Below are 1,007,584 nucleotides of genomic sequence, written 5' to 3'. Positions count from 1 at the left end.
CTCTCTGGCTAATAAATGGAGATGAAACAAGGTCTAAAGTCAAAATATGGATTTCAGAAGCTAAATTTTGGGTCAGGACAAGATCCAGACATTTTCAAGTGATGGAACCATTTAGAAGCAATGAAGACGACAAAGGATTGTGAGAGTGTGCAGTACTTTTTCCTTACAGGCAAAAGTAAAAATGAACAAAGTAAGGTTTTAAAAAGGCCATTAATTTTAGTTGTTAAAGCATTCAAAGGGGAAAAAAAAAACCAAGAAAAAAAAAAAGCTCAAGAAACCATCTCATTCTAATACCATTACAGGTATTAAAAAATAATTTTCAAGACAACACACAAAGATACACAGGTACAGCCAGCCAGCCTTGTTTCAGCAACTTGTATGCACATATATTTGACAATATTACCACTAAAAATGGGCTAGCCAGTAGTCTCATCAGAAAGTAATAGTCACCAAAAAAAAACAACTGCAGACTTAAGCATGGATTCTATTCCGCAAATGCTATTGAAAATTCAGTCTTCAATGTCCTCTACTGAATCTAGACACATTTCCATGATCAAGTGGAAAACATTCTGGTGTGGCAGCATAAGCAAGTTTGTTCTGTCTGTAATGCTGCCTGAACTCTGCATGGTACTTAAACAAGCACACCTAACTTTAAGCTGATGAGTCACTCCCGCGCCTAAAAATAGAATTTAAAGCACTTAGAGGATTTGCTGAAGTACAATTTTAATAGATAATTCTACATGCCAACCTGCTGAGCCATTGTTTTTTACAGGACTACTAAATGAATGCTAATGTAGAGGTGACATTGATAAAGTCACAACATAAAGTTTCAGTCTTCTTCAGTTTCATAGAAGACATCTCAAAACAATTCTCAGATTACAATTCTCAGACAACAGATTAAGCAGTCTCTGAATAAAAATAAATTCATAAAATGAAGCATGAACATTTGAAATTATTTGCCTACTCTATTCAGGTAGAATACTGGGATATTTTTACTTTACAGGCTGACACTTGCTCTGTTTAAAAACAAAACCATTGCACTACAGGACCAAGTTCACAAAAATATACTAGTATATGCTAGCACTGACGTCTGAAGACATTTAGACAAAGAATGACATGTCACAGCGATAGTGCATAGAAAAATGAGTCAGATCCATGTAAGGTAACAGCACCCTGCTGCTGCAACTGTCATCGAAACTTTGCAGAAAATGTCTGGGCAGCCAAGAAGGTGAAGATAGATACAGAAATAGCCAAAGCAACATTTAGCTCAAGAGAATATGGAGGAAAGCATGTGACATTCTTAAATCCTGACCCTCCCACCCCCCCTTTGAACTGAGAATTACCTTTAGTATCCTTAATCAACACCCTTGGAGCCATGTATTTACCCATTTCTTTAAACATAATGCATTTGATTTGCTTGTTTTTTTTAAACAGAGCCATAAAATACAGTTGTGCTCTTACCTTTATCTCTCTCTCCCATATGAGTACTAGTTAAGAATGGTCAGGATATGGCTACAAACGTACCTACAGTGTCCTACCCTGAAGAAAAAGAAGGTACCAGACAGCAATGCAGGGAAATGGTGTGACTACTTTCTTATAGCACTCACTTGCCAAACAATATTCTGAATTGCTCATGCAGGCTTAACAAATACTAAAATGCCAACTGAAGCAATTAAATTCCTAAATGGCACCTTCAAATCAGTATTGTACACAGTGGGAACAAAAATTGTAATACATTTCTTTTAGCATGTTATAAAGTGGAGCCCAGTACACTCACCTTCTAGTAAACTTGGTCATGCTTGTGTATTAGACATCCTCTACAAAATAACGAAGAATGGGTCGCTCTGCTCTATGGGTAGAGGAATGCTTAGTTTCTGAATCTCTTATCATTTCATTGCTTAAACTAGCTGCTAAGCTGCTGAGTCCTTCTGAGACAGTGACAATTCTAAGGGTGTTACAATCATCTGATGAGCTTTACAAGTGAAATAATAATCTGTATGATCCTTTGGTCTTCAATGTTAAGCAGCAGATATTTTCAGGATAGCAGCTGTGGCTTTGGTCACTCAATTTCTACACGACACCTCCTCCCTTTTAATCAGTAACATTCCCTTCTAGAGGTTGATCTGAAATGCTTAGGTTCAGCCCTGGAAGTAGTCAGCAAAGAATGACAGGTATGTTTTACATTAACACTTTAAAAGCTGAATAACGAGGATCACCTGAAAAAAACAGGTTTCAGACAAAGAAGTTTCCTCCATTCCTGTATTATACCTCTGTAAAAAGTTGCTAAGAGTAACATCAGCAGTAACAACAGCTACAATACCTATACTGATTGTGGTGTAATGAGCAAAATTTAAGTTCACAGTTTGTGAAATTAACTGTAACACAAATACTTATGTCATTTTCAAAATAAATTAAATGCAAAAATTTTATGCATTGCAATGTATGTATGTATGTTTTGGGATATAGCAATGCCTGTATTCCAAAAACTGACCTCCACTTGGGGCGGGGGAGGAGGGAAATCAAACTGACACTATAAGCTAATTTACTCACTATACTTCCATACAACGAGTGAAAAGAAATACAAACATTAATTTTCTGAGTTTTAGACTCTGAACATTGTAATGTAAGTATTCATGAATTTCCACATTATTCTGAGTGCTTGATCATTAATTCTTTATAGAGTACAAGCTGGTATGTCATTTAAGTGCATTCCATTTCTAATCATCTAATGTTAGAAACTTCATAGATAAAAGTCAGTAACTAGAAATTAGCACTTTTAGCCTAAGTATATGTAGTATGCTTATATCCTTTAAGTGATAAATGCTTTAAAAAATGAATTTGGTTTCACTGGGAGCTCTTCGGAAGCAAGCGAGATCAAAACTAGAAGCATCAATTACATATCCTATGTTGACATTCAGCTCCCATTCTCCACCAGAAAGAGTAACAATATAATTATCAGTTGCTGATTAGCTCTCCCCTAACCCTGGAAATGAAAAGAGCATATAGAGTTTTCTAATCTTACCATACATGGACCACTGTGGTTCTTCCACAGTATCATTTTCCAAAATTACTTCTTAGATCCTGATGCCAAAAGTATGATGGCATATCTTCACTGATTTCCTTTAAATACATTTTAGGATTTTAGCCATAGAGTTTAGCAGAGGTAGATAAAAAGGATGATCTAACTTTAGCAAGAACATGTTGCCTATATATTAAGACGTAATACCAGCTTCAGTCACATAAAGAAACCCAACACAGTGCTGAAGTAATTATATAACTGTTGTGCTGGAATCTAAGCCTTACAACCTGCGTCTAACCAATCCTATTACAAATATTTTATCAGCAGTATTTAAAATGCTGATTTACAACTACATGCACAAATCAGTCTCAACGATCTTTTTTCGCACAATGTGGAGTCCGAACTATTTTTTCTGTAGTAGCTGGAAGCCAGAAATAGATACCTGTTGATGTGACATGAACTTAACTCTGTACAATCTGGAAGAAACCTCAGTGAAATTTCAATAAGTAGCTATAAAGCAATGTATATGATTCAATGAAACACTCAGCAATATGTTGTTTACTTCTCTGAACATGTCTTTAATACTTATTTTTACAATTGTCTTAAGTGTCATAAAGAATACATTAAAGCAAAATTTCAGGAAAAATGTACAAGCATGTGTGTGGCTGATATGCAAATGCTAGTTGCATGAAAACTGAGCACAAATAACAGCTCTGAGCTAGTATCCATAAATAACTTTACTCACACAAGACCTTCAATTCCATTTGATCCCCAACATAACGGTTCAAAACCTGTTAGGCTAGACAGGCAACAGGTTCTGTTTTTCCTCAACATTTGGACCTATTTTGATTTAGATGAATCAACGTAACAGAAGTTTATAATGAAAATTTCCGTTCCAAGCCCATCTGTCTTTTCCACACTGCTTCAAAAACACCGAATTATTCATATACACCAAAGGAAGACAAGATAGACCAAATTAAAGACTGGTTTATAAGAACAGATTTTGGTATGTGCTTGAGTGCAAAAAACCCTGTGCATTTATTTAGGAATTGTGTAAATCAAAAACAGTAAATGGCTTGCTTAAAGTGCTCTACAGCTAAGACTTTATAGACCAAGTTTATCCCTAAATGAATACCCCCAAAAAATCCCCCAAAGTTTACAGTGCTAACTCTAGCAACCTTATGGACCAAGGTGCTAATAGGCACTGTTATACTATATAACTCATGAATTATTCAGAGTCAGAATCCGATCTCACTTACAGTTAATGCAAATTTACACTGATGTAACTGAGAGCAGAATCCATCTCACGGTTTATACCACCTTGAAATGATATAAAGGAGTCACCAAATCACAAGCTTTCTCTTGTATAAATATGTCATAAATAAAATATGTATAGATACAAATATCCATTTCAACAGCAGCTTCATGGTCTAATAGGTTCAGCTCTTACTTCTATAATACTTTGCTAAAAACACATCTCAAGTGAGCAGAGTAAATCTTAGTCTTGTTGCATTAGCTAATTGTGATGCTACACACCCCAGAAACAATTTATGGACATTTTGAAGCCTTTAGTAGATCCTCGGATCTTTAGTAGTGAAATTAGGTAAAAAAATTCTGATGCAAAAAAGAATAAATAAATAAAAATTATTAAATATCCAATGCTTGGTACAAATGCTTCATATTAAGTTATTTTCATATTTTTGTTTAGAAAAATACACTAAATATTTCTACTTTCATTGGCTAAAAATAAGGACCGGATTATGTATATCCTTGTGTATTTAAAGAAGGCAATGTCAATTACCATTAAGCTGCTAGAGTAGACTTATTAGTGCCCAGTCCCACAGCCCTTATGCAGGCAAAAAAGCCACTGCAGGGCTATCAAAGCTCCAGGCAGATTGCTTGTACAAATGACCAGCAGGCCCATGGCACAAATTACATTTTCTCCAAAAAAAATAAACCTTTTTGCTAAAGTTTTTAACCTGTAGATTTACTAATGTATCAGTCAGACCTTCACACTTTAAAAAGAGCAACATTTACAAATGTAGATGCTTATCTGTTAAACCATCATTTGTTCCAAAAAATGCACATTCAAACTGTGAAATATTAGGAAAATACTCTTGCAAATAAACTATATAAAGATAAAATACACTTCGAAGATAGTTTTTATGTTATTCTATAAAGTGCAGAGAAATCCTTCTAAAAAGGGAAATGACTACTTTCTATAACAACAGTATAATTACAGCAGCCTTTGCATAGCATTATTTATAGAAAATTGAATACTTTCAATTTCTTCATGAAGAAAAGGATGAGAAAGTCTCTTCCAGTTCAGATCTTTCGTTTGATACTGATCTATTTTCTTCAGGAATGGTTGATGATACCACCAGATCTCCATTGACAGCACTTCTAGAACAGTGAGCAGATCCTATGAAGATATCAATAAGTATTTAAATTTCAATGAAAAAACCCTCATCCAATCTGTCAGTTATTCTATTTGCTATTTCCTATCGGACTTCTCCAAAAATACTTCAATTAATACCACGGCCAAGGGTGACAGATGCAAAGAATTTTCAGTTAGTATAAATGTGGTAACATTTTTCTTTTAAACAATGATTTTTATATTATGAACAGCAGTAATCTGTGAGGTGCAGACAAATTCTGTATGATGAAGAAAATTTTTTTGAAGAAAAACTGATGAATCAATAATATTTAATTAAAATATTTTCTATTATCAAAATGAGATGGATGACTTCGACTTCCTGCAAGTTCAGTATTGCTAGGCTACCTGGCACAAAAGAGAATGAACTAAGATAACTAAAAAGTAATAGAGGGAACTTCTAACAAAGGAAAAAAAAAAAAAAGGAAAAAGAAAGTGAGCTAGAAGCTAGAGCTAGTAAGGAACCAAAAAAGTCTGGTATTAGCAGAAACACACAAGACTTCTCATCAGTTCTGAAAAGAACCAGACTGGGTGACCAACCCCAGGAGAAGGTCCAGATGTTAACAACAACAGACTTAGGTTACAGAAAGCAAGACTGATCTGCAACTACCTAGGCAGTGAGATGCAGGCTGGGGTCTAAACTAAGTTTATTAGCTTGGGATAGGTGCTAGCAGACCCTAAACAGGTGGCAGGTAAGTGAGATGAAAGTGGTGGTTGTCCTGCAATATGTGAGCATCAGAGAACCAAGAAGATGCTGTGGCGGTGCAAATACTTGTGCCGTGATAGTGTAAAGCATTAGTACCTCTTTGGACTTGCATGGACTTTCAGCACTGCACAGGCCCCAGTTTTTTTTCAATCCAAATGAGGCACTAGGAACTCCAGAAGGAAGCAAGACTAAACCAGAACTAGCCAAGAAGAACTAGTCATGTTAAAGTCTCCCTGAGAGGAGTTAGGATGGAGTCAAAAGGAAAGCAAGATTCAAGACTTAAAAAGACAGAACTGGATACTAACTCACTCAGTAGGCCCCTCTAACCAGTAGGGTCTAATATTCTGAATATGACATCACTTTATTATTTTTTGGTTGTTTTTATTTATTATTAGCAAGGCTGCACTATTTCAGAACAGTGCTGCTCTCCACAACAGGCAAGCAGCAGACACTGAAATGAATGATCTTTCAGCAATGCACTGTGGAGAAATTAACCACCACCACCCCCGCCCCCCATTCAGCGGGACCAAAGAAAGGAGATTTTTTTTAGTAATAACAAGCAGATAGCAAGTAACAGTATACCACATCACATACCAAAATAATGTTCATGCAAGGTCCTTTTAGTACAAACACTCTTGTTCTGGTTGGATCTCCATTTTAGATAACAAGCAGTCCTACTGATTTCAGTACAACTGCTCCAGCTGTAAGATCCTTTTCAACACCAATGAAAGCTAGCAAAAGTCAGCTACATAAAAACCTACACAAGTGCTTCGATTTATAATGTTGCAACCTTACAACCAACTCTTTTTTCTCATACTGATATCAGCACTAAAACAGTTGCTGTAAACAGGGTAATAAATTCTACATAAAGATAAAAAAGAAAACCATCCCTTTTCCAAACTTACTCTGAGAATCTTCCACGGGATTATCACTGTAAGATTCTGTATCTGAGTATGTTCTTCTGCGTCGCTGTGATAATCGGTGAAGGGATGAAATTGGTTCTTTTACAGAGTGATTATTCCTACAAATGAAACAAGATATATTAGTAAGTAAATTCTGTAACAACCCACACAAGCTTAACATACTCTAAAATAATTCTGGTTTTTAGTTTGTAAATATCAATGTTTTTCACTAAGACAAAAATAACAGAGTCAACAGAACATTTTGATTTTCACAATTTCAATGCCTGAAAATTGAAATAAAAATGTAATACAGTGTTTGCAAGCAGAAGAAGTCATTTGCATAACGTTTCTAGCATGAAGAAATATTTACAGGGCAAGTATGAGAGACATTATGACACAATGAGCTCCATTATTTGCCACTGACACCAATAATCTGCTCCTTAGTTTTCAAAATTAGATCAATTTATGCCATTTAATTATTTTCCCAAGTGAAAAATTTCTCTCATACTTTTATTTTAATGCCAGCATGTTCAGGGAGGTGTTTTAAGAAATTAAGAAAAAAAAATGAAATAGAAAATTACCTTTCTGAATAACAAGGACCAGGGTGGCTAATGGAACGCTTCATCTAGGAAGAAAAAAAAATGCCACAAGCTACTTTCAAGAATAGTATACATACCTACACTAATTTATACTCTATTTACAGCCTCTATAAAGAGGGTGGGTAATCTCTTTTTTTTTATATATAAATGAAAAATAACTGTTCTTAACGGGAAGTCTGCTTTAACTATATGGAAATGGATGGATTGTTACCAATATTAAAAGTTTTAAAGCATTCACACAGGAAATGCAATTTACTACACAGAATACAATCTAGTTAGAGAGCAACTCGTAAATTGACATGATATAGAAATATTGAAGTATTTTCCCCCACCAAAAGCCAGTTTAAATTCTCCATTACACAATAAAGCCAAAAGTCTGCCTCTTGATTCTTTGCGGTTCTTCTGATTTCACTGCCGAATCTCTATGTGTGAAAGTTATTAAGTTATACAAATGACATACAGAATCGTACGTCGTTTGATGGGATGGAAGATAAAAGGCCAATATCCAAGTACAAAGAAAGGGACTCCCACAAGAGAATCCTACAACACAGCCTATCTTAGAAACTACATACGTGATCAGTAAGACATTTAAGATGATTTCACATACACTGTCCTCCTAAAAGAAATAATTAGTAATGAAGAGTTATGCGAGTATCTTTACCATTATTTACCTTTTTGGTAAATAAGGGCATGTTATATTAATATGAACATTTTTGAATTATATACATTGAAAAATAACCTTTGTTGCTGAAGTTCTTCAAGTCACAAGGCAGTTGTCTGTTTAACTGAGGAAAAATTAAATCTCATTTATTTATGAGATATCTCAGTACAGGGTCTTGACACATATGACAAATTACCCTGATTATGTGAATGGTAGCAGACGAAGACTGGAAACAGAGAAGTATTGATTTATAAAATATTTAGGACCCGCACTGATCACAGTAGTGTCAAGATTTCATTTGCTGATGTCATAGCACACAGCAATACTATAGTCTTCTGCCATTCTTCCCCATATCTAACCAACTACATGACACTTAGAAAAAATAGTATTTTAAAATGTCTAAACCATTTGGACAGGTGATGGTGACACAGGAGAAACCAAGGGATCAGGGTGAGGCAGCTGGAACATTTCTGGCTTAAACTTGGCATTAGCAATCTTCACACATTCTTCAAGTGTTGTGATAAATGTATTACAGGTGGCACTAAGCAAGGAAGAGGCTTCATTCATGTTCTGAAAATAAATGAAAGCACAAGCATAAGCAAGAAAAAAAAATGCAAATACAATCCCCCCCCCCATACCCACTTATTTCCCTCCTTACCACTAAGAACTAGTGATAACTTCCATTTCCCATTTACTTAATCAAACGTACACTTACATTGAGGTCAATTAAGCAACTAAATGTGATAGCACTCTTTCTGACATCTGAATTTTTTAGGGTATCAGCCAATGATGCTATAATGTTTTTACTGTAAATACAAGTAGCTTGTCTCAGAATAGCTATCTGGTATCAGAAGGTCAGTGAAATAAAAGAATGGCATGTGAACAGCTTTATCGCTCCAGTGCAACGATTCTGCAGGCCAATTTCACTTTGCTGTTGCAAACTGACAGCCATTTTCTCTGTTGCAACAAAGTATCGACACCTTGCTTTAATTTGCCATAAGTCACAGAATCATAGAACAGTTTGGATTGGAAAGGACCTTAAAGATCACCTAATTCCAACCCCCTGCCATGGGCAGGGATGCCTCCCCCTCGACCAGTTTGCTCAAAGCCCCATCCAACCTGGCTTTGGGAACTTCTAGGCATGGGGCATCCACAGCTTCTCTGGGTAACCTGTTCCTGTGCCTCACCACCCTCGTATTAAAGAGTTTCTTCCAAATATCTAATCTAAATCTAGTCTAGTTTAAAACCATTACTCCTTGTCCTATCACTACACTCCCTGATAAGGAATCCCTCTCCTGCTTTCTCGTAGGCCCCCTTTAGGTACTGGAAGGCCACCATAAGGTAACCCCAGGGAAGAACAGCCCTGTCCCTGGGTGGGCTTCAACCACCAACCTTTCAGTGAAGTGGACTACAGTATTTTCCACACACTATTCAAGAGTATAAAGAATGAGGCCCAGCATTAACTTTCATTCAAAAACAGAAATACTAGAATACTTTTATTTGAGTATATTCGGAGAGACTTTGCAGGTTTCCGATCATAGTGGGTTTACGTGGCAAGGTTTTGGTAGCAGGTGGCCATAAGGGTGGCTTCTGTGAGAAGGATCTAGAAGTTGCCCCATGTTTGGTAAGGGCCCCACTGCTGACCAGAGCTGAGCCAATAAGTGATGTTGTTTGCGCCTCTGTGAGAACATATTTAAGACAGGGAAAAAAAAACACTGCAACACACAGCAGCTGGGAGAGTGAGAGGAGTGAGGAACAGCCTTGCAGGCACCAAGGTCAGTGAAGAAGGAGGGGGAGAGGTGCTCCAGGTGCCAGAAGAGAAATCCGCTGCGGTCTGTGGTGAGGACCATGGTGAAGCAGGCTGTCCCCCTGCAGCCCATGGAGAACCACGGTGGAGCAGGGTTCTACTCTGCAGCCCCTGGAGGAGACCACAATGGAGCAGGTGGACCTGCACCGACGGAGACTGTGGCCCGTGGAAGAACCCTGCCAGAGCAGATTCCGGGCCAGACCTGCAGCCCGTGGAGAGGAGACCACGCAGGAGCAGGTGACCTGGCAGGAGCTGCTGCCCGTGGGGGATCCCGGTTAGAGCAGTTCGCTCCTGAGGGATGGACCCTGTGGTACGGACCCATATCTGGAGCAGTTCTTGAAGAGCTGCTGCCTGTGGGCAGCCCAAACCGGATCAGTTCAGCAAGGACTGCATCCCGTGGGAGGGACCCCACAGCACAGGGGACGAGAGTGATCGAGAATGAGCGGCGGCGAAGAAGCGCTATAGACTGACCATAACCCCCATTCCCCCGTTCCCCTGCACCACTCGTGGGGAGGAGGTGGAAGAGGGTGGATGGGGGGGAAGGTGCTTTTGGTTTCTTTCCTTTGTTTCTTACTTCTCTAGCTTGTTAGTAGTAAGTAATAAATCTTACTATCTCCCTATGCTGAGTCTGTTTTGCCCATCACAATAATTACTGCACGATCTCCTCGTCCTTATCTCAACCCTTGAGCCCTTTTCATCGTATTTTCTCCCCGTTCCTCTTTCAGGACGGGGAGTGAGAAAGCGGTTGTGGTGGAGCTTGGCCGCCCACCCGAGTAAAACCACCACACCGATACCTGTAACACTAGCTCTCACTGACAACAAAATGGAATACTCTCCTAAAGGAAGTAAAGAATGGACAAACAAGATAGATAGTTTCAACCACTCTGCACATAACAGAGATCTGAAACAAGACAAATTACTATATAGCTGATGTGACAGCTCTTCTGGCCTTTTAACCAAATGACTCAATAACACAATTGATTCCTAATACATTTTATGGTTAAAATTAAATCATACAGGTTCTTTGTGCACTTATAATCAATGTCAGCATTATGTACACACAACCACTCAAAATCTGACTTAAATCTGAGTTAAAACTCCCAACATTCAGAAGAAGGGAAAAAAGCAGAAGATGTCAGCAGAAACTTTAGTTGAACTATGTAATCAGGTTCTCCAATGCCATTCTAGAAATTCAATACCTCAATGCTGGGAGGAGAACGAGTCTCATCACGGTGAACAAATTCTTGTATTGTATGAACTTGCTGCATTAAAAGATCACAGTAGAGACGAAGTTCGGACATTTTGGTTTTAAGAGATTCATTGGTCTCACTTATTTCTATAAAAAATAAAGGAAATGTCAATTTATGCAATATAATTTATTACATATTCTAATTTTTAAGTGCACTTCTCATTTAAATCTAAATATTGATTTAAAAATTTGCTTAAGCTATCACTTGAATTTGAGAAAAATTGGATTCTGCAATGAATCAAGAACTATACTTGAAGCAGACACCAGAGTTTGTACTTTTTGATAACTGATGCTACTTTAATGACCACAATGACAGAGGCATATAACAAGAAAAGATAAAGTTGAAACCTTTCTTAGTTACAGCGTAATGTAGGAAAAAAATCAGTAGATGAAATTTATCCCCGTTACAGTGGGTAAACGGTTACATCAAGACATTCAAAAAAATATATATTCTCATGGGTTATATTGACTTCCTTCGGTGGAGGTAATTTCATCCAGTGTGTTTTAGTGTTTTTGTTTTTTTTTTTCCTCCAGTAAAAGGAAACTTGTACAATGCCCACATACTGAAATTCTACATGCCTTACTGTCAAGGACAGAGCTGAATACATTCAGGAATTTTAACAAAGAAGCATGTGATTGGTTTTACATACAAGTGATTTTTCAAAACTTGGACAGAATAAAGACACAGAATATCACCGCTGGAATGTCTGTAAAAATATACTAGGCATATAACTAAGATGCATGTATTTTCTCAAAAAGGGCCCAGGGAATTAGACACCGAAACCCCATGGACTTTGAGTTTAAACTCCCTGTCCTTCTAACTGTTAGACTCCTAGTCAGACATGCGTATTTGTAGAAGAGAAAGGAGTCTGAACTGATAGCAACTGATACAGGTTTCTTTGAAGTAAACAGAACTCATATTCATGGCAGCTGTGAATTTGATACTTCATATGGTCACAGCAACATTCCTAGAATGCCACACAGATATGAGGTGCAGGACAAATCTGAAGACAGCACAGAAATCCAAAATGGAAAGGCAATATAGAAAACACAGAAGTGAGAACGCCTATGATCAGCAAAATAAAGTCAAAAACAGACTATGTAACACAGTGATTTGCATCATTTACTAGCACAGTTCAAACACCATGGGGAAAATTACATTACAGATGGCTAGGAATAATTACAGTTCATATTTTAAAGACAATAGTACTCAATTTCTAACACAATATTTGTGCTATCATTACCTGAAAACAAACATTTGAAAAAGTGGTTAGCTTGTGAGTGCTCAAGGTAACACACATACCTTTTTCTTTTTTTGTTCTAGTATCTGCTAAACAGGCTTTTGCACTCCCCAGTGCTACCAGCCACCTCTGCCTTTCAGCTGCATTAACTGCTTTCATATAGAAATGCTGTTCCCCTGGGATGATTAGCTCCATTCTGGTGTTGTCTGTTGCATGAACTTACGATAGAGAAGAATAAAAGAACAACTTTGAAAAAAAAAAAAAACAAAACACAATCTGGTAACAATTATTTATTAAAAATAAATCAAAGTATTTAGTAATACAGTACACCACAGTAATACAGTAAATCACAATGTGCTGCTGCCAAATAACAGAAAGCCCATGCCTTCAAGTGAAAAGGCAGGAATAACAGACACTAAACAAACAGTGACTAAACTCAAGTAAAATGGGGTTCCCTTACTGCATTGAGAATTCACTGCATGAATCTGTAGTAACTTTTACACTCCAACCCTGATCTAAATATGAGAAACTGAAGAGTTTTGTTGCAAGGACAATATTTACGGAGGACTAAAAACTGAATTGCCTTTCTAGATTAAACCTGTCTTCAGGTCCCAGAGTCCTAGAGACAAGAATTGAGGTGGACTCCATTTACAGTCCATTATATTCATATAATATGATGAGTTCTAATTCTCAAAAAAGAGCTCCAAGTGTGAAAAACATTTTTCTTTGTCCCCATTTCATAATTCACATTCGTTATTATTTGTAAACTAATGACATTGGACTATAAATATACAAAAACAGAGGAGAAAAGTTTGTCATGCAAAATTGGTGATCTCTTCTTGTCTCCCTGACAGCTAAAATTTCTTCTAGCAGAAACTTAATTCTTACCTTTTATTTCACACACAGCCATCTTTATACTTCCTTTGCTGCCTTTGCAAACATCATCTTGTGAATCATAGTATGACAATATCCCATTGTCTAAAACAAACCACCGAGGCTGCCAACCTAGCAAGATCGAAAACAGGAAAAAGAACGTTTAGTCTAATTACTAAATTGCAAATTTAATTCAGCTCTTTGGCTGCTAAAACTTTTACAAAAGATGCAAACATTACACTACTCCCATGACACACCAGGAAGTAAAGAATCTGTGGTCCGAAGACCGGAGCTGCTCTACAATCAAACCAGTATTATACAGCTATTTCATTCCCATTCATTTTGAATGACAGATTGGCAGTATTTCAGTGTTCACTATACTCCATTCTACCGCAGAATGAAATTTTAATTTAGCCACTATGGAATCCCATTTTGAAGACTGATAAATCACATACCTCTGAAGAAAAATCCTTTTTTAAATATATTTTTCAGGTAGACTTCCTTTAGACTGTAGTCCCAGAAATAAATGACTGTCATCACAAACTATGTTCATTCTCCTCTCTCTGCCTACTATATTTCAGTGAAAATGTCTATATTTCACACTTAACTACTGACATACTGTTTTCTCTGAAAGTAGCCCAGCTCCACTGTCAACAACAATTTAATGGCAGGCATTGTGCTGGGAATTGAGACATGGCTTACATTACTAAGAGTCCACTTGTGAGGACAGCATACGCCAGCTCCCCTACTACTGTTTTCACCAGCTTTACATCAGCAAAACTATTTAATGATCTCTGACTTCATTATGTCTACAAAAGAGAGCAGTGTACACATGCACATGCAACTCTCTCTGAGAACTCTATGCAGCATTACACCAAGTAGAAATGCTGATTTATTTTAATCAGAGAGGGCCTTGACAATAATTTATCTCTTAATTTATTTTACAGCTATTTTATAAAGCTCAACACTCAGTGGATGGGTACTCTATTTTTTAATACTACCAGATATGAATATTTTTGCCTAGCAAAGCACCTTGGTTTCTAAAAACAACCTAGAACTAAAACATTCCAGTAGAAGATAGCAAGCACTCAGGCCTATTACAGCCTGGGTCGGATAGACAATAGGAGCAGACTCTCCCTCTATTTTACAACCTGAGACCAAGCGTATACCTTCCTGCTTGGCTTATGGCTTGGAACAGCAGTAGCTGTGCAGCCAAGAACTTGACACATCTGGCGATATGACAGTGTGGTCCGCGGTGTTCACCATCCTGTCATCCTGAGAGAACAAGCTGCAGCCACCCAGCAGCACCGCACTCTAACACCAGAGGCTTCCTCAGGCATCCACTAGAGGCTTCATACTGCTCACGTGCAGTCATTACCAATTTTAACACCAATTCAGAAAGTGCAGGACCAGACCACATTACATCATGTCACAGTTCCAGGATAAGGAAATTATAATGCGTAACTTTATTTTTTTAAGTTATTTATTAGCTATAATGGTAAACATCTTTATCATTCAAAATGCAGATGAGTAATTAATAAGCAGATCCACATTCTCACAGAAAAAAAGAATGAAAAAAAAAAAGTAAAAACACTGAGGGACCCCAGTTCCCACAGGAAAGATTTCAAGTTATATGTGCACACCACAACTTACACTACAGTAATATGCAAACAGCCATGAAATGACTGTATGGAAGACCCCGTCGTGTAAAAGGCAGCTCAGAAACGCACTCGTGTTTGTTTTAAGCTATGTCGTGTTGCAAAACATCGACTATGTACTGTCCTTATCTCCTAAGTGCATGTCCATGTCAGTGCCTTTCTGAACAGTGTTATTCTGATAAAAAGGGACCCTATATGGATGATTAATTCAGCCTCATATTATGCTGGCTTTGAAAAAAACATCTGCAAGGGATTTAAAGGACCCCGGTGCCTCACAGAAGTAAGTAAAAGAACAAAGCCACTTCCTACTTGAATTTGGGCAAATAAAGTGTCCTGTATTCAACAAAATATTTAATACATTCCTTCACATGTCCTTAGATGAACATGTATTATTTAAGTAAGAAGGAGGAAACTAAATAATGTTTTCCACAAGCAACAATAACAAGCTTCTTTGCTGCTTGGCTTCTACTGTAAATAGTACCACAAATACCGCAGCCTATTTTTGGCTACAAAAACATATACCAGAGTAACAAGAAAGTTGATAACAACTTTGAAAAAATTCACTGATATGCTTTCTTTTTTTTTTTTAAAAATTTGTTTCCCTCATATTCAGGAAATTCTGGGGAATTTCTGACACTATAATTTTCAAATGCAACTGGAGCAGATGCTGTCAGCTGGGCTACACACACGGAAGGAATGGTTCTGCAGTTCAGTATGTTAGAGGACTGCTGACTTTTAGTGGAAGTTAGCTGCATGTAAGTTTTCATCAAACACCACAAGGGTTCATTACCCATGACCTTTTACCTTTCACCGAATCACTTCTGGTCACAAAAATGGAAGTGAGAAATACCATTCTATTTTGAAAAGAAATTTGCACTCATTTTCATACATAGCCACATTTTTTTCCACTATGCTATCTCCCCGCATTCACTGTGAAGCAACCAAAATATCTTATCTAATAGCTATTTAATTCCAGCGCAAATATGGAATCCTTTCACTGGAAGGCCAGTATACGTGGACATGGATTTGCTCTGAAAAATACAAAACTACGTACATTTCAATTCCAAGCAAGCACACAATCCTTGCAGTGTAGGGCCTGCACTTTATAAACGCTCAGAACTGAGTTTTACACCACTCCACATTCAACACCTGAATTCACCGAATTTAAAAAACAGCACAGGCAAAGACCGAGAGGGCAAAGAAGGCACGGACACACTGCCAAAGCCGCCCAAGAGGCCTGGTGAGGCACAGTATGTGATCCGGCTCTGATCTGCTCTACAGGCACAATTACAGGATCAGAAGAGGAATCTTCTTCCCCTTGGAAGTACAGCCTGTCCACTGCTATCTCCAGGGGGAGGCGACGACTCTGTTACGACAGAGGGTGAACCAAACACCTCTGACAGCAAACGCAGGCCTTTGGTGCGCTTCTGCCCACAGCACTTCACAAAATACATTTACCCAGAATGTGTCCTCCAGAACCAAAGTTTGCTTGCATATTTCACAGGTTAGGATACAGACGCAGAGAGTCCAAAAAATTACCATCCCAAATCGGATCAAGAGAATCCAGGCTCGGTAAGCATTTAGCACCCAACATTTAAAGACCGAGCCCTGCGTGACTCCTCAGCCGCACGTGGGGACATCGGCAAGGCTAAGCGCCGCAAACATAAGATGGAGGGGAAAGATGCGACAGCCGCAACGAGCCGCACGGGGCAGCGGCCGCCCGCGGGCCGCCTGGCAGAGCCCCCGGCCCGGCTGTCAGCCCGCAGCCCCCGCCAGCCCCGGGTGCCCGGCGCCCGGCGCCCCTCACGCAGGCTCCGCCGCGCCGCAGGCCCGGCCGCCCCGAGCCGCCCCCGGCCCCGGCGCCGGCGCCTACCCGCCAGGTAGTTGGTCCACTTGTACAGGGCCCCCTCCATCGCTCACAGCCCCGCACCGCCCCGCATCCTCCTGCGCCGCCGCGGGGAAAGCGCGGCCGCCGCCGCCGCGGGGATGGGCGCTCCCCTCCCGACCTCGCTGCTCCCTGCGCGGAGGCGGAGCCGCTCGGCCCGGCCCGGCCCGGCTCGGCCCGGCTCGGTTCAGCCCAGCCCCGGCACGGCGGCGGCCCCGGCGGCGCCACCCGGCCGGCGGGGCGCTCCGCGCCTCCCATGCGCGCCCCCCCCGGCCGCTCCCCGCCGTCCCCCTCGCTTCCTGGGGCCGGCCCCGGGAGCCGGCCCGGCCCGCCCCGCCCACAGCGAGCCGGCCCCGCCGCGACAGTGCCACGCCGGCGGCCTGCGCGGAGCGAGATGGGCCGCGACATGATCCTGGTCCCTATCCTGCTCCTGCGCCTCCTCGCCATGGCCCCGTCGCGGGCCGAGGGCGTCGCGGCGGTGGCGGAGGAGGTTAAAATAGAGGTGCTGCACCTCCCCGAGAGCTGCGGCCCCAAGAGCAAGAAGGGGGACCTGCTGAACGCGCACTACGACGGCTTCCTGGCCAGCGACGGCTCCAAGTTCTACTGCAGGTGGGCGGCGGGGCCCGGTGTGCGGCGGGGCAGCTGGGGCAGCGTCTGATCCAAACCATGCTGACATCGATGCTCCAACCTCCCCCCACCCCCCCCCCCCCCGCCCAGCCTTCTTTATTCTATTTTTTTTTTCCCTAAGCTGAGCGTTGAAGGATTTCTGAAGCCAGCGCCTGGCGGTTTACTGGAAATAAGTCGTTTTGGACAAAAATGTCAGTACAGGCTTCTGCGTGGTTGGCATGGCGGCTGCCCCGCACCAGGCCGCTGTGGAGGCAGCGCGGTTGCCGGGGCTCTCCTCCTTGCACCCATCTTGCCGTTTAAGCGTACGCTTCTTCGCCTCGTCCCATCCATCTGTCAGCAGGCTGTCTCTGCTCGTTTTGCTGAAGCCATTGTGCAAAAGCTTCGTTTTATTTTTAGTCTTAATTTTAACAGTGCCTTGCTTTTCTTGTTGGCACATCCTCCTGAGAGTGGCAGGACTCGCTGCGCAGAGCTGCAGAGGGGAAGTCTGCCTTCTTATGACTCGTTGCTTGCCCATATATCACAGATCTGACAGGCATTGATGGGCCTAGTTTATTACCCAACCTTGATTCATCCCCTTACTTGTATTATTTAAGAAAAAATCAGTAGAGGATAATGGTACATTTAACTGCCATTTTACTTGCATTTTTTTCCTGTTGGAGTGGCTAATTTTGACACATTTAGTGCTGCCCTTTGACTTTTGAGCTGCTCATTCACAGCTCAGTGTAGCTCCCATAGTGGGGACACCTCCTATGAGCAGAAGCTGGCTCAGACACTGTTTTAAGTGAACAGAGCAGTGGGTGAGCACACAGCACTGTGGCCAAGCTTTCCTCATTCCCCCAACACTCAGTTGTGTGCTCCATCCCATCCCATCCCATCCCATCCCACCCCACAGTGAGCTGCTGAAGTCACTTCACAGCAGTGAATTCCTCCCAGGTCTCCTCTCACAGACTTCCTGAAGTAACACCTTGTTTCTGGCATGCAGTATATCTCATGAGCAGGACTGAACGTTTTTAGTAAGGAGTTAGTTTTTTTACATGTTCTTTGATTTTAAAAGGAGGTTGCCATTTATACATATCGAGCTTTGATCGTAAATTGTGAGTGTGGCAGAAAAATAGTGTTAATACTTAGGATATTCTTGCACTCTAAACATTCTTGTGTTTAAATAATTTAATGCATACTTTTATCAACTGCTAATTTAAAGTCATTTAAAAAATACAAATGCTAAATTAATTGTTACCCACTCACAATTGTTTTTAATAGTCGGACGCAAAATGAAGGTCATCCAAAATGGTTCGTTCTGGGTGTTGGACAAGTCATAAAAGGGTTAGATATTGCTATGATGAATATGTGTCCTGGAGAAAAACGGAAAGTGATCATTCCTCCATCATTAGCATATGGACAGCAAGGATACGGTAAAAAAAAAGATTTTAAATACTGAACTTTGTCTTTGCTCTGTTTCACTGCTCTGAAATCAGGTTTGAATTTATGATGCTTAAGTGTGCAGTCCATTTAAAAAAAAAAAAGTTCCAGTAAGAGTATTATGCAGTGTCAGTACTCAGTTGTAGATAACTTAAATTCAGGCTTGGGTGTAGTAGTTTCTCTGAAAAAGCAGCTCCTGATGTGTAGTAATTATTTGGCAATGGTATTGGGTTAGAATCGCATGCACTGGTTCTCTATTTGATAAAATTCCATTCTAGCCAATGAAGTTTAGTAGGAATAATTTGTTGTCCCTTGAGCGTAATGTTTAATAAAAAAGTCTTGTAACAACAAGGAAAAACACTGACACAAAAATACATTCTTTAAATCTAATACTAGCGTTAACTGTTTGTTCTAGGTAGCACTTCAAGAAAATACTGCTTTCCTACAGCATACTTGTCCTCTATCTCAGCGTATTCCTGCATGTTGGGGAAGATGCCTGCCTAATCTTGAATTAGAAAAGATGCATGTGGCTTTCTAAATCTTTACATGTCTTTCTTTCGTTGGTATGTATATTTGTAAACTACGGGCACCGAATTCTAGTAGTGTATCTTAATTTAGTAGGTAGTATATAAACCATGACATATGTTCAGATATATTTAAAACTTCTACACATTCAAGCTTGTAAGATTAAAATCTTTTGAACTCTGAAGCCTGTCATTTTTTATACAGATATTTTAGATGAGAAGTGCAAGTAATAGTTCTGTTTGCCTTGTGCTTATAAACAAGTTTATGAAAGATGGTCACAAGCTCAAAATTCTGTCAAAATTCTGACGTTACAATGTCATACTCACTAGCTTTGGCTACGAACAGAAACAGCTTGCATGTTTACATTTTAATTTTACACTGCACGATTTCTAGATGCTTTTCTGGCTTTACTTTCAGACCTCATTAATTTATTCTTGTCTCTTCCACTTCCTGTTTTGGCCAGATGCATGATGCAGTGATCTATGCTTATAGGCAAAGATCAGGACACAGGAATAATAGTGTCTAACATGTTTTGGTGTCTTTTTACTAGAGACCAGACGAAATATTCAAGTAGTTCTCTTTTGTTTTTTTTTGTTTGTTTTTGTTTTGTTTTGTTTTCTGGTGAATCAGTTGAATTACACATTACTGCTTCTTTCTAGTGAGATGCATATTTAAATCACCATTTTGCATAATATCCTTTAACCACAGGTATAATTCATAGTAAGTTTGTAAAACCTGTTATTACCTGCTTGTTTCTTCAGACAGAAAATACATATGAGTGTTGGCCTAGTACTGTAATCATTTAAATCACATTACAAATATTAAATAAAGTTATACATCTCTCTCAATAAGCCCCAGCATATGACAGTATGTGAAATAGTGAGAAACTCAGAAATAGCTATTTTTCAAAATGCCCAAACTCTTCTCAGAATCATATACATCTTCATTTTTAAAAGTACCTGAATTGATATGATCAATATAATTTTGTTTTGGGGAAGTATATTGTTTGTAAATCTCTCTTAAAGTCATTTGTGTAACACAGTTACCTGCTCAATGCATGCCGTTTCTGTCTTGCCAAAACATGAACAATCGTCCTGTCTAGCTGTGTAATATTTAAATCCAGAGTTTAATCTGAATATTAACAGTCTTTTGTAGTAGGAAAAATAAGACAATTTACATGTGCATTTACCATATGTGTGATCACTGAACATTTTGTTTGATTTCTTAAATGTGTTCTTTCTTTTATTCATAGCACAGGGCAAGATTCCACCAAATGCAACATTGATCTTTGAGATTGAACTTTATGCAGTAAATAAGGGACCGCGCAGTGTTGAAGCATTTAATCAAATAGACAAGGACAGGGACAGGAAACTCTCTGAACTCGAGGTAATAACTAATTTGGAATAGATTATAAAATTATGGATATACTTCATCAGCGTTATCTTTACATGAGTTACCTCTGTTGCAGTTCATCATGTAAAGCTTCTGTATACTTCCACAAACTGTACAGTGCTATGTACATATTTGCTTTCATACATTAATAATCCCAAAGTTGGAAGGAGACAAACTTCAGACATCTGCACAGCAACTCACACATACATGACAATGTCACAGTAACTCACACATATACGACAATGCTCTTGAAGACAGATAGCTGCTGAGTACTGCTATAAAAGCCACAATAGTTGATTTTTTATTTCTTCTGTTCTAGATAAGCCAGTATTTGAAAGAAGAATTTGCGAGAGATGGCAAAAAACGTCACCCCTCAGTTCATGATGAAATCTTAGCTGATATATTTAAGAAGAATGACCATGATGGCGATGGTTTCATATCAGCAAAGGAGTACAATGTCTACCAGCATGATGAACTCTAAACATTCATAAAATCTTTGGCTGTTTTCTGGACACTGAATTTAAAAAAAAAAATCCAAAATAATATTTCATCACAAAATCTTTTGTATTTTTTATAGTGGCATCTTTTTATGTCTAAGGTAACTGTAAAAATCTTATTTTTAACACTCAACTAATAAAATGTGTTAGGTGTTGGAAAAGAAATAAATACAATTGGAACATAACAAGAACTATTGTTACTGATTTGTCATTTCCTAATCTACACTAGTGTTCAGTTGTTTTCCTTAATGTGTAAATTACTGATCAAAATAATTGTTTCTGTCCTGTCAGTCACCAAAAAAAAATGGTTCCAGTAGTTGTTGACAAAATGAGAAAATAACTGGATGAATACTTCTAAGTTCCCTGTAAAATAAAAGGAGAAAACAATTCCAGGAAGGTGACTCCATTAAAACGCTGCATAGGCCATTGGCCATTGCAGCAAATTTATCTGTAAAAAGCCTTAAAATAAATGAATCTTGTCTGTGGAATTTCAACATAAAAACACAAATGTTTTTAAAGCAACTTAAAATACCCTCTTTGTAATATTAAGTTGAAGTTTGGTGTTCATGAAAATACAGTATTTTCAAGGAAGTTTTTAAACTTTGAGTGTAATAAAATTACTAATGCAGTTAGTCAGATTGTTCAGCAGCACAACGTTGAAAATCTACAATATCATATTTTATTTGAATGAGGTGGAAGATGATAGGAGATATTCTATATAAGGTAATTATCCGGGCATGAAGCTGTTTTCCCTCACTTTGGAAAAATGCAAACTAACACTGATAGTTAATACATGGTACTTCCGCTTAATGAGCTGTTCTGTGTATGTAGATGTCATCACAACACTTCCGTAATGTACCTTTCTAGTGAGAAAAATGATCATTTATTTCAACATGAAATAAGGAGATGTACACAGTGAAAATGGCAGCCTAGGCAAAAAGATTTCTATATATGACTTATCTTAAAACCATTATAAAACATACAAAGAAAATTTAATTGTCTTTCTGCTTTAACATAGCGTGGGGAAGGTTTGAACAGTACACTCAACAGCACTCCCAATCTCTGTATTGGGTGCTATTCTCTAGTGCCCCCTGGAGTATATATTCTTAACATCACAAACTTAATTTGTCATAGTTGAGATCTATACATGAAGACCATCAGCCGGAAGTCTAGTTGGAAGGATTTAGTTCTGTTATCTTTGTAACTTTCATAAACATTTCCTGCTAAACACTTTTTTTCTGAACACATAAATGGTATGAAAGTCATGAGTAGCTATGACCTAAAAAAAAAACTCAAAAAAGGTAGACTGGCTGGTACTTAGTAGTAAAGACACTCTAATATGAAACTCCCATCCCCAGTTTTAGTTCCCTTTTGTGAATGAAACATTAGATGGAGCTAAGCTTTAGCATGTTTTTTAATCTGATACTTAATGAAACATTCATGAGAACACTAAATTATTAACAAATATTCTCATTTTACCATTCTATGCCAGTGTAGATAAAGGCAACATTTTGGGGTTTAACAACAAATTTATGTAAACAACTTATTTATAGGTAGGTTCTAGCATATATTTTGACATTATGAAAATACAGTTTAAAAGCACATTTTTAATTATGATAATACAATGAGAAGGTACTAGAAAAAAGAAAAGCAAAATGTCAGGGAATGCATTAGGACATTTTCAAGTAATTAAGGTCATTGTGAAGCAAATAATGTTGAAAATAATAGTGTTATAAAAAGTTTTGCACCTTCACTATTTTGCACTTAAATAAAATGAGTCACATTTACTAATTCTGAAAAGTTTGTGGCACAGTTCTTTATGCCCATGTCTGCAATAGGCACTTACCTACATCAGTTACTTCACCCTCTTATGCCAGAGGTCGAAACAGGGCACAGCATGCAGTCGTACATACTTTTGTCCATTAAAAGAACACTCTAGGCATCCATAGACTGTCTCCCTTTTAGAACTTCCCATTCCACAGAGGACGCAGGGACCTTTCGGGATGTTATTATGAAGTAAATTAATCCGGATATGAGCCCCTTCTCTGAGATAGCTTGTAGAGAGATCGGTCAGGCTTGCAGCTTTTTCATAATAGTCTGTAAAAAGGTCCTCCAAGTAAACATCAGAGTTAACGATGGTATCCACTACTCTTTTATCTGAAAAAGAAGGCACACAAAAAAGAGCAATCGTTTATCATTACATTATGAACTGCTCACAAAACAATCTGTAAATCTACTGATGGAAATGACAACTGATTCATGAAACCATTCTAAACGTGTCACACCATAGATGGCTTCTCATCAAAAGCCCTGCATGATGAAAATTTTCCTTTATTTTCACAAAAGACATTGGCAGAAGCTGGAATTATTTTTATATATGACCTGTATAACAGTAATTTTTTTTTTTTAGAAATGCACCTAATAAATCACAAATCGCCAAATCACAGCTGTGTACTTTCCTGTTTAAACATTTTTATTTTACTTTTTCTAATTTTGTTTTATAAAAATTGTTAATTCTGTTTATTTAAAGAAAAAAAAAACACCATTGCTTAAAAGATTTAGAAAATTTGGAGGACTCTATGCTGCCCTCCTAGAAGACTTCTGAGCATCCAAACACCCCAGGGAGAAGTCACTCTCAGACCGACCTGCTTTTCTCCTCTTTCTTCATGGACTAATTAGTTTAGATTGGATGACCAACTTTTAAACAGCCAAAACTAGCAATACATAGCATACCCACAGAAGATTTGTTCCCTTAGCGTAATATTGGAGCAGAACTGAAGGCCTGGTCCATAAATGTCCTTTGATCAAGAATGGGATACAGTGGAGCAAGGACACATGGACAGAGCAGCCTTTAGAAGGATGTCTTTGAGTCTTAAGGTTTATCTTCACTTTCAGCTTTGCAGCTTTCCACAACACTTAGACAAAGAAATCTTAAAAAAAAAAAAATAGAATATTGTTCTACATTCACTAGAACAAATCCCCAGATTTGAGTACTACAGAGGCAGAGATATCCCAAAGAAGACATAGCTACATAAAGTGACACTTAGCATTGTTGGATGTTGTATTTGTATCAGAATGAGAAAGAGAACTATGATGCTATCATGCCCATATCCCTGCTACGTGAAGATACAGCCTAAAGAGTACATTCTAATATTTAAATTAATATTGTTTGATACTTAAACTTAGTCATAAAAAGTATGCCCTGAAATACTATTTATAGATTATAACTTATATTGCATAATGCGCTATGTAAATTGCAAACATATGAAATAAGCTTAATATTAACTGATTATTTGTATAATTACTCAATACCACTTTATCATCAGCCATGGACTAATATATTTTAAGATTTTTAGTTTTAATGAACAGTAACACCATAAATTTGTTATTGTGAAAAAGATTGCCATAACTTGACAATCAGTACATAAGAAATTGAAGCACATTTTACACTGAAATTTTCTCATTTAAATGTTCATCTTGCACACAAACTAAAGAAACAAATATCTACTCTTCATGCATTAACTAAAACATTTGTGTATAAATATCAAAAGCCATACTTCGATGGAAGAGATTACTCTTTAACATCCTTAATTTGTTCATTGAAGATGATCTGGATTTCTCTTTTTCAAATCCTCCTTTTGAAATTGGAGTCACACACAGTTCTGTAAAAATGAAACATAAGCTTTTAGAAGAATGCAACATAAAAGCAAGAGCTGCTCAACAGAATTTAGTTTGCTTTTCTAATCTATAATAAGTTGATGAAGCTAGCAGTGATTAAATTCAGCTTTGCTAAAAATTGTGAAGGCTAGTACCACTGTCTAATCCAAGTCTGCACGCAGCAATAACACATAGAATCAAATGACACGTTCAGTAGGATTTTTTAAACGTTCATGGCTTCGAACATACATAATCAGTTTGTTTATAGTTTTTTTTTTATGCAATTCCTGCCCACGTTAAGGGTTAATTCCTTAAAACATATTGACAGAGCTCCCACTTCTAAGGAGAAGTATCTCCATAATCTCTGTAGACTCATTTGAAACTAAAAATAAGAACTTATAAGCAACGGTGCGAGATCTATAGTCCTCTCTTCCAATGGAGATTCAACTGCCAAAAGTTATATTTTTGAAATAAAAATAAGTATCATCTTAGTTTCTATCCATAACTTGAAAGAAAAACTTGAAAGCAAAATATATGGATAATCAATTACAAGGAACTGAAGAAGCAGGATTTCAATTGATAATTATTTTTAATTTAGTTAGACAGATATCAGCTTCATTGATGATTTCAATGACTTAGCTAAAACATTATTCTTGTGCATGTACCTACCACTACATACACGTAAAATAAAATCCGAGCACTTCAGAATTTGAAGTTAATGTTGAGCTTTATGGAACTGAATATAAAGAACTACTGTACTGTATTCTCTCTTCTACTTTTAATCCAGTAATTAAGCCTGATTGGGAGTGTATTTAAAGTTTTTACAGTAAAGTTCTTTCACTGCTCAGTAAAAAGGTGCTTTAAAACACAGAGTTTCTGTCATAGAATTTGAATACTGCATATGCCAAAGAATACAGAGCTATTTGCAACTTCTAAAACTGGTACTGCTGTAGAGATCTGCAGAGGTACAGAACACTTCCCTAATCTTTTGTCTTGCTATTTTAAAAAGGCCACAATGATAATCAGAGTCGAGCAGTTCCTGAAACAATTTAGTGACTCTCACAGAGGTCCCTGTATTTAAGTACGTGTAAATTTGGTGGTTGAAACACAATATAACATTATTTGGTTTTACCAAGTTCTATATCAAATCCTAAAATTGAATTTCTGCTTTATTGCAAACAACACCAATAACATTACAGGCTACACATGTAAATGTAGTTAGTGTAAATAATGTAAACACATAAACTCTATCCTTTCTCCAAAAGGAGACAAACTTACAGGAGCTGCATAATGCTTTCCATGTTTGTTTTCAGTAATTCTGATTATTTCTTTGTAAATATCTTCAGATAGCCATACATGTAATGATATATCAAACTGAAATTACAGCCACAACAACAAAAATTCTTAGCTTTGCTTAAAAGTTCTGCACACTTTCTTCTTTACTTAGGTCTTTTTACTTTCCCATGTTATGCAAGTGTTCAGATGGTCGTAAAAGTCTCGAAAGATAAATAAATGATTTTTTGTTCCTTGCAAATGGAACATGTGGGATGTAAAAAAAAAAAAAAAAAGGCAGTTAATACTTAAGTTTTAAAAATATTTCCATGGCAAAGTATTTTCCACTATCTGCTTTGTTTATCTTTTCAGTAATAATCATTTTCCTCAGAAATTCAGACTACTTATGTTCCTAAAATTAAGGCATACCCATTTTATAGGATTGAGGCTTATGTAAATGAAGAGCAAGAAAACTGTTGAAAAAACTCAAACCACTTCAAAAAATGACAGTAATGACAATAATGCACATGACTTACCAAAATTACCATCCAAATGAATATAAAGCTCAAATACACTAAAAGCAATTGTTGTATGTGCAGGAAAAACAATGGCTTTGTCCCGTCCTTTATAATTTTGGTCTTCAATAATGTGAAACTATAATTTAGAAAATCATCAAGAGAAAAAAATAAAAATAAAAAAATAAACAAAACAGCATCTTAATTGTATATATTGAGAACTATAATACCAGGAGGAAGCTCTGAAACTGAAGAGCAAATTTCATCAATAAAGAATTTTATACTATCAGTGTTGCATTTATACAGAGACAGTAATTTAACTTGCATCAGTCACCAAAAATTATGTGAATGTTATAAAAGCTAGCAATGGGCAAAACTCAGAAGATTCGACGTTTCAATTATTCAAACATATTGATGACAGAGAGAGAGAGAGAGAGAGAGAGAGAGAAATGGGACAGGGAGTAAGATGCCAATCCTTGAAACAATAACAACCTGAAGTTGTAATGAGTTATAGAAGATGTATATAGTAATAAAAGATATGTTATATGATTATCAGAGTTTCAAACTGAAAAGAAGAAATTTCCGCAAAAGAAAAACCCAAAGAAACGGCTCATTGTCTAGCCATTCTTTTATGCATTTTCCCTAGCTCACTCACATAAACAATACGAATAAAGAAGTTCTCATTCAGTTTTACATCAGTGCAATAAATTCACTTTATTCATCAGTGCATCGATTCACTTTAGAATTTTTCTGAGCTTACTTCTGTAAAAATGCAATTAAATCCAGCCATAAAATCTATAAAAATGAGCTTATTGTTTGCCTGTTCATTTGAGTTACAGAACTTTATTTATCCTCAAACATATTTACCCTCATTGTTTCTCCACGCATTCCAGTATGGACAGTTAATGAGCACTGCCTTGTAGTCCTAATACTTTCCATGACCACGCACAAAATCTCCATCCTACTTTTTCTTGATTGATGTACTAGACAGTGATCAAAGTTTATTTTTCTAAAATCAAGAGGGAGACAAGGAGGACATTCAGAGATTATTAGCAATTTGCATAATTGCATAAATCTTGTATAATCAATAACTTGTATATTATATATATCTTGTATATTAGTAATACAGTTATGAATTTTATAAGTAATAGCTTTAATGCTCTACCTTTGGGCTTCCATAAAGCTTATAATTGTGGAAAGTTTTGGTTAGAAATCTAAAATGATAACTATAGAAGCTGGCATACACTGAATGGATTAAAAACTAGCTGATATGTGTGAACTATAACTGCAAAATACTATATGAAGTACGAACATGAAATGATCATCAAGTGTGTTTCTAGGAGAATCTCTACAGGCACTGGCTCTTAGTCATATAACATTGAATTATTTTTTTTATTTGTTTGTTTTTATCAGCAGATTAAGATCTCTTCTTCCTAATGTTATTTGAAGTAAATTTCAAATTTGCAATAGTAGGAAATTTAATACATAGGATCTTTGATGGACTCGTCCTCTCTAGATTTTTTTCTTTTTTTCTTGGAAGATGCACTGTAATTCAAAACAGAATTAATTCAGATAAATTCTATAGCCTCTGTTATACTGGAGGTCATGTGTCTAATTGCAGTGATTTAATCTGAGACTTGTTAGTCATATGAGAAACCTGGAAAATATCTGATGGTGACTGCTATTTATTGCCTAAAAATAACCAAAACCTAACCCTTTTTTGTATTAATAGATTTTGTTCAGAGATTCAACCTAACTGTATGAAATATAACTATGGAACTAGAAAAAAAATATATATATATAATATAACCTTGTAGTGAGTTCTTTAAGTAATGTCGGTACTTCAACCTCATGTTTGGTCACTATGCCAAATGAAGCTTTAAAGGCAACAGAATCTGATCCAGCAACATCAAAACCAACATCGTTCATTATCTGATTTCCTCTTCTACCATTGAGCGTAACATCCGATTTGTCTTCATAATTGAGCAACTGGTAAGATGAGACACCTGAGTAAAAGAAGATAACCATTGTGTGATGAAGATCTGAACACAGTACTTTTACATAACGTCATATGCTTGTAACAGGACACTTTAATTATTTTAAATTTGTACAGAATAAATGTAAAGAAGAGAATAAAGTGCACTGTTCCTACTGTACTTAACCATTTTGATATAAAATTCACAGCTCCATTATGTGCTTATTTATCAGTGCTACTACTGATGATTAATGGAAAGAGAGTGTGTGGGGTCTGAGGGATCTCTGCGCCTCTCACTGGCAGAGTTTTGCCCGTAGTCCCGCATGGGATATACCTTAAGAATGAAATGGTGATTAGGAATATTTCTTCATTTCTGTGCTTAGTGCTATTCTCCTATATCAGGAGATATAGAACAAACAGATACGCAGTGTGTTCTGGGTTTAATGAAACACATTACTCTGAAACACAAACAAAATGATTTAGTGAAGACTGCACAGAATATGAAAACGAGGAATAAAGAGAAAGCCAACATGGCTGATAAGCATCATGTCCATTTACTAATAACTTCAGTGCAGCTCTGGTACATAGCAATTCATTGTGAAGACTTACTGTACAGTAATATATATATACATTACCTGTGTATAGAATATACAGGTAATTTTTCCTTTTTTCTTATTTTTTGAAGAATTAAATGTTTTTTAAAGTTGCATTTACATATTTCCCTTGTAAAATAATGTTAGGAAATTCTGAAATTTCCTGGATGTAGTACAAATGAACCTTACATTGTTTTTCATTTTTGCAATACATGTATAAAGTGCAGGTCTGCCAGTAACATTAACTTTGCCTTTTTCCCTGATAGGTCACAATCAGAATGTCTTGCCACACTTTCAGTGTGTCCCTAGTCATTCTAGAGAGTGTCAATTTAATCTGAAGGAAAACAGATTAATTCTGACTTACTCAAAAAAGATCTTGCTCTATTGTACAATAGAAGGGTGAGTTCCAAAGCATTTTTTTTTATAATATAACATTTTCTTATATAATACATTATAATACAACATTTTCTTTATAACTTTAAATACCATTACACTAACAGAAAAAGATTAGAACACATTGGTTGCAAAATTAATATGAACAGAGCAAGTAGATCAGGGAATTAGGCATCCAACTACATTGAAGAATCCAGGTTTTATTAATTTTTGTCTTATTCTTTGAAGCTTTTAGGATAAAGTGACACTAGAAAGTCATCCAGTATTAATCCTATTTGTCTTTATTTTTAACAACAACAAAAAAAGTTCATGTTTTTTCATAACATTAAAAAGATCGCAAATGTTTATATTTGTCACAAAAAAAAAAAAAAGGAAATTCAATTAGAAATGTCGTTTGCTTACACTAAAGGACAAAACCTTCTGCACATGACATCTAACCTTTACAGAAAAGACTAAAGGTTTTGTGAGATTTTTTAATGAGATTTTGACTCAGACTTTTCCTCTGACTTCTTATATGAGATTTTTCAACTTTTTCAGCTGACTTGTCCTGAATGCAAGACTAGTAGGATTGGTAGGATTCCAATTTTGTTTCATATTGCTTTCATCCTGAAATCACCTCTCTGTGGAGTCAGGTTGCATTTCTGTCTTCCTGTGCACATACTGGTTTGTCTTAGAGTTTGTAGTTAATGCATTTGTTGTGTAATTAATACCTTTTTTTAAATGTATTTAAAAAAAATAAAGCGATGAAACTGTTTTGAGAAAACATCTGCTGTTATAAATTGCACAGACTTTTCAAAGGAAGGTACAAGAAAATATAGTTCAATTTTGCACCTGTTAATTGTCATAGGATCTTCTCAAAACTTTCTGACATTGCATAGCAAAAGCAATTTAAATAGTGTTAGCTCTTTAGATATGTGAAAAAGATTACAAACATGGAAAAAACTTACAGAAATCCTATTACTTCAGTCAGATATCTGCTGTCAAATGTTTCTGCCTATGCAGAGCTTAGTTCAAAACATGAGATCACAAGCATGAAACAGATACCAAACTGAGTTCATTGCTACATATTTAAAAGTGAGAATATAGAGAAAGGTGCAAAATAAAAACAAATATTAAGTAGCAATTAATCATACATGCATAAATAAATATGCATCAATACATCTTTCAGGAACTTATGATTTGGAAACAAACACAAAGCTTAACTAAATCTGCTGTGTATTAGTTCCTATCAAGGTTTTAAAATATAACTGACTTTTTTATACTTCTTCCAGAAGTTTTTGTTTGTTTGTTTGTTTGTTTTACCAGTCTAACTTATACTTTTTTCCTAAATATTTATTCTATGACGAAGCAAGATACATTATATTACAAATATACTAAAGAATCATCATACTACCAGTACAGACTAAGCCATAACTACTGGTCTGTATTTATGGGAAAGCATGCATTATTCTGCTTTCAAGAAAGATAGAAAACTTACCTGCAGAAATTTCTTTCTCCCCTTGAAGAATGTCTTTTAATGTGAAAGGTGTTGATGCAAATTTAGATTTTTTTGAAAGCAAACACTTTCTTTTCTTAATCACAAGGCTCAGAGGCTGGTATTTATCAGCTTCACTGAGACTGGGCACTGGAACTAGTCTTCCTCCATCACCAACCTGTTTAACAAAGTTTTTGGTTGCAGCAGCAAACATATTACAACATTAGTGATGATAATAATAAAACCCTCTGCATCAAGTGTAACTTCCAGACCTCAAACCCATGTTCAATTTCTCTTTACAATGTTCTTTGAAACAAAGTAATATTAAAAAAAAAAAAAAGCCAAACTTTTTTTCTTTTTTTCCTTTTTTTTAAAGCAAGTTATATTTTACTTGGAAAGACTTGAAAGCATCTTAACTATCCAGCTTCTAGATGTGTAGATGTGTTGCTGAAGACCTCTCCCAAAGACCTTCAGCTAAGCTCTCTAGTTCTGCATCATGAATAATGAATTACCAATGTAAACTGATAGGGAAATGCTTGTCCTTTCCTCTGCAGTTTAACACCACTGTTTGGAAACCAAAATTAAAATCTTAGAATGAGAAGACAGCAACTTCCACAATCCTTAGCTTCCTGACAGGAGTTATTGATGCATTGCTGTTTATTGCATCCTTGCTACAGCCAAATCCTAGCATGTTTTGCCACCAGCATCAGGGACAGCGCCTCAATTACACATTTCTGGAAGCAAACAGACCTGCTGAGGTGGTGTTTCCTTTCAGCAGCAGCGGCACAACAGAACCTGCTCAAGCTCAGCGAGGGAGTCAGTGGCACGGGGCTCTGTGGAAGCACAGAGGCCAAGCGAAGGCTGGAAATTGCTGGAAGGCGGCGGTGGGCTCTCACTCAGCGCATGGTATGCTCCTCCCATGGAACACAGGACTGGTTTTGAGACAGACCAGCTGCATATATTTGGCTCTGAATTTGAAATTTCCAAATTTTCAGTAAGAGCTCTCAGAAAGTGTATAGAGTGTACTTGTGGAAAATAATAAATGTAAAATTACAGACAGAAGTGAGATTATTGATATTAAGGAGCAGCTCAAGGATCCTAGAGGAAAAACACTAGTACAAAAAGATAAATTGTAAAGGGAAGAAAGAGGGTCAGTAGGCATCACTGTGGTGGATGCTGCAGGAACTGACATATCCCCATGTAATGATGATGGTCCAGCTGGCAGGGACTTGAACTTCTTACTTCTTGCAAGAGTGGTGAGCACACAGCTGCTTGGTGTTGGAGCACTTCTTTTTGGTACTTCTGCAGTTACAGAAGATAAAATCTCAGCCACAGCCCTGTGAAGTTACACTTTGATATGAACATTATCACTTGGTGCTGGGTGAAAAGTTTTGTTTGGTTGGCTTTTTTTCCCGAAGTACAATTTCCACATGAAAACATTTTTAAACTGTTTTAATAATAATATCATTTATTTAATAATATAAAACATTTCAATTTTGTTCTTTCCAATACTTTCATAATTATTTTTTAAATGGTTAGACTATCGGGAAGTCCAACACAAAGGGAAAAAGAAAAACAGAGTTCCTCAGCTGCCTGAGATGGAGGCAAAGGCTGTCAAAGCTTCCTGCTTACTCTAGAGGGTGCTGAAAAATCGAAGCTGGCTATATAAACTTTGAAATGAACTCGTGAAATGCTGCAGCTGAGTCTGACTGTCATTCACATTACACAACACTAACAACAACAAAAAAACTGTACATATTTACTCAAAACAAATCAACAAAACTTCAAAAAGCTATAAAGAGAAGGAAATGCTAACAAAATATTTAAATTAAAATTGATTATGATTTAGATTCATCTCACGTATGTCTTATAATAACTGTTTGACAGAAGACTATTTTTTCTACAGCCTACCAAGCTCTGCTGCCTCTGTTTATTCAACATCTTTTTGGTAAAAGACCATACTCATTCTGATCCTAGCACTAGTTCTGTAAATAGTGGTTTCATTGGATATGTTTATGTGGTACTCATGTTACTCCAACACCCAGAATGTCCACCAGAAATGCCACAGCAGCTGCTTGTTATTCTCATGCTACAGGTTAGAGAACTGGAGTGCAACTATGTTAACTTTGCCATTTCAGAAAACATTTACCAATTTTGCACATCCAAGTGAAAACTAAGTTAAACTGAGATGGTGTATGCCTTGAAAGAGTTAAGCTCACATAAACAGTACCAAATTATGCCAGTAAATTGTTTCATACCTTCTTAGCATACAAAAAGGTGCGATCAGTTGCCAGACCTCCTGACGTAAGTGCCTTTGAGCTATACTACATTTACCCAAAGATCTTTACCAAAAAAAAGTGCAAGAATTTAACACAAAAAAAAAAAGGAAAAAATGCTAGTGAAAAATTACTTGCAGAATTCCATAACTTCCCAGCAGATGGCATGAGTATTTCCCTAAAAAGCAAGGTTCTCAGCAATGTAGATCCTGTTATAATTCAGAAGCTAACAAAAATACCATCTTATGGGACTTATTCCATATATGCATCATTTTATATTATACCCATATTTGTAAGCCGATTTAAAAGTTACATTCATTTAAATAACTAGGTATAATCTAGTTATTAGAATAGAGCTGGAGGTGACGTTCAGCAGCCTGGACATGCCTGAAGCTGCCACAGACCCTTGGCAGAGAGGAGATAAGCCTTGTATGAGAAGAAGGGGACACTAAAGCAACAGAGGCTGGGAGACAGGGAGTTTGTCACCAAACCTCCACAGAGCTCAACAGGTGAGGAAAAAGTGTCTTAGTGTCCACCACCGGCACTAGGAGAAACCCAGAGGAAGGGGTGGGCTTCCCCTGGGACCATGAGAGGGTACTCTGTCAGCAATACTGCTTTCTGTGCTTTGTAGGTATGTTGTGACATAACGTATTCCAACGTAGCTATCAAATATTTTGGAGAGATCATGTTTATATCGTGCTATTATTAGTCACTGGTACACTTCTCTTTTGTGATCTGGGTGGCATTTCAATCTATCTAGATGCAAAAGAAAGTAGTCTGTATGTCGTGGTAACTGTGATGCTGTGAGCAGAGTTAGGACCGAACTGCTGTACACCAGAGCTGGCCAACCTTAGATTTTTGTTCTGTTTATGCCTGTCCCAGAGATGGCTGAAGACTGACAGTTCTACTCACCGTGGTCTGACCAAGCCTGCTAGACTGTTAACATTTTTCCCCTTTCATTTTGCTGTCTCTCAGTTTTCTCTTACGTACACCGTTCTTCTCTCCCTTCTTAAAGTGCCTTTATTTGAGCTGCAGCATGACATTCTACAGGTAAGAAAGAGATATTCTCCTTGTTAGATGGGACTACCAGTACCAAAGTGAGCAAAGATTTTTGGCTTCAAGCTGAGATGCTGTTAGCACTATAAAATACTGTCCTCCAAATATAGATGTCACAACAAATGCTTTTACACCCTCATATACATATATTCTGACAATGCTTGCCAAAAAACTATTAGTTCAGTTATTAGGAGATAATTAAAAACATCTAAAGCCTGGTATACAGGCATTTTATTCATGTGCTGGACAAGAAAGTAACACACTGTAATTTTGTTTTCCACGTTGCTGACAATTGCTCTAGCCACAGTTCATGCAGAACGTGTGCAAAACACACGAGGGGCAGGGAATAAGATAGACACTGCAGGCCCATAGGACTGCAGTGCATGTCCTGCTGTTCCTCTTGGATTTCCCATCCGCATGGGAATGCTGTCAAGGAGTATAGTACACAATTCAGACTCTTTCGCTGTTCTAAGCAGTTTTCAAATCAGTTGATTACTTTTTTTTTTTTCCCCAAAGTGGTGCTTGTCTAGCAATTCTCTTGTATAAGCAAAAACAGTTTAATATGGTGACTTACATCCCTCTGGAGCTCAGCACCAATGTCATGATAAACTCCTGGTCCAACAGTTTGCCAGGACACTGGGGTCTCTTGGCATGATGCTCACACTGACTGATGCTCCCAAAACTGCATGGTATTTAGAGACTGTTATGGGAAGAACAGCAAATTAAAGCCAGATGAAAGCTTTCAGCAGACTTGGCTTCAGCATGCATATACCTGCATGTTGGATTTCTTTATTATCTAATTCAAATGCAGTGAAACTTTAAATCAGTTCACAAATGCTATTTCAATTATGCAGTATAGTGGAACAATTAAATTAGCTATGGCAGTATTTTAATTTTGTGTAGACTTACTTTATTAAACTCTCAGTTTGGTAAAGTTACTGCCTGTGTATCTGAAACTTAATTAGTTCATTATGGAAACTTCTCTAGGCGGCATGATAAATATGCCGTATCATTAGAGAGCTCAGAAATTAAAGGATGCAACTCATAGGAAGCCCAGTTTTAAGTCCCCACATTTAAAGTATGTTCTACTTGTAGAGTCAGATCCTTTTGAATATTCCACTACTATCTATGTTCCCAGGAAAAAAAAAAATAGTAATAATGAAAAGCTTCAATAGATAGATACTTTAATAGACTTTCATGTTTTATGTATATGGGAACTTTGTGATCATTTTCTTCACCAATTAGAAAGGATCTGAAAAGAAAAAAATTAAAAGGTGTGGGAAACACTGTTGTCCAGTTCTATAGTGTTCTATCACTCTTCCAACAGATACCAAAATGTATCATTAGGGCTGTTCTATAGTGGAATATATGTCATCTTTAAATGTATTTATCTGATATAACCATGAAGGGAAATCTCTCTTACAGCTTTTACAGTAATTGTCCCTTGTTCTGCTCCTTACTTCATTCTAGTTACTCAAGTGAGTAAGTACACATTTCTCCAGATAAGCACACCTTCAAAGATAACTACTCCGATGTCACAGGAATGTTAACTGAGTAGTACTGCTTAAGTCAGCGATCAGGATAATCTAAGTTGCATTTAACATTCCGTTTGGAAGACAGGCGCACACGTACTCACTGTAACTGTTTCTTCTATAATACTCCTCAGGTTGACAGCTCAAGTAAACTGCTGGAGCCTCCTTGTATGCTGTGTCACAGAACAGACTGTGATAACGCATATTCATCGCCCATCCTACAGTACATACAAAAGGCAAATTTTGTGTCAGGAGGTACTGTATTACAGTGCAGCACTTGCCCAGCAATCAATGTATTAAAAGCTGACCTTTACAGTAAGTGTTACACCAATGAAAGGCTGCAAGATGTGGCGTTACCTCGCTCCTTTATGGCTTCTGGTTGGCATCATCCCCTGCTCACCTTTACACAAGCAGCTTCTGTTGAGTTGATGAAAAGGGAATGTGTTGCACAGCCGGGTCCTTTGTACTACCTCGCTGCCTTTCTGTAAGAGTCATGTTAAATGATGAGGAAGGAACACAAAAGAGATCAGGAAGCATACATTCTGGTGGTAGCTTCATAATCTCTTCCACAGACTCACCTTTCAGGTCACAGAGCTTTGTTCGTAGCTGTGGATGTGAAGATTACTTGATCCGTGCTTCAAGCATACATATTGCAATAACACAATATTAAATGACCACTGCTGGTTGATGTGTACAAAATATACCAGCTTTTGCTTCTAATTGCCCTAATTTTATTGGCAATGTTTAGAATGGGCAGATGGATGTGTAAGCTGTAAAGCATTTACTAGTAAGAAATGCAAAAGTAGTACTTTAGGGAGAGATTTGCTGAGACAGCATGCTTGCATTTAAACTTATTAACTACGAGGAGAGGGCACGTATTTCAGCCAAAATAAATGGTCTGTCATTTGTTACATAAACAATACTGCACATAACGAGGCTACTTTCATCATCTAGTATTATTAGGTTAGTGAAGACAGATCTCCTGGAAACAAACATCCCAGTGTGATTTACTGTGGGTTTATCACTGCCTTTCCTTTAGAGGATGCTGCCCTACAGGCTCAGTCCTTCTGCCAGCATCTGTGATCAGGCATCTCTGCGTTGGAGGACAGCATTGTGGGCTTGAGCAACCACCTGCAGAACTGTAGCTGCTGTGTCACAATGTCTGAAGAAAAACTACAAAACAAAGGACTTGTTTACTGTGATATAATTCAAACTGTCCATGCTGGTCTGTCTGATGGGCACTTGTAAAGGTAGCTCTATACAGTATGTCCTTCAGCATAGACATTGTGCTCCTTGCTTCTTGTTACATTTTCATCCGAGCAGCAGACTTAACTGTATTTATTTTTGGCATTGCCACTGGCCACTCTCTGATACTGGGCAATTAACCTCAGCCTTTGAAACCCACTGTATGCGGCTGTGGTAAGACATCACTTCCCCGAGTAGGATCCTGCAAGAACTGACTAGTATTGTAAAGTACTCTCAGATCTTTGGATGGAGACTATTTATAAACAGATTAAATGACGTAGGTGTTTGTAGGGCGTGCAAGAATTCAGCATCCTCTTTCATAACCATCCCTAGTCTTATTTAGGTTGTTTCTTTTCATGCTACAAGAACACTTCCTCATCTAGTTTCCTTCCCTCCCCCGCCTCCCCCCCCCCATATAGGCATAAAATAATATACTTAAGCAGTTTCCAGATACTAAACATAATAACAGACAGATCACATAAAAAATTCTTGCCACCAAACATAAGAAGCAGGCTGACTAATACTGTTGTACTGGGCTGGCTGTTCAACATTTAAGTGAAATCAGCTCCTAAACTAGAACTGTAGAATGCATGTGCCCTTGTGCTGTATCACTTCAGTTTCTTTGACTGCTAAGTGGCATGCTTGGCACTCAAAAATAATGTACTTAAAAGACAATCCATACCTTAAATTTTAACATTTAAAAAATAAAAAAGCTGGAATCTCCTTACCAGAATTTGCTATACACTTACAGTAGAAAAAGGGTAACCTCTTGGAAATGTTATTTTTTCCTCCACATACTCACCAGAAAACCTGGTCAAGAAAACTGGGGTAGCTGTGAAATTTGAGCTACTAATTACTGTAATTTCTTTGCTGAAGAAAGACATATACCCAGACAGACAGCAACAAGAAAAGCAACTAAGTGTCTGATTTTACTTTGGAAGATTTCCACGTGAATAGACGTTGATTACAAATGTAATCTAATCACAGGTAAAACTGTTTTCATATCAGATTCATGCCTGTAACACTCTTTCATCTGTCCTGTATTAACTTTCCCTGAACACTTGTTAAATTTACCCTTAACAAAAAGCACTTGAGATATAGATATGGATACAGAACCTAGCCTCCCTCTTCACTACTTAGCTTAACAGTTACAACATGCACATAACTTTCAGAAATAAAAAGCACAGTCTAAATGTATGACATTTTATTTACTGGCCTTGAGTAAAATTAGACTCACCACTCAGTCTAAATAAATTATAGGGTAATTTGTTAGTTAACCCATTGTACCTTATTAGTTTTGAATAACGTTTCAAGTTAGTGTCTTTTAATCTTATTTAGTAATGATCACTTAATGGGAAAAAATAAATTTGCATATTCAGGTGCAGGAACAGTCAACATTGCCTACTTGTGGTTTTTAACATTTAGACTATTTTAAATATTTAATAAGCTAATAGGGACTTGGAGAGCCATGCATCTTGATATGTCGGCTAGGCAAAAAATGCTGTGCATCATCCCATCAGAACAGATTTTTGTACCGGCAGTGCCACTGGGAGCGGCTTTCTGTAGGCAACTCCTTTAGCTGAGTCAGGATGAAATCCTGTCAATAGCTTCCTACACGGTCTCACTTCACCACACCACTGCGCCTACATGTTTGTGGTGAAGAAGAAGTATCATCTGTCTCTTGGTTAGATTAAATTTAAATATAAAATTGATTCCCATGCTCAAGGAATAGTTTTTCTGCTACTTTAGATGTCAAGAGAGAGGCAGAACAGCAGTGCTGCCTCACGGGCCTCTTGCACTCTCATCTCTTCCCAAAGGTTTGGTGGTTGGTTTTTCAATTAAGTACTGACATTTAACTTTTCCCACTTTATTTATGCACACCGATTTTGCTGAGCAACCGTCACTGAAGAGAGTTAGACTGTTTTTGCCAAACATTGAGGGAAAGTACAGGTCCAAACTACAGAAATGTGAAACCCAAGCTGAATTCCACTAAAAGAACTGTTTAACAGAAAATTAGCTCAGGGCCTACAACCATGCTCAGAGCATCTGTTTGGATGACATCAGACATATACTCTGCCACCACACACAATAATAATAATAATAATTTTTTTTTAATTGCCATTCATGAAAAAAGGTGGTTTTACTCCATTGCTGTTGCTTCCAGGCAGGCAGCCTTCCAGACTGCTTGAACACTTGTTCTTTTATAATGCCAAGAAACAACACAAACTTTAATTTCTGCCCCAAAACATTTTTTTTACTGTGTTTTCATTTTAAATAAAATGTAATTGATTTAAGGGCTGAACAACAGACAAGAACACATAATGGAAAAATCCCACATACTGTTGTTTTTTCCAAGATATCAGAATGGGTGGGTGTCTAGTAACTTTTTTTCCCCTTTATTTCCACACCTCTTTTTTTCAGTTCTATTAGAGAACATCAGGAACCCATTTCCCCCACTCTCTCACACACAACTTGAGAAACATACCACAAGCTCCTTTTAATCACAAAACGCAAGCTGACGTAAAAAAAAAAAAAAAAAAGGCAAAAGGCTCTTACCAGCTGTAGCACGAAGATAAAACTAGGAACTGCCAAAAAGAAAATTGTCTTCTTTGAGGCCGCAATTGGTAGCTCCTGCCAGATTTAAAGGAACTGCACAGAGAATCACGTGGCACAAGTATTATAAAATAATCCTGCAGTGGAAACAGGTTAGAAAGGAACAGGATGATGCTTCTGAGAAGCAGCTGTTTCAGTGCTATTGCTGCCACTATCACCCACCTCTACAAAATCAATCTGCACAACGTATATTCAGAATTATACGATTAATAGCCAGTCCACTTATCTAGTTACAAACAAGTCATTCAAGACTCTTATTCTGAGGCATTTCTCATGTTAATAAATCAGAACGCAGATGACAGCAGTTTAAACAGTGTACATTGAGTTTTATTAGAACAAGCACTAATAGCAGCAGTGTACAGAGTGATGGAGACAATGTACTGTATGCACTGAACAATAATAATTATACAATTGCACTTCTTCAGAGATCTATTAGAAAATGCTTTTCAGTAAACAGTTTCCCAAATCTAGCATTGTTTGGATTTGCCTCTGAGGAAAAAAATACAAAAAATATGCTTTTTTTTTTTTTGGTAAGGCATTAGCAACATTCATTGGCAGGCTAAACAAGTCATTTGTACATGCATTATCCAATTACATTGCAACAGGTAAAAGAGCATCATGTTTCCTCAAAAAATAAAATTGTGTGTGTGTTTTTTGGACACAATATCCTGATAAATCCGGCTCAGCTTGAAGGAAACAGATGACATCTTTTGTTACATTTTAGAGCACAACAGAAACTATAGCATAGCCAAGTTCACCTTTATCTCCTACTAGAAGCTGTAGGACCTTCCTCAGTTGGAGTTGGTATTGTGGGTATTGTCTATACCACACGCATCACTGGATTGAACTCCTAATTAAAGTAATTTCTCTTGTTTACTACTGCCTCCACTACCACCTCCCTGAATCACGTGTCCAACAGATGCTCCTGTTGCCAAAGGATCATCACCAACACCCACTGCTGCATGAGCTTGTTATTTATTGCACGAGAGGTAGTCGGCGTGAGGCCTCATCTGCATTCAGGGTTACTACAACAGCATGGTCAAAAACAACTCATGGGTGCAAAGACACAGAGTAAGTGCATTGCAGCTGCGCTACGTGAGAACTTGAAATTATTTTTTTCACTGCTGTTTCCCAGCTAGCGAGTGGGTTTGATCTCTGAAGTAGCCAGAGAACTCAATATCCCAAAAACAGTAATTCTACTGATGTGCTAAAGCCTAACAGGGGAGAGGGGAGGCACTTTCTCACATTCATGCTTTTTGTAGGCTGAGATTTGGAGCATGCTCTTAGTTAGCCATCCCTTCTTCACAAGTCAGCAAAAGTAGTCTCCTGCTCCCCTCGGCATATGGCACTAGCAGCCTTTGCTCTGGCTCACACCAGCCTGAGGAGAGCACAGGGAAACAGGGACAGGAATTGCAAATATTCACACAATTAAGCTTGCTAGAGTGAGACATAGTATGATTAATTGTCAATGATCTGATCTCCTGCTTTTTCTTCCAAATGTCATACATAATTGATCTTTGCAGAGATGTGAAGTTAACTGATTCTTAAACACTGCAAGCCCCAGAATAAGGTCCCAAAATGTAAAAGAGCCAAAGTCGAATAAATTGCTCTGACTGGCAAGCAGTGGAAACAGCTGCATTTCACACATTGATCTTCCATGAGATTGTGCACATGGTCAAAAATAAGCTCAAGTATAAGTAGCTGAATATCTATGCTGGACTGTACGATAAGCCTGAAACTGAAATATGATTTGGGCAGCCAGACCATCCACTCCCCTGGAAGCTCACTGAGTTCAATGGAGTATCAACAGGAGCTGCTCAGCCTCATCTGCATTGGTGTTCATTTGTTTAAGCACATAGGGATTAGAAATCGAGTGCTACAAAGCCTGGTGCAACCAGGTACATTGTTTTGATTTCTTAAAAATGTCAACATTGAGCCTTTTCATTTAAACATGAATACCTACATCTTTTTAACTGAATTCAATGAGACAACTTGCAATAGGCATCCTAAGGATGTACTGGCGCCTGTGCAAGATCAGAGTCCAAGCACAAAAAAACCTGGGGTGTACATTGCTGATTAGCTATTTCATTTGAATTAAAGGTCTAATACAAATTATATCCTACCTATGTTTTTCATCAACTGTTGATGCTTAGTAACTGTAAGCAGTAGAAGTGCTTTTTACAGGCACAATTATAGTCAGTATTTGGAGCATAGGATCAAGAAGATGTAAAGAATCATCATCCTGAAAGATCCAAAATGGCAAACAGTCAAGCAAAAATGAGTGAACATTTGCAGGAAAGCAATCAAGATGAAGATTTTTTTATTATTATTTTAAATTACTGAATGTACTATGAATCACTAAATTTAAACCTTTAAGAACTGCAATACTTTAAGTAGTTTATACAGCTTTTAACACAAAGATTTGCACATCAATTTTCAATTGAGTCATTTAGAAATTATGGTATTGACTTTTTTTTTTCCCAGTATCCTTTTCACCTTCATCTTCTTATGGAAGTCCACAGTGAACTTCTGAGCAAAAAATGAAGGGTGCTGCGGGTGCAGTTTAATATTGCAGTGTTCAAAAATAATGTTTTCGGCAATGTTTCTGTATCTGGATACATAAATGCTTCTTCTTTTCTTTTTTTCCTTTAGTGACAGTTTTCTATTCCTTTTAAACAACATAAAATTTTTTGTCTGGTGCATCAAGGTACATAGACCCTTTGCAGTTACAGTGTTACTGACTTCCAGAACAATCACTGTCTATCTGTTACTCAAAAAGCAGCACTGACTCTTTATGTTGGGCTTCTGAGAAAGCAACTATTTGCTTTTAAAATTCATCTTAAAAAAAAAAAAAAAAGATGAAGCAAGTTTCTATATACCTTTCTAGCTACCACAATAGTATAATCACAGTGGAAAGACTCTGAGGACCTCCTTTTACAAGGATGCTATACAAAGGTGCACAAGAAATCAACAGAGTTATTGGTGTGGGGGGTTTTGTTCTTTTTTTTTTTTTTTTGGTCAAATAAGCACAGAGATATGGAAAATCAGCAAATAATGCCCATTTAGCTATTTATGTTTTGACATTTTTACGTAGCAAAGAAATGGTGCAAGGTTGTTTCCCATCTGAAAGTAAATGCTGATAAAAGTAATGAAGCTCAGTAAGCAAAGTAAAACTGACAGCTAATCTAAACCTTACTCTTACAATGGCATTTTCAGCACGTGAGCAATCTATAAATACTGGAATTTACTACGTCACATATGTGCGTATGGGAACTAATCTCACTATAAAGTGTGACATTGCTCCCACTTTGTGCAAAAGGAGAGAAAATACAGAATTCTCTGCTGTTGAAATGCTCAGAAATTGCAATTCACCAAAAAGATAATTATACAAAGTAGATATAGACTGAAAGAAGAAAGCTTGCTACTGGTTTCAACAAAGCAAATATACCTAATCTCCTAATACAAAACTATCTTAATGATCTCTCTGAATGCCACAGTAGTTCAATTTTATGATGGGTTCTTATACACTAAGTAAAGCATCTGCTTCAGAAAACCTGCTGTAACAGTTAAAGAACAAGCAGTTTGGTGAAGGAAAAGATTTCAGACATAAGATGCCAACAGCTTGATTTCTCACTTATTATATAGTAAATAACAGACACAAATCAATATACAAAAAGGAATCCCATCCAGAAAAAAAGCCGAAAAGTATTTATTTTGGGTCCACACAAAATTTTAGTGAATGATTATTCTAGGTCTACCTTGATCTGGGAACTGGAGGTTTAGCAAGATCTGAACATCAATTGCATGACAGGAGAACCATCCTCCATGTCTGTCAAGTTCCAAACACTGTTTAATTTTTAAAACTCAAACTTGACAAGTAATTAATTCTTAGTGGGGAATGAATGCTTGAAAATAATTAAGTCTATAAATAATTTTAAAGAAACAAGAACACCGCTTTTACTAATTATAGCAAAAGCTTAACTAAGCTATTAGTTGCTATCTTTGCATATATGCCTGCATACCAAAATACATTCATTAACATCTGTTCTCAGCTCATAGTCACATCATGTTTGAAACTCAGCTGAATATTAAATTTTGTTGTGATCTGAATTTGTTATGCTACCTTTAAACCACCAAAGAATATCAGTCACACTTATTTTAAGAACTAAATAGACCTCAATTCTATCCTCATATTAGAATAATTTTCAACACTGACTTCAAGACAGGTGACAAATGCAGGTTTAAAATTTTTATGTATTATTTCATTATTGCTGGTCTGATCTCAAAATATTTTTTGTAAAATATTATGCAAATACAATGATAGTTGTACATCACATCTCTATTTATTCAACACAGTTAAAGAAGCTATCCTGAATTCTCCTCTGCCCAGAAAATACTGAAGGTTAAACTAAAATTAACTTTTTAAATGCTACTGTAATATTCCTGATTGAGGTGAATTTACCAAAGGAAGAGGACTATGAGACAAAGGAACACAGGATTACAAGAAAAGAAATCTGAACTTGCAATCTTGTCTACTGCTGACTGTCCTTGGTGGGCATGAGAAATCAGCCCAATAGGCTCCAATTGTCACAAATGCAATCATAAACAGCAATACAGTTCCAGGAAAAAAAAAAAAAAAAAAAGGAAAAATATTTATTTGTGGCTGAACTGACTGGCACAAGGAAGAATTGTTCTGGTTGAATATTTATCACTCTAAGTGCTGCTTGTGTATGACACTTTCATCATAAGGATGCCCAGAGTATAAACAATTAAGTTACCCAATTCTGCATTTTTGCAGGAATCTGCTCACCTCTTCACATTTTGCATCCCTAATAGTTTGTGGCAGGAAGATTATAACTTAGCATAAGATATCCCTCATTCACTAATGCACACTATTACAAGTAGCAGTAAATATGGAAATACGTTTTAGTGTTTCATGGGAGACAACATCTGGATCACTGCTCTAAGGGTATATATAGGTAGCTTTGCCACTGAACTGTTCAAAGGTCATGACAGAATATATTACATGCTGCTGATTGGAATATATGTTCCAACTTTATGGTTTCCCTGTTTATAAAATCTATAACTCTCTTTGTTCACATTACCAATATACTTTTACCAAAATGTTGTCTACAGTACTTTTTATTTATAAATGGAATAAAACTTTCCCTCACCTTCAGAATTGTTTCTGAACAAATGTCACCAATCCTCCCTTTTCTCATGCTGTCATGAATCAGTGGAAAGAGAAATGGTATTAACATAACCTGCCTGGAACAGATTTAACAGCTGCTCTGACATTTTAATTCATGCAAGTTTGAAATTTTCCTATTTTTTTCTATTTTGTTACAATGGTGTCACCGACAGAATTGCTGTCATTAGTTTCACTGTTCTCTGTTGCAGTCTTTCTCTCCCTTCTCTGAGGTATGTCAGAGAACACAAGGGAAAAAGAATTAAAGACATGATGGGTTTAGTAATACCACAAAACTTCACAAAGGAGGAGATGGGTATATAAAGCAGCTACAAGTACATTGCTGCCACTTTTTAACTTTCAAGATACTGTATAAAAATCTTCCAAAGGAGGTTTTAGAAAGAGGCTTTCAAATTTAGTGGAAGAAAGATGGAATGTGTACCAAAGCTCATCAATGAAGAGGGTTTATACACTCAAGTTTAAAGAGCGAAGAATGTGTTTGCTTTTGTAAGTAGACTCCTTTACGGTATATAACACAAAAATAAAATAAACTGCTGTAAATATGCCATTTCTTTCAGCTTACTGAGATTCTTAACATTCTTATGGATGCCATTCACTTTTACAAGGTAGCTCAGGGAGATATCCTCCCCAGGAATAATTAAACCTTTATTCACACACTTAGTCTAGATTCTTCTGTTAAAAACAACTATGACAAAAAAAAAAAAAAACTTTCTCCATGAAACTTATGAGTGATGTGAAATTATAATAAAAGTAACCAGGCATTCCCTTGCAATTTTAGCAGATGAACACAAAAATTTAGTAGCAATTGTATCCTTGACCACCTCTACTTTTAACAATATATGCTCAAAAGAACAAACTAAAGTTTTATACTATTTTGATGACTGTTACTTAATGCCAGCCAAGAAGAAAATGCTAGATAGCAGCTCCAGTAGTCACTAAGATAAGCAGAAAGTTGTTAGCTTTCTCCAAGGTCTGTTTATAACACAGGCTGACTGGTGAGGACATTCCAGTGTTTCTTACACAATTTTGTTAACGCTGATCGCTTTTCCCCTAGCCACCTGAAACTCTCTTTAACATAATCCTTCCATTTTAGTGTATGAATACAAATAACTACCTTTCAGGTAGATTTAATCTAAAAACTCTTCTTGCTTTCATTATGCAGCTCCAGTATTAATCCTGACAACTGAAATAGAGGTAATTCCTCAGCTTACAACTGCAGCCAATGACATTTTAAACAGCTAGTGTTGATCTCTGTCTCTGATCTCACCAGTGCTGGCAATGTGCACGTCCTGCAATACTTGACATCAGCCTGGTATCTGTTGTTCAAACAGACCTCACAAATAACATAAAAGTTCATTCAGAGTCAGAAGATCAAAATGAGGAGAAAAAAGGGTAATGGTATTTGTAAAATGACCAGAGTATTACAGTGGGATTACATTTTTGAAGGCAAATACAAAAATAGTTTATTTCATGCAACCTATATCAGTCTAGAAGTAGAATGGGTGTTGAGATGACTTTTTAATCACAGTAAAACTATGAAAATCAACTCATATTCAAATTTTATCTCCTAGTGAGGTAACGATTTCTAATACACAGAAAAATCTGCCATCCTGTTAATATGGATCCAAAATAGGAATGAAGTTAAGTAAGATGACATGACTTTTGATGAGAATAGCTGTTGTTAACCAATCATATCTGCAGTACCGGAACAAGGAACAAACTGAAGTACACTTTAAAATATTAATTGAAAGTACATTTCACTATTGTTGAACTAAAGTATAAGGGCTGTGTATTTTATACACAAATATGTACTTTGAGAAAACAGGAAAAAGCGAAAATGTCTTTGTAATAAAAGTCAGAACTTCTTAAATTGTTTAAGAGTTTTTAAATACACTAATTTTCACCGTATACTAAACCTGTAGCAATTAAATCTACTGAGTAAGTAAGCAGCTTTTATGCCTTTCCAAAGGAAATACTGCCTGGCTGAATGGAGGAGTTTTCAGTGGGCTGAAAACTGCCTGAATCCCAAGGCTTGAAGGGCACTGACCAATGGCTTACACCCCACTGGCAACCAGCAAGGAGGGGTTAATTCTGGGGCCTTTATTGATGGATATCTCACCAGTGACCTGGGCAAGGACACAGATTACACCCTAACAAGTTGGCATTTAATGAGGATTCGATGGCACACCAAACGGCAGAGCTTCTGTCAGGAGGACCTTGCTCAGCCTGAGCCCTGGGCCATAAGACACTTTGTGAAGTTCAACAGAAATGGAAAGGTCTCCACTTGGCGCACAAAAATCCCACAAGCTGGCATGGACGGTCAGGCAGCAGCAACCCTGCCAAAAAGCAGCAAGTGTTTACAGCAGGTGCCAGGCTGCAAAGGAGACTTTCCACCACACCGCAGGAAATCCGAGTGCACTGCACTGGCAGAAGGGTGGGCAGCCTGCCATCCCCCTCACCTCAGAGATGGTGAAATCTCACAGGATGTCTGCAAATCATAGTTTGGGCACGAGCCCCAAGACCTGCCTTTTAGTAATCCATTCTCTAGAAACAGCACAAAATATGTCCCAGTGTCTCCCCAAGGTTGCAGGAAAAAAGTAATCGATTTTACACAGAAAACAGAGAATTCTGTACTATAGGAAACTGCCCTATGGCACACCTGCTGGCACTGTTAGAATTCTGGTAAAGACAACAATATCTTGCAACACTTTGCTTTGCAATTCCTCTAGCCAATAATTAACTAATTTAACAATCAGTTAATTTAACATCCAGTAGGTTTAAACAGTTCCTTCAATAGAAAGATTAAGCACATCGTGTTTTTTTAATTCTAAAAATTTGAAAGCTTTTTTTCTTTCAATGAGTATCAGATAAATAATTGTAGAAGAATAATTCAAGCAGTGATAACAACCTCAGTGTTCACCAAGTTTCAGTTTGCATTGCAAAGAATGGCATTCAGAAAACACTAGAACACTAAAACTAAATACCTTATTTCTATATTGAAATTAAAAGACAACTTTAAAAAAAAAAAGAGAGAACATGCAGTTTCTGTCCCTCAAATGTACTTGCAATCATGCACTCGTAATACTTTCTAATATCACAGAGAACTGCACACAGACTGAAGTGTAATGTGGGCAAATTATAAGGTTGCATTTAAGGGAAGTGACGTAAAATAATTGCTATTTTAGACACTGTGCCAATTTGATTCATAGTGTAACGCCATTAAAGCAAGTATGACGAAGTCAACTAAATATGATTAAAACAAACAAACCTTTATATATTTTCATTTTCTTATAATAACTGCAGAAAAAAATGCATTCAAGTAGGAAAGAAAACTATATCATTATTCAAATAATTCACAATTTTCTTTGGAAGAAATCCTGGTAATCTGCACACAACTTTTTATACCACGTATTCATAAGCAATGTTTAGTATTCAAAATTCTTTAAAATTCTACCTTATATTTTCTTTAGGTTTTCATATTTGTTCCCGATAACATAACTGTGTGAAGAAGCTGGAATACATCAGTAGCTAGTTGCTCTGCCTTACAAACAAGGTCGAGAACTAAATGGGTATTAAATAATCACAGTAATCTCAGCTCTGTGGGGACCTGACTGTGCAAAAGGAAGAGGCAGGTAGAGGGATGGGTACGTGTGGTATTCCACTGAGAGCTGTTCACGCAACTCTACTGGCAGGATCACATAGCTACCCAATCATTCTTTTAGGTCTCATTACTGGAATCAATCTTAAATACAAAAAAAAAAAAAAGAGTGCATTATGTATGCTGTGTATATGTAGAATGGAAGACTATGTCATACCATATGAAATGTAATTTTTACCTAATAAAGTCATTTTTTTCTTTTATTAAAATCTGTCTTTCTACTCTTCAGTGTTTCCAAGATTTTCATACAGAAAATGCCAAGACTTCTCCCACATATATTAACTGAGGCTTAGCAACACATATGAGGCTTGGTTCCTAACCAAAAAATATAGGATCACTTTATGAAAAACTGTAAAATATAATTTTGCACAAAAGTTATTTTGGCAACACAAGTAGTAGTAGCTATCTACAATGCATGGGAGCCTCTTCCCTACTCTCAACTATAAACTTAGATAAGAGTGGGTGGGGAAAGAATGGAGCCAGTGAACAGCATGTGTGGCAGAAAACATCAGTTGCATTTAAAGTACTATCCAACCTCTGGAGCGAAGCCAGAGACCTTCCCATGAAATCTTTCTGTGCTTTAACACTGTTGCAAAGCTTCACGGAATCCTAATTGTATAAGCAGTTACAGAGAAACGAGATTCGCTGTAAGACCATGTCCACTCTGTGGTAAGAGATGATCACATCTCAGAATCAGTCATTCAGAATATGAATTTTCTGACTAGCTATTCATATGCATTTACTAAAATTGCCTCAAATTTAACCAGTTAGCAGCTTCTTTTCAGTCTGATTATACAGTCAGCTTCCCAAAGCATACAGTAGATCTCGTTTCTCTGAAATACAGTTAAGATGTTTGGTTGTCTTTTGATTTTAAATAATACAGGTTCTCTAATATTTATAGCATGATAAAATCCTAGTGCTTTAAAAATCTGCCCTTCACACAAGCCTAAGCATACATATTTTAAAATGACTTACTGTACATCTTCATATTTTGTTTAAGGCATGAACAATGGCATATGAATGGGAACAGCTTCCAGAAAAGCATATCTTTTTGACAAGGTCAGTCCAAGCACATCACACCAAAGGACTAACCTGAAGCCAGAAATGACAGTGTGGTGATGCAAGAGTTTTTAACAAAAATAGTTGAAACAAAATGGATTTTTTCTGTTTTTCTTCCTCATTTTTTTTTTTAATTTAAATTACATTACTCGTAATGTCTGTTTAAAGCACCGGTTGCAGTTTTGTGTTTACCACCTCTTCCAAGTGACTTTGGATAACTCATCTGCTTCTCTTGTTCTGACTTTTCAGTGTATGAAACTTTAAAAGGTTTCTGTTTTTTCCTTTTTCTTTCTTTCCTTTTTTTTTTTATTTTTTATTTTTTTAATGGCTGCTGCAAAATTAAAAAGATCCAGAAGTGGTCAGGGGCCTGGTCTAATGCACTTTCAAAAGTCCGTTATAAAGATGAATATAAATGCAAATGATAGGTTTTTCCGTAGACCCACAAACCACGCTTAGCTATAAGAATCACATTGTGCATAGTTATTTTTTCTTCCGAGAGTGATATGTTTACTAGATCTACATTCTCAGTTTACCAGAGCACAGGAATTTCTACTTTATTAAATCCAGGATCCTTTCGCAGTTCCCAGTAGGTTTCATTGGTAACCCAGGCTTCTCTTTGATTAGCATCGATAACTTTTCTGTAGAAGAAAAAAGAAAGATAAAGGTCTGACCATAGATCTCTGCTCCTATACAATATGCAATCAAATCCCATACCTCTCTGATCTAACCCTGACATTAAATCTGATTTAATATTTCAAAAGGAGGCAAGAACAGTCAGGGATTTAAAAACAAAAATCAATCTCTGTCTGTGCCAGAAGTAGAAAGTTTAGAAAACAATCAAACCCACAAATCCATTTTTTGATCTTGGTAAGCAGTTTTTAGAGCTACAAAAAGCCTCTTTGGTCATAACAGATTCAGGTTCTGTGCAGGGGATCAAAAAAGAGAACTAGCTTGCAGAATACTTGATTGTTTGCTCTGGATTATGTTCATTTTCCACTAAAAATAACACACCAATCACTTTCAATCTGTTCACTTCTGATTCCCCAAGCTATCACACTCTTTGACATTTGATATTCTTGATTCAGAAGAATGATTAATTAAAAAAAAACCTCCACTCTCAAAAATAAATCAACTGCAATTTAAATGCATATATATACATTTATATATACATTATATGTATGTGTGTGTATGTATGCTTTTTTTGTTCAGGTCCCTATTTATTACTTTGTTTATGCAATGGCTTAAAACAATAGCCTCCTAAGAGCTAGCAATAATCTAAGCTAACGGCTCCTAGAATGTTATACTTCTATTCCATTTCTAAGTTCAAAAACCATTGGCCATGTGGTGCAGCAGAATTGTTAGCTGTTGCCCATTGTGAGAAAATGATCAGATACTCTCCATTACAAAGCCTTAAACTACATAAAAATTGCTTCAGACTGAGATTAGGTATTTGATCATTACAATTGCCATTTTCCAGGCTTTCATGATTAAACAGATTATGCTGGTGGTAATTCATGTAGTTCTTCATCCAGTTACACCACTGAAAACAGAGAGAATTCTACTGAAATGAAAAGACTCACTTAAAAAATTTGGGTACATATTCAATGCTGTTTTCTTCCATGTACCGCCTCCGACTTCTCTGGAGTTCTTCTATTCTTTGTTTCTCTGATGCTGCTGCTTCTACATTTCCTTCTTCCAGAAGCCTGTATGGATAACAGCAGGCCCTATAGCAATCATACAGTATCCAGAACAGGGGATTTTCCAGCAACAGTCATCACAAAAGACGAGCAGAAACCAAGCCTGTTGTCTGTGTTTTACTCACTTTAAGATCTAGTCAGAACCCCATAAAATGAGAATAACTGATATTTGACTCCCCAGTTGCATGTACCTGACCTTCACCCTTAGGCATACAACTTCTTTAGCTACTTGAGTGTTATCACAGATGCTGAAGTAGTGTGAACTGAGAATTAGGAGGGAATTAATATTGCCTCCTTTCACAGCTGGAGGGCATGACGTTACAGAGCACGTCCTTCCAGCTCATCATGAAGAATCCTACCTCTGCTAAAAGACTTGTATTATAGCTCTACAAACAGGATACTTTCTACTCTCCCTCAACTGGGTAAAGCAGAAATTTGATTGCAGTACTGAGTACCTTCTCTGCTAGCAGAATCCTCCAAGTTCAGACTGTAGTGAAGACAGACAAAATTCAATACTCAGCCAAACCCAGCCTTAAAATGACCAAATATTAAGTGTTTAAACAAGCATTCTTGCCTTTGATCTGGCCTGAATCGTGCATCTGTTGTAGGAAGAAGATCTTTCAGCACAGGATCTAACTCATTGAGCTCAATAGCAAACCTCGTGAAGCCATAATAACGTTCATAATTGGTTGGCATGGAGCCTGTATGCATATGCATGAGAAACAAAGAAGTTTTTACTATTACTATTACTCTGAATATGCAAGAGACTCATGTATTTATTAAATTATAAAAGCAAAAAATACTAATATATTTTACCCTTATATACAGTTATTAAGCATCAAGAGCTATTCTCTAGATAGAAAAACGTTCACTCAGTATTAATTTCAACTGCTTATTTTTCATAGGTTGTAATTATATGCTAATAGATTCAAAATGTTTACGATCTTTCATTTTTAAATAAAAATTACTGTTTTTAAGATTTTTAAGCTAAACAGTTTCCCGTTCCTAGGAAAGCACGCTTATCAGACATCTATATAAAAGCTAACCCTAGCTAATCTTCAGTGTTGATTTTGGAACATACACTTGCTTGAAGACTGATTGGGCACTGTTCTGAACCTTTAGCACTAAGAGCAATCAGAGCAGAGTGGGTGCAAAGCATTAGCAATAATGACAATTCCTGGATAATCACTCTGCACATATGAAAAATACTGTATGTGCAAAGGAAGAATAATTTAACACCAAAGTCTCTAAGCAAGCAATAAGGAAGCTGAATTCAACTACTGAAATTACAGGAGCTCACCACCTCTGAAGACCAATCCTTCAGTTTAATAAAGGACTAAGACAGCAAACTTGGTAAAATGGTATTTCCTATTCTGTTGAATCCAAACAAGTTACCCTCTCTCTGTGAGAAAGCAGTCAGGCAGACCCAGACACCTGATTATTTTCTTAATTTTATTCTTAGGTTGCCCCCCAAAATATATGACCAGAAGTCAGACCAAGATGTGAAAGTCTAGGCCCTGTAGGAGCATTTCCATTTACCATTATTATAAACTCCTGTAAATTCTTATTTATTTATCTAGTCAAAAAATTATTTCCCCCATAGTATTTTGTGTATTTAAAATGATGGCTCAAACTGCTTTACAAAGTTTAGAGTTATACCATGGTGCTCGCCAGAGTTTATCACAAGCTTCTTACCTGGCCTCCATACACATTTGGCTGAAGGTGCAACCCCACAGTAAAGACCTTCATGCCACTTTCCAAACAAGCGATGCACCACCTTCCCTTCTTGATCTATCACAACACCTTGGACTTCATTTACATTTGAATTCCAGTAGTTTACCTGCAAGTTTAATGAAGAATTACTAGTCAGCTATCATGTTACTCTGTACCAAAACAGTTACTGCATGAATCTTAAATGCCCAAATTTTGTATTAGAAATGCTCAGCTGAAACCAAAAATAACAGTATTCAAAATTCAGATGATTTGATTATTAATTGCTTTAGTTTGAGAAACCTTGAATGACTTGATATGTGGTTTCGGTATAAGGTATTCAAGTACAGTTAATTACCAGAACATAGGGGAAATATATTGTTGTTCATTAACCCAAATCCCAAAAAATAGAGCAGTAAAAATGACACTTTGAAAGCTGCAAGATCAGAAGCACCTAATTCTCTTCTTTCCAGATGGGGAGATACTGAATATATATATAAAGGAAACCTTTGATGGGTCCAGCACACTACTGTTTGTAGCAGGGAAGACTCTCAGCCAGTATTACTTGGTATTTGCTTTCTGTTTCTCTCTTCTGTTTTGCTTTTCTTAGACACATTTAACACCTTCATCTAGTGTTGGTCACCCATCAGAACATCCAACAAGACACGAATTTCAGATTTGCAGTGATACACCATTGGTCACACTGCAATGGTATCAATATATTTTGTCACAATACAAAGACAAACTTGCTTTAGGGAAAATAATTGATACTAACATATCTATACATTCATCTGTTTTTATATATGGTTCCTGCCTGGATATTAAAATAGTGTGAGCTATTGAAGCCAAAGAGATAAAATACCAATGGCCAAATTCTAGCAAAAGCAGAAGTACTATGGCACAGAAGTCTGTATCGTGACTTTGCATTTTCATAGTATTAACAGATAAGAAATTTTGTCATTTTATTTTTAACCTAAAAACAACAACAGTATAGCACACAGGTGTATAGCAATGTAAGACATTGATATCAAACATACCAGTTCAATGGAAAAGTCACACTACTTGACATTGCACTCTTATTTGACGATTTAGGTATTCTCAAATGTTGGTAAGACAAAATGTGGAATGTGGATTTCCGGAATATTGAAGAAATACCTCTATGCATACTTTAACTGTATACTTTTATAAATAGATGATATGCATTAGAATACATACACTACCTTGACAAATGTGAGTTTACAAATACAAACACTGCTTTTTGTGTTTCTGATAGTTATCTCTCCATAGTGCTCTATCCACCTCCTTCCACTAAGGATGTTATGTATGCACGTAGTGACTTTGTTCCAGACATAGTAATCTCCATACCTAAGAACAGATTAACAAGTAGTTGGTAATATAAATTAATCAAGATCATAAACGAGAAAAAAAGTAAGAAAAAAGTAAGCCATTATACAATTTCATATTCCTCAAAAATGTTTGAAACAATAGCTTACTTGATTAAAATCATAGGTTCTGGGCACATTACTGATCCTCCATGGAGGAAGTCACCTATGGTCTAGTGTGGAGAACTGAGGAATGATGCTATGAACCACAAATCAAGATAGCATGAGCCACTGAAGTCCTGCACGGCAAATTCACTTTCCCCAGAGCATTAAGGTGCTTTGACCTTAATTCCAGGAGTGCTGGACCCAAAGATCAACATAAGGCTGGATTTAGGCCACAGGCAGACAATGCAATTGAATTACAAATAGAACAAAATAAATGTGGAAGGAAAGAACAGAAAGGAAGTAGGCAGGAGCTAATTGGCACACCATCCCTTTTCCTTTGTAACAACTACTCGCACTCAGAGCACCTCTGTTGTCAAACAAGGGACTAAAATGAGGGAATTCTATTGTGCAAAGCACATTCTCCTTCAACGACTGAGGGACAAATACGGAGACAGAAGACAAAGCTGCTCACAAGTGCATTTACTTGAATTTCAAGAGATGAATAAAAAGGTGAAATGGAGTCCCAAAGAATGCCGTACTGGTATAGTCAGAAAGAAAAGTGGCTGCAACGTATAGGAGCAGGAATAGTACTGCAAAACCTGCAGATGTATTTAAAATATCCTCTCCTTGCATATCTCAACTTACAACCAGCTTTATTTGTATTGAAACTTCTTCCTCTCACTATTCAGTCAACATCTGAAGAACATTTTTGGGCTTTGACATTTTGAAAAATGACGTTGCATTATCAGTTCTTCTGAGGAAACAGCACTACTGAGAGCTTTAGTAAGGACAGTGCTAGCTGCTGACAGCCCTATATTGCAGCCTTGTTTTGAACAGTTGATCACTACTGTATATGTAGAACTTGTGTTTTCTCTCCTAAAACATTTCTGTTCTCCTGTCTGTCAGTTTCTAGAGAGTTCATACATTTTCCCTCCAAAAACCCAAATGAATCTTCAGGCTTAGCAATGCTTCTGTATCCCCACCTGTAGACTCAGGAGAAATTTGAGCTAGGTGCTGTCACCCATACAATTCATGCGATCTCTGCATACACGTTACCCAATCCAGTCACAAAGCAGCTTAGATTAGACTACACCAAAGACCAAACCAAAAGGAAATAAAAAGGAGCTTACTTTGGAAGAGTCACATTCAAGGTTCCAACTGGCAGAATTTCCATCGATTTTCCCCAAAACTTGTTTTTCCACCTGATATCTGAATATAATAGTGAAAGATTGTGAAAGATGTACAAAACCAAGAAGACCAAAGTCTTCCATTCATAGTGATCTGTGGTAGATGATGTGATCTATACTACACCATCCAGTTTAAGACAGGACCATATGAGGTTGTCATGAAAATACAAATAAATAAATAAATAAATAAATAAATATAAAACAACCTAGAAAATGACATGAGGTCAGAAAAAATAAAGAGAATTTTGATTTTCTTCTAGGAGTTATGCCTGTGTTACATCACTGTCAAATCTCTCATGAGAATATTTCATATAAATTAAATGCAAATGCCAGTAGAGACAAGAAAAGAAACAGCTGCTTGTTCAACTGTGTAAAAAGAACTGCTTGTGTTTATAAGAAATAACAATTTTCTTGGTAAAAATCTTTTAAGCAGAAAAGTATAAACAGACTGCAAGTGACAAGGAAAGTTGTAACACATCTACTCACTCTTCAAAATGAGAATTTGGAGTGAATTAATTCAGAGCATGAGTTTGTAATATGTTACTACAAAAATTGTAAGTATAAAAATTTGGGGTAAGTTCCAAACACAAAGCTCAGCTTGTACAAAGTTTTTACTTGCTAATAAAACAGGTTTTATGCTTTTGAATTAAAAAGGTATACCTTGCCAAAACACAAAGTTCTTCGATTCACAGTGACAGGCCGAAATGGGAGGATGGTGGCTAACCTGAAAAACAGTTTGGCTGAGTTAAAAGCAATTAATTTTCATTTCTAAGACAATACAACTGTTACTGCAATATAACAATATTAAATAGCCCACACTATCTATTAGCTTATGTTGCTATGAAAACAGATGAAACTTATGCTTCAGTTTTACACTATGTACTTAAAACAACACTACTACAGTGATTAATATGAAAACATACCTTCTTGTATTTAATGAATTTCATACATACTTACCACCTCTTTTTACTATCAAGAAAACAAACCTTTTTTAACCAGAAAATAAAAACAAGGTCAATCTATTAATCAAAGAAACCAACCTCTAAACATAACCATCAGTGTCCATCTAGAAATAAGCCTTACCTGCTCTGAGAAAAATCGAAATCCTTTGTCTTCTCTAATACATTCATAAGTTTCACCAAGCACTGGGTTAAATGGCTTGCTTCCCGCTCTAAAGTATGTACAGGCATAACCTGACGCTGCAAAAGCAGCTATTAGAACCTGTTGAAATGCAGACAAGAATATAAGAAAAAATACATAAAGATTCCTGTGCATGTACCATCACTGTAGGGTATCACATATGTTTTTTGTGAACAGGAAGAGTGAGAGGGGACTCTGCACAGACCTCCACACAACAGCTCCCTTTTTAATATAGACATAAGAAGCGCTACGCTAAATTTATTACCATGCGTTCATAAGGATCATCTGTTTCTGCAGCCTTGTCCAGGAGTTCACTGTATTCCAGCTCTTCACAGAGGTGTTGCAAGGTATTCAGAGGTTCATTTAGCTCAACTGGCATAGATACTTTGGAAAGATCTTTGCCAATGTTATTTCTCAAAATATTCCACAGATTGATGTTACTGGTATCAGGACTGGGAGCTGGGAGACAAGTTCGCCGTCCGTTCCTGAATGCACCTCCTGTTAGCTCACCATTGAGAACTGAGAAGAGAAAAAAATATTATCACAATAAAGCACCACATTAAGAAAAACAGATTTATTCCTTGAACCAAATTCACCACCAGAACAAGCAAGCAGCAGAGTTGGTCTTGTATAGAGAAGCAGTAAGTCTGGTACATGAACAAAACCAACATTATTTCCCAAAGTTCAAAACATAGCAATATACTTTGCCGAGAAATGTTGTCTGCAACACTGGTGTTGTCCTCTGATATATTATCACTCACATCGCTGATATAAGATTCATCATCAGAAGCCTAAAAAATAAAATATCAATTAAGTCAAATATATATAAAGAATACTGACAAATTAGACAAAAATAATTACTTGAAACAGTAATACTCAAAGAAATCATCTGTACCCAATTAGATACATTTTAACTAAATTAACTAGATGTTTCGATCAGTCCATACTGCCAATTTGCTAACAGTGTCAAAACAAATGCTACGCTCTCCTTATGTTCTTGAACTGCTATTACGAAGCCAAATGTAGGCATTAAATTTGCAAAAGGGTGACTTCAAATGAGATCATGGATCAACAAAAAATTGACAATACAACACACGGGGGTTGGTGGTGAGAAGAGACAGTCAGGCTCCTGGTCTTTATACAGAATCCAACATTAAAATGTAGCTTGTATGTCAGCAAAAAAATACATAGACATTGACCTATCATTTTGCAAAACAAGAACTACATTAGCATTAAGACTACTTTTAAGATTATTTTTTTAAACATACGAGCAGCCCGAGCTCTCAAACTCTATAAATGACTTATTCTTTTACATTTATTAGACAAATTTAATTACAAAAGAAAGGATTTTCAGTTTAAGAAAAAAAAGTTTTATTGAAGTCTGATGGAGTGTCTGCCATTCAGATCAGCTGAAGTGAGCCAAAAACAGATTCTAGTTTTGGGGATTCAAAGGCTTCTACTGCAATCCAGAGAAACTGATATTGAGAAAAAATTAATAGTTTATCATGAGCCCAAAATGGGATGAAATCGCTCATTTTAAAATTTGCTTTAGAAGGGCAGTGCAATTTTACAGCTGAGGAAAATAAACCACTTTTTTCTGCCAAATTTCCTGAAGAGTTTAGCACCTTTAGCACCTAATCATCCCCTTGACACAAGCAACAAAAAAAGTATAGAAGACTTTTGCACACTTTACATTCTAGATATTTAAACTCTTTGTCAAAAGGGAAAACTCTGGATTTTCCATAATCTGGAAGGACTGAGAATGTCCCCATTTTGTTTATTTTTGAAATGATACTTTTACTCTCAACTGCTTTCAGCCTTGAATGTGTCTTTTCCCTATCCTGTTTCTCTCAACATTGCTTCACATTGCTTACTTCTAATGCCACAGGGTCCTCTCTGTGCTATGAGAGCAAGCTATGGCTGAGGCTGAAATTGAAACTAAAGCTGTCAGCTTCAGGTAGACACCCTGAGGTCTTTGCCTGACATATGCCTGACAACAGGCAACAGCACTCTCCATATAACATAAAAGAATTTAACACTGCAATTGTTTCCCATTATAAGTCAGCAGTTCTGGACAAACCCACCCCTTTGGCAAGCTCATCTTCTGCATGAAGCTGCTATGGTCACAAGCCAGTTGAACTGGCAATTTGTAACATGAAACCGGATTTTCAGGACAAAAAAAAATGCCATTTGTTCCTAAAAAAAATTATACTGGACAGTGACAATTTAGAAACAGGATGTTCTCCACTGTCTGAAACTATGGTTTGCTTTTAATTTGCATGGTTTGGAAAATAAAGCTTGAGAAACTCTAAACCTGTGAAATTTTGACAGAGCTCATCTGCTAGCAAGTTAAAGAGATCGATAATGAAGGTGGAAGAAAACTATAACAGTCTGCTCTGCAGACAATCATTTCATTTAGAATCATGGTGGTTTGTGATTGAGTTTAGCAGTTTTGTAAACAGCTCTCTTAGAATTAATTATAATTAATCACAGACGATTTTCCAAAACTCACATGGAGAAAACAGGTAAGTATAAACAACAAAAAAGACAAATTGGTAATCTCCGCTTGTCTGATGCACAACTTGAATAGGATGCTGAAGTGCCAACCCACAACATACCAGGTCACTTAACAAGATAAATTGCATGGGAAAGGTGGGGACAGCCACATGACACAGAGCCACAAAAGTATCCAACTGTTTCACCTTTGAGCTTCAATGAGGCAATTTTTTATGCTTGTCTACTTCTCTGATTACAGAGAATAACCTTATACGTATGATAGAAGACCTTTTCTTTGTTTTTAATGAATATTTTAAAATCAAAATCTGCATAGACAGACCTATTTGGTCCTGTCTGTCATCCATCTCTGAAACTGCCATAGTCTATCAAGGACATGTACTGAACACACATTAATTATACAACTTTCAGCTCAGTTTTATACTTCAGGAAACCTCTGCAGCCCATCGTGAGTGAGTCTCATGTGAATTTATCTATATCTTATGCATTTTGACACCTTTTTACTCTAAGCAGCATTAAAAATAATCATCCACTAGAGGCAGCAATACCTGAATCCATCTGACAGCAAAGCTGCAGCATGCCATCATAGCCTACCTCATTTTCTGATGAGCTGGCAGACAGAAGCACCTCCTGTGCATCAAAGAACTCTGACACTGATTCAGACATAGAGAGCCTGCTCTCATTAGAAACTTGCTGGGACAATGGCAAACTGACATGAATTTGTTCACCTGTCTGCAAATAAAGCACAGAAAAATAAAAGTGTTATTTACAATAATAATAAAGAAATATGTATAAAAGGGGTAAATCATCTGAATATTTTTCTATGTCAAATACAGTAAAGACAGCATTTTAGCAGGACTTTCTGTGTACCAAACATGTGAAACTCAGACAAGTACGAAATGAAGTGCAATCTGAGCAGTGACATACATGTCTTCATTTGAGGCCTGCTTAGCATCAACTGATAAGCTTTAGCAGCATGAATAATCACAGAGCTAGTTCTGTATCCAGAGGAACAATTTTGTGGACAATAACCGGATTGTGTCAGACAAGTTCAACCACAAAATTCAGATGAAAAAGACATCTGATCGTAACAACTAATATTATTGGGACCTAGCCTTGATACAACCAAAACTCAGGAAGACCAGGAAGTTATAAATTACTTTCAAAATAAATAGCCTTGTTAACCAGTTTAGTAATGTTTGAAAAGTTTGAATATTCAAGAGGATGGCTATAATAAACATTTACTTGCCTTTATTCCATATTTGTATTCCAAATCTCATCTGAATTAAACAATTAATTCTGACTTGCTACTACTAGCGGGAATGTACTCTTTATGGCTTATCATAAAGAGAATTTAACAGCAAAGGTAAGAATTCCCAAACTGTGCCATGTGTATATGAATATGGGGAGAAGCTAATTTAAATAGCTTGACATATCTTCCTGTTCTTGCTATTTATGGGAAGAACACCACCTTTCAAAAAGTTACCCAACAAGCTTTAAGAAGGGAGAAAAAAAATTAAGATTCTCTCCCTGTACCATTCCACCAAAGTAGCTACTGCTGTGGAAGCAAACAGGCTTCTGACTTAATCCCCCAATTTATACAGCATAATGCTTCAGGGATAATACAGACGAAACTACTGAAGCCCTTTTAAACACCATTACTCTTCAGATGGGAATGCCACTCCCATTCATCTTACTACAGAAGTCCCGCAAGTGATTTTGTTGCCATCTCAATCTTGCCTCTATATAGTTGCCTTAAAATGCACTAACAATAAAAAAATCACAAACAAGCCAAGAGGTCAAAAACCTTTCATTTTTCCCTGGGGTTTTCACTTGGGCTTGTGGCTGGGTTTCGATTTTTGATGAATTATAATGAAAACAGAAGCTCATTCCGGTATTATCTTTACAGAAGTGATTAAAATTTTAATTTTTTGTACAAGCTGGAGGGACTTGGAAAAATACACATGCCCCTACCTGAAAAGGATGCTTACTCATGCATATATCTTCAAACTGTAACATTATATTTATAAAGCAATCAAGAGAGTTGAGAGGGAGACCTGGGATCCTCTTTGACATACTCCCTCAGTCAGATAAACTTGTACCAAGGTAACTATGAATATAATGAAAGGAAACAGCTATCCAACAAAAAATACAAAATAGAAGAGATGGTCATTGCTCAGATCCTCACTGCCAGATGATCTGAATGCACGTTGCTGTGCTGTGGCACTGCATCACCTCTATGTTCTGTTACCAGTGTACAACATCTGGGCTTTTAGAAAAATTGTATGGACATTTTCAAAAATCAAATAAACAAAAGTAACCAGAAACAGATTTTCACCTGCCTTTCTTGTTGGAAAAAATAATTAGGAGACAACATTATGTTAATTGAAACAGTGTATGCATAGAAAATAATAAGTGGAAATGACAAATGGAAAGTATTTTGGTAAAATGCAAGCAGAATGTTGTCAAAATGACAATATTAATTGCAACATATAACTCACAAATTCAGATCTGTCCTTCTTTTGAGGAAGACTGATTTGAAATTAATATAAACGTTTGGTAATCTGTTGACTCAAGAAAGCAAAACAAGATAGACTATATGTTGCAAACGTGCTATTAATCTAGTGCTTGGTTCATAGACTGAACTGTCTGAATGCCACTCAAGAAATTAAACATCAAGCAAGCCCTTAAGCACTTGCAAGATCAGGCTATTAAATAATACACTGTTCTGTTGATTTGGCAAGAAACTAAGATACAGAAGTGGTTACCTACTGTGTCTTATTGTGTGCTACATTCAAATACAGTAAAACCTCACTAATTCCCACACTCAACAATTAATATTTCAAAGTTGCAGTCCTTCCCTATTTCTCTGCAGAGGCCAGAGTTATTTTGTTAGCTCTGACATACACAAAATACAGAAGTTTAATTTTATATACAAAAAATATAATCTGAAAATTTCTATAAAAATCTACTTTCCAATCTTTAAGATTTGATAATTTGCCAGGTGTGTTTCAGCACTTTCACTTTCACTTCTCACCTTCAGTGAGAATTAGCAAGGTTTGATTGTACTCTAAATCCATTAAAGGCTGAAATCTTACCTCATCAGGACTAGGGATAATATTTACACTGACAACCTGATCACAAATAACAGATTCTGAATGTATTCTGTTCAAGCGACTCCTTAGTTCGGCATTCTGGTTGAGAGCCTTAAAATAAAAATTGCACATTTCATTTAAAATTAAAAAGAAAGTGTTAAACAGGAAAAAAGAAAAAAGAAAAAAAGCTTATTCTCAGAAATTTCCTAAGAAATCACAGAACTTCCTTTCTTCCGTTTATAGTTAAATACCCATTTTGAGATCCTCTCTAACATGACTTAACCTTTTCGTTGGCTTGCTTTCAGTAATCTTCCAGGGTCAGGGGGAATGGATATTCTCCCACAATATTACAGTTACATTCTACCTTGATTCTTCAGATAGCTCCTTGGCAGCTATACCAGTGGGTTATGTACATTACCAAAATGGAGAGTGAATGCAGCAAGAAAGAATGAAACTGCAAAACAGCTAACAGGAACCACCTGCGAAATTCTTGATTTACAACTCTACAGCACTTTCTGAATGAAGGTTATCAATGCTAAGAGCCCACAAAAGGAAATGGCTTGCTTTCCAGCAGGGAAAAATAAAAATAATGATAAAAAAAAAACATAACCACTAGCATCACTAGGTGACTGTCTATTGAGATCAAGCTGATAAATTTGCATGTATGTGCTCAGTTCAAACTACTGATCCATTTGGTATCTGCTGTTTTTTCTCCTTTGTTAAAGCCCAAGCTAGATTATAAATTTGGGTGCACATACACATCACCTGATGTCTAGAAGCACCTGTTTGTTGAAATCCAGAAAAATACAATGTGTTACCCAGAACATGAACTGACTTAAACCTAATACACCCTCAGTGCTAGGGATCATAGAAGCAAACAGCAGACAGACATACTGATTTAGTGGACAGTGTCTTTTATAATACAGTAATAACCTGCTTCTCTCTCCCCCAAGAGCAAACTCTGAAATAGATCCCGTGATTGCACTGAAACAAAGTAGGACCAATAGGTTAGCTTAAACTGTCTCTGAAAACAGTTTAAATTATCCCATTTTGCTTTATTCTGAAATGGTCTGGGTACGTTCATAGTTGTCATCTACCAGGTGAGCAGATACAAGGTTAGACCACTAACAACAGCTGGGCTGTAGCTTCTTAAACTCCTCAAATCTGGTCATGAGACTGGTTAAACCCATCTGTCTGACTGTGCCAAATTTCCACTTACTCACCATTGAGACAATGAAATATGTTTGAAAATTATTTTTAAACTAACACTGGAGGCCAGCAACTATAAGAACGTGACCACCTATTTCATACACGTTACTAGTGAGTCTCGACAGGTCCTGGTTAAATTTTTATCAATAACCAGAAATGGTTGCCCTCATCTTTAGCCTTAACCTTTATTACAATATACAGCACTCAATCTGCATAATGTGTTATGCATCTATGTCTACAGAAACATTATGCATCGATTTTAATCTCACAGCAATAAGAAAAAACAACCACAGTAACAATAATAGTGTTGGAAATTTTCTTCACGTTTAGGTGAAGTTCTGTTTGCCTTTAAATCTCTGCTTTCATTTCTTGCAGATGCAAAGTTCCAAAGATATCCACTTTTTATAGTAAAATCTTTCACTTTTCCTTGTCTATGAAATCAAATGTTTGAGTTATTTTGCAACCGAAAGATACATCTCATGGAATGGTGTAGGGTAGGAGTTCACCAGAGCACTTACTGTTGCTTCATCTTTCTTTCCAACTAAAGCCAATGACAATTTTCCTTTTGGCTTAAGTGGGAGAGACACCAGCCAGTAACAAGTTAGTATCTGAAAATCCAATTTATTAATGATTATTCTGTAATCATGTAATAACGCATGATTCCTTTTGCAGTTGGAGACATGGACATACAAAACAAATCAGAAAATATACAGTCAAAATGTAAAACTTAATTAAGAAAATGAGACTATCTCCTTGACTGTGGTGGAAATAGCTCCAATAAAAATATATATCAGTTGCATAAAAATCTTTGATGCCCTTACTTTACCTTGGAAAACCATAATAAATGCATGCTTACACAAGCAAATTATATTCTCCACATGCACTGAGGTTAGGCCTATGTTCTCATGTCCATAACAGAACATATGCCATAGTTCTGGTTAAGAACCTGGCTATTTTCTTGGCTCCCTCTACCTCAGGGAATGGCCAAAATACAAAAGAAATAGTGCATTTGGCAAACTAGATGTGCCTGGAATCAAATCAAGAACATACCTGAGAGAGGGACTGTCTGAGGTGTGCTATTTGAGCATTGTGACCTGTAAGATCCTGTTCTGAAACAATCTGCTTAAGCTTCTCCTTCTCTATAGCTATGCTGTTAAAGGCAGACTTCAAAAGAGAATGCACTAAGGAAAAATGAAACAAAAAAGAAAACAAGTGTTGTCTCAGCTATGGATCTGCACATTTACATTTACTAAAATATTTCAGCAATAAAGACAGAGAGAGAGATTTCCATCCCACAGTTACATAAATTCGTAACAAAGATCTGAACTTCAAGTAATCTGTGCCCAAATTAAGTACAAACACTTACAGCTTACAGGTTGTAATGTGCATACAATATGTTCACATATGTCATCTGAGCATATTCTTGATGCTGAGCGTATGGAAAATTGTATATTTAGAAAACCTGTGTCCAATGTTGTCTTTTTTTCCTGTTTTTTTTTTTTTTTCAGGGTAATAAAATCTAAAGTTCTCATAAAACTTAATATTGCACTGATAACAAAGATTACTTGGTCTTTAAACAGATTTTTGATAATTTTAAAGAAAGTAGTGTCACATTTTTCCTGTGTTTGTTATGTAACAGATAGCAAACTGACAACAAATACTTTTTAAAATAGCATTTTTCAGTATGCAGGATCATTCTTTTATTAGCAATACAATGACATCTCTAAAGTACATTCTACTAGTAAGCACTACTTCTGTTGTTTCCATTGATGCAGAGAACATCTCACAAAAACTTGTGCACAAAAACACCCTGCAAGAGATATATGTAGTAGTGGCATTTTGATTCATCTTTTGGAAGAGGTAAAAAAAAAATGTTTGCAAATCCAATCATGTATTTACAAGGTGCAAAAAGAAATTTGGAAGTTTTCTAAAAAAAAAAAAATCCCTTGTCAGACAGACTACCTATCTCCATATTCACAACATCCATGGAAAATATATTAAGGACAACATATGTCATCTTTATGTATGCCACGTGTCCAGCTAAAAATTCTCGTACAGTATCATCTAATACAGATGAATGTCTTGGTCATAACTAAGTGAAGGAAATAATGAAACACAACAGAGAAGCATAGTGAAGGAAAGGCTTGACATTTCCAGTTACCTTTTTGAGCCATCAGGCAGAATTCTTCTTGAAGTTTCATGTACTCAGTAGAGCACTCCAGAGGGTCTGTTACATGGCTTGGGGGAGTCTGAAACTCGATGTCTGCACAAAGGTTGGGATTGGATGAATGCAGCCGAACAGGGGACATCGTAGCACTGAAAGGGACCTACAGAGAGAAACAGTAAATAAATATTGTTTAAGGTGCAAACAACCATTTGATTCTGTTGCAGCAAAATATAAATTCCTTCTGAAAAAAAAATACATGATTCACAATGTGATGAACATAGCAAGAAAAAACATTTAACTTTTTACTGTCCAAAATCTCAGTACAGTCGATGTAGAATTCCTTGTACTTCTTGAAAATTTTCACTGAAACAGACAAAAGAAAGCCTAAATACAGAGCTAACTGCTAACAGTAGAGTATTTAAATTCTAACATTTACAAAAATGGACCAGCTCCTAGTGCTTAAAAAAGGATTGGAAAGTTGAACCACCAAACATGCTGCTTTATATTTTGGCATTTTAGAGTCCATATCGTATGAATCTGTCTTTACAATACCAACATCTGTATGCAAGTATGCAAGTTCCTCCACAGATCTAGAAATAGGATACAATATTCTCAAATATATCATTAAATTTTTTCAAAACTACTGGTACACCTTGAGTTGAAACCCACTGTACTAGCAACTATGAATAGGGAAAAAGCATGTAGTCTTTCTATATTCTTTCTAATGAAACAAACAAACAATAAATCAAAACTCCATCTGACTCTCACTTAAAGCGTATAAGCCATAAATTAATGCAAAGAGATGCAGTTTAGTAAAATGCAGCAAACATTTTAGATTATAATTTCCACTTCTCTTTTTCCTTTTACACTTTTTAAGTACAGCAATATATATATATGCGTGCATACCTTATTTATAAGTAATATATATAAATGTATCATATGTACTGAACAGTTACCTATATGCTCCATATGCAGCGTATGGATACTGCTGTTACATATGTGATGTGTGTGTGTGAGTATATGTTTTATTTTAATTTCACCATTTACATACATTTGTATAAAAAATAGGCCAAGAGCCTAATTTTCAAGTCTAAATGCAAAGGGAAGGCATGCAGAACTACATTTTGTTACTTCAGTATTAAACACTTTTAACCACATTCAACACATTCAATCTAATTTATTTTATGATATTCATCAAATGTATAAATAAAGAATTTCCACACTGCAGCCCAATGTAATTATTCAAATATGAAAAATGGGGACAAAAAATAAAATGTGTCTTCTGAGGCATGATAAAAGTGGCATATAATATAAAAAGTCATATTACTAAGGTTTTTTTTTTTTTTAATCAACAGATAAGTTATATACTGCCATCAGTATTTGAAATCGGTACCTTGTTATTTGATTAGAGAATGGTTCTATAAATCCCATAACATTTGCCATGAACACATGTTTTAGGTCTCTTATTCTCTGATGAAACTCTCAAAATCCTGTTGGACCTAGTCATCATATCCCACTTCAACCTGGAGCACTTTCTGCAAAATATCACTTTCCACCCTGCTCTTCAACTTCCAGGTATGTACAGCACAACCTAATGGCCCTATGACACCTATCCAGTGTCAACTTTGTCCTCTTCTCTCATGTGTTTTGATTTCTAACTATACCAACAAAGTAGGTATTTTTCATTGGACATTATTTTTGACTCATATCAAGAAGGCTTTATTAACAAGGGATGTAGAATAAATTCCTTCCATGCATGCTGGACATTTGTCCCGTTATATTCTTTGCCAGTACCAGACTGCCTCTCTCAGCAGCCAAACTCCCTTATATTTTTTACACAGCTTAATTTTAAGTTTCCTTTACAAAACCTTCTCTCTTCTTACACGAGAGAATACATTTCCAAAACTTTCTGGCTGGGCGCACTGCAAAGGTCTAGTTGCTCCAGGCGGCTCTAGGACAGCAGAGTAGGTGGCTACAGCATAGCGCTGTGTGTGGGGAACATGTCCCCAGTCCTCAAACCCATCCTGAAGGCAGGAAAGAAAGCTGCCCTGTTATAATGCAGGAGCTGGAGGGAGCCCCGCAGCTCCACGTGCCCACAGTGACAGGGCAGGCTGCCCCAGCCCCATGCAGACTGGAGGAGCTGTGGCCCTGCTGCCTGCACGTGAGGGTTTCCTGAGACACTTCTTGATGAACCTGGCTGAAGAGACCTGCTCTAGAGTCATCACTTCTGCCTTGTACCTCAGCTGGCCAGGCTGAAAAGCAATGTTCCTGCAGTGAGGTCTGTGGAAAAAAGAACATGTTCTACAAATATTGTCACACTGTTCACAAGAAATGTACATTTACATGACAGAGACAAGTAGCTGCTTTGCTGATCGCTTTAGATACAAGAAACAAAAATTCTTAACTGTTGACTGATATGAACTCTCATCTGCATCTTTCAGGACAGTTTCCAAGTTACTTTTCGCAACTGATGAAAAACATCAACACTGAACAAACTCATTCCCTTGAAGTCTAAGAAACACTGCCACATACTTCTCTTCCCTTTTTTCCTTTCACTGCCGTGCTTTCTCTTATGGTGACTTCATACTGCCTTGAGTACTTGTTTAATTTTTTTCTGTTTTTAAAATATTTAACTCCTTGACGCATCCCTCTATTTTTTTTCCTCCTCACTCTTCTAGACATAACCGCAGGTGTACCTTGTCCTGACTTTCTGCTTTACTCCAGAGGCTGAAATACCCACTCATCCATCAGCCTCTTCAGAATTAGATATCCATGTAGGAACAGATTGTTCCTGGTAGTGTGGTACAGGAACCAGTGGTACAGGAGTCATTTTGGTGCCTCCAGCTTTCCTCCCTCCTGCATTTTTTCCAGCTCTTCCAAGACCTCCCTCCTCAGCTCCTCACGTCAGCTGCAGGTGACAACTCAGCAATCCCCTGGACATCTACCACCCCTTTTTGATGCTGGCTGCCTTGCAGTCCAGGACCAGCTGTATTTGGTCCACTTGAGCACTCCTTGGCACAGCCCTTGTCCAGGCTGTTTAACTCCTACTGAACTTTCTGGTCGAGCCTCCCATTGACACTGCTCAGCCATGAACACTGAGATGGGGGTAGATTCCGCTGCTAGGTGGGCAGACTGATGAGGTTGGACTACCAATCAATTATTGACTGATATGCTGCACCAACACTCGGCATCAACTGATTACAGGAGATTAAATTTAGATGAGTTAATTTTGGAACTGGAGTAGCACTGACTTCGCTCATATTTTTTATGAGGACCTAAGAGTAAATGAGGTTTGTGGTTCAGGCAGCCGGGCTTAAGAAGAAGTTGTGTCTGATCTAGCGGATTTTAGCTGTGGGCTAGAGCTGCAGACCCTTGAAAACTTTAGCTTGATGTTCACTGCTTGATCTCAGCAAGGGTTTGTGTTTAAAGCTCACTTTATTCTTTAGTTACACAGAGTTCTTTTTTCTGATTTGTTTTTGTCTTCCCTATCTAGCTGTTGCACTAATCAGCTAAGGGACTAGCCTAATGTCTGTATTGTGCATTCCCAATAATTGCTTTCCTGACAAGGCAGCAGCTGAAGATATACTTATGATGCTAATTTGATTTCACAAATAGCTCCTCCCCTCACAATTAGCAGCCCCCACATTGATTTCAGAGCTCCAAATTTTGTTTCAAAGACTTGGAGAATTAGCAAAATGAAATACAAACATTAGTGGTAGTAATATGACTTTTGGGGATAATGGAATGTAAACAGAAAGCGTCTTAAATGGAAAGGCTAACCTTGTATTACTAAAAAAAAAAATCAAGAAATTTCATGATTTTGTGTTTGTAGCAAACCTCCTTGGTTCTGCTGTCTTGCTATGGACTGTCACAAGAATCTTTTACAGAATTTGATCATTTCTTTCCATTTTGAATAATAAAGATAGAGTATATCAAAGCCATGTTCAAAGAGTGCAGGGCCTGAGTCTAATCACCACCTGCACTTGCCTAAAGGAGGAGGGACATGTACCACGAAAACAAGCTCAGACCCTCATCTGTGAAATTCAGTTGTGTCAGGCCTGACCACTTCTAAGTGACTCAGCTGAGAGTGGGTAGAATGGACACCTCCATAAAGCATACGAAACATCTTCATAAGCTTATTACACATTCAAGTTACACAGCTTCCCATCTTTAGAGCTATCCCTTGATTTTTAAATCCACTCACTGTTGTAGCCACTGCAGCTGCTAGTCTCTGCCGGCGTCGTGTTGTGCTGAACTGGCCCTTCGGTGCCGGCCCTTCCTGACAGTGAATGCGAGAAGAGAAGGAAGTAGAGAAAGAGAAGGGAAGGGGTGATGGGACACAGGAAGATGAAAGGTGATCAGAAAAGGGAGAGGGAAAGTCTTTAAGTGGATTTCAATTTTGTTAACTTGTATGGCCTACACATTCTGAGAACATACAGCATGTTCACACCTGTGTATGCCAGAGACTTATATAGCTAGGTACTTTGCTAAAATTATCTCCATAAGAGGTGGACTGCAGTGCACTCACTAAGACTACAATAAATAAATAAATAAAATAAAAGTTAGCTCTGCATTTCAGAGCTGTAAGACAATTATGGAATAAGAAAACAAAAAGGATGCTATGGCATGGCAGAAAACAAAACCAAAACTCCTTCTTGGGGTCACTTGACCATCTAGAAAATGAATTCTGGAAGAGATCACTTTGCATTAGTGGAAGTGCATGAACTGCGTTTACTGGAGATGCATGCATCTCAATGGTAAAACTTGTTGGGGTGTGTGTTATAGGCAGCTTGCTTATGTAAACATTCCTCTGCAAAGCTCTAGAATTTCTGTGTCCATCCCTGGGCTTATTTGTTCATTTTTCCCACACACCATTCTTTGAGTTCCACAGGATCAGATTTCTCCTTCTGTACATTACTAAAGGCAAGGCTTCCAAAGCAATGCAAAATCTCAGATAAAGCAATGCAAACGAAAACTAAGTATTCTAACAACTTCTTCCTTTTCCGCATGCCTAACTTGTGTCCTCTTCCTGCCTAATTTCACTTGTATTTTACCTTTAAGAAAATTCATCTTGGTACATCAAAGTCAAGTACATGGTACATGAAGTCTGCCTAATGAAGAAGAGCTCCACACCTATCATAAAGCCCTTCTATTTTATGTCTGATCAAAATGATACTATTCTGAAGTCATTTAAAGAATTTGGAAGACTAGAAAAGCCACCTTTCTGCTTATAGAAAACAATTTTTAATTCCTTTACATTCTTCTTCACCTATATCTTCATCTACAGCCACTTCAGTATTTTTAAATCTATATACATTTTTACATGTTTTTTCTGAAAGCTACATGGGCACCATGGAAATAACAATGGTATCGACTGGACACGTGGACATCATACTGAAGAACAGAATACTGTAGTCCAATTATTAGCTGAAGTCTCCATACCCTCCACCCTCTGGTTGATGCTTCTGGCAATGCTACGGACTGTGGAAGGTTTTTCTGATGATGGCAGTAAGAGAAGCCTTGCTTTGCACCTTTTTTGTAAAACTGTTATATTAAAAACATGTATAAAACCTCTAAAACAGAGAGTACCAACTTCATTAAAGCAGATACTGCATCATATGCAGAATACAAAGCTCTCTGCCCTACAGAAGTATGTCTATCCTCTGAATAGGAATTTAGAAGAACATTACAGTTTAATAGGGACATATATGAATTTATACATACACGTATAGAGAGATAATCATGCACAAATACATATATTAAGCACTCAAAATCTGCAAGATGTGGAATGCAAGTATACTTTATTAAACGTGGAACAATGAGCTCTGCAGAACCACTACCCCCAAACACAATATAACGTGAGGTAAAAATCTGAGTTACGATTAGTAACATTTATGTAAGTACTTATTTAAGGGAAAAGGTAGCAACCCGGTCTTTGGGTCTGGTTGTTTATGAGCTGAAAGCCTCAGTAGAGCAAGCTGACTTTTCAGGTCACTCTGTGCTAAATAGTTTTGTTAAACAAATTCTCCCTCCACCCCCCTTTAAATCAGTCTTGGAACTTTACATCTTGGAGCACTGAAGGAAATCAAATCAATGATAGTTCATTTTGATCAGTAGTACTGTTCAGTAGTATTTTATTTTTTACTTCCTTTGAAGATCTTTAGAATGCCATGAGAATGACAAATTGGTCTTTTACCCAAAGAAAAAAGAATGTCAGTTTTTGTACAAAAGTATCATTTGTAAAATGAATGAATACAGATCAACTAACCTGCTGTTGCAGACTATTTTCTTAAGACATTTTTAAAAAAGACTCTTTAAAAACAAAATAAACCTCCTTTACGTAAGCAACCCTTCTTCAGAGAAGCAGTCCAAGTATTTTTTCTTTTGAATTTAAGCCTGTTATTTAAGCTGTTTATTCAGAAATACTAAACCCCAAATCTTACAAAAGTATACACATATTCTATGGTCAATTTTACCTGGGGAAGCAACCCCACTTTTGTCAGGGGGATTAACTGTGTGAGCAAAGTTAAACGTATACAGAACTGGTATACCTAAATGGTAAATATGTACTTGTAAAAAAAAAAAAAAAAGTCAAACTTGTGTAAGTTGTGTAAGTACAAAGTGTTTAAAATATACTTTTTTTATACACCTACCACTCATATTCTAGGAACGTGTTAGCAGGAATACAAAAGCTATCTTACTAACTCATAATGAGTACAATACAGAACCTCGATGGGAGAATTCTCTTCTTGCATCTTATTCAGTGGACACGGAGCTAGAAAAAAAATTACAGCTTTGTTCCCCATTATTTGTGAACAGGTCAGCTATTTACAGAGCTCCCTAATTTTCAGGCTCTCTGGAAGGACGTCTCTCAACGTCATACTGCCAAAGGCTCTTTTGATGGTAGTTAACAATCACTCTAAAATACATTGGTGCGAGTATTTCAGATAGAAATAATAGTACAACTAGCTGAAAGTTACAATGTTAGTATTAGCATTCTCCCATAAACCTAGTGAAATGTATGGAGGAATAGGGAAAGGAAAAGGATAACAAGCATTTCTGGTATCAAATCTGTCCACACCACTTATTAGCAAATTATGTGTAGCTTCCATGAAGAAACAATTACAAATTAGACAAAGTGATTCTAAGTAGTGGATGTCCTTATAAATAGTTTATAAAGAGTTGGCACAGTCTTGAAAAAAATTACCTATAAGGAAGGCCATGGAAACTAGAAGGCATGGCTAAAAGAAGAACAAAATGGGACTGCAAGCTTAAAAAAGCCTAGGCATGTGAAGGCAGTAGAATAGCAACATGAGCAAATTATGAATAACACAAGCAGTCAGAGTGAGGCCATCTTGCACAGATCACAGCTTTAGACCTTTCCTGGGACAGGATAGCCCTTGGAAGAAATGTATTTGAGCTCATAAAACTAGTTACGATACCAGAGCAGCCAAAAGGGAGTAAACATCCTTCAACTTGCATGCAATTTAGAATCATTTTTTCTGTTTCCCTGCAGATTAATTTGTAAATCATTCATCAATAATGTAATGCTTTGCTCTAATAAAATAAGCTTTATATTTCCACCATTAAACTTGTCAGAAGTTAATGCCTGCCAGGAGCTAACTTTGCTGTTAAGCAGATTTCTTTCTCTCCCCAGCAGTGACAAACCCAAGCAGAGCAGTCCATGCACACAAACTCTCCCAGGGGAATCTGCAAAGTGACCATACTTGAGATATTCAGGAGCAGGAGCACAAGACCTGTCAAGCCACCAACAGCAGTTTGAGAGTCGGGTGCCAAAAGGACAGTCTCCCACAGAAAGCCCAAGATGGTGTCACTTTGGCAAGGTGCAGGCGACACAAGAATGACTTGCAATTCCTCATGGACCACACTAGATGATCATACATTGACTGCTTTCATCATTTTTTCATCTTTTTTTAATTATTATTATTATTTTATTTATTTACTTGTTTGTTTGTGGGGAGGAATTTCTCCACGACCACTGTGGTATGAATGAAGAACATGCAGTATTGACTTTCTTTTCACAGGCACCAAGTACTTGCATCCATTTTTCTGGTATTTATTAGTAGCCTATATTATTCAGCAGCAGGAAAACATAGTGATCCTTCAAATGCTGGGGATAGGGTATGACATCAATCACCAAAATTCCTTCTTTACAAAATGAAGCTTTACAAACCTAACAAATAAAGCCTTTTAAGCCTAACAGATGCTTTATTGTACAACCTGTTATCATTTATCTAGTATAACTGTTAGAAGAAAAGTCACCTAAAACAGCTGCAATCAGAAAGCTGGCACAACTACAATTTCTTCTTTCCTTAAGATTGTCAGTCTTAAATGAGCCACAGAGTACTCTATATTGTGCCGCTGAGTCACAGAAAAGTCCTTATTGTGTCCCTAGGGAACATATTAAAGGCTTTCAAAGTTTGCATGAATTTCAAGGAATTTAAATGGATTAGAAGTTGCTGGCATTTATTTATTCTTCTGCAGACAGCACTGTGGTGATTGTTTGCTCCTGAAGGCAGTTGACTATAGTCTTCATTAGAACTTGCTGATTTATGAAAAAAATATTTTTTTTTTTGGATTAGGCTTCAAAACACACACTGACTTCTGACAAAACACAGTAAGACATCCTGGATCGAGCAGTGATCTAAGCTTCGTATGCTTATTTTTGTGCTTTTACTTTTAATCTCTAAGGCAGTAAGGATGGGGTAAATTCTTTTTTCTTCATGAAATTTATTCTTTAGTTTATTTAATTTGTTCCCATAGTAGCCTTTTCCGTAAGAGAGGGCTTTTGAGAATACTTCTAATTGGTAACATTCCTAGTATAGGTCTTAACAAAGACAACTGGTATGTTTAGTATTTCAGTCATGTTTTCTACTTTTAGCTTGATGTCACCTGTCCAACTGCCCTTCTTGGCAAGTTTAAGATGGAACATCAGTATCCCCGTGTGCTGCATGCATATTGCCTTTTTTACACCTTAATTGACTACTGTTCAGCTTCTCCTCCTCTCCCTAGATGGCAATGTTTTCATATGAATGAAAGTAAAATCAATACATTTTTCACTATCTTATCTAGGTTTTAAACAACCAACTGAGATTTAATTTACATCATCAGAACCATAAGAGACAGTACATTGACTTCTTACTTTCAGTTAATATAACATTTCATGCTTAAAAATTAATCTAAAAGTACAGTGAAAAAGAAAGCATTGTGCATTCAGTACCTGAAGTTGAATTTTTGCATCTTTGCTGACACTTTTTGTTCTCCACCGTCTTGTGACCCGCTTGTCTTTCTTTGAAATATCTACACAGTTAGCCTACATTACACAAATAGTTAAAAGCGACAAAGTACTATTACGTTGACACAAGCAACACAGACAAGTACACCAAGTTAGTAAAGAACTGTAGAGTTAGACATTGACAAATTAGAAAGTAAGGAAAAGAATGCTGCTGCAAGGCCCCAAAACTACAGCAGTGACCAGGTGTAGCTACCCATACACTTCTATAAACTAATGATTTATTTAACTTATTTAGCAAAACTATTGGTATACCTTCTTCATAGTGCACAATATTTAGGACCAGATTTTGAAACTCTTATGTACTTCTGTTCTGTTACTACTCCAAGCAATGCAGGGTTCACCTGTTCCTGAAACCAATGGTAAGCCTCGTTATCTCATTGGATATGAGATATGGATGACTTTCCAATGCAGCAACACCACTGGGAGATTTGTGTACTCAAGGGGGCTGAGTGAAAAAAGGAAGAAAGTATTTAGGACTTAGGATCTGCCGTTGCTTTCTTGTGGTCAGAAGGAAAACTCACCCTGAACTGGGAAATGGTTCAACCCCCTTAGGACCTTTGTGACTATGCCCTTTTTTCTAGAACATGCAGTGTGCTTTGTCTTTGAGGGTTTGGGTTTCCACTCCTTAAAAACTTAAAACAGTTTCTTACTCAGCACAGTAACGATTCCTTAAATATAATTTCAATGTATACATGTATTTCTGTTGCATTAGTTCTTAGTTCTGCTTTTGCAACTGACTTAATCATTTGATTCATCCTATTTAAATCAAATAACATTAAATTAATACACCTTATCTGTTTACACATTAAACACTATTACATACAATTAAGATAAACACAAAATTCAGATAAACTTTTCATCCAAGAGTTCCTATGATTTCAGAAAATCATTCTAAGTCAACAAACAATGTCTTTATACTTCCCTTAACACAAAGAACAAATTTTTCAACATGATTACTTATTCTCAAACATATTTACCTGCATGTCTGTGAAATTTGGTGCTGACTGAGTTCTCTGCAGTATTTCTAAATTTTGAAGAAGTTTACTGAGTTCCACAAGGTTTGACTGACAATGAGCAAGATCTAACATATATGAAACAAAAATACATTAGGTGCTTCAGTTCAGACATATTTTTTTTGCCATGATGTCCATCATTGGCATTGTATTGTATAAGAGTTAAATGCCCCAAACCCTACTAAGTAAGGCATCTAATAACCTTATTTTCAGAGATGTTGAGCGCTTTTTATTTTTATTTGAGTCAGCAACAAGACTGAACCTCAAAAGTTGACTGCATTTTAACAATGATATCCATTAAGATAATATAGATTATTAAAATAAATTTTAAAAGCATCATCCCACCACATGCAAGGAGGGAATTTCCCACCGTAAGCATCTAAGTACCTCAAGAGCTCCCTCATGTGCAAGTAAAGATGAAACTTAACCACTTTCATTGACCGTACATTATTTTATACCAACAAGATGTTTTGCTGAAAGAGTAAGGAACAAAAAAAGTAAAGACTAACCTTCTGCACATCTGTCCATCTCTTCCGAATCCTGCAACCAGGCTGCTACTTTACTCTGACCAGTAGTGCAAGTTGCAGGAAGACTGTTACTGCAAGGTATAGGAGACTGCCATGGGAAGTTATTTTGTTGTACCTAAGACAAAATAAAATGCTTACACTTGCTGTTGCATGTCTTGCTCAGTCAGTGTAATGATCATACTACTTTCGAATAAAGAAATAAAATAGGCATTGTGATTTCAGTGGTATCTGTGATTTGACTATATACTTCCCCAAGATGCAGGGGTTTCTGTAGAGCATATTGAAGAAACAAACTAAGCACAAACTCAGAAGCACACTGCATTTGCTAACCACTATGAAATGGTGTTAGACAGATTTAGACAGAAAAATAGATTTATTTCCAATGCCAAGGGCTAGAGCAAATTTTTCTGGAGACATTGAATTCTTTGCAGGATCTCTATAGCAGCCTGTTTATGAAGTCTATGGTACAGATAAATTAGACAGTCTTTCAGCTGTGTGCTCTCAGCTTTTTGCTGGCCATTGGTTCCCCCAGCAGAAGGTCTCCTCTGTTGGCATTACCAGCAGAGCCCACTGAAACTGCCCTTAAGCAAGCCCAGAAGGCATGAGTTTCCAACAAAAGGACACTACATACCTTTCCATCCGATACATTAGCAGCTGGTGAAGACTCTGTAGTAGAGGCTGAAGGGAATATATGGAAGCTAGCATCTCTTGGAGATCTCACAATCTCGTTCTGACGGTACAACCGGTGGTGGCGTAATTTTGAAACCCATGCATCAAATGAATCCTGGGACTTCACCTAGAAAGAAACTCACTGTCAAGAAGGTATTCAAAATATTACTCTTTCCCCCTAACTTTTACTGTGTTTTTTTTTCTAATTATTGTTATTTATTTCCACTGCGGATGAGAAGAGAATAAACATTTGCACCATTTTTTACCTTCAGATGATAGATATGTTCTTCTGTGTCAAGATCTATTCTGCGAGCCTTCTTTTTGATGGACATAACTGATAAACCTACATCAATGCTCCCGTGTACTTTGCCTTTCTGTATCTGAAATCAAAAAGCAGGGTAAGAAATTAGCAGTATCATGCGCTTCACTACAGTTAAGAGAAAAATATCTTGTGCTGATGTGTTTTCCCATTTTAGGAATATTTTAATATAAAGCCACATAAAAATTAAAACCTCAATCAGACTAAGCACTTAGCGTTTTTATAGATGAGAAAAACATCACACAAGTGCTTAGTGCAGTCCCAACTCCAAATGAAAAATGTGTTAGTTCACACCACCACACAACTACAGGTGAGAAGCTGAGAAAATTAGACAGCTCTTAGCTCCCTGCTGTTACAGCTTGATGGTTATTGGTATTTAATGTAACTAATTTAATGCTACCCCCTGTATCTCAAGTACATTGTATTACTTCTCTGTCCTATCCACATATCTCAGAATAATCAGCTCTCACTAACATTAAAATTGAAAAAGTAAAATACATGGTCGGGCTAATCTCTCAAGCACCTTCACTGAATAAATTACTTTAAGAAATGTAGCTTGTATTTTCATAGAAGTGAGAAAAGCCAGAAACTGGGGGGATATAACTCAACCAAAACCTTACACACTTTATATAGCTCTCTCTCTGAATCCATCAACAACTTTCATGGGTGTGATGTCATAAGTATGCCTAGTATGAGAATGAGGTTTAATCGCTCTAGCAGGTTGAATTTGAATACAAATTTTAAAATAGTCTGCAACTTTACTTACATCAATTGGTGACTTTGAATATTTTAACAGTCCATTATCCAGGACAAAAAATCTCTGAAAGTGAAAAAAAAAAGAAAAAACACCTTACTTTATTCATGAGCAGATGCAATTTAAACTATGTACAATTATTTATCTGCTAGAGAAAATGATTACCCTGTAACAATTTAGAGTGTTTATGGGTTGGAAAGAATATAAATATGGTAGTGAAAAATTTTAATTCTTGTTCTATCATGACAATGATCATCTAAGCAAAAAAAACTAGATTCTCTGTTTCCAACAGTATGTTCTAGGTTTAACTTAAGAAACCTCAAAAATGAAGGTTGTTTGGGTTTTTTTGTTTGTTTTCCAGTCAATTCAATAAAGTCTACAAGAAAGACACCATAGACTGAAAGAGTTAAGTGTTTTTCTTCATTTTCTTCCTGTTTTTCTTCCCAAATTATTATCCAAGACTCTGTAAGCCATCTGACATGGAACGGAATGACAATGTTTTCCTGATGGGAGCCTATTAAATTGACAATATGAGGAGGGTCAGTGCTTGTATGGCAGAAAATATCTCCTGAAGATGTTTCTGGAAGTGATGTCAGTTGCACAACAGATGGTACCAATATCTCACACACGTTGAGAAAACAGTGCTTTGCTGGAGACATAACTTCTTGAATAAAATGTCAAAATAACAGGGTTGTGTTTTTTGTTTTTTTTACTAGGTATGGTCATTAACGGGCTTCAGAAAAATATGGTATTAATTTCTTATTCCTCTGCCTCTCTAGGTTCCACACACCAATGACCTTTCCTCATATTCCATTTCAAAGCATACTGAACTTCAGAAAATGGTGAGCTAATCTGTAAGTTGTACACATTATATCTGATATACTACTAAAGCACATTGTGAACCATCAGAATATGACATAAAGCATTCAGTAGACAGCTGATGGTACAGCTTTGCTAGCAGGTTACTAGCACAGCACACGCTAAAAGTACTGTCTCTCGAATTCACTATGCTCTCAGCACAAAGTATTGTAACAGAAACTGCAGGATATCAAAGCACTAGTTGAAAAAGAAAAACCTTATTAACAAGTCCACAGCTTCTAACCAGAAGTTCAGTATAAATCCCTAAATGAAATGTAAGGCAGAATGAAGGGGGATGCTGAACTGTGAAGCTCTTACTACACTAAAAATTATTTACTGGTAACCGGTATTTTCACTGATAACTGCTCTAAAGTCAGCACAAAAACCAGATCACCAGTAGTAAACTCCTTTACAGAACTGTGAAAGTTAGACTCCCCTTGTTCTCTTGTTAAGTTCCTAAAACAGACATTTGTCTAAGAAACAACATATTAACATAATGTATTTTAAAAGAGTGGAAGCAGTGAGTTATCCCATAAGTTTTTATGTATTCAATTAATTGCTTTTTGCTTGTTTGCTTTTAGTGTTTTGTTTTTAAATAAACTCTCCTTTTATGTTCTGTCAGTGTTTAAATATAACATTAGGCAGCATGGTCTGCAATGTTGAAGCCACAAAGCTGTGTGTGCAAACTAATTCTTTACACAATCTGAAGAAAAAGTCATACACTGAAATCCTGGGCATTTATTTGACAGCCGTTCTATTTCCTCTAGACAAAACATCCCAACTCACAAAATGAAGTAATAATCCTTTGACTGTTTTATGAGACCTTTACCTTGTGCCAACCTTTTAAGGGCCATTTTCTCTTTTTCAGCATGAAGCCTTCATGTTTGTCTGGCTTCTGGACATTGGTTTGGCCAATTTTCAGACCCTCTATGATTTCCCAACTGTCAGGTTCCTGGTGAAAAAGTATGAAGACACATTGATTAATAACTGTGTGTACACATAATATAAAACTGCATTTATATGTAGCACAAATTCTCCAGTGCAAAACAAAGAGTATCTCTGCACTGTAAGAACTAAAAGGATTGGACAGATGTTACAAGTGGAGCACAGGCAAAATCTGTGTGTTAAAAATCTACCTTTACTCAGAGTATTCCTTCTCAAAAAAATAATGGGATCATGAAATAAGATGAGATGAGGAAGAAATCTTACTGCTAACTATATGTAGTGTGCACTTTGTGGTATTCCCTGATCATAAAAATGTGTAACTTTTCTGATCTTTAAAGTACAATCTACATTGATTCTGGATACTCTGATTTTTCCTTAAAATCTGACAAACAAGCAGAAGAGGTTGGTTTGTCGTTGCTTTGAACATAGCCTAGCTCTTGTCTTCAGTTACATTTCATGACACAGAGTTTCACAAGCTAATTGCACTTTTTGGAATCGCTAAAAGGAAATTAATCTTTTTAAAATTTTCCTGTCATTCCTTTTCACTGCATTAAGAGAAATGCATAGGGAAGCTAGCTAATTTTCCCCCTAGAGAAAAGAATATGAACTGTATCGTTTCAGACACAACCAGCTGTACGCCTTTCTGAGAGCCAATTAAAGCACATCCCTTGCACACACCACTTGTTATGCATGACGACTTGTATGACTTGAGCCTGACTTGTGATATACCATAATGAACAGATAAAGAACAATGTTTTTAAAGAGAAAAAAGAGCCATGCCTCTATTCACATTCTCTTGCTACTTTTGCAATCAACAAAATTATAAGTATACTAGACAGTTTTAAATTGGCATTTTCTCAACTGCCACAACTCCCAGTGATAATTATGAAAAGTTACTGGGAGAGGAACGAAGTCATCCTGCATCAAACTTTTAAAGAAAAAAAGTTTTCCTCTATTTTCCACAAACCTGTCCAAAGACGAGCACTGTCAGCCTTTCCTAACTTTCCAAGTTACACAGCTCTCATAACATGAACATTACTGTTGTGGAAATACGATTTTAAAAGTAACAACAAGCTATACATTTGCAAACCTCATTAAGGAGTTGCTAATCTGACAAGGATGAAAAGCTCTATTCCAAACAATACATATGAAAATTTTAATAAAAATTTTTACTCAGTTTAACTTTCCTTGCATAACTGCAAACTGGAACTATGATGGTGCTTGTAAACACTGTGCTCAAGAACCATCTTTTTGATTTCACTGTGTTTTGCTTGGACATTCTGTTTCCATTACTGTAGGGGGAAGCACATATGCATTATTTTTTCCCTATGAAGAAGCACTTGGCTCTTGAGGGAGGAAATTAAACTATGAGTCCCCTGGGGCAAGCAGAGGATTTCTCTCCACTACTCTGCCAACTGACTCCTCACCATATTGATTTCTCCTTTAGAAGATCAGCTGCAGGCATAAGTCTTTTATCTACTAGATAACATCAGTATTGATTACTTCTCAACCAGAAATCACACAATCTCATAGAGCTATTCATTTAAACAAAAGGCCAGATACTGGGGGACAAAATGAGCCATTATTCAGTGCAATACAAATACCTGCCTTCTGCTGCACCAGTGCCACAAGCTGCTATAAAGCCACCCTGACAACCCTAACTGTGGCTCACCCCAGTCCAGGTTTGGTCTGAATGTGCCCAGTAAGAGGGATATTATGCCATGGACCCTTCTGCTGCAAGAACAGCAAGAAGCAAGGGAAAAACAAGGTGATGGTGATGTGCTTGAAGGGCCTCCATCTGATGTTGGCTCATCCAAAGCACACCTCTACTACTTCAGGACTTCTGCAATTTAATACATATGCAAAACAGCTCTGCACAGAGCAGCAGGGCCAGGAAACACACACGTAACTTACAGACTCAGGTTCTGCTTATGCCCCAGGTTCTGGCAATGAGGAAACCACTACCAAACATTTTTTTCTGAACCTTGTCTTCTTTTTGTATACAAAGCTTCTTTTCTTTTTTTCAAACAAAACAGAACAAAACATTTCATTTTACCCAGTGGAACAGAATGTTTCATGTGGGATTTGTTTTCCCAATACTGTTTCAGAACTTATACTTTTTTTTTTCTTTCCTGCCAAGTATTCCATAACAGTATCCTCACATTTTCAGTAACAATCTTACTTTCTTATTTGAAGTATCTTAAAATGAAGTCTTCTTTATGAAGCATTAGACTTATCTGGAATCAGCTATTCCAAAATTCAGGAATTCAGCCAGGAGGACATTGACTGCAAAGCACTGCACACGAGGCTGCATCTTTCAGAAACCAGTGGTATTACCTCTACAGTTCTATCAGCAACAGATTTCTTTTTTTTAAGAAACTACCCACAAGGAATACCATTAAGAGGACTGGCCTATTTTTTTTTTACATTAATATCATTATTGATTAACAGTGCTTTTGGACTTAGATATGATATGCTCTGCCTTTAGAGGACTGTACTGAACATTTTTCAAAGACCCTGCTAGCTCCACATTTTGATACTATAAAACTTGGTCCTGGGAGCCATTCATGGGGGGAAAAAACAACCACTACCATCCAAATCCTTAATTTTGCTAATGCAACATCTACTAAGGATTACTGACTTCTCTGAGACCTCAGCTGGCAAACAGGAAGCTCCAGGACACGCACATAATGTATTAAATAACAGAATCATAAAAACCAATATCCCAAAGCTGTTAGTCAAACTAGATTGTAACCACAGAAGGAAACACCACCTAGACCACAGCCTGTGCTTTTGCTTACCTTGGATAGAGAGATAGGGTCAGTTTCAAGGAACTGCTTGCTTAAAGAAGGGTCTGTGCTCCCCGAAGAAGCCTTCCGCTCCAAAATATGTACGCTCTAAAAAAAAAAAAAAATGTTATTAAAGATGACTACTTATCATTCAATGGTATTTTTTTTAAATACATACTCAGTAATGAGTGACTGATCATTATAGCCTTTATAGAATATAATTCAAGGTATTATAATAAAGTATAAAACTTTCTATCAGCATCATGGCTCAAAACATACATAAAGTACTACCCATGCATAACGAAACTACACAGTTTGTCTTCCAGGGCAACAGACGTCCCTTTCCTTCCCCTCTTTCATTTCTTATCATTGGTTCTAAAATTAACTGATCTGTTCAATCTAGAAATGACTGGGAACTAATAAAATAAAATAAAATAATAAAAAATAATAAAAATAAAATAAAATAAAATAAAATAAAATAAAATAAAATAAAATAATAAAATAAAAAAATAAAAATAAAAAAATAAAAATAAAAATAAAAAATAAAATAAAAGCCAGGAAAGGCAGGTAGTGCAGTTCTTGCCTACGGAGATTCAAAGTGCTCCCAACCAGATCAAGCATATTTTCTGTTGAGCTATGAGACGCTGACCATACATATCATGCAGTGGGCACCACCACACATTCACTTCCAAAACAAACCATTACGCATAAGTTATTACTGCCCCAAACATATTCATTATCACATCTTGGCTTTTTGCTGAAGTGAGGTGAAATAACTCATTACTTGAGTGCTTGCAACAGATTATAGGTGTTCACAAGATCAGTTACTGGGTCTGTGCTGACAGGCTTGCTGGTGAACATTTACAAGGCAAAACAACCTCCAACCATTACAGCTGTTTTTCTAAATAAGACTACTTCAAAATTTTGTATCTTTAAAGACTGGTATAAATGTGAAGTACATAATTTCAAAACCAGCCTTGAAAAAACATTCATTTAAAAACAAACAAAAAATAAAAGACGTCTTCCCATTTTCCAGAGGAGTTTTATTCATATTTTGTAAAAGAAAAAGAAAAAGCATTCTTGCTACAGGTTGGAAAAAAATAACCTCATCCTGCCTGCTTGGGTTTGCACTTTGTTCTCTGGTGAAATTTTGCTACATCTCATGCTAATATTTGGTATTCTACCACAGCACATCAGTAGCACCTCTGTGGAATGATAAACAACTGTTTTGTTTCCAGTACTTGTAGCACAACGACAAACTATTGCAATTACAGTTCTCTTAAAAGGGCAAGTTTTTTTCAACTCAAACAACAATTACATTTTTGTTCACAATTAAGCTTCTTTACGTTCACTGAAGAAGGGATTACACAGGTACAAGTGAGAGCAGAAATAAGCAGGGAATATAAAAATACATATAAACGGAAGACTAAATGCTATTGTTTATACAGACAACTAAGTACATAAGGACCATAATCAAAGCAAATTATAATAAACATAGCTATTCACATAAATGCACATATAACACAGGCTGCATCTTGCTGCAGAGAGACTCACAGACCTTTCTTTTCTCTTTCAGTTTGCAACTATGAATGAATAGGAAAACATGGGGACTGACTCTGCTGTCAATGAAGATTAATAAGCATCCCTGCCACTGTGCAACAATAATTGCTATTTTTTTCAGTTACTTTTAATTTAATTTTACAGTGAAGAATTAGGAAAAGCAGCAGTGTTATTGTATCTGCCACATTCCCCAGGGCCAACAAGCAAGAGCTTTGTCATCTGTGCTTTGAAGTCTTTCTGCTTTATCAAAGAAAGGCCAACTTCATTATTTAGCCCGATGTCCACTACCAGCCAGATAAGAAAAGGGTTATGTTTATTTAGCACAAGTTCCTACATTACATGTTGAAGAATTTAATATACTCATTTGAGCTGAGCACCACATGGTTACTAAGGAAAAACTATGGTAATTTTTTCTCACTGAACAGATGAAATACTACATTTCCACACACAGCATCAGATTTGAACAATATACAGCAAAACCTTAATCCATTCTTCCAAGGAAGATTAACATGCCTCTTGATTATCACAGTCAGGACGATTCCCAACTTTCTTGCCAGTTCTGTTTGGCAGGCAGGAGCCCCTCCATCTCGAGATGGAGCAATGCCCAACACAGATGTTCTGAAGGTCTCGCGTGTAGCAGCCAATGCAGTTTGTTGTTACATAACTGCAATTTCATTTTGTAAAATATTTAGAGTGGAGCAACCCAGCAGCCCCTGAATTGCCAGATTTCCAGTGACATTTTCAACCACGTGATTCTAAGGCAAGGTTTTTGTGTGTGTGTTGTGTTATTTTTTTTTAATCAGCCCTCTGTTATTACAGTTCCACTTCAGTTGAGAAATACATTATTAGCTAACAGCACTTTAATGAATGCTGACTTTTTCAACTATTTGTCTGGAAATCAGAAAATGAACACTTTTAAAATAAAATTGCCTTCTTTACATGCCTTACTTCAAGAAGTGTTATCTCATTTTCTGTAAATATCTCCTTTCCAATTCTTTTCTGTCATAACCACCATTACATTGACACAAAATAATTCCTTTAAATTTATGACATGTCTCTAGCATAATATTAAGACATATTATTTGGTGCAAAATGTTTTCCATTAATGTATGTTATATTTCTGCAAAATTACTGCTAGAAATTACACAATTATTTGACATTTTGAAAAGCAGCTATTTTTATAATGCAGGAGTTTCTTTACCTATTTAGTACCACAGAAATAAGAATTATTTCAATCTAAAAGTTATTATCAACTTTTTTGGTTTTAACAAGAAAAAGTCACTAAAAGAAGCACTTAAAAAAAAACTTATGGGAAGAAAGAGGCAGATCAATACAGCTTCTGGGTGTTTTTTATACGAACAGAAAACTGACTAATCCATGAATCCAGGCATATTGGCCAGCCTGGAACACTCACTCATCCCATCCCAAGAGCACAGGCAGACTATTTCATGTCTGCATTGCTCATTTCCAGGCTTCCCTCATGCTTCAGGATTATTCAGGATTACCTGTGTGCTATTTTTTTCCCGGTAGAAAATGCCAGCAGTTCTTGGAAATTAATTCAACAAAACTATGAGTTTGACTGAAACCATTTCATAATCCCATTCCTAAATCTTAGTCCTAACTGTGACCCTTCCTTCAACTTTGAGATTATTCACAACGTATGTAACAGACAAGACCGCAAATCTGCTCCAAAGTGTCCCTAGGAACCCTACACATGGTGAACACAAATGCTGATTCTTTCCTGTGTTTATTTCATGTTGCTTCCCAAAGACAGGTGAAGGAGAAGAAAGTTGATGGACAGAATAATGATGTGATGATGTTTCATACTCTCACCTTTTCTAGAGGTATTTTACTGTAAAATGTATTTTACAGTATAAAGATATCTTTCTAGATAACTTGGCTCTACATAACTGGCTTTACATGCCAATTTTGTTTCTCAGTGAAGAGTTCAGTGACCCATCCACCTCATCCACTAGAACAAATGCTGGCATAGAGCATCTGGTCTCTATCAGGCCATAGAGGCTGAAGACTCTAATGCTTTTTAACTGAATGTGACTTCCCCTGTAGAGAAAAGACATTCAAGTGTGTTTTCAAAGGGAAGGCAAGGAAAGAAGAGCGACGTTGGGTAAGTAAAGACATGAAATCAAGTGAAGGACAAGTCCAGCACTCATGCCTCCCTTTCTGCTTTGCTTCTTAATTACTTAATGGAATTAATTATACTTAATGCAATGAATTCTCTCTTATTTGATTTATAATTTATTGATTTTCCAAAAAATAGACAATCTGGTGAGGAATTTATTGCTCTCATCAGATTCAGATTCCCTTTAGTTAAAAATATGCAAAACGTGGCTATCAATTAATGAAAATGGATTGGTGGGTCACTCTCTTTGCTCACAGCACTCAGCAATCTTCAACACCCATAACCAGAGGATGCATACAGACACTAAGAAAGCAATGTAAAACATAGTTTTTCACTGTTTGTTGTTGTTGCGTTGTTTTTTTGTTTGTTTGTTCATTTGTTTTAGTTTTATTTTTAATCCAAAGTACTGACTAGTGCATCTTCATCTGCTATTCACTGGAATTCTTTTTACAACCTAGCTACCCCTGCACAGACGTGTGTTCTGTATTTGAATCCTGCCTCATATGAAGTGCAATGCTTAATAACTTTGTCATCTAAAAACACAGCATTCTTCACTTATCTGAAAAACAGCAGTAGTAATAGGGTATATACAGATTTAAATGCAGTTTTTGTCATCTTTTAAATAACACTGCAATACATGCTTTCATCTGCAATATTATTTCCAAATGGAATAACCTTGAATTTGGTTTTATCTTAGGCTACATCTCAGTTTTCTCCGGCTTTCCTTCTGCTGATGTTGGAATAAAGACAGAGTCCTGAATATCAGTTTGAGAGAAGGGTTAGTACAAAACAAAGTAACCATGTCTCCATCACTGTATGTCTCCTTTCCTTCTTCTAGCATGCTTTTTTTCTTTGTATAAGACAACCACAGTCCTGTTTTTATCCTCAATCTCTCCTATCGAACCTGCACCATACCTGTCTTCCAACAATCTGAGCTATCAACCAACAAACAAAGGAACTTAATACTTCATGAATAGCACATGTAGTTCATCTTTTTTTCACCTTGTAACACATGCTCACCTGGTATAGAAATGTGCTTAAGAGCAGTTCAATCCTTAAACATTGTCTCTTTGTAACCTTTTTACTGAAAGACAGATATATCTAAGCAGTCGTTCTGTACCATATTAATAATATACAGGTATGTAGGTATCCACCAGGTAGAAAATAAACACTTCTTGTATTACAGAAATGTCAAGGATGCTCAGGAGCTCTCTATCAGCCCTTTCTGGAACTCCAGTTTTGCATTGCAGGCAGTATGTTACAGGCAGTACGCTTTTAGCTGCTGGAAAAAAAGACTCCTTTGCTTTTAAAAGATTTTTTTGACAAACTGAAGAGAAGCAAACTCCGGCTCCTCTGAAGAGTGTCTTAGAGGGAAGCACTAACAGAACTGGACAAAGCAGAGAAGAGCTGTCATTGTAACTGCAATCATAGCTGGAGTGACAGTGAGCTTGGGATGACTACCAAGTTGCAGCCTAAGTCTTTAATGACAACTTTCTTCTTTCACATTTTAGATTTTGACAAGCTTATCTCAAAACACAGCAAACAGATAAACTGACAATATCTGACTGAGAGAATTTAAATGTTTGCTAATGATACAAAGCTATATTATGGCTGTTGAAGAATCACAATTCAAAAGATTGAGATTTTTCTAAATAGTTCCAGGCTAGCAATTCTTTTTATTAATGCTAATATAGTAAAAGAAAAGGAGGGAAAATAAAATCACATGCACACGATAAAACTTCCTTGCTATGTTAATTTGTTAACTAATACAAGCATTCTAGACATGGTGAATGGCCTTCTTTAGAAAATATAAGCAGTTTTCATTCTAATAAATGGTTGCAATCAAATTTAAGTTAACACAAATCAAAGGACGAAGTTGGATGCTCACCTAAAAATGTGTGTAGGTTCACAAAAGAAAGCCCTTTCTTTCTGGGGCTCTTTCACATCCTACTGTAAGCTACCCACTTAGACTCTTTCAATATCATCTAAACTTTCATATACGCAGCAGAATAATATGAGGTGTTAAAAAAAGAAAACAGGATTTTTGAAATTTTTTTGATCATCTTTTTTTTATTTATTTTACCTAAAGTCTTTTTCTACTGAGAGAAAAAAAAAGTTTCAATTTAACAGCTTTATTTTCAATGCCAGTATTTAGTAAAAAAGTATTTAGTAAAAACAGTAAAGTTACTTCCTGTTCTGACACCTCTGTAAGGCACACATTTATTCTGCTCAATACATTTGTATGTCTTGAACATGGATCTTCCCAGTCTTGCACAAATGTCTTAAAAACGGAAGCCTTCATATCATACCTGCCATTGCTCCCATCTTCTTTCCACTTTTGTGTCTTTGCTGTCCACTGAGGAAATGAACAAAATCATGCTTCCTTTTCTTTCCAAGAAACCATAAGTCACTTCAAAAGTGTTGCACTTCCCTCCTCAGAATTCCTGTGTGTGTGTACATGCACACATCAATCCTCAAAAGCCCATTTGGGACTGAGTTAGAAAATGAGTGCATACTACAGTAATCTCAATCAGTGTTTTAAGACACTGGAATTGTATGACTTCTAAAAAAATTATTATTTATTTATTGACGTCCAAGCCAACCTTTTAATTTATGTTGTCAAGAAGAAGAAGGAAGACATTCCCATGTAGGTGGATGCATGGCCGAGGGGAAAAAATGGAACAGGAGGAAAGCAGGAGTGACCGTGTTCTAAAAATACCACTTGAAATTATCTATCTTATCTTAATTTGCATGGGTAATTGAGCTTTTATGTGAGTAATTTCCTGGGTTTTGTAACAGAAGATAGCTACATAGACCATTTCTAATTGAACTGACAGTTTAAAAAAGGGAAATCTCTCTTCATAGCAGACCTGTGAATCTCAGCGTCCCCCTTGTAGTGTCTGAAGCATTCCTAGAGCCAAGATAACTCCAACTGCCACATTCACGAGGCTCAGACAATGTGCACACAGCCCCGCAGGACAGCACTGCATCCACACTATCGCTGTCACGGATCAGACCCATTCTGATTCTCAGCCTGCTTCCCACACTGTGCCAGTGTGCCTTCTAGACCAGCCTAGGCTGTCTCTCCTTCACTGCTCCAGCCCCTTTTATTTCTTCAGCGGCTTTAGCACAAAATCCTTCTTAGAAACAGGCATCATCTCCCTGCTGTTAATCGCCAGGATTATACTCTGGGAGATCTTGTCCACAAATCACTATAGATATTACTTAGTGCAGGAGCACTCATGATCCAAATATCTGCTGACTGGAGAGGACCCACCCAGCGCACGTGGACATGGACACACATCTTCTGGCTGCCATAAATCTGTTCTGCAAATTCTAGGCAGAGATAAAGGCACAAAGTGAGGATTTCTGGGTATGTGGTGCTGCCAATCTGTGCCAGCAGTCCTTGCCCTTGGGACGCCCAGTGCTGGAGCCGAATTTCCTCATGCTTTCACTGCACCCACCAGCATGTGTTCCGGGGGATGCTTGCCTAACCTCCAGGGTCCATTTGCACCAGTTCACGCTGAGTCTTATTTACACAAGTTCCTACTCCTGTCTCACACTCACAGTCCAAAGAGCTTCACTCTGGAAGTTCGTACTTTCTTCTGAAGATCTGATTGTAACACTCATAGACACTTACTTGTGGATTAAGTTCACTTTTAACCACTGAAATGATAAACAAGGAATCTAGCAGGCCTGAGAGTTATGACTTCCTTTAAGACAAGTGCTATGGCATTGAACATTCAGAGATGTCCTATAGCTTCCTGAAATTACTCTATTCATCATTTCAGGCATTTTTTCAAACACTGAAATAAAAGCCACTACCTTCTGAACATAATGAACATTTTCAGACTGTATTAAATGCAGAGGATTATCAAAAAGACTTGTAGAGTAGCAGTAGTTAGATGACTTGAAGAATAATTGCATGTTTTTGTTACCAATTTTGCCACTTCATTCTTTGGCTCCCTCAGAAGATTTGCTTGCTCCAGTGAGTTGCTGCCATTTAAAGTATTTATTTAACACTTCCTGCTCTAATGCTGCTTCATCTGTATTATCTGAAGAGAGCTAATTAGGAAAGAGAGGGCAAAAGAGAATTACATCACTGCAACAACAGTACTTGGCATTTAGCAGCATCTTCAGTTTGAAGCTCTCAAAGAGATTAGCAATTATTATTGAAATAATTCTCACAAACTATTGAGAAGTAAAAAGGCTCATAGAAGTCTACACTTTGTTACAGTGCAAGGCTGGGAATAAAGCTCCCTGTTCTCATGTCCGTGTATTAACTACTGGACAACCATCCATCCTTGCCTTTCTTTCATGACTTTTAAAGTCACAAGAGCGAATGAAATTTCCAGGTAAACATCAAGAATTTTTTCACAGATGTCATACCAGGTTGTCAGCAGTGAGCAAGAGTATAGGTTTCTATAGGTTTCTACTCAATTAAAGAATAAAGAAGGAATATAAATGTCCTCAGACTTCCACATGGAATATATTATGTTATACTGTGTTGCAGCCTTATATGAGCAACATTTTCTGAGGCACACTGAACAGATAGGCAGGCACAGTAAAAAGGCCCATCAACTATATTCTCATTGTTTATGAGGCAGAAATCTATAACAGAGCCTCAGAAATGTCCTTGATAATGTGCCTGTGATCATAACTGGTCATAAAGAGAAAGCTGAGTTTGAAGTAACTCATCAACATACTAAAGACAAAAAAATAAATTACACAAGCATGAACACTCCTTTCACCAACTTTCCTGTCCTTCCACCAACTCTAGTGTCCAATTACTTCAAGTGTCCCAGAAAAAGTACCAAAAATGCTAAATGAAACAGGACAACGAAAAGAGAGAGACTTTTTCAAATGACAAGTTTCCAGCAACCAAGATGGACCTGTGTACATGATATGCCTCACCCTGTCACTCTAGCCTACCAAGAAAAATTGCTAGTAGCTGAAATCTCCATTAAAAATAAATATACTTAAAAGAAACTTTTATATATATTTTTATATATATATATATATATATATATAAAAATCACATACCAGTAACTCACAGAATCTGTTTCGGATAGGTGATTCATAAGTATCGTCTTGATTACAGTGGCCTTCAGCTAAATTAAATGATACATGAACCATTGCAACCTTCTGTCACAACAGCTCTTTATCCAATTGTACATCTACAACTGGCAAGTTTTCTCTTCTTCCACATCTACATCAAGGGGCTACAAAAAGAACTGCTTCAGCATTTTAACTTTCATTTCCATATTCCGGCTCCCTCCTCCTTTCTCCTTAGTGGAACATTCAGGAGCCGGTTAAGTACATGAGAGCATCAGCTACACTGCAGCTCAGTGAAACTAGTTCTGGGTTTCTACTAAGCTTCCCTTCCATGAAAACTAGATCTAGATATAATAGAAACCTTCCCTCCAAAACCTTGATGGCATTTTTCTTTCCCAAGAGACTTCCCTTCATAACTTTCCTTTTACTCTTCTCAACATTAGCGAAACAGAGGAAGCTGGAATTGACATAGAGTCTATGGTACTCTGCTTTTATGCACATCTCTTCTCATTATGTTTTGTCATTAGTTGATGAAATAGACAACAAGTCACCTCTGTATTTCTTTTTCTCCTTCTAATCTATGTTTGTCCCATCTAATCAGCATTTTATGCTAGCAACTGACTTTTATTACATGCTTAACATAGTGCCTAGCAGTGAGGTGCCTGGATTTATACTGTATTCCTATATCCAAGTAACAATTATTAGTCCCTTTTTTTCCCACATACTATACAGTTCACCTTCAGATTCGCCTATTGCAATAACTTTTTTATGGTCTTCCAGTTACTCTGTAAACTAAGGTTTGGTTAAGGGTGCTGCAGAAAAATGACTCTATCCTTCCATCATCATTAAAGCCCTTATTCCTATAAAATGGGGATATTTGCCTTAGGAGAAACTGCTTTCAGGAGACTACTTTGTCAACTAAAATACAGTGGCTACAAAAAGCTAACATTTCCCAGCACAGACCTCCAGGCAAGATCAGAGTCTTGACTTTGGAATTGCGCTCTCTTCCTTCATTTCAAAGCCAGGTTAACATCTTCAGTCCAAACTCAGCCCTTTCTCCATCCCTTGAGTACACCCTCTTCTCCTATTAGTCATTATTACTCTTACAGAAAGATTAAAAAAAATACATTAAAATCTAAAAAGCAGACGATTGTTGCTCTAGGAAATCTATTCTCTTTCTCCTTCAAAGACCGTTCTATCTTTCAGTCTTCACATATGGCTGAAAGACAATATTCATTTGTTATATGAAAGCACTGCCAGCAGAAAGGTGACCATACAAGACTAAATGCAATGGGACTAAAAGCTATTCTAATTTTGTGTTTGCTGTGTGGAAAAAGAAACAAGGTTTTGTTGAAACAGCAATCTGACAGAGAGAAACAGAAAGATAAAGAGATAATAGATAATCGTATCTCCTCCCTAAAGGACCAAAAAGAAAACTGAGACATTAGAAGAGAAATCCTCACATGTAAAATAGCAGACACTGCAAAATCTACTTTACATCATGTATTAGCTAACCTTTACAAGTGGTCAGAAAAGTCAAACTCTTGTCTTTGTTCACAATTTCATTATTATTACTCTCCTCCTGTATTACTCCCTCTTTGTTCTGTGACTGCAGGCTTAATAGCCTGGGGTCAGGCCCCAATTTAAAAACTGCACAACATTAACCCTATAACCTACATGCTTCCTTCTGCCTTCTCAGCACATTGTTACTTCCTATACACTGCAGTGAATACATAACATATTACAGTCCACAGTATTACTTGCATGTTCAGTCAATTACTATAATATAGAATGTTCATAAAGAGCTTACAATCATCAGATTGAATGCACAGCATACAATTTATGATATTCAACTGTACTTTCTAAAAACAGCACTAGCTTTCCTCCAAATAGTTCAGTGGTATGACTAGCCTTTTCAGAGTCTCACATGGAATGGAGAACAAGAACCTCCCCTTCCAGCATGGCCCATAAAAAAGGTTGTTAGAATTGCAGTTTTTACATTCAGTTTTGTAAGGGGACTCAGTTTTGCTCAGGAGCTTCAGTAGTCCTGACACTTGAAATGACAGGGGCTTTATGCTCTGCAACAGCTTCACAGAAGAAAAACCTGTTGCTGCTCGTCTCTGCAGTGTTCCCATCAGCACAGCACAACTGTCCTGCAGAGCTGCTCAGCTCAGGGGTTAACAACATGGGTTAAGCCTGGGCCTGTCCAATCAGCCTAATTAACCAAGATTTCAGTGAGAACAAATGATGCTAAAGTTCCTATGATGATAAAAATCTGAAACCATTTTTTTTGTCTATTACTGGCTCCAGTACACTCTGTTCATTTATCAATTACTTAGTCATGGGGGCTGCAAATTGGCAATGTCAAAGCTTCTGCTGACTGCTAATTCTCTTAGGTGATGTATATTGCACAAATAAGAAAGCTACATTAAAATGCCAGCATTATATACAGCACAACATTTTCCACTCTCTCTGAGATGATTTATCATAGTCATGCTCACACTCATTCTGCCTCCTGCACCATAATTTATTGGGAAACTGTTCCATAATTGCTGGTATGACTTTGACAAGAATTATATGATGAGAAGATTTCAGTCATTAACCATCTAGAAATATCAAGTGTTATCCTCACATATGACAATGAAAGCTACATGGACACTTTACCCAGTCATATCTCTTCCCATATCCATAAAGATTACCCCTTCAGGGAGGGTGCTTTTCTCCCAGCTCCTATGAAGAGTTCAAGGAGGCAGTAAGACAGAATTTTCAAGCCTTCTCAAAGCAAAAACCAAGAGCCCCTGAAACAAAATCCCCCACAACCCCAACTAGCACTATGTTTTGGGGAAATCCTATAAAAAGCAAAGTATATACAAACAGTGCCATAAGTGAGGAAAGAAATCAGACATATAAACATTACAGCAGATGGCCCAAAGAAGCCAAATGATTCGCTGCATCTAAGAATATGCACAAAGAAAACATTCATATGTTTACTTCCTTGGGTATAGTACCATTGCATCTCATGCTGTATTGCTTACTGCAGTTCATCCTCCTGGGTATTTGTCTGCCTGCAACGCCAAGGTGAAAAAATGAATGCCTGGCTGTAAGCCTTTCCAGTCCACATCTACGTGCCTAAATAAACTTGCTAAGCATCATCAGACATTACTGGGTCCAAGGTAGCTCCAGATGCACCATCACATCATCAACCACTTCAGGATTATTTTAAAATTATGCTTCATGTTTCAGTGACCAAATACAGACTTAAAGCTAAGCATCCATTTTATTACGATGACAGCTATACCTTACACTACCCCATTGCCATGGTAACAAATACGGTAGACACTAGATTTATGGTAAAATGTATTCCCAAAAGGTAATTTTTTTTCATTCTCTCTTGCATGATCCTACCAAACTACATAATTACAAAGAATATTCAGAGGATATGCTCTTAGCTGAGCTCAGCAGCTCAGTCACAAGTCCTGCATTCATTTTCTTTGGGTTTAATAAAATACACTGACACTTCACACAAAAGATGTCAGAACTCTGGATTTCAAACAGAACTACTGAAAAATTAAGAGGAGACTATGTGCTGAGATTTAACTGAGTACAGCTATCCCAAGTTCTGTACAACAGGAAAGGGAAAGTATTTATCATCTGTGAGGAAAACATTTCTGCCTTCATTGAAAGGCAATGGAAATTATTTTTAAAAATCCAGGCACATTTCCTGCCTGTTATTGAACACACATCAGAATTCTTTTGATTGTTTAATGTTTTTTACATACCTTATGGTGAGACTATTTACATTCAAAGCCATAAATGTTATAATTTTCATCAAAATTTTTACAAGTCAAGTCAGGTAAGAAAAAAACTATCAGCAGCTGAGTAAAAAGCATCCCAGCTGGAAAACGTTCCTAAGCTATTGCCATTCAAGTAAACGTATACCACATAAACACTAGTTTAAGTTCTTTTCCTGCCTCTTTTTCTTGTCAAGCTGAAAAGAAGTCAGTATTGCATGAATAATAATATTTTCACATTATTTAAAATTATGAAGTTGTAAGATTCTTACATATAAAAATTCTTTTTAAACAAAATTCTTATTTTTTTAATTGTTAAATTAGAAGCTGATTTAGTGTTGAAGGTTTCCATAGATCCAATCTTCAAAGTACGTTTTTGGTCTAATCAGATTTTCAGTATAAATTATTGCATTTGTAACAACTTATCTGAAATCTGATAATAGATCTGATGCTTCCAAATGGCCCCCACTGATGCTGGAGCCAGACTATACAGCCAGCTCTCAAAAAACAAACAAACAAACAAACAAAAACACATTAATATGTAGGTTGTTTTGAGAGGAAATAACACAGCCCTTGTCTGAGGGGGATCCTGGAGAAAAGGTGTGATACATCCACATGAACAAGAGCTTCTTGATAATGGAAGTCTAACAATTAGACTGGCACTGCATGACGTGGGGGCAACTGGTGTAAACTTGTAGTAAACCAAGTATTTAAAATGTTATGTGCTTCCATAAAGGATTAACAATGAAACATTTAAGTGGAATTGAAATATGCTGTGGAAATAATACATCTCTGTAGTTAGATTAACAAAAAGAGATATTCATTTAGGAGGAAAAACAGTTTGAAGCAACTGTAGGCTCATGCTGCCAAAGAACCCACTTCCCAAAAGATGTTAGAGCTCATTTCCTACTTGTCCACATGATTATATCCTTCCTGCTACAGTACTACACTTAGTGCTCATGTTGCTTCTGAATCTTTTTTCCAACCCCTGCGGGAAGTGGGGAAAAAAAACACAAAAGCAATGGTTCTTGGCTGTAGTGATAATATCCAGTGCTGTGAGGAAGAGAATTTGGAGCCAGCAACAACAAACTGCCATACTATTGGAATAAATGAATCCTTTCACCAGATGTTACAAACATTTAGATCTTTTCCTTACCTGCCTCCTATCTCTCTGAGATGATGACGAAGAGGAGGCACTTCTGTGTGATGGAGTGGATGTTTTGTGAGCAGGAGATATACTCTTCTCCTCCGAACTCATCTTTGCAGCAAACTTGTAGTAATGGTCTTGTGCTCTTACCATTCATGTACAAAAAAGCAAGGGATACTCTTCTGCATCCTTCTGTTTCACAGTTTACGGAGAGACGAAAAAGAGTTCAAACTCAGCTGAACTGCACCTTAATAATAAAAAATAATAAAAAATAAATAAAAAAACAGATGTGAAAGAGTGAATGAAGACACCTTTGCTCCAAAATAGTTCTGCAGGAAAGAAATCTGTTGACAGTCACTATTTATTCCAGCAGATCTCCCGATTTTTTTTACTTCCTTTCCTAACATTACCCAACACAAACACAAATGCATTGCTCTGCATTCTCACAAAAGATAAAAGTGATGTTGTGTTATTTAAAAAAAAAAAAAATGGAAAGGCTTAGGCAATTCACAGCAATTCTCATGCAAAGTTTACAATCCATGACTGGGGATCGATAACCCAGTCTTGCATGATACCATAACACTATCAACAAACTCCTTAGTAGCCGCACCAGAGGAGATGGGTATTCATGAAGGAACTGCAGCTTGGGGGGAACCCATGCCAGGGTGGGGAAAAGCATGAGGAGGAAGGAGTGGCAGGGAAAACTGTTCTGTATTGACTGTAACCCACCACCCACTGCCACATCCCGTAAACGTATTGGTTTAAATTGGTTTAATTTGGTCTTTGATTTCTCTCTACCCAGATCTATTTTATTTAGCGATAAATTAAATTCATTTTCTCCAAGTTGAGACTGCTTTGTCTGCAACAGTAATTGGTATGCAATCTCCCTGCCTTTATCTCACCCCACATACTTTCCCATCCTATTTTCTCCTCCCATCCCACTGAGAGGCTGGATGGGCACCTGGCTGCTAGCAAGGGCTAAGCCACCACAGCCACAAGGACATTCTCTCTCCTGCTTACTCAGCCACTGCAATGTGCATTACCTCTTTACGAGTTTTCTCTCACTGACTCCTCCTCTTCACCCAAATCTTTAGTTTCAATCCAAGAACGGAAACTTAGATACATATAGCAGCACAGAGGATATTTACGTTGATTATAAACACTACTAAACATTGTGAGTATGTCACCAGTACGCTGCAACGGTTCAGGAACAGAGTTACAGTTCTCGGACCTTAACAGATAACTTCAGACTTGCTTCAGCTGATAGATCCTGTGTCTGTTCTTCTACTAACCTTGGATAAGAACGTTCTTTGAATGATGTCCTTTGCATGAAACTATTATCTGTCTCCTCCACCTCTCTTTCCCTAGTTTTAAACTGGCCTTCCCTTTGCTGTGCATTCCTCCCCCCCAATCTGAGCTATCTTCTGCACTATGCTCAGCTACTCTGAAGCCTCAAAAGCCAAAACAAAACAAAAAACATCCCACCACAAGCAAAAAAACCACCTCCAGAGCTACTGTAATTCTTCTTGTTTTGCCACTCCTGTTTGAAGACTTCCATTTGCATTTGGTTAAAGACAAGGTATACATGATGGCACCGCTGCGAATCTTGCATTTTTATAACAAGTTGTATACGGCAAGAAAAACACTTAGCATTTTTAAAACATCCAGCATCAGGTCAAATCAACTTTTCCTGAGAAAATACATTTCACTAAGAAGTACTGAACTTTATCTTTCATCATAGGAATGAGCAGGAGAAAGTTGACATTTGTCTCTAAGGAATAAATGAACAGCATTAACCAGCAGTGCTGTTTTTTTTAAAAAAAAAAAAAAGGCCGCACAACATATTTGTTTCAGAACTTCGGAGGGAAAATATAATGAAGTTGCATTCTGAGAGGCTTTTCCTTCCAGCCTAGCATACCAGGGACTGCTGATCCAGCTTCACAGCATTTTCATATCCTACAAGTGCATCAGGCAAATTTCAGCCAAGGCTGTGTACTGACGATGTCTCAAGACCTATGCAAATTTTCCTACAAATAATGACTCAAATTACAAAAATTAGAAATAGCAGAACACTGAAATAATAATCCCAGTTCACAAAGCTGTGCAGAACAGTTGAGTTATGAAATAGCTATAAGGACAAATTTTCAGTCACTTCCAGTCATGAGGTCACTGAAAAATTTTTAGCAGAGCTGCCTTTGGGCAAATGAAAATCAAGTGCTTTTTAAAACATCTGATCTTCACTCAGTTGACTCATGTGGAAAAATTTATATTTAGCATTGGCACAGGAGGACAGCGATCTGGCACTTCAAGTTTTTTAAGGCTTTCCGGAAGCATAGGTGCTGTTGTAAGAAGCAAACACAAAGCTAGCAAGAGGTACTCAGGAGAAACAGTTCACTGAGTCTGTTCTCACCGGGTTGGCAATTCTGTGAAGTATCTGCTTTTTCTTTTGAATGGTATTGAAGCCAAATAAAACAGTCACACCTGAACCAAATTTCCCAGTGGTTCTGTGGTGTTTCCCAAGCATGAGCCTGAAGCTTACCAAAAACTCACTTAAAGCACACTGGTTTGTCAATAGCAGGCTCTCAAAAAGGACATATAAAACAAAATCTTACCCTTCACGCTACAAGAAGCAAACTGCTTCTTGCCCTATTTAACAGCAGCAAGAACTTCAGTACAAAATTGCAATTACTTATATGTAGAAATTTCTGATAGAAGAACAGTTCAGGGTTAAAACTTAAAAAACACAAGATAGTTGAGAAAATGAGCACTGTAAACACAACAAAAATATTTACATAAACTAGCAAGAGCTAGTATTGAGCTTTTTGTTATTGTCCTTGCACATTAAGTTTGGATTCTGTTTCTCTACATTGCTAAGAGCTTATCTTCCAATTCTGGCTTGAAATTTGGGTAATACATCTTTTTTAGAGCATGTTAGAAGGAATAAATGTAGTGAAACTGATGTAAAGAGGCGCCACTCTCTCCGTAACAAAGATTGAAGCAAACAATTATAAATCTAATTTTTTGCCCAACCAATTCAATTTACCAAAATGAAACCAATGCTTTTGAGGCATTTTTCATGCACTTTTTTCCAAGCGTCACTGGCAATTTTGCTATTGGCTTCAGTGGGAACAGAAGCAAGCCACACACTGTGTTACAAGTATTTCTACAGTACTTCTAGAAAATACGAGAAAATCTAAGACAAACATTCAAAAACTGTGATGTTAGGATCTTGAGCGGGGAAATATTATTATTCTAATAATTGAGCGTTTGTTCTGATACTGTTCCCTGACAAAGACCAAAATGTCTGATTCATTGTAGGAGGTCAATTTTACCATCTCTACACCACAGGAAATCATCTTAAACCTGAAATTATTTTCAGTGATTTCAGTTGGGCAATTCAAACAGAATGGCATTACCCTTCAGAAATCAGGGTAACAAAATTGGCCATTGGATACTAATTGCTTCTTATCCAATTATCATTGACCTGTAGGCTGCAGTTTGCAACCACGACAGCTAAATCCCTCACGAACTGCTAAAATCCACCATCAGTTTAGGACCATCACTTGATTCAGCCCATCAAATGTGACTGGCTCACTTCAAAGCTACTTTGCCATGAGGTCCTAGGGTGGGAAATACATTAATCACTTACAAAGAGAAACAGACCTCCTAGAACGCGAAAAACAGACACTGCACAGAGATTTTGGTCATCGCAAGTGACAATCACCTAGCTGGGAGTTCTGTCTTCAGCTTTTTTATTTGGCATCTCAACTATTTTGAATGTAAATCATCATTGGTTATTTAGCAATTATTTAAAAAAATACTCATTCTTCAGTACAATCTTTTCTCAATCATTTACTTATTTTCTAGGTAAAGCAACGGATATAGAAAGGTAAAATGCCCTACCCAAAGTCCAACAGAGCAAGCAAGTCTTGTAACCAGAACATGCAGTGAAGTGTTATAATTCCAATGCATAAATAAAAATACCATGTGCCATGACTGTAACATCCTCCATATAAGGCAAAACATCTATATCTGCTGCTATTCATAAAGGAGTACACAATGACTGTATGGAAACAACAATAAGAAATTATTCAAGAAATACACTTACGATTATAGATTATTTACTGAGTTATCAAGAAATTGTTTATTCTTTCTTTTTATTCTGTTTAACCACCAAACACTTAATACACTTAATTCTTACTGTTCACTCCTACTGTGCTTGTTTTCAAGCTAGCCTTTGAATTCAGCTTTTTTTTTTTCCAGTAATGTTTTTGTGTTTGATCTCAATTGTTACAGCTCTTCCAAGTCCAGAAAAAAAAGGAGGTGGAAACATAGAGATTCCCTTATTCTACCTCTACTTCTAAAATATTTTAATACACAGTAACTTTTTTCCATTTCTTTTTGGTTTATGGGGTTTTTGCCCTTTTTTCTGGTGTCTTAAGTCAAGTACTAAACACATCTTAAAAACAAAGTGATTATTCATTTTCTTTCCATCCACAAAGGGTTGTGGTTTCTTTTGGTCTCTTTCTGGCTAAATAAATAAATAAAACTGTGATGTTTTCTTTTCTTTATTTCTCATATTTTTTTGACAATAGAGGTATTATATCAACCCAGAAGTTCTGCTTTCTACCATCAGAAACAATTGTTTCAGATGCATCAAAATAACCTATCCAATACCAAGAGGTAGTATGATTATTTTTTTATTACACAATGTTACACTAAATAGTTTGAAAGGCAAGAAAGCACTGAGAGCTACATACTGATTTCTCTTCAACTTCTATCCCATGATACAATAATATGTATTATTTATCATCTCTTAAAAAGAAATTCTTGAGAATTTTGTAGACTGGACCTTTCAGATTTACAGAAATATTGAGAAGGCACTTGTTCTCAATATAAAAATTCATTACTCTGTAGCTTGTTCAGCAAAGAAAATAAATTATATCTAGAGTTGCATGTGATGCGAATTTTCATTTTAAAATTAAGTATTTTATGTTGCTAGCTAAAATTAAAAAAAAAAAGAGAGATTAGAATGGGCAAAGGCTATTTCTATTGGGAAAAGTTTGTGTAAAAAAATATTAGTGGAAATAATGAAAACATACAAATACATGACTTGCATAAATCCAGAGTTATAAATAAACCTGCATCTCATATAAATAGAAGTTTTCAATGGGTAACTCCAAATGAAGTCTAGCTTCAAACAGCAGACTTCTGTAATAAATGCTGTGTTGTTTCTCACTGGCTGTTTGTTTCCCTTGATTGATTCTTCTCTGCAAGAATGCCCAGAACACTTTACAGTCTGTTCAATATCTTATGCAGTACTGGAATAATTTGAGAAGACAATATAGGGTGCAGAATGGAGTCTCTGGACATAAATGAAATAAAAATATGCGACCGTCACTGGCATTATTCCAACCAAAGCTTCTTCACGCTGATCTGTCAACATGGGGCTGTTTTTCACTGGGAGGGAAGAGGTTTTATGTGGTGCTCTGCAGCTGTATGGCACACACATTCTGTATTCGGGCATCTAGTGGAGCCCATCCTCTGTTGTCATTTTACAAGGAATACACAACTGCATGTTCTCCCCCTCTAACTGCTGACCTTTCATACAGGGAAATCACAACCACGCTTCTGCTGCAGATCCCGAATGTTGCAAACACAAGAATATAATAGAAATAACACATTTCAATGCTGTGGTAATGCTGTGGTGGTTTCATAGTTTATTTATGGGAAACAAACAATTTGCCTTTTTTTTCTTCTCTCTCTCTCTCAATAAAGCAGTGAATCAATCACTTTACAGCCGCTATTTGAGAATCAGCCACATCAGCATTTACAATTCAGCTGAGCGAGACAAACTCTGTAACATGCTCTAGGTGTACAGAGACAAGAGAATTAAAAAACAGTGTGAAATCTGATCGACAACTAAGCCCAAAGAAGCTGAAAGATGAGAAGAGACCGCACAAGCAATCTAGCAAACAATTCTGGATTCAACGATTTAACAGCTGCATTTGGTAACTAACAGCCTCATTTGGTTACATGAGGATACTGGCTATGACGAACTTCTTCAGTTGTACTTTCAACTGATTTTTAGCATAATGCTAAGCAAAAATTCGTGTCAGATCCTGCATCTCAAAACCACCTGTCCAGGAAATAACTGTTACCAGATTGCCATCACTCTAGACAAGTTTCTGCTTCTGGTAAAATCAGAAATAGCTATTCTGGATACAAGGTTTTATGGAGGACTTAATATTTGCTGCATTTCTATGTCTTGTTAAACATAATTCATTAAAAAGACTACATCAAAAACAAACAAACAAAAACAAACCAAAAACAAAACTCTTTTCCAAATAGGTTTATCACTTTAGCAAACTATCAACTTTTTAGGAAACAGCTTTAATCAATTAATTTGAAGATATATTTTATTTACAGGTCCTGTTAGAAATCATACAGATCCAGTTCTGGATTCAGGAGAATTATTGGCAACATAAGGCATATTTGCAATATGGAAGAAAAAAAAAAAAAAGAGCATCTTTTTCTTTTTAAAATTCACCAATTCAGTAATTCCCATCAGGAAAATCAGTTTCCCACATTTTTAGCACATTTTTAATAGCATAATTGTTCTAGTAATAACTTTCATGGCTAATATTCAACATAGTCATCAAAACTCAGGTCCTAGAGCTCTGACCAGTTCATTTTAAATCCTAGACAGATACCAAAACAACACTCTTGCTCTAACAGAACACTGATGATTTTCAGGTCCAATATTTATGAGTAGGAAAAAATGACTAAGAAAAATGGTAAGTATTACTAGCACTGAATGTTTTTTTAAGGTAGAAGATACCATAATTCATATGGCTATGTTACCATTGGCTCTTTCAAGTATTTTAAAAGCTGCATATTCAAGGTTTGAATAACAAATGCATATCTAGTTGTCTGATGACAGACAAAAGTAGTCCTTACCTATTTTCCACATGCAATTTTCTGTAAAATTTTCTAGATCAGATTATTAATTGGCTAAAACACAATGTTTAAGACCAAAGTCTAAACCTGTATCACTATTCCCAATTACACTATCACTTCTTCTAGACTGATACTCAATATTGCAGCCAAAGTAATGAAGGAAAAAAATCGAATTTCATAGCAGCCATGTTTTAAAACCCTACATTTGACACTCTCCACAACAAGCATTTGTTGAAAGAATTATCAAAGAAATTAAAACTAATTAACATGGCATTCCCCCAAATGGTGACTAATTTAACTGATCTTATTAAATGCAGTGTTTATTTTTAACAGTCCTTAGGTTTTGCTTTGGTTCTTTTACTGGGGATCCTTGTGCATTTTGTTTTTGTTTTTAAGGGGGTCTGTTTGTTTATATAGTCTCTATCACTTAAAGTGCCTACTCCACAGAAGACTGCAGCATCAACAATCATCACTGAAATGCTCTAACTTTAATGCCATCCTCTAATGGGACTTGGTGCTCCCCAACACATCACATGTGGTATGATTTCTTTAACACTGATGGGTTTTTTTTGTTTTTGTTTTCCAGAGTTGTTAGTCTAGGTATGGCTCAATAGTAATAATAAAAATAATATTTTTAAAAATTGCTTGTGTGCATTTATGTCTGTAAAATGCACAGTTACAACATACTTCATCAAGTAGATGGATGAGGTCAAACAGCAGATAATCAGATTCAAACGAGAAGAGGTCAGTACAGCGTCTGCCTTTCCCATTTTCTGCTTGCCTACATGATTAAGCAGAGTTTTCCGCCCTTCCAGAATCCCTGAAGCACACATGGCAATTAGTGGCATTCCAGCATGTCCAAAACCTCCAGCTTAGATGATAATTTCAAATTAAGCCCTCAGCTCATTTCCAGCCTCTGAGGATTGCTTCAATAGCTGAAGCGACTGTAGGATTTTCATTAGGATTCCTTTGTTGTTCCTCATTCCTCAGGCTGTCACAATAATAGAGTACTATTGATTTGCATGGCATGGAAATTTTTACATACTCCAGAGGCAGCGTTTTGACCTGTGGTGCATGCATTTGTAACAGACTGCTGTGAGTAGAGGATTATGCAGCGTACATACTTACAAATACACAAATACAAATATGCACTATAACCCAATTAGATATAAAACAGGAAATATTAACTGCTAGACATTATCATCCTTTCTGGGATGACATAAGACCATAAGACTCAAACAGCCTTAGACAGGAAAACAAACAAACAAACAAAAACAACAACAAAAAACACTGTCATCACACACTGTCACATTCCTCCAACCCTTTTTCAAACCCAAAATATTTTAGGGGAAGGAGGTTCTGTGAAAAATTTTTGAAGAATTACATTTTTCAGATTTTTAATATAAGCCATAAAGAGACAGTAAATTGTAATCAAAACTCAGAATATCATTTAAAGGAAAAAGAGAGCAAGTTTCATGCATCTTGATTTTTTTTATGGATAAAATAACACAATTTTCAGCAAGCTCTTAAAAAAATACTCTTAAAAAAAAATAGCCTCTTCTCTTTTGCTTAATTTAGTAATTTTTTTTTTTTTTTTAATCACCGGGCAACTTGGACAAAGAAAATAGTTTAGAAGCCTAAAGACTCAGGTTTCTTTCAAATAAGAGTTTCAACTGGCTAGTGATCTAAAGCACAGAACTTAATTTACCTTATAAAGGGGCTGCCTTTTACTGCCTTTTTTATTATCCTGTGTCATTTCCCTGCATCCTGTATTTCCACTACCTCATCACCTTTACATTTTTGCTGCGTTTCAAACCTACCAAGTAAAATTTTTGATTCCTATGTCTCAGAGCAAATTAAGAATTGCCTATTTTATTGATCTTGAATTTTGAACAGTGCATCATCAAATGCTTGTAGGGAGGATGCCACAAAAGTCACTGCTGTCCCAACATAAATGCTGCATTTAATGGGAGCAAATCCAAACTTGATGTTGATGGAATTTGCTCAGGTCACAGAGAATGGAGTGGGGATGCACAAAATTGGAGGATCAGTCAGAGCTTCCAAGAACCTAGTTTTTTGGGGTGCTAAATTGATGGTCACATCCAGGAACAAAAAACAGGGTGCAATTACACAATGGGAACTTCATTCTTGGAAGCAATTAGTTTCACAAACATTAAGTGTCACGGCAGATCACAGCTGCACAGGATAATATAGTTAATAGCTTATATATAATCTGGGAAACATCAAGAAGGAATAGGGAGGTTGTATTACCTCTGTGACTGCTACTAAATCACTGTGTTCAGCTCTGCCACCAACATTTCAAAGACATCCACAAATGGGTTCAAGAGAGAACCATGAGCGTGACGACAGGACTGAAAAACATCACTACTAATAAATAGTTTATAGAGGTACATATATTTAGTTTGTCAAAGAGAAGATTAAACGGTCACTGCATAACAATCTATAGCCCACTACATGGGGGAGAAGGAATTTATTATTAGCATTCTTCTCAAAAGATATAACAAAAACTAATGGGACAAAAAAAAAGGTGAAGGGTAAGCTAAATACGCAGATTAGAAATAAGGCACACAAATATAATGGCAGCAATAATTGAACACTAATAAAATACACTAAGGCTTATACTGGGTGTATGTAGGGGATGGGTAGGCATTTTTTGATCAAGACTGGAATTCTTTTTTTGTTTTGTTTTGTTTTAAATATGTTCCAAAGCTCAACCACTGCTACTAATTTGGAATCAGGTATTCATACAGGGAAGTCTGATCGCCTATTCCATCATATAAGGTCAGGTTACACCGTACTGCAAACGAACCAAACAATGAAATGAAAAACAGAAAAAGAAGGATAAACTGAAAGGAATAAAACTTTTTCTCCTTAATTCTGATCTTTGGTGCACCCCATTAATCTCTCCACTTGAAGGACTACAATTTTATCCTCCTATGTCTCTAGGCATTTATGAAGCCTGATACTTTGTACAGAACAACGTTAGATGTTCATAAAGTCTAGAGAAATTGTCCTGGTTTTAGCTAGGATAGAGTTAATTTTCCTCCTAGTAGCTGGTAGGGTGCTATGTTTTGGATTAGGATGAGAAGAGCGCTGATAACATGCTGATGTTTTAATTGTTGCAGAGCAGTGTTTACACCAGGCCAAGGACTTTTCGGCTTCTCGCTCTGTACTGCCAGCGAGCAGGCTGGGGGTGCAGCAGGAGCTGGGAGGGGACAGACCCAGGACAGCTGACCCAAACTGGCCAAAGGGGTATTCCATACCATCTGACATCATGCTGAACAATATATAGGGGTGGCTGGCCGGGGTGAGGGGCCGGCTGCTCGGGAATAGGCTGGGCATCGGTCAGCGGGTGGTGAGCAATTGCATTGTGCATCACTTGTTTCTTACACATTCTTATTATTATTATTATTATTATTATTATTTTATTTCCTGTCCTAATAAACTGTCTCTATCTCAACCCACAGGCTTTAGTTTCTCGTTTCTCTCCCCCATCCCAGAAAGGGAGGGGGGAGGGTGAGCGAACGGCTGTGTGGTGTTTAGCTGCCAGCCGGGTTAAGCCACAACAGAAATATATATTGCCATCACTGCTAATATTTTTCTTACTACTTTAATGAAAACTGTCTTACTGACATATATTTAAAGCATGTGTCCATGAAAGAGCAGGTGCACATCATAAAGTCATTTTCTTATCTCATTACTACGTGAATTTCTTTGTAACTCGTTCAGTGAATGGTTTCATGAGAAAGACAGAAAAATAAACTATTACAGTTCGTGCCAAAGCAGCACCAAAAATGTCTCGAGTGCTTTACAATAGCATTAGGAATCACAGGAGTGGCTGAAAAGACCATGAGATGGAATAATTGCTTCTGAAGCTCCTGCAAGGTCTCAGATAAATTAACTGGAATTAAACTGAGCACAAGAACAGGTGGATTGCTCAAAAGTAGCTTCCTGACAGAGCAAATCAGTGACAAAACAAACAAACAAAACAAAACAACTTTCCTTGTAATACACAGCTGGTTATCACAGCTCTCCTCCATGAGGGCAATGCATAATATTTCCTATCATCACACTATTACTTAATACAAAGACCAGCACACATCAACAGTTAAATACGCTTAGTTCTTCCTACTTTTGAAATACTAATAAATCAGCATTCAGCTGCACTGACAGAAAACATAGTGTAAAAACACTCAAAAGTAACATTCATTTGTCATAGCAGGAATTCTCTACCTCCAACATTATTAGTAATTTCAGCTGAAATTACACAACATTAAATTTATTCCACCTATGTACAGAGCATAACTAATATGAGAATGGAAATGTCCTCAGGCACTTTGCCCATAAAAAATACTTCTGCAATCCTATAGTATTCTCATCATGGGAAAGCTGTACACTGTCCATCAGTTATTGATTTCCAAAATGTATTATAGACAGAAAACTATTCCTAATATGTATTGATTTTTGTACATAAACAGGTTATAAAACCAGAAGAGACTACTGTGGCCATCTAACATAAAAAGGGTCAAGGGAATTTTCAAGATTCGTTACTCTTAGAGATATACAATATAATTTAGCAAAACATCCAATATCAAGGAAAAAGCATCCAGTGGCAGGCAGTGACCATAAATCCTAATCGGTTCTTGCACAAAATAATTTTTCTGCATTATTAAGTATGCATATGCCATTTCTGCTTTAAATATGTCTAACTTCAAAACTTGGGCAAGGGACCTTCTTAAACTTGCCAACTACATGGAACATCCCTCCTCAAACGCAAAAGTTGCTTGTGCACAAATACACCATATTTAGTATTTACACAGGAATACAGGCATCTAATGTCAGTTTTCAGTTTTCTTTTTAAGATTTTTAACAAGGTTGACAAATTTTAGACAAAAATTGACATAATTAAGGAATTGACAAACTTTTTATAGTCAGAAAGGTCCGTGTTCTGTCCAAGAGAAGCCAGGATGAAAGGTTACTTGGCTGCAGTGGTAACTTCCCTGGTTCCCATAGCAATACATTTGTTTGTGCATTTCTGGAGTTCAGCATCCTGCTCAACCACATTGCACAGGCAGCTTACAGTCAAGTAATTGCCCTTCATCAGCTGTAAATCCCTTCAGTGAATAAACAGCTCTTGTGGGCAGTGCTCCTCACCCCTGTCTGGATGAAGGGGCTCACATGGTATTTCCCTATGCCTGTGTCCCTCTGGACCACCAAACCACCCCTGACTTCCCACTTTAAGCCTTGGCTACCTATTTAAGTACTGTCAGACACCTGCTGTCTGTAAGATGCCATACCTGTCCTCCCTGCGGCCACCGGGTGAGGAGGTACCACTGCCACAATGCTGCAGGCGAGGAGATGCTCCCACCAGGCAGAGGGCAGCATGGGGACATGCATGAAGCACAAGCAGCAGGCATGAGGTGCTTCGACGGTATCACAGAGGCATGCTTGAGCTATTATTCTGACCACAGGCACATTTCACAATAGCCAGTTGCTCAGATATTCATATTCACCGGCTCTACGTCTCTCATCACACATGCATGTAAAACCAGTGCAGGCTGTGCAGGACACACTCCCAAAGACACACTCCTTGAGAGGCTGTGCAGGCTTCACAAATTATAATAAGAAGTCTGAGCGATATAGGAAGAAAATGTAAATTAGAAAATGTAAAAAAGCGCTTCGACCACAATTAACAATTGCACAGCAATAACTTGGCAATATAGTAAAGGTGCCAGCTGGCAAGCAGTACTCTCCATGACTTTTTTTCTGGGCTGGGAAACGATCATGCTTCCCTACTAACACCTAACATTGCTATTCTCTTTGAACACCATATACAAAAATTCTACTTACACTTTCCCTTAATTAAGGACAGGACTCTCACATTCAGTACCTTTTGGTGTCTTACAGAAAGCACCCAGGGTAGGAATGCCCACCTAAGAAGCCCCTTTCATCTCTCTCTAAAAACATGTCTTTTAACACTTCAGTGAGGGATGACCATTGTTGCATGACCTGCTGCATTAGCATCACTTGCAACACATGAAAATAGCTTTTGACTACGGCACATGATAAACCAGAACGCGTGCAATGGCAGCAAGCAATAAGATTGAGACTTAGATGGAGCTACACAATTGGGAAATGGGGTACATGGAGCTCAGTCAATCAACTGAAAAATGCATTAATTTTACACAGGCCATTGAGAAGGAGTATTTTGTGTTAGTGATCAACAATCATATCTACCAACCTTGCAAGATGCTTGCGAGCTCTTTAATGCTTAGTAATGCCTCCATCCTCCAAATGCTATGTGAATACCCTGTGTTAGCCAGCAGAGACTTGTAGGGATAGCAGAGAAGCAGAAACACAAATCCCTAACACATTAGTACGTATCACCCATGTCTCAACTTTTCAGTAGATTCACTTTTTCCCTCTTCTGCCAACCTCATGAACACCCCAGATTCCCACAATACACCATACCTTGCAGACCCATCCCTCTGCCCTCACTCCTGTATTTTTCATTCTTCCTCTGCCTCACCCTTAGACCATGAAGCACACACTGTGAACCCTTTTGCCCTTTCATATTTCAGGACCATGCCAGGTCCCTTTTTCTCTTTCTTTCTTTATGCTACTCTTATAAACTTACTGAAATCATGACCTCTGCGCTTTATCTTTCCATTTCTCGCCCAAGCTCTATACTTGCCCCACTTCTTCATGTTACACAGCACATCCCAGATTATCAGTTCAGAGCAACAAATTCTTTTAAAACAATTTTAAACATATTCTGTATTTGCAAAATCCTGCTCTTCACAGGAGAGGCCATGGCTGCAGAGTCAAGTCACAGGAAAAATATGAATAAAGGAAGAGAACCTACAATTAGAATTAAAAAAAAAAAAAAAAACTTCTGTCCTACCACTCTGCAATACAGATGTCTATGCCCCAGACTCTCTCCCTCCAGGGACAAGATATGAGAAGGCTTTTCTTCAGCATGATCCAAACAAAATTTGAGTGGCTTTGAGTGGCTAACAACACGCAAAATATGTCTCATTTCAATATTACTAAACCTGAAGTGCACTATCACTTTATCACAAACTATTTGTAATTTTCTTTGCAAAATAGTTTGCAATGAGGGACTTAGAGTTACACCAGCAACACCAGCACCTACACAATGCTTTTCATCTGTAGCTCTCAAAAGCATTTTAAGAAGTTTAATTTTAGCATAAAGTCAGCCACAGCAGATGCAGTTTGCAAGTTGCCATCAATTCTCACAAAGTCCTCATTAATGATCTGAAATAGCAGTTCCATTCAAGCTCTAAATGGAAAGTGGCTGCCAATTATGCACAACACTGTTTGTCATTGTGCTTTAGCTGAATATTTACTGAGAACTAATACATTTTCTTTTGTGCCCAAATACAAGATTCCCAAATTGATATCAGGAGAAAAATCTAAAATGCCTAATTTCAATACCACTTTAAAGAGACACGGAGGAATTATTTTGTTTCACCAGTAAGAAACAAGTTCCTTTTTTCACAACTAAATCATTTTTCAGGTTTGCATCTAATTTGCAAATGTTGTCAACAAATAACTATTACCTAATGTTATCAACTAATATAAGGAATTTAGCTTATTTATCAAAATTTAGTACACATTCTTAACTAAAAACGCCACACAAATACAGTATTTCACATTCAGTTACTAATTTTTGAAACTTTGATTCATCAGTCTACTAACTGAGAAAAAGAAATATAATCCTTTCTTTTCTTTAAGGAAACATATTTTAAAAAACTCCATGTATAATATAGGAAACTAAATTTGTCAATTTTAATTTTCTGAACTTTCTGAATCATTATATTATTATCTATAAGGTATAGTTTGCATTCTAACTACATTGATAAGAACATTTGATAAAAAAACCTTTTTAAAAGCCCTGTGATTATTTAAGGTGAATTTAAACTTTTTAAAAACAGGTCACACATAAAATGATATATTGTTCTTCCTCTCTAATGCCACAATTTCACACTTTACATTTGCAGAAGTAGACGTCATTAGGGACCTTTTGGAGAGCTACTTTGAGTAATAGTGAGGCAGACCAACCATAAAACCCTCAGCAAGGTTAGACACACATCACAGAACTTGGAAGGAGAAAATTTGCTTCTTTTAAGGTACGATGAGAGAGAAGGCGATTGGATTATTATAGAGAAAAAAATATTTCCATCTTTTCCTGAGCACAGACAAGTGCCCTGAGTTGGTCAGCTGCTCACCAAACATGAGCAATCAAATGTGGACTTAAATTGCAAGGCTGCGCTTTGAGCACTTTGCCCTACGGTAGGCATTAACGTCCCAGCAAACTAAAGCCAAAATGAACAGCCAAGAACCAGCACGTCGCCCGCGATGGCCAAACGCAGGGACTCGACCACAACGACAGCACACTGGAAGGGACAGAAGCAAAATCTTGCAGTCAACAGAAAACTAATGAAGTTAACATACAGTGCTGAAAGAGCTCTTCTGCAGTCCTGACCATTTCTACCTGGGTCAGCTCGCCAGAATGAATCATCAGTCATGAGCCAAGTCACATCTTTTCATCAACCATGATCTTGCCTAATGCCTAAAGGAAATGAAAGATTTTTTTTCCAATACTTTCAAGGTTGAAGTAACATCAGTTAAGGATGAATTTAGATGAAATCTCTTCTGTCTATAACCCTATAAATGAAAACTTCATGTCATCTAAAATAACATCTTGCCCTCTGATGATCATGAACATCAGTCAAGTAACAGAGAGACTTGACTGTTGAACCTCTTCTCTATTTCCAATTTTATAAGACAGTTACTTTTATATCACATGCATGTGAGATGTGTAAAAAGCCATGTAAGATGAACTACAAGGTTTTCTACTAACCCAGAAAATACAATCTTTCATGCATGTGAGGGTAACAAAGGATTGACCAAGATTCACTTAACTGCAGCGGAAGCCTAAACCCGTTGCCATTCTGGCTAAAGGAATGATCAACAGGGCAGGATCAAGCTTGAAAAAGGAAACAGAAAAACAGTTGGCATTGCTTCTGTCTTGTGCTACTGGAACTATTCAAAAAGGCTGATTTTTATTTTATTTATTTATTTTGGGGGGGACTGTTGTGATGGAAGTACTATTATCTCTTTATCAAAAAAATAGCTGTGGGAAGTTAGAGGACATCAAAATAACAGAAATTATCACTGGCAGAACAAGGATTATGACTAATTTCCCATAATAAAGTTTTTATGCACACAACTTACAGCAAGAACAGTATTGAAGTATTCCAAGTGTTTGGCGGTGTTTTTGTTTTACTATTTTTATTAAAGTTGAGTTATAATGAAATATTTATTTGACTGACCAATTATTAACTTAAAGTCTCGTCATCTGCAAGGTAACTATCCAGAAGACCACCCAAAAAAAGGAGCATTTCAGTGAAAGCATTGTCCTTGAATGACCACACCATCCTGAATAGAAGTATAGGAATGCTTCCACCTGCACTTCTTGGCTGACAGCATCGCTCCCAGACACAATGCCATTATTTTCCTCTCAGTGTAAATTCCCATATGTCCTTTTGCTATAAATGGCCCGTAAAACATATTTTCTACTTATCTTTCCATTACTAACACATTTTATCAAATAGAAAACATAATGGCAAAGCAATTCTTACGTACTTTTAATTAAACAAAATAAACTTAAATAGAATCTGTTTCCCAAGCAGGACGAACAACCAAACAGGGAGCTGCTCCAGGTCTCCTGCAGTCCACGAATCCCAGACAGACTGCAGGATTAGGCACGGGTATCATATGTCTGTTGCTTCCTAGCTTCTTTAGGTTACCCCTGCCTCTGTTTGCAACGTCACATGTGATTTCTGCATGGCATCAGGCACATCAGCATGAGGGCTCACGGAAAGCATTCACCTGGAAATTTTTACTCTCATAGGTTATATTATGTTCACACTAAACAGACAGGCTGGAAACACAGCCTTTCTAATATTGAGAGTAGCCTTCTGGAGCGAGCCTGTAAACCCGTCATGAGAAGGAAGCAAAGTTCACTTCCAAAATGTAATTCAGAGGATTCTATTTTTAAAATGCAACTTAATGAGTAATTTAGAAAAAAAATGTGTTTCAAACACAAAGCAAATTGTATGATGCCTCACCTTTGTTTCACAATACAGGCAAGCAAAGCAGCCCAATCTAAATTTAGCAAGTAACAAATAACCATAAATTAGACCTCTGCATTAGGACCAGTAAGTGACTGCAAACCAAGCTGCATCTGCAGATACAACGAAGGCAATATGACTTTGCAGTATTTTAACCTTGTTCAGCAGTTCCCAAGATTCAGGGCAGTCTGCTCAAGGGGAGAACGGCTGGTTCTTTTGTGATGCAATTGTAATGAAAAGATATACTGAGATTCAGGGTGTACAATTTTTAAGTGCTGGAGAAAGTACCAGAGAAAATCACAAAATTAACATGTATCTGCTCTCTCAAATAGTTTGAGAGGTTGCTATACTGTATACACAGGATAGTTTGTGCGCTGGTACCCAAAAACGTGGCTGTAAAAGCGCCAAGTACTCTCAGTGTAGCACCAAGCAGCTTCCAGCATTTTGTCCTAAACAAAATGTAATAGAATATGGCCCTAATTCATTTTCTCAGTTTTGCAGCAACCCATCAGAAGCTTTTACAATCAGGAAGTGTTTGAGGGACAATATAAGGTAGCAGCTTTGCACTCAAGTACACAAATTCCTAGCAACAATGTGAAGCATTTCCAATTTGCGTTAAATAGAGACAGAAATGAAAAAAGCAATTTTCTACAGCCCTACAGCAACTGCTGAGAATGTGTTATTAAAAAATACCCTTCTGTGTTTTTATCCAGTGCTGATACGCATCTGATTTCAAAATGACCAAGTACATCACTAGCATTTGTGCTTCCATTACCTGAACAAAATCCCACTACCTATTTCCTCAAGCACACAGGGACTCTGTATCGCATACGTCTATCATTTGACAGCCCAGTCTTCAAAAGTAGTCTCATTACTGACAAAACCCAACACATTTTTTACTTTCTCAAATTTCCTCTGCCTTCAATTCCTCTAGTACCTTTGCCTCAATCCTCCCATGAAGTTTCACAGCTGACAGCACAAGAGCATCACATTTCACATCCATCCTTTGCTTTCCAGAGTACATCCTCACCTGTGGTTGTTGCATTTACTCTCCACTAAAAGGATACACATATGACAACTGTACCAACATATATGTGTTGTGCTGCAGGAGTCATTGCTAATATTGCAATGGTTGTATTACTATATATCTTAAACCTCAACAACAACAAAAAATGTCTCAAAGTACGACCAGCTAAAGTTTAAGAGTTTGTGCAACTAATACACTCCAAAGACAAAACTGAATGGTAACTCCAAACATCCCAGAGATTACCCCAGAATCAACATTTACAGGTTTTTGTAAGCACAGTTCCAAAGTGTTTTACTATACTGGGGTGAGGGAAAGTGGAGACTTCTGGAGTATGGACTATAGACAAACAGATACGCACACACATGAATTTCTGAGAGAGTTAAATCTCATTAAATCTAAATCTCATTAAATCTCTCTTTTTTCATAATTATGTCACATTTCATATGGGTATTTTCCTAATACACTATATGACCTACATTAGAGATCCTGCTGCTGACTGACCGCTCCTAAATATAATCTGGCTTCTGCAGCACAGTAATGTAAAATCAGAGTGTACATCAGAGCTACATCCAGAGGGCAACACTGAAGTGAAGATTTCTTTGGTGTCAGGGAAATCACAGCTGGATATGAGGCTTTGTCATAGCCTGAAAAGGTATTTCTATTACTATTCTTGCCTGCCTTTTAAGTGTTGAGGTTGTGTTTTGTCAACATGATCCATAAAACATGTTTCCCACCCCACGATGCTCCACAATAAAACACTGTCCTGCCTGAAATGCTGTTCCTGGCACAGAACATTAAGCTGAGCTCTACCACCAACCTCCAGAGAACGTTTCAGCGGGAGTTAGATACCCAAAGCATTTTTATGAGCGGACAAGCTTGTTTTCCCAGACCATATTTTCACATAGAGGCTCAAACAAAAATCCTGTTTCATTATTTATAATGATTATGCCCTATCGTTTTCTAACTCATTATAATGAATATGAAAAGGAAGCTATAGAAAACTAAAGAGCTTTTATATTAATTAACAAAGTAATTATATGTTGTGTTTTTTTGCTTAAACAAGCCATTTCAGCCTACAGCGGTTACCCTTAGAAACCCAATCTTCCTGTGGCAGCCGAATGCTGATACCACAGTTATTTGCCATAAACCGTATTAATCTACACGCCAAAAAATCAAAGACTAAGAATGTCACAGAGACCACATCATTCGTTTTACCTACTAATGTTGATTGTCAACTTCTATAGTCATGTCCATTAAAGTACAAATAAATGGCACAGAAAAAAAGTTTGAGAGCTGCAGCAAGTATACAAGAGCATGTGCATGGTAATGAACTGCTGTAATAAAATGAGTCTGAGGGAAGTTTTCAGTGGTCATAAACATTTTGGTAAGAGAGCTTTACAAAATACACAGAAATTTTAATTCAGCACCGTCAGGGATAGTAAATGCTCAAGGAAAGTCAATTTATGATCGAAGCCTGCAATACCCATAGGTTCAAATTTGTTTTGAGGCCTCCTTTACAGTCTCAGCATAGAAAAACCGAATGATGAAGTGCAAATAATAGAAGGATTACCAAGCAACCGTAACGTAAGATTAAGACTGCAATACTCACAATTGCAGGATGATTCAGCAGATAGTAAGAGGATGCATTACAAACTACCTTTACATTGTCTTTGAAATTTGATTCAGCCAAGTACAATTATTAATACAGCCTATCCTCTAAATGGGGACATTGCAAAGGAAAGCACCAGTGAGAAACATCAAGTAAAATATTCTGAGTTTACATTTTTCCATGTATATCTAGCGAATACTCAGTTATTCCCTTGACTTCAAAATACAAAGCTAAAGCAAATAGCTAGCAAACAATATAAAGTCTAATATTAATGTTTCATTTTCTTAAAATGTTTGCAAGTTTTCTCAAGACCTTCATGAAACTACTTTATAGTTTGTCCACCACAAACATGTATCTTATTTTCCTCTCCTCTTCCTGTTTCTCCTATTGCACTGAGGACTTCATCAAGGTAGAGCTGGCAGTTAAGAGGTTTTCTCTTTTCAAAGAGAAAAAGCACTGATTTGTGAATGGCTTGTGACTACATGCAAGACTAAGTCAACAGTGAATGCAGAACATGCCCCTATCTAGCACACAAAAACTGGCACGAGCATTGGGGTTTTTCTGTAAAGGCTCACTCAAAACAGGATAGGGAGGGACAAGGACAGGAGAATGGCCCTGTTCTACCACTTCTACATCAAAAAGACCACAAGGACTGCACTTTTGTATGTTCCATACATCAGAGCAAAAGGGTTGTAATTTACATGTCTGTCGCCTTTCTCTTCCCCTACCACCACCTTTATACATTCACATGGCAATCAACTACCCCCTTGCTATCCTGAGGAACATTAACTGAAAGCTAGCAGTTCACAGATTTTTAGCTCAGAAGAGTAACCTATCATATGTAGCACTTCATTAAGTCAACTACAATTGGTTGGTTATACAACACGAATTATTTCAAGAATATTCAACTAACTCGTTTGTTTTATTATCAGATTAACAGTAGTTTCTGTTAACTGGAAATAGTTTTTTGAGCAAGATTTTCTTCATGACTTCATCCACTAGAGAAATAAAAGCATTCAGAATGGAAACGCTAAGAGAATTTGATATTCAGATTTCCAACATTCCATATTTTTATTCTGTCCTGGATGTCATTATCATTTCAAAGCCAGGCTTCTTCACAGATATTTTTTTTCTTTGCCTGAGTCGGAAATGACTCATCACAGAAGTTATGATGAAATGTTCAAAAAGATGGTACATTCAAGCAAATGGAATAGAGCCAAAGGCTGTATGTACCCTTTCTTTCAAACATCTTCTAGCTACAAACACATTATCTGTTCCACATGGACATAAACTAAAGTTAGTATTCTTTCTCTTAAAAAACCTCCGATCATGACCCTACCAGATAAAATGTAGGAAGGGGGGAAAACCAACCTGCCTACACTGAATGTTCTAGTTCTACCTCATCAGCTAAAACACTCTTACTTTTTGCTACATTACATCAGTATGTAATTATGATTTAGAAATCAAAAAGAGAATGCTACCTTGACTAAAGCCATATAAAAGTCTGCTACAAATAGAAACTCCAATATATGATCAATTACCTGGATATTTCTGCCTACAATTTTGAAGCACATACTAACATAAGACAAAGAGGGCTGCAATAAATAAATAAATAAATAAATACAATTCCTTATGTTGTCCTGAGCACAATACACCCCAACAAACAGTATTCACAAACTTTAAACAAAACTGATTGCACTTCACTATGAAGAAGCTAGGTTATAAACAGAATTATCCAGGTAGTCCACACCTATTTGCATGTCAGTTCAACTCTTTTTGATCTAACTATTGTGCATGTCATATAGCATATACTTCATAACCCTCAACTATTCAGCCACCACAAAGACCTGTCTAAACAAGATAGCACGAGAAGTGGTATTCAAAATGTCTGTCACTGACCATCAAAGAATCTCTCCTTTTTCCATGTGGTTGCGAACTGGAGAGTGCAATTGCTACTTCCATTCCGAATGGGTTTCAGGAAATCAGGGAGCTCCAAGCAGCATGGAGAAATTAAAAGAACAGAGAGCACAGGATAGCACTCATCAAACTAACACCTTCATACAGTTCTCTGCAATTGAGAAATTAACTGAACAGTTCTCCCTTAAAGAAAACCACACTCCAAGATATTAACTGCTACTCCAAGGGAAATAAAAATTGCATGCAACTACATTCTCTCTGTTGACAGAGTTATTGAACATGGAAGGTTATTAAAACATCAAATGTAAATACCACAATGACATTCTACAGCTTAAGGAAATGGACAGAAATAAACGATACCTACATTTTGCTGTATTTGCCCTACAGACCTGTACCTATTTCATTGTATTTTAATAGCAGGTGAATGTCAAACTACCTCTCTTCCAACTGTTGTTTAGCCATATAGAGGCAGATGTTTGTAAATCTCCAAATACTCAAACAGCACTTCTCTGTGACGTGGAGAAAATGGTACAATACTACGCATCTGCATATATATTTTCTACAAAAAAAAAAAAGCACTTTTCTTTTTCTTCATATGTATAGAAAGAAAAATGAAATGAAAGGCAGAAATTAGAGGAATGAGGGATGTTTTATAAAAGTTCCTAAATTTGTACATTTTACTGTGCTTCCATATTAGAACAAACCCAAGATTCATCATTTTATTTATAAAAGGAATCCTAGTTATTTTCTATACAGCTAAGCTGGCACATCCATGTCAAATCAGAGCTGTAATTCAAAGCTCAGGAAGAGTCAGAGACCACTAAGTCACAGTTTTAAAACAGACTAGTAGCAACAAAATCTCACTCTTCACTAACACCAGTTAGTGTTCTCCTATATCCAAAAAAGTCACAGGACTTACCAATGCAATAAAGAAAAGCTTTGCCATCACAAAAGCCACTAGAGCAACTGGCACAATCTTGCCTGAAAGCCCCTGGAGAGCAGCCAGAGCTGAGGAATGCAGGGTTTGCATTATTCTCCCTCCTACGAAGTCAGCTAGGACAGTAGCATGTCTGTGACTCACTGCCCATGCTCCACGCTGCCGATACCAGCAGTGCTCTGCAGTGCCCTAAGCACACATACAAATTAGACATTTTACTCACAATGGTACTATTCAATTTTGAAGTGTCTTATTTATCCTGAAAAATTAATGTTTTAGATTTTGACCGTTCACACATCTAGTGAGCTGAAAGAATTTAGCAAGAACCAATAATTAGAGAAATACTTTAGTTCAAATATACTACAGCACCAGACTGGAGACTTGGTATTATTAAAAGCAGCATCCTGGCTGAGATGATTTAATAAATACTTGAAAATGGAAATGTTGACAGACAAAAATAAAATGTCTATGCATTTGTACAGCAAGTTCAAAGATATGACACACATATTTGTCACCAGAACAACATGAATGAAATTGACACTGTCATTTAACAGGCCTCATTTCCTACTCCAAGAGGTACATGGAAAGAACACAAATACTTTTGTCACTGTGATCTGTCCCACAAAATAAACAGATCCATTCCTAAGGAACATATCACTTGCAAAGGAAACCCACCAAGAAGAAAACAGTGTCATTAAACACTTGTTCTTTGGAAGAGCTAACATGCTTGTGAAGACTGACAGCACTACAAAGCTACTGCAAAGCAGCAGGTGCTGCTCGTGTTTTCTTTCTTGAGCCAGAAGAGCCTCGTCAGATGCAGCATACAATGGCCAAATATATCACCCTTAAAAACAATGGGACAAAACCAACCCCCAATAACTTAAGACGAGTACAGTGTCCCATGTGGTGGTGTATATCCATCATTATCATGAGCAGCACAGCTGGGCCACCAGATGTTTACCTGCAGCTCCTTTACACCTGGCAACGCCACCCACTCCTTGAAGCCACACAGGGTAAGTGTGCACCAGTTCCAGACTAAGGAAAAGTACAAATCACTTATAAAAGAGCATCCTCAAACTTGTCATGCAAATAAAAATATCAAAAGAAAGAGAAGTCAAAACTATGAGCCCAGCACTATATTGAAAGCATTCCAATTAAAAGTATGCATGTACCAGAATGAAAAACAGAGTATATACATCTAAGAAATGGCCTTCCCTAAGTATAGATAATTAGTGTTCTTCAATAGCTCATATTGTGCTCATATCTGTTGATAGACTTTGTTGCATTATTTACTGTCATTTGTCATTCAGAAAGAAACAAAGATTGTAAATTTTCAATTAAAAAAAATCAGTCCTTTAACAACTAAATTCGCCTGCAGTATACTAACTGAAATGCAAAGATTTGAATAATACACACATATCTTATTAGGCTATCAATAAAACTAATACTCTAAAAATAAATTCTCTCAGAAATTAGATCAGCTGCAGTATTGTGAGAATCCACAGCTGAATCTTTAAAACAATTATTTTGACTAGATTTTGTAACGCATAAAATCCTCCCTTCGTTTTCTTCCTATTTGAACATAACTTTGCTTATTAATTACTGTTATCCTGGAAAATACAATGAGCTAAAATTATGACAAAATCTACTATTATCCATTGTATCATAAACAAGTGCTACAAAAAATTACAGCACAGGAAAGACAACAGACACTGATGAAAGGTATGTTGAACAACAATGGGTTTGCTGTTTCTTTTTCCTTAATTGAATGGGATCACGTTCCACCCTTGGTGCCAGCAGTCTGTGCACACAAGAAAGTGGCCTTTTTCTCCCCCACCACATTGCTGCAGTTGTGAACCATCAGAGATGTATAGAAGATACAGGTCAGTTGTATCAAGAACTCGCACACTTCCAGGGCTGATCTGATCACCAGATCAAGACTGGTACAGTTTTCTAGGATTAAGCACAAGTTTTTCCTCTTGCTCAAATTGCCAGGACTTACGGAGAGATTGCAAGAAAGAAAGCAGCATGGCATGTGACAGGTGAGTATGAACACTGCTGGAGACGTATCAACACTTCCAAGTCACTGCAGTACCTCAAGACAACGAAGACGGTCTTGCTCTCTTGGTAGTGCATTGCACTTCCATTTCTGGGATTTTGATGCAATAAGACGATGATGGGCATACTTCTGACTTCTGGTAGAGCAAGGGCTTGTATAGACTTTCTGGACTTAATGTCCGCTACAAAACTGCATATGACACTGCAGGCTGAAAGCAGTACCTCAGGTGGTTTCTTCTACTTCCATAGTGTTATGTTTCTAAATAAAGTTGGTAAAAATGAAGAGCAGAATTATTGCTAAAAATAAACATAGTGCAGCTCAATTGGATATCACAGGATTGTTGCAGGAAGTGAAGGTTTCTATCTTGTGTTATGTAGCAGGTCATCATCAGAAGACAGCTATCATCTCTTTCTATACTCTTAATTCCCTGATGTATATAAAAGTGCAGTCCTATTCTGAAAGTTGCCTGTTAACTTTTTATACTACTTGATCAGTTTCTGACATCAAAACTCACTATGTAGTTATTAAAAAACTAATTCTGGAATTATCAATGCTAGAGGCAGATCTTGAACTGCATGCAAGAACTCTGTTACTGGCATTTAGTTTGCACCCTTTGCCTACGACCTGCATGCCAGTAAATACTCCTCCTTATTCTGTTCTGTACATGTACTACATATGCCACAGTAACATTTTAAGAAATAGTAAAAATATCAGTGAAGTCAAGAGATGATTCATTACCAATGACCATATACCTTTGAAGAGTTAAGTAAAATGAGGTGTTTTTTTGACTAACACCACAGTGACTCACCAATCCACTTGACTTGCATAACAATATATGACAATGCACTCCAGCGTATGGATACAAGCAAATAAATAAATAAATTAAGCAGCCCAGGGAGTCCCTTCCCAATTACATTAATAGCAGACATACAGAAATGGTTTCAGGAATTCTATTTTAATCTAATAAAAATAATAATACATAGAAATCTCCTGGGAAATATGGGATCGGAAGAATAGAAACTAAGAAGATTAATCATGCTGCAAGTGAGGGAGATAAATGGAAGATGAAAGAAAAAAGTTATACAATTATAGAATGGTCTTTTTTTTAAAGGAGATTAAAACTACTTTGAATATTATAATGAATGTAGTGTTTAAAATAGGAGATAATCTAGGTACACCAGACAGAATTTACTGAACAAGCTATGAAATACACAGCTTTGCAAAAGATAAAGTAACCTGCTGTTGTATGAAAAAGTAAATAATTTTTTTTCTACCTTATTTTTTTTCCTTCTAGTCAATGGACGAAAATAATGATTTTTTATATACACATAACAGAGAAGGTAGAAGGAAGAAACACTTCAGTAGAATGTATTCTAAGCACTGGGAAAATTAAGCTGGGCTTCTCTGTTTCTTATTTATAACACATAGGAAATGATAGGAAGAATGTTATCTACAGCCACACTGTAAAAATATATAATTCTTTATTCTCTAAAATAAATTTAAAAAAATCTCCTCTATATAGAGATGCTTTATACTGTGGACAGTGCATCCAAATGTATCATCTTTTCATTTTCATTAGTTAGGTTTTAGAGATTAAAGTCAATATTGGGAAAAAATATATATATCCTAAAAATAACCTCCTAAATCTGTATTTAGACCTGAAATCTGAACAAAACAATAATTCCCAGCAGTAGACAGCCTGGCTAGAAAGCTGGCTGCACAAAGCTCTTGAGAGAAATCTGCTCTAATTCATAGAGCAGGATGACTAGTTTATATGCCTAGCTACTTCAATTGCTTCAGGTTTATAAACGTTAGCAAAAATGGAAACAAAATCAAGCCCAGACTCTCCAAAAGATGAAAACAGATCCTTTGAAATGGGGCACTCTGAAGACTGAGTCTAGAAGGACAGGGCAAACTTCACCAGCACTTTTATGTAGCAGATTTGTTACGTTCTGCTACCGTGGCAATTGATGTTCCTGTAAGTAGCTGAATAGACAATCAAAAGTTCACACTGATATCAAAACATCATGCAATAACATGGACACTAGTGAAATCATAACATACACAGGACATGAACAGGAGTGCCCTATAAAAATATCAAATAAATTCATACCACCTATTTAGCAGTCTGGAGAATGGGGGTGATTTTTGCTGTAGCTTGTGATAGAGCCCTGTAACTTGTAAGCCAGTGCACCCCAATTCCTAACCCCATTCCTAACCCCATTTCCACATGCATGGCTCCCCCATGTGATTGTCTGCAATAGCAGCCACATTAAAAGTAGCTGACAGAGCAGAATACTACAGAAGACCAGTGAAAATTAGATTTTAATAAATTAGGATGCACATCAGTGTAACAGGTTTTGTCGATCACATCACACTACACTACTGGAGCAAAAAGCCTTAAGATGACATCATCGGTAATGAAATTACACAGCAGAAAAGCAGTTAAAGGAGAACACAACCAGTTCTGGACTAACAAGGACTGTCTTTCTGCAAGAACTGAACTGGCATCTAAATTGTAGAATAAAGCCACTCTTAGTGACAGCTCAGGTGACACACTAAAAAAGATACACACACCTTTCTCAGGAAAACTAGTGAAAGAAGTTATTTCTTATTTAATTGTTTTTCTGTTGTTCTCTTCTCATGGGTTAGCTTTTATTCTGAAGGACTTTCACATGGTGTAATTCTTTGCTGGCTGAAGAAAACAGTCAATTCTGAATTGCTCAAAATGTATTAAAAAGCTCAAATGCTCTCAACAGATATATTCAACAAATACCCTGAACAACACACGAGCTATCCAAACGGTCACAGACAGTGCATGTATAAAACCAGGAAAATAAGCTGGGTTAGCAGCAGCAAAGCAGCTACAGCATCCTGCTCCGGATGCAGAGACGTGAGCCTTTGCGTGGCCTGATGCCAAGGCCTGCCCGCGGTTATCCTAGCTGTAAGTAGGTAGCTCTTCATTCAAGCTGGGAAGAAAAAAGGCAGACAGATGTGGTACTAGCCATATTGCTCCCTTGTGTGCTGTTGGCTACAAAATACAAGAGTGCCTTAACCACACAGAACTGATAAGCCACCTGCACCCAGAAGGAATCTTTGGCAGGTTTTGTATCAGGGAAACAAAAGCAAATATCAAAGCACCGATAAGGCTGTTGATTTCTTTTTAATAACAAACAAAAGAAAACAAAACTGAAATAGAGATTTTTCAGCAATGACAAAAAACTCCAATGAAGAAATGCAGTTTTAGCACAACAGTTCCAAGATGCTTGGAAAAAGATGCCTTTTTTTTTTTTTTTTTTACCCATCTATATCACTCTTTAATATTTCCCATGTTTTCCTTATTCTCCTTTTCTAAATGGTTTTCTATGCTTTCCTCTGTTTGATTTTTTCCACTGTTTTGCTCCTTCGTCCACAACGAGGAGCATCTCCCCACTCCTTCCCAGGGGACTCCTTTCCTTCTTCATGTCGCTTTTTACATTTTTTTCTACTCATCTGTTTACTCCATGCCTCTGATTATTTTCCACCGCTTCATCAGAGAAGAGTCCAAGCAAAGACAAAAAGCAAATGGGAAGCAACAACATTCCTTCGATGCTCCACTGTTTTGAGCATGGAAGCGTGCCACTTCTGATGAAAGGTTCCAACTGGCATCACAGCGATCCCTGTGGTATTCGACAAGGATGTTATGTTGCTCAGGCAACCACTCTTAATTGTCTTTTGGGATGCTGAGCAAACAAGACATTTTTTCCTGGGCTGTGTGAAGGTCACCCTAGCATGGTGGAACCGAACACAGGTCAGTGCTACAGCAAGTGAGACACTGGAAAAAATAGATGAGGCAGCTCTGAATGCAGTAACATGTCGATCATGTATAAAACTCAATCTATTCTGCCACTACAGCCATCTAAGATAATGTGTGCAACACAGTTGTCATACAGGACTAAAACAACTACCATGCCAGAAACATTAATGCTATTCTAGACTCAAGCTGAACACAAATCTGAATGTTTCTCAGGGCTTGAAAAAAAATAAATTAAAAACCTGTTTATATACAACAGCATCCTACAAGAAATAGATTGTCAACAACAGTTTGGCAGGGCACTATTAACATCTTTTAGAGATTAGGAAGAATTTTTTTCAGAAAGTCAGTCTCTGTTGAAACAAATAAAGGCAGAAGCTTTGAGAGCAGTAGCTATTGCTTCAAAGTTCCTCCAGAAGGTTCATCTCAGTATATGAATATTTTGCATCTTAGAAGAAATGCACCATATGCTAGGATGGCTTTTCTTAACTAGAAAAGTCTGCCTTACATTTTTGGAACAGGCAAGTTTTTCCTCAGGCATGTTTATTGACATATTTCATAAACCTCAAACACTTAACTGAAAAAAGAACCTACTTTGGCTGTATAAACAGTGGATTTTTTTTAGTTCAGGGACCAACAGAAGGAAGAAAGACGAAGTTTCAAGTAACATGGAAGAAAAGTCCATTTCAACATTAAGACATACCAATGTGAGCATTTCATTGCAAACTTACTCAAATGAAACTTCTATTTTTTTCTCCATTTTTGCTTTAATGGAAATTTTTTGCTAAATTTAATCTGAATTTACTAACAAAGGTACAAAACTTCAACTTTTTAAGGGGTTCAGCATACTGAACCCATAAACTGTGCTTTTTAATCTAACAGAATTAAAAATCATCTGTGGATGCAAGTCTTGCCTCTGCATTTTCTGCCTGATCCACGGCAAGTTCAGATCTGCCTCTATGTCTCTGGTTCTCACTTAACACTGGAGAACCATGTGACAGATGCTAGGCAGAAACTTCCAATAGATAATTTAAGATGTTACCACAAATATAGAATTATATATATATATTTTAATCTGCGTTTACTCTGTTTTCACTTTAATCTCTGCTCTGTAACACACAGAGAATTCTCCAGCCCTCATTCCTTTGTGTAATGTCTATCTTCCCTGACTTTCTTCAAACATACACACACTGTAGCACTGTATAAATAAGCACATATACATATGAAATATAAGGTCTAGGAAGTAATGGGACCGCCTAGTGAGGGCAAGATGTACCTCGACCTGAGAGGCCTCACAGTCCCACCCCGCCAGCAGCTGAAAGCCCCTGGGGAAGCACCACAAGAAGTGTGCTGTGCAGGGATGCCAGTGACACAGGGCTCAGCAGAATTGAGGTGCCACCGCCATCGTGTGCTCAACTTCCACATGGAGGAGAAAAATATTCTCAGAACCATTCGCAGTACTTTTCTGAGGAAGTTGCCTTAACTATAACTCAAGCTTTTTTCCCATGGATCATTCCAGTTCCCAAAGCCTAAGAATAGCTCTCACTCAATATAGTAAAAGATACAAATTCAGTAATTTCTGATGGACTTATTTAGACAATACTGGTTGTGAAGCTCCTGTAAGATCTTTGCTTGGCTGGATTTGCAAGCACTTGCAACCATTTTTGGCCAAAATTTTCTTGACCTCTCTTACTCCAGAATGGTGGTTGTTTCTTACATTAGTTTTACCTTTTCAGATAATTTTCACTGTCCAAGGAAAGCACTACGGTTCTTTAACATGAGAAAGCAGATTCTACCATTGAGAACACTTGAGCAAGACCCTCTAAAGAAACCCATGTTGTAGAAAACTGACTATTGAGGTGTTGTGCATCCTGAAACACTGACTCCAGCACTTACTACACCAACAAGGTCAGCGATATCCTGGCTTATCATTCAGTGGCTTTCAACTTTCACAAAACATATGCAGAGGCATTTTCAATTTTATAATGAAACTTTAACATACAGAATATAAACAGATAGGAAAAGACATTTTCTCATTTAAGTCTGGAGGAAGAGAAAACAGGAGTCGTAATTCTCTATTACATATTATTGTGCATTCTGGAACATTAATAAAAGAAGTGACAGTAGTGAACCGCATTCAGGAGATAAATAAAAAGAAAATTAAAGTAAGAATTTTCCTTAAAATTACTACTACTGACAGTATATTAATTTTCTGAGGACCTATATATGTAACTGAGGAGTTAAAACACTCCTTGCATTATTTGGCACTCTGAAAGGGAGGAGTGAAAAACAAACAAACAAACAAAAACATTAACAACATGTTTTCATGCATTTTTATTTTGTTTTCAATTCTGAGCTAATTTGGGGAAGATGTTTTTGCTGGTACAGATATGTACATGTAGAGCATGGAGTTTCCAGCATACACGGCCCTTCATCTGCTCCAGTGGGACTCCAATGGGATAGTGTTCGAGTGCTTCCAATTGCAGGACAGAGACACTACAGAATCACAGACTTGTGCTGTTCTTGGGCATCCACACTCATCTTCACTTGAACCAAATCATTTTTAGGGACTTTGTACAATATTTAGAGGCAGGAAGATGGGACACCCCTCCCCAATTAAAAATAAAATAAATCAAAACACAACATAAACTATCAAACAATTTAAATGCCATATTGCTTTCCTATCAAAGACTATATGTTGGAATTTAATAAAATACACTAGCAGCAAAATGAACAACATTTTGTTGACATTCTGTACTGACATACTGGCAAGAAAAGTAATATGTATGGTTTCTATCACTTAGATTAAAGAGTGATCTAAATTACACTGCATTTCAGCTAAGAAAAAGACCTCCAGCAGTAAACAGCTGAACAAAAACCTGGTTGTTTCAGTTACTATTTTAATAAAGTATTAAACATACCTGCAATTCTAGCAGGACTGAATCTCAACCTGAAGAGGAAGCCAGGAAACTAAGCATTTTCTTCCATGATAGCAGACTTCTACACTCTTGTATCACTGACTTCCCCAGTTGCCAGGATCCTACCCACACCTCCACCTCTGCTGGTAACAACCACTGCACGACTTCATCTGAGGTCTCGGCCAGAGCCAAGACACCATGCTGGCTATCACCTCCTCTGATCAAAGCAGGTCCAGCAAGTATTGCTCCTCTTCTTGTTCACTGACCTTGACAAATCAGGGAGCTCCCTCGCTCTGAGAGCTTCCTACTCTCACTTGAGATGCTGAGAAATTTAAATATTCCACCACAAGGTTCAACAAAATATTGACAGGCTGTAAGGATAAATTTGCATGCATAAAACTGGTGGCCAAAACACTAGCAACCTCTTCCCTGTTTCAGAGGAAGGGCACAGATTTATAAAATACCACAGGACAGAGTGTTTTACTTCATGTTTTGCTGGCCCTGAAGACCTAAACATTTTGAGTCTGAAATTGTATCTCAAACCATCAGTTTTTCCTGTACTTCTAGTGCCACACAACTCCCGGTTTGAAGTTCAGCATCTCGTTTTTAAGCCTCTCTTACTGTTGCCTACTGATTTCATAGCTACAGAGAAATTTTGTAACATTACCTGACAGAAACATCTAGGCATAAGAATACTTCTGAAAAATATATTACATGCAAGAGTAACACCTAAAGTATTAAATACACTACTATATTAAAAATGATAATATATTAAAAACCATAAAGGCACAACAAAAATGTAAATACAGCTAAAATTTTCTCCCTCAGCTCCTTGTTTCCATTCACAAGTTACGACCTCTGGTTATAGGCAAGGCAACTCAGCATTTGTCAATTCACAAGAATAAAACTGTTTGGCTGCATTGACTGTGAGCCATCTACCATCTAAACAGTGAAAATACACAATGATATATCTGTTTATACATAGATGTTATCTCAAAAAATTATTGCACATTATTACATATTATGCAGTCATAATTCTGGCATGTTTACAAATAAATATACATTCAGAAATTTGCATCAGAGGACTGAGTTGCAGAGACGTATCCGTGTTCTTCTCAAACTTAGGTCCTATTCCATGTTTTTCAGTTGAAACTCTTCATGAATGTGCATATTTCCACTCAAGAGACAGACAAAAATATTTCATTTATCCACTTTTTTTCTAAAGAGCACTTCAGGACAATTTCATACCCGAACATCATAAAACATTTTGTTAACACTTATTTTATCTCAATATCAACTATCAAGTTCTGTTACAGAATTCTTTCTTCCTTTGAAGGAGAAATCACTCCAACTGCAAGTCACTCTTTTTAAGTACCTCATTTTATTTTTGTCACACTCCCTAGTCCTAAGTCACCATGTATCCAGATATGTGTCAGAAACCTCAGCCAAGATGCCCATAGCCATTTATACAGGAGAGAAACTCCCATGCTGTATGAAATACCTGTTCCAAAATTAGTCAACATCAGAAAATAGCAGTAAAATAATTCTTGAAACACCACCAAATAAATAGGCCAGAAAAAAGGGCTTGTAAGATTGTGTTAAAGCTACATAGCGACACCTGACAAGTAAGTGTTTTGGGACAGCTTCCCAAATACCAGCATTCCAAAAGGAGGATTAATAAGAAGAGAGGAAAAAGAAGAAAAAATAAAAATAATAAAAAAAAAGCAGTTCAGATACTCAGTTGGAAATGGCAGTGTTCTGGAAAGAAAAATCTCATATTCATCCGGATGCATGAACTTTTTTAAAACTCTCTCTACAGCTAGGAAATGCGCTGGTCTTCAGTTCCATGCAACTCCAGCTAGAGCCTCAGCAAGTCAATGGGCAACTGTGCCAAATGGCTGGTATGAGTTTGAAGTCTGTTATTCATTCCTTTTAAATTTTTACGTTTTAGTCTTTGAACTACTTGCAAAATGTCATGTTCTCTCTTCAATATAGTAATAGCACTGGGAATGATTTGCTTGATTTTGACTTTGTCATTTACTTTTTCCTCTAAGCTCTTTTCTTTGCGAATGACTTTGTCCTTACAGATAGACTGTTTAATAACAAAGATGGAAAAATGTTTTTGTGTGCAGAAAGAACTGGAACATGGTACTAAATGTACTGAAGCATGTACAATGTTTATTATAATGAAAAATACTGAAATATGCTGCTCAACTTGCTGCAGCATTACTAACCAAAGTATACAACTATGGAGACTTGCAGATACAAGCACATTTCTTGGGGCCATGATCTGAGCTACTGCTGGGTGACGCTTCACTGCCCAGCACAGTCCTGCACTGCGGATGAACAAGGAAGGCAGCTTCATAAACTCAGGCATGCCCCAAAGTGGAAAATATGCTCTCTCTGCTTAAATTTTCTGGCACTGCATTCCCAACAACAGAGCAACTTTGCTGAATACATCGAGTTCGGTTGTTCCCCACATAGCCTTTTTTCAGAGATCCCACATTCCCCATCTACATTTATGTAGGTCTTTGTAGCTCATTGGGTGAAACTTCATACCACACAGTCCCTGTAAGCCACTGCTACAATGTAAGATTACTTTTACGTTCAGGCAAACATTGCAGCAAATATCATAGGAGAAACTTTAGCAATATTCTAGTATCATTGCAAGATCCATCTCCTCCTAGAATGGAGCACTGTTGACCTGAAGTATTTTCTCTACATGCATCTAGCAGAGCAAGATGCAAGCTGGTACCTCCTGCGTTCTGCTTATATGCATATATGCTCTTATTAGCAAAACAAAAATAACGAGCAAAATCCAAACGTTGACATACGCTATCTTTCACTTTTGACCTGCCGTGCTACCTTTGATCATGCTGTTCCCTGCTACTCTTGATAAACCTATAGAAACAGAAATGCAAAGTGCATATTTGCTTCAGATAGAGAAAATACCTTTTTTCTTAATTCAGACCTAAGTTATTTTCAAAATATGTTTATAGGGAGATCTAGAAGATCATTAAAGCAACAAACAGTGTAATAAAAATGAAATACATCTGGCTTGGTCATGGCTCAAATAAAAACATTCACCCTCCTAACCTGAAGTACTTGAACAAAGGCTTTAAAAACTTGCCACAATTCCAACATGCCTTGAGTATTTAACGCTTAAACACAAGCTATGGTTGGCAAAGAGAATAAAATGACAAGCACTAAGTATGCATTATACAAAATATAAAGATAAATAAAGATTAGCTGTCTGGGAAATGCACAGAAGCCAGAGAAGACTGGAAGCCTCACACTTCCTCATTCATCCTTTAATGGAAAAAATTGACATTAGCTGAAAAAGTATTGATTTTCTGTGCTGCAATCTGTGGGAACCTGAAAAACTGAAAGTCATTTTTTGCAGCATACTGAGATTGTTTAAAAAGAAAAACTTCAGAGAGGTCTGCTTGAACTATTTTCTGGATCTCACAATACAAATACATTTACTTCTGTTCAGACTTGTCCTTCTAAACAAGAAACATTTGGAAGTTGTACCATTGCTTTCAATTCTGCTTCTGAATTGTTTAAATGTACAGCCCACCTCGACAGAGTGACCAACAAACTGCAAAAATATTTCACTCACTGTCATTAAGAAACAACACCTGACATTACTAGTAGGTAAAAAGTCCATGAGGAAAACAACTGATTTTCCTTGATATGCTCACTCTGCAAATTTCAAAGCATTTTGTTTACCCTTCATTTCACTTTTTCCCTAGAGAGTGAGCTGTGTTTCCATATTATCATAAATCAGCAGGTAAGAAAGGAAAAAAAAATTGAACTGGTCAACTGGATTGTGGTTAAGATCCAACACGTCATAAATCAAAGGACAAAAGCTGGAGAAGCACGTCTCAGTGCTGGAAACCCGGATTACTAATGAAAGACAGGACAAGAACACACTCCTGCTGCATCAAAAAAAAAAAAGTTTCAAAAATTAATTTGCATGTTTCTGAGAAACTAAACAGATTTATCTAACGTTTGTGTTTTCTCCAGTGTTATATCACACAGCTATGACACATTTTTCACTCCAAACTATCCAAGAAGCAGCCAAGAAGGCAGGAGAACTGCACGTTCCTCAAGATATCTGTGGCCTAAGAGCAGTTCGTTTCGATCAGCTTTCAACATGGGAATATTGCCAGAAATGCTAAAGTATGAAATGAATAAAGCTGCCATGCCCTCCACAAGCATTTCTGCATTTCTCAGCACAGTACATTGTGTCCACAGCCAGATGAAACAGAAGAACAGAAGAAAGAAAAATAAACCCATGCAGCTTGTCAATGAACACGTGGTGGCATTGAGAAACGAAACTTCTTTGTCATGAGATGCTGCTCCTTTTCTCGAGAGTGCTGGGAGCCTAGCTTGCATCAGCCGCAGCTTAAACAGTTCTAGCTTACCAAGCTTTAAACCCCTTCAACTGTTGTAATATTATAGATTAATTCTGAAATTACTTCTATTCCTTAAACTCCCAGGCATTGCAAAAGCATGTTGAATTACTGAAGAGTCATGTAAAGGCTTGAGGGTTAGTCAGCTTGACTAATTCTAATCCTCAAATTCTGATCTGAGGCCTACCCTATTAATCCTGAACACACATTTCGCAAAATACACAAGCAGGGTTGTGTCAATTAGAGGCAGAAACCACACATTTCATTTTGTTTTTAAGTTCTGTCACACAGCAGTATTTATGGTGACTGGGCAGGGACATATTTCTTCCTGAAACTGCAATGTGCAGCTACTTTAAAAAAAAAAAAAAAAAAGCATTGGATGTCACTCTGAAATGTATACTGCAAATTGACCACTGGCTTTATGTGTAGGGTGCACTGCCAGTCATAAAAGGGACCAAGAAGCCCGCTCAGTGGACTGGCATATGCTTTATGTTTAGCTTCCCATAGTATATGTGCAAAAATACAGGTCACAGGGAAAGTCAGAGAACATTATTTTTTTCTCCCAGATAACTGAATATTTTTGCTTGTGATTTTGTCATCCAAGAACATTAAGCCAGGTGCAACTATGACCTGGACACAGTTAAGAGTTACACATACAAAAAGAAGAAAAAAAGCACGGTTGTCAAGTGTACGTGAACTAAGAAAGATAAAATTCAATTAGCTGACAGGAAGAGGGGAAAAAAAAAAAAAAGAAAGGTTTTATGCATCAACAATTATTACAAGGAAAGTCATAGAATTTGTCTGGCTACAGAACTAACCTTCCAGTATCAGAGGCATGCTGACACTTTATATCCAGACTCATTCTCTAAATAACATATGCTCCATTTTATATCAATCCCATCCTGTTTTCTGCAACTATCTTCTGCACAAAGTTTGTTTTCCAGAAACATATTAAAACCAGGAAACACAAACTTTAAACACGGAAGAGGTAGAACCTGAAGTCAAATTACCAGCTTAAAATCATTCCTGTGATACGTTCACAGAAACTTCTCTTGACCCGAATCCTCTTTATCATCACCTTACCCATGCTGGGATTGTCACAGGTGACTGGGGTGGGGTGGCTGCAAGAACAGAAACTCTGCTCAGAGTCATGTAATCTAGTATTGCTTTATTAAACAGGACATGTGGCCATAGATTTCTGTTCAGGATTGCCTACCCTGTGAAACATGCACACAAATCAAGGTCCAGGTGAGACTGGCACCAGAGAACCAGGGGAAAATGACACTCACCCCCAGTGACTTGATGTGTCGAAGTCCTGGCTGGTGGCCTGGGCCTTGTACCAGGCTGCTCTCCCTCCAGCTCAGTCTTCTAAGTGTCAGAGGTATGCTCATGTCCTGTGTCATGCCCCCTCCACCTCCCACCCTCAGTGTTCATGTTTTAATTATTTATTGCTTTCTCGTTTAAACTGCCAGCATGAACCACCAAAGCAAGCTCCAACTCCATAGTCTATCTGTAAGTCAAATTAGCAGTCACCACCACAGTTTCTACAACTGTTTGTTCTCCCACCCCAGTTATGTTACAGAAAGTGTGAAGTAAAGTCCTTCTATTGATTTTTCCATTGGAGTGGACTTCAATTTCATAAATGTGAAATATTTAACTGAGGAACATATAATCTTCAAGAGATGCTCAGGGACAGCACTGCTGGAAACACAAATACCATCCCCCAAGCAAGGATACAGCAAGAAAACTGTTTCCCAGAAGGAAAGTGATTTTTTGCCAGGAAACTTACTCTTGGAATCTAATACACCACGACACCTGTTACTTGAAGTCCCTGCAGCTCTATACAAAGCTCATAATCTACTAGAGATTCCTTTACACCCCAAGTTAATGAATCCATTATGTTCTTCAAGAGAAGCATTCTCAACTAGTATTAAACTATATTCACCTTTAAGGAACACACACAAAAAAATATTTAATTTTGTCCCAGAATGCAACTGTTCTCTCTGCTGCAGTGAGGCATTTCAAAGGATCGCTATAGAAGCCCTTCCGATCGTTCGGCCGTTACAACTGTAATACATTCCCAGGGAAGCGGTTACAGCTCCAAGCCTGCCAGAGTTCAAGAAGCATTTGGAAAATGCACTCAGACATGTGGATTAATTTTGGGGTGGTACTGTATGAAGCCAGGTGTAGAACTCAATGATCCTTGACAGTCACTTCCACTCGGGATATTCTAGGATTCTGTGATTTTCCAGACCCCCTCCTCTCACTCTTTTTTAATCTCCAGCTTCCTCCTCCTCCTTCAAAGATTCACTTCCTAAAGCCGTGAATCCATACAAGAAATAAGATACAACATTCACCAGTTTCCAACCTGGTGATGGAGGCGCTCACATTGAAATCATTTGAACAACCAGTCTGCAGCTTTCTCAGAAAGGCAGGCTTGGAAATTCAGCAGCTCACTCCCTGCTGCCACACTCTATAACCACATACACCTCTCAAGCACATACTGACACACTTCACTTGGAGCCAGCACCCAAACTAGTTGCAGGTTCTCTGGGGTTAACACACAGAGAAAGTAATTCAGAGTTACTAAGCTCCACCTATTTTTCATTGTAAGGAGCAAGCATAAGTGTCTGGGTTATGCCAAAGCAGTCAGAATAAGTCAGGCTGGAAGGAAGCTCTGGATGCCACTTCATCCAAATCCCCTTTTAAAACAAACAGGCACACACACACATGCTTCAACTCTGTTTTTTCTTCTTTCAGCAGTTGTCTCCAGTATATTAGTATTGTTCACTTTTTTTTCCCTACCTCAATAGCTAAACTGGTCTATTCAGCCTAAAAGTTTCCTTAAAAGACGCTGGTTTGACTGCCTGTACATCATGACCCTCGTGTTCTTCTCCTATCTTCTGTATTTCACGCTTTAGTTAACCTCACTTTGACCAGCTTATCAGCTGCCAGCACTGAAAAGCTCTTCCACTATTTTTCAGCTCTTCTGAAGGGGGACGTGCTAGAAACACCGTTCAACAGGACAAACACAGCAGCATTTAAAGAAAGCTCTTAACTGCCCTTATGTCTACATTCCGCCTTTGTGTGTATATATGTCTACATACTGAGAGGAAACAGCTGAAAGCTGTGGGTTTGTATTCACAGCTTGGAAAACCTAGGTATGCAGAGAGTTAAATTAATTACAAACATACATAGATAACATTAATTATAGCACAAACACTACTATAATTTAATATTCTTAATGTTTCACAACATTTCAGCCAAATTCAGCTAGCCTCAGCCACCCTGTCATTACACAACTTCCTCCCCATTACACCTCTTACAGTTGGAGTTTCCATCTATCACCACAGCTGTTTTGAATCTGCCAAAAATCCAACACCCTTCACATGGCCTGAGTAAAATTACTCACATTTGTATATATTACCTGTTGCCACTTTCTTCAACGTTTAGAACCTTGATGTTGCATATTCAACCAATTAAAAAAAAAAAAGGTAAGCATTTACTTTAGTATTCCACTGGGAATGACTTTTTTTTTTAAAATCCCATTAAAACCCATCTTAAGAAAAAAACACAAGCCTGAAGGAAATTCTCAGAGAAATTCCTTTTAGAAGTGCAACTGCCCAGAGTAACATTCCCCATGAAAATTATCTACAGAAACTGCTGCTTTTTCCCATGCCAGCATAGTCAAAAACTTCAAAAACATTTAGTTACCAGTAAAATAAATAAATAAATTAAAATTAAGCCTCACAGGTTTTAATCATCATATACACCAGAAACCTCTAGGAACTGTTTGAATTGTTCAATGTTTAAAAAAAAATATGTTAGAAAAGACAGGAAAATCAGACAATTATTTTCTAGCCCATATATATAAGGCTTAAGGGTTAATTAAACCATCAGCACAGACTTACTGTGTACCTGCACACACACTACAAATGCAGACATACACCTTCAGTAGCCTTTCCTACCTCCTACTGCAATGCCAGGAGCAGTGACAGCACGTCCTCCAGTGGGGCATGGCAGGGCTGACCTGGAAGGCTAATGCTGCTTAGGAAATACAGCTCTCCTGAGACAAAAACACACAATACCAGAAGCCTAAGCTCTCAGAAATCCAAAGAAATATGAAAAAAAAAATAAAAAAAAAACACCACAGAGATAACTCATGGTAGTATCTCATGTATTAGGCAGCACAACAGCTAAGCCATTCACATCTGTCACACTAAGAAATCCGGTGGCAGATCATACTTCAGAAGAAACATGAGGCACCACGGGATAGATACACATGCACATCCTATTCATACACGTGCCGAAGAACTGAAGGAAAACGAAGCAGTAATATGAATATCCCCTGCCTCCATCTCCAGCCTGGGCTGAAGGAAGAAGTCACATCTCCAGCAGCACACACAAGAGAGCAAGAGGCGGGGATGGCCCTGCCGAAGAAGCTGTGATGCTTTACCTTTCCACGGCCACGGTGCCTTTTCAGCAAGGCCCAAATGGGCTGCTCAGTTGCAGAGTAACACCTGCGAAAAATATCACATTTTTGATGGTTGTACAAACAACACATCCAAACATATAAACGTATATATAGTACAGCCTTTCAACACCAGCACTTGGAAAAAACAAACAAACAAAAAAAAAAAACACTCATTCGTACAGGTACACAAATCAATGTTTGCTTATCCCTGGGTGGAACTGAAGCAAACTAAAGATTAGAAAAATGGCAACAGAAACTTGGAGCATCACAGAGATGTATAAGTAAGCTATGAATGGGCTAAGAACTAAGAAGGGCGAGTGACAAGAAAGGCTGCTGACAATAGCCCTAATGCTACAGGGCTCACAAGCCCTGTGAAGCATCTGGGAGTATACAGTAAAACACTAAAAGGCAATGGAAGAAGCAAGCTTGAGGAACTCCAGTAAAACCAAAGGTACTTTTTGTAGTCCTTAGTAGCAAGGAAATCATTTTAGAGGGTCTTCAGTCACAAATCCTGTGGTATTTTGTTTTTCCAGGTATACATCATACCACTTACTTGTACAGAAAAAGTAATTCAAATATAAAACTCATTAGGATATTTTAAGTAATAAATGTTTAGGTTCTTCACATCTCTTAATTTATCTGGAATGGAGAGAAAAGAGATGGTAGCCTTCCTCTTGTGCAAACTTCTTAAACCAAATTAAAAGAAAACCCCATGCATTATATATACATAAAAGTAAATGTCCTATTAAACTTTTAAGATCTTGTCATCCATACAACCACATCTGCTTAACCTCTAGAGGTCAAGGTCACGTCATTCATACCAAGATAAAAAAGTCTAATTACAGTATCTCCAGCTACATGGACAAAGACCAGTTATTAGAAAAGAACTCTTATAAACCAAACACAATTATATTGTACAGAAACCATTAGATATTTGATGAGATTTTAATCTTTGAGCTGGTGTCATTCCACAAGTTAATCATCTGGAGAACAGAAAATCTGTTAGGAATGCAATTAAACGTACCAGTTCCATTAAAATTGAGCTGATACAGTTGATTGTACTCCCAAAATAGCTATTTCCTCACACCTTCACCAAAGAGTTTTCTTCATCTACTCTGTGAGTGTCTGCTGCCGACGCTGCCTGTCCCTACAGCCCTCCGCTAGGACCCGCGGACACTTTTGCTCCGTTGGGCTCCCCACGCAAGTTGCACTGCAGCTCGCGGTTCGACCTTGGACTCCCAGCTCGCCCCGAGAAGTGCAGCAAGGTCTTTTGTTTCATGTACTATTAGTCCATCGCATCTGCATTGCCGAAGCTTTGGGGAAGAGCATCAGCGATGTAGTCATGCAGCACGCTAAAGCGGTTACAAAATAAAATTAAACGATGGGCCAAAACGGTGGGCAAAGCCCACGTCAGATGCTCGCTTTAAGCATCAGCACTTCTGGGAAGAGGATGCTTTCCAAGCCAATGCTTTAATGAATTCATACGTAGTCCGAGTGCTCACACGGGTTTTGCAGCAGTGCCAGGACAGTGGGAACGCAGGCCATCCCCGCCGTTATTTTTGACAGAGAGGGAGAACGGACACACAAAGGTACCCTGCGCGAGCACCGGCTCCGCGCAGCACCCAGGCGGCGCACGGACTGTGCGGGGCCATGTCACACCGCTCGCCTTGGGGGGCCGGAGCTGGGGGGGTCTCCAAAGCGCGGCCCGGCTCGGGGGGAGCCGCGGGGCCGGGGGCTCCCGGCCGCCGGTTACGTAACGCCGGCTTCGCCCCGGCCCCGCCGCGGCGCTCGCTGCCGGATCAGGCCCCGGCTCCCGCACCGGGCCCCGCCGCCGCCGCCTCGCCCCGGCCATGCTCCCACCCTGACAGCGGCACCGCACCCCGCTCCCCTCCGCACCCCTCTCCGCTCCGCTCCGCACCCCGCCGGGCCCGGCGCCGCGCCCCCCGCCCGGCGCCCCCACCTCGTCGCCGGGATCCGCGGCGCATCCCCGCTGCGGCCCGGGCCGCCGCCGCCGCTCCCGCTCCCGCCCGCCGCAGCTCCCCGCCCGTCTGACGGAGGGAGGGAGGGAGGGAGGGAGGGGGCGGGCAGCCTCTCCGCCACGCCGCCGCCGCCGCAGCCCCGCCGCGCCGCCCCCCGCCCCGCCCGCACAAGGTGCCCTCGGCGCCGCATGGCACCCGGCGGCGACAGGCGGCGGTGACACGACAGGACAGGGCAGGACAGGACAGGACAGGACAGGACAGGTAGCCGCGGGGCTCGGCGGAGGGCAGGGGACCGGAGGGGACCGGAGGGGACGGGAGGGAAGGGCAGGCGGCGGGACCGGAGCCCGGAGCCGTGAGCGGGGCAGCGGCGTGGCTGCGCCCCGGTGAGGCCAGCGCCGTGCCCGGCCCCGCGCTCTTTGTCCCCTGATAACGGCAGGTGCTAGGTGCTGTCGCTAACCGCAGGAGAAGTTGCTTCCTTAGTTTAATTAGCTTGATTTTTCATTATTTTTATTTTTTTAGCCCCTGTAGATGCTCCGTTACAGCTCCCGTGACTGCCCAGACCCACCTCTGGAGGCAGGAGGCTGCGCTCCTCCCGCGGGGCCGCCCCCGGCCGTCACGGGTGGCCGGGAGCAGGCTGCAGGCTCCGGCGCTGCCCCGAGGCCTCCTACGGCTCCCGGGGCACCCCCGGGTCTGTGCTCCGCTTCCTGGGAGCGCGAGGGGACCTCTGTGCTGCTGCCTGAGGAAAGGGACCGAAAGGCCGGGAGGACAGGATGCCACTGAGGACAAACTTCAGGGCCACAAGGGGGGAAGAGTAGGGATGACAGTTCCATTAAGGTAGTGAGAGACTTACAGGATTGCAGCAATCTAATGACAGGGCCTAGACAACTCAGTAAGCTGAGATGAACAGGGTGTATGCCGCTGGGGTGTTTTCCCCCCTTTCTCAAACTGGAGGTTCCAGCTTTGGTACCATTGTTGTACAGCAGAAGATCATCTGGGGGACTGTGGTGGATGAAGAGCTCGGGCTGTTTTCATGTTGAAGCAGAGACCATCAGAGGAGGTTCTCTTGACACAGCCCCCTTAGACTACAACAAGCTTCTCAGAAAAGAAAATAAATTAAAAAAAAAATCCTTTATTCTCTCAGCTGATGCTGCAAGTCTCATTTTAAATGCAGTGGAAGTAAGTACGGGAATTCATTAAGTAACATGCTTTTTTGTGTGTGTTTTGTTGTTTTTTTTTTTTCCTAGATTCAGTTTCCAAGAGTGGAAAAACATTAAGCAGGATTTTGGGAGGCATAAAAGTAAGCTAAGTCAGGTGGGCACTCAACATTACTAGCCTGAAAAAGAGGACATGGACAGAAAGAAGCTTCAGAAAACTGTACTTGGTAATTAGCTGTCTTGTTTAAGAACAACACGTTCTTGAATATTCTCTGACCATCTCAATACCAAATTCTAAAGTTGCTGTCATACAGAAATATTTTTCTAACTTGCCAATACTTAAACTAAAGAGAAACTAACATGTAGAAAGGCAGATTAAAAATGTTGTTTAAATGATACATAATTCTGAATCTTACGTAATTATTTTAGGCACGTCTCCCAAAGGAAAGCTTTAAAACACAGTTTAATTTTCCATAAAAGATAAAACTTTCCCAGGTTAAATCAGAGAATTATTTCTATAATTCTTAGCAGGACACAAATGCCTTTCAACTACCCCATTCTTTAATGAGAGAAGTTTACTAAATATATTAAATGTTTTTCTACCATCCATATGATGAGGGTAAGTAGATCTATGGGCATTAAAAATATTTACTTGCAGAAACCCTAAAGAAATATTTATCTTCTCCTGTAGTAGAAGTATTGTTTTTCTTTGTTGCTGTTTATTGTTAGGATTTGTGCATGTGTTTGGAAAACCACTACCTGCAGGCAAGGCATAGATCCCAGACATGTTTTTATTAAAGATTTTTGCAAGCTACACCTTGCCTTTTTTGCAGATTAATTCGAATTATGCAAAACTGCAAAAGTACAGCAGCAGTAGCTAGTGAAGTGGAAATGCTTTGAAGAATGAGCACAAAGCAGAGCACCAAAGAGCACTGAGGAGTGGCAGGCAATAAATTAGGCAGAGCGAGAATTCAGGATGTGGTGGGACAATCACAGCAGTGCAGCAAACGATGCAAAAGGCAAGCACCAGAGTGATGGAAAGGATGTGTCCTAGAGTTATAGGAGTGCACAAAGCTGAAAAGTCATCTCCAAGGATCAGAAAGCACAGCTGACATCACGACTGACATCACATACCTCCATCCCGAGTAGAAAACCAGATCAACCTCCAGTTTCTTTCCCAGATACTGACTACCCAACACTACGTTACTGACTTTCTTCTTTGAGTTCTCCTTAGGACTGAATGGATTAGAGTACTTCTGGATTAAAAGCATTGTACTTGAATAGCCTAAAATTCCTTCTGCAAGGACCAAGAGTCTCTAAAGTTTCCTAATGACACAAAATTATTCATGGTAAACAGAACTGAAGCTGACTGTGAGCAGTTGTAGAAGGATCTCACAATAGCAAGTGATCAAGCAGTAAGATGGCAGATGAAATTCTACGACAGTAACTAATGTAAATAGCAATGAAAATAACCCTAACTAAACATACACAATAATGGACTCTAAATTAGCTTTTATCAGTGGTAGTCATTGTGAATAGTTTTCTGCAAACATTAGCCTGCTACTCAGCAGCAGTCAAGAAGGCAAACAATGTTAGAAATGACTCCAAAAGCATCTGAGAACAAAGCAGAAGAGCTTGTTACACTGCCATGTAAATCTCTTGTGTACTTGAGTATTGTTTACAGTTCTTGCTCCTTCATGGGAAAGGGGGGATCTAGAAAACATACAAGGCTAAATACTCAGTGTATGGAAATTTACAGAAATACATTTGTGTGATGAGATAATTTCTAACTGGGAAACGAAGGGAATAAGGATTGTCTTCAGATTCATGAAATCATGAGCGAGATGTAGGAGCCCAACAGGAAATAATCATTTGCTATTTTTCATTACACAATACCTAAGGGAGACACAGTAAATGATCAGGCAGCAGGTTTAAAACAATGACTGGGAAGAACCTTTCCATACAAAGCATTATTAAATTGGATGGCTTGCTGTGACATGACGGTATGGAGCTGAAGACACAGATGCTTTTAAGCAGGGATTTTATGACAGAATGAAGGATAGCTGTAGCTATTAAGCACAGTGGTTTCCTTTTCAGATCCTGCTTAAAAGTGGCTGCCTGTTGCCTGTTGAAAGTTGCCCAAGGAAGGACACTCTACCTGCCTTGTGTCAACACTCTCAGGCATCAGATGGTTTATTCTTTTCTTCCTGCTCGGTTAAGTGTGAGAAAGGAAGGACAAACAGAATCTCTAGGTATGAAAACGTACTTCTACTTTCCCCCATCCTCCCTGGGAGTAAAATCAGAATCTTAGTCCTTTATCTTCTTGTTTGTGTGTTTTTCTATTCCCCTGAAAAGAAGTTGGAAAAAAATGCTTTCCCCAGTTCTTATCAATTTGCTCTTTGGTGGTTAGAGCCATTCAGTAGTGACAATCCACATGCACTGGTCTATCCATATCAGCACTATTTTTCTCTCTCCTTTACACAAAATGGGGGTACTACAGAGCAAGAGAAATCATAAAGTGGAATAACATAAGACATGTAAAGAATGTATTAGAAATACTTTCCGCAGTTGTCGATCATCATAGGAGTAAGACCTAAAGCATTCTTCAGCATTCTGGAAAAGAAAGGGATAGTCATTTCTTCTCATTGAAGAAGCTGGAAAGTGAAGTAGAAACACCCAGAGATGCTTTAAAACTCAAATAGGTAAACATCCTACAAAGATAATCAGTTTCTAAGAATTGTATTAAGGATACCCCTATTAAATACAAGAAACTAGAAATCTGAAAAGCAAATCTAAAATGACATTTGGCAGAATTCCAAGAATCTTTGAAGACAAACATACGATAAATCATCTGGAGTGGTTAAATCTCATATAAACAAAATCTGTACGGTAGATAATCTGTATAGCTAGTTATCTGCACCCAGAGATAAGGAAGAGAGTTTGTTTCATACTTGATTTCAGCAATGGATAGTACTGCTTAATCTTCATAGGCTTAATCTTCAGCAGAACACATGATTTCTTTTACTGTTCAGACTACAAAACCAAAACAGTATAAAATCTTTAAGGAAAAAAACTAAGTAAAGACTTAGGTGAAAATTTCTTATGCTTCTTATATACACATAAGTAAATCAAGTCTTACATGGTAAAACTGAAAAGGTATTGACTGCAGAAGAAATCTGAGGAATATTTTTAAATTGATACAACTTATTAAAAGTGTTCTTACCATTTTGTAAAGCATGTGTATGCTTTTAGAAGTCTGTGGACTCTATTAAAAGCTTTAAAAAGTCATTTGTTCAAGATATACAGTGCATAGGGTTTGTTTGTTGATTTTATTTTTTTTTTTTTTATATACCATTGCCTTTGATTTTGTTTCACTGGTTAAATATAACCACTCCGCACCCGCTGTCCTTATATGTAACAGACACATTAGGAGGGGGATTTAGTGTGCCCAGGATAAGGACAATCAAAATTCTGATACTTAAAGTAACTTTCAGTTTTCCTACAATTTTGTTTGTGAAGTTGCTTACCATTTCACTTTCAGAAGATATTTCCAGTATATATTTGCATTTCCAAATCGAGTTTTTATGTCCCCATGACTAAATACGCTCTGTTAACATTGTCCTGGATTTCTTAAAATGACAGCTGAAAAGGTTATTCATTAGCACTTCCAGAAAAGAGAACTCCGTCAGAACAGTTGGAAGATTTCCCAGGATATCTGTATCTTCTTTGCTCTCATGTCAAGATTTGTAAACGCTTTCTCTAAATATAGAGTAGGGTCTGGTTGGCAATTAACTCTTTCAGTCTTAGCAAGGTCCTGCAGACGTTCTGTATTAACAAAAGGCTGCTCCTCTGCTATTGCATCTCTGGTCAAAGATCACTGGAGGTAATTTTAATAGAGCCCTCTTTCTCATTGTTCCAGATCTCCTCTTCAACAGTTAATTTTTATTTTTTCAAACTACAGTCCTTTCATCTGTTACCTATAGTTTCCAGTTAGGTGACCAGTTAGCCTATTCAGACTCAGTTCATTTTCTTATTTTTACATTCTTCAGGTCTCACCTTGTATTTGAATACTTTACACTGTGGGTGGTACTAACTCCCATATGTCAGCAGGTAAACCACGTTTATTTTTAGCCTTATGCTCCTTAGATCGGTTTTAAAGACTCACCAAAGAACTTGCTACAAGAAAAGAGCACAGTGAGTCGACAAAACAACGAGAGAGTTTGTCCCAGAGTTATCTCCTAGGAAGGCTATCATTTGCAGTGGTTTAGTGGCGTGGCATCACAGCTAAAAGAGCTGCTTCAAAGTTTTACCCTATCTGCTTTCAGTCTTCTGCAAAATATTTATGGGTTGTTGGATCATCCCCTCTTAGAACCTCAGGAGAGCTGAGAACCTAATCTAAGGCATCTTGAAATTGCCGCAAATAGCCTGTGCAAAAATAAATAAATCGGTGTTTCCTATCTTGTCTGGTGTGCCAAGGAAACAGACCCCAAGAAACGCTGAGGTCGTTATGCAAGATAGGAGCCAACAAATCATCTAAGAAGTGAAACTCGTAGATTTCTTCCTAAACCCAAGTCTGCAGACTTTAAAGAAAAAAAAAAAGTCATAGTAAGAGAATTGAGTAGCCAGATGCATGGTGCTAAAGTAGATGACAATAGCCTCACATCAATATCTATTACTTTATATCTACTACCTTATTGCAGACTAATTTACCCTAGAGTACAAAGCAAGCAACTTATAAAAAAAATATCATTAGCTCATTCACCATTTCAAATATATTCCCCTGTTAATGTTACTCTTAATTCCTTGCCTATGTTTAATAAGTTTTCATGAGAAATTTCTGCTGGCTGAATTTGACTTCGAGATCACGCTATGTTGATTTACTACTCCGTTAAGGTAATATGTCAATATGCTGCACCAGGTTTGCATGCCAAGATTGTCTTTCATCCTCTATTCAGCATTTAAGAGGTGTTAAAAGGAAATGCTGGGGCTATTATGTCAAAAATTGCCAAGAACCACACACATCAACAACAATCAGATAACAGACATCCTATTGACTTGGTAATCACTTGCAATCAAATCAGTGTGAGTACCTGCTGCATCATTCCTGACTAACTACTACATAGAAAGAGGTACCTCAGCTACCATGTGACCCACGATAGATTTTAGCTCAGGAACTTGCAACCTACATGGATCCATGAGAGAGGATTGCTTTAGGGTATATGTATTCTACCCAATTTTGACAGACAAATCTCAGGAAGATTCCAGCTATAAACATGCTTTGAATGAAACCATTGTTTAGTTTTGTTCCCTGACCTAAAAGCCTTGTTGTACAGCAAGAATAAAGCAGGACCCCTTCTGCAACCAGTGATAGGGCCCAATATGAGCTAATACTCAGATTGCCATGTAAAGCATTATTGTAATAAGTAAATTGCATTTCTTATAAGCTATATCTTCATTATGTGTCACATATTTCATTGATTTTCTGTTTAGAATTTATTAAATAAACTCTTCACAATTAGGATTTTTAAGCACAAATTTAATATCAAAATGTAATTATGTTTCTTGAAAATCAATTTGAATTGCCAAAGAGAAGGGCTAAATAGTACAACTTTAAAAGAGACAATATTTTAATTTTGTAACCATATTACTAGCTAGCATGAGATGGTCTAAACTCTCCCATTCCTTTAAAACTGTTTTTTCCCCTTGTCCACAAATTGTATTGTTCCCTTTTTTTTTTCTGACTTTTCTATTTTCATAGCAATCATTAGAAGTTTCCACATCTAGAAGCAGTATTTATCAGAATTTTACAGTACTACTGGTATCAGACTACGATCTGTGCTATGCCATTTTGTCTCTTAACACCCTCCATTATTAATTTATGGCATTTCAGGCTTGTTTGTTTGTTTTTAAGTCTTCACCATCAATGTAAAGCTCCCACTTTCATGTTAATGGAGACACAAATACAGGAAAGTTATCTGGTTTACAGTCATATGTATAAACTGTATAACTTTTTTTACCCTTCAGTTTAGCTGCTTCTATTCAAGAGTCAATCTGACAGTGCCATGCATGGGTGGTAAGGCTGTGGATTTGAGCTGTGAGATACAGGGATTGTACAGTACTGAAAAGTTATTTTAAAGCTGTGATTTATGGTGTTTATAAGGCCCCAAGGCCATGAAGGCCATCATCCCTACAAGCAGCTGCTTCTTACAGCTTCCTGCAAAGCATTTGTAACCAAGCAGAGCGCACAGCTGAGCACTGCTCTTACAGTCACCCAGCACAGAGCTGTTCATTTTCATCTTCCACAAATTCAGGTGGCAGAGCTGTCTGGAAACACCTTTAGTGTTTCATGTGCAGTACAGCATCAGTCTGGCCCCAGGAGGCCTGATCCTGCCTAACTCAAGCTGCGGTTGTTGTATTTGTTCCTGCCAAAAGCACAAGCTGTGGATGAGCTGCCTGATGCAAATTTGTGCTGCAAGCGTTTCAATGAACTTAAGGCAGCTACAGCCACAGGGCGGGCTGTGAATGCAAGAAGGAACAGAAGCACTACACAGGCAAAGAATGAGGTTACCCAACAAGATAAAAAAGCTCAAGAGAAAGCACACATTTTGGAATAACAGATAAGGCTTTAAAAGTAATCTTTGTGCGGTGGTATGTGCATATGAAAAATACATGGTGCATAACATGGTGAGTACAGCTCTCATGCTGTGTATTTTAAAGGATAAGACAGCAAAAATAAAGCTACTACAAATCAACTTATGAGCTTATGTGGTTCATTCACAAGAGACAGTCATCCAAAAGACTCCCAGTCCTTAAACCCAACACCTGGAAGCAAATGGCGTCCAGATCACCACAGTTCTATCTTGTCTGTCTCATGACAGAAATAGCTTATATTATCCTGCTTTTCCCAGTATCAGATTTGACTTTCCCCTGGAAACCCTCCATGCCTTACCTCTTCAACTATTTTCTATTTTGTTGCCTCAAAATCAAAAATCCATTTTTTAATTATCTTTTTTTTTCCTCCATATTTTGTCTCTTTCTTCTGGTTCTCTTCCTAGTTCCTGCTCATTCTCTCACTCAATCTTTTACTGAAAAATGACAAAAATGTTAAGTAATGGTAGAAAGAAGTGTTCTGTATGTGTTGTTTTCAGGTGTCTACTAGAAAGTTTTCATAATTGGCATTATTTTAAAACTATTTGACTAATTCTGCTCTTGCGAAACTATAAAAAGCCTCTAGAACAGCAAGTAGAAAAGTTACACAAGTGGGACTATGCAAGCAAAACTAGATTATTTCAAAAATAAGAGGCTGTGTAGAAACAAACGGTTTAAAAACAATTCAGGGAAAAGATAAAAGTTAAACTAGGATTCTGTCTTCTCTTAAGTACTTTAAAATACCAAAACAGGATTTTGAATTATGTTTGAAGATGAGAATCATCATCTATCAATCTGAAAATAAAACCTAACATTTTCTAATTCTATATTCAGATTGATTATCTTAGAAGCAAGTTAGGTATTTTAAAAAGTAGTATCAATTTTGAGTTACATCCTACACACATACATCCAGGAGACCAGTGACCTCTGCTGGTGTAGGGGGGATTACCTAGCAATGCTGTAGGCTCCATGATCACCCTTTGTGCCTTTGCTACAATGACATTCAATGAATTTTGACCCTCCTTCATTTATTTATAACGTCTCCAGTTTGTTCTGGAGAAAGTTTAGCAGTGCACCTGCAGTTCAAATATGGCATTCTATGAAGAACTCCAGCAGAATCTTTGTCAAATATGTTTAATAAATATAGAAAGTTTAGAAAAATGGTATGCTGAGAACATGAAATGCATTTCTGAACTGGACCTCTGCACATAATCACATGCTGTTTTCACCTTCAACTGCTTCCACTTCCATATGGTTATTCCTCCTGTCTCTTATGTATTGATATAAGAATCAGAAGAGTAGAGGTGCCTGGCATTGCAGACATTAGATATCTCTGTAGACTGAGCAGACATAAGATGAAATACCTTGGGTCAGAAAATGGACTATTAACAGGAAGAGAGAGGAAGCATGCAAGGGAAACTGAATTCCACTGTGCATTACAAGCCTGGGCTCTGCCCCCACTTCAGATACTCCAGTAGCAGCTTGTACCACCAAAGGAAAAGGTCTCAACTAGGAGCCACAAGACCCAGTGCGGGAAGCTAACTGCAATCAGACTTGCAGATCACATTCTGGATACACAGCCCTCTTGAGAATGGCCTCCTTTCACTTAACGATCAGAAATACTTTAATGTAGACATTCAGGCAACATAAGCAAATTAGTATCTTTCTACAGTTACACTAACAAAAGGCTGTTCTGCTGACCATGCGGATACGATTCACTAAATGGATAAAATAATTTCTATGGGACCTCATTTAGCATAATTTATGAAGTCTGTATTATCTCATTTTCAGAAGGTTCAAAAGCCCTGTTCAATGCCAACAGAAACTACAGCTGATGAACACAGCTGAAATCCAAATCACTTACAGATAAGCATACGAAATTCTACTTACAACCATTAAAGTGCTATTACTACAAAAGAGCACACACACACAGAGTAATCTGTGCAGTTCTTGCCAGTTCACTAGCCACCAACAAGAGCAATACGAATGAAGATTTTTTTTCTCCCCCAGTACAGGAACCTAATGCTCCCCCCCCCCCGGAGCAGACAGAGTTAGCACTTACTGATGAAAAGACAAGGAAAAGCAGTGTGACAGCTACTTACCTGTAGTGCTATAGTACAATTTAAGTGGTGTTATGAACACCACATCCAACCAGAATTGCTGTGTGAGTTTAAAGCAACAAAACATATTTACACAAACTAGCATTTAGCTGGGGAAGACCAGTACATCTAACTAACGCTCTGCTGAGTAACTGTTCAAGTCATTCAGTTGATTCTTCTTTCACATCTTGGATGGGCAAACTCAGACACCCGTCACTTCAGGTTTTTCAGAGCACTGACACTCCCAGGGAATGTTAACATCACCTAAACAAACGGGCAACTTCAGGGTCACATTAGAACTCCGGATCCTGACATAGGACAGAAAGGGCAATTAGAGGACACAAATTAAGTGGTTTTTTTTTTGTTTGTTTTGTTTTTCCCTCCCCAACTGACTGTGCAGAGACTCTCAGTATTTCACCTGGCACCTACATCACACACCCACCATTATCCTATACGTTAGAGCACCATCTCGAGCAAAGACAATTCTGCTCCAAACTGTCTGCTTTGAGCAAACACTTCTGCATTTTATATCCAGGCCTTCTATTCAGGTAACAGAAAATAAGTACAAACACAAGTCCCGTGAACCTAAAGGAAAAGTTTAGTTTAAGTGCCTGTGTAACATGATGCATATAGTTGCCTCAGATTTGTCAAAAAAGAAAAACCATCAGATCTCCTACACATACACTGCAAAGATGTTTGCACTGGCACAGCACACCACCACTTGTAGGCTGTGTTTTAGCTTACTCCTGACACACAGATACACTGCATCACACACACTCTGCATAATGCCAGACCTGCTATACAAGCAGGGTGACTGTCACGTTTGCACAGCAGAACCAAAGCTTTCTAAAAACACTGGACTCACTGCACACATGCATGCATACACACACAATATAGTTAAGTGTGCAAAGATGCTGCTTGATGATTCTGGAATTTTGGATCTATGGCACACTCGTCAGAATTATTTCCCCTGATCAAACACAAGAAAGCCCCAGGTTTACCTAAAATTTACAGGGAAAAAGAGAGACAGCGATGGACAGACAGGATTTTTCCAGAGGAGCTTCAGAGAAACGACAACACTCCTCACAAACAACCTCAGGGTTACAGTCAAAGGTAAGATCCAATTCTCCAGGCTTAACCATAAAGCACTTTGGTTCACTATATAATTTCTAAAATCTGCAACAAGTTAAGCAGGAATTTTACAGTCTCCTTTAACCATGCAACCTCAATTCATTTTCAGTCTTTGTGCTGAACGAAACAATTGCTCTTGGGGAAAAAAGCTGTTGGTGAGTCATCAAAGACTGCATCATAACACACATTAGGGGAATGGAGAGGAGCAAGAGAGGTTTCTTAGGCAACCTTCATTCCGAAAGTTCCTAATGCTTGCGCATTTGAATTTAATACTCTTTTAGCTTAAGAAATAGCGCTGTTCTGCATTAAGTACAGCTTCTGTCACTTCAAATCTAAACTTCTGAACCATTGCAACAGCAGCTCATTCTCAGCTACCTTCTCTAATGCAAAAATACTCTTACCAAAACCTCTTTATTAAAAAGCTTAATGTGCCTGGATCTTGCACCAGAGAACAATTCACTAAATACTTTAAAATAATCACAGCACTAGAAGAGTTTTGCACTCTGCCTGTAAATATTATTCTAATTGTATTAATTCAATAGTAGATGCGCTCACATTACATTGCTAAAAGGCTAGCCTAGTTTTTTTTTTTATCATAGCACTATTTTGAGATAGCTGACTGTAAAGCACTGAATGGTAAAGGTGTAAGTTTTGAGTAAGCACGTTTTCCAGTTAAAAAGATTGTATCAAGCTCTGCTCTTCTGCTTGCTCCTCTTCCCTTCCTTTCCCTCCCTGCCCCCCCCAGCCAAGTTACTTTGATAGGTACATGCCTTTTGATGCTGTAAAACACTACAGAAAAAAATTTTAAGGGTTTTACCCTCAGCTCTTAGCTACTTACAATTGGAAAATACCAAAACCTTCTTATTTCCTCCTTCTCCTTGAAGAGCAAACAAAACAAGAAAAGGAGGTCATCTTTTGTACTTAAACACATAGCTTAAATTAAGAGATGAGAAAAATCACTAATTAAAAGGCATCGTGCTCCTGCATGTCAGTTGACCATCAGGACTTGGAAAGTCAGGAGCTTGGAACACTAGAAATAGGGCTGCAAAGATTCCCCCAATAAGAAATAGTTGTCTTGAAAAGAATAAGGGGGCCTAAGAAGATGAAGAAGGCAAAGAGTGTAAAGGAGGAGTATGATCCTGTAGCACGGAGAGCTGCATAGAAACAAATGCCAAAGCCTTCCCAGGAATATTAGATAGTAGGACTGTATTCTCACCCATTTTCCTATGGACTGGGGAATTTTTGGAAGGAAATATTTCCAAAGGTGCTCGAAAAGAGAGCAAGTTGTGGCTGCTCACTTGTCTCCCCCCATTTGATGATTAAGGGAACACAAATGGAAAAACTGGAAACCAGGTACATGTTTCCAGGAGAGCATGCTTGTACACCAGTGTGCATACAACTAGAATTTATCAATTTTATCTGTAAGAGTTACTTTAATAATGAGCATATATTCAATTCAACAAATAGTACTCAGGGTACACAGAAGAGTATTTGGTGTTTGAAAGTTATCTGTGCAAATACTTATCCAAATTAAGTTTGTTTACTCTTCGTCAATGCTCAAATCCTCTTTGTCCTGTCAAAACACCAAATTGTTTGATTATCTGATTCTTAAACAATGTATTCATTGAAAGATTCTTAAAAAAAAAAATAGCACTCAAGCACTCAAAAATGAAAGATGGAAAAAAAAGTCCCCAGACTCCATGATTTTGCCATAGCTGTAATGAAAGGGACTCAAGATAGTAAAGGATAACATAAGCAGCTCTGATAGCCTGTCCCACAGTCAAATGTCCTTTGCACTGAACAGCACATAAAGCTTAATGAATACTTTTGGCCCAAATGAGTGAAATATTTAAGAGCATACTTGAATCATTTTTATGAGTACAGCCATTCTCTTGAATTTGACTTAATACCGACAGACTTGCTAGTAGTTTTTGAAAGTTATTTAATTTTAATTTATTGATGTACTTCAATGAAATTCTGGCCATTGGAAGTGCCTTCTATTTTAGCAGTCATAATCTGAATCATTATCAATTAACAAGTCAAGCCCCAAAATGCTGACTCCTTTATCCCCCCTCCCATCATCGTACTTTCCCTGTTAGAGGAGGAATTTAGTTAAACACAAGAGATATATTTCTGTAATACAAGATGACAGGCTACTACAAGAACAACCATCAGCATACAATTTTAGATGGCTTAATAGGGGTTTTTTGTTTGTTTTTTAAATAGGTGCATGGCCATATTTTGGAAAACAAAGTACCATGTGTATATATACACACACACACACACATATATATAAAGATCAATTTTCTTAACAATTAAAGAGTCACTGTCCACAGGAACCATGTCTAGTCACGTTTTCAGTCAGTCAGTCAGTCAGCTGAGGGTCATGTCATTATTTAGTTTCTGTAGAAAAAACACAAGTATAAAAATAGTATCAAAAAGCAACATAATTATGTTTTAAAACAAAAATAGGTGTTACAACAACATAAGTGAAAAAACTTAACATATTTAGAGAATTATCATATATGTGCTTCTCTGTCTTTTGGAGATGTACCTCTTTTTCTGAGCAGTGTGTGAAAGCCAGAATTTTTCCTGCAGTGTACTGTTGATAAGAAACAGTTATTTTTAAAATATATATATATATTATTTATATATATATATTTCAACGATGATACAACTACTATTTAAGAGTATTTTTGCACAGTAATGAATCATTATAAATACACATTAAATTTGGTGCTTTTAATAAAGCCCCAACACAAAAAAAAATGCAAACCAAATCAGTGATGTAGGATTTTCAAACTTCTCAAAAGTCACTCTGGAAAAACGTGTGTACGGGTGCACAAAGGTTAACTTCTAAAGTTCTTGCTATAATGGAAAAACATTTCAAAAATATTAGCAAATATTCCTTTTAGTTACCTCAGTAACCTCTACTAGTACCCAAATCCTTACTGTGAATTTGGAAGTCCAACACAATCAATTTTTCCCTTCTTTTGATGTTAGTGGTGTTATGAAAATCAGAAGGTAAAAAGACAATTTTAATAACAAAAAAAAAAATCTAAACAGACACATAGGGCTAATCCTCTCCTGATTTTTTCACATTAGTGTAGTAGAAAAAGTAGCTTCTGCAGTCAATGGAAGTCCTCTGTTTTGGTGTGATAACCAATACCTTCCATTCTATACCTGCTCTTCTGCTTATCCCATCTGCATATATCCTCTATGGCATCTATGACATTCCCAGTTGTTCATTTTATTACAGTACAGCTTAAAGCACCATAATACACTTTATTGAAATGTTAAAGCAGAAAGCACTATCACACATTCAGTTTGATTTCTTAAATATCTCAAGCCATAGGGAAAAAAAGTCTTAGTCTAGAATCAAGATACAATCATAACTTGTCTGTGCCTTGCAAAACACATTATTTTTCCAATGTAAAGTCATCAAATTCGTAATTACCATCTTAAAAAGCTTATTCTTTATTTCTACCTTGTGAATATGCCTCGCATCAGCTTCCTACCACAGGATCCTACAGTTTTAGGATCCTAAACTAGCCTTTGTTTAGTGGGGAGAAAAAAAAAAGCCACCCACCCACCTCTTTGCTTACTTAAGCATATTTATAGATGAAGTTTAAGCCATCTCTTCAGTTTCTGTTCTTCTGAACTTCTTCTGAACTCAGTTTTTTGTCTCTGAATAATTTTTCTGTCGTCTTAACATCCTTCAGACTGTTAGACGACCTTTACAGTGTGGACAGTAATACTTTCTCTCCAGTGCTAATATTCCCTCCTATTACATTCAGGAATTCCTCAATAAACCCAAGAATTCTCAACTATTCCCTTTGTAACGAAGTAGGTAGAAGAGTTAATTATCTGTAAGCTCTAATACCCTTCAGAGTCATTCCTTTCTAGAAAGAAAATCTTGCAATTCACACGCAATATCATCTTCACTCAGGACATGACTGCAGCCTGTTACCAGTTTTGGAGAAATTAGTATTTTCCTGAGGTGTATTACGAAAGAGCAGAAGAATAAAAGCTTTATTTCTAAAAGATGGCTAGATAAGCAATTTAGTGGGAAAAAATACTTTTAGCTTGACAATCAAAAAATGAAAGAAAAAGATGAGTGAGAAGATATAAGTATAGATTATCTTACTAACTTTGGATGTGTATTATACCTACACTTTTCTAGTAAAAAGTAGTCTTTTCCTACTATGAAAAGAGACCTGGTATTACATTATACTTTACATCATCGTTTTTCCGCTAGTGACAAAGAGGTTGGTCTTCTATTATTGGAAGTTTAAAAAAAGTACCTTTAAAAACAAAAACTTGGTAGATAAAGATAAAAGCATGGGTAAAAATCACTTGAAGTTACATTCACCAGAGCTACTGATTTAAAAAAAAAAAAAAACACTTTCTAAAGAGTGTTAGCACCAATTGCATGCAGAAAGAAAGCAAAAAATATGTTTGTTTTCAAGTAAGTTGTATATAAAGACTAGGAACGCTTTTAGTAACTTCTGCTTAACAAAAGAAGAACATAAAAATCCTTCGGAAAAAAAGGGAGAAGAACACTGCAGGTAAAGTCTCTCTTGGTCTTTATTAACTCCTTGGTCATAGAACGTATCTACATAAAGATAGGTACAAGGAATGAAACTTCAAGTAAAATATTGATGTGAAGAGAGTTAAGATTGTAAGTAATGTTTTTTGACTGGGTCAAAGGGGGTGGAAACTTGTATTACACTACACTAATAATATGGCTACTGAAATTATCTGGGACTATAGTTCTCTTTTGGTAGAGGCCTGAGTATAAAAATACATATATAAATCATATATAAATTTTATATAATTTGATTCAAGCCAGTATTTTAAAAGAACAAGTGAATTTTGGTTCCTGAAGTCTATAAAACTTTTCTATATGAGCTCTGCCAGTTTTTATTGGCCATAAACATAAAATATTCAAACTAATTAACTTAAACATACACCTCAACCCCATCACAACAGGCTCCACAGTATCTTCTTCACCATAACACATTCCAGCTACACCCAATTTCTGAGAGTCTAGATTAACCAAGTCAAGGCCTTTGGTTTCACCTGGCAACATTCCCTGTTCTTTACACGTCCACTTTATTCTTTACAGATCCACTTTATTTATCCCTTTCTTCATCTCTCTTTCAAGGTTAAACTCTGTATCCCTATCCAACACCATTCTCAGGGCATGTGTTTGTAATGAAAGAAAGACACGTACAAGCTGATCTCATTTATACTGTTTATTTTTCAGTGCTCTTTCCAGTAAGATCTGATACTCACTTTATGCATATAAGATTATTTCTATTAATCAACTGGTTTATATTTGTTCAAATGTTACAAAAATAAAGATTTCTTCACTAAAATAGGTGTGTATACATAAGCATACACACAGCCATATATATTATATATGCACACACACAAATTATGTCTATTTCTAGCTAACAACTAATTTTTAAGTTTCAAATTAACATGACATTCACAACTAACTTGAAAATGCTTTGCCTCTAACTATTTCAAGTAGTCTAACTTGAACTTAAGTAACAGCTCAGAGTGGGTACTCACCTACTTAGTAAGTTCTTTGACGTTTGTTAGATTCCTCCGTAGGCGAGTCTGCCAACCTTACTTTAAGCCTGACACCATTCACAATCTTGCCGTGTAACGCAGTTATGGCATCACTGGCACTTGCTCTGTCTGCAAATTTTGCATAGCCTACATTTTTTCCAGCCACAAGGTAAACTTTTATCAAGTGTCCAAAACGACTGAAAAAGTAATAATAAAGGTAGTTAGGTCAGAGGTTTTGCTGCAGTACTGATACTTATTATCCAACCTCAACTATATGCGATTTCATAGTTGTGAATTCAACATAGCATACATACGAGAATATAGTCTTGTGCTACCATGCTTTAAAACCCCCCAATTTTCATATTCTCTTCTCTAAAATTCCATGCAGGAATGGAAATAAAACCAAGAGCTTATAGGCAATATCTTCCATTGAATGTTACGATAATTCACTGGTACTTGTAATTCTTATTTAAAAGAATACATAAAGCTGTTCTATTTCATAGTCAAACAGTAAATAGTACTTAAAAAAAAAAAAACAACACAATGACAGAAAACCCTTACCCACCCACCCCCAAATAAAAAACACCAGACAATTCAGGGGCTACACTTCCATCTCATTTAAATGAACTTCTTCAGCTTTGATTCACCTTTCTGAGTCATTTCAGCAAGACATTTCCAAAGCAAGAACTAAAATCTTGCAGAAAATCCCAAATTCCCAAGGTCTCAGGAGATTCTTAGCAAACTTCAAAAGAAAAAGTCAGCTTCCTTCATGATGAAGTTATACAAGTGTCAAGACCAGGAAACACAGCCTTTTTGTTCTCCAGTATACTGCTAAGAACACTGAGTACATCGTGTACGTATAGCTTTAAAATCCACACAGGTACATGTTTCTTTTCCCCTCCTGGTGCCTTGAATATATTTTGGCTTTCCAGAGAACTACTGCAAATGCCAGCTATTAAAAAAGGGAAATGTATTTTTACTATGCTGTTGAAGAGAAGTAGACAAGCTACTGGTGAACAGCTGAACAGCTACAAATTTGTTTTAAAGATGGCAGGAACTGTTCAGCTAAGTCTTTGCTCCTCGTGTAAAGGTCGCATGAAATGACTGTTGAAATATTGCCCGTAAGGCGCAAACTACCAAAATGTCTCAGGACATCTCAGAAAAAACTTCAAAACGTTACTGTGGAAATCTATCAAAATACTAAAATTCCTTATGGAAACATTTTACAAAAAAAAAAAATTGATTAGAATACAAAAACAGGAAGTACTATGGTTTTTGTTTAAAAAATTGTTATGAGACTAGACATTCTCTTTCTGATAACATAAATCATTAATTAACCAGTTGCACTGGTAATGTTACAATCTGTTTCCAGGCAAATTCCATTACACACCTGTTTCAAAAACTATTACTTATCACTTACTTTTGCCATGCATGTTCTTTTCTTGAAAGAGTTTCCCTGACTGCAACCTTTTTTATTTTCAGGATTTATTTTAAATATCCCATGGTTAGAAAACACTTATTTATGGGCCTTACCAGAAAACATCCTCCAATACATTCACAGGTAAAGGATGGGGATGAAAAAGTATGAAAAGCCTTTCTTTTACAGAAGTGTCAGGTGGAACTTTTTTTTTGTGTGGTGGAAGTATGGCATCAGTTTGGGGTTGAAGTAATTGTGATCCAGAGGTTCCTCCAAAAGCCTGCTGAGACAGGAAGAAAAGAAAAAAGGCAAATATAAAATAATTGATAAAAACTGACACTTTTGTTTTTGTTATTCAGTTTACAATTTTTGTCCTTACCACGGGACATAGATAGACTCTAACAGTTAATTCTAATCTTAGTTCATTTATTTTGGTTATTTCGTTAAATTGGAAAACGAATAAAAATAAGGTCAGACATTTACAGAAAACAGAAATACACAAACCAACCAGAGGTATCTCTTTTAAAGATGTAGCATCTAAAGCAGTGAGCAACGTTCTGTACTGACATATTCTTATTGTCAGTAAAAACTCCAGATATTAACAGTATCCACTATATTAACTTACAGGAGGTGTCCTATACTGCTGAACAATTGGATTGTTATTCCGCAACACTGAGGACACGTGTGCTGTTACCAGTTGTGTTGCCATTTTTCTGATGAGGCTGCAAGAAGTGATAATAAACTACTTTAGATAAACAGCTAAGTAACAGTTACCTTAAAAAAATCTTTATTTTCTCTTGCTGAAGTTAAGATGTGCATTAAAATTTGAAAAAAAAAATAATCTGTAAACTCAAGTAGCTAATGAGAAAGTCAGGCTTTCATACTAAATGTGGTCTGAAAGTACATACACTACCTGGAACTCACTGACAACACTTGTATTTCTACATACAGAGATACAAAACTTTCCTCTATAGTACTCCAGTACTATAGTAAAAAAGAAAACTAACTACAGAGCCCACAACTTTTTGTGAAGGATGCCTAGAAGAACAAAGGGACAAATTTCACCTGTTTCTTTCAATAGAGAGCACAGAAATTCTATTCAGAAGTCAGAACATTAATCGCAGGAAGTTCATTTCCAGCTCTCATTCTCCAGTATTTTTTCCTTTGTTCTATTGGGGAATAAGAAAAGCAATTGCATATTTGCATGGATTCATAGCCTATCATAGAATATCCCGAGTTGGAAGGGACCCATAACTATCATCGAGTCTAACTCCTGGCACCACACAGATCTACCCAACAATTCAGACCATTTGAGTAAGAGCACAGTCCAAACGCTTCTTGAACTCCGACAGGCTTGGTGCCTTGACCACGTCCCTGGGGAGCCTGTTCCAGTGTGCAACCGCCCTCTGGGTGAAGAGCCTCTTCCTGATGTCCAGCCTGAACCTCCCCTGTCACAGCCTGACACCATTCCCTCGGGTCACAGAATCACAGAATCGTCTAGGTTGGAAGAGACCTCAAGATCACCCAGTCCAACCTCTTACCTAACACTAACAAGTCCTCCACTAAACCATACCACCAAGCTCGACATCTAAACGTCTCTTAAAGACCTCCAGGGATGGCGACTCAACCACTTCCCTGGGCAGCCCATTCCAATGCCTAACAACCCTTTCAGTACAGAAGTTCTTCCTAACATCCAACCTAAACCTCCCCGGCGCAACTTCAGCCCATTCCCCCTCGTCCTGTCACCAGGCACGTGGGAGAATAGACCAACCCCCACCTCTCTACAGCCTCCTTTAAGGTACCTGTAGAGAGCGATAAGGTCGCCCCTGAGCCTCCTCTTCTCCAGGCTGAAAAATCCCAGCTCCCTCAGCCGCTCCTCGTAAGGCTTGTTCTCCAGACCCCTCACCAGCTTGGTCGCCCTTCTCTGCGCTCGCTCGAGCACCTCCATGTCTGTCTTGTAGCGAGGGGCCCAAAACTGAACACAGTGCTCGAGGTGCGGCCTCACCAGAGCCGAGTACAGGGGGACAATCACTTCCCTAGACCTGCTGGCCACACTGCTGCTTATACAGGCCAGGATGCTGTTGGCCTTCTTGGCCACCTGGGCACACTGCTGGCTCATATTCAGCTGCCTATCAACCAGTACTCCCAGGTCCTTCTCTGCCAGGCAGCTTTCCAACCACTCATCTCCCAGCCTGTGGCGCTGCTTGGGGTTGTTACGCCCCAGGTGCAGGACCCGGCACTTGGCCTTGTTGAACTTCATGCAGTTGGCCTCAGCCCATCGGTCCAGCCTATCCAGATCCTCCTGCAGAGCCTTCCTTCCCTCGAGCAGATCGACACACGCACCTAACTTGGTGTCATCTGCAAACTTACTGAGGGTGCACTCAATCCCCTCATCCAGATCATTGATAAAGATATTGAAGAGGACCGGCCCCAGCACTGAGCCCTGGGGGACGCCACTAGTGACCGGCCTCCAACTGGATTTGGCTCCATTCACCACAACTCTTCGGGCCCGGCTATCCAGCCAGTTTTTAACCCAACGAAGCGTACGCCAGTCCAAGCCACGAGCAGCCAGTTTCATGAGGAGAATGTTGTGGGGAACGGTGTCAAAAGCCTTACTGAAGTCAAGGTAGATCACATCCACAGCCTTTCCCTCATCCACTAAGCATGTCACTTGGTCATAGAAGGAGATCAGGTTCGTCAAGCAGGACCTGCCCTTCATAAACCCATGCTGACTGGGCCTGATCGCCTGCTTGCCCTGCAAGTGCTGCGTGATGACACTCAAGATAATCTGCTCTATGAGCTTCCCTGGCACTGAGGTCAAACTAACAGGCCTATAGTTCCCCGGGTCTACCCTCCGACCCTTCTTGTAGATGGTCGTCACATTTGCTAGCCGCCAGTCGACTAGGACATCCCGATAGCCAGGACTGCCGATAAATGATAGAAAGCGGCTTGGCCAGCTCCTCCGCCAGTTCGCTCAGTACCCTCGGGTGGATCCCATCCGGCCCCATCGACTTGCGTACATCCAAGTGCGGTAGCAGGTCGCCAACCATTTCCTCGTGGATAGTGAGGGCCACATCCTGCTCCCCATCCCCTTCCACCAGCTCAGGGTACTGGGTATCCAGAGAACAACCGGTTTTGCCGCTAAAGACTGAGGCAAAGAAGGCATTAAGCACCTCAGCTTTTGAGCTCCAGATGAGCTTTGGCCCTTCTAATTTTGTCCCTGCACAGCCTCGCAACAACCTTATAGTCCTCGTGAGTGGCCCGCCCTCTTTTCCAAAGATTATAAACCCTCTTTTTTCTCCTAAGCTCGAGCCACAACTCTCTGTTCAGCCAGGCCGGTCTTCTTCCGCGCCAGCTCGTCTTTAGGCACGTGGGTACAGACCACTCCTGAGCCATTAAGATTTCCTTCTTGAAGAGTGCCCAGCCTTCCTGGACTCCTCTGCCCTTCAGAACCACCTCCCAAGGGACTCTGCCAACCAGTGTCCTGAACAGCTCAAAGTCAGCCCTCCGGAAGTCCAAGACAGCGGTTTTACTGGTCCCCTTCCTGGCTTCGCCGAGAATAGAGAATTCTACCATTTCGTGGTCACTCTTCCCAAGACAGCTCCCGACCACCACATCTCCCACCAGTCCGTCACTGTTTGTGAACAGAAGGTCTAGCGGGGCACCTCCCCTGGTAGGCTCTCTAACCAGCTGCGTCAGGAAGCTATCTTCCACGCTCTCCAGAAACCTCCTAGACTGCTTTCTCTGGGCTGTGTTGTGCTTCCAGGGTATGTCTGGGAAGTTGAAGTCCCCCACGAGAACAAGCACTGACGATTTTGCAACTTCTGCCAGCTGCCTGTAGAACTCCTCATCAGTCTCCTCATCCTGGTTCAGCGGTCTATAACAGACCCCCACCAGGATGCTTGCCTTGTTGGCCTTCCCACTGATCCTAACCCACAGAGACTCAACCTTATCAGTCCCAGCCTCAAGTTCCACAACATCAAAACACTCTCTAATATAGAATGCCACACCACCACCCCCTCTGTGCTGCCTGTCCTATCACTGGTCACTAAAGAGAACAGACCGGCGCCTGCCCCTCCACTCCCCCTCATGAGGAAGCTGTAGGCCGCGATGAGGTCTCCCCTCAGCCTCCTCTTTTCCAGGCTGAACAGGCCAAGTGACCTCAGCCACTCCTCATACGTCTTCCCCTATAGGCCCTTCAACATCTTTGTAGCCCGGTGTTATAAGGCCATGAAGTAATAGGAAGTACCGAAGAGTAAAGAAAAACATTTGCAAGAAGGATGGTTGCAATGAATTATCGTTTTAGTTTAAAGCAGGCATGTACTTCTGAAGTGAATCTCCCAATTGTCCCTCCGTACAGTCTTTTCATTCATATCCTGGAATAGCTTTGATGACAAACTAGACTAATTTAGGATGAAACTAAGCTGAAGTTTTCAATACTGGAAGGCACCTAAGCCATGCCAATTTCTAATGAGCATTCAAATCACAGGAACAAACAAGAGATGGTTTACAGTAAAACCTGACAATCCTCATACAATGCAGGTATCAAAGCCTCAGCAGTAACAGTTTTATTCTACCTACATGATCTCTTGGCAGTGTTTGCAATACTACAAACACTGCCAATAGATCAAGTAGGTGATACCTGTTTTTAAATAGAAAAAGACTAGAATACATATTTCTAGGATATATTAGAAAAACTTGAATTTATTGAGAATCTTTGTAAAGGTCCCCGTATTGTGTAACAAGGCAATAATGTGTTTTAGATGAGGTTTTCTTTCTCTACCAGGCTAAGAAGTGTCAAGAGATTCATTCTAAACTATTAAAAAAACACACCTGGATTTCAGAAAATATTATCTCCAAATATGAAACTATATTAGTGACATGGCTGTTCCTTTTCATATTGAAATAAAAGATTAATAATAGTTTTGCTCTCTAGAAAACAGGTTACAAGTTTTTCTATGTATTAGTACTTACTCTGAACTATCGTTCCCATCTTCTAGAAAAATGACAGTTAATCTGTTTCCAGGAGGATACTCAAAACCATGTAGTTTATACTTGGCATATATAGCTGATGCAGCAGTACTGTACTGAATCACAGCATACCCTACAAATACAGTGCACATGGTTTCAGCACAATACAAGTACATCCTAACAAACTACACTCACATAAAGCAAGTAGTAGGATCAAGCTACATATTAGTCAGTCATTGATGCTACAAAATTCCTAGGTCTCTTTACCACACAGTGCATTCCTTACTAGCAACATTAATATTTGTTAATAAAACTTCTGTGAAATTAACTAGTGATAAATCAGCTTTATTTTTATTAATTTGAAAATATAGTAATAAAGCAACATAACAAAACATGTCTTCTTCCCCAAGACAAAACTAGAAAAAAAATGTTACATATTTCAGCTTAAAATGCAATTATTCCATCAACAAATGAATCTCAAGTACTGTAAAGTTACAACATAACACTCTGAATTGTTTCCATTTCAAGCTTGTTTCAGTAGAGCACTCTTTCATGCTTTTCTCAGCTACAGCAAAACAACAAGACTGAAATAAAAACACTTCTTCCAATACAAAACAAGTTTTGTTTGGAATTATTTCATCCTGTTTACTCATGTCTGCTCTTGGACAAATACACACACAGCTATTTCAAGATGAAAACTAAATTATCTGTTTACAGAACATTCAAGCTAGACATTTAATTTTCAAAAATTTTTCTTCTTCTATTATACCCCAAACTATTAACTTCACTTGACCAAAACGTTAATTCTCATATTTTTGATTCTTCCCTTCTTGAGATTCTATTAACCTTATTTATATTTATTGTTAGTTATCTGTAAACAGGTGTTCAAACAAAACTGAATTTTTGGGCTCATGCATCGGTAATAGCAGCCAGCATTGGTACATAAGAACATTAATTCTTTCCCACAACTACTTTATTTTGCAATCTGAATGTACTGGAGTACAATTAAAAGGTGGTGTTCCCTTCATAGGTGTCCTGGTTCCAGTTAGGACAGAGTTAATTTTCCTCCTAGTAGCTGGTAGGGTGCTATGTTTTGGATTAGGATGAGAAGAGCGCTGATAACATGCTGATGTTTTAATTGTTGCAGAGCAGTGCTTACACCAGGCCAAGGACTTTTCAGCTTCTCGCTCTGTCCTGCCAGCGAGCAGGCTGGGGCTGCAGCAGGAGCCGGGAGGGGACAGACCCAGGGCAGCTGACCCAAACTGGCCAAAGGGGTATTCCATACCATCTGACATCATGCTGAACAATATATAGGGGTGGCTGGCCGGGGTGAGGGGCCGGCTGCTCGGGGATAGGCTGGGCATCGGTCAGCGGGTGGTGAGCAATTGCATTGTGCATCACTTGTTTTTTTAAACATTATTATTATTAATACTATTATCATTATCACTATTATTATTATTATTATTATATTCCTGTCTTAATAAACTGTCTTTATCTCAACTCACAGGCTTCACTTTCCCGTTTCTCTCCCCCATCCCAGAAAGGGAGGGGGGAGGGTGAGCAAACGGCTGTGTGGTGTTTAGCTGCCAGCCGGGTTAAACCACAACAATAGGAAAAAAAAAAAGTGAAGTTTTTTTTGTACTTTACTTACCATTATTAGTATGAGGATCTCGCTGAACATCACAATACTCTAGTCCTGGGACTAGATCAAAGAGGGCAAACAGCTGCTCTTGGACGAAAGGAAGCCGTGATACCACTGACAGACGTTTGGAGACTGACTCCTGAATTCGGCTCTCATTTTTTTCAAAACTACAAAACTCTGGCTGCCCACCTCAAGAATCAACATAAAAATAAATAAATCAAAGTCATCACACTAGCAAGCCTTCATTTCAAATGTATTTTTCATTCAACTTTTAAAATTATTCTAAGTGAATTAAACACTAAAGGTAACATGTTTATTTCATCAATGCAGGTCTTGAAATAATCAGGCAACTAGAGCAAAGCAAACCATGAAAATACTGAAATGAAATGCCTGACTCATTTTCTAACTCAATCTATTAGTTGTCAAACTAAACCTCCATTAGCCTCCCTTCTACCAAACCGCACTCTTACATTGTGATTGCGACTACAAATCATTTTTACTATAAAAAGCTGTGACTTACAAAATGGAAATGCATTTCCTCTTGGTTCTTGTCTTGTGTTATTACTATAGTATTCATGTTCAAAAGACTCTGATGACTTATTTTTAGGTTCAGCCAAAATGGCCCGGTAGCCTAAAAGAAACAATCACATAAAAGAACACCTCAATGTACCCAAAATATCTACAACCAGATCTGCATTCTCCAAGTACTGTATTTAGCAATATATTATTCAGAAAACCCATTTAAGCGCTATCTTTTAATGTATAACTCTTGAATGTTGACATAATCAATGACATGAAAGTTAACACACTCCACGTAAAACATATTCACGTGTTAAGTGCAACAAAGCCTACTTATTCTGGGGGTGACCAAGCATTGGAACAAGTTACCCCCGAAAGCTGTGCCATCTCCATCCTTGGAGATATTCAAAGCTGCCTAGACATGGTTCCAGACAGCCTGCCCTAGGCTGCCCTGCTTAAGCAGCAGGGAAGACAAGACCTCCAGAGGTCCCTTCCTGTTTCAATCATCCTGAGATACTTTGCAGGACCCAGAGATGTTGTAGAGGCAGTCAGCTGAATTTCCACAGAACTGTAACTGCTCATTCATGTTTTGTACTGATCTAGGTTCTGCTTATCAGTAATTTAGGTATTACTAACTAAGAAAGAAAATTTAACAGTTAAGCAATCTCAGGCTCATATTTGTGACAATTCTTGTAAAGGGATAAAACATTCGTGTAGAACTACTTATGATATACCAGGTATATTACTTAAACCAAAAACAAGCAAACAAAAAAAACACACCCACATGCCAAGGTGTTTAAAATCTGTGATTAAGTGAACACTGAACAGGAGGTTGGACTGGAAGGCTGCTGCTAAGATTTGGTGCTAGGGTGTAAATGATGGTTGATCATGAAGTGGGGCCAAGTCTTACTTTCTGTAAGAGATTAATCTTTGAATTAAGTTTAAAAAATAAAAACTTCAATTAGCCTGATTTTGTTCTTAAGTAAATGTGATCACAACAGAATCCCTAAGGATTATCAAATAAAGTTTTATGTCAAATACAGTGATATGTTTTTGTTGGAAAACAAGTTCTCAAGGATACATAAAAATCACGTTCTCCTGTGTGTGGAGGCTACATTACAGACTGATGATGATTCATGTAAGAAAAGCACTGCACTCGTTTACCAAACTCTGTAAGTAATATCAGTGAAAAGAGTTTGGAATGCAAGGATGTAATCAGGTGAACATTAGTAATACTATTTTTACTTGCAATATATTTTTTTGTCTCAAAATGTGCTTACAGAATAAATAATTTGCCTGCAAACAAAACTGAAAATTTAAAGGTATACAAATGATGGTACACACTCATCGTGAGAAACTTTAAAGAATTCAGTAAGATTCTTACTTCGATCACACTCTTCAATTGCTCGGGCAGCTTGTGATGGTTTTAAATACCTCACATAGCCCAAACCTTTACTTTCTCCAGTAGTCTTGTTTTTAATAATGCTGCAATATTCAATGTCTCCATACATCTAGAACAAATAAAAAGTGCATTAATTAAAAATATTTGAAAAAGCCCTTCTGATAAATTAAGAAAAAAAAGCTAGTTTAAAATAATAATTAGCAAATTAGTACCTTAAACTTCTCTCTCAGATCTTCCTCTGTATAGGACTTTGGTATCATAACAAAGATACGTGTAAGCTCCTCATCTTCAACATCTCGGTGGCTTCCAGAAGCTCTTGACTGTGCAATAAATACCTAACAAGAAAATTACATAGACATTAATTAATGGAAAAAAAGGGCTTAGTCACATATCAAGTTTGTTTTTAAAACAAATCTTTGTATTTATCTTTCACATAACACAGCCCTCCTAATGTGAACATGAACATCTCTCATCATAGACGCACCTGCAAAAGGAGACCTATAAGTATGGTACACCCCCACTGGTTTCTCAAGCAGAACACTGGCCGGAAATTCTCACTTGAGATAATGAAAAACAGTCAGGAATATCAAAACTCAATCCAGCACGACCAATGTTACAAGGGGCATCTGAGGTAGCAACAAATGCATCACTGCAACAGGCCAGCCCTAGTATGCAATCAACAACAAAAAAAATAATTAATTAAACTTTATTCCTACAGTTCACCTGGAGGCGTTCAAGATCAGGATGGATGAGGCCCTGGGCAAAGTGATCTAGTAGGTAACATCCCTGCCCATGGCAGGGGGTCTTTAAGGTCCCTTCCAACCCAGGCCATTCTGATTCTATGTTTATTTGGGGACTATGAAAACAGTTCGAGAGATTGAAACCTACCAGCAAGTGATCTAAAAAAAAAAAAAGTTTCAATAAAACACGTGCCTAAGATTAAAAGCTCCCTGGTTTAAGCTCCCAGCGGCGCTTCGCTCTCGCAGCCAAGCTGAGGCAGGCAGCTCGCTGCCCGCTTCCCCACGAGGGGGGCAGAGGGCGCTGGGGGCGCTGCTCCCGGCCGGCCCCCGCCCCAGGCGGCCCCAGGGGGCGGCTTCACCTCTGTACGTGGAGGCCACCGCTCCTCGAAGCCGGCAAGCCCGGGCCCGGCGGCCGAGGCCTGCCGCCCTCCTGCCGCCATGCTGAGAAGGGAGGGAAGCTGGGGGCCGCCGGGCAAGGGAAGCGGTGGCTGCTGCAGCCCCGTTCCCGGCAGGGAGGAGGAAGAGGAGGAGGAGGCGCGGTACCTTGATGGGCTTGGTGTCAGGGATCAGGCTGCGGCCGTGCATCTCCTCCATGGCCCGGCAGGCCTGCGAGCTGCGGGCGAACTTAATGAAGGCGATGCCGCGGGACTCGTTGGTGCGCTTGTCCCGCAAGAGCCAGATGTTCTGGATGTCTCCGAACGGGGAGAAGCGCTCCCGGATCAGCGCCTCCCCGGTGTCCTTGCCCAGCACCACGAAGACGCGGCTGTTGGGCGGCTCGTCCAGGCACTCGGCCGACAGCCGAAAACCGCTGCTCTCCTCCATGGCGTGGCCGCCGCTGGACTCCCGGGCCGCCAGGGCTCGCTGGCTCTTCTCGGGGGCTGGCGGGGAGCGGCCGCAGCGCCCTTTCCGCCGCGGAGACAACATGTCCTCCGCCCGCCTCCCCGCGCCCACTCGGGGCCAAGGCCCCGCCGCCGGCGGGCGGAGCTCGCCCCTCCGCACCGCCCCGTACCGCCCCGGGCGGCGGGGCTGGCCTGTGGGGCGCTGCCTGCGCTGCCGCAGGGGCGGCGTCACAGCACCGCGGCGTGGTGGAGCTGGGCAGGGACCTGTGGGGGCACCGTGTCGGCCCCCTAGTCAAGCCGGGCCACCTAGGGCAGGCTGGCCACGATCGCCTCAGCTTTGGAGCATCTCCAAGGAAGGAGGAGGCTCCACAGCCTCTCCGGGCAGCCTGTGCCAGCTCTCGGCCTCTGGTGTTTGTCCCTTGTCCTGTCACGGGGCACCATAGAAAAGGGCCTGGCTCCTTCTTGGCACCTTCCTTTAAGACATATATATATGTAAGTCCCGGGGCAGCCTTCTCCAGGCTGATCAGCCCCAGCTGCTCTCAGGAGAGGTGCCCCCGTCCCATAACCATCTCTGTAGCCCTTCGCGGACCCCCTGCAGCAGCTCCATGTCTCCCGTTCCGCGGGGAGCCCTGACCTGGTGCAGCACTGCAGGTGCTCAGAGGCAGGACCACCTCCCTCGTCCTGCAGTCACACTTCTCCCAACACAGCCCAGGATCCCGTCCTTCTTCTTCACAGCCAGGGCACTGGCTCACCGTCAGTTTAAGCGTCCACCAGGTCGTTTCCTACAAAGCTGCTTGGAGAGTTCACCACATCTCTAACAGCTGGGTCCGAACGCAAGCAGCTCTCCAGCAGACCACCAGGGCAGCCAGCGTGTCGCGGCCGTGACCCGAGGACGCCATTTGCTGGGGGCTCCCAAGCCTGTGCCTTGCTGCACGCGGGGCCTCCGGCTGCCGGCCGCCCCCAGCCTGCTCCTGTCTGCGGCGGAGCTCGGGGGCACCTCCAGCTCGGCACCGGCCATTGAACACGCCCCGCGGTGCCCTGCCGCTGGGACCGTTGCGACAGTTGCGACATGGCACGACGCCCGCTGCCGCCCGCTCCCGCCGGAACAATCGGGAGAGGCGGCGGCCAGGGGCGGCCTGCGGCGGGACCGTTGGGCGCTGGGCGCTCCCCGGCGGCGGCACCGAGCCGGCGGCACCAGCCCCGCCGTCAGGGCGCCGAGCCCTGGGGGAGGCCTCGGGGCGGAGGCCCGGTTAGCACTGGCCAGCTGAAAGGCGACAGAGTAAGAGGGGGTCTCTGAAGGGACGCGGCCTGAGCAGAACTCTTCGGTTTACCTATTGTTTTCTGAAGTTTCAAGCTGAAAGATATTACCACTTAAAAATCTGTTTGGAGACAAATCAACGAAAACATTTTCTTCTTCATTCTTGATAAGGCACTAGAAGAAGTATGGTCCATGGGCTGTAATCGCACACTGGGCACTTCACTTTCTAATTATACATTGAATTTATTATTTTAAAAAAGGATGGTACCTACATAGTAATTTAAGTAGGGAAGCATGATCCTGTGGCTGGCTGTGGCTGCTCCTGTGCTGTGCTGTTGTCCCGTTGAGGCTTCTGCCCTGCCCGGCGCGGCCTCGCTTCACGTGATGTGGAGTTTGGACGTGGAGTTTGGATCCAGTGTAACTGCTGACCCTGGCTTATGTGGCTGATGCAATTTGCCTTTTTGTGAAGAAAAACACAGCATTTGTTCCTTTCATATCGTGATTTCTTAAGTATCTTAAGTAGTATGTTCTATCTTCAAATTAGGGTCTTAGATTAAGAACTCAGACAAGAGTCTTCCAAGATACACGTATGTTAGGGCAGAGCGGCTGTGGCTGTCGTAGCTGGCACCTTGGCATTTTCAAAATCGTGCTGCTTTCCTGTTAGCACAAAACAGGATTTCCTTTTTTTTTTTTTCCTGGTTATGTGAAAAACTTCTGCAAACAGGCTGTGGGATTCTGTGTTGTTTTCTCAGCTATGCCAGTTCCTGGCTGGTTCTCACTGTGTGCTGAAGCACTGCTTTATCTGCTAGTCAACCGTGCAGACTGCATGCGGGAGAAAAAAAAAAAAAAAAAAACTTCATTTTTTCTAGATAATTGGTGCCTGTTCACCACCAGCGGTTCTGTCAAGTAAATTTTAGCTGTTGTTTTATGAATGGATAAGGAAAACAGCATTTGTCTGCACTTTTGCAATTCTAGTGCACAGTGTGGTTATCAGTAACCATTCTAGAAGAATGAGGAAGGGAAGGGTCTCCTGTGATAGAGACTGTGCTGGTTCTTAAATAGTTCTGTGCTTTATCTAGATCTCAAATAGCTTGTTTAGATCTCAAATAGATTTCTAAAGAAGGTACAGATTGCTTTGGCAGAGATGGAAATGAGTAGTAAATACGAGTAGTAGTTTCTCTGCCACCAGACCAATGCTGCGTATAAAGCTCAGGTTCTCTGAGCTTCTGTCCAGTACTTTTTTCAGAAAGAAACATTCACCTCAGAAGAGATTTTTTTTAAAGACTAACTTTTACTAGAATAAATATCAAAACCCTGTAGTGGTTGATGAAGACTCTTTTTGAATATATTCTCTAGACTATTAAATTTTTAAAAAGTTAGAACTGAATGGTAAAAAGTAAACCTAACATTGTTCTGTAAGTCAAACACAGTGTGAAGCACGAATATCTTCTTGGGCAAATACAAAGAATCCACAGCTCCCTTTTATATAAAATTAATCACTTTATATTAGTGATTTATTACGCATTGTTGGTTTAGTTAACATTGTCTAACATGCATCTGTTGAGTGATTTTTAATTGGCTGATCACTGTATCTATACTGCAGTGAATTTCTGTCATTACTGTTGTTTGATCAGGTTGATTATATGTCTTTGAATACTGTGTTTGAACATTTCCCAATTGGCATGTCATCATCAATACAATACGAAGTTGTCTTGGATACAGCAAACATTGTTCCATTCTTGCTTTATTAGACTACAGATAGCTTGCCTCTGATTGCATTGTTTAGCAGTTTTATTGATTGCATTCTCAAGTGCCCCATTACTGAAGTTGTATATCTACAATGACCAGACTTCATTTTTCAGGCCTTTATACATTGAAGCCATCCTTTTAATTCCTTCTATCTGGATTTGTTTGGAAAAGGTGTTACAACACATTTTATACTTATGCACAAAAGCGTCCCTTCTGGTAAAGACCTAGTTCTTGTAAAATAACACGTTAAAACTGTTGTTTGTCATTGTTTGTTATTGTTTATATTCGGTTTTGCTTTTTTTTTTTTTGTTGTTGTTCTTTTAATTTATCAGCTTTCCTGTCCAGCCCTCTGATTTTGAATTCATACTGTCTACAGATGTTATTTATAGGACCTGTAAGGGAGCATATTTAAAACAAAATATTTGTGAAAACAGTCTTCAACAAGTTCTGCATTTTTCATTACAATGATTTCCTGTCTAAATAACAATTTCAGCATATTGCTGTGTTTGGTTCTCAAGAGTATTCTTTTTATTGTTTAACTGAAGACATGCTTATATTCACGTTGTTATAAAATAATTGCATGGTTTTAATAAATCCTAACAAAATGTATTCCTAAGTAAAGGGGAAGTAATTACAACTTTTCATTTTCCCATACTAGAAAAGCAAATGCTTGTACTTGGTTATTTTGATGTCAGATTACAGGACATTTTTGAAAAGTCCTTCTACATTAATTACCGTAGAAAATAACATCTAATCAATAAATATTAAGGTTATTCATCAAATATTTTAATGGTTACATTAATATGTTGTACTAGAAAACATTAAGCTTTGCATCTCCCTGTGGCTTCTTCCTGTGAGGTCAGGATGAGGTGCACCTAGAAGCACCTGGAAGGGCTCCTAGAAGTTTGGTTTTCTGGCTGGGAATAATCCTTGTGAATCTTCACATCTCTACTGTGGTGGCAGCTTCCTTCCTGCTTTCAAGAGATTTCCCGGGTATGGGAGGATAGACCGGAGTGAGGGATGTTTTGGATAGGTGATGGGAGTTGAATTCTACAGTTCTGGAGACATTCTCAGTAGCACTGTGACCCACTGGGAAATCCTGAGGTGCTGCTATGTTTTAAATAGGTCTTCTAGACAAAAGTACATTGACCTTTACTCTTACCATGGAAGTAACTCAAAGCTACCTTAACTTCCAAAGATGTGAGTGGAATATTCAGTATCCCTCAGAGATGCAGCAAAAAACTCATGATGCTTTTCCCTAATTGTAAGTTAGGTCACTTAAAAAAAAAAAAAATTAATGACCATCAACAACCAGATCGTGTTAAGAAACTTTGCACCTTAACGAAGCCTTATTGAAACTTAAATTCATAATTAAGTCCAGGTCAAATTTTCATTAGTTTGAGGCATATTATCTTTTATTACTGTGCAAGATGGATGGAGATATTTTCTAAAACTGCAGAAGGAGATGACAAATATAAGAGCGAACATTTCTATAACATTGTGCAATTTTATTTTAAATTTTTTGACAGAGCTCAAAATGGGTGATGTTGAAAAAGGCAAGAAGATCTTTATTCAGAAATGTTCTCAGTGCCACACAGTTGAAAAAGGTGGAAAGCACAAGACAGGACCAAATCTTTGGGGTTTATTTGGCCGCAGAACAGGACAAGCTGCAGGATTTTCTTACTCAGATGCAAACAAGAACAAAGGTAAAGCTAACAGATGACATGGATGAGGTGCAGTGCTGGAGAGAACACAGATGGGGAAAAAAAAAAAAAAAACAAACATTTAGAGGTACAATACCAAGGCTTAATCACATTGAGTTACTCTCACAGCCATCTACTTTGCGTTACTATACATGAGTCTGAACTATAGTTTCAGAAACAAAATTATTCATCCCCTAAATTAAAAAGAAATTCTTGCAGCATTTAGCATGGCAAGTCAGAATGTATATAGCTTCCCAGAACTCTGTAATATCAATGGGCAGATTTTCATTTATGTTCCTTAAGAATGCTTCTAGATTTTGTTTGCTGGTCACTACCCTCTGCTGGCATTGTGGCGTGCTGCAGTTGTTTTACTCAGCAACGTTTTACTAAATATCATCACCTACTAGTAACTAATGACTTGCCTTGTGTATTTTAGTACAGTCAGTCTTGAAAGGTGATGGAGCACCTAAAAATGGAAAATAATTCTGTGTATTAATTTTGGGGGGTTGTTTTATAGATATTGTTTGAATATAAATTATATTTAAATCAAGCTATTAATTACAAATACAGTCTTGTTTTTTTTCTGGTTACTGCAGTGTTGTAGAATTTACTGACTTTTTATTTTCTTTTGATTTCTGGGAGCTGTTTTTTGACATTCACTTTATAATGGTAATTCCTTGGTGTGAAACATCATGTACTTCAACATCTGTTAATTATGGTTTTTCATTGAAAAATTAGTGAACAAATAATACAGATGTTAGTAGTAATTTTTGAAAGAAAGCTAACAAAGTGATATCTAAATCCACTTGAGGTAATGGGAAAAGTCAACTTTGGAGGACAGAAGATAAAATTGAACATGTCATTATGATGAGGTATTTCGATAGTCTTCAGCACAACAGTAGGCTTCTGTTGACAGAGACAGAATTTAGCTGTGTTGGAAGAAAACACTAATGCTTTTTCAGCTTCTGTGGAGATATTCCAGGAAGTGGCCATTGATTACTCTTTTTCTAAGGCCCTTCAGTGGAGCACAACTTTGATGAATTTAATGTTGATCTGCAGACACTCATTTTGAACAGTTGAATAAAATGATAGTTGTATCTTCTGGTTACTGGAATTGCAAAGATACATAGTTTAAAAGCAGTAAGTAGTTTTATGTTAATTGGCTCAATGACTTGCAACTCTTGATGCTAAAAAGGATTTGTGTTTGATTTACTAAAATGACTCGAACACGATCTACACCTTGTGCATTTTATATTATGCTACACTCACGTTCACATTTCTCTTGAACTGTGGGCACGTTATGTTCAGGAGCACCACCACACCTTAGACTTTAGACCCTTGGTAATTGTTGTAAATATATGATGTTGGGCTAGCCTTGCAGTTTACTGTGGGGGTTTTTTGTTTGTTTTTCAGGAGTTTCCTGGAGTGAGAGTACACTGATGGAGTATTTGGAAAACCCTAAGAAATACATTCCTGGTACAAAAATGATTTTTGCTGGAATTAAAAAGCAGAATGAAAGAGCTGATCTTATTGCATACTTGAAAAAAGCAACTTCTTCATGAAACATGGCTGCAGCAGCTGTAGTAACAGTGCAAATGCTTTTAATTTTGAGCAGCTGCTATGTCAGGTTTTAGCATTTTGATGTTTATTGTTCATTAGGGACTGGCCTTAGCAAAACCAAAGAAATGTGTGTTTTAAGATGCTGCATCCTAATAAATAACACTGAGAGGTGAGCATTATTTATATTGTGTCATGTAGTAGTTCATAGACCTTTGTGGAGTGCACTACAGGAAAATATTGTTCCTTTCTCTAAGGAGATCTGGGAGCCCAATTCTGCAACTAGTTATTGAAACACTGAAACTATTATTATCTGGTTGTGGCTACATACGTAGGAAAGCTCCTATAAGTATTAGAACTGATGACTAAATTAAGTTTTTCTTTTGGAGAAAAGCCCTCAGTATTACCATCTGGGAAGAAAGGTACTATATGCAGTAGACAGGAGAATATGACGTTACATTAAAAGAACACTGTATGAGGATGATGGAAGTGGAATATCAGATACGTTTAGGGGACAAGGAACCTTTCAGTCGTTATGTTCACCTAAAAGAATCTTGAGATTCTTTTTGTTTTTTACGAATCTTCTTGTTTTAAAAATATAACCCTTCTCACTGCGTTGTTAGTGTTCCTTCATGTATTAAAACAGCATAATCATCTACCAGTCTTCTTTCAGAGATGTGGATTTTTTTCTCCGCTTGATGCTAATATATGAAGGTATGCTCAAACACGTAGGATGAATGAGGGCTGACTAGCTCAAGCAATTGAGATTAGTAATACATATTTTCATGGACAGTGGAGGATTGATGAAGGTGATTACAGCCCTCCTAAAACCTTCTCATGAATCTCTACCACTTGAATTGGGATTTACAATGTAATTATCTGTTTACACGAATGATTTTAAAATGATTAAAACAAAACTCTACTGAAGCAAGGTTTCCTTATGTCATCACAGAAGGGAGCATTAGTACAAAACTAATCGTATCTGTTCCCAGGTACTTATTTTATCAGTATTGTTCCAATGCTTGACAACTGTGGGCTTTAACTAGTTGTCTTACAGTGCTCCATAGAGGTGAATTCTGTTTTTAACTAAGGGAGTAAGAGTGGGGTGAAAAGTTCTGTGACACACGTGAATGAGTACCTGCTTTTCTTTTCTTTTGTACTCTAGCTGTAAGATACTTTCCACTTTCAATTTAATAGTTAGGACTTGTTCTATTGACTGTTTAGACAATTAAAGTACCTGCCTGAATGACAAAAGTTTTCTCAAGTGCTTTCCTCAATTGCGTTTTGAAGAGTGCTATGCCCCTGCCTTTCTCAATCGAGAAATAGACTCTGCCTGAGAAATGCACTGACACCTCTGCTTGTGCTTCGTTTAGAGCATCTGTATGCTTTGTGCCTTAAGAGACCAGGTGAGGCTGGCTAAAGCCTGACTTGCTGTCAGGCTTGGCGTTACGCATCCACACCGATAATAGGTGCATCATGCGTAAGGCGCATCGGATACACGCTGCCTGGACCTCACTGCAGCATACCTGCAGAACTACGGCAGCAGCACAGCGAAATTGTGGAGCCAACAAAATCCATTTGTTTTTTGTCCCTCCCACAAAAAAGCTGTAGCTCATCTATCCCAGGCCCACACATGAATCTGCAGCCCAGAATACAGTGAGCTTGGTGTACTCATCCTGCAAAGGGAGGCATCCTTTGATGTGTGCCAGGATGCAGAGACAAGGGGTCTCTCCTAAAAGTCACTGAAGCACACCAGGCCAGGTGTGCTTCAGTGGCAGGTTTTACAGTGACAGCATGAAGCCTGCTCAGTTTACGGAACAGACAAACCACTGTGATAATCTTTGTCACATTTTGTCTTTAAAAGAGATGAGTGTAATTTGTACACAGATCTGGGGCTGCAGAGTTCTATACAATTAAGATATTACAGTAAATTGTTGTCTGTATACTTCATTCATTACTTCCTGCAGTCTTGACTCTTTTTGAGAAATTGCCAACATGCAGATTTTTGCTTTAATCAAAGCACGAAAACAAATACAGAAGTTAACTAAAGACACCACAAGACTGTGCGAAGAATTAAGGAAAAGGCTTGTTTATCCCTAACCTTACAGAAACACTGAATTGTTTTAAGTGTCCACGTACAGCACTGCTGCACGGTAACCATTTTGTACTAAAACCCTGGTGTGAGCGCTCAGGCCAAACCTCACTACACTGAGATGGTAAAAATCATTTACGCACAATTAATTGAACTGTACGTAGATGCCAGAGGGCCTTGCTTGAGAGATGGAAGTGTGTACCTGCCAGGCAGCTCGAGCTATTTCTTTGTGCAAGCGGCGTGTCTGTGCCAGCGCTGCGAGAAAGCAAATGCCACAGGAAAGGCCAGGCAGGGGCCGGCGGTGCCCTGCGCGGGCGACGGTTCCACAAGCGGCGTCCCCGGGCTCTCTCCCCCAAAAAACAGCGGCGGGGGGTGCTCGAAGGGGGGCGCCCCCCAGCCCGGCGCGCCTGCGCGCCCCCGCCTCGCCGCGGGCCGGTAGCGGGGCGGCGACCGCCTGCTGCAGCCGCCCCTACGCGGGGGGAGCCGGGCGCGGAGCGGGGCCGGGGGTCGGCTGAAGCCGGCGAGCTGCAGCGGGAGGCGGGCGCCTTTGTCCGCCGCTCCCCGAGCAGCCTCCGGGCCGCGGTGCCTGTCCTCCCCCCCCCCAGCCCCGCCGCTGCTGCCCCGGAGGGGCTGCAGCAGGGGCAGGGAGCCCGGCAGCTCGGGATCCCCGCTGATCGCGGGTTTGCCCGTGTGTTTCCCCGGCCGCCCGAGCTCCCATTCATGAATTTCTGTGAAGCCGCCTTCATTCAGTCTGTGGTTAGCGCATGAAAGACATTTTTCACGTGTTAGGATCCATGACTCCGCGGTGTGTTGGTTGTGTGTGTTTTTTTTTTTTTTCAATCGCCTGTGCGTAGGCATCGATTTAGCACTGAAACGTGCTCCACGTGCGCATAAAAATAACCCCGCTCCGGCTGCCTCGGTGCATGCGGCCGCTCTCCGTCTGGCAGCCGGTGCCGCAGGACCCCGCACCCCCGCCCGCAGCCGCGGAGCCCCCGGCCCCGACGGGGGGCGGCTTCGCCGGGGGCCCCGCACCCGGCGGCCCCGCACCCGGCCCCGCACGGAGCGGGATCCGAGCAGGGGAATTCAGCCGGTCTCTCCCCCAAGGGCTCCGCTTGTTCCGCCCGTCCTTTGAAGTGCTCAAGTGGCGCAAACGCTGCCATAAATTAACCCGCTGTAACGGGAGCGCTCGCGCTGCCTCTCCCGCAGCCCCGCGGGAGGCTGCCCCTTCCCCGCACTCGCGTGGGCAGACAAAAGCCCCCACCCACCCCGTTCCCCGCTCCCAAATTCCCGAACGAGCCGCGGAGCACCCTCCCTCGCTCCGGGTCCCGCCGGTGCAGCCCCGCCTCGCCCCGCGGTGCCTCCCCCGGCAGCCGGGCTCGGCGGCGCCCCCGCCGCCCCCCCGCGTCCTCCCCCCGCCCTCCTCAGCCTCCCTCCCCGGCGCTCCGCCGGCTGGGTTACGCAGCAGCCGCCGCCAGCGCTGGCAGCACTTGGCAGGAGGGCTTCGCCCCGCCGCTCCCGGAGCATCCCCAGAGGCAGCGCCCAACGGGGAGCCGGTCCCGGAGGGAGGGGGCAGAAGCGGAGGAGGGCCGGGAGCCGGGCAGCAGAAGAAGCACCCAGGCTAATACGCACCATACTACCACTAGTAAAGAGGGGCGCGAGGAGGAGGCGCGGCCCCGAGGAGGAGCCCTCGCCCCCGGGCAAGAGCCAGGGGCGGCGCTCGCCGGCAGCCTCCCTCCCTCCTTCCATCCCTCCTTCCCTTCCCCGCGCCCCGGGCGCCCGTCGGGGCATGGCCTGAGCCGCCCCCGCCGCCGGCACCATGGCGGCGGACGCCGGCCTCGACGTGGCGGCGGTGGAAAGTTTCCTCGACAGGCACCCGGAGCTGGTGGAGAAGTGGCTGAAGAGGAGAAACTCGGTGCCCAAGGCGCCCGCGGGCGGCCCGTCGGAGGAGCGACGGGGAGGCGGCGGCGGCGGCGGCTGGGGCAGCGCGGGCGGCCCCGGCGGCGGGGGGCTGCAGCGGCGGGCGTCCCACAAGGAGCTGCGGAAGAGCTTCGCCCGCTCCAAGGCCATCCACGTCAACCTCACCTACGACGAGCATGTGCACGCCCGGGCACAGGAGCCGCTGAGCAGCGTGCGGCGGCGGGCCCTGCTGCGGAAGGCCAGCTCCTTGCCCCCCACCACGGCGCACATCCTCAGCGCCCTGCTGGAGTCCCGCGTCAGCCTGCCCCAGTACCCCCCGCCCGCCCTGGACTACAAGCGCTACCTCAAGGAGCACAACGAGCGGCAGTTCTTCCTGGAGCTGGTCAAGGACATCTCCAACGACCTGGACCTCACCAGCCTCAGCTACAAGATCCTCATCTTCGTCTGCCTCATGGTGGACGCCGACCGGGGGTCCCTCTTCCTCGTGGAGGGGGCGGCCGCCGGCAAGAAGAGCCTAGTCTCCAAGTTCTTCGACGTGCACGCCGGCACCCCGCTGCTGCCCTGCGGCTCCACCGAGAACAGCAACGAGGTGCAGGTGCCCTGGGGCAAGGGCATCATCGGCTACGTGGCGGAGCACGGAGAGACGGTCAACATCCCCGACGCCTACCAGGTAGGAGCCGGGCGGGCCCCCGGCTCCCCGCGGCCCCTCCTGCCCCGTCGGGGCCCCTCGGGGTCCCTCCTGCCGCCCCACGGTCTCCTTCCCTCCCTCCTTCCCTGCCTCCCTCCCTGTCGGGGCGGCGGGGCTCGCGTTTAGCCGCCCGCTGGGTTCCCCGGGAGCGCTCGGTGGCTTCACGCCTTTTCAGAAAGCCCTCTGGGATCCGCTGGAGAAAAGTTCAAAAAGATGCTCGCGACAGTGCCGGTGATTGTAGCCTTAAATCTCGGTCTCGCCTAACGTTCCCTGCCTGCTCGCTGCCGAAGTAATCTCCACCGCTTTCTAAAGAGCGTCTGTTTTCACCGGTGCATGTGCTCACTCAGACCGCATGGCGTGTATTTTCAAACCGCTTCCTAGGAGTGATAAAACCATCCCCGTTATCCTCTTGCGAGGAGTTCCCCCACCTTGTATTTTTACAGAGGCTTCGGCTTGAGTTGTGAAAATACAGTCCTGGCTTCAGGGCAAAAATTCTGACTTCAGCAGAGACAGAAGTGCCCTGTCCCGAGAGTGTTAATGCAAAACAGTGCATTCAGTTTACTAGCGTGAGATTTACCACCCTCTGTCTCAGTCCTAGGGGTTGTTTCTACTAGGTACTAGTGTGAGACACTACCAGCAATGTAAGATTCTGTAGAAAATTAAGAATCACAGGACTACACATTTTATAAATTACCATCTTGGAAAATTTTAGAAAGGTGGGAGATGCATGTCCTTAATAATTCAGGTAAAAAACATTGTTCAATGTGTAACTTCACTCTAGAATAGTTCCAAAAGCAATGAACATTTAAAAAAAAAAAAAAAAAAGGATGATGCTTAATAACAAACCATACAAGGAAGAAGCTTGAAAATAAGACTGGATAATTTTTGTTTGAAATACAGAAGAGCTGGGCTAAATGTGTTTTGGGCTGAATATTTATGTATTTGTCAACCAGTGAAAATTACTAAGCTCTTCACAGATACGGACCGAGAGGTTTCCAGCCCACAGAAAAAGGAAAGACTAGAGCTTGGCAAAAAGGCTGTAATAGTCAGCCTAAAATGACTGACTGTTGGATCACCTTTGAAAAAATCTAAGCTTGCTTTCTTAGTTTCTTTTTTCCTTTTCACCCATTATCCACTTTCTCTTACCATCTGATTTTTTATAACTTTCTAAAACTGTACTCTTCCCAAAATATCAGCTCTTGGGGCCAAGCAGAAGATATTCTCAATAGTCTCAAGTGAATAAACAGATTAAGGATATTTGAGTTTGGTCGGGAAAGAGCTCTGTCTCTCTTAACTCTGGATAGATCCAGACACTTTTTCTTTTGGAGGTGAGAAAGCCACTGGGAAGGCAGGGTGTTTTTCTAGTCCTAAGGGACTGTTATTTTCCTTAAGTGTGTGTTCACTTTGCATTCCCTTGCCTGTGAAAAAGCCCAGCTACTTTAAACAGTTTGTTTGGCTGGTTCACAGGGAACAGTGAAAAACAATCCACGCAGTTGCCATTCCCAGTACTATTTATATTGTACTTTTGCCTGGCTTGTATTCTTTATAATCAGTTATAATAAATAATACACTTTGTTGTATGTCTAAGCCTTAAGTACATTAGTTACTGTAGAAGGGAAAGTTCTGAGCCAAGTTTCTTCTGTAATTATATCTGTTGCAACTTTACCGCTTTCCATGGAGTTACTTCTGAACAATTCTAGTGCAACAGAAACTTCAGACCTTGTAACATTAATGAAAGTTTTTCTTGCTAATAAAATGAGGGATATGCTTTCTGTTATGTTCCCTAGTTAGTACAGTTTATCTTCTCTTACCTGGCATGTATATAACCATTGTGCATCATTAAAAGGAGACCTTTCTAATTTAATAGTATAAAGAGCCCTAAGGAAGGCCAGTTATGTGTACGCAAAGAAGCTGTTCCACACCTGATCATTGTAGTGCTCACAATACAGCTCTTTAAAAATTAACAAATGTGATTATATGATTTTTGTCAGCATTGCCACTGATGATGGAAGTGTTTAATCAACCATCAGGTAAAAAAAAAAAAAAAAAAGAGCACCACCAGGAAAATTTGTCAGGCTGACAGATGAAGTTGAAGAAAAAGAGGCAAGAGAGCAGCACCATTTTGTCCATTGAAGAGAATGTTTACATTGACAATACTTATTTGGTAAGAAAAGGGCTTTTTGTAATAGGTCAGACTAGCACCTCTAGATTAAAGGCTCTTTGTTTTTTAAATTAAAAAAAAATATATAGGTAAAAATACTTCAATATCATTAATTACCTCATTTACAATATTGGGAAATTTGTTTTATTATTGTGCAGCCATCTTTATTTTCTCAGAGCCTGATCAGATACTAGTTGAAGTGACTGGAAGTCCTATCAACCAGTATGGATTGGGTGGCCAGTTTGTGCACAGATTATTGCCAGCTACTACTGGCATTAATGAGACTTCATGGGAGTAACATACACATTTAAATCCTGTCATGTCCTACAGTGTGCTTCATGCAGGCAGTTCCCTGTACCCCCATACAGAGTTCGATAGGCTTAGGAAGTTTGTAAATGATTTGCAGTGTCATTTTCAAAGATAGTGTAAGATTTTCAATTACACATTTATTTTTCAAACGAGAAAACATTTGAAATAATAGGTTGGGGCTTTTCCGTGATTATTACTGTCAGTGGGTCTGACTTTCCAACCCTGCTCACGTAAACTGAGTTAATTCAATGTGCATAGCTAGATACAAGATTTGGAATCAATATTATGTATTGAGGACTGTATCACAGTCAGGATTTTTTTTAATAATATACAACAACTTTGGATGCCTCATGGTAGTTTGATCTGTGAAGTAATTGACCAAACAAATGTTTTGGAGGTTCACAGCATCAGAGAATTTGACAAATATTTAATTTATGGAGAGGTTTAGGTGAATGTTATACGACTGATTCAGAAATTGCTGGATTCATTCATGACTCAAAGTTTTATTGATTACATTGCAAAGTCATGTGATGAAAGTGAGGTTTTATAACTGTATAACAACTTGTAATATATTTGATTTAATCTGTAAGAGTTAGTACTACAGAATTTGTCGGAACAGGAATGGAGATACGTACTCTCTTTGCATTTTGGAGTCGGTCTAAAACTCTTTATCCTGGAAGTAATCTAGTTGTAGATTGGACTCCTAGTAAATTTAAGTTTTAAAATATGGCCTTGGATTCTTCCCTTGTATTAATTTTGGGAAGCATTACTGACTCCTTATTCTTATGCAAACAATGTGGTATGTCTTGAGCATGTGTGTTTGAAGAATCAAACACCATTATACGGGCAAGGAAATTAGGACCCAAGTGTCCTTTTGAGACTCCTTTTAACAGAGCATAGATGTAGACTTTGCACTTGGGTATGAAATGTATTAAATATATTGTGAGTATGTAGGCAGAGGCAATGTTAAACCTTTATCTGCAGGTCTTATGAGTTGTTTAAAAAATTCACTTTTTTTTTTTCTTTGCTATTTAAATCTGTGTATTTTTCATGTCATCCCTTCTTCTTACAGATCTTCTATGACGTTCAGCTGAGGCTCCTGATCACTTCTATTTTATTCCATCTTTTAGAGTATCACTTAAATAAATTAAAAAAATAATCACAAGGAATGTTTGGTTATTGTTATAATTTAATCTGTGCAAAAGTTTGGAGATAATAGCGTCCCACATCCTTCTAACTAGTGAAAAAATCTTACTCTTTAGAATAGTAAGCATACATCAGGAAGCATTGAAAAATGTTTGGCCGTTTGCCAGTGTCAGCTAAAAAAAGTTTTCTGTATACCTTATGTTAAATTTGGAATTTAAAAAATAGCTTTAAATAAAGATAAAATGGCTTACCAGATGGATGTTTTAATAAAGTGGGGAAGAAAAGAGAGAAGAAGTATTAAAAGGATTTACACTAAGACATGGGTTCTTGGGGGCTGGAGAAGGGTCAATAAAAATGATCAGAAATGATTTTTCAGAACAGCTCAAGACTTTAACAAGAATAATAGCTAAATATTCTAAAATATTTAACTATAAAAACTAAAATAAAGCAAAACAGAAGACATTGATCTCTTCTCACTGTTTTCTCTGTCAAGTTTAGGCCAACTGGCATACAACTACTGCAAACACAAACTGTTAGAGGAAATCTTAAAAATCCCTGAGCACCTGGGTATAGGTGTTGAGATTGTGTCATTTTTACAGGAACTCTGGGTGACCTAGGAGCATTCATTTTCTCCTGCTTGTGTTGGATGGTATTACAATTACAGAGTTAGTGCTTACAGGTGCAAACTCCTTAGCCTGGCTTTTCCCAAGTAAGAGCTGTTGGCATAGGTGGTGATGAACAGATGGGAACCATGTTATCGCACAGGTTAACTGCTTCTTACTATCAGTATTAACAGTGCATCTCTTTCCATTTTAAAGAGCAGCTACAGCATTCCTGTGAGGGTTAGGTCCTGTGGGTTGGAAGCACTTAGGAGCTGCCTTGATCAGCAGTGCTGGAGCAGCCGGCACTAGCCCTTGCTGCATGTATTTCCACACTGGCTCTCAGCAAGAACAGAGGTTGCTCCTCAGAGACCACAAAACATGGTAAGCAGACAATCTCCATGTAATACACAAAAAAAAATGAGTTAGAACAACTTTTACTGTGCATTAAACATGACTAGGAAGCACCACAGGGAACACAACAGATAATTACAACAGTAAAGAACTAAATTGCTCTAACATGCTCTCCAGGAAAGGGCACCCCAGTCCACCATGCAAAATTTAGGAAACATTAAAGTTATGAGTCTCTAGGAAGTGGCCTTTTGCCATCCACAGCTGAGAGCCACAGCAGCGGCCGCGGAGGTAGGGAGGCATGGCTGCTGTCTATGTGAGGCGCTCAGAGGCCCCTGCACCTTATTTCACCTCCCTTGGCCTGTGAGCCTTCTCAGGGAGCAGTTTCTGACTGAAATGTAAAACTTCCTGGGCCGTACAACATGCTGGTGACAGGTGCAGGTACCGTGTGATGGAGCAAACCCACCTCTCACATGTCTGTGTGGAGCAGGCCAAGTTACCTCATGGGCCAGGATGGTGGTCACCTGTCCACCATGGCAGGGCCAGCTGCTCCCACCCAGGTCATCGCTTCATGGCTGCTCAGCACCTGGGCATGCCTTCCTTGTTGTCTAGAGACAAAAATCAGGTGGTTGGCAGCAACTGCATGCAGGGTGCCCAGGTGGACCCTGTTTAATGCAAGTCCACACAGTCCTGAGGCAAAAAGCTAGGCCTGGAACCTGCCCCCTGCTCATGTGTAATGAGTTTTGCGATAATTTGGTGTTGCTGGGAGGTTATAAGCGGTGGTGCGGGTCTTATGCACTTAAAGTGAGTGTGGAAGCATGTTGTGCTGCCTGATTTTGGTGCTGGTATGAGGAGGTGCTTGGGAGGGGTACAGCTTCCCGGGCAAGTCTAAGTGTGGAGGACTTCAGGGTATAAACAGGTTGGTATTTTTTGTTTTTTTTTTTTTTTTAATCATTTTTGTTATTAAATGTGTGGCCTGTTTTCTTATTGACCTCACAGAGCAAGTACTTGGTGCCCTGACACCTTTGGCTACCAAAAAAAGTGTGGTGGTCATGACAGCCTTCTAGCTCTCTTTTCCACAGAATGCCCATGGGCTAGTTCTGTCAGGCTTTTTTTTTTTTTTCCTGTCAAACTGACATACTTCACCAGCATATCAGTTAGCTAGCCTGTTTATCTAAAGACACAAACATTTTTAGCTTACTTTTCCTCAGCTCCTGGTAAAATTTCCTCACAACATGAGCAGGAAACTGGTCCCTCCCTGGCCTGTGATTCCATAGGAGTGCAGGCATGCCGTGAGGTAAAGAGGCTTTGAGTTGTATGATGGTGTACTTTGAGGCCAGGAAGGGGTGTGGTTTTGAATACAGGTCTGCAGCCTTTTGATCTGCTTGTATTACCTCACTATAAAAACCTCACAGATTTTAATAGTGAAAAAATAAAATTAGGGAGGCTCCAGGAAAAACCTCTGAATACTCATCTGGCTTCACCTCGTGCTGGAGTCTATGGTGACTTAAAGGAGCAGAGACAGTTGCCTCTTGCTTTCCTTCTGTCCCAAGTAGCTTGCATTGGAAACTTGGTACAGGCCTCATTACTTTTTGAGGAATATATCCTGGAAGCCAGCAGCTACAAAAAAAATTTGCCTTGGGCTGTGGTTTCTGGATTACTGAGTACAAGTCTTCTTGAGTGGTCTAGTAGAGATACTGGTATGATGTAGAGGGAATAGCAATCCAGATTATTCCTATCTGTGGCTTTTTGTGCCCTCTCCTGTGATGTTGCCCTCTCTTGTCAGTGAAGTTCACTGTTTCAGCTAGAGGTGGGTTCTGAATCTCTTCAGTGAGTGGTTCTTTTTCCTTGTGTATTAGATTTGTTTTAATAGGGAGGAGGTAACACTTGTGTGTGGGGAGTGCTGTTGGAATCCCTGCTTCTGGAAGGGCTGACCTGGATTTTGTCTCGTTGCCATTCTGTATTCTGCTCTGCAAATTAACTGCAGGGTCTGCTTCTACCTGGCTGCAGCTGATACATCTTCTGGTGGTCCTCTCCTGGTTCTGCTTAAACTGTGGAAAAGGCAGGGCCTGTGAAAGTGGGAAGGAGTATTTATCCCTCTGTTTCTGTCCTCCCTGGTGAAACTGATGGCACAGGTGAGGCTGTGCTTCTCATCACTTAATTTGGAGTTGCTGTCCTTTAATCAGTGTGGTGGTTTGGGATGCTTTTTTATAGATAGGCTGTAGGAAATTTAACTAAGTTTAAAACACTGAAACAGAGTATATAGAAATGCAGTCAAAGCAGTTAATAGCCTCAACTTTATGCTATGGTGTAATATATGATACAGTATAAATATGATACTTAAAGACATTATAGATTTTTAATGTTTTTCCACTTTTCTGGGGTTGCTCTATCTTAGTAACTTCATTACAGGTCTTCATATCTCATTTTAGAAGTAATGAGCAAGAACTCCAGCCAAATGAAAAAGTAGACTTAATTTCTTTCTCATTAATACAGCTCTCTTATGAATGTCAAATGCTTCATTTTCTCCACACACACACACTGCCCTGTAATTCTTACATTCTGTGGAGTTGCTTACATGTGGGGAAAAAAAAACAAACGTGACTACATGCAAAAGGAGAAGATAACATGTCAGTAAAAGAGTTGGAGTAGAAAAAGAACTAAAAAGAATGAGGATATACATGAACTAAATGTTAAATGACAATCACTTATTTAAAATAAGTGAGAATAACTTCATGAAACGAGAGTTTAGAGGATAAGTTAGCACTGCTACACCACTAGTTGAGTACAGAAACGATTTAAGATTGTTGCTTAGAGCCTTGTGAGAATTCAGACACAACTTCCTATTGCTGTCACTGATAAAACTAGCTGAAAGACAAATTTATGTCACTACTTTTATAGTCATTTAGCTGGCTTCACTACCCCTCCTCCATTAGACAGATCTGACTTTAGTTGCACTCATGCTTTATTGCTCGTTATCACTCATTTGTTTAGGTAAATTCTGTACTTATCTTAATTAGAAAAATGAATATCTAATGTATATTTAGTGCATGGCTGTCTTTTGCATACACAGTTATTGTTTGTTGTTTTGTTAATTTTATTCATGTACCTAACTAGAAAGATGTTCTAAATGATGTGTGTGTCTCTAAGAACATTATTTGAAGAAAAAAAATCATAATCTCTCAGGACAGAAGAGAAATATTTTCCACCTGTATGGCATGCTGCATTGTGGCAGTGCACCATAATACAGTTCAATTATCTATTTGATTACAGTATGTCAGCGATGGTAAAAATGAAGGGTCTGATTCTGCAGTTCTAATTTTAGCAGAAATCCCATTACAAGAACAAGACTGAATTAAGCCTTTAGTTTTGCTTGGTAAAGGATTTTGCTGTTCTGTTCGATTGGTTTTCAATTTTCCAAAACAAATGGATGTTACTTTGAGTTATTTACATTTGTATGTTATTGTGCTCTTTTTCTATGGAATAGCAGAATTAAAACAAGCAAACATACATGCATTGTTACATAAGTTAACTTGTTTTACTTTTCTGCAACAGCCCTATTGACAAACTGAAATATAAACAGCTTGAGCTCATGGATCAGCAGAGTTGAGTTAGGAGGGTAACAGCAACTGTGTATGATCTGTGATTAATGTCTAATGTCCCTACAGTACACCTTTGAAAATGAGTGTGGCTAAAGTTAATAACACTGCCGGTTTGTCACAATAACACTTTAAATTTATTATTCAAAGATCTTATTATACTACTTTAATTTTTAAAATATATATATATAAATATAAAAATATAAAATATATAAAATTAAAAAAATCATCCTGTATGTTTGGGAGAATGGCACTAAATGGCTGACAGTGAGGCTGGCATGATGTGGGAACACGTGGTGGTGCAGCTGATTCCCAGCAGTGCTTCAGCATGCCCACTACATACAAGGGCACAGAGAGCCACTGTGATAGAGCAAGCGGTAGTGGGTGTGATCTCTAAATATTTAAAACTACAGGAAAAAATTATTCTCTCTTCAAGTTTCTTCTTTGATAAAAATGCAGACAGAGCAGGAATGCACAGCTGTTGTACAGGATCAGACTACAACTTAACTTACTGCAGTGCGATCAGCAATCTAATGTTGGTTTGTCTTGAAGGAAGAACAGCAAAACCATTTTGTATTGGACCTGGGTAATGTTGTCCTGCAGAGGAATCTTTCCTTATTCCTGCTGTTGATCAGCTCAGACTATGAAGCATAAAATGTGATTATGTTTATTAACTTGATATTCATGTCTACAAACTTGATAATGCTTATGAAGACATTTTTTTCCTTTCTCAGAAAAAAATTACATATACTATTTTCTCTGTTAATTTTGTGCCAGTGCTTGTGCAAGTAGTCAATGTGTGCTGTTATTTGTCTGTTGTCTAACTAGTAGATGAAACTGTGGTCAGAACCGGATATAGATGATATAATGCATCCCCACCAATCAAAATAAAAAAGAAGGCCCAAACAGACACATTTAACAATAAAACACGAACTTTATCATTGCAAGTGAACTTTTTTTTCCCCCAAGAAAGTCAATAAGTCTTATGTATTTTTCAGCTTAAATTATATATGGACTTAGTTTTAAATCTGGAAGTTAAGAACTTTAAGGGCCAATGTTCCCTACTCTTTTGGGGAATTGTTTTGGGAGTGAAGAAATAGTTTGCTGAGCTGTTACGTGCTTTCTTATCTGTTTTATTCATTTTATCTTATAAGAAATATTGCTGTCGTATAAATAGTAAATAACTGGACTATGTGCTTATTTACTTGGGAGAATTAGGTTTTAGATGCTGGAGAATGACGCTTTTGTTCTCCTGCTGCCTTTGTCTCTGGGGCCTTAGGGATCTGGGGGGAGATGGCAGGAATGGTTACAGCAATCCTTACAAGGAAGTCTCTTCAGAGATTGGTTTACTTAGGTTCTGCCCCCCAAAAACAAGTAACTATTTTCAACAAGGTTTTGCCCATATCTACTGCAGTGTTTTATTGCTTGGTTTCTGTTCCTTATGTACTACAGACCTTGCACTGTGTGTGACTTTTTTTTTTTTTTTACCTTAAAGAGATTATCTAGAGCAGATGCCTTCATTTATTTACTTTTAATTTGTATTTTGGCTTTGTTATGCTTTGAGTCTGGATAATATGCTGTCTTTTGGGTTGTTCTTTTCCTATAAAAGCTTGAATATTGTTGTATGCTCATAGGAAACGTGATCAAGAAATTGAATAAATCTTTCTACTTCTACAAGTGTCAATGCTGCTGCAGCCTGGCTTCCTGTAAAGTCAAGGAATAAGGATATAAAGATTCATTTTCTTTTCCAAGTTCCAAGGGCTATGTTTAGAACTGTACTTCTGCTAACAATTTGTGAACCTCCTACTTAAAATCAAACTGAAATCCAGTTCTTTAACTTTTACTCAGAAATTAAAACATTCTTTATTACCATCATAACTTATTCCATGACTTTAAATCCCCCCCAACACTGAAGTTAGATTAAGAACAAGAACGCAACAGTTGGTTTGTCTCAGGGGAGTTATGGAGGCTCCCTGTGGCCTTCAGTGGAAGGGTGCTTCTTGCTAGCTTTTTTGAAGAGTTTATTCTAAGTTGGGAATCATTAGAAAATGTCTAGATGCTGTTAGTGAGTGACAGAAATAATGACTTGTTAATGAGATTTTCACCTCTTTGTGGTCAGCATTAATTTTTTTTTTAGAGTTCCTCTAAGTGTAGAGGTTCAGTTCTCACAATGATCAGACTGTTATTTTGTGACTACAGATCCATGGCCAATTTGCCATTGCTCTCCAAGTAAAGAGGACTGGGCCTTAATAGGTTTCTTTGCACTTCTAATCCTATCAATAATACAGCTGATCAACTTTTTTCAGTCCTTGCCCAATATTTTTATAGCTCTGTCAGATTTACAAATTAATCTTATGAGTACAGAGGTCACACCAGAGGACTCGAGACAGTTCACGGTGATGGGCAGTATTTTGAGTTTTCAGCTGGTATGATGAAGGGTAAGGGATCTAGAAAGGTGAATTTGAATGTCCTACATCACTAAGATGACCTTATGCTCACAGCTGCTGTTCCAGGCCCTTGCATTTCTGATGCTTATGTTCTTGATCACTTTCAGGCCACCCTTTTAATGTTATTCACACAGTTACAGAAACTAGAAACTTAATGTTTCTTAATGAAGGTTGATAACATTTATGATTCCAGAATGTAACTGTCTGTACCCTAGTTTAGCCTTTTATAGAATAAAAGCATGAAACTTTTCAGCAAGTGCGAAAGAAACATCTTTAATGTCCAGAAGAACTGAGACTGCAGTGTTACAGCTCCTACAGCTGGAAAAACAAGTGCTTGAACTGATGAGTCAATCTGACTCTCATCTTTCCTTGACTGACCATTGAATTTTACAGGGCAATATTTCCCCACAGAAGAATGACAATCAATAAACAGCTTTAGACAAGGTGAGATTTATCCTCCAGAATAAACATTCCTTGTTGGCATTTCCAAAATTCTAGTTCAAAGTGCCTCAGTCACTATACTTTGAATGTCTCTAGCATCTAGAAATCTCATTAGATAGAACAGTTTAAAAAAAAAAAAAAAAGCTTGTGAGTTTTAGCAGTGTTTTTTAATAGTGGAAAACTTGACTTTATAATTCCTGGGTGTTCTTGCATGAAAATACTGCCTGTACAATTACAGTTATAGTGAAGGCTTTTGAAAATATGTATATTTTGTATCTGGTCTGTCCCTGATTTCTGAATAAGACTTGATTATAAAAAACTTAAAAGCAAATGCTGCATTCGTATCATCAACATTAATATTCCTTAGCAGCCAGGAGCCCAGTGCAGATGAAGACCTTGTTGTGCCATGGGCTGTTCTAACAAATGGGATAATAGTTTGTATCACAAAATGTTTGCAGCCTAATTGAGGGCTTCTCTCTGATTTAGCAGCTTTGTTATCAGCTGCTAAACAGGCCTCCTTGCTCAAGGTTACTACCCTGTAAGTAGGGGTGGATGTAAATTTTGTGCAAGCTCCTCAGCCTTCACAGGTCACACTTGAGTATTGAGTTTTTATTGATGCTGTTAAATCCAGCTAAACCTCTCAGCTAGATCCTACCATGTACATCCTATTACAATATAATAAGCGATGGAAGAAAGCTGAGGGGGGAGCATGGGGTGTAAAAGGAAGGTTTGGGACATAATGCAGGTCATCTAGTCATTCAGCTTTCTTATGTGTGTATTGCTTACCTCAACAATATTAACGCTGGCAGAAGTAGTATTTTTGTTCACGTCTCCTTCCTCATTACTCTTCCCAAACATCACTAAAATGAAATTCCTGGCTGCTCTTCCACAAAAGTTTAGGGACAAAGTTTCACCTGACATCTTGATTACTTCCATCTTTGTACCAAGTTCTTGATGAGGCTTGTCTCGATCTCTTCCTTTTTCTACCTAAATGCATTAGCTTCTCTATAGTATGCTTATTGTACCTTTACTCTCTGTTCCAGAGATGTAATGTCCTTCTGCAAAAGGTAGTCCAGTTCTCTAGCATAAGTGAGCAATTTGATATCAATGAGAATATCACCAGAGCAGGTCACTGCATATCTGGGACTGAGGCTGTCTGCTCCAGGATCCCTGTGCCTTAATTCTTCTGTTGTAGACGTCCCAGCAAAAGATAGAAACAGGAAGCTTCAAAAATCCACTTGAAAGAAAATACAGTATAGCAGGAACAAAAAAGACCTTGCCTTGATTTGAGTCATTAAAAATAAACTTGCTATCCCAGGGGGCTTACCACAGCTGACAGACTTGTTCTGATTGTGATGGTGAGAGGACCAATGGGGATTTTTTACAGAGAAATTAGGATGTCAGTGTCTCTTGTCATGGGCAGTGAAAAGATGACTGCTGTATTTAATGTGGCCGTTGTTGGGGAGAAGCCCATTATGTAGTGAGATGCTTTCAATGTGTGGGTTTGCCCCTTTTATGAAAGCGCATCAAGTGCCTTACGCTCACTGTATGTGCCTGGACCCAAACTGAAAGGTGATTGTTAGTCTCATAAATGTAGAACTGAACCTGAACACTTCCTCATTTTACAGAATAAGGACCACAGGTGTGACAAACTTTGTGGACAAATGCAGCGTCCAGAATAAGGATGGAATGTGACTTTCTATGTACCTATGAAAAAGCATAACTTATTACTCTAGTTTGGGGGGGTAAACATAAATTATTCTTGTTATAGGAATTGTAAGCAAGGGAGAAGCTTTTTACAGTGCCCTTTCCCGAGTAAATAACAGATTGTAAGTTACAATTGGATTAAAATGCTCATTGTAGTGAACCTTGTTACTTAAACAAAAACTTTTAGTTAAACATAAATTTGCTCAATTTTTAATCTGACCTCTTTTGTCTTACAGTAATGTATCTATTTTTAAGTGCGCTCAGATAAAACAAATCCCAACTCACTCTTCAGTTTAACTCCTCCTTTAAGATTTCTTTTTTATAAGGCTTACAATTAACAATGTTATTACTAGCCAAGGCTGCTTTTCAGTTCAGTTGTTCTCTATGTACTCTACTGAATTTGTAGAAAGCAAAACAGAGCAGGGTCTGTGTCTCTTCAGTTACACTAAGCATATCAATATTTCAGTCACAATAACTAATTCTAAATATTAGTTCAGACATTACCAAGAAGCAGTTGGGAAAAAAAAGCTTAATTTATTCATTGGTGAAGCCTACTGTGTGATAATTGCACTGCAGTTCACTTCTGGTGTATAAGTAGCATGCCTTTCTAGGCAGGTTTCTGTACAGTGCAGAACAGTTCAGCCTCTATTGAAGTTGATATCAAAGTGCGCAAGAAGCATGCGGAAAGATCACAAGATCAGGCAGGTCTGGGCCCCTGATGTTGTTATTAAAAACCATTCATCATGGGGGTTCTGTTTCTCCTAAGGAAACTGTTAGGCACAAATAATTCAAGGGAATCTCATTGCCTTATCAAAGACTGCATATTAGTAATCTGCTTTTCTTGGAAGCAAAGGCTGTTAATACGCTCTAGAGGCAGAAATAGGTCTGAGGAAGAACAACAGACCCTAATGAAGTTATAGAATTAAAACAGGGAAAAAAGAATGGTATAATAAAACAGAATCAAGAGCTTGGTGTTCTGTGGCAAAAATGTTATATATGAATATCACGGTTGGTATTAATTCCTTATGGTTAAAGGGTCTGAAAATTTGTACAAAGGTATAAACTAAACAAATGTGTATATTATGTTAAGTGAGTGCAGATCAAAGGTTACTTCTAAATCATGTCACTTCTAAGGTGACTAAATGTTTCTGTAGCATCTGCAAAGAACAGATAGAAACAATGATAGAAGCAGATAGAAACAGATGTTTCTATAGCATCTGCAATCAGGGAAATAGAAGTAGGAATAAGATTGCCAGGAAAAAGTCTGTCAACTTTTAGTGTCAGTAAAGATATAACGAATTCTCTCCCTGATCTCAATCAAGTTTTATCTTAGATCAAGGACTATATGGATTGTTCTTCCACCAGTGGATGCAAATGTACATGAATATTTCATAGCCGATATTGCCTAAACCTTTGGAAACAAAGCTCTTGCTTCCTGTAGAAGAGCTCAGTTTTCTCATGTTAGGGGAGCCAGAACTGTCTGCAACATGAATGCTAACTTCACCCTGGAGGAACAGAGCTGATGCCTGGAAATGGCAGAAATTCCCTCCCTGGCTGATGGTTATTGAAGATGACCCTCTCCCATGTGGACTGGAGATGCTGTTAGCGCTACCTCTTCTGAACTTCACAGGCTTCTTTGAGACACCGATTTGCAGTTTGAGTGGTACGGTTTCAGAGCAGAATGGATTTCTGTATAGCACCATATTTTTAAAGGAAGTTTAGTTCAGTTTCCTTTAGCTTTTGTCAACCTATAATGAAAGTTATTTTCTCTTAAGGTTTGAGTCTTGCTCTGAGCCTTTTTTTCTTACTTTAAATGTTATTGTGCTTAAGAAAAACAGACTGTTTAATGGTCAAAAGTACTGTAATTTCCCCTTACTCTTCTGGTAAGCATAGAAAGTTGTATGAAGAGATATTTAATACATCTTTTAAACACTTATTTTGTTTGTTTATATGGTAATCTTTCTCCAGTGGCAACTAGCTGTGTGGATCCTGCAGAGGAAGCTTAAACTGTAAATCCAAGCAATATGCATAGCCATGTCTTCAGCTACGCTATACACTGAGAAATATACTGGCATGAGGGGGCTTTTTAAAATTGGATTTTCCTATACTTAGATTTCCAGAAAGAACTGAGGTTTTTATTGCATTTCTGTGAAAAAGCATTTTTACCCAATTGTAATATTAGCCATCATAGCAAGCCTTGTCTGTTTTACTAAATTTAAAGTGCAGCAGGCAGAGAAGTAGGGCCACCAAGTGTCTCCATCTGCTTGATGGAGAAATCACAGGCATCTACAAAATACAGATGTGAAATGGCAGCATGGCCTAACATGTATGTGTGTATATGATCGCATTACTAATTCTAGATATCAGTCTTTGCTGGATGTCATTCAATAAGTGTTCCAAAAAGTAGTGGTACTTCATTAAAGTGATAAAATGTATTCGTTCTAAAGATGTCATGTTGTTACCCTACATGTATTTTTGCTGTTTCTAACTGGTTATAAAGATGGTAGTTTGTCATCCTTGTTTACAATTTACTACATTCTGGAATTCCTACAAGTATTAAAGCATCTGTTTTGTCACTAAGGCATGAGGCACTACTTCTAGTGTTTTAGGGTAAAATGACTTTTGTTGGTTGCTCCAAATCAGTGTGTTAAACCTGAAGTGAGGACTATCTATATACAACTTATTTTTTTAAATATATATTTTTTATGTATTAGACTTAGTAGTACTTGCTATTAAGACTCTACATCTAACCCCAAAGCCATTCAGATACTGTACTATACGTGCAATGCTCTGACCCCACATGAGAGAGGAGAGGCAACAAAAAGCATGAACCAGTGCTAGTTTTAATAGATTAGATTGTGCTGAAATTTAATGTCTCATTTTAATGAGAAGCAAGCATTTATTCTCCTTATTAAGGTAGAAATGTGAGACTTTACATAATTGCACTCACAATGCGTTGTACTGATCCTCTTAGAGAGAAATGCTGATTTTCATTATATATATATATATATTTTAGTATCTTAACTGAAGAAAAACAGCTAATAGAGGATAAGGTAAAAACACAGATGCAACAGCATAACTTTACTGTATAAGACATTGAGGGAAATAAAGTACTTTGCTACCTGAAGAAAACTCAGATGTATGACATGCACAGTAATACTTCCTTATTTTCTTTTGAAGGATCGACGCTTTAATGATGAGATTGACAAACTCACTGGATACAAGACCAAGTCACTCTTATGCATGCCCATAAGAAACAGTGATGGAGAAATTATTGGTGTTGCCCAAGCAATAAATAAGACTCCTGGAGGTGCCCCCTTTTCTGATGATGATGAAAAAGTAAGACTGCCTTTTTCTGTTTTCTATCTTTAATATTAATAGCTTGGCAGGGAGACTCTTCTAGAGGTACTTATTGCAGGTGTTATGAGTATAATGAGTACGTCTTCTAGACTTTGTAATTGGGTTGTAATTAGTTAATTTCTCAGATATGATACCAGCACAGCATTTTATTGATGTATGACTTGTTTCTTCCTTTTTGTCCCTATTAAAGGGGAGGGAAGGGCTGATGTTAGTACTTATTCTCTATGTCCAGCTTGTGTCTTGATTTTTTTTTTTTTATCATTCCAGGTTACCTGTCTTTACTTAAACCTGCTACTGATCTGTTTTTAATGCTTTCTCAACTCTGGGGGGGAAAAAAAAAGTCAGTAGACCTAATGTCTTAAGATGTTATTGCAGCTGTAAAGCAGAAAAGCTGACTCTTGTTTCAGGAGACCTGAACTTGGTGTTGTACTGTTATCACTTTTTTTCCTGATCTCTTGTTTAAAAATAATGTTGGCTTCCATGTTAGCTGAATCACTTAGTATGCACTGCTAACCTCAGATTAAGCTAGATCTGACATTGAAGAATCACTTTGAATCCCTCTTAAATTAAATCTTAATCATTCCGATTTTTAGCTTCCTTATGCGTCTTGGAGTTTGTTACTTATTTGTGCTTGAAAACACCTATTTGCATGGGTGCCTTTCTTTATCAGCCAGCCCTTCACTATGTAGCCTGTTTAGTGTAGGTTAAGTTTTTGTAGATGGTATCTTGCTGTGTAGAAGCTAGAGTTTCGAAGACCTATCCTCTAGTATACTTAGAAGTTATGAATTAAGTTTAAGGGCTCAGGGAAAATATGTGGTCATTCTGGGATAGTTCAGAAAACTAAGATCTTAAGTTATATTTAGAAGGAAAGACTAAGAACTTTAGTACCGAGGCATTCTATATAGATGTTAATGCATATACATCCCCTATTATAAGAATAATACCTTGTGTGCTTTCTGTCTTAAGTAGTTTCACTTCATAAAGAAATGAAACATGAAGAGGGCAGCTGACATAAGGAAGAACTTGTACCTCCAATAAATGAGATATTAGGTGCTGATTCATAATTAAATTGGTAGAAGTTCTTGCTTTAGGTTCAGATTACTTTTTTGTCATCCTATAACTATTTTATGAAGATCGGGTACACTGAGGAGTTGTAACAGATATGGGGTAGTAGTCCTTGTGTTAATGTTTAACTGCTTAACATAAAAAGTACAGGTCTTAACATAAAACATGCATCTGTTCAATAAATGCAGGGGATTGTGCATCTGAAACTTCAGTTTACCACTTCATAAATTTCATGTGGACTTTCCATGAAGTAAACTTTAATAGAAAAACTTCAGAGTTGACTCTTGAATAAAGTTTGTTAAGAAATTTAATTTTTGTTTAAGCAATAGTTTCTCTTTTTATATAGGTACTCTTTCAATAGAATATTTGGTGAAAAATTTTAGTAGAACAAATACAATTTTCTGTTTGTAAAGAAAACCACAGCATGTTTATCATCACTGAATATTCACTTTTCTTTTTTGAAAAACTACATGTAAGAATAAGTTTATAGGGAAAACTATAATAAAGAAAATTCTAAGGTTGCTGACTTAAAATCATCACCTTCTCTTCATGTTCTCCATGGGATAAATGCCTGTAGCATTTACTAAAACTTTAATGGAGATCATACGTTTACCCTGTTGTTATCACAGAACATAGAAGGCTTCCAAGTGCCTATGAAAGGATAAAGAGGACAGAAAAGGGAAAATAGGTGTTTATAAAGTTAGAACTGGCGAGTAAGGGGAGCTCAAGTATCAGAATAGAGGGAACAGCAAGGATGGAATTTAAAGGTAGGGAAAACAGGAAATGGTGCTGGTGAATGCAGAGAGCAGGGAGGGGAAAATTAAGTTTTTGTTTGTTTGTTTGTTTTTAAAAAAAAAAAAAAAGAGAGAAGACTAGGGAAAAGTAAGGTAGGTCAGCAAGCTGTGGAGAAACAGAATAGCAATTCCATCTGACCAGGAAAGAGAAATAGAGTATCTTTCAAGCTTGTAATGGGAAACTACACACTTCTGTTTATATTAGCATTGTATTGAATCTCGTTTTTGTAGAAGTGTAGGTAGAGGCAGACTTGGCCCCTGAAAGCTTCTTATGTCAATTCAAAAACAGTTAATACACTAACAAGGTCTCTCTGTCAAGTATTTTGTATGTGTTGACATTTCTGTGCTATGACGAAAAGAGGTGTTAAGTAATGCCTGTTGGAAAGGAAAATCCTACCTTACTGGTTCATCTAAGTAGATGATCCTTAGAATCAAGATTGTATGATGTTAATGAAAAGCATTATAAAGCTAAACTAACAGTTTATGAAATTTTAAACAGCTTGTGAAATATTACACAAATCAAACTTGTTTTCCATCGAACATATGTTAATTATATTTTAAGTACTTCTTGAAGTTGCTATTACATCTCTATTTTTTACCTGTTATATCTACAGCAATAAATTTAGGGCACAGTCCAGAACCATTTAATAGTTGTTGGAAACAAAGGTTTGGTGAGAATAGTCATACAAAGATTCATATTCTTAGTGTCTGTTAATAGCATCTGGTTTGTGTAGTGGGAATAATTCAAAATTGATTGTCTTTTTTTGAAATTTCATTACATGAAGGAACTTTTTTGCAGTCCTGGTGGGAAAATCCTTGCCAAGTGAAATATTAAGTGTGTACACTAAAGTTGAGAGAGTAGAGGACTAATGATTATTTTATACCTCCTATTAGTTATCAGATTTCTTCCAATAGAAACAGTTATGAGCAAATTTCTTTATATTACTTAGATTATTTAACATAGCACATGCTTGCTATCAAGTGGAGATCTTCAAGCAGTTATTCTTAGCAATACCTACTTACATGTGAAGAGCCAGCTTGCTTGCTGTGTACCCTCATATGCTTTTGGTGTTTTTTCCTAAATCTTTCATTGTTATATTGTGATCTGTTGTGCTCATGAGCTGTCTGTTAACTTCTTGTTAAGCTTCAGATTCTCATTGACCTAGCATTTGAATTGGAGGTGAAAGATTAGACTTGTAGCTGATTTATCATATTCTTATTTAAAGCACATTCAACAAATAAAAGGAGTGAAGTATAAGTTAGGCAAAGGGCAAGAATGCATGTGGTATGACAGACTAATAATTCAGACAACTCACTCACCAATTATTCTGAGGTATTATGTATGAGCTTTAAAAAATATTTTGTTAAAGCCAAGTAACTGGGGTTACCATTGACATAAATATTAATATTTTAAAACTGAAAAATTATAAGGGCAATATTAATTGCAGTATGTGTATTTGACATCCTCCTTTGGTTAATACTTTATTCTAACTATGTATTGAGTAAACGAGGAAGAAATTCAGTTCTGTCTCTGGCAGTATCAACTATTGTGGTACTGTGTTAAAGGTAACTTCTCTTACATGAGAATTTTTTCTATGAAGATAACTCTTCCTGTTTCTGCAAAGTGTCTGTGTAATTGATGGTGCATAGTACAAATAACTTCACAAAATAACTGTCAATTTTCAGTTGCTACTTCAGACATCTGAAAGGACGCTGTACTTTTAAAATATTTGCTTTCGAGTTGCTTTTGATTCTTGAAAATATTGATGTGGAATATTGATGTATTAACATACAAATCTGGCAGTGCGTGCTGAAATAGGTAGTCAAATGCAAATTAAAGAAATGAGACCCTCTCTAAATATACCCTTTATATAGGCACAGGGTATAATAAAGTGCAGAAAAAAGTATCTTGTTCAAAGTGTTGCTTTTATCTTCTATACACATCTTTGATAATACATTTGATTATCATGTTCAACAAGCAAAACTGTAAATGTGAGTTGTGTATTACATAAACATGTTTATGTAAATATTTGATTATAGTTCAGAGGTGGTGGTGTCTGCTTCCATTCACTGGCTACTAAGAGTATGCAAAATCAGCAAGTTTTCCATACCTTGATTGCATCTTTATTCTTGACTAGTCACTTATACCATTGTTATAATTAGAAAACAGTGCATTAAAACTCTTCAAGAATATATTAAATGAGCTCTCAGATGTAGGGTTTATGGAAAAATAAATGAGAATGTAAACGCTATTGTGCCCCATAACAGATTTCAGATTTAATGAGGCTCAGCAGTCTGTGCTGTTCTTTTTAAACCTGTGCTTTTAAGCTTCTTCCCTCCCTGTTAAGATGGAAGAACACATGCTAGAAATGCATGTTTTATCTCTAGGAAGCCAAAGGAGGCACTTCCAGGAGAATGTCTTGCAGGATGAGCACTTTAATTTAATGATGATATCAGCAAAGGTGGTTGTAAGGAAAGGGGGCAAGTGAAAACTAGGAGGAAAAAAATGGGAAATCCCTTCCAAAACAATGAAAGGAAAGATCTGCCTGGGTGCTAAGGTGATTCATGCAAAAAAGTCTAACTTAGCTAGCAAATGAAAGAAGCCCAGCTTTATATTGATATTATAATTTCTGACAAGTAGCATTCATCAGTTAGAAAATGAAAAAATAATAAACTACCCCTACTCTCCCTACCCCTGAGCCATCTCAAACAAATCTCAGTATCAAATAAGTATGTCTTCTGTTTGAAGTGTATTTCTATACTCAGTATTATGTGAAGCAATTAAAATAATTTGTTGTTGTTTGTTTTTTACAAAGCTACAAGACTATTGTATAATGAAATGTCACTTGGGGGCACTAGTGTCTTGAGTCAATAGGAAACAAAGAATTATGTTTTCAATTAGAATTAAGTAGATACAAGCATCACTTTATTCTTTTTAGTTATTTTCTGGAAGTTAAGAGCAAATAAAATATTTAAGATTTGAGGAGTTTTTAATGCTCCCAAGCTGTAACCAAGTTTGTATTTTGCAATATGTAGAATGGTAGAGTATTAGATTTCAAAGCTTTTGTAGTTTTGTTTTTCATGGCAAACTTTCAGGGTTTTTTATATCTCTGACCACAGCGTTAATAACATAGCACTACTAAGTTAATTTCCTGCATGTAATGATTGGTTTCCAATTGCCAAATAAACTCTTCTCCCTTTTGGTATAAGGGATACTCCAGCCATTTCCTTGTTTAAGAACAAAACTAGACTTGACAGGCATTGGCATGAGAGAAATTGCTGTCTCTCCATGAGTTTTGCCTCCCTAGTGTCAGTGGCTTGATTAACCAGACTGATGTAGAGATTTCTACTTTGAGATAGACAGTAATAGAATAGAAGCTATTGCCTTATTACGTTATGTTATGTAACTGGTAAGTCTTCAAAAAAAAAAAAAAAGATATATTTTTATGTATATTTTACAAATGGGGACACCTGTTCATCTGCATATAGGAAGATTAAAAAAAAAACAAAACACCACCTTGAAAAGAACTGTGCAGCCTGTGTGTGTTCCCAGTGCTGTCCTGAAGAGTCATTTAAGTATTTGTGCTGTTTACTGGTGAGTCATACTTGTTCCAGGACTGGTGAGAAACTCGACCTAGCAAGATCTTGACAGTCTGTGGTTTAGATTATTGTATGCCCTTTAGAGCCCTCTGAGATGTGGTGCCAAAACAAATCTAATCCACCATCAGAGGTTTAACAAGCAACAGCTCCACCATCCCTTAAACTGGTGTCCTTGTTCTCTTTGGCATCCTCCTAGCCTGAAAGAAATGAATCAACTGCAGGGAGATTACACAGGGGCAGCCAGTCTGAATTAAATCCTGCTTGACTTAATGAAAGGCAGTAGTTTGAATGCAGCAAGATCCTTCCTAGGAGGGAGAAGACCAACTAGATTGGTTGTCTGTGCTCTGTGGGTAGTTTTCTTAAGAACTATGTAACCAAACTCCAGGATTCATTTAGTGAACTTTGTGGTTTGGGGGGCCTTGAAGATACCATTCTTGCATGCTCCGTCATTTCTAGTTCTTACATTCCTAATAACAGCCCAGTGAGTCTAAATTGCCCAATTTAGTGTGCTGTTCTTGGTTAGTATTAGCTAAGGCCAAAATATATTCTATGCTGGGGTTACTATAATGATGAGTGACTTGCAGAAATTTTGCTCTACCTGCTAATTTGCCTTCTGTGAATTTTTACATGATGGGCTTAAAGTCATGCTGGGAGGTAGTTATCTCTAAGTCAGTTAGGACTGCTTCTTTACCTCATGGAAGTAATCAACTGTAAATAAAAATGTCAGGAGAGGGAATGATTCAGAGCAGGCTGACATCTGACTTGTGAAAATGGTGCATCCAGCTCTGAATATGAAGAATATAACCTAAAAATTATTTTGAATGCACTAGAAAGGAATGTAAGAAACAAATTGGCTAAAGAATCTTTTTGCATGTTTTGTACATTCAGTATGTGATGATTTTGGCCTTGAATGCTCCTGCTAACCTCTGTCTTGGTTCTCTGATAAATCTACATGGCAGTGAGACTCCAGAGTCTATTATTTAAAATTGGCATAATTCTCAAAGGCATCACGTGGACTGTATCTCATTGCATGATATGAATTTGCTGAAAGAACGCAGAAAATAACAAAGACATTTGAAGGATGAAGGTGCTGGAGCGCTACAACTATCTGGGAAAACTCTAATGGTCTATTAGGCACAGTTCTTGAAAGTACTTTCTACACAAATCTAAATTAAAATAAATCACAGTAACTGAATTTTCTTGCTGGGGGAGTTTAAAACAATTTGTCACTAAAATATTGATTTTTATCAGGGCAGCTTCACATCACTGGTTTGCAACCAACAGCACCAAGTGACTGCAGTGACTTATTTGAACGGACTTCTTTGTTTTGTACACACTGCCATACCTTCAGGTTAATGGAGAATGCTTAGTTTTCTTCTTAATTAATAATAAAAAAAACAAACCTCTAAACATGCTTTAACTTACGTCTCAATATCTTTGTTTTGAGACTGGCAGTTAATATTTGAATTGGACATCTTCATCTCTGAGGAAGGAAACATTTAAGACGTGTTACTGATATTTTAGTAAAATATTTAATTTCCAGTTATAGATGTGTATCCATATGCTTGGGCTACTTTGCTGTATGTGTTTATGGTATGTAGTACACTAAATCCATAATACCTGTTAGAGACCTTTAGGTGCTATCATCAAGCAAACGTGCTGTCAAATTTGGCTTCAGGAAGGATTTTTCTACAGAATAGCTCGGTGAAGCTTGTTTTGCTCCATAGTGAGAGTTGGGAAGGTTTCTAGATTCTCCCTGCAATTGCCACCAGGAATCTGAACCTGTTGGCTTTTCCTATATTTCCTGTGCTTGTATCTTAATACAGAGACTTGGACAAATAAGTACTTTATCCCCTGTAAACCTAGACTGTGATTCGGCTAATGTGTTTGTAGCATTTGATTTGGAGGCTGACTCAAAGCTCAAACTATATAGAAGAATTTCTGCTGACTTCATGGGCTTTTTAAACAGACTTTGAACATCTGCTTTAGGAGTATGTCACTAAATGCATACCCTCAAGTTTGTTCTATGAAGCTTAAATTCATTTATGTCAGAGCACTAATGAACCAAGCTGAAGATCAGTTTTGGCTTCTGTGTCTTTCCATGATCCAAACAGACTCCAAAAGGCTAAACACAATTTGTGGTAGACTGCTGTTTATTAAACAAATCAAACATCTTTATTCGCTAGGTATAAAGATGACTGCTTAATTGATCTCATGAACATTCATTTGAAAGGCAGAAAAATGGAGAGATTATGCTTAAAGGTCAGCATCTCCTGCAAGTTAGGCTCCCCCTCCCAAATTGTTTTGTCAGCTGTCCAGAGTCTGAAGATGCCTCTGAATTTAAAAATATATATATATATCAGATTTAGAAATGGTTGTCACTCCTGGAAACTGAGCTGTAAGACAGAATGTTTTGACATTGACATGTGTTTCCTTCCACATCGGACCTCAGCTCTACAAGAACTGTGCCAAACATAAAGATAGTACAGGAACTGCTGATTTTCTTTGTTGGAAGTTATATGCAGGCTGTGTTAAATCCATCCAGTGGACATGTTGGTTCATCTTTAGATCTCTTTTAGAACAATTGTTTCAAGCTGATTAGAGAACTACCAAGGCAGTGTTGTACTGCTTATGTTAACAGCATTCACAACTTTGTAAGGACTGAAGATCAAGTATTTCTTAAAAATGCAGAGCTGTGGAGAGCCCCGAGCCACCTACAGGCTGGTGGTGGTAGTAGGCAGTGTCGTATGGCCTGGTCTAAGGTTCTTTTCCTTATTCTGTTTGGCAGGTTGTGGAAGCATCCTAGCTGATTTCCTAGAAAATCAGCACTTTTCTTCAGATGACATTAAATATTTGAGTCTACTGCCACACTTAATAATATAAACAGATTATTGCTTTTATTCATTATTAGGTCAGCATAGGTCACTTGATCAAAAATAACACTTGCAAAGATTTTGATTCACCATGTCCCTGTTTGGCAAAACTTCAGAGGATTTATGAGGATAAAAGATCTATTAGAGACATTACATTTCTTTAGTTATGAAATATTCAGTTGTACCTTGGTTCTAAATCACACTAAGATATTTGGGTCTTCCTGTAGATTCTGAAGCATAAAATTGCCCTGGAGCTTGTGCCGTTTCCCCTTTCTTTGATACTTGCAGGGGATTGCAGCAGGCATGGAGAAAGGGGCCCAGATTTCCTATGAAGTCTGTTTACAAGTGGAAGACTGGTAATGTAACTAAATGCAGTGACTATAACTCTTTTTCCTTACCTTTGTACATCCGTACTGCACTCTTCAAGTGAGTGGCAGAATGGCTTAACGTTTTTAACAGCAAGCCCCAAAGCCAAGAGTTGTGTGGTTCTGATGGTAACCTTCAGACACTTCAGTAACCAGGAAGTGTAATGTTTTAGTTATTGTATTTACAGACTATTACTTTCGCCTTTCTTAATAAATAGTATACTAATAGAATTTTAACTGATAAAATGTCTTCAATGCCAAAGCAACAACAATACAAGGAGTCGGGTTAGAATTTAACCTGATTCATCCATCAGCCTGCCACCAAACAGTGTGAGAGCTATGGTGTGTGTTACAGTATAACTCCTAGATACTTCCTACTTAATTGACTAGAAGCAGTTTTTTGTTTGTGTGGCTTTTTTATACTAAAGACATAGTTATGGAAGCGTGTAAAAGGGAACCTTTCTGGTCTGCAGCTGGTACATCCTTCACTTCTTACAATTACTTGAGGTGTGCCCTGTGGGCCAAATGGGAGGACCTTGTCCCTGGTGAAGTGCTTTTTCTGAACTTCTGTCAGTCTATTCAGTTCTCCATAATAGCTGTTCTTCATGATAAGTTTAAGGGTTGATATACTTCTAGAAAATAGCATTTCACATCTCCTGTGAATTGCTTATCTTTCCTGAAGCAGAATGAAATGTTCGTACAGCACTTCCTGCCATCAAAAGTATTTCCCCCTGGAATAGTGATGCTGAGCCTGTCTGTAGCTATAGATTACGTGATGAGATATTGAAAACTGCTTAGCAAGTCCTTTTGCTAAAAATTAGATCAACCTCTGACCTTCAGCATGTTCTTACAAGCTTCATAAGAAACTGTAATTAAAACAGTATTCTGTCATTCTGGCACTGACTCACGGTATGCCCTTGGGCAAATCACTTAGGCTCTCTTCTGAGACCTAATGCTAAAAATGGCATTAGGTGGTTCCATACTTAACGTCTATCTTTTTTTTCCTTTTTATGAAGTAAGAATACTTAAAATTAAATTATTTTCCCCTCTCATTAAACTTTGCCTCAGCTTTTGAAGTCTTGCTGAATGCTTTTCTTATGCAGTGACAGTAATCTGGACGGATCTGGTTAGAAAACAAAAAAGCAAAAAGCAAACACTTCAGCTGTTTAATACTCTCAGATTTACATATTCCCATCTCTGTGCAAATTGTGCAGCCCTATTGTCCATGACTTGTTTGTGAAAGTGTAACTAGCCTAAAGTTGGTGAACTCCTGATTGTATGTGAGAAGGAACTCTGTGCTCCTCCACACTCTTTGTTATTGCCAGCCAGAAAAACTACTGCTTGCAGACCCAGCAGTTGGAGTATTTAAGCAACAACATGGAGTGTACAGGAATGTGTTGTATCTATTTGGAAAATTGCTTTATTTCTGTCACCACAAGTGAATAAAACTTGTGTCCCCTTCCTTCATAGGAACATAAGAACAGATTTGCCTCCTCAAGCGAAAGGACACTCTAACCCAGTGACCTTTTCTGTCAGCTGTTCAAAGGAGATGCCTTGGATGAGGCAAACATGGGGTGGTATTTTTCTGTTACTCCACTGGTTTCCCATGATTTGCAGTTCATGGGCAGATGTGGTATCTTTTGTGTTTATTACTACCAAAGGGATTTTCCACTCAGGAGTATAGTTGGGTATTTCTTGAAGCAAGCTAAACTTTTAGCTTTCAAAACACCTTGCATATCATGTGAGGAACCCCTACCTGACGCTCATTAATTTCACATTATTCCTCCTTGCTTTGCTTTTAGTTAACACAGTGAAGAGTTGCTCCCTATTCATTTTCATGCCAATTGTTTTGCCCTAAAAATCTTCAGCCTTGAAAAGAAAAGCTGTGAAGTTCCCACCTGGAGCAGCAGTTGTCCCTGCAGTGGGTTGTTTGGTTTGGCAGGAGCAGTGTCTGCTGCTCCAAGGCCTGGGCAGTGCCTTCAGTTTGCTGTGACAGCACTTCCTCTGGCTGGAGAAGCAGGAAAGATTTAAACCACTTTTGTGCATGCTCTAGCCTGAAAAAAATAAGTGCCATATTTTTCCATGATGTTCTGGGCATTCTTATCAGTCTTTGCTGCATATTGGCATTTTGATGCCACTGCATCACAGAAACATAAAATAAGGTTTTGTTCATCATCCAGCCTGGTTGGTCTGCTTTGCTCTGACTGTAAATTTTGGCAAAAATTGTTGTTGTTCTTATGAAAGATTCCAGAGCTCTCTGAATCATGGTGGATGTTGGGAAGTGTGTTATTAATAAAAGACCTTAGAACAAAGCATAATAAACATGTCAGGTCACCAGTGAAAGTTAGTCAACAAGGATAATGATAATTATGCAGCAAGAGTATGTGTTGCAGAGTGGAGCTGACTAGAAATATGAAAGCTGAAGTAGTTTAACCAATTAAGATAATGATTTCACTGCTCTTGCCTAGCTGCCAAATGCTACACTGGAGTTAATATTATGATAATTTTTTCAGTCAGACCATTGTTGCAGGTGTCACAGATAACTAAGCCGCATTGTTTGGAATCATGAGCAGTGGTCAGATTTTAGCAAGGCAATTATGCAGTACAGTTGGGTAACCCCTAACAGAGTAAGCAAACTGCGTTTAGAACAATATTTCCTGTGAACAGCACAGTGATGCTGGCAGGGGTACCAGGAAGAACACTCAATTTAACACTGCTTTGTGGAAGCTATGAGTAAGCACCTTGTCAACTCAGCCTGTGGGGAAGCCTTTTACTTAAAGTATTTATCCCTATACATTTTTAGCAAAGCAAAAAGTGTTGATACTGGCAGCTCTCAAGCCTTACATTCTTTGGGCTGAATTTGACATGAATTTAACCTCTGTTAATTTGCTGGCAATTTGCTGTCTGTGTGGTAGCACTGAATGAATAAAAACAAATCTTGTTTTTTCTTTCTTGTTGGGAGAAGAAAAGTCTTTTGCTGTGTAAAAACGGACTAGCAGAATTTTGCAATGCTGGTGTCATGGTTACAAGACAAATTCAATGATAATAGCTCTCTGGCATGATAATAGCTCTCCAGTGTTGTGGCATGCATTCTCACCAAGAGATGAGTTGAAATACCCTGGAACTGTGGCAGATAGGGCCCTTGTGTAGGGCAGCGAGGTGGGGACTGAATAGGAGGCAAGTGCAGAGCAGTGACAGGCTTGCAGAGGTCTGAGACCTGAGGGTGTCTTAGTTGCCATTTTCTCAGTGTAATGGTTTTGATGAGTTTGTGGGTGGTGTAACGTGGTAAAGGGACAAGGGGCAGAGCATAAGTTATCTATCTTTATCAGTGTTGTGATGATATGTTACATTTTTTATTCTTTTTGCTGATGTAAGTTAAGACTGACAAATGCATTTTCATCGGTGTATGAATGTATGATGAATGTATATTCCTTGGCATCAGTGGGATGTCCTGCAGGACAGCAGGTCTGGGTGTTGCAGTCGGGGCTGGAGTATCCCTACAGCTTATCCAACAGAGCAGGAGTGTTGTGAATATGATGCTTCCTTCTACTAAGGGAAAGAGGCTTCCAAAGATGGAAGACTGCCAAGATATCACCATAAACACAATCTGAATTTTCATTTTCTATCACACAGTAGAAAACATGTTTAGTGGTTAGTGGGGGACTATGTGTTTGCTTTCATGCCTGAATCACAAGGGTTTATAATCTGCAATAGGCAGGGTTTGCAGGGCTTCAACTCAAGAAGTAAAGTTGTGAGCATTTGGTTCTGTATGTCCAGAAGTTCCCATTCTCAGTAACGGCTGAGACTGTTGCTACTCGACTGGATGGACGCAGCAGCTGAAATGTAGCTGCAGTCTTGCTGCAGTCACAAGCAGGGTGAACTCTGATCTCTATGCTCTTAAGCAGCATTGAATAATGCTGTGAATCAGGGAGTTCTCAAAACTTGACAAAGCAGCAGGCGATGTAGATGGCTTGTAACAGCTGAAGCCTGCCTGCAGAAGTGTTAAACCAGCAGGCTGGCAAGAAGTTTCTCACTAACAAACAGAGGAACTGAATATTCTATCTAATTGAAGTTTTGGAACAATATGCAATGTAGAGACTGTAATTTTCCTTAAAAGCAGAAAGATGTTCTCGGTTTCTGTGTGATCTCATGAAAATCTGACAAAACCCAACTGCTGAGTGGTAAACTCTATGAACTGCTTGGGCTGGCAGCAACTGTTTACAGTTGAAAGCATTTTATTTTTCTGAAGTGGGCTTTGGAAAAGCACTGTAAGCAGGGAGCAAAGGCCATTCCAGTGAGATGTGAAAAGGTGTCCAGCATCATCACAGCTTGTAGAAGTGGAGGCTGGAGCTCATTCCACATGCTCAGCTGTTAGTGTTACGAGATTTTTGGAACAATAAAGAAAGAAAGGTTGTTTTTTTTTCTCAAGCTATTACAGCTTCTCACATTCTATAAAAATTAAGGTTCATTTCTAGAGAAGATATAGAGGAGAAGAATAGTAGGAAACTTATAAGCCTGTATACTGTTTGTTTAGGTAGGATTTGCTGTGTGCTAAAAGAAATTTTTCCACTCACAAATTACTTAGTAATTGTCTTTGCTGATGTAATACTGAATTAGTACATCCTGAACATTAAGAGAAAATATTTCAATTATTGTTTCATCAGGTACTTAGACGTTTTCTTTTAATGATAACTGAACTAGAGATGAATAACTTGGATTGTTGATTCTAATTCAATTAGTTAATTTGCATGGCCTTCTGTTTTGCTTCTGCTGTCAGTTTTGTGGATTTTATGAGAATAGATATGTCAAGTCATACTAAGGTCTATTTTTGCTTATATAAAAAGATTAATTTAGATGTGAGATGCTTTAGTAGCATGTGATGTTGAAGCTGGAAATATCTAACTGCTTAAAAATATCTATGAGATGCTGTTTTAAGCACAACCTGCTTTTCTGGGGTGGTTGCTGTAATTCTGCAGTGAAGTTAATCAGCATGATTTTATGTGAGTGACTATTAAAGGCATGAAAGTCAGTACCAGGAGCAATAAACAGGATCGGGTATCCAGATGCATCTTCCACAGCAGCAGAGTTATAGCAGGAGGACTGTAGGTTGTGTTGTGTTTTGCTTTTAATGGAATTACTTTGCATAAACTTTTCTCTTGACACTTTAATTTTTTGAGTTGATCCGGTGTTCTGCTTCTTCTGGAGGACCGAGCCCTGTGCCTGCTGGGCAGCTGCCGCTGGGAGCGGCTGTTGCTGTGCCCAATAGATGGTAAAGCTCTCGCATCCCCACTAAGCTGGCCCTGGGACTGCAGAGTTAGCACTCGCTTAGATTTACTCTTCTGATTAGTATTGTTGCATTAGAGCTACAATTGCTGCCCAATCACTTTCACTTGCAGTTATTTCTATCATCAAGAGCACAAACAGCCCGATTGCAGAAGTGCAGATATGAAGAACTCATGCCTCTCCTTCCTGTGCCACCGTGATTTGATACTGAGTAAAAGGAACGTGTAACTACACAGCAGTGCCTTCCAAAGGTGTGCTGTGCTCTTTCCTTAGCTTGGTGTTTCTGGCATATTCAGCACTTCCCTAGCCCGCATGGCTGCCAGCCGCTGGGTGCTCCAGTGGTTTCTCCTTGCCGTTGGGTTGCACCGATGCCCTGGTAAACTTTGCAGTGCTGACATGCATGTCTAGTTCAGATGACAACTGCAGAGGCCTCCCGTTTCCTCACACAATACTGAAGAAGCAGAATTAGTTCTCTAAAACCGTGCACTTCTCTGACACAAAGGCAAATGAGATTTTTTTTGCTCTGTAGTTTGTCAGCAACTGACTTACTATATGAGGCTGATTTTTATACCCTTATCATGTGTGAATTACTGAGATGTCAGCTAATGTAGACCAAGATGCTCAAAACATAAGGAACTGCCAGAACTGGGCACCTTTACCAGCTGCATTCAGAGCTTTCCACAGGCAGTGCTTGCTTAGAGCAATATTTTGCTGTTTGATCTCCTGTGATTTTGTTGCATTGCCTCAGACCTTATTTGCTTCCCACTTTTCAATCTTCTGAAGATGATGAGATGAGGATGTGATCAGATCCAAAAATGGACTCAGAGACCCCAAGCAGCAAGACTTCTGTGTATTTCAGGCACCTTCATTGAAAATAGCCTTATGGCTGCCTGATTCAAGAAATGCCTTAAATTCAATTGCTACCTCGCTGTTCATCTAGTTATCCAGTGTGTCTGCATGAGTGAGGCTCCAGTCTGGCAATGTTATCAATTTTAAAAATTGAACAATTTTTCCTTTATTAGACACTAAAAATAACTAAACATTTTCCAACAAGATAATTGTTCAATTACTTACGCATCTAAAATATGATAAATCTGTAACATGAAATTTTCCATGCTAGATTTTCTCCTTGGGCAGAAACTTTTGTATTTTGCCTTTTTTTTCTTTTAACCTAGACAAAATATGTTTTTCTCTTAAACTATTTTTAAAAGCCTATCCCTCATCCAGCTCTTGCACACCAAAGTTCTGGAACTTGACATTTGGCTGGGAGCTGGGGTGCGAATGGCTGTATGTGTGTATGTCATAGCTACTGCAAGGAGCCCAGCGCTGTCTGTGTGGGATTTGGGGGGAGGGAGGAACTTTGCTATTCTGCTTTCTAGCTTGTGGATCACTCTACAGCTCTTTAAAAGTTCTCCCCCTTCAACAGCTGTATCATCCTTACTAAATAGGCATTATACCCTGGTGCTGTATATGAAGCTGGTTTTCCCTCAGTGAATTCCCTTTTATCCCATTGCTTTTATCCTTTTGCTTATGTCTGTTTTTACTCTACACTTCATACAGATGTGTGTAGTTGTGAAAGGGGGGGATTCATGATGGGCTTGCTGTTTAGCAAAGACCAGCGTGTATCGCTTCTCACTCAGACTGAAACGTGGTGGTGGCAGACAAGGTCCTTCCATAAAATCTCTTGGTGTTACAAGAGCTTGTGTGTGTTCATTAGATTTCAGACCAGTGAAAACTGCTACTGAGGGTTATTGTAAGCTGTCACTGTTTGTCATATGGCACTGTATGTGACATGGTGTGTGTCTCTAATTTCTGGGATTACTGGAAATGCATATAAGGGTTTATATAGAATATACTATGTTCCCAATGCATTATTTGCAGATAGGAACAACTGCATTAATTTGATCTGTATTTGATTTATCGTATATAATGTACGAGTTAGTATATCCTTTCTTTTGAGCCTTTTTAAAGCATTTTAATCATTTTATTTTAGTATTGTTTATAATCTTCCTTTGTTGCTGTCGTATCTCTGCTTGAATTTGATTCTTATTCATGTAGTACTACTTCATTTTTAATTTAGCTCTGCAGTACAAAGGGATCTTCCTACTCATTGTTTTTCTTGTTTCACTGATTGTAGTCATACTAAAACCCAAAAGAAGCAATACAAATGGAAGGTATGGTACATTTAAAAAAAAAAAAATCTTTAGGCACAATATCTAATGAAATAAAGGAAAAACATAAAAAGAAAAATCAAGAGTATGTAGGAAGCATGGAAGTAGTGACTTTGTAAGACAGATCAGCAGAAGGACAGCTCACTTATTAAAAGCAGAAACCAGACAAGAGGGAGGATCCACCAGACACCAAGAACAGAAATGGTCTTGATTATAGTAGCAGTTGTGAAAAGTGTTTATGACAGCATCTGGGGTACAGGTTGACCGCACAGGATAACAGTCTTCTGCTTGCTGGTCTAAATAATAGCATAGCTGAAGGGCTGGTCCTATTTTCTATAATGTGCAGGGGGAAGGAATGTAATAGGTGGAGTCCGGTGAGCAACCATGATATGAGCTGACTCATATATAGGGAAATTTCAGTTAGAAAAACTGTCTTGAAATCACAGGCAAAGACTTAGGAGTTTTAGTAAGATATAATGTTTTGCTTTCACACCCATTTTAAGAGGTTCAATTGGTAATAACATTAATTCACTTAAATCTTCTTGGAAACATTTAGAAGAAATATTTAGAAATGTGGTTAGGATCAAATGTAACTTAATCACTTTTTTCTTGTTGTGTTGTGGTCAGGACTAATGCTTTCAGAAGGTATTTGTCATGATGCTGAGTGAGAAAATCCTTCAGGATAGTTGATTCTTTGAACTCGAGTATTAACAAACTTATTTCTAACACATTCTGGTGTCTGACCTTTCATCACTCAGCACAAGTTATCTGTAACAGTTAATGTTCAGACAAGTGGCAAAAACATCTCATGCAAGTTTATGAAATTCTGCAGGAAGTCACCTTTTCATTCTGTCACTTTGTATGTGGTTGACAGCTTTGGTTACTAGAATGCTAATGCCTTCTCCAGGGCCCAAGCTTCTTTGCTTTGTAGAGATGAGAACACCTTCTGTCCTAGGTTAAATTAGACTCAAAAAAAAAAAAAAAACTTATGCGCATATGGGAGGGAGGGAGATAAAATAGTAGTCAAAAAGAGCCAATTTATAAGTCAAAGAGATGCTTAACTAGGTTGTCAGTGTGATCTTGTATGTTATATCATGTTTAAAGGAGCAAAATAAATGGCTATAGTTTTGATATGGAAGCTAACATATTTTTAAGACCCTTGAAGGTGTTGTTTTTTTTTGTTGTTTAAACAGGTAAAACTGTTTAGGAAATACTACTGATGATGTACTTGTTTTTCAGGCAAAAATGGGAAGACTGCTGTTTATTTCTTAAAGCCCCCAGCTTGTCTTGTGTTGTTTCTTAGCTTTGACCTATTGCTTTTTAGCCCCACCATATTTCCTCCTGCCAAAGATTGCTGCAAGGAGATCCTGAAGGTAATGCTGTGCTTAGATATAATCACTGTGTCCATATAGGATTCTTAACCTACACCTGAATGCCAGGAAGTGCTCCATGTTACTCCAGATAAATTCACTAGTCAACCACAAATATGGAATCTAGGCTTTGAACCTTGGCATTAGTTTAACCGTGGTGGCACTTGAACTGGTCTGGCATGGGGTGGTGAGGATTCATTTCAGGGCATTGTAGCTCCTCCTTGGGTGCTCACTGTGTGCAAGTTCCAAGCCAAACCCATAAATAAAGATATGGTGTGCTTCGAGTTATTAATGTGCGCTACTCTTGAACAGTCCTAAATGAAATTCTGGGAATGAAATTGAATGTTATGACTTCTCTTTAGGAAATCATATGCAATACATTGACTGACTTAAGTAAATATTTATCTTCACTTAAGCTAACAGAAATAGTAATCCTAATGAGAAAAAACTTCAAGTGTTATGGGGATGAGAGCCTCAATGTTTTTAGGCATATTTGTTTATCTTTTCTTTGAAGAGTATATCCTTTATTTCACGTCTGTATACTTTCACCTAGAAGCCCCACTGATGAGCACTGTAGGTGTTGTACAAGCGGTGAGCAGAAGGCAGTTGCTTCTGCAAAGAGAGGGTAGGAAGTATTACAAAAGTGATAGATGGGATGTCATAAATACGTGTCTGCTGACCTTTTAGTAGGCTTCAGAAGACCTTTTGGACACTTTGTGGGAATTTAATTTTTGTGCTGTATAAATTTTTCAGCTGAAAGCAGGCCACGTAAATGTCAAGGGAAGAAGGAAAAAATCATGTAATAGCAGTCATAACTGAGAAATTGTAGAGGTGGTAAACTCTTCACCTCCAAGAACGAGACCAGGGTTTCGGATTGGGCTGGCTCAGGTAATCGCAGGATAGTACCATTAGGCCACGTGGTGGATCTAGTCTCACCAGGGACAGAAGGACAAATAGGTGGCTGAATTTGCATTAATGCAGTTGTATATTAGTGGGTAAAATACAATAGAAGGGTTTGATACAGTGTTTGAGATTCTTTCTCAGATCTATCCAAAGCATGCCATATGTTTTCCTTATGTTTTAATGTGGCAAAAAAATGTTTTGATGGATTTCCTGTATTAGACAGTTAATGTTATCAAGACGGTCTCTTTAAAACTGGTTGTTTGGAATACTTTTTTTCTCTTTCTGGAGCAGGTTCTGTAAACTTGTTCTCAGTTCATATTGTTGGATCAGCATACCGTAATATATTACTGCAATCTTGTTGCCATACCATATAGTTGCTTGTGATCAGCATTTACGTATGCTGGAGTGTGGATGTAGGAAGAAGTTTATCCTTTCTTTTGTGGAGGTATGGGGATTCTTTTGGCAGGACTTTTTCTGAGACTACAGACAAAAATAACTGGTCTTTTGTAAAAGGAAAAAATGGCATTCTTGATGATTTTAACCTTGTTATCAGTATTATTAAAGTGTAATAATATATGCCTGTGCAGTACTGAGTAATAGAAATACAAACCTTACTGATGCTAATGAGAACTCAGGATTAAATCTATTTACACTGTGAATTAGACTTTACTATAATATTTCACTATCATTTGTTATCCTTTCTTATAGTATGTGTTTTGAGTGAAAGATTTTAATGTTTTCAAATTAGTGAGGGGAATGAATAGGTCTTCCTCTATAAGGTTGTTAATAAAGCCATAATAAGAAATTAAAATTCTATTCAGGGCATCATGCAATCAAGAGTTATAAAATAACCAGATTTATGGCGGGGGGGAGTACAAGTGGTTTTGGGTGCTTGTAAACCTTATTAACAAATGGCCTATTTACTTGTAATTTCCACCAACTTCAGAGCATACCAACTGTAGCGTTTGGTTCAAATCTGCAGTCCTTAGCTGAGAATCGATTGTACCAGGCAGAATCTTTATACCTGAAGGCCATTTTAAACTTCCAAGATTATTTGATAATCTGGAGGTCATCACAATCTTTAGTAGACATTAGAACAGTCAAACTCAAAGTCTAAATTATCACCGCTTCTCTGGGCTGTCTCTGCAGTCTGGAACAGCTCCAAATGCCACCTTGCACTCTGTCCTACCTGCTTATATGCATACAGTTCTCACCCATGCACGTCTGCTTTCCACCTGCATGCATCTTCTATGACTTATGGGGAAGGGGAGATGTGGTTCCCTGAGTTGGGACAGGAGTAGAAAAGGACAGGATTTTTCCTCTTTAACTAAAAATCCATCACTTTAATTTGCAGGGAGCACTCCATTACTGAGAAATACAATTTATTTTCCATATGAGACTTTAAGTCTGTGTCTTTAATGCTGTTGAATTAGGACCCCAATTGTATTCTGTATTATACAATATAACAACAATAATTGGGTTCAATACCATTAGCCAGTTGTATTAGCAGCTGTCAGAATGGGCAGCAGCCCACATCCAAAGAGCTCTCAGACACTCAGATTATAGACTTCCACGCAGCTGGAAGTAAATGAATGTGTTGTTCTGCAGCGTAGCTGAAATCAAGGGACTTTTTATGCAAGATGACTCACACCATAAAACAATCACAACACTGTTCTTATATCTAAAACAAGGAGAGTGCTTTTCCTTTCATTGGCTAATGGAATAGTAAGTGCATTATAAATGTGCATATCAGTATTGTCAAGTGTTGGGCTGAGCCTTCTTAAAGTTAATAGCTTTGATCACAAGACTTTTCATTTTTGATAGCCATTTGAAGCAATTAAGCTCCTTTATGGAATGGAAGAGACAATCAGCAGATGTACTCAAGCTGATGTGCACTTGTCGCAGTGCAAAACGTGAGTGTTCACATGGAATGTGCTTTGAGAAGCTCTCTGACTTACAGATATAAGGTTTGTGGGCACATACTAGTGAGAAGAAACGTGGCCCTGAGTAAGACAAGAAGAAAGTTGTTGTGTTTTTTTTGTCTGAAGGCTAACTCAGGGTTTGTACTTGGAGCAAAAAGTACTTATTTATGGCTTCATTTAAGGTGATGAGACTTAATACATTGTTTATATCAAATAATGTTGCTTTGAAGCAACTAGTTCTATTTTTAACGGAAACCACTTGCAGTCACAGTTCTGCTAAATGGGTGAAAAACGTAATCACTGTTCAAAAATTCAAAATTCAGTGCTTCTGTCAAAAGAAATTTGTACCTGGTATCTCAGTGTTTAATTTCCTCCTGATGAGGAATACCTCCTCAATGAAACAAGTCCTCTCCAAGGTCCTGTGTTTGAAGAGAACTCCCCAAACACATGTTCCTAGAAGCTGCAGAAGTGTCTGTAGTAGCTGTTCATGTCTTTTACTTTCAGAAAGCCAAAACATGAGATGACTGGCTGCTGCCCCTTCACATTTCTTCTGCACTTAGGGAACACACCAAGTAAGCACAAAGTATCAGCTTGCTACTTGTATTATTAGCGTAATGCTGTTCCTATTTTCTGTCTTCATACAGTGTATGGGAAGGGAAAGATGTTTTTTTTCCTGTAACTAAGAATTACTTACAAATGTAAGCATAGCCTTTTTTTTTCCCAAGAATGTCAGTGCAGGCTGAACACATCAGTAGGAAATTGATTTTATATTTGAAATGAAGCTTCATGGGTATTTATGTTTATTGCAGTTAGTCTCCTAGCTCTAGTGTAGCTGCTGGTAACATGCTAAGAGGATGTTTAGTTAAGGAAGGAAGTGTAAGACTTGTCATCTCAAACACATAAGTGCAGGATGACTGTGAAATTCTGCTTTTGGTACACATGTCCACATATTGGGCAAAGTTCTGGCACAGAAACTCATGGTTTCAGTTTCCTTTGAGTTTCTGGCACTTCATTTAGCAGCTGTTATCATCTGAGCATGGCATGTTCCTCCTGAGGAGACCTTAGAGACATGCCACAGCTACTCAGAGTCCCAGAGAAGGGAAATGTTACTGCTCCTTTTCACCTGCAAGTGGATAGGTCTAGCACTTCTAAGGCTGGAGGCTATAATCCACAGTGGTAACTAACAGTGAAAACAGACAATAATTGTCCAGTGACTTGGCAGTTCCTCTATATAGAACAACTGGGGGAGAAAAAAAATAGCTTACTGGGGCAATGGAGAAAAAAATTTGTCATTCTTACTGATGGCTTTATCAATGTGGAAGTTTTCAAGTTTGTCAGAGATACGGGAACAGACAAAATCTATTCTTCAATGAAGATCGTTTGGGAAATGAAAATGTTTTGTTCCCTGTCCTCTTGTGGTGCTCTAACACTACTTCAAAAATCTTGTAGTGACTTTCATTTAGATGCAGTGGCTCCCAGTAACCTTCCAGGTCAGCGGTAGAGCCGAGAAAGAAACCACAACTCTGTTTACTTCTTTGTATCCTGACTACTGGAACTAATCCTCTCTCCTATTAATAAGAGAAAGTAACCGTATGATATTCACGATGTGAACTGGTAACTTGGGCTAATAAGTACAGTTCACATGAGTAAAAGTGGATTGTAGAATTCATTTAAAAGAAATGCACCAAACTGATTTTAATTCACTGAGGATCTGGGACAGGAGCTTTACTGAGGTATAAATTTGTTTTTATCTTTCTCAAAAAAAAAAAAGTTAATTTAGCACAACAATGGTCTAGGTCAGCTTGTGATACTTGCATTTCATCTTCTGTGTTTGTGTGTATTTGAACAGCCAGACACTGAAATAAAAATGTTCATTGAACCAGAAGGTAGCACCTTTAAAGGCAGGAAAGCAATGGTTCTAGGAAAACAAATGAGTACAGCAGCACTTGGAAAAATTAGTTACTACCTGGTGTGTGTGTCCATATTGCTCATGGAAGAAATAACCCTGAGTTTCTGCTGTTTGCTGCTGCCAAATTATTTGGGCCACCTAACACCCAAGTTAACATCTTTTAACGTGTTTTCTTGTGATACCATACAGCCAAGATGACAATTTTTTTTTTTACTGCAGCCTACATAATGCTTTCTGCTGTTCAAGTGTGAATGCTGAAGGATTTAGAAGATGCAACAGAACTGTTTCAACACTTTCCTCGCTTATCTTTGTATGCAGTGTAAAGTTTTACTTTAAAGAATGACAATTTTTTCTTCATTCATATAATCATTATAAAATACAAATGACAAAAATTTACCCATACCTGAAATAACACGTTTAAATGCAGCAGCCAGATATTCTTTCCAATGCTGTTGATGGTCCTGTGATAAACATGGAGGTGGCCATTAAATGATGCGCTTTATTGCTCTTGCACTCTCCTGCTTGAGAGGCAACAAAATCTCCTTGTTCTTGGTTCAACCTGCCCGGTTTTCTGAAACACAGTATTCCCATGAGGTGAGGACGCAGAATCTCTCTGCTATTCGGGTATTTAATATAAAAAAAAATCTAGTACAAGCCACTGGAAACCTGTAACATCAGGCAGACCACAAGAATAATATACAAGGAAGATTTCTCAACACTGTGGGGTAGGAAGTGAAATTGTGTTGAATGACATAGAATAGCAAATGTTACATCCATTCTTCTCATCTGTGAACTCTGTGAAATGCATAGATATACTGAAATTGACCACTGTAAAAGTTAAAATTACTGGTTACTCCTGTTTTTCTTCTTTATTTTGGTGTAATACTATTGAAATCATTGCTAATATATTTGTGCTGTGAGGTAGCTGTAAGCAACATAGTTACAATATGAAAATGTGTTATTTATTCACTTCATAATTATTTTGTTTAATTATGGCACCTGGTGTGTGCTGGTTGTCTCTGACATAACCACAGCTTTTGCAGAGTGAGTTGGGAATTAGACTGTTTAATCACAGTAACTGTAAATTTCAGTGCTATCCTTTTTATTACCTATGAGCTGAAATAGCATCTTAGGGCTCAAAATTCATCCTGAGGTGCAACTTGTTACATCAAAATACCTTTTATTTGAACTTTGCATAAAATTTTAACTAGAGGTCAGTGTAGAACTTGATGTATTTGAACTTGTTTATTGGGGAAACAACATGCTTTTGATTATTTTGAAGATCAATACATATGCGCACTGAGGAGGGAGCACTGTGCATCAATATGTAATATTTTGTTTGCATATTAATCTCTGAAATCTAGTTTTCTTTTGTTCTATTCCTAAAGTGCAGTGGTCTGGCTTATGAGGAGGCAGCTATGTTTGCTAGTATTAGCTTAGCATACAGCTTGAAGTGAGATCCTATTTTGAATTATTTCAAAACAAAATGTATCATATGTCTTGCAAAATGAGCTCTTAGCTAATGTGCTCATTTATAGCATTTTTTGCTAGCAAGGTGAGAATAGGAGGGTTTAAAAGATTTACTTGTGTTATTAAATAAAAGTACTTTTATATATTCCCCTGACTCTCTTTAATGTAAAATGTACTTAGTAAAAATAAAAGTGTGAATATGGACTAGTGAAAGGGACAAATTTAAGTGCTTCATCTATTGCGTGCCAACCACGTGGATGACAGTAGGGAAAGCTGGAACCAGCCCTGTGCCCTGGAGCCTCCTTTCTTCTATCGGTGTGGGTGCAGTCCTTAACTTTCAGCAAGTCTGTGCGGGGGTAAAGATGGATAGATGGAAGGAAGGAGTAGTTATGCCAGTAGTAAAATGGATAATGGTTTCCATGGTAGGCCAGCACTTCTTAGAAATGAGATTGATAAAGTAGTTTTGTTTTTCTTTTTTACTTCACAGTAGCTGAAGTCTGATTTGTAGTTGCTAATTAAAAATGAGCTGTTTTCAGATGCAAGAATCTCTCTGCACACATAAAAAAAGAAAGGAGAGAGGGAGAGGTGGAAGTAAGCTCCTTATTCAAATGCCTCATGCAATTTGTGTAAGCATATAGAGCTCTTTAGTCCTTTGGATTTGGTTGTACTGGCACCATCTATTGGTCTTTTTCAGTGAAATCAATTTATGCTTGAGTTTAGTTTCTCAAATATGAAGTCCACAGTCGTGCAGGTATTGGTAAAAATAAATAAACAAACTTGTCGCTTCCAGTGGAAAAAAGTAACAAGAAAATCCTATTTACCTGTCTATATAGTATTTCAGGACAGATGACAGATGAGGCTAGTGTGAAGAATTCATTGCCCTTTCTTGGGCTTTTCCAGTTCCACAGATGAAGTCTTTTTTTTTTTTTTTTTTTTGCAGTAGCAAATCTTACCTTATAAAAAAAAAAAAAAAAACATGAAACCAGAAGAATTAAAACAAAAAGCAATATAAACTTTTTTCCTGAGAAGCAGTAGCTAAATGAAAACTGGTTGTTCCATAAGCAGAAACGGAGTTGGAAATGAGACTTTTGAGGAAAAGAGAAATAAACTGGTATTAGAGTACAGAAAACATAGGAAATGGGTGTAAGGGCTGCAGCAAGGTTGAATGCATGTTGAAAGCTAAGCTGAGGCTGATATTTTCCTAGTTTAGATAAACTTCCTAGACACTGGGAAAATCATTAAAATGATATGGAAAAGGAATAAAAACAGAAGGAGAGCAATCTTGTGCACATGGGCAGTGAGCTGTATTTAGATTTCTCTTTGTATGTCTGCAGTTCTATGCAGCCATACGAAGCAAAGGTGTACGATGCAGGGCACATCCCTGATCATTCAGGCTCTCCTTGGTTTGCATTTCTTGTTTAACAGCAGCCTTTACAGCCCAAAACCATGGTGGGGAGAGAGGGAATGAACAGTCTACTCAAATTCTAATCAAATTAAGGAATGATACTCTTCTGCATTTTCTCTCCTCTTGGATATTTCATTTAAATAGCCTGTACAATGGCAGGACAGGCTCTGTTTCTGTTATTTCTGTAGCTCAAAGACCAGGTAATACTGGTTTGTATGCTGTTTCCTCCTTGGTACTGTGGAGTACCAGCCTTAGGTCGACTACTTAAAGGTTGTAGCTGGAAGTGAAGTCTTGTTTTGCTGGGTGCTGTGCAAATGTTTAACGTAATTTGGCTCTAGATTGAACAGTAATGTAGGCACAAAGAAACCCTTAACATCAGTAATTCCACACCAAAAATGTCACTGGCATAATGACTTCTGAACACAATTCACCTGCCTGAATCAAATGCCCTCTGGTCTGCAGTTCAACAGCCATGTTAATATTAATGCCTTACTGTTTTTCTTGAGGCGTGCAATGAGGTATACGTAAATATGTTTGGAAGAACCTTGTGTTGCTGGAAGCAAAATGCATGCCTGTATAAATAACTGTTACAGGCTTGCTTATACACCCAATTTTCTATATAAAGGCTTCCCACCTTCCCCCCCCTATTTATCCAGAGCTTTTTTTAGATACACAATCACCTTAATCTGAGATTCAAAACACCATATGATTTTTCAGCATTAAGGTGCAGGATGCTGTGTACTTACTAGGTGTAAGAATAACATCTTTCAGAGCTTATGCTGTAACAAATCACTGCTTTATTTCTCTGAGGATGTAACTCACTGTATGGTTCATAATGCTGCTCTCACAGAGAGGTCGTTCAGTCAATTGGTTTGAACTGTTTCTTCTGTGCCCTTCACCAAATTACACCAAAGAAAGAAAGGAAGACAAATGGCATCTGCATTTTACTACATCATCTGAAGATGTAGTAAAAACACTTTGTGGCCAGTTGCAGAGGAAGGAGAAAAAGATATGTAATTGCTACTGGAGGCTGATGCTTCTGCAGTCTTAACTAGGAGCAGCCTCTGAGCACTGGGGAAGAATTTCTGAAAGAGACTCTAGTGACCGTGTTTGAATACTTCACTGGACCAGCAAGTGAGATGCTTTAGGCAAGATTGTAATCACAAACTTGGGGCAACAGTATTTTTGCTTGAATAAAATCTCTTTTTGAAAATCTGTCTGAAATCTTTGTCTGCAGTGGCCTGCAACAGATAAGTCTCTGGGTATAAACAGCTTATATGACAAACAATTCCTGTACCTGCTGTGAGAGAAGATAGTGTGATATTTTCTGTGTCCAGTGGACCTCACAGATCTGTGATCATGTTTCTCATGCAGCCAGGTAGTGCTTTACCACATCAGATTGGTAGCAGTCTGCAATATTACACTGTGGATTTTATCATAAGAGAAAATGCACCTGGTTTTCCTGGCACCTGAAAAGAGTGCATTCAATGTCACCAGATTCCTCTACACTTTACAGACAGGTGCTTTAGGTAAATCATGATCTGTATAATTATACCACCAGGATTTGGCCCCATAGTCCCAATTTATAAATATCTTTGCCTAGAAATCGGATAGTGTTTGCAGGTGTGAGTCATTAGTACAGGAGACACAATGATGTGTGGAAAAAGCTTGGCTCACATTCAAACCAGCCCACGTGCTTTCATCAGCACCTTAAACTCTGCAGCACAGACAAGAATTGATTTTTTTTTTTTTTTCAAGTAAGTCTGCTATAGTCCACCCAGTCCCAAAACTCAAAGGTGCAGTACCATGCAGTGCTTCTCCTGGTGCTCTGTCAATCAGTGGTGCTCAAAAGGCAGTTTTGGAAGGTGCTAATCTACTGTCTGAGTTAATTACCACAATTTCAGCTGAATGGGATAACATTCCCCCTCCCCCAAAATGTGTATTCTCACTTAGATTTTATTTATTTTTATTTTTTAAGCTATATTATACTTTTTCAATAACAAAGACATTTGAAACTTCTTAAGGTTATCAGTGCCAGGTAATACCTTTTGAATTAGTAACAAGAAGAGGTTTACAGTGCAAACTTATATCATTTGGTGTTATAGAGGTTAACTCTCCTTACAAATCTTACTCATACCATTCATTAGACCATTCATGTTGTAACATCTGTATTCTTGCTACAGTGTCTTTGAATTTGCAATATGTAGGTACTTATAACCAAAGGAATGTATTTTAACTATAAAAAAGCACCTCAGTCTGATCAATGAGATGCATAACTTATTTTTCAGGATGTTTATTAAAAAAGCTGTTCTTAGTTTCTGAGAAATCTTTCACAAATTCTGACCTCAGCTGATTTTCAGGCATGTTTCTGCTGGTCATGTTGCAGCAGTGATCAGAAACCTTGGAACAGCTCACTTAGAGACAAGCTCTTCCATTGTGATAATGATCCAATGAAGGATCCAGAAAAGAATCTGAGATAGACTTGAATGAGCGGTAATGTGTTTAGAGCATTTTTCAAGACAAAAATCTGTCAGATGTCAAAGCTGTGTTCTGTAAATCAGTATTTTAGAACATGCATTTGAAAGTTGTAAAGAATTAGGGAAATACCCAAACTATTACTTTGTTTTATTTTTAAAATTGCATGAGCTGAAACTGAAAGCAGTTAATGATATTGACCTTCCTGACTGCAGAGTTAATTGAGGCTGTAAGAAAGTAATCAGCAAGTACCAGTAACAGCACCTTATGATAAGTGCTGTTCTAAAGAGAATTCCCGATGTCCTCGGGTAGAAAAAAGGAGATTTTAGTTCAGGAATAGAGCTGGCTTACCTCTTACTGCTCTGGCAGACTTTATTCTTCTAAGGCCTAACATCAGCTGAAAGGGGATACCTGAGTCCAGAAGGTCACGGCTGTCATCCATCCAAACTCTGATTCTTACTTACTGATGTCTTGTGAAGATTCTGGGCAAAACAGTAGAATTCAAAGTTATTTTTTTTAAGCAAAGATTAAAGACAGAAGTGTATTTTTTATATACAAACAAATTTGCTTTCTCTAGCTGGTACGTTTTCAGCATTGCAGACTGAATTATTGTTTTTCTTTATAAATTGCACATTTTACTACGTGCTGCATAATCTTTTTTTCCTGTATATGTTCTTTTCCTATCTGTGCAGTGAAGATAGAAAATCAAAGCACAGCTTTTACACTTCCTTTTACAATTCTCTTTTACAACTGCATCTCTAAATCTTACCAATATATAGCATATATTTTTCTTACTTGCTGTTACTGAAATCATGGTTAGGATTCCAAGTTCTGTGCAGAAATGCTCGCTTCCTTTCCTGTTTTTATTCAGATGTTCTTGTGCACGGGCAAACCAGTAAGATGTGAGATTTAGGCACTCTGGTAGTCATAGAGCAGAGAGAGGTATGGAGAAAGCAGGGAATGTCAAACCAGTCAGGCTGTCTTGCAGATTACATGGCTTCACAGAAATTTTGTAAATGTTTATGCTCAGCTTCTTCTGACTGGTATCTGTCTGGAAAGGGTAAAATACATTTTAATGTCAATCTGTCTCCTGTGAAATTGGTACAACCAGAGCTGATGAAAATGTCCTTGAGGCATCAACCACCTTTCCCCACCTTTAAAGAAGACAAAGTTCTATAAATTACAACCATGTAAATCTGAATTGAAGTGTCAGAGGTATTACTGAAAGCTCACACTGATGTAGATGAGGGCAGTATTTGGTTCATATCCTTTTCTTCTGTTGTTCCTTTAATTAAACTGTGCTCATAGTGAGGAAAATGAGAGAGGATAGAATATAATTGCTCAACGCTTTCTTCAAGTAGCTGCATTAAGAAAACAGTTAAAGAATATTTCTGTACTTTGTGATAGTCTTTCAGAAGTTCCCTTCATCTGAAACTGCGTTTTTGTGTGCTTTTTTAAGTCTTGTTGTTTAAGAAATTGCTCCATTGTATTGGTACTGCATCAGTTTTCACCTGTCCCTAATTGGATAGTTATTAACCTTAGACCACTAAGAATGACAGTGTCTAGATTTTATAGATATGTTTCCCTCCAGCAAGTTCTCTGTCACTTCAGATAGAAACTGTTCTGAAAATGCTATTATTGATATATACTTCTCTTTTCATATACAAGCTCAACATGGGGGGTTTGTGCTTTTAAAATTAAAGGTTTGTAGGGTTTATTTCCCTCGCTTCACGTGGCGAGTGAACACTCATAATATGAAAGGTAGAAATTAGAATACATGTTATAAGCATTACAGAAATTCTTAATTGGGTCTGAAAAAGCTGTAATAGAAACTAATTCAGATTATCTAATTGGTATAGTTGGATTGAAATAGTCAATTCTGCTAGTATAAAAAAATATACTTTATGACAAAATGCAGAAACATTACATTTAAAAAAAAAATCTATATACTGGAAATGCATTGTATTCCTTACAGAAATGAAAGAAGAACAGAAACAGCTTTCTCTGGATAAATATATGAAGAGCTGACAGGAGAAACTCAACAAAATAACATAAGAATTTGTGTCAAAAAATATGCTGTAATTAGGTGGTAGTAGTGATGCTTCTGTGTATTATGAAAGAAATAGTCAATAAGGTAAATGGGCACAGGAGCATCAAAGTGGGAAAAGAGGCATAAAATAGTGTGATATAAGAAATAGCCCATTACGCCATACGTTGTCCTTTGTGGACTATTTCTAGTCCATCAAAGGCTTTATCCATTTGGGCATAAAGTTTCTGTAGCCTATGAAATGCTAAAAATGCTTTGACATGGAGTAACATAAGGGAATATAGACTGAGATGTAGTTGTTGTCATGAGTCTCTGGCTGTCTTTTAAGCTATCACCCAGACTCTGTCTCACTTGCATAAGAAAACTTGCTTCAGATTTTCTTCTGGGAGAACAGAGAAGCTAAACTTGTTCCTACCTGCTAAAATTTAACCTAAGAAATCTGGTTGGTTTGCACATTAGACTCAGGCTTTTGTATTCCCATTGGGGTTTAAGCCAGGAGAATGGGCTCTTAGCAAGAACACCTGCCTTGCTGGAGGACCTCAGCATGGCAAAGGATCAGGCCTCTGCAGTAAGCTCCTCCAGAAATAAGCTCCTCCAGAAACAGTCTCTCTACCTTTAAACAAATCTAATATGAAAAAGTATATGAAAGAAGAACCTGAATAGAAACAGTAATATCACTGTGATCTGGATGAGGACTGTTATATACAGATGAGCTAAATTCTTTTTTTGGTTAAACTGCACACAGTATGCAACAGCAGGATTGTTTCACTCACAGTAACACATGCCTGCACTCTGGCTTAAAAGACAACTTAATTTGTAAGAAAAGTGAAAGACGACATCTTTATTCAGTAAGATGCAACAATTAGTAGAAGCGTTTTTTTGCTTTGCCTGTATACTCTAATACTTTATGATTGCAGCAAGAAGTATACAAATATATCTTGTTCTCATTTTTGACAAGAGTTGGGAGTTGGTAACTGAATTGTAAGTAGAATTGTGTGGCTTAAAGATTGCTTTCTCAAAGGGTGCATGTGGAATTTATTCTTGTTTTCAGGACAATTTAGTTATCATGATAAGCTATTACAGGTAGTACCCATAACAGTAACACCACAGATGTATGATGCAATCTGGCAAGGTAAAACAGAAATTTGCAATTGTGTTAACGGAAAAATCAACTTTAAAATGGTGTTTGTTAATCCTTCTATATAGGTCTAAAGTTCTGATCTACAGCTCTATTTTATCAGTAATAGTATCATTTTTTCTGCTCTTATGCTGCAGAACTAATACCAATACCTTAGTCTCATGCAACAGCAGTTATGAAACTTTTATAAGTGTCTTTGGGCAGGCTGGGTACAGCAATTCAGGTGTGGTGGGAACCAGGAGCTTTTCCCTAATTTTGACAGTCTTTCTTTGTGACCTTCTTCCTTCCCTCAGATAAATCATTTCATCTTTCTTTGGCTCAGTTTTCCTGTCTCCATAAGAAAATTACGACGTGATATTGCTGCTGTAAAACTTCACCCCCGGTCTGCCAAAGTGCTTTGATATACTGAGATTTAAGGCACTGCAGGATTGCCTGCCAGTGCTCTTGCACAATGGCTGCGGACTCCTGTGCCTGGGGACTAGCCTCTAGTGGCTCATCTTCCAACAGGAGATAGCAGACAGGCAGTAACAGCCCCTCTTGTCTCTTTGGAAAACATTATGCAGGTAAAATGTCCTCTGTGAACCCTGTCAACTTGACTTTTATTAAGGTGATGATATAATTTGACTGCGTCAAAGACTGAACAACGGTCATCTTTGAAGGACAGAAAGTTAATTGGTAAGTAGGAGCTGTGGTTCTGAGGACACTTGTCTGTCTCACGATGCTGCTCATTCATGTTATTTCAGATGAACTAATAAAAGCTGCCTAGCATTTTGCTGTCAGGTCTTGCCACAAAGGACAGTGCCCTGCCAGCTTTCAAAACCAATAGATGGAAACACTAGACCTGACAAAGAAACAATGGTTGTGTTGATGGCAACTGAACTGTGTGTCATCACACAGACATGGTGCATACCTCCACCATCCAGACTTGGTGGAGACTCTGAAGCCCTCGCAATGAGGCATCTCCGTGGCTTTCAACTTGCCCATAATACAGAAGCATACCAGCTTACTGGTTTGATCGTATTAGGTTAGCTTCACAGTTCTCATTTGGGCTGCTTACAGGGTGACTTTTTTCCTTGCTTTCAAGCTTGAAGTGCTTTGCTGAACCCCCAGGACTAAGTGCTGCATGCCAGGCATGAGGCTTACAGGTGCTTATGCTGTGACTGATGCTCCTTGTGGCAATGCTTTTTTCTTTGCCACCCCTACTCTTCCTCACTTCCTTCACGTTTCATTTTAATCCTTCATATCTCATTTTAAAGGAACCAATATTCTTCCTTGTCCAACTCTTCTCCTTCCCTTGTCCCTGCTTTTCCTGCTGCAAATCCAGATTGATTTCACATGTTAAATAACTGAGTGATAACCTGAAGTGTTTGCTGGGACAGGACTTATCGGGCATCACTTATAGAGTATGAGTCAAACAGGGAAAAGCTTCCAATGCAGATAGAAGGATCTCTGCACGTATGAGACCAAGAGATTTGATCCTAGATTAGTAGCCGTTTTACATATTTTTAAATTTGGAGGGGAGGGTGGGGGGAAGTTCTAGTCTAGAAGAAATGTTGTCATGTTTCAGATTTGTCTGGATTAAAACAGTATTTGAAATAAGGTACTTGGTGGAAATTTGCTCTACAACTTATTGTCCTTTCCACTTTATACCAAATGCTAAACTCAATGCAATGTTAAATTTCAGTGTCTTATATATTACCAAAAATAGATTTAATTAGACCCCATCAATGTTTTTGTGTGTATGACAGAATAACTCAGTGTGGCTTGTTTAGATTTTTTGAGCTTCATCTGTTGCTGGTGGTGGCAGGTATGAATAATGTTTAGCTGCAAAATGACTGGGGCAAGAAACCTGCAAATATCTGCCAGAAAAATGAAATAGGATTAGTAGATGTGTGTAGTTCTGACTGTATAAACAGTCTTACAAGGGTCTTACTGTAAATAAAATTAGATGTGTTCGCTTATTTCCTCACTTTAAACATCTGAGGTGCATAGGGGGAGAGAGAGGAGATGGGGTTTGTGCTGTAGGGCCTTCAGAAGGGCTGGAAAGGGGCAGGGGCTGAGGCTGAACCTGTCCACGCTGTGCTTATGCCCCCTCCTGCCCCTCGGTCCTGTGCACAACACTTTCCCAGCACCATGGCTTGTGAGGACAATGACCTACATAGGATTCAGGTTTTTAAAGCTGCAATAAGTCTGTTCCTGCAGGCGACGTGTATTGTAATCTGTCTGGTGACGCAGTTATCTCATTTGAATGTGTGCCAGTAATTATATGAGGCAGCCAAGCCCAGAGTCAGGGCTGAAGAAATGCTCCTGTGCTCCTTTTCAGGCTGTTTACAGCAATCAAAAGCTTCCACAGTTAGCCAGCTTTATAGGACAGAGACACTGTCATCTGTTTGTGAGTATTAGGGCATTTTTATGGTACCATGTAAATAACCACAGGCAATTTTAATAAATAAATAAATAAGCCCAGGGCAATAGAAAATTGGTCCAGGAGCCTCTGTAGGTTCACTGATGTGAGCACGAGCTTATGAGCTGGGTTGCGTTTGTATGCCCCATAATTCATGGGATGTCTCTACCAAGCAATGGTTCTGTCCATGCTTGGAATGGAAAAATAATTTTGGAAAACATTTCTGGGAACTGCAAATCTAGGTGATGATCAGATTTTATCAGAGGTGTGGACAGTTGGCAGAAGGTGATGGAGTTTGGATGAGTGCTTGTGCTTAATGTTTTTGCAATTTATTTTGGTTTCTTATTTTCTGAATTATTTAAAATATTTCACTTGCTGAACCTATTTTTAACACTTCAGGAAGTGTTTAAAGGGGCAGCTGGTTTCCCTGACTTGTTTTTAAGTATGTTCATTAAACATAACTTTAAGCTATTGTAAAAATATTTGCCTTACGAAGATATTTTTTTCTCTTTCTAGGAAGCCTGTACTACCTTGCTTCCCTGACAGACTTACCAAGCAAACTGTATAAAAAGAAGTGACTGGTGCAGCCCCTAAAGACAACACTTGAACCAGACAAGTGTTTGCTGAGAGTAGTATATCCTGAAGTTTGTGCCAGATTGGGCACCCCAGCCTTCCTGAGAGGCATCTTACCTCCATCGGTCATCCAAACTGTTGTCTTTTGTGACCACAGGCAAGGGGATGCTTGGAGCATGTTGGAAGCCGTGAGTTAGCCTATATCCATCAAATAGTTGTGGCACTGAGTGCTCTTGGAGAATGCTCAGTGTGGGCAAAACTGCATGTGGGGGAGGCAGGGTAAATGTCACTGCACTTAGCTGAAGCTGAATTCAGGGCTTCTTTCCAGCCAGCAGCATGAAGCTAGCATTTTACCTCTGCAGTGTGCTGCCATTGCAGCACTGGCTCTTTTTCACGATTAGCGAATAACTTTCTGCATTGCAGGTCTGCATGCGTGCAGCTAGCTTTGTTGTCTATACCATTAGTTATCGTTTAAAAAAAAAAAAAAGAAGGCAAAACACATGGAGATCTGCAGATATGAAAAAGTGCATCCCTATATAGGGTAAGAAAAATAATTTCATACTGTTTTGTGGTTGATGTGGAGCTTGTATTATTTGAGAGGGGGAAACAATACTGAGGTTAGGAAATTAAAGTCCTTATATACCTTTTGTGAGGTGAAAATTGCAAAACGTAAGCTATTTTCCATGAGACACCAAATTCTAGAAAATAGGCTTTTTTTGAACTTTGAAAGTAGGAGCCAGCAGTGGGGTTTTCATGGGCAGCAGAAAGAAAAGGGTTTGCAAGTTCAGTGAAGCACCATTGTCCCCAGGCTGTGTGATGAGGGGGAAGTTGGTGTCACCTGTGGCCAGGCATTGTCAGAAAGAGCTTGATCAGAGGTCTGGTACTGCCTGTTTCTCATGATAAAAAGGTTTATAGCATGTATAAATTACTATGAGACTCAAGCCCAGATCACCAGAGAAACTCTTGTTTTTTAGCAGTTAGAAGGAACATTCTTAGGCATCTCTTATAACCCATGTTCTGACTATGTCCCAGTGTCTACGAAAAGGCAAGTGAGTGTTATATCCCAAGACACTGGGTTGCTCTAGTATAGGTGTCCCAACACTGCAGCCAGCTATAGAACTGTTGGTCTATAAAACTGTGCTTATGAGCAGAGGAACCATATGGAAGGCTGCCCTCTGAAATTTTGAAGGCGGACTGCTGTGCTTCATCTGGACTTCAGAACTGATGCCATATAAAACAATGAAACAAGAGCAGGTTTATTTGCAGCTTTCGTGTCCTAGCAGTTAATACAGTGGAATTTGGGAATGCTTAGTACTTCCAAATATAAAGCTACAGCTTCAGTGCTTATCTGCAGATTCAAAGGTCTAACTTTGCTCATAACAGTTGGAAAATTTTGGAGATGTGTGGAGATGATAAAGCAATGGGAATCTATCCTTCTGCAGGAAGGAAAAAGTAACAGTGGTCAGGACAGCCATTTGATCTCACTGCTTTAGTTTTGCAGAGAAGATGCATCATCTTCAGACCTCAGCTGAAAATTAAGTGATTGCATATTGCAGCTTCTAGTACTTATCCTGTTCATTCCTTTGGTGTATGTATTTTAGTACTCCTAATATAAAATAATCCCATAACAAAATAAAATTCAGAAACAAAGAGGATGAAGTATTGAATTGGTCCCTATCACTTCACCTTTTTTCCATTGAGGGTTTCCTCCCCTGATAAAATATTGAGTACTTTGTAGGTGAATACAGCTTTTTAGCTTTTGTACGCCATTCTGAATTTGAGGTGCCTGTAGTTGCTACCTGAGGATGCTGCACTTGTTGGACTGTTAGGTATGAGAAATGTGTCAGGTTACCTGGACCCTGTATGCTCAAGTAATTCACAATATAATCTTGTTAACCTGCAATTATCTGAATGCCTTATAGCTGGCACCAGAACAAATGGTTGTCCCTTCCAGCATCTTAGTAGGTTCATTAGATTAGCTTGTTATTCAGACTGAACATTATTTTAATAAAATATACTATTACAAATTTACTGATTTGTTTGTTAATATGCCGCAAGGTACTGTGATGAATCATTGCAACTAATCTTATTTGCCAAAATAAATGAACAAAGTGTATCTAGTAAAGCTATATTTTTGATGTTTTCATATTCTGCCTATTCTCTTTCTTAGCAATTTGCTTTGTTTAATAAATCTGCAGGCTTTTTTTCCTGTCATTAGTTCAAATTAGATATGGAAGGAAACTTCCTTTCAGGAACACTCTCTTTTCCTTCAAAAATATTTTTTAAAATCTCCTTTAGGCAAGGGAAGATAATTTTATGCCTTTTGGAAGGGTATGTCAGCTGTTTTTCTATGAATTTCACACACATATTGTGCATTGGTGTAATGAAAACATGCAGTGTACTCCAGCTTTGAACTGGGTGCCAGTGATCCCTTAAGTTCCAGCATCACGCAGGCTTCACCGTGTAATATAACAATTTGGTAGAACCTGTACAGACCGTGGCTGGTAGAGGCAAGCCGGCCTGACCTGTCCAGTGCTGCGGGAAGAACAGCAGATGGGGAAGAAAACAGCTCTTTCCTGAAAAGATCATCTCACTGAAACAAATTAAAATAAGCATGTGTTATCTGGGTCTGCTCCTGTGACGTACTGAGTAACAGTGTATCTATGACCAGCCATAATCTGTCCTTTTTCTAAAATCTAGGCTTCTGCCTAATTTATTTGCTATTACCAAAAGTCAATAGTATATTACCAAACCATATCTGTGCTGGAGATTTAAGACATTAAAACATGGACTGTGCTTTTATGCTTATTATAAGTAAAATGCTTTTATTTAAGAAGCGATAGTAATGATCAGCAGGAATGGAAATAGAATTGCGGTGCATTACGATTCTGTATTGCAATGTACTGGAGCACCAAAGGATCTGTAATTATATACCTGTAACTTAAAGAGTTGTCTCCAGTTTATAGTGTTATATGCTATTTCCTCAACTCTTTCTTTGTGTTCCCCTCAGAGGAAAAATCCTCGAAGGGAATCTGCACAACAATACCAGCTCATTATAGTGTGTGGCTTGGTCAGAAACGAGCTGAGTATTGTTACTTCTTATTTGTTGGAGTGTCAACAGCTGTAATATCAGTAGGTTGGAGGTGCTTGTAAAGACTTCCTTTCTCTTAAAACATGACAAAATAAAGCAGAAAGCAGTCTCAGGCACTGCAGACTTAATTTTGTAATTTGAAGTCAAAATGTGATAACTGCCTTCTACTCCATTCTGTAATTTTTGATGAAAAAAATCTTATTTAAAATTCAGATACCATTAGAAATGTCTATTCTTTATTTGGTACTATATTACAACTTGCCAAAGACTGTTTTATGCAGCAGTTGTCCTTACGGCTCAGAAAGTACGGAAGAGGAAAGACAGTAGGCTTTTGCTCTTACGCTTGCTCTTCTGTAAACAGTGATAATTAATTTATGTCTTATTACAGCTTACTACAGGATGGTTCCTCTCTAACTGATGGTTGATTTTATATATTTTTTTCTTAATACTTGTTGACATTTATTAATTTTTTTCTACTGATTATATTAAACAGCTTGGTACTTGATATCTGTTTTAGTTGTGCTAAACCTTACACAATTAGTTTGAGTAGTGGGAAAAAATGACGTAAGTCAGCTTTTTCTAGACTCTTGACATTTCATGAACCAGTGTTTTATGGATGTTGTTTTCTGTTTAGAAATTGGAATTTGTATTCTGGAGAGTGGTGTTTTTCAGTATTGCAAAACTGTATTTTCTTCTTGCTAAATAGATGTTCTTGCTAGCTGCTTCTGTGATGGCTGAAGGTTCATAAACCGCTTTCCATTGCTATGGTGTCACATCATATTTGGGAAAATAGGTTGCAGTGTGGGACCAATGAATACTAGTATTTACTTATTTTTATTAAGTAAAAATTGTATATAGTCTCACTATGATATATATAATTACTCCAATATCAGATTTTTCTCAAATTTTTCTGCTCTACATACATCTTACTTGGCTGTGGCATTTAGTATTATTACAAGGAAATACAGATAAGTTTTTGCTTCATTTTAGAAGTAAAATCTACGCGCAAATATGCAAAATTCTCTCAGAAGTTCTTACCAGAAAGAATGATGAACCCCTCAGGGATTGTATTTCAGTCCTTGCTTTTCATTTCTTGTGCTCTTTCCTGCAGGTCTGTTGTGATAGTTGACCGGCTTAAATACTACTGTTGCACAACGATAAGGGTTTGTCAAGTCTGAAGTGCCTCACTTTCCTTTAGAGGGAACCATGGTGGAAGCGGACTAAAGTAAAGTGTTTGCAAACTCGCAGTATAGGTGTGTTTGTGTGGATTCATAACACCTGTGGTTACTCTGACAGAATGGCAGCTGCAAAGGTGCAAAATTCAGAGGATCTGAAGATCCTCTTAGAGGACTCATCTTTACCCCAACACAAATAAACTATTTCTGTAGCCTATGGAGTGTTTAAGGAAGATGAAGTAGAACAGCAATTGCCGCGGAGTGTTCTGGTTCTTCTGAGAGATTGCAACTCTTAATTTTTTCCTCAAATAGTCTTAATAGCCCACTTCCCTGGGTTAGCAGTAATTTTCTAATGAAATGGAGTTTCAAAGACAAATGCCAGTTTCTCTATGCCAGAATTTCTCACAGGAGAGGATTGCCTGCAGTGGATCTCCCAGTTGACAAAGACTGGGGAGAAGAATGGTTAGTTGCTGTAGCATTACTTTATTTTTTTTTAATTGGAAATGCTCTTTCACTTAGAAATCACACTTTATTACCAAAAAGGAGAATGTCATACACCTACAATGTGAAATTAATGATGGTGCTACAGAAATGATTACATATAGTTAGTTTAAAGATCACAGTGATATGCTTCAGTGCACCTCACTGGAACTATTTTCAGGCTATTTTCAATTTTCACTCAGTTCAGGATGGGAAGTCCACTTGACTTTTAAGTCACTCCCTGCAGTGATGCTTCCTGCCAGCCTGACTTGTGCCCTGGTCCCTCCTCAGCCGTGCCTAGGTGTTTTGCAAGTAGAATTATCTTTCAGAATAGGTCCAATGGAGCAAAGCCGAGTAACCCTTCTGAATAAGGGTCCCTTCCCTTGTTAGTGAAGTTTATTTCAGTGCTCATACTATCATCTATTTTGTCTAAAGACATCAAGGTGGACTGAAGCTCTCTCTATCAAAGCTTTTCATATATTCTGCTAACCATCTGGTGAACTTCTGTATCGCTTCAGGTACACAGAGGGGCTGACTCTGTAAAACACAGAATACTCCAATTCCCGCTGGCTTCACAAATATTGAGACCATTCAGCACCTATAAAATCTACTTAATATCTCAGACCCAAGTTTGGAACTGCTTTGCAATGACAGTGTGTTACAGACTTGTTATCAGTATGTGGCTTAAAAATGTTATTATTGGACTTTGTTCCACTGTCATCCTTGTGAAAGTGCAGGTCTTACAGCTATTCAAATATTTGACCAGAATGGTTTACTCATGTCAAACAGAAGCAGCCTAAAGTATGGTCAGCTTGTGCCTCAAAATATTCTCCCAGTCCTTCTTGTCTAGCCTCTCTTTCTTAATGGATGGTGATGTATTAAGGCCCAGCTTGCTCCCCTTAAAGGTTTAAATACAAAGGTTCTTGCAGGTCTAAGTCTTGTAATTCTTTTCATTCATTTTAATTTAACTTCCCTATCCTTTCTCTTCCCTTGTATTTTCTCAAGCATATCTGTAACCCTTTCCCCACCCCTTTGTCCCCCTCACTGAGAAGACAATCAGCTTTCTGACTAAGAGTTTTCGATGGATGTGTTATGTTCCACAGTGCTGGTATTCTGCAAAATCTGTGTCCTCTAGAAATCAGCAGGAATGTGACTCAAGCTTGCTGTTTTCAGTTTTTACTTACTTTAGATCTTAGAACAAAAGCAGTCCAGAAAAAATAAAGAATACTTTTGCTGGGGAAGCTGCAGTGCCTACAGTATTTTAATATAGTCTTCAGCAGACAATTGCTAGACTTGAGAATCTGCAATTTTCCAGACAAGTCATAGAGGAAACTCACTGTTGGGACCTATGAAACCAAATACGTTCATTCTTTACTTCCAATTGGTCTTTGTTCCATCCGTTTTCTGTTCCTTGTCTATGATGATTTTGCTTTTTGTTTAGTGTTCTGCTGAAGAGTGAGCGGGCCAAGACCTTCCTGGGAAATGCAACCTAAGTTTAGATCTCTTTGCTAATAACGTGTCTAATTGCAGTTGTTTTTAATGACTGGGAATTTCTTCTGATTCTAGGTGATGCAGATGTATCTCCCATTCTGCGGGATTGCCATATCCAATGCCCAGCTTTTTGCAGCTTCAAGGAAGGAGTACGACAGAAGCCGGGTGAGTAACAAAAACATGTATTGGACCAGTATTGGACCTTCTTTTGTTCCTTCAGATTCCAGTTACGTATATGTGTTTGCTAAACAGTTTTGACTATATTTTACTTAAAAAAAAAAAAAAAAAAAATGCATTTCTAACAGATAGTGAACTTTACGGAGGCAGCAAGCAGAGAACGTGGGAGGGAAACACTCTTGTTGGTGGCTATTGTTTCCTGGTGTCAGTTTCTTGTTTTGTAGCAGTGAGACAATTGTGCTGGTGACACAGACAGTGCGGTAGAAAGTTACAAGAGTTTGAATTGCTGCCAGTGTAAAACTCCAGAAATATCAAACCTTTTGGTATGCTGGATTTGTAATATTCAATTCATGTGCAAATAATGTGGATGTATCCTTATAAAAGTAAGCAAGCAAAAAGACCTCTATGTGAAGGATTTTGACAGCATGTGTCTGCATAGATATGTTACATTACTCATTGCTGATGCCATGCATGAGTTGGGGCAGGAGGCTTCAAAGAAGTGAAAATAATACTGAGCTCACATGCCAGTTGTTTCTTGGAGAGGTCTTTATTTTTTAAGAAATGAAATGGTCATTTGGAGGTTTTTTCCTAATTGTTGAATTTCTTTCAAATCACCTTTCCTTCAATGACAGATAATACTTTTGTGATCGTGGATCATACCTCATCAAAGCTTCAGTAGAAATACCATCTGTGGTGTTGTACTGTACTCTTGCTTCACAAATCTGGGGAAACTATAGTCGGGTGGGTCCTTATATCAAGTGCTAACGTTTTCATATCCACGATTTTAGTACTTCCCACTACTCTGAAAACCAAAATTAGCCCTTTCTAAGAGTGTATAGATTTAAGGGTCATTAAATATTTGAGCTTGTCTTCTGTCTGTGTCTGACTACAGATTACTATATTTTGGGGTGGAGACATGGAACAAACAGGAAAAAAAGCCTGTCTGCCAAAGTGTTTTTTTTTCTTTTTTTCTTTGTTTGATGTTCAAACAAAATATTTTTTTTTTGATTACTTAAAGACTTAAAATTAGCTACAGATTCCCAGCCTGCAGGGAACAATGACAGACTTTTGAGGAATTGGCGTTTATTCTTCTAAGGGAGGCATTCAGCCGAAAAATATTACGTACGTTCTCATTCTTCATAAGAAAGTGGTAAATTCTGGTGGGTGGACACATTAGGAAATTGGATTAGAGATGTGAATTTTTGTTTCTTGTTGCTTTAGCTGTGGGAGGCATAACAAGTATTTGCTGCCATAACAAGTATTTGCTGCCATTTGACAAGTACACGGTAGCCTGTACTTGTGTTTTTGACTTGTTGTTGGTCTTCAGCTTTGGCTAGTCCATGGCTGAAAGTAGTTGAGTAAAACATGATAGACAGGTCTATACTTTGCCCGCCCCCCCCATCAACCTGCACACTGGTGGTGGCAATTTCCAGTGACTGTGATCAGCATTTTGATGACCACTGCACTTGCGAGAGCTAAGCCCACTAACATTGTTATGCTTACCTATATGGGTGTCCATTAGTTTCAATGCCCTAAATCAGAATAAAAGAAAAAGTTTTGGACTTCAGTTGTGATTTAGCTCTGGCAGGCAGCTAAGTACCACATAGCTGCTTGCTCTCTCTCCCCAGGAGGGATGAAGGAGAGAACTGGAAAGGTAAAAGTGCAAGAACTCATGGGGTTGAGATGAAGACAATTTGCTAGGTAAAGCAAAAGATACACACGTATCTAAGCAAAGCAAAACAAGGAATTCATTCACCACTTCCCATCGGCAGCCACATCCAGGGAAGCAGGACTCATCACATGTAACATTTGCTTGGGAAGATGAACACCATCACTCTGAACATGTCTCCCCCCCCCATCCACGCCCCCTTCCTTCTTTGCCCCAGCTTTTATTGTTGAGCATGTCACCATGTGGTATGGAATCTCTGGCCAGCCTGGATCAGCTGTCCTGGCCATATCCCCTCCCAAATTCTTATGTACCCCCAGCCTCCTCTGTGGCAGGGCAGCAAGAGAAGCAGGAAAGTCCTTGGCTCTGTGTAAACACTGCTCTATAACAAGTAAAAACATTGGTGTTTTGTCACCAATATTTTCATCAAAAGTCCAAAACACAGCATTGTGTGAGCCTCTACAAAGAAAATTAACTCTATCCCAGACAAAACTATGAAAACTTACTTTGGTCTCATAATAAGAAAGAACATAGTCTATTATTTTTATAGGTAATGAAATGAGAAGCTCTTCATTTTAAATCACTGTATTTTACAGACAAAGTTGTTAGTGGTAAATTTGGGTTCAGAGTGTTACTGGAATATAGAAGTCTTGATGTCATCTTTTCTCTCCTAATTTGAACATGCAGAATGGGAAATAAATGAATAAAACAAGTATAAATGCACCAGCAAATTCAATATAGCAAATCAAGTAACTCAATCCATACTGCATACTTGGAGAGTTGCATTACAGCCATTGTTTCATTTTTGGATCAAAATGGAATGGTTTGAAAGATTCCCATTGTTTGCTATGAGTGGTACTGTGCCCGGCGTTGAGCTTAGAAATGAATACTTGTTTCTCTCTTCAGATACACCCACCACCACCACCCCCCACACATTGATTCTGTTGAAATGATCATTAATAACTTTATGTGAAGATTTCATTTTATCACTCATTAAAATCAAGCCCAGAGATTGACTCCTTGTGATGCTCCATGTATTTATTTATTCTGCAACCAAAACAAAATGTTTCTATGCTTATATATAGGCTTTGCTGGAAGTAGTGAATGACCTCTTCGAAGAACAGACTGACTTAGAGAAAATTGTCAAGAAAATTATGCATCGGGCCCAAACCCTACTGAAGTGTGAAAGGTGCTCCGTATTACTTCTAGAAGATATTGAATCACCAGTAAGTATGTCTGCATATCCTGCAGAAGGGCTAATATATGAGTAGTGTAGCAGCTTTTTTTTATTGTGGAGAAGTTGTTTCACACCGTATGTAAGTGCTGGTCAGCAAGAATTATTCCAGCATATAATTCTTAAATGTAAATTAGATACAGGTTGAATCTTTATCTAATACCACTTTTTGAAGGGAAACTGAAAAGTACATTTATATTTCTTTCAAGTTAACTAAAGGAATTTAATGGAATGCCTGTAAGTTGTTGGTGGATCCAACTGTGGTGTGATCCAGCAGATGACCTATGATTTGCAGTTTTCTGTGTCATGGAATTTGTCTGTACTGCAGAGCAGCTAGGACAGCTTAACTGAGAAGCAAGGCACTTCTTTGGTCTGCTTAAAAAAACAAAAAAGTGACCTGATTTGTTCTCTTTTATTTTTATTTTATCTTATTTTTTGTAGTAAAAGGAAAGAAAAGCCTTGTCTGTAGATTCATTTACATTTACCTGGAATTTATCACCTTGATGTTTTAAGGCTAAAGCCTCATTAAATAGGTGGTGCTTCCAAACAGTTTTAGAACCATACTTGTTCTTGTGATAGAAGGAAGCTTTTTACATTGAGCAGGTGAAGTGAAAACACGACTTTCAGCATTTTTGAAGTATTCTTGTTTTCTATTTTTTGTTTTTTTTTTTTTTTTTTCAATTGCTCTTTCCACTTGATCAGGGAATAATTATTTTGTTGTACAGCTCTTAAGTTGAACAGATGGAGGTAAACTATATGAAAGTATATATCAGGAATTGGATTTCATGCATCATTTTTACAAGGACTTTTGCTGGGACACTGTAAACACTGGTATTCGCAGGGTATGAGATCCTCTTTTAAGAATGTCTAACATTGTTATGATTATTGTAATCAGTAGTAAAATAAGTGGCTACCTTTACATTGGTAGCTCCATTCCATGTTTTGTGGCTATTCAGCACAATCTATCCTCCTCTCCTCCTTTCTGTTGATTTGAGAAATAGTTGACAGATTAAAATGTTTGTAATAACATTTTTTCTATTCAAGTATCTTTGGATTCACTGACTCTGTAATTGATTTGCTGCAAGGCTATGACAAGTGTAAATGATTACCAGAGAATCACAAGACTGTATGTATAGCAGACAACATTTGATTTCCTGGAGGAAAGATATGATTCTCATTTCATTTAAACTAATAGAAATTAAATACTTTCAATGGAGTATCCCTAAGTTACACTAGCATTCATAAAAGCAAGATCGAGCTTTGTATTTCATGTATATATTCTGTTACATAATTTTAATGTTTCTAGTTTTTCTCATTCTAGACCCCCCCCCCAGATTTTATAATTACAAAATATAGTTGTACTACATTCCTATTTTTGCAAGTATAATATGAATTTTATTTTTCATAGAGCAGTACACTGTGTTTGTAGCAAGCAGGCTGTGGGTGGCATTTCAATTTTTTTCTGCTCTTAGTACTATTTCTACCTCTGAACATAGAGGTTTTTTTCCAAACCACACACAATGAGTTCTTATTCCTCTGGAGCAAATCCTGAAATGTGGAAAGACAAGGTATTCAGATAAGCCTAAAAAAGGTCAATCGCTTTCTTTTTCTAAATAATCATAAATCTTAGGTTAAGTTGGAATAGAATAGCATCTTGCTGCACAATTGAGCATTTTTACAAGTGGCAAAACAATTATCTTCCTGATTCTGCCTGTTTTGGAGCAGTTATATATATATATATTTATATATTATCAAAGTGGGTCTTTATGGAGTAACTGAATGCAAAGCCATGTCTAAAATACCATCTTTCACATATCACATGAAAGACTTTTACAATACAGAACTGAAGTAGAAGGTGGATATTCATTAGCATCCAAAAATATTATCTGTGTCAAATCAGCTACTCTTAAAATGTTTCATTTGTGTGCTGTTGGCACATATGTTCAAGAAAAATAGGTTACAATTAGTACTGGAAAAAAAATCTGTTTATTTTCCTATATATAAAAACCAATGAAGTTTGGGTAAAGCTCTGTAATTCATGTTCCAAAGTTCTTTGAGGGGGAGCATACTGTTGCAGAAAATAACTTAATGAAGGAATATCAGACTATTTCATTTAGTTTTGTTTGTTTATGAACAATGCATAGTGTGTTTGAACATGAATTCTCCACTGTGGGGGAATATAGAGTTAATTTTTGTCTTACGATCACCGGATAAAAATATTATTTAAATATAGGAACTTTCCATTAATGTTTACTTGATATATCTATAATTTTAATAACAATTTTAAGTTCCTTTTTTATGTGACAGGTGGTGAAATTTACAAAATCCTTTGAGTTGTTATCTCCAAAATGCAGTGCTGATACTGAAAACAGGTTAGTGCTCATTTCTTATATGGTAATGGATTGCTTCATTTTTCACATAGTTTTAAATTTGCTTCGTCTTAGTTTTATTTTACTATGGAACTTTGGGTAGATTTGATTGAAGAATGTGAGCTTACTGTTTTTACCAGGACAAGACTCCTGTACACTTCAAATGGAAAACTGCTTGTGTCAATATTGCTATATACATACTAAAATTATATCAGTATCTCAGAGGAGAAACCAGGAAATAACTAATGCCTTTTTATTGTTGAACTTGTGGAGAACACACAAATGTCATTTTGAATGGTTAATACTGAAGTAAAAATTACAAAATTGTTTTAAAATTGTTTGTTGATCTCTTACAAAATGCCTCCTTAGAGTTGCATTGAAAGACTTCCAGTAAGATTTGATTTCTGTTCTTGTCAAGTCGGAAAACCTAAAAACCACAGAGAACATGAATTTGCTAGAAATTGTGTTCCTGTTACCCCAGACAAAATAAATGTGTATGTTTTGCTTAGCAGGATCTGTATTTAAACATTGACAAAAAGCTAACTGTAGGAAGTAATCGAGATTTCTGTGGGGTTATTGTATTAATTCCTACAAGATAATGAAAACCAGTAACAAAAGTTCACTTAAAAGCTCCTACGTACTAAAGGAGTGGATGAAGATTCAGCGTTATTGTGAGAAAGTTTCTCCTCTCTTTTGGGGCTCAAACTCAGGGATTATCTCATGAAAAAAAAAATATGTATGTAGAAAAATATGTATGCAGAAAAATCATACTGATTCTGAATACTTATTTCCCATGCAGAATGATTGCCATAAAGGTGTAATCCTAACTTCTGTCCATCCTGCTTTCCATAATTTAGCAGACTTGAAGATTACTTTGTGCTTTGCCATATGTAAGCCCTTCAAACAACATTCAAAATGTATTTATGGATTTATTCTGCTTTTAGTGCTTTACTTCTTTACCTCCAGTGTGGTAAGAAGTTACCACTTACAACATGCACATTCACCTTAGCCAAGGGCTCCAAATTGTGACAGTTCCTAATTATTAATGCTTTTCTTGGATTGATCTTAGCGTTACAAAAATAGTAGCTTTATTTTATTGTTTTTATTTTAGTATATTGTTAGTACAAGCTGATGGCGGAGTATGGGTCCACAAAGACAGACAGTGGTAGAAACTAGATCTCTTCCATGCCCTATCCACCACTGAAGGGCGATGGATTGGTGAGATAAAATGGGAAAGAAAAGCAAGTGATTAAAAACATCACGTTAAGGTTTAAATATGAATAAATAATCTGAGAATCATAAATTACTCCTTTTGACAAAAAGCTTCAGAGTAGCAATTGTTCTTTCCTTGGTCAATTAAAAGGGTGAAAATAAATTCCTTTTGTTAAGGGACAGGGGTGTGAATCAAGGGATGTGGTTGTTCTTGTTTTTCTCAAACTTGATCAGTAGCCAGATTAGTCAACACAACGTAGAGTGGTGTCAAGATAACCAAGCTGGCTCATTTCTTGTTACCATAGTTATGCTAGCATGTTACCAAAAAGCAATTTGTAGTAGCCTGCTCTGCATGTAGTCAAGTAAAGATTATTTTAACTTTGGTCTGAGGCACATGAATAAACAACCCAGTAGTCAGTGTAATAAGACTTATAAAGGTATATTTCTATGCATCTTAATGTAAAGGCTTACTTGTTTTCTTTCATTTTCCATCTAGTAGAGAGTGAAGTTGGTTTTACAAAGATCAAGTTTAGACTGACAGATATGATGTCACACTTGGATCTAGCACAGGCACAGCTTGAGTTGTTGGCACTATAGTGGTAAAATAAAGGTTATTTAGGATACAGAACAATGCCAGGAGCCCTTGACATTTGAGCATTTCTTCTAGTGAGTTTTGCCCTTTCCATTCCACATTCTACATCCCTAACTGATGGTAACATCATGAGATATTTTATGTAGGGAAGAATGGCAAGGTGACTTTCTTCATCACTACTCTAGTGAAGATAAATACAATTTCTTTGAAATTTTAGTGGAAATCCAAAGATTACAGGCTGAGAATCATTCTAGTTATAAACTTTATCTGAAGGAGAGAGAAGGTCCAAGGACAATGTATCTTTTTATGTGCTAACACGTTTTCTTGTTTGGTTTTAGAAGAAATTTAGCTTTTCCTTTGCCTTTCTTGTCTGTGCCTAATAACAGCTCACCTGTTTAGTCCTTGAATATTATAATGAATACTCGCATCTTATTTGCTGTTGGTTGTAAAGAAATACCTTGCAAGGACACACTTGCATTATTCTGTTCAGTTCAGCAGATGCCAACACACACCAGGATTGAGTTCAATTCTTATTAGTAAGATGCTCTCCTTTTTGTCAATCACATTGTTCTTGAAGAACAGTTTTGCCATATCTCTTAGTTTTTTCTCTTTGGAAAAAAAAGCCACATGACTTGTAGAAGCCTTGAGGGTTCAGTTTGGATGTACCAGTGAGAAGATGCTGTGAGCTGTATCTTTCCTGCACAGAAGTCATTTTAGCAGCTGATGTAGCTGAGATTACTATTCTGCAACCTAAGTATCAGAGTTAGAGGGAAGGTGAGCTGCCTGAGCCAGTGGGTGGGCTGCTTGCTGAGGAAAATATTTGTGCTCCCTCCCAGTTGGACAGGTACAAAGAAAGTTCTGAAATCCCTGCTACTGCTGTTTCACTGTCACCATCCCTGGGGATGACACTCACTTGTGTATTGCCTGATTCTTTGCAGTGTTTTTATGCTGTTTAAGACATCTTTTTGCTGTCTTAGTCCTAGGAGTTGAAAGGGTTCGTGTCACATTAGAGAGGATTGAAGATACTCATGACTCTGGCAGTACAACCTCCCTGCTGTCCCATGTATGTTCTGTCATCCCTATCAGGGAATATCGCTTTGGGGAAAGTCCACGAGGATGCACCTGCTTGAAGGGAGCCTGCAGCACCGCTTGGTGCTCTAGCTGGGTTTTCTTTCCTGTCTGGCATATGGTGCTGCTGCTTGTGTGTGGGCAAGACATGGGGGCAGTGGTGCACAGCTGCCTGCCTCAGTCCAGCAGCACTCGCTCGTGGCTTTCCACAGCATAGAGAAAATTGTTACTTGTAATTTTTAGAGGAGCTTTTGATTGTTCTGAGTTGCTGAGGATGGAGAGGGAGCCAGCTGTCTGTGATTTACATCAGAATTAAGCACTGATATTTCCTCCTGGTGAAAGTTGAGTGCCTCTCTCCAGAGAGCAGTTGTAAAGTACTTGCTAGGACTGGGGGAAACATAGTAGAACATGCTTCTAAAACTTCTTCCTGAAATATATCTTGGTTCTTTTACTTGAATTTATTTGCCACTTAAAATGCGTGACACTCATAATCCAGTCCTCATTTAAACTGTCTTACATTATAATGATAATATCATCCAGATTTTCAAGGTATGAATTGGGAGCTACACGTTTGAAATTAGATTTTTATCTTCAAAGATTTTTCCTTCCTCTCAAGTATATTGATGCCCTGAAATAAATCTTAAATTATACAAATAAATTTTATTACTTAACTCAAAAACATTTTACTTCAGTAAAGGTTCCTGTCAAAGTGTAACATTTATTACAGTCACTCAAAATCCTTATCCCAACTGAAAGCTGATACACTTAGATTTCTTTGTGTAAATCATTATTATTATCTTTATTTATAGCCTTTTAGGACTATTGAGTTTTCTTTCAAATAAATGACTTAGTTGAATTAGTCTCCAGAAAATTAATGCAGCCAACAAAAATCAATCCTTTCACTTTGATTGAGTCTTCCACGCATTTTACTGTGCATCCTTTATCCCTATCCATTATTTTAAGGTTTCAAACCATTGCAGTCTTTTCCATAGCTGCTCAGTGTCACTTTTTTTTCTAAGTAATGTTTCTCAGGTGCTGAAAATTCATCATTTTTCTTCTCAAAGCTAAGGTAATATGCATTTATTTATTTACACACAAATAGGTATCCTTTGCCAATGTCAAAAACCTGTTTACAGTAAGTCAATGAGAATTTTCCTGTGGATTGGATGAGGACTTGAAAACTGTGTCTACAGAGACCTTAAGCATAAGCTGTGGTGAAGTCTGGTGTGTCAAGCCCATAATTCTGGTGTCTTATGCTTGTTTACTGACATTCACAGCTCGTATATCTACCAGAATCCACCTACTGTAACACACTTGCTTTATTGATTTCAAGACTTATTTAATGATCTCTTCCTCAGCCACTCTGATCCAGCACTCTGGACCAAATAAAAAATAAACAAGACATTTCAGATGACCAAAAAAAAAATCATTGGAAGTATGGATTTTAAATAACCCAAGTTATCAGCCTAATTTGAAAAATTAAAATCTGAAATTTTGTTTTCAACTAGCTCTACAGAAAACTTGAGAACTGTTTTCTTTTGATGAGCAGAAACGTGGAATGTAATCCTGCTCTTGATTCATATGTCAATGCATTTTATTATTAAATGTATTTATTTTACATAAGAGGTCAATGCTATTTTCAGTAGAAAGAACTGTGTAAAGGAGAGAATTTTTTGGTGTACTGTTCAAATAGATACCAAGTTATTGTTTCATAGATAATGCTCAGTAACCATTAATAGCTGTGAACAATTCTGCTGTTCCTATGAATATGCCTGTAAGACATTCTCAACTTTCAAGCAATGTTGTCTATTATTTTCTTCTCTTCCTATGCCTTTTGATAGTTTCAAAGACAGTGTGGAGAAATCATCATCTTACTCTGACTGGCTAATAAATAATAGCATTGCTGAACTTGTAGCTTCCACGGGTCTCCCAGTGAATATCAGCGACGCTTATCAGGATCCCCGCTTTGATGCTGAAGTAAGAGAGTTTTGGAAATGTAAATATACTTTGTATTTTTGGCATTGCTGTTATTATAGTAAAGTTTTATAGTTAGAGCCAAGTGGCTGTAAAGTGTGCATATTGTTTTTGAATTATTTTTCCTTGCTGTATGTCCTCCTGCTGGTCTGCTGGTGTTGACATGGCTTTATACAGTAAAAACAGGTCATAGAATTAGTGTATGAATATAGGCAGTTACTAGTCTGCTTGTGATTTTTTTTTTAATTTAAGCAACGCTTTCCACTGCCAAAGTGCTTTGAGATTGAGGCAAACTGATTTTTTATTGCTGAAAATTCTTCTGTTGTTGTTTGGTGTCAGCAATATCGTCATTGTTAGCTGTTGGGGTGACTGAAACTGTACACAGTGTGAACAGAACCAGTATCTAAAGAGATAAATGTTGTGATCTAACTTAGACAACTGCCCTTTTAATTTCATAATTTGCACAAAACAAATACACACAATGAACTTGTTCTTTTCACACGATGCTTATCACTCCTAATAAATGCTCCACGTGTATCCTAACGTGTTCATTCCAGTCACAGTTTGGAAGATACAGATGCAGATAAAAATGTGTGTATGCATGCCCCTAAGTAAATGTTAGAGGCATAGGGAAGGACAGTCATCACTGCATTCTGTCCAGTGAAGCAGTATTACTGTGGGAGACTTTGCCAGCAGTTGGGCAGCTCATTAATCAGTGGGCAGTCTTGGTCAGCAAGCTTGCCACTACTACAATAAGCGTGCTTGGAAGTGTTTCATGCAAGAGTTTCCTTGGTTCCAGTTTTATTGTGTATGTCATTATAGGTAATAGCTCTCACACCAGCAGAATTTGTCAAAACAAGAAAAATAAAAGGGGCTAGCTGTAAAAATACATGGGAAAAAATGTGTTGATGCTAATTTATTCAGAATTTCAAAAAGTACATTTAACGCCTGGGGTCAATCTCTTGCCAGAGAGATATGCTGAAATAAAGCACATCAATTCTTGATATGTTCGCAGTTGTACTTTTAATATGTTATGTCCTGAATAATTCACCCATCTCATATCTGTTTCACAGTTAGTCCGTTCAAAGTTAGAAGTGCTACCCAATTTGTAAACAGAATATAATAACTTAATAAAAAGGGCAGCAATTTTTTTCTGTTAGTGGATTCATGTGAAAATTTTATTCTTAAACTCAGTTATTGCAATGAATTATTTCTACAGAAAGTCAAGTGTAGTAAAGGAGGAGCATAATGGAAGCTCTCATTTCTATGTTTTAGGCTGACCAGATTTCTGGCTTTCACATAAGGTCTGTTCTGTGTGTTCCTATATGGAATAGCAACCACCAAATAATCGGTAAGGCCTTCTGAAGAGCTTCCCCAATTTTTGTGCTAATGTGAATTTAATTCTGTCTTTTTAATTCTGTGTTCCTTTTTCTTCTTTTTCCCAGCTGAATATTGTTAAGAAGTTACGGTACCTAGGATGCATGCTAAGTATCCAAGAAGGGATGTTTTGACTTGGATACTGTATGGACTTTTTCAGCTTTCCCACTGTGTTATTGTTAAGTTATATATTGTATTGAAACTTGAATACAAAATTAGATTAAAATTAAAATGCTAACACTATTAGTGAAAAAATGTTCCATAAGTTTTGATACTTTTTGACAGTCTGCCTTTTTTTGTGTACAACTCAGGCAACTGTTTCTTCAGTCCAGCAAGGTGGTCATTTCCCTCTTTAATGATAAAATACATGGTCAGGGCCAACTTACTGGAGAGACTGTGGCAGCTGTCAGGGTTGCCTGTGGCGGTGGTGTGGGCTGGATCAGGACATTGCAAGGTTTTATTGCCTGTTTGATAGGATGCTTCTCAGCGATGATGCACCTGCATTGACCCTGTATTATTACTGGCTTTTGCCCCAAAAAGGAGCACCATTTATAAATAAGTGCCAGGTTTCCTCTGTAACTTTCCACAGAAGAATTCAAGTCAAAACTATAGCAATTTAAATCTGCAAGAGCAAGACCTGTGTGTTGTGGCTGTTGGCTAGAGCTGAAATTGGTAGTGCTTTGCTGAAGGTGCTCAGTGCCATGCAGGATCAGGATCTTTGAACTTAATCAGCAGAGGTGACCTGGGAAAAAATCCTTTTAAAAATATGGCTCGTTGTGAAGTTTACCTTAAAGAAGTAGAAGAAAAACTCAACCCTCTATTGCTGACAGCTTTTAGTGGTTTTCTAAGGGCATACTGTAGCTAAATGAAACAGAAATGGTTTGTTGCAGTATAACTCAGTATTAGTTCAGTTAGAGCCAAGAACTTTGAACACTTTTTCAAGTGGTTTAAGGAATGTCATTTTTTTAATTATTCAATAAATTCATGGACCAGTCATGAAAAAATAATTTTTTAAAAAAATGACTTATATACCCAGGTGATGCCAAATTAGCTAATATTTAGGAATGAAGATACTACTCTGGCAAATTATGTAAGTAACTTCAAATTGCTAGGACAAGTTACCTGATTCTGTTTGCCAAGTCCTTAAGTGCTTTCTCAAAGAGATCTTTAACCTTTTGTGAAAGGCATCGTCAGTCACTTTGTTTAGATCTCCAATATTATACTTACAGGGCAAAGAGTAAGAGTTGAAAATAATAAACTGAGCCCTGGTAACAAAAGTCAGACTTTCACATATCAATGTGAAATGTTTTGTATCAATGCTTAATGTTTTTCGTAATAAATATTTTCAATTTTGCTTTTCAGTTTGAAAAAAATGTTAGAAAAAATGTTAGTAATGAATAGAATATTCTGCCTTATGAATTAATGAATAAAGATTGTAATTCATATTTACACTTTCTAAAGGGGTAGCTCAAGTGCTGAACAGGCTTGATGGGAAACCCTTTGATGACGCTGACCAGCGACTGTTTGAGGTAAGAGGCATTCTGTTTTGTAGCAGTAACAATTCTTCAGCAGAATTTGGTATTTCTGGGTAGTGCTACTTCAGCCTACTTTAGGGAGGTGGGAATAAGTTGTCTGTATTTGCGGTTTACCATTAGTTCTCAGAAGCTCTCAATAAGGTTGCATCCTAATCAAAACATTTCTCGCATCTGATCTTTCTCATCTTTTTGAGGCCAGTGACTTGCATGCATTCTCAAGGTAACCTGTCTAAACATAATTATTGCTAATATTTCCATGTACTTCCTTTTCAGTTGTTAAGTATTCATCTTTGTGTTTGTATTATAACAGAATGTAAATTGATTTCTTTTTCTCCCCTCTCCCCTTCTCTCATTTTAGGCTTTTGTTATTTTTTGCGGCCTCGGCATCAACAATACAATTATGTATGACCAAGTGAAGAAATCCTGGGCGAAACAGTCTGTGGCTCTTGATGTACGTGTACATCTTAGTGAAACTTATCGCTCACAAGTGTCACATGTAAAGAAAGCTACTGCTTCTGAATTTCTTGTAGTTAGCATAATTTTCTATATATCTACCTCTGCACCTGAGAGCAGTTTCTTATGGTAATGCTGAAGCAGAATTTCCTCAGAGTACACTTAGCTGGGGAACTCATGCAAAACTCTAAGTAATTTTGAACCCATCTTTCACATTTGATTTCAAACCCATGCTTTTTGTTTTTTTTTTGTTTGTTTGTTAATGTTAGGAGGGGATAGTGATAACAAACCAATTTCTTACAGATGTAGATGTAGGAATGAGTCTAGATGTTACATTTATTTTCCTGTTCATCAGTAACTGAAAATTTCTTAAATTTGATATTTTACATAGCCTGCTGTCATTTTTTTTTCTAGTGCCATAAAGTGTAAATGAATAGTACTGTGAACAGGGAAAAAAAATTGATCATCGTAGGTTTTTCAAAAGCAACACCTGCTGAACCCTTATCAGATATGGCTCACTAGAATAAAGTCAGAGCGGGATCTCTAGCAGCTCAGTAAGCTCTGATGTGGGTCAAAGCAAATACATAATGCAAGGTACCTGGCGTTCCAGCACACTGCCTGTCTATATAAAATGCATATAGAGTAGCAAAATGGATAAAAAGGTTTCTCTTTTTTTTTTTTTTTACCCCCCATCTTTGTAGGAGCTACTTTCCTTGTGTTTTTTCCCTATTCATAAAGAATAAAACCTACCAACTCCAGTAAAACAAACTCTAAAAATTCAAAAAATGATGGCTATTTAAAGTCTTATAAGCTAATTCAACAATAAAGTACTATTCTCTATTATATTCTGAAGTTTTTATGCATAAGTATATTGAAAATAATCTTGGTGAGAACAAAGCTTTGAACTTTGAGGATAGATTTGTAGATTTACATTATCCCTGCTAAATCAATAATGGAGGATGGTTTGAATTAAATTCAAAATCTTTTTAAAGGCATTATGCAAGACTGATATTTTTTTTAAAACATTGTTTTAATGAAATGGTAACATTGCTAAGATCTTAGTATTGTTATAAATTCCACATCTGATAACAGAAGAAAATGATCTAGATATCCCTGATGTGTGCACACTAACTGTAGAACTCCGCTGAATTTACACAGTACCCACCATTGTGATAAGAACCACTAAAAACAGTGTTAGTCTGGATGACATCCGAATTTCTCTCTATATTAAATCAAAAATTAAACCAAACTGGATTTCTATGAAGACAGCATAATATTTTTCCTTTCCTTTAGGGTTGAAGACATTTGTCTATGTATTGGGAATCAATCCTGTAAAGCATGTAGATGTGAATTCTTTTTAAATCAATAGGACTACTCATGTTAGAAAACATTCTAATCATGAGAAGCACTTTGATTATTCCTATTTATTTATTCACTTTGGAGGAAAAATGAAAAACTTTCCTATTTGGGCCTTCAGCAAGATTCCTTATTCTTTACATATCATAGTCTTGAATTACTGTAAGCCTTCATATGCTGCAGTTATTTGTGCAATATTACAGCTTAGACTGAATGTTCTCCCTCGTAAGAAAAACAAGCAGTGCCAGCTTTCACACTTAGATACATAGATATGAAAGTTAACACAGAAATTTATTTACTACTGAAACCAAGGATATTTAAATTTCTTGCTTTAGAATACAGCTTCTTTCTTAGATCTAAAAAAGACTAATAGTCATACAGCTTGAATGTAGATTATACATTTGATAAATGGCCCCTATGCTTCAGTGAAGAGTAATTCTATCTATAAATGAGCAACAACTCACAATAATATTTGTGTAAAGTGATTGAAGGCATAGCAGAGAAATACTGAACAAAAGAATGGTATATGCTGAAGGGCTGTGAATCCATTTTTCAGTAATAGATTATTTTATTACTATTTATGTACTTAGCTAGGATGACAGAGTGGCATTTCGAGATGACATTGATATCAGACATAAAATAAATCAATTTGATTTGTACTATGAAAATATTCTTATCCAAATATACAGATTAGAATTCTTGTAAGACTGACTAATAAATAGAAAACCTATATGTAAATAAATGATGGGGATAGGTTGACAGTAGGGTGCCACATGGTTCTAAACAGGTTGCTGTCTCACACATTAAGGATTCAAAATTGCATATAATTAAAGTTAGAATAATGAAAATTAGGAAGGACTATACAAATCTATAGGAATATGAGTTCAGATAAAGGAGAAGCTTGACAAGAATGTCAGTATTAAGTGCAATCTGTCATAGCAGAAAACAATTTTTACTTATCTTAGATTTCTGACAAACTACAATAGGGTTGGATAGCAAACTAGATGCTCTTTGAGAAAAGATGTTATATACATATTGAAAGTAAAACATGGGACAGAAGTAAATTGGCATTTATTTATTCTTCCATAGTGTGGGGATGATTTCCAGTTAGTAAAAGAGAACGCCTTTATAACTGATATGAGTAAATACATCTTGGACTTACTGCCACAAGGTATTGCAAGCCAAGGGCATTTGAAATAGAGTAGATTTTAAGACGAAAAATTGATGAAAAATATTTCTAATTTTGAAATTAATAACAAAGCTTTAGTACACAAGCAGCCCATGTGTTGCTGTGGAGTGAGGAGGGCCTGTCCTTGCTAGGAATGCTCTGTGTGTGCAAGCTTGCTTGTGGACTAGCACCTTGTCCCATGCACAGTCAGACCTCAGTCGATCCAGCATACAGGATTAGCTTTTGCACCTTCTGGAGTGCTTGTTCAATGCTAGTATCTTCATATAAGGATATAATGTATTCCATGTAAATGTATGCATACTTTTAGGTAATAACTCTAGGTGTGTGTTACTTTGTGTGTTATGTTTGATGCTTTCGTCTCCAGAATGGTAATGGAGAGAATGTCAGGCATAGCATAGAGGTGCTAATTTGCATGTGCTGACATGCTATTAGCAGAGGCATTAAAGCTCTACAGTATAGCAAAAGGCATTATTTAAAGGCTATATACCTACAATTTTTTTAATTAAGTTATTTCTCTTTTAATTGTAGAATTCCAGAAGAACTATGTAAGAGCAGTTATAATATTCAATTACTTACTGGCCATGGTTACCTGTAAAACTACTTGCAACATAAGTGCCAAATGTATACACGATAATGTGTAACTAGTTATTATAAAGTGACATTCAGAACTGAATTATCATGCATAAATATTAATTAAATTTGTTTTAAAAATCATTGATAAGACTGCTGTACGGAGCCCTATTATTTCTACTTGTCAGGTCTGAAAAAAAAAATTTAATCTTTTTTTTTTCCTGGGACAGGTGTTATCTTATCATGCAACTTGTTCAAAGGCAGAAGTGGATAAATTTAAGGTAAGAATTTATGGTCTTGGTTATTTCTGAGAATATAACAGTAAATTAAAGTGCGTGCAGATTAAAGTTTTACTTTACAGTAAGCAGAAAATAATTAGCAATGTTTTATGGAGAATGTATTACATGTTAGGCTGTTATGCAAGAAAGGTAGAAAAAAATCTTTGAAAAAGATGAAAGAGCTGCAGTGATGGGTGCGGAGCAGCTTTTCATTTTAGAAACCACAAATGACTAAAATGACGACTATAACCTAGAACTGCTTAAACTAAGCTGAGATATTTTTTCAGAAGAGTATTTCTCTCCTATATCTAGGTGTCTTGCTTTCAATTCCTGACAAAAAAGAGTGCCAGGTAGTCTTTGTTCATGCTTCACACCAATGACTGCTTTTTTTCTTTATATAAAAAAAAAAAAAAAAAAAGAAAGAAAGAACCAGCTTGTCTTATGGGCGATCAACAGAGGGCTCATCCCTAGAGAAGGCAGTCTATCCATGGGATGAAATTGCTCCCATCTTCCCCGTTGCAGGGCTCTGGCAGCTGATCTGCCTGCCAAGGTCTCCTGGGGCATCCTGCCTTGAAATCTCTGTTCTTTTCACTGTTTATTATATTGTTATATTTTGTGTAAGCCCTATGTTATATTAGGGTCATCTTGTAGACTTGACTGGCTAGTAAACAATTTCTCCCTTTGGAGGTGTTTGGGGCTAAAGTGTCCCCTTTCCTTTTGGTGATTTATTGTCACATGCCGGTGGAAATGTCTGTTATGATTTACCTACGTTCTGGTTCAGTCAGAACAGGAATAAACACCCTTTATAGAAACATCTGAATGAGAGTAATGCCAGTAGTTCACTACTGGCTTAACTGACATGGGACCTAACAGCAATTAGTGACTTTGGAGTGACAATACATTTCAGATGACAGCTTTTCAACATTTTATCTCTAAGCATGCAGGAACTGCACACCAAGAGCTTAGAAATAATTACATATTCTTCCTGCTAGTTCAAGCTGTTTATTTCTGTCTTTGCCATCTTATTTCTTTATAGCCTTAATAAAGTGGCTTTCCAAAATTTTTATTTGCCCAAAGTCTCAGGAATATTCTGATACGAAGCAAAAAATTGCAAGTATATTTGTACTTGCTCTATCTTTTAGCAATGAATTAATAGTATTGCATTACAGAAAGCCTGCCAAGATTAAAGTTCACTTTTACTTGAAATTTTGTCAATAACTTCCTACTGTTATTGGATGAATTCACAAACTCTTATTATATACCTGGTATGTTTTTAAGAATTAAAGTTCATTACCATGAGCAAGTTCCATGAAGTAAATAACACTTATTTCAGTTGCTACTAATCCTGTTTGAGAATTAATAGAACAACAACAACAAGTAAGAAAACAGTAAGAAAATTTGCAGTAAAGCTTTTGGTATTCATTAGCGCTTACACTAGCAGGCACACATTTTTCTGGAGGCCAGCGTGGGCAGGTGTGGTGCTGCTGGCCCGGAGCGGCCACCCGCTGGGTCTGCTGCCAGCGCCCAGGCAAGTGGGAATGGAAGGTGCATGCTCGTCACCCAGAGAGCTCATTTTAGCGGTGAGGGAGGGGGCTCAGCCCTCCAGGCAGACACAAGCAGTATGGCAGAGATCTGGATTCAGAGCCTGAGCAAATCCCTTAGTCTTTGCAGGTAACAGTCTGGGCCTAGGGAAGGTAATGGGAGGTTTGCCATTGATTTTAGTAAGCCAGGGATGTCTGTCTGTGGTTTCATTTGGCATCTGTAAAATTGCAAAGCGGTGATCTCCATCACACCCTCCATCCATTTACTCATGGTAGTCAGTCTTTTGCACTGTGTTTTGATAGAACAAGATCTCTTGAAAAAAAATATATTAAAATTTAAGCTCCTGTCCTCTTTTTATGCCAGTTTAAAATGTATTTTAAGTTTGTACCAACTTTTGAGTTGGTGTGCAGTATAAAACAGGCCCTTTTTTTCCTGAAAAGTTCAGTTTTTAAGATGAGGAAAGACATGTGGAAGCTTAATTGATGGAGTTTCAACAACAGCCAATTGAATCAGGATTATTAATCAGAACTAATTGTGGCATGCCTACCATTATTCCTCTACTGGGGATACGCACTGTACTTCCCGGTTATAAGAAAGAGGATGTTTTCTGAGATGTATGGAATTAAAATAAGAGTAATGAATACACACAATTTATAGTATTCTACATAGACTTTCCATTGCTAGATTATTTTGCTACCAAATATTTTTCAACCTTGATTTTAAATTTAAATTATGATGGCTTCCTTAAAAAATAAAAATAAATAAAAAAATCATCAGATATGCTGCTAAATTCTTCTAAACTACATAATATTTTAATTTTTCTGGCATTTTGCTGCATTACTATGATAGGTAGATTTGTGATACCATTGCTGTAGATCTAGGAAGAAAAATTAATTTTTTTTTTGTGAGCATTTGCAAGTAAAACAACAAAAATCTACCTTGAAGGAAAACATTTATTACGTATCTGAGAATGACTGTCTGATATCTGAGCCTGATTTATCACTACACTTCTTCTCGCTTGCATCTACACAACTGCATTAAACTGGCACTGAATTTTGGCAGGATAAACTAAGGTAATGCACCAATGAATCATACCCATATCAATATCATTTTTTTTGAAAAGTTAGAAATATGTATGATTTTTAAAAACTGGCAACTCAGTCCTCTCTTGTATTTTAAACTTGGAAATGACAGAATTTTTTATTTTATTACGTACTAGTGCTACTGGTTAGCTATAAGCATTTGTAGTATTGGAATAGAAAGATCTAGGACTAGTGAAGTCTGATTGATGCTATCCTATAGCATTGTCCTGCAGTGCCAGGTTTCTTCTCATTGAAATGCAGACTCTCCAAGCCTAAAAATAGCTATCCTTTAGGCAAATATAGAAAGCCAAGCTACATGAGTAAAGAATGCAGAATTGTGTAGGACAGGATATTTATAGCAAGAGTTACTGGCTTCTGAGACAGTAATGAACAAGTCCTGTGACTTAAACAGCAAGCAGTCCCACAAACACACATCACCTTTAAATTTAACGTAGTTTCCAAAGAGAATATGTAAACACTGTCCTATTATGGGTAACATACAAGAAGCTATTTTAAAAAAGCTAACCTAATTGTGCAGCTGTGAATGGTATAAGCCAGATCAATATTTAATGACTATGATGCATTATTTATAGCCCTGTGAGAGATTCCCTTTTTTAGGTCAAACAGCACACAGGAGAGCTACACAACAGAAAATAATGTATTACCTGCTTTACAGAGGCTTCGATTCCAAATGTATCATTAATAACAATCCCTGTATTTCTCAATTGCATAGCCTGAGGTGTGGCTAGTTAAGACTTACCTTCGCATGGGTAGGCTTTTGTATGTCTCTCAAAAATACAGAGATTAACTGAGTAAAGATGAAGAGATGAACCAAAAAGAGAAACCACCTTTAAGACTGCTACTGTATATGACAACGTAAACAGTTGAATACATGAAAAATGACAGATTTAAGTGAATTTGATACCAGGAGTGCACTACATGTATAAGATGAAGTGAATCTGCATTTGTCATACATTGTGTCATTACAATTTTTACACCCACCATTAAAAGTAGAACAGTGGCAACACAATGAGAAATATAATTTTATGTATCAATTTTATCTCCAGTCTCTGTAAGGAGGGGGAAAGCATTCCTAGACTATATTATTCTCTGTTGTGTCATCATCTTTCAATTTAGAACTATTTTAGTTACTTTTATGTTGTGGTAATTAAATCATTTGTAGTGGTTTATAATAATTGCATTATAGTCTTACTTGGTAATTAAACTTAAGAAAGACAAGTTGCCCTTTGTTTTGGACCACTTATGAACTATTAACAGTGTTTATATACGTATAGCTGGAAGATGAGATTTTTCACACTTGGCTGTGTAGGTGACACTGTTTCAAACTGCCGGGCAGCACGGATTTAACAAGGACCGCAGGCATGTAGGCGCGCTGCAAAGTCAGTATGGCAAACTGTGGTCCCAGCCACGCATACGGTGAAGCACATACGGTTCTTTGAGCTCCAAACCTCTCTGTAAGTGCATGAAGTTATTCACACATTTAAGTAGCTTTAAGGTTGTCCCTAAGACCAGTCACACAGACTCTTTGACTCCTCTTTGCTGTCACAGGAGGGACTGTGCTGACACCAAGCTGTTCCCCAGTGTTATTCCAGCAGTTCAGGTTTCCCTGAGCATAGTGGCAATGGGGAAAAAAAGGGGAAATCTAGAGGGCAAACAAGGCTGAAGTGTTAATATCAAGCTGTGTCCCCCTTCCCTTTTGAGAAACACTCCTGCACAAGATGTAAAGAACAGCTTATTTTTCTCTGCTTTTCCGCATGCACTGCCTACGTAAGACAAGACCTACAGCATCATGTTGAGAGCTTCATAATTCATGAAACTGAGATCATTATTGTATTACATGATTTCTTACCCTTCTACATGTGCCTATGTCTTCAGTTGTCACGGAAACAAGAAGTCAGAAATGCATTGCATATACTGAAAATGATTACAAATAAAAAATAATGATTAAAAATAAAATACTGCTATTTTATACTAGTTTCTGAAATGTGAGGCTCTCATCTGGTGACAACAGGCTAATGCTCTCTAGTTCAAAGATACGTAAAACTGGAAAATTGTTTTAAATTTCACTGAAGAGAAGGAATGGCAAGGCATGGTGAAGAGGAGGAGTAAAAGACTGCTCATGATCTTTTTTCATACAGCGTATTTAGGTTTGAGAGCATCTAATGAAATTATTTGGGGTACGGATTTTAATCTGACCAAAGACCTCCCTTCTGTAAATGTTTACTTAACTATGTGACCTATCACTGTAGATCTTAATAAGTGTAAAAAAAAAAAAAAAAAAAAAGGAGTTAACAGAAGCAAAAGGCAAATGAGGACTGTTGCACAGAGACAGTTGCCTCTGGCTTAGGCAATCTCTGATGTGCAGCTCACCAAAGCTGGGAGGAGTGTACCATGTCCATCACTCTCAGAATTAAGGTACAGGGCTTAGAAAGGACCTCTGGTCTGACAGAATACAGCCAGCCTTACGTTATTAACCAGTGCCTTCCAACAGCGTTGTTTGGAGAGGGAAAAAAAAACCCTACATTCTTTGCATCACTTTGTCACCCAGAAAAGAGACTATGCCCTTTATGCTTAAGTTGCAGAAGAATGCTCTTTGACTTCTTTGTTACTGTCATAAATCTCAGAAATTGCAGATACAGAGTCTGATGAAAACCCCTGAGTTTGCTGAATTGTTTGTTTTAGTAAGAGCTCTTTCCCTTCCTTTCTCAATCACCTGCTTCTGGAAGTATTTCCCAATCGCCCTACAAAGCTGTTCTTCAGCTCTTTTCTGCAGTCCTGGGACCTGGGACTATCAGGTGCATTTCTTCCAATGCAACAGTCCCTCTCCCAGCATGAAACCTGATCCAGTGTGATAGGACTTACTGAGAATAAGGCATATGAAAAAACACTATGACAGTTTATTGAGGGAACCTAATCTATTTTTGTTTCAATTTGTTCCATGAGGGATTATATCAGAAATAAGGGAAGTGGGACAACTTCACTGTGTCAGAGGCTTGAGAGGCACCTGCTTATGAACTACTGTTAGAGCAGTACTATCATACATCAGTGCCTACCCTAATGTTAGGGATGCTTGATAGAAAACAGTGGAATTTCTGAATTTGCTTTCTGAATTTTAAACATTTGGCTTTACTGAATTTAATTTTATAGTAGCATTGTAGTTGATCAAGATGAGATCAAATTGTTGCAAAAGGTCACTGGACAGATTTTTTTCTTTTTTTCTTTTTTCATGACCACCTTTTTATTTTTTGGTAAAAACATGGAGCTTTAGAGTAGAAGGTTCCCTTCCCTCCAGAGCAAGTGAAGTATGTGTTTTCCAGGACATTGTGGAGGGAGGGTTTGCAAGGAATAATTTAACCTGGTGAAGCTTGAGTACTGAGCTGCTCTCCAGAGGGGCTTAGACCTCTTTATTAGCTACAAAGCAGGTTAAGTGAGGTTATAGCAGTCATGAAGAGCACATCTGGCACCCCCTGCCCACCTCTGAAAACTTGCAGCCTAATTGGATAGGCTCCTTGCTCTCACACTGTTGTATCAGTGGTTCGCAGCAAGGTGCTTCTTCATGTAGTGCTTTCCCAAATACAAAGAGGGGGATAGATACAAAAACACTCCTGTTAGATATTTCAGCATTTCTGCTTTATGATTACAAAGGACGGTTATGTTTCTGTTAAAAGCCTGCATAAAACCAGTTTATTTTGAAGAGTAGGAGATAAGTAAATCCTGGTTTTGAAAATTTTTCTCTTGAGGAAAAATCATATTATGAGAGTTCAGGAAAAAGTGAGAAACCTGTGGCCTGGAAGCTAGATAAAGCCCACAATTTGATCATATACCTATGCCCAGACTTTTTTTTTTCCTGTTAGTTTGAGTTAGCACGGGTCATTAAATAAACTTGGGAAGGAATGGTCTTCCTTCAACAAGGAAGAAGTTTCAGTCTACAGATTAAGTCAGGGTAAGGGAGTCATGCAGATGTTAATAAGAAACTTTCTGTGGTAATACGTTTTACATGTGCAAAGGAAAAATGTATTTATTCGTAAGTGTCTGCTATACAGAATAATCTCTGCACATATTTGCACCGTATGTTAAAAAAAGGGGGGTTATGGGGTTAGGATTGAAAATGTGAAAAATCAATATTGATATTCTGACTGCAGAGTAAGGACATGGTAACTAGAAATATTAAGTAATGAGTACATCTAAGATCAATTTCTTCATAGTTATACTACATCTTAATTACTCCTTTTAAACACCTTGACAAGTAATAAACTTCTATTACTGAAAATAACAGAAAATTAAAAGTACCGTCATGGTCAGAATGGGTCCTTATACTACTTCGTTGTTTTTTTTTTTTTAAAAAAAGCCTTCTGAAAAGCTGAAATACATTTCAGTTGGTTTAGATTATAATAGAATTCTAGGAATTTCTGCCGTATTTCATTATTATTTTACAGTACTAAAGTATTTGAAGCAGTTTAAAATATTGCTGACTGCCTTAGATAGTGGCTGCTTTTCAGTTTCTTAGTAATTACACATACTAGTACAGTGATACTTCAACAACAGAAATTTTCTTCAGAGGAGTGAGCAATAAACTTGGTTATTAATTTGCCTGTACTAAAAAAAAGTGTGCTGCTACTGTGCTGCTCTCAACTAGTATATTTGTTATTGAAATGGGAACTTTCTTATCTTTTGCGTATATTTTCCTATCCAAAACCACGGTTGGTCCAGGACTTGATAATGCTTAGATAGGCAAATTAGAAATAGCAGTTGTTGGGGACATAGCATTGTTCCAACTGAAGGTGAAATGATTCATTCTCCAACAGACTTGTTGTCTGTCCTTCAATCTGATCGGCCATCATACCCGACAAGATTCTCTTGTCAAGTGGAAAGCACTGAGGAATAAATACAGTTCAACATTGCTACAGTGTTTAGCCAACAACCATGCAAAAAGTGATAAGGCTAGAATACGTTTAAAGTGTCATGCAAGGCTGAGGAATATCTGAAGAATTGTTTTTAAAAAATCAACACTTGTGAAATGATAAAGCAGCATGCTTTGGTCCATGACAGATTTGGGAATTTATATTTGGAAAGATTTCCAGTCAGGAAGAAAAATCTATCTAGCAAAGACTCGTGCACTTAAATTGCAACAGAATAATTAAAAACTGAGATACTTCATTGAAAGATGCTACTTTAGCAGGTCTTCACTGTGGGTTTGTAATGGTTCTTTCACTGTCTACAAGGGGTGAGTTATTCCCACACAGTTAATATACATCCCTGTGGAGGAAAGAATTCTTCAAAGAAATGCAGAAAAAAAAAGTATAAAATTTCAATAATATTTTTGAATAATAATTTCATTTAACTGAGCTTAGATTCTTTTTGTAGCTTAGATTCCTTTTTGAAGTTATAGCTGGGAATTTTCTGATTGAAAAATCAAGTTGTTTTTCACCAAGCTTTATTTGGATAGAAATTTAATGTTTTGCATTAATATTATCAAAATTGATTTTAAAATGGAACAAGTTCCCTAATAGCAATACTGATTTTTGAAACCAGGATGGAATCATTCATTTTCCCCCCAGCATGTACCCTACAAAAAGACAGAACGCTTTTCTTTATTTCTGCCTGGATACTGTGTTCTGGCTGCAAACAGCTGTTTGTCATAAATGTTTGCTGGTATTGATTTTAAATTATTAATGGTAACATTTCTGTAGGCATTTAAAAAATATTTTACAAAAGGAAAAATAAATGTCCTTCAAAGAAAGAAGGCAGTGCCCTTAAAAGGCCTTTTACATTGCCAACTGGTTCACATTTAGAACTAGAATCTTTTTATAATTAAAGCCCTAGAAAGTGAGGGATGAGAGAGAGCTGAGAAACGTTTTTCTGAGATGAGTCTGTTTGGCCACTGGGTGCCATCCTTGCTCCACTTTAAGTCTGAGCATTTAGTGTTTTTGTTAGGCTGTAAAATCCTGGAAAAGGTAATACCAGTGCAATTTCACAGCATCGTAACGTTTGTGTGTGTGCATGTAGTGGAATATGTTAGCAGCACGGACAGCGTGTCCTTCTTGAATGAGTCACAGAAAGAACTGGGAGAAATATCCTGACAGGTTCAGCCATGTTATGTCCACAGCAATATCCAGCATATTTTTTTTTTTTGCCATCCTCCATCAGCTCATATAGAGCACGACAGTGCTGGAAGACCAGATCCTGCACACAAGCATGTGAGAGGCTGTGTTCTGTGCAGTATTAATTTAGGCTCTGGGACTATTTGAAAAGAAAAAATGCATGGATGCACAGTTGTTTCCTAAATAGGTTCATATTTGGTGTGTGTGGATCTGTGTCATCCAAGCAAAACTATATCTAGCATATATTATGTTTAAAAAAAACCACTTTTGTTCATTATTTATTCTATTGCTTCATTATCTCTGGGGGATTTCTGAATTGTTTTAGTCTCAAAAATCTCGTTTTAGTCTGGGTAAAATCACAGACAGTGTACATGTATTTTCTACCAGAGAAGTTATGACAGTAGTTCTGCATTTTTATTTTTTTTAATTAAAAATGTAAACACTTAAAATGTGTGAGAAATAAGATCTAGCACTTCTTTTTTGCTCCAACTGTATGGAAAATGCACAGATTGTACCCTGGGCAAAAACAGAAAGCTGAATATTTTATGAGGCCATTTCTGTGAAGTGTTCCGTCATCTTTTGCGTTGCAACAAGCTATGCCCAGGGCTGAATGTGCACAAAAGAGCTGAGAACATCAGATATCAGTGTTTCCAGCACCTTTGTGATCCCCCTGCACGTACTGCGTTCTGTCTGGAGTACTTAAACTTAGTATAACAAACCCTGCTTTCTGTGCTGCTGTGCAGTAGTGTGTTTTACCCCAGGCATACAACAAGCTCAAGGGCATACACAGGGGGGGGAAAAAAAAAAAGGCTATTTCTATTTTAGAAATTATGCATGTATATTATTCCATATACACTACCATTAGACTGATTGCAAGTATCTGCTCATGTGTCTGCACTTCATCTGTGGTGGTGCTGGTAAGAAAAGGCTGTAAGTGGCATAACCAATGCAGTACTGTGGCAGGACCTCGTCTGTGGGTAGCGCCTGTCCCAGGGATGCGTGGCACTTACCTGGAGGAGACCCTGGTGACTGTCTCCTGGTGTGGCCCAGCAAAGCAGCCTTGGTAGGGATCCATATCCAGCTCCTTGCCCGGCCCATTTCTTGCTTGTCTGCTCATTAACTGCATCTCTGAGTCGGTGGTGGCTCAGGTGTTGGTGCAGCTTTGTACCAGGCATGGACAATCCTCAGTGTTCTTGAAAGAGTCATACAGACAGACCTTGTCACTGAGATTCACACCTCCACATCTCCGCACCTGATACAGCCTTTCCACAGCACCCTCTAAGCATACGATGAGAGGATATATTCAAAACGTTAGACAGACCAAAGGTATCTAGGAGAAAAGGAGCAATAATATCAGTCAGATATCATAGTATTGTGATAGGGGCCAGTTAATGTGTATTTGTAAGATCTTCACTGAGAATTCTATCAACAACATAAAAGAAGTATTTAAAGCTGTGTTGCAACTTTCTACCTCAAAATAGCAATAGATGAATGGCAACTTTTGTTTAAAGCTAGTTTATAAAGCTAGTAAGATCTAGGTAGTAAGTAAAGACCTGAAAAAATACAAGATTTAAGTGTCTATTTATTTTTGTTGAAAGAGCAGGATGCGTACATTTTGTATTTTCTCAGCAACAGTGTTGTGATGAGGCTGTGGGCTGTGTGTGAAGCAGAGCTTCCTGCTGCTCTGCTGGTTGGGGGCCTGGACTTGCTCTGCTGGTGGGCTCCATGGGGCCGAAGGGTGCTGTGGAGAAATGTACCTTGGTTCCAGTGAGGGAAATTGGGCTAATCCTCCTGGCTTGTTAAAGCTGTAGCAAGATGAAACTGGTTTGGGGTTGGGTGTTTGTTTTTTTTTTGGAGGATGCTGTGTTGAGCACTCCTGAGGGTGCCTGGGGAGTGATTTACAGATCCAGAATAGGAAAGGTGGATTTAGTTTTTTTTTTAAACCTGATGAGAACTAAGGAGAAAAAGATAAAGATGAAACATTTAAAGACAATCACTGTAAGGTTCTCTATAGCTTTTCTGTAAATGTATGTTGAAAGTTTGAAGGCATTTTCAGCATTACTTACTGTCTGCCTAGCACTAGTCTGCTATGGCTGTCACTCTAGCAGATTTGAAATAGGAATTTCTCCCCAGCTGAGTAGTAGCCCACTCACACTTGCTTACCACCATTCACCAGTTCTGCCAGTCTGATTTGTCACAGGTGCTTAACAAGAAAACCTCAGTGGCCATCAGGAATGCCATCCAGTGCCACTGCTGAGTGCTCTGGCAGCACTGCCGTGGCCCATGAGCAGTGCTCCTGTGGATCGTGACAAAGTGCTGGGGTGTTTTGTGCTGCCTGAGTAGGCTGGGACAGAAGAACTAGTGTAATACCAGTTCACACGCTATTGTGGCACTGGTGGTTTTGTTTGTTTTATTGTTTTGTTTTCTTGTGGCTTTTTTTTTTTTTTACTCTCTTCTTGGCAACGCCTTCACTTCTCCCTTGTGTCTTCACACTGTGCGTGTTCTGCTGGGAATTGCAGGGCACGAATTGGGCTGTTTGCCACCAAAAAAACTGGTTCCTCCCTGCTTCTTCACATCTTCTGTGAAGAGAACCCTGACCCTGTTCCTTCCACCCTTAATCAGGCTTTTTCCTCTCCTGAGTCTTCAAGGAAACAAACAGAGCCTTCCTTTCACATTCCTAGGTCGTCTTGTGGAGGAGAAGGCTGCCTTGTATCCCTCTGCACTCACCCTCCCAAATTTATAGGCACGAGGGGATCAGTGCTCATTACCCATTCTGCTCTTCATGGAGCAACAAAGCTGACTCTGCCTACCAAAACCAAGTAGGGCTGCTGTGGGAAATGGCAGCCTTGCATGCCTGACACTTATTTTGTATCACAGAGAAATATTTGCCCTAGGTTTGGTGCTAGTGTTTGTTTAAAATTCTGGGACGGAGACTGAATAGACCCTTTTGTATGAGCTTCTCATCTGCACCAATGGTCATAAAAAGTCGACAGTTGCTAGCCTGTAGTATGTGACACACTGGCTATTTTCTAATCACCATACGCCAAAAGGACGTGAACACTCCCCTGCGCGCCTCGGGAGATCATTGTGTACAATGTGTATGCCCTGTAAAACTCCAGTCCTGGGCTGCTGTGGTTATGTACTTTGGCCTTAAGAATAATAGATACTCAGACCATTAATTGCTTTTATTTTATGTGTCTGTTCTTTTAAAACAGAATTTTCTTGTTGCTTTTATAGGCTGTCATATATTTTGTTTCTATGTGCTAAGAAATAACTGTAATGCTGTGGATCAATTTTTAGCAACATAAATAATGTATTTTGTATCTTTTCCATTATAGTTTATAAGAAAATTTTAAGTGTAATATTTTTATCTTCATCAAATTCATTATTCCTTTTGATGGGTCCCAACTTGAGAAAGTAGCATGTTCAGGATTGATTGATCAGAAATACACTTCCAGCTTTTCAGCTATAGTTCTGGGCTTACGTTTGAAAATTGCTTGTGAAATGCTGTGATGACATATCTTCCCTTGTCCTTTTAAAAATAAAAGTATAAAAATACATTCTTTTCTCAGGTACATGTAGCTTTATACCAAAAAGTAAATACCATATTTTTGTCCTGAGCCCACAGTGAAGTAGATATATTTGATTTGACCATTTGCCAAACATAACTTTTTGAAACAAGACCAAATGCAGCTTGCTTTCTTCTACAATTTGTCTAAATTGCATCCTGCACTGCTAGTTTGCTAGTTGAGGACGCAGCAGTACACAGCAGTATACACTGCATGCACATGCTTGATCTGCAGGTTTCAAAGCTGAATGCAAGAGCAGCATTATTCTCAGTTTACAGATGTGGAATTCTTGACATTAAACAATGACCTTTTCCAGTAAAGGGCTCCGACACTCACTGTGGGACTTGGGGCAGAACTTGGTCATTTGCTTTTGCGATTGCAATCCGCTGCTTATCTGCTGGATTACTCTGGAAGAGCTCAACATTCAGAAGCCCTGTTCTAGGGACTGATGATATCTTTCACATCTGAACAGTTGTTAGATAAAACATTCATAGTTTCCAACAGAAACTGGGAGTTTGGTAGATCTGGTGGTGCAAAGCGAGTGTGCCAGGTCTCCACATCTCATGCTTTCATCCAACTGCCTTCAGAGCGGGCCAAAGCCCTGCTCCTGTTTCACTCTGGTCTCCAGTTCCAGTTATTTGAGTATCCCTCTGTTCAGGGAATCAAAATTTGGCAAAAGTTGTTGAAGGGCAAATAAATTATGATTTTTTTGACCCTGTTTGAGCAGAGGTCTGGACTGGCTGGTGTCGAGAGGTCCTCTCCAACCTAATGGCTCTGTGACTCCATGTGATCTCTCTCCAGAAGGCAGCAGTGATAGTCATGTTAAAAGCCCATTAGAATTAAAGTCCACAGAGGAACACACACACACACTTTGAATCTGTTCCACAGCCACTTCCCTTTACTGTAAATATTACAAGCTTTCATTTAAATGCTGCTGTCCTGCTCCTGCCGGGGTTGGTCATTGGAACAGAGGCGCTGACTCAGCGCTCTGAAGGCAGAGAGGCGCCAGCCGCAGCCTGCAGTAACAGATGGAGGCCTTTAAAACCTGGGTTGCTCTGGGCATTAAAACATCCCTGAGCTGAAACATTTGATTCTTGCCCTTTGGAGAGAATAAGAAATGTGTCAGACTGGAACATAACAGACTTTGGTCTTCCATGGCTGGGAATATGTGCGGAATTTGTCCACTACTGCTATCAACTGACTATAAAAGATACGTTGTAAAAAATGTCTGCAGATATAAATATAAGCAAGTATTTTTAGAGGCCTTTATACATGAAAAGAACCCTTTACAAATCAAAATCTATGCCATCAGAAGTTACTGTCTCCAGTATGGTTTGGTAGATGATAAAGATGAAGGCATCACATTTAAACATCTGCTTTGATGATTTCTTTGCAGTTTTTGATGATCAGTCTTTAAGATTTTTTCAGGTCCTGATCTTCTGAGAGCTACAGAAGTACTCAAAGAAGTACTTCTGAGAAGCTACAGAAGTACTTAAAAGGGCCTCAAGTCTGACTTCATCTCAGTATCAAATATGGAATACATAAGATTGCTAGGAATATACTGTTACAAGTATTAGTTCAAAATCATTTAGCCTTCCCTGCAAATTATATTTTGTCTTGTGTTCTCAGTATCAAATGGGATCAAAAGCTGCGTTTCCATATTTTATATATAATGCTGAATGGAATTATTACAACCAGATCCTTCAGCTGTAGGTATCTTCTGTGTAAGAAACTTCTTAAGCTGCCTATCAGTGTGTGATGACCGGTGGGAAGTATGGATGGAATAAAAGAAATTTGGCAAGATGGGAGAAAATGTAATCACCACCAAATTGCCCTCTTTCCACTACTCAGCCAGAATGGTCTCATAATCAAATTCTGCTACCAGAGATTGCTAATTGTCCAAATTACTATTTCATATTTGTTCCTGGGATGATACAATTGTCCCCCTACATGAGGAGTTATCTCCCTCTGAGCATTTTTTGCACTGGTAACGTGGACTGGCCTGCTGGTCTCTGCTGAAGGTAAATCTGAGTAGCTAGAATGAGAAGAGTTTAGCTCGGTATAGCTTTCACATGCTGAAAACTAGACTTCAATCTCACACAGGGTACGTTTTGGTTTGTAAAACTTTGTGGATTGTTAGGGAAACCCATGAAGTTCCTTTCCTATTTGGAAAGACTGATAATGTTTCCAGATCCTAAAATGGAAAGACACCTATCAAAAGCTTATGGCAGCTATCAGGCTATTCAGGAACTTTGCCCCCTTTCCATTTACCCATTTCAAGGGATTGTTCTTGTACTATTTATAACTATAAATTGATTTAAAGTCAATTTGTTTTTCTCAGTGGCATTAATGAGTGTAAGAGGTCATTTAATGATATGTTTTGCATACACTTTCTCAATGACTGTATTGGCCATTATGAAGGTGTTAGGGTAGTATATGGCAGAAATTGAAAGTAGGATTAAAAGGAAAGCAATTTGTAGTAACGTTAACCAAGCTGAATGTAAAACCTATATCTCATGCAGGAAACGTGCTCAAAACAGCAGCAGAAGTCTCTCCTTTTGCTTGTGTTGATTGATTCGTGTTCCTCATGAGCGCCTCATTCAGCCCTTACAGCGAGAACCTTGTAAAATGCTCTGCGTGCATGTATTACAGTGCACTTTTCTGACGTGTATATACATGTACACATACTGCCCACAAGAATGAAAGAGTATGAATGAACACTTTATTCTTGTCTAGTTCTATGCTACCGATATAAAGAAAACATTTTATACCACATACATTTTATATGTGCTTCTAAAACTGTGAAACGCTTGTTCTCAGCAGCACTAAGGTGTAAGCATCAAATAGTAGGTTTTATATGAAGTATTTCACTTTTTAGTGTTTCCATAAAATTTTTGACTCTTTGGTTTTCTAAAGTTCTCCTTTTTAAGTTCTACTCATCCACAGCAGCCCAGAGGCTTACTAATACAGAACCAGAACCACAAGTTTTCTATTCCATAGGCTCTCTTTGATAGCGGCCAGAATTGGGATTCTATAGTTGATAGAGTTGCTCTATGCATTTGGAAGTATGATGGTCATTAATGACATTCAGCTCTTTGGTGACTGCTGACGTAGGTTTGGTTAAGGTTCAACCAGTCACTTGTCTCCCAGCTGTTCACATGTGCCAAGCAGGCTGTGAAGCAATTTACATGATAGTGAAGAGCAATGAGGAAAGGAAAATCTGCCTCCTCTCTGAACTGACTACAAAGGCACTATTCCCCCCTCCTGTACCCGTCCCACCCCCAGCCCGTGCACATGTGAGTATGGGGCAGACACAGACCTTGTCCCCGTGCACTCTTCCAGGGGCATGGCGCCCTTTCTCAAGTTGACTACAAGTGGTGAGAGTTTCCCAGCCTGGGAACAGCCAAGTTTGTACTTACTAGGCAAGACCAGATGCCTTCCATGAGTTAACCCCAACTTGTGTTCATGGCTCCTTTCAACATGTATTTTTTCTTTGATTCCATGGAGTACTGGGATGTGACCAGAGGAGTCACATCCAGCTTTAATTTACTATAAGCTGATAGGAGAGTCATGTGAATCTTTCTCAAGGATGAAGAGCCTTGAAATTACTTGGTCCGCAGGGTAAAAAGACTTCAGTGTATAATGTTCTTAATTGTTTTTAGAAAGAGGAAATTGAACTTCAAAACATTCCAAAGGAAGCAAGCCTTTTAAGTGATCCTAAATCACTGGGGTGCTTTAGAAAATAATTTCACTGTAAGTTGAATTTTAATTGCCTGCCCCTTCCTCTTATTGTCGTGGTACTTTCATCCCCTCTGTTTTCCTGGAAGAGAATGTTATTATTGCTGTTTATTTTAAGAAATCCACTGGAATTTCTCCTGCAGTGCAGCAAAATGTTAGGGCTGGATATGTTTTAATATTCAGTATTATGAATATTTTTTATATCTTTGTAATTAAAAAAATGAAGTTTTAATGACTGCTCTCCTATAAACCCTGGACTGCTGCATTTCCAACATAAGAAGCACAGGACAGACAATGCCAGGTGCAGCCAGAATATTGCTTCATCCCCACAACATATCAATTTTTTTAACATTATTCAAATTAGTCTCAACACTCATAATTCTGTTGTTTCCTTTATTGCTGTTGTAAAGCAAATGGTTCTTTTATACAAATGTTATCTCCTGGCTATTAATTCAGCAGTTATTTTGGATTATGGCACTCCTGTTAAATTTAGGAATGTAAAATCTCATAAATATTTAAAAGTTTCAGACTGACATGGGAAGAAATTGTTTTTGACTTGCTTTGTTAAACTCTTGTTCAGTTTGTAATAGATTTGGAATATATTGTTAATTCTCCACCGTCTGAAAAAGGGAAAAACAGTTGTAGCTGAGCAACTGCTTCAGTTGTACTCCCTTGAATTGTAACAGGTTGGTAAACGTATTTGTTTTCATTGAAAAATAGCAAAGGAAATATCCATCCCCTTTTAAGGGGATAGAAAACATGAAAATGTTAATCAGAGCCCACTTCAGAGTTAATGGAAATGCAGCAATAGGTTTGTAAAGATGGTTTCAGTGAAGCAATTTCAAGCAGGGCTGCTTACAGTCAGGCAGTTCTGTTTCAGCATCTTTGTTCTTTAAACTTCTTTCTAAGAAACAAGTAAAATTGACAAATGCTTTTCTTTCATCAAAGACTTTCTGTATACGGTATGTTTAAAATGCAGTGAGTATATCTACAGAATAAATATTTTAAGTGACTGATAAAAAGTCACAATTTTTGTAAGACTGCTGAAGGTCTAGGTATCAGCGTTTGGGCCAGCGTTCCTGTTTCACATCTAACAGCATCTTCTTTTTCATTACCTCAGAAGTAAATGTGTAGCTTTGCAGCCAGATCTTAAGGAGTATTAAGGCATAAATTGTGTTGGTGTCATTTAGAACTATTTCAAATATTTCAACAATTATTCAAATAAAATTTAGAAAAAAGTATTGAATTGATTCAACCTGAATCATTAGGCTAGTGGACAAAGTATGTATATGATTAACCAAGATTGCTTCTCTCCTGCATGCTCCTGAGGTTCTTCAGCTGTGTCCTGGAATGACATGTGATGGGTTGTTTTATTTCCCATGTCAATTAACCTCACTGGCATAACACCGTGACTTTTTGTGGTATTGGCATGCAGCACTGGGCACTGAAGTGAAAAGGCAATTTTCTTCTAGTTAGCAGATGGGTCGGTACCACAATGTTAATACTGTTCTATGACAGGTTTGCACTATCTGCTTGTACATGGTACGGCTGAACCAGCTTAATCTTTGTGTAAAGTAACTATTGAGGTGGTCCTTTTCCTTTGCCTAGAAAAAAGCTCTTTACTTGTCAGTAACTTGTCATAGTTATGGTGCAGTGTTTCAAAATACAAGTTCTTAAAAAGGAAGCCATAAGGTCATCATGTAGAAACCCATAACTGTGAAGGTGAACTTAAAACTGCATGAACAGGTATTTTTATATGCCAGTGAGTACCTGGATGTGCCATGCCAGCTGAGTCCGTGCAAGTTTAACAAATTCAGCATGGTACAGCCCGTGGCCCATGGGCCAGACCCAGCTCCTTTGTGAGATTTCTACCTGACCCGTCACCTTCTCGCTGGAGGAGAGCAAGAAGAGATGCTTCTTCAGCAAAGGCAGGCTCCTCCACCTGTCCTCTCTGGGGAGATGAGTGGCAAGTCTGAAGGGGCATAAGGAAGGGCAAACAAGCCCTTGAGGGTTGACGGCACCTCCGCCTGGCTCCTGCAGATGCTGCCGCTGGGCCACCCAGAACATGTCTATGTGCACAGCTGTATTCATCAGCCAGTCCTGCACAACCACCTTGTATGATTTTGTGTGCATGAAAAGCCCATTCCTCTATTACAAATGGAACACGAATCTGCTGTCTTATGGAAGGAGAAATATATAAGGCTTTTGCTATAGCTTATTAACTTACTGCATGATCAGAATGTTGAAAATTATTTTTATGTTCCTTTGGAAAGTATTTCTTTCCAAACATTTCTTGTATTACTGTTTTGGTTCTGTGAATGTGTAGTGAACAGTATAAAGTGAAGGGCACTTGTACGCTTATGAACAAAGAGGCATTTGGACGAAGAAATCCTGCAGAGCAGTATATTTACTTTGCATTTCTGAATGGTAGCGATTAAAATTCACAGCTGCTGGCTGTCCAGATGTTTCTTGCATTACACCATTGTAATTTGCATTGGAATATATCGTGTTACTGCAATAGCTGTAAAGTGGACAGCTCTTCCAGTCTAAATGCTGTACGCAGGTTCCAGTTGGGATGGTGAGCATATTTCCTGATTGTATCTGGTTCTTCTCCTTCCCATTGTTCCCCTTCTCTGTTACCTTGCCCTGTTGGTATTTCTCACATGAAGACTTGTATTGGTTGGCATTCAAATCAAGCAGGGTTGATTTGAATTGGCAGGTCAGAACAGCTGTATGGGTGGTTTCTTGTAAGAGCGACATGGAAAAAAAGGCCCAGGATTTGAATCAGAAGTTTCCCTTTCCCCTTGGCATTTTCAGGCAGCAAACATCCCTCTGGTGTCAGAGCTTGGCATTGATGACATCCATTTTGATGACTTCTCACTTGATGTGGATGCCATGATTACTGCAGCCCTGCGGATGTTCATGGAACTTGGAATGGTTCAGAAATTTAAAATTGACTACGAGGTAACCATCTGCTCTGCGGAGATATCTGCTGCTTCTGTCTTGGCACTGCTCTGTCCATTTGCACACATTTAGTAGCCCTGGTAAAATTTGTACTTTTCATTTCAGACACTGTGTAGGTGGCTTTTGACGGTTAGGAAGAATTATCGAATGGTTTTATACCACAACTGGAGGCATGCTTTCAACGTGTGCCAGCTAATGTTTGCCATGTTAACTGTAAGTATCCAGCTACAGACACAATCCCGTAGGAGCTTTTATTGCCACGTTGCCTTACCTGTCTAAACATTTTCTAACATTTCTTTTCTAGTTATTATGATATTCATTCATTTGCAATGGATATGCACGCAGAATTAGGTTATTTAACTTAAGGCGGCACATATTTGGCAAAACCTTATAGTGTTTTAGTGACAGTGATACCATAGGCACATTAAGTGACTGAAAACAGATGGCAGTCTCGGAGTGAGCTTGTTATTATGGATCTTGATCTTACAATAATGTTTTCCTTTTGGAACACTTTGATTTGACATTTATTTTAGACTCTTAAATTGGGATGTACTAAAACATGGAAGATTAGTATCCTAAAAGAAGTATTTATTATGTTGACATTAAATATTTTCTTCTCCAGCTTCATCTAGATAGTCGTGGAAGGTACTGCCTTAAAATATTCTAAGATCATCTTCTAACTTAGTGAATGAACTGAACCTTGTACGTTGGATGCTGTAACACTGCTGCATTTTATTAACCTTTATCTCCAACGGTAGCCGTAACTTCTCTCAACATATAAGTTAATTCTTTGAAAGTACCAATGTTTCTACTCTCCTTCCTCCTACCCCACAGCAACCTCACCACATGAAATAATGCATATTTGACCTGTTAATTCTTGCAAACGTATCAGTAAAAAGATGGTGGTTCTGGATTTTTAAGGTTCTGGTTAATGTAGCAAAAGAGAAGCAGCCTGACGCTGTGTGATGCAGGACTTTCACTGTGCTTTCAAATTTTTTTTGTCATATCTCCAGATAAAAATAAGAATTCAAATTAAATGAAATGTTAATGCTATAGTAAATCTCTAATATTCATAAGATGTATTGTCAACCATCTTTTCTTATTGAAGATGGTTGACACATAAGCTTATGTTATATAATTAGAAGAATATTTCTCATTTAAATCTTAGAATATTTTAATGAGGAACCAACAAACAGACTCCCCAAAGCAAAGGCTGCACTTGCAAATACAGGAATATTTTCTTTCCCAGGGACAGAGGAACATTTGACAGAACTAGAAATAAAATTCAAATCTTCTGACTTGTTAACGTAGTCTCTGGTGAACAGTGCTAAACTGCTCACATCTTAACAAAGGAGAAACAAGTTTTTCTGTAAACCTGGGAGATGACATTTTGTAGACAATAAAAATACCTCTGGGCTACTACTATCACCTGGCTGGGGAGCTGCGTTTTGAAGACATCCTAATCAGTAGGTGTTACAGAAGTGCCCTTGCTGAGGCCAGGGATATGACGTGCTTGTTCCCTAATTTTTAATCACTGAATTTTTACACTCTTGTTGCTGAACAGCCTCTGCATCGAGGCTAGTGTTCATGTGCCATCAGTCTGAGCATTATTGGTGGAGACTGCACAGCCTGTGCTGTTCATACAGCAGCGCAGATCACCAGATCAGTCTGTTCCCTGCTGAAATGTTTCCGCTGTGTTAAATGGACATTGGATGGGCCATGGCATGTTACCTGCGTGTGGGGCACAGCTGTCTCTGGTGTGGATTCCAAGTTATCCTCCTCGGTTTGGCACGGTCTCTGTGACACAGCTGCATACCCTGGTCAAGAGTAAAAACAGAGCATGAAGTCCCCTAGCAGGTAAATGTGTTAGGTCTGTTTTGCTAGCTAAAGCTACAGGGGCTAATTTCTATGAGCGTTTACAAATGTGTAACAAGTTGTTATACACCATGAGACAAAGCAAACAGAGATCTTAAATAAAAGAGAAAGTTCACCCCTTTTGGGGGGAGTGAGGTTGTTCAGCAGAGAAAAATTAAAGTTGCTTCTGTTTTCCAGCAGACACTTTCTGTTGACTTTAAGCAAAATCTCATGGTGACATGTGGGCATCGGTAGTTTTTGAAGCGCTATAAACTTGACATGCGCTTTTTTTTTTTTTTTTTTGTAATTTCTCTAAAGATGAAAAGCTTTTCATTCTGAGCAATAAGTGGGAAGTCAGCAACGCCATTTGAATGGGAATTGCATTAATTTCTGTTGAATACTCCCGGAGATTCGAGGAAGCCACATCTCCCATCTTCACAAACCTCCTCTGTGAGGAGAAGCGTCCTCTAGATGGAGCTCCGAGGCCAGGTTTGCGGCCGGTTGTTGTTTTGGGTGGGAAAAGCTCTTTCCTACCAGGCACTTCCATCTCAGCTGGAAGTGACTAAATCGGCAGCCAGCAGGGAGGAGGAAGATCTCGGTTTCTTGAACAGCCAGCAGCAGGCCTGCGAGGCTGAAATCTGAATCTACTTTGTAGTTCTCAAAGCAGAATTGCAGGATGCTTTTAGCAATCAGCATGGGGATACAAATATCTGTGGGAGGTAATCTAGGATTTTCAGGCCAAACTCATTTCATTATCCACACTTCTGGTGAATTGAACAAGCGATTGCAAGTGAGTAGCTGGGCACATACACTAGGCATTTGGCTTTCCAAGTCCCACCCCGCTTTGCTGCTGCTCTGATAGATATCAGAAGTCTGTCCAGTGTGGGACCCACCTCGGCTACTCTTGCTTCCAGAGATAGGAAGACTGATCTTGTGAAAAAAGACATGAAAGCGATAGCCGAAAGACATAATAGCACAGGGCTTGCTCATACTGCATTTGCCTTGTTAGGCAACATCCTAGTTAACATGCCTTGGTGTTTTATCTGTAAAAAGGGAAAATTCTCTGCCTTGCAGAGGGGCTCTGGTGATCAGAAAGGTGCTGATTTGTGTAGGATACTTAGTTTTGCAATGTGTATATGAATGTATGTCTATGTGCAAGACTCTTTCCTCCAGTTATTGCAGCCTATTCCTGACTTCTCTGTGAAAGTCAGCAATATTAGCTGCACCACAAATATAAATAAACAGGTCTATTTTAGGGAGTTTTCAAGAAGGTCTTACCGTAGCATAGTAATTTCTAAACCGTAACGTGGTAGCCTGACCACACTCCCACTGAAAGCAGGAGCAAAATTCAGCTGGGCAGAACAAGCCAACCAACAGAAATCCAGCAAAGCTTAAACCAGTTGTTTCACTCCCTTGTCAGCCTTTGGTGTGTCTTCCTGTATGTCTAAATATACATGTTTTCTCTCTCCAGTTAGACACTGGAGAAATATAAGCCCAGTACTATGAGTCATACTCTTGTACTACATACTCTTGTACAAGTATTCTGAAGACAAGCACTGAAGCAAGGCTGCTCCTGCAAGGTAGGAACATCACACGAGAGCAAACCAAAGGATCAAGCCCAGCCTTCATTATCAATGCCTTTGCCTAACCCAGTTCATATTGATACTTTTTCATTTTTACTTTTTGAAGTAAGTAATACAAAATTAAAATCCCATCTGGTGTGCTAATAACAAAACATATAAATGTGGAGCAAGGTATAATGAATGCAATTCATTTCCTCACATGAAAGAATGACCTCCATAACTCACTGGAGACTCTGCCACTCATGAGTTATGGGTCATTCCTTTTCTGGTGAAAATAAATTTTACTGCACCATCGTCTATAGCTATGTATTTTTTCTCTCTGCGTAAATTCAAAAAATGGGAAAATGTAATCCTTTGGTCTGAATATAATGCAAGAAAACAGATATCCTCTTATCATAACATTGTTTTATTTTAAATGATCTTATTAAGTGAAATATGCTATGTTTCTCTCATACATTCAATGACAAGATTTTTGATTAAATGTTGAATTTATTTTTGAGATATTGCTACTGTTAATAAATTCCTTAATCAGTTTTCCTGCATTTATAATGCAGGTTGAATCCTGAAGTTTAATCAAAGCTTCTGTTATGCTAAAGGCTATTTATTGCACCATCAATTTTCTATTATGAAACATCTATTTTAAGTTGCTTTAACTCAGCTTTTGAACATTTTTTCTAGATTGAAACTTGACACATGGTATGTTGTCAGTTACAAGCTTATTTTTATTTTTCTAAATAGACCTTGCTTATTCTTTGTTATATAAGAGCAATATTTAAAAGTAAAAAGAGAAAACACTATTTTTTAAATTATTTTCTCTGCCTGGGTAGCTGCTACAGAAATTTTAAAAAGCAATGCTACTAGGAAGCAGGAGAAGCCCTTTCATAAATATTCAAGTTAATCTGAACACCAGTGGACACTTCCTGAATGGAATCTTTTTTCCTCATATTTGATCTTTTTGATATATAAACTTTGATGCTCAGTTATAAAGCTTTTGTAGCAAGTCCTGCACTTCTTCAGTTCACATTAAAATGTTTTCCTGAGCACTCAGGGAAAGTTGGTTCTCTGTACTGCCTAAGAATTAACTGCAACTGCCTTTCAGACTATGAAAACAGAGAATATTGGGGTTTGAATAAGCATTTATTCAAGTAGAATTTATAGTCTTCAGGGTGAATAGCAGAGTTTTCACATGGTATTGTAGCAATGACTGGCATCTAGGCAGTACGTTCCTACAGAAGTGTAAGGACACCAAATGCCACAGTTATTCATTGTCTTTGTATCGCTTAACACTCTTCTTGCCAGTGGGTGAAAATATTCCCCACTCAGAATCAGTGGAATTAAGGATTTCTTATGCAGTGTTAGTGTTCAGTCTAGCTTTGATCTTCCAATGTAAATGTATTTTATATTTCTTTATTTAATCTCCTCTCATGCTAACTAGAGTATGTGGCTAGTCAGAGAGTGTGGTTGGAGCCTGGCACTATGGAAAGACGAGTGTTAATGATTTTCCAGCTCAGTCAGTCCTTTTAACAGGCAATGTGCCCTTGTGCTTCTGAAGAGCTGAAGTACCAGGTTGTTTCTGCTGAGGGTAAGGTGCAAGGCACCAGACAAGGGGTGTCCCACGCAGCCTCTAGTACCTCCTCAAACAGGACCTGCTCAGGACGCCTGAGGTTAGCAACAGCAGCAGTGTTTCTTCTCTGGCATGAGGCAGTTCAGGGAGAAAAACTGCTATAGCAGGTCTCCTCTACGAGGAGAGGTATAGCGGCAAAAAATGTTGGTAGGTCAGCTCTCCATTCACACAGGTGTACCTGAGGTGGTCATGGGGAATTTTGGTACATACATTTTCAAAATTCTTTCTCAAATTCAAGAGGGTATCTGCAGCAGAATTATGCAATTTGAGGTATTTCCCCTTTAAATCATGTCATTTCATTTCATATGTCCCAGATAACAAATCACTTAATAGTTCATAATAGTTCCATAGACTATATTTTAGCTGGCTTCTTTTATACCTCTTTTGATTTAACATCTTAGATATCTCTGACTGTAGGGATTAACTAAAATGATCACCTCAGGATTGAAGAAATCTGTGTTAAAGTACTTCTCTGAACAATAATTTCAAAACAAAATCAATTTTGTTTTGTATTTCTATGGTATGAAATTTCAGTTGCTATCTTAGTGTGTAGTTATTGGTGGTTTTTTCCATCTCTTTTTGCCTTTAGTGCCTTCTGGGTCGTGGGGAAATGGCATGCTGCAAATGCAACAGAGAGATAATAACAGATCACTCCAAGAACGTTATCTATTCTGCTAACCATCTAACATACAGCAGGGAACATAATATGACAATAAAGCATTTATCTTCTCCTTACTGAAATGTTCATGATATCAAAACAAAGTTGACTGTTGCTCAATGGACTATCATTACTTATCCTTTTTGTTACAGATAGTTACAGATGCTATTTTTTTCTGCTTTCAGACAGCAGGATTTCAGGAGATTTTGACTGAAATTGAAATTTTAGCTTTGATTGTGGGATGCTTATGTCATGACCTTGACCACAGGGGAACCAACAATGCCTTCCAAGCCAAGTAAGTTTTCTAATTCTTATTACTTTAATTTGTTTTTCTTCCACAGAAGAGCAAAAGGTGACCGAGGATAAAGAATGAAGCATTAATTTCAGGCCTCCCAGGCCAAGGCTAAGTATTCCTATTCCTGTATGTAGTAAGGGACTATCCATCTTTATAATTCTCTGTTCTTTGTGGTAACTGTTGGCTTGTCCTTTGTATCAGGCTGTTGATTGGGTTACTCCTTGTGAACAGACACCAAATATTGAAACAAGGTACCAAAGCCTGATGTTCCCCTCAAGCTCAGGTATCTCACAGGCAGATTCTTACATTACCTATACAACATCTTGCTCTCTGGATCATTTGCAATTCTCAGAATGATTTTTATTCTATTCAAAGTGCTCAGGACCTGATCCGGCAACCCTGACTCACGCTTATTTTTACTGTCTAGGCTGCTGCCCTCAGACATGTTACTGAAGTAGCCACAGGTTAATGGAAAGTTTGCGGGTACTTCGGACTGTGGTGGTAAGGGAACTCTGTCGACCAAGGTCAAATTGTTTCCAAAATCTGTGTTTGAAAGGCAGTAGGAAATGTCCCCTGACAACATCCTGGACAAACTGTGAAATGAAGCTGTCAGACACGGAGATTCCTTCTCCAAATCCTGTGTGGTTTTCTTCGCTCCCTGGGCCCTCTACAGTCAGAAAATGAGACCCTGAGGCTCTCTTGTTCTGCAGAACTCAGAATGTGTTTGCAGATTTGTCTGTTTTGCATTACTGCTAATCCTACACTGTGACAGGAAGTGGTCAAATGGTTGTCCAAAGTATTTGAAAGACAGGGTGAAGGTGTGTTGGCCTATTGTCATACCCTTTTATATGCAAAGATAGCCTGTTTGTTGCAATGTGTATGTGCACTGGCTGCGGCATTTCTGGGGGTGAGTAGCCTCAGTGAACATCACTCAAATTGATGTTTCTGATATTCGCTAAGCCACCATTTCCTGAGCTATTGCTGCTGCTGTACAGTCTCAATGAAACAATGACACTGTCTGGATCTTCAATCACCACAGCAAGAAAAATCAATTGCAGTGCTCAAGACAGAGCTTGTGGTGCAAAGGTTACCAAGCACCGCTAGATGCATGTTTGCAGCTGAATCTTGAAGAGAATCAAAAAAGACGAGACAAATGGGAAGTTCAGCTGATTGATGTTTATGTTCCTAATTTACCAACATGAGACCTGAGATTTACATCCAGACCATTTTAGGCTCTGATTAAGTTAACCACTTCTCTACTGTAATGTTACCCAACCGTATCTCCTGTGCAGAGGGATGGCTGAGTTAAAGGTAAAGGTTTTAGTGTTAGACTGCTATCACTTATACTTCTTTGACAACTGAGTACAAAGAGGAGACTACCATTTTACGACTCCATAAAGAAATTGCTGAAGACATTTAACAAAAGACAAACATTACTACACATATAAAATATCCCTGAAAATAGAAGCTGCAGTTTTCATACAGCAGCTATGATTTATTCCTCTAACTTGACTTACAAATTTAAGCATCACATTTTCCTATTTTATCTTCAGTGTTCAATGCTACTGTTCTATGTGATGAAAGTTCAAGAGGTATACGATGAAGGCAATATCACAGCTGTCTGAAATGGCTCTGTTATATATCTCAACACTGTGTTCTCTAGGGATGATGTTTCCTGGACATCCTTCTCTCTAATATAGCTGCTTCTGATAATTAAATATCAGTATGGTGCAGTTTTATAGTATACGCTCCTAGGAGACTCTTTCTGTTTGTCTGTAGCATAATCTCTTATTCTCATTTCTTTGGAAAGAAAACCCATCTTGTCACTCAAGGCTGGGTCCCAGAAGTGAAGTAATGGTGAACAGTAACTGTTCTGACAGTCCAGTCCAATTCTCTGCACCTTCCAACAATTTTCAATGCTACAATTGGTCATACAGTTTTTAATTGCATTGTCTAAGTTTTTGCTATTTAAACTTGAAAAATCCACCTGCTCTGTGCATTTTGAAGCTTAATTTTGTTTTAGACAATAAACATGATCAGAAAATACATTCTAGACAGAGGCTAAACTTTTATATTTACTGCTCTCACTTCTGGTTTTATGTCTACCTTAATTTTTTAAGTGTATGGTTTCACATATAGACAAGACTTCACAGCATTTGCAGTTCTTTTGTTTGTTTGTTTTTTTAAAGCATTTGTAGCCACCCTTTGTAATCCATTGTTTTTACATATATTAAAAACTGAAAATGAAAGGTAATAATAGAAGAGCTAGTCCCTTGGCACCTGCTCAAGGACGTTACTGCCTGCTTTTACTGCATAGTGGTGCGTGCCTGTGCTGCTGCATTGCTGAGGTGCTTTGGAAGTTGCATTCCAAAACTTCATGGAGTTCCAGGAATATCTTTAGTCAGATGATGGTATTTAGCAAGGTCTGGAACATAAATGCCGTGTATTTGGCTTTAAGTGACTGTTTTGCTCTGGCCAACTCTCTCAAGTATGTTTGCTGACATGGAGAAGGCAAGTGTGGCTACATGCTTTCATTACTAAATTGTCTCTGAAACCTGCTTTGTAAGCAGACGAGCAGTATTTGTTGACTCCCTGTGTTCTGTTTCAGGAGCGGATCAGCCTTAGCTCAGCTCTACGGCACCTCTGCTACCTTGGAGCACCACCATTTCAATCATGCTGTCATGATTCTCCAAAGTGAGGTACAAAAGCATTACTATTAATCTCACTGTAAGCTGTTGGGCAGTTTCAGCCAGGGAAAGGAAATACCACACACAGTACCTTTTTAATGCCCTCTCCTTGAGGAATTATTTATTGGTTACCTCAAAGGTCACAACTAGCACAAAATTAAACAACTACAAATGCTGATCATAGATCCCAGAGATTATATCTGTCTCAATCAGCTAGGGGCAAGGAGAACATATCCTAATCATATTGTGAGTTTTTCTCAGTCTTCTAACATCCTGCTCAGTGCTGTATAGGGAGACAAAATGAGCTCTTACCTTTCCCCACAGGTGTTGTATTCAGTGTATCTCAGTCCTTTACTGGACCAATTTAATTTCTTTGACAGACTTTATGTAATCACTATTTTTGTGGTGGATTTGCATTATTTTCCTAAATGACTTCTTTTAAATTAATGTCAGCAATATTGTGCTGTCCAAAGTACGCTAGCTGTTTTGCAGATTCATATCAGGACACAGTTCCTGCCTAGAACACCTTATGTGCAACAGTATGCAGCATGTAGTACCCTAGAGATGTCATAAGTGGGAGAAGTAGAAAGATGCACAATCCTTATGAAACAGTGGATGCATTTTTTTAATATACACAGATAGCTTGTTACAAAATCCATTCAATATATACAAAAATGAAAGTGTTGTTCATACAGCACAATCAGAGACTGTATGCTGATCTGCAGTAACTTTTGAAGAGCATCTGGGGATGTCCCATGGCAAATGAGAACAGGGTGATGGCTTTACTCTGTGTGCAGTGTCACAGTGATCAGTCATGAGATGCTGACTGTGGTTTTAGTGTTCAGTTGCTCAACATTATATTTAAAATGTAGAAATGGGAAAAGAGAGCCCCAGCATGAGATTTAAACAACTCAATCTGCTCAGTTTAGCCTAGCTTGTCTAAATGGTGATACCCAACTAAATGGCTCCTTATACTAGCAGAGAAAGGTATAACAAAAAGCAGCATTTGAAGGCTAAACAGACTAGTTCAGAAAGGGAAAAAGGAAGATTTGTTTTAAAACAATGAGGCTGTTCGACTGCTGGAATAAGCTTTCCCACTTCTTGAAGTTATCATGACTGAATGTCCTTCCAAAGATAGGCTTAATACATGGATGACTTTATGCAAGTTTATAGCTCATGTCAGACTACATGCTTTAAAAGAAAATCCAGCTTAGAAATAATAATGAAAAAAAAATTACAAAATAATGTTTTGTCTTGGAATCTACTTCTTTTCTGGATTCTTCCTGGAATCTAGCTGCTTTTGTAGATGTAAAATATTACTTGAACCAAAAGTCTGCTTTGGTCATTCAGGCAGCTTCTTCTCCTCATCTGTGGACCAGAGAATTAATCACAGAGGATTTTTATCCAATAGATACTGTCTATTAATGGGAACACAACACCACTCGGTTTGGAATAAATACACATTTACATCTTCCAATGCTCTTACATAGATGCACCAGTTTACACCATCTGTGTAAAATAAGTTGAAACTAGATTATATCCTGTGCACTGATATTCTAGTCTCTCTTTACTATCTAGGATGAAACATAGAATATTGCATTATTTCTGTAGATTCTTATCATGGCGGACAAAAGAGCTATTTATCCTTTACTCTTGACATACTAGCTTCAGTATAAGTGATATTGAGCTTTGTAGTGGTATGGTTTATACATGATGAAACAGGCCAACAAGGCAAACAATGTTATAGATTAACAGACACTTTGGTAAATTACTCCTGTTGTAATAGCTGCTGTTTTCCTGATACTTTTTTTTTTTTTTTGATTACTCTTGTTATAAGTTTGGTTTTCATAGATAAGCTTTAGATTTTCAAATCTTTCTCATCACTTACCTAAAAATAATTTTTAAAAAAATCAGTCACAGAGAGATCATCTTTTATGTATGACAAATTATTTTTTAGACCAACAATTAGCTGATTTATTTAAATAAAGAAATTGTTATCATCTCTACCTCCAGACCTTATCTTGTCTATGTCCTCACACCATCATGGTTATAAAAATTCTGTTGCTGGAAAATTCCCATTTTTAAGTTCATTTTAATATTCCTAAGCAGTAGATGGCAGTGCATACTGAATGCATGCATTACAGTGCAAAATGTCACCAAAATAAGATTCTGTTTAGCAAGAACATTGTTGTTTCTACAGGTTATTTAAAAAAAAAAAAAAAAGTATAGTACTTTTATTTATGTGAATTTAATCCTATGTGAGTACTGCCACAGAAACCACTTCTGTAAGATTACTGTTAGAATTTTTCATTAATTTTGTTTCTTTCAGCTTATTTTCTCCTGGATTTCATAGAGAAATTGTAGGATCTCTGTCCCTATTATTTTTTCAGAATTTGTAACAAAAGCACCTCTCTGTTCTTGAATAACAGTATTAAATGGTTTTCTTCTCTTCATTCTGGCTATGGAGCACCTTTCAAATTCTTAGCCCGTGACCCATAGGAAGTAGCCTATTGGGCCTTTAAACCACATAAAGTTGCAGTTCCTCAACCTGTGTAGGAAAAGCTTGTATATGCTGTAAGAATACAGTAATGGTCAGAGTGAGCAAACAGGCTGTTTTGAATGAAAAAACTGATTTAGTGTCTTTGGCTGCCCTAACAGCAGTTTGTGCGCCTGCAAGCTGCAGCTCAGATAAATCTATTAGGAGCACAACTCAAAAGCTGCAAAGCACAGCTCCCAAAAACATTTAATAAGAGGGAAGATTGAGATGTATCCATAGTTTTCCTCCATAAACTGAGACTGTGCAGGGTCAGAGCAAAGAGTAAATCTTTTCTCAAGAGGCTATAATTTCAGTAGAGTTTAGAAAAACATCCCAGATGCTTGATTACAATCGTCAACTCTTCCTCCCCAAAGTAATCTCCACAGTATTAACATTATTATTTTGTCATAGTTTTGCCATGAATCAGAAAAAGCTTCTGTTAGAGAGAAACAGTAGGCTAAAGAGTTAGAAAACCTTTTAAAAACCTGTATTGATTGCTAGTCCTTTACCTCCTTTATCTCTTTCATTATAGGGTCACAACATCTTTGCTAACTTGTCCTCTAAGGACTACAGTGACCTTATGCAGCTTCTAAAGCAATCGATATTGGCAACAGACCTCACTCTGTATTTTGAGTAAGTATTGGCATTTCTTGTATTTGACAAATGAAAATTCGAAGAACATACTCTAATGACCTATTAAATACCAATGAGGATATATAATATGAGAAATTAGTCTTTAGCTGTGGTTGAAGAGATTTAGTCTAATACTTAGTATATTTTAGGCTAATAGAAATATCTCAAGTGTCCAAGTAAGTTTTGCTTTAATGTGTAACATCTATATCAACAAAAATCAAATGAAGTCCCAGGCTCATACTTCAAAGCGATCCCAGGAATCAGCTACAGTTTGGTCCCATAATTCTCTCGTCCCTTCTGTGATCGTTTTTTCAGGCATGTAGAAAATCAATGACATTTTAGAATTATTTTCCGCCATTTCAGACTTTCTAACCACCTATGCTAAAATTACTGTATTTAATAAAAGAGCCGGATGCTGAGGTAATGAAAGCTTACATGTTACTTCTTTGAAGAAAATTATGCCAATTTGCATCAGATGAGAAATAAGATTAACTGTAGAGAAGTGTAATAGGATCTCTTTCATCCAGTTATCTTTTTTTTTCTCATCTGCATATCAAATCTCTAAGCAGACTTCAAGTTGGTTCTATTTTGTTTTTCAAACACTGCTAATTATTACCAAGTTATATTTGCAGTGAGACTGTGTGGGAGTGTGCGTGTAGCCGGAGGAGTCATGGTGTCACCAGCACTTTATGCTTCTGGATCAACCCCCTCTGGCACGTCTGTGGCTGGCTTACAGGGAGAGTGTTGGCAGGTGTGCAGCTTTACATGCTGCCTTCTCAGCCTTGACAATGCTCCATCCTTAGGGATTCTTGTTTAGGATCCTATCTCATACGACTCTGGGTAGCGTTTGGTAATGTTTTTCTCAACTTTTAGAGGAGGGGTATACATGTATTCCCCCCTTTATGTGTGCTGATGGTTGATACCAAACCAGTTTTCTAGGTAACTTCAGGCATAGTTTATCTATTCAACTCTCTATATCAACATTGTATCTTTAACTGTTAATTGTAAAAATACTAAAATACTAATTGAGATGCTGTAATGTTTGTCCTGTCTTTTTTTTTTTTTTTTTCTTCTCCCAGTATTGTGTTACTTTGTTAAGGGCTACTTCTGAACAATACTGGCAGTAAAGACACTTTTCTTTGTTTCCTGCAAGTCTGTTCTCAGAGAAGCTGTATTAAGAAAGGGTTTTTATGAATAGTTTTACTGTAAATAACTTGTAAAATTAGCCCATGAAGAGGTTTCTACTAAGAGTCAGTCTGCGAAGAAATTTCTGCTTGTTGACATGAAGGTCCACAGGAAGACAAATAAACCCTTTAAAACACATTATTTTTGAAGCTGTCTGTCAGGCTAGCTAGTGATCTGGAGGGCTGGTATGGCAGTGGAATTTGCTGACAGCTTTAAGTGAGATACAAGGACCACAGGGATGTGACAGTAGAGGTTCTACTGCCTACCTGCAAATAACGGGGACTGCAGAATTGGTTTGTGCTGTAAGGAGAGGATGAGGGTTAGGGGGCTGAGAGGGCAGCTGTCCCAGCATGGCCCCATGCGCTCCCGCTGGCCCTGCAGCCCCTGAACGAGCTGGAGGCTGTGCCTTGGAGAGGGCCTATCCTGGAGAGCGCCTTAGGAGGCAACCCAGGCATGATGAAGCTCTTTTCCCTGCCTGCCTTATGCTAAAAAACTATGTGGTCAAGTTGTCTTTCTAGTTTTAATACAAAGAAATAAAGTCCAAAGAGGGACATCAGTTGAATTTCAAGATTATTCTTCCCTGCTTGCATAATTGATTTTTAGTTGCTATATGAATCAGAAAAGTTTTAGTAAATGAGACCTCTTTACTCAGAAGTCTGCAAATAAGTTATCTTTTCCTCTGATGTTGTTATGATTCATTAATCAGGTGGTGGTTATGCTACTCTACTTCTATGAGTGCCTGAAAATGATTCCCTGAAATCACTGTTGGTTTACACTTCTAAAAGCCACCCAATGCGAACAGGTGTTTCCACACAAGAACCTTGCTATTCTAACTTGTTTTTTCAGTTTGCCATGTCTTCAATATTTTTGTAGGGAAGGAAATTATCATATCAGTATTCTTACAATGCTTAAACCTAATGAACAGAAAATCCAATTAGCAAAAGAGCAACAAAATTTCAGGCAGATCAAGGCTTTATGACCCTCTCAAGGCACTGCTTTTCTACAAACAAACAAAAAGATGACTTTCAGCAAAAGATTAGATGGAAAATGTACTTGATTTTAGCAGATAACATTAAATGATGTTCATAGATAATACAGCAAGCAAAAGAATGGAACCAAAGCGAAGGTTATGGAAATTAGCTGAAATGATGTCTTGAGCTACTGAACTGTAAAGCAACTGCATTTGCTATATGTAGCAAGTCAACTTTCCCTTTCAGGCTAAATACAAGAGTCAGTGCTACTCAAAAACATTCCCAAATCGTTGTCATTCTCTTTATTTCTTAAATCCTGTCATGTTATATTTGCTTAATAGCAACAAACCTCTTCCTGTTGGATACCATGCCTGAGTAACCAGTAGGAAACACTAAACTGTTTCCTTATACATGACTGCTTTCCTCAGGTTGACTCTTTCCTATACTAGAAATTCCCTATGGAGTTAGACTAATACATCTACATCTATTCCAATGGATGTCAAAGCAAACTCCTAATTTAAAATTTTCATCTTAATGTATGGCCCTGAGACTCGCAACATTTTCAGTTACTGTTTATGAATCTCTGTACTTTAAATGTGAATGTTTGAGGTTTCTGAGATGTCATCTTCCTGACATCTTTAAATCCTTTCAGCTTTAAAAACTGTTGCCCATTTTGTGTCCAGTAACATATGAATTATGCAGAATAACCAATACTACAAAATGAAAGAATTACCACATTTTACACTTAGATTGGGCACTGAAATACGGGATGCAAAAATCTACCACTCTCCCTCTTAATGAAGTACATAGTTATTGATGATCAGCTCAGGATTTGGTTGATTTCAGGTTTAAGTGCCAAGTAGTCTTGGCCATTAAAATGTTCATCACTGCAATGTTTATTCCCAGTGGGGCCACGATGCTATGAATTTGTACATGAACTGAATTTTGTTTTCTGCATGTATGACTTTGCATTGTACTCCCAAATAGTCTAATGTAAAATTCTTTTACATCTCATTTCAAGAAGCATAAGGGATTAGATATCACCGTGTATAAAACTTGCACTCACTGCCATCAGACTGTGCTTTCAATAACTACTGTTCAAAATTGCAGTCCAGCTGACATAAATGTGGAAAATAAAAAGCCATAAGCTTTCTCCAGTGAGGAATCTAGTAATGATGTGCCCACATGGCAAGGAGATAGCAGTCTCCCATGAGCTGGGGCACTGGACTGGCACCCAAAACATAGGGATTTTGTTTCCAGCTTTGGTGCTAATATGTTGTCACTCTAAGCAAGTTGTTCCATATTTTTGTACTTCAACTTCTGCATCTGTGGCAGAATCTGCTTCACGCTGCATGTGTAGTCACACTGTGTGTAGTAAGAGCCCATTGAAGTTCGAGTGTGAGTTGTGATAAAAATTACAGACTATGAGTCCGAATTTTGGTACTTAAAGGCACCAAGCGAGCATTAACATGTCCTGATTCATGTTTTGTCCATCACTGAGGAGATTGGCAAGATCTTCCAGAAGACAAAGCATGGGGTCAAGCAGGGAGACCTAATTTAAAGTCAGTGAGGACTACTGACTCAGGACATCCACAGCATCTTGGTGTTTTGTGTGTTGGAAATAACTGTAATTACAAGGCTCTGAAAAATCCTTCAGGATCCAGAAGTAAAAAAAACATTCTGCAAGGACAAGTAAAGTGAAGTGTGTGTATAATTCAGGGGTATTTCTATCGTCTGTCTGTCCACTGCTGTAGTCAAACATTTCATGCTTCCATGGAAGACTGAACATTTTGGTATCATTTATTTCCTTATCTTCAGAGGCCATAAATACAGTATCGCTTTTACTAGGCAGCTCTGACATTGATAACAGACATTTATAGAACATTTTCAGAAATTAGTATGTTTCGCTTAAATGGACTGTCAGTGTAACGTCTTTAACAATAATACATGAGGTTCAATGGTTTCATATCACTTAGAGAACCATGTTTCTACTGCAGTGCTGCCCTGGAAGTATCCGTTTGCCTCTCTGATAATCTGTTTTGTTGCAGGAGAAGGACTGAGTTTTTTGAACTTGTCAGTAAAGGTGGTTATGATTGGAATATGAAGAAACATCGAGAAATATTTCGGTGAGCACTAACATTTCTTGCTTTCTAGTTATTTCAAAGTGTAGACTTTGTTTAAGGAATTTCTTATGTTGTGGAAAGAAGACTGCAGTAACAAGAAAAGGCAGCTTGGTTTAAAAATAAAAGATGATGATATATATGATATGATTTCCAAACATTACCAAACTTAGCAGGGATGTAATTAGTATAACCTCACCTTCTCCATTCCCATTTCTGCTTCTGCCGCATATTTTTCCCCTTCTCCCAGCCTCACCAGTTACTGCTCAGCCCTTCTGATCTTTCTCCAGAAAGCATCAATATTCTGCCTCTGAACCCAAAGGCCTTTCTTTCCCATTTCCTGTTTCCTCCTCCTCCCAGCTATTCTCTTCTGTGGGCTTTTGTGCTCCTGTAGTTTGTAACTGGGAATTTGCAGATACAGTACTCTTCTAGCCCTCAGGAATGATTGGAGCATGCACCCTATAGACATTGTGGCTGGTATGGGTACACGCCACTGTTGAGCCAACACGTGCGTATTTGCATATGCATATCTGATTATGTCTCAATTTATATGAAATTTCATTAAAATTCTATTTCCTTTTGGGTGTCTTTTTTTTTTTTTAAACTGAAAAAATGGCCATTTTCTATTTTCCATATCATTTCACTCATTCCTGATTTTAGATTCAAGCAATATATTTGATGCTTCATTTTCAGTGCCCTTGTTCTTCATTTAAACTTTCTTAGACTTTTATCTGCATCATGTACTGTACATAAACGCTTTCTCCAGCTGAATGGTTTCTTTCTTCTAATGCATATAAAACATGGTTGTAGCTAGGTATTAAACTACAGTGGAACAGTACAGCTCATTGTAAATCTTAAATTTTTATTGTAGATGAGCAGTAGAAACTGCTTAAGCAGTGTCTGTGTTGCCTCCTGTGATTATAGGTTCTCTTGCTACAGCAGTCACTTACAAATAGGCATATAAATTAATTCAGTTTGCAGGTATTATTGTATAATAATGCCCTTACTTATATCATGTGACGTACATGCTTTCGGGTATATTATATGTATTTATATAAGTAGTGGCAGGAGTACTGCAAAATTAGCAGTTACTCCCGTGCAATACCATTTCTTTTCTAGTGTGCAGTGCACAACGCCAAAAATTCATTGTCTGATGACCTGCAATACATTAGCCTTCACAGGCACAATTGTGATGTAAAAGCCATGCTGATGGCTGAGATTTCAAACATGTCATTCTTTTCTGGAGGAAAAGAAGGTGCCATGGCTGACATTTTATATATGTATTATTTATTTATGCACCCAGAGCAGAGTTGTTTAGAAATCCAACAAAGGTTGATTCAGCTTGTATTGTTCATTTCTGTTTTTCAGATCAATGCTAATGACAGCCTGTGACCTTGGAGCTGTGACCAAACCGTGGGAGATTTCAAGACAGGCAAGTCATGATTAATAGCAGGGCTGGGAGAAGGCGGGACTGGTGGGACAATATTCCCAGGGCCCTGACTTACAAGGGACCAAAACTGGAATCAATTTACAGCAGTATTAATGCTATAAAAAATAGCAGGGGGGTTCTGCAAGAAATAGTTTATTGCTTAATCTTTCTATGTGCGCATGCTGGTGAACAGTATGTAGGTACCTGAAGAGATCCAGCTTTACAACCTCTCCTCTTACTAACCTTTTAGATCTATATTTAAAAAAAAAAAATAAACAAAAAAAGCATGAGCCACATGCATTTGCACTTCCTTGGTTTGTCCCAAAGTTCTTTTTGGCAGTGACAGAATCTTTCCTGAATCAGCAGATGATCTGCAAACTTGGATTAACATCAGATTGTTCTGTTAGAAGTATGTTCATTGATGGAAAAAAAATTGCAAGTGTTTTGTAGAGTTTTGTTTAGCATCCTGTACTTAGAAACAAAGAAAAACTCAGTCTTCTGCTGCTAAGAAGGCCTTTTAGAAGCTTATACATAAAACTCGGGTCCAAGCATTGACTACAGGAAATAATTACAATGTGGGAAAGTAAGCATCTGGCTTACTGGATCAAGACTTGTCCCAAGAGTCTTGTCCTTTACCACATGATTTTCCCACTTCTAGGCATCTTTCCTTACTCAGCACCCATCATTAATACTTCCTGTTTCCCATGCTAGCAATTCTGTGTCCTTCACTGAGGTCCAGAACCACCTAGTAGAAGGCAGGCTGCATAGGGAAATAGGGGTTTGGAGGAATATGCACCATGAAGAAGCAAATAGGAAATACACCAGTACAGCTGAGTGTAGGTGAGCAGCTGGAGTGAGTTTGATTGGCTTAATGACAAAGTGACAGTTAAGATGGGTTGAAGACGATAAGCTAGACAAGAGAGCTAGTGAGGTACAAGCAGCCAGAGTTCTTGGAGAAGGACAAGGAATGTGGCAGCTAAGAGACTTGCACTCCTTTGCAGCAAAACTATGTGCACGTTAACTCAGTAAAAACACATTCATGTGCTGAGGGCGTCAGCTGCACTTGCAGTTTTGTCAGATGAACCTTTTTTGCTTTTATAAGCAGACTAGAACAATAGTCCATCCAAGGCTATTACTCAGCCTGAATGCAGTCACCTCACAGAAATCAGGGAAGTTGCTCTTATCCTGCAGTGGGAAAATGAGTTTCAAGACTTTTCAGTACCATCTAGCCACGGCTGAGGTCCAGGCAATCCCTCCTCATTTCTCCTCTTTAACCCAGTTAGCTTCTACATTTTCTTTGACAGCTAAATTGTCAGGTAGAGTCTGTTTTCCATGTTGTGGCTCTGTGTTACGTTGCTGAATTAGTGATGAAGTCTCTGGCAAACTGTTATTTATTCTTCCCATTTTTGAGGTCTGCAGGTGAAAATTCCCCTGCAGCCTAGCGTACAGGTTTACTTTATATTGAAAAATCCCATCTGGGATTGATTGAAACATTACCTGGTTGAGCAGAGAAACTAAATGGTCCACAGAGGGAAAGTAGGGGCAATAGTTGGACCTCAACTGTGCCTAAAGAAAAGGAACATGAAAAGCAAGCTAAAAAAAAAAGATTAAAATATGTGAATCAAAAGGAATAAAGATTAAAAGTGAGAAGAAAAAATTCAGGACAAGAAGATAGATGAAAGAGAGAAAGGGACACAAGGAGAACAGGATCAGAATAGCAGTAAGATGGGGTGAGACTATATATTGATTATTCTCATACAATACACTTGGCAAACACTTAATTGCTGCTAAGTTGTTAAATTATTCCTCTATATGGAGTATTGATCCAGAATGTTATTAGTGCACTGGGATTACGTTATAAAGTTCCAAACCGTGTGATAGCCAGGCTCAAGATTTAAGAATACTTTATAACATCACTTCACCTATTTCTAATGTATTTTGATATTCCCTGTGTCAATTTTAGCAAGCTTAGGATTTGTGAATGTTAGCTACTGTGCAGTTGCTACACCAAGACATTTTGAGATTTTATGAAGTTTTTTATGAAGTGTAGGTTCTCTCAGTTCACCCTCTTATGTCTTGGCGTTACAAAATCATTTCCTATCTTGAAAACTCTTGAAAACAATAAGCAGACATGACAGGAGCTTTACGAACTGAATGCCATCTTCAGTAGGTAAGTTTCCTTTTTTTATATCTGAAGTGTCATGTGTGCCTACCATCTAAGCCCTGCACTTGAGGAAAGCACAGTTCATAAGGCTACCATATCAGGATTGCTTAGTTTGGTTTCTTAAATTTCCTGCTGTTTCCATAACTAATTTTGTTATTAAATCTCATATTCTTCTGAGGAGCACAACCATCTGCTGAGTAGAATAACATCTTCATTCACAAAAATCAGAAAGACATCTTCCAACCTACCAGTTCTTGCTTTTGATTAAATATGATAATAACAGTCTGAGTTCATATTTGATATTCAGGTCCTATAGTGATGACAGTCATGGGGAAAAAATTAAAGTCTAGTGGGGAAAAAACCTTTATGATTTCACATTAAATTAAGACAACAGAGGTTACTGGTTAATTAAGTTTCTTTGACAAGTGAAGTTGTTTATACAAGGCAACAGCCTGTAAATACCCAGAGAGCTCTTGCACATTTTACAAAGCATTTTTATAGATGTAATTATGCATGCCAACAAGAAGTTACCATTTTCTATTCTGTTCTCAATACTTGAATAAATTGCATATAAATGCAGTGAGTGCTACCTGTATATTGCAATGTAATTCCCCAGTCAGTTCCCTACCAAAAGGTGATAAATGTGCCTATTGGTGGTCATGGCTATTTATACCCACTTGTATGCCGAGCTCTGAAAAGTATGCAAACATGCCTTGACATCAGTCACGTAACTGGGGCTACTGACTTCTTTACATTTAAGCACAGGCTGAGGTCATGGTCTGAGCAAGACCTTAGTACCCGAAAAATTATGTTACAAGAACTCTAATCTTTATCACAATTTATGTTTTAGGCGGCTGAGCTGGTAACCAGTGAGTTCTTTGAACAAGGAGACAGAGAAAGATCTGAACTGAAACTCACCCCGTCAGTAAGTCTTTGTCGCTTCTGAAATAGTTACCCACTTGAACAGGATAAGAAAATATCATTGGGTTCATTCAGAAAAAATAACTGTTTGGTATAAAAAGAAGCATCTTGAAATAAATAAGAGCTTTGTTGAATAAGGAGATTCATTGAGAGCCATATATTAAAAGCTCTCCAGTCAACTTGGTCACTTTAGCTTTGAGCCCATCCGCGTTTTCTGTACCTAACCCCAAGGTTATTCTGTCATTTAATTTTCTAAGCAATGGGTACTATTTTTCATACATAGAATTCAAATCAAAAATCACCAGATACTTAGGGACATTTAAACTTTATGCTGCAGTTGTCTGTTATCTGTGTTATTTGATATATCAAATGCTGAAAAGCGTTTCTGTAGATATGCAACTAAATACAACACTTTGAAAGAATAAATTGATATTAACTGGAATATAGGCAGATGGGTATAAAGTTTCAAACACGAACTAAGAAAAAAAATCATAAAGATTTTCGGTGAATGATTTGAAGAGAAAGCCTCATCCAGGTTAAGTACTTCAAAATGTTTACGAACTTGTCTGGAGGAAATGCGAAAAGAGAAACTAGAAAGTCTTCTAAAGACTTTAACTTACAAGCTATTTGCAAATATGCTTATGCTTCCAAAAATAAAAAAGACTATTCTAGTTGCTCAGATTTGTTCTAATTTGGTAACTGGCACATGAGCTTACTACCTGTGGGGATGTTATGAAGCCAAAAAAATTAAAAAGCTTGTAGAAAATGTTCAGATAGAGAGTTGCTAGTCAGCACGATAATTTGATGATATCTTAACTTAGAACTCATGGAATTTTTTTCTTGCATCATCCTTATGAAGATCTGAAAAGGACAGTATTTTTCAAAATGATTTTAATAGGAAATACAGAAATATCCTAACTGACAGGCAAGATTCTCATTTAGGATTGAATCCTCGAATCTTAGCTCCATGTCTTATTTAGATAAACTGTGTGATAACTGTGTATGTCAGAAAGAGCAGGCCACAACTAGAAGACTTCAACCATGCATGTACTACAATGTAGTATGCATAGTTTGGAGTTTCTAGAAGGTTGAGAAGGAAAGTAAGTTTCCTCAGGAGACATCAGTTTAGAGGAAATGGGCCCATAGTAAAACCAGATTTTCCACATAAGACGACAGGAACGTTTAAAACTTGGCATATTCAGAGAATAAAAGAAGAAATTTAGTGATGGACCACTAGAAGGAGGATTAAGATCCCATAGAAAGAAAACTGATGGACCAAGTAATCTTAGGGAGGATATGGAGGAAACTTATGTTTGAACCCTTCAGAACTAAGTTTCTTCTATCTTCTATAAGGCAGTACAGCCAGTAATTGAGCATCTTAAACATTGACTTAGTCTCTCTAATTTCCTCTTTAGAGAGTGCAGCAGGCAGTGAAGTAGGCTGTATCCAGAAGAACAAATTGCTAACTACTCCCCAGACTGCTCTGTTGACTCCCCGTGCTTTGGATTCACAGACATAGCTGGTTCTGCAAAAAGGGTCTTTAATTGGGAGGGAGGGAGGAAGGGAGCCAGGCCAGATCCATCACTGTTCATTTTGCTGAGCTGGAAGACCCTGTATGAGGAAAGGAAAATTTCTCCTCAAAGGTATCTACATTTCAACAGAGTTTTTTTCTTTGTTTGTTTGTTTACCAACTCAACTCCAACTGCAGAGCATTTATTTTATATTTCAGAATTATAAAATTTAAATACATTCAGCCTACAAATTTCAAAACAGAAATGAAAATAAACAGTTTATTTTTCATGCCAGACAAAGCAGTAGGAAGACTGCTGCAAAGATTGATTATGGTTTACAAAGTGTTCTGGTTTTGAGAATTTGATCATAGTTCCGAAGTGCTGGATGATGTATCTGTAAAATACTCCAGTGTAATAAAGCATGACAGTTTTGTTCCCTTCTCAATTCAGGCCATTTTTGATCGGAACAGGAAAGATGAACTACCCAGGTTGCAGCTCGAGTGGATTGATAGCATCTGCATGCCATTGTATGAGGTAATTTTTACTTACTGCTCCTTGTAGAGTCCAGAGAAGTTTGTTCCTGCCTCTCTAGGGAAAAAGCGCTTACTGTGCAGCCTTGAAGGCCTTTGGAATGAATGCTTTATCTCTCTTTGACTTTACCAAAAGTCTGAATTCTATGCAGAAATCTTCAGTTTCCCTGAAGGCCAGTAATATCTGCAAATATAATTTCTCTCCAAGTTATAAAAGTTGTTTAGGCAACTATTTATTTTATTATGTTTGACACAAACTGATTCTCATCATGGCGAGGTGTGGGGTGCTCTGCCGAGTGGTGCCGGTGGGCTGGACTCATTATGTGCTGCTGTCCGACTTGTGCCTGGGCACATGTCCAAATACCTGTGAATCAAAAGGAGACACGGGGCCTTTGTGCTCCCTTCTGCTTCCTTTCCAAACTGTTAAGGGGCACTCTAGGCTATGCCTTTAGGGTCAGTGGCAAATGATTTGTGATATATGCTGCGTGCTGCTTAACTTGGAGTTTACTCTTATAACAATGCTTCTGCACAGACTGCTTGGGTGTTTGGTATAAGGTGTAAATCCTCAAGTACTACTTAACTAGGGCTTTGATTGACCAGAATAATGCTTCCCTCTTTTTGGATTAGACCAGCTTCAGAATTTGATTGCTGCGTAATGTGAACTTCACCATTTTAACTTTTATCTATATAGAAAGCAGAGCTACACAGGCAGAATGATAAATGGAAAATAAGGCTAAAGCAACTTAACCATTGATAACTGTGTCTGCCAGTTTTCCTCCTACACATTGAAACCACACAGACCACCTTATGTCACTGAAGACTGCCCGTTTGGTCATTGCTATTTGTAAAAACACGGGGATGGCCATTTTGGGGGAACTGCAAAAATACTCTCCCTGCACCCCAAACTGCCTCACATCTCTGCAATGATGAACAAAACCAAGAGCTGGAAAGTAGGTACCAGCTCCCATGTTAATGCTGCACTCTTGAAATTGTGCATGAATGTAGCCTCCCTGTCCACACAGGAAAATGGATTAGCAGTTCCTTTTCATTTTTATAGACTAGATATGTCACCAACAGCAAAAAAGGTAAGAAGGATGATCTGCTTACCCTGCCCTCCGTACCTCGTGGCATCTGAGGCTGCCACTAGTGAAGGGGCTGCCCAGTAGCAAAGACAACTCATTGTGCGACAAAAAGAATATGCGCTGGTGTAAATAGTGAGGTGGACTAATGCTTTGCTTTGCCAATAGATCTGGTCCCTTCCTCAGGTCAGAATTTGTCATGATAAAATAAACTGTAAATCCATGGACTTCAAACAATTAAGACAAAGCAAGCACAGAAGACCCATAGAAACATACTTTTTTTCTTTTTAAATAATAAGCTCATCTTGGACACCAACAGGGGAGAGGGAGGGAATGACACTGGAGGAAAACTCTTAAAAACAATGTTCCATTCAATATAATAGTTCATACTACATTATAATGCATATTATACCAGAATTCATGATTTGTAATCCAAAAAAGTACAATAAAGCAGGAAGAGCTGATCATCAGACCATCCTCTGCAGGAGAAGACTAGATCAGAGCACTAATGCTCTGGTTAGTTAGCTCCATCTTAGCAGGAGATCTCTGGGGAATATATTCACATCTGATTTCCCTGCTTTCTGCTGTCTTTGCATCATGCTGTGCAGCTATTAGCCTGCTGCTCAACAACTTAAAAAAGAGACACCATCAAACCTGGAAGTCATTGCAGCACCAGCCTTAGGGGTAAACAGAAAACTTGATGTCATAGTACCACACTGCGGGAGATTCTCTCTTGAATGTGAAGCCAAGTTTTAATTTTCATATCCAGCTTAATCAAACCTCAATACACATATCACATCAGCAGTGTATTCAGACATTGTAAATCCTCTGGTTAGGGCTGGCTGAACACACTACAACTATGGGCAAGTCTCAAATTTTTATTATTTTTTTTTCATTCTAAATATATTCCTTAAAATTCTAGCCTTTATAATGTGTTGTGGGGACAGAATGGGTTACATCATTACAAATGCAACATAAAGAGGCAGAGTGGCAGCTGACAAATTAGTAAAACCTTAGCAGTGCTTATATAGCTCACCAGCATAGTGCTTATAAAAACCTTATGTTTGACAAACATTTGACGCTCATTTTGATACCAAAATTACAACATTAAACCATAGAGAAGAAACTCAAGGCTTTTGAATAAAGTTATTTCCATGCAAGCGATTAGAAGTCCTGAATCCGTATGGGCAGATCCTGGTGTCCAGAGGCCTGAAGGGAACTCTGCAGGGGAACACATGCTTCCGTACCAACCCAGCTGCTGTGGCAGGACCTAACGCTGTGCTTCATTTTACTTGACACCCAGACTGTAGAGATGGTCCCAGCAATCAGTGAATGCTGGCAACTACCATTACAGATAGAGAGGAGTTTTACTTTAAAAAGACCAGCAGAGCCCCCTGAAGTTTTCTTTACCTAAAGAAGTCCTGAGGGCAGGCTATCCTTGGCAGCTGCACACTTCTGAAGTACACAGTATGGAAGGAACTTCACAGCACAAACTTGCAGGAGTGATCTGACACCACCCTGGTGCCACTGACTACGCTGTAACAAACCATACCTTCTCCAGAGTCCAGAGCTAAGTCATATGTCAGAGTGCCCACAAGGAATATCTGATAATTCACAGAGCTTTCTAGAGAGTTCTGGCCTTCCTTGCCTTAAGCTTTTTTTTTTTTGCCCCCCCCCCCCCCCACACACACTTTTTTCCTCCATTCTGAAACATTCTTTGGGATTTAATCATTCTTCTGGGGAGATTTGTTTCTACTTCCTCCATATGCATCTGCTCTCCTCTTCCTGCTTTCCTCAGGGTAGCTTATGACAACCCACCCTGAGGTATAGTTTTTGTCCCAAGTAAAGGATGACCTAAGTCTCCTTTATTAGGCAGATGTGTATCACGGCAATGTGATAAAGCAAACACATAGCAGGAAATGTGTACCTCTGCACATTTGGCTGGAACCATTTTCTGAGTTTGGCCCATTTTGTTTTTTGTAAGAAGGTTTACAAGAGACTAGTAAATTCTCAAGATCCATGCACCTTCTGCTAGCCATCCTGTTTGACTGCTGTTTGGAATGCCAATCCAACCCTGAAGAAGGTTACAGCTGTATAAAATGTGCTATATAAGCTAATATGAAGCTTGAAGCTGAATATAAATGCATAATGATAACTGGGATATAAAACAATAATAATAATTATACACAGATTTCCCATATCCAAGTGACTAAATCAAAACCTTTTTGTTTTTACTCTGTAAGCCTGACTGTTGGCACAAGGTAAGCTGTGGCTCTGCTCCCTCGATCTGTCCCACATTTGCTGCTCGATGTGGGAATTAAGCCACCTCCGATTTCAAAATACTGTAGTAATCAAATCTGTTTCCTTCATACTGTATATCAAAGGATAGTGAAGATAAAAGCTTCCCTATTTTTTGTTCATTTCTTTTTATTACACTTGGGACATTATAATTTTATTGAATTTACTTTTTTGTTACCGTAGTGATCACTGATCAGAGTATTTTTATGTGACAGTGAAGTTTTTGCCTTGAGTAGCATAACAGCCACCCATTTACTCTGAAGCTCTGATTTTAGGGGCTTTAGTTACGCTTTACTGTATCACATTTGCTCTTCATTCAAAAATGCCAGCAAGGAAAGCATTCATCAGTAGACAGATGAGAAACAAGCTTATTAGAATAATCATTTATAAGGAAAAAACGCCTTTTTTTTTTTTTTTATCTGTAGAGCATTTAAAATCTACTAATGTAGCTTCAGTATGGAGTAATCATCCCCTTTTTTTTTGGTAGAACACTACATAAAGGGGAATCACATGCAACTAAAGCAGAAAATCTGACATCCTGCTGAAAATAAAGCACTATGGCTACACTGGCAGCTGCATTCACCATGCAGGGAAAGTATTATGTACTTATTTTAACATAAATGTTCGTGTTGTATAACAGGAGCACCATTTCAATCATTAAGACAAATTACTGCTCTGAACCTCCTGTAAAGAGATGCTAAGAGTTTCAACACCAATAGATTCCTCTCCTGGACTCTGTGGTGTGTGCGTACCTAAAACAGGATCAGCCACAGATTTTTCCTAACTCAGATCAGATTTCTCTGTAGGGAGCAGACAGAGCAGGAGAGTGAAGATCTTATTCTTTTTAATCATTATTTTTCTCACAAACAACATCAAAGCGTTAGTGATTCACTTCAAACAAAAGATGCTAACAGAAGCCCAGCTCTGTTCACAGCATTGTTAGGCAGAGACAGTAACACTATGAATAGCAGGGCCAAAGGCCATGCACTCTGCTTCTGGGCAGATAAATACATAGTCAGGTAGTCAGTGACAATGACAGCAGCTATTTAAATTTAAGGGAGACATCTTTGTGGAAGATAAAGAAGCTCACGGCACATACAACTTATGTGTGCCTGAGATTGCCCTGCTCACCTCTACCTTGGTGCTCCATTGAATTGCTCTGTTTTAGTGCTATTCAAGATTTTCTTGGGAAGTAGGAGCTTTAAACACATAATGGTATATACAGAAGTGAAGTTGCATTATTCCTTCCAAGATTCTAGGGAGAATCTGGGAAGAGCAGACACATTTATTTCTAATTCTAGCAAGTACTTTAAATGTTTTAGACTTGAATGAAATTTTGAAGGACAGAGCCCTTCTTTATCACAGTTTGACAGACTTAGAAAGAAATCTAATCACTCTGTCTACAACTCCAAGTGCTCCGATATGCCTGTCTTCCTACAGACGATAATGTCCTGCCTTGTAATTAAATCCATCTTTAGAGAAATTCCCCTATGGTGATGTAGCTGCAAAAACATCTATCCTACTTGTTAGCAGATATTAAAGGAACAGGGTATAATAAGTGGCAGAGCTTCTACAAAGTGTAGAAAAAAAAGGACAGAAGTCTCCAGCTATCATGGCTACATCTTTGCTTTAATTTCTCCGGTTCAAGAATTGACTTTGACCCCTGAATTAGAACTTCATATTCACACACAGTGATTTTTTCCAAAAGTTTATACTCTAGCTACAATTATAAGGCAGGAGATTAACCTTTTAATATTCCTTTGCAGAAAAGAAGGAAAGGTATGCTTTAACAATCATGCTTACACTGCCATGTCCTGATACAGCCCTTCTTCAAATACCAAATCTATCCTTTTCCCTCAGTCCCTCAATGACAATTTTGTATGAGGAAATATAAGAAAGTCAGGGTTCGGATCACTCCTCTAGAAGTCCAAGATGGGCTGTATGGTATGGCTTAGTACTTATCCAAGCAAGAGTCACTGGATGTAACCAAAACAATTTATTGGTTCGAAAGTCTCTGTCTTCGATATAGTAATAACTAAAAAAGTAAATAAAAAAAATAAATTGTTTTAAAGGAGGAAGATCTTATCTGTATGAACATTTTGGCAATGGCTTGCTGTACCCGGCATTCACCCAAAACTGGGGTTGCTGACACAAAATTCAGAGCACTGCTGTTCTATTTTGTTTGCACCTAATTAGGGGGCAGGGCTAGCACTATGTAGCGAGCTGTTCACTATGAACAATACACAGACATTCACTGAAACGTGTACACGAGTTCTTGAGAAGTGTTTCAACAGAAAAAAAAAAAAGGGGGTGGCTAGGTTTGGGGAATCAGGACTAAACTGGAAAAATGTGTTCACAGGGAGGAATTTCATCAGCTCTGTGTGATTCTCATTGAAATCAGCTTTTCCCTTATAGAATGCTGAGGGAAGAGCAGGATAACTTTTGATAGATCCTAATGAACACCAAAAAGACGTTAGTAAGGCTTACTTCTGATATATGGCTTGGACACAAAGAGTGAGAGAGAATGCATCTATGCTTCCTGGGACTGCCCAGCTGACAAGGATTAGTAAGGCAGATAGGCTTAGGATGCAGTCTGTGATACACCACGGACTGAGGCTGCACACACATTGGCAGATTAAATTAGTCTCACTTTCTGTTGAAATCCAGGGGGTAATATTATCTGAGGAAGAGCAGGTGCAGCATATTCTGCTGTGTTTGTAAGAAATCTGCTTCAGAGGAAATTTAATCAGGCAAATTATGCCAACTGCTAGTGCTGGGGGGGAGTTGGTAGCTAAGGATTATGTTAGGGATAAGGGTTTGTCACAGAGCAAAGAGACTTTGCACTGCAGAAGGATCTCTCTGTAGCCTTGAAATGGCAACGTGGCTGGGCTCAGCACATTTGTTGCCCTGCTGCTTGTCTACCAACGATGAACGTAATCAAGGCTACCTGGAATGAATGCTCTTGAACTTTCAGAAAACTCAGGTACTCTGACTATAATACAGCTTCCAGTAATGGGATAAACATCAGCAGACTGTTTTTGTTACCTTGTTATTCTTAACTTAAGAGTCTATTTTTTCTGCTACTCATATACTAATGGAGAGAAGAGGTGAAGAAGAGCTATACAATAGAAGAAAACCAGAAAAAGAAGAAGGAATGCTTTTACTTGTAATTCTCAAAGTCAGTCACTAAGTGATATGGAAAGGCATAATTTTGCTGGTTTCGAAACAAGGATTTTTGTGCCAATACGTATCACAAACACCTTTTTACAAGAGACACAAAGATCTTCATCCTCTTTTCTCATTTCCTGAGAGCAGGCAGGGCTTCTTTTTGGTTTTGGAAATTATTTTTGTTAGGATTTTTGTAATTTGGTGAGATTACTGATGAAACATTGTATTAGTATTGACAACTTCAGGAATGTACCAGTTTTCCCAAATTGGTTGGTAGAAGAGACAGCAGAAACATTTTTCCCTTCAGACAAGAGTATTTTTCAAATTACTTCTCAGTTATCTGATGCCAGAAAGATCTCAACTGAAAGGGCAGGTCAACAACTGAGATATTTGAGAGAATACAGAAGAATGAACATTTGCCATCAACTTTATTGTAGCTTGGCTTCACTAAGGCTTTCACCATGATCTGTGAGAAGAAGTGAATAATTCATAATACTACAGTTTCTGTTGCTGTTTTATTTAGGATTATCTGCTCAATGTGTTGCGAAGGACATGCAGTTATGTATGGAAATGCATACAAAGATCTGAGGAAGTAGATTGAAAAGTTGGCAGATAAGGTAGAAGAGACAGCCAATAGAGGGAACTCAAATTGTACAGCAAATCTGAAAGAAGATAAATGGATAATTTAACAGCCATTCAGTTTTCAAGAAAGACAAAGCACAAACTACATTGCATCAGAAAAGGACTAGAAATGATGATGGATGAAACACTTCAAGTAAGTGTTTAACACAACAGAATCACAGTTCCCTGCAGAATTCCCAGCTGAGGGCAAATTCAAAGAACTAAATAAGGATATGAGGCTGATACGGTTTGAAGAGTTTTTCAAAATCCATTTAATAGTATGGCAGAAGACATTGATCGGCTGCTCGGTGAAAATGTTGAAAGGAGAAGGGGTAGAAGCATTTTATATTTTGCACACTTCAGATGTAGAATCAAAACCATAAACAGTAGAGACAAATAAGAAGTTGTTTATGAAACACTAACTCTTCTGAGCAAACCCTCAGTTTCATGAAATTATTATGAACGGATGAATCATTTACAACTCTAGCAACACATCAGTTGAGCTACTTCAGTAGGTACCACTCCTGTATTACTCTTTCCCTTTGACAGCGAAGCAACATTGATATTGGTCAGAACACACTTTGCTACCAGGAACTCTGTACGTATTCCCTCCCCCCAGAGTACCTGGCATATCTTACTACCAGAGAACCTTATAATCAGCCTTCCATAGTATGTACATTTAGTTACAAAGTAGTGCAGCATTATTCTTGCTACTGTACCATCACCAGAAATGTACCATTGATTCACAGCAGAAGAGCTGAATGCTCATATGTGTATTAGATCCCTTCCTGTTCACAAATAGCTCTCTTCCCCACCACTAACAATTTCTATATGGAACATAAAAGAAACTCGCATTTTCTATCAGGAAAGTTAGCGTATTCATTTCACCTAATTACAGTTTTAGGCATCAAAAGAAAAATCACTGGCAGAAATGCAAAAACAATGCACACCTGCACTGTGTATTTGACTCTGTGGAACTGCCCTCAGCTAGCCCTAGAAGGAATAAACAAAGTCTCCATCAACAATGAGATCCCAGTCTTTTTTTTTTTTTCCCCCATGAACTCAGCCGCCTCCCAAATACAGTAATTTCTTCTGGAACCTAATGATTACATATGACCCTGAATCAGTAGGGCAAATAATTAAGTCACATGCACACAGTCAAAGGTTCATATAAATTAATCCCTGCATCTTCTCTATATCACTGTATTTTATGTATTCTGCCTACAGAAGGTAGAATTTTATCTGTTTCTTTGGTTTTAGTACACAGGCATATGTGCAGAAATGCTTTTGTTTTTTCTTAACATCTTCCATCAAATATTTGTATTATGAGGCTCGAATCTGTGGATGACTGCAGTACAGATCCCTTTTATCTGAACTAATCTGAAGTTCAAGGATTTTCAGATAGATGGCTCACCTTTGGCCTATGTATTCTTACATGAAAGCCACTTCAGCAAAACTCAGGAGTCCAATTCAGCTTTGCTGTAACTGGTCACGACTCTCTTGACTTCAGCAATGCTTCATATGCTTACACCAGGTCTGAATTTATCCCTATGGCTTCTCGGTCACTAGTCCTCCCTTCCAACTCAGAAACTGCCTACATAATAAAAGTGATTCATTAGAAACCACTGGGTTCCAAAGCAGAGTGAACACTGCGACCTATAACTTTTTGATATGTGTTCAGTCATAAAACTGAATTTATATGGTCTTATTCCATAAACTCGCTTTACAAATATTAGACCCGCAACCATACTTCCGTGAGCCATAATCTTGTCAAGGCGCATAAGTTAAACAAGGTCAGAACTGGGCAATATTTGGATGAGAACCTCAAAAAAAAAAAAAAAAGAAAAAAGAAAAAAGAAAAAAAGACACCCTCTGGAGGTCCTGCAGTGTTTGTAAGCTAGGGCATGCAATGCGCCCCTTAAAATGATTTGGTGTTAGTCTCAGAATACAACAAAACGTTGTCTTTGTTTTAGCAGTAGTTTAGATTCTGGCCACATCTGTGCTGCACCTTGGCTGGTTCAGATAACATCCCTTCCCCGAGATGATGCTGATGTAGCAGCCGCAGTCCTCTGCCCCCCACCACTGCCCTTCCACCCAGAAGGCAGAAGATCTACCAACAAATGCCTCTGCTGCTATCCGTCACTCCCACCCTGAAGGTTTTGTTTGGTGGTTGGTTGTTTGGTTTTGGTACTTCTACACTTTCTGCATTCTCTATGCTTTAGTTACAGTGCCGGGTGGGTGCTGAAGTGCCAGTAACCTCCTGTTGTAGTGGAGGAGCCCGTCCATAAGAGGAGGTTGCCTTGTGAAAGGATGTTATGGGCAGAGCAGTACACAGTCACAAAAGAGACCTACATCACTGAAGGTGACAGGAAAAATTCAGAGCTGTACAATAACTTTCTGAGAAACAGCTTAGCCACATACCTGAGGTAACACACAGATGCAGAAGAGAATTGCAAACCTATCTGGCTTTTTCTAACGCTGGAGCACAAGCCACCAGCATGACCGCTCTCCCAGCATGCTTTATCACTCTGTGATGATGAGCAGCTATTACAGGAAAGGGGGTAAACCTGTGTCAGCTGTTGAAGACCAAGTCTCTTCCTATTGAAGCAAAGAATAAATTGGCCCTTAAGAAGCTGGGTAGCAAATTAGACAGCAAAGCAGTTTGTACAAGGCATGTATCAAAAACAGTGGCATGGAGGAGCAGTACATCAAAGGGGGGAGTTCATGCAGTAAAACGGAAAGTAAAAGTGCAGCCAGGAGGCAGAAAACCCTGACTAGGCTACAGCCAAATAAACCTAAATAGCTTTAGGAATAAATTGGTGGTTTAATCCGGATCAGGAACAGGTGCTATGCATGTAATTCAGTAAATAGTCAAGAACCTGCCAGAAGGGAGAGAAATGTGTTGCTTTTGAGATAATTTCCCAGAAGCTTCATAAAAGAAAATTGATTACTGGAGTTAAATAATTTAAACAGAGCCAGAAATATAGTAATCAAATGAGTTTTTAATTACATCTCAAGCAGAAGTAAAATCCAATTTGTGTACTTTGTATCAGAAAAGTCCTACTTAAATGCTTTGCTAGCTGGAAAAAAAAAATAAAATAAAAGCTAATTTCCATAGGAATTATAGTAGTTGGTTTAATTAAAAGGCTAGATCAGAATGAAAGAGTCCCAAAGTGAAAGGATACTAAATACAGAAGCAGTGGTTTAAACATCAGATCAATGTCTGAATAAAGACGTTTTATAGATTAAGTGCAAAATCTGCACTGTCGAGATCCCTATTCTAAATTAATGTATAACAAAATAAAGTTTCTTAAAATTACACTATATATTTTGTCAGCATTCCATAGAATTAATTGCTTGTGCTATGGTAAAACTGAATATCAAAGACATGGTTTATTCTTTCTTAAATATTCCTTTTAATTTATTTTCATCACAGTTAATGTTATTAGTTACCCATTCTGGTTATTTACCTAGTGACCTCTGTTGTGTCTGGGCTATCAGACTCCATAATATGCAGTCAGGAATACATTTCTGGGAAAGCTATGTATTGCCTTTTGGATTTAATAACATGTTTACAGTTCCTAAGATGTGGTGATTACAGGGTGTGGGTGCTTCTTGAATCCATTACTGATCAACTTCTGCTGTAGCCAACACAAAGGTAGTTGACCTCAGCAGCTCAAGCACCCACTGTCCTCCCGGCACCTTTGGTCCCAAGTGAGATGCAGGTTGCCTGTCAGAAGCTGGTCTCCTACCGTAAGAGCATGGCACATGCCTAGGCCTGGAGGGACAGGCAGTTGGTCATGCCCTGATCCCTGTTTGCTCCCTGGCTCTAGGACTGAAAACGTGGTTTTGTGCTAAGTCTTGGCAACAAAATGGTACAGAAAAGATGCAGCCATAGCCTCAAGCGGAGCAGACACGCTGAGGCAGAGCCTGCTGTCCAGTGAACTCCTCCTCTATGCTGCCTGTAGGCAGATACAGGTTGTTGATACATTTGTGATGGAAATACACTGCACGGCATTTTGTGCTTCTAGATCCCGGGGCTGATGGGGTGTGAGTACAGAATGCCGTATTTGTGCAGAGAGATGTTTGAAATGCGCTGATTTTCAAACACAGGATAAAAATCTTAAGCAGATACTGAAAAAATGCTTCACAAGAACTTTTTGAAGATTTAAGAAATGCCAGCAAGCTTAACTCTGGATGGATACTGGCTTCGTACAGAATGGATCTGCTAAGTTGCTGTCAAGATTTGAATGTTTGAAGTGCTACCTCCAGACACTTGATTTGGCAGAGGCCATGCAGGTGCTAAGGACATCAGCAGTGAGCTCGTCAGACAGGTGTTTTTATTGCATTGCTGCTCCTCTTTTTTAGATTCCACCAAACTGGGTTTGGAGAATACATAATGGTATGAAATAAGGAGTTAAAACAGGGAGGTGTGAGGTATGGTGCCAGGAGTGTTACATCCCACAGCCACTCTTAAAACAGCACAAACGCCACCGGGGAGCAATAGTGTCCATGGCAGAGACCGCAGTAAGCACTACCCCTTACTTCAGTCCCAAAGCTGCAAAATTATCTGCCCAGTCTGTGCCATATTCTCAGGAAATAATTTCAAGCAGATTTGCTTCAACTTCCACACAAATCAGCTACTTACTCATGGCATGATTTTTCAGAAGTGCTGAGCATTCATATTTGCTACCGAAGTCAACTGAAATTGCAAGTTTTCAGCACATCTTAAAATCAGGCCATTAACCTTTAATTATCATATAATAGCTCAATTAAAAATTTACCAAGACTTACTTCAGTAGCTAGCCAAGCTCCGTGGCTTACAGGCTAGCTATAAAAAGTCCGGTTCTTTAGTGGTGTCTGAACTCTGGGGACCATTTAACATGGTTGCTGTTAGGCCTGCTATTTAAAGCACACACACAATAAAAAAGAAAAAAAAATAAAAAGAAAATAATCAACTGCAAAGGTACCTTCTTCCCTTCTCCTTTTCCGTTCTCCCTTCTTTTCATTATAATTTTCTACACTTTTAGAAGATAAACCTTTGCTGCCTTCTCCATCTTTTTTTTTCCTCGCACCAATCCTTTATTTCAAATGGCAAGTATGTAGTTTCCATGCTATCAGAGAAAGTACCCAACTTTCATCAAAACCCACTTCTTCCCAACGAAAAAAGCTGCAAAAGAAAAATAATTCTTCTGTCCTAACCAGCACAGCACATGGCCACTCTGGGGGCAGCTGTTAACCCTCTCTTTGCATCGTGTGCTGCCGTTGATGAGGTTCTGTCTCTCTTCAATGTAGGGACAAAGCCATGTGAAACACTTACTGTCTTTCCACAGAAACATTTGATATGAAAGAGGAAGTTGAAATAAACTTCTAGCAAAAGAGCACAGGGATTATATCATTGGGAGCTAATTCAAATCCAGCTGAAAACAGATAAAAGACTCTTACTGGCTTCTGTGGGCTTTGGACTGGGTATGTAGAAAAGAGGTGATTTCAGTGGAATTTAAAAAGAAACCTTTCTTTTTTTTCTTTGAGGACACAGAAAGGGATTTTTTTGCCACCTTTGGAAAGCCTGGTACTGTTGTGGTTTACTCATCTATAGCAGGAAATAAGAAGCTAGCACATGGGAGAATCTGAAGCTTATTTCAGCTTTGTCCAGCTTGCCATCCAACTGGTTCATAGCTACCAGTAACCAAGAAGCCCCAGGCACTTGGGGCATGCCTCAGAAGGACTATCTGTAAGGATTACAAGAAAGCTCTAGTAGTTGTGCAGCAATTCTGCCACCTTATGTGCTTTTTTTGACATTTTTGGTGGCTTACTTAAAGCCTCAAGTCAAATGAGTATGAGATAAAGAAATCTCAAAGGGAATGAAAAATTTTACCTACGTGGGAATTTACAGCCAGGTGTGAGGAGGGTGAGGGGCATGGTGCAGATCAGGCTCCTTTTACCATGTTACTCCCTAGTCTGTCCATCAGCAGACTAGAAATACCATCAATATTTTTTTTTCTCTCCCCCTCCCCTTTTTTTTTTTTTTTATTTTCTTCCAGTCTCTAGTGAAGCTGAATGCGAAACTGAAGCCTATGCTGGACTCTGTGGCAGTAAACAGAGGTAAATGGGAGGAGCTGCACCAAAAAAGACTTCCTTCTCAGGCAGCATCCTCGACCTCCTTTTCCTCTAGCTTTACCGTGTCTCTCAAAGACATAAATTAAGCCTGCAAATGTCAATGTCTATTTATGATAAAAGCTGTCTGAAAGGCTTCCGTAAGCTTTGGCACACCACTTTTTTTAAGAAATGCTTTCAGAGACATGCTTAATTGGTCGGATATTATCTTGATGGCACCCTAGTTTGCTTTTACTCGGAGGTTTAGTCAGTCTGAAGGGAAGGCCTGCGGTGAGATTGCGCTGGTTTCCGAAATGACATGGAAGACAGCACAAGAAGCATTCATTCAGCTCCGCTCCATTTCAACTGCTGCTGTAAAAATCTGTAAAGCTGACAACAGACTGAAATATAAGAACTTGCAGCTTAATAAAATTAATAATACAGAGCAGAACTGGGATGCAAGCTGGTCAATTCACATGCAAGGAGCTGCAGGAAAACAGAATAGTATGTAATTACATTGTTGTTTTGCATCTCTTCAGTACATGTTATGAATCAATTATGCTTGCTTTTGTGATGTTCCTCTCTCACTCTTCCCTCCTCTTTTATGCCTGGATGTTCTGAAAAGCCTGCTTTGTATTCTAAAGAAGTATTTTTTTACAACAAAGCTTCTTAGTGATTGATCAGGGCCTTTAGAATTGCCTACCTTTGCTACATTTAACAACAAACTTTATTATCTTTAAAAATACCAATCTGTCCCTGCTTCCCTGAGAAATTCATATTAACAATGCAGTAAATTTCTCAGCAACGGGAAGCTTGCATAAAAGCAAAATATTGCATGGTAATTTTAGAGGGTTGCTGTTTGTTTGTTTGTTTTTAAATACTCCTTTAACACATTTTTTTAAATTACAGTGTCCCCTAAGGAAAAAAATAATGGGCTTCAGTGAAAATAGAATAAAAATAAAAAAGAAAATCTGCTGCCTTATGCTTCAGGTTTATATTATATTGAAAACTGGACCATGGATAAGCCTTTCTAGTGTAATCTGCATGTGAAATGAGTATTTTGAAATGATGGAGAGAAAGAGTATCATTGGACTGACTACCTCTTCTCTTGCAGTTCTTTCAGTACAATTTAAGATGGTTATTATTACAGCTAGTGCAGTCCTAGAGTCACATGTAGACATGTGCGGTAGAGGGGTTCATTAAAGTTTAATCAAACACGATAGGTCACAAAACCAAACATGTCCAGTTCTATGTGATGATGCTGGTATTATGTGAAAGTTGGTCTCCTTCCATTAGTACAGGGATCACTAGGGTAGCAAAACTGTGATCTATGAACTGAGGGTGCTTTCTCTGCTGCGTGACGGGGCACAAGAGGAGTCGTGTTGCAGTGCTTACAAGTTCCCATTCAAGGGAGAAGAAAAGCCTTTGTACTCCATGAAAAATGCGATGCTAAATATAGCATTGTCTGGCAGCAGAAATTAAAGCTGAATTCAGCTTAATTTTACACCTGTAACAAAGTCCACTTACTTCATGGAGGTACCTTGAACTGACACCAGCCTCATGGAAATCAGAACCTGGCCCAGTGGACCAGATGCTATAAGGAGCTTTCCTGCTTTCCAAGGAAAGTGAGTCGTTAGCACCTTTGAAAAGCTGACTACATCTGTCTGACAATCAAACAGAAACAACAAATCTGCTGATCACTTCCTTAAAAAAAAAAAAAAGAAAGAAAAGAAAAAAAAAGAAAAAGAAAAAGAAAACACAGACCAACAACAAAACAAAACCCTCTGTGCTATTAATCATATGTATAGGGAAATAGCTGGAAATTTCAGTACCGTTGCAAGCCAATATGTTACCATGCAACTAAACCACATCATTTTCTCTATCAGAAAGAAGCAGGGAAGGAGCAGGGATCCAGATTGCACAGCAGTGAATACACGCACCAAATAGAAATGTTTCTGCTATTATTTTACCACTTCTTTCTTCCCTGAATAAAGATAGATGCAGGATAGTAAGCAGCAAGCCATATAAAACTTGTAACACATGCTTTATGGGAGAAACAGATACTAGGAATTGACATAGTACTGCTGGCAGGTACACATAGCTTTCCTGAATTTTGATATTGCATATTGCTAAGTGTAACATAATTTATAGCGCGTGCCCTCCGGCTCCCCCCAAGGTTGAGTTTCCCCTCATTTCCTCTCCTTTTTATTGGCTTCAGTGCGCTGTTGCCCATGGCAACACCCACCGGCAGTGATGGGAATTCAGCACCACCGCAACCTGACATACAGTTGAAGCTCTAACAATGTCAACCATCAATCAAGTGACTGTTTGTAATTGCCTCCATCTATTTCTCCTGTCTTTTGGTATCTTTGCTATTGTGGGTCAAAATTCAGAAAGTGCTGACTAATGTTATGGTTCCGTTCCTCCATCACAAGGAAGAAAATGAGAGCGCACAGTTAGATCTTTATCAAATTGTTCTCAGGAAATCGAAGCAACCCTGCTGAAATCAGGGGGTCACAGTGGTGTATCGCAGAACAGAATTTGATGTCTGAAAGTGATACAGCTCAGTCTTAAAAATATATATATCTTAAAACATGCTAAATGTTTTTAATACAGTTTAGGCATCAACAAAAGACTCGTGTTTGAGAGAAAAAGAAAATCCTTTATGGAATTCTTTGTCAGGTAAAGAAGCATATTCCAAGTTTCTCGTATTTAAGATGCTGGGAAACATTATTTAACTAGTGCTTACTATCCCAAGACATACTCAGCACAGACGAGATGACTATGGGTTAGGAAATTGGAATTCTCCTTCGACTCGTTTCCCTGCTGACTGCAGAAGCACAGATGAAAACCCATTGAAATCACATTAGTTCTGTGGCTGCGTACAAAACACAGGACCAGCAGAGGCAAGGACAAAGGACACAGGGCGAAGAGGACGGAGAGCCCACTTATTATCCAGCACAGTGCTAGTAGGGTGCTATCCACGCGGCCTCGCCTTGGAGATGCCCACCACAGGCTGTTCTGGCTCAGCAACAGAAGAGTCCTCCCTTCCTTGCTCCTGCCGTTAGTGGAAATTTTGCCTTGAATGGGGACTCAAGTATTTGCAACTCCAGTGCTAAAATGCAGCGAACATGAGGCACGTCCACAGGGTCACAGGGCCTGCGTTCTCCCCCAGAGGTGCTTTGAGCCAGTTCAGCTGCAATGCAGTCTTCAAAAATAGTTCTGGACAGGCAGCAATTCCACTCCGGGTTCCTACCTGTGAGACCGCTGACCAAAATCAACCCTTCCTCACCAAAGAAAACAGGTCTAAATGCTACAGCATCACTTAGGGCCATCAGAAGGGAGCCTGGTGTTCAAGCCCTGTTTGGTTTGGAGCAGGCTTCAAACTGCAGGTGCACCTCCTTCCCCACCATCCGGGAGGGAGCCACGAGGGCTTCCCACGGAAGCCCTTTACAGGTGCCCAGCAAGGAGGCAGGAGGTCCGCCAGGTGCTGCCACTGTGTGCACCTCGCTCCTGGGGAGCTGCGCAGAGCCGAAGGGTTTTGGTGGCACAGGAGGGGCCCTGGGTGCATCCTCCTGGGTTAAAGCACGCCCCTGCAACACAACACTGTGACCCCAGCAGGAAACCCAGCACTGTTCGAGGCAAAGAGCACCAGGGCCAGAGGCTCTCCTACACATCAGGCAGAAGGAGGGTTTCCCACCTCCCACAAACAAGATGGGCAAGAGGTAGGTGTCTTTGGCCATAGTACAACCAGACAATTTGCCCTGAAAGTGGACCATCGTTTTGCCTTTCTCCGAGCCTGAGACCTACAGGCAAAAGAAAACTTCATAACTTGATCAAGTCATGAAAAGTCAAGTCAAGAAAACTTCATAACTTGACCTAGTCATCTGCTTCTGGCAGGACACAGTTTTGTGTCACACACAAGGTTAAGCAGCAGAAGCTCACAAAAGTTTAATTTGGATGCCTAATGTGGCAGTTAGACACGTAACTCCCCATCTAGCTCTGTCATAGCTCTTACTTCTTTGCCAGACCAGGGATTTTGCTGAGAAGGCCATTAGTATGTTTTGTGCCCTGCAGAAAATGACTATAGAGTAGAGGAGCGCGTTTCTTTTTAGCTCAGGTATTCATTCAGATGGTGTCCTTGGTACATCAGCTGCGTTTTCCGGACTGTTGTCCTTGCTAATTGCTCCTTCTTATAGTGCACTGCAATTTCATAACGTGCCTGTAGTTATCAGCAAAGCCAATACTAGTACTCACAAACTGTTTTTGAAAACTGCAACCAGCAGTGCCTGAGATCATTTTTAATATTTAGACTAATTAATCCTAGTAGAAAAATTGGAGTGTTTCAGCCTGCAGGCCAAATATTTATTTTCCCTCCATATGATTAAACAAGTTATAGACAGTTTATGCACTGAGTACAGATTAGAACAGGTATATTTCAAGGCTACATAAAACATGTTAACAGACACTTCCAATGCTGAGAATGTTCTGGGCAAGAAAATGTAGAGTGCAACATTTTTTTATTGGCTTTTCCAAGAAACTGACGGTTTTAATAGTAAAATCGTGTGAATGGTTTCTAAGAAAACAATGAAATTTGAGGTATAAATCAGCCGAAAGGAGAGTCTCCAGAGGTTTTCATGACTTGAATGTGACAGTATTGGAATATATACTGTGTATTGCTTGTTACCTTTTCTTTCTTGGATCATCTTGTACTTAATTACCAATTTATAAGCGTGTTGGACACTGCATCTTACAGTTGTGTGGGGAATACCATTGTAAGCTTTGAATCTTTGCGTATGGGAAACAACTGACACATGCACAGAAATAGTGTGTGTATTTTCTAATGCAAGTGTACCCTATATACTTTCAAAAATGAATACTGAGAAAGACTTCTGCCTCCTTTTCCTTTTTGCATTTTAAGATAATTACCCTCATTGTTTTGCTTTAGTAGATCAAACAATGCTGATTCAGCTTTTTAAAGCATGTTTTTGAAATTAACAACTTGGTTTTACTGGTCTCTCTAAAAATAATAAATCACTTTAATGATTTCCTGTGATTTATTTTTTTTATTTATTTTTCATTGAAACTACCTTGTCAGAATGAATCAGAGCTGTATGTATTGATTTCTGAACTACGCAAATAGAAGAGCAGTGAAAACACGTGACTGAGCAGCTCAAATACAATTTTTGAAGCATGACCTTGCAGCACTCATTCCTGGGAGCAAACCTAACTCTACCAGCTGCACTTGGCATTATTCTGGAACGATCAGAAACCAAATCTAGCCAATGACTTTAACAGAACTATTTACTTGTATAAAAAATATACAGATTAGTACAAGTCTGTGATAGCGGGTATGTCATTATTCTGTAGAAATACCATGTATCCTTGGGGAAAACACCACCACCACCACCACCAAAAAAAAAACAAAAAACTATAGTTCCCTCTAAGGAAAAAGGACACTGTTGAAATAAGCAATTTCAGAAAGTAGGAAAATATTTGATCTAAGCTTTTAAAGCAGTAGGAAAGCTGTCAGATTCTGTTAGGATACCAGCATTGTTCCTTCCATCAGCCTTTACAAACTTAAGCTCTTGACACCTTGTAAAGGTTTCATATTCAAAAAGCACAAGACATCAACAAAATACTTCTTGTCCTGTGTTCTAGGGCTGCGTGTTTAGCTTAGGGCTTTCTCTTACAGTATCACTGCTTAGGAGTACTTAAAGTCAATTACTCAAGATTTAGAAATAAAGGATTTGAAAAACATCAGTAAATTTTAACTTTACTCTCTAGTCAACTGCAGGAAATACTGAAATGAGGAAAATATTCAAGTCTAAGTAGTGTTTTAAGGACACTATTTCTATTTTAGCTGCTGTAGAACTGTTATTAAACTCTCCGGTTTATTACCTGGAAGATAAAAGCACAAAGGGGAACAGAAAATGATAGGCGGATATAGAAAATGCAATTTCTTTCTAAGGCATCAGGTCTCATTCGCATCGTGGCTGCTAGAAAAACAAGGACTCGGCCACCATAAACCCATCTTATTCCAGCATTAGGCCCTTAAAGTGGCTTTTCCGATGTGGCAGAGCTGACGTGGGCACACAGCCGGTTTGGCCTGCTCTACCGTCCGTCCTCAGCTGCACTTCTCTGCTGCTGGGCACGAGGCCTGTCGGGTCAGGGAGCCTGGCGGAGGCCAGCGAGGCCAGCAGGTGCCGGGGCAGCGGGCACGTTGCTGGTGCATCCATTGCCAGGCTCTGGGTGCCAGCGGCACCTTCGGGCTTCTCGTGCGGGTGGGCAGGGGAACTCACCTCCCCAGGTAATAGATTTTGGTGATTTGCGTTGACTTCGGGCAGCTGCTGGATTGAGTACAGAGGTGAGGGACAGCTGAGTTCGGCCACTGTCGCAGTTTGCCTGAAGGCGAGCAGAGCACCTCGGCAGGGCCGTGCCGCTGCCCCTTCTCCCCCGGGCCGTGCAGCAGCAGCAGCGCCGTGTCCCAGCCCCGGCTCCCGGCGCCTACAGCTCCCGGCGCGCCCCGCGGCCGCCGCCTCCCGCTGCCGCCGCCCGGAGCCGTTCCGGGGCGCGGGGCCGTCGCCGTGGCAGCGGCGATGGAGGCGGCGGTGCCGGACGGGCAGCACACGGCCGTGGTGTACGGGCTGATCCGCGGCGGGCGCTGCGCGGAGGCGGCGGCGCTGCTGAGCCGCGAGCTGCAGAGGGGCTACCGCTCGCGGGGCGGCCTCTCGCTGCTGGGCTACTGCCACTACCAGCTGCAGGACTTCGCGGCGGCGGCAGAGTGCTACGAGCAGCTCTCGGCGCTGCACCCCGAGCTCGACGCCTACCGCCTGTACCGGGCGCAGGCCCTGCACAAGGCCGGGCTCTACGGCGAGGCCCTGCGTGCGGCCGGGCCGCTGCTGGAGCGGCCGGCCTACCAGGGCCGCGCGCTGCGCCTGCAGGCCGCTGTCCGCTACGCGCAGGGCGACCTGGCCGCGGCCGAGAGCCTGGTGGAGGAGGCGCTGGCCGCAGCCACCGAGGTCGGTGGTCCCGGGGCGGCCCAGGACCCCTCGGAGCGGGCCGATGCCGAGGTGAACCTGGGCTGCCTGCTGTACCGGCAGGGCCGGCACGAGGAGGCCAGCGTGAAGTTCGCCGGCGCCATGCAGGTGCTGGGCTGCTGCCCCGAGCTGTCCTACAACATGGCGCTGTGCTGCTACGCCGCCAAGCAGTACGCCCCCGCCCTCAAGCACATCTCCGACATAATAGAGCGCGGCATCCACCAGCACCCCGAGCTCAGCGTGGGCATGAGCACTGAGGGCATCGACGTCCGCAGCGTGGGCAACACGCTGCTCCTGCACCGCACGGCCCTCGTGGAGGCCTTCAACCTCAAGGCTGCCATCGAGTACCAGCTGCACAACCTGAAGGCGGCCCAGGAGGCGCTCACAGACATGCCGCCCCGGGCGGAGGAGGAGCTGGACCCGGTCACGCTGCACAACCAAGCGCTGATGAACATGGACAGCCAGCCCACCGAAGGGTTTGAAAAACTGCAGTTTCTCCTGCTGCAGAACCCCTGTCCGCCAGAAACTTTCGGAAACTTGCTGCTCCTCTACTGCAAGCATCAGTACTATGACCTGGCGGCTGATGTGTTGGCAGAGAATGCCCATTTGACCTACAAACTGCTCACGCCTTACTTGTACAATTTCCTGGATGCCATTATTACTTGTCAGACTGCCCCCGAGGAGGCTTTCCACAAGCTAGATGACTCAGCAGGGATGCTGACCGAGCAGCTGAGAAAACTCACAAAGCAGGTGCAGGAAGCTAGGCAAAACTGGGATGATGAAGCTGTAAAAAAGGCCGTTAATGAGTACGATGAGACTCTGGACAAATACATACCTGTCTTGATGGCCCAGGCAAAGATTTACTGGGACATGAAGAACTACACAATGGTAGAAAAGATATTCCGCAAATCGGTAGAGTTCTGCAATGAGTATGAGGTGTGGAAGCTCAATGTGGCTCACGTGCTCTTCATGCAAGAAAACAAGTATAAAGAGGCTATTAGCTTCTATGAGCCGATAGTTAAAAAGCACTATGACAACATTCTCCACGTTAGTGCCATTGTGTTGGCTAATCTCTGTGTTTCCTACATCCTCACAAGTCAGAACGAAGACGCCGAGGAACTGATGAGGAAGATTGAGAAGGGGGAAGAACAACTGTCCTATGGTGATCCTGAGAAAAACACCTACCATCTCTGCATTGTCAATCTAGTCATTGGTACCCTTTACTGCGTGAAAGGAAACTACGACTTCGGGATTTCAAGGGTCATTAAAAGCCTGGAGCCGTATAACAAAAAACTAAGCACCGATACGTGGTATTATGCCAAAAGGTGTTTCCTGTCCCTGCTGGAGAATATGTCCAAGCACATGATCATGCTACGTGACAGCGTTATTCAAGAGTGCATTCAGTTTCTGAAGCAATGTGAACTGTATGGAAGAAACATCCCAGCTGTCATTGAGCAGCCACTCGAAGATAAGAGGATGCACAGTGGGAAAAATACGGTTACGTATGAAGCCAGGCTTTTGAGGGCACTGATGTATAAGATTGTTGGATGGACTCCGTAAATGACGTTCCTGTACAGTAGAAATTAGAATCTTGTGTCTGATCTTTTTTTAGATTGTGGGGTGATGCTTACCCTGGTAGTAGTTAGTGGTCTGCTTTTTTTCTTGATTGCTTGCATTTAAATATTTTGTCCTGTATTTTAACAACATTCAGTGGAAAATAAAATATTTGCGTGAAATTAACATGCACCAAATAACTAGGGGCATTCTCAGTCACGTCATAAACACCTTAAGATGCACTGACCAAGCACTACAGAAGTACCATAGAGTTTTCACCTGTAAAATATTTTATCCCTGTGAAATTTTCACCAAGTTTCTTTACATTGTTCACAGTTGAAAATAATTTGCTCACCATCTCTCCTAGCACAGATATTGAAGAAACAGAGTTCAGTTCTCTTATTTGTGCCTGTGTGTGAAAAACTTCTTTCTTTTGCTTCTTCCAAGCTATTTTTAATATGTCACAGACTATGTTCATAGTATATTCAAACATTAAAAGTGGCTTTATAATAAATCACTCCTACAGAAATTAACATTGCCTTTTGTTGTAAACTCAGTAATCATGCATGATTATTCTGGCAAGTTGTAGACCTAATACAGAGACCAAAAATATATTCCAAGGAGAGCATCATGAGTGGGCATAAGGAGCTATAGAGACACTGCCTGGTGCTTCCTTTTCCCCTGCTGCGATCCCCAGCATCCCCTTGCCAGCACCATCCATGTAGCACCTGTTGCCTGCAGACCTGTGTGGCAGCACGTGCTTGCTACGTGTGCAGTCTTTCATTTGCGGCCTGGCCTGCCCCTTTGCTCGAAGTATACCAGCATCTGGTACAAGACCTTGCAAACGTACAATTACATTATTTTCCATATTGCTCGAAAAGCATATAACTACAATTTCAAGTGAAACTTAACCACTTCCGACCTTAAATGGAAGAAATCCACTTCTCAGTTTCCTCCTTGTATTACTTACTGTTCCTGCTTCTCCGATAGCTTTCTGAAACCCTGTTTATTTACTTAATTCCTTTACTTATCATTTCCATCACACTGGTATCAGACACTTTATTCAGAGTCTTCCCATACCTTTTCAGACATATTACGTGTTCTACACAGAGGTGAAATCAAAATACCTTTCACTCTTTTTTGAAATCTCATTCTGTGCCCCTTTCTGTTTGTTATTCCTTCTGAAGTAATGTGTGGCCTGAAGTTTTTTAAACAAGGGTCAAATATCTGTAGCTTTAACTCCTTTGCTTACCTTTGACCCTGGCTCCCAGAAGAGCTGTCATGGGAATTTCAGAATGAGACTTCATGTCTCTCAAAATCCAGTTTCTGTGCCACCGTTTACCTGGAAAGGAAGAGGACAGCATTTTTTTGAAAGTTGTTCTACTATCAAGCAATGAAATACTTAATCCTTCCAGGGAATTGGTGTATCTGGAGACTATGCCTGTAACTATTTCAACACGTAGGAAATCAACTCTGCTTTATCCTGAGAGAGAAACTCATCAAGGCTGAGCATCTGCTCCATAGCTAAAGTAGATGGCTGTGGGTTAGGAATGTTACAGTTTACCCAAAAATTCCTCTAACAGCAAAGTAAAATCAACTTTAGCACAGTTGTCTTTAGTGTCAACAATGGGAGAACGTTCTACTATAGGCAGACCAGCAGGTAGGCAGCAGTATGTCGCAAGGGGTCCTGGAACGGCCTCTGTAGCTTGTTACTAGTCCATAAGTCATCCAGGACCCCCCATTACGATGATATTGAAATATTTTCCACTACTGCTTCCATATGAGGAAGAGACCTGTGATTTCAAATCTTGTTCACCTTCATGAAGCACAGCAGCAGGCTGGAAAGTATGTTTCTAATTTACAGTGGAATTGTATTACATATTATGCAGCATAAACAGCATGACCTTTAAAAAAAAAGTTTTTAAAAGTCACACCACATAATGGAGTATGAAGCGCGGGCTATGGGCAATGACTTAGGGAACATCAGAGATTTTTTTCATATTCACTGCGCATATTCCGTAAAAGTCAGTGGACATTTAAAAATAAAAATAAAAAAATAAAAATAAAAAATCCCTCTGCATATTGGTGCTTGTGAGAATGTGCTATGCCCTTTGAGCAATTTTAAAGGGAACTGAGAGCAGGACAGAGACTTGTCCACAGCCAGCTCTGGCACACAGCTCCTGCTTCTGTCTGCTGCTGGGGAAGGGGCAGGCTCCTCAGCCACAGCGTGGGGAGGGACAGCAGGGAGAGGCGCTCCCTGCGCTGTGTCTGCCTTTCCTGTTCCCTCCCAATGCAGGGAACAAACACCCCAACACCTGCAGCAACGCTGTCCACAAAGCAATGTCTCCTCTTCTGTAAGAGGGACACGGCTCTGGCAAGGGGCTCTAACACACTCTGCCCACATCTAGTGACCACACAGCGTTTGTGAAACGCTGGTGTACAGCATGGAAACAAATACGTGCGGCAGGTAGAAGGCTGTGCCTACAGAAAGCTCTTTGGAGCCAACATCAGCTTTGGTGGATTTACTGAAGAAAGTGGCCGAGCAGCCACTTTGCTAATTGGAGAAAACATCCCCATGAAAGGAAATGGAGCTCCTCAGTAATGCAAGATGAGGCTGTTTCAGAAAGCGTGGCTAGAGGGCACTCGGCATCTCTGGAATATGCTTCATCCTGCTGCGACAAATCAGATGTACAAAAACCAAACCAAAACAAAAGCCAACCGTTGAAAAACCCCGGGGAAAATGTCAATAGAAATACTTTCCCTGTTCTTCCCTTACATCACGTTTTTATCTGCTTTTCCTCTCAAAGTACAGTGTGCAGCCAGGACTGGCCTGGACCTAACCCACGATTTCTTAGCAAGTTAGGTGGTGCTGAATGTTACAACCCCAAGGCCAAGCAGCCTCTGATGCGGAAAGGAGAGAGGGAAGAGGCAGGACTGAGACATGCCAGGAGGAGATCTGGGACACACTTCCTCCTCTGCTGCTATGTAAGGACTTCATGTGATGCTTCTCAGCTGGGTCTCCTCCCTTCCCAGCAGCATTTTCCACCCCAACCACCAAAGCCTGTTCCTCATCAGCTTCTCCATGGCCAGGATGGACGCCCCGGCCCCCATTTTGTCCCAGGCAGCTGCCCACCCTCTGGTGCCCACAGGGGTGGGTCCAGCCACTGTAGGTTTTTGCAGTGTATTGCTGCTTGCTGTGCAAAACATGCATTTATGGCATCTCCAATTGCAAAGCACTTTGGTCATGAAAAATATATAAATGTTACAACCACTTTTATTACTGTCTTTATACTACATTTAATGTTTCACTATGTGACTTACACACAAAATACATTTTTAAAGGAAAACGCATACGGTTTTATTTGGAGGAAAGGGAGTACACAAAATAATGGTTTATGCTTCTTAGAAATACAGTAAAATCTGTCTAAATTAATGCCCTAAGCCAGTACAGTCCTTCTTTTGTTCGTAACCAAAAATCATTATTTTCATTTAAAAGAATGCAAACAAACCCCACCACCTACAAGCAGCTGGCCCTATTCCTGGGGGGCTGCCGGGGGCAAACACCTGGAGCTGAGCAGAGCGGAGCAGAAGTAATGGATGCCGGGGCCACTTGTGGTCAGCCCTGCAGTCAGAGCTGATCAAAAAATGTCAGTAATCAAGGGGTGGCTGACTTTACACTGAGACATACAAAAGCCGAGACAAAAGAGTCTTCTAATTGTATAACTGGGGGCGGAGCGTGGCCAGAGACTTCCTCAGGGAAGATGTGGGTATTTCTGCAGGGTAAGCAAGCCCCATTAGGAGGTGGAAGAGAAGAATGCTGTTTCTCTAAAAATGGTGACATTTACAAGAATAACAGCTGAGCTGAGCATCCTGCTTCACAGCGTCTTACAGCATCCTATTTTAGATGCCCGAGTTCAAAACTGTATCCTCCAGCAATGGCAACAGAGTCCAGCTCTGACTAATGGTTTGTAGATATGGGGCACGGATGTGATAACGCGGCTGTGTGGGCTGAAAGATAAGCACTGAAAGATCCATCTTCTCTCCCCCCACACTTCTCTTCCTTCATCTCCCTTTAGACTTTTAGCAAATAAAACCTCCAAATTTTGTGCCTCTGCTAAATTCTGCTTGTCTCTTAAAATTCTGCTTGTCTCTTAAAGTAAGGAGTGACTGCTCCTGGGACAATGTGCATCTTCACATCGTGGTGAGTTGTTCATACAGAAAGACAGACAAACACATGAATACCATCTGGCTCACCAGGAACCAGGACGCAAAAACAATTGCCTGCAAAAACACCTTTTAGCACAAAGAGCTAAGCGAGGCTGGCAAAATACCACTTTTTTAGAACTAGAGAACTGTGAGGGGCAGCTCTAGGCTTGCCTTGCACATCCACCACGTCTAAGTAGGCCCCAGCAAGGTGCCCCCTGCGCCTGCTGCAGTGCTGGTGCATTGCTCACGGGACGTGCACCTTTTCCTGTGACTGCATGAAGTGCTGCATCGACCTTCAGGAGCCACAGCCTGGCTGTGCTCCGTGGGCACGCATGGCTTGGTTGCTCTGCGCTGGTGCAGGGAACCCAGGAAGTGTTGGAAATCTCCCAGCTTCAGTCAAGCTGTCAGGACTGAGTGATGAAGGAGTGCCCAGTGGGCACACGTTCTGTTGCAGGGAAGTTTTCAGACTGAAGTGCTACAACAAACAGCTGGTTTTCAGGCCTCTGCACCTTGTTTGTGACCTAGCCTAAGCTCCCAAAGAAACAGTGTCTAAATGAAGTAAAAGAAGTGTTGGGTCCTGACAAACTTCTAGTGTTCACTTTCACCGAAACAACTCTTTTTTTGGCTGTCCCTTTTCCATTAAGTAGAAAAATTGAGACATTTGGATGCATTTTACAAAGAACCTCTTGATTAGCATCATTTTCCTTAACCTTGCCTGAATTTTAGCTAACAAAGCCCCATTACAGAGCAGACCCTGCCAAATCCAACAGCTTCAGTCCAGAATGTTTCTATTCTGGGGTTCTTGAAACTCAGTGGAGTTTATAGCCCAAACTGAAGCTCAGCGAAGCCAATAAAAAAGTTCCCATTGACTTCAGTGACCTTTAAAATGACACGTTAGAAAATATCCATTTTCATAGACTGCTATTTTGGGCCGTCCAGGAGCAGCGTCTTGTAGGTACTGAAGTGCTAGAACCTCACTCAAATCCAGTGAGAAAACAAAACAAAACAAACCTTGTTTCCACCCACATAAAACGCTGCTCAGAGCACCCCTTACCCCGCGTTCCTCATGGTGCAGCCGCTGCACGTTAGGAAAACATCGCTGCTGCTGCAAAACACGAGGCACGGGGCTGCGGCGCGGAGCCGGGCGGCTCGGTGTGGGATCGCCCCGGCTGCCATTCCCTCCTGCAACACGGGAATCATCACAGGGCATTGAGAACTTTTAAACTTTCAGGAGTGAATTTACACACTTTCATTCTCTATTGCATACAGTCATCCCCTTCTCCGAATTTCAGGCTTTTTTGCTGCTTACCTTCCCCTCTCCCCCTGCCTGCTATGCCTCTAGGACCCTTGCCATCCCGTGTCACAAGCGGGGAAGAGGTTGACTAACAGCTTTTTATGAGTCGGTTTTATTTTATAGCCCTCTTTCCCGTGGGAGAGGGCAAAAGGAGTTGGCTAACAGTCAGATCCTGTTGGGTTCTAACAGTTGCCTTCCGAATTAAAATTAACGCGGCTCGGATTTTTCTTAAATGTGTTTATCAGATGCTTCACAGGGCTCTTTGTGTCCTCGTTCACTGATTCACAGCTGCTCAAACAGCAGACAAACAGAAATGCAGGAGCTCTGACATGGCGTATCTGATTTTCTTGCAGTGCCAGTGGTATTTATCACTGCAGCTTCTAAGTATGGTTGGAGGGCCTACTTCTCCATCAGGGCTGAGGGACACATAAATCCTCCGCGCTTCCACACACCCTCAGATGGCTGTCACCCAAGCGCCAGCTCCGCCATCCCGATAGCAAGGAGATAACAACCGTGCTGCTGGAGCCCCACAGCGCCCCGTGGGCAGGGGGCAGGTGTGGGGCAGCTCTGCTAGGAAAACGCCTGTGCGTGGCCCCAAGGCACCAGGCAGCGGGAGGCAGAGCTAGCAAGTGACCCCTGAGGCAGCCAGCTTGCTGGCAGAGGGATATGAGCAAGTGCTGGCAGCTATAGCAGTCGCTCCAGACACAGAATGGAAATACGGCCCCTTTGTGTAGATTTTTTTTTCTTTTTTTCCTAGCCCACACTAGAGTTTGCTACTCCTCCTGTTTGGAGAGGAGGGAGGAAAAAAGGGATGCCAAAATGCCTTCAGAGTCGTGGAAGGCAGTCCTCTCTGCCCTGACGAGATGGCTGCTCCTCCAAGCCCAGCTGTTGCCCCTTCTCTGGCTCCCCACGAGCTCCCTGCTGCTGCTCTCCCCATACTTATGGGGCCAGGATACTCGTGGGCAGGCAGTGAGCTCCTTCTGCAGCCGCTGGGCACCGCTGCCAGCATGCTGGGGGGCAGCCTCATCGTCCCCAGTGATGCAGGTGAGGCCGCGCAGCCCACGCCTCCGGCACCCCTCGCAAGCCCCTGTCATGTTCCCACAGGAGCGGGCGCAGGTCTGAGCCAGACGTGTTTTGGGGGTCCCCAGCACAACACGGGCTTCACCAGAGATTCTCCGGGAGCACTCATTTGGGGCACCCCCAAACAGCCTCTAATGAACCCCCACACTCGTGTGAGGGTGCAGGGGGTGGGGAATGGTCACAGCTCTACCCAGTGTATTGAGTGGCAGCTTCTTTTATGCCGCGCTTAAAAGCCTCTTGGCCTGCTCCTGCCCAAGAATGAAATCACGACATGAAATGCCAGTAACGAGAGTTAATAGCAATGAAACAGTCAACAAAATATAAAGCTGTTAGAGAGGGGCTGGAGTCCCTGGGAACGGAGGTGCTGGAGCCCTGCCCTCAGCCTTTGTGCTCAGTCCAGAGCAGAAAATGCAGCGACGCCTCCCTGATCTTGCGAAATGCCCGCGAGTGAGTATGTGTAATGTACTGTGAAATTTTTGTCACTTGCTAGGTTATAAAGCTGGTTATAGAAGAATTTAATAAAAAAGGAAACCAGTTTATCTCTTTTTGATAATTTCTCTATGGCCTCAGGGTCTCATTCTAGCTTCCTCCCCATGCCTGGAGAGGTGATCCTAATATTCAGTGTAAAACGTACCGATTCCCTAAAGGGAACTTGAGAGAAATTCTCTGCTTCAAATTCAAACCTGACAGTACATATCACATCAGGGGATCCCTTTTATCAGCAGGATATTCAGAAGGGATGAATGATTTACTCACATAATCTCTTAAACCTTTCACTTGCAGAGTCTAAGATAGAATTTATAGCATTTTTATCATTTGGGCCTAAAAAAAAAAAAACAAAAAAAAACCAACACAGTAAAATTCCTCTATGAAATCCAAAACCCTACTCACTGATTTTCTAGCTGATGAAATTTCAAAGGAACGTGTTCTTCCGTGATGGGGGAACAACAGGCCTCTGCCTTGGCTCTGGTGGTTTCTCATGTCAGAAATCAGGTAATTCCTCCCTCGGGAGGCACGTTAAATGGATACCTCCTATCTCTGCATTTGAAAAGACTGAGGATTTGGATTAACCTCCCAGAATTTAAGACTGTACCAAGTTCCGTGGAATTTATTTCTCTAATTTCCATTTGCCAAACAGACATAAATTTGCACCAAAAAAAAGCAAAAAAAAAAAAAAGCAAAAACAAACAAAACAAAAAAACCACTAATGCTTTCATTTTTAGTTTTCACCTAAGAGATCAGCTTTGTGTTCAGGATGGTGGGGAAGGCAATCTACGTGACCACACTTGCTTAATATTTCTGCCATGTAACTACTGCAGAAATGTAAACCAAAAGTGGGATCTGATGTTTTATTTCCCTTCCTAAAATCCTTTTGCCCATCTAATATGTTCTCCCTTTATCTGATGAAAATATAAGCTGGCCTAATTCCAGGTGTTGCTTAAACTGTCATAATAATAGAGTGGTGTCACATTTTTTATTCTTGTAAATTTTATTTTTGAATTAAACTGAGGAAAATGAACTCAGAATGAGAATGCAAAACAGATCCTCACCTAATTTCCCATCAATGTCTTTTGTTTGCTGCTCGAACCTAGAACCATTGAGTGTTAATGGCAGATGCTGGCTAGTACAAGGAAATACGTAATAATAGCTGTAAAAATAACCTTTTCTTCATTTGACCTTAAGGAGGTGTCAGATGCAGGAGGCAAACAAGCATGACTAGATTGGTAATAAACACGTTAGAAATATTCAGAAGTACCAAGCGGAGCAAAGGAAAGTGAGATTCATTTTTAGCTGTTAGTGTGCACGCACTCAGCCCGTCAGAAAGTATCCGTGTGTGAATTATCTCCGGCAGGGTGTCCGTAAATGATGACGAGACGCAGGTTAGAACTTTGCCGTGCCAAGTTGTCCCCTCAGACCACATCTATAGCAAACCCTGTCCGTGCTTGCTGAGGGGCAGAAAGCTAACTTTGTGGCTTGCAACTACTTTTTTTTTTGTTGTTTCACAGTGCTCCTGAGCAGACTCCACATAATCTATCCATTTGCTCAGCCAGGATCCCGCTGACCTCTCCTTTGCACGAGGCAGCGCTCCTCAGCAGCTGCTAAATTATGCTTGCACTTGGCCCCTTCAAGCCCCAGTTCCTCCATCCAATTCAGCAAAACACACTCTGATTCACACCAGTGTAGTGACGGCAGGATCTGGCCCTGTGGAGCAGGCTCTGTAAAGCTGGTATAAATTCCTGTGGTTCAGTTTGCATTTCTAGTGCCACATTTACTTCTTTCCATTTAGTATGTGGCCCAAGGTTATTTTAAGAAAATATTTCACTGTCATAATTATTCCCATGAAATGGTAATGCACTTTGCATTTGGCAGCCAATGTCACTTCCCATGCCTTGAGAAGCTGGCATTAGTTTCCTGACGCTGAACAGCCAGAATCCCTCACAGGTTTTCCTCACTGCCATTTTCTTCTCCTCCTGCCTTTGAACCCTCACAACCTGAGCCAGTCCTGGAGGAGCCTTTCCGGGCACCAGCAGCACCAACAATACCCACATCTGCATTTGGAGATTAAGGAGGAGCAGCCCTCTGGAAAAGTACAGACTTCCATAAACAGGGAAGGCCAAATGTGACCCAGATTTTGCATGTGTACTGGCTATACTGCGCTCCCCTCCAGTCCCTTGGCCCTGCATGCAGGGACAGGAAGGGGGATCTGAGCCACGCAGGTGCTGAGGGAAAGCCCTGGGTGCAGAAGTGGCATATAAAGATCTTTGTGCCCCGCTGCCATTTGCTTCTCTGCCCCAAGGACACGGATGAGGTAACTGCGGGTGAAGCAAGGGAGCCTGCGGGTTGAGGGCATTACGGTGTGCAGGCACCTGATCCTCCCTGGTTCAGCAAGAGGTTCCCAAATATCTTTGGAGATCTGTGCCTTGGGATACGATGTGCCGAGACACCATCTGAATGTGCATATCTGCACGGGTGCATCGTTACTGCTGCAAGGTTGCTCGTCCCTGCTGGGGACAAGGAACGGGCCAGGCTTCGCCTCCTAGGGCCAGGAGCAGCCCCCCTGCCCCTCCCGGCAGCAAACCCTCACCTCCTGCTCAGGGCCTCGGAAACAGGATGCTCGGCCAGCCAGGCAGAGGGAAGGACAAGGGGAGAGCAAGGCTTGCAAACCCGTGGGATGAAATCTGCAGGTTAGTGCTCCCGGCGGACACCAGAGTGCCGGGATTTCCCTCAGCTTTGGCAATGCCTGTACAGTTTGCTGTGTCAGGAGAGGCCCCCATGCACACCTAGCCTCAGCAACATTTTGGGTGCTTTTGGAGGGCTTATCTCCTCAATTGGGATAGCTGTCATCGCACAGAAATGTCTCCCACCTCAGGTTTTGTGAGGGTGTTACAGCAGACGTTGACAGGTGTTGGGAAACCTGATGGTTTTAACAGAGTTCAGCAAGTTTCATATCCCAGGACAGGTTTTACCTATTCTATGCTCATTGGCAGTAAATAAATTTGTTTTTCCCTGCCCACCTCTTTACTGTGCTGTTCTCTTTGAAGCTGCCCCTGTGCACATCCCTGGCAGGAGCCACTTGTGTGTGTCCCCAGGGAGGAAAGTCCCAGCTGGAGACTGGCCGTGACTTGCTTCGGATGGGAAACATGGGTGCGCAGAGCACCTCGCACCTCTGAACCCGCTGTCGTCAGGAGTAGGAGAGGAGATCTATCAACACGTGTGAGCATTCAGGAGTTAAACCACATTGTAGGGGCTGTCTGCTGATTTTACAGAGCTGCTGGTGGGAGCTGGGGCAAGGGGAATCCCAACGGTGATTTGTAGTTTGGAAACAGGAGGAGCGGAGTTGCTGAGCTGCCAGGAATTTGATTTCTGGCCGCAGCTGTTTCTTCCATCGCGGTCCTGCCCCTCCTCGCACCGCAGCCCACGCCTCCTGAAGAGGTGCACCGTGCACTGCTCATTTTTATCACATCCAAGAAATGCCTGATTTTGCTCACTCTTTTTCCTCATGTTTAATGCCTGCCAATTCTCACACCTCAGACAGAAAACATTCAGACCATCCTCTGCTCAGCTTTTGCGTTTTAATTTTTTTTCCCTAGCAACAGGATGTGCCCCGAAGTATTCCTGATGAGAACAACTCTCATCTCAACAAAGGAGAGGACCTTGGCTCCGTATGATATATGCCCTAGTTAAAGTAAACACTAACATTCATATTTTCCTGTAGGCTGCACCAGAGCACTGGTCAACCATTCAGCAAGTAGCCCATATTTCTTATTTCAATTTATGGCCTTGAGATGGACAGGAGCTAATGTAAATGTCCTCAGCGCTTGTGAGGGATGGTGCAGGGCACATAATGGCTTTGCAGTTACCTATGCTGAGCAGATACACAGTTCACTGATCTGTTAAGCACTTCTGAGATCATGCAGTGTGTAAAAAAAATACTACACACTTGTAAATGTCAAGAGGAGTTAGTGGTATTTATAGAAAAGAAACTGTTTTACTATTTCCAGTTCTGTGGAGCAAATACGCTGTATACTTTAGGGTTCAGCTCCAGCAGCTCGGTAGTTTCCATGGGATCAGATTTTTAAGGTCATAAATAGATGGAGATGACCTAGGCAATTCAGCACCGCGCCTGAGCCATTTAAAGCCCAAGGAAAGGCAAGTGACATTTAACGGTGGGAAAGAAAGCAAAGCCAAGCAAAGGCAACGAGCAGGTTTGTATGTGATGATAAAAGCAAGCCATGCACTTTTCATCAGCTGCGTTTCAGAAAGAGGTGGATCTTCCTCTCTCCTGCAAAATGTGCCAGGGCCTACGAATTCCTACGGTAGTCCCGAACACCAGGCACCTTGCTAACAGACCTGGCCAAACTCAGAACCAAGTCAAGCAGGAAAATGAGGGATCCAGTCTGACGATAAGCACACATTCTGGTGATCATGACTCCCTAATTTAATGCGCCACATGGAAGGCTTTGCGTTTTAATTTATCAGTTTCTTTTTAATTGACCAGATTAATTATTTCCACCTTGCCACTTGGCAGGTAGGTCACTGCTCCTTTTCACAGCATTAATGAACTAATTCCGTTTTTCCCCTTGTAATTAAAAGCGTTGAGTTACAGAGATCACATTTATAAATTAGCTGGGTACACAATAAAATGTACTCTTTGTGAAGTTAAGTATAACATCAGGTATTTCTTGTACCAAAAGCGATTTCTTTTCTTTGCATTTCTCCACTAGCAAAAACATGACAAGAAAAAAAATAAAAACCAACACCCTATACTTTTCAATCAATAAAAATGGGTAAAATAAAATTACCCGCTGACTCCTGAACGCCCCCGTATTTCCCTTGGGGATACCAAGCTCAACTACAAATGGGAAAGCAATCCACATCACCAATGTTTTATGCTCTAATCAAGGTCTCTGGTGATCAGGTCAAAAGGAAAGACTTGCAAGCATCCTGCTACGTTAGCTGAAGACGACGCACTGCAACCAGCCCATTAGCTTTATCTGTTTGCTTTAAGAGAGGCTGGAGGAACATCAAGGCTGCTGGCTGCCATCAACACAGCAGTCAGACTTACTGGGGTGGCTGGCTTGGGGTCTGCAGTACTTTGAAAAGCTTGGTTTAGTTCTTAAATTGTCCTCTCAAATCTGTGTGCTTAAACGCCAGCTTTTCCTGCCTTTTGATATGGTTGTCCAGAGAACTCCATGTAGTGGCAGCTGATTCACGTGGAAGCTAGATCTCTTTTCTGCTGGTTGTACTGGACTGGCTGGAGATACTCCATGTGCCAAATATGTTTCAGGAATGAGCAATAACATTAAGTCTACTTGTGGGTTCTTGTGGATGTAGGGCAAAAGCCGTCCTTTAAACAGGCTTTCTCACTGAATCCCTTGCCTCTCTGCACAGGGTCAGAGCAGCTCTCATGGGGCATGGGCAGGAGGTACAGAGTGAAGGCGAATTGCTAGGATGGCAGAGAAAAGAGAAGGGAAACTGAAGGGATATGAGAAGGTCAGGGGATGCTGGAGAGAGTTAAAAATGAGGGTACAAATGCGGGCCTGGGAAAGCAACTATCCCGGTCACCAGAATTACAGCTGCCTGAGCACAAATGTGGCTGACAGCCCTCTGCCCTTTCTGCTCCGCGCGTGCATCTGAAGCCCAGCTGTTTCAAAACATTGGTTTTGTCTCCATAGATTGCATTCTTTTTTCCCACAAGGAAAGAATAGGCAAATACTTAAACACATAAAACAGCCTTTGGACTAGTTCTCGGTCCATCTGTGAGACTGAGATGAATTCAACAAGGTTGTGAATAAAAATACAGCGACTGGTATTTCTAATTCTATTTCTCAGTGGAAAGCTTCTAGTAACAGCTAATAACTAAGTCATACTAATCAACTCAGTGACAGAACCTCTAAAGTATGTAATATAACATAGTTTCAGATTTTTTTAATGGAACCTACATGTTGCAATCTCCTACTCTACAGTCATAAAACTTTATAGTGTTCTCTTTTGTCTACTGAGATTTCAGGTGTTTAACCACTGACTTCTACCCAAACAAAGTCTCCAGCAACACTAATGCTATCCATGTGCTCCAGTAAATGAGCAGTTCAGCCTGGCCAGCAGTTCTGGCTGTTACACACGCACGCAGCCACAGCAACCCACCTTCTGCTGCGAGCTGGTGTAACTTCACTGTGACCTTCACGGTTGTCAGTGGAATTACTTCTGATTTACTTCAGCATGACTGAGGGAAGAGTTTGGCCCCGTTTGTGTGCCTTTATGGAGAGAAACCTGGAGGACAGTGTCTGTTCTTGTTTAAAGTGCAGCAGGGGTTGCAGTGTTGGTGAAGAAAAGCATACAAGCCACAGCTGCAGCCAGCAGCGGTGTTGCTATGGCATGCCATCCTCAAGCTGTTCTTAAAAGCTCAGCAAGTTTGGTACTTTGCCCGCTGCCTGTGGGACCAAGGCATGCTAAAGTACTCACGTTAAGTGACTTTTCAATTTGACTTTGACCCAGAGGCACCTCTGGAGAGACAGTGGTGGAGGAGAGGAGGGACAGTGCGTGGGGATCTGAAACAATTAAAGCTGTTGTGTGCATTCCCAGCACACCTCTCCCCGTGCGCCGCCTGGTATTACGTTGAAGCCTGGAAAGTTTGGTAATAAAAACGCAGCAGTTCAATTAAATAAACTCTCCAGGCATAGGAGTGTAACAAAACTAGGGAGTCACCTAAACTCATTATCAGTCCTCACTGGCCATAGTTCTTCTGCAATGATAAAGAGTCATTACAAACACTTATAATTTATTTTCCGTGCCTTACCCTGTTAGAAAGGTCAAGGGACCCTTCTAGCAAGTGCAGTCCCATTGGCCATGGGGAAATCTTCACTTGGTGAAATTCTCCTCTTTTCCTACAACCCGAATTTCCTTTAGGTAGGAATAGAGAGCAGCCGCAGCACTTGCTGTGCTGCTATGCCTTAGTGCAGCCCCTGCTAGCACAGCTCTGGTTAAAGGCCTGAGTACATTCAATAAAATAACTTGCTTCAGGGTTTCGGAACTTGGTTATAAAGATTTGTTTGTGGCTGAAACTTTGCGCTTCGGTGCTCTGTCACAAGAGAATGGCAAAAATAAATTAATAACTAAAAATATAGCTCGACAGTTTCACGGTAACAGTGCAGAGAGAAGTAAACCAGAGCTAAGCTGGAACAGCACAACTCTTACTCAGTTCTGCAAAGTTCAGATTTTTGTTCCATTCATCCAGCCCTCGATAGGAAAGATTTAAACTCTAGAGAAGAACTGCCTTAAAGCCCAAAGAATTTGTATCCATTTTGATTTTATCACCGTGCTCCCAAGCATCCCAAATTTCCTGGAGTTATGCCACTAAAATTAAAGACTGGCTTCTCCTTTCCACGGAGTTGCTGGGTGTTTCAGGTAGGAGAGGCCAGTGTCCTCCTCCCACTGCACTGCACTCACGTATTCCACCTCAGCGTGTTGCTTTCTGCTGTCCACTGCACACCAGCAACGTGCAAAACAAAGGCATCCTAGCCTGAAAGGAGCAGCCTAAAACTCTTCCATCTGGATGCATGTGCTCCAAAGTGGCTTTTCACAGTCTGTTCATCCCTATTGACTTCTTGGACACTAGTGAGGACCAACCAAAGTCTGCAGCGCACCAACAACTCAACAGACATAGGTGACCCCACCTGATTTCTTACCTACCCACCTGCCTTCCTGGTGCATGGCTGAGCTAATCCTAGACAACTGCAAAAACCACCTGCCACTTTCCCCAAAAAATGTTTGTTCCTGACACTAGTTATGCACTCCTCAGCTGCCACCACGTTCATCCCATTCCTGAATTGGTGCCAAATGGAATCACCAAGCCTCGTGACAGAACAGAAACACCTGCTCCCAAGCAGTAAGGCAGGTTTCCCTGTGTACCCCAACTATCAATGCCTGAGTATGCTGCTAGTTATACAATGGGAAACAGCTTCTGTTGGATTGAGCTCCCACAAGGGAAACAGGTGAAGGGAGATGGGACACTGCACGAGGCACCTGCCAGGACAAGCTGCATCTCTGGCTCCCAGCAGCCTGCGCACAGGGACAGCCTGGAGCCAGAGGCAGCAGCCCTGCAAGCACATGGGGTCACTGCAAGGCTGGTGCGGTGCTAGCAGGGCACACTTCTACGGTATCAGTGAGCTCTGTAAAATCAGGTTTCAGGAGCTCATTAAACAGGTGCAAACTGCCTGGTACCAACGTTATTTTGATTTAGAGGGAGTTTATTTCAGCTCAATGGGAGCATAACCCTGATCCAGATGAAAACAAACAAACAAACAGGCTAGGGTGTAACACTAATATGAAAGGAGATTTAAAATGCATGCTTAGCTTTTCCCTGGAGGGTAATCACAATATAGTACTAACTAAAATTAGACAACACTGATAGAAAAGAGAAATAAAAACAAAAAGCCAGCCCAAGCCACCAATTGCTGTTGTTTCCAGATCTTCTGATCCCAATTAGTCTGCCTGCAAATCTATAGAGAGCCCTTATGATTTTATTAGTCAGAGCTGTCCTCACAACTGGCTCGCTGTGCCCCCATAAAAGAGCAGTATGGTCTGGGCATACCTCTGGTAATTAGCAGCAGGATCCCTGAAGACAGGCATGAAGCCACTTCTGCCAGCTTGCAGTTTTTCACACAATTTCCTATCAAAAGACCTTCTGGTTTTCTTCAAACCATCAGTCAGAGCACTGTTCTTAAAGAGGAATAGACGGGGTAAACAGGCTTCACCCTGCTCCTAGGTACATCAGATGATCCCACACCTTTCACTTTTCTGCCAGGTCCATGAACCCCCTGCCCAAGCAGGAGGCTGGGGAGAGAGGTGACAGCAGTGCCCAGGGGGGGACCTGGCCCTTGGCATCCCAGGGACAAGCTCACCACATCGAGGGGCAGCATGGAAAGGAAGCTTTGTGTTTAAGCGTGGTAGCTATTAGAAGGACTTTAAATTCAAAAGTAAGGAAATTAAAATCTTTAGACTCAGCATGGAAGCTATTTAAGAAGCTTTAATGTAATCATGGAAAGCACAAAAAAGAGGCGTGCGGGGGTGAGGGAGGCAGGAAAGTATGGGGGAAAGCAATAAAATGGTCAAACGGCAAGATATTGTTCAAGCCAAACAGGTGCCTTTCAAAAAAAAAAAAAAGGCAGCCCAACTGAAGTCAATTGAAAGGGAATATGAACTAGAACAAATAAAATGTCAGAGCATGAGAGTTAAGAAGGCTGAGAGTGATTATGAACAGCCACTAATGAAAGACATAAAAATAAATAACTAGAAAGTCTTTCATGAGATCAGCTGCTGCAGCAGGGCTTAGAATAAGACTTTCATAGTAGGGACAGAGCAGAGGAGCTGCACGATCCCTCAGCATCAGGCTTAATTTCAGAGGCACCTCCTGCAGCTACATCTTACCCATTATTAAAGCTGAGAAGCTGTCAGAAGAGCGGTTAATGAAACCGTCGGAAATGCTAAACCGGCCGGGCGCAGGCGGAGAGGCATGTCCTCCGTAACGCTACCGTCAGGCACAAAAGGCTCGCTTTACCCCTGAGGTTGCTAGCGTTGCCATAGCAAGTACGAGCGTGTTTATTGGTGTGAACTGGAAATGTCGGAGTGATAACATCGGGGGAGATGACTCATATTAGCACTCTCTCAATACCACTTCTCTCCAGGAGAGAATAATTGTCATCCAATATTGCTTTGGTGGTCCAGAAGCACACAAGTCTCCTTTCAAGAATGAACGCTGAGTCCTTCGGTGAGCCACCCCCTGCATCCCCTAAAAAGTGTCCAGAATAGCATCGCAACTCATGTCTTAACACCACTCACCTTTCTTCTCTCTTGCTGTAAATAACAAATAAATACCTAATCTCAACATCCAGTCCAGAGAACAAACGTGGTTACACTTTAAATTTTGTTTTTTCCTAACTGACTGCATATATCTGGCAACATTAATTTACTGGTGAATTCATATCGCAGCGCGCTCAGCCACTGCGTTTATTACAGGGTATAAGGCCTAATGCCTCTTCTGCATGCCCTGCATGCCCTAGAAATAAAGCTACCACTTATCAATATTGAAAAAGCAATATGAATTCATAGATGAACTAAATCCTGCCAGACATATGCAGACAGGCATGCTCTATATCCATTGTCACTCTGATTTCAAATAAGGTGAAATGAAGAAAAGGTGAAACAGACGCAGAACATTTGGTCCACATATTTGAAGAAAATAAGGGTTTCTGCATAATAACTTAAGGTCCTCATGCTTGCAGCATTTGGATTGAGTTGTGGTGGCCACGAGGTGTGATTCAATTTGTTTTTAAATTCTGTTTTGCCACACTGTAAATGCAGTCACTGTTACAGGTCTCCGTAAAATCAAAAGGTGGCGTGGGTAGGCAGGCATGTGGGTAAGATATTCCCCTGGGATCTATAAATGCAGGGACTGGATCCAAAAAGCACTAAACGAGAAAGCCATCAAAAAAGAAATGGGGGGGAGGGGAGGGAAGTAGGAGGGAGCGAGAAAAAACCTGCCCTTAAAAATAACAAACAGTTAAGAGTAGGCAGCTTGTAACTTCCATTTAATTTCACAGAAATTGAAGGTCCAAAATCTGTGTAGGTGGAGAACATGGGGAACGTGGTTAGATCCACAGCATTGAACTCTGAAAAGGAGCTAATTGGGGTTCAGCTGTTTGTCCACAACTGAGCTCCCACACCCTCCTCTGTAGATAAGCCAGCCAGTAATAACAGCAAGCACAAGGGTGATTTTTATTTAATAAGATAAACTTTATTCATCTATTCAGGTGTTTCAATCTCCTGGGAATGGGCCAAGCAGAAGAGGGGTCATGAATGGTGCTGTGAATGGCAGTGACCCTTGCCAAGGGAGCGGAGAGGAAAGTACCAGGTAGAATTTTCCTATTTGGATCATTTGTCTGGGAAGAGTCAGAAGAAAAATGAGTGGCTGTGCACTCAGAACTAACCCAAATGTTAAAGGATTTTACCTTGTGTTAAAGACTGATGAGAACATTATTGTTAGCAGGAGGATTTTAAACTCAGTGGTTGAGGTCTCCCCCTAATCTTGTGTTAGGCTGAGGTCTCCCCCTAAACTTGTGTTAGCTAAAAGTACTTCTTGGACAACTCAAAAGCTCATTTTAAACAGGAAGCACTGCCAAGAAGGACCCCAACCAGTTTTTGAAGCAGCAGCGTCCTCAGGAACTTAGTTTTTCTCTGTGATATGCGTTCATCAGCTTACACAGAGTAAGTCAGATGTTTGCTGTGATTTAAAAATTCATTATATCTTGAAATAAGGAGAGGGCTGAATTTAATCACATGTGTGTCGAAACATAGCCCTATTTTGCGACTGCTGCCAGTTTTCCATGCTGATCCTATGGGAGAGGAAAGCATACCCGTCCAGTAACAGGAACAGAAGCTTCAGGGGAGCAATCCGCTGCAGAAAGACTAAGTCCGATCACAAAGCCTGTTCTGTTGCGGTGCGTGTGCTTTATGGGTAGGGCACGCCCGAGAGGGTTTAAGCCCAGCACTCGGGCTGTAAATGGCCTTGAATGGATTGCCCAGGCCAGCCAAACTACAGGCTGGCACGGGACCAAAGGTGACAAGTCCTCACCTTTATTGTCATCCCATGTGCAGGGTACAGCTTAGAAGCAAATGCTATGTCCTGCTCTAGGAAATCTTTCATAATGTGGTCGCATAAACTATATGAGAAAAATAGGCCTAGCTGTGCTAGTCGCTAATTCTGACATTATTTTATCTCTTGTTTCAAATGGTACTTCAGAATCAAATGAAAAACAATCAGAGGAAAGTTACTCATCACGCAGCCTTTGAGCCCAGATTATATCTGGTTACTTAGAGAAATTACGGCAGAGCATTTGTTCAACACATATATGGAAACCAAGAAATCCCTGAGGCAGCCTGAAGGTATGCCCGAGGTTTTAGCATGTTGCTACTTCTGAAATACCTATGCATCAAAGATTGAAGGCAGGTCACGCTAGCTGTTGAAGAACTGGTTGCAGATAGCATAAGAAGTTGTTCATGGAACAGCAGTCCTCCTCATTTGCAAGATACAATTACCACCATGGGAGACAGGGCCAAAAGGGTGATAGAAAAATCACGGTTGATGGGTCACTCCAAATCACAGACCACTGTCATTACTATAGTCACTACCAAGACACTGACATTTCTAGAATATCCAACTCCACGCTGCTGTTCCCAAGCCCGGCATTCTCAGCAGAAATTGCTGCTGCTAAAGCTAGACACATTATTGAGGGGAAAAATAATGTTTTACACAGAGACTTCATGAATAATGTTAACTATGAGTCCTGCTGATTTGTTGAGCAATGCTGTGTTTCCATCAGCTAATCTAATTACGCAAAGCCTTCTATATTAGAATCAGCCAAATCACAACAATCACATTTCAAATGCACACGATGTGTTTATAACTCTCGTGAGACATGCTGTCCACTCCATTAAAAATAACAACCTTTGTAGTTATGCATGCTAAAGTATCAGTAATCAAATCTCATGCTTCATGGTGTAAGATGATCACTAGAAGTGTCAGGAAGAAATTATTCCCCTAAGAGATGGCACAGCAAAATATGTTTGTTGCCTTTGAATCATCCCATGTTGTCAGTAACAGCATACTTGTGTGTTAGATCATCGATCCGACAATTTGTTATAGCAAATTCTATAATCTGATGTTCCGCAAATCAATCAATTCAAGACAACCGAAATATAAATCTGCTTTCCTCACAAAGTAGCCAGCCCTAAACTTTGAAACAGCGAGGAATGCACGTCTGGCTCCAGAATAGGTTTTGAAGGATGTACTTATAGAAACGGCTAAATCAAAACTCCCGATCTAAAATCTCCGCAAGTTTGTGGGCACCAAGATTTGGCTCTGAAATTTGCTGCTTGCGGCTGATCTCTCTCCATGCAATCTAAGTTTTCTGTAACACTTTAAAGCTGCTCAAGATGAGCACAAAACCCTCCAGGGCAACTATACTGGAGCAATTTGAACTTGTATGGATGAATTAATTTGTGTCCACTGCTCTTATGATAGTTTCTAGGGAAATTAAATGCAGCAGAACCGACCACCCCGTACAGCAGCTGGAACTGGCGAGGGGGAGGACTGCTGACCCCGTGGCATACTTCACACCTCGCATTAGCCTTGTTTGCCACCGATGAGCTTTTGGTAACTGCAAGAGGGGAGAGATGATCTGTAGTTGATGGGATCCTTCCCAACAGATGAAGACAGCAATAACAAAGATGCACGATTTTTGTCGCCCGAACACGGATGCTAGTTTCTGGTGCCATCTGTGCATTAATCCTACTGTAAGTCTGGTATCTTAAATTACTCAAAGAATATTTCTGGAAGAAGAGATACAGAGCATTGGCTCTTTGGTAGATCCATCCCAGGGCTTTAGAAATTACCCTCACAGAACTGTCAAATTTCTTAAAATTAAAATAAATTGCTTATTCCTGGAAGTGCCTTCAGAAGCAGCATTTTATCATCAAACTGGCACTTCTTGCTCATGCTGGCTGCTATTCAAAATCGCCCTGGCACCAGAGCCCTGGCCAGGCTGCAGTTTCAAATCACCTGGCACCAGCAGCCTAGAAAGTGTCCTTTGAGATAAACGACCTCTGTGCAAAATAGCAGCATAAAACTGGACAATAAAATGTTGCCCCTTAGAGAAATAACTCTGATACTGTGAAGTGTCACAGTTTCTCCCTGTCCCCTCCTGCCAGCTCCCCACAGCCTGCCTGAGCCCCCTCTCCTCACCTCTTGCGGGGCGGAAGGCTCCCTGCCCTCAGGACAAAGGTGCCGGCCCCCTGCCGCTGTCCTGCTCACGTGTGACGGAGAAGCCCTGGGGTTTGGCTGTCAGACGATGGCAGGGGGGCTTCCTGCCCAGCACCGATGTCCCAGTTGGCCACCACCAGGCACCCTGCCATCCAACAAAATGCACCCTGCACTTGGCTCCCATCAACCCCCCCAGCCCTGCAGCAAGGGGAAATCCCCTCATCCTTCCTAGATTTCAGCTCTGTTTTGGAGTGTGGGCAAAAAGCCGTCTGCTAACGTGCATTTTGCTGTCTTGCCTGCAGTTTTAAATTCTTTGGCTGCAAGGAAGAGAAGAAAAATCACAGGTTTTGTATCCCAACCAAACGAGCAGACGCCACCCAGATTATAACGCATTAAGAAGCTGTTATGCAGGGGCCAGTTGCATTGGCTCATTTTCACTCTTTTTAAGATCTCACAAAGACTGAGCTTGTTCTCAGCAGCTCTTCGGAAACCCGCAAAAGCCAGCTAGGGCTGGCAACAAACGACAACAACCAAAAAAAGGACAGGTGCAGGAGGGTTTGTCTATTCTGAGACACCGGTGTCCTCAGTTCCGGCTGCTGGCGCATGAACTGACGCTGTGGGCACTCGCAGGCTCTGCAGGGGCTGCGGAGCAGCCAGCACATTTTACACACAGCTCTCAAAGAAGTCTTGTACAATAGGTGGCAATAAATAACATCATCCTTCAGGGGGAACAGCCAACAAAAGCCAGGGCTTCCACATTCAACCCCCAAGTACAGGTACGGGTGCCAGATACGCAATCACTCCTGGGAGCTGCGGGCGGGCAGGGTTTCTGAAAGCACGGCCACTCGGGTCACTGCAGCGCGCCTTCACACCCCCAGCCCGGAGCCCCGCTCTGCTGGCACCGCCGCGCTGCTCACAGCTCCCGGGGCTGGGCATGGTGGGGAGGACCGCAGAGCCTTCGTCAGCCCACCCATGCCGGCCAGAGCTAGCAGTTATGTTGTTTATACAAAATACCTTTTGATTAATGGTTAGAGAAAGGAAAACTGTAACATATGTTGTTCTCTGTATAAATTCCTGAGTGTGTCAGGTTTACGGTGCATCTGGCCAGGACAGGGGGTACAAAGATGTATTCCTTCTGCTATGCCCCATCCCCTCCCCATTTCAGCCTGAGCTCCCCAGGTCATTCTGCCTATAACACTCTCATCTGACCCAGAAGACACCCAAGCCTGCTCTCCCCCCCTCAGATGCAGCCAGGACATCAGAAAGCCCTGGGACAGAGGCAGGATGCTGCCAGACCGAGCAGTGCATCTGCAGCAGAGCCGGGGACTGCCCGGCCAAGGCCCCGCAGGCAGCAGCAGGTGGGGATGGCAGAAGAGGTTCTTGTTTCCCTCCTTCTGAAGGGATGCGTCCGTTCCCCTGGGGAGGGCTGGAAAAGGCCAGCTGTGCACCTGGGACTGAGCACACAAGTGGTGAGAGGCACTGCCACCCTCCGCTTTGTGGGCGTCCGTCCCAAGTGAATCTTGTGGGAAGACACAGGGAGACTGCCACGTGTGGATGGCGGTGGCCAGAGGTCTTCTCCTCCCCAGTTAAGACAGCTCAGACAAAAGGGAGGGCTCAGCACAGGGAAGAGCTCAGCATCCAGAAGAGGAAGCTCAGCACCTCAACAGTACTCATACTTTTCTCAAACACACGTTTTCCAGAAGTCTTTGTATTGTAACACCAACTCCTGTGGCATTCTCACGGAGGTACTTCTCCCTGGAAAGGGGCTTACATACCAAAAAACTTTTTTTTTTTTATTTTTTTTTCAAACCTTCAAATAAATCAGGGGGTCTAATAAAAGCTATTACCCCTCTCTGGAAATTTTATCTCAGTTATAAATAAGACATCGGGCCACATTCTCAGCTGGTATAAATTTTGGGTTGCTGAAGCAAAGCCCAGTGGAGTTGCACCAATCTGGGCTATTGTCTGTAATACAGATGAACAGAGGAACAGGACTCTGAACACCTAGCTGTAGCCAAACCACAATTCTAGGCGCTTCCTTGCCAGCTCCTTGTGCCTGGGGCCATAGATCACAAAGTCACAATACAGATCAGAAAAAAGCCTGAATCTATGGACAGCCCAAGCATTTTAAATTTCAAACAAATCCTTATAATAATGAACAGAAGCAGCCTGAGGAGGAACAAAGAAAGAGCAATGTCCATTAACAGTGAAAAATTCAAATACACAACAAAGTTAGGACCAGAAAAATCCTGCTCATTCCCTGGGGGAAACAGCATTTATCAGCAAACTACCAGAAATGGTGCTTCAGAGATCCACACGCCCTTATTTCTGCAAGGCAGGAGCCCTGTTAAACTGCTCAGCCTAAGAGAATAGAAACAAAAGCTAGTGAAAACGGTGGGACAGAAGTAAAGCCAAACAGCAAACAAACACATACCCAAGCTACAGCCTAGAAAGAATGAAATAAAGGCCTGTATCAACCCCTAACATGTTCCACTATGCGCGATTGCTCTGCCAGGGCCCATTAACAGCACATAACGGTAACCCAGCACCCACAGAAAGAATTATATTTTCATATTAGACAACAAAACCAGCCCATAAGAGGAAGTCTCCTCTCTGGGGTTGCATGCCTTGTTGACCATTGGACTGCAACAGCGGGTGAGGCCAGGAGAACAGACCTAGAAGCGACTACAGCGAAGCTCAAGGGCTCATCGAAAGAGGTAGCAGCCTCTGTCAGCAGGCTAATTCTGACCCAGCAGGCTAATTCTTCACCTAACTAAAGCTTTTTTTCCTGGATGTCTTCTAGAACTATCCTTTCTGATGTTGCAGTTTAGCATCTTGTTTAGCATCTCTAATTCTTGCCCGGAGGGGTCCTGAACTGCAGTATTTGTACAGGAGTTTGGATGCCTCTGAGTTTGGGATCCTTACAGCAGATACTCTCTTGAGGACTGAGCCAGGGTAAGATCTCTGTCAGAAGAGAAGCCATTGAATTCATGTTTATAGTGAATTGCCCTGTGCAGGCTGAATTCACATTAGCTTGTCACAGACACTTCATTACTCATGGCTGGGCCAGGGGCCCACCAAACATTTGAGGAGTTGCTGGCCTTTAGTAAGGCCGTTAAAAAGGAACAGCACTAATAAATTCTCCTGTTGTTATGCTTCAAGAGAGCCCACAGGTTAAAAGTACTGGGAATCTTCCTTCTTCTCTGACCAAGGGTTCTCCAGATCATGATGGGCACTGGAAAAGAACTGATGGAAGGAGCTTGCCAGCCCCAGACGGTGCCTTTCTAGGGTATGCTGACAAAAGTAATGATCAATTTGCTTAGCTTTTCTGTGAAATGTTAAGATTGTTGCAGAGTATAAAAGCAATGGGACAATGAAGGCAGTGATTTTGAAAGGCATTTACTTAAAAAATCTTATTAATTCTGGGGAAAAAAAAGTTTTATTCACACTACCTAAACTCATTGCAGAAAACCAAGGTACTACCATCAGACTGATCTCTGGCTAAGTGGTGGCAATAACAAACACATTTTAAGAAGAACAGAGAAGTCCAGCAGCCCTAGGCAAACACTCTAGCATCCTGGCTACTCTCATTTGTTTACCAACATCATCTCAACATTCAAACCTCCACCATCTGGCTTTAAAGTGGGAGCTAACTGCGCAGTCATCAGGCCTTTGATCTAGAGGTAAATGAAGATTTACTTTATTCTCAGACCACTTCTGGCCAGTGCTGCAAAAGACAGAGGAGATCTCCCTAGCCAGCACAGCTGGTAGGAGAGGTGGCAGCTGTATTGGTCAGCGAGGGCTTAGCTCAAATGCTAAGAAGCAGGGTTACTCTGCCAGGGAGTGTATAGATAGCTTTTATTGTAGCACCGAATTATGAAAAGGGCAGTCTTTCTGAAAGTGGCTGAGGATGGAAGCAGGCCAACCTGCAGACTTGTGCAGTAATGGGCATGCCTGGAAAAGGGCCAGAAACATCCACTGTGGTCATTCAAACCACGACACATGCGTGCAAAGCAGAGGGGACCAAGAGGTTCCCATGCTCCTCCGAACGCTGATCGTAGTGATTTATAAGCTGGCTTCTGCTGTGGTGGTCACTGCTTACTGCACTGATTCAATACCACAGAATGGCCTGTGTATCTTGTTGCATGCATCTCAATTTTTTTTCTCCCCTTTCTTTCTTTCAAGGGAAGGAAAGAGGTAAAAAATAGAGATAAGACCATAGGCATTACTAGGCATTTCACAATAGATTTGTATCACCTAACAGAGCTCACATCTTTTATTCTCACTGAGCTCTGATCTGCACTCCTCTCTGAAAGCAGTCATTTTGTGTAGCAGTTAATCTTTATCACACTCATTGCTGCTCATACATTTTAAAATCTGATTCCAAAAAAAAAAAAAAAAAAGCCAATTACAGATATCCCAGGGGTAAGAATACTCCAGGCAATTTCTGCACATTGTTTTACAAGCTAGTCTGCAGGTCTACATTAAAATAAACAAGCTACGGAAAAAAAAAATATCTTAGAAGTATGTTGATTTATGAAAAACTCATCCCAGATATAAGTCAGATAGAGGGGTCTTTCTAATCTAGAAAGAAGACAGAGAGAAGAGCTGTGGAGCTGATATATACTTCTTCACAAGCACACTGCTAAGAGGAGCCAAGCTCTTTCAAAGTTCGAGCTCAGCCCCAGATCAGTATGCCCTAAGTTTCTCAGTGGTGCTGAGATCACGTCTCTCTTACCGTGAATCCCACCCCGCCTGCTGCAGTTTCCCAGGCTCATTCATGATGCCCAGGCCACATTCTCTCCCATTTTTGATCTTTGCATATCACGTTGACTTTGTTGGGAGACCAAGTTCAAGGAAAAAAAGCAAACATCTTTAAGCAGCCTCTTAACGTACCATTGATTTGTTGTTTAGGAAAAAAAAAAAAGAGAGCTACCAGTCTGGACTGTGTTAGCAGAGGATGGAAATCACAGCAGAAGTGCAGCTCTGTGCCAGAATTCCTGTCTAAAAAATGCAAACACAACCAAAAGTAGTAATTTCTGGCAAGCAGCATGGACTTTGCAAGTACTGTACTAGGCAGAGAATTTGCTCTAGGCAAATTTCTAGGCATTTACACATCCTGGGTATAGCACTTAAGAACACTTGACCAGAAACGTACCTATACTCACTGTGGCATTCAGCTTAATTCAGCTGGGTTCACAGGCTTGCTTTGCAAATGCCCTGTGTTTTGGTGAACAGAGCCTTGTTTTGACAGCTGCGGGTGTATCAGGTACATCAGAAGCATCTTTAGAAATATAACTGCACAGGCTGAAATAGCCTAATTTCAAGCTTAGTTGCATTCCTAAACTGCATATTTTGATCCAAAGTCTTACCCAATATACATTTGTACCATTTTTTGTCAACTACTGCTAAGGGCTTGCCAAGTCTATAGCAAAACCTGCTTAGTCTTAGATGAGAAACAAGCACACATTGCAACAGACATTGATGAGCTTAAATTGGATTTGGAGAGCTTAAATTTGAGATAATTGTATTTCCTTTTTTTTTTTTTTTCATGTGCAAAGTGATCAGTATGGACGTTGGCATCTGTCTTCACTTTTAATCTGTTTAAAACTTTATTGGCACGTTCATATGAGGTAAGTAAATATTTTTTTCATGAGCCTATAAAACATCATTAGTTTATTTTTTCATCCTGTCAGCTTGGATAAGTATCTCATGGTGCCTGTACATCTTCATGAGGATTTTATTATTTATTTTGATTTAGACTAAACTAAAATGAAGACCTGTCCCAAAGCCCTGGGCTTCTCTGACAGTCTTTAAAATATACAGCAATAAAAGTGAATTAACAGGCTCTCAGTGGCTTCCAGATGGCAATGCGCTGGTAACAGCGGAGAAGCCACCAGAGCGTTAGCCCGCCCCATTCTGCCCCAGCACTGCAGCAGACATCTTCTGCATCTCTCCCATCCCAGCGCCAAAGGGCTGGAGGGCAGCAGGCATGGGGCAGCACGAATGGCACCCTGCTGTCAGCACAGTACCCTGCCCACACTCAAATGCCAGAAGGGAACATTGCTTTTGCAGGCTACTGCTCAACTGTGCAATTTTTGAGAAACAATAGCTCCAGGACAGTTCATTTTGCATTTTAACCACACAGAGGCATTAGCACAGTAAGCTGGACAATGAATTAGCAACACAATGGTTGCCTTACTCTAGCTAAACTACATTAATTCTCCACGTGGACTATGTTGATGTTAATTAAAACCACCAAGTACGCAGCTTACCCCAGATTTGAGGAGAGAAGGGTCTGCACTAGGAGAATCAGGAAGCACGAGCACAGATCTGCTGTAGGTTCATTCTCCAGCTGATGAAGCATGAGTGCTCCTACAGAGGACAGTCCTGGCTCAGGACCCTTCATTGTAAATCTCATCTTCCATATAACTGAAATAACCTAAACCATTTCCTTTCAGCTTTGTAAACTGGGCAAAAGGGATAAATTGTTTCCTTTGAATTAATCAAATGCCAGGAGAACCAGTGATGGAGGACAATGTTATCCTGTGTGAGAAAGTGACACAACTTTACCAGTGCAGACTCAATTAATGTCCCTATCATCCAAAAAGAAATCTGCCGACAGACGCACAGGAATTGTTTCTGCTGGTGTAACCTACATAAAAAAAAACAACACCAGAATACAGTACTAGCTGGCACAGTATAAAAATAGGGCAATTTTCATTTGCAAACAGGTGAAAAATTCATTTTTGTGCTTGAAAGCAACCGTAGTGTCTATGACAGAGGTGACTAGCCTCACTAGCCACATATAGATGGCACTGCTATGGATTCAGAGCAGCATTTTGGCGTGATGGTGAGACATGGGTTTGATCCATTACAATTTGTAGGTCTTTAAAAAAAATAATAAAAAAAAAAAGGACATGGCAATTGGAATTGGGAGTTGCAGGACTGAATTCTATAAACTCACTTTGATAAACAAATAGGGCAGAGAAACCAAGCAAACAATGCCAGAAGAGCTAAATATGTTTTCTAAAGTCAGGTTTCCACTCCACCCAGGTGATTCGTCCTTTTGCATCTACGGCAAACACATTATTCGTCCCTTTTGGGTACAAGATTTACCTTACCTACTTAAACACTTCCCTGCCCTGCCATAGCCTTTATCTCCTTCCTCACACAGCACACTGGAAAATGTTCTTTTACAGGAATTACTGCTCCTTCTGTGCAAAGAAAAGTCATGCAGAAGAATCCAGAAAAGAAAAAAGGGTTCTCCCTCCTCACCCTAGCAGGCCCAGAAGTGAAAGGGAAGACCCTCTATTCTGTGAAATCAAGCAATACACATCAATGAAATCAACAGGTAACATAATTCAGTATAATCTAAAAGGTTCACTCCGGCTGCCATTGTTACTGGAGCAGGGAGAAGTCTACTCTGAATGAGCCTGGCTAGTTAAATAGTTTTCCATGTTTCTCTTGAGAAGTAAGATTCCTTAGGGAAGGAAATCAAACATCTCCCCCCCCTTTCCTGCCCACAAAAGCAACTTGCTGATGCCCCAAGTCCACTGCCCAGCCAAGCCCATTCCCCCAGCACCTGCATACAGCACCCTCACCTGCATTCATCCCTCCTCCCTGTGCCCCAGCTGCCTGCTGCTGATCACAGCACATCACAGGTGTGAGTGCCCATATGGCTGCAGAGTGGGACACAAGGGGGTTGCTACAGGGAAGGTTTCCATTTTGATGCAGCGTGACCTGCAGCCCTCACCCTGGTGCTGTGTGCAGCGTGCCCTGAGGGACCGGCTCTCTGCCGACATCCACACCCAGGACGGTGGTGGGGGCTCCCCACCTTGTACAGCTGCCTCCCTGCCAGGGCTGGGGAGGTTCAGGAGCTGCAGGGGGGACACCCTCACATCAGGGCAGGGGCCTGAGGCTTCCTCCCCTGCGGTGGAGTAAGGCGACCTCTGGGCAGCCCCGTGTGGCGCTGGTGCCAGATGGTGGTGAACCAGGGAGCTATAACAAACTCTGCGGTTTCCTTTTACCGCTCTATTCATCCTAATTTCTCCACAGCATCCTGAATGCTAAGAGCATCAAATGCACAAGCCACCACCGCAGTTGGAAAAGCATAGGTATGCAACTTAAGTAAATATAACTCAGTTGTACCAATAAAATTGAAAACAGAGAAATGACATAAAAGAATGTACATTATTTTAAATTGCAATTTTTTATATGTTCACTTTTATTGCCTCAGTCTTTAAAATAAATCCAGGACCTGATTTACTTTAATAAAAGTTTAATTTCGCATCTTGGTTTCAGTTCTGTACTCTTAATTTATTCTATGACCAGCCTTCCGACAGGAAAGGAGCTCGAGCAGCTGGGAAGTTTTACAGGCAGGTTCTACCCAAGTCACAGTAATACAGTGGTTAAGAGCAAATTCAATTGCAGCTTCCACTATATACGGATTTTTGTTGTTTTTGGTTGTTGTCTTGTTTTTCCATATATATTGTTTTCAAAAAGCAGCAAAGACTGAAATGGAGCAGTCTTTCAGACCCACGTGAGCATGTGCCACCAAAATTTCACCATCACACCTTTCAAAGTCAACAGAAATGGACTACAAAAGAGGTATATTAAAAACCAAAGCAGAAATACATCACCCACAAACAACATAGCACGGCAGGAGCAGGAGCCTCCTGTTTTCATCAGACCAGGCAAAATTTGGATACTTTCTTCTTTTTTAATAAAAGAAACTTCTTCCAAAAATCACCAAGCGATTTCAGAGCACAAGTAATAATTTCTCCACAGGAGAGAAGCTGCTTTTCTCAAGCTCATTACTAACCTAAATGCAGGAACACAACACCAGCTCTTCTCTTTCTTGCCCAGCAGCCTGTGGCTGGGTGCTGCCACACGCTCTGCCCAGGCCCACAGCACCACCCCACCATCAGGCACCAGATTTGGGGCACCCTTGCAGTGCCAGGGGGACGTTTTGGCAGGGACCCACTCCCCCTGCACGCTCAGTCCCCTCTGCCCTCTGCTGCATGGGAACAGGGATTTCGCGCTTGTCTGGAGCCACGTGTGAAACAAGAGCCAGAGCCAGGAAACAGCCACCAACGTGCAGATACACCACAGGGGAAGGCACCAGGCACCCACGCTTTCTGAATCCATGTTTTCTCACACATTGCAACTGCCCCAGGGAGACACTTGGCTCTGCCAAGCAGGGCAGGGGCTCCCCAGCCTCCACAAGCCAATCCCTGGGGAGCACAGCTCGTGTGGGGATCCCCTTCGCCTGCCCCCCCAAGCCCCTTCGCCCCAAGGCTCTTCTCAGGACACCATGTTTGGCCACGGCAGCCATTAAACGTCTCTCCCTTCACGCCTCCCCCTCTCCACAGCCCACACTAGGCACCCGCTCCAAGCCCTTACCTTAGTAACAACAAACGTTCAGAAAGACATAAAAATAACTTTTGTCCTCACGACCACAGCTTTCTTACCTTGAGGGGAGCCCCTGCCAGCTCTGCTGGGCCACGCTGCTCTGGAGAGCGCCTCAGGCCTGCAGCCCCACCACAGCCCTCACACCTGGGGTGGGGCCGTGAGGGACCCACGGGCACAGGTGTGCAGGGCCCTGCGTGCCGCCCCCTCCCCGCCCTGTGAGGAGGGCAGGTGAGGCTTGCTTGGGCAAGCCTGTGAGGGAAGCACCAAAATACAGCTAGACAGAGCAAAGAGGGTCCACCTGGAATAAAGCTGACAAACATTTTCAGCTGTAGGGAATGAAAACAGCCCTCATGAGATGTTTCACTAAGCTCTCTCTGTTAAATGTCCACCACAGTCCAGCCTGTGGCCTATGTTTGCTTTGAGTTCAAAAACCCTGGGCTGTCTCTTCATGTGATGCCCCAGCCAGCCTCACAGGGCCACACAGTATCATTTTGTTTCTGAGGAGTTTGTTTGCAAGGCCATAAGCAAAGCCTGTCCCTCACACTTGGGGCAGAAGTGTACCGCAGAGGATCGGTTCACCTCACACAGCACCCACACCACACACGCAGCTCTCCTGTCAGGGGTTGGTGGATGCAGGCAACATTGTTTCTGGATACTGTTTCCTGCTCTTGCTTGTTGTTAGGGAAATTTGCTTTTAATTTCAACAGTGAAAACTCAGGCTTTAGCTGAAGATCTTGCTGATTGCAAGCGTCTCTGCAATTGTGCTACTCATTACCAATGCATTATTCATCACAAGGTTTGCTACCCCACCACTCACAGCTGTTTCAACTTTGCTTTGGGCTGCCTGGCCTACAGCTGTAGCTTATCAGCATTTGTTTTTAAAACAAACAGAAGAACAACAAAAATCTAAAGCAAAGCTTTTGCTTTTCTACTATTTTTTGGAGGAGTGGATAAAAATCCGCCTACCTGTTCTGCAACAGCTATAAGGATAGATTTGGGCATAGCAAATGAAAAATCATGCTTAGAGATGAGGTGGAAGGACCCAAAGCACTGTAGGAGGCCGTCCTGCTCAGCTATGCAAGTGCTCAGCTATGCAAGTGCTCAGCTGTGAACACCTGAGTGCTGACTGCTCAAGCCCAGATACATAGGGGAGTTTTGCAAGAGCTACCAGAAAGAACAGGAAATAATGTCGTGTTTTATGCATGTCCACAGAGCAGCACACAGTTCTACAAATGAAGAGATAGTGATTTCCTCTCATCGGCCTCAAAAAACTACTAAGTTGTAACTAAGTCAGCAGATTTGTTACCATCCTAAATTTATCGTTTCTCTATAGCAACCAGGTCCCTTCTGCTTGGCTGTTGCTGCCAGATGTTCATTTCAAGGCAATTTAGCCATAGACACAAGACACTGGCTTTGCACTGCCCTCATTCTGTTTTCTCTGTTAGTAATTCTCTTGCTTCCTGGTCACTATTTCATTAGTAATAAGTCATGCAACAGACAGGCAAAGCTGTACAAAGAAGTTTTTATTAAGCGTGCTGATGGACTGTGCTGCCTGCTGAAACTTTACAGATGGAAAGCCTCTGTGCTCCAGGTTGCAATGCTAACCTTCATACCACACAAAAGCTCTTCTCGAAAGCCTTTCTCCACCTCCTCTGGTGCAGCAGTCACTCATCTCCTGCACCTAAAACTGTAAACCCTGCTTCCTTAACCACATGCTAGATAACAACACGGAAGGTCTCCACACCTGTAAAGCTAGAAAAACTAAAGACTTTTCATCATAATGGCTAGGACTCCATTAACACACACACAGAATCAGCTTATTGCTGTCTTCTTCCAGTGTCTTTTCTCTCTCCCCAACCTCTTTTCACAGCTTGTTCTTGTCCCCTGTAGTCTGCTTTAATGCTATGCTAAAGGGATCTGCCCTCTGAAGAAGGCGGCTTTCAACTAAGATCCTTCCAAGGCACTTCTGCACATTTAAACCATGCGCAAACCAAACAAATACAGCCTCAAGGAAACCAGTTAGCTTCTGTGTTAGTCCTATGCAGAACTAAAATTGAGGACTTGGTCATAGTATAGTTACAAGCATAAACAAAGACAGGCAAAATCACTATTTATTGAAAATATCTTGAAACAAAAAAGCTAACTGGAAGAACAGTGCTGTCCTGTATTTCTTGAAACAGCAGTACTGTAAAGAAGAGACTGCATTGTGGCTGACTCACTCATTGAAGTATTTTAAGGGTTCAAGAAGAACCACATAGCAGAGCACACTGACCATCTGAAGGGATGTGTAACAACTAACATTCGTTTTTCTACCACACAGATTTTCTTGTATTAGCAAAGGCTGAACTAACATTTCAGCTTTTATCTTGCCAGCACAAAATTAAAGTTGCTGTTTTCCAGAAAGACATCTAGGAACTTAATACATTGAGACTTCTACCCTATTCAAGTTTTGCTGAAGCCTTTCACAAAGCTCAAAATCTTTGGTTGGGAACAAAAGTAGACAAAAAGAGTAAACTAAGCAGTAAAACGATTGTATTTGCTTTGCTTTCTTAAGAAATTTGGCTAAACACAGATTTCTGTCATAAGCAAGTCAAGGAAAAAAAGTTTTGAATATATTTAGGACTATGTTCCAGCTCTGTAACATGGTCAGTATCACACACAATTCTTGTCAACAAATGTCATTCTAAACCTGAGGTTTTCATGCAGCATTCAGCTCACCCACGTCTTCCTTACATTTGCTTTCTAACATTAGCCAGATTTACTCCCCGTAATGACTGGCTTTTATTGCCTCATCTCCACATGTATTTACCCAGCTGCTATGTATTTGCTAGGTGAGCATGTGTATCACTTCATGTTTCAGAAGGGCTTTTAACCCTTGCCTCTGGGCAGCCAGGATTTCCTGTTCAGCAGCAGTAATAGAGTGAAACAGGAAATACTCATGGCTGCTGCCACTGGGTGGAAGGAAAAAAGGTCAACTGCTGTATTTGTACCTTCTCATTACCCCCATATCCTCAGACCTGTGGCTATTCAAGATTGCTGTTCAACCATTTATCAATGCCACAGTCAATAATCAATTTATGGCTAATTAAATTAGTCCAATTGTCCTGCCTGTGCACAGATATATCCAGGTCAACTTTTCATCTTTTCAGTATTTGCAGAACTTCACTTGAGTACATTACATCAATGCCATTCATTGTCTTTAAACTGCTTTGAGCATTTACTTTACTGAACTAGCACTGACTGGTACGATAGCAATACCCAATGCCCCCACACACAGTGTCTGTGTAATACATGGGAATAGAGCCAAACCCTTCCAATAGCCTGAAATAAGAATACTTTTTATCAACACCTTGTCTTGAGTCTGTGTCCATTTTATATTTTACTCTGTAGTAGCAAGCCAAGTGATACTGAAATGAAGTGCAAAATTTGGAAAGTCATTTGACATTCTTCATCACTAGAAAAATAAGGAATTTTAAATGAATTTTAAACTTTTTTTTTCCACTCATCTTCTAATTTGAAGTTCTAGAAGCAGCAGCAGCTTATACCTCACATGATGAGGTGCATCATAGGGTTTTGTCCATCATCTTGCATACATGTAACTTCATTGCTGTGACCAGCACTTCCATTTTTATCCTTTAGAAGGCTACTATGAGATATTTTATAGTACTACAATAAATACATTCATTTAAAAGCTGTTAAATCCCAACACTTTCACCAAGAAAACAGAAATAGGTGGGATGCTCCTCAAATAGGAATATAATACTGGAGTTTCTGAACTGTTAATTGAAATAAATTTTGCTTTATTCTGAATCAAAATTAAATATTCATAAAGCTTCCCATAAAAGAAGTTCAATACTTGTTTTTCACACACCCCCCTCCCAACAATTTCATAAGTGAGACATTTCACAGCATTACAGTAAAGGTACCTCTTATTGCAACTTGCACTAGTAAACACAATACTTTAAATCTTACTTGCAGGATTCAAATATTTTTGAAACCAAGTTGTTAATTTCAAACTAACAGCACTGATATTTTTCAGAAACAGTATTGCAAATATTTTCAAATTACCTCTGACCACCATGTCAGACCTTAAAGCTGAATGTGAACAGAGCAACCATTTGACAATTCTGCTCTGCATGAAGAGCCTAACAGTAATTGATGGCTTTCCCTAAAGGTAACATGGAACTGAGAATCAGTAGTGGGACTACAAAACCCCATAAACAGCAAGCCTTTAATATCTACACAGCTGCCAGTTCAGGTCCAACTTGTATAAAACTTAAATGAAGAGAACACCGATGGGATCTGAATGTCATCCTGAGACAATCATATCAGCATCTAAGATCTCCTTCGTATTAAGTCTATCTAGATGTAAATAACAAATGCTGCATTTTATGCTGCTAATAAGAGGGAAACATACAAATGAAATGATTTCATGACAAGTTTTTTCCTTCCTGTGAGTAAGGACACTGGAAATTTCAGATAATATTGAGAATTTTTTTGTTCTACAAATGAAACCATGTCATTAAGACTCCTGTCCCCTGCATACTATGTCTTACAGTTTTTGTATAAAGCGCATTGAATAAACTGCATTAACACAAAACAACTGAACTGATCTTTCAAGCGAGATGTAACTGCACCCATTTTAGCTCAAAGGGCATAAAAGTTTTATAGCAACAATGCAGATAACTGAGAAATCTCTCTTCTGCATTGGTAGACACAGCACTTTCAAACAGATTCCAGGACCCTGACCAAGTAGTTTTTAAATCAGATGTGAACACAACAGCAGGAAACCTAATGCCTTTTCAATAGTTTAACACAATGGGTAGGGTAAAACGAGGTATGCTCCTGTATTATATTGACAGAGCACTGGAACGTGGCTTTGTAGCTCAAACAAGAAAAAAAAAGGAAGATAAATTTCTGAACTGAGTAGGCTAAGGTGTTCAAGCGTTGTTTTACCCTTACTTCACTGAAATCTTCTCACATGCCTATTTTGCATTACATGGGACACAAAAGCAGTGCTTCTATTAGCATATATTTAAAAATTCATCCTCCTTTCTCTCAAAAGGTGCCCAAACCTTCCTAATATTATTCCTTAGGAAACAGTTTAACACCAAATTAAAACAAACCAAAGATGACAAGTTCGGTGAATATACTTGTTCAGCTTCAGTACAGAAACACATACCGGTTTAGGCCCATTTTCCTTTTATTAATAATATAAGGTTCTATAATCTCTTAAACATTACAACTGAAAGTTTTACAGTTAATCTCACACTAAAGTGACAAACACTGTTTGGCTTTATTTGCAGAAAGTTGAATTACAACCTTGATAAACATACATTTCCAAGATTGAGAAATGACTTGTGTTTTCTGGATTTCAGTGCTCATGTATCCCTGCCTTTGAAGCTGGTTTCAGTTAATTAAAATTGATATGGAAGAACTATTTGGCCTGACCTCTGTTCACAGCTGTAAGGCAAAGATGACATCTCTAATGCAACCACTGTACTGTAAGTAAAGTCAAGAAGAGACAAGTTTTTCTTAGACTAAGATGCAGACCCTGTGGCAATTTTTAATGGATTTTCTTCTACGATATCCCCCTCAAAACTTTTAGAAAGCTCTCTCCAATAAATATACATTTAGTAGTCACGCTATACTCACTCTGCACTTTCTTTCTTCCAAGGGAACAGACACTGTGTAATAGAAAGTCATGACAATCTTAATTAAAACTGCTTGTAACTTACACATAGCCAAAACAGTCAACCAAACAAAAAAGTGTTATGCCAAGATACCCTTCTGATCTGCACAGATCAAGCTCCATCTCTGAACAGGCTGCAGCTAACGGAAACTAAGTCTTTATAAACAAAGAGAGGATGCAGAAAGAAAGGAGTAGTGGAAGACTACTAGTAGTAGAAGAGGGAAGATTTCTTTTAAACGGGCTCTCGAACTTGCATTACACTTCCCTGTTTTCATTAGAAATTTAAATGTGAAAGAATTGAAGACCCTCAGTAATACATGCATTTCAGCTGTGATTTCATTAAACTCAGACCAGTTTCTAAGATAGAAAAAATATTTAGGAAGACAACTATCAGGTGGCCATCAGAAAAAAAAAGTGTCTGTTACAGTCATAGTTAATCTTTTCCTCAGAGCTATGCAGTGACATAGCTTTGGGACCCTTATAACCTGTTATTTCACCTTCCCGTAGGACAATTGATGTGCAGTAAAAATCTTTACTGCATTTTAAATCACTTCAGCAGCCAGTGGCTATTTAAGGGTTGGAAATAGCATAAAGAGGTTTTGCCTGTGTAACTTCAATAAAACAAGGGATGGGGAAGCCATAGTCAAAGTTAAGAGTCAGGGAGGAAGTTGTAGAGCAGTGTAGTACTTCAAGTCAAAATCTTAAGACAGGTATTACTGAGCTATATGGACTTGTTCTAATTATATTTGTGCTGTCATTCTACAAAAAGGCTTCACACACTTTCCTTCAAAATTGATTCTTCATAGTTAAACAAATACTTTCATTGAGGCACATAATAAAACACCCTTCATATTTACCAGCTCCTTGAAAGGTTTCTATTTGAGAGTGATACTAGTCATCTGCAAGAGTCCAGCTGTGGCCAAGTAGCCACCACTGTGCAGCACGTGAGATGAGGAATTCCCCTGCATAAACATGTACAGATTCACTTTGAGACACTTTGAGTACGTAACAATTAAGGAACACTTAACCACAGTGCGAAAAGTCAGTTTTCTAAAACAGACTACACCCATTGTTTTGGTTGCTGCTGAAATATGAACTCTATGGGCCAAGAACAAAAATACAAAAGACGAGATTGTGTTGAAATGTTGTGAAACGGCATTAGAAATAAAGCTAGCCGCATTACAAACATCACACTAACATCCCATTTTATGACCTGCAGATCATAAAAAAATGTTTCCTTTAGTATGTTGACAGCATACATTTTAAAGTGATGTTTTGAATATTCATGGGCTTTTGATCATTTTAACTACAGAATTGAAATTAATCTTCAAACAAGTTCAAAGTTTTGTCTGATATGCGGTATTTTGAGCATTTTATACTCTTTTTGGTGTATTACCAAGATTGAGAGCTAATTAGTTAGTATCCTGAAATAGTTTAAAAATAAATATGCCATTTTATCTTCTTCTTCTTGTTAAGGGCAATACTAAAAAAAAAAGGTGTCCAAACTGACACTACAGAGCTGCGAAGCAGTTGGCTAGAGAGACCTTGTGTCCTCAAAGGATAGTCCTTATTTTTTTCTATCCTATGCAATCATATACATTAATTATCAAAAAGTTCAATAACTTGCTTTAAGAAAAGAACCCACCTTAAAAATGGATCATGAGTACTGACAAATACTTTTAGTTTGTTTTACTGATTAAGACTCAAGTTTCAATGTAAAAATGCTTACATACCGTAATGATCAAGAAAATATCTCATTTTCTTAGTTAAATGGACAATTATAGTTGTTGCTACTAGTGAAGTAGATAAATGATTCATCAAGGCCATAGGAAATTGTACAAAACTAAAAAGGGAAACCTCACTTTTAGGATGATAGTATGTTGTCCACTTAAGTTTTATTAAACGGTTGAGACTGTTTCAAAAGACAGTGCTGGGCAGTTTCACTTGAATAGCCAAAATTATTTTTTTACTGAAAAAGATATTTTGCATCTCTGCAAAACAAACAAAAACAGAAGCAAACCCATACACACTAGGACTGTAGTACAGATGAAAGCAAAGTTTTGTTACAAACCTGTTTTCAACATACAGTGAGAAATGTCCTTTGTACAAAACTTATAATGACTAACCCATGATTAATTTAAGATTATCCCAGCAATGCAAATACAACTCAGAACAGCTCAATTGTTTATGATTTTCCAATTGTATTAAGGTGGGAAACTACTGAGTTTTCAGAAGTTGTTTGACTTGCATTGTCTTTTTTGATCAAAATCTACATTTGTGCTTTAAGTTTTTGCTGGTTACAGGTCTGTTACATACCTAATCCTTCAGCACAGAGAAGTACTCCTTGGTGTAATCTCATCTGTCTCCTAGCAGCTTTCCTGTAGCAAGAGGCTGGGCTGAGCAGCTGCTTCTGTAGAAAACACTGTTGTCAGTCTTTGTTCTCCTTGCAGGGGATGCTTTAGTAAGAAACAGCTGGCTGTATCCAGCATTGAAAATACTGTCAGCTGTGTTGCCTAAACCAAACTTGGAAAACTAAATTTGCATTTCCTAGTTGGTAACATACTTTGTGCCCACCGGGTTTTTTAAGAGTTTAAGACCATTGTAAGTAAAAATCCATAAACACTAACAGTGATGTTTACACTTTATTGGGGGGAGGGGGTGGCAAAATCAATGTAAGATACTAGTTTTAAAGTTTAGGCTATGTTATATTTGATTACTGGGATATCAGTACAATGAAAGTGGCGGAATTTCAACAGTAATTTTGAAGAAGTTTTAGTACATCATATTGTGCAGGGTTTTATAAAAGATTCTTGTTTCCAAAGATGTTACTGGGGTCCACATATTCTTTAACAGATCTCAGCATTCCCAGGCCAACATCAGAGATGCTCTCCTTCATCCAGCGCTTCCGCAATTTGCCTACTGGAAAAACAAAAACAAAGTGTTTCAATATATGGCAGGATTCTAGGAGCCAATCAATCTTGTGACCATGAATGAATAAACACTGTGTGATAAATGCTTTTATTCAAAAATGAGAAATGTTTTGCTTTATTTGATTTATTGAGCCCACCAGACTATCAAGCTCATTAAGCTCAGCATACTCCCAGAGGAAGACTGTGTTCCACACTGTCTACTTTCTTTAGAAACTAAGAAATTTAGATTAAACTTAGGCTGAAATCACATGTTTATTAAAATAGCGACTTGGCAGTAAGTTTTGAAAAGCTACCAAACTAATCTTTTGAAGGAGGAAACCAAAGATGAGCTTACTAAAAAGAACCCCCACGCCTCTCAACTGCTTTAAAGTAAGAATGTTCTCAAAAATCAGAAACAACCTTAAAACAGCATTAGTTTAAATAATCAAAATTTATTTTCTGAAGAGAAGTCCTAAAGTCTAGTTTTCAGTCAACAGAATATCTTATTTTATTCCAAACACTTCTACACAGGCTGGTACTCGCACATGCTATCACACAAAAGCATACTTTCCATGTTAAAAATGTATATTCACAACACACAGCAATTATAAAGCAAAGCTGAAACACTAGCCGTTTAAGAACTCATTTCAGTAAATTCCCACAATAGTTCTGTTAAATGGCCAAGTGTTCATATACTAATTAACCAAGTCATCAACTCTGATTTAACAGATCATGCAAAATAAAGGCCATTCTTTCACTAAACACAGTATAGCATTTAGCTTGTCAGCCTAAACCACAATCCATTTGTCAGTATGATGTGATATAGTAAAGGTTTGAGAGGCAGATGCTTTAAGAATATCTGAAGCTAAATTCAAGCCATCTTTTGTGCCCTGTTCTCAGGGTAACCATCAAACTGTCATCAGAATAATAAATTACAGGGACACCTCTGGAGAGCAGAGTATATTTGTTTATACCTTAAGGAATGAGCTAGTTACAATGCCAACTGAAAAAGCAAATAACGTGAGAAAGAATGAAATTCTCAGTTTAGTAAGAAAACAACTATTACCAGCATACATGTCAAGAGCAAAGATCATAACTGAAGGACAAAAGCATTTTTTCATGCAATAGGAACTGTGGCTGTATTTTGCAGCTCAGCTCAGAAAATATCCCCATCTGTAGATAAACCATTGCTACAATTAGACTGACCAAGTTGATGCAGTTGAATTTTATCTGGGAATACTCTGATTCTAATACTACCAACACGCACGTACAAACAAGCAAAAAAAAACACCACACACATACATACACAAACAACCAGAGATGTATGGATGGGGTCTGACCATCACCTCAAGTCACTTACACTGGCTCATACACAGGCAGCTGAAGAACAGTCATTACGATTCTCAACTGTTATCTGTAATATAGTTTCAGTGAATGTGTCCTGTGGTTATGGATGTAATTGTCCTGAAAAGACTGCAAACAACTGCTCCAACAAGATGGAGCACATTAGAATCACAGCAGGATGCCCAACAGCTAGCATGCCTGCCTCTTTTACACCTCCAGTAATAATGCAATTCCACAAGGAACTGAACTACTGTCTGAGCAGCACCAAACAGTCGTTGCATATTTAATGAAGTCGCTCACCAAGTGCTGGAAAACAGAAGGTGCTTGGAGTGCATCATTAGTTCTGTCAAAGTGATAATTTACACATCTATCTTGTCAAATTTTCTATGGTTTATACTTTTGCAATAATAAATCTAACATACATTTGGTTAGTGAACTGGAAAGAAAAAAAGCTGTACTACAGTTACCAGTGGTCCTTCACAAACATGTTCAATGAGAAGATTTTAACCCCTTGATAACAGCAGGTTGAGCCCCTGCTTCTAATATTCTTGCCACTAAGATATATGTGGATTTTTCAGCTACTCCAAGTTCTTGTACCAGAATTAAAAAATAAGCTGAAGTAATTTTGCTTTTCAAATTCTATGTAATTGGATGGACCTGCTTAGAAAACAGACTGAATGAAAGAAAAGATTTGTGCAGATGACAGTACTATGAAGAAAAACAACACAGCTTGTTTCACTTCAAGTTAGTTCTGCCTTTTGAGTATTCTTTTCCTCCTCCACAGAAGGATACAGTTAAGTTCAAGGATGAGAAAGGAAAAGAAAACACCCTAACAGTAAAAGATATTACCATGAATGTAAAGTAATTCCAAGAAGCAAAATTGCTTAACTCCACTCTGAGCCTTGCCAGAGAATGGCTTTGGGCTCAAGGAAGATGCAACCTCCCCAATAATAAAAGGTCTCAGTTAAGCCTGATTTTTCCATGGACTAGATAAAACCTTTCAGTTTCTACCTACAGAAAGTAGACCATTTAGTTTTAAGGCCTGGATGATGCCATGTATCTAGAACTAACAGGAGACAAAATGCACCTGATTTTATATGCTACATCACAATGGAATTAATAAGGTTCTCAAATCAGCATAACATTGTCCAGGCTCTGTAAATTGAGCATACAAGTTACTCTGCTATATACACCATCATACACACAATATTTGTTGAACCAACTGGCAACATATAGAGTCTTACATACTTTCATCTTCTTCTTCTGAAGACACCTAATTTGGCATCTTAATTATCCAAAATGAATTATGACATAGTTAATTTTCAAGTCTTAAACCTAGCAAGTACTCTATTCCTGAGGTGTGCTATGCAGTCAGCCACCCCATAAAACATTAATTGCTAGGAAGCCAGGAAGTTTGTTAAGCAGGCAACAGGACTGAGACAAGCCAAATTCAACGTAAAGCCTAGCCTGTATTACATAGAGTGCAAACACCCTAGCATGACAAAGAATCCACTTCAAACAAATCAAGTACCTCGGACCAGAAAGCCAACAAGTTTGTTCAGTAGCAACTCGAAAAAGACAGTCCAAGACCTATTTTTGCAGTTAATTTTCAGGTTTTATTATCGTTATAGTCCATGTATGAAACAAACATGTAATCTGAAAAAAATTAACTCTGGTCCAGCCCATAGCTGGTTTTATTAGAAAAGTTGTTCATGCTTTTAGGGAATAACATGCACCTTGGTGAAGTGAAGCCACATACTACTCCTGTAGAAACACTAACATTAAACTCTCTGCCAAAAATGACAGTTTCCTATGTGCATGACTTTTCAAATAGATGGACATCTATTAGATGGACATCGCATACCTGCTGGCCACAAAGGAAGCTAAAATGGAGGAAAAGCTCTACTGGCTCATAAAGGCTATGCTTGCTTGTCTTTGAAGATGCATCTGGATGGCTGCAAAAAATCTGGCTATGAGTGGAGCTAGCAAACAGCAGGCAGCAATTGGTTTTCTCACTTTAGGAAAATCAAGTACATGAACACACAAATGGGCTTGTAAGGGAAGTTTTAGTGTAGCTGACGGATCCCAGGAATAACTCTACCCCTAGTCCAGATGAAATTTATAGCAGTGTGTGGTCCCAGGGGAAATAGGCTCTAGGGCCATGTGCGGTGCCACTAGGCTTCCTCTGCTCCAGTCCTTCCAACTTAAAGAGGCTGTTATTGGAGAACAATAGCTCTGCAGAAGGAGAAACAGTAGCATAGGTCATAAAAAGGACGAGGCTCTTCCAGCTGTTGAATGCTCTTCCTGAAGCTGGTTGTCTCTATGGGAAGCATCTTTCCTCTCCTAGAAGTTGCTTAACAGGTTATTACTCTTCCAGAGAGTGCTCTGGAAGAGAGCTGAGAAAGGTCAGTGCATTAATCTAATACTTCAGTAGAAATGGAGTACATTGCACCAGCATATCTGGAGTCTACTACATAATTAACACTTCCCATTACTGTCCAACATCTGGCACACTTTTACTTGATGCCTGAACAACTCAAGTTCTTTCAAGTTCTGTGCTGAAGAATCAGAAAGTCCTCTGTGTTTATTTGGTGAAAAGGGGCATTGAAGATAACAATAATATTTAGACTTTCTACAGACTAAGGAAGAAAATACGACTGAGTGATTATACTATTTCACATGATAGGGTTACTTCAGGTCTGACAATTGTCAGAGTTTAAGCTTCTCATTCTAATTAAAAAGTAAGCTCTTAATTTATAAAATAACAGTATGGTCAGTCTCCAGAGCTTAACTTAAAGCTTAGAGGATATTTTTCATGTGTAAAGAAAAGAAGACTCTGTCCAATTCCACCCTCCTGCCCCTCAAGGAAATTTTATAATTGCAGATTTTGTAGTTTGTGTGGGTTACTGTGCTATACGGCTTAAGCCATGGCCTCTTAATGATACCAAAGAATTGCAATGTCAAAGATGCAACTGAAGGCACATCAGTTTTACCGCTTTTTTTTTCCGCCTAAGTTTTTCTTCATAAACTGCCAGGAAATTGATACTATACCTAAACCTGTGGAGCCTGAGCTATATTAACCTCTATTCTAGTCAATCTGTCTAGAAAGTGGAAGAAAATTAGTTCTATTATGTTAAGTATCTAAATGGAGTCATTTTGCTCAAACCCACAAACTGATAATTGTTTCCTTAAGTAACCAGTTGTTAGTTAGAACATTCCCTGCAATGGAAACAATCTATTTTTATTTTTACAGAAGTGCTTAGATTGGTAATACAGAAGGAATCGAGCCCAAATCCAGCCAGCTCCCTTCAGATGGCATACTCCAAAGCAAATACTATATATATATATATATATATAAATATAATCTATAATATTTATAAACCAGTCCTACCTAGTTATTATTTCCTCAACACGTTATTTTATCTATACAGAAAAGCATACATTTTATTAAAACAGGGATTCAAGAATGCAAGGAGTGACATCATATGGGCAGTCTTAGGACTTGCCATTAGAAAAATTGTTTACCTAAACTTAAACTTGTATCTACATTAAGTTGTCATTTCTAATGCTGCATTGAAAATGCTGAGTTTCTAGGTGCTAACTGACTCTAGCAACCTGTACATACAGGACTTTCAAGTCTAAGGACACTCATTGGCCAGAAAAACGAAAGGATTAAAGCTGTGTTCAAAGACGTACATAATCACTTCCTAAATGCAGGACATAGTAAAGGCAAGGTGAAAACCGTGGTCAAGACTGTAAAAACTTATGTAGGAAAAGAAAATAAGAAATGCTACAACTTGTACATCTACTACCTTTCAAAAACGTTTTAGTTAATCGCATATTATGCCATAGCATTGGCTAAAGGAGACAAAGAAAGCATAAGAAACCACTTCAAAGTCACACATTAAAAACTCCTTCAAAACCTGTAAAAAAACCTTTTCATCAGTTTGTTCACAAAAAAATAGCGAGAAACAGACCTACAACATTTACACAAGACTTCCGGGATCATGAAAAATCTGATAACCTGCTCTACAAGGAATCAATTCCTGATGCACTGGAGTATGGCCAAGTTCCCCCAGCATAAGAAATGCTTGCTTGGTCAGCTACGTATTTTGGGTGTGTTTTTATAGCAACACATGTGCCTTAGATTGTTCATAAGTGCAAGTTCTGTACATTACATAATCCAGAAACACTAAGTGGGGAAAAAACAATTCTGACATTTACTGATTAGATGTAAATATTTGAAAGTCAAGAGTGAGAAAGTTCAAAAAAGAAACAATAATTTGATTAAAAGAAAAAGGTCATTTTTAAATTGCAACATACTAGAAATGATATTCAGATATTATCCAGAAGTCTGGATTCTCCACCCCAAAATACAAGTTATTGTTATATTGAAAAGGCAAGTTCATTACACTAATGTGTACGTCTGGCTTTGCTACAGTGACTTGTGTCCATGAGATGCTTGCTTTAACAGGCTGGTATGGATACACTTCTGCAATTTCTTTACAGGAATGTTCTTCCACTTACATATTGCAAGGTGTGATCTAAGTGTAATCCATTAACAAATTGCAGTTATGCTTCTTTTAAGTTTTAAACCTCAAAAGCTGTCATGGGGGGATCAGGAAATACTCTCACAGCATTGCTAACTGAGTCCTGCCTAGAAGTTAGGATATTTTTCATTAGCCTGGGGGAGGAGGGGAAGAGAAGAGATATTGGGATTAACTTTCTGAAGTTAATCCTTATAAAATTAAGAGCATTGCTATTTTAGTTTTCATTACACAACAGCTACTACGGGTATCCTGCAGTTAGTACTTTTCCAGATGTAAAGTAATTTAGAGCTTTACACATCTCAAGCTGTCATATATGACCACTTCTTCACTCAGAGTGGATGAAGATTGACTTAAGCAGGCTTTGTATTTCCTATAGCCTCAAGTCCCAGACTACATCTGTTTTCTTTGATACACAAAACCAGAGTTAAAATAGCTCCATTTATCACAGCATGATTGTAGGCAGACAAACCAGCCTGTCTGTTTCCAGATAGTGAAAACAACTGTTATTCATCACAATTACAAGACAAATACTAAAAGAAATTGCACCAGTATTTTCTTTTACCCCACACAATAGACTGGTCTTAGCAGTGCTAGGAATGACAAGGCCTGAAGGTCGGTAAATAAAACTGATACTATTAGGCTAATTCTCAGCAGCACATCTACTAAGAACAGGGTGAAAAATGGATCTTGTGTATCATACACAATCACACACTGCCAGACAAAGACACTTAAAGCAGAAAATATTTATCAAGAATTAGGCGGTCATGTATCCAACATGAGTACGAGAAGTCTGATAGAAACCAAATTTCCTGAATCTGTGGAGCCAAAAAGTAAGTATGTAAGTGTGTGAAAATGCTACAGAAGTAGTTTTTTGTTGTTGTTGCTTGACATGCTGTAAACAAGATTTTGTATGGTGAGGGCAAATACATCCGATCGTGACAACCTACAGCTGTATCTAAGTTAATGGATGAAATGCTAGTCACAGTAAATCATGGCTGCCACAGCAGGACAGAGCACACTAGTAGATCAAGAGGGCAATTCCACATCCATGTGTGAGAACTGACCAGTCCACCATAATACAGTAAAAAAAAAATCAGAGGACAATAAAAGCATATTAGAAAAATATTGAAACCATTTCCACTCAAGTTATCACTTATCTACATGTCTTCCAATAGCCTGATATTGCTGAAGCAGAGACAATTCCAGTTTCTATCACAAAGATGTATGCCTGAACACAGCCCTAGATTTAAGTTTCAAGCCCAGGAATTCACCAACGTGTTTTAAAACATTGCTTCTACTCTTCAGGTTTCCACTCCATATAGAGCTTTCTTAGAACTACAAAATTTTGATTTAATTTTACACCACTAGAACTCTTCCCTCTTTGCTCTTACTTCTGTGGTCAGGCAAGACCCCAAGACAGTTGAGAGAGAAGAAATGTATTTTAAGCTAAATAGTTTAAAGAAGTTAGCTACACAAATCAAACCAAATTCAAAAAAATCTTGACATTTGAGTTTATATCATTACATAGGGCACATGCAAACAAAATTATTAGGCTACCTGAATATGTGGAAGAAGCCTATTTAAATTATCAGGGTAACACTTATACACAACATTGGTTCTTAACATTACTATTAAAGTGCAAAAATAGTTTGCGAAGAGACTAGTAACTCATGACAAATTGTTTCCAAACCACAAGAGAAGAAACCAAATAATCACAAGTTAGCAGACAGGAAGACAGTACTGTCAATACTTGCATAACATCGATTATGCAACAGATGGTAACCTACAACATAGCCCAATTAAAGTCTCCAACTCTTTTAGGCAGATACTTTTACTAAATGCTCTGGAAATAGGGCTAACAGTGTTCACCTAGCCACAGGGGACATTAAATTGCTTCTCTTAGAATTATGAAACTGGTATTCTAGTCTACACAAGTGAATGTGCCTTTGTTTGCACGAGGTTTAGTGGAAGCTTATGACTACCTTTTCAGGTTCTCAGACAGCCTGTAGACTTCCTACCAAAGGCTGGCATTCATAAACATATCACATTGTGTGACTGGACATCAAGCAAACTGGGTGTATTGACCTTTCCCCTAAAAGTCTGTTAAAGGAATGGGAAGTTCCTTGAAAGACTTACAAAATATTTTTCCAGTAATTTCAATTCATGTCTGTGAAATATTTTCAAAATTCTATTGAAAAGTATTTGATGTAGTCGTGAATATTTAGCAGTATAAAAAAAATTAACATTAGACTGAGAACAAGAACAATACCTCCATGGTGATGTGACAAACTTCCTCCATTGGCAAGTATTTCTTCTCTAGCAGCCCTCTAGATGTGAAAGATAAGGTATTAACATTAAATGCACAAGACGTTTGGTTTATTGAAATGCTTGCTATGGTACTCATTTGAACAGGTATATGAAAAAATTCAGAAACAATTAGGGTACACAGTAAAGGTGAACACTTTAGTTCAAGTCTACATATATTAATATAAGTGGGGATTTTCAAAACAAACATTACTAAAACCAAGACATTTCAAAGCACATCTGTTACAATAAAGCTATTTTTCCAGAATGGAATATTCTGGATCACTTTCCCCTTGCCAAAAATCAAAATAATCTAGTGGGCTGGGGAGCTCATCCAGAAGATGGGTAAGTGCCTACTGAAAAGAAACCTAAAAAAAAGAAAAGTTTGAAAACAAAAATCCCCAGAGTGACCGAAGTTCTTTATTCAGGCTGGAGTTTAGACCAAGATTTTCAAGATTCTGAGTGAGGTACTTCACAACTGACTACTCTTCTGCGTGTAAAGTTTTGGCAGAAAGCAAAATTTAAATTTTTATGTTGATGAAGAAATATTCGAACACTTTCAAGCTAAAACACTCACCTTGCAGTCTTTCTACTACTTGGTGCACTGTTGAGGTGTGCCTCTTTTCCTAGCTAATGATCAAAGCTTTATTAACAGACTTTTGTGATCTTTCATGCAAAATTCAGTTAGCTTGGCCAATGGGTCTGGCATATGCTAGGGAACATCAGCTTCAACCCTCCCCCTTAACTGTTGTTCTTGTATACATTACCTCAATTTCTTCATAGACATGAATAGGATCACTAATTCCTCTGTAGTTAAAGGCGAAGTAGAAGTAGACACATGCACCCGCATCATAAGTTTGTGTGACCCTGTTGAAGAGAACTGCATTACAAACAGAGCTTTATTGTATTAATCCAGCCACTATGTCATACTACACAATCCATAATGTTACTCATTTGATTTTAAAAGGTAGCTTTTTTTGTTTGTTTGTTTTAAGAGTTTTGTTTCCTTTTTGCTCCTACCTCATAGGACCGAATCCAAATCAAGGCTATCACTTTCAAAGAGCTGAAGCTCTTAAATTAATCTTGTTTTGCTTGTAGGCACCAGATAGTAAAGTATAAGTGTCAAGACTAATAAAGTGCCACTATTCCCTTTAAATAAGTACTCATATGTAACCTACTTGTAGGTTAAAGAGAAAGGTCAGGATCACTAGTGTTTGTACTATCACTAATAGATGCACTTTAAAATATCTACTAAGTAGCAAGTTTAACAACTTCTGTAGTTCCGTTACTAATAAAAGATCCAGAAAAGTGAATATTTAAGTTGTTGAATAGCTTACCTGCAGGTGGAAAAGGGAGCAAACTGAACACCCTTTTCTTTGCATTCTCTTACTATCCTTTCCTTTACGTTCCTACAGAGGTCTAAAACTCTGTAACAGAGAACACATTAAAATATAAAATCTTAATACGTGATTTTATACCACTTCCTAAAGAAAAATGTAACTTCAACATTGGTAAACATTATACCTTTAAAAAAAAAATCTAGCAAAAAGAAAACCACCTTCTAAAACTACTTTTAACCACTTCATATTTTATTCTAAGAATAAAACAATCCTCCATCAAGACTTCACCAGCATACCATTCCTGAATAGCAAATCTACTCTGAAGTACAGCAAGGAATGAAAGCTCTTTTCCATAAGGAATAGAAGGCAAAAGAGTTCAGCAGGAAATACAGGTTGCCCACTTCTGTCTTTATTTTCTCAGCAAAACAGCCTCTAATGTAGCTCACAAACACAACAACTCATAGTAGAAAGCTTGTGAGGTCTAAGACCTTGTATACTCGGCTAACACCATAGCTTTGATATGTTGCAAGGCAAGAACTGGAGACTCCAGCTATACTCTGCCAGCTTGAAACATTATAGTATTAATATGGTAACGAGCTATTAAAGCTTGTCATAAGCCATATTTATTTTGCTTTTAGTGATTTGTCTTTCCCTCCCCACCTCAGCAGACCTGCCAGGTACACTCAAAGCACTAGAACAATTTAAAGAAAGCATTTTTCAAATTGCTATTTCTTTAGTTATGTATTCTCCCACAAAGGTCTGCAGTACTATCCATCCTGTGCAGTTCAGATTTTTAGACATTTAATGCAGATTTAAAACTACTTTTCCGGCTGACAGGAGTAATATATACGAGAAATTTATCCATTTAGTGGATGAGCAAGTAAAGCTAAATATTTTATTCAAATATCTTCAACCAGTCAGGCAGAGTAACTGACTGATTTGTGGAAAACTGCATAGCTCTTATGAGTCAAAGTAGAAAAAAGTTTTGAAAGCAGTTGCTGTGGTAAGCACAACTTAAGAAAAATATTTGAAATTCTTACATAAAAACTCATTCTCTCAGGTAAAACCAAAATAAACTGGTAACTAACCAGTTAACATACGTCAAGATCTATAAAGCTAAACAAAAATAAACAGCAATTTTGCTTTAAAAATCACCCTCTTCAAATCTTTCCCACCCACTGGCTTACCAGCTTACATCGCACTTTCCATAAATTCCACTTTGCATCAAAAAATGTCAAGCTTAACTTAGAATCAGTTCAGATCCTGCTTTAAGAGGTTTCTGGCTTACCAAATGGACAGAAGCATCCAAAATCATTTTGTATGTTAAACTGTGCTATGGTCAAGAGTTTCTCAGCTACAGGTAACAGATGAAGTAACTTTTGCTCAGGATTAAGATATTTGTACCAAGCTTATCTTTTTATTTCTTTAATTTCCCTGCATTATTGGGTGGAAAAACAACTTTTAAACATACTTAAATATTTTTGTGAGCTTCACTACAAACTTTTCTGCTTGAAATACACTGCTGATCCCATACATGCGGCTGCTTACCCCACAATACTGCTATTGAAGCCATTACCCAACTTACAAAGCTGGGCAATTTCAAGTGCTGGATTTGTTACAGTAAGTTAACCTAAACAAAAATATTACTGAATGCTTGCCTACATCACATTTAGAAAACTGAGACATAATTTACCAACAGCTTTAGCAAGAGCACAGCTGCAAGATTTGAGGCACATCAGGGAGCCTCCAATACACATAAGGCCTAAATTAAATTAAGTTTCCTCATGAGCAAGCATGAGTTAGGAATAATTTGAATGAAATCAGGTACAAGGTTTTAAGCAACTCTGAAGAATAGTCAGTTTACCTATCCCAAGGAACAGATGTCTCAAATGATTCTCCTATTACATAGTAATCCAGGCCCAGGTCCTAATAAATACAGAAAGGAAATTATCAGTAACATTCAGCACCAACATCTGGAATTCCAGTGTAGGCTACACAGCTAGCAGTTGAGCAACTTGAGATAGACTTGAATGAGAAAGACACAGAAAGTCAATTTAGCAAAAGCAGCCATCTGTCCTAGTGACATTAGTTTATAGTTATGGATGTAGGGCAGATCTTCCAAGACACAGACGACAAACATTTTTGATGTCATGGCTATAAGAAGACAGCTTGCCAGAGTGTCAGTACACTTGCACTAATCAAATATTTGCGCCACCATCATCAATCCAAGAGCTGCACTGTTCTAACCAGCAACATAATTAAATTTCAAATAAATATTTTCTATTAAGTTCTACATATGAAAAAAAAGGACAAGAAATAGTCTGCCCCTACAGCCTGCTGAAATAAAAAGAAATCAAGTGATTCGTACCAAATACAAGCCAACTAAAATGTAGCACTCAGGATGTATATAACATTCTGAAAAAATCTCTTAAATCCACTAAGACTGAAGTTAATAAAAACAGCTGCATCAGTTCAGACAAAAATCCATTTGTCCTGGAATTCTGATTCAAACCATGGCCATAAGTGGATGTCCATAGAGAAAGAGCTGAGTGTATGTGCATATTTTGAGTACTCTCCCAGGCTCAGATTACTTTCAACCTGTAGATTTTTAAGTCTGATCTGGTTTATTTAGCAGCTGCCAGTAGATCCTCCTTTAAACTTGTTTTTTTTTTTTTCCCTAACCTGTATTGGTAACTATTTTCTTAAGTGTTCAAATTAATATTTTTAAGGTATTTTGCAGACAAAATTCTATGAGATAGAAAAGATACAATCCTATGGTGACAAGCTTAAGAGATCATTCAAGGCAACCTACATACAGAATTCAGAGAGGATCTTCAAAAAGACATGTTTGGGTGGTGGCTTTTTTTTATTAATTAATATAAATTTCAGCAGGAAGGCAAGAGGTGACCTACCCGAATGTAAGCAATGACAAATGTCAGCATATATCCTCTCTGTCCGTTATCTTCCCCAGCTGCCAAGCCACTGCAAGTAAAGAATTTAATTAAACTTTCCAGCAGAGTATTCACAGGTTTCCAAAAATAATTAGAAAAATCTATACTTTGATTATCAAAAATATGTGCAAGTTTAGCTGTTTCTAAGTTGTGTTACAATTGCCACTGGTAATAGCATCTCTGTAAATAAAAGTCACATTTTCCACACTTTGAGATGTTCATAAAGAAGAAAGTTGGGCAGAACAAGAAACAAATCAGGGAAAGAAGTCAATTCTTATAGGAATAACTTTGTAGTGTAGTCATTCATAAGGCGACATCCTTCAGACTATTCCTTTCTACCAGCTCAGCTAAGATGTCAAGACTAAGATGAGGCCTTCAAACTTCACAAAAGAACAAAGGAAACAGAATTAGACATAGTACATCCCAGATGTTCCTGTAAATGAACATTTGTTCAAATTATGTTTCTAAGTGCATGTTGGATTTGCACACTTGTGTTCTTACAGGTCATAATAGCAAGACTACTGGCTTAAGATCCCAAAAGTTTACATGTTGAGTGGATGAAAAGGACAGAGCCCTAAAAAGAAAAAGAAAGCCCTATTTTCACTAACCTAACAAATTAAGAGCATTAATAAAGTCTTTTTTGCTTGCTTTTAAGTACTGGGTTTTTAGAACAAGAAAGGGCAGTGTATCTATAATGTGTCTTCCCAGAAGTTCCTATAAATCTGATGTGTGTGGGGAAAATCAGACAACTTTAAGAAGGATAAAATGTATGCCTTTTAGACACAAAACTAGAAGGTTAAACCATTAAACAACTAATAGCCTGAAATGATGTAGCACAGACAGCATCCTCTAACAAGCCTTTAACAGACAAATTTCCTTCCCTTACCAGTACTTTCACTGTCTTGAATTACCCAAATACAAAAGAACTCGTAGTTGAAGCCTCTTCTTGCACACAACATTAAAATTGAAGTACCCTTTAAGATGAAGGGCAATGTTTTGTCTTTGAAAGGTAGCAAGCTGCTCACATGAATTTCCATTTTTATAAAACGGAAAATTCAAAACACAAATTTCAGAAATCATAGCCTTGAAATGGATGAGACATTTTTGAGTAGCTGAGACTAATACAAGCAATAACTTTCTTAAAAAGAAAATAGTACGTTCTTGATATATCACACTTTAATGATAGTTTTCATCACTGTTGTAATCAAAGCAGATAAACAGAAACTCAGCCTACTGGTACAGTAAAGTATTTTCTGTTCCTTTGTAAGAACAGAAAATAGCCTGTAGGACAGAGAAAATCAGCACATTCCTGTAACTACATGAATGCCTCTTTTAAACAAGCTTTGTGTATTCATTTGCTCACATCAGTCCTGCTAAGACTTAATATAAGTCCTAATACCCTTATGATTTTGTCTTTCCATCCTCCATTTTAAAATATATAATCTAGTATTGCAAAGCATACAGCTTCCAGGCCCGTAAGCAATTACAAGGGCTAGTTTCCATTCTAACAACACCAATTCTGTATTTAGTCAAATACTCATTTTGATGTAGTATATAGACAGCTGAAGTTTTTCTTTAAAGCTACCTATTAAGAATTAACACAAGACTTATTTATCAAAGGGAACACTCAGTACCTCATCAATTATTCCCACTTCAAACTAGTAAATTGAGAACAGATCTATGCAGTAATTGCAACAAAAATGGTAACCTTGTTTTCTCCTGGACAGTTAACTCTCAGTTTCATATGAAAAAAATTCTTTGAAAAGCATACCCAAACTTGGTGGCAATGTCATAGACTTGTTTTTCATGCTGAAGAACCTTCTCTCTGTCACCCTCGAAGAGCAAGGTAGCTACGCACAATATGTTGGGATCGAATCCTTTAAACTGCAAAGAGAAAATCATTGCATTGTGTCATAGCTTATGTGGTAGAATGCAAGCAACAAGTTTTTGCTTTTCAAACACATAGCGTACCCTCTGGTTAGTAAATGCTGTTGTAACTATGAGGAAAGATTAGGGAAAAACATCTTTCAAAAAATTAACCCAAAAGTAAGCAAGTTTTTTCTTGACAGGACATTTACAAGCCCACTGAAGTAACAGAGTTGATCTGTCACATTTTTTTCCTCATGGCAAAAAAAAAAAAAAAAGCAAGATAGACAACAGCTGTATCTACTCCTGAAGACAGAACAGCTCATAAATGATTTGAGCAATAAGGAGACATTTATATTCTATGAACTATTTCTTTATTAAAGCATGTGGATGACCATGACAACAATAAATGTCACTGCTCTCAAAACAGTTTTATTAGCAGTGTGCCACAGAAAATCTCTAAGCTTGGGAAGTGCTATGGAGTGAAAATAACCTTTAAACTTGTGGCAGGGAGCATAGCCCATTTGAAACGAGAAAAAAAAATGTTTAACAGTAATGTAGTCAGGGAGCCTATATGGCTTTCTTTCAGGAATAAGAGTTGAAGAGGTAAGATCCATATCTGGAGGTGACGCCAGTTAAAAACATCCAAGTTAGAATTTCTGAAAAGGATCCTACCACCCCAGAAAAACACCGTGAACACTAATATGAAACAATACATCTTCCTAGGCAAAGAATCTGTCTCATTCATTAGTCCTACAAAGCCAGCACAGCTAACATAAGTAGAAAGAAATACTGTTATTACAGTGATAAACTCCAATCACAGGAACAGAAGTCTACTAAGATGCCATTCACTGTCCCTTCTCATTCTAGAACTGTTTGTATTTCATCTAGCGTGAATTTTTCCTTCTGTTCTGCTGTCATGACTGTAATGCTCAGGAAGCACCTTACAATTCTCTTGAAGAGGCACCAGAGGAACTAGCTACAGCATGAACTGGTAAACACAAACAATACCTAAAGCATTTGTGAATCAGTGAACAGTCCCAAGCTATATGAAGGAATAAACTGGGAAGACTGTCCCTGTTCTTGTAAGTGGTATCTGTTAAACGACTCTTCCATTCAATAAAAAGAACAGAGCGTTAGTCTAATGTGTTCTGTATTCTGATGTTTACTTTAAAGCTTAAATTAAAGTACTAGAGCCAATGTAATCAATGGTATATTCAAGCAAGAAACCAAGACACATGACAGTCTTCATATGGCAAGAGATCTCAGAGCTTGCCACTATCCATAATGAGTCACAATATGAATTAGGGGGAGCAATTCATAGATGAAGTAAATACGTGCTAATTTGAGTACCTTGGTCCCAGTACACCTGCTGTATCAATCTCACAGTCATTAAAAATGCTTTCTCTACTGCCAGCTGGAAGTATCACTGTGCTGCATAGTACTATATAATACTGTACCCAACTGGGAGCATCTCGAAGTGCCAGTTGCTTGCACACATCAGGAGACTGAGCCCTAGCATAAGAGCTCCAGATGTGTCACCAGCTTGGAGCCTGTGTCAGTGTTACATAGCATTTCTCTCATTTCTTGAAATGTTCCTCTTGCAGAGCTGGAAGGACTGGAACTGCAGTGGACTGCAAGCTCAGTAAATTGGTTCCAGTCTTGCTCTGTCACTGCCTTACTGTTAGCCAAGACACACTAATCTCATCTACAGATGTGAAAGGTGAAAACATCTGTGAGAATCTCTCTTATGGAGTAACTCCTCAAACAGAATCTTATTTTGAATTAAACCACCCTGAGATTCTCTAACTAATCCTACAATCTGTTAGACAAACTCAGAGCTGCATGAGACAGCATACCCACAGTCTTGAATTCTATGGATAGCATGCAAAGTTTCAAGCAGTATTAAACCCCAAAACAGTTACCTTTGTGATGTAGAATTTTTTCAGTCCATCCAAAAATGATGTAAAAATGGAAGCAACTTGTGGTTTAAGAGCATGACCTTTGGCAAAAAGTAGAAAAAAAATGTGTTAAGATAATCAGTGCTCTTAAAATTCTAACTTCAAGGAACCAAAAAAATAGCTTGGTACATAAAATTGCAAGAATCATTCAGAGCACTTTATCATAATCAAAGGGACCTTTCTCTTTAGAATAAGATTTCAGAAAAGGTTTTTATTAATTTTTAAGAGGCATACATACAACTGCGCATAAATATTCCATTTGACACTTTAATTAAGGCTGTCATAGTTTAGATCTTCACAAGTATATTGCACATGGAAAATTTTGAAAGAACACTTCATTAGTTTTATACTATAAAACTAAGCAAAACCACTGACCTTTTTTAAAGTTATGCCAAAACCACTGAAACCAATAGCCAAAAATGGTGCAAGTTAAAGAGTTAAGCAGTTTTTTCCTTAATGGTTATGTCACTTGTGCAAAATTTTCTACATAAAGCTAGTAATTGCTTCCTTAATCACATACGGAGAACTAAAATTACCAGGATATATAAATGGTGTCTTGGAGTCTGTTAAATTAACATCTCTGCCTCAGGACTGGGTTTAATTGAGATGAAAGCCTTTTACTGTTTGTTCCATTGTTTTCAGTCACAAGCAACTTCTGAACTCCCATTACTGCTTCATTTTTACAGTCTTGCATCTGGCCTACACGCTGTGAGCCCAATTCATAAAAAAAGTTATGCACCATTTACACGATACTTCCTTCTAAAATACTTCACGAAGTATTTCCTCCTGAATAAAGCATGAATTTCAGTAATTCATTTGCCTCCTTCCCTCTTCCGTAAAGAGGTACTCTCCCTGCAGATATGAGAAAATGCCAAGGAATAGGCCTCCAAGCACACTTAAGTGAGGATACAAAAGCAGCAGATAACAAAAGGACATTAATTTATTAAAACACAATCTGTAAAAACTAGTGGAGTTAAGCCTACTTAATAAAACCACAAGAAAAACTTAAGAGTCACCTTTTGCAGATGATTGTATAAGCTGCAACATCAGATCAAAGCCAGAAGATCTATTTATCTAGGGTTGGACTTAAAGCTCATAATTGGTCAAGCTTCAAAGCTTATAAATTGGTCAAGCTTCCTCCCAAATAAAAATAAAGAAATGATCTGCCTTCTGTTGTACATGTTTGTGAGAGAGTACAACACAGTGATGACCAAAGCAGGCAGCAATGCTTGCTGGGCTCTCAGGTGTTACAGATACTAACTCGGTTCAAAAAACAAAGCTCAAATTTCTCACCTCCAGATTAATGCCATTTAAAGTCAAGATTCATTACTGAGACTTTTCTCGAAAACAGGTATCAGATTCTGACTTGTTCTCATAGTATTAACATTGAGGTTATCAAGGTCAATCACAATTCACTTTTTCATCTTCTGTGCCTAATCAAAATTGCATGGCCTAGGAAGTGCTTTGAGTCCTATGAACTACTAGTTGTGTGTTGTGGAACTTTAGGTTCTCTCAGAGGGCCCTGAGCCAGAACACATCTTTTGCCAAAGTTTCTACCGTTAAAAATGACAGCTTTCCATTAAGAAGGGCTCAAAAATGATTGCTTTGCATGTCTGACATCGTCCTATTTATGTAATGTCTAGCTTTAGTAACACTCTAGTAGCTTCACTGACTTTCTATACTTAAAAAAATAAAAAAGCCAACAGCTTAGTTCTGTTTGCATACAGTTATGGTATTTACCACATCTGAACTTTTTTAAAAACAAAAGCCAGACAGCTCATTTTCAACATGTGTCATTGCCTCACCCCCACCCAAACAATCATTGTCACATTAGAATATTTTCAAAACAAACTGCTACTTCTCACGAATCTGTACACACTGTGATGCTCTTAGGAAATTTACATCAACCAATTTTAACCAACCAACTTACCTTCAAAGTAAGATGCCTGCATTCCGAATCTCCCCTGCACTCTGATACCCAACTTCTTCTTAATATTCTTCACAACCAAATGTTTCAAGAACAATATTTACAAAACTACCATTTCCACTCCTTTAGAGCAGAATAGAGGTAGTGTCTCCAGTATTTCAAAATTCCCAGAAGACTATGTGCTGTTAAATGGAAAGGTTGCAAAAAAATCTTACACATCTATATGCACAGCAAGGCTCTTTACTAACTATTGTAGTTGACAGTGTTTTTCTAGAGGCAAAGACACATTTCTGTTTCTGAAAGTATATATTACAGCATTACCTGCAATTTGAACGTAGGGATCGTTGCCTTCTTTGTCTAGTTTTGAGCAAAAGAATTCCCAAATGATACAGACTTCAAATACTAAGATAATCAAAGCTCTTGGGAACAGGTATCCACCTGAGAAAATCTACCTACTTACCAAACTGAAACTGTGCATTGTCAACAAGGCGAATTGATGCAGGAGCACACCTCTTGGAGGCAGAGTTAGGGGAGTGAGAGGAAGGAAGAATAAAAAGTTTACGAACAGATATGCCAAAAATCATGACAGCGACATTTTCGTTTAAAAAGAGAATAGAAGAAGAAAACTTAACATAAGAGATCTATGGCCATTATCATCGAAAATTGATAAACTTGTTTTCATTTGAGAAGCAACACCTATCAGGCACGTCTAAATATAACGCATTGAGAATTTTCAGTTTACACTCAAGGCAACACAGGCATAACCCCAAGATCTTTAACCTTCAAGTACTGAATGTTTTTCTATAAAATAGCCGTATTGCCATAATGCACTGAAGATACCATATTTGATTAGAGTATCAAGCTTATGCTGCTATGTAATCACAAATACATATACATTACAAATCCATTGAAAACAGACTAACTATTGTGGGTTAACCCCAGTAGGCAGTTAAGCACCACACAGCTGTTTACTCCCTTTCCTCCAGTGGGGTGGAGAAAGAGAACCAGAAGGGCACAAGTGAGAAAACTTATAGGTTGAGATAAAGGTGGATGAACAGGTAAAAGGGAAATAAAAACATGAAAACAAGTGATGCAAAAGCAATTGCTCACCACCAGCCAACCGCTGCCCAGCTAGTCCCCAAGCAATGGTAACTGCTGAGAAAATTCCCCCAGCTTTATTGCTGAGCTTGAAATCATGTGATATGGAATCTCTCTTTGGTTGATTTGGACCAACTGTCCCAGTTGCATTACCTACAAACTTTTTGCCCACCCCCTAACTACTAGGGGAACAGAGTAGTAAATGCAGAAAGCCTTGTCACTGCATAAACACTGTTCAGCAACGGCTAAAACCTTAGTGTGTATCAACACTGTTTTGGTCACAAATCCAAACGTAGCATCACATGGGCCGCTATGAGGAAAATAACTCTGCTCAGACCCGGTACACTAAAGTTCTGTCATCACGTCACAATTAAAATCCATGCCTGGGTCCAATCAAAACTATGCTCTATACAGAAGTCTGAAAAACAGTAAGAATAGCTGCCTTCTGCTAAGCAAGCTTCTAGGTCATACATATGCTTACAACATGCAATCTGTGATGGCTGTGTTCAGTCATGTAATGAAATATATAGCTAGAGGAATACAACAAAGCATGGATTTTAGGCTAGCCTTCCCCTAATCACAAAGATAGGGAAGTATTCCTCTATCACTTAATTTGATACATGTTCACCCTCCATCACATTGCTAATGTATATTTTGTCACACAACAGAAAAAAGGACACAAGGAAAAAGTAAAATAATATCTTATCAGGCAGGTTGACTGAAAAAGGCTGAATGAGTGGTTTTAATGACACCAACCCAGCCTACAACCTGCCGGTAGCTTTCTTACATAAAAGTAGACTAATAAATACAAAAAATAGCTTTTCTGTTAGAGATCTTTGTAATTGGTAAAAAGATTGATATGAGCAGCACCAAAAGAAAAGAATAAGTAGTTCAGACTTTAGTAAGCAGTGAAACAGAAGTAGCAACAGAAGCTTAGAAATGGAACAACATCAGCAGCTAATATTGTGGGTTTTTTTCCTCTTCTAAACCCATAGTTAGGGAATAGACACTAGTTCCCTAATTGACTTAAAATGTTGATCAGCCATACAATTAAGCATTCCCAAACAGTCTGCTTAGGTACCTTTAATAGGAAGAACAAGCACTAGCAGTAGAAGCATGTGACAGAAGAACTGGCAAGTGCTGCTGACTAGCATATACATGTCATTCACATACCGGTTTGAACATCTGGCTTGGAACATTAAGCCATTAATTTAGACCCATCACTGGAAAAATGTAAAGCTGTATTTAGTTTGGCATTAATTAAAACATTTCTGAAATTACTTCCCCAATTCAGGATATATATTCCTCCTTTCACAGAAGTGATTTGGTACGTTTTGCACAGTGCCAAGGAAAGTTAGCCTAGGATGATAAAGAAAGAGGCTAGCCAGTGTAAGATTTGCTTGGAAGCAGAGCCATCAGGAAAAACATTACAATTTGAATACCCGTGTCCAAGTTTTGTTACTTGAAATCCACTTTCCTGTTGTCTGATCATGCTACTCAGAAGGCTCTACTTAAATACTAACATGTAAGTACAATTCCACCTTAAAACATCCAGCTCATCTGAATACACTGCCGTGCTTCAGGTAGTGCTTTCTATCCCCTGTAAACACAGGTCACATCCTTCCACTGCATGACTCTTGTTCCTTTTCACTTTAGAACCATGAATTCAACTGTCCTTTACTTGCATGCTGCAGCTGAATTCCTCTAAATACTGGTCACTTTTTACATAGCCTTAAATGAATCACAGGATAAAGCTCTTCGCTGAAGGAGATGAAGAGCCAAAATCTCTGTGCTGAGATATGCTAACAACTCCCTCTTTTTTAAAAGAAGTCATCAGAAGGTATATCCACAATTTGGCTAAGAATGCCAAGCAAATGATGGTCATGATCCATCGCATCATTTCCAAAAGCCTCGTTGGCCATACATACTTATGAGGTTCATATCCTCTCAACTCCTTTCCAGTAATTGATAATTTAGGCTAGAGCATCAGCATACTTCTAGTCCTAGATCCTGGACTAGGTTAGAACCAGCGTTCTTGCATGAATTCAGCATAAAGCTTCTCCTTACCTGCTTTGCCACTTCCCTCAAGCAGGCCACCCCTCGTTCAAAGTTGGGGAAGACCACAGAGCCATACTTCTGGTATTCAGGGAGTGGGCGAATCTTTATTGTAACTTCAGTGACCACTCCCAACGTTCCTTCAGAAGAAAAGGAAAACTCAGTAGTAAAGTGCTGCAAGATGGAATTCTTGCAAACCACACAACTTAACTAGTGTTTACCATAGTGTTATGAAGTACCCTAAGTCAGAAGTCCCAAAAATTCAGTACTGCAGTAGTAAGCAATTTATTCCTGACAATTTACATGGTGGATTCTTACAAACACCCTCTAAATCACGATGTGTACAGTAGATGTGTACAGTAACTCCACAGATCTGTTTTAAGCACTTTTCAGAGTTGCATAACTTTGGTCCTAAAAAAGGTCTCAATGTATCATCCTAACACAAAAATTCATGCCTGCAGAATGCCACCCATAGACACACCAGAAGCAACAGCATTACATATGCTCAAACCATCAAGCCATTATAGAAGCTGAATTAAGATGCACTTATGTGAAGTTACTGAGTTATACCTTCAGATCCCATAATGAAGTGATGGATATCGGGTCCTGTTGACATGCGAGGTACTTGACAGTTTTTTTCAACTATTCCTCTGGGAGTTACCATTTTTATATGAATCACCTGTTTAAACAATATACAATGACTATACATACTAGCATTAAGTACAGATTTTTTTGTATGATATTTATTTTTTATCAAGCATGACATGCATTTTATACAGTTCAGCTCTGCAGACTTCATACTTTCTGTAGGCAGCCCCAAAAGAACTTTCAGGATAACCTCAGGACTGTTACAAACAATTATCTCTAATGCAGCATGGTTTGCCCACACAACAGATTGCTCCAAGTTCTATGCCAAATCCAATCAATTGTTGGCCACAAGCAGACAGTACCAGTTAAGGCTGTTTTGTTTCTCAGTGTAGACAGTGCTCGCCATGAATTGTAGCATTTAAATTCACAACACACACAATGCTGAAGAGAGGAAAAAAAAGATGGCTTGCAGCAGAAGAAATGTTATTTCTTGCTTAAGTTTTGCTTCAGAACTGTTGCTTGATAAAGCTAATCTAATTTAGACATCAGCTGCTACAGAAATACTTCTACTAGGAAGAAAGAAAACAGTGAAATACACTGTCAATATTAAGTCTTCAGTAAGACTGATACATATGTAAGATTTTGTTTTTATTCTGTACTAATTTCTTTCAAAAAAAGCTTCCTTGGTACAAGTGAAGCTTTCAACTACAGTAAAATTACTGCATTTCAACCAGTGGCATTAAAAATTTCAGGCACATGTAGCTAAGTAATTTTCATCCTGTTCTGAGTTCAAGAATTTTGTTATATGCATTTTACGAACTGGTGATTCTGTAACAAGTGGATTTTAGGCAGCTTATATAACACACTATTTCTAGATGTAAGATTTTCTCAGAAAGTAAACACCTCCCCAAAACTTTCTCACTATGACATTAGGAAACTCATGAACGTTTCTGAGTCAACTTTCAAACCTATGCCCTCCTAATGAAAATTTCAGAAGCTACATTTTAGTCTGAAGTTATGCTCCTGCGATAGAAAAGCCTTCTGCTTCACATTTCCCAGTCCAAGAAAAACAACACCAGACAGCAACACTTCAGGCAGTAGGGTACAGATGATACAAGTGCTAGCAGTTTTAGTTCAACAAGACCTACTGAATAAAAACTACTTATTTGCTGCCAAGCTCATTCGCTGATAGTAAAGTGTTTGTTCTGTGCACAGAACAGACATGTTTGTGAACTATGAGATGATGAAAAAGCCTGAGGTGTTAAAGATATGACTCAAAAAGTGTGCTGCAGGAAAGGGAAGGGAAAAAGAGGCAAGGAAGGGCTATTATGAGAAAGAGCTAGAAGTTCAAGGCAAGGAGGCAGGATTTGACTTCGGTATACTCACTAAAACAGAAAAAGTATTAATTCAAAATGCTTTAGGAAACAATTTACCTGGTTTAATATGAAGATGAACCATTTTAATGCTTATAACAGATTTAACAGTAGAATACTGCCATGCCCAGTCCCTTGCTTCCTTCCTCATTGCCCCCACATACTATGCAGTGGGATTACAATTCACTGTTGTGTGCACACAGGATCAATTAGATCAGTGTGCTGATTTGAAGAAAAACCATCTACTAGCCTATGGAAGTGGGAAGGCAGATAGAACTAGCTTGCTGTCAACACGTAGTGATTCCACCAGACAACTTCAAGAAAGCACAACAGGTAGGAGAGAGCAGGCACCTTTTGAAACTACCCTACATATTTAACGGAATTATTACACTGGATTAATAGAGAGCATGAAACAGTGGAAGAAGGCAGCAAGGACAGGCCAAGACAACACAGTTCCTGAAGCTAGCCAGTGAGTACCAAAATGAAGCTTTTAGATTAGCAATAATGCTTATTAGTACTAATACCAAAAGCTAGCAAACAAGCTCGTGAGTCAAGATTTGATGCCAAAACTGTATCACTTGTTAACAGAACTGCAGTGTATTCTCCCTTCTCCCTCTCACTTCATGTCATTACACAAGTTAAACCACCAACCAAAAGAGTAATTAATTAGAAAAAGTATTATAAATATTTACCAGATCTTCAATGTTTCCATAGATGTTTTTTTTCATGCCTGATGCTCGTGTTGCTACCCATCCTCCTAGTGAACTGAACTCCATGGAGTCTGGTTCATGGCCTGTACAGAAGCCACTTTCACCAAGCTGAAGAAAGTAAAAATACATTCTACAGAGCTTGCATTTGCTTAGTATTGAATATTTTAGGTTTATTTTCTTTAAAAGAGCAAATATCCTGATAACACACACAATTATTCAGGCACAAATTTTGTCTTTGATATATAAATGAAACGCAAATTGATTCTGCTCCTCCTGTGTATATGTTGTGCTATATATCAACCTATAATACTCCTCCCCCATATTTTAAAACTAAGACCTCTATTGTTTGTAAGAAGGTGAGAATTCAGATACATACAGAAAAAAATCATAACTAAGTAACTGCCAACTTTGCACAAATGCTGCCAATAAATAAGGCACTTAATCTCTTGTTCTTTCCATTCTAATGTGATATGCAGCAGGTCTGCAGAAAATGTGAGCAAATTGCCTGTACTTAATTCTCTCAAGGAGTGATGTGTTTTAATATACAGCCATCTGGTTGGGCTTCCTGTATGCAACACTGTCAACTATTTGTGATGCAGATCATGCATTCCTGTACATTAAGTAGTCACTTGTTTCTCATTTTTCTGTATTAGCTTGGCTTTGCCATCTGCACAGCACCTGAGGTTGATTGGATGCCCTTAGAATTGCAATACCAAAACTGTTGGACAGAAAGAATTAAAGACCCAGCACTTTCACATTAAGTGATAACTGTGTTAGTGTTTGAGATGATCAATTTGCACTGGGCAACTGAAATACCCACATCCAAGTAGATACCACATAATGCGGGTTATTAACTATGTTCTGTAGCACGAAGTGATTCTAACTTTAGTGACTGAAAGTTATGTCTATGTAATGTCTATGGTGACTCATCTAGCTCATGGTCCTTTCTCTTACTGGAAGAGCTTGTGACTTTAAGTGCTTCCTGATCACATTAGGGAAGTGTTGAAGCCTTGTCATACCCTCAGAGGACAAGAAGTTTGCTTCAGTCACAGCTTACAGATGTCTACAAGTTGTACAAACACAAGCACAGCAAGAGACCATGTTTTTGAATACTTGTAACTGACTGGGCATGCACAAAGCAGTAGATCCAAACTCATGCGAATTACACATTCCACCTACCTGCCACCAGAACTCAATTTCTTCCCTCCAAGCCTTGCCTGTTTCAACTGCCTGTACTTACCACATGTTCATAGTATTGACCTTTGAGGGTTTTTTTTGTTTGTTTGTTTGTTTGTTTTACCCTACTCATCTCTATCTTGCTCATGCTGCCCTAATGTGAAAATCCCTCTGTGTTCTAGTTAACACTAGCAAGCTGCAAAACAGTCTTTCAAGCAGTTCCCTTTGCTGCACTGTCCAAATGCATATCTGCATTCTATCTGTATTTCAGTGGAAGTTTGCACAGGTGTTAATCATCACAGTACTTAAATTGTAGTACACAAAACAAGCACAATGTGTCACGCCTGGCAACCACAAGAGTATATCCAAAGTCTGAAGTAGAAAGCATAGTGACAATTCATAGGATGTAACAACTTAGTGTACATGTATTTTGTGGCTACGTCTAAAAGAAAAATTGTAATTTAAAAATGTGTATCAAATACAGCATCCAACGTGGTTCCTAACTATGCACGTAATGTTCATAACCATGTATGTAATGCAGCGATTTAGACAAGATATGAGGAACAACGAAGAATGATATGGAGAAATACCACATGTTTGACATTAAAAAAATACCTGTTTTTCCAAATCTTGTCCAACAATGCCAGCTTCCACACACGCTGTTAAGTTTTTCTCATCTATCCAGAGAATCCGATTCTGTTGGAAAGCCAATCAAAACTAAGAATCAGTGTTAAAGGATTTTTTTTATTTCCTTCCCTAATGCTATATGATCAAAAATACTTGGTCATATAAGTTACTGTTAATACAGTTCCAGTTATTACAGCAGCAGAAGCTGAGCCCTCACTCCCTCAAACAGTGATACAACAGGTTACAATTCACAAAGTCACTATTGTAAGTGAATAACGTTATAGTTATTAGTCAATTCATACTGGGAACATTTATAGAAACAGTGCAGAAAATCCAGAAAATATTAAGCCAAAACTCCTACAGATATTAAGCAATACAACATTTTTCCACAAAGAACACAATTTAAGGTGCCTGAATCCAAATATGTGGACGTTGGATATATACCAAGGTAAGTATTCTTGAGTATAATCCCTGAGTTAAACAGACTGAGTGGGACGAAAGATATGCTATAGGATGTCAGAGAATATACACACTGAAGAAATTGAAAACCTGGAAGGATTATACCATTTTACTGACCCATCAGCATTATCTACTAAACAGGGAAAGAAGCAAACACTAAATGATACACTAAGAGTAATTATCAATGAGGACAATCCACGTGAAGTAGAAACTTAAATCTGTATTTAGCTCTGTGTATAGCAAGAATGCCACAGAAGCTTCAGCTTCAATTCTTCACTGATAAGTAATTGTAGAGTTATTATCCAGGATTGAGAGTTCAGAAAAAACAGCTTTATGAAGATAAATCAGTAGAAAAAAGAAACATGCAACAACCCTTTACTTTGCAAATTCTGGAACAGACTACAGCATAAATACTGTATTTATATTAACACGACATCACAGAAATGAAAATAATAGTATGTGTACTATGTACTATGTCTGTCTCCCTGAATAAAGCTAATATCACTCATTTTCAACAAGAATTACTACCTGAAGGACCACTACAGCCACATTTTTATATTTATATATACTACCATATACTAAGTGTAGATATTACATGTTCACACAGTGACTTGGTAGGTAAACTGCTGGCAGTTTGGTTATTCAACTTAAGCATCTTTCAGAAGTCTTAATTATTATACAGAACTTAAGCCTTGACTTGTTGACAAAAAATACATCAAGCTTCATTTGCCAAAAACAACACTGCCCAACATTCTTCAGATTTCTGGATACAGTTCTTCTACAGTCATGTATGCAGTTTCCATTTAGTACAGTTAAAAACTCACTATTCCTTAATGCTTACAGTATTTATGCTCTGAACTACATGCCGCGTGGTGCATTAGAGCTGTCTACTGCAGCAGAAGACTGCTGATTCACCTTTTACTCAAAGACAGATTTTATTTTTATATGTATGCCCAAATTGACGTCAGATTAGAAGTTTATTATTGAAATCAACAAATTTCATGAAAATCAAAGGATACAGGGGAGCTCCTACAAGTGTTCCAAATCACTTCTATGGCACTTGTATAATTTTGCGTTATTATATTGCATAGAAGGAGAACAGCTCTAGCTCAGTTTGCCTTGCTTTCTCAAGTGGCAAATGTGGACATTTTGTAGTCCAACTTAAACTATGAACAATTAACTTTAAAACAATTCTCTCCCCTCAATAGCCAGCTGTTTTAACTCGGAAAACACTTTCAGTTTCAACATGGACTACTTAACTGATCTGAGATGCTACATAAATGAGTTTTTATGCAACACAGACCCTACATGTAAGACAAAAATAACCATTAACTGCCTATTAAAACAGTAAAACTTGTCTGATCAACTTAATTGCCCTGGGAGTCCTTTCCACCCTAGTTTCTTTATTTTCACTCCACATCAATGAGCACAAAAATTGCTTGGCAGCATTATTCAAGATGCATTCAAAAAAGCGGTGTGTTTCCTGACCTGATATATATAATTACATGTCTAGCCAACACAAAAGGATGATAGCAGGAGTTTAGTACATTCCTCTCCCACCCCCAAACCAGACATTAGTCAAAGCTGTGGGCGATGAGTCAGTAAGTTCAAACAAAGGCCTGAGCCAATGTTGTACTCTGAATTTCACCCCATATGTGAATGTAGAGTTTCCTTCAATGCACAACTACTGCATTGTAGAAGAAAAGTCACTTTGTAGCCAGAAACACTCAGAAGCTACTAACTTAACCTAACCATCACGAAATAAGCAGAAAAAAGGAAGCCAAAACCCAGGTATTACCTTCAAGGATAAAGGAGTTAAGTTCTGCAGGAGCTAAGAAACAGTACAGCTTAACATTAAGAGACACAGAGCTATTTCTGAAGCATCTCATTACTATGTAACCACAAAATGGTCATTTTACAACTATAGAAGTTCTTTATAAAGGAAAGCTGAGAACTAGGACTAAATTTTACAGAACTTAATTTCCGGAATGCCGTAAAACTATGAACTTCACGTTCTTGAGATGATATCTACACAAAATGGAGATTTTTATTTTATTTCTTAAAAAAAGTTAATCCTGCAGGTTGAGTTATAGATATTACACCATCTTATCAGCCTTCACAGTTGAAGTATATTTTTAGGTCTGTAAAAAACAGTGTAATTTACAAGAACAACTAGCTTCCTCCTAGACTTTCACTTAACTTAGACAATTCCAATATAGAAGAATAGTACCTTCCTCTGACTTTGACTTAAGTAAAGCTGCCATAAGAAGGTCCAACAATAGGATTTATTTTTTTCTAAGTACACAGGTCATATAAAGTACAGGGCTAGCTTAAACAAAATATCACTTTAACTGAAGGAGCACTGATTTAATCATACATGGTACAAGTTAATACTTCCATCTCAGATCTGTTCTTCAACAAAGAAAGAAATTTCAACTTTTTTTTCCCCCCCTAGAAGAGATACATACCATTTGCGATGTATCCAGTGAGACAATTGTTCTTTTTTCTTCTTCAGGGCATTCAAGGGCACTAGAGACACTTGTTCCCCCTGAAAATATGCGAGGGATATTGCAATGGTAAAATTCTCTGGTAACCTTTTCCCCACATACCCATCCTTCTCTCCCTCATTTCTAACATTGAGCTTAATAAAGTAAGATCACTGAAATTAACTGTTTGAAGCTAATGAATATAATATTCTAAAGCTGTCCTTCTGAATTGAGAGTTTCACAAAATCAAGGCAACACTGTAGCAAACAGAAGGCTTTAACAGCACTTGAAAACAAACCATGAAATTGTGATCATCTCATCTGCTGCTGTAAAGCCTGGAGCAGAATTTACAAGCAGGGAGGGATAAGAAATGAAGCCACCCAAGAAACAGAGATAGCCGTTTCTATGTATTCTTCTGAGAGCACTACAAAGGGCACTACAGCCCACTTTCTAGGTGGAAGTGAAGAGGTCTACTTAATTTAGGAATGCAAGACTTACCTGAAAGCAAGAAACAAACTGAAAGAGTGTAACTATAAACATGGATGAATAAAAACAAATACCAAACTTCTCTGGCGGTTTCTAGTGCATCTTCATTGCATGTTGCAGAACAGTGTCCAAGAAGCCTTTGGCTTCTCAAAGACTCCAAAAGCCATAGGAAAAAAAGAGACTAGAATACTACAGAGAAGAACAAGCAGTGGCAAGTACAGAGATGGTGCCAGCTAATAAAACACGAGTACTCTTCAGCTGCATCAAGACACATCATCTTTGTTTCCAATAATAGGAAAGATGATATTTTAATACCAACCCCTACAATAGCCTCGGAAGTCGACCGTAGTTAAATATACCAGATTAGACAAAATCCTGAAGATCTTCCTGTATCCCGATCAGTGAACATGAGCTAGTCAATATTGCTGCTCTCACCTATACTCATTTACTGGTACCAAAGATGATTTGTAGCAGTCATACAGCTCTCCAAGTGTATCTGGCAAGCATTTCAGGGAGAAACAAGCATCATATCAAACTAATGGAGCCGAAATGACATGTTTATATTCTCAAATAGTAAACATCCTTCCTACATGGGCCTGCAGCATAAGCACCAAGGCCTAGACTTATCACACAGAATTAAGAGTTCTCGACAAAACACTTCTTACAGAAATAAGCTTGTGAGAGCCAACATCCCATGTTACCTGGCGTCCAAGTCAAAACCAGGTAACTCACACTACCTCAGCAGGTTTAGAGGAAACAACATACACAATTAATAATGTGAACTTCCTTAGAAGTTATTTAGACTGAAAAGGACCCAGATTATACAGGCTTTTGCTTATGTTCTACAAAACCCAGAACATTTCCTGAAAACTCCTTACAAGAGAAACATCTACTCTAACTTCCAAGTTGATTAGTGTCTAAAAAGAAATTAGAATTATGGTTAATGATTTTGCAAAATTGTGTCTGACAACTATCCTCCTTGGACCTACGAGATTCAACAATACACTGCACTCTGATGAACAAACTAATTTATAGGTGTTTGTGGGAACAGAGCACAAGAAATGTATCCAAAAAATACCTTCAAAATAGATAATTGTCTCTCTTATTTCCTAGAAGAGTTCCAAGCACAGAGGTAGATTTCAACCTCTCATAACCTCTCTTCTTACACCCCTAATATTCATGGTTTTTACACTTCTGACTTTTGCTAAACTGAATAGAGCAGCTTTTAATAATGCAAGAAAATTGACAGCACTCAATGTACTGCTAATAGATCTAACTTTTGAACTATACATTACTAAAACTGCAGATTTAATTGAACTGAAGTACAATACTTTTGCACTGGTGATTTTAAACAGATTTGAGATTTAATAATACTTACCACCAAATGGTATTATGCAGAGATTATGTTTACATGCTAATTCCACAATTTTAACTACATCTTCATGGCAAACTAAAAACAAACAAACAACAAACAGTTAAAAAGAGGATTTGGACTTATTACTGTTGCTTAAATATCAGGAGTCTAGATACTCAACAGCTCCTTTTCTGACACCAGAAAGGAAGATATTTCAAAGAGGTAGACACCGTAATGGTCTGGACCAAAAATTAACAAAGCTCTACAGTAAAAGTAGAATTGTTTCACATCTAAATTATAAAGAAATTACTATAGACTTGGTCACTGCTCACAGATTGAGACCTTCTGGGAATTCTCAGGGCAAGACGGGCTACCAAACAGTTAACAATTGAGGTATCTTGGAGAACAAGTTAAGTTCAAAGCTTTATTGAAAATAGGTTGTCCAATCTATATTAAATGAAATTAATCCTTTTTGAGAGCTGAGCAACAAATATTTTTCTTCCTGGCTGACATTCCATTTCAAAAGTAGACCCACTGGTCAAATTTACTTTTTCCGAATGTATTGTACATCAGGTCAAAGGCGGAAGCAGAAATGCATGTGCACAGGGAAGGAGAAGGACTATCAAATAAAGATCAGATGTAACATATACCTGAGTGTTTGCAAACAGCAGAGAATAAGCAGGACTGACTGCATAGGCTTACATACTCTGGCTATTTTGCTCTGGCCATACAGATCAGCTCTAAACCAATACAGTCATTTTATTTCAGTTGCTTTCAGAGCTGCACAAAATAAAATGGAGTGGTAATGAACGCTGTTCTTAGTCACCAATGCTGTCATGTCAGTAACTGTCCTCAAATATTCAGAAGCATCTTACAGCGTCTCTTTTATCCTTCCCATGCAATTTTGTTTTTCTAAATAAAGTATGAAAACTGAGCTAAGACTAATCTTGGGGTTTCTAATACAGTGCAGCTATTGAAATTTCAGAAAGTAATAAACGGAAAAAGAAAAGTTGGATTCATAAAGCTTAGGTACTTAGACCAGATGCCTTTTTCATTAGCTACTGAAGAACAGCACATGGAAAGTAGGTCCTAGTGACCTGAGAAATATGACTTGCAAACAAAAAAATCACATGAGTTAGCACAGAGTTTTATCAGTTTAGATATTTGTCTTCTACTAGATAAAACCAAGCATTACTTTCTGCTACATGTTCTTACCTACAACAGCATTAGTGATTATTCTATTCTATTTAAAATGGGTCTAGCCTGTACTCAGATTGCACTGCCATTTCTTCGAGTCAATGATCCTTTGTAGAGTCTTCTGATTGGAGTTACAGGTGTCGTACTTTCAAAATTACTTTTAAAGAACTGCACGTCATAAGACCAAATTCTTTAATACAAACACTTCACCACCTTCCTATCATCACGTTCTCCTTTAAAAACAAGATTTAGGGTGTCATTTAGACAACTACTCCTGCTGCACATACAAGTTCACAATATGCTGTGGTTACTCAAGTCATGAATTCAGCTTTCATCTGAAACTTCAACTATATTTAAAAATGAATTCAACTTCCTCATGAAGCGAATCCTTTAGGTTCTCTAAAGATGAGTTAAGTCAATGAACAAAGATGGCTTCCCCATGACAAGAAAGCACAAGAATTCAGAAACAGTTGAGAAGGAAGAAGAAAAAAAATAGTTAAGCTTACCAGGCCATACAACTATATCAGGAATTCTCTTAAACATTCCTTCCCTGAGAACAAATATCTCATGTAGGCAGTGACCTGAAACACAAACAATAAGTTAACAAGTTCAAACAGGAAGCATCTAAAGTACACTTATATAAATGAAGTTCTCTTACCATGAGCTCTGAATACCCTATCTTCTGCATCCTGTGAATATGAGATATTAGTGGCTCTAAGATCCTGAAGAAATTCTTCATTTACAATGGATGGAGGTACATCATTAACATTTAAGGACGCCTATGATACAAAAAATATGTTAATTAAAGGTAGGCTCCCTCTTACCACATTTCTGTACAAAATAAAAAATAAAAAAAAAACAGTTTACCACTAACTGATACCAAAACATAGCTATTTGAAATTAGAAACACAGAAGTTCTTTTCCTCATCTTCAGCCACTGATCCCATTTGTCCTGCTTGGTATTCAGGTGACTAGATGCACACAAAGTTTTATTCCAGTAGCGCATTCTTTCCCTTTTTCTTCCTAACAGGTTTGGGGAAATGAACTAGCTTATGAGGGCAGACTAGACAAAATACTTTGTTTTACAGAATTCAAGAAAAACAACTGCCTGAATAGGACTAAAGACTCTCCTGTTGATAAAGGTTAAGGTAAAAATTCCTTTTTGAACAAAAATTTCTCCTACAATACAGAGAAATACACACTAAGGCCACCATATACTATGCAGATTCCAGTACTTTTAGTTCTCGGTACTTTCAGTTCTGTTTCTACCAACCCACTTCCCCTCCTTCTGTCACATACCAGAAATTTAAGTGTGATTGATCTAATATAACAGGAATGCTTTAAGCAGACCTCACACATCAACAAGACTTCATAAAATCCTCGTGCAGTCATTAACATGCAGGTGTTTTCAAAAACCTCTAGGTAGAAGTCCTGATCAGCTCCTTCGAAAAAAGTTTTTCAGCCTTCTACATAAAATATACATTATATATATATATACATATATATATATATACACACATACACACACCCCCATCCAAGTTTCCTTTCCTGGAACGAAGAGTTTCACTCCTCTTTGTTCTGCATATAGCCTCCAGAAGTGCTCACACTTTTTGCCAACATGTAACTGGTGGCTTGCTAAAATAAAAGCTTAGAAGATAGCACCAGTTACCAAGCCAACAGCGAGAGGGGAAAAAAAAAAAAAAAGATTATAGTCTCACATCTGCCACCATGGCAGTCTGTTCTGAAAGGGATGGTTCCTAGAGCAGTGAGATCTGAAGAAGAGAAGATTTAACCTTCACCAGGAAAGTTTTCAAGTAATTAGATCCACAGGTTGCCTAACAGGGTCCACCTCAGAAGAAAGCACATAAGGTTACACAGAAATTAAGAGTACTTATAGGGATCACTTAAGGAAAGAATAATTGCATCAGTTAGGTTCATGTCTGATGGCTCACAAAACCTCAGAGGCACAAAATGATAGCCAAGTGTTTGTTTTACTTTCTTCATACGTGACACATGACCTAATGAAAATATAGTTTTAATAATGATTTACTCCTGGGAAAAACAGAGAGGTGCTGTTTTGAATGGCTTTTTAAGGGTGATGCTATACTTGAAATAAGGTGTCAGACATCTGAGAAAAAGGCTTTTCCCTCCAACATATTCACACTGTCACCTACAAATACAGAAGCTAGAGATTGTGTTGTTCAGGTGAGAGCCATGCTGCTCTTAAAAGATCATGATTTTAGGGGCCAGTCAGAATAAACAGAGGGGAAGTCAGGTCTTGGATTGCTGCTCTTAGTTAGCTCTTGCTAGTCTGCTATTAATGCACATTCACACAGCACCATTTACTAACCCAAAGAGCAGAACTCTTAACGAACTTGGAAAACATGAGAAACAAACCAATACGAAATGTACAAGGATCTTTAAACCTCTTTGGTAAAGAAAATCCTTGCTAGCTCTGCTTACATTTTCTAGTTTAAACTTGTTTCTTCATGGATTTTTGTAGACAGAACCATTTTGTTTCATTTCAAGTTGAACACCAAATGCTGGAAGATCTTGGTTTTCAACAGGAGGAAGATGAACTACTTAAAGCTATAGCATTTCCCTATGGATAACTAAGTACCTTGTTTTTTTCCTTTTTTGCAAGCATTTTAGTCCTCTAATTTTTCCACCGTCAAGACTGAAAATTTAATATTCATATAAATCCTATGCAGAATGCCAGGCAAAAATAATTTTATTTATTCTTATGGGACTGAGATATTTTAAAGATTTGTACACTGAAAGGCTTGACAGGAAATCTACGTGAACCAGGTCTAAACTGCTGTATAAGTCTAGACTGAAAAGGAAAAAATGTCATCAGGCTTTGAGCATCAGAAAAGCAAGTACATTTACTATTGTTAATTACAACAGAAAGGTTGCATGCAACAGGAAACCCTTGCAGTCCATAGAACAGAGGCAGGAAGAGATGAGACAGAAAGACATATGGACCAAGAGGTCCCTTTCCTGCTGTTGTTCCTATACCTGAGTTCCTTTATGCTCTGATGACAATAGATGGTGAAAACCAATACAGTATGACAACCTGAAACATAAACCAGGAGCTATCAGAAAGACATGAAAATGGGACCTGCAGCAGTACCTGAGAATAGCTATGAGAAGTTAGATATGAGAAGTCCAGATACACACTGAGAGACTCCGAAGAATTGTGTTCTGCATCAAGGTAGCCAGCCTGTTTCAGACTGTAACAAAAGCATCAGAACCAGAGGTGCATGGTATAACAGGAAAGCATGCAACACAGCTGGCAGATATCCTGCGAACCAGCTCTTCAGGGTGTGTTGTGGAATCAAGATAATATTCAAGAATCTGCCCTAGTCCCCCAATTCTGCTTTATTCTGTATTTTCTATACACGTAGGAAGGGAACAACAGCCCTCAGGACCACTGGTCACAGTGAATTAAAGCAATTTTGCTCTGAGCACCTGCCAGTTAAGACCAACCTCAGTCAAGGAAAACAATCCCATCAAGACAAACATTTCTGAAATATTATATTGGCACGTGGAGAGACCATAAGTTATAGCAGATGAAAGAATGGCTTGACTAGCAGAAGACTGAAGTGCTCAAGTTTTCAGGCCCAGTGAGATGGCCTGCTTCAGGGAAAACAAAATTTTAAACTCACTCAAGTAATGGCTAAAAAACCATTACCAAAGCAGTATCACTGCAGTCACTGTACAGTCGTCATACAAGTATAGAGCACAGCCTGCTTCCAGTGCTGCTTAGGCAGTTACTGAGTCAGAAGCCTGCAGCCTCAAAGGAATTCTTCCTAAAATGACCTCACTCCAAGCTGAGTTATTCTTTTTGAAAAGCAAAATATGTATACTTCAGAAAACCCAGAATATTCTGATTTTTTTTTTTGAACATTCAGTTCAATCTTAGGTATTCTGGTAGCCAGTTTTCAGCATCCAGATGTGAAAAAATATTACTGCCAAATAAGAACTTGGATAACATTACATACACTAAAAACACTGTACAATTGAATGTCACCGTATCTTCCACCTATGTTATCACAGTCATACCAGTTGATCTAGAATGACAAGTCAAGCTAAATCACTGAAAGTTTCATGTAATATTTCTACACCAAATAGCAACTCTGAAGTGTTATAACACACAATTTAAATCAATTATATAGAAGGCGACATTCAGGACAAACAGCTGAATCATCTTTAACAATCTGGTTTTGACAATCACCACGACTAACATTCAAGGGAACTGGTTCAGCTATTTACTTACTCTAGAGGTAGTTTTGTGCTCCAGACTTGCTCCAAAGGTTTTTTCTATCCATTCCTTAAAAGTTGGTAATACCATACCACCTAATCTGTACCTGAAAAGTCAATATTACATAGGGTCATTTTAAATTAAAAGAATGTATGTCAGATACACTTCTTTTGATTCTAAGTAAGCACAAATAGTAAGTTAGATGAAAAATTGGATTTAAAGAAGTCTGCAAAGCTTCTGCTCATTTAGTTTTCACGCAGCTGCATAATTTCTTTGTATTTATATGTTCTATACTTCACACAAAAATCAAATCAAATGTCAACAACTTAGAAATTATGTTCCTTCATGATATCTGGGAATTGCAGCATGTGGCTTTTCAGACATTCCACCCCCCCATCTTCATTTTTAAGAAAGATCTCCCAGTAATGTAGAAAGTGTCATAGTTTACAAGTCAGTTACAGATAGAGGGCATGTATGTATAGACACATTGAAATGTAAACCAAAGCAACCTCAGACACACAAACCCAGCTCAATATACCTTAGATGGTTTCAAGAAAAACAGAGTCAAAGGTTCCTCTCTCACCCTCAGAACGCATCAAAACCCATCAAGTGCCATGAACGTGTCTGTCACAACCCCCTTGGCAAGAGCTTAGCCATGTGACAGATGAAGAGTTAGTTACAAGACAAGGGACACAGAAGCTGTTTATAATCATGCATACCAAATGCAAGAACAAGTGAGGCTGAGCCCATACTTAAACCCTAGTGAGGTAGAAACTTAACTGTGTACATCTGCACACCTTGTGCATGTTTATGATATATGCACAAGCATTCTCTGAAAAAAAGGAAAACAAATACCCTCCTTTGGTATCACAAGTTTTCAGCAGTTGAGAATCCTATAGTATATAACGTCACTGCATTAGGCCCCATGGATCTTTCTTCTACGATTATTTAATTACCATAGCTATCCAGTTATGACCCTGTCCTTCTCAGCTACAATTAAGTCACCAGTTGCGCAAAAAGAACAATTCCTTTTGCTTCCTCATCTTAACTACCTTCCAGCTCACCTCATTGGAGAAAAAAAAAAAAAAAAAAGTATTCCTAGAGATGAAAGGCTACAACTATATCTTAACTCAGCTAGACTCTTCAGCTGAGAAGGCTATGTTCGGTGATCCCTCTGATCCCTCCTGTGACTGCTGTTATATATCATCATATCCATACAGAACAGGTAAGTGAATTCCGTAGGCAGGAAAGCACAATAAGCAACAAAAGTATACCACAAAAGTTTAATGTAAATTGGGAGTCTGCAACGGTATAGAGCATCTTGGCTCAGCTTGGTGTTTCTTCTCTAGACATACTTTTTAGTGTTGCCCACCTATTGCTACAGCTAGCTTACAAAGGTAATCTTACCTTTAATTTGTCCTTGAATAAGTTAACAGAAATCTAACAACTTCTAACTCAAGGCAGACATAAGCCCCAGGAGAGATAGAGTTAGTGAATTTACTGCACAGAACACAATTACTATTAGTTACCCAGGGGTAAGCTTTGTACATATGTTGATCGTGCAAGAAGTCCCTGAAAACACAAAACAAAACAAAAAACCCACCTCACTCTCCTCCCTGGAAAAAACAGGTTTATTTGCTCAGACAAGTATCTCCTACCTCTGGTGAGACAGTAGAGCCAGTAATAAAGATCATTTGACAGGTAGATAAGCATGGTCTATTGGGACAGTCAGCACAACTTCCATAAAGAGAATTCCTGTTTCACTAACCCCTCGAGTTCTATGACTGTGTGAAAAGAAAGTGAATAATGGGGATGCAGTGAACACACTCCTCTGGATTTCCCACAGGGGTTCTACCTCAATTGCTAGTAAAGAAAATATGTTGCTACGGTACTGAAGGAAAGGTTCTTCTTCAGGCTGAAGGGTCAGGGCTTATTGATCACTGTCTAAGAGAGACTCAGGAGTGCAACTTGCCACACACTGGTCCTGGGTCCAGTTTACATAATTCCTGCATCAGTGATTTGGAACGAACAGTGGACTCTCCAAACAGGTGAATGATACTAAGGTCTTCCAGGTAGACATAGCACACTGATAGTATTTTTAAGGTCCCAAGCTCCTTCCTAACTGAGCAGACAAATGAAGAAAGATGAGCTGTGATGTAACCACAAGAACAAACAAACGAACGAATAAAGTGTTACATGCATATTTTGCTGAACTAGACTAGTAGTCAGTACAGGAAAAAAAAAATCAAGGCATCTTCACTTATGCATCATCAAGGCAGGTATGAGAAACAAGACAGATGATTTTTTTACACTGATCTGCAGAACCCTGGTTTATCCCCATCTTGAGTGCTGTGCACACTTTTGGCTCTGCATTTCCAGAAACATGTAAAAGAGCTGGAGAGGGTTCAGAGAACAGCCACTGTAAAGACCAAGGGGCCTTACAAGCACAGACTAGAAAGGGCCCAGGACTCCTCGCAGCATGGAAGGAAGGTGGAGGAGGGGATACAGCTGAGTCTTGTGCAAACAAGAAGACTGGATACTAAAAGGCATCTCCAACATAATCTTTGCAGATGCTACCGGATTACAACCGCAATTGATCACAAGAAGCCAGGCTCCCATTCCTTCTTTAAACAGCCCCACCTTTCTTTCACCACTGAGAGGAACTACTCCATGAAAACTACACTGGTGGGGGCCAACATGGCCTTTCTAATACTTTCTCATACAGTTAGAGAAAATGCAGGTGGGGGGAAAAACACCATTCTCCCCTTTTTCTAGAAGAGGGACTAGTACTCGTCAGTTAAACAGCAGCCTCATTGCTTCTTCATGAAGAAAAAAAAATCAAGTATAGCCCTACACCATTGCCTCTTTCAAATCACCCTGCATAAATTCTTCCTGTGCAGCGTAACCTACCCCAGATAAACTAAAGACATCAGATGAAAGCATGACTGGCAGAGTGACAAGGGTCAGAATCCTGGCAAAAGGAGAGATCATCACGATCTCCCTGAATAGCATACAGTAAACTCATGCCTTAGTTAAGGCTTTGCATTTTAACCTGGGCCTGAAAATTAAGAGATTCAGCATTAGTGTTCAACACCAGAGACAGATTTTTGCAGCTTTGATTCAAACTAGCTAATGCTAGTTTACAGAAACTCAAAGAACAAGAAGGAGCTTTTCTGAAGGACAGTACCCTAGCAAACTTATTGATCTTCCTTATTATCATCATCATCATTTTTACTCTTACTGAAAGTATATTATTTTTTTAAACTAAAAAGACTGCAAGACTCCCTTCCTTTCAGGCAAAAGGGAACAGTAAGATACCAAGAGACAGGCTTAAAATACACTGGAATAAAGTAGAGATCTTGAAGTAGAGTTAATGCTGTCTTTACTGAAATGGATATTTCTCAGAAAAACGAACTTGCTCTATAAAGGGCTAGTAGGCAATAGATCAAAAATGTATGCTGCCACCACAAAACATGCAGCTGTAGAGCAATTTTTGTTTTTAAAACTAGGAGGATAGAGTAGCTCCATGCACAAAGGTTAAGAAACCTAAAACAAATCGAAAGTTTAAGTAAAGCAACTTGCTGACTTTCATGAGATTCTCAAAACTGGCACAACTCCACAGAACTGCTGCATGTTTTCCTAAATCTTTAGGTGGTGGTGCAGATTCTTGGTCTGATTCCACTCCTCCAGGGGAAGTTTCACTGCTGTGTGTAAAATTCAGTAAACCTGTTAAGTGCAGAACTAATGACCTATTCTATGAGATACAGGTAGCTTTCTGCTGCTTTCAGCTTAACTGAACAGTGCAGTTTTTAAATGCTTTTCAAAAAAATACTAAATTAAATACTTTACTGATATAAGTTTCCAGCTTACCTTTTTCCTGTAAATTCTGCTTGACCCTTCTTATTGAATATGAATTTTGAGTCATTATACCCCCATCCATTCCACTTCAGAAGTTCTTGCCTTAAAGGAGGAAAAAATAGTATAAATATATATAAATACGGTATAGAATAGTATAAGTAATAGCATAAATATATACAGAGAGAGTGTTACTGACAATGATCAGTGGTGACTATTTCAAAAAAAAATTTGCAACTCAAAGAAACCTCTGCCTCAAGGCAGTTGTAACTCCAGCTTTACATGCAAGGTAACTGGGTGCTGATCAATTACCAAGGGCATTCATTACAGAGATAACACTACCATGGGCTGCTGACATACTACCTGTGCTGTAATTAGACTTGCCTTAATCAAAGCCCGTTTTCTTCAAACTGCCTGTACACACGGCCTTTAAGGAATCAAATGGAAGAAAACATGGGCACTTAGTACAGCTGTTTGAAACCGACATTTCAACAAGCCTTTGACAAGCTTAGCACTTCTTAAGCAAGCTTTACAGGGAACTTCAAGTACTTAGTAACTGATACATTTTTGTCAAACAGCCAGTGCACGTTGCTCCTACACACTGAGGAATTGACTAAAATTGCAGCCAAATTAAACTGTTTGATGAAACAGTGTCTAGGACTGCAGTCTTTGTCAAGGCAAGATTTCTCCCTCTGGTGACTGAATGGAGTATTTGTATACACCCGATCTCTGGTTTATCAAATTATGTAAAGTCAGAACAGACCTGATATTAATAAACCAAATTTGAGAAAAACTTAAGCAGCGTCACCCTATTTTTGAAGGGTGGCTCCTTCAAGGCAGTGCCAAAATAAGCTGCTAAGCGTGATGCATGGAACAGGGCAGAGAAAGCAGCAACAAAGCTAGAGGTGATCAGACAGATCAAGACACAAAGGACCAGACTAAAGGAACTGCCGACATGTGGTAAACCGAGTAAGTGCAGCTTTGAAACCACCACCAGTCCTGATGTCTGTAGGGACAGACACCTCTCCCCAAATTCAGGGGAGGCACTATTAAGGCCGTGAGCAGAGATCCACTTAGGAGCTCTTTCTGCTAAGCTGACTTAGTTCCCTGTTCCTTGCCCTTCCTGCAGGCCTGCTTTCCTAGGTTGGTGTTAAAGTACCTGGTGCTTTCATCAGGTTTTAAAATACCAAATGGAGGTTAAGAAGTCAAATTTTGTAAGTTTTCAGGATCGACTATTCCTGAATGAAATAAGCATATAACGGTTTGCTCTGAAAGACAACATAGCTCATTAGTGGTGTGTTGAGAGTAATTACATAAAACTAACACTACAGTTAACATGTTTGCAGAACAGCTGGTTCTGAAACATCTCAACTACCTCCAACCACACGGTCAGGCATTCCCCCTGGCATAACGGACAGCTTTGTATCTCGTGACAGGTAAACACAACAGGAAGTTCACTGCAAACATCTAATTTTCACATTCAGTGCTATACCAAGCAATTCCAAGGTTTCTGTTTGGAGGCAGCAAGGGCTGTTTTGTACTGAGTCATCTGACATTTATTCCCTCCTTTGTTCCATCACACCAGGGAGCACTGCCAATCTGGGAACCGCCATCTGATTTACGTATAGTGGTTCCTAGCACCTCACGCCCACACTGCATGGAGTTAGAGGAAATACTGCATGTGGCTTCCTAAAGAAGAAGCCTAGAAGACCAGAATATAAAGGAAAGTGTCTGATTACTCAGCTCCAATTCATAAATGACAGGGCCTCTGGTAAGCAACATGGCCTCTCTCTAACACTTGTCATTATTCTTGTTTTAAACTCAGTGCTCATAAGTTTTATATCGTACCTGAGTTGTCTCATTTAAAGATGACAGCTTTCCTGTTCAGCTACATTGACTTCAACAAAATGTCAGGCTCATTAACCCTACTTTTGTCTTTTGACATATATGGACTATTTTAGCCAGAAATGTTAGAAAGTGATCAGTTCTTCCTTGCCTTCTAACTTTGAAACGCTAATTTCAGTACAGAAATGGATGAAGTGCTAAACATAGACATGTTAAAAGCAAGCTTTGGTTTACATTTTTGATATTATATATACACACACTTACATATACACACACATAATATATGTGTAAAATAAGTAATGATATTGCCTGAAGGGAAAAAAAAATGAAAGAAAAAAGTTACCATGGAAACGGTGACAATAGGAGCAAGTGTTGCAGAAACAGCATGCTTAGGTTAACTGAATTTAAACATTTCACTTTCGTTACAATGCCCAGAATTGAAATACTAGTTTGACTTGATGTAATAAGAGTTTATATATATTTGCATTTTAACATCAAAGTCTTTTCAACAAATAAAATATCTCTTCACTTTTCTGAAGAACTGGCTATTGAATAACCACAGAGACACGAGGCAGGAAGCTGTGCAGACCACAGCGCACACAATAAATAAAATAAAGGCGTTTAAAAATCGCACAGAAGCCCACGAGGTGGCAGCCTTCCCCCAGCCGGGGCAGGCTGAGTCCTCCAAACCCAAGCATTTTAACTAAAACAACATCTGCCAGCTCTCTCCAAATCTCCTGTTTTAGTGACAGGCACTATGACTGCTTGAAAATGTTTTCCTTTCCCTAGGAAACTGAAGCAGCAGCACAGGGCCTCCAGCAGGAACCGAAGCTGAGCATCCAAAAGTTTAACTCCCATGGAAATTACAACATAGATGCTTATTTTCAGCAGTTCCAAATTCATGCCACAATTACACACCAAATAACTACACACACAATACATAGAACTGACAATCAAGAAGGAGTTTTTACTTTTAAAAGAAAAAAAATATCACCAACAGTTAGTGATAGCCTTTTATCTTCCAGGTGGGTCTAAAACACGTTGATAACATTAGAAGCAGACATTTTTTTTACTTATGAAGTTACAAGATTATGTTCTGTGAAATACTGGAACCAAGTTAAAGTAATCAATGAATTTTACTTCAGCAGCAGCAGCGGGTGATTTAACCAAGAGTGCCAATGCTGAACTCCTTGCCTTGTTACACAGATACACTGTCCAAGCACACAAACCTCAACAGAACTCCCTTGGCCTTCCGCAAAAGAACTTGAAGATCTAGTGCATCATACAAACTGAAGCAGACTACTTTGCTAAATGGGCAGTGATCATTTCTCTCATTTTCTTCAGCACAGCCACCCTACGGCAGGATGGAAGATGGTGCCATCCAACCAATCAATGCGACTCGGGTGGAGCAGAGCCAAAATGCCCACAGCGATTTCCCCACAATACCCACCAGCGTTTTCAATTCAGTCATTAGGTGACGCCTCGCCTTTAAGCACCACACACCTAAGACACACACCGCTCCTGTTGTGCCACCCAAGAGCCGCCACGATCTTGGAAACCAGACTGAAGCGGGAGCTGGAAGGGCTCGCACGTGGGCTGGCGCGGGCTGCCTGCCTCACATCGCCACACAAACGCACGTGTCCTCCCGGCTGTGGTGCTCGAGGCCAGGAGCAGGTGTGGTATTATGGTGCTGCGTAAGGAGTCGCAAGGCAGGACGTTACCCGAACACACACCGGCCAGCCACTCCAGAGAGCTTCTGGAGACAGCAGTAAACTAGGATTAGGTGTCTGGAAATTAGGAAAGGGAACGTAGCCCAAGGAACCACTTCAAGAACTGCTTTGTGAAAGCATTATTTATCCAGAGAAGAATGACAGGCTACAGGCGGGGAATATCTGCTGTGCTCGTCATACTTCTGCCCTTCTGCAGAGCCTTCCCCTGCAGCAAACCAGAACTAACCGTTCTCAAGTCAAGTAAGATGCCTGTTTTTATAAATTGAGACACATTGAGGTTCTTCACCCTGCACTCCAGATAAACCCCTGCACTTACACCTAATACTGTTGCTATTCTGTTTGCTAAATACCTCGTACAGCAACATGAACCTGGGTTCACATTTACAGGAGTTTAAATCTACTGTAAGCTGAAAATGCAGACACAACTTTAGGCATAAAAGACTTGAAGGAACCAGACACTCCAGAGTACTGTTGTGTGGTGGGTTTTGTTTGTTTGTTTAAAACTGTTCTGACAAAAAAGTTAATTCTCCTTACCCATGATACTAGACTCAACTACTTCATTACTCCACATTTCACCATGTTTTAATTAGCAAAGCCCCAAGGAACAAGTAAATTGGTGTTTCTCCACTGCTCTGTTGTAGAAAGCTTATGTTATTTAGTGAATTAAGTGAATTAAAGATTAACCACTATAATCAGTATGAAGAAAATCAAGATATTATACCTATGCTTCTCAGTATACACTTAGCCAAATTATGATTCTTATGCAAGGGACTACCTTAAAAGAAGCTATTTCTATTCCATATACTACTTCAGTCAATACCAGTTTCATTTTTATCTTTCAAGGGATTGCTCTACTGCAAAAATACATGCACATGGCTACTTCCAGGCAGTAAAGGAATAAGCACTTAAATGCTTTTCAAACACTAGAGATCAGTCTTGTAAGAAGTATTTCTTGAAAGCTTCCAAATGCAGGAAACCTGCTTCACTATCTTCGAAAATTCCATTTAACAAATGAACAGTATGCTGTTTATTTTCTCAAGTAAAACAAGCTCAGATCCTGGACAAGACTGTTTTACCCGTTACATAGAAGATTTTTAGCATGCTCTGTAGCAAATTCACCAGATAACCACTAAATAATACTTTTTGGCCTATACAATCAACCCAGAAGGCTTACATACAAGAACAACGTTTGGATGTAACAAGGCCACAGAGACATCATGCTTGTCCATCACACTGAATTGACAACTGATTTTTTCATATTTCACATTATTTATTCTCTACTAAGAGGTATAGTAACATTACAGTAAACTCCAGCTGACTGCAACCCTTACACACATGGCAGATGTTTTTAGTTTACTTCCAGTCAAAGTAGCTTCTAGGAAGTCAAAGTAATTATTGTAGTCTATTGTGTTAGCAAAGATTGTTCTATTCAACTTCAGCAAATCTTAGGCTTAACTAAATAGCTATATACATTCACTTTCTTGTGCAGCAGTTAAGACTTCAGTAGATATCAAGAAGTTGATCTACAAAATTCTGCTTTTCGTGTAAGTAGCTACTTATTTTCACGTAACAATCTATATTGTACTTTAATATGTTAAGCATGTTTTACACTTTTATTTGCATGTTTTTTCTAGTAAAACGTAACCAATGAATACGTTTGGTTTACTTGATATCAAAAGATCTAACAGGATAGTTATTATATTTATTTAAATTCAATTCTGACATTTCTTACGTGCCATCTGCCCAAAGACATGACTACTTAAATAATAGATAGAAGTTGCTGTTGCATATGAAGTCATGTTTGCCTTCAAATGATGACATCTTCTTTAATCAGGCTAGTGTTTCTGTGAGAGAATCAGATTACCTTATCTGCTCCTATACTTCAAGCAATAACCTTAACAAGCAATTACCTGCTTTGATGCAATCACAAAAAGCCTCCTGTGAACTGCCACACCTTCCTCAATGCAACAGGCTTGTGCTCTTTGATTTAAGACTCTAAAGGGACCAGCCCTTTCCTTCTTTGCCTAAAGTTTCCACTACCTTAAGCTCAGAAGCCAGCTATGCCAGGATTTAGCTTAATGTCAAGTTTTGCTTAAAAAACACAGTTTCCTAAAGAGTTAGTGCTATTACCAACACTTAACAAGTCACACATGGAATCTAATCTTTCAAACAAAACTTTGATGTTGCTTACTGAACTTAAGATACTTACAGTAGAAAAGCTAAGCCTAAGAAACACTCCCTCCACTCCCCGGACTTCCTTCAACCCCTGTTGCTCACCTTACACTTTGGTGTTATCATCCTCCAGTCTCCAATCTAAACAAATCATGAATTTAGCACAGAATAGAAACTGTTATACAAGAAGTCTTTAGAAGTTTTAAAGTACTCATAAGAGCATAGATGCGTATTCCTGCAAATACCAGGAATTCCTCTTTACCAATGCAGTAAACTATCCTAAGGAATGCAGTAACCATGAAATCACAAATTAAGCCCTTCATTCAGGATAGGTTTCATAGAACAGCATTTACAGATGAACTAGAATAATGCACATTTACCTCATCAATTACAAACTAGCATTCGCACTAGACATCGTTTAAATTTACATGACACAAAAAGCATACTGCAAAGAAGGGTCTCAGTATTGTTGGTAATATGATCCCTCTTTTAAGTTACTTGTTAAATTCAAGAAGCATCTTTATACACTTGTCTTAGCATCTTTATACACTTGGCTTATACACTTCTGCTTGGCATAGTCATCATTGTTATCAGCAAGAATTGCAAAAGTCCAGATAAAGACATGTTGATTCAACAAGTTACCCTGAACAGCCTGGGCTTGAACTTGCTAAAGGGCAGGTGGCTGGCTGCACATTCACCCCTTGGCCTATCCTAGATAACAACGTGCCCATAACAACCATAAGAGAGCCACAAACCTCTTTTCATCCCATATGAAAAAAGCTTCCCCACAAAGAGATGGGAAAATCAGGAAATCCTGCCCTGCTTTTTTTGCTCCAGGACAGAAAAAAATTAAGCTTATGAACCAATGGATCTATCTTTTATTACACTTCATCAATACTCCCTTTTAACAAGGGACAATTTTTTTTTTTTTAAGTTCAAGTTAGTTACAATACGAACTATTACAGCTAGATTAACATCAGGGCATGGTCCACCTCTGAAGCACTCTTCCTTTCTAGCATATATAACAATTACCCCGGTACAACTGTGTCCTGAGGAATTATAGTACCTTACTGTTTGCAAAGTAGCACAAGCTGAACTCTTCATGTACTTAATCTTCAGAATAATTGCATATCAGTTTTTAGCTTAAGTCTCACCAGGAAAATGGACTTACCAGTCACCAAAAGTCAACAGCATAACGTAAAGTTTTGAAAAAAACACTTTTAAGGAAGAATTCTTTTCCAATTCAAGATTTTAGTAAGTTTTTTAGCAGGCCCATCAACTTTTTAAAGCTCGGACACACAGCGATTTATAAATGTGACCCCCACCTTCCACTGCAGCGCTGAATTAAAATATAAAATTCAAACCAGGAATGGTACCAAGAAGTAATATCTCTCCACTCTTGTTGTGCATAAGGCCCTCCACTCACACAGTACACTCTTACAGTGCATCCTTCCTTCAAGACAATGCTCCTCTAAGCATAATGTAGCTTGTATTTTCTGATAATTTTTTCCTTTTGATAATGCTAATTTTATAAAATAAGAAGCACACTGCAATCTTTAAACATATCAACTTGCAAACGTATTGGTTTGCCTTCACAGGCGTTTTTATTTTGAAACAGGGACAATTAGATGAACACCCACAGAAACTCAGACACTCTCCTTCCTATCCTCACTGGTGATGAAAAATGGCTGGGTAAGATCCTTACCCGCATGGTCTACAGACAGTCAAGAAAGCAATGTTTCTACAGGTCAGTGTCTAGTGACTACAGGATAAATATTAGAACATTTTTTTTTAAGTCATAGCAAGTCTTCTACTTTGCAGAAGCAATACAACACAAAGGGAGTGTTGTATATAGATCTGGTGTGTCTCTCAAAAGCTTTGACTATTCAAAACACTACAGGAAAGATGCAACAGGCCTAAACAACACAGAATGTTGATTAAGGTACCTAAGGTGCAGCTTTGCTAGGAAAAGTTAAACTAATAGCTCAAAAGAGGTAGAAAAGCTGAATCATCATAGACAGATTTAATAGGAGACTGCAGGAAGAAAGCATCTGGGTTTGGATTGTCGTAATATTGCTGAAAGACACGCAGCACCACTGTACCATCTATAGGTCAGTTAGGCTTAACAGATTTTTCAGTAACTTATGAAAACACTGTCTTCAGGATATTCCTAACACAGGATGTCACATTAGTTTCTGAAATCCTCACTATTCTTCCCTTGAGTGGTAGGTAAAATAGCTGCCAAGTTCAGTATTGTGTCTCTCTCGAGTTGCGATTATGCAAAGATATATGCTTAAGCCCTATTAAACTAATAGACTGAAAAAAAAAATTAACTCGATATCAATATAAAATTTGGTACAGATTAACCTGTTTCAAGCCTAAAGGTAACTTACAACTTGGTGCAATAATTGCACACTTGGTAAGTGTGAATATTCATACAGACCAAAGCTTTCCAGAAGCACTTCACAAGTTTCAAGCTTTATTTTAAGCAGTTTCAGGACCTTCTAACCTGCTTGAAGACCTAAAGACACTCACAACTCTGACAAAGTTAAAGTACTTAGGTGTCTTCTGTTATTTGAAAGAGCAGCTTCACTGGGGTCTAGACACCTTTGAATTGAAATAAAGAAGCATTGCCAGAGCAGGTCAAGCACGGAACACGGCACAATCCTTTTTCAGCAAAATATAATTAACCAAAGAACCCAACCTCCTTAGACTTGGCTTTACACTTCAAAGATCTATTGTATTTAACCGGCTCATCTCCTGCATGCTCCATTGCTCAGTACTCACATCCTGAAATGCAAGTTCAGCTATTAACCTTTCAGGTCTAACACATTTTCTACAGCTTGTACACACTCAAACAAGTGCTCTAGCACTAGTTTTTTTATGCCTGATCACCACCTCAAAACCCCCACAGGAGCTCCAGACCTAGCCTCTTACACCCAACATGATCTCAGAGATCAGACTGTCTCCCTGCCTGATTCTCCAAGCTTTCGTTTAAGAGGTGCTTTTTTGTTGTTGTTATCAGTTTTGCTTAGGGGCTTACCAAACGAAGGAAACCATATATTCAAACAAGGACTGTTAATTATACTTTTGCCAAAGATTTCTGTCCACACAAAGAGCTCTGGGAAAACTTTCATTGCATTCATCATAGCACCTAGCCTTATACAAGTGTCTTTGCACTACCAAGCAAAACTATCACACAGGCGAAAGTGAGCTTAACTAAATGCTGAGAGAGCCCAGTACTAAGCCTCTCACCAGCTGAACAAAGTTAATAAGCTGATTTTTAAAAATTCCTTACTTTTAGCAAGCTTCAGATATTTGTTATAGTCCGTCTGTAGCATTCTTCAATTCCATCCCAATAATCTCTTTACCTTCTCATTCAAGCAAGAGCACCTTTGTTAGAATTTAATAATTTTAAGGTGAACAACTTCAGAAATCATGTTATTTTTTCAATATAGTTTAACTTTCATCTTCAAATCTTACCCCATCCCTCCCACGTCCTCTCCAGACTCCCTTAACACACTTCAATTTATAAGGCCTCACAGAAGACCTTCCCAGCTGTCCATGGATATTCCAGACCCCCTAGACCTTCTCCATCTTCACCAAGTAATCTCAGCCACCAAGACAGCCACTCAGACCCACCTATAACTGACAAGAATTCTTCTGCCCAATATGTTCCCAATCTTCTGAATGGGACAGCCAGCTCCAGATCAGCTGGAAGTCACTGGAACAGGACTCAGGCATTCATCACTTACCACATCTGAATCACTACAGGCAACAGAATCATCGCCACCTACCCTCCCATCACTCACTTCAAAACTTATTATCTTGAAATACAAACTCTACCTAGCTCCTCATACCCAAGGTAATATTAAAGTATCACAGACTTTTTAACACCTACCACCTCAAGTATGTTTCACCTAGACCTTCATATTCAGAGGGAACACCTAAAAATAAGAGGTACAGATCCTCTAAGGTTCTATTTCGATACATACAAAAGTGCTGGGCTCTAGGTACATCAAGACAGCTGCACCTATGATGGGGACCAAACTTTCCAGCAGCTCCCTTACATCCTCATAGTAAAGCATCCTGCAGTTGCATCACTTTGATCATAAATTCCTTGAAGCAACATAACATTATTAATCTAGAACAAGTTGTATGGTGCGGAAATATCAGTTCTTCACGTTCCTACAGTGAATACCAGTATGGGCGGCCAACGTCATTAACTTGTAGAAGAAGTACAGGTGTAAGTTCACCATGCCTGTGTTTCCACAGAAGAAGCTATCCTTAGGGTCACATGCATCTTCACAAAAGCATGTTTCTGCCGCTCTTCAGGGATGCAGGAACTGGCTGTAGAAATTACATGAGAATTCATTTAAAGTAAATCTTTGAGAACTAGCTAAACTGGTATTTTTCAGAAACAATGATTTCTTCCTAAGCTCAAACCAAAGAAAAACTCAACCTGGAATCCAACAGTTTTAGAACAACCCATTTCTCTTAGTGAACAGCGCTGCTTGACGCATCTCCTGCAAGAACATCAAATCCCCTCAGAGGGAGGGGATATCAAAGGCTTGCAAACTCTGTCATATGCATGAAGTCAAATGTTACATCCCAGTCCTCTGAAAGCAGCAAGCTCGGCTTGGGCCATGCATGATCTGTTAGAATAATTGAGACCATCCCTTGATCTCACAAAGCTTGCTTGAGAAAAGAGGTTCAGAGCAAATCACAGGCTGAAGGGATTTTCCTCAAAGGAGCAACAACTCTCTTACCCGCTATTTGCCCTACCTGCCTCCTGAACACCTCCACATGCTACCAGAACAGACCAGTGCCTGTGCACAGCCTGATGGAGAGCAGTAGGCTGTCTACAACCTAGACCATAAGATGCTCCTGATGGACTACAAGCTAACCCGTGCATAGGAAATCCACATCTGAAAACGGGGAAATCGTGAAATAATCACAAGATCATCCTACCTGAAAGGTGAGCCTCATGATGACAAGTTACACGAACCTGTACCACGGTGCCTTAACTGTGTCACTCAATTTACCAGAGAAATAAATCCCAGAGCTAGCAGGACAATTCACAGCTGGACAGCTGTGCCGTTTGCTGTGCCATTCGTCCTCCCTCGCTCTCACGTGAGCTGAGATGCTCAGCTCCTAGGTGCCACAAGGAACAGAAAGAGCGCCCGACAACACGCTTACAGCCGAAACGTCGGGCAGGGCCAGCACACACCGGCAGCACACCGGTGAGGTGCAGGCTTCCCGGGTCTCCCAGCCGGGCGCAGAGGGCCCCTCCGCCAGCCCGCCTCCCGCAGAGCCCCCCCTGCCCACGCACCCCTCGCTCCAACGGCCGCAGGCCGGGGCCGCCTTTCCCGGGCTCCCCCGGCCCCTGGGGCCGCCTCAGCGCCCGCCCCGGGTCCCGGCCCTCCTCCGCCGGCCCCGCTCCGCCCGCAGCGGGCAGCCCGCGGCTCGCCGCCCGCACCCACCGCTTCTTGGGGATGGAGCCGGCGGCCGGCCCGGCGGGGCCGCCCTGCGCCTTGCAGGGGCTGGGGGACAGCGCGGCCCGGCCCGAGCCCCGCAGGTGCCCGGAGATGATGCGCAGCCGCCGCCGGGCGGAGGACGGGGACCCGCCGCCGCTTCCCGCCGCCTCCGCCGCCATCGCGCTTCCGTGTTGTGCCGCCGAGCGCTGCCGGGTGAGGGGTCAGGCGGGCGGAAGGCGCCGAGCCCCGGTCCCGGAGCCCCGATCCCCGCCGAGCTGAGGGCCCCGGGCCGGCCCGCGGGGTCCCCGTGGAGGCTCCTCTCAGGCACCTCCGTCGCGGAGGTGTTTGCTCCTCAAAGCGGGGATTGCCTCAGCTCATTACGAAACGCTCGTTGGTGGCGTTAGCGTAGGTGGGGTGCTCAAGGAACTGGTTAGTGGGGTGACAAATTGTCCTACAGGAGTTACAGATCTTATCGCTGCTGCTGACAGCAGTGTCCCAGCGTGTGAATGGAGGGCTGCCGGCCCTTCCCTTTCCCCTCAGCTTACAGGTGCTTTGCTGAAACAGGCAGAGAACCTGCACCTCAGTACGTTTATCTGCAGTGCACGCATACAGCAGTGGAGTCAGGAAAGTGCTGATACCACTTCTACCATAGGTTTATACTTCAAAAAATTTACTATTTACATTATTAGATGGTATCAGTACAAGTGAAATGTTTTGCCCCCAAATAATCATCGCCTAGGTTTTTCACATAGGAAGATGATCATATTTTAAACTTAAAATTCAATATCCACGTAATAGCGTTGAAGTTATTCAGATTTCTGTCATAAGTGCCATGGTTGCAACAACAGTAACAAAGTCTTCAAATGGTTATGCTATTTTGTGTTTCTACTCAAGGACTGTTCAGTCTAAATGCAGGGCCCCAGCTTTCGTTGACAATGTCTGCATGATCTCCAAACAAAACACTGAAATGCTCCAGTTTTTTAACAGTACCTTTGGCTGTGGAACAAGCCAGGTTCCTATGCCAAGTGTCTGCCGACTTCACACACTCAAGCTACCGTGTTGTGTAGTTGTCTTGGAGTGCCTCATGTGTCCCAGTCAAGTGATTCGGGCTGGTTTGCATCTATTTCATTGAAGACTTGGGGGTTTTCAAGACGAACAGGTCTTGAAACCTAACACAGCCACCACACGGGTTGAGGAAGGCTCTGAGCGACACAGGCCCTGCGATCACACACCCACCCCAACCTGGTGGCTTCACACACAACCCATGATCATGCCAACATCTTAACCTGGCACAACTCACCAGCCTCTGCTTTGCACTCAGTGCAGACCTATGCTGCCTCTTGCAGCTGATGCGGTCTTTCTGGCAAGACTCACACCTTTGAGATCTGCTCCGAATTCCCTGCAGGCTGTAGGACAGGGCATGGACTCCCCTGGCAGGATGAGAACCTGGGACCACTGGCTGCTTCTTCATTCCAAAGAGGCTTGGAGGTGAACAACTGTCCCACCTAAAATGGTCTGGGTTTTGCATTGTTTGTTTATTTATTTATTTATTTATTTTCTTCTCCAGACATCAGCCTAGCCCATAGCCATTGCTTAGCCAAATCCCCTCCTGTGTGGCTTTACGGGAGAGAAACAAACCCTGGTGGGTGGGAATATATTCCTTTCTGTAGCCAGGACAGCCAGCAACATGTACAGAACTTCCATACAATCCTGATCGTGAGACAGTGTGAACAGCTGGGATTCATCCTATAATACCAGCACCATCAGAAGGTGGCAGTCTTCAGGGACAATGACCATTCTAACCCTGCAGAGCTTAGCCTTTCCTGATTACTGACTGCTGGGCAATCTTTTCAGTTTGTCCAAATCCACCATCAGCTTAATGATACGCAAGAAATAAAATAACATCATATGGCGGATCCTTTCATTATCTGTAGCATCTGTGAGGTCATGGGGAGGGCCATGCTATACAGATTCCTAAACTATGAAGAGGGAGAAGTGGGATTTAAGGGAAGATAAAGATGTGATACCAACTCCAGATAAGGTCTGCTGCAATGAATCATGCACCGGTGTGCTTTGGTCAACTTTGAATTTCCACTTGGGAAAAGATGGAAACTGGAAAGATTTTAAAGGGGAAGAGAAAGAATGGCAAGAGGGTTTTGTTTGTTTCTTTGCTTGTTTTTCTTTCATCAGAGAAAGAAAAAAGACTGAACAAACTGCGTTTCTTAAAGACGTCTCAAGAAGATATGTTATCAGTCTTCAAATATGTAAAAGACAGCTGTGAAGTAAAAGGGACCAGTCAATCTGTCCATCATGTCCCTGCTATGTTGGTGAGAAGCAGTGAGCTCAAACTGCAAGGTATTACTTCAGTATTTGTATGTATTAGACTACTTTCCAATAGCAGTGAAAATGAAAAACTGTTGTAGCCTGCCTAAGAACAGAATGAAGTCACCTCCATTAGCTTTAAGAACAGACAACACACCATCTACCAGAGATGGTACCAGTAGAACCAGATCTGCTCAGGGCAAGGCAGTGGGCTAGCGACCTACTCAGATTAATTCCAACTTTGTGAACTGAAATACCTTACACAGTTGAGGCCTACTTTGTTATCACACACAACCTACTTTCATGATTAGCTTTAGCAGTTTGATGGCACCAGTCAGCTTTATGGAAATCTTGAAGTGGAACACTAGTATCTGTGTGATTATTAATACTTTCATAATGATATTTTGCCTATCACTGTTGGTTTATTTGTTCATTCCTTCCTCATGCACCCCTATGCTTGTTCTGTCATGTGTATGAAATAAAATCACATGAAAATTCGTAAAACTCTTACCTTATCCTCTTTCAAATCCCTTTCAAGGACCTATTTCTCCCTTGATAGTTCAGTGCAATACCTTTCCATTAGCTAAGTAACTAGCAGAAAGTTCTCTAGGGAGCAGCAACTAGCAGGAAGTTCTCTGGGGAGCAGTATGTAGTGCACAAGCAGAGAGACTTTGGTTCAGTTCCCTACTTCACATGCAATATCGGTGTCTCTTTGAGTCATAGCTCTCCATAAAGAAACCAGGGGTAACAGTATCTCCCTGCAGAGATTGACCAGAAGATAAATACACTAAGGTCTGTGTGACAATATAGGATCAACCACCGTAAGACCTTCTGATTGAAAGCTGTACATAAAAGCCAGGTATTATTACCATTTGTTTTGCTTTTATTCTCACCATGGCCAATTCATCTTACGCCTTTTGTGTACTTGACTAGAAAATGGTCTGTAATTTTCCTGGGGCAAGAATTGCACTAGTTGCAATGTGGTCTCAGCTTTAGGTTAGGTTTCTGGTATTACTGCAATATAAACAGCTGTTCCGGCAGTTTGATAGTTTGGTTATGGAGTTAAATTTCCCCCTGTGAGTAATTTGTATACTACTTTCTGAATTAACTCATGCATATCTGCATTTAACTATCTGCTGCTGTGGAGGCAGTCTTTAGGGAACAAACACAGATCTCTCGACTGAGTTTCCATTCACATTGTTTACTGAAGTGCTGGATATAGCTGGAGGGATTTTAAGTCACTGTTATCTAAACCGTTCCACATTGTGAAAGGTTTGCAGACAGACACTACGTTCACTGTAGTCAGCTTCAGATTTTGCTAGAATCTTTCTCTGCATTGCACTCATTGGTAAGGAACAATCATTTGTAATGGGCTCATTTATTTGATCCTGATCAGAGGAGGTTGCAAGTCAAAAATAGAATATAATATCTGATGAGAAACATTTATCACTACCTCAGAACCTAATTCTCAAAAAAGTTCCGTATTAGTTTTCAGGTGTGTGCACCTGGAGATTTAACTGAGGGGTCTTTTCTTACTGTGAGAATGAAGAGTTCCTGGCAGCACTGTGAATGCATTCCTCAGCTCCCTTGGAAGGACGGCAATCTTCATGAAAAGGAGTAGGAACATAATATATTGGCAGATCATGAGTCTGCTCTTTCTCACCATTTGCCGGAAGTGAACCACTGATGTATTTTCAAAAAAAATTTCTAATTGGTTCATATAAAGTCTAACTGATCAGTAGAAGTGCTAAAAAGAAAACTTAGCAAGCACAACAATATTGAAAGTAATGTAATTGTGACAACAAAGAGAAATACGATTTCAGTAAAAAATCTAGCAGATCTACAAGGTGGTAGTTTGAAGCATGCTAATTGTTGCCAAGCCAAAGCAGCAGGATTTACTGTTCCATGAGCTTTCTTTCCCACACACCTGAGTGAATCTAAAAGTGTGAGTGGGATGCAAACTGCATTGCAGAAGCAATGAGAAGAGCAACCTAAAGAATCCACTGTTTTCTAGAAAGATGGAAAATGCTGATTTTCTATGACATGAACTAGTTTTTCCTACACTGGTAGAAAAAAATAGAGGCAGAAGAGTTAAGTAAAACACGCTGAGCTTTAACTTCTAATTGCCATGATTTCAGCAGGCGAAGAGCAAAAATCATGGAGCATCAAAGCCATTGAGTCCTTTGATAGTTTAAAAGTGACAGGAAAGAACGATGCAGAGGTATTGTGGGGTATTATAGATCATATTTTGTGTAACAATAACCAGCGATCTTCTGCACCTTGCGTTAGACAGTTCTTCACAAGGTAAAGTTATCATGAGTTAGGAGTTTAATATGCTATCAGTAGTGGTAACTATGGCAAGCAGACAATGTAGCTTCAAACAGAAACAGAAAAAGCAGTTAAATTTACAAACAGATAAACTTTAATTCAAAAGACTTGAATGACCAAGAGAAATGTTGACAGTACCCAAGAAAAAGGTTATGTTAGTACAAGGGATGCCATCAGGGGCCTGGCGGCACTACCAGACCTCACTGGCCCTGACCAGCCTCACTTTGCTGTAGCCTGTTTAGGAAAATCCCTAAAGTGAAAATGATTAGGTGATGGCAGAATATTAGGGGGAGATATCACATATGCTTTATCTGTTCTGATTCTTCCAGATGTCTGTTTGTGGCCCGCATCAGAGACACAATACTCTGCAGGATGGACTGTGGTCTGAAGCAGCACGGGGATTCTTCAGACCTTATCCCTGACAGGTTTTAAAATATTAGCTTAAATATTTCATGCGTCAGTAAAATGCCATTTTTCTCCTAGATACACTAACTGAAAAATACCATTTTGAAACAACTTCCAAAGGAACACCACTACATTTTTCTGTACATCGTTTGGAATGACTATACTGTAATTAAAATGCTCTTTCTCAGATTTTTAGTGTACAGCAAAAGTAAGGGATTTCTTCATAACAGATGAGCAGGACATGAACAGAGCAAAAGAACTATTTTTTTTTTCAAGATTCTTCATTTCATGGGTCTACTTGCAAGGTTAAAACAGAAAAAAACGCCTACTCAAATAAGGTGTGTTTTAGATGTTTCTCTCTCCAGTCCAATTCAGATGTGATTGACACTAATGTATGAGGAACACCTTTTTGTTCTGTATTTCTACAGCCCTGTACAATAAGCCAGCACCTACAGAAAAGGTGGGGTTTTGGCTGTCCTAGGAACAGGATGGGTGTGGAACATCCACAGCTGAATCATGAGCTCAAAAGAGGCTTATGAGGCAATAGATGGGGTAAAAGGGCATAAGCCTTTGAGCTCGCCTCTGGATTAGTCATTTTATTCACCAGAAATGTAGAAAGTTTACACCTGTTGATGAACATGTCATTCAACACCAAGTAATTCATGCCCTGGGAGGAGTTTTGTTGATATTTGAATGAGCCCATAAATTTTCCTGAAAGGAAACAATTTGTCCAAGATTTATCAGGTTTTGTGCCGTTTTTACAGTCAACAGAGACCCTGAGGGAAAGGCAATGCATCCATCCATCCACCCGTCTATCCATCCATCCATCTACTACCAGCTTATAGCAAGAGGAGGCTCAGGTGGCTGAACAATCTAGAAATATGTCTATATCTGAACAAGAATCATTGAGAAGCAAGTGCTAAATCCTTGTCAATGATGTATTAAAAAATGCATATTGTGAAACTTTGTGAAACTGCTGCAACTTCACAAAGTCCTCTGTTATGACCCAGGGCAGAGTTAGTATATTCTTGTTATCCATGTATTAATAATATATCTGGATCTATTTTATGTATATTGTATTTTGCATACAAGAAAAATACTTGCTCAATAATTAAATATATGCATGGATGAGTTCATGCATTAATTGTTTCAAGGCAGGCCATTGCAAACTGAGTAAGAGACATTTCTATTTGATTATTCTGTTAGCTTCTGGTAGTAAATCCAGATAAACTCCACCACTGGTAACAAGAGTGGCAGATAAGTTTGTAAGTTTACATGCTCTGCAAGTTCCCAGTGAATTCTTATTTCACTTTCTTCATTCTGCTGTAACGACAGTCCTGGTGCATCCAGATAACTGAAGGGAATAATGGCAAACTTCCTAGAAAACTCTGTGCAGAGATGTGCATCCCTGCCCTGTTTCAACCCTTCCACAATGCATGTCAAAAGCCTGTCAAAAGAAAAAGCTTTTGTATTTGTTTACTGAGGCAATTCAGTAAAACCAAACATAGTTACCACATACGGCTTCCTGTGGCTTTGTTGGTAAAAGTAAGCATAATTTGACATTTACAAACATTTAGCTTTCAAGGTGTGCATCCCAAAGAAGCTCAAGTGTGGTTTCCACACTCTTTTTTTATTGCCCCAAGACTTTCTCTCCTTCTCCTTCTTTAACAGAGCTGTCAATTAAAGTGAAATGCAACTGCCCAGCATGACAAGGGAGCCTCTATGGAAACTATTTGCCTCCTCTATGCTTTCTTGGCTGTTGCAGCTCTTGTACACCTGCATTTTATCTTGGTGACTTCATTTCGTAACTATTCTCAGTTCCCTTTATTTGCTTTCAGAACATCCATTTTTCATTCCAGCTTTATGCCCTCTTTTGGAAGAGTCTGACAGGAAGTGTTGCAACAGTGAAAATCCATTTTTGAGAATGAGCGTTGTCATAGCTTATGAATTTCTCCTGAATAGAGTTGGCATTAATTCATAAAATGATGATTCTCTCCTCATTCGGGTAGCTATGTGTGTTTGGAAAGGAAACATGCTTTCCTTCCTATGTTTTCCTAAAACGTATTGCTTTGTTAGCAGACAGTAGATAAATGTTCCATGTAGAATTGATGCAGGAGAAACTGGACGCAGTGCACACTAACCATGTTCAACAATTTGCCCTGACAATCCTGTATCCTGGCACTCTCCTGTCACCTACGTTCTAAAGAGTATGGACTGTGAGATAACTCAGGATACAGCTAGGATCTCTACGTACATCACACCTTTAGGGGAGACACTGGAAGCTAGATTGCATTATAGCACTTTGTTAAATAATCCAATCTAAGTATGCAGTTTGATGCGCTAAAATTCTCTCAATCTGCCACAATTTCTCAGAACTTCCAAAAAAGAAGAAATTACCTAATAATGGCACATGCTTAATTCTGTATCTCCTTTGCTTATATCCCTAAACATACTGTTGTTGCTAAAAAACATTATTTTACCTCCTCAGGCTATACAGCATACAAATTGTACTGTGGAAGGGAATGTTGTGTATGTTTTAAATAGAAAGTCAATTCTCATGTATCTTTTTGAGAAGTCTGCAGGTATGACAAAAGCTCTGCTATGCCTGGGTAAGAAATAACACCTCAGGAGGAGGAGAAATACAAGGGTATGGAAAGGGCTGATGGTGCTGGAACGCAATTTAAGTCTGTTGGATTTTTACTTGTTTAATTAAAATACAAAAAAAGCGCCGATGAAGAGTCTAGTATATTTGTGCGGCTCTTGACTGAGTCTTAGCACAGAATTCTGTACTGTGGAAAATTATCATTTACCAGATAACTGTAAAACTTTTTGACATATTTCAGTTAAAGATATAACATTAACTGTTGTGGTTAACTCAAAAAAAAAAAAAAAAAAGGCAATGGAAACACTTCCTAGATCAGAGAGCAAGGGAGCTTAACAAACAAGTCAGCTACTGCAAATCCAAATTCAGAGTTTAATGAGAAGGAACAATTTCTTCTAGTGTCTATTACATTTTAAGACAATTACCTGAGTGTGCTCTAGGGAATACCAAGGTATACAACATCAGACATACAATTAAGCAGTGTAATTGTGTAAACACCGTATTTGGGACAGGAGAAGTGTTTGAATACACCATGCAAAAACTATTCCCAAATGGAGGCTGATGAGTAATCATGTGAGTCTTTAAAATAAAATAAAATAAAATAAAATAAAATAAAATAAAATAATTAATGTTAGCTATATTTGAATCAAGTGTTTGATTCTATCAGGGTTCCCTTCACATAATTCCATTGTTTTAGCCACTTTCCACTTTTTATGTGAGACAATTGATATTTTTTCCCTCTGCTTAAAATCCAAGTTTTTTCCATGATCTTTATGGAAAGAGACGTCAAAGGAGAATTAAGCATCTGCAGCTTAGAATAAGAGAAAACTGTTAACATTGTCTCAATATTATCTATATTATTCTCATATGCTCCTATATTTCTCCATAATTATCTCCCACACAATAGTACAATTGTCCTATAAAGGTAGTTACTAATGGAAAGTTAAGCTTTTATAACTAATAAAAAATAATGTTATTAAACATCTGAATTTCCCAGTGCACCTTGTGAAAATTGTAAGGACAACAGTACGTACAACTACCCTGAAGCCTCTGCATTTGTTCTTATAGATGTAAGCACCCATATCCTTTTATATTTCAGATCCATAGTCTTTCAACACACAGCTGGGAGTGAATATTATCCCTGCCATTAAGGTCTGCTGCGGTGCTAGGGGCATGGGTAAAGCTGTGTCCTAACATCCTATGGTAGATCTGCAGTTTATGCAAGGAGCTGTATGCGCTCTTATCCATACAGCCACAATTAACCTAACCTACTGTACTTGTACCTTTGTATATATATATATATACACATATGTATATGTATATACTGCAAAGTATCCTGCAGTGTTATATCTTCCCTCAGTGTTCACGCAGTAATTTCCTATCCAGCCTTCTTTCTAGATTAACCCAGTTTATTTTTGCATTGCCACATCAGAGGTACCTCCTGGCAAATCAAAGATGCTTTCCCAGCATGCACTAACTATATATAGGGGAATAATACATTTTCTGTTCATTTTTGGAGACATACTTCAGGACTGTAACTTTAAAAACATATTCAAGAATATATGCAAAAGATGATGAGAGTAGATCAGGCAAGTCAGGAAGAGTGTAGATGGAAACAGGCATGGTATTGGGCATCTAATGGTCTCTCTTCATGTGCTGTCCGAAGAGTGGATCGAGAGGACCTGGAGGCACAGAGCTGTGAACAGGGAACCTAACCACAGCTGGTGAGTGCAGCCCACCGCATGGTGTTGCACTCATGTGGCTAACCACAGCAGAGAGAGGGAATTTCCTGGTTTACATTCAGATACATTATCATTATACCAGTAGCGTACCATTTGCCTTTTGCTTTGAGCAGAAATACACAGCATTAACACCACATTTTCATCCTCCTTTTCCTGGATTTGTATCCAAGCTCTTCAGTTTTGCCCTATCTGAGGAACAAAAACAAGGAGGAGGAGACAGGCTGAAGTAGTAATAATAAGATCAAGAAGTAAATCAAGTTCCTTCTATGAAACAAAACAGATGTTGATTCAACCATAATTTAGGCTGGGGAGTGAAGGGCAGCTGAACAGAACATTTGTATGAGTGAAAGCAACATTGCTGCTTAGAGGCAAATCTGCTGCAGTTTTTAAAATACACTTTTAGCATCAGAGATGCTAGTGAAAAGGGATGATCTTCAGGATTTTGCAAATTACAGCACAGTATATTAAGAGGAATGAGTGGCAATTTATCTGAATATAAACTGGCTATAAACTGAAGCTGTTCAGCAGCTGCTCCACAGGCAGCAAAATTGTCTTTGTGATGACAGTGAGAGCCTCCTGGAGAAGGGCAGGGTGGACATTCATGGGTAGGAACCATTAAAAAGCATCATTACCTATAAGTAAGCAAGCACTGCTAAAGCATACTGAACCATATGAGACACTAAGGCAGTCTGGAAGGCTGTCTCCCTTTCACTTTCAGAATTACTGAGTATTTGTTGGTTTTAACTTTTTAAATTTTTATTTCGTTCCTTACTATGATGTGATTTTAATTCTTCTGCATATTGTAGAAGTTTAATTAAGTATATAAAATTAAAGCATAGCTTCAGCTTGTACTGCTGAACGTGCACCAGCAGGACACCTTAAACGCTCTTACTGCTGTTGCTTTGCCAGACCTGAGGACTCCAGTCTCAGGCACTGTCAAGCCAATGCTGTTCACCAGTGCTTTGTTTCAACAGAGAAATGTGGTGCATACAAGGGATAACAAAGGCAGCTCCTTTTTTTGAAGAACACAAAATAGATTAAGCTGGTCTCAGCTGAAAAGGATGCCATCAATTTAGACAGCAGCCTGCTCTTTCAGCTGAAAACGTGGGAAATGGAGCAGCACAAATGGGTGAACTGCTTGATTCTCCAAAATATTTGTGAGATAATTAATCTCTACTGCTTTCTCTGTGTGATAGGGGACCAGCTTACTGCTCCATTACATGCAATGATATCGTTGAAGAAGGTAGGCACTTTCAAATGAGTGAGAGAAAACAGAATTTATTTTCTCTGTAACACAACACTCTTTGTATGTTGAGAAGTTGAAAAACAAACTGTCCTTGTGTGCATGGCTCCTCAGCGCAGGAAGTTTAGGGGCAAAGGAACAATTGCAAAACAGAAAGTGGGGGTAAAGAAAGCAGTGCCAAACTTAGAGGGAGAAAGTAGTACTGTAAATATACCTAATGACTAGGCATAAAAAGAAGTACTGAGTGACTCCTCGTGTTCTTGTGAGCTGGAAGCAGCTTGGTGAGAAACCTCAGGGCAATCATTCCCAAGCCTGCTGGAACAGGGCCTGTTAAGACTCCAGGATAATAGTGTTGGCTCCCCTACTGGAGCACTCCCTCCTGGCTAATGTATGGATTAGTTTGAAGAGGGCAGTTAAGGATAATGGTACAGCCCTGTGACTGAGGGAAGAATAAAATCGTGATAATAAATTCAGCCGAGGGAGAGTTAGAAAACTGAGACATTTATCAAGACGATTGTCTTGCTGTGACAATAGCAGTACTTGCCCTGGATATCATGACATGAAGCAGCTTGGGCAACAGCATTAAAACTGCCCTAAAACATCAAGTTTTAGCTGGAATGGAGAGAGTGAGACTTTCGGTACACAGGACAGCAAGACACCACTGATGTGCCTATTCTTGAGTCACTAATCCGAATTTTTCTTATATGCTTATGGCTAGAGAACGTTTCAGTCATTCCTCCAATAAGATGTTTAAATTTCCTCGTGTACTGCTCAGTACGTCACTCAAACTCTCCAACAAAAGGATCCCTGCTGAAAGCACTGCTTTGTCATGCTGGATCTTTGATGGAGGCCTCGCTGATCTCAGAGCAGGAATGCACAGACATAGCACGTTTCTTCCGTAGAAAGCTTTTTAGCAATTGTTTGTTAATTAACTGAAGTGTGTATTTGTTTATTAGTAAAGTATTTTAAAACTTTATAACTTTAAACCATTTGTTTTCTACGTTAAACTTTTGTTATAATGTCAAAATATACTTTAACATAGCTTCTAACCAGTTTCTAAATGTTGTTTAAAATTTAAAAAGGAAAAACTAAGGGCCTCAGACTTCTTTTCCTGGTCATAATATGTATCCCATAATGTATCCTGCAATTCCTAAGCATCCCTGGACACAAACATCTCCCAGACTTCTGGAGTGCTGAACTGATTTGAATCAGTGCCTCTGCCGTGAGCTACTGATGCCCTCTCCTCAGCCCTGCAAATCCCTGCAGCAGGATCAGTGGTTCTGGCAGACTTTGCTGCCTTCAAATCCAGTACCAGAATGCCCTTTGAGGACTACAGATGCTTGCCTGCAGATGTGCCTGCCTTGAGTAGCTGACGGATTCTGTCAGCCACGTGCACTAACAGCAAGCTTCTGGCTGCAGAAGACAAATGGTCCCAGCCCAGGACCTGGGACCCCCCGGTAGTGTGGGCATCCCTGCCTCATGCACCTGCATGCAGGGCCTGAAGCTGTACCCCAAAATCTCATCTTTTCATATCTCCAACCGCATCTAGGGGCAGCAATAATCTTACATAGGCAGCATGTCTACAGGAACAGCATTTCAAATTGCACAATACTGAATTCTGACCTAAGGAGATCTGGTAAACTCAGCAGGGTGGGTTAACAAATCATTTCCTTATCAGAAAGAAATTACACAGCCTAAATGTATCATTTACAAGGACTGTGTGGTATTTGTAACCTTTGCTTCCAAACGCAACAAGGCACAGCTTTCTTTTTACCCAACAGATGGCCAACTGCTCTTGGTTAGAGAAAATAAAACCTAAGCAGAAGCTTTCTCACTAACATTTATAGCCCTGCAGATGGACACATTGCAGGAAAGGCAGCTTTGTTAATAAATCAGAAAAACCTATAATAACTTTAAGTTCAAGGCCTAATCATTTTTTTTTCTTTAGACAACTTTTCTTGAGCAGTAAAATACATGCAAGGCCTCAGGGAGCTCAGGGCCTTGTTGTGTGCTCCAGGGATGAGTGGTATTTTACTGCCCTAAGGACTATGAAAGGCTGAAGTAACAGAAATGTTAGCCTTTGTACCACTGAAAAGCTCAGAAATATAAACCTTAATTACAGGAGAAAATATAAGTAAATGCTTTGAAGTTTTGCTCAATACAATTCTATCCACCATGCCCTGATCTTGTTCTCTGAAAGTTCTCTTTATTCACCAGGGTATTGAAGATTTGGGTAGTCCCACCTGCATTTGGTGACTGCAGTTCTGTACAATGCCTATGACTCTAAATGAAGTCAGAGGGTGCTCCTAGAAAGGAACGTGGAAATCTAAACTTGATCTAGTATTTTCTCCAAAGTTCACATTCTGGATTAACCCAGCAGCTCAGAGATGGTATTAGTACGTACAAGCACTCATCCTTAGGTGACAAGCTCATCTTGCATACTTAGTGTTATCCCTAATGTTTAGTCTCTCACTATCAACTTTTAGGCATTAGGTAGTTATCAGCATAGGCAGACTGGCAGGCACCTACCAGCATCAGTAAAGGCCTCACAATGACAAAATGGACTAGTTAATGGAAGAACAAACTTTCGTCCACACCCAGGACACCACACAGTCTAGTCTAGCACAGCAACTGCTAGGAGACACTCAAAACCTGGGGCATGGGATGCTCAAAAGGCTTCAACTGACCCCAGTCACAGGCTTTGTCCACCCACATCTCCAGGAACTGAGGACAGAGTAGATGCCTGTTCTCTTCCCAGAGCTGCTCTACTTGCAGTAGTTTTCCCTCTTCTGCTTTTCCCTTGACCACACAGCTGTTACAGTGATATTTGATCACCAGGGAGGTGTATGTATGCCCCATCAGAGATTAGTGCACTAATCTCTGTAGTGCAGAGATTACAGATAAGTTTCCTGCTTTATTAGATATAATTTTCAGCAAAATTTGACTTATTGTTTTATTATTCTTACATGCAGCCAATTATTTTTTTCTGTCTGAGAATCTCTCAGATGGCAACACAGCAAAGAATACAGAGTGAGACAGTATGACTGTATGTTAGAAAACTAAGAAAATTAGCAGGACTCTTACAGGCAGATGAAGTAAATAAAATAGCATTAACACTCTTAGAGAAGCATTACAGACTTTGAAATGACAAAGTCCTTTTCAATAAGCTTTGTATTACTTACACACCAATGCAACGTGTTGTGCAAACAGTTTTAACTCTAATCTTACTGAAACAGGAGATTATGTAACCAGGCCACAATGCACACATTGCCTTTTGAAGGGAAGTGTAAAAGGCCGTAAAGTATTATGAAAGTGTTGTTACAGGAGTAAAAGCTCTTTAGAATCATTCTAACTCCTCCTTTCACAAGAGAAGGAAGTTGTTTAAACTCTGTGCTGTGGTATATTATGCATTTAAGCCATAAAAAGAAACTTTGGGAGATAGATATTGCATGCACAAATCATAAAGGGTGCCATAATCATTTGCCTTTCAGAGGTGGAAAATTATATTGGAAGTTATACAAACGTATAACAGAAATGGAACAGACTGAACAGTATCTAAAATTAAACAGGTGCCTTTCTATGAAAAAAAAAATGGGCTAAGAAATGCCAAACAGGAAGAATGAAAGGTTTCTGGAAAGCAACTAATCTGATGGGAACTTCTGCACGAGTAAGGTCAAGTGTGCTTCCCTGCTCTGCCTCCTGCTAATGTTCTCTGCCATTCTGCCCTTCTACCACAGCATCTGTTACCATGATGTGATTTTACTATTTCTTGCCCTGCCCCTCGTCTCTAAACTTAGTTATTGATTTTTGGCACCCTTTTCCCTTTCATGCTTATGTTTGTTTCAGGCAACAGCAGCTGCATGGAATAAATCCTTTGGGTTTTATAGAGCCATTGTTCAAAGCTGTTTTAAGAGTGTTACTACATGTTTGCAATAGTAAACGACAACATAAAGAAACTGGAATTAATAATAATAATAATAATAAAAAACATAATAAAAAGGCAGAGCTATATATTGCTATACAGTGAAAACAATTGGAAGTATGCATGTACAAATCCACTTCTTTGATTAGCATGTCATGAAGGAATCATCATTTTTAGAGGAAGAGCGTGCAACACTTATTTCATCCAGCAGTGAATAAACACCACAGGGCAGAGATGTTAAATTCTTTTTCTTCATTTTGTAAGTAAATGTCACCTTAGGTCCTCTTTCAACCAATTAGCCAGTACTCTGTCGCATACTGGAACAGCCACAGGGATGATCTAGCTATGTTCAGAAGACAATTGTTCCAAAGGGAGAGATATTCCAGCTAAGAATACAATCTACCCTCTTTTCTATTATATACCCTTCCTGCAGAAGAGAAGCGTTTGGCAGACAACTACTCGGGGAACACTACACCAGCTCAAAGGCTGCCTTACAACACAGCTATACCTGGGAGTCCATATTGAACCTCACTGCTGGAAAAGGAGAATGGCTGGGCTGTACCAGAATTTTCTCTGTGGTCTTTGTCTTTTTTTTTTTTTTTTTGACTGGGTTAGCCAAAAATCACTAAAAAATGCTTAGAATCGATGAATTCAGAGTTATCAGTGAGATTTGCTATTTTAAGGATTGTTTACCATTTTACAAGAAAAGAAAATGACAATAAATATCTTTTGATAACCTTGCATATTCCGCTAACATAGCCAATTCTATTTTGAGAAAAGCCGCAGTATATTGTGTGCATTTTTATATTAGCTAGAACTTCGGAACACAAGATGGCAGTGTACATTGTAGTGAATTCAGGCTTTTAGCTGCTCCTGTTACTCAAACAGAACATATAACATTTTATTCAGTCATATATTAATCTGATCGTGTAATTGCAGTATTAGAAATAAACCTAAAAGTATTTATCAACAGCAGAAACAAATGCAATTTGCCAATAAATGAATATTGCATGAACAAGTGTTAGGTAAAGCTTAATTCAAGCTTTTATCGTACATAACAACACTCTGGAGACATTAAAGCCTCTTATGGAACTCCTCAATTGCAATAACAAGAGAGTATCCCTTTATGAAGGAATGGAAGCTGGCTCAGTCACAAGAGCTTCAGAGCAAAATTGGCTGCTGGGGAAAAGAACATAAGAGAGCTGGCAGCCTAAAATATGTAAAAAGCTCAGGGCTCTCTGAGGAGCACTGTAGACCACTGAAATGGAACAGACTGAACAGTGTCTAAAATTGAACAGGTGCCTTACTATGGAAAAAAAAAAAAAGTGGACAACTGTTTGGCATGACAATTCAGAAAAAAAAATCCACTGAGAAGCACTGAATTAGAGGAATAAGTCTCTGGCTGAGGACAAAATTGCTTAAACAGATACAAGGAGTCAGACCTCTCTGTACACAACTTCAGTTATGCAAAGTCTCCCTGAGTACAAGTGGCCAAACAGAACTGCAAAAACAAACTTTCTCTGTAACTACTTGCTACTCTCTCTTCTGAGGTTGAGTTGAATGTTGGAGTCAGCAGGTATAGCTTGAAAGTTGTCTTAGCTATCTTTCTGAACTGAATTACTAGCGTTTGGTTATACACACATCAACATATTAGAAAGGCTTGCTACATAGTAAAGAAAGCCTTAAGAAAAATAGCAGCATTTCAGAGTATAAAATCATCATGGAAAACATTATCCCCAGGGGATGTGTAACACTGACTAAATTCCAGGCAGCCCTGCTTTCTCCATAGGCGTTGCTCAGGTTACTTTACCTCCCTACATCTAAACTCACAGTGCTAATGACAAATGAGGCTGACCTGGATCATCAAAACTCAACACCAAGTTCCATCATTTCTGGATACAGCTCTTAATTTAACGTAGTTATTTTGAATTAGATTACGAAAATGTATAATATCTCTCAGATGACTGTGTCATAATTACTTCACATTTTTCTCTCCAGAATGGGGATATTTGTAATCTTCCATTTTACTGGACAATAGAGAATATCAAAGCAGTGTGAGTGGAGCATGGCATGCAGAGCTTGGCCAGCATTTTTGAAAGAAGGTGGAATTGGGAATGCTGGTCCACAAGTCTACTTTTCTTGTAGTCATCCGTGTGTCAAAATATCACCCTGTTCCCAACCCCACAATCACAGCAGTTCCAACAAAAAGTTGTCATACTTTTCATGGTGGTCCACTCCTGTTGTTACTTCAGTTGTTGCTTGTTATTGCCTTATGTTCCCACACATAAATCATTGGTTTTATTCCAAGACTTTTTTTCCTCTCTCTTTCTGAATTTGCATAAGATTGCATTTGGCATTGATTCAGGTCAAATAATTCAAACATCATTTTTTGCCTGGTATTTAAACTAAGGCTGGGTGTGGGCTCATGACTAAAATAAAGTGTCTAACCTAGCTGTTTCAGTCACCTGGTCTATTTATCACAGTAGATTACAGTATGTGTGGTATGCACAGAATTATGCATGTATTTCTCAGCCATCTAAAATGGAGGATAAATTGAACGTGTCATGGTTTTAGGGCAGTAATTTATATTGAGTACAGGGCTTAGAATGGACCCGAGCCAAAACCTCAGATCTAAATTACCCTGAGTTCCAGGGAAATTTTAATCCGAATAAAAACTTCACAGCTGCTCATTATATAATTAAGTGAACCAACAAAAGACCGTTTCTCAGCACTCTCAAACTAAAGCATTTACATCCACATTTAAACTCTGTGGCTTCATCCATGGATGCCCTATACTGACCCTAATCATGGAAGTTCTTGTATGTAATTAGTGCCTCTCAGATTCTGCTGTTTGATACAACCATTCTGAATGTTTCAGCTGGCTTTGAGAAGATCCCCATTATGTATATTATTCTTTAACCTAATGGTATTTCCTCTCTGGGAGTATGTTACAAGGATTCACAAATTAAATATTTTTCATGTATGAACTATTGAAGTTGGTCTCACGGCCTCCTTTTCATTTCAGGTTCTTATTCAAGATTTGATTTTCAAGAGTATGTCTTCCTTTAGCAACCATGGGAATTAACGTCTGAGTTTCTGTGAATGCACTTGGGTTGTCCAGTCCGGAGAAAAGGAGGCTGAGAGCCATCTTCGCTGCTGTCTGCAACTTCCTGAGGACAGGAAGCGGAGAGGGAGGTGCCGGCTTCTGCTCCTTGGGAACAGACGGCAGGATGCACAGCAAAGGCACAAAGCTGAGCCAGGGAAGAGTATTCCACTCCACTCCACTCCATTCCATTCCATTCCATTCCATTCCATTCCACTTCATTCCACTCCATTCCATTCCATTCCATTCCATTCCATTCCATTCCATTCCACTCCATTCCATTCCATTCCACTCCATTCCATTCCAATTTTATGTTATTTGTCAGCCCACATAGACACACAGTGAAATTTTTTCTTTAGGTAAAATAGTTCTTACTTTTCTATTCAGAACTAATCCTAAGATAATCTTCTTTTACGAGGTATAACCAATTTCCCTATAATCAAAGATAACCTCCACTCCCCTCACAATAAAATTTTGCTCTAAGAGCCCTCCCCATGAATGATCCCTTCCTCCCCAGACTTTCACAAAATCATCTCTTTGACACAGCCCTACATAAATCAAAATTAATTTATTTCCTGCAGTCCAAAACAACTTCTTCCCTCCAAAATAAATTCTTGTCTGAACATTAAATCCTAATTACACTTGCGAATTCAGGAAGCTGTGGCGCAGCAGAATGATAGCAGTCCTAGAGGCACTGTAACCTGTTCATTTACTGAAAGCATCATCTCTCTGCCTTTCATCAACGCATAATGTGAAAGACTAGGTCTGGTCAATGAGGGCATGGAGCAGGAAATGTGAGTGGGCAGGAGACTGCTACCTCTTCGTCCGGCAAGACCGAGACTCCAGCTGGGGCTGCAGGCTTTAGAGCTGTCGGGACTGGGGGTGGCTGGGATAAAGGATGCTGGGGGTTAGTGCCGCCCCAACATTCCCCAAGTCAGCACTGATTGTAATAATTGTTAAAAGTAAAAGGCAATACATTTAAAATTGGCAAAAGTAATATGCCTATGAAACATGCTGGCAAATGGTATCGCTGAGGCCAAGTGCTTAGCAGGATTTAGTAAAAGGTTATACATACATATTCATACATTTATGTGGGGAATTAGATTGGACCCGATAAAAATTCATAATGGATATAAATGTTCGCAGTTCAGGGCATAAATCAGCCACCAGCCTGAGGTTAGAAAATAACTTCCCCTACAGTCAGGTTGTTATATAATTATCCATTATACTGGTGGAGGGGGGGGGAGAAGGGGTTGAAGAATAGGGCAATTTCCTCAGCGACGTCTGGGAATTACTATTGTCAGACAACTAATTTAGATTTGATCTGATATGGAAGTTCTTATTACATCAAATAATGTAATTTAGAATTAAAGAATATGATTTATTTTTTATTTCTTACTCTTTATGTAATCAAGTTCATGCCTGAGGGTAACTGCAAGCCTTTCCCATATAAGCAGGCCAAAGTTAGCGAAATGTACTCTGCTGTGCTTTCTCACAGAACCTCCTTAAAAACAGCTTCAAATTTTCCAAGGAAGTCAGGCAGAGTCCCAGGAATTCAGTTTGTTGAGATGCTAGCCAACTAATATAGCCAACTTACTGGCTATATTAGAAGAGAAAAATTTCTGTTCTTGAGCTACAGTAAAAATCTCACATCCTGAAACGTCCTTATTTTTGTTAAATTTGTTAAATTTGGAGAATAACATAAAAAGACTGGCAGAGCTCCTAAACATCACTAATTATAGCACTTAGGCTACTCTGTGCCTGCTTTTTCTACTTGGTGTTGTCAGCACACCTAAGCAAATCATACGTGTTCCTACGGACTTGTTTACATCAAGCAATATCTCTTCAGCTCTCTTGTTGAACTTACAAACTCTGAAAGCTAACATAACACACACTACACTCTAATAGAAACATCCTTTATGACCTTGAAAACAAATGGTTTGACTGAAAATGGCTTGATTAAAACTTTATAAATGAATACAGGAAAACATTCCTGTGCAGGAATTCAGTGCAGGAGTCAAGGGATATTGGCTGCATTCTGCTATGGTTTCTAGAATGTATGTGCTACACCTACTGTAATTATAGCATAAATTATCATCACAATAGATGTGTGGAACTAAGGAACATTTATTAATAAACCATCTCACAAATTTTCATAAGAAAAAAGTGTGATACTTGGCATCAGTCTCTTAAGAGTTTCTGTTCCTAGTGAAGTAATACTAGAAACACTGCACAGCAATACACATCTGGAAGGTTTAGGACCACAAGCAACAAACATTTTGGTTTTATGAAATAAAAATCTTTCTGTGCAAACTTGTGATCTGTTCAGAGAGATTTATAAAAGGAATAGCTGAAGAGAAGGCAGCAGATGTAACATAGCAGATTTTTTTTAGTTTCCGTGTTCCATAAAAATCTTACTTGAAAAATTAATTCAAACTGGCTTTGATAAGAAAGCTGTAACTTCGCTTGCTGCTACAGACCACCTGTCCCCTGAATGCAGGCAAGCAGGCGTCTCCTATCAGCTGGGGTCCCCCCAGCTCCGTGCCAAGCGCTGTAGGTGTTGCTGGCACAACACTTTGCAGGCTCTAGTTACCAGGGTGTCCTCATTTAACACACAGGGTCTGCAGAAGCAATGCGACTGCTTTATGGCTTTCTCAGAACAAATAGGGCAACTCCCTTAAGCACAATTAACTCTTAACAGTGGCAACATTACCAGCCCTGCAGATGAAACCCAAATGAGGGTTATGACAGTATTGGGTGGGTCTTGTTGGGACCGTTTGACACCAGTCCTCTGCCAGTCACATATGCAGTTTTGTTGTGTCTCCTGCCTCCTTATGTCCTCCTGCTGCCACTAATGACACCCTGCCAGCAGCAAGCTATTTCCCCGTGAAGCTCCCAGGTTGTTTATAACCCAGCTGCCTCACCCTGCCAGCCACCAAACTGCAGCTCCTGCTCTCGTGTAGGGTTCTCCCTCTGGAACTTGGCTCACAGTACACTGGAAACCCCAGCATAGACTGGGAACCTCAGTACAGTGTGGCAAAGACACAGGAGATATTGAACTGTGAGGAGGTGTTTGTGGTGTGACAGATATAGGTGTGAGGTCTAATTTTTTTAAATGTCTTCATTGCAAAAATAAAGTAAACTCTAGCGTGCGGCTGACGTTTACAGTTGTACTTTGTGTAAAGCTTCAAACACCAGTGAAGAGAGAATTAGAGACGAGGTGTAAAGAAATTAACACCCAAAAAGTAACAGTTTTGATCTAGAATAAGGCAAACTGATAAATACTGTACAGATAATCCAAAGTTTTCCAGTGAAAGAAATAACCTCAAAAAAGCATGAATTAGAAAAGAGAACGATGGGAAACTTTCCTTTTTCTCCCCCTGCAACTACAAGCAAGTTTGCACAGGATATGGCAAGGCAAAAGAACAATGTAATTTTGGCTCCATATGAGAAGCTGTAACAGCAGAAGGTTAAGTCATTTTCTTTATGTTTTTGGCCTTAAATATTCAGTTCCATCCACAGCACTATCAAAGAGACAAAGACAAATGAGAAAGAGTTCTGAAAAAAGCCAGGAAAATAATCAGTGGCTAGAGGGCCAGATTTATTTGGAAATATGTGCATCTGTTTAACTTGTCCAAGCCTTTAAGGGTGGTTAAGGCGAACTTGTATTGGACAACTTATTCTGGAACAGAGCACTTAGAAATACTAAGTTAAAAAAAAAGGTTAGCAGGTAGTGGGCTGCCAGAGATCCCAATACTGCTTTATTAGCTCTGCTTCTGAGCAGCTACCAAATCACTCCAGTAGCAATTCCTAAAACAATGCATAAAAATAAGGGTTGCATTTATATTCTGAGAAATGAGTTTAGTTTTTATTTCCTCAGAAACTCACTTTCAGAGACAAACCTCCCTGTCTCTACCCTACGTTTAAGTAAGTAGTAGGTGCACACACACACTCCAGTATAGTGCTGAGGATCACACTGATGGCTTGATATTATTTGACATTCAAAACACAGACTTCTTTCATAGCAAGGCCTATGTGTTACACTCTCCATATAGCACACTATATGGAGATGCTGATGGGTAGCAACACCACGTACATAATAGCATATTTAGGACAGGACAAAAAGATGTACCTTAAGCTAAAGAAAGGTTTAAAACAAACAAACAAAACAAAAAAAAAAAAAACAAAAAAAATGAGAACTATGCAAAATACTAACAGAAACATCATGACTCCAAGGATTCTGCATCTCTGACCATTTCTTTTAGACAAAGGCATGGAGGACACACTGATGCTGGAAGCAAGTCTGTGCAAATTGTTCAGACTATTACCTACACTGCCTAGCTCAGAGTGAGACTGGAAAAGCATTCTTGGGCAGAACAGCAGTCTGCCCTCCTGCCTGTGCCAGCCTTCACAAATACGAGCATGTTTAGAAGTCTGCACCCCACCAGATCCATCAGGACAGGCTTGCCACTGACAGCTGCTGATAGTTAACAGGCTGTCTGCATAACAGTCCTGTGGACAAGAAGCAGAGCATCCTGTGCATGTGGCTGCTCCAAGTGCAGCTCTTTCAGAACAGCGTGAATAGTCAGCAGGCTGCTTATATTTGAAACATTGTAGGTAAGAATTGCTTGCTGGGTTAGCAGAACACATGGGGCATGACAAGAGGGTGCAGTAGTAAACAACACATTATATTCCCACATCATGTGACTATCAGGAGGAAAAAAAAAAAGTGGCTATAGAACACCCAGATTCTCCCCTATTTAGCAAACACTTCTGTTATAGCAGGGGATATACTGAGTTTAGAGAGTAAGGTCTTCTCTAGAAAAGGATTATGAATATTATCACAGATTAAACACTATTTGATTTATTAATGCTATTTCTATAGACACATCTAGTATACTGAAATATTTTGATAGGGCAGATATTCTAACCAATGCTTATCTTGTCTTTGGCATCAGAAAATGCAAGTCAAAGAGAACTCAGTACTGTTCTTACTTTCACATTTTCTATTTTTGGGGGGTGGAAGGTGCAACAAAAAAATGTGAACAATTATAGTATGCATTTGTGAGATGTCTAGGCTCTCTGAGTTCCTGAGAACACATGAAAATTGAAAGGGAAAGATGAGCAGTAGCTGGGTCAGCACACTTATGACATAAAGGTATTCAAACACTTTGAGGATGGTGGTGAGTTCAATAGCTTATCAAACATGGGAGTCTTACTACAAAGCACGTGCTACTCTTCAAACTCTTTGTAATATGTTTATTTATAGTTAGGTCAGCTTCAGCGGTTGATGTCGCAAAATGTAGTCTTTCAAAACTTTTTGAAATACATTCATTGAAATGCAGGTTGAAAAAGTTCCTATTCCTGGAAGTTAATTCGGATTTTAAATTGCTATATTACAAGGCCATTCATTCTGGAATAAGTTCCTTCACCTATTTTAGCTTACTTTAATATTTAATTCTGGGACAGTTATTCTGTTCTAGAATTATTCCAGAATTGTCTTGGCACCAGAAAGTCATGGAAACATCTTTCATCAGACACACCTACACAGTAGTATGCCCTGGGTAAAACAAGAATTAGGATTCTAGTTGAGTTAGGAGTGCAGATCACATAATTTATCATCTACAGATGCCAGGATGTTAAAACTTTCAATTGTTTTCCCACCAAACTGAATGAGGCATTTCGTTAATACAACTACATCTGTATAATTGAAAACTAAATCAATGACGACTGCATGATTTGAATATTACTTTAAATAATTTCACTTTTATTATGCTCTTTTGTTGTAAACGGTATCACCAAATAGCTTATTCATTTTCCTTCTGCTTCTGATTTGAGCTTGTGCTTTTCGTGAAGAAAGAAGCAGCACATTTTCAACCTTTCTAATTTTCTGGGATACACTATGCATGACTTTTAATTATTTAGTCTGATACACATTAACACTAAAAGTTCATAGTGCACAGTGAGATAAACAGGTGAGAAGAACCTGGTGGACTGTAACTGACCCAAGAAGCTGAGTGAGTACCAGCAGTCTCAGGCAATGCCCTTGCAGGAAAACAGGAATTTGGGGTATACAACCAATGCAGGGCTTTAGTTCTGGGAAGGAACTCCCATACTCCTTTCAGAGGAGTGGTCCTAGTCACTGCCTGTTAATTCCTTTGGAAAGATACTGCTTTAAAGTATTTGGACATGTAACAGGAAGAAAGGCCACAGGCTACTTACTCTGACACACTGGGTCTTTGAGGAGAGCTTTGATGGTTTGCTCGTCTTCTCCCACAAATTCAATGCTCAGTTCCTGACTAAAAAGTCCATGAAGCTTCAGATTTTCCCTTATCTGTAGAGGATTTAGAGAGCGATAGAAGATAGCTGTTAGCACAGAGGATTGAACAGTTTTTAGCCTGACTAGGAATACAAAAGTATCACAGAAAGTAAATTAAAAAAATAATTGTTTCATTGACCTTTCCCAAAAACATGCTTTTCACTGCATGAAAGACATAATCAGCTCAACATTTAAATGTCCTTTATTTTGCTTTTTATCAAACTAACTTAAAACTCTTACAGTGTAACGTTGGTAAAATGTCCACTCAGGACTGCATGTTCATAAGCATTACAAAAAACTTCTGAAAATTGTTATCTGCCTGATGTAACAAAATTAAGTACAACAGAGCAATACTGTCACAACAGCAGTCCTTCTCCACTGTGAATGGAAAAGGGGAGTCCTCCAGAGCTCCTCCAAAAGGCTTCTAAAATACTAAAGCAAAATGGCTAAATTGTCATTACAAGCTCTTTTATCTGTTTTAAACACGTTATTTTCAAGAATTTCTCAACTTGAAAGGAATTTCTAAGTTTAAGCCATCAAGCCTTAATAGGATAGAAATTCTGACAGTCAAGAATTCAAAGCATTACAGTGTCAGTTTATTCTACAGGATAAGACAAGTACCAGCAGAAGATAAACCATTTCTGACTCCTTGAAACTGAATTGGAAATTGAACCTTCCTCAGGAAGAAAAAGCAAAGGTCTGTACTCTGCTTGTTCATACTCATGTACAAAGTCCTATGACTTCTCTCATTACCATGGTTCCAGGGAATGAAATAACCAATACAGTTTGGGGCATGGGAAAAGATTACAGGATACAGTTACTTTTCTGGTAACCACAGAGATAGAGTCTTCTTCGAGAAGTGAAGAAAGAACCAGATACTGTACTCTGAACAGGACATTAACTTCATCTAACTTTTAGATGGTAAGGGTTAGGGAAGATGAATTCCAGCCACCGTGGCTGGGGACATACCAGCTCTTCTGTCAACAACCAAGCACTGATTCATGGTCCATCTTATGGCTTTGCAATGTAAGACAGGAACGGAGCTTGTAGCACATATGCTGATTCCAGGTCCTTGTTTTACATCTCATGCAGACCTCTCTATAAAACAGAGGATGTGTCCTTATCACTGAGTTGAAAATAAATTTTGTCTCACTCAATACTTTCATCAGTCTTTTTCTATTGTCATCACAGGGGCTAATTTTAAAATGAAATTCCTTGTTAAGAATATAACATCAAAAAAAGTTCTAGCACAAAATCCCAGATCCTGAAAGTCACTTCTCAAAACAGCCTCAGTCAAAATAGTCACTGATTCAAAGCTCAGAAATTCAGCGTGACTGAAATTCACTCAGCAAATCAGGAAGTGTCTCCAACATTCTTCAGATGTTTGAAATATTTTATACCAACAGAATAAATTTTTCCTCCATTGCCCTTTTATTTGAAGACACTCAAACTAGCAAGGTTTTAAAAATTTCAACAGTAGGTGGCACTGTGAAGTTTCTAGCTTCACAATTATTCTAATAATATAAAATGTTATACAGATCCTTTAGAAAGAACTTCATCAAAATGTTAGTAGTCCGTCATCTAAAAACATTGCCCAATCTTTCCTTTTTCCTTTCATTTTAAAAAGATCATGAAAACATTTTAAATTTTGATAACAAAATAAATGCTTTTCTAAATATTAAGATCGACAGATATTCTAAAACAAGAATAGGAATAACAAGAATGTCACATATAAAAACAGGCAACTAATAAAATTTAAAATGTCATAAAAATATCCTCTATACGCTTTGTTACTCTTCAGTAAAGTACCACTATGGTTTGCTCTTGAATACATTAGAATTAGCTCATATACTGAGCTACTTCAAATTTCCTGGAAATCTTAGCACATGAACTATAATATCACAATAATGGGTGTCAAGGCAGATGAACATAGACTGACAGGAATATCTCAAATGGAGACCAAAGCATTATATGTAGGTCCTTAATCCTCTCTATATACAATATGGAGATGCTACTATATGCCAAAACAACTCCTGGATCAGAAACATGCAATATTAATTGAAAACGTTTTTTTCAAAACTGTACCATACTAAAAGCTATGAAGGGCAACTAACAAACAAGCATGTGTTTCCAGGTATTTCAGACTGTCTAAACAAATGAAAATAACAATATTGTAAATTTATTGCTTACATTGATTCAGAAAGCTCTGAATGCCATACACCCAGCTCAATAGTGGTGTATGGGAGGAATAGTGCTGTGAGATACAGCATTTTCATTAAGCTGAGTTTTGGATGGCTGCCTTGCTTGCTCATCAGAAATGATACACTGGTCTGCCTAAGCTCAGGGTGTGAAGATAAGGAAAGGAGAAAAGAAATTAAGCAAGGAACACAAATGAAATATATAGTCAATACTCTTTTATCTGGCGTGGCCAGCAAGAGTCCTTGCTTTTTTTTTTCACTCCAGGCTCCAAGCAAGCTGCTTAGCTTTGCATGGAATTTCTGCACTGTGATACAATCTACACCAGCACCTAAGATTCCTGTTTGGTTTTATTTTGCTTTCTATTAAATAAAACATGTAGAAAAGACACCTTTATAGCTTCAGGGCAATTTTTCATTAACTGACATTGTATATTACTCATTTTATGTGAATGTGTTCTGTCTTCTGATTGCTGTTTCTTTTAAAATACTGAAAAAAAATCAAAAGACATCATTTGCAAGGAGTCCTGAGCTGGGAGCAGCTCTACCCAAAAGTTTTTTTAAACTGTGACAGCCAATTTGTGTTTTAGAGGCCTGTTTCTCCAGAGTCTCCAACACAGTCTTTTCAGCTGGATTCTGTAGGGTTCACTTTTAGACCATATAATAAACTGGTACTACAAAAATAATAAACAGAAATATACTTAAAATTTTGCTGCTGGTTTTCCATTATAAATGATTTATTGTTGCCATGCATTATCCCTCCATGGAATCAAGGACATGGTATTGTAAGAGCTACTTCAGTACACCTAGTCCATTCAGTGATGCAGCATGTGTTCTGCTTGGACCTCCACAAGATATTTAGTGGCTCTATGTATGTGCTTTAACTAAACCTTCATTGTAAGGCAAGTGTTTCCACTGCATCTGGTACAGTTATGAAACATGCATATAATAAATCTACTGAGATTACAGGTTGTTTCTTCAAATGGATATCTTAATTTTGCATAATTGCAGCAAGCACCTTCTATATTTTTGGGTAAACACCGGCCTGCAACATGCTGGTGCAAAGAAATTTTTTAAATTATTACAGATTTTCCAAATCGACATACTTGTGCTATATTTTTTTTAATTTATAGTCATACTCTTGCACCATGTGGGGCAAATGTGAAAATTAGCTCTTCACACTAGCCCTGTTTTACATTGGCAAACTGAACTAACGCAGCTCAAGCATTGTGAATACCCAGTGCAGGAGTATTGCACCAGTCTGAAGAGAGTTTACAGTAACACCCAGGATTCAAGCCACAGAAGCTAAATAATTGCCTGCAATGGAATAGTTAGATTTTCTATTAAAGATCGTAAGCATCCCAATTTCATCTTATTTGGTTATATTAGATCATTGAAAGGAACCTCAAAAATGGGCACAAAGGATGATCCAAGTATCATTTGAAAGCTGTACATGTGAAACTTTGGGAAGCTGTTTTTCCAAAATGTTCTTTGGAATGAAGAATTGCTGACACTTGATTTATTACTCCCAAATTAGTACTTTCTGAGAAAATGCTCCCTGGGGAACCTGCTGCAGGTGTTGAAACGTCTTGAGCAGGACATTGAACCAGACGACCTTCAGAGGTCCCTGCCAACCTCATCCTTTGTGCGATGTACTGCCGGGCAGCCTACAAACACAATGGCAGTGGCCCTTTCAGACCCCATATTCAGAACACTGAACTGATCAAGCATTTGACCGCTACTTGAATTTCCAAGAAGAATTTAGCCTGCATTCTGATGCATGTCATTTGTCAAGTAATGGCAGGTTATTTAAGATAAAACACTCCAATAATTTGGTAACTACGACACAGCAGGAATGCAGGCCTGTGGCCCACCAGCTCTAAAGTATTCCCCCTCACTTTTAGGTGTGCTGCTCCTCCTAAGAAATACGATACGCTCTTGAATGCTTATTAAATACCTGTAGAAGTCAAATCCTTGAGATTACGTGTTTGACAGAGACGTTATCAGCACCGCTGACATTACTGCAGTGTGGGGGACAGAGTCTAAAGGTATCAATTCAAAACAATTTGTGTGTATCAAATCCTTGATTTTCTTATCTCTCTTTTGGCTGGTTTGCAAGTGTGGTCACTTGTTTGGAATTCTACCATGAGGAAGGAGGCTGATATGTAAGCCGGTCTGCAATGCCGTTAGTGTTGTTCCAGCTTTGTTATTCTTAACAAACCTCCCCACAGTTAAACACCAGCAGTTGTAGGTTATGTCTGGGTTGCATGGGGCTTTGGTGTGACTTCCATCTTTCCTCTGCCAGTGCTGAGCTCACTGTTCAGCTGGACCCTGAGGACACCTAGCAAGCACTACATGAAGTGTACGTAGAGGTGTATCCACAGGTACACAGCTGTGCTAAGGCCAAGACCGAATAGGGTATATAGAGATGAGGTTTTCTCCTAATCTGATCCCATGCCAATTAAACACCTGGCTGATAAACACTGGTATTGAATGCCAGGAGCGTTTCCATTACGTCCATCTTGAAAATACCATGCGGGAGATTCAAGTGTGTAAGTCAACCCACTAAAAAAGGTACGCCGATGATTTCAACACCTGTAGCGTTGACTGGGGCCGTAATACGGAAACAGGGGAGACGAGGGAGTCGGGGCACTTTTAGAGGAGGCATTACCTTCATACACATGGGAAGGGTGTGCAGAGCCTGCGGAGGGATCGCTCGGCCCCAGCCCGAGCAGCCCGCAAGCCGTACTGCTGGAACCTCTCCTCCCACCCGGGCCCCCCCGGGGCCGGGCCGGGCCACGTTCCCGTCAGGGCCGGCGCTGCCGGGAAGGAGCCGCCCCCGCGGGCTCCCGCCGCCGCTGAGTGGCCGGGCCGCGGCGGGGCGGAGCGGGGGGTGGCCCCCGGCTCGGCTCGGCCCGGCCCGGCTCCGTCCTACCCTGCCCGGCCCGGGCCGCCCCCGTCCCCGAAGGGCGCCGCAGCGATCGGGCGGGCGGTGCCGGCCGAGCCGCGATCGCACCGCACCGGCTCCCTTCTCCTCCTTCTCCCCGTGCCCGCGCCGCCGCCGGTTCCCCCCGCGCGATGGAGATCGAGCGGCCGCCCGCCGCCCAGGTGAGGCGGGAGCGGGGCCGCGCCGGGGACCGGGGGGTACCGGGGGGGCCGGGGCGGGGCGGTCACGCGGGCGGCGGAGCACATGGCACCGCCCCGCCCCGGGCCGCGCTGAGTCACGGCGGGGGCGGGACCGCAGAGCTTACAGCCCCCCCTTCCCCCCCCCGAGGTCTGTCTGTCCGTCCGTCCGTCCGTCTGTCCGTCCGTCCGACCTGCGTGGGCGGCCCCGACCGACCGCCCGTTCCCCCCGGGATGCCCGGTAAGGAGCCCGTAAGCGGCACGGCCGGGGGGCAGCGGTTGGAGCCGAGGGGCTGCCCTCGTGTGTGTGAGCCCACGCGTGCCCGGCGCCTTCTCGCGGCGCTTTGGGGTCGGAAAGGAGCTGTGAGATCGTCTGGTCCAACCGGGGACAGCACCCAGGGCACCGCGGCTTGCACCCCGGCCTGCAGCCTGGGCGGCACCGTGTGGCACGCTGGAGGCAGATGGAGCTGAGAGGTCAGCTTGTGTGACTCCTGGTCGTCTTCTTGGGCTTGGGGTCAGGCAGTGGACCCCATCAGCGAGTGTCTGGTCTAACGATGGGTGCTAGCAACTGCAGCTTGAGTGGTCTTCATCTTTAGTGGTCTTCATCTTTAGTACTGCAAACCTGGAACTCGAGAGCCCTGAGGTTCCTTCTGCACATATCTGTACAGTAGGTGCTGCACAGTGCTTTGTAACACCAAATGTGCTTCCAGCATACCGTCTGCCCTGCTTTTAGGATAACGTGAGTAGTTCCTACATGTGGCATCTCCTTAACAGTGCCGTGTGAACCCCATGCAGCTCACTGAATACCACTGCCTGCCCTCGGCCACAGCAGTTCCACCTGCCAGCAGGTTTCTGTAACCCCAGCTGATACAGCCCGGGCCTCCACCTTCCCTCAGTGGCTTCTGGGAATATACAACAACAAAAGTCAAACTCATGGGCTGGGTTCCCCATGAATTTCTTCTTGCCCATACCATCCAGCCACAGCAAGTTTGTTCTCACTTCTGAGAAAATCTTGATGCTGCTGATTGCCATGTACCTGCTTTTGTATCACCTTGCCCCATCTACCAGGACTTCTCTGCCAGCACACCTAGACTTTGTCACTCATTTGCCTGGTTTGTCAAACTCTTTACAGAGCCACCTGTTACGATTTTCCTCCTTGAGCTCAACAGCTGGTGGCTTCTCCTCTCAAATCCATTCTGAAAAAGCAGTGTATTTTTTGGGTGGTAAATGGATTAACTTCTTTTAGCTATAACTTAAAATGTGTTTGTTAAATGGGGAATTCAAATATATTTTCTCATAAATTGTTCCCTTAGAATGAAAGACAGGGAACACCGTGATTAGTCCTTCAGATGTGGCGAGCCGTTGACTGGGAGGGGTGTGTACTACTGCAAACACCGTGCAGGCCCTTCGTCTTTCGTGTGCCTGGCAGCAGTTGTCATAGCAGTGAAGGTGAACGTGGAGGCCTGGGACTTCTCTAGCTCCGTAACCAGAATGTAATATCACTACTTTTTGCTAGACGCCTCAGCGGGAGTTAGCACAACTGTTGCCTGCAATACCCTTGGGGGAGAATACTCCTTTGTTGTAGTGCTTTTCCTGTAAATAGGGCACATCTCTACGTGCTGAGGTGAAATGGGATGTTGCCTAGTACACACTAGTAATGCAGGTGTCAAAACACCTAAGAAAAAACACACAGGAACGTGTGTCAAGATGTTTCAAACCAAGTTTGCAAAACCATTATGTTCTCATAGTAGTAGTTTCCCTCTTCAGTAAACCTGAACTTACCAAAATTGATATGCCTGCTGCTTTCAACCTTGTAAGACAGAGCAACAAGCTCATCAGTTATCATTCAGTCCTGAGCCTTGTGAGAAGAACGGAGCAAAAAGAAACACAAAGAATGAAGCTATGAGTTGCATTTACACTGAAGTAACACCAAATGTTAGACATAACCAAGTAAGCAAGTAATTGAGTATATATATTTAGGGTTTTTCTACCTACAGAACTGCCCAAAGAGTCTCTAGTGCAGTTAGTGATCTCTTCAGTCTAGAGGGCTTTAAGCAGGTATTACACCCACGTTTTTATGATGTGCTACATTAAGCTGTCAAGTGAATGGGTTTATTTTTGACTCCCTAATGGCCTATCGTTTCCACATGACACAGATTATGCAGGCAATGACAAACAAGTGTGTTGCTCAGGCCTGGCAACAAGCCTTTGATTTTTTTTTTTGTTGTTTCTTGGTAACAAAGTTGAATAGAAGCATCTGTTGATAGATGAAGATATCAGTAGAAATATCTAACTAACCATCTGTGTTTGTAGACACATTTCAGTATGGAAAAATAACTCAATTTTTTATTGTTATCTCTGAAGGAACTGAAGGCATGGGGGCTGTTTAGTCTGGAGAAAAGGAGGCTGAGAGGAGACCTCATTGCTCTCTACTGAAAGGAGGTTGTGATTGTGAGGAGGGTGTTGGCCTCTTTTCCCAGGTGACAAGTGATAGGATGTGAGGCAAAGGCCTCAAGTTACACCAGTGGCGGTTTAGGTTTAGATTGGGTATCAGCATATTCACGGAAAGGGTGGTTAGGCATTGGAGTGGGCTGCCAAGGGAGGTGCTGGGAGTCACCCCTCTGGAGGTATTTAAGAGATAGGTGGATGTAGTGTTTAGGGACATGGTTTAGTGGCGGACTTGTTGTGTGGATGGTGGGAGTTAATGGTTTTAAAGGTCTTTTCCAACATAAATGATTCTGTGATTCTTAAAATTACAGACAAGTGTGGCCAAGGAGGTAGATGAGAGTATCACAAGTTCTATCCTAACTATGAATGCATTTATTCAGACACTGTCAGTTCTTATGTGCTTAACCATGGTGTGATGCTGCACCAAAAAAGGTTTCTGCAAAACCCACAAAACAATGTCTTTCAGTTAAACTAGTGGTAGATGTAATGCAATGTAGTATGTTTAGCTGAAACAAATGTAGAGTAATAGGAGATGACCATGGCAATTCTTTCAGGAGAACAACTAATTGGGTATTTTTTGTTACTGTAATAAACGTCCATCATATGGACGCTCTTCTGCATGCTCTCTTTGAAATGAGCTAAGAATTTACAGTTATATTGGAAATTGGTGGTAGCACAAGGAATTAGCTGTGTCGGAAAATGAGACATGAAGAAGCTTGTGGTCAGAACCCAAAGTTGGAGAAGACTTTGGCTTTGGAAGTTTGCTTGAAAAATATGTGGAAGAGACCAAACTGGAACGAAAAAGAACATTCAGTATAAGCAGAGAGCAGCTGGATGATTTCGTGTGCTTTAAAGAACTTCAGACGTTTTTATAGGACTGTGTGGGTGGTTAGGAAGGTTTGTGTACGTTTCTCACCAGCATTTATGGGCAAGAATAAATTTTGTCTCTCTGTCCATAACTTTTTTTTAATTGAGAAAACAAAGATGGTACAACATTTATCCTAAGTAAGAATGCAGCAGGCTATATATACTGCTGAAAGCCAAGGATATTGTGAAAATCATGTTAGATTATTATAGGTGGTGTTGCCCTTGAATACCGTTTTGGTTTCTCCTAGTTTTTTTCCTCAAGCTCTGTATCTTAAATTTGCAAAGCAAAATACTGCCTGGCTTATGGGCAGTGCTACTTCTATGGTCCTGACTAAAATTAGTGTAGCAATAGCACATTGAATGTACTTTGTTAAAGAAGTCTCTGATACCTTTGTGGAATATGCTGGGGTTTGTGAGATGATGAGGAACACTAGTCCAACTTCAGGAGTTGGACTTGATGATCCATGTGGGTCCCTTCCAACTTGGGATATTCTATGATTGTATTCTAGAAGTGGAAGGAGCTAAATGTAATGCTTCTTAATTTGATTTCTCATTCAAAGCAACTTGTATTCTTGGTTAATATCATTTCTTCCTACATATAGTAGTCAAATTTTGTTAGATTTGGTCCCTCAAAGTAAACAAGCCCCAAAACAGCAAATCCTGCTACAATTTGTCATTGAAAAATGCTTGCAGTGCATTGATTTTTTTTTTTTTGAAGGAGGGTGAAAGAAGTTGACTGCAGGTCCAGAAAAGGGTGAGCTTACACAGGGGAGAAGGAAATCTAGAAAATTCAGAAGAGTAGATGATACTGTGTGCGTGTTTATAACACTAGATGTATCCTTCATTGAAAAGGAGGAGTTTGTTCAGTTTTTGTATCCAGAACATTGCTTCTTTCCCTTTTTCTTTGAAATTAATAAAGATAAGCTCTAAGGTGACTAAACCATTCACTAAAATTAGGCAAATTTGTGAAAGTGTGATGTCTTTACAGTAATTGTGCTGGCTGAGGTTAGTGCAGAACAAGTCTAGGCAGTAACCTGTTGGCATGGATTAAATATTAATCCCCTGCTGCTGTGGCTGAATTCCAGCCAGCAAAAAGCCCTCCAGAGTCTCCAGGTTAATCACCTAGTTAGAGTTTGTTTTGGCTTCCACCTCATTCCAACCCTAAGTAACCTGTTATTCTAATACAACACATTCCTAGAGAACTTAACTGAACTGACTTCAAACTGCTTTTTCTGCTACAGGGTATTATATCCAAGTTGGACTTTGTGCTATGGAATTCAGCTTACGGTGAAGGGAAAATACAACACATTGGTCAGCTTAGTTGTTTTTCTGCAATAATCTAGTTTAACTGGTTTTGGAAACAATTCATCTGCTACTTGCGCAAGTCTTTTTCCATAAACCAATGAGAAGTCTGGTGGGAGTAGTTGGAAGTCATGACTTTAATGCTGTGTTATCCAGAGATGACTGATATACAGTGGTAAACTGAAATCCTGTTCAGGGTTGCTCAACAATAATAGCTTTATGGCATATTTGTTGATGAAGGTAAACAATTAAAGCATCCAATAAGAAATGAAGCCAGCAAAATTATCTGTAGTGTATAAAACTGTTAAAACATGAAAGGCTTATTTGAAAGAGACATGGGCAATTGCAATTCAAGTAAAGACAGTCGTTGTTTACTTTTTTCTTTCCTACCCAGTACCTGCTTTCTGTACAGGAAAAGCAGTAGTAGTACTCGCTAACTAATGGGATAGTGTGCGAGCTTTTCTACGGTGTAAGAACAGTGCTGGTACTCCATGTAGCACAGTACTCAGGCAAGCACAGGGGTAGTTCTGTCCCTGGATTTCTTTGCTGTGGAGGTTTTTAGATACAAATTTTAAGATTTTTCTTTACCGCTTTTAGAAAAAGGAAAAAAAAGAAAAATACCTTTCCCAGCAGAGTATGCCATTTTAATATTCATTTAGTTTTACCATGATATACATAGCCCATCAGTGCTTGTTTCAAATAGAAACAGTCTCTCAGAATCAAAATTGGCACCATATATTTAAATATTAATTTGGATAACCAAGAAATATATAACAACGTCAAGTAAGGAGAAAAATGTTTCATGTATCTGACTCCTTCAGAGAAGAGGATTTGTCTTCATGTTATGAAGCATGTTCTGTTTTCTGTCTTCAGCCCTTTTGAATTCTTCGTAAAATATTTGGTCAGTTTTCTGTAACAGATACTGACTTTTGCATGGATGTGTTGTGTTTATACATGAACTTTGTGTTTGGCTGCTAGTTTCTACTTTAATATTCAGTTTAAAAGAGTTAAAATATTTCAGTATGTTGACCACAGAAATGTTGGAAAACTTATAGGAGCTAATAAGAGTATTAAGAGCTCTTAAAGTTAAGTTAGCATTGTTTTACCAGCAGAGTATAACTGCTCCTCCGTGGTGTAATGGTAATCCCCAGCGCAAATACGGATTGGCAAGATGGTATTTGAGAAAAATAGTGGGTGCAATTAATATACTACAGATCTGTTTGAAGTCTTTCATTAACTTAGTTTAGATTTCTGATTTTGGCCTGATTAGCTGCAGTTTTTATACTGGGAAGAAGGAATATAAAATAATGTTTATTTTTAGTAAAGTAATTGGAAAAGCAGTGTAAGTGACTGTTAATGTCTTCTATCTTTCCAGCTAAACTAAATCACTTCAATAATTGTCTTTGTTGTTGATGCTATTACAGTAGTGAGGGAGTTGAGACCACCCAACTTTGCACTTGTTTTGCAGAGTATTAAGATTTTTAGTCCTACTTCTGCAGTATTATTATAAGCAGTGAAATTAAAAAAGAGGAGAGGAAAAACTTCTCTTAAGTTTGGTGTTTTAGCAACAAGTTGTGTATGATCAGTTTGAAATGATCGCTTTCAAACCTTTTAAGGAAGTATCTTCTGTATGGCTATGAAATGTAAAGATAACAAATTTTTCTCCCTTGGCCTCACCTCTGTCTTGCAGTTTCAAAGTTTTATTGCTGTTTGCTGTATTAGTATTACATGCTGTCTCTTGTAAGTATGAAAAAACCCACTCGTGGAGACCGCTTGCAAAACAAAGTTTGCATACTTGAGAAATTGACTCAGAAGGAGCTTGGTTGATAGCCTGCCTTTGAGAAGTTTGTTTTGTGATTAAGGGTGTGCCTATTTGCTGTGTTTGAAATTAATTCCCATTAAATACTGAAGCAGCTACTTTTCTACGACTGAGTTACATGAAAAGTTGCCATGACTTCGATTTGCTTCCTGCTCAGGTCATCACCGTGTGAAGCCATAAAGAGCTATGATAAAAAGATCCCCAGGAGGGTTGCTTGTTTGAACCCTTGGGGTAAAATTAGTATCTCCCTACTTACTGCTATAATTAGAGTGGAGCAATTCCTGTACTGCTTTGGCTGTTTGAAGATCCCTGCCGTGAATTCACAGGCAGCACGTGGCTGATGCGAGTCTGCTGGTCCCACATAAAATGGCGGCCTTTGCTCCACAGCTGGTGTTTGCTTCTGCTTCACCCGGGCACTCGGCCATTTCTTCTTTCTGTCTTCAGGAATTGTGTCCTTGAGTTGTGCCCTGTTGGGTAAGAAGGGTGAATTCTGTCCTAAAACAGGGTATTTCCAGTTAGATCGTGTGCAGTTGTATGACCAGACACAAGTTCCCCAGTCAGTTGGGTAATAAAGTGAGGGGCAAAAGTGGGTGGCGGGGTTGGGTAGGCAGCTTTGCAGGCTGATGCAGCTCAGCTGGGTAACAGATTTCCAGGAGCTTCATCAACAGAATGAGAACATAGGAACCTTAGCAGCAGAGGCCATGTTGTCAAGGTGAGTGCACCCCACCCTAGCTTCTTACACTAATACTCGTCTTCACCAGTATCGCAGAAGTAGTGACAGATACATCCCAGTGCAGATAATGCAGCCATTAAGTGTACTGTAGGCCCTGGTGCGGTCGTCTGTGATTTATTTAATGCAAGGTGCATGGGCACGTTTGTTCAAAGCTGTTTTATAATGCTGAGTTTTATTGGTACATTATTTTTTTTTTGCTGTAGGTGGGCCTCGAGCAGGTCTGTGCGTCAGCTGTGGAATTTCTGGGAGATTGTTCTGCCGATACTTTTTAAAACAAAACAAAAAACTTGAAACTTCTGAAACAAGTATGATTTAAGATACTTAAGGATAAGGATGTTTAGGTGTCTCATACCTTTGTATGCCGAAGCACAGTAACTTCTGATACTATACTTCGTAATTTGTTTTGTCTATTTGAACTAGAATGTAATACAGGATTATTGGGTTAATTCTTCAGCTAGTATAAGTTATTGTGACTCTGGACTTCTGTGGTTCTGTGGAGTGTTTTCCGGCTTGATTTGTGATCCTTTGCAATCTGCCACTTTAAGAATATAGTCTGCACGAATTCCACTTGGGAATCCTTGCTCATCTGATAACCAGTGTGAACATCTCTAGATATCTCTCATCATCTCTGTTTCTTTTTGCTGGTAAACTGAAGAATGGAATCTAATTAAATAATGAAACTGTTAAGGGAGATACAAGAAATCACTGAAGTACTTTAAATTATTCTGAAAAATGGTGTGCTGCTAGGATTAGAGCCATAGAATTATTTTAAATTCAAAATGAAGCTTGGGATGAGAGTTTTTGATAAATTGTGCGTGTATGTGGCAGAGATGATGAACAAGGTCTTACAAAATTCAAGTAGTAATGACAGAATTAACACTTAATATCTGACTTCATGAGTAATGATTTACCCTAACAAGATAACAGTCTCTCATTGTCTGAATTAATTCTGGTGTAGAAAAATTGTAGTCTTGCTTTTTTTTTTTAACTGGCAGTTTGCTGCAATCTGGTTTTCCCAGTACTTACTGAGGCATAAGGAAGTAAAGTGTTTTGGTCAAAGACTGAAAACTGTTTGAGATCCAAACCTGACACTTTCTTTGAATTCCATGTTTTCATTTGTTTCAAGTGATCTGCATTTTTTCCTTTTTGCTTAACAAATGGATTTCAATTATATCTGGAAAGCAATTAAATCTTCTGTAATTTCTACCAGAAAAAGTCACCTGTAAACGCTGATTATAGAAACAGGCTGCTAAATAAACTTATTTTGTTTAACTGGGGGACTTGGCATAAGAACTCCGGTTTGGCGGCAGATATACAGGACAGTTACTTATTTTCTATTTGACACAGCAGCCAGTTGCTGCCCTTCAGCTGCTGATAGATATGCCTGCAGTGTGCAGGGATGTTTCACCCTGCCGTTAGAGATTAAACACTTTCTTCAGAGGCAGCAAGGTAAGTCTGTTTCTTCTCAACCCCTTCTGCCATCAAAATGGGATCGTTGTTAAGGATCTCCTTTTCATTTTATTATGCTGGTTAGAGTGACTTTTACAACAAAAAACATGTCTTGCTCAAATGCCGTTAGTGTAGTTTACCCCAAAGCCCAGCTGCAGAAGTTGGCATGCAGAAACTTAGAGACAAAAATGGGTAAGATACCTCCTTGAACCCCCAGCTGTAAGGAAGAAGGTCCTTCTTCTACAAAGCCAGGAAAACAGAAGGAACACATGGAATGAATTAAGAACTTTGAACATTGTCTCTGGGGTTGGTCTGCTGTTGGGACGGCTCTGCCTTGACTCACCACCGCCTCTTTCTGTGCTGAACTGGGAATACCGTGATGGCAGAGTAGAGGAACAGAGAGCAGAGAAAAGGTATCTTCGGCTCACGTTACAGGAGATGTGAAAGAATTCACAAGGGCATTTGATCTAAACTTCAGTAATTTTTTTTTGTGATGATGCAGCTGGAGGGGAAAGGACGCATATAGTTTGGATGCTTAAGCCAAGGATATGAAAATAGTTTGTTTTCAACTATTTGCTTTTGTTACAGGATAAAAGATTTACTATGCTACTTCATTGGATACAGAATAATTGAAAGTGTAGTACTTTTCTGAAGGAAAAAGGAAGTTTAGCACTCTCCCTAATTCTCTTGGCAACCTGTCTTCTTTATCAGAGTTCAACATTCTCCTTTCAGAAGCTGCAGTGGAATGCCTTATCAGGCTGCAGCTTGTGGGCATGGGAGATAAAACTTTGCAGCTCTAGAAAATATCTAAAATGCTCTGTGTTGCCCTCCAAACTGTTTGTATAGAGCAGCCAACCAGCACATGCTTAAGGTTTTAACTAAGTTAACGTTTATTATGTAAATATTTTGCTTTATAAATGTCCAAAAGATCATTTCTTTTTTTTTTTTCAAATAACAAACCCAGTTATCAACTAAAAATAAATGTTTAACAGGCAACACTGAGTGGCTTTGAATTTAAAAGTTCTTGATTTTCTGTAATATTCTTGCAAGCTGAATAGCTATCTCCTCTGCCCTTCATCCTCCCAAATATTTAATGTTTGTTAATCAGGAGCATGTTTGCTTATAGGTGGTAGAGGTGTATCGATACGTTTATTATTCAAGATAAACAGTCTTGTTTTGGTCATTGTAGCTGCTGGTAGAGGGTGTGAGGCAAAATGTGTCAGGGATTGACACCCACCTTGGTTTCTCAGGTACATCTGTCTATTTGATCAGAAGGCTGAAGGAGGCAGCCCTGTTAAAGCTTGCTGTATGGGCTGTGAGCCAGTGAGATGTTGGTCTGGGTGGAAGGACAGAATTATCGATGGCTGTGTTTGGGGGGGGGGGTGGTTGTTGTTCTTTGAGGGCATGAAGAATTATTGTGTTTATAGTATTTGGTAAGAGTTTTAAAACCGTTTACCTTTTCTGGTTCATGTCCTGGAAGATGAATTAGCTCTCTTTGCTTTCAGAGTTTATAATGTGAGGACTACACAGGAATTTAAAAAGTGAGGGGTGGATTGCACAGCACAGATAGCTTTACTTTCTAATACGGTGTTGTTCAGTTCCTCAGTGTTTACCTTTTTTAAGCAAAAGCCATCTTTGTGTTCAAAAATGATAAATCGTCACAGGGACATGTGGCATGGTGGCCCTTCTTGGCCTTTCTTGTTTTAGTTGTTTAACTGTGTAAGACCTTCAGGTTGAAAGAGTTTTCTGAAACCTTCATAGGGATTAATGATTTTTCGAGGATTGCTTTTTGTTGAGAGAGATATGAATGACAGTGCTTAAGAAAACGAGCAAATAAAACACATCCTTGCCTCATTCTGTGGGAAAACAGTTCCTGTCATGTATCTCTGTGGCTGAAGGGGGGGGGAAAGCTGTACTAACTCCTTTCATGCAAATTTAATCGTGATTTCTATGATGTTTTGTAAACTTGGAGAATGCATTTTTGGTCATCAGCACACAGTTGGGCTATATTGTTATTTACTGAAACTTCAGTGTGTCATTAATGAAGGTTGTGCACGGTGTCAAATACACCATTTAACCGTGAATTACTTTGTTGGAAAGGTAAAGTGTTACCACAGAAAAGCTTGCCATGCTGGGCTTCCTTTCTCAAATCTGTCACGATCCTGTTGTTCCCAGTGGTGAGCAGTTGCATAGCAATGTATTTTGGCCTTTTCTGTGTTTTTATTCCCTCACAGAAACTAAACTGCCTTTTCAAGTATATCTGAACACCCAAAAAAGTGAGCTCAATGAGCTGAACTTTTCCCTCCATCATATGCTTAAAGGTAATCAGAAATACGTGGTTGCCATGTTGGGCCCTATTTATTTCTCTACGCGCAGTATGCACTGACGCTAAATTCCCAGCATTCACTATCAGCACAGATGATGGATGTGAAGAGTGCACATCAGTTGCAAGGCTCTGACCCACAAAGGTGTTTTGTACCCGTGCCCCACAGAGTTCAGTGGGAGGCAGGCATTGAAGCACCGCCAGATGTGGGGTGCCGTGTATGGAGCACGGTGCAGCTCAGCGCCTCTGCAGCAGAGTAACCATGTGGGTGCTGAGCATTACTGTCTGCTATGCACGGGCACGCTGGGCATTACTGTGTACCGATCGACACGTTTTCTGGAACTGTATGTTAAATATAAAAAGGAAGAAGCAACAAGACAAGGGCAATGTAGAGCTTTGAACTGGGAAGGCAATAAAGAGAGTGGGTCTGGTCAGACTTGGGTGCCATTGGGGAGTACTGTTGTACAAGTCATCTGAGATCACAGAGAACATCTTGGTAATTTCCAAAGCAGTGAATTGACTTCGGAATTACCAGTCCCGATAGAACAGCCCAAGTTCTCACTTTGTGTCCAGGCTACTCCTGCAGGCTGCTCTGAGGATGAGGGTGACAGACCAGTCCTGCCTCAGAAATAGGGGACTGGGATCCTGTTAGTTGTGGCAGGTTTCTTTCTGTCCATTTAATGTTTTTGTTGCTTAGTCCTTAAAAGTGTACAGTGCCTCATTAATGTTCTTTTAATGGAGTATTTTTTATGTAGAACAATCTCTGATTTTTTGTTTACCTTTGAATTATTACTTTTTATTCTTAGGCTCGTATTCATGTCATATATAAAGACATGACTTCTAGGTTGATGAGCTGTTTGTGTGGTGAGTTCTCTGAGTTTGAAGGCATCCTTGTTCTTTCCTTGTCGGCTGGGTTTGGAAGCATGGAGGAGTTTTTGTGATGCAGCCCTACGGGGTCGATGTCTGAAGGAGGGATGGTGGATGTGTACTGGCAGTGCAGTTAGTGAACCCCCTTTTCTAACCCGTGCAGATATCCCAGTTGCTTGCCCTTGTAGTTTGGCACATAAACAACGACAAAGTTGCTTGTGAGATTACTGGAGGGAAACTTGGTGAGACAAGCTTCTTGTTACACTAGAGCTTACAGTTTCCATATCCAGGCTGTTGTGTAGCTGTAAAAACACATCTGGTGCCTGTCCCCATAACTTGCCCAGCCATCAGCAAAATGACAGCTAAGTGTGGGCCTAACAGTAAGATTGCATTGGAGTGAAAACTTACAGCTCAAGAAAGTGTGTAAGTAATCCTTGAGAATATTTTGACCCATAACAGATACTGTGTTCTCATGCTTGGCTTGAAACACACGTTTCCAAAAAATGTAATTCTAGTGAAAGCAAAATAGTGGCTAATAGTTTATAACCTGAGGTTAATACAACCTTATAAATGTTATTTACAGCTTAATTAGGTTCTTTTCTCCGTTTGTGTCTGTTTTCTTTCTTCCTGATTAGTTTCATTGGACATAAGAGCATGTTATAATTTGACTGGGTCGGGTTTCCCAGATGACTGAGCCATTATTGTAAGCAAATCCTCTCCTAGATAAACTACTGAGTAGCCTGTGGCAGTGTCCGCTCACAGTACATGCCTGGCTGGGAACAGCAGGATGGCTTGAAGATAATCGTTTAACAAGTAATTGTTTTCCAAGTACTGTAGGTTCCATATACAAAATGAATCGGGACACAAAGGCTTCTCTGTTACTATGGTTGAAAGATCAGCAGTACTTTCAGATGCTGTTTATTTTTTTACATTATTTGTTACTTTTATATTTGTTTGCCTGTTAAGGATATTTTTGCTGTATAAATGAGAAAATCCAGCAATTGCCATTTTTTTACGATAAAGTTTTTAACTTGGGAGAAAAAAAGGAAAGCTATTAGGACCAGCTTTTCCTGAAATGAAAAAGGCTTCTGGCTGGCTGCTATTTGAATGTCTTTCAAAATGGGGTTACGTGGTGCAGTACATGGTGATTAGACAGCAGCTAGAAATTAAGCCACAACAGAATCACTCATTTTACTTGCTGGGGCAGCAGAGCAGAGTTTTGTTGATGGATCAAGCATGTAAAAACAAATACACAGCCTAACCCACTCTTTTATAAAACAATCCCATTTTTTTTCCCAGCCTCATTATGCAACTTGTGCAATGGATTGTAACTTGTATACATACTTTGTGTGCTTATTGACTTAATCATTTTGTAATGCTGCTGGTGAAAGAGTAAAGAAATTGCAAGTAAATGGCTCTGTTAAGTTGAAAGGGGTTCACAATTTGAGTAGGGGGGCAACAACACTGGTATGCCAGCCAAATACACTGCAGAAAAGTGAAATTTAGATTAACACAATGTAATTATGATCTGAAGGGGAAAAGGGAAGAATGGAAGCCATCTGACTGAAACAGCAGAGCAAAGAGGACATGTCAGATTCATTGCTTTACACACTGATGTTCCAGAAAGCAGGCTGGGACTCCAAGAGATTTAGGATGAAGTTTGAAGAATCTGGATGACACCCATAACCATTTTTGGCTTTTGCTTAGTACCCAGGGTAGTACTTATAAATATGGACACGGTTAGATTTAGTAATAAAAGTTCATTGTCATTAGCTTACAACATTAGACCTCGCTCTGCCTTTTCCTTTAGGCTAGGCCAGAAATAGGGGGATAGAATGAATGCATGACAGATTTGGCCATGAATACTAGAGAATAACTTTAAAAAAATCCGATATTATACAAACAAAATAAGTAGTGATATCAGAGTAAGACTCTGCATGGTGCAAGCCATAGAAATGAGTGTGCTTGGACTATTTTTTTTTTCCTGAAATTTTTAAGATTTTGAGGAATGATCAGTAGTGGGATAATTCAGCCCCTGGAAACCACATCCTCTATATTAAACACAATTAATGTAAAGCTACTTTCTAAAAATTGATTAGATAACTTAGAAAAACACAGATGCTTCTGGAGCATGCAAGAGAGTACCAAAGCCTCCAGCAAGGAGATCTGTAGCACTGAGGAAGAAATCCCTCAGCTGTTGTACCAGAAATGGCCTCCTCAGGGCAGACCAGGCATGGGGGGGCAAAGGATGTGTGTATGTGTTTGTGATCATGGAGACAGATGGCCTGGAGAGGAGGATGCCACCACTCCTCCTGCTGCTCGGCCCTGGGCTGTGGAGGGGTGCCGGCGGCCTTCTGTGCACGTTCAATGTTTTAAGGAGGGGCATGGAGGTGGGGTTGGATGGATTTTGCAGAAAAGAAAGCTATTGTTGAAGTAAACTGCTATTTATGTCCCTTCTCCTTCTCTTTGCTGTCTTTGTGATGTGATTTTTGTCACTTGTGGTCTTGCTCTACTGCTTGCATTAGGAGTTTGCAGCTTTTGGGGTTAGAATGAAGGTAGGCCTGGCTTATGCATTAATGACCATAAACATCCTAAAACAGCTATTCTTTATGGCAGTTGCATTCTTGCTTGTTTTACGTTCGTTAGGCTTAAAGAAAGCTAGCTGTATTTTCACAACTGTTGGGGAATATATGAGGTATGTCTTGTTCCTGGCGGTTTGGAAAGCTTGCTTGCAATAGCATGTATCATATGGGAAAGCCATCACGTTTACAGCTGTATGCAAAACCAGGTCTTACAATCATTGCCTGTGTTGATACCATTCCTGGAAGAAGGCACTTCAGGTGAAATATATAAATCATCCACTTCTCAGAGGAGTTATTTCTGGAGCAAGGGTTGAGAGGGTGGCAGGGCCCGGGGTGGTGTAGGGGCAGTGGCCAAGTATCGCTTGTGGAGGCAGATTGTCCTGCCTGCCGGTCTGAACCTCTCCTGGTCCGTGTCAGAAGAATCCCAAGACAACACTCTCTGAAGCTTTCTTAAGAATGCTGGGCAATCTAGCAGAGTAGTTTTTCAAGTGACTTAATTTATAAGAGTATATTCTGATGATTTGGCATTTATTAGGAGAGCTTGCTCGAGTACAGTGGGAGCTACAGTCTGAAATACGAGATGTATGTTAGGAGAAGACAGAGGCTAAACACTTCTAGCTAATGAAATACCAGAACTTCTTGTGTTCCTGGCCTGGCAAAGCACTCTAGAGCTTTCTTCGGTAAGAAAATGAAATTTGTGTACAAACATTTACGTTTCAGGGACTGAGCTTATTTCATCTGTCTCTGTTGGGGAAGAAGAATGTTGCGAGAAACATGGCCAGCATTTTTCAATGGGCTTGCTTATATAGACATGGAATGGAAATTCTCTTACAGCATTTGTTCTTTAAAGCTGTTGCTTTCCAATCCTTTTAGAGTAATTTTTTTTCAGGTAAGCCAGCCTTCTGGAGCATAGATCTTGGTCAGCGAACTCTTTGTAGGGCAGCCAAAGATCAATTAGGGCTAGGAAGACAAATGGGCATCAAGAAGCTGAAGCAGGCGATGCCTGAGATGTATTGGTTTAGTGTTGGGCATACTAGTAGTGCTAGTGGCACAGGTATGAAGGACAGAAGAAGGACTGCCCCTACCCAAGCATGCAGTTTGCCCCTACGCTGCCTGGAAAAAGGTCTTGGTGAAGAATGTGGGACAGCAGGCAGTTCCGCAGGGTGGTCAGGGACTTGACCTTGTGGATTCACGAATCACAGGTTGCTGTCATGTGGCATTCTTTGGCAGCTGTCTGTCCTGTCACGTTTCCAAATCCTAAATCTAGATATCTAAAATTGATATTGTCCCTCTGCCCTCCAGCATAAATAGCTTCTGCCATTCTTTTCCCCGTTTTTAAGTGCTGTTTTTTCATGTCTCAAATTAACTTCTATTCTTCATATTTCCAGTTGTAAGACATTGAAAATTTTGGGTTAGCTTTCAAAACTTGTTGTTTGTAAAAACTGAAAGTGTTGGGATAACTTTATCTGCTTTCTGTGCTTTCTCTGAGTCATGGGGCTTGTGTGTCCGTTTTATTTTTTTCTGTAATTGACTTGCAATTAACTAAGTAGTTTACCTCAGTGAAGAATTGTGAGACTGGAAGATCTGGAATACAGAAAAACAAATTGGTAATTATTAGTGATTTTGGAGATCATATGAAAACATCAAATGATTTATAAATCATCCTTAAAACCTACTTCAGCAAAATCAGTTCCTCTTGAGCATAGTGAAAGGACGATGTTCAGCCATTGCTCCCACTGCTTTTTTGAGTGGTAAGAGTGCTTCCAGCTCTGTCTCTTGGACTTGCATTGTTACCTAATCCCCTCCCTTTCATTCTTGAAGTATTTCTGGACTTTGATCTTTACTTCCTAAACAGTGTTTTGAATACAGCAAAAATTTAACATGCTTTTCGTTTGTTCCTTTCCCTTTCTGGAAAGCAAATGGAAAATGGGTGATATGTTGCCAAGCTCTTTTTGTGAATAAGCTGTAGGAGTGTTTTCTTGATCCTTCTGGGATCTTCTTCTGAGCTCCCTGCTGGATGCAATATCCATCAATTCTATTGCTCTTTCTATTTATTCATGCTGGTATGTGACTTTTTCTCTTAAAGTTAGGTGCTAATGGATCATGGGAAAGAAAAAACGTCTTTGTCTGGTGAGAGCTGTTGCTAACGTTGTCCCAGTTTATATTGCAAAAGGCATGACTTCAAAATGTAAATGTGCCAAACCCATGGATGTGCTCTGTATTAAGGGGATAGTGAACAGTTTGAAAGCTCTATCAGAGATAGCAGATTGTTTCTCTGCTGACACTTGGGCCGCTGGATGTTTCCGCTTTGCTGACTACCTGTAAGTGGCTTATAGTCCAAACAAAAATGAAACCAGCCAGATAAACCAAACAGGCATGAAATGGAAAGATGAGCATTTTGTTTTAAACCACAAAAGTAAGTCTAAGAAAAAAACACAAAATAACACAGGGTCCCTTTCTTTTGTTTACCCTACTGCAAGTATGTTTTCTTAGGAGCAATAAGAGTTAATTGTCAAACTTTACAATGTAGTCAGAGATTTTCTCATAAAATGTATAACAGACTCTGCCCAGATGGCAAATGCTGATATGTAAATCTAAAACATGAAAATTTCCATTGGGGGCCAGATGGTGGCTTAATGTGAATTGTTTAACATTTATGTTTATCTTATTAAAACTGCCTTTATAAGTCCAAACTAAGCTATCCATGTGGTGGGAAGAGCATATCACTAAATGAACAAAAATGCAAACCACGAGTACGAGGCACCTCTTGTGTGGATCACTGGAAAGCAAAGCGTGTCCTCCTCTGCTGAGAGGCGGTCTTCTTTGGTTTACAAAATTGTGAAGAAAACACTAGAAATAAAATCACTGCTCGTCTGCACAGGAAAAATATTAAGAACATGTTATTCTCCCAGAGGTTAGGAATATTGGGCAGCAGAATTTGTATTAAATGCCCTAATTTATTTCCCCTCAGAACCCTGGGGCTCGGGGGAAGGAGCCGAGCTGTGGTGCAGGGGGAAGCAGTGCGGCCGAACCCCCCCTCCTCGTGCTGGGGAGGGCTGGCCGTTCCCGGGCCTCCTTTGGCTCCTGCCAAAACAACCACTTCCTCTGATGCAATTCAAGAAATTACACAACGGAGGAAAGAACAAACGGGCACTTGTGGACTAAGTCACATGAGGGGCTGCTGGCGCCTTTACAGTAAATACGTGGGATATTCAGGGAAGTGGTGAGCGGGGCTTCACAGTACAGTAGCCAGCTGCTGTTCAGGTAAATCCTCCACAGAATTCCTCGTGCACACACTTGAGCTGGGCTACAAACCTCTGCTGGGGTTTCCCGTCCTGTGAATCTTCTTAAGCCTAGCACCTTGTGTCGAGTCATCCGAAAATCAGAGGGTAGCTGTTGCACAGGCAAGAACTAAAACACCTCTTACTGGCTTTAGTTAAACACTAAATAGAATAATGGGCATCAAATACAGGGTCACTTCTGTGATGCTTTCATGGTGAAAGGCTACAAATGCTTCAGTGATAACCTAAAACAAGGTGCCTGCATAATGTGGATACATCTGTGTGTGTGTGAGTTCTCAACAAGGCTGAGAAATAACTGGAAGTGGAAGGCTGTGGGAGGCCGAAGGAACAAAATTGCAAAATATTTTCTTCAGACTGCAATTTCTTTTTTAGTTCTTTGCCATCACCTCATGCTGGGGGTGGTGAGTCACTCATCAGTGAATCACTGGTCAATGTTGACTCCATTAACTTTGACCTGGGGCTTTGGCGTAGCGCCCAGAATTTTTTCTTTTCTTGAAAAGGGCTAAAATGATTGGCTGAAATTATAGATAAGTGTTAGATGGCAGGTTTTATTTATATAACATGCTGTTTGATGATTTTAAATATTAGCTTTCTGAGCAGTAGAACACTTCCTCCATGCAACCCATTCATGTGAAGAGTGATTACTTGCCCTGTTGTTAGAATTTAAGGCTAATAATGCTGTATCTGTGTAGAACTTTCCAAGCTGGAAACAGCAGGACTTGTTCCCAATTATAAGGTGATCATTAAAAACAAACAAACAAACCTTTTTGGTCTAAGTGCCACAAGAAGAAATACGTTTTTTTAAAAAATAAAAAATACTTCTGACAGGTGTCTTTCTGCAGGGCACAGGCACGGTGCTGCTTAGCAAAGCTCTGAGATTTGCCAGAGGTTTGATACTGAGCTTCATACGGGGCCTTGAAGGGCGGCGATACAAGTTGCTCAGTGCTGTGACATTCCTCAGGCAACAGCCCTGGGTCCTGAAGTGACACAAGCGTGCTTGCTTCCTTCCCTCGATTCCAGGACAATGCTGAGTGTGCGGTGCTGTAGCTTTCCAGGGGCGGCGTACAGCCACACCATTTTGCTTGTCCAACTGCTGCCTGCGGAGTGCTCTCATTCCCCAGACAAGGCAGCCCCCAGAGCTCCTTATTTTGCTAATGAATGACCCAGTAGCATGGCTGAAGGGTCTAGGAGCTGTGCCTTAAGGTTTTGCATTAAGGCAACATGTTTTTCTTCTTAAGGAAAACATGCTATGCCTTCTGTACATCTTTTTTGATCGCTTGTGTGTTTTATGATTTAAACTGAAACTGCACAGCAGTTCTGCTATTTTTGTGCGGTAGTCTGTTGCAACTCGGAGAAAAACAGCTCCTTTAATTCACAGCCTCATGCATTATACACACACACGCACAAATCTTTTGAGTCACATTCATAATGGTGCCTTGTAAATGAATAATTCAGAAGTGAGCCCTAAAATCCAGATCCTGCAGTTTTATCCAGAACATATTGCAAATGCTCTGAGCCTAGGAAACAGTTTTGAATCTGCTGCGGAAGGAGACAGTGAGCAGCTGGTAAACTACTGGCCCTTAATGAAGCTATACCATACTGCAGCATCTCCAATTACTGCAGAACTTAATTAGTTCATTTTACCCTGCCAATCTGGAGAGACCAAACATTGTCTTGGGCAGCCACTGCAATTATTTCAGCTTCTTCATGGCTGGCCATTAAGTTTGGTCTCTCCCAGCAAGGTATATTAAATATGTCTTAGATTTGAGAATTGCATTGTGTTTCATAGATATTCTACGTAACTGCCTGATTTTAGAGAAAAGTAATTTTTGATAACTGATGGAATAATTCATGTGACGCGTACATACGGGTGTTAATGGTACAGAATTTGTAATGAAGAGAACGCTGTCTTGGTTGGTTCAAATGTGCACCTGCACTAAAGCTTTTTGCTGTAACTGTTGTATGGAAGCGGTCATTTCGGATGCCAGCATGGCGTGACACCTAGGTCAGTTGGCTTCTCTACTTGAAAATACTCTTCAGAGTAGAGAATGTTTTAGTTTGATACGGTGGCAAAATTAAATCTTTTGTTGGTATAGAACTGTTAACTGGGTCAGTAAAGTTCTGTTCAAACGAAATGTGCAAGGAGGGTGTTGGTCCCTCTTCTCCGATGACAAGGGATGGGATGCAAGGAATTGGCCTCAAGTGTCACCAGGGGAGGTGTAGATTGGACATTAGGAAGAATTTCTTCACGGAGAGGGTGGCCAAGTGTTGGAATGGGCTGGGCTGCTGTCATGGTTTTGGCTGGAATCAAGGTAATTTTCTTCGTAGCTGTTGTGTTTTGGATTTTTGATGAAAGTCACAGTGATAACAGCGATGTTTTTCGTTGTTGCAGAGCAGTGCTTACACAAAGCTGAGGTCTTTTCCTGCTTCTCATAGAAGGGAAGTGGAGGAGTCCACTGGAGGTGTTTAAGAGACATGTGGTCGTGGCACTAAGGGACATGGTTTAGTGATGGGACTTGGTAGGTCAGGTTCATGGTTGGACTTGATGATCATGAGGGTCTTTTCCAACCTAGATGATTCTGTATTATTTGTAGTGTACTAACCCGGTAAGAATGCCTAAGACAAAACATTTTTTTGTGCATTGCTGCTAAAGGGTAATTTTAAGAATAACAAAATATGCCAAAAAAATCAATGTCGCAGGTACCAGCTAGATTTTCTTGTCATTTACCCAACTGACAAATGTGGCTACCAAGTATTAAAATTTTCTATCAGCTAACATCCAGATTGATGATTTCTGAGTGTTCTTTTTACCTTGCAGAAGAGAATAGTCCAAATGCCAGCTCTTAAAAATACTGAGCTCTTAAACAGTTCAAAAAAAAAAAATGGACAGAGCCCAATTGATTAACAAAATTTGACACCGAGTTTATATTCAGCTCCAAACCAACCGCACTTAGAATGTCAATTTAGAGTAAGCTTTAAACTACAAATCTTTAGTAATAGTGTTATTAATAGTGTTTAGTTTTAGTGTGATATTATGTCAAGCAGTGCGTTTGAAACCAGGTTATTCTCCAACTTTGTAGCCCTGTTCTGTTGATCTTTGAGATTAATACTTAATACCAGCATCAAACATAAATATTTTAAAATGTGTTTTGCAGTATGGTGGTTATAGCTACTTCAGACAGCCCCCTATAATGTTTTTAATCAGTTTTTACAATTTCATGAGATGGTGCTGAAAAAAAATTACACGGGCAAGCTTTTTAATTTCTATTTTTTTGTCTTTTTTAACTTTGTTAATGTGACGTAATTCATTCTATAGTTTCATGTTTCCTATAAGATAATGTATTAAAGAAGAATGTATTTATCCTCTGGCTAGTTTGTGTATCACTTTACCAGTTGTAACAAATTGCTTAGTTTCCGTGAGCCTGCGTGGGGGCCACCGCAACCAAACCATCATCAGTTCACACGCTTAAGGTCGTATAGAGACATCTCTTATTTGGATAATTTTGTAGGATTAAGAGAATAAATCTCGGATACATGAGTCTACATGTTTAATACAGAGTTTAAAAGCTTTCTTATTGTTCTAAACAAGTTCTTCTGGGGAGGAGGCTTGCTTCAAAAAAGCATTTCTATTACAGGACATGAACTTGATTGACATCCTTTGGAGGCAAGATATAGACCTTGGGGCAAGGCGTGAAGTTTTTGATTTTAGTCAACGACAGAAGGAGTATGAACTCGAGAAACAGAAGAAACTTGAAAAGGAAAGAGAAGAGCAGCTCCAGAAGGAGCAGGAGAAAGCCTTGCTGGCTCAGCTGGAGTTAGACGAGGAGACAGGTGAATTTGTTCCAGTTCAGCCAGCTCAGCGCGTTCAGTCAGAAAACACTGAGCCACCAATCACTTTTTCACAGGTAAACTCTAATTGTGTTTGTGAGTGTGTTTCAATCTCTTTCCATCCACAGGAAGACGTAATGGTTACCTAAAATGAATTTGCATTCGTTGGTGTAATGGAAGATTCTTCAGTTATTCAAAGATAGTGACATTTTTTCATAACTTTCCTATTTAGAGCACGCATACTTCAAAACCAGAAGCAGAGGCCTTGTCCTTTGATGACTGCATGCAGCTCTTGGCAGAAGCATTCCCGTTTATAGATGACAATGAGGTAAATGCTCAGTACAGTGGTTTCGTGGGTGGTCTTCCAGGGGATCAGTCTCACATTTTGTCTTCACTGTAATATTAAATTGTGATAGTTGTTTTGTCCCCAAGCCAACTCCCAACTAGAATAAAGCAGTGCAGTAGGCTTAAACTAGGGCTGTATCAGGCATGGGTGGCATGGTGCTCTTGTGCTCACTGAGTCCTACTGCCAGGATTCAGTGTATAGCACCAGCTGATGGCAGTCACGCCAGTTACTGCAAATAACAATAGCAGTTTTGCAGTTTGTTGCAGCGAGCTTAGTTCAGCGCTCTGAAGTTAGTGTATTTGGGTTGCTTTATTTTGATGTACTGACACAGACTATTTGATGTGTAAAGATAAGTCCTTCATTAGTCAGTTTGTACTTTTTTCCTGTTTCTGTCTTTAATATGAAAACTCCTTTCACAGGAATACTTTTATACTATACCATTATTTACAATAAATGCTTTTGTTAAGAAACACCTGTCTGTTCTGCCGAAATGGTAGAACAGCAAAACCAGATTTTTGTTTTGGGAAATTCTAAATGTGTATGTGTTTGTTCAATGCTCTAGGCTTCTTCAGCTGCATTTCAGTCAATGGTTCCTGCTCAGATTGATACTGACCCAGAGTTTATTTCCTCTAATCAAACTCAGTCACCTGAATCACCTGGTATAGTTCCACTTACTGATGCGGAGAATATGCAGAACATAGAGGAAGTCTGGGAAGAATTATTGTCCCTTCCAGAGTTACAGGTAAAGGTTTAGTATGATAAGCATCTGAAAAAAATAGCAGGGTATTCCAATAGAGTATGGTATGTCAGATAATACAGTATAATAGCATCTTAAGCGGTGGTGATTATGGCTAACTTGTTGCACCCTATACTTGTAGGATGTCTGTAACTGAATATGAGCTTTAATTTTAAAAAATAAATTGAAGAATTTATAGGGGGAAGGAAATAGTTTTTCATCAGAAGGCCTTAATAAAACACAATATATCTTCCCAGTCAGAACTTCCCCATGTTTGACAAACCCTTGTTTGCATCTATATGCAACATGTTATAGCACAATCATAATTGAAATTTCAGCTGCTTAAAAAGGAACATTTCTGAATTATAGAACGTGAATTGTTTCTGCAAGCATTAGTGTAGATGTATTTTTTTTCTCAGTGTTTAAGTAGATTGAGTGCAAAAGTAACCATAAATGATTTACACAACCTTTATCTAAGGAAAAGGTTTTGTGAAGATAATAGAACATATAGTTAGATATATAATTATACCCGACTCTTAACACATGTAAGCAATAGCTATATATAATGCTAAATATAATAAGCTGTATAATATAAAAACTATATATAATGTACAGGAACTGAATATTTCAGAGGAACAATAGACAGCTAAAAAATCACTGACATATTACTAAATTGTACATTACAGAGGGCATCTAGTCTGATTTTTTTTCAGTATTTTCTATTTCTGTTTTACTTAGATTTGACTATAAAGTTGAGCAAATTTATTTTCATGCATATTATTGTAGAATATTACCATGCTTTGGCTTGATGTTGCCCTATGTTATGCTGTTATCATGAGGTGAATGCTTGGTGGAATGCCTGTGAACCCAAATCATATTTAAATTTAGAGGGAAAAAAAATGATTGCAGGAACTGCATCCTTCCTGCCATCCTACCTTTTCCCTTTAGTCTTTTCATATATTTCAGAAATTTCCTAGTTTTCTAATCTGTGGTGGGCTTAAAAGCCCCAGATAAGTTACAAGAAGGGACTGGCTCTGAAGAGGCAGCTGAAAATATTGTAACAAACCAAACCAAAATTGTCTGTTGTATTAATTCTGAATAGTACTTGAATAATCTTCTGAAAGTAAGATAATTAAATTGAGGGTGTTGCCTTTACGAGCTGTGTTTGAAGGGAAAAAAAGCTCTCATTCAAAACCTTAGCCTAAGCCTTGTATGATCTCTGGTTAAATAGTCAGCGTGTGGTCTCTTCTTAAAAGAAACAGAAACATTTGGTAGTTGCCCAATTCTCTGGGGACAGCAGGAGCACTCACTTCAGCTTCAGTTAAGAAACTGCCACGCTGTTGGAAAGAACATTGGTCTTGTAGCCAGTGAAAGCCTGTCAATATAACAGCCTTAGACACTCGCATAGATGTTAGCCAGCTTAACTAAGAGTATGTGGGGTGAGCTAATGTTTGTAAGGTTTCATGCTTTTTTTACTTCATGGAGAATGACATTTCTCTGCACTGAACAGCTGCTTCATTCAGTAAATCCTAAAAGAATCTTGTCTTTCAAGAAAAAGGGGTCATCACATAAAATTAAGTTAAAGATTGCTAAAAATACTTTGCTATGAATGCTGAGTAAGTCTCATTCAGTTATTTTACATTTGCTTTACTGAGGCCATTACTAGCAGTGGTGCTTGTGAGAAGTTCAGACCTGACAGACCCACAATCCCCGCTAGCATCTTGCCATGACAAGAGGGCTCTGTGCAGTTTCCATATAGCAGAGTGTGTTGGGATGGATATCTTCTTCAGCATCTTGTTAGGAATTTGAGAGGTTCTGATGTTTTATTCTAAATAGTGTTGTCCAGAATAAGTTGATTCATACTCTGCTTAGGTATCTATTTTTCCTAGATTATCTCCCCACAGTACAAGTATGTTCTAGTCATCTAGGTTACAGCAGTGTTACAGTACCCCGTGTGCATGTCGATGGCTAAAATATTTAATGGTTGTGGATTCTATAAAAAGATCTTCTCATCAATTGGTGATGTGTTGCTCAATTCCTCTCTTACATTTCCCATGTAGTGTCTTAACATTGAAAATGATAACCTGGCTGAGGTAAGCACAATCACAAGCCCTGAAACCAAGCCAACAGAGATGCACAACGGCTATAATTACTACAACTCATTACCCATCATGAGAAAAGATGTTAACTGTGGTCCAGATTTCCTGGAGACTGTTGAGAGCCCTTTTCCCAGCATTTTGCAACCAGAAGACAGCAGCCAGCTGACGGTGAACTCTTTAAATAACACATCCACCTCAAGCCCTGATTTTTGTGAGGATTTCTATACCACCTTTATTTATTCAAAGGGAGACAGTGACATAGCAACAACAAACACTATCAGTCAATCACTTGCAGAAATTTTAAGTGAACCTATTGATCTTTCTGATTTCTCACTGTGGAGAGCTTTTAATGATGAACACTCAGGAACTGTACCAGAATGCAACGATTCTGACTCTGGTATTTCACTGAATGCAAATTCTAGTGTAGCATCACCTGAACACTCTGTTGAATCATCTGCCTGTGGAGATAAAACTTTCAGTTGTAGTGATTCTGAAATGGAAGATGTGGATAGTTCTCCTGGAAGCGTGCCACAGAGCAATGCTAGTGTGTACCCACTGCAATTCCACGATCAAGTATTTTCTTCCGTGGAGCCAAGCACTCAACCACCTAGCTTGCAATGTACAAACACACCAAAGAAAGACCCTCCTGCTGGTCCAGGCCACCCCAAAGCTCCGTTCACAAAAGATAAGCCTTCAGGCCGCCTTGAAGCTCATCTCACAAGAGATGAGCAAAGAGCAAAAGCTCTGCAGATCCCTTTTCCTGTAGAAAAAATTATCAATCTCCCTGTTGATGACTTCAATGAAATGATGTCTAAGGAGCAGTTCAGTGAAGCCCAGCTTGCTCTTATTCGGGATATACGCAGGAGAGGCAAGAATAAAGTGGCTGCTCAAAATTGCCGTAAAAGAAAACTGGAAAATATAGTGGAACTGGAGCAAGATTTGAGTAACCTAAAAGATGAGAGAGAGAAACTGCTTAAAGAAAAAGGAGAGAATGACAAAAGCCTTCGTCAAATGAAAAAGCAACTAACCACCTTATACCTTGAGGTTTTCAGCATGCTACGTGATGAAGATGGAAAATCTTACTCTCCTAGTGAATATTCACTGCAGCAAACTAGAGATGGCAATGTCTTTCTTGTTCCTAAAAGCAAGAAGTCAGAGACTAAACTTTGAAGGGCAGCACAGCTGGCTAGTGTTCTCTGAGTTACTATTTTTGTATCATTATCCTGATAGCTTTTACTGTGAGGTGGAATGCAGAATTAGGTAATATTTTTCAAGTAATTTCTATGCAATGATGATTCTAAAATTAATTATTAAGTTTAAGGAAGATGCAAGTTTAATAGTGTAATGCAGATGTATGTATGCAAAATTTGTAATCTCACTTTTTTAACAGGCATTTCCTCCTTTTAGCACCACTTTGAGTAGTTTCCATATATGTGTAAATATTTAAAGATACCATATTTATATACTGTTTCTATCTCTTGTTATAGATTTGATATATATATATAAAAAATGATTTTAGCCTCTAAATATAATTTCTTGCAAGACGAACAGTATGGCTTCTGACACTTTTTAAAAAAATAAATATGCAATAGTGTTTCCCCTTTTTCTTATGCATTTAAATTTGCTTTATATTTAATATGATTTTAATTTAGTATAAAAGTTGATACTTAGTGTTTGATTTTGGTTTGTCTTACCAGTTCATTAAACTTTTTTCCACTCTACTTTGTATGCATTTATTTCCCTAAAGTAGATTATTTGCTGATTCAGATATTCTCACTTATTTGCTGCAAGAAGACTTATCCTTGGAAAACATGCTTAATAACCAGAGATGTATCACACAACATTGTCATTGTTGTTAGTGCTTCATCATAATTTTAACTCCTGTTTGGAAGGACTGTGAAATTTAAGTTAAGTGTATGCTAAGTTCACATAATTTGTTTTGTTCTTTGAACACTACTTAAAAGCTCATGATGAGACCTTTCCTCCAAAGGCATTAGAATCTGTGAAATAAACCTTGTCAGCATTATGCATTTTTCCAACTAAAAAAGTCTGTATGCTCTTCAGTAATTGTTCTAGAAATACATTGTGCATATCTGATCAGCAAGCATTGTTTGTCACTGCTAGTACATTTGGGGTCAAGGAAAGAGACATACTAACTTTGAGGCAACTGCACTATTTGGAACCTGTTCTCAGTTAATTGAAAAAATGTTGTGGAGGTTGAAATAAGATTAAAAATTGGTCAAATAAATATCATTGATTCATTTACCCTTCAAATGGGCTCACTGTAATTGATCATTGTGGAATTTTTTTTAATACAGAAAATGCATAATTTTTAATTTAAAATACACATTGATCTGAACATTAAAAACGTATCTATCTTTTCTGTGAAATGTCTAAAAGGAAATGTTTTTCTGCCACAGGTGCTCTGTATCATCTTAAGTATATTTTATATCTTAAATATTATGCATAATTTCATTCAATAATATTCAATAAACACCCAAGATGTTCTGCAAGTCTTGCTTGACCTATTGTACATTTTCTTAAAATGAAGATAATCATCCTTTTTTTTTTTTCAAGTTAAAGAGCTTTTTGAAATCAGCCAGCCTTGTTTTTCATTTTAACTTAATCTGTAACTTCAAATGCGCAACTTCAAATGCACTTGAAAGGGCTGAAGTTTTCAAAGAAGAGGAAGGATGGGGGCTAGTACAGAAAGCTATAGTTTCGCTGAGTATTATTGTATCATGGGATGCTATGGAAGTTCTCCTTTTTTCTACTTTTCTCTGCTGGTTTTGTACAACTCTATCCAGTGACTCCAAGCCCTCTTGCCCAAATATTATTAACTAGTTTGGAACCAAATATGTAGTTACCAGTTTTGTTTTTCCCTTTATGCACTGAATTTCACATGGTATTTTATTGTCTAGTTGGTCACAATAATATTAGTGTAACTTCATAATCAGCTTTTATTTTTATTACAAATAATTTTGTATTTATACTTAGTCACCTGGTCATTTACCTTCCTGTTCTCATTTACAGATTCTGCATAGGAGGCCTTTCTGCTACACGCGGTCTCTATTGTGCTTCATCTCCAGTGCAATTTTTAGTTAACCAGAGAAGAGCCAGGAGTAGGAAAGCAGATCAGTTACAACAGCTTTACCAATAAGGTAGTTACATGATGGCAAGAACCATGATCCTATTGACTGTGTCCTCTTTAAAAGACAATATAGTGTCATAGTGCCAGTACCAGGAGACAGTCCTCTTCACTTCAGCATGCAGCTGTCAGAGGCTCCAGCCCTGCCTGTCCTTAAAGATCCAGAGCACAGGTAACAGTTTTACACAACTTTTCATCCTGTGTTAGTTCAAACCTTCCAAAGTAAGGTCCTGCATCAAAATGTATGTATCTGAGGCAGCAGACACAGCGAAGTCATGAAGGGGTCAATAGATACACAAGAAGAACTGCCTTTCTTGAAATTTTACTTTACAAATTGTTTAAAAATCTGGAAATTCAACTTAATGCTATGAAAACTGGTAGTGCTGTTTTATCAAACTGACCTAAATTCTGCTTTGGTGTTGTAACAGCATCAGACAAATCCAAACACAGCTCTCAAAAACATATCACCTGTGTTAGCACTTTATCATGTTAGCCAAAACTTCTGCTAGGAAACAATGATTTCACTTGTTACATCCATGATCTTTACCATTGTGACTGCAGGCAGGGGGAAGGGTAGTCCTTGGGCAAAAACAATGGTAGTTTCCACTCTGCATTATTTATAAAAAGGGGAAGAACAACTAATTCTCAAAAGCACCTCTGAAAAGTTCAAAATCGGAGGAAAGAAAAACACTATCCTAACTTTTAATCTCATGTAACACGGCTAAAGAATAACATGGAGGTATGTCTTTTTTTTCATCCTACAGAACAAAAGCTATTAAGCCCTGAATAATTGTAATTGTACTGGCAAAATGCTCTTGTTAAGTTAGGTCTCCAAGGAAGGCAGCCCTGGAGAGGCCTGGCTGCTCTGGTCAGGCACTCCAGGCTTACCTAACTGCAGAGATTTGCTGTGGCCATTTCCTGCAGTACTTAGTGAATGTTTGCAACACTCTGCAGTTCCCTGAGATGGCCCGACATGATATAACAGCTCACTGCTACCAAAAGGGGAAGAACTGGCCTCCATCCCTTGCCTTGCTGATGGCTGCATGTTCCCAATCTCATGCTAATTGTAGTTTATTAAATGCTGATTTGGGTTACTAACTCCCCAGAAGGCTACACTGGTGGAACAAAGCAGACATTCCTTACACATACTGCAACAATTGCAAGCTCACAACCATACAAAGAAAGCAGGAAAGACAGACTTCTTTTGTAATGTGAGAGCACTAAGACAGCTCAGTCCTGTACAAAAACTGTCACTTCAGATGTGCAACAGCCCTGGAAGCTGTAGGAACCCTGCCCTCTACATTCAGCAATATTTATTTTTGCAGGTGATGTTTATCAGGAAATGGAAATCTAGGTGACCTAACTGGCACTTTGAGGCTACTTACCTTCTTCCTTGTTAACAGCATGTCAGTCCATCCCACTGTACAGTCCTTGACATACTCCAAACACAAGACTCCTCTTTTTGGAGCAAATGGTCAATACCAATGGTTGAAAAAAAACAAACCAGCATTTAGATTTGATGGATGAAGCAGCTTTATTTGCTCTAGATAGCACAGCCGGTCACCACATTAAATCAAAGATACTGCAGCAGTGAGGGGTATTTTTCTTGCTATTGTTGTTCAAGTACGTCTGTGTTGACTTTGCACTCAACACTGCCTAGGAAAGCACTAGGAGACTGCTAGCAATTACCAAGCCTGTCTGAAACACTACAGGAATGTGAGACTCCAGTGCCATTTAAAGCAAGACAATCTAAAATTGTCATTCTTAACATCTTAGAGCATAAGCATTAAGGAAGAAGCACACTGAGCTATGGCCCTGAATCATCTTTCAACAGTGATACACAGCAGCTCTAACACACAGCAGCTCTAACACAGGTAGGTCTGACAGCAGAGAACCTAAGAAGGAAAATATTTCCCACACACACACACACTAACTAGGCTATAAAATGTCTCCAGCTTGTCGAGAAAATGTTTTCTCTACATACAACATAAATATTTTAATCACAAATTAGGTATAAACCAGACCTTGGTAAAACCCTGCCCTCCATTTTAATTTGGTATTTATTTTAGCACTAACACAAAAGCCTATGGCAAACATGCTTACAGCCTTTGCGGAAGCTGCTATATTTGTACTACACACATTTATAAAACAACATAGGGATACTTACTCCATTACCAAGATGAAAAGAGCAATAAGAAAAAAAATATATATATCCCCACCCAACAAACTGCAGCTAATGCAGAAAACTTGTTTGAATTCCACCTCGCAAAGAATCTTAACTCAAGACTGCAACAACATGCATTCAGGTGAAAGCAGTACTTTTCATATGAACACAAAGTTGGTTGTACTCACATCAAAACACCCAACATCATTAAAGAAGTATTCCACGTTAATCATTTTGGTATACATGAAAATATCAGCTTGCAAACTGTAGCCTTCATTTTATTACTATGACTGATGTACAATGTGCTCCCAAACCTGGGGAAGACCAGTGACATTGCCAAGTCCTGTAAGTTCTAATGCACCCCAATGCTGCCCTCACACACTGACACGTCTCCATATGCAAACCATTTATTTCTTTATTAAGTCATTCAGTTGTGACGCTGCTAAAACTAAAGTTCAGGAGCTGGGTTGAATCAAGGTTAACTTCTGACTCGCAGTTCCCAGTTGGAAAGATGATCCTACCACTGTGTTGCAATTTTAAGATCAGTTTGTGCTCTTCACAGCACTAAACAAAAAAAGGTGATGGCAACACATTTTAGATTTTAAGTCATTTGACAATGTACACTTTATTTTGATACAAAAGTGAAAGAATTTTAAACAAATTTCAATCCATTATGGACTATATTGAAATTTTTAATTTCCATATTTTTAAACTTGTTTAACCACAAGTTATAAGATTTCACCATACTAGCACCATTGCTCTTCAAGTCTTTGCCAGTTATTAAAATATGTTATTCTGTTTCCAATCTTGCGATATTATCTTCTACATGAAGGTCATTTTTCTTCTACGGAGATACTTGGATTACTTTAGTTGAGGAAAAAGCTAATCTTAGATAGAGATGTCAACCTGCAGTACCCACAGCAGAAAAAGAATCATCCATCAGATATCTGAATTTTAGTGATACTCAAGATCTTTCATGCTCCACACAAGATACACATATTTGTCAGAGACCACAGATTGATATGTAAGTGAATATTCCATTGCAGTATAGACAGTATATGAATAAAAAGTTAATGTCCTAAATACAGGAACCAAAGACAGCAGCAAGTCAGTACATCACACAAGTGATACTTGAAAGACCAGGAGCATTCCCCTTCCCACCTTAAAATATTCAAAGGATATCAAAGTTAAGATACTGTTATTAATTTGTTATCTAATAAAACATTTATCAAATCTGCATCTGCCTGGACTCCTTTTGGAGAAATACATGTTTGTTACCTGAAAGTATGATTTGCTTTAAAGTTAACATATAGCTCTAGGTATTAAATAGGGTCATGTAGAACTCTAGCCTAAGGACCAATGCTTTGTAATTTTATTCACATCTCCATTTACAGCTGCTATTTTCAATAGCAACTACTACAGAAAAACCTAGTCATTAAATAATATTCTTAACTCTTGGAAGTGCCTCTTGGACAAAGATACACTTGACCAAATATTCCTCAATATTAAGAATTAATGCTTGAGTATTCATCTTTGACAAGGTTTATTTCTGAGAGAAAAAAAGGATATAGTTGAAATGAAGCAAATCAATCAGTAAGAGTTGTAAATCCAAGTGTGAAAATAACTCTAAAAGTGAATATCTAGTTACACACTTAGTGCAAAAAGAACCCTCAAGAGCACAGTATGGAAAGGAAATTTACACACAGGCCTCTAATGGGATGCAAACCAGAAACTTTTCCTTTACTGTAAAAAAAAAAAGTAACATTCCTCCTTCCCCGCAGTACAAAAGCATTTGCCTGTAACTGAGTAAGCATAAGCCACATTAATGCTTTTCCCTGTTACATATTTCTACCTTTACATGACTAGATGAGTTCACAAGAGCACCTCTGCATAGCAGAGAAAAAGTGTATTTCACCTCTGGGTAAGGAAGCAAGCTAGTCACCTAAGCAACAAGTTATCTAGTATACTACACAAAGGAGAGACTGGGACCTCACTGCAGCAGGTTTGAATTTTAGTTCAACCCTGGCTACGTAAAAATACTTGCCAACATTTTATTTAAGTATACACTCACTGTGAGATTTCCATTTAGTAAGTAGCTCCTGATTATACGAAAATTGCACATTACCACTGTAAAATACTTCAAGTTAACTTCTGATTGTACATGTTACAATGTGAAGTTTGCTTTCTAGATATTCACAGACAGCCAGTTACAAGTTTCACTAGTGGAATCAGTCTGCAAATTTTCCTAAGGCCTAAGTTAAACTGAAATGCATGTATTCAATTTGCCTTTTTCTGAGTAACTTAAGCATAACCAACACTAAAATAGAAACAGATATTTGCAGGAATACTGCACAGATGTGAATATGTGCTGATAAGTTAAAATAGGTAGCTACTATCCAAAAAAGGAATTAGAATACCCCATACCTGTAACAGTCCATAATACAGAAGAACAGGAAATACACATTCCAAGAGTTAAGAACCCACATGCATATAAATCAGATTCCATGAAAAGTTATTTTATTGCCATTCATCCATATACAGTTGTGCTTTCAGCTGAGTATCACTCGTCAATATTAGCCTCCACTAAACTACCCTGAAAGCACCAAAAATCTGAAAGATCTGAAAGGGAACTAGATATTTACATTTGAATACAAACTCGCTGGGTAAGCTAAAATTCATTTATTAGGATGGAAACCTGTTTTAATAAATGCAAAACGTGTTTATGGAATTACTGCAGAATCAATACAATCTGTGAATTGTGATGAGCTGCTTAAGAGTGTCATAACCTTTTCATGTCACACTGGGTAAGGCTTCCATTTCTGTTACAAGTTAAAGTACAATTTTTCAAAAGCAGACTGCGCACTCTTCATGGTAACTAAGAGAATGTATTTCAAAATATTTATCGTTTCTTTTTGTTGATCTCTGACACACAGCAATTTTGTACCTGCCAGGAAAGGAAGATTCTTGAACAGCAGTTATGTCAGCAGACACCCCTAATCCAGAACAAGAAACACTGGATGACATACACGGGAATACTTGTTCCTTTATACTTAAGGCTTTCCCTACTATCAAAAGGCTGGTAAAGGAAAGCCTAAGAAGGAAATGAGCATTAAACACGTGTTTTACTATGCACTACAAATCTTACCCAGTCAGAAACCTTCAATTGAAGAGGATGTGCAAGACATTCCCCATTTTGTCAAGCAGCAGCTTCTCATTCAACCTGAAAATTAAAGAAATTACTCTTACCTTGTTAACAAACCTCCCACTACTCTTTTTAATTCATGAAAAATTTAAAGGCAAACCTTACCTATTCTCATTGCCCTTCCTTTCAGGTCTAAATGCTAGACCTATTGATTTTGAGTCAACTCAAGTAGCTATCACTCAAGGAGGTTCCAAAAGGTGAAGAACTCTTCCTAGACTTTCTTCTCGACATTTCAGCTGTGATAAGCGGATTTAACTAGCCTTTGGAAAGCTGCTCACTATCAGCACAGTATCTTATGCCTTCACTTTTCTGGAAGTTGAAGCTGTTGCTCCTGCTGCCTTGTCATTCTTTAATTATGCTGACTTCTCCATACTCAATAGGCTGCTGAAGTCCTGTCTTACGAGTCTCCTTAGCAAAGTATGGATCAAAGAAGTACATCCTAGGTTCTTTAAAACTGGTTAATCACTGTCCTCACAGCTTACACTTTTTCCACATCACAAACAACAGCTAAGCTACCCCACCCACCTACAAAGCGGTCACTTACACACTCCATCTCTTAAAAGGTTGCATACAGATCTTGTTCATAAAGTTTATTATGACACTATTTTTCAAAGTTAACATTGTTGTCACAGTACAGCTACAAGAGGCCCTGTTAAAAAGAACACTGTCAATACATTCTAAAAAAGTTTTAGAAATACCAGATCAATTTTCAGAAGGGACATCAAACCCAACCTCCAGTTGTCCCTGCAATCAGATGCAGGCCCCAGTTACAAGTCTACACATTTTCTAGGTGTAGTAGTATACAGAGCAGGTCAGTAGTTAGGTGTCTCACTCCCTAGTGAGATGTGTTTTGGTTTTGAATGTGTTTTCAAACTCCAAAGGGGTCATTTAAAAAAAATGCCTTTATTGACATACAACCTCCCCACCCCCACCCCAACCCCAACCCAATCCCAAATTATGTACAACAACAGAAGTGTTTACTAAATCAGCAATTCTTGCTTTAAGTTATAGTTTAAAACTCCACAGAAAAGAATAAGCAGACTTTGAAATCCAGTTTGGAGGCTACCATCTTGACAGCGGTTCCTTGTTTTAGTGTACTGCAGTCTAAATACACTCCAATAACATTGTTTAAATAACATTGTTTAATTTTTTCAAACAACACACTCATTTTTCTAATACTTCTTAAAATTATAATTCATTATTAATATGACTGATTATGCCTTGAGTCATTTCATACATCTTTGCAGATTCATTCCTACACTGGAATTGCATTTACCTTATACTGCACATTGACCCAGAAGTGAAACAGGTGTGAGTAATTCCAATATCAATCACATATTGTCAAGTGTCTGAATATTTCTTCTATTGACTGTGTCCCTACTCTTCTGATTCTGAATTGTCAGAAAGCACTGTCTTGGCAATAGTTGAAAGAGAAGTCACATCAGCTGACAAAGGCACAGACTGTAGTGCCTTAATTTGGAGGTCAGAAGTGAGAATTAAGTACAATTTCTAGCCATATGTGCTGATAAGATTTGCTACTCCAGTGCATCAAATCAAATTGTAAAACACTATCATACTGCCTATGGAAACTTAAGACTGTACCATTCTATGTTGTGGGAAGCGTTTCTGGTCAGTAAAATACAACTAGATCATGTTTTGTTTCATCTTCAGGCTCTTACCTGAGCTTAGATATTCATAAGGGAAAAAGCTTGAGGACTATGCTACTTAGAGAGCCCATCGAAAATGGGCTTTTGGAACGCATTACCTGGGACTGTCAGTGATTACACCTGTGCTACCCTTGGCTCCCAGTCAGAAGAATGTGTCCAGAAAATTGCCTAGGGTGCATGCAAGAAAGTATATAGCCATTAAGTTATTTAGGAACATACCTATTACTCTCACTATGACGCCTTGTTTAATTGAAACAGCACAATCTGGTGTGAGGGAGAGGGAAATGGGGAGAAAGGAAGGGGATGAAAATTCCAAGCCACCCTCCCCGAAGTATAGTTTTATTGAAACAGAATCATTGTATATCCCAAGGAAACAGGCACTTGATTCCCACCCCACCTTAACTTCTCGGGAATTACAATAAATAAAAAGGTAAAAAGCAAGTTTCTTTTTCTCTTCACCCAGAACTTGAGCAACTGCAGTTATCCCTTATACATCTCAAAGGAGACGGTAGACAGCTTGAATGTGACTAAAGTTGGTCTTGTTAAAATATTTATCATGCCTTATTTTCTTGAAGCGCTAGTACTAATACAGAACTACAAATTAAAAAAATATGCACAAACCAAAAAGTAATTTGAAATTTTCATTTGAAGGTAAAGCTTACTTCTATAATTCACAAACACTAATTTGAGTAACTCAATCCTAGTTATACATCTAAACAAACTATAACGCAACATACAGATGTTTTCCCTCTGTATGCCTATGTAACTCATATCAATGACAGTTACATATATACACTGAGACTAGACCCCTTTAAGACTGCAAATCAATAGGTGTTTCTATTGTTAACTTTAAATTAATACAAAATAGTAATTGAGAAATGCATTAATCCTCTCTATTAACTAACAAGGAAACACCCTAAACTACATTTTATTTCTGTTATAGAGTTCTCTGTACTAAATGTGGAAAAACTGAACTACACAAATATTGAAAAGTTAAAAATTCCTTAATTTGTTTATTCCTGGTACCACTACCACAATTTACAGGGCAATATACCTGATGTAATGGGAAAATAAAAAGAAAAAAGAAAGACAAAGCTACAACAGATAAAGACCTCAGGAATGTACATCTAATTGACACTACATTGCATTAATCAATAGCTGCACTTTTTGCAAACTGTGGCTATGACAGTCCTGAACAAGAAGGGTTTCCTGTTTAAGCTGCAGTAACTTTTCTGACTATGGATCATCGTTCCTTCTGTGGCAGATTTTACAGTTCCTCTAATGCATTTGGGACGACTGTCTCAAAGTAACCTGCAGCTTTCCTGACAACTCCTCGCTCTCTCTCCTGCTAAGAACTGTAGCCTGTTGAATACAGGATAAGAAAATTATTACTCTCAGTGAACAGTTGTACATTATTCATCATCATTATAAATATGAATTACACCTACCCTTTTTCTGGTAGCATTTTTAGAATCTTCTACCACCATAGCCCCCACTTCCACTTCCAGATCCATAACCACCTACAAAGAAAACAGGGTACATATTGAAACTTAAGATTAATAACAAGGAAGTTTAAACAAAAGAAGTATTTTCTGTACAGAATTTTATTTACCACCATAGGGACTGCCTGAACTTCTACCACCAAAGCTGCCACCACCTTTCATGGGACCATAGTTAGACTGCTGCTGTCCACTGTAATTGCCAAAATCATTGTAGTTTCCACTGCCACCATAATTACCTAAAACAAAAGCAGGTGTGTGAATTTATGAAGTCCGTAAGATTATTAATTTCAGTGTAATTATCAGTATTTTACATCATTTTAAAATAGAACTGTAAGCATTGTGGATGCTACCTCTACTCAAAACGTGCAAATTACAGAAAACCCTTAGCATTTCTAAGATTAGAAACTGGTATTTCACTGAAAATGAAAAGTAGCAGGCTATATTAGAAAGCTCATACAGGTTTGACCTGCAATTTGAAGTTACCACAAGAGGCCAAATTTAATGCCTCCAAACTCAGGAAAGCACAGTAGTTTCTCTGCCAGCCTTCCACACTGCTCAGTGCTTTGTATGACAACCATGTAAACTACAAACCAAGTATACAATTTATTTGCTGTAAAATGTGACAGAGCTGTATATATGTTGCATACCCATTACATCGAAGAGTACTAATATAATATGCAGCAGATTTTGCAGCTAAACTGCCCAAACTTGCACTAGGTCCATGCAAGTTCTTTTCTAGAATTCTTGGGGAAGAAGCAGTAAGAATGTTGTATGTTTTAGTATTTGTGGTATATTCTAATCGGAAACATGTGACATTAAAGGCCTCTAAAGAAGTTACCACAGGTCTAAAAAAATAACCTTAGCATTCAGAAACTCCTGTAAGGAAATTAACACTGACAACACAGAACAGGAACATAGCTAAACTGATCATTTAACAGGACATAGCTAGATTTATTTTGATTCTGTTTAATGTCTTCCCTGATATTATCTACTCATTAAGGGTTTACACTAGTTAACACTGTAAAAGAGTACTGTAATGAAATGGCATCCAGTTAGTCCAATTAGAATGTGTAATTGGCAACAGAACCACTTTTATAAAAAATTAATCAGAGTACCTTGTTTCACAATCAAGCAAAAAGCGTAACTTTAAACATTTAGTCCTCGTGAAGGACATGACCTATGTGTGAACAGATATCCAACACTACCACCATATTTCAAGTGGTCAAGTTTAAATTCTCCTACTCTACTTCCACACACAGATTTACAGCACCTGCTTTTAGAAAAGTAAGTTACAGGCAAAGTAACGTTTTATAGTTTAAGCAAAGCCGATCCAGAAGAGAATTTTCCTTGTTTAACACACTAATCTGCATTAACACCTAATTGTACAACTCATCTTATGCAGCACCATACTTCAGCCACTGTACTACTCAAACCTGACTAAAAAAAAGGTTTGGCTAATTAGAGCTGTCATCTTACCACCTCCAAAATTTCCTCCTTCGTTGTAGCCATCATATCCTCCTCCTCCACCTCCATATCCACCACCTGGGTTTCCATATCCTGGTCCTCCACCACCACCATAACCTCCTCTGCTGCCATACCCAGGACCACCTCCATAGTTACCACCTTTGAATATAAAAAAGGTCAAACTAAGCACATCAAAGCTAAATATTGGTTTAAAAAAAAAAAAAAGCCCATTAACACACACACACACAAAAACACAAGCACACAAAAATGTCCCAGTGTTTCCCTTGCAGTGTATTCATTGTGGTTGCATCATTTACCTGAACTGTTTAATCCACACAAACAAAAAAGCATTAGCTTATGTCTACACCCTAGAAGCATGATTCTTGGAAGTTTTCTAGCTCATGCACAGTACACAGATATACAACATGTAATAGCTGCCTCTTTGCACAAGTGGCTGTCACTACTGTAAACCATCCTCTATTCCTCTGAACTAAAACTACTCAGTAGGCAAAGCTCTCAAAATAGTTCTGGTTTATATTTTTTATCCAGACATACAACTTTATTTACACTTGAGTCTAAGCTACCAGATGCTTTTTTTTCCCCCAAGTCACCAAGAGTACCCAAAAGACTTAATATTCCAGATGTTGACTTTTTCTCAGACATATCAATGGAGTACTTGTGAATTGGGAAACAGTCCCAAAGAACTCAGAATCACTACATGTATCCGCTTACAGATTCAGGACAAACAAGTACTCGCTGCTTCCCCTATTTCCCTCCCACACACATGAAAATGCTGCTATCACAGCTGTTTGGCAGCTTCCACACTTCTCTTCAGATGGATTTTGGATACTCGTTACAACTTCATCATGAAAAGATAGTAATGAACAAGTCTTAGAGTTGACTGAAAAGACTTCTGGGATGCCAGGTGGTCACTGCTTTGTTTAGTTTTAGTCATCTCAGCTGACACCAGTATCTTCATTCAATTTTCTCAATGACAAACAACTGCTACGTGACCTCATGACATAAGGTCAAAGGGTAAATATAGGGTAGTATTTTTTCACCCATAATTTTGTAGGGAAAACAAAAACCTCAACTCTTCACAGCACTGCAACATACATTATCACTAAAGTAGACTCGGTGTCCAATGTGGAGGTAAGACTATATAGAGCTGACTACGCTGGCAGGAGGCAGGGAGAAGGAGCAATACACTTACCATCACCAAATCCATTGTATCCGTCACCACCCCCAAAGCTTCCTCTGCTCCCACCACCGCCACCACCACCCCCATAGCCGCCTGGAACACAAAACAGATGAGATTGTTGGCTTAAACACTTAGCATGTGTTCAGGAAAAAAGACTCGGCAAATGTGGGAATTACGTTCTACAGAAACATTCTAGTCATTTACCTCTTCCACCAAAGTTTCCTCCTCGGCCAAAGTTTCCTCCACCGCCTCCAAAATTTCCACGACCCATGAAATTGCCTGAGCCACCCCCACGACCTACAAAATATTTTGCTTAAATTACATTAAATGAAAACCAGTCATGTAACATAACCCTGCCTAACTCCAAACTTACCTCTCTGAGAGCTAGCAGTCTGCATCTCTTGTTTTGAGAGTGCTTTTTTCACTTCACAGTTATGTCCATTTATAGTATGATATTTCTGAACTAGAGAAAATTTGAGAAAAAGGACAGCATTAGAAATTCAAATAACTGAAAGCAATATGCTGTACAACTCTCATAGAAGGCTACTGTAAGGCACGACCCCAGTTTTCAAAGGAATATTAAAGCTACCCCATTGCTCACAATAGTCAAATAGCTCATCATGCCAACATCTTATATTCCATGCATTGCTTTTTTGAAAGCTCAAGTTACACTTTTATCCTGTAAATCATTTCTCATTAAAGAATTACATACCAACAATTTTATCAACTGTATCATGATCATCAAAAGTTACAAAAGCGAAGCCTCTTTTCTTTCCGCTTTGCCTGTCTTCCATGACTTCTATGGTTTCAATCTTGCCATATTTTTCAAAGTACTCCCTTAAGTTATATTCTTCTGTATCTTCTTTAATTCCACCAACAAATATTTTCTTTACTGTGAGATGTGCCCCAGGTTTTACAGAATCCTGCAACACCAAAAATTACATTCAGCATTTTAAATAATTAGGTAGAAATTAAGAAATAAGCTTAACTAAAACCCTAACTTACCTCCCTTGAAACTGCTCTCTTTGGTTCAACCACGCGTCCATCGACCTTATGTGGTCGAGCACTCATGGCAGCATCCACCTCTTCCACACAAGAGTAAGTCACAAAGCCAAAGCCTCTGGAACGTTTTGTTTGTGGGTCTCTCATCACCTAAAAAAATACAGGGGGCATTCTGCATTTCTGTACTAGATTAAGTACCTATATCCTTTCAAAAGCACAAACTAATTTTGGACACTTTACCACACAGTCCGTGAGTGTGCCCCATTTTTCAAAGTGTTCTCTCAAGCTATCATCTGTTGTTTCAAAGCTCAGACCTCCAATGAACAGCTTTCTCAACTGCTCTGGCTCCTTAGGCTCATGGCCCTACAAAATCAGAAATCAAATACATATTTTGAATACAAACCACAGAATTAACATTTCACATATTTACTAAAACTTATCTGTGCACATAACTACAAATAGGTGGAACGCATTTACATAAAAACAATGTCTTCTAATGGTTGTAGACAGCAGCGTAATAAGCTTAACAATTAACGAGGTGTGATTTTAATTAAACAGTAACTAACTAACAACTTAAGAATGCTCAAATGCAAACAACAGTAGAGATTTCAATATACTAAATAGTTTAGTTGCTTACTTTCCTCCTCTCCAAGAAGTGCATTTGTTTTATGCTCATCTTATGTTCGAGTTGCATATTGCTCTGTAGGGATTAGCAATGAAGCACTGCTAGATAAAGGGAAGTTCTAACACTTCATGAAGCACAACCATAAGGAACAATCAAAAAATTAGGAGCACAGTATGCAAATTGCAAAAAAAGGTTGCTGACCAAATCAAGCACTTAGTCTTTTGGACTATCTGATTTAAAACTATTTTAAAAGTTTATTTTTATGCATTTTAAAGAAAATTTATCAATTCCAAATTATTTAATAATACAAATTTGTACTTGGATAAATTTGTCAGTTAAGCACATGTAATCAAGAAAGGAGAAGTACAAATCTGGTTTTCAGCGTTGTGGACAATACCTCTTAAATGTGAATTAACAAGGACTTATGTCTTACAGAAAAAACGTCTTGAATGATGACTAATCAATGACCAGGCATAGGGATAACTACTGGAGTAAGATTGGTAACTTAACAAGCATACTTAAAACTTCAGTTTAATTGAAACTCTTTACAGTATCAAAAAGATACCTGTTTATAGAACAAATAAAGTGGGCTTAAAAATGCATTAGTGTTTCTGCTCTGTTACGTATTTTATTTAGCGTGCATTTGAAAGACCCTTGTCAAAAATCATTTTACAACTTTCTCCCATACCCAAAAGAAAGGAGTCTTCTAGCAAGCAACCATATTAAGATCTTATTTTACAATCTGGTACTATTGTGAGTGTAAGACATCCTGCAACAAAGTGCTGGCCAGCTACGCTACGTATGACTTCAATTCTGCTGCAGGAATGAGCACTGGGCTTCACTGTTTCTGCTGTGCTGTGTTAAGAAGCACAAACCTTAGAGCTGAGCTACATAAAACCAGCCACAGACTTCTACATACAGATGCCTTGCTTCAAGACTGCAGGTGAAGTGCTTTAGCTTCTGCATGTTTAAATAAACGTGGTGGCAGTGCTAGTGTTGGTCAGAAAAGCGTACATCCCTTTGAGTACTACACAACCACCCTACAGAGCAATGAATACTGTGATGTGATACATGATAAAAGAAAATTTTGGAATTATATGCTGCTTTAGATATCCATTGGTTTGTAACTTTTGGTTTGAACTACAGGAAACAATGCCTAAGATTATGAAAAGCTGGCTGGGACAAATCCTCGCTCTTATTTATACCTGCTAAACTGAGAAAGAGCTAGCCCAGCATTTTTAGTAACAGTTTTTTATTTATGGCACTAACTTCATTACTACAGGATTATCTGATAGTCAATGGCACCATGACTAAAATAAAACTTCTTTTCCGTGGTCTCCTAAGTGGTCTGAACTACGGAAGTATTATTAAAAAATCTCCTTTTTAATTACATGTAAACTTAAAATCTTGAAGGGTTAATACACTTACTGTATATAGAAACTGCTTTAGGTTCAGTGAAGTATTGTTTTCTGTTGCTAACTTCATTTTTTTAAAATCTACTTATACTACTTACTTTTTAGCTGGTTATGTTAAAGCTGGGAATGTTGACTCTTTTAAACTCTCCTATTCTTAATAAGAGGAATCTATTATGACTTTACTATTATTAATATTGAATTTAGACTTCTCCAAAACCAGAAACCTAAGAAAAAAAAGCTTTTTATTGTTCTCTAATGCTACATAAGTCTGCGGCGTTGTCAATTAGCAAGTCAGACTGCTTTTCCATTTAAAGAATGACCCCAGAGCTCTTCAGGTCACTCCTGAAAGGAAAAGAGAAGTCCTTTTCCATTTATTTTATTACATGCACACGAACTTCAGTTCTCATATAGGAAGAAAAACACTTGATGTTATAACTTCTCTCTTCCATCAGAAATGATTATCCTCGGAACACATCTATGTTATAGGAATTCTCCAGACAAATAAAAGGTGGTACTTTGTTAGGGACAAGTTGTTTTTCAGGCATTTTGTTCTCGCTGGGGTTAAGCATCTCTAGGGCTTTCAGAGTGCTCTTCTCTGTCACACAGGATGCTGTTTCTCAATCCTTCCGCTGCAAACTAGTTACAACAACAGCCTTTCCTGTGCAGCAAGCCCTGTACAGCAAGATGTCTTTCCCTCTCCCTAGCCTAACTACGACACTGCCTCAGCAGGATCAGCAGGCTCCCTCCCACTCAGAGGCTGCGGGCCAGCACGCCATTTTGCAGCACTCCATCCAGGGCCGGGGGGGAGGGAGGGGGAGCTAGTCGGTAATTCCCTGCCTGCTTGCAGCCAGCAAGCTGGAAAGAGACTACGTTCCTCCCCCTAAGCATTTTAAGTGCTTTCCCAAACACATTAATAGGTTCTGCGGAGGCGGGGAGCTTTTCTTCCTGCCGTGGCTAGCTACTTCCTTCTCAAGCCGAAGCCCTGCGCGGCACAGACCGCCTCCATTTTGTGAGCGATCTGATCTGTCTCCTCCACACTCAATATGGAGCCGGAGGGGTGGGGCCATGGCGGAGCGGGATCGCGCAGACAAGCAGCCCCTGGCCACGTCCCAGCACCGCAGTGGCACTGCAGGAGCACCCCTGCAGCCCCCACCTTTCCTGACAGGGCGGTGGGGCTGCGTTATGGCCAGCAGGGCAGCCTACGCTGGTGGCAAGGCCGGCATTTCGGGGCTGCATCTAGTTCTCTCTGCACCACCCTTTCTCACAGTCGAAATCGGACTACAGGCTTCTATATCCTACCTAGAACCCCAAACGCTTGGTTTAGTCTGCCTGTACCTCTCTTAGAAGAGAAGAAAAAAAAGGCAGCTAGCATCCGCCTGTGATTCCTGTAAAAATCACAGTCTGGGCAAAATTAAGATTTTTTTTTGACAATACTGCTGCAGATACACATTGCCTTTATTCAGAGTTTGCAAGAAACTCAACCTTCATGTGGCAGGGGTTTTGCATTTGATCAGCATTTTGAAATTGCAGCATTTCTCTCTAAAGGTCCAGTTTTGACATGCCATGTACTGTATCTTTAGGAACAAGCTAATCCCAAAATGCCTGTCATTATGCCTAAGTTTACGCGCAGCTAAACCCTAGACTGACTCCTGGAGCTCAAAAGCTTGTGGACAACTGGGGTTAATCAACTTTCTTTGTGAAATATTTTCTCTAGAAACTTAATAGCATTTATGTGGATTCCAGGCCAAGCTACTTCTGTAAACTACAAAAGTTCATTTTGCAGCAGCTGAGGAACCCCAGTTACATTCTAGCCGAAGTCCAAGGACAGGGAAAGGATTGAAACATTCGTTTGCAAGAGGACTTTACACACATTTCTTCAATACAAAGTAACCATAAGCTACTGGATACATGCAACTCAGAAAAGGTTTGTTCTTAACTCTAACCCTCTGACATTACAGCAGTGTATGATCGCCAGAGAAAGATGGGCTTAACTAGCTAAAATACTCAGGCATCCTGGAAAAGTAATGTTAGAAAGCAAATAAATCAAAGTATATAATCAAACAGGGTCTCAATTACAAGCCATACAAGCATAGTTAATACCCTCTTTGCTAATCTTAAAATTGAGTTTATACTCTGAAGGGTATCAAGACTTTTCCCCCCCTCCCACTTCCACACCCTGCCCCAAAGTAACTAGCTCCCATCCTCCCAGAACAGCCCCACCATCTTCTCTATACTACGCACCTTATTCAGTCTACGGTATTTCTGCTAGAAGCAAAAGAAAACAGTTATTTTTACTTAGTACAGCCTCGCTTTCATTTGCAGTGACTATTAGGCAACCATTTTTTATTAAAAAAGAACCTGTCTTCATTCCCACTAAAAAAAAAGATTGTGAAGATAGGAAAGAATCGAGTTCCTGCCAATATTCTGAGGATGCATCTATTTCTTTAAAAGAAAAATAATTACACCTTTAGTCACAAACATACATTTACACATTTAGTTATAACAGAAAAATATAAAAGCAAAGTTTCCCCACTATACTTAACATCCCACCCCTTAAAATTGTAACTACTATACAGCACTTTAAGGTTATTCTGCTATTATGGGGATGAAGAAGGTAGAAAAAAAGTTCTAAATTAATGCATCAGATAGAAACAGTTAAGTATAACTATTTTTATTAATCTCTTCCCCTTAGAGCTACTTGTTTTTAATTAAAAAAAGCAATTCTCTCACCTGTGAGGATCGTCTTCCTTTTCTCTTGTAGTCTTCCACATCTCTCTCTTCCTTAAGAGCAGCCATTTTGGAAGGGTACTCTAACTCGGCCTTTCTTTTAGATTTAGGAAACCTAGAAAACAGGTTGGATAAGTCAGTACTTACCCCAATTCCTATGAAGTAGGGCCTTTCTCTGGCTGCAATGCACAGGTGTGGCTTTACAGAAGGGGAAAGGGGCAATGAAAGTATAAAAAAGATAAGTATTTCAAAGGGTAAAAATCCTCAGCCTATTTTGCCCAAGAGTAGCTGCAGAAAGAGCATGTGCTGCCAGGTGAAAGTGTTAGAATAATTTGGTATAACCTGAAGTTACAATCTGCAGAGCAACTTATTTCAAATATTGCCTTATGTAACTATCACGAATACAACTTGTACATAATAAATAATAAATCAAATTCTACTTCTCCAGATTTAAAATCCAAAATTTTTGCAAAAAAACGTTTTGCAAATAATGCTTATTAAAATTATCTTATGTGTAACCTACTGAAATCAGTAATCCAGCAGCCTACAAACTGGAATACTACAGGATGTGAAATGTTTTCTGTACTGAAAAATATTTTCCACTAACACCAGTGGAAGGACCCTTTAGTGATTTTGTTCTTGCAGAACTAGAAATTTTAACACTTGAACCCTAGCGATCTGTAGCACTAATCATTTGTGTTACTTTTCCTTACAAATTATATATTTCATTACTACTTCGTACTCTATTTATGTGCCCAATTTTTATCAATGAATATTAATGAAGTTACAAAAAGCATTTCACAAGATAAACTCAGTCAATGCATCCATATATAAGAATTCAAACAAAAAAATCACATTTGCTTTCACTTTGTTTGTTTAATATCAAGTTTCCTAAAATCATTGTTACGTGATTTCTCTTAGTATGCTATATTGCTATCTTTGGAAACAATTCACTATTATGCCAGGTGTTTCTTGAAAATCATTACAGTAGCCAACTAAATAATATGGTACTGTAAAATTGCATTTGTACTGCATTAAAATAATTGATATTTACAAGATTAAGTGTATTGGTTTTCATTTTTTGTTTTTGAAGTTTTATTGCATAGGGAAAGACAGGTAGGTTTTTACTAATGACTCATTTATTCGAAGTTAAATAATATAATTCCATGTTTAAATTCAAATTAACGTTCAAATTAAGACCTTAGTATTAAAGAGCTGTGAAATCATGAGCATTGTGACTGAAGGTGTTAAGAATCTTAAAGGTTTTCTGAACTAACGTCAAGGCATTTGTAGTATCTGTAGTATCTTCAGTTCCTCTCTATGCCATATGAACCTGCTCTTGAAATCCTTCAAATAAAACTTAGATTGACTTAGCTGAAGGACTTAGTATCCTAATACCTCCCGGGCTGTTCAATTCCTCAGATCACACAGCAGTCAAGGGCTTTTAAAAAAAAAATGCTGCTGTATGGCGAAATAAATCTTTTGGAATTATTAGGGAGGGAAGGGCTAGGCCTAGATACCTTTTTAAGTAATTAAGAGCTTGCAAATGCTCTCTTATTTCATCACCTGTTGCTTTCCCCAGTGGGGCTCCATACTGACCACCATAAAGCTCATCGGCATGGTCTCTACAATGATCTGAAGAATATGATGGGCAAAAAAAAGAGCTGTTTCATTACTGATGAGTACCATCAGCTAAACCGGTACACAGCCCTGTGCAGCCTTCTTTCACAGGAAGCTTAAACAACTGTAAATACTAGCATTTTTATAATTTATATCAACAACATGTTGTTTTTCGCTTTGATTTATAATATTCAAAATGTTCTTATCAATTGAGTTTAAGTAGCATTGAAGCAGTTGTATACTGCAACTTAAAATGACAGAAATTAAATGAAAGTAATCAGAACAGATTTGTTGCTATAATGGTTCCCAGGAACTACCTAATTACTACAAGAAACTTATAATGCTTCTCTCTCTTAGAGAGACAAGAGGTGATGGTTGAGAGGAAACTGACATTCCCAAGATGGAAATGTACTTGTCCATTCAGAGAATACTATGGAGATGTATCGATCTTTTCTGTAAAAAGACGAAGTTGGACCTAATGTGCATATAGTGTATCTTGCCAAACATAAGATTTAAAGCACCAAAAGAATAGGCTTTCAGCCCTAAGTGCATTTGCAGTTTATTCCCAACACCAACAGGAACATTTCCTGGGAAGAAAAAACAATATATATTAGCTTAGTAACTGATGTGATGGGTTACCAAACTTTACTGAAGCACGTTCAAATGCTTTGAATTCATCCTCCCTCAAATTTGTCAGTGTTCAACAATCCTGAAGCAACTAAGACAATTGCTTACGTGGAAAACAAAGCTATTTTTAGCTGTTCTGCTCAGGGATCCAGTTTCTTCTCAGCTTTTAATGGAACAGAAAGCAGTGTGAGCTGTCACGTCTCTGTTCTCAATTCTACAAGGTCTGAGCTTGCAATGTCACGAAGCCCAGAAAAAACACTGCACCATTTTTACTCACCATACTTTGAGCATTTCAAGTTACTTTGAAATGCTTAAAAAAAAAAAAGGTTTTGAGAGGAAAGGGAGAAAGGGAAAAGAAGCAAGAGGGGGATGTGATTGCAGTATTTCTCTCTGGGTAGGGCATGGATGACTGCCCCAGCCTGGGTTTGATTTTGACTTGGTTCACGTTGGGGAAGTTTTGAAGCAAGGCCTGCGTGCAGGGCCGCTCCTTTGTGCTTCCCAGCGGGGCCATGGCGGGGTGCTACAGAAAGAACGCCGAGGCTCCTCCGCATGTGGGGCTGGGGGCGTGGAAACAGGGAAACGGGAAACTCCGCAGGGCTGCCCTGCCCTGCTCCCGGCCATCAGAGGGGCCCTACGCGTGCTGACGGCAAGCGCCGCTGCGTGTACCGGGCCACGGCACCGAGCGCCCCCCCCCCCCCCCCCCCCCAGCACCGCACGAAATGGCGGCCGCAGCCTCGGCGCCCGCGGGGCCTCGCAGCGGAAGCGCGGCCTCCCCCCCCCCCCCCCCCCCCTTCCCGCCCGCGCCACGCCGCAGGGAGGCGGCGACGAGCACGGCGCGGCCGCCATTACGCGAGCCCGCTCTGCAGCGCGGCGCGCGCAGCACCCCCACCCCTCCCGCCCGCCGTCCTCCCGCCCAGGCGCGGTGCTGCAGCCTCAGCGCACCGCTGCTGCTGCTGCTGCGCGGGCTGCGGCTCGGCAGTTACCTCCGTTCTGTGCGCGCACCCGCCTCCGCCAGCGCCAATATGGAGCCGAGGGAAGGGGGGGGTCACGTGGCGGGAAGGCGGGCTCGGGGCTCTGCGCCACCAGGGCGGAGGGGGATGGCGCGGGGGGCGCAGAGCTGGCAGCAGCGCGCGCCGCGGCCTTCGCCCCTTTCTTTCCCGCCGCCCCTCCCCTCCCCCCCCCCAGCCGTGCCGCCAGCCCCGGGCCGCGCGCGGCGGAGCGGGCCCGTCCCCGCCGTAACGGGCGTGAGGGAGGGAAAGAAGAGAGCGAGGATCAGCCGCGGAGGGAAGGTGGGGATAGGGGAGGAGAGGCGAGATAAGAAAAGATATAACCGTGCCAGCGTCCGCCCGAGCGCCTGCCCGCCCTCTCCTCGGTCCCACGCCGGCAGCCGGCCTGGCGCACTCACCGCCACCCGCTGAGGGGGTGGAGACGCCGCCGCGCAGCCGTTACTGGCCCGAGCACCGCCTCTTCCCGTCACGTAATGACGGCCGCCAGCCTGCCCCCGCCCTTCCCCTCCTCCTCCCTTCCCCCGCCTCGGGAGAGAGGCGCCCGTGAGGGCTGTGGGGAGAGGGGGGGGCGTCGAAGCGCTGCCCCTGAGGGAGGCACCTCGCAGAGCTTAACGGCAGTGAAAAGAAAAAAAGGGGGGGGGGCGGGGTGCCAGGGGCGTACCTCCGCGCGAGTCCCGGGGAAGCCGTGAGGGGCCCCGAGCCCGCCGGGGGAGGATTTTTTGTCTCCTGGCGTCGCTTTTGTCTTGAGGGTGCTGCGGAAAGATGGCTGTGCAGAGGCTGCTCGGCTCGCACCCTTTGGAAGCGGGCGTCGGTTAGCGTAAATTATTTCGGATTGAGTACCAGAACAAATCCGGGAGGTTCGACAAACCTCTCTGTAGCTTCGTCAGCAGAGGCATCGCCTGTATCTTTTAGTGGGTTTTGTCACCACAAGCTAACAGAGGTGAAAAGAAGGGGTTTTCTTCAACAATTTGATGTAGAATAAAGCAGAGTAAAGAGTTAAGCACATACATAAGCATTTTTTTCCTTATCTGGAAAATGACATGAGGAAAACGAAGGCATAAAAATGTACCTTCTTCAGTCTTGTTTATGCCTATCCTCTCACGGTTCCAGTAATTATTTCAGAACAATGACCTAACCCAGCTTTTGGCACTTACCCCCATTAAAAAAAAAATTAAATTTGTGCATTACAGATGAGTACACCAACTGATGTGGTTTCATTGAAAGGCCCTTAGGTGGGTGCCCCCATATGAAGCACTAGGCTGAAAGGGTTATAAATCACTAGAAGTTCAGTATTAGCTGCAGATTCATGTGTCTGTGTCGTTAACCCACATTTCCTACAAAGAAAAATTGGAGAATACGATCTTGGAGTTTCAAGTTAGCACCTTTATTTTGACTTATGCAACAGCGTCAAAACCTGTTTAACTTCTCTAAAAAGATTTTTTAAATATGTAGATATATTTACAATAGGTTTAGAAATGTTCTTTCTACTATACTGTACCTCAGTTGAAATACGTTTTTGAAGTATTAAATCTGTCAGAAGATGGTGACTTCCTACAACGTAACGTTGCATGGAAATCTTAGCAACCTCCAGATCATCTTTGTGGTACAACTAAAACCATTGATTTCTCATCCTCATCTCTTCTCCCCAAGTGTAATGCACAGTTTAACTTTTTATTTCAAATAAAATTATTCATGTATGTGTCACTTATGTTCCTTGTTCTCTTGCCCTTGAATAGTGTGAGACAGACAACAGCGCTGGCAATGTGTGTCTTAAAATACTTGTCAGTTGCAAAGATTCTTGTTAGTTTATACTGGACTTGCCTCACAATTTGAAGAATACCTTCATTAGTCTGATGTTATTCGTTTACCGCTTAAGTATCAGTCATGGAGGCTGATAGTCTTGTAGTCTGATTTGGTTGCACGGCCATAGGGAGATCCCATTTGAATTCTATAGTTTCAGTTCATGATCGTCCTTCCCCGTGTGTAATCAACTGTATAGAATGTAATCATTTTATAATATTGTGCTAGCTACACTAGCATAAAAGGCAAACCAATAAATGAAGGAGTTGCTTATTTTACAGAGTCACAGTTGCTTGTGAAAATTGTCCACAAACAAGTCTGAGGTCTTAGATGAAAAATTGTACTTTTGATTTCAGGCAAACAATTTTCTGCTGGTAAAGTGTTTTGAGGTTGGTTGGTACCCAGAAGAATATTGCTTCACATCTTGGATCACACAATTCCTTAAGAGAAAACGTGGCATTTAATACACTTCTATCTATTTTGGCTGATGTAGTTTCATCATTATATGTGGTTTCACATTATTTAGCAGACCTAGCGTTGCTTATCTGTGCAGATGATTGACATGCCTTTTTTTTTTTTTCCATCAGTGTTTGCAAATGTACTGTTTTTTTTGTAAGCCATAGGAACAGTAGATTGTACCTGGTTCAAAAAATGTGACAAAGGCCTTTAACTTTCATATACTTTCATGGCTGAAATTTCAGTCTTTTCTTCATCCTCTTCTTTTAATTGTTTGTTTAATTATTTATTTTTGATTGGCTCTTAACATGGTTTTAGATTGTGAAAAGATTCTTTGTGTAAAGAAATATTATTGGTGAAATTGTCCAAAGGTTTGCTTTTGTTTGTTTGTTTGTTTTTTTTACTGTTACACAGAGATTATGAATGTGACTATGAAATTGATCTTGAGTTCTACTCTCCAGAATAGTAATGTTAACAGAATCCATTCAGTGAACGAAGTATGTTTTTCATAAGCCTCTTAGATTGCAGAAACAAATTGACTTATTATTAATTAAATGATTGTATTGTGATGGTAGTTTTGTAAATGTAGTTGGTCTAAATATATTTAAGTTTCCTATCTTGAAAAGGACACAACTGCAATTTTGATCAGAAGGCCTGCGTGCTCTATACTAAAATGTTCAAGTGATTTTCAGGACTAAAGATCATTTACCATTCTGTTCTTTTTTTCTGGGTTTTAGAAATACAGTATATTCAAACATAGGTGTTACTGTAGATGCTTGACTATTGTGCAAGCAACTGCAGCTTCTGTTACCTTCTTCATTTAGAAACAATTGTTTTCACCTCTGCGCTTCGTTTAAATTGCTGAGCTTCACTGAACAAAGACAGGATAATATATTCATGTACATTCTGATAACAGGTTGGCAGTTCCTGTGCTCGTGTGCAGCACAGGCTACATGAATACTATTTATGTCATTAGTTAGAAAATACGTTTAACAAATAACCTGATTATTGATACCAGAATTAGTAGTCTGATTATGCTACTGTATTCGCTTTAATTCAGAAATTGTTAATAATACTCTGTGTACCTAAACTAACCCTTTCCGCTTCAGATTGTGCCATTTCAAGTGTTTTCTACTCCAGAACACTAGCAGTTTGTGGAAGACTTAGTTGCAGTGGTTTGAGATAGTATTTCCCCTCTCTGTTTACTTTTTTTCTACTGAAGTCACCGAATGAGTGTAGATATGTAAACCGCTTCAATTTAGTCCCGTACATTAACTCTACTAACTAATATGTCAGTCTTTGACCTAGTTTATCTGAAGGAAAAACACACGATTGTCCACCAGACTAATACAGGCTTAATAATCTCAAGCAAACAATTGGGGAAATAACACCGAAATCTTGTAACATTAGACTCCATCTGTCAGAGACCTTAGATCGTTTTTGCATGACTTATATTCCTCAAGAGTTACATCTTAGAGCTGTGATCTAGGAATTGAGACAGATCAATTAGCAACAATCTCAATTAGAAATACTTATAAACTGCTTTCCCTTTGTATATTTTGTTTTTATTTAGGGACGTGGCATTATTTTTTTCTACAAGTTGTATCCTCTTATAAAATGTTTATTCTTTTGAACATTTTATATGTGGGCCAGATATGTACCATGGAAAATAATCCTGCATTTGGGATTGCTGTAGAAATGAATACAGTCCTAAGCATTTTTTTCCCCCAATTGTTTTTCCATTCTTTGGATTCTAACTAAATCTGAATGTATTTAGACTCTATTTTATTCCATAAACTGCTTTGTCTATCTTTTTATCTCAGTTTTTCTTAAAATTTTACTTGTTAGAAACCTTCTGACATAAATTAAACAAGAATTATCATTGGGAATGATAATGAGGACTAACCAAACAATAAACGCTCTAGCAGGGAAGGAAAGATACCTCGCTGAGATGCCATTTTAACATGGCTGGCTTTGTAACTTTGTGCACATTTCATTTACGTTTATGGTCTGGATCTTAGGAATTTTGTTACTAGCACAATTATGCTCTAGACAAAGTATAAGGGTGTCACGTTAAAGTGACAACGATCACATTTATGAAGCTTACTTGCGATAAAATAATGTATGTCTAACATAGTCTATGATGCTTGATTTACACTAGGCTCTAGGGTAAATTTAGGGCTCTCTTAAAAGGAACATACCTTGTTTATGCTAGACTTCTTGTGTTAGCAAACATATTTTCTTTAAATCTAGATCAAACAGAAAGAAGCATATGTATTAGGGGAAAAAAAAAAGTCATTTTTCAACAGCTTTAATCCTGTTGTAATAGCCACCTACATGTTGAAAACTCCAGTTAAAATAAAAATGAATATGTTGTTTTTAAGATATAAATATATGTAATAAAATCATCACAGCATGCAGAAACATAAGAAATACAAGCTATCTAGAAAGAATTTTAATAAGAGTACATGTTTTCTTTACAGAAAGAAAAAATCTTATAGAGGAAGGAGAAAAATGAAGGACATAGCAGGTAATATCCGCTGTTCTTGAGATCAAAATTCTTGAAAGTAGTATATAATTTTACTTGACCGTAGTGTTCATTCTTTTTTCCTATGATTTGGAAAACACTAGTTAGCAGTGGTTGTACTACTAGCTAAACAATAAGTATTATTGGGCATGTTTTATTAAGGGGAGGAACTGCAGGTGGATTTCCTGCTTGCCTATGTAGCTGTGCAAGAGAGTAAGGCAGGGGAAATAAATCTTGTTCTTTCCTTGACTGCAATGCAGATCTGGCTCTGGGAGGGGTTTTCAGATCTGCATGGCTCAAACACATGGTCAATGTTCAGCCAATAGTTAGCCTTACATCTGGCAGTGGATTTGCGCAGCTCAAAATGTATTTTTTCTGGCTGCTAAACATGAAAACCTCTCTCTCACTCTTTTTTTTTTTTTTTTCTCCTAAATTGAATTTGCACACATTCTTCAGATTGTGATTTATATCAAACATAATTTTAACTGTTTATCTGGTATACACTGTGGCTACCCTAAAAACTACATAGCCAAGGACTGTCACAGACAGTTTTGGTTTTTTTTTAATAGCAGCTACATAAAAGATTCCTTTCTTGTGCTTACTCTCCCAGCTATGCTTAGGATGCTAGGATCATGCTTTTTGAGGGGTTGCTGTGTTTTAATCTGTTTACATCTTGTACTCCAATTTTGACTATTACACCTCCCTGGGAAATCAGATATTTGAAAAGACATAGAATTGATTTTTTTACATAATTATTTACTGTTGCTGCTGAGAAACATTTATTTGTATTTGAGATTTTTAGATTACTGTAATGCAAGAACATGTGTACAGTCCTCTGTATAAGGACAGCAAGAAACATGTGTGAATAAGGTTATGCATTTCAAAAGTTGCCAAAATAAATTTAAATTCCAAGCGGTAATACCGCAAGCTCTAATGTTTGCATCTGGAACATTAAGTCATATCTGTTAAAAATATATATATATCTAAAGTCTACGTAAATATTTTTACAAGCTATGTATCTTTCTTCTTTCTTTCCTAACAAAGAAATTTTGTATTAAGTTACAAATAGATATTGCTAAATACAAAATAATATCCCCTAAAATATGGGCGGTTGTAATTTAAACCAGTATCATAAGCATTGTGATAGTTTCTGCTAAGTATCTTTTAATTCTTTCCTGCTACATTTAAAATGATTGTACTGATCAGTGCCAGGAGTTCAGTGAAGATGCTGGGTAAGTAGAATAAAACTCTACAGAATGTCAAGAAACAACCTACTCATTGTGGCTGATTAAATCACTTAATTAAGAAAAATATATTGAAACTACTGAGAAAATATAGCCTAAGGTGAGGAAACTGCAGCTGACAGGTAGTCATTTGTACATTCAGAGACCTCAAATGTATGAACTGATGTATTCCATGGAAAATTGTGATACAAATTTAAAAAATGCACTGTAATGCTAGAATGTTCATCACAGAAATGGCTGTACACACTTGTTTACCAAATATTGTAGGTCATGTGAATGCAATAAACACAGTTGGAAAATGCTGAGTAGTAGAAATGTTTATGGCAATATATAACGTGATGACATTCTGCCTTCGGGACACACATGGTTTGAGTTCCTTGGACATATAATTAATCATTTTCTATGTGTTAGTAAGAGGCTGGTAATATAAGCAGATTATGCAAGAGAAGTCTAACATAAGGTAAACTGTCTAATACTTTAAAAGGTATTCATGTTTAAGGCTGTAACTTTTAAAGGAGTGATGTCATGTAAATGGGAGCAATTCACATTTTAAATGTTGCCATTTTACTTTGGGGAAAATGACAGATGACTGTTTTTTTGTGGAGTATCATTTGACCTCCTCTGAAACCTGTTGAAATGTAATATAGACACTAGCACCTTTTTAATGTTTGCAAACATAATTATGTTGTAGCTATTTCATCTGCATTTGACATGTATTGTATCAATCTGTATTATCCAGATGTCAGAGGCCTTGGTTACAATATCTTGTACCAGATAAAGTCAAAAGTTGAAGTTTGAATTTGTGGTCTTTAAGGGACTTAAACAAACCATGTCACAATGTCCCCAAAATGTATAAAAAATTCTGGATGAAGGATTTAGAGTGATGGAATCAGATTCTTACCTAATGTACATTCCTTGGACTTTATGTTGACTAAGGAGGAGGCCTAAAATCTAAGCAGTCCTAAGGTACTTGCAGATATTACCCATTTCCATATTCTTTTTGGGTGCAATTTCAGAGACTTAGTATACAAAACATGCAGATAAATGGATCTGTTTGTTTCACTGCAGTGGGACCAACTTGAGGAAGGATCACCTTGGACTTTGTGACTTAGAAGTTTGTAGGTTTACTCAACAAAGAGGGCTGTACTATTTCAAATACTAGATGTAGTTTTACTACAGATTTTCCAATGGTAAAAATGGTTTGTTTGGTTTCTAATATATATTTAGTGTCTCCCAGTACACAATATTTTATTAAAAAATCAAGAAATGTGCTTGTAGTATAATTATAGAAAACACACAGCTGGCTATTTCTCTAAAACATGTTTAAAGCTGCTATTTTATCTAAGAATTAGCTACTTCTTTGACCTTCCCATACAGACATATGCTAATCCTCCAGCACACGTTATTTTCATTCCCTCCCCTTTGTTACAGAACCAATTGAAGTAAAGTTACTTTTTCTTCCATTCTGTAGTCCCGTGCCCAAACAAAGACTTTGTCTTGCCTTTTTTTTTTTAATTTTATTTATTTTTTAAGCTTAATACCTTCACAAGTGTTTAAGCAGACATGTAATTACATAACACATCCCAGTGGAAAACTGGGAGTACTGTATCAGGCCTGGAGCAGTGAGGCAGTATTCCAGGCTGGCTGCTGGAAACCACAAATCTTGGCCATTACTGCAAAACTTGTGATAGGAACACAGAGGAGAGTGTTATTAGCCAGTCATGGCGTATTAAATTATACATGACTGCAGCACTGCTGAAACACCAGCCTTTTTCTGTTTTGTTCACTTCAGTGACATGAGGTGGATTTTTCTGTTTTGACCTTTGAAATAGATCTGTCAATATTGATTCTAAAATTTGCCTACGCTCCATCTTCTGAATCCAACCATTTCTGAGTGTGTGTGTGTATATGTGTGGAATACCTATCTGAGATCCTGTCTACACTAAAACACAAGCACGTATGTTGCCAAGTGGTTTACATGCACAGTCTTAGGATGCTGAGGGAATTTTGCAGTACATAAGGAGAAAAATAACTGTACGTTTCACCCCATTGTTAGGGTTTTATTTAAGTGGTGTTCCAGTAAGAATAGAACATAAGCTTTAGTCCATTCTACCATGACCCATGCCATGACTCTGTATGTCTACAGTTGCAGTCTTCTTTACTGGAAGTGAATTATTGGACCAAACAGCTGTTGCTGAATTACTTCTCTTTGAAGGGTAAATAGGAGAAGGGAATATTTTGGTATTATGCACATTTTTGGTTGGAATGAGTGTGTCACTACTACATGCTGCCAGTTCTTGTTTGTTTGATAACAGTCCCACAAACATTCAGTTTGTAATATCAGGGATCATGTTCCTTTCTTGTCCGCCTTACATAAATGATATTAGTATGCCAGAACAACCAACATTATTAACCGCTGTAGGAATGCCAGCAGTGCAGAAGTTTCCTCAGACCTTGCTGAGGCCTTCCTGAGGTTATACCATTCACTGCTACTCTTCCTAGAGCTCTGTGAGTATTCCTACTTCCACTGAGGACAGTATAGGAAACTTGCAATCCACATGAGACTGTAGGACTGCCACCTTGTTACTTCTAAATCACAATTCAGTCTTATAAGGTTAAATCTAGTATGCTGATGTGGGAAGAGGAATAGGCTAGAGTTTTGTCTTTGCTGTGACAACCAGCAGTGCTTTGACTGTTTTAAGAGGAACTGGGTCATAAATACACACGGAATTATGAGTATTATGAAAAATTAGAATAATACACAATTGCTCATCGATACTTCCTGGAAAACAACAACAACAAAAACAAACTACGTCTTTCTAATAAAACCAGTCAAAACACTGCTTTCATAATGCTGAATTTGAATACCTTTTTTGTTTGCTTATTTGTTTGTTTTCACTGACAGATTGGTTGTGACTTCAGCTGTGGTAATTGAGGGTGTTTTCCTACATCCCTAAATCTAATGTGTTGGATAGTGAAGTGGCTGACATGTAGGCCCACATTCCTCTCTCCTTACTATTTTCTGAAGATGATAAGTTCCAGCAGGGGAGGTGTCAGACAAAGGCAGTGTGCAAACGACTTAAATCTCTGCAGCTGTTGGCTCATTTCTATTCTGGTGCCACATGTTGTTAACAGTAATTTGTGACATTCATCAAAAGTGGAAAGCAATGTTTTCTCCATTAAAAAAAAAACACTGTGATTTTTTAGTTGTTGTAATGTGTGTGCTACTATTGCAATTAAGCTGAATGTTAAAATATTAATGCAGTTTGTTTGTCACTTTGGCAATACTGCCCTAGCACTTACTGCTCAACAGGCAGACTTTGTTCAGAAAAGAAAGTCAAGGTGACAGTAAGGAAAAAAAGTCATTAGCTGTTAGCTAATCAGAAAATACCTTACCTTTCTTCTTCTTCTTCCTTTTTTTTTTTTTTTAATTTTCTGTTCTTAATAATTACATATAGTAAAGGAAAATGAAATTCAAAAAGGGGGCTTGATGAATTTAATGGGGGGAGTTTACAGAAAGAAACAAACCCCTTTGTTTTCTTTCCATATGAATGCTTGGTGAATTTCAGACTCTGAACTTTACTGGGACTGTATTTACAGATAAGGTAGCTGATGATAATTCAAGTGGAATTAGAATCAACTTAGAGCACACGACATCAGAATAAACTCTCTGAGTACTTTGCTCAAATATATTTATACAGTAGTCTAAAACTTCTCCTCAAAACCTTGTATCCATTATATTAGTGATATGTCCTGTCTCACAAAATTTAGATTCAGAGCTGCGTTTTCCAGAATCTGGAGTAGTTTTGTTTGCAGGTTTGCTTTCTGACGTCTTGATAGAAATTGTCTATTACTTTGTTTTTACTCATGGATGAACTGCAGCCCAGTTCTTTTTATACCTTCCCTTTATTTTCAATTTTTGATTGTATCTCCAATTCTTATTGTTATCCTCTTTATCCTGTTTAAAAAAAAAATCTGTTTTCAAAAATTTTATAAAGTCAATCATACTTTTATTTTTATATTTATCACATATATTTTTCTTCATTCTCTTGATTTTAAAATCAGATAGCTGACGTAGCTCTGAGTAAGTTTAAATAAGTGTTAAAGGCTAATGAGTGTAATAAATATATTTTACTTGCAACGCCACATTAGTATTTTGCTCTGAGGTCTGAATCTGAGACTTTACTAATTGTATGCAGATTTCTAATCCTTGCACAGCATTCCATTGCAGTTGGTACTTCATAAAGAAGGAATCCTTCTTTCTAAAACTGATTGGATGACCAAGAATCCACATTATTGCTGAATGATGGATCTAATCTAAATTATCATAATTCCATAATCACAATGATGGTGTTTTAATATATCAGTTCCATTGCAAAGTAAAATATTTCAAGCCGTAAATTCAGTCCTCTTTGTTAAAATAATCTCTTAATTCAAGAGATGTACAAAAAATAGTTTACCTTGTGTGATTCTTTAGATACTACATTCCTAAATCCGGTAATGTTTCTGCTCATTTTGACAGAGATCTAATGGACTTGCAAACTTAAATGCTAGCTGTAGGAGTACAATTTGTCTTTTACTAATAAAGCTGGTGGTAGCATTAGTCTGTCAGTTTATGTGTGGCATAATATTCAAAGCTATTTCCTCATACCTAGATTAACTAATCAAATATATTAAGCAGCATCAGATTTAAAATCTTGTATGTTTTGGCACACATCACAAATATGCTAGATTTATACTATACTACACCTTTTCTGTATTTCTTTGGGAAGATTCAGAGCTGTGAATGCCAGATCTGAATCCCTTTTGCAAAGTAAAAGGAAGAAATTAAATACTTTTGACTCTACTGCAACAGTATTATATGAAATAATGTTATCATCTTGAGTATAAACGGGTTGGGTCTGTAGTACTAAGGCTCTCATCCAACCAACTTTGATGCTGCTTAGATGCAAAGTTGTACTATAGGTCTCTTACCAGACTTAATGTATACTAGAATTGAAGAAAGGGTTACTACATTCCTAAAAAGAGGATGATACCTTGAAAGTATTAAGTTAAAAAACAATGCATTTGTCAAATGAACCTTGGACAGTGATATATACATTTGTTTTATTCCCCAAAGAGCTTTGTATACAATTTAAAGCAGTGAGAATTGCTGGTATTATGAAGCCTGGTCTAGCAGTGTGAATGAGTTTTTTTGGCTCTTTTTTTTTTTTTTTCTTCTCACAATTCCACATATAAATACTGAGAAGCTTGGCATAAAGAACGCAGCCTGGGGCATACCCCATAAAACTTACAATGCAATTAAATGAGCAATTTCTACTGGAAATAAAATGGGTATGTTGAGTAGAATATGAATTAAGCCAAGCAAGAACAGAGTCAGACAACCTTTGATAGTACTCCAGGCTCTTCAAAAGAACCCCCAGGGTCAGCAGTACCAAATGCAGCTGACAGGTCAAGGCCAATCAGTAAAGAAAGATAACTGCAGTTTGCAATGAAAAGCAGGTCATTCCAAATTTTGATTAATGTAGTCTCAACGCTGTGGTGTCCACTTGAGTGGGTTAGCAAAATAAAGACAGATAGCAGTGGATTAACTCTAACACTTCTTTATTATTCTGCAGCCGTTACAAGCTTCTCTGCTGCATTCGCGAAGACTAGGTTTTCTCCAATTTATGATCCTCTGTCTCACATTGCTGTCTGTCCTGAATTCTATGGAATTAACTCAGTTACAAGGGGCTGCCCTGTTGACTATTTACAGAACTGCCAAAATGACCTCAAAACAACTTTGGAACAGGGCAAACCCACCATATTGTTAAAATATTATGATTAGTTGATGTTGGCAATGTGTTTATGCTGTGGAGCACATGGCAAAAAGGTGTCTGCTCCCATGGCTTTGGAAAAACACTAGAGGCAACTAATTTGGTGTTTGTTTTCAGATTTTGTTACACAAAGCGAAGACTCAAAATCTCTGGTTACAGAGTGAACATTGCAAAGATAACTTGACAGTGGCAGGAATCTGAGAGGTTCAGATATAATGAAGAAGTGTTGCCACATAAACTTTCCTCTTATGAAAGAACAAATGTGTTCCCTATCTTTGTTCCTTAGATGTTATTTTTTTGAAGTAGAAGAGAAACAAATATGGTCTCTTAGTTTTTCTTTTCTGTTCTAAAATAAAGTTAGCAAAGAAGCATCCATGTGCATACCAGCCAATGTGGGATTGAAATAATTCTTTACAAAACACAAAATGCCTATGTGAGTGAAGGATAAAATTCACTAGCAAATATGAAATTACTCCAAGAGATTTAAAATACCAAAATAATTTGACATAAATAGATTTCTTTCATTCAGATTCCTTTTCTTTCATTCCTTTCATATATATATATATATATATATATATAATTGGGGGGGGATACATTTTTTTTTCCTTTTGGAAGGTAAGAATTTGTGCCATACCAATTTGAATATATATTATAATTTTGTTTTTTAACCCAAATCCTGGTGTGCTTAGTTTTCCAAGTCAATTATATTGAAGGTGACCTGTATAATTCTCAGAGTGAGAATTAGTGGTTTGGTTTTTTTTACATAACTGTGAGTGGCTCTTATTCTGTGTGTTTGTTGTCTTTTTTTTTTGTTTGTTTGTTTTTGTTATTTTTCATTGGGTAAGGAATACACCTATTGAATAGTAGTGAGTAGAGAGCTATCAGCTAGATATTTTAGATATTTCAACTGCAGAATTTGTAACTCTGCTGTTCAAAGTGTATGTTATCTTCTCTCTGGTTGTATGGAACATTGTAAAAAAAGAATATGTATAACTTTATGAGCTATGCTGTTTAATGGTGCCAAGGCCAGAACAGCAGGGTTCTCTTGAGGTAACTGCCATTGCAGACATAGAAATCTTCTCTCTATGTCCCAGTTTTCAGAGTCACTTTGGTTGGACAGCTGCAGAGAATCTGCCCTATGATTGGAGAAAACTTCATTTTTAGAGAGGATTTTCTTGCACTATAGAAGTATTTCATTGTCTATTCACACCACAGCTGACAGATCAGCCACCAATATGATGTATCTGTACATGAACAGTGCTCTGTTATTGGTATTATGTGAACATTTATGGGTTTCTTTCCTCAGCTTGTAAATAAATATAAAATTCAGACAGTTGGCAACAGTTGCCTGAATTTTTGCTTGCTGTCTTCTAAGGCAGAGCAGTAGATGACAAGCTTGCTGATTCCCCTGCTTTGAACTTTGTCTGCATCTGGATTTGAGTGCATGTCAGATCAGTACGCAGTGACACCCTGAAAGAATCAGAGTAGAACGCAGCCATGAAGTCTATTGCAATGTCAGGACCACTGCAGTTAGAGAATGGAAACCTAGGACTTGCCTCTAAGGGCATCTGTGTCCTGCCAGCAGACAATGAAAGCAGCAGTCTGGTCTGAGAAAGGAAAGCCAGTGAAGGAGGCAGACTGCATGCTATTTATTAGCTAGCACAATAAAGCAGTTTCTCTAGCAATGAACCTGAAGTGTCCATTGAGTTAATACAGGATAAAAAAAGCCTGGTGAGGTAGGCCATTTACTGGGGTTCATCCCCTTCATAATCCAACATAATGACTCCTATGTTGTACTGAACTCCCAGCAAGTAGCAAAAATATCACTCTTCTGTCTGTGCACAGTACAGTTTATTTTCATTTAATAAAAACAAGCCCTGAGTCTGTTAACTATTATCCATTTCCCTTTACAGGATGTATCTTACCAGTCATCACTGAGAATATTGCTTTCAGACTCATTTTAGTTTATAGCTCCAAATATTTCTCATTTGCTTTGAATAATTGTTTTCCGTTGAAAATTATATAGCTGGCTTGTTAATTAGTAAGATATAAACAGGACACATCACTGCATTTTTAAAGCTATGGTGCCAGCTAGTGGTGAGAGATGACAGACAGCATTTCAACCTTGACATTTATGTAAGTGTACAGTCTGTTTTTATTTGCATCGTGATAATGTGACATCAAATTTTATTTTTCAGTTATCACTACTTTGTGACACAAAAAAGGCAAAATAAAATCAGCAGCTCCTTTCATTTTCCAGTCAGATTTGAATTGGGTATTGTTTATTTGAAATCTTCCTGCCGTTATTGATGGAATGATTGCATCATTCATCAGGCCATTTGCCAGTGAAGTTTTTTAGTCTGTAGTTTCTCATTTGTGAGCATAAGTTATGTGTTATAGACCTGCAGGTGCTGTTTTAGTTTGCTAGAAAATGGATTTAAAAAAAAAATGAAGTAGGGTTTAGTTTTGAGCAGCAAAAAAGATGCTTAGACAGTCTCTTGAAAAGACTGAGGAGAGCTCTAGTGTGGCTAACACATGGTAAAACTCTTCATTGATTGTACTGACTTGTAACTGATGCACCATGTTAAGATGAAAATCCTGTTATTAACATATAAGAAAAATTCAAACAATTCATTATTCATATGCACTGTCTGTATCCAAATGAGATCACAACAGAAAAGCAAAACAAGCAAATCTTAAAACATTTGTAGAGAAATGGAAAAAATAATTAATATCTTTTATGTTTTTTGAACAAAGAGTCATTGACAGGCCATCTTTCCTAGTTTAATTAAGCAATAACTGATCTCAGTGAGGATGTGGAAGGCTCTTGAATACTAATAAATAAAACCCAAAGATGAAGCATTTCTTTCATTAAATAGTGGGAGCTGTTTATAACTCTATTACTTACTGCTAAAATCAATTATTATTACTAATACTCTACAAGTAATTTATAACTGAAGGCACACTGAAGGTTGTAAAGCAGAACTTTTCTTTTTAGATGTCAGACATAGCCATGAAGGTCAGCTGTTGTGAATAAGGACACCTCAGATGAACACACTTGTAATAATATTTGTGAAGATAGATCTAGTGTTAGTGACAGCTGCACACAGTAACCAGAGCTGTCACAGTCTTACTTCCAGTCTAATGTGTATCACTACACTGGTGTAAAAATACAGGATTGTATTTAATCTAAAGGAATAAAGAAAATGGATTTTTTTTCCCCCAGAAGATTTAATCAACCGATGTAAACACACAGGCAATTTATTTAAAAGAAGATGCTTGAAATATTAACCTATGAAAGACTCTTCCATTATTAAAATAAATTGTAATCTAATAGGTATGAAAGAATTTCAGGGAGCCACAGTGCATTTTTGTTTCCTTGTATGTAACCAGCTGAAATATACTATCACATTTTCATCATACACTCCTTTTCATCCACTTTCCTTAGGCAATATGTTTGTGATAGATGTACACTTTTTTTTTTTTTATTTTTTAAGGTGCTGTTGCAACATAGTTGTTTCAATTTAATATTGCAGGGAATATCTAAAGGAAAAATCCTATCTCTCTTAATGTATTAAAATGCAGGCATGACCTTAACTGATTTCTGTTAACTGTGGGTTTTATAATACATCTTTCACACACTTTCCTGATCTTTTACTTAAATATAAATCCTAGATTTGGGATATTCTGAGAGTTGGCACAGTGTCTTGAAATTTACATAACTGTTGATTCAATAACATTTTAGCTTTTCAGAGAACTTATCATGAGTTGCCCAGCCTTGAGAGTTGTCGAAAATGAGATGTGCACCTTTGACACCTTGTTGAATTTTGAGACCAACAAGTGGTACTCTCCAGCTTATTTTTTTTTTTCTTTTTGGTGATTTAAATTGGCTAACTGTCCATAAATGTTGTATTGGAATGTAATTAGAATGACATATATCTTCAGGACTGATGACTATAATCCTGTCAATACTGAGGTTAAATTTCTAAGATATTAGACCTTCAAACAACGTAAAGTGGAGTTCAGAGATCTAAACACAGTGACCAGTATTTTTAATGTTTAAGTGTCCATTTGGATCAACAGTTCTTTAGCTATCATGGTAAAGTCACTCTAAATTCAGTTCCTGTCCAAAAGATATGGTTTATGCAGATGACAGGCACAATATTGAAAGATTCTTTTATGAACCATTTTTAAAGATCCTTTAAAGTTTGTTTTTCATATATTTACTGGATAAGATACAGATTTCACAATTTACTTTCTTTGCTACTGTAGAATGTGTCTTGTTGTAATAGCACTGAGACAATATATTTCTAGGGTATTCTAACTGGGACAGCCTTGTGCATCTAATGAAACCCTGAAGTTTATGAATGTAAAAAAAAATCTATGTAATAGTTTAAACTCAGCGTACTTAGAAGAATTCAGTCTTTAAGTACAAACTTTGATTTAGGAAAAAAAGGAAGAAAAAAAAAGCCCGGAGGATATTGAGTAATTCCTTTACATCCGCTGATGTTCTGTTGGAGCTGAAACTGATGCCATGACTGATGAAAAGGAAAAAAATATTGGCAGTAGTTTGGGAGTCAAAAGGAATGTGTTTGAAGGCTTCATGGAAAAAAAAAAAAAAAAAAAAAAAAGGTGCATCAGAATTCGTAGCAGCCCAGTACGGGAGTTGGCCACATCTGTCAGGAAACTTACAGATGGTTCAACTCATTAGCTGACAGAACTCCTAGCGGACATCAGTGAAGAGTATGGGGACCTCACTTGGACTAAATGTTAAGCTTGCCTCCTGTTCAGTGCTGCTACATTTCTCCAAAATAAAATCCTTAACCATTTCTATTGGGCCCTGGGTACTCTTTTGAATGTAACCAGTCTGCAACCCTGTTTTACACAATTTGCAAATGTGACAGATTTAAATTAATACTGGTTGCAACATTACAGGCCCACCCAAACAGTGTCTCAAGCATAGCTCAGCCTATCTTTTAAATGTTGGCAGTATCTGATATTAGTATGTCTCCATAATAATAGAAAAACTGGGATGCATGAAGTCCACTGCATTTCTAATATAGATCTATAAAACCTCTACTTTAGTATTATTTTTATATTGTTACATGTGGCACCCATGCATGAAGTACTTCTTATCCTACCTTTCTCTGTATTACTTGGTGTTTCTAGCAAGGTTGTAACATATTTATGTCAGCGTAGTTAGCAGCAAACCACTTAACAGCAGGTGTGTTTCACAGTTGACTTTGCAGCAGAGCCAGCAGGGGGAGCATACACTTCAGTGTTTTATGATAAGGATTTTGGCCATTTTTTTCCTTGTTTTTGCAAAGATGTATTTTCATATATGTAGTTATTAGGGAGGACAATGTAGTCAAGTCTTTGTGCTCTGGAACTGCAGTAACTGTAGAGGGAAGCTGAGCTGTCTGTTGTTTTATGATTACAAAATTAGCTTTGATTTTGCAAAATCTTGCATGTATCACTCTGTGTGATGGGAGTAATTCTTTTTGGAACAAATCTTATTGGACCCTGGACAGAAGAGACTTTCCTCCAGAAAAAAAAGCCTTCCATTATATCCCAGAATACACTTTTTTTTTTTTTTTAAAAAAAGCGACATAAATTTAAGGACAGGTTAATATGACTTCACACACTTGCAAGGTCAAGACTTTAATAAATCACTATACACAATGTGTACAGTTCACCTGTGTAAAACAGGTTTGAAGAGACTGTTATGGTTTTAGTTGATATTTGGAGATACTTTTTGGGTGTATACAAAATATAGTGTGCAAAGATCTCTTTTTTGTTTATACAGATGCTTAGAATGCAGAAATGCTCTGAAATCCTTCTCACATTCTCAGTCACTGTGTTTTGGGCCTACTTCCAAAGTTGACAGGACTTTTGCTAGGTGAAGTTTCAGGCCAGAAAGGTGGTTGTTTTTGCACAAACTGACGTGTGTTTAAACAATATAGTGAATTAAGTATTAACCTTGGAAATTATGTAGTTTGTGTCATGATTTAAACTTTATTTAAATACTTTTTTTTTTTTTGTATTTAGCATTATTACACTATGTGCTTGGCTAAGCCAGGCAGGGTTGATTATCATTAAAGTGTTATTTATTTCTATTTTATTAAGCCCCGTTTTACATTCATGTTACAGGTTAATTTATACTTTTATTTCATGCACTACTTGGCTTTACTGATTAATATGCCCCATGGCATTCAATAAAGCCAGGCAGTGGAGGAAATAAGAGTGGTATTAATTTCTAACATTGCTATAAATTTGCCTTAATAAAACTAGCTCAATAACACTGCAGTAGTAATACAATGGATGCTTCCAAATTGTTAGCAAAGACACATCTGAAAGAACAACATTTTTTTTTCCTGAATTTAAGAATGCTGTGCTGTCTTTTTACTAGTGTTCAAATTAGACTACCTGTTAAAATACTTAATGCTCTTACATTGTGTTCTAAAAAGCAGCATGCATTTTAAAAAAAAAAAAAAGTTTTCTTTTCCTTAGTCAATCAATTCAATCAGACGTAGATAAATCCTTTGGATTATGCAATCCTTTCAAATGCCTTGCGGATTTTCCTGATCACTGTTACTTCACAGACTGCCTAAAACCAGCTTTTAAAATATCAAAGAAAAAAAAGAGAACATTCTAGAGTGTGAGGGCAAACAGCAAACAAGGAAAATTAGAATAATGGATTTTCTTTTTAGCAGTAAAATAACTGCTATTGATTTACAATTCCCAGTATTTTCCATTGATTTACATGTTGTTTTGTGGCAGGGTGAAATTCTCAAGACAGAAACACAGGTAGAATTGCTGAATGTTAGCTTTCGTTCTACAAATTGTTCATTACAATGTAAATATTCTTGCTATATTTTATTTATTATTTACTATAACAGCTGTAATTTTTTCAGGTGTAGACTGTGACTTTTTTTTGGAATGAAAATCTCAAGTAATCTTTGCCAGATAAAAACTAGCTGTGACAAACTTCTTACTCATGCCTGTATTCCTTTCTTGCTCAAACTCATATTAATTTAACTGATTTTTTTTCCTCAGTAAGAAAGTTTTGGATACAGCTTTTATTTGACCTCAGTGCAAAATGAAAGCATGACGAAGAAAGTTAGCATACAAAAATCTGAACACAAGTGTAGTCCAGGAGAACTGCCGAATCCTCAGAACTTGATCCTGGAAGGTGCATGGAAAAGCCCTTAATTGCTCCTGAAGCCAGTGGGATATGAGCCTTCTCTGCACTTTGCTGGGTCAGACCTTAATAAATCACTCGACACATTTTACAGGGAATCACCTATGGGGTGAAAGGCAGCAAATGTTTAAAAGGATTAATATAAACATTATATATCAAATGGAACTTATTTTTACATTCAGGCAGCTATGAAAATAATACTGTCACTTTGATAAGTGTATTGGTTAGTTAAAATCAGATGGTCAGCAGACTATATTCTACCTTTTGATTTCACTAAATAAATGCACTTATATACATGTACACAGTCCAAAGGCTGAGGATCTACCAATGTAGATTCAAATTCAAATTTTAGGCATTATGTAATAATCTTTGCTTAATATAGTTTTCCAAATAGCTACAAAAACTGTAAAATAAATATCGTTACCTTACTTAATATAAAACTCATATATGTCCAAACATACCATTTAATTTTCTTATATGCTGGTGGTGGAGTTAAATTCTGGCAAATGACTTCATTCAAGTGTTCTGTAGCCTTTTAATTGTAGAGTCACTGAAGTTGGAAATGGAAATGATCTCTTCACGTGCAGTGCACATGCAGTGTGTGAGACTCTTGCAGAGTTCCATTTTATCAACTGTTTTTTTTCCAGAAGAATATTTAGTTTCTAACTGAAAACTAAATGTCTTCCTGGATCAAGCTTTAAATGACATTAGCCAACAATAGGAATAATGACATTTACAGTAACATAAGATTCAATGTTTTAAATGGCGATATAATCCATCATACTTTGGGGAAAATTTGCCAACTGCTGTGCCAAGCTGGATAGCTTATTCTGGAATTGTACTTCATGGGAAGCTCCTCTGTATGCCACTGGAGTGACGGAAAATTAGGTTAGGTAAATAGACCATTGATTAGATTGTTTGGCAGTTATTTAATTTGCCAGAATTGCTGAAAATCTTTACCACATAGTAGTATCGGTGAGATATGCAGACACTTAATACTTTCCATCTCTCACTGACAGTGCTAAAAGTTTGGACTAGTCATTAGCTCTGGATAAGGCTGCAACCTTGTATGTGGGGTGTATGTAAAAGACACTCAAAACGTTCTATTTTTAGCTACACAGAAAGGCAGTTGATATGATTATAAAGGAAAACGCACAAGAGTAATTTTTAGTGTTCAACCTCCCAATGCAAAGCTACATATCTGTTTTCTTCTTGCATTGTCACAGCCATGCAGAATAAGCTACACTGCTTGCAAAACAGAAAAATGCGTGTTTGGGCTGTGAGGCATAACACTTACAGCTAAATATGAAAAGATCTCTTTATTTAACGCTATGAGGAGCAGGGGGCGGAGTGAGACAGAATGCCTCATCAGCCCGGGTACTGCAAATAAAGCATGAAGGGTTCAGGCAATGTCTTTTTCCTTTGAGAGGTTTTTACAAAGCGGTCCATTTTAAAGGGATGCCTATAAATTAAGAGATTAAATGGAGGAAGGGTAAATAACCGCCACCCCCATCTCTTGCACTGTACTTACCTACATGCAGATGCTGAAACAAGAATATTCATTTCTGCTTCGACTTTTCTCCAAGCGTTGTTTATTGGTAGGGACAGGATTAATATTTTGATTTCTTATGCTTTTTTTTTTTTTTTTCTCCACCCACGTAACACACCTATGATTTTATAGAACACAGAAAAAAAATCCATGTTTTGCAGAAGGAAATACTTACTGATTTGCTATTCTGCCTCTCCACAAAATGCTTCCCTCCCCATTGAATGTATTTTTATGGAATTAAAAGGTGTTGCCTTTATTTATTGGTTGGCAATAAATATTACATGTTTTTACACCTCTTTCTTTACAGCACAATCCTGGAAGAGGAACTGTGGTCCAAGCATTGTTGTTAAGTTTTATATTTTCAGCCATGCATTTAAGTAACTTTTGTTTCAAAAGGAATAGATCACTTGTAGGGTGACGTTTTCTGGGAACTAGAACCTAAATTGCAAAAACAACGCAGCCAAGTCCCTCCCTGTACCTACAGCAGGAGCTAAGTCCAACGGAAGAAACAGACACGATGGTCATTAGGGTCATTAAAATATTTTCTGGCCATCTGAAGCAAAACTGCAGGTAACGACGCGGCAGCGTGACACCCGGAGCCTCAGGACAGCCTGCTGACTTCAGCCGCCGCCTGCTGAGGCCTGCAGCCCGCCCCGCGCCCGCCCAGCCCCGTGCCGCGGGCCCTGCCCGGTACCGGCCGCAGTCGGCTCACCCCGCAGCTGCCGCGGCCCCGCCGCCAGCCGCCGCCCCAGCCCCGCGTCGCCGCCGCGAGGTGGCGCCGCCAGCCCCGCTTCGCCACCCGCCGGCCCCCTCCTCGGCGCCGGGGGAAGCTGCGGAGGCGCTGCGGCTGCGGCCGCGGCCGTCGGGGTGATTGATGGGTAACAGTCACGCTGAGATAAAATATGCAATAAACTTAACGTCGCTCGGTACAACTCTTAGAATACGATCGTTTGCTAGGGGTCATTATGGGATCACTGTACTGAAAACGGTATTGCCGCCCGTTAATTCCGCGCAGCAGAGCTGTGCCCTGCAGCCTTACTTCAATGGCAGCGTGCTAGGCGTGCCAGAGCCGTGAAGTGCGACACTGCCTTGCAGCTTTGCAACAAAAATTATCTGCAAATAGTCACGGTCTTCCTAAGGAGACAGGAAAATAAAGGTGGGATGGGAGGCGAGGGGTGGGGAGAGATGTTGATTTGTATGTAGCTGTAATTCTTTTCCTTCTTTGCTTTCATGTTTGTTTAAAGTCCTGGTTGAAAAGCAGGTGTGGAGAAATGTCCTGCCCTATAAACCGTTGTAAATTAACCTCAGTTGATGGTTTCTGGAGTGACAATAGTGTAAATGCAATCCTGAAGACACTGGATATAGAGATGAATTTAGGAACATTTTTAGAAACATCTGTCTGGAGTTTATGGAAACTCCTTCCTCTTGCATGGGCTGGAGATGCAGATATGTAAATATGAACTTCAGTTTTGTGCTTATCACATTACTGCTGCTCCTTACATGATAATAAATAATGATATTGGTAGTAACAACAATAACAGCAATCAGTGTAAAGGGCAGGGCAGACAAAACAACTTGCTGCTAGGGAAAAGCATCAAACATTCTGGACAGCTCTTCCAATCTGTTTAACCTACAGAAATAAACTCTTCAAAATCTTTAAAATTCAAGCAAAACAAACACCTGTTTCTTTTTGTCTTGTCTGTTGAGGCCAAAAGCCTTGCCTAGTCTAGCCTTAAGTAGAAGGTTATTTGGAAGATCCTTAGGGTGTGAATGTGGTTTAGCATAGCTCAGCCCAGTTATGGGGTCCTGCTCTAGCTGCATGATACAGGCACTCATTGATAATTGCAAAGATAGGGCCTTTCCGATCAAAACTCAGTGGGCCTCATTTTGTTGGGTCTTCCTGGGACTGATGCTGAGTAGCCACACCATTTCTTTGTATTTAATCAAACTTTTTTTAATTGTTATACATATATATATTTATGTATATAGATGCGTATACATATATACACTAAAAACAGATATTGCCTAAGGAACATGAGGAATATATCACAGATGGGTGCTCTCAGCCTGGTGCTTTTAGTACAATGACTCAATAGGTCTCACCAAACCTCTGATGTCAAGGCATCTGAGATAATATGGGCAGCTTGTGTCTACTATAATTCTGTTGTATTATGATCCCAAGTCCTAAAATCCACCAACTTTTGTCTTTGGATCTTCAAGCTCTTATTATAATCCTGCACAATAAATTCAGCTAGTGAATTTAGGGAGGATACATGGTTTTGTGGCTTCAAAATTCCATCCAAAGAGATGCGTCTGAAAATATTCTCTTTTCCGTGGTTATTTTTATCCTGTTCTTTGTTAGAAAAAATATGTAAGAAAGATGTGTTTCTAAAATCTGTTCCCAACAGTAATAGTTGTTATAAAGCAGGGGCTTTCTTTTTTAAACTCTAGAGTATGTTCTTCCAAATTGCAGCTTTTTTTTTTCTTTTTCTTTTTTTTCTGGAATTTGTTACTTGGAAAAGAAAAGTTGAGAATGACAGAAGGAAAAGATGAGAAATAGATTACAATAAATGGAATAATTCTTTAGAAGCAGTACACTTTTCACCTCTGGGTGCCACTGTTCAACTGTTTCTTGTTCAGTGACCATCTGCTTAGAAGTCCAGCTCTTATTGGAGAACTATTCCCTGAAAAAACTGTTAAAGAGATATTGCCTGTATCTCTGGATAATCAAGAAATCAAGTTTCCAGTGCACAGATATTTGTTATGCTGTGTTTTGATATGCTACTTACATACTGAGCAATGAAACAGTAAACAACCCACATTTGTCCAGTTTAATAAGTGGTCTGATGGTTTATTTAGAACTTCTCTTTCCTCTTTTGTTAGAAGTTGAAATGAAAATCTCCTTTTCTCACACATAAATGAGTCCTAATGCATATTTATTAAGTATACAGATTTACTGTAATCATTCCGTTGGTTTAAACAAGTTTTACAATATCAACAATAATTTGCTTTATTGCCCACAACCTGCTTAATTCAGAAATCTGTTGACTAATACCATTTCTTTTCAACTGCTGTGGAACTTCTAATATTCAGAGCAAAATTAATTGCAGTCTGTGTATCCAGCTGTTCCACCAGATTAATTATATTATGACTATTTCTCGTAGAAACTCAGGCAGGGCAACTCATCGCTAAATGACACTAGACCTCATCTCTGAACTGTACTGTGATTTTAATCGTAGTCAAGTAGAAATCTTCTATGAATGAAACCAAGTGTGTCATTTAACTCCTTCATTGCTATCTGACTGTGTCTTGGGCAACATTTTAGAAATAATAATGATTGCATTTTGGGTCATAGTGATCTGTATCTTATCTCACCTGGAGAGAAACACTGATGCTCTCTTGCTCATACCTCCAATCTAGAAATGTTCTTCCTGCACACTACTAAGTACAGCAGTCTGTCAGTGAAAGCCAGAAAGCCTTTTCATATCTGCACACTGACAATGGAAAGTTCCATGATAGCCTTGTAAATAATAGGCATGAGCTGTATTTATTTGTGTTTAGTAGTTGCTGAGGGAATTAAATTCCTTGTATTGGTTAGATCTGATGGTCTGTTATGTTCTTCCTCCCTAAGCATTTTGCTATCCTACTTACTATACGTACATTTGGTCAAAATGTTAGAGGAAAAACCAGACTAAAACATCTGCTAAAAATTAATTTCAACTTTGTCCCAGATTTGTACATTTTTCTATCCAGTTTCATTGGAAAATCCCAAATAAATAGAACACTTCAAAATAAAAGAATTTAACTTTATCCTGGGAACACGAAGTTCAGGTTTTGGAAGGGGAAACATGTAATAAAATGCTGTTCAAATGAAACTGGTAAAGCTGTAAAATACGTAAGTGGAAATTTTGAGGAAACTGGCAGTGAGAAACTGGAAATCAAGCAGTAATTTAAGTTTCACACAACCACCCTTTGCATGCGTGAGTACAAAGGAGAGACTGGGCACAAATGTGAGTCAGAACCCTCCTCTCAGGAACTGAAGGGACAGAGATTCCCAGCATCTGTTTCCTTAACTATCACCCAGAGGATACTGGTGGTAAATCACAGTGAGTAAAAATAGAATCAGAAAAGTAGCTCAAAACAAATAAGGTACTGTATTTTGCAGTACTTTTGCAGTAGATCTGTATCCAGCTTAGCTTTTATCTGTGCTCAAATTGGATGTGTCAGATTACATTTATATCTAAACAAATTGTTAATATCACAAGCATGGACAATTAGGATATCCCACAGAATAGCCAGCCAAATTTGGTGCATAAATGGGAGATTTATCCTGCTCACATGTTGTAATGACTGCATCAATGTCATTGTTGTAGAACAAGATGGCCAAACACTTTGGTAGTGTTTATCACTGCCCTTCTTTTGAAGTGAGTGGGCCTATGTTGAGTTGAATCTCTGGTCCAGCCAAGAGACTCCAACTGGAAGAGCTAGTTTGTTTGTGTGAATTATTTTAGACTGTACATTGATCAGTACAGATTTTCCATGTCATCAGTGAAAGCTGAGGTAATGATGACTTTGCCTTGAAGGACTCTAGTGAAATTTAATTAAATGGGGAGTTCTTCTGGAAGACACCACACAGTTGCAAGGAATTCTGATCCACTATAAGAGTTCTGAATTTATACTTGAACAGCAAACATTTTAAGTGATGTTTTACCCATTTACTGAAATGATGATGCTTTACAAAAATGTCAAATATGGAATCAACATGTCTTTAGTATATCCTATTTGCTGTAAATAGACTTGTTATTAGGTATGTAAATATAATGTGATTGTGGAACTTCTGAAGAAAACCCCAACATTTTATTTTAGAAATAATGTGTAAATAGTGTGAGATATTCATGGACTCTATAATATTTTAGAAAATGACAACCACAGATTTCAAGAAATACAGCAGGTTTAATGAATTAGATTTCCAGTTAAGAGAAGTTAACAATATTTAATGGAATTGATCCAGTAAGTTATCATTGACAACTGTTAGTGACTGGCATTTCAATATATACTGTTGTCAAGAGAGAATAAAAATTTTATATCTGCTTTTAGTGTTTTGCCTCCTCATATTTTGAGGATATACCTTTTTACCCATTTTACTCATCATAAAAGATCATTTAGTTTTATTTCCAACACAAGATGCTTTAAGAAAAGCCTTTTCTTCTAGAGAAGTTCATAATTCTAGTAGCAGTAGCCCTAAAAATTCTTGTGGTCGAGGAATATTTGATAAAACAGTAAAAAGCTGATGAGAGAGAGGGAGAGAGAGAGAGAGAGAGAGAGAACAATCCTATATGCAATAAATACTAAGAATAAACCACCATTGGTTAAAAACCCTCAAGCAGAAAATAAAAAGTTTTACAATGAGAATCACAGACAGTCATTCTGCTATTGCTGTTATTATATGGAGATAATTTGATTTAAATCAGTATCAAATAATGCAGTGGCGAGTTAGCAATGCAGGTGTTAAAGAGTATTTAAATGATCTGAATCTTTTAAAAAAATCTTATTAATTTTCAAATAGAAATCTAAATCTTTAATATACAAATTTTAAGATTTTGAAAAAATATATTCTTCCATGGTTCTGAAACTGACAAACTCACTAATGTTACTCTCATCTAACCACAGGAATTTGTCATTTATAACTCCTTTCTTCTCTGCAGTCCATTTAGTCTAGTTCATCACGGTTACTGTTTTAAGGCAGTTTTCTTTTTTTGGCACTTATATAATTCAGAATCTGGACCTTGAGTTGAATAGTACATATTAAAAGAACGTATTTATTGCATTTTTTTTTAAATCCAGATTAACAGATTTCAATTATTTTCTATTTGGTACTTTGCTTAATTAGAGGCAGAGTTTCACAGCACTGTGTTCTTATGCTATATGGTGTTATGCAAACGTTAGCCCTGAGATAGAAGTCTCTGTCTTGAAGAGAGACTTTCTGAATATACTTTCTGAATAGGCTTTCTGAATATACTTTCTGAATAGGCTTTCAAAATCTCTAGTTGCTGTTGCATCAATGCTTACAGTCCTGGTGCCCTTCGGCTTTACAAAGTATCACGTTGAGTAATCAGCTTACTTCAAGATAGGAAAACATAACTGAAGAATATTCAGAAGTAGACACAATTATGGTCCAGCTCCTGTGGTTCTCTTGTGCTTACTTTTGTTTGTGACATGATCATTACTAGGGATTTTTTTTCCAGTAATATTTGAGTCACGTAGTGTGGTGAGTGTACCACCTCCTTCAGGTGCAGATAGCATTTCCATTGTATGCTTCTCTGCCATTTGGTATTTGTTTTCCATTTTGTGTTTTGAATCATTTGCTAAGGAGCTTCAGCAGCAGAAACACACCAGATTTCATTGAACATCACACATGTTTTGTCCTCTGTCTGCTGCTGAGAAAAAGGTGTGAGAGATTGAGAGAAAAGTGAGGCAAACAAGGCATCGAGTATATTAAGCATTCAGATTTTTTCTACCCGATGTACCTCATTTTCTTGATAAAAAAATGAAGAACTTTACCTACATTATACATATTTTCAATAAAGTTAACATGTATTAATTACCCAAAGCAGCTCTCCCCCTTACCCCTCTTTATCCTGCTCCTGCCCCCCCCCCCCCCAATTCTATGAATTCTTTTTATCAGCAATGAGAAAACCCTAAGGGTTTAAGGCCACTATTAGTTTGCAATGTACACATTTATATGTTTTTCAAAGGACTTCTATTAAACTAAATTGTTTTGCTGTGCTTTATCCCACTGATTATGCAGACAGCAACACGTTTTTGTATTTATGCTGCTTGTTCTACTATTCTAGCTCTGTTACTGGAATAAAGGAATTTGCTGATTCATTCACTAATGTTTTGCAACATCCATTTTCACACTGTACTTGGTTAGCAAAACCATGTGGCTCTGCATGACTGGGAAGCTCTGCTCATAGCTCCAAAATCAAGAGCTATGAAATGACTGGACTTGTCTGCAGCTTGTTTAGTCACTGGAGGCAAGATTTAATGAAACTGTTTACTGTTGTATTGTAGGAACTTTTGTAAGCAATGCTACTCATTTCTTGTCCTAAATGTGTGTCTAGGTTTTAGACATAGTCTTAAGTATTCGTTGAACTAGGTTTGTGTGTATATATATACACGAACACACACATTACATAATGCATATCTAAAATACGTATAAAATACAATACAAACACATATGTTAAATATGTGTATAAAATATGATATGAACAATTCCAATAGTTTCTGAAAGATGTGTAGGTTAATGGAAATTGGATGCAATCTCAATACAAAATAGAATGACTTCTGGAAATTCAGATTCACAAAAAAGCAACCTATTATGCTGTTTTAAAGAGGGCACTTTTAAATGAGTTGAGCAACAGCGTTAATATTGATGTTAAAGCACTTTTTTTGTCTGCTTTCTGATTGGGTCCTTTGCTACAGGTAAACAGGAAATGCAGTGCCTTAAAGCTGTGGGAGGACTTTTATCTGCTTATTACTAAAGACTCTAACACATTTTTCTGTACAAAATCATAACCCATCTCAAGAAACAGGTTTTCCCATGGACTTTCCTAGAAAAAAAAATATCAAAAAAACAAAAGGCAAATTCTACTCTGTAAAATTTCCTTTCTGTTGGAGCTTAGTTTAAAGCTTCTTTTAGTTTTAATCTGAATTATTAATGCATTTCATCATAAAGTAATTATATTTGTATATCCATATTAAATTTAAGCTGTGCAGCCAAAATAGTAAGGGGCGACCACATACTTAACAGCTGGGCAGGTGGATAATGCAAGGGAAGCAAAATGAGGAGAAAGGACTGATGTACCAGTTCACCACACTGTCAAAAGAGAGATGTCCTGCTCCTGCGCCCCATGTCAGCTTCTCTCCCTGCCTCGGTGTACTTTACTGCTTACTTTGTGGCAGCCGTAATGCTCATTCCTTCTCTGTTTGTAACTAAGGATTTGGTGAGGAATAGGGTGTTGCTGATAGTGAGTTAAATGGCCTTGCTGAGGCATCAAGTAAGCACCAGAGCTGTTAGGAAGGAGATGGCATGGTGATGCAGCCAGATAAAATTGCTGAGGGAAGAAATCAGGGAGACATGCAGGGGAGGGCATGGGGGGAGACAAGATTTCCCTTTCTTGTACTATATATAGTAAAATATTCTAGATTATCTCATATAAAACCTTAAATTCACTGTCACATAAGAAGTTTTGTAGAAGGTAATTATGTTTAGGAAGTTGATGCAAAGGGTGCTTAAATCTATTGGAGTTAGGCAACTGAAGATTTTCTCATGCATAACACCCAGTCCTAAAGGCTGTATTTAGTTCTGAAGTAAATTTTCCCCTGGCTTCAATTTTCTGGCAAGTTTTCAAGAATAAGTAGAAATCTTATCCAAGTGTCACATTTGGTCAGTAGCCAATATTTTATAGAAATATGCATGTAGAAAACTGGGGAAAGAGACCAGCATGAAAAAAGCGCAGCTGGTAGCTACATCTCTAAAAAGTACCTCTCTGCTGAAAGGTGAAGTGGTCTTGTATGTGGCGTTTTCTCGTTTGGAAAACTCTACATGTGTATACTTCTAGTGTTTCTTTCAGTTTTCACTTAGGTTTTAATTGGCTGCCTTTAAAAAGAAGAACAGAAAGCCTGCAGTCTATGATACTTACATTCCCAAGGTGTGTCCTTTTTATCTTCACAGAGAGGTTTTGCACTATCATGCCAGCTCCTGGAGCTTTTCTTGGCCTTTTAACAGCCTAATCTAAGTTACAGTTCATTTACCAAGATTCCTGCTTCTCAGCTAATAAGCAATTTTAATTTTGTCTTATTGTTCCATAGGCACACTCCTTTACAGTACGTTACTAGAATTTTTGGTATCAACATTGATTCCCTCCTGATCTTCACGCAGCACTCTTTGCTTGTAACACTAGTGTTCTTCAAAGCAATTAATATATTTTAACCAAAGTTTTGGGAGATAAACTGACATTATTTCAATTTTACAGGGGCAAAACTGAGGCATGTAGAAATACAACATGAAACACAATCAAAAGAATTACTAATTCTGGTAACACAGTTTGACACCACTGTGGTTTATTTTTTCGGAGTATCTAGTATTACAATACCACTACATTATACAATAGCACATTCAAAGCACAGTTTCCATTGATTTCAATTACTCCTGTCATGCATGAAGAACACACATTTAGTGATCACTAACAAAAAATTTGCTTTGAGTGGCTTGCCATTGCATAAGAACTTTGTAAGTCAGTGATAACATCTAATTCCTTATGGCAGGTTTCAACTGCCTTAGACAAGAAATCATCCATTCTGTTTCTAGTAATGTTTAATTCTTTTAACTGCAGAGTTTAGCCCATATAGTGTAATGAATAAGGTTGTGGTAAAACGATCTGAAGTGGGAGATGCCAAACATTATAGGAAAGCTTTATGAGAAAGCAACCCAGGCATCATTAAAGCAGTTGTTTTATGCATGTATTTTAGGTAGGGAATCTGGTCTGAATAGTCTTACAAGGTTCTGGAGCAATTTCTGGAAATATTTGGCTGAAATCTGTCACAAATAACAGACTCGCTAAAAGTACGTACAGTGACAATCATAGCGGCTGGAATCCTAAGTGCCAACATTGCACCACATGTGAATTTTCACTGTCACTCCACACTGGGAATACACCTGCACCCTTTTGCCTTCTGCAGCAAATGAAAGACTTCTATGATATTTCTAGCACAGAGCAGTTCCAAACTGTGCAGCTTGATAGGATTTCTAAAAGACCTGAATTTCTTCTTCTTTCAGTTCTCATCATCCACTCTCATTCCCACCTGCAGTTCTGTTTTTCTCTGCTCATCAGGATGCTTCTAGGTCTTACAATGACTTCTACTTTAGTTATGCTTATGGAGAACTTGCAACTTCAAGTTCTTGTTTTGATGTTGAAGGATATTTTTCAGCGCGTAACAGTCAGCTGGATCTGTGCCTTGTGTACCAAGTTTTATCACCTTGGCTGCTACCTATAGACTCTCTTGTGAGAACTGTTCATTGTTGACAAAACTGATGTTGGTGGTGGTTTGGAACAGCCTGTAGATTTTTTGTCTTTGGCTTTTGTGTAATTGGTTTTCTGCCTGCATACCGAAACTACAAAAATCTATATATTTCAAGCAATCACAAACAGAATGGGAGGAAATGTTTCTATCCAAAACTTAATTCACAAAGGACACTTGGGTTAAACATTTATTTTTATCTGGCTATTTATAGTGACTAAATGTTATATGAATGTGTCTTGCAGGAGCTGTTTATAGACTAATGGTTGAATCCAGTCCTGATGGAAATGTGTGGAACTCTGCTGGCCACAGTCAGTTATAACAGGTCTGGAACTGGGCCATTCAACTCAGTAGATTAGTGCAGGATGTAAATTGGTGTGGAATTTGATTCACTGTGATTATTAGGTGTGTGAATATGAAGAAAATAGGGTCTTGTGGAAAAAATATTAACAGCTAAAATTCAAAAGCAATATTTCCAATGGGCATTCCTCCAGTAGGTGTTCTATGAAGCGTTAATAATAAGCAATTAATTTTGTGAATGCAGCACGTGCACTTTTTTTTTCTTTATTAGGGTTTTGAATGTTTGTGAAAAAAAGGCTCCTTTAAGCTTTTTACAAGACAGTGAATATTCTGCCTGCTTTTTAAGTCTTGTTTTTTTCTCTTCCTGGAAATTTGAAGGAGGACAGACTTCTGAGTTTACTGCATATACAGATGATTTGGACCAGCCCTGCCTCTGATACACATTATAGAACCAGATTATACTATTTCAGCACCCTATTATAATACAAAACAGAACATTTTTGTCAGGCACAAAGTATATGTGTATCAAATGTGTTTATATGTAGATGCATTTCTTGAGACCTGAAGCCTCATTTCTCCATTGTTTCCAAATCGTAGAATAGTCGTTCATTTATTCTATCTGCAAGCTCATGTACCTATTGTAAGTTGGATTGATCATTGGCTAAGAAGGAATGTTTTGAGGACATGACAGAAATTTGTGAGCAAATGACTGAGCAACTTTTATTCTTGCTTTTGATTGAGCATGAATAAAAGGATATAACTCTGATGTTATATTTAAATGAATGCCTATACAGTCAGTACCTTATAACTAGGATCATAATCTGTCCAATGATATCCAAGGATTTTTTTAAAATGATTACTACACCATTTTTAATGAAAGAACATAGAACATCTGTACAGATAAATATAATGGTTTTGGTTTTGCTGCATTTTTAAATAAAATTGTCAACAGCTGCGATGTAAAATTGGTAATTTCCTGTTAGTTAACACTCAAGTTTCCCATAATAAGATTTGTTTTCCTAGCAAACTGATTCCTTGGTACCCTAAGATAAAACTTCTAAATAAATTCAATGAAATGCCCGTATTTCCATTTTTAATTGTTGAAGTCAGAAAGGGAGCAAAACTACATAATTGCAAGGGGTTTGGATTTCAATTTAAAGAGAAAACTGTCATCTTAAATAAGTCCAATACCTTCTGGGAGCTAAGATCATTTCCAAAAGATAATAACTTTGAACAACAACAAAAACAACAACAACAAAAAACCAACACAACCTCAAGTGATGTATATTTATAAACAGGAAAATCATTTTCAATTGAAGAGTGGTCTCTAGAGATCACTACACTTCCACAGTAAAACAATTCTCAGCTTGAATCCAATCCAATTTCATTGCTTTCTACTGTCCTAGCATTGTACCCTTATCAGTTGAGATGCTAATTATTTCCCCTTTGACCATATCATCTGATTCTGATGATATCAAAGCAAACTTAAGTGATTAACCATACAATTATTGGACAATTGACGTCATCCAGTGGCAAGGTTCACTTTTGCCTCCTGTTCACTTATAACGCTATTGTTAAAGTACAGTATTGTATTGTATTGTGACTTTAAACAGTATCTTTTCTATAAATGCTGTGCACGCTTATTCCTTTCAGGAAGCAAAGGAGAAAAAAACACTTCATGTTATGAATGTGGCTTTTTACACTCTGACTTAACCTTTAGCAAATGAAAAATACAAGGTCAGATGGTAGTTATGTTAGAAAATATTCACCTGGATTGCTGTATTGATTTTTTTAAAAGGGAAAGCCAATAGCATATACTTACAAAATGCATTCATTAGCCCTAATGGCATGTTTCTAACACAAGTGCTCTAGCAGTCTTTTTCCCCCTCTTGCTTTCTTTTTTAATGGTTACAACACAACATTTACTGAGAAGCAAACTGTTCCTTTTTGTTTTTGTTGTTGGTGTTGTTATGTAAATGATAAATTTGGTGTTACACGAAGAGATAATATTTATCTTACACTTCTATTGCTTTTCTGTGAAAAAAAATAGAAACAAAAAATGAGAGAATGGGAAGCTTTAACTACTTGCTCATCACTCTTAATAGATTCATGTGTTTGAGAAAAAAAGGAGCACCTTTGTGGACCAACAAAGTAGGTCAGATTCTCCTTTTAGACTTATACCCATTAAAATCATGCTGGACAGTATAAGGAAAACCTAAGCAAAGAACAGTTTAAATGTATATTCACCTTTGAAATCTTTAGATTGACAGAGTAGTGAAGTCTGTAGGTACACCTAGTGACCAGCAAAAGCCAATAGTAAATGCCTACGAACACATTTTGAGCAGAGGTAAAACCATATATATATACAAAGTTATCTCTGTTGTAGTGTAGACACTGAGATCTTACAAAAGTTGGAATTACTGTAGAACCTGATGGGAAGCCCTTAAAAACAATAGTGTCTTTTCTTCGATTTTGAAGGGCTTTAGGTCAGCAACAACTTCAGTTTTTTGTCTTGTTCAAATCACAGTATCATCATCAGCCAAATGCTTTCCTAGCATTGATAAAACATTGTTTCAACACTGATTTGTAGGAGAAAGAAACCACTTGCTGAATCATTGAGACCACTTCCTGAACATTTTAATTTTACGGGAAAAAGAAAATAGTCATAGGATATTGAAAACAATAGGCTCAGCAGCTTTTTGCTGGGGGAAGTCTGACAATAATGGACTTTGATTTAAATACTGTTATGCAAAAGTAATTTATCTTTCTTTAGGAAATCTAAGAAAACAAGGAAAATGCTACTGAAGTTTCATCTACTATTTTACCCATTGTGCTCTTTAAAGTCAGATTTATGATATGTGTTCATATCAGATATATAACTGTGAATCTGAAAAGTGCTCTTCCTGAATATTGCCTTAAAATATTGAATATATATATATATTTCTGAAAAAAAAGAAAACAACAAGAACCAGAAACAAGTTAATGCTAAGATTTTTTTAAAAATTATTATTATTATTATTATTATTATTTTTACCCCACTTGAGGTTTATTCTCTAGAAAATGTAAAATACATTAATGGAAGAAATCCAGAACTATGTTATACCTATATCAGTTTTTTCAAGAACACTTGTCTTATTTCAGATGAGATGTTGACCATGAGAGACTGATTAAACATTTTGATAATTTAGATAGAAATTGGCTATATGTATTTAAAATTGTGAATTATTTTACCACTGAATGTTATATGTTACGTATTTGTGAGGAAAAAGGTAATATGGAAATGTCTGTATCAGGATCTGTTTCTGCGAATAGAAATCAATTAGGTTATACAGAGGCTTATATTATGAAATATAGCTGGTCAGCTAAAGCAGGCACTGACTGAAGCAGTTTCCTTGGCTTTCAAAAATCAGTGAAGAGTAAAGAAAAGGGCCTAGTATTGATAAGTATTATCAAGTTGTGTTTGATTGTTCATTTTGAGAATTGAGGTTCCAGAATTGGCATACTCAAATCTTGATGCTTATATCTAACTTTGACTTAATTATTCATTTTCATATGTCCAATAATCTCTAAGAACTTGAAAATTTTTCATGTAATGTCCTTGCCTATCTGTGGTGCTATGTATAACTTAAAGTTTGCCATTTATGTTACTAAAAATGAAGTCCCTTAGCAAAACAATTGCATGATATTGAGACTGGGCTATAAATTAAATGCTGATAAAAGGAAAGCAAATAGCATGGGAAGCAAACATTTCCAGCTTTATATATGCAGGAATGATTTTTGAAATGATTGTTATTTTTCAGGAGAGAAATAACTCCATTATACTAGAGTTATGATAGCTAGTTTTGAGAGGGCATCTGTTGAGTGCTGGGTAATGGTCAAACTGAATAAAATATTAGGAATTATTAGGAAAGGAATAGGAATCAAACATTGTTAAAAACATCATGCAGCTATATCTTCAATTCCATTTGCATTTCTGATCCCTTCATTTAAAATTAAAGTAGTAGAACTAGCAAAGTTGTAGAATAAGACAAGAATGACAATAAAAAGAAGAACTAAATAGATTGGGATTCTTCAGCTAAGGAAATAGACAATGAAGGGAAATAAGATAGAGGCCTGTAAAATCTTAAGTGGCACAAAGAAAATGATTGCTTCTTCTAATACAAAAGCGAGGGGATATACACTTAAGGTATAGGGAGACAGGCTTAAAACAGTAGTAGTTTTTCATACAGTTTAATTTGGCTGTGAAAATTTTTGCCACTAGACATTGTGGATGCTAAAAGGTTACCTTGGTTTAAACAGCAATTAGATAAATATGTCAAAGAAAAAATCCATCAAGAGCTATTGAACACAAATAATACCTGTAGTTCAGGAAGACTCTCCTACAAATTGGTAGGAGGTAGAAGAGCATACAGGGAAGTATTGCTATATAATTGCTCTGTTTTTATACTCTTTTTACAAGGGAACTTTTTTTTTTTTCTTTTTTTTTTTTTTTTCCTGGAAACAGGATACCAAGCTGCCTTTGTTTTGACCTGTCATGTCTATTCTTATGATCTGCCCTGAAAATAGCAAGCATTTCTATTGAATATTTTCCACTGAAACTCAAAAATCAACATCTTACATTTGGAATAACACTTGGTCCATAGAGATATTCCAGTTCTAAATATTTTCAGCCAAGTGCTTTCGTGGCCTGTAATCAAATGTATGTGTATGCTTACATGTATATAAATCTATGGGTATGTTTACACACATATCTTTATGTGTATGCACACAAACACACCTACATATACAACATTATTGCCATTGTCTTTACCTAAGATTGTATGGTCTTAAAAGTTTGTGATCCTGTAACACTGTTCATAAAGATGCGCTTGAAATCAAAACTTGAGTAGCACAATTGACTTCAGGTAAGCTTTCATATTTTGCTGAAACAAGGCATGAAAGTGTATGGTGAGTATTATTATTACTAAAGGTAAACTGACCCACTGTTAGTCAACATTTCCATATCTTCTTAATGATTAATTCTTTTTCTTAGAAATAAATAGATATCCAATCAATTTTCAGAGAATCAGATAACAATGTGATGCATGAATGAATGTGTATGCAGCTGTATGTTTTCTGATAACTGTGTCACTGCATAGCATAATCTGATCTGCTGGTGAATCAAAGCTGGTGGATACAGTAGAAAGACTTTCAAATGAACTCACCAGTCCTGAAAGTCCTCATTCACATGCCTACTCTATGTTTGTACAAGACAAGGGCATACCATCATATTCATTCAGTCTGACTGTGCAAATCATGCAACTTTTATTCCACCTGTAATTGAAATCCATCATTTCACTGTCGAGCCCATAACGTCTTTTTAGAGCATATAGCCACACTGTAGACTAAAATAGTTGCACTTTATACAGAGAGAAACAAAAGAAGATGCTAAACCTTTTTTGGAGCAATGAAACAGATGTTGGCTGTATCCAGCACTAGAATCCCCAGGGAAAAAAAGTATTCTCTCAAGTAAGTGTGCATCTGCCTGCTGCTTCTGCTGCTATGATGGATAGTTACAGGAAATAAACTGACTCAGCAATGGTACTTAGAATCTCTCTCCCTTCTCTACTCATGCTACTTCCTTCTATTCAGAATTAGTAGATAGATACTCTGATTAAAACCTACTGTCTAGATACAAACTATAACACTGATTAAATGGATCATTTTGCCAAGGGAGATGTAGCTGAATTGCCCATTTTTCATTCAAATGTTCGAGCTTAGAGAAGTAGCTTCCAGCTCTAAATATATTGAATCACCATTAACCCAATGAAGAGGGTAGGTACTCAGATACACACTTCTTATTAGATGAATGGAGTTGCTTGTCTGATGATATGAACAATTAAATGGTGCTGTTTATTTAGATTCTTTTAAAATGAATTTGATATAATTCCACATGACAAGGTGTTGATTAAACACAACAAGAGTTCAAGGTACCCTCTTAAAGTATTTGTATAGATTTCTTAAGTTTCCACTATGCAAAAGCTGTGAATATGTAATTGGATAAAAAAAAAGACAGAGAGACTTGCAAGAAAATAGTTACTACTAATTCACAGTTGAATAGAAGCCACATCCCATAGGAATCAGTGATTGAACCATGTTCATTCCACTCTGTAAAACGATTACGACATTAAAGTAAAGCAGAAATCTTTAAGAACAAAAGAAAATGTACACACAATTTAAAATCACAGAGTTTTGCTCTGTGGAATACATTTTACATAGGAAGGAATTGCTTTGAAAAGGTAATGAAACATCTAAACTTTTATTTGTACTTCTGTTTATGTCAGATAGTATTCATTCTGGGTTTCTTTAATACATAACAATTTATAATGTGTTAAAAGAGAATTAAATGGATATATTTGTGTTTATTAGTCATGAGGTTTTAATGTAGCTCTCCAGATTTATAACAGCTTTAAAATAGATTCATAGGGGTTTAAGGCCAGAAGATAGGGTTATCATTATCTAGTTTGACCATAGACCATTTCCCCTGGTGATTCCTCTTTGACTCTGATGACTTGTGGCTGAACTACAGTAAATTTTATAGAAAGATAGTAGTAACAATATGAATGAATTGCACATTTTGTATTTAGTGCGATAATCTTAAAGCATCTTACGTGTCTTTCCCATGCCTGAATATTTTCATAGTTTCTACTGCTGAATATATGAAGGCATATGAGGGCTCAAGGTTTACTTCATAATTAGTTGTTTTGCCTATTTATGGGTGTTGCTATTCTTAGCACAGAGTAGTAAATTACTTGCCCAAACAGAAACAAATCTATGACTAAGTTAGTAACAAAACCCTTATGTATGTTGATTCTGGTCCCACCCAGTCACTCTCCTCAAAATACTGCCTCGATCAAAGTATTTAAATAGGTGGTGTATTTTCCAATAGTTTATATGAAATCGAATGAATGGGCAAACTACCTGAAAGGAAATCTATCTTAAAATAGCATAATATGAAAAAATAAACATGCCTTCCTCGTGTTGAAAAGGATATGGTATAGGCACCTTTGCACTTTTAGGGTTAACAAAGAAAGCAAAGAATGTCAAAGCCAAATAGAAATGAACTTACTTCTTGTTGACAGTTGCGTGGCAGACACTTATCCAGCAGGCTAAGACGTTTGGTGGTTTTGTGCTAATTAAACAAGAGGTCTTAGAGATTAGTGCAGTTTTCATTGTCAAAGATATAGGAAATGAGGAAAATGGAATTTCATCTGGCAAGATTTTGGTAGGAAAACATTCCATTAAGATTATAATGTTCAAGCTATTGATATCCTACTTGTAGTGAAGAAAAGATATAACAACTGTTGAAAGTAGTATTCCCTTCAAGGATGAAGTTTATTTTAAAAAAGAATCACAGCCGTGAGAACATGTTATTTCTCTTTATGTAACTGAGAAGTAACATTTTTTGTGGCATTGGAACCAACAAGTGGCAGCATTGTGTTATGCTTGAATTTGATTTTTTACTTGAGTCACTGTTAAAAGTTTTTTTTTTTTTTGCCATTTTTTATCATGTGTATCAAAAAAAATGTCTGACATTAGTATTCCTAGTAATATCTAATGTGATCAGTTTCATATGTAACTTTCTATTAACATGAAACACAAATGAATGCACTTTGTTTAATGAATGGAGTTCCCAGAAGTGCAGAGATACTTGAAAGTAACTGTGTTGACAAACAGCTTTGGACTTGCTTTTTTTTTTTTTTTTGACACTGTTTTTGGCCTCTTAAGAATGTCAGAAGCTAAAGATAAGTTCCATTCAAGTCAGGAGGAGAACGTTAACATATGTGTTGGAGTCATATTGTACTCTTAAGACTGGCTTAAAGATAAGGAACCTACCTGTACATGTGACTGAGTCTTCCTTCTGAAGTTCAGGCCTGTATGCCTTGACCTGAAAGATAAAGATTGCAGTCTCAAATCTTTTTCAGGTGTATGTCCACATGTTCTTGTGTAAAGGATTTACAGAACAATGTCTCTGCACAGAATAGTTACATTAACTTAGTACGGAAAGCCCTATACTAATGACCATTATTAGTTAAAGCGTAATCCACAACACTGAGGAGACAAAATGTTACTTGCATCTTAAAAAATGAATTTGCCATTTCTGCCTCACTAAGAAATCATTAAATGTTGTGATCCAATAGAATGAATTTCTTTCCCCTCTGCTACAACCAGAGAAAAGGGAAGCTTCCCTCAGTAATGCTTTTTGTATCGCCTCCTGATCTTAGCACTGTAGTTGCATACTGAGCTGTGAGATGTTTCTTTTATTTATTGCTTGAAGCAATTGCAAAATGGTATTTCCTTCTGTGGTAATTTCAAGTGAATAAATGCAGAAATCCTTTTCCACTAGTATGATAGGGAAGGAGATGCTTGGTTTAATTGTTTTCACAATATTATATTCTGGTGTTTTGGCTGATCATAATGATTGTCATTTGGTTTCTTTTGACCAGGCAGCTAATTAACTAAACTTCCCCAAAATGGAAATTTAGTTAATTAAATATTTATTGGCATGTGAGTTACATGTGAAACTCAGCTCAATCCAAAGGTAAACCTTCAAACTGTGACTGCTTCAGGTTTTAGCTGTAAACTCAGAAACAGGGCTTAGGACACAGTGTGCGCTAATCCCACTCTGATTGGAAGTTGTAAATTTTCATTTCAGCACCACTGGGTCAGTTCAAGTTCAGTTATGTTGCAGAATGAAGCAGTTTACATGTTAAATTACCATTGCATGCTAAGTCATTCTTTCAGTACTGTAGAACTGATTACCAGATGTCATTTGTGGAGGTAGAATCTCATCGAATATGAGAGTACTGTTCTACTAAAAAGATACAAATACCATTTGGGGAACTATTTGAGAAACTAAATTGAGATGCCTTTAATTATAAATATATTTATTTTTAAGAATTTTATTATTTTTTAATTTTTAATAATGAGCAATAAAATAAAAATTAATAGGCCGCTTTATGAATGTGTGGCTGTTTTCACCTAATAAATGGCATGCATCACATTGGAATTCCTGGTAATATTTTAGATATTGAAAATGAGGAAGAATTTTCAGTCAATACCTGTGGTGTCCTGCAGTGTTTGAACATATGCAGTAAACAGCTCTATGTTATGTGTAATTAGAGCATGTTTTGTCATGTCAGTATTGTTTCAGAGTCCTACTCCACTTAAAACAATGAGTTGTTTTTTTCTTTAGAATAACACTGTAGTCATTCTATCTCTTTGTTGCCTGGAAGAGGGGCTGATTTTTCACTCTTGCTTAAGAGCCACCTTATAATTCCCAGATTCCACAGATTCTTTGCTATTCAGACCAAGGCAGAAGTTACAAGGAGGCATGACAGACACATTTCTAGCAATCTGATTCTGAGCTGGGAAGAAAGCTAACAACACTGCCCCTTTCTCGGGACTGACTGAGAAAGGAGCAGAATCTAGTTTTAAAACGACTCTGTTAGGTCTTGACCAAGAAGGAAACTAGAAGTAAACTATTGGTTTTGCTCTCTATTAAGTTTAGGTCTCTACTTCACCATGGAGCTTCTCTGCTGTTTCATTTCGAGATACTTTTTAAGAGAGAGTTTGAAATTCGAAAGCCTCCCAGGTTACTTATGTGTAACAGAAACTAGATTTTAACTGAAGTTTATTGTTTCAAAAGAGTGTCTATTAGATTTGTTCCCAAAATACTGTTTGAATTTTAGAGAAATGATCTGTAGCGAATTTAAAAATTCATGCAAGAAAGACAAATCACTTTCTCAGACAAAAAAAAAATGCATCAGTGGAGATGCATCACTGTCTTTTATGCCTTCATCATCATATCTTGTTACAACAATATGCAAAGTTGTACAATACACAGAAGGTTTAGCAAAGTTTATCCGTTACTGGTTTATGACTATTGATCTTCTTATACATGATTCTGCAGAAGAATTATCTTGCCTACCTCCAATGTTATTTACGTCATGTCTTAGTAACAGGATCTGTTTCACATGTAAGTAGGAACTTAAGGCTGAGCTCAAAGGTGGTAATCAGTAGTATGAAGTCCATCTGGAGGCCAGTAACTAGCGGTGTACCCCAGGGGTCAGTCCTGGGTCCAATACACTTGAACATCTTCGTTAATGATCTCAATGATGGGGCAGAGAGTATGTCAACACGGTTGCTGATGACACAAAACTGTGAGGAGTGGCTGGTACACTAGAGGGTTGTGCTGCCATCCAGAGTCAACTTGACAGACCAGAGAAATGGACTGACAAGAGTATCATGAAGTTGAGCAGAAGTGCAGAGACTTGCACCAATGGAGGAATAACCTCAATTCACCAGTGTGTGCTGGGGACAACCAGCTAGAAAGCAGCTTTGCAGAGAGGGACCTAGGGGTCCTGGTGGCCACCCAGTTGACGATGGTGGTATCCTAGTGGTATCCTGGGCTGCATTAGGTGTGTCACCAGCAGGACGAGGGAGATGATCCTACCCCCTCTACTCAGCACTGGTGAGATCAGCACTGGAGTGCTGTGTCCAGTTCTGGCCCCCCCAGTAAAAGAGACATGTGGAGCTACTAAGAGAGTCTAGTGATGGGCCACTAAGATGACTGTGGGACCAGAGCACTGTCATTTGAGGGAAGGCTGAGGGAGCTGGGACTGTTTAGCATAGAGGAGAGGATGCTTAGAGGGGATTTCAGCAAGATATATAGAAATATCTGAAGGGGGGGTGTAAAGAAGAAGAAGCCAGGCTCTTTTCAGTGGTGTCCAATGACAGGAAAAGAGGCAGTGAGCATAAACAGGAGCCCAAGACACAGGAGCTTCTCTCTGAGTACGTGGGTGACTGAGCACTGGCACAGGTTGCCCAGTGGGGTTATAGAGTCTCCGTCCCTGGAGATACTCAAAAGCCTGGACATGGGCCTGGGCAAACTGCCCTCAGTGACACTGCTTGAGCAGGGGGTTGAACAAAATGATATCCAGAGGTCCCTTCTAATCTCAACCATTCTGTGAAGTCAGTACCTGTTAAAATTATTCAATTAAAGTGACTACATAAATAAAACATAAGACCTCACTGCCGAAAATGGTGTGTAACTGGTAATTATTTGTTGTGTTGCTTCCATGTGTTTTGGCAGAACGGTGTGACATGGAAGGCTGAGTTCTAACTTCTCATTAACCTTACTTTCTCGTTTGTCTTTTTTTTAATTTTTTTTTCTCTTAAACTGTCATTACACTGCCTAGTAGCAACAGAAAAGACAACAGACCTAAAAATTGTACCTCAATAGAATTTCAGAAGTGTGATAGCAGTTGCCATCAGTTGAGAATTTGGCACTAAGAGCATCAGGAAATATTTTTAGCAAGATAAATATTTACATAGCAATCTCCATTACTACAAACTATAAATAATGCCAGCCTAAAAACATGTGTACCCTTCGTCTGTTTCATGACTATGGTTAAACCTCTGTTTACCACTGTTTGAACTGTTTGAAGACAGCTAGCCACACCCACTCTCATTAAGAAAGAAATACAGTGAAAAAAAATGTTTCCAACTTTTTTTTTTTTTAATTCTGTCATATTTGGAAGCTGGCAGAGGAAATCTTTTGCATGTACAGAAGAAGCTATACTTACATGCAGAGAACTTCATAAATATCACCCTTCTTATTTTAATTTTGCCTGTCTTGTTCTTGGTTTGGGGAACCTGGAGGCCAGATGCTGCAGGGAGGATAGACTTCCTGGCAGTAACCCAACTTTGTAAAAAAGAAAAATGCTTTGCAGAGAATGATGAAGAGCTGGCTTTCCAAAGTTTGAAATAATTTTATCAATTTACAACCAAAGCATGACCAGTGATCGTTACCATATACATCTATTATAGCAAATGAAATATATTATAGTAGGCAGCTGAAATATACTTATTCTAAAGAGTAAGAATTTACTGAATAACTGAAAGAACAAGAAGTCTGTGATCTCAAGGAGGAACATGTAGGCAGGTAGGTGCTGCTAGATATTAGCTGACTCATTGATATGAAGGCCACTAAGAGGTCCCCTTTAGTAACTTGTCTTGCTTTATAGTTATGAAGATCTATCATTTTATTAGAGTGAGTCATACTTCTGAGGACAAGAGGTCACTGTGGAACTGGTACCACAGTGCTGAGAGGTGGCAGAAGCAAAAATATATTAGCCATGATGGTTAGATATGACTAAATTTCTCCTTTTTTTTGGTGACTACTACCTTAGGTATTCAGGAAAAATATTTGCTTTACCTATGGCCCATGAAATCATCTGAAGAACTTTTGCATTAAATTAAAATAGAGACCACATCAACTTATGCAAACCAAAGCAGATTGAACAGTTTCATTATTTTAAGGTATCTGCCATTTATATTAGGAAAAGGTATGAATTTACAACTATTGCATGCAAGTTCTTCTCAGATATCTTCTTTTTCGCATTTATGGCCTTAGATGGAAATCTGTGATATTAATCTAGTTCAATATACTTTCAACTGTATATTATTAAAATAATAAGCAAGCAAGAATATTGTAATGATTAATTCCATAATCAAACAACTCATAACAGGCTATGAATAAATCTGTTAACCTTCAAATCAATACAGAAAGATGTTAAAACAAATTATATAGTTGATGTAAAAAAGTTATTTTCTTTTTTGCCTGTGTCAGAACTTTGAAGGAGCAAATTTTTTCCTTTAATCTAAGACCCTAAAAAGACCCTCTACTTAGTGTTTTAACAGTGGCCTTTATGTAACTGGTGAAGGACACAAATATTGGTTCTGCTCTGAAATTATACTCAAAGATAGATGACAATTTATGTGGTAAAATTCATTTAAGATTCTGGGAAGTGCAGAGAATATATAGGTTTCTTTATGGCCCATAACATGAGTTTCTCTAAATGCAGCTCCCGTTGCAGCTCCCTTCCTTGCATAGAACTCACAAAGACATAGAACAGACAGGTGAAGAGCTTCAATTTGTACAACTTTAAGTAGACTCTTTTAAAAAAACTTGTCAGAAGGTACAGATTTGGGAGCCATGATATTGTTCTTCCAAGTCTACGTGTGCATACACAGTCTGTATATTCACATGCTGATAGGGGAAGAATGCTTCCATCTCATAAAATAAGCAATGATTATTGTTTTTCAAGTGTGCTGCCAGTTCTCATGCATTGTTTTCTTCAGGAACTTTGGTTGCTCATTTTTGTTGTCCCTAAAATTCAGCGGAAGAGTAGATTCACTAGATAGGGATGGCAGTAGGAGTTGCACAGGAAACGGTAGCTTCACTGACTGAAGTTTTTCACTTTTTACTCCTGTAAAGGGCCATTAATAGAAAGGCGAGGCACTTGTTTGAGGTATAGTGAGTAAACTGAGAGACCACAAACTTATTTTATGTGTTCATGACTTCCTGGAATGGAAGGAACATTCTCCTTCTTTTCCTGTGAAGACAGACTGTCAACAAGTGTAAGAAAAGTCATGTGGCCCGATCTTTCCATACTACATAGGCTTCAGATCTTGTCCTACTTGTAGCATCCTACTTGTAGCTTCCTACCAATCCTGAAAATTCTACTGATGTATCTACCTATCTGGTGCTTTCAAAAATGCATAAATAAGATCAGATTGACCCTCACTATGAAAAACAACTCTCTTTTTGATGTATTTATCATGGGGACTAGTGCTTCAAAAAATAGTCAATGACATCGTTAGTGTCTATATTTTACCTACACGGACTTTTAAATGCATGACATTTACTTCCTGGCAAGAAATGGCAGAAGTAACATGCGGCCCAAATCAGAACAGAATTTATTAACTACCTCAGTGGCTTTTAACCTAGAGATGCAGAACTGCTTTATCTTTCTATCAGAATTAATTTGTTTGAAACAGTTCACCTTTTTCATTTTCTTTCAAACTTTTTCTTCTTTATTGGTCTGGTAGTGTTTGGTTACTATCCTGTTTTTTCAAATGATAGACAATCTTTAGTATCTGCTTTTGTCACTGAATGTTGGCAGATTTCAGACACCATGTGCAGTTCATATTTCAAAAACTGTAATCGCAAAATAAGAGTAAATTCAAGGAGGATTTCTGCCTTCCTGTCAGCTGCTTTCAGATGAAAATCTAGCATACTTACTGAGTAATCATGTTCTTGGTGTCCCCAAGACACTTATATAAGAAAACAACTTTGAACACTTGTAAAATTTTATATCTATCACATACACTGATTTAGACCATTAGGCCAAACTGCATTTCTGTAACTGTTTTGTGAAAGTAATAGACAGAGTGTCTTACCAAGCTTGGAGGAAACCCAAGAATTTAAAATACCAAAGTACTTTTTAATAATCCTCTTGGGACGTTTTTATCATATGCTATACTCTGTGATCTGCGTTGTTATTGTTCTTCCTACCTTTATGCTCAGAATGGAATATAATCAATAAAAAAACTTAATGCCAAGCTCATTTCTTTCCTGTGTTAGTTAACAGCTCAGCTGTAATTCATTGTGATATCCATCTTCTGTGCTATACCTCTGAAAGTTTCACAAATGCTCTACTCTTCCAGAGCTTTTGTGAAAAGTAAAGCTTAGAGACTCTACTGGAAATTAATAGCAGCTAATGAATTCAGCAAGTTTTCCAATATTCCACATTTATGACTCCTTCAGGATAAAAAAAAAAAAAAAAAGTTATTTACATCATGGACTCAAAGAAGGATTTCTTTCTTATTAACTAAAAGGACTGCATACAAACTCCTACTGAATTCAGTGACCACTGAGATTGCCTGGAGAAAAGCTGCACTTGGAATGCTGTAGATGTAGACATTAAAATAATAATAAAAAACAGGCTGTTGCAATAAATAGTTTTCATTAGCACATCAAAGAACTACACTCTTCTTTCCTTGCTTTGAGTCTGACAAACAAGCAAAATGTCAAGAGATCTGCTTTCTGCTTGGCTTGTGTGCATTTTTTTTTAGCTCATCTTCATTATTTCCTGCCTATAAAAAATGCCTCATAGGGGTTAATTCATTTTTATAAAAGGAAGTGAGATTTTTGGGTGGAATTCATTGCAGAAATTATCACTACTGATTTTTGGAATCTTGAAAACAAAATCTTTCTATGTAGATTTTATTCCTACTCTTTGCAAACATAAATTATTTCTATCAGGTACATTTACGAGCTACAACATGTTTGAAAAAGATCATAAACAATTATGTTGAATAGGCAAAAATTTGCATTTTGGACTGAAGAATCTTAGTTATATCAATGATAATGTTGATCTAGCACTTGCCCTATTAAACGAAAGAATTATTTTTATCTATTTTTACTGGGTGATAAAGAATGGTAGGGGAAGATAACATATGGAAACTTTTGGAAGACTCAGTGCAGTAGAGACATATGAAATAGCTAGAGTGTAATAAAGAAGTGTTAGGGTTAATCCATTGACATCCATCTTTATTTTCTATTCCACTCCATTGCAACCACAAATATGAACTTGACAGATGTTAGTAAAAGACTGGATGTAATCCAGGCTGCAATGGTTGCTGTGGATAGAAAGCTTAAAAGTTTTGGCTCAAGGCTGCAAGAAGCTGGGAAAAAACAGAGAGAGAATTTGGGCTCAGTGACTGATGGACAAAACACGAATTAAATTGATGAACTGTAAAATAAATTCAGATTGAGAAATATAAGGTTGATATAGCTTCATGAAAATAAAGAATTGAATAGCTTGAGATCTGTTATTTGTTGCTAAGGCTTATAATGGTGTTGAGAGATAAGTAATTTATCACTCATTTTACATTGTGTGGTGGGCCTTTCTATGCTGGGATTGGTCAGTTGAGCATGAGTGTAGTATTAGTGTAATGGGCAAGCCTTAGCTTTAAGGGATAGAATGTCATAATTCTCATGTAAATATGAGTCAAGAGTTCAAGTTTCAAAAATCATATTTTAAAATCCGTGCTATAGTCCAACATTTCAGCTTAAGTAAGTGTTTGTGATTGTCAGAATGAGAATAAAAAATACGAGCTTGGAACACAGCTCACCCTCTCTTGCCAAGGTAAGGATAAGCATATTTCTTTCTTTCACCTCCCCAGTGCCACTGATTTTTTTGGCCATGGACATGGAAATTATATCTACCTTAAGAATAACAGGAACGTCTTTGTAAAAGTTGATCTGTTAATAATTCTGTCTTTGTTAACCAGGACCCTTTCCCAGCTACCACGTATTGTGATGCTGAGATCAATTGAAACCTCAGCAGTCAGCTTCTATGGTATTAGAAGTGTTACTACTTAACTGAGCTACTCTCTAAAACTTTAAAAGCTGTTTCTAACAAAATAATAATAGCTTTCTCATCCTTGCTAACATTGTATACTTTTTTGGTTCAGGAAAGCATGAAAACCTTGGACTTTGGCCAGAAAATGTTCCTATTGTTTCTGCTGGAGTGAAGAGTTGGCAAAAAAAACAGCTTTTAATTTTAACTCAGTCTTCACTGCTCTGTTGCAAAAAGTAATCTAAGCCTCTTTACAGATGGTAGTCTAGAAATAAGAAAATACAAGCAGTAGAAACATATATTTGTAATGAACTCCTATATCTTGGCTCTTTCCCATTTGTTCTTGGCTGTTTTTCTAGTAGTAATGCATCATTTTGTTATCTGCTCTCATATGTCTCTAACTTAAAAGTCCATCAGCTTATAGGGTCAATAGAGCTGAAATCCAGAACTTCATTTTTTGTGACAATGCCTCAGTTTTGGTTGAGGCATTTTTTACTATTATAGGGAAGAAAGCAGCTGAACCAGCCCTACAGACTGGTTAATTATCCAGGAGGGTAACATCTTTTACGACCAGTAGGTATTTTTAGAAGAAAGACATAATGTTCCTTCAATAGAGCTTGAAGATTTTTTTCCAAAAGAATGGTGCCTGTTTGATGGAACAAAAATGTTCCACAGGAATGTTCATTCTGTCACAGCTATCAACAGAAAACGGGCAGGGAGGTGAGCTTTTATTTTCTTGCCAGGTTTTGTACCAATCAACCAGCCTGTCAACAGCTGGGTGACATCTTTTCTAGGTTCTCTAGGCTCTTAACCTGGCAAGCTCTCAAGCTCCTCAGTATCCCAGTTCATCACTTGATGGGAAGCCAGCTCTTTCTCTGGCTGCTCGTATGGATCCCAGCAGCTTGCTCCTGGCTTGCCTAAGCTTCCAAGTATCTTGCTAAATGGCTGTCTTCCCTTCTTCTATTCAGCTCCTCAAATGCCACTTCCTCAGACTTCCTAGCTCCTCATCACCTTAGCTTTTGAGGTGTAGTTACTGTGCGTGGCCTGTTGTCCTTCTACCTAGCTCCCAGCATCAGAAACCCAGCTGGCTTGCTCACCAGGAGTTGCTTCCTAGCTGGTTCTCTGTTTAGCTGCTGTATGGGTTCTCTCTAAGGCTTACCGTCCCAGACAGCTGGTTCCTGCTGTTGGTCTTCTCTGGAATTTTTATGGGTTTTCCTACACAAATCAGTGATTTTTTTTTTAAATCTATATAATATTTAAATATAATAATAACATAATATTTAAATATGATAAACACAGTTTTCACAGGAAAGTCTTAAGACTTTAGCTACCTGTGTTCTCCAGAGAGCAGTAGGTTTTTCAAAAGAACACAGTAGATTTAAAAACCTTAAAAAAATAGATATTTCACCTCTATTTTCTGCTAACTGACATGTTTTATCCTCTTATTAAATTCTCTTTCTCCCCTGAGTTTCTAGAAAGACTCACACAATCAGGGAAGGTGACTAACTCTTGAGGGATAACGTTATATACCAATTAAACAAATATTTACCTTAAGAAAATACTCTTCTGTTAATTAGAAGTTTTATCAGTATATGTGCTAAAAGTAAATGCAATGTGAAATAATTCAAAAGGATATTTAAGATAATGGAATTTACTTTAAAATGTCTTACAAGTAAGAATATCATCTAGCAACATTAAAAAAAAAAAGGTTATCTAAAAGTTATCTCACTATGTCTGGCCAGTGGAGGGAGAGGCAAAGCTTGTATGTAGGAGCAGGATAAAGGCCACTTATGACATTACCATTTAGAAAATTTTGATTTTGAGTTTCCTCAATTTTGTATTTATTGATCTCCTTTCTGGTAGAAATGCTATTCTTTACTTTATTCCTTTCATTTTCTTATATTTACTCACTCTTACTTAAGAAGGCCACTGAGCTTCCAGTTGTCTTCTACTGGCTCCCCATAAGCTTTAGTGAGTTTTTAATTTATATTCTGTGTGAAATATCTCTCAAAAATGTACACATGCACTGGTGTCCTGAATGTTTTGAAATCTATTCTAGAATTGTATCTATTTGCAAATGAAGGCTTAGCAACATAACATTTTAAGAAAGGCTGGGATTATTAATTCTAAGTGTCTTCATGAGGTTCTGCCCTTGCATGGAGCTAGGCAAATTTTCACTTATTGCCTGTTTGATTTACGTAGTTTTTGAAGTAGAAGTGACAAATTTAAAAATTTCATAAGCATGACAAAGCAGGAGAAGAATCTGCATGTCTGTAGGCCCATGAACAAATGCTAAGTGAGGTTTTTAAAAATTGTCTAAATTTGTTACTTTGACAAACAAAAGCCTCAACCTAGTGTTTATTTAATTAGGGCAAAACAAGTTTACTGATTAAATAGCAGTAAATACATACATATGTACAAAAATGCATATTTTAAGATTTTATGATTTTTATTTAAAGATGAAGAGAAAATACAAAATGTTAAATAGTTTCTAAACTGAAACTAGGTGATGTTTCAGGATGTTTTTTCAATTATGCAGTGGGCATTTTTGTTTGACTTTCTGTTTGCTTTTAAGATACCTGCCCTTTATAATCACATTCCTATCTCCATTCCTGCCCTTACAAGGTTGTAATTTCCCTTTCCATTTAAAGACAACCAGAGACCAATGCATTTCTCTTAGATACAATGCTCTGATTGCTATGAGTTTCTCAGCAGCTAGAGATTTCTGCACTGTGGAGGTATATGAATGCAGGATTTTCTTGCCTTAGTACAGTAATAATCCCCTTTTGTCTTAAAAACTGCTGTGAATGTGGCTGGCTATTGTTCAGTGGCTCCCCAATCCATGCCACGTCTTCAGAACCCTGTTTCCTGCTCAGCCTAAGATTTTCATTTCCTTACCTTAGCTTTGAGATTCATCTCAGGAGCAACGACTGCCCTCACCATACGGTGGCACCACCCTAAACACATACAAAATCTCAGGTACCACACAGAACTCTTCAGAGGGTGCGTATAAGGAGTTATGCATCTTTCAACTCCAGCAGCCATGTGATGACCTTAATCCTGATACCCATGTACAGTCTTGTGTTTGGATGCTTGCGTACACACACAAAATATTTTTTTTCTGCGTAATGAGCCAGAAAGCTCCTTGAATCCAGTCTGTTGGTCAGAATCTGTGTTCCTTGTGTGTATTGGGCTAATTATTAGTTACATGGGTGCAGTGTGAGTGGGGAATGCTGTTTTGTGTGCTGGCTGGTACCTCTTTGCTGGGTGCCCCCTCTGGCTGGCCTCAGCAGTTCTGGAATGAGCAGCAGCAGAAACACAAGCTCCACAGACTTCAGCACACGTACTCTGCTTCTGAAGCAATGAACTGTCTGCAACCAGTCTTCTGTCAGTACATCAGTATTTCAGAGTATTAGTTCTAACAAGAGGTGAAACAGTAACAGAGCATCAGAATGGACTTCTAGGCATCTCTCGAGCCAGCTCCCGTTCAGCTCACCTCCCTGTGAGGAGAAGGCTGTTTTGTTCACACTGCTGCTATAGAGAGGTGAAGTCTTTCTGAAGAAGAGTACTCAGTGGAGCAAAGGAAATTCACACAGAAAGGGGCACCTCTGAGTAGCTAAGGGGATGAGGTTGTAAGGGAATGAGAGAGAAGTTGTTTGTAGAGGTGTTTTGAATGTTTATTTAAACAAGTTATAAATCTTTAGTGAGCAACTGTTCATACCAGTACTCACCCAGAGCTTCAGGACCTAATGCAGGCATTGATTCTCATTCTCGCTCCTTTTCCAACACTTCAGACTATTCAGTGTGTTCCTCTTTGGCACATGTTAGAAAATGATAAAAAATGTTACTAATCTCATATCTGTATTTGAAGCTTGGCAACTATAGTGCACTCTTGGTATTAAGAAGCTATTTCCGGTAAGCAGTCAGGCCAAAAGAAGGTATCCAGAGTATACTGCAGAGATTTAAAAATGTATCTTCGGCTCAACCCCCTCCCCCCCCCCAAGTCATACCAAAGCAGCATTTGTGTACCTCATAATTAGTGTGAAAGTTTGTATGGTGTCACAAGAAACTCTGCACCTGCTATTTGGCATCATTTAGGTTGGAAAAAGGTGACAACAAAGCTGTGCAAATGGTTAGGAGCAATTTTGTAAAAGCAAAGCAATTAGATCAGCTATTATGAAAGTTCTGGATCTGAAAAACAAGGCATAGTTTTTCAGAGTAACTCTGTGAACTGTGAGGCTTATGGCAACTTTTATATTCTAGGAAATAGTTGAAAGTGATATCCTTTTATGTATTCACTATAGGAATAGAGAAGAGGATATTATTTTCAGATGTTAGAGCAAGAAATAGTTCTTGCTTCTAGAAAAAGTCACTTCTGGAGAAAGAATTTTATGCATTTATCAAACAAAAGTGTTTTTTGGATCTGGAATTGGAAGTTCTTCTCAGCTGACAGGTCCTTGCTAATTTAGTAAGTAGTATTTATCATTATGCAAATATTCATTATTCATGAGGTTTATTATTCATTAATAAACCATCAGATTTTTGTGGTATCAGACAACTATTTTTGCATACCATACCTAGCATTGATGTTACAAATCCTGAAAAAAAGCTTTATATAACTAAAATATAACAGTTGGTCTAGCTAGTAACACTGCCAACACTATCCAGTTATGCTATTTTAGCTCCTGATGGTTTGGAGCTCACTTCAAGCCTGACCATAACAGTCTGAAAAAGTTATATCTTCACCACTACAACCTTGTCCATGGTGACCTATAAAACCAAACAAAGTGTTGGGCAGTGTGGGAGGACTTATAAATATGTTCATGTGTAAAAAAGAATTTCACAAAAGCTGGATATGGATTCAATAACACAGTTCTATTTGAGGAGGAATTATCTCAGACTTCCATACAAAAACCAAACTTGTCATTTGGTTTTTCTACTTCAAAATTTCTCATCTGAACCGTTTGGGAGATATTATGTAAAATGCTACATAAAATTTGCTGAGAGAATTTTAGAACTGGTTACAGTAAATTTACGTAGCAATCTGAATGCATGCCAATGTTAGTGTTTTAGAAAAAGAGTTTCTTCCTTTCCACACCCTTTAAACATCCTTAAAGTATTTCCAAGAAAAGAAACAAGTGTAAAGATCATACAGTATGTTTGGCATTTCTGATAAAGAATGCCTGATTTATGAGACTTTTGCACACCACTCATGTTCCCAATCCATAGAATTAACCCCCTTTTTGACTTGCACAGGCAATTTCCTTCTGTCTCATAAACAAAGTTCTTGAAGGCAGGTGAAACTGGCTTACACAGCTTATGTAATATTCTGTCATGACAAACATGCAGCACAATTATTTTCCTTGAAAGTTCCTGGTATGATGATTGCAGAAATAACTGGTTTGCGTTCAGTCTACAAGCAAACACACAAGCACAGAAAAGGTACTCTAACCACCACTAGGGAAAGCCAGTGCACTCCATTTGTCCAGAGGATACCAGGCTTTGCTTCCTATTAATAGATCCCAGAAGAAGTAAGAGGCTGGAGCTCAAGTTCCCCCATTCTGCAGTTAGTGGAATCAAAGGAGTGATGAGGCATGTATGACATCCCATTGTACCGAGTTCTAGGTAAAAGACTGTTTCTGCAGTTCAGTAGAGAGTACTTCTGCATAACTGTTTCTTAAGGGCCATGAGTAAATTTCACAGCCTTTCAGATTTTGTTGTGTGTACATTACTCTGATAGGGTTTTATAGCTATTTTTCTCTGTGTTATTTTCAATGTTTAATTAGTGCAGCCAAATACATATGAAGCTCTTAGACACTCCAAAGAAATTTTAACTCCTACCTGTTTGTTAGCATTCATGCTTATTTAATTTAAACCAAAAACTTCAAAAATATATTGATCTTTTGTGTATAAGTGTGTTGCGTGGATTCACTCAGGATCTGAGGCAGTTCCCCAAAGAGGGCATATTGTTTGGTGTTACAAGAGTGTATAGTGAAATGAAGCCATCTGTGTGACGGATGCGCTGCATGAAGTAAAACTGTCTCATTAACCTTAACCACAGCATCATTAAACTGGTCAAAACACAAGACTGTGCAACATTTTGGCACACAATTAATTTATTCACTAATCTTTTTTTAACTAAGAACATCTTTCTCAGCTGTAATGTTTTACTGAAGGTATTTGTTGGCCAAGAGAGCAATTAAACAATTACATCTTGTAACTTCTGGCTTATTTACATAGTGCCTGAAAGAGCATCAGCAAAAATATATTTACTGGATACATAATACAGTTATTATTTTTTTTTTTTACTTTTTTTTTCCTCTTTTCCCCACACCTGTGTGATGATACACATAGTAGCTGCACTTTAAAATAAATCCATCAGACTGATTTTCCTGATCTGATATACTAAGTAGTTATTAGTTTGTTTTATGTCCCTGACTGGTTCCTGTCATTCTCTCCTTTGCTGCATGCCAAGAATACAGTCTCCCTTGTCACCATGACTCATTGCCAAATCTGTCATTAGTTTTCACCTAGATTGCTAAAACACCACTTGTTCTCACTCCAGTTCTGGTCCCCAAATGGCCCCATAGTTACCTACATTGCCAATTCACTTGCCCTGTCTCTTGAATGCGCTGTTCATCTGAATGTAGAACACAATGTCAAGTTTTAGCCTTGTTCAGAATTTTGGTTAATATTAATCCATGGCATTACAGGATTTTATGTCCTTCCTTGTCATCTTCCTCATTTGGGTGGAGAGATGTCAGCTGATTTTCAGGTGGCTGAATACCATTTTAGATTTTTCTGTTCAAAGTGAATTAAACTGAAGAAAATGAGCTCATGAGTGTCTATTGAGAGACTGGACAACTCTACGGGAGTTTTATTTAGCTGTGGTGTAAAGATACGGTTCACTAGAGGGAGACTAAGTAGACCTTGACACAACTGGCTATTGTGGTCTATTTTGACAGTAATATGCATACTGAAGAGAAGTCATTAGTCCACAGATTGGAGTCTCTTGCACTGCTCCATGAAGAATTCAACTCTGTATTCTCTCCTGTTACCACGTACTGATAATATACATAAAAAGTTTATTTTGTATGTGCTTTCCAGTGGAAAAAAATATTATGGATCACTGAGTCTTAGAAGTATTCTTGTGGAGCTTTCATTTTACATTAAAACTTCATACTGCAGGAAAACCTTATACTACTCATGACTACATGAATTCAAGACGATAGACATAGTTCTCAATATTACTCTACTGTGTAATTACTCTACTGTTTATTTCATAGCTTAATTCAGGCAAAATAGAAAGTAAATATATTTTCTAAAAGGAATAACCATCTTTCTAGAAAGAGTAGATTTTGTTAAAGGGTTAGTATATATTCACAAGGGCAAAGACAGAATTCATATGGAAAATTTGCTGTTAATGCATAAATATTACTGGATTGTCAGGTATGGTGCACCACACATTAGTTAATATGTTGCAGTTACTCCTCACTCCTTTGGAAAAAACGGCATTTATTATTAACTTTGAATTCTCTAGTTCAGTGGGTTTCTCAGAACCTTAAATTTATGGATAATTTATTAATTTAGTTAAGGTATATGTACACTCTCCACTCTCTACGATCTTGTCTGGAAATCACTCCTTATCCTTTAAAGACAACAATAAATAAAAAATGACTATTAGTAATGTGTGAATTCCCAAGGACAGGAAGTCAAGGCATTACACATACATATGCAAATCATATTAAAGAAAAAAAACTGAAGTTTGTTTAATGGCTGCAATCAAAATCTCATGAGTTTTCTGTTCAGAAAAAAAAAATAGCTGAAAAGGGGCATGAAAACAGCTTTATTTGTAATAGTTCCACTGTTTGCTTTTCAACTCTCATGAAAACATTGTATACACACAGTTCTCAGTCTTTCTAAGCCTTACCCCTATTTTTAGTTTTGGCTTTGTCTGGATGTGAGTAAAAACATCTTCATGGCAACAAGTGAAAAGTCAACAACTGAAAGATGCTTTGAAAAACTTTCTATTGACCCCTATGCATTGGGAATGTCTGAGCATTGAATGCAAAATTGTAGCTCAGTTTTTATTTTCTTATATTTTCTGAGGAGGGACAGATAATAAGGGTGGTAGTATTTTGTATTTAAACCACAGAAAAACTAATCATTCTAGCTAGGCAGAACATGCTGTGGGTACAGACAATGGCAAAATAGTGCCTTGTGCCAAGAGCCACGTGCCACAGTAATGATGAATTAAGTAGGGGCACTGCATTCTCCTGGGTCCTGCTCTAGGCCAATGGATCCTTTTACCTAGGTGTGGATTTATTCATTGTACTGGTGCTCTGTTCAAGTACCCTGATGTCCAATGAACTCAATCTGGTAAGATTCAAAAGATTTGTCCTCCTATTTTGATTATAAAATGGGAGCTCTTACATTCAAATACTAGGATGGCACTGTTATATTCATAATAGAGATTATTTATTGGTAGTGAAAATATATCAAATGTCCAAAAATAATGTCTGTGACTTTGTTGGAAGTTGTGCTATTAATTTGTTGCTTAGATTTCTGCTTTTGCTCATTTGGACATGAGTTTTGTTATCTTTTCATACAAAGTGCTTAAAGCTTGTACTTTGCTGAATGCAACTTACATAAAAGCTCAGTTTTGCTTGTGCTTTCTGGGTCATCTACAAGGAAGCACAAGAATCAGCAAACTTACTTACAAAGCGAGTTGTTTGTCCTAACTCAGGTCAAACCACCAAAAGTTTGCCTGTGAATGTTCTCTGAAATCCAAATGACTTATTATCAGGCTTCCTTTGCTTTTGATCCTGTTGTAGGATGATGTGTTTTCCTAATGATGCAGAATCTCTCATTAAGTTCAGGAAACAGGATATAAGGATAAGTCAATTGACTCAATTTATGGGCATAATAAAGCAGGCCCTATTACATTCAGCAATCAAGGCAAGACGAGGTGAAACACAAAGCTGTAAAGTTGTTATGACAAATAGTTTAGTATTTACCTGCAAACACAGAGTTAATACACCGTGTTTTTGAAGTAGAATTTGAGGCACTATAGTCTGAAAATAATAGTCAGAGTCTATTGTTTCATCTGTCATCTAAGAATATTTCAGAGTTCATTCAAAGCCAGAAATATCTACTCTTAAATCATGATGAACTACAAGAATTTTCTGAAGCATTTCCTAATGTCTGCTCAACATCTCCTTTTGGCCTTTCTGAGTCAGTGTTAACAGCTGGGGCATTTTTTTTTCTTACTTGTAATATAATTAAAAACAAATTTAGCAGCAGAATAGAAGTTTTGTCAGTTGGAGGCCTGTTAGTTTTTAGGAAGGTGATTGGCAATGTACACAGCCGTTCCTGACAATTATGAAGTTAGAACAGGGAAACAAGGGAAAGAGACTAAATTTACCAAATATGGTTTTCTTTGTATGTCAGTGACAACAAATCATTGGAGTGGCTAGAGTTTTTCATGCAGCATGCATGAATCAAGCTCTTTTACACATACGGCATTACAGAAATTACAGTTGAAATTTAATATCTTCCCAGAGAAAGCAATACAATAAATGCTTCCATATTGCATGGAACACAGTAGCTGGTAAAGAAAACATTGGCAATTGGGATTTAGGCTGTACTGTCTTAACAGGAAAAGAAATTCTTTTATTTTCAGATGGAATATAGTCCAAAACCAGCACAGAGAGATGCTGGTTATTCATGCAATTAAAAGTTTCTTTGAACTTCATCTACCTAGATCCAATGAAGTTCAAAATTATGAAAAGAGGTCTTGAGATTTTGCATAATTAGGTCTGTCATGGTGCAGATCTTGCCAAAGGGGTAAAATAGGGCAATAATGAAGGAAATGTGTGAAGCAAGTTGTCAGCCATCAGTACTATTATTCCCTAGTATTGAACTAGGGTGCTCAGGAGCAAGGCTATTTGGAGGTGTTCTTTCTCTGTATGTGTTGTTATTTTTGGGAATATTTAATGCAGGGCTTTGACCACCTATGACAGTTTCTGTAAGGAAAGATATGTTCATCTGGAAGTCTTATGTCCAAATCAAATTCAGACAATAATATTTCACTTATATTATTCTGGACTGCTTCGAATTGTCTCCCGTAGTGTGACACAGGAAGTAGACATTCTAAGGAAAATGTTATGAGTGACCCTTACATATCATTTTTATGTTTGTAAAGTGCTTTTGAGTCTTAAGGAACTGTAAGTGCTAAGTGCAAGGCATCATGAATATTACATAAATCTATGCTCATTAGCATTAAAAATTCAAAACCAAATTATTTTCAGTGACAGAATTTCTTCTTATGTTCACTCATTCAACAGGCAAAATTAAAGTAAAATACTAGCAAGACAATTCCAGTGCCAAGAAAGGCACTGCATTTCAAGACCAGGGGCAGAGGAATTAGAATCAACATTGTAAATATCTTCATTATCCACTTCGTACAACTGTTGGAATAAAATCGTCTTGTAAACTCACTAACAATGTCTCAGTTTGCTATTTTTCTCCCTTGATATCAGAGCCTACACATTTGAATAACTATGGTGAAGATTTTTTACTAAGGTGGTCAAAATAAAATATAACAGCAGGGACAGTGCAGCTGCTGTGTAAGATAAGTGTAATAATGATATTGATGATTTTACTAACTTAGTGAACCAGAATTTACCTTGGGAATAGGGATTAGTTTGTTGTCCATCATCATTATTTCATTCATCAGATAGATGTTGCTCTGGGCAACTGCTATGTGCTATGCTACTTGCCTCTCCTAGTTCTAGCTTTTTTTTTTTTTTTTTTTTTTTTTTTTTTTCCAGAGTGATTTGCATCAACTGCCTTTGCATGGGAGGTTAAGATGAGAACTAGATGTGGGAAAGAGAGGTGTAAGAACTGTAAAATGCACTGTTGGTAGAGCAGTGCTTTCTTCCTCTGCGTTCGCAACATCTGCTGGTACTGACAGCAACAGGCCACAGCAAACACTATGCCACACACTTCCAAGGGCAGCGATGCCAGGAGCAGCTGGCTGTGAAAGCACAAGCTCTGCAGACTAGGTCCCTGTCTCCTTAGAAACAAACAAGATGGATGGGCAGTATGCCAGTTTAGGCTGCTGAGTACTTTGTTGCTTGAGTCTTGTGGTCATGGGTGAGCAATGTACAAAAGTTTTTAAGCTCTTCCTAAGGAGTACATTGTTGCCATTTAATCTAATGGTTGGTTGGTGTGTATTTTGAGGACGAAACAATCGGGATAGAGTTGAGAGTGTATGTAGCAAATGTTGACTTCCAGGCAGATGTATTTCTTTTTGAAGTAGCATAAAAGAAAAAATCTATAGCAACTTTATGAGATAGCAAACACATATCTAAGCAGTGGCAGTACGAGCTGTAGGTGGTTGCTGAGTAGCCAACATTTATATTTCAAAAAGTCAGTGCACATTTGAAAAAGTTCACTGCACATTCATGTGTCACTGCATGTTTTTATGGCCCTGCTGTGCATGCAGAACTGTTGGTTTTCTTCAAATTGAAAATAGTGTGAACCTGACCAGCACTACACAATAGCATGGACTCCTTTTGCAACATCTGGTTCCCTTCATACTGTAATAGACAAACAGCTAAACATTCAGTGGCTTAATTTCTTTTTCTTTTTGTAAATCTGAGGCTTCAGATGCTTATCAGATCCTGACGGGCTTGCTGTTTTTACTTAGGCAAAATCACTACTGACTTTGAAGCCCATATCAGCTTTGTCTAGCTAATGAATGTTGACTTGAGAATTTGGCCCCAAATTCCTTTTATAGATAAATCATCTGGAGCTCTCACATAAGCAAGCTGACTACTTATGTTTCTAGTATTTTGGGTGGTTGCTAGCATAAGGAGCATCACAGAAGCAAATGACCTTTCTCACAACCCTTCAATTTCAAGTTGGAATTGGGAATTGAAAATAGGTGTTTATATAAAATGCATTTTTTTTTTCTGGCAGGAAAGTGAAATGAGTTCAATAACTTTGTACCCAGGAACACTCCTACAGAAACAGATAGCAGTAGTATCAGCCTTCAGTGGGAGCAGAAATGACAAAGAATACTAAGAAATAGGACCAGACCTAGGAGGACCTACAGCTGCAAAACATTATATAACATGTGGGCAGCTACACAGGTGTTATAAAACTGCTGGAGTTGAGGGACTATTTGATTAGCTAATTACCCTTATAAAAGGGCAACTTAATCTGTGTGAAACTCCCCCAGCTGAAAACTCATTTTGTCATTCTATTTTCAGATTTTCTCTCCACAAATTGCAGTTAAAAATAATTGGAAATTTAAAAGAAAAGAAAGAAAGAAAAAAGAGAATCTAATTTGTCCATAAAAAAAATCAACTTTAAAATTCCTCCCTGGTGGTCTGGTATTATTAAATATTCTCCTTGGTTTTTTTTTTTTTTTTTTTTTTTTTTATCTTGGTTTATTGGAGAGAGAAAAACAATTATCTGTAAACGTAATTTTTAATGCATGGTAATAAAAATAAATGGTACAGCTTTGCTGCTGCTCACCTAAATCTTCTTCCCTGGTGGTCTAGTGGTATTAAATAATCTGTTCCACATGTATTCATCATTTGCTGACAGGAAAAGGAAAACTTTTTACATTTTACTGTCCACAAAACAAACACAATGTTAGTTAATCAGGTGGAGAAGACTTTTCTGAGGCCCACTCAAGAAACAAAAGAAACATTTTACTTTTCCAGCTGGTGATTTTTACCTCTGTTAATTTACATGACAATTAGTATGAAACTAGAATGGCAGAAATTATTTCCAGAATGCCCTTTGAGTTCAGTACTATTTTGGCCAGATAATATTTGTTATGGTTTTATTCTTTTTTACAACAAATTAACTGAAGTAATGAGTGTTTGCCACAAATTATCTCAGTGCTGATGAGTCATTCCTTTGCTTTAGGATATTCACTGTCTGCTTTACATTTATAGATAACACTTTTAAATGTAATCACATAGTGCTTTACTAAATTAGATTAACAAACATTGTCCTTCCTTTTTCAAAGACTGCTAAACTGATCATTGTTGATGCACAGTGTGAACTTCCCTATAGCTCTGTGGCAATGCCATGGCAAGAGCACAAAATGGAAGAACCTCGGTCTCTGTTTCTTCCCCTATCTCATAAACTAGTAGTATGTCCTAATTCAAAAATCTGAAGTTTTTATTTTCCATGTGTCCTTAAAGAAAATAACCTTTTGGCAATGGAAGTTAATTCCACATTAATTCTTATTAATCTTATTTTTTGACATTTGTGCTTAAAAACAAATTTTCTCTTGACCAGTTTTAGACAGCATGATGTCATAGCTTTGTGTACTCTCAGAGAAGACAGACGGAAAATCACTGATTTGTTGGATGGAGTATTATATATATTAACACTGAGTTTTGAAAATACATGTCCATACTGTTATAATTTTGGTTTTGGCATAAAGTTCAGTAACAAATTTTAGAGATTTATCTGTGATAACTGATGATTCTTTTTATTTTGTAAAACAATATATATGATTTACTTATTAAATACAAGCTGATATTATTAACATATAAATCTCAAGTATTATACTGGATGTATACTTCATATGGCACATTGGGGATGTTGACAGAAACTGCTTCATTTCCTTTGGGCTGTTTTACTTTGATACAGTTTGGACATTGAAAACAGCAGTGGGTAGAAAATACATACTGGATCATTTTTACAAAAGCTAGTGCAGAGGTTTTTTTTTTTCCTAAAAAGCCTGTAAATAACAAGAACATAATAGACTGCCATGAGATGTAATTTTGATCTCATTATGCTGTGAAGGCTTGATAACACAAGAGAGGTAAACCACAGGAGAGGAATAGATTTCTTATCACAATGATGTTAAAAGTAAAAAATCATTCCAAAGGGTTTGCAGCCCATTCTTGGGAAGCACAAATATTTTTGTTTTAAAATAGGAAGATATGTACATTTGTTTTTAAACATGAATTGCTTTCATCTCAGAGGTATAAAATAATTAACTTAAACTCTGATAAAATCTGTAGTTTGTAATTGAAAACATGTGCATTGTGGGACTAGTGGAATGTTTCCAGCCAAGCTGTGTGTGGCAGAAAGGAATCTCTACAGAGCTCAAAGCATTCCTGGTTTTATGGTAAATGTCTCTCTCTCCTCACTGAATTCTTATTAATCAGTTTTATTTACATGGCGTTGTAGTGATCTATTGAAGAGGAAAATGCTTTAAAAACATTTTGAAAGAGACATAAGAGTCCTTGAGGGAGTAGACTTTAATTTAGCAGCAAGCTCCTTTGTAAACCACTTTCAGTGATAAGGCTTTAAAAAAACACAAACTTCTTATGTATGTATGTACGTACTTGTTTTCTACTGATGCTGTTGGGGAGACTTTCTGGGAAACTCCTTTATAGTGGAGCAGTGAATGAATTGTGTGCCAATGATACACTTTGTTAGAACATACTTTTTTTTCACATTAACTACTATGAAAATTTTACAAAAACAACTGCTTTCAGGGGCATGTGGTACTCAAGGATATTAATGCAAGCTAGAGCACTGTTTTTGGGGCAAATGTCACATTATTAAATGTGAAGATGGAAGAGGAAAACCTAATCTAAAACCATTACTTGTCTCTATCAAAAGACTTCTTCTTCTTTTTCTATTTTTCTTTTTTCCTTTTTTTTTTTTCCCAGAACATTGCCTTTATTGAATATTTTATTCAACAAAATATAGCTTCTAGAGACTGTTAAGTTCTCAGTGAGGGAGTCTATTGTTGGTTTCTGAAAATGCCTCACTGAAGATATTTAATTTATTTTCTAATCTGGTTATCTTTAGTAGCATGAAGTTGGTTGAGTTTCAGTCCCTTTAACATTCCTGTGGAGATGATCTTTGAGCAGTTATGTAGTAAAAAATTCAGTCTGGGTTAAAAAACCTTCCTAGGACCGAAGTAAAAATGTGGCAGCTTGCCTGTAGGAAATCCTATGTTGGCTATGGTGCTATCAGTATTTTTTTTTAAGATAGTTCAATGTAAGCTCAGATACACCTACATGAGTTGTAGTTCAACTTTTAAACTGTAATACAGAAACACATTCTGATTTGTTTCTAAAATACCAAGTACCAAGTTTGTTACAGTGGAGAGTTTATGAAAAAAACACTATCTGATTGTATAAATGAATACTGGAAAATATTTATTAAACAATGATGTACAAGCTTTTCAGGTACTTAATTAGCCACAATGTTTTTAAAAAGCATTGTGATAGAAATGCAAATTCCATTGCACAGATTCCGGAAAGATATCTGATGGGGTGGTGACTACGACACAGATCTTTGTACCTTGAGTGAATTGAGAAATTAAAAGTAACTGTTAGAGGTTACTATTTTCTCAGAGATCTGCCATAACTCAAGGGGAGAAAAGCATTTTGGTAATGAACTGTGTATTAAGGCAAAGGAATGTAATGCTTTATCCTCTGTTCAGAAGAATTATGATCCTTCTGGTCTCACTTTTCATAATCTTTGCTTCTGAAGGAGAAATTGTCTTCAACCCCTTTGGCAGAATAGTCCCAGTGCACACAGTAGGAACACTGTTGGGAGGGCTGCCTCAGTGCATCATGAGGGAGGGCCTCAGGAGTTTGAATACTTAGAGCCATGTATTGCTATCCTCTGGAAAACCTCATTCAGGCTTCTGCAAATGAGAATTTTCAAGGCTTAAAATTGCCTGACGCAGTAGACTTCTCTAAAAGACTTTATGGTTTAAGATTATTCAACTCTGAGTTTATCAGAAGTCATTGTTCCAGTGTAACAGTTTTCAATATTGGAAGAACAATGTAAACAACTTCATGCTTTGGAAGGACTTTGAATTATTATTATTATTATTGTTGTTGTTATTATTTTCTCCCAAATCAATCTGAGATAGAAAGTTATCGTAGACCCTTTTTCTCTGAAGCCATTGAGAAAAGCTTTAAGTCTTCGGTGTTAAGCTCTAAGTTTGGCAAAAAGCTCTCAACTCTGTTAAATACACAGAGATTTCATAGAATAACAAAGGTTAATAATTTCAGGGTAATAATTCATGACTAAAACTATGAAATAACCATGTCCTGAGCCCATTCAGCTCCATCCACTGAATCTGTTTGAAACATTACATTTTTGTAAAAGCTAAAATGGATTTTTTACTACAAATAAATAAACATGACACCTACCATGGTGCTAATATTTTAAGTACCAGGAACTTATGGAATTAGAATGAAAGTAATATTATTCTAGTATGAATGGGAATCCAAAAGAAGCTAGTGGGTGTTCAGTTTGAAACACACAGAAGAGATCCACTTTCATGCAGAGCAAAGTAAGCAACGGAGTTCCTTACCTCCAAGTTTAGGTTTAGTATTCGACATATGAAAAAATTATTTTGATTAAGAAAACCTATTAGATAAATTGCTGAAAGAAAAAAAAATTAAATATAAGTATACAGCTTTGGCCAGAAAGTCCCTAAAGTATGGATTGCTAGAAGCTGGAAGACTATTCTGGAGAAATATCAGTATATGATATATACTCATAATCCTTCTAAACCAGCCTTATTGGCCGTAACGGAAGATAGGATAGGAGATTAGATAGATGTTAGTATAGCTATTCTTCTGTTGATATACTGCTGTAATATCATTACTTTGACAGCACTAGTCCTTTGTCATAAAGTAATTCTTCTTACAGTTGTTAGTCTCTTTGATATTTGTACTAATATCAAGGACATAAGTCTTTGCAGTTAAAGCTAAGAATCACAAGTCAGTATTTATGGACGTTACTCGTATTTCTGTTATTGCCTCCTTATGTGATTTGAGGATATTCATCAACTTATGTGCCTCTGTTTACTTATGTTAAAAGCTATTTTTGAGTTTTCATTAGCTGAGTGTTAGGATTCTTGGTGAGATTAAAATAAGAGGCATGAAAAGGCTCTACTTAATTATTTTTATTTATCATTGCACTCCTTAATTTTCATTTTCATGTCTGCATTTAAGTTGCTAAGCGTAAGCGGTGTGCAAAAACAATGATGAAGAAGGATACCAGCAATATATCTGGAGAGAAAAAAAAAACACACCAGATTTGGATGGGAAACTTCAGTTATAAGCTGTAAATCTGAGGAAAGTATAATAAGCATCTAAAAAATCTTTCAAATAGAAAGTTGCGTAACATTAACCTATCATTATCCACTCTGAGCATCACATGAATAAGCCCTTAATTGTATGGAATCAAGACAGTGATGACAAATTATTTTATGAAATCTTCATAACTTTCTGTCATCTCAGCATACGATATCATCCTTCTTCAGGGTAATCATGAATCAAAACATCTCACACTTTGGATTCTTCTCTGAAGTCACCTGTTGATTCAGCAGGGATACAAAATGTTTCCGCTGGGAAGTCTCAGATATCTGACAAAAGAGGGGTTTTGCTATATTAGAGGCTCTGAACATTGCTAACCCTTCCAGCCCTTTTGTTTCAGGCAGTTTTTGTTTTGAACTCACTGGTGAAGTAGTTTGAGCAGTCCAATTGTACAGGCACGGTATCGCTTCAGTAGGTATCTGAATGGGAGCCTTCTGTTCTTTTAAAGTTATCATATGTAACGCTTCATTGTAGCAGTAATAATGTTCCTAAAACAAGTCTTCTGTCTTCATGTATGAGTCCTGGAAAGTATACTCATCCTCAAAACATGACAAGAATAAAAATATTGTTAGATAGACAGAAGTCACAAATAAATCCAGTGGGATCATTGTTTAAATGAGAAATCTGAGCAGTGACTCTGAAATGATCCCAGTTTGCAGACCTATGGATAGGAAAGTTTAAAGTGCCAGCATTACACTCTGGCCATTGCAGATCTAAAGGCAGGAGACCCACCTGTATGATAGCCGTGTATGACTTTGCTGGTCCTTGCCTACAGGCTTTCAGTTCTTGTGGTTGTAGTCCCATGCTGGTGGAGCTATTTTCACAAGAGCTCTGTAGCTACCAAGGATGCAAAACTGGCCTTTTGCTCCCTGTTAGTGCGTAGGACCTTATACCGGGAGAACACAGTGAGAACGTAGTCATTGAAGAATGACATTCAGACAAACTAAAATATAACATTGACTAGCTTGATCCAAGGCTTGCATCATGTCTATCAGGTTGCTGTCTGTACTGACTGTTGGAAGAAAGGGCTGAGTCTGGAAGGTTCATTCATGAGAAGAAAACATAGCTCTTCTGCTTGTAAGGATTACATTCAACAGTTGTAACTAATAAGACCAATTGGCTGATGTCATCAGCATAACTCAGCATGATTTTCTCAAGCTATAACATAGGTTGAAAATTGAACCTAATATAGTTTTACTTTACCAGATACAAATCAACAAAAATAGTGTCACTATGTAATTGCTTATAAAACTCAGTGCACAAAAACAAATATCATGCCCTTTCTGCTAATATTTGCTTTGTTCTGTTCCACCACAGGGAAATTGTTGACTCATCTCTCAAACTGCTCTACTGCAAGAGAAATAAATGTAGCACCCATTTCTTCTAAGTCTTTCCTACAGTGCCAAAATATTCAAGAATACCTCTAAAATTGTTTTGTCTTTAGAATGAATTTTACCTTGAGAGTCCTGAGTGGCACCTTTGATGCCGTTTGTGGAAGAACTGCTAACATTTCTGTTTCTTGCCTTGTTTCTGAAAATCTACAACAACCTCAGAGAACTGCTGAACCAGTGCTGTTGTACAGTGAACGTGTGACAGGCTCATACCCTCTTAGAAAAGCACAAGACTGCCCTTTTCACACAGAATATGTAATAGACTGAAATAGACTTAATTGCTTTTTTTACTAAATATTAGTAAAGTAATATTATACAACACTGTAGTTCGACTTTATTATTATTATGTGAGAGTCAAGTGAATACAAGTGGAGGATTGAAAAGGAAAGGTGAGAATTGGCTGGTGGAGTTAGTGTTGAATGTACAAAACAGCATTGCTTTGGCAAGTGAAAAGTCATTTTGTGTGGTCATAAAGTATTCCACAATGCATATCAGAAATGAAGAATTTAATTGATGGGTTGGAAAATAAGGAAAGGAGTACAGGTGAACACAGAGAAGTCTTCCTAGAGAGGGTAGGATTGTTCTTCCTTTGTAACCTGCTGGCCAGCAACTGCTTCCAATGCAGACAGCAGGAGCCACGCTGGTGGACCCAGCTACTCAGCTGCTCTCAGGTGTGCGTTTGTCTCCATAGCTGCATTCCAAATACAGCTCCCAGTGCTAGCCAGGAGAGCTGCTTTTCCTGTGGCTTCTTGCCTTCATTGTCCTTACTGACTGAACATATGGACTTGTTCTTCAAGCTGTACTTACATAAAGGTAAACAAGGTTCTTTATGTGAGAGGAAGAGATGGTTAGAGATACATTTTATGTGCCATTTGTACTTAACCTTCGAACATATCAGCTAAGCTGAACGATGTCAAACACAGGATTGATAAGGCATAGAGAACAACAGAACTAATAGGTTTTCTGGATAGTTTAACTCTACCTTTTTTCTCCTTCCTTTATCTGCGCCTTTATCACTTTAAAGTACACCTAGGTGCTAACTGCTCATTAAAGAATGAATATGCCTATGGTGTTCTATAAACTAAGAGCAGAGTTTCAGTAGTGCTGAGGGCCTGGCAGCTGATGCGAACAGGAACTGCAGGTGCTCTGTACATCTGAAAATTCAGGCCTCAGATTTTTTACCAGAGATCTGTCTTAAGTGTGGCTGTATGTGTGTTTGGGGTTAAGTGTTAAAAATTCCAAAGCAAATACCTAATTGCAAATGAAGAAAAAAAATTTCTTCAATATGTTTCCATATACACACTTGAGATAAATCTTTTACTACGTCAAAGTGAAAATTAAATCCTTCATTTTCATATGACTACTTGAAGATACTTGCAATATTCTGAGCATAAATCAGAATAGAGGAGGAGAGAGGGCTAGCCATGCAAACTTGCAGCTGATGTCCTGGGGACAGATCCTTGCAGTGGGGAGAGCTCCATTATGCGCTCAGGCACTGTTTCACATAGTACTCCTTGAAAGAGAAGTTCGCAGAGACAGACACATCTGAGATTTCAGCACTTAAAATGAAAGTCAAAGGGCATTGTGCTTTGAATGTAAAAATTTTAAAAGTGCTGTGGATAGTGATCTGCAAGTCAGGTCATAGCAACGTTTTATGAGCATCCAAAGATACTGGTAATATTTTTTGTAACTGGTAGCTAATTCCTGCCTTTTTTCTCCTTTCAGAAAAATAAGAAACTAGTAGCACAAGAAACAGTAATACCTTATTTCATAGATTTTGGCATTATTCTTGCTTTTTAAGAAAAATACATTTACGTTTTATTGAGGAACTCTTGAGAGAGGCCTACACAGAACTGAGAAATTCTGTATTTGGGGCCACATGTTCTGTGGGGAATATACAGAAAAGACTGCATAAGTATTCATTTGCTGAATGAGGCAGAGATCTGTGGAAAAGTGCTGCATGCAGTCATCACAGACTATGTGGAGCTTTCTACTAAACTTTGGCTGGTTTGATAATTTAGTATCAGCTTTATGTAGCTGTGTAAGTGTGTAACTATATTAACTGTCATAGGATCATCACATGACTTAATGGGACTGTCCTCGCAGGAAGATTCTAACAGCATGGATATCACAGGGCTGGGACATTATAAAGTTGCTTAATATAGTAACAGCCTTTTCTTTGCCTTCTAAATCACATTTCTGAGGTGCTAAACATACTCAAAATCTAAAAAACTTGTCCCAAACTGAACAGAATTAGCACTGATTTTGTTTCAGCCAATGCATTTATTTATTAAAGTCTGTTACTTAAGCAAGCTCCTGGCCGTGTTTACAAATACCAGACAACATAATTAATCATTTTTGGTGTATTACTCTGCTAGCTATTGGCCGTGTGAAGGATATACCTTGCATTTTTCAAGTACTGTGAAAGAAGTACTAATGTTAAAGGCAAAATCTCAAACAAACAAAAAAAACCTGAGTGACTGTGCCAGGAAAAAAAAAACAAACAAAAACAAACAAACAAACAAAACCAACCAAACAAAACCAGTAACCCACCAGTTCATTTTCATAAATTTACATATAACCTTTTTTGGAAACAGAATATGATTTATGATAGATCCCACTGTAGGGGTCTGAGCCAATGTTGGAGACAAAATAGAGTCCTTGAACTGGCAAGAGTTCTGTCCCTTTAAGAGTCTCAGCTTGATTATCACAATGAGTCTGCATGCTTCAGAGAGACAATAATTTAAGTCATATTTTTAAAAAATGATTGGAAAAAATAAGACCTCCTTCATCGCCAGGATTTCTAGATACTGAAATGGAGTCTGTGTTCCCCATCTCATCTGCATCAGTGTGCCCTCCAAAATCCTGTTTCTTTAGTATTTTTTTAAAGTGCTGTGGTATGTCAGTAGGCTGCATATATTACTGATAAATTAGGATGGAACAGTAGTTTTAAAAGGTATAAAAGAAGAAAAATAAACAGGAACATGAATGGTAAAAAGGAGAAGGAATACCAAATGAATAATAAAATATTTAGTGCTTTTCAATTAACTGTTCAAATGATTAGTATACTAGTATATTATATCATAAAAATCATGTCTATTCATTTTTTGCAGCCATTATCTTGACTGTGATTTAATCCTCTCAAATCATTAACAATGCTATTAAAAATGTGGGTATAGATGAATGTTCTGGATAGTGTGCAGGAAAATAGCAGGATTGTGGCTGAGGGTCAAGAATGAAGCTGAAAACCAACAGATTTTGGGGGACAGAGATGGGGGACTGGAAGGGAACAGACATCTGAAAGGAGATGAAATGAAGAGGAAGAAATACAGCAAAAACCATGATCTGACTCTGTCCAGTTCCTTACGGTAGCGAAGTGCTTTTCTGGTAAGATTCCTCCTCTCTTCCCCCAAATGCTGCAGTTTAATCTCAGTCCTGAAAAAAATGTTCATTTCCTGAAAGGCACAGCCTTTTGGAATCACACAGCTTTTCTTCACAATGGAAATCTGTGTGTACATCACGAAGAAGATAAATACGTGTATGAATAAGAGTCCCTGGGGTCTTTTCTGAAGCAATGAAGCATCCTTGTTTCAGGTTACAATGGCAGCTTGAGGGCAGCATTTCCATCCAGAAGAAAATGGCTGTGACTCTTCATAAATAGAGGCCTTCTTTGAAAATGAGATAAAGTGCATAACTAGGAATGTGTTAACCAAAGAGAGAAGAGAAAGATCAGCAAATTGAAAATGAATGGCTGACACGTATTTGGAAAAAGGTTACCAGTGGTGATTTCTTTGTCTGAGTGGTCTTTTTTTTTGGTACAGATAGATGTGTTTTTGTCCTGACTGTTATGTAGTAATATTAAGCTAGTATTAATTAAAATTTTAATAAAATTTCCTTGGTGCTTTTCACACCGGCAAATGACAGTCCTTCACGCAGCTTTAAGGATTCACTGAGTCAGAGTTTTGTGTTAATATTAACATCCTATGTTCAGGTAATTAGACTGTGCATTTAAAGTGAGATCAGACTTTCTATTTTTTATTTTTATTTTTTCATTATAGTTTGGAGTAGAAAGGTTAGACTGCTACCAAAGAGGTAGTAACAAAGCCTTATAAGTGAAAAAGCGAGTTATATTACAAGGCCCACAATTTGTTGGGCACAAACACAGACTGGTTGGCTGGTGGGAGAAAGAGGAGCTGGCCAGCATGGCAGAGGGAGGTTAACAGCCATTTCTCTGTACAACACGATGGCTGAAGGCTGCGGTCTGCAGCATGACTGTCTGATGAACTCTCCCGCGTTTGCCTCTGCCCTCCCTTATTCATTGATACCAGTGGCAGCAGAGGAAATGTGCATGCTTACATATGTTTTGTTACACCTTTTAGCACAGGTCTAACCAGTGGGCATGCCAGGGACTGTGTTGTCCGCAACTTACTCTGTCTGCACCTTAGACATCTAGGGAAGCTCGTGGGTTTTTAACTCTAGCAGTTATCGTACACCTTTGCAAGGAGGGAGAGAAATAGGATGATACTTTTAATAGTAATTAAAAAACAAGAAGTTGTGAATATGGGACACAGCTGCTGGTTGCAAGAGCTCCTCAAACTGTCTCAGCTCCTGGTTAAGAACAGTAGGAGGGACCCTTTTATTCTTTCACATCAAAAATACATGCCTATTTCTCAGCGGAAGTCCAGCTGGACTCCACCTCAAGCCAGCAAATAGGCCTTGGATGAATGAACTCTGGAGTCCACAGTAAGGGAGAGAGAAATTTGGAGAGCGAAAAATGATTGATAACAGTAGGTATATGAGTAGATGTTTTCTCACTATATGGTTTTTTTTTTTTGTTTGTTTGCTTGTTTGTTTTGGAGACTTGTTTCACAGGGCAGGTTCGTGCCTCCCTTTACACATATTTGATGGAATGAAGATGGAGGGCCTTAAACAGCTGATTTTCTCACACTTCCATATGTTTGAATATGTGCTTTCAGTAATTTCTCTGAGCAATGTTAAGTGACTTGTTCCTCTGCATTTTGAGTCAACATGTGTTTATCTCTTTGAAAGAAAAAAAAAAGTTATCATCATTCCTTTTAACAACAAGCAACATTATGATGATTATTTTTGTACTGTTTCATTGGAATTAATATATTTAGATAGATAGCATAACCTGACGTAAGGAGAGGGATCTTTTACAAAATTTTCAACCTCCACAGAGGCTAATGATAATTTTAACATCAGTACCATGATATAGTATCATCAATCAGCTGCTTCCCAGAATGCTGTCACTTCCATAAAGGTCAGTGTCAGTTTAGAGTAAGTAATCTGGCTCTGAATGTGCCAGGTAAGTTACACCACCAAGTAACGTAGTGGTCGACTGGATTAAAAGATCTCCAGAGAAGTGCTATTTGATTTTTAGGATGAATGACGGGCATATTAATAAGTACATGCTTTGTAACATAGAGTTTTCTATGTTTTGACTGTGCTCTTTTATATGTTAAAAGCACATTAATCCACAATTGTTTCTCATTCTTAATTGCTTTAATAAAGAAACAGGGTAAAGAGGTGAGTGCAAATATGAAGTAAAGGGGTGATAAAATTTACAAATGCCATACTAAAGTCGATCAAATTTTCGTTTAGCGTGACATTCAAAATCTGCTCTAAGAGAGCCTTACTTGCTGTCTCCTTGTCTTTGTTTGATGCTTCAACCATTACCTTCATACAAAAACAGTTCAGCAAAGGGGTAGCTTTTACAAAATTCTGTATTCTCACGAATGTGTGCCATAGTTTAATGTACCTTCTATCACAAGATTTCTGCTGCTACCTTATTGCCAACCCACTTAAATTATTTCTGTATCCTAGCACCTTCCTTATCCATCCTCTGGCCTTCTGTTGTTTCCCCTTTCCTTAGTGTGCTGTTGTGAAGACCAAGCTAATAAGCCTCAAACATTTTAAAATTGTTTTACAGCACTGTTTATTAGCCAGCAGTGCAACTATACACCTTTAATTTATCTAATTAACATTGAATTCATATATATTTTTGAGTTCTACAGTTTAATTATGCAGTCTGTCAAAAAGCACTTTTTCTTCATTGTTTGCATGTTGATTATTCCTTGAGAATTTGCAGAATTTTCTGTAATCTGTTCTACACTGAATGCACATTATATCTAGTATCAAAACTGGTCTGAAACAAGGCAGTTGTGATTTTCTCCATTACTATGCTTGTTTCTCCATCAAAGTTGAGAAAATCATAGTCTTTCTTTCATTAGCTGAGATGGTGGTAATACACAACATTCTTGCAAGCAAAAAGTCCCCTTTTTGGAAAGAACAACCTTCAAAAACGTTGTCTGTATCTCATCAGCCCTATTTCTGCTTCCACTGAAGTCAAAAGCAGTTTACCATATGTGATGTATTTTTGTTTTATTGTATTAAAAGCAATGCAATATTTGAAAAATCTTCACTAAAGAGCAATTATAGTACTTATTACTATGTACATAACGTCCTAAATTTTATTTCTCTTTTAATATCTCTTTCATATGCTGTCACACCCAAACATATCCCAATCTTGTATGCAGTATGGACATGAATACTTCCCCTAAAATCTATTAGAATCTTTGCATAAGTGAGTCTTCTTGGATAGTACCTATATATGTGCATATTTTATTAGTTGCATGAAAAATACGCAGTGAAGTGAATATCAATGGATTATTTTAACTGTTTATCTGGAGCACTTGTTCTATTAGTTCTCCTTGTAAGGAATACTATAACAGCACATGCAGATGTTGAGTTAATAGTAACAACTTTATGTCAACTTTCATACTCTGGATCGTCTCATAAGTGACATAAAATCCCAAAATAGGCCACAGATAAAAATCAGTTCTCTTCATATAAAAGTCTGGATCCTGCTCCAAAGAGATTGAAATGAAGACCTGACAATAGCGAAATAGTGACCTGACAAAAATTCAAAGTATGTAGAAACAACACAATGGAAGAAGTATAAAATTTTACTATGATGATCATGAGATGTAAATATACAGAAAAATACTTTTTTGATCTTTCAGTGGTAGGATAATGGGTATAAGTAATAAAGTTTGATTGGTGTCTTTTAACAGCGTGTAATAACACTGTTTAGCCTGAGGGGGAGCTCTGAGCCTATTTTAGAGCTCTAACGTTACTGTGGCTGGCATTCTGTCATTATATAATTGCATCCAGCTGATTTCTTTGCAGTAATCCCGACATTTGTTAAATAACTCAAAACACAGAATGACAAAATGGTAGAACTCCTCCTTTCCTCCCTTCCCCCAAACATATATTAAGGCTGCCTTTGGCTGGTTCTTATGTTTATCTTTGCCAAATGCTTGTGATTCTTTCTCAGCCTAGAAATTCCCCTCAGGAAAGTTAGTTTCAGCTTTGTTTGCCTATTTTTATTTTATTTTATTTTATTTTATTTTATTTTATTTTATTTTATTTTATTTCAGCTAAAGTGAGGCATACAATTAAAACACCCTTTTTAATTTATAAAATGGATGGATACCTTACCATAAACATATCCTTAGTATTATTGTTGACATTTGTCCATCTGTTGCTTGTTTTAATTTGTATTTAAATACATCGCATGGTAGAAAGCCACACATTTCTTGTTCTCCACTGTATCTGGAGTCACACTCAGTTAAGGTTTATGCTTGTAAATTGGGCTTGGCCAGAGAGGAGGGTTATCCACAGATCTGAAATGTGGACTTTACTGGTATTTTAAAGCTTGGTGACATTTGGAACTAGGAGTTTGATTCTGGTCCACTGCTATTCTTAATTTTACTTGTTTATTACTGACGGTGTAATAAATGTGTTTCTGATGCCATGACTCTGGTTGTCCCTAATACCATCAACCTTATTCTTAACTTCTTATTATGTCAAGAATGGCCTGAAGGAAGTATCACTTATTATTTCAATTGTAAGTTTTATTCTAATGGCAGTAGGCTGAATCTTCACCCAGACCCATGAATTCTTTTTGTTTAAATTTGGTCAAAGAGTTACATCCTCTGCCTATATGCCATACAATTGACATTTTAGGTGATATTTCTCTTTTATGTATTTGTGCATTAAAAAGTATAATTCCTGTAACGTATTTTCACATGGATCAACCATGTAGTGAAGGTTATTATAAGCATATGTCATGTCTGGTATGCCTACCACAAACCATAGCATGTCTTCATAGGGAGGCTATTCTAAAAGATAGAAGATTAAAAAGAGAACATTGAATAAAAGTGTAAGACATGGAAATAGAAGGGAGAAAGTGTTCTCTGGAGGCCAGTAGCACTGCAGCTAATAAAAGTCATACTGTAGTACTTCAATACATTTTATTTTAAATATGAAATTTAATTTTATTTGGATGTAGCATAAATCCAGTGACAGCAATTGTTAGATTTAAGAGACCTCAATATGTCAGTCTTACAACCAAACAGAGAGTACAGATAGTTGTCACTGAACAACTTCCTGTGATCAGAACTAATGGTTCTGGAGAAATAATTAACAATACGAAGCCAGGACATGCCCATTTACATTCGAATAATTTTAGTAGGAAATGCAGACTACTGTTTTCCATGTACAAAAATATATAAAATGTATTTTGTTTGGTGAATTGCAGTCAATATGCAACGGACATCACACAGGTGAGTGTTCTCTCTTCTACACATTTTCATATTAAGACTGTCTTGTTATTAAAGCTCTCTGGGTTTCTCAGGAAACATAGGTTTAGTTCCAAGGTTCCAATATGTTTAAATGATGTTTGTCATCATAGTTCTGGGCTTAGCAGTTCATGAAGCAATGTGACTAATATCTGTCATATGTTGGTTGTTCTCTCATCCTCTCCCCAGGGAAGAAGCATGTGCAATGGAAAGTCTTGTTTTGCAAGAGTTTTTATTTTAAAATCCACAAGTTGCTGTGTGCTTATTTTAGGGATATCGAAGTCAAATAAATGTGCATTGCATTGGGAATGGAATGGGGTGTGTTTTTTGTGGTGGTCCTTATTCTTTGTGGGAGTTTACTGCATGTGTTTGGATGAGCTCCTGAGAAAAATCCATGCTCTGCAGACAAACAATCATTTATTATTGAGTTCTACTGGTTTAGGGAAATGTAACAGTTGGCAACAGCCTTCTCCTTAGAGCTTGAGGTGTTTTTCTTCTGTATTCTGGGTCCAGACTGTTGAGGAAATGAGTACGTGATAAAAATGGCATGTGGATATGCTTGCGATAGCTTTGTATGAGCTGCCTCAGAGCCTTTGAAACCTTTGATAATGTGGTATATGGTCCTGTGGACAGCCATAATGCAAACCCAAATCCTAAAAGAGTCAAACTTAGAATGCAGGGCTTCATTCCCATGTAGCTCCTGGCCTAACATTTACACAGAAGGGGCATTTTTTCTGGTTATAAGAGGAGACAATTATATACATAAATACACAAAATATATTGGTTTGTATTTCAGAGTACTTGGAATTGTCTGTTGATACCAGTCTTCCTTGTCTTGTCTGTTACAGTGTGGTGTTCAAGAATGAAAAGTTTTGCAGTGTGATGGGAAATAACATTGAAGAGTACATTACTGTACTCATTGTGGTAATTATGTCTATAAAATTGCAATCCAACCTTGTAAATTATTGTAGGATGACTCATAAGTGGTGATAAATTGTTATAACAGGTCTTTGGTGAGTTGGTATTTGCAGAGCAGGTCCATGATTATTGCAGGATCCAGAAAGTGTGCTCACATAGAGGTAGTTTCTGTGAGGATTTGAAGTCAAAAGGAAAGAATTTCTGGCACTTACATGATTACAAGATCAGGTCTGTAATGACTACAGTAAGAGGGTACAGCTTGCCTTTTTTTTTTTTCCTAATTTAACTATGTGTAAAATATTTTTAGTAAATATAAATTTTACAAAACTTTTCATTCTTAATGAGATAAAATAATTAGTGGAATGTTCTGTCCTTGTGCTTATTAAAGATTCTCCAATCTATACACTGTCTCCATCAGCTAAATAAGTGTGCTGACGTACTGCTTCTCTGAGGATGACAGAATCTGCTGCACAAAAAATAGCCCATTTGGAAACAGTGAAATCTTTCTCTCCAAAATGGTTCTTGGTGTGTTAGATAATCACTTAACAGTCATCCAAAAGAAAGAAAACCAGAATAATGTGCCAAATATGTGTTATATATCTCCAACCTTATTTCATAATGCAAATGTGATTTTAACAAAAAATAATTTATTGCAGGGTAGAAATGGAGTACTAAAATATTAGTACAGTTCACCCACTATATACATTAAAACATGCTAATATTCTCAAAAGTGATATTTTCTAAGGAATTTCAAATGCAGAGAACACCTGGACTAAGTATGACATGGAAATGTGTGCTATTATTATGAATAATACCCCTGATTCTGCAAGCACTTGCAAGAGTAAAGAACTGTGAGCCCACTGACAGCCCACTATTTCTTTGTATGACTGATTTCATTCAGAAGTTTCCAAGGATGCTCAAACCTTTGATCCTGGAAACATCCATGAACTGTACCTTGCTCACTGGAGTAGCTTTACAAATGTTAACAGGCCTACTTACATCAGTAAGACCAGTGTTTGAATAACTTTTGAGGAAGTGGTGCCTAGATATTAACGTAAAATACGAACTATTAACTAATTAATGTGCACTTGCGAATGGTGAAATGCTGCTGCAGATGCCTATGGACAGTCTCATAAATTTGCTAAGACTAATCATACATTAATACTACTAATATATTTAGTTGTCTTCAGGTTTGGGCCATGGTCTTCAGTATAGTGTTAATTTAATACAATTCTATTTTAGGCTTGTGACAGTTTAATGTTTAGACCAATCAATGTTTAAAAAGTACTCTTAAAAGTGTCTGTTCCATTGTGATCTCTGGGAGAAAGAAAGCATAGTGGAAAGAAAACACATCTATAGAAGCAGTTTAGTAAGATCTTTCATAAATATTCAAGTGTGCTATTTTCAATTGCTGGTTTGATTACTAAAGAGCTAAGATGAAATATATGAAGTGTTCATTGTTGAAAACATTAAAGAGCAAGAGATGTCTTACAGATGTTTATCTACTACAAATTCACCCAGTAGACAATAAGTGCTTCCATGCAAGTATGAACACGACACCTTGTTTTAAATTTGTGCTCAGCATTACTGGTTGTCTTGTGCTGTTTTGCCTTTCTGATTTTTATTTCTCTGAAATCAAAAATAAATAGTAAGATAGGGCCAAATCCAGAAAAATTCCTTGACTGAGCCTGGAGAAGGAGGACCTGAGAACAAGAGATGAAGGATTTAAAGATGTCGTTCTTTGAGGCATGTTGACTCACAGGAGATTTACACACTCCTCCTTACAGGGCAATGTACTAGTGCAATTTTATATGTATTTGCTGTTTTCCTGACCAATCATGTTCTGTTCTGTATTCACACGTGGAGGTGTATGAGCTTCTGGCAAATATCCAAAGATGTCTCCTGCATCTATATGTTCTTTCTGGCTCCAATTTCCCATTTAGTTTATTTTCTTATACTCATTTAGTTACCCCCTGGTATCTATGGAAGTTCTGCAGCCTGTTTCAATGGGAAACGGCTCTCTATACTCCCTCTTTTAACTGCTCAGCAGAGTGGCACTGATGCGCTGCATATTACACTTTACAGCAGTGAGAGTTCCAACTTCCCCCATGTTATTAGTGGCATGAAGAAGGTTCTTAAAAATCATGATCTAGCATGACACTGTTTAGATCTTTAAAAGTCTAGTACATATAAAAAGGGTCTACGTTTATTCCCATCAGCTGTTTCTAGTACTTACTTCCACATAAGAACCAACAGGAAAAGTCAGTATTACTTTAGAGTTCCCAGACATTATTATTATTATTATTATTATTATTATTATTATTATTATTATTATTTTATTCTGTGCATGAAGGTTATGATATACAGATTGTAGATGACCGAATGCAGGGTTCAAGGACAATCACTCTGATGCTGAAAGACTGCTTCATGATTGGGATTAATATAAACATTTAGTTACTAGTATTTAAATATTATGGCTTAGATGTGTTAATAGCATGCCCAGTGCATGCTAAGTCCACATATGAAAGTGTAATGCAACCATTTAACAAAAGATTTGGGTCTGGAATGGCTCATTGTCACCAAGAAGTTGTCCAAGACACCTGCATGAAGTTCCTGTCCAATTCACAATCCTGCTTCTATAGAATAAAAACTGTTAAGAAATTTTTGGATCTTGTTATTTTCCATAGAATTTTTCACAGCTGGGCTCTCAACAGGGTACAGCAGGAAATTATTTAGGAATTACTTATATAAAAATAGATTTAGAAAATAAACCACTTTATATAATGCATGTATTTATAAGTATCTCAAACATGTTACATGCTATCACCATTTATATAGATTTTTTCCACAGATAAAAACATGACTGAAGTTAATGGGAATATTTAATGTTAAAAGTGCAGGCACAAATGACAAAGTTTGGTTTGATTTACACAAGCATAAATGCAAAATGACCGCACTATCATTAAAGGAATTGTGTTAGATTTACAGTATTATAAAGTAGAAAAGAAACTGGCCCCAAGTAAGCACTTTAGCAGTAAAATGCATCTTTTTATAAGGTGAAAATGTACAGCAGTAAGAGATATGAGGAAACTAGGGGGATTCAGTTGGCAGGGCCATGAGTTGCCCTGCAAGAGCCTGCTGTCTGGACTGACTTCCACAACACCCGTTTCTGGTAAGACTTTGAAAAGCTAGAACACAAGTGTTACCTATCAAAAATTTGCCAAGGGGAGGAAGAAGCAAAACCTATGGTAGCAAAAATTATCCACTGTATTGCTTAAACTACTGATGTCCAAGGTATAATCTACAGAACTATAGCACCTTTTTAAAGTGTAGATGTGACAAAATATTATTTTTCCTCATAATTTGCTGAAGATTAAACCAATGGCAATCTTTCTTAGGTATTCACTTTCAGTAGAGACTTTGTGCACTCTCATCTTATATAAAATTGTTTAGAAACAAGTTAAAACCTTAAAAATGCTGTAGGATGGTACAAGAGGTCTTAAGTAGTAAGCTCTTTGATCGGTATTTGTCATCACTTCTGGTCTTTGCCTGGGCTCATAATCTTGAAGTTCTATGAACACGGTAGAATTGTAAGCTCGTGGAAATTTTTTTTTTTTTTTTTTATTTCTTTTGTGGAGATCAGAGTCAGATTTTGATAGTGAGATCTTGAGAAACACACACCTCTATCTTCCTACTATGGATTTAATTTTAAGTGATTATCTTTCCGCAGAGATAAATGAAAATACTGGTAAAAACAGTATTACAGTAGTCTGGCTGGCGCTCCACCATTGTTCCGGTAGGTACAACCATCCGGAGCAGACACTTCCAGGATTGATAGCAAACTTCAGTCGTTCAATACAGCTGGCAATACCAGTCCATCTTTAGTGAAGGGCACTATTAATAGCCAGGTAAAAGCATTTGTGTATTAGAAGATTCCAGTTATGGTCATATTGTGTCAGGAAGATGTCAAAGTTCTATCTCGTCTTGCTACTAATGATCGCTAATACAGTACTTACAGGATAATAGATGAGGAGGGATGGATTACAAAGTTACAAATCAATCAAACTTTTTGTGATACATTTATATGCTTTTGTGGCTTGTTAAATCATCAAAACCCTCCAATTGATTTTTACTTTAACAATCAATCCTCTCTATGTTTTTTAACGTGCAGTCAAGAGTTAAATTTTTGTAAACTACAAATATTGAGAAGAGTATTATGACACTAGCAGGAAGATTTATTACATTCTGATGGCAGAGCTGGAAGGATGTATATGCTATACCACTGCAGTGTCAAGATGCAAAGGTTGATTAGTAAGAAAGAGTTTGTTTTACAAACAGGAAACTCATCTCTTTGTTCATCACCTGATATGCAGCAGGAATGCATCTGCACAAACATTTATACTCACAAAGATGGTCTGATATCAACCTCCTCACAGGATGATGTTTGAGTCTGTGTTGAAAATACTTATAATGTTATCTGTGATGAAGCTACAGCAGTACACAGGTAACTGTCACATTGAAGGCTGTGCAACTACTCAGATATTCATCACAGCTTCTGAGAAGCAGTAAATGACCCTCAAAGATTTTGACTTTCTGTTCACACATTTCCTCAAAAGATGAGATTCCAGACTAGGAATTCTATTAAGGCAAAGAGAGAAATTCTGTCCCTGGGTGTAATCAGCTACTAGAATTTAGGCTTACAAGCAACTTTTGTATTTGAATGCCGTCCAGTTATTATGTAAAAATTTGACAGTTGAGATTTTGACAGAAGTTTTGCAATTGAGACATAGATAAACTGGGAACAAGACTAAACCTACCAGATGTGTCCCATGCACTTAGCGCAGCTTCCAACCCAAAATGAGTTTTTACTAATCATGTCATTTTAATGTGAGAATTAACCTGTGCAATGCTTAGAAAGTACGGCATTGCAACTTTGTCTCAGGAAGGGAATTCTGATAAGGTGGAGGCTGCAGATCATTAGTTAGGAGGTTCATGTTAATGTGGTGGCTTGTTACAGGCATCCCTTGTAGCTCTACATTGTTTCCATCTTTGGCCCCATCTGAGCCATGTAGAACTGAGAAGAGTTTAAGTGTGGCATGTACAGAATCTTACACTCATGAGGAATATGTCTTCACTGCAGCTGTATTCAGTAGGTAAAGTGCACCAGCAATCTGAGTTAGAGATATGTCAGGTGTGTCACGTTAAGTGACACTGCTTGAGTATGGCCCATAGCAGTTATGTAGTGAATGTCCTAGCTAATCCACTTCTTCTTTAACTAAGCTGTTTTACTTCTCAAATGGGACAGGCAAGTAGGATGCATATGTCCAGTTAATAAGTGCTAAACTGACTCTATAATTTGCAGTTGCCTTCTCCTACCTTTCATCTTAAACTATTTTGATTAGAAAAAAACTCGTATTATGTCAAGTTAACAGAACAGTTTTTAAAAGGATTGAAAATAGGCTAATGACAGATATCAAAATATACTTGTACACAGGGAGAGATTAATTTAGTAGATTTATTTCCAGTGGAGCTCCCCAGAGATCTGGGCTTCTTTTGGCACTAATATTTTTGTCAAAGAACTAGGCAATGATGAAAAGCATTAACTACTGAAGTCTGTAGATGAAACAAACATTAGTGAATTAGTAAGGAAAAAACACAATTGTTAAATGGATCTCAGTGACCTGGTGACATGGTCACAGACCAATAATCAATATTTCCAAATGTATGTTAGTATCAATGTAGGTACTATACTATAGATACTTGTGATACTGTAGCAAGAAATACAATGCCTAGAAACTCAGAAAGTAATCAGTAATTCTATGTTAGAAGAATGCAGTAGCTTATGAATATTTAGTTTAATATGAACTATTAATGCTTTAACTAAAAGAGGCAAAGGGATCCTTGGATGTATGAGAAGGAAAATATCTACAGAAGTAAAGAAGTACAAAAAACATTGTCAAGATTCCTAATACGATTGTGTTGTGTCCTGGTGATTACCCTTCAAGAGCTAGACATGGAAATAAGAGAGTTTAAATAGAAGCCATAAAAATTATTCAAATGCTAGAAAAAAATTCTTATTCCTTGAAAAAAAGTGCAAGAAGTTCTATTTACACTGCTCCTTAAAGATAGGGTCAAGAAGCACACAGATACTTTTCCATGAAAACAAATCTGGTAATTGGGTTTTTTTGTCCTGCTGACAAAGCATAACAAGATCGAATGGCTGGAAGCTGTGAGAATAATTAGACTCAGGAAATGTTTGCCAGGTGAGGTGGAGGACTCACCACCATATAGATTTTTAGGAAAGAAGACTAGATCTCCTTTTCTAAAAAAGCTGTAATCCAGCTTCAATGAGATATTGTAATACCTGTGTGTTTATAGGCAGAGGAAATGTAGGGATGGCAGTGAAAGTGCATTGCTGGAGGTTTCCAGTTAATTTTACCATTGTTCAGGTTTGTAAATCTGAGTTCCTTCTTTCTTTTGTGGGTTGCAGCAAGCACTGGAACGCTTGCATTGCTTTCTCTGATCTTGTGACACCGGCAGCTCTGCGTTAAGACAATGATTATAGAGTTCTCAAGCTTCAGGTCTTCAGTCAGTCAGGAGTGAATTTCCCCAGACACTCAGTTAAGTACATAGACCCAAGGATTTTGTTTGTTTGCAGCTTTCTCTAAAGGCTGACCATAGCTAGACATGGGGCACCAGGTAATGTGCGCCAATGCTTTGAGTTGAACAGAGATACCTCTTTGATGCGGCTGACTTGTCTTGCTCATGTACTTGTGCTAGACTGACCCCTCTCTGGGAGGGAATACACCTGCAGCCCAGACGGGGAAGACCCTCGGTAGCGTAGTCTAGAGTTCATTTGCTGGGGTAACTTGGCATGTCTCACGTCATCCATTTCCTGCCAATGTGGCAGTTCTGCCTATTGGATGCTTATTTGCACTCCTCTGCTTTCTGTCTCAGCAAGTAATTTAATACCCCAAATATTTTGGTTTAACTTAAAATGTTGGGAATTGATGTGGGCCATCTGAATGAAACTTAATATTTTCAGATTAACAGATGGTCAGCCGGAAGCATCTAATAATTCTTTCTGACTTTGAACTTTGAAATTTTGAATTATATCATTTAATGACTTTTATTAGGGCTGTCTGCTTAAGAGGATTAGAGCTGTGGCCCCATTTTCTTCTTAGACTGTGGCTCAAGATGCTCTTACAACTTTAGTGATTATTATTGTCCCACTAAATACCTCTCTGAAAAGTCCTGCGTGCTTCTCCTGGAAATTCTCAGCACTGTTTACTTGGTGAGAGGTGTCAGTAAAAACAGATGCCAAAGCTTCTGCTAGGCAGAATGGATTGCAGACTGTGTCTGAGCAAACTGGGAGGAAGAGATGCTGGTAGATGCGTGCTATGGCAACATAGTGTGTCAGGAAAAAAATCCTTTGGTCCTTGTATGTCATCAGTATGTGAAATACAGAGGGGTCCAGAGCAGCTTCATCACATTCTCTAGTTTTACTGGGAAGGAATAAAAAATGTATGGTTTTGCAGTACAAAGACTGAGTGAAGAGGGTACTGCTTAATGGGAGGCTCATGGCAGCACTGTTTCCTAACATATGGGTGATATATGCTAGTATGCTCTATTTACTTTGTTACTTACAGAGGTTTACTGTATAACCAGCGTTAGTGGCAAACCCAGCTTTTCTGCAATGGCTTGATTTCCTTTAATAAATGCAACAAATGACGTAGTCACATTCAGCTTTGTTCAGAAAACTGAAGGTGTTCGAGAGCAGGCAAAGAGTAATTCAGGTGACTGCTGAGCTGTTGGTCTGCTGAAGCATACAGTCCAGCAACATTCAAAAACAGATGACATTTTCAGTTCCTTTACCTTTTGTTTCCTTTCAACCTCACATTATGAACAAGCCTCCTTGTTAGGTAACAGTAATCCCCTGTGACAGATCTTGAAAAACGAGTTTGTTTTTAACATTAAGATGGAGGAAAAAAGTGAATGTTGTGTGCAGCACAGTGTCTCTGTTTATTAGAAAGGTAAAGACAGTGAAAGAAATACTAAGAAATTCAGGCATTTTTTGCTAAGATATTACCCTAAGGTGTGAAAGTTGCCAGCTGTTATAAACTATTTCCCTGTTTCTCTACAATGAATGGGGCTGATTTAATATTAAAAACACAGTTTGAGAACAAACAGTTCTTTCTGCCCAAACTTCTGAAACTCATCTTCAGACGCTTTTGGTGAATGTTTCCTGTAATGTATTCTGTTTGCACTACAGATTGTAGATTGAGTATCATTTTATCTTCCTCACTATATGCACGTGAACAAGGCTATTTGTGTAGAACAGCGTTATCTGTTATTCTTTCATTTTGTTATTTGAAATGTTACGTGTTTTTTTCTCAGCTGAAAAGAGTGCTAACCATTTATTATAAACATGAATGTGATTGCATTTACTAGACAGATGACAAGAATAGAAAGTAGTGTAAATTTTTTTGAAGATACACAAACATTTGTTTAGTGTTCTTTAAATACATTATGAGTAGTTAATAAATTAGTGAAAGTGACAATCTGTTTTGTAAAGGATTTGCAAAGAGGAAAAGAGCTACATCTGTCATGTTTCCAAGAGAGTAATGTGACGAATGATAGCGCTAAAATACTTACCAAGAAAAAACTCCTATTTAATAGTAGTCCCCAAACCTGAGCCCTATAGTTATTCCAAGTACCTGAGACCCAGATTTAACTGTATTCAACAAACTCTTCATAATTAATCTGAAATGAAACTACTGCTTTGGATGTTCTGTCTTGCTTGTCTAGCCATTAAAATAACTTTTTAAATGCATTTCTGGTTTTGTTTTCTGTTTTGGTAATGGCATCTGAATTTTTGTTAGTGTTAAAAATCAAACATGCAAAAAACAACAGGCTGCTTAGGATAAGACATTTTATCACTGACATTCTCTAAGATTAGATCAGACTTTTCAAACAAAAAATAGCCTGTGAGCTGAGAAAAATAGAACTTGTTTGGATTATTTTTATTGTGTCTCTGCCTCTGTATCATTGCAATAAACTTCAGCTATAATGCAGATGTTTCATTCTGTTCACATACTTTATAGAAAAACAGCAAGACTTCTGGTCAACAAACAAGATAAGCTTTCCTGAAATGCTTTTCTTTTTACATTGCTTCCTTGTGTTTTGTTGATAAAATATTTTGGAACTTCTTGACTTTGTAACGAAGTTGATTTTTTTAAATTGTTTTTGAAATGGTATATAGAGGGAGAAAAAAAGCATCACATATAAAGGGATCAACTGAAAATGAAGCAAACTCCTGGAATAGTTGAATGACATTTTAAATTGACTCAAAATTCTATTTTCCATTATTTTTTGGTCAATATATGACAAGATTTACTTTTGCTTTTACCTAAACTTTCTCTCTTTTTCTCCTGCTATGTCTTTAGCTTCAGACACCAAATAAGGAATGCCTGGTTTTCCCAGCTCTTGCACTTATGTTTAGGCCAAGAGCTTCAGCTGGATCTTTCTGTATTTTGCCCCAGGCATTTGTCCCACTTTCCTTTGACAGAAGAATAGAAAACCACATTTGTAGTATTTCTAAATTAATTATACTTTTCAGGCTTAAAATACTTTGACAGATCAACAAAACGGTAGCAGAAAACTAATTCCTTCAAAAAATATGAAAAAAGGAAGTTGAGTAAGATGGTGTAATTAATCTTGCAATAAAAATAATTGTTTACAGTTAAAATTAATGTAACATGCATTCCTCAGCAGATAATAAATTATGGGTTTTCTCATTAGCATTTGAATTGATTTCCTCTAATTTGTGAGGAACACATGAGCATGTGACTAGATTAAGTTTAATTGGACTACAGCTGGCGCTGATTGTGTGTGGATAGTGGGGGGGGTGGGGATTTTGACTGATTTTGCGTCTTCCTGCATTCTGTCTCATTGTCTGTTTCTTCCCTTTCTGCTTTTTGTGTACAGATTATAAGGCACTGTGAGAAACATTAGAAAATTAAACTGGAAAAGAACCATCTGATTTGTGAGCAGAGAAAAATGTAGGTGAAGTACTTATAGAGGGTCTGTTTTGTCAGCTAGGGAGCAGGCTGAAAGCGAGACAAACGTCATGCTTTTTAGAGCCAAGCTGATATACAGTATGACTTGCAGATGATACAGACGTTATCAGAAGAGCATTTGTGAATCTTATTCTAGCTGTGTAAGACATTGCTGAGTAGCTGTCAGCTGCTTCCTTGCTAGCTGAATGTTACTGCTGTTGTAGGAGAAAACTGTCCAACACCTGTACTATGCTCCAAAACCCAGTTCAGCCTTTTAACCAAAACAGTGAATTGGAGCAGAAGAGCCAGGAGTATACTAATTCTTGTTGCATAGACACTGAGTTGGGTCAGATGACAGGATTTTAAAATTTTGCTGCTAGCATTACCAGAGTTCTTCTATCAACCTAGAGAGCCCAGATTTCTTCCTCCACTAGTGGTCGCTAATAGCCGCCGTCAGAAGGACATGAGAATAGGTCAAACATATAGTGGTATTCCTCTCTGTTCTTCTGGTCTTTGTCAATGTATGGCTGCACTATTTCCTGAACAAAAGGTGGTGTCTTTGCGCTTAATAGTCTTGGATGGGTTTGTCTTTCAGGAATATATATAACAGCTTTTAAAACCCAAGTTGAATCTTCAGCACCCACAGCGTCCTGCATCTGATTTCATTAGTTTAATTGTGCACTGGCTGAAGTTGTATTTTCATTTTTGCCCTTTTCTTTACATCTTTAAATGCTGCTACAACTTTTTAGCTAGAGAATCCAAGACTGTATTCAGTACTCGAGTGACACATCCCACATCCATACAGTGACATAGTGATATATATATATATATTTTTTTTTTCCCTCTTTTTTCTCTATTCCTTTCTGAAGACTGTACAGTCATAGGGAGTATCATACTATTCAGTGTGACTGGGTTGACAGAAAGAGGACTACTGAATATAGAAAGAAATAGAGGGCTATCTGTTAAGAAGAGCATCAAACAGGTAGTAGATAACTTAAAGACTATACTTTTCTCCTCTTCTTCTACTAAGATGTTTCACGTACTGAAGACAGAAACAGTTTAAAGAATTTGTAGATGACAAAATGAATTCAGAGAAGAAAGTACTGAAGTACTGGGGCATATGGTAGGGTTATTAATGGGAAAGGAAAGGCTACAAGGTATAATGAAAAGGCAGATGCTTACAGTGAGCAATTTAATAACAAATGCAGATAGAGAACCAAGCTGACTCACAGTGTAATTCAATTTAGGTCAGCATTTGAGGAAACATGAAGAATGAATTTGGTTCATGCTGTATAATTTTGGTTTTGATTCTGTCTGCCATCTTTTGTCTTCCAGGTGCTTTCCATCACAGCTAGAGATGGAAAACAATGTTTATTGTTGGTTCATGCTATACTTGAAACATGTAACACATGTGAGGGGAAGTAAGAACATGTTTTACAAGTCAAATTTAAATAAAAATATTTTTACTAGTAGGTTCCTCAGATAGCTTCCTAGAATTGTTTTTCGAATGTCTACTGAGAAGGCAGGAAAAGATATTCTAAGAATGGTAATGGGACTAAGAGAATTTATATTCTTGGCATTTCTTTAGACCTTTCTTCTTAAGTAAGGAAATCCTTTGATAGGTCAAACTTGATTAGAGTGGGAGAAAGCAGAAAAAGATGATACAGGAGAACAACCTCACCCCCAAAAATCAAGACAAGAACAAAGAACGGCTAAAAGATGTCTAGATTTTGCTTGTATTTGGATTAAGGAGTTGCCTCATTTTTTAAGTTCCTCCTTTCACATATCCTTTGCAGATCATAATTGGAAATGGTGCACTTGCAACTTATGAAATATTTGGTGCTAATGGACAGCAGAAACAAGAACATATAGAAAATATATAATTTAGTGTATATTTTGTTCTACCTATTTTGTCCCCTTTTTCTGGAAGTTTGATACCAACTTTTTAAACATGATCTTAAAATTATGTTTGAGACATTTGCCTGATACATGTATGAAATAAAGTTTTTAAAAAAAAAAATCATTCTGCCTTCTTGGAAAAAATTTACTCCCTGAAATTAATTTCTCCACATGAGAGTCTGGCCAGTAATAATACAGTTGCTCTGAGAAACATGTAATGGCATCTTAAACCTCTATGAACACTGAGGAATGCAGTTTTACATTTCACCTGAAAAATTACAACTCCAGCAGTATATTGTATGTTAGCACCATGCTGAGACATGGGCTTACCACTAACTTGAAAAAAAGACTACCCCCTGTACGTGGGCTAACAGTGACTTTTCCAGCTGGTTTTTTTTCATGAAGTATTTTCTGCCAAATACTGATCAGACATTTGCTAGGTGTTAGAGGTTTGTGAGATTCAGGGAAGTTAGAACCCTACAACCTCTGGCTACAGGCCAATTTCTGGCTATCTGTTTCTAGGGACCAGAGCTGTTAAAGGAACTTCTTGTAATAGGGAAAACATCTCAATATCTAACCTTAAATTTCTTAGTTAAACATAGATATAATTCTCTATTTAACTATACATTGCTGTGTATTCAATTATTTATTTATTTATTTGTATGACAGTAGTGCCTAGAAATTCATGTCATAGAAATGCTACTTACCGTGTTCAAATTTTACAGACAAAAAGGTCCCAGCTTGTACAAGGTGTTTTAAGACTATTTTTGAGCACTGTGGGTGTGGGGTTTCCTGTGCATGCCAGGGAAGACAGGATTACCAGGCTAGGGATCAGCTGGCAGTGGGATGACCTTTAGAAGCAAGGCAAGATTCAAAACAGGGAAGTAAACAACAGTGATGTTTTTGCTTCCAGAAAAAGCCAACTGCTGGTACCATGCCTGCAATAAAAATAATGTGCTCCTTACTGTTTCACTTAAGCATGAAATATAATGATGCCAAGCTTAAAAATAAAACAGCACTAGAAGTAGTCGTGGGGGGTGGGGGGGTGTGGGTTGGGGAGGAGGAATGAAAGCAGTTAACTGCAAGTCTGATCAGACCTGTTCTGTGTTGTGCTTTTCTGCATTTTTTGTATCCCTCTTACTTCATCTCCAGCTATGAGCAAAAAGAATCCTTACTGTAAAGTACAAATATCCATCTTATATTTCAGCATTCATTTGGAGAGATGCCATGAACTGCCCAGCTTACCAAGGTTATTGAAAAAGTATTGAAGGTTACTAGGGAACCTTCTGTATTCAGGGGCTCGTACAGCCTCCAACCTTCACCAGATTTTTTCTTCTGTTCTCAATTTATATGCCTATGTTCATGTAAATTTGAAGATTTTTCACTAGTCTCAACTGGTCTCTTGTTTCAGTGACACCCTCTGATCAAAGTATATAGTACAGTTTGACTGCAGCAAAATGTGCCGTGTACCATCTCTAATTGGTTGGGCTGTCAGTACAGGATTTTAGCCTGCCCAGAACTTTCAATCTTCCATGCTTTATGTGCATTAAATCTTTCACCATCTACAAAATGCCTTACCTCCCCCCCTTACTTTGTGCTGTAGGAGAGCTATAGTCCATAACCTTTGTTTTCAGTTTTATCATAAATTGAAATACACGCACACTTAAATTTTCCTAATAAATAAAGTGCTATGTTGTTCTAAAGCTGCCTTTTCACCTCATTACAGCTCAGCGGAGTGGAGAGTGATGTCATGGTTGACCCAGCACCAGCATGCCCATAAATGATACAGTATGTTCCCCCCTTTACTTCCTGGCTAAAGCACTGGGAAGGAGCTTAATATGAAATTCATGCCGTGATGACAGATTTAAAAGTTGCTACAGACTGTAACAGACAGCAACTGCATTTTGCAGACATACATGACACATACCACTCTCTTGTATTCTTAAGTGATGACATTTTCAGTTTAAAGAGTTATGTTTCTATTGCATATTATGGCTGTCTGTCTACAAAATTAGGCGGGAGGAGGAAAGGAAAGGACAGGACAGAGAAAACACTGAACTTGATATAGATCTCTGCTTGGAGAATATGTCAAATATTAATCAGTGGTTGGAGCGGCGGCACACACCAGTTTTCAAGCAGACTGCACTTCTGCTCTGTACCTTTTGGGGGATTTGGGCTGTTTGGAGGCAGAAAAGGCAGTTGTACTTCATCTGGAGGAATGGGCCCCTCACACTTTTAACAAGGAGACTCTGAATACCCAAACAGTGCTAAACTGTAAATCTGCAAGCAGGAAACTAACATGCCAAACTTGAGACACCCTTCTTTGGCGGGGCTTTCCAAGCAATTAAATAAATAGCCATCATGTGGTGTCTCCAGGGCAATAAAACATGCCACTGAGGAGAATTTACAGGAATGGGCCGGGGAAGGTTTTGCCTGATAGAGAGCTCTGATGTTCTCCACTTACATCTATGTCTGTGCTGGAGAAGCTTCCCATGAAAGTGAAGCTTGACTATAAATATGAGCTCTGGTTTATAACCTTGGCATCTTCCTTCACCCTCCACAGGCTGTCCTTTTCTTCATCTACCTAGTATCTCACCATAATGACAGGTAAACAGTCACTCAAATTGAAATAAAGCAAAGTTATGCAAGTAATGGTGGATTACTAGGATTGTGTTGGATCAGGAAACACACTGACATTGGTTTCTTTGAAGGCCTTTCATACCGTTACTGCGGTTTATGCCAAATATGCAACCTCCTGCATTGGAAAGCATATATATCAATTTCCTTCAGAATTCTTAGATGCCTGACAAGGATTTCAGAAAAGCCGAAGAATACACTTGAGAATCCTTCCAGGTTCTATTCAAAGATACATGAGTACAGAAACAAGATTTTATGATTTTTTAGATGCTAAGCAGCCTTAAGCCAGAGTGGAAGGAAATCAGCTCCTTGCAGAATTATGTCTCTAGCATGGTACGAAAGCCCAGTCACAAGAGACATGATCAATAAAGCTTATGGTTTATGTACCTCAATATTGAGTTTCCACATTTTGATTTAAGGAGTTCCCAGTAACATACCCCATGGGGGCTAAATTTTCCCCTCTGCATGAATGAAATGTTACCATTCTGTTCAATATGCAGGTTATTTATCATTTGGAGTCCTCCACATATTACTAAGCCAAATCCCTTCATGGAAAGAGGCTATTCTTACAAAGGAACATAACACTTCTGCTCCAGTAAGATACCAGCTAGTGAAAAACAAAGCAACTCAAATTAAATCAAGGCAGAATCAAATCTTGAACCCTGTTGAATCTGTATTTTTCTCTTTCAGACAAGATTTTATGTCTTTTTGAGTTTCAAAGAGTTGTGAAATTTTTGGCCTTATTAAAATCATGAAGTGCTGGAAATCTCATCTAAAGATGGACTATATGAGATTTCCATCTTTGGTCATCAGTTGAATTTGTGTGCAGAAAGGCTGCTAAGACACAACTGCTTATAAACATCCAGTTTACCTGGATGACAGAGAACCTGATGTGATATTTCAATTTTATGACCTGTCTTTCAATATATCCTACAAACTGGAATTTACTTGTCTGAGGGCAGAGTAAAACCTGTGTAAAGACCTAAATGGTCAACTCTGTGATTTTGAAGATGTCACACTACTTTTACCTGCCAGTCTTAGCAGAAATGTTGTAAATAATTTTGACATAGATGGCAGGGTATGTTGTTTTCTGTCCTCTGTACAGGTGCCAGACTAATGGAAGTATCTTTTTAATTCTTTGTTCAGTCCAGATTCCCACTTCTATATCAATTTATCTTTGTCTCTTGCAGAGCCTCACTTAGCTGAGTGGCTCTCATTTGTTCCCTGACCTTTGACTGCTACTGGTTACGTTAAATATAGGATAAGGAAACTGCCATGAGGAAGGTGTCTTCTTTCTCCATCAGTCCCTTGAGGATTGAGCCTGGTCACTGCAGAACATGTGAGGTTATTTTGTAAGATTCTAGGTTTATTTTCATTCCAAATGGTGTTTAAAAAAAAAAATATTGCCACTGCAAAGAATATGAAGAATTATTTAGGAAAAAGGTATAATATTTGTATTTTCTGGAAAGTCAGCTAAGGATATGTTACAGAAGTCATGCATATTTTCTTCACAGCAGAAAAAATGCTTTGACACTGAATGTCAGATTTTGTAAAATTACTGTTTTGTACTGGAAATTATTATATTGCTATCAGTTTGCAAGTTTTGTTATTTTACGGTGCATGGAGGACAGTTCCTAATTTTTCAACATTAAGATATTTAAAAATGAAATAAAGCTGACACTATAAAATGCAGGGAATTAGAGAGTGTTTAAAACTAGTGGCCTGCTTGCCAAACCTGGAGCACAGATTAGCAGCATGTGAAAAGGGAAATCACCAGGGATGAAGTATTGACCACTCTAGCAGGTCCTTGTCAAATGAAAGTATAACAAAGTTGAACATTATTAATCACTACTACTTATGTGTGCTTTGATTTTTTTTCCTAATTTTCCTATCATTAATTGCGAAATCTAGTATATTAAGTATAGTTCTGTAAAAAAGATTGCTAATTGTTTGTCAATTTAGTTATCCTTACTTTGATTATTGCTTTAAAAAAAAAAAAAAAAAAGCTATTTCCTATTTCTAAAGTCTTCCCTGGAGATCTGGCACTGAAACTGTCATGGGAAAATTTTGCCAAATCTTTATTTGTTTGAATAATCCCACCAGATATTTCTGACAAAATGGGCTGACCTAAGTAAACACCATTTTACATTTGGAATGAATCCTCTTTGCAAGTGGTAGCAGTAAATTAGTAAAACTTATTACTGGAAAGAAAATCATGTTCTTATATATAATTTGTAACTGTTAAATCTACAGCACCAGGACCCAGCATCTGACCAATTATATGCAATTTCATGAACTGAATATGATTGTACAAAATGTGATTAGCAACTTATATGTTTATCTGGAATATCAGATTAACTCTGTATGGTAAAACCTTTATTCTGGGAAGTGAATGTTGTCCTGCCTTACAGAAACAGTCTTCTGCCTTCCAAAGAATTAACAGTTGCTTGGATATTAGCAAACAGTGGAGTGGTTTTAGCTAACTCTGGTTACTGTCTGAGTAGTTTAACAGTTCTTCTGGAGGTGCCAGGTGAACGATGGAGGAAACAGACAATGACTTGCCAGGACGAAGACTTAAACTTCTTTTTATATAAGGACAAAGAAATCCTTGATGAACGGTTGAATTTTAATAGGTTGCAAGTAGGGATCTGAGTGATGAAGGAAAATGTAGGTTCCAAGCCTGTATTCTCTTCTATGACTACAGATTTGGGAAGAGAAGTCTGATATGAAAGACTACCTATTTCTGACAGTTTAACTGCTGGAACGTATTGAATGAGAACTTTGCAACTAGTCTAGCCATAGATATACAGATAGATATACATAGATATACAGATATATAGATAGCCACAGATAGATATATCCATTGTTCTCTTCCATTTTCCTTTTGGCATTCTAATGAATTGCCTGTATTAAAATGTAATTACTCTTCATATATATATTCTGTATTTATCTTCATATGGGTTATGTTCAGGACAATTTTGTATCTCTGTCAACTCTCAAGGATATCTTCTTCTCTGTGACTGTGAGCCATGGAGGTAGAACATCCTTGCAGTGACTGGCCCATTGTACTCAAAAGATAACAGACTGCTGCACCATAAACTGCCTGGGCCATATTAGGATTTGGAAACTGGCATAGAAGAAGTGTCTTCCAGTGACTTGTATTGGACAGGCAAGCTCCTTGGCCTGCTGCATGGTAATCAGGAAAGTACCCGACACCTGAGAATACCGAAGGCATTTGTTACAGGGAATGTCCCATAAACACATCTCAGAACTTTGCTGATGTGTGTGAGTGTATAAATCCTTCTGGATTTACATGTAAATAAATATATGTTGAATGAATTATATTTTATTTTAGGTAGATATGGTGCAAATCAAATTATAATGACAGAGATCAGGCAAGATTGAGATCAAATCTCATTAGCATAGGGCTGAAGGTGTATACATAAATCATCCTATACTCTTTGTTTAAGAGACACTGGAAGACACTGGAATGTCTTGTCAAGACATTTTCACAAGACACCAGAATGTTCTCTCCGATCTTCTTTAGTTAGTCGATGCAGCTTTGAAAATATGGCAAACTAGGAGGACAAATACTGAAACCAGACCTGCCAATCTACTTCATTTTAATACATGAGAGGTACAGCTGATTCATGGGATGTGGTGATACAAGGATGTTAACTGCATTATGAATGTTTCCAGAAGTGTACAGCATTTCCAGTTTGATTTCAGTCTGTATGACAGGTGAAGCCAATGAGGTTCAGGAATTAGGCTTTCCTCTGGAACTCTTTGGTTAATACAACCTAACTGGTAGGAACAATATCAGTTGCAGTGAAGCATGGCAGCCTATGTAAGGCTTCAGGAATTCATGCATGAAACTGCAACTGAAAACAAACTAATTGCTGTGATGTTGGTGTGTCAACACACATTCATGTGTTGACACCACTGTTTTTGAAGACTGGGAGATGACGTGAATATTATATTGACAGCATGGGAAAAATAGATAAAGATTTGGGAGATGAAGAAATACCCAAATAACACAAAAAGTAGGAATAAATTATTGAATCATAGAATGGTTTGTGTTAGAAGGAACCTCTAAAGCTCATTTAGTTCAACCCCCTGTCATGGGCAGGGTGACCTTTCACTAGACCAGGTTGCCCAAAACCCCATCCAACCTTTCTTTGAATGCTTCCAGGGATGGGACATCTACAGCTTCTGTTGGGCAACCTGTTCCAGTGCCTCACCATTCCCATTAAAAAAAAATTCTCCCTTATATCCAAACTAAATTTACCTTCTTTCAGTTTTAAACTGTTGCCCCTTGTCCTGTCACCACAGACCTTGGTAGAAATTATTTCTCCATCTTCCTTATAAGCACCCTTTATATATTACAAAGCTGCAATAATGTCTCACTGAAGCCTTCTCTTCTCCAGGTTAAACAATCTCAACTCTCTCAGCCTTTCTTCACAGGAGATATCACAGAAGAGAGATCAGTACTAGAAGCACCTCTTACTATTTTCGTTCTATGTACAATAAAAAAACAAAAAAAAACATACTTCTCATTCCACTTGGAATGAATTCTTTTACATTATTCTTCTCAAAACTTGTGTGTGTGATGTCTACAAAAACTTCTTAGCAACATAGCCTAGCACGCTGACAAATTTAGCCTCATTACTTACTTGCATTTCCCTGTTGGTCTGTTAGTGTCAATCATCTTGTTTTGGAAACTGAACTCTTAAAGACCCCCTGTCTTTTACAGCACTTATCACAGTCGATCCAAGTTCACGGTCAAGTTAATGCAAAACATAATAGATGAAAATTTGTATCAGTTAATAGGCAATATTCAAACACATACTCAAAACTGGGATGGCAGATTCAGAGGCTTTGAGTCAGCTGTGATGCTGGGAACTACCAACAAAAGATTAAAGGCTGAATTCTACTGATGTCAAGTAGTAACTTTTATTTCACTGATCATGCAATTGGAATGAACAGACAAAGTAAATCAGGATAAAGGATGGCAGAAGATGACCATCAATGACAATGCAAAATGTTTTTTTAATGGTAGATGGTGTTTACCTAACAGTGACTAGGTAATGGATTTACGGTGGGGGGGAGGGGGGGGGGGCGGGAAAGTCTAAGCAACTGAAAACTGGAACTATACCGCTTAAAATGGCATTTTATCTTTTATTTTTACCTCTTTATCTAATACATTTCATACAGAGCCACTGACTTTTGATAACTAAATCTGAAGTCAAATTTGCCTAAAATTATCTGGAAATGGGATATGGCTTATTTCTGTTATTTAGAGCTGATCATCCTAATCATCAAATCATCATGGGGGTTTTGCAAAGCTGTGTTGTGAAACTCAATTTTGACTAGAAGCATTGCCACTTCATATAGCTGCTCTCCAATAGTTTGGAAGAATTCCTGTTACTGTACTTTCATAAAATTCTTTCTCCAAACAGATTTTCTGCTCTTCTGCTCTTCCTTTCCCTTTTCTTCCTGGCATACAATGTTTTTCCTCTCCCTTTGCCAATGTGAAGTTTTGAGTAGAAGTTAGCATTAGCAAAAATTTAGAGATTGAGGACTGAAATCTCTTACAGGCAAAATAGTTTATATGAAAGTCTATTTGAAGCTTTCTTTCTGGCTGTTCACTGCTATAATTAGTCAAACATTATATTCAAGTTTCTATAAATGAGGAAGCCTGGATTTGGCCTAGGTATTAACTGTGTGACTTGAAATGATCCTTGTGCCATTGTACTCTTGTACTCCTTAACATCTGTTGTATTTCACTTGACTGGTAGATAAAATGACATGTACCCAAATGTAGCAAGATACATCTGTGAGCTAGCAGGAATAAGTTGGACAAAGGTTATTGGTTATTTTGGGGCAAATGGAACATACTAATCCCCCTCTTCTCTGGCCCAGAGATGATCCCTTTCAAGCTATTTTGAAGATGAATTGCTGTATTTTTTGGCATTTCCAAGACCAGAGTCAGTGAAGATAATCCTCTCCCAAAGCTCATGGTAGGCTGATTGTGATTTTGATACAGCTTTTATGTATTTACTTAGTGAATCTATTTGGAGTTAGTTTTAAATGTATCAAAATTTAGTACAGCTGATTTTGATAGTTATTGTTAGATATTTTTTTTGAAGTCTTGAAAGTTAAATCTGTAATTAACCTCGTATCACCTAAATATATTGACTGATAGCCGTACTCAAAGAAAACTGAATTTTTAGTTTGGGGTACTGGTGTATTTCAGAAAATGTTTAAGATGATCTTACACTCAGTTTTTACTAGTGCTTTAATCCCATTTCATTGTGTTGCTTGACATGTATGCCCCTTTTCTGACTTCATTTTCTCTCTCATCATGTCAGGAATGGACAAGACAAGTAAATATATTCAGACTTCTGTCACCTTATTTCATAGGCTTTGAACAGTGTGTTTGACTGCTTTCTTGAATCTCTGGGGAGACATCTGTGATTTGCAGAAAATCTTGGTAACTTTGAGTTATCCCTTGTGTCCTGAGGGAGAAAGGAAAAGGTTTTGGATTTAGCTGAAATTCTTGTAAGGAAATACTTTCAATGCTTTTAGTTAAGACATGTTTTAAAAATGTTTAAATGGATGACTTCATGCTTCATTTTATGGCATTCCTGGAATCCTGTTACAAATACAATAAATGTTCATTTAATCACGACTACTGTCATTCGTGAGACAATGCAATAAAGTCCTCACAAGTTCTAAATGGGCTATTTTATATAGAATACGATATCCTTAAGCTATAGCAGTGATGTTCACGTTAAACTCAAGGATTTAAGTTTTAAATTGAAGGGTCTTTCTCTTATTTCACCATACACATGACTTCCCGTAGTAGTTAATCACTAAACGCACTGAGACCTCCCATTTCGTAACATATTTTTATAGGGGAAGATAATTGCTCTTGTAGTGCTCTTTGGTCTGATTCTGTTACATTTATCCTAGAAATCTGTAATTTATAAACACTAACAAGAGTATTCACATCTAAACAATTTTCCTGTGGTAGTGTTGCCTAAACATAACAAGTGAAGCTGATATGATGTGTAGTTTATGCATACACTTTGTACAGTTGTGAGTGACATTTACCATTTGACATAAGATACTTACATCCGTTCATCAAATTCTGACTCATTGCAGTCTTCTAAAGCTAACCAGTAATATGCATGATTATGGTAATTTGAAAATGAAACATAGTGTAGGAAAAGAACATGATAAATGCATATCATCTTACTCTTTATGGCTCTGGTAAATTCTATACCGTAGGCTAGACTGAATACGTTTTGAGTTTCCCATGCAAAAATCATTTTCAAAATGAGTCAGTCAACAGGCTTTTTCTTTCTCATTACCATTTAGCCTAAAGATCTTTGGAATCTGTTTTTGTTTCATTATCAATTTATTTCTGAGAAATATCATTGTTTTTACCTAGTACTAAAATTATCATTTCCCTTCAGTTTGTAACTGGGACAAAAGTAAATTACCTACCAATTCTGAGAAACTACTTCTATGCCTGGATCTTTCTTTCTCTGTGTGATGCTTTAATCTATAAATTAATATAACAGATACCCTCTAAGAGTCTCAGAAAGAAGGAAAAAAAGGTGTTTTATATTGGAATCAAGCAATCAGCTAGATATTTTAGTTCTCTTTATTTGCAGAGCTGTAAATCCTTTCGGCAAGTGGAATAAACCAGTGAGAATAACTCAGAAGGCATTTAGTGAATTACACAAAGGGTGTGTGGTTTAGACCTTTTCTGGAACGCAGGCTGCAGTTTAGCTGTCGAGGCACTATCATTCTCCTCAAAGGTGAAATGATTTAGAGGCCTAGAGAAACTTAATTTTTCTTGATCACCATGTGCAACCTGGAATTTTAATGGCAGGCATAATTAATTCTTCTGATGTTAATCATCAGGGCTGGGCTCCACAATTATCAGCCTAGTGCAGCTGGGGCATGGTGCAGACATGAAAAATTAGGAAAATGAATCAGTAATAGGGTGGCAGATTTAATCTGCATCATGAAAACAAAGTTAAAAAGAGGGAGATCGAGAGAATTTCAGCTGAAGCTTTTGTGCCAATGAGCACTGACAGAACTGAAAAATGTTGCCGATGTCCAAAGTGATTGGTAATTACCAAGCCATTGAATTTTTTATTGTCAATTTATCATTGCGCCAGAGGTTAAATTTAACATCTTCTTCTAAAGCCATCACTCTAGGAGGAAGGCAAGCTTTGCATCACGTGGCCCAGGAGTCAGTGAAAGGTTAATCAGGTATTCCTTTAGTTTGTGTGTGCTTCCAAATCAGTCTTTCTTTTTGTGTCCTTTATGCTGTACACATACTGTGGGGTGTTTTCTAATTTATATTACCCGTACATTTCAGAAAAATATTAGATTGCATTCCTCAGCACTGCATCATCTGCCTTGCTCTGTATTTATACTGCTGTATTTTCGTACCTCGCTGGGCATATTTTACACACATTTCAATATACATATGTATATGGAAATTGTATATATACAAAGTACTGTATGATATAAGGCAGGCATTTCCCAAGTAAGGAAAAAATAATATTAGCTTCTAAAAGCACTGGAGGAATTAGAAAAAAAAAATCTGATATAATTTCTTTTTATTTCTAAACTGTGTTATTTGGTTTGCACTTGATTTTTGATTTGTTCTGATGTCATGCTGTTTGTGAATGGTACAGTTTAAGATCAGGGTAATATCTGAAATGCTATAAACTGCTTTTGGGCTGAAGGACTGTGAGAGAATGGTTGTTTGCATTTTGCATCTTGTACAATGCTGAGTACAGTTTTTGCACTTAGCAAACAAGCAATATTCACAATTCATAAAGGAAGCACAAATTCCTCCTTTGAGTCTCCCCCCCCTCAAGAACAGTTAGTAAATGGTAGTGTCTTTTTTAATGCAAAAGCCTGAAATAAAAGGCTGAGTAAAAGACTGGATAAAGCACCAAAACATCCTTGCGATATAGATGTGTGACATAAATATATTCATATGTTAGGGACCAAATTGAACCCTGAAGTAAGTGGAAATCTGTTCACTGAGATGGTAGGATTTGTACTTCTCTAATTATAGGGGCTGGATCTGCCCTGAAAATCCCAAATGCTTATTATTATTATTGCTCTTTAGATGTCTTTTAACATAATGTTAAATATGTCTTCTGTCTACCTTAATTCTCACCTTAATTCTGCTCAGTAATCTCACTTACATTTAGTATTTTTGTATGTGTGAGTTTTATATTTATTTTAGATTCCAGACTATTCTCTGATTAAAGGAATTGTATGCATTTTCTATAAATTAAAAATGGAAATGGCCTTTAGGGGAGAGTCAGTGGAGGAATCAATGCATGCATTAATTACTGCAATTCATTACCCAAATAAACACAAGACTCAGCCTTTAGCTGGATACAAATTTAGGGACATACGATGTTTACAAGAGACAAAGGCTTGTGATCCTGCTCATGTTAATCTGCAGATCAAAGTATGTAAGCCCATTCCTAGTGGAGGCTCCTTTGGGGATACCATAGCTGGGATCAATCCCCACATGCAGGCAGTGAATTATTGCTGCTGAATACAAAAGCTGATCATGTGACATCACTGTCCCCTAACAACAGGGACACTTGCTCCAGATAATGCATTAGAAGAGCTTGTTTTCTTGATACCCCACTTTTCTATAATTAAACTCAAATTGTAAAGCAATACCTGCCTGTACGGTGACCTCTGATTCCCTTCATAAAAAAATATATGTTTCAGTTCATAGCAACTACTGAGCTGTCTGGTGGAAAAACATAGAAATGTAATCTTTTGCTTCCCAGAGGCTTTCTAGAATATAAACAGAAGGCTAGAAAATATATAGCAAATAAAATTATACAGAAAAGATTCAATGATTTATTGAAAAGATTTCATAGTCTTCTGAATTAGTATTCTTTTTTTCCTTAAGAAGAGACTAGAAGAGCATTGGAGGAATGCAATTTTTCTAACAGCATTGTGATGTCTTTCTTCATCATATTTTATAGATGGAGGATAAATTACCATATGAAGGTTTGTGTTCAAACCAGGAACACAGAGCATGATTTGAATCTCACTGCATTGTGCATGGCTGCCATTGCGGGTGCGAGCTCGCCCCAACTCTCAGCAGCTCACAGCACAACACTTGCCAGTTCCTTCTTTCCTGCTGGAGCGCTCAGCTATATTAATGGGATTCCATCCAAAACTGCAACTAATTAAGAATCAATTCAGGACCATTAGTAAGTGGGACTAAGCTAGCCAATGTTGCATATTTCAAAAGAGTTTGCTTTAATGAGAGTTCTTGGACAGGGGAAAAAAACCCACACAAATAGATTAAAGATAGTGTAGGGACCTTCTCCAGTTAAACTAAACAACTAATGCTACAAAGAAAGATGCTGAACTTGTAGTCCTCTCTAACTGATCTACTTACTGTTCTTAAGGAAATTTAAAAAAAAAAAAAAAGAGCAGGTATTAACTGTTAGTCATTAATAGCTATTTATAAACATAAGCAATTGTTACATTTCAGAGTCTCTCTCTTCATCAGAGAAACATATGTTATTTCTTTTCAGATGTATTAACCTTAGAACTGTCAAACCATTTTCTCTTCTTTGGGCTTTGTACTTCTGCAACATCTGTTTATCTGCACTGTATTGCCTGCAGATGGTATCCTTTAAATTTGTTAGGGGTTTAGGATGCCATATTTTTGACAGCTGTAGTTTTGTTTCACCACAGAATGAAACTTAGCTAAAAATGAAGTGCTTTGAGGGAATTATTTTCATTTCATTATTTCATTAGTTATCAATTTCTCCTCCTAGTCTCTTGCTATTACGAGTTCTCTAAATGAACTCATAGCATGTACATGTAATTGTTTTAGGAGAAATGGAAGAAACAACACATGGCTGATTGATTTGGATTATTACTGTGGGAATGCGTACAACTATATTGAGGTTGAATACAATATTTAAGTACTAAAATCACTATACAGTAAATTGAATGTACAAGCCTGAGCATATTACATAGTATGTTCTAAACTTTACAATCATCTCAGCTCAAGAGAAACTGCTTGGACAATGTTTCTTGGTTTGAGATAAAGTAAACACAGTGACAAATCTACTGTGAGTGTGCTTAAAAAAAGTATGCCTTTACACTTGATAACTATTTTAGATATTTTGTAGAAAAGATGAAGAATTTAAACATGTGTTACCATGAATATTTCTTATTTCCAAAACAACAATTCATTTGACTGCAGAGGAAGGAAAGTGTTAGAATGTCTTTCCAGTATGCCTGTTTGAAAGATGAACATCTTGGCTATTAATTTATATTTTTCTGTTTTACATAGGAGCTGTATAGCTAAACAAATGGTGTGTGCTCAGTACAACATTCTGTTGCAACAAATAGCAATCAGAGCAATCATAAAGGGACAACTGAATTTTGGAGTATTTACCTTTGTAGAGAAAGTAGTCCTTAGCCAAGAGCAGCAGGGTTTCCCTGTCACTGTCATTTACATTAGTCCTTGCTTTGGATACATGGCCTCTCAATACAGAGACTGAGTGCATCTTGCAAGTGCTGTTCTAAGCTTCTTTAGCTTCAGTGAAAAAGGAAACAACATTTGTGTTTTTTAACGACGGTTGATAGAACAACAAAAGAGGAAAAGAAGCTAGAGGGAAAGGAAAAAGGCTGCTTTAGTGAGGCTGGAAATAAATCAGGACTGTCTGTTAAACATGCATTTTTTTAAAATCTTAGTTGGATATTGCATTTTTAGTACCACCAGACATATGTTGACAGGGCAAATGGCTGACAGAGATCAACAAATCTAAAGTGTTTTTTTTGTTGTTTTGTTTTGTTTTCTTTAAATAAAGTAAATAAGTAATTTTGGCTCCTTCTTTCCTGTGGGTTGTGTGCTAAGATCTGAGAAGCATAAAGAATACAGAGTCCTCCCACATCCTGGTCACAGCTTTTGGCTTTTACAAAATAACAAGGAATGGAGCTAAGTGTCACCTGAGTGACACTTGAGAAGGCTGTTTGGAATGAGGACAGACCAGGAGAGTGATTACCAGAATTTTCATATCAGCGGTGATCCGCAGACAAAGCACCAACCTGCAGGTGAGTATGTCTCACACCTATAGTGCTAGGTGCTATAAGAGCTATTGTGAATTGGTTGTGCAGCCATTCCACATCTCATGGGAAAATAATTCTGCTGACCTGACCCATGCCAGAGGACAAAAGCAATATTCTTTTATTTCTTTTATAATGTCTTAGAGATGATCCAAATATTTTTACATTTCTATTCTGCCATCAGTTAGAAAAGTAAAGCCTCCTTGCTTGATTTAAATGCTCTCTCATCACTTCAGTCTTCTGGGGCATATTTTTGTCATAGAGTTAAAATGCCTATTTTTACTGTAGGCTAATCTACCATAAGCTGTGAAGATCTTATGCTCATTTATGGTCAGCTTGTCCAGCATAACAATATACCATAAATATAAATAGAGTTAAAATGCCTATTTTTACTGTAGGCTAATCTACCATAAGCTGTGAAGATCTTATGCTCATTTATGGTCAGCTTGTCCAGCATAACAATATACCAGCAGGACTATAAATGCCATTGAATTCAAGACTCTTTCTCAGTTTGCATGTGGTATTCTTTAGATTTAGTTAAGAACATGTTTTTTATACAACTTCAGTTTCTGACATCTTCCTGGCTATTCACTTGCTTCTAGGAGTCCACTGAAGCTCAAGTGGTTTTTTTTCGTTTTTTTTTTTTTTTTTTCTCCAACATAGGAATTCTGGTAATTGTTTCATGGTGATATCTGACAAGGGCTTGGTAAAAAGGCTGATACTGGAAGTCTTATATCAGATAAATCATGATGTTTTATCGTCTAAAATTTCTGATTCTATGAAAACTGAAGAAGTCTGAATCACCATTAGTTTTACTTTTACTTCTTGGCACATATTTACCACTTACTTTCCCATGCAGTTTGCCAGCAACTTTTTCTCATAACTGCCAGCAACATGGAGATTGCAACAGCCTACAGTTGCCTTTGCCTTCCTTTCAGAAATCCATGAAACACATTTCACATTCTTGCAGGGAAGATCTTTCTGTCTCTAAACAGAGATTGAAGGAGGTGAAAGAGTGGGAAGTGCAGCTTTTTGCTTTCCTCTGCTTGGACATATAGCCCTGCTTTATTGGTTCTCCTCCAGGACATGTTCCCTGAGGAGACCTCCCCTCCTCTGTTGCAGTGAGGGCCATCTCCTCCGTCCAGGAGGAGGAAGCCAAGGGTGGTCACAACACAGGCTGGGCAATAGCTTCACTTACAGGGAAATGGCACAGAGCACCTGAGCCAGGAACGCAGAGCAGGGTGGTGACAAGGACAGGTCCTGTTGATAGCCCAGTGATGACCAGGCAAAGCAAGGTAACAGCCAAGTGGAAAGTCAGTCTGGGAAGGTCAAGCAACAGTTTAGGAGCAGGCTTGGCAAAAACTGCACCTATGGTGTACCTCAGGCAAGGAGTGGGTGCCCAGGCCTGGACGTATATTAAGCTCCTGAGCCCCTGTACAGGGCTGTGTGGAGGACCCAGGTGGAGCAGTTAAGGTCTGTTAGAGTACTTAAGGCCCAGACAGAACTTCATAGTTTACAATTCAATCTGCATTTCTCCTGCTTTGTCCAGCCTTTCTATTCTTTTTTTCTCTGCCACCAAAAATGAACTTGTACAGTGTCTCTGCACTTCCCTTCTTGTCCTCTGCTCTTCAGCTCTGCCTTTCTTCACTGGTCTAAGACTTTTAATACAAAGTGACAGCATGAACAGTAAAACCTTGTTATAATGTCACTTGAGGTTTGGATAGAAAACAACATTTATTTCAACAAATCCATGACCTCGCAGCAATTTTGCTGTTGGCGCTGTGCTGCATACCATGGCTACTTGGAACTTCGCAACCCCAGCAGACGCCTCTACTTCCCAACCATGGCTGCTTCCTCAAGGAAGACTAGAATCTTATTTGCTAAGGGAGTGAGGTTTATGATCACAGCTGAACCCATCTGATACTCTCCAATAGAAGGCAGGAGTGCACATGCACTCAATCAAAATCATTTTAATAAATCATAGCCAAAGGGAGGGGGGGAAGAGGGCAGGACAGACAGGAAATAGGTATGTTAACATTCATTTGAAATGATTGTTGCTGATAAAGGCATCCTGCTGACTCTCCCACTTTTCTGGATAGTAAAGCAAGGTCACAGAGCATTAGGAAAAAGGGAAAAGCAGTGATATGATAATCGTTGACTTTATAGGCAAAGAACAATATTATTACGAATTGAACTGAACAATGGCAAGGGCTGCATATTAGCCTATGCTTTGTTAGTGCTGATATTGGGTGTTCAAAGCAAGGCTTTAGTTTTTAATGAAGTAAACACCTATAATAAAGTGACTAATATATAATTTAACATTAGTTACATATATAAAGTTTGACTTTAAAATACTTTTGTATTTGTGCTATAGTAGAGAAAAATCATAGCATGTCCCTAGTTGGAAGGGACCCACATGGATCATTGAGTCCAAATCTTTGAACTGAAACAAACAAGAGATGAATGGAATTAAAATTGTGTTGTCTCCCTCCCACCCCACTGAACTCAGCAGTAGTTTCCTGAGGAAACTCACTCAAGGACAGCCCAACTTAATTCTCCTGTGACTTCTATTGCAGTGGCACCGTAAATCCAGCATTTAAATGAAATTCTTTTTTCATATATTCGCTTTTACAATTTACCATCTTATAAAATAAAATTGCATCTTTAATTTTTTTTATGAATGGAAAATAGTATTGCAAATACTAGTGCTACAGTATCTGAACAACTTTTTTGTTGTTGTTGTTTGGTTGGTTGGTTTTTGTTTTGTTTTTTATACCAGTTGGGGAAAGTCTGCCTGATTTACATCTATTAAGCCAGTTAGCTCCCACCAGTACCAAATAATAAACAAAAAGTACATGTATGCTTATGAGACACAGTGGGCTAGGAGGCATAACAATATACATCCTCATTACAAGTCTCTATAAATTTTCCTTGGGGAAGAAACAAAACAAAACAAAACAAACAAACAAAAAAAACCTTCCAGGTACTTGAATAATAAAGTTTAGTGTTGAGAAGAACTTGCGTTACCACAAAACCTGTGCAGTCTGCACTTATTTGAGGATTTTGGAAGTGTGGTCAATATATACTAGACCAAACTAATATGTTTTCCATTAGCAATAACTTGTCAACTACCTTGCATGCTATTAAATTAAGGTAGAATGGAACAGGACATATTTAAGGGTAAGATATTAATGGTAGGGGCATTCCTGGTGTTCAGGAGAAACCTCCTCTCGTTGGTGCCCGTTCGGTACCTCAGCCTTTACCCTCTCCTGTCTAACTGGAGAGACAAAGGGATGTGGTTCACCTTAAGACAAACCATGCCATGTGATGGCATGTCCAGTTAATCACTATTAGTAGAAAGAGTCCATGGGTAAATTGGCACCTGATTTGCCCAAAGGCATTATAAATAGTCACTCATTCTGACCTTAGAAATTGTGAATATCTGTTCACCTTGTATATTTTGTTTTCAGAATGTGTTCTGGCACCAAAACATACAGACGTAACTCATTGACCCCAGGAGCTTTTGCCAAACTAATTTCCTAGATTGGAATATGGCAAGCATAAAATCTTTAAATAGCAGTTTTGATCCCAACATAAAAACTCTGTGCAGCAAGGTCCTTATCTTTTATTTTGATCAAACTATGTGGTTGCTGTACCTGTTAAGAGGAAGTGGAGCTCTATGGGATGTGTGCAGCAGTCTACTTATGCAGATCAGAATGAACAGCTAGGGGCTAAAGAACTGAATGTGGTGGTCATCTAAAGTACATATGCCTTTTAGTAAGAATGAGGTCTGTTGTATGATTGATGACTTATGTTCATTATTCTCATTCAGAAAATGTTTTACAACATTTTCTGCTGGCAGGATTTTTGAAAAAAATGCTTAGGACTTCTTTCTTTCTCTCTTTCTTTCTCTGGGGAACAAAGAAAGGTCCACAGAGCAGTGGTTTTTAAAGACAAAGCCAGACTGAGTATTATATCTCACCAGTGATGCACAAGTGTTAGTCAAATGGAGAGATGACAGTGGAGTAAGGAAACAATTAAACTTCAATAAAAGAAAATAAGGAATAACATTCCAGTCAGATCTAATCACATTATGTATAGCATAACTTTCAAATTGGAAGTCCTTAAAAACCAACCACACCTCAGCCAGTTTGTCTGGCATCCATCCTGTATAATAAGCCAGAGGTTCTTTGTGGCACAACTCCAAGACAGTTTGAAACCATGTCTGCAGTGGGGATGGCACTGAGCCACATTTCCAAAGAAGCAGAATCATTTTTCTGGTGGGAAAGGTCAGGCAGTACAGAGCCATGAGGGATTAGATTCCCTTTTTCGGCTTTTCCTCCATTCTTATTCCTTCAAATATATTACTTTAAATAGTAAAATTAATTCACAAACAGAAAATCTGTCGTTATAGCAATGTTAAAGAGCCATTTACACTGACAATCAGCAGGAAATCCAGAACCCAGGCAACCTGGCTTGTATTGTTATAAAACTTAGCAAAGAATTTGATAGGTTGCTGGTTACCTTTCCCTTGTCCTGTAAGTCTCTTCCCTAACAAACTGTTTACACTTTTACCTAATTCAGATTAAAGAAAAAAAGAGACTGTAATGGATGATCTGATTCCCATCTTTTGTATTTGATATGTGCAAGGCATGCGTTAATATAGTAGTTAATTTACATTTATCTTTCATTTTAAATAATAATCATATTCATAATGCATAAATGGACTCCATATGCTACCAGACAAATCATTGCTAATTTTCATTGTGGGAGTACATATGTGAGATGTGCTCACACGGGGTAGAATCCTGGTTCTATTGAAGTCAATGGCAAAATTCCCACTAATTTTGCAAGGGCCAAGATTTCACCATTGATGTTCAGCCACCCTAATAATACAAAGAGCCAGTGCTGACAAATATCATCCTCTCCTCTTCTTCTCTCTTCCCTTACTTCACATAAGTTTGAGAAAAAACTGGGTTATTGCTGAATTAATGTAATCCACTTGTCTGAGTTTTCTAGCTTGCATTAAGTTCTTTGCTTGGTTTGAGAGGGACACAGATTTACAGTCACTGTATCCACACAGTTGTCTGTAAATATTAGTAGTGCCAATTATTTCAAAGGGAGGAGATGACTAAGAAATAACATAAGAACTGGTGTACACTGAAAAGGAAGGGCAGTATGGAACATGTCTTAGAGAAAGCAGGTCCATGACATCTTTTGCCACAGTCTGTGGGTCATGACAGGATCTGGCCCAAAAGAAAAAATTGTCTGACCCATTGCTTCTTGGAACCCTTCAGGTGTGACTCTTCAGATGTGTAGCGAGTTGATTACAGGCATATGAATTGGTTTTGTAATCTGATTTCCCAAGGGCCCTAACACTTCTCTGTAATGCAGTTGGAAATACCTTCCTCATGTGGCCAAATGCTGTCCACCATGGGATGCATCCAGTCATTTGTCATGAGTGCAGATGCTTGGGTCATATGATGGGCATTGCACAAGCAGTCCATATTATTTGAAAGAAGGTATCTCTGGGTCATGAGACAGGTACATTCTTAGTCACATTATGGAGCAAAGATTGACACATGTGACAGCCAGAACTCTGCATGTCCTTCCCCCACTGAAAAGCTTGGTACATCTGACATAACAGCTTCTCAATCTCAGTGGCAGGCAGTGGTGTGGATTCAGATTACACACCCTCTCCACAATCTGTAGAGTTTCTTCCCCAAAGGGCACTTAGGCAGCAAAGACAAGAAGAGAAATAAATAAGGGACAGAGAAGGGAAAAGATACAGTCTTAGACACAGTTGTCAAAGTTTAAGAGAAAACTCAGGAAGCGTGAATTTGGAGCAAATCACTGTGTGGCCCATGTGGAGCAGAGATAAAACGGTTGTACTTTGGTTGCAGTCAGCAAGAACCAGGAAAAAGCTCAAATTCCTATTAATTTCTGTGTTGCAGTCACGGTATTCCAGCATTGCTTCTTGCACACAGCCAAGGGAAGCACATTGAGAGGGACTTAAATGAAACCGGCTGGGTCACTATATTTTCTCTTGAGTTAGATGGAGCTTAATTTCAGCCATTTCAGGAGTGGGTGGCTGATTTTCAAGACTGACCCTGATTCAAATTCAAGCATCCTGAAAATTCACATAAGCCGAGCCTCTGGAAACCTTTCACATATAGAGTGTTTTAAACATAAAAGCTACATTTTCTTTCCAGAGCTAGCAAACAACTGACATTCTGATTCACAGAACAAATGAAAATATTTTATTTAATGTGTACACACTTTTAAAGTTTTCACAAATTAAAAATAAACATCAGCTTGAAATCAAAAATCAACTTTTTCCAGTTAGAAACTGTAAAGACGTTTTGAGGTTTTTGTTCTTTTTGTTCTCTGCTTTTGATCGTAAATATCAGTCTCATTCAACTAAAACTCTTGAATCATTCTTATCAAAATGTAGTTTTGACAAATCAGTTTATGATTTGAACTTATGAAAACATGTCACACAGCCTAATTACTTAAGATCTGTCATTTTGGAGTCCTTTTACTAGAAAAAAAACTCATTAAGATAGTCAGCCAAATTCTTGGCTGGTGCAAATCTGAGCATCTCTACTAGTGTTCCTGGCAAGATCTCTGAAGTCAGCACCATCACATCACTGTCAAGCAGATCAAGCAGATATTTTCCATGTGTAAGGATACAAGATCAAGCCTCATTTAATATGTGGGAAGCTGGTTATTAAAAAGTTGGAACAATAAATTATATTAATAACTATTTTTTTTTTTTTTAGATTATAGATAAGTTGTCTCTGCAAGGTATTATTCCATTTTATTTTTTCTGCATTTTTATTTTTCAGCACTAGGACATGACAGGCTGTGAATTATGATCTATTCATTCATGCCCAGTTTCAACACAACTGGGTGTGAATTAATACTTCATAATTCATACAGTGGAGTGTCTTATTACAATTATAAAATTTTATTAGAAAATGTTTTTTAATATTTATATTGTTAATTAAATGATGATGAGTCTCATAAATTCTGAACAATGAATTATGTTGTATTAGGCACAATTCAGATTTCATCTGTTAGCCAATCAACGTACACAGAACTCTATTATTTAGTACACTATTTAATAATGTTGGGCTATGAGATTTCTCTTTAGCATGTGGAATTTCTTACGCAGTTGGACTTTATCAGAAAATTTTCATTATCAGTTTATTAACATGAGTCAATATGGAAATATTATTTCCTTTTACAGTTATAAAATCATAGAATGTAGGTAAGAGTATTTAACTCTTCATTTAAGAAGTAGGAACAACCCAGGTCACCTAAACCTTGGGCAACTGATCAGTGTTCTTGAAGGCAATGTCTCTCCTAAATATTTGTCTGCTGACTTTCCTAAAGCACTTTAACCTTCAATATTTTGTATCTAGCTCTGTATTTCATCTCTTGTGTAAATGCTGTGAAAGCCTCATTCCATGTCTGTTTGTGAAAGCACTTAAACATGTGCTTAAAGTCAAACATATGCTTCAGTGTGTCCTAAATTAGAGTGAGATCTGCAGTAATCTCAGGCATATAGAAAGAAATTGAAGATCAGATGCATACTGGGAATTGTAATTCAAGATAGATATGGATTACGTGACATAACTAGGGTAAAGATATCCCAATTCTGATCGTTACTTATGAAATCAAAACCATACCATCTACATAAGTGATATGGAAAGATGCACCAGCCAGAGTACATTAGATAAAAAGGTGACGTTCAGTGAAAATGTGAGTGTCTTTTTATGGTATAAAAAATATAAAATCATACCCATTCAATATCTATGTACACATTTTTAAAAAATCTCATACCTATTTCTAATTGGTTTCTACAAAAATTTCAGTTTAAATTTAATTGTACAAGCTTGTGGATGAACTTAATGCCCGTGCGAGTGAAATTACTTTACGCCAGATGAAGTGAAGATCTGCAGAGACTTACCAATAACTTGCCCACTCCCCAGCCTTTGACACTCTTTTGATTACAGGTGGCCTAAGGGCCCAGTCCCAGGCAGAATCACAGCACAACCAATGGGGGGCTGAGTCCATTAAAGCAGTGGGTTACGTGTGGTAGCATCCTTCCTGACAGGTGCTGCTGTTGCAAGAGTGCAGCCAGGGTTGCCTACTGCTGCTTCATTAATAATGGAGCGCTCACATAAATTCCATGCAAAATTGATTTTTGAACAGTGTGTAAGGATCCAATATGAAGTCTTAAAATGTCAGTGAGAAATCTGTTTGTAATTTACTTTGCCTATAAGAACCTACTGCTCCACTATAAACAATTTTACAGTATTTCTCCCCATTAAACAACCGTTTTTTGAATATCTGTCCAGCCTTCTTGCTGTGACATGCCACTGTGAGCTGATAGATATTTAAAGCAATATGTAGATTCCCTTTCTCTTGTTTCTTTATTCAAATGGCAAATGGCAATATCATTTTCATCACAGTGCAGGTGAACAGTGTTAATAGCTCATTATGTAATGCAGAATGTTAACTGATGAATTGCAAATGTACTGTTTGGAGAAGTTGTTCGTGTTTTTTTAAGCTTTGGAAAGAAAAAAAAAATGTCATAAACACAATAAAGATTCCTGGGGTTGAGGCCCAGGACAGGGAAATGGAAGAGCTTCATTTACATTGTTCTGGGTCCAAAGCTTACTCTGTGACTTGAATTATTTACTGAGTGCTTGATTTAACCTCCCATTTGTTGCCCCAAAACTTTATCAAAATAATTGCAAGTGCAATTTTACATTCAACCGTTAATGATGCCTCTGATTAATAATATGCATGTATAAACAAGCTCTAGGAGTTTTTTGCAGTTTTTAAAAGCTGAAGATATTTTTTTCTTATTTTCTTATTTCAGACTTGAAAATAGAGTTGGGAAAATAAAGATATGTTCACTGATGTTTGCACGGATTTCAAAAGTATTCTGCAAATGCATATAATTTTATTTTCTGTGTGGGAGATTGAAGCATTTTAGTTGACAGCAGTCTGAGTGTATGGCTTCCTTGCTTAATACGGTGCTTCTAGTACTAATGGACTGAGAAATAGCATTGCTTGAGCTTGTTTGTATAGCTGTTCACTCCCCAGCAGCTGGACTGTGGCTTTTGACTTTGTTGCATCTGACAAACCTGTCAGGATTATGAAATTCCAGAACCACTCCACATGAAAACATCAAAGACATGGCTCTGCCAATTAAATCTAGGGGTTTTATAGGAGTATGAAAGAAAGTTTAACAGCCCTGTCTAACATTTACTACTACTTGTATGACTTGGGAGATGGAGATTCCAAGCAATATCTAACATATCTAGCATATCTAACAGTTATTTCTTATTTTCTAGAGTGTTGCCAACAGAAGGGTTGAAATTTAATAACTTGGAAAAATAGGGGACTTGCAGAAAAAGCTAGCTGGTTTTATATGTTACTTAACTATAGGTTCTTGATCAACTGAAGAAAGGTGGTTTTTTTTGTTGTTGTTTTTTTTTTGTTGTTGTTTTTTTAACTGCTGGATTAATAGCAAAATTGGAACTTTGCATAGATTTCCAATGAATCTTCAGCCAAGGGGAGACTTTTAACACTTGACCTGAAAAGAGTAGCTCAGGGTTACCTTGTTCTGAAACTCCACTTCAAAGTCCTCTTATTCTAGGTATAAACACAAAACCCACCAACCCTAATCCCCAAAATAATCTTCCAAAACAATCAAAATATACCTCTAAAACTGATGACTACTAACGAGAAGAGCAACACTTATCTTCCAGAAAACATTTACTACAGGAGACTTTTCCTAGTAGGTTTGGAAGTTTTATTACAATAATTTTGCTACTTGCAAATAAACTCTTGGTTAATGGCTGAGCAATCACCCAAGCACTTTGATTGCTCCCACAGCTGACCAGACTTTCCAGTCCCAGAAGTACATTTGCACTTTGCTAAAAGCAGTGAGGAGAAGCCCGTGCCACTGGGGTTGCTGCTGGGGCAGACAGCTGGTGCTGAGGGGTGGCAGTTGCTTTTAAATGGGAGGTTGGATCATTAGGTACCAACCAGTTGGTAATGGGTTTTGGAAAGTTATGAGAGGAAACATATCTAGTAGAATGGTTTATCTGTGTATTAAACATGCTTCAGTATGCAGAAAATTGCTCGGAAATGGAGGTTCACAGAAATCTGTGGAGGCTCCTGTGAGCCTGGTCAAAGACCATTTTCTAGGCTCTGCAAATGCCCAGGAATACAGAATTTCAGTGGCAAACCAAGCCTCTGGTTCTTATGCTCTAGTCACTGCTTTAGAAGATGGGGAAAAATAAGAGATACTAGTCAGCTATATGCTAGGTCAACAGACTTTGGCAAGTGGAAAGATGAATCTTATGTCTTTTATTTTTTTTTTCTTTTTTACTGAATAATAACATAAAAGAATTCATCTTTCTGTCCAATGTGTCTAAAACTTTTGGCTATATAATCAACTGCAACAGGGTGTTTTTATCTATTTTGTTTTATATTTTTCAATATGTGTTCACATTCCATATTTTTCATGTTGTGTTAACAGCTTATGATGCTTGGTGCTTTTCTGAAATTCTTAGATCTTCTGATTCTGTGACTGCTTCCATATTTACTATATCAATACCTTTAGACCTTGCTTTCTATAGTGCAAGTACTAAAACATAAATGCTGCAAAAAATTAAAAAATCAGTAAATTTACACCAATATTTTATGATTTCTTGGGGCTTTCCTGATTGAGAATTTCTGAATCCTTGGATTTAGAAAACTAACTTTTAGTATGAATATTCAGTTCAGATACATTTGATTACTACACCTAATCCACATTTCATGTTTATAAAATCTAATGCCAATAAAATAACATTTTTTTTCTCAACATGCTGAAATTGTAATGCAGTTCCAACAGGGCCAAACATCAAATACAAGGTTAAAAAAAAAAAACTCTACTAAGTTACAGCAATTCCATTTACAATACTTGGAAAATTTATGTAAGAACCCATCATATGGCACTTTTGTGAATTTATCATCTAATTTTAACACAGTTACAATCCACTTTTTGACAGTGATGTGTGACAGTCATAAAGATAAGAGGTCTGATCTTTTAGAACATTTTTACTGATTATATCCCTGTGTATCGGAAAAAGCTCTTAACATTTCACACTTCTCCCCATTCCTTTGCTTTTTTCCATTCTGGGAAAAAGTAAGCTGCATTGGGCTGGAGCCCAGGAGATGTATGCTCCATTTGAATGTCTCCCACAGCCTTTTTTGACCTGTGCAAGTCACCCTCCTATGCCCATTTTTACCTGTCAATAGGCGATGGCAATCATTGCTTCAATTGCCCAAGTAGTCTCTAAACTTTGGGAATACAAGCTGTGTGGAGACAACAGCCAGTACAATGGTATCCTTATTTTGGTAGATGCCTTTAAAATCTCCTGTACCTAAAATTATATAACAAAAATGCAAAGGTCTTGTAAAAACAATGTGTCCTTTTCTGTCTGTTGTGAGTAGTTTCATAAGAACTGTGCAGAAAAATAGAAGGGGAAAAGAAGGTGACACAGTGGAGTTCCACTATGAAAGCTTGAAAAAATGTTTTGGAGTTGAGACCTACTTTTGATTACTTTTTTCCCTGCCCATGAAAGCAGTAGCTGTTTTTGAGGAAAAGCAGTAAAAAATGCCATGAAGTGCTTAAAAGGGACCACTATGTGAATCTACTGTGCTGTGTGGATACTGTTTATTTCTAGAATAGGAACAAGAGTCTGAAACTTGGCAGGAATAATATAGGCTATGACTAGTTTCATGCATGTCTTGGCTTCCTGCTCTAAAAGAAATCATTTGGTAAAACTGAGCAGATCTGTTTTGCTTCCTACAATGTCTGATGAACAAGAAAATCTCTAATGTTTGGCTAATCTTTCAAAAACTTTATTGTGCTTTCACTGTTTAGGGAAATTTTTAAGTTAGCATTAGCATGAAAAACTACAGATGTTAGCTTTTTATCTTTTGTCTAAAATCAGATTTATCTAGCTAACCAACAATAAAAATGTGTAAATTTGTGGCAAACACAATGAATCTTGAATATATTAAAGAAACAAACAGATGAACCATCTGGAAACAAGACATAGATCTGAAATAACTATGCCAGTGGCACAATCCAAGCATAATCCCTGGCATAATTTACACAGAGCAACCATATCAAGAGCCAGAAACTATTCTTCTAGAAGGCTGAATTTAATAATGACTGCACATTATCATTCCACTTGCTGGGTAAATATTGACAAAGGAGTGGCACATTCTGTAGAAATGTATCTACATCCTGCATTCTCTCTAGGGAAATTGTATTTTGAGTTTTCCCTACTATTTTGTTTCCCTTTTGTCTTTCCCACCCCTTTCTCATCTAAAATGATTTTAGTAGGTTTAGCTCTGCAACTACAAGAATAACTTTGAAATTATTTTTGATAACTGATACATACACATTATAATGCATAATTGATTATGCACACAAATGCTTAACATTATGTAAAATATGACAATTTGATAAGTGGAGAAAATTTGCACATCTCCATTAAGTAGACCTTAATTTTGCCATACACCATTAAAGATTCACGCAGAATTCATCAGCTTTTCTCCTGCTTCTATCACCTGAAGAGATTTCAGGTCAAATAAGACAGTCACATAATCCCAGTACAAACTGCTGATGGAAAGTGCTAGGTTTTACTGTTACGTGACTAAGTAATGAGTTTCAGCTGGGTGCATTTTCCCATGGCACTGGGCTGTTTTGGCAACTCTCACTTTTGTAGGTAGTAACCATGGAACATGAATTAGCTCTTGTATTTACATCTTTACATTGCTGGCAAAGGTGAGACACCTCAACAAACAACGCATCTTGAAGAGTATTTGTAAGGTATTTTGAATGGTGAACATACTGCAAACCTGGAGAGGAACTAGGTTGCATTATATCTTAAAAAGTGACTGATTTAAACCCATACCTAATGTATTTTGTAGGTTAGCATTAATTTGACTTGCTGAGTGGGTGGAATTTATGGGTGTAGTGCATTGCATTAGGCAAATAAAAACATCTTCCTTCAGTAATAAAGGTGAAGGCAGGCTCTATACTGGCAAGCGAAGCACTGTCTTCAAAGCTTTAGCTCAAGCTATATCCATTTTACTCCTGTGGCATGGTGATGCAACACACTGCAAATGACCACCATCAAGAAATACTGTTCTGGCTTTTGACTTCAGACTTAGTTTTGTTGGTTTTATTTTTTAATCTGCATTCAGTGTTTGTCATGCCTACTTCAACATCCCATTTTTCCATCTTTTTCTCCTTCCTTCACACTTTTCTATTGCTCTTATCATCTGAGTTTTCTTTTTTCTCAGGTATTTCAAATTACCTTATTTCAGAAGCTTTTGCTGCCTTCTGTCTTACTTTTGTTCTTGTCTGACTTGCTTCTACAACACACAACAATGAGCAACATTAAAATGCTTGTGCTAGTACTTACCAGTATGTCATGCAAGCATAATCACAGCAAGTATAGGCTTTGCTCTGGAAAGCTTACAGCTTTAATTAGGCTTGCAACTTTAATTAGATTTCCAGAACAAACCTTGGAAATGGACATGGAGAAGGGGAAGAGATTTTCCACATGGGTAGCAAGTTTAGAAAAACAACCTATCTGTGTCTTTTGACTAATTACTGTACTTGGTCTTTCTACTGATGGTGCTTTCACTGCTACTCTTTCCATAAGGAAATTGGCCTCATTTTGCCTTTCAGAAAAAGATTACATGTTTATTATGAAAACTCTTCTACAAAATCAAGGGCCTGACTTACTGAAATGAAGCTCCATTACACTCAGACCTGAGCTTATACCAAAGACCTAGTTAGGACTGTACTTAAATTATGAAGTGTTTGTCTGACATATAACCTATTTGGTAGCTTGATCCTTCCTCTTTAATAGGAGTTTGAGAACACAGTTAAATAATCAGAATAAAATAAAGTTTTTCAGTCTGCGCAAATGGGTTGGATGATGATTTAAACAGGTAGATGAGATTTCCCTTCATTTTTCTGAAAGCTGTATATGTATATCCAAAGATAGAAAATGTGTTGAGTATTCTTCATTTTTCCCCCTTTCTTTTTTTCTTTTTTTTTTTCTTTCACTTTCAGAAATACTTTTTGGAGGCTGGCAAGTGTCTACTCTTTCCAAAATCTATGGAAATTATGATCTGTGTGTGCGCGCCTTTGCCTGTGAGGTCAGCCAAAGGATTTTTGCCATTGCTGGGATAGATATTTTTAAGGTCTAAATATTCCAGATCCTATCAAATTCGAGAGAACCTATATCTTGCAGGAATAGCCCAGAGCTCTGTCAATCAAAACAATGCATTCCCTCACTAATAATGGAAAACTTCAGGGGTTTTGGCAGCTGAGTTTTGTTTGCTTGGAGTTTTGACCCTGAACACTCTAAGCCTAAACAATTACATCTATTCAAGTGAGCTGAACAAACGTACTGAGGCAAATGAAGTTCCACAAGTGCTTAAGAGCTTGCTGGCTAACTTTTCGAAAGATATGCTTTAGTTCAGCCACAAATTACTTGGCTAGACACTGGAATTGCTGGGTGAAATTCTACGGTCTGTTTTTTGCAGCACTTCAGACTAGATGACCGCAGTGGTCCCTTCTGACCTTGAAATATGTGGGCTGGGTGTTAACCTAAGTTAGCAAAGACGGAGTGAGAAATATAGGAATGTGGATTTTTAGCATATTAAAGCTTGCTCAGTTTTTAATTTTATTTTTAACAAATACCTCAATCAAAATAAACAAGTTGTCTGGAAGACCCAAAAAACTACTTGACAGTACCTAACCAATTGCCCAATTCAACGTTAAGGAAAAAAACAAACCAAATCAAAACAAAACCACCACATGGGGAGATTTTTCTGACTTCCTTTCTGGTATTTTCTCAAAGTCTTCCCATTGCCAGTCCTTTAGGAGCTCCTTATATTACGGAACCTGCATGGTCTTGAAAGTAGCACTTACTTCTGTGGGGCTTGTAACAAACACAATATGTTTGAAATCAAACACATGGAATATCCTTATGATTTTTCATCTTTAAGTTATTACTCTTTCTATTTATAGATGGAGAAACAGCTTTCTTGTCCATTAAGGCAATTCTGTAATGGTGTTATTCCAAATGAGAAGTTTTATACCACTTTTGTCATGAGAAGGCTTATCCTGTACTTACTGGCTAGGTTTCAACATGATTATCCCCTTTTCCTGAGGTGCAATGGCAAAATGTTTTTTTTTTTTTTTTTTAATTTATATTTTTTGATACACAAGCATTTTAAAGCACAATATTTAAATGTCTGGTACAAAAGTTTCTATACTTCCTTATACTGTGATAAGCATTTAATTGCAAGTGTGCTAGCATATTTTGAGCTTTCAGTAGAAATTCAACATACAATTATACAATACATCTGTTATTGATAAGTAAGCATCTAAGATCCCGTTTCATATTTCTTGACAGTTGGGTATGTAAGCTCCCTTTTACACTGCTTATTCACTTTTTGTAAGATGAAGTTTAGGAATATATTTCAAAGATAATTTCTGATTCTGTTGGTGAGGGAAGACTGGTTTTGAGGATGTTTCCTTTCTGATACCTGCAGCAAAGATATAAAAGCCATTTACATCCTCGTTTCCTTCTCAGGCTTTAACTTCTCTTTCTCTAAGCTGCAGGTCAGAGGTGAGAAGAATAGAACTGGTGTTGCTTAGGCTGGAAGGGTAAAAAACCATCTCTGTAACACTGGTTTGAAATGCAGAGTAAAGAGAGTCTTCTTTCTTATAAAACAGTAGAGGATTGGCTGCTCTTCTTGCATGGCCATTCAAGAGGAAAATGTATCCTTCCTTAGTGGTAACTACTGTGAGTTGTTATGGTTCACCTCTTTCTAATGTGAATTCAGAACTGGTTTTCAGTGGATAACCATTTGTTTCTAGTTGGTAAACAAGGCTGAATGCTGAGAATATTAGACTACTAGCATACGGGAAGTTCAGTTCCTGTGGAAGTGCACCAAGAGTAGTTTCTAGTGCTGCTATTGATGGTTATTATGTTATGTCAACTCACAGTGAAATTCAAAAACATTGAAAGGCAGCCTGTATCAAGCACTTCTGACAGCTTGTATCTTCCAGCTGGATGATTGGCTCACTTAAAGGCTGGGCTTGTTGTGGTTGTATTTCTACAACGTGAAAGACTTACTGCTTTTTCACATTTTACAATATATGTCAAGTAGGTTTTGGTGAAAAGAAAGGACTGCTGATTGTACAGTGAAATACAGAAATATAAAAGGTATGAGGTATTATATTTTTACCTGCAGACTGAGGTGAAAAATGATAGATATCATGGTCTCCGTGAAATCATGGTCTCCATGTTGTCTCACTGTAGCTCATCCCAATACAGTAATATTATGTCTTAGGCTACAAGAGAGCTCTCTAAATCAAGATACTGTAGTCAGGAACATAAACCATGTACTTATTGATCAGAACCACAGAACTGCTTTAAAAGTCTGTCTCTGCATTCGCTGAAGTCAACTTCTTCATTGTTTCAAGGACCAGCTCAAGATGCCAAGAGGACTGTGCCTCCGTGGAATAGTAACCTAAAAACAGCCTAGATATGCTGGCATTAGCCCTAGAATAGTGTCAGAGTTTGCTTTTTTTCTCTTGATTTTTTTTCAGTCTATCCTATTTTCTATTTTAAGTATGGACCCACTGTAATTTCAAACACTTTAACACAGTAGTGAATGGTACAACTTACGCATTTCAAATTTGCAAGAGAAACCAGAGTGAAACCTCACAACAGTCCACGAAAATGATAATGGAAACTTTGCTGGGTCGTTGCTTCTGCTTAATTTTCTTTCCACCATATAATGGCCAACATATTTCGTCACTGAAGAAGTTTTTAGCTGCCATAGCCCATCATAAAAAAAGATGCCAAACTGTAGGAGAGCTACCCTTTTTACAAATCAAACCCCAAAGTTTTGGTTTATACTGCTTTTTTAGAAAACAGCAAAGCAGTAATTGCGCTGTGCTTTCTGCACTATAATCAGGAACAAAACATTTCTCCATTTTATTAACCACATTTTTTTTTCTAGAGTGTCCTTTGTCACTTTTGTACAACTTATATGACTGTTATTGATCAAACAGGAACCTGAATGACTTCTGCATCTGCTATGGAAAGTAGAAAGTTCCCATTATCCTAGATCAAGCCTAGACTTGAAAGGCACTTGTGACTTCTTTTTTTTTTTTTTTTTTTTTTTTTCTTCTGTTTGATAGAAAGAGAGGATTCCCTAAAAGCTTTTAGGCTGCTGCAACCAATCCTCAGCTGATAAGGTAGTTACATGTGTTTCACCTCCTTTCAGTTTGCTTGTTCCGGTACAGCATCTCCCTTTTCTGGATTGTATATCAGCCAGCCAGTTTCATCCAGGCCCCAGTCTTGGCTAGACGTTGAAATAGACAGGAAATAACACACCCTGAATCTAATGAAAAAAAGATGGGGAAGCTGTCCTGAGTATCCTGGTGACATTCCAGCCTGATCTTTTTGACACTTTTTGGGCAGACAATGGCAAAGAAGTTCAATGAGAATGGAGACAAACAGAATCTTACTACCATCCTAAATGATCTGTTCATTTTCTCTTCCCCCCCCCCCCCCCCCCCCCCCAAGCTTTTTTATTTGGGTTGTACTGAGCTCAGAAGTTTCCCCATCTTTTTTGGAAGAGAGAAAATGAATTTTCTCAGTTCCCAGTGAATTTGTCTACTTAACATCCCTGATGGTTGAATCCTATTTTCCCACTGATGTAGTAGAAGATGAATATAATTAACTGCATTACCTCTGCGTAGGAGTTATATAAATCTACTTGGGAGAAGAAGACTCAATAAGGGGATAATTTCCTCTTTTGATATGTCTGACTCCTATTGATTAGAATGAAAATGTATGTGCATCTGAGGTACAATTTACATGGAGAAGGGCCTGAACTAAAATCTGTAGTTTGACCTACTAAATTAGATGGAAGATCAGGAGACAAACTTTGCTCCTCTTAAAGATCTCATTTTACAAATAGCTGGAAGTATACAATATTTTTCAAAGTGCCTCATGTTAACAGATAGCTCTAATTCTGCAAATAACTGTGAATTGATACAGTTAGACAAATCAAATAAAGTGGATTTTTTATTATTGTTTTCTTTCATTTCCCTGTTTCAAGCATAAAGGTAAATTACTGTAGGAGCAAAAATAGTGACAAATCATTAGGTATTGTATGTGATGTTTTTAAAATTAAGAAGTAAGTACTCTCTTCAGTCTGCAACCTTTGCAAAGAATGCAGAAACATTCTCAAAGTAACAGGATTCTCTTGACATTTTCAGCGCTATTATTCATCATAAATTCTTAATTAATCCAGAGATTCACCATTTTTGCCACACAAAAACTTGCTTTATCTTTTTTCCTAAAGGAGAGTAGGGGTGGCATGAAAACTCTCCTAGTCGTCTCTGAAATGAAAGGGCCCCACTGCAGGGGTTGTGTGAAAGAGCTTTACAGTGCTTCTTAGTGCCATTTCCAGAACATTCACATTTTCCACAGCCTTTGGTTTTGCTGTGGACAGAACTGGATGAGGAGCCCATCATGCAGCTGCTCCAACCTCTGTGAGCCTTCGTGCTCCCCACTAGGAATGACCCCATGCCATTTGCTACTTCTACGCCGTCTGCTCTCTTGGAAGAATCACCTTATCTGCTGGACCAATGAGACCATTAATGGGAACTCTCTCGTATGCCATCAGAGCTCCACTTCTTGATCAACAGTTGTTTACTTCTGAGATGTCATAGCTTGGCTAATATAGCCGAATATTTTTATTGATAGATAACATAACAATGAAAAATAAAGTTTAAAATAGAAGATGAATGAATTCAGTCCTTTCTTCAGGGATGAATATTATTATTTGAAAATTTTAATAGCTGGTGGAATGCTGAAAGGGCAGACAACAAAAGCATTGAATAATTGTCCTAGGACTATAATCAGACTTCCATTATTGACCTCTGCTAATATTCTACTGTAACTGTCTGCTAAATTGGTTCCTTGGGGCTTGAAATATACAGTGATGTTATGAGTTCCTATTGTAAATTGCCACACAGAAAAGTAGCAAGTCTCTGAAATAGCACTGGCCCTGGTCTGATCAATACTCAATTCTAAGCAGTGCAAGAGGCAACTGTTGCCATAGAAACATTGATGTCACCGAGGTTGAACAGTGGCTCTTACAACAAATCATTTCCTTTGAGCAGTTGTAATTGACTATATGTACAGTTTGCTGTCACCTGAGACTATTTACATCAAGCCAGTAAGAGAGCTGCATTAGTTATTCTGGGAGTAAGAGGGTTAGCTCTTCTTTTTGTGACCTTACAAATACCTGGGAGGATGTTGCCAAGGCAACCAGTGAGGTACCGGGATGAGCAGGAAGGCAGCTACATCGTGCAGTGGCATTATTTTGGAGCATTAGGCGTAGTTCTAATAAACTTTATCTAGCCATTGCATAATATAAACATTACATTAAATGTATGTCTGTCAAACTTTTGGTTTCCAGAAGTGTTACCTTTGGCATGGGTAAAAAGCAGAAATCCTCGAAACTTGCTGCAGAACTTAAGTGCTACCTGTTTTGTACTGAGATGTCACAGAAACACATTTTAGCAAGATCAGGGAGTGATTATAGGATGGAGAGCCTTTTTCTGCTTTCAGATGTAACATTCATCTGTGAGTAGCACTGGCTTCAGAATTTGTCTGAATTGTTAAGGTTCACATTTCATTTAGCAGAGGATTATTTAAAAGTATTTTTCAAAAATAAAGTCAGACGTGTTTAAATACATTATGTCACAATCCTTTACCACAAAGGAAGTTTTAAAGTAGGCATTGCACAAGCTCCTTTAGTGCTTCCCCCATTGCATCTGCCTTTGTTCTGTGAATGATTCTTCTGGGGCCAGTGGACTGTCACCGTGCCCTGCAATGCCTGGTAGCTCCACAGAAGGGTGAGAGCGGGTCGTAAAGCACCTGCAGTGTCCAGCAGCACCCCAGAAGTTAAAAGGCAAACCTCAGTAGCGCCTAACTTAGAAGCTCTCTAAATGCAAATTGCTGACCTTGCCATGAAAATATATACTATAGTACTTCTTAAAAGAGCGGTGTCTGATGTGATACCATAATTACCCAAACCTGCCATATTCTGTAGTGTAAACATAAATTCAATGACTTGTCAGTCAGTCACATACACTACCATTCTCTCGTACATTAATAATAAAAATAGTGTGAATGTACTAGCTACTAAATTTCAGGCTTAAACAGCTAGCCTCCACATGCCTATATTTGCATCTATATAGGCAGTTTTCGTGTTTTTTACTGAAAAAAATGTAGAATTAATATAGTTGCTTATTCTAATGGTACAGTACGTATATAGGCTTAATAGCATCCTATAAGTAGTGAAGAAATGATTGAGATATACAGGTTTTTAAAATACAGTGACAGTGAAATCTCACAGCATCTCACAATTATCTCTTCTTTCACAAAAGGCCATGTGTATGTACTTATGGTCCTGTTTATGATAATGCATGGTTGTCTTGTGGAAATTTATAATCACAAGAGATCAAGGTTTTCAAGACCTCTCTAAAAAAACAATAACAGTGCAACAGCCATTTTCAAAAGTAACATATATAAAAATAGGACATATTAGAAAAAGGTTGTTTTCATATTCTAGGACATATCTATTTGACAGGAAGGAAGAAACTCCCCTTAGTCTATCCTGGAAGCATTTCAGGGTTTCTTGGATTTCTTTCTTAAATTTCTATTATTGCTTTATGCTACAGACAAAATCCAGGGGAATTATACCACTGGTACAGCAATTTGTATACAAGAATGGTTTGGAAAGTTATTGGACCATTGCTTTTGCCCATTTCTTCAGGTGAACAAATTGTGCCATTTTTTGCTGTTTAAAAATACATTTTGTGGGAATATGTTTTTGAAATGCAACATGAAATCACAGCTGTGTAATATACACTATATAAAATAACTGAAAATAAAGTATGTGCTGACATCTTGATTTAGGTGCAATAAAATTAATTTACAGTGAAGAACTGAGAATGCTACGTTCTTTCCTTCCTTCAGTTTCAAACACAGGCTTCCTCCTTCCCCACCCAGCTTTTTTTCTAAGGAAGGCTCCATAACTTTACTGGGATAATGAGAACAATCTCTAATGTTATATCATTTTTGTGAGACTGTCACACAGATGACTGAGAAAGAACATAGTCCTGCTGATACATTTAAAAAATCCTCTACCAGAACCCAAATGAAAACAGATTTTTTTGGTGTTCAGAAGCTGTGCAGATGAAGTTTTGGCTCTGACTGTTCTCACTGTATTTCTGGGTGGCCATGTCAGCTGTTACTTGGTTCTGATCTAGTTCACGTTTTGGGCTGAGCAGAGTGTTCTGTCATTCTGCTCTGCTTCTGCTGGATCACTGATGTTAGAGTGCAGATGACCCTGATGACACAGTTCTCTCTGAAACACTTGTGATTGGTTTGGAATCGTTTTGAGGAAAACCTGATTAAGAATGTGTATTGAGCAAACTGAGATGACATTTGTGTTTGGACATTCTAATACTGTGGAAATATTTGAGTTCTGAAAAACAAAGTTGAATCATGAACTATAAACACTGTGGCAGTAGCATCAGACATATAGGATCTCAGAGAACTATTTATGTGAATTGCAGGCATGCTTAATGAGAATGCCGCTGTTTTGTTAACTGTAAAATGTTGTCAGTTCTTTGTATAGTCAGAGCAGCATAGCGATGAGGACAAGGCAGGAATATCGGGTGCTGATAGGTAGGCAGAGCAGCAGACGTAGAGAAGCAGCAGCACCACGAGTGAAAAAATATTGAGATTCTGTTCTCTGTCATTACAGATGTCCTCGTGTACCCTTCATGATTCACTGGCAAAGAAATGCAGATACAGTACTGATAGCCTCTCTGCTGAAATACAGGGTTTGGGACAGGAAGAAGTATTTTATACATTAGATGTGCTATTGCAGGCCAGGACTGTGAGTTGTGAGCACAGTATAGCCAAGGGACAGCTCTTGAAGCTTGATGAGCTCTACAAATGTGTGTGAAATACTCAGCAGAAAGTTTTAGGTTGCCAGTAGTCTTTGGCGAGCATTGTATATAAACTTTCCATGACCCACAAACACAGCTATGCTGACGGAGAGTGTTGAAGAGGTTGAAACTGAGGGTAGGGTTCTCAGGAGATGGAGGCCTAGAGGAGGAGAGCAAAAGTCTCAAAGCCAGATCTTAGGCTCTGTGTAATGACTTCCCAAGGCTCAATTAAAATGAACTCAAACCTAAGTTTATTCAGCACAATATTCTCCATTTTGGAGGTTTTGTTCTTTGTCACAAAAAAGAGATACAGGAAAAGGAGCAAGAGAATGAGAAAAAAAAAAAAAAAAAGTGAAAAGCCAGCACCTTCTTCCTCTCATTGTTGTCCTTCTAGCAGTGGATACACTTCACTGTTTCACTGCGACTGTGTCTTACTGGCTACTCTGTTAGCTGCTGTACCTGTAACACACTCAACCAAGTATTTTGTCTTTAAGAAGCTTCTACAATTTAAAGGTCTTATGGAAATAAATGAAATTGTTTCCCAAATGTGAACATAATAGAAAGTCAGTAAGGATTTTTTTTTTTTTGCTTTTGATATCTTTTATAGCCTGGAATTTTGAAAGCAGTTGTTCCATCTCCTTCTCCATTCCCTTTCCTCCACTTGTGTAACTTCTCTGAATTCAGCGTCAATTACTCTTGATCAACTTTGCTATTAAGTAGATGCAGAATCAGCTCCATTGTCTTCAGTGGAATTTTCCTTTCCAGTTTTGGCACCTTGTCCTTCCCAGTGTTGCTGTTACATTTTAATTTGGGTCTGCTTGTGAAAAATGCAGCCACTTAGAGCTCTGCTATTATTACATTTATATTCTTTGTTACAACACAAACTACTAAACACTTTGTCAAAGGAGGGAAGAAAAGCCAGTTAGAAGAGTGATCAACTCCTTTTAAGGATCTTGTATAAATGCTTGTATCCTGGAGAAACAACCAGCATTAATTTCTTTCCTAATTTTGGTCAAAAGTATGTGGATTTCTTAGTTGTAATGATTATTATTTTTTGTATTTGTTTTTCAGAAAGTTTTGCCTTTTCTGGCAAAAGCTGGGCCAAAAAAATCTTGTTTTTGAGAAATCTGGAAAAAGTTCTGGAATACACGTTGAATGTCTTCTAAATCTATTTGTTACCCCTTGGAGAGCTAAAGATGACTAGTTACATCCAACCTATAATTAGCTATGCTGCTGTGTTTTATGCAGGAGATTTTTCTTCAATGGCTTCGGCAGTTTGAATAGGTATGATCTCCAGATCATGATATTGTGGTGGCAGTAAGCCATGTGTGTACAAAGCTATTGACTGACGTGTTTTATTTTGTTTATATGTGGTTGGTTTTTTGACCAGTAACAAGTACAATTTTGCTGGTATAACCTGGGATCACACTTCCAGCATGCATGTTGACATTGTTTCCTGGCAATCCTGCTGTGGTCAAACCCTCCTGTGAGAGATTCTTCTACCCTCCCATCTAGGAGGTTTGGGGTAGGGAATTTTTGTGTCATGATTAATTCTGGAATTTAACACTAGTTTCTCTGGGCATCCAGTATCTCTGATGCGAGGGGACACTTTTGCTATCTTGCTGGTGATAAATTGCCTGCCGTAACAGACTGGGCATGGTACTGCCCGAAGTGATGGTAATGTTGCAGAGATCTGTCCCACCCTTTAGCTTCCATTGTTTCCAATGGTTGCTTCTCTGTGCCAGTGACTTTATGTGGCTGAGTTTCCTTTGAATTTCTAGCTTCTTCTTCCTCATTGTGTCTCTGGGGCTTGGCTGAGCTATCTCCTCCATGCTTTGGCAGCTCGGGCTTTTACCTCCTCTCACTGCTCTCTTTAGTCAGGTGTAAGATTGCTAGAGCTTGATGCTGTGGCTGGTTGGCTCATTGGGGTTGGCTGCTGGGTTTTGGTTAGGCATGGGGGCTTCCTGTAAACCTGGAATGAGAGTGGCCTGGCTCTTGCTCTGCAGAACCATGGGTATTTATGGAGACTGCTAAAGACTCAACCTTGATTAGGTTAGTGTCCTTCTCTCCTTCTCATTGTCATGTGATAAATTCTTTTTCCTGAGACCCACGCTGAGATATAATGGGACTGAAAAATGAAAGGGTTTCCCATATGACATTACCCTAAACGTAAAAGAAAATAAAGGGATGAGAGTGCAAAATAATTTTTCATGAGGAAAATAGTGCTGCAAATTATAGACAGAGCTGTGTGACAGCTCTTTGTTTGGATTACTGGTAGAAATCTCTTGATAAATCAGATAGTTGCTTCTCTGGGACCAGAAAAAAAGATTTTTCTGTATAATCAGAAAAAAGGCACTCTTTCTTAAGAATATTTTTTTTCATTAATAAGAATTTGGGGTTAGCAGATATCATAGATGCACATTGAGAAGGGCAGATCTGCAGTGGTGTGAAAGACTGTCATTCAGCTGGCCGTCACTGGTGGATAGGAGTCCACAGCCATCGTTGGCTTCAGAATGTGTGTGCATGGGAGAAGTGAGGGAATGAATGCAAGAAAATGGAACAGGTGCTATTCTGTCTGAGAAAGCTCTGTCTCAGCACAACAATCTGTTTTAATATTGTCTCAAGTGTTCTTGGTGTGTGGTAAGATGCCTGGAATGCTTTTCCATGATTGAATCTTCCAGTGCTGTAACCCTGATAGTCAAGGCAGCTGCATGTTTTCCCCTGCACCCCTATTTATCATAGCATCTGTTTCAGGGCTAGTCTTCTGGACAAAGTTTGTGTTCATCTGTCCCTGACTAAACAGTGCACAGTGGAGGAAGAACACACTTTTGTGGCCTGGATATTGCTGAGAGAAGGTTCTGTCAGGGTTCTCGGGTCTGTGCTATCTGCATGGGCTTTGCCTCTAAAGAATAGGGAAACCAAGTGTGTCCTCCGTGTCTGGATCCTGAGTGCTGACTGCTCTTGGTGGTTCACACATTTTTATAAGGGAAGTAGTGAGTATTTCGTCTATTCCTGCTATACTGAGACCAGAAAGACAGGCACAAGCAGGGTGGAGGTGATGTCTTGGGCTTCACAACCTCAGTCAAGTATTCTGGCCCACTCTGCTTCCTGTTGCTTTCTGCTGGTAATAACTTGGCATCTATGTCCTCCCCTCAGGCAGTACTGTTTCCTGAGACCTTCTGTCATGCTGCCCCAGACAGTGTGGATGTTCATTCAAGGTCTTTTACAGAAGGAAGTTTTGACAGCTATGATGAATGACTGGAAAGTTGTGAAGTAGCAAAATCAGGTGGAGAGGTCAGGAGGCAATGACTGTCTTGCGGTCCTGGGGCTTCCTAACTGTCTAGGACAATGTAAAAGGGATACACATTTTCAGAGCTGGACATTAGTTGTCCATAGCACAACCTATTAGTTATGGAAGGAAATTGGTTGATTGGCAACTACTTGCATATTGGTTGGCTAATATAGAGGTCGTTTTGGGAGCTTTAATGTAAATTTGACCTATACCAAACTCAGACAGAAAGCCAGTGGCAAAACAACCAATGTAGCCTGTTTTATGTATGAGTTCCTTATCACAGAAATGGCTTTTCCTCTTTATCAAGGTGTTACAGGAGTCCTTTTCCCATCCCTGTCAATGCCATTTCTCTTCTGTAGTGCTTTTTACCCGATGGACTTCCTAGCAATTCTAATTTTGGGTAGCCTTCAGTCAGTCTTCTCTGCTGATGACAAATACAAGTACTTTGATATAAAGCAGTATTAAGAATTTACATTGGCACTAGCCATTTCGTGAATTAACCTTCTTCAACACTCCAGTATTAATTGTTTGGCAATGGATGATAAATTAATCTTCATATTCAAATTCTTTCTATGCAGTTGATATTATTATTTGTAATGCTTTTTTTTTGGCCTAAGTATGTAAATCTCTGACTATGCTATGGTTTTACCAGAGCTATATAACAACCTCCATGTCTATGCTTAAGTGAACCTTTCCTTTCCCAAAATAGGAAATGCTGACCTCAGAACAGTATGAGTTATGGATTTCTTTTCGTGGCAGTACATGATTGACTTTACCCAGGCTATAGGAAGAAAATACAACAGAAACTGTAATGAAAAAAAATGCACTCCATTTGTTCTTCATGCAGCCAAGCATGGCGTTCTCAGAGTATTATATATTGCATCCACGTTGGTATCAGTATAAGATTATTAGTAGATAATAATATTAAAGTTCATCATGATTAATGTAATTAACAAGCATACAGAAAGCAATAAAGATTAGTCTGTATTACTGGAAATGCTTTTAGATGCCATTATGGTCTCCACCATTGTGTATCTTATATTTAAGACTGCTCTTTCCTTTAGCTGGAAGCTTCCTTCCCTTGCAAAAAGTAGAGGTGGGCTGGACAGTTCATCTGACATAAAGCACCTCTGTGCCGGAATACTTATGCAGAGGAAGGAACTTGTTCACTTAAGAAAGTGGTGGGACATGCTGCCTCCTTTCCTGGCCAGGCTTATGCTGTTATTAAATAACATAATAATATTAAATTATTAATAGCAAATGATACTTAGCACTTACATATGCAGTTTATTACCAAGAGGTGGAGTTAGGCCTTTTTTATTTGCAAAGTGCAACAGGCCATATTCTCAGCATTTAAGCTTGATTTTTATAAGAATGTCTGACCTATTGCTGTAGTTTAAAAATAACCTCCAGAGGCCCAAACCAAAGTGGGTAGAATAAGTTCCATGCTTGTCATTTAATCTGAGAACATCTAGAGCAACACCATGGATGTCACAGGAAAAAATAGCACAGTGCTACTGCTGCTGTCAAAAAAGAACCTCTGACAGTAGACATGTGAAGGTCTGTGTTAGAAAGCTGAGTTGGATCTGGTTAACTACAGGTTTCCCTGTCCATTGTTTATTACAGAGATAATTTGAGTTTAAGGGGTTGAAAATGAATCACTTCAAAAGTGTCTGATTCTTGTTAGAACAATGGTGTTCGCTTAGTAATGGACAAGCAAGCCTGCCTTAACGACACTAGTGAAGAAGTAGTAGCAGAAGAAATGTTCTAACAAGGTGGAGGAGGAAGCTCTGTAGATGTGTTGAAGCAGTTGCTCAGCTAGGCTACGTTCTCGCTGATCGGTGTCTACTGAGAACACGTTAGTCTTTTATCTTCAGTACATTAACTTACCTAAGTATATTGAGTGCATTTACTCCCATCAATTCAAGACGTAACTCGGAAAAATCTTCACAGTATCACAGATTTCTAGGTTGGAAGAGACCTCAAGATCATCAAGTCCAACCTCCGACCTAACACTAAGTACTCCACTAAACCATATCGCTAAGCTCTACATCTAAACGTCTTTTAAAGACCTCCAGGGATGGTGACTCCACCACCTCCCTGGGCAGCCCGTTCCAATGCTTAATAACCCTTTCGGTAAAGAAGTACTTCCTAACATCCAACCTAAAACTCCCCTGTCGCAACTTTCGCCCATTCCCCCTCGTCCTGTCACCAGGCACGTAGGAGAACAGACCAACCCCCACCTCTTTACAGCCTCCTTTAAGGTAACTGTAGAGAGCGATAAGGTCGCCCCTGAGCCTCCTCTTCTCCAGGCTGAACAAGCCCAGCTCACTCAGCCGCTCCTCGTAAGACTTGTTCTCCAGACCCCTCACCAGCTTGGTCGCCCTTCTCTGGACTCGCTCGAGCACCTCCATGTCCTTCCTGTAGCGAGGGGCCCAAAACTGAACACAGTACTCGAGGTGCGGCCTCACCAGAGCCGAGTACAGGGGCACAATCACCTCCCTAGACCTGCTGGCCACACTGCTTCTTATGCAGGCCAGGATGCTGTTGGCCTTCTTGGCCACCTGGGCACACTGCTGGCTCATATTCAGCCGACTATCAACCAATACTCCCAGGTCCCTCTCGGCCAGGCAGCTTTCCAGCCACTCATCTCCCAGCCTGTAGCTCTGCTTGGGGTTGTTGCGCCCCAGGTGCAGGACCTGGCACTTGGCCTTGTTGAACTTCATACAGTTGACCTCAGCCCATCGCTCCAGCCTATCCAGATCCTCCTGCAGAGCCTTCCTGCCCTCGAGCAGATCGACACACGCACTTAGCTTGGTGTCATCTGCAAACTTACTGAGGGTGCACTGGACGCCCTCATCCAGATCATCGATAAAGATATTAAAGAGGACCGGCCCCAGTACCGAGCCCTGGGGGACACCACTAGTGACTGGCCTCCAACCAGATTTGACTTCATTCACCACAACTCTCTGGGCCCGGCTATCCAGCCAGTTTCTAACCCAGCGAAGCGTACGCCAGTCCAAGCCCCGAGCAGCCAGTTTTTTGAGGAGAATGTTGTGGGGAACGGTGTCAAAAGCCTTACTGAGGTCAAGGTAAACCACATCCACAGCCTTTCCCTCATCCACCAAGCGCGTCACTTGGTCATAGAAGGAGATCAGGTTCGTCAAGCAGGACCTGCCTTTCATAAACCCATGCTGACTGGGCCTGATCGCCTGCTTGCCCTGCAAGTGCCGCGTGATGACCCTCAAGATAATCTGCTCCATGAGCTTTCCTGGCACTGAGGTCAAACTAACAGGCCTCTTCTGTTTAGTCATCAGGCTCCTCAGAAAATGTGTGGACTTGGAGGGGAAGAGGAATTTGAGGAATATGCTGGCTAAAAAGATAAAATATTTCTGACTAAATTGGGCAGCCATGCATTCCCATCATTAAAATACGGTACTGTTGATCTGTTTTGGTGTTATGAACTGCTTTAGAACAACCACGATGCTTGGTTAGATTATTGATGCTTTGAAAAAAATTATGTGTTAGGGAGTATGCTTCGAACTGTATCACAGGCTCAGTAATAAATGATATTCATTAGATGCAGGTATATTTGTACAAAAACAAACCCTTTTCTTTCTGAGACTAGCATGAGATCTGCTTCTTTGCAGTGGAGAGCTTGACTGATGTAGAGAAAAGCTTAACACATATCTAATTACAGAGCAGACTTCCCCTTTCTGAGATTCAGAGGCATTAATTAAAGAAAGAAATTTATTACAACCTGTTCCATTATCTCCAGTCACCTTTACACAGATGAAGACTAAATTCCCTCACTTTCTAGCAGAGTTACGAACACAGAACTGTAGCAGTTTAATAGAGACTTTCTACATTATGTGAGTGAGGAAAACAGGATTTATGATAGACAGTCCACTTGGTAGATCTACTTTTAAAATCATATGTTTATCCTCTATCTATTCTCTGTTTCTGGGAGGCACTTAGACTATGAACCCTTGGGTTAACACCTCTTTTGGAAAAAGGTATTGGCTCCTGCTCAAATGTCCTGGCAGAAACATTCAGAGCAGGTGCCATACTTGTGCAACTGGCACTGGTACTAGGCTCAGGTTGAATGCTTTCCAGCACATTGTGTGCATGGCACAGGTGTTGGAAGCTGATGTATTTGAACTCTGTTGTGTCACTCCAATCTGCCTTGCATCACTGTAGCCCATTAGAGGTATTACCCTGTCCTCTAGATGAGAAGGAAGGTGCTGATTTCCAGATGTGGAGGCTTGTTTCATGGTTTTGTATGATGAATTGACAGTAGCTCCAGAGCAGAAAAAAAGTGTTATTCTTGGGGGTAACTATCCTGAACAACTCCCAGATGGCAACACAGCAGTTCTGTGTGGGAAAAGAGCACGGGGGGACTGTAGAGCTCAGAATCTTACATTGAGAATATATTCAAGAAGGAAGACACTTGTGACTGATACAATACTTTTTAGAAAGTGTTTTCAAATATATTAACATGTCAAATATCAGAAAATCTCTTGCTGACCTCACAGAAAGAGGCTGTTGGCAAGGGGAATGCCCTGAAAGTTAGCACACAATTTAGACAATACCCAGCAACTGCCTGATGCAAAGAGGAAAAAAGAGAGAATTCATACATGGGGCCCAGCCTTTCTGTGTGATTAGAATTAGGTCCTGTTAGGTCGACTTCCACAGAGTACTTCCAAACAAGCTATTCATGATTAATCGTAAGTATGAGTCAGAGCTTTTTTACAGAAGGCTAGAAGAGTGGCCTCTTGCTGAGGCCATCTGGAAATCCTTTGAGTCTAGTCAAAACAGCCAAGAAAGACTACCTTACCCTGACAAAAACACGGAGCACAGAGGCCATATTCTAGCTGGGCACTGACAACTAAGTAGGAAGTTGACAGTGCTCTTGTAGAACTAGCTATGTTTATAAATATAACATAAACAAAAATAAAAGGGACTGAGACTCTCTTGAAGTTCTTGGACACCAACTATATACAACTGTCTGACCATGAACTGGATAAACTGTGTCAAAAACACACTTTATAAATATATAGGTTTTTTAGGCCTGGCACAGTTCATTATCCTGATGCTTATGCTTCCAGCATGGAAAATCACTGGTAGCTGCTGATGCAGCAGTCTGCCCCAGTGTCCAATCTCTGGAGAAACTGTGTTCAGTGCTTGCTCCAAGTCCTTCTGAGCCCTTTCCAGGTCGGTCACAAGCTTGCCTGTTACATCTTCATTCTCCAGTAAATGAATAGTGTGGAATTTCCAGGTCTGTGGTAATATCAACCTTTACTTGATTTTCTATTAAGAAAACACCATGTGAGACTTTCTTTGTTTTCTGAGTTCGGCATGAAAAGGCTTCAGGATCTGCCAGGAGCTGAATGGCTGGCGGGTATCATTTGCATGTGCTATTTTGTTGCTTGTGTTAGATCAGTGTTGTAGAGCAAACCTGGAAGAGTGCTTCATGCCTACACAGCAAGGATGAGGGCACTTGTGTCAAGTTGCCTCAGTAAGAGCAAATGTCAGTTCTTTTCTTTCTTCTCTCTTGGTGCCCCAAACCTACTTGGCATAGGCTTCTCTAGGGATGAGGCCATCTCCCTTCTCTTTGTGTAAGCAGAGGTGTCTGGAAACACCCTCTCTGTTTCATTACTTGGGGGCAAAGGAAGCCAGCTTCTCTCAGATGGGCTCCATATCAGCTTCCTTTAAGTAATTACTCAAGAGTGTCATGTGCCTTCATACTTCCCTGCAAAGGCCTGCAGCTATCATCCTCCTACCCTTGGTCTTTGTCTTCACTGTCATAGGCCTCCTCTTACTTTTTGACTCTCATCTGGTGCCAATCCTAGTTTCACCTTTATTGCTGCTGGGACATCTGGGTATAGTGGATCTTAGCAATCATGGCTGTAGGTCAATTTACTGAAAACATGAGCCCATGTGTTGGTTACTAAATAGAAAGAAGGTTGTTGCCTCATCCCCGGCCCAGATGGCAACTCTGAAGATAGACTTCGAGCTGCTGGTACAATACAAACAACTTACTGTAGCCTCTATCTTAACATGACTATCTACGTTGTCTCAGGTATAATGCCTTTGAAATGGCAGTGGAGGCTGGAGGTGGTGCTTTGCAGAGCATGAGGACACACTGGAACAATTAGGCCACACAACTTTCTGGGATATGTGCTGGGGTTGAAATCAGTCATCCAGACTTCATCATTGGTTGTTTTACAGTACTGATGCAGACTTTGTGGCCTCTTCACTCAGTCTCCCAGTATATCTGCAAAGATGAGCAGTATTTATCCATTGATAAAATGGGACTTCTGGCTGATTCTTTCTGTTCCAACATTTGCTGTGATGAATATCAGATTGATTGTAGTAGTATGCAGGTAGGAGAGTGTTTTTTCACCAGCTTGTTAGTGTTAGTGGGAGCTTGCTTTATTAGCTCTTTCCTAATTCATCTAATGAATTTTCAGCTTTCAGAGCCCTCTATACATATATTACACGCTGAAGGGCAAGGAGGAGAGTTTTTTTAAATTGCAAGAGAAGTAAATAATTCTGAGCAGTGTTGAACCCTGCTGCCTAGCCCTGTGCTTTACAGATAATTGTTCATTGATCTGTCTGGTGGGAAGGAACTTCTGGATCTCTTATATCAACATCCTGTTGATCCTGGGAGTTGGGTCTATTTCCTTGTCTCTCTCTTCTCTCCCTCACTGTACATTTTTTAGATTTCTGTTTCTGAAAGAATGCCAAATAGCAGGCTAAATAGGTCAAAGACTGTAGGAAAGGAGGAACGTGGATGGAAACTTAAAACAGACAGAGAGCCTAGGGAAAGAGTCTCGAGGAAAAGAAAATGCATTTTGCAGTTTCTCTTCAGCTATTGTATGTTTAGGATAGGTGACTGATGGCATAATTAATGAATGGGCAAGATTACTGTGTTTATGTGATGGCATTTTCTGCAAGTGTGCAGTGATGTATTGGAGACGGACTGTGAATTACCTGAAACTGGACAATTGTATTAACCTTAGGCAAGTTTCTTTTCCAGTCAGAGCCTTTCTCATGTTCCAAAACACAGTGTTGTCTTCTTGCTTTGTGGTCAGTAGGGCAATAATTTTGCCATTCTTTATAACTGAGAGGATAAGTAGGATACCCAAGAGCTTTGTCTAATCATTTAGCTAATGATCCTGCTCTGTAATATCTGTTCGGGTGTTTAATTCAGTTTAGATTGCTACTGTGATAGTCCTTTCTGGCTGTTGGTTTTGATAGGACTCACTTTTACACTCTGCATCCCCTGAAGAAGGAAGGTCATATCTAAACTCTGAATTTCCTGGCAGTTTCTTATTTTATATTATGCATCACTGCTGGGCATTCAAACTAACTATTCATCTTTAATTTTTATTAATATATCTTTAATTTTGTCCCAGGGTTCACATGCATATTTTGTGTGTGAAAATATTTTAAAAATGTAGTTTATAGCGTAACAGGGTATCCAATTATCTTACTTGCGGGGAGGGAGGAAGCACTCACGCTCCATGTAGTAATCACTGTGGGTGTGTATTAGAACTATTCTGCAGACAAAAAGCCCCCAAACCCTCACACCCTGAAGCACTTAAAAGATATGGCTCTATAAAATGCTGCAGAGTTTATAGGATAGAGTTAGAAGAACAAGAGAAGCCTGTGGGCAGAGGCAGGAATCACAATGCATTGTTGTTCCCCTAAACCTGAGAGAGAACCTCATATCTTTGAAGCTAAGATATCTTTTGTATTTGAATATGTGGGACCAGACTCTTGGCTAGAAGTTTAAAGTACTTTCTCTGATGTGCAGAACTTCATATGTTTTAATGCTTCATTTTGAAATATTTAAAAATTCCTCTGACATGTCACCTGCTTTATTTTTCTCCAGTATCTAAGCAAGTTAGTTTCTGGCTAATTAACTGCCAGTTGTCTACTTCAGAGTAAGATATTCTGAGGAAAGGTGTTGTGAAACACTCTTTTATTATATCTTCTTTGATATTATCTTCTCTGAAACTTTTTAGCAAAAAGTTTTAACAAAAACAAAACCAAAATGACTGAACAAGTATGATTGGAAGACTCCCTGGGTCCCTGTTTCACCTCTCATTGAAAAGTCATTAAAGTTGTGGCTAGTCAGCGAATCCAAAGTCCAGCACCTGTTTGCCAGATAAAAAACAGATGCACTGTATGTATATGATTTAACCCATCTGCAGTACCTGTATTTAAGTTGTTTTCCTTAAGGTGTTTTGGGATATTATGTTTTTATCAAAGATGAAAGTTTGATGCAGTAGAACAAAACTTCTAGTATGACTTTGTGGTATAATTCTCTTGAAATCTGAGATTACACAAGGACTGAATTTTAGATGAGAATTTTTATTTTTTCATTTTTCATTGCAATTATACAACATATATTTTTGGTCTTAAAATGTATTTCACCTCTTAGCTTATTTATTATTTGTCTTTGATTAGGTCATGGCTTATTGAAGTGAAATAAACTCTTCCTATTTTTCTTCCAAAATAATAAGAAAAGAACAAATTCCCTGGGCAGGCCAATCTTTTGGGTTTAATGCACATGGGCATTCCTGTGATATGAGTTCATTTTGAAATTGTTTCTTTTCCTTTAAAACAGAACTGCCATGTAAAAACACCTTTCCTTTTTCTAAAAATTTTTGTCCTTTGAATGTCTGGAACTCTGGAACTGAAGTCACAGAAAATCTTTCTTGTCTACTTTCTACCTACTGGCATTTTCTGCCATCCTTTATTTTCACATACATTGGTAAGGGTCCTATACAGTTTTTCAGTCTGTGACGTAAGATCAGATTTCCTACAATGACAAGTCTGAAATGGCACAAAAATACAGACAGTGCTAGAAAACCTGTGTTCCAGAAGACAACAGGAAGGGAGTGGGAATTGATCTGAATTACATATTGGATAGCACAATACTTGACGTTCCTAAATGTATTTAATATTGTCTTCTGAATAAGTTTTCATTAAACTGTAAAGAGTACTGATCATAAAATAGGACATTTATTTGTGAGATTTTAGTAGATGGATTCAGGCTTTGGTTCTGTGGGAGATTTACTGTGTGTGCTTGGGCAAGTTGCTTAGTCTCCTTGTAGATAATTTTCATACTGCGAAGAAACAGAAGCAGTAATACTTGTTTTTTCTTTACTCTTACTTGCCATGATCAAACTGGTGATACTCTGTTACTTACCCTGCAGTTATAATGCAGCCAAAATCTTTAGTCTATGGCTTAACACTATACTGTCAAAAACTGTTGAAAAATAGCAGAGATTAATCTTGGAGATTCTGAGTATTTCCTAACACCTTCAGCTCCATATCATTTCTATGGAAATCAAGTGTTATCTCACAAGATGAGGACCTGATTTTTAACATTTTAACAGAAATCCAAAGTGACACCACTGGTGCAGTGATTATGATCTGGTTATTCTTAGAAACTTTGTATTGTGCTGGCTTTTCCTCTTTTCTTCCTGGTGCTCAATTATGATAAACGCCAATAAATCCTTCCCTGAAATCTATTTTGCATGTAAGGAATTCGTAAGTGATTATTGCAGAGCTGTTTGTCAAGAAGAGAAGCAGCAAGTGATCTGCATAGTAGTAAGCTGGTTCATACGACAACCTTGGTATTAAATATGGGCTTGGTGATTCAGCACCATGAAACAAATTCCAGTTACCTTTAGGTAATGGGCAATTGCTAGAGGTATGCCTTGGTCAGTAACTTTCTATAGTATCATAAATTTAGGTAAATTCATCTTTGGTATTGCTCAATTTAGACAAAAATAAACTCAGTTTAAATGGCTTGTTTCCAAAACCTCATCCTAGTATAATTTACAGCAAATCCTTTTAAAAGCTGCATTTCAAGAAGCAGTCACTAGTCAATGCCTACTGTCATTTTATTTTCATGAGAAATCTCTTAAAGCCTTTTCCTATTTAAAAGCCAGTTTCTACTGCATACAGTATATTCTTGGTCTCTTTGTGCAAGCACAGAATAGTAACGTCAGCTTTGACATTAGTGATTTCTTTGAAAAGACATTTGAGCTAAACAGAAGGGCAAAGTAAGGTCACTGCGTTATGTATCTACAGTGAGCTTTAAGAAATGAGTCAGACTTACAGATGGAATGATAGTTTGCCTTGTCATGAGAACACACATCTTCAAAAGGTTCCTGCTTTGGAAAAATAAAGTAAAAACCAGAAGGAACCACTTAAGGAGGCTGCATAAATAATTTGCCATTTGTGAGCAATATATGCAAAACGATAGGACTGCAAGGACTGTATTTGATGGAAAAGCTTCTAACCATTTAAACTGCCATCCTGGTGTTTATTACCTGAATCACCTCCGGGAGTCTGATAAACACCTGTGATCTGCTGGTAATTCAGGAAAGGAAGCAGCACTCTGCATGACCTGCTTTTTTTCTCTCAAGCAGTCATGGTGTAATAAACAATGTACAGTGATTTTGAACATGCAAAGAATATATTTAGATAAGTTAAGGCTACTACTTTTGGTTTAACACTTAACAAAGCTAACAGCAGAAAGTATGTGATTTAGCACCTTAGTATGATACACATTGAAATGGAGGAGTGAAAGACAATAGTAGTCAGTGGTACTTGGAAGGCAAGTCAGTCATTTGGATTAAAAATGAGAGTAAATGGTAAATGCCTTGAAGAGAGATGAGGAAAAAGATGGGATTTCTTTCAACCCATACGTTTTATAAGTTACTACATGACCAGTAAAGTAGTAATTTCCTGAAAAGCAATATTTAAATATATCCATCATCATTTAGATCTTGGACACATACTTAAATATTATTGATTATTTGCAATTGTGTGCATCCATGTGTAAGTATATTAAACAAAAAAGTAATGGTAGCGTGTCAGTGATTGGGATAAAGTGCAAAAATGGAACCGGAGTCTCTAATTACTAGACTTTTTTTTTTTTTTAATTAAGAAAGCCACAAGCACATTATAGACATCCAGTTTATAGCATTGCAATCTTACAGACTTGCTCTCATGAATATGGTAATTTTTTATTTTATGCCCTCTTGAGATGTCTTGTTAAAAACATTTTATTGGTGATCCTAAAATTCAGTAAATTTGAAGCCCTTGGCACCCTGAAGATAGTTAAAGTTCTTCAAAAAATGTCAGCAATAAATATTTGGCAAATATAAAGAATATGCACATTTTTCCCAAGTGGGTGATATATTTTTTTCCCAGTTCTTGTAGTCAAGTGATGACACTGCAGTTCAGAATATAAGTGCATATTGATATTTTCTTCCAGAAACTGCATGTGCTGCTTAGAGAGTGCTTCTCCCACAGAGTTATTTCTGTGCAGACACCTGGAAGTGGTTGCATACTTGCTCCGGCTTGCAGACGAGTTTTGGACAGTCAGGTGTATGTATGAGCAAGTGGTCTTTATTTGGAGCAATTAAAATTCTAACATTCTCCTCTCTTGACATGCAATTACTAGGGCTCTGCTGTTCCCGCTAATTGCTCTTGCTGGGGACATTGGTGAGGAGCCAATGATTTTGATGGGTAGTGGATTATCATTTTTACTCTGCTACCTGAGAAAAAAATCATTTGCAAAATCCCATGTGTAATTAGCAAGACTCATGATTAATTGTCCTGCAAAATTAGCTTCACTGTTGCTTTTATTTTACTGCTTCAAATATTAATTAATGTTAACTCCTTTCCTTCAGTTCTAGCTTTTGAATATTCAACGTGGCTTTGAAAAATTAGTCAGGGCTTCTACTTGCATTAACATGCCGGAGCTTTGATTTCTGAATAAGTATTCTGATTTAAAAGATCACACTTGGGTCATAAATAATTTTTATAGGAGGACAAACAAAGCATCAAAGCATCATGGGAAGGCATTCATGCACTAACTGAAAGTAAATTGTTTCAGTAATGATTCATTCCCCCAGTGCTTTTGGGGAAACATCAGCAAATATGCAAAACACTGCATTGTGTGGGGCAAAACAATTATTTAATGACAGCGATCAATGTATGTATTTTGAAATAAGCAGCACAATGAAAATAATGGTGGACTAATACCTTTTTAGTACCAAATCATCATTTTAACCTTGTGCAGTTGCAGTATCTACTCCCTGTATTTCAAAAAATTGCAGATTCTTATGTTTGACGGTGTAAGGTAAAAAATACTAAATACTTATAGTCCAATGCTATCTGTCTTGGTGCTCTCAAAATTCTTCTGTGTTTACTCTTAATGTTTAGCCGTAATGACTATCACAGGGTCAGAAAGCACAGAAAGGACCTAGTGAAGGTTGTTCTTTGGTCACTAGGATTCTGATGGATTGCCTTCACAGGATAGCTCATTAAAACCAGCACTAAGATCTCCTGAGAACCTGAAAAGCCTTAGCTTCTGTTTTAGCAGTGTTTTCATCATGCTAGGTTAGCTCACACAACACCTCACAATAGCATTCTTTTCCAGGAACTACTGGTTCCTTCCAGTATAGCTGTAGAGCACTGCTGCACAGTTATAGGAATAATTTTGCCCCTGCAGCAGTCCTTTCTTTATTTCTTTGTGTTTTCAGCATGCAGCTAGTCATGAGATTCTCCATAATTCATCAGTAGAGCCTTTGCCTGCCTAAATATTCTTCTCATTATACAATAATCTCACGGTTATCTTGTCATAAAACCCAAAGTTGAGTATTGGAGACAGTAGTAGGGGTGAAGCTGACATCATGGTATTTTGGGCAACATACTTGGCTTCATTATCAAATATAATATAAGAATGAAATTTAGGAAATTTTTTTTAACCCACTTTTCTCATTAAACTGTACAGCTCTTCTGGTGGCTTTTGTCAGATCTTGGTAAAGCAGCAAGACCCAGCAAGCCACAGATATCACGGTTTTAGATACTTCAGACTTCTGTAACTGGGGACTGGTTTGACCTCTATGCCTGTAAAATGACATTGCAGCCAGTTTACCTGTCTTCTTTAAAGCAGTTCTGTTTTCCAAATCCTCACATATGAAATAACCAAAAATTGCTTGAAAATGAGTGCTTGCCTCAAAGTTATGCTGGTTAGTTATATGGTAGGGCATTCTGCTGGTTGCAGAAACCACTTCTAGTCTTGTCATGACACCTATTTCTGATGACATGACTTGTTCATTTGAAAAGTGTATGTGTTACATAGAGGGAAAGCATTCCTCCATTAAACCACATGGCTGATTTTTCTTGCTTTTTTAATCAAGTAAATGAGAGCTTTTAACGGCTGTTCTAATATTGACCCGGGAGATCAATGACAGAAAAATAGTGTTACCTTTGTAGCAGAAATTAATTAAAAATTAGAGTTGAATCTGGCCTTTGTTTTGATGACACTGTCTATAAATGATGATTCCAGGATTGTTCCTTAAAAGCTGATTTAAGAACTTGTGTCTTCCTGCATAAAACTATCTTTTGCTACAACCTTCTCAAATCTCAGCTTTAAAGACTGAATTTGGTGTACAAGCCTCTTGATCTTCTTTGTAGGTTCAGATATGTCTTTCTTTTTCCTAAATTAAAAAGGCCATGGTGTAGGCACATTAATTCAGATTTTTTTTAGAGCCTTAGAATGTCTTTAATAAGTAAATATCAAGAAATAAATTCCCAGACACCATGAAAAGTTTCACTTTTCAAAGCTTTGTACATGGAGCTTTGGAGATCTTTGAATAAATAAAAGGCTCCAGAGACTACTGCTTTTCATCTCTGTAATTGCTTGGTCAGCATAAGATGCTGCCATGATGTACAATTGATTCCTATGCTTTTCTAATTTCAGCAGAAACAGCCATGTATAGTAGTGGTTGCAGAGAAGGAAGCAGGAACAGTTGCAGATGTGCAGGCACAAGATGCTTGTTAGAAAAATTCTTGTTGTATCTCTGTCACGTGCTCTAAGACTCTTTTTGTAGCCAGAAAGGTGCTGCCACCTATTCTCATAAGAGAACATCATGCTTTGTGTGCTGTCATACCTATTTGAACAATCCTTTCCAAAGCAATGAAAGGCTTTTTTGTTCTTAAGTATACCATTTCAAAAGGTAAGTTATTAACTGTACTAAAGCTCCTCATAAACTAGTATCATGCTGCTGACTCAACCTGCGAATAAGTGAGGGATTTGTATCACAAGTTGGGTCTCAGGAAAGGAGAGTCATTTGGGAATTTAAATAAGAAGTATTTCAAATTTGGTCCTTTACAAAAATGAAGGATTTGATCTACTAAACTGATAGAAATTAAAGAAGCACAGAAGAGAGGCTGAGATACAAAAATGTTGAAGGTTGAGACCCTCCTATTTTCACAGCTGCCACATTTCATGGTCAAGCTTCCCTGTAGGCATTTCTTAGGTGGCAATGTTTGGCTGGGCTCCTCTTTCTTTTCCTTATTTAATTTGCCCTCTCATTCCCCTGGACTTCCTGTTGTAGAAGCACACATACTCTAAAGTTCCCATTTCACAAGTATTCCTCCTCAGCACTACATGATAATTAAACTTTTTTTGTACAACAGACAATAAGTAAAATTCTTTAGAAATCAGAGATTATACCAGTTCAATGTCAGAATTTGCCGTTATGTGATGCAGGAACTTTTTCATCACTTTTGAATGTTCTCAGGTCTAGGCTAGAGTTCTCTCACATATTCCCCTGATGATGCAGCTTTCCTCCTCAGTCACAGTATCTACTGCTTGTCCTTCCTTGTGAGCTTGTTGCTCACTGGTTCATTCTGACCCATAGTTTGGTGCTCTTCTGATTTCCATCTATGTTCCTTACAAGAATGTTCTGCAATCTGAATCTCCTTTTGTCAGTGTCATCAAATAAAGAAGTCTCTTTTTTTGGTGATTTGCTGTTTACTCCATGCTGGAGCACTACCTGGAAAAGTGGGTTTTCCTTAAGTAATAGAAATCTCTTTATCTAAAGAGATCTAAATAATTCTTTAGATACATTTATATGGATTAGCATCATAGTTTGATGACTCTATTTCCAGCCTGGTAGTAGATGCAAAAAACTGTTTTGTCACATCCTATAGGTCTTGCTGCAAAATTGAAGCAAAAGAAAAGAGATCAGCTAACCTTCAAACTTAACATGGAGCAGGTAACACTGTGCTGACATAATCTTCCATGTATGAAAGAATTCATAAATCTCATGCGTCATGCAATTCTACAGGAGCAAGTGGCTTCAAGCTTACAGTCACAGACACTCTGGTCATTATCCAAGTTTCTGTATTAGTAAACAAATACACTGAATACATGAGAAACCAAATAACTGATTTTGCAAAGATCAAGATGTGTAGCTACATCTGCTCAGGGAAATTTAATGGTCTGCAGAATCTGTCTTTAAATTAAAAAAAAAAAAAAAAAGGTTCAACCTTTCCCATATTCTTTTACTGTATTAATCCTTTTTATTTATTTATTTATTTTTAATCCATGTTTGCAAAGAACAACCATTTCGCAGAGTGAGGATTTGTTTTGGGTTTTGGTTATTATTCTGTTGTTAGAAGGTCAGATTCCATCTTTAGTTACTTTTTTTTTTTTCCCTTTGCATCACATTGTAGCTGTAATAGCTGTGGATTTAGCTGTGCTATGTTATATATGTGCACCTTTACTTTTGAGAAGGGCAAGGCTAAACCTAGGAGGGTGTGGAGAGTTCCAGCAGGCGCAAAGCTGTCTCTGAACAGCCTGCTGCATTACACACATACTGAGTAGCCTTTGGGGAGACTTGCTTTCTCTTTTCCACTTTTCTTCTCTTCCTCTCTCGCCTATATGGAGAAAATTCATGGCCTTGGCTTTCTCTTCTGAGCAAATATCCTGTCTGCTTTTTTTTTTTTTTTTTTTTTTTTTTTGCTGATTAGCAAACTCCGTTAGGTACTAGCAAGAAATGCAAGTGTTTTAAAATTTTTAACAAGTAATGTAAACGACTGTTCGATGTGTGGGGAAGAGCAGAGGGGAAGAAAAGGTTTTTCACATATTTCTTTAGCTCTTATGAATCAAATACAGCTTATTCCTTTGAATTGGCCTCTAGCAGCGGGCTAAAATGCCCTGAAGGTTAGCTACAGCTGCTGAGATGGTATTTACTGGATGATGAATATATTAGTTCAAATTTAAATTGATTCTATGGAAGGGTAATGTTGATACCATATTCACGACTGTGTTTCAGTAGTGTAGGCCAATTCCTTTGTGTGGAGAGAGTGGGAAGAAAATAATGTAAAGATGACACTGTCTGAAATGCAGGAAACAAACAGTAGTTTATAAATAATATATTTCTCCTATTATGCTAATTTTTCAAAATAAAATTAGAATTAAGTGTAAAGTTCGATCACTGGGTGCATCTATACTAGAATATTATTAGTCTGTTTAGTCACATCTAGAAATATGTTCTTCATGTTTGTGGTTGCCAAAGTAAATAGAAATCAATGAAAGTAGCAAAAGTGCTGAAGTCATTTCAATAAGCGAAGTGCTCATTAATTTAAATTTCACACTTGACATTGTTATGGACTAATCATAGAAAATAAGACATTAACTTCTAAATATGTTCCAAGAATAGGAGTAATCCTGCAACTTTATTTTCAAAGTGGCACTGACATTAGAAGGAAAGACCTCTGACTACAGCACTTTAGGCAGATGTTAATGATATGGTAAACTTTCACAAAAGCTTAAATTCCATTCATATGGATGGCATAAGCTTGTGGAGTTAGCAAGCAAACAATATTGAGACACTGGGACTGAACATGTTCTGAAACATCAAAAAGTTCTGCCTGCCGTTTTCAAACATTTAAAAATATGTGTGAAGCCTGTTCACAATTTAATGGGAGATATACAGAGAGCTTGGGGGTGGTTATGCAGGAAATTAGAAAAGTCTCATCACATCTTAGTGAAATAAATATGCCATTGTATAAGAAAAGTAATTGGAGGGGTGTGTCAGTTCTGTTGATGTCAAGCAGGTGTCCATAAATTAGAATAAATATCTTAATTGATATTAGTGATAAGAAAGTATTGTAAATTACATTTAAAAGAGAGACCTAACTTGTTTCTTTCCCTCTTGCAGACTTATTTTTCCATTTAAAGGAGAGGATTGGAAAATGCCATATCCCTCAGCTATTTTTTCCAGTGTTGACTGATCCAATTGCATGGTTTTCTGTAATATAAAGCAAATCACATTGCATAATGTAGGATGCAGTGAAGATAACTCAGAAGGAAGACAACACTACAATTGCAAAAATTATCTTTTATTATCTTTATCTATCTCTAGATATCTAGAGATATCTATATCTAGAGATATCTAGAGATATCTATCTATTATCTTTATCTATTATCTACCTATAGGTAATGGGAGGCAGGGAAGACATACAAAGTTGCTAATTTCTGATTAATAGCTGCAAGGATGCTGTCTCATTTCTGTTGTCTAATCAGTTCCTTAGTCAAGGAGAACTCCTATTCATGGGGAATTAATGTACTTTGTTCTCACTCTCTTGAAAATATTCTCCGTATTGCTTAGAATATTCTTTAACACCCCAGCATAGATGCTATGAGGGTCTTGACACACAGATCCCCTTCTTGTCACCCCTTCTTAAGAAGTAAAGTCAATTAATGTTTCTCAGACTTGTTGAGAGTGCAAGCCCTATCTAGTATTTAGTAGATTGTCAAGAAGGTGGTGCTAACTTCAGTGAAAATCTTTACAGGATTTGCAGGCTAACTTCAGTGACAATCTAGTACAGGAATCATGACCTGGAGTTTAACTATTAATCTAGTGGTGGGTCTAGGATAACTCTTATGGCACAGGTATTTTTTGCTGTTACGATCTCTTGCATAACACAGGAATAAATTAGTTAAGAACTGCCGTGGCATGAGAACATGGTGTGCCTCCGAATGTACTGCTAGGTTATTTAAGTTTTGTATTTACTCAGTTCTTCAGTACTGGATACAGTATTTCCTGATCAAGAAGCAGAGAAATATAAAAACTGCACATGGTGTCTGAGTACCTCACCACATTACAGCTCTATGTGGACTTTTTTTTTTCCAGATTCTAGTATAAATTTGAATAAACTGTCAATATGTCAATATGCTGTCAATATATATTGGAGACAAAATCTAGCTCAAAATTTGGCCATCAGTCTAATTTTATGCATCTGGTTTACATTATTGTTGACTTTAGGTTTTATAATTTTGCATTGACCTTTTTATTAACAAAATTTCAGAAACAATTTTGACTTCACATTTACATGCTTTTTGAACCTAAATTTTTGGATAAAGCTGACATTTATTGAGCCAGTGTTTGTTTTTATCTTTGCTTAGTAGAACTTGGAGTTACTACTTAGAAACTCTACATTTTACAAACCTGTCCAATTCTATTCCAATATGAAATATTAGTAAAACGGCTTTCTCTTGGAAGGGTTGTGACAATATTTATAACACGATTACATTCAGAAAGCAAACTACTACTCTTCAGTAATAAAGAGAGCTCTTCTACTGAATGGAGCAGTAGATTGAGGATTGAATGTAAAATGTTTAAAGGGAAATTTAGGTATCCATTGAATTGTGGAAAATGTACAAAATTCCTAAATCACAAATTTTGAACTCAGATTAAGAATACTGCATTACTTTCCTTACTACAGTCTCTAGATATTTCCATGAATGAAATGTCATATATATTTACTAATATAATGAAAAAACTAAACTGATATATTTGTAAGAACTTATTGACATGTTGCTGAATTTAGTGGCATACATTGAGAAAGAAATTATCTGGAGTTAACAAGATTGTTTTAGTACTCAGATGACTGCATTTCCCTGTAAAATTTAATTAAATCAGTTAAGAGAAATACATGTTGATTAGTTCTCAGAAAAAATACCAACACTTTAATAGAAGCTAAAGAAGTGAGAATGCCAGAACAGAGGAGCTGTATGGAGAAGAGCTGGCTGGTATGTCATACGTATCAGAATTCTATGTAATACCACTAGTGCTTTCGATTTTCCGTCATGTTTCTATTAAGTCATGTTTCAATCAAGTCCTCAGCAGATTTTCTTTTATACTTGATATAAAGTTTGTTTTGTGTGCCAGGCATTTAGTCCTGCAGTAAGTCATACAATGTATGGGATGGAGGCCCAAACTGTGTTAGTGTTCTTCTCTCTTAACTTAGCTTCTTCCCTTGCTGATTAGGATTCAGCTGAGTGGTTGAAAGGTTGCTGAACCTCTTGCTGAAGAAGGTAGAAGATGTGTAGTTATCAACTGCTCTACTGGCCAAATGTATACCTGAGAATGTGATTCTGTTTAATATAAAAGTTTATGGCAAGCTGTGTTGTGGTGTTTTTTTTTGTTTGTTTGTTTTTGTTTGTTTGTTTTAATATCTGAAATGAGAATCTGTAAATAATACCACTTGGGAACTTAGTGTAGACTTGGGTTTATAACTTTAACCATCTTAAAAAGCAGATTCTTAGACCTATTATTTTATTACTGTTTGACTCATCCTCCTTTTAGTAGATTTGCAAAGTAATTAATAATGGTTTATAAATATGTCATTATGACTGTCACTAGTAGCGTGCTATCGTTTGTAATTTTGTAATGGCTTCTTGACTTCCCTTATTTCCACTCTGTACAACTAGGATGGGAAGATATTTTGTTTTCTATTCACTTACCACTTTAATATCGAAATAACTTTTTAATTTAACTTGTAAATTATAGATGATTTTTACATATTTGTCACATGCTACCTATATCATTTCACCATGTAAGTAGTGCCAGAGCCTTCCCTGTGAAGCATCTACATCCAAGGTCTGTGCAGCACTAAGGTTTTAAGGCAGGTAGGCATGCTGAACTGTATTTCTCTCTAGTGGTTCTGGCAGAGGTTGCTATGGATGCTTGCTCTGGAAATAGATGCTTTGGATGCCAATGGAAAGAAAGGGGGGATTCTATAAATTTAAGGTCTATATTTACAATCTTTGCATTTGCTTCCACAGTGTTACAATATTTATATGTTTAAATTAGTGTACTCTCCATACATATGGTCTTTTCTGCTGTATATCTAGATCTATCAGATGTTTTTTAGTGTTCTATTTAAAAACTAAAGCCATAGTACATAGCAATAAGCTGATGACAGGCTAAGCCTATAGCGACAGCTCTTTCTGACCATTCAATTCAGCCCAGTAATATAGCTTATGCTGAATTGCCTCATACGGCTTGGTATCCTGCACACACACACACACACAAAAGTACACTGGTTTAGTGAAATATTTGGGGTTAACAACTTGCATCCCAATTCTGCAGTACTTGGAGTCAGTGGACGTACTGCCAGAAGGAGGATTGCACAGTCAGGCTTTGTATGAAACAACTAAGAAAACTATAAAATTAATAGGATAATAGATTACTAATAGTATGCTATGGTATATAATTTTGAGGTAGCTCTTAAAACATAAACCTTTTTACGTGACTCAAGTAATGTCTATCTTGTGCACCTTAATCTGTAGCTGCAATAATGGCTACACAGGCTTTAATATGCCTTTTATCAGTACTTTGATTTCATGGGTTCTGGTTAGCTGTTTTATTCAATATGCCCCAAGTCTTCCAACAGAACAATTGGGAGCATCAAATTGAACTACTAGGAGCCAGAGTCAAGGCAAACCAAAGGACAGTGGTGTCCTTTTTGCAATGGATATCATATCTTTGGAAATTTTTACCAGAGCATGTAGTAGATACTTAGAGTTTACAGTGGCTAAAAAAGAGGGTGGAGTGGTTCATGGGAGAGAGGTGCATAGTTGGTTAGTAAATGCATAAGAACCACCTCTGATTGTTCCCAGGCTGAGAATAGCAGGAAACAGGAGAATATGAGAGGGAAGTATTTTTCCCTCTTCATATTCCACAGACATCTGCCTTGGAGACAGTGAAATACTAGCTGGACCCACTGAGCTGAAGCAGTATGCCTGTCTTGAAACACACTGGAGCTCTAATAATTACATCTTTATATAGCAACATGCTAGTAGTTTTTCTGGTGTACAAAGTGAAAATAAAATCTATCTGCCTTATTGTAACCTGGATTTGGTATATTTAAGTAATTTTCTCACTGAGTTTTACAAGATGATAAACTTACAGATGGAAATTCTTTTAAGCAATAAATACCATGCATGCTGTCACGCCTAGAAGTACAAATAAAGCCAATGGGATGTTAAAAACAGTTGAAGTGCATTCCTTCTCTACCTGGTTCTCTCAGATGAAACTGTCTGCTATCAGTTTGGGCGTACGGTGTTTGACCCCTGCTTGTACATATAAATGAAATAGAGCTCCTATCACTTAGTCACTATGCACTGGATGACAAATTTGTCTACAGCAGTTGACCTGAAAAGTGGAGGCTTAACCTTACATGGAAGCCTCTGAAGTTCTGTGCGTCTGCTTTATCTCTGTAAACATTCTCCAGTCTTTCCCCATCTTGTTCATTACAGACAAGGCTCCTGGGACTGTATGGTTGCAGACCTATTCTCTGAATTTTATATTCTGTTACACTTTTCTTAATTTTGTGTTTTCCTGTGATGTGGCTCTGGAGGAAAAGGATGGAGTAACATCCACGTTACGTTGCTTGGGTTTACGCTATTTTTTTTACTGAGTCCAACATACATGTTTTGTTGTTGCTGTTTTTTAATTTAATATAATTTAGGATATGCATTCTATGTGTATGTTTTTTATCACACTACAGCATTTGCATCGTTACAATTCTTTAAGATTTTTCCATCAGTATGTAATATAGGTAATAAACTGTACTACCAAGTAATGCCCTGTTTAAATAGAAAGTTGCAAGAATAATACTTAGAAATGATATGTATACACATTAACTTTTACTGATCCTGATATCCACACAGAGGTACAAGAAATCACCTCCAGGGTGGGAATACAAAGGCTGAATAGCATTGATGGACATTCTATTAAATTTCCTGCATATGGAATTAGCATGTTATCCGTTCTGATTTTGCATCACAGTGAAGAGAAAGTGAACAGAAAAACAACTTATGGAGTCAGTGTCTTAAACCTCTAACCTTAAACGTTCACAAAAAGAAATATCATTTCTCCTTGTGCTTTCTAAAATTCCGCATTGCGTATAGAAATGCAATTGCAATAGCACATTTTGAGGATATGGAAATTCATGGACAATTCACAGATAATTCTTTTGTAAATTGGGAGCATTTACTGAACACATCCTAGGAGAACACATGTTTTACACCTAGAATATTATTTACCCAAATGTTTTCCATTCACCTGGGCCAAGGAGATGGGAGTGTGATCTAATGTTGTCCTTTAGTTCTACTGTGTATTTGCAAGTTTAGAAATAAGACTCTCCCAATTTCACAGTTAAATAAAGAGATTGCATGTTAGTACCTTTCTTATATTTATTCAAGAGAAAGTATTTTTCCTCCATCTGTTTTCTCATTGTATGCTTTAGATAGTTCTTGGGCCTTGGGCAACACTTGAAAATACATTCCATGAGCTGAAAGCAAAGGATTCCAAGGTGGACAGTTGAAGAAACTTTGCTCATTTTGATCAGGTTCCTGACAAATTTCTAAACTTCCATTGCTCTCTAATATGGGAAAAGGTCATCCCTATCTGTTTCTGCAGCTGCTTGTCCAAATTTACAGGGAGAGTAAACAGACTCAAAGTTATGTTCTTCGGGTCAATTATAGTAGATCTTTCCACAAGACTGTGATGGGGAGTTGGACTGGGGACTTGACTGCTAATCTTAGAGTTCCTTTGCTCCTGTATGCTGCACTAAGTAGATCATGAGCAGCTTGGGAAAAACATAGCTGAATTTCTTCTTCAGCTTTTCATTTCTGTGGAAGATGGAAAATATATCTCTTAGAGGGGAGCAGTCCTGTTCTTCCTATGTGTGCTTATGACTATTTAGCACGTTTATTAGTGTGATTTATGTGTGTATAATGTAAGAGGAAAAGACTGTCTGTACTACATTAGATCAAGGGCCTGTTTTGCCCAGTATCTTGTCTGTGCCTGAGGAAGACCAGAAGGAAAAATCAAGCATGCAGTGATACTTCCCAGAATTTCTTGAAGAATTCCCTGAGCTATAGCTTGACATCTTCCATGAGCGTAACATTCTTTCTGAATGCATGCAAACATTCTGCAACCATGACATAACCAGGAATAATTGCATGTAAAATACCAACATATTGGTTTTACTAAGAAATGACTTAGCTACTGCAGAAGGTTTGGGCTTTCAAAACAATAATACAGTTCTGAATTTTGACCCCATTTAGAAAGTTCTGATGTGTCTTCTTGAAGACTATGAACTGAAGGTTCAAAGACCCTCTGGAAGCTGGAATTGATCCTGTATCCACAGAGACTCAGGCTTCCTGTTTGCTTTTCAACTTGACAAGTCACTTCAATGACTTTCAGCAAGGTAAAGTAGAAGGAAGATAATATTAGAAATCCCCCTCCATCTCTCCCTCCTTGCAGGCACAAACCCTTTCCTGAGAAACAAATTTTCTCAACTTCATCTAGAAGGGATCAAACACCTTCTGCTGTTCCCAGGCATTCTTAATTGTTGTTAATTTCCAACACCTCATTAACTATTTGCTATTAAAGATGTGAGGCAAATGCCCTTCACACATGGATAGTCACAAGAATTGACCATTAATAACTACAGAAAATGTTTTACTTTTTTAGTAGAAAGGGAGCTTGTATGAAAGTCACTTTGTTTGCCGGAAAAGCCTGATGCAGCGTCAGGGTGTCATTTCATAGAGCTGGGTATGATCAATGCTTTTGTGTGGAAAAGACACAAAATGCAAGGAACAGTGGTAAAACTGGAGTTGATGTAATGGACAAAAAATAGTGGTTAGAAGTAACCACCTTCCCTCTGCATCACTTCTCATTTAACTTATTTTATAAAACAATAATTTTGATTTAGTAAATACTGACAATGCTTCCAATTTGTGCAAAGGTTCAGTCTTATGGAAAACACATAGTAAACTTTATCTTTTAATATCCAAAGGAGTATGTTACGTTAGTATTCTTATGATGTTAAGACTGAAAAGCCTCAGTCAGGACTGAGACTACATAATATTAGCAAAAGCAGGAGTAGAAGAGAGCCTGCAATCAAGGAACTTCCAGCATAGATAGACAAGTGGATGATGGGAGCTTGAAAATTCTTCAGAAGTCTGAATGTGTTTCCTAATGTAATGGTCAGGGAATTGACCTGTATCCTAGGAGCTGGAAAAGGATGCTCATTATTTTCATAACAGTAGCTAACAGAAAAGGAATTTCCTCTGTCCCTTCCCAGGCATCTGTTTTCAAAGCTGAGCCTAACAGAATCATTTCCACAACAGCAAGGCTTGGATTTCTTTGACAAACTTTTGCCTAAATCTAGAGGTAGTGTACAATATTTTTTTCACTCTTGGCTTTGACTTGTGGGTCTGCTTTACCATGACCATGCAGCTGTTGTCAGAAGTCCATCAGATGTATGTTGTGGGATTTGCTTGTCTTTAACTGTTGGTAACAGATACTCAGGTGAGAGGGCAAGCTTTGAGGCTGTTACTTCCCTCATTTCTCTCTTCTGGAAAAGGTGCCATCAAGATCGTATTAAAATATAACCAACCATTTAGTGGGTATATTCTTTCTCTTTCTCTTTTTACCTCTGTCAGGTTTCACTTTTATCGGGAACGTTTGGTTACTCACTGCACAGATGTTTGGTAATGACAGCTCTGTTGTTGGCTTAAAGTCAGTATTAGATTATAGCCCGAAAACCAGAATTGGATTACAGGCTGGTCATCTTTCACTGCTCTAGCTGAAGGGGCTGTGTGACTGCCAAAGATGGGCAGTAACTTCTTCCAGTGCTGCAGCCAAGTCCAAGTAGGGATGTGAATCAAAGCCTTCATTTGCCATTGTTCACAAGCTGGTATATTTGCTTCAATTAAATTTTTTTAAAAGTATTTATATTAATATGTGAGGCCATGAATTGCAGCAGCTGGGAAGTTTACACACCACCCCTCTGTGCCTCTGTTATGGGCTCCACACGTACTTCAGGGAGTGGGTGGGTTGCAGTTTCAATAATTTCTACAGAGTAGTAATTTCTTTAGCTGCTGCAGCTTATTCCAAAAGGGACTGTGAAGCTGAGCCAACAGGTCATCTGGGCAAAGACTGAAGAAACCTGTCTCTTTAAGCCAAGTTACTTATAGAAAGAGTTCCATAAACTGTCCATTGCACAGGAAATCTGAAGCGGAGCCAGGAAACGTATCCATGTCTTCTGAGCCACATTACACCTTCTTAATACCAGAGCTATCTTCCAAAGCCAGGCTTGAATGCAATGAATTGAGCCAGAATTTAAAATTCTCTGACATCCAGCTTACAAACTGGTCAGTGTAGGGGAGTGCAGACTGCTCCAAAGCTGTTACTGCAGTCTCTGCATGCTGCAGAAGCTCCCGTTCTCTCCCCTGAGAGGAGGATGGAGTTTCATGATGATGTTGGACTCAGCTAATTAGGATAGTACCTAAGTAGTACTACTTATGTCTTTTTTTTCCCTGTTCAGTGATGTGAAATAATAAAGAAAATAACACAGACTTAAATCTGCTCTTCTCTAAAGACTCCTGTGCATATAATTTATATAAACAGAGAGATTTTAAGGCTCAAAAGGGCCATTAGATCTTCTGTTTATTTCTATAGGTCATAGAATTTCAATTCTCCCAGCATTGCCTCACACCTCTTACTGGGCCAGAGGATGTTTTTGATAGGTCTTCAGCCTTGTTTTGGACTTGGTATTGTGACTTAAACTAAGGAGTATGGAATGCAAACTCAGAGAGAGCTACATTAAAACTCTGATCTATATCCTATAGTCTCATCTTTAGAGTTTCACTTTAGAATAGAGGAACCTTCCCAGGAAGTATTTTCATGCCAGGTCTGCATTTGTTTTGGAAGAGCTAAAGTATAATGAAGTACCTGACTTAAGACTTTACAAGATAAGAGTGCCTGGTTGGTGCTAAAGCTTCATTTTTAATTAATTTAATTATTATGGGCATTGCTCTCTGAGTTGCGATCAGGAGCAGAGACAGGACAGATAAGGCACATGCACTCTGCCCTGAAAACTGACAAACTAGCATAGCTGAGCAGTCAGTAATACTGGAGACAGATCTCTTTCAGACACTAGTTCAAGCTAAATTTATTCCCAGTCACCTCCAAGAAAGACTCACTAAAAATGGAATGCACTGCAGTGGTATATGACTTTTAAAAGTTTATAATCTATGTGCACACAGGTTACTGTCAGGAGGTAGTAAGTAGGAAAGGGAAAAGAATATAGCTGTACTCTACACATGTGCATTCCAACATGCCAACATAGATATGAGTACTCATATGTGTATAAATAATAATTACATATTACAGTATTTATTACCGTGGATTTTAGATTTAATCAGACAAAATCCCAGATCAAATGGGTTTAATAAACTAGAGAAAACGAAACCCAGCAAAGCCATGAAACTGTACGGACATTCACTTTAAAACATTTTGATAGAAAAGCTTCGTATTTGGTTTGAAAATTAATTTTGTGATCCCAGTTTGGTTGTGGATATTCTGTGCTAATTTTCTTGTTGTTGTTTTTTGTTTTCATAATGACCAACCCATACTCCTTAGAGTTTACTTCACCTCTATTGCAATGCAGTTTCTTTGGGAAGGAGGCAATGGACCATTATTTTGTACAGTGGCCCTAAATACTCTGATATATTACTTTGGTATAATCAATGTATGGGAAATATAGTCATGAGGTTTTTGGTTTTCTAAGCTATTATAAATTGTATTAGAAACTGAATTGGTCCTTGGCTCCTGTAAAGTTGATAAAAAATTAATATTAGGCAGTCCTGAGCCTGAAATATATGTTTGACTTCCTGAGCTTGGGACATATAGGTGATGTACTCCTTTATCAGAGAGTGGTAGAAAATCTTGCACTTCTAAATGGAAGAGAATCCAAGAGCAAGAAACACTTTAGGAAAAAGGAAAGTAGTAGCTTCCTGGAGGTGAGGCACAGCAACTAAATGTTTAAATGGAGAAATTTGCATATGCAAGTACAATAGCTGTGTCTGCAAACAGAATACAGAAAAGTGTGTGTCTGTAAAGTAAATGTAATGAGAAGCTTGGTTGAGACAGACCAAAACTTTATTTCTTATTGTTCTGTGGATATGTTCGTTTTTATTTTGGGGTGTGTTTACCTTTAATCCAACCAGAGAGGGTGAAGTCTGTTTTTTAATTATCAGTATAACATTTTAAAATTCTTTAGTTGTAAGCAACCAACTTTTTCCACTGCAAAATAAAAGCAGAAATCTTGCAAACAGTGTATTTATCTCTCTTCAGGGGCTAGGGGTTAATATCCAATAGCTCATAACATCTTTATTATAATGCATTTATAATGATTTACTGGAATGATTCTGTAGCTAAGTATCTAATGTCAAAGACTAGATTTGCCATGGTAGAAAATGTCGTATCCTTGGGTAGCTCTAGGGAAAATAAGGCCACAGCCAATGCTTTCTGTGTAATTCTACAAACTGTAATAAGGATAGGGGTAATTGCATTAATGTCAATTAAGCTATTAATAATGCCCATCTTGTCATTCCTAAATATAGCAGTCACTCATACACATTACTGTCGCCTGTAAAGACTGTACATAAATGAGATCATGGCTTATTTATGCTTTGAAATCTGGCTGATAGCCAGTCTTGTATCTCTTGTATAACACTACAACAATGATTATTTTGGAGAGAAGCAACCTATGGTACTTGAAGAGGCCATGTCTTATAACTGTGATGCTGATCACCCCATGCTAAATACACAGCTCCTATATAATTTACAGACCCCCCTAAATGCCAGAAGGGCACTCTGTGTCACTTGCATTCATGCCAGATGAACCTTTGTCGTGACTGACCAGAAAGATCTTTAGAATATGGACTATGTTATTTTGGCTGTATTTGTGAAAGAAAATTCTGTCTCTAATCCTATTTAGAGAGTTTTAATTTTTCTTAAGCAGGATTGTCACTAGACATTTTAAAGACAGAAACGTGGATTCGTGCAAGTGAAGATGTAATTGCCATAAAACATGCACAGCTCTTTATTTAAACAGTTGCTGGGAATTGGTGCAATAGTTTCACAAAAATGAATGGGTAGTTTTTGTGTTGTTTGATTCTTCAGAGATGGTGGTCAAATGTTCAACATAATCAGTTACAGGGCATAGCCAACCATCATTAGCAGGTTGTAGGGGTTATTAAAGGGGTCACTCTCAGAATTGGGCTGTCTTCAGGGAAGAGGAGTAGCAAATGTGAGAGGAACCATTCAGTCAGAGCTCGTGACAAACGGCAGTCCTAGGCCAGTTCCCACAGGAAGAGAAAGAAAAGTACCGTGATCTTCCTACATTAAGGAGCAGGAAAGAAGGCAACAGATGATGTGTATGCATCAAGGGTGAGAGGGCAAAGGGAAGCGAGAATGAGACTGGAATTGTTTGTGAACACCTCTGATATTCTAATGCTGTTTAGCCCCATACCATCTCCAGAGAGCCCTGGATACGTCTGTAGTAGGTGAAGTCATTTTTGTAATAAAGTTGGCTGTGGCTCTAGGTCATAAATCATTGGTGCTGGTGCTAAAAATTATTATACATTTCTCTCTTACCTCACACTCTCTTTCTATTAATACTTTGATTTGGATGAAAATTTTTACTGAATACAAAGGCAGGAAGAGTGAATAATTCTTTCATCCCTGTACAGAAGAATACATTTACATATGACTACTTAGGATTGTTTTCAAAAGTGCGACATTCTGTTTTCTTCTACAATAGGAAAATATAATTCCAATGAACCTGCTACAATTTCCATCTTATTTTAACTGACTTCCTACCACAAGGTTGTAATGAGTCTACAGCTGCTGTGAGTGGTAGTCTTTAGGGGGACTGCCCACTGCAAGTTTGTATCCTGCAGAACTGAAACTTACTCCTGACTCAGCTTTCATTTATTCTTTCTGTACTCATTTATTCCTTATTCCATTGGAGTAAAACTGTTCCCAGTATTTCACTGTAATATAAAACAAAATAAACTGGCATCTCTGCAATTATTAGCATTTTAAGAACCATTCAGTGCACTGATACCTCCTTGTCTGTCTTTCTCGCTTTTGAGTCAGAACTTTATCACCTTTGTTAACTAGGCATATTTGAAACAGCTGTTTGAACCATCTTCCCCCATTTTAATTTCTTTCATAACTTCTCTGTATAAGTACAGGTCCAGTAAAAAATGGCTTCTCCCTTTAAATAAGGGTCCGAGGCAGAATGAGAATGAATGTTGTCATATGAAGTGCATTTCAAATGTAATAAAGCAGAAAGGAGTTCCTGGCCCCTGTGTCAGTTGTAAGAGGGTACATAGTGTGATCGCTATAGCTCAGTGGCTGCAAAGCAGAAAATGAAGATTGTAAAAACGTCACATAAAGAAAAAATGCACAGTGGATTCGTTTTGCGATGCTCATAATTCAGTAATGCCTTTAAGTAGCTAGAAGAAATATAATAAATGTTTTTCCACAACATTGATCATACTGTATCAGAGGAAATATTAGTGTGCAGGGAGCCATGATTATGCTGGTAGTAATTCTCAGTGCAGAAAACTCCTAGAAGATGGGACCCTTTATAGGCTGAACTTTTATTGGCTGCAGTTATTTACTTTTAAGAATACGCCTAATACACTGTCCTATAGCTAAATATTTTTGTGAAAACTCAAACCAGCAACTGTCAGTAAATCAGAAACCCTGCTACCATTTTATAGAATTTATATTTTTCCTGTGGACACTCCGATATGTTCTGAGATACAAAAAATGACCAATTGACCATGTAAAAATGGAAGAACAGTTGTAAAACATTTTATTTTTTTTCTTTTGTATTCTAAAATCTGGTTTGGTCAGGCAGGTTTATTGTTCATGGTCCCATCAAACTCTTTCCTGTAAGTATAAAGTATCCTTAAGAAATTTAATACCATGTTAGATTAGGCAATATAATAAAGTACATGGTTATATGAAGGTTATAAGCAAACATACATGGACTGCTATGGGCTTCTTATTTACCATACTGAAAACCCCACCATAAGTCACCAAAGCATGTTTGGTGTTTGAAATTTCAAGAGGAGAATGCGAGTATTGATTCCTAATGCCGGTCTCTTGCTCCTCAAGGTGGCAGGACCTGGTAGTGCTGGGGAGAGGCCCCTGCGGGAAGGGGCTGGCCTCCCAAACAACCAGCACCTCTGGCTGATGGCAGATGGGGTCCTGGCCCCCGCCCAGCCATGCCTTGCTCCAGTGATGGCACATGGAGTGCCTGAGCTCAAGCAAGAAAATGTAGGTTGAGATGAGGAAAGTGGAGGGTACCAAAATGTTCTTCCATGGCTGCAGAGATGGCCCTTCCCCTGCCCTGGAGGGGAGATGAGGCTGAATGTGATGATATGCAGAGGTCTAGTGTGCCAAAGAGCACGTTACTGGACTCTGGTCTCTGAAATAGCCTGATCTCTCTAGAGAAGGCAATAAAATATTCTTGCTCATTTATCATTAGGCTCTTCTTCAAAGGAATGGTTGAACGTGGTCATAACATTAAGCAAATAACTATGCCTATGTACTTCCAAAGTAGTGCTCACAAGCCTAAAGCAGCACTCCTGCAACATGATGTGCTGGTCTGAGGCCTAAATGAGCAAGTTTTCTGTGCTGATCATTGGCTCAAGCCCTACCGAGCATCTGGTCTTTGAAGATAGGGATTTGTTTTGCTTCGTTGATAGATGTTTTAGGCAAGAGTTTGATGCAATTGCTTCCCTGAGCAGATGATCCCTCAGTCTTCAAACTTCAACTGTTTTTATTGTTTGGTTAGTTGGTTTTGTTTTCCCTAAAACACACTCTATGGTTTCTCAGATTTTTTTTTTCTCATTTTGAATAAAAAAGACCAACCCTCTTTATCTGTAATGGCCTTGTAGCTTGGGTAGAGACTAAAGGTCAGTCCTGCTTGATCTGTTCCTTGGCTGTACCAGTGCTTTGTGACAGGATGGTGGCAAGCTGTTTCAACTTGCCATGTTTTACTTTATCCATCCTTGAAGTGATTAAAATAATTGGTACATCTGCCAGGAGTTATCACATGGGATTTAAATAGTTAAAGACCTTTGGCAGGTTGTGTCAAAAGCAGGAAATTGTGCAAGGTTGAGAACTGTTAAATGCACAGATTCTGTTGTGAATCATCATAGACCTTTTATAAAGCAATGGGAGGTATTTACTGCTCTTTACAAATGAATTGCTATAATAACACCTTTTTCTGCATGGTTCTATATGAAATACATGCATCCATATTGGTTGGGAGAGTGTTTATCTTCATATGAGCATTATATAGAAGAATTTTAAATGTGACAGTCAAGCATTATCTAATTACGAAGTACAGCTGTTGGTATCATTTGAAAGTCAGTGCCATACAGGGAAAGGAGGGATGGTTTAGGGTCCTAAACTAGCATTCCTAAATTGTAATTGTTCCCAAGATGAGTCACGGGAAGTCCTGCTTCAGAGGTGAACTCATGCTGCAGGTAAGCCATAATCTGGTCAGAACGCTGGGCAGTTCTGCGCACTCTGAACGCTTCCTAGGCCTGAAGCTCAGCTCACTCCCTGCCATGAAGCAAGCCCGGCCCCTGCGCACACACGCACCCCAACTCTGAAAAGAGCAGTCTGAGGGGTTGTGCTGTCAAATGTGCCCCTGGATAAGTGAGAGGAGTTTATAACAACTCAGGCTGTACTGCACTGGTGCTCATTTAATCTGAATGCAGCTTTCTGCCTTTCAGGGAAAAAAAAAAAAAGTATTTATTTGTTTTATTTTAAATAGTAATTTTGCTGTATTCCAGTGGAATATACATGTGTGAGTAGGCCGAAGTGCCACTGGATGGCACTGTTGCACATATCTGGCGGTAAAAATCTTACCTCTTAAAACCCATTTTGAAAATGGGGTTTGGGGCAGTTCAGCATACCTGTCAGTATGTGATTACCGAGGGCACAAGCAGCACCAGAACACTACACTCACGCTCCTAGGCAGGAGGCATCAAAAGCTGTTTGTTAACATGCGACTCTGATATTGCCAACTCTTCTGGTAGCTGTCCTAGCACTCGCATATTCTCTCACTGCAAAAAGGAGCACACGTTTTATAACAGGTTGACTTGATTATTTTACAGAAAATGAAATACCAGTGAGAATGAATATTTTAGTTCCTCTACATACCCCTGTGTGTGCACATGAAGAGAGAGGAAGTTAACTTTAGACTGACTCATTGTCAGTGGGGCCTACTTTAAAACCAACTAGAGCAAACCAATTTCATTTTCATTAAAAATAACAATGGGATTTGTCATTTTGCAAATAATTTGCTCTTATAAATCTTTTTACTTCTTTTGTTTCAAAGCATAGGTGAAGGTTTACATTTAACTTGTTTGGCCATTTTATTTGTATCTTAAGAAAATTGGCTATGGTATCTTAAGAAATAAAAATAGGAAGATTTTTTTCCCCTTGGTTCTAGAACAATTACAAGGCATATATTGTCCTTGTCGTTCAATTCAGTCCTTAGCTTCTGTTTTCTCGTGCTTCTATGAGAATTTGCATTTGCTACTGAAAACAAGAGTTTTCTTTTAATTGTATTGAGAAATTGCACATTGGTATGAATTCAGCTGGACCTCTGTCTTTTTCTTTTCCCTTGTCTTTTTCTTTTTCTTGAATGTTAGAGTACATAAATTGTAGAAGAGGCCTAAATTTGAGCTTTGGGATTTCTTTCTGTTCATGTAAATTATCACAAAATTATGTTGCCTGCCATCTATGGGATGCTTTGATCCAAAATTTCAGTCATTGTTTCCACATTTAGGGGCTGGAATGAACATCAAAGAAATGGGTGTACTGAATTTACTGAATGCCAAAGCAGTACAATAACATGCAAAGGATATAAGCAAATCCCAAGGGTAAAATGTGCTGCCAAATCTTGCACATAATAGAAGCTCTAAAGTGACAGTCTATCTTTGACAAATGCATAATCATATCAATGCCAAGGGAAGGAACTAGCATGCTGAAAGGTGAATAAAAGGGTTGGGAACAATTTGCTGCATTTACACGTTTCCTCGGTGTATTTTCACACAACAAGAGAACAGATTAGACAAATGCATTAGGTAATCATTGGAGAACACTGTAAACCTGCTAAGTTTTTTTTTAGTAACCTGAATCTTTCCTGGGCTTACGATTATTTGAAAACAAAACATGGTTAGAAACAATTCATATACTGAAGAAAAAAATACTAGCCATGAAGAATGTAAAAAATGGTTTATACTTTCTTCCTTTAACAAGTTCACATTCAATGCCCATATGGTACTTGCAATATGCTGCTCTCTTTCCTGGTTGATGGATTCCTAAATGCTTCAAATAGTCACAGAGGAAAGTTAAGGTTTCCATATGTATTCACCAGTTTTTCCACCACTGTGGACTAACAGGATAATTTAAATGGGTGCTATAATGTAAAAACATGAGAATCACTGCACAAAAACCACCAACTTAACTTGTAAAAATCTGAAACCTACTTGTTAAATTCATTTTATTTTCCTTTATTGTAAATAAACAAAACCCAAAGCAAATAATAGCTGTAAATCCTTTAACAAAAAACTTCATTTCCTAGTACACAGAACACTTAGCAGAGGGTAGTCTCAGGTTATTTAGCATATCCTAGTGTGTTCTGGAGTATAGAGGGTTTTTTCCAAGCCTGCACGTTAATGTTCAGCAGAGGGAGTTTTGACAGAGGCCTGCTGAAGTGTGGAGCTCCTGCTGCAGCCAGCAGAATATTCAGAAGGAAGTTGTGCTGTAATAAAACTTCAAAGTGAAAGCTGCAGAGGACCTGTTCTTCCCCCATTAGTTTTCTGCCCCATCTCTGGCAGCTGAATAGTCACCTCCTGTTTTCACATGGCAAGAAAACTGCCCATCTTGACTCCTCCCGTTAGGTGACTGAAAGCATGGCTGCCACATGCCAAGAACGCTGCTCAGGCGGTAGGTACATATCCATCCAGCCAGCAATTTGGCCGGCTGTTGGCCATATTCTGGTCGTATCATAAAAAAGGCTATTTGATCTTTGACAAAGAGAGTGCCAGCCTTCTGCAGGAAAAAGCGACATATTCTTACCTGAGCTGTAGTTTCTGTACTCCAGATACAAAGGTCTAAGGAACAGTTTAATAGGTCTAGGCAGGGTAACATTCCTTCTGCTCAGTGACTGAGGAAAACTCTTCTGACTGGCATAGGGCTATGTTGAGAGTGGAGGGAGTGTTTCCATTGCCTAATTATGTGGATTTTCAGTTGCTGTTGGCTTTGGGGCAGCCCATTAACACCTCAGGGTGCACCATAACTTAGTTACTTGGGCTCTTGAAGCATCCCCTGGAGGCACATACATGGTTTAAAGCTGCCTCTGTCTTGCTCTTCCTCCCCCTTTTCCCTTCCACCCTGAAACTACAGGTTTTCTACTATGCTTTGGTGAAGTGCAGCAAATAATGTAATTCTTTATACATATAACATCCTGGTTTGTGCAAGCAATTAGGAAACTGAATGCCGTGCCCAGATGGGGACCTGATCCTGTATGCCTTGGCTCCGGTCCTGCATTAGATTTGTAGGGAGTGCGACCTACATTCTCTTCCAAAGAAGGCTGGGTAGGAAAAGACATCTGGTTTGGATTGTGGTTGCTGGTAAAATCTCTTATGAAGCAGGGAAAAGAGCTGCAAGTGGTCAGGCAGAGATGCATCTGTTATCATAAGACAGGACACATACAATCACTGCTGAAGAAAACAGACAAATAGGTAAGATATAAGATAAGCTAGTTTAGGTATTGTCCAGCAGTGAAGGAGGAAATGTCTAATCTAGTGCATTTTGCAGGCAAATAGTGTCTGACCCCATGCCAGCCACCTGCTAACATTGAGAGTAGACCTGTTCCAACCCCAGTAAGATTGAGTGCCACAGTGGTAATGAAATAAAAGCCAAAACTGTCAAGAAATGTGAGGTTCATGGACAGGCAGCAACTTTACCTAAAGGGGAAAAAAGCTGCTTGCAAATAAGTCCCATCACTTTCAGTACAGAGTTAATAACTCCTTACTGTACCTAAAGACATACTGCTTCCCAGAAATCTGGGTCAAAGTGTCACTAAGATATTTCTGCAACTCATCTGCCTCATTGATCTCTATTGCATCCTCCTCTTCCATCACAAAGATACTGCTGGAAGTGATGCTGGGCAGATCAAAAGATCTGCAGATAGGGGATGCAGATATGGAGATTAGAAACTCAGGTGGGACTACCATGAAACCTCCCATGCCTATGACATCAGTGGGATATTAGTTTACCTTGACTGTTAGTGATATCCTGTATATCACTAGGTGCAAGGCAAACACTGAGCCTACTGAAAAAGAAAAAACAGAATAGTCATCTGCTTACCTGTAAAGAATGGCTTTGATCTAAGAGTTAGAGGGTGCACTGTCACAACCCCCTACACAAAAATAAACACCACCAACTTGCACAAGTGTCAAAAGACTACAAGTAATAGAGAGCTATTTGTTCATAATAAAGTCACAACAAGAACAAGAAGCAAATCTGTAGGTCAGTCATGAGTATATTTAATATTCATACCAAAGGAAAAAGTATATAGACTAAATATGAAAACCTGAAAAAGTTAATAATTATCATGATTATAGCTGAAATGGCAGAACAGAGACATGGTGGGAGAATTCATATGGCTGGAATATTAATATAAAGGATACAGATTGTTCAGGAAGGACAGGCAGGGTAAAAGCAAGGAAGTATATTGTGCTCTGATGTCTAAAATGAAGCTCAAAGCATATGCATGATGATAAAGAAGAAACAGACATGGGCAATCTCCCAGTTAGGATCTACTACAAAGCTTTAAATCTGGAAGATCAAGTGAAGGATGTTTTTTATAAATAGCAGAATCTTCTAAGACTCTATACTCCATGGGACTTATCTCCCCCACTGTTGGTAAATGAACACCGTGAAGTGCTGGCCAGCAAACTTTTGGTTGTTGCTAGTTAAAAAAGGAAGAATGGAAGGTGAATCAGTGTTGCAAATGAGTCTTTTTTCTTTCTTTCTTTTTTTTTTCTCCCCTAGCGGCTGTTTTCCAATTTTTAACAGGCTTCCTCAGACATTCACTTACTGGCTTTCTCTTGGCCTAAGGTAAACTTCAGGATCTTCTGTAATTGATGAACAGGTCCTAAGCATCTTCTGTGGTCTGAATTAGCAGGGAATTCACCTTCTCTAGCAGTGTTCTGAATAACGAAAATACAGGGACCATGTTTAAAGCTCAGTAAAGATCAGGCTCATTTAAATCCTAATTCAGCTTAGCTGCAGAGTCCCTTTGTTTGGGCTTTTAATTCAGGGCCAAACTTCTCTTATTTTTTACCTTCATCAGATAAATTATTCTTGTCAGACCCATAACTGAACTAGGCCTCTCAGCCAGGACTAGATGAGTCACAACACATCTTTCTCAATTTGCCAGTTGGGGCCCTATTCCACATTACTTCATTTTTCTGCTCATAATTGCAGGCTGCCTTCATGAATACTGTACACAGTGGTCCTGGGTGCACACTGTAACTGTGCCTTGACTTTTTAAAGTCCTGAAAGGTGCTGTGTCTCAGAGAGACAAGGGATGGAATTCATTGTAAGGCAGTTGATGTCAAGTTCCTGTTTCACTCAGTCAAGTAATGTTTGTTTCTGATTTTCATGGCCATTGAAAGGACCTGAGCAAATGTTCATTATTTACCTCTCTGTGGATGTTAAGGAACTGAGGTCTGGGGAAGATACATAAAAAATGACACTATTCCATTGCAGAACATCGAGGGCAACTTCATTTAAGTAATGTGATTTTGATAGAACTCACAATGTAGAGGAAGAGAAGCTAAAGCAGCAAAAGTAGGATAGTCCTCAGGAAGAGAAACTCTGCTGAATATAGACAATTGCAAAGCTCCAGAGAAAAGGAAATAGGGTGTTGTGACAGTGGAAATATTCTGTACCTGTATTAGATCAGACTACTAAATGCATCAACTGTGGCAGCTGGCTAGTGTAATTAATACCAGTTTAAAAAGGATAAAACATCAGCTTAGGATAAAATAAGGTCAGGATAAATGTTTTAATATATTTTTGACACTTCTTAATTATCCCAGAATGAAGTTCATCATGGTCACCTCAGATTTGCCAGTAATTGTTTTGGAGGACATAGGGAACACCAATGAGAAAGATTGCAAAAAGTCAAATGTAATGCCAGTTCCTTCAGAAAGTGAGAAATGGAGCAAAAGAATTCTGGTCAGCCACATCCATGTTTATCCAAAGATTTTTTTCCATGATTCATAGTGAATTTTTAAGCACCAAAAGACGACAAAGAAATAAGTAGCAACCAATATGAATTTGTGAAATTCACCACTTGGCAAATAGGAATTTGTCAGGAACTAATCATATTAAATCAACTTCAGTTCCTGTTAATACAGGTTAACTGGCCACAAAGAAAGTGGAAAAGTGATAGGGAACAGATACTCTGACTGTACTGTTTGACACTTTTCTTACATGACAGTCTTGAACAATCTTAGTACAGCTTAAGGTCTGAGCTTGTATACTGTGTCAGGTTTTGTGAAACCAAGCTCCTGAAAAGGCACAAATAAGTTAGAGAGTCCAAGGGAGAAAAACCAGGTCACAACAACATGACATATATGAAAAATTGGAAGAGGTGTATCGTATTTATTTCTTTAGAATAAAGAAGACTGATGGACTATAAGAACAGTATTTGATTTTATTTACAACAGCCTTTTACAGGAATTATTTATTCACTCTGGTGGATAAAACAAAGTTGCTCTGGCAAATTCAAATCAGGCCTTAAGAAAAAGCTTTCTGACTATAAAGATGGCAAAACACTGATTTTTTGAGAAGTCTGTGGAGTCTTCATCACTGGAAGTGTTTAAGAATGAGTTTAAGAGGAACATCTGTCATAAGTTAAACCTGGCTGGAGAGAAGGGAGAGACCTCCCAAGGGTGTCTTATTTTCCAGTGATTCCTAAGGGTGTCTTGTTTGCCAGTGATTCCCAGAAACGTGAAGTCAAATGCCTGTAAACTGCGATTTCTGTGCCATCCAAGGTAGGGGATGTATTCACAGCACAAGCACAGCACATGCTTTACCTACCACGTGTAGTGGCAGAGACTAAGTTGATATGCCATTGGATTAGAAGCTGAAGTGTCCAGCCAGGATCCCTGGTTTGCTTTGTTTTCACTCATAATAACTAACATTGTCACCTCTGCTGCAGTCAAACTTACCCATGTGTGATTCTCCTGTGGCATTCACATATCTTTGAAATACAGCTTAGTTTTAAACTTCCCTTTTTACTAGATCCTTTACCATCCTTATGTTTTCCCCATTCATTTGCACTGCAGCCTTCTAGAGCTGATAGTGGGTAATGATGGAATTTAGCTTTGCAGAAAGTCTTGCAAAAATATATATTTTTGAATTGTGATTAGAGTTTTCAGGGTCCCAGGTAAATTAGAGCATTTGGCTTTTTCCTGTTTCAGAACTTATTATTGAAGTATCTAAATGTTCAAGAACATAAAAATGTACAAATGGGTGTTAGTTGGATGGATGTAGTAAGATTTTTCTAGCATGAAAAGCACAGTATTTATGAGTTAATTTAATCAGAGAAGAAAAATATTGAGTAGGTGACGAAGTAAAAATGATGACTCTGTATTATGTTTTTGCCATGCAGCTGAACAAACACATTCAATGACAGACTTTGGCAGGAGCTGCAAAGATGTTCTTGACAATGGCATGAATAAATATTAGGTGCTGTACACAATTCACTGCATTCCAGGCCTTGAGCAAAACCAGGTGAGCTTTGCCTGGAAAATGTGGAAGAAACAATGTAAGCATGTCGGGAAAATGTAAACATCTACAGTATTCTCCCCAGCTGCTTTGCTGTAACGTTTTCATTTGCATCAGCAACAACTCTGTCATTTTTTATCTGCTCTACTTTCATTGCACTTCTAGGAATCAATTAAAATCCCAGCTGCTTTAGAGTTCATGGCAGGCACTTCAAGAATATTGCCTAAATAAAGGACTTTATACCTGCTAAACAGAATATCATGATCAGGTTTCATTTCCATTGCTGCAACTGGTTTACAAAAATATAAAGGAAAACAAACACTTTGCGGTGCTCGGTGGTCAATACAGAAGCAGAATGGATGTCTCCTAATAATTTAAGGTGAAGAAGGGAAAACAGAGAGGGGCTATTCCACGTGCATGTGGGCTGGATGTGTGAGACAAAAGCCTAACAATATATCTATTAAAAGAATGAGTATGGCAGCATGGAGGAGAATTTCCTTGTACTGATTATTTTTTCTTCAAAGCTTGTTTACAGCAGTAATCTTTTTCCAGACCCTACAGCAGTATTGGTAGCTCAAGCACAGCTGACTGTTTGTTAAGGAGAAAAGATAGATGGGAGCATTCTGCCGTAGTTCTCTACTCTTCATTCTGGCTCCATTGAGTAGAATTAAATTCAAGGTTGGTCTTCTCACATCTTCAGTATTTGAAGGGGTGGGGTGGTACCAAGAGTTCTGCTTTAAGCTGCCCAGCCTATAGCTCCCCTCCTCACTTGTTCCCCCTATTTTGTGGGGGATGTGAGGGTTTGTGAGGATGTATATACGCTTCATGGATTTCCAAAAGAACTGGGCCTAGCATATTTTGTTGTGCCTTTTATTTTTTTTTACTAAAAAAAAAACCAAACAAACAAAACAAAATAAAACAACAACAAAAAAAAATGGGGAAAAAATGAAAATCCATCTGGTGATTTTGGCTGTTTCTCCCTTGTTCCTTTCAGAAGTAAAACCAAATCCTTAAAACACACACAGAGAAGAGCGCAAACTGCATATAATGCCATACTGGTAAAAATTCTAAAGATTGTGTATTTGTATGTAATCTTGAGATTTCAAGTTAGTAGATGCATAATAAAGAAGGACTAAAAATAGGTCTCTTCAATCTAGAAAAGTTTGGGTAGATGAGGATTTGTGCTCTGTTGCTATATGCAATTATAATTTCATGTTTGAACATGAGCCATTTGACTTTCTCTTCTAATTTTGTAGAGATGGTTGATTTACGCTAAATGAACAATATACCTGTTGTATGATATCTGTTCCTTAGTTGTTTTCTGTTATTATTAAACAAGTTGGACAGTAACTGTCTGTCTCAAAAGGACCCCAAAAGGCAGATCAGGAGACATCCTGATCTGTTTGCAATTGGCTATTTCATGGGGAGAGTGGAGAGTTTGTGAGATGATTTCATCAGGCCATTATTATACCTATTAGAACTATTTCCAAATACCTGTCACTATGCAAAGTTCTTCCAGACTCTTTCTGTCTCACCTATCAACCTATATGGACTTGTTTTCAGGTACGCTTGACATGCCTTTTTTTGAAAAGACGTGCATATTTTGGGAATTCTAGTGTAAATTATATTTTTTTGAGAAAAGCTTGAAAATTTGTGCCCCAGAATTATTATCAGTTAATATAATGTTTGCTTCATAATAATATTTGTTACATTAACTCCGTCTAGAGGAATATTTGCATCGTATCTCCCTAGGCTCTTGGTAACAGAGAGAGCAGTCGGGGAACATCAACAGCATATGTATGGCACGTGTGATTGTCAGAAGTGTGTATTCAAGCCACCTTTTCTGAGATATTTTACATTTCACCTGTCTGTTTTATGCAGTGGTAGGTCTAAGCATACTTAATCTGAAAGAATTCTTCCATAAGAGGGGACTTCTGATGTTGAGTCCCATTTTTAGACATAGTTTGGTGCATCCTGAGACTTCAGAAACTTTATATAAAGTCTGATGTTCATCTTGCATCTGCATAAGCACTTCATTTTCCTTTGTCCAGGATCTCCTGTTTTAGACTCCATTGAGCCACTGTTGTTATTCTAGTTAGATTGGATATTAGGCTAGGGTATGTATGTGTGCACTTTTTCAGACTGGTGTGTCTAGATACATAGCAGGCAGATTACTGGAGCAAAGCTTTCCTTGTTTCTGAACTCTTTGTGAATGATTCCTACCATAAGATACTGATTTTCACCTAGCCTTCAAAACATGTTCTTTGATTATTCTATTTTATTTTTTTTCAGTGTATCAATGGTACATCAAGGGCAGGGGAAATTTACATGCTAAGAGAAGTGCAGGATATAGAACTGTGAGAGTTTCTCTATGACTGTTTTTTGAATACGGTATGAAGGCACAAGTGGATATCAGCTCCTCAGATGTGAATAAAGTCATGTGCAAAGAACATGTAGGGTCACTATTGTGAACCAGCCCCAGAAAAAACACTAGAAGGTTTCCGTACTTGAATTTTGGAGCACAGGTCGCTATCCTATTTTACAAATGTTAAATATAATACGATGAAACATCATTCAAGAAAAGAACAGTAAGATATCACTAGCAGGTGAGCCAGTCCCAAACCCTGACTATTGACTTGCAGAACTTTGCCTTTATTACATAGTTTTTAATTGCAGGTCTTTATCCAGAGAGGTAAATTTTTGAACTAATAAAGCTACAGTTTAGCATATGAATGTTTTCAGGGGTGTAGTCTGTTCTCAGTGTTAAACTGGTATCAATTTTTATTGATGTTAATGAAGCTGTGTTGGAGAATTAAAGGGTATGCAGACTGAGTGAATAGGCACAACTCTGAATTGACTTAAATGCCAGGTATGTGAGCACTTTGGTTAGATGAGATACAAATACGCTCAAGACTTGAAGGTTGCAAGGGATAGTTTCTCAATTTTTTTGTGATACTTACATCTAACCATGAAATCCACTTGTTCAAATAGACACTGCTTGACAATCATCTGCTTTTCTTTTTTTTTTTTTGTATATCTCCCATGACAACACTTAAATAAATCTAGTAGGAAAATAGATGTTTTGTGTTTATTCTTATTTATTTATTTATTCTTCTGATTATATAACTAGACTCAATTGATTTTCTCAATGGAGAAAATAATTGTTAGATATTTATTCATCAAATATCACAGAGCAATTTCAGAAAGCCCTTATAAACAGATATTTGAATAGTTTTAGATACTGTATCTGCAGGTACATAACTTTTTCCAGTGGAATAGCCTTTTTTTTGAAAGATTGTGAAAGTTAAGTCTTGATTTCATGGCAAGATATTTAAAACTATAATGAATACTTGTAATGAAGCATGCTCCTTTGATTAACTCTGCTGCTGATTGGGATTTAAGTCTCATTACATTGCCAATGTAAAGTTCTTGACTCTGCATGCCTCCTCCTTATTTCTACAGAATTAAAGAAATGGTTTGATCACTGAAAATACCAGAACAAATGGTGATTCCATGTTCAGATCTTTGCTTTTTCTATACATTTTTGTGTATAAGGATTTTGTTGAGTAAATTATTGCTTACAGTCAATAAACTGATTATACTTTAGAGTTAATTTGAGCTCATATTTACAAAACTCATATAGAAACAATTGTTTTGTAGACACTACTCAGGAATTTTATATACACAAGCAGTGCTAATGACTTTACAGTTATTAGCTTATAATATACATCTGATCACAGTACTGGGAGAACTCTCTCTTCATATCTCTCTTGTATACTTCAATAAGTATACAAGCAAATTAGACCTCATAGCTGTCAGCTGTATGAACGGAGGAGGAATGTTGGAGATATGCAAACAATTTCTGATTACATTATTACTTCAATTCTTCTTTAAGGATTTTAGTCAGAAAAAAATATTCTGTGTTACATTTAGTATTAAATAGATTAAAAAGAAATTATAATTTCCAGAACAGAAAATTTACAAGTCTGCCTATCCCCAGTTTCATAAGTTCCTGTAATGGTGCAGACTCACAAACCATAGAACAAAGCTCTTCAACTCACTGAGCTACTGTACAGTTTCTTGGCAACTGATGATAAACAGACATTGCTTGTTAGGAAATCTTTCTTCCTTTTTCTTTTTCTTATTTTAGTTGTAATCTGGAATGAAAACCAATGCTGTCATCATACAGACTCCAAAAACAACAACTACTAATAAAATAATATTTATAATATAATTTGGGATGTGGTATTGCGTTAAGCTTTAAGGCTTAGCCAGATTGGAGCAAAAGGTGGAACATAAGTTTTCCAACTCCAAGCAACCATGGTAAAAAAAAAAAAAAAAAATCATACTCATACTCCAGGCTTTACCTCTCTCACCTCTTTCCTGCACATTTTCTCCTGGATGAGAACAAAAGCTGCTTTTTAAACTTAAGTCCTTTGAAACTACTGTCATGCACTGCAATATGAAACCCTATGATAGCTTTGGACCTCCATCTAAGATCCTTGTAGATTTGATTAACAGAGAAAGGAAGTGTGACTTCTTGTTTGAACCAAAGGCAGGGACACTAGCCTTTATGAAAGATGGAACAAGCTGAATTGGAATTTAAAATAATAAAAAAAAAAAGTTTATGAACCATCCAACTCCTCATGTAAAACTGAAAGACACTGACAGTCAAGCGCAACCAATGCATATTGACAGATTAAAAAGAGGGAATCTGACATTTGAGTGAAATAGCAATGCTTGATAAAAAATAAGCCCTACAGACAGAAGTGATGACCAACTTCAAATTCAGATTCTAGGAAATTGTTTTATCATCAGATATTTTAGCAAAGCAAAACAGGCAACAAAAGACGCAGGCGGACACTAAGAATGACAACAAAAACAGGACTCCTTGGGGCAGAGAACTGAGTGAAGGCCAGATTAGAAAAATGTGTGCAAACAGAGTGTTCTTACTCTGCTGATTTTGCACAAGTTTTTCATAAGCATGACTGTCCAGAACAATATATCTTAATAGTATCATCTTCTCCCTTTAAAAGAAGCAATCCTACAGGTTCCTAAATATCAGACAATTTTATCTACGATTTTTTGTCATTGGGAGAATTTCAACCACGTTGTGTGTCTGGACACCATTAGTTTAAAAATTTCACTGGAATTTAATGTTGGTGATTTTTTGTTCCTTTTAAAAGACGTTGATGCAATAATCAATAAAATGTTAACTCCTATGGAGTTTCCTACAAGAAGACTAGATATTTAAAAATATGGCAAAATATGGATTTAAACTTTGAAAAATAAAGTCTAAAGAGCTAAGTAACTATTGATGACTGGTATTATGTAGAAATGCTAAATATATTGTTTTATGTGGAGCCAAACTCTGAGAATTTGATTTGAGTAAATTGTGAATTTACTGTGGAATAAAATGTGTCAGCATTTGAACTGCATTTTTATAATGATAGTTAAAGAGTTATGGAAAATCGAGGAAGCAGGAGAAGATCTTTGTAGACCAAAGTTTTCTAGGGATTTTATTTTTTTTTGAATCTTTGCTCTCTGCCAAAAGTTTCCCATACAACTATAATAGATTGTGCTCTCACCTTGAAGTACAATATAATGCAAGTTTTTGCATTAGAAAAAAAGCCTTCAAACTAAAAAAGCACAAAATCATGCTATTGTAATATAGCAAGAAAATATACCTAATAAAACTGTAGAGTAGAATAGTCACCTACAGCTCTTAAAACAAATAAATGAACCATAGGCATTCAAGATTCTGCAAAAAATGTTAAAAATAGTAATTATTTGAATTAGTGGTCAAGCAGTTCCTTTAACAAAAACATTTCAAACATCAGCGGCACATTCTTAAGATTGACTTGAACCCTCTCTTTGCATTGCTTTGTAGTTAATGACAAACAGGACTTTAACCTAACCTCCCAAGCTCTATATTACTTCTTCTGTAACTAACTAAATAAATACAGTTTAACTGTGCAGTTTCACATTCTTTGTTTTAAAGAGCAATATTTAAAGAGTTTCTGTCCTCAGCTGGTTTTTCCTGACCTGCACCTGCCCCTCCAAGTGCTTTCATGCAAATCTTTTTAAAGAGGTATAAGAAAACAGCTGAGGAAACAGATTCACATTAAATTTTTTGTCTACTGTTTTTGTGTACTTTTTCAGCACTGTTTTAAAATGAGACTCAGTTACTTCATCAAATTCCCGAATGTCCCTACCAACAATTGTATCAGCAGAAATGAAAGGATGGGGCAGGGCAGCAATAGGGGTTATGAGTAGAATAAAAGGGAGTTCTTTACACTGGAATTGCCACTGAAAATGATTTTAGGTTTCAGCTGGATAGCCATCTAAAGCAGAAAAAAAGAAAAAATCTATGGAAACTTAGTTTAAAAAGATAAGAAAAAGAAGAGATTCTACTTGCAATTCACTAGAAGCACAGGAAGAAGAAGCTCACATCAATGCACCTGTTCCCCATTTTTTTTGGCACAACATAAAATATTAAATGTTTCGTTCTTAATATATATTTTCTGGTGTATGTGTGTGACAACACACACATGCAACAGACATATATGCAAGTCTCCCTCCTTCCTGGTTATAGTGCTTGGCATGGGAGCTAAGCAGTGAGGCCTGGAAGCAGGGGCTGGAGGTGGCTCCTGCCATGGAAGGTGCTGCTGGATCTGGTCCTGCCAGCAAAAACAAAGGGAAAGAGACTGCTGCTGGAAACAAGACTTAGATGTGGTTTTGATTTAAGATGTGTATCCAGATAATTAAACTGAGAAAAATATATTCATTTTGGGAAATGCAAATGTGACAAGTTCTGTCAGCTTCAATTCTATCTGCTTGATTTTTTGAGATACTGTTTTTAAACTGCGATGCATACTTTAAAGTGCCTAACTCCTTTTCCTTCTTTAGTCTGTGGAATGTAAGCAGCCATTCAGAAATACAAAGATCACACTCCATATTTCCCAAACTTTGGAAAAAAATTCCAAACTTTGGAATTGGAAATATTTAGATTGTAATCATTATTTATGGGTTCATGACAATGTGAGATAAATTTTAAATGAACAGCTCATTTGTATTTTTATATGTAATTTAGCTTTTTAGTTGTGTTTAGTTTTAGTTATGTGTAATTTATTTAATATTTAGAATATTCATTTAGAATATTCATTCTTTCTAAGTCTTGACAATAAGAAGTTGATTTAGTTGGTTTTCAAGGAGCTCTTTAGTTCATTTGCCATTATTATGGGGCATGCATCATCTCCCATTTAATTGTTTTCTTAGATGACAAAAATTATTTAATGTGTGGGGGTTTTTTTGGTAGCTCCTATTGTCTTATATCTACTCCCCCCACTGCATGTGTGACTGCTGTTTTCACATTGTCTGGAGGAGGCTTTTTTAGTATCATTAGATTTGTCTTTAAAAATTCTACAAATTTCTATTTGAGGTTCCATGACTAGTAGGGAACAGAATTCAGACCTTTAATTCTTTCAGGTGCTGTTATTTATTTTACAAAGAATTTATTTGACAAGTCATAGGTTTGTCTAGCTCCTGCAAAGATGTTCATGTGAGCAACACATCTAACCAGGTGGGCTCATAGTGTCACTGGGTCTGCAGGGTGGCCTTTGGAGGACGTGTCCCATGCTGGCCTGGGCAGCTGCCCGGCCCAGCCCAGCCCAAGACGTTCAGGCAGTTCAGACCTCCCATGGCCTTTGTCTTGCTCCAAGATGACTGGGTTCCCACAGGGGCCCCAGAGCTTGCTTGGCTTTCTTCTACATGGTGCTTACCCCTCTGAATCTCCCAGCAATGCCTTCTCAGTTCTGCACTTCATCAAAACGCACCAGGAACAAAGGATGACTGTAACAACACAGTTCTTTCTGATATAGACCGAGTGAGGGAATAATCCTGTGAGCTGCTGAGCTGGTGGTAATTGTGAAAAGAGTGGGAGAGTTGGGTGATAGGAAGAAGCTTTGACAGAGTAAATCGCTGGTGAGACAACAGCTGCTTGAGGATATGTGAGCCAGCCCTGGGCATGCCATGTAGGGGGTGGAGCTGCAGGTTGTTTCTCCTCAGGTGTTCCTTTCCACGTGGGCTAAGCAGGCAGGCAGCCTCATACAGGTCATATGAAAGCTATTGGTGAATTCAAAAAACAAACTCTCCCCACCGATGTGTTCCACGCTGCAGCTGTATTATTTCTGCTGTCCACAAACATTAGTGGGGGATTTTCTACTCTTTCCCATTTTAATCAGCCCTGTACTGCTTTGGAAATTTCCTCAGCAGTTCTGCTAGGTGCTTTAATCACGCTTATGCTATCTACGTAGTTAACAGCAACACTGCACTGTGTTATGTGAAGTCTGTTAGCTTCATTTCAATGCCATTTGCTTATCATTATGTTAATTACTTATTCTAGAACTATACTTGTTTTCAGTAATACACTGGATTTTCCAGATCTAGTGGACAAAGCACCCCATTTGGTTAGTTCTTAGCCGTTTCTTTTTTCATCAGCCACTTTCTTCTGTGTTTTGTTTGTGGTTTTTTTTGTTGTTGTTTGTTTGTTTGTTTGTTTTTCCAGTTTCCAAACTTTAAAATAGACTTTATAATTCCTAGATAGAAGGACAAGATAGAAAGTAGCTGACAAATAACTTTGTTTGTCACAGGAGACAGAAATCATTTTCTTTAAGAGTACTGCTGTTATTATTAAGCTATTTAAAAAACAGAATCTGTTCTCCCAAGTTTGAGATGATACCTTCTTTTGAGTTATAATTTTATGTGCTTATGTATGTATGAACTGCAGGTGACTATTCAATAATTCCATTTTTCTTGTCATTAATATTAGAAGATATCCAACTTCCACTTACATGCTTTATTTATGATCAAGTTCTTGCAATCAGAATTGTGATCTTTAATAAAATGAAATGTATGTGTCTGATTGAAAAAAGCATTAATCACGCAGAAAGCAACCAATACACATTTATTTCTTTTTGCTGTATTGTCACATTGCATTTCTGTAGGTCAATCATGATTTGTAAGCAATACGTAAACATATTTCCAAAGCAGTACTTTCCTGTAATGCACTGTGTGGCCAAGTAAACAAGAGTATGTCCAGTTTTCTCTCCCATTAATTAGAGCAGGGCAATTCAATGTCTACTTACCTGCACTTTACTTCTAGTCATTTCTGTTATCTGTCATGTTGTGGGTGCCAAACTGATAGTTCTGCAGTTCTTTGGAGGACACTTTTCAAATATTAGTAACACAGTAAACAGATTCTAATTTTCCATAACCTTACCAAAAGTTAGCCTTCTCTTTGTAATAAACATTGGTGCTCTTTGAATACATATTAATGATGGGTATTGATAATTTGTTTATTTACACTGTTCCATCATGTTTAAAACACAAGTAATCTGTGAATTTGTGAATATTCTGCTTATGGAATGTTTATTTAGCACTAAATTTATTTTAGAGCTTACTCTTTTGGCAATGAGCATGTTGGAACACCAACCTTTCCATTGAGTGAACCGTAATGTATTTAAATCATAAAAATATGAATCACCTAAAGGAAAAAAAAATGCATTCTTGGCAGAGCTGTAACATCCAAGAAGGTGTAAATGAAAAATGACTGAAAAAATTCTTTGACTAGTTGCATTAATTTCTACAGGAATTAATTGCAGTTATCATTATACTCTTTTGTGCGCACTGTTATCAACAGCCGCTAATCAGTTGAATCTCACAGGCCCACACGTTAATGTAAAATGACCTGCACAGTCTTCTATTCTAGGCTCAATTTGGCACTGGTACGCACAGCTGACTAGGGCTGTCTGTTCAAGAAACAGAAAAAGTGTAGCAGGATCTCTGATCAGTCATGTCTAGGCCTTACAGCTCAGCTCTTGAATGCTGAGCAGTTTGTGCTACCTAAACAGATGAAAACATTAAAATCAGACAAAAACCTGCTGTGTGCCACTGATGGAATGCTGTCAGGAAGACACAAAAGCTTTCCGTGCTGGGTTTGAAGGGCAACCACTGGGTGCATAAAATGGAGATATTCCTATCGCCTGTTCCTCCTGCTTGAGCAGGGTCCACCACATACAGTGTGACATCACTTGCATAAATCTGTGGAAGCATGAGGGGATCCTGGTGCTGGAGACCGTGAGGGGCTTTGGCACAGGCCTGGTATGAATATGCTGAGCAATGCCAACACTGAATTCTTTTGAATATGGCCAGAACTTTGGATACAAGTCAGCCTGAAAGTGGAGGTGCCTTTGGTTTTTGGTGACTGGGAGACTGTGTGCATGTGGGCAACTGAGGATCTAAATTTTGAACTTAGAAGCCTACAATGGCAATTGGATCCTATATCCACCTGAATCCCATCCTTAACCCTCTGTGAGTTGGAACATAATTTCTGTGAGTAAAGCCCTGAGCACTAAATCCTTAGTAGCTGTAAATTTGCATAGTATCACTGAGTTATTGAAGCTCATATAATTTCCACTAGAAGAGGGTCTGGCCTCTGTCGTTAGTTGGACTTCTCTGTAGCCGAGTCAGGAGCAGGTATTAGAGGCACCCTATTACAGAGAAACCACATTCACCCCTGTTGTCTGCCTGGGAGGTCTTGTTCTTTCATGATTTCTGTTGCTGTAGCAATGTAGAATAGAGGTCATCGTCACTTAGAAAATAATTATTTCCTTTCAGAATAAAGCTACACAACAGAAATTCTGGCTGATGAGGCTCCTCTGTGGGCTAGGGCCTGTGTGTGCGGGAGGAGAGATTTACAAACGTATGCAGCTGGCCAAGAAGAATATCTGTACATGTCAAGGATCATTCTCTTCCCTTTTTATTTCTCCCCTCCTCACATTTATTTTCTCCTTCTCTTCCTTTCTTTCTTAGTTCAAGAACTGTTTCTTTTCAGCACTCAAGAGCCATTTAGGACTGGTGCTTGGTGAAATACAGAACTGTAGACATAGCAGGACAAGCAGGGCTTTTGAATAACTGATGGTTGAAAGGCACTATTTGGCAGCTCTGATTGTTCACAGAGTATTGCTCAACTGCTTTGCTCTATTTAATGACTTGTCATTGTATATATTTTATAACCCTTTGTAAGCCTTGAAAATTTGCTTAGGCTGATACCCAAAACTCCAAGTTAGTGCCACAATTTTAATTGAAGTATGAAAATATTCCAAACCCCTGCTTCCTCTCAATAGTGACTGTGGTAAATTCCCCACAATTAAGAAAACTCCCAAGTGGTCTTCTCAAAATGCTGCTGCCTTTTGTTTCAAATTATGGACCAGAAGTCTTATATGATTGCATACAGTAGATATACTCTAAGGGGAAGGACTCTGATGAAGTAACTTGTTTACTTCAGAGAAAATCTCACGGGTCTTTCCCATCATTTTGCTCTGTTTTGATAGTAATTTGCAATACGAACAGCAAGAGAATTCAAGTGTTGAGCAGGAGTTTAGAAATGGCCCTATTTTGAGACTGTTTAGACATAAGCAAGAAACTCAGGGAATTAGTTTATCTGCACTTTGAACACAAGGTAGTTTTGTTGTCTCTTATTCTGCAAGTGAGGCTACCTTTCTGAATTCAAAGTTGCGCTTTGTTTTTGCCATCACTATCTACCTTCTGTGGTAAACACAGCTGACAATAAACTTCAGTGGGAATTTAGTATGTCATGCCTGCATTTATGCATTTTTCCTCCAACTAGAAGTCAGTGATGAAAAGGTTCCCAGCTGCTTCGAAAATGGGAAGGTGAATTTAAGCACCTGTCTATGTAGAAAACTTGCTGGTGTTATTGTACTTCTGTGGCTTTTAGAAGTGGAATACAATATCCCAAATACAGCTCTCATAACAGAGGTGGCAGTGAGACCTACTGATTATACTGACATAACTACAGTGATATACTTATACCAGTATAGTAACACCAGTAAATTTTCTTGTTTAAGCAAGTTTGAAGTCAAACCCTTAACATTCTGAAATTTTAGTTCTGAGGTATGAATGATAATAGAACGATAACGGTTTATGGAGCTTTAGTTTGCAGAAATATTTAGTCCATCCATGGCGGGCCAGAACAGGATTATATCCTCAGAGTGTATTAGTGCTTTGTTTCTTCTAATTTTAAAAGTGTCAGGGGAATGGAAATTTCACCATTTCCATAGAGACATTATTTCACAGCCCATAGATCTTTCTGTCAGGAATATTCACCTTACAGTCTCTGAAGTTTTCCCTTATATGTAAGTTTGGTAACCTTTTAAATTCTCTTGGATAGCTTTATATGAGAGAGTGGAAGGGGGAGGAAATAAGGAGGGAGATGCCAAAACCAGTGAAGGCTAAGGAAAGCTCTAAATTTCCTCATTAAAGAAAAAAAATGTCATAGCACCAGAGACTGAATGTTGCTGTCATCAGCACCTTTAACAGTCTGAATGCTGTTCTCATTAAGTATAAACAAACAAACAAAAAATCATAATGCCAAATTGATTAGGAATTCTACAAAAACAAGTAAAAAATCTTCTGGAGATAAAAGTAAAATATCCCTCTGATTCACTTTAGAAAATTTCCTCATATAATCTAGTATATTAGTATATCTGCTTTAAACTTGAAGGAACTTGAGCTGGTTTATAGACAGTAAGACTTGCAGTGAAATGGGGAAGTGGGAGTTAACTTTACAAACATACTGGCTTTCTCCCAAGCAGTGAGTGCTGACAAGTATAACCATATTACTAAAATCACATCAGCAATGTGATATATTAAATAAAAACATGATCGTCTACAGCCAAAGTAGTTTGTATTTTGTCCATGAAAAAGAATTGTGTTACATCAATCTGTCCAAAAAATGGGGCACATCAGAAAACAATGTTAAGAAGGCTTTTAAAACACATCATTGAGATTACAGCACCTTTAAAAATAAACAGCACTGAATACCAACACAGGTAAAATGTCATTGTGAAACCCAGATCTGAAATTCAACGGCATGCTTTATAGCTTTCCAGTGTGTGATAAAATCTGTTCACCAGATGTACTATCTGTCTCCTGTGTAGCATACTTGAGCATCATCTAGGCCTGAGGCCCATTTATTTCATGTAATTGCCTTCCCTGTGCACACCTTAGGGCACCCTAATTCTCCATTTTATTTCAGGCACTGTACAGGGTACCATCTGGTAGTGTTAAGCTCATCTCATTTTATTGCACTATTGCAGGGGCCATATCCAGCCCTATAGTATTCTTTCAATGGAGAGTCTGGTTACTGCCAGCTATTTATTTTTGCCAGGAATAAAGTAGTTTTTAACTATACGCATGCAGAGTTCACATGTACATCAGTCTCAGCAGAAACACAGGTCACTGCTTTCCACTCCACATAGTTAAAAATAAATACATGAATGGTGACATACTGATATTCAGGCAGAGCAGCAGGACTGGGATGGCATGTTCTTCTGTTAACTTGTAGAGTAGGAGTTCTAAATTCTTCTTACTCCTCCAACTAATGATATCATTTTAGTATCTCATTTTTATTATTTCTATTAAATGAGCAAAAAATATTATATCATACCTAAAAAGACACCTTACAGAAATAGCTTAATATTTAAAAATAGCAATATACCTTTCAACTGTACTTTGTTACAAAGTTCATTTGCTGTTTGAAGCCCAAATTTACTACTGTGCCTCACATTCCTGCTGTTAACCTGTTGTTTATTCTTGTAAATTATTGCCATTAAAAAATGGAACTTGAGATTGCAGAAAACTTCATCCATTTTGTGGTTCTTCTTCATTGTCTGCCATTTTTAATCATCTCCCTCCTTTTGGGTCTTTGTCACATATTTTCATGGCTTGATTATTATTTTAAAAATCCCTTTAGTGCCAGCAATTTTGCGCTCATGGTTATTGCTACTTAGATGTGTAACTACCTGATTGTGCCTACTAACTAGGGAGTTAGGAGTTGAAATACCATTAATTGCTCCCACAGTTTTTATGTGCAAAAAATGGAGACCGGTTTTTCAAACTCTAAAATCTGCTGGCAATATGTTTGAAGCACATCAGGTTTAAAAGCACAACACTCTTGTCCACTCTTGAGCCAAATTCTACTTTGCTTTAAGCTCTGTTGACTTCAGAATAGCTGCATGTTGATAAGGCAGGTCAGAATTACCCACATTGCTGCAGCTTTACCACCATTGGAGAGAAAAAAAAAAAACACCTTTAATAAATAGTGGTGGAAACATTATGTGAAACACATTTGGCTCCAAGTCAGATGACTTAATATAAAATACACAAATAAATAAAATACACAAATTTCACTGTTTCTTAGATGTATGATCCGATCCATAAAAATACACTGCTTTCCATTCCAGCCCAATCTTATACTCCTTCTGAACGAACCCCAAAGTTCTTACATATACAAAGGGATTGCTGACTATACAAGGATAAAGAATCAGGTGAGTAGCCTTGATTAAAATAGATCCCATTCCTGATGTCAACAACAGCATGACTGAAAAAGAACTACTTTTCTCCCCCAGGCTTTCCAAAACTTTTTAAAATCACATTTTTATTGCATGCTCTTCCCCCAGTTCTTTCTCCCAAGGCAACTTCGGAATGAGATTAAAGTTATCTGGATGAAGGGTAGTACCTTCCCTCCTCCTTCCCCTCGGTAGCTCTGTCTCCTCTTTGGAGTGGTAGTTGTACAGAATACCATCCTTTGAATAAGTATTTGTAAGTGTTGTTTGGGAGCAATAGTTTTGTCTGGCAGTGTTTCCAGGCATAGCTCAGGTAGTGGAGTTTTGCCCAGTAATCGCAGCTAGAGGTGGCATCTGTGATATCTTATCCTGTCCTTTCTCACCCTGGGCAATAGCACAAGTTCCCTTCTACTGAAAGACAGAAATGTCCCACTTCTTTTGAATATCACTCCAGGCTCTCTGCAAGCTCTGGCTGATGCCACTTCTTTGGTGCTGCTCAGTTCATATGTGCCACTTCTCAGCTGTGAAGATCTGGATGAAACTTCAATGTGACTGAATGCTCATGGAGCTGGGGCAGTGTCTGTCTTAATCCATCCCCAAACAAGACAACTGATGAAAGAAATTCTGGGGGCCTTTAAAAACATAGCCATTGTTGATTTGGGTTAAATAAGTAAGTCTTCCTGCCATTTCCAGGCCTGGAAATTACTCTCTTTCCATAAACTGCTGTATATGACAAGAAGATGATAGTGGACCTTCTCAGAAAATGGCTTTGTAGAGCTCTGGAGTCCAGCAAAAACAAACTCGTCGTAAAACCAATTGCTGTTCAAATACAGTGATTTTTCCCTTTCTCCTGACTTTCTTATTCGTTGATTACTAAGAGCCACAGCATGGCATTAACAGATATGTCTGAAAATGCCACCTTCCCGGTAAATAAGCTATAATACAATGACACTTAAAGAGGTGGAATTGTGCTCCTTTCTGTGAATTCTGTATGTTTTGTGTGCACTGGCAATGGCAAATGTAGATAGATTCACCTGAATTAGCTGTCTGTGTTGATCTAAAGGGCAGGTGAATGAACAGAATAACTCTCTCTTGCATTCTTTGTTGTAGGGAGAGTTTATTTTACTGTTTTCATTCTCAGCTAAAATCAGGAGTAGTGGATTGTGACTTGACAAGCTGTGATTCTTAGCAGCCATACAAGGTGCATTTTTCTGTAGCACTATAAATCAGTGGAAGTGTCCAGCAAACAAGTAGGTTCATATTTATTTTCCTGAAGATTTTCACCTCTCTTTGCTTTCAAGCTATCTCCTTCTATAAAAATGTTAATGATAATCACAGTATGAAGACTCTTTTCTGCCCTTTACCTCATCAAACAGAACATCCCAATGATTCCATATACATCCATCTGCAATGAGCTAAATGTCTGAACAAAGCCACTTAGCCCTTAGAGGAGTCAGAGCTCAGAACTTCTCGTGGATCACTGAGTACAAAGATTTTCCACATACCAAGAAATGATGCTTGATGAAGGGAAGAGAACTTCAGAGCTGGCAAGGTGCAATAGACAGGTGTAGATACAGCAGGGTACCAGACAATATCTGTTGAAAGACTGGAGACTTAAACATAATTAAGACTGTTTATTTGGCATAGCAAAAAGAAAACTCATAGATTTTTATTGATAAAAATGCAAATGTGATCATTTGAGCTAAAAGGGGGAAAGTAACAGTACACACACATTCCTGTTAAATTTATTTTCCATTAGTAAAATGCTAATTATAACCATTAATCATTGGAATATGCAGCTCGAAAGCAAATTGTCTAAATAAATACCACAGTAGCCAATCAAAGTGTGAACTGAAGCTTTTTTATAAAGAAGAAAAGTAGAAATGGTTGTTTCCTCTTGCAGAATTGTAGCTGTGACATGCACACAGCCTTAGTTACAACACCTAAGAGTTATGACTTGTCAGTCAATCTTTTCCTGTGAGTGCCTGCAGTTAAATGGAAGTAACACTAAAACAGACTTACCCATCTCTGCAATCAAACTGGGAGAAAACTGTCTTGGGATTCATTGGACAGTAGAATGTGAAAGCATCACATACTTACAAAGGTTCCCTCTGAGCCCAAAGGATGTCTTCCTAGCACTCCTGACTTCTACTCTGAGCTCATTTCTGCTCCACTCCCTTTGCACGTTTTTGCATGCATAGGTCCCTTGAGTACTGTGCAGCCAGACCTGCCAGCATTTCCTGTTTATTTCAGTCTCTGGTTTGATATTGGAAGTAACATCTCAGCCTAGAGGTATATTAAATGAAGTGTGCATGCAAATTACTAGCAAACTATCTTTTCCATTTTACAAAAGATTCTTGTTCAATTGGTTCATTTTAGGACTAAATTCCATGGGATGGGCTAGGCCTCTTTCCCATCAGAAAAAAATCCCTAACAACCAATCCACATCTGAGATAGTGAAGATTAAAATTAAGCATTGTGTAGTAGATGAGAAGTAACTATTTTTCATAGGCTTTTTACGGCACATTTGGGATTATGATTTCATATTATGCAAATGCATTTTATGAAACCATAACACAGAAATGTGTACTATTGTTAATACACATTTGCAGCCTAGCATGGGAAGTCTCCAAAAGAGCCATTTTGGTGTTTTTGCTCATTGTGTATTATGAATAATAAACAAAACATGGTTAGACATATTCTGTATTACAGAACAATAATAATAAAAATTGCATCCTGTCATTAACAAGCATCAACTGCGTGTATCCTGGTAGCTCGGAAAGGCATCTCAGTATGAATACATGTTAAACAAAAAGAAAATGTCTAAATCGTAGTATGGACAGGGACTGCTTGGGACAGCTCTATTTGTTGTACTGGGATACGAGGAAGGATAATACAAATTCTTTTTGTTCTTCATTTCTTTCAGCTTCATGATAGCATTATCTTTGTTATTGGAGTAGTTGGCTGCATGCTAGGTCCTGTGTATCACCATCATATTTTACAAAGTACTCTACTAGGCCTCAAAATAACTGTTCTATAAATAATTCCAAAGGAGCTACTGGTGTTTGGACAGCCTAGCTGCTACTGCAGTGCCTTGTCTAGAATGCTAACTTATTGACAACACCACATGCAAAGGTTAGACTGACGAGGCCATTCAGACAGGGAATCACAAATATATGTCATTTCTTTTAAAATTAGTAATAAAAAGGGATGTGATTTAACAGATTTCTCATTTCAGCCTGGTCTTAGAACTCTAGGTACAAAAATAAAAATAAAAAATCATCACCATAGAATCATAGAATCATAAAATATACCGAGTTAGAAGGGACCCACAAAGATCATCAAGTCCAACTCCTGGCACCACACAAAGACTCCAGCAGGCCTTATAACAAACAATTCGTTGCACAATCCTGAACAGTAAAAGGGTGAATTCCTGTTGAAATGTAAAGCAAGAAAGGAAAAGCTTTATTGCTGTCATCAATGTTCCTGAAAAAATCTATATCAACACTGCCCTCTGACTTACAGGTGTGCTCCCATTGCCACTGATTTCATGCATCTCAGACCTGTGCAGAGTGTCCATTTTCCTATATGTTACATGCAAAGTCATACTAGCTGTTTTTTTCTGCTGCAATGTACAGAAATGCGTCTCCCTTTGTCAGCCACCAAGCTGTGCCATATTGCAAATAAAACCAGTAGTCTTCCACTATTATTAATGGTTTTTACTGATACCCCAGAATGATATCTGACCTTTTGTGTGCTTGCCAAATCTGAAATAAATATAAACAAAGGGGAAAATGGAGCTGCTCTCATGTTTCCCAGATGAGGTCTTTAATAAGGACACTTTTTCAGAGTGGATGAAATGTTCATGTTTTCCTCTTCTTGTTCAAATATATTCTGGTACTACATTAGGTTAAATCTGTTTGCTAGAGAGGTTTCCATTGTAGTCCATATAAACTGAAATATTCCAAAGGCTTTAAATGTATTTTGTAGGCTATGTTGACCACAGGTTCTGGATATTACTACTTGAGTATAGTTATGTGAGATTTAATTAGAACTGCCTTGCAACTCTTTATCATAACAATCTCTCTGCTTGTAAAGATGGAAAAAGATGAACTTAATAGCACTGTTCAGTAGAAAAAGCAAAGAGGAATAAACTCTGGAAAAATATTATTTTAATTCAAACGTATTTTGAAGATTCCTACAGGTATCAATTAAAAAAGAAAATTGCAATAAAGACATTATTTCTAAACTTGAGGAGAAATTACATGAAATTATGTGTTTTGTGTAATGAAAGTTACCTACTATAAAGTTGTTGGTTTTTTGTTTTGTTTTGTTTTGTTTTTTCTACTGAAAAAAGCATTTGTGAAGGTAATTTCACATTTGGAGATTTTGAAGTACTTTTCTGTCTATATAGTTCTTTAACAATGGTTAATTTTTATCTTTGCTCTACTCAACTGAAGGTTTATAAGACTTTTTGGCCTCATTGTTAAATACAGTTGCCCTACAATGACTAACATAATATTTATTCAGTTACCCTTTAAGTACTTTCCAGCTTACTTCCATTTTCTCCCTCTAATTTTGCTTCCATTAAAATCCTAATTTTTTTTAATCTTCTGTGCTATTTTAATTAGTCAATTTTCCCTTATTTGTACTAGTAAACACTCTTATAAGTTTGAGACTGTAAATCATTCATCCATTAAAAACTCTATTTCCTCATATTGCAAGTTCGATTCATTTAGAAAAGAAAAAACCTTGGCGTGGAACAGAATTATGCAATGTCATGGACACATTAACATTTGGATCAAAATTTTACATTGTGTCAGCCAGTAAACAGTATAAATGGTTCAGATTTGCAATAAATAATTGTCTATTAATACCTTGGCGTGGTGTAGCAAATTAAAGTCTCACTTCAGTAAGCACAGATGTAGGTAAGAGCTGGGGCCTAAAGAAAGCAACTGCCATGCAGCATTAGAATAGACAGAGAGCATCACGAAGCGTTACCGTATCTTTCCAGTGATGGGAATAATGTATACAGATTTAAACAGCAATAGAGAAACTTAGGGGGAGGTAGGTTGTAGGTGCATTTAAGTCTAATCAGGCAAGATTTAGAATCATTTGTTTTAGATGCTCTGGCAGACACTTTCCTTGTAGAAGATTAAGAGAAGCATTTAAAATGCAGCATTGTGTGCTGTTGCATACAGAGCAGAGCCTGTAATTCAGGAAGATGGGGACATCGGATATTTAGGGACCTCCTGGGTCATTAAGCTGGGTCCTTTGCTGTGGTAGTCAAACACCCCAGTAATCTCATCTGTAAACTTATTTTGTTAAACTGTCATATTTTGTAGCTTGCAAGTTGCTGCCAATCGTGTTGAGATTTTCACAAATTTAATTGCTGTCTGAAATTTTGTCAGGTTACTTCAGGAACTTCCTGCCCCACATTCAGCATACAGGAACTTCCTGCCCCACATACAGCAGATAGTCCTGAACATCTAATATCTGAAACTAAAAATTCAGTTTCTTAATGCAGATTATTTCTGTGAATGTTTTAACAAGTAGACATACCATTACTTCAGTACACAAATAGATGCATGAAAAGAGATTGATTTACAAATTGAAATATATATAAACAATTAGGTATTAACAATTATTTAGCAAGTTCCAGTTCATACTATTATATCTCAGTTGTCTGTAGTGGTGTCATCTATGAACCATAATTGGTGTTACTGCAGTTTTGAGCATGTTTTTTTCTTTTGCGTTACCAGCTCAGCCCATAATCCTGTAACACAATCTAGCTTGTCCATACACTAATGGGAAGGCATTAATCAAACATTGTTCTCCATTACATTAACTGTAGAGCAATATCTCCTTATTTTGTATTTCTTAATGGTTTCTTTGTCCAAGTCTGTGTAAAAATGCAGCCTCAGTGTGCTGGACTACAAGTCTTCTGTGGTCTATGCTTGATTGGCTGAGTAATCTCTCTCATTTTCTTTGGCACTTTGTGTTCTTGTCCTTGGTCTCCAGAGCACGAGTCAGTGGGTTTTTAGGCAGAGTACAAGGTCTGTATTTTGTAGGCAAAATGGCTTATTTAAAGTAGGGCTGAGGCTAGTCCTGCTAGTTGCACAAGACAAGGACTTGAAGATCCTCTGGTGTCTGGCTGTTTGCAGGCCAAAAAAATGTAATGTTTGCTCTGAGAGAACTCAAGAACAATCTGCTTTCTGCATTGCTTTGTGCAGTGGGACTAGTTAAAGAGATATAAATGTACCTAGGAGAGCCAAAGTCTGTGCACTTGGGAGCTCCCTGAGTAGACTTGAGTGTTTCTTCCTTAGCTGCTCCAACAGGGTTATGGCTCTGCTCCAAACCTCTGAGGCTATTAATAAAAAAATGAAAATCATCCATCTAATAAAATTCATGTAATTCCTTGAAACACTTAGACCTCTTCAGCTTACCAACGGTTTGCTCTGCTTGTGCAGCATACTGTGTTGACGCAAGGCCTTGCATAGTTACCGTGAAATAATACATGTTATTACCTGGTTAACCACACAGTAACTTCACTGGAAGCAATGGTAATTACAGCGTAAGTTGTGTTAACCCTCCTGTGCTATTGTTTGGTAACTGTGTAATTAGCTCAGGTCACCTGTGCAAATCAAAATTGTTTGATAATTTTTCTCTTCTCTCTTCTTGTACCAATTGTAAATGAGTCAGAACACTGACGGTATCTCAGCAGGGTGTGTAGAAACCGATCTGGCAGAGCAACACATCACTTTCTATAAGCAGCTCCTGGTTTTAATGTTACCAGAAGAAAACTAAATACAGGAAGAAGGTAAATTTGCCTGTATGAACAAATGTATCTCCATTTTTGCACCCTCATTGAAATCTAATTAATGTTACAGTGAATAGAATTCCTTCCCACCCAGTTGCTGTTTACGGACTTGGGAACTCCCACTAATTTTGAGCAAGAAAGCCATGAGTTTAGTTGCTACGGTACAGCTATAGTGAAAGATCTAGTGCAGGACTTCAAGGAGGCATGGCTGAGGGATGCTATAGCAATTGAAAGACAGACAGAAGCCAGTCAGTGCCATATTTTTTTTACTATGGACAGAGACTGCAAGTCACCAGAGGTGACAGTGTGACTTTTTTTTGCACAAGTGGTGAAGTTTACACATTCATAATGTAACAAAAATCAAAAATTGAAGGGATATGACTTTACATGACATAACTTTCTTTAATACTGCCTGAGCTGCATGTTAGAATGTAAAGAATTAATTACATGATACATAACCAGTTCCCATCAGTGCTACAACAATTTGTGCAGGACTATTTAGGATGCTTTCCCTATGACACTTTTTCTGTGTCCAATATATCACATAGCAAATCCAACATAAGAGAGGCACACATATCAATGTGAACAATAGCATCCTGGTGCTGAAATTTTCACAGTTAATTAAAAAAATCAAATATAAGCAGTCCACTTCTTACTAAACTAATTAAAAATATAAATACAATAAGCCCTGACTGAGCTTTTGACAGGTCATTAAAAACACAAAATTGAGTCAAGTACAAGGGCTATTTTCAATATGTAATACAGTGAAATAAAACAGTGAAGCTGTGAAGTTAAATTAACACTGTTTTTTTTCCATTGTTGCTCACCTGTTTTCTGTGGCTGAATTTACACAGTGCAGTTCTCCAAAAGTAAAGGCCTGGGTGGTTTACTCTGTAAAGCAGAAGAGGCGATTTCCAATTCCTTTTGGCTTTGTATCTCCTTCCTTTGCAGCATTACTACCTCTGTGTGTTCCATGCAGTGTCTTTTTAACCACAAGTTTTGAAGTAATTTTCAATCCTCTGGAATTATTTCAGCAGGAGACATACACATACTCCCAACACTCTAAGTGTGTTATTTAGAAATGATTCTGGTTAAAAGTAGAGCAGTCCTTTGTTGCGTTAGCTTAGTTTTTCCAAGCAGGAATAAGATCTAGCAAGCATTTTCCTTCTAGGAACTTTAATACTGTGTGATGCAGCTACACTAGGCAGTCCTACTAGCATCCACTTTGTTTCCCATGGGAGTCCCAGTCCTGAAGATATCCATGCTGTATATAGATTAATTCATATCTGAGCTCTTTCCTAGGAAAGAGCAAATAAGCTCTTTCCTTGATTAATTCAACTTCTTAGGTTAGTTTGTTGTTTTGCTGTAAAATGTGATTCTTGGCACCTTTTGATGCTACATTTGTAATGTGATAAATTCTCCAATACAACCAAAAAAGAAAAAAACAAAGTGTGGGTGTAGCCACTGTGATTATTTTTTCTGTTGGCCTTGAGTTATCAATAACATAGTGAATGCCCTGAATATCTTTGATTTGCATTTGGAGCTTTAGATACAGATCCATAACTTAGCTGTGGTCTAGTACAGGAGAGGCCTGAGAAAACATGGCAAACAAATATTAATGCTGGATCCTCCTCATTCTCTATTCTTTTCTGCTGCCTCTACATCAGATGGGTCTCCTTTTTATCCCTAGCATTAAGTTTTTATCACTTTACTAAAATACTATAAATCAATAAAATAGGGCAGAAAATTGTCTTCTTACATCATTGCACCAACATGCCGCTTGTATGGTCTGGAATGACAATGAGACATCCATCTTTTGTGGACAAAAATGCCAGTTCCCAGTACAATGACATTATATATGGCTAAAAAAATCCAAACCAAACATTAGCCTGTGCTGAAATAAGAAATGCCTCCTTCACCTTTTTAATGTTCTGAAGATCAAGAGAAAACTCTAATGATCTAAACATAAAACATTATTAATAAATTAATACTTATATTCCCTCCTAAAACTCTTTTCCTAGTCATTCTTCTTCCAGATAATATTTGCTTGAATCTCATGCCAAGCTCTATAAAGACCTTTTTTATTTTTTATTTATTTTTATTTTTTTATAATTTTTAAATATACTCACTAGGGGGAATGCTCATAAAATTCAGCCTCAGCCACAATCTGGACTATGGGCTGCCAAGCTCCACATAAATAAATCATCAAGTCATTCTGGCATCTTCTGGGCCAGAAGGAATATCTTCGGGGTAGATTTAAAGAGACATTGTCTTGTAAACTGTGTCCTTTGCACAGAAAAATAAGCAGTAGCTTAAAGGCTACCTTGAATCTCAGATACTTGAATTCTTGCAGGTAACTGCTTCAACAAATCACAGTGAAAGACCTTTCAATTCCAAAATCACAGCTACTTTAGTTAGTCTTCCCTGCTGCTGTCCTAGCAGAAATGAAATTGAATACCTGAGACCTCAGAGTAGTGTGAGTGGGTGATATTGGAGATGCCAATTTTGTGCTAAAATGTGTGCAGAACACACAGCAAGTAGCCATTTGAGATTTTCTCTTAGTGATCTGAATGCTGAAACAGGGATAAAGCAGCCAAACATTTCTTGGCTTTGCACTTCCTAAAGCCAACCTAAACACTGAGAGATGAGACTGCTCCAACTGCAGTACAACATGCTGGGGCTGGCCTGACCAGATGTTGGCCTCTCAGCTGCTGCACCTCATCCCTCTCTCCCTTACACCACACGGAAGAAAAACCTGGGGGTAAGTTGAAAGACCTCTTCAAGCATCCCAGGGATGACAAAAGTGCAGAAACACTTGGGTGTACCCTGGGGTCCAGGCTTAGAGCTGTGTCTTGTTTGTGGGATCTCCCTGCTGGCCAGGCATGATCTCTGTATCTAGCTGTGAAATAGAGCTTTGTTAACCTACCCCTTGTGGGGGATAGCTAAAACAAGGACATGTAAATCAGATAATAATCTAGAGAAAACGAGTCTTAGCTGGTTTGTCAAGAGGGGACCTTGAGCCACAGTCCTTTCTGCCATTCACAGTTCACTGAAATCAATGGAGTTGTGCCTGCAATTACACCACAGGGAATTTTGATCATTTTATTTGGACTGTGGGAAGTTACTGAACAGTAACAACAACACAGAGGAAAATTGCCTCATTTCAGGTTTGGTTAAAATCCCCAGCTTTGACCAGGTTCACTGAAAGGCTCTAAGCCAACAGAGGTGCCTGAGGCCATTGAAGAAGGTTTGAGTGGGCAGCAGGGAGAGGTCAGGCAAAAATGAGCTGAGTTTTTCTGGCTGTTCCTTCATTCATAAGAAAGGAGGAGTCTGAATTTCCTGAGATCATTTGGAGGGTGAAGTGAACATTTGCAGGTGCACTGTAGATGTGCACATGACGGGACCAGAAACGGAGTGACAAATCCAGAATAGCATCCATGTGTAGATCATCAGGAATAGAATGAGTTGTGGCTGGACCACTAACCACCTGAAGGAAATTCCCTGTGCAATAAAAATCGGTGCAGTCTATGTTGCCTCTCTTCCTAGATTTCTGACATGCGGAGGAGTATTAGCTGCAAAATTTGAAACTTAGAAATGATCAAATCTTAGGAGCTGTGATTTGGCCCATTCTAAATAATAATGACCTCCTGGAAGGTGAAAATCAGATAAGTAATGAAATTTTCTTAGTCTTCTCACAAAAAGTATTCTGCTAAACCTGTGCTTACCACCGATGGTAACAATTAGAGGTATTTTAGGTGATCTTCATATGATCCTATTTTCAAAGACTTAATGTTGCTGAAAATGCAACCATGCAAAGAAGTATCAGATACTCTTTCTGGGTTATGATGAAGTTAAATCTTTGTTGTTTTTTAGCAGTGGCATGCTGTTGCCACCATATTCATTGTATATATTTCTGAATCGAAAAGCTGCACTGAGAAATACATACCAGGCAGTTACAGGTTAAGGATCATTTACATAAATTAGCAAATTTGCAAATGAATTCATCTAGTGAAAAGTAAGACACGGGACACTGCATTTTAATAATTGACATTCCACATGAAATGCAATGTTCTTGAGGAGGAAATTGAGCTCCAGGTTGCTATTAGAACCAGCGGAGCAGCAAGAGCTGGAAAGAAATGCCATCTCATATTATGCAAGTTACTGCTACTGAATAACAACTATCTTCCATTCTGATAGACTTTCTTTTAATAAAACTAGTACTAGGATTTTTACAGAGGGAGGGAATCAAGAAAAATCCAGTCATCAACAATACTGGTCAGGAACCAAAAATCCAAGAAATCTTTGTGTCCTGACATTCAGCTAGTAATTCATTATGCTCGGAAGTAATCTTTCTTTTTCTATTTTCCTTGACAGACAAATTTCCTTACTTTTCAGATACACCAAGTAGTTACAGGATTACCTCATAGTATGCAACACTGACAGAAAATTATAAATTATCTAATTTTTTTGTTCCCTGTCACAACATAGGTTAAATTGCAAAATAAAGATAAGTGATCCACTTAGCTGCTTCCTGCTGTCCTGATCAGTTTAAGAACACATTATGTTACAAATATTGTTCTTGATACAAAAGTAATGACTTTCATAAGGTGCTAGTCAGTCATTCAAAGTCACAATACTTTCATTGTATGCCATAAATACAAATTATACTCTCACAGAGAGCTGGAAGCAAATCTGTCCCTAGTAGTGTTTCTTGGTATAATTTAAAAATTAACTTAAAGTGAGCCAAATCATCCTCTCAATGATATACTTTTTCCAAGATCACATACAGTAAGTGTGTCACATCAGTGAAAGCCAGTAAATTTTCTACTCTTGTAATATTCATAAATACTGATGAGAGAGTTTTTGTCATTAATCTGACTGCAAATCTGATATCATGCATAGGGAGTACTGTATTAAACTTCCTTAACTGAAAAGATACAGCAACAAATTATTGCTAGCTGCATAGAATGGTTGACATGTTGTCCTAACTTCCTTTTTACTTCTGTTTTTATACAATTTATTGCAGCAAGATGGACAAGCTGAGCAAGTTCTATTTCTCTTTGATTCTCTCCCTTATTTCAGGAATTCTTGAACAGGTTGAGAAGTCCCTTTGAATGAACCAGCTACATTAATATTATTTATTTTATTGAATGATTCAGATGTTTGAAATACAGAAAATAAGATTCTCAGCTGTAATGAGCTCAGGCTCAATAAATGAGTAGGCTGACTTTCTTTCTCTTCAACATTTTGACATGCACTCCAGTCCATATATACAGGTAGAGCAAGTACATTTATAGCATGCAATGATGCCCTGATACACTAAACTCACTGACCTCACTAGCACAGGAGCAAATTCCTGTGACTCTCATGCTAATAAGGTGCAGCTCCTTAGCCCTTTGGTATGAGGTCTTGTAGAGAAGTATTCTCCTGTACTGATTAACAGACTGAATGAAGAAAGCTTCCATTTTTAACTTCATTCTTAATGACACAAAAATAACTGTCACAAAAATAGAATGATCCTGAGGTAGTTTTATTTTACAATTAAGGAGAAAGAAAGCAGTTCTTAGGCTTTTTTTCCAATGCATAGTATTCTTTCCCCACCAAAGCATCACTGTAACCTAGGTCAGACAATCCCCTGTGCTGCACCTATGCAGAGAGGTAGTCAATAGGCTTTGTGGAGGTCCACAGCTTCACCTAATAAGACTTTACCTTTAAGAGTGCAGTAACACTGTGAATGCCTTTTCACCAGGGTGTCACTGATGGATCTGAGCAGCTTTTCATGTATGTGTGCTGCAAACTCTTTATATTTTTACATTCTAATAACAGCGAACAGCATAAATTATCTCTAATTCTTGGTTCTGCGAGGAAGCAGCCATCTGGTCTAATACCACTGTGACAGTGATATAGGACTGAACACTCTGTGCTTGGTCTGCTGCACAGAAAAGGACAATAGGACATATTTTAAAATGTCAGGATACATCAGAACCATATTCAGGAAAGTTTGCATTTATGAAAATTGATAGTATTAGAGATATATCATGATGCAGATCTAATCGTGGCTGCTGGTATGGTGAATTAAATTAAGAGCTGATTTGAATTTTTCTAATTAAAGATGTGTTATTCCTTCTCTCCTCATATTTTCTTTTCTTTTTTTTTTTTTTGGTAAAAGAAGCTTATTGAACAATATTCAGGAAAGCTTTGTGATTCAACGGGTTAGAGCTTTAGCAAAAATAACTGCTGTCAGTGGTAGTTTGTCTCAGCACAATATTCAATGTGCATTTGTTTGTATTCCAAAATCAGTGCTGATGTTGCATAATTATTGTTTGATCTAGAGAGACTTGGGAATAAGCATCCCCAGGTACTGCAGGGTGGGGTTGCAGCAGACACAGCAACCCAGCGCAGCCTGCACAAGGCAGTCTGTGTCTTATCTCTGGCCCTCTCAGACCTCTCTCATCTGCCTGTTGTCAATGCCTGAAATACACTCACTAAAAAAAAAGGAAGGACAAAAAGAAAAATAAATTTGTCTTATGTGGGAGTAAGCATGCTTTTAAAGTAGGCAAACATTAGTTAGATCAACTCGTGATTTGCCCCAACACATTAACTAAAGCTTTGCTGTCATACTTATATAAGTAGCTTGTTTATGTAATTTCTCGTTTAAAGGTGTTTGCTTGTTTTTCAATAAATCCAAATACTTTTCAAGACTTCAAGAGACTGGAAGCGTAGAACATCTTTTCTGAGGTGTCCCATAGAATGTATTTCCATTGCTAGCCTTAATGGCTTTAAGAAACTTTCTGTATTATTTTAAAAATAAATTTGAAATAGTTCTTTTCACAGCGTGAATAGTAGTTAACCTCTAGAGGTCAAAGAGTTAAATACTGTAATGGGATTTTTAAAGGGACTTCTTAATTTTATGACCAATAATATCATTTGTAATTTTATGTACTAGGAGGGGCCATCAAATTCATACTCCAGGGTGTTAGCTGATCAGAGGGATAAGGAACACTCCTCTCATCCCTTTTTGCCATGTAGGACATTGTGTAATTAGCCAGTTGTTTTCTTTGAAGTACCTAACCTAGGCCACTGGTGAAGGCAGAATACTGAGCTTGAAGGATAATTGATCCAATCTGGCACAGTAATTCTATGTTCACTTGACTCTTAAAATATATATTCTTCAGATCAAAGATGGAGCATTTTTGAGTTTTTCATTTTCCTTTCTGTTTATAAGAGTGCCAAAACTATACATTACATGAGTCCTTTCAGAAGGTGGTCCTTCTGGAACTCATGTCAGCATATTTGCTAATTAGAATTGTCCAGTGCTGCGACTATCTTTAAGGATCTATAATACAGAGAAATACTGCTTGCATTACTCTTAAGGATGCTGGTTTTGCTATTTCAGGTTGTCAATTGTTTAGTCATACTTGCACTGTTCAATCCCTCTTGCCTGCTCACCTTCTTACTACCATAACATCCCATAAGTGCTGGATGATTTCAGGGATTTTCTGAAAGAGATTGGTATAATCACCTTTACTATAATATTATTTGTGAAGGGGAAGGGAATATAAATAACAGCAAAGGCTAGTGACCTTAGCCCAGCTCCTGCCTTTGCAGGGACAATCTCCTGTGATACTTCTGCTTCACAACATCAGAGATGGTTGTATATATACCATAAGCAAAGAAAGAACACCTTCAGAGCTAAGCATGGAAAAGTCTGGAGAACAATCTGGCATCATTTTGCATGCCATTTTTCTGAGTGAAAATGCAGGTTCTGGCTGGCCCTGGCTAGAATCTTGCATTAGTGTGAAGGGCAAGGGGCGCTTGTGTGTGCGAGGAAAGGAAATGGCCAGCATCTTCATGAGTAGTTAGACGTTTTCCAGAGATGAATGGGAAATTAATTGATTTATTTTTGCTTAAAGCTTTTGTCCCTTAGAGCTTGACGGAAGAAGTTTATAATCTTTATAAAGTTTCTGCAGAGAGTTTGTTTTCCCCATTAACTTGCAGATAGATTGTGTGAAAGGCAAAGATTCTAAAGATGAATTATTTGTGGATTTTATACTGTTACATTCCCAACTGGTCATAATTTTCTAAATGCACACATACACTAAAAAAGCTTATGAACTCAGTTTTGTTTTGTTTTGTTTTGTTTTTCTGTTCCTTAAAAGTGTCGAGAAACCCACTGGTTTTCACTCTTGTTTCTTTGCTTTTTCAGAACTGAAGTAAAATCTAAGCAAGTCTCTTGGGATCTGTGAAAACCTAAACTCAAGCCTCTTGCCATTTCTGGTAGATAAAGGGGAAGCAATGTTAGTTTCTGAGACCCCTATCAAATGCTTGCAATATATATAGTTAAAAAATGTGTGTATACATATATATATATATGTATATCCTGGAAGCTGGAATTAGACAGAAATTGGATAATCGCTTGTGCTCAACATTTCGCCATGTATATTTGATACCTCCATCAGTGTCCTGTACATATAAGTTGAAACAGAGTTTTGGAAAATCTCTGAGTTTTGAGCTTCTTTTCTCTTCCCATGTATTACACAGCGTGGGCACCCAAAGTTCACAAGCATGTTTTGTGGCAGAGCTTTTCCAGGTTATCACTACTACAGATGGGACAAAGCCATAGTCCTTTTCTGGTTCTGCCTCTACCAGTTTCTGACCATACTGAGCCAATTCAAAACATTGAACTAGCAGAAAAATAACTTGGCAAGAAAAACTCTATAATTTTTATTCAGTTTGTCAGCTGAAATGAGCAGGGTGTACAGCAGTCTCTTTTGCTGACAATATGTTTCATCATTTTGGCTGTGGTGCTTAGCAAGCACCCAAGATGCCTGGAAATGAAGTAAAGCAATTGCAGTTAAATGGCATTACTTTGAGATTTTGTGCTTTGGTCTCATCAGGTTTCTCAAGACAGAGAAGGTCATAGCTGGTCAGACAAGAAATCCCTCACTTCTCTTTCTTCTTTTCCCTTTAAAAGCCACAGCTAAAGCTAATATGTACCTGCACCCTGCACTGATCTTCCATTTAGTCAGAGAGACAAAGAATGTGCAATAGCAAGCCTTTCATTTGGTTGAGAAATCAAAACAGGGTCTTGACTTTAAATAGAATCAAACTATGTCTGGTCCAAGACCCTCAAACATCTGTTAATCAGACTCAGGAAATGTTAATGAAATGAGAGTTTATAACAGAGGTACTGCTAACAGGTTGCTGTGTAACCAAGAAGGATCTGTATTATTTGTCGTCATCTCTGAACTCTCCTGCATCTGGATAGAAGCTGCATGTGCTCATTAGCACAAGTTTGTGGACAGCAATGAACTAAAAACTGGCAGTCTTTTCTCTGCCTGGACAGTGTAAAATAGTTGGTGTGTGCTGTATCATTTTTAGAATTTCTAGAGGTTGCTTTACCATGGCCCGTATTTTTTTGTTAAACCATTTTGAATAGATTTATGCAATCTGTATATGATAGAAGGAATTTGAACTTTCTCTAACATCACAATAGTAGTTGGACTATTCACTCTCTTGTATTATTTCTGTCTTAGAAACATCTCAGAACAAGAAAGAAAAAAGGAGAGGGAAGGAAGGAAGGAAGGAAGGAAGGAAGGAAGGAAGGAAGGAAGGAAGGAAGGAAGGAAGGAAGGAAGGAAGGAAGGAAGGAAGGAAGGAAGGAAGGAAGGAAGGAAGGAGGGAAGGAAGGAAGGAAGGAAGGAAGGAAGGAAGGAAGGAAGGAAGGAAAAAGAAGGAAAAAAAGGAAAAAAAGGAAAAGAAAAAAAAAGGAAAAGAAAAAAAGGAAAAGAAAAAAAAGAAAAGAAAAAAGAGAAAAAGAGGAAGAAAGGAAGAAAGGAAGAAAGGAAGGAAGGAAGGAAGGAAGGAAGGAAGGAAGGAAGGAAGGAAGGAAGGACGGAAGGAAGGATGGAAGGAAGGAAGGAAGAAAAAGACAATTCTATTATACTTTCTGAAAGGACTCATTAGACTACAAGAGGAAGTGTGCAGAGGATAATTGCATAAGAACAAGCCAAATACTGCAATATTACTGTAGGTCAGAAGAAGAAGGCTATGAAATGTGGGCACCTACACACATCACGGCTACTAAGGAGAAAGGAAAGGTAGGTAACCTTTTACTGCTACAATACTTTATTTCACTTTAAAACATTCAAAATAGTATTTTTTCTGCATTAGAAATAGAAATGACACATTTTTCCATGATACCCTGCTGTCCTGCTAGCAAATGTTTTCCGGTCAATCAATCAGTCGCTCAAGCAGTCAAAATCTTTAACCACATAAAAATCTATTGAGAACAAGTTTTATTTACAATGGTGACCTGGCCAAGAAAGCTCACAAACAGCAATATGTAACATCACTTACAGACATACAATCACTATTGTATATTACTAGAAAGTGCCCAAACATATCACCAGGCATAAATCAATTATATAAAATACCACAAACATCAAATAAACCAATAAAAGAGGGAAGGTCATAACACCACCAGACATGTCATGAATAACAGCTACAAACATCAGCCAGTGATTCATCCAGAGTATGAATAAATATATATATATATGTATATATATATATGCAAGCAATTCCTGTTAGATCCTTTTGTGTTCTGTTAAAAATGTGTTGCTGTCTTTTGATGTCTATTTTACGACATTACTTCTATTTATATTTCACTAAGGGCACTGATTATTTTTTAAAGTCTATGTTAATTAAAATTGGGGGTGTTACTTTTTATTTAAATGTGCATTTCAGCATGTATGTTTTGCTTTACAAATCATTGCATATATTTCTGTGCTTGCTTATAAATGGTAATACTTTTCATTTAATATTATAGTTCACTATATTATTATAGCTTTATCTACTACAAGAAACTGGACCTAGAACACTATAGGGAACATAGCTTGGTATAATTGTCATTGTCATTCCCCCACCCCTGCCCCAGATTATGAATATACATAATTCAAAAACCACTAAGATTTGAACCCTCTCTGTTTGAAATAATATTACAGACATGTTGTAAGCTTCAAGTCTTCATCACCTCTTAGAATCTGCACCAGTATTTGTATATTAGCAATAAGGAGTGCATATAAAACCATCATTAAATGTGGTCTTTAGAGAGCTGAGAGCTTATACATAGAACAACATATCTGTAACTGTTAAATACGAGAATTGCAATCAACCCATTTTTAAATGCTGGACTATGGTTTTCTCAGTATGTCTGCATTCATCTGTGTCTTATTCCCAGAGGTCCATGTTAAATGCTACCAGTCTAGAGGGTCCTATTCCTCCTTGCTCTCAACTGGAATATACATTTACATTTTTGCAAGGGCCACAAGAGTTTAACCTTCACAAATTCTGTTTTATTTGATAGTTTGACTCATGCTTTTCACAGGAATAAATTACTGCATTCAGAACAGATGTCCCATGCATATCTCATCTATTTGAATGGAATTTTATGAAATAAATTATATAGAATGTGCAAACTTCCACCAATTGCTTATTCAATATGAAGATAATGTAAGTAAGCATTACTTTCAATCTGTCAGTCAAACTTGGCAGAAAATTAGGTAGTATCTCTCATCAGATCTTATTCTTAAAGGAGATGTCTCTGAGCAACCCACAGTTTACAAGGTGGTGATATTGCCCACCATTTACACTCCAATAGTCTTCAGCTACTATCAGCAAGACAAGCCTGTCTGCTAAATTGGCAACAAAAGTGTTTCATTGCTGAAAATGAGATTTGCTTTTAAACCCCCTTTATGGCTAAATTGAATGTATTTGAATGGAAAAAAATGTATGAAAACATTTGGTTTATTTATATACATTCTCTTCCAGATATGGAGCTTATTCTGAAATTCAGAATAAATAGATCATCCAGACTCTTAATCTAGATCCCCTGCTTTTAAACTGATGATATTGGCTGAAAATCAGACTGCCATCATTTCAGATTAGTCATTTTTGCTTCATTGATAACATATGCACTTAGAAGCAAGTTCTGCACATTTAAAAAAATTCCAACCCTTCTATGCATGCATTTTTCAGATATAGACCCAGCTAGTATATGCTAACACTAAGCAATTTGTTTTGCAGTATGTCACATAATTCTCTTTTTTTTACACCCAATATCTATGATTAAGAAATGTAATACATACTAAGAAAGTCTTAGATAATTTACACGATGCATTAAAGTGTTTTGCATGAGAATATAGTATGATACAGACAGCAGAAGAATTATGTCTTTCATTAAAAGGTTTGCAACTCAGTGTGCTATGATATAACTATAGCAGTTTTTCTGTCTCGGTGAAGGTTTTTTATTTTAAACACTGCCTTGAAAACCAAGGGATGCATATGCAATAGCACTACTTTAGCTATATGTTTTAACTTAATATCACCTCTTAGTAATTACACACTGTCAGTTTACCTGCTGTCCCAGGGTTATGGGTGAACAGCTATGCTGTCACTGTTCTTCATCTCTCTGAATCTTGATGTAAGCAGTAAAATAAGATGGCATTTTTTCATTATTTAACGTTTTAAAAAAATCCTAGTTCAAAGCCTATTTGAAGCAGTTCATCAAGAATGATATACATTAAGGTCAGGATTAAAAGAAAACCAATTACATGAAAGAAATATGATTTTTGCCATGGATCCTTTATGTGCAAATTAGCATGTGTACTTGCTGCCTAATTTAGAAAGCACCAAAGGACAACTTACAGGGATGCAGAGTGGCTTTTGGAGGAGTTCAGAATTGGTGTTTCCTGAAGAATTTAAGCAGGAAAGAGGAATGGTTCACTTGGCAAGAAAGCTTGTGCTTGGGGTAAAACCTAGTCATCATTCAGCAGGGCTTACACTATCTGAAAAAACATTTTAGCCGGGGACCAGTTTTAACTAGCAACTTGGAAGCTTCTCTGGGTTGGAGTAATCTCCAAGTGTGGCAGTGTACACAGAGGTTGTCCTGCACCCTATTCATACCTTCACTGTATTGCTGACAGAATAAAAGTGAGAGCTCTAATCTGATGCAGCATTTTGATGCTGTCTGGCTGTAAGAATGGCTTACAAGGCAGGAAAGGCTCAGCTTTTTGATTTTCGGGATCTGTTTCAGAGAAATTGGGGTCTATTCCAGGAGCATCGCAAAATATGCCCAAAGCCTTACAGGTGTCTTCCCTCTCTCCCATCCACTGAAGTTGAGATCGACTTGCTGTAACATTTTCTACCTGTTTTCATTCTTCTACATTGTCTTCTCATCACTTGTCTCTTTCATTTTGTATTCACCAGTTCTTCATGTTTTCACACTAAGTATTTGCTTGGAATATGTAGCTATGAAGCTGTTCTTTCTTTCCACTTCAAAAATCCTCTTCTATATTTTCAGGAAAAACAATGGAGTGTACTTCTTTATAACATCCAGACACCATAACTGGCATTTTATGGAGTCTTTATCTCATCATGTAGATCAGAATGATAGGTAGTTATACTAGTATATTATCATACTATATATTTGAGCTTCTGGTGAAGGTAAGAACAATAATATCTATCTAACATTGGTGGCTATAAACTAAAATGCAGGAGATTGAGTTGTGTATCTGAAAATCCCTATATAATAATATTAGATAGTATAAGAGCTAATACCATTTCAGCTAACTTGTAAAAATGCTGCAGTATCTTGTGCTGAAACAGAATTCCTCTGTTTTGCTGTTTTTGACTCATATAACACATAGACTTAATAAATCCAAGGCGTTTAAAGGATATTTCCATAAATTATTCAGTTAGTATGTGGACTTTGGTGAAATTTGTCAAGCTGTATTTAAAAACAAATTGAAGAAGCAGTAAATCTTTTGTTTGTCCAGAGCTTACTTCTACTTGTGTGCAGAAGGATAATGTTATACTGTGAGTGCAAAGCTGCCAACACTGAAAATCTGTATGTCCTCCCAAATGCTTGTTTATGAAGACAAGAAAGCAGCATGGCTTGTTCTGCAGTGACACTTCACTATAAAGAGGTTGTTGTATTTCTTCTGCCTCCTTCTCCCCACAGACTCTGGCAGGTTGGAGTCACAACCCAGAGGCCTTGGGCAGCAGTATATTCCCAGAGCGTAGGAGAAACCCTCACGGGACATAGAGCTATAACTACCCCATGCAACACCATGCTCTCAGATTAATGAGAGTAGTATGCAAATTCTTGACTACTGTACTGGTTTTGAAGGGTGTGGACATCTGGATGTCTTTTAATCTGATGGAGTGCTCAATTCACCAATGATACCATGCACAAAGATGCCAACGGTATAGGGCTATTTTAGTCTCCTTCCTGCTAACTGAGCTGAATTCCAGACCCCTGTAGTGAGGTCCCCATCGTCACTAGGCTTGCTGTCTAGTTAATAATTGGCTGCATGAATTACAAACCATCATCCAAAGGCTCTAGGAATCTGAAATAGTGAAAGTGACAGTGATTCACCTTTTGAAAATGTGGTAAATTAAGCCACAAATGAGAACTGTTATTAAGCTATGACTGGAAACTGCTAGTAAGGCATTTGGCATGTCCTGGGGGCACGGGAACTCAGAACGGGTTGTTGCTACTTTTCAAGGGGTGGCCCTGTGGAAATGTATTTATTTCATACCCAATTAGCTCAGATAAAAAATAAGTCTTCGGTCTATCCAATTGTCCTTCAGCTCAGGTATTTGGAGCCAGTGAGCCTTCACCTGATATAATTCTTCCGAGCCTTCTCCAGACCAGAGCTATGGCAGAACCGGACTATCTCTGAAATTGCTGTTGAAAAATGAAGAACTAAAATTAAGCTCAACCAAATGAAAACTCTCCATAGATTTTCTGGGTTCATCTCTGACATCCTTTGTCTTAGTGATGCCACATATCTTGCTCTGCAACAAATTTGTATGTGGTCTGTAACGCTGTGTTCCCCTTTTTCTAAAGTTCCAAATCCTGTGTGCTGTGACTTTCAGCACTGAAGATTGCTCACAGCAGAAGTCATTAGAAGTTGAATTTTCAATGTACTATGTCCTACATGTTACTAATTACTCATCCTCACTCTTGCCAAAATTTGCCATCTCGGATAAGCACCCAAATTTATTGGAAACTTCTCATTTTAATATCAATCTACCTTAAGTCAACAGCTGTGAAATAGAGGTAATAGCGCCTATTTAACTCAAAGAGATAGGAGACGGGTGCTTCACACAAAGTACTGTATTGATAAGGACCAAGGCATTCACCTGACAAAATGAACTCTGTCTTCAGAACATGCTTCAAATACAGCATAGGAAATAATTCCTGGGACCGTACACCTTTGGTTAGGGGCATACATGCAACAGGTTTGAGTTATTTTTGTGCAGACATCCATTATTCTAGCATTTCTTAACTTTAGTGTTCTTGGCTCTGTAACCTTATTATTTGGGTCATCGGTGAAATGTTGAATCAGACTTGAAGGTCAAGTGAAGAGACAATTTGTCTATGGTTTCCAGCTTAATACATTAGTTAAATCGCATGTGTTCAAGGATATTCTCATTTAAAAATAATCTAACCCAAAGTTATTCAGGTTTTTAGTATTGTCATTCAGCTGGTGCAGAGATGTCATTGTCACTGTGTGGCAAGTGCTCTGTAACAGCCTTGTTCTGTACTTCTCTTGGTTGCTAACAAGTTTCTACACACAAGGAACTGTAGAATAGTTTTTTAGTTTGCCTTTGTGTCTGGGCTTTACATATTAATTTGAGCTGTAAATTTTAGAAACATGCAAATTATATGGTATAAAACCATTAGAAACACTAAGTTCCACAGCTTCAAGTTATCTTAGTTCATATTCCCACAACATTCTCCTCAAAAATCTCTTCCAACCTAGATAATTCTGTGATTCTCTGATTCTGTGATTCTGTGATATAAATAGAAAAATGTGATATAAATAGAAAAACTATTTTTAACTCTAAGAGAAAATGATGTACTATCTCAAAAATTGAATATTATGTCTTGAAGGAGTAGTTAGCAAGACCACTAAAGTAGTTAGCAAGAACTGCGCAGTTCGCGCAGGGAGGGCAGAGAGGACAGAGTTCCCCCCCGCCCATAAGAACAACACCTTTAACGGCTGTCGACCGCTAGCTAGGCTGCAATGGTCTTCACCAGGCAGAGCGCTCTCTCTAGAAAGTCTGTGGCCACCCAGACTGATCGCCTGATCAACAATGCGGCAGTTCAGGTCTGTGGGTGCAGGGACTGTCTGAGCCTGTTGCTGCCATCTGAGGGAGGCAGAGGCACCGTGTGTGTGATGTGTGAGCAGGTGGATGACCTGGTCTGCCTGGCGGCAGAACTCAAAGAGGAGGTGGAGAGGTTGAGGGCTATTAGGGAGTGTGAGCGGGAGATAGACTGGTGGAGTGACTCCCTGCAGGGCCTGAAGGAGAGGTCCTGGGGTGAGACACCCCGTATGGGGATGGACCCCCTGCCCTGTTGCTGTCGGGCAGAGGGAGGCGACCTAGGAGTTGAGGAGGGATGGAGACAGGTCCCTGCTCGACCTTTCAGGCAACACCCCCCCCTACGAGCCCCACCTTGTCAGGTGCCCTTACGTAACAGATTTGAGGCCCTGGAGCTTGAGAGACCGGTGGGTGAGGACGAGGTAGAAAGTCTACCCAGGAGGATGCCTAGGGCGAGGAAGCCGACTCCACGCCTCAAGACTGACTCCACACCTCAAGACTGCCTCCACCAAGAAAGACAGAAGGGTGATCGTAGTAGGCTACTCCCTTCTCAGGGGAACAGAGGGCCCTATTTTTCGACCTGACCCTACCCGTATGGAAGTCTGCTGTCTCCCTGGGGCCAGGGTCAGGGATGTTGCCAGGAAGCTTCCCAACCTGGTTCGCCCCTCTGACTACTACCCTCTTTTGATAGTCCAGGCTGGCAGTGATGATATTGATGAGCGAAGCCTGAAGGCTATCAAACGGGACTTTAGGGGTCTGGGACAGTTAGTGGATAGAGCAGGAGTACAGGTGGTGTTTTCATCTATCCCTGCAGTGGCAGGGAGGGGTACCGAGAGGACACGGAAAGCCCACCTGATTAACACATGGCTCAGAGGCTGGTGCCAACACAGAAATTTTGTTTTTTTTGACCATGAGGCGCTTTACTTGGCACCCGACCTGGTGACCGCAGACGGGTCCCTGTCTCTAAGGGGAAAACGGATCCTAGCCCAGGAGCTAGCAGGGCTCGTTGAGCGGGCTTTAAACTAGGAAAGAAGGGGGATGGGGCTGAAATTAGGCTTGTTGGAGCTGTGCCAGGGGGAACAATGGCAAAGCCGGGGAAGAAGGCAATGGCCCAACTGAAGTGTATCTACACTAATGCACGCAGCATGGGTAACAAACAAGAGGAGCTGGAAGCCATCGTGCAGCGGGAAGGCTATGACTTGGTTGCCATCACAGAAACATGGTGGGACCACTCTCATGACTGGAGTGCTGCAATGTCTGGCTATAGGCTCTTCAGAAGGGACAGGCAGCACAGAAGGGGTGGTGGTGTGGCTCTCTATATTAGAGAGTGTTTTGATGCTGAGGAACTTGAGGCTGGGAATGATAAGGTTGAGTCTCTATGGGTTAGGATCAGAGGGAAGGCCAACAAGGCAAGCATCCTGGTGGGGGTCTGTTACAGACCACCAAACCAGGATGAAGAGACGGATGAGGAGTTCTACAGGCAGCTGGCAGAAGCCGCGAAATCGTCAGCGCTTGTTCTCGTGGGGGACTTCAACTTCCCAGACATATCCTGGAAGCACAACACAGCCCAGAGAAAGCAGTCTAAGAGGTTTCTGGAGAGCGTGGAAGATAGCTTCCTGACGCAGCTGAGCCTACCAGGGGTGGTGCCCCGCTAGACCTTCTGTTCACAAACAGTGACGGACTGGTGGGAGATGTGGTGGTCGAGAGCTGTCTTGGGCAGAGTGACCACGAAATGGTTCAGTTCTCTATTCTTGGCGAAGCCAGGAAGGGGACCAGTAAAACCGCTGTCTTGGACTTCCGGAGGGCTGACTTTGAGCTGTTCAGGACACTGGTTGGCAGAGTCCCTTGGGAGGAGGTTCTGAAGGGCAAAGGAGTCCAGGAAGGATGGGCACTCTTCAAGAAGGAAATCTTAATGGCTCAGGAGCGGTCTGTCCCCACGTGCCCAAAGATGAGCCAGCGCGGAAGACCGGCCTGGCTGAACAGAGAGTTGTGGCTCGAGCTTAGGAGAAAAAGGAGGGTTTATAATCTTTGGAAAAGAGGGCGGGCTACTTAAGAGAACTATAAGGTTGTTGCGGGGCTGTGCAGGGACAAAATTAGAAAGGCCAAAGCTCATCTGGAGCTCAATCTGGCTACTGCCGTTAAAGATAACAAAAAATGTTTTTACAAATACATCAACACAAAAAGGAGGACTAAGGAGATGTGGGGGGAAACTTAGTTACAAAAGATGAGGAAAAGGCTGAGGTGCTCAATGCCTTCTTTGCCTGAGTCTTTAGCGGCAAGACCGGTTGCTCTCTGGATACCTGGTACCCTGAGCTGGTGGAAGGGGATGGGGAGCAGGATGTGGCCCTCACTATCCATGAGGAAATGGTTGGCGACCTGCTACAGCACTTGGATGTATGCAAGTCGATGGGGCCGGATGGGATCCACCCGAGGGTACTGAGAGAACTGGCGGAGGAGCTGGCCAAGCCGCTTTCCATCATTTATCGGCAGTCCTGGCTATCAGGGGAGGTCGCAGTCGACTGGCGGCTAGCAAACGTGACGCCCATCTACAAGAAGGACCGGAGGGTAGACCCGGGGTACTATAGGCCTGTTAGTTTGACCTCAGTGCCAGGGAAGTTCATGGAGCAGATTATCTTGAGTGTCATCACGCGGCACTTGCAGGGCAAGCAGGCGATCAGGCCCAGTCAGCATGGGTTTATGAAAGGTAGGTCCTGCTTGACGAACCTGATCTCCTTCTATGACCAAGTGACGCGCTTGGTGGATGAAGGGAAGGCTGTGGATGTGATCTACCTTGACTTCAGTAAGGCTTTTGACACCGTTTCCCACAACATTCTCCTCAAAAAACTGGCTGCTCGGGGCTTGGACTGGTGTACGCTTTGTTGGGTTAAAAACTGGCTGGATAGCCGGGCCCAAAGAGTTGTGGTGAATGGAGCCAAATCCAGTTGGAGGCCAGTCACTAGTGGAGTCCCCCAGGGCTCAGTGCTGGGGCCAGTCCTCTTTAATATCTTTATCGATGACCTGGATGAGGGGATCGAGCGCACCCTCAGTAAGTTTGCAGATGACACCAAGTTAGGTGCGTGTCGATCTGCTCGAGGGAAGGAAGGCTCTGCAGGAGGATCTGGATAGGCTGGACCGATGGGCTGAGGCCAAGTGTATGAAGTTCAACAAGGCCAAGTGCTGGGTCCTGCACCTGGTGCGTAACAACCCCAAGCAGCGCTACAGGCTGGGAGATGAGTGGTTGGAAAGCTGCCTGGCAGAGAAGGACCTGGGAGTACTGGTTGATAGTCGGCTGAATATGAGCCAGCAGTGTGCTCAGGTGGCCAAGAAGGCCAACAGCATCCTGGCCTGTATAAGAAGCAGTGTGGCCAGCAGGTCTAGGGAGGTGATTGTCCCCCTGTACTCGGCTCTGGTGAGGCTGCACCTCGCGTACTGTGTTCAGTTTTGGGCCCCTCACTACAAGAAGGACATGGAGGTGCTTGAGAGAGTCCAGAGAAGGGCAACGAAGCTGGTGAGGGGTCTGGAGAACAAGTCTTTCGAGGAGCGGCTGAGGGAGCTGGGGCTGTTTAGCCTGGAGAAGTGGAGGCTCAGGGGAGACCTCATCGCTCTCTATAGGTACCTGAAAGGAGGCTGTAGAGAGGTGGGGGTTGGTCTATTCTCCCACGTGCCTGGTGACAGGACAAGGGGGAACGGGCTGAAGTTGCACCAGGGGAGGTTTAGGTTGGATGTTAGGAAGAACTTCTTTACCGAAAGGGTTGTTAGGCATTGGAATGGACTGCCCAGGGAAGTGGTTGAGTCACCATCCCTGGAGGTCTTTAAAAGACGTTTAGATGTAGCCCTTAGTGATATGGTTTAGTGGAGGACTTGTTAGTGTTAGGACAGAGGTTGGACTAGATGATCTTGGAGGTCTCTTCCAACCTAGACGATTCTGTGATTCTGTGTAAAGGACACAGGAAGCTCTGTTCTTTCGGTATATGAAAAGCTTTAGAAAATTACTTGCAGAAGCTCCTGACATCATGACAGAAGAAAGAAAGGAGCCTGTCCCTGGTGGTTAGTAAAATCTTGGATCCCGAGTTCTGTACTCCGAGGTCTTGAAGATTTTGTCTCTTAATGAATTTGACTAGTTCGAAAAATGGAGCAGAAAAAATGATATAATTGATTTATCCCCCAGCCTTACATTTTGTACATGAATATGTATACCCATACTGTTAGAATTTGGTCCCCTATTTACAGTTAGGCCATTTTCATAACCTCAGGAATAAATAAGACATTCTCTACAAAGACCAATCAGATTTTTTGAACAATGCTTATTGTTAAGATTTAAATTCACGTAAAGAAGGGCAAAAAAAATCTGTTGGCTTTTTTTTTTTTCCCTGTGATATTACAATGTAGCTATGTGATCATGCATAAATGTGACTTTTAAAGCCAATGGCAGTCTTTGACGTCAACAACCTGATCATTGTAATTATTTTAGCAGAAGTTCAGTGCTTTGTTAAAGACTTATTTTTAAAAAAAAAAAAAAAAAACAAAAAATCAAAATCCTTACTTTCATATCATTTTGTTTATTCCAAAACCATCTATTTTACCAGGTGGATTGAGAAAATGCCATAGCAACACAAATCGCTTGAGTCCTACGGCAGGGGCTTAATATTAGAACTGCAAGACCAAGTAAGCAGTTTCTGGAAACTGAGAAAACTACATTTCTAATAACTACCCCACTAATTCCCTGGTAAATATACCAAACATTGTCTTGTCATAGCTGCCTGTTGACTGAGGAACATGCCCTTAGACTACTGAGGTTGAATGTACATTTTCTATTTCTGCAGAAATTCCGGAATTAAAGTCTTGCAACCACTAAGGTGGATAGCAAAATTCCCATAAACCTTACCAGACTCAGGGATTTATGCAGATACTTCATCATCAAATGGGAGTTTAATGGTAGTCTCTAACACCACCTGCAAAAATGAAAAGTACCTCAGAATGAGATCTGTACTACTTTGCCATATACTTAAAATTCTTATGCAAAACATACTGATCATACATGAAATATGTTATTTCCTAAATTGACCTTACCTCACTATCATTTATGCATGTTTCAGCATGTATGTACAGACCCATTACTAAATGAACAATCTCTAAGCACCCCTGTGATATATGAATGACCCTTTACACATTTATAATGTTTTAACATTTATGACACTGCTGTCTTTAATTTTGAGAAAAACAGAGTTTGCCCATAATTTAAAATTATGTGGCTAATTTACTAAATGTATAAAATGAACAATGCTTTATTTTAACATTTAAATTCCCTTAAACAAGGACAGAAGAACAATGTAGTTTATGTTAGCATTTTTTTTCCAATTATAGTACAGATACTGATTGTAGCTATGTGATCATGCATAAACATGACCCTTCCAAAAGAGGCCCCTGGCCTTAGAACAGTTCTTACTAGTGAAATTATAGAAGCTTGGATGGCCAACAGTATCAAGAAATAATTGCGACTTTATCAGGCTGTTCTCAAGTAAGTGCTGTCACTGCCTGAATCTGGTGATAAATTGCATTGATCATGTAGGTTACGGAACCCCTATCAGTATCAAAGCAAAGACATTATATTTTGACAGTGGTGCCTCCATTGTCAACTTCTGGAAGTATTGTACTGTACTACATTGAATGGCTCATTTAATAACTGTTTATAAATTAAACAAGCAGAAAAAATATTCTTAACTATTTGAAATACTTGGGAAATTTTTTAGAGCACTTAGTTTTAAGAGACACTTCAAATTAGGTAAAAGTTTGAATTCTGGATATCGCAAAAACATTAGCTAATGTTGTTGCAGATAACAAATTGGTGAACATGCATTCTAGAAGGCAACATTAAGCATTTTTTAAACACCCATATATATGGGTGCTTATGGGAGGGTATTATGGTGTCTATGTCATGGTCAGTTAATAGCAGTTACAGAGGAGTTTCCACAAGCTGCATGGAAACCCTGGCTTCAAATCTGACAGGAGTTTTTCATATTATAGCAAGACTCTGATTCTATATTCCCTTCTTACCTGTGAGTGGTTTAGGATTGCTGTAAAACTTTGAGATTGAACCAACAGTCCTAATATTTAATTTGAATGGTATAGCAGCAGGCTGTCATGCTGAATACTGGTATAAACAGTTAAAATGATATTTGAAAGTATTTTATTAAATTTAAACAAAAGGTGGAATTCACAGTAAAGTCAAATCCACCCAATAAACCAGACAGGTAGTGCTCATAAGCCTTAAGGAAATCTTTTGTCACCCCTTCTGGCTTGAACAGCTAGCCAAAATTTTGACTTGTTTTGGTTATTTTAGGAGGAAAATTAATGATCGTCAGATATCTTTAATTTAGAATTTTCATCTTTCTTAATATGGGAATATAATTTATCAGAATGTGGTGGAAAAAAATTTTAGTTTATAAGTAGTGTAAAGTGAGGGTAGGTGTTGCCATTAGTCTAGGAACACCTTTTTTCTTCTGTACTCAGTATTGACTCATACAGAGTAGACTGTTTTACACCAAATCTGTGACTAGAAACTGTCTCCTTGCAGGAAAAAATCTGATACCCAGTCCCTTGTGCTTCTAGTGCCTAATAGACAGCAGAAGTTTTGTGTACTTGACTACAGCTTCCCTCAAACCCTTTTTTCACTAATTCTACTCCAGGTCTTCAGAAATGAGTGGCTTCATCCTTGGCCCACCTTAGCTTGCTTCAATAGGGAGAGTTAAGAATTCAAAATAAAATGTCTCATAGGTTATGTCTGCTAACAAATTTCCACTAATTGACATCAAACTGGTTAATTTCCATATAATAAGTGTTGATTGATTCAAGGGTTTGACTGAACTGGCTAAAACTGTCCTTACAATGATCACTTATGGGCTACCTTTTTGGAACACAGAGGAATATTTAAGGTCTTGCCAGATTTCAAGGATGCTGGGAGTTGGAACAATGTTTTTAATCTTGGCTACTAATTATGTGGCAAAGGTATAAACTGGGCTTTGCAAATCATTATTTCCATTAGAAAGGTGTTGGAAGCAATTCCACTGAGGGCTTCCCTCCTATTTATGCAGCTGTTATTCCCATGGGAGGAGGCCATTGCAGTCCTGGCTGAAACATGGGCTTCTGTTCTGTTTCCACAGCACTTGGAAGAAAAACAAAACAGGACTAATGAAAAACACACACGGGAAATGCTTTATTATTTCATCATCCTCACCTACTGAGATCTGGCACCACTCTGTGTTTAGGAAGAACTTCTCCCGCCCTCCCTCTCTCGCAGTGTGGTTATATAAGGCTGACACTCTGTCATTTCCTGTCAGATCATTTCAGAGGAATTTGCTCTTATTTCCTCCCAGCCTCATCCCCTCCTCCCGGCCTCAGCCTTGGCTGCGTGCCCCAGCAGCCATGCTGTGTTTACTTAACCGCATGGAGTGCTGGGCTGTATGGCTCGAAATTCTTGGGCAACACGCACACACGCACATCGCGAGCAAGCTCACAAAAGTTAGCATTCCCACTCAGGAAACAGACAGCGATTCTTTTGTAAAGAAAGTATGCAGGGGCCAGTGCCAGACCTTAGTCTTTGTAGGCTACGGAGAGGCCTGACTGTTTTCACTAAATGGGGACAAAAATCTTGAATTTCTGTTGGCCCCTATGTCTCTAAGAAAATTTCTCTTGGGAGATACATTTTTGATCATTCCACATATTCAGACTAAGGTCTATTCTCAACATCTCTGTGCATCATGGAATTCATAGAGCATCACTAGCAGTTAACTTGACATTCAAACAATGTGTTAGTATTTGCTAAACATGTCTGGCTCCAATATATGTACCTACAGCACTGCACAAATATATGGTTACTCCTAACATTTTTCTACTTTGGCATACCTGTAACAGACTGGATAGATTAGTTAAAATGTCCATGCCTTATAAATGGCGTAAAACTATTTTAGCACCCAACAATGGTGTGAAAATAAACCATGCAGAAACATACTTGAATTATGTGTAAGCTTTTCAGTGGGTAAAGTGGTCACAGTTCATTGTTTGAAAAAAAAAATAAAAAAAAAAGTAATCTTCAGTCACTAATAATCACCACACTAAGATTTATGGCAATGGATAAAAAGAACTAAGTAAACTATCTGACTGAGAAGTCATTTCTTCCTTCCCTGGCAGCATAGGATTTGTTTAAATGCTGTTAGGAGAAGGCTAATTAAAATAATTTTGCCAGAAGTCTAGGAGATCACTAAGTCCAACACCCGTGCTCTTGATCTGGAATGACAACTTGTTTCCTAACATAAACTAGAACTTTCTTACCAATACAGAAAATTAGAAATCAGAGTGAGAAAATCTTCCCTCTGCCGCAATTATAAAAATAACCATTATTTTGGGTAGCAGTCATAAAATAAATGACAATTGATATTTTGGGAAATTTAAGTTTTATTTAATATTATTGCTAATATTTATTTAATGTAAAGGTAGTAGGCTACCTTCCAGGCCAGGTCAGGAATTAATAGTTTCCTTCTACTTATGATTGATTTTTCTTGTCCAGAATACTATGAGAATTTTAGAGCAAAATCATCAAATCATGATCTGTATGAGACTATTATCACTAGCTGGAGTTAACATTTAATACACGTCCCCTTGTACACTAATACAACATAAGAAAAAAATTTGCAGTTTTTCATTTTATGATTCATATCTGTTTTGCTTTCCCTGTTCTATTGTACTCTAAGTAGAGGGAAATAATTGATGTAAAGAAGAAAATAGTATTTTTCCAGTCTCATTTCCACAGTATAGAGATTTCAAGTCTAAAATTAATGCAACTTTTGGAATTTTCCAGTTTCTAAATATATGAAATGGAAGTTAAAGAAATCCTAAATTGCCAAGCTAAAATTAAATTGCAATAATAGAATTTTTGCATATATATTTGGAAGTGTATATATCTGGAAGTGTACTTTTTTTCAAAGTAATTGTATCAGATAGTCACAGGTGATTTTTTTATGATGTGATCTACTAAATAAGACATTTTAATATTTCTGAGAAATGGTAGCAGAATTTTAAGCACATTTTCTCTATTTTGTCTAATTTGAGTGATGTCCTTCATAAGTCAGATTACTATCATATGCCATTGTTTTCAAGATTATCACTATATACTTTCAGATTTCTTGAGTTTCTTTATTATATTCTTGTCTTTCTAAGTCCTTCATAGTGATGACAGATCAAAAACAATAAATAATCTCAGTGGAGATATTTCAAACCAAAAAGAACATTTATTGTTGTTTAGCTCTCAATGAGAGAGAGAGAGAACCTAAGGAATGCAAGAGTAACTGGCTATTTGTAATAAAATAGTATGGAAAATTTATCACAAATACTGTCATCTCATCTAAACACGATTCTGCTCACAATCACCAACAATAATGATTTTCTTAAATTTTATTCATTGCTTAAATGAATTCAGGAATTCTTTTTAACCCTGTTGAGTTTACTATGAAGAATTTCCTATAAGTATTCATTACATGGTATTCAAAGTCTGAGCTATGTTTCACAGAGGTGATTGGGCAAGGCATAATACTAGCTTTGACATTTTATGGGTTCCGTTATGGACTGTATGGTCTCACCATCTCCTCTTGAAGTACTGTGTTTCTTTCTTGCTGGAAAAATCTGCGGAAAAGTAGAAAACTAGTTACTGAAATGCTGAGATCTGTTCAAAGTATCTATAACAGACAATTACTGTGTTTGAGTCCACTGTCTTCCTCCAAAGCAGGAGTATCCATGCCATTTTAGTAGATGCTTGTCTAATCTGCTTTTAAAGGTTTGCAAGGATTAAAACTCCTAATCTGCAGATTCTATAGAAGCTGTAAGGTACACTAGATTTTTAAATATCGGTTTTCTGGAGAAGAGAAGAATTGAGGTTTTCCAGAGAGAGATAGTTTACCTGAGAATTTGCTGAAGTTGCCAGGAGAAGACTGTCACTAGCCACCAGTGACTAAGGCTTCAGAAAATATAGGAAAGTGGACAAAAAGGAAGGCGGGGCGGAAAAATAGTCTTGAAGATAAAAATCCAAGTCATCTCCATTAAATGTACTTTAAAAATATCTATAAAAAAATCCAAGGCAATAAGCCTAGATAAAGAGGGCTAGCCTAGGACTGTGATGACTCACTCCTCTGAAGACTCTGAAGAGAATAGATAAGATGAAAGAGGATCTACTGCAACTTTCTGTAGTAACTTCTCATATGGTAGCTTTTTCTATTCTGGGAGCTATAACTAAAATAATTTTGGCAGAAAAGACGTACTTATCATGACAGGCTTTATGACAGGCTTTATGACTTATTAACCAGAAGCAACAGAATGACTGAGACAGCATGTACAGCAGCAGAAAAATTGGAAGATTGTTCTACTGGGAATACATTTTGTGATCTAGTATTTTCCAAGGAAATGTTATTAGACAGAGGGATGAATTTCATATCTATTTTGATGCAGAGTCTGTAGATGAAATCTAGGATTGTACTGCTGTATTAAAAGTACTTTATTATGATTCTAAAAACCTCAGTCTGTATATGCCTGCATTTATAGGGCACATAGTAACTCTAACAGCAATTGTTTACCTCAGGATGACCTAAGAGTCCACAAAATTCCTCTTCTGAAGTCATGTACAGAAATAAAAGGGGCTGTTAGACCTGACAGTAAATGATCAGAACAGAGAAGTAGAAATATTTTTTAAATCCGTGCTTTGACAAAGATTTAAAGGAAGTGACAATGCACATTTGGGCAGTAATCTTGAAGTTATATCTATGCAGCTGGGAAGAAAATAAGAAAGCTGTTCTTTACTGCATAATTAACCCCAAACCTACTAAAATTCCTGGAGAACAGAGCAATACAATGATTTTAATAGTACACCCTGAGTCCAAACATCAAGCTCTGCTCTGCCCCATAGATGTGCTGAGATCCTCCTGTAAGTGTAATGGTGGCCAGGTGGAGGAGAGGTGGAGTGTTCCCTTTATGAATGGCATCAGTGGGAATGAGGTCTGACTGGAGATGGAGGTAACCATTGGGATGATCGGGAGCAGCATGCCTATGTGGATGAGTCTAGAGAAATGAAATGCATCTAAAACTTTCTCTTTGGCCATCACAGAAAATTATAGGAATTACGATGACTTAATGGTGAGGCTAATTAATTTATGACATTTTTCCAACTAAAAGTTCTAGATAGGCACAAGGCAGCACCTATATATGAGGATTCTGCAGTTGCCAGTGGGTGGCTGGGAGTTGCCTCAGAACACAAGAAAACAACAACAGGTGTTTACTTCAGCAAAGGCTTCCAGAAGGGGGGTAAGGGTCTGTGATAATTTAATCAGACCAAAGAAGAAGTCAAGGAGAAATTCTCTGCACTGTTGAAAATGGTCCATTAAAGCTATGAGGAGAGTTGTATTGATTTCAAAAGATAGAGGAGATAGTGGAAATCGGGATGCTTCTCTGAAGGGGACTTTTAAGCTTAAAAAATAAAACAAAAAACACATACACTCCCGTATGTGAGACAGAACCAGGGACACTGTTAGATAACGTGTAAATAAAGTCCTTCACTTTTTAATTGTAAGTAGAAGGCAGAAGACCATTAAGCCAGTTGGGAGACAATGTGGACCTGTGAGAATGCGGAGGGGTGTTCCTGCTTCCCTGCTCAGAGGGACCTCGCACTCTGGACTCTGATGTGAGAAGGCCCAAATGTCCTCTTATCAAATGCTGGGGGCAGGAGCCAGCCAGGCTCTAAGTCAGGAGAAAGGCAGCTGCCTAATTAATCCTCTTCAGACAGGTAGTCAGAACATTTTGCCAAAACTGAATATCAGAATTTGAATTATTTGTTTGTATTTTTAAGTGCTGACAGTGTGCTAAGTAGCACAAAAGAGAGAGTTCCTGTTTTAAGAGGCTTCCAAAATAAATATAATCTATTTTTTTTCTGGAGTTTGGCCCAGTGCCTATTAGTAGCCAAACTGTGATACAATCCTAGAGCATAATGACATACTGTGCTCGTTTTCCTCTGAGAAAAATGACTGATGATATTGCTTATGAAGAATTTCAGCTCTATTACATGGGGACACATGTGCACAGACTGCAGGGCCATGTGTCATTTGGGAAACAAGCATGCATTCAATATTTTTCAGTGTTGAAGCAGTTGTGTTAATGACCTGAATTTTGCTGGTAATATTCACATGTGTAAAACTCACCAGGAAATAATTAGGAACACAAGATAAAATCTTGATCCCATTGGAGTTAAAAGGAATTTTCCTTTTGAATTAGAAGTTTGCAATATCTCCATTTAGCTTCATCAAGAGCATTCACCTTTTTGTTTTGCTTTTGTGCTTCCTATGTCCAAAACCTACAGCTATATTATGTAACTCCCTTTTACCAGCACCTTGAAGATGAGCTCCAAAATTAACCTTATCATAACTGTTATATAACATAAAATTTCACACTGTTTCTTGATCTGATTTTTGGAATTTAAAATGATCTTTTTAATTAAAAATTAGAAATCAGGATTTCACAGTGCAAAAGATATGAAAAGGTCCTTCTTATTCTGTTACCTAAATTGGCGGTTTAAATTTAATTGTAAATCATAAAGAATGAGATTCAATATTTGAATATTTGCAGGAAATCCAATTACATACTTTATGCAATGTAGTAAACTGCTATTACCTTACCTAGTAACATTTTTAGCACACACATAAACAGATATGTTTCATCCATGCCTATAACAGGGAAAAGTGGTAGATACTTTTAACATGTTTTACTTCATCGGATTTGAATAGGGTCTTGTTTTTGTGAAATCTGGCTTGAATTCAAGTTAAAACATTGTTTGCTTTCTTTTTTTGTCTTCCTGCCCTTAACTATTCCTTTGCAGTGTGAAAATACCACAGCCTATGGTTGATGTCTTCATCACCGTGGAATGCTTTTAAACTTAATGAAGAGTTGCAATAAATCAGTATACTTCATTCTGCTTTCTATCATCGACACATATATACTTTCTTAGGTATTAATCCCCTCAGAGATTATTAGAAGTCAATAAGACATGTTAAAAATAATTATTATTAACTTTGTAAAGGATTGTATCTAGTATCTTAGCTGGTAGCTATCTTGTCTCCAATGAAGTAACATTTATACATTATCCATTCATGTATTCATAAGAAGATTTTATATATACATATATATATATATATATATATATAGCTTACGACGTTTAACCACAGTCTTGCCTTAGGATGCTGAAGTTGAGCATGTGCATTTTGTGCAGAACTGGGGCTTTAGTTTAATGGCTCTTTCAAGCCAAGACTTTATGTCCTCCTATGTTTGTTCAGCACCTACTATGAAACATTATTTTTTGATGCTTCTTAGTTCTAGATGTGCTAAATTACTTCAGGGATAGGCTTTTTGTTTCCCCTTAGGTTAATGGTTCCAAACTTTTAACCCAAACCCACAGTAAATTTTCACCTCAGCCCTCTTTCTATGATTGTGGAAAACCAAAACAAGTTGCTCTCTCTCTTCTTAGCTGCAGCCTTTGCAGAAATTGAAAGCTGGATCTTTCAACTGACCAATTTCAATTGAGCAAACGGCTGGTCAAGTGATTCTCCAATTACTTTTAAACTTGCAGTTTTAATATTCTTGAAAAGGCTTTGGTCAATTTTTGGACAAACACTCAGGTCAACTCCTTTACTATTAGAATTTTATTGTCTTTTTCTCTTTCCTTTCCTTTCTTTCCTTTCCTTTCCTTTCCTTTCCTTTCTTTCCTTTCCTTTCCTTTCCTTTCCTTTCCTTTCCTTTCCTTTCCTTTCCTTTCCTTTCCTTTTCCTTTCCTTTCCTTCCTTTCCTTTCCTTTCCTTTCCTTCCTTTCCTTTCCTTTCTTTCCTTTCCTTTCCTTTCCTTTCCTTTCCTTTCTTTCCTTTCCTTTCCTTTTTCCTTTCCTTTCTTTCTTTCCTTTCTTTCCTTTCCTTTCCTTTCCTTTCCTTTCCTTTCCTTTCCTCTCCTCTCCTCCCTCTCCTCCTCTCCTCTCCTCTCCTCTCCTCTCCTCTCCTCTCCTCTCCTCTCCTCTCCTCTCTTCTCTTCTCTCTCTTCTCTTCTCTTCTCTTCTCTTCTCTTCTCTTCTCTTCTCTTCTCTTCTCTTCTCTTCTCTTCTCTTCTCCTCTCCTCTCCTCTCCTCTCCTCTCCTCTCCTCTCCTCTCCTCTCCTCTCCTCTCCTCTCCTCTCCTCTCCTCTCCTCTCCTCTCCTCTTTTTCTTTTCTTTTTCTTTTTCTTTTTCTTTTTCTTTTTCTTTTTCTTTTTCTTTTTCTTTTTCTTTTTCTTTTTCTTTTTCTTTTTCTTTTTCTTTTCTTTTTCTTTTTCTTTTTCTTTTTCTTTTTCTTTTTCTTTTTCTTTTTCTTTTTCTTTTTCTTTTCCAACCAACCTAGTTAGATCCTAATTAAATGTGCTGTACCTGAAACATGCCTTTTTAAATACTGAGAGTGATGGCTAGGGCAGGTTGTTTGCTTTTGCCTCAGGTTTTGCTTCTTAAAGACAAGAAGGAAACTAATAATTGGGTAAAGCATTTGTGAAAGCAATACAAAGCCGAACAAAGAGAGTGTATTCATTTTGTCTGAGAAATTTCTACAGTACATTTGCCTATGGGGTTGTCCCTAACCAAGGTTACCAGCTTATTAAGGGGGTTACTATGGCAACAGTGAAAAAGGGTTTCACAGATTTCTTCATGGCCCTTCTCAGTTAGGCTTTATTCTACTCCTTGTTACAAAATTAAATATAATTTTTCCATGAATAAGCAAGTCTCTCTTGATGGTAAATAACTTCTTGACAATTACAAATCATTAGAAGCCCTTAGAAGTCCGTTTAATAGTTTATGCTCCACAAGGATATATTTTATGAGATTATTTTTGGGGGGTCTAGAAACAAGTTTAATGCTACCTTTACTAGCAGCAAATTGTTAGTATTCAGTTTTTCTTTGAGCCCTGCATAATAAACCTATAGTAGAGTAAGCCTATAGTAGAGTAAACCTATAGTAGAGAGATAGGCCATATAAGACAAAATATCTTCAAACTTGAATTAAAAGCAACTTTTTAAAAGAATACTAAGTCCTTAAAAGAGCTATTTAGAAAAAAAAAGTTTCATGTATATTATAAACATCTCCCTTCGGATGACACTGGAGTTATCTCCATGTTCCACCCATGAAAAGGAGTAACCCTCCCAAACTGGGTATAAGCAAGATATCAAGCTAGAGCTTCACCAGGGAGACTATGCACATCTCTGAGGTCCACTCACTTTTTTCCTACTTTGATACTAGATGTATCCAGTACTTAAAGACTGTTAGACCTCAGAGTATAACAGGAAAACAGGAGCAGTTCATCCCTCTCAGTACTTTTTAATACTTCTCCAAAAGTAAAATTACTGCTTGAAGTTCTTGGAGACATGAAAAGCAGTGGTATGTTGGATTAGACACAGTGTTACAGTTTTTTCTTCAGCCATGGATGCTCCTTGTATTTGTAAATGCAAGCTGAGATTTGGAGTAACAGCACAGTCCCTAAAATGAGAGGAGCTGCCCGCCCCACTCAGGTCTCGCAGCATCCACGTTTGTGGGAAAGTTACTCCCTCACAAACTCATTCCAGTCTAAATGTAAGCAGAGCTGTACCCTCGTAAGTTTCTGGCATATGAAACGAAAGCCTAAGAACCAAGGACTTTTCCTAGCATATACAAGAAAGTCTGCTGAATTTCAAACAGATTGGATCTGCACCACAGCAGTTTTGGAGCCTCTCAGTGGGTTACTGTTACTTCAGTGATGACTGGGAGGAATGTCATCTGCCCTGTGCAGCAGAATGGAATTAAGAGCGCTGTTTCATATAAAGAAATAGTCAGAGAAAACTTTCTCCCAATAGTTTTAGCTTTGAAATGCCTTCTTTACTTTTGAAGATGTATCAACTAATATATAGGCTAAAGGATTTCCAGTTGTCTCTGCTATTAATATATAACATATATTCTTTTTGCTTTGCTTTGGACTTAACCAATTTTCTCTAAAATACATCCAAGACAGATAGCCAACATCTAAGTTCATTTGGGGTTTGGGAGGTTTACACATTATATATGCGAACTTACAGGAGCCTTGGTTACCTGGAAGTCTTAAAATTAGAGCTCGACTCTTTGTGGGCACTGAATTGGACCCATTGCATTGATTAACTGCCCAGTAGTTTTCACACTGAAATGCATAAGTTACATGTTCATAAAATAGACAAGTCTGCTGGCTTTGCATAAATTCACCAACAATTTACATTGAAACACGTGAGTTTGCCACTAGCTTGCTGTTTGTTTTTGTACAAAGATAGCTGTGTATCTAACTGCTGACTATACTGAACAATTGCATTATTATAATGTTTAAATTGCTCCTAGAGGCCTATTTTAGCCTGATAAAAATTATAAATGAATAAATTAAAATGTGTTTCAATATTCAGCATTTTACTACTGCTAATAATTTAGGAGTTGATTTTCTTTGCCTATTTTATTAATGTATTTATAGTACACAAGGAATAGGCAGAGGTTTAATTACTTTTTATTTTCAGTGCTTACAGAAATTAAAATTCTGCACTGGACCAAATTCCACTCTCAGAATAGGATATAACTTAAGATTTACCCTTAGCTGTGTCTGCAGGGAAAAGGTTTGAGCCTACTGTGATCATTCTATTTTCTTATTTTGTTTTAATTTTTTTTTTGGAGAAGCTGAATTGAAAAATTTTAAATATTAAATAATCCTTCAGGGTGTCTAACATAATCTTAACAGTTTTTTTGAGGAATGCAGATAAGGAATAATATCTTGAAAATGTATTAGGTATAGATGCTTTTTTGCAAAAAAAAAAAGACAGAACTAAAAAAGAAACAGTCAATTTGTCAAAATCAGTCTTGTTTGAAATATATGCAACACAAACTGCAGAAACTTCTTGTGTTACAGAGGAGAATAAATGCTGAACAGAAAAGGTTGGCTCTTATCACAGACATCACTTAAAACCATCTTTTATAGTGCCGTAGGTACACACTTTACACACTTTACAGGGTTATAAAAAGTCCTGGTGGGTTTACAACCCACAACCATGTGCTTAAGTGCCTTGATGGATCAGGCCCTTAATAAGAACAAACTCACAGTGAGATGAGGTAAGAATGGCATCTAGGGAGGACTGATGGGAGGTTATTAAATGGGAAGCAGTGACACTGTGTGCGCACCCTGAATGAAAAAGGGTCTCTGCCCCAGAGACCCACTTCTGGAGGGCAGTCCTGCTGAGACATGGTGTATTCCAGGCTCTCAAGACACATCTTTTTCTTTCAATTATTTTTTTGCTATTGAACACTGTGAGGCTTCTTGGAAGAAACATTGGTCAAAAAGTAAAGGAAAAAGAAGTTTGTTCTGTGAGCAGGGAAATACCTAGCTCAAGCACCGCAGAAGTAGGAATACTAGATTTAGCTGAAAATAGGAAAAGTCCATAAAAATGACATACTTAGTGCTTTTTCAGATATCAGAGGACAGAACTAATGCATACCTAATACAGCTTTTCATGCAGCAGACTACAACATTGAAAATAGTGGGGTTTGCTCAATTAAAGCAAAAACACAAACAAACAGATAACTTTACTCATGCTTCCACACACAGTAACACACTGTGTCTCTGTCCTCCAATCTGCTTTTCAGCCAAGCAAAATAAAAGACCAAATACAAGAGTGAAGAGGAAAGTTAATAATCAGTGGAAAAGACGTGTCACCTGTGTGTTGTGACAGCCATGGCATGAATCATGTGCTGCCCAGCCTTTCTCCACACTGGGGGATAATAATGTTCCAAACAGCAAATGGGCTTTTCAAGGATGCACTCTCAATCCCGACCTGCCTCTCTACAATCTCATTGTTCTTAAACCAAAATACTAATATCAAATGTATCAATTTCTAGCTAAAATTCATTTGAAATTATTTTGCAACTCTTTTCTCCAGCTGGCAAGAAATCTGGGATTTCTCAGATAATACCCTGAGAGCAATAGGAATGTCATTTTTTATAATATAATTATATAATAAAATAGGGCTGATCTGTGATGGAGATTTCCTCATGTACTTAAATAAATCAAAGCGACTACCAAATTCACTATACAACTCAAGTCCCTCAGCAGAGTTCCCTTCAGGCATATGAAACCTACCTGTGAACAGTTCCTTATACTGTTGCCCACATGAGACCTGAGGATCTAGGACTGTTGGAACAGCCTCTACCAGCAAATTGTGGAAAAGAAAGAAAGTAGGAAAGCTAGCATAATCAAATCATGTGCACTGTATGTCAAACTGCCAGAACAAAAAGTGCTATCAATCACACAGCCAATGAGTGATGGATATGTGTATTGGACCTTGTCAGAGTCCTGAGTCTGCCTACAGAACCATTAACCAATTTGCTAGCTCAAACCATAGCTGCCTTAATTCAAAGCAAAGGAATTCACAAATCTTCTGGCTGTAAGCCCGAGATAGATAACTGCCCTTAATAACAGCAGAGCTATGGTGTCTAGATTTTTTATGTTAATTCACTGAGGAAATACATAAGAATAATATGGTTAGCTATCCAATGTAACCCTTCCTCCTGAATGCTCTTTCCTTTGCAGGTACATGGTATTCTCTAGAACAGGAGATTTATACACAACTATTCACTGTTTTGAAAGCATATTATTGAACACAAATGTAATTCAGAGACTGTAAAGGCCCTAACACAAGCAATATTATCATTCACTTGTGACTGGAGAATTTTTGGATCTTCAAACCTAGCAACTTACCGAAAGAAAAAGCTAGTCCATTAAATGGAAACCAGGAACAAAGGATAATCTTAATGCGCTATCTGATTGGCAGCAGGATGTATGGCCGAACCTTCTGGAGCATGTCAAAGTTGTGCCAGCAGATTAGGGAGTAAGAAAGTTTTCTTTATTCCCAACCATAATCTTGCAACATGCGTGGACTGCTTAGACCTCAAGGTAGGCCTAAGAGATATGTCTGCAGTGTTCAAACCATCGCCTGTTAGAAATTAGGATACGTTGGCAATATCAACCCGTGCTTCAGTAAGAGTCTTCCTGCTAAATTGACATGTATCTCATAAAGGTAATGATGAACTATTGTTTGATAGCCGTGGCATGAAAAGTGGTGTAAATTGAGCTTTTTTGCATAGTTGTGCCGGTTTGCGTGGGCACACATCACAGAGGCTCTCAGGCCAGGCTATGTGATATTGTTGACACTCAACAAAGCTGCACACAAGATGAACACAGCTTTCAACCTGGGGCAAATTTACAGGGATTTGAAACACTAGTGTCATTTACACAAGGGAAGAAAGAGGCAGTAACTGCCAGAAAAAAAAATCACTATTAGAAGGGCACACAATAAAACAAAGTATCCCCAAATGTTTCAGCATCATCTATGGGACCAAATTCAGTATTGACAGCTCATGGAGCTCTGTAGAAAGGTACATTCATTGTACATCGTCGATTCTCATAGACCTGTAACTTTCAGTTTCCAGGTCAACTGAATGATAGACTGATGTTTATTGTCACTTTATTTATTTATTTGCAGTAATCCCAATATATATTCAATCTTTTTTCAAAAGCTAAGTTTAACCCGCACAGTTAGCAAGGGTTATTCCTGCCCATGTTGTTGCAAGAGACTTTCATGAAAAGCACTTGGCTCTGTAGTTCCTGCTCTCTGACAGCCCCTTAGCACTCAGTTGCATCTCTGCACCAGACCATTTGTACACCCCTAGCCAGTTTTCAAATAGCTGGCTCCCAAGATTTGTGTACCCCAATGCTATTTGCAGAAGCGTCCAAGAAGCCCAATACTTCCAGCACATCTATCAAATGATGTGCAGAAAGACTTGCAGGTGATCCTTCTTCCAAAGAAAGGGGCATAATTTCACAGAAGCAGGCAATTTAGCTAAATTAAAATAACAGATCTTTTATGAATGATATCCAGTAGAGGAAATTCAGAAAGTGAATGGAAAGCAGAAAGAAAACAGACTTAATATCTCTTTGCCAACAGAGCACCGTAACTTCAAACCTTAATTAAACTAAATGCATGACTGAATTAAGTATATTGTTCTGAATGATCCTCCAGGTCAATGAAATTATTAACTGATTGATCTGCAAAGTTGGACAGGTGATGAATCAACCCAAATTTACTCAGTTTTCACCCCATCCCCCCAATGTAATTTGTTCTCGACAAACTGCGTAAGTAGATAAAAATGGATAAGTCATTCAGCTGATAGCCTGTAAGAGTGCTCCTTCTCTATGTGCTGATAGTGCCTAGGTGTTTTTAAGATTAACACTAGGCCCTTTATTCATATATATTTTTGGGATGCTGGGGAGGGGCATGTAAATGACTGCAAGAAAATAAGTAGACTGCAGGAGTTTTATTCTGGTAGCCTAAGCTGTCAACTGCAGATAAGGGGATGGTTACAGGGCAAAAGTCATGGATTTACCCATCCCATGGACTGATAGCCCCTTCAGTCTGCCACTATTTAGAGGTTCAGAAACTCTTTTAGAGGGCCAAGTATAGTATGACTCTACTTTTAATAGTAAATTTAAGCAAAAAGAAACCCAAACAACCTCCCACACCAAATAATCCTACACTCCCTGAAAAGATGAGGCACAAAGGATAATTAAATCTCTATTTGCAATATTTCCATTGGTTTTGTGCTAGCCACAATTACATTTCTGTAATCAAATGGAAGGTGAAAGAAAACATATAACAATGCCTCATGCCATAAATAATGCATGAGTGGCTGTCTGAAAGAGTGAAAAACAGTTAACAAACAGGCCAGTTTTGTGAAATGTAGTCCTGTAATGTTGCCAAAGACAACGTCTGCCTAGATTATCTGTGTTGTGAGGGTTGGCTGTGTAAACTAAAGTCACCTGGGGACACGTTAAATTGTCCTCTTGAAGGTCTTAAAAATGTTCAAATGCTTTAAATCATAAATCAGGATCTTTTGATCATTTACTCCCCTACTTTCTGGTCTCTGAGCCTGTCAAATTTCAAAAGCTAAGGGGAATGGAAAATAAAAGAACTTTTAAGTAAGGCATAGGCCAGAAATGATGTCTTCTGTGAGTTTTGTTCTTCCTTTTGAATTGACACAAAATGACAATTAATTAGGGAGAATGGTAGAATGCAACTAGTGGTGTCATTCTCTAGATTGAGGTTTGAGGCCACTGGGGTCACTAATGATCCCAGATTTATTTTCAAAATGACAAAGTGATTTAAGAATCTTGTGTTTTATTTTCAAAAGTGACTCTTTCCCATAATGAGGTTTTAGGTTCCCAGACCTCTTTTGAAAATATACTTATGCACTTTGATGCATTTTGGGGTATATGAATGGAGGTTTAATATTATTTAAAGCAAAGTAAATTTAGGTGCCAATATACCTTTAAACATTTAACTCTACATAGCTCTTGAGACCAGAGATTTAAGCTATAGAGTCACTTCTTTTTTAAGGACTTTCCCTCACTTCACACCATATGTTATGGTTTCTTGTCCAATTTGCTTCCAGTTAAATCTAGATGAATATTTAAAACATTGTGAATACTCAGTGGAATTCTTTGGGTGCGCTGACACAGCTAAACAAGTTCATTTTCAAGTTCTACATCCTGCAGATTCTTCTTTGCAGGAAAGCACAACAAAGAAACATTCCTTAGGTTTTGTTTGCAGAATAATCAGTCATGTTTATTTGCACTGGAAAAATTATTAAATAATACTGCTTATCTATGAGGCAGGGGATGCTACATCTATGTGGAACACTGAGCAAAAGTCCATTCTAGATGGAAGCCTGTGCTCAGCCCTTGACACTTTTTGTTAGGTCTGGGAGAGCAAACGGAAAAACTAGAACTCCCATCACTTCCTGGGGCTTCAAAAGCCTGCTAGTTGCTGTGGCAGAGACAAGACAGCCCTGGCCACAGACCTGCCTGCCTGGGCAGAGCCCTCCACCCCATATCCTGCAGAGCATCATTTGACAAAGGTTTAGCAATTCAAACAGCTGTGCTTCTAAGCATTTCATCCAAAGGATGTGAGTGGTGAGAGCATGCAAATTGCAGGCACCCAAACAGCTGTGAACTGTGGGGCACGGACCAGGGAGGGTTCTGCTTCCAGCCCCTGTGCTTCTACAGACAGTGAGATGCTGTAGGCACTCAGACACTGCTTCTGTGAGACCCTGGTAGGTCAGCCGTATTTGTAACAGCATTTAGGCTGTCCCAAGGTGCATGAGTTATATGGTGGAGATTTTAGAAATATAACATTGAAAAAAAGGCTTGTAAATCTATTCAATCCTACCTTTTGCTTTGCTTATAATTCAGGTTGAGTATAGCAAGTACAGCTAGTTTTGTTTGTTTGTTTGTTTAATTTAATTTTCTGTTTCTCTGCTGTTAGCCCATAGGTTTTTAAACATTTCTTGTGTGTTTAGCAGTTAACTCAGAAACAAAATAGAAGTACACTGATTTTTCTGAGCAACTCATGAAAACTGATCTCACACTGGTAAGGGTTTCAGAAGTTGGTGCTTCTTCTTGGTGTGTGTACATAAACTGCCTCATGGTGAAAAGGGCTGTGTGACATTTAGTTAAATGAGATTGATTGCATTTGATTATACAGATTCAATTAAATCATCTGTTATTCTGAAAGCAATGAATTCACACTGTTCATTAAGAATGTGAAAAACTGATGTTGTATCTGCCTTCCCTTATAACTTGCTCTGTTATAGTCTAGCAGGACATGCTGAGCTGTAGCATAGTACATTGGTTTAGATTATATTGAATACTAAAATTCATCTCTATCTATGCTGTTCCTCTATAGAAATGTAAGCCTTTCTGCAGCATTGTTGCAAAGCCAGAACGCTAAGGAGGCAGACTTATTTTGTTGGTTTTCCATAATACCATCCTTCTTTACATTTTCATGGAAAAAATTCAAAGGAAAATTCTTGTTCCATCAACCATCAGATAAGGCCTGGAAAAGGCCTGCATGGTTGCTTTCTCTTTCCAGCCCAAATTGCTTTGATCAGTCGCCCAGAATGCCAGCATGGGGACCAGAAGGAGCAAACAACCGTCATTTAGTCAGCAGCACATCATGCTCAATAACACTGATAGTATCAAGGCAAACTGAAGCCTACAAAGCCACACAAGTGTAGAATGGGGAGGGGGCCGTGACTTTAGTCCTGTAGCAAACTGACCAGGGTCAAAAATGGCTCCCCAGAGTGGATCTTGTATTTCTTTATAGCCATGCTAGCATTCTAAAGATACCCACTATTACAAAGAAAATGTTTGTTTTCATCTGATCCAAAGTCATCTTCCCTATCCAGTAGACAATTCTTTCCCAGATGATTCAGTGGGCTAAAATCATCTATAGTGGAATTTTAAGAGTCATTTAAAGGAAAAATATTTCTTCTGTTTGCCTTTCAGAGTCGTGTAAGATCCTTCTGGGGAGACTGAAGATAATATGCTTCGGTCTGTTGTGTGTCATTTTGCAATGCACAGGGTCCAACTAGTGTCTGCTCAGAGGCATAACCTGAAACTTAGAAATAAGTGTTTCTTTATACTGGAGATAAAATAATTGCTAGTGTCTTGATAAGGGAGATGATTGTAGCAGTGACTGAGCATGCTGTTGGTGGCTCTTTATTAAGCAATAAGACAGCACACTAATTCCTCTTCAATCTTGGATAAACTCCATACTTATTTTCCTGGTGATGGTAACAATCATTGAGCTCTTGTGGCGTTTCAGTGTCATACTACAAATAGGAAACCAATTAACTCTTTGCTTTGATGGCAGTATTTAATTCTGTATTATTAATTTAAACCTTACTGACTGTGGATTGCCACACACAGTTGGCTTTAAAATGCATGCTGAATCAGGCTCCAAGAAGTACGCAGGCTGAGTTCTCTTAATATTTGCAGCTTTAATGCAGTCAATTAAAATGTGATCAAATGATAAATCACATTCATGCATTTCATTTGCTTTTCTAGGGAAAAAAAATGCAACAGCTTGGATTTATGAATCAGATGATCCTTCTAGGGATTAGTGAACTGAGTCTTGAAATCAAATGTTGACCACACTTTTAGAGCAACAAATACAAATTATTAATCTATATCCTTTTTTGTTGTTGCTGTTTGTTTGTTTGTTTAAACCCATTTCCTTAGAATAAATGCTCAATATAGTGAAATGGAGATCTGATGTTTAGAGCCCTGGTGTATATCAACTATTACTGCCTTTTCATATAATGTGAAGTGCAGCAATCATTCTGTGGTGTCAAAAACTGTTTGGGCTGTAAGACAGATGGGACTTTCAAAATGAAATGTACCTATGACTGTTTGCTACTATATATATAAAACGTCTCATTTAGTCTCATCTGTGATTTTCCAAGAGGAAAATGTTACCACAAGTAATTTATCTCAGTCTCACAGGTTTGGATAATTGAATGACCACCTCCAAACAGGTCTAGCAATTGCTTTTTTTTTTTTCCTTTTTTTTTGCTTTTTTTTTTTTTTATTAAACTTGGGATTTTTCTTTGATTTATCATGAACACTTTCATGCTTGTAGAACAAACAAAATTAAAATAAATACCTCATAACAAAGAATCAAACAAATATTTCCTCATTCTTCCAAGTTTTGTTAGTGGGGTGGGGTTTTTTTTGTTGTTTTTTTTTACAGACCTTATTTTAGTAAGGTATATGTGTGACTTTAAACCCTTTAATCAAATTAATAAATATAATACATATGGCATAAATAAAATTGCAACGAGATATGTTTCAGTACATAAAAAATTCAGAAAGGTCTTTGGTCAACAGGACAGACAGTTGACTACCCTGTCAGGCGCCTAGCTGAAATCCAGAGAAGGAAGGACAGGAAGGCAGGCTTACTGTTTCTGAGGTTGACCTTGAAGGTGGCATTTTTCCAGAGCCACTCATTACAAACTTGGACGCTGGCACTGGGGATATTCACCTAAGGAGTGAATCTTCTGTATCCCTTGATACAGCCACTTCAGCAAGTAACTTCACTGTTAATTCTCTTCACGATGGAAATAAGTAAAGGAGTTTTATGTCTAAAACACTGAAAAGGAACGTTTACTCATTTTAGAAGAAAATGGACTTTTTCTCATGTGTAACAGTCAAATATTTTTACAGCAATGAGGACTAGGTGACATGGAATAAATATTGAAGATTTAATTTTATTTTCATTTAAGCAGAGGCTATTTTATGATAAATTCTTTTTCTGTATACTGAATCATTTAACAACTATTCACTTACTGACCTGCAGAGATGGTTTGCTAGAGAACATTGCTGCAGTGTCTGATTCTTAGGCAAGTGAGGTAGGAGTCTTAAAAAACAAACGGAATACTGGAGGAATATAAAAGACTTGCAGTATGTTCCCTATGTTGTAGTTTGTATGAAAATTCCTGCAGTGCTCTTTTATGAAAGGTAGATTATGTGGTGTTTATAAATATTTAAATGACTATTGTCCTATAAAATAGTGATTTTACAGTTTTAAATTGTTTTATCTACCATATTCTTTCCTTGCTGTCTCCTTCTCTCAGAAGTTACGTTGTATTTTGTATTGAAGGATGTAATTTTGTTGTTCTGCATTTCTGTATTTAAACTTTTAAGTACATTCTTCCACACATTTCTTTAATTATTGTGTGGAGCTTCCCTCCTATGTTGATACTTTCTCTTAGAATTTTAAATACTGTAATCCAAAAAATAATGAATAAACCTAACCCAACTGCCTTTTTCTCACTATGAGGGCAGAAGAGGGCCTGACTGTAAAAGTACCTTTGCTATTACTGGGGGAAAAAAAAAATGTTTCTGGAAAATATCTAAGGGGAAAAAAAGCAACAGTCCCCAAGAGATAATTAAGTAACATGTCCTACTGTTGATCTCCAACTGGCAGCCCCAGCTACTTCTGATGACAGAAAGCTGCACTCCAATGACAGCAGGAACACCAGCAAGCCATCCTTGCTAGCACTGCAAGCACAGGATGAAGCATCGCTCTGAGAGCCTTGGATGAAGAGTGGGGTGTTGAGAGCTCTGCTCCCAGGTCTGTCAAGTATTGACTGGGATAAACCAACAAGGCCACTTTTAGAGGACTGGAGCCAAAACAACCAGCCAAAGTGTCAGGGGGGAAAAATCGATTTGCAAATGACAGTTTCCAGTGGTAGAGAAATAGACAGTTCTCAGTGATTAAAAGCTGGAAATGATGTTTCAAGCCAAAGGAACAAGAAGAGTGCTTTGTTTACTTCTTTATGGTACAAGTTTCTCTTTATACCGCTTTGGAAATGGGTATTTTACAACATTTAAGCCACAATCAAAGTTCACTAAAATCAAAATAATCTCAGGCCAGATTAGTGAATTTCTGGCTTGACAAAGCATGTCAGTACAGAAACACTGACTGCTTAATGTCATGACCTTTCCCCTAAGCTGTTTGTCTTTGGTTCCTGAGCTGCACTTCTTTCTTTTTGCCTTTGAGCCCATGGCCCAGCACCATGCCCGTGCCCCACCATGGAGCACAGGCCAAGGTCACGTTTCTGCAGAGGTCACAGGCCCATCAGAATTCACATTTCTTTGTAGTCACATGTCATTTCTCTCCTGTCATGGAAAAATTAATTAGCTTTCCTTGTATACCCCCATACTGAGAATGGAGTTCTTCATTTCCTTTGAGAGGAAGGGTGCTGCTTCCTTTCTTTACTGGGTGAACATCAGCAAATGAAAATCATTACTGGACTCACTCAATGTATTTGTCAGGAGATATTTTAGGTGAAGGGAAATTTCTTTCACAGGACATTGCCTCACAAATGCTCAATCTGAAGTTCAGAGGAAAAATGAAGTGAAAATGTTGGCTTTCACCAGCTGAGATAGGAGCCTTTTTAAGGCCAGATTCTGTAAGTAGCAGGGCAATTTCCATCACATGAGCAGTTCCATCTATTTTTGCACAAATGTCATTATGCAGAAACACACAGATCAAGGATGAAGCTTTCGCTACTGCTTTCCACCAAAGCCATTATCCAGACTTCTTTCCCTTTCTCTTGGAACTTATGTTCATACCAAACCTGACATCTTCCATTACCATCTCAACATCCTACTTGGATGAATTTTGATGTGAAAATCCTGATTGTTCCCAACTCTAGCCATTATTCCACTTAGCTGAAGTACTCAGCTTCATGAAAATGACAAGGGGGATGTTGCTACACACAGGCTGTTCATTAATCAACACTATATATTTAATTTTTATTTTTATGGTGTGACAATGTGACTACATCCACTCTATAGTATTAGTGAATAATTAGCAGAGAAAGTTTCTGTGACTCAGAAACTTCCTCCTCCTTTACTGGAACAATGTGAGAATCTCTGAATCTAAGCATGTGGAGATGGACATCAGAAGTTGCTAGCAATGTGTCCTTGGCATAAATATCAAAATGATCAAGAATTCATCCTACGCCTCTTTGACTAGCTGTCTTCTTTATTTCCTGTGAGATGGTCTTTACTAGAGTAGTGTAACGAATAATAAAGACAAATTTACATCACTGAAGAGCATTTAAGTTTTTAATTACACATTACAGTGAAAGGACTGGAATCCATATTGATGTGTTACAACAACCCTTATGAATGTATTCTAGTACTGCCATACAATACCTTTTGCAATTTGAACAGTGCTGTAGACTTTCCACAGTTAACTAGGATGTTTTCTTCCACTGATAAAGGGCCATAACATCCCATTTCAGCTACTACTCGTCTTTTGAGACATGGCTATTTCCACCTTTGAGGGATGGCCTCATCTTCAGCCAAAATAAGCCAGGCTATTGTACATCCAGCTGTTACTAAGAAACACAAGGTATTGTCATTGGCCCAAATGTTTAGCTCAGTTACTCCACTAAATTTACTTCATTTCCTGGATCAGTGTTAGTGTAATTTACACCACAGAGCAGAAATGATCATGTTTACTGTTTGTGCTGTTGACTTAGGGCCTGTAAAAGTTCTAGTCAAAGCGCTCTTGTGCTTGGTGCTTCTTATTACACTGATGGCATAACCCCTGGTTCACAGAAGCTTAGTATCAAAATCTCTGATGAAGCAGACAGGTACACCTGCACTAAATTTATCACTTCCCTGTGAAAAATCATTGTGACTACTTGCACAGCCAAAGCAGGGCAAATGCTACTCTGCCTAAAGCTGGTCAGGGGTTAGTGACTGTACAAGCAAGAAGAGGGTGATCAGTGTATCAGTGGTGAGGTGTTGCACCTGTACAACTTAATGAGATGGCAGGGGGGTACAGGTAGTGACTCCTAAATAAAAGGCTGCATTATCATTCTAGTATGTCTACACGGATGAATGGAATAAAACTGTAACAGTGAGTGCATTTAGGTATGCAAATATACATTTAAGAACATTTAAAGAAGGCAATGCAGTGTAAAATCATCTTTGCCACGTTTTGTCTGAGCTATAGATTGCACTGACTGTTGAAGATCTACATGGAAAGTGAATCAAGTAGCAGTCTACTGATAATTGTTACCTTTATTAATCTTAGATCTATTATTTCAGTTCCAGATATGACCAGACTTCCAAAGGCTGGAATTAATTGACTTCCTATAATTCACATGTGGTAGAACTTTGTACTACCTTCTGCAATGCTTAAACTTGATATTTTGCTTATAAACATACTGAAAAGATATATTCACTCTTTAGCTTCCTGGAAGAGCTAGGGATGAGAAAGGGCACAGACCAAGGGGCATTTGCTGGATCCTGGGTTGCAAGGCCAGTTTTACTGCCAAGAACAGGCTAGTAAAGGCCAGATTTAGGTATGTTTCCTTGTACTTAGTATTATCCCCCCTTCTCAAGTAATTTCATTGATTTCAGTAAGGAAGAATTGTGGACTGAAATACTAGTTGGTCTTAACAAGGAGAGTGGAACCTGACTTTTCAGGTCCTCTTCTTTTAATAGAGCTACATTTTTTTGCCTTATCCAACTATCTTATTTTTAATTCTGACAGCTGTGCTTTGCCTTATATGTCTTTCAAAAGGCAGAGTGCTAACCTAGCTGAAGAAAATGCTTCACAAATCTGACATGTTCAAACTATCCGCATCAAAAGATAACTTTTTTATCTTCAATTTATTCTGAAAAAATACTCTGGGGGGTTTATTTCAAAAAATGAAAAATGGGCCAGCAGAAACGGCGGTGTACAGCTCCTATTTATCTGTTTTACAGCTATCAGTTTGATTGCTGGAATAGCACTGGAAAACTAGATGTTTTCTTGAATGTGGTATAACCAACATTCTATTAATACAAAATGAAAATAAGTTAAAAGTGGAAAGATAAGCCTGAGATTTCATTTTATGGACAGTGAAAGATTTCACTCATGAGATTTCTTCAATTTAGCTGCAGAGGATACTGCTCCTGCAGCAAGGGAAGCAGAGCGGGTGTTTTGAGTTGCTTTGTCTCGCACTGAGGTACGTGAATGTGACCTGCAGCTGCTTTTGGTGTGCATCCATGCAGCTGGCTGTGCACTGTGGGGCTGCAGAGTGGGCACAGAGCTCACGGCTACCCTGCAGGGGGGAGCAGGCTGGAGGACAGCCTCTGCTCACACAGGAGTGCTCTCACTCTTTTCCCCAACTTCCTCAGGCTAAATTGAATACCCTTTCTAATGGACTGTTACCTGAATTATCTCATAAAAAATTCAACGTGTTCTAGGCACCAGAAGCACAATTAAAAAGTCTTCTCTAATAGGAAATCAGGTATTTTTAACAGCCCATTTCTTTGATACAACAGTTAATTTAACCACTGCTGTCTGCTTCACATGGGCTGTGATCATTGAAGCTGTTCTATTTTCTGAGCAAAATGGGAAGTGCATGGAGGTACCTCTGCTTCTGTTACAGACACGTTGGAACAGCTTGGGGAGAATTCAAATCTGTCTGACGATCAAATTACAAACCAGCAATAACAGGATAAAGAAACACGTTTGATGCGTTATTGCAGTTAAGTGAGAGCAAGGGCAGTCATTAGAAGACATGTGTATCCTGTCCTGCTACAGCTTTTAGAGAAATCAGAGATCACTTAAAGTTCATAAGACACCTACTTATTTTTTGATTTTTTTTTCTGACACTAGTTGTATTTAAGGGATTGCAATCAGAAATAATCAGTAGCGATGTAAACAAACTCTAAAAGCAGCAAGTAAAACAGGGCTTTTATGATATTTGAAAATTTCTCTTTTGTGGGAGAAACTCTAGACTGCACACATGGTGCCTTCAGGACACCAACTGAGAATAAAGCTGCTTTCAGAGGCAGTAAGTGATTTCATTCTATTAATGTCCAGGTGATTTGTGGTGCCCATTACAGCATCACTAATGTGATGGCAAACATTTCCTGGGCATGCCATGTTTTCAATGTTCTGCAGAACATAGTCAGCTCAAGTGCTTGTACAGTGCCTGATTGGAAAAGACAGCCCCTGGGGTTCATTCTTTTCATCAGTCAAGTACTAATTCTGAAACAAAAGAGGATCTTTTCATTTCCAAAGATGCTGAAATAAACCTGGTGTAAAAGAGCAGAAGGATAGAGTAAAAGAGCCTGGAAAGCAGGTGTATAAGAGTCAATGGAAACAGTCACAGAAAATTTCCATATGCTATTCTTTTCATATAACCTTTGTCATACATTTGCTCCTTATTTTTCCTAGTTGAAAAATCAAGTAAATGTTTAGGCTATATGTGTATGCATATGTCACCATTTAATTATGTTAGAAAAGATGAGCAAAATAATGAGACTTACGTTTTGAGTGAAAAATAGAAATGAATGTAAATACATAACCACACTGCACAAACAGCCTTCTAGGATCTCATTTGCCCACTGTCCTTCTCTAGGGCAAGTGATTCAAACTTACCTGTTTAAAGCTGAATAAAACAGGTGGATAACCAATCAAAGCACATATATTGCTCATTGTTTTGCTCAGTGGAGAGAACAAGGAAGTTCTGCTCTATGGGACTGGAAGGAGTCAGCTGGTTGCTTGAACCACTGGCTCCTCCACAGCAATGGGAGCCGTGCATGGTTGTACCATGGCAGTGTCCATCAGCAGAAGAAGCCTGGGCACAGGGAGCAGACCAAGAGAAGGGAAACTCTGTGACTCAGCCTCCTCACATACAATAGTGTTAATAGTAAGAAAAGTGGCATGGCATCTACAGGAGAAAATAACTGAGTGTGCATTAGCTTGTTATGGTTGTGTTACAGCTCCTGAAAGAACAGTAGAGCTTGAAAAGCCTGATGGAGCAGATGAGCAGATGGGATAGACAGCTCCCTTGCATCTGCCTGCGTTATATGGATCTGTTCCAGGAAGCTCTATTTTCTATGAGGATTATATAGTAAAAGCTCCATGTAGGTCAGTGTGTTGAATTTCCTGAGGTTTGTCTCTTGGGCATTGCAGCAGCAGAGTAGGCTGCAGCTGCAGATGAGATGTAGACTCAGTGATACAGTGAATGAAGCTCTGGAGCACAATGAAAACATGTGAAGGGATGAGCACAACTTCAGGTCACTGAATAATGCTGCTGCTAATCAGCTGCCTTTCTCCCACTCACTACACTCTCACTACACTTCATTCCTACTAACAAAGTGAGATTTGTTTCATCTTTATAGTGCTGTAACAGAAGTAGCTATTGAAGACCTGGAATAATTGTCTAAAACAATATGATTTTAGAATGAAAATATTATCGTTTTATAAACTCAGTCAAGATTTGGATTCTATGTAAACCAAGAGAAACTTTTAAAAGGATGATAGGGTAAAATCAATATTGATTATTAGGAGTAAAAGTGCTATAATTGAGGCCATAAAACCTTTTAAGATCCATCTAAAATTTTCCAGTAAAACTACAATAAATTATTCCTAAATAAGTAGAATATTTGCATGGAATTCAATGTCATTATATCAGAGCCTGTTTAATAATAATAATAAAAAAAAAAGAGTATTACTAATTCTGCCATGAAAGCTATTATAAGGAGAGGATTAGCACAGCTATTTTGGCAAGTTACCTTTTTCTACTAATATTTCATTGTATTCTACAAGAATCTACTGTAAAAATCTCTACATGCTTTTAAGATCTCACTTTTCATTGCTGCTTGTTTTTCTGCTTCTTGGACCTTTCAAATCTGACATATTAGATCTCTTATTATAGCTCAGCAAGAGCAAGCCCTTTTAATTTATGGAGGGCCCTAATTTTTATAATCTGATATCAGTACAGGCTGTAAATCTTTTTAATGATAAAATAAATGGAAATCTAACATGGCATTTTTGTCATCACTTCTTTAATAGTTTCTATCTTTTTTTTAAAGAGTTGTGATAAGTAGAGTTATGCAAAGGAATAAAATCAAATAATATTTTGAATCTACATTTACTGTGTTTAGGAGGTGTGTTACTCATGCATTATTCCACGTCTACTGCAAAATAACTTGGAGGTCATGGATTTAGCTGATAGCATGTACTTGTTCTTTGTTCAGTGGAAGGACATCCCAGAACTTTTAACTGCTATCAAATGAGGAAACAGCCATAACTAAATCCAATTCTGTTTTTCACTTACATACAGTGAAAAGCTTTACAGATTGCTTCTACCAACACAGACTTTTTGATCACGCTTCCTCCAAGATCAAATAATGCAAAATCCTTCCTGCTATGCACAGGAAATCATCCAGAAATTGAAGATGAAGGAGGGCACAATGGCCTGATGGTTCAGGGAGGCTTCCTCCTGCAATCTGACCACTGACTTATTGGGCATACTGTAGGTTTCTGTAGGTTTTTTTGAAACTGAGAATTTCGCTTTTAATCTAGAAAGTCCTGTGCTGGTTGAGAACCAAAGGACTGAAAGACAGCTTCTCCTGTGTAAAAATCAGCACAAGCAGGGCTGGTAAAATCAGCACAAGCTCCTCTGTGCGAAGGAGAAGAGGCCAGAGGCTGAGCTGAGCATGGCTTCTGGGCACTCTCTTCTACATTTTGTCTACAGTAGCTTTGTTCTGATGGGCTTCATAGAACAAGGCAAAGCTCTTCAGGATGAGCTGTTGATGCTGCTAGATGAACTGCTAGCTTAGTTGTCAGGAATTATCCTACTTTGGCAAGCTGTACTTGCAAATATTGCTTCATGCAAGCTTGTTACAGTACCTATAGCATATGATTAATATTTACATTCACTTCAGTGAATTCCACTGTGCAAAGGTAATTATCACAGTAGTCAGTTTATGTTGCATTAGACTTCAGATGTGTAAGAGTCCCCTGAAGGAGCATATTAGTATGATATGTGTGTACCCAACCCTGGAGGGGAGGAAATCCCTTTAGGCTTAGACAGAGAGCTGGGCTGCTTTATGGTGGTATTAGTCCTCTGCATCTCAGGGTGTCTGCTCATGCAGAAGGCTGAACGAGCCATGCTGTGAAGCATCATGTAAGCTGGCATGGCCTTGCTCCAGAGGAAGGTGTTGTGCACAGTCTCCCAGCACACCTGTATAAGCCTTTCCTTGAAAGCAGCTCTGTTTCCCTAAAGAACAGTACCCATCCTGTTGTACAAGTCATGCCAAGATGCGCAGAGCAATGTGGGAAAGGAGGTGTTCATCACCTTGCAGGCATGGACTCCAGAAGAATCATCTGTTTGACTTAACAGTGACATTTGTGAGAAAAAGGGTCTTTGTCTGAACAAGGGTCCTTCCTGTAGACTGGTCTGTGCATGGGAGTTTCTCACCATGGCATGCTGAGAGCATGGAATTTTTCACATTGGGTTCTTGTGGTTTCACACCATGAGTCTTGAGCCTAGTATAGTTCAGGAAAAAAGTCTGGATGGGAAACTGGTGGGTGGGTTTCATTAAATTAATTGGTGGTAAGACAGCCTTCTGCTCTGCAGCTCCCGCCATCTGGAACAGCCTTTCTTTATCTCTCTACCTCATTGACTCTCAATCTGATTTCAAATCTCAGCTGAAAACTTCTCTCTTCTGTGCATTATAGCCTGCAATTTCGCTTTCCTGTTATTATTTCTTATTTAACTCTAACGTGTTTTCAGATGGAGCATTAGAGTTACCACACAGCGTTTTGTGACACAGCACTGTTACCCGATCTGCATTAGGCCAAGCAGCAGCAGTGAGCATTTTCCCCCCAGAATGTTAATAGATTTAAATTACCCAGATGCCTGTCAATCATGTCATTTAAAATGTACGTTTCAATTGTCATTTTAATGATTGATTTTGTGGGAGGCTTTTATTACTTTTACTTGCAGTATGCTCGATCTTTCCTCAAGCCTTAAGGAAATTAGAAACTATCCTGAGTGTTAAGGAATCCAGACACTATTGGATTTTTTTGTGTCTCTTGTTTATAACAGTATATCTCTACTACAGTGAAAAATATGACATTAGGTCATGCACATATCCCAAAATAGCATTAGTCTGAAAAATTTAGGTTGCTCATACTATAGAGTTTGTAGGCCTCAGCGCTCTCTGTAAAAGTACCCTTACAAAGAGGGTTGAGCAATACATATGTTGATGATGATGGCCCTCATATCTGTAAAAGATTTTCAACCAGAACACATGGGAATGGGGGTGGATAGAGGAGCGAGGTGAAAACAAATATTCACATTGTGCCTCATAATAAATCAACTGTATCACATTAAATCGAAGTATCTGTTGGAAGGCAACTCCTAATGGCCACTAAAACTGCAATAAACTGTATCAATTCAGTATTAAAAAAGCAAGGGCCCAGATTACAGAACTGTTTGTTGCTGTTCAGATAGGGCCAAATCCTGAATAGTGGTCGTCTGACTAAGTGACATTGCTGTGGCTGGGATTTACTGTTACAAGTGTGTGAAAGTCAGAACAGCACGTTTATAGGGAGGAGTAATATTTTATTAGAGCTATTGCCATCACTGAGAAAAAAAAGACACTCTAACATTTGAGTGCATAAACCCTCCTTCTGGTCTAAAATCAAAGCTGGAAATGTCAAAGAGCAATAATCTATACTACCCCCATGTTGCTTCTTTCTTGGGAGACTCATTAGTCTCTCAAGAAACTATCAGTGTAGACACCGTTGTCTAGAGATAGCTCCACTGATTTCTATTTCCCTTGCTTATAATCTCCCTTCCCACAGTATATGACAATTTTCTGTAACTGGAACTTCATGGTAGGCAGTGAGTGTTCACACCTCCCCTGCGTTTTTAGATCTGCCACATAACTGAGCCATTCAGCTTAAGCTAAGGTCTTCTATTTTGGAAGCAAGGACAGAATTTAGTGGCTTCTCTAATAACATCCATGATATTAAGATTTAGTTTAGAAGAAAGTGTGTGTGCAAACCACATTGGCTCTCTTGGCTCCCAGAGATAATGGCAACTTCTAGGTAGAAGACCTTCTTTGAAAGTGCTGAGGCGTATAAGCTTATTACCAAAGGGGCCATGAGCAGATGTTAGGCCATTTTGTTACTTCTCTGTAACGTAGTCTTTGTGCTAGACCTATGAATGTGTTTCCTAATCTGGGATTGTCCCAAGCAGTTTGGGACACATGTTGGGGTAATGTGCAGTGGACTGAAATCACTGATCATAAACCATCTTGAAAAGAAAAATGTGTGTGTTTACTGCCAGAGATTACTGAGAGTAAAAAACCTGTTTTAAATCAAGAACTGGAGCGATTTCAATTCCTTAAACTAGCTTTGTTTTAGCCTGGAAGCTAGCACTGCTTTTAAATCTCAAGCATCAGATTTAGCCCTCTGTACAAGCAAAGTACTTTGAAATGAAGTATAACCTTGTTTATACAATTTTTGAACATGACCAATGACACTGTAGGAATATAATTTCTATATCATTTATTTATAATTGTCATAAGTAAATGAAGTATGCTAATAACAATTGGGGTCCCAATCCTACACACTATCTGCACTCTTTGAGGTGATTCAAATGGGAATTGAGGGCTTGGCCTTGCTTCAGGGTCCTTTTGCTGCAATTTTCTACTTTCTGTCGAACCCTCTATCTGCAGAATGTAAAAAAAGGAATTCAACAGCCAGATGGTCACCTTTACAGTGTGGTCATCTTGGATGATGGCTGTTTTTTAAAAAAAAATTCATTGTGAACTCTTCAATTATTTCTAAGCATGTCATTTAGATACTCCTTAGAAGGGAATGGATTTCTGAGCCTACTGTATACCAATCTGTTAATTAGCCTCCTGATCATCCCCTAATCAAAGGAATATTGCAAATTGTATTTTACAGAGTATTATTTTAGCAATGTTTTGTCATGCTTGGTCATTTCCTTATACTTAGAACTGCATCAATCAATAACTGTGGGGATATGTCTGCTGTGAAGAGACATCTGTTTACTCAATAGATCTTTTTATTTAATTTTTAATAGAGCTTTTCTTATTTTGCATGGCCATTTGTTGTTAATATATTTATAATGATTACAGTAGCTATAACTCATAACTAATGATTTTTTTCTAAATCTATAAATATTATTTATTAAAGGATAAAAAGTCAATGTTTCTTGTAGCAGCCATCACAAAAAAGTCAGTTGTTGCAAAATGAAATAAATATATTTCACACCTGTACTGCAACAGATCAAAAAGATAAACCTAAAGCAATGGTTTTTTGTTATCTAGCTCCTAAAATAGTGGAGAGTAGAATTTGGCCCTTACTGTATTATGTTGCAGCACAGTTAAATTTCTACACTGCATATTAAAAAAACACTACATTTTAATAGTTTGAAAAAAAAAATCTATAGAAGTGAAGTTGATTTTATCGGTTTTATACAACATCTTGATATAGAAGGAGCCAGATTCTGCTGTCTGCTAGCCTGATGTAGTTCAGTGGTTAGAATAGTGGTCTGTAAGAAGGTATGGGGTGAATTCTGCTGTCAATTAAACATTTGTGCATTTGGAGTAAGTCTAAGGAAGTTAGTGCAATTTAAAACTGCAAATAAATATAGGCTCAAAATCAATTTCTTCACTTACCTGCCAAAATTGAGTTCAGGGTTCAACATACACAGCACTTTTTCCATCTAAAGAATTCATAGCACTTTAGAAAGGTGAATTAATATTACCCCCACTTAAAAAGCTGAGCGACTAAGACAGACAAGTGCGTTGGACAGAATCCATGGCAGATGGGGCTAGAGATTGAAGCTCCTGTTTTTTCAGATCCATGATCTCCTCATTCATTCCTGTACCTGAATTTTGAAGGAACATCGTGAATGTTAAGAAATACCCATCTATGGGGATGTTATCCTACTTTTGTTAGCATGAGATTTTTTTAATGACTTTTACACAAAAGGAGAGTAAGCCTGTGCATTATTCACCCAAATAATCTTTTGTTTCAATAGATATTATGGGATAAAGCCCCAGTAGTAATTCCCAAGGTGCCAAGCTCACAGCTGCTAGATGGTCAGTGATGAACTACAGCCTAGTTTGGTAGTAGACTTAATTACTAGGCAGTTTGCAGGTAAATTTAATTTTGCCCTGAAGTGAACTTGTACTCCTGAGTCCTATTCTGTCACTAGAACCAGCTAGAAAGCAGGCAGCTTGATGGAAGCCTGTTTGTTGTGAACTGATGGAAAGTCCAATGAGGACTGCTATATTTTGCTGTGTGGGTCCAGTGATTTCTGCCCAGGACATGGTCAGTCTCTTCTGAAAGCTCTCAGAAAACATCAGTCTCACAGTGGTTTTACCCTGCAGAGTGCATTTACTCACATCAGGCCTGTTCTTAGGTGAAGACTCCTGCATCCTGTGTGATGTTTTGGTCGGTAGACCTGACTGAGACATTCCTGTCCTTTTTTAAAATTCCCAAACTATTATCAGTCAGTGAGGCAAACACTGGGCCCTCTAAGCCACCAGTTGACATGGTTGTTTTGAGTCTGGCTATCAAGAAGTCAGACACTAGTCAGGTATAAGGCACAGCTCTGCAAGATGAGCAGACCTTGTAGATTAGAATTACAATTGCATGTATCAGTACCAATACATGTCAGCATGTAACTTTTTTTTTTTTCCAGTAATTTCACTTGTGTTTTTTTTTCTGTATTAGTTTAGGTTTTCCAGTAGGGTGCTAGTTTGATTATTCCCATATTAAAAAGGACAGGTGCAGAGGTTATCCTGTTCTATATTAAACAAAGCTGTAATGCAAACTGTGCAGTTCCTGGCCATCGCTAGTTACGCTGTAGAGCAACTACATAGGGATCTCCATAACTTATATGCAATAGAAAATGCATTTGTTCAAACCAGCCTCATACACCAGCCTCAGTGAATCTTGCCTCCATTAAGTGTCAGTTGCCAATTACCAGCACAGATGTCCAGATAGCTCCGCTCATAAAAGATAACCATTAACAAATATTTTTGTTAGGTGATTGCTCAAGACTGTATACCAGACTTATACAAGAGGGCACCTCACTGTGAAGGCAATATGTGAATTCTTCCCGTTTTGGGAGGCGTTCTGCAACAAGTGACCACTCAAACATACAGAAGTCTGCACTGGTAGTTGACTATGCAGGGGGAATAAACTTTACCTTCTATTTTATTTTAGTGCACGCTAACAGATGGATTAGAAAATATAGCCAAAGGTCTAATTCCCTTGCACCTTAGAAAATAACAAGTCATACCTGATATTGATGAAGTTATACTAAAATAGTTATTGAATTTGCTAATAACAATATTCTTTAAAACAGACAGACATCATTCACTTGACCAATGGGTTGAGCCATTCTTACTTAATGAGTGCTACCAATGTATGAAACAATAAAATCAAGACACTGAACATGTCTGAGGGCTACTTTAGGCCAGTGGAGAAGCACTGAGCTGTGACTCAGAGCAGGTCAGAGCAAAGGAACAGATCTAGGCAGCTGTAAGGCATGAGAGTGAACAGGGCAGAAAGGGGAGATGGTTGGTAGGGCTGGGAGTAGTAACAGCAAAGGCTGTGGCAGCACATATCCACAGCTCAAAAAAAAGGGCCAAAATAGGAATTTTCATTGGAATTTTAATGAATTCAGCCATGCTTACACCATTTTGCGTTTTCTCCCTGTGGTCATTTTTTTGTAATTCCTTTGCCTTGACAAGAAGAAAACTTTGTGTGCAGACCTTTGTAGTAACTTCACGATTTCTTCAAACTAGAAGCCAGGAAAAGGATTAGAATCACATGACATTTTACTATTAGAATCACATGACATATTTTACTGAAGCCAAGTGCATCTCAGCTGTTATTTTCTTGCCAATATTAAACCACGAATCAAAACTTTCTTGAAAAATTGCTAAGTCATTACAAGAGATGCATGACTGGCTGAGATGTAGTCAGCCTACAGAACAGACCAAACAGGTAAAAAGAGTTTGTTTGTCTTTGCTCAGCTGAAATGGGGAAGCAGAACATAATATGCTGAAAACGAGAAACCAGCTATAGCTCTTGTGAGAAAGAAAAATTATTTCAAAAGGACTAAAACCACCCCCAAAATTTAATATTGACATCTGAAGTGGGCAAATAAAAATTTGCCCAAATTTGCCAAATTTGCCAAAAATTGCCCAATTTGCCAGATTTTCCCCCACCTGAGGGGCAAATAAAAGTCCAGGGCACTTCATGATCTTGCTTTTTGCCTCTAAATTTGACATAGACTTTAAAAAAATAAACAATGAAAAATAGAGCGTAGGCTTTTCTTAATTTGCTAAGGAAGTTATCTGACAAGCACTTATTCCTTAGTAATCCTAAGAAATTCAAAGTTGATTTCATTTAGCTATTGTTTGGTGCAAGGTTTATGAAAAAAACATAATTCATCTCTAGACAATAACTAATTATTACTGATTACTAAGAAATAAGTCAACAAAGATATTTTCCTGTTTACATTCTTATCAGACTGTATCAAGACCATCTGTATTTTCAAGTCCTTTATCCCTAGGGATAAATAATTTGTGTTGTTCATTGATTATACACATGCAAACATGTCATTTGGATTTGATACACATTTACGAAGCCGGACTTAAAGAACTGAAATGGGAAAACAAGCATTAATATACAGGAAGAAAAGCTTCAGTGTGTAGTCACAGTTGATAGAAAAGTAAACACCTCAGTGAAGTGATTCTGCAAAACTGTTGTAGTGATTGCACTGCATCAGAGTTTGTATCTGGTGACTGTTCTAGGAGTTATTATTTCTATTTGCTGCTGATATTTTTGCAGATGCCCACCACAAGAACATACGCATGCGTGTGCATGTGCATGTTCATGTGAACAGTGCTTTGCTCACAGCAGTCACAAATTGCCTGAGCTGCAGAATTCAGATCTAGATCTGGGAAGGGAATGAACAGCTGCAGAAACTGGACATTGAACATTTTAGAGGGTGCTTATACTTAAAGGCCTAAAGCTGATGAATAGGAATATGCTTGCTCTCTATGTCCCCCGTTGGCATCAGCAAGCAGACTGGTCTCATTTCCACTTTGTACAGCCTCTGTTCCTTCAAACACCACTCTGCTGAACCTTCTGCCACAACTGGAAGGATTTTGCCCTTCCCAGCAGGCTGGGATTCTCAAACTCCGAGCTCATTTCCTTTCTGCCACTGTTTTCACATCCCACCCTTGCGCCTTTGCTCTCACATATTGCTAGAGTGATGGTGGTAGTAATGTGAACACTCTCATGCAGCTCTGGCTCTTTTTTTCCTCCCTTTCCTTTCCCTAATTTTCCTGGCTTCAGAAATGGATGGCTCCGGAAAAGGCAGGGAGTGCTGGGGGACAGATGCATGGGAAGAGAGGTTTCCTAGAAATGGCAGGGAGAACTACTGGGGGATGAGCCTTGCCCCACCCCACACCAGGCAGGAGCTGCACCTTCCCTGAGCACACAGGATTCTCCATGCTTCCCCTTAACCTTCAGAAATGACATCCCCATCCTGCAAGTCAGCAGAGTGCCAAGTCTTCACTCAGCAAACGATGCTGAAAAATAATCTTCAAGTGCTACACATTCATTCCCCTTGCAAGTCAGACGTATGAGAGGCCACGGAAGGTTATTATGTTTTCTTTTCATTTATTTGTGCTCTGTCTGTGGGTTTACAGTGATCTTTTGTTTTGTGGCTACATTTAAAATTTTTCAGTCTCCTAATATAATAGGATCTGCTATCTATTGGCAATACCCAGTACAAAACAGTAGCTAATAAACTGCTCTGACTGGACTGGGGACTGCTGTACTAATGTCTTTGTATATGACAACCCCCCATGCCCATGGGGATATAGTCACAGCTCCCTAGAAGCCAGCAGGGAAGACTTGTTTTTATCTTCTGATCTTTAGTTTGATGGCACAGTGTTCTTCTCTTAAATGAAATCACAGTACCTGTGAAGCTTAGAAAGGAAATGGCAAAGTACATCTTTTCATCACCACAGTGCCCAAAACAGAAGAGCTATGCTTGAGTTGAGCCTTATGTGAGCTACATTATGTTAAAAACACACCTCATTCAAATGGAGTGAAATACCCATTTTAGCTGGTGGGGCAATATGGCTCAGTTGAGTAAAAACCCTTGGAGGGCTAGTGGGAGATTATGTGTCCTGAAGAAGTAACAGGCTTCCTTGTGGCAGTGAGAGTGAGTGTGCTGATCACTGCAAAGCCTTGATTAATGGAGTGATTAAAGCAGCAGAGGGTTAGTTCTCTGGCAGCTGGGGCATAGGAAATGGGCATGGAAACTACTGGTAGAGGGGAAATACACAGCTCCAGAATCACAGGGCTGACTTGCCCTAGCAAACACTTTGATGTTGGAGGTGGGGAAGGATGAAACACATCAGGCAAAAAGGAAAAGAAAAACCTCCCACCCTCCCACCCCCCTTCCCAGCCTTGTGCTTACAAGGGAAAGCCCCTGACTTTTGGCTCACTTAGCAGAAGGCAATAAAGCTTCCTATTACGAGGCTTCCTCTGATGTATCGTAACTGGTCTCAGGCTCCAGAAATCTGATCCGTTGGAACAAAACTTACAGTAGATGCTAATAGATTCTCTAGCCCAGCAATGCTGCACAATGCCCTCCATGGCTCAGAAAAAAAGAAAAAACAAAACAAAACAAACAAAAAACTTCTAATTCAGTCACATCCTTCTTTATTCTTCATCTTTCCAACTCCCTGACCTGTTTCTTTTTCTTGGGTTACTCCACTTTTAAACAGAGAAGAGCCAAACTCAGACTGCTTGTGCTCAAGGACTGATTTCCCCCAAAGCTACAGGCTGAGAGCCAACTTATTTCACTGGGTCCTTTACAATGGCAACAAATCTACGTGTGGCTGTTTGAGTTGGTCCCATTAAAGATAAGGATCATCTGCAGAGCTGGAACCTGCATCTGGAGTCAAAATTCCCAAGGCTCAAAGGCTTTAGATCAGATGTCTGGGAATGGAGCCCTTCTTCTTTGCCTTAGACATCTGATCTAAAACAACTTCAAACTTGTAACTTCCTTCAGATTAACCTCAGCTGTGAGAGGCCTGGGGATTCACATTCTTGGCTTACTAGTGTGACTTCTCCATGCCTCATATCACCACAGTTGATTAGAAATATTTTATTAACTTTCAGCTCCTGTCTCATGCATGAAGGTTAATAGCCAAGAATATCCTTAGAGAAGGTACCTTGTATTTAATAAATGAAGACCAGGATGGGGCTTGAAAAGGGGAATAAAATTCCCCATCAGTCCACTAGAGGGTAGCTGCCTCCAGATGACAGCTGAAATCCTTCAGCCCAGCCCCAGACAGTGTGCTGTACTTGCCTGCGCTCTGCTTGACGTGACAAAGCAGCGTTAACAGGCTTTCTCTCCTCCTTTTACCTTCAGTGAGCTCTAATTTCAGATTTAATAACCACAGGAATAAAAAATAAAAATGCATCAAAATTCTATAATGACTTTCCTAGAGAAAGATAGGAAAATTAGCACCGGAGAACAGTTTGCATCTGAAATTGCTAGACCTTTAAACAATAGACAAGTCGCCACTAAACAATGGGATTCTGATATATAACCTGCATTAACAAGTTTAAGTCTCCTAATTTTATATTCCTGGTATATTATTTAGTGGTATTTGCGGGCTACAAACATTGATATGAATAGGATAGTTCATGTGCATTATGTGGAAAGAATCTACATTATATATAATGCATAAAGAAATCTACACAGCCTTCAGCATGCCAGCTGTTTCTGTTTATGACACTGAGTTATTCATGAAATCCAGGAAGACATTTTGTAGTAAAATATGCTACTTGCTTGCTTTTAAACTGCTGGAGTTGTCTGTCCAGCTAGCTAAATAATTAAGGGAGTGATGTGAAATTAAATATCACGTTTCAATCCACCTTTTCCCTTCATCAATTCTTTCTTGTAAGAGGAGCCAGGAACTAGAGAAAAATATGACTCACAGGGGCTGTTTAGGTGTTGCTATCATATGTACAGAAGGTAAAGAGAATGATAATATGCCTTTCCTGTCTGTAATAGTGTTCACTGTAGCAAACCTTTCTGCTTGTTACAGTAGAGTAAATGGGGTGTTTAATTTGGGATTCAGTGTAGTCTGGAGTCAAGGTGCAGCAGTTTTATTACAGAATACAATTTTATTGGAGACTGAAGATTTAAATTCCACCATACGTACATCTATACATGGAAGTTCTGCTTTGCAGATACAAGCTGCATACACACACACATAGTTCCTGTATGTTAAACATACTCTCTGATTTTTCAGTCTGAAGTAACCAGGGAATTATGATATGTTTCTGCATTTTCTAGTGCACTGAAAACCCTTGTTAAAATGCAGCCTCCTTTCCTCCAGCCATCAAGAAAAGAAAACACACACATGCATTCAAAAGGAGCAAGTGCTATTTTTCATTTCCTCTTTAGATTTTTGACAGTATCCGCAATGTCTCCAGTTCATGACCCCCAGAAAGAAGCTTTTGGTTTTGGAAAGTACTTTCTTTGTTTATCTTTTTTTTTTTTTTTTCCAGCAAACAGCAACACACCCCCCACCCCTTCCCCCAGAAAGGTGTTTAGATCATGTAATCACTTCTCCTGTATTTAGTCTAAATCTTAAGATGGAAGTCTTTCAATGGAATGATTTTCTGGCAAGGCCACAATATGATGTATATATTTGGAAATCAAATTTTTTAGAATTATGACCATGTCATCAAAATAAGCTGTTTTGAAATGCACTGCTAGCTCTCCAAACAGATTGTATGGGAAAAATTGGATAACACTTGGCTTGAGCGCTTAGAAGTCAGTAAAATCAAAACACTGGGGACCGTTTCATTTCATTTTCGTCAAAATACAAATCCATCTCCATGCGTGCGGGGGCTGCTGGTGGGGGGGACCCGCAGCGGGGGCCCCAGCCCCGCACCCTGCGCCGCGCCAGCCGGCAGGTGGTGCCCGCAGTTTAAGGACATCTGTCTGCTCCCTTCCTTCCCCAAGATTCGGAGATAAATAACATCCGAGCAGGAATCCTGGCTCAGACGGAATATCTAACACCCGCAGATCAAAAAATGTAAAGCTTTTACCTACCCCAGTACAATAAAACCAGCTTTAAGAGCCTTGTTATTCCTAGATTTAATAGCTTAGGTTTTTGTTTGTTTGTTTGTTTCTATTTACAGCCCTTGCAAACCAATGAGAGAAAATAGTATTGTTGCATAGACCATAAATACTGTTGCTGTGGATCTATTTTATACCAGGGAAAACAACACAAAGGTTCTCAACTGCTAGCATATTTCTGTATCATCCATGTTTACTGGCACGCTGTGAAGCTGCCTTCTCTAACCTACCACAGTAGCTGTGTACCTGGGTGAAAGGAAATTATTTCTTCACAGGCAAAAGAGAGGGCTCATCCTGCTGTGGGTAATCACAGACAATTTCCATTTAGTTAGCATTTTCCTAACCCTCTTTTGTTGTGCTCTTTGATATCTAGCTAGTGGTAGCCCAAGGTCATTGCCTGGCAGGGCTGCTATTTTGCCAGCAATGTATTTACACCAAAGTTTGGGATGAACAGTTTTTATCCAACTACTAGGGACAAAAAAAAAAAAAAAAAAGCTGAACTCATCCCTTATGAAAGAGACATACTGACAGTCCAAGTATTGGCTCCTTTATTCATATGTGCGCATAGCTTTAGAGTGAACTAACACCTAGATCTTGCCAATGACCTCAACCTTGATCTGGAGGGACCATTTATTCACTAGCAAAACATTCATTCTCCATACAAACTGGTCCTGGGACTGCTGCTTGTGTGACATTTGGTCCTCTATTAATAAACACACAAGACACAAAATCACTGTGATTTTGTCCTCTCACCATTTGGGGCTGCACGTCATGCATGCAGCACCATGGCTACTCCTGAGGAACTCTAAATTAGAAATCAGCATTTGGTGGCTTTGCAGATCTCAGAGGAATTACGGGCAGTCCTGAGGCAAGTGAGGACTGTGAAAGCACTGAGACACACACAAAGGCAAGTACAGGCAAGAGAAGCCGGCCTTCCTTTAAATGAGGCAGGGGCATTTTTCATGACCACGCGAGGAGCATATTACTAGTCCTTGCTCATCAAAGCCTAAGAACCACCATTTTGCAGTCACAACAGCAATAAAATGGTGGTTTGGACAGGCGTGCACACCCACTTCGGCACCGGAGTTCCTCTGCTCACTCAGCAGCCTAGCTCTTTTTCTAATTATTATGAAATGGCAATAGATTTTAGATTAGGAATGAGACAGGAAATGAGGGGAAAATCCTATGTGCATCTGGAAAACACACAGGGTAAAAATTAACCTTGAAGCTCAAAGCAAACAATGTATGTATACATGTGAAAGCAGTCTCTGTACGAATTTTCTAATAACTGTAAGGTGTACCTCCATCTTAAAACTCGTGATTTTAAAATTGAACACAATATGTGCTGTTGTGATGCTGCAGAAGCCAATGAGGTATTTTTAAAAATAAAACCGTATAGCAGAAATAATTGCATCCAACTCTGAGCAGGAATTAGCCTGGCACTGCAGATGATGAACCTTGCTTTATAAGAAGGGGGCTTCATAATATGATGATTTGGCAATTTGGAGGGATGGTTATTTTCATTTTAACAGGCCTCTGCTTAATATATGTCCCCTTGGGGATGTAATGAAGGTTAACAACTTACATGTGGGAAGAAGGGATTTTAGTGATTAGGGAAATTGCCGGCTCCAGTTTGTGTAAGCATGCATGTGGCTGAGACAGAGAGCGCTTCCTCCCCATTTGTGACACCGCTGCACAAAATGTGTGTAAATGAAACATTTCTGGGGAAAAACTGTATGTAATAGAGAACTCAGTCCACCAGGGGCTGAGCTGAAGCTGTGAATACCAGCCTCTGGACCTGAGCTGGTGTCAGATCAGGTGTCAGAGAGGAGACAGATAGTTCACATCTAAGGGTGTATCAGCATCTTAGCGAAATTCTTGCCTTGACAAAACAATGCAGGTCACATATTGGGCTCAAGCAGACAGACTGGCAGCTCAAAGAGGCAGAACAGATCATCTTCTTTGTGTCTAATGCAGCAGTGTTTTTCAACCAAACTTCCTATGTATTCCACGCAATCTGAATTCAAAGCTCAGAAGAGACTCCAGTTGATTTTTTCTCTGTAATGTTTCACTTTATAAGATTTGTTATTAAATTACTTCATAATTGATTTGGTATTAAACAGCAAATCAGAACTCTACTTTCAACCAAAACCAGCTGTCCACTTACATTTCTGTGCATTCTTGACCCAGTGTGACAATTACCAGGGGAAAAACATCCCTTTACAATATTGAATGCAGTCCTGCGCCTGGACATTCAACAATATTCATTGGCCCATATAACTTAAACAAGAGCAGTTTGTTAGCCTCATAAATCCAAGATTTGGGCTGAGAAATAAAGGTGCTGTCAATAACCCTTTAGCCAGATAATAGAAAGGGGATTATGTGATTATTCTGTCAAAAAATTAGGTTTTGTGCTTTTAATTGGCATCATATCCTGTCATGAGTCTGTAGGGTTTAAATCACAGTCCACCATGTTTGAGTGAGAAGGAAACCTAATAGTAAATCCTTTCATCCCAGAGCCTGTAGGGTTTTTATGTGAAGTCCTAATTTCTGTTAAAATACTTCCAAAGAAAGACAACAGGAAACAGTAAACATGGCAACACCACAAAAATACTTTTCTGATGCACTATTTCTGTCAGTGTTCAAAGAATAAGTTGTATGGGCTGGAAAGGAAACTGCTGTATCATTAAAAGCCAAGCAGGCTAAAACAGCCACCCTTTTGTAAAATGGCCCCCCTTCCCACCATCTCTCATAAATCTTGTTTCAAACTAGGCTAAAGCCATGGATTGACTTTGCCTCTTGCAGTAATGGCTTGAAACTGTTGTGTATCACAGTTCTGCGTTCAAAGGGAAGCAAGAGTATTTAAAAACAACTTCTGGTGCAGGACGCAATTATAACTGACAGCCAGATGTCTGCCCTGTCTGGTACAGCAAGCTGAGGAGAGATTGCAAATGGTCTTGAGACCTTTGGATCTAAACAGTGCGTCCAAGTGAGTGATACACAGATAAACAACAATACCACAAATCACTGACACAAACCGAGGGGTTGCTGGTACTGATAAAGATTTTAGATGTCAGGCAGCGGCTGACCCTTCCACCCTCCCCTCTCCGTTTTTTTACTGGGCCACAAACAAAGCACGTTAGTGGAAAAGGATTCAGCCTACAAAGTGTGTTTATATATCCACTGCCAGAAGTCCATTTTGCAAGGAAAGTCTCATAAGTATTTGTTTAGTTTACAAAAGTTAACTGGACTGCGGTGAAAGGTATTTGATATTTTGATTAAATTGAATATCTGGAACATTTGTTGCGTCTTCTATAGTGCAGGGGGTTCCCCCCAGGTATATTACCTACCAAAAACATTTAAGAATGGACTAACATTAAAAATGGACCCTATTTTCTCCACAGACTGTTTTGATTACTTTAAATAAAAGGCACTGCTTTCATGTCAAAGTATGTTCCTTATGGAACTGGGAGCAATTTTTAGAGACTTCTCACTCTCCACAAAGTATCCTATCTCACGTCTTTTGTGAGGAGCGTACACACACCTACTGCCTTAGTGAGCACAGGCTTAAATGGGAGTACTCTGAAAATTACACAAAGCTTGTGGGAAATCAGCAGAAACCACTCATCTTCATATTCTTCACTAATATTCACTATGGAACCAACCAGTTCGAATGCTTTAGAAGTAGCTGAAGAGCTTTTATTGGTTTTCTGTATGCAATAGGTTGGGCCTTATCTGGCTCTTACGGCTTTTTTAAAAGAATGTGCTGTTAAACTGACATACGTTCACTGTATCAGTGTTAGCCTCCAGGGAAATGGCTGAAGAGTGTTTGGACAGGAGTAATTTGAAGCAGTGAAGACATGCAAATAATGTGAACAAAACAGAAGCTAATTTTTCAAAGACTTTTTTAAAAAGTAGTATATTTGATCCACCTTTAGGATTACCTTCTCCCCGTGATACTGACTTTTTGAAATATCTTACTAATACAAATTCATCTGTTTTGAATTATCTTGTGTTTTGAAACAAGATTTTGTAGAATTAAAAAAAAAAATGTACAACAAAAACAAAGGATGTCCAGGAGACATCTTTTTCTTATGTCCCAGTGAGAAAATTCACTGCATCACTTTATCACAGGTCTTCAGTGTGTCACAAAGACAGGTCTATATCATTATTATATCATGCAATATCATTAGAATGAAAGATAAGGGACTCCATAATACAAAGATGTCATCAGTGATGGGAAAATTCCAATTTTGAGAGAGGACCCCATTCCAAATATCAAGCTTGAAGGATTTAGTATCCTGAAACATTTTTCAGGTTGGTTCAATGTCATTGTGATAAAAAGGATGTCACTTAAATCACAGAAACCTGATGTGCAAAGTTGTCCTGCTGGATGAATTGCCAAAACTTTTATTCACAGAAGACTCAATTCAACTTGTCTAAAAACTGACCAAAACCTTTGCTGTTCCTAGAGCCAAACTTACTTTGTGGAAAGCTAAAGAATGACTAGGAAGGATGTAACCTTCATTTTCTTGCTTCCTCTTTACCCCTCCTATTTGACTCCCATTCCTACAACAGGCACTGCTTGTTTGGACATCACCATTTAGGCCTTTACTGTACTTGACCCATTCAACACATATTGCTATAACCTTTTCACTTTATGGGCAACAATTTTGCAGAAAGTATTGTTGCTTACCCCTAGTGAATTAGAGACTTGGGCTAAGACGTGTGAACGGTCTGTGAAACTAGGACCACAGTTTTTCGCTGAAGTTTCTGAAAAAGGTGGAGATACGTCTTGACTATATTCATTCAGCAAAATGGCAATTTTCCTTGAGAAAGGGCCACTGTAGCAAAGCCGTTCTGTATGATGCTATCTCAGGGACTGTTGCAGCACACTGCAGGCTGTGGTGTAGACATGCCCTAGCAGACATTCACGCTAAGAGAAAAGGCCCTGAGTTTATGCTATGGAGCAAGAAAAGGCCGCATTACTAGAAGTGTTAAAGCACTGCACACCAAACCTTTTTTAAGTGTGAATGAAGATAAGGCGCTAGATTTCCCTGAGGAAAATAGAGTTGCCAAGAGTATGGGTGTGACAAGAAAGACTGTCAGGTTTGAATCTTCTGTGAAAAGACAGATCACACGGAGGGAGGGAACTGGAACCAAGTGATGGCCATGCTTTGGCCAGCATTAGAGTCTGGGGAATAATTCATGAAAGGCTCAAGAAAGCCTTTGGAGTCTTTTTTACATCAAACTGGGACATGGACACGTGCTGAGTTTTAAGCATTCCTGCTTAAGTTTGTCATTTTAATAAGCTTTGAATGGTCACATAGCCCAAATCCATTTTGATGTGGTGAGTTTTATTTTGTTTGTAATAATTTTTAAAGCTAATGATTACAATGTAATATTATGCATGGGACTCTTCTTGGAGACAGTCCTTGTTTACATGAGAAACTTTTAAATAGCTCTTGCAGTGTAACATATTCCTTGCTACAGCACTTCAAAATGGTATTTTAAGATCCTGGTATCTGTCATCTATATGACAGATATAAATATCTGTTCAGCCTTGCCTCAGAGTGCATCAGTAAAGCACTGCACACCAGAGGTCAAGAGGGAGAATAAGGCCTGCAGGTGGTAGCAGCCCTCCCCCTCCCCTGCAAACCACCCCAGCAGCATGGCTGGGAGTGGGAAAAGGAGAGGGGTAGACACAACATGGTCTGAGACCAGAGTAGGCTACTGACAGTTTTTGTCGTGTTCTCTTAAAGGCAGAATTTGGATCAATATGATGATGCTTGAAATTGCTCCTGGCCCCAGCTACCCCAAGGATGGCAGAGCTGCCCCTCCAGTACAGAGCCAAAGGGAAGGCTCTGCCTCATGCATAGCTTTCACAGGGCACATGCATAGCTTTCACAGGGGTGTTGAACCCCTAATCCCTAAATGCTCAGCAGGGTGAATACAGCAGTCTGGTAAGGGTTTCCAATATAAGGTAGGAAGTTCTCCTGTTGTGTTTGCTGCTTATAATTCCTATGGCTAAGCACTGTGCCTCTGTAGTTACGCTGAGTTTGGTGCTTTGAGGCAGTCATGTTACACTGTTTCTGTATTGCTATGTTCAGCATTTATGAAGTTGTCTCCATAAGATACCGGGAAACACACTAAAGAAATGTTAACATTTTCTTGAGAACTAGTAATGAGATACATATGTGTGTGTGTGTAGCGCAAGCAAAGGAAAAGAAAGTGCGACTAAGCCAAAACAATAAAGAATGAAATGATTCCATAACCACCTCTCAGCTTAAGAACATAAACTACATTACATTGTAAGTGATAACTATGCTACTAAGCAAGAAAGAAAACCTCAAGCTTTGTCTAGACAATCATAAATGCTATCCCTTTCTGGTCTCGGACATAAAACTTGTAGTCTGGAGCTACCGCTTACTCCCTGGGAAGGGTTTCTGGACATTCAACATTGCCTCACTCATCAGAGGAATTTTGGATCCAGCTTGTGCTTTAGATTAGAGTTCAGAAAGAAAATACACGGACATGGTAGTATCGAGTTAGATAGGAGTTGCATTGATTGAATAATCTGTAGCTGCAGAAACTACAGATATTTTTCTACCTAGTTTCACTTATCTGACTTTCTTCTCAGGAAAGCTTTTATGGGGGACATCTATCAGTTTGGACACAGAGGCACAGTGCTCATTGGCATATGCCCATTAAACTGTACTAAAACTACAATGCAGGTACCATTTCAACTGTCTTATTTTTATAAACTTTAATTTTAAATCATTATCTTCGTGTATCTTTGTCCTCTTACACATCTGCAGTATACTAATCTCTGTAGCAGATGACTACATAGGAAAGAAAAGGTTAAAGTTTTGATAGGAATGTGCATTTTTTCCAATCTAATGATCTAGTCACAGCTCCAGACTAACTCCCCAGCAACGTAGCCACCAAACTTCAGGGATTTTGATAAAAAATCATGGGACTGTTTATTTAAACTTTGCTGTGATTTTCTCTCTTCTCTTGGGCGCTCCCTGGAGAGTCCTCACTGGGAGGCCTGTTTTGCAAGACCCCATCACCTAGGCATTGGGCATTCATTTGGGAGGTGGCAGGTGTGGGCTCCAGTCCATATTTGAACCTACAGAAAAAGGGTTTGGCTTGTGGTCTCCTGAATATCAGGGGAGCATAATGATATCTAACCTATATGAACCAGGTCTTTCTTCTCAAGTTATAGTAACCAAGTCCCTGGAAATGTTTTCATTGCTTTGAAGGACCCATATTTTTCGTTACATTTTCACCTGACTTGCAAAATGGCAGTTTTCAGCAAATAAATGGTTTCCCTAACAAAAAAAAAAAAAAAATAAAAAAAAAATAAAAATAAAAATAACAGCCCCAAAAAAGTACTTATCACTTGTTTTGCTGGCAGTTTTGGTAAAAGAAAATTAAAGTCCTGATTGAAGTCCCTTTAACAGATTCCAGAAGGGAATATACTTGACTTTGTGACTCCATCATTATCCTTAAATTTATTTTCAGAAATCAGAATGGGATTTAGCTGCACAAATCCAACTTGAATCAATAGGAGTTCTGTGGCTAAAGCCCAAACAACTCTCATAGAGCATCTTGTCTTCTTTACCTAAAAAATTCTGGATTGATTTTCACAATTTATTGTTTTCACAGTTGTTTTGTAAAACTGACTGTGGTAACCATGCATATGATAGTGTTAAATTACTACTAATCATTTTATCAGTCCATAGCATACCATAGTCCAGCTTTGTGCTTGTTGATATTAAAAAGTCACTACGAAGCTCACAGAGAAATGCTTTTAAAAACTAAAACAGAATAACATTGTCTCATTGTAGACAATAGAAAAAGTTCCACTGACCCGAATAGATCTAGGATCTGGCCTGTTACAATGATCAATATGTATCTTCTCATTTCCACCAGATTGCCAGTAGATTCGGCGCTGTGCTATGTGCCTAGACTATGCTGTGTTTCACAGGTGCAGTCTGCTTGATCACCTATTAAAGAGAATACCAGGACATAGACAGAGGTTATGTGTAAATACAGTAACAGAGTGACTTCAGACTTCCCCCTGTACACACGTTCCCCATGTTTCTAGTCTCATCTTCCAGCCATCCTTGGTGGAGGGGAACGTTCCTCCCCACAGAAGTGACCTCACAGTGCCCGTTGGCATCTGATGGACCTCTTGTGGGGCCAGCCTTTGTCTCCAAAGGGATTAGGACCATCCCTAGTCATGGTGCTCCCTCACATTATTCCACTGAGGTTGTCCTCTTTTGTCCAGGGCAATCCTGCCAGCCTTGCACATGTGCCAGCCCAGGCATGGTTCCCGCATCCTGCCCTTCTGCTTCTTTTTCTCCATGATGACGGCATACTTGCTTCCTTGTGCCACTTCTGCTGGTTAAGAAGTAAACTCAGGCACCTAGGAAAGTGTTAAATTACTTTGATGCTTCATTGATTAAACAATCTGTAGCATGGATACATATTTATATTCAAGGAGTTTCTCAGTTTTTTCTTTCTCTCCAAAGAACAATTGCAAATGCTCCTCTTCCAAGGTTAACAATTTCCAGTCCATCACCTCTTTCACCACATCATTTCATCCTGCAGGTTTCTGATTTGATGGCTGTTATAGGTTTAAAAAGTTTAAATTGACCTTGACCTGCAAACATATGATTTACAGTAGATGATATTGTTCTGGAAAAACAAAACTTCTGTCCTGAAGCAACACTGCATCAAATGATTTACAGTACTTCTTCTGGGTCAGCTTCTCGTGTATTTACTAACACTGTACATTATTTTAATTCCTCCAGAAGCCCCGTTACTTTTGGAGGCACTCTTCCAAGAGTGAGGCAGAATCACAATATGAATAAATATATCAAAATGTGGTCCACCATTATATTGTCATGATTTTGAATGTAAATTTTCTGATCACTTCAAACTTTGTCTTCAGGTCTGTTTGCAAAGTCTCTGAATTCTTCAAATGTATTTTTAAAATACACAGATAGTACCTGCTTTCTTTTAAAGAAATCCCTATTGGCAGTATCATGAGTTACCTTGAAATATGCTACATATGTTTGTGCTGGAAGAGAAAAGTCCTCATGCTACCTTAGAAATGTGGAAATACAGTCTCACTGCAGGCTTTTGTGGGGCAGGTTTTCAATCACAGTGCATTAAACAATTAATCGTGGAATGATGAAAATATGTCTTTGTGGTGTCCCTGCGAAGCTTGAAAATTTGGAACAAAGCATGTTAAAGAGGCAAGACTGGCATTGAAGTGTTCCTGGTATCATTGCTCCCTTTTATCTTTTTTGGCATGCTCCTTAGGAAACAGCAGAGAAAGAAAAATATGAAATTGAACACAGCAAATTTAATTATAAAACAAAGCCACCCACCTTGCTTTCAGGGTCAGGAAGTATAATCGCCTCCTTTTGACGCAAGAATGAGTTTAACAACATACGTTAAATGAACAATTATTTAAAATAAAAGGAAATGACCTTAAAAACAGCTGCAGTATCTCAGGCTATAGCGCAGACAGCAGCGCAGAAAAACAGCCCATTGTGGAACGAGGGCACATGCACAAATGAGAGCACTCCTGCAACTGTACCCTTTCAAAGACAAAGCAAAAAGCAATCATTGCACAGAAGACTGTAAAATGTCTTGCTTGTATTCATTCTCACCAACTTGTTCTGCCTCTGCTTTTTTTGTGTTTTTTTTTTTTTTTCTTTTTGGCTGCAAGACCAGATCCTAGTGCCCAAAGCCCCTGTTTACTGCACAATGGCACTATGACACTGGATTTTTTCCAGCAAACTGTATTTTAATGAATGTTGCAAGCAGTGGAAAGAACAGAGCAAGCACAGCAACACTGAATGCATAGCGAAGAAGAATAAAAAGAAAACAGCTTTTTGCAACAGAATAAATCCATTTTTATTGAAGCCGCCCGCAGTCACATGACAGCGTGGTTGCCTTTAGGACAGCGCAGAACCAGCCCGAAATGGTAAAGAAATTAAGCAGGTCTGCCTCCTCCTCGCACAGGCTTTTTAGCCTGTCGACGCGTTGCCTGTCCGTATCCCTCGCAGCGCATCTGTAGAGCTATTAAATTGGATAATCCCTCTGGCCTTTGATACATTTCTGGACATGATTATTTCATTACTCGCAGTATATCAGTAGGATCATAATAAAAAGGACTTCTGACAACCTGCCAAGAGTTTTGTGGCCTTGTAAACACAAAAGTGCTCTAATAAAATTTTATTAAGTGTTAAAAAGTCATAAAAAGTGAAATAACATAAACTACAAAATTTACTGTCCTCAGCAAATGCTGAAAATATCGTCCATAGTAAAATTAAATTAGCATGTAATAGACAGAGAAGCAGTGTGGAGTGGATTTAAAAGAGGATCCAGGAAAAAAAAAAAAAAGAAAAAAGAGAGAGAGAGAGAGGGAGGGAGAGAGAGGGAGAAAAAAAAAAAAAAAAGAAAAGGAAGAAGAAGAAGAAGAAAGATTGCACTTGAGCTAACTACGGGTGGCGGGGCTGGTTGCTGGAGGCGGCTCGGGCCGGGCGCCAGGCGGCGCTGTGGGAGCGGGAATGCGGCGGCCCCGCAGCGCGCAGCGCCCACCCCCGGGCCGCCGGGGGCGCTCCCCCACCCGTCACGAGCGGTCTGCGGGGATTTTCTTATTTTTTTATTTTTGAGGGGGGTGGGAGGCTTTTTTTTTTTTTTCGATTTCGTGCAAATAAAAAAAAAAAAAAGGAGAAAAAATGAAAAAAAAAAAAGGGAAATGGAGTGGGGAAAACAATGCGGGGAGAGCTGGGCTGGAAGGCGCCCGGCGGGGCGGGCAGCGGCTCCGGGCAGGGCCGGGCAGGGCCGGCCAGGGGCCCGGCCGCCCTCCCTCGGTGCCGCCGCAAGAGCCACGTAAGTTCATCCTTTCCTTTGCCCTCGGCAGTGCGGGGGGAGAAGGCGCAGCTGGTGCCGGCAGCGCGGCGGGGATGGGGACGGGGAGGGGGACAGGGACGGGGACAGCGCCAGGATGCGGCGGCGGGTGCGGGGGCACCTCCCGGGGGCACGTCCCGGGGGCACCTCCCGGGCTCCCGCGCCGGGGTTCACCCTCGGTCCGCCGGGAAGGGAACGGAACCGCCTGGCAAAGCCGCCCGAAATTTACCCGGGGGCTGGGGGAGGATGAAACGAGAATGACACAACGGGGAAATTGACTGCATTTTTGCGGGTAGAAAATACTTCAAGTTTCGTTGTAGGCAGGTGAGGAGAAGTGATTCTCATGTGGCCAGGCTGATGTTCAAGGCCAAATCCCGTAGGGATACGAGTGGCTCGCTGCCCACGCCTGGCTCCTCTTCGAGCCCGGGCTGCGAGCGGGGACCACAAGCCCCGGACCGGCCCCGACCGGGAGCGGGCAGCTCTTAGGCAAAAACTGCCCCAAAGAGACGTAGTACGAGCAGGGAGAGACAGCGTTGTTCTCGCCAAGAGGGGGAGGAAAATAGCACGAAGTACTTTTTAGTAGAAATTCTAAAATTCTGGAAGAAATTTGCATTTTAGTAATCTTGGATTCATGCACTGTATATTAAGGGAGGGTTAAAAAGAAAAACTGTATACATATTGTGATCTATTTTGAGTCACATGAACGAATGGGAAAGTTGTAGGTGTAGTGCTTGCTTTAGTTTGAATGTCTTAAATTAAGCGTGGTTTCCAAAAATAGGCGTTTGTGTTTGAATACAAAGCTGGCTAGACCTGTGTGCATGTGCGGACCATACAGCATAAAATGTATATTTATCTCACTGATTCAAAACTTGTAGTGTTTTATATATCCTTGTGTTCATCACCTCTGATTAAAAGAATGGGGATATTACTGTGTAATTTATATATATCTTTACTGGCAAATGCAGAAATAAAATATATTTGAATAAATAGCAAAAAAAAACCTTGCTTTTCTTCCATCTCAGATTTTTATATAAAACTTCAGTAGTCTTACGGTAATGACTGCAACTCATAATGTTCACAGAAAGGAGTTGCACCTTTTAAGCTGAAGAAAAATACCACATGACATTGTCTACTACATTGAAAACAATCTGAGCTCTGAACCATCTACAAAAACGCCCAAGTTTTCCATGAGAGCTGAATAATGATTTTCTCTGCCCTCTAATGAAATTTTCAGTCTTCTGTCACCAGATATAATGTAAAGACTGCAAAAATGGAAGCAGAAAGTGTAGCAGCAGTGTGATCAAAGCATCAAACACACATGAATTAAAAAGTCAGCGAAGCATTACAGACTTCCACATGCATATGGCTAAGGTGTGTGAAAGCCTACATTACTTTGAAGAGTTTTAAGTGAAACGAAGGGGTTTGGGAGTTACTTTGCGTTCCTGAACGACTCTTCAGGATCAGGTGTGATATCTTCTGGCTTTTGGCAACACTTGTAAGTCCCTCTTTATGGTGTGGTGTGCAGAGCCACACCACCATTATGTTTAAATCCACTCTTTAGAAATCTAATTCTGTCTCCCAGTTCATCAGTGGTTTGTTATTTCGTGCTGCACTCTGCCTGAACAAGTATGCGTGCAATATCACGGTGTGAACAAGCCCGTTTATTCTCTGGGGTTTGCGGACATGAGTCAGATTATGTACTTGTGTGTGCGGGATCCAGGTTTCAGTGGTGAGAGAAATTTTTTTTTTTCTAAATTGAGCCTTCTAATTTATGGTGGGCGGTGCAGAGCGCGTGACATTACTTTTGCAACTGAATTTTTATATCAGCTTCAAGTGATGTAACGTTCCAACAAAAAGACGTGGCAGGCAGCTATATGTTATATTTAAATGGCCGCAATAAAGGCTCGATGGCTAAGTGTCTGATTCTGCATTGAGGCACCGTGGGAGCTCCCGCTGTTTGCACCCGGTTTCAGCCCCGCTCGTTTCAGTGCCCCACATCGTGAGCTGCATCCCTGGCCACAACCAGCAGTCACACGAGCCCTGCCTAGGAAAGTTTGCAGTCCGCCTGCCAGAAGGGCCTCAAAGGGTGAGGAAGAAAAGCACAGCCACAGCCGACTAGGATGCTTGCAGCAGGCAGGATGGATGTTGTCTGGGCTCAGGGACCAGGGCTGCACATGTGCCACTTCTTTTGCAGGGCTTCTCTAAGTGCTTGCAGAATTTAAAGGCACGCACCAGCCAACAGAGGCCTATCTTGCAATACATTAACCAGATCTTTCTGAGTTGATAAATGGTTTCAGGCTTTTGTTGTTGGATTTTTTATTTTTATTATTTTTACTGTAACACAGCTGGGCCCTACGCTACAGAGATAGATAATGGATGAAATCTTGGCTCTCCTGAAGTCAGTCACAAAACTCATTGACTTCACTGGAGTCACGTTTTCGTCGACTTCATTGTAATGTTTGGTATCAACCATATGGAAGAGATTTAGTATTGGCTTTAGAAGAAATAGAATTAGCTCCTCTACAAATGATTTGCATGGGTTGTTATCTGTTTATTTCTCCAGGTAATATAAATGGCAACGCTAAGTATAAAATAGACTAATAGCTGCAGAACATTTTGATTTCCTGTAACTACAGCATAACTCGACTGAAATCTGAACTTCAAATCAACAAACTTGGATTACTGTGTGTAAGACCACCAGGTCTGCTCTGGACCATGTGAGGGCATGGGAAGACATTCAAAGGCAAAACTGACTATTTACAGTTCGTGACACTCTTTAGGACCACGGCGATGTGAAATTGTATGTCAAAGATGCATTAATACAAGAGGCAGTTAGTTAAACAGGAGCAGCAGTATTAATTTGCAGCCCTCACCCTTGTACATTCAGTGTTATTGAATTGTGCTTCCCCTTGATATTTTAAACAGATGCATCATAATGGACTCCTTAAAATCTGATTTAAACCATAACACCAGGATGTACAATTATGTTAAAAACTGGAGGGGGGGTGGTGGTGACTGTTGGACTCCCAGCCACTCCCACAGTCATCTTTTCACAGACAGTTTTTTCTGATCTATTAGCCTGCCAGACAAGGATGGCATCTATCCAGTGTAAATACTACATTTTCAACATTTGGATGGTGTTTTGAGCAACATTTCTCATCCCCTGAGAACATATTCTTTATAAATACAATATTATCTGCAGCTCAGAGTAAGACTATGGTAGGATGTGACTTTATAATGCAAAAGGTATTTAGAGAACTCTGTGTATGGACTCACTCTAGAATAAAATTTCTTCCTTTCAGATATTTTAATTTATGGTGAAAATGACTTAAGCACAGCATCAAACACACTTTTTTTTTTTTTTTTCTGGAATAGGGAGGATCCAGACATAATTTTGGAGGAGTAACTCCATGTGTAGACAAGATCTGTTGCTACTTTTTAGCAGCATAACCTGCACTGTGCATATCTTAAAGTGGAAAGCCCCACTAGCATCTTTGGGACTTAATATCCTCATTGGACTAAATTCCTCACTGTGTATTCCAGTAATATCCCACTGACGGTGCCAAATGCTGACAGAGCTCCGCATTGGAAATAATTATGAAAATGAGTTGATCTACATCCACAGCAATTAGTGGATATTCTTAGAGAAAGAGCCCGTTCTTAAATTCTCATCTTTGTTTTAAATCCTTCTCTTTCTTGTCAAAGGGAAAATGGGCAATATTTGAACTGAGACCAAGTAAGTTTCTTTTTACATATAGTTATTTAACTAAAACCAACTTGGCTGCTTTGTACAGTCTTGTGTAGGGGAGGAGGAACTGCACCCAGCATGGCAGTTAGATTGCAAGCTTCTGGCTGGTGTGGCTGGCTTTACATGACTGAATTATATGCCCTGAAATTTGTGTTTGCAATTAAAAAAATCTGACCTATCTTCAACTACAGAAGCATTGCTTAGGACTGTTTTAATATTTACCAGATACAGACTATTAAACTGGAACAAATATAATCCTGAAAATACCAGCTTCACATTTTCCTGGTTGTAGGTAATTTTCCATACACATAACCTGCTGTTGTGAAAGAATGTCCTTATTTCCTGGCTTTGAAGTACAGCTTCCCCACCTTCCCTTCAGCTTATGCCTCATGACACTTTGTGTCTTGGGTCTTATGTTTGCCCAAGCTGAATAAAATGTTATCAGCTGCTGTGTCAATCTCGTTTGCAAGTTCCTGCCTGCCGACACCGAACTTGGTGTTCTGGTGGCACGGTAACACCTGGGTGGCGGGGCTGCAGGGGAAAGAAAAAAGAAATTGGAGATTTTTGCAATGAAAGCTGCATAAGAAAGACCATGGCTTTCAAAACGGCTAAAGCGTTTTACCATAGACCTGAAGGAGTGACACGTTAGCGTGGCTGGCCAGCCTCTTGCTCATAACCGGGGCTGGGCTGAGTCCCCGGCCCGGCAGGCAGGATTTTCTCCTGAGCCCATTCGCAGCCAGGGTGAGTGCTGCGGCCTGCAGGCGTGCGGCTCTGCGCCAGGTCTTCCTGGAAGAGAACTTGGCCTTGCATTTCCAGCCTTTGTAGCTGCAAAAATAACTGGGATAATACGAAGCCTGAGTAAACTAAGGAGCTTGCAGGAAGCTTGAAATAATGGTTCTGAGAAGTGTGAACCATGCCCATCAAATGTGATACCTTAGAGGCCTGATAACAATGCATTCAGCGTAAGGCAGTATTAACTATTTAATGGCAAGCCGTGACAGTACAAGTAACTGGCTAAACTGCTTGGCCTGCTGGTAGAGTCAGTCCATGAGCAGAGGAAATACAAACTTCTCAGGACTTCTCCTTGCTTCATGGTTTAGTGCCAGGGCATCTCGCTTCTGTCCCTCTGCCCCCTGGTGCTGCACTGTGCACGGAGCTGAACCAGAACACGTTTGGTGTGCCCTGGGAGGGAGGTGGGGTGAGCAACAACCATGAGGAATATGCGTAGATCTGCCTCCTCATCTGCCTCGCTGAGGGCTCTTCAGCAGCAGCACCCGCGCACAGCCCTCCCTGCATCACAATTAACACCTTCAGCCCCCTAGCCAGGGAAGCGTCAGAGCTCATGTCATTGTAGTGCAAGCAGAGCACGCAGGCCTCTGAAACCAGATTGGAAGGCATGTCCCTTTGGGTATGTACTTACACCCGCGTTCTACTGTGTGAGCAAAGTGTCATCCATTCCCTACTTACCATTGTTTAGGGTGTTCAGCATGTGAAAGCCAGAGCTGCTGGGATAGGAAGAACAGCTGAAATATCTCTAATGACATGCAGTGCTAGAAAGTGCTTTGAAGTTGTATAGCTGCTTTCTTTTCTATGATTTCCAAATGCAGAAAGGAAAAAAAAAATATCAATATTAAAAGCATCAGTCCATCTACTTAATTAGATAACAGTTGCCTGTGTCATTTATATTCTTCTTATGATGACCTGAAGTGGAGAAAGCAGAGAATTTTCTTGATGGTTATAAAATGTTCATTATTTACTTCTGAGACAAAAAAAAAAAAAAAAAAAAAAAAAAAAAAAGAACTACATAATATTTACCAAAGACCAAAGGCCAACATGTTTAGGTATTTCAAAGAGTATATTTTTTACCTAGTTCTGTGACTCTTGATGGTGATCCTGGCTGTGATGTGGTTCTCTGAAAGTCTCTGGAGTACCACCACCATTTTTCACCATCATTCATCTATCAGCGACATCATCTTTTTGAAATCTAGCAAATGTTTGCTTCTTTTAGTCCCATTCCTGTCAGATGGATATTTTCCCCATACAAGACAGGGAGAGAAGGACTGTACACTCAGCCTCACTGAACTGACTCCTCAGACCTTGCTAATATGCTGGGGACTGCAAGTTGTGATACCTCTTCTAAGAATGCCAGTGTAGTCCTGGGTGATCTCCATGGCCAATTTTGCCACCCAACATAAGAAAATACCATTTAGGATGAATTTCAGCTTTCTGGGCTCTGAGGATCGAGCCCCAGGCTGCAGATGCCCTTCTGAGCTGCTTGCTCTGAGCATTGCACATACATTGACCATCAATAAAGGCTGACAAAAAATACCCCTGCAGTTGATGCAGACCATGAATACCCAATGCTACATTCTCTGACATACTGCAACTGAACCTCGTAATGATGACATTCACTCCATGACTATAATTTAATGTCTTTTAGTTGTGCATTTTAGATTGTGACTTATTCCATGGAAAACGGCAAGATTATCTGCCAAAGGCCATAGTCTGCTGTCTTGACATAAATAAGCAGGTTCTTCAATTGATTGCTGTAGGAAAGTTATTCTAAAGCCTAGGCAGACCCAGGAGACCATGAAACCCTGGTTCTGCACTTAGTTCTACAAGCTCCAGTGAACACAGAGAGGCTGTGCATGGCCACTAGTTCCCATCAAAGGGCTGTGGTAGATATCAGTACGTGCCTTGGCATGTGTTGCAGCTGAAACAGTACGCTTTACTTTAGCGCAGAAACTACTTAGAGGCTTTATTCAGTTACTGGCCCACATTTCCCATTTCTTGTATATACAACTGCTGGTTTATAACATACTGTATGAGCCAATAAATTGGAAATCAAAGGCATATCTGCAAGAAACTTTAACAGCATAGTAGGTGGGTAAGAACTACAAATCTCACTTGTTATTCTGCCCAATGACCCAGAGAAGAGAAAGAAAATAGAAAGGAAACTGCTGACAGTTGTATAACCACATAAAAATATTAAAATACCAAGCTGCTTATGAGCATTTCATAATAAAATCCTGTCCTGATAATAGTTTTCATCCTAATTTTGTACTTCTCTGTGACTTTAATGTATCCAAACAATTTTAATTCATTGTTAAAGACATATTTCCTCTGTGATTACATCTAGGTACAACAAAATTAAAGCTTTCTAAAATATAATTGCCTGGAAAAGGGAACTGCTGATACACTTCTAAGTGTAGCCCCATGACTGACATCTCTGGCAAGTTGAAATAAATAAATAAAGGTAATTGCTACATTGCTTGAGCAGTGAAGGAATTGCCATTTTATATATGACTACATTACAGTGTTTAGATAAATTACCTGATGTAGGTCAGTAAAGTGGGACCAATTAACTTTTGTCTCTTAGAAAGGCCTCAAAAAAATGATTGTTCTTCATCAAACACCCACTGAAAGGACATCTCACTGTAATACACTGAGATAAAGAATGGATGCAGGAGGGAAATGTGCTTCTTTAACGGGTAGGTCCTAATTGTCCTTGACAGCCAATGAAAAGTCACATAAAGTTTACATGAATTGATTTTACTGTTAAGTTGCTTGAAATTTTGTCAGTCCAAAGGAAAAAAGAACCGAAAGATCACCCACTTTATACAGAAATGCTGTTCTTCAAGAAACCCAGGCAGCAGAAAGCTGTAGAATACTTTCGCAAGCTTTTGTCCTACATGGGCTTGCTCTACTCTTGCTATCAGCCCTGGCTTTATGACACAGACCTTTCTTCAGTCTAGAGCCACACAAACTTTCCAGATTTTTCGGTGCTGCCTCTAACGTTTATATCTATCTCATGACTATGGGCTGCAATGTGACATTACTCTGGTGCCAAGCTTACCCACCCCTAACAGTTCATGACACGTTTTCTCCCAACAGTGCTGGAGATGGCCTGTAACATAAAAAAGCTTTCTCAGTACAGAAGGATGCAGGCACAGGAGATGTTGTTACAAAGCTACACAAAAAAGCCTTTGCTATTTGTGTATGTTTATGTGCATTTCATTAGCAAAGAGGGGAAACTGCAATGGAAAGGAAACCAAGGGGAAACTTCAGTAGTTTCCTTAACTTCTTTTCTGGATGACTGGTGTAAGAAGTAGTGTGATTACTGGCATAAACTCTACCTGATTGCCACTTTAACCTTATTCCTCCCCGTATAACTGTCAATAATATATGTCCAAATATTCAGCAGTATATGATGTTAGCTGTGTTCTGGAAATAAATATTACTTTCTTATAAAAGATTTCAGTCATACAGCATTGCTACCAGAGGTGGGCAAAACACTTCTGCCAAATATTTTATTTACCCAGAAATTTGCCTAAATAAATGTATTTTTAATAACGTCCCAAATGAAATAACTTTTTTTATTTTTTTTAGCATCAATTTCAGTGTTTGCATTGTATAGCTAGAGTCAGATTTGCTTGTGCTGGTTGCTGAAAATTGTGGTAGAGATTGTTTTCTCAACAGCAAACAGTTTCAGAGTGTTTGATATGGAGCGAGCCTGTGTCACTCCAGTCTGCGATGAAGTTGTTCTACTGTGTTGCCCTAACCCATCAAAATGGGTTAATGCACTGTAGCCCATGGTCATCCTTGTTACAAGAGTAGCATTTTAAATGAAAGGTCCTGACAATTCAGAAAGGGGGATGAAATCCCATCTTAGAAAGGAGCTTTTCTTTGCTCAGTCCCATTAAGTTGCCCAGCTCATTGAGGACAGACGTTCACTGCATGCACACATCTGGCCCAGCCTCTCTGCATGTAACATCATTCATCACGATCTGTCATGCTAGCCTTGCTGCCCGCATTCCCCCAGCATGCCACAGAAAACTTTTCTCTCTCAGCACCTTACATTTCACTCCCTTGTAGGCATCCTTTGTTCATTCTAACAACAAAATGGTGCCATTCAGGACCTGTAGTAACATAATTGGTAGTTACACAGCACACTCCTTCAGTCACTGAGACGTCTGTGAGTGCAGGATCATGCTAGGATTACTGCACCATCCTGAACTGCTCCAAAAAAGAGATGTAAACTAATATCTTCATCATGCTTTTTGGCCCAGTGACTTCAAGAATGCTTTTTAAATTTTAATCCTCTGCATGTACATGCTAGGTGAAGCCAGTCTGCAGAATGATAAACTGAGATAAACTATGGCCTTGCCTTATGTGGTGACCAGCAGTGAAACTTAAAGTTTCACTCAAGTGCAACAACTTCCAAAAATGCTGATCTTCCCATACTGATTAAATATTAAACATCTTATTTTGTGTATGCTGGTAAAAATATAGCGGAGCTGGAACAAATGAATGAATTTGAAAACTAATGAAATAAGAAAAATGTTGGTTATTTATTGATTGGTACAGCAACATGCTAGGAAGTATTAAGTCTCTGTGGATTATGAGAGTAAAAAACATAATTACATTTGTTTCATTGCTGCTATATAGTTGCTGTGAACCCTGGTGGTCCAGAACACTATTTCTGCTCTTTGAACATAATTTCAGAATTTTCCATTTCGTGCTCCAGCCCTGCCAGCCAAGTAGGTCAGTTCATTACAAGTTTATGATTATTGAGACCAGAATTGTACAGACGGAGGCATCCTGCTGTCTGTGAAAAGGGAGGCTACAAGGGCAATGCCTCCCAGGTACGACCACCAGGCAGCCCATGCCATTGATAAGTTCTCCACATGAGACTGATCGACAAGTTGAACTTCTGGCTGACCTTTTTTTTGCCACTCCACCGCATGCAGTAGTACCCTGAGATTGTGCATCAGCATGGTTCTCTGATGGGCTGGTTATCTGTTGTAGGTTTTGCCTCCACGTGGAGTACAATTATGCTAGGCCACTGCTCAAAGGCTGATGTTTCAACTTTGAAATTTATTCCATTTTCTTCTGCTGAGGATCTATCTTAGGCCATTTGCAAACAGGCTTCCAATGCTCATACTTAACTCATTGTCAGAGAGGAAGAAGCTCCTTATTCATGTACTTTAGCACACACTCTCTTTTTCAAACTCACCTTCTTCAGCTGCACCCCAAAGCCTGCTTTTCGTATCTTTGTCTTATCCAACACTCCTGCCCCTGCTGCTTTCTATGCTGTCTGCTCCCGGTGACTGCATTAGACTGTTGTTCTCCAAACAAAAAGTATGTTATTTTTTCTCTTAATTTTCTCCATCGCATCCCACCTGTCTTCTCAGTCATCTCAACTCTCTTATCTATCAGGCTCAGAACCTTGGCACCATCATTAGATATTTGCTTTCTTTTGCCAGTCTGCTCAGTATTGCAGATAACCTTTCTGTAGTACACCTGTTTTTCATCTCTTTCTGTATGTCTTCTCTCTAGTCACTCCAGACTATGGAGTGACTCTATACTCTGTGTAGCCTTGCCTTCCCACGGCTCTGTGTGTATTTGTTCAAGCGGATTCAAGTAGTCATTTAAAAGTCAGGAATGCAGATGAATAGCTGAGTGGGTCTGCCTGACAGACCAACCTGTGTTCCCAAAGCAAGGGACCAAGACAAAAGAATATGGCCTTGTTTTGGGCTACCAGCTATACACACTCAAGCTTTGTGAGAGGCAATGAAATTGGATGCAAAACTTGGGCCATGATGCCAGCTATGATTTTGACCTGCATTCTGGATTAAATAGCAATACAGTTGCTTGGAAGGAGCTGATTTTTATCAGCTACTCATCACTGGAAACATGCCCCACAGGTGCACACTGCCGCTAGCTCCTTGTGCCAGTACAGTTAGCAACGCAGGGGAATCCAGGATTGAAAAAAGAACACAGGGTTTCCAGGAGAAAACTACAGAAACATAATCACCACTTCTATTTCAGTTCTTCTGCTCATCAGAGCAGAAGCTGCTTATAAGTAGCAGGTTTATACCCCTCTTTTCCCAGCACAAGATTAGATGCTGGCAACGGTATGGCCAACATCCCTGGCTGTTTGCTGAACATACTGAAAGCCCAGCACACCAAGCCCTTATTTCACAGCCCAACTCTACTGCATACTACATATCCACTGCTGCCTCCCCTTTCTTTTTCCCAATTGTTTTATTTCAGCTATTTAGGGAAATGTTTTGTTTTATTTTATTTTATTTTATTTTTTTGTTTCTATAGCTGCCTGCTAATCACTTGGATCCCTCTTGGACTTAGACAAATAGCAATTAGCTCAGAAATAATAAGCCGTTGAGGTTTACTAACACAGCACCAGCCAGTTCTGCCAGCACTCCACTGTAGACTGACACAGCATTGGTTTATTCACAAATACCACATTAACTTACAAACTTCAAAAGAGAGATTATTTGGTAAGAATCTCAGTTCTTCCCTCTGTGTTTGACGTACAATAGCAATTGTATCACCGGGCCCTGAATATCTTGCTGCTGGAGTGTGACACAGTCCATGAGGCACAACTGCAATGAAATGTGGATCCTTCCAAGACATTTTATGCCTGTCAGGTTGGCAACAGATTTGTGCTGGTGACGAGACTTGTCGGAGCTGCTAGGCATCGCAGGCCTGTTTCTGTTTACCTTGCCAGCCCATTTGCAGCCAGCTGTTCTCCAGCAGGAGACAATGTTAAAGCAAACACCCACATGGAAATTGTCCGTAATAATTAAGATCCCAAGGCAGCAAGTCCCTTAAACACGTGCTTAACTTTGTTTAGTCAGGTGAGTGGTCTAAAGCATCTCCCAAAATGTCTTCTACAGTTGTCCAACCTATTAAAACGTCCTCAAGCTGATACAAAAGTAATTACTTAGGTCTTCCACACATATGTCATTCAGTAATGCCCACGTGGCTGCAGTGGGCGTTTTTTTGCAGCTGTCCCACAATTTCTCATATTTATCTCTCCTCTCTCCTGTTGATCCATTGACAGTACTTTTGCCTGCCAATTTCTCAATTTGTTGATAATTCATCTTCTCACTCTTTCTATCTTTTGTTATTTAGAAATAGAAGAGGACATTTCATTCATATTAATAAAACTGATTGTATATCGTATTTCTGTACTCAAAGATTATAGGACTGATATGGTTTGTAGAAACAAATGTGTTTATTAAATGTGCTTGAATATTACCATCCTCGTCATTATCACCAGTATTTAGAAGATGGTCTTCCCCACATTTTGTTGGTATGCATTATAAGATTAAGAATTTTAGATATACAGAAATGGCAGTGGATATCTGTAGTAACTAATTAATCTTGGAGGAAACCTAACCATTAGATAGATTGTAAATCCTGGTGTAATAAAGGTCGAATTAAAAGATATGACTTATAAAGTGGATACAGCCAGTCATGGACTCAAACATTTCTTCTGACAGAGAACCCTTCCTTGGCAGATCTTTTTTGCTTCTCTTTCTTATGAATGCCCTCTTTGGGTCTGCCAGGTGAAGTACTTTGGACAAGCAGAGTTGCCACTGTGGAAGAGAGACCCTTTGGTGAGTTAAGCAGATAAAACTTCAAGGACACAGAACATAACCATCAGCTGTCCCCAGGAGTGTGTCACTTGTTGGGGACGCCGGAGCAGAGGTTCAAGGCACCTTGAACCAGTCTTTGCTGGAAAGCTCTTCTGGTTGTTACTGCTCTGCCTGTAAGTTTAGCACAAACTCAAGACAAAATAGCAGATACAATTCTCGTGTTGATTTTAGTCAAGTTTCTCCACCATGTTTCATTCTTATTCTGACTGGTGGAGGACATATGCACTGAAAATAATGCTTCTCAGGATCCAAGTGCTGAAAACTTCCTGCTCACAGAGCTTGCCTCAGACAGCTGTGTGTCAGCCAAAACCTCCTGCTTGGTCCCTGGCTCCCATGCAAGTAGAGAAGAGCTGAGCTGCTCCTTTCCTCCCCTCACAAACTCCCCAAACCTACCTAGGTGGTCTGAGGAAATACCAGAGAGGGGATCTCCGTGCCACACTGTGTGGCTCTGTGGAAAAATAATCCATGTCATCAAAAAATGGAAAAAAGACTGCACAATGGTTACTGCCAAATGCCATTAACCTGCTATCAACAAAAATCTACACCATGGCATGACAACAAATCAGTATTTCTGTGTATGATGAAGCATAGTGGAGCCATCTGCTCACAGTGTGTGGCCTGTGTCTCAGACTCCAAGAGCATCTGAGAAACTTGTTGCGCCTTTCTGAATGTCACATCCCTGCTACAGATGTTGCCATCTGCATAGTAGTGCGGTGCTCTGCGTCTTACGTACCATGGCATTTGCAGATTCTTAATCTCTTTAATGGGTGTTTTTAATCACACTGATTGTCAGTTGCAACCACCATTTTCCCCCACATGATTGGATGGCATGAAATATATTAATGTTGGCAGTTCATTGCTGCAGCAACTTTCAGAGGACCTCAGCCTCCTGAAATATTGCTACATGAAAATATATATATATATATATATTGTTCCAAATCCATCACCCCCAAGAGGATTCACAGGGGGGACAGTGCATGCTTCACCCAACTGCCACGGCTCCCAGCTGTCTTGCTGCAAAGGGAATGGGTCCTTCTTTCTGCTTAAAGGCAGTCTCGAAGAGGACCGCAGAGGAAATCACTAGAACAGAGAGCTGAGCAACAGCTAAGAAACTGAAATACTGAATTTCAGTGCCTCATAAAAATCATAAAAATCAAATTCCAGATATTAGGAACTCTTAGCCAGCACTTTTAGACACCACAGATGCTTATTATCATGTCCACATTGTAGGGTTTTTGATAATCTATGATGTAGCATAGATACAGTCACGGAGACTTTACTTACCTGCATTTATCATTCTGGAAAGATCATGTCTATTAATCACAGATAAGAGCACAGCCTATTGTGTGCCTGACAATTAGAACTCTCTGCCAGCAGAGCAGATGCAAATGCCAAGATGAACAAAATGTAAGATATTTTACAGGCTTTTTGCAGAAAATTCCTGTACATATTATAAGGAGGGTCTTGAATTTTTGTAGTGTTCTTCCATTGAATCATAAGCTGCTCTAAATGCCCAGGCCTTGGGCAGGGATGGCAAGGGCCAGACCTGTTTCTTGCGGTCACAGAGATGCTTTAAATAGGCTTGGGGGGTTGCTTTGTTTTTGGAAGACCAGGTGAAGAGAGCTAATGTTTGCCTCAGTTATGTTAGAGAGAACTCACAGAATACGGGCTTATATGTATAGGAGATAACCTCTCGGCTGGAAGCCCCAGCATAAAGCACATGGGAAGTTCCCCACATGCAGAGATGAGGGGAATGACCCCTGGAGCTGGGCAAGAAACCTTGCTCTGGGCCCACAAGACTTTTCAAAGTCTGTAACAGTTGGCTCTTCTGTGCTGGGATAAGACCAAGGCACTTCAAAAAAAAAAAAAAAACCCTCTGTAAACTGTGAGTGGAAAAAAAAAATAAGGGAACACATAAGTGGATCAAATAGATCATAGATGTGATCTGGAATTCTGCAGGTCATGCTGTGAGCCTTTGGATTGGCTTGAGGACAGCAGAGACATCCAGGCAGGTCTCTCCTGTTTCAAGCGTGTGGCCTTCCTGCTAGGCTGTGTTCTGTCTCCCCTTTCCCTTTTATCCCTGGTTTTAGCAGCAAAATGGAGCTAGGAAACCTTTCAGTACAAAGGAGTTATTGAAATTTTCCCTTGAAAATGTCTCATTTTGAGAAATAAGCACAAAATATATCTAATCAGAAACTTCCCAGCCATCAGAAACAGCCTACTTTTTTATGCCTGAGCAAGATCAAACCTTTCAGCATTTGGTTATGCATTTTGCAATGTAAACCTCACTTTGCCTATGCATATGCTACAAAATAGTATTTTGTCTTTTTTTTTTTTTTTGGTAAGGATACAGCAAGTTATCTATTGCTTACGTAATCAAGGTTACCATAGGAAAGTGTCTGAACCTCTTCACCTGGCTTTGCTACCTTCCAAAGTGCTAAGGTAATTTAAAAAATATGTTGAACTCACAGAAAAAAAAAAAAAAAAAAAGATTTTTTTTTTCTGAAGTTCATTGTATTTATTCCTTCTCTTGGTTCTTGCACACTGTGGATGTCTACCTTTCATCTGTGAAACATCTAATACGAAAGGCTGTAAAGCACGAACACACAGATTTTCAAAGTTGCTCTGGGTTTGTGTGGTTCCTAGCACAAGAGGGTCCAGGTCACGGCTGGTCCTTGGAGCAGCTGATGGGACATGGCAAGAGTGGGCACATAGAAACCCTGATGAGACAGCTTTGGGGTACTCAGTGCTCCGTCGGAGCTGCGTCCTTCAGCTGTGGCAATATGAGGGCAAAGAAAGATGAGGACTTGGAGGAAGAAAACTCAGGCACATCTGGGTCTTACCTGAAAGAGGCTTAGACACAGCTGGAGCAGGCCCTCCTCAGTCTCCTCTTTCAGATACAGCCCTAAGGCTGCTTCAATGCAAATAATGATTTACAGCAGCTGCACACGGTTACATCTATAAGAATAACATATTTGTAAGAATTAGTGTATGATTTTAGAGTGTTTCAATGGCCATAAACAGCATTTTAATTTGTTCCTTGATGTCCCTGAAGAAGTTACCAGATATTTGAGCAATTTAAATAGGAAATTCAAAGCAGTGTTTTTCAAGTCCTAGCAAGATATACAGTTCTGCAAACAAGACAGAAATTACTCCTTTTTTTTTTTTTCCCCATGAACTGACTTGTAATTCATTTCTGCCGGTGTTCTGAGCTCTGAGTGAGCTTGTTGCTGGAAGACCAGAGACAGAGAGCACATTTTGAGACTATTTGTTTTTTGGAGTTTTACAGGTTTGAAGAGAAACAGAGTTTACTCTTGGTTGCTATATATTTTCCCTATATTTATTTTCAAATCAGCTGGGTTTTCTGCTGAAAACAGCACTCTTATTTTCTTTCCCTTAGAAGGATGTATTTTTATTTTTAATTCAGAAAGGTTGCCATGTGGAGAGACTGGAAGTTCTAGGAGCAAGGTTGCAGTGTGTGTGATGGGGGCAGTTGTGTATATTCTAGCACTGTGACAGGAATCATAAGTGTGGGCACTGGCTTGCTTGTGAATAGAGGAGCCTTTGACATTCTGGGTCCTGATACAAGCTCTTCCAAAAAGTATTATCCTTGTGCACACTGCTTTCCCAGTCGAAAATCCCGCCACTGCTCCTGTGCCTGCTGTCACTGCCATGTGCCTTTGGGGTAAATCCTCTGGCCAATACAGTGGCACGAAGGAGGAATTCAGCTCCATGACCCTCATTACTTGGGATAAGGATAAGCAGTAGCTAGAGAGACCCCACGTCAGGCAGGCAAAGCTCTTGCGGCACCTCAGGAGGGATGGAGATGAACTCTCAGGAGCATCTGACCTCCCAGACTAAATGATGCCTTTCCCATACTTTAGATAATCCATCTCACCTGAAGAACATCGATCTGCACACTCTTTGTGTGAAAGGATGTGAAGAACTCCGGAGGGCAGTCTTATGATCTCCCTATGTGGTGGGCATTTCCCACCACAAAAGCCTTCCTCTCAGAAAGTATTTCTGAAAAAGAAGCCTTCCTGGTGGGGAGAGCTTGCTTGCAGAGGAAAACCTCTGAGGATGGACTCTAATGGAAGGAACCCACAAGTCCTTTGGAACAAAATAGTGCCTAGCTTCTGACTAACATTGTTGCTACCAACAGTCACAGCTTAGAAAACTTCATTTTATAGTCAGTTCTCCAAATAGGAATTAAACACCCAGCTTTAGTTTGAAAATGAAATTAAACAACAACTTTTGCATGGGATCTGTTAACATTATTTTTAAGCCAGTTTATGAAAGCATTTCTTTCCAGGAGGATAACTAAAATAATCTCAACTATGACATTATAGATGAGATCCCAAACCCATCTGAAATCGGTATAGATGCTCCCATTTAGTTAAAGTGGCAGAGGTTTTATAGGAAGTGGCATTATTACAGCAGCATAGACATTATTTTTGTTCTGTAAAGGTGAACATTTTGCTCTACCGTTGTAGATCAGATTTTACCTGATCAAAGAAACCCTGTCATCCCATCAACCCTGGCCAGGTATGACATCCCATCAGGACTCTTAAGAGGCTTCCAATATTCAAAGGAAAATCATGAACATTATGGGTGTTTCAACATAATGGTAGGCTTTTTATTGTTAGGTAGCATAAGATGAGTGATTCTGAACTGTTATTTTTGAGGTGAAGTTTCTCCTTTCAGAGCATTCAGAAAAAAAATAAAAGGTAAACTGATGTTAACTGAAGCTTAGGTGCCATTTGCAAGCTCTAGCCCTCTTAAATTTTTTGATATAGAGAAATTTACCTTTACATAAATATTACTCCTGATCAATTGAGTCCTAAATGGTCCAAAGCCTTGGAAATGTCCTTGGAAAGGACAGGATTTTTCTCTATCTGAGAAATGCTTTCAGAAATGCCAAGAATAATAATGAAATCCATTGAAAAGACAAATTAGTGAAAATGTGTTGGATGCCATTGAACGAGGGTCCACAGGTGCTTTCTGGAACTGGGAATGTTTGGGGCATTGAAAAAAGGGCACAGCTCTCTGTCACTGAGGTGAATCAATGACCCTCAGCAGAGCCTGAAACTCATTATGTCTGTAAGGTGGCCTGTACAAAGAGAGTTGTCAGCGTTGATGCAATTGTTGCAATTGTTGTCCTGCAGGGACCCAGGGTACCCTGAGCTGGAGGACCATGAAGGTGGGAATGACAAACTCCCAACCAACCCTGAACGTGTGTGGGATTTGCTGCTCCACCTGGATCCATGCAAGTCCATGGGTCCGGATGGCATTCATCCCAGGGTGCTTAAAGAGCTGGCAGATGTCATTGCAGGACCTCTCTCAATTATTTTTCAACGATCTTGGGAATCTGGTGAGGTCCCATTGGACTGGAAGCTGGCAAATGTTGTGCCAATTTTCAAGAAGGGTAAGAAAGAAGACCCTAGCAATTACAGGCCTGTCAGTCTCACATCAGTGCCTGGTAAAATTATGGAGAGGATGATCCTTGAAGTTATTGAAGCGCAACTGGGGGACAATGCAGTCATTGGTCCCAGCCAACATGGGTTCATGAGGGGTAGGTCGTGCCTAACAAATTTGATTTCCTTTTATGATAAGATCACCCATCTAGTCAATCAAGGGAAACCAGCTGATGTGATCTTTCTGGACTTCAGCAAAGCTTTTGACACGGTTTCCCATAGGATCCTACTGGACAAATTGTCCAGCATACAACTAAACAAAACCATCATACGATGGGTGAGCAATTGGCTGATGGGCAGGGCTCAAAGGGTTGTGGTAAATGGGGCCACATCTGGCTGGCGGATGGTCACCAGTGGGGTCTCTCAAGACTCCATTTTAGGGCCAGTCCTGTTCAATGTTTCTATAAATGATTTGGATGTAGGACTAGAAGGTGTTCTGAGCAAATTAGCCGACGACACTAAACTTGGAGGAGTTGTGGACTCGGATGAGGGTGGAAAGGCCTTGCAGAGAGATCTGGACAGATTGGAGAGCTGGGCGATCACCAACCACATGAAGTTTAACAAAAGCAAGTGCCGGGTCCTGCATGTGGGACGGGACAACCCTGGCTATACATACAGACTGGGCGATGAGACACTGGAGAGCAGCCCCGCAGAGAGGGATCTGGGGGTTGTGGTTGACAGCAAGCTGAATATGAGCCAGCAGTGTGCCCTGGCAGCCAGGAGGGCCAACCGTACCCTGGGGTGCATCAAGCACGGCACTGCTAGTCGGTCGAGGGAAGTGATTGTCCCGCTCTACTCTGCGCTGGTGCGGCCTCACAAGTACTGTGTGCAGTTCTGGGCACCACAGCACAAAAAGGACGTGAAACTGTTGGAGAGTGTCCAGAGGAGGGCGACGAAGATGGTGAAGGGCCTAGAGGGGAAGACGTATGAGGAGCGGCTGAGGTCACTGGTCCTGTTCAGCCTGGAGAAGAGGAGGCTGAGGGGGGACCTCATCGCAGTCTACAACTTCCTCGCGAGAGGGAGTGGAGAGGCAGGTGACCTATTCTCTGTTATCACCAGTGACAGGACCCGTGGGAACGGTGTGAAGCTGAGGCAGGGGAAGTTTAGGCTGGACATCAGGAAGAGGTTCTTCACCGAGAGGGTGGTCGCACACTGGAACAGGCTCCCCAGTGAAGCAGTCACTGCACCAAGCCTGTCTGAATTTAAGAAGAGATTGGACTGTGCACTTAGTCACATGGTCTAAACTTTTGGGCAGACCTGTGCGGTGCTAGGAGTTGGACTTGATGATCCTTATGGGTCCCTTCCAACTTGGGATATTCTATGATTCTATGATTCTATGAATTTCTAGTTAATAAGGGGTTGTCATATGTATGGCATACTTCATCACTGTTTCACACAGGGATTTAGGAACTGATGTGGCTTAAGCTGAGTGACATTGTAGGGGCAGAACAGGGGAAGTCAGATATGGTCTGCGGCTAATCAAAAGGCATTTGAAACTGTTTTACAGGTAAAGCAGATATGTGTCCAAAATAGTGTATTAACATATTTAATAAAATATGTTCTTTCTCTGTCATTGTTTTCAGGGACATGCCCACCCACAAGAGCATTTGTGCAACTAGAAATGTCTGAAAATTCAATAAAATATCCGGAAATACATCAGCCCTGATACCTCGCTACACACAGGCCACCTAACGGACATTAGATACTAATGAGCTTCAGCCCGTGCTGAGGTAACATTTAGTTAAATGAGTAGAATCTGTCCAAAAACATTGATTAGATTTGGTTAGGGTACATAAGCATTGCTAAAAATATAAAGTGAAATTACATATGGGGAACCAACAAATGATTTGCATCCTGAAATATTAAACTGTCTCTCATCACCTCACACACATACTCTTGAATTGTGATGCTGGGCAGAGATGAAACTAGCCATGCTCTAGTATTGACCTAATACAGTCAAAACCCAAAATAATATATATTTATATAAATATATATATATTAAAAAAAAAAATCAGTAACATGTTACCTTTGTTTGCATTTGCCCAGAGTGACATCATTGAGGTAAATTACTTGTACAGGCAGAGCTAATGTGGTAGGTGTAACGGAGACGCCTTGAAATGATATATTTAGGAAATCTGACATATTTAGGTAATCTATCAGGTAGCCATGATGTTGACAATGTTCAGAATTTGTCATTGGCCTTGAGGTCCATTTGCTAGGGAAATCAAGGGAAAACAGTCAGAAGTAAATAGTTTTGTCTAAGTAGTTGTATACCTTGTTGCATAACACAGGTTCAGGAATGAGTTGATGGATAACCAGTGATATCAGCTACCTTTTTGCTGAATAAATAAGCATTTAGAAACCCTGCAGGACTCTACCACATTGCTTCCAATGAGTTCCTCCTCCTACTGAAACATTCTTATCCACATCTTCAAGGCAAGAAACCTTTTGTTGATGTTCTTCCTCTTCCTACGCTTTTCCCAGATTTTACTGGAAAAAGGTCATCTCTACTCATGCAGCTGGAGTTTCTCATCCTTTCTGAAAAACAGCAGGGAAGAAGGTGCAGAGGATTGGAAAATCCTCGGTCTTGTTTTGATGTCAGTAAGAGTTTCAGTAAGTTAAAACAGCAGTTCCAGGCTCAGAAAGGACTCTCTTATGACACTGCTTTTGGAAAGAATATTAGCAAATGTTATGTAAGCTGAGCCGAGCTGCAATACTTAAACCTTTCATTGCTTTTCACGGCAGAGGAAAGAAGATATTATAAATATGTAAAATAAGGCAGTAGTACATTAACATAAATAACACTAATAAATTGTAAAGCTTTGTAGAAAACAGAAAATTGCTAATGGAATAATGCACATTTGTTGATTCTTGGAGCAGACACTAGCCATACATCATGCACCAAAGCAAGTGCTAAGAGCATCGGCACATAACAACATTATTTAAACTTCTTTTATGGGTGAGATTAAATAGCTATCAAAGCAGCCCATACTGAGACTGCTGATTGGTTCCAAGAGCAACTGATTCCCTTTTCTAGTTTTAGTTTGCTTATAAGAGAATATCACAGGAACTTCAGTGTTTGGGGTTCCTCTTAATATTTACATCCTTAAAGCAATACCTTCCAGGAAGCTGATCACCAGATTATCAGTAATGAAAACTGCCCTCCCAAAAAAAACAGCTCAGAGGTTAAAAGCACAATTTCAAGTAATTCCCTGCTGTGACTATGCCTCACTCAACTTTGCCAGACAACCTCAAGAAAGGATTATCATCATTCTGTCACTTCATTTCTTTGCTGCTTTGACCAACAGAGGCATCAACAAAATGTATTACAATGGGCGAAAAGCAGTGCAGATGCATGACCAACAGGAACAGAACCAAACCCATCGACTCATTGCATGTAGAGCACTGGCTGCAGTGACAAATAACTTTTGGTCACTTTAGTCTGGCATGGATTTGAATGAAGCAGTAAAGAACATAGGCAACACACATAGTGATCAAGGCTCCTGCAGAGGTGGCTAATGCCTTTATTTCCAAAACAGGGATTTATAGTTAAGACTGATTGAGGAGGGTCAAACATGTTCCTGCACCTGACAGGGCTGCACACCTTCTTGAGGTAGAACATGCCCAAGCCTTTCGCCATTCAGCATTAGCAACACAGAACCAAAAGCAAAGCTGCTCTGCTGAGAGGCAAACTTATCAAACGGCATGCCTCTAGCCAGGGCACATGGAAAGCCTGCTGTTGTAGCCACACTCCAGTAAATTCTGCAGCTTTTTTAACTTGGCCCATCCCTTCTTCTTAAGGTATGAAAATACGTCAGAGCCAAGTTAAAGGGATGAATTGCAGATTGAAAATCCTGGGTTGTTGATGCTCCTTATGCCAGATAAAACAAATAATGGTGTCTTTTTTTCTAGGTTTGGTTTGGTTTGGTTTGGTTTGGTTTGGTTTGGTTTGGTGTGGGCTTTTTTTGTTTGGTTGGTTGTTTTTTGTTTGTTTCTTTCTTTTTTCCCTTTGGCACTAAATGGGCTTTTGAACTGAAAACAAATTTTGATATTAAAAAAGCTGTGGCTGTAAACATGGATAAATTAACAGGAATGAGCACTTTCACACAGGAGAAAATGATTCATTAACTGCTCTTTCGCCATTGTAGAAGAACCCATTTTTGGCTTGTCCTCAGAGAGTCCAAGGATGCTTATAATACAAGCAACGTTTAGAAAAACTTCATTACACAGAGAAAATTCCAGGCTTCAATTTTTCTTCTTGAGAGAGTTCAGTAGCTGCTTTATTTTGTGTGTGCATGTGTGTATGTGTGTGTGTGTATTTATACACAAAATTAGGTTCTAGCAAAGGGAAAGTGCATTTATGCAAAAAGCAATTCATCAACCACTTCTGTGCTTAGAATTCACTGAGGTAATTTAGATACTTTAATGGCAAGGTAGTTTGGGTAAGGTATGCAATAAACGTTTCCCCCAACCCCTCCAAACAGTTAGAGTAATGGAAAATGTATGCTCTAAATGAATCTTTTCAGTAAAGTAATTCTTGTTTTAATTATTTATCAGTTAGAAAATATGAAATATAATGACATAGCAAACTTCTTTGGAACCTCTTTTCATGTTGTGGGAGCACTCTTACATTAGCTGGAGGTTTATGCCAGCTGTAACTAAAAGGCTAACATAATGCAGTATGCGGCACTAATCTGTTTCTCGTAACATTAAATGAGCAGCAAGCAACTACCACTACGAGAAGACCCTTTGGATCTATTATTTGCAATATTTTCACCATGGCCTTGACCTTAGTGATGTCAGGCATATATTACCTCTCCGCTATAATTTACTATTGACATCATGGATTAAATTTGTTGTTTCAGCTAATGCAACAGAGCAAGCAAGGTAGATTGTGAAACAAAGCCAGCTGCTGAAATACGAGGGTTGTCAAGTATAAATTTACAAAAGATATTCAGACTGAGCGCAGAAGACAAAAATAAATGGACGGAGAAGCTGTTTTTGACAGACTGCAAAGGGCTAGAGACTTAAACTTGAACATTGTAAATCCAAATGTCACAAAACACTGCTACAGAATGTGAGACATGTCTATTTCTCAGGAATATAAATGGTGATACGAAACCAAACTTCCAAGATGCTGTGCATTTTTTGAGAAGTCTATCACTATCTCCCGATAAGAAATTTAGTGATCTTTTTCTCTTCGCTTTAAAAGCGGAGAAATTCATCATTTAAATTCAGCGACCAATATAATAAGTGTATTTGGGGCAGGAAGACTATAAAAATAGCAAAAAGTAAGTTTTGTGTAGTCTTCTGTATTTTTAGGAAAGTACATTCCACTGACCGATACGTTCTCTCTGTGAAATTTATTTAATCAATGACATCTAATTCTTGTTTGAGTATTCATACAGATAGCTGACATTTTCACACAGATAGCTAGGTTACATGCCTGTGGAAGAACAGCACTGTATAAAAATAAAACACTTTATGGTACATTATGTTATTCACATAAGTCAGGCTGTGCCTTGCTGAGGGTTGCTGCGGTCTGTAGGGTGACGTGCTGCAGACAGGAGCCACGCAGCGTGCCATCCTCACAGCCCAGGGAGGCAGCAAGGCATGCACAGGTCTGCCGCCGAGGCCACGGTGTGCCCCATGCTTGGGTCAGCTTCCAAATCCTCAAATGGTGAAGCAGGGACCTGAGGCTGAAAAAAGAGGAGCAGCATGCAAGCCAAAGCCTCCGCCTTGGAGGTTTTCAGCTCTGTGTTTGAGTCAGCAACAAGCATGCGCTTTCTTATTTCTTTACGGCTTGAGGGAATAAATCTAACCTGAGGAAATTAAACTCTGACTCCGTGACCTAAGTAAGTTGTCAGTACAGATTTAAGAGGAACATATCGTAGTCACAAGACCATCAATGAAGCAACTGTGGGTTCTACCAAAATATAAATAGAGGGCACCGCTTTGGGATAAATGCAGAACAGGATTGATACCTTTCTGTGTGATATTTGGAATTCCTCCAAAACAACTGCATTTTGCAGAATCCTTTCCTACAGCGCAAGTCTAGCTGTGGCCTTACTGCCTTACTGATGAGATGGCTGCTTCTGGCAACACAAGAGCAGGGAACTTGAAACAGTGTTCAGGAAGAGCAGGCTTTGCATTGGAAGGGCTTGGGGTTGCTTTTTTCTTTTTTTCTTTTGCTACCCTAAGTCCCTCCCAAATCAGTTTTAAATATAAAATTGGGATGGTTAAAACAAACCATCCCAAACCTTGTTTTGACACATGGCTAAAACCAGTGTTAAGATGAATGGTCCTATTGTGCCAAAGATGCTATAAGAAAGGACCGAGGTAGGCCAGATCCAGGGAGCCTCCACGCCCCACTGACTGCAGGCACCTCTCCGGAGCAGCTCAGGTGCACTGTGCTGCAAGAGGCAAGAGCAACAGCACACCACACAAGCTTAACATTAATTTTGATTCATTTTGCAGATCAAGCTTGTAATGCCTTTTGTAGTGCTCTCTGGCGCTAAACGATTTACACCATTTTAGACTTTTCCAATTTTAACATCCATTACTTGTGACAATTCCAGACAGCGATCTAATTTTGGCAAGGCAGCATTCATACCAATGGCTTCATTCAGCCTATGTATCGATTTCTTCTAAGCTCTGCTTTTCTGGGAAAATCTTTTACACTGATACACCTGGCCAGCAGATGTGGCTGTGCTATTCTACGTGATGCAATTAATCTGGAAGGCTGGCGTCACAGTACTCTCCATGATGCTGTGGCAGCATTATTGTGATTCATTAGTGTCACTTCCTCGGCAAGTTGTAATTGGCAGTGCTATATTGTTTCTGTAAGAAACAGTCACTGTGATGGTAGGAAAAGGAATGGCATATTTTCTTTTCTGAGGCAAACAAAGGTTATCCTTGTTTACGCATCAAGTGTAAATGTAAAATGAACAAGCTCCATCTTTAATTTACCTTTTCTACCTTACTGAAAAGCCTAGGTGTTAGAGGACGGCACTGAGATGCATTCACCAGACAAAAAGTGTTTCCTATTATTAATGGCTGGAGGAGGCCTCTGTGTAATCAAAGGGCACAGCTGTGGTGATATACGGCCAGTGACAAACGGAGAGATCTTTCCTTCTCCCTGCTACAAGCTCACCAGCTTGCAGCCAGCAACTTCCAGTGCTGTATATCTGCAAGATAAATAGCACAAGATATGAATATACGCAGTGCTTACAGTCTTGAAAAGTATTGTTATATCCCCCACATCCAATCATTCTAAATATGACTCGAGTGCATTTTTCACAATTTCAGGGCTATTCTTGCTGTTTGTAAATAGATACAGTTCCTGAGCAGAGATTTAAAGCCCTCTAACGGTGCTGCTTTCTGCTGTCTGATTGGGAAGTGGATGCCTGCGTAGTCAACGGTGTCAGCAGTGTGGCTTTCACGAGATTCATAGCCCTCCTTTGTGGTGACAAGCAGCACTGAGCTTATCTGTGAAAGGAATCAGCTGAAGAACGCACAAGAAATCATTTTTATTTCTCTTATGCACCTACACCAAGACAATCTAAGGAAAGAACTCATCCTCTTTAATATGAGTGTATTTAAGGAAAAGGAAACAGGTTAGCTGTTTCTACTGTAGTTGTCTCTAGTCACATTTTTACAAAATCGGGCACGATATGTAGCACCAGTCCCTTGAGCTAAGGATGTATCAGAGCTGAGACAAAACTTTCATGCTAAGAAGGGAGCGATCGCCAGTGAAAAGTAAGGCCAGCAAGGGTGCTGAGTAAATAAAAAAGGATGTGCCCTTTCACCTGCCAGACTTCTGTTGCTGTTGGTATAAGTGGGTCCAGATTTCCACAAAAATGAACCTGAAGCTGTCAGTGGGCAAGGCCAGCCCTTTGATGGCTCGGTGGCAGAGGGGTGTCCCTGCACACGCGCACACAGAGGAAGTCGGTGCCGCGCTGACCTCTCCGTGAACCTTCTTGGAGATGCAAAGATCAGCCAAGAAGGCAAAGGTCAGCATTCATGCTGGTCACAAACAAAAATCAGATTTAGCCAGTCACTGGAAGAGTCTTTCTGGGTCCTTGGATTATCTGAGCAAAACAATAATAAAAACATTTTGCAAGGTTGGTTTGCAAAGTCTCAGCAAGCTCAGTTCTGCTCCGCTCGTTGACAACCTGTTAGAAATGATGTTCGTTTTTCCTATGCGATATGAGAAAAATTGAGTTAAATAACATGAAGGAAGTAGCACGACATGAGAACAATCTGGGAATTCAAAGTCAGCAGTGATACTGCTTGTGTCATGAGATGCAGAAGTACAAGCTGAAGACATGAAATTATATCTTGATTGCCTATGAAGAAAAACATTGAGTTAAAGGCAAGGCAACAGTAAACAAAGTCTGCAATTTCAGTTATAATTGACTTCCCCAGCTCTTGCACAGTGCTTGGTATCAGATTATAACACAGTAGTATCTTTGTTTAAATCAGGGGAAAAATAATCAGAATGAAATATACAAGTAATATAATCCTACTTTCAGCAGGTCAGAAGTGAAAACAAATGTGGTGATTCTGTTTCTGCTGTAGCCCGAGGTGGACATTTGCCCAAGTGAGAGCACACAAAATACACTCTAGCACAAGCCTCCCATTGACTTCAATGGGGTTCTGCTTTAACCCAGACACAGCAAGTGCTATATCCTAGCAGAAGCACAAACTCCCACCATGGGAGGGTCTTTACTACAGTGCACTGCTGGGATCTTGTTCTAAGACGGGAGTTATTAGGAATGTTACCTTGTTTCCCTTTGCCTTTGTTTTTCTCACTGGCACAGTCCAATAAGCTGATGCAAATACTAAGTTCTGCATGGGGAAAACAATGAGTGAAGCACAAGAAGAATTGTACAGAGATATGAAATTTTGGTTGCAGATTGAAAAGGGTACCTTTAGCTTGTCACAGTGTACTTTAAAAATGGCAGATGGCTCATTGGTACAGTTCATCTAAAATATTATAAAAATTCTACATTTATCTTTCCAGAAAGTATTCCCAAGTAAAACAAAGTAAAACTTAAAATGTTTTGCCCATGTATCACTAAGGGTCACTTCAATTATATCTCAGCCTTTTTTTTTTTTTTTTTTTTGAGACTCATCTGGATTACTTTGACCACTTACCCATGTCTGGTAGCTCATAACACAATTGCTCTTTCACCAGTAATTGCTCACTCTGGGGCCAGCTTTACTGTGCTTTCCTTTGTTAAGAAAAAAAAAGAAAAAAAAAAAGTAAGGTTCATTCTCCAGCTTTTGCACTAGAATACGAATGAAAATGTTTCTGCAAGATGCAGACTTTGCAGCTCTGGGGCATGGCCTGCTCAGCTGTGAGAACTGAGGAGCTTTCAGAGCAGCGAGGTGCTGCTGTTAGCACTAAGGCTGCTTTGTGCCTGCCCCAGCGGTGGGACGGCAGCTCCTGGTCTCCTGGTGCCTGTTCCAGAGCTGGCGGCAGCTTCCAGCTTCTCAGCAAAGGGGCTTGGGGAGCATGGCCTGGGTGGTAATTCTAGATGAGGCTTGGGCCGGGATGATGAAGCAAGGCATAAATTAGACAAGTTCAATGGAGGTGGTATTTAATATACATAATACTGGGAGGGCTTACAGCCAGGGCTACTCCTCTGTCCTGGTTGCAGAGCAGAATAATGGAAAATCTGATCTTTTAATCTTCCTGCAAATATTTTAACTCCTTTTAAAGTCCTTCTCCCTCCAGTGCTGCTGACTATGTGAGTGCTCATAGATCCCACAGTGGCTGTGCAGCCTCTTCTTGTCCCATCCACCAGCAGAGAAATATTACCCGGCAGCAAATAGACTGCCCTGGCCAACTTTTACTCAGGAGTATGAAAGCAGCTTGCCAGGGAACACTCTGATCTACACACACTGACTTTTTGAAAAGCTGGAAGAGTCTAAGAGGACTGTAAAAGAGGCTAAGGTCATGCAAATGTTTTAAAATGGTAAACATGATGACTAATAGACATTCAGCCTATTAATCTGAATAGAGCCATCATCCATGTCTTGGAAGCTTAATATTGGAGGCAAGTAGTAAATAATGAAATGATGGTGGTAGAGCATTCCTCTCTGCACAATTCCAGGGAACCAGGTCTTGTCAAGCAAATCTGATCTTAGTTTTTTGGGTGAAATGGCAAGTTCCATTGATAAAGCAACATGTACACACTAAATGGACTAAAATCAGCAAACAGCCAATAATAAGTAACTGGCAACTGAAAGCCACCTTCCCCCATTGAGGTCCAGCAGACACCAACCCTCCTGTTCCATAGCTGAGGGTGGCAGCGATGCAGGGGCAGGGACACAGCACCCAGACAAGCAGAGCAGGGCAGGTCCAGGGGCAGCAACCACTGCCAGCCAGAAGTCTGCGGATCCCAGACAAGTCCATAGGGCTGAGGCAGGGCTGAAGTCGAGCTGGGAACTCCGGTCAGCAATGCCAGGTCAGCACTGGTGTGGTACAAGGCAGGCACAGGCGTACCAAAGATGGCAGAAGTCTGAGCTTAAATGCAACATCAGAGCATTTAGTGTAGGTGAAAGTGTTAGCAGGGATATTGGGTCAGTTCTTGATGTATATTATGAAGCTAGGAAAAGGTTTTTAAAAAAAAGTATTCAAAGAAAACAAGTCAGGAAAACATGCCTTAATCTCTTAAGGTTATCCAACAGTTAAAAGGTGACTTAATCAAAGTCTGCAGGTATCTACATAAGGAAGAGAGATTTCTGATAACAAATGGCTATTTAGTCGAACAGAAAAAGGCACAGTAAGATCCAATGGCTGGAAGCTGCAGTACTTTCTCCAGCATGGGCCATTAATCATTGGAACAACCTACCGCAGGATGTGGTAGATCATTTGAAGTCTTTAAATCAAGGCTGCATCTTTCCAAAAGAGATTCCCTCCCTCAGACAGAATCTGCATCTGATGCAGAAAGTGCTACTTAGGGTTTGCACCCTGAACTACTCAGGACTGATATGAAAGTCCTTAGAATGTATTAAATTAAAGAAAGAGAGGGGGAAAAAAAAGAAAAAAAAAAGCTGTGTAGAAAAAGAGTGAAGATAAATAAGTGGGTGTTATAGGGCAGCGTAACTGATTCTCATGCCTTGTCACTAAAGTTCACACAGCTACTTACAAGGGCCAATTATGGAAAAGAAGCAGATTGGGGAAAGGAAAAAGGTATTATTTCTAAAAGACATGCCTTCTATCCTTTAAACATAGTGTGATAAAGGCGTGCTTTTAGCTCAAAGTTCATCTGGTGAAGTTCTGGCTGAGCACAGTGATGGGCTCACCAGTTGTTATTTACAAAGCACGGATTCCTGGGCATGGTTAAAAAGTACCAGTTGGTGCTCTTTCAGTTAAATCCCATTCCTTTCAGGCCAATTTAATCATGCCTGAAAGAGATCTGTAAAACAGAAGCACTTTGAGTTTCCTACAGAGAAAAAAGGAAGACACCAGCCCGTGGGAGAGAATACAGCTCTTATGTCAGAAAGAGCAAATGCATAGGGTGCAATTCCACGGCTACACTTCTGAGTTCAGACCGCCTGAGTTTATGGCCAGAACTGCCATGGGGAGGGGCAGGCGTGTATAAGGATATACGCCACTATTTATAGTAACAGCACGAAGCATTTATATAATTCTAGTGCTCTGCTCTGATGGGACTTCCTTTGTGCTGAGACCTGCACAAACACATGAGAAAAGGAGGGAAGAAGACAATCTGTGCCCTGGAGGAGCTCTGTAGACCCACACCTCTAGCAGCCTGCACAGAAAACTTGAGCTGCTCTTTTGGGGCTGCTGCCCAGACAGAACAAGGACTCTAGTTCCCTACCTGCTTTGAGCTGCATGAAAAATTGTTCTCTCAGATTTGATGTAGACATTTTGCCTCTGATGTGCAAACAGCTGCTGGATGAAAGTGTCCGTTCCGAGCTCACTGAGCTTTTCATGATCAGAGGGTAACAGTAAAGATCTGGATTCAGAGATTATTCTGGCTCTGCTCCATCTGTCCCTTGGGATCCAATAGTTATGTCCCTAACCCTTCTGTGACCCAAGCATATGTAATACGTGTAGGATGGCTCAAGATAGTGTATGAGGAAATGAAAATGCATAGTGATATACCTACTAATTTGTTATCTGCATGCCAGGACACATGAATGAGGCAGTGCGTATGCAGGCTGCGTGCGTGTGCTGGACGTGTGTGTGCTGGATGTGTGAGTGTGTGCAGGCTGCATGTGTGTGTGCGCATATACATGCTGCACATGTGCAGGCTGTATGTGTACACCACCACCCCCACTGAAATATGACAGATTAATTAAAATTGGAAGCTCTGTGAAGTAGGTGTTTTGTGCCTGTATTGTTCCTGGTACAGGAATGGGAGTATGAGCCCAGGTCAGGGCTCTGAGTGCTGCTACAGCACAACAATAATACTCAGTCACAACAATTCAGCAGAGTTCCTACTGTTGAGTCCTTCAGCTCATTCCACATATTTTGCCATTTACATTGTCAAATCACTTCTCCTCTTTCCATAAGCTTATAAAAACAAACAATTAGCTAAGAAAATATCTAGGGCTTTTCTCCCCCCACAAGCCCATTTTAGTCTTCCTCTTTCTAAAGCCTGCTGTTGGGCTGAGCAATATTATCCCCCCTGGGGTCTGCGTCTCACCAGTGATGGCAGCCAGATGAGGCCATCCCAGGACCATCCCCGCAGAGGCCGAACATCCCTCCGAATTACCCCACCAGTGCTGCTGACTGGAGCAGCCAGTGTGCGGGCAGGAGGCTCAGCTGCTGTTCAGCAGTCACAGCACCGGTAGCCCCGTCTGTCAGTCATCACGGCCCAGATCCCACACTGAAACCTCCACAGGCTTCACATCAAGCCTTCAGCACTGTTATACTTCAGGAATGCATGTGCATGTGTGTGGTTTCTGGGTGTATGTTTTAATTTTGTTTTGTTTTGGAAATACCAAGCATGTCCTTTGAGACCATTAGAAATGAGTTTTATACAGACATGGTAAAAGACCACTGTAGGCAAGGATAATAAAATATGAAATTATTATGAGAGACAAAACAACTGGTTTAAAAGAGGAAGTGCTGAGTTTTTCAAGCTCAGCAAGTGTGATTATTTTTCTCTTTCATTTTCTGTGTGCCTGTGAGTGTACAGAGTCCTAATTTGAGAACTGGAAAAAAAATGGGTTTGTTTATGAGCAAGCAATATAAACTCATCTATCAGACTCATCAGTACATGGGGCAAATCATAAATTACTATCTCAGTGTTGGCTTTAAGGGAACAATGGCAGTTACCCCATGTGAGGATGTGCCCCTTATTTCTGAATCAAGGAAGCTAAGAGTTTTGCTTCTGGCAAGGACAACTCTAAAAGGAATCATTCCTAATGCAATCTGTCCTTGAAATAAAGCTCCCTCTCATCTGCATTCCCTGTCTCATCTGATATGGTCTTCAAATATACAATTTTCAGTGTTTTCATATGACACTGTTGGGATGGGAAAAAATATTTACAACATGATTCCTAGCAGAATCTGCATGAAGTCATCACACGTTTGAGTTCCTGCTAGACATAAATCCATTATCTTGCAAACTGTGTTGCTCACATGGCATTCCTACTAAGCAGCTGCAGATGATAAGAGCTACTCTGCATAATTTGCTTTGAAGTATCTTTGAGACAGGATTAACCAGATGATGTGCTCTTTTTTTCTCTCTTTCCCTCTTTCTCTCTCATTGTTGTTGTCGGCAGCAGCATGCTCCTACAGAAAGGTTTGTGGATTGCAGATACCCATGTGGTATACGTGCTCCTTGTGAACAGATTGTCTGTATCTTACTGTAAATGTGTTAATGTTTGCACTGCTAGAAATAATGGGCATTTCTCCCACACACAGAGAAATCTGAAACTGCTGAAATCAGCCAGGAAGAAACGACTGCAATTAGCCAGTATGAGTACTTGACAATACCTCCGATTTACCAACACATGATTCTTCTATTTATCTTTCCATCAGCTTTCTTTCAAGTTCAAATATCATTGTTTCTCAGTCATGCTTTTGATTGAACCACGATTTTATTAGCAAGAACACTTTGGCATTACTTGAAAATTATAATAATTTATATTTGCATTGGCTGACAACATCTGTCTTCCAAGAGACTGAACTATTTTGTAGCTTCTTCCAAGGGATAGTTTTGTTGAGTGGAGAACCACATCTTTGCCCATTCGTTTTCTGCATCACTTGTTAAACACAATGCGAGGGAAGTGACTATGAAAATGCAAATGAATATCCTTGTCTGAGTAGTGTTAATATGATAGCATGCTGTACATCTGAATGGCTGAGAAAATGAAAGGATAACAGTCTGAGCTGTGGAAACATGAGCTACGGTGAGAAAGTTGGAATTCAGATTTACTTCTTCTTCCTTCTCAACTCCAGTCCTTGAATAAAAGAAAGAAACATTTATTGGACACAAACTTTAAAAACCTTAAACTCATCAGCTTGTATTTGGCTCTTTGTCTTTTAACGCTCAAATGAAGAACCTCATCAAAATTAGATTAAGATGGTAAACTAAATCAAGGTCAACTTTTTATTAACTTTTGCTTTTACCTCGCCTCTTTTTAAAAGCATTTGCTCTGAAATCTCCCGGCCGCCGCTGCTGGATGTTTAGTGGCAATACTGCAGACTTTTAGGTTTTATGGATTCTACAAGAACAATATAACATGATACTGACAATCATAAACAGATACTAAGTTGTTTCAGTTTGGAAACAATTGCAGCCATATAACCGTTGGTGGGCTCTTTTATATGAACTTTTATTTTTCTCTGTACAATGGCTAACATGGGAACTATCCTCTACCCAATAGAACAGCTTGTATTTGCTCAGGAAATGGTTAAGTTACAGCAGGTCACCCCTGGTACTTCATGGAAATGCTTTGATTTGTCTTCCATACAAAAACAGTTAGAGTCATTTGTTTTACTAACTACTCCCCTCAGAGCAGAACCTCAATACTATCTTAAAAAAATTAACTTCACACATGACTTTGTCAAGAAGCTTATTTCCATCTCAAGAAAGTTCAAATTTCACAAAATCTGGACACTGTGTAGTTAAGAGGACAGACTTTGGAAATGTTATTTCCCTTCTTTTTGCTGCCCATACTGCCAATTCAGCTGTGGACTTTTCAGGTGACGTATATGCAGCACTTCCTAAGCATATAGAAATGTCTGGACTTGACCAGGTCTACGCAGCTTGGCCATTACCAAGAGGGCTCTGGGCAAAATCGCGGTCATGCCTCCAGACTGCATTCTGGCTAGTTCAAAGACTAATCTCATGGATGTGTCCACAGCAGTCATACTTTCTGAAAGCTTCTGACAATTTCAAAAATATTTGGCATATCTGAAAATAGGGAACAATTCTGGACTGACTAATTACTTTCAAAATGGAGGAAACATAGCTGCAGTCCCCCCCAAAAAAGATTGGCAAGGTGGCTTAAAGATACAAATAGATGTAGACGGACAGCATCAGTTTAGGATATATCCTATGCCCCCATCCCCTGAAGAGTCATTTTTTACTATTAAATTTGAATACGTCATGTAAGGAAAAACAAAGCAAAACAAAGCCCCTGCTCCTCACAACTGTACCTCCTGTTGTTTAATTATTGTAGTTTAATGGTGATAAGTCTAGTTCATCTTGTGCATCCAGATTGGTTGAGAATGCTATCTGGACTTGAAATAGAGAAAAAATAAAAGATTTCTCTTTGTTACAATTTCAAAGCACTTCACATTCACCACAAACCGCCTGCAAACAGTAAAGCTCAGAATACCAGCCTGTATCAAGTCATTAACCTTTTAGGACTCAATCAAAGCAGTGTTGTGTGACACTTTATTAATGAATGCTTTAATGTGGTATATAAAAGCTAACAAACATGGAAACTGGCAATGATTCATCAAATTTAATATTCCATCAAACATTTCATTTTGAAGAATGACACTTCTTAAAAATAGTCCAATGGCATACAAGTTCAGAGGAGTGCCTTTAATGAAATTCATCCCCCTCTTTTTAGGACTTTTCAAAATTGTGTTTAGATGCCCAACAAAAGCAAGAAAAGTACATTAAAAATTGAAGCAGTTATGTGACCTTCTAAATAACATTTGAACATATTTTATGGAATCTGTTGTGAAGAGTGAAGGAAGTTGTCCTTATAAATACACTTGCAGTTTAGGTCACACATTGTCTGCAGTCATTGCTAGGAGGCAAAAGCCCTGTTGTAAAACAGCTGGGCTTCTTGGCTTGGGGCAAAGGCAAATTCCACAGCCAGAAACCTAATTAGACACTTTTGGAATTCACGGCACCCTTTCACGCTATGACCTTTTCCTTTCTGTCTTCCCCTCTCTTCTCTCCAGCTCCCCCCCATATGTCCTCCTCCCCCCACCCTCCCACCCCCTGTGAACATTTGATCCTCTCCTTACTAAATATGTTGCTTTTTTACATAAATACTGTCTGCTGGCCAAATCCAACTCTGCTGGTTATTAGAGCAACTTGGAAGTCATTGAATTGATGTCATGACTAAATTTGTCCCTGTGATCCATTTAGCTTCTGAGTGACTCAAATCTTATCCAGTCTCCTAAAAACTTCCAAAAATATGTGCTGCAGAGCAGTGTGTCAAAGGAATGGTTTAATCCGTGCTGGAAAATTTCAGGAGTCCCCAAAGAATTCTCATCTTGCCCAGGAAAATATTCTGACATTAAAAAAAAAAAAAAAACAGAAGCATGTTCTAAACATGACTCATTGCCAGGGTACTTACCTGAATGGGGAAAGCCCAGGTTCAAATTCCTGGAAGGACTTGAACCTGGGTCTCCCAGGTCACAGGTAGGTACATCAACTCCCGGCTGCATACTGGATTATTATTTTTTTTTGCCTTTTTTTTTTTTTGGGGGGGGGGGGTGATGGTGACAGTGGTGGTATTGAAGTAGCAATTCTGTTCCAAAACTTATTTTTCTCATTGAAACATTTTGCATATCTGCCAAATATTTTTCAGATCGTCAGATAGGTATTTTTCAATAAACAGTATTACTACAAATTTGCTAACCACCGATATCCTCAAATTCATCCAAAGCTTTTCTAAAAGGATGATAGACTTTAATTTAACTGGTACTTGTATCAAAGAGAAATAGTATTGAAAAGTACCTAGACATAAGGATCTCAGCATCTTGTAAAATAAATGAATAACTGATAGAAATGAAAGGCTATTAAATGCCACTGAAGACGCATAATTTACAGTGAGACTATTACATATCATTTCCTTGAATTTTTTTTATAACTTAAGTTGTAATTCTTATACAAACTCATTTCCAGCCAAAGATCATGTTCCCTCGCACGGATTTTTCACTTAGCTAAAAATTGCAGGATCCATCCATTAAAAAAAAAAATAGCATGATAAATAGGATATTTTAACTGAATTGGGTAATGGAGAACTGCTGTGCCACTCTGGAGAAATGTCTATAACTCACTTATGCCTTCTGGTATTTGTATAGCATGTTGACTCATGAATCACAGAGTACCTACCATAAAAAAAAAAATCATGTCTCCTTGACAAAAATACATTTTACTCAGCTGAGATTTAGAGTAAAGATTCATGCCCACATTTTTAAAATCACAAATGCTATTGTTACACTTGGAGAGTTGTTTTCGTATATCTGCGGACATCAGTAGTACACTTCCTGTTCCAAGTTCCACAAAGCACTAAAGAATTTCTTCTTGTCATGCTCAAGAAGGATCATTCTCATTTTACAGATGGAAAAGCTGAGGCAGAGGAGCTCATCAAGCTGACCAAAGGAGAAGTGAGGCTCCACTCCTGTTTTCCATGGTTGCCAACACCAGCGGCAGGAAGCTTGCTTTCATTGCAATTACCCAGTAGCGATCCCTCTCCACTGTTACCCCTTTTCAGATCAAATGGGCTTTTTTGGCTTTTGGACCACTCTGCCTGCTTGTTATGGAACTACGTGTTTTTCCCTAGTCAGAGGAATTCTAATATATTGTGGTTTTGTGAGGAAAGAAATACGAGGGTCTAGGCAGATTTTACTGAAATATGTGGAGTACCACGCGATGTCCGTATGCTTTTGTCTCAGCTGGGAATGACAAGCAACAGTAATTGTCACAGTCATTGACAGTAGTAAAGGGAAGAAATTGAACAGGTACAGGGTGTGCAGGGGATGGCCAGAGCTGGGTTTTCCTCCGAGGAAAATGGGAGCTCATCTCTCAAGGCTTGTGGAGCGGAGGGTCAAAATCGGCTGGTACCTGGAAGTGCCAGAGGTGCTAGTGAGAGGAGAGCCTGCCAGAGCAAGTCTCAGCATCAGCAAAGAAAGAAACAACATCCACAGGGCTCTCTGTGACTGCAGGCAGACACAATATCACCTCTGCTGCTGGGATGAGCAAGGCTTCCCCAGCTGTCCAGCCGCGATGGGTCGCGAGTGCCGGCTGCGGGTGCTGTGCACCCCAGTGCTGCACCTCCAGCCAGGTCTGGTGGGGTGCAGCACCTCCATCATCCTGGGACCCCAAATATCCCTTGTTTCACCTTCCAGAAGCAGCATGGATCCATCACACGCTGTTGCCATTTGCACGGGATTAGATATTTAAATCAGAGAAAAATATTGTTCATTATCATTTGCAAGTATCATTTTAATCACAAACTAAACCTCAAAGCAACACTAAGCATGTATGATTGCTACCTGGTCAGCATCATCAAGGTCCTTTGGAAAAACTAATTAGTATGTTACTATATATCTACATACCTCGGAGATAAATGTTGTTTGCATCTCCTTCCCTAATGACAGAATGGAGATTGTTCAGTAAAGCACCCTACCTCTTAATATGCAGGGTTTGTTATAGGAGCAGCTCAATTCATATTTCCACCAGTTTGATGGTAAGTGAACAGCAGTAGCAATATTAATCTGCAGTAACCTGTCAGTGAACTCTACTGCTAATATGATGTAGTTATGATTTTACCATCAATCAGAACTGAACAGGCCCTGGACAATCCTTACAGCACTGCCTCAAAAAATCTAATTGTGCAAAAGCTTCATCGGTTTCCAACATTTCTTTTTTATCTGTCACAGACTTTTGGCCTACTACACAACCTTTTATTATTGGTCTTATTGCATTAGCTTGTTGGACAAAAAAGAAAAGGCTAAATCTAAGGGTTCCCCTGCATTCCATCATTTGTTACCATGCGGGATCCTATTTGACAGATCCATATTATTTTAGATTTAGATAAATATTATTAGGACATATGGTTTTGTGTGAACTTTTGAACCACTGATTGCCAACATATAAAAAAAGACAAGTAATATTTTCACCTCTACATTTGCATGTTCAAATGTAAAAGAAATATAAAATAAAAAATGGAAGAATTGAGCTGTATCACAGAACTCAATCTTAGATGAAATGTAAAACCACCTTTTTTTTTTTAGTTAATTTTATTCACAGAACAGAAGAGTGGTTGAAAAATGAATTATCAACAACAAATACAAACTTTCACAGAAGTTAGAGTTCTATTAGTAATTAAGATAATGACATTTTTCTTTTGGGGCATTTTTAGTACAACCATCTATTATGTAGTTTTGTAGCTTAAATTAGACGTGTGTGTGTAAATATCATAAAAGAAGCACAGACATGCATTCTCAGCGAGAAGCTTTCTTTCAAACACTGGCTGTAAGAGATTACAACTTGCTGTAAGATACATTACAGCCATACATACTATTTCTGGTGAGTTTACTATGCCAGAAGTTCTGGTGTAACTTTTGTGATTTTAAACATATAAAAACATCAAGGAAGATGAACTATTAACATTATCTGTTTAGTCATTTTAATCTTTTGCATCTTAAATGTAATCAGGCTTTTCAGAACTGAAATTGCTAATCAGCATGTTGGATAAATGTTTCCATTCTAAAATGTGCACATTTAGAGATAACAGCTGGCTGTAAAGAATATATTTATATTTGTGATTTAATGTATCACAAACTTTATATTTGATTTCATTTAGCTTTACTCAGAAACTGAGAATATTTTTGCTAGCACGATCTTTTTTGACAGCAGTTTTACAGCAGCAGAAAAGCACAGAGTAATAAATGAGGTGTGCATACAATGCATTATGTACTCTTTAAAGCAAGCGTGTCCTTTTAATAAAACAAAAATTTTTATGCAGTTTCAAATTATTTCATCTCTTTCTAATGTGAGCCCAATTCATGCAAAGCAGTAAAGATTGTGCACACCCAGAACACAGACAGTATGTGCTCTTCTGCGCTACACTGATTGTTCATTAATTTAGCAGTCTGTCTAAAAAATTGAGGGAAAATCATTTAAAAAAAAAAAAGAACTCTAACTTCAAAGAAATATTTTGACTATATGAACATCAAATGAATAGCTGAGTTTTAGCCCTTGATCAATCATAATGTAAAGTAATTGTAATCTAATAAAAATAGCCATACAAAATAAGGAAATGGCTGTTGCATCCTGTTAAAAACATGTAGGAATGCAGCTTTGGAACTACTGAGAGAGCCGAGGTTGTGGAAAGACAAAAACAGGATGTTAAATTGTTACGACAATTGGAAGCAACTGATTTTTTTAAGCACCTATCGCCACTCGTGATAATTTGTTAGGCTGCCTCTAGGGGGTTCTGTGCGACTGCGATTTTGAGAACACCTACCACCAGGTCAGCAGAGGGAGAGGCACAAAGGGTGTGAGGGGAATTTCCGCTCGTGGGGAAGATGTCCAGCCACGTCCTCATGGCTGCAAATTGGACGGCTACACTAGCCTCAGCTTTCTCTGAAGCAAAAACAGCAAAAGAAAGTGGTTCAGATCTTCAGCCCGCTTTAAAATGTGTACTGTCATTATGGTAATAATAGAAACATGTGTTATAATTAATGTAATTACTTTAAACTGCATATATGAATTTTTTAGGCAGCTGTATTCAAAAGCCAACCACAAAATTGTTCATTTCGCTTTGTGTTTTTAACAATGATTTAACTTTTTGTTTTGGAAAGCTGTCAGTGAGGAATGCTAGTTTGACTTCATAATTTCATACCCCACTTTTTGCACAAGCTTAGGTCTTTACTGCCCTGTGATATTTCTCCTCTATACTTCACAAATCAACTACAGCAGGTTATACAGGGTTCCTGCTTACTTCAAAAAAAAAAAATCATTAGACTGTTAATAATAGAATGAAAAAAAAATAATGTAAATAAGTTGGTGTGGTACAATGTGTTGTGCCTGGCCAACCACAAATATAGCAATAGAATTATAAGCTCAGTTGGTTAGAGAACAATAATGCCACATCCATTAAAATGAGTTCAAAGATTAATAACAGTATAATTAAGAAAAAACCTCAAGCCATTCTTTAATGAATATTTTAACAAGAGTAACAACATTCAGGGATTTTTTTGTAACTAACAACTCTATTGGTCTAGATTTTTCAAACATGAGAACATGTAGTCAGAAATCCCGATTTTCTCCAGAGAAGGTCAGTGAATGAGAAGCTGGATATTACAAGAGTCTGCTAAATCATTCTGGTTTCTTGTGATGCCTGCAAAACAGCTCGCGCACTGCAACAATCCGGTCCTCTCAGCCACCAGTGGCACACGATGGTGGCTCTTAACCAGATGCACTTGTAGTGGAATTGACAGAATTAGAGCATTCAAATAATTCAGATAATGAGATTTTTTTTAACCTTTATCATGCACAGTTTTTTTTGTTGTTGTTATTAAAATTTAAAAAAAAAAAAGGAAATAAATGAAGATTCTAGCTGTCACCACTTTTACTATAAATTATAAAACACCTCTAGACATTCAATAGTTGAAAGGCCCTATTTCAGCAGAGCGCTTGGAGACAGAGTTAATTTTAGGTAATTTTAAGTCAAACCTGGACATTCTGCTGAGTAGGGAGGGATGAATCCAAGGCTGGCTGAACTGGTGTCACAGTCCATAGCTAGGCGTAGGCCTGTGAATGTTTATTTTTGGCCATGGTCCTTCTCATGATGGAGTAACCCCTCTGGGGTTACTGCAAGAGAGCTCGGCCCTCTGCCTCCCAGCACGCTTCCCTTCGCCCCACCTTTGCTTTCCTCCCTCTTTGGCAATCCAGATTGAAATGAAAGTTGGCCAAAATCGAATCAAGTAGCCTGTGGTTTCAGCTGTCTGGGGGACTTTGGGCAAGTTTCATCCCAGTCCCTGCATGTAGCTAGAGCCAGCCCCCACCACAGGCATGCGGAAACTGGGTGAGGGGTTCGGCAGCCCCTGGCGCGTGGGAAAGGTCTCTGACAGCCTCGCAGAGACAAGGCCCCGCCTTGCCGGGTATTTGTGGCATGGACATCACGACAAGAGTAGAAAAAGCACAGCAATGGGCTTTGAGAGGGACTGCAAAACATACAGCAAAATTTGATAGTGTGCAGCTCACAAGAGCGTGTTGCACTTCAGACAGAATATCAGCTGCCCGCTAAGTCACTATACCTGTACATTTCTATTTGGCATTATACTGTGACTGCAATATGAGTTGGAGCAAAACTGTAACCAGCAAGCAGGGAAGCAGAATTTAAAAAATACCGAGTTAGACTGATACATATTAGGTGCATATTTTTCTCATTTTAAGCATATTTTAAAATAAAATTGTATGTGTTTCAAGACTGTTAAAAAATACCTTTTCTTATACTCAGAAGACCAACTGTACTACAGAGATTACACCAGTAATTGCCTCTTTTATCCCACGATATAGATATTCATCCAGTGAAAGCAGGTGAGCAGAACAGCATCTTCTCAGCCCTTCCTAACCAAGATGGAGGTCTAAGAAGTCCTGGGTGTTCTAGGCAACCCAAGGGATCCTTTCTGAACTCCCCTTTTCCAAGACGATAGCCATTCTGCAAAGGGTAAGATGTATACTTGACACAAGGACTGTCTCCGAACCAGCCCACAAAAGAGGCAAGTAACATGAGTAGTGAATGTCTCTCTCTTACACTGTGGTCAGTCATAGGAGGCCTCATTCAAAGTACAGTGAGGTTAATGAGATTTTATTTGTTTGCTCCAAAGAAATTTGTCTCAGATTCTGTACAACTATGAACAGCTAAGTGGAGAAAGACTAGAAAAATAAGAGAAATCAAAATTCATAAAACTGAAAACAAAATGGGTGAAAATGAATCAAACACATACTTTTCAATTTTAAACCATTTATTTCAAGATATTTTCCTTTTTACCATTCATTTCTATTATTAGCCTAAGTTTCAAAGGAAAACATTATTTTGAACATTAAAAAAAAAAATTACACACTTTAAAAATTAGAAAAATTTCCCAGTATTTTCTGAATCAAACAGTTCTGAAAGCTTTTTGGTTCCAGTGACTCATTGTTTTTAAGAGAAAACACACCATTGTTTTCTCATGCAGAGCTCTGGACCAGTCTACATGTGACTCCCTATTCCCTTGAGAAAATTAAAGGGAGAGGATTGCTGTCTTGTCAGACATTGGATCCATTGCTTAATACTTTCATGAAGTGGGTAGGCAGTTTGGGAGTGTTCTTAATCTTCTTTATACATCAAAAAATAATTCATAGCATTGTGTACGTAATGCAATAAGGAGATTAATGTCAAACTTAAAAGGAGCATTAACAATAAAATAAGATTCATAACCACTGCATGAAAGCTCTTGAAACTAGCTGCTCGCCTGGCTATTTTCTGATACATTGACCTTCTGCACAAAGTGAGGGCAGAATTCACAAGCCTGTTCTCCATTCCCATCAGAGCTCAGGGGAACGCTTATGACCACAGCTGACCACACAGCCTCTGTGCTTTCATTCTAAGCCAAGAGGCCAATAGTTTCCTCCATAATTGAGCTGAAGGACATTTAAAAATAATTAATAGGATTTGGTGCAACTAGTATTATTTGTTGTGTTGTGTGCATTCTATTTTTTATTGCTTGCTTCCAGAGCTTAAAGACTTTTCTTAGGAAAGGTTGAATACCAATGATTCTGAAAGTAGTCCCAAGGCAAAGCAGAATATAAATAGCTCCACAAGCACAACAAGCTGAAGGCTCCACTGAGGCGAAAGAACATCAAGTAATTAAAAAACACTGAATGATATAAATAGGGAATAGCCCTTTACAGTTGCAGACCATATATATTAAAAATACTATCAGGAACTGAGTTGTTTTTACCTATGAAACTTAGGGAAGTAGCACACAAACAGGAAGGGTGAAGGCACGGGGGGAACAGTCTGTTCCACGAGCAGAAAGGAACTCTCGAGGGTTTCCCTCGAGGAAGGAGCAGGCTTGCCACCCCTTGGAGGAGCATGTGAGCCACTGCAGACCCACTAGTAGCACCCAGCCTGGCAGTTGGGCCCCATGCTGCTCTTGCCTTTGGTAGTCCCCAGCCAACCTGCCAGAGAGCTGACGGGAAACATGTCTAAGTGATGGGCATGGGCTGGACACATGGCCGGGGTCTCCACCACCGCCACCTTACATATTTATTCATCTATTAGATCATTACCTACAGCATAACTGTTTGATTTTCATGGGGATTGGTTTCTCCATACTCTCTGTGATATCCACTGGCAGTGCAAACCCATCCACATGTGCTAGCCCTCTCTGATGGTCCTATGTTACCTCTAAGTTCTCACCCATAACACAATTAAATTTAGTAGGCAACCTTCTTCTTGGATGAAGACATTAACACACACACACACAAAAAAAAGATTTTTCTATTTCACCCAGATCATTTCACAGACCTCTCCCTGCTGAATTATTTAGGGCTACGATTAACAGATGTAGGACTGGAGTTCATGGGAGAGAGAAAATGAGGACTGGATGTATGCAGGCTCAATTCTTAGCAGCTATCTGACTGCACATTAGAAAGATGTTGGTTTTTTTTCTCTCTTTTTCTGTGGGCCCTGCAAACTGGGATTGGCTTTTCCTCTCCACAGGAAGTCCTGACATGCAACCAATGTGCGAGGCCTTCTGAAGTCTCTCGAGCCCCTGAAGGCTGTGTGTATTTTCTTCTAAGTAGGGCCCTACCTGATGTTGCAGCACCATCCATCATGTCAGCAACCAGCACCGCTCTGGGGACATGATTTGTTAGTTAACACAGCCTTTGTTAGCTGGCTCTCCAGTAGCACACACCGATGGAGACCTGCAGCTTTCAGAAAATTTCCAACAATAGATAAAAAAGGGCTTAGTGAAAACCAGGCCAGGTGCAAAATATACACTGATTTGAACCGATCAAAAACTTGGCCAATCATATTCATTATCTAGATTATGTTCTCTACCACAGAAGCTGCACTGGAGACAGGTACTTTTTGGATTAAAATCTAGTTTTAATCTCCTTTTAAATATATGTAAGGTGCAAGAGCCCTGGGTGGAAACTGGAAGTATATGGACTTTTCCCTGTTGTTTTTTAGCGCTTTATTTATAAATGTAAGAGCAAGCATAGACACAGTGCAAATATTGTAACAACTACCAGTGCACAGGAGTACAAATTGGTATGCTGCATCAGAGAAATAAAGGAGAGGGCTGATAGAATGGGGAGAGTAATTTACTGTGCACTGGTCTCAGCTGCCAGTGATTGCAAAGGGAACTCAGCAGATGTTTTTTTGATAAAGGTTGTTTCTTGCTGCAGCAGCAGCAAAATCCATAGCATTATTCTGTAGGACTTTGCACATCATGATTCTGCCATTTCAGTTTGTCTTAACAGCTGGATGATTAAAAAAAAAAAACGTTCCAGTGGATTATTTGAAATTTGTCATGTTGATTTAGTTTCATTACTGTTATTAAATTTTATTCTGGAATGGTTTACATATCAAGAATGCATAATGGGTTTCTGTGTAGCCTGGGATTTATTCCTTGAATGAGGAAAGGACTCTAGTGTGACAAAGTCATAAAGCCTTATTGACTTGATCCTTTGCCATAAACACAGGATTCAAGGAGTTAGGCCGAATATTAAATTGATATGAAGGTTGTATTTTCACCAAGAGAATAACCTCTTCCAAAATAAAACCTCACAGTAAGTCTAGATCTACAGAATTATTTTAGAATTCTACTATTCCCAGGATAGAATAGGAAAATATTCTCCTAATTAAGAACTTTGTAGGCACTAAGGTTGAAGAGAACCAACATAAATATGCATATTTAACGCACTATCCAGATCCTGAAGCAAAAAAAAAAAAAAAAAAAAATGTAACAAAAATTAAAATTGTATTGTCATATGGAAGGATTTAAACAAGCAAAAGGATGCTTCTAAACAAAGAAATTCTGAACACGGAAAGGGCTATCAAAATTGAAGCTACACTGAAAGACAAGATGAGCCAACTGAAACCCTATAACCAAACAAATTGAAGTTACAGAGGATACTCAAATTTGATTTTAATTGAGCTTTTGGATCTCTTCTTTTCTGATGGGACCACTCGCAACTCTAAAAAACCTTTGGAGTTGGATCTAAATTTTGTGGTGTAAGCCAACACTTAAATGTGAGTGACTGCCATTTTGTCACATTCCTGGAGGGCAATTTGCACGTAGGAGAAAGCTGCCATGTCGTATAATGTAAATTATGCAAGATTGTATGTCACCTCAGAGAGATATACTCTTGCTGATTTGTAAATTAAAGACAAACCACAAAAGTTCCTAATTCCTTCACAACATAACTACTCATGAGTTTCTGCTGAAAGACTGCCATCAAAAGGCAATAAATCTTCAGGAAATAATATCACAATACTAGTTTTAAAGCACTCATGACTTTTTCCCAACTTTCTCTGGAATATTTCTTCCAAAAGAAAGCAGATGGCAAAATACTCAGTGGGTCAACTTTTGTGTTCAAACACTCCCAGGGGGTTCCATTAATTCGAGTTGTCTCTACAAAGACACAGACATGAACAGAAATAGCTGACCATCTTTGCCTAGCATCACCATGTTTTTTTCCTCAAAGTCCTTCACTTTATCAGAAGTATTATTTGAAACCAGCATTGTTATTAAGTGCACTTTGGATGCAGAAACATATCGAGAGAAAATACAAATTAACGCTTTTAGATGAAGTGGATTGACAGATCCAGGGCACGCTCAGGTCCAACCTGGACTGACCTTCTCCCAGTGAGGCTGTTAGATGGGTGGACCATGAACCGACCTTTTTGCTTCTCTGCCAACCTAGCTACGCAAGCAGCAAACCCAGGTCTTCTCTGGAAGCCAAAGACCACCACTAAGCTGGAGTTTCTTAAGAAGCTAAATCACTGTGGAGCATCAGATTTATTTATTTACTGGTGTACCAGGGAAAAACAAACTCCTGAGAAGACAGATTTTCAGAAGAATTCAGTACTGGCCTCATTCTGTCTCTATTGATGTCAGCAAAATCCACTGAAACAAAATAAATCCAATGATGGACAATTCCAAAAATCTCCCATCCTGTAAACCACGAAGAAGTTCACGACAACTTCATTAGCGGCATTGCCGCTAACGAACAAAGCCTGGCCGGGTCAAAGACACCGCGGGTGGCGCGGGCGACGTGCGCCCGTCGGCGGGGAGCGCCCTCCCGGCGTGCCGGCAGGGAGGCCCTGCCGTTGCCAGGGGTGACAGCACACGCAGGGCGCCCGGGCCTGTGCGGCCTAGGAGCCAGCGCTCAGCCCAAAGAAGGGAAAAAACATCAGGGACAGAAAGGCAGCAGTGGCTGAGCACCAGGGAGAACCCAATGCGAATATAACCGCATTCCTTTCCAGTGCGATGAATAAACATCAGAAAACACAAGGAGCATGTTCCAAGTAACAGAGGGATTTTTCTAAGAACACAGCCAGCTCGCTCAGGTTCAGCCGTGCAAAAGCCAGCAGGGGAGCTGGGGCAAACCCACCACAGCGCACTGGCTTATGGCAGCTTGGTGGCACCTCTGTGCGGGCGAGCCAGGCCAGTGTCCTGCTGCACCTCCTGCACCGAGCACCCAGCCTGCCCAAGAGCGAGGGCTGGGCTGCAACATTTCTGCCAGCACCCGCCGGCAACAAGGTTCAACATCCAACCTGGAATGGGAACATCCAACACCTATTTTGAGTGAAGGCAGCCAACAGAACAGCCAACACGTAAATGTCAGCTGCTCCATCCTCAGACCACACACATTTGACATTAGTCACCCAAATGCACATTACTTTTCACGTGCTTTCACTTCTTGAGCTTGCATACTGTGTGGAGACTACTAAGCTAGTCCCAGGTTTAAAAAAAAAGGGGGTTAAATTTTAATAAGTGCACAAAACTGTTAGCTTGACAGTCCTGTTTTCCATAAAGCTCACATTCATAACAAGCAATAAAGATGGAAGCTTACTGCAATATAACCCACAAGTCTGCCTAAAACAGATCTGAAGAGATCCCCATTAAAGGTAAAATGTAGTATAGGCTTCATGCCAGATCCATCCTTTGTTTCTTTATAATAAGAGAAAGAGTGCCAACTATGATATAGTTCTATAAGGAAGTCATCTATTTTCTAGTAACATGACTGAAACTGCCTATTTATTACATGTAGGCACTCAAAAGCCAATACTGTTAGTTGACATCACTTTCCTTCTTATCTCTAAGTAAGCCAAGAACACACAACTTTTTCTGATCCTGTTTCTACTTCAACACCAGTATTTACTGCATGCCATATAAAATTAGGCATTCCTCTGCTTGAAAGGATAGAATCAAATGAAAGCCAGAGAACTAGCCTTCTTAATGTGGTACTTTTTGCAATTTTTATCTATTTCTTCCACAAGATTCCTCTGTAAGACACAAGACTGTAGCAGAATATCATTTGGGACTAACATGCTTTGCTTTGTGTCCATTCAGCATAATCACCATAGATTCATAGCACATTGAAATCAATTGCAGACTTTGCATAGACTGTATTGAACTTTAGCTGCATCCCGCAGAGCAAAAAAAAGGACAAGATACAGCGGGAAGGAACAATTGTTCTGTCAATTAACTGGTCCACAGTGCACAGCCAGCATATCTGAGGGACTACAGTCAACCATTATAGCATATTCCACAGGAATTTCTGTTCTGAAAGAGTGATCCCTACCTGCACTCAAATTAATTGCTGAAAAAATGTCTGTAATAACAGAAACTTAGCTATTGTTAGAACCTGCCCGCATCTCAAAATCCTGGTCTATCCAGCAATACACCTCAGAATGACAAGTATTAGAAATGTAAAAGCATTGTCAAATCAGATCTCATGTCTTTCTCCTGACAATGCAAAATTATTTCTTCGTGCTTGTGTATGCTTTATTTTTGAAATATACTTAATTTCAGTGTTAAAGTAGCTTGGGTAAACAGAACAAGGAAGAGATTCATTTTAATGATAACCTCTCTACAGGTCTGATTCATGCCACACAGTTGATTTGCCTCACTTCCATCCTTTTGTTTGTCCATCTTTAATAATAGATATAGTAATATCTGTCTATTCCCCAAGACAGTTATGCTGATTACTTATCACTTGCCAAAATCTTTCAAATGAAAGAAACATCGCAGAGGCTATACAAGACATAATTTGGCCTTTCACTGCATTTCTTGCTTCCTTTTTGTGTTGAGAGCCAAGACTCGTTTCTGGTACCTATCATGTTCTGCTCCTTCTCTCATCAATTATTTGAAGAAGTTACTGCCATCCAAGGTTATGTTTCTAATGATTTTTTTAGTTGTGTAATTTAAAAAGTGTAAAATCACTCAATTTCATCTTATTCTGGAGATCACTAACTGTAATTATACATGGAAATGATGAAATGGAGGAAAACCAGATATACTCTCATCCACTTTCAAGGTCTAGCATAAGAAATTCAGGTCAGATATGCTTATTTCAAACAATTTAAGTACGCCAGTGTTTCAGGACAATAGGACTGGCATCCAGTTACAGTGCAAATGTTTGTTTACAAAGATTTCGTTTTCCTTGCATATATTGTGGAACTATATTTAAAAGAAATGTTTCTCTTCTGACTCTTTGGCCAATCAAGAGTTGCAAGTAAATGTAAACACAACTAAAAAAAGAATCCTCAACACAAAAGACACCCTTTCCCAAAAGCTTCAAACCCCCCAAACCAACTGAAAAAACATGCTGCAAAAGTTTTTTGTTAGCCAAAGAGTTCATGGATATTGCTCTTGACTCTTTTAAGGGCTTTTGTAAGTATTCTTTGATTCTTTGAAGGAAAAAAAAAAAAAAAACCTACTGAGAACAGATCCTTTCACATGAGAGGAATAACTGAAATGGCTCTGACACCAAGTTCCTTTTCAGATATTTCCTCAGTGCCAAAAACAAAGATGAAATGGTTGGAGCACTGAGGGAGGATGGGACGAGAATCCTGTGAAAGAAACTGCAACTGATAAAGGACAGATGAGGGAAATGTGAGCAAAGACACGCACCCAAAAAATGGACAACCTGCATCTGTAGGACTTACAAGACTTAGCTAAACTCATCTATGTTCACCGTGCATCAGCCAAAGAATTGAAAAAGTTAGGGCAGAGGGAAGGGTCAACATTACCAACTTCAACAACAGGAAGGGTATTGCACCCAGACACTCTCGTAAATTAAATTTCTGTTCCTAAGAGTCACTGCTTCAGGGAGTTTTGGCTGTAGAGTCTTTATCAAGGACAGGGAACTACAGCAAACGTGTATCAGTTTTAATAAAAGTATGATGTTGTATCTCACAGGATCTTAGCTGAAAAAGTAATTCACATTGGCTTGGTCGTTTCCATGTGGCTTTCAAGTTGTTGAAGTAACGAAATTACAGGAAATAAGCTGCAATGTAGCGAGGTGGTGGGAAGTCTCCTGGCTACCATGTGGATGACTGCTAGGAACAGTCTGTGTCTGACTTCTTTATTAATGATCTGGAAAAGGGAGTGCACAGCACTTTGATGAAGCTCACAGATACGAGTATGAAAGACAGAAAGATCAGTGTACAAAGAAAATAATAGAGAATTTCCTAGAGCAGATAGAACCATGGAAAGAAAATAACTAAATGAGACTCAGCTTTGAAAAAGTGCAGGCTAGGAGGGCATCTGAGAGGGAATAACAGGAAGGAGAAATCTGGGATGCAATAATGATGAAAGAGATCTAAGTGAGATAGCACATGCTAAATGACATGAATTGGCAACATGATATGGTGTGAAAATGCCAGTACAATATTGGAGAGAGCAAACAGTATCACATAACTGAGAAAGGAAGAAATAGCCACTTTTACTATGGGTGCTAGTGCAGCTCCATCTGGAATATTATATGCATTTCTGGATATTGACAAATTAGAGAGTTCAGAGAAGAGCACCCAACATGATCCAAAGACTAGGAGGATTGATTTATGAGGAGAGATTAGAAGAGTTAAATATATAAATTGCTCAGCTAAGAAATGATTAATGGGGGACACGATAACAGCCTACAAATATTTGAAGAAGACCACCAGTGAAGGAAAGGCATTTTTCAGCAGGATTCACAGAGAACAGCTAAGAGTCAGGAGGTGTGACTGAGAAGCCAAAGCATTCACTGAGGATCAAGAAACGCTTCCCAAACAAGAATTATGATAATCTGCAGAATAATTTTGCCAGTGGAGGGACGGGGATCTTTTACTTGTGGCTTTTAAATGCAGAATTGAAAAATCCCTCAGGAAACACACACACTAGAGTCTGAGTGCCCACAACTGCAGAGGTCTGGACCCAGTGAAAGTCCACTTTCTCCACAGAGATGAATTGGGCATAGGAGAAATGACTGTATTTGTAAAGACGCTACATTCTTATTTGTGTTTCTCCCTGTGCTGTTTGCTATTGTGGCATTCAGCAAACTGAAATAAACAATAGCTGTTGCTATAGCAGTACTTTTATTATTTGATGGTTGTGGTGAAATTCTCAGCACCTGTCTTACACTTGTGTGAAGATAACAAATCAGCAGTCTGATATCCACAGAGCACTTCCCGTGACTCAGCTGGCTTTCCTGATGAGATATAGTCAAGACTCAGCTGGCTTTCCTGGTGAGATATAGTCAAGATAAATATTATACGCCAGTGCACCTTCCTTCTTTTTAAGGTGAAAAAAAAAAAAAATAATAACTGTATAGCAAAGCCTGACTACTCTGGTTATGTCAGGAAGCTCAAGGCTGGCTAACTCCAGAGAACTGATACAAGTATGGCAAGGCGTAGAGCTGGCAGGTAACTGAAATCCTCCTTCTTCCAGTCACAGGGTGTTATCTAGGGAGACACAACACCACAGTATGTGTCATGCAACAGCAACAAAAGTTTAAATCTTGCCGCTCCCTTAGCTAGATATATCTCACAAAGTTAGATTAATTGTGAGTCTTTCATCTTCTGCCATCTCTGAAAGGCCTTATCTTTATCTCTGCTTTCAGAGGTCCATAAATTTCTTCGTGTTCAAAGGCTCCATCCCTTCCCCCAATCCCTCTCTAGTTCAGACATCCTCAAACTCCAGCACGACTGTCAAGTCTCTCTGTATTTAATCCCCTTAGATTATTTCCCCCTTTGTACTTCCTTCCATGCCTTTCACCAGTTTCCTTCCAACACTTCACCTGGTCATTTCATCCTTCCTGAACCCTTCTCCTGGCAACTTCCCTGCTACCAAAAATGTTCCCATCATGGACACTGCTTTCATTTTTTCTGCTACATCTTCTGACCTTGCTGGTCACCTGCCTGTGTGCTGCTCAGCTTGGAATACACTTCGTTTCTGGAAACCGCAGCTGCCACCAGGCGAACCGCAAATGGTTTAAGCACGGGGTTTCTGAACCACCCCAGTACTAACCTAAAAGATTCTCAGGCATGTAAGTTTTAAAAAGATTAAATTTTTTTGGATGCCTATACTTTTTCTGTGGATGTCTTCCCCACCTCTCCAGAGGCAAGATTATTTGTAAATTCTTGGCAATGGTTATGATTAAAGCCTTCATGGGAAAAACTAGGGTGAAATACATTCACTTTTGACGCTTGCTTTCTGCCAAGTAAAGGGATTTAAATCACTAAACAAAAATGGATTCAGCTTATAACTAGGCAACTATTTTTTCAGTGTTGTTTTTATTCATATTCTTTTACGTCAGATATGACTGATTCAGGTGAATCAGTCTCCGTACACTAGGTTACCATAATTATGCACTATACCCATTTCAAAATTAGTTCCAGCTAGTTAGCTTCACTGCAAGACAATTCACGCTGCCAATTGAGAATTCAACCTAGTTTGATGATGGATTCATATAAACAGCAAAATCCATTATTTATACACCGTAGGAAAATAAACTCTCTGGCTGGCCGGGGATATGAAGCATGTGAAGGGTTTTCATTTTAGATGGTTGGAAATTTTAAACTCAAGCAGCTTTTAATCAACATACCATTGAAAACAAATTTCAGCAAACGCATTTCTTATTCAGCAGCAGTACAATGTAACTGAAAATAGAAGCTCCGAAAGCTTTATGGTCTATTACTCAACATGTGCTTATAATAAATTAGATGTAAATAGCAGTTATTGTGTAACAAGAAAAGCAAGAAAAGACGACCAATTTCAATAAGCTGGCAGGACTGAGAAGAGGACCATTTCTGCCCTACTGTTCTGAAATAATTGCTATAATCCAAACATTCACATGTATCATTGTTTTCTATTATTATCAAGTTACAGTAGCTCTACAGCCTCGAGCCCCATAATACTAAAATATTTTGCAAAGCTGATGCCAGTCACCTAGATTATGAACTAGGCACCATTATACTTTAACTATTAACGTAGACATCAAAATTAAAATTCACTGAAATAGAGCGGAGTTCCTTCTCTTCTATCTGCAAATAAAAGGAAGACAAGCTGGTTTTATTTCTGGCTCTGAAGTTTTTGATATTCTTAACCTTTAACTTTAGGTGAAGATGGCCAATTGGGAACCACACAGATAGACTGTGAAGCATACACACCCTTCGGAGTGACCAATATATGGGCTACAGTTCTTCACACTGGCAACATAAGAAGAAAACATTATAAAAATCAGTGATGGATTCACTCTGTGTACTAAGGGCCTCTATCACCTCCTGCATTAACCACCACCTCACATTCCCATCTGGAACCCCGGAAGCTCATTTATTAGTGCAATGTCATGGGTTCTCTTTAGTTTCTCAACTCAGCACGCTGGTTGGAGGCAGCTGGGCGCTCTCTCCATAAAATGTGTGACCTAGCACAGGCTGGGAGGGCAAACTTGCTCCCTCTGGACTGTGTATCCTTGTGAGCAGAGTGACAAACTGCTTGTTGAACAAGTTTGTGAAAATTTGCTGCAGAGTCATTTGGGGTGGGCCACTACTGATAAGACTTACAGATTGTGAATGGGAACAGAAAATCTCAGTGAGACAGTACAAGAATTAATCTTTTTGATGTGTAATAATAATTTGTCATGAAATAAAAACACGCCAAGTTTGAAGGCAATTTTACAGGAGTGATTGCTCTGACAGAAGCAGCATGTGGAGCTGTAGGTATTATAGCAAGCAGCAAGGGTAGTGCTAGCCTAGGGGAAATGTGCACATAGCCATCAGCAGGGCAGGCACAAGACAAAAAAGCTAAAAATTCAGGTGAACTTTTCAGCAGAATCATAGACAGTATTACAGCCAATGGCAATAGAAGTGTTTACCTGACAGAAAAGCAGTATGTGCCAGTTCAAGTTGGACAGTGATGCACAAACCAATGCAGTACAAGAATCTAAGTTATTCACAGTAACAGAGAAGCCAAAGGAAGAAGATAAAAGTCCATTACTGAGTAAAAGTATGTCAGTTCTACAGCTTCCTCAAGAGAATGTCTTCATTGGGGAAGCAAAAGAGAAAAACAGCTTAAGAAAAATCTCAGGACATTTTCCATAGCATAGTGACAAATTGCACCTTTTCCAGTTTGTTAGCTATTATATATATCTCCAGTAGGGAAAGGATCAGTGGTACATATTTATCTTTCTCCATTTACCCCAGGATGAAAGCCTGTAGAAAAGTATGTATGCCTTTTAGCACAGGGTGGCTGGTGCTACATATTCCCAGCATCTGTTGCCAGTATATAGGAGAAATTTATATAGGATTTTGTTTAAAGGTACTAGAAAGGTGATTTATCCTCTGTTGAATAAAAATACCGAGAAGAATACGGCAAGGTTAGTTAGGCATGGATAAACCCTTGAGAAGGACTGAAGATAACCTATGTTGCCTGAAAATTAAAAGCGACACAGGAAAACCTAAGACTCCACACACATGCCAAAGTCAAACTAAATCAAGCTAAAGCTCAGAAAACAAAGGCTCCTCAAAAGTAAAGTAGGCATTGGTTTACATGGGCTGGAAAAACAAAGCTATATATCCTATTTTTCTTTCTTCGCTGAGCTAGCCCAAATATAAGACATTACAGATGAGTGTATGTGTCAAAAGCATTGAATTAGTTGTGATGCAGCTGACATAACTATAACTGACAGCAACATTATTCAGTTTAAGTAGTTTGCAGTTGAGTATAGACTTAGACATAATCTTGCCAACGGAACAGTTCCCACCCTAATACTTGGGTAGGAAATGGTGCCAGATTAATAAAGATCTTATTGAAAAGAATCCAGAGCCAGAACCTAATCCACATTTAGAAAAACTGAGTTCCAGGATAGCATCAGTGATGCACGGAGCTGTCACCTAAGGACATTTTTTTTTTTCCTATGGAAAACTAAAATTCAGACTAGCTACATTATTAGACACTGGAGACTTGCAGAAATGGAGGGTGAGATAGCAAAGCAAACTCCTCAGTTAAACTCAGTGTTCTCAAATCCATCTCCTCCCAGAATAAGGGTCAGAGCTGGTACTAAACTTCGTGGAAATTTTGAGCTTCCTGGCTGTTAAAGATGTGTGTTTTTAAGAGTAATTGCTACATAAGTAAACCATTCTTTTCTTTCTTTCTTTTCTTTTTTCTTTTTTTTTTCTTTTTTGATGTTGTTGTTTTTCTGCAACCTCTGCTCCATACCCACTGCAGGCCACCAGCATACACTGTTTGCAATCCCCAGCTTGATCCATTCTGTTGACTTACATTACAATGTTGCTCTTTGGCATGCATGAAAGACATCATGATTTTCTCTTACATTGCGGAAATAGAATCAGTCACATATTTAATGCAAACTTGCAGTGTATACTCCTTCACAGAATCACAGAATTGTAGAGGTTGGAAGGGACCTCGAGAGATCATCGGGTCCAACCCCACTGCCAAAACAGGTTCCCTAGAGCAAATTGCACAGGTAGGCATCCAAAGTCTCTTTCAGGTATTGCATTTATGCTTAAATTTGTATTTGGAATATGAAACTTTTTATGCATTCAGACTGTTTTATATAAATGCAGCAGGTCTTGATATTTTTTCAAGGTTGATTTCAAAGTGACTTTTTAAATGTTACAAACACTTAATTGGAAGATCAAGCAATAGGGTGATTTTGTCTAGATCATAAGTATTTTTATTCTAAGAAATATACAACTGTAAACACATTTTTGTCAGAAAAAAAATACAAAATCTAAACAGATACAGGAAAATAACCTAAATATCAAAGGCAGTAGACTTTCATAGCCTCCGCCACAAAATACTGAAATTGCCAACTGAATGTAAAGAATTGTGCAGAAAAGAATCATTTGATTCTTGCATTCTTTTTGCTCAACAGCTACTGCAATTTAAAGAAGCAAATTACAGGCCCTTGCAAGATGAGAGCTTCTAAAGCACTCAATGACTCAGGAACCAATTTGTTGCTCCTCTTTGATAAGAGTTGGCCATCTAACTCTGATAGATGATGACCAAGAGTCAGACTAACTGCTTAAATATGAACTGCTCCTGGGGGCAGACAATTTTTGCTATTCACCTTTGAAAAAAAAAATGAATCCAAGTGAACCACTATAAAACTTCAACTATTACAGATGCAGCTGTAAATCTTCAAATTTCATGGCTGCGTATTCTTAGTATGAGAGAGTGCAAAGCATATTCCTTTACCAGGACATGAAAAGCAAAATTACCTGTGTTGGAGCAGAAGCTTAGGCATATGCAATTTTTCATAGCTTTGAATCTTGCACGATGCAGTGACAGTGCAACACTAGTTGATTTTCTCCTTCCTTGACCGTGCTTTTCTGCTGCACTGAGGGGAAATCCCCAAAGGTGCTATGGTGATTTAGCACATGCCCTAGGCTGCACTCTCCAAGCTCCCCTTCAGTGCAGGCCCTTTTCTGCTCCCTTGAGGTTGAGCAGGGATCTAATCTGGAAACTGGTGAGTAAAAGTCTATAAAAAATAGAATCATAGAATCATTAAGAATGAAAAAGACCTCCAAGATCATCTGCTCCAACCATCACCCTACTACTAATGTCAGCCACTGAACCATGTCCCTAAGCACCAGGTCCAACCTTTCCTTAAACACCTCCAGGGATGGTGACTCCACCACCTCCATGGGCAACCTGTCCCAATGCCTGACTGCTCTTTCTGAGAAGAAATGTCTCCTAATTTCCAACCTAAACCTCCCCTGGCGCAACTTGAGGCCATTCCCTCTTATCCTATCACTAGTTATCTGTGAGAAGAGGCCGACCCCAAGATCCACACAACTTCCTTTCAGGTAGCTGTAGAGAGCAATAAAGTCTCCCCTGAGCCTCCTCTTCTCCAAACTAAACAACCCCAGTTCCCTCAGCCGCTCCTCACAGGACTTGTGTTCCAAGCCCTTCACCAGCTTCGGAACCCTTCTCTGGACATGTTCCAGGGCCTCAATGTCCTTCTTGTAGTGAGGGGCCCAAAGCTGAACACAGTACTCAAGGTGTGGCCTACCCACAGCAGAGTACAGGGGAACGATCACCTCCCTGGTCTTGCTGGCCACACTATTCCTGATACAAGCCAGGATGCTGTTGTCCTTCTTGGCCACCCGGGCACACTGCCAGTTCATGTTCAGGCAAGCATCTGTCGTCACCCCCAGTGCTCCCTGGGGTGGGAGCAGACACGGGGGCACTGGTGAAAACACCAACTGGCCATACTGTGCAAGGAGGAGAAGTGGGCACAGACACGTATCCACAGGCGTCTGGGTGCGTTTGTGCTTCTGGGTTGCCCAAATTTCCATGAAACCATGTTAAAATTCTACTGCTGCTCAAACTGCCGCCATCTTCGCTCATCACTTCCCTCTCTCTGGGAGGCAGGGGCAGCCATCTTGCAGCACCTGAGCTTGAACTTCTGGGTTGCCCAAATTTCCATGAAAATGTGTTGAAATCCCACTGCAGCCCACTCCGCTGTCTCTGGGCTCTCTCCTCACAGCATCCAGGCTCTGCAGAGGGCAGGACATGGGCAAAATTTACCTGTGCATAAGCGAGTGTCAAAACCAGCAGATTTTACAAAGCATGTGTTTCAAGGGGACCATTTCCACTGGCATTATAGGCAATATCAGCCAGGATGGGGCAAAGGCAGAGGATGTAGGACTAGAGGGACTGGCCTCAAGTTGTGCCAGGGGAGGTTTAGGTTGGAAATTATAAGAGATTTCCTCTCAGAAAGAGTAGTCAGACATTGGAATGTGTTGCCTAGGGAGGTGGTGGAATCGCTATGGGTGTTTAAGGAAAGGCTGGACGTGGTGCTTAGTGACATTGTCTAGCGGGTGGTATTGGTGGCTGGGGTATGGTTGGACCTGATGATCTTGAAGGTCTTTTCCAACCTTAATGATTCTGTGATGTCTGGGTTGCTGAAGACCACCACACGCATTCATCTTCAGGCCATGGGCATATCCTGGCGCCTCGTGGCGCCACCTCGGACCGACCAGAAGTTTTTTGTCTTCATCTAAAAACGAAAATTTAGTTGGAGCCGCAGGGGCCAGGCCTGTCTCCGTGCCCCAAGCCCTCTGCCCGGGCGGTCGTTGCGCCGTGCCGCCGCTGGGTGTCGCCCTTGATAGTGCCGCGGCGCGGAGGCGGGGCGCGCGGCAGCAGCACAAAAGGAGCGGCGCCGTTGTTGCCGTCGCCATTTTGGCTCGTCGCCTCTCTCGGTGTGGGGAGGCGCGGTCTGCCGCCGCCATAAGCTGAGGTTTAGCCCTCGGGGGGCTGCCAGCAGAGCCGTGCTTCAGGATGTGCCTGGCCCCTTAGCGGCTTGCTCGGCGGGGGAGAGCCCGGCGTGGCAACGCCCTCACGGTCGGGGCGGGCGGCTGATAGAAAGCCTTTCCCGCCGCTTTTCGTGAGGGGAGGAAGCGCGCAGCGGCTGCGGGCCGCGCGAATTTGATGAGCAATTTATACCACAAAGGAATGCGGTGTACTGCATGTGCTCAGGGGGCGGCTTCACGAGCAGCTGATACAATTTGCTGGCAAATTGAATTTGGGGGCACAGAGAAAATCAAATCAGGGACAGAAAAGTGATAAGAATGCTGAGCAAGGGCTTGTCCCAGAAATCACAGATGAAGACTGATTTCACTGCCGTAGAAATGGCAGAGCACTCCCAGCTGCCTGAAAACAAAATCATGAGGAGATAGTGTAAGGCAAAAGTGCCCAGAATTTGTTTTTGTTTTTTCCTCTTGGAAACCAAGAGTCAAAGCTGGGGAAACGTACATGCCTTCCTGGTCCTTCACAGGAAGGTCCTTCTCAGAGTCATTTTTCCTCACATAGCTTAAACCTTCCTCACAATGATAGCCGAGTTTGGCCCGTGGAGGTGGATGTGGAAGGTGCCTCTGGAGAATACATCTAATGGTGTTGCCTTGTCCTGTCCCCAGTGCACTCCTGTGAGACAGGGTGACGTTCACCTGTGACCCTATGAGGAGAGACGAGGGCAGCACCCGCAGCAAGGCATGGCAGGTTCATCACAATGCCAGGTGTCATGTTTGGCAATACCTCTTCATGGGTATTTCAGGATTATTGTAAAAGGGGCATTTCTGTCTAGGGCTGTGGGTTAGCAACAGACCACATCTAGACAAATTCCTATGGCACTGCCATTTGCAGCCACTCACATGTGCAAGCGTATTGTGAACACTTATTAAAAAAAAAAAAAAAAAAAGAGGTGAAGAAAAATGAAAATGGAAATGAGGAGTTGAGAAGCTTGTAACAGAAGTGATTCATCATGACAGCTGCATGCAAAGGTGAAAGATACTTAACACCTTAGGCAAGAAAAGGACCCAAGTCTTCTCTGACATAAACCTTGATGTAGGTGTTTTGATGTAAAAAAGTAGGCTCAATGTAAACCAGTGCAGAATCAAGATTTTTAACTCCTGTGGGAAAGCTGCTAAGCCTAAATGAGGTTCTGTCAGAGACTTAGATAATGTCTCTTTCTGAATTGTTTAGAATAGCAGAACTGGCCAAAAATGAAAACTTTAGGAATTTGTCCCATTCCAAAACTGAGTTTTGCAAGTGAAGTAAGCTGTTCAGAATGATCAGCTTTAAAATGCCTTAAGAAAAATGATTATTTTTGGCATGGCATAATTCTGTATTCCATGAAATATACTGAACAGCTATCATCCTGATTAATCCTGGTATAGCAAAAACACATTGTTTAACTCAAGCAGCCCTTTAAAGTCAGGCTGTCACTTTTCCTGTGTGGGATTTTCTCTCAGGATGCTGCCATCATTAGAGGGCGGGAATAGGAGCTCTCCTTTCATCGATGGTCTTCCTCCTTCCACAAACCAGGTGGAGGGGAGCAGAGTCCAGCCCCCCATTTATATCCTGGAAGGTCTTTGCCCAGCCTGTGATGCCTTACTGAGTTGTGGAAGGAACTAGTGGCAGTGTGTTAATACAGTATCAAAAACATTGCTTTCCTCTTCTGCCCATCTCCTTTCCTACTTGGTCCACAAACTTTTCAAAATAGCTTACTACAGACTTTCATAGGAGTTTACAGGAAGATATGTCTTACATCTTCTTAATAAACTGAGACATTTAAAGAGAGCTGGAAATCCCCTTGGGAGAGAAGGGACCTTTAGAACAATTCTTGTCACAGCAAACTGCTGTGTAATTTCAGCTTTAAAATTTTGCATGTGAAGTGTCAAATCTACAATCATGAATACCAGCAGCACTGATGAAGAAACATTGGCAATCTTTGAGAAGATGTCTAACAATAGCAGCAGGGACAGATTGGGAGCCAGTTGGGTTTTGTTTGTTTCTTTTCATACACATTCACACAGGCCCACATGATCAGTAGTGGTCTGCTCAGGCAACAAATCGTTGAGCAGTAGGCAATGACATGCGTATCTAGATATCTAGACAAGCATATATAGATGGTTTTACCCACACATTCTCCTGGTCAATAAAAGTATTAAATTTGCCAGTTCCAGCTAGAATTTAGCTAGAATACTCACTAGTTGAAAATGTCTTCAAAACCAAGCAAAACAACGTGTTAAGCTGGAGTTGGTTGCTGCTAGCCTGCTAACCTTTGGTAAAGGCAGCTAGGCTGAGTGTCTCTGCTGCTTAGCACAAATCAGAAAGTGCAGATAGCTGTAACAGGTCTTAGGGAAAACAGCAAATGTGTACCAGAAGGAATTAATGAATACAAGTTTTTTATTTTTATGTTTTGGCTAGTCCACCACATTTAACAGCTTTATTAATTTCCTTGTTTTAAGAATGAGCAATCCCATGTGTTATGGACATTCTAAACACTGCTGTAGGAAAGGTGTCAGGTCCCAAAATCTGCTGTATGCAGTTTGTGTCATGGCCTGACATCAAGAAAGACATAAAGAACAAACGAGTATCTTGCAAACTACTGCACAATGAGACATACTGATGACAATCCCCATCCCCAAGAATCCGTAACCATTTCTCTACTTGTCAGATTAGATATCATAGAATCATAAAGGTTGGAAAGGACCTCCAAGATCACCTGGTCCAACCGTTCCCCTACCACCAATGTCATCCACTGAACCATGTCCCTAAGCACCAGGTCAAACCTTTCCTTAAACACCTCCAGGGACGGTGACTCCACCACCTCCATGGGCAACCTGTCCCAATGCCTGACTACTCTTTCTGAGAAGAAATGTCTCCTAATTTCCAACCTAAACCTCCCCTGGCGCAACTTGAGGCCATTCCCTCTTATCCTATCACTAGTTATCTGTGAGAAGAGGCCGACCCCAAGATCCACACAACTTCCTTTCAGGTAGCTGTAGAGAGCAATAAGGTCTCCCCTGAGCCTCCTCTTCTCCAAACTAAACAACCCCAGTTTCCTCAGTTGCTCCTCACAGGACTTGTGTTCCAATTCCTTCACCAGCTTCGGAGCCCTTCTCTGGACATGTTCCAGGGCCTCAATGTCCTTCTTGTAGTGAGGGGCCCAAAGCTGAACACAGTACTCAAGGTGCGGCCTACCCGCAGCAGAGTACAGGGGAACGATCATCTCCCTGGTCTTGCTGGCCACACTATTCCTGATACAAGCCAGGATGCTGTTGTCCTTCTTGGCCACCCGGGCACACTGCCAGTTCATGTTCAGGCAAGCATCTGTCGTCACCCCCAGTGCTCCCTGGGGTGGGAGCAGACACGGGGGCACTGGTGAAAACACCAACTGGCCATACTGTGCAAGGAGGAGAAGTGGGCACAGACACGTATCCACGGGAGTCTGGGTGCGTTTGTGCTTCTGGGTTGCCCAAATTTCCATGAAACCATGTTAAAATTCTACTGATGCTCAAACTGCCGCCATCTTCGCTCATCACTTCCCTCTCTCTGGGAGGCAGGGGCAGCCATCTTGCAGCACCTGAGCTTGAACTTCTGGGTTGCCCAAATTTCCATGAAAACGTGTTGAAATCCCACTGCAGCCCACTCTGCTGTCTCTGGGCTCTCTCCTCACAGTATCCAGGCTCTGCAGAGGGCAGGACATGGGCAAAATTTACCTGTGCATAAGCGAGTGTCAAAACCAGCAGATTTTACAAAGCATGTGTTTCAAGGGGACCATTTCCACTGGCATTATAGGCAATATCAGCCAGGATGGGGCAAAGGCAGAGGATGTAGGACTAGAGGGACTGGCCTCAAGTTGTGCCAGGGGAGGTTCAGGCTGGAAATTATAAATATAATTATATATCATCATATTATTGTATATTATATATGTGATATATTATTATATAATTATGTATTATATTTTATATAATTATACATATATAATAGTGTATATTAAATAATATTTATATTATTATATAAAACATTTCCACCAGCAGTGTGACTATTCATCCAAGGTTTGTCCATCCTTAGTCAAGGAGAACTGTGGCAGGAATAGCTATCCTGTACTTCTGCTAACCCAGCCATTAAGATGCTGCTGGTGACAGAAGTCTTTATGCAAGAGAATGTCTGTTAGACTTGCAAACTTTTTTATATTTGCTACTATCAGATGATCTCACTTTCAGGCTGCTGAACTGAATTTGAACAGGCAGGTGAAATTCCTTTGCCTGTCAACCAGCAGTTGTAGCAATTGTCCTAACCACAGTTGTTCTAAATAAAATCACAGATGTTGAAGTCTTCCTCTGCTTTGCTGCTAGTAGCAGAACACAGCTCGTGGCAGTTGAGTTTCTGGTGCTTTCAAGCTGGTTTTGAGGGCCGTATGAAAATAAGTTGTTTGTCTAACCCCAAGTAAGCAAAGAAGAAGGAAATCTTTCAAACAAATGGTAAAGATCCTCAATCCAGGCCCTTTAATGTTGCAGAAACTAGTCATAAAAGTTTCATTTTTGCAGTGAAAGGATTCTTTTGATATACAGAATGTAGAATAAACTATGTAGATATGTTCTAAACTCCAGTACAAGGTGTGTGTACTGAGGAGCATATGTTCTAGATGGAGCTGCTGTGCAGTCCAAGCAGGTTCATGGCCCCTAGGATGACTTGTGCAATTTAGTCAAGCCTGTGCACAACTAAGGTAACTTAGCAGACTTATTATGAGGTTTCATAATAAGTCAGACTCTGGACACCAGGGAATTTTTAAGCCACCTTACGCTTAACTTACCAATCTTCTCACGATAATTTTGTATTTATTATTTAAAGAAAGTGAAGGTCTTGACAGCACCCATATTCCTGAAGCAATTGCAGTTCGTTCATACAGAAACCCATTCAGTATCAAGTAGACTTCAAGCGAGTCGGGGGTCCTTGCTGCTTCCAATTACGAGGGGGTTCAGATTAATCAGTAACTCTGTGGTAGAACAGCAGTACTCCTGGTTATGTGGCATAACCCTAGCATGAAAGCAGCATTCCAGACAAGACAGATAGACCTCTGTAGGGGACTGTGGCCCTATCTAAGACAGTAGAGTACGAGTAGAATACTAGGATTTTACAATGAGCAATCCATGTCTGAAATCTGATGAGATGTGTGTTTCTGGCTCAATTCTGACCCTACCCATTCATATTAATTTTTGGAAAGCTTTTGCTTTCGTTAGCAAACATGTCTGAATTCTAAATTGTCTGTCAGCCCAAACTGGATCAGTTCAGCTTCTACAAAGAGGTAGTTGCTGAAGCATGTATTTTCTGCTTACACAAGACTTGAGCTTCAAACATTATGGCACTTTTCTGTCCTCTGCTTCTTCAACAATAGAATGTTCCACGGAAATAACTTGGTGCATGTGAATTTCCATGACACCATATTACTCCTGAGCACAAAAACATTTCCTGAATTAGTTGGCCCTGGTCCATGTAAGTGGTATAGAAGGGTACCGATGATAGGAAGGGATCCTTTTAGAACGAATAATGAGATACAAAACCATCTAAGTGTCATAACAAATGCTGTGTAAAAAAATCATTTGAATTTCTGCCCCATAGTAGTGGTCTTATTTCCAGAATCTGCAAGACAGCAGAATAAATAGCACAAAACATCAAACTCTTTAGAGATTTTACAAGATACGCTGGTTTGTGCCAGTAACAGAAAGTACAGGAGGAAAAAATACCTCCATCAAGCTGTATTCAAGCGCTTCCTGATGTATTTAGAAACAACCAAATGACAGAAAAATATGGTATATATTTAAAGTCCCTTATTAACACTTTGTCTGAGTGCAGAATAAGGAAAAAATGCAAAATTCATCAATGAATAAATGAATACTTAACAAATCTGAATGAAGATAAATTGAGGAAATCTTTTTATAAAGACAAACAAATACATCTTTATTCTTTCTAAGGTAGGGAATAGCTCCACATTGCACATGACCAGCTATGCTTTATGTAATAGGGTGAAAATGTATTGCTAACTATGTGAATTGAGAAAATATATTTTTAAATTTCCATAATGGAGGAAGGCAGCATGTCTGAGGTTACTAGCATTTTAGATTATTATTACTGAAGACATTTTTTTACATCATTAGTTTTTAATATAGATGCTGCTTGCTTCTGTTTTGCAATTCACTCTGGTTGGTAGACTGAAGATATAGCACGTGGTGGCATGGAATGTAGATTCTGTTAGAACTAAGCAGATATTTTACTGATTTTTACACGTATATCTAGTAGAAGCAGTTTTCTACATTTTTCTTTAAACACCCATCAGTCCTAGTCTTACTGCATGTAAGAAAAATCAACATCACAAAGTGAACATATTTATTTTTTTAATATATCCGTTTGGGCAAATAAATTTTCTTACTCCACTAACATTTGTCAAGAGAAAATAAAGATTATCTAACAGCTGTAACAGTGCATTTTTTCCTCTCTCTTTTACATTCCTACGTAGATTCATACATAGGTTTGTTTTCCTTTTTTTCCAAAAGAGACGCATCTGTAATTCAGAAGTATTACATAAAACTGCTGTATAAAGTTTGTCCACTAGGTGGTCCTTAAAGACATATTTAAAGAGATTGGTCCAGGTTTTAAGTCTTCATATTTAAACACATACAAATAAATGCAAAAATCTATTTTAATATCATAATCAGGAGCTGTGGCTAAAGTAATTGTAAACATTGTGTTCCCTCCTCCTGTGTTCAATATGTATTCATCCAAGGTAAATAATCTGAAGAATATTTCATACAAAATCCTACCATGCATATGTAAGGACTTCTAAAAAAGCAGGTCATTCAATTAACAGTGAGTAGCAGGGCTAGCTATATATGTGAAGAAAACCTCATTTGCAGCTCACATACTCTGTTCATACTCCATGGACACTGAACACTTGGAAATAATGAGTTTCATTGGCATTGAGTGGTGCAGGCAAAAGGAAGAAATGATCAGTCAAAAATAGCTGTAAATAATGCATAGCACTGACAAGAAAATACTTGCATTCAAAGCACAAGGCTTTTACTTCGAGATAGCATGAGACATGCCCAAGTCTTTCTGGAGAAGATGGAACTTCATCAAAATTAGACTGGTGCAGAGCTTCTCTGAGGTGTTTGCAACAAGTGACTTCTCTAGACAACTAGATCACACAGAGCCACTTACTTTTCTGTTTGTACTAGTTAGTCCCAGACAGGAAGGAAGGGTCATCGCTACAGATGGCACATACAGCTGAAGAAAACTCCATTCTATGAATTTTGTGGAATGAAAGATGTTCTGATAACATCTGCTATCAAAAACTGAGATGTATCAAGAGCAATAAAATCTTTTCTCACAGTTCTGAGCTTTAGGGATGACAAAATTCAAAGAAAAAAAAAATACAGCAATTTACAGCTGTTGAATAGGCAATGATTCCGAGAACCAGGTAAAATTATTCATGTCCATCTCCAATATAAGCCAAATCGTCTCACCATTAAATCTTTCTAATTATAAAGTAGACACATTTTCCAAGAGTTTACTAACTAAATGGAAGAAAATAAACTTTTCAAACACATTTTTATGATAAACAGGGAAACCACGAGTCCATGAAATAGATCTGCCATCATTATGTGATTTTTTTTATTACGTTGCTCTAATTTTTTGGTGTGGTAATGGTAAATTTCTAAATGCATTGTACTAATTTCCATATTCATTTCTGACTTAGTTCTGATTTCAAGTGTGTAAAGTATGATTCCATTAGTTGTTACTGATTCATAGCATAGACTGTGTCTTTTTATTAATGAAAGAAAAAATAAGAATGGAGTTATAGAATGTAATGAGGTTTAGAAATGACTGCTTCATCTTATAGCAGTTCTGCTGAAAATTATTACAAGATTGGCAATTCTAAGCTGCATATTGCTTGTAATACAAACCATGCCTAATGAAAAGAACATGCCTAATCCAAAACTTCAGAAAGGCAAGAGACTCAGTATTCCTCTCCTTCCTTCTGAGCAGGGCGTCTTGCTGTAAAGTAGTAAATTTACTCAGTATTACTTTCTAGTAGAAGAAAGAAGTTAATGCTATAACAGAGAAGTGGATATATCATTCACAGAGTATGAGCAGGGTGGAGAACAGGTATTTTTTTCTTGTTACTTATTCTGATATCAACTGAGCTAAACAACTACTGACTACTCTTTCTGAGAAGAAATGTATCCTAATTTCCAACCTAAACCTCCCTTGACGCAACTTGAGACCATTCCCTCTTGTCCTATCACTAGTTACCTGAGAGAAGAAGCTGACTTCAAGTACTGTGTGCAGTTCTGGGCACCACAGCACAAAAAGGACGTGAAACTATTGGAGAGTGTCCAGAGAAGGGCTACAAAGATGGTGAAGGGCCTAGAGAGGAAGACGTACGAGGAGCGGCTGAGGTCACTTGGCCGGTTCAGCCTGGAAAAGAGGAGGCTGAGGGGAGACCTCAACATGGCCTACAGCTTCCTCACGAGGGGGAGCGGAGGGGCAGGCGCCAATCTATTCTCTCCGGTGACTAGCGATAGGACCCAAGGGAATGGAGTTAAGCTGTGACAGAGAAGATTCAGATTAGGAAAAGGTTCTTTACCGAGAGGGTTGTCGCGCACTGGAACAGGCTCCCCAGGGACATAGTAACAGCACCAAGCCTGTTGGAGTTTAAGAAGCGTTTGGACTGTGCTTTCATCATATGGTCTGAATTTTTGGGTAGATCTATGTGAAGCCAGGACTTGGACTTGATGATCCTTTTGGGTCCCTTCCAACTTGGGATATTCTATGATTCTGTGACCCCCAGCTCCCCCCACCTTCCTTTCAGGTAGCTGTAGAGAGCAATAAGGTCTCCCCTGAGCCTCCTCTTCTCCAGACTAAACAACCCCAGTTCCCTCAGTCGCTTCTCACAGGACTTGTGTTCCAGGCCCTTCACCAGCACTTCTCTGGACACGTTCCAAGGCCTCAAATGCTTCACAAACTGAAAGAGAGAAACCACTGGTTGCTCCAGTGACCTTTTGTGTGTCTTTACTGGTTGTGTGATAGGCCATAGATATTCAATACCAGTATTTTGGAGACAAAGCAAGCTATGTGGTCCTGTGGGTGAAGTTTAGGTTGGAAGAATTATTTGAACTGGCATAGAGTCAAGACTAAAACTTGTGAAGGAATTATATGAGATACCCATTTACACAATTCATACTTCATGGTAATTGACTTTTTAAAGGAATACTGGTAAGAAAGGAATTTAAAAAAAAAAATAGATAAATCCAACAGAATGGTTTTCAGTTTATGGAATTCTGATACAACATATTCAAAACAAAAATGTCACAGAGAATAGAAAGAAGACACAGGCCACAAAAAATAAATAAAAATGCTTTCCCCTTTCAGTGGCAATACTTCCTATTTGTTCAAATCTTTATGTAGTAAAAACAAATACAGCCTTTAATAGAACAGTCTTTTCGCATTAAGCTTCTGAACAGGGAATTATCCTCCTACTCTAGCTTCTAATTTCCTCTTCCTGCCCCATATATAAAACAGCTGGGTGCGGTTGTCTGATGAGACCAGCTGCCTTGGTCTCACAGACTGTTTACCCCTTCCTGCCTGCTGTATGAGTTCTTCTATATTTAGGGGAAAAGGAGTAACATGAGTAATTTTGGAGTGATTTCTTGTGGCTGTTTTAATCCCAATGTCTCTTAAGTCCCTCGGAAGCCAAGAGAGTGCTATGTTCATTCCATCACAGAAACTGGAAAGAAGATGTAATAAAGAAGGAGGAGCAATTTGAGAGATGCATAGAAGGTATGGGATGAGAGTTATGGGAGTTTCAGCTGTATGAAAGGAGGAAAGCACTCCTATTAAAAAAAAAAAAAGAGAATTTGTGGAAAGTAGACCTGGTCTGAATGTGAAAGCTAGGTGGATTGAGGCAAAGAGAATTTCTTCAATGACATAAAGAAGCTAGTAATCATGTGGGGTATTTCACCACGATGAAAACTGAGAAATGCTGGGAAGAGATTAATATACTCTTCCTTCTTCCTCTGTTTTAAAGCTATGCTTGGCTTTAGCTGGTGGGCGTATATCCATTAGGTTTCAGTGATGCTAATAAAGACTTTTAGTATGAACAAGTAAGTCCTGTGTTACAGAAAACATAATTTAGTTGTGGTACAGAGACAACCTGCAGAAGACTGGAGGAATGAATCTGTGAGTCTTTCAAAAGGATCAGTTAAAGAAATAAGGCAATTGAGATGAGATAATGTCAATGAAACAGAGGGTGGGATGGGGGTGACATTTATTTGAGCATATGCACCGGAGAGTGTTTGAAAATAATACACAGAAGGAATGAAACGAAATAAATGACAATGAGATATGTCTAGGACACAATCATTTGAAACACTAATGACAACATCTTTATTGGAATGTGGGGAGGAAAGCCAGATTGGAAAGGATCTTAGGTGGAAGTGGTGTCAAAAAAACCTACATAATGGTGTTGACAGCACAGAATAAGCTTAGAGATGAAAGGAGAAGTCAATTGTGTTTGGGGGGGGGGGGGGGGGGGGGGGGTGCTTTTTTTTTATTTCGGTGGTTGTTTTCTTTCTGCTTTGTTTTGGGGAGGGTTGCTGGGTTGCTTGGTTTTTTGTTTCCTTTTTTAGGAGACAGATTTCTCTATTTCCCTTATAGAAAAGAGTATTTAAAAAATAAAAAAATAAAAGAATGCAGAAGGGGCCTGCAGGAAAAGTTCGGGAGAAGGAATCAGAGGAGGTCAGGGGCTGACTGGAGGAAAACAGATGAGAAACTTATGCATCTACTGTAGAGACTAAATGGAAGTGACCTAGGGGACAATGGTGGAAGGCAAAGAGGTAAACAGATGAGGGGAAGATCAAGTCATCCTCTGTCTAGTCTCTTTTGAGATACTGATACAGTCTTGTGCAGTGAAAGAGTGGTAGATAAAGGCAACGAAGATCTGAGTTGAAGTCACAAGGGGCTGCAGTCAAGAAACTTACTTGTGTTGGGAGAGGTATTCTGCTGGGACAAGACCAAAAGAGGGGAGAATAGGTTTCTGGTGGGGAAAGCCATTCTGGTCACAGGCTTTTGCCAGAGACATTCTTGAGCACAAGAGCAGGGGTGGAGGAAGCAGATGTTTGAGGGACTTGGCAAAGTGGACAAAAATGTTGAGGCACAGAAGAGTTGAGAGGGGGAAGGAGGGGTCAGCATGCAGTGAGAATCAACAGCGTTTGGAGGAGGGGGGCTTGAGAGCAGATGCAGAATTGTCTGCCCTTTGCTGATCCGAGGCAGGCCTTGCTCTTGAGAAATGTCAATTAGTAAAAGAAGCAGCAACATGCATCCAAATACAACAAGGCAACTTAGCATTTGTCTGGAAAAACAATCAGAAGGGTAATTTTATAACTGTCAGTGCAAACCATTTCACCAGCAGCAAAGAGGCACATTAGGGTGTTTGGGGAGGGATGGAATCCAGAAAACGCTGTCTGGTTCTTGTGCTTCCCAGCAGACTTCCATTGCCAGGGTTGCAAACAGCAGAGAGAAGAAAAGGAAGCCCTGGAAAATTCAGGCAGTGCAATAAGGTAGAACTGGATGGAGACTTAAAATAGATAAAAATAGAATAAATGTATGAGAGCATCCAATTTTCCATGGGGAAAATAATCAGTTATTCTTTCACCCAGTGAACCATGCCACTGAGCCAGGGTGCCCTAGATGTGGGGAAAGCTAAATAACCAGGGTCGCAGATGACTTGTTTGCAGTCAAAATTAGAGAAAAATGTCCTCCAGTGACATCATAGGACTGTTTTTCACTGTTTTTCCTGTTTCACAACATGATGATATTCCTCAGCAGCATGTTTCCCATCAAACATGGATTCCCGTTTTATGAACTCTCCCTCATTTTAGTAAAAGAAACATGATTTGGCAAGAATTTTTAGCACAAAAGTTAGCTCTGGCAAGCACATCTGTAAACATTCAGCTCTGCTCCACACAAGGGAGTTCCATCTGCAAATGTTACATCTAGGAGTCAGATGCAGAGATGGGGCAGGATATTCTCAGCACCTATTTATAGAAGAATGTATAAAATACTATAAACTTTGCCACATGTGACCAAAGCCATATGACCCAAATACTAAATTATTCACGTGCACACGTACAAACAGCAGAAGCAAAGCAAACAGCTTAAAAAAAAGCGTAATTGAACATAAAGGCACCATCAGGAAACATGTTGAGTCCCTTGTCATTTCACATTTCATGCAACACAGACAGGACGCCTTATCCCTTAGGTTGCTAGACATTAATCAAACATACTGCCACACTTGAAAGGATAATGCTATCTAAGGAGAGAAGCCTTTTGTATATTCACTTTGTATTCTTTAAGACCTGCAGACCAAAGTAATGAATGGCATCTTAGACCATTTTTCACATGAGGAGCCAGTATGTCATACAAAATTTCTTATTCCATACCACACTGTCCTTCCATGTTATGCTGCTTGTTTTTCAGTACCAGGATATCCTTTATTACGCTTTTTTTTTTTTTTTAAAGATTATTTCTGGGCAAAAGAATGGCTTTGTTGAACTACCCTGCTCTTTGCATTTCTTTTTACGTAAGCAGTCCTAATAGCTATGTAAGCATTGTAAATCCCCTTTACTTTACTTCTCTCTTTGCCCCATTCTTTCCCCAGAAATATAACAATTCCTGTGGTGTCATAGTGGAGCTAGGAAAAAGGCTTTCTCTTGCTGCTTGAGAACATTTCCAAAGGATTCAACTAGAAGTCAAATTGAATAGAAGAGGGTCTTTTCTACTGACCTGTTCCGGTGGCTGGGATTTGTAAAGATCATTCATTGGCCAAACACAATATATTTCATTACAATTCTAACTCTAAAATGATGAAGCTTAGGCTCTGATGAGGTGTGTCTTTGCAAATTCCTTTTCCTTCCTCACCACCTCCTCCCATGTCCATTCTCCTCCTCCAGCCCCCACCCTCTTTCTCTTTTAAGACAGCCTGTTTCAAGGCTGGAAACTTACCACTGCCTGAGTGACAGCATCTTTGCTGTAAAGCTGTTGGGTAAGCCATGATGTGGTCCGTGATCTCAGATCCACGTATCCACACTGAGATCAGTCCTGTAATGCCACTGCAAAGCTTTATAGAACAGTTGCTGGAGGATGCGGGCCATAGCCTTGTCCAGCCTTGGGATTGCCATCCACAGAGAAAAATTGTGGTAGTTACTCTACCTTTGGCTTGGTGAGTTAAGCTTGTCCAGTCAGCTTGCATGCTAGGCAAGTTAGGATGACAGCGTAGGTTCAGACTTTAAACAGAGACTAGGGTGCCTCTGGGTCCTCCCTACTTACATGTTTTTTGCATGGTATAGCTTCTTCAGTGGGGAACTCCCCCAAAACAGATATATGGCCTGACACTTAGAAGAGTGGCAGACAAGCCTTTGGAGTCAGCTGAAACATTTGTGGGAGTCTGGAAGCACTTTAGAGGCTGATAGATAAGAAGTTAGAAACATCTGAAGTTTTGAGGAGGAAAACAAGATTTACGGTGACTATGAAGAGCAGGAAATCGAAACTGTTAAGAAATCAGCTTCAGGTCATCATAAAGTTCTGATCCCTAGTTTCACATTAAGGAACAGAATGCTACTAGAAAATCCTGCCTGTGGTAATAAATAAAATTAATAATTAGCTACTATATACTGCTTTTCATCTATAGATCTCTGTGATAAGAAGAACATAGTGAAAGTCTAATTTATTGCAGCTAAATAGTTGACTGTTAAACATTTCTTTTTGTGAGACTGTAAATTCTACCTGTTGACATAAGCTCAATCTTAGCTGCTTTCTGGACTGGATTGCTTTATCGTTTAGAATTAACTCCTTGCAGACATTTGCAAGAGTTATTGTTTCTTGCAAGTGTATTATGAAAAGGAGAAGTCCCAAAGGAGAGAGAGAGGAATAAATTGGCAAAAGGCTTCGGCACTAATTGTAACCATGGCTACATTTATTGTTATACAAATCAATTAGGACCATATTTTGTGACTCTTAATTGAGGAAAACTGCCATTATTTTTACTGCAAAACTTGGTCCTAGAATATGCAATCTTTTAATCACATCATTTCTCTACCACTATAGGAAACATTTTCTTTAGTACACACTAAAAATGTAAGACCATGTTGCAAGGTGTACCTACTGTACATCTTTTTAATACAAGCAATAAAATTCTGAAGTGCCTGTTGAAATAAAATGCCAGGGAGAATTTTTGTATTACTTAAAGGCTTTGGAATTTGCCCTCTATTTAACCACAGATTTTGGCTTTAATTCTGAAAAATGATAAGTAATTTGGAGATGCTTTGTTTTTTGTTGTCCCAACTGCAGACCTTTCACATGAGCTCAGGGTTCATTTCCAAATTTGCTTTTCATTGAATGAAGTTCTTCACAGTTGTCCAAAAATAGTTGGCCCAGTTATTGGTCAGTGTTCCAACATACATTTATATAGGTTATGTGTTTTTATATTTAATGTATGTGTCAAAAAAAAAAAAAGACAAAAACTAAAAGACAAGAAAAAGTGTGAATTTGTGTCTCACAGTTGTTTATTATACTGCAAGCATAAAGAATACATATAAGATTAAGACACTGTCTTTATTATATTTTGGGAGAATCCAAAGGCTATCCTTTGTTATAGGTTTGTTATTTGTGTGAACAATTAATAGGGATATATGTCCCTACGTGTGGCTGGAAGCTACACTTGGAAGCTAGCCAGAACCCACATGCTTAGACATATCTGATGGCTTAGCGTGATCAGAGAAAATAGACTGGTGACTCTTACCTGCTGAATCTTCTATTCAGAAAAATGTGGAAAAAAGGAGGTAGAGGGAAGCATGGGTTCAAATGTTCGATTTATCTAAGTCATTGGTATTTTTGCCAGACTTCTTTTTAAAGTCTGATGAAAGTCATATGAAGATGTGTATGATCTTTCTGAATTGCATATGACATGGATGCTGGCTGGTGACAATTCTTTTGCGTATCGTAGCCTTGAACCAAAGCCAAACAGATGCTTTTGGGAAGTTCAGCTGCACACATAAACTTTGAAGCCCTGAGTCATCATTAGTGTAATAAAGGTGTGTTAATGTACTTTGTCCAAGGAGAACTTCTTAAAAAATCCAATCACAGAATTTCCCCGGCCACTCAGTGAGGTCATCCTGGCAACTCAAGTGGCTGGCCTGGTAAGGACACTGCTAAACACACTTTCCTTGCTGAGGAAGAATGAGCTAGGAGGGGTGGGAGTGGCAGGGAACTCATGGGGAAGCAGAATGTCTGTTGTTAGAACAAAAGAAGGACTGCAGTGAGTGGTGCTGCTTTGGTGATCTTTTTTTGGGAGGGGAGTGAGCGAGAACTTCTAAAAATAGTAAAATGTGATCGTCCAGTACTGGCTTTTGCTGCCATCACCCACTGGAGTTCTGCTTTCAAGATTTATTATATCACTCTTAAATCTCTTGGAGTCATTACAATCTTGCCTTTCATCTAGTCTGTATATAAATAATTGATCATCATAAGGATTGAAAACTGTGGAAATGAAGACAGCTTAACACAGATATTCTTTATGACATCAATTACAGGGGGAATCATTTGATGAGAACAGAGAATATTTCAAATGGTACAATAATGCTAGCTTCTAAAATTACTTTGTATTTTAAATGAAATGTGTACACTGATTGGTTCTGTTGCCAGTTTATGGAGAAAAGTATATTATGGTTCAATGAAAAAGATGGTTAATTATCTGCACACAGGGCTCGCTTCACCCCTCCCCTGCTTCTCTTTTACACTAATATAGCTCTGTTGAAGTAGCTGTGTACAAGTGGAGTAATGCAGCGGTGAATCAGGCCTATATTTTGTAAGTAATTTATTGCAAGCATTTGCAGTACTGAGAGAGGAAACGTTCAGGCGTGTTCATTGTTGAGATTTAAACTCCCTGAGCGTGCATTCAGCTGGCAGCAGTCGCATGTGCTGGGCCAGGGGTGTCATAGGGTTAAATGCTGAGCGTAGCAGCTACAACAGTAGCTGAGCACGTTTATTGTATTAAAACCTGGTAACATGCTAAAATACTGTAAACAACATCATTAAACGTGTTGAAAGGAAGTTGAAGTTCAAGTGATTTTTTTGGATACTTTATGTAGTGTTGACTGGTGAATTTATATATTTGGTTAACTGGAGAGGACACTTCCTCTCCCTTTTGTTAGCTGTCATGTTCAGATTTTGTGTTGTTCCGCTCTTCATCCATGCACAGGTTATGGGTTGGTATACGACCAATATTCAAGCTACTAAGGGAAACTAATGGGAAATGTAGAAGTATTCATGGCATGCTAGAAAGTGTTCACTGTTGCCTGGAGCACCTGTCTTCTGCAGTGCCTTTAGCTGCTAGGAGCATGCAGAACATGTGCAGAGCAATAATGCCATCTTATGTGGTGTGTCAGTAGAAAGAATGGCATGTCAAAAATGTGTCTTCATCTGTGTGAATGACCGATAGTGACTCTATTGTAATGGGTACTGAAAAAAAATAATCTCAAGTTAAGTGTAATGTGTTAAGAGTTTGGTTTTATATGAGCTATTTCTAGAACTAGACAACATCAAACAAAAATACCTTGTGTAATTGTTTTATGGTGGACAGGAAATGATAGGAATTGGGTGTGAAAGCAGAGCTAAATGATGACTTTGAGTTCCTGTGCATTTGCAGTCACTGAAGAGCATTCCAATTAGCATGAGTGAGAAAGGCAAATGCTTTTTTCCTTGGGGTTGGTGTGGTTAAATGTTGCAACTGCAAAGTTTGGGGAAGTAGGACAAGAGAGATTGAAAACTATAAATTTATGACAAATGAAAATTCATGGTGATAGCTAAACATTAACATTTATCTTGCTGGGGTTGTAAATAAAAAAAATACCAAAGTGTGTGCTTTGAAGTCGAATGGTTTTCAAACTGAAATATTTCAGTTTCAATTTTCTACAGACACTGTGGGAATAATTCCTGTACAGATTATGGTAGCTGCTCTTTGTCCTTTGACCAAAATTATTGTAATAGGTCCTAATAGTTCTTTTTTTTTATTGTTATTTATTCTTATTGGGGCAGTGCTTAGAAGCCCGCATTACTCATGCCATCTATGTAGTAGTATAGGTAGGCACAAAACAGTTGGTTTGCAGGTAGAACTGTGGAGCAGTACGCAAACAGCTCTTCAGTTCCTTTGGATGTGTTAGTCTGTGGTGTGTAAGGAGTTTGGAGGAGACACTCGATTTTGGTGTGAAACATTTTAGCTTGGCTTAGTATTTTATGGTATTAGTTAGAAAAAGTACTCATCTTCTCTCTTTTCTCTAGAGTGCTGCTACAAGAAGCAAAGTTTTTTCAAACCCCTGATTCCAGACAGGGTTCTGAGAGGCCTTGAAAGACCATAGCCTCTCCCAATTTAAAGTGATACATATGAAGCAAGAAAAGGATATATTAACATCACCAACAGGCAGGAACAATGATCCACCACTAAATGTGAGGAGGTTCAGCATAGCAGGCTCCAGTGCTTATTATCTGTTTAGTTGCTCCATAAAATGTTGTTTATTACAAGTTGGTTTTTAGAACTCTTTGCTGCCTATTCCTTCTTTTGTATCTTGATGGTGATCATATCTAGCAACATCCTGTAGAACCTATGTGTTGCATATTGATCCTGTCAATTATGCTTGCATGAAATCTTGCATCCTAATGAGTATCATTAGATTTTTTTGCAGAAGCTTTTGTCACATTATTACAGATAGCATATTATTGTGCTTGAAAAGAAAAAAAGTGCTAACAGCAATAACATCCAAACCTGCATACAGTCAGCTTTAACAAGTGACCTTATAGACATGCATACATGCATGCACAAACAAATACACACGCACACACACAGAGCGCTAAGTTGGAAAGAGCACTGGGCATCCAGGGGATCAAAAGGACAGGAGATAATGGAGCTTTGTACAGCAAAGAGAAGTTCAGAGACAGACTGGGCAGCAGAAAGTGTTGCTTGAACTGACTGGGAAGAAAACTGTGTTCCTACCATACAGTAGCATCCATTCTGAATATCACTTAAGTGCACATTTACCAGGCCAGGTTTGCACAAATAACAATCTGCATACATTTCCATATTTTGGTACCAATCAATTGCATTTAGGTGTTTCTTAATTGTAACTTTACATAAAGAAAGATAAATGCATGTGAATAATGATAGGACTTAATTTCCAAGAGCTTGTGATTGCTTTGAGAAGTTAATGGGAATCACCAAGTGTAATACAATATCTTGTTGATTTAGACAGTAGTTTATTTTCTGTGTTCCTTCATTTGAGAGACACTCAGGTATGAAGAACAGATGTGCAGATGTTAGTCTGTTGTGTAGTGTGCCCAGAGGGAGAAATGTAGGTCAGGGATGATTTTTAAAACATTTCTGTTTAAGGTGTGGGATGTAGTACCTTTAGGGTTTATCTTTCTGAAACTTCTAGATGACATTTCTAAATTGCTACTGAGAAAACAAGCCCTTCCATCTCAATAATATCAAAAGGAAGCTGTGCCTAAGAAGTAACTGTAAGATCTATTCCCACTGCTGACTGATGTAGTTTTTATTTGCTATTTTGGAAAATGCTCAAAGTTGTTTTTCCTTTTCAAATCATAGCAGTGTCCTCTGGGAAAACAAGTACAATGCTTTTGAAGTTGTGTCCTTGCAGTTGCTGACTCCTGCAACTAAAGGGGTAAAGTTAAAGGTGACGAAGCTATAGTATTTTCAGTTGATTATGAATAGTGGTGCACATTCATATTCTAAGGACATTTACAAGAAATTTGAAGGGAGAGAACTAGGTTTGTCTATGCAAATTCAAGGACAAGTTACATCTGACAACACTAAGTACTGAACTTCTTCAGCTATTCACTTAAGCAGCTAAATCTAATTATAATAATGCAGCCTTTTAAAGTGCTTTAGCAATTTCTAACCCTGGATCTGCATGAGCTTTATAAGGCCTAGCACTGTTTTCACCATTACTGTGGTGTGCGTGAACCCAAGTCACAGACTGGGACACTTCCGTGTTAGATTCTGTGGAGATAGGACAAAAACAGAAATTACAGTAAATTTGTCGCATGTTAAAATAATTATTATCTGACACTCCCAAGGTAAGATTCATGTCATCAGCTTGAGCTGCCTGCAGTTTATTGTCCTGGAACATGTTCAGAAATGGAAGGATAAACTGGGGGCACCCCAGTAGTACTTTGATCTCTCCATTACTGCGAAAGGGAGGATGGACAGGCAGCTCAGACGGGACTCCTGTAACTTTCAGACAGTTGAAATTAAGTGAACCTCACCCTACCTTGGTAAAATGAGACTAAATTCCTATTACTACTTCATGCTCACCTTTTACCTTTTTTATTTTTTTTTCCCTGAGTTTTTTTCTAAGTTTCCAGCTTGTTTCAGAAGGAAGAGGACATTGCTTTTTGTTCCCTACTCGATACTTTAATGATTACTTGGCTGGCTTGCTGCTCAGCTTCCAGCTGCCTGGAACCTGTGGGTTTTTAGACAGGGAGATACCTTCTAGGAAGGAACTGCACTACTCAATATTTCCCTCATCAGCAACTCCCCAACTTCTCAGCAATAGTATGATTGCTTTATTTCCTGTTTATTATCTAGAGTGTTGCCATGTAGTTGATCAGTAATATAAAATGTGAAATTTGTATATGCGTGTGAATATATATACACACACGTTTAGCTTTTTTTTTCTTGTTTGAAGTGTGTGATGTGTATGTTATATATGTCAGACAGAAAGACAGCAAAAATGCATAGGTGTAATCTGCTGCTACTTTAAGTGGTATAAGGTATGGTTTCTGGCCCCTAGAGACCACCCTGGACAGCAGGATGCCTCTACTTCATGTCCTGTGTGCATCTGTTGGGTACCTCGAAGCATCTAAAAGGGCACTAGGCCTGGTTTAAGCAAGCAGCAGGCTTCCATGTGGTGTGACTGTATTGGCAATGGAGGTTCTTTGCTACAGCCTCTGCCCCATCTGTAGAAGTTTGAGGTGGGGAGTGTGGCTGTAGCACATTTCATGGGGATGCTTTAGACTAAAACTATTAATGTTTATAAGGCATTTGGAAAGCCTGTACGAGCATAGATTTCAGCATTGTTGTAATATTAAGATCTTCTGAAATTCTGAAGCTTCTGAACACTGTAGTTCTATCAACAACATCTGCATTTAGAAAGATATAGCCCATCATTACATTTTTGTGTGAGGTTAATTCAACAAAATATTTTAAAATTTGACTCAACTCCTAGACTTATTGGGCTAGTTAGAGACTACTCTAACAGCCCAGATTGTCTAGATACCAGCATAAAAATGTAACTCATACTCCTGTAAAGAGTGAAGCTGAAGTACCTCCATGGCAGACCTTTTGGAATTGCTCCACTTGCTTCAGTTCTTGTCCCATTAAAATCATTGGAAAAAAATGTTCTTGACTTCAAGGGGAGCGAGGTTAAACTAGTGCAGAATGTTTTGAAAATTCCAAGCTAGTAATTTAATCTTCGGATTTAACCATAATGGCCCTTGCAAGCTTTTTTCCAAAGCTGCACTCAAAATAAATGATGTGTTAGTCTCTAATAAATGGTCCTTAGTAAGAGTATGTATTATACATCCTTTGAAAAGTCATTTATTTCTTATGGTGGGTTTCTGATTCAGCTGTCTCCCCAGCTTGCCATTTCAACTATTTCTCCCTTTTAGGAGTTTGTATAAACCCTGCAACTTGCCGTGTTTGTGTACAGCAATGCGTGCATCTGGGCGTAAAAACATGAAGAGGATAACCTCAGACTTATTAGCATGGTTGTCTTCAGATTGAAAAAATACTTTCTGCTGTTTCATTTCGTAGAATCAGCTTCCTGATTTCTTGCTTATTAAATCATGTAGTGTTTATAAAATAAAAGACTCCCAGGCTGTCAGTCAGAACTCTAAAGCCTTTCGCAGACGATAAATTCACATTCCACTAGTTATAAATAGAAAACACTATTGCAGTGACTGTAAAACACTCTCTCTGATGATTGTATGTTCTACTGCGCCAACAAATCAGAAAAAGAGATGGTTGGGATGCTGTTGTCAACATCTTTTTGCTCAGAATTTCCATTGAGCCAATAAATGAGCTTGTGCGGATGATTTGTAGTATCTGTTATCACCTTTCATCAAACTGTGAGGAGAAAGGAAATACGGGATATTCCAGATGGGAGTCTGGTACATGTGTACTGGAGAATCTGTTTGTATTTCCTCTGATTGTTAGTGAAGGACAGTGGGGGAGCTATTGCTTGGTTTACTATGTTTTTTTGTACTAATGAACATATCCAAGTGACTCTTGTTAATACACTCTAATTTACAGTTCTTCTGGGAGAGGGTATTCATCTTTTCAGTAGCCTTAATCCTGTTGTATGTTTTGCACCACTGTAGTTTAGAACTTACAGAAATTACTCTGCAGAAGAGTAAATTTTCTCCTTTTAGCTGTTGTTAGCCAGCTTTTCCTGTGTTTTTATTTATTACTCTTAGAGTAGGTCTCACTAGGATACTTGCTTCTGCAATGTCCTGATTAATCAATACTAATATAGTTTGCTGAACGTGTTTTCCACTTGAGTTTCTGGCCCCTTTATTAAAAACAGAAGTATTTGATATAAAGAAATATATCTACAAAGCACTAGGGTTTATTTTTGTTCTATAAATGCTGCTATGGAGTGGTATATATCAGTTTGGGGTTTGGATATTCACTCATGAATCATTTGGATTTCTCTCATACATCAGCCACAGAAGACCATCCATACTCGCATTCTAGGAGCAGTGGCTTGTCTCCTGGTAATAGTGAGACGGACACAGCCCATTTTGTGGTGAGCATTTAGCTAAAGGACACAAAAAGCAACGTAAAGCAAGTCAAGATGCAGAAGCTTGACAGAAGTTACCAAAATGCTGACTGGATGAGACACGGATCTGTCTAGCCTGTTTCTGTTTCCAGCAGAGACAGTAGGAGACTATCTAAGGAGAACCTGCAAACTTGGCCTGTTCCGTGGTCTGTTCTCCTCATGCTCTCTCAGCATGGGCTGTTAGAGGCCATATGCTTGTGCAGTCTTCTTAGTGGTCATGGACCTGTTTTCCATGAATTTTCCACTTGAACCTGTTGACATTGTCTGCCTCAGCAGTGTCCTGTGGCAGTAAGTTCCAGAGCTTTGCTCCTTGCTGTGGGAAGTACTCTAATTTCATTTGAATCAGTCTCCCAGTAGTTTCGTGGTGTCTGCTACCACTTTTTATAGTGTTTCGGGATTTTATTCTGTTAGATCAGCTATCCGCTTCCTTTCTTATATTGTAAGCTGTGATCATACACCTTTTCTGGCCTTTCCCTCTCAACACTGAAGAGTCGTAGAGTATGTAGTGTTTATAATAGGTGCTTCATCCCCATGATGATTTTAGTTGACCTTCTCTGAATCTCTGAAGTTTGTAACTTCATTACAAAATTTAAAGTCATACTGTTGTGCTACAAGTGTGTCAAGCAAGAGAATCTTCCCAATGTCCTCAGCAGTAAAGGTGGAAACAAATAGTTCACTGAGTACCTGGGCTGTGACATTATTATCCATGAGTGTCCTTTTTTATATCTTTGTCATCAACTGATCACAAGATAACTTCCTGCGTTTGATGTGTTCAAAGAATATTTTATTATCAATTTGGGCACTCTTCAAGTACTTTTTTAGGCCTGTTTATTCCCTGTTTACATTTGAGCTGCTTTATTTTATGTGCCTTTCTGTTCTGATTTCTGCAAGCTTACCTGTTTTTTAAATGCTGATATTCTGCCATTGAAAGCTGCCATTGCTTTCTTATTGAGCTGTCCATGCTGAGGAGGTTTTAGACTGCTTTGTTTTCTCTTTGGTCTGTGCCACACATATTACCTAGGCTTCTAATACAGTGTATTTAACTGTATTTAACATCGGGCCTTCTGTAGACCTCATGGTTTTTGAACTAACCCTTTCAGAATTTTTGGAGGGGGGTTATTGTTTGGGCCTTATTTCTTTGTTGTTTTTTATGTTTTGTTTTTGTAGAGGATATTATCGTGGAAAGCCTACCCTGCTCCATTGCAGCAGTCTGAATTTAACTTCCACAACCCTTTTACATCGTGGTACCAAAATGGACTGTGACTACAATCTTTTCCCCTGTCCCTTAGGTATTTTGTGAAAAATTCTGTCTTTGCACCTGACAGAAATTGGCATATGGACTTCCTGGACATCAAAAAAACAGATATCTGTGTCTGAAAAATGTAATCTCCCACTTCCACCTAAGCCTTCCTGCCCTTGAAAATTCCCTTTTGTTTCAGAAGCATCCTGTGCTAAAGACGCAGTGACAAAGGCTTACACTGCAGACTTCGGAAGACAACACTGAATCCTTGTATCAGTTTCATGACTAAAATTGAGGTTAATTTTACAATCATTTATTTCACTGGTGTCCCATTTAAGCTTCTCAATTCAGATAATGCTGCAATACCACCAGGTAATAATAGTAGCTTATGTTTGCACTTACAAGAGAGGCTAATGCCCAGATTGCCAGGAAGTAGCCCTGGGCAGAGCCCACCAGTTAACCCAGGCTCCTGGCTGATAACATTGCAAAGGAATCCCTCTGACTCGGGGAGAAGATGGTGAATTAAGTTACTTGCTAGCCAACCTGTCCTGCCTGATACAAGCAGCAGAAATAGTGGGCTTGAAGGAAGGACATATTCAAGGAATCTCTGCAGGAAAGCAGGGATTCACCACTGCCTAAGGATACTGAGGAGGAAAGAGTGTTTAAAAAATGACATTTCAAAGAACGAGAAAAAAGGGAGATTGTCCTTGTTTTTAGTATGCAGGGGAGCATTTTTTGTAAAAGTTTGGCTAGTCTGCTCCAGGCAGGTGAAGAAAAAAAAATTCATGAGGGATAAAGTGAAACATTCTCCTTGAACAGGAAAAGGTGGGGGAGAGGGAGAGAGAGAGAGGGAGACGTTCACCTGGAATGAAAATAAGTGTGTATTTCTGTTGCTTACATTGAATTTTTTATTATTATTTACATTGAAAACTTTACTTCATCAGCATGCTGAAAACAGAAAACATGAAACCCCTGAAGAGATTTGAAAGCAATGAAAATGTTTCAGATTTTCATTAAAGAAGGTAGTCTCTAAAGACAAGAGAGCTTTCAGAACCTAAACACCTTCAGTGCTTCAGTAAACCAAACCAAGTTTTGCCTGGCAGCTGGAAGATATCCCCTGTGGGTCCTTTGTGTTCCTGTCTACAGAGTTGACTGAGTAAATATGCAGCAACAAGGAACATTCTTATACCCCGTATCTGGCATTTGCTGGCTGATATTTTTAACTTAAGGCAGATACAGTTCGATAATGTTGCTTGCACAGCTCAGCAGTATTCATCAAATACGGAAATGACTTTTATAAATTCACCTTGCTGCATCTTCGGCTTGTAACAGCTGTCAGGTTGCATTTTAAATTTGAAGAACTCAAGTGTGGGCTTCGGGGAGGGTGTTAAATCACCACTGGGGCTCTGAATAAAAAGTGTTAGTCTGTTCCTGGAGACAAAATTAAAATACATTAAAAGTATTAAAATACCGTAAAAGTAAAGTCAGCCTGAAGAGCGTATGAAGTCTGTAGCAGATAAGGTGACAGGAGGTCAGAATTCAGAAAAATATCTGTTTTGAAAAAGGAAATGTTTTCTCTGCCTAAACTGGTATGGATTTCATGGGTACCAGATCTATGACAAGCAATGCAGGGAGTTTTACGGACTAAGGGCAAGCAGACTGGTGGACAGCTTGGTGGGTGACAGGGCAGAGAAATGGTCTCCAGGTTCTAGGGACAGACTGGACAGGGCCTTCCCTTTCTTCACTCTGTGGACATTTTGGTCATGGCTTGAGCATGAGGCCCTGCCCAGATCTTTCTGTGACAAAAGTGGGTCTCTAAATTGGCTCCTTTCTCTAACCAAACTCAGTACGGATCACTATTGAAGCACTGAAGACCACCTTCAAGATCTTCCTCTTGACATGTCCTCATTTTGGTCCCAGCTATTTTTAGTTGATATGCTAGTGATGTTATTAGATCCACAAACATAGTGATTACTTTTTTTTTAAGTAAAAATTCAAACTAGCCAGTGATGTATGCATATTTTAATATTTTTTATATAGCTGGAATTGTGATTGCCACAGGGATATTATGTGATCATGTTTGGATGGAATAAATAGACAATGATGCCAGAAACTTGAAGAGAAAGCTGACTGTAATACCACAAGCTGTAGAGGATTTAGGTTTTGAGCAGCTATGTAGTAACTCAGTACATGTTTCCTGTGTGGGTTGATGTTTGGGCTAAAACCTTTCACTTTTTGTGAATATTTTCACAGATTTACAGTGATTACTCAACTGTTTACAAGGAACAAAATGTGACCCCCATTAATCATAACTAATCAAATTCAGCATGTTCAGTCATAAAATTTTCAGCCATTCTTTTCACTTCTTTCATCTTTATTCATATTTTCCAAGTTACTCATGAGTCGTAAATTAATATTTACAGTTACCACATGCTGGTATCTGAAAGCATTTTTTCTTTTAGTAGATATTTAGTTTAACCTGTACATAGCCAGGAGAGCTCTAAACAAGAATTGCTTTCTTTCTGTGAAACTAATGTTCAGGCAAATTGCAGTTCTCATGGCTCTTGGAGATTTATCTAAAGGAGAGGGGAGGACAGTAGGGTAATGGGAAGCTTGCTCTGCGTCGTGCCAGAGTACCTCAGCTCTGCTTCACAGGGCTAAGGGAAGTGCTTGGCCTTCAGATTACTCAAATCTTGTCACCTCAAACAGCTGCCATGTAGCAGACTGGCCAGTTTTACCTGATAGAGCTGCTCATCTCTGTGTGGATGGAGCAAGAGTGACAAACTCCTCACTTGTATGGTTTCACATGTGGCCTGTGGTGGGTGTGAGGTGCTGCTTCCCAGAGGTTCTCTATCCATTTGTCATTCCTGCAAAACATTACATCCCCACTTCCAGAGGCTTTTCAACTTTTTGCAGTTATGCAGTAAATGACAATGAAGTACTCACTTCTGTTGCTTTTCTCTATAGCAATTTTTAAGGTCCAACTGGAACTTTAAGTGCAACTAGTGATTGTGTCACTGCTGGCTGGTTGCTGACTCCAGTGATGGTTTGAGGCCTGCATGGTGCTAAACAACAGACATGCTGAGTTCTGGTGTGTACTTGAAGAAAGGCCATTAAGAGTTGAAATGTCAGCAGGGACCCCATGCACCTGTAATAAATGTAAGCTTTGTAATTAGTAGCAAGCTGTCGCAGAGGGCTACAGACATACTAAGATTAATTTTCACAACGGCGTGCCCAAAGTTGTTCTATAACATAAGGCAACCAGTTAACATTGTCAAGAAAGACTATCAGGTTTCTGCATGTCAGGCCTGATCACAGAAATAGCCTGTAGGTTCCTAGTGGCAGCAGCCTTCTTTCCATGCATTTGTCTAGAGCCTACCACACCACGTGAGTGAAGACCAGAATACTTATAAAGGTACACTTCCTTTATGAGCACGTCTCTTTGTTCCTCTGCTGCTTTATGCATCAAAATCACTATAGTAACCAATATTTACAGGGCAAGGGGAAGAGAGTAAAAAAAAAATGTCAAATTCCAAGTGTATACATATATATTTTACTCATAAGCACTGGAGTTGCCAGAGAGGTAGTCGGCAAACGGCCTGCAAAAAAAAAATTCACAAGTGGAGGAACTCTTCTGGCTACCTTTTTAAGGCTTTGCTAGTGCCTGTGGAAGACAGGTGGCTCTGGATTAATATAAAGAAGCCTCAGCTGAGGGTAAGTGACACTGGAGCACACTTTAGGCAAAAAGGCATTTCAAAAGGTATCATAAAGCACGTCTAGACTGGAATTTGTAGTTGAAAGGAAAAACTATTATCCTTTGGGTTGAAAAGTAACCCATGGCTTTAGGCATTAGTGATTTTTGATAAATGACCTGGTTTTCCCTCTCCCCAGTGTGGGAGGCAATTGGTTTCCACTGTAAACCTGGACTGTAGACAATTTGCTTTATTGTATTTGTAGCAAAGGTAGCGTAGCCTAATGCAACAGAAAAAAAAAGAGGTTTTGAAAATGTCTTCGTTGTGTGTTTATTTGTAGAAATAATATGAAATAACTATATCGCACTTCAAACTTGAAACTTTCCATGTGTTTATTAATGTATGGGATCTTTTTTCTCCCATTTAATGAAGTGGATGTGTTTTCTTGGAATACATATTAGCATGATTTTTGGTAAGTTATAAATGTGACATTGCTATCACATATGAGCTGTTTTGGTCAAGAGCCATGTTAACTGCCCCATCAATTACCCGTCTAAATGCCTGTCAAATTAAGAAACTGCAGCTCTGGGCCCCTTAGGGTTTTTCCTTCTTTTAGGCAAAGACTTTTTGTTTTCACTCAGTACTTTTGATCTCCTTATCTTTCTGGAAATTTTCTTGCTTTTCTTTTTTCTTTTTTTTCTTTTTTTTTTTTCTTTTTGAGAGAGAGGGAGAAAAAAAATCCTTGTCTATGTGGGAAGTAAATGGGGCCTTGTGAAATCTCAAACGCCTCGCAATGCTGAAAGAGTCAGAGCATTTATAATTCCTTTGGGACAGGTTACTATTGCGAAGGCACATTTGATGTCTTGGGTAGAGTAGCAAAGTTGCAAAGGTAGTTGCTGTTATATCTTGTTCTGTATATTATAAAAATGCTTACCATACTGTGCAGTGTGTATGTTAGCAAATGCTGGCATTTCAACTGTGACCAGGTATACATTCACATATAATTTCCTCTTAGTATATTGTTGTGCAGAACTTTTTCTATTTCTAAGAGTCTAAGACAAAATATCTGTGCCACTTCAGAACACACAGGTACTTAATTCTGTATGTTCAGTAGACCAAACATTATTGAAATGAATGTGGTGGAACACAGCTGGAGTTAAATGAACTATTGTTCTCACAGGGTAGGCTAGATTAAAATCCATGAAAAAGGAAAAGTTAAAAATCCTATTTTTATTTTAATGGCTCCAAATTCAAGCCTATCTCAAGATGAGCAGCTGGCAAACATATGACATTTTTTCCCCCACAGATCTTATAAAAAAAAAATTTCACATCCATCCAGCCCTCTTTCTCTAAGGGTGCTTGCTGGCACACCTTTCCTGAAGGAAGCGGTCCACCTGGGAAGGTTGTTGGGGTGTTGGCAAGGCAACAGACCTCGTGCAAAGACAGTGCCCAGTGACTGGGAGCAGGGCACCCCCAAGGAAAGCCCAGAGCTTGTCCCCAGCTTCTGACTGACAGGTGTGTGACTGGGAACCTGCTGCAGGCTCTCTGCAGCACTGCTAGATGTTCTTCCCCTCACAGAGAAGCTACCAGTAGATGGAAAGAGCTCAGAGCTTCCTTTTCTACCTGTACTGCAGTATTCTGTAACTCTGATGCTGCAGGGTTGTATGAGAACCCTGCATAGTCCTGAGAGTCTCTGTGTAACATTATTTGGCTTATACATATTTTATTATGTTTGGCTGTTGGTGAGAGTCAGAGGAAAATTATTTCCAGATTACAGTAAAGGAACTTCATACTTAATAAGCGTTGTTAGATCATTGACCATATTAAAATAAAATTTTAAAAGGCTATACATCAATGTTTAGAGGAAACTGTTTAAAAAAAAAAAAAAAAGAAAGAGAGAGTGTAGCATTATTGGCCTGAAGATACTGCTGAACCTTGGGAAAAGATTTGTGCCACGTTTCTAGTGACACTAACATCACAGAGGATATAAACCAGTCATTGGCACTCTCTCAAGAAACACATCACTGTAATTCGTTATAACAATACCACTGTGATATTTGTTCATAATATTTATGAAAGCTAGGCTATGAAAACAGTATGCACTGACTGTCAGCGGTGATGTATCATTCTTTAAAAGAGAATATACATGACAAAATGTTTTAAATGAACTCTAAAAATATACTGGTGAGTTAAACAATTTGGCTGGTCTTGCACTTCATGCCAGGAGGTGCTTCCCAGGATATGCTTCTGGATGACCTTTTTGAGGACATATATCAAATAGTCATGTATTTATTATGGTCCCAGTCAGTCTGCAAAAGCAATGATGAATGTTGTGTAGTGTACATAGTCATTACAACTCTGTATAATACTCTGCTCAGTTTCCAGTTGCTGTCTTTTCTATGGAAAACAGAGCTGCTTGTGTCATGTCAACCCAATAAACCCAGCTTTTACCCACAAAGTGTTCCCAGTGGCATTAAGCTTTATCTGACCTGGCAGGGCGATACAGATGCCAGGAGCCCTGGAAGGAGGCTTCTGCTCTGCTTCCCCAGTTGTGTCTGTGCCCAACAGAGTCCATGGGGAGCAGCCTGGCTCCTGTGTCTTGGGAGACTTTATAAGCCCTTACAGCTTCCAGTAGCACGCTGGGATTCACTGTACTTCTGACGTCAGGGTAAATCTGGATTTCAGGATACTGAATAAGGAAGCACACTTCTTTTATGGCTGAATGGTCCTGATGACATGCAATTTTTCCATCTACCCCATCAGCTTCGGGGGGGACACAAGTAGCATTAATGTTCTGATGGCTGTTGCAACCAGGCATGGGTTCAGTCCAGTTCCTGGTGAGAGGAGGTCACTAGTCCTGGATGAGCTTAAGCACAAGAGGAAGCTGTATTTTGAAGATGGTGTGGTTGGGCTGAGGCTGAACAACAGCAGTGGCAAAGCATGGACTACTTTCCTACTTCAAAAGAAAGAAAAGTGAGATTTTGGAGTGGTTTGGGGACATAGTTTACTAGTAAGGGAAATAGAAAGCCCAACTTCTGTCTTTTCTCTGACTTTAGAGAAAACTCTGTCCACTCTAGTTCACTTGCTCCCCGATAGCTTGATGACTTGCTGCATTGGGGTGAGAAGGGAGGGATGAAAAGCAAAAGGGGAGGCAATTGCCTCTTGCCGTCAGGCATAAAGACTCCAAACAGAATTCAAGCTTGTATCTGTCAAAAATGTGGATAAATCTAAAATGACTTTTTGAGCTTAGTTTCCTGGATTTGCTGCCCTTTGCATGAATGCCTAGATTTGAGAACAATAAACACCATCACTGCAGGAAGCCCTAGATTTGAATTGTGTGCATGCAAAGTTATTTATGAATCATCCATTTTTATTTAGCCATTTCCATCTAAGGTAGTTGGCTCAGTTTAATGATGAAATAGCCTCTCCAGAAGTTCTGTGCCAGATCAGCTGATTGTTTGAGGGGGAATTAAACCGAATGCCAGTTTTTGGAAAGACTTTTTTAAACAAAAATGATTTAGAAGAGATAAAATAGACAACACGCTAGACTTACTGTAGTCAAGGACTACAAGTTAAAAATGTAAGCATGAAAAGGAAAAATAATGGCAGACTGAGATGGAGTAAAGAACAATAGGAAAAGCAACTAAGAGACCATGGATAACAGGGAAGGAAAGATTAAAACTGGAGCAGAGATGTTTATGTAGTGCTTTGTGCAAAAGAATAAATTCTACCTTGTATTTTTAGCTTCTTCTCTATCACTTTCCCTCTCTCCTTCTATCCTTATTTATACCTTTAATTATATATTATATATGTAATCCACTCTATATTTTGGCTCTGAAAGTGTAATAATCTTTTACCACTTTCTTTTCTAGTTTAATTAAATCTCAGTTTTATGGATTTTCTTAAACTCACATGTCTCAATGGCATGAATTTCCTCTTCTCTTTCATTACTTGAGTGTATTGATTATTTGGAAACAATACCAGGTACTAAGAACCAATGTTCAGGTACATGCATTTTAACAACCATATTAAGGATGACTGTAAAATTTCTGATTCATGCTGGGATTGCATCCATGCCAAGGTTGCATCAGTGATTCTACCTCATAATTTACACATCACAGCAAACACAACTAGCTGTCCACACATAATGAAGTTTCACCTGCACCACTAGAATCAAGTCTGAGGTGAAGCTGGCCAGGAGTGAAGGATGAACTCCTTCTATTTTGTTAGTCCACAGGAAATAAATGGTATTGCTTCCAAGTCAGGGAAGTCAGAAACCCAAAGCTTCCACTAACAGTAGGGAACTGTTAGGGAATCTTTCTAGTTGAAATAGTCAACATCCTTGAAAGAAAAAAAGTATATATATATATTTAAAAATGGAAACAAGTAGACATTTGGTAGCAATTTGGTTCCCATTTTAGCTTTAATCAAGAAGACCTAGTAATCAGTATATCGACATTAGTGATGACTTCAGTCAGAATAATTGAATCTAAACATTGTATTTTCTATTAAGTTTTAAAAGCCAATGAAGGATTTACAATCAGGATGTAGATTAAAAAGAAAAGACTAAATATTTTCATCTGGCCTAAATAATAGTTGCTTAATGGTTGCATACACATCAGATGAAAAATCACATATTGGTTTTGTAGATAGAGAATATGTAAAGTAACAAATAAGATGTAAAAAATCGTGAATGTATTTGTCAAGCACAGTATAAACACCTTCCAGATGATCTTATGAGATCATTCATGCTCTTGGACAAAAATTCAAAAGAACAGCCAACAAGATTTCAGTGTCATCCAGGCTGAATTCTAACTCCACTCTCAATTTTAAGCTCTAGACCCACCCTAATCTGTTCCCAGATTCTTTTCTCAATCCATTTCTAATATTGATCTTAGTGATATGAGCATCTTATTCTTTGCAAAGTACAGTGACTAGGTACTTTTTATACAAGTATTGTCAAATAGCTTGGGCTGTGAAAAGTGGCTGTATGCCAGTTGTGGTTGGTGAAAGAAAACTATGGATGTTGCTGCTTATTCTGAGCATCAGCGAGTTCTTGGAATATCATAGTAGTTATAAGAAATAAGAGGGAGGGAGGCTTATGCAGCATTTTCCTGTCAAACAGCATACATAACTCTGATCCACAAGAAAATACAGCCATGCAGAAATAACAAGTTTCTTAGGGAGTATGTTGTAAGACACATTATTCCAGAAATACTTTGACCTGCAAGAACTGATGATTTCATTTTCCATCTCCAAGTCCAAGGGATTTTTTCTGTGTGAATGGAGAGAGTTATGTTGCTTATGAGCTTCACATTTTCAAGTCACTTTTCTTCCAATGACTTTGAACAGTCACAAACCACAGATGGACAAAAAGCAAGTTGTATGTGGTTCTTTGCCTCCATCCATGCTCTTTATAAAGGTTATTTCCTTCCTTTCTGTTCTAATCTCTACAATCATTTATAAGATTTCTTTAAGCAATCTACTTTCTTAAATAGCAAATTATATTTCTATGACCTCTTCTGTATTAAGTGCAAAGAACAGAAAGAAATGTTTTCCAGCCAAATGAGAGTGCTCTGTCTCAAACTGAATTCTAATAAATGCCTACAGTCTGTAATTGATACTTCCAGGATAGTCTCAAGGAATTTAAAACAATCTAAAATTTAATAGCAATCAACAGAATCAAGACAAAGTGAAACTATTACACTGAACTTATCGAAAAGCAGGGTTTAAATTGATGCTACATATTATTCATTCTGACAGCTGCAAATTCAAATTAAAGATAGCAGAGACTGAAAGACAGCAAATAGAAGAGGAAATGCTAATTTCTTACAACTCTGAAGCTAAGCTTTTTAGTTAAAATTATGAAATACTTTACATTTCCAAGGTACCTTTGATCCATAGAAGCCCCAAAGCACTTCTCAATTTATAAGTACAGTCTTAATTTCCTATCATACCAGGTGATATGCAACTGTCTCTAGAGTGTAGCAGACCATTCCATAGCATCCCTACACAAAGATAAAATGAACAATTTTTCAAGTAAAATGACATGGAAAGGTTAAGTTGCTAAAGTACCTGTCTTCATCATGCTGTGTTGCCTGTGTTAGAAGGATGGGGAATGAAGAAATCTGAAATCTGTTCCTAACTACTCTGCTACTTGGTGTATAATTTGAGACAAGTCACAATTTTTTATGCTTCACCACAGAATGGGAACAATGCTATCAATGCTAATGCTAACAATGCTGAATCTCTAAAGGAAAAAAAATCTCTAAAGGAAAAAAAATTCTATAAAATTATTTGAAATCATACAGGTGGAAAGAACATATAAACCACGTAAATGCAAATTGCTATAGAATTTAGGAAGTTATAAGGAGGAGGGTGTAAGGCTGATGTTTTGCTATGCGATAGTTTGTTTCCTGTGCAAGAAAAATGTTGGGAGGTTTATATGTGTGAGAAGAGATCCAAACAGAGATGTTATACTCATTAGCTGATGGTAGTGTAAAATATTTTTAAACCATTACATTTCTAGTGAGATCAGTCTTTAATGAAAACTATTGGATGCTAGTGCAGTGCCCTGTAATGATTGAAGAGAGGGTTATCAGCTTTCTAAAACACTTTGAACGAGTCATCGCTCAGAGGCAGGCAAGGATCGTTCTGATGATATCATGCTTCTGATTTTTTGTTTCATGAGTGTATCATTTGATTTCCTGATGTACAGTGTGGATGAAAACTTCTAAGACATTCAATGTTCTTCATGTACTATATCGAACTATCTCATAACTGACATCTTAATAGATTAACATTGTTGCTCCAGATTTAATCTGATATACATTGTAATTACCAGGTGTCAAAATGTTATCTAGAGAACAGTGAAGAGCCGGGTAAGTATCTCAGAAACCTGTGGGGTCTATCCTTTCCCTTGGGAATATTTAGAGGTCCTGGTTACTGTCACTGGATGCCCATGTTTGCAAATGCCAAGACTGGGGATTTTGAGTTGGTACCTTTGGTTAATGACAGTTACAGAAGTACAAAATATAAATGTTCAAATATTACACTCTGTTGAGCTCTTCCTAGATCGCTCCTAAGACATGCACAGTCAGACATGAAGGCAGGTTGCAGTGATGTTCCTACATGGCTATAAAGCCGAGACAAGTTCCTCAGACTAGCCCCTTCTTGTGGGAGCAGGAAATGGGATTGGGAGATATGACTGCCAGAGTTGGTACAAGTATGTCGCAAAGAATAGGCCAAACCACTTTAAAAATTAATGAACTGTATGAGTTTAGGAGTACTCAGATTTATAGGGTAACGGATAACCATCAGAAGGACAAAATATTGTACGAAAACAAACACTGGGGAAATTTAGAGCCTTTATGTCTTTCCTGGCTTATGCTGATGTAAATCAGGATTAGTTGCACTGAAGTCATTTGACTTACCATAATATAAGTAGGAAGAGAATGAGTAATTTATGCTCACTTTGCAGTACCACACAAATAGAATTAAGTGGTCTTTTTGGAAATGAGAAATGGGTCTTTTCTGAGCCATTTTGCAGGAAATTAAGAATGGCAACCAGATGCTTCATTCAATGTGGATTTCAGATGGGGAAAAAACAAACCTTGGGAGACTTTTACAGTATTTCTCAAGAGCATGTGCTATGTATTTTCCAGTTATAGGTCTGTGAAATTTATATATACTGTAGGCTATATTAATTTTCAAAGAATTGTGAAATATGCAGAACAAGAAATTATGGTAGCTTCCTAAACACTGTGAAATAGGATGTTTTCTATAGTCTACCAAAAATGCAATAAATCTACAGCACAAGAACTATGCAGCTTATCCCCGGCCATACACTAATTCTTTGTCTAGTTAAGGTACTTCTAGAGATTGAACCTCATAAAGAGACCAACTGTTCCCACTGGGTGAGGTTTCCATGTCCAGATTCTCATTCTGTGAATTGATGTCTCCAGCCAGGGCATGAACGGAGCAGCTCAGAGGTGCCCAGCAATTTGACACCTTCCCACCTTCAACAGCAATTAAAGATAAATAAATAAATAAGTAAATTTCCAGGCAACCAAAAATACCTTTGCAAACGGTAAAAGAAAATGAACTACCTGACGTGACACCTAGCACAGTAGGAAAAGGGGATGCATCAGTGCATAGAGGGGCCTTTGTTTAAAAATATTGTGCCAAAGAACTTTTCAATTCATTAAAATAAAAATTTAATAAAAAAAAAGTTTTTTGTCTCACACTGATGGGCAGTTACTCCTACAAGTAAATGTAGTGGTTTGAGGGAGGCTCCCACAATCCCACAGATAATCACCTGGTTGATAGGTTCTGCAAAACTGCTAAGTAAACAAGATGCTGGAGCAGCTCTAGTCCCCATGCCTATGTTCCTATTTAACTTGGACACAACACTGGTCTCAAAATTATAGCTTTGTTTTTCATCTGTGTTCTAGGCCACAAAGCAAAAAATATTCTGTGTCTTGAAATTCACATGCATCTATCAGTTCACAGTAAATCCCAGGATTATTGTAAAATTAGGGAATTTGCCTTAGAAAGAAATATTAGAGCTTGAAAAGAGTGTGTCCTGTTGGATGATTGATGACTGTTATCCAGGTAGCTGGGACTCCATAACTCTGAGCATGCTTTTTTCCTCTCCCTTAATACAGCAGCGTGCTTTGGAAACCCATCACCCTTTTTAGTTCAGGACCACAAGGAAAACTCATTGTCTGGACCTCTCCACTCATACCTCTCAGTTATGACGGAGTTGGAGAACAGATGCATGATGAGCTTCTGCTTTTATCCACAGCACAAACTCCTTGGGCATCTGTTCTGCTTTTCTTGCCTTCAGTCATATATTATCTCCTGCTGGAACACAACTCTTTCAGGTAGCCCTGTCCCTGTAACAACTTGCGCTTTCACCTTTCAGGTGACTACAACCAATTACCACTCAGCATGATTAAGTATTTTTGTAATCATTGCTGTTTAATCTTGAATAGTTCCTCATGGCCACCACCACCACAAGCCTTGAAACTACACAAACACATAGCTGGAAGGCAGCTCAGGATCCAAGGAGCTTGCAGTGTACATGTGAGAAGAGGAGTGAAGGGGATGCCAAGGACCGAGGAAGAAGAGGTAGTGTGATGCCCACTTTGCCTGAAACCTTGCTGCATCTGAGAAGCGTGCCCACTCAGTCAAATGGAAAAGGCAGGCAGATGCTGTCGAGGAGTGTGGCAATGACAGGCAATTTCATTATGTGAAGGTGTAGTCCAGCACTGCTGCTTCTCAGTGTCCCTAGTCAGGTCAGGGCTGAGGCTTTTTTCTCCCATGCAGGGCCATTCTCTGTCCTCGCCTCCCAGTCCTGGCAAGCCCTTCACCACCACCGGGACCACCACCAGGACTGCTGGGTTAAGACTTCTCTGAGCTGGCAGCTTTGCCTCTGCTGCAGAGGAGCGACAGGCAGAGCTGCAAGCAAAGCACAGCATCATCAGGCTAGTTTTTATGGCTTCAGCTCTCAGAGATGAAGAGAAATGACTTTCCTTGGTGGGGAGAGGGATCACCTTCTCATAGAGATGCTGGTAGGATGGAAGTGGGGTGGTTTAGAGAGCAGCTATCCTGAGACAGCATACTGATTGCTCCGGGTAACCCCCCTGGCCCCAAACACACAGGCCTTCATTGCTTTATCACATGGTGGAAAGGCTTCGACAGTGCCAGGAAAAGATAAATAGCAGCAAGCTAATATTTCTTTGCCTCTGCTTACAGCAAAGTGCTCTTTGGAACAGAATGGGGTTCTGACCTGAAATCTAACTGTTCTCAGAAGGAATTCTGTTGTGGTATTCAAGCCTGCAGCTAAACTTCTTAGTTAAGACTGAAAGCAAGTAATTTATGTCTAAAAAGCTGTTCAGTGCAGGATGCAATGTTAAGGAGTTGGCTTCAAGTCAGCAAATTCTAAGTATCAGGGTAAACTTAATTTTTGTCGTTCCGGTTTTATTTTTGGGGGAGAGAGGAAGAGAAGAGGAGGGAAGTGTAGGTTTGGGACCAGAAAAAGCAGCTTTCACCCAAAATTTTCTTGTTGGTTGTTCTAACATGGTTAAAATGATGATTTTTTAAGTTAAGTAAGAATGTGACAATCTATTAATCCATTAGTGAAGAAACTGATATTCTCAAAGATGATCTACTTTAAATGCTGATTTAATATTATTATAACATGGCTAAATACTATTTTACTCTTTATCTAAATTAACATTTTTTCAAGATATACTTAGGAAGGAAATGTGTGTTTATTGATTGTATGAATGAAATGACTTTAATTAAGGAAACAGGCCTGCTGCCAAAAATGGCATACATGACTATTAGTGTGGGCTGCTTCCTACAACAGCCCAAAAAGGCATCATCAAAAGCAGATGCCTAAATTAGTTACAACATACATCCTGGCCAGACAGATGCTTTAGATACTTGGCCATTTGCAGGACAGGTTCTCTCTCCTTTGAAAGCAAGCTGGAACACAGTTGCACTTTAAGGTTTTCTACCAACCATCACTGAAGATTTTGCAGCTCTAAATTAAAAATTACATCAATGGAGCTTGATTTTCTTGTGGTGATTGCCTTGTCAGCTTTCAGCACCCCCATTTAGATTAGTGCTTGGAGTGGAGGATAGGACATACTTAAGAAATTTTAGAAGTTTCACCTTTTTGCCTGAAAACACAGGCAAAAAAGTGATGACAGTAATGACTACTGAAGAGGAAACATCAGTCTGTTGTGCTTTGTTTTATTTCGTAGCAGCATTCCAATATCTGATTTGCATTCAGAGCTTTTAGCTTCAGGATTAGTCAGAATCCAGGGTGGGCTGTTGCTACCTCCAGTGCTGTTGTTACCTCACACAATGAAAAAGAAGTCTTCAGAAATGGGCAGGGATATACAGTTTAGTAACTTCCCTTAAGAATGTAATTTTGGGATGCTGTGTAACTGAGCAGTTCATATATTTTCTGAATTCCAGTTTAGTAGTTAGTCAGGTACTATGCTCAACAAATCTTCCTCTGGTGCACGAGGATAAAAAATATTCCAAGCATAGGTGTTGTGGAATGTCTTTTCTCCAGTCAAACTAGGAATGGTTTAAAAAACATAGCCTCTGCACCCAACCACCACAGCTGTGAGTCTTAAAAAAGCCTGGAGGTGAGATTTACAAGGGAGAATCCCACCACAGCAGGGAGCATTACAAAATGAACAGCCCTTCAGTCAAAGCCATGGAAATTATTTATCAGGGGATGTTCTGGCAGCAGGGGTTGCCAGGGTCTGTCTAGCATTGCCTGATGATGGTCGATTCCCAGGAAGCCTAGTGGCTGTGGCATGGGCTGTAACCAGGACTGAAACAGCAATTCGCTGCTTAGCAAGAGCCAAGCTAAACTGTGATGCCGATGACTTGGGCTGTAGTATCCTCATCCCTGCTACACATTTTTTATGGCTGTGGCCTTTTAGGTGAGACATGGGCAGCTGGGACCTACACTAAGGTGCTTGTTGTCTTGGGAAGATGCTGGAGGTTAGCTAGGGCCTACACTGGGATATGTACCCATGTGAACTGTATGGAGGATAGTGAAGGAGTGTGTTCTGGTTTTATTTTTTGATTGCATTTTTCAATCCAGCAACCATCCAGGAGAGTAAGTGTAAGATGAGCTGAAAGTGTTTGTGGAGGAGGGTCTTCTCTACCAAGCTAACTTTCTGACAGCCTGTGAGAATGTGCCTATTTGTGTCACAGGGAATAAGTAGAGGGGCACAGGCAAACAACATAGGTGACAGGAAATGTGGGAAGGGCTGTAGCTCTGCTTATCAGTGCTGACCAGAGGTAAGCATGCTTCAAGTCACACTGTGACATAGCCCCCAGCGCTGTCATAGCTGAGCCTATCCCTCGGATGATAAGAACTACCCAACAGAGGAGCCTGGCTAGCCTGGACACCTGAGATGTTTTCTACACCCCTGACCTGACTGCAGCAACAGTAATTAGCTCAGCCTTTCAGATTAAGGTTTCCTTCCTAACCTTCAGCATGAGGAAATGCAGCTACCGACCCCCCCACCTTGTGTTCTCTGTATGTTGTGGATGTGTCCATACCAGCAGAAGGAATGTCAGTGTGAATTGTCTGATTGCGTGGCAGGGGAAATGGAAGAATGTTTCTTCCCATATTCCAAATTCCAGTGGAAGAGTGTTACTTCTGGCCTTTTCAAAAACCAAAAATGAGATATTCCTCATTCTGGCAGGTTGTAGTGTGATTAGCCATGGGAAATATTGAGCTATCCGGACTTAAAAACTTCTGCTGCTTATTTTGGTAGAACTATTCTAGGCAATAGATAGAGGCACTCTTGAAGGATCAAAGTTCCATCTCCAGAGCTCTGGCCTGTTGTGGTCTTTGTGTGACAGTGTAAAAATGCACTGCTGAAGTGTTGACCTCCTCTGCTCTTGCAAGCACCCTCTCTGAGGCTGTGAGGTTTCTGTATCCTCTGTACATACTGGCAGGGAATAATGGTTTTAGCAGTACTTACGGGATGACTGACTTAATTATCACTCTCACTTTTGTAGCCACTCTATGTAAATGCCAATAAAATCTTCCAACCATCCTATATAACTGTAATACATATGTATTATATCTCTCAATATTGTAAGTGATTAGTGTCACAGCACATAATATCTCCTTACGCACTTACTCACATGGGCAGATATGTCCCTCCTATTCAGAAGTACCCAAATATAGGAAGGAAAGGACACTTGCAAATCCAGTAACCAGTAACAAGTATTTATTGATGATTTGGCATGTGTTTGCTAAACGTATGCGTGCCTTGAAGAAAGACTGTGTGAGGGGTCCTCAAATCAAGACATACAACCAGCAGCTGCTTTGGGTTAAATCATTTTAGAGATTTAAAATCATACTGGGGATTTGAGTGCTGTAGTACAATGAGTCACCAGTAAGGGGAACCCTTTTTGCAGTAAACCTTCAGGCTTTTACTGCTTTGATGGAGAGCATGGTCATAAAGATAATGTGACATTTTGGTTCCCAAAAAAATGATGTTTAATCAGAAGGCGAACAGAGATAAGCAGTTTAAAATGAAATCTGAATTACAATTTCAAATCTTTTTTTTTTCTTTAAACTTCTCAATGAGACTGAGTAGGAAATGTGAATGAACCTACATTAACCCTCACAGTGGTGCTAAAGAAAAGGAAGTTGATTTCCATGACAGGTTTTAAAATAACATGAATTGAACTACCACAGAACAGGGGCTGTCATAGCCATTGTTTTATCAAGAACAACAAATGGTTTATTTACTATTTGAAATTATGTTATCACAAGTAAAAGTTCATCTGTGGCCAAGTCTTCAAGCTCCAACAATGCAATTTTTGAAGCTTAGGAACTGCCATTCTAGATATTCTAAAAAGTTATAGTTTTCAGTAAGCATGCTGAAGTAAGCATGGGTAAGATGAATCCCAATACTGTAAATGCTGTAGGAAAATTCTTGAAACTGTTTTAATTAATCTACGTTGCTGTACAATAGATATTATGTAAGGAGAATATTCTATGTGTTAGTTCTCTGTTCACATAATATCCAACATCAATATACCCTTTAATTTTCATAACAGGAATATTTTTATATTGCCCAGACAGAGAAATATGCTTTATAGAGTGGAATAGAAATTGAGTATTTACTCAGCTAAATAATCTAGCTATAGATTTTCTTATATTAAATGAGCAATTCTGGAAGTGGTGTGATGGATGGATCTGGGGGAATTCCTCTCCCTGTCCAGTGCATGCTTTTCTACCACATTTAATCCTAATATATATATATATGTACTTAGGTTTACTTTTTGACTAAGTATCTTTATGAAACCACTGAATACACAGATTCAATGCAGCCCATAACATCTAACAATAAATACCACTGTAAATCTGAGTCAAAGTTTCTGCCATGCTTTCTCAAATGGTCTTCCCTCTAGACTGCTAATTAGCCTGTCTTTCTCTAACTTTGAATACTCCATAAATGCACTATGCTGATTGATAGTGCATCAATATTAATTAATAATTTACCACACTGTTGGAATTTTCCTCTACATGTAATCACAGCTCCAGCTCCTTGTAAACCTTTCTTTATTTAGAAGGAAAAAAAAAAAAAAAAAGGATGAGGAATATAATTTTACTTCACCCTGTGTTGTTTAGTCTCTCCTTTGGTTTGTCTGCAAATATTTGGAAAAGTCTCTCTTGGATATTTCTGAAAATTCACATGGTTTATATGGTAATGTGGTTCCATTTTACAGAAGTGTGCTGCTGCTGCTAGTTGGAGCTAGTCTGGCATGCTTCTTCATGTTTTATTTATACCCACAGTACGTAAGTGAAGCGCTCCAAAATACCATCTGCACTTTGTTAGGGGTTTGGAAGTCTAGCTTTCAGATGAGGCCCCTGGCTCCCACTCTAGTCCATGGTCTGGCTGCGTGCTCTCCAGGGGACCCGGGCTGCATCCTCTGCCAGGGCAGCAGAAGCTGTTACTGGCACCGTCCTGCTGAAAGGTGGGTGAATCGGTCAGAGTGTAGCAGTGCCCAAAGTCACACAAGCGTTTGTAAAACAGTCTGTAATGTCTGTCACAATAATGCAGTTCTCTACAGGATTGCCAAATTCTTTAACGTCATTAAAGCAACAGGTGCTGCCTTGGTGGGATGTACTAGCTGAAATACTTCAACTGCATTTTCACACGGGCCATGAATCACTTCCTAAAAACATCTTTCTTTCACAGGAGTCTCTGTGTAACAGCATGTAAACACTTTTGTATAAAAATGATTCCCCTAAAGCAGTTGATTCCGCTAAAGCAATTCAGGCCAATTACCTACTTTGTAATTATGAGATCTTGACACAAGTGGAAAGTCAAACCTCTGAAAAAAATTTGCAGTTAATTTACATGAGAGAAAAGGTATAAAAAAATGTACATTCCGTGTGCATTTGGATGTGCCTGTTATTTGACTAATCTTATTAGTCTCCCTTTTTGGGGAAGACCTGAGGATTTGCAATTCATTCTTGTTGCAATTCATTCTTGTTGCAATTCATTCTTGTTGCAATTCATACATCTCAAAACCTATCCCATCATTCTGTTTTGCAAGTAGCTGTCAGAGCCTGCAATGTTGTTGAAATGTCCCTCCCAAAAATTATATTTGCCCAATACAATATGAATCTGCAGATTTGCAGGTATTTGGTGACAAGCTTGCATAAATTTTGTTTGAGCCACTTCTCTGTTTCCTGCATGAGAAACCCGTATATAGCATCAGCCACACCAGTATCATACCCAGCACCGAGCAAACCTTCCTTAGGGTATACTTTCCAATTCTTAATTATTTAAATACAATACATGGAAGTGTACATTCTTAAGTAGTATTCAAAATGCATACATGTATATTTAATTTATATTAATATTTTATCTTCAAGGACAACCTTTGCAAATCATGCAAATGGTCATTCTGATTTGCAGGAAGTCTAGCCAGCATTGCAGAAGGCCAGCTCAGACTAGCTGGGAACTCCTGACCGAGCTCAGAAATGTTGTATTCCTAGGGTGGGAGCAGGTACAGGCTGCCCAGGAGGAATGTAGAGACATTGTTCCAATGTGCAGAGAAAGAGTTAGGAAAGTGAAAGCTCAGCCAGAGCTCAAACTAGAAAGGGATGTGAAGGGGAACAAGAACGATTTCCATAAATGTACTGGCAGCAAAAGAAAGACTATGGATAATGCGGACCAATGTTTAGTGGGTCAGGGAACATAATGACAAGGAACATGGAAAATGCCAGAGTACTCCATGCCTTTTTTGCCTTTGTTTTTACTGGTAGGATCTTCCCTCAGTTCTCTCAGGCTGCTGAGCCTAGTGGTGGAGTCTGTGGGAGTAAAACACTTCCTACAGCAAAGGAAGATTAAAGGACCAATTAAGCATACTGGACATACAAAGAAAGTTTAACATCTTTGTTAACAGCTCAGACAACAGGACAGGTGTACACACACTGCAAGTTTGTGTACAATACTAAATTGTGGGGAGTAGTCAATACGCTGGCAAGCAGGGATGATATTCTAAAGGATCTCAATGGGCTGATGAAGTGGGCTGACAGGGAATTCATGAGTTTCAGTAAAGGCAAGTGCAAAGTCCTGCAAATGGGACAAAGTAACCCCACCCAACCATACAGCTGGGCAATGACTGCATAGAAAGCAGTGATGCAGAAAAAAACCCGGAGCGCCCGGTAGACAGGAAGCTGAAAAGGAGACAGTAGTGTGTTTTTGTGACAAATAAGGCCAAGAGCATACTGTACTGTAATAGCAAGGGTATAGCCAGGAAGACAAGGACAGTGGTTATTCCCAGCACATCTAGGGCATTTTCTCAAGTTTGAGGCTTTCTGGCACAAAAAGGATGCTGACACACTGGAGCGAGTCCAGCAGAGGCCACCAAGGTGGCCCCTGGAGCACATGATGTATGAGGAGAGGCTGAGGGGAGTAAGATTATTCAGCCTTAAGGAAAGAAGGGGGGGATGTAATTGCTGTATACAATGATTAGAGGCTGATCAGGGCTGTAGAAAAGACAGACTCCTCTTGGAGCCAAACAGTGATGTGACGAGGAGATAATGCAAGTTTCAACACAGGAAATTTTCATTTGATATTAGAAAAAAAATAATTGTGAGGGTAATTAAACACGGGAATAGAGGGCCAGGGAGGTAAAGTCTACATCCCTGGAGACTATCAAAACTTGTCTGGATGAGACCCTGAGCAGTCCCGTCTAGTTGGACCTGTTTGGAGCGGGAGGCTAAATCAAGTGACAACTCAGAGATTCCTTCCAACATAAACTATTGTATGATTCGGTGATATTGCAACAAATTCCTTACTAAATATTGACAGAATCAGTCAATATTACTCTGTTAGAGCCATTTACAAGGTGTTTTGTCAAAGATCTATCTGTCTCCGTACTATAGATTAATGATGTTTTCATTATCAGACTGTGTCTTACCCAGAAAGTAGCTATTTCTAAAAACAGTGTATATTTTAAAATAAGAATGGCAAAAAATACAGGCCGAGATCAGAGTCTAGTTGTTATGTTTGTTTCACTAAAGATAGAGAGGATGAATTGGGCCTAAAATGTTTTTCTGGTGAAAGCAGAATAACACTCTCGACAGTGAGGGCAATCCCATCAACACCGCAAACATAATCAGAATTCCAGACTTCATCTTAAAATATCTATTTCATAAAGTCTGGGTATTGTAGGTTGACTTGATGTTTTGTATGAGCTTTAAATTGTGTCAGAGATCTCCTCCTTCATGCATTTGTACCATATCCCTGTAGAGACATGACAGTGTTGATCCATCATGTTTGCATGTTGCAAAAGATCCTGTTTACTAGTGGCTAGGTATTTCCAGTTAGCACAGTCCTGTATTTCTGTCTGCAGGAGGTGACTTACTTCCCCAGGGCTGTAGGTTTCAGCTGGGAAATAGAAATCTATTCGGAATATTAGTTAGGAGTTAGGTCTCATCTGCCTATCGGGGTAAAAACCTGCTACTTCTGGGGGCAAAGCAGGAGTCCAGTTTCACTACAATAATACTGAAGAAACTCAGTTGTCTCTTGCTTTGAGCTGAAGACAGATGATCATATGTATGAAACTGCTGAGTAGGAAATTCTCCCTACTATTTATTATGTCCCAATAGTGGGATATAATAGGATTTGATGAAGAGAGAAGCCTGTGACAGAAAACACATCATTACACTTAAATAAAGTGTTTTTCCCCCTTAATTTTAATGTAGATTTTGCAATTTTCATAAACAATAAAATCAAAAGATCACTTGGGTACAAAAATAAATTTAACATTTTTGTAATATGGCTGTTACTAAATAACTATATTTAATAGTTACTATATTTTCTACTAAAATTTTATTTTTTTTTAACAAAGAGAAAGTATAGACCCTCTCTTATACAGACTTTTATATTGTGTTAGAAATGGCCAATTGAAACATAATATTTCTTCAAGTTTTCCCATGCAATTGAGTCTTTTGTTTTTCATCCAAACATAGAAAGGTCATACAAAAGACCTGATCTAGACAAAAGACCTGACAGTAGTGTGGGTAGAGAGAATGTGAGATCTATGTCAATTCTTCCTAGTTCTTGTAGATTTTCCAGGTAGAAGAGACTGTTTCTTATTTGGAAATGTGTGGCTATAGCTAAAGTGTTCCATAGCTTTTCCTTTCTCGAGTGGTCCAGAAACACCATAACAAGTTGCCTTGCTCATTCCAGGCTTCATTTAAGAAGGATTACTCACATAAAGGAGGACCAATCTTGGCCACAATGGTTGTGTGCTTTTCTCTAGAAAGCCTGGTCAAGTAACCTTGAAGATCAAAACTGTTTTACGAGGTGTATATTTAGGTTATTTTCTGGAATTGGTCTGTATGAATAATTGATTCTGTTTTTGTTTTGGTTTGGTTTTTTTTTGTTGTTTTTTTTTTTTTTTAATGGGTCAAATTCCCTATGAATGAGATGAGGAGATAGAATTTTACCGAAAGTAATATGTAAACCGAATAAATGTCATAACTTATTGAATGCAAATTTTCCTGGGGCCTCCTATTCAAAATTATCATGGAATATCTGTGTGACTCCTGCAACAGCAAGAGCTACAGCTTAATTTGGTATTGGCCAGAAGGCATTTCACCTCCTCTTTATTAAAACTGCTGCGTTTCAGTTTTGTGTACATCTAGTGGAATGAAGATATAAATGGAACCATTTGGTTACCTCCTCCAACTCATTTTCATTTTCTGGATCTTTTTCCTGATGTGTCTTTGTTATAGTGATCCAGTGGGCAGGTTGAATGGGGTGATGGGAAGCTGATGTGGTTTTGAATAACAACTCAGCATCATGCCGAATTGGATTAAAACAACATACACATTCTTGTAGATGAGTCACTGTGTGAACTGTCAACAGATTGTGAGATACATGGGGTGTATTGCCTTGGATAAGGATAGCTGCAATATAGGGTTTTCATGCCAGTGAAATACTCGGTATTCACCACAGTGGGATGGATACAGGACACTCATTCTCAGGAACATGTATTTTTGTTGCTACATACCAAAGCTGTTCAACGTAATGCAATCTTTTTACAAAAAGAAAGGGGAAAATATAAGAGATGCATCCATGGCAGTGATCCCCATGGCCTGAAAAAACAGACCCTACTGGAAGAGTCCCAAAATAGAGGAAGAAAACATTATTTTCCACCATTGCAACTCATGGGAAAGTAAAAGCACTTCTTTCTTTGTTTTCTTTGTATTTTGGGGTCAGTAATAAGCACGGGATATGTCATGTATCTAGTAAGTTGTTGGCCAGTAGGGAAAGACATGGCTTTTTAGTGGTTGCTCTGGTGCCAAATGCTAATTGCAAGACTGTAGACATCTTGTATACTGTTCCTTCAGGATACACCTTCAGGATAACCCAGCATTTACAAAGTAGTGAGTTAGACACTGTGTTCATGGACCAAGGCATGTGCTCCAACTGTGCACTCCCTCAGACCTGGGAGCAGTCTGCATTTTGCAGCTGAAATGTTGATCAGGCCACGAGATAGCCCCGTATTTTAACTGCTTTCAGCAGTTCTTAATACTGATGTCAGTCCCAGCTCTCTTGGTGAGCATGCACAGAGATCTGCTTGTGCAGCCTTTGCAGGCATACAGGCACCTCAGCCACCAGTATTCCCTCAAAATGCTTGCTGCCTTTTGCTCACAGCCTTTGTACGGGAAGATGCAGCCTGGTGATTGAGGAATGGAGCTGTGCATATCCCTTCATGTGGGAGCCGCATTCCTGCTCCCTGTGCAGCTTCCCTCGGCCTGCCTCCTTGCTATGCCCTTTGTGCTGCCTCCTTGCTCCCTCCCCTTCCTCTCTTCAGGCTCTGCTAACAGCAGTGCAAAACTGATCTGGCTCCGGAGCTGTGAAATAGCAGCAAGGGATGGGGACGCTAGTCAGTTTGATTTCTGTTGCTGGGCTGACAGGGACACAAAATGGAGGGGTGTGATGGAGAGGGAGAACACAGAAAGTGTAGGAGTAGGACTAACGTGTCAGGAATGAAAGGATGGAGAAAAATCAGACAGCAAAAGAAAGGGAAGTAGCTGTTAGAGGTGGGGAGAGAGAAGAACAGCAGTAGTGGAAAGAAATCAAAGCAGGAATAAAATTTACTCCTATGCTAATCGCACAGGAGATGGAGGGTAAAATTCAACAGGAAATGCTGTGTGTGGCTTTGTGGCAAGAGTAAAGAGAGTAGTTAAAAGAGATTTCTTATCAAATAGGAAGAGGAAAACTGACCTGCTCAAAACAATCTAGGGAAAATTAGGAAGTACAGCGATTTTGCACAGAGTTCAAATTTTCCCTATAGATCTATCAGCAAGGGCTACTTCATACTTGGCAACATCAGCACTATTAGACCTGAGAGTTCAGATCACAGCTCTAGTCCTCCTCATATAATGAAATTTTCTTTAAAATAGTACAGTGTGGGTTTCTTTTGTATGTTTTTAATATGTATTTGAATCCTGTTTTTATGGGGCTAAATCTAGTTTCCAAAAAAAAAAAAAAAAAAACAAAAAACTGTGATCTTCAAGAGATCATGGGAGTTTAAGAACTGAAGCTTTATAAATTCAGCACAGCTGGTGACAGAATTCTGTGAGCTGGTACCGCTGCAACATACTTCACTGGCCCGTGACAGACAGTGACCAGTTAGATGAGACAGGTGAGAGGTTAGATGGGAAATCCTGTGGCCCGGAAGCATTTTATCCTCTACATATTTGAAGACACTGAAGTGGTCCTGTTTCATGTTTAGTCTGAAGCTGTGTCTTGCTAAGGGTGATTGACAGTACTAGGGGACTTAGCAGCTCCTCTCCCCAAGGAGCAGTGGCAGCGAGCCAAGGCTGAGAATGAGTGCCACAGAAGTAAGGCAGTGAGAGCGGTGAAGGGATACAATTACAGGATGATCATTTTCTGGATGGATAGTAATACTGCTTTCATAATCCATCTCTGAAGTGCAGTAAGGGAGTGGCACCCATACAGTGTTTTGATGCCAATGTGGTAACACTGCCAAAGCATTCATCTGCAATTGTTACTAAGAGGTTGTGTGCAATCAAAATATAGAATGACTGTCAAGCTCTCCAAGGTTAAGTACCCTCAAACTAGAATATTTCTTTATCATCAGTATTAGTACCACCTCATCCTAGAGATGTTCCTAGCATATCAAGCTGAACAGTTAAAATGACAAATAATCCATAAATTTAAGGATGGCCTTTAGCAACCCTCAGCCTTTACTCAGCAGTAAAACTTCAGCTGGATGTCTGTACTGGTAGCTATGTGTGTAAGGAGTCATGGCTGTAGCTACTAGTATTAACGCATACCCAGGAAACCACACCAAAAAAAATCTTTAGACAGTTTGGACAGCTTTTTCTATTATATATGCAAAAGACCTAATCAATATGAAATGCTCTAATAAAAGGATCTCTTTTTCTTAACATTTTCACTGGATCATATGTCATAATAAAGCTAATTTCTTGACAAGACTGAAAGTGAATGGAGACACAAGTGTAAATAATGTCAGGAATGAAAGACCTTTAGAAACTTCTCTGCAGCCTCTGCTCCACGTGAGGGGAGAATTTCTTTGAAACCTAGCAGCAAGCACGCTTAAAAATAAAATGCAGTGGAAACCCCACCCAAGCTGTATGTTCTCTCTATACACTTCCTCAAGAGAGGAGAATGAAGCAAAGATGATGGATGTTAGTCTCATCAGTTAATGTGCTACTCAATGGAGTTTAGACGCTATGGGGATGAAGGCAGCTTAAGAGCTTCTATGGACTATGAAAGAATAATTCTATCACTGCCAAAGTATGTAACACCTGCTCATGCAGGGGTTCTGACACTAGAAAGAAATCTTCAGCAAGGTCATAAGAAAGAGCTTCACTTTAGGGGTGCTCAAATATGATTATTAAACAATCATGATAATATCACATTAAATAGAAAATCACAATAAGAATTGAATATCATGATGAAAATTAGGTAGAAAATAAGCCCATTAATCTTCCTCAGATAAAGAAAGTAACAACCTGGCTGACATCGAGCACCTTATTAGAATAAAACAGCTTTAATTAGTTAATGGAAATCAACTTAAAATATGTTTGTTGATCCATCCTTGATTTACTAAAATGTATGGGCTTGAGCCTGTGCACCGAGTTCTGATGAGATAATACATGCCCAGTAGCAACACAGTGAAAAAAAGGACCTGCCACCCCCATTCATTCCAGGCACCAGCAAGGATACCTGAGCTTTGTCTTTCTGCTATGCTCCTTCGAGAGATTCTGCTGGAAACACAGCAGGTGGGTTCTGAACCACTCAGATGAAGAAGGGGAAGAGGGAACTGATTCTAAACTTCCCACATCTCAGAAAAATCTTCTGACCCATGAATTGTGAAACAAAATGGAAACACCTATATATTTTTTGAAAGACCACATAAGCCTGCTCTCCTCAGTGTTTCCAAGTAATTAGCACTACGTGGCTCCTGCTTGGCATACTGATGCTATAGATCCCGTGCAGAGGTAGCTAGCCCTCATTTGTTCTTTCATACACCAAGGTCCTGCAGATGGGTTCTAGGTACCAGGTCAAGCCCTGTGAAAAGCCCCCACTCTTCAGTATCATGTGCTCCTTTGGTTCTAGCCCAGGTCCTCTGGGCGTTTAACATCCTCATTGCCAGTGCAAAGCTCTTACATCAGTTTCAAATTACACAGGAAGATGACCATTTCATTAAATGCTTTGGTGAGATTTATAGAGAGCCCTAAATGCACTTTGTGACTGATACTGGACACTAATTCCACTAGGTTTTGTGTTTAGAGGAGTTTACACTGTTATTACTTCGCTGGTCAAAGGTTATGCTTCCTGCTCTCCATCAACGCAGCAGGCCTTTAAGTGTTTTCAGATATTAGTCAGATCACCTTTTTGCAAGAACCTTGCTAGAGAGAATGTGCCCGTGACAGCAAAGTTATAGCTGTACTGGGAAGACATATCCAAGTCTTCCTAGTATGTGGGACTAACCACACACTTTCATCTTTTGAGAACTTGTGGGAGTGTTTTTATGTCTGTGTTCTCATACAACTATTGGCATAAATCATCATACTTGTAGCCCATATCACAAATTTTAGAAAATTGTGTAGCAATACTGTTAATAAAAGCTAAAAAAATAATCAAAACTACATATTTGTCACAGAAGAGTTTATACAATGTAACACTGAATCCCTTCTGCTAAGGGGATAAGACCGTAAGTCTGCAGGGGCAGGCAGTCTTACAAGAGACAAATTATCCTGTTTAAATTTAACACTTTATGTTTACAAGATTTTTTTTTTAAGTAGCCACATAATTATTTGTCTTTTCTACTTCTCCTAGTTCTTTTCTTATTAGACATTCAATCCTCTAAGAATTCATTGTGACAGAAACCCAATATGTTTGAAATGCCAAAGAGATCCTCCATAGCTGAATTACAGCCCTTGGACACTCACGTCATCTTAGCTCATGTGTCTGGGGCAGTTTGAAATAATGCCCACTCTAAAGTCAGCCTGCGTGAGCTGAATAGCACTCTATCTTTACCTCGGTTCGGACCATCTCAAAAAAAAACATAGCAGATTTCTGTAGTCATCTTTTTTGGTTCCCTCTTTGAGCTGATGCAGCATACTTTGTGCTGAGTTGTGAAGAATATTTCCTTCTCCTCTCATCACACTTTCTTACTGTGGTAATTAAGCCCCTTACCATAAATTACAAGGCATGACCAAATCTATCTTTATGCAGAGGTGGTGGTAGTGCTCCCTCTCAATGAACTTTTTCAAAGGTAACTAAACAAACCTTTCAGGGCCCATCCACTCCACTAGCCACCTCACATTCTTCATCCCAGTTTTCATCTTTGTTTCTTCAGACAAACCCTCCAATCTCACATCATTCCCCTGGGGCAAACTTTGAAGGTCAACTAATTTAGCAGAGTGAAGTTTAATTTGCTGAAGGAGAGGATTATTAATTTGTTCTGGTTTCTTTTGTTGATTTTCCTGGTTTCCTATACACAAATCACAGATGCATATGCAAAGGCCAGACTAGTTTCAAGTGCCTGAAATGTATATGTTGAAACATAACACTAATTTTGTCTTTGGGGACTTTTTGCTTTTTCAAATTCTGTGTGTTTCTGCTGGTGTCAGTTTGTTAATCCAAGAAACCATTGCTGGCATGAGCAGATCATGAACATCAACTGTGAGGCTCATTCCTGATAAATCAGACAGCAGCTTTATATATATATACACAAATGAACTCCAAACAGAATTATATTTTACAGAAAATATTTTGGTATTTATTCTAGCAAACTTAAATCCTGCTAGGGATTTAACTGGCAAGCAGCCAGCAAAGACCTTGAGTACCTTATCAACTTGTATTTGTTGCAATCATTATACTTCCAAAGGTGTGATACGTACCACAGTTATAGACAAAAGAGTGTCCGAAAGAGCAGTCCCAGCTTTGTCTAAGAAATTTGTGGGCTCATTGTAGCAGAGCTCATTGCTAGAAGGGGTGCTTTGGTGGGTTACAGTGAATTTGGGTTAGAAGACAGAGCTCAACCCAGTGTGTTCTGTAAATTTTGTATTTTGCCCAATCTCCAGAACTGTGAAAACTTTTTTCCTCCCAGACCATTAGGTCTTCAAAGCAGAGACGCAGCCTTTGCAAGTATTTACTTGGGGACTCATAAGATACAGCCCTGGTGCTACTAGTCTTCATTTCCAAATTTACTCTCGCTTGAGAAAGCAGTATGGGTCTGTGTACAGAGTGAAAGGAAGTGCGACGTGCAGGGCAGCAGCACTGCCTGTGACCATGAGCCCTGTGTGTGCTGCAGAGCAGCAGCAGCAGCAATTCAGAGCTCAGCACGTGGCTGCTGTGGAGGAAGTCAGATGGACGCTGAAGTTTTCCTGGTAATGACTCTGCCAGCTTCACACACTTGTTGATGCCTACCCAGCTGCGTATACCTCCTCTGAGTATGTTGGAAATCTCACATACACAGCTCCAATATTTTTTTTAATTCCAATTTTCCCATTCACATTCTTATACCAGCTTTTCCTGGTCCAGAGACAACTGGCACAGAGCTCAGCAGTGCCTTGATCTCAGGGTAGCAGTCAGAGAAAGCATACAGTAGATTTGTCCTTCACCTTTGCTGTTGCTTTTATTATGACAATCCTTGAGGTTCCTAGGGTATTAACCACAGGAGAGCTGAAGATTCAATTTGTCCAATGCTCTCTTTACCATCACTACAGAATTCAGCCAAACAATACCTAAGACATTGGTGATGTCCATTTCTAAAAGTGTAGTGACAGTATTAATAATTAATTTTAATGATTTATAAACATACCTTACAGAAAAATAAGAATTTAAATTCAAATTTCTCATTACAAATATTTTTTGTGACTAAAATTAATGAAAATACTATATTGGTTGAAGGGAAGACATGACAACATTGCTTTGTTTCATCAGCACAAGCAAGAATTTTCATCTGCAAATAATAACGGCTGAAAGAAAAGCCAACGAGCCTCTTTTCAGGGAGAGGTAAGACTTCCAAATATTCAAGTTCAGATGTGAACTTGTGTGCATTTGATACTGAAGAATTCAAAAAAGAAAACCTGGTGTAAGGGAAGAAATAAAATATGATGTAGCTGGTCCTGATTCCAGTTCAGAAATTCCGTAGGAAGAAGACAACAAATGTTCTGCTGCAAGAGGAATATTTGGGGCTTACCGCAAATACCAAATGACATCAGTGTTTTCAGTGCTGTGTTGACAGAAGTGCCAGTTGCTCTGAGTTGTATTTGCACGCCTCATGCTCATCATGGTATATCCCTACACAGATGTTTTGCACAGCAGGAAAGAACAGAAAGAAAGGAAAAAAAAAAAAAAGGAATTTCTTTAGAGCAATCTTTTTGAGCTATGTTTTCAGAATCACAGACTTGCAGTAAAACAGAAATGGTTTTGAAATGAAAAGTGAATATGGCTAAGAATTTTTTGGCTCAATACTCTGCCTGACTACTTGAGTCACATTTAATTCTGCCTTAATTTTGACACAGCAAAGCAAGTCAAGAAATTTCATGGTCTGAGTTGTACTGTTTGCTACTTTAGGAGCATTAAAGCATAGCTAACTGCAGCAAGTTTCTCCCTATCTGAAGACCATTTTCTGCTGTTCATGTTTCCTGTTAAATATTTTGCGATCACCATATTTTATGATGATTTAAATGACTTTAATCACTGATGGTTTCATAAAGTTGCCCACATCATCTTGTAAGCAAACATTAAGATGAAGTTCATTTGTTTGTTGTTGTTTTGTTTTTTCCTTGATTTCTCCACTAGTCTGTATAAGCTCTTGTACGGTCCTTACCACACTATCTAAGAACCACCCAGAAGTGCGTCAAACAACATGACTAACATTTCACATGTGGTTTGGTCTTTCTTCAGCCCACTCCTTGGGGAGAAAATTGCATGCATAATGGAACATTTAGCTTTGGCAGAGTTTTATTTTTTAATTGTTGCTTTTTCTTTCTTTTTTTTTTAAGCCTGTTCCACGTGTTTATTTGAAAATTGGAAAATTATGTCTTGTACTTTTAGCAGAAGTGGGTGATATTTGTGCTGATCCTGAGTTACTACAAGAGCTCATTCTTGGCTGACTCTTGAAGTTCTGGGTTCTTTAAACTCAAGCATTTCCATTTATTACTTCAAAGACAAGGCCTAATGTCTGAAATTTCACTGGTTATCCTCTAGGAGTTAGAATAGGCAACAGAGGATCGATTTGATGTGCTTACAATGCCTGGGGTTATTACAAATCTTTCCATACCATCCTTTCTGATAAATATGAAAGTATTGTGGGATATTCCTTTGGTTCTCAGTGTTGTTTCTGCATGGTATGTCAAGCTCCTATTCCATATTCTGCAGCTACATTGTGAGCTTCTTTTGAAGCAATGTATTGATTTTAAAATTGCTCTCTTGACTTCTTCATCATTGTCCATTTTTATTTAATTGATTTTCTTTCTACATAAGCTTCTGGAGGCTCTGTGAAGTAAAAGTGGGGAAAAAAAGACAAACAGCAACCAACAGCTGGTTTCTTGCTTCTGGTTAAAGCCCCCACTGAATTTCTCAAAGATAAGCTATTAGTGCTAATTTTCTAAACACAACCATCTTTGGTTAATATTGTCTTTATGCCCTGTATCTAAACTCCAACTGATCTCTGGAATCAATATTCTCTTGCGCTGTGTCTTTATGGCGTACCTTATGATGCTATGTGTTGTTAAAGCAGTTTATTGCTATCCTCGTAGGGTTTGTTTATGCCAGGCAAAGCAGCTAATATGCACGTTTGTGTGTACAACACCCACACCCATTCTCACTCATACGTAGTCAGTAGTCAGTAATAAAAGCACTTTGCTGCTAAATAAATTGAAAATAGTATTAATGCAATAAATGTCCAAGCAGGATTGATTCTGTGTATTTTATAGCATCTGCTATTGCTCTTTGTTTTCAAGCTGCTAATATCTTCAAGTCTGCATAATATTGTTATTTCCAGATGCAATACTGGAGTTTGTCTGAGAGTGCCAATATTGGCTTGTATTATTTAGATTTAAGCTTAGGCAGAGATTAACCACTCCATGTGTGAACAATTTCTTATAGCCTGCATTTCTAAAGTACATCTTAGTTCTTACTTTTATTCATTTTCTATAAAATGCAGAAAATGTCTATCTACTGTTCCTTGAATTTAGTAAAAACTACTGAAATTCAACATAAAAGATCAAATGTATGTATAGTGAGGACAGCGATAACTTTAAAATTATGAAGACAAATTAAACTAACTCTGTAGTAGGAGAAACACCTCTTTGTCCCCCTCTGATTTTTGTTACATTTGAGGAGAATGTTACATGGTATAATAGCACGCTATTATTCTATGTTTACTCCTTCTATGTAGTTCATTTACAAACATAAGGCACAAGAAAGCCGTGATTAGAGTATATAGGTATGGAAAGACATGTTACCAGTTAATGTAATGAAGCAGCATAATTCATTCTTTGCTGTCTACATTATGTAGAGGGAAGCAAATGTACATTAATCATGCAGAAAGCAGGAAATTGAGATGTATGGAAGGGAAGAGTGATATGATACATGAACCCATCCCCCAGCCTCACATAGCTGGCAACAGGTCCATTTTTGAATAATGCATATTTTGACAGATATGTCATTTGACAGGCAGGGCTGACCAGAAGGGATGTAAGGAAGCAGCCACTTATTAGGAAGAGAAAGGAGGGAACAGAGCGTGATTACATCTAATGCAAGTAATACTGACCCAGTTAGCATCCGCTAATGCAGAGGTGCTGGCTAACTGACAGCTTTCAGGCAGCAGCCGCCCATGGGGAATCGTCACAGGGCGCGGACGTTCCTGGTGTGTGATGCATCCTGCAAGGGCTGCTACCAAGGCTAAGGCTGCTCAGCACAGTCCAGTCTCAGCTTCCTGACAGCCCTGCTCTGCACGATTCCTACACGGAGAGAGGGGGGATGGGAAGCTGACTTTGTACTGGTTTGTCCTGGGGCAGAATCAAAATTCAGCCTGCAGGATGCTACCTGTGGGAAAAGCAAGGGAGCAGGCCCTGCAGCCTGCAGGGAAGGGGGAAGCCAAGGGGCAGAACTCCTGCAGAGGGTACAGAAGTGCAGAGAAGCTCCCAGCCCCTCCACTCATCATGCTTGATGTGTACCCATGCTGGGCCTGCCCACATGGCTCACAGAGGGAGACAAACCCATTTAATATCTGCTGTGCCAAGCAGAGGAGCACTTGCATGTTTCTCCCAAAAACTCCTGCTCCTGGGGTGTGCAACCAGCTTGGTGCTTGCTGTGCTAAGACAAGCAAGACAAAAACCCGGAGTCCGCTCAGCTGGTCCCCGACAGAGCTGTGTCTTGGCATCCTTCTTCTGTCACCCTTTCCCCAAGGCAGAGCACCAGGGAAGGCCAGCAGGGTGGTACCTGGGGTGCCACTTCACTGCTGCACTGCAGGCTCCTCTGAGAAGGGCTGGCAGATCCCAGAGAGCCTTGGTGCTGCTTTGACAGGCCTGAGCCATCCGCTCCTCCGAGATGTGCTGCAGAACCGCAACCCCTTCACCACATGCTGCTTTGCCAAGGGAGATGAGCAGATCTTCACAAGGCCTCTGTCCTGGTATAGTCTCTTTATAACCTCCCTTGTGCTGTCATTGGGGCAGGCTGGTGGAGGTGGGACATGGGAGTAAAAATCAGGAGCTTTCCAGTTACAGCACTGCTTCGTGGGCTCTGCTATTCTGCGCCAGCCATGGCAGAAGATGACAAAGGGGCCCAGTGCTTCTGCTTGATTAAATTTCAATTCACAAAAATGCTGCATATGACATTCATATATTCTTTTATAAGCATACATACATTTATACATTATTTCAAATGAATAAGGTCATAAAAAAGATGAAGATTAAATAGAAAAATCACAGAAAAGAAAGCTGCATCTGATGTTCACCAGCCTAGCATGCTCAATGTTATTTTTTTTATCTGCTTCCTATTTTTTCCACCAGTTGTCACTTAAGGAAAGTTAAAATATTTTTTCTTTATTATGAGTCTCAAAAAGAAGATCACTATTTATTTGATTGCAGGTTTATTTCCTTTTCCCCTCTCAGCTCTGTGTTTTATACCTGTCTTGATTTTAGATTTAGTTTGTGGGAATTTATTTTGCTTTTCTATTTCCCCAAATTCCAATATGCTTTATACTTAACAGAGATCAGATAGATCTTACCAAGGTAAAAGATATTTATCTTTCCTAGGTAGTCTTACACCCAGACAAATAGAAAGTAATAAAAATAAATCCATATGGAGAAAAATGATGCTTATGGAATTGTAGGCATAAGCATTGGGTAAGTCTAAACCCTTGCACTGGCTTTAGGTAACATATTTTTACATTTTCTTTATTATGAATTATTGGAGGGCTGTTAGCTGAGAGCTCTGGTTCACTTTAATGGCACACAGTCGTTAAAGTCACTCTCCTTGTTTTTGATTGTTCTGCCCTCCTTTCTCTTTTCCCCTTCTCCCCATATGTTCCCCCACAACAGGAACTGTAGTGTTTTGCTGTGGAAAAATACTTTTTCAAGAGCCCCTGGATGATATTTCCAGTCACATTTTTGCCACATCATTTTGTCTCCAGCTGCCAGAAGAAATTTGAAATGCATCATAGTCACTACTCAAACTGATAACATGTGAGCGGGCCAGAAGAAATTGTTTATATAATTTCTGACACAGTATGTCTTGTAATACTGCTCTGTGTCATGTTCCATAGTTTTATGTCCTAATCTGACATTATGAGATTACATAATGGATTCGATCTTTGAACAACTATTCCTTTGAAATGTTTGACAGAGTTATGGCACTTCAGGTATTATTTCTTATTATGGACAGATAGGTCAAATCTGCAAACAATTTAATGGCCATACATCGCTACCCTTGTCAAATCAATTCTCCTAGCAAATGTGCTATCAGCAGTAGGAACATTTAGAAGCCTAATCCTTCAAGGTGCTAAGCTTACCCGTCCTCTTGGCTCCAAGTGGAGGTGAAGGCTCTCAGCACCTCACTAGAGTAGGGCTCCAATTAGTCTGCTTTTATAGTGATGTCGAATGCACGGACTTCCTGTACGTATAGGGTTCAAACTACGCTTTAGATTTACTTCACTGAAACCTGAGAAGACGCTGTACAACTGTGGATTAAAATGGCTCCATATGCTTCTTGGCTCCAGTATGTGCTGAGGATTTCTTTTTTGCTCTCTCTCAGCTGAGAATTCTGCTTTCAGTTCTGCTGAGCTTAAGAAAAATGTGGTGTTCTCATTAACACTTTAACCCTGCTCCCAAATAAATTACCTCACACCACCATTTAGCTTAGCAGCAGCAGGCAAATTGAAAGGATTTGAGGTGTCAAAAGGGGACCAAACTTGACCTCTGAATACTAGGAAAGAAGTATTTCCTTGTTTAAAGAATTGGAGGAAAGAACGGTGCCTGAAATGCACACAGCCTCATGGAGCAAACACTGATATGATTAATACCTCAAAGAGGTTGTCCAAAGAAGTCTTGAAAGATCTGCTAGCTTCCTTTGTTAAAGCACCAACCTTTTGCATGTGTGCATTAGCTGAAGTGCTATCAGCAAGGGGATAGCATCGCTTTCCCGTTTTATCTATCTTGCTGTGTAATTTTAGGGGATTTCCTTTTTAACTCATCCAAACTGACAAAAGTGTTAATGAAGGAAAGAAAGATTGCACGCAGAGCCAGATGCAGGACCTGTAAGATTTCCAGGGCGTTTCTTTTGCTTTTTTAAGGCATCAAGGCAAAAGCAGCTCTCATTTCAGGGCACCGTACCGATGCCACATCCCCGTTTCTCCCCAAAGTTGCCACTTTTACACCTCCTCTTTGCAGACATGTCACACACAAGCTTTGTGATAGACAAACAAGCGAACTCCCTGTCAGAGTGACAGCCGTAACACAGAGAGACAAGAGGTGCTGTAACAGACATGAGGCACTGTCACCCCCTCTCTGCTCAGCGTACAGCCAGAGGACAGCACACCAATGGAGCAGCGAATGCAAATGGCAGCAGATTTCACCAGACCCAGGAAGCACGTCCTGGCCCCATCTCCCTGCTGCTTATCCAACACCCTTGGACATGTTTCCCTGCTAAACATTTCAGATATGCAATCCAGAACTGAGGGAGAAGGAGACAGGGTCATGACCATGAAGTCTGAGAGGGAATGTGTGCGCCTGGGAGGCTGTGGGCGGTGCAGTATGTTCCCTCAAGCCTCGTGCAGGTGCACTGAATAAATCATCCCCAGATTGCTTTAAAGTATGCATGAACATTTTTGTAGCCACAGGAGCATGTTGTGAGGGTGTCTGGGAATGAAAGGAGGGTCAGCACTGGCTCTGTATCATTATGAAAGATAAGCAATCTAAATCAGGGAGTACGTGGTGCTTGTTGGGAGACTCGGATAGTCCTGGAGCACCAGCTGAAAAAGGAGGATGAGCAAAATGCAGCTCTGGTATTGGACCTTGTTCTGAAGCCAGAGCTAAAGGTGATAAGACCTCTGAATACAATGGCTGCAAATGATTTGTTTCTGACTCTGTAGGGCCCTGCTGTGAAGAGCCCTGGAGTCATGACTTTAAGAAAAAAAAAAAAAAAAAAAGACTTTTTAATTGTCAGAGATAAAATAAATTCCATGTCCTAATGGTGATTGCTTAAATATGTTGTTTTTTTGTTTGTTTTGTTTTGTTTTTTTTTCAGAAGCTACTAAAATAAATGTTGTAAACAGGTGGTTTTAAATATTTCTTCACAGTAACATGGTGTCTCTGCTTGCTAGGAAGGCATTTGTGTTCATAGACAAGCAAAATCAATATGCACCTATTCAATATAAATATTCCAATATAAAAGTTCATTCTATATTAACAGACTCCTGAAGAAGCAGCATTTAGCTGTAGTACTGCATAGTGTTAAGTAGTGATGGCAAAACTGATGTTAACATCAAATGAGAATGAATAAGATCTAAGTTGATAATGGGAAAATACCTCTCGTAACACATTCACTAAATTGTATTTATCTAATTCTTCCCTTATATTTCTTCTTTCCCTTGTATTTCTTCTGAAGTATAGTTCATTGTATTTTCTTCTTGCCATTCCAGTTTATCGCAAAAGTATGAATTCCTACTATGTTGACTGAGCCTGTGTATAAACGTGCATGCACACACATAACATTCTTAAGGTGATTTGAACGGCTTTGGCTTTTCAATAGGTATTTCAGGAGTCCTCAGTAACTCTCAGTGAAGGCACATTGTAAAAACAAGGGAAGTATTTTATTAAATCTTTCCTTCTACATTAAGTAATTCTGGTTTCTTTTAGGAAGTGCACAAGAAGGGACATTTTGACAATGAATGTAGTGAAATTACAGCACTTTGACACTGTTTTGAATAAACAGGAAGATATATAATCTTATTTCTGCATTTTTCATAGAGGTGTTGGCATGGTTAAAATCACCTCATATTTGCCATTACGAGACTGTGGTCTGACATGTTTATTGTTCTCTGAATTTTTAATCAGAACAGCTGAGATTTGCTGTGACTCACAATGATTTTTTAATCAAATAAAAATGTTTGACTATTCCTGATAATGAGTTGACAGAAAAATAGGTTGATTTTTTCCTGTTAAAAAAATAAAATAAAATAAGCAGATGTTGAAAAAAGCTTTTCCATGCATTGGCACAGGAACGTTGTCAGGATACTTGTTCTGCTGCTCAGGGCCTGTCTGATCCTATTCTTGGGGAAAAATCTACCACATTCAGCAAGGTCTCCAGCAAAAGCATTGGACAGAAAAAAAAATCGGAAAAAAACACTGAAGTAATTCAGCTTCTGTGAGTTTACAGATTCAGTCATGTTTAGTAATGCAATCATGTAGATGTCACTAGAGGTAGCGTCTGCATCTTGGCAAAAGCATTGTCTCGGTGAAGCTGCAGTGACCATGCAGCTGCTGCCCTTCACCTCTGCACTGCTCAACAGGTTAGTAACATGAATTTTGCACCCTTTCCTAAATCAGTGGCTGTTGGGAACTGCTAAGCCAAAATATTGTCAGTGCGTCTTCACTTTATCTGCATTTTTAACCGGAAGATATAAATGATTTTTAAAAGCATCAGTTAATAAAGATATGCATTTGTTATCAGGGATTTTTAATTTTTATTCACAAAGCTCAGGAACATGATATCAAATTGTATATGGTTTCATCCTGTAAAAATAACATTCAAAATTGTGTATGTGTGTCATCTTCAACTAGCAGAGCACTGTAGTGTGTGCTTAATTTTAGATATATAAGTAAATTCCATGGAAGTTAAATGAAATAAAAAAGTATACTTTGAATGTTTTTCCAAATATGTATACATATTCAACAAGTATCTCAATCAAGTTTACTTGCAACACCTTAAATATAAACAAAGCAATTACTCTCAAGTTATACTCACAGGTACCACTTCTGCACTTGCAAGACGTACTATGGGCTTGAGAAAATTGTTGTAGGTTGACATTCTCTACAGATTACACAACCAGATCAGATTTTCATAACATTTTTGGCCGTACAAATACAAGTCCTAAGCCTATGCTGGCTATAAATGAGAAACAATTTAGTAAGTGAGCTCTTTTCCTTTCACAAATAACCAGAAGCACCACTTTACAGACCTATTCAATAAAGCTGAGCCAGGTCTTAAAACTTTATCTTTCCTTTTTCTTTGTATGATCTACTGATTTAAATATTTAAATGACTGCTATCAGTTTAATATGCTTTAATCACATAAAAATATATGATTAAGAACCCCAGTGGCTTTGTCTGTATCAGTGCTAATATATCCATTTACAAAGGCTATTGTCTGAGCTCCTGAAAGCAAGATATCAATAAGGGTTTAGTTTATTGGATAAGTAGCCACGTTTCTTAAAGAAATACGGAATTGCATGTATACCCTTGAGAGAATTTCTTAAGAAATTCGTGACCAAGAAGTTTGCCTCCTAAATTTCTAGATAGCTCAAGCAGTGAAGGACTAAGAGAGAGTTGAAGGCTCAGAGCTGATGGTGGGAGGGAACCACTGATGTCTGTAGTCCAGCCTCGTGCTCAGATCAGGTCTATTGCCATCTCCAAACCAGGCCAGCCAGAGCTTTGTATAGCCAAGCCTCAAAAACCTACTAGGCTGAAGGTTTGAAAGGCTTCCTTGCTGACCTGCTCCAGCACTGTGCTGCCTCCAGGGGCATCGCAGAAGTACTGGTGTTCAGCATTGTGCTCAGCAGGAGCCAAAGGCCCACGGAGGTCGTTGCCAGGTGGCTTAGTGGAGGTTTGTATCTTATTTATATTAGAATTTTCTGCCCACTCCCGAAGAGAAGTAGCAAACTAGAGACCAGGAATTAGTCTGGCTTGTCATTTTTGTTGAGTTCATTTTGTCTTATCTGAGACTTTCACTTACTAGCAGAGTTCTGCCAAAAGTGGAAAAGTTTGCCACAGAAGCAAATTCAGACACTGTACTTTGAGTGGGGTGGGACTGATGAGTCTCACTTGTATTAGAGGATCACACTAAAGAACCTCTGCAGCTTGATCCAGCAGCTCCTGGCGAGAGATTAAGCAAGCCACATGATCCAGCTAGAAGTCTGTTGTGATCCTGAAGATCTTGGAAATGTAAGCAATACATTCAAATGTAATGTTGGAAGCAGGTTGTTGCTTGCAAGCTCATTCCAGCCTGCAAGCTTGCTGCAGCTTGTGAATTTAATTTTAGCTCTGGAACTTGCTCCAGTTTTGAAGGATTACAGAAATCCTGAAAGAAGCCGGATTTCTCACATGCACCAAGAATAGTGTGTTTTCTTAAGAATTAAGCCCCCTCCTCCCCCCTTAAAAAATGAGTGTTCTCCCAACACCAAGGTTTTGAACAGGGTTTTCCCACCTGTCAAACACATGCTGGGCCACCTGGCCATTGCTGTGCTATTTGATAGCAATTATTCTTCACTCCTTTCTTCCCAGCAGCTCCAGCTTTGCTACAAGGATTTAATTAGTGAGCTTTTCCCAGCCCCAGAAACAAGGAGACGCAAAGACGACCAGGAGCCAAAAGAGTTTGGTGCTGCATTTTGTATTGTGTCCTGCTTTGCTTTGTCTCTGCCACCCGCATCATCAATAAAACAATAAGACTATCTTAAAAGTTAGAGCAGCATTTGTTTGACTAACAGCCTGCTCCTTACAAAGTATTTGTATTTGAGCTTATTGAACATTCATTATGTATTAGACACTCAGCCTTGTAAAATTGATCCAGGAGAGGCACGCCATACCGGGATTTGCCTCGCCTGCAAACAGCAGCTCAGGCTGTCATCCCCAAAAGCAGAGATCGCAGCCCAAATCCTGCTTTGCCCAAAGCAGCAGGACAAGGCAACAGGGCAGCGGGCTTGCCCACATGTTGAAATTGAGAGGGGGGACACTGAGACTGACCCACCAGCAGCTGGGCTTTAAGGCTTGAAATAACCCTGCAGCCCTTAGGCAGGGGCTGGCAAAGGCAAAAAGTGTCGCACACATGGCTCATGGACAATGCACATCCATAATACACAAATACACGTATAGAGAGATAAAATTAAAAAATAAAAAATAAAATTTGAAATAAAATTTAAAAAGAAAAAAAAATCTGTAATATAGTCATGTAATCAAGGAATATATTGCTTTAGTTTCCACATTCAAGAAGATAGCACAGCAAAAGCTTTCTGAGGCAGCCTACCAGTAAGAGCACAATAATAGCTCTTTTCCTGACCATTAATTCACACATCATGCAATCAGTCAAATGAATCTGTCCTCCTTTGCAGCTCTTGTGGAGATTGCTGTCCTCTCAGCTCCAATGAAAGGGACCCTGACTCAGTAGCCTGTGTCTTCCTTTAATTAGAGCCAGTGATGGCCCACGGACAGGATCATTTTGCCAACGGCCATATATCACACGGCCGTCGCTCCCTGGCACCAGCAGATTGCTGTCTATAAACACAGCATCTTTGATATGGAGACAGCGAGCATGGGAACACCCTGCGAGGCCACAAAGAGAGCTCTTCTAGACCTCCTCTCTGAGGCTGTCCCACACTGTCTGGCTGGGTTTTCCTGTGATCCCAAGCTTTAATTTTGATCCCATATCAGAGCTGAAAGTGGCCTGTCAGCCTTGAACGAGCCTTTTGAAAATGCCTGTGTAGGCAGTCTCATCTCAGCACTGAGCTTAACTGCTCCAGAGCAATCTGCATTTTAAGGAGAAACAGCTTTGTCAGTCCATCAACTTTCCTCTGTTGCTGCTGCTGCATATTTTATGTCACCACCATAACACAAAATGAATATTCCATATTGCAAAATTAATACTGGAAATATTTCCTGTGCATTTTATGGAATTATCTGTGCTTAGCTTTCTCATGATTGTCTTGCTTTCCTCTCTAGAGAATTAATAGGATTATTATCAAGGGCAAACAAGCCTGGAATTAATCTGATTTAATGTTTAATTATTACTTATGATGATTTTTAGATTACATACCGGCATTGTAGACTGCCATTTTACAAGCCAGAACAGAGAGATGCATGGTATGCTGGGGCACTGGGATTACTTTGAGACCTCGTCAGTGACGTTTTTCGGCAGCAGCATCAGAGACTGCGTGGGGTGAGGCTTAGTGCAAATTGCTGTTCTCTAATCAAGAGAGCAGGAACAGCGCTTGGACAGGAAGCTGAAAAAAATAATAAAAATTTTAAAGCTGAACTGAGAGCCACCACTTGGATAATTTAGTATCAAGCACAGCTCAGGTCTCACAGCTTTCTCTGGCAGCAGCTGTTGTCTGGGAGGTTGCACCGAGCAACTGCTATGGAAAGAAAAAAGAAAGAACCTGAAATAATATTGCTGCACGTGTGTTCATTATCACCTATGTAAATGGGATGGAGAATTTCCGTAGCTTCTTTTGAAGACTGATAGGGTTGTGGGTTTGGGTTTTGGTGGTGGTGGTGGTTTTTGTTTTTGTTTTTGTTCTCATTTGTGTGTACCTGAGTCTGCCTTGTGTGGTGAAATCCTAAACAATACAGATGAAATTTTGGCCTCCCTGAAGTTCATGGAAAATATCCAATTGGTTTCAAGGACAGGGAGGCAGTAAGAGGCTGATTCTCACCTACTCTTTGCTGTCTGAGAAGCCAAGCATTGAGCAGGGCGGGTGTTTCAGTACCCACAGGAAGAATTTAATCTTCCAGAGGGCACTTTCCTCTCAGTCAAGGAGCAAAGGCAGGCACCTGTCCGTGCTAAAAGTCCCGTGGCAGCAGGACCTGCACCATCCCCGCTGCCTGCCTTACTCTGCAGCGGCACATTTAGGAACAGGTTGTGCCGAGGAGCTCTGCGCCAGGGCGAGCCAGAGCCACAGCGGCACGCAGGAGGGCTGAGCTCTGCTGGGGATGTCCTGAAGATCTTCAGTGCAGCCTGTGGGCAGCCTCTTCCTGGGAAGACAGGGATCACACATAAGTAAAATAGGTCTCTTTTTTTATGGTTTAGGGCTCTGCACTAGGGGAATGGATGCGTGATGATCTCTTGAGGACTCTTCCTAATCTGTCTAAGCCCTGAAACCCCATGTTCATCAGTGTGTAGGCATCAAAATCAATAGCACGGCAGCATTGTCCCTGTAAAGCCGGGGGTGCAGGCCCTGGGGTAGTGCTGTCTACAGCAGGGCTTGTGGTCTGCATTACTGCAGAGCGGGGTGGGAGCAGGAGCTGTGTCCTCAGGTCTAGCAGGGTTGAAAATACTCTGTTTCTACTCCCTTTACGCAGAAGAAATAATTGCTCTTATATTTCTCTTTTTCTCTTCTTCATTTTTTTTTTTTTAACTTGAAGAGTGATGGAGCTAAATAATGGAGCTAAAGGGTGACTAAACACTGAATGCAGATTTTTTAATTTAAAATAGGACTTATCACCTCCCAGCAAGTTCCAGATAAATTGTACCTAAAAACTCCTTATTAAACATTGCTTATTGTTGTTCACTTTTGAAATTTAGTTTACATAAAGATTTAGGGGTAGGGCCAAATAATTACATGGCAGGATAATCTGTTCTGCTTATATATGGTTATAATCATTTAAAAAATCTATCCATGGAGTAGTTCAGGAACAAATATTCCTCAGCAGCTATTTTGGGTCAACTCAATGCATAGTCTATTAGAGGTATTACTTCTGCTGCAGAGTAATGAATCATATTTGCAGTCAGGAAGTCACTTGTGTAATTGTCACTAAATATAATGAATACAGTGCTATTTAAAGGGTTTCGGGACTGCCTGATGTTATGGAAGGTGCTATTTCTCTGGAGCAGGAGGGTAGAAGCCCGATATCCCAGCTGCCTTCAGTTCTTATAATGAAAGAAAGGGCACTGCCAGGATTTGTGCAATGGGATGCTGTCACACTCAGAGTTCCTAGGTAAAGTTAAAAAAGGGCTTCTTAATTTGGAAAATTTAGTTCTCAAGTGCTTATAAAAGTATAGCAGAATTCCTCTGTGTATTAAAGCCTAGCTTATTAGTTTAAAAATCGTTCCTTTTGATTATTTATTCTGAGGCCTGTGTTAACAGCTCTAAAACCCACATTGCGAATCGAAGCAGAGACTCTGAAAATACCCTGATTGTGGCAGACAAATTCCCTGGTGCTTCGTTTGACAAAAAGATGGATTAGAACAAGCTCTGGAGTGTTATTATTACCACCTCCATGAAAGATTGTTTCTTTTATTTGTATTAATTAGTGATTAGTGCTTTATATGACTTCAGCTCTATCAGATGTTTTGAACAAGATGTATTGCTTTCCATAGTTTCTTATCTGAAGGAAACCCTGACAGAAAAGCGGTGTCTCAGCCCGTGGAGCACAAGGAAGCCATTCGTGTGGCCACACACTGCACTTGGGGACTGACATGTAAGTGGAGAGTCTCTGTGTCACGGCAGAAAGCCCAACCAAAGTCCTCTGAGGGGAAGAAAAGCGAAGGGCAGCACCTGGCCTCTACACCGTCATCATATGTAGAGGGTGTGGGAGATGTCATAGCCAAAGGCTTCATAGACAGTGCGGCCTCTTGCTGCCAGGCAAATGTTATGGGTCAGACAGCAGCTCCCGGTCTTGCAGCTGTTGGTGTGGCTCTGGGTCGTTACAGCTCATCCTGGAGGGCCTTCTCGTCCAAATACTCCTGCCTTCACTTTCACTGTTCAGTATGAACAAAGGCCTTTTTTCTGCCTAGGAAAAGGCACTTGAAGGAGAAATTACATAGATAGGTGGAGAAGGCTGTGTTTAAGAACCTTAAAATATTACTGATCCCAGGTTTAGCCTCAGGAGATCTCAAAATGGAAAAACCCAAGGCAGGTTGCTGAGACTTAGGACCGCACTTCAGCATCCTATCTGAGAAGAAAAAAGAGTCTTTCTGAGATTCACAGGTCTGATTTCATGCCTTTTGTGCATAAAAAGGACCATATCATCTTGGATGTGATGAAGAGGGGCAGTTGTTTAAGGTACCACTTAACTCAGGACAGATATTTTGTCGGGTGGCTGTACAAAAGTCAGTGGTGTGCCGTCTGTGGCCCAGGTTTTGTTACAAGGGTAGTTTTAAAATAGCCCATTGTACGTCATCAGCTGATCTGTCATTTTCCATAATTCATGAGCACTGGGGCAAGATTAGACAATAGAGTCTTGGACGAGAATTCATTAATTTCCTTCATGTTTTTAGAAATGTCAGAGGTGTAAAGCTGAGAATAATAAAAGTCAAACTCCCTAGATATATCTACTGTGTTAGGAAGAATATTACTCTGAGCATCCCTGATAGTACACAGTGTCTTAGTGTGCATGTGTCTTTAATTGGTATGCAAGGAGTTTATCTACTTTACTGCCTGCACTTATCAGAAAAGATATAAAATGGGATGGTGATAATGGCCGCCTTCAAAGAAAAAGATATGTTCTTTCAAGGGTGTAAGTGCAATAAATCTTTCTAGTTTAAGGGCTCACTGGAAGCAGAAGGATTCTGTTCTGCTGACAACTGAATGTGGGAAACTTTCCCAGGGGAAAACAAATCATGTTTCTCTATTCAAAATATAGTAAAAAGTCACTGAGATGCAGTACTCCAGAATGTATATTACAATATTTCCTATTGACTCTTTTTTCAATTAAGACACGCTTACATACTAAAATGTTTCTCAGATAGTTAATATAAGGTACCTGGCACTGAACACACTTAGAATACACTTGTGAATAGTTCCCACAGTAATCTGCAGTTCAAATCAAAAAAAAAAAAAAAAAAGAGAGAGATTAAAAATAACCTGTTTACTTTAGGTCTTTCTGTTGTTTTGCTTGTCTGTTTGTTTTGTTGATGTTTTTTTGTTTGTTTAACTATACAATAGGAATTAATTTGACTGGAATAAAAGAGACAATGCTGAGTTACTTGCTATTCCAGAAACATTCTGTGCATCTATGGAAAGCAGGGTTAATACTACAGGCACCTACAGGGTCTTTTGCGAGTTGAAAAGAAATCAGTCCATTTACTTTAGAAAACCCCACATTATTCATAAGAATCAAACATTGTGCCTGACTGTTATGGAGAAACAAAGACAAGGGTATTTTAAATTGATCTGTCAGGATGGTGCTTGCCAGTGCTCACTTTGTTCATGCGGCCAACAACTGATGTTAGCATGAATTTAAATAATTCGTCTTGCTTTGAATAATGACCAGGAAAGTTGAGTAATGGTATCTAACAAATTTGCTAACTTTTGAGGAGCTTGCTCTTATCTGAGACTGTTTGCTCATCTCCCCCCCGCTCCTAATTGCAGCGAGGTGCTCCACACAGCCTATGACTAAACATAATACAATTTGATTTGTGTTGCAGTGTTCTCCAAAGAACAAATCTGTAAAATTACAACATGTGAAAGCTTAACACAATGATATAAAATGGCAGTGGCATGGTTCATATCTTAAACTGACAGACTGATGGTGATTATTGCAAGGACAATGCCCTGCATATGTCAAACGATTTGCAAATAATTTATGTCACCTTATCCTCCATTATTGTTTTTGCAGAGGACATAAACTGTGTCACTAATATTAAACTGTCGGAAAAAAAAAGCCTACCTCAGCTTTTTCCTAGCTGAGAATGCAAAGACATCTGCACAGAGACAAACATGCATATGGCCGTCATTTGTCCAACATCTTACACATTGTGAAGGTTTTTTACTTGAAATGCCAACCTATGTGGCAGATGATGTATGTGTTTCTTCAGTCCTGTGATTACCAGCACAGAGCTGCTCTGCAGTGCTCTTCACCTCATCAGTTCCACAAGCTGCACTCCAAGGTGTGTGAAACATTTGCAGGAAGATGGCATCTGACATGCAGCAAGGCAAAAGCATTCTGGTGTGAATATTTGACTCCAGATTTTGTTCAAATCAGGGTCAGATTCTGACCTGGAGAAATTAGTGTGGGTAGAGATTTAGCACTACAAAATAGCAATTTGAAAACTGGAATGAATATATTTTAAAGATTGGAAAGCAAAGGAAAGTGGTGCTGTCTCCTGGGTGACTCACAAGGGGCTGCAACAGAGAGGGGAAGGGGGAAGTCTTTATAAATGACCTGGGTTTTATTCGTTTGGAAATAAGCAGAGGACAAAGCACTCTTGGTTATTTCTATTTGTTAAGTTGCATCATCTCAACTGCTGGGTTCTTTGTTTAGGTTTTGATGGTTCATTTATTACTACCAAGAAACGCCTTTGAAGGGTTATTTTCAGAGGCTGTTGTGGTTAAAAGAGAAGCAAAGAATGTGGTGTGATGGCTGGAGTGTGGAGCTGGAAAGCCAGCCTCAAGCCTCCTGGTCTAGATTTTGCCCTGCTCACATTTGGGACAAATTAATTGCAACTGCTGTGGCTTGACTCAACTCTTCTGTCAGACAGGTTTTTAGATCTGACTCATCCACTTGGATAAGTTTGCCAAATATTTTGTAATCTTTGGCTAGAAATCACTCGTTTGATTGCAGACGAGTGACGTTTCAAATGTGTCATGTAGTGATGCATCAAACAACTTCTGCTGGCTTCAGCGCAAGTGATGGCTCCAACTCACTGTGGTGAGGAGCACAACATACAGAGAAACTCACTGATCTGATTTAAGGATTGAAAGGTAACTCCGGTCTCTTATTGCTACCAGTTTTTCCTCTTTTGAAAGCCTCATTTAAGCATTTCACACTTTTAACCCCCTCAGGAGTGAGGAATCTGCTCCTTGCCCTTCCAAGCTTTTCTCAGCCTGCTTCTCAGTAAATCACATTTTATGACTACATTGATCATTTTTATTATCATAATACAAGAATGCCAAAGAAATTTGAGAGAGATGCATTATCCAAATGAGTTTTAATCTTACTTCCCATTATTTTGCAGTGGTGAATTTTTTCAAAAAAAAAAAATTACTTCATTATTGCAATTTTTTTATGATTCATAAGTTAGAAAAGCAGATTTTAGGTATTCTAGTCTATAAAAATACACCATGTAGCTGATTTGCTTTATAAGCCCTCTGTTTCCTGTGGAACCAGCATTTGGAGTCACTATCGCAGAAGGAGATAGGGTTGTAGGATGCTTCTTAGTCTGAACAAATCCTAGAAAGCATGCTGGCTTCTCTGTTTCCTCCAAGGTGATTTTACTAGTGTGAGGAATCTCGTTCAGTGCAGACTGCGTGATGGGGTCCACAGGCCCAAGCTTCTCTTCCCAGTGCAGGAAGACCAGAAAGCAGCACCAAAGGTGGGGGGGTCTCACAAACAGGAAGGAGCAGCTGGACGGCGCCAGGAACATGCACCGAATCAAATGAAAGCTCCTCCTTTGAAACAGGAATGCAGGAGCTGTCCTATGTGTCTCAAAAGTGTTTGCATCAGCTGACAGGCAGCGTTACAGCAGTGTGTTTCAACACAGTAGAAAGACCTTTGCACTCATGGTAGTACAGAAGCTAACGGCCAGATCTAGCCTAATTCTGGTGATCTTCACATACATGTGCATGAAACTACCCGCCTTTTACAAAACACTATAGCCTATGACAAAATATGCTGGGGATAAATTTATTTAAGTAGATAAAAGTGTACCCTTCCCATAATGCTCCCAAACTAATGATCTTCATCAACTGGTTCCTTAAACGTGCCACAACACAGACTAAAGCTGCAATTGAAAGAGATCTCGGTGATAGTCTGTAATCTTAGCTATACACTTCTTGGCTAGGAGGCATCATAGATCAAGATACTGCTCACTTCTGGGGGAAAGAGCCAACAGGAACTGCAGAGGAATTTTAGAGAGGAATTTACAGGAATCAAGGTAGAAACAGAAGTGGACCTAAAGGGAAGTTTTTATTATCTTCAGAAGAAAAGAAAGTGGAAGCTCTTAGCCTAACAGATGGCTAACATCTGAAAAATGAGAGGTAATTTTCACAGAATAATCTCAGGTGATAATCCTAGGCCTCAATGACAAAACTGTTGATCACAAGAGTGAGAGAATGGTGTGACCAGGAATAGATAGCCTCAAAGTCAAGAAAACCTAGCCAAAATTTTACTTTGGCTTCCTTTCATGGATAGTGGCAGATGTATGACAAAGGAGGTGGGGTGGACCTGCTGCTGAAATAGTTTTTTTTCAGGAAGAAGTGGTAGAAAGCGTAAAGTGTTTCTGAGAGAAGTTCGCCCCTCCAGTGCCCACACCAAGGCTCATTCAGGTGTCCTCTGATGGCTGCCTGCTTGCCCTAGGAAGATGATCTGTTCTCCAAGCCCTTAGCTGCTGCTCTTACTTTCTGCGATGGAGCATTCTCTTCATTCGTGTTTCAGATCCTTGTCACTGAACTGGAGTCACGAAACCTAGAAGAATGACGATTTGAGCAGCATTTGTAGAGGTGGCCATCATGTCCCACATCCCCGAGATCTCTAAATTTCTTCTCAAATGCAAAATGAACTCTTAGGTAAAAACTAATTAATTAATTAATTAATTACCTGAGGGGGCATTTATGTGAGGCAAAGCTTTCTTAAAAAAAAAAAAAAAAAAAAAAGGTCTTTATTAGCAAACGGGAATACTGTCAACATTAAGCCAAACAGGAAAGGCATGAATGAGCTCATGCTAACCTCTCATGTCAGCTCACAGTTTCAAGTCAGCCTTTGTGCATGCTGGCTTGGTGGACAGCAGTAATTTTGGCTGCCACAGAAGTCAGCAGGAGCAGCCAGACTGCGTGGACAGTGGGAGGCTCTTCTCTTCAACCAGCACCACATTTGAAGTCTGCAGCGGTAGATCAGAACGTTCATTGCTCTCTGTGCAAAAAGCCAACGTCTTCTTTCCAGAAAATGCATTAGGTGGAGCCAAAAGGGGCCTCTAAAACATGTGGTTTTTTTTCTTTTTTCTTTTTTTTTTTTTTTCTTTAAGCCACAACAAACAAAATTGAATCCAAAGTTGCTGTTCACTTTCAGTGGTGGCTCGTCGCTACTGGCCTGAGTTCCTCAACTGTATTCGAAGCTGAGAGTAAGTTTTTATGCGTTTTTTATGAGCCCAGAAAATAGAGTTTCTATGGACAGCTACATGGTCAGCTCCTCAGCTCCCTGCAATGGTCTTGCAGGAAGAGGATGTGGCATGATATGGTGGTTTATGGCTATAATAGTACACAGAGACCTCACTTCAATGTATCCAGTGTAGGCCAACCCTTTTTTTATTTACATGTGAAATACTTCTGATCAGGTGGCTAGATTTTTTTAATATTTTTTTTTAATCCAGTAGGTGACTAATGTTCCCAGTACATGGAAACAGTTACCTGGTTATAGGCTTCTACTGATGTTGCTTATTTTGTTTCCTGCACCCCTATTATTGCCTTCACACAATGGTGTTTTGCCAGTCTGGTAGCTGTTCTATAGCAAAACCTTCCAGCCCAGACAAGCCCTGAGTTAGTTATTTCAAAATTTCTTTCGAGGTGATTACACAATGGGTCTTGAGCTGCTTGCCAAATGCTACTTTTTGCAAAGTTGGCAATGGGGCGGGAGCCAAGTATTGCAAACCTCTGACGCAGATGAATGCATGTTAACAGTTAGTGAATGACAGAGGAGAGATCAGCCAGGAAAGTTTCAAACTACATCACAGCAAAGCCTGACTTTGCTAATGCTTTTTACTTCCAACTCCCACTTTTATCCTAAGATCAGATAACGAGTAGCACTTTTTCTTTGTAACAATTCATTAATCAGAGAAATGATCCTTGCTAGTGTTTAGATGTTTTACTTAATTTGGTACTTCTGGCCTGCTGCCCCAGCAGTGCCAAAATTATTATTTCTCACCCAGCAGGTGATAAATAACAACTTCAGTCATGATTAATACCATGAATTTCTCAACCTGACTAATGCAAAAAACTTCAAACCTGCAGAACAAGTGGGTGATAATTGTTGTGAGAGCCATTGGAGCTGCACTCTGCTAGTAAAGAAAGAAAGCCACGGGAAATGAAGCGTTTTCTAGCAGCAAGGCTGATCCTAAGAGGCATCATTAAGTGCAGCTCAGCAGCATTCTCCATGTGCAGGGCTGTGCTAGGCTCTTTTTTCCACTAGACTGAGTTTTAAGTACTTTTAAGAAGCAGGAGATTGCCCGGTTATTTTTTTCCTTGGGGAGGAGGAGGAGGAGAAATAAAATAAAAGGCAGATAAAATAGCAGATGTATATCTCATTAACACCACTCAATACTACAATTTTTACTGTCTGATGTATGGAGTGATAGATCTAGGAATAGCTGCTAAAACTAAAGATCCTTTACCTAACTTCTCTCTGGTAATCCTGTCACATTATAAAATGCAGCGTCAGAGGCTCCCCCATCCAGGAGAGCTGCCTTCAGAGAGGCACAGAAAAAGCAGGGGCTCAGGAGGAGCTACCAGCTGAAAACCAAGATCCAGCACTGTGAAGCCCGTGGCTAAAATCCTCGCCACTTTCACATCATGGGCTGTTTTGCCACTGCCTGCAGTGGAGCAGGATGGTTGCTCCATTTTCCATGTCATACATGCAGCTCACGGGACCCGCACCTCCACCTGCCAAGCTAAACTGTGCCAACAAGGCACCTCTTCACCTCCTGGTGATAATGTCCATTCACTTGTAGATACGAGTGCCTTTATGACTTTGTGTACCATTTTGGCTGAGTGACTCTTGCAGTTCATGGTAGAGCATATTCAGAGGACGTACATTGGTGCATGGTGGAGCCATGGTGCAGCAGCTTCTGATGTCCCTTTTGTTAGAAATCGAATTTTCGTCTTAATTTTAGGAAACAATAAGTTCCAGCTGTCTGCTTGCTTCTCCCAAAACAGCCTCTGGGAGTTTAGGATTTTTGAGCTTGAAAAGCTATAAAAGAAAATCACCATCCACACTGTCCTGCTCCATGAGACACACCATAGGCCTCCCTGACCTGATTCCTGCTCCTGGTGCAGTTGTACTTCACTCAGTCAGGGGCTGTCTTCTAGAAAAAGACACAACCCAAGTGTAAAACTCTCAAAGACTGCACGTTCACAGCCTTTGTCTCCTGGAGGGCTATTCAGACTAATAGAAAGCCCTCTTTGCTTTGCCTTGGATGAGGCAAGTCGACTGACTTGCTCAACTCCCTTGTTATAAAGGTTATTAGGATTGGGGTTTGTTTTTGTTTTTGTCTTCCACTTTTTATTGCTGCTCATGTTTCAACTTTTCATTCTTTTTCTTGAGCTGTGCACAGCGGTTCAGCAGCAATCAGTGTCCTTTATATGACTGTGACTTCCCTGTGTTAAAGCATGGTCTGCAAGCTTGGGTCCTCAGTGTTCAGCTCAGGCTGCTCTGTAGCATGCTAGCAATATTACTTAAAGAAGCATCGCATCATGATTTCTTGATTTATGAAGACCAATGTCCTTTGCCTATGACTTAAATAGCTATCTTCAGCACTGGCACCAAAGCCAAGATTTTTCTTACAGTTTTAAATTTAGATACTGCCTAGAAGGATGTGCAGTCTGAACACGCCATGTGAATAATTTTGCTCTTAAGGAAGTCAAAAATAGCCCTTCCCCTTTAAATTTTGTTTTACTAATGAAGTTATCAAAGTTGCACTAAAGGAGCAAGGCGAGGGGTGGTTAAACTTTCAGATCTCAGTCTCTGCATGTCCTCTCACTTCAGTATTGAAAACTCCAAGTAATTTGCCTGTCTCCGTATCCCTAAGTGTAGTCTGAGTAGCTGAGATAGATTTACAAAATTTTGCTTGTAATAAAGATCACTATCTTTTGCCAAACCACTTCCACAGCATTTAGATGTATTTCTAGATGAGACATTCAAAGTGGGTTCATGCATATGGCTACCTCAGTAGTTTTTTTGTTTGTTTGTTTGTTTGTTTCCCTCTGAAGTTAAAAGCTCGCTAGGTGTTACCACACAAAATTTGCAAGGACTATCTGTTCAGCATTCAAAGTGTCATATACCACTGCTTGCTCTTCCTCGTGGAAACCTGTTCTTGCCAAAATGTAAAAACATGGCTTAATTTAATGCTGTCATTTCAAAGCTTTCTCTAGAATTTGGTAGCAAATTGGCTAATAGCCTCTGCAGCCTTAAAAGAGGAGGAACACATGGCCACCTGCACTGCCAAGCTGTATGTAAGTTAATGCCCGCGCATAGGTGGCTTTGAAGTCCATCAAGTAAACTACTGGTAGCAGGATTGCCAAAACCACAGAAGCCAAGTTAAAACCTTCAGTCATAAATGGTGCTCTGAACATAATAGGAAGTAAATGCCAAATTTAATCACTCTGGATTAAGATACTTCATTTTTCACACAGGATTCCCTACCACCATGGCACTGCTAACTTTAGAGACCATTAGAGAGTAGTTTTCTCTCAAAGTAGCATATATCACAATATGCCATTCTCCCCAAATTAAGAAAAAAATATATTTTTTTTCCTGAAGTTGCATTAATACAGAAAAGAAAATGCTAAAGGATTGTTTGGGATCTCCACTACCGCCACTGATAGCAGAAACTGTCACAAAGCAGTCAAGAGCTGATGGGGTTTAATTTGAGAAGATATTCAGATGAAACAGGCTTGTGAAACAGACAGAAATGCAGAACAAGGGAAATTTTCCTCTGTTGGCAAGTGATTTGATAGATAGCCAAGCCCCACTTATGCATGGATACTAACCTTAGTTTAACTCCCGTACGAATCCTATATCAAAAAGAAGGCAGTAGGAATTCAGCTCCCTATTCCAGTTAAGCTGGCAATGCTGGTCCCCGCAGCATGAGTAAGTAGCAGTGGTTCACGAGCCACAGAGCCAAAAGAGCCCCAGCCAACCCAAGGCACACTGCTACCTTCTGCTCAGGTTTTGAGAGGAGCAGATGGCAGCCAAAGATCTCGTGACCATTGCATAACAGTTTGAGCCTTTAAGTGCTTTGACACCAAGAGGTGCAGTCAAAGGAACATGTCTCATAGGAACAAGGCACAACAGTTCCAACCAGTCAGACTGCTCAAGCAAGTTCCCAGCTGAGCACAAGGTCTGGTTTTGGCACCAGCACATTTCTTGGGTTGTTAGCAGTTCTGGAAAAGCATCAAGCACAACCGAGAAAGCAGAGCAAAATGGTGATGTTTCACATGTTCGAGGAAACACCAGTTAGAGGCCTACACAGAGGCACCATCCCTTGAAGAGTTCGAGGTTGCCAGGGGTTTTGGAGCACCACAATTGTGTGGTTTTGCTTACTGTTGTATTATTGTGCTTACGTGCATCACAGGACAGGGAGGCAGAAGGACCAGGGCATGTCAGCCCCAGTCTCATACCAAGCCCTTTGCTAAGAGAACCACCCCAGCAAGTACTTCAGAGTTTAGAAGCAGCATTAACATACTGGAAGTGGAAACAGCTAGGCAGATGCTTAGCTAGCAAATTCATTTTAGACAGACCAAGACAAGCTGAGGAGAATTGGGAAATCACAGGAAGGAAAAAAAATGTAAATCTGAAAACCAAAGGTGAACAAGAAATAGAGGCAAGACGCACATAAGAAAACATGAAAGCCAGAAGCTATTTTGGCATAAGGACTAAATGAATTCACATCAGTTGTACGCAGCAAAGCTCCAAGACATTTTTGTCACCCAGTTCCTGAAGGCATTTTGGCTGAGGCAAACAACTTAAATTCTCTAATGCATTTACTTCCAGCTTAGCAATATGGACTATTTTACAGCTATCCTCCAGGTGTCCTGTCAACAGGATCCCACTCATCTAGCTCACTCCCATGGCCTGATCCCCACACATCACTACCGATGCAGATGACGACATTACTAACAGCAGTCCAAGCAGAGGATGAGGATAAAGACCTTTTTTCTTCCTTATAGAGTATCTGTCTGGGACGGCACCAGAAAGCTTGCACTTCTGTTGCTCATAATTAGTCTTGCCTTCTGTAGTGAGAGCTTTGACTTAGGTGCTAACTACCCATATTCCACAAGTGCAGCAGTTTCTTATTGTATTGCAAGGATGTAAAGAAAGGTTGAAGTGTTACTCTAATAGTAACAGTAGGAGGGGAGAAATAAAATAAAAGCTAGAGCTCTATTTTTACCCACTAGGTTATAAATGTTGGTCCCTTTGTCAACATGTATTTTTGAAGTGCAAGCACATGAAAGGCTGGGGAGTACAGGCAGAAGGAAGAAGTATTTTCTCATCATTAGTTTTATTACATAGTCAAATTATTCATTTGCTATTTCATGCAAATTGCATTCCTTGTCTTTTTGCTATAATGATGAGCAGAAACTTCTATTACATTCACATAAAGCTTAGTAAAAAAAAAAAAAGACATGTAGATCAGAGAAACTTTTTAAAATATTTTATTTTTTTTTAAATACAGATACAACGTTTTTCCAAGGTCACTTTAGAGTAAGTGGCATACAGCCAATTAATGTGGAAGTAAAATGGAAGTGCCCATACAGTCATTTCAGGTTAAATGTGCACAGTATGTTCTACAACACAAAAATTATATTTAGAGTTTTTCTTGACCCAGAATGATTTGGCAGCTTCAAAAAGCTAACACGCATTTCCATTTGCAAAACCATTCATTAAACAACAACAAAAACAAATGCAATCCACTCCAACCAAACAACTTTCTTATCTCAGTAAGGACCTCTTAGCAGATCTGGCTGCAGCAGTTCCAGAGTTGTCCTTATCATGACCTTCAAAGTACTGCTGTTCTATTCGCCTACAAAAGGCTGTGAGATTACCATAGTTTTTCACTTTTTCAGAAAGTTCATCAGTGGTTAGTTGAGTAGTGAGGATTGTGAACAGATGTCCAAATACCAGAGCATCTAATTCAGTCGGTCTGTAAAATTAAATGGAAAAAAAAAAAAAGCAGGTATTTTGTAAAGTGAGGACTGATTAAGAAAAAAAAAACACTGTTCTGAGTAACTGTTACACAGCAATGCAATCTAAGAATTGGGAAGTAATCAAGCAACACTCTAAATTTAACAAATACATGAAAAAGTATATATATATAAACTATACATATAACTATATATATATAACTATGCATATCTATATATGCATATACAGATATAAATATATATACACATATAACAATGCAGAAAAACTGTCCTGGCATGATGTACATTTACTGTCCTGTACCTAGTAGAGAACGTTACTTAAACACAGGTAAAGTTTCTTATAAAAAAAGACGCATTTAAAGATAACTGTATAAAGGTGCAAATTTTTAGCCTATGTGAGATGTGGTAGACTCTGTATAAAAGACAAGCAGGAATAAAATTAAATCAACAGGAAAAAAAATAACAAACATACAGAGATTTCCTTTTAAAACCTACAATTACTTTTTTTTTTTTGAAATATCAAGTTTGTATTCCAGTCACATATTTAAATTTCTTCAACCAATAACACAGAATTGAAATAAACCAGGAGTTTTTTATATTTATACATGGAAAGTATATATGGTGTGTGTATATATACATATGTGTGCGCACATGCATATGCTTTATATATATATATATATATATTCATTTACACACACCATATACATATTTTAAAAATATTTTTTAGGGGTGGATGTAGCATTTCAGAAGAAAGTAACTTACTGCTTATTGAAGAAATATGGTTGTGTTCCTAATCTCTGGGAGAGAGCCTGACAACACTGATCTACATCTTCAAGCACCTATCAAAACACACAAGAGATAAGATAATCATATTGTCAGGAAAGACCAACATTAAAAAAAAATAATCTTCTTACTGTATTTGTGCTGACAGAGGGAACAAAGAATACACAATGTTGGAACATCAAAAGCTGCTAAAGGTAGGTGGTTAAGTGTTATTTAATCTAACATTTAACGTACAGCAAATTAAGTGCTTTCCATAAGATTTTTAACTTAGCTTAATTAAAAGTACTAACTTACACCTCAAAACTGCCTTTTTCTTTGTTGCTACAATCCTGAAAAGCATGCCTATTAACGCCACAGCATGTGGGGGATTGTAATTTATAAATTATTTTCAGGACCATGGCTTAAACTAACAGTAGCAAAAAATACACACATAGCAAACTATCCTTCCTCCCACCCCATCAGAATGCATATAATTTAAGATATATTGCTGCTGAAGGTAGATACCTGACTCCAGATAATTTTAAAGTACACAATATATATATTTTTTTCTTGTAACTGTTTCAAGAAAGCATTACTTCTCTGAAGTCTTAAATAAAAGAGGTAAAGGTGGTGAAGAAATCAGCTTCACCTTTCATACTGACCTGCTCAAGCGACTTCCCAGCCCACCCAATGGCTTTCATCTTCCGCCTTATCTCCCACTGCTTCTGATAGGCCAAAATGCGGTTAAGAGGCCACGGGTATGGGGAGCCATACCTTGGGTGGGTAATCTTTGTTTTAGAAACAGAAAGGTACTTTGTCATAACAGAAGAAATGCAGATACCTCTATTTACAAAATAGCTAATATTCACACATTTCTGTCACCAAGGGAGATGTAAGAGAGAAAGGGTTTTGCATGACATGTTGCAACTATTTGTGCAGAATTTACAGTTTGCAGTACTTAAAACTGTTACCATAGAAACTTACGCAAAACCCACATCTATTTTGCAGTCATCTACCTCCAGTAAAGACACAACTTCCCTAAAACGTATATGCAAGCAAAATTAAAGCGAAAAGACTATATCATTAATGGTACAAACCTCAATGTTTCATTTATGAGCAGGGACTTGCAATTGTGAGCAAAAGTGTTTTCTCATTAAATTTTAATTACGATAAATGTTGCAGAACCACTCACCTCCTCTACTGTAACATCATCACACCATTGGAGATACAGCTAGGAACAGAAAGAGCATTTACTAAACTTCCCAATAAACAAGAATACAATCATTTCTCACCAGTAGAATTTTTTTTTCTATATTACATTAAATTTAATTCCTCCTATTAGACCTCTGAACATAGAAAAGAAATTAAAACTGGAAGCCACATGCCCAGTTGCTAATCCTTAGTTGGCCAGCACCAGAGCAAAGCTGAGGCTGAAGGCCCACCCACTGTCCTTGCCTGTGCTGCACACAACTCAACACACAGGTTTCCAGCCCTCAGCTACGTGCTTGTGAGCATTTCCAGTGCTGGAACTGCATCATGTTAACCGCCCACGGATGCAACCCATGGGTAACCCAGCTTCTAGCGAGGCACATGAGCACGTGCACTGTGAAAGGCAACAGTAGGGCTGCCCAGCCAGCCAGGGGATGGGGCAGAATCCCAAGAACCGCTGCCATTTTCCATCTGCAGAAATCAGTTGCTTCTACAGCTACATGGCACACTTCAGGTAGGTGGGGGAATCATACACATGGCTTGTGTTTACAGGAACATTTCAGCAAGTAGTCCCATAGGATCCAGAGAATTTATTCCTGCCTCATTTCTCCTCCAAAGTTGATGACCTAGTCTAAGACTTAAGTACAGGAAAAAGTCCCGTCCTTTCCAGTACAGGAAAAAGTCCTAAAGCTTTCTTGCCTATAATCACTTAAGAAAGTGTGTAGAGTCACTATGGCTTGCTGTACCTCCGCTGTCAAGAGCATATTATTGACTAATTCCATGTAGGCTTTCATCTCAGCTTTTTGGACTTCATCCAACCCATCACTGAGAGAATGGCCCTAATGGGGAAAGAAAAAGAGAGACATGTAAGAAAGAATATTGGAGTATTCAGCAATGCCTGACCCAAGGACCTCTGAAGTCAGTGAGCTTTGGCTCAAATGCTGATCTCTTACATAGCTCAATAACAAATTACATATGTACTTTTTACATAGTGTACTTAGAATGAAAAAGAAATCATTGTAACATGATATAGCTAACCTACAAGAAATATAGGCTATTACCAGTAACAGGTTAACACAGTTTGAGCACACAACCTCCCAGTTAGTATATGTTTGTGTCAAGAAGTAAACAAGTTTACATCTGTGATACCGCTTTATCAAGGTGCCCAGTGAAAAGACAAACATTTTTGAAAATATAAAAAAAAAAAAAGCAAATATAAACACTATCTGACACTTCAAAATTTAAACCAGCCGTTTCAGGGTTTAAGAATTCTGAGACACCGAGACAGGGCACATAGAAAAGCGTTCTCAAAAACTGACATTGGTATGCAGATGTTCTGCACAGAACTTACTTCCAGAATTTAAGGTAATATCAAAGAAAAACATTTCCACCTCAGCAAACTCCCACTTCAGGGTATCCTGCTTTTAAAACGGCATCTGATTTCCACACTGCTTTAAAAAATGAAGTAACAGTCCAGAGGAGCACACCAAATAAGCACAAGTGCTAAGGAGAGCTAACGTGCTATTCTGTAATTGATGAAGACAATGTATGATTACCTTGGCTTTTACAAACTGGACTATGGGCCCGAGTTCAGATACTACTTGATTTCCCACGTGAATAAAGGGCACTTTGCCTGTAAAATGAAAAATGTATTTTAGTAAGAGCTTTTTATGCGTGTAAAACAACATTTCATATTTTCAAAGCAATTAAATATTATAGGTACACCTGAACACCATTTTTTGTTGTTGCTTTTGGTTTTATTTTTAAATGAGAACAGGTAAACTTTTCAGATACATAACTCACACAGTTTTAATATGTAATAACAAACATAACTGCCTGATCTTCCTCCTCCTGACCCACTTTTACATGCAGGATTTGCAATTGTGTATTTCAAAGTTATTGAATGAGATCTATTGACTTGTATTTTAATAATTGGTTTTGTTTTGCTGGAAAGACCAAATTCAACATTTATCTGAAGTACAGCTGGGAAATCCCAGGAAAGCAGACAGGGCCCTTGGCTAGTTTGACGACAACGCGTTCCCACCCTCCCTTCTAACCCACTAGCAGGGAAAGGGTTGCTGAAAGGATGACAGGAGAGGTGGCACTGTGCCCAGAAAAGCAAGCAGGGGGAAGCAAAATGCACAGTCAGCAAGGCAGGATCTTGACTCTCCCTCCTCCGGTTCTTCAGATTTCCAGCGACTGGGCCAACTGGCTCCTGATGACTGCCCTGATGACTTCACCCTCTGGTTGTGAGCTAGCATGTTTTTAGGGCACTGTGGTTACGGGGTCAGGAACAGCATTAGACCCACATTTTCCCTGTTGGGGAGTTGGAGGGGGTGGGGAGCTTTTTCAACGTCACGGAAGCAAAACTGTGCTAAAGCTTAATATCAGAAAAGATCAACACTTAGTCTATACAGCTCAACCCAGAAGGCCCAGCATCGAGCAGGGCTAAAACCAGCCAGTCAGCAAAAGGGATCTGGGAAGTGACTGTGTACTGGTGGAACTTGCGATGGTGTGAAGGAAGGCTCCTGAGCCTGCATGGACCGTGTTCTCTGTGTGGTGACTTTTGTTAAACACAGACCTGAACCGTGAGGAAGCACTGTTACATGCAGCAAGCCACAAAGAATGATAGAAGTTGCCTCATGCCCCTTTTTCACAGCTTTAAGCATGTGAAGTTGAGTGCTCCTGCTTCAATGCACCCTAACCACACTGCTCATTCTGTAGATCTACATCCAAATGCAACTGATAAACACCAACCTTAAGTAAACACCAGGTAAACTGAAGACTAAGTCTTATATGATTACTTACATGACTAAGTCGACCATAAAGTGGAGACAAATGCGGGACATTTTGTATTACTGAGAAGGCCCTCATGACCGAAGACAGCAAACAAGTCTGCCCAGTGCAACGGGGCATAGCACATGCTTTCCTGTCTCTTGCTGTGGGCAAACTCTGCTTCCTATACAGAGCCCAAAGAGCAAGATCCATCAATACCTGCCTGACTCCAAATACGTTATTAGCAATACATGCATTCCTTTCCACTGAAACACATAAAACCTAGTGTTAGGCCTAGTTCAAACAGAGTTCACGCTCGCAGCATTCAGTCATGGTTTTTATCCCGAAATTCCCTCTCACTGGCTCAGTTGGCCTAAGGGTAATAAATGAAGTACACCACACCAACAAAGGCTCCATCTGCATCCATACACTGCATACTGCGAAAGGAAATGCAGACCTTTCTGAGCTGCAGAGTTCAACGATTTCAGCTGGGCTGTACTTTCCACACAAAGACAATCCTTCAGTATTCCACTTTTGACTCCCTCAGAATGGATTTTGTCATTACAACGACGACAAAGTAAATAACCTTCACCCCCAAGCGATGAGATGCAGATCTCTGTCTACCGCTGCTATGAGACAGAGGGTGGCAGGAAGGGAGCAAATACAAACTTTTTTCAAATTATCCTTACAGAATGAAAATGTGGTAAACAAAGGAAACTGGGAAAATGTCAGATGCCAGCAAATGTGGACATGGGTTGTGGATGGCAAAGAAGAGGGGGCATGCAGCTGCCACCAGTCACACTCCTGCACATCTAAGAAGCTCCTCTGTGTAGATATTCAGCATTCTAAAGCTATCTTTATTTACAAAAGGTAATTATCTTGGTATTTTTCACTGCTGCCAAGCAGCTTTCCTTTTTTCTTAATAGTATAACTCCAGCTGCTTTGACTGAAATATCAGTAGCAGCAGCAGAACGCGTACAGTTGGCAGACATATACTGACAGGCCTTTCCATGTGGCAAGCGTCAGCTAGAGCCAGGCAATTGGCAAACAGTATCTTGTAACACAACAAAAATTGAGAAGGAGCGCACTGACTGCCAGACTTCTGAGCCCTGCACTCAGCAGTTCTCTCTGGGTATCAGAGAGAGGTTTAAAACCACCAGGCACCCGTAAGAGTAACAATGCGTTCTTCCCCTGTATTTACATACCAGCCACCATCTCCCAGACAAGGTAACAAAAGGTACTCTCTCCAGTTTTGTCTCACCCCAGGAACAGGAAAATACAATACCGTTCACTGATCAGCAGGAATATTCCCTGGATGCAGATTAACGGTATTTTTGGAAACGTAAGTCTTTCTGTTTCACGTCACAATCCTCAAGCTTTTTAGAGAAGGTTGCCACCAGGCACTTGAACTGTCTGCTACACCTAAGGATGGCATTCACAGGCTTCCTTACGTATTGTACCATCGTTACTTTACATTTAACTATTTTAATTGTTTACAGGAAAGAAACTGCACCAGAGAAGAGGGGGAAGGCATTCCGACACGTAGCATGGACCGACTTATCAGCAAGACAAGGCTCAGTTGCCATGGCATCAAACTGGAGGTGTAATGTGGTAAGCTAAATGAAGGCCGCACTTACCAGATGGGGACATGTACTCGGCATTTGCCCTGCAAACCACTCGGACCGGCAGGTTGCACATTTGCAAAAAGGCCTGCAAACAAAGCATTTAAAAAGCATTGATATACCAGTGACAGACAAATGTGTTCTTCTCAATACATATGACTATGTTTTTAGCAAATTCTTAGCACATATCTATGACATATAGTTCCTTGCATACTGCTTTTAAGCAAAAAGAAAAACACAGTTTTCTAACATTTTTAGACAATGGTTTATTGTCCTGTCATTGACTGGCATTCTTCTAACGAAGTTTCTCCCCCCCCCCCCCTCAAGAGGAGCGAAGAAGCACCATCTGAAAGACACGACTAGTGTTGTGGCTGTACAGAATTAAGTGACACTGCCCATCCTGAAAATCACAGGACTTGCTCCTTGCAGCTAGAGCTGTCTAACCAAACTCATGCTATGTAACACAGCAAACACACATAGCACCTTCCCACATTACAACAGTTGCCAGAAGTTTTGCTTTACGACACTCTAAGAGCACCAGCCTGCTTTGGGGGGGGAAATATTTATTATCTGTAATTTATGTGAATCACGGAGAGTGCAAGTCATCAATTTACTGTTTCTTTCATCTCTAACCTTGGATCCAAAGCATCCTCAGTAGGATACTGATTTTTGTCAGCATCTGCTGTCACTACCAAATCCCTGGTGCGTTTCTGTTTAAAAAGCAAAGCATCAAGACAAATACTTGCAATTTAGATGTATCATGGCACATAAGGAACCTCTTAAACTGTAGTCTCTCACAACTGGGCTGAAGTCCTATCATTCATTTGTCTTTGCAATTAGAAAGGTTGGAATTGCAGACTTCCAACATTACACCTATTTATCCACTGTGGCTTGAGGTTCAAAAAAGCCTACCCCAAGAACACAACCAACCATGAAGGAAAATGCTGCTTTGTCTTGAGGGAAGGTGTGGTCTGCATTTGCTGCAAGTGAGAAGATCAAAGCCAAAAAATGTTAAGTGCCTCAGGTCCCAGAGAATGGCAAACAGCACAGCATACTTTTAAAACTGTTTTAGAAACAGCTCTCCCAGCTTGAGTAATGTGTACTCTATTTGCACTTGGATCTCATCTGGGAGACGGAGTAGAAAGCCAAAGAAAATAAAGTAGATAGCACCCAGCAAGAGCCCTGTCACAGATTCCCAGAACGTGACCTAACCATAATTACATTCAGGAAACCAGTGCCCCCAGCAGAAGGTATCACTGGCCGCTTTCTGCACAAGCTTCCACCTAGCTCTTCAGGTTACAAGATCTGGCAGTAAACTGTGCTCTCACAGCTTTAGATGCTCGGGCCCTAACCACAGACATCAAAATAACCCAAACCTTAACTGCACTAAGACTGCTCGTCTCCACACTAAGTAAGTATGTAAGGCATTAACTAACACTGACACCAGCACTCTTCCCAACTTTGTGGCTTCTGTAGTATCCATCAAACAATCCCCCTGCTCTCCCTCATGGTCTTCCGGTGCTTCGTTCCCAAACCCTAACCCAAGCACTGACACTAACTGTACCCAGGGAACAAAAGCTGAAATCTTTGGTCCCTTTCAAGGCCGCTTCCAACCAACCAAAGAACCGCACAGTTCATTACATCTTTTGGCTCGTGCATTTTTAGATGAGCTATGGACATGAACTGCTACAAAGACACTGACTGCAGCTGACAGCAACCTGCCTCTGAACTCTAGAGGCTCTGCAAAATTCACTCGGATAACTTGGGTTTCTACAGATTTTTATTTCCTCAGCCTAACCCTAGCTGAAAGCTCTGCTTAGGAGCCAGTTACTACACAGCCACATGCAGAACTGCGTGTGTGTGTATGTACATCTGCCAAGTACTAAAAGTCTTGTACTACTCAGCAATAAACCGGTCCTTTGATGGCCAAAGCCTCCTCCCTACCAGAACCTCTACAACTGCTTAAGGCAGCAACTATCACCCACAGAAAACACAGGGTGCTGCTCACATCTGACAACACTCCCCTCTTTAAGTGTGCACCAGCTGAAGTCCACCACATACCAAGACTCTTGCAGCCTCAGGTTTCCGAACTCCATGTAAACAGCAAGAATACCCAAGAGACTAATTCTTAAACAGGAATTTAGGGTGTTGGTCTCAGTCCTAGGCCTCTTCCTTTGCCTCTTGGCTCTGCAGGATCTAGGAATGGTGCAGACTGTTCCAGGTACCGCTATATGCACCATGTCCTCCGCCCGGAATGAACTTTGGAAATAGACAAGAGACAAGAATTTGGTGATTTTGGTTCAGATTAAATACATATTAGTGTGCCACTGCTGGATGCGTTGTAACCTGCTGAAAACATCCAACAAGTCCACTGGAAGGCAGATTTGGTTCTTCCCACAGCTCTGTCAGTTGTTACAGTAGGACACAACCTCCCCTCAGCAGCTCTGTGCTGTAGTGGAACTGCTGGCACCGGACAGCAGCTTCAGAAGGAAATTCATCTTTGGGCAGGAGAGAGGGGGACCGAACTCGTACCATACTACTTAATCCCTAGCCATTGAATTTCACCTCAAAAATATGTGAAGTTTCATTTCATCTGGGCTTACCAAATGAATTCCCTTTGCAGTAAGGCATTAAATTAACTCTGCAATTCTGCATTAAGCTAGAGATGAATTTTAAGACCACCATGTACTATTCTCACTGCTGGTGCAGAAGAGAACATCTGAACTGCACTGGAGTTTGAGTAACACATGAATAACTAAAGAGCTTGCGAGTGCAGAGACACATCCAAGCACGGGGAAGTGACTCATAAAACTATTTTTACTTTTCCATATCAGTGTGTCAAAAATGAGATATGCCAGCACAGAACGCTTAGGTTACAGGAGTTCCTTCAGCAAGTTATTGCCTGCACTGTACATAGGCTTCTACACAGTACAAGGTTACTACAAAAAATACACAGTTTGTAACTGTAAAAAGCATTTCTCAACAGAGGCTAAGCTATAAATAAAATCTTATTAGCGTAAAGAGTTCAGCCAAGATTCCATCAAAAATCTAAATGTGACCTTTCTCTCTCTCCTTCTCCTCAATAAACATCCACAGACCACAGAATATCGACCCTTATTATATTTGGCAGGAAAATTCTACCTCGGTCTCTGGCCTAGTTCAAAGTGGACTGAGAACACGTGGCCATTGGGACATCTTCGAAATGCAAACACGCTGGGTCCATGTGTCTTTTCAGCACTTAAAGAAAAGCACAGAGAGGAGGTTAAACTAGAATTGAGCTCTAACGTGGGAAGAAATTTTAACTGAACTAAACAAAACGTTCACTACTCTGCATAACAAAGAGCAGACTCTAGCAAGCTTAGAAGTCAGCTGGTCTACCCTCAGCAAGCTTTAAAAAAGACCCTTAAAATACCCACCAACACAACACAACAAGAAAACATCCTTGGAATTGTCTCCATTTCCAATGAGCATTCCTTAGATGGGAGACCAGAACTGAGCTGGAGAAGCTGAAGAGTGATTCAAGGTTAAAACTGGGTGCTTCCATCTAGCTCTGCCTTCACCCCAACAGCCCTCCTGCAGGTTCAGCAACACCACACACCAGAGCTGCCTCTCTCACAGCCTCATGAGCCCATTCGAGCAACTCCCTGCAGCATCTGCGTGTCAACACCTATTCTGCTCCCGTCTTTGTCTGTTTGGGATCAGCTTTAACAAGTTGTGAAGTAGAAACAAAATACAAAACCAAGGGAAAACAGAACAGTGAAAGAGATCATTTAATCATAAAAATCACTTAATGCCATACAACAAACCTAAATATCCGAAAATGAAAAACTGCTATCATGCCTTTAAAAAGTTACAAAGGCAGGGAATTAAATACCAATATGCTTGACCAGTAATCTGTACCCAAAGCAATCTTAAGTGCTCCTTAGATATTCCTGTGCAGGAAAATGAAAAGTAGAAGGAAAGTTCCACACTGTTCCACTATAACGGCTCAGCCTAAGAAACAGACCTTGCAATTAGCATCACTGCAGGAGTACTTAGTATCAGATGACTGAGAAGCTTTGGATACTACTAGTATTAACAACACAGGTGGGTTCCTTTTATATATTTTTTATTTTTTTGACTTTTGAGTACAGTGAATGCTCAAATAATTATGATTTCTTTTAGAGAAGAGATGGACAAAAGTTATGATCAATGCATCCTTATAAATACTGATTGCCGGAAAACCTCAACTTTCTTTCTGATATATTCAGCTAGATTAATTAGATTTTAGCCAGTAACTGGTTAATCGGCATGAACACTTACCAAAACAGTTGGAATTGGCACGAATTAAGGAAATCCCACAGAGAAAACATAGGAGAAAGAAGACAAAGCAGCAATTTTTGTGAGGCATTATCTCCTTTAACATTTTAGCTTGGTGATCAAGGGAGGATGTGTTCCCTTTTTGCCCACTCACACAGAATGTTAAGCACCAGCACATTTGGTGTGCAGGTGGTATCAGACCACTACAGTTTCCAACCCCAATAAAAGATGCAGTGGAACACTAATTATTCCAGCTCAAAACATCTCGCTCTCCCTTGGGTACATACTTCACATACACATCTTGAGCAAGCCACCAGGAAACAGGGAGTGAGCACCGCTCCTCCGAGTGCTTTCAGAGTGAAGGCTGGAACCACCCCAGTGCAGTTCTGCTGAGATTTATGAAGATATCAACACCCCTTCAAAGACATGGCATCAAAAGCTGAGCGACCTGAAAGATCAAGGGCCCAGCCTTATTCTAGTACATCAGAGATCACTGTTAACATCATAAATTTGGCTGATCAACTTAAAAAGACTGGAAGGGGCCAACTGAATTCCAAGATAGTTAATCAAATCCTACAAAAAAAAAAAATCACCTAAAAACTGGTAAGCAAGGCAGTAATGGCAAAACTAGAAACCTGACACTTAACTGAGCACAAGCCTAACTGTCATACCTTACAAAGATGCTTTTAATTCCAAAGAAAGGCATTAAATTCCCCTCTCTCTATTCCTCCTCTGGGAAAAAAAAAATTCTACCACAGAATGAACAGAGTGAATCCACAACCTGGATCTCCTCCAGCATTTAGGACTCTCATGCAAGAATATTAAAGCAGTTGCTTAACAACTATCCAAAGAGTTAACTACTAAGATGAATTAAAAGAGAAAAAGGATTAATAGTCTTATTTCCCTTTGCACATGTTACAGAAGATCCGAGATGACTGCCCAATACACTTTATACAAACAAAGGAAACTTCATTCAAGCATAAACACACAGAATTAACTACAACGGAAGGACATCAAACCAAAATGCTCAGGCTTTTGAAATAAATGAGTAATTTCATGGTTCATACTAGCTAACGCAACATTTATGAGAGCAATAAAATCTCAGGTTGGGAAGGACTGAGTTCATTCCCCTGGCATCAGCAGGACTTCCTCCTGTATCCATATGTATATATCACTGGCTATTTGCATTTCTGTTTATTTAAACAGGGGCCTGACTTCTTGTTCAGTACCAGCATTGGCCAATGACTGAAGCAGAAGATGGGAAGACAGTCCAGGTTAGTAACTTATGTCCAGTGTAACGTCTTCTTCAAAAACCTTTCTCCCAGTTACTTCTGGAACAAAGACTGTCCTTTCTTTGAATGAGGTTAATGGGAAAAACAGAGAAAGGTATTAAAAAAAATAAAGATTTGACTTAATGGGGTCTGTCATTATCTCTTGCACATGTGCTCTCTCCCCCCTTCTTCTCTGAGAATCCCCCCCTTCTCATGCCAGTCCAGCCTCTGTACCTGTAGCAACACCTACTCTTCTGGCATCCGGGAAAAGCAGAGAAATGTGAACAGTAACTTTTTAGCAATGCTACCACCACCTTCTTCCAGACTGAAAGCTCTCAGTCTGAAGTTTCTACCTCTTCTGTGCACCTCATTTTTAATGGGAGGCTTTGCTGTACACTGCAAAGTGGAGAGCTGCTGCAGATCCATGGGGAGGAACAGAGGAAGGGAGAAAACATGCCACAAAATGAATTACATTTCTCCTTCCCGTCCCCATATTTAATGTTACAGTCTAGGGAAGACAGAGTCTGGGAACAAGGACAGTAAACTAATAAAAAGCACAGAGAAGCCTCTCAGGGCATCTCCTGTCCTAACGCACCCAGCACAGGATTACAGTTTGCACTGGGCTGCTGTGTTCTTCTCCCAAACAGTGGCAAAGGTCACTGTTTTGAAAGTCAGTGTGGAACAAGCCAGTTTGTATTTTTGCTGCAGCAAAAATGAAGAGAATGAACAATCAGCAGTTATGTGAACAAGGTTGATCTGAAGCTTTGAGGTGACACTTGTTACAAAATTAATCAAACAACTTATGCCTATCACTCACTTCAATCATGGCAGGTGACACCTCCTGACAAAATTAATGAGGACATTTACAACAGTGTTGCTTAGAGGACACAATCAACTGAAGGCTTGTTTTGTTTTCTTACAGTTTACCCAATTTCAAATTCAAAACGTAAATAGTACGTTGGATTTCAAATACCTAAAAAAATAACCAGCGCCGTCGTGTTTGTGCTGCTTCACCAAGGCTCAAAAGCACAGGGCCCAGAAACCGCCACCCATCACAGGCAGCTCACCCCAGCCCTTCCCTCTCCTCCACTTCTCACACAACTGACATATTCAGCTCTGCTGCTGCCCCCAAAACAATGCAAGAAAGTGATGCCATTGTGTCTTCCTACGATGACAAGGATAGAAAATGACTGTGCATGAAGTACAATGGGAAGGACTAAGAGAAGAGAGGAGAGAGTTTTGTATTTATTCCCTCGGTGACCCTCACTCACCCTTCATCTTCGCCCTGCCCAACTAAGATTGGGCACTGTCGATTGGAAACATAACGCACTTCAGGCAGTGAATCACCCCATCAGAGCTCCATCACAATTCTCTCCTCTTTCCCCCCAGCCCCCTCTCAGAATAATACATATGAGCAAACACATATACTCATTAAAAATGAGTTACAACTTGATGTAAATCATATCCAGATTGCAGTTGCCGAGATCAGAGGGAAGAATGAAATTACTTATGCCAAGACTCAAATAGTTCACAACTTACGTCCCCACATGAGGAACACTATTTTCAGATGGCACACACTCCAGGCTTCATTTGAAGAAGATTTAGTCATGATTAGATTTTTAATAAAGAACGAGCCATTCCAAGCAACTCTATTCAGCAGCACTTCTAAAAGCACTCGCACAATACTGTTGTGAAGAAAGAGTAAAAGGCATTTTCTGTTTTCATTCTTACATTATTTCATGAGCATACAAAGGACAATACGTGATGACAACTAGAGAGTTATTCTCTACTTTATTGCAGGAACACATTTTAAAATTAAAAACCATGCACAAATCTACAGAATAATTCAGTTTTCATATCAAACAGCTGCAGACCCTGTAACTGAAATAGTATGTCTAAGGTTATAAATGAAAACTGTTCAGTATCATTCTTTGAGTGACAGATTAAATTCCTAATCCAGTTATGGTAATGGCCACATTTGTAGTTTAACATAAATTAAGAGCTTAATTATATTTGTGACTATTTTAAACAAAATAACAAATTCCTTTGTACCTGTGAACGTAATTTATAGCAAAGCCACGTTCATTTTCCAAAACAATCTATTTTAGACTGCAGCCCAACACTGCTCTAATGGTATAATGTAATTCTAGTTGTAGAATGTGGAAAGAGTAGATTCACTGGTAGCGCAGAGGTTTTGAAGATAAATGAAGATGCTATTCATTCAGGGGTAATTTCATCTTAGAACTATATGAAAGATGTTTCACTCACAAAAGGTACCTGTATGGCTTGGGATTTAGGCATGTTTTCAGCTACAACATAATGCTGCTAGATTGATTATGTTGATACTGCATTTCTCATCATGAAGAATTCCAGCTTTTATTCTCTTTAAAAAAAAAAAAAAGAGACTGTCAGATTTTCATTTCACTATGCCTTTGTTCAAACCTCAGCAACAAGTTCAAATTTCTCCTAATGTTTTGTCTAGAGGAAAACCAAACCACAATTCATACACACACAAAAAAAAATCACAAATCTGTTGAGAGCAATTAATCATGTGTGATTTACACATTTATTTGATTACTTGTTGAAGTAAATAAGCAGTTAGTCTGTGTAACACAATTTTAAATTGCCCAAACATCCTTCTGTCATTCAGGACTAAGAACAGACAATTCTAAATGCACTTTCCTGGAATATATTAAGACCATTTACAGGGACATCAATTGCACTAGCAATTAATACATATCTTAACGTAATGAGCTGTATAACCTCAGGATAGCTACTAGAATTTCCACAGTCCTGAACAATCTAGACAGCCTTTTAAGCAAGACTCTAACGCTACCTGCATAAATATTTCAGAAGAATCTGCAAGGACAGAGGTAGTCTAACCACTCACATTCCTCCTCCTGACAAGTTGGGACAGCACAGAGATGCTCTGTGCTGCATTTGAGGCTACAGGCCCAGCAAAGCACAGCTGCATTAAGCCCCTGCCGTGTCCTCTGCTGCACCAGTGCTGCCCAGCCGCTGGCCAAAAGGCTTTATCTGCGCCCAGTATCAGTAGGAAGACGGGGCCTGGGCAGGCCCTCTGCTTCAGGCTGAAGCATGGTCTCCTTTGGTTATCAGGTTTGATCCAAGTTCATGGCTGAAAGTAAATGAAAAACTGTAGCCTACCTGCACAAGAATAAAGCAGTATCCTAAAGTATATAAAACTCAAAAAAAAGTGTTTATAGACATACAAACACACAGCAGACCTAACTCACCATCTGTAAGAGATGAAGACAAGGGTGGCCTGGCTTCTGGAAGGCCTTGGGTCTGGTGATCGTCCTTACAGAAAGGCCCATAACCCACTTCTTAAATTGCACAATTCTTTCTTTTACTTTTCCAGCTGACCACGCATTACTGAGGTCTCTCTCTCCCAGATACCTCCACACGAAGTATCATACAAAAACACTACATTGCAAGAAATTATATGCAGAAACTTACACACATTCTATCTTCTGTTTGCCAGTACACAGCAACAGTGTCTAAAGGCACCAGACCTACAGACCAGACATGCATAAAGGCAGGCTGAGCAGCACCTCAAGTACCTGGCAGACAAACGTAAATAATAATAATAAAAAGGTTGTGAATACAAAAAGTATTTACATTACTGAGAATGAGCATTTAACGTTCATTTTCCCTTCTTCCCTCTCCCCCACCCATGGTCTGATAATGGTAACCCAAAACCCCCCTACAAAACACCTTCGGTTGTTCTGTGACTGAAATAAGTTCTGTCTTTGCTTCTGGTTTTTGGTGACTTTTTTTTTTTGGTATGATACGACTGATAAGCAGGAATGCTGTATAATGGAAGCCATACAATAAATAAACAGAGAATGTTTTTATCCGTGAGTCACACTACCTAGGAAGTATATGTATTTTCATTAACTTTAATGAGAACGGGGCTGAACATCCCATGAGAAGAACACAGCCTTCATTCTACATACAACATTCTCATTCCTGTAGCTGGAAAATCATTGCTGACACTAAAATCGGGGAAAAATACTAATTCCTCTGCAGTGAAAATAGTTTCATTCAATATCAAGACTCTGCAGCCAAAGATCAAATGGGCTTCATTTTCAGCAGGACTGTGTAATACCCTACTTCACATTAACAAACAAGGAGTGCAAACACCAAGATGTAACAGAGATAACGCACTAGCTCATTTGAAGTTATGTTGCATTTTCAGCAAATTTAAAGGACCTGAACACAGTAAAACACAAAGGAATTCTTAAACCAGTCTGCTTTCAGGAACAACAATGGGTAGAAGAGGAATTAAAAAACAAAAGCAAAAAAACTACCAGAATCAGCAGAAAGATTCCACAAGAAGAGAGGGATTTTGTTTGTTTAACTGCTGAAGGCACCACTAACACATCTGCCTAGCAATTCCCAGAAGACACTGTCCTCCCCTCTCTTATATGAGATAGAGCTATAGTCAGGAGCCCAGACTGCACTGCACACGGAGAAGTCCTAAGTCCAATCGCTATCAGAGCAGCAAGACAGAACCAACTTCCTACATTCAGCCTGCAGCCCCCACTACCCACCAACTCCAACAAGATACCCACAACAGCCTTTGTTACACCTCCACTGAGAGTAACTCGCGCCACCGCCTGCTCGCTCTCCTGACGAGAGGTACCCCAAGTGCCAGCTGCACCGCTGGGTCGTCAGTTTTACAACTGCCAACCTCCACGTACTATGGCATTGGATTTTATTATTTATTTTAGATCTATCTGTATATGTGTTCTCTGAGAGCTATCCCAGAGCAGCGTGATGCAGGGATGCTGTAAAGAGATTGAGAGAGATCTGAAAGACCAGTTACAGCACATGTAGAGTCCTGACGTGAGCCGCATTCCTTCAGATTTGATGACAGCTGACTCCGTATGCTCTTTTGATCAGATGTACTCAAAATTCTTATGCATTTTCACCATATGGAAGTTCATCAAGCCATGAATGAGCTATGTATCTCTCTGGTGATATTCACTTACCCAGCATCTGTAGTAGGGACAAGGGAAGGGCAATTGTGGGGAAAAAAGCCCCAGGTACCAGCCCTCCTATCCCCCCCACACACCCCCCATTTCTTCCTCAGAGAAGAAACTAAAAAAAAAAATACACACAATAGAAAAAGATATGCAGTAAAAAGATAAAGGTCCTCTCATCAGCATAAAAAGCAAATTCTGAAACAGAGGCACTCAGCAATTTACTTATGCAAACCACACCACTGGTATATTTAAAGCTTTCTGATCACTTTGCTAGTAATACATAACTACAGATCCTAGTATCATTTCAAAATGGATCGAATACACCAAGGATAACTATTCTTTCACAGTCAGAGTCTTGTTGCACAGATTCTTCCAAATAGATATGATTCTCCAATACAAAATTGTTCTATAAAGTTTAAGATCAGATATCTACCAGAGCCATATTTATAGTCATGGCTACTATCAGCTGTCCAGCTAGAGAATATTGAAGAAAAACAAGCGTTTTTAATATATTATAGCCAATTTATCATCTAAGTGGCATGTGTAGGATAACAATGGACTGGAAACAGTAAAGCAAAATGATGCATTAGAAAAGGAAATTTTAGGGTTATGTTGTTTCTTTTGTTTGTGTTTTAAATACAAGCCACACCTATATGCATTGCTAGATGGTAAGAAAATTCATAAGAACCACAAAATATAAGGTTTCTGGACTGAAAAGGAACACTGAGATCAAATGGGCAACAAAACCACTTATTTGCTTTAGTGTGAGGCATGATATAAAACACACTGTCCAAACAAATAAATATTGCCCCATTTATTTGGTATCTCAGAGATGACTCATCTTTCGAGCACGAGATAAAGGTACCTTTTTGCTGGGATAGAATTTTACAGTGTAGGCATTTCCTATATTGCCAGACTGGAATAAAAAAACAGTTAGAGATCCTATAAGTAGTTACCACGATCAAACCGTCCTAACCTTCTTACCAGTAACACCAGTTACAGTCTTCAGTGTCCCTTTTTGATAGCCCTCAAAGATCCCTTGGACGAGCTGCTCTGAGCTCAACCACACACTAAAAGCAAGGAGCAGGGGAACAGTGCAGCTCCCTACTACACAAAGCAGAGGCAAATTCGCTGTCGAGAACAGGAACCTTACAGGCATCCGGCTCACCAACACTTCTGACAGCCAGACCCTCTCTGCTAATGGGGAAAACATCCCCTCGAGATTTGGGGTTACTGAACCTAACAGGTTAATGGAATTTACACGGACTTCACAGCCACAGAGGTGCTTTTAAGTCAATTAGAGATGCAAGTTTGTCAATTATATGGACTATTTCTAAAAACCACATTGGATCGCAACTATGTATACATGATGAAATTGAGAAAAACTGTCAGACATATGGAGATTCAATGCTCACGACATGAAGCACGGATGCCTTGAGTTGGGGGCATGAATATGCAGCAATCATCATGCAAGATGTTACAAGAGGAACTAGCATGCCAACTGACAAAAGATGGGAACCACACACGGGTCCTAGATTAGGCAGGCAAGCAGATTTTGTACGATATAATACAATATAAATAGGAGTACGAGCAGCCACACTGTATATAGAACGCTCAAAATCCTTGAGGCTCTGGCATGGCAATGACAACATAAAACACATCAGATGCAGGAAATAAGTCACTGATTTTGACAGAAATAATTCTTAAATTATTCACTTAGGTAAAAACAGTTATTTTAGCTAGAAGATAATAATTCAAAATATAAAATGTAATTAACACCTTTAGTTTAGAAAAGATGACATTTTACCTGAACAGCAAGGGAAGATGCATTATCAGAAAGCAAAATTTGATCCTCTGTTGAAAGAAAAAAAAAACAAAACCCACGATTACAAAAAGCAGTGCCCTTTTAGCTACCAACCTGTAAGTCATTCTGGATTGCATTTCTTACACATAAAACAAGAAGCACATACATAATTATTATGCAGCTGGACTAGAAAACCTGTGATATGAATATTAAAAAAATGTATCAGGAATATTTCTCCTGCAAATGCAACAGCATTTATCACATTATACCAACAACGTACAATAAAAATGCTCACAACTGAAAACCAAATGCTTGAGCTTTATGCCAATTACTCTTCTTCTAATCAAAGTTAAATAAAACCGCATCTTCATAACTCCTCTGGCTAAAAAGTAAAAGCATTCAGAAACCTATAAAAACGGCTTGCAGTTAATATTGCACACTGTGTCTAGGTCTGTCACACAAAAGAAAGATGACAAGTTCACTGCAATAAAAATTCCATGCTTAGAAGACTAGGGCTGCTACCTATTAGTCTTCATTACTTTGCAGTCTTCTGACAACTGTAGCAGGCTGCTGAGCCCCAAATGGGGGCCATAATGTGATCTGATGATATATGAAGAGCTGCTAAAGGGAGCCTGAACCATCCTAGCCTATACATTTTAACAGTTCCTTTTTACTGAGAGCCCACTTTACCACAAGACTTCAAAAATCTGCTGCCTCAGCTATTGGTGCAGTAAATCTGCCAACTGTGCCTGCAACCACATCATTTTACACTGCCTACAGCAGCCAATATAATGAGTCAATAATAAACCAAGGACCTTATAGGCCATGAATAGCTGGTTTATATTGGCAGATGTAAGCGTAGCGAAAACCTCTGACCAGACAAACAACACAAAGAAATCTTTTAACAATTTCTGTGCTTCCTTGCAGTTAATTATCTTAGTGCATATTTAATGTGTTTTTAACAACAAAGTAATTACTAATTGCAAAGAAGTGTACCCACCCTTCAGTTGCTGATACAATGCAGCGTTTTCAGGCCAAGGCTCTGCGGCTGTGGAAAGAAGAAGAATTAATTAAGCAAGCCAAATGACAATGCGCCTGCAGATGCTAACTGAACACGAACGTTACCTAGAGCAGGAACTCAAAACTGTAAGGATGCTGATGCAAGATTTGACCTGCCCCAAAAATGTCCCACTGCCATTCACTTCTCCTGTACTTCTTTCTGCTCACAGAGGTACACCACAGGGCAGAAAAATTAAGTCCCAAAATTGAACAGTGCAGTAAAAGCTAAAATTCAATCTCCACTGCAGAATGGCCCTACAATTATCAAGCAGCAAAGGCAGGTAGCGTCCCTCTGCCAGAAAGACAACATGCGTACATTGCCATCATAATTCTGGCCACTCGCCACAGCAATTATTTATTAAGATACTAAACAATGAATTCTGGAAAGAACAGAACAAAACTCAGAGGAGAGAGGCACAAACCTCAAAACCAGGTGTGAAGAATGCTTCAGAGAAATGGAAAAGCTTTCTGCCTTTTGAGGTTGTGTCCTCACTGGTCCAATATTATACTCACAAAGCTCAGGTGCTCAGCCATGTCAGAAACAAACCCGCCACAAAGACCAGGACTACCTTTTGTTTTAAATTATGTACCAGTCAACCCTAAAATGGGAATGTCAATATTCATTAAAAAACCTGCATCATCAGTTGTTCAAAACAGCTGAACAGTTGTTCAAAAAAAAAAGCAAAGATATAGAAGACAATAACATCTCCCAACTGAGAACTGCTGCACTTAATCATATACCGTGTGAATTTATGGGAAAACAAAAATAATAATCAGTAGTGATTTACTGTTAATGCTAGCATTAGGATAACAGGTCATCGCATTGTTTGGTCTCTGTTACATTCTTTGTTAAATTCATTTTAGAAATCTATTTTTAAATACCAACTCAAACTTGGATTCTATCCAAACTAGCTATTTGTAAATAAAATTAATGTTCTAATCCCATAAATAAAGATTTTCTTAAGCAGTGAAGTCTATAAATAATTACGTGTAATTCAGACAGGAATATGCCACTGGCTTCCGTAAGGTCATTCTCTGTGTCTTTGCCCTCAAACGCCAAGAAAATACTCATGAAGTATTAACTTTTATGGAAGTCACATAGAACTGTAAAGCTTATAACACTGTGCAGAGTTTTACAAAGGTCACTACCTTTAACATTAAGGCACAGAGCCTATCAAAGCTATACTAGTATGGGCTTGAGAAAGCAACTAATCACACTTAAGTGTCACGAAGAAATGTTTTATGTTTTATTGTAGCAGTTACTGGTTTTACACCCCTCCATTAAAGTTTTGCCCTGGAGTAAAAATTCTTGAGGTGGAAGCACATTTACTTCTTGAAATAAAAAAGACTAGATAGTGTCTGTGGTACTACAGCCCTAACTGTTTAAAATAATTTATCTAAAATACATTTCTTCAAGTCCACTGAAGTCTTGCTATAGCAAATGGAATGAGGGAATTAAGAATGTTATTACTGTACTGCAGCAAACTTGCAGTGCTGAACCCTGAGATACTTACAAAAGTAACTAAGTCACAAAGGTAAGCTGCCAGCAAACAGAAAACATCCGTTTTCCATGCCCAAAATGGTACTGAGACCTTGAAATTGCACGAGCCCATTTCAACTGATAGTTTCTGCCTGACCCTTTTCAGACTGGAGTGTCAGATTTATATCAAATTCCTGGATTCCAGCCCAAACTGGAAGCAGCCTGTTCTTCCACAAGCATGTGGCTGAACTATCTCAGGCACACTAAAATTAAATGAACTTTTCACGTTCCAACAAAAGAGCTAAGTACATCTCAAGAAGTTCAAATAGTTGCAGTCTGATCCTGGCATTAAGCTACAGGCAGCCCTGGATATATATCACAGCTTCTTAGCACACAGAATCCAACAAGACACCACTGCTACAGCATGCCATGTCTATGTTACAAAAAAACCATGTTCGTGTCATAAAACAAAATACAAGCAGAATGGTTTTGAAATTTGTTGGCCCTTATCTGCTTAAAATTTCCATCCACGTTCTACTGACCACATCCAGATTTTCACAAATCGTATTTACTGCGGATTTGACCCTAATTTCATTAGTCATGATATGAAGTCTTTACCGCATATAGTCTTAGCATACACAGGAGCACACACCAAACTAAAGGGAAGGGAAGCACGAGGGTAGTTTTAAATCTTTGCATTTGCTCATCCACCACCCAGCTGCATACTAACACGTCATTTGACAAGTAAATGACGCAAGGCCAAAGAGTTGCATGAAAGTCTCAGCCATTCTTATTAGGACACCTTAATTCCAGGTTTCAACAGTTTTAAGAAAATAAAAGAGTAATCCCCCTGTTCCCAGCCTCTGACAGGCTCCAGAGGGAGGTCACAACTCTGGCCGTGTCTGGACGACGTGGACAAGTGCCCATGAGCCTTGAACTGAGGCCTTCACTTCTTCTCGAGTAGAGCAAACCAAAGATTTTACTGCCGCTGTACAGGTTGGATATTAAAACTATCAACTTCACACTAAGATTCACATATTATTAGACATACCCTAGGAAAAGTATTCTGCAGCATGCTTTCAGAATTGTATGCGGCAGAGACAATGTTCAACGATACCAGAGGTACACACACAAAGCCCGGGCAATTCTCTGTAGGTTAAATGCCTAGTTGCTATCTCTCCCTTGTCTTCCAACTTCTACTTACTTTGTCTTCTCAGGTGTTCTGAGTATGATGTATTTTTTTCTGATGATTGAGAAGTTTAAATATACATTGCTGCATGAGATATCCAGGTTTGTGAGGTGCAAGCTAAGTTCGAAGACCAGCCCCACAGCTGCCTTCAGCCACTTCCCAAGGCCAAAACCTGCAGCTTGGGGAGCCCAGAAGCCCGCTGGGGAGCCGAGGAGGAAGAGCTGCTGAAGGGATGCCACATGCCTCCACAAGGAGAAAGCATGCAACGTCTTTAATGTACAGCAATGACTCTTGCCTTATGAATGTAGGTGAAGACATAATTTGTAGAATAATAGGCACTAATATTACACGCTGCTTCAGTTCTGTCATATTTCCAATCCATCAAGTTGATTAATGCTATAATAACTCCTCACAAACTTATCATTTGCGCGCTAATGAAGTCAAATCCAGTTTATCCTTCGGCAACTACAATCTTCTGGTCAGTAGATGCTAGTTTCCTAGCTAACAAAGGCTACCATGGCAGTACATAAAGAGAAAATTAACAAACATTACGGCAATTCAGTTTCAGAAGCAGCTTTCAACACAGCACCAAGTTTACGTGTCAGATCCTACGCAACATACATTTTTATCATTAGCCGCTCACAGGATGAGGCAACAACTGCCTGGAAGTACGCCTTACAGGAACGCTTCTCTGCATACCTTAGCAAAAGGAACCCTCTGGTTCTTCCTTCTGCCTCCAGAACCAGAGGAACTACTATTGTGTGGTTTTCAATAGGCCTGTCTCTTGGGCTTGCGATCTTTATTAGAGGTTGTTTTCCCACCTTACTGAATTTCTTCCCATGCCTAATGAATTCAAATATTTAGTCTTTCATGTGGATTGCCTGCTGTTTGTTCAGGACAAGTGAACCTCATCCTGTTATCTTTCCCTACTTCTCCCCTACAATACTGTTTGTTTTTATGCCAGTTATAGGAAACAACCCATCTGTGGGATCAGCCCTCCTTATTAAAATTGTCTGCATTGTGTTCATAAGTTACTGTTCATAAGTTAATTTTCACTAAAATTAAAGGGACGTGGACACAGAAAGCATCACCACATAAGCTTGGTTATCCCAGGAGCTGAGAATTCAGCAGATGCAGCAACATGAGAAGCAGAGAAGTCAAATGTCAAGCAGACTGCCTACAAAAAAAATCTCCTTTGGTTTTGTAAATGACTTAAAATAAATGAAAATTTCACTAAGTTCAACGTATTTGTTAGTCAAAGCATTTTACTTATTAACAGTTTAGCATAGAAAATGCAGATTTCAAAGAGTTAACAGGGCTCTTTGGTATCAAATTAGAATTTTAGAGGAAAACGCTGAGAACTGGTGTGTTTCATGTTCCCATTGGAGTTTTAATTACTCAGGTTTACAACTATTAAAACAGATTCCTAGCCTCCTTGTGAGGCTAGGAATGACTTACAAAACATTACTGTTCATGGAAAAAGTTTGCAAAGCACAGAATGAGGCATGACAGTCCCATCAAATTCTTTGCCACCAAAAAAATATTGCATAAGGTGCATTCTTCAGATTTTGGGATGAAATGTGTTACTCGAGCTACGCTAAAGGCAGAGATATATTCAATTAGCATTTTGATTTCAACATTTCCAGATGTTTCAAGACTGTCATTTCAATTGTAAGAGCATCCAAATACTTTTGGGACAGCAAGAGAGGAGAATGCACATATGCCCTAAGAAGAGATACTTAAGAGCACCAAGCTTCAGTATCAGCAGGGGATGAGCAGCTGAGCTGAGGCTTACACACGTCTCAGCTCCAATTAATGCTCTCAAAACAGGATGCACTGTACTTCTCTGGGGTCTTTGCACAGAGGTGAATTTCAGTTCCAAGAACGGGTTGCCATAACATTCCCCTAGTGACGACTGGGGAAGAGGAAGCCATCACATCTCAAGACTCTCTGCAGAGCTTCGGTCCCACCAGCAAATTGTTCCAGGCTGTTCAGACATCTTATTAGAGGACCAAACTTTGTTTCAACTCCTACACTCTAATAACTGGGAAACTATTCATCCCATGTCAGAGCTGCCTGGATGGATGGGGGGAACAGACGTTTTCATCCCCTTTCCCCAAGCAGCTTCACAATGATTAAAGAGTTGTAATGAAATAAATGGCTTACAGTTAGGCCTTTAATCCCATTCCTTAAAAACTAAGTCTGACTGTAAAATAGAGAAGACTAGAACTCTTTACATGTTAAATTGTGGAATATGCTAAAGACCAGTTTCACAGTTTCAGAAGCCTAGTGTGAAGAGCCAGTTTCGAGCAGTATGGTACGTGACGTGCTTGCCTTGCTAGCCTGCCACTCCTTCAGCATACGCTATCAAGCTACAGCATTCCTGAGTATCGGGCACAGACACACGAAGGAGACCTCCAGGTCCAGGCATCAGTGCTCTCTCCTGTGTGGGAAATGAAGTTATTAAAAGATTTTGCAGGACAATGTTCAACTTGAAGTTAAGTTGTTCCCAGTTCTCGGCACTACCACAGAATTTGGGTGGGGCAAGAACATTTTCAAAAGGCAATGCAGAGAGAAGTTATTTTCAAACTTCTAGCTATAAAACTAGCATACACTTTCTAAGAATCAGGGCTGAAGAATTAACACCAAATGTTATTATCCCATAGATTATTTTTCAAGTACTGAAACTACACTGCGAGCCAAAGGAGTAGTAAAACAAGACACTCTCTGCCTCGAATCTCCTCTAAACCAAAATCTACTGAATCCTCACTATGCCAGTAATGTATCCCTCAACGTCTTCTTTCTGCTTCTGTAAGTAAAGCTCTGAATGAGCTAACCACCTCTTTCACGCAGTTTGCTGTGTGCTACTATGTAGGTGAAGGTAGGGCCTGGCCTGGGAACACCTGATCTTCTCAGACAGAGCAATTTCCTGAAATATTAAGTGGAAGTTTACAGACCATACAGAAACAAAGACTGCTTCTCTGAACTCACCAGATTTGCACGGATCATTTTCCTTTCTGTTATATTAAGCGCTTTCATATTAAACTTGCATAAAGAGGAGGAAAACTAAAACATCTGTATTTACCAGTTTGGTTCACATGGCATTAAAGGCCTGTTGAAAGAGCCAAGAGGCAAGATACCCTCTATTAAAAACCCAAAAAGTTGGCATTAATTTGAATCACTGTATTCCAATATTACAGCTGGAGAGATTAACTTACACATTATTTCCACATAGTTTCCTTCAGCCTCTCCCTAGGTACAAAAGTGATTAAATTATAATGAGATACCTCAGAACTGTTTTCTCACAAGAATAAACACCAAGAAATTTAGCCTTACATTTGGGCAACGGCCACATCCAACAGCATTATTTACAAGTCCCCAGGATGTTACAAACATCGTATCAGGCGGCAGGAAGGCAGTCAACCTGCTCGGCTCCCCAAGACTGGTGTTGTGCGGGGGGAACTGCTGCTCCCTAAGTCCCAGGTGCAATAACCCAAAGAAAACCACCCTGGAAACTATCCCACAGACTCCAGAAGGGAAGAGGATTATTAATAGTTTGACATCAAGGTGAACAAAAAGAAGCAGGTGATAACTTCCTTCTCTTTTTGTAATGCAAATCGGTCATATTTGAAGTAGCAATGTATTGTTTAAAGAGAAAACGCCAGGAATTTATGCGTCTCTAAATCCTTACTACAGGAAGTAAGTGTAGGAATATACTTTGATTGACATCATGAAGCTGCAGCCACTTTGGAACCAAAACAGTTAAAAATACACATCTCGTACGTTAAAGGCAATCAGCGAAGGAAGTATGAGAAAGTTGTGAATTAGCTGCCTTAAGACCCACCAGTTCAGCCCACCCACACTGAGTACAGATCAATTTCATGTAATTGGCCTGATACTGTAAACTAACAAGGGCCAAGAAAAAATGAAAGCATCAGCAACTCCCTGGCTCTGCTGACAAAGGACCAAGAAGCGTCTCACAGCGCCTTGCCAAATGAAAGCCGACTTCCACGCACGTTAAACAGCATGCATTAAATCATGCATCAAATAATTACATCATTTGCTTAAATCCGTCCCAGGCCTCCTTCTTCCAGATATTACAATTCAGGTAAATCATGACTGTTCAGTAATTATTGATCGAGCACACGTGTCACCATAAAGACTCAATCTCTGCAGCAATTCCCAAACTCGAGCTTCCCGTGGCAGGAGCTCTATGAGAGGCTGAGCGTGACACGACTGCAACAGCCATTTAGTATGACATGATGTGCTCCTCAACCCTCCAAGAAAGCTATGAATCGCATGTATCCAAGCGCTTGTCCAGCTCTGTTACTGCCCTTGTGCCGACAGCTGTGCATCAGCCCTGCACGGAGCCCGGCACCCTGGCTGCTGGGGGTGGCTCGGTGCCTCCGCGCACACAGTCACGTCTCACGCTCACCAACGGGGCCAATGCAGCTCAACAGAATCAAGTTCCCGCCTGCAAATCGTTCCTAAACCAACATTTGGATTTCTCCAGAAAAGCGGGGAGAGTGCCAGCTCAATGACCTCAAAAGATGTATTTGTCAAGTCCTGACAAGGTAGAGTTGTTTTACTTATTCTTGATGTTCAGCATAAAGGCTCCATTTCGCAGAAGCTCTGCAATTCTTAATTATAGCTTTTAAAAGATCTCTAAATTAGCCTCTTCCCTTTGTGCCACTTTGGCCCTGATTCAAGACATGAAGCTTCAAGCACAGGGGCTGTCCTGAAGAGAAGGACAGCGGAGGTACGACACTCAAGAATGCCCTAAGTGCCTTACCGGACTAGGATGATTCTGAGCGATGTTACCTACACCCATACACTTTAACAGTCCTTTAGAAGCCCTTTCAGATGGAGAACCCCTCCTTCCCTGCAGCAGTCTGAACTCCTCCTCCCCTAAGGACGTCTGGCAGGCAGTTTGAAAACCCCTTTGTAAAGTGCCCTGAGGAGCTCGCTGCTTTCTCATCCGCAGCACCTCTGATCCACGACAGACATCCTACACGTCTGTCCCACCGGACAGACCTCAATAACCCCTATCTGCTCCAAAAGCGACTCCTTATGCACGCTCCTCCTGCCCACCTGGCCCCTGCAGCCTTTCATTAGGGCTCCTCGTCGTTCTCTCTTTTCTCTTTCATGTCCCACGCAAAGCCCTGCGCGCAGCACAACAGCGTGCTGGCAGCAGACTGAGCCGGAGCCTTGAAGCGCCGCGACCATTACACAGGAGAGCATCGCTGGCATAAATGCAAGCAGGGCTAGTAGAAAGGGGAAGATGTCAGTGCCTCTTCTGCTGCTTTAGGGCTCACAGTCTACAAGGCACCCGCACACAAAAAAAAAGAAAAAAGAAAAAGAGACAACAATATTTGCAACAGTATCTCCCAGCCTCTTCCTCGCCTCTGGGAAACACTGCAGACTCCCTGCTTCAAAATCTGAATGTATTTATCCCTGTCTCATAATCATACCCTCACAGTCTTCCTCATTTCTTTTTCAAGACTTTTTCAGTGAACAAACTCTACCATCTCCAGAATTTCTCCAATATGGCATTCAAATGCAAAAAAATATACATATGCAGTTGCACAAAACCACTCAGAAAGTTCTTGGTAGGGATGCAAGCATTACGTCGGTTTCAATTTCATTATACAACAGCTAGGAAGGAAGACAGGAACGAAGCTTTCATTCATTCTTGTGCAGCTCGGAGGAACCTACAGAAAGAAACCAGGTTAGTGCCTTGGGACAGCGTGAGAGGAGAGTGTCCTGAGTGCAACCAGAGGGCAGACAGAGAAAAACCTGTTTCCTCCCCAAAGTCAGACTTCTGGGACCTCTCCTGAGCTGAACAGTTAGGCTCCCAAAGAGCATTCATACCCGACTCATCTTGCAACTGATGAAACCTCACTTGCAAATCAAATTAGACAACATCAAAATAAGCATTCCTCTTCGTTTACTAATTTTGTTGTCGTATTTCTAGAGCAATACAGTTTCCTGCCATGGGAAAAAAGTAGATACCACGTTAGCAGAAAACACGTAATAATAAAATCCTGATTAGGGGAAGAATGCTTAGTCTTAATGGAGCCAGAAACAACTGCAGAAGGATATGATTTTATAAGCTGTAATTATTTTTTAAGAAGCAATATAACTAACTCAAAGTGAAATATGTACTGGACTATGATAATTATGAAATAGTCATTTTTCCTCTGCCCTAAGAAAAGACTAGACAGGCAATCCACTCAAAGGATTGATTCAAATCAAGTCATAAAACATGTGCCCGAGCACAGACTGCCAAGAGCAGCCTAGGAGATTTGTTTACTGAAACTGAATAAGAGTTAAAGGGAATCCTTTTAGTTTGATTACACCCACACACACAAAAAAAGCACACGTGCATGTCCCCAGCCTGAAGTACGCTGTAAGATAAAATCAAGTAGCTTAACAAATTTGGTATTTTCAAAACCATCTCTTGACTACAAGCACCTCTGTAGCAGGCTTAAATAAGCTGTGCTGCAGACAATTTATTATTAAACGAAAATAACTATTTTTTCACCATACATAGACAGAAGCTGATAACATTTACATATGCACATTCTGATACACAAAATGCATACTCAGTTTAAATCTTACGTCCTTTATGTGCAGGAACAATTTAAGAGGTCAGTTTTCATTCCCTATGTTTGTTCTAAGCCAAGTTGCAGCTCGTCTTAATACATAAAACATGCACGTAGGAGATTTACTTCTGCTCTGGCATATCACACTGGAGGTAGACTCGCTGTGAATGTAAAATATCTAAAGGCAGAAGGGCATCTGTTTTTCAAACTGTATTCATTTCCCTTAGTACTAAAACCAGCCTAGGACCTTTGGACATAACTCAACTGCAGTAAACAGAAGTAATTTTCCAGAGATCAAATGACAAGCAAGGATATTATTTTCTCTTTTTGATCGCTGATCTAAAACTAATGGGGGAGGGAGAAGGCGGAAGAAGGGGACTAAGCATATTGAGCAATTTAGTGATCAATTAAACAACTTTTCAACAATCTCTTCTAGATGATTTGAGCTGTCAGCTTCTCCGAACTCCTAGAGTTAGAGACATTAATATTCTGGACCACTTGAAAGCTGGCATTCTAATTCTTCTTATAGTATAAACACTCATTTCCTATCCTGTTACAGTGTGATTGATGCTAAGCTACTCTAAACAAATTCTCTACCATACTACGCAATTAATATTTGCTACAGTTCAGAAATCGATTATTTAAAATGTGGCACAACATGCCTGCAATTCACAAAGCTATGGAAATATTTATTATTCCTGGAGACACAGCATCAACACAGCATTTCCACCCATACATAATAGAAAGTGTTCACAATATGGAGATAAGGCACTATTAGAAAAACTTTTGTTAAGCTGTATTTTTCCTCCCAGACACATCATTTTTCTTCCTCAAAAATATCCGTGGGACGTATATATCTTCTCAGTAGCAGAATGAAATATTCTCTGTGTCTGTGCAATGTCCCATTGTGGTGGGTATTGGCCAAGATCCTGGATAACTTAATTTTCCTAGAAAAATTTTCCAATATGAAAAAATTGAGCAATTTTGCCTTTACTTAGTTTCAGTCTGGGACTGATACATAATACAGATGAGCTAAGAAGGCCATGACCCACTGGCAAAGGTATTTATTATTTTCGAGGTAGATAACTGCTTCTGACACTGATTTGCTTTTACGAAAGCAAAGGCAAAGTCGTAATTTTGTTTTAAAAAATGATCCGGTGGACAGGCCCACAACAAAGATTTGTACCGCACCTTAAGTCCTGGTAAGTAGCTGCACATCCAGCAGAAGTAGAAGATCAATAGAGTAAGCAAGAACCATTTCTGCTCTGCAAAAATAGTGAAGCATTGCCAGCATTTCTGTATTAGCTACCTACATATTTCTTCACCTAGGTAAAGGAGCATCACTTAACCCATGACTGCCAAGTAAAAGATGAGGTGTTACTGTCCTAGGCCTATTATGTTTTAGGAAGGTCCAGATGCGCACGAACACCTCTGATATCCTCAGAGCCCCACTTTAGTAGCACAGTTGTTTCATTTGTTTGTCTGAGGGCATGCAACTGCCCCAAACGGGAGGCAAGAGTCTGCCCAGGAACAATGCAAGAACAGCTTGGAAAGATGGGAAAGGAAAGAGGCAGGTGCTGCAGAACTTCATCTTCTTGTTTCCAGCTTTTCAAACACACATTTTTCTTACACTATCACTGTACAGATGCCTACGTGCAATACAGTTTTTGAGTTGGTATTTGTAAGTCCAGCAGAAAGTAAGTATCAGCAACATGTCGCTCTAGAGTACTCAAAAGGCCACAGAGCAAACAAATACAGCTGAATCAACACCTACTCACGTTTGTAATTACCCTTGTGTTTCACAATATAAATGAATAAACTATACTAAGATGAAGGGATGCAAGACATGGACTCCTGATGGCTCTTGAACAGGAGACGTTTATTCCCTTTTTCGCTACTACATATACTTTCCCCATAGCCCCACACGCTGTCCACGTGCCCGAATCTGTCATACAATTGGTTAGAGACCCTCAGACACGTGCCTCAAGCAAGCCAGAAACTGGCCACTGCCCAAAGCTCATCTTTAACACTGTAGCCAATTTACTTTATCTCGACCTTGCTCAAGTTTTTGGTTCTACCGCTGTTTTCCTCATTATCTCTAATTCAAGGACATGTGAAACAACACAAAGCTCCCTGTGAATTCCGTTTCCACACTAAGATGGTGCCAGTAAATGGCACAAAGCAAAGCAATGCTGAGGCCCTAGTCCCCACGCCCTGAGGAACCTGGGTTCTGGCCCTCAGAACGTGAGCATGACCCGTGCTAACATCTATGAATTAACAAATTCCAGTCCAAGAGCCTAGCACAACTTTCAAGGATACCTGTGGGTCCCTCTGCACACACAGATTCAAGGTCCTCTGCCTTTCCTCTAATGTATTGGTCCCAAACAAGTCTGCTCTGCAGTCTTTAAATTCATATTAGAAATCCAACTTGGACTTCCATGTCAGAGCCTCCACCAAGTGCGAGACAACTCAGCTCCTGGGACAAATGCCAACTTCGTCCTCAACAGGGTGGCAGAGATAAGTATGCTGCTTCCTTGCAGTATTTATACTTTGTGAGTCTGCGTAGCAGAAAGAAACCAGCAACGGTGATAAATGAGTTAGGAGAAATCTGGCCAATGCACCAATTCTCAGTGCGCAAGACACTAAGTGGATTTTGAACACCTTAGCAAGGAATAATCTGAGCTGCATGGTTTTTCCTTGAGAGCATGTCTGGCTAATGCACTCAGCAGCGATGCACATCACTTGTTTTACGACCAGGCTTACAGCCAGTTTACTCGGCCCAGCTGTGAGCCACCCGAGCACCAGCGAGAGCAGAGGCATCCTTACGCCTCTCGGCTTCCCAGAGCAACACAAGCAACGCGGCACATGCCCCGGGGAGCGAGGCACCGCACTGAGCTCTCCTACAGGAGGCTAGGTTGCAATGGCCAAATGGATAAATGCGATGTATTTCTGAACCACTGGGAAGGACGTACTTAAAAAGTTATTGCATCAAGGTGAAAGTGCCCGGCAGCACAGCCAGGAGCCACGGGCGGTAACGGAGCGCAGCCCGACGTGAGCACACGGCCATGCCCCCGAGGGATCCGGCAGGGTGGCCGCGGTGGCCGCCCGCTGCTCGGGGCGCAGAGACGGGGAAATTTCGGGCCTAGCCGCGGCCACCCCGCCCCCGGCGCCCGGCCGGAGCTGCCCGGCACCCCGCGGAGCGAGGCGCGGCCGCGGCCCCGGCCCTCCCGTCCCGCTGCCCGAGGTCACCCGGGCTGCCCCGCCTGCCCCGCCGCAACCGCGGCTCCCGGGGGACAGGAGCCGGCGGCCGCTGCCCGCCCGCCCCGGCCCGCCCCTCACCGGCCAGCTGGTTCATGAAGGCCTCCGCCACCAGCGACATGGCGCGGCCGCGCTGCGAAAGGCGAGCGGGCCCCGGCAGGCGGAGGGCACGGGCAGGAACTGGGGCCGCGCCGCGGGGCCGACTGCATCCGGGGCCTGCTCCGCCCCGGGCCCGCCTCCCGCCCGCCCGCCCGGGGCGGGGCCCGCGACCGAGCCCGCTCCCCGGGCGGCCGTGCGGGGCCGCTGCCCGCCGAACGCGCCGCGGGCGGGGCCTGGGCGGTGTGGGCCGGGGGGAGGCCGCGGGTCGGGCTGCGGCCTGCGCCCCGCCGGCTGGGGGGAAGAAGGGGAAGTGCCTCGGGGCGCTTCTGGGCCAGAGAGCCTGTGGGAAGTGCGGACGTGCTGTGTAAAAGCACGCGTACCGATAAACAGGTGCAGAGAGAATTTACATGTGGTGTAACGCCAGCACGGGGGCTTGTAGTGTACCTGCAGTGTAACGTCAGAGGTTCCCTAGCCGTCTTCACATGATACTTTGTGGAGCTACACATGCAGCAATAAAACTAAATTACAAACCTTTCAAGATGTGGAAATGCACTAAATCAAACAACCTTAATTCTGTCACTTGAGTTCCTGTTCTGTAGAGGACCAAAAAAACACACAGCTCAGATCTTTCATAGGTGCTCCAGGCCATAAACCACAAATGACACGTTCCCACCAATTCATACGATGGTTGCACAGCTTCTGGTTTCTCTGCAGCCCTGTGATAGCCACACAGAACTTCATGCTTCATAGAAGGCAGGCACAAAATGGTGGAGGACATCTTTGTGTATTGCGATAAGCATTTTCAGTTATACAAATACCAACAAAAGAAGCTCTACTTGTCTCACTATGACTCAACTGCCTTTTCTGAGTATTGTCATTGTACATCATTGAAATAGAATTTTCCTTAAAGTGTTTAGTGGGTAGAGGATAGAAACTTAGAAAGACATACGAGCAAAGTGGTGTTTTGGGACTTATGTCTTGATCTCCTTAGTTAATCCAGTCTGAGGAAAAATTTCTTCGAATTCGCATCCAATTGAAATGTTATCTGAGACACAACTGCATACTTAGCCGCGGTGTAATAATTCTCTTCACTTGGAAATATAATCACAAGGGGAGTGAAAACACAACTGCAATCTGTCAAATGGTAGCAAGAAATGCTGGCCAATATCATGATAGATGAGAATATTTATCCTAATTCTGAGTATTGTGGTGGATTCTTGGGTTGACTATTGCCCACATCTCTATCCAGTAAACAGTAGTAAAGCGTATGCTTGGGGAGCAATGACATTTGTTGTTTAACTCATGGCAGATGCCAAATCCTTCAGCAGTATAAACATGGCTTAATTCTGAAATATCGCAGACATTTCAGATTTGTACTAGTAGAAAAATACATGGAAGGATAATTGCAGATGCTTTGCAGCTCTTTGTGATATATTATGTGTACACAGCTTTGATTATGATCCTATGGAGAGGAGTGAGGGCAAGGGTACACTGGACCGGTAGAACAACATCAAAGGACCTTTAAACATGCTCTGGATCAGACAAGTCCCCAGTCACAGGCACTCTCTACTATTCATGGAAAGTCAGCTTAGCTAGCTTGCTTCACATGACATGTAGAGGCAACATCTAAGGAGCTGAAAGGTGTGAGTTCAGGCTATTCCACATTTTTTGGATGAAAGGATCACAGTGTTTTTCGTTTTTAAATTCAGTGTAGAAAGAGCTACTGGGAATGCTGTAACCAGCCCTACGATCTGCCAAGAAAGGCAACTCAATCCATCTTCAGTTCCTCTGGCACTCAAGTTTTATGGAGCTACAACACACATGAGGATTTAATCCCAATAGTTCTCTGGAGATAACGGAAATGACTAAATATGGTTTAGAGCCTGAAAGTAGAAAAAAGGTTAACCTCTAACTGCCTGAACATGCCACACTAATTGCAAGTTAGAATTCTTCCCTGAAATGAACAAGAACAAAGATGTTAGATATGGCTGTACATCCCTGGAGTGTGTATCAGTTGGACCGTTAATTTTTTGACCTTTAAAACAAATGAGCAAAGAGGAGAGGCAACGTGAGCATAAAACAATCTGAATTTGACAGAAGGCTGTTCCAACAATCACAAGTGCTTTCTTTATGGATCATACCAAATATGTTCTTTTCAACGTACTGGATGAAAATGCTTCCTGAATTGTCTTGTGGACATTAAGTTATAACTAAAGGAACTCAGTTAAGGGTATAGCTGCCTTTTCTTCATCCCAAGTTAAGATTCCATATGCAAGACAAACTTTGCATTTTGAGATGTACATCTTGCCTTTAAGGCACCATTAATTTCTTAGTCTTAATTGGATAGAAGTCTTTCTTAGTCTTTGGATATAAAGACTATCCAAAGTTTAGAAAAATGCTGTAACATTAAATCATGAATCCAATATGCAGGTTGCAGAGAAGGTAATGGAGATGTGAAAGACTTAGTTATACTTTAAGAATACCTCATTTTATCAAATAGACTTATTGTACTGGAAAGGACAGATAACACAATGATATGTTTCAGTCTAGGTAGGGTAAGATTTTAAGTCTTGTTTGCTGGTACATACCAGAAGATATCTGTGAAACGAATACAGGACGGTATTAATGTTTGCAAAGTACTTGAAATTCTCTGACAATTAGTATTTAATTACTCAACATTGTTACTAAAAATAAATTCCACTTCACATGGGAGTGGAAGAGTGCTATTACAGCAGTAACAAAAGCAGAAGAAAATATACTGGGACATGGACTGAGGCAAATATACAGGGACAACGGACTGAAGATTGAAATCAATGATATGAAAGAGGACTGATTATTTTAAAATGTTGATGAAAGCCACATTTCTAGTTAAAGTTGTAAATTGAATAGCACCAAAATTACAGAAACTGAGCAGCCTTGAGAAGTTGAATGGCTTGTATTAAGAAATTACAAGTCTAAATTAAGCTTAAATTAAGTACTATCAGTACTGAGAAGGCCAAAAACAAGATGGTGCAAAAGTTGCCCTGGTAAGACTGAGTGTGAACGAGGTATGAGCTAGGCCAAATGCAAGTTAGCACCTAACCAGAAAGGAAGGTTTCTCTGTAGAGCTCAGTTTGGTACAAACAGCTCATCTCCAGAAATGGAGATGGATGATGCAAACTAACTCGTAGAAGAGAATTACAGAAAGAATCCAGCAGGTATTGACAAATATATATCAAGAAAAATACACCAACAAATCCAAACAAGTAGCCAAAATAGGAAGAAAACTGCTGTGAATGGAGCATGCTCTGTGCCTTCAAAGTGTGGCAGGACAGAAGTGTTCAGGCTTCCTTCCCTGGGACTGAAGATCGGGGTGGTGTTTCTTGTTTCTGTATTAACTGTCCTCCTCCCTGCTCCCACTGAAAGGACCGTGAATGCAGAGTATTATAGGAAATGCACCAGGGAGATATCTAGTGATGATAGGTGTTAGAAATGAAGCTGATTCCATCACCACATTTACCTCTCTATTCAACACGCCTCTCTCCTCCCCCTTGCCCTTTGAGGAAGGGAATCGCTCCTGCTGAGCCTGGCTTCCTGCAGGGCCTGCATGCAAATTGTTTCTTCAGCTGGCCACATGATTCACAAGCTTCTTTCTGGTAATTCTTGCTTCATACCATGGAAAGCTTCCCAGCTTTCACAGATTTTAAAGGCATAACAGCAGATCCCAAGGAGCTAGTCCCTCTCATTTCGATACTGAGAGAAGAATGCATTTTAAGATAGAATTTCAAGGGAAAGCAAAGGGCAGAATTAGACTATCCATGGGGCTTTTTATTCCGGAAGCTCAAATGGAGCAGCTATAGCAGAACCATTACCCCTTACTAAGGGTCTCACCTTACATAGGCGTGCCCAGAAAATGAAGCACAGTTTTCTCATAGCTCACCTCTCCACATGGGCTGCCTTTACCAGGTAAATTGTTAATTGCTAGGGTTGAACTGTCCACCAGGGAAGCAGGACTAGGTCATATATATGGATATATATGCTCAATTTAAAATTGATTAAATTTGAATAAAGATTAATCTACTACCTAGAAAATCCCAAGACTGTTCTTATTAGTTTCCTTAATATTATTTGGGCAATTTGTAACACACATATTTAATTTGCATTGCTTTTCTGTTCCGTGTTAATATTTAATAAAATGCACAGCACCGCTATCAATAGCACATACCAATAGCTGCAGTTGTAAATATCAGCTTTGCAGATGGCATTGAGTTGTTAGGAATATTTTTGCAGGAGGAATTGGGAGATAACAATTAAAGACTTTGGTCTTTTGCTTTAAGGTGTTTAGATTTTAACACATCCACTATTGCTGGCCATACAACTTAAAGTGTAGCTGGCAGCTGCATGATGGGACATAAGATTGAGCAAATCCCCAGAGAGGGCAGGAGTTTGAGTTTCTCCAGACTTGAGTTCTGCTCAGTTTCACGTGTGCGGTTCCCAAGTTCATGAAACACATCATAGGGTAAGTCCGATTGAACATGGACACAATGGTATTGTGTGCCAAACACCAACAGCAAGCATTCCTCTTCAGAGCACTGTAGAGGTGGTGGTGGATACTGCAGAGCTGTTCTGTGCTGCTGAGCGACCTTTCTTCATCCCAAGACAACCGCCTCAGGCCACATGCTGCTTGACAGACCCCTTCAGAGCACTTTCTCAGCACACAACTGGGGAGCTCTGCCCAAACTGCTGCTCTCCATTTCCATGGAGCAGGTCTCTAACAACTCAGGCCTTTCCAAAACACAGGAGGAGTGCTGACAGTTGTAGATTCAATTAAGAATGGTTCTTTCTGAAAGAGAATTGTGCAGAAATTTCACTGGTGAGTGAAATCTCTGAAACAGACTGCTTGTGTGGTACGGCTGGTGTTTGAGAATAGGCCAAGTGGTAGTGAGGGATTTGTCTCATTTAGAGGCAGCAAACAAACCAGTACTGAAATGCCTTCTCCTCGCCTGGCCTGCTGCCAGGCTGCCCCTCTGGTGTAACTTAGGGCATCCTGCGGGCTGCTCTGAATTATGCTGCCTGTCAGTGTCTTTAAAAAGCTATTATGGCTGCTGGGAATCTCTGCAATGAAGGAAGACTCAAGCATGTCCTCCCTGCCAACACATCCAGTGCCAGGCAGCAGCAGGAGGGTGTTTCTAGCACAACTTCATGCCAGAGGTTCTCCATGCACTAAGCAGCCTGGCAGAGCATACGGAGAAACAGAAACAGATGGATCCAGACTAACGTGATCAAATAGATCTCACAGGGTATTCGGTATACTTTTAATGCAAGTATCTGCCTGTCAATTGTTTCACACAATCCACTGTTTTTCAGTATGAGGAGTGGTGCCAAAATCACCCAAGTACAAGTCAAATTCCACGTTTTTCAGTCACACAACGTCCTGAGATCTTACTCACAGGGGTAAAGGAGGTATTGCTCTATGTGGGAGCGCAAAGGCAAACCTGAGGCCTAGCTTTGATCTCCACATCTTCTGTGTATTTGTTTGGGAAGCTGACATGCATGTCTTGTAGTAGCATTCATGACTAAGCAGGGAATAAAGGTGTTCCTGTGAAAGTTCAGCTGTATTTTACAATAAACTTCACATTATGAATATTAGCTGCATGTTGGTCACAGTATTCCCTTGTTTTTATCACCAGGCAAATATAAATTTTGGTCTAATAGTTGTGCAAATAGAATAAGGTACAACTTCCAAGAACATACTTCTATAAAAATTCAGTAGTCAGAGTATTAACACTAACCACTTTGCACTTATGGAAGACACCGCACACTTAATTGACAAATCAATTAATGCTGATGCATTTCCAGCAACCCACATGAGGACAGAAAGTTTTCGTAGAGTTTTAAGATGTACAAAAATAGCATTTCTGAAAGCAAACGGGATCTCAAACTGCGTATGAAAGCCATTAGATGAATCATTTTCTCCTCCCTTTCTCACCTCCTTTCTTGCCTTCTTTTATTCAGCGGGGTCAGATTTTCAGGGGTGCCAAGTCTATTTTAGCACATCTGTCATCCTCACAGCTGCACTGAGCAAGCATCAAAGCAGTTGTGCAGAAATCCTCGCGTCACTTTTTTCCTTACTGGAGGCATCATCAGCCCCCAGGCTTCTGCACATTGCTGTCATTCACAGCAGCTGCTGAGGAAATTTTCCCTGTGCTGAGAAACAGATAGATCTTGAAGTTAGGTCTTGATCTTCCCAGCTTTACCTGAGCCTCCATTTGGGGGCTGCCCGCAGGTGGTGTCAGGGCACAGCAAGGGTTGGCAGGGCAGAGCCTCTACAGCAGGCCCAGCCCAGGGCATCAGTCACTTCCATGGGGACAGGGACGTCAACCCATAGATGAGGGCACAGCCAAGCATAAGCTTTACCTAGGTAAAGAGGGATGTTGCCCTTGTCTGAGCTTTAAATAGGTGTCCTGGGCCATTGGGCAGGGTGTGGTGAGGGCCCCAGGTGGGGCTTGTCGGGCCCATCAGTGTACACAGGGCCTTGGTAGGGCCTCAGCAGCACATGGAGCACATTTCTCCATGCAAGTGGTGGATTCAGAGCAATAGATCCACGTAGCTGGTGTTATATGGGACCAGGTTTGGGCTCTTAAACAAGAACTCCAATAAGAGAGGTCTGCAAGCAGGAGCTCCCAGCAGGGAGACAGCAGCTTCAGCTGGACTTTCCCTGCACATGCTCTCACGTGGTCAGCGCTGCTTTCCTCCACCTTCCCTGCCATGCTGACTCTACCTTTGGCTGCCTTGGGTCGAACCTGTGATAACAGACTGCTTCCATTCTTGACCATCTTTTTTTAATCCCTAATTGATCAGACACAAAATATATGTATATTTAGGCATGGATCATGGTTGCATCACCAAAACTGCAGGAACGTCAAAGTAGCAATCACGGCTCCAGCTGGTGGTAGCAATGGCTCTAAAGGTTCATCCTCATACTTGTATAGCTCATACTGCAGCAAAATCCTGAACCGTCTAGCCAATGAAAGTCGGAATAATTGTTCACAGTTTGACTGTAGGCACTTGTTAGGCAAGTCTTCTCAAACTCTAAAGATGTTATCTGGAAAACTAAAGGGCTGTAATTGAGCTCAGTTTCTGGACAAGTGTGGTAAATTCTGAGGAGGTTTATTAATTCATCAAAGCTCCTTGTGAGAGGATCTGAATCCTTCTCTGGAGGCTAGCATAGAAAGAATCAACTTTCTTCTTTTTCCTGTAGAAATGATCACAACAGCCTCCCCTGCATGGAGGGAAGAGGCAGCTATAATGAATTATTTATCCGTAGCACACTATAAGAGGGATGTACTGTGATTAATTGTAGAGCTGGGCAGGAAATGGTTTCCTTCTCCCAAAAGATTTTTGAGATTAGAAATGTGTCGCTGTTTCACACTGGGATAAAACCAAAACCCCTTCAAAAGATCTTAGAAATAGAAGACAGAAAGCAAGACCCACCTACAAAAAAAAAAAAAAAAATCATCAGTCCTATGTGTACAACTCTCTTGCAAAAGAAAACTCTGACAAATTTATAACATCGGAGATGAGAGTTTGCTGTGAGATTCCAGGAGTCCTAACCATCCCACTCTACCTGCGTAGCCCTGGGGAGTGCTCTAGTGAGGAGGTTTCCTGGCTGAGGGCTCTGCACAAAGCAACACACTGGAGCAGGGAAACAAACACCTCTGATCTCATGTGAGCACTCTCACTGCTGAGTCAGGATGGGACACAGCTCACAGCTTCTCATGCAGGAGGCACTGTATGACTCACTGCTGCAGAAGAGTAGAGAACTTGGCCCAATTACTCAGTCCTCAGAGAGCAATCTGTTGTTTGTACGGACCTTTCTGTTTTTACAGAAAAATGCTACAGAGCTGAGTCATATTTTATTAACCTGTTTGCCTCTAGATGTGAAATCTCCTTTTCTTTAAAAAGCTTACAGGGAAGTGAATTTTTATTTTTCTGAATCATTCCCCCTGTATGCCTCATAAATAAGAAGCTTTTCTCTAGATTTTTTTTCAACACTTCCAGTTTAAACATGTAGCCTGGCCATACAGGAGCGTCCTGGTGTATTTCTGAGGGAGGCTGAAAATTGATTCACTACATATGATGTAACAGAAACTTCAGAAGTTGAATCTACTCCACTTACAGACACTGTCTTTTTCCATAAAGGGAATAAGAAAAGCTTTGCCTTACCTTCATTATGGCTGTAGAAGTTCTTACTTGTCATCGTTTCTCCCCAGGGTACAACAGTGGTAAAGAAAAAAACGATGATGACTGAAATGACTTGAATGTATACACATTAAAAACATATGGTCGTCTAATTGTGGGTATGAGCTGGTGAGGCTGGATACCTCCAGAGATCAGATAGATTCTTTTTCTGGCACCAGTAGAAGGATGTGAGAAAAGCACCAGGCATCTCCTTTGGTCCTTTTTGAGACAAGCAGAGAAATAAAAAGTGTATGCTGTGTGAGCAAACATTGCTCACTTAGCAGTGCAGCAGTGATTTCAGAATGTTTTGCAAAGAATATGCACTTTGAAGCTTTTTTAACACTGGGACATGAAAATGGAATGTCTCATTCAGAAGCGTTTTGAGCCACATGTGCCAGATTCAGTTTCCACAAACGTGCAAAAAGCAGAGGCTAGCTAAACTCCAGTCCAGCTACCAGCCACATGTAAGTGTGACATCCCCAATTCATTATCTCCTCTTAATTCCCCAAAGGCTGGCAAAAGTTACAAGGCTAATGTTGTTAGAATCTGAAGTCTTCTTAGTCAGATGCTCAAAATCAAATTTGTTTAGTAAAATGAATACCTGGGCTTGCCAATATATCTCAGCTCTGGTGCAGGAGACTTACACTGATGGGTCAGATGGTCAGTCAGCCTGCACTATCAGCATAGCTGTAGTCTGGAAACAGCATGAGAATGCGTGAGTGATGATCTCTCTGCAGCGTGGGGTATCAATTATAATGCTGACCATGCAGTCTTCCTCTAGGAGGCTCAACTACAAAGTTGTCATCATCATGATGTTATGTGCAGAGGAACAGAATGACATTTCAGACATTTCTTCCTTCCTCTGGCAGTGCTATCAAGATGCACAGTCAGTATGTCACGCCAGAGCTTCCACTCCTGTCTCAAGCTCCCTGAGCCCATCTCCAAGTGGAGCCTCATGATATTCAAAAATCAGAGCTATGCATGGTGGAAAGTCAGAACACTTTCACAGTTTCTCCTATAAGGACCCCGTTACTATCATTAGGGTGGTGGTATTCACTTTGGGCTTGTCCAGGCTGCAGAACAAATGCCATAGCCCTGTGCATCAATTTTCCCACAGTAAAACCTAGGTAAAGAACAAATGGTCTTTAAAACTGGATAGATTTTTTATTTATTTATTTTTTTATATAACCGTAACATTTGGCTAGTTCAGTACTAGGTCCCCACCCAGCATGGTGTATCGCCATCTGCATTTGTCTATGAGCTAGCAAATGCCCTGTAGTCATTCTAAAGTAGAAATTTGCTTTCAGAGACAATGAAGAAAAGTCTTCCAGAGCTCTGATCACTGGCTTGGTCACAGGGCCTCTTCCCTGAAAGACAGTTCAGGTTATGTGGATGGGGGGACCCCCTCTCCACAGGGCTGGTGCACCATCTTAAAAGCAGAGCACATTTTGATGCAGCCCCAAGTGTGCAGTCTCGGGTTATCATGACTGTAGAAGTAGGCAGTTTCAGTTCTGGGTTCATTTGTGCTTCGCTCTTCTCCACTTCTTATATGATGGGATTTAGGAAATGAATTGCAGGCTGGTGGTGACTGCAGATGTGGATGTCCCAGCCTGGATCTGACCACTGCTGACAAAATCCAGACATACCATCACCTTTTTATTAAATCCAACAGACTTTATATTTAGGAAAAATCTTCAGAAGAACAGGGCAGAGCTGTGCTCTTCCAGTTCGCTTTTGAAAGCACAACCATCTACCTCTGGGGTAGGTGAGATCACAGATGACGCAGCAGCACTGTGGATGATACTGACAACATACAGACAGGGTATTTTTGTTTCTGTTTTCACATTTATGATTAGCCCCAGAGTTGTGATGATCCTTTTCTCATGTCTCTCTTGCTATAACAATTCACACGTGTAAAGTCTCAAATCATATTACCAAATCAATTTGATTTGGTACTATTTCTGAAAAGCAACCAGAAGCACCAGGTGGTCCATTTCTTGAGTGAGACGTGACATTAAGGGTGTTCAACAGTCCTGTACCTTTTTTTTTTTTGTTTGAACTGGCTGCCTGGTCACATTAAAGTGAAAGTTGCAGTGCTGGTTACAATTATAAAATTTTACAAAATCTTGGACTTACTGTAGAGCATCGCCACATTGTATGCACATGTTTTGGGGTCTAGTTTCTCCAGCATGAGGAAATAGGTGCGATAACCCATTGACATCACTTACCACACATTTACTCAGATGAATTATTAAATAGATAGATAGATGGGGTTTATTGACAGGCTTTTAACACTGTTGGATAATTGTCTTTGGATTTGATGCGCTCAGGTGTTGGAGAAAATGTCTCCATACATAAATGGTATAATTTATAAATCCATAAATGTGTGGGTTTTAAAAATAGTTATTCCAATATCTATGCCTAACATACGGATTTGATATGAGTGAGTGCCAGGAATAAAAGCTGTGTCCATTATCTGAACAGTAACTGGGCAAAATCTGATCTTCAGTAGCCATTAAAAAATTTAGTGAGATTTTTATCTATTTTCAAGTACCACTCTAAACTTTATTGTCTTTAATCTAGTTTACTTGTTAAAGGAACATAAAAAGGGACATTAGGAATGCAGATTTAGTGTCTCACAACAGTCAAGATGAAGAGTAATGGCTGGGAAGCCTTAGCTCTCAGGTTCTACTCCTATACTAATGTCACAAAAATCATATTACTGGGACACAGACATCTTTCATAGGCTGTAGAGGCAAAATGAATGGCTCCTTTTGCCGAGCAGAAGCAGCTCTCCTGATCCACTGAATTCTCACCCAGCTGTAATTTTATGCACAGCCAGAGCAGCACCGATCAATCCATTGCAAAGGCTTTTGCTCTCCGCAGAGCTGGGCAGGGGTGTGAGCACCCCAGTGCGGTGTATCCCCGTTTTCTGATGGGATGGGGGTCTCAATGTAAGGCCAGGGACCAGACAATTTGAGTACAGTTGTCTTAGTATTTTCATAAGGTATAGTATGCCATCCTGGCTAAAAATGCCCTGGTCTCCAGAAAAAAAAAAAAAAGAGAAATTTATTTTATTGTTTGCAACATTATGCTCTCTGATGAAGGGTAATTAAAAGACTTGTTTTCCAGGTGGTGGGAAGTCTGATAGATTGATATATTAGTTCATGTATTTGTTTACTTACACAGTTGTTTTTCAATCTGTTTATCACCAGGGGCTGTTGTCATTTGCAAAAACGAGAACACAAGAAAAAAAAATGTTTATGGAAAGCTCTTTTGTGGGCCCATGGCCTAATTTTTTCAGTGCAGAGGAAATCTTATCCTGTTCACAAATAGCTCTGAGGGCTGTATCTCTATCCAAGATTTTAGCACTCTACACAGGTGTAAATATAGGTCACAGAAGATTCAAATTTTGCCCAGCCGAGGGTTACTTTGCTCTTCTGGCTCAAAACAGCAACTATTTTTTGATAAAAATAAAATACAATAGAACACTGGCTTTAGGAAGTGTATTTTCCTAGATATTGCCCAGAATTAGTATGGGGCCCCTTTATAGGGGTATGTTGGGGGGTGGTTTTGACTAACAGATGTCATTATGATTAGATAACACAGTGGTTACTGACTTGCTTCACCACTCTCTTTCTTTCAGGGGGATTCCTTTTCCTGGCCAAAGGCTCCTAGAGGACATTAGTGTTCAGTGACATTAGGAAAAGCAGTAAAAAATTATGCTTGAGTTTGAGCGAGTCACATATAGAAGTATGTAGCCATATATCACCAAGAGAAGGAGTTTCCCCTAAACTTCAGTCACCTATTAATGCTAAACTGGTAACAATCACATCTTACTTGAGGTTACTCTCCATACCTCTGTCTCCTAGGTCATCGGGGATTTGCAGCCGTTCTCAGGATTTACCGGAATTTAGGCTTATGGAGCAGTACAGGACATATCATAAGTATGATTTATTAGCTGTTAGAGACAAATGGCTGGAACTACAAGGAGGTCTTTCCATTTTGTAACTTTGCCTGCAAAGATTTTTCTTAAAAGAGGTAATAGTCTGGTTTACTCTGTTAATAATCTGTACTGTTTTATGTGTAAGCCACTGTTCCAGGTTTTACCAACAGAGGAAATGGCACACTTTTAAAAGGAGATTAAAATGTGGTGATTGGGTTGCATATTTTTTTTGTTTTCTGGCTTACTGTCGTGTTCTTTGATGCTCAAAATAAACTTGTATATGCAGCTGATACCATAAACCAGAGTAGTTGGTCTGACCCTCAGCAAAGTGTTCCCTGTGCTGTGTTGGCACGTGACCATATACTTTTTCTATTCTGCATGGGCAGCCAGATACCAAAGCCTGCCTGGCTTCTTGCCTGAGCTCAGCTTTCAAAGATGTGCGATGTTCTGTTATCACTTACCCGGCCAAAGGATATCAAATCTATACATTCGCATATACTGCCTATGAACAGTAACTTAACAACTTTTTTATTTTCTTTCTCCTTGGAAGCCTTCCAAATCAATTTTTTTTGTTCTGTTTCAAGCAAAATGGGAATGCATAAACAAAATTTTATTGTTCATATCCCCTTGGTAGCCTGTGGCCCTTTGAGCAATAGTCAGTAGGCAAAAATTAATATAAGACTGAAATAGAATGGTCTTTTTGTGGTTTCTAATGATGTTTGGGGGAAAATAAGGCCAGCAAATAATATTTTCGTAGTTTGTGATAAATTATATGGTGGTGGGTATTTACTGAGGCAAGTCTGGAGGATTTTGTTCTGACTCTGGTGAGAATTACAGCCCATGCTCTTACCTCTATCTCCATAACCTAAAACCTGTTTCCAACTGTTAGGCATCAAACTGAACATGTGTGAGACACAACTCTTGGGATATTAAATGAGTGAATCTTAGACCTTATCTATCATTTATTTGTCTCATGTGTGCACCCATGTATATCGGAGGCATTTTTATTTAATTATTCAGGAATTGGCACATGACTTGCATTATCTCCTTCCTCTGGGTGTCTTGCTGACAGAACAGTACAAAGGAGTAATATCTTCCACAGTAAAAACTGGTTGTGAGGAAGAGAGATGTCATTAAACTGTCCCTGATGTGTGAGCAGAAATTACACTTAATACTAAGTACCAGTTTTTTAAACAGAATATGTTTGTGTTCATACCAGCAAATTTATTCAGACAGCCATAAAAAAGTTGTAAGGTTTCATCTTAATTTGCAAGTAAATCTCTATATATTCAGGCTGTGTCATTTTGACTGATACAGAACTGTGCACTGCTATGAGGCTGGCACATGTATTTCTTTAGTTGGGAAAATATATGGCCTGAAAACATTCTTTGTAAAAGACTTAGTGTGGTCTAATGGCCTGGTCGAGAACCACTGAAATCAATAAGAATCTTTCTTTCTAGTTTGGTAGTGTAGGAGCATGCCACCAGTGTGGAAAAGTTTCCTCTGGCCTGAAGTTGACTAGCACAAATGTCAAAACCATTAAGAAAACAAAAGGCTGACAAACCAGCAACCCCACGGGCATATGACGAATTTGGAGGCAACTGAAAACACAGCTGTTTTCTGAAGTTTGCATGTGAACCATGTGCTCTGAGAAGACAGCTTATTCTGGCTGCATGTATATGAGTATTTTTTGTTTAGAAACAGAATACTAACAGTAGATATGGTGTAAAATGTACCTTAAAAGCAGCTGAAATTAGTTGTTTTGGAGTTGACTTGCTTCTAATGATCAGATTGAAAAAAAAAAAAAGCGATTGATGTGAATTTCCATGAATTGTACCACATCTTGCTTTGTTCTGCTTTGAGTAGCTTCTTATCAAAAAAAAAAAAATAGCTGGCAGAAATATTAGTTCCTATTTTTAATGAATGATCATCCTGCCGTGTAAAAGGTTGTTTGGTGTCACTGCTGCAACAGGAAACTGCACACCATTTCTTTTGGTTGCTGCGGGTTTCATACGAGCAGCTCTGCCTTGGGAATTTTTCCGTGGTAACCTGTGAAGTGCATCAGCTACTTGGAAGGAGCTGTGACCCTGTGTACAAAACAAAAAAGTCCCTGCGTGCATGCACAGCCGCCAGCCGCCAGCTTTATTGTACTTTCCAAGTACAGTGGGGACACGGTGTGTAGGCACAACACGAGGCCCCGCAGCTGTGGGAGGCTGGGGCTGGCTCCCGGCTGGGGACCCCGTGCTCCCAGGCCCCCCTGGATCCCTCTCCCCACGACTTGTTCTTCATCCCGAAGTCCCACAGCCAGATGAAGTCCAAAGCAGAGGGAGAGTCGTCCAAAATTATTTTGTCCCGTGAATCCAGAGGCATCCCTCTGTGCACCGCCACGATGCTCGCCCAGCCACCGGCCAGGTGCTGGAGAAGGGTCCGGGTTCAGCCGCTCTATCCTCTTGGATACCGCTGCTTTACCTCTGGGAAAGGTGAAATCCGGGGAAGCGAGGATCCCTGGTGAATTTTGCGCTTCTGTGGAGCAACCAGTGGCTGTCACTTTCTGAACCGCTGCTCCGAGAGGAAGACACAGGAATCCCCGCGCTCCTTCTGCGCTTTAATCCCTTTTGCATACGGACTTAACGCGGTGCAGTTCTTCACCCGTACGCGACAACCGAGCCCGGGGGAGGCGGGCGGCCAGGAGCTGGGCTCGGGGAGCTGTAGGAGGCCCTGCGCCCTCCCGTCCCGTCCCGCCCCGACCCTGCCCGCCCACCCCAGAGGTGCCCGGAGCTGAGCCGCGGGAGGGCACCGGCCGGGCCCTGCCACCGTGGGCCCCGGGGAAGGAGATAAGGGCACTTGTCCTAAGGGGGCTCCGCGCCACGCTTGGTACCGGCGAGCATCCCTCCCGTCGCCGTGAGGGGAAGCCCTCCCCGCTCTGCCCTGCCCCGTCGGGGCTCCCCCGGCTTCTGCAGGAGCCCTGCCCGAAGCCGTGCGCGCCCACCCGCCGTGCCGCCGCCCCGCGCAGCTCCCTTCCCACGAGATAAACGCAGGAGAGAGAGGGCGGCAGCTCGGGGTCCCCGGTGCTCCCCGCCGCACACCGACGGCCGCCGGCTGGGCCCGGCCGGGGGCTCAGGTCCTGCCCGCCCCCGGCCCGGCCGCGGCGGCCCCGCGGGGCGGCTCCCGTCCGCCTTTCTCGTCCCCTCGCTCCAAGACGGAGCCGAGCAGCGGCGCTTGGGGCCGGCAGCAACTTTCCCTGCCGATGCTCCGCGGTAACGCCGCAGGTAAGCGGCAGTGCAAGCGGGGCCGGCCCGGACGGAGGAGCCGGCCGCAGCCCCGACGTCCCGGCGGGACTCAGGGGGGGCTCCCCGGGGCTGCCCGGGGGGCCGCCAGCGCCTCCCGCTCCCGCTTCTTCTGCTTCATGCGGCGGTTCTGGAACCAGACCTTCACCTGGGCGTCGCGGAGGCGCAGCGAGCGGGCCACCTCGAGGCGGCGGGCCCGCGACAGGTAGCGGCTGAAGTGAAACTCCTTCTCCAGCTCCGTGAGCTGCCGGGTGCTGAAGCTGGTGCGCAGGGGGCAGGCGGGAGGCGCCGCGCCGCCTGCAACGCCGAAAAACACCGCGCTTCAGCGGGGCGGGGGCGGGGGAAGGGATCGGGGCTGGGGGGCGAGGGTCGGGGCAGGAGAGGGGCAGAGGGGAGCAGGGATGGGAGCGGCCCCCGCCCGCGCCCCGCGGCCCCACTCACTTCTCCCGGGCGGGCTCCGCTTCACTCGCATCCACTCGAAGGTGCGGGGGGCCGCCCCGGGAGCCGGGGAGCCGGGGCGGGGACGGGGGCGGCCGAGCTCCGGAGGGGTCGGGCGGCGGATGCCGGGGTCGTCGGGTCGCGGCGGGTCCGCGCAGCCCTCGCCCGGTGTCCCAGCTCCGCGTGGTCTCTCGTAGCCGGGGCCCGGGGCCGCAGTGCACCCCGCGCAGGCGGGCGGCGCGGAGCCGGGCGAGATGCCCGGTGGGGGGAAGGAGCCGGGCCCCCGCCGCGGGCAGGGGGGCACCGGGGCCCCGCGGCACAGCCCGAGTGGGAAGTACCCCAGGTCCATGCCTGCGCGAGCAGCGCCGCTCCGGCACCTGCCCCGCGCCCCGCCGGGGCAATATTGCCCTGATATAGGGCCGGAGCGGGCGGCACGTCCCGCCCCGCGGCCAATGGGAGCCCGCCGGGGGCAGCCCGCACCGGGGGTCCCGGGCGCCGCCGGCTCCCGTGCCCGCTGCCGGCCGCCCGCTTTCGACGCGGGGCTCGGGTGGGCAGCTCGGCCCGGCCTGACCCTGCGGGCCGAGGGACAGCGACAGGGGGTGACGGGGGGGGCACAGGGCCGGGAACCGGCGGGCAGCGCCCCCGGCCCCAGCCCTGCCGGGACCTCGGGACCGGCCGGATCGCCGGAGCCGCCGCTCACTGCGGAGCCGGGATTTCGAGGGGAGCCGGCGCCTTGCCGCCGCCCAGGCTCCTACCCATGTCCCTGCCCCTGCCCCTGCCCCTGTCCCTGTCCCAGGACGGGGCTATCCCAGGACGTCGGGCCCGCGGGCACCCCCGCGCTGTCCGCACCCGGGGGGTGCTGCACCTCCCGGCACTTAATGGTCTCGCTCCATCAGATAAGTGCTCTGCAGGCTCTCAGCAGTGAATCCCCCGGCTCACCACGCTAATGGGCTTTCATTTTTCCCTTGGCGATTCGGCATTCTTCACTGAGTGTTCGCAGCTGGCACAGGAAGCGAAAGGAGCGCAGCAGGCACAGGAGTGCGGCGAGTTGCACTGCCCAGCCAAACCCTCCAACACTTTCTCTTAGTCTTCTTCTCCCTGAACGGCAGGGAACAGGAAGAAACACGGAGGATGGAACCCTGAACTCCAAAAGTGGTCATCTTTCCCTGTATGGTTGAGAGGGAAGCCTGACAGCCCAGTCTGAACTACCTAAAACCTCGATGTGGATACTGGTGGGTTTCATCCAACTCCTGAAATTGAGAGTCGTGTGTCAGTGCAGTGAAGGCAAGAGGCAGATCACACTTGGGCTTGGATGACACACTTGGGTAGGGAAGGAAGATGAAGAAGGGCTGCACTACTCAGCTTTGAGTTAAACATTGACTTAATTTCACCTCCTAGGTTTTAGGGGGTGCCCGTGGGCTCACTTGGGAAATGCAAGGGTTGCACCTTGCCACCAAAATATTATATTCCCAAATAAAGGCCTGAAACTAAAATGTTTTCATCCATCATCCAACGCCTTCCATTCAACGGTCCAAAGAGTCTGATGAGCTCTTGGCCAAAGCGCTGCTCACTGTGGCCTGGAAGAGGCACACAAATTTTGCGAGGGCCAGAGATGGTGCCAGCCACCCAAGGGTAACCAGGATGGCCCAGAGAACTTAAAACCCCACTGGGTCCTTTGTGGATTTCAGAGGACTGGGCTGGTGGCAGCAAAGGAAGAGCATGGGTAGATGCAATCAGGACATTACACTGACAGCCTCAGCTCTCATCCCTGGGGATTTGGCCCTGCAGCGCAGCCCCAGCAGCCCCACCGCCATGCCCCACTGGTGGCACAGCTGCAGGGCAGCTGTGCTCTTCTTCCCTGTAGAGGTCCTGGGGGGACCCATCCCTGGGGCCAGCCGGCACTGACTGGCAAGGACATGGAAGCACTTCCCTGCATGTGGGCTCTGAACAGCAGCAGGGCCTTCTAACAGCCCCGCTTTCACCCCAGCACACCGAGCTCATCTTTAAGGGCACAGGCTGGCTGTACAGATTGCTGCTTTAGCTTACTCCAGGCTCAGCACGCAAACAGCCGTTGCTGTAAGCCCAGAGCCCTGCCATTAGGTGTTCTTTAGATGAAGCCTTACTCATGGTTAGGGGCTGTGCTACCCTGATGCACTACTAACAGGATTATCACCCACGCTGCCCTATGCACAGGACACAGGTATAGCACAGAACAGTTTAAATCAAATACACCTGGTCATGAAACCTTTGTTTTGAGGGAGGGTTTAAATTCTGGTGATGCAAACTTGCTCAGCACACCCATGGCAAGGAGAGAGGTTTGCAACATGTCTTTTTCTGACAGAACAGAAGCCTGCAAACACCAGACTTTCCCTTTAGCAAAGAAAGGATGTCTACTAGGAAAGCATCTGCCCTCCTCTGTCCCCCCTGCTGTAAAAACCCCCGCCCACAGTGAGGCAGACAGCATGGACTCTGGAGGAGGGCTGCTGCCTTGCTCAGCTCCTCTGTTTGCAGAACATGACTGCTTTAATTACACCTAAAGCTGTGTTTTAAATGCTAAAACAAGAGCATACGTTCTTTCCATTCACACAGCTGGATCCTGTTACCAAGTTTCTCACTCGTTACCTGTTTGTTTTTGAAGGAGTGTTCAAGGATGTGGAAAGCAGAAACCATTCACTACACACAGGCCAAGTGTCTCCTGTTGCTGCTCTGCCTTTTGAGGAGGGGGTTGCAATTTTCTACGTTCCCAGATTTCACAGTGTTCAGCGTTAAATAGCTAAGTCTCAATGATATGAAGTTGAGTGACTGCAGCTGGTTTTTGTTGTTGTTGTTTTGCAAGAGGTCTACTGGGTAAGAGTCTCTGCACGTTCAAGGAGGAGGAAGAAAACTGGATTAAAAAGAAGAGTGGGAGAAACATGATGGCCATCAAAGGGAATTTGGGGGTGCCCAGGAGCATTAGGGATGTCTCAGCAGTGCAGTGACGATGTGAGCCAGGGGAGCTGCTGGAGCAGAAACCTCTGGGAGAATGATGGACCCAACCAGCCCCTATGCCACCACATGCACTGAAGATGGTGACAGCCCTCAGCCAAAGGCACCACCTCAAGGTTGCGTGATGGAAACAGCCTGGGGCACAATATTGCCACAGTTATCATCACAATAACACACAAGAGATTTGACAGATCCCTCTGCTGGCCCCTCTGCTGCCAGGAACCTGCCAGCCGTGAGAGCCGGTTCCTGGAGGCAGTGCCCAGGGGTGCGCGGGGATGTGTGCCATCCAAGCACTTGGAATACATTCAGTGGCCCTGTTACACTGGCAGGTCTTCAAAGGGCCCCGGGAGGAAGGCTATGAGGGAAGAAGAATCCCTGGGAAGTTTATTTTGTAGAGTGTGGCTAAAAGCAGGGAGGTAGAGAGACCCCAGGGCACAGAAGGGAAATCGCCCTGCCTCTCCCACACAGCTCCAGGCACAGCTCCAGCAAACGCACGGCCCTTCCAGGCGGGCAGGCACCTCTTCCTGAGGAAGGTGCGTCTTCCTCTTCCCTTGATATTTGCGCGCCACAAGCTCTCCTTTCCTGCCTGACCCTGGGGCAGCTTCAGCAAGGTTGGGACAGGGACCTGTGCTCTCCTACAACGAGGGATTAACTACAAGGATCCTCTGCACAAACATGGAAGAGGAAGGTCTCACCCTCCTTCCTCCAGGATTTCCCTAAAAGAGGGATTTCCCCATGGGCCCCTGTGCCATGTAATTCCCTGTTTCTTATCCCGTGGCTGTGAATTTGGTAGGAAGGAGTAATTACAGGTATTGATCATTCATAGGCATCAAGGTAAGCCCACTGCAGTGTGAAAAACAGGTGTCAAAGGGTCTGCAGCCAATCCTGCTGCCCTGCCTAGCCCTTTTTGCCCCAAGGTATCCTAAAAGCTGGCCCAGGAGCACAGATCCAGCTTACACACCTCACTCCTGTGGGGTTATCTACTCTCTCCCAAAGCTTCTGCTGCTGCAAAGCAAATACAAATGCTGGAATTGTACATTCAGGAGTATTTCTCCCCAGAAGCACCCCATCGTGCCCCTTCACAGATCCCGTGCTGACTTCCTTCAGCTTTGTGCTCATGGCCATTGCAGCTGAGCCTCTCTGGGCTCATCCCAGCACAGCTCAGGGAGCTCCTGGGACCCTGGGCATCAGCGGAGGCCTGGGCATGCAGGCACAGACACCTCGCTGCCTGCAGGCTCCCTTTTGGCATCTTTGTTACCGAAGGGTCTTGGTCACACTCCCGCCGGCTGGAAGCCACTTTACGCCAGGGCTCTCCAGCTCAGGGACCGGGCTGTGGCTCTGCTGGCCGGGCTTTTGGTTGGGACCCAGCTGGCTCAGGCCCGAGCTGAAGGAGGAGGAACTGCTGTTGGATGAAAAGTGCACAGGGTGTGATTGATGAGCCCTGAACAGAGCCGCCCTGCTCCCTCCCCCACCAGTCGTGCTCCCCACGAGGCCCACAGCATGCCCACTGCCCTGCCTCACCTGGCAATGGGGGTTGCTGCCTGCCTGCCAGCCTGGCACTTAGCCCCCCAAAAGTGGCCGGGCCCATCTCCCACCTTTTAGAAAGGGAGCCCCAACCAGTCAACCCAGCCGCTGGCTGGCCCAGCAGCACCGGCTCCTTTGTGCTGCCCATCTGCCTCATGGCTTTTGTTTCCTGTGGGGCTGCGGCAGCATGTGGCCCCGTAGGGCTGATGCTGTGTCTGTCCCACTGGGCACGTGCTGCACACTGGCATGGAGCTGGATGGATGGCAGCACGACTGCGGCTCCTTCCCTGCCACCCCATCCGGCAGCTGCCACCCAGGCACCCCGTCAGCAGCAGCCCAGCAGCTCCATCCCTTTTCTCTGGCTTTTTTCCCTAGTGGAGCCCCTTCTGTGCCCAGGCCTTCCTGCAGGCTGGTTCACAGGGCTTGCATGGGGCTGGTGGCACACAAAGAACCCCGAGATGCATCCTGCCTTCAGTCTGCTCCTGGCAATGGAGCCCTAGTGACTCTGCTGGACCCCCACAAAGTCGGGGGTCTTCCTGGTGGTGCCAACAGGCTCCATCCTTCAGGTATGGTCCCATGGTGGCAGCCACTTGGGGGAACCAGGGCTGGGAGCCCACAATGCTCCTGCTAACAAAGCAGAGCCCATTTGGCTTTGCTTTTTCAGCCCCGCACTGCTGGTGTCAGCCCCACTCAAGAGGGGGTTACTGCATGGACCAGATCATCAAATGAAGATCCAAAGCCCATTGTTGCGATTGGGGCATGGCCTCACCATAGCCTGGTGCCCCCCAATGCCCCTCAGCCAGAGCAGCTCTGTGACCCTGCCCCTGGGTCTGGAGAGGATGGATGGAGAGGGGAAGGAAGGGGAAGGGGTACTGTGGTTCCTATTTGCAAAGAAAGGCAAGGCTGGGATGAGCCCCAGGGCTGGCCTTGGCCAATGAGTTGTGTTTTAAATGGGTGGCTGGAGCTCAGCGCATCAGACGCTGTTGCAAAGGAGCTGAGTTGCTCCTGAGTGTGGAGGGAAAGGGGCTCGTTTATAATTTATGAGTTTTAAATAATGGGCCAAGAAAAAGTCTGGCTTGTGCCAAAGTGTCTTTCTCCTCTAGATTGCTGATCCTTGTACAAACATTGTAAAAATGCCAGCGATCTCACTAAAGTAACATTACTTCTAATAATTAGGTTATCATCACGGACTTCTATCGTGTTACAAACGAGACGCCTCTGCCAGAGTCACGGAGAAGAAAGTGAATTTATTTACAACAAGATTCCCCCTCGCACACGCTCCTCCTCCTCCCCCACTGGAGACCAAGTCTGCAAACCCCGTCTTGCTGCCGCCACACAGGAACAAGAGAGGCCAGCACGCCTCGGCGGCACGGTGCTGGCAATCGGGCGGCGTCTCTGGAAACCCCATCTTCCTCCGGTCTGGGGAAGGACTATCTGTACACGGCCTTTTCTCTCTTAACGGATTTTATGAAGGACTAATAGTGTAAGTCAGAGCAGACACTGTTTGAAGAACAGCCTACAGAGCACGAAGGTGGGAAACACTTGGGAAAAGCACATTGGGTTACACCAGGGACGGCCCTGCAGATATGGTACCGTCTTGCCATTTTGCAGCTGGAAGCAGATGATGAGAGACACGTCGTGTTTTCAAGAACACACAAAATAATATACATGGACAATTCCAGTCGTGGGTACATCAATTACAGAAGGCTTGGAGATACAAACATATATATATACTTATGGAATATCATAGAAGTATAATTCACGAGTAGTGTCTAGCCTTATTTTTTACGTCATTTGTATATTTTGATCACTCCAGGATGGAGCTTCTAAGAAATGATCGTGTGAGGACTTCCATAGAGAACAATTTTAGGGCTCAAAATGGTTAAAATATGTCTCTGACCAAAGTAGTTTATTCTGTTCTCTTTTGTTTACACATCTACAACACATATATCCAAATTTGCTTGGGTAAAAGTGAAATTTAGTAAAAGATACACTTTTTCAGCATAGTACAACATCATTAAAATTGCACAGAGGGGAAAATAAAAATCTAAGTGACATTTTGAATCATTACTGTCCAGCCAAACACAAATATCTGAAGACAGAGAAGAAAGGAGGAAAGGAAAAGGAAGAAAGGAAGAAAGGAAGAAAGGAAGAAAGGAAGAAAGGAAGAAAGGAAGAAAGGAAGAAAGGAAAAAGAAAGAAAGAAAGAAAGAAAGAAAGAAAGAAAGAAAGAAAGAAAGAAAGAAAGAAAGAAAGAAAGAAAGAAACTTGTCTGTGTTGACCAGAATTGGAGGAGTTAAAATATTTCTCACAATAGGAATTCCAGGTCCTGTCATTAGAGGATGGAGTAGGAGTTGCAGTGTTTGTCAAACTGGAAAGTGACGCGTCAGATGGTTTTGTGGGGAATACAGAAGATCTGATTAATCTTTAACTCGACACTTTTAGAAACAGATAAGAGTAGACTTCTCGGAGCGACATGTACCATCAGGAAGAGACTTTAATGCCAACCTTTACAGAAAGTGTCTCTGTAAGTCCAGTGAGGGATTCAACACAGCCGTGTAACTAAAGAGGAGAAAACACGAGGTTTCAGAGCATCGTTCCTTTTTTTTATTATTCCTTTCTTTTATTTTCTCTCCTTTTTTTTAATTTTTTTTTTATATTTTTATTCTTCCCCATGTGTTAGCTGTCCCCTTTGTGGGACCGGGCTGTCTTGGGCTCTGGGCCGCTGTCCGCGCCCCGCCCTGGCAGCTCCCTTTCGGCTGTATGTATCTGATTGTCAATTTTCTTTCAAAGTTTATTTTTATGATAAAAACAAGAGGAAAAGCTCAGGCTTCCAAAGATGTCTAAAAATTTGATTTATGGTTAGTATAAAGACAACAGTATAAATAACAAAGGAGGTGGCAGCTGCTGCACGGATTGCTATGGAGACCCTAATGAAATTAGCACTATCAGAGGGTTTCTAATATATTTGTTTTGCGTTAAGCTTCTAATTTCTTTCCTATTTCAGATAGCCAGAATGTAATGAACAACAACAACAACAAAAGTAGAAAAAAAGAAAATAGCCCACCGAAAAATGTGTGCGACAGATCCCTAGTCAATAAATAAATGCTAACCTCACCGAGGTTTTCGTAGGCAGGATTTGGTCTGACCCAAGATGGCCAAGCCTCGTAGACCGCCTCCTCCCCGCGGCTGCGCTCCCAGCGCGGAGGCGGCCCCGCGGTGCCAGCCGGGCTGAAATAAATACTTGAAAAAAATACTGCGCTTTTTTTTTTTTAACTTTTTTTTTTTTCGAGTGTAACGGCTCTTTGTGTGACGCCACGGTTTGTTTTACTCTATTAATGACTTACAAGTCGCTGTCTTAATTAATCCTTACATAAACTACAAACACCAGCCACTGTTACAACTGTTCAAGACTACTCTCTCAACTAGCTCAGACCGAAGATACTAAATAGGTGAAATGTAAGTCACCACGGACCTGGATCGATCTCCCGAAGCGTTGGTGAATAAACTCTACAAATAGCCACATAAATACATTAAGACGAGGATAAATAATCAGTGATACAAAAATGTCTCGCTTAAAATAATAAATACATATCATTTAGTCCGCTGCGATCCTCACGTTACGGAAGAATTCATAAATTAACTTATCTGAAATAAGCTCACACGCGGGCAAGTTCCCACCGCTCACAACTGGTCTACAACACCTCAGCATGACGCGCTGCTAACACTAATGGATCTCTAAGACTTACCTTCAAGTACATCATTACCAGCTTATTAGTCCCTTGGTTTGCAGTATATTGCACTGTCATGCTTAGAACAGCTAGAAAAGGACGGCTCCTGCTCACGGACCTACTCGGGGCTGCGGGGAAGGAGGGTGGTGGCTCTTAGGGGAGGCAAATCCGCTAATACTGCTGGCACCGGCAACACGGTCACGTCCGAAAAGTGAGGTAATCAGAGGCGAGCCCGCTCCGCTCGCTCCCGGCCCGCTACAGATGCGTGAGCTTGGGCGCCTCCTGCATCCGTCCCTGAGACGTGTGGTGAGAGGAGAGGTCCGTGTAGGTGGGGTGGGGGTCGCAAGGTCCGTGGTGGTGGCTGCCGGGGATCTGCGCGGCGCAGCTGTAGTCCACGCTGGCGGAGGAGGGGTGCTGCAGGTGCCCCAGGTTGAACATGGGGCCCGAGGCCGGCATCGAGTCCACGAAGTTACCCCCGACGTAGACGGGGCTGCCCTGCAGGCCGGGGTTGGCGAAGCCGCCGCTGCTCTGCAGGGGGTGCGGGTCGTACTCCGCGCCCGCGTAGCGCTTCTGCTGCGGCAGGCAGCTGCTCAGCGGCGCCGTGTAGGCGGCCAGCCCGTACATGCTCTGCTGGGACTTGGCGAAGGAGGTGGGCGAGGGGGTGTCGTAGCTGAGGCTGTTGACGCCGGGGAGCTGGCTGGAGTAGCCGACGTGGTTCGGGCCGCTCAGGGGGGGGCTGCGGTCCGGGGACTGCCCCACGGGGGAGTGCATGATCCCTTTGGCTTTCTGGTCCTTTTTGTACTTCATCCTGCGGTTCTGGAACCAGATCTTGATCTGCCGCTCGGTCAGGTTCAGCAGGTTGGCCATCTCCACCCGGCGCGGCCGGCACAGGTAGCGGTTGAAGTGGAACTCCTTCTCCAGCTCCACCAGCTGCGCGCTGGTGTAGGCTGTGCGCACCCGCTTGGAGGCCGGCCCGGGGGGGCTCTTGTCCTCGCAGCTCTCTCCTGCGGGGAAGAGGCGCCGAGAGCCGTTGGTCCCCGCCGAAAGCCCGCTAGGGTCCCCCGGAGCCCCCCGCCCCCTCCCGCTCCGCAGGGGTCCCGGGGGCGGCCTCCCCCCGCACACACTCCCCCCACCGCCACCACCCCCCGACGGCGCCCCCCCCCTCCCCCTGCTGCCTCCCTCCAGAGCCCGTCCAGGCCCGTCGGGGGCCACTCTCGCCTGGGCTTGCGGGGCGAGCGGGACGGGAGCCCCCAGGCCGCCCCCCCCCCCCCCCAGGGCCGGGACCCCCGAGCCGGCAGCCGGAGGAAGGCGGGGGGCGGCTCCCAGGATGCGCCCCCGGGGCAGGGGCAGGGGCGGGCATCGGGGTGGGGGGGGACGGGCAGGAAACGGGGGGCGGGTGCGGGGCGGCTACCTGAGGGGGGGCAGGTGCTTTTCTGCTTGGAGTTCTGCCGGGACTCCTTCATCCAGGGGAATATCTGCTTGCTGAGGGTGGCGGTGGCGGAGCCCGAGGAGTTGGGGCCCCCCTTGGCTTTTTTCGGAGGGGGCGCGCTGGGAGGGTTGGGCGGGGAGGAGGGTGGCAGCGCCGGGGGCTGCTGCTCTCCCATGCCCGGGGGCTGGCTGCCCCCGGGGCCGCCCCCCGCCGTCCTCATGCAGCTGCCGTTCAGCTCGCTGCCCTTGTGCGCCGGGCCGCGGCCGGGCGCCGAGCCCTGGACGGAGCAGGCGGAGGCGGGGTACTCGCCGTCCAGGCCGGCCGGGCCGTAGGGCTGGTGGGCCGCGCCGTAGGGGTAGGCGTCGGCCTTGCTGTACGTGTAGCCCCCGAAGAGCCCCGCGTTGTCGTAGTAGGCGGCTTTCTGCATCTTGCGCTCTGCGATCGCCAAGGCCCGCGGCCCCTGCTCAAATATCATTGACTGCCTCCCCGCGCCTCACGTCGTCGGCCTGGGCCACTCGCCGCCGCGGGAGCCACCTGGGGAGGGGGACAGCGGGGACACAAAAGAGACCTTCAGTGGTGGGCGCCCGGCTGGGAGAGGCCGGCATGGCCCCAGCACGTCCCGCATCCCCGAGTCCCCGGCCTCGGTGGGACAGGGGGAGCGGGGACAGCAGGCATGGGGACAGATGACACCAGGATAGGATCAGGGGACACGGTGCAGGGGACACCATGGAAGGAGCAGAAGACACCGGGGAAGGCGCAGGGGACACCATGGAAGAACAGGGAACATCAGGGAAGGAGCAGGAAACATCATGGAAGGAGCAGGGAACATCATGGAAGGAGCAGGGAACACCAGAGAAGAAGCAGAAGACACCAGAGAAGGACCAGAGTCACCAGGGGGGAAGCAGGGGGCACCAGGGAAGGAGCAGGGTCACCAGAGCGTGCTGGGGAAGGCCCAGGGGACCCCAGGGAAGGAGCCACCCGAGAAGGATGGTGCTGCGGAGGAGCAGGAGCGCGTTGGTGGGGCTTCCTAGAGACAGCTTTCTCGGGGTCTTTGGGGACCTGGGGTTCTTGTTGGTTTGTTTGCTTGTTACGTTTTGCTTGGTCTTTGGGCCGTTTCCTCGGGAATCTGGCAAAGGCTCCCAGAGAGCACCGCGGGGCCAGCCCCGCTCCGCTGCCCGGGGACACCCTGCTCCGCAACCAAGTCAGGGGCCCGGCCACGGGTGGGTGCTGTCCCCAGAGCCCCCCCGGACCCATTTGGGCAGAGATCCCGCGGGCATCCCCCACGGCCGCCCGCCGGCACGCGTGCGCACGGCCGCGCACGGCTGACATGATGGATTGAGCCGGGCTGCAGCCGGGCGAAGGCAGAAAAATCCCGTCGCCTTTGTACACCCGGCCTCCTTCTTGCCCCGGATTACTCCGGAGTTAAAGTATAACCGACGCCATTCACTAACTTTGCTTTGCACTATAAAGGATGTCGCAGGTCAGCTCCCCTATTTTAATTCCGTGATGAATTAAAATCCCTCACCCGACGTTTCTCGTCCCTTTCATTTGTCCCCAGCAGAAAGAACCTGAGACACTGGGGATGTTTTTTAAGGGATGGTTTTCATTATAAACGCTGATTCTATGATCTCTTCTTTTACCGGTCTGCAAACTCATGGCGCTCCCCTCCCCGCCCCCCGATCAAGCCGCCCCGCCTGGAAATGCCCGGGGATGAGAGGTCCCCGGAGGTCTGAGTTTTGGGGCAGGGCGCTGCCTTTCCCCTGGTCGCACCCGGGACTTCTCTCTTGCTGCAGGACAGAAACTCGCCCGCAATCTGGTTACGGCTTTTCAGTATTCCCTGTTCTCAATTTTACGCGGTATTTTTCTTGTCGGGTTGGGTTTGCGTCTCACATTTTTAGTAATTTTAAAGATTAGCACATACTTCAGCTGACTGTATAAGTCTGAACCTCAACGTACCTTAGGAGTTTATTATATTTCTCCAGGGTTCAAGCCTATTAACATGCCAGAGAAAAGTAGCTAGAAAATTTTGAACAGTGTCTGAAAATTACCATTCTCCAGCCTGTACTTAGGCAACACTACAATAGCACTACTCTTTCTCCCGTAGCAATTGGTATAGTCAAGTACCTAAAAATTCCCTAAAATTCAGTGCCATATACGTCTGTACGGGGAGAGCTGCAGCCCGCAGCCGCTCTCGACAGTTTATCCCCGGTCACAAACCGCCGCCGTCCCTTTCTTCCCTGAACAAAAGCGTGGGATTATCTGGGAAGCTGATAGGAATGGGAAAGGAGCTATTTTCCTCTCCTGGAAAGTTTTAGTAAAAGGATGTCTAAGGGAACGAAGACTGAGGATTCAGATGAGTTTTAATAAACTACTATAATCTGGACGAGCCTTGAAAGTATTTCTCTGCAAAATAACTCTGTCGCTCATTTTCCACTTCTATCATCTACATTTTCGGGAGCAGTCTGGACTGAGGACTTTTGTTAGCACAACACTGCCTTGAGCATATGCTTTTATGTGCCTCGTAAAATATAGTTCCCAAAAGAATACGCAGAATCTTAAGAAAGAATATTGCTGTTAAGCTGTTAAAAGCCTTATTTCTTTTCTGAAATACCAACTGCTTGTGAACTCTGCTTGAACCTAAAAAGGAGGCTATGGGCCATAAATCACATGGACAATGCTCAACTGTTTGGTGGCTCATCTTTAGATCTTAAAAAGAGAGAGAGGGAGAGAAAGAGGAAGAGAGAGACCTTTCTAGGTTTTGATTTTCCACGAGTGCAAGGCCCAGGGTGATGTTTTTGTAGGGAGCACCAAAGCAGGGGCTCGACACTTGGTGGTTTGGCCAGAAACAGCCTCCAGGAAAAAAAGGTGACATCCAAATGGCGAGGCCGAGCCGTGGGAGGTGGGCTCGGAGGCACTGAGGGTAGGAAACGGCAAAGTATCCATGTCTGTGTTTCGAATTTCCCTTCCTCCTCTCCAGAAAGGTTAACCTCAGCCGAACCGCTCGGCGTTACACATGATAATGGGGCTCTTTGTCCCGCCGCTGGTCTCAGCGCCTTTGGGGTGCCCCCGCCGTGGGGGCTCAGCACCCGCCGCCCGAGCCCCGCACTCCGCACCCGCGGATACCCGCGCACGACCGCGCAGGGCCCGCGGCCAGCTGCGCCCCGGCACTTCCATATTAAGCAGTTCTCTCCTAAAACTTCCACTACACTTAATTCTGCCGAGGATCAATATCTCATATGATACCGAATAAATAAAAGGCGGCGAGAGCGGCCAGTGGAGCGGTTATTAAGGCAGCCGGAGCTCTCAGGGTGCATATCAATGCACCTGTCATTGCGGTTTGTAGCAAAATTTATGACCGCGAGTGCTGTGGCAGTAAACGCTCCGGCCAGGAATGAAAAGGAAAACACTTCCCAAGCCCCAGCACTTTCAGAAGTGCAAAGCAGCCTGCGCGTAGGAGGGAGCCCGGCAAAAGAATTCCCCACTCGGCACATTTCCCGGCCGGCGGCCCGGAGGGAGCCCCGTATATAAGGGGAGCTCTGGGGCCGCCGGCGGCCGCGGCCGGCCCGCGGGCAGGGAACCGGGCTGCTGCCGGGACGGGCACCCACCGGCTGCCGGGGACCCTGCCGAGCCGAGCGGGGTGCCCCTGCCTTTCGGGGAGCCGGGGGAGCGAGGGCAGGGGAGGGCCGGCTCCGGCTCTGGCGGGGCCTTAAAGCAGGTCCGGACCCCCCTCCCCGGGGAGCCCCCCTTCTCCCCAGGGCTGGGCCCAGGCTGTGGCTGCTCCCCAGCCGGGCCCGGCAGCGAACTGCGTGTCCCGGAGGGGCTTCCCAGGGACTGCTGCTCCTCGGCCTCCATGCAGCGACAGTCCCGGGAGCCTGCAGCCCCGGCCCCGCTCCCCGGCGGCTCTGCTCCCTCCGGAGGGGCCGTCGGGCCGGGGACAGCGGGATACGGACGGAAAAGGAAATTTAGAGAACTCACCACACTTATGTTTTTTCTTGAATTTTGACTTTAACAGTGTGTGTAGGATCTTCAGGTTCCTTGGGATAATCCTTGGGCACGGACCTGCAACAAAAGTGAGAACTCTCAGCGGAAGCTGGTTTGTTTTGGACTTTCTTCCTTAGGACTTTGTTAATAAATGCACGTCTTGTCCGCAGCCCCTCACCGTGTCTCTAAGTCCACGTCAGATCTTTTACCAGACAAAGGGCAGACGCTTCTCTTCATTTATTAATAACGCTTTGGGAGAGGCGGGGAGCGAAGAAACGAGCAAAATACGCCCGGAGAGCCGCCGCCTCCACCGCAGCGAGGCCGAGGGGAGCCGGCGGGGTCCGAGCCGGGGCCGCAGCGCCCGGGAGCCGCGGGCAGCCCCCGCTCGGCTGAGGGCTCCGCTCCTGCGGGGCTGGCGCGGGTCCTTCTCCCCCCACACCCCCCGGCTCCCCATCCACCGGCTGAGACAGAGAGAAAGAGAAGCGAAGAGACCCCGGCGCTGAAAATACGCCGCAAACGCTTGTGGCTCGAAACGCGCATTTTGCATCTCATCGTGTGATGTGTCGAGTCAGGACTTTAGGAACTTAAGAATGCCAGAAAATCCCCCACAAAGAAGCCCAGGTCATTATAAAGACGATATCTAGCAGCCATAAGCCTTTGAAATGACCTTTGGCTTGTATAGCAATAACTCACCACTTAATGAACAACCAACGGAAGCGCCTCCAATACCTCACAACACAACAGACATTACAACTTTCCACCAAGTCTTCTCTCTCTCTACCCAAACCCAGTAGGATGCGGCATTCCCCTTCCAAATCACCTTAATTTATGCTGGCAAACTGGAGTTAGGGAAGCGAAGCTTCATGATTACACACGGTGCTCGCTCAGGTTCCTGGCCCGGGCCTGTCCCGGTAACGTCTTATATAATATATGCACGTGGGCGTACGTCAACTTTAAGTGCTTTATTTTTTTTTTTAACAGAGATCATTAGAAATAGCACTTTACGGCGTGCAGGAAGAAAAGAAAGCGTAAGTTGGGTTGCACCTTAGCCCCTGAGCGGAGGGAGCGTAACACTGCACACCAAGTCATTGTTACCCGCTGTTGCTAAACGTGGTAAGTTTTCGTCTTGCGTCTAATTAATTATCGACTTCTCTTCCCTTTTCGAAGCAGCCTCACAAGCTCTGGACATGCTTTACTTGGCGACAAGTTGGGCAAATATCTAGATTTCCACGGCCAGAAGGAGAACCTGCAAAGTTTGCGCTGCAAAGAGGGGAGTCTCGGGCTCGCCGGGCTTGAGCTCTGCTCCGACCGAGCCGACTGCAGAGAAGAAGGTGCCAGAGCTCAACCCAGGGAAATCTTTAGAATTATTCAGGCGTGGGCCCAATATAGGTATTATTGAAATTTTAGGTGAAGTTATAAGTGAGTGCTTCCATCGAGCCAAATGAAATGCTGCTTGCAGTAATTGGATTCAGCTGACTAACTTGGCAGGCCAGCAGCTTGGAGGCATACAGCTAAGAAAAATGTTCACTGCCTTTAACTTCTGATCGAGCAGAGCAAGACGCAACAGAGAAAAAAGAGAGAGAGGGAGAGAGAGAGAGAGGAGACCCCCCCCAACTTTGTCCCCTCGCCCCATCGCCCTGCTGCGGCGGCCCCCGAGGAGGACTCGCCCGGGTGGCTCGGGGCGGGCGGGACCCGGCGCAGCCTGATCCCCGCCGCTGCTTGCCGCCACAAAGCGAGCTTTTCCAGGGGGTTCCCCACAAAACACACGGCCCGAGAGCTCGGCCGGGCTGCGGGCAGGCCCCGGGGTAGAGACGGCCGCTCCTGGGAGCCGAAAGCAGCCCAGGAGGGAGCTGAGCCGCGGGTGCACGCGAGGAGGCTGCGGGGCCCTTTGCAGCGGCTGCAGCCCCGCGGCCGCCCCAGGCCAGCCTCGGGCATCCTCCTGGCACCGCATTGATCACACCGCCCCAGCGCACGGCCACAAACTTCTCGGGAGATAAATATCCCACCGAGCCTCCTCAGCCTTTGCGGCTCGGAGGCGTGAGAGCAGCGGCAACGGCAGCACCAGCACGCCGGGGGAGGCGAGTAGCGGCCCCGAGGAGCACGGAGAGGGGAGAAGGCACGAGAACGCGCTCGGCAGGAGTATTTAAGACACCACACGTAGGGGCTCCATTACCTATGAGCCTATTTCAAATCGCACTGTGCAAATCCACACGGCTACCCCCTGCCCGGCTACCCACGGCAACGAATTAATGGGATGCTCAATCTTACTTTGGCGATGGGAGCGTCCAGCAAAGTTGTCTCCCCCTCTTTTTTTTTTTTTTGGTTATTTGTAATTCCCTTCCTGAAACCACCGAAAATGGGGGATAGGAGAGAGATAAACATTTTTCTCCTAGCCTTTGGGAAGGAGTTCGCTTTTTATTCAAACGGCATAATAAAAAGGAGATACAGCTTAAAACGCACAAGGAGGTGGGGATTACTTCATGCATTTGCAGCCGTCGTGGGCAGAGATTACAAACAAATTCCAGACAGTCCCTGAGTAAAGGCGATAATGCAGCCCCTGTGGTTAAAGGTCCCATTTTGTCATGCAGTTGCTTACCTGTGTGTCAATTTATCATAAACCTGGGCTCCTCACTTTTCAGGATCTGTGCTTGCAGCTTTTAGAATATATCCTTCACCCTTTGTCTGCAGACAATACTGTCCTAAGCCTGATCTTGCGGTTTTACAGACATTTCCACACACCAGAATTCCCGATAGAACGAAAACAGGCACAGGCTCAACTACCAATAAAAGAGAGCGAGTGGAAATCGGAATTTGTTGGGGTTTAGGGAAAAAAAAAAAAATCAACACACAACCCTTTAGCCATCAGCCTTCTGGAATCAAAGGCGGCAACTGGCCGGCTCTCGTTTTGTTTTGTTTTTAAATCGTGCGGCCATGGAAGAATTTTGGGGAAGAGCAGGAGAACCCCCTTTCTGACCAGAAATATAGGCACTGCCCTAAAATCCAGCCACATTCGCCCACGTGATCGCGGGAGCAGCTCGCCGGGGCTGAGGCTGGCCCGCTCCCCTCACCCCCTCGCAGCGGGGCTGCCCAGACGGGACCGGGGGCGGCGACACCCCCGCGCCCCGCGCCCCGCTCCCCGGCCGCTCCGCACCGCTCCGCACCGCACCGCGCCGGCCGGCTCCCGCACTTACGCGCCCCGCGGGGCTGGCGGGGCCGCTCCGCGCCCGCCCGAGCGCCGGGGAAGAGGTGAACTCCGCCGGGTACGGCCAGGGAGTGGAGCGAGAGGAGGAACTGGGGACCGGCTGCACCCCACCGCCTGAGCCCCGGGCAGCTCGGCAGCAACGCTGCTCCGGCGGCAAGGCGCCCGGGCCGACCGGCGAGCGCGGGTTTTTGGGTTTCTCCTTCTCCGTCCCGGGAAAAATGCTGGGCTGCTGGGACTACCCCTGTCTGGAGGCTAAAGAAGCGTCGGGAGAAAGAAAAAAAAAAAAAAAAAAAAAACTCATGACATTTGTGCGTGTGTGTGTCTGCCCTGAGCCTGCCTCCCCTCTCCGTGTGTGTGTAGAGACACAGAGCAACCCTGGAGTATATCCGTCATGTGTGCCCGCAAAGCTCCCCAACAATTCCAGTTCGGCAAAATACATATATATTAGCTTCTCTGTTTGATTTTCTAACATATCAGTAGCTATAAATACACCACACCTAATCTAACATCTGCTATGATTTCATTACCATCCAAAGCACGGGGATGTGACAGTAACGTATTACCTTACAATACTAACCGTAAGTGCATTGTAACATTTATCTAAATTACATTGCTTTTCCTGACTTTGCAAACCAGTTATGAAAAGATTGGAGTCCGGTGATGGAAGCGTAAGTTCAATGTAAATTATTGTGTACGGCTTCGGATTTATAATCCTATATTTCTTCGAAATGATGCACTTAAATCTCGCCTCAAGTAAGAGGGAATGGTTCTTTATATCCTTTTCCGTCAGCCATATATTTCGGCGTCTGTGTACTTTCGCAGAGCCCCCGCGCCCGTGTGTACACACGCAGAGCCCCGCATGCCCCTGTGCACGCTCGCGTGTGTACACACACGGCCGAAGGCTCTTCTGCAGGGCTTCGGGCATTTGGGATGACGACGAGGTCTTTCTCTTCCCACACACCACAGAGAGGGGAAAGTTGGGCTCCAGTCGAGCCCAGAGCACGAGGAGGCTGGGGAAGAAAATGCCTCCTCGGGGGGCAGCTCGGAAAGCCCTGGAAAAAGTCCCGAGGCCGCGAGGTGGCTGCTCGGAGGCTAGGGCTAAAAAATGTGAAATTTAAGGTAAAAATGGAGGCCGGCAGGAAGAAAGGAGCGCCCTCGCCACCAGAATTAAGACATCGCAGAGGGGACTAAGAAAGTATTAAGGAAATGTTAATCCTCGGCGCTGGTGGGACTCCAGCTTTGCGTGAATTTGTCTCCAGTAAAGGATCTAAGACTTCTTCAATCGGAGCATATGTTCATAGAGCAATAAAACAGAAAGATTTACAGTCTCCGCCCGCCCCCCAGCAGCCTCGCACCCTTTCAGGAATTACTTATGATGATTTATAACAACAACTCCGGCAATTGTCAAACTGATAAAATAGCCCGGGCTATATGCAGGAATAAACGCTCTTATGAAAGGGCTTCGATTTATGGTCGGGTCCATTTTACTGCGCGCCTTGGTGGAGTTTGGTTTCTTTCCCGGACCAGCAGGATAATATAAAACTTCATTGATAAAAACGTAGGAGTTCTGGTGAAGTAGCAAATCTGTTCCTTAGTCACTAGCAAAGCACATAAACATTTGTCATCTTTGAATAATTGAATTAATGTGTTATTGTTTGAATGTATAATTCATAACATCGGAAACTTTGTCTCTGTCCTGCCACCGAAACGGAAGTAATAAAAAGCTACCATCTACGGTTTTTTAGAAATTACTCCAGCAAGGGATAATAAAGAATATCCTGTTTGCAGAAAGTATTTCCAGCTGACTCTGGGATTTAATAGAGAAACCTCAGGCTCGTGGTCCATATTTCACAGAGTTTGTGGAGAGCGCCTTTCCATAACACCGTGCCCTCCGATTCTCCTCAGCGCGGGCTATCGATTGGGACCCGGCAGGCGGCCGCGGCCGTGCTCCGGGGGCCGGGGGCCGACAGACAGGGGCCGGGGCCGGCCGGAGCGGGGCGCGGGAGCGGAGCGGGGCCGGCCTTGGGGCGGCGGCGGAGCGCGGGGCACGGCGCACCCGGGGCTGGCTTCGCGGGTGCGCAGCCTCCGCGGTAGCCCCGCTGTCAGGACGCGGGGCCAGATTTACAACCCCGGCTGAAAAGAAGTCCGCGGCCTTTCCCCGCGGCTCGGAGCGGGCGGCGGATGCCCTGGCAGCCGCGCTGTTCCGCGGGGCGCTCCGCGCCTCTCCGCGCCTCCCCGCGCAGGCGGCAGCGGCCAGCGCCGGCGCCGCCGGGGGCCGCGGCAGCCTCCTCCCGGCGCTCCGCGGCGCTCCGCGCTCCGCTTCCCCCCGCTCCCTGGGAACCAAAGGTCACCGCTTGCGCCCGGTCCGGCTCCCGGCCGCTGCCGAGCTGGAAATCAGGAAGCAGCGTGCCCTATTTGTCACGCGTTTGACAGCTAAGTTCATTAAGGCTTAAATAAGAAGGAATAAAAGTACCAAAAAGAAAAATGGTTACATACCGGGCGTCTCTTTTTCGGCAGCTACCAAAGAGCTAGGTGTGCAGAGAGAGGGACTGCACCCTTTGTATATTATATTCTTGGGATCTCTTCAGTTTTCAAGTCTGATAGAGTCCTTTGCTTGGCAGATTAATGACGACTCCGTGTTTCTTAAGGGACGTGCTGAATTAATTATTTCGCAAATCACGTGGTCAGGACTTGTAGAAATCTATTCTTATCATCTTCCTTGCACTTTGAAATTCTGCCTGTTATGACTGTTCCTAGCAAGATTATTTTGGTCTCTAGGCTTGCAAAAAAAAAAAAAAAAAATCAGGGGAAAGGGCTAACAAACATGGCCGTTGGAGGCTGTGTGGCTCTGCATTGAGAGGTCCCTATTTACTGTACTGTACAGTGAGGGGTGTTTGCTATTGACTCTGCCTTTCCTCTTCATTCTTACCTTAACGACTAGTGGTGATATAATATACAGAACTGTATTGATGTATCGGTAGTAACAGGAGGAGCCATTAAACAGCAGACAGAGAAAGTATAATCACAAAATGTGTCTCAGCATTTAAACTTAGTGAGCGTGTGCTTGTGAATACACAGCCCCCCCTCGCCCCCCCGCTCTTCAGGCATTGAGGGCACTTGCCTTGTTTTGTGCACTACGCTCCTTTCAGCATCTGAACAAGATACTGTATTTTTGGACTCGTGCCTTGACCACGCTCCAAGAGAGGACAAGTCCTCCCTGACAAATACTTCTGACAAAAATAGTGCCATCGACTTCTCCTAGTCAGAGGGACGTATTGTTGTCTGAGGTGCTTACGCAGGGCTGGAAAAAATGATGTTTGCCTTAGGTGCATGGGAAAGTTTCGACTCTCCAAGTTTGTGTTTTCGTGTGATCTTTCTATTGCATCAGCTGAAAAAGTGAAACTTGCTGCTCAGAGAAAGCTGCTCGCTGCAATGTAATTTCAGGTTGCCATTTCTTTCTTAATTGGCTTCTTCCCGGACTCACCTAAAAGGCACACATCTGTGTGGGGATCGAGGTGACTTCAGGTGTGGCTCCTTGCTTCCTACCACACATGCATAAATCCGGGAGTCATTCTAGGAGGGCTTGTTAAATGCAAAGCAGTAGCAAATGGATGACAGGCACTTTTAACAGCAGCCTAAATGTAAATATAGACTCCAGCTTGGCCTGGAGTCACACCATTACGGCTGGGGCAATCAGCAAACCTGTTCAAAGGGACATTTGGAAGGATGCTATGCAGAGTCACCCATCTTTTAACTTTGTAATGATGGGAGGGCCAAGCATTTCCACAGAAGAGACCCACCTCGTAAGGACTGTTTGTTCAAGGTACAAAACAGAAGCTATTTCTCTACACCTTTTATTATTTCAAACGTATATGGAGGGCTTACATCAAAACTACAAGCGACAAATAGTATAAATAACGCTTTAATCGATGGCAGCAAAACATTGGTAAAGTCTATAAAAAGCATCACACTTTGACAGAGATGAGTATTGCTGGACAATGCGATCGTTTAACAAAGGCTTCAATACACAACGTTTCATCCATGAAAAACAAAAACAAACAGCCCCCTTCCTGCACAAAATAACTCTGGGGAAGGGCTAAAAAACAATGGAAATGAAATCTCAGGTTCGTTTTCCACGGGAGATAATGCCCAGTGCGTGCTCCTGGTCGCTAGTGCCCACATTCCTGACCCTTCAGAGCATGGGCAGCTGGAAACTATTTATTTATTTTGGTCCTTTCTGCCTCCAGTTCACATATTCTCGGGGCTTACAACGCAATTACAACTATGTAAACTTAACAGTGCCCCAGCCTTGCTCAAAGGGGACTTGCAAAGAGGGTTGTAAGAGCTGTGCCTGCTGAACCCAACACTCATCCTGGAGATATTAACATTTCAAAAGACAATGAGACAAATTCTGCCCGCAGCTACATCCCTGTTTGACTTCAGTGGGCGGGGGAAGGAAAGCTGGGAGCAGAATTGGGCCCTTTAACTTGGGGAGCGATCTCGGTCGATAAGAAGCACAAAGCCAGGGTTTGCTTATCCGAGGACATTATTTTTCAGAATAGTACCACAGAGGCCAAACTTGGCATCTCTCTCCCGAGTAACGTGTTTGCCCTGCTCCGAGCCAACTTATCACAGGCTCTAAGTAAGCAGTGGGGGTCCGAGAGGGGGGTATTTTCAAGAAGGGCAGCCAGAGAGGGATTTTTTCCCCCCCTCTTCTCCCCCCCTCCCCCCCCCCTTTTTATTTTTTTCTTTCCCTAGATGCACACCAAGAGCAAAGGGAGGGCTTTGGCCAACTCTGGAGACGAAAGGCTCCTACCGCAGGGACTGGGTGTAACAAAACTTGAAAACTCGTCTAAGGAATTCCCTCCTCAAGCGCCGCTGCTCACTGCTCTCCATGGCAGAGAAAGGGAAGAGCAGTTTGGGTCCAAAAGGTTAAGGGTTTAGAGGTCACTCTTCCCGGCTGAAATACAACTAATCGAATAGAAAATTTGTCCTCTGGGTGAACCTGTTCCTGCAATTTAGCCGAACTTCAGTAAAATACCTTTTCAGCTTCTCAACGTGAAGGCGTCAGAAAAAAGACGTCTTTACTATGTATGAACTCTGTGCTTTTTGTCATAGAAACAATGATGCGAATAATGCAGGAATATCCATCTTTAATATCACGACGTGGAGATATTCAAGTATTGCCATGTGCAAGTCTGAGAACTGGGCTAACCCTAAGAAAGAACAAAGAGTTTTCTCCAGGCTCTAAAACAAAAGACCAAGTCTTACAAGACACTTTGCGGACTTCTAGGGATGAGAAAAGGGCAGAAATTAACCGCTGGCCATAGTTAATCCTGACGAATACCCTCATTTTGAAAAGCTCGCCCTTTATTTTCGAATTCATTCAAGCCCATTTTTGCCAGTGTTTTCCCGAGTGAGCTCAGAAAGCAGCGAGTCCTCAGTGGGAAGCACTCAGCCCAGAGATGGGCACTTAACTCACACGCTGCTGTTTCGAGCTCCCTTTACAGAAGTGCAGCTTCAGCGTTTGCCCTGGGTTTCCTTCTTTTCCCTTTTCCCTTTAATAATGGAATCATCTAGTTAAAATGTCGATTATATGGTCCCTCTCCCAGGCTGCCCTGAGGGTAGAGGAGACAAGGGCTGAGCTTTAAAATCGCCGGAGCGGTGGTGTAGGTGGCTGAGGGAGCTGGTTTGGCTGGGTTTGGTAGTTACAATGCAGGCTCAACGCACTACAACTTTGGCACGATGCAAGCAGCAGCCGTAGACAAATACTGGGGTATCAGACCAGCTCTGCTCCCATGAAAACCTTCCCTCTTACCCACGGTTTAACTTGCTGAGGTTTCCAATCATTTCACTCATGCATCGTAGTTTGCTTAAAAACAATCACTACTCTTGGAAATAAAATAAAAAAAAAGAAAGCCCCCAAACAAACAAACCTACTAAACAACCAAACACACAAAAAAACAGACCAAAATAACTCCCCCCAAAACAAAGACACAACCCACACAGCCTGTCCCTCTGTTGGGCAGCAAATAAATTTAAAATTGGACAGAAAGAACGCGTTTAGCTTTGAGCTTCGAATGGCTCGGACAATCCCAGCAATCGCATTGATTTTTCACTCCGGGGTTTTCTTTTTAGTTTATTTTTCGTTTTTAAATGAGGTACCGCTGGTTTAAAGGACAGCGCTGAGCAGAGCAGGCTTTGGAAACGGATTTCTAGCCTGTTAGCCCTGGAGGGGACACGGTAAGGAGCAGGGATGCTTTTCCTAGTCACAGAGAAGGAAATTCGAAAAAATGGGACAAGAAAGTTGTGTACATTCAAGACAAGTAAACATTATACATGTGTTCATGAGACTGGGAAGGAGAAATCCTGCATTTCAGCTCCCCTTTCCCATTTTTGGTTTGACTCTTCTTCTTTTCTTTTTATCGTCACTCTTCTACGTAACAAATAAATAAATACGCTAACACTAGCAGAGCATAAAATAACCCGTTTTCACTTAACTCCTATGCACATCTTCTGAGACGTTATGGAAATGAGCAAGTATTTTCATTACACCAAGAAAGGTAAAGCAGCACAAAAAGTTCACAAATACTAGTCTTTATGCTCAAATGAAAGACTATCCTATAAATTTCCTGTCCTCAACTTGCCCAAATGCATCATCCCGAAATTGCATGGGATCAAAAGACAATTAAAAGCAAAAATCCCAAAATAAAGCATCAAGCCTTCACTTTCAAATTCAAAACTGAAACACAGGACAGTTTCATTTTCAATGATTTATTACTTTTTATGGACAGAAGGTCTCATTTAATATTTTCCCAATTCCCACTGCCTGCATGATGCTTTTTTTTTTCCTTATTTTTTTTTAAGGTTGTGCTAGCAGAGGCAAATAAAATAAAGTCCAAAGTAGCGTCATTTTGTCTCCTTTGTACAACAGTACCTTAAAGAAAGATGACAGTTTCTCGAGTCCTTAGCTGCTACATGCAGGTTCTGCTTGGATAGTGTCAGTTATGTACAGTACTGGTCAGAATCGAAGGATGAAATGGAAAATTTCACCTCTTCTATAAAGTTGTCAAGTCAGTCTGATGGTCCTTGGGAACAGTCTGTAAATGTGGGTTTGAACCAGAGGAGGAAGACCTGCCCTTAGTGTTGGGCAGTTTGTGGTCTTTTTTCCACTTCATTCTTCTGTTCTGAAACCAGATCTTGATCTGGCGCTCAGAGAGACACAAAGTGTGGGCTATCTCGATACGGCGGCGCCTGGTCAGGTACCTGTTAAAATGAAATTCTTTTTCCAGTTCTAGGACTTGCTGTCTGGTGTAAGCTGTTCGGGAGCGCTTAGGTTCCCCTCCGCTGTAATTGGGGTTCACTGGGAAAAAAATACGGAGAACTTTACAAAGCTAATCTTGACTTTCCGGTTCGACTTTTACAAAACAAAACCTCACGAGCTGCGAGCATGTGGCCGGGCTGGCTCCAGCCCAGGAGCTCACAATGGACGTGCTGCTCTCCCCCGTGCGCAGCGCGGGCGCCACGGCCCCAAGCTAGGTGGGCTGCGAGCCTCTGCCCGGCTCCTGCAGCCGAGTTTTCTCCTGCTCGGCAAAGCCCCACACGGCCACCGGCCTATTTCCTCGGCAATAAAAATTTATGACGAGTGTAATTGGCTACCTCGGCTTCAAATCCTCGTCCACGAGTCTCGCAAGGACTCGACCAAAGCATTTCTGAGGACAATCGGGAACGGGGGAGAAGAGCAAAGTAAGAAGAGGATCCTTACCCGAGTTAACATGGACTTTCTTCATCCAGGGATAAACTACTGCTGGCTGCTTAACTGCTGACCCGTTTGGGGCTTTGAGGGCTGGCTGCTGGCCGCAGGCTCGTGAGTTGGACATTGGAGGCGGTGGACAATGCTCTGCTTGACCGGGGAAGTGGCTCGGTGGGCCGGATTGCTCCTGTCCATGACCCCGCGGCTGCACGGCGGAGCCTTGGGCATTGCTACAGCTAAAGGGTTGTTCGCTGTAGTTTGACCGTGGGTAGAGCCCCTGATGCTGGAAATCGGAGCCCTGCGAGGCACTGTAATACTCGGCCCCCTGCTCCGCTAGGTAGCTGTTCTGCAAATATTCCTCGCAAGGAGGAAATTTGGGATCCACATACTTAGAGTTCACCATATACGAACTCATGGCCATTAATTTCTGAAGGTAGAAAATACTAATTTTTCTCGTGTTGTCTTTTTTTCTCCTTCCATAGAGCCCTCCTACTTGCTGTCAACTGAATAAAGTTAGGCGTGCATGTGACTGGCCCGGCCAATGGGGAGGCAGGGAGCTGATCACCGGATTTGTGTGCAGCTCATAATTTCCACGAATTTAACTAAATAATATACGTGTAAGCAAGTGACCCCTCTCCGGCAGGTTTCACCCTCCAAATCAGATACCGGAGTTTTAGGAATATTCATCAAGCGGCCGCCGCCTCCCTGACCCCCAGGTACAGGCAGCCTTTTGTCTGGGCTGACTTTCCTAACCTCCGCTGCCCTCTCGTCTGATTTACCAGCCAGAATTTCCACCAGGGTTTGTTACGTGCCTTAAAATAAAATATCGAAAGAAATGCAGAGCGAGGAGCTGCAGGGCGATTAAAAGGGAGGAAACTGATAAGAAGGCAAGAAAAAGAAAAGGCATCAAAGAAGAGGGTAATATGATGTACAATAGATCTGTCCTGTCTTTGTCTTGCAGAGGTCATCCAAAAGTTACCAGAATTTAGTTCTGCTGAATAAAATTAGGCAATCAGTAACTTCTCATTCACTGTGCAAGCCTCGATATATACGTGTGCATACGTGTGCACGCACACAGGCTCGCACATGCTTATACAAAAGTCTGGGCGTATGTGCATATGAAATCGTACAGATAACAAGAAACTGTCCATTTTTAGACACCAAAGTCCAGTCAAATGGACTGGAGATGGCATTTAATTAGGTTAAAAATATCACAGGTTTAACGAGATAAATTCAGTCTTCATTCATCAGTATCATTCCTGGAGCACAAGGAAATACATTCCAGTGAGTCGAGTGCTGCTTTTGCTGGTGTCGTAAATATTTTGGTGAGATCTGGACACTTGACAGGAAAATTTTGCTAACTCTCTAACGTCTAGCACGTCTAGCTAATGTATCAGTATCTTTTTAAAGATTCATTCACTGATTGGTAGGCTTTTTTTTTTCAGTCATTTTTTACTTCTTGTGAGATTAACTGTTTAACTTCACAGTCTGCCAGGGAGAGTTACGATTGAACGACAAGTGAAATTTTAAGAGACGTTCTGAAATCTGGTAAATAGGAGAGAGGCAGCAAAACTTTTAGAATTTCTCCGTGTTCAACACGCACACGTCTTTTGATTCCGTCAGTATCTAAACTTCTAACCATTTGCAGAAAGGTGAAGTTTTTGCATCGACCATATATTCCCCTAGAATCGAATCTGTGACTATATGAATATCACACAAATTCGGTTCTACAGGGTATATATAGACAACGTAATAACATTCTGTTTTCATCTACCATATAGCAGGTCATTGCCATTCTCTTATTCCTTACTGTCTTCTGAGGAATGCAAACTATTCTGTTGGGATTGAGATCTGAAATACGGGTTTGCAGGAAGGTGGGATTTCAGGAAAGATTCACGGTTGTTATTATTGATGAAATAGAGCTTTACGACTCTGCACCAATTTATAGCGACGAATTTCGACTAACAAATTCTCAGAAGGACCTGCTGAGCACTTTAAATGCTTGCGGTTTACGTCCTTGCTACAGAAAACGGACGCTACCAGTCAAATTGCGCTATTTAGAATAATAACAGTTAAAATCACACAGAAAATAGGTGTTTATCTATTTAGTCTAATACGAATCTGAACAGATTCTCCCTAATTAGAACTCCCCCCCCCCCAAAAAAAAAATAGAATTAAAAAAAAATCGAAACAGAAGTAAAACAGACGACAACAGAAACAGCGATTTGTGAAAAAGACGAGATTAGAGGCTGGAGGGAGCTGTTCTCGGGAAGCAGAGAATTTCCAAATTTACCTTCGTCCCATCATGCCGGTCTAGCTATTATCCCGCGGCTGCGTGTGAGCCGCAGCCTCGCACCCTCCCAGGTTCTCCCCGCCGTAGCGTTTATGGTGAAGGGCAGGGCGAGAGGTCAGCCGAAATCATTTACAAACATATCACCAAGTTTCATTATTTTTACTTTGTCGACAGCAGCACACAGGAGTACAAAAGTTCATGAATTGTGTCTGACCCAGCTCCTCTCTGCTGTCCTGCGGTCAACCTCTTCTCCTTGGACTATTTCAAACGGGCAACATAAGGACAAATAATGGTGCGGGTGTGATACATCCAGCCGCTGCAGAGGGCACATTTGGGGGTGTTACGTTTGTCCGAGCGATCTGCACCGGTTTGTTTGCCTGGCTGCAGCTCCCAGCTGCCCGATCTGGGGGATGCTATTTTTAAACTTCTGCTTTCTTACGACTGCCGTGGGATCATCTCCACAGCAAGTGCAACTCGAAACGACTTCGTGTCCCTAATTCCTCCCCCCTCGCCCCCCCGATCGTTTCAATCTCCTCCCAGCAATTTTAGCGGCTCTTCCCGGTTTCCCCTCCTTTCCCTGAAGGGAGGGGGTGCCCCCTCCGGGGGGGCATCCCCCGCCCTGCCGAGCGGGCCGGGCAGCACCCGCCCCCCAAAGCCAGCTCGCTCTCGGGGCAGCCCCCCCGGAGCGGACAAGCCCTCCGAGGGCTGCCCGGGGGGCAGCGCTGGGGTGGGGAGGCAGCAAGTCCCTGCTCTGCCTAATACCACACATTTTCATATTTGTTAGACGCTGTGACCTGCGTTTCACCTTATTGCACGACTTGCTCAGACAGGTCAAAGCCAAAGAGTTATTGATGAACAAAAGCGTTATATATTCACCTCCTGTTCAACTGCCCATACAAAATGCTTTTGATCTATCAGGCTTTTTGTATGCCTGTTCATAATCAGTATGCTAAATGTAGGTTGGCAGAAAACAAGTAATCCATACATTTAGGGCCGGCCCGGGAATAAAACGCCAAGGGCATCTACGTAGCGCAGGGCTAGCTATGGAGGAGGAAAGTTACCTACGGAACAAAATTAAAAATGCAGTGCTCGAGGCTACTGTTTATTTCGTATTTAAATGGCTCCAAACCCAATATCGCAACGCAAGGCAAAACGAGAACGAGACGCCCGGCCCGAAGTAGTGAAAGAGATTATTTATCGCTAGCAGGGAGAGGAAACGGGGAAAAACGCGACAAAACGCGGCTCCGCTCCTGTGCACGCTCCCAGTCAGAGCGCGATCTGCAGGAGCGGGGAGGGCGACGTGCACGTACTGAATCCCCAGACACCGCAGCCTTGCTTTTCCTCTCTGAGGGCAGCCTCAGCCCGAAGCCCGAGCCCCTCACGCAGCCAGACCCCCCCGCCCACCCTGCAGCACGCTGCCCGCCCGCGGAGCCGCCGCAGGCGCGGAGGCGAGCGCTCGCCCCGCTCCGCTCCGCTCCTCTCCCCTCCTGCCCTGCCCTCCGGCATCGCCACCCCGCGCACGAATGGCCACCGCCACCGCCGGCCGGTGCCCCCCGGCCGCGCTGCGACCGAGGCCGAAGGAGCCGAGGAGAAAAGAAGGGGGAGCGGGCGCTGGGCTCCGGGGCCCGGCTCTGCCTGGGGACCCGCCGGGGAGGCGCTATGCGGTGCCACCGCGGGGACGGCGGCACTGCTGGTGGCCAAGGGCTGACACCTGTGCGGCCCCGAGGCAGCGCCACCAGCCCCTGTCCCCACGCCCTGTCCCCAGCCGGGGCTGCCTGGGACGCCGTGGCGCACGATGACTCCCCAAAAGCCTTCCCAAAGCCTTCCCAAAGCCTTCCCCAAAGCCTTCCCCAAAGCCTTCCCCAAAGCCTTCCCACGCTGACGCAGCCCTCTCTGTTCGATTGCTTGCGGCAACGTTCAGCGGGGATACCTCGCGTTTAATTGTTCCGGTCCGAGGGGAAGAAACAGCATTTCCAACCAACTCCAATTCTGCAAGAAATAAGAGGCTACTTACCGTGGGTGTCCTTCCATGTTGCCGAACCTGTTGCAATAAAAACGTTTGTTACTGTTGTATTCCACATACGGGTGATATTGCTTGAGAACAGTTACAGAACACATTTGATAGATGAAGGCAGAGAGGAGCTGGTGGTAAATCCTGCGAGCAGCAGAGTGATGGGGTGGAAGCCCCTTCCGAATGAGGACCACATTGCATTCAGACAGTTTTTATGAATACATGCTTTCCCTGTGCCTGGGGTGTGATCTTTCACTTTTAATATTCATAGTCTAGATTTTATACCACATAATTTCTAAAGGGATGAAAAGTCAGACCTCCCTCTTTCACTGAAGGAAAAAAAAGAATAACAAAGGCCTTTTTTTTGTTCTGTGGCAATTCAGTCACTTACAAATGAAATATTCAGATCACCTTCGCCAAAACATCACCCAGAAAATGTCACAATATGCAATACAGCATTGTATGCAAGCTAAGAACAAAAAGAACGACAGTTTTATAGGAATAAATCTCGGACTACTCTGAGATAAGAGTAGCCCTTTAAGATCACACAATTATCCAAACGGTAAACTCGAGACGTGCGTCTTTGTTTGCATTGTAGGAGGACAAATTTGACTTGAACTTTCCTTCACATCTTTTAAGAAATACATTCAAAGCTCACATTAAGGAAAACAACACATATTCAGTCTAATGCTCCTGAAAAGCATTGCATATTAAAAAGTAAAACGCCAATATTGTTTTGTGATTTTTTTTCTCCTCTAAGCGATTTTTCACCTCTTCTATTGCTTTCCTACCATGCCTGGGAGAGTTGTATTACACACAGAGCAATAGCTTAGGTATCAACAGCTCACTAGACAGAGATTCCCAAGACAGTTTTTGGTTTTTAATATATTTTTAGTTTTGTGCACTCTGGATAGCACGGCGAGGGCAGTGGAACAATATCGGCCGTTCGGCTCTGAGCATTACCTTACTGTTCTGTCCCCCTTCTTTTCTCTTTTTTTTTTTTTTTGGTTTTGTTTTGGTTTGTTATTTTAATCTTTTTTTTTTTTTTTCCCAGGTTAGTTTCGAATGAGATGTTTCACCACACTCGGAAACCTCAGCCAGGGCGCAGCCAGCTAATGCCAGCACTGCCCCGGCCCCTCGAGCTCTACCTGTCCGTTTGCCCAGCGCAAGGCTCGGGCAAGGCTTTCCGGGCGAAGCAGCGTTTGGACCTCGCTCGCTCGCCCAGTTCCCAGAGGCACAAAGACACCGGAGCGACTGGAGCGCGCCGGGCCGAAGGAAGGCTGTAGCGGACTTACTGCGCGCTCTCCCCGGGGCCGGGGGGACCGGGGAGCGGGGGTGCCTGCACGGCCGCATTCCCGCAGACGGCTCCCTGCTAACACTTCCCCGATTACTGCTTCCAGGAACGAAAGCATCTGCACTTGTATGCTCTTAAACTAATTTATGGTGGGAATTATATTTTGGCTTGTCAACTCTCAAGCCATAAAACAAAGTTTATTGGAATCACGTGCTTCTAAATAGCCACTCAGGACCTATCTCCGCGGAACCATAAATAACCTTCAGCTTTAAACTTTTATTCGCTAAATAAAGGTCCGCTGAATCTGCTCTGGAAAGCGGGACTGGCTCAGGGTAGCGGGGATGGGCGGAAGGTCAGCTCCGTGGCGTTATGCCGGCCGTTTTAACGAGCATCTTGCAGGGAAAGCTGCCAAGAGGGGACTGAGCGCTCCCAAATTGCTCTTGAGAGAGGAGCGGCCGCATTTCGCTGTGGGTACCACTTCAAGACCTTCCCTGCATCCCTTCGCATCTCTTAGGGGACAGGGAGGCACACCGACGGGACAAAGCGCGGAGTTAGGTCGGGGTGCCGGGGGGTCCCTCTGCCTTCCCCGGACCTTTACGACATTTTGGTCAGGAGCCCCTGGAAAACGGTTTTGACTCTTTCACCTCCTGCGCTTTGCTCGAGGGAGCGGTGCCAAGGGCTGCGGGCTCGCCAGGCACCCGACGGACGTTTGCAAGCGACCAAACTGCCGCAAGCAGCGAGGGCACTGGGCTTTGGGAAGAGAGAAAGTGTGAAGCCTGCCACAATGAGATCTTTGAGGACTGGAAGTTTAAGGAGGGTTATAAAACAATAAAACAGCTCTGGTGTGAAGGGAGCAGGGTGTGAGTTAGCAAATGAGAATTTCAAGGACCCTGAGCACAGGAAGTCAAATGTCCCTGGCACTCACACAGTCGCCCTTGCATAAAGAACCCCGGGCATCAGCTCCCCATCTATCACGGCTGCGACGAGGAAGTCGCAGTGGCCAGGAGCTGCTGGTGCCTCCGAGGAGGGGCTTGTCCCTCCCCAGAGGGCGGGGAGCCCTGTCCGCCCCGTCGGTGGCCGCCCGCGGACTGCTGCGGCCAGCGGCGCCCGCTCCCCTGCCGCCGGGCTCAGCGCCCCAGAGCGCGTCAGCCCCAGCTCCCTGCGGGGCGGTGGCCCCGGGTGGCCCCTGCTGGCCCCACTTGGCCCCTGATGGCCCCGGTTGTCCCCGGCTGGGTGCTGCCTGTCAGACTCGGGAGTCTCGTCCCTCCTGGTCTGCGCTCTCTCGGCCGTTTCCCACCGCCGGGGCCGGGGGAGAGCCCCGGTCATATCCCCGTGAATTTCCCGAAAAGGGGCAGCTTTAGCTCCCGTCCTACTCCTTATGTTGTTGGGGTCACAGCCGATCAGTTCTCCTGTTGCCAGAGACCAGGAGGCGTCCCGAGGCTCCCTGCTGCCTCGTTACGGCTCGGGGATGCTCTGCCTACCGCTGCCCCCCTTGCTCTGTGTCCGTGCTTCACCACCCGGCACCCCCTCCCCGCCCCCCACGGCTGCACGGCTCGGCCCTGCTCTGCCCGCTGCTGCCGGGCCAGGGCCTATGGGGCCGGGGGACGCCGGGGGGCTTCGCCCAGGAGCTCTGAGTGGCGGCAAGGGGTTGGGGTGGGAGCTGTCCTGCCCCCCGGGGGGCTGCATCCTGAGTCGCTAATGTGGGGACTGCACCCCGGGCACGCAGGGGATGGAGGAAAAGGCCGGGGTTTGGCCACCGGCTCCGAGACATCGGGGCCTGGGAAACGGGGAGGCAGCGGCGGCCCGGGCCGAACACGGCCGGGGGCCAAAGTGTCCTGGAGATGCGGGGCTGGGGCTGGGAAAGGGCTGTGGGATGGAGAGGGGCTGATGGGAGAGATATGGAGCTCCCTGTGATCTTAGGGGCGACATGAATGCTTCTGCAACTGAATTATGCCAGCCCTGGTATCTCCAAGAGGGAATTATGGGCATTTTCACATTTCCTATTCTAACATGCAGATGTGAAAGTTGGCTTTGAAGCTCTGGCCAGTTCATTCTCTAGGCTTTTATGACAGCTCTCATTTTCGGGGCTGATGATCTGGAGGTGGATAAGCTGTGGACTGAAGTAACCCAATAATAATTGGTTTACCTCTGGTAATTGTTGCGATAAAAGGGTTGGGGAAATTGAATCGCATGGGTAAAGCGCCGTCGCTCCTGATGCTACCTGATAGCCGCCACGACCAGCATCCTACCCCCAGGACCAAATGACAGGCTCCAGCTCTCCCTTTGAAGCCCGACCGAGCACCCTGAGAGCGTCCGACGCCATTAGCGCTGCCTGCTTTTACCGCACCCCCGACCGTCCTGCAGTCACCCCAAAGCCCCTACCCTCGCCGAGCAGGATGTGGGGATGCAAAGGCCGCTTGCCCTCAGCACCCCGCGGGCAGAGCCGGCGGCAGCGGAGCCCCGGGAGCGGGCAGGGCGGCGGCGGCCGCGCCCCGACATCAAACGGGGGCAGCGGCGGCGGCTCCCCGGGGGCCGCGGGGGAAGAGGGCGAGGAGCGAGGGGCAGGGAGGGGAGCCCGGGGGCCGTGGGAGCGGCGGGCTCGGGCAGGCACAGCCGGGGGGCCGCCGGGGTCACGTCCGGGCACGGCGGGGGAAGGCGAGCCCCGGGGGCTGCAGGTGAGGGGCAGGAAGGGGGACCCGCCGTCCAGGCTCGGGGGGCACAGCGGGCACCGAAAAGGCCGAAGGGGCGAGCGGGGATGCGGTGGCTGCCTGACATCGGAGCCCGCTCTGGGGGCCGGGAGGGCGGCGGGGCGCTTGCCGTGAGCCCCGGGTCGCTGCCCGTCGCGGGGGGCGCGGAGGGGCCGCAAGGATGCGCGCAGGACCCGGAACGGGCCGGAGGCCGCGTCGCCGGAGGTAGAGGGGCGACTTCAAGGGGGAGGGCCCCCAAAGAGCGGCGGTGCCCCCGGCCCTCCGGTGGGCCTCTCCCGTGGGCGTGGGCCGGGGCTGCGGGCCGGGGGCTGGGGCGGGCAGCGGGGGGCGGCGGGGCGGAGGGCCCCTCTCCCGGGCAGGGAAGGCGGCCAGGCTTGTCCTACAGCGCCTTCTCCTGGAAGAGGCCGTGGGAGACAAAATGGCTGGTGGCGGCGCCGGGCCCTGCCGCGCCCCCGGCGGCAGCACCGCGCCGAGGCCCGGCGGCCCCGAGGGCAGGCACCGCGGGCAGGTGACCCTGGACCGCGCCGTCGGGGCCGGGGCGTCCCTAACGCGTCCCACGCGAGCCCACCCCACGGCCGGGCCTCCACAGCGGGGCCTTCCGCGGAGCTTGGCGCAGCCCCGAGCGGCCCGAGAGCCTCCGGCCGCCCCCGTCCCGCTGTGGCCACGCCGGGCTCCGCGAGGGACCGCGGAGGCGCCGCGCGTCGGGGCCGCCCCCTCGGGGCGCACCTGGAGGCGCTCGGCGGGGCGGCTGGGACGGGACGGCCGTCCCCACGGCCCCCACGGCCTCGCAGTGTGCTCCTCGAGGGGAGGCCGGAGGGGCACGGGTGGGGGAGATCCCACCGTGCCCCCCTCCCCTGCCGCCCCCTCCCCCAGGCGCATCCGCGGAGGTTCCGGGGTGTGAGCAGCCCCCGCGGGCACTGAATGCGCTTTTATTGCCTCTTGTCTCTGGCAGGGACCCTTCCTCCGCGCCCGGCCCGGCCCCAAAGCCTCGCTGCAAGGTTTATTGTGCCTCATCTTTCCCTTTCACTTCCTGTTTTTTCCCCTCGCGCTACAGCAGCATTGAGTGCCGCACTGCAGTAGAGCCGTAAATACCTTTAACAGCTGCCTGCCAACCAAGGGGTGAAATACTGTCTTTGTTCCGATTTTTTTTCTGCCCCCAGCGCTCATAAAACACCCCGTGAGAAATATATTTGTTTGGGAAAAGAGAAACATTATTGGGACATAAACGAATCGGTGGGATTAGCGGTTCTTAAGAGCACAAAACCAACGTGTATTTCTTTTCTCAGTCTTACTGGGTTTCTCGGGTCCACAGGTCGCATCGCTTTCCCCCTTGCAGCACCCCCCTGCCAGACTCGGGGAGCCGAGGCTGCCCTTCTCCTCCAGGCAACTTTCCGCGGCTAAGCGGGACCCCAGCCTGACTTCCGAAATGGCAGTCGGCGCCAGCAATACCTGGGTATTGCGAGGGAGCGCGAGCTGCAATTTCCTGGTTGTTATTTTTTGTTGTTGTTCTTTTACAGCCCCTACGTCAGTAAAGTATAGGTTAGGAATCGTCTGTTTCCTTTCAAAAAAAAAAAAAAAAAAAAAGGAGAGAGATGAGTAATAAATTCTGTTAACCACGGTGGAAAAATGAAGCAGGTGTGAGAAATCTGAATGCGAAAACTGTATTCCACAATTTTCAGCGCACATGCACATATACAGACATACAGGCTCTCTATAGGTATTTATATAAATATAAATAACAATGCGATCCTCATATATGCCGTATATATATAGATATGTGCATAAAGGCGTTGTTAGGAATAGACATACGTAGGCGTATTTAAGAGCTTACACATACATATGTGTGTTTTAATGTTAATGAAAGGAATGAAAGGGAAAAAAAAAAAAAGAAAAAAGAAGAGAGAAAAGGACAGAAGGAAGAAAGCCGTTTAGGAGGGGAAAAAAGAAGCCGAACACCCACATAAACTAGTGGGATCATAAATGCATGTGTGTATCCGTATGTGTCAACATGTGGACACACACTCACATCAGAATTCGTTAGAACACCCTGCTTTTGTTTTCTTGTTTTCCCGCAGGCTACGAATAATTTGAAAAGCGCTGAAGGACAGGATTTTTCGAAATTTTTGGAGAGATTTATTATCAAGCAACTATAATTACTGTGTCACCTAGGAGGTATTCAGAGGCTGATACCTAACGCAATGCATACTTTCCAAGTTACTCTCGAAGACTGGTGCTGTGTTGCAAACGATTCCTCCCAAATAATCCCCAAATCCTGCAGCAGCGCGGGGCGGTCAGCTAGCGCGGACAGCGAGAGCAGGAGGGAAAGGCACCCCATCTCTTAGCCTGGCTCTGGCTCTGCTTTTGCAAGCCGAATAGGTGTTCGAGGGTGGATTAAAGAAGAATTTCCCCCGTGGCTTCAAAATATGTATGAGGGACAGGTTCCACGCCTTTCCACCCTCCTTGGGTATGGTTTAATCAAGGCATTTTGCTTTACCGTTAAATAAGTGGCTGCCTTTGAGGTAAATGGCGATTTGGTAAATTCCTCCTGTGCAATGCATGGTGCGTTTCCGTCATCGACCAACGCTGTGAGCGCTAAATACAGGGCAGCGGATTTTCTACGGCGGATTAACATTTTAAAAGCGGAGATATGCAATATAGTAATAATTAAAAAAAAAAAAAGATAAAGAATTTATAGAGGCACGTTCAAAATAATATAATTCAGAGTGTGTTCCACAGAGGTGTAGCCAAGTACAGACACACACACAGGCAGCGGGTGCACACACACGGATAGGCAAGGCGGTGCGGGACCCGCACGCGTCTGCAGGCAAGGCGGACAAATCCCATCTCCTGTGCGCACCGCGGCACAAGCCCCGCGGTTTCTCGCACTCGCCCCGCTGCAGCCGCCCGGGGCTGGCGGTGGGGAAGCGGCGGCCGGGGCAGCAGCGCCGTGCTCCCGGCGGGGCGGCAGGAAGCACCTGTTCCGCTGCCAGCTTACGCCAGCGCCCTTCCTCAAAGGGCAGCCCCTGCGCGCAAACAGGGCGCAGGGCTCCAGCCCGGCAGGGGAAGCACAGCCAGAGCCACGGGGCCTCTCGCTGGAGGACTCGTCCTGCTGCCAGCCCTGCGCTGCCCTGCGCGGGGCCGCGGCTCGCTCCGCGCCCCACCGCGCACCGCCCGGCCGGGACTGCTTGGGATAGCAGCAGCAGTAACGGCGCTAGCTGCCACCCCGCTGATGAGAATAGCGGCAGTAATAAGGGCTCCGAGGGACAGGTGACGGCGCAGGGCCGGGGGCAGGGCTCGGCGCCGTGCCCCGCTTCCCCCGCCGTGCGGGGCCGTGCGCGGGCGCGGAGCGGCGGCGGCGGCCAGCCCGCGGGGAGCCGAGTGCTTACCGGTTCGCGGCTCTGCCCGCCTGCAGAGGAGCCCGGGAGGGTCGCTGTAATCCATTTTGCGCCCGCGTAGCAATCCGAGTGGCGGAGGCAGCGGCGGGGGCGCGGAGCGGCGGGCGAAGCGGGGCTCCGCCGAGGAGGCGTCGCGGGGCCGGGGAGGTGTCGGGGCAGCGGCGGCGGGGCCGGCCGCGGGATGCGGGGAGCGGTGCACAAACATCACGGCGACTGCCGTACACCTCAGCGTAGACAAAGGTTAGGAAAAGAGGGGCTGAGGCTCTCTGAAGGCAGAATGCAGGGGGAAATTCGCCAGGGAAATCAGGAAAAGGCCATGAAAGCGCTCGCTGCCTGCACATGACCAGCCGCAGCCAATGACGAGCCCAAATAGGTCATAAAAAGGTCTATTACCAAGTTGTAAATTTTCTTCAAACAAAAAGGAATTTACTGCAATTCCTTGCGGATTTTGCACATACTGCTTCCCAGCGCCATGTTTCTTTCGCCTGCGCGCTGCACTTCTTTTTTTTTTTTCCCCTCCTCGGTCCCGCCTGCCCGCGGCCTGCGCGCCCCCGGAGGGGTGGCGGGGCCCCGCGGGCGCGGGCAGGGGCGCGGGGCTCCGCGGAGCAGCGGGGACAAGGCTCGCCCTCCGCGCAGCAGCCGCCAGTCCGCGGAGCCCCACGGGGGTGGGGGATAAGAGGGGGGCTCTTAACTGCCCCCCCGGTGGACCCGCTTCTTGCCCCAACGAAAGGGGGCCGTAGCCCGCCTTCCGCCCCCCCGCGGAGCCGGGCCCCAAAAGAAAACGTGTTTCCTTTAGCGCCCACTACTGAAGCCGAAGTCGCCGCCGACCTAGAGCTAGGCTGAGCCGAGCTGATGCCTTGTCCCCACGGCGAAGTTTGGGGGTCCCCCAGGTTGCGCCGGGCGCTGTCATGGAGCGGGGGCTCCCCGCAGCCTCCTCGTGCGGGGCTGCCTCCGCCGCAAAACCTCCGCAGGGCCGCTCGGACCAGGGGGAGACACCGAGAGGGGAAAATGTAATTCTCAGAAAACACTCCGAAAAGGCTAAAACATTGCCCCGTGCCCACCGGGAGTGCTCGGCTCAGGGAACGAAAATTGTGCTTGTTTCTCGCTTGTTTTTGTTTCAGAGAACAGCAAGAGCCCTCCGTCGGTGCCCTCCGTGTTGGTCGTACCTGCCTGGAAAATAAAGCTAGCCAAAATAAACCTTCCTAACGACTTGTGGTCTTTTTAACACGCTGCTTCAGTGAATTAGACGCCCGTGAAAATCACACCCGTGCCGCGCATCGCTTGGCCGAGGCACCGGGCGTTTTCCCCGGGGCCTCTGCAGCACCCACGGCCGCGGAGAGCTGCCCCGCGTGGGAAGGGACAAATCCTGCCCACACCCAGGGCGCCGGGCCACCGCGCTGCGGCTCTCACGGGCAGCCCCTCTCTGCCGCGACCCGCACGTCTGCGGCTTATCTCTCCCCAAAGCCCGCTGCTGGCTCCGCAGCTCGACGGCCCCTGTTTCACGGAGGGTTTGCCGGCCGCCAAGGCCAGCTCCTGCCTCGCTTCTCTTCTTCTCAGCAGGACTCCGAGTAAAAACGAGGGAGAGATTCGGCTGCCAGGCTACGGGCGGGAAATACCTTTATAAGTACATAAAAAAGTCCCTCTTTTTTTTTTTTTTTTTTTTTGCAAAAAAAGATAGGGACAGTCCCCGTTACCACTAGGCCCTTACAAAACAGGGTTAGTTTGTGGCTGCGTGGCTGCGTTCCCAGTCGGCCCTGGGAAAGCAACGCTAACGGAAACTTCGTCAGGAATATTTTAATTTCGTTCTCTTTGTCTGGAAATTAAAACCAACCACGGCAGCAGCTCTTTCCCGAGCAAACGCTAGCCTGAGAAATGGAGGGGGGGACTCGGAGGGCCCCGTTGCGCCTCTCCCCGAGCCTCCACCACCACGGCGGCGGAGGACGGAGGCTGGGAGGCGACGTGCCGGTGCCGCCGGTGCGAGAATTATTCCGAAAGGGCAGCCTGCTGCAGTGCCAGGCGGCTGGGCTTCCTTACAGCCAGACCCACATCCTTCCCGGACACTAGGGGTACCGGCGCACTTATGCAAATTCATGCAGCAAAATGTTTACTTCACGGCTTTGCCGCAGTTTCCACGCGTTTACAAGCTTTAACCAATTACGCGATTAAAATAAAACCAGAACAATAACTCCGCTTGCTTCTGCCTCTCTCTAGAGCTGGCGCTTCGCAGGAATTGAAGCGTGCCTTGCTGGGCAGCGGAGAGCGGGGAGGCGAAGGGGAACGAAATGAACCAACCCCGCTGTATAAATCCCAAACCCGGGCCAGATAGCCCCGGCCATTTCGGTGGTGTGGGGACCCTGCAGGGGCGGGGAGGCCGCCGGTGTCCCGGGGGGAGCGGGCGGTGGGCGAAGGGCCGGGGAGGACGGGCTCCGAGCGAGGCCCCGGCTTCGTGCCTGCTCCGACGGGGGGCAGCGCTCTTGCTTCTCGGGCAGATAGCCCGAGTTTGTCGCATGTCGCACCGCGTTCCTGCGCTTCCCTCCAGGCAGCCATCGCTCTCTGGAGGCACGAGGCGCCGGGGAAAAAGCGACGCCGAAATCTTGGTGGGGTTTGTCCCCGCCGCCCGCTGTTCCCCAAAGGCTGCCCCCAGCCGCCCCGTCAGACAGCGCGATCTGCCCGACCCCGCCGCGAGCAAGAGGGAGGGGAGGGAAGAAAGGGGGGGATAAATGAAAGCGCTTTGCTGCTCAGAGCGGATTTCTCCTCCCGTGGCTGCGGAAACCGCTCCGGGCGCGGCGGCAGGGTCTGCGCCTGGGCTCGGCTTCCCCGCACTCGCGTGAGGCAGCAGCAAAATGCACCCACCCGGGGCCGCAACGTCGGGGGAATGTCCTGTTTTTTTTCTGTATTTACGCCTGCTTTGGATCCACAAACCGTTCCAGCTCCCGAGAAACCCCCACGCAAGGCCACAAACACTTTGCTCTTCCCTGCTCGCCCGCCCCCCGTCGGGGAGGCTGGGCCCGGCTTGGTCTCACCGGGCCTCGCCAGGCCGGGAGCCCCCCACGGGTGGGGGCCGCGGCGGAGCCCCTCGAAGCCGGCCGGGCCCCGGGGGGGTCCCGCTGCCGTCCCCCCCCCCCCCCCCCCTCGGGCTGGCCGCGTGCACGGCGCCGCGGGGTCGAGGGCTGCGCTGCTCGGCACGAAAGCAAGGCCCAGGAGCACACGTCGGGGGGGTCCCGGGGCCGACAGGGAGCGTGGGGTCACCCACGGGAGGAGAGCGGGTCGTGGTCCTCGTGTCCGTCAGACCCAGCACCTCCGCATCCCCGACACGCTGGTGGCGAAGGGGGGTGCACAGGGACCCCGCCGGGGGCTGGGGGCCAAGGCAGAGCTTGAACTGGACGGGGCCGTTTCCGTCACCTCCCAAATTTCCAGTGTGAGAAGAAAGGCAGGGGAAAGGCAGATGGGATTATCTCAGAGTCTCCGGCGCTTGTTGGAGGAGTGTATTACAGAAAGGATGTCAGCAAGCCGGTCGATTTTATATTTGAATAATTTTGGTTTATTTTAATCAAATATCGATAGTAGAAGATTTATATATTTCTAAGATCTTTTATTCAAATTTATTAAATTTATTTAATTTATTCAACTTTAGATAAGAATAAGAATTAAAATAGTACGAGTGCACTTGTCTTGATTAATAAAGCATTGTTAAATGTCTCGTTTATTGGTATTTATCATTGGAAGTTTATGTCGATTCCCGCAATCACCGTCTTTTAATATTGCAAAAAATAATATATATTTATATATATATATCATTAGAAATGTATTGCTACAAACTCTGTATCAAATTTCAAAAAAAAAAAAAAAAAAGGACTAGATGAACTGTTAAATCTAGAGATTGTTCCGGGAACGGTTAAGACCAAAACGCAACAAAACCGCAAGCACCGAAGCACCCGAAGCAGGGGGACGTCAGGCGGAGGACACGGGGTCACTCGTCCCCCGCAGGACCACGTCCAGGGGGACACGGGGCCGAGATGTCTCGGGCTGTGGCGCTCGTTATTTCGATAGCCTTTCTCCAAGGCTTTTAGGGCAAAATTTAATTCGTCTGGCCTTCTGCTCTGTCTTCTTCCAGATCATGTGCTTCCTTTTTGGCCTCCCCTTCCTTTCCCTCCTGTCTGGAAGCGGGGAATTTGTCCTTGTTGTTCTCCTTTTTCCATTTCATCCTTCTGTTCTGAAACCAGATCTTTACCTGCCTCTCGGTGAGTCCTAGTGCGTGGGACACCTCGATCCTTCTCTTCCTGGTCAGATAGGGGTTAAAAAGGAACTCCTTTTCCAGCTCTAGAGTCTGGAATCGGCTGTATGTTTGTCTTCCTCTCCTCCTACCCGGCGCTGCTGTTTAAAACAAAAACACAGGATTTTGGGGGTTGGTGCTGTCGTTCAAAGCACGGCGTTCAGCAGCGGGCCGGGCAGCCAGAGCTCGGGCCCCTCCACAAATCCCTCGAGAGAAGCGGCACGGAGACGCGGGGCAAAAGCAGACCGCGGAGGACCCGGAGGAGCCCAGAGCCATACATACGGGCGCAGGAAAAAATATATATATACAAAAATAGACCCCCAAAGCCCAGCCACGCAGATGCATCAGGCGCCTTCGGAGGTGGCGGGGCCGAGTTTGGGGGGGCATCTTTTTTCTATCTGGCAGCTGCCCCCCGCCCTTAAGCCCCCTGCCTTGCCGTGCGTGTCAGCTGCGCCCGGGTGCCAGGGAAGCGACTTTTGCGGGCTGCTCTCGGGTGGCAGCCGCCTTCCCGGAGGCTCCTGTTTGCTCCCTGTCTTATTTTATTATCACGAGCCGTCGCGGTTACAGGAGTCGCGGAGAGAGAGGCAGGGAGAGAGGGAGGCAGAGGCAGCGAGCGGGAGGCAGGGGGAAAGAAGCGGGAGGAGGAAAAGAAAAGTTTCGAACTCAGACGTGAGATGGAAGCAAATTTTGACTGCGTCCAACCTTGTGGTCTCATCCAGGGAAACATTTGAGCAGGAGACGAGCTCTGATTTAAGTGGTCTGGTTCCTCGCCAATATTAGCACTGGACGATTTACAGTCAGGATATTGTACCAGCTCGGCCTCTTGCTGTGTCGTAAAAATCTGCTGTCTCTGTAAGTTATCGTATCCGTAAAATTTAGCGGGCTCCCCGTGACAGGTAACCCCGCTGCAGGGGGCAGGAGGCGGAGGCGCGGCAGGGGGAGGAGGAGGTGGCTGGTAGGCGGCCGTGGGGCTCCCCCCGGCCGGCTGGTAAAAGTCCGCGGCCGCTCCGCCGCCGCCCCCCGCCCCGCCGGCCGCGGGCTGCGGGAAGCCGGCGGCGGCCCCGCCGTTCCCGTAGAGCAGGGCGGCGGCGGCGGCGGCGGCGGCGGCGGCGTGGCGGCCGCTCACCTCGGGCGAGAAGTGGCAGTCGTAGTACGGGGGGCTGAGCGGCTCCCCCGCCGCCGCCGCCGCCGCCGCTGCCGCCGCCGCCGCCGCCGCCGCCTTGTACTTGGAGTAGAGCGGGTTGACAAAGTAGGAGCTCATCGGGGAGGGGGCAGCGGCCGGCGGGGGCGCGGGCGCGGGCACGGGGCGCTGCTCCCCCGCGCCGCAGCCGCCGCCGCCGCCGCCGGTGCCTCTACGCCGCGCTCATGGTGCCGCCGCCGCCGCTCGCCCGTGCGCTCCCCTCTCCTGCTCTCCGTGTATGCGGTGACCAGGACTGGAATATAATCGCTCCCAAAATGACCTGCCTCACTGCTTTTACTATTTCCTATTAGGCACACAGCAGCCCGCGCACGCACACACACACACACACACACACACGCACGCACACGCTCATGAGCTCAGGGGGGACTTTTGGCTTCAGTTTACATGTGCCGCTCCTCAGGCAAGAAAAAAACCCGGCCCGGCCCTGCCCGGATCCACCCCAGCCGCGGCGCCCCCGCTCCCCCCGCCGGTGCGCGCTCGCCAGGAGCCGCCGGTCCCCCGCCGCGCGGGGCGAGGCTCCGCGCAGATGCCTCGCGATAACCGCGGGCGCGCTGCCCGGGGCGCCGCCGCCCGTCCCGCCGAGGCCGAGCCGCCGGGGGAGCCGCGGCCAGGAGGCCGGGAGGCTGCGAGGGCGGCCCGGGGGTCCCGGTGCGGGAGGGCGGCAGCTCGCAGGGGCAGGGGCCCTCCGGGTCATTTCCTCGCAGGCGAGCGGAGTGCTGGGAAATGAGATGCACATTTACCCTTGACGCCGTGCACGCATGGCTGAGGCTGCAGGTTAATTGATACTTAATGGAAATCATGCCTATGAATATACTTTCCATCATTTCACCCTTGGAGGACGTCATTACCGAGGCAGAGAGAGGGAGGAAGAAAGGCGTGCGGGTGAGCGGTCAGCTCCGCTCGGGGACGCCGTCCGAGCGAAACAGGCGAGCCCTGCTCCCAGGGATGGAGGAAGGAAGGAAGGAAGGAGGGAAGGAAGGAGCGAAGGCGCTGCCCGCCGGGTTCGCTCCGGGCTCCCGCGGGGGGAGCGGGGCCGGGCGCTGAGCGCTGCCCTCGGCCTCCGCCGCGCTGGAGGCTCGGGGAAGGAGGCCCGGGAGGCTGCGCAGGCCCCGCTGCCCCGGTCCGAGGAGCGCCGTCTTCCCCGTCCTCTCTTCCCAGCGCTTCTGGCTGACTGCTCTTCCTGCAGCGGGAACCAGCTTTTTTTAGGGCAGACACCCCCAGGAGCTCGAGTCCGCCCTGCTTTGAACAGAGAAGAAAAAATGGAGGTGAAATCTAATACGGGCCCCGCCAGAGCCACGTGTGACCGTCTGGTGTGAATTGACAAAAAGTATTTGTGGTTACATAAAAGACATCGCAGGCTCCTTCCCCATCACACCCCGCCGCCCCCACCCCCGCCCCGTGTCCGAGGCCCTCGCCGTGCCGCTCTCTTTGTCTCGGCGGCCGGCCCGGGTCCCCGCACATAAGCAGGGCCTTACGGAGGCCGGTAAAGGCCCACCGGCCGTGGTGAGGCTGTGCCGGGCCCAGCGACGGCACAGTGACGCCCTCCGCCCGGCCTAGCGAGGCCCGAGGCGCAGGGACCCCCGTGCCCTAGGTTTTGGAGCCCAGAGCGGCGCGGTGCCCACACGCTCTCCTCACCGAGGCTGCTCTGCGCTGACACAACCCCCCCTTAACCCCACAGACCAGCTGGGGGGGGGACGTGAGAGGCCCCGGGTGTTGGGGGGCACACGGATTTTTGGTGCTAGAGGGAAAGAGCAGTGAGAGAGCAGCGCGGCGCTACCCCCCGAGGTCGGAGCGGGGGCGGCCGGGCAGGGGGGAGGCACAAAAGCACCGCCCGAGCCCTGCGTGGCTCGGGGGGCAGCGGCTGCTTCCGCGGCCTCCCGCGGAGCTGCGGCCAAGGCTCCGCGGCCGTCCCCCGCATGCGGGTCCCGCCGGGATGCCCGGCACCGTCCCCGCGGGGCTCTGCGGAGCCGGCAGCGAAAGCGGGGTCCCGGCTGGGGGGGCGCGCAGAGCTGCGCGGGGCGCGGAGCGGTGCGGGGCGCGGCCCCGCGCCTAGGGTGGAGCGCGGGCGCCCTCTGGCGGCGTGCGGCGGCAGGGACAGGGGACAGGGGGACAGGGACAGGGACAGGGACAGGGACAGGGACAGGGACGGGGACAGGGACAGGGACAGGGACAGGCAGCCCCACTGCGGCCCCCGGCCCCGCCGCCAAGGGGGGTCCGCCAGAACCAGGAGGGCGCCGCTGCCGCCGCCAGAGATCGGCGCGGTGTTACGTTCGCCTCTCGACGATCTCGGTCACGAGCAGCTTTTCCTTTCCTTTCTTTTTTGGTTTTGCTTTTCTTCCTCTTTATTTTTTTTCCCTTCTTTTGGGAGGGGGTGGTGGTGGTTGTGGTGTCTGTCGGAGTTTCCAGTGTCGTTTTCTCAGCACATTTCGGTGACCCTCTTTTAATTTTTTGCCAGTGCTATAATTAACTACATACAAAGAATGCGCCTCGTTTACACATGGCAGCCAGCAAAGACGCCTGAGCTTTGAAGACCGCTGCTATCGCGTTTTCGATCATGTTTCCCCACATATTACACCATGAATACTCCATGTGTGGTAGTTTCAGAGCTCTCCGTTTTTGTCTTGAACATGTTATTTTGTTTGCCCGTGCGTTTATGTATCTATAGATTGATTTATGTAAACGAAAGTAAAGATGAATCTTTGTTTACCCCCGCTCCATCACACATGCCTGTGAATTATTCGGGAAAATGTGTGTGCCTGTGCACGCGACTGTGCATATGTACAAACATACATTAACACAACCAACGGGTAGGGATTAAATTATTGTTTAGTTTGACACTAAAAGCGATTTACATGGAGGAACTGCGCGTTGACGTTCGAGACGTTTCATTTTCTTTCTGCCATTTTGAAATAAGCACACACAGTATCAGAAGTAAGTAAAAGAAAATGAAAAAAAAAAAAAAGAAAATATACTAGGTAAAATACGTCATTGTGCCTGAGATAAAATATTAAAAGGAAATGGTGTGGGCTTGGTGACAAGTTCTTAGCAGAGCCTCTGCTAGAACCAACCTAACAGTGCTCAGTGGCAATAATATAGTTTACGTGTTGTTAGCTGTAGATCACACACACACAGACCGGTTATTTTCGAAAATATAAGTGCTAAGACGGTAGGATTCAGCACGGTAGAATATCCAACAAAATACATTTCCACTAATCAGTGGACTTGGCAAAATCTGTTTCGTGACCTTCGTGTCTTTTTTGAGACTGTTGCCTTGGCCCAACGCTGACGTGTTGAAATTTATAGTCCAAGATTTTAAGACCTAGTTTGTCTGCATTTTTGGCTTTTTTCTTCCTCTAACAAACACAAACATCAAAATAAGGTGGTTTCAAAGAAAAGCGCCATAGCATATCGTAAACTCATTAGGTCCAGACGTCTAGCCATCTCAATGGTTTTATTATACCACGGTTCTTCCTGTTTTAAAAGAATTATAGGTATCTTCTCGACAATAGATGGGAAGCAATGCAACACCTTTTCCTGGCACTACATGTTTTTTGCCTTTTTTTTTTTTTTTAGAGAGAGAGAGAGAGAGGTAGAAAACATTAAACGCGAGGTCTCTCGGCTCTCCCCTTAATCTTGAATTAACCGAACTGCTCGTAAATATTTACGGGTCCTTCATTTTAATGGTTGCTCTTTAAACAAAGCATTTTTTACAATGAACTTCATCTCAATTATCTTGATAAAGCCATGTGTGTTTATAAATGTTGAAGGCATGAGACGTGCTGCGAAATGAGCTTTCGCCAATATCGCTGCAGGTTTGGAAGTAGCCTGGTCCCTCCAGAGCTTCCCAACCTCCAGATTAAAGAGCGCGGGGGAACAGAAACGGCAAAAAAAAAAAAAAAAAAAAAAAAAGGAAAACAAAACAAGAACGGTTTGGGCGAATAAGCGCCGTTTGGCTTATTAGGAGGAGCGGTGCGGAAATCTTTCCTAAATGACCCCCAGAGCTCCCCGAGCGAGCCCGAAGGCCGCGCACAAAGCCAGCAAAGAGGCGGGCGCACCCGGCCGAGCCCCTGGAGCCAGGGGAGCTTTTCCCCGGCCCGGGGCTGGCAGCGGGGCCGCCGTGCCCGCAGCAGAGCGGAGCGGCGCGGAGAGGAGAGGAGCGGCGGGACCGGCGGGCGGGAGGCGCGGGGCTGTGCGGGGCTTTGCGGGGCTGTGCGGGGCTTTGCGGGCAGGGCAGGGCGAGGGACGCACAGATTTCTGCTCCGAGCGCAGCGCTTTTCGTTCGCAGCCTTTATTGTGTAATAGCGGACAACAGTTACAGCAGGTCGGGAGGCAGAGACGTGGTGGGTAGTACAGCATTTACCGGGGTCGGGAGCGGCAGCGGGCCGGGGGACCAGGAAACGTGAGGCCTATTGCGAACGGCTTCGGGTCTGAGACAACCTCCTAACAGTGCACTAAAAGGGGGGGGGGGGGGGGTCTCTCGTGGCCTCGCTGTGGCATCTATTGCGAAGGAGCGCAATTCAGACCTAGAAAGCAGAGGGTCGGGGTAAGGTTTCCTTTTAATAACTCGTGGACGACACAACACCCCCACTGATTGAAGCGCCTGTAATTTAATATATATCTTGTTACCATAATTATAGTTATTTTCCTTACCTTTATTTTGGCAAAGTAACTACCTAGACTACATCACTTTTAAGAAACATGTCAAACATTTAACATCAGATAAAGTTCCCAAAGCTAACGTGCACTCACAACATCATCAACCAAACGGTCTGGGAAGGAGGAGGGGGGGACGAAGCGACTCTGCAAAACACGTTGGCGAGCAAGACAAAATTTCCCCAAATACCTGACATAGACCACGTTTCACTTCTATCTAAAAAAGACCAGATTGATTTAAAGTTCCTGGGGTGGGGGGGGGCGCGGGAGGAGGAGAAACGTAATCGGGGCTGAGGGGGGCAGGGGAAGCATAAAACCCAACCAAACCGAAATTAAAAATTAAAAAAAAAATCTCCCAAAGCCCCAAACTCAAAACTAAAGCAATATTCCCCAGCTGCATTTCTACCCCAGCGTTAGTCTCCTTTATTGCCTTTCTCCTTGTTCATCTTTTTCATTTTCATTCTTCTGTTCTGAAACCAGATTTTGACCTGTCTCTCTGTGAGATTTAAAATCCTAGCTACTTCGTAACGGCGATCTCGGGTGAGGTACATGTTAAAGAGAAATTCCTTTTCCAGTTCCAGAGTTTGATACTTTGTGTAGGGACAACGCTTTTTCCTCGTTGAACGAGCGTGGATCCAGTTTGCTGCAGGGTTATCTGAAAGAAGGGAGGTATATAGGGAAGGGGAGGGGGGGGGAGAGAGGTCGTTAAATTAATTTAACGAAGGATGGACTGTTTTCACAACTTCGGAGGAATTATCATAAAAGCCTTAATGCCCCAGTCTGTTTACTGTACAAATGATGTCTTGATGGTAGGTGGTTATGTGGAGTCTTTTATGGGTGCTTGTTGCTGCTTGCGCTGGGGTAGGCGTCTAGACGTTTTTATAGGTTAGTAAAACTATCAGTTTTGCACATTCGAGCCTTACAGGTTTCGGCAATAAATCAAAGGGGCAATTTCTTTCTTTCTTTCTTTCTTTCTCTCCCTCTCTCCCTGCCTCTCTCCTTGCCTCTCTCCCCCTCTCTCTCTCTCCTTTTTTTTACTTACTTGGGTCAAGTTGCTGCTGTTTCTCCTCCTTCAGATCGCTGCTCGGGCTGGGGTTGTGGCTGCAGGCGGCGGGGTCCTTGGAGCTGCTGGCAGCCGCCTTCTCCCGGGGCTCCTGGAGGAAGGAGCTGCACGTGTACTCGGGCACACCGATCCCCTGGGACTCCCGGGACGAGGAGCACTCAGTCCTTTTGGAGGAGGAGGAGGAGGAGGAGGAAGACGAGGAGGCGGCTGCTCCCGTCTCCGGCTTTATCCCGTAGTGGCGCCCGGTGGAGGAGCCGGAGCTGGACGCGGAGCCGCTGCTGCCGCCGCCGCCGCCGCCGCCGCCGCCGCTGCCGCCGCCGCCGCCGCCGCCGCCGCCCGGGAAGCCCGGGAAGGGCTCGATCCAGGAGCGCACGTAGCGGCCGGCGTCGGCTGCCCCTAAGTGGGGCTGGTGCATGTAGGGGTGGTAGATGCCGGTCATTGCCGCAGACGGCTGAGGGTGAACCGTGGACCAGGAGGTGGAGAACACGGTGGATTTTGGCGCAAAGCTACAGGAGGAAAAATCTGAACTCTCTGCAACACCTGATGGCCTGGAGGTCGCACTGTGACCTCCCTGGACGAATCTACTCCCGTAAACTTCTTCGCTTTCATGGCCTATGAGAGAATCGACATAATAGTTACTTATGGTGCCACTAGACGACATTTTAGGCTCCCCTCTTAGTCATATAAAAGGTTACACTGTTAACTGTATATGATACCCTCCCTGAGAACAATCGTAGTATTTTGCAGACTGCAAGCCTCAACCATTGGTCGCGGGGCCCACGTGATCATATTTACCAATACTGCGAGTAAATCAATCCGCTAAACTGGGGCTGCTGTGATTAAAAAAAAAATCATCATCAACAACAGCACCGCACAGCGCGCCGCGCACCCGCACCGCGCCCGCACCGCGCCGGGGCCGCCCGCGCCTCCCGCACCACCCGCTGCCCGCTGCCTCCCGCAGCCTTCCCGCAGCCTGCCCGCTCCCTGCCCGCTGTCCTGCCTGCCCTGCCTGCCCTGCCTTCCCTGCCTGCCCTGCCTGCCCTGCCGGCCCTGCCTGCCCGCTGCCTGCCCGCTGCCCACCCTGCCCTGCCCGCCCGGGGCGCGGCGGGCGTGGCCGCGCTGGCAGCCCACGGCCGCGGCGGGCGCGGACTATTTCTTCATGTCGTCTGAGTGATTTCTGCCATTCATTTCTTAATCAACGAGAGGCAGGGTGTTTAAATAAATCCAACAGCTTTGGCTTGCTAATCACACTCCGAGCTGCTGAGGAAACCCGCTGGGAAGGGGGGATTCTTGCCTGTAAAAACAAACCATCGCAAGCTGGGACTGTAACGACTTCTCATAAAACAGGAAAATGTTACAGTAAAAGCACATTGCGGTACTTCCATATTTCAGAGCGTGTGCGGGTAGTATTATCCGTCCCCGTGCCCCCCTCCCTCGGCAGAAAGTTTCCATGGGAAGGATCCGCGTTTTAAAAGAGATGCCCATTGTGTTGTTTTAAAACAGGTGGAAGACCTCTGTAATGATTTTATGCCTTTCAATAAAAATTTTATGAGGTGTATTTGATTATAGATTAATGTGTCCCTAATAAAACGGACGGATGGGAACAGCGAAGCCTGTGTCTCCCAGCACGGCCGACGCGTGGCTGGGCGCACGCCCCTGCTGCACCCGAGAAAATTTGGGCCGCGGAGCCCCCGGGCAGCCCGGCCGGAGGGGACCCCGAGGAGGCCCCGCAGCAGCCCCGGCCCCGCTGTCTCCTCCGCCCGAGTTCAGGGAGACCGGGGCCGGCCAGCCCCGGCTGGCCACGTTCAATGCCTGCGGGAGCTTTCTGCCCTCCTCGCTTTCTCTTCCTTCTCTCCCCTCCCCGAGCCGGTTCCCCTTCCCCGAGCCACAAGATGCCCGGTTAGTATTGAAAACCAGATTACCCATGGTCTTCCGCACATTTCTGCTCTTCTGAGCGAGGGAAGGTGGCTGTGTCGGGATCTGGAGGAAACGCACACAGTTAGTGGAGAGCCCACAGCAGAGCCCGCTGAGGACACAAACAACAGCACTGCGAAAACACTTCCTACTCGCGGGCCGGTATGAGGAAGGGACTGAAATTCCTGTTTATTTAATGATTTATTACTCTCTTAGCTTGTTTTCTTCCTTTTTTCCTTTTTTATTTTTTTCTGTTTAGTTTTTGGGCACCTCGATCTAGCATTTTCCTTTGCATTTTCAGACTTCCCTTTATTTTCTCTAGAAGCAGGGCTTGTTGTATGGCGAGGAACTGCCCCTCGCTGCACACAGATAGAAATTGATAAAGCGGGCAGATTAGTGTGAACCTCCTTTTTTATATATGTTGAACACTTGGTATGGAGCCAGTTAATTAGTCCCCACTGCCGAAACTTCTTCGGTGATGAAGCGAGTATCTTTAAAGGAAAAATAAAAATAAAGATGGTTCAAGTGTGCGCAATATTGAAAGAGGTGGGCTTTGAGCACCGCTTTGTTTGTTTTCGAAACAAGAGCAAGCACTGCATACCTATGTGCTTGCGGCTGCCACAGCTTCAAAATGGTGATGCTTTGGGCTGAGGAAAATATTCCTCTGCCCTACGAGCAAACATGAGAAAGCATTTGCTGAAATTCAATATCCGCGACAAGCGAGCAAAATGCAACGCCACCAGCTGCAACATGAGCAATATCAGTGTCACCAAGGCAGAAAACGTTGGCACTATCTTGCGCTTCATTTCTTGATTTAGCAACTGCTTAGGGGAAGACTGGGCGTTGATTGTGGGCGAGCTGCTTTCCCAGCGCAGCCAGCAGCCACGCAATTTTTCCAGTAGTGTTTGAAGGTGAAAGTATGCCCAAGTATTCACACTTCGGTTTGGTGTCATGTTCATTTGCAAGCCAGCTCTGCTCGGTATTTCTGCTCCCACCCGCTCACCCGCACCCCCTTCCTCCTCTGTCAGGGCAGGGACCCTACAAATAATATTTTTCAGCTATGCGCCGAAAGGGTTAAGAGTCGTGAAGTTCATTATCTGGACGTGTGCTACTGAAATGGATTTGCGGGAAATAAAACGAGCTCTGAGCAAACAAAAATGGTGCAGGGGCACAAAAGTAGGGCTGGAGAGGATGGTGTACTTCTGTAAGCATGCCTGGGAGCTTTCCTGCTCGCAAAAGCCCAACCTTGCCAGATGTTTGAGGGAGTATTTCCCCATCCACCATCTTCTAAAGGCTCTTGAGCTGACCAAGAAGCAAACTCCTCGCATTAATTTATACCCAGCTTTGCATTTGGTATGATGTTTTTTTTAAGCAAGTAAGGACACGAAATCAAAGTCTACACATTGTAAGCAGGCAGTGACTGTTATTTTTTAAATCAACATAGGAACGTCAAATAAAATGACACACATATTGCTGACAGCTTGTAGTAGAAAGATTTTTTATCACTTACCATTTATGAGTTGATTGGATGAGGATGTCCAGTTTAGGTCATAATATTTTACTACTTATTTTTTTTTCTTTCTGTCTCTTTTTTTTTTTTTTTTGCATTCAGTTTGTTAGACTGCGAACATCACACAACATTTTATCAATTAATCATTTGTTTACAGACACAATTATAAATAAATTAGCTTTACATCATTTCCCGCCCCAGTCTCCACCCCACCCCTAAAAAGAAGGGAAGGGGAAAAAAAAAATAAAAGAAAGAAAGAAAAGCAGGCAGACACACACAAAGACCAGAAAATGGACAAGAAGGCAAGAAGGTACATCAGTCCAAAGAGCTGCTGATAAGGAAAGATCAGGAAACCAACCTGCAGCCGTACTTCAAACGTTTGTAGAAAACCAAAGGAACCGCAGTAGTTTACAGAGTTTATTGCATTATACATGCGAACAGAACATGCACAAGAAGGACATATTGCTGCTGAACGACTACTATTCCACATATGCACCACAAGAAAATGTCTACAATGGAGAAGAATGAAATATTCCATTTTACGAAGGACAATCTCTAAGTTCATTTGCGAGGATAGTTACATTATAATGTGCTTCTCTTTCCCCCCGCCCCCAAAGTTTTTCCCCCCTTTTTCTTAAAGTATTGAATGTACTCAAAATGTTATGGCCCGTGTAACAGCCCCACATAAATACCATTTTGTTAGTAAAAACATGAAAAAGTCACATTGCTTGGATGTTCGACAGTTCCAATAAGTTAAGACCAAATGATAATATTCAATAATAGTTACCCTGCATTACGATGAGAACAAAAATAAATTACACGTGCTAGGTTTTATATATACTCGTCATAGTAATACATATTCACTTGCAGCGCTAAAAGAAGGACGAAGAGTCACATTCTACCAGAAAAAAAAAAAAAAAGAAAAAAAAAAAAGGAAAATGACGGGTTCTGCCAGAGTCTCTCCTGCATTTAGCAACTGGTGGTGCTGTGCCCATTTCTCACTGTTTCCACCCCCAGGGTTAGGCTTTAAGAGAAGGTCAGATTAGCGGTCAGTTCTCGGATTCGGTTCTCCCTGCTCATCTTCTTGAGCTTCATTCTGCGGTTTTGAAACCAAATCTTGACCTGCCTGTCAGTGAGGTTTACGCTCTTACTGATCTCTAGGCGGCGCTCTCGAGTGAGATACATATTGAATAAGAACTCTTTCTCTAATTCCAGTGTTTGGTGCTTAGTGTAAGGACACCTCTTCTTTCTGCCACTCTTTGCAGTTAGCCAATTGCTTGTTGGAGTATCAGACTTGATTTCCTCTATCAAAATCAAAGGAGAAGAAGAAGAAAAAAAAAATCAAAACTCCCTCCGGCTGTTAGAGTGTACCCTTGGCCATGAACCCTCCTCCGTGGGGCCGGCAGACCGGGGGGCTGCGGGGCCGAGGCCCCGGCGGGGCGAGGCGCGGGCAGGGCGCGGGGCTCTGCAGGGCCGGGGGGTCCCCAAACCCCCAGCCCCCGGCCCCGTCACCGGCCCCGAGCCCCCGGGCGGCCCTGGAGGGGCTCGCTCAAGTTCGCGGCTGGCGCCCGGCCCGCCCGCAGCCCGCCGGGCACACTCTGGCGCCTGCAGCCCGCCCGGGGCTGGCTCGGCCGGCTCCGCGCTGGCCGGGGAGATGCCCCGCTTGCAGGAGAGCCCCGCAGCCTGCTCCTCTGCAGCCTCCCCACAGCCCCCAGCTCAGCTGCACACGCACACCTAGCAGCAGACATGGACGTTTCCCCAGCCGAAATGATGCACGTGAAACCAACACCCTCCACCTCGTGTTTCTTTTTTTTTTCTCTCTCTCTCTCTTTTTTTTTTTTCCATTTTCCATTTAGATTTGATTTTATTTTTCACCAGAAAGGAATCCGCCCCACATCAACCTAGACCTGGACCGTTAGCTGTAATTCATATAACGAGAATCTCCATGCACACGTAGGGTAAAAATCGACCTAGAGGTTGCAAAGTACATTTTTATAAGGAAAAATAATCCCGGTTTTGGATTCCTCGACACACGCCGTTCGAAACGAAGGCTTTATTGCACCTCTAAGGGGAAAATAAAATTAGATAATCACCACCTTTAGCTTTCGTACGCCTTTCAAAATAACGTTGCACTTTTTGGAGAGAAACCCAAGGTTATCTAAAGCATCACGTTCAAACCTTGCACGTTTTGATCAGGCAGGCAGCGGGCTACTGCTTGCATTGTGCATTTGTTTCCAACTTCACCCAGCTTGGTAGCACCTATTCCTCACCTATTTTAATAGGATCGTAATTAACTTTAAATGCAATCAAAGAGCAGCCAGGCTCAGTGAAAACAAACATACAAACAAACAAGAAATCTGCGAAATATTACGAGAGAAAAGTTGAGCTGGTCGTATTTTACAACCTCCAGACCTGCTTTTTTAAGGGTATTTGGCTGATTTTGGCTGCTGCAGTGCACTAAGGAGCACCCAGAGATATTCCCCGCATCACAGAGCCGGTCTGCATGCACAAGAGAAGCAGGTCTCTAAAGCAGAGCTTTGGACCCTTTTGTGTAGCTTTTTTTTTTTTTTTTCCTGCCAAAATCTTCAGAGGCACAGCACCTGCAGCCCGATACTTCTTACCATTAAATGTGCTGGCTGTGATGCTCGTTAGTATATCAGAGCGTGCTTTAGGGTGCTGGCGTGTTGGAGTTACACCACGGTACGGTTTAAACTCGGTAATACAGACCTTTACTCTCCTTCTCCTGGACTTCTGGGCTGGACACGGAGCCTTCGGGCAGGCAGCTCCTCTCGTCTTGCAACGTGGACTTGGGCTCGGGACTTTCCACTTGAGAGACTTTAGCTGCGCTGTCTTGGTTGTTCGGGTTTTCATTCATTTTCTTTTCCATCTGAAGTTGAGAAGATATCTGCGGTTTGGAGCTGCCGCGAGGGTTTAACTGTAACATTACAGTTGAACTCGTTTCGGGGCTATTATTGTACTCTTGGGTTTTCCCAGTGGCGTAGGTCTGGCTCAGTCTAAAATATCCTGGGACGGGAACCTCGGGGTTCTCAATGGGGCATGATTCAGACACCAGCCTCTGGTAGGAAGGGACGTCTGAAGAAATGAGTTTGGTTCTCTTATCGGAATACATGCAGCAATTGCTTTCTTCTTTAATATTTGTAGTGAAGGAACAAGTGGGGACCTGCTGTGTAACAGGTTGCTCTATTCGACAAGATCTGTTCGGGTCTGTCCAACTGTCTACTTGAGGTATATAAGGATGTACATTCATACCCATATTTTGGTGATTAACTTCTCTTTTAGCCAGAGACGGTAGGAGTCCACAGGTTTGCATCCCATAAGTCCCAATGTCTGTGCTAGGTGGCATATACATGCTGGCGCTGTTGGAGTAGAAACTGTCACTCCTGCACGCACTGATGAGAGAGTCTACTAAAAAAGTATTAGCGGCAGGAGAGCTGTTGGGGAAGGACATTTTGGGCAGGAATTTGAGGAAGAGAGCTTGTGTCCCTTGCAGGCTGACATCTCGAGGAAAACATTCCCGGGGAAGCGCCGATGCCTCCGCGCGACCACATGACAGCCGGGCCAATGGCAGCGCCCGCCGCCCCGCGCCCCGCCGCCCCGCCGCTGACGCGCCCCGCCGCGCCGCCCCGCCGCGCCCCGCCGCGGTCAACAGCGACCCCTAGGCCGCCGCCGCGGCACCGCACCGCCCGCACCGCGCCGCGCAGCACCGCGCAGCGCCGCGCAGCACCGCACCGCACCGCGCCGCGCGGCCGGCCACCCGCCCCCCCCCCCCCCCGCCCCCACGGCCGGCAAAAGCCCGCTGCCTCCCCTCGCGGATCCTGTAAAAGCCGTGCGTGCTGCCCGACGAGCGCGAGGTACAAGAGGTTGCGGGATTTATTGGTGCGTATTAGGGAGAGGCAGGGGCGATCAATAAAAGCCCTCATCTGCATTCCCGGGCTACTTGGTAATTTTCTTGCTTCTGGAGGTTTTTAAAGAGTTATACCCGCTGTTGCCACGCACGGGAAGATGTTTTATTAACAAATCAATCGAGACTTTGTAAAGGATAAGATTAATAGTTAAGATTTAGCATAATGGCGTTCGCGTTATGAATTATTGAAAATTATACCATTGATTTTTCTCCTCGCTACTAACCAAGAAGGTCAATTTTTGTTTTAACACAAATCGTCAAATATTAAAAGCTATACTTTTGTCATAAGTCGAGTTTTATAGATACAATACATTCCTAAAATTATTTTACAATGCTCTCTCACTACGGCTTGTGAAAAAAAAAAAAACATATATACATATATACATTTTTTTCACTTGCCCGGGAAACTGAAAGCACCATAAGATAATTTCTCCTTCTGTAGTATTGCTCATTAATATATGTATATATATACAGAACCTCATGCCCCTACTGCAACTGATCGTGTAACTTTTTCTTTTTCTTTCTTTCTTTTTTCTTTTTTGAATGACGAGTGATGAGTGCAGCTGGAATATTAAAAAAAAATAAAAAATAAATAAGAAATACCGAGGGCACCAGTAAATGCCTACATGGCAAATTAGATTTTTGAGTCTCAACACTTTAAACGTGTTTTAGTGCCCCCCCACTTCGTACCCATATTTACACCCGAACCTGTTACATTTTAAATAGTGATGGCACAGGGCATTTATTACTCTTTTTCATTTTCTTCCTTTTCTTTCCTTTCATTTTCTTTCTTTCCTTTCATTTTCTTTCTTTCTTTCTCTCTTTCTTTGCTTCTGTCTGTCTGTCTGGCTGGCTTTCAACTGTTCTCAATCTGGAGTATTTCTTATCTGGGACTAATGCTGTCAAGGACTCTTATCCACACAAAGTGAACTTGTTGATAATTTTTGTTTCGAATGCATCTGGCTGTTTATTTTGGGCCTTTCTAACATCAAAACACCCTTTCAGATCCCAAGGAGCAAGCAGCACGTGAAAGGATTTTTAACATTTCAAATGCGTCTTTCGCACAGCTCAAAACATGCCTTTTCCAGCAACGTGGGTTTGAATTTTCTCCTGTTTCCTGGCATTTGACTGTTTTGCACTTTACCGTACACTTTACATTGCTGGAAACAATAACCCTATTTAAAATTTCGCTGTGGCAATGAGACAGACCTTTTAAAACCTTATCGCAGCTGTTCAAATACAACATCATTGTCAGGTTAAGAGCCAGTGTCTTTTATAGCTCCAGTCTCCAGCTTCTGTGTTGCCGGAGAGTTTAAATATTACCTCCATAATATTCGCTGCTTTCCAGATTTTTTGCAGCATCCCCTGTGCCTGGCGCAGCCCTCTGCCCTCTCCGGGCACGCTCCATCGGCACCGAGGGTTCAGCAGGGAAAGGGGCATATACAAAATCTCGACATTTAAGATCATTATCAGAGCCATTGCTAAGATTTGCCTGAGCTGGGAAAGAAGCTGCAGAGGAGCCCACGACGCTCCCTCTGAGCACTGCATTCCCCCCCTTGCTTTCTAGCAATTTCCTCTTTTTAAACAACAGCCCGGACAACCCACAGAGTTTAAAGAAACAAAATACTATTTTCCTTGACGCAGTTTAAGACTTGACTGTTAAATCTAATCAGGAATTTTATGCCCATCAAATGGGTCTTTCATAACCTTTATTTACACTTTAAGAAAAGAAGGTCCCAGAAATATCCCAACTGAAGTATTAGCCCAGAGGTTTGCAGTGGATTTTGCCCAACAGTAAAGTTAAAACAATAACCCAACGCTTAACTGCTTGCCACGCCAGCCTCGCCTGTGCTAAAGGAGCTCGCTCCTTGGCTTCTGGTCAGAAATGAGGTCTCTTTGATTTTTTTTTTAAATTGCAAATATGAATTTCTTGCATGTCACTACACGGAAACTTCAAGGATGGCTGTGATGATAATGAGTTAAATATCGTATTCAGGACTGGTAAACAGCTCCGTAAGACCCCTTGCTCACGATAAATCATGAGGGTTTTTTCTTTTTTGAAAAACGGGCAGCAATTTTTTATTGAAAATGAACAGTAGGAAAGTTTAAGTTTGATGTAAATAGAAGTTGAATAAACATGCAAGAGCCACTGGGGAACTGGAGACTTAGGCTCTGGGCATTTAATGTCACTCTTGTTTTAAATCATATTAAAATGGAATCAAGTAATTAACATTAATAAATAAATCAATATTGTGCAATAAATGAGATATACAGTCTACATTAATATAAAGGTTTTGCTCTCAGAGCCCCATATTTTTCCGAATGAGGGAAGAAAAAAAAACCCAACCAATGGGTCCATGCAGATGTAAATTACTGTTTGTAATAAAGCATAGGTGGACATTACAGTTTTCTCCTCTAGCAAATGTCAGGGCTAAAAACTTGAGGTTACCAGACGTGCCAGTGGGGTTTAATTTTCACTGCCTTATCTTCCTAACCATTATTACTCGTGATATGATTATTTTTATTTTTTTTTCTCCACACTGCTGACGATCCTCATACTTGCAATTTGCTGTGTTTGTGTCTCATTATAGGAGGGGGATGGGAGAGAGGTACGCAAGGGGCTAGATATTTTGCAGATGCCTTCAGTAACAAAGGTATTGCGAGAAATATCTTATTTTAAAAATAGGCTGGAACCCGGGAAGCTTTTAGTAAAATTGCTTTCATTTACTCGATTTCAGCATTTTATTTAGGGTGCCTTTAAACGCGCAGACTGTATATTTTATACCACGCTGTTATATTGCAGGGAGATTGAAGAATAGCTTTTATTTAAAGGAAAAAAGAAATTGGCTACAATATTGTGACCTTTCTTTTTTTAATAAAGCAACTGTCACGTTGCCCAGATTTCTATGTGCCATATTTTCATAGAAAGAGTCGACGTCTCGGCTGAGGGTTCAGATTCCCTGGACTTTTTCGACCGGGGGTGGGGAGGTGGGGAGAAAAACATACTGATGACATTATCCCTTTTCCTAAATAGAAAAGCTTATAAAATAAACAAGATACCTCGCTGCCCATTTCTTCAGAGGTGTTATTTCTGCTGTGGGGAGCGCACGGTAGCACTGTGTACTCCCAGCTTTGCCCCCAGCCTCAGCCCTTCCTCTGCTGTATTTCCATATTTCCGTGCACACAGAAGCACAGCCCCGAGTTATAAGATTTTAGCGGGGAGGCTGCTCGGCGGTTCTGCCCTCAGCTCCGGCATCTGAGCTACACGCTTATCTTCCGGCAGATTCCTGCCGAATTCGAAATTCTGTCAGAAAATAAGCAAACGCCCTATTCGATCTCCTAAAAGGACAAGCTTAAAGACATTTGGAAATAGCCCCCAGCCTTTTCTTTCTAAAGGAATAAAACAGAGAAATGGGGGGGGGGGGGGAATACAAAAGATTATAGACTCTCACGGAATCATCACACCAACACGATGATTGAAAAAGAAGAAAGAAAGAAAGAAGGAAAGAAAGAAGTAAAGAAAGAAAGAAAATAAAAAAAACAAAGCGGCATTCCCATATTCAAGATTTTGTGTGTCTGTGTGTGTGTGTGTTTTTTCCATTAACAACACATCCTGGCTCCAATCACTCGTTTACATTCTCTGAGATCGGCCTCACTGTAATTGCGAGGGTCTAAAGCATCCCGCAGAAGCCTCAAGGCTTTGGGGCTGGTGTGGGCTCTCACAAGAAGCACTCTAATGCCAGCAAAAACAAACAAGAAAACTTTGCTAAATCTTTCCCTCCCGAAATAGGTATTGCCACCGAGAGACCAGGGCATTTTCCTCCGGGCTCTGGGTCCGGTTAAAAGGGGCTACCTTTGGCGTCAAAGGATCCAAGGATTTTAGTTTGCACAATGCCGTTTTACCATTTTATCACAGACGGAAAGTCTATTTCTAGGAAACTGTTAACAATGAACTTCTAAAAAAAAAAAAAACCAAAAAACCCAACGGTCAAAGTGCCAACAAATGCTTTCACGAGAGATGGGGCTTTGAAAATGCGGAACATGACTGAGCCAAGGCGAAATAGATTTCGATGAACTCTGCAGAAAAAAAGCAGAAGGAAGCGAAGCCCTTTCTTCCGTGAGATTCTGAGGAAAAGTGCGCACTGGAGGACAAAAAAGAAAACACAAAACCAGAAAAACGGAACATGCTCGGTCGCTGGAGAACGTCCAGGGAATTCATAAGCTTCACTTTAATTTTCTAATCTCTAGTTTCATTTTAATAGATCTCCATAGTGTTTTTAAGGAGAGGGATTTCAATCAGCAAAGCCTTGGCAAGGTGATGTTCGGATATTAAAAATATCTTCTTTTCGCTTTACTCTGTCTCTCTTTAAAAAAATAAGCACTCTCAGCATCTAATGTTAATCTCGCGTTTAAGTAAAATACGTTTTTAAAATTATGCTTTCTGTGCCGATAGGTTTATTTAAGAAAAGCCTTGAGTGAGAATTCAAAGATAAACTGTGGAAACGCCTGTTTTTTATATTACTTTTGTTCTACCCGCGTTAAGGCTGTCCTTAAAGGAGTAAATAGTTTTTCGTTCTAGGGAACGAATTCGGAATATCATTTTTTTTCTTAAAATTATGTGATTTTTTTTAAAGCTCGGATGCATTATAAAAGATTACGACCAAAAAAATTTCTTTTAAAGTGGCATATTTCTCGAACACGTCACGGTTATGGGTTATTTGTTTAATAAATCTTTTTGATGCTTTATTTTCTCATTTGGAAGGCCCTGAAATCTTATCGTTACTTATATATTAGATATTTTATTAGCAGTGGAATTATTATTAGGAGCAAAATATCCTTGAACATCAGGGCTGCTGTGCGCATTACAGCACATGAGCGCGCCCTCCTGTGGCATTTGGTGGCGAAGCACCAGGGAATTTCCTCCTTTCTCCTCAGCCCAATTTGCTTTCAGTCGTGTTTTTTTTTCCCTTTATTTTTCAATAGAAACTTAAAACTGCTATAATTGAGCATTTATGCAAGATTAATGCTGGGGCGTTTAGGTTTCCGCGGCCCTCTTTTGCGGTGTCTGGGCATTTTAAAGGGATAATAGTCCTCTAAGATAGACTGTTAAAGCACTGCAGGGAACAGAAAATCAGAAGAGTCGTTCTCGCCCTGTGGATTAAGACTCGGGAGAGACGCGAGAATTTTGCTATAAGGTCAGGCGAAATGAAATTCCCCGCGGCTAGCAGCATTTCCAATGTATGGGCTTTGCGGGGAAACGCGCATCCGGAGAAAAACGGCCGAAATACCATCCTTCTCCCCAGATTACGAAGCGTTCCTTACGCCCCCCCCGCATTTTATTCGGAGCGACAAAAGCATTTTTTCTTTAGGGCTAAAAAGGGAGATTTGGGGCGAGTTCCCGGGGCACGGAAGAGAAAGGAGAGGGAAGCGGGGAGCCCGCTGGCGGGGACGGGAGCCGGGCTTGCTCCCGGCACGCCGCGGAGATGCTCACCTCGACCCAGCTGGGATTTTCTTTGCGTTATGATGCATTTGCTAATATGGCCATCTATGCGGTACTCAGCGTGTGTGTGGTTGTGCGTGTGTGTGAGAGAGAGGGAGGGAGACAGAGAGAGAGTGGGTGGTGGTTGAAAATAACAGAGGAACCTTAAGGCGCCTAATTATTCAGAAAGGTTAAAGGTGATGACCTTGACATTTTGGAAGTTCAAAGGCATACACTTATGTTTTTCTTGCTAAAGGGTTTTAAAAAATATTTCCAGCTATGCCTCCCTCCACTCCCATTTCTCCATTTTTTAATTCTGGGGCCGTTCGTCACTAATTTGCCCAGTTTTGCCTTCGCTGAAAGCAAGTGTAGCGCGAGCCGCTCCATCCTATTCAAAAAAGCCAAATTCTTTCCCCGCTCCTCGCCTTTATTGCACATTGCGGAAATCTCTTTTTCACCCACCAGAAGGTGTATAATATAACCCAATTAAGCTGTTTAGAACCTCGGGTTTTATGGTGTTGTCTAGACAGTTCAAGGTTTTGTAAACAGCCCAGCCAGGTCACGCAGCATAAAGCGGAGGGGACCTCCGCCGGATCCCTGCCCGCCGGAGGACGCAGGGCCGCCTGCCGCGCCCGCGGGAGCGGAGCGGGAGTTACGCGGCTGCAGAGCGGGTGCGGAGCGGCCGCACCCGGCCAGCCCTGCTCTCCGCACGCCCCGCCGAGAAATCATATTTTAGAGATCCTCCCCTCTGTCTCCAAACTTTTTTTTTTTCCTTCCCTCCCCACCAGTGCCAATTGTTTATAGCTCCCTCTTGTCTCAACCGCTCTGAGCCCTCGTTCTGGCTTACCCTTCACTAGCAAGTAAACAGTCATTGGCCTTCGGGATTCTGGGCTTGTTGGGAGCCTGACCAGTTAAAAAAGCCTTTTTCGTTGTTTATAGTAATTGTAGCACCATCAGAAGTGATGGTCTGCAGACAGCCATGTTTGCTCTGCCTCACACTGAGGGGGGAACAGTGAAGGTTACACATATCTACAAAGGGAGAGTTACAGCTCTAAGCTATTATTTATTTTTAAAATGCATTTAAAATAACCCGGCTTGGCTTCCTCCCGTTATTATTTAACTGAACTTGGCTCTAGCCCGGGAAACGCTAGGATCCTTCGGAGATGGAAATCCATACAGTGCACGGAAGTTATAACCTTAACTTTACTAGAAACCATTTATTCACATGAAAAAGACAGTGGCCCATGCTTTTGGATGACAATAGAAACATATATATATATATTTTATATATAGCGAACGTACATTTACCATCTCTTAAATAAACCGCATTCACTTAAAGGGAGGAAAGTGTTATCCTAGCTCAAAAGCAACAACATGGCCCCCCCGAACTCAATTAATTGTAAGCAAAAACTACCAGACACACTGCAGGTCCATTGCTGGTACTTTGGGAGAGGAAAACAAGCACCTTTGGCGAGAAACACTCGAGAAGGGACAGTTGGATTTACCCTAGTTTCCCCTTATCAGGAATCTGCTGCGCCAAGCCCCGAAATCTCCAGTGGCCATTCAGTGTGGGGAGCTGCACGTGAAAATGAAACTTTGAGTTCCGCAGGGTGGATGTGTCATGTAAACCAATTTACTTTTGCATTCAGATGGCAGGTCAGAGAGACAGATATATTCAATTTTTCCTTCTTTCTTCTTTTTCTCTTTCTCGCTCGATTTTTATTTTTTTCTTTTCTTTTTCTTTATCCTTCTTTCTTTCCTTTTTTTTTTTTTTTTTTCAAAACAAGGGATTTCCAGTGAAATATTGGAGTCGATCTCTGTTCAGTTTCTTTTCTTTCATCCTTCGATTCTGGAACCAGATTTTAACTTGTCGGTCAGTGAGGTTGAGCATTCTGGACAACTGTAGTCTCTTCTCTTTGTTTATGTACACGTTGAAGAAAAACTCACGTTCCAGTTCTCTTATCTGATATTTGGTATAGGGACACCTCTTTTTCCTTGATCGCTGAGGAATCGCTGAAAATCAAGAAAGAAGAAACTGAGTTATGCTGCTGCTACAAACACACTCAGATGGGAAGAGATCAGAGGCTTTGACAATATCCCATCGCCTGGAAAGCAGCCCTCCAGCAGTTCAGAAAATATTCCTGGGGCTTTTACTCTCCGGGTGCCTTAGCGAAAAAGCGAATATTTCCCAACTTCTCCTTAAAAGAGAGCACTTCGAGCAGTACAGAGAGATATTTAAATGGGCTGGAAATATTCCAAGTTTCTCAAACTCCTCTCCCCCCACCCCCCTCACCAAACAAACGAAGATCTCAGGCTCCAAAACGAAGGCAGCTCCGAGCACTACCTGTGAAACCTCCCTGTCGTGTCCCCCCCCCCCCCCGCCAAATCAACAATTTAATAACAATTAATATCCTCTTCCAAGAATACCTTAAGCCCACCTAAATTGGTTTCCTATCGTAAACACGCTTTACAACGGTAAAGGAAATCTTATAGGATATATAAAATCCTTTGGATGCTTATAAAATTGCACATAAAATGCGGCTTGACAAAGTGTTGGCCTTGTACTTTTGCCCCCAATTTACTACTGATACCTACCTGAACTGTTGCTCTTCTCTGCAACAGCCTCACCAGAAGGGGAATCGGCGCTGTTTGCTGTTGTCACTTTCTTTTCTTGGCTGGAAGGTGTTTTACTGCAAGTGCTGTTCTGGGGCTTCAAGTCGCCCTTGTCCGCGTCCCCCTCGCCCTCGGAGTGCTGCTGGTACGGGGGTCCGGGGGCTGTCTCGTAAAACTGGTCGAAGCCTTGCGGCAGGATGCCGTTCCTCCCCACCGAGCTGTAGAAGTTGGAGGCAGCAGGAGACGGTCCATGGTGGCTGCACACGGGGTCCGTTTTGAATAACATTTCCGTCCTCCTGTTCGCAGGCTGCAGAAAGTCTCTGTGCATCACCTCTTCAGCTGAGTAATAAGGAGCATAACTGCCCCTATACTGCCATTTGCTGCGCTCTAATCCGTATTCCCTGAATGCTACTTCGCGCACAGGTTGGACATGAGGTAAATTAGAAGAATAAGGAAAAGTCATTTGACAGGAAGACGATTGCGACAAAAAAGAGGGTTTCGTCGAGAAATCTGAGGGTGAGACGTAATAAGCGCACCCTGGCAGATACATATTGGATGCGCTGTGACTGCAATCGTCAAACTCGGTCATGTCTTCCTTTTTGCGATTGCAAGCAACCAGGAGGCTTCAATGCATTGAACAAGATCCATCTATTGCACAAGAGGGTTTGGACAGGATCAACTAAGAAAAAATCCCCACCGTGTGCTGACGTGCAATTCATCTTGATTGATTCTAGTGGTAATTATGTCACGTGACGCAATGTAGAAATGTCCTTATATCTATATCAGCCCTTCGGAAAGGCTCCTAAGAGCTCTCCAAAGAGCCCTCCCAGCACGGAGGGATGAGCGGAACGGGCGGGCGCGCACCCTCGCCTTTTCCCCCCATTCCCCCAGCAGGCGAGGAGGTGCCCGGGGGTGCCGCGGGTGCCCGTTCACCTGGGGCCGCGCCGCCCGGGCACCCGCCGCGGGGCCCCGCGGCGCGCCCCCGCCGCATCGCCGCCGGGGGAGGCGGGAGCGGAGCCAGGGGGGCTCCGTCGAGGAAGGTGCCCCGCGGGGAGCGGGCTCCCAGCTCCCCGGGCTCCGTGGCGTGGCCGCTCCCCGATGGCAGGAGCGGTGTCCGCCGGTCGCTGCTCGGCGGATGGGGAGCGGGCGGTGGTTCACGCGGGAGAGCCAAGTCCCAGTTACACGCCCTAGCGCGCGAGGGAGGCTGCCCGCTCGGCTCCAGCAATCCACAGTTGGCACCGAAATCCGTCCCGAAATTCAAAGCACGAGTCCCGATCACCTCGTTTTCCCTCGCTCAAGCCCAAACACCGTGCGCTTGTACAAGGGCGCCAGAGACAAACTGCAATGAGAAACAGGCAAACGGAACATCTCTCAGCAGCGGATTTTATGAAAGGCAGGCACTTTCGGGCTCTTCTGGAAAGAAAAGGGCTAGGGCAGGAAGAGAAGTCCACCAGGCACGGTTTCCTTGGGAAGCAGAGCAGCGCACAAAGTGACCTCTGTTCCCGTGCCTCCAACTCCCACCCAAACGTTCACTTTCATTGGAAGGGAAAAGCAGGGTTGGGAGCAGGCGACACGCACAGCACCCGCCAGCCCCACAGCCGCCCTGCCCTCGAGGGCTCATTTTTGCCAATTTTCTTTTTTTTTCTCCTTGAAATATTATTTTACATAGCCGATCACAAACCGGGTCACAAAGGCTGAAAAGAGAAGAGGATGAATAATACGCGCCAGCAATAGCCTTATGCTCGAGCAATCCCTCATTCCAGAAACGTTTGCCAGCTCTCTATGGGAATGCCTTTTTCCGCCACTGTACAGCATAGCCCGAGTGGCCCCGCCATATGCCGCTCTCCAAATGAACCCGAAATCCGGCCGAGCTCTGCACGCCAAGCAGGGTCGCCCCCTGCCACCCAGGCGCTCTCCGGGCGCTCCCTCCAGACATCAGGCCCCGGGTGGTTTCCCCAAAGGCGGCCGCCACCCAGCGAGCAGAGAGCCCGGCAGGTAGGGAACCAGCCCCCAGGCACCGGGGGCGACTAGGGGCAGGCCAGGGGGCTCTACGAGGCGCCGCTGCGGGCATCGGGCTCGGCCAGCCGCAGGCTGCGCGCCCCGCGACCCCGCCGTGCCAGGCGCCTCCTGCGCGCTCCCGGCTCCGCGTTGCGGAGAGGCTCCGGGGGCGGGAGCCCCCCAGCCCGGGCTGCGCCCCGCAGCCTGCCCCAAGTCCCTCCCGCCTCCCCCGGCCCCCCAAAGCGGGCCAGGGCTGCCCCGGAGGCTTCCGCCCCGGGGCCCCGCGTGCCCTCCCGAAAAGCGAAAGACCCAAGCCGGGCAGATAACATGAAGCTCACTCCTTTTTCCCTATCTTTCCTCTTCTTTTTCTTTTCTCTGTACCGTATCGTATTTTTTTATAATTTAATTTTATTTTTTTTTCGCTGCCTTGGTGCCTCTCAAACCGCTTCAAACGCCGCAAATCGCTGCCAGCAGATAAACTCTCGCAAGGTATCACTAGAAACCAAGGCACAAATCCACCATTTCCTCCCTTCATCGGTAACTTTCGAGCCTTCTCGATTTTGCTACAACACATGAACAACCTCCTAAAAATGATGCCTGCGCAGTTAAAATGGCTCCTGTGTCACTTACCACCCTGAGCTTGTAGCAGAGAAGGGCAGGGATCCGTTTGGATTGTGCCCCCAGGTTTCTGATCGCCAAGCTCATCAGGAGAGATGGCTCTGGGAACCTATGAAGCCTCATTTTCTTTATCGTTCAAACAACTAATTACGCCTTAGCCAGAATCCTTCACCTTCCTTTCGATGCAGCAAGCCCAGCATCAATTAAATTTTGGCGCAGGAACCAACCGGTTTCAACTAATTCAAGTTCAAAGACATGGCGACGATTTGTTAATACGAAAACAGCCCTTTTAGGAAACAGACCCTTAAAAAGCGATCTCATTTGTGGAATGGGAGTCCAATATCGCAGCAGAGACCCCGCTGCAATAAGGCAGACATGGGGGTCCCCGCCTGCCAGAACGTTTTCGCCCTGGGGTCGGTTCCCAGCCCGGCTCTGAGCATTACGTTCCCCCCCTTTTTTCGCCTTGCTCAGATTAAATAGCATCGACACACAAATGCTCATCATGTACACAGTCAGGCGCATACTTTACCGTTAGGCGTCTTGAAACATCTGCAACCGTTGCCTGGAATTACCAAGTATTCTGGTCCAAGTGACATTTCCAAAAGCCCTCCGTGGAAATTCAGACGACTTGCATAACATTCGGGTTTAAAAATACACCCGGTCCGGCTGGAGAAGATGCGGTATTTTTGTGCCACCCAAGATAAGACACTAACTTGACCTTAACTTTGTTATGGCGCCCCTAGTATCTGGAGAACGTGAACAGACACTGTCTGGCAGCTCTCGTAAAAACTGACTGGAGAAGAGATTCTGAGTCATTTCATTTATTGCCACTACAGTTCTGCAAGAAAGCTTTTCCTCCCTGCCAAACTTTAATTATTTATGCTCTTTTAGGAAGCACAAAGGCATCCAGAGCCATTTCGAACAATCCGAGTTGCGTTTGCAGCCTTATCAAACTCGCCGCAATGGAGAGCTCCCCTCGGAAGGGCTTTATCACGTTTAGGCTGCGGTCGGAATGCGAAGATGTTTATGTTGGAGTAAATAAAGGGACGGACGGTCGCCTGCATGCTGCGGAGGGACGCACGCATGGGCGCAGCCAGCGGGTGCCCGCTGCTCACCCCCGCACCGCAGCCACCCGGGGGCTGAGGGGGGCGGATTTCGGCGGAAAGCCGCCCAAAATTCCCCGCCCGGGGGGTTTGGGGTGCGCACGCTGCGGCGGGGCGCATCTCCTGCAGGCGCAGCCGGGGTGCCGCGCCCGGCGGCGGGCACGCGTGTGCACACATGTGCCCGGGGCGGCTGGCGGGGGGGGGGGGCGCGCACGGCCCCGCGTGTGCGTGCCCTGCCACACGCGTGCGTGCCTCCCTGCATGCCCGGCACGACTGTCGTCGCCCGCAGCTTGGGATGAGCGGCTGAGACCTGCAGTGTGCGTGCACGCCCGCAGTCGTGCACCGTCTCCTCCCGCGAATGCGTGGCGTCGCGGTGCGGCCCCGCAAACGCGCCCGTCTGGGGGTGCGCGCACACGGGGGCTGTGCCATACATGGAGCGGTGTACATACAGGCACATACACAGACACACAATACACGTACTTGTGCATCACATCGCGTTTCAGGTCCCATCTCATCTGTTTTGTAACCTGTTTTCTCCTTTCGAGGGCGATTTAGACTAGAAGCTTTGCGTTAAGCTACCGTCGTGGATCGGATACGTTTAATAAACAATACACGGCATTTCACATCTTTTCACCCCAGGTTCCTCTTCAAATTTCACAGCACACGTGTAATAAAGGGCATGGTTGCACTGGGGCGGGTTGGGACGGGGAAGGACGGCGTACAGAGTCCATTTCTCGAGGACAGCAGCGGACTGAACGGCACCCCAGGAGGGAACAAGCAAGGGGGCCGTATCTGCTTTGCGCTCGTCTCCTGCCTCGCATCCTTGGGGTTGCCTCCAGATTTCTTAATTAGGGGAACGCCACCCAATGAAGAGCCGTTCATTGTCCGCAATGCGCCAGCTCCCCGCGCAGGGGGTGGACGCCTCGAAGCTTTCGAGGGCCGGAAGGCGGCGGCCGGCCCTGCGGGGCGAGGCGTGCCCAGAGTGCTCTGCCCCATGCCCGGGGTGCGCTGCCCCGCGCCCCCGCCCCGCAGCCACCCCGGGGCCGCCCCGGGCGCTCGTGGCCCTTACGGAGGGCGAGAAAGGCGCCTCCAAGTTGGGCTGGTTCGCCTTCTCCCTCCCGAAACGCCACCCCAGCGTTACCTTTGGGGCTCTCTGGAAAGCTCTCGGGAAGATGGCTGCGGTGCTGCCCTCCCTGCCATCCGGCATTTACCTCCAACCCAGCCGGACCACTGTGCCCTTAGGAACAGTGCTCGCAAGAAGATGACCGGGTAGGAGCAAAGTTCAAATATGCCTCCTTTATGAAATAATGAGTTTATTGCCTCCAGGAAGGCAATAGTCCTGAATAAATAGGTAGCTTCTTTGTACCGTTCCTTGTGATTGTTTAGCCTTACTGCATACACCCTGCACAACCATATCTGAGCCTATTTTATACACCAGAAAACAAGGCAGGCTCCGCCAGCGTAATTATTATTACTGCTGGGAGAGGCAGCCCGAGGTTTCGCGTGTGGAAACGCCTCTTCATTAGAAACAGATTTACGTGGAAATTGCGGCCAAAAGACGGTTTGATCTGGAGCTAAAATTCCGTGAGATTTTTTGTCTTTTCTGAATTGTCAGATCGGGGCAGTATCTTGCATTTCCCCTGGCTCGGCAGCTCCGGCCAGTCCCAGTGTTGTGGTGCTGGAGAGGCTGCAGGCTGCAGGCACCGAAAGCCTGTCAGCAAGATGTGGGGAAAATCGATTTCATTCCCGTCCTAAAACAATAATCAGACGGCTTGGGCAATGCTCCCAGCCCCTCTGGTTGGGTTTCTCCTCTGAGGTTTATAACTGGACACACACACGAAAAAAAAAAAAAAAAAAAAAAAAGCGAAAGCGTTCCCTCTTTCCCTCATAAAAACCTCTGCGGAAATGGCCATGGGGACAGTCTCAGAAAAATAATCAAACCCATAGAAACCTCCGGGCTCGCCCATCTCCTTCTCCTGCAGCACCCCGGGGTGTGAGGGGGCCCTGCCCGGCCCCAGCCCCGACCCCGGCCCGCAGCGGCCTCGGCACCGCCCGCTCCCCCCCTCCCGTGTGCCCGGGGCCGCGCCTGGACAAGGCCAAAGTCAGCGGCGCTGGAAGGGCAGGGCCCTGCCCGGCCACCTGGGGCGGCCACCGGCGAAGGCCGCTGGGGCTGCGGGCCGCGGCCAGGCTCCCTCGGGGCCGGGCGGCTGCGGGAAGGGGGCGGCGGCGGCCCCGCGCCCGGCCCCGGCGGGGAGCGGCGACCCGCCGGCGGGCAGCGGGGGCCCCGCTCCGGCCGTGCCGCCGGCCCCCGTCGGGGCCGAGCCGTCGGGGCGGGCGGCAGCGGCGCGGGGCGCGGGGCCGGTTCCGCAGCCGCGGAGCGAGCGCGCAAATTCCTCGCAGGCCTTGCGCGGGCATCACGTGCACTCCGTCTGCAGCTGGGCGGGGGGGCGAAGAAGGAATATCTCTCTCTATATATATATTAAAAGGTTTATTTGGTAACCACTTTCTCCGATCTGTGCTCGAACAGGTTATTCCAAACCACAAAACAAGCAAGCGCCGCATGCTTGTCTTCAGAAGCAGGGAACACATGAAGGGACCAGCCAGGATTTACATAGCTGACGTCTTTACTAGGCATTACTCCTTTATTTTATTTTTTTCTGAAAAATGGTGTTTACATACAGTTAAACGACATCGATTTCAGTTTAGCACCGCTCATTCTCCAGGGAAAGGGAGGGTAAGAAGCAGGAGAAAATCTATATAAAAGGAGAAGGAAAGGTAAAAGCTGATAATACAGGTTTCCGTGCTGGGCTGGCTTGTTTTCTTCATTTTGGCTAAGAACTCAGCATTTGCCAATTTACACAGGGATCCTACGCGCTTGGAGATTTTGGTTTAAATGGTAAAACAAAAACAAAAACACACTTCCCGCATTTCAGCCGCGAATATACTCTACTCTAGGGGTGAACACTCCAGGCACAAGTTCATGCAGGAACGGGCGGACTCTGGTCTAGTACATAGAAAGTGCCTGCTCACGCATTACTACTCTTTTCTTTTTCATTCGTCGGTTCTGAAACCAAATTTTAACTTGCTGATCGCTTAAATTCAGTCTGTTTGATAGTTCTTTCCTCTTCTGTCGGTTAATAAACTCATTGAGGAGAAACTCGTTTTCCAATTCAGCAATTTGTTGTTTTGTGTAAGGTTTCCGTTTCTTTCTTGATCTCCCCTGGGTGGGGCACCAAGGCAAACCTACAACAAACACGTCGATAATTTAGTGGATCACGTCTGTGTATTAAAGAGAATATGCAAAAAGCGGCAAGATAACAGGGCAAAACTAGGTCGGTAAAATCTGGCAAAGCACATCTGACAGCACAATTCCTATCTAGCTCCGAGTCGGATTAAGCGATTACCATTCCGAATGGATTACGGGGGGGTTACAAAACAATTACAGACATCTCTTAGAAAGCACGTATCGCTAGGTCGCCTCTAACTAAAGCGAGATATTTAAGGCATACCATCCTGCACTGAAGGTCGGAGGCATGACTGGACTGCTGCGGGCTGAACTGTCAGGTTCAAGTTGACCGAATTCTTGATGTCCTCCTTTAGGCTGGAAGTGCAGGAGTTCACTTCAAAAAGAGTAGCCGAGCCATGCAAACTTCTCTGCAGGCTCGAGTGGTCATACTTTACGGGCTTTAAGTTGGCTGCGTGAGTAATAGTTGGGTCATTTGCGAAAGATTGCCTCTGCCTGCATCTTTCCTCTTGTTTGGAGCTCGCATCATGGGCGTAATATTTATTGTTTTCTTCCAGGCACTCTTTGTTGCTGTTGGAGTTGATGTTGATTGGAACAGAGCCGGGGAGGTAAGGCTGCGCCGCGCCGCTGAACGCGTGGCTCTGCGGCTGGGCTGCGCACGAACTTGAGCAAGTCCACGGGATCGAGCTTCTAGGGTAGGAAATGGTGGGCAGAGCCGCCAATTGACTGCCATTAGCCCGCAAATTAGGAAAATAAAAGGAATCTGGAGATTGCAAATTCAAGAGAGAACCAACGTAGCCAGATCTGTAGAGACTGCGATCACACATTTCCAACAAAGGACTTCAGCTGTTCTTACAGCAGTATTTAGTTACAACAGGGAATAAGCGGAAAGCCTGAAACGATTGGACGAAACTTTGCAGACAGGTTCTTCAAAGCCGGTAATTTCAGCACCGCCTCCAGCCACCGAGCCACGGCGTCCCCCCCTCTTTTTTTTTCCCCCCCTTTTCCCCCCCTTTTAAAAAGTCTTATGATAACACTCGAAATATGAAAATACCGGACTTGCAAGGGGGAGGGGAAAACATGCTCTCCGCTTCTATAAAAGTGCCTGGGACCGGCTGGCAAAGCTGCAGCACTAGCGGAAAGATGAGGGGGAACCAAACATTTGCCAAGGCGCAGCGGAGACCCGGGGGCTCCGGGCGCGGTCCCGAGCCGCGCAGCCCCGCGGACCGGCCGCAGCCGCCGTGCGAGAGCCGCGGATCGCCGGGGACCGGGGCAGGGATACCCGGTAACCGGGCAGCCGGCGGGCTGCGAGCAGCGAGCCGCGGCTCCTTCCGTCGGGGGCAAGGAGCTGCGGCGGTCCCGGGCACATGCAAGTGCCTGTGCCCCCGTGCAGACGAGTACACCTTGTGCGCGGAGCGACTAGTTTATCCCTTTTATATCCGCGTTTGTTTTAACTGCCGGCAACATGATATGCATCTGCATATGCTTGCAATTAACATCTTAATTGATCGGATATTACCGGGATTGTCATTCTGGTGCACTAATGACTAGTGGTCTCGGAGGTTTTCCTAGGTCTGCTCGTCTGCCCTTTTTACCCCTTCTACATTTCATCCTCACTCCAAAGCTAGACGAGTTTTCAAGCAACGCTTCTGAAACTGGGGCTTGTTTATTTAATTTTTTAAACAAACAAGAATAGCAATAGCCGCGACACGGAATTACTAGAGCAGAACGCCGAGGCTATAGATAAATAAATAAAATCTAAAGGCTGCAAGGAAGAAAACTCCCGCTCTGCTATGCAGCGGAGGGGACGTGAATGCTGCGGTGGGCAGAGGAGAGCCAGCCTCAGCTCAGTACCTCTCTGCCATCTCCTAAGTCGCATCTCAGGAATTTTTCTCCCCTGAGAAGAAAATTGCCCTTTGCGGTCAGCCGTTGGGGGGGATATATATAACATAATATATCTCACAATTCTGAGAGCTTAGAGAAGAGCCCACTATTCCGTTATCCCCCTTATTTTTCTCCTAGCTCCGGCGTACGAACAAAACCCTATCTGAAAGCATCCTCCCGGGACGTAGCTCGTGTCCTTTCCGAGCCGTGCGGGGGGCAGGCCGTTTCCTTCCCCGGCGACAAGCCGAGGAGCCGGGCGCTACCCCCCCGCCCCCCGCCGCCTCGTTCCCCGCAGGAGCCGGCGAGGCCTCCGGCAGAAGCGGCCGGCCCGAGCTCAGCCGAGGCGCTCGGGACCCGCGGGAGGCTTTGGCGGCCCGGCCGGGCGGTGCTGGCCTCGGCCTCCTCCATCCCCGAGTCCGAGCGAGCCCCGTCTCAAGCAGATCCCCGGTGCCCGGCCTCCGTCACTTTCATTACCTCGCTTAAAAACTCGAACCTAGTTAACAGGTAGGGTTAATTTTCCCCGTTATTGTCCTGTTAATCAAAGTTTTAATCTCGGTTTTATTTCTACGCCGAGATGAGAGACGCTGCTCCGCTTGACATTTTCCTAATCAAATTCATCTCTTTGTTTAATGGGAAATTGGGGTAAATTCTGCGGTAATTTCATTGCCCTGAAAGAAATCTTTAAATGATTGCCCTCCCCTAGGCCACACAGGACCACACAAGCATCGCTAGAGGATATTACTGACCACTGCCTTTAATTTTTATTGTTTGAATTATGTCTACCAATTGAATCTCCCTCTTATTAGCTTATTTGTTTTCTGCTTTTTTTTTCTCCCCAAGAGGATAGGTAATAGTTTCTTTTCATAATCGCCTTTTACGAAAGAGCTGACTCTGGCTGCTGGTTCTCGGAAGACAGAAGGAACATTTTGTGTTCAAAGACGGTATTTTTGCCTGCAATAAACACGAGGAATGGATGTGAGTTCCCAGTTACCGGAAAGAAAGGTGACACTTCAAACTAACTTTTATGAGGTTAGAGAAAACAGAGCTTTCAATTAATGCTCATCTGTAATTGCTAATTAATGCTGCGAGAAATATGAAAAGCAAAATCTCGAGTAGCTGGAGACACAGCTGAGGAAAGCCATGTTTATGTTTAAGCCTGTAGGGAAAAGACCTGACAAAAACATCTTGTTTCACGGGAGATTTGCTGTCGCTGTGATGCAGATAGCCTCGGACGGACTTTTGCTATTTTTTTTTTTTTAATTTTTATTTTTTCAGCCACAGCCGGCTTCTGGTTTGGAGGGCGGCGTTTTAATGCAGCGGGTGTCCCCCTGTCTGTGTCTGTACAGGAAATATCACTGCTGAGGAACAGAGCGACCCGGAGCTCTGCTTTCACACGCTCCTTTCCGCTCCTTTTTTTTTTTTTTTTTTAATAGGCAATGGGATCGGCCTCGACATCAGAGCTGACCACACCGTAATCTCACTGGCGCAGTCCCCCGGCGGAAAGATGCGGGCTGCTCTGCGTGTGACCGCGCAGCCTCCCGTTCCCATCCATCACTCGCGATCGCGGCTGCCTCGGCCAGCCCGGGGCTCCCCCGCCTATGCCAGGGGTTGTCCAGGAGATGGCAGGATTGCCTCAAACATGCCTCGGAAATCTCGCTGCCTGACAGCGCCGCGGCTCAACGGCAGCCCCGGCCGCCCTGCAGTGCATCATCGGCGTGCCACCGCGCATCTGCAGCCGTCTTTCTCGAGGTGCCTGCGGACTGCCCGAAGCCAGGCGCTCTGCCCCGCAGCCCAACAGCCTCGCCCCCTCCTCGGAGCCCCAGCCGGGGGGGGACAGCCCCGGGAACCGACCCCCGCCGCCCCGGCAGCTCGACGGGCGGCGCTGGCCTCGCCGCCCTCCCGGCCTCTTTCGCAGTGTTTCTGCACGCCGTTCCAAGAGGAGCAGGCGGCTCCTCTCCATCTGGTAGCGATTTGCCAGCCCGCCCGGGCTTCCTCCTGCCCTGGGAAGGGGGTCTCGGCCGTGGCACGGCTGCGCCTGCTGGGAGGCCGGGCAGCGGCCGGGGAGGGAAGGGAGGCTCCGGCGGGGCCCGGCCGGGAAAATCGGCGGGTGAAAACTCCTCGGGATTAATGGGGCCGAAGTATGTGTGCTGGGGGAGGTGCCGGGAGGGAGGAAAAGAAGAATTTAGGGAATCTTTCTCCTGCGGAGAAAACAAGGCTGCACCACCAGAGCGGGCTCTCGCAGGCACCGGCGCGACGCGGCCCCGGTCCCGGCTTCCCGGAATCGCACAGAAAGCGCCGCTTGCACGGGAACCGAGTGGGAAATCCTCCGGGTCCGGTCGGGGAAAAGAAACCCCTCAAAAGCCGAGAATGGGCGAGCGGAAGAGAAAGGGGAAGGAAGAGGGCGGAGGCGGCGGAAGATAGCTCCCCGGTGGATGCAGCCGGCCGCCGAGCGGCCGGAGAGCAGCGGCCGCGGAGCTCCGCCGGGAGCACGGCGAGGGCCGCATCCGGCTCCAGGGGGCACAGAAAGGCGCCGGGCAGCGGCGAGCCCCGCACAGGGCAGGCAGAGCCGGGCCGAGGGGGGAGAGGCGAGAGGCAGGGGGCAGCTGCCCCCCGGCTCCTGCCCCGCGTACTTCACGCCGGCAGCATTTCTTCCTCGAAATTTCTTTTCCCGGCGAAAAGGCCCACTTGGAACGCCTTTCCCTCCTCCAGTGAGACCCTCATCCTTTCCTCCTCTCCTCTCCGAAGGGCCCTGAGAAGATCCCACGCAAGCCTGGAGCTCGCGAAACGCCCTGCTGCGAAAAGAAGGCGAATTTCGGCCTCTTTTTATATATATCGAAAAGAAATCGTTTTATTAAAGGCGGTTCAGGAACAGTTTGGCAACATCATTAACAGCTGGGAAGTTCAGCCCATGTTTCCAACACAAAGTAAAAGCAGACTTTAAGACAAGAAGGGAAATAAAAATGGTTTATGGAGAAACAGTCTTACTGTATGTCTTACCCACATACACTGGTAATCAAAGTGTTTAGAGCAATAGGATATTATAATAAATAATACTAGTTCGGAACACACACATTTTAATAATTAAACGAGGCACATTAACAGAGAGGTACCGCTTCTCTCTCCTAGTAGTTGGCTAGCGTGTCTGCCCACCCTGTGTATATCATAACATGCACACTAGGTTTAAAATAACACAAACTCAGCAAAGTCCTAGCCTTTCGGCCCATATAAATTATGGCATCTTTTGAAACTAATCATTTATTGCTTCTGTCATTAACACCCGTTTAGTTTTGCAAATTAAAAGTTAGCAGTTGAGCTTCACTTCTCCGACCAGGAGGGTTTTTTAAACGCCGTGGTGGGAGGAAGGAGAAGAGCCCCGTGCTTGTCTGGGCACAGAGGAGAGAGCGGGCCGGGCGCTTTTCGGGCAAGCTGCGCAGATTTACGCACACCTCTCGGGGCCAGCCTCTCCCGGGCCGTGCCGGGACCCCCGGAGGCGCTCCGCTCCGCGGCCGCGGAGCCCCGCGGAGCCCCGCCGAGAGCCGCCGCCTGCGCGACCGCGGAGCGCGGAAGCCTCCGGCTGAAAAACGAAAGCGCAACCCCAAAAACCTGCACGCCTCGGGAGGGAGCCGGCTCTCTGCCCGGTGCCCCCGAGGAGCTCCCAGCGGGTTCTCCCCCGAAAAAGCCCCTCGAAACCCGACAGCGCACGTTACCGCTCCGCGCGGCGCACAGCTCCCTCCGGCTGCCGGCGGGCTCCGCGGGGGCTGGAAGCAGCGCGGCGCTGCACGGGTCCCGCTGCGGCTTTCTCGCCTTCTCCGACGGATATTTTTGTCCCTCGGCACGTTTTGAAGTTTACGGTAGCAAATCAAAACTGACACTTTTTGGCACTGGCTGTTGTTCAGAGACAAAAATTACAGACATCCCCCCCCCAAGAGTTAAGCATTTAAGAAAGTTATAACTGTAACCGTTCAACATATTTAAATTCGTTTATACTGGCCTAGAGGGAAGAACAGAAAATATAATTAATATTAATATTATTATTAATATTATTTTTTTTAAAAAAAGGAAGAAACAGAACTATAAAGTCAAGGTTTGTCAGCGCTCCCTTCGACCGAGAGAAAAACGCTGACGTTCATGGAAATGGAAAACAATTCACAAAACTTCGCCACCGCTGGAAGGAGAAAAAAAAATTAAATATGTTTTCAAGTCTTTCCAAAAGTCTTTAGCTGGTCGTAAATTGAGTTTATATATCCATCACTGTCCGCAACTAATAGATCAAGAAACGTTGTCTTTCAGTTTGGAGACTATTTTCTTATCCTTCACCCTCCTGTTCTGAAACCAAATGGTAACTTGTCTCTCAGACAGGTTTGTGGCTGCGGATATCCTTCGCCTCTTGTCCTTGTTAATGAACTTGTTAATGGCATATTCATTCTCGAGTTCTTTAAGCTGGAGTTTTGTGTACGGCACTCGCTTCTTTCTCCCACGCCGGTAGACACACATATCTGGCTGGTTTAGTGCAACGTCCCCTATTGTAAAAGACATTATGTGAAAAATTAGAATTTTATTACAGGCGTTTAAAGCTTAACTGATACTTGTTGGGCACTGGTTTTCACGGGCAAATAAATAATGCCAGGCTGTTTACAGTTTATTATTATTTACACGGCCACATTATTTGCGCGTTAGTAAAGCACCGAAACCTTGATGGACTGTCATCACTTTTCAGGCATGCATCGCTAGCGAGCATGCAGGACGGCAGGGGCACTGGCTCGGGGGCTGAGAGCAGGTCGGTCCTGGCAGCGCACAGACATCCCTTTGGTGTGGGTTTGTTTGCATGTGGTTTGTGCCTGCGTGCCCTCGCTACTCGCAGTCTCTTAAGTGCTCTGGGGCCGGGTCAATCGCCAGCCGGAGAAGCGGAGAAGCGCAAGCCTTCAAGCCATCATCGTCCTGCAAACTGCAAACGTAAATACAAACCGAGGCCCCGTTAGGAGAAGCAGAAGAAGGAGCCCGAGGCCGCCCGGCGCCCGCGGGACGGGACGCGGGGCCCTGCTGCTAAGTGGCCGGGGGGCGCCGGGTCTGTCCCGCGGGGCGGAAAGCACGGGGGGAGCTTTCCTCGGGGCGGATGGGGGGCAAGGAAGAAATCCGCCGTCCCCCCTCTCTCTCTCCGCTCTGTGCGTGGCTGTGCGGCGTGTCCAGCTCGCCAGGCCGCTCCTCAGCCCCGCGGGGGGGAGGGGACGGGCGGGCGGAGGAGTGCGGGGGGGGTTCGGCTCAGCCCGGTTCTCTCCCTCTCGTACCTGGAAAGGACGATTTCCAAAAGTGTGAGCTCTGTGTCTGATCTTTGGCACAGTAAACCTGACTATTCCAGCCATTAGCCAGAGTCCAGGACTGATAGCCCTCCATTGATATGTATGTTTCGTGTCTCGGTTCCCCAGAGCCAAACGTTGAGACCATGTCTATGTACCCAGGAACGTGCTGGTAGGGGGTTGTATAGCCCTGGTAGAAGGACACTTCCTTCGCCCTGGAGGAGACTTCATTGGCGGGGACACTCGTGCTGGTCAGACTGGAGACGTCCATGTACTTTTCCACGGGAAAGCCGCCAATGGAGGCATGGGGGGGAGACTTCAGGGCGTTCTGCTGGATCCCAACCCCGTGGGACATCCTGCAGCTATAGTATCCATTGCCAAAGTGATACCCATAGCCGAGCGCGGGGGCGGCGGGCGGCGCGCCGGAGCCCGGGCAGTCCTTGGCCGGGGGGTCTGCCCGCGCCGCCGCCCCCGGCCGCTCCCCTCCGCCGCCGTAAGCGAACCCCGAGGCGGCGGCGGCGGCGGCGGCGGCGGCGGCCGCGCGGCCCGTGTGCGCCGCCCCGAAAACGGGCGAGGAGAGAAAATTACGGCACTGCCCGGGGGCGCCGCCGCCGCCACCTCCGCCTCCGCCGCCGCCTCCCCCGCCGCCGCCGCCGCCGCCGGTGTCGCCGCGCAGTCCGTCCATCTCCCAGCTCGCTGCCTTGCTCATGGCCTTGCACATCGCGGGCGGCGGCGCGGTCCCCGGCCGGGCATGGTGCAAATTGTTATTTGCCTCCAACAGGTTGGATCCTGGCGGTACGTTTATAAAAACGAAGTCCACGTTGGGGGGGGGGCCCGGGGGTGGGGGCGGCCGGCTCCAGATTAGTTTGCCGCAGCCCGGGGGGCTGCTCATAGGCTGCCGGCGGAGCATGTGACCGTCCCGCCGCCCGCACTGCCCCTTTCGCCGCGCAGCCCCCGGCCCGCACCGACGGCGCCCCCCCGACGCCGCGCTCCCGCCCCGCCGCGGCCCCGGCGCTGGGGAGGGGCCGGCCGGGCGGGCGGCGGCGGCGATGCCCCTCCGGGCCGGCCTCGCCCCCGCCGCTTTCATCCCCCCGCCCGCCTCCCCGCGGCTTCAAAAGGGCCAGCGGTGGACCCTCGATCCTCCGCTGGCCCTTTTCAAGCCGCGCGCCTCGGGGCTCTTCCCTCCCCGGTTGCCCGCAGCCCGGAGACCCCCGGCGTCCCCTCCCCGCGGCACAGCGACACCTCCCCGAGCCTATTGTTGCGGCCGAGGCGGGGGGAGAAGCCGCCACGGCCTCTGCAGCCCATCCTTCGGTCCTCCTCTCTTTCTCTCCTTCCCGGCTTTGTCGTAGGGTCCTACCCGCCTGCCCCACCGAGCGGTCGCCCGTGGCAGACGTCCCCCCCGACCCCTCACCCCTCGTCCCCTTGCTGCCAGCCGGCAGAGCCGCGGGGCGCGGAGCCTGGCGCTCCTTAGCCGTGCCTGCCCGTCCCCTCGCAGCGCCACCCGTGTGGCGGTGAGGCCGCCTGGTCAGGACAGCGGGCCCTAGCGCTGACGGCTGCTCTAGGGTGACTTTCCGACACTGGGGCAAATCCTCCTGCCGTCTCTTGCCGCTGTCCCGCTGAGTCGGAATGGAAGCCGCAGGAGCGCAAGGAGCCGGAAAGGGAGCGCGCTCCGAAGACGAGCCCGGGCCCCCGTGGGCCATGTCCCGCCGCTCCGCGGGCTCTTAACGCGCTCCCTCCCGGGCAGGGAACTGCGAGCCTCCGAGAAGGAGGCAGCCGGGGCCGTGCTCGCTGGCCTGGCGGTGGCTCAGACCCGGCAGAGGCGAGGGGGAGCCGCGGTGGAGCCGCGGCCCGTTGCCGGCACCGCGGCCGCCCCGGGCCCGTCCTCCGCAGCCGGCCTGCGGCGGGGCCGAGCAGCGGCAGCCTCCGGGCCCGGGCTTGGTGGAGCTTTGTGGCAGCTGCAGTGACCCCCGGCAGCTTGTGGGAGCGGGGTGAGGAATGGCAGAGAGGGGCCGGCAGTCACAGCAACAACCGGATGGTAAACACAAGTTCACGTTCATTAGCTCTACCCACTTGTAATTGCCGTTAATCTTTCGTAATCAGTCGAGAAGGGGAAGAAGTGAGCCAGGCATGATTACGTGTCTCGCTCGGATTTACGCCGAGGCAGCATTCACTCAGGACACGAAGCCCCACATAATTAGGAGGAAGGTTTGTCGGGGCACGAGTTTCTCATCCTTTTATGTCCCTGCACGCAGCTTTCTAGTGAAACCATTGCTAACACAGTGAAGTCCTGAGGAACGATGGACTTTGTTTCTCTGGACATCTTTCCAGTTGCACTCCCATCTCCCGTTGTGTTTCCTCTTGCGATGAACTTTTCTCTCCCGTCAAGACATTTTTCACCAGGCTGCCGAAAGAAAAAACTCCTAAAGCCCAACGTTTCGGGGCGGTTTGAGCTCCCTGACATCAAAGCAAACCCCGGTGCCGCCGCACGGACGCCCGAGGAGGACGGCAGCCCCGCCGAGCCCTCTGCTCCAGCGAGACCCCCTCGGTGGCCGGGGGAGCGGGGCCTTCGGGCGGGTTTATGACCAACGAGTCACCAAGTCACTAACGAGCCTTTTTGTGCGAGGTGTAGAAAACAGCACTACCCTGCGCAAAACAAAACCAACGAGCCCGGGAGCCGAGGTCGGAGACCTGAGAGCATCCACGGTGTCCGCGGGGCAGGGCGCGCCCCGCACCCCGGGGGTCGTGCGACGGCTTCGGCCCGGGCTGCCCGTGGAGGCCGGACCACCCCCGGCCTCGCTGCGGGACTGCCTCCCTCTGCCCCCCGGGGGCTCGGCGGGTGCCCAGCGCTCCCGGAGCCGCACGGCATGTTCCACTCACGCGCTGCACAGGAAACTGCGTAACACCAGAACCGGGCAGCATCCCTACAGAAAAGTGCTGTGCTCTCCTCCCGAAAGAAAAACCCGATTTTATTATTATTATTTTTTTTCCCTGAAATTATCTGATTTCCCCAAATACTTTTGCTAGGCTCTAGCAGAATTAGGAATCCACTCAAGCTTTTAGCACTGAATTTTAATATTTGTTGTCTGTATTTCCCATGTTGTTTCCCAGGGAAAAAAAAAAAAAGACTCATTTTTTTATCACCTTCCTTGCTAGGATTTGCCGTTGGTAACTGTAACTTTAGAAATCACTTCTCTTGTGAACGTTTGCTGCAGAACTATATACATTTACACATTTATGCGTAGTCGTCCAGGGAAACAGAGGATGCAAACGAAGAGAAAACTATCCATTTATATTTTCGACAAACTTTCCCCCATACCCACTGCTTTCCGTTGTTATCTTCTGAGTGAACCTTTAATAGCTAAACAGACGACAGTTTATTTTTTCCTAGTACTTAAAAAATAATAATAATAAATAATTAAGCGCCAGTTACGATAACGAAAAGATTTAACAGCAAGCAGGGGGGAAATTTTCAAACTATTTTTTCCCTCCAAATCCGTGTCATAGCGTCCCATCTCTTTATTTACTTCTGTTTTAAAACAATCCATTCCGAGGGCGAAAAAGTTGTCTCGGTACCCCCTGCACGGCCCCCGCGCAGCGGGTTCACACCGGCGAGTGCTGAACTTGAGCCTTGGGGTCACGGCCGGCGCTGGCCGCCCTCCGACTCCCCCCTCTGCTCGGAGGCAGCACCGGGGCGACCCCGGCCTGGGACGAGCTCCTCGACCCGCCGCAGCTGAGGCTGAAGGGAAACAACAGCCGAGTACCTTTCCGACCGCAGTAGCGCTTTAGCTTTTAAATTAAAATCTGTTCGCTTGCAGGGCCGGCCGCAGCGGACATCCCGCAACCATTAACCCCGCAAAGCCGGAGGGTCGCTGCCCAGGGGTCGTGCCACTCGGGGACGCACTGGGGTCGCCTCCTCCGCCGTCTCCCCGAGGGGCAGGGGCGGGCAGCGGGGCCGCGGGCACCCGGCCGAGCCCCCCGACACCGCCCGCTCGGAGCGGCGGGGCCCGGCGGCCTCCGGCGGAGCAGGGCGCAGGCAGCGCCACCGCGCAGCTCCGCGCAGCGCCGCGCAGCGCCGCCAGGTGGCGCCGCCGCCCCTGCCGCCACCCGCCGCGGGCACTGCGCGGGGCGCTCCGCTCCGCCGGGTCCCCGGGGCAGCCCCAGTGCCGCCGCCTCCTCGGGCCCCCCAGCCCTAAAAAGCCCAGAGCGGCCACATCTCGGCCGCCTCCATCACCCCCCGAGGCTGGCAGCCGCTCCCCAGGCATCCCGCGGGGCTGGCCCCGGAGGCGCTGCGCGGCCGCGGATGTCCCGGCGGAGCCGCGCGCAGCCCCGGGGCTCGGCTAGCAGCCTGCCCCGCCGAGCAGGAGGAAGCTGCTTGCCCTGTCCGTCTTCCCGAGCACCCCGTGACTGGTTAAAGGCTGACCGAGATGCTGTTCGGTTGGCTTAATACGAGCTGCATTTCAATTAAATTGTGATTTTTTTTTCCCCGGCTAACGTGTAATAAAAGAGGAATGAAAATATTCTTTGATGCCTCGAGGAATAACTTTCAAGGTAAAAAGAAAAAGAAGTTTGGCCGTAGGCCTGAGCAGCTCTTTAAACTTATAAGAACAACTGAGTAAACAGCGTCTAAAAAAATTTCGCATATTTCGGCAGTCTCTGTAACTTCCTCCCCGTTTGCCCACTAATGTCACTGTGATGCCGGAGGTTCTCTAGGCTGAGCGGCTGGTTTTGACGGACCGTAGACAAACGACGAAAGATTTTTCGGTTGTGCTTTTGTTTGGGGAAAAAAAATATCCACAAACAAAACCAAAACAAGAAAAACACTGATAAACATTGGTTCAGTAAATACATCTGGTATGCTGGGAATATAAATATCGGATGACTAGTTTATTAGTGGGTTGAAGGTTTAACTGATTAACTGCACGGGGGAACATTTTTCTTGCCCAACATCTTAGTGGAAGATTATTAAGGTCCTTTATGGCATGCTAGTTCCCTTGCATAGGAATGTAGCCATGCCTTGAGATACTTCGTACATAAACTAAGGAATCAGAATTATTTAAAAGGTGCAAAACACAAACCAACACTAATAAAGATCATTCACAGCCTCACTTGCGTGTAGCCTGCTCTTCTCACACCGGGACCTTTCAGACAGGCTGCCCCCCAGCAGCACAGCACTAAAGGCGCCCCCCCCCCCCCCCGTTCCCGTGCCGCGGTGACCCCCAGAGCCCCGGGTCGTGCCGGGCTGGGCTGCGCGCCCCCGCCACCGCGTCGGGGATGTGGCTGCGCCTTCCGAGAGGCCGGGGGAAGATGCTCGCCCTGCTACAGCGTTTAAGAAAACAGACGAGGGCGCCAAACGACAGCAATAAACCCCGCCGCAGGCTTCCGCTCCGCCGGCGCGGCCGGGCCGCCGGGGCCGCGGGCAGTTACGGGGGGAGCAGGGGCTCCAGCGCCCCGGTACCGGCGGCTCTGCCCGCCCCGGTCCGCAGCTCCCCGACACCGGCGCGGTGTGGCCGCGGTGGATGGCAGCCGTGACGGGGGATAGCCGCGGGGACACCCCCGTGCCCGCCCGCGGGGCCGGCAGCGCGGTGCCGGGGTCCCGGTGCCCGGTGCGGGGGCTGC

The 1,007,584-nt window shown here is 40.3% G+C and overlaps 23 protein-coding genes and 4 long non-coding RNA genes across 112 annotated transcripts; 7 read left to right on the top strand and 20 right to left on the bottom strand.

Annotated features, from left to right (window-relative positions):
- Positions 1 to 3,571: 3,571 nt before the first annotated feature.
- On the bottom strand, positions 3,572 to 17,161 carry PLEKHA3 (pleckstrin homology domain containing A3). Of its 3 annotated transcripts, none has more exons than XM_083841075.1 (8): positions 17,023 to 17,161; positions 13,507 to 13,623; positions 12,681 to 12,836; positions 11,328 to 11,464; positions 8,727 to 8,891; positions 7,643 to 7,686; positions 7,065 to 7,180; positions 3,572 to 5,441 (listed from the first exon to the last, which is right to left on the bottom strand). In XM_083841075.1, the coding sequence occupies exons 1-8, from the start codon at positions 17,060 to 17,062 to the stop codon at positions 5,311 to 5,313; spliced, it is 906 nt and encodes a 301-aa protein (XP_083697201.1). In that variant the 5' UTR covers positions 17,063 to 17,161; the 3' UTR covers positions 3,572 to 5,310. The 3 variants fall into 3 exon arrangements, with proteins under 3 accessions (XP_083697201.1, XP_083697203.1, XP_083697202.1); XM_083841077.1 differs by having other exon boundaries at positions 3,572 to 5,422; XM_083841076.1 differs by having other exon boundaries at positions 12,681 to 12,864; positions 17,023 to 17,047.
- Positions 17,162 to 17,285: 124 nt separating this feature from the next.
- Positions 17,286 to 21,685, top strand: FKBP7 (FKBP prolyl isomerase 7). The gene is made up of 4 exons (XM_083841085.1): positions 17,286 to 17,643; positions 18,922 to 19,073; positions 20,858 to 20,991; positions 21,317 to 21,685. Exons 1-4 carry the CDS (start codon positions 17,291 to 17,293, stop codon positions 21,476 to 21,478), a joined length of 801 nt encoding a protein of 266 aa, XP_083697211.1. The 5' UTR covers positions 17,286 to 17,290; the 3' UTR covers positions 21,479 to 21,685.
- A 1,205-nt stretch (positions 21,686 to 22,890) lies between these two features.
- Positions 22,891 to 40,259, bottom strand: PJVK (pejvakin). 5 transcript variants are annotated; one of them, XM_083841074.1, is made up of 7 exons: positions 32,616 to 32,673; positions 31,377 to 31,551; positions 28,749 to 28,944; positions 27,806 to 27,947; positions 26,960 to 27,077; positions 25,052 to 25,156; positions 22,891 to 23,651 (listed from the first exon to the last, which is right to left on the bottom strand). In XM_083841074.1, exons 3-7 carry the CDS (start codon positions 28,865 to 28,867, stop codon positions 23,350 to 23,352), a joined length of 786 nt encoding a protein of 261 aa, XP_083697200.1. In that variant the 5' UTR covers positions 28,868 to 28,944; positions 31,377 to 31,551; positions 32,616 to 32,673; the 3' UTR covers positions 22,891 to 23,349. The 5 variants fall into 5 exon arrangements, 4 of the variants coding, with proteins under 4 accessions (XP_083697200.1, XP_083697197.1, XP_083697198.1 ...); XR_014585819.1 differs by adding an exon at positions 24,228 to 24,424 and having other exon boundaries at positions 23,515 to 23,651; positions 31,377 to 40,259; XM_083841071.1 differs by having other exon boundaries at positions 31,377 to 40,259.
- Positions 40,260 to 40,400: 141 nt separating this feature from the next.
- On the bottom strand, positions 40,401 to 139,501 carry OSBPL6 (oxysterol binding protein like 6). 9 transcript variants are annotated; one of them, XM_083841013.1, is made up of 26 exons: positions 139,364 to 139,433; positions 137,386 to 137,449; positions 97,120 to 97,357; positions 83,430 to 83,525; positions 80,513 to 80,635; positions 78,838 to 78,891; positions 78,019 to 78,132; positions 77,715 to 77,879; positions 77,066 to 77,198; positions 76,521 to 76,624; positions 75,469 to 75,561; positions 70,432 to 70,506; positions 66,222 to 66,387; positions 65,111 to 65,241; positions 62,855 to 62,962; positions 60,351 to 60,488; positions 57,946 to 58,033; positions 57,508 to 57,761; positions 57,186 to 57,323; positions 56,763 to 56,826; positions 56,046 to 56,124; positions 54,649 to 54,793; positions 53,414 to 53,558; positions 52,293 to 52,419; positions 51,602 to 51,724; positions 40,401 to 50,659 (listed from the first exon to the last, which is right to left on the bottom strand). In XM_083841013.1, exons 3-26 carry the CDS (start codon positions 97,261 to 97,263, stop codon positions 50,551 to 50,553), a joined length of 2,916 nt encoding a protein of 971 aa, XP_083697139.1. In that variant the 5' UTR covers positions 97,264 to 97,357; positions 137,386 to 137,449; positions 139,364 to 139,433; the 3' UTR covers positions 40,401 to 50,550. The 9 variants fall into 9 exon arrangements, with proteins under 9 accessions (XP_083697139.1, XP_083697138.1, XP_083697142.1 ...); XM_083841012.1 differs by lacking the exon at positions 137,386 to 137,449 and having other exon boundaries at positions 139,364 to 139,500; XM_083841016.1 differs by lacking the exons at positions 62,855 to 62,962; positions 137,386 to 137,449 and having other exon boundaries at positions 139,364 to 139,501.
- A 27-nt stretch (positions 139,502 to 139,528) lies between these two features.
- LOC310901468 lies at positions 139,529 to 152,204 on the top strand. Its single transcript, XR_014585831.1, has 3 exons — positions 139,529 to 139,643; positions 140,627 to 140,763; positions 141,370 to 152,204. It is a non-coding gene; the product is annotated as an uncharacterized lncRNA (long non-coding RNA).
- A 138-nt stretch (positions 152,205 to 152,342) lies between these two features.
- Positions 152,343 to 167,667, bottom strand: RBM45 (RNA binding motif protein 45). 2 transcript variants are annotated; one of them, XM_083841043.1, is made up of 10 exons: positions 167,229 to 167,667; positions 166,158 to 166,280; positions 165,928 to 166,054; positions 164,545 to 164,655; positions 164,034 to 164,213; positions 162,386 to 162,515; positions 158,037 to 158,133; positions 157,528 to 157,694; positions 155,995 to 156,191; positions 152,343 to 152,817 (listed from the first exon to the last, which is right to left on the bottom strand). In XM_083841043.1, exons 1-9 carry the CDS (start codon positions 167,607 to 167,609, stop codon positions 155,999 to 156,001), a joined length of 1,509 nt encoding a protein of 502 aa, XP_083697169.1. In that variant the 5' UTR covers positions 167,610 to 167,667; the 3' UTR covers positions 152,343 to 152,817; positions 155,995 to 155,998. The 2 variants fall into 2 exon arrangements, with proteins under 2 accessions (XP_083697169.1, XP_083697170.1); XM_083841044.1 differs by having other exon boundaries at positions 157,528 to 157,691.
- A 993-nt stretch (positions 167,668 to 168,660) lies between these two features.
- On the top strand, positions 168,661 to 175,058 carry LOC310901467 (cytochrome c, somatic-like). 4 transcript variants are annotated; one of them, XM_083841087.1, is made up of 3 exons: positions 168,661 to 170,747; positions 172,061 to 172,237; positions 173,648 to 175,058. In XM_083841087.1, the coding sequence occupies exons 1-3, from the start codon at positions 170,726 to 170,728 to the stop codon at positions 173,794 to 173,796; spliced, it is 348 nt and encodes a 115-aa protein (XP_083697213.1). In that variant the 5' UTR covers positions 168,661 to 170,725; the 3' UTR covers positions 173,797 to 175,058. The 4 variants fall into 4 exon arrangements, with proteins under 4 accessions (XP_083697213.1, XP_083697214.1, XP_083697215.1 ...); XM_083841088.1 differs by having other exon boundaries at positions 168,667 to 168,803; positions 173,648 to 175,055; XM_083841089.1 differs by lacking the exon at positions 168,661 to 170,747 and adding an exon at positions 170,755 to 171,524 and having other exon boundaries at positions 173,648 to 175,057.
- A 2,503-nt stretch (positions 175,059 to 177,561) lies between these two features.
- Positions 177,562 to 312,666, top strand: PDE11A (phosphodiesterase 11A). Of its 8 annotated transcripts, none has more exons than XM_083841028.1 (21): positions 182,117 to 183,973; positions 192,714 to 192,911; positions 194,429 to 194,587; positions 234,688 to 234,777; positions 237,541 to 237,681; positions 239,997 to 240,061; positions 244,772 to 244,907; positions 246,180 to 246,255; positions 247,743 to 247,810; positions 248,175 to 248,267; positions 251,615 to 251,665; positions 270,533 to 270,679; positions 270,785 to 270,892; positions 276,584 to 276,693; positions 279,302 to 279,392; positions 282,449 to 282,549; positions 286,754 to 286,831; positions 288,194 to 288,257; positions 291,269 to 291,343; positions 293,301 to 293,384; positions 306,591 to 312,666. In XM_083841028.1, the coding sequence occupies exons 3-21, from the start codon at positions 194,492 to 194,494 to the stop codon at positions 306,750 to 306,752; spliced, it is 1,836 nt and encodes a 611-aa protein (XP_083697154.1). In that variant the 5' UTR covers positions 182,117 to 183,973; positions 192,714 to 192,911; positions 194,429 to 194,491; the 3' UTR covers positions 306,753 to 312,666. The 8 variants fall into 8 exon arrangements, with proteins under 8 accessions (XP_083697150.1, XP_083697149.1, XP_083697151.1 ...); XM_083841029.1 differs by lacking the exon at positions 182,117 to 183,973 and adding an exon at positions 183,985 to 184,864; XM_083841024.1 differs by lacking the exons at positions 182,117 to 183,973; positions 192,714 to 192,911 and adding an exon at positions 177,562 to 178,470 and having other exon boundaries at positions 308,861 to 312,666.
- On the bottom strand, positions 256,570 to 331,862 carry LOC310901470. The gene is made up of 4 exons (XR_014585835.1): positions 331,744 to 331,862; positions 316,489 to 316,578; positions 272,411 to 272,496; positions 256,570 to 261,738 (listed from the first exon to the last, which is right to left on the bottom strand). It is a non-coding gene; the product is annotated as an uncharacterized lncRNA (long non-coding RNA).
- LOC310901453 (intraflagellar transport protein 70B-like) lies at positions 313,192 to 315,769 on the top strand. Its single transcript, XM_083841032.1, has one exon. It carries the CDS (start codon positions 313,242 to 313,244, stop codon positions 315,240 to 315,242), a length of 2,001 nt encoding a protein of 666 aa, XP_083697158.1. The 5' UTR covers positions 313,192 to 313,241; the 3' UTR covers positions 315,243 to 315,769.
- A 21,253-nt stretch (positions 331,863 to 353,115) lies between the features above and the next one.
- AGPS (alkylglycerone phosphate synthase) lies at positions 353,116 to 434,323 on the bottom strand. Of its 3 annotated transcripts, XM_083841034.1 has the most exons (22): positions 434,196 to 434,323; positions 430,299 to 430,427; positions 429,233 to 429,344; positions 394,135 to 394,224; positions 390,280 to 390,370; positions 386,659 to 386,779; positions 386,507 to 386,581; positions 384,828 to 384,899; positions 382,946 to 383,025; positions 380,007 to 380,087; positions 378,198 to 378,323; positions 376,115 to 376,223; positions 375,557 to 375,684; positions 372,852 to 372,903; positions 370,429 to 370,505; positions 368,409 to 368,521; positions 366,599 to 366,668; positions 365,551 to 365,612; positions 363,684 to 363,773; positions 363,114 to 363,213; positions 362,312 to 362,369; positions 353,116 to 354,158 (listed from the first exon to the last, which is right to left on the bottom strand). In XM_083841034.1, the coding sequence occupies exons 5-22, from the start codon at positions 390,352 to 390,354 to the stop codon at positions 354,037 to 354,039; spliced, it is 1,611 nt and encodes a 536-aa protein (XP_083697160.1). In that variant the 5' UTR covers positions 390,355 to 390,370; positions 394,135 to 394,224; positions 429,233 to 429,344; positions 430,299 to 430,427; positions 434,196 to 434,323; the 3' UTR covers positions 353,116 to 354,036. The 3 variants fall into 3 exon arrangements, with proteins under 3 accessions (XP_083697160.1, XP_083697159.1, XP_083697161.1); XM_083841033.1 differs by lacking the exons at positions 429,233 to 429,344; positions 430,299 to 430,427; positions 434,196 to 434,323 and adding an exon at positions 405,350 to 405,672; XM_083841035.1 differs by lacking the exons at positions 429,233 to 429,344; positions 430,299 to 430,427; positions 434,196 to 434,323 and adding an exon at positions 394,504 to 396,165.
- Positions 434,324 to 434,407: 84 nt separating this feature from the next.
- Positions 434,408 to 461,861, top strand: NFE2L2 (NFE2 like bZIP transcription factor 2). Of its 7 annotated transcripts, none has more exons than XM_083841042.1 (5): positions 434,408 to 434,632; positions 455,975 to 456,244; positions 456,400 to 456,495; positions 457,076 to 457,255; positions 459,310 to 461,861. In XM_083841042.1, exons 1-5 carry the CDS (start codon positions 434,603 to 434,605, stop codon positions 460,516 to 460,518), a joined length of 1,785 nt encoding a protein of 594 aa, XP_083697168.1. In that variant the 5' UTR covers positions 434,408 to 434,602; the 3' UTR covers positions 460,519 to 461,861. The 7 variants fall into 7 exon arrangements, with proteins under 7 accessions (XP_083697168.1, XP_083697162.1, XP_083697163.1 ...); XM_083841036.1 differs by lacking the exon at positions 434,408 to 434,632 and adding an exon at positions 434,748 to 434,888; XM_083841037.1 differs by lacking the exon at positions 434,408 to 434,632 and adding an exon at positions 434,818 to 435,121.
- HNRNPA3 (heterogeneous nuclear ribonucleoprotein A3) lies at positions 460,924 to 483,247 on the bottom strand. 26 transcript variants are annotated; one of them, XR_014585816.1, is made up of 14 exons: positions 483,044 to 483,173; positions 479,469 to 479,580; positions 478,980 to 479,003; positions 474,939 to 475,061; positions 474,702 to 474,848; positions 474,409 to 474,619; positions 474,070 to 474,159; positions 473,901 to 474,008; positions 473,709 to 473,789; positions 472,508 to 472,654; positions 471,142 to 471,267; positions 470,978 to 471,049; positions 467,806 to 467,880; positions 460,924 to 465,566 (listed from the first exon to the last, which is right to left on the bottom strand). XR_014585816.1 is itself a non-coding variant. In XM_083841066.1 (13 exons), exons 2-12 carry the CDS (start codon positions 479,532 to 479,534, stop codon positions 470,997 to 470,999), a joined length of 1,176 nt encoding a protein of 391 aa, XP_083697192.1. In that variant the 5' UTR covers positions 479,535 to 479,580; positions 483,044 to 483,173; the 3' UTR covers positions 460,924 to 467,880; positions 470,978 to 470,996. The 26 variants fall into 26 exon arrangements, 25 of the variants coding, with proteins under 25 accessions (XP_083697192.1, XP_083697191.1, XP_083697173.1 ...); XM_083841066.1 differs by having other exon boundaries at positions 460,924 to 467,880; XM_083841065.1 differs by lacking the exons at positions 460,924 to 465,566; positions 467,806 to 467,880 and adding an exon at positions 468,438 to 470,891 and having other exon boundaries at positions 483,118 to 483,247.
- Positions 483,248 to 483,390: 143 nt separating this feature from the next.
- Positions 483,391 to 908,968, top strand: LOC310901464 (uncharacterized protein). Of its 7 annotated transcripts, XM_083841083.1 has the most exons (10): positions 632,801 to 633,683; positions 678,627 to 678,717; positions 679,957 to 680,520; positions 740,442 to 742,022; positions 782,497 to 782,517; positions 877,491 to 877,536; positions 881,997 to 882,175; positions 882,805 to 882,916; positions 888,433 to 888,500; positions 899,067 to 908,968. In XM_083841083.1, the coding sequence occupies exons 4-9, from the start codon at positions 741,889 to 741,891 to the stop codon at positions 888,469 to 888,471; spliced, it is 531 nt and encodes a 176-aa protein (XP_083697209.1). In that variant the 5' UTR covers positions 632,801 to 633,683; positions 678,627 to 678,717; positions 679,957 to 680,520; positions 740,442 to 741,888; the 3' UTR covers positions 888,472 to 888,500; positions 899,067 to 908,968. The 7 variants fall into 7 exon arrangements, 3 of the variants coding, with proteins under 3 accessions (XP_083697209.1, XP_083697208.1, XP_083697207.1); XM_083841082.1 differs by lacking the exons at positions 632,801 to 633,683; positions 678,627 to 678,717; positions 679,957 to 680,520; positions 899,067 to 908,968 and adding an exon at positions 889,420 to 892,128 and having other exon boundaries at positions 741,838 to 742,022; XR_014585829.1 differs by lacking the exons at positions 632,801 to 633,683; positions 678,627 to 678,717; positions 740,442 to 742,022; positions 899,067 to 908,968 and adding an exon at positions 661,447 to 663,582 and having other exon boundaries at positions 782,497 to 782,699; positions 881,997 to 882,916; positions 888,433 to 889,902.
- LOC310901469 lies at positions 498,480 to 521,973 on the bottom strand. Of its 3 annotated transcripts, none has more exons than XR_014585832.1 (3): positions 520,804 to 521,973; positions 503,295 to 503,430; positions 498,480 to 501,865 (listed from the first exon to the last, which is right to left on the bottom strand). It is a non-coding gene; the product is annotated as an uncharacterized lncRNA (long non-coding RNA). The 3 variants fall into 3 exon arrangements; XR_014585833.1 differs by lacking the exon at positions 520,804 to 521,973 and adding an exon at positions 504,025 to 505,250; XR_014585834.1 differs by lacking the exon at positions 520,804 to 521,973 and adding an exon at positions 503,795 to 504,014.
- On the bottom strand, positions 546,382 to 552,170 carry LOC310901630. 2 transcript variants are annotated; one of them, XR_014585965.1, is made up of 4 exons: positions 551,875 to 552,170; positions 547,849 to 548,002; positions 547,479 to 547,655; positions 546,382 to 547,385 (listed from the first exon to the last, which is right to left on the bottom strand). It is a non-coding gene; the product is annotated as an uncharacterized lncRNA (long non-coding RNA). The 2 variants fall into 2 exon arrangements; XR_014585964.1 differs by having other exon boundaries at positions 547,479 to 548,002.
- On the bottom strand, positions 773,086 to 875,909 carry LOC310901465 (uncharacterized protein). The gene is made up of 7 exons (XM_083841084.1): positions 874,406 to 875,909; positions 854,051 to 854,240; positions 851,471 to 851,571; positions 798,368 to 802,461; positions 796,706 to 797,986; positions 780,440 to 780,558; positions 773,086 to 774,175 (listed from the first exon to the last, which is right to left on the bottom strand). The coding sequence occupies exons 4-5, from the start codon at positions 798,719 to 798,721 to the stop codon at positions 797,837 to 797,839; spliced, it is 504 nt and encodes a 167-aa protein (XP_083697210.1). The 5' UTR covers positions 798,722 to 802,461; positions 851,471 to 851,571; positions 854,051 to 854,240; positions 874,406 to 875,909; the 3' UTR covers positions 773,086 to 774,175; positions 780,440 to 780,558; positions 796,706 to 797,836.
- On the bottom strand, positions 876,055 to 909,150 carry MTX2 (metaxin 2). 3 transcript variants are annotated; one of them, XM_083841078.1, is made up of 10 exons: positions 908,983 to 909,150; positions 896,311 to 896,358; positions 895,314 to 895,360; positions 882,943 to 883,015; positions 880,087 to 880,163; positions 879,277 to 879,369; positions 878,514 to 878,552; positions 877,984 to 878,109; positions 877,322 to 877,398; positions 876,055 to 876,558 (listed from the first exon to the last, which is right to left on the bottom strand). In XM_083841078.1, the coding sequence occupies exons 1-10, from the start codon at positions 909,020 to 909,022 to the stop codon at positions 876,348 to 876,350; spliced, it is 831 nt and encodes a 276-aa protein (XP_083697204.1). In that variant the 5' UTR covers positions 909,023 to 909,150; the 3' UTR covers positions 876,055 to 876,347. The 3 variants fall into 3 exon arrangements, with proteins under 3 accessions (XP_083697204.1, XP_083697205.1, XP_083697206.1); XM_083841079.1 differs by lacking the exons at positions 895,314 to 895,360; positions 896,311 to 896,358; positions 908,983 to 909,150 and adding an exon at positions 890,775 to 890,882; XM_083841080.1 differs by lacking the exons at positions 895,314 to 895,360; positions 896,311 to 896,358; positions 908,983 to 909,150 and adding an exon at positions 886,069 to 886,140.
- Positions 909,151 to 909,277: 127 nt separating this feature from the next.
- On the bottom strand, positions 909,278 to 925,849 carry LOC310901447 (homeobox protein Hox-D1-like). Of its 3 annotated transcripts, none has more exons than XR_014585813.1 (3): positions 924,895 to 925,849; positions 914,969 to 924,750; positions 909,278 to 913,822 (listed from the first exon to the last, which is right to left on the bottom strand). XR_014585813.1 is itself a non-coding variant. In XM_083841010.1 (2 exons), the coding sequence occupies exons 1-2, from the start codon at positions 925,238 to 925,240 to the stop codon at positions 924,506 to 924,508; spliced, it is 591 nt and encodes a 196-aa protein (XP_083697136.1). In that variant the 5' UTR covers positions 925,241 to 925,849; the 3' UTR covers positions 909,278 to 924,505. The 3 variants fall into 3 exon arrangements, 1 of the variants encoding a protein (XP_083697136.1); XR_014585814.1 differs by having other exon boundaries at positions 915,237 to 924,750; XM_083841010.1 differs by having other exon boundaries at positions 909,278 to 924,750.
- Positions 925,850 to 930,626: 4,777 nt separating this feature from the next.
- On the bottom strand, positions 930,627 to 961,324 carry HOXD3 (homeobox D3). Of its 10 annotated transcripts, XM_083840998.1 has the most exons (5): positions 961,188 to 961,298; positions 953,803 to 953,829; positions 938,535 to 938,618; positions 934,542 to 935,093; positions 930,627 to 934,134 (listed from the first exon to the last, which is right to left on the bottom strand). In XM_083840998.1, the coding sequence occupies exons 4-5, from the start codon at positions 935,032 to 935,034 to the stop codon at positions 933,386 to 933,388; spliced, it is 1,242 nt and encodes a 413-aa protein (XP_083697124.1). In that variant the 5' UTR covers positions 935,035 to 935,093; positions 938,535 to 938,618; positions 953,803 to 953,829; positions 961,188 to 961,298; the 3' UTR covers positions 930,627 to 933,385. The 10 variants fall into 10 exon arrangements, with proteins under 10 accessions (XP_083697124.1, XP_083697120.1, XP_083697122.1 ...); XM_083840994.1 differs by lacking the exon at positions 953,803 to 953,829 and having other exon boundaries at positions 961,188 to 961,324; XM_083840996.1 differs by having other exon boundaries at positions 934,542 to 938,618.
- Positions 945,583 to 953,793, bottom strand: HOXD4 (homeobox D4). Its single transcript, XM_083841009.1, has 2 exons — positions 949,508 to 953,793; positions 945,583 to 949,105 (listed from the first exon to the last, which is right to left on the bottom strand). Exons 1-2 carry the CDS (start codon positions 949,914 to 949,916, stop codon positions 948,801 to 948,803), a joined length of 714 nt encoding a protein of 237 aa, XP_083697135.1. The 5' UTR covers positions 949,917 to 953,793; the 3' UTR covers positions 945,583 to 948,800.
- A 3,390-nt stretch (positions 961,325 to 964,714) lies between the features above and the next one.
- On the bottom strand, positions 964,715 to 967,508 carry HOXD8 (homeobox D8). 4 transcript variants are annotated; one of them, XM_083841008.1, is made up of 3 exons: positions 967,411 to 967,508; positions 966,172 to 966,319; positions 964,715 to 965,570 (listed from the first exon to the last, which is right to left on the bottom strand). In XM_083841008.1, exons 1-3 carry the CDS (start codon positions 967,492 to 967,494, stop codon positions 965,275 to 965,277), a joined length of 528 nt encoding a protein of 175 aa, XP_083697134.1. In that variant the 5' UTR covers positions 967,495 to 967,508; the 3' UTR covers positions 964,715 to 965,274. The 4 variants fall into 4 exon arrangements, with proteins under 4 accessions (XP_083697134.1, XP_083697133.1, XP_083697132.1 ...); XM_083841007.1 differs by lacking the exon at positions 967,411 to 967,508 and adding an exon at positions 966,596 to 967,306; XM_083841006.1 differs by lacking the exon at positions 967,411 to 967,508 and having other exon boundaries at positions 964,715 to 965,567; positions 966,172 to 967,358.
- A 1,474-nt stretch (positions 967,509 to 968,982) lies between these two features.
- Positions 968,983 to 976,064, bottom strand: HOXD9 (homeobox D9). Of its 3 annotated transcripts, XM_083841002.1 has the most exons (4): positions 975,811 to 976,064; positions 974,309 to 974,366; positions 972,366 to 972,998; positions 968,983 to 971,978 (listed from the first exon to the last, which is right to left on the bottom strand). In XM_083841002.1, the coding sequence occupies exons 1-4, from the start codon at positions 975,811 to 975,813 to the stop codon at positions 971,737 to 971,739; spliced, it is 936 nt and encodes a 311-aa protein (XP_083697128.1). In that variant the 5' UTR covers positions 975,814 to 976,064; the 3' UTR covers positions 968,983 to 971,736. The 3 variants fall into 3 exon arrangements, with proteins under 3 accessions (XP_083697128.1, XP_083697130.1, XP_083697129.1); XM_083841004.1 differs by lacking the exon at positions 975,811 to 976,064 and having other exon boundaries at positions 974,309 to 974,774; XM_083841003.1 differs by lacking the exons at positions 974,309 to 974,366; positions 975,811 to 976,064 and having other exon boundaries at positions 972,366 to 973,449.
- Positions 976,065 to 976,214: 150 nt separating this feature from the next.
- On the bottom strand, positions 976,215 to 979,391 carry HOXD10 (homeobox D10). Its single transcript, XM_083841001.1, has 2 exons — positions 978,538 to 979,391; positions 976,215 to 977,114 (listed from the first exon to the last, which is right to left on the bottom strand). The coding sequence occupies exons 1-2, from the start codon at positions 979,277 to 979,279 to the stop codon at positions 976,837 to 976,839; spliced, it is 1,020 nt and encodes a 339-aa protein (XP_083697127.1). The 5' UTR covers positions 979,280 to 979,391; the 3' UTR covers positions 976,215 to 976,836.
- Positions 979,392 to 979,669: 278 nt separating this feature from the next.
- On the bottom strand, positions 979,670 to 992,180 carry HOXD11 (homeobox D11). Its single transcript, XM_083840583.1, has 3 exons — positions 990,973 to 992,180; positions 987,810 to 989,166; positions 979,670 to 987,227 (listed from the first exon to the last, which is right to left on the bottom strand). Exons 2-3 carry the CDS (start codon positions 988,414 to 988,416, stop codon positions 986,992 to 986,994), a joined length of 843 nt encoding a protein of 280 aa, XP_083696709.1. The 5' UTR covers positions 988,417 to 989,166; positions 990,973 to 992,180; the 3' UTR covers positions 979,670 to 986,991.
- Positions 992,181 to 993,881: 1,701 nt separating this feature from the next.
- Positions 993,882 to 995,797, bottom strand: HOXD12 (homeobox D12). The gene is made up of 2 exons (XM_083841905.1): positions 995,056 to 995,797; positions 993,882 to 994,789 (listed from the first exon to the last, which is right to left on the bottom strand). Exons 1-2 carry the CDS (start codon positions 995,615 to 995,617, stop codon positions 994,551 to 994,553), a joined length of 801 nt encoding a protein of 266 aa, XP_083698031.1. The 5' UTR covers positions 995,618 to 995,797; the 3' UTR covers positions 993,882 to 994,550.
- Positions 995,798 to 997,678: 1,881 nt separating this feature from the next.
- On the bottom strand, positions 997,679 to 1,002,689 carry HOXD13 (homeobox D13; the record flags this gene model as incomplete). Its single annotated transcript, XM_083840633.1, has 2 exons — positions 997,679 to 1,001,194; positions 1,001,960 to 1,002,689. The coding sequence occupies 2 exons, from the start codon at positions 1,002,687 to 1,002,689 to the stop codon at positions 1,000,944 to 1,000,946; spliced, it is 981 nt and encodes a 326-aa protein (XP_083696759.1). The 3' UTR covers positions 997,679 to 1,000,943.
- Positions 1,002,690 to 1,007,584: the final 4,895 nt, after the last annotated feature.

This window comes from Anser anser, assembly GCF_964211835.1.
Source record: "Anser anser genome assembly, chromosome: 6".
Lineage (NCBI taxonomy): Eukaryota > Metazoa > Chordata > Aves > Anseriformes > Anatidae > Anser > Anser anser.
The sequence above is the reverse complement of the archived record's forward strand: the minus strand, read 5'-3'. Positions and strand labels throughout refer to the sequence as shown.

Bases quoted from the DNA above. Each gene is read 5' to 3' on its own strand.
- LOC310901465 (XM_083841084.1), bottom strand. From the start codon at position 798,721: ATGGCGGCGGCAGACCGCGCCTCCCCACACCGAGAGAGGCGACGAGCC. The intron at 797,987-798,367 runs GTTGGAAAAGAC...TGCCCTCTGCAG, and splicing joins GACATCACAGAATCATTAAG to AGCCTGGATGCTGTGAGGAG.
- LOC310901453 (XM_083841032.1), top strand. From the start codon at position 313,242: ATGGAGGCGGCGGTGCCGGACGGGCAGCACACGGCCGTGGTGTACGGG.
- HOXD9 (XM_083841002.1), bottom strand. The intron at 972,999-974,308 runs GTAATCTGGTTT...ATTCTCTCATAG, and splicing joins AAATGTGCGGAAGACCATGG to GCCATGAAAGCGAAGAAGTT. The intron at 971,979-972,365 runs GTAAGTAAAAAA...CCCTTCTTTCAG, and splicing joins ACAGCAGCAACTTGACCCAA to ATAACCCTGCAGCAAACTGG.
- HOXD12 (XM_083841905.1), bottom strand. From the start codon at position 995,617: ATGTGTGATCGCAGTCTCTACAGATCTGGCTACGTTGGTTCTCTCTTG. The intron at 994,790-995,055 runs GTATGCCTTAAA...TGTTTGTTGTAG, and splicing joins CCGACCTTCAGTGCAGGATG to GTTTGCCTTGGTGCCCCACC.
- PLEKHA3 (XM_083841077.1), bottom strand. From the start codon at position 17,062: ATGGAGGGGGCCCTGTACAAGTGGACCAACTACCTGGCGG. The intron at 12,837-13,506 runs GTAAGAATTAAG...CTCTATCGTAAG, and splicing joins GGCTGTGTGTGAAATAAAAG to TTCATGCAACAGACAACACC. The intron at 7,181-7,642 runs GTAATTTTCTAT...TTTCATTTGTAG, and splicing joins GGTCCTTGTTATTCAGAAAG to GAATAATCACTCTGTAAAAG.
- FKBP7 (XM_083841085.1), top strand. From the start codon at position 17,291: ATGCGCGCCCCCCCCGGCCGCTCCCCGCCGTCCCCCTCGCTTCCTGGG. The intron at 17,644-18,921 runs GTGGGCGGCGGG...TGTTTTTAATAG, and splicing joins GGCTCCAAGTTCTACTGCAG to TCGGACGCAAAATGAAGGTC. The intron at 20,992-21,316 runs GTAATAACTAAT...CTTCTGTTCTAG, and splicing joins GGAAACTCTCTGAACTCGAG to ATAAGCCAGTATTTGAAAGA.
- RBM45 (XM_083841043.1), bottom strand. From the start codon at position 167,609: ATGTTGTCTCCGCGGCGGAAAGGGCGCTGCGGCCGCTCCCCGCCAGCC. The intron at 166,055-166,157 runs GTACTAATTTGC...TATTTGTTCTAG, and splicing joins ATCTGAGAGAGAAGTTTAAG to ATGTATGGAGACATTGAATA. The intron at 156,192-157,527 runs GTAAGGCCCATA...TTACTTTTTCAG, and splicing joins GTATTGGAGGATGTTTTCTG to TCGTTTTGGACACTTGATAA.
- HOXD3 (XM_083840995.1), bottom strand. From the start codon at position 935,034: ATGATATTTGAGCAGGGGCCGCGGGCCTTGGCGATCGCAGAGCGCAAG. The intron at 934,135-934,541 runs GTAGCCGCCCCG...TCTTCCCCGCAG, and splicing joins AAGCACCTGCCCCCCCTCAG to GAGAGAGCTGCGAGGACAAG.
- HOXD8 (XM_083841005.1), bottom strand. From the start codon at position 966,730: ATGAGCTCCTACTTTGTCAACCCGCTCTACTCCAAGTACAAGGCGGCG. The intron at 965,571-966,171 runs GTTGGACGCAGT...TGTTTTAAACAG, and splicing joins TCCCTGGATGAGACCACAAG to CAGCGCCGGGTAGGAGGAGA.
- PJVK (XM_083841071.1), bottom strand. From the start codon at position 31,587: ATGTTTGCTGCTGCAACCAAAAACTTTGTTAAACAGGTTGGTGATGGA. The intron at 27,078-27,805 runs GTAAATATGTTT...TCTAAATTATAG, and splicing joins TGCGTGGAGAAACAATGAGG to TTTCACATTATTGAAGACCA. The intron at 23,652-25,051 runs GTATGGCTTTTG...CTTCTTTTTCAG, and splicing joins GAGTAATCTCTTCCATCGAA to ATAAAAGAGTAGTGGATACC.
- PDE11A (XM_083841023.1), top strand. From the start codon at position 177,700: ATGGCGGCGGACGCCGGCCTCGACGTGGCGGCGGTGGAAAGTTTCCTC. The intron at 244,908-246,179 runs GTAAGAGAGTTT...TCTATGTTTTAG, and splicing joins ATCCCCGCTTTGATGCTGAA to GCTGACCAGATTTCTGGCTT. The intron at 291,344-293,300 runs GTAAGTCTTTGT...TTCTCAATTCAG, and splicing joins AACTGAAACTCACCCCGTCA to GCCATTTTTGATCGGAACAG.
- HOXD10 (XM_083841001.1), bottom strand. From the start codon at position 979,279: ATGTCCTTCCCCAACAGCTCTCCTGCCGCTAATACTTTTTTAGTAGAC. The intron at 977,115-978,537 runs GTCTGTATTACC...TGATTTTGATAG, and splicing joins CCAGGAGAAGGAGAGTAAAG to AGGAAATCAAGTCTGATACT.
- AGPS (XM_083841033.1), bottom strand. From the start codon at position 405,522: ATGGCGGCGGAGGCGGCGGGAAGCGGCGGCGGGTCCCCGTCCTCCGCC. The intron at 394,225-405,349 runs GTGGGTGCGGGC...TCCTCCTTTAAG, and splicing joins GGCTCCATCCCCAAGAAGCG to GCAAGAACTTCTGAAGTGGA. The intron at 386,582-386,658 runs GTAAGAGAACTT...TTTGTGTTTCAG, and splicing joins TAGGGTATTCAGAGCTCATG to GTCACTGCCTACATGAGATA.
- LOC310901447 (XM_083841010.1), bottom strand. From the start codon at position 925,240: ATGGACCTGGGGTACTTCCCACTCGGGCTGTGCCGCGGGGCCCCGGTG. The intron at 924,751-924,894 runs GTGAGTGGGGCC...TCGGCGTTGCAG, and splicing joins GCGGAGCCCGCCCGGGAGAA to GCGGCGCGGCGCCTCCCGCC.
- LOC310901464 (XM_083841083.1), top strand. From the start codon at position 741,889: ATGGAGTGGGGAAAACAATGCGGGGAGAGCTGGGCTGGAAGGCGCCCG. The intron at 742,023-782,496 runs GTAAGTTCATCC...CCCACGATATAG, and splicing joins GGTGCCGCCGCAAGAGCCAC to ATATTCATCCAGTGAAAGCA. The intron at 882,176-882,804 runs GTAATTATCTTG...AATTGTTTACAG, and splicing joins GCTATCTTTATTTACAAAAG to GAAAGAAACTGCACCAGAGA.
- LOC310901467 (XM_083841086.1), top strand. From the start codon at position 171,997: ATGACAAATATAAGAGCGAACATTTCTATAACATTGTGCAATTTTATT. The intron at 172,238-173,647 runs GTAAAGCTAACA...TTTGTTTTTCAG, and splicing joins AGATGCAAACAAGAACAAAG to GAGTTTCCTGGAGTGAGAGT.
- NFE2L2 (XM_083841042.1), top strand. From the start codon at position 434,603: ATGGAGATCGAGCGGCCGCCCGCCGCCCAG. The intron at 456,496-457,075 runs GTAAATGCTCAG...TCAATGCTCTAG, and splicing joins CGTTTATAGATGACAATGAG to GCTTCTTCAGCTGCATTTCA. The intron at 457,256-459,309 runs GTAAAGGTTTAG...TTTCCCATGTAG, and splicing joins TGTCCCTTCCAGAGTTACAG to TGTCTTAACATTGAAAATGA.
- HOXD11 (XM_083840583.1), bottom strand. From the start codon at position 988,416: ATGACCGAGTTTGACGATTGCAGTCACAGCGCATCCAATATGTATCTG. The intron at 987,228-987,809 runs GTAGGTATCAGT...CTTGATTTTCAG, and splicing joins AGAGAAGAGCAACAGTTCAG to CGATTCCTCAGCGATCAAGG.
- OSBPL6 (XM_083841012.1), bottom strand. From the start codon at position 97,263: ATGGTAAGAGCACAAGACCATTACTACAAGTTTGCTGCAAAGATGAGT. The intron at 77,199-77,714 runs GTATGTAGTGTC...ATTTTGTCTTAG, and splicing joins CTAATGTATCGGATGGAAAG to GTACAACAAAATAACTTCCC. The intron at 54,794-56,045 runs GTAAGCTCCTTT...ATCTGTTCTTAG, and splicing joins TTGAATGTGACTCTTCCAAA to GTATGGAGATTACTATGTCT.
- HNRNPA3 (XM_083841065.1), bottom strand. From the start codon at position 479,534: ATGGCTGCTCTTAAGGAAGAGAGAGATGTGGAAGACTACAAGAGAAAA. The intron at 479,004-479,468 runs GTGAGAGAATTG...TTTTGCTTCTAG, and splicing joins AAGGAAGACGATCCTCACAG to CAGAAATACCGTAGACTGAA. The intron at 474,009-474,069 runs GTAAGTTTGGAG...ATGTAATTTAAG, and splicing joins GACTGCTAGCTCTCAGAGAG to CAAAATATTTTGTAGGTCGT.
- HOXD4 (XM_083841009.1), bottom strand. From the start codon at position 949,916: ATGGCCATGAGTTCGTATATGGTGAACTCTAAGTATGTGGATCCCAAA. The intron at 949,106-949,507 runs GTAAGGATCCTC...TTTTTTTCCCAG, and splicing joins GAAAGTCCATGTTAACTCGG to TGAACCCCAATTACAGCGGA.
- MTX2 (XM_083841078.1), bottom strand. From the start codon at position 909,022: ATGTCGCTGGTGGCGGAGGCCTTCATGAACCAGCTGGCCG. The intron at 880,164-882,942 runs GTAAGTGCGGCC...TTCATTTTACAG, and splicing joins CGAGTACATGTCCCCATCTG to GCAAAGTGCCCTTTATTCAC. The intron at 876,559-877,321 runs GTAAGTTACTTT...TTAATTTTACAG, and splicing joins CCATATTTCTTCAATAAGCA to ACCGACTGAATTAGATGCTC.